Source organism: Triturus cristatus, chromosome 9 (genome assembly GCF_964204655.1).
Source record: "Triturus cristatus chromosome 9, aTriCri1.1, whole genome shotgun sequence".
Taxonomy (NCBI): Eukaryota; Metazoa; Chordata; class Amphibia; order Caudata; family Salamandridae; genus Triturus; species Triturus cristatus.
In genome coordinates, this window is record NC_140592.1 from 581,444,918 (window position 1) to 582,487,007 (window position 1,042,090).

General features: G+C 44.7%; 1 protein-coding gene across 7 annotated transcripts; it reads left to right on the forward strand.

Moving 5' to 3' along the window:
• Window positions 1-63,959: 63,959 nt before the first annotated feature.
• Window positions 63,960-881,360, forward strand: DMPK (DM1 protein kinase). Of its 7 annotated transcripts, none has more exons than XR_014968671.1 (15): window positions 64,012-65,095; window positions 374,532-374,623; window positions 460,902-460,985; window positions 485,434-485,529; window positions 489,716-489,864; window positions 623,937-624,030; window positions 645,965-646,165; window positions 646,694-646,957; window positions 681,901-681,980; window positions 719,774-719,879; window positions 720,134-720,276; window positions 749,032-749,129; window positions 808,671-808,744; window positions 809,182-809,264; window positions 877,831-877,896. XR_014968671.1 is itself a non-coding variant. In XM_085625614.1 (15 exons), exons 1-15 carry the CDS (start codon window positions 64,936-64,938, stop codon window positions 877,930-877,932), a joined length of 1,830 nt encoding a protein of 609 aa, XP_085481740.1. In that variant the 5' UTR covers window positions 64,012-64,935; the 3' UTR covers window positions 877,933-879,915. The 7 variants fall into 7 exon arrangements, 6 of the variants coding, with proteins under 6 accessions (XP_085481738.1, XP_085481743.1, XP_085481740.1 ...); XM_085625614.1 differs by having other exon boundaries at window positions 809,178-809,264; window positions 877,831-879,915; XM_085625615.1 differs by having other exon boundaries at window positions 646,694-646,942; window positions 809,178-809,264; window positions 877,831-879,915.
• Window positions 881,361-1,042,090: the final 160,730 nt, after the last annotated feature.

Consider the following 1,042,090-nt stretch of genomic DNA (forward strand, 5'->3'; position numbering starts at 1 on the left):
TAGGTTTAAATGCGGAAGCACTGACAGTACCAGTAACTATTGGTCCTGTTATTCCATTGTATGGTGATAAACGAGGTACACCAAAATCGCCAAATATGGTAGTCTCACAGAATAGGGCTAAAATGGAGAAAGTCATGTTAGAAGATCAAACTAGTGAAAGTGATTCAAATGTTTCATTATTGGATCTCCCAAACATTGAGACTGTGACTGAAACCCCAAAGAAAATTTCAACCATAGATGCAAGGAGGAGAGTGTCAACTGACACTCCAGTGGCAGGAAGCTCTGCTGGATTTTCTCCTGAAGACCTAGAGGAATGGGCAAAAGTATTGGGAAAACAGAAAATGCCACCAAAAACTATAGATGTAAGCAAATTAAGGGTGGATTTAGAAGAAATGATCGTTGGTACAATAAGTCTTGACAGACTAGGTTCATATGGAGATGAAGAGTTGTAATTTCTGTGTAAAAGTATAACTTGGAGGACAAAGAATTTACATGAGAAAATAGTGGAAGTAGCATTAGTATTTGGAATAGATATAGAAAGGTCAAAAGTACTACAAAAACCCTATAGATCAGAATTTACTGAAAAGGATTTAGAAAGCTTGAACGCGTCAGGAAGGAGGTTACAAATAAAGGAATTGATACGCCTTTTGAAGAAATGGGGAGATGTAGATCTATGGAGAAGTAGATGGACAAAGAAAAGAGATGAAGCAGCTACAAAAGAGGTATCTACATTCCCGTTTAGAGAAGTAGAAAAGGTTGAAAGGATGTGTCCAATGAGAGAAGTTCCAGGTGGTGGTTACGTTCATGTTCCATGGAGCAGACAGGATATTTTGTCCTTTACAAATGACTTACCTATATTGAGAGAAAAAACAATTGAATGGTACAAGCAGGTAGAGAGGTTTGTCAAAGCTTCAAAGGTTTTGTTGAAGGATTTGTATGGTCTGTTTAACATGGTGGTACCAATCGATTTGTGGACAGAATGTAAAATTACAGTTGATTGGCCAACTGAAGAGTATCCTAGAGACGCAAAAACAGGTGCGCCTTCAGAGGAAGTAATGAAGAAATATAATCAAGTAATTACTTTTCTAAAAGGGAAAATTCCCCCTAAAGAAACAGATTGGGTTAAAATAGACAGAACAACTAATGAACCTAAGGAGTCAGTGCATGTGTATTATGAAAAACTGCTGCAGGTGTTTAAACAGTATAGTGGATTGGCGAACATTGGTCATAAAGATATGGGACATTTTGGATAAAGGTTTGTCTATGGGCTAAGATCAGAAATTAGCCAGATGATTCAGTAGCATATGCTTTGTTGGCAAAGTAAGCCGATCGATGATATTCTGAAGTATGCAAAATATTGCAGTGATGACATTGATGCAAAGTATAAAAAGTTAAAAGAGAAAATGATGTGGGCACAAGTGAAGATAGCAGAACGCCTAGAAGCAATTTCTGGTTCTCAGAATGATAATCAGATGAATGGATGGAATCAGAATAGTCAAGTCTCAAATGAAAGCAAGGGAAAGGGACGAATGAGTAGAGAAGAAGGGAGAAAGAAATATCCTTGTCATACGTGTGGAAAGCTTGGACATTGGAAGAACAAATGTTGAAATATTCAACAGAATAATGAAGTAAATCAAATTTTAAATCAGCAGATGCAGAATGAGGTGGTTGTGAATCAACAGCAATAGATAGTTACAGGTGCCACAAGCCCCCTTGCCTAACAATGTGAACGCTCAGGTGCAGAGATACAGTGTGAACACCGAATTCCGTGGAGAAAGTGGTAAGAATACACAGACCGTTCAACAATATTGGATGCAAAGTGATTCGAGTGAATTGGGGATGTTGCAATGACGGTGCCTGAGGGGGGGGAGGAGTGCATGCTTGGCGCATCCTTGGCGGTAGATCAGTTAGGTACATTTGTTGTTGGAAAAGTTGAAGGAAACAACATCACTTTCCTAGTTTATACTGGCGCTACCCGTTCTACTGTACAAACAGCAGAAATCCCAAACCTACCTCTCTCGGGAGAAACGATCCACGTTGTAGGAGTCTCAAATAAGCAGATTAGGACCCCAATCACAAAACCAATAGAAGTGAATATTGGACATTTCTGAGACATGCATCGATTTGTGGTATGCGACTCGAGGCCAGTAAACCTATTAGATAGGGACTTGTTATGCAAAATAAACTGCACCATCTTTTGTACGCCTAATGGTGTGGCTTTCCAAACACCGGATGAAGATGTACCTTTCAAAATGATGCTAGCTAAACAGGGAACAGAAGTGGATGTGATGTTTTCACTTCTTACAGAAAGTGATTTACCTGAAAAATTAAGAAATACAGTGAGGTTAGATGTGTGGGATTTTACAGGAAAAGAAATTGGTCTAATGGCAAAGGTAGACCCCGTCAAAACTGTGTTGAAGGAAGGTGCAATATACCCAAGTACACCACAATACAGAATGAGCCCTGAAGTAAAGGCAGGAGTTGTTCCAGTAATTGACCAAATGATTTAACAGGGAATTTTAAAAGAAATATTGAGCAGTCCTTGTAATTCGCCAATCATGGGACTTAAAAAGCCTAGTGGAAAATATAGAATAGTGCAAGATTTGAGGAAAATCAATAAAATAGTAGTACCCTGTTGTCCTGTAGTACCAAATCCTGCAGTGATTCTTTAGCAGATACCATGGGATGCTCATTGGTATACTGTGATTGTTTTGTGCCAAGCATTCTTTTCAATTCCACTGCATCCAGATAGCCAATATCTTTTTGCTTTCCGGTTCGGAGACCTTGTTTTGGCATGGTACCGACTTCCTCAAGGGTACATAGAAAGTCCTTCGATATTCAATCAGATTTTGAAAAAATGTTTAGAGATCTTGGTTATGTCAGGAAACTCAGTCTCAGTTCAGTACATTGATGACCTATTGGTGGCATCAAATACAAGAGAAGCTTGTGTCACTGACATACTAGCTTTACTGAACCATTTGGCAGAAGGAGGACACAAGGTGTCCCCAGAGAAATTACAGTTTTGTAAACAAGAAGTTCAATTTCTCGGACATAAGATAGAGAGAGGAGTCACTTTCCAAGTGCTGCTGTGCTGTCTGAAAGCGTGTTCATTGCTGGTGTGAAGAAACAACGCTCTGGAAAGAACTCTAAGCGCCTGTACCCTGCAAGCGCTATCTGGCAGCGCATAGGGATTTACTGCTCGCGTTTCCCGCTCCGCGGGAAACACTTGCTGGGTGAGGCAGTCGGCGGCACGAGTGTGAGGAAAACCACATTGCCCACAAGTCAGCGGGGCCAGCTACATCTCGCCGCCACGCCCCCCTCACCTGCCTTCATTATCGCTGGAAGTCCGCTGAGGAGCGGAGCACTTTCCAAGTGCTGCTGTGCTGTCTGAAAGCGTGTTCATTGCTGGTGTGAAGAAACAACGCTCTGGAAAGAACTCTAAGCGCCTGTACCCTGCAAGCGCTATCTGGCAGCGCATAGGGATTTACTGCTCGCGTTTCCCGCTCCGCGGGAAACACTTGCTGGGTGAGGCAGTCGGCGGCACGAGTGTGAGGAAAACCACATTGCCCACAAGTCAGCGGGGCCAGCTACATCTCGCCGCCACGCCCCCCTCACCTGCCTTCATTATCGCTGGAAGTCCGCTGAGGAGCGGAGCACTTTCCAAGTGCTGCTGTGCTGTCTGAAAGCGTGTTCATTGCTGGTGTGAAGAAACAATGCTCTGGAAAGAACTCTAAGCGCCTGTACCCTGCAAGCGCTATCTGGCAGCGCATAGGGATTTACTGCTCGCGTTTCCCGCTCCGCGGGAAACACTTGCTGGGTGAGGCAGTCGGCGGCACGAGTGTGAGGAAAACCACATTGCCCACAAGTCAGCGGGGCCAGCTACATCTCGCCGCCACGCCCCCCTCACCTGCCTTCATTATCGCTGGAAGTCCGCTGAGGAGCGGAGCACTTTCCAAGTGTTGCTGTGCTGTCTGAAAGCGTGTTCATTGCTGGTGTGAAGAAACAACGCTCTGGAAAGAACTCTAAGCGCCTGTACCCTGCAAGCGCTATCTGGCAGCGCATAGGGATTTACTGCTCGCGTTTCCCGCTCCGCGGGAAACACTTGCTGGGTGAGGCAGTCGGCGGCACGAGTGTGAGGAAAACCACATTGCCCACAAGTCAGCGGGGCCAGCTACATCTCGCCGCCACGCCCCCCTCACCTGCCTTCATTATCGCTGGAAGTCCGCTGAGGAGCGGAGCACTTTCCAAGTGCTGCTGTGCTGTCTGAAAGCGTGTTCATTGCTGGTGTGAAGAAACAACGCTCTGGAAAGAACTCTAAGCGCCTGTACCCTGCAAGCGCTATCTGGCAGCGCATAGGGATTTACTGCTCGCGTTTCCCGCTCCGCGGGAAACACTTGCTGGGTGAGGCAGTCGGCGGCACGAGTGTGAGGAAAACCACATTGCCCACAAGTCAGCGGGGCCAGCTACATCTCGCCGCCACGCCCCCCTCACCTGCCTTCATTATCGCTGGAAGACCGCGCATCGCGGGACGCGCGCGGGCGACGCCGGGCTAAGCCCGGGCAAAGGGCGGGCCCTCTGTGGCCCTCAGTGACCGAGGTAGGCTGGGCTGGGCCCGGTCATTTACATTTTCTTACTGCCTCATTGAACTTGTGTCCACTTTCGTAGGTTTGTGAATGATTTGTGTACTGTTGTAGCTATACTGTATCTCGGACTTACTTGGCCGGTCAGGGACTGACGTCACTCCAGATTTTTACCAGTTTTACTTATTTACATTTTTGATTAAGTCTATTACTGTGGAAAATAGTGTGGAAAATGTCTAAAACCCTACGCTCAGGAAGGGTAGTGGGAGAAAAACCTGGCCGAAAATTAACTACCACCCGCACAAGAAACAAATCAGTGAATAACCCACCGTTGAAAGGTCAATGCCAACTATCTGAACTTTGGGATCTAGCTGGTCTAAAAAAATCCAAACTTGTTACGCCAGAAAGATCAGATACTAAAGCTCTGGAATTTCATTCACCAGCCATCATAGACCCCCAACCGCCTCTGGTACAGCATGGGGCCCCACAATCAATGGTAGGGGGGGCTCCCTTACGGGACTCCACAGAGGGGAAAATGATGACCGTAGGTGATCCAGTGCATATACCACCGATCCCTCAGTCACCTATGAATGATAGGCCGGGGGGTGACTTGTCTGCACTATCTAATGACCTGGAACTTTGGGGACGCTACGTAAGCCCAGCTAAAGTGGAGTCTTTGGAGCAGTTTAAACCTTCAGGGGGTGCCACCCCATCTGGGTTACTGTTGTATAGTAGCACCCCTTCGTTAAATGGCCATGAAATATCCGACTTGTTAAATATTTCCAGGAGCCCCGACCTTAATCTCTTGGATAATTGCTGCACTGCGGAAGTACGAGAAAAGCCGATCTCTGAGTTCATGATCGCTCTGGAACAACTCCTTGCCTCAATCTTACTGCTTTTGGGGAAATTTGTAGGCAGCTCGGACTGTATTCTTGAATCAGTCACTCAAATTTTAAAGACATTGCTGCAGAAATCGCCTGATATGAGGAAGGCCTCTCCCCCCAAGTCTGAGCATTACTTGTCTGAGGGGAAAACCGGAGATACTAGAGGGGAACTGGATAGGAAGGTTGAATCGCCTACTCTGGAACCTCACAAGGATATGCCTCTTACTGCAGCTCCCAACTGCATCAAAAACACAGTTCTGGAGATAGAGGAGGAGGATAAACCTTTGCCTGGCCCTAAAGCGGTCCAGGAGTTGTTTCCTATTTTTGTGCCTGAGTGCGGAAAAGAATCCCTGGGCGATAAACCGGAGGTAAAAGAAGAAAGGGGAAAAAATGGTAAACAAAAAATTAATAAAGGTAACAAGAGGAAACCAATTCGAAAATACAGAAAGAAAAAGCAGCGGAGGATTATTTTCCAAAATATTTCAGCGGCAAGGGAGAATGATGAAATCAATGTGGAGCCCTCTTCTACTTCCTTAAAGGTGGACATTGATTTGAACTTAACTACTTTAACCTCTGTAGAGGGGGAAAACGAACAACGTAGTTTGTTTACTCAGGAAGCTACACCGCAAGTAGGGGGCTCTCCCCCATGCTCTCCTTCACGGAGCGCATTAGGAGTGCCAATTTCTTATCCATCTGGGGCTTTTAACCCTTTGGCCCCCCCCTTTGCTGTAACACTAGAGTCGGAAAATTACTGTCCTCCGGCCCGATCTGTAAATATCACTAAGGCCCCGGTGGACGTACGTGTACTAGATTTTGTACCTTTATTTGATACTGACCTTTTGTTAAATAGAGCTTGGCTTCTCAAACGTTTTAGTGAGGTTGAAAGTCTCTACCATATTCAATCTAGAGACATAGAACTGGTGTCTCTGTTGGGTGGAAGTAGGGTATTGAGTATACGGGTGAAATTTTATTCGCCTATTATAACAAACTTGATACTAGAACAAGCTGAAAATTTTCAGCGCCTAGGCATTGACATTCTCCCTATCTCCAACCCAGGCAAGCCAAATCTTTTATGTAACCAGGGGTTTGGGGGTGGTGAGCAAAACGGGGTAACCTCTCCGATTAGAGACCTAAAAATTTGGGTTTCTAGGGGAAAACGCTCAGTTTCGCACGTGAAGCCACTTCCACTAACTGAGAACTCTTCACTCATAGATGATAATAACCGGTGGAATTGGCTCCATAGTGCATTATCAACAAAAACAAAGGATAACCCCAAATTGTTTCACCATCTTTAACACCGCATTAAAAATAATTTCCTGGAATGCAGCTGGATTCCACAGTTGCCCAGAGAAACTTGCTTTTTTATCTTCTCTGGGTGCGGATGTATTGTGCATTCAGGAAACATGGTGCATTGATATGCTAACTCCATCAAAAGATTTTTATGTCCTGGAAGTACCAGCTGCGCCCTCTAAGAAAGGGCATGCCAGGGGGGGGATTGCCTGCTTATTGTCAAATAAATTGCAATGGAGATTCTCCCATTATATTGATCCTAGTAGACTTTTCCACACAATAACTCTAGAAAATCTGTTCCATAATGGCGAAAAATATCCTATGGTAATTTTTAATGTGTATATACCCCCTGAGGAGCGTTTTAATGATAGTTTGCAGCAGGTTCTCCGATATATTGAACAGATAAAAAATTCCCCATCTTCCCCTGTAATTTTGCTTGTAGGTGATCTAAATTGCAAAATTTCAAATGCTAGTCTGAAACTCTTCAGGAATAAAGTTAAGGAAGAGGTTCATTTTATTCCCCAGACGCTTTTCCCTGAGAACTTGGTGACAAATAAAAGAGGGAAGATTTTGTTAAAAGAATTAGCGATTGGGGATGGTATTATTTTAAATGGAAGATTTCCATCTGACGTCCCCGCTAATTATACTCATAAATCCCCCTTTGGGTCGTCAATTTTGGACTATGCTATTGCAGACTATGGCCTGTTTCCCCATATTCTGGACCTAAAGATTATACCTACGTCACTCAGCGATCATAGTATATTGTTTTTAACAATGTCTTTAAATTCTTTGAATACGGCGTCTTGGTCGCTTAATGGCAACGAGGCTACCTTCCATGCCTCTTCTGGAAGGTGCTTCTGGAACTTTGCCGCCATTAATGGGGTGCAGGACCTATTGGCCGACACCCTAATGGTAATAAACGAGTGGAATGGTAGCGAATTTGTTTATTTTGAAGAATTTATGCGAAAGATTTTATTGTACGCAAAAAAAACTGTTCCCCCTAGGAAAGGAGAGGTAGTCCCCAATACATTGCGTACCCTGAATAGGGAAATAAATAAACTAGTTCGCGAACAGTATTTAGAAAGGGTTCTGGAACGTGGGAAAGAAATTGCCAGGTTAAAAAGAAAGAGAAGCAGACTCAAGCAAAAAATTAAAAAGGAAAGGGAGGATGAAGTTTGGATTAAACTAAGGGAATCTGCTGTACATGGTAATATTAAAGACTTTTGGGCAATAATTGGGAAGGGATGTGGTACGCGCCATACCCCCACCCCCATTCCTATACCAGAAGAGGTATGGTCCTCTCATATCCGAGAGCTCTATGCAGGGAACGGGACCACAGGTATTGATAATTCCATATATGCTGCCCCTGAAGACCTGGTTTTCCTTCCCTCAGAGAAAGAAATCGAGACGGCTATAAAAAATATGCGGCCCTCTGGGGCCATGGGACCGGATGAGCTTCCTATGACGGTCCTCAAACAAGATCCCTTAAGTTGGAGCAAAATTTTGTACCCCTTGTTTAAGGCGTGCCATCTCTCCAAATTTGTTCCTGCGTCCTGGAGAGGAAGTATTTTGGTCCCTATCTTTAAAAAGGGTATAAGGGATAGCCCTAGTAATTACCGCCTGATTGCACTCCTCGACTCCATCGGAAAGGTCTTTGTGAAATGTCTCCTTAGATCTCTTTCTGATTGGGTCGAGGACGGCAATATTTTGCCGTTTGAACAGACTGGTTTCCGAAGGGAGCATGGTACGCTAGATAACCTGACCGCCCTTCAGGTGATCACAGATAAATATGTCCAGGTGAGAGGAGGAGTGGTATATGCCGCCTTCATTGATTTCTCCACAGCGTTCGATAAAGTAGATCGTGGAACGCTGTGGAGAAAACTGGCGACGCTTGGTGTCCCTACCCCCCTGTTGGAACTGGTGCGGGCTCTGCACACTGAGACCTGGTGCAGGGTCTTAATGGGGGGCGAAAGGGGGCTTTCGGCCAAAATACCATCTCGGAATGGCCTTAAACAAGGCTGCTTATTGGCACCCCTTTTGTTCTCCTTATATACGGCTGACCTCCCTGCTGCCGTGTCTGCCAGTGAGGGGATTGCCCCGATGATAGGAGGGACTCCAATATCCTGCCTGATGTATGCCGATGATGTTCTGATTCTTGACTTGACTCCAATTGGTCTTGCAAATCGGCTACAGGCTCTACAGGCCTTCGCTGGTGAGCATTACATGAAGATTAATATTACCAAAAGTAAAGTGATGTGTATAGCTGGTAAGAAGAAGTGCCGCTCGATAAATTACGGTTGGGCTATTGGAGGGCATAGATTGGAGGTCGTAACTTCCTATACTTTTTTGGGAAAAATATTTTCGGCCAATATGAGTGAGAAACTCCATATAGAGCACTGCTCCCGCAAAGCTCTTGCCCATGGCAATGGGTTAAAGTCCTTATACCAGGCAACGGGGAAAAGACATTTTTCTAGTCTTCTAGAAGTTTTTAGAGTAAAAATCCCCGCAACTATCTTGTATGGTATTGAATTAATAGAGGTGAAAAACTGGGACTTCTGCCATAAGATTGAGGGGAAACTCTTAAGATCCCTCTCGACTCTAAACAATGCTTGCCCACTAGCCGCCTGTAGGCTTGACTTTGGACTCAGGAGTTCCTGGGTTCAGGGTCTATGCGCCCTAATAAGATGGGTGGCCAGTTTGGCTAGAGCGGGAGATGGCACCCTGCGAGTTCTCCTCAAAAATGAACTTTTGGGCAATTTTAAAGAGTTCTCTAAACTCGTAAGCAACTTTAGAAGGGCTGTAAAGATACTGAAACTTGATGAAAGTGTTCTATTCTCCTACTCCTCCACGCAGTTAAAACATGTCCTCAAGGAGGCTTCGTGGGAGTTTTGTTTCCTCTCCGATAAAAAATCAGTTGGTGATAAAAGGAATGTGGAACCTCTCATCTCCTCCTATAGGTTGAAACAGCCACAACCCTATGCCCTATGGAATCTACCGCATGGGATACGTAGGTTTTGGTTTTTGTTACGTTATGATTTAATTCCACTTAATCTACTGTTATCTAAATGGCATGGCACTTCTGCTTTGTGCAATTTATGTAAACTGAACACCCAGGACTGTATGCATGTATTATTGATTTGTCCTATGTTACGTAATTTGCGCAATCGATGGCTAAAAGTAATTTGTATCCGCCTTAGCATTGTCACTTTAAAGGATTTCCTTCATGCACTTTATTGTCCTCCGAACGAAATGTTCTGTTCTTATATTTTTAACTTTTTTAAAGGATTTTTAGCTATTTATTAATATCCCTGGTGATATTTTGTCTGTCCGGCCTTGTTAGATTGATTTTCTGATGTATAGCTATTGCGGATTGAATTTTGTTTTTAAATTCTTGTATTTTCTGTGTATTTGTTGCTGTGTATTGTATATGTTTATGTGGCCCTCTTGAGAGCCAAAACATAATAAATAAATTTGAATTTGAATTTGAGGAGTCAGAAAGGTGATACCTGAAAGAATAAAAGTGATTCCACAAATGAGCATACCTAAAACTGAAAAAGAAGTGCAAATGTTTTTGGGAATGGTTGGATACTGTTGTCAATGGATTAGTGGATTTTCACATCTTGCAAAACCTTTAATAAGGTTGACACGTAAAGATATGACAGATCCGATTGAGTGGGATGATGAAAGTGAAGAAGCATTCATAAAATTGAAAAGTTGTTTGTGTCAAGCACCAGCATTAGGAATGCCAGACTATATGAAAGAATTTGCTTTATTCTGTTGTGAAAGGGAAGGGTGTGCACTTTCGGTGTTAACCCAGAGACATGGATTGTCTTGACATCCAGCAGCATACTTTTCTGCTACTCTTGATCCAGTGGCTGCAGCATAACCTGGCTGCTTAAAAGCAGTAGCTGCTACTTGTGTGAGTCTGGAGCAGAGTGAATCGATTGTGATGGGACATCCTGTAAAGGTATATGTTCCACATTCAGTTGAGATTCTTTTAACAAGAAGTCGTACTCAACATTTAACCCCTAGTCGGCTGACTAAGTATGAAAGAGTAATTTTGGGTGCTAAGACTATAAGTGTGACAAGATGTACCATGACGAATCCAGCTACCTTGTTGCCCGATTCCTATTGTGATGAAGTGAAAGAAGAAGTTGATCATGATTGCTTGGATGTGACAGAAATGTGTACAAAGCCCAGACGTGACCTCCTTGACGTTCCACTGGAAGAGTCAGATTTGGTACTGTTTGTGGATGGGTCATGTTTGAGAAGCGAGAATGGAGGATTGATGTCTGGTTATGCTGTATGTACTGTATCAGGTATCATAGAAGCTTCCTGTCTAAGAGGAGTAAAGTCTGCACAAATAGCCGAATTGTTCGCATTGATGAAGGCTTGTAAAATTAGAAAGAAATATGAGAGTAACCATATTTACGGACAGTCAATATGGTTACGGGGTTGTGCACGACTTTGGCAAATGTTGGCTACAGAGGAGATTTCTCACTTCTTCAGGATCTCCTATAAGAAATGGCAAAGATGTTAAAGAACTATTGGAAGCATTGCAGTTACCAAAAGAAATCGCAGTGGTCAAATGTGCCGCACATAAGTCAGGAAATGATTATGTGACACTGGGTAATCGGTACGCAGACCAAGTGGCACATTTTGGGCAAGGAATACAATGTCTTTGAACAGAGGGATGGAAAAAGAAGTTACCAATTGCCAACAAATGTTTTTCTCTGCTTTTGAAACATGGGATGAAGTTAGACAATTACAGGATGAGGCAGACATGAAAGAAAAGGAACACTGGACCAAAACAGGCTGCACCAGAAGGGCTGACGATGAAGTATGGGTGTGTCCAGATGGTAGACAAATAATGCCAGACAGCTTGTTGTCACAAATGGCCATAGAACTACACACGTTGGGAGGGATGCCATGATTAGAAATTTCAGACAGATGTGGTTTAATCCCAGGTTTATGGTTGTTGCACAAAGTCTCTGCCAAAGATGTGTGACCTGCCAACTGCAAAATCCAGCAAGGAAGACAGTGGTCAGTTGGGGAAAAATTGGAAAGGCAGAAGGACCATTCACAAGATTGCAACTAGACTTCATTGAGTTGCCACCGTGCAACGGTTTGAAGTATGTCCATGTTATTGTGTGTCTATTTTCTCGATGGGTGAAAGCCTATCCCACGAGGAGGAATGACAGTCTCACAGTTGCCAAACTGCTGTTGAGAGAGCTCATTCAGGGATTTGGATTTCCAGTCACTTTGAAATCAGATAGAGGACCTCATTTTAATAATGAAATAATTAAACTAATTTGTGAAGCTTTCAAAATTGAACAGACCTTACATTGTGCCTACCGACCAGATGCCTCTGGAGTGGATGAGCAGCTTAATGGTACAAAAAAATCCAGTTTAGGAAAGGTGTGTGCATCCACTTCATTGAAATGGCCTGATGCTTTGCCCATTGTATTGATGAGCCTTAGAAGCATTCCTGACCGAAGAACAGGAATAAGTCAGCGTACAATTCTCATGGGAAAAGCAATGAGACAGATATTTGTACCTGGAAACAAATGAATGAATATAACTGATGATTAGTGTTGGACTATTGTAAAGGACTAGCTGATCTGGTACATTCTATGTCTCACCAGGTTGGAGAAGATGCAAACGCAGTACAGCCAAACCAAGCTCATGATTTGTGTCCTGGAGACTGGGTCATGATAAAGAAGAACACAAGGAAGTCATGTTTGGAAGCCAGGTGGAAAGGACCTCATCAAGTCATATTGGTTACGACAACAGTAGTGAAGTGTGCTGGCTTACCGAATTGGATCCATGCCAGTCATACCCAAAGAGTCCCAAGTCCACATGAACGACAAAAGCAGTAACTGGTAGAACAAAGACAAGAACTAGAATTTGTGAGTTGTGAAGTCGCAGAAATCAGAGAGACAGACTCTGAAGAACGCATTGAAGAAGAACAACAAAGTACAAGTCGAATAGAGTGGGCACCAGTTACTTGGACTAAAGAGACTGCTGTAGAGACTGAGAAAAAGTTAGAGCTTGAAAGACCAGAACAAAGTGAACAAGAATAGAAGGATCTTCTATAGAAAATCCAGATCAAGCTCAGTCAGAAGAAAAAGAAAGACCAGAGGGTTCAGAGCAAATACAAACAACAGAAGAAAAAGAAGCTGAAAATTCAGAACAAGTCCAACCAAAAGAAAGAGAAAATAAAAGGGACACTTGCAATAGGTGAAGACGGTGAAAAGGCAGTACAGACAAAAAGAGTTAGAAGGGGAGATCACTGGCCGAGTGAAGTAAAAAGACTGAGATTATTTCTAAGAAGAAAAACAGGGAAAGAACTAGAGCAAGTAAACGAGGTATCGAGTCAGGATGAGAAAGAACAAGATCATTAAGATTGTCAAAAAGAATGAGAGTACCAAATAGAAAATATAAGGCTCCAGAGTGGACCAATATTATAATAGAGTATTTTGAAAATCTTGATCTATTCGGAGAACCAGAAAATAACATTGTTGAAGGATCTGATGAAAGGGATTTGAGATCACCTTAAAGAGAAGACTTTTGTACAAAGGGTGGATCGATTGTGAAATTATCAAAAGAAGAAAAGATCGAAAGGGAAGAAAGACTGACCAAAAGCTGAAAGCCTTTGAACTGTGGGATCACACAAAGTTTTAATTTTTACAATTTATTTATTTTTTTAGAAAATAAACATTTTAGAAATACATTTTAGATACTAAAATGGCATAAGTAAAAGTGACCGAACCTCCAAATTCTAACTTAAAACACTGATGTGTCAAATGTTGTCTATGTAGTATTACAATATTAATTTTGATGTGGTTATTATCAACAGTTGTGATACATGTCCTAATGGTATCTAATAATGAGAATAATACAAATACTAGTGAAAGAGTGAGTGTGGTTACTAAGAAAACAACTACTACAGATTTAGTTCAAATGGATAAAAGCATGTATTATCATGATAAATCAAATAGTGATTCGTCATTAAAAGTATTTACTAAACTCCTTTACCAATATGTAAACACAATGGATGTGAGTGACTCTTATGTTTGCATGAAACTACCTACTTCTGTCTCAGAGGGTGTGACATATCACCATCTTCCATTAACTTATGGTGTGTCTTGTAGTGTTGTAACTAGTTTGTTTTATGTTACTGGTAAGTTGCAATATTATTATAGTAACATGGATTTAGTATTCTCAGTAATCCCTATTAGAAGAAATATGAATCTAGTACTTAGTGGTAAAAATGCAGAGTTTGTGGGAGAATTCTTTCTAACAACGAATCCCATAGATATAACACATGCACATAGAAATAATCTAACTTGCCGTTTGCGTGATGAAGAAAAATATTTTCTAAATTTAGTAGAAGAAAGAAGGCAGGATTTCCAAAATAAAGCGGTTGAGCAAAAGTCCCATATACCTCCATGGGTTGCTTTAAAAGGGGATTATAAAGAAAGACGAGACTCATACTGCAATGTCCCTAGACTTGTCATAATTGGGGAAATTCTGTCTACATAGATTAAAAACTGAATATAATAGTATTTTCATTGGTACTAGCGAATGTGAACATACCTTCCTAATAAGGGGGGATGTGAACTAAAAGGGGGAACTGATCCTGTATTCCCGGGAATTTATTATGTGTGCAGTAAAAGTTACCTGCACTATGGTATGGCAGTTGTTACATTGCCATTGTATTTCCGAAGGTATACCACATTACTAAGAGCAATGAAATGTATGACATAAGTAAAGGACTAACAAGAAATAAAAGAGCAAGTTTTTTCAGAAATAGTAGGTGATATATTTGGTGCACTGATACCGTCAGTTGGAGTCATATTGAATTCACATAAAATACGTCAATTGCTTACTGTAGTTGACCATTTAACAACAGATACTGCTGGAGGATTCTTAATGATCAATACTGAAATGGTTGCAATCAGATCTATGGTTTTGCAAAATAGACTTGCCCTTGATATCCTATTGGCAAAAGAAGGGGGAGTCTGCGGCATGTTGAAAGTTCAACACTGCTGTACATATAACCCGGACAAAAGGAAAGGTATTGAGGGATATATCAAGAATATTACAAAGATTGGGGGGCGTGGCCAGCAGCATGGCTGCTTAGGACGTGCTTTCGCCGAGCACAGGCTGAAAGCTCCATCCGCACATTGATCCGGCAGTTCACAAGCTCAGACAACCATCCTACTCGCTACCACTGAGGCATAAACACCCCGGCAACACAGAAGATGGAAATCAGGAGGACGATCGGCCTCCGATCCGCCGTTGTTGCCCCTGAAAGCCTCCGTCGACGTCTCGGCAAAATGGCGCCCGCCCGGTGCTGACTCAACTTACCGGACTTTGCGGAGCTGAGGCGCATCCCTAGGGCGGTGGGTTCAAGTGTCCCTCCCCCAGCGTTCTCCATCGGTTGGGGGGCCCTGTTGCCCTGCCTGTACTCAAAGGGCTTGAGCTGCCTGGACTGGGCTGAGACTGAATGGCACTGGCCCGGTGCAACGCCCTGTACCACGGGATTCATGGGGGGTAAGGGTGCCCCCCCCTACCGGTCCTGGACTCTCCTTTGCCCTCCCTGAGACCCAACACAGCGCTCTCGACCATGGGTAAAGACAAAGATCTGAAAGCACTGCGTCAGGGGAAAATGGATCACTACAGTGAAGTAATCACTCCCCCCCTCCCGGAGGAATGACCGGCTAGTCATACAGAGACGGACACTCTTCTTCAGGCAATTCAATCCTCCAGGATGGCATTGGAAGGGAAAATAGGAGAAGTGCGCATGGAGGTGACGCTCCTGAGGCAGGATTCACGGAATCAGAGACCAGATTGGGGGAGGCAGAAGATTCGCTTCAGGATCTCAGCAAGGGGATGGCAGATCTTCAGGCCTCAAACAAAGACCTCCAGTAGCACGTCGATGACGCAGAAAACAGGGCATGACATAACAACCTGCTCTTTGTTGGATTTAGGGAGGGCATTGAAGGAACGAGCACGCCTGACTTCCTTTACGCTTGGATCCAGCGCACCTTCCCAACAGATAAATTCTCTGCATTTTTTGTCATTGAAAGGGCACACAGGGCGCTAATGGCGCGGCCTCCTCCGGGTGCGCAACCGTGCCCCATCATAGCCCGCTTCCTGAACTTCCTAGAAGGGACATGATCCTTCGAGAGGCGAGGAAACTTGGGGACATTCAAAATGAAAATACATGTATCGTAATTATCCCTGATTACAGTAGAGAAGTGCAAAAGCAAAGGCGCACTTATGATTCCGTGAAGGCGAAACTCAGGGACCATAACATTCAATATATGCTTCTATTCCCCGCGAAATTGAAGGTACTATTCATGGGTAAGACCCACTTCTTTCAAACGCCAGAGGAAGCCTGGCAGTGGCTTGAGGAACGCCCTGTACTGGAGCTGCTGAAAGCGCCACAGCGCACTAGCCAGTCATTGGCGGAGGAAGGGCCTAAACTTCCTGGATTCCAGAGGACGCTAAGATCCCTGGGAAACCGGAGAGACCGTTTGCAAGGGGCAACGCCGTACATAACGAAAGGCAGTGGACATATTCGACGGCGAAGTGGACACTCGCTGGACTCTAACCGGCTGACAGGTTCGAGCACTGCCCACCTCCCTAGCCGCCATGAGCCCTGCACCGAGACGGACACTAGGGACAGCACGTCCGGAGAAGAGGGAGACGATGATCCCTCGCAACACCCTCTAGTGGTGGAAATAGTGGCAATGGAGCAAGATGTGGCAACAGAAACTCTCACATCACAAGTAGAAGCTCCTGACTCGAACTCCTGAATACGAGCCTCAGAGACTTGCCGTGGGACCAGATTATAATGGCAGAGTTTGGTGTTGGACGCCTTCCCCCAACATACCATCTAGCTGACCTACTGAGCGGCCGAAGGGCGCCATACCAACGCAGGTGATAGGCCAGAAGAGGCCAGAGACTTGGACACCGGATTGTCCCCATTCCTCCTCTTTTCTATCTCTCCCGTCCCTCTCCTGTCTCCCCCCCTCCCTCTACCGAAATATCTTTCCTCAGTCTTTGGTTCTGTCCTTTTCCTCTCTTCAATTTGTTTTTCCCCTTTGGGGTAATTTGTGGTGCTGCAAGAGTTTAAAGTTGTAGCATAGTTTGGGGCTGGGGTGGGCGACAGACCTCTCCTACCCTTGTGCACAACCTCGGTCGCAGGACTCTGGCTGGGGATGTGGAAATGGGGGTGGGGGGTGTTCGGGGATTTCAATCATTTGAATTGTTGTGGTTGTTTATTACGTTTTTATTGAGATTCAGTCATAGAGTACGCACAGCATACGGAACCAACCTAGGGCCATATGTAGGTAAAAGTGAAATACCGAATTCTTAATTCCGAATTTTACCAATTCAGTATTAAGAATTCGGTATTTCCGCTGTAGCTAAAAAATCGGTATTTTTTACCGATTCAGTAAAAATCGGAAAAACTATACCGAATCCTTAATACCGATCGGTATTACGAATCTGTATTACCGAATCGGTAAATACCGATTCGGTAATTCAAAACACCAGCAATTGAGGAATCAGCCAATCCTGTGCATCCACCCCACCTCCCAACCAGGAAGTGGCCACACCCATGCAGGTGCACTGAATCTGAACCTTCTGAAGAGGCTGGGAGTGCGGAGGAGGACAGGGGAGCCACTAGGAGATTCATCCCTCTTCAATCCAGAGGTCCCCTAGGGGCCAACTAGCCCACCAGCTCCCTCCAGTAAGCGCCACGGACCTGCATTGCAGAGTGTTGTAAACAGGGGCGTGGCCTTTGAACACCTCTCTGCAACGCAGCTCCCTGGCGCATACTGGAGGTACCTGCTGGGCTGATTGGCTGCTAGGGGACCTCAGGATTCAAGGGGACTCAATCCCCCAATGTAAAACACGCCACGGGGCACGTTTGCACAGTGGTGAAGGTAGGGGGCGGGGCCTGAGGTGATATGTGTGTAAACACGCCCTGTGGCGCGTTTTAAGTTGGGGAATTAATTCCTCTTCAATCCAGAGGTCCCCTGGGGCCAAATAGCCCACCAGGTACCTCCAGTAAGCGCCACGGAGTTGCGTTGCAGAGTGTTGTAAAAAGGGGCGTGGCCTCTGAACACCTCTCTGCAACGCAGCTCCCTGGTGCATACCTGATGGGATAGTTGGCCCCCAGAGGACCGCTGGATTGAAGAGGAATTAATTCCCCAACTTAAAACGCGCCACAGGGCGTGTTTGCACACGTCACATCAGGCCCCGCCCCCTTCCTTCACCATTGTACAAATATCCCTCTAAAATCAGCCGAACTACGAATTCCAATTTACTCACCTGTTATCAGGAGAGAACCCAGGGCTGCATCTTTTAGCCCTGCACTGACCCTGAAAAGTAATTCTAAGCGTTCTTACCAGTAACTTGTATTTCCTTCCATAGGAATCCAGTGTGTGGTTTTCACCAGAAAAGTTTGTAAGTATCCATTTTTGAAACGTTCAAATATTCCTCTAAAATCAGCCGAACTACGAATTCCGATTTACTCACCTGTTATCAGGAGAGAACCCAGTGCTGCATCTTTTAGCCCAGCACTGACCTTGAAAAGTAATTCTAAGCATACTTCCCAGTAACTTATGAAACCTGCACAATGTCTGATAAGAAGACAGACAAAGAAGGTGCTGAGAGGAAGAGAAAGTTAAAGTTCAGTGAAAGGGAGCTCCAGGTCCAAATTGAGGAGGTGGCCAAACAACATTCAAAGCTGTTTGGCAAACAGTCCCTGCAAGTGGCTGAATCTGCAAAACGGAAGATCTGGCTGGGGATAAAGGCACAAGTGAATGCCATAGGAGTGACCACCCGGGAAAAAGATGACCTGAAAAAGAGGTGATATGACATCAGGGGCATCACCAAAAAGAAGATGGCAGAGATAAAAAAAAACAAGCCAGCCGTACAGGAGGAGGAAGGAACAGGGCGCCTGCACTGACTGCTCTTGAACAGCTGGTGGAGTCCACCATAGAGCCGGACAGCGTATTCGGAATCGGGGATGCAGACAGCTCAGCCAGAGCTGCCAATAAACAAGGTAAGAAGCATGCACACCAATCTGCGCCCCCCATTCCTATCCCCATTTCCCAATGAGGCTGTGTGAATCCCACTCCAGTACAGGTTTTACTAATCACCAGCAATGCATTCTGGGAGATGTAGTCAGTGGAACACGTATCATGACAGTCATCCCACTGAACACCAAGGCATGTGACACACATCAGTGATAAGCAAGCAGAGGACAGAAAGATAGTGTTCCAGGAATGACAATTTATTATTGCTACGTAGGGCTGCCAGACTAGTGAGCTAATGTACAATTTCTGTCCACAGGCGAGACATCGCGCAGGGCTGCACGAGACAAGGGAGGAAGGGCACCCCGGAAGGAGAGAGCAGAGGAGGCCAGTGCAAGTACAGGGCACACCACCACCGCCAGCATCACCGCCACCGTCAGCATCACCGCCACCGCCAGCATCACCACCACCGCCAGCATCACCACCAGCGCCAGCATCACCAACACTGCTAGCATCATCAGCAGCAACACCACCGCCAGTGGCAAGACCCAGGAGGCATGCAGTTGCCACTCTACAAGAGATGGAGTTGTCCTTGGAAGACACCAGGGGTGGCGAAATCTCGACTGTGCCAGTGGATGGCCGTAATGCAGGGTCGCAGTCCACCTCAGGGAGATCGCACACAGGTGCCAGACGCCACAGGGCCAGGGAACAAAGTCCACCTTTGCAGGGTGAGGACAATGGTGTATTTGCAGGGCTCGAGGCAAACATGGTCAAGGTTCAGCGCCTGCAAGGGAAGGCAATACAGTCTGTACAGCGGCAAATGAGACATCTGAATTGTAGCATGCATAACATCGAGAAGGGCATCAGCACTATGAACTCCACGCTGTCTGAGGGCATGAAGGAGATGGCGGAGGGCATGAAAGGGATGGATGAGGGCATGAGGGACATGTCCCAGGCTGTGATGCTGCTGTGCAGCAAACTTGAGGGGGACAGGGTGGCACGGTGCAGGAAGAGGCAGAAGACAGAAAACCATACAAAGGCGGTGAACCGCCTCGCAACTGCCACATCTCTACTCTGCAGGCACTCCGTGCCCATGCAAGAAGGGATGCAACAGTGCAGCCATGATGTCTCTAGGGGGCTTGTCAAGGTCATAACTGCACTAGAAGTGCTCCTAACAACTCAGCCTGCCAATACTGGTGCATGTGATGTGGGGGACGCCGAGGAGACTACCAGTCGCAGCAGCATAACACCCCCTGCAACTGAGACCAGGAGGAGCAGCAGGCAACATGGGGCTGGCACTGGGACCATTGCCAGTGAAGACAGTCTGCTGAGTGAACCCAGCAGTGTTGTGCGTGGCTGCAGGCGTTGATGCAGCCCACACTTTGTGTACTCTCTTGTGTGACTTAACCCATGACAAGCTCTTAGCGTTGTCACAAAGAGGACTGGCAAGTTGAGCCCTTTGTGTAGTGGCGTAGTGCCCAAAAATAAGACTACGTCATTCAAATGCAACAACTGGCTGTGTCTCCTTACTTACTCAGAAGTAGTTGCGTGTGATCTCTGCCCGTCTTTGTCTCCCATCTGGTGCTGGCGCCACTCCTGCAGCGTTGGGCTCTGGGTCAGCAATTTCATCATCATCGTCCTCTGAGCCCGTTAATTCAACTTCTTTGCCTTTCTTAGTGGCAAGGTTGTGCAGCATAGCACAAGTTGCAATCATTTTGCAGCAGATGATGGGTGTGTACTGACGGGCGCCTCCGCTTTTGTGGAGGCAGCGGAACCTGCTTTTCAATAGTCCAAACATGCGCTCCACTACGTTGCGTGTTGTCTTGTGTGCCACATTGTATCGTCTCTCACTCAGGGTTGATGGGTTTAGGTGGAGAGTGAGGATAAATGACGTCACAGCATAAGCGCTATCACCTAGGTGAGAATGAGAGTGCCATTAATTACAAACACCGACACATTAATCTGCTGTATCCATCAGGGTGTGTCACGATGATTTACCTAGCAGGTATCCTTCTCCAAATTCTCCTGCAGCCAGGCGTGTGTAGAACCCACTGTTCTGGAACCTGTAGGAGTCATGGGTGCTCCCTGGAAATTTGGCCACAATGTCGGTGATTATGTTGGATGCATCGCAGATTACCTGCACATTAATAGAGTGGGTGGATTTTCGGTTTCTGTAGCTATACTCAGTGGCTGCAGGTGGGCAGATTGGAATGTGTGTCCCATCAATGTACCCTATGACATGCGGGAACTGTGCCATTTGGTAAAAGTCTGTCTTGGTTTTCAGCAGTTCCGCCTGTGTGTTTGGGAAGCTTTTGTAGTGATGCATTCTCTGCATCATGGCGTCCAGGAACTTCTTGAAGAAACGGGACAGGCAACTCTGTGACACCCCACGTACCGCAGCTATCACCCCCTGGTAACTGCCAGATGCAAGTAGGTGTAGGCTACAGAGCTCCTGCACCTGTGGTGGTATGGCGTACGCCCTTGTTGTTAGATGGTTCAGGAGTGGGTGCAAGTCCCTTATCAGGTCCATGATGGTTTGGGGGTGTAGCCTGTACCTTTCATGGATCTCAGCCTCAGTCAGTTGGAAGAGTGTGATGCGCTGTCTGTAAACGCGCTCCTCCCGTCTCCAGATCCTCACTCCTGCTGCCTGTAGCCGTAGCCGCCTTGCAATTACATAGAAGGCCGCCATAGTGATCACACTGTTGCATTTTGGGATTGCTTATATGCACTTCACCTGATTACCACCTGCTTTCATTCAGTGTTAATTACGACTCCTAAATACCGAATATCATGAAATTTGGTATTACCGACTTTTCCTACACCTCTTTTATCGTTTTTACCGTTTCTTATTTGCCGATTCGGTAAATTAGGAATCGGTAATTCCGATTTGGTAAATTGGGAATCGGTATTTACCGATTCCTTATTACCGATTCTTTCCCTACATTGCGCATGCCTATATACCGGTCGTAATGGTGAAATTTACAGAATTTCACCGTTACTGACCGTGTTTGGCCACCTACATCGGGCCCCAAATCCTTAGTACAGGTCATCCTACTACCGCATAAGCATACATGCCCCGCCAGCACATTACTGTCTTCCATGGCGGGTCCAGAGGATAGCTCCTTCACGGCCCTAACCTGGAATGTCAACGGCCTTGGGGACAAGATTAAAAGAAGGTTGGTGTCGTCTTTCATAAAACGCACCCACCCGGATTTGGTGCTGTTACAGGAAACACATCTTAAAGGCATGAAATGTGGGTTTCTGGCACAAGAGGCATTCACCGTCCTGGCACATGCGGGTTACACCTCTGGCTCTAGAGGAGACACCATCCTGATTAAGAAGTCTATCCCCTTCAGAGTACACGATACGTCGTTAGACCCCCAGGGCACCTATGTGGGAGTGACAGGGGCATGAGGTAGGAGGAATGTTACCATTCTATCGGTCAATGGCCCGCCAAAACTGCAGACCAGTACGCTGAATAAGGTGATGGACATATTGTTGGAGTCACCGGGCTCGACACACATAATCGGAGGGGACTTTAACGATGTGAAGCATACCCACATAGACCATTCAGGGGAGCATGTCCATCCGCCCCCTGTTACACAATTGGCGAATCTTGCAGACACAATGGGTCTGGTGAACATGTGGCGCCACCTGCATCCGGGGGAACGACAGTGCTCATAATCTTCCGGGGCCCATAAGATTTACTCAAGACTGGATTATGTATTCCTCCCGAGCGGTGCAATACAGGACATACATGAGGCGGAATACATGGCTAGGGGTCTGTCTAACCACTCGCCCCTCTTTGTTCAAGTGGGAGACAGGGCCAGGACTGGGTGTGGGAACTGGCGGTTGTCTGCATGGTACCTACAGACCAAGGAGGTGCTCCAGGGCATCCGAGCTGATACTAAAGTTTTCTTTGCTGAAAATTTGGGTTCGGTACAGTCAGGGGTGGTGATCTGGGAAGCGTATAAAACAGTTCTCAGAGATCGGGCGCAAAACCGGATAGCCTGGGAAAAGAGGAAGGCTCAGGAAGAACTCACCACACTGGAGGCACAGATTCTCACACTGGAACGACGGAGCATGGAGCAAAAAGATCCCCAAGTCCTGTGGCAGCTGACGGATGTGCAGCATCAATATAGGCCCCTGGCCACTCAGGAGGCTAACGCGCAGGCCAAGGTGACCCTGCACAGGCTGTATGATGTGGGGGACAAGTCGGGTAGGCTCCTGGCATGGCTTAGTCATAGGGAAGTGGAGGCCCGGTGGGTAGTGAGTATGAGTATTACGGACCCCCAGGGGATCACACACACGCAATATAAGCAGATAGTGCAGACTTTTGCATCCTACTATCAAAACTTCTATGAGGCCCAGCCCCAGAGTACACCCTCGGCCATCACGGAGTACTTGGTGGAGATTCACACTCCATTACTGGATGAGGCTGACAGGGAAGGGCTAGACTCGGCTATATCACTGTTGATGAAATTAAACTGGCTATAACCAGATTACGTCCTGGGAAGACCCCGGGTCCCAGCGGCCTGCCTGCAGAACTCCATAAGAAGTGCGCAGATCTCTTTAGCCCCCACCTACTGAATCTTTTTCAGGATGCGTCTCAAGAGGGAACCCTGCCCCTGGACCTGCGCATGGCCACAATTATCAATATTCATAAGCAAGGAAATCCCCCTAATGACTGTACATCATATCGCCCAATATCCCTTCTTAATATAGAGGTGAAAATACTGGCTATGATCCTCGCCATGAGGCTCCGCCAGGTGATCACGACTTTAGTACACCAGGATCAGACAAGTTTCTTGTCCGGCCGGGGGACTCGACTGAAACTGCGTAGGACCCACAATTGGCTGATTGAGGTTTAGGATCGTGATACCCCACACCTGCTCCTGTCCTTGGACGCGGAAAAGGCGTTTGATGCGGTCCACTGGCCCTTCTTGGAGGCCACATTGGCCAAATTCGGTATAGGTCACAATTTCCAGAACTGGGTGGGACTCCTGTACACGGACCCCCGGGCGCGGGTTAGAGTCAATGGTCAGATCTCTGAAGACTTCCCTATCAGACGAGGTACCAGTCAGGGCTGTCCTCTTTCCCCACTGCCCTTTGCTCTCATGATCGAAACAGTGGCTTGTGCGATTTAGGCAGTGCCCCAAGATTCAGGGGTTCTGCACTAAACCGGGAGACACATGGGAGGAAAAGATCTCGCAATGATATCCTTCTTTATGTTACGCATCCAGACACCACGATTCCCACCCTGTTTTCCACTATGGCCGTTTATGGGATCCACTCAGGGTACACCATTAACTGGCATAAGTCTGTCATATATAGTCCGGGTACCCTGTTCGCCTGGCCTGCCCTCCCCGGGGCCCTCCAGATACTTCATTCCGGGTTTACATACATAGGGATTTACCTCACTACAGATAAGAACCTCCACTACCAGAGAAATATCCAGCGACTACTCACAAACTTTGCGGAAGACGTGAAGAGGTGGAAATCTCTCCCTCTCACTATTCTAGGCCGGGCTGCCATGTTCAAAATGATCACCCTGCCTCGCTTCCTATATGCGCTACAGAATGTGTATTTCCCCCTTTCGAGACTAACTTTCCAAGCGATTGAAGCAGAATTGCGCTCCCTCCTATGGCTGGGGAAACAACCAAGGATTGCTATGACCACGCTGCAACGTAACCAATATAATGGGGGCATCGCGCTGCCAGACATAGAGGCCTACTACTGGGCGGAACACCTAACCCGTGAATGACTGGATACATGCCACGGCAGCCCATCCCATCCACAGACTGAAGAGGGAAACCATGGCGGGCCATACCTGCTTGCATTATCTCTACGGGGGACGGGGTAAGGGGAGGCTTCTCCCAGCTACCCAAGCCACGATAGAAGTGTGGGAGAGAGCAATGAAGGCACTGGGGTGGGATCGCAAACCTACTAAACAAACGCCCCTTTGGCACTGTCCCTGGCTGACAGAAATCCAAAAACTAAGGGACTTCGAGGGGTGGGGCGCCATAGGTATTTCTACTATAGGTGACATAGTAGCTAAGGGCAAACTCAAAAGCTTTTGTGCGCTACAGACAGACTTTGCATTGCATACCTCACAGTTCTTTAAGTACGCGCAACTCCGACATGCCTGGCAGGCAGAGATCCTACTCTCCTCCTCGCTACCAAACTATGCACCACTGGAAGGGTGCCTACTACAGGAACACCTGCTGACCAAGGTGATATCCCTTACCTATTGTGTCACGTTCCACGGCGACTCCTTCGGCCTTGAATGATGCACAAAGGGTTCCACCTCCAGATGTCCCCGACTCTGGATTTAACCAACACAGAGTGCTAGGGCAATCAGGCGAGGGAAAGGAATTAGGGTGGGAACAGCGAGGAGGAGGATACCTGCAACAAAATAATGCACAAGGAACAACAGTAAAATAACACCGCTACTCTCTTTAGGTCTCACTATAAGCGCCTAATAAGTGTGTCTCTTCATACACTCCACTGAACATGCAACAAAACCATGTAGAGATGCTTTTCCCCCATGAAGGACACCATGGACCCTGTACCAACAGGCAGCCACCGACCATCCATACAATACCTCCCTCTTCTGTCCTAAATTATAAGCAGACACCGCTGCACATTCCAGCAGTTTCTCGGTCTTATATTCAAAAGGTTGCCCGGCAGTCAATAGTTATAGCAACACTAGCATTACAACCATGCTAGCACTAGAACCAGCCAAGAGTCACGAAACGAAAGAACTATGACAAGCATAAGGTGTAGCCCAAGGCCTCCAGAAGCTCTGCCTTTCTACAGGCAATGTTAACCAAGTCTCGCACAGGGCAGCCCCCCCTTTTCCTTTTGTACCTGTCTGGCTGTGAGGGATCTCATCCCGGAAGCTACCGCAAGGCAATTCCTCCTACTTCACAAGGCGTATGAAGCTCCTCGGTTCCGGATAGCCGTGTGAAAATAACCAAGATAATATGCGGCGGCGCTTAAAACAGTGCCCCGCGGTGGTCTCCCTCCTCGCGGGAACCACAGAAGTGTTTCCGAAAGCTGTGCGTCTCACGGCAGAATCTCGAGACTGCGTAGGATGTGATCCGGGGCAGGCGTGGTGGCGCTTACATCAGCGCCCCGCAGCGGTCTCCCTCGACGTGGGAACTGCAAGAATCCTCCCGGATCGCCACTCGTTCTCCGCCAGCCAAGCGTCCTCCGTAGTTCCAGCTACAAAAATGCAGTATAACGCGCGCCTATTGGTTCGTGTCCCCGGGATTTAAAGGCAGTGGCCACGCCTTCCCGCAGCCGGGTATTCTGGGTGTCGTAGTCTCGGGTCCTGCTATATTCCCGGTAGGCGCCCATGCTCAGCGCCTGACAGTACGCCCCCCTCCCGCGCGCCTCCTAGATCCAGGCTTGCCCGGGAAGCATGCGTGGAACAAGCGCATCGCAGCAGGGGCGTGAACGTCCGACGACGGTACCCAGGATTCGTCCTCCGCTGAATATCCTTTCCATGCAATGAGATACCACAGGCGGCCCGACGGTACTGCGAATCCAACACCTTCCGCACCTCGTATTCCAACTGGCCGCCTCGGCACACAGGTGGAACCGCCGCACTCCGAGCCCCAGCCACCAGTTTCAGCAAACTGCAGTGGAACACTGGATGGATGCGCATAGAGGCGGGTGGCTTCAGCCGATACGCAACCGATCCGATACGGCGCAGTACGGTATAAGAACCGATGAATCGGGGATGGAAGATGCTGCGTATTTTGAAGCGGATGTACCTTGTGGACAACCATACTCGGTCGCCCGGAAGATAGGAGGGCCCTTCCTGACAGTGACGGTCGGCCCAGGACTTGTAGAGCTGTTCCGCATGTTCCAGGTTCCTCTGTATTTTCCCGCGAATCGCCCAAAGGACCTTCAACTGGGAGGCGATAGCCGGCTGTTCCGTACCTCGTCGGGGAATGACTAAGGCAGAACCTTGGCATGGTACCCGTGATTGGCCATGAAGGGGGATTCCTTAATGGAACTGTGCCACGCATTATTATAGGACAGTTCAGCCAACCATAGCAGCGACACCCACGAGGTGCTTGCTTCTTTCGAGTAACACTGGAGATATGATTTGAGTGTCTGATTCAGCCGTTCTGTCTGGCCATCCGTCTGCGGGTGGAAGCTGGTGGACATGGATACCTCTACTCATAAGGCCTTGCACCATGTCTTCTAGAACCGTGCAATAAACTGCGGGCCTCTGTCCGACACGATCACTCCTGGAAATCCATGCAACCTCACCACATGAGATAGTAACAGCTGGGCGGTCTGACTTGCCGTGGGCAGGTTTTTGCACAGAACGAAATGACCCATCTTAGTGAGGCTGTCTACAACTACCATGATCGCATTGCATGCCTGGTCAAGCGGCAGTCCCAACACGAAATCAATGCTTATGTTTTGCCAGGGCCCTGCGGGAGTAGGCATAGTGACCAGATTGCCCTTGGCAGGGTCTTCGTACAACCGGGATGACCGGCTAACAGCGAGTCATGACACCATGTGAAAGCCTTGCGCTGAAGAACCAGCGCAGGTAAAAACAACTTGTCTCGAAAGAACGGCAAACGCTCTTTGACATGTCGATGCGGCTCCTGATCCGCCCATCGTAACCATTGAACCAGAGTGTGGTGTGTCTTTATTGTGTCCAAAAACGTATTCAACGTGACCGCACATACCACCTTCTCCGGAGGGATGATGGCCTCGGTGACGTCTTGTCTAGACTCCTGCCCATCTTCTTATCGGGATAGTGAATCCGCTTTTTTATTTTCCGAACCTGGATGAAAGGTGATTATGAAGTCAAAGTCAGCAAAAAACAGCATCCATCGCATCTGTCGTTGTGTGAGATGCCGGGCTGTTTTTAGGTACTGCAGATTCCGGTGATCAGTGTACACCGTGACCTGATGTTTAGCCCCCCACAGATAGTGCCTCCACTCCTGGAACGCCTTTTTTATGGCCAACAATTCCTTTTCCGCGATTGTGTAGTTCATTTCGGCCGGAGTCAGTTTCCTGGACAGGAAGGCGATGGGATGCATTTGTCCCGAGAGTTTCTCACGTTGCGACAAAACAGCTCCCACAGCTATGCCGGAAGCATTTGCCTCGACGATGAACGGCACTTCCGATTGTGGATGTTGTAGGATCGGGCTGTGGTGAATGCCTTCTTTAGGCAGCAAAAGGCCTCCATGGCCTCCGGGGTCCAACAAAACGGGTGTCCTTTGCATAGCAAACGAGTGAGAGGAGGGACTAGCTGCGAGAAATGCGAGATAAATCTCCGGTAGTAGTTGGAAAAACCCAAGAAACACTGTACATCTCTCACAGTCGTCGGGATCGGCCAATCCTGCACTGCCCCCACCTTTCTCTCCGCCATGCACAGCCCGGAGGGACATAAGACCACCCCCAGAAATTCCACCCTCCCCACGTGGAATTCGCATTTGTTCAACTTACAAAACAAACTGTGTTCCCTCAATTTGTGTAATATTTGTGACACGTGCTGGATGTGCGCTCCCTGATCGTTGGAATAAATCAGTATGTCGTCTATGTACACGACTGCGGTCTTATCTATGTACTCCTTTAGGACATCATTGAGGAAGTATTGGAAAGCCGCCGGGGCGTTACAAAGCCTGAACGGCATAACCAAGTACTCAAATAAGCCATAACGCGTTTTGAACGCCGTCTTCCACTTATCTCCCTCCCTTATCCGGACCAGGTGATAGGCCCCCCTGTTGCAGGGATTCTGCTTATACACAGAACTATGCGTTGAACCCCAGGACCTCAGTGAATTGTGGTGTACCAGAAACTCACCTCAGAACCCAGAACCCATTATCCGGCTAGCATAAGTGTCCCATTCGTTATCCGAGATTTAGCTCGGCGGTCCCAATGAAAAGACAACCTAGAACAAGCGACTCAGTATACTCTCAGTAATGGTGGGAATCGGAAATACCTGTTCGTATATTATTCTCACATCAGTCCACAACAATAATCAACAGAGACACGGTGAAAATAAAAAGAGTTTATTTTTATAGACCACGTGTCCTAAGATGCAGTACTTTGGCTAATACAAGCAGACAAATGATTAAAATCAAAACCATCAACATCGTTACAATTCCATAGAATATAAAAGGGGTGATCATGTTATAATGACAGTGGATACTACCACCTTCCCTTTACTAAGAAGCTAATATTATTATTAGACTAACAGAAGGTCTCTTAGGCTTGAATAGGGGACCCCATACCTCAAAGATCAGCTTAGTGAAATCACATCACAGGAGCATCAGGAGTCTTCGGTCTGCATAATAAACATGATGTCTGTGATATTAAAAGCACCAACTTTCAGGTATTTGCAGCTGCTCGTGTGTTATGGCTAACTAGTGGGTCGATCAACCTAGAGTGGAAAACATGCATTGTCTAACAACTCAGACTGTTTGTCACATCGTGTGCAGACCAAGGTCGCTGCGCAGAGCTCGGGATGGTAACAACAGATTGCTCTCGTGTGAGGCAAAACTCGAGTCAGCAGTATGTTTAAGCAATAACATGTGAACGCAGTGTCGTGCGCAAAAGCAGCAAGATGGCTTTCTAACCTCTAACATGGTTATGCTAACTTAACAATGTATGTACGTATTAAGGGAGTCCTTACTACATGCCCCCTTGATCGAAGCACTACTTAGTATGCAAGAAAAGAGAGAACGCAGAGTTCAAGCGCGACAGAGCAGAACAAGGCGTATCCAATTTAAAAAACACTGGTCAGTTCAGGCAAAGTCCGAATAGGAAAAAACCAAAAGTGGAAAGAAAAAACAAAAAACCTCAAACGTGCCGTGGGGGGTGAAAAAATGAAAAAACGCCTCACCGGGCAGAAGTGCAGACGCACAGGGACAGTTCAAGACACGTGAGGAAAACACAGTGGACGATAGTTCACTCAATCCATGAAAGTATATGCAGCATATGTGGCCACTGCTTCCAGCAGAAAATCATTGGCACGGCCACTGAAGGTTTCAGCCATCCAGTTAATCAAAGAAAAGGAACATACATGTTCTTCCATTAGCGGAGCCTCTAGCACCATCAGAGGGCAACCAGCGTGTACTTCCAAATAACTCATATCCAAGAAGTCATATGCCGCTCTCGCGATGTCCCAATTACCCAGGATACCATGCGCCGCACCGCAGGCCATAATCCGAACACCAGAACAGGCGGACTCGTGAGACACTAAGGGCCTCATCAGTCGATCATAATCCGGGTCCGGAGACACCATGTTGGTTAAGCACAAATCCATAGGCCATTCAAAGGGACAATCTAGGCAGTGGAAGACAGGTTGCACGCAGGTGAAGTAGGAATACCGGAAGGATAATCCATATGCCAGGCTCAAAGTCGCCAACGGCAGGACACCATAGTAATCAAGCATCCTGTCACGAAGAAGCTGCAGACGGGACAGGCTGTCGTGTGGCACAGAAAGAGCAACCATTCCGCAAGATGAAAAGTAAAAGTAGCACACCTGCCACTAGCGCCAGAATTAAAGGGACACCTCCAAAGACGCTCGAGAAAATAGAATGAAAAAATGCCGGAATCACACCAAAAATAGTTTGGAAAGAGGTCACGAGGCCCGAGCCCACAAGTTTAAAAAAATGAGCCAGGCCAGTCGTGGACGAGGCATTGAAAATTGTTTGGATCAAAGCTCCAAAATGCAGGGGGTGGTCAGTATTCAAAAGCGCCTGTACCTCAGTGCGCGTATTTGCTACGTGAAGGACAAATGTTTCCCGGGAGGAAGTCAATGGCACCTCCTTTTGGGACAATAGCGCTCTTATTCTGCTCATCTTGTTGAACTCTGCTTTCAAGGTTGGAATCGAAGGCCAGATGGAAGCATCCAGCCTCCCATGCGGGGGAGGAAACAGAACGTTATTGCAGCAGACAACCCTCTGCGATACAGTTACTATATATGGGATCCCCACTAACATCCCGCAGCAAGCTTCATTGTTTAAAATTAAATAACTACCGTTTGCAAGCAGCGTGAAAGATGGCGTAATCACTGGTACCGGGATACCTTTGAGGACGCAGGCCAAATTCGGGGCGTGTACATTGCAAGCTCCGTGCAACTGAATGTGCCTACATACAACAGAATGATCAGGTGACGTTGTACATTCTTCACCCTTCAGATAAACCTCAGTACCGTCCCTTGTACATCTATACGTAAAGGGGAGGGACCAAACTTCATGTATGAAAGCGGTACCCAGCTGTTCATATCTACCCAGAGCATAGTGTTTCATACAAGAGGTAAACTTAAAAAGTGCGAACGGGAGAGTTATCAATCCGTGTAAGAGCCACACTGCGGAATCTACTTCCGCTACAGAGAAAGGTAACGGCTCCAATTTTTCAATATGTAGCAAGGAATATGAAGCATCCTTCATGGACATGAACTGCTGTTTGTCAGTAAGGTTAAAGGGAAGAAATAACGATGTTGTATTCAGATAGTCCCAAGGGACCTTCCCTGCCTTCAATGTTTGTAATGTCCATGCAAACTGCATAACAGAACGCAACTGGTTTTGACCATGATACAATACAGACATATCATCCTGCACAATATCCACAATTGAAGAAACAATATTATCTAATGTATAAATGCGAGAAGAAAGAGTGCTAATGCTGTTATCAATAACTGCTAATACTTTTTCCATATTAGCCTGATCAATAGCTCTCAATCTTGAAGCTGCCTCAATTTGCGACAGTTTCCATACTTCGTTGTAAATAGCATACGCCCATCTCTTGGATCTGCCACCCACAGGACCTTTAACAAAATCATTCAAATCTATTTTGTCATGTAATTTTGATAAATGAACTTTGACAGATGCCAAGGTGGAATGTCGCAGCCAGGACTGACATAATTTCCCTACAGAGTATGTAGTTACTGTATGTGACGACTCAAACCGTGGGTCTACGCGTTCCTGAGTATACCCCGGTTTCAGTCCTAGAAAACGACGTTGACAGGTATCAGAACTGCTTTGCCAAATTAACCATCCCTCATTACTAAATTTCGAAATATTGAAAGATGAATTAGAAACTAATGACTGCAAAGCAGGAAGGGACAGATCTGTGTGGTTATCCCAATTCGGGTAAGCGCCCAGATCCGGCATAGAAGGCGAATTTAGTTTTTTAGAAGTGGCCAATCCGAAACAGGTGGTTTGGAAGATGGTTGAATTTAAAAACAACATATGATTTGGTACTAGACAGGCACGGTGTAAAGCTTCAGTTCCCTGAACCTGCCACGGTTTGGAACCCCAAACCGACTTAAGATCAATAGTAGCCTTCCATAGATCATAACCTTTGATTGACAACTCATCCATAAAGGACTTAGAATAAAGCAATTTGGTGTGTGTCAGTCTAACCTTGGAGGCAGACTCGGGCTTAACTTTAAAATAAAAGGATGCCGGGGCTGAAACACTGAAATCAGTAAAATAAGTAAACTTATCAACTAATGTATGTGAACTGCCAAACGAGGGGGTGGGACAGTGTTCCCATTGGGTAAAATTTACAAAATTTCTAAATGTATTCGCTTTATGCAGGAAGTGATTGCCATAATGTTGAAAACAATACTGTTCTGCATAATTAGCCGCATTTTCATACAAATCCTCAGCATCAAAAGCGGCATAATATTTCAAATCTGAAAACAGTGCCTCAATGGCGTGTACATCCCAATCATCAGAACGTATGTTCTGTTTAACTACATCACCCATAGAAACACGAAATACATTAGGCACATTAATGACCTCTGTAGGCCCATGAATTTGAAATTTAACTGCATCCCATGCGATTCCATCCATGACGGGCCAGGCAGTAATATTCACAAAAGTCTGGTCCCTTTTCATGATGTGGGATGAGGAGTGGGGGGCCAAAGTTCCATTGATAAGTCTAATTGTCGATCTCTCTTTGAGATAATGGCCATCCACCAAACGGAAAAAAACTATAACAAATGCAATGGACATAAACAAAAAAATACTGAAAAGCAGCAACCAGATGTATGTCCAAGGGGCTATCAAAAAATGTCTCTTAAACCAACTTACAAAAACAGCAATGTTCGATGGGGGAGTTGAGGGCAAAGAGTTAGTGTCAAAGGAAAAACGGGACTGGCCAAGTGCTGTAGATTGTAAAACAGGCGAGGGTCCACGTGTAGGATAAGCATACTCAGTCTCTTCGGGCAAACCACCAGCCGGTGGTATCAGCAAGGGATCAGTAACTGAATGCATCTCGATGGCAACATCAGACAAGGTGTTAGAAGCAGGAACCAACATTGAATTCCTTTGCATTGTCTGGCATGAAACTGCCGGAGTCATACTAAGAAGTATCGGCCACTCGCTGAAGTTTGACATTGTCAATAGAGATGTACCTGTTTTCTTTGCGACCAGGAAGTGGAGGTAAAATGACTGTTCTTGTACCCTGCACTCCAAGCACTGGAACTGGTGCACGATAAGAGGGGCCGAACTCCTTCTTGTTCTCCACCTTCTCACGGACCAGATCTCCAACTCGGGGTAGCCAGCCGACTACCGGAATCTGAACCTCAGCTTCAGATGTGGAGGGCAAATGTTCTTTCGAAAGAGAGTCTCTGGCTTCTTGTAGAGTCTGCAAAACAGCACAGTGATCATCTACGTCAAAGGGTGCGGTCGACGCCGCAATGTCTAGACCATCAAGGTCTGGAACAAACATTCTGATTCCGAAGAGCATCATGTACGGGGTCCGCCCACCCAGAGACCTTCTAGGGAGATTATTAAGTGCACGTTGGACGTTATACAAATGGGCTAGCCAGTTCCGGCCTGTGCCTAAAACACGTGCTGTCAATGATTGCTTTAAGTCACGGTTCATTCGCTCCACCACACTATTACCCTCAGGTCGGTAGGGGGACGAAAATTTGACTAGGACCCCCAAATTTCTCATAGCCTCCTTGTAAGCCTTAGAGGCGAACGCAGGGCCCTGATCAGAATGGAAGGTACCACACGCAAAAGTTCCCACAAAGACACGCAAATCCCTGATGACAGTCCGCGAGTCAGCACTCCTTTGTGGCCATACCCAAAGAAAACGTGTGCACGAATCCACTGCAACCAAGATATACTTGTACGCAGTATCAGAAGAAAAAGGACCTCAGTGATCTAAATAAACACAACCAAATGGCTTATTAGAGATGTACAGCTGTGTCTGTGGTGGGCGCGCAACAGTAGAAGGTTTAATCTGTTGGCAAATGTCACAATCAAGAACATATGCGCGCGCTTGTTTATATAAACCAAACCACCAGTAACGTTGTTGTAGCAGAGATATTGTAGCTGACACACCGGCGTGGGCTGACGCCAACCCCTCGTGCGCAGCTAGGATCAGTGCTGGTCTGCAGTCCGCGTTGGGAATAATTCTGTCACCAACGTCGTTAATCCTCACTAATGGGACGTTATCAGGACGTAAATGATAAATATAACGAGAGGGAAAACCCTTCGGGTAATCACCTCCCTTCTCTGTAGCAGCAATAGCTGCCAAGATGTCATCATCAATCTTACTTTTGGATCTTGTAACTGCTGCCACTAAGTATGTAGCCACTGCTGTTTTCGCTGCCTCGTCAGCTAAGCTGTTGCCGACAGCATGGACACCAAGTCGTTGGTGACCAAGAGTGTGAATAACACTCACGAGAGGGAGACGTTCTTTAAAGTCTGCCACTCGAACCCAAAGCGTTTTATGCTTAATTGTGCTACCTTTAGTGTCTCGATAATCATTCTGAGACCAGAAGTGTAAATTGTCATTGTAGGACTGGACACAGTAGAAGGAGTCACTCACTATAAGAGTAGTGACTCGGGGATCAGCAAACTCCAGTGCAAGCACCAGAGCTCGAAGCTCCGCTAATTGCGCAGTACAATCACCCAATGACTGCGTATGCACAGCATCAGATTGGAATTCACCATTTACGAATGTACCTACGACAATTGCGCAAGCCGCTGAATAAGCGTGCTTTGATCCAATTGCGGGCTGCGCAGACCCGTCAGTGTATATGACACAATGGTATTCTTCGAGCGGGCGCAAAGACAGAGGTGCCGGATGAACGAATTCATACTGCAAGTACTCTTGAGTCTGTAATGAGGCATCAAAGATGTAAGTGACATCTGGCGACGTCAGTGTTGTGGCCCATTGTATCCACCGTGGATGCAAAGCTTTAGAATTTGGTACACTTGCTTTAGTCACTGCCTCTAAGGCAGGATATGGTGTTACAACCAGAATCTGTTTCCCATGTGACAGTGTGCGTTCCTTGAGGATCGCCATCTGCACAGCAGTCAGAACTTTTTCGACCGTGGAAAAACGTAATTCAGCAGAGGTGTACAAGTGGGATTTGTACGCAATGGGGACTGTATCGCCCTCATTAAACGTCAAATACGTGAACCCCACGGCGCCTGGTACTATTCTTATTACCAGGTTAGTGCGGTTATCACGTGTCAGCAAGTATTGTGAAGCAAGAAGGTCAGCCTGTAAAGACTGTAAAATTGCAGAGTGTTCTAGCTGCCAGCTAGACTTCGAAAACGAAGGTTGTACCAAGGCGTAAAGCGGCTTGATACGCTGGGCATAATCAGGAATGTACGTACGGCCGAAATTCAGAAAGCCCAGCAGAGATTGTAATTTCTTCAGTGTCGTAGGAGCACTTAAGCGTGCACACTTCTCCAGAAAGTGGGGGGCTAACCCCTTACCTTCATTTTTGAGCTCGTACCCCAAAAACAACACCGTATATTCTGCGATGTGAGACTTCGCAAAATTGAATTTGTAGCCATAGTCAGCAAAACTCACGATAATATTGTCGACTCGAGACAGATGTGGCATCAGCTCATCATCCGTAAGATAGATATCGTCAACATAGGAGTATGCGTCGGGGTCTATTCTTTCTAAGAGAGAAACCACGCGAGCAGAAAAGACGCCAGGGCTATTTTTGTAACCCATGGCCAATCTTGTAAACTGTTTTTGTTTGCCGCCCGAAGTAAACGCCGTCCACTGGCTACTCAGTGTGGACAGGTTGTGGCTAAAAAAGCCATTGGAAATGTCAAGTGTCGTTTTAAACCTTTTACGCACGAGACTGTCGACCAAAGCCGAGCTATGTGTATTTTGTACCGCGCAGGTCCGGCAATGGGAGTTTAGGTGCCGGTAATCCAAAACTAAACGGTACGAGCCGTCAGGCTTCGTTACAGTGAATAAAGGGTTATTCATAGGGGACACACATGTTTCAATAACACCCTGATATTCCAATTGTTCAAGGATTGCCGCGACGTGGGGTCTCGCTTCACGACGCATGGGATATTGAGGTTGAGGCTGGGGCATAGACCGCAATGGAATCTCATGGCAGGGGGACAATCGGTCCCATCCCATCTGAGTACGATACACCGCCGGCGCAAGCGCAAGCGCAAGCGCCCACTCCCCAGCATACACTTCAGCTTGGTCCTTAGGCACTGTGTGCGCAAAGGACGGGAGGATTACTTCCTCCCCTCTAGGAGCCTCTAAAATGAACGCCGGAGGCCAATCTGCCTCTGCTAGGAGGATATCATAGGTGGTGGTCAGATTATCCCAAAAAATCCCTTTTATTGTACGTTGTATGTCATCCTCAATTAATAAGACTATTTCATAAAGTCTGTCAGGGGGAGCCACTCTGGTGTCAGCTGTTTCAACAGTAACCGATATATCAGTTGCTGTCACCGCCAGAAATGGACGCAGAGCTTGACGGACTATGGTAATTTCCGCTGCGCTGTCCAGTAGCGTCAGCGCCCATGTCCGGTTCCGAAGCTGTGTCCGCACTATCTGAGGCATACCTTGCCGTCAGAGCCGCCACTTTCTTCTTCTGAAACGGGGGTCTTTGTCGTGCAAATTCGTCCTGCTTGCCTTTACCCTCAGTCTGTCGGGGTTGGTCACGCTGTTGTGGAGCACCCCGACCTTTGCCACCGCCTCCGCCACCGGACTGTGTAGCCGATGTTTCCTGTGAAGAACGAGGAGAGCGCTGTTCAGAAACCTGAAATCTATCAGGAGACTTTATAGTAGCACGATCGCGCAGATCATAAGTGCGTTCACTACTTGACTGTACGGGAGAGGCAGGCCGAGAGCCCTGTTTCTGTTGCTGCTGCTTTCCCTGTTGTTTAAACCGCCAATTTTGTTTTGGAAAACTTGGTCGGTCGTCCTTACCAGAGGTTTCTGCCTTACCCTGCTGTTTTAGATCGGGATTCTTGATTACAGGCTTAACTCCTAAAGAGCTACGACCCAAATCCCGGTATGCTTCTGCGATTATTTTCGCAAATTCCTGCGGTTTGTCCTCTTCAGCAACTCGCTTCAGTTCATTACGAACCTGGAAATGCAAAGCATCACCCTTAAGGTTTCCCATTATCATGGTAGCCACCAGGTCAAATTGACCGAGGAGCCGCATCCCTAATTCTATCGCAGACTCCGCACCATGGTTCTCTTGAACTCGTTTGATAACGGAGGGCAGCTGCAACATAGACGGAGTGCCAAAGCACTGCGCGTACGTCGCTGCAAAGACCTTGCCCCAATTTACACAATCATCTATGTGGGGTGTGGAAATATGGATTTTTCTGGTCAGTTATGTCCCCTATCTTGGACCCCAACGGTTCTATGTGCATGTTACAAGTACATGTATGTTCCCTCCAGTTCCAGTTATGAAGACGCAAATACATGTGCGTCCACCGTTAACATGTCCTCTGTCAGATCCGCCATGAATAGGCCGGATATTCCATTCCTAAGTACGAAAGGCCACTGCCTTTATATGGTTCACTTATGCCATTTTACAGTCCAGGCAAGTAGGCCCTGATTCTGTCATCGAACTTTTCTTGCCTTCTGCCTCTGAAAGCTCCAGTCCGAGCCTGCATCTGTGACCATGAACTTTGTCTCATTCTCTGCGCGGCTCACAAAGCCTGACATCAGCTTGCTGCCTGCCAAGAACTGTATTTCACCTTCGAAGTTATCTGCTCCGATCCCTGCCCAATGCATTCCTGTCTAGTAGTTTAAGTAAACATTCTGCCAGCTACCAAGCAAAGGCCCGACTTCTCTGTCTTCATACAAGTAATTCATAGCCCTGTTACTATGGAAGATTCCGCCCTCGCATCTAGTGTAGACACTTAGACGCTTGTACACGCACTAACCGTCAGTATAGTCAGTATAGAATAAGATTCTGCTCTAAGAGACCTCTCTTTTGGATAACATAGTTCTTTAAACATAGGATGTTAGATATGATTTGGGATTAGGTTGACTTGACCCTCCAGACTTCTGTCGCCACATGTAGAGCTAAATGTCAAGTCCCCTTCACCCCCTAGTTGCACGTCAATCACACGTCATACTGCTGCGCGCGCATATCTGCCAAATATTTCTGCTGACATTGCGAAATTCTTTCATGTAACCACCCTCTTATGACATCACATCTGATGACGTTCTTTCATCACTCCCAGTTACGCCTATTTTTGCTATGTATGAATATATTATCACCACTATCAATTGTTACGCCTCTTGTATTGGCCTCACTGTAATGCTTATTGTATAAAAGTAATTGATTGTTAATAATGTATGTACTTCACTTCCTGAACCTTCGTGGTGATGGAACCTGGAGCAACCGATTATAATCGACCATTGGAATAAAGCCCATTTAGAACCTCTAATACCACGGATTCTGCCTCTTATTTACTGAGCTATTTTTATTATGTTTCCGTATCAAATTAAGTCCCGGTAATTAAATTATTTACCACATGAATGGCGCCCGAACAGGGACACTTTCTCATCTCACGCGCCGGCGGTGCGTTGCAGGCCCGGTCTCCTGCCACAGCTGGACGGACAATAACGCGTACCAGCAGGATTTCCTGTGTCTCCCTCCGGTCAAGCGGGGGCGACTGAGGCTGCGATCAACACCCAGACGAGGCGGTGAGAAGTGCGAAGTATCCCGACCAGAGCCTAGCTGAGAGAGCAAGATCCGAGGTATACAGAGGCCCACCAGTTTTCCGAAGTCCTAAGTCGAGTCCAGTGTCCGAAGTGTTCGAGTCGAGTCCAGTCCGGTTCAAGTTCAGTCCAGTTTCTGAGGCCTTCCGTTTCCGAGCTACCCGGTGAGTACCATTACTGGGGAGGCGTTCTGGCGTGCACATAAGTTGTGCCGGTCCAGACGGGTTTGGGTACACAAATCCGGTCTGCACTGTTTTAGCAGTGTATCTGTACTGTTTAGCAGTATATCTAGTATATCAAGTATATAAATTCAGAATAATTCAGTTCAAGTCGAGTATCATGTTTAATGATTAAGTTTTCCTTAGATCGTCATCATTATTGTTGCTCAGTTAAATGTTAAATATTAAATGTTTATAGTACGTTCTGCATATTGTGGTATGAATGACTGTTCATTGTTGTGATTGCTGTATTAAGTTTGTTCAAGATCAAGTATCAGATCAGTTCTCAATATGCCACTCTTTTCGAAACTAAGACAGATCACAACTAGAAAAGGGGTACTCGAAGAAGCTGTTCCCATTCCTCCTAGGGACACTCCAGGGTACTTCATGTATCATAAACATGGCCTAGACGCCATATTATTTCTTGATCTATGGGTAGACTACACTAAGGAATTACCAGAAAGTCAGAGGTGGCCCGCAGCGGGGACCTGGGATGCAGAGTGCATCGTGAAAGTAGAGGAAGAATTATGGAAAAAGAAAGCTAGACAATCACAGAAAGACGCCATTGAATTATGGCGTAAAGAATCATATAGACGTACAGAAAAAGCACGTAGACAGGAAGAGAAGAGTAAAGAGAATTCCAATGAAGTCCGAGAAAATCTATTAATTGAAGAAGGTGCACGAGTGAAATCAGAACAAGTAGACAGACAAAGAAATGCCCTTATGAATGGTATGTATCCCCTTCTGGCTGAAGGATTACCTAAGGCTACTCCGGGGATACCAAAAGACTTGCCAACCCCATTATTTCCAATAAAGGTACATCCTAAGGGGCATCCTAGAACCGCAGAAGATGTTTTTCTTTCCTCATATTTAGATGACGCAGCTCCCGAGTATGCTAATCCCGCCCCACATAGACCGCCTGCCAGGGAGGTTCAACGCCAAGATCCAGTACCCGTATCGCTACAGCAACAAGTTCTGACACAAGTTCCGGCAAGCACATCTGTTTCTGCATCTGTTCCTACAGCTACTTCTATAGCTGTATCCACGCCTATAGTTGCTGTATCAACGAATCCTTTCACACCAGATACCCCAGACGGGGCTACCGGAGGTGCTACCAATATCTTTTCTACGCCACCTAGAATAAATAAACTTACTTTTCAAGAGTCAGCACATTCACGTACCCCCAAACTCATAAATGCCCGTACGCTTAAGGAACTTCTTATAGATTGTAGATATGACCCTGTGCCCGGAAAAGAGGACGAAATGACCCTAGCATCATTACGTATCAGACGAGCCGCAGTGTATTTAGGGAAATTACCAGGAATGACTGCACATCTAGATAATATATACCATTTCGTCCAAACAGGGCGAGATTCTGAATGTATTAACAGAGCTATGGAATACCAGAAAGTAGAAATACAGGGGGAACTGTTACGTTTCCTCATAAATTGTGTGATCAGAAATCAAGACCGACCGGGGGTAGACCCGGAAGCAATGCAAATTCTTACCAGATGGAGCCAGAATATATCAGAAGGGAGACATGATAAGCAAAACTGTATATTAGCCATGTGCCGAAAGATCCGTAAAGAAATAGAACGCCTACACGAAGAAAGATTAGCGGTAGACCAGTTCGAACAAAGCGAGGAAGAAGCATCAGGACTGCCCACAGGACAGTCAGAAACTATAGCCTATGTAGGTAAAAGAAGATCTTGTAATAGTACTAGATGTCTTACTGATCCAATACGTCCGATGTGTCTAGAAAATAACAGGAAATTTCAAACACCAAGAATAAATATAAGGTCTAACGAGCATTCATTCCAAGCAGCAGATAAATTACTCCGAGAACGAAGGGGTTATCATTTTCTCGATTCTATGGATGAACAAGAATTAGCCAGGTCAGCTGTACATTGGGTTGACAGTCCCGGGAAGTATAGTGATGACACAGTAGCACACACATTTTTGAATCTCACCCCAGATGAACAGCGTTTAGCTGGGATTTATATGATTCAACAACTTCTTATACTATATAAAAGCCAACATTCAGATCCTGGTCCCTTACCTGATATATTGACCGAATTACTCACGAATAGATGGAGAGGTTCAGGTACTAAGCTAATTAAAGAAATACTAGAATCAAGAAAGCAGTACATTCTTTTTATATTGCCAGAACATGTCTCACTGCCCATCAAGGAAAGAACCACGTATTACATGGACAGACAGAATCCCTTACGAGAAGTGCACCCAATAAAGGGCGAGGACAATGAGTTTAAACGTGTATATGTATATACGCCCATATCGAAAATAGAATTGTTGGAAATGAAGAAAGTGGTACCCAGTCATGACAAAGACCCAGCGGGTTTCCACCGAGAAATTAAAGACATGTTACTCATGGGAGAGTATACCTATCCCGACATTATGACAATATTAAAGGTATTAATGCCTGCTGGCATTTATGAAAAACTCAAGGAAAAAGAGTGGGAGGTGGGAGACCAAAAGATAGATTGGACAGCATTAGAAAATGAAGAAAAGGCCCGAGGTCCAGGTTCGGGGCTTGGGGACAAAACTAAAGCACTACCAGGTTTACTAGTACAGGTACTGCCACGTTTATTAACCACGAAAAAGGAAGACTGGGGTGCAATTTCAGCCTGTAAACAAAAGCAAGATGAAGACACTAGTGATTTCTATGCACGATTTGAAAAATGTTTCGGTATAAATAGTGGCATAAAAGCAAGTAGCGAATCATACCCACATCTGTTTGTGACAAAATTAGTTGAAAATTCCTTGCCCCAAGTGAAGAATAGAGTATTAAAATTCGAGAGTACCTGGCAAGGTAACACTCCATCACAAATGTTACAAATGTTACAGTATCATCACAATAGAATTAGAGAGGAACAAGATCATGAACAAAGACGCATGAAAGACACGAAAATGAAAATGCTAGTCTCTCAGACAGTTCCAGTTGAAGGACATAAAAAGGGTACGACACATTCTGGCGATTTAGCGGGACCTGTAAAAGGGACATGCAACTATTGTAAACAACTAGGTCATCATGTACACGATTGTCCAGTCCTGAAGCGTAATATCGCCACGGGCATTACAAAAGAAAGACCACGACCACTTAGACAGGATCAGAATGAACAAGGAGCCTTGCAGCATGCACAGTCCATGCCAGCTCCACAACAGACTATACAGTTTGTGCCAGCTGCACCAGCACTGCCTGTTGCTGCCACGCAAACCACGACACGACAACTGTACCAGACCGCACAGTATGACTATCCTGATTATCAACGATATGCATGAACCAGCCTAGAGAGGGAAGTTGACTTACCCCTTATCGAGATCCCTGTAGATCAAGAAGGACCTTATGTACATAGTGAATTATTAGGCCAAGACAGGAAATTTTTACTCGATACAGGGGCAAGTCGAACAACCATAAAACGTAGTGAAGTTCCAGGGGCACCCCTCTCAGGCTCACAGAATATTTCCCTTGGTTTTTCAGGAAAACCTATTGTTAATGAAGTGTCACAGCCTCTTCCACTTATGATAGGACCTTTGACCCGAACTACAGATTTATTGCTTACTAAATCATGTCCAGAAAACCTGTTAGGAATAAAGACATTGAAAGCTCTAGGAGCTATAATATGTTGTTCTCCGGAAGGAGTAAGATTGTTTTTACGTGATTTTAAAGGTCATTATGTGTCTAGAGACATGGATCCCCGATTGCAGACTTTACCTACACATTTATGGGCACAAGGCCCTACTGATGTTGGTTGTATGAATATTACACCATATCGAGTCACACTAAAGGCAGGAGTGGTACTACCACGAATGCGACAATACAAGTTACCACCAGATGCTGTAGTGGCTTTACTGCAAATCATTGACGAACTCATTGCCCAAGGAGTGGTTGTAGAAACCGACTCCAATATATGTAATTCACCGATAATTCCGATTCTCAAACGAACAGATCCGAAGGCCCCGCCAGTATATCGATTGGTTGTTGATCTGCGCGAATTAAATAAGTGTATTGTGCCACAATTCCCTGTGGTCCCTGATATCTCATCATTACTGACAGCTATTGATTCCGAAGCAACATTCTTTACTGTAATTGATCTCAAAAATGCCTTTTTCAGCGTCCCAATAGATCCGGAAAGCCAATATTTGTTCGGATTTAGTTTAAATGGACGTAGCTTCAAATTCTCACGCGCACCTCAAGGATTTACAGAAAGCCCCAGCATCTATAGCCAAGCACTGAAACGAGAACTCGACAGCATCCACATGCCAGTTAACACTGCCTTGCTTCAATATGTCGATGATCTGCTGATCACCGCCCGAAGCGAACCTGAATGTGAAAAAGCATCACTGACAGTTTTACAATTTCTAGCCGAAAAGGGGCACAAGGTGTCCCCTTCTAAGCTGCAATTCTGTGTCCAGCGAGTTATTTACCTTGGTCACTCGCTGTCCAAGGAGGGAAGGCAGCTTACACCAGACCGCATTCAGTTAATAGCTAACATGCCAATACCCAAGACACAAAAGGAGGTGCGGGCTTTTATAGGCCTCACTTCATATTGTAGACAGTGGATCCCTCAGTATGCATTTCTAGCAAAACCACTCATTCAGTTGACAACACAGGAGGCAGCCACATTGACTGTTCTCCCTTGGACTCAGGAACATACACAAGCTTTTGAAAGCTTAAAGAAAGCTCTATGCCAAGCACCTGTTTTAGCAACACCATGTTACAGTAAACAGTTTACACTCTTTATTACAGAACGCGAAGGTACTGCCTTGTCAGTACTCACACAGGAACAGGCAGGATCACACAAACCATGTGCTTATTTTTCTAGTACATTAGATCCCGTAGCTCAGGCTCTGCCTGCGTGCCTAAAATCAGTGGCAGCGACAGCTTTAGCAATCAGACAAAGCGATGCCATAGTGTTAGGACATCCATTGACAGTACAAGTACCACATGCAGTGGAGGTTCTTGTGAATCGAACGCAAACACAACATTTGACTATAGCAAGACTTACAGGGTATGAACTAACACTGTTTCAGCCACATATAGAAATCAGACGTTGTAACACATTGAATCCTGCCACACTTTTACCTGTAAATGGAACAGACCCACTAGCCCATGACTGTATTGATGTTATTACAATCACAACGAAACCCAGACAAGACTTGACAGATGTCCCATTGTCAGACCCAGACCTGACGTTGTATGTAGATGGTTCATGTATGAGAACAAGTACAGGAGAGTTAGTGGCCGCTTACGCAGTCACAAAAGATACTGAAATCATTGAAACAAATTGCATAAATACCTTGTCCGCTCAAGCAGCAGAGCTCGTCGCTCTGACACAAGCCTGTATTCGAGCCACAAATAAAAAAGTCAACATATACACTGATTCACGTTATGCATTCGGAGTCGTACATGACTTCGGCGTGCTGTGGCGAGAGAGAGGTTATTTAACTTCTCACGGTGCCCACATTCAGCACGGACCCCTCATTCATGCCTTATTAGATGCAATACATTTACCCATTGCAATATCGATTATGAAATGCAAAGCACATACGAAAGTTACTGATATCATTTCTCAAGGCAACGATCTAGCTGATAGAACAGCTAAACAGACTGCTCAAACTCAAACATCCGATATGACAAAGACAATACTCCCGACGCCAACACATTGTATGACGGTTAAAGATCCTACTCTTGACGTAATTGATATACAGACACATGCTACACCAGAAGAAATAAAGAAATGGACGGAATTAGGAGGGATCCAAACGGATCAAGGATGGTTGATGAAGGAAAAGTCTGTGTGGTTCCTTCCTGATTCAATGGTCCAAGTCATTATTAACACTATCCATAGTCCAGCGCATCTAGGAGAGAAAGCTATGCTAGACAGCATTCAACATATTTGGTTCAACAAGCATTTACGAGCTGCAGCCAAACAAAAGGTTCGTACCTGTCTGATCTGTTGCCAGTTCAACCCAGGAAAAAGCGTTCCCGTAGAACAGGGTGGATTTCAGCCTCCTGATCACCCTTTTGAAGTCCTCCAGATGGATTATATCCAGATGGAACGATGCAGAGGATTCAAATATGTTCTCGTAGTTGTGTGTGCTCTTTCCCGTTGGACGGAGGCATACCCGGTTTCAGATTACACTGCCCCGACTACTGCCAAACAGTTGGTTCGAGAATTCTTCCCACGATACGGTTTACCACGTGTTGTTCACTCAGATAACGGCCAGCCGTTCTCATCCGAATTAATGAGACACGTTTCACTTTTGTTAGGCTATCAGTGGAAATTCCACTGTGTCCGACACCCCGAAGCAGCGGGTCTCGTAGAAAGACATAATCAGACTCTGAAAATAAGATTATCCAAAATATGCAGAGAAAAAGGTGTCGACTGGGTAGTAGCATTACCAGTTGCACTCTTTTACACAAGAATGGTAGCACACTCTCGAACAGGGCTATCCCCGTATGAAGTGATCTTCGGCAGACCACCAAATATGTGGGGGACGCCTATACCACGCAAAATAACTGATATTGACTGTAACATGCTGACAGATTACTTGGCTTCCTTGATGTCTGCACTACAATCTTGTCGTTCACAGGTAGCTGCAGCTTTTCCTGACAACACTGAGGTGAAACCCCATGACGTGGTTCCGGGAGACTTAGTCCTCGTGAGGAACTTTGATCGAAAGACGCAGCTGGAACCTAGGTGGAGGTCACCTCAGCTGGTGTTGCTCACAACAAGAACAGCCGTGAAGATCGAAGGCAGAAAAGGATGGATTCATTCAAGTCATATCAAGAAATTTCATGGACTGAAATCAGATGTGAATAGCACACCTTGTGTGTCTTCACCCATTGACTCAAAACTTCCTTTTGTGGAAAAAAGTGACTCCGAACTTTATAAATTAAAGCTCAGGCCCAATCAGTCGAGCAATTTGATTGTTTAAGTCCTCTCCAAGGTGAAGCGGTTGAATTGTCTCTGACATGTATCCCTTGGACCTGAATAGAGAAAGCACCCGAAAAATGTCGAAACGACAGGCGTACTGTAAATCACTGCGTAGTCATTGCATAGTGACGTTATTAATTTTGTTTTTCTCAAGTCTTTTAATAATTACTGCAAGTATATTGTTGCACATATATTATCCTATTTCTAGACATGTTTACAATGTTACTGCTGAACATTCTTTTAGTGAATTACCTCCGCTTGAATTGTCATACAGATTTGCGCTGCGCAATAACACTTTTATTAGTATGTTACATCATTCCCATCAGGTTAGCAATGCTACAAATTGTTGGATATGTGGCCGACTCCCTCCCCATCAGAACTATAAAGGAATTCTACCTCTTTTTCCATACCCGTTCACACACAACGGCTCCTGTGGAGCATGGTTTAGCCTAATTAATTCTCTGGATTCGAATTCTGCAGGTTATCAAGATAACTGGGTATGGGGAAATTTGAACTTAGTTTTGCTTAAAGTCTGCCACCCTAACAAGGAGGGACTTCCCCAGAGAACAGGAACTGATCTAGAAAATGAAGTATATGGATTAGGTAATTTTACGCTTAATCTTATGATCCTAAATGTCGAATCCGAAGCTACTCCAATTTTGCCCGCTATGTCAATATTTCCAGTAAAAGGTGAATTATGTGTAAGAAAGAATGGTTCCATACATATGGGCCATAGTAGATGCACCACTGTAGTAGAATTTAGTGATCAAGGCAAGTCTACATTTAGAGCTTCCCGCCATTCCTATTTTATATGTGGTCAGACGGCATATGTACGTTTGCCTCTAGATTGGGATGGTACCTGCTACATTGGATTCCTTTTGCCACCTGTTTTCCTAGCTCCTCCTGATTATCACAGAAATACTCATTTAGTACACAATAGAGAAAGGAGAGATCTCCCAATAGTCGATTACACTGAAACGGCATGGGAAAAATACACAGATTTCAATAAAGGTCTCTTTCCCTATATAGGTACCGTTACTAATAGTAAGCTGATACGTAGATTGACTAGAACCCTTGAAGCAGTAGTGAACGAAACTATTTCCGCCTTAGGCAATTTAACAGAAGAGCAGTCTGCTATGCGGATTGTTGTGCTTCAAAATCGTCTTGTCCTTGACGTCATCCTGGCCGATAGGGGCGGAGCTTGTAGGGTCATCGGATCAAGCTATTGCATTTTTCATACCAGAAAATTCGCCATCTGTATATAAGGCCATAACCCGCCTTCATAAGATTGCAAGCCAGATACACCAGAATCCAGGCACCTGGACTTGGTCCGGTTGGTTTTGGAGCGTGATATCAGCCTGGGGATGGAGAGTTCTATCCTTCCTAGGTATTGGCCTTCTCATATTATTCAGTTGCTGCTTATGCCTGCAATGTGGACCAGCGATTTGTGGTCTGTGTGCCACATCGTGCATTCCACATCAAGATTTTCATTCAAGATCCCGGAAGAAGAAAGAAGAACAAATGATGCTATATGAACAGATCAATGGATTAATGAAGATTGATATCTCTTGACGGGCAAGTAGGGGACAAGGAGGGAATGTGGAAATATGGATTTTTCTGGTCAGTTATGTCCCCTATCTTGGACCCCAACGGTTCTATGTGCATGTTACAAGTACATGTATGTTCCCTCCAGTTCCAGTTATGAAGACGCAAATACATGTGCGTCCACCGTTAACATGTCCTCTGTCAGATCCGCCATGAATAGGCCGGATATTCCATTCCTAAGTACGAAAGGCCACTGCCTTTATATGGTTCACTTATGCCATTTTACAGTCCAGGCAAGTAGGCCCTGATTCTGTCATCGAACTTTTCTTGCCTTCTGCCTCTGAAAGCTCCAGTCCGAGCCTGCATCTGTGACCATGAACTTTGTCTCATTCTCTGCGCGGCTCACAAAGCCTGACATCAGCTTGCTGCCTGCCAAGAACTGTATTTCACCTTCGAAGTTATCTGCTCCGATCCCTGCCCAATGCATTCCTGTCTAGTAGTTTAAGTAAACATTCTGCCAGCTACCAAGCAAAGGCCCGACTTCTCTGTCTTCATACAAGTAATTCATAGCCCTGTTACTATGGAAGATTCCGCCCTCGCATCTAGTGTAGACACTTAGACGCTTGTACACGCACTAACCGTCAGTATAGTCAGTATAGAATAAGATTCTGCTCTAAGAGACCTCTCTTTTGGATAACATAGTTCTTTAAACATAGGATGTTAGATATGATTTGGGATTAGGTTGACTTGACCCTCCAGACTTCTGTCGCCACATGTAGAGCTAAATGTCAAGTCCCCTTCACCCCCTAGTTGCACGTCAATCACACGTCATACTGCTGCGCGCGCATATCTGCCAAATATTTCTGCTGACATTGCGAAATTCTTTCATGTAACCACCCTCTTATGACATCACATCTGATGACGTTCTTTCATCACTCCCAGTTACGCCTATTTTTGCTATGTATGAATATATTATCACCACTATCAATTGTTACGCCTCTTGTATTGGCCTCACTGTAATGCTTATTGTATAAAAGTAATTGATTGTTAATAATGTATGTACTTCACTTCCTGAACCTTCGTGGTGATGGAACCTGGAGCAACCGATTATAATCGACCATTGGAATAAAGCCCATTTAGAACCTCTAATACCACGGATTCTGCCTCTTATTTACTGAGCTATTTTTATTATGTTTCCGTATCAAATTAAGTCCCGGTAATTAAATTATTTACCACAGGGGGACCAAGTCTTTAGGCAAACTAATGGTGAGGATCCTGTGTTTCTCCACAGGAGATGTATTCGGGTATACCGCTTCTATTTGGTCAAATTTTTCAGCAAGCCAAAAGGGGAAATCATCCCTAGTTTGGGGGCGCTTGCCCATAACAGAATTAACCATAACAGGACTAATGACCACCGCGTGGTGATCAGTAGGCTGCCCCGCAACAGCAGGTGCCCCCGCCTGCACATTGCGCGACACGTACTGCACTAACGCCCTATATACCGTAATTAGGGCAGTGTGCAGTACACGCAACTCAGCCACCGTCACCGTGAGGTAACGGGGATGAGGCGTAAATCCGGCTAGTACCGGCCAAGTGGCCCCTGCAATTCATAAAGGGCCCATTCTTGGCGGTATAACCACATGGGGAAGGGCGCCATTAAACCAAATAAGATGCTGCCAAGCAGATATTGGTATTTCTTGTGTCCTATACGGCGTATAGTTCGCTGGCACGGCAGCGGCAGTGTAAGAATGAAAGGTATTATCATCCTCACTTACCGCCGGAATCGTCACCCAAGAGTAGAACAACTCATAGGGATGAGCCGCATCGGCTCCCACCACAAAGATGACGTTCATACCAGTGTCCGGCACCCCATACTGCGTCAAATGACGTTTCAGAGCTGCACGGCTATGCGCCGCAATATCCACCGACATTAGGACAACACACACTCGAAACTATCAGTAGCACAAGGGTTCAATAACCTTTTTAATGATCAAGCTTGAAGGAACCTATATCAATAGACCTAGGTAGGTTTAAATCCGTCAGACTTGTTATCCGGAAACAAGAATGAGGGTGTTGTGGACAAATACGAGCACTACTAAGGCGTTTCAACTCATAGACCAAACGTTAGGTGCGCCATGTTGCAGGGATTCTGCTTATACACAGAACTATGCGTAGAACCCCAGGACCTCAGTGAATTGTGGTGTACCAGAAACTCACCTCAGAACCCAGAACCCATTATCCGGCTAGCATAAGTGTCCCATTCGTTATCCGAGATTTAGCTCGGCGGTCCCAATGAAAAGACAACCCAGAACAAGCGACTCAGTATACTCTCAGTAATGGTGGGAATCGGAAATACCTGTTCGTATATTATTCTCACATCAGTCCACAACAATAATCAACAGAGACACGGTGAAAATAAAAAGAGTTTATTTTTATAGACCACGTGTCCTAAGATGCAGTACTTTGGCTAATACAAGCAGACAAATGATTAAAATCAAAACCATCAACATCGTTACAATTCCATAGAATATAAAAGGGGTGATCATGTTATAATGACAGTGGATACTACCACCTTCCCTTTACTAAGAAGCTAATATTATTATTAGACTAACAGAAGGTCTCTTAGGCTTGAATAGGGGAGCCCATACCTCAAAGATCAGCTTAGTGAAATCACATCACAGGAGCATCAGGAGTCTTCTCGCAGGAAGGCTCGTCTTCGGTCTGAATAATAAACATGATGTCTGTGATATTAAAAGCACCAACTTTCAGGTATTTGCAGCTGCTCGTGTGTTATGACTAACTAGTGGGTCGATCAACCTAGAGTGGAAAACATGCATTGTCTAACAACTCAGACTGTTTGTCACATCGTGTGCAGACCAAGGTCGCTGCGCAGAGCTTGGGATGGTAACAACAGATTGCTCTCGTGTGAGGCAAAACTCGAGTCAGCAGTATGTTTAAGCAATAACATGTGAACGCAGTGTCGTGCGCAAAAGCAGCAAGATGGCTTTCTAACCTCTAACGTGGTTATGCTAACTTAACAATGTATGTACGTATTAAGGGAGTCCTTACTACACCCCTCAAATCCAGTCTAGTGTAGATGGCTGCCTCCTTCACCTGATCCAGCAAGACAGGGATGAGTGGAAGAGGGTATCGGTTGCGGACTGTATTTTTGTTCAACACGCGGTAGTCACTGCATGTCCTCAATTCGCCGTTGGCTTTCTTGATAAAAAAAAGAGGCGAAGCGGCAGGGGAACGGGAGGGCCTAATAAGCCCTATATCCACTTAATGTCCTAGATAGCGATGTAGATGAGCGGTATCAAGTCGATCTGGCAGTCATAGACACGGTGTGGCGGCAGATGCTCAGCCTTAAGTTCGCTGAACACATCCCTATATCCTTCATACACTGAGGGAAGAACTGTCTCTTTCTCTGCTGCGGTAGCGATGTGGTAACCCTGGGTGAGAGCCAAGAGATGGGGATGGTGAGTGCTCATGCAATTCTCTCTACACTGTTCGGTTTCGAATTCCACTGTCTTCCGCTTCCAATCGATCGTGGGATTGTGTCTTCCCAACCAGGGCATACCAAGTATGATCTCGTACTGAGGAGCCTCGATGATGTTCAACGCCAACTCCTCTACGTGATCCCAGTCATTCCCTTGTTTGGTCAGGGTGAGTGTTTCCGTGGCTTCAGTGATGGGCCCTGATTTTAGTGGCTTCCCATCTACCGCTAATACATTTTCCGGGATTGCCCTCGGGATGCGCTGCAGCCCCAGGCGCTGCACCAACCCGCTATCAATAAAGTTCCCGGTGGCTCCGGAGTCTACCATTACCCCTACCTCATGGGCGTGTGCACCCACAGCCAGAAGCATGGGCAACATGATGTGGGATTCCAAGGCAACCGATTCTATTACCGCCAATGAGGGTAGCTGTAAGGCCCGTAGTCGGGGTGCTTCGGCCCCCTCTCCGGGCATCACTTTGTCGGGAAGGAGGGTATTTATCGTGGCGACCGCCACTTTTTTAATAGAGGAATACCCACTTTGTTTCTTGGGTTTCACTGGACAATCTTGCACATAATGGCCCTTCTTCCCGCAATACATGCATAAGCCAGAAACCCTACGGGTCTCTCGTTCGGCTCTGGACAACGGAGCTCTGATCGCCCCCCACCTCCATGGGTTCTGTCTGGGACTCGGGGGAGGACCCCGTCGTTCTGGTCCCCCTCTCTGTTTTCTCGACATGAGCATAAACCCTCTCTCCCTTCCGTTCGGCCAACCTATGGTCTAGTCGCAAGGTGAGATTCATTAGATCTGTGTACGTGGCGGGTTGAGGATCGATTTGTGCGAGCACGTCCTTCATATCGTCTCGCAGTCCCTGATAGTATAGGGACATTCTCTTTTCCTCCGGCCACGCCGTTTCTGCTATAAGGCGATTGAACTGGGTGAGATACGTTACTAAATCCTGTTTTCCCTGCCTGAGTTCCAGCAGTTCTCGGTTTGCTGAGAAGGTGGTGGCTCTCCGGTCAAACACCTGCTCGAACTCCCTCCGAAAGGAGTTCCAATCAGTCAGCAGGGGGTCATCGTATTTAACCAAGGGTAACGCCCAGTTGGCAGCGTCCCCTGTCATATACGAGATGGCAAAAGCCACCCGCGAATGATTAGTGGGAAATGACGCAGGTTTACACGAAAAGTATAAAATGATCTGAGTGATGAACGTTTGGATCTTGTGGGGATCTCCCAAAAACCTCTCAGGAATAGCCAGGGGAATGGGAGGAGACACGTTCACTTGTATGGGGGATGACGACTGAGTGGCGTCAAACGGATTCCGACTCTGTCGATCCACCCTCTCCCTGAGGGCGGCTGTTTCCGCCTTAGAGGCAGCCAATTCCTGTTGCACTAACAGGAGGGCTTGTAACACGTCATCTAGTGACGCCATGTTTGTGCGTCGCTCAACCCCCAAGGAGTAAGTTCGTGGGCGCGTTATTCTGTCACGTTCCACGGCGACTCCTTCGGCCTTGAATGATGCACAAAGGGTTCCACCTCCAGATGTCCCCGACTCTGGATTTAACCAACACAGAGTGCTAGGGCAATCAGGCGAGGGAAAGGAATTAGGGTGGGAACAGCGAGGAGGAGGATACCTGCAACAAAATAATGCACAAGGAACAACAGTAAAATAACACCGCTACTCTCTTTAGGTCTCACTATAAGCGCCTAATAAGTGTGTCTCTTCATACACTCCACTGAACATGCAACCAAACCATGTAGAGATGCTTTTCCCCCATGAAGGACACCATGGACCCTGTACCAACAGGTAGCCACCGACCATCCATACAATACCTCCCTCTTCTGTCCCAAATTATAAGCAGACACCGCTGCGCATTCCAGCAGTTTCTCGGTCTTATATTAAAAAGGTTGCCCAGCAGTCAATAGTTATAGCAACACTAGCATTACAACCATGCTAGCACTAGAACCAGCCAAGAGTCACGAAACGAAAGAACTATGACAAGCATAAGGTGTAGTCCAAGGCCTCCAGAAGCTCTGCCTTTCTACAGGCAATGTTAACCAAGTCTCGCACAGGGCAGCCCCTCCTTTTCCTTTTGTACCTGTCTGGCTGCGAGGGATCTCACCCCGGAAGCTACCGCAAGCCAATTCCTCCTACTTCACAAGGCTTATGAAGCTCCTCGGTTCTGGATAGCCGTGTGAAAATAACCAAGATAATATGCGGCGGCGCTTACAACAGCGCCCCACGGTGGTCTCCCTCCTCGCGGGAACCACAGAAGTGTTTCCGAAAGCGTTGCGTCCCATGGCAGAATCTCGAGACTGCGTAGGATGTGATCCGGGGCAGGCGTGGTGGCGCTTACATCAGCGCCCCGCAGCGGTCTTCCTCAACGCGGGAACAGCAAGAATCCTCCTGGATCGCCACTCGTTCTCTGCCAGCCAAGCGTCCTCCGTAGCTTCCAGCTACAAAAATGTAGTATAATGCGCGCCTATTGGTTCGCGTCCCCGGGATTTAAAGGCAGTGGCCACGTGTTCCCGCAGCCGGGTATTCTGGGTGTCGTAGTCCCGGGTCCTGCTATATTCACAGTAGGTGCCCATGCTCAGCGCCTGACATATTGAACATTAAATAATAATTGTCACGAGGAGAGCAGGGGCGACAGGCTACAAGGGGCGGACTGGTGGGAGGCTCGAGAGATCACGGACAGTGTCTTTTATGATTCACAGGGAGACAAATGGAGATCGACAACATCGGAGGAAGCACCTACGGACGTCTTCCCCTTTAACTGGAGTACGCTCCCTGGTAATCACGCCCCCTACGATGACGATGAGGTCGATCACCCAATAAGGCTCCAGGAAGAAAGAGCAGTGGTATATGGCTACACCGGAGCGGGAGACGAAGAAGTGAGAAGAGCATCGGAGCAGGAGTACGGAGAATCGAGGAGCGAGGAGACGAGAGAGACTACGTCGAAGGAGGAGAAGTCGGAGACGGGAGGACTCCGCACCCACGCTTCACCGAGCCGCGCCCACGGAGGAGCGTGGCTGACCCAGGTACGTGAACGTTTCACGGGCTGGGTCGGGAGGCGGGAGAAGGCTGAGAAATAACCTAAGAACCGCTCGCCGCCTCACTTGTACATATTGAGAGCACTTGACCCCTTTCCCCCCCCCCTCACTTGCACCACCTTCCCTGTTCACACCGGTCGTGTAGAGTGTTTGGTTTGCTTGACACCAGAGCACCGGAGTGTCTCCTTCACTTCCCCGGGCCCTTGACGATAAATTTCCCTGAGCGTCCTACTGACCCCAGCCTCTGTTCTTTTTCTCCACTTTGTTGGGGTGGCCGCCATCGTGAGTCCTCTGACGTCCACGCCCGGGACCAGAACCGTCGCCAGCCCATGCCGAAGAGAAAAAGAGAGCAAGAACCTTTTGGGGAATTGAGACCTTACATCCTGGATACTTGGAACTTAAACGTCCCCTTACGAATAAAACCCTAACTTACTAGACGCCGTGTTTTGCGTTGTCCTTCCGACCCGCTCACAATAATGCACCAGACAGGCTGGGTAAGCTGCGGGACACCTGGGAAGAGAACTTAGGCGTCCTTGAAAACATAGATTGGGAAGCAGCATTGATGCACCACAGGGAGGTGGCTATTAAGTCCCGCCTCCGCCTCATCCAATATAAAATACTCCACAGAGTCTATTATGACAGGGCCAGACTCCACCGCATGGGCCGAGCCAGAGACCCTAGTTGTCAGAGATGTGGCCATGAGAGGGGGGATTTTTATCACACCATCTGGGACTGCACTGAGATACAGGCCACCTGGGTGAAGGTATTGGGGGAACTGAGCAAGGTCCTAGAATCACCTATCCCCTTGCACCCTAAATTTATATTGTTGGGCATATCCGGGGATGTCGACCTGAGCAGACCGCACCTCATTTTTACTATATTAGCCCTGGTGGCGGCGAAAAGAGATGTAGCACAAACTCTAGGGGCTGCAGCCGCTCCCCTGCTCCGTGAATGGAAAGCAGGGATGGATATGTACATGGCGGCAGAAAGGGTCACCTATAAGGCGAGGGGGTGCCCGAAGAAATTCCGCAGGGTATGGGGCAAATGGAGGGCATATTATGGCCTAGATGGAGGTCAGGGAACTGCTTAGCGGGCCTTTTTGATGGGCCTTTCCTTTCATCCTGAACATCAGTTTTGGCCCCCTAGCTTTCAAACATCCCAGACGAAGATGGACCCTGTGCTACGACAATGGGGATATTTGAACGGGCAGAACTTGACGTCCTAAGGTGCTATGATGCAGGATTGTATGACACACGACCAATATATGTATGTCACTGCAGGACTGTAACTGATTTTGTGTTGAATTCTTTTGCTTTATGTATCTGGAAAAATATAAATAAAAACATTTAAAAAAAGAACATTACAAAGATGCATAAAGATTTGACCCAACTGGAGGTTGACGGTGTATGGGAAAAATTTAGTAAACGTATTTCTAAAATTGGTAACTGGTTTTCCACTTTTGAAAAGTAGTTTATTAGGAAAAATATTAATCCCTGTGATTGCAATAGCATTAGTGATATTAATCTTAGTAAAGACCTATAAATGTTGCAAGGGAAAAATGAGAACTGGGTCAATGATTGAAATAAAGAATAGAAGGATGGGAAGAAAGAGAAAAAAGGGAGGAAATAGAGTTAGAGGTAATAAGAGACAATCTGTATGGTAAGATGAAAGAAATGAACATAAAAGAGAAAAATAAAGACTGTGTAGAAAACAACGTAGATACCAAGATTAAATGATAAAGTTGGCAACTAGTAATGATGGGTATTTTATGATGGCTCTAAAATGCCATCAGAAGGGGGAATGATGGAGGAAAGATTCAAGGAAAAGAAACTTGCTCGGATCAATCTCTCATTAATAGGTACTAATAACCAGAAAATAATAAATAAGAGAAAACTAACATGCACACGACACTGACATATGGGGAAAAGTGCTTTATGCATGCTTGAATAACAAAGAATAATGTGCTACGTAACTTAAATCCCGCATGAAACTGAAAAACGCTTAGGGCATGTGCAAACCAATTCCGCGTAAATAACCATGTGACTAACTCGTTTGAGAGGGAAACTCTCATGCATGTGCAAAGATTAATAATCTTAGGTCTTGAGGCACCCCGTGCTTGGCATATGCTTGCCTGAACTTCAAAAGAAGACGTTGCTGCTAATGCTTTTGCTTAAAGAAAGAGAATTTAACATGGGACAGAGTAGAAGTGGGTAATGAACAGTGACAATCACATATCTAAGAAATTAACATCTGTTTATGTTTCTTTTATTAAGAGTGTATGTTTGGGCCTAATACGCTAAGTCAATGAAAAAGATGGTGGTGAAGATGTAAGTCGGTTGAGACATGCACGGTGTGGTAAAATTGTGATGCGCTGACCGGATCGTTGACAGGCTGCCAAGGACAAGTTATTGTGGGAACGCGGTCATCGACTGTAGAATCCTATTGAAAAATTGTTTAAAAGTGATACATCAGATGCCTGGGAAAATAACAAAGCAGAATAATAAATGAGCTAAAGGGGAAGGGTTGTGCTAAACAAAGAATTAGTTAAGAAATTAAACATGACAGCATGGGGTGATGGCAACTCCCCTGCCCAATTACAGTCCATGATTCATTGAGATTTGCAACTTTTGAGGGTGGGACATGCAGAATTAAAGAGTATAACTAGAGTGATTTAAGTTAAGAAAGGTGGCTGACGTCGATGCCGAGTGAGGTGTGGGCGAGAGCTGCTGCTGGAAAGAAGAGAACAGACTGGGAAGATTCATTACTGAAAGACAGCCTGATTAGATTGAAGATTTGCGGAAGAATATCGAGGATGGAGAGAGTGTAAGAGAGGGATGCGCTCTGGTGCGTCGGGGTTCTAGAGAAGCGTAGTAAGTATTATCCTATCCTGCACCTGTCCTATAGTCTTTGTCACCTGATTCTTAAGTCAGGAGACCCCCACCAGTCCTTTGGCCACAGGGTTGGGTTTCCCCGTTTCACCATTTGGTAAATATTATTCAGTCTTAAATTTGCATACCTTTAGCAAATGTATGAGTTATTATGTCTTTTGACTCTTCATCTATCACTCCTAATGCATTAATTTGTTGAATGAATCTAAAAATTGAATGTACTTTGATAAATGAATTTTTCTCTCCCATGAAAGTTGATGGAGTTTGCACTGTGAATCTGTACAAATGAACATTCATTTTGACTGAGTTATTAGATAATATTCATTGAATCTTACCCGGAGTCTGTGATTATTTTATTGAGAGTTATAGGAGAAATTAATTAATTTGTTAATATCACCATCAACTACTCGACTAATGGTCCTTTGACAAAAAGAAGAGTGTTGATCTGTGAGGGTTAATAAGGCATTGACTAATTCAGATCAAGGTGAAAATAAAACTTGACCCCCAGCAAAACAGTCAGGAAACTTGAATGTGTATATGGGCCCATCTTTGAGTAATGTGTTGATTGTGAAATGTTCATCCTGGCCTTTCGCTGGATCACCTGCACTTGCCACTGCACCCCGTTCCCTCTCCCTGGGCCCCCAACCCGCTGGATATGCCCCGTCCCTTCTAATGTTATCTCTGCCGCTTCCCACTCTTCTGCAGACTCTCCCGGCCTGAAGACTTGCTCCCCTGGGACCTCCGCCTCCCCTGCGTCCTCTTCCCCGCTACAGTCTGATATGTCCACCACTATCACGGACACGGGTCCTTGACTGTCCCTGCATCTTCCCCCACTGTGCTAACCTGTCTGTCCTGTGCTGTATCCCATCGAGACTCAGAGCTCACCTTCCCCCTCCTCCCAGAAACCTCCCACCGCCCCACTTGTTCTCTGCACCCCCCCCCCCTTTCCCAGATACGCATCTAACTGAGATACCATATCCCTGCCTCCTCTCCCCAACTCATCCCAGGATAGCCCTGCCCTTGCAAAACCTTCTCCATTTGATCTCTTTTTGAATACCCCCACTCGGTCCCTGTCAGGCACAGACGTATCCAAGTCCCACCTGTCTCCTCCCCCTCCCTCCTCATCATGGGCAGTTCTAGGAATGTCATCCTCTGCTCCTCTCCATACTGAGAGGTGTCAAACAGACCCAAAATCAAATCTTCTACCGTTTCAGCCAAATCTCCCCATCCCACTCCAAACCTCGCCGTGTCTCCTCTGTACGCACCAATGAAGCCGGGAGCTTCCTGGCGTCAAAATCACCCCCACTTTTCAATTGGTGCACAGGCGGCTTTACCGAGGATGCCTGCTTCTTTAATTGAGGCCTCCCTGCCCCATAAACCTGCATGGGGCGCTGCAAGGCTGAAACACTTGCCACAATAACTTTGCCTGAAATGGCACTCGAACCCGAGCTCGCGCTGCCAGCCCAGCTCACCTACAGCGTCAGACCCTCCCCTGCCCCACCCCCAAGTCAGCGGCCGCGCACTCAGGCAGAACAGCCCGGCCCGCTCCAGCCACCACTGCTCTTCTTTTGCCTACCAGCCGAGGGGCCGATCTCCTGGATACGGAGTGTCCCCTCAGAGCCAGGATGATACATGAACGACAGGAGGGTTGATGACTTTAAATCAGGCCTTTGTTTTGGGCCCAACTGATGTGAAAATATAAAAGCCGCTTCGCTGTCTGCAGATTGCTGCTTCAAACAAAATGCAGACAACTGAATTATGTCTCGATGTCGTAATATGACACCAGGGCAAATTCAACATGTTTCCTTGGGTCGATCTGATCCCGGAGACAGCTGTCGGAACTGAGATCGGGTGGATCCCCCTAGTTCTCAGCACGAGGCAGGTCCACATTCTCCTATCGCCCAACGCATGTGGGAGCATGCACAAGCCTAAACTTAAGTCATACAGACCAAATATACTGCTCTCCACTGTGCTGCAGTGAAGTACTGACTACTTTAGCAATAGGCTATAAGCAGGGCCGCTGGAATTCTGTGATTGTGCGACTGTTGCGTTTATCACAGAATTATGTAGTTGCCTCATTTGCCACCTAATCCATCATCTGCTGCATAATTTGCAGATTTTAACAAAAAAATGACTTCCTAGCTCAAAAGGTTTAAAAGTTACTAAAAACATAGCGACAAGTGTTGCCACGCAGTGGAAGGCCGTTTGCAAAGGTTGAATGGTCATGTTTCTGTTGCTTCTTGCTATATTTAGGCATTAAACTGATACTAATGAGGTGCAGCCTATGTCCAGACAGTTTGACTAAATGTAACAAGAATTGGCATAGCCAATAGGTCTCGCCTTTGGGACCTTATAAGTGTTTAGCCTTGCAAAAGTTGCATAACTAAATACTTATAAGGTCCCAAAAGCGAGACCTATTGGCTATGTCAAGCGGCCATGCGACCGCGAAAGTGAAAGTAATTGCGGTCAAGCGCAGCGCGCGCCCACGCACATGCACTGTAGCTCTAGGCTGGCTTGGTAGAACTTTTTGGAGCCCTCTCAAAAAGTCTCACCAGTCCAGCGCATGCGCTGGGTAAGGCGAGACCTAAAAATGACAAAATAATTTAATATTACTTTCACAAGATGCGCCACATAATTTGCCTTTTCTTGTCGCATAATTAGTAAACCCTGCCACATTATCTGGCCCTCCTCTGCCACATAATTTCAGTGGCCCTGGATATAAGTAGTATTGGGAAGAGATGAAGTACCAAGGTTGGAGCGAGAAGACAGAGCTCTGAAATGAAATGGAGGAGAGGAACTGTGGAAATCAGCTGATAGAGTAAAAAGGTGGTGGCATGACAAAGTTAAAAGCCTGCCCCCATTAGTTTCTCTCAAGTATTTGTGAAGTGATAACGAGTTGTGCACCTTTGTTTCCTTCTATTACACTGACATTTAGGTGTTACGCTCCAGATGGCTCCCAGCCATGATGATATGTGAAGGAAAGGAGGGCTGATGGCTCTTTAAAATCAGGCCTTTGTTTTGGGCCCAGCTGATGTTAAAATTTGATAGCAGGTTGCTGCTTTAAAATTAAATACAAACAACATGTAGGCGCTGCTGAATTTTGTCCCGATGTCAGAAAATGACACCAGGACAATTCAGCATTTTTCCCTGGGTCAACCTGATCCCAGAGACAGCTGTTGGAACTGAGATCCGGCGGGTTTCCCATACTTCCCAGCACTGGGCAGGTCCACAATCTCCTAGCACCCATCGCACGTGGGAGCATGCACAAGTCTAAATGTAATTAATACAGACCAAATATACTGCTCTCCTCTGTGCTGCAGTGAAGTACTAACTTCTTTAACGATAGGCTATATGCAGGGCCACTGGAATTGTGCGATTATGCGCCTGCTGTGTTTTTCCGCAGAATTATGGTTTTGCCGCATTTGCCACATAATTCATCATCTGCTGCATAATCTGCAGATTTTAAAATTCGAGCTTAAAATGCTCAAAAGTTACTAGAAACACAGTGCTGTGTTGCTGCGCAGTGGAAGGGCATTTGCAAAGGTTGACTGGTTAAGTTTCTGTTGCTTTTTTGTATATTTAGGCACGAAACTGGTACCAATGAAGTGCAGTCTAAGTACAGACAATGTGAATACCTTTGCCATCAGCTGAAACGACTTCACCAAGACAACTATGCGCGAATAAGATATGGTAAAAATGGTGAACTCTGCGCTCCTTTCCCTTTAGAGAAAGGGGTGCGACAGGGATACGTTCTGGCCCTGACACTCTTCTCCCTTTTTTTAACCCCTTCGCTGCGGTGCGAATTCCGCCGCAGCGCTGGGGGGGTTTGGGGGCTTGACGGCGCCGCTGTGCTCATGACGGAACCACGCCGTCATGAGTCACGGGTGAGCTGTGCTCATGACGGCGTGGTTCCGTCATGACTCCACCCACTGCGCTAATCGCCCGCACAGGCGGGGAATTAGCGCCGCTTGGGAGGAGCGGCCGCCAACGGCCGCAGCATGACGGAAGCACTCCGTCATGAGCACACGGCGTCCGTGGCTCATGGCGGAGTGGTTCTGTCATGAGCGGGGAACGGGTTAAACAGCCTAATAGAAACTCTGTTGGATGGGAAAGATATTGACGCACCCAGGTTGGCGAACCGCAAAATTCCAGCTCTTATGTATGCGGACGATACGCTTTTACTTTCCAAATCTCCCATGGGCATGCAGAGGGTGCCCGAGGTATTCAGCACTTTCTGCAAAAATCGGAGACTGGAGTTCAATCTTCAAAAAACCAAGTATATGGTTTTTAATGCTAACACCACGAATTGCCCATTTCCCCGATTAGATGGAAGGGCCATAGAGAGTGTGTCCATTTTTGACTATTTAGGGATCACATTAACTGAAAAAATGGAATGGGGGACACAAATAAAGAAAGCTAGTCTAAAACGGACCCAGGCTACGGGAGGCATCATAAAAGTTTATAAGAGCTGCACGCACAAAGTGATAGGTCCTGTAGCAGAAATTTACAAGACACAGGCCAGGAGAGCGTCATTGTATGGGGCAGAACTATGGGGCCACTGCTCATCCACTTCCCTATCAATGTCAGAGAACCTATTTCTTAGGCAATTGCTGGGTCTCCCTACGAGCTCCCCACTAACACCGCTCAGGATGGACCTAGGGATTAGCCTTATAGCAGATGTAGCTTCTTCTAGACCCCTCCTATACTGGTGACGCCTTTGGAGTACACCCGAATTAGCTGAATACAAAGAGGAGCTGAAGGGTGTTATGAGACTCCAAGGTGCAGGGAAACTCCCTTGGCTAGCTTAAATCAGGAATACTTGCCAGGCCTTAGGGGGGGTAAACATGTGGACAACCCCAGAAGAGATCTGTCCTATAATCTCTAGAATGGCACTACTTGACTCCTATAGAGAATTTAAACTGGCTCTACTATGGCGGGGAACTAAGCCTGGCTGTTTAACCTCTAGGTTTCTGGATATTAAGCAGCAATATAGGTTAGAATTGGCTCTTGATTACATCCAACCGCTTATAGCAAAGAAACTTTTCCTTCAATTCAGACATGGGGCGCTCCCGCTTCGAGCATTTACTAATAAATGGCAGGGAGCCCACACACTAGATTGTCCAGGGTGCGGCCGAGCTGAAGAAACTAAAATGCATGACCTCTTTTTTTGCCCCGCCTATGGAAAGCCAAGGTCTCGGTGGCTGCTACAACTGTGCAGAAACATGGGGATCCGACACTGCATAGAGGTGTTCAGGCTTTTTAAGTACGAAACCAACACACTTATTGTGTTTTCCATCTCTCGGTTCTTGTACTCTATGTGGTGCATCCGTAGAGCTACTCTAAAGAAAACCCTCTTAGGAAACTCTTAGCTCTAGGGAAAAGGTGTGGTGCCGCAGCCAGGGCTACTGACTCTGGAATCTGGGGATCACGGTTCGATCCCTGGTGCCGGCGGCAGATTAGCCCAGCACCATGTGACTATGGGCATTAGCTTGCTTAATCTTCCCGATGGCCCCCAGAGACCCTTACGGGTGATTGTTTGCGCTTTACAAATGTGGATTATTATTATTATTAGCTCCATAGCAACCTTTACATATGCTATGCTATGCTATGCACCAGCCGGAATAACATGGTTTGCACACATCTACTGTATGATTATCCCCACTCTAATTAACCCTCTCCCTAGGTCTTTTAATTATATAATTTTAGTTGTTTTAATTCAGACTTTTTAACATTCGATATAAATATTAGATAAAGTCAAAGCTTTTAGCAACCGATAGGCGTTTTTATTAATGAATTAGTCATTTGCTATAATACTTGCTATTCTACCCCCTCTCGTATTCAATGTAGAAATTATACATTTTGTTGTACATTGTACCATATTTAGCCATAGAACTATGAGCCGCTATGAGGGAGTCAATTCAAGAATGCACTAAAAACTTGCACAATTTGAAGTGTTTTAATTCTAAAACACAGAAATAATGTACATAGCTTTTATGATGATATATTGTATTGCTTTGTTTTGTTAAAATTTATTTTATTATCTTTTTATGTGCTTTTATGGCCTGTACGGTCGAAATAAAGCTTGCTTTGACTGACTGACAATGTGAATAAGTGTAAAAATGACAAAATAATACTATCACAAATGTGCCGCATAATTTGCCTTTTCTTGCTGCATAATTTAGTCAACCCTGACACATTATTTGGCCTTCCTCTGCGGCATAATTTCAGTGGTACTGGATATAAGTAGTATTGGGGAGAGACTGAGTATCAAGGTAGGGGCGAGAAGACAGGGGGCTAAAATGAAATGGATAAGAGGAACTGTGGAAATCAGCAGAGAGAGGAAAGGGTGCTGGCATGACAAAGAATCCTGAGAGAGAGAGAGAGGGGATTACTTTGAGAGTACATTTGACAGAGTGCTCGCAGGAGGGGCAATGAAAAAAACAGACGACCGGCAGAAATAGCTGCCAGATATATTACCTCTTGTCACCGATTTGGCCGTGAAACGCAATCGCACGAACGTCTACTGTATTTCCGTTTCCGTGAAAGGCTTTGTGTCAATCATATCTGAAAAAAGAAGTTGCGTTTGAGCAGAGCGCCCGTTGGTTGTACAGTGTCTTCTATTTACTGTCGAACACTGAGTGAACTTGTCCTGCCAATAAAGTTCATTTGAACTTGAATTAGTGAGGGGGTGCTGGCCAGAGAGGTAGCACAGAGAAAAGAATATCGCGCGAGAGCATTACAGAATGAGGAAGGTGTAAAGCAGCGAGGAGCCGGTGGTGGGTGGGGTGTTAAAAAGGTGCGAGAGAGAGTCCCTGGAAGTCTGGGAAGATAAGGACATGCGTGTGTATAGAAGGAAAGCAAAAGAAAATTACAGGGGTGGTAGACATAGGAGGGAAGGAGGAAAATTAAACAAAGAGGACGACTCGTGGGAAAGCGAGTGAGTGGGGCGTCATGCAAGCCGAGGGAGGGAGCCGTTGTGAGAGCAGTAAACATCCCGAGAACTTGTTCACACAAAAGAGCTCAGAGAACTACGGAACAGCCCGCAGAGCCGGGCGAGGGAGAGGGTAAAAAATAGCGAAAGAGAGAGAGCGCGAGGGACTGAACGGAAGAAGAGAGGGAGAGCGTTGGCAAGAGAGAAAGAGAGGGTTAATGAGATGGGTGGAGAGAGATCGAAAGGGAGAGAGGTTGGGGAACAGGTTTAGAGAGGCAATCGGAGAGTGATGGAAAGAGAGAACGCACAAAATTGGGGAGGGAAGACGAGGGAATGTGAGGCAGAGAATGATTGAGTGAGAGACAATGAGTCATAGACAGTGAGAGAACGATAGGAAAGGTAAGAAGGGGAAGAGACAAAGTAGAGGGTGAGAAAGTTTGGAGTGGGAGAGAGAAAGTGATTCCACTGGAGGAGACTACTGTCACCAAAAGTCATCCCGCGGCGCCCTGCTCGCTTCGTCCCGCCCTGAGATGCGCCTGCGTGCGCCTGTCTGACGGCTATCCGTGTCTTCACTTGTGGCGGTAGTTTCGGCGGCGCCGTTGCCTCCGCGCTTCGCAAAATACAGCCAGTGAAAGCGCACCGAGAATTTTGTATCGACCGAAAGCATTGAGCCGGTTAAAGTTCCTGATGCGGATCGGGAACGGGAGAACAGCTGTGAATGTGAACTCAACTCAATCGCCGACAGTTCGAAGTAACCCATAAGTCCCTATCACATGGAAGATACCCTTGATAGCTTCATATCTAGCGCTTGGAAGTATCCCGGATGTGACCTGCATTTTCCCCAGCCTGCATTATCCGCGGATGTGTTTTTATTTCCACCACATTGAAGTAACCGCGGGATGTAAACTGTGCCCCCAGCAGATCGGGAAGTACAGCTGTTGCCCACTCTTGGAGGCTAAGCCATCTGACAGGTCCTGCTGACGCCATGGCCGGGGTGCCGCTGAAGTGGACTCGCCTGTGACCAGTGAGGGGAGAGGATTTGCTTCCTTCTGGGGACCCAGGGATCCGCGTACCCCAATGTCGGCCGAGGTGCGGCTGAAGAAGCTGGAGGAGATGGTGCTGGACAGGAGTTTCTTGGGCTTGGAGACCCTACTGGACCTGTTGCTTTGCGTCCACCACGAGCTCAGCACCTCGCCCCTGGCGCAAGAGAAGTACATTGCAGACTTTCTGCAGCGCGGTAAGTCAGGCCCTAAAGCTTTGTACTGTGCATCCAAGAACTGTGAGCCCACCCTGGGGGCAGTGCACATGGCATGCACTTTGTTGTGCACAAGATTGTGGGTGGGGTGCACAAGCTAGATGTGAGGTGCTAAAAGACACCAGAGAATCCAGGGTCTGATACCACTCTCAGCACTCACCTGATGTACTTTGTCTCGTTCAGCTTGAATTTTGTACCCTCTTCTTAATTTATTTTGTCTGCAGTTCTGCAGCCCTCATCTTGAGTTTTTGTTTGGTTCTGGAGGCATTATCATGAGTATTGGCTACAGTTGTTGAGGCCTTCTCTTAGTTGTTGAGGCCTTCTCTTAAGTACTATCTCCATTTCTGGAGTTCTCCTCTTGACTTTTTTTGTTCAGTTCTGATGAAATCATCTTGAGTTTTATCTGTTGTTCTGGAGGCCTCATCTTGAATTTTGTTTACACTTTGTGAGGCTTGGTCTTGAGTTTTTTGTACAGTTATAGAAGCTTCTTTGTGAGTTTTGCTTACAGTTCTTGAGGTTTCGTCTTGACAGATCTGGAGGGCTCATCTTGAGTTATGTGTACGGTTCTGGGGGCTCATATTTCATTTTGTGTACAGTTCTGGAGGACAGATCCAGAAGAATAGAATTTTTTTTTACATACACCCGGAACTGTTGGAGAAACACGGTGCATGCTTTAAACCACAAGAGCTATGGAGGGAGATTGAATATTCAAAACAGGAAGGGCGTACTGGGAGGTGTTCACGTCACAGTATGTAATGAGAGCAGGGGAGGGTTAAAGGTCAGAACAGAAAATATGTTTTTTTATGGAGGGCAATGCACGACTATAACAGCCTCCTAGTAGAAGAGGTGCCGAATAAAAAACAAATGAAAAAGGTCTGTGATGCACACAAGACAAAAAAATGCAGAGCAAGCCAACAGCCATGTATGGTGTGTATGTCGAGCCAGCAAAAGACAGACTGGATGGGTCTGGTGGTCCAGTTCTTAGTAGATTTTATTTTACGGGAAGTGACAGGTTTCTTACAATCTGCTCCAAAAGTGCTCGATTCATTAAACCATTTTCTGGGAATAATTGTGTCTTACCTGTGACCTAGATGTGATTTATTCCTGAATTTCCAAGGGTTTGAAACACCGCAAAAAAATTTGTGAATCAGCCCATTTGTGCAGAGTCAGAGGGGTGGTACTTTCATCATGTGCAGAAAGCACAGCAACAGGCGATTGGTATTTCCTGCCCAGTAATATTTGCGGGGACTCATTCTTAGCATTTCGTGCAATATAAGTGCAGAGACTCGAATTTGGCACTTTTTTCAGGATAATGAATTTAGCAACTACAGTTTGGTATTTCATGCTTTGTCAATGCAGTTACTCAAGTCTGGCAGTTTCGGCTGAGGATCTATGGAGTCGTGAACACTTTCACCTTGTCAGGTTAAGGACTAATACGGCCTCTAGCATATCAGTTATTAAGTGCTGGTTGATGTAGATGCTCTTACAGCCAAGACTCCACACGTGTTTAATCACAGCACTTAATAGGCTTCTTAATTTAATTGAACTTCCTTCCTCTATAATAAGTGTTGTGACTCAGGTTTGGTATTTTGTGCAGTACAATAAGTGCAGTCACTCAGGCTTAGTACTTAATTTATTTGCAAGTGCAGAGGCTCAGATTTGGCACTTTGCTCAGTACAAGGCTAGCAACTCAGCTTTAGTATTTCTCGCTCAATAATAGCGCAGTCACTCAGGCTTAGTACTTCATTTAATTGCAAGTGCAGAGGCTCAGATTTGGCACTTTGCTCAGTACAAGGCTAGCAACTCAGCTTTAGTATTTCTCGCTCAATAATAGCGCAGTCACTCAGGCTTAGTACTTCATTTAATTGCAAGTGCAGAGGCTCAGATTTGGCACTTTGCTCAGTACAAGGCTAGCAACTCAGCTTTAGTATTTCTCGCTCAATAATAGCGCAGTCACTCAGGCTTAGTACTTCATTTAATTACAAGTGCAGAGGCTCAGATTTGGCACTTTGCTCAGTACAAGGCTAGCAACTCAGCTTTAGTATTTCTCGCTCAACAATAGCGCAGTCACTCAGGCTTAGTACTTCATTTAATTGCAAGTGCAGAGGCTCAGATTTGGCACTTTGCTCAGTACAAGGCTAGCAACTCAGCTTTAGTATTTCTCGCTCAACAATTGCGCAGTCACTCAGGCTTAGTACTTCATTTAATTGCAAGTGCAGAGGCTCAGATTTGGCACTTTGTTCAGTACAAGGCTAGCAACTCAGCTTTAGTATTTCTCGCTCAATAATAGCGCAGTCACTCAGGCTTAGTACTTCATTTAATTGCAAGTGCAGAGGCTCAGATTTGGCACTTTGCTCAGTACAAGGCTAGCAACTCAGCTTTAGTATTTCTCGCTCAACAATAGCGCAGTCACTCGGGCTTAGTACTTCATTTAATTGCAAGTGCAGAGGCTCAGATTTGGCACTTTGCTCAGTACAAGGCTAGCAACTCAGCTTTGGTATTTCTCGCTCAACAATAGCGCAGTCACTCAGGCTTAGTACTTCATTTAATTGCAAGTGCAGAGGCTCAGATTTGGCACTTTGCTCAGTACAAGGCTAGCAACTCAGCTTTAGTATTTCTCGCTCAATAATAGCGCAGTCACTCAGGCTGGTTTGTGTTCTCTTATAGTAAGAGCAGAATTTCAGGTTTGGCAATTCCGGCTCTGTGATTGGTGGTGATGCTAAAGTTGATACTTCCTGGTCTGTAATAAGTGCCGCTATACAGTATTTGCTAGAAACTGCTGTATTATAACCACCACATTCAATTCTTGGTTGTTCTCACTCTAAAAATGTTCCTCTTCTGCTGTACAGTAATTGCAGCCCTCTAACTGTAAGGTCTAACTTCTTGGATATCCTCCTGAAAAGGTGCAGTATCTCTACCACCGGTAGCTCCTGCTCCATAAGTGCAGATGTCCAGCTCTGTACTTTTGCTGCGTAAATAAATGTACATGGTCTTTTCGTTACTACTGTACACATGGAGGTCTTGTTTGGTCAGGTTAGAAACGGCTTTAGTGGTTTTGCAGAACTTATATAATCAGTACAAAGATAGGGGTACCAGGTTAACCACCCTCAGCCATTGGGTGTTGTAAGTGCCATTCACATGTTGATCAGCCCACATTACGGCCACTGGCTATTTAGAATGTCTGTAATATTGTCAATTCACCAGCATATGACCATTTTGTTTGGTACATTAGGTATGTGATTCCAAATGAAAAGAGCCCACACTTTTTTCCTGACTAAAATAAAATAAGAGAATTGTTTAAAAAAAAAAGTACCATGTCCATTCTGTAAAAGCTTACGGGTATCTTTATCCTCTTTACAAAATGCAGACAGTGTGCTGCCAACCTCACGGTATGGATGGAAGGGCTTAGGCAGTCCTCAGGCTAAGGGCTTATGCAGGCCAAGGCCCAGGGAAGAGGTATTATGTTTCGACCACAGGTGCTTGTAGACAGTTGCCTCATGCACAGAGGGCGCCTCCTCGTACCATGCGCTGGAATGGTGTTGGGGAGGAGACAGCCGTCATCAAGCACTTTCTCCCTGAAGTGTCCGCAAGAACATAACAGGCTCACAACCAGAGACTCTCTGCCTCTTCGTTAATCCATCAGAGAAGTTCTTTCCATGAGCGGGCTTATGTGGAAAAGCACTCTTTTCCTAGATTACTTTCCTAGAGGAGAAATTTCTGAAAATATTTCTGGCTGTAGTAAAGACTGATTCTCCTATAGCCGGCTTATCCTAGGAGAGAAGCATTATTTCAGAGGACGTTGCCCCAGCTGACGCAAATGATAAGAAATTCAAAATATTCTATCATGAGGGCATACATAGCATTAAACTTTCCTTTAGGGGAATTCGCCTATGGAGCCTACACTGTCCAGTCACTGTTCTATGATTTTCAGGTGTTGGCTGAGGAAAGGCAGCTTGGAAAAGACTGTGTGCCGCGCCTTGCTTTTATGGAACAACAAGTCAGATTTCAATCTGATATGTTAATTGGTAGCTTGTGTACATCTGCAACATCAGTGTCAGAGATTGGAGCCACGTGATATATCTGTATGATATCCTGGAAGGCTCTCAGAAAGCTTTGTTGAGAAATCTACCCATTAATGGAGTAAATGTGTTTGACCCTCTTGAAGACTTTGTGAAGAAGTCAGAAGAGGACTGCAAGTTCTTAACTCCAATCCATCCTCCTTCCAGAGGCTTCGGTTCTGTTTTTCTTGGACTTTTGGTCCTCCACTTTCATCTGCTGAGGGCTTTGGTCAGCCCTTTCATTGCAGGGGTTGTAGCAGGGTTGGTCCTTTCACTGCCATGTCCCTGCTCCAAACCTTAATCACGCCGTCTATTCACAGAGCCCTAAAGTAATGGCCATACCAGGAGTGTAGAGGGAAGACTTCGGCACTTTTGAGAAGTCAGGCAGTCCACACTAATGGATCCAGGTAGTGGAGAGTGAGTTTCGGATCAGCTTCTCAGCCATTCCAACAGAGTTCTTTCAACCAAGTCCTCTCTGTCCGCTTAGGTGTCAGGGGTTGATGACAGGTATTCTGGACTTGGTCAACAAGGGTGCAGTGGGACCAAGGATGGAAGAAGAAAAGGCATAGTGGTGTTATTTATTGATGTTTTAATCCAAAAGCCTTCAGGTAGTTTACATCCAATTATAGAGTTAAAGAAAGTTAATACCTACATCCCATGTTCAAAACGGTTACCCATCAGAACATCATACACCTAATAGTCCTCGGTGTATATCTGGCCTCTCTGGACCTTTTGGAAGCTTACATACTGTTGGACCTGTCATCCTTGGCGTGGGTCCCCTGAACTTTCTGCCTTCAATCCTCCTGTTTGGCTGACTTTGTTTTTGCTGGCCTTAGTACTCTGCTCACAATAACACAGCTAACCAGTGCTAAAGTGCGCGCTCCCTAAAACGTGATAACATTGGATTCCACCCAACTGGCACATTTCATTTTCTTTAATGCCTAGTAAAGTGGTACTACAGATACCCAGGGATTGTAAATTAAATGCTACTAGTGGAACTGCAGCACTCATTGTACCACCCACGTAAACAGCCTTTTAGACATGCACCAGGCCTGCAATTACAGCCCGTGTGTGCAGTTTTAAACTGCCATTTCGACTTGGCAAAATAAAACTTTTGCCAGGCCTACATTGTTGTGGGCTCTTTCTTGTGTTTTCACTTTATTACTGTTTGAAGTGCTGCATAAATGCTTTACACATTGCCTCTATGTCAAGTTTAGCTGATTTAGTGCCAAGCTGCTAGAGTGGTAAAAATAGGTTAATTTGGGGTTTGATTGTGTTTCACCCTGACAAGAATTGTAGTTGCTGCTTGAGTAGGGTTTCATCGCCATCAACTATATTTTCTACACCTACACATCCTGGTTCATCTAGAGTCCCAGAAATACCTAAGATTGTTTGCTTTGGGAAACCATTACCAGTTAATGCTTGCTTCCATTTGATCAACCCTCTGCCCCAGGAGTATTCAACAAATTATTTGCTCCTCTGATGGGTAATCTACATCCTTATGGTTTGCTACTGTTTCCTAACCTGGATGACTAGCTAATCTATGCCTCTTCTCTTTCTAAAGTTTGGTTTACAAATCTCTAACACAGCATAGATTCCCGTTGACCGAAGAAAAATCCCAATTTCTATCAGTCCAAAATTTCCATTTGATAAGATCTCTGTTAAGAATGCACTTGGGTCCTGTATTTCTCTCCCCTCTGAGACAGGAGTAATTCCTGTCTGGGTTAAGGTCCTTTCTCTAGTGTCTAGAAGTCTCTGTGAGGCAGTGGTTGAAAGCTCAGTGAAACTTGTCTGCTGCTCTTCTGCTGGTTTCCTGCGCTTGATTGAATTTGTATCCCCTGATGAATCACCTCTGAGCTCATTGGGATCCAAGTTTAAAAGATTTTGATTTTGAGATAATCATTCTTGCGTTCCTTGTTATGTCTCAAAAGCTTCAGTGGTGGTTGGATCCAACTCATTTAGCCAGGGGAATTCAACCAGGCCACAAGACTTTATGTAAATTATATGGACAGCTCCAGGGTCCACAGAGGAGCCGATCTGACAGAACTCACAGAATCTTAAGCGGAGAACAATCTTCTGTGTTTGACTGGAATCTGTCTCCTGGGAATGGAGAATGGGCATGCACACAACTTGAGCTGTGTTTGCCCGTCCTCTGTGACTAACAGTCTTTGCCCTCCCCCTTTCCTCTTGATTCAGAAGAGGTGCTGGAAACCATTACTGGACCTGTTTGCATCCCCAAAGGATAAACTCCTTCTCAAGTTTTGTCCCCTTCTCCTATCCTAGCAGAGTTGGGAAGTGGATGCATTGAGTCTAAAATGGCACAACGAGTTTCTCTATACTTTCCCTCCTTTCTCTTTGTTAAGCAGGGTACCCCAGAAGATCAGGAATGAGTGAGCAGATGTTCTGCTAGTGGCTCTATCGTGGTGTTGCAGATCACTTGATGCCCTTTGCTTCAGCAGTTGGTGTTTCAACCCCTGTGGATTTTTTCAATCCATCCATCCTCCATCTCATAACCCCTGATGTCAGAAGTGGCTTTTCAGTGACTGTCTTTGAGGATCTGGACATTCACAGGTTAAGATTACAGTGTTTTGGCTGTTCAGCTGAGATAGTTATGCCTCTTCAAAACTCTAGCAGTCACAGCACCCTTGGAGTTTATGAGACAAATTATGTTGGGACGGAAAAGTCCTCTGCATGGTTAAAGACGTGTACCCCTGAGTGCCCAACTGCGCTGCTGTCTGGAAGCCTAATGCTGATTTTTCATCATAGGCGAACATGGATCATATGTGTGCGCCCTGACATAGGCCTGTCTCATGGATTGTGGTATTGTTGGATCGAAAGAGGCGTCCAAAGTGGTACCCTCATAGTGGTAGAAGGCTACCTCTTTCGCCAAGAGTTAAGCAACACAAGAGCGGTGGTGGCAGCATACCGTGTAGTGATCAGTAGTAGTGAACAGGTCCTTTTACCCTGTGTCACAGAAGTGAGGCCTACAGGCTCACTCACCTTTTAAACGTTTCCACTGCTGTGTGATTAACTCACCTTTGGCCTACATCAGATAGATGTAGAGTGTGTGCAGTATTATTATTATTATTATAGCATTTATAGAGCGCGACAGCTACCTCCAGCGGAGGTGTCCCGGCGCTAGCATCCAGCCAGGAGTAGTGACTCTGAGCTGGATGTATGTGTGCCTCGGAAGGATACAGTACAGGGATAGAGCAGTACTGTGCAGTGTACGTGCGGATAGTACATGTAATGAGTTTATCCATGCTTGAGAGCAATACCCTACTGGAAATATGTAGTGCTGTGCAGTGCATGCACACTTAAAGCATGTGCCGTGTGGGCTTTCACGAAGAACAGTGCATGAAGGGTGAAGTGTTGTGCACATGGTGTGTGTGTGTGCTAGAAGTGTGTGTGTTTGGAAATAGCACACCCTGGTACAATACTGAAAAGCTACAGTACAGAACAGTGCATGCTTACTGATGGGATGTGCTGAATGTATGTGTGTCTGTAAGGGAACAATGCATGGAGGTAACAGTGTTGGGCGATAAGTGTGCTGTGAATGTACACTAGATGCAAGTGTGCCTGCAATGCATATTACATGGAGGGCCTTGGGGTCCATTTTGGGAGTTCCTGGCCGGGGAAGACATGGGTTGTAGAGGAATCTCCCCCAAGACAGAATTGTGTATTGCTGCATTCGTGTGAGCCGGACGGGATGCACACTGGACGAGGGGAGGAAGGGAATCTTCCCTTTATACTTCAAAAGGTTGCTCTTTGATCCAGTGATCAATCACAAGGAAAGGGCCTGGACACAACCCAGGAAGGTGATGGGGCTGATAAAGCACTCATAAAGAGTTGGGGTGGGAGCCAGGGATTAACCAGTGGCTGACATCCAGGTGTGAACTCTGGTCACTCCCATGAACTGTGTTGTGGGACAATCAGCTTCAGTGTCTTGCCTGCTGTTACAGATAGACTTTCATGAGGAAAGTAGAAAAAAAGAGTACAGTTCAAAAGAATCAGAACTCCAATATAAAGCACCAAAGACTCAGACCCTACATCACATTTTGGTGTCTGGAAATGGTCTAAAAGAAGGAGAGGTTGAGCCCCCAAACTATGTCATCTGCCAAGGAGTGAGGTCTATTGGGGTGCCCTACCGAGAGGACGTCCCGAGCAAGGTGTGAAGAGTATCTCTGAGCACTGATCAGGTTGTTGCCTCTGTGCAGGAGCTTTCCGGTGCCCCCCGTATGCCTAGAGAGGGTCGCTGTAATCTGAGCCGTGCAAGGTGCACTGTGTGGGAAGCACCAGGCCCCACAGCCTTACAACGGTGACCCCTTATGCCAGAGGGGGGCCACCGTTGACCTTATTTGAGCCAGGAGCTTGATACTTTTCCAATATCGGTAATCCTGGGCGCCAGAACAGGCTGCCGTAGTGAGGGCGATCACACCAGAAAAGTCTGCACCTAGACCGTGAGTAACGCAGCAACCCTGTATGCCAGGAGGGCCTGCTGGTTCCACTGCGCCAAGAGTTTGGGTCATTGCCCTAATAGGAGAATTACGGCTGACAGATTTCTTGAGGACCGCAAGGACACCACCGAAGACGCTGCACCTTTGCTGGGGTTCAATTCGGAAGCCGGAGGATCGAAACCCCCAGCCCACCACCTCTCCCCCATACCTCCCCTCCTCCGGTAGGGTAAAAGTTATTTAACTCATGTTTGCCAAGCAGGGGCAGCTCCCATCATTGGAACGAACCTGCTGCATTGCACAAAGGGGAGAGTCTAGTAGGTCGGGCCCCGGGACATCAGGAGTAAATGGCCTGAAGCACCATGGTTGGGCCTAATAGCCTCTGCGTGCCCCGTGGCCCTCTGAAAGAGGTTCTCACACACTGGAAACAGTTTTACACTTCATAATATTTCTGGGGTCTTCTAGCTTTCCCTGTAAGAGTGGAAAGATCTTGGAATTTTTAAGCGATGGTTTTTTTCTGTAACTTGTTGCATCTGGGTTACATAGACAGTGGGCACCTATTAGAGTATTTAGGGTCTCTGGTATTTCTTCGCTTGATGTGATGACAGCACTTCTTCTTACAAGCTTCTTTTTGAGACGCCCAGTGATTCCTACAACATTCCCTTCGTGGACTTTACCCCTCGTCCCAAAATAAACTTCAGGAAGATCCTTCTGAACGTTTACTTTCAGTCCCTTTAAAAAATGTCTTACTCCGAAGGTATTTTTGTGGCCATCCCATCAAGTCGCAGACTGGGGGAGATTGGAACTCTTCTTTTCCAGGAGCCATTGATTAGATTTTTCTCAGATAAGGTTGTTCTAAGGCCTGACCCCTCTTTCTTTTACTTGGGTGGCTTCATATTTACATATGTCTCCAGATCTTACTTTGCATGTATAATTCCCATCCTCTTTCACAGAACTAGATGCTCTGTGGCATTCCCTTGACCTGCATAGTGCTTTAACCTTCTACATGCAGAGGGCAACCTCATTTCACAAAGTTGATTTCCTCGTTGTCAGTTTTGGTTTATCCAGTAAAGGTTATTGCCCTTCTACTGCTATCTTGAGTAGGTGCACAAGAAAGACTATCATTGTGGTCTATCAGTAATCAGGTTTTCTTCTTCCACCAACAATTAAGGGTAGTTCCTCCAGAGGCATTTCCTTCTCATGGGCAGTTTGTGATGGGTCTCCCACAAGGACATTTGTTCTTCAGCAAATTGGGCTTTTCCACATGCGTCCATTTCACATTAAAAATTGCAAATGAGGGAAGTCAATGAATCCTCTTTTGGTTCTTGTGTTTTAGCTGCAGTCCAGTAAAATGAATTGTGTGCTATAATTGAATTGCATATAAATATGCTCAGGGTGTTGTAGGTTACTGTGTTTATATTCACTTCTACAGCAATGTTTATAATTCTTGGGGATATGCTCATGCTGTGACGAAGAAGACCAATGATGATGGGTATGGTCTAATTATTTACCAGTAATTTTCATTACTCCAAGTCTGAGGCTCCCTTGTCATAGTCCTAAATCCCTGCCGTTCGCTGGGTATATATTTATTTTAGATTTTTCGGATAGTTTCTTTTAGATATTCTAATGCTTGGATATCTGGAAGTGGAATGTTTGACCCCGCCTTTATGGGTCACGGCCCAGGATGAGTCTGTGGTGTCCGTATTGACAGGGGTTACATTAAAATATTCTCGTATGGGGGAATTCTGTACCAGGCTGCTCACACAGTTCATGTTCTGAGGACTGTGACGAGGATGAGTAGGATTTTGATTAATGAAGATTACCAGTAAGTAATCTGAGCGCGTAAGGTGTGGTGTAATCATGGGGTTTGGCTTTCCGTGTGAATCTTAGGATAATCGTTCTGTGGCATGACACATTTGTGCAGTTGGCACTTGCTGTTGAACCAGACCAGCTTGTTCTTCAATTAGTCCTGAAGGATGCCATTGTGCTGCTAGGCATGACTGTTTTTCACTTGTGACACGTGATGCTGGCAAGCTCAGCCATGAATCATTTTTTGCTTTGAGATAGATATGTAAGATTTTTTCAGGCCTGTCTAGTTTAGCCATAAACTTTTTTTTTTACAAGGTTATGTTTGGTATGAAATGGTTTACAGATGATGACAGTCTAATGCAGGATCCTGGCTAATCCTTGACTCACTGACTCCTATCAAAGGGCTTTAGCTGTGAAAAATATCAGACACGTGACTGTTCATGACTTTTCATATCCTTTACAAATTTTATTTCACCCAATCAAACTGTTGTTCAAAAAGTCACATTTTGACCAAATAAAGCAAACATTTCCAAACAAATTCACAGAAATCCCAGCATTTCAACTTCTAGAACGATTCATATGGTAAAACATGCCTATCGAAATTGCTATATTTAAACATTTACTACCAAAATTTCAATATTTGAAATAACACAGTGAGCCCTTAATAAGGTTCACTGCCCACCTATTCGATGTTCCATAAATAAACAGAGAGTTCATATCTTGTCATCAACAATATAATTCTCAGCAAGGAGTGTGTTCTACACTTGAATATTCAGAATGTGAGTGCTTTTCATTCACTAGCTCATTCCCGATTTACACTATGATGGAAAGTCAGTGTATTTGCATATATTATTTTGTTTTTGGATCTATGGGGGTGTTGTTAGGAGATCAAGTCCTCAGTAAGAATATCCAGCTGATTTAAATATGACCTTGCTGTTCATGATTGTTTTTTGGCAGCTGATGTCCATGCAGTCATGATATTTAATGGAGATAGAGGCTGCAGGTATTAGTGATTATGAGTAACAGAACTGTGATTAAATGTCCAAGCACCAATGAAGATTGTCTTCATTCTTCCTGTACCTTATTGGCTATTTGTGCAAATAGACGCTTTTACTGACCCTGGTGTTGTTTGTCGTTACAAGTGTGTGTCAGACAGAGCCAATGACTTACAGGAGGCACAATGCAAGCTTAGAGTTTGTCTCTTCTCCCTCCGGGTACATCTCTGTACCAAGGCCATCTTTAGCTTCTCATGGTATTCCTCATTTCCTGTCTGCTCTTTGGTCTCCATGACTGCACATGGCCACAGTGTCAAGTTGGACAGCACACAGATAACAAGTAGTATACTGCAATTAAACTAATTAGGGAAGAGTCGAAAGGGTTGAGACGCCGCCGCAGAGCAGTGGAGGGAGGTCTTGGAGGTCTGGGAGCACCCGTCACAGGTTCACAGCGGTGAAGAAAGGAGTGAAGATGGGAATTGGTCTGAGGAGGAGAGCAATGATGCAGCTGAGGACCCTAATATGCGTGATGTCGCCAGGGAGATGTCTGGACATAAGGAGGGCACCGGAGATGGGTATAGTAATCTCTATGTAAATAAAAAGGGATGGGGCATTTCCCATTGGCCCATACTGCCTTCCAGGGCCTCCCTTGTGCAAACCCGGGATGCTTAGTGGATAGCACGCTGGTCATTGATTTGGCAGAGAGTAGCCAGAGTTCCCTGCCCCCCTCCTTATGGGAGACCATTCCCCTGAACTATAGTATTACCCAACAAGTTAGTTACAAAAGGTTGGCTTTAGTTTTTGTTTACTACCAAACTGAAGGCATTCCTATAAATCCCTTCCCGAGCCGGGTTAAATATTCTTGAAAACGGTAAAACCCTACAGGGATAAAGTAGTGTGTCACACTGACATGATTTCCATTGATGATACCAAGGGCACCGATTATTATTAATACACTATATAGCAGGTTACTAACGTGTTTACCGATATATGATTTGACTGGGGAGTACCCCACAATGCTTTACTAAGCTCTTTTCTGAAATGTGTCATATGCGATGCTGGTAACTTGTTTGCTCCCTGTTACTACATTAAATGCTAATAAAAATATGTTTGGAATAAAAGTAGTACACTGCTATTGAACAGTAGTAAATTTGAGATCATTGTGATTGCATGTCAGAGCCATCTAAGCAGTATGCATGCGATAGATACTGACCTGCCATTTTAGGTTGAAGCCTACCAGACAGTGCAGCTCTCTGGTTTGCTAACGGTATCTTGGTGACATTAAGAAAGCTTCCCTAGGAATGCATTCCACCCCTTTCTCATCATTGGCTTTGTGGTTTGTAACTCACATTTGCTTGGTTTTATTTGCTGGCTCTATTTGTTTTAGGCTGTCCGGCTTGAGTTCGTCCCTTCTGTTGGCCAAACCCTGTTTACTGTATTCTTTCAACAGTACTGAATTTCTGTAAACAGGCCTTTAAATCTTGTTCTTATCTTGCTACATTTGCTGTGGATTCAAAGACAGAGGTAAGATGTCCGGCTCTGCTTTTCAAGGTGAGAGGACTTATGTGACAATCAGGCTGGCTGCTGATTGTCTGCTTAACCCCTTCAGTGCCACGCCCTTTCCCCCTCCTGTGCCGGGCGTTGCACTAGTGGGTGGGGTTCATGACGAGATAGTCTCGTCATGGGCACAGCGCAACCGTGCTCCATGACGAGACTATCTCGTCATGGGCACTGAAGAGGTTAAGGAAGGTTGTGATATGTTATTTTTTTCTAGCATATAACAAAATTTAAATGTCTGTAAAATGAACTGTGCAGATATTTCAGAATATATCAGAAGCAGAAAAGCACAAGTGAAGCACATTTTTGTCAATTTGAAGTGCGGTGGAAACATACATTTTAATACCATCAAAACTAATCAATACACTAGGTGATAAAATTTCCACGCATTATTGTTTGTGTGCTGTATACTTCTATCAATAATATTGTATGCCTGTGCAAATGTAATGGTCATTTCAATTGAAGAGGTGTTGTCTGTAATGGCAGTGTGCTACCACACCATGTGCACTCCACTTTACCCCATTCCACTCTATCCTGCACCAGCCCACTCCTCTGCACTCTACTCTGTACCACTCCACACAATGCCATTCCGCTCTATGCCACTTCTCACGGCATCACTGCACTCTACTCTATGCCACTTCACTCTATGCCTCTCTACTCTACACCACTGTACTCTATGCCAATGCACTCTACCCCAGATGACTCTACTATGCACCACTGCACTCTTCACCACTCACTCTTCACGACTCCACTCTGCGCCACTCCACTGCATGGAACTCTATTCTGCAACACTGCACTCTATGCCACTGCATTCTACGCTAATGCACTATACTCTGTACCAGTCCGCTATACACCAGTGAACTCTATGCCAATGCACTTTACGCCACTCTAATCTGCTCTGCACTCTATGCCACTGCACTCTACTGTGCATCACTCCACTGTGCTCTGAAACAATCTACTCTATGCCACTCCACTCGGCGCCACTCCACTCTGTGGTACTCCACTCTGCTCTGCACTCTACTCTGAATCACTGCACTCTACGCCAGTGCACTCTAATCCAATATACTGAAAACCAATGCACTCTACGCCATTGCACTCTATGCCAATCTAATCTGCACTACTACACTCTAATCCACTATACTTTATTCTACCACACTATACACCACTGCGCTATACGCCACTGTACTCTACGTCATTGAACTCTACTTCACTGCACTCTATGCCACTCGATTCTACTCTGAACTGCTGTACTCTGTCAATGCACTCTATGCCACTCTGCTATACACCACTGCATTCTATGACAGCTTACTTTACAACACTGTACTTTAAGCTGCACAACCCCACCCCACTCTGCTCTGCACTCTACCCTACTTAACTCTATGCCACATTACTCTGCAACACTGCACTTTCCTTTGTTGATTGGTTCCTACTTTCTCAGTAAGACTGTGCGTTTAGGCAACATAAGCTTCACAACTATGTAGGACTGTCTCCACTCATACCATCAGAATATGTTGACTTAATTCCTGGCTAGCTCACAGTGCGCCATCTGGGCCCCTAAACTAACAGGGCAAGGGATAGTGTCTGCAAACTCAGAACATGACAACACTACTATCCCCAGGGAAATTGTGGAAACAGATTCTACCCTTTTGTTAGAATCAAAAAGGGAGACACAAGAAGTAGGCAAATTGGCATTTCAAACATTTATTGAAGCAGTTATACTGTTGTGTAAAATAAGTGTACTGCAATGCTTAATAGAATGGAGCAAAACAATAGTACCAGCATTACAAGGATGGTAAACAGCATGATTAATTCAATCATTATGCCTTTGCATTAGATTATATGCATACATATAAGACACGCTCTAAACAAGGACTCATTGCCTTGAACTTGCCATTCTTTAGTTCCCCAACCAGACTTTAAATCAATATTGTTTTTCCAAAAGTCAATACCTTTGTATTGACAACTGGGAAATAAAGGGGGCCGAATAAATTAATTTTGTGCCAGTTAACATATTTTTCTTTGCTGGGGAAGGGACAAGTTTATAATAATAAGTCTCTGGTTCTACAGGGTTATTGCCAGAAAAATATACAATCTTCTGTCCGAATGTTTTGGAGCTACCCATAGGTGGTGTCGGGAAATGTTCCCATTGTGTGCAATTTATTATTGCATATGGAGTACTACCTCTGTGTAAGTAACGGTGTGCATAGTGGTGAAAACAAAACAGTTCATCATAATTAGACATTCCACTCTACATTTCTTCACGTTCAAATACAGTATACTGTTCTAGGTCATTGAGCATAGATTTGACTGTACATATGTCCCAATCATCAGAGATGCTGCTAGGAGTAATAATATGATTCAGGGATATTTTTAATACATATGGTATCTGTAAAGTTTTTGTATGTCCAAAAATTTTATATGGTACCTTATTCCAAACAATTCTATCAAGTATCGGAACTGCTTAAATTTTCACCAGGGACAGGTCTCTTCAACTTTGTGTGATACATAATGAAGCTTCCGTACCACTGTCACTAGTTCAACAGCAGAGTGTTGTAGGAGACAGTGCCCATTTAGAAGCATAAAGAACACTGACACAAAACCAATTCAAAAGAAAAGGAAGAGCAACGAAATGTAAATCCAAGGAGGAACCAGATTTTTATTTATCAGCCAGATTATAAATGCACAAGTTCCATGCGGTGGTGGTTCTGGTGAATCCGAAGAAAAGTCAGCAAAGTCAGCAAAATAGCCAGAGGCTATCTGTGTAAAAACAGGAACCTCATGTGGCAGTCTAGACCTGGTAGTTAACACTAAAGGGGGTTCATAATAACCATATAAGTTTTTGGTACATGGTGTTGAAACCTGTGATCTCACAAACAGTGATTGTATGGTATTGATAGATGTAGCAAGACTTCAGAATCAATGATCCCCAGCCGAGAAGTAGAAATCTCAGTGTCAGTTAAAGCTTGTAGTGGGTTTCCAGTATGGTAGTGAGAGGAGGCCGGTAACTACCCAGGAGCTTTCGTGGCCAACTATGCAGAACCGGCCACAAAGTGTGGTTTTATGAGATCAATTGATATAAATCTTTTGTGTTTACAGGCAGCATAGGGCAGTAAAAGTAGTTTTATGGTACCTTCAACTGTTTGGGCAGCCACAGGCGCTCTGTATGATAGGCCAAATTCTTTTTTGTGCACAATCTTCTCTCCAACCAGATCCCTGATCTTTGAAATTCATCCAGAAGTTGCTGGTTGTCTCTTCACCTCGTTAGTGGTAGAACGTTTCTGTAGCTCGTTGCTTTGCTCGTCCCAGAATTCTTTCGGTTCCTGTAAGACAGCCAAACATTCACTGATATCAAAAGGTGTTACCACCACCAATACACTTGGATTGTCAAGGTCTGGAACCCATATTTTGACCTCAAACAGGACCTCATAGGGAGTCCGACTACCCAAGGATCTTCTTGGTGGATTTTTTAAGGCTCCCGGTACCCCATACAGGTGGTGAATCTAACAACGACCTGAAATGATTACTCTAACTGTTAAAGACTGCTTTTAGTCACTGTTTTTACTTTCCACTATCGCCTTTCCCTCAGTATGATAGGGGGAGGAATAGTGCACAGCCACACCCAAGGTACTCATTGTATCTTGGTAAGCCTTAGAAGCAAACGCAGGGCCCTGGTCAGAATGGAATGCAGCTGCTGCATATGTCCCGATTAAGACTTGCAATTGTTTTATAATAGTTCCAGCATCAGCTGATCGCTGTGGCCAAACCCATAGGAGTCAAGAGCAGGAGTCTACTGCGTATAAGATGTATTTAAAAGATCCAGTCACTCTGTAACGGTCCACAATGGTCCAAGTAGACACAGATGAGGGGGTTGTTTGAAGCTAAGAGAAGTGTCTGCGGTGAACATGCTGTGGTAGAGACTTTTATTTGCTGACAAATGTTGCATTTAAGGACATGTTCTCTGGTCTGTTTGTTTAGACCTGGCCACCAGTATAGGTGCTGTAGCAGTGAAACTGTAGCCACCACACCAGCTATGATTAATTCTGACTTGCACTCCAAATTTGCTATCACTCTATCCCCCAGTCCAGGAAGACAAGCAAACAGAATGTTTTGTGGACTTAGTAGGTAGGAGTATTTTGCTGGAAATTATTTATGTAAGAGGTGCCATAGCATGAAGCTGTGACAGCCTTCATGATGTCTCCATCTATACTCGTATTGGAACAAGTCACTTCAGCTTTGACAGCAGTTTGAACTGCTACCTTTGTGGCTTCACCAGCCAATGAATTTCTTGCAACATGTATTCCTACAGGTTGGTGGCTCAAACTGTGGATAAAATGAGGCCATGGCAAACTTGCTTTAAGATTTGGCACTTGTCCCCCCCCCCCACACAATGTATGCTTGATAGTATATCCTTTTGAGTCTCTGAATCCATTCTGGGTTCAATTGTGTAAATACTCATTGTAAGACTGGACACAAAAATAGGAATCACACTCTTTAAGTGTGGGGAATACTGGATCTGTGTTCTCAATAACCAGAATTAGAACTTTCAGTTCAGTCAGCTATGCAGAGCAATCACCTAGTGACTGTGTGAATGTTTTCAGAGGTTGGAATTCTCCATCCCTCATTTTACCCATTACTGCTGCGCAAGAGGCGAGTATTGGTGTTTTGTTCTGACTGCAGGCTGGACAAAACCATCAGTGTAACCTATAAGGTTGTACTGATCTAGAGGCATTATTTCACTGGGCAGAGGGTATTCTTGTTCATATTGGAGGTAAGCCTGTGTTTGTAGTGAAGAGTCAAACATGTAGTCCACATCTGTTGCTGTTAGTGAGTTGTCCCACTGTAAGCCTATCCCTTCTCTATCCCTTTGCAATGCCCTTAATGACTTCTTCATCGAGAAGATTGTCATGATTAAGAGTCACATCCCGTTACCTCCTCCCTCCTTCTCCTGTCCCCCCCCCACTGCCCACTTTTTCTACTTTTGACTACTTCCCTCTTATCTCTAAGGAGGCCTTCCTCACCCTCTTGCCGAAGGTCAAGTCAGGTTCTCCCGCTGACCTTTACCCGGCCCATATTTTGCGGGAGATCTTCTCCAACTGCCCTGATCCCCCCCTCACCTTGCTCAACTCTTCTCTCTCTCAGGGAATTGTCCCTGATTTGTTTAAGGCCGCTATAGTTATTCCTATTCTAAAAAAGGCGGGTGCCGACCCCACCCTCCTCTCGAATTTCAGACCTATCTCTCTGCTCCCTTTCTTAAGTAAAATTCTGGAGAGTCATATTACTTCCTGCCTCTCTTCCTATATTGAAGAAAATCAGCTTCTTGCCGCTAATCAGGCTGGCTTTCGCCCTGCCCACTCTACGGAGTCCGTCGTCCTCTCTGTGATGGACGAGCTTAGGAGAAGTGCCGACATCAATTCTCCTCAGGCCTTGGTCCTCCTCGACTTGCCCGCCGCTTTCGACACGGTCGACCATTCCATTCTCTTATACCTTGTCGGGGGCGCCGGCGTTCGGGGCTCAGCTCTGGCCTGGCTCACTTCCTTTCTGACGGATCGTTCCCAGGCCGTCAAACTAGAAAGTTTTTCCGCCCCCGTCTGCTCTGTCTCCTGCGGGGTGCCTCAGGGCTCGTCCCTTTCCCCTCTTCTTTTTAATCTATATATTTATCCGTTGATTGCCGCCCTACAAGACATGGAGGTCACGGTTTTTAACTACGCCGATGACCTTCAACTTATTTTTAACCTCTCTCCCTCCTCAGTCTCCATTCTTAAGTTTCACTCCACTCTGACGTTCATCCATGATTGGATGAACCTCAACCAACTTAAACTGAACCCAGAGAAGACAGAGTTGGTCCTCATTGGGGGCCCCTCCAATCCCTGGACTCCTGCTTTTTGGCCCCCCACTTTTGGATCCCCCCCTTGTCCCTCTGCGTCGGTGAAAACCCTAGGCATTAAAATCAGTCAAGACCTCTCGATGCGCCCTCAGATTAGCTCGGTGGTCTCATCCTGCTTTCTATCCCTCAGAATAATTCGCAAAATCTCCCGTTATTTTTCATTGGAAGCCCTTAAACTTATCATCTTGGCCTTGATCTTATCTCGCCTGGACTATGGCAACGGCCTGTATGTCGGAATTCCTGCTTATGAGTGCCGTCGCCTGCAGCTTATTCAGAACCAGGCAGCTCGCCTTATCTATAGGCTTCCGAAATTTCATCACACGACCCCCCTACTAAAGACCCTTCATTGGCTTCCCATCCTGGAGCGATCCCTATTTAAGATGGGCTGCCTGATTTTCTTGTCACGGGCTGGTACGGCTCCAGCATTCATTAGATCAAAGATCACTGCCTATGTTCCTAGTAGAACCCTCCGCTCTTCTACCCAATTCCTCCTTAGCACCCCTCGCTATCGGAAAAAAAAACTTGGTGGCTCTAGATTCACTACCCTTGCCCCCCTGTTCTGGAACTCACTTCCTCTCACCATTAGATCTATCCCCACTTATTCTTTCTTTCGCAAAGCTCTTAAAACCTATCTATTTCTGTTAGCATACCCATCCACCTTGTGCCCCTCTAAAGTAGCTTTGTCCCAGTGCCAAGAAACCGCTTGGTAGTAGCGCGCTCTACAAATCCCTTCAACTTCAACTTCAACCATCTAGGATGCAAGGTTTAAATGTTGGGAACGCTGGCCTTTGTGAGAGCCTCTAAGGATGGAATGGGAGTCATGTTAGTTATGCATTTCCTCCGAGCCAATGATTTCTCGTTCACTACAGAGGTCTGTACTGCTGGCAGAACTTTTTCTGTTGGTGCAAAATGCATTTCCGCAATGGAATATAAATGCGATTTATATGCAATTGGTACAGTGTCACGTTGGTTGAATGTGACATATGCATAGCTAGTGGTTCCCGCGATTACGCTGATCACCAAATTTGTTGTATTAACACGTGCGTGTAAGTGTTTTGCTAGCTGCATGACAATTTGTACTGTGTATGTTCTGGGGTTCAATGTGTGCTTGAAAAGTCTGGATGGATCAGGTCATAAAACGGTTTTACCCATTGTGCATAATTGTGCATAAGAGGGCACACATCTCTAGAAAGTGTGTCACCAAGCTCTTTCCTTCATTTGACAACTCGTATGACAAGAACACGACACTGAGATAGGCAATTTTTGATTTATTAAAATTGAATTTGTAGACAATGTGAGCAAATCCTAGAATTATGCGATCTACTCTGGCCAGATGCATTTCTAAATCATCATCTGTGAGATATATGGCATTGACATAGGACAATGCTCCATTGTCAAAGCACTGTAACAGTTCTGTTACCCAGGCAGAGAACAAGCCTATGCTTCTCTTTTACCCTTGTGGCAATCAACAGAATTGTTTTTTGACCTGAGGGTGGTAAATGAAGTCAAAAACGTGCTTTCAGGTGCTATGTTTTGCCAGAATGAGCCATTTGAAATGCCTAACGTGGTTTAGAATTTTTTCCGCACTATATTGTTCATTAGTGTAGTACTGTACGCATTTTGTACTGGAAATGTGCATGTGTGACTGTTTAATTGTCTGTAGTCTAAGACTAAGTGATATGAATGATCTGGTTTCACCACTGGAAACAAAGGATTGTTTATTGGTGATATACAAGTTTCAATTACACCTTGATATTCAAGTTGTGCTAGAATTTTTCTAACCTGTTGTTTAGCCTCATGTTTGATGGGGTAATGTGGTTGCACTTGTGGGCTGGACCTTCTGGGTATAATAAGGCAAGGGGATTCTTCATCCCAGCCCACTCAATGGCAGTATAACTCTGGGGCTTGTGCAAGGGGCCACTCCTTGGCGTATGTATGTTTAATTGATTCTGGAATAAGATGGTAATAATCACACTTTCACCCTAATTGGACTTGTTGAACAAACTCAGGTGGCCAATCCTTATTTGCCAACAGAATGTCATAACCAAACGATAAATTCTCCCAAAAGAGAACGTTAATAGTGCAAGGTATATCACCCTCCATTTGGAATTGTAATTCATACAACTGACTTGAAACAACTAGTTTTTGGTCCGGTGTTTCCACCTGAATGTAGTCACTAGTTGCTATTGCCGCTAGACACTTGTGAAAATTCTGGCAAACTATTGTGACTTCTGCCATGCTGTCTAGCTGAGTCAGAGCCTACTTCATGTTCAGAAGGAGAGTCCTCAATATGTGTGGCATGTTTAGCTTTTATCCCAGCCACCTTCTTCTTTTTAAATTGAGGCTTTTGCTGTGGAAGTTTTTCTTCCTTTTTTATTATGAAGTCAGAAGAGCGCTGTAAGTCCTTCGGTTTCACGTACCCCTCCGGACTGTGCTCTGATTTTCCTCCTTTCTCCAAGCATTTTTCAGATGACTGCTAAAAGGAATGAGAAGGACGTGTATCAGTATACTGATACCGCTCAGGTTTTTTATTTGTATCACAATTGCTCAAATTATAGCTCTTTTCAGGGGATGCCTGTGGAGGAGATGTACCCCATTGTTTGGTCTTTTCTTTAATTTTCTTATAATTCCCATTGTTTGGTCTTTTCTATAATTTTCTTATAATCCCAGCATTTTTTTGAAGATTCAGGTGCCTGTTTGGAGTTATCCTTTTCAGAGTTGCCCTTAAGTTGTGGTTTATTTGGTCTGGCTCCCAAATTATTTCAACCTATAGATGTATGGGTGCCAGCAATAAGTTTTGGCAGTTGTCATTCCTGATCCACTAATGAAACTTGTGCGAGCCATTGGCATACTGGCAATGCTGCTGCTTCCCCTTTAATATTACTTAAAATAATTAAGGAGACTGTGGCATAACTGCCAATACGTTTCATCCCCAAATGCAGGGCCGGGCTGCCCCGTATTGATTTTGGATCTGTTTTAGAACCTCTGGCAAAACAGCAATGGATGGTGTACCATGTGTTATAGTATAGACCTCAGCAAATACTGTGCCCCAAGTGGCGCAGTTGTCTACCGGGGAAACCATCTCTAATGGTAAGCACATTGTGAGAAACCTATGTTTATCTGACGTAACGTATGGGGAAATACTGCTTCAAGCGGCTTTGTTTTTTTTACAGCATAGAACGGAATTTCCTCCTGTCTGGTGGTAACTTTTCCCTTAATTTAATTATTAGTCACTGGACTAACTGCCAGCATTGCTAAGTGTGGTTGTGCAACTTTAGCATTCCTTGCTGAGTTTGTTGTCATTGTTCGCACAATGTATTGTGTCATGCATCTTTATAACCTAACTAGACGTGTATAGTGTACATAGCTCTAATGATTGATATGTCTGGATAAGGTGTGTAACCAGCTAAGAATGGTCAGGTTGCTCCTCATTTCTGAGGGGACCCAGTCTAACTTCATCCCTTGCATGTGGTATGGCGTCTTACAACCAATTTTGGTGTTCCGGGAATGTTAATGTTACTTCTAGTTCTTCATAAGCTGTGTAGTTGTTAGGAACTGCAGCTATGGTATAATTGTGAAAATGTCTTGATTGAGCGTTTGCTGCTGGAAATGTTCCCATGAATAGAATATCTCTGTTCTGTATGCTTCGTGTGCCTCCACCATGATGACAGCATCCCCACCTATAAGGGCAAGCCCATGTTGTTGTAACATCTTTCTAACTACATTTCTGCAGTTTACCGGTATAACCACTGGTGCTACATTAGTCATTTTAATTTATGAACTTCAGAGAAGATAGCGATAGTGAGGTTACTTTGAAAGGTTCAAGCTTAGACAACCTACAGCAAAAATAGGGGTTCCCATATAGCTGAGGAGGATGTATCCTTAACACCACGGATGTTTCAGATTAATTGGTGAGTAGGGTCTTTGAGCACACTTAATAAAACTACTTGAGAGACCCCTTAAATAAGTACCCAAACTAGAACGTTGGTGGAGCCATATCATACGGTTCCTACTTTCTGAGTAAGATTGTATGTTTAGGCAACATAAGCTTCTAAACGATGTAGGACTAAGACCACACATATCATCAGAATATGTTGACTTAATTCCTGGCAACAACATAGTGCGCCATCTGGGCCCCTGTACTAACAGGGCACCGAATGGTGTCTGCAATCTCAGAACACGACAACCCTAATTTCACCAAAGAAATCGTGGAAACAGATTCTACCCTTTCTTTAGTAACTCAGGCATGCCCAAAGGGAGACACAAGTAGTAGGCAAATTGGCATTACAAACATTTATTGAAGCAATTGTACTCTTGTGTAAAATATGTGCACTGCAATGATTAATAGAATGGAGCAAAACAATGTTACCAGCATTACAAAAATGGTGAACAGATTGAATAATTCAACCATCATGCCTTTGCATAAGATTATAGACATACATATAACTGAATTCCTACCTAGTGCTGCCTATCCTATAAACCATAGGGTGTGCAGATCTGCCAGAATACCTTAGAGTGGTCTGACTCCCCTTTTACCTGCAGGCGTGAGTCAGCTGGCAGCCAGCCTTGGTGTAGAACTGGCCACCTTCCTCTTCAGGATGGTGTTGGAATTCAGCTAGAATTCAGGCATGGGGTGACCTTCGAAAATCCATAGAGATGCTCCTCTGCCTAAACAGAGGCGTAGGGTCATTTATATAATAAACTGCACTCATTCATTCCATGCCTGAGTCTATTGATTCTATCCACCCAGGGCTGTCGCCAAATAGACAACAACAAACAACAACATTTTTGCGCAGTGTACTAAGTCCTTGTACACTTGTACAGAAAGTTTTAAGGCCAGATAATATGCCTACGAAGAAATGTAACTGCAAGCAAACCATTCCTGAATACATTATCTCATGAGACCATGCAAGCAAATGTGTGCTAAAAGTAATTATCTAAAAACAAGTCAACTTTAAATGTGGCATGTAAAATGGAAGTATTTGTGCCCAGGGCCTAGGTAAACTTACGACGATGCCATTGAACTCTACGGCACTCTTCTCTGCACTACTACATTATATGCCACTACGCTCTACTCTGCATCACTCTACTCTACACCACTCTACTGCACTCTACGCCACTGCACTGCATGCCACTACAGTCTACGCAAATTTACTCTGCACTGTCCCACTCTACGCCACTGCACTCTACGCCAATCTACTCTAAGCTACTCTAATCTACTCTGCGTCACTACACTCTATGACACTGCACTCTGCGCCACTGCACTCTACTCCAAAATAATCTACTCCACTCCACTTTATTCCACTCTGCGCCATTCTACTGAATGCCAATCCACTCTGCATCATTGCAATCTACCCTGCGACACTCCTTTTCACACCACTATGTTCAATAGCGCTGGTCTCTATGCCACTCCACTCAACACCAATGCACTCTACACCACTTTACCAAAACCAATTCACTCTACGCCACTGCACTGTGCGCCAATTTACTCTGCACAACTGCACTGTATGCCACTATACTCTATTCTATAATACTCTGCACCACTGCACTGTACACCTATGCATTCTATGCCACTCTACTCCACTGCACTCTACAATGCTCTACTCTGCAACACTGCACTCTATGCCGCTCTACTCTGTGCCAGTGCACTCTAAGACATTACACTCTGCTCTGCACCACTCTGTTGCACACTACGCCTCGTAATTGTACTCTACACCACTGCACTCTATGCCACTGCAGTCCACCCCAGTTCACTCTACGGAACTGCATTCTACTCCACTCTACTCTACTCTGCACCACTCTAGCCTGTGTCACTGGGCAAAATGCAAATACTCTATGCCACTGCACTCTACCCTACACCACATCACTCTACCCTGCACCACTTTACTCTGCACCACTTCACTCTACTCTACTGCACTGCATGCCACTGTGCTCTATGCCACTCTACTCCACTCTACGCCACTTCACTCTACTCTACTGCACTCTATGCTGTGCCACTCTATTCCACTGTACTCTATTCTGCACTACTCTACTCTATACCACTGCGCTCTACACCACTTTACTCAAAAATCACTGCACTCTGTGCCAATGCACTCAACACTACTTTACTCAAAACCAATGCACTCTACACCACTGCACTCTACGCCAACTAGTCTGCACCACTGCACTCTATGCCACTGAACTCTACAGCACTGCATGGCACTCTACACCATTGTGCTCTACATCATTGCACTCTGGGCCACTCTATTCTACTCAGCACCACTGTACTCAATGCTACTGCTCTCTGCACCACTCTAGTCTACGCCACTGCACTATACACCACAGCACTCTACTGTACAAGATTGCACTCTCTGCCAGTGAACTCAGTGCCACTCTACTCTGCACCACTGCACTTTACGTCACTGCATGCTACGCCACTCTACATCATTGCACTCCATCTCACTCTATACTACCCTTCACCACCTGTACTCTGAGTCACTGGTCTGTGCACCATTTTACTCTATGCTGCACCACCGCACACTACTCTGCACCACTCAACTCTATGCCACTTTAATGCTCTCTGCGCCACTACACTCTATGCCAATACACTCTGCATCACTCCACGCCACTTTAATCTACTCGGCACCACTGCACTTTATGCCACTCAATTCTCCTACACTATTCCTTTCTGTTCCACTCCACTCTATGACAGTCTACTCCACTCAACACCGTCTGCACCACTCCACTCTACTCTACACCACTCCATGACACTCTATGACACTCCACTCTATGACACTCTACTGCACCATAAGCCACTCAACTCTGCTCCACTCTATGCCTTACCACTCTATGACACTGTACTTCCACCACAACACTCCTCAACGCTCTACACCACTCCACGCCGCTCTACACCACTCCACGCCACTCTAATTCACTCCACTTCACTCTGCTCTACGCCACTACATGCCACTCCATAACACACCACTCTATCCACTTTACGACACTCCACACCACTCTCCTTTACCCCTTTAGCCATACTGAACAGCAGCCACACTGGTGTACAACATCGCTAAAACATATTGGCAAAGCCAATAGTTCTTGCATAGGTGTGACCTATGAGCTTTGCCGAAACGTGTTTTAGACAGCCAATCCACCTTCTCAAAAAGTCATGGATATATGTTTGCTCGCATACCTCAACTTTCACTTTGGCCGCAGGCAATAAAAGCCGTAAGTAGTGTTTTCTGTAGCTTTTCTTTTCGAAGGGAGTTAAACCAGTTTATTACCCAGTTGCAATGAGGAATGGTGATTGGAATCCCTGTTAAATTTGGATCAGAGTGTGTCAGTTCACTGAACCCATGTGCTACCACAATTCGATTCAAAATCATCAGGTGGCACATCACTTGCCAAAGAAGGTATGAGCATGTTTCAAACATTAGAAGGATCTTGAAATGGTTACTGGTAGAGAATCACAATGATCCGATTTTACATCCTACAAATTCTCTTACCTCATTGAAATGAACTAAGATTCTCCCATAAAGGCTTTTGGTGACCTGTGTGCCTTTGATTAACAACTTTGGGTGGATGGATATTTTTCAACCTCCAATCCCATAGTGGAAGACCTTACTAAAATACTCTAGGTATGAAACATTAAAATAAAACCCCATAAAAAAAATGAAAACCAACATGCAATAATGCTTTCTTTGCTTGATTAGTTCACTGAAATTGGCTTGCAGGCAGTAGTTGTAACATTAGAGCATGTTATATAGGTGTCATAGTCATCACCTCCATCCATTACATTTTTTATTTTAGTTTTCTATAGTGCTCACTCGACCCAAAGGTATCGGAGCGCTTTACATGAGCACCAGTTGCTTTACAGAGGGACACATTCATTTGTTAGGCATGGGGAGATTCAGTGATTTGCCCAGGATCACAGGATGTTGAATGCCCCTGCCAAGAGTCTAACACGGTTCCCCAGCTTCGAGGTCAACTGCTCTAGCCATTAGGACACATCCTCTCAGAGACTTCTCCTGGTGAAGATTTCTACTCTTCAACGTAGTCACTTTTTTGTAGCTCAGTCTCTTACAGCAAGGCAAGACTGCAGGCTGTAGCTGAGCAGGTCTCCATGATACCGGGCTCCTTCACGAAGTCCTGCTGGATCCAATTTGCTAGTGAGGAAAAGAACGTAGTGGGATCAACCTGAATCTTTGGCCCAGCGGGGATGTACCTTTGTTGGATTAGTTTGGCAGGTTGGTCCCTGAGCCTCATCTGTTCTCAGAGCAAAACTTTAGGAGAAGTACAGTTTGACACCAGCCAGCTGTCCAGGACCTTGGAGGCAGCACTTGAGGGGGAAAGACTCACTAAAGTAGAGGCCAGCATCAGGACCCAGAGCAGGCCCAGTTGGAAATGTTGAGCTGGGTAGCTGCAGGAAAGGTCTCTAGAAGCTTGTTGTGTTCTTGAAGCTCGAACAGGAGTTTAGCCAACTGACCCTTTGAGAAACTTCTGGGTCCTGGGCTAAAGGCAAGTAAGTCCACTCTTCCTTAAGGTTCTTCAGACAGCAGGGCCGTCCTTCTTCTGAGGTCAGTCAACTGAACCTTGGAGTCACTTCCAAGCTCTTGGGTTCAAGGCAAGCAGGTGTAGTCTTCCTTACGGGTCTTCAGACAGCAGGACAGGCCTTCTTATTCTTCACAGCCCCAGGAGTGGTCTGATGAGGGTACTGTGATGGCTATCTTTATGTCCAGTGGGTTGGGAAACTCCTGGCCAATCCCTAACTGAAGGGCTAAACGTTCCCAGGGGTGACCCTATCCAATTTTTGCAGCACTTCATGTGTGTTTTACTGTAAGCTGTCCCACAGTACCTCTCTATACCTAAATCTAACATGGCAGAACCCTTCTTCCCCTTTACAGAGCTTCCTGGGCCCACCCAGAGGTATGTCTATGGATAAGGGCAAAGTCTCCCTTTTGGTCACTATAAATTGGTTTGGGGGCAGCTCCCCCCTCCCACTGGTTTAAAAGCCAAGCTGACTAGCAATACAAAGGGAGCAGGCCTACGCGTGAACAACATCTGCCAGTGACAGAGTAGGCACCCTTTAAAACTCAGGAATGGGCTAGGCACAGTCCCCAAGCCATCCAGCCCAAGAAGAAAACACAGTTCTCCCCACCCAAGCCTTTAATTCACTGACTGGGAGTAATTCATATCTCACCACCGCAAGCCATTCAACAGTCAGGTGACACTGGACACTGCCAGAAAAACACATTTGGCTTAGACAGGAACATGCCAACTTTCTAAAAGTGTAATTTTCAAAATAGAAGTATAAAATCTGACTTTATTATTAAGTTGGATTTTAAATTATTATTAAAATGAGTCCTTGAGTCATCATCATCTTTATTCGGTCAGTATTGACCATGAAAGCACAATAAAAATTGCACACAAAAAGTTTCATACTTCAATAAAATCCTAATGAAATATCATGATTAAGGTAAAATATTTCGCCTTCCTTAAAATAATAAATTGTACAAACGGCCCTAAAAAATTGTTTGCACCCAAATTTCACATTGCCTATAGGAATCCCTTAATGGTAACCAAATCTATACTAAGTAATCCAGGCGATCGGGCACAAAGTCAAACACACGGATCACAGTGCATATTTGTTCCTTAATCTCAGCACTTAAGCAATAAAATTCAGGACTGAAAAACATATCAGAAGAGATTCAAGACAATGAATATTAAAAGATCCTCCGCTAAGTATAGTGCGAAGGAACCATATTCTAAAAGAAGAATAGATATGCAAAATAGCATGACTTAGTTGACTGGCTTGATCTCCTATCGCATGGGCAAAAGGGTTGTGACGCGAACCAAGTGCCAGCAATATGGAAGGCCACTAGGTAATGAAGTGTATTCACTCTTAACCTTGTAAGATAAAATCTAACTTCTGGTGCCTTTATCCATGTTAAGTATGGCTCTATGTTTTGGGTGGTTGAAAGTGGCACGTATGATCGAATGATTACCAAATCGAGTGCTTTTATGATCCAAGCATCCTCTTTATTTATAAAGAACTTCTTTTGACCTGGACCTTACAGTGTGCATAAATGTTACCCGGATTTTTTGTAATACTACTCAATTTCAACTCCTAAAAGCTATTTTTAACATATTTAAGACATGGAACAACCATCCAATTACTTTGTTCTTCACAACCTGTAGCGGTTTAGCCAGCCCCGTATGTGCCTGCAGTTAGGCTTTTACTTTTATAAGCATAATCATTTGTTTTGGGCACTTATGGCCTAATTTCTTGGCGAACCTAATTCACAAGACGCCTCCATGGACTTTGACCTCTGGGTCAATAATCTTTCCCACTTCATATCGTGGTTGAACAAGATACCAAGCTAACAAACATTTTTCGGCTTTAAAATTGGAGTCTCATCAATAAAAAAAATGTGACTGGGTATTTATTGGGCCACAAGTCATAACGTAGGTTTTCGTATAGTTAACCTTCAACTTCAGCCCCTGCATATAAGTATTAAAACCATCTAAAAGTGCTTGTGATCGTTTGCTGTACGAGCTAATAAAACCACGTTGTCTGTGTATAAAAGTACTGGGAGTAGACATTAACCAATTTTGGGTACGCAAGGTGTACAAGAAATTGAAAAGGTATCCAGGGTATAATAAAAGATAAAAACAAAAAATCAACAAATATACAACCCTGTCTGACACACCGACTAACTTGATGGGGAGGCGTATGGTCTCCATTTTGGGTATAACGTACCCGCATATAAGTGTTCAGGTGAAGGCTTTTTAAAATGGACAATAAGGCTGAGTCAACCCCCCCTATGATAACTCATAGGGTATCTCTATCCACTAGGACAAAGGCACATGAGAGGTCCATAAAAGTCGCAATGTGTATGGCCCCTCTCCTGGCCTTTACACATTTACCTCAAATCCAGGACAGATTTAGGGCTTGCTTGTTAGTACCCAAGCCTGGACGGAACCCCTGTTGGGCTCTGAGAAAAAAGATTTTTCTTCCGCCCAGGCTTCCAATTTTGCCAAGATTACCCTTCTGGCTATTTTTCCTGAGACATCGAGCAATGGAATAGCCCAGTAATTTGAGGGGGAGTTTCTATCTTCTTTTTTAAAGATGAGGACTATTACTGAATCCCTCCATGATTCTTCCGGGCCCCCATTAACTTCAGCTCTAAAGACATTTGTGACCATAGGGACCCAGAAGTCTAAATGAAGTTTTAAAAGCTCAGCTCGAACTCAATCTGGTCCCGGTACCTTACCCATCGCGGATCGCAGGATGGCTCTACGGACTTCACCTACCATGATTGACTTACTAATCTCTAAGAGAGCCTAGGGTGAAATGGGAATCAGCTGGTACCAAGGGTATTGCTTCACTGCGGTTTGGCTTAAAAGGTTTGTGTGAAATGCTCAACCCATTCTTGTTCCGATATATTGCATTCTATCCTTGAAGGGGTTTTTTCAGAAAAAAAGGGATGATTCACAAGCTCCCAGAAGGCCTGATTGTTTTTTAGGTCTCACCTGAGCCAGCACATGCGTTGCACTGCGAGACATTTAGTTAGTGGATTTTTAAAGTGCTACCAGAGGCTTTTCCTGGCCTCAAGCTTGCGTTCACGAGCGTGTGCACGCGCTCAGCCGCCATCTGTCTTTCCTCTGTCTGGCCATCATGGCTCATAAAGCTTTACAGCGCTCTCCCAAGCGCCTCGCTCTGCCCCTTCCCCACCCCAGAGCGCGTCCCTGCGATCACTTTTGCAGAAGCGCGCCCGGTCTTGCTCGCGATCATTTTTGCGAGCACCATTTGCTTGTTTATTTGTGCTATACTTCCTACTGACTTTATTAGAAAAAAATCATACTTCGAAACATTTTCAGATGATTCTGGATTAAATTAAGTTGTAACAAAAAATGTACATTTTAATTGTTTTTATACAATCAATTAACTGTGCATTCGAGAAACTGCAGTCATCTACGCATAAAACAGCCCTGAAAGGTTATCACGAGAGCCGCCACTGCTTATTACATCATTTCTCTTTTTCAAAATCTCCATTGGCTGCCGGACACTGCCATCTAGCAAAGCCAACAGGCATCGGGCTCTCAATACTGAGTTATTGGCTTTGCTAGTGCTTTTCGATGTTGTCTAACTGCGCAGGCATAAAGACGTGCGCTCGCAGGGCAGCCAATCTTAACAAGGGTTATCTTTAATAGAACGATTGCCGCCGATGCTGATTAATGTGTTGTGACACTTGCAAGCGCCCTGCTACGTGCATGATTTGAGACGCTGTAGATACTAAAAATCAAACTACACTGTTCGTAGGTTCACGGGGCGCGTCAAAGGGCAACAAAAAAAAAATCTAAAGCAGCACCCCCCACCCCGTGTAGCTGACAGTTCGTTTACGCTCCGCCAATAACTGAAGCCGCTTTGTGAGAAAATAGTTTTTAAACTAACACTGATTTACCAGAATCCTACCACTCCAAACTCTTATGCATTCATTGCTCTTTCTACAAAATGTTACTAGCATGGACTAGTCTAGTCCTACTACTTGGCCGTCCCGGTGTAGACTCGTCCTCTTTCAATGTCCATACCTCTCCCACAGAGCCTGGGTTTCACGCCGCAGCTCCTCTTCCTCGTCCACAGGACCTGGTTGCTGTTCCACCTGCTGGGATGGCTCATTCCCCTTCCCCCGAACCTCTGGCCCCTCCTCCTCGAGGGTCCTCAGCTTCGCTTCGTCAGAGGATTCCTCTACACTTGCACTTTCCATGCCTGTTCTAAACATGACAGAACATTTACTTTTCAGTGTTCCGCGTACGTCACTTCCTGTACACTACATACCCTAATTACGCATAAGTGATGGGCACCTATTGCCCTTAAATCTCTACCCGTGTCCATAACCTGTCCGGAAGTGTCAGTGTCGCACAGCTCTCTTATGTGACTGGACTTGTACATAGTGCGACTGCTAAGGGTTGCGTAAAGAAACTCGAGAAGAGTTCACGTGAATTATAGGATTTTGAGACCAGGGATGCTGCTGAATGGGAGGGGCGGTCTGTCAAAGACAAAGGGGCGTGGTCGATGTACGTAAGGGCATTGCTCAAAAACATGTAAGCTAAATTCCTGCGCTTAGCACATATGGTTTGCCGCCCGACTAGTATTTTGCTGCTTCTGTCATTGCATCCAGATATATAATACAACGCATACAATTACAGCTACACTCAGGGCCACCACAGCATCACTCAGCACCGCCACAGCATCACTCAGAGTCACCACAGCATCACTCATCGTCTCCACAGCATCACTCAGCGTCGCCACAGCATCACTCAGCACCACCACAGCATCACTCAGGGCCACCACAGCATCACTTAGGGCCACCACAGCATCACTCAGCATCTCCACAGCATCACTCAGAGCCACCACAACATCACTCAGGGCCAGCACAGCATCACTCATGGCCACCACAGCATCACTCAGCACCACCACAGCATCACTCAGCATCTCCACAGCATCACTCAGCGTCACCACAGCATCACTCAGCGCCACCACAGCATCACTCAGGGACACCACAGCATCACTCAGGGCCGCCACAGCATCACTCAGGGCCAGCACAGCATCACTCAGGGCTACCACAGCATCACTCAGCACCACCACAGCATCACTCAGCACCACCACAGCATCACTCAGCACCACCAGAGCATCACTCAGCGTCACCACAGCATCACTCAGCGCCACCACAGCATCACTGAGGGACACCACAGCATCACTCAGGGCCGCCACAGCATCACTCAGGGCCAGCACAGCATCACTCAGGGCCACCACAGCATCACTCAGCACCACCACAGCATCACTCAGCACCACCACAGCATCACTCAGCACCACCACAGCATCACTCAGTGCCACCACAGCATCACTCAGCACCACATCAGTATCACTCAGCATCGCCTTTGCACTAGAACACCACCACATCATCATCACTCAGCAAGACCTGGGTATCATTCAGCATCACCTCAGCATCGTCTCCGTACCAGTCACCACCACCACCACCACTACCACCTCAGCATCACTCAGCACCACCTCAGCCTGCTCTCAGAATCTGGCATCTATTGTTTCTCCCCTAGCATCTGGCCGCTGCTAGTGTTATAATACAAGTACTAGTTCCCAACTTTCACCCTCCGATTGTTTATGCCCCCTCAAAAAAAGAGCTTTAACAAACAACCATTGGAATAGGCAGAAACAAGTTGCCAGCATTGCAATAACAAAAGAAAACTGAGGACATTTTTTTTTTTATTGTAAATACTTTTTTTAATATGGTCGTTCAGTTGTACATAATGCCTTCTTGGTCATATATAAGGTAACTAAAATGATTCTGACACTTTTTTATTAAAACTTTTCAGCATGCTGCACATCAGCCACACTTCTCTACAGCACAGCTTAAATACATTGGCAAAGTCAATAGCTCTGGCTAAACACTTATAAGGCCCCAAAGGCGAGACCTATTGGCTATGCCAATGCTTGTTAAATGAGCCACACATTCCAGATCATCCCAAATTTTCATTCTAATATCGGCCTTTCTAGTCTCAATGGCTTGCTTATAAACTCTTCTTGCTACTGTACCCACAACTGGGTCTTGTGGTATTACATGGGTTTTGTAAGCATTTGTGCATTCAGGATTAAACCAGGATTGGATGGGGCGATTCTTCTGGGATTTATCTAAAATAGTCTTTCAAAGACCATTTTGCATATCTTGGCAAAGCTATTGCATATGCAAGCTGGATCAATGGTGTCCGAAATACAGCATTCGATCTCTGTTCTGATTACTGGTTAGTAAGTCTAAAAACACTTTGTTACGGTTAACATATTTTCATTTTCTTTGTACCCCCATGTTGGGCGCATAAATTAAAGGGGAATTAGTTTTAGGAATAGGAAAGCATGCAGTTGGAGAGGGAAGCTAATAATAATTGGATAGTGGTCACTGAATGACGACGGATATACCTCATTTTTTTTAGCAAAGGCACCCAGTCTTTTGACTGTGGTCACTAATGCTGCCTTTGCCTTTCACAACAAAAATCGGTACGTTCACAAAACTAACGCCACTTAAATCTGACGTAAAAGACAAATTGTTAATTAAAAGAATTCTAGTCCAAGCTTCTCTATATACGGAGTGCTGAAAATAGGCAACATGCTCTCCTCGGCCATCTTTAATTTCACACACCTGCTTCCCACTATATACATTTAACAATATCAAAATCACGCGCCCAAATGAGAGAAGTACCGGTCGGATATTTATCAATTACATCTGTGATTGAAGATTCCTAGTCCCCAATAAACCCCACAGGCTGTATAGCAAAATAGTGGTTATAAGAGCTAATTAGGATAATATTAAATACTACCGACTGGGACAATTTAGTATCTGATAACAGGGATTAGTAATCAACGACTTAACATTCAAATTCCTGATTGAAGTAGAGACCTTAACTAACAATCCCCCCTTCCCCCTGCCTGCAATAGACGGGACAGCAGTGGAGCAAAAGGATCTAAAACCCTTAATTTAAACGCATTTAAAGGCCCATGTCTCCTGACAGCAAATAACAGCAAAGCTTCCAATAAAGGACAGCCAGTCATTTTTGTTCGTTTTAGAACCTAGCTCTGCCACATTCCATGAAAGGAACTGTAGGTTCCTGCGCCAGCCCTGTACAGGTACATTTTTGGTTCCTAGTACCAGGTCATCCTTAGTAAGTCTAGAATAGACCGGGCTGTGATGAAGAGCCACTGTCACTCTGGGACTAATAAGTCAGATGGACCCCCAGAAGCAGGCCCATTTTGTGCATCAGGCTTAATGGGGAGATATTGATTGATATCTCTGCACGTAAAAGCAATTTCTGGGGGAACTCGGACATTGCAGGCTGAGTGTTGAACCCGCTTGCCCAAGAAATGGTCACATCTGCCCCCAAATGTTGAATCACACCCACTTGGGGTCACCAGGAAACCCTTTCGGCAGCTCCAAAAAGGTCTGGGTCCCGGCAATTTATCACAATGCAGTCTCCCTTGTTTGATTTTGGGGAAGGGCCAATGCAACCCCCTCTCCTCCCCAACAAGATGTCACTGTACTCCCGGATTGCAAAGGCAGTGTTCTGAGAGATCCAATGGCATACTATCTTTTTTCATTCCATGTATCTCTCCTGCTTGTGAGCTGGGGCAGGTGGAACGCCAACCAAAACTGTCACATATGAGTAACATTTGGATGGCAAATTCAGGATTTGTTGAATTTTTTAACATTTGGATGGCAAATTCAGGATTTGTTGAATTTTTGCAGGATTGGGCGGGTTGTAAGCACTATTCGCTCCAATGGTCCTTTCTTATCCAAGGCTGTCAGTAGACTGGTGTGCTTTAGGCACAGATCTTCCCCAGGAGCCAAGATGAACCTGTTTGCCGAGTTGTTTCCCGCAAGGGGGGGGTCCTGTTTTTTTTAGATTACCAGGGATGGGGCCTGCTTTAGTTTTCTTTCTTTTCCTTGCCGATGGCTCACAACCTCTGCTTATCACAGAGGGGTGAGGGATAGCCGACATAGCAGCGCCCGTTTCAGATGATGACCTCCCCCCGAGACACATAATGGCTTGAGATATGTGAGATATGTCCTCGGGTGTGTAAGACTAATGTTGCAATCTGCTTCTGCGAGTCCTTGTATCATCTTTCTAGCTGATCCTAAACTGAAATTAAGCATTATAAGTTATTATAAGGTAATCTAGTATTTCCCTATAAGATATCCAGCCTTGCTCCAGTGAAAACTGATTTGGGTGGATTTTTACTATCAGGACATGTAAAACTTTAACTATACATGTGTAACATTTTAAGTATCATGCATACTGCTTAATTAGCATTTTGGACACACCTTAGGTGTAACTTATAAGTATTAAAAAGGAAGATTTAGGTGTGGCAAATGATTCATTTTACTAGATCAAAGTGGCATTTTAAAACTGCACACATATGCTGCGAGGGCAGGCATGGAGACCTGTTTTACGGCGCTACTTAAGCGGGTGGCACAATAAGTATGCAGCCCACTTGTAGCATTTAATTTTCGGGCCATAGGTACATGCCGTACTATATACTAAGCACTTATAAGTAAATTAAATGTGCCAATTAGGTGTATGCCAATGTTACCATGTTTAAAAGGGAGAGCACAATCTCGTTATCACTGGTTAGCAGAGGTGAAGTGCACAGAGCCCTATGGCTAACAAAAAAAAATCAGGTTCAGCCAAAATTCTGGGGTGACCTTCCAGAAAGGGCAAATATCCAAAAATAAGCATCACGCTGCACATGTAAAGTTTTACTATTGTACCATCATCATATAGTATTTCTTAAAGTATTTGATGCACTTTGTGTCTTTAAAACAACCATGCAGATGCCGTAATAGTTTCTACTGAAACTGTCCATGTTGGTATATATATTAGAGCAGTGCTACAAAAAATGAAACATTCAACCCTATTCGCCAGATGTAAATGTAAACATGTTCAGAAAATGTGCCTTGATTGTATGCAAGCAGCTAGCACTACTGATGCTAGGCTCTGGAACGGGAACAGCTGGCAGAAGCCAGACAGGGCTCATTTTCAGGTCGAGTCTTGTCACCGCATGCGCTGCTGTGAGGCATGGGGTACTCGGGTATGGACTTGAAGCTCCGCCCACTCTAAGTCCCATCTGTAAATGGTTGCTTCTGATTCATTAACAGGCTTGTTAGTCCCTTCTTAGTATCGCCTTGTCTGCATTTGCAATCTCCCTTCAGGACTGGACCTTTTACCATGTCCTTACTGTTTAGTTTACATTAGCCCTTCTGAGAACTCATTGCTCAGTTTTTTTAACTCCTTCAGTGCCCATGACGAGATGGTCTCGTCATGGAGCGCGGTTGCGCTGTGCCCATGACGAGACTATCTCGTCATGAACCCCGCCCGCTAATGAAAGGGCCGGCACAGGGCGGGGCACTGAAGGGGTTAAAGAGCACTGGTGGGACGCCAGCTATGGTAATGGCGCCTGCTTTTTTATTTTATTTATTTGCAGCGGGCTGTTAGCGCTTTCACTTTTACAATGGGGCCACACAATGCACCCTTTAAGTTTAATAGCACGGGCACACATAATTGTCCACTCATCACACATACATTATTTTTTTATTTAAATTACTAGCAGACCTATGAAGATACACCCTTTTAGATTAGTAGCACGGGCACACAGTTAACTATGGCGCCCACCCCCTCCCTCAAATACCCCCTTTTAAATTAGTTGCACAGGCACACAGTCAACAATGGCGTCCGCCCCCTCTCTCTACCGGGCGCCACGCTGTAGGTTTCAGCGCAGCACTCGCTTTCACTTTAACACAGGCGCACAGTCAACAATGGCACTCGCAGCTCCCTCTCGCCACGCTGTAAACATTCAAACTATCAGTGCAGCGCCCGTTCCACAAGTGCCATGCTTTCTTTTACTTCTCACCAACCACAATTTCCACAGCTTTTTTAGTTGTACTCGGAGTTTCCTGTGCTGAAGGATAAGAAAACCATCAATTGATTGTGTCAGACGTTTGTTCTGTGATTGAGATAGATTATTGGAGAGCTGCTGATTTTCTGAGATTAACATGTGCAATAGTGAATCGGCGAGCTGTATTAATTAGTGTCAAAGTACGTTTCGTCCTGGAGCTTTATAGAGTCATGAAGCATAGTGTCGGCATGCACCGAGGCGGTGGATAACTAGTCCTTAATAACTTGGAACTAAAGAGAATATTTTACTGTTTTTTGTCTTATTTTTATCATCTTAATCACTCAGGATCATTATTTAGGCAATAGGGAGGGTGAGTCCAAGTCTTTACATTGAGCCAATTGCCTGATTCACTCCAGATTCAAATTATCTTTCGCAAACGTCATGATCGTTCCTCAAGTACAGAATTAACAAGCATTTGCAATGCTATAGGTCTCGCATTTACGCGAGTTTAAGCTACTGGAATTGTAAATGACAATGCCTTTTATTTATGTTTTAAAAACCAAAATATAAATAAAAGGCATTGTCATTTAAAATGCCAATAGCTCCAATTCGCATAAATGCGGGACCTATTGCATTGAAAATGCTTGTTTGTTAACCCTCTACTCATCAGAGGGGAGTTAATTCGGAGCTCCTTGTGAGTTGGCAACGATGCCTTGAGGATGAGGATACCATATTTGTAGGAATTTGCTAACATGCTGGGCTGAGGGAGTTTCTGTGCTATGCCTGAGGCAATTATTTATTTATGTTATGCTTTTTCGTGTGACACACACTTACTCATTTGTTTTATAAATACAGTCACCGTGGCAGCTTTGGGATGAACTGTGTGAAGTTATTTATGCAATATACCTTGGGATGTTGACATGAAACTTGGCTAGTTTCAGCAGGGTGCGTTGCAGTTACTGTTCTGCAAGCCTCACTTCTGGATTTCTCGTAGCTATGGTAATTAACCCTGCCTTCATTTTGCATTGTGTGCTACTACTGTTTTCAGTGGCTATGAGGCCTTGCTGAATCTGCTGCTGTGACACCTTTCGTGTGTTTGGCATTACAGAATGCCAACTGTGTTCATTTAACTTAAAGGTTTATATCCAGAAGATAAAGTGAATGGTCTTGGAGCAGTGTGTGGACCCCTTCTCTGCAGAAACAGTGGTTGGACTGTGGGAATTCAGGCAGTGTAGTAAAACTGCCAAAGGGCCTTTAGACAGCTTTGCTGCATGTAGCAAAACCTCTTGAAACGAGTAAAGAAAAAACGTTAAAAAAAGAAAAGGGGGCAGGGTAGAAACATTTTTTTTTAAATTGTCGTGAGTGGTTCTGGATCTGCTGATGCCACTGGAATTTTGTAAAATACAAAGCACGGACTCTGTTACTAATTGGCCCCTGGGTAGGCCAAGTCCTGGGGACATTTGGCATATGGGCTCCTCCTCCTGGGGCTTACTGATGCCCTGGGGACCACCACCTCCCTAGTGCTTTTGTAAACTTTAATGCGGGGGACTGCGCAGTCCCTGGGACCACAACCTGCTATGTCCTGAGGTGCCCACCCCTGGGTTATATTTGTTTGCTTTAGTTTGGCCGGAGCTTTAACGCTGCCGTCATGCCACAGCAAGCTGTGCTTCACTTTCAGAAAGCGAGAGCATTAATAATGCTCTCTCTTGCTAAAAGCAGAACACAATTACTTTTATAGAGAGAGAGCTGCATGTAATCAGCTCCTGCTCCCTCTCTGTAAAAGCAATGCCAGCCCCTGCAGGAGGTGGAAAGCTGGCAGGGACTGCGAGGGCCTTGAGGCTCTCCCGTGGTCCCCAGCAAAGTTGGTGCTCTGGGTGGGACCAGGGCACCCATGATTAAGGCCAGATCCCTGGAATGGGGTCCCCGTGGCCTAAATCTGCCCAGGAGAGGGGTCACGGGCCCACCCTTCCATTCTTTACTTAAAAAAAATAAAAGAAAGAGTCCGGGCCCCAGGGAATGGGGTCTGGAGGGCCAAAATCGGCCACGGAGAGGGGGGCACCCAGCCCCTCCCTTTCAGTTTTAAAGAACATGTTTAAAAAGGGCCAGACCCTGGGGGATTGGTCCCCGGGGCCGAAATCGGCCCGGGAAGGAGGGCTGCACTGCCCTCCTTCCCCATTCAGTAAAGACCTAGCCCTGTGGTCCCTAGGGCTAAAATCAGCCAAGGGAAGGGTGGGGCACGCAGCCCCCTCCTCCCCTTATACATGTTTTACAAAAATACAACCGCCTATTCGCCAGAGGCCATGCCCCCTTTCACCACCCCTTTGCAAATGCGCCTCCTGGCACACAACTGGTTGGGGGATAAAGTCCCCTTGGCTGCAGAGGGTTGTTGGGGGCCAACAAGCCCTCCTTTTACCTCCAGTAAGTCCCACGCAGCGTGATTGCTGAGAGGACTGCGGAGGCCACACCCCCTTTCTCCACCACACTGCAAACATGCCACTGTTAGTTGGGGGATTAAGTCCCCTTGGCTCTAGAGTGCCCTTGGGGCCAAGAAGCCCTCCTGTTACCCCAGTAAGTCCCACACAGCGGAATTGCTGAGAGGTCTTCGGAGGCCACGCCCCCTTTCACCACCACTCTGCAAACACGCCTCCTGGCGCACTGCTGGTTGGGGGATGAAGTCGTCTTGGATGCTGAGGGTTTTATGGGGGCAGATGCCCTTCTGTTACCTCTAGTAAGTCTGACAGAGCAGGATTCCTGAGAGCTAGTTGGCGGCCTCACCCCTTTTCTCCACAACACTGCAAATATGACTACTAGTAAAAAAAAACATAGAAATTCACTTTAAAATAGCCAAAGTTTACAGGGATGTTATAGTTAGGAAATAGAATTTGAAAAACCTTAGAAATTCACTCAAACACCCAAAGGTTACAGGGTTGTTATAGTTAGGAAATAGAATTTAAAATAACTTTGAAAACCTCTGAAAAAAACCAAAGGTTACAGGGACGTTATAGTTAGGCACTTATTTCACTTGTACAAAACCAGTGAAATTCAGCAGTTATAGTTAACTGAGTTACCTATAACTTACGCCTCAGCAATGTACTGTTTATGACCTCACATATTACATTACTGATGACATCTCAAATGACATTACTGATGATATCACTGATGACATCACTGGTGACATCATCCACAGAGCAACTCATGCATCCACTCACACCCAATACAACCTCTTGTATGCCCACTTCCACACAACCACTCACATACCCATTCACAGACCCATACCAGTACTCACACACCCATAGAGGCACATACACACCCACTCACTGAATTGTACAGCCACTAACACAACCATTCCCTCACCCATACAACCAGTTACTCACCCGTACAGCCACTCACATAGCTGCATACTCACCCATACAGCTTCTCACAACCCACTTATTTACCTACAGTCAAACACTCACTCACTCACCCATACAGCCTAGCAGCACAGCCACTCACTCACCCATACAAGCACTCACACACCCATACAACCACTTACATCCCCATTCTTACATCCATATAAGCACTCAAACATCCGCTCAGTCACCCATACAGCCATTCACACTGACACTTACTCTCCAATACAGCCACTCACACACCAACTTACTTAACCAAACACCCACTCAAATGGCCACTCACTCACCCATACAGCCACTTACACACCCAGTCACTCACTCATATAGCCATTCAGACACCCACTCACCCATACAGTAGCTATGGAGCCACTCACACCCCCTCTCACACACCAATCCAGCCACTGACGCACCCACCCACTCACTCACCAATACCACCACTCACACATCTCACTCACCCACACAGCTACTTACACACCCACTTATACAGCCACTTACACACCCATGCACACAAGGAAACACACAGTCACACAGCCAATAACTTGATACATGTTAGAAGTAGTATCACTTAGTAGTAGTGTAATTAGTTTACCAATTTAACTTTTGTAGTATGTTAGTATGTATGTTTAACACCAATAAACTCTTAAAAACACTTACACTCACTTGATAATGTTATTAGTGATGTGACTGACCATGTCACCAGTGATGTAATATGTGAGGTCATAAGCAGTTCATTGCGGGGGCATACGTTATTATTAACTCAAGTAACTATAACTTCTGAATTTCACTGGTTTTGTATGAGTGAAATCTGAGCCTAACTATAATATCCCTTTAACCTTTAATTTTTTTCAGTGATTATAAATAGCGTAAGGCAAAAGGCAGTTCACAGTAGAAGTTGTCCACTCATGCTGGGTTGGGTACAAGGCCTGGCCAAAGGCCATCCTATGCAATGCAAAGTCGAAGGCCATACACTGCAGGTGTTGCGGCCCAGGTCAGATTTGTCGATTGGCTAGGCCCTGTGGCCAAACCCTCTAAAACGGGAGTTGCAAATTAAGAAATGCATAAGAATAACTATGAAATTCACTGGTATAACATAATTAATAGCTGTGTTATGTTTCAGGCTCAATCATGTAATAATATTAAAATTTGCCAGTCATGAGTTTGCAACACATGCAACACATGCCATAACTTGCGCCAACCTCCATAATCATGTGCTCTACATTGTACTCTTCGGCATTGTACTGTACTGTATCCTCACTCTTGCGCATGCGTGCACATAGACACACACACAACACACATACACGCCAGTTGCAGCTTTACGTATTTACAGGTTGGCTTGGATGGCATTTTATCAATTCAAAGCTGTAATACTATGCCTGGAATGATAACATGCCTTTTTAATTTTTGGGCTGAGTGTTGATAACATTTACTATTTCTATGCTCAAAGACATTGCTAAAAAGTGGCAAAAGGCTTTGGCGCTTTTTTAGCTCTGAGTAGATGCATTAGGCTTATCCTATGTTTAAATATTCTACTTGAAAAACAGACTTTTGTGGTGAGCAGATCTGGAGTGTTAGTCGTTTTGTAGAGTGCTGCATATAAAGGAACTGTTCTCTATTTAAAACATTGGAACTGGCAAGGGTCACCACTTCTTTTCTGTACAACTTATGCACCACTGTAAGGCTGAAAGAGTGTTGTCGAGGTATATGTGTATGTTTGTAAAATGTAATGGAGGGCTCCCCTTTTCCAGGACCCTGCATTTACGCCAGTTGCTATGTGACCAGGATACTCGGCCAATGTTTGGAAGGTTCTGTGTTGTCACAGGCCATGGTGAAGGAGCTGCTGCAAGGCAATGCAGATGAATAGTAGCATGGGGAACTGTTAGTTGTTGTACATAATTGGAAAACGCTGTATAATCCATACTCACTGACTGCTGTTGAGAGACAACTCCAGTTATGTGACTGGCAGAAAATGTACTTCAGTCTGAGATGCATCTTTTCAATTTGATCTTTAGGCTCAATTCTTCCTGGGTTTTCGTTACACAGCTCCACATACCACAATCTGTGTAAAAGTGATTCTTCACCTGGTACCTTATGTTGTGCAAGTGTATGGTCTCGGCCCTTGCTATATAATTGTATATAACTGTAAATACGCACTCCCCAAAAGTACAGTGGCACCTCTCTTTATTTAAATGTGCAGGCATTCAACTTTTTTTGTATAAAAGCAGGAACTCACCAGCGTTAGGTCACTTGCAGGGCCTCGATTCTTATTGCACTGCGCTGCGTGAAAGGGCAGGAATGTGCCATATTTAACATTATACAGCGCAGTCCTGCTCTCTGCCTGCACTAGTGCACCAACTACTGCCTAGCACCAACGCAGGCACCCTTGTGCCATGGTGTACAAGGGTGGCTGCATAGTAGGCACCTTCCTGCACAAAAATAATCCTCTGAGACTTTTTCCGCAGAATGCAGCATACGTAGAAAGGAGAAAACAAGGAGAAATAAGCTTGTTTCTCCTTGTTATGCTGCTCCTAGAGAGGCGTAGCATTTTGACGCATTCCCAGGTCTACCACTAATGTAAGATCTGGGAATGCTCCAAAATCCATGGGTGGATGCATGGGAATCCCAAAACCTCCCTGGGGCAGACTAACTCAAGGGAGTGACTTGCGCTGTCTTGCATTACTTCACATTGACCAGGGTGGCCTTGCATGGCTCGGTAAATGTCATTCTAGGTTTTGCATCGCCCTTGCGTCCGGCGTAAGGGCGATGCAAGACCTTGATAAATATGCCCCCCCCGTATCTATTGGTTAAGTACAGGGACCAGCTCTTGTACTCTCTGAACTCCATGGAATGGCTTATTGCAGGTGTGGTGAAATGCTGGGTTTGGCTTGCCCCGTGTATCTGTGCTGCAACATGACACATTTGTTCAGCTCGCACATGTTGTTAGACCAGCTTGGCTAGTTTTTCATGTATCCTGAAGGATGCCATTGTTATGAGAGACATTGTATTGTTGTGTGACTCCTGGCCCTGGCAAGCTGAGCCACACAATTCTGTTACTCATTATTTTCTCTGAGGTTTATGTAGGATGCTGTGAGATTTGCCTGTGGTCTTCAGCAACAACCCATAGACACATTATTTACACCACCAGCTTTCATTTAACACTTATTTGTTAAGAAGTGGTTTATTCTGACAAATGCCTGTGGCGAATCGTGGTGACTTCCAGAACAACTACTCCCCTGCCAGCCTACGGAACGGGCTGTGGCATGTCAAGTGTGCCCAGTTTTCTTAAAAGCTTGTTCGCGTGACGTGTTACTGAATCTGTCCCATCCCGTCTAGCTTTTAGTTGGCATTGGCATTTCAGTCAGTCGACGGTTTTTCCTTCTAAACAATGTCCCTTGCCACATGGCCAGGGCGCTCTGGAACGGGGTGGGTCTAGAGGCTTTGAGTAACTCCTCTGTAACAACTGGGCGGTTTCTGATCACTTTAGCACGGCCGTCCTGATGATATGTCACTTACAGCTGGGGTCCACCCTTTATGACCAGTGCATGACGTGGCAGCATTTGTAACTCGGTCTGAATAATAGAAGTGTGAGGGAATGCCCCAGTTCTTTTGACTGCCCTTCCTCTTTCTTTTTTGTTTAAATGACCAATGTTAAAATTAAGTGACTGCTTAAGGGCCATTTGCTGATGTAAAAACTGCCTTTCTTGGATGTTTCTCTGCCGTGGCAATTGTGTACGTGACAATCTGTGCCTGTCAGGTTGCCCTGTGTCCCTTCAAGGGCAACCTAAATGCAGCCTCACTCTTTGTCATCTCCTAGTGTTTGCCAGTTGTCAGAATATCTAGTTCCCTCTGTAATCCACCGTGAACCCGCTGGGTCCATCAGGAGAAACCCCATCCTTCCAATTACGGGGGTACCTGGTTTCATCTACCTGGAGGGGGCGCACTCAGTCCCCTAAATCACAGGCTCTGCCGCAGGGATGTCGTGATTTGTTTAGAATGCTCTAGGCTTAATGCAGCTTTTTGCCGGTCTGTTGTAAGATGGGCTACAGGCAGCGGACCTGTGTGACTCAGTGCGGACGACACCCGGCAGAGATTGAATCAGGAAGTGCAGTGCCAGACTTTCCTCCCACATTTGCAGCCAATCACATTGTAGCCGAGAGCGAGGATGATGCTTTCCGAACTGGACGTGCTTTTATCTAGCCACGTAAGGGCTAGGCGTGAAAAGAGCTGGAAAATAAAATACAGGAAATCCCTTCTGGGTGATGGCGGGTTGGGAAATGATTTAAAAAGATGTGTTAAAAGGATGATTCATGGATAACAGCTGTGGAGAAAACACATACATAGCTGGAAAGATTAGCCATCTTTCTCTATTATTGGTGCATTTACGCAGAGAATCACATCTTAAAAAATCTGATCTTTAAGCCTAGCATAAGCCAAAACCTTTTGCTATAACTGAAATTATATGTAAAATTAGTTTACGTATTGGAACTTTTAGCCCGCCATCTTCATCCATTTGCCTCTTAACGTGTCATTCACATTTTCCTGCACTCTCTACAACATGCCATGGGGCAGTTGGTCAGCCACTTCAGTCATTGGCTAACTTCACAGTGGGCAGAATGCCTCCAGCCCCTTCAAAAGAAGCACATCTACTCAAGGATTACTCTTGCAATGAGCCTTTTTGAGACCAAAAATTACTTTTACTCTTAGACGATTGTTTTTAGGTCAGCAAGGGCCCAGCAGCTTTACGAACAATAAAGTTTTGCAAAAAACATGACAAAACAAAACAAGCGTTGACAAAGCAGAAAGGTAAGCAGCTAATGCCAGGCATATAGACTTTACCAATGTGTTTTTTTTTAAATGTATCAATCAAGCTTCTATCTGATTTGTTTTAAAATGTTACTTTGAATCATTTACATTTCTCACTTACCCTTCCGCTGCGAGAAAACCTGTTGGTTTACAAAAGGTAAAAATCAATGAGAAAGCCAATAGGTTTTGCCTTTCAATGAGTTAGCTCACCTATTTGCTTTGCAAAAGCTTTTTGCTAATGCTGTTCTGCAGCAACAGAAAGAAAAAAATACGAGTAGACATGTATGCATTTTCACGCATGCGCATGTTTACTTCATTACTCTACAGCTCCCTCACATGATATATAACACAGGCATTTGTCACCATGCATGCACACACATCATGAGGCAGATCTTCAGGAGAGGGACAAACATAAGAAGTGGAAGGAAAGCCATCAAATAAAAAGCAAGATTGAAAAAAGAAAGCCAACCAATGGGAAAGCAATGAGCTAACCCAAAACTCACGGTAAGTGCTGGTATTGACCTCAGTGGGTTTTGAAAACAGACAGCTAAAAGCATTCTTTAGATGAGACATAAAATGACCTGAAATTGTTATTTTCCACATTCTCTGGATTATAATCCAGTGGCATTGTTGATCAATTTGCATTAACTTGCTCAAAACAAAGTTTTACCATTGTCTGGTGGAATCGCCCTTCATCCTTTGTGGATATCCATTTCTTGATTCATATTCTAATATTGATGACATTCTATCTATTTTCGGAATTTGTTCCCATTTAAAATAAATAGATTTCCTTCCTTGGGCTGCTCTCTAAATAAACATCATCAATCGACCACAAATTAACTGATGATAGAGTGTGAATGCAAAACTATTTACATTTATGAATGTGCACAAGTTACACATTTAGTGCTACATGTGCTATCGCTACAGGTACCTTTCTATCCGTTTAACTAAGAAACCTCTAATTTGGAGAAAATTGGGATCTGTGTACAAATCATCAGTTTTTCCAATAAAACTTGTTAGCTTAAAAACCATATCGAAACACTGGCTGACCTCGCAGATGAATTCTGAAGCCGTTAAAGAAGAATTTGTTTTTTACATAATAATTGGATCTACACTTATAAACAGATTACTTGCATTCAAATATCGCTCATCATTTCATTTTATCTCAAGGCTCCGGATCTAGACCTGACAGATCCACACACTTTCCAATATTTGGGATATTTTGTAACTAGCAGTACTGGCATACTTTTAACCACAAGTTTAAAACACACCATCTCCCTTTACCTGTAACATTTCTGCTTGTTAGCCTTTATTGACCATCATTCCACCCACTCTTTCCTAAGTTTCAGTTCTTCTGCATCTTGATGAAACTCTTGGGTCAAGGCAATGTTTTTCTTCAGCTTTTTGTTTTTTAGAAAAACGAAGTGTTGTTCAATTTAAGCAGACTATTGGAACTGTTAATATTCCGGGTAAATTCACTAGGTTTGCCATGTTAATGCACAAAATAGTAATGAATGTAATCACTTTTATCAAGTATCAAATGCACCAAGCATTGATGTATTATAATATGTATGTCCACTCCAGAAGCGACCTCTAAAAAAGTGTTTTCCTTGGTGATCCGAGAATAGCATTAGTAAAACGATCTATCGCATGCGTGGTAAAGAGATATATTCCAACCTGAAGCTGACAGATGGGACCGGGTGACACTCTCACTAGGCATAGTGGTCTGGAAGAGACCATCTGCAAATATGCAAAGACACCACATGGGCAAGGGGAAGGCAGACACTGCTGCTGAGGACTGATGCAAACCAACCTCACGCCTGCAGAACACTCCGCATCATAAACAAAGCTGAAAAATAAACCTGTGATCTTTGGAGCAGTGACAGATAGTCCTTTTTAGGTCTCACCTACTAGACAGCGCATGGCTGTCTGTTGTAAGACATATTGTGGGATTATCAACGCCATACATAGGCTTGAAGCCAGGCCATTGTTTATCATTGGTTGGCTTTCCTGTCACTGTAATTTGCCTGCTTCTTATTCGTGTTCCAGCTTGTCAGACTTGTGTTTGCCCTTCCATGAAGTATTACATCTTTACCATCACCTTTGATTGGCCGGCTACTGTGCTTTCACTACTTGCATTTCAAACACTAAGTATTTCCTTTCGGTTAAGTACTTGTTGTGGTTGGATGGTAGAGTCTTCCTATAAAGGTCTGGAGCCAACTAGGTTGGGAGATAAGTATTTTATTTCACGTTGGATCATTATATTACAACAACAGCAGGCAGATCCTTTCAGAGCTCAATTCTCTTTCTAGTTCTAGCTGTCCCTGTCACCTGGCATCCACTGCAGACCTCACACCAATATTCTGTTACATCCTTCACTCTCAGCATTCTGCTCTTGGAATTCCAGACACCAGCTCAGACATACAAGGAATGAGAACGCACACTATACTGCACACCTCTCTTTCTTATAACAAAATACATAACAGCTATTCCTTTCCAAATAAAGTACAGGAACAATCATTTAATCTCCCAACATGTCTAGTTTACACATTCCCCAAACAACAACCTGTCCCACCGGCGCCATCTGTGGTGCTTCCATTCCCCTCCTCATGTTAATTCCTCCCACAAGTTGGTCCCCCTATTGCTAACCCTCCACCCGTCCAGCTCGGATCTGTAACTAAACAGACAAAAAGCGTCTGTGTTATAGGCATGTGCATGTCATATGATGGCTGCGACAACATTTTTTTTCTGATTATTCGATAAAAAAACATTGCTAGAAAACCTTTCCAGTACGTCCTAAAGGCAAAACCTAACTTGTTATTGTTCGCATGGAAAGATCCGGTTCCGCCTAAATTAGGAACGTTGGGCAGAGTTCAGGGGTCTCATATTTGAGCCTCCCTCACCATGATCTACTGAAGTGGAAACCATCTGAGAACGTATCACAGGGCAGAGCATTGATACAAAGGGTTATGATATACATGGAATGGCTTGATGGGTTTGATATATGGACTACTACACGGCATGAGACACAGTCATTCGTAAAGTTAGGGGCTGATGTTTACAGACCCGAAACGTTTATCTTTTTGTATCATAAATGTCATATAGAAGTCACCTGCTCGAAAGCTATTACATTGATCAATCTATATTCTTTTTCCTCTGTAAAGAATGAGATTATCTCATCTGATGACTCAATAAAAAAGAGTTTTGAAAAGAAAACTTGTTATTGTTTTCCCTCTAGACTGTATTTCTCTCATAATGTTCTGAGATATTTCTCTTAACAAGCATAAGTTAAATCGCTTTTGTTGATTAATAATTTATTGGGAAAGATTTCTAATCCTTTTTATAGGTACAACTTCTTTCGTGGATGTGTTTTGGAATGCCTGAGTTGCAAAGAGAAAAGTATGTCTATGCACCTCAGATGTAGTGGTAGGAAGAGAGCATATCTTATCCACACTGTTGCACCATGATCTTCATTATTAGTCTCAATTCTTCCTTCAGAAGAATCCTAAATAGAGCCTGGCCGACAGCCCCAGCCCGTGCAGGTAAGAGCGGTAGGGTGGTGGTTGGGGGGGGGGGGGGGATTTCAACAGACGAGGGAAACATAATTATTTAATTTTCCCTCGTGGTTGTCTGTCAAATCCCCCCAAACCGTCCCCCCCTCGCTCTTACCTACACGGGCTGTGGCTTCTGGCCAAGACATCAACTAACAGTCTCTTTAGGTGAACCAAGCGAAAATACCACACACTTCCACTTCCACTGCTACTATGTATGACTCCCTTTACCCATGTTTGGCAGATAGATCTCATTAAGTGATCCTGAGGGTGGCTTCACTCCTTCCATGTGAAATGCATGGGAAAGTCTGGACTAGCTTGTGCGGTCTGTCCCCAAGTAGAGGGTTCTTAAAAGACAGGTGAGCATTCTCAAAATCTTATTCTTCTGAACTCACAGATGATATCAGCGGAGATTAGATACACTCTTGAAACCTTTTGCATAATAACTTTCTTGCATTTCAGGTGCATAGGGCATGTACACCAATAAAGAAAAAATATTACATCGACTTACCATTCATTTGATGTGACCTTTGCCTCAATTTACCATTGTCTCAAGTTAGTCTCATCTAGGTTCTTGTGGTAAGTAATTTAATTGCATGATAAAATCTTTGCAAAAACTTGCTGAAAACAGAAAAAGAATTGTTATAAAAAATACATTCAGCAGCATTCATGTGTGAATTATAACGAGGGTATGGTAATCATTAAAACAAATCACATAACAGGTTCCTACACAGGTCATGAAAAGCCACAAATTCTGCCGTATGTCCATGGAATTTGCCATGCGGTAAGTTCTTTAAAAGTGACCATGAGGAATAAAGAGCAAGTGTGCTGTGCATTTAACTTAACTTGTAAGCAGGCCTATTCGTGACGGTCCATTCCTTTCTCTGTGACCATTTAAGGCGCTAGTTGCTTTAACGAACAAGACCTGAGATGGGGAACAGTATCCCTATAAGAAAATTAAAAAACGTCTTGTTGCTTTAAATATTGTAAAAAAACATTCAAAACACATTACAGGTGAGGTAACAGTACCCTCAAGTTATCATCTCTTGAGACTTGACCAAAGACATAAACGTCTATGCTCAAGTTTCTAAAATTAAATATTCAATGCAGTATTTTGCGGGTTCAGAGCCTCAATGATAGTCTGCCTACATGTATGAATTTGTATTTTGTTAAATTCTGGCCGTAGTAATCACTTGCAAGCTTCTAGTAACCAGTGGCGGCTGGCACAGGTAAACGCGGTAGGGCGGGACCGGGTGGGAGGGAGGAAGTTGACTGACGGTGGAATAGGTATCAATAAATATATAATACCTATTCCGTTTGCCTCCCTCCCTGCCGCGCCCTGCCCCGCCCCATCACGTTTACCTGTACCTGACGCTGCTGCTAGTAACGCAGGTCGCAAGCAAGTTACATGTGCTACTGTTTCCTCTTCTTTCTGGCACAACCTGTACAAGTCATCAGATGGTCGGCTTTGCCACTTTTGACAGTAATCCAGGTGCATATTTATCACAAAAATCACACAGCGCAGCAAGTCACCTTGCTGTGCTGTGCTGCGTGATAGGGAAAAGGGAAGAATGCATCATATTTATCATTATGCATCGCATACCTTTCTTTTCCCTGCACTGGTGCACAATGTGCTTTCTAGTGCCAATGCAGGCACCCTTGCACCATGCCTGTGTTGTAAGCAGGATTGCTTTTATGCAGGAAGGGACACCTTTCGGCACAAAAACAATCCTCTGAGGCATTTTCCTTTTTCTCTGTGTGCTGCAAAATACAGCACACATAGAGAGAGGAAGTAACAAGGAGAAATAAAGATGTTTCTCCTCGCTACACCTCACCTGGGGAGGTGAGCCTTTTGACGCATTCCTAGGTCTGCCAATAATGGTAAATCTGGCAACGCACTAAAATCCACTGTTGGATGCATGGGAGCATCCATGCGCCACCCATGGAACGCTTGCCTGGGACAGACTAACGCAATTCAGCGATTTGCGCTGTGTTACTCTACATTTATCAAGCCTCGCAAGGTGGCCTTGTGTGGCTTGAAAAAATCTTACTTAGTAGTTGCGTTGTCCTTGTGCCCCATTGCGCGCTCAAGGGCAATGCAACTACTTGATAAATATGCCCCCCAGTGTTGGAAAGGCCCCCAGGTGGAAAGTCAGTAGATGACTCTTGATCTGCCATGAATAATTCAGTTCCAGATAATCATGCCTTCTTAAAGTTTTGTGGCACCCCATCACCATGCAGGCATGGGACCGGAGAGCCAATGTTTCCTTGTCCAAAAGTCTACGGACTCTAGGCTCTTGTGCATGATTGCTCAAACTGGAATTAAAATAGTCAATCTGCGGAGTCATGGTAATGGCAAGTCAATGTCTTTGTTGATGTAGGCTGGGACATACCCTCAGTACAGACTATGCCTGTATGTGAGCCAGTTCTTAATCTAAAGATACTTGCCGGTGGCGTTGAGCACCTTCAGACATGACGTACTCTGGGGGCGTATACTTGCAAAAGACGATTTCACCATATGAAGCAGTAACTTTCCAAGAGGAATTCCTTTTCGATGCAATTTTCATTGTTTTGTGTGGTGTGCTTGGTATTCTAGGATCACCATATCTCTGTTAGAGTTAATATACTGTTTGGATGTACAGGTTGCTTCTGGCCAAGATGTAAATTAAACAGCTTGACCACAATATTTAAAGATCTAGGATAGTGTTCACTGGTATCAGAGGAGTTTACCAGAGAGGCTCAGGAGAGTCCTCAAGTAGGGAGAAATGCCCAGCGCCCCAGAGTACATCTAGGGCTACCACACGTTTTCCTTTTGACTCCAAAAAAGTCACAAAAGGAAGTCTCTACAGTGAAGAATAAATGGAATCATGAAAGGAAACGTCACACTTCTCTATTTGTGGGTAATGTTTTCTCTCAGGATTACATTCATATTTTTGCGATTTTCATTTGCCTTATATCGTTCCTCCCACAAAACATATATAATACACCTAGGCACTCATTACGTGTCAGGCATAACAGAATTATCTAATGGAATTCAGGTCTGCCTGACCCAAGTAGGGCACCCTTTTTAACCAGATGTGAGAGAACCAGACCCAATTTTACCATGTGATATTTTGTAATTCTGAACGGTAAAACTGCATCAGGCTTTACACTACTCCACTCACCCTATTCTTCGCCACCCGCACCACTACTAGTGGTCCCTGCATGCATTTTCCACCTGCTTGAAGCAGGTGGTACATGTATGCATTAGAACCCTATGGAATTGGGAATTGTGGGTGGTCTCATGACTGGAAAAATCTGTTCCAGTAATTCCCCATTCGATTGGGTTTAACTTGAAATTGCATGGTACAGGGGTAGATGTACTGCATAGTGACAGTAGAATTATATGCATTTTTACCGTGTTCCCCAGATGTGATGTATTTGTACCCACGGGTATGGGGGCCATCTTGGAGTGGGGAGGAAAAGTCAGGTTGGTTGTTATGTTCGTTAGGTATGAAGATAAACTAATGCGAAAGGATTGTGATGAGGAAGACCTGGACTCGCAGTACTGAATATTACCGGTAAGTAACCGGGCATTCTCCTGCCTTTCTTTCACGCCAGCAGTGTTGGGGGTGCAATTTCCAGCACCCATTCTTACAGTGCCTATGTTACCAGTAGTAATTGAAGCAGAACAAGGTCACTAACAAACTTAAGATTATACAGCTAAGGTAGCTCAGTAGAATAAGTTCTTCCTAAAGAGATTGCGATCAACGGATCATAGGTTCAGTTCCCGCCAGTGTAACTCGCTTTATCAATCATGTATACTGTTGGATTGAGTAATATCCAGGCTTGTTGTTAAAGGGCCATGTGGAAACACACTTTGTTATGTGCTTTACATAAAGGGTCATTATTAACTCATTAATAATGACCCCAACCTTGACAGTGGGCACTGAAGTGAGGTGTGCAGGAGCGAGATATGTGTCCTTGCATTTTTGAAGAATATGGGCTGTTCTTTCGGAAGGACGTACCTGCAGAGGAGAGCCAACAGACGTAATACTATTCGTGACAAGCAACCCAAGAAAACGAGCTATCTGGAAGCGTTTCCTAGCCTCTCTTTGTCGTTGCATGGTGGTTTCACAGCAGAAAAGAAGTAAAGGAGGAAGGACAGGGCGACTCGAAGCAGACAGAACATAATTTGAGAAAAGAAAGTATTATTATGTTGCATTCTCCGTTTACGTAAGTGGTAACCCTTAAACATAAAAGAGGGGGTGACACAGGATGGGAATGATACGAGGGAACAGTGAATAGAAAGGCGTGAAGAAACTGAGGTGCGTGCGATAAGGCTTTTTTGAAGGTCAGTATGTAAAGATTTTAGAAACAATGCCTGAAAATGAGTTTAAAGTTCGTGGCTGGGATTTAAAAATGAGAATAAATTGTCTGTAATAAAGGTCTACATTTAGATGTCAATAAAACAGAGAATAGAAAAATAATCTGGAACTTTCTACTCTGATTTGTTTCTCTTGCACACACGCGCCAAAAATGGCTACCCCAAACAGACAGAGATGGCATTCGTCCAGGGCAGCAGTCAGAACTGTTTTTGGCAAGCTGTATCATTACATGAGTTCCAGGGAAGGGCGGGGGAGAATGCTCATTCTAAAATTAGAGGAAATGGTTGACTCGCCGGTCAGTTATTTAACTGTACGATATACAGAGTTGGACTGGCTCACTGGGAGACCGCGAAACATTCCAACAGAGGGTAGAACTCCAAAAGACAGTGTGGCAAACCCTTTTTCTCCAGTGATGGGCAGTGGCCACGTGTTGCAACCTCACTGCACAGTTGTCTCTGAACCGGTACTGGAAAAAAGGAGTTGTGTCTGTTCACACACGACCTTCGTTATCCTGCATCGGTAAAAGTGGGTTTTCCGGTTCAAATAGAAAAGAAATAACACTTGGTTTGACTTTGTAGTAAACGAGAATATGTCCAGAATACATTACCTGTGACACATGATCTGACGCTGAATCAGACTCCAGTCAGCTATGCCAACCCCAGAAAGAGATGGGACGTCACTGGACTGCCTAATTAAGCACTGGGGACCTTCGCGCAAGAACCTCACTCCACGCTGTTACTTGAAGCGTAAAAGGCCATTTTATTAGGACATGGTTGCAATCATTTAGACTTTATTCGACAGTACATAAATGCAGTAAATATACTTTTCCCATCCCATACCGACTCATTCTCCTTTCATCCATTCTCAAAACCATCTCACCTGTTAGACTCTTCCCCCATTCACTCGGTGACCTCTTTCCTCTCCCCATTCTCACCTTCACTTGCCCTCCAAGCATCCTCTGTGTAATTTCCTTCCTTGGTCATTGCTTCCCGCGCCCGCTATCAGTCACCTGTGTACCAATCTCCCCCCCCCCCCCCGAGGGGTGGATCTGCCCGTATGTGACTACCCACCCCTCCAAAGTACCGTGACGCCTCTACTCTGCAACCAGCCCTAAACTGGCACGCTCAGCCCAAAATCTATCCCAACCCTTCGCTTAACGTCTGTAGGGTGGGTGGGCGGACAAACTTTTATCATCCCCCCGGTGGTGGTCAGGTGTCAGGAAGAGGCCGGCTACTCCTCTCCTGACACCTATATACCCTCCCAACTCCCGCCCCCCTCCTTCCTTCCTGTGATCCCACCCCCACCATGTCCTTCCGGTCGTTGCGTGAATACCCCGGGGGAAGACTGGTCTGCGACCTTCACTTCCCCCGGGGGCCGCAATACCAGTGGTAAAATGTGCGAGTCTCGCAATGGGAGGCACTTTGAGTTAATTCAACTTTTCTTTTATTTCTTCACACCTTCAACTCACAGCATGCCACCGTGTGTGAGAGGACATCAGCTCTCTCCACGTGATCTCCCGTTGAAGTGTCAATATCACACAGTGAAAGACAGAGTGAGCTGGGAACCCGTAGCTCGTGTTTGCAGCTCGAGGGTGCACAACCTGGATATCGGCACTGCCTCAGGAGCTTTTGTTGTGTTTGTGCTTTTAGGGAAGGTAAGAGGATCAGCTGATGTCGAACCACGCTCAGAACCTTGGGAGGGAGGGGCGCAGCACAGTCCATACCACTTGAATTGTGTGAAAAAGGCCACTTTATTGAAACAGGTGCACATCACAAACTTTACAATCAGCCTTACAAAACGAAAACCTCGCTATACAGCAAATAAACAATCCAATCTCCTACCTCCTGACCCTTCTGTCCCACCCACATACCCCACCCCACAACTACCTCCTTCGAATTGTAGGGCATTTCAACCTTTATCAATTGTAACTTTCCCCTACAGCGCATGACTATATGTAATTAACCTCTAAGCACCCTAAATTCCTATACTTAACCTTGAACTTCCTGCCTGCCCCCTTGCAACGTGGCTCACCAATGGCAACGGCCATCCATTTTCTGTAAACCCATGCAAATCTTTCCAGGCTACCGCCAAGCACCTGTCTCAAGCGACAACTGTACAATAATGACACTACCTTTGCGCACCTGTCCCAACAAGGGGACCAGAACAAACAAAAAAATCCTCCCATTTAAAAGCCATAGTTTTAGGGATGGATGGGCTAATGAAGAGGGCCCCCTGTCACCAGCATCTGGTCATCTGTACCCAAAATGATGGCAGGTATCCCAAAAACAGCCCCCTATATAACCATTGGGCTATAATGGGCTAATAAAGTAGCCCAACTCCAAGATGGCAGTCCTGGACTGCACCAACCTAACAAACTCCTCGTGGGACAGACCACCATGTGGTCACCACCCCAATAGCCCAATTAGGAGGGACAACCGCAGCACAGACAGGGCTGGACTGAGAGCCGAAACCGGCCCTAGCAAACTGCTCGGTTGCCCCCCCTGTAGGGTGGAGGGGTGTGGCCAAGCTGTTTGTAAGGGCTGATTTCGGCCGATTTTATTACCGGGGGCTGATGTTGCAGACCTCCGGTAACAAAAAAGCCCCCCCAAGGGTCCAAAACCGGCCCCCACACTAGCGGCCCACCGGGGAAACACCCGGTGCCCGCTATGGACAGTCCGACCCTGAGCACAGACCACTGACAATTTGAATTGTGTGAAAAAGGCCGCTTTATTGAAACAGGTGCACATCACAAACTTTACCTGGGCAATCAGCCTTACAAAACTAAAACCTTGCTGTACATCAAATGAACTATCCAGTTTCCTACCCTGACCCTTACTGTCCCACCCAAATACCCCACCCCGGAACTATCTCTTTCGAGTTGTAGTGCATTTCAATCTTTATCAACTTTAACTTTCCCCTACAGCCTATGACTGCATGTAATTAACCTCTAAGGGACCAAACATCTTATACTTGACCTTGAACTTCCTGCCAGCCCCTCTTTCAATGTGGCTCACCAACAGCAACTGCCATCCAACTTCTGTAAACTCATGCAAAACTTTCCAGGCCAGTGCCATCCAGAAAAAGGCAGCCTACTGTCTTTTTCTGCCCCCCCCCCAACTGTTTTTGCAAAATTTCAAATTGTCATACCTGATATCAGAGTGGCAAATGCACCCAAAGCCAATCTCCTTACAAAACCAAACCATCTCCCTATTCAGCTTTCTGCGCACCCTGTCAATTGCCGAGGGCTTACTGGCCCCTCTCCAAGTTCTCCTTGGCATATACTCTTCTCAAATAACAAAGCAAATGGACCACCTGACCTTTATCTGCAGTAGATCTCTCTTCACTACCCTACGTAACACCACACCTTTCTCCAGCACAAGGCAATTTTCCCCCAGATGTTGAGCCGAAACTTCTGGGCATCTTGCCCCTGACAGAATGTCATTGAAACACTGCTTCAATTCCTGTCTTATCATGCCCTCTTTACCCCACCACGTAATAGGAAATAAATGCTCAAGGCCCATATTCGCCTTGTAATCTGTCTGCAATACTTGCTGCTCAGCTCACTTGATGAACAAGTGTCCCACCACCCAAATGGCCATGTCCTCCACCACCAGGCCAGCCACCAAACCTGAAACATAAAACAGTATCAATATTCATACAACTCTCCCTTCAGCGCTTCCCTCCCCTCCAGTTGAAGTATGAAAACAGTCCGATGACCTGCGCCCCAGGCACATTATGTCCTCTCGCGCCCAGCCTCTAATACCAGCCTCAGTCACTGCACCAGTTCTAAAGGAATGTGTTCCATACTCAGCCGGGTGAGGGGCCCCCACCACCTGCAGCACCTTACGCAAGACCGAAAGCAGTTCCAAATTCAAATTTCACTTCATTCGGGTTTCGTTATCGTACAAAAAACCATAAAAGCAAGATACACAGATATATAATACACTTATTTAAATTAATTCATCATGAGGTACCGCCCATCATATTATATTCTATTTCATTTTCACATATTCCCATTAAAAAACTTTCTCCATATAAAAATTACATTCTAAAAGCAGTTTATATAATTTATGTATATTCCTAAAAATCATATGTTTCCTAAATTTAATTACAGCTTTTAAAAATAGTGCAATATTTCTTGCATAACATTCATACTCCAAAAATTGGAGTGCAAGGTAGGCCGGGCGACATTGCCTCAAACCCCAAATTTTTAAGATTGGAAGGATCCACCCTTTTCTGTATTCCCCATAGTATTTACAAAATAAAACAATATGGATTGTCGTTTGGGGTGCTACCTCGTCACAGGGGCAGGGTCCTAGATTTTTGGACCAATCATTTATTGTGGGGAATGACACTAGGTGGTAGAAAGAACCTAGTCTGAAATGAACCAATACAAATCTATTGTAAACAGTTCCGCAATAGGTCAGATACAGTTGAATTTTTGCAGACATTAGGATCATCTGATTTTGGCGGACTGACGACTTAAGGGCTTCACTTTCAAATCTAAGTTCTTCCAGGTGTGCCATGCATTTTTAAAATCCTTCCTAGAGATATTATTCATCTTTAATGGGTCATTAAAAAATTCGGGGTGTCCTAAGTCCGTCATAAAATCTTTGATGTACTTCAGCCATCTAATAGCTAGGGCATGCTCTAATTTAAGGGAATCTCTTATAACACTCTGATTAAAAGTTGTTTTAATGAGGTCCAAATATGGTAACACAATAAAAGTGGCTGAACCCTTATTTTATCCGTTAAATATTGCAGCCCCAGCTCTGTGTGACAGACAAAAGTTGAGGTGGATCGTGGAACCGCCAATACATAGCGAATAAAAGCATTTTCAACTTTCTGTAACTCTGATACGTTACAATATCCTCAGATCCCTGCCCCATATATGACCACACTGACGCATTTGGCCTGGAAGATCTTAAGTAATTCCAAAGGCGGCCTTTTACCTAATTTCTGTGCGAAATTCACGAGAGCAGTTGTAGTCTTCATAAATAAAAGTTTCTTAGCCCTTATGGCCTGTTTCCAGGAAGCTTTGTTATCCATAAGGATGCCCAAATATGGATATGTTTTTGTACTTTCTAATTTATTGTTACCAATAAAAATAGTTTTCTCCTTCCTAGTGACCTTCCCACACGTCATTATATAGGTTTTTGTAGCGTTTATCTTTAAATCTAGGCTTTCCATATACTCATTATATTTATGTAATGCCCACTGCAATTCTAAAGGTGTTTGGGCAATTATCACCAAGTCATCAGCGTAGAGTAGGGTGGGTATAGGACGATTTTGTACCTGAGGCAGGTCCTGACACCCCACAAGCATCTCCTGTTCGAGACCGTTTGTATACAAAGTAAACAAAAAGGGTGCCAGGACACAGCCCTGTCTCACCCCACTCTCTACTGAAAAAAAGGAGCTGTATGTTCCCCATTTGGTCCGAACTGTACCCTGGCTCTGCCATCAGAATATAGCCCTCTTACAGCTTGGATTAGGGCTGGTTCGACTCCCACCGCTTCGAGGATCTGCCACAATTTCTTGTGGGATATACAGTCGAAAGCGGTGGAGAGGTCGACAAAAGCCAAGTCCAGTTTCCCTTTTTTTACCTTTGTATATTTTTCTATCAAAATTGTTAAGTTTAGGGCCTGTTCTATTGTCCCCAAACCTTCCCTAAATCCAAATTGCAGGTCGGTCAATACATTGTTATCTTCAGCCCCTTCCTGGAGGCGGTTTAAAATAATGCGGCCCAACACCTTTCCCACCGAATCATCATCAAAGCTTTATTTCGATAAAATTATATCATAAAAGCATACAAACAAACATAAAAAATACAATGATGTCGAAGGGGAGATCAATAAGGTTGAAAGAAGTAATACATATAACATTAAGCAGGATACTGGATAATAAATACATTGCTACATCCATCTTTCCACTCCCCCCACAACCTAACACATAATATCTAAGACCATTCAGGATAAATAAATAAATTAAAAAAAAAAAAAAAGACAGTCACAAGATTAAAAAAGTAGTAAATTGCATTTGATAAAAAAAAAAAAAAAGAAAGAGGCATTGCATCATATTATGAAAAGACAAGGAAGGTGTGTTATGGCAGAGAACCCAGAAACTTTAATCTGATTAGCCAAGACCAGGCAAGGAATTTGGCCACCCCGCATACCAGCAGTGCACTGGTGTCGGATTGTAAGATTCTAAGCGCTACACGATAGTTCGCAGTGCCCAATTGTCTACAGACGGGACTCAGCCATCTTGCTCTGGGAATTTTGTAGGCTGGGCACTCGAACAAAAGGTGCGCTACAGTTTCTACCTCCACTTTACAACATGGACAACTTGCGATCGTTTGATAGGGGGGTTTCCATTTACTAGTGCACTCCCGAATAGGCAACATACCAAACCTGAACTGAATATACAGTCTCCTGTCTCTAGGCTTCTGGATAAGGTCAAAGTAATTTCCAGCCTTGTCACTGATTTGTGTAAATAAAAAGCCTCAGTCAATCTACCAACATTCACAGCAGTGTTATCTTGGTTGTCAATCCAATACCAATAAGCCCTCTTTAAATCAGCCTTGCTTAGGTGCATTCCGGACTCCCTGACTTCTCTTAAGCCCATTGCAAAAAAGGACTTTTTAATATTACACAACCAGGTAATCCTATGGGAACCCGACGAGCTCATCACTTCTCTGAGACCGTCAACGTATTTAGAGAGCTCGGAGGTACGCCAAAGGCGAGTCCAAAAAAGCAAGGGACGTAGTCTGGCATAATCCCTAAATGAGCGCCTGCCCATGTCGCTCAAAAGAGGCTTTAGTGGGGTGCCCGTCGGGAGCGAGACCAAATCCCTAAGGAATTTGTTTTCAGACATTGAAATTTCGTTGCCATTATCGAAGCCCCAAAGTTCGGCCCCATAAAGTGCCAAGCTTACAGCTTTTGCAGCATAAATCACCAGTGCGGGAGCAACGGGCCTGCTCTGAGATGAGCGATGTTCCTTCCTGATTGCCCCCGCAACTCTCTTGTGGTTCATGAGCATTTTGTCGATGTGGGGTCTCCAAATAAGTTTATCTGAAATCCTAATTCCAAGGTAGTCAAAGGTTTTTACAAGCTCTAGGGGGGCTCCCTCTAAAGTAAGATTTATTTTAGAGGATCTTGAGGGGTTAAACGAGAGAAGCTTAGTTTTTGAGGTGTTTATAGATAAGCCTCTCAAATTGCAGAAAAGATTAAACCTTCCAAGGAGCTTTTGCAGCCCTGTCGGTGTTTTAGAAATTAGCAGGGTATCATCGGCAAAGAGTAGGGCTGGGATTTTATCGCCCGCCAGGGTCGGGGCATCAGCAGGAATCTCCCGTAAAAAACTTACCACACCATTCACAAATAAGGAGAATAGGGTGGGAGCCCTAACACAGCCCTGGCGGACTCCCCCAGTGACCTGGATTTTGGCTGTTTTTTGTTCCTGACAACCCCATCTCACCTGGGCAAAATTGCCCTCGTGGAGACGAATCACAAGATCTAAAATGGGTAACGGGATTCCCAATTCCTTCAACACCGACCAGAGGCGGTCGCGAGGAACTAAATAAAAGGCAGTCTTCAGGTCTATAAATGCCAAATGAAGACTGCCCTTGCCAATCGAAACCACCTTCCAGTACAGGAGAAGGAGCCGAAATACCTGATCAATTGTGCCCACATTTGCCCTAAAGCCTGCCTGATACTCTGACAGGATATCATATTTGTTAGCCCACGACAAGATTCTCTCTAACAAGACCCTGCCAGCCACCTTCTGACCAGCATCAATAAGACTGATTGGGCGGTAGTTGTCAGGGTCTTCCCTGGAGCCCTTTTTAAAAATTGGGATCACCTCTGCCCCTTTCCATGATTCGGGGACAGGGGCTTCTCTAAGGAGGGCGTTAAGCAAAAGGGTAAAATACCTAGCCCAATTTTGGGGATCTGCTCGGAATAGGTCACCTGGCAAACCATCCGGTCCGGGTGCCTTACCTGGGACTATTTTGTTGATAGCAAGCAAAACTTCAGATTCCTCAAAAGGAGAGTATGTTTCTGAGGATGAAAATGTTAATAAAGAGCCGGCGTGATCCCCTATATTTTGAGGGCCCGCCCCAGAATAAAGATTTTTTTACATATTCAAACCACACATGGTCCGTAATATGATTAAGAATAATATCAGGATCCTGGTCTTTAGAATTCCTAAATAACTTCCAAAAGGCATTCCCATCTTTAGCCAAACTAGCGGCCTTTAGGTCTAACCAAAAGGCCTCTTCCCAATCACGTTTTGCTCCTAGGAGTGCCTTTTTATACTCCTTCCTAGTGTTTTTCACCGAAAGGCAATCCTGTTCCTTGACAGCAGCTATCAATGTGCTCTTTTTACTCCTACACTCGGAGTTATACCACGTCCCTGACGCCTTGAGGGGCTTCTGTTTAGGGGGACGAGACGATAACAAGAAAAAAGAGCCCATTGTCTCTACTGTTTCAACATAGATGCTGTCTATGATGGGAAGCCCTTCCGTGGCACTACATGCTGCCTGTAATTCTGATATTTTAGCCAGCAGGGACACTTTAATGGCATTCAATTTTTGGTCATTGCACACAATTTTCGGCCATTTCAAGTACCTCTTGCAATTGGAAGGAGCAACTTCCTTAGAAAACATGGTTCGGCCAATACCATGATTAAAAGGAATAAAAGACCAGGGGTTCGTCAAAGACAGACACAGGGGATTGTGATCACTTTCGATGGTTGGGACTATAACCAAATCGACAGTGTATTTCCATAATCTACGGTCGACTAAAATATAATCAATACGGGTTGGACAAGTTACTCTGTTAAAAGTATTCGCGCCAAAGGAGTCAGACGGCAATCTGCCATTTGCGGCTCTGAGACCAAATTCAAATGAGAGAGCATTCAGTTGGATAGCCAACTGGGTCCACTTCTTAATTGGCAGCATGGACAGTGACGGTATGCCCCACCTAACTTCCTCAGCCTCTGCATCGAATAAGTCCTCTGCAGCTAAGGGTTCAAATGTGCAGTTCATATCTCCTGCCACCAGAATTAAAGATTCAGGAGGACAGGAGGTGATTTCCTCACTCAAGGATGTGACAATTGACGGCTTAGCACCACCCTTCGTGCCTCTTACATAAACATTAAAAAGCTCAACGGTAGGCCCACCTTTGACCCCTTTAAATGTTAACCGCATTAAATCTAATGATGTACACATATGGGGCCTCATGTAGGTAGTCAAATACCGGTCGGTAACGGCCGAAATTCGGTAAAAAACCCGTTACCGACCGGTATTTAGATAGTTGAGATGTAGGAGGCCAAAAACCCATATTCGGTAAATATGAATCGGTAAATACCGATTCAAATTTTCCGACTTCAAAAATACCGCTTCAAATTTACCGAATACATATTTTCCGAATCGGTAAATATGAAGTGGTAAATATGAAGTGGTAATACGGAAAAATGAGATGTATGTAAATTCGGTAATTAAGAAATCCTCCAAAATCGGTAAATAAGAGTCGGTAATTAACACTGATAGAAAGCAGGTGGTAATTTCCAACAGTGCATTTAAGCAATCCCAAAATGCAACAGCATGGACAACATGGCCGCTCTGTATGTCATTGCAAGGCGGCTACGTCTACAGGCTGCAGGACTGAGGATATGGAGACGGGAGGAACGGATCTACAGACAGCGCATCACACTCTTCCAACTCACTGACGCAGAGATACATGAAAGGTACAGGCTACACCCCGAAACCATATTGGACCTGATAAGGGACCTGCACCCACTCCTGGACCAGCCAACAAGAAGGGCCCATGCCATACCACCACATGTGCAGGTGCTCTGTTGCCTACACCTACTTGCATCTGGCAGTTACCAGGGGGTGATAGCTGCGGTGGGCGGTGTATCCCAGAGTTGCCTGTCCCGTTTCTTCAGGAAGTTCCTGGATGCCATGATGCAGAGAATGCACCACTACATCAGCTTTCCAAACACACAGGCTGAACGGCAGAAAACTAAAACTGACTTTTATCAAATGGCACAGTTCCCCCATGTCATTGGCTGCATAGATGGCACACACATCCCAATTTGCCCACCAGCTGCCACTGAGCACATCTACAGAAACAGAAAGTCCACCCACTCCATCAATGTGCAAGTAATCTGCGATGCAGGGAACATCATCACTGATATCGTTGCCAAATTCCCTGGGAGCACCCATGACTCCTACATCTTCCAGAACAGTGGGATCTACACACGACTGCTTGCGGGAGAATTTGGAGAAGGATACCTGCTAGGTAAGTAACAGTGAAGCTACATAGTACTCAGTGCCAAACATAGTGTATTGAGACATGTGACTGATGTCTCCCTTTTACTCACCTAGGGGACAGTGCATATGCCGTGCGGTCATTCATCCTCACTCCCTACCTACACCCATCAACCCAGAGCGAGAGACGATATAATGTGGCACACAAATCTACTCGCAATGTGGTGGAGCGCACGTTTGGACTGCTGAAGAGCAGGTTTCGCTGCCTCCATAAGAGTGGAGGTGCACGCCAGTACACACCCATCCTCTGCTGCAAGATTATTGCCACTTGTGCAATGCTGCACAACCTTGCCACAAAGAGAGGCACAGAGGTCGAAATGACATATATTGAGGACAATGATGATGAAACTGCGCATGCAGAGGCCAACGCAGCAGGAGTACAAACAGCAACAGATGGAAGAGTGAGACGGGCAGAGATCACATCCAACTATTTCTGAATGAGTAAGGGGACACAGCCGGTAGTTGGATGGCATGACGTAGTTTAATCAGGCAGCACTACGCCACAACACAAAGGAAACTATATTGAAACAACAATGAAATAATAAATCATGTGACTTAAGGGTTACTTCACCCTAATGTGTTATTGTTTTGCATGGGGCATTAATGTTTGCGGCCACGCGCAGCAGTGCGGGAAGGATTTGAGGGGGCGTCCTCAGTGGCTGGGGTACCTGTGGCACCACGGTGACGCCTGTTGCTCCGACGAGTGTCTGGGACGGGGGGGGGGTTATGCTGCTTCTGCTGGTCGTGTCTTCAGTGTCGCCAGCATCCAAAGCGCCAGTTGCTGCAGACTGGCTGGTGAGCAGCACTTCCAGTGCACTTGTAACCCTAACCATCCCCCTGGACACATCTGTGCTGCATTGTGCAAGGCCCTCCTGCATCGCCACAGAGCGCCTACAGATCAGCGATGTGGCAGTTGCCAGTCGGTTCACTGCCCTCGAGGTCTGATCCTTCCTCAGATGTCCCCTGCGCCGCGTGGCCCTGTCCTCATCGAACCGTGAGCACAGCTCCATGATGGATTGGGACATGTCCCGCATGCCCGCTGCAATATCAGCAATGCCCCCTGCCATGGTGGTGATGCCCTTTTCGATGTTTCCGAAGGTGTTGTTTAGCCCACGCATCTGTCGCTGAACGGACACCATTGCCCTTGCCTGGACGCGTTAGATTTTCACCATGGTGCCCTCAAGACCTGAGAACACTCCATGGCCCTGCCCAAGGGGAGGTGGACTCTGCGGCCGAGCCCTGCGGCGCCGTCTGCCAACTGTGTGTTCTCCCTCAGACTCGGAAGGCACACTGGCATGGGTTGCATCCTGGGGTACAGTGGACGTTTCCGGGCCCCTCGACTCCTCGGATGATGAGTCGGTCACATCCAACCTAGCTGCAGGACGCCTCCTCAACCTGTGCTGTGCAGGAGGTGAAGATGGTGGTGAAACCTGCAGGACTGGGGATGCAGGCAGGAGCGGCGATGCTGGCTGGGGTGGTGTAAGTGCCTGTGGTGCCGTTCCCTGGCCGGAACTGGTGGTGGCCTTCTCTGTGCTGGGTGTGTGGTGTGCCCTCTCTCCCTTCTCATGGCCAGTTCTGTGGGCAGTAGTGCCTGTGGACAGAAAAGCGACATCAGCTAAGTGTACCTGAAGCATTGATTTGCTGACATGACAAAACATTTTCTAAACAGTATCTCAATGTCCTCTGCCTGCTTCTCGCTACTGTGTGTCACATGCCCTGTTAATCTATGCTAATCATATCATGTTTGGGCTTTCAGGGACTACATCTCCCATGATGCATTGCTAGCATGCACTAACACCTGCACTGGAGTGGGATTCTCATTGCACATTTGGGGAGTTGGGTTAGGGGGGGCACATTGCTGTGCAAGCATCTTACCTTGTTTGGATGTGCCTCTGGCGGAGCTGTCAGCGTCCCCAATCCCCACGATGCTTTCTGGCTCGATCGTTGTCTCCACTAGCTCCTCAAGTTCTGTCAGGGCTGGTGCTCTGTTGCGTCCACCTCCTGTCTGGCTGGCCTCTTTCTTTAAATCTGCCACCTTCCCCTTTGTGATAATGCGGATGTCATACCACCGCTTCTTCAGGACATCGATGTCCCGGGGGGTCACTCCTATGGCATTCACCTGTGCCTGGATTCCAAGCCAGATCTTTCTTTTTTCTGACTCAGGCACTTGCTGTGACAGTTTCCCAAATAATTTTTGGTGCTGCTTGACGACCTCCTCCACCAGAACTTGCAGCTCCTTCGGGCTGAATTTGAGCTTTCGCTTCCTCTCCCCTCCTTCCCTCTCTGTGTCCTGGCTGGCCATTCTTTCAGTCTCCAGGTCTGAATCTGGCAGTTGCTTTCTTCCTCTCCTCAGCACTCCCTGCCTCTGCAGAGTCTGCTAATTGTGTGCACCTGCCTGGGTGTGGCCACTCCCTGGTTGGGTGGGGTGGAGGTTGAACAGGATTGGCTGCTTGGAGTCATGTGTTTTTGAACTGCCGATTCGGTATTTACCGATTCGGTATTTACCGAATCGGAATATACCACGTCGGTATTTACCGAATCGGAATATACCACGTCGGTATTTACCGATTCGGAAAATACCGCTTCGGTATTTACCGAATCGGTAAATTCCGATTCATGTTTACCGAATTTTACCGATTCGGTAACTTTTACCGAATGTTGACCTACATATAACTTACCGATTCTTAAATACCGATTCGGTAAAATTCGGTATTTAAGAGTCGGTAAATAAAAATTACCTACATATGGCCCATGATGTTTTACCCTACAGTTAAGATTAATACTTATCCAGATTATAAGCCCCCCTGACGGTCGCCCACGACCATTGGAAGTTGCTGGTAAAAAAAAACAGGTAAAACCTGATTTATGCAATGGCTCTAAGCTCCAGGTTTCCTGGAAAATACATGTCTTGATTATCAATAAAACTATTCCAGTCTGGAGACGATAACTTGTTACGTAGGCCCGCAATATTCCACGAAATTAGACTGGAAGTAGAAGGCAAAGAAATAACATCAACGTAAGTAGACATTTCACATGATATAAAATCACTTATTTCACCAGGGTTTTTACCAGTGGGGCTGTAGGGAGATGTGATTTTGTTTTGAGATTGGGCAGGTAGGTCAACAATGTTGAGATTAATCTTATTAGCATGAAGTTGTTGGGGTTCAATAAGGGTGGACGGCCCGAAAGTTTGTCAATCATTGGAATCAAGATTAGATTGACCCTCTCTCAGCATGTCTGATGTATAACCTCTCGTTGCTAAGGGTTCTACACAAGGGTAACGCCTAAATTGTATAGGAGAGGTTCTAAACTCTAGTGCCAAGAGTCCCTCAGCCACAAAGTGGCTGGCCAGGGTGAGTTCAATAAAATCAGTTAGATTATCTTCAGATCTATGCCTTTGTGCCCCAACAATATCATACCTAATTAGGGATCGACACCCCCTAACGTGGCGGACCCAATGTGTGACCTTATTTATCAGAGAGCCCTCATCTTCTCTCCCCACTAGGACAGGAACACGAACCATAAAAACAGTGGGCTGTCTGTCAGCACTAGGGGGAGATACTTTACGGAAAGATGAGGGTAAGTGTTGGTCAGAGATTTTTGGCGGCCTGGAGGTATTCGCTAAATTGGGGATTGAACATGGTTTCTCAATTATAGTGAGAGGACGGGGTCTAGCATTGGCTATCTGCCTAGTGTCTTTCTTATCATAGATAGATGCAACATGGGCGGGGGACTGTTCACTAGTAGAATTTATAGGCAAATGGTGAAGGTGTGCTGAAGGTGGCAAGGTGGAAGAGCCACCCAAATTATGATGCGGAGAGTTCGAATTAGGATTTTTAACAATAGTCAACAATTCTTGAATTATCAACTTGAGCTCACCTATTTCTTCCCTAAGAGAGGTAATGGTTTGTATCACATTAGGCATTTTTCCTCCATCAGTATTAGGGAGCTTCCCCCCCTCCCCCCCTAGAGACAAAAGATTGTGGTTCTGGGTTACTAGCTAGGTCAGTGTCGTCCGGAGCGACAAGAGTTTCGGACAGAGGAGCATATAGATTATCGCAAACTAAAATGTATGGGTCGAGAGGTATAGGGTTACTACCTTTATTGCCAGGGGGAGAGGACGCCAAGCATAGCTCATTTTCAAGTGTATCATCCTCTCTTAATGACAAATTACGAGATGGCTTTTTACTAAACATGTGTGGAACGGGGCATATTCACTGGTGAGATTGTATTTAAAATATTAGGAACAGGAGGTTTGACAGTTTCAAGGATCAGTTCACAGTCATCAATCAATGTCTCAATACGATCCATAGTAGAAATGGCCATATGCTTCTTGGTGGATCTTTTTGCCTTTTTCCTTTTGGCTGCCCCACCAACAATATTCGAAATTCCAGCAGTGGTATCTACCAGTTTCCGTATTCCCATTTTAGGCAGTTTAAAAAGAGCGACTAACAACACTTATAGATATAAAACAATGATTTCCACAGAACTTATTAGGGGCTAGCTCTCGGGATGGAGTTGATAAACCCTCACTTGTGATGGTACAGTACCTTTTGCTGGGCAATCAACCGAGAAATAGCAGGAACAGATGCTCTTGTTTCGTGCTCCACAGAGAGTAGGCCCAGCCCAGCCTCCGGCTGCCCCTGCCGGCCTCAGACGGCCCGCCCTTTGCTCGGTCTTAGCCCGGCGCACACCAGCGCGCGTCCCGCGTAGTGGGATTTCGGGCCTGTAAATAATGCTAGTGATCTCTAGGGGCGTGACCGGCGGTGCAGGCGCTGCCCCTCTGGCTCCTGGGGCTTGTGGTCCTGTGCTGGCGAGCCTGGTATGCCCCCGGTAGGTGTGCGCTGCGTCTCCCACGGAGCGGGAAGCGCGAGGTCTACTTTGAGGTCCCCGGTGACAAGGGGGCGTGACCGGCATTGCAGGCGCTGCCCCTCTGGCTCCTGGGGCTTGTGGTCCTGTGCTGGCGAGCCTGGTATTCCCCCGGTAGGTGTGCGCTGCGTCTCCCGCGGAGCAGGAGGCACGAGGTCTACTTTGAAGTGCCCGGTGTCAAGGGGCGTGACCGGCAGTGCAGGCGCTGCCCCTCTGGCTCCTGGGGCTTGTGGTCCTGTGCTGGCGAGCCTGGTATGCCCCCGGTAGGTGTGCGCTGCGTCTCCCGCGGAGCGGGAGGCGCGAGGTCTACTTGGTAGTCCTTTGCTGGCAAGCCTGGTATGCCGCCGGTAGGTGTGCCCTGCATCTCCCACCGAATCTAATAAGGAATCGGCCGATAAGATATGGGATTTTGTCTATCGCCTTTCTTAAAGATTGGGACCATTAATGATTCGGACCAGGATCCTACTAGTCCAACTTTGCACGCTGCTGCAAGTACCTGTTTTATTAGGGGTGCCCAGAGCTCCAAGTTCTGTTCGAATATATCTATGGGCACCCCGTCAGGTCCCGGTGCCTTCCCGCCCTAACTGGCTTTCAATGCAAGTTTGACTTCGTCCAATGTAAAATCTATTTTTATTGGAAAGGACAGATTTGAGGGACTCGAAAATGCAGGGCAGTCTAACTGGCGGCTAAATTCATTTTTCTTTGGAAACATTTTGGAGAAATTGTCTACCCATTGGCCTTCAGTTATAGCTATTTCCAATCTCGGCATCGTCTCAGGTCTTATAAAAGGTGAGTTCACCACCCGCCAAAAGGCTTTACTGTCCCCTTCTATGCTCGCCTTATGTAACTCGGCCCATGCTTTCCTTTTTAATTCTCTCTTTCTTGATTTTAATACTTGATTATATATTTTTCTGGCTTGAATTATTTCTATACTATCCCGTTACTTCCTATGTAGAGCATTCTTAAGATTTGTATATGCTTCCGTACATTTCTTATCAAACCAGCTTTCTTTCTTAACCTTTCACTTTTATCACTTCCCTTCTCAATGAATCCCTAATAGTGTCTGCTATACGCATATAGGCTGCTAATATGTCTTCAGATGGTGTAATCTCTTCAAGACACTTAAGGATATCGTCCATACTGTTTTCAACTACTACTTTCATTATTACAGATGGATCTACCTGGTCCCATTTTAATGAGTAACCATTTATTTTGTTTATTTCTAGGCCCCGTAGTTTTATGGTCCTTTCAGAGTATACTTTTCTTACTTTTGTTGGCACCAATATCACCACGCTTTGAGGAAAGTGATCGCTTAAAACATTTTTGTGTGTTTTAAAACTTTAAACCCTTGAGGCGGACCTATTCAAGGTTATTATAAAATCTATAATTGTGTTTGCCCTCCTCCCATGAATCGTCTGCGAAAACGGGGTGGGTGGGGAGGTCATCTCGTTTGCAAACCTTGTATCTACAAAAAATAAAATTTCATTCAGGGCATCCCCCTGTGAATTATGAGAAAAGTGAGAGATGTTGCATTCTCTTACATCTACTAATCCACACAGTACTTCGCTATGTGGACATAAGGCAGTATTAAAGTCACCCCCCCAGACTAGTAGCACATCTTCCCTATGATCATTCAGAATATTCAACATTTCATCTCTAAGCTGTTTCATTATCTCTATCACATTTTCCCTTTTTTACATTATTATAAAAGTTCACCAAGGTTATAGTATCACATTTTTCTGTTTTCAGGTTCAGTACTTGATAATTAGGTTTTGAAATAATCAACAGTACTTAGTTAAGCTTTAACAAAATTGACACATAAATACATAATCCACCCTTTGGCCTCTCACTAGCTGATGGAAGAGCTGTTTATGAAAAGTTGTATAGCCTTCGATGTGCAGTTCTTCCCTGGACCATGTTTCTTGTAGACATAAGATGTCAAATTTCTTAACAAAATTTATCCAGACCTGATTCGATAGTTTGGACCGAAGTCCTGCAATATTCCAAAAAAGTACGGTAACACTATGTGTAATATCAGTTCCCTGAATAGGATTTTCATTATACACAGGAGTGGATACATTTATAGATATCAGCCTGGTATGTATTACATTTAGTGAAGAGACTAACTCTTCTACGCTTTTTTTATTTTCTGCTCTATGCGTTTCTCTCAGACCTTGGCTATTTTTTTGTATTACTAAATCGGGGTTAATATGTTTCTCGGGGATCACAGTTGTAGCCAACGTAGTCTCGATGGAAGAACTGTTTATTGTAGAACCCTCTAATAGAGATATAATATCTTCTGTTACCTTGGTCCTGACTGAAGCTTGACAGCTTTGGGGGGAGACAGGTACAACAATATCACAGGAATCACTAGTGCATTTGCCCAGTCAATCTATCTCCTCTAAGGAGGTCAATGGAGCATAGCGATTTTCCAACATGATGTTTTGGCGGTAATCCAAACTTTTCCCTCTTTTTTGGCCTGTCTCTTCCCTCCTGGGTATATTTACTGGCTTATAGAAATAGTCCAATGGTAGGATATTTATAGTGGCTATGTTTAAGGAAATATTTCCCCCCCTACATAGAATCCTCTTTACCAATTCTGGTGATCTAAAAGTTAGGACTATACAGTCCCCGGGAAGGGTTTTCTGCTGTTTCCCTACCCAATTTATCCTTCTCGCCAATTTAAATTCCACAAAGAGTTCTTGGGTTAAGCCTACTCCACTACTTAACCAGTTGAGCGATTTATTTCTCAAGCTATCGCAGGTTTTGCTTTCATTTGATCGCAACTTGGGAGCGTTTGCTAATATTACTGTATAGGGGGTACAGGCTGGTGGTAAATCTAAATATGAGTGATCCATAGGTGCCTCTTTTATTTGTTCAATGTCCTGTTGTCTCTAGGGAGGATTCTGCCTAATATGGTGAGTTTCCGTTTCTGGTTTTCTGTTACTTTTCTTGGAAATAACACTCCATTGATAATCCCCAACTTTTCCTTAGGTCCTACTTGGATTTGCCTGATCTATATCTTGAGAGGGTTGGCCCTGCTTATTTTTTGTTGTACTACCCCCTACTGTATTGTGTATCCCAGCTTGTCTTTCGTCCTCGGTGATTGGACATTGTTTGGGGGCTACTCTATCTAAGAGGCTAGTTAGGGTATGTTCTATCATTTTTACTCTTCCCTCTATATTTGTAATTGAGTCTCTGAGAAAGAGGTCTAAATTTTTTACTACAGTAGTTAGGTTTCTAATATCCGGTTCTTTTGATTTGGCCGTTGATATTTTCTCTCCCTGAGATTTTTCTGCAATTCTTTCTGTAGGCGCCTTCAAAGCTATTTTTTTCCCCAGTACCGCTTTTTTGGTTGTTTTTACTCTCTTTGGGGTATTATTTGCGGTGGAGTTTACAGGGTCTGATATCGCTATTGCTTCAGTTCTTTTAGATGGCATCTTTGTTCGCTTTTGAGGGGGCTGGATGAAGGAATCCTGATTGCTAGATAAGATTTGATCTATCGACTCTATCACGTGCTGTATTGAACCATTTTCTTGTGGATTAGAGTTGGGGACTTTTTTATGTGTTTTATTGACTTTATCACTTCCCACCACAGCCTGAGTTTCATTTACTATATTTACTTCACAGGCAGTTTGTGTATTAATTTCTAGAGACTCCTCTACGGAAGATATCTGCCTCTCAATTGCCCCCGAAAGCAGTTGGAAGGCAGTGACTTGTGCTCCAGCCTGTCGTCTAAACACAATGCCCCCAACCCCCCATGAGAGCACTGCCCACCTATCCCCTCAAGCCACTGGGCTTCCTATTCCGTCCATCATCGGTTCTTTTTGCTTTTGATGCCCTAAATGGGAAGGACATGCCCAGACGTGGGTCCCATGCTCACTGCACCACTGGATTCAAGCTAACCTGGCTGATGAGGAGTGATACCCCAAAATTGGACCCAGGATACTTTTTTCTGGTCCAGGGAGGATCTGGCTTGGCAGTTCGGGCTGGACTGTTCCCATAAGGAGTAGAGTCAAGACTGATTTGCATATAGCTAGGTCCAAACTGGGGTAGCGTGGTGGGCAAAGAAACAATGGGATAAACATAGATCTGTTGACTCCCTCACCTTCACCTTTCATCTCGCTCACATGTTAGCCAATAATGCCTGCATCTCCTCCTTTTTGTCCTGGGGCAACCTTGCTTCAATTTTGTTTGAATCCAATTCAATCCCCAAGAAGGACAATCTTGGGCTCAGGTCCACCATTTGTTTTCCAGTGCCAAAGAAAACCTACTTCATTCAGGAGCTCTTGGAAACTTACCAGCATCCGGTGGCAAACCGCAGAGCTATGGTCTTCCACAAAAAAGAAATCATCCCAGTAATGCGTCACCAGCTTATGTCCTGTACGCCATGTGAAAAGCCACTCCAAAAACTAACTGAAGGACTCGAACAGTGCACATGATATGGAGCATCCCATCGGCAGTGCCTTGTCCACCTATCAACGGCATTCAAAATGCATACCCACAGTTGAAAATCATCCAAATGCACTGAAAGCATCAAAAAGCTGACATCGCAGTTTGCCATGTGTGCGCCCGGGGCCGTCAATCCCAGTGACATGGCCACGTCGACAGAGAAATAAGACACTGCGGTCATTTCCTCCGAAATCAACTCATTTACTGACCCGCCTTGTGGCCACAATAGATGCTGAATTACCCGAAACTGCAGTTTTTCCTTCTTGGGCACCACCCCAATTGGTGACACAATCAGCGCCTCCATCAGCCAATTTTCACATGGCCTAGCCATCCTGCCCTCAAGCACCTCCCTGTACAGTCTGTCCTGTATACCCTCGCAGACTGCAAATTGTCTGCCGATCTCCGAATCCTGGGGGCCCTCATAACCCAACTGAAAACCCCATTTGAACCCCTTCCGCAAAATCCTTGCCTCCGGCCGATTGTAAAACCCCAGCCGGTACTCTAACCTGTCCACCTTAACCGGACTACAAGCCTTTTGCCCCAGATCCCATCGCCTTCTTCCCCCCCTCTGTTCCCTTTGGGGCTACTGCTGTTGGTGTGTCCTCGAAACACCAATACATGTCTGCCACTGTCTTGCAGTCTGTCCCTGGTACCTTCCTGCAGCCCAGAGGCACTAAATGAGGGCATGCCTGCACAAGCATTTGGAGCACTCATGCTGAAAGTGGCAGTAAATGAAGACAGCCCGGAAAGGGGATCCAGGCTATCTTTATTTACAAGTAAATGCAGAGGCATTTGTTCCTCCCTGGGAATGCAGCAAGAGATTTCCTGTGGGGCGCGCCATCCTGTTTGAATACCTCTGGCATAGAGTTCAGTGTTGTAGAGTGGAGTAGAGTGGCATCCTGTGGAGTAGCTTGCATCGGTGTAGAGTGGAATAGCATTGAGTGCGGGTGGTGTAGAGTGCAGTGGCATACAGTGGAATAGTGTAGAGTAGAGTGGCGTACAGTGCAATAGCATAGAGTGGAGAAGCATGGAATGGTGTGGTGTACACTGTAGTGACAGAATGGAGTGGTGCACAATGTAATAGCATGCAGTGGAGTGTTGTACATTGGAGTGGCGTAAACTGGAATGGCGTGCAGTGGAGTGGCATACAGTGGAACTTCGTACAGTGGAGTGGCATACAGTGGAGTAGCATAGAATGGAACAGCGTGGAGTGGTGTAGAATGGAGTTGCGTTTTGTGGAATAGTGTAGAGCGGAATGGTGTAGGCTAGAGTGGCTTTGAATGGAGTTGCAGAAATTCGAATAGCTTAAAGTGTACTGCCATTGAGTGGATTAGCATAGAGTGGAGTGGTGTAGAGTGGCCTTGTATACAGTGGATTGCATAGAGTGGAGTACAGTACTGTGAAGGGGCATACAGAAGAGTGGTGTAGAATGGAATGTCGTAGAATGGAGTGACGTAGAGTGGAATAGCATAGAGTGCAGTGGCATAGAGTGGACTGATATACAGTGGAATAGCGTACAGTGCAGTGGTCTAGAGTAGAATAATGTTGAGTGCAGTGGGGTACAGTGAAGTGACGTAGAATGGAGTTGCATATAGTGGAGTGATATACAGTGTAATAGCATACATTGCAGTGGCACATACTGGAGTGGCATACAGTGGAGTGGCTTACATTGGAATAACATACAGTGGAGTGGTGTGAAATGGATTAGCATAGAATGTAATAGAGTGGAACGGTGTAGAGTAGTGTTGTGTACAGTGGAATAGTGTAGAGTGGAGTCTTGTACAGTCGAATAGCGCAGAGTGTAGTGGCAAAGAGTGGAATAGCGTAGATTGGAGTGGCGTAGAGTGAAGTTGCAACAGTGGAACATACTGGAGTGGAGTGGTGTAGAGTACAATGACGTAGAGTGGAGTGGCGTAGACTGAATTAGCATAGAGTGGAGTGGTGTACAGTGGAATGATGTAAAGTGAAGTGGCATAGAGTGGAGTAGTGTATAGTGGAGGGGCATAGAGTAGAGTGTCATAGAATGGAGTGGAGTAGAGCAGAATAGCATAGAGTGGAGTGGCGTAGAGTGGAGCGCCGTAGAGTAGAATAACATAGAGTGTACTGGCATAGAATGGACTGGCATACAGTGGAGTAGAGTACAGTGCAGTAGTCTAAAGTGTAATAACGTTGAGTGTAGTGACGTACAGTGGAGTGGCAATGAATGGAATGTAGTACAGTGTAATAGCGTAGAGCAGAGGTCTTCAATCTGTGGGACGCAACCTCCAGGGGAGCCGTGGAGTCCTGGGAAGGTGGGTCGCACATTACCCAGCTTCACTTTTGTCTGAAATACAAAATGTTTGCTTTCTTTTGGAAAAAGACAGTCATCCCGGGACGGCTAATTTAGATCGTTATCACCTGAAGTTTCATCAATTGAGTGTCTTGTGCTGTGAAAAGCTTTCATGTCAGGGTGCCTGCTTGACTGAATGAAATACAAATGGGGGCTATTAGTTAATCTGCAAGTGTAAAGGATGCTTGGGAGCTGGTTCTGGTTTTAATTAATTGAATCATTCCAGGCGTTGTAATGACAAAGATTTGTTTGTTTTTGAGTGGTAGTACAAAGAATTAACAACTGGGCTGTGAAGTGTTTGCTTTTAATTGTGACTGCATTTACACAGCCCCTAGTACCCCTAAGGATGCGTTAAAGGGACAGTTATGTAAAAAAAACAAATTGCATTACATACACACTGGTATTACTAAAATCTACATTTTGGAAGCACCATTTTAACCTAAATCTATTTACACATTTTGCAGAATTCTATCCTACACTGTGTGAGAAGTTGGCCTGGCATATGCTGTCTCCTAGTTATAGGGACACCTTGCACCAGTCCAATTCGACTCTATTGATGATAGGTTTAAGACAACCTTTAAAGAAAGCTATCCTAGTGGTAGCTGTGGAGAGCAGCCTTCAGGCTAAGTCTTGAAGGAGTGTTAAGCTTATTGTTTTACCATAGATAACCTCTTGAATAACCAAATGAAAGAGTAGCCCACACAGGTATATATATAAAATATATGTATTTATTTTAGACAGAATCCCACAGTCTCTTTATGAAGCTGTGGCAAAGTTGCAATTCAAACAAGCATTTATAAACACAATAAATAGCACAGGAATCACAGGGCCCCAGGGCGGGACCAAACCATATATCAAAAAAGTGGTATAAGAACCACGACAATTCTACAGACAATGCCTAGGGCATTTAGGATCGCTGGCCCCTTAAGAATCCACCCCAGATTATGAGGAAGGGGACCCACGGGAGGCGCGTGAAGTGGAAATAGCTGCTATTGGGATCTCTATTATAGCCTATGGAGAATGTCGCGGGTGAAATTACACAGATTTAAGTCACTTCTAGCAGGAGTACAAAGTTAAAACTTTAGACTTAAGCTTTTGAGGAGCCCACTACCACGAGAGTACCGAGGTACCACTGTTACCTGCCCCAGGGAAGCCGGGTGCATAGGTCGTTTTCGATGTCGGGTCGCGGGCTGATTTTCTATTGGAACATGTTCAAAAGTGCTGCTAGCCAAAAGCGTCGATAATGCCGTGAAGATCAAAGATGTGAAGATTGTAGAGAAGAACCTGAAAGCAGAGGGGACAGAGTCTGGGAGGAGGCTCAAAGCAAAGAGCCCTTCGATGTCGGGTGCTTCAGGTGGGAAGTGGTGTAGCTTGGATCTGCAGCCACGGGCCCCGGGAGGCTTCAAGGAAGGCCCGCTTCTGGAGAGCGACTGTCCCATGTTGGATGAAGGTCGCTGCGGTGTTAGTGTCCAGATTGGATCCACTAAGCCTTGGCAACCGCAACCCACGCAAGATGAACAAATCTGCTACAGTACAGACCCACGAGGTCTGGGAGAGGTCTCCTTTGGGGAGATTGTAGAGCAGGCCTGGAGCAACCAGGGAAACTCTTGATTGTTGAAATAGACCTCTGCTGGGGCCCACAAGTCGAGAGACAAGGGACCGCGGGAGGCGGCAATTTGGAGTGCGTAAAAGGGCACCCACGGGCCACCGGAGGGGGCTAGGGCGCTGGTCTTTGGCACAATTGCTGTAGAGTGGTTGGCTCGTAAACGGGCCAAAGCACAACTTCCCCACTGGTCAGGGTCGTGTGCTACGCAAGAGGTGGCTGGTGTCCTGGGGTATTGGGGATCTCAGCACCCACGCGGTCCACGGTGCCCAAACTCGTTGAGCACACTCACTGGCCTCTGGGATGCACTGGAAACCCACCTCAAGGGTGCTGGAAGTCGTCGAAGTCCGTGTGAGCAGCGAGGTTCCAACCAAATCACTTGCAGTGTTTCAGGTGCCTGCCAAGCAGGGGGATAACTCCTTTATCCCAAGGGAGATTTCTTCCGTCAGCTGGGCAGCAGCAAGTCGAAGGTCAAGACTGTAAAGTTCAAGATTAATCTGCGGCTCTGGGGCCACGTTATTCACCTTTATCCCCAAGATTAGGGGAGTGTCCAGAGTAGTGGCCACCAATGAGAGGTGAGGCGGGAAAGGGTGGCTACACCCTCTCCCCTTTGTGTGTTTCCCACCTGGGCGAGGGGCAGGATGCCCCTGAACCGGTTCCAAGCGGTGTATGCAGAATGAGGGCTCTGCAGCTGCCTACGTGCAACTCTGAAAGGACATTTGGTGCACCCACCCTGCTCCAATCCACATTATCCTGTCTGGGGAGATGCTAGCACCTCCCTGCCACAGGAGCCCTATTGTCCAGCTGGCGAGTCTGGGGTTTTCCCCAGCAACAACCAGCCAGAGTCGTGTGGGTGGCGGGTAGTAGCCATTTTGTACTACATGTGCACTTTTAAATTGGTGTCTCCATTCTGCCGCTTTTCCCATATCGCCCCTCTAGCAGGTGGGAATCGTACCCTCATGCCCATGGCTGGACTGGGGGTATGATTCCTACATGTTTGACACCAAACACGATATGGTTCTGTGTAGCCATTCTCAAGTTATCGCGGTATCGCAATAGACTTATAATGCGGTTAAGAGTATATGGTATGGCTACACTACAAACAACGCAGCAATGATTTTACGCAGGTTGCAGAGAGACCCTACTCATGTAGAGGTCCCCCCTCACACATACCTCAGCACCCTGCCTTGTAGGATTACCAAGGCCTGCCATAGGGGTGACCAATGAGAGTATATGTGTTGTAATGGGGTGGGATATAGGGTACCTATATCCCTGTAAGGGGTGCTAGCACCACCTTACCCAGACTACAGTAGTGGTCTGGTGGTGTCAGTTTGTATGGCTGTCCCAGGGTGGCACAATAAGTGCTGCAGCCCTGGTAGGCCTACTGAGGGACCCATGCCCTGGGTACCTAGGGTACCATCTACAAGGGACTGTCAGGGCACCCTCAGCATCCAATTGGTTTGTACCTAGGGTACTTCACATTAGTTTTAGGGAGAAAGCAGATAGGCTGGGGTCCTGGATAGCAGTATCCCAGCCAGACTAGTCAAAAAACCACTCAAATACCAGGCAAAAAGTTGGGGGCAACCATTAGTCAGATTCCACTTTCCTACACACTGTGTGTAATGCAAGTTTAAAATAATGACTTACATATTCACAGTGCTTTCTGTCCCAGACCTAAAAAACGTACAGAATATCTTGGAACTTGTTTATGAAAGGCTTGAACCACCAGAGCATCACTTTTTTTTTTGATGCTCTGGCTGCGCAGGCGTCTCAACCATACCTATGAAGCAGTGCAAAGCCACCTGCATGGCTTTGCACAGCCTCATAGATGTAGTACATAGCAGCGTAAGTCACTGCATTGCCTTACTCTGCGTCAAAGAAGGGTTCCATGGGCTTTGCACGGGGTTCCCAACCAACACCCATGGATTTTGATGCTACCCCATATTTAAAAAAATCATGTAAACCTAAGGCAGCTCCAAAAACGGATGCCTCTCCAGAGGAGGCGTAACGAGGAGATTGTTTTTGTGAAGGAAGGTACCCCTTTCTATACAAATACAATCCTGCCTGTGTTGGTGCTAGCCAACACAAGGGAAAAGGACAGCAATGCACTATATTTTATAAATACGGTGCATTCCTGACCTTTCACATTGGCATAGGGCAGTGCAGCAAGAAGACTTGCAGCGCTGCCCTACGCCAATTCCTCATAAATTACGCCCTTTTTTTTAGCTACACTTTTGACTACACCCACACTGACTTTTGGTTTGCTAAACACTGTTTAATATTATTTCCCCACCGTAAAAATTATTTGCTGGGGGAATTGGGGGCGTTTATAGTTGTCGATGTTGTGGAGTACCAGGTTTTAGAAATTTTTGTCAGAAGGGGGTCCTTAAGCCTAAAGAATTTTGACAAGGGGGTCTCGGCATCAAAAAGTTTGAAGACCTCTGGCGTAAAGTGTAGTAGTGTAGAGTGGAGTGGCATACATTGGAGTGGCGTAGAGTGGAGTTGAGTGGTGTACAGTACAATACAGTACAGTTGAATGTCATAGAGTGAAATATAGTGGAGTGGCATACAGTGGAGTAACATACAGTGGAATAGCTTACCGTGGAGTGGTGTACCCTAGACTGGCATAGTTTGGAGTTGCATAGAATGGAGTAGCATTGAGTGTAATACTGTACAGTCAAGTGGTTTAGAGTGAAGTAGCGTAGGTTGGAGTGGGATAGAGTGGAGTGGCGTACAGTGAATTAGTGTATAGCGGAGGGACATAGAGTGTGATAGAGTAGAGTGGAGTGGCATAGAGTGGAGTGGTGTAGAGTGGAATGTGGTACTTGAAACAGACATAGCATGAAAGTGGGTGAACGGATATAGATGTAATGTAGCAGGAATATAGATTAGGGGGGGGGAAGGGTGTCGACGAGGGAAAATGGTGGCCGCTGGCTAGAAGCGGTCGCGGGCTCTTGCTCTACTTGGCAGAATACCTGCAATGCATGGCATGTGGGTGTAGAAAATGTGGACAAAATCGAGCAGCGGTGTTCGGGACAGGCTAAAGCGGCTTTTCTCTTTTTACCTTTTTTGGGTGTTTCTCAGAGGAAAGTCTTCGGTGGAGACGCGAGGGCTGACGGTGGTGGCCGGAGTGGAGGAGACGTTGCAGAGGAGCCGCTGGACGGAAGCGGCAGAGTGGATCGTGCGTGGCAGGCACACCACTGCTAGGGTTGGCTTCCGGGGCACCGGGAGCCGTGTGCAAGTACCGGCGACCTCTGGTGTCACATTGCGGTCTACTCCCATAACGGGGGTTAAAAAACAGTCGGGTCGGGTACAGTCGAGACACTGCGAGGAGGGAGCTGGCTGGGATCAAAATAGTGAGTCGGCATACCTGGAGAAAGCTCAATACTGCTTATGGCACCAGCCAATGACCTCGGTAAGGAGGAGAAGGGGGGACTGGGGGCCTAAAGTGGAACGAGACATTACAAGTGAGGAGCAGCAAGCTAATGGGGCTTCTGTTGAGACATATACGGGGGCAAACAAGTTAAACAGATACACCCTAAGAAGCAGGGACATTTGGGGCAAAAGTCAGTCCCCGTCTGAGTCTCATAATAAAGAAACCACCACAACCACAGTGCAAATTAACCCTCAAAAACCCACCAGAGGGGGGGAGGAGCCTAGCGCGCAACCAAGATGGCCGCGTAGGTGCGAGGCTCCCGAGGACCTCCGCAACCTCCTACGTTTATCCTGTCTTCATCCTGAATCGGTTGAGGGGACTGTGTCGGTGAACCTGAGCCGAGGTGGTACCCGTTTTCCGTTTTTGAATCGGACCCCGGGTGCCGGGATGAGCATCGACTGAAGTTTGCGGCCTGCTTCTCTCCTTGCCCCGGACTCGAGTTTGGGGGTGATCCAGTGGAGAAGTGAATAACAACGGCGGGACGAGCCTGGCGAGTCGCGTACCCCACACTTTCGCTTTCGCTTTTGAGTCCCCTTGCCGTCCTCGCGAGTGGGATTACGGCGCTTCTTTGTGTGGTGGTGGCCTCGCTGGGGGACCCTGCCTGCCTGCGGGGACCTGCTCCGCCTTCCTGAGGTGACCTCCAGGGTCCTCGGCCTCGATTGCTTGCTCTCCACTGCGTGACTAGTGAGGGTGCGAGATACAAGAAGATGGCCACGAAGCAGGATGGAGATCGGCTGAAGGCCAAATTGACCCGGCGTGGCACCGCACTTCAAGTCAACATTATGGATCGCTACACCCTCCCGAAGGGGTCTCCCGGCGGGTCGCATAAGTTTTCCGAGTGCCCCCCGGATGCCCCGGATTTGCCTACGGATCTGACTTTGCAGGACGTCATGGGCGCCATTGCTGAGATGAAGACCTCGGTGGGCCAACAATTCGACACCTTGGCGCACAAGCTCGACGCGGTCCTCATTGATGTCAACCTTGTTAGAGCAGATCTATCTAAGACAAATGACCGGGTTGACTCTTTGGCCCATACCGCGTCGGGCCTCACGACTGAGGTAGCGGCCCTCCAGACGGAGGTGCGCCGGCTCCGGCAGGCAAGTGCGCTCACGGATCGGCGCCTGGAGGACTCAGAGAGCAGGGCCCGGAGGAATAACGTTCTCATTATCGGAGTGCCTGAGGGACTGGAGGATTCAGCGGCGGATCTCTTTGTGGAGGATCTGATTTCTACCCATCTCCAGCCTTGAGGACTGAGTAAATTCTTTGCGGTGGAGAGGGCCCATAGAGTTCCTGGCGGCAGACCGAAGGTCGGAGCTCCCCCGCGGCCTCTTATTGCCCGTATCTTCAACTTTCGGGACAGGGATGCGATTTTACAAGCTTCCAGACTGCGAGGGCCGCTTAAGCTGGAGAACATGGAGGTGAACTTTTATCCTGATTTCACGCAGGCGGTCCAGAAGCAGAGACTGAGTTTCATGGGCGTCAAGCGGCGGCTTCGAGATATGAACTTAAAAAACGCAATGCTTTTCCCGGCCAGGCTGCGTGTGGAGTCTGATGGTCGCACTCACTTTTTTGACCGTCCTGAGGTGGCCGGGGACTGGTTGGACACTTTGTCTGGGGGACATGATCGGGATGGGATGGGGGCAGCGGGAGGAGAGTGTCCACCGGACCGGGTATGAGGTATTGACACTGGGGTTCATTCCTGATGATATCACTTTTCGGCCAAGCTTAGGGTTTCTTGACTGTTGTGTCTCGTTCCCCCTCCATTGGAGGTTGTGCTGTGTCTCGAGGGGGTTCTCTTTCCTCCTCTAGGGGGTCTTTGTAGTCTAGTTTACACAGGGGCGACAGGCACACTGCAAGTTGGGGGGGCTGTCTGGGCTCATGCAGGGGTGCAGGGAGGGGGGAGTTTTGTTTGGGATGTTGGGTTGGGGTTGGGTATTGTTTATTTGTACCACAAGGCAGAAGTATTGTTGTGCTATCTCTAAAGTGCTCTCTGGGGGGAGACTGATCGGTTTTGGCTATGATGGGGGGTAGGGGACTGAGCCTTCTGTCCTGGAATGTTAATGGACTGGGGGACAGGATAAAACGGGGGGTGGTCCTGCAGTTCTTAAAACGGATTTCACCTGATATTGTATTTCTGCAGGAAACACACCTTATTGGAAATTCCTTTCGTGCCATGAACAGACGGGGCTATCGCCTTGTAGCTCACTTGGGCTTCACCTCTGGTTCGAGGGGTGTGGGCATTATGGTTAAAACCTCGCTCCCGTTGGAGGTTGATGAGGTGCTCCATGATGATAGGGGACGGTATACGGCTCTAGTGGGTAGATTGGAGGGTAAAGTGATTGTTTTGGTTTCTGTTTATGTCCCGCCGGGGTTGCAGACGACTACTTTTGCTGATTTGGGGTGCCTTCTTCTTGGACTGCCGGAGGGGATTCTAGTGGTTGGGGGGGATTTTAACGCTGTAATTTCCGGAACTGAGGATCGTCACCCACCCAGGGATCTCCCCCGCGCCCAAGCTTGGTTATCTGGCCTCTTGGATACCCTGGGGCTGGTGGATTGTTGGCGGCTGAAACACCCTACGCAGGTACAATACACCTTTCATTCCGGGGCTCATGGCAGTCTTTCGAGGCTTGACTATGTTCTGATGCCAGCAGCACAGGCAGGGAGGGTTGGGGAGGTGCAACATCTGGCTCGGGGTATCTCAGACCACTCCCCGCTCTTGTTGCACTTCGACATTGTCCCGAGGGGGGAGGGGAGGGTGGTCCCGATCAACCCCTGGTACCTGCGTGACCCCACAATTCGCGCAGATTTGGTTAAATCTCTTGAGCGATATTTTGAAGACAATGTGGGGTCTGTGTCGTCTGCTGTTTCTTTGTGGGAGGCGTTCAAGACGGTACTCCGGGGGGAGGCCCTATCCCTCATTTCCCATTCCAGGAGGCGCGAGCGGGAGGAGGTGACCCGTATCGAATCTGAGATAACTGAGTTGGAGGGTAATCTGGATTGTGGGGTCACGGACGACAAACTGCATGCTCTCAGACTCAAACAGGCGGACTACAAGGCCCTAGTCACCGAGGCGGCCAGGGGCCTGAGCAGAGAGCAACAGGGGCGACTGTATGATGTGGGTGATAAGGCTGGTAAACTGATTGCGTGGCTGGATAAAAAGGAGAGAGCGAGTCGAGTTGTCCCATCGGTTGAGAGACTGGATGGTGTGTGTGTCACTGAGCCGGAGGAAATTGTTGATTGCTTCGCTGAGTATTTCCTCGGGGTGTATTCCCCGGTATCTTCCCGCTCGGAAGAGGATTCCCATGACCTGCTTAAAGACATTGCGCTGCCTTCCCTCTCGGAGGAGGATAAATTGTTGTTGGACACGGCTCCGACATCTGAGGAGATTGCCCTCGCCATACGTTCGGTCGCCTCTGGCAAGGCCATGGGTCCTAATGGCCTTCCCATCGAATTGTACAAATTACGACCGGATACACTGGCTCCGCATCTCCGTGATATGTTCCTCGCGGCCCGGTTGGCGGGTTCCCTCCCGCTGGACCAGCATCTTGCCACTATTGTGGTTATTCACAAGGAGGGAAGGCCGCGGGATCGGGTCACGTCTTACAGGCCCATTTCGCTGTTGAATGCGGGGCCGAAAATTCTGGCCAAGGTGCTGGCTAATCGGCTGGTTAGCGTGGTGTGCGATCTGATCCATCAGGACCAGTCCGGCTTTATCTCTCATCGCAACACCGCGCCTAACCTGCGGCGTCTGCATGGGGTGCTCGCGAGGGTCCCGTTCATACGTGAGCCAGCCATTTTGGCCTCCTTGGACGCCACTATGGCGTTCGACACGCTTGAGTGGCCATATATCTGGGCGACGCTGGCTAAGTTTGGGTTTGGCCCGGGATTCATTGGCTGGGTGAAATTGTTGTATTCCGGACCGCTGGCGCAGGTGGTGGTGAATGGTAGAGTATCGGCTCCTTTTGAATTGGGCAGGGGCACGCGGCAGGGCTGCCCGCTGTCGCCGCTCCTCTTTGCGCTTGCCTTGGAGCCCCTGGCGGAGTGGCTGCGGTGGCACCCTTCGATTCGTGGTCTCCGATGGACCCCCGAGTATGAGGATCGCGTCTCCCTTTACGCGGACGATATTCTTTTGTACCTTGCTTCCCCGCGTGAATCGCTGATTGTGTTAGTGGATGTATTGTGTTCATTTGGCCGCAACTCCGGCTTAGTCATCAACTGGGCTAAATCCTGTGTGTATGTCCTCTCAGGGGAGGCTCCTATCCTTCCGCGGGGTTGTCCTATCCAGGTTGCTCCGCAGGTATTTAAGTATCTGGGTATCTTTATTACCCTGGACGCTGCGGCCCGATATAAACAGAACCCACTCCCCCCCCCTCCAGCGCCTGAAGGAGGATGTGGCGCGTTGGAGGCGCTTGCCGCTCTCGCCGCTCGGCTGTGCGGCGCTGTTTAAGATGATGTTGTTGCCACGTTTCTTATACGCTCTACAAAACACGATGGACGTCGTCCCGGCGCGCTACTTTCGGGAGGTGGAGGGTCTGCAGCGCCACCTGTTTTGGGATGGGAGGCCGCGTATCGCCCTCGCGAAGCTGACGCTCCCGTGGTATGACGGGGGGGTTGCCCTCCCAGATATCAAACGATATTACTGGGCCTCCCAGCTGGCTGCGATAAACCACGGGCTTTATGGACCCGCCCTTAACCCGGCTTTTGAAATGGATAAATTGTTGCTGCCGGGTGGCGACTATAATCGTGCGCTCTACTCTAGATCGCTCGACACACGTCTGACGGGTCCTACGCGGGTCGCGGTACGGGTGTGGCACGCGGCAAACTTGGCGATGGGGTGGAAGGATCGGTTGACCCGGGCGACGCCATTGTATGCATCTGAGCGACTGGGCTGCTTGTGGACCTCGAAAGGCTTTGAGAAATGGGACACGATTGGCATCAGCAGGGTGGGCGATCTCTGGACGAGGGGGGGATTCAAAACGTTTGATGTGCTGCAGACGGAATTCCAGTTGCAGGACAGGGAATACTTTCGGTATATACAGGTTCGTCACGCGCTGTGTTCTGTATTCCCGGATGTGGCGTCCATCCCGGAGTGCTCCCCTCTGGAAGATAGAGTGCTAGATGGGCATGTACCGGATGGCACTATCTCATTGATTTATAAAAAGCTCATCAACGATCGCTCGGGACTGCTGACTGGCCTTCGTGAGGCATGGGTTGCCGATGGATTGGAGCTGGATGACGAGGACCTGGGTATCTGCGGTGGCCTCCCCGAAAGAGGTGGCCATACCGGCCCGCCTTCGTTTCGTCCAGCTCAAAATACTCCACAGGGTCTACGTTACGGGGCCGGGTCTGATGCGTATGGGATATGCCGTGGATGGGATGTGTAAGCGTGGGTGTGGTTTGTTAGGGACCTTCTTCCATACTTTGTGGGAATGCCCGGAGGTGGCGCGATTCTGGCGTGGTGTGCATGCGGTGTTGCAAGCAGTCACGCATGTGACGCTGTTTCCCGAGGCTAGGAGATGTCTGCTGAATGTGTGGGAGCCGACTGATTACACGGCGCCGCAGACGTGGTGGGTGACACTGGGATATATGGTAGCCAAGCGTGACATAGCACAATTGTGGGGCTCCCAGAGGTCACCGACGGTCTCGGTGTGGAAGGACAACATGGATTGGTGTATGTTTCGGGAGAAGGTAGTGTATGTGGCGAGAGGTAAGCCTGGGAAATGGGTGAAAGTGTGGGGCCCCTGGAACTCCTATCGTGGCGGGATCTGTGCCCCGCCGCTGACGCCTGACTTGGCAGCGGCCCAGTCTCCCTAGTCTGCGTGTTACCTTGATTCTGTGTATCGTGCTCACTTTGTTTCTGTCCCGGCCCGTCCCCCCCCCCATTCCTGTGGATCGGTAGGGTCCTCCCTAGGGGAGCTCATAATGCTGCTTGGACTTTTGCTGCCTTGTGGATTTGTTTGTAGTTTTTCATAAAAAATGGAACCGCCATTTGGGGGGTCTGGACGGTGTGGCCGCCAACGCTTCCTTCGACTTCTGGGACCTTTATCACTTGCCGCTTGTGTTTTATAACTGTGTTTTCTGCTCCCACTGCTTGCTAGCGGCCGGCCTGAAGGTTGTAGGCCCATATTTGTATATCTATTGCATTCTGTAATAAAGGTTTAAAAAAATAAATAAAAAAAAACCCACCAGAGGTCCACATAATAAAAAAGGTGCCGATGGAAAAGACCCCCTTAACAAAAGAGGAAAAAAAAGCAAACTGAAACTAAACCAGCTACTATTCGAATTACCCCACCACTGCGTTCGTATTTTAATGTTCAAACCCAAACCTCTCTATCTAATCAATTTACCCAACTCTCTCAGGACATTCAGCCTAACCTAGAATTTACCACTGTGGTGACCCCAAGCAACGGCAGTAAGAGTGATTCATTACAACTGATCTCTACAGATCTGCCTAAGAAATACTGGGGGACTAGGTATAAACATGGATCCTGGGTTTCTTAAAAATAGATTTGCCCCCCTGGCGTCCTCGGTTGAGATAGAAAACGATAACACGATAAGTGTTTGTCAAAATCCCAGTCCTGAGATCCAAGGGAATCAACTTAGTCAACAGAGATAAGAGCTAAGAGAGGAGCTAAGGATATCCACTACAGACCACAATTTAGAGGCTCAGTCCTCTACCGAGGGGCTACTAGTTACCCTACTTACAGAAATTAGAGAAAAATTTGCGGTTTCAGAAAATAACCAATCAAAAATTCAAGCAGCTTGTGAAACACTAGAAATAAAAATGAACGAGGTAACGGAGAGAGTCGGAACTATGGAAACAGCTTTGGGTGATCTAACAAAACAAGTAGAAGATAATTCCTCGGAAATTGTGAGGCTAAAAAACTGCGATACAGAATTGCGGGATAAACTAGAAAGCACAGAAAATAACGCACAAAGGAATAATATTAAGATATTGAATGTCCCAGAGGAAGTTGAGGGAACAGACATAAGGTCCTTTGTTATTAATCTTCTCAAAGAACTGCATCCTGATATTGAAAAACAGACCCTCAAGGATGATATACAGAGAGTACATCGTGATCCATACTCCTAGAGACCAGGGAAAAAAAACCGAGAAGGATTTTAGTTAACTTTAAGACCTATCTAATAAAGGAAAAAATTCTTGCTGAGGGCTTAAAAGCAGGAGTGTATAATAGAGGGGACTGGTTGCTTCGTGTCAGATCTGACATTTCTTGCACAACACAAGACAAACAGTGGGGATTAGGGAAATCCATCCAAGAACTAAGAGGTCTGGGCGCTACAGCAAACCTACGATTCCCAGCTACTTTAAGGGTGATGTGGAATAATAAAATGTTTAATTTCAAAGAACCCTCTGACGTTAATTCCCTAATTATCCAGATCAAAGGTAAATCCAAATGAGAATTGTTTAATAATTTAAAATTCTGCCTTGTTAGAGACAGAGCCCAAAAGCAGAGGTAGTCCAGGCATACCTCTAGTATTGAGGGAGGGTTCAGGGATGGGATGCAAGGGGAGGGGTGGATCACAAATGAAAACAAAATTCACATTTTTGTGGGGGAGCATGTGGGAATTTTTTTTTTTTTAAATTGTCCTCATTTGTAAACATTAATCAATTATCCCAGATCCATCTGGATAAGAGTCTCACCTTATTAACTGTAGGCAACATACTTAGATCTGTTTCCCTAATACATTTACTTTTCCAATGACAGATGTAGGTAAGACAGAAAAAACAAAGAGCTTGAAAATTATGTCATGGAACATAAATGGCCTTAGGGTCCCATCTAGAAGAAAGAAAATCTTAGAATATCTAAAACTCTCTGACAGCGATGTGTTTTTCATTCAAGAATCTCATTTGCTTAAGGAGGAATGAGAATCAATCTTAAAAAATCAAAAATGGATAGAACACTGTATCTGTACTACTCAGATATGCCCAATAAAAGGGGTTGCTCTTTTCTTTAAAATAAATGTCCAAGGTATATTGGGGGATTGCACTGTCGATCATTTAGGGAGGTGGGCAATTGCCAGAGCCAAAATTAACGGCTCCTGGCAGACTTTTGTGGGATACTATAAACCAAACTTAGATGACCCGGCCCCACTATATACCTTACTCCTTCAATTAATTAATATGAATGACCCTATTATAATCGGCGGTGACTTCAATCTAGTTTTGGACCCCAGTCAGGACTCAACTTCAAGTAGAGCAGCGGCAACGACACAAAATATGAGAGCTGCCCTAAAACAGTTGATGTCAGATATAGAACTTTTAGATATTTGCAGAAAGAAGGGACCCAAGACATGAACAGCTGGGGGGAATTTTAAATTTCATAATAAGAAGTGCAGACACTGCTCTAGGATTGACTTTTTTCTGGTTGATGCTGTTACAGGAAAAAACACCATAAAGGTCAGCCATGTTCCAGAACATTTGTCCGATTCCTCGGCGGCAATCCTGGAAATTGCCATTGTTAAGAGACTATCATCTCATAGGTGGACCCTAAATCGATCACTACTGTTGGAAAATACAGTTATTGAAAAACTAAAAACAGCAACAAAGGAGTTTCTTGAATTGAACTTCAATTCAGCTCCCCTTAATATGATATGGGATTCGTTTAAGGCATTTCTAAGAGGTATCTTAACAACTTTCTCTATTGCCCAAACTAAGAAAACGAGGGATGAGATTAAAACCTTAGAAAATTAAGTATATACCTACCAGGAGGAGCTAGAAACAATTCCGGGTAATTTAAATATTTCACAGAGTTTAACAGCAGCAAAACATAAGCTCGCGGATTACTAAGAAGCTATCATAAAAAAAAAGTGGGAAGCCAGTAGGTTGTCACATCACGAATATGGGGAGGGGTGTGGCAAGCTTCTTTTGTGGAAAATAAAAGTTTACCAATTCTGGAATTGGATAAAGGATCTCCGATGCCCAAACGCTGGTAGTATTATTTCGGAAGACTCAGGGATTGAAGACGCCTTTGCCCAATTCTTTCAAAACCTATACACAGAAGAGTTGACATGAAACAAACCAAATATAGAAGACTATCTTTTAGACTTGGATCTACCATCTCTCCAGAATGATGAGAACATCTATCTAAATCAGCCCATAACTTTGGAGGAGGTTCTCCAAACTATCAGGACTCTAAAGAAAGGAAAGGCCGCCGGGCCAGACTCAATTCCAAATGAGATCTATGTCATCTTAAAAGAAGAGCTTGCCCCCTTTCTTACTCAGTTGTTCAATTCAGCTTTCATAGACGGTCAAGATCTCCCCTTGTCATCGGTTGATGCAACTATAACCATCTAACTTAAACCTAACAAGATCCCGAGATCCTGTGAATCCTACAGGCCTATCTCTCTTTTAAACAGTGATCAAAAACGATACATTCAGATTATTACCAAATGCCTGGACAAGGTCATAGGACCACTAATACACTCAGACCAGAAAGGTTTTATGAAAGGGAGGCAGCTCTTTGAATTAATGCATGACCTAATTGGAGCAATAGACATGGCTCAAACATATAAAATTCCTATAGCAGTAATGACTTTTGATGCTGCAAAAGCATTCGACCGTGTCAGTTGGCCATTCCTATTCCAAATGATTCAGCGTCTCAATCTAGGGGAAACCTTCTTAACAGCAGTTAAAGCTATCTATAAAAACCCATCTGCTAAAATCCTTCTTAACAGTAATCTCACTGGGTCAATAAAAGTCAGCAGGGGTACTAGACAGGGCGGCCCCCTGTTCCCTCTTCTTTTCAATATATACATTAAACCGCTTGCATGTAAACTAAGAGCTTGTCGGAATATCATCCCTTCTAGGTGTAACGAATGGGAAAAGAAAATCAGATATGCCGATGACCTTATGATATTAACAGGGAATTTAGAGCAATCACTGACGGTGATATGGGATCAACTGGAGAGTTTTGGGAAGGTGTCCGGATGCATGATTAATCAACAAAAAACAGAACTAATGAAATGGAACACCAAATACAGGAGTGGCCTAACCAAAAGGAAAATTAGATACTTAGGGGTCCAAATAGTTCATGATATTGACAAAAATAGCTAACTTTGAAAAGTAACTAAGACGGTCCAATCAAAGTTGCAATCATGGAGTGCCCTTCCACTTTCTTTTTTGGGTAAATCCAATCTCCTAAAAATTTTAATTCTGCCCAAATTTACTTTTTGTTTAATACGATTCCGTTAGAATTCCCGAAGAAGTGGTTTAAGAAAGTACAGGGGATTTTTTCTAGCTTTATTTGGGGTTATAAAAGCACAAGAATAGCCCTAAAGAAATTTAGAAGAAAGAAAGCCCACGGAGGCATTGCTACCCCAGGTTTATACTTGTATTACTGTGCCTTTCACTTAAAAAAAACTTTCCAGAAATATTGATGGAAAGCTCAATCTTTTCTCCACTTTTATAAGACCCTAACGATCAGCTTTTCTCATCAGGCAGGTTTTTTACTCTTAAAGTTTGGCCACCCAAGATTCTTCAAGAAGGTGAGATTGAAGGTTTTGGGGCAGCAGTCAAACTTTGGGTTCAGGTGAGAAGACTTTTAAAAATCCCATATTATAGTGACGCAGCACCTATTTGGAACTCTCCAGGCACTCCGGCTTGTTTGGAGGATGCCCTTGCCATCCCACTTCGATCTTGCGATATCAGCACTTGGGGGCAACTTATCGTGGACTCTGAACTAATTTCATGACAGCATTTCTCCCTGATATGCGAACATTCGGTTTCGAAATGTAAGTATTTCCAACTGTCAAGTTGGGTAAAATCTTTAGGAAAAGAGTTAGAAGGGGAGGCGGACATGGTGTCAAAGATTTCTTCACGACATACGAAACAAGTGGTATTGGCTGCTAATCCAAAGTGGAGAAGTCACGAATGCTGCTTTCACAGAGATTTGGAAGAGGGACCTGCCGGACGTAGGTCTCGAAAAATTAGGGCAAGTATCTATGTCTCTTTTATGGTCACATGTTAAATCCGCACGCTTAAAAAAGAATCATCTTTTCACAGTACATAAAGCATATTGGACTCCACAGAAAATGTCAAAAATGGGAAGTTGTGTGATCAAGAAATGCCCGAAATGTGGAAAAGATAGCGCCAACGAGATCCATATGTTTTGGTGGTGTCCCTCAATTCAAGCTTTTTGGCAGAAAGTGGGTAAGACCATATAAGATATTATGGGTCAAGAGATAAAGCTAACTATACCCTCTATAATCTTTGGGGTGTTATCAGAGGATTCTGATAACCAAATCATAAAGCTCTTTTTTTTGCACTGGTTCTCCTTGCATGGCGGGAATTGGGTATTAAATGGATTCTCCCTTGCTCCCCTATGGAAGAGGAATGGATTTATTCCATCCAGAGGGTATCCTTACTAGATCGTTCTGGCAAACAGGTTAAGTAAACAAAATATTGGGAAATTTGAGATGACTGGGTTAAGAAAAACTCCATTTTAAATACACATTAGTAAGTGTCACATATATAAAATTGCACATCAGGTTCTCCTCATTCTTTTCTGGTTTTGGTTTGAAGGGTTCCTTCTTTTATCACTCACTATTTTTTCTTTCATACCTTGTTTTCAGTTTTTGTTATATGGTCCAATGATTACCGATATGCTAAGGAGGCTGCTTCGGTGGTTGGGCCACTGTTACTACAAAAAGCACCTGTCTAAAGAAAAAACTAAGATTTGGTGTCAATCCTAAACCAAGAGGCTAATTGTTGACCCGGAGATAAATCTTATCTCTCTCTCCCTTGTGGAGTGACTGGGGAAAAACAATATCTGCCCAATGGTTCGGTCTATACACCTTTTCTTGGAAAATAAAGCAGAATTTGGATAAATGAGGACAAAAAAAAAGGAATATAGATTATGAGAAGTAAATGCAAATTTTTGGTAGTAGGTGTAAATAGTATAATACATAGTGTTAAAGGTATAAGTGTAAAAATACTTAGGTATATGTTGTGCTGTGGTAAACCGCAGTAACTTTGTGGCATAGCATGGCACATGCCGATGACAAGGCAGTATCTGATTGGCTTATGGCTGTCTTTACAAAACGTAAAAGGCAGTCATGTTGTTTTCTGGAAACTTTCACTACGTTGTGGGTTAGGGCCTTATATATAGATAAATATTAGGTTTTATTGTTGCTGTCTACCTATTACCACTTTATATTATATAGGTAGAGAAATATATCTATAATTTCCTATACATTCCTATTCATTTTTGCAGTAGTTTAGGACGAACTGTGCTTTAAAAAAAAAATAAAGAATTTAAGTATTGCAGTCATTTGTAGGTAATACCGTGGTACTCTGTATACTTTTTCTTAAGAGTATTAAATAAGTAAAAAATTGAAAATACAATGTAGTGCACTATATTTGTTAAATAGAGTGTAGTACAATGTATTTTTAATTTTTTAACATATTTATTCTTTTTATTTTGTTTAAGTACTGCGCTACTTCTCAGGAAGTACCGCAATACTCTGTACCTTTAAAAAAAAATATAGAAACTTATAAATAATTTTCCCTACCTATTATCACTTAAATAAAGTGGTAATAGGTAGCAGAAAATATAGCAGCTAATACTGACGTATATCTAAGGGCGTAACACAAAATGCAGCCAAAGTGTACTTAAAACAACATGGCTGCCTTTAATGATTCTAAAGGCAGTCATTAGCCAAGGAGATAAAGCCTTCTATATTTACCCTACTTACCTACAGTACCCAGAAGGATCATCTGCACATCCTAATGTGTAATCCTGCCAAAGTTCATGGAAATCTGTTCAGCCGTTTTTGTGCTACATCCAGTATAAAAGTCTGTGGAAAATGCATTGGTGGAAAAATGCATTTTGGGACCACCTTTTATCACCCCTTCGAACAATCACTGCACAACTTTCCATCCTCCACCAATGAAGAAAAAGCTATAGGTCTGGAAAGTTTAGTTGAGATTCATTTAAAGGGGGCAAAGTTATTAGCAAGCAAAATCCGATGAGTTCCTATTGGGAGGAATCCTAACTATAACTACAGACTGGTGATATGTATATATATATATATATATATATATATATATATTCACTGGAAAAAAACCATAGGTTTTACAGACGTTATAGTTAGGAATTAGCATTTAAAAAACCTTTGAAATTCACTAAAAAACCATAGGTTTCAGGGACGTTATAGTTAGTTGGAGATTTGACTCATATAAAACCAGAGAAATTCGCCCGTTATAGTTAGTTGAGCTAACTATAACTCGCACGGCTGCAATGCACTGGTGATGACGTCACATATTACATCACTCATGACATGGTCAGTGACATCACTCATGACATCACTGATGACATCTCAGATGACATCACTGATGACATCATCCAGTGAATGTGTGTTTCTGTAAAGTTTAAATATTTTTCATATACATCTATGCCAAGGTGTATTGAAGAATGAGTAGATTTACAAGTGCCTGAATGGATTATTTAGTAGGTGCATGACTGACTGTATAAGTAAGTGACTGAACGTGTCTTACTGAATGCATGGGTTAGTGACTAAACTGTGTGAAAGTCTGTATTAGTCTCTCAGTTGGTGTGTAAGCGGCTGCATGGGTTGGTGAGTAGCTACATGAGTATCTATATGGGTTATTGATTTGTTGTCTGAGTATCTGTATGGGTGCCTGAGTGTCTGTGTGGGTGGGTGGGGAGGTGTGTGACTCTGTGCATAGATGTCTGAGTGGGTGATTCACTGGTTGTATGGATTCAAAAGTGCATCTGGGAAGGGCTGTATGGGTGAGTTAATGAGTGTATGGGTGTGTAGGTGAGTGAATTAATGTCTCAGTGGTATATGTGTGAGTAACTACATATCTTTTAAGGCAGTATATGTGAGTGTTGGAGTATATGAATGACTATACGTGAGAGTAAGTTATTTGAAGAGTGGCTGTATAAATGAGTGTCTGATTGTATCAGTGATTGTATAACAAAGTAAGTATGTGTTAGTATCTGCATAAATAAGTGATGTGGTGTGTGTATAAATAACGGAGTTGGTGTGTATAACTATATACATGAGTAAATGGGTATGTGATTGATTCTTTGCATGACTGACTACATGTGTGAGTAACTCTATGGATGAGTGGCGGAGTGTGACTGTATGTATAGGTGTATGAGTGCATATTATAGTACTGTATTGATGAGTAACTGCATGTATAAGTGACTGGATGTGTGTGTAGACCTAGGAAATAATGGGTGGTATGTAGTATCTGGCATTGTTGAGTGTATGGTTTCAAAAACAGTAGTCTGTATTTTATCAAAGTTTATATTAGGGCATCAGTATGTGCATCAGATTATCACGTGGATGATGTCATCAGTGATGTCATTTGAGATGTAATCAGTGATGTAACTGATCATGTTATGAGTGATGTAATATGTGATGTCATCACCATTGCATTGCGGGCGTGCGAGTTATAGTTAGCTCAACTAACTATAACGGGTGAATTTCTCTGGTTTTATATGAGTCAAATGTCCAACTAACAATAACGTCCCTGAAACCTATGGTTTTTTAGTGAATTTCAAAGATTTTTTAAATGCTAATTCCTAACTATAACGTCTGTAAAACCTATGGTTTTTTCCGTGAATTTCGAAGGTTTTCTAAATGTTAATTTCATATTTTAATATTTATTAAACCTATATTTTTTCTATTTTTTTGTAATATTTTGAAACTCTATTATCCTTTTTTTTAATCAAAAAAATTATGTAATGTTTTATATCTTCAAAAAAAGTATGTATATCTTTTTTTTTTTGTTGAGAAAACTGGAGTCCCGTACCGGTAGTATACCAAGCTCAATCAGCATGCAAATCCTATCCGCCATATTGCTAAACTCGTAAAGGATGCACATTTCGTATCCGATGGGTTTGTGGCACCGCGTCCCGCCTAACATCATATACGTATGAAGTTGTGCCAACTGCTAGTTTGGTATGCGACGGGTGCGCGGTACCAAGCCACGCGTTACGTCATATACGTATGGGGTTGCGCCGGCTGCACGTTCCGTATGCGACGAGTGCACGCTGCCAGGCCCTGTGTTAGGTCATAGACGTGTGGTGTCGCGCCGGGTACGCCATTCCCTCATTTTTAGGTTTCACCTAGGCAGCGCATGAGCTGTCTCGGCGAGAAATGCTGTATACAGTATTGTAGGGGAAGCTCCGCCCACTTTCTGCCCATGCTTTTGATTGGCTCAAATCTGAAATGCTGCATTCTCATTGGTTGCCCGCGTATTAGTCCTGCCTCCTTACTGCCATGATGTTATTTTTATCCTTACATGGCTATCAGCCCCTTTACTTCAGCAACTCTTTTGTTCCCCTGCCTCCCCCTGTTCCGTCCCAAAGTCTGTGACTTCTCTGACCACCACCACCCCCCACCCACTCCCATTCCTGCCTTCTTCGGCACCCACATTTTTGTTTACAATGCAATAGGACTCGCATAAATACGAGTTCTATTGCATTTGTAAATGCTTTTTTTCATATGCCTTCGCACTTTCTTTTGCCTGACCTGTCCAGACGCGCGCATGCGCGCGATGCTTTACATCGTGCGCATGCGTGCCAAATCTGTTACTCTGTAGTGCAGCGGCTGCCTCCAGCTCGGCACGCAGTGACTTGAACCACGCTCGGCTGGCTGGCTGCAGGCGTGTTTGCCTCACTTCTCTTCAAAGCGGGCGCCAAGGCCCTGTGAACGAGCCCCTGTATAACCAGCCGCCCTTTGACACCAGACACTCGGGCCCGACTGTCTAAACAGAGGTTTAATGTCTCTCGCATGGGAGGAGGCCGCTGGTGATTAAGAGATCTGAAAAGGTGGCTGGAGGGGTTAGTTTGGGGACAGCGGGGCCCAGCTCTTGTGTTAAGAGAGGTAAATAGGTCCAGTGAAAGGGGTCGCCTCTTCAAACATGTGTTAGCTGCCATCTCTTATTGGGTCTTCAGTTAAAGGACAGACCCCCACCTCTGAACAGAATAACAAAGTTAACAGCCCCCTTATATTTATTTATGTAATATCTTATGTTGCGGGACTTCATAGCGCAGTACGACGCACTCTTAAACATGGGCGGTCAACCATTTATTGATTGCTGTAAACATGCTCCTAATGCAGTTGAAATCAGTTTTGCCTTTCTTTTCAGAAATACGTCCTAAACGCTGACAGTGTGCTAGTTTCTTTATCTCTCAAAACTATATCTAAATAACGTTAAAGTGTATATGAGAGCAAGCGATAATCTAAAATATTTTAAACATTTATATTTTTCTAACTGTAATAAACTTATATTATGGTAAATATATTTTCTCAAAATCGCGTCGGGTGCGGTCTCCTTGCGCGCTGGGTGCGCGATTGCCATGTGACCTTAAAAAAAGCATTTGATTAGTTCGTAACATTTCCCATTGTAGCAGTTGGAGAACGCCACCCATTTTAGTCATTCTCTCTACAGTATTTGATGAGACACACTTCTTCTGCTTAGAGAGCTTTTTTGAAAACCTTTTGCTATGTACACATATCTTACACTACACACAACATGCAACCATCATCTTCATCAATATTCATGGTCTGTAAAGTAGCCTTCCACCTGTGATAGCCATGCACCTAAAAGTTGCATAACCGAAGTTTTCCCCACTGCCAGAGGTAACATGGTTGCATACGCTGTCCACAGCACAATGTAATGTGGTATGGCCCAGGGGCAGTATCATGCATAGATAATGAACACACGGACACAGATAGATAGTGGAAGTGGGTACGAGCACATGCACTTGACTCCTTTTTATTACCAGGGTCACATATCCAGTAACGTCTGTGCTGAATGCATGTGAGGTGAGTGTAAACCAGCCCTCAGGGAATGGTTGCTGCTAGCATCAACTACAACAGTAATCATTGGATCACACACAGAGATTCAATAATAAAAGGGTCAATAGTTTGTGTTGCAGTAAGGTAGGGACAGTAGATGTGAAATAATACACAAAAGATTCTATCGTAAAAGAACCATAACTTGTGGTATACTGAGATACAGGCAGTAGATCTGAAATAATACACCAAAAGATTGTATCATAAAGGGTCCATCAGTTCTAGTGCACTCAGATAGCCACATCAAAAGCATTCAGCATGTGCACAGCCAGCGATGACCCGTGCTGCGAGCGGGCCGTACTAGGAGCAATGTCTGTTGCCTACAGGACTGCATCATCTGCAATAGCAACTCAATCTGAATTGTGAACACTGCTGTCTACAGTGTAGGCCAGAGATAGCGGTCAGCAAGGGCCCACACCCACGTGGCATTGACTTGAGCTGTCCTGTTTGTAGTACACGAAGCAACAAAAAGCTTATGCGGAGCCTGCGATGATTCGTGTGTGTAGTGCAGACAGAGCGCACTGCAGCAATGTATTTTGCCTACAGGACTGTGTCATCTACAATAGCGACTCGATCTGAATTGTGAACACTGCTGTCTGCAGTGAAAATTGAAGGCAGTAGTCAGCACAGACATCCTTGAATACTTTTTCACACTTCCTCTTCACAAAATACCACAACATAACTTACAAAAAAACTCTGCAATAAATAAATCAAAACAATTCGAATTGTGATCTCTGCTGTACACAGTGTAGACTGTTATTCAGTGTTCTTTTCCATTACCAAGAAGAATTTGGTCATTGTAATAAACCTATAACCCATCTAAAAATAGTTCTTCAAACAAGTATACTAAAAGGATATTGTGTATATTTCAATAGACGTTGTAGTTGGTTGCCAACTGGATTCCGTAATTTAACAATCACCACTTGATCTGAATTGTGAGCCCTGCTGACCGCAGTGTAGACCAGAGGCAGTGGTCATTAATGCCTCACAGCCACATGCCGTTGGATTCGGAAGCACGGAGTTGGTTGCACCTGATCGGAGGGGGTACACAGAAATCATTACAGACTTTAACTTCTGACATCCTCAATCATAGAAACAAGACCCAGTTTCACTGTTCGGACCTGCTGTACCGCGGTGTAGTCCAGCGACTACAGTCAACCAAGCCCAATAATCATGTGCAGCAGTTAGCTACGGAAGCACAGAGTGTGATGCACCTCAACGGAGAGAGTTCTGTGAAAACCAAGCAGCAGGTAATATCGGACATCGTCCATTGTGCGATCAAGACACCGTTCCACTGTTGGGACCTAGAGTTGGTTGCACCTGGTCGAAGGGAGTACCTTCATCTCCACTCTCAGATGCAGTTCTAACATCGTCCATTGTGGGATCAAGTCACCATTCCACTGTTGGGACCTAGAGTTGGTTGGATCTGGTCAAAGGCAGTACCTTCATCTCCACTCTCAGATGCAGTTCTAACATCGTCCATTGTTGGATCAAGACACCGTTCCACTGTTGGTACCTGTTGGACTACTGTGTTAGTAGTATACAGAGCACTCCACGGTGCTGGGCCTCAGGCTGGGTGCTGTGTGCCTGTGTCGCGGTAGCCAGCTTTGATCTGAGAAGCCTTCCGAGCTCGCAGACCTCGGCCCAGGAGCTTCTGCCGGCACATGGTGGGCCCTCTTTCACATACGACGGTGTCGAAAGGTGAACTGTGGGACATATGTGCGTCACAGCGGCCATGACGGTTTCTGGGTACCAGCAGGCTGAGAGCATCATTCACCAATCCCATCTTCGCTCACGGCGTCAGCCTCGTGGCGGTGTAAGCTGCGCAGACCTGGCAGACACGTTTCCCATACCGGAAGAGAACCACACTCAGAGAAACGTGCCTTTTATTCATACCCCTACGCTAGCCTTGTGTACTCCGAGCCAGCCCACTACGCTAAAGATCTGGGGGAGGGCGCATGTCCGCGCTATGTTTTCGTAATCTTCCCTACTGACTGCACTATCATGGTTGCGTCCACTGTCCACTTCACTCAATAGACCATCAGTGTATGTTGACATGTACATGTCTACGCTCTGCATACTCAAGTCTCTCCGGCACATCCCCTCAACACTTTGCATTGTATACTTTTATAATCAAGAATCACTTGCCACCTTCGCACACACTTTGCTCCAATCTCTCCCCGCATTCTGCATTGTGTGGCAGAGGTGCCATGCCATGTTTGGTTTGTGCACTATTAACACAATTTTAAAGAGGGTCCGCAGGGTTTATATTTATAGACCTACTATCAACTAAAACCCGCAATGAACTAATCAAAAAACAACTTAAGTTGAGCAGGTCTAATCTGACACTCACTCAGAGATAACTAGTGGACAAATAGAATTGTGACTATGAAAAATGCTTCTTTTTACTGCAGTAGTTCAACAGACTTGTGAAAGCATCCCATCAACGACCACATTGGCCAGACTCATCATTTGAGATGGTAACAACTTATATCGTCCCCACAGGTTTATGAGGAAGATTCCTCTACCGTGATGTTGACAAAGCTGTATGTATTCACAGTCAGAGTATACAAAAATGGAAGCTGGAATGAGAAAAAGTGCGTTAAAAATGCCTACCATATAGCCATCATTATTTTATTGGAGCTATACTAGCGACAAAGCTAAAATGGTGTAATTGGCCTTTAACATAATAGGCCAAGATATTACTGTATGTTGTTAAAGCAAGGTCAACATGTTTCTGCCCCTCTCGACCCACTAGGTCGGGCATTTGTCAGGACCATAAAGAACATCTATACACTCAGGAAAAACGTGAAAATCATAATAGAAATGTGATACAGCCGTAGACATGCTATGCCCGTGCATCCATTTTGACGGCCACAGGAAGGTTGTCACCTACAAATAAACACAATAATTTATATAAAGTAACAGTTGAAATATCACAGTTATTTTTAAGTCACATTCATTATTTTCTTGTGGTGGTGAATCTTAATCCATTAGCATAGCCACCACCATCAAATAATTCATGATCATGAATAATTCACAAACTTACCCTGCTTGACTAGGGTATGTGCTTCACCTCACCTATTGTATCACAAGGCGTGGAGCACCGCTCTAGAAAATAGGAGTTGATAAGACAATATTTTAATCTTTATCCCCCTCCTTATTGCAACAACAAAACTCTAAAAACTTTGCATCATGTGCTCCCACAGCGTTCACCGTTTATAACCCTCTACGCTTGAAACAGAAATCAAAAATCAGGACCTTCTTTGGACCAGAAGGGGATTGGAGGTCCTGATACCATCAAGGCTGGTTAGGTAATTTGTACAATCGACCTCGTAAATCAGGATTCAACGTGGTTAGCGCTTACACATATAGAGGCCAGGCGCTATATCAGATAATTCATTCTTTCGGGAGGCTTACCTCTCCGTCGGTTACTCCCGGCATCCAGGGATACAATCGGAGGCAAAAGTTTTTAGAGTTTTGTTGTCAAAATGGACGCACGGGCATAGCATGTCTACGGTTGTATCACATTTCTATTATGATTTTCATGTTTTTCCTGAGTGTATAGATGTTCTTTATGGTCCTGACGAATGCCCGACCTAGTGGGTCGAGAGGGGCAGAAACATGTTGACCTTGCTTTAACAACATACAGTAATATCTTGGCCTATTATGTTAAAGGCCAATTACACCATTTTAGCTTTGTCGCTAGTATAGCTCCAATAAAATAATGATGGCTATATGGTAGGCATTTTTAACGCACTTTTTCTCATTCCATCTTCCATTTTTGTATACTCTGACTGTGAATACATAAAGCTTTGTCAACATCACTTTATGTTTGGTTTGTGTACATGGCTAGCCACGGATCCCACAGTACGTAGTGTCGTTGTGTCTGCTAGGTGTACATGTTGTTTGTCATGTTGTATGTGATTATATAAGGTAGCGCGTTTATTCACGAGCAGTGGTTTCTCCCATTTACATCTCGCTGTCTTAAAGAGGATACAGAAGTTTTTCTCACAGATGAAAAGTGCGACCACAATGGCAGTCATTCATTACTATGCAAGAATGTCCAACTGCACGACGCTTCTAAGCTTACGGCCCCCAATATTGCGTGCTTTCTTAAAAGCAAGCCAACTCCCACAATCAGACTAATATTCACACAGCTTTCTAACAGTAGTTATCTGGTTCTTAATAACATGGACTGCTACGGAATGTGAGCTGGCATACCGTATATCCTTACTGTTTCAAACCGAGTAACTTCCTGTGGCAATGTCTATTCCCACCCACACAAAGTAACTCCCACAGTTCAACTCGGCCTTCAATACCTACTTTGAAAACAGATTTCATTAAACTGAGCAAACAGAAAGCACTTTGTTTCAAACAGAAGTGTCCCTCACGTCTGCAAAAGAAATTTATCGACTGCAGATAGCACGAACTTCAAGTAAAATACAGTCCCTTTTAAATACGAACCTCCCATTACACTTTGTGAATAGTTACACAATTTTCAACACATCTGACACTCAAGGTCTGGCACATTTTTTTAACACTATCTCCTCCGGCCTTGTCACAGGCTTTCAAACTGTTTTTGGTATAATGCAAGACTTCATTCATTCGATCATCTCTGGAATAACAGGAACAGTGCCCATAATTCTCGCTCTGTTTGCGGCCATCCGACTCGCTCTGTTTGCGGCCATTCGACTATTATTGTTGCTTGTCTCTTACCTGCTTGCGGTACAAGTGGAGGTTCCTGTGTGTGTTGCCCTGCATCCCGAGAGTTCCTGCCGCCTCCCGCCTGTGCCTGTATCTCCCTCCTGCCGCCGCGTTTGATACGCTCGCGGTTACGGCCAGGAGGGGGACCACATTTCCCAGCAACACCTGGTCTCGGGGGCGGAAGCTCACGCCCACTGGCTGCGCCTGGAGGCGCTACAAATTCAAGTTCACCCTCGGTGGAGCGGGGGTCTCTTACCTGCTTGCGGTACAAGTGGAGGTTCCTGTGTGTGTTGCCCTGCATCCCGAGAGTTCCTGCCGCCTCCCGCCTGTGCCTGTGTCTCCCTCCTGCCGCCGCGTTTGATACGCTCGCGGTTATGGCCAGGAGGGGGACCACATTTCCCAGCAACACCTGGTCTCTGGGGCGGAAGCTCACGCCCACTGGCCGCGCCTGGAGGCACTACAAATTCAAGTTCACCCTCCGCGTCGCGGGTCCGCGCGCGGGCGGCGCCGGGCTGAGCCCGGGCAGAGGGCGGGCCGTCTGTGGCCGTCCGGGGCCAGAGGAGGCCGGGTCGGGACACCCCCCTTGGATTTGCCTTTGAGATCGACGCATGTGCCCAGGTGACATTGACTAACTTTGATTGTGTGACATTTGTGTTGTGAAGGGGCATCTCAACTAGTGCATCATGAACAGACGTAAGGGCGCTGTGGGGACTCTTGATGCTTTTATGATTAGGGCCGAGAGTTTATTGACTCATGAGATTCAGCTAACTGAGCGGCGTCTTTCCTTAGACTTATTAACGGCTCAGCGTCGCTCTTCGCTTGAGGCTTTGGCACAGGGTGATAATACATGCCATCGCCTCTCAGTGTCACCATCTCTGCCCCCAATGTCCGTGACACCTTCCCATCAACCCTCCCCATTAGTTATTTCAGCCTCACCTTTAGGTACTTGCCCTAGTGGTCAAAAATCCCGCACTAGATCTCGCACCTCCAAATTAATCGGTGAGACTAAAAGCAACGGCCCACCGGCCAAGCGGAAAAGGGGCGCCAACAATAAACTTAATACCCTTGGCCACCCCGCCAATTGTAATAACGCAGTATTACAAACAATCGTCGTTCCTAATACTGCATCGGTAGGCACCCAAACCGATGAGAATATTACCCCCCAAAGCAAGGACGACATTGTGTTAGCCCTGGAGTCGGGTTTAAAAGCCATAGTCAGCCATTCTAAGGTTTTATTTGATGCAAAATTTGCCCCTTTAAACGAAAGACTGTCACGCATGGAGCAATTGCTAATTCGGGAGCCAGCTCCTGCACCATTGGCTGCTAACTGTAGCATCTTACCTACATCGATGCGCTTGTTGGGGGACCCTGACAACCTAGGTCCCGGGATGGCTAATGTCAATAATAGTACCCAGCGCTTACACAGCAGTTCATTACAACATCCCTCGGTGTCTGCTCCTTCCCTATTATCGGTCCATGATGCCAGACCACGGCCTACTGTTCCAACTCCACTAAAGACTTCGCCCAGCACTGTGATTTTGAACCTCCCCCCTGCATCACACCCCTATGTAATAATTCTAGCCGTAGTCCCCTGCTTACCCGATACAAAGAAGGAGTCATGGGTGGACGTTCGTAATAAATGTGTGGACTAGTTAAGGAAACATAAGGGTTTTGACCCGGTCAGATTGCATGAAATTTTAATGGTGCGGAGAGTGGGATGGGTGGGCACTTCTGTTAAAAATATTACTGGGGATTGCATTGTTATAAATTTCTGTAGACCCCATACAGTTCAGTCCTTAATGCGCACCTGTGAGCTATTGCCGGGTCTTTCAACGAACATATGTATGTTCTCTCTTGGTCACTTTTATAAACCCACTCCCAACATTAGTGAGCCCATGTCCACGGCCCTCCCCCTGGCGAATCGCTTCTTGGCTTTGTCTGATTTAGATGTCCCTGATTGACAACCAAGACTGAGCGGTGAATTTCCTGCCTTGTTGCAGAGTGAGGATCCTGCCCTGTTGCTAGCCTCTATACCCGTTAGCCCTAATAGCTCTGCTAACTTACCAGTGCGTATAGTATCAAGGGTAGGCACCCCAAATATCCTAAATGTTCTAAGTTGGAATATAGCAGGTCTCCAACAAAGGCTCCGTGACCCTGGGTGGGTTAGTTTTATTCAGAGTCAGGACATAGTCATGTTACAGGAGACATGGGCAATATATGATTTACACGTTAATGGGTTTTAGTGCTTTAACACTCTTGCCACCAAATCTAGAATGGTCCGCCCTTCGGGAGGCCTGTCTATCTGGATCAACATTTCTGTGGGTGGCTCTACCAGGGTCTTATCAACGAATAATCAGAATTTCCAGGCTATACTATTTAAACAGAAAACCAGTTTTTTTCTGGTTAATTTTTATAATGATTTTAGCTCACTATCTAATATACATTTTAGAAATCTTTTTAATTTTATTACCACTCTGGAGTCTAGGGCCGATTTTAATGATACTTCTGGCCTTATATTGGGTGGTGATTTTAACGCAAGACTTAACAAAGATCGTTCAACCAACCCGGCCTTGGGGTGTCAAAGGGGCGTGGAATTAACCACCTTTTTGAGCACACATAATTTGGAGAACGCCATGGACTGTTTTCCTGCTGCCTCCCTAGTGCCTACATTTAGAGGTAGAGATTGTTCCTCAACAATTGATTATATCTTCATCTCCCCCGGGCTGGCAGATTGTATTAGTAAGGCCATGGTAATTCCAATGTCCCAAGGGGATCACAATCCCATCAAGATTTGTTTAAAGACAATCCACCGACCAGTATACAATAAGGAATGTGGTGCTAGGAACCTCTCCATTAGCTCAAATAACCTTAGATTAAAATGGAGGGGTATTAATGTCAGGACGACCGTCCAGACCCTGGTCAGAGATAATCTCCCCCTTTTCTTCTCATGTCTGTCCGATCTAAGCCCGAATCCTGGGGTAGTAGATGACTTTGTCAAGATTTGCTCAGCTATTCGAGCTCTGCTTATGATTCCGTCGCGTACAGCCACGGTTGACCAGGGATGGTTTGATCATGAGTGTTCCCTGGCCAACCGTGATTTGCGACTAGCCTTATCTGCTAGCCCGAGGATTCTGTCTGATGTAAAAAACGCTAGGACTCGATTCAAACTGGCTATCAGTAGAAGGAAGGAGGAGATTCTCGAGGAACGCTGGGAGGTGCTAGCGCAAACTGCCGCCCGTGGTAGGGGGGACATCTTCTGGGCCGCGGTCAAAGACCTGCGCAGCTCAGGCCAACTCGCGACCCCAATGGATTGTACCATTCCTGGAGCTGCATGGGTGGACCACTTTTCTAAGATTTATGCGGTCCCACCCTCAGTGGCGGCTACCCCTATATTTAACCATCCTCCATGGGTTGACATAGCATTATCTGAGGTGGAAGAGGCCATCGCACAGAGCGCGGGGAATAAAGCCCCTGGCTCCGATGGCCTCCCAATTGACATCATCACGGCCCACCCTGACTTATGGGCCCCACTTTTGTTGAACGTTTTTAAAAACTTAACTTTTACTTCCCCACCACCACCAACCTGGTCATCTAGTATAATAGTGCCTATTTTTAAGAAGGGCGACCGCTCCCAACCGTCATGCTATAGGACTATCTCCCTTATCGATAACACTCTAAAGATCTTAGGGAGAGTATTGTATAATAAAATCCTAGCATGGGCCGAGGACAATCATATTTTAGAAAGTTGCCAGTTGGGTTTCCGTAATAAGGTCGGAACCGCAGAACAGTGCCTTAATTTTAATCTTATTCTGAGTAAATACACTGTTGCACGTAAATGCCCGATTTACCTGGCCTTCATGGACCTATCCACTGCTTTTGACCTCGTTAATAGGTCATTGCTTTGGAGGGCTTTATTGGATTATGGTCTGGACGAATCCTTGGTTCACTTTTTGTCAGATCTGCATAGAGATTTGAAGGCTTGCGTTGGGATCGGTCTTGGGGGCGAGGTTTCAGAGTTGGTTAGAGTTAATAGAGGGGTTAGACAGGGGTGTGTCTTAGCCACCTCTTTTGTTTATAATCTATATTAACGGCCTACACAAATACCTGACTTCCCTAACTGGTGATGTCCCGACAATAAAAGGTAATTATCTCCCCGCCCTGCTATATGCAGACGATGCGGTCCTTATGGGCCGCACCCCAAATGCACTACGCACTTTAGTGAATTGCTTTGTTGCACATATGGATTCCCTAGACTTGAAGACTAATTTAAAAAAATCCTTTGTAATGTCTTGTGGCCCGAAGAGGCGCCATATTGGCAGCATCGGTGTGGGGACAGAGAGACTGGGGTCAACTACCAGTTTCCCGTATTTGGGTGTGGTCTTTGCTGCGAATAACTCCTGGAGTGGGCATATTGCCCACGCCAGGAGTAAGTTCTCAAAGTCCATTAATTCCATTTTGAGCCTTCCCCGCCCAAAATTGACAGGGGCATTGCCTGCTATTTTAAAAATATACAAAACTCAATGCGTCCCGGTTGCCACATACGGTGCCGAGGTCTGGGGAATTGCCAGATGTTCTGATATAATTGCTGAGGAATATAGATTTTGTAGGAAGCTTCTCTGTCTTCCTATCACTTCACCACATTTTATATGTCATAGGGAATTGGGGCTGCATTTCATAGGGGATTTTATTCGTGCTCGACCAGCCCTCTTTTGGCTGGCGATTTGGAAAAATCCTGCTGCCAAATTGACTAGGGACATCATCGAGGACTGTTTACGCTGCGACAGGGGCACGGCTATCCCCTGGTTATCAGGGGTGCTGAGCGTATTTCGCAGCGTGAACCTTGAAAATATTTTCCTAAAACCTACCAGTAGCGCGCTTCCCACTAAATGTGAACTCAAAAAAGCACTTTATATGTCATTTAATGCTGAAAGGGAAGCGAGGGAGTCTTCGAAATCTAGTGTTTCCAGATACTTAGCCTGTAATCTTTCAATTTTCCCCACACCCAGTTATTTAACTCTCCCATTGAGCCACTGGGAGCGTGGCCTTTTATTTCGTCTTAGGGCAGGCACTATTAAATATGCACTTAGTTTCCCTTTATGGAACTTTAACGATCAATGTGCTGAGCCATGCCCTTGTGACTTTCAGAGTGGGCAAACAATTTTACATTTTTTATTTTTTTGAAAATTTTACATGAAGTATATTAAATGGTTCTTAATTCCGTATTTTAAAAAACTAAAACCAATTAGCCTGGATGTCGCATTTTCAATGATTTCGTCCCTGGAAGACCATGAACTTGTGTTCCGTGTGAGCTCTTTTTTAAAAACTGTGGTTCGTGCCCGGCTAACAATGTCGTAAAATTTTTATGGTCTACCCCCATGTATAAAACAGCATTTTATTGTATAATTGTATGTCTTTTTCTGCGCTTTTATGGATTGTTAAGAATCCGAATAAAGTTTCTTGACTCTTGACTCTATTGTTGCTTGTAGAAAATGGCTGCGCTCCCTGTGGTAACTATCATGTCCGACAGAATACGCCTCTACGCGAAGCTTCATCAGTACCGTGAAAAAATGGAACAACTTTTCGGCCTCCTGCCTCCATCTATTATCGGAGCCAGTTACAACATGACATATACAATCGACGTGCAACCATCTTTTTATTGCAAAACTTGCCCATTCAACTGGCGAATGGATCTATGCCTTGCCAACATCCCAACATTCGCTCCCGATATCCAGCAGGTAATGGAGTTTCTTGAACACCATGAACTTGATTGTTCGGGCAGTGGAGCAATGGCGGATGCAACGCAAAAAGGTATCCTGGCAGAATGGGATTTCTGCACAGCCGCGAAAGATCTCCTGCAACGTGCGACCTTTGACAACATCGCAGATTGCCTGCCAATTCAAATTGCCGCTCCAACATTCGAGGAACATTACTGTCCCTTATAGGATATGAGTTGGAGTGCTTCGCTTTTCTCACACGATGGCAACAATCGCCTCTTGGAACATTACACATCTCAAGCCGCTGAAGAACTTCCGGACTGCAATCTCCAAGACTTGTAAGAAATTCCCGTTATCCTTGGATTGATTTTTCCCAACTTTTTTTACTTTTACCTATAATTTTTTTTAATACACTTCAATTGAACTATTTTCATATAATAACTTTCTAAGTATACTCAGGCATTTGAACTCTGTTTTCATTATTGCCCCTTACCTCTCCAGCCTAATCAGGGATGGTTGATTTATGGCCTATGCAAATACGCTATTTACTTGCTAAATTAGCCTAAACCCGACATCCATTTTGAAACCATGTCTATTCTTTGTGCACACGTCTCTCTGCCTGCCTGTTATCCACGAAGCCCTTACACACAAATTAGCTCATCATCAGCCTCTGCTCACAAGCTGGTGATCAAGATAAAAAAACACAACATTGTTTAGGAACTAGTTGGCACAGTCTGGTAATCATATCCTACCTTTATTTTCATTATAGAATTTACTCATTCATGTCTAATAGCTATTGTTTAAATCACATGGAACTGTAACATGTAATGTGCAATTCGCTGATGCAGCAGCCTAGGTTTGAATACAGCAGAAGCGGTTGGAGTTTGCCTCAGCTCGATGCCTTAGCTCTTGCACAAGAATGTTTTATTGAAAGGGTTGAAGACAATAATGTATGGTTTGATGAGAAGGGTACCAAATGTGCTTCTGAGAAGCGCAATGTTTGTGTTCCTCCTCAAAGTTCCGATGTGAGTAGAACTATTACCAATTCTGACACGCACCAGATTGAATCTACTGTAGAAGAGATTGCTGACTGTTCTGCTGTTGATAAGTTTGTGTTACAAAAAAGGAGTACCAGGGTACCCCTAAGAAGTTTGATGATTACATTTTGGAATATTACATTTGGAAGTTACATGCAAAACAAAAATGCTCTTCCTATGAAAACTTGGTCCTAACTATAACTACCTACTGGCGGCCTCAAGCGTTTGAGCAACTGTGGAAATATATATATATATATATATATATATATATATATATATATATATATATATATATATATATATATATATATATATATGTAAAAATATGAATATATATATATACATATAATATATATATATATATCCGAAACGCGTCAGATTTGCTGGCTCTGTCACTAAATAAATTTACTTGTGCCTGATTTTTGGGATTCGTGCCATCTCTATCCACTGACCTGGATGTGCTGAGACGGCTTGCTTTTACTTGATATATATATTATTTTTTTTTTGGAAACAATGGTCCGAGCCTTCAGGAGTCACTCGACAGCTTCGCGTTTCGAGGCTGTTTTGCCTCTCATCAGGGGCTGGCTGCCTTCTTCTCTGGCGCTTGAAAGTCTCTTATTTACATGCATAATTGATTGATTGCACCCGGTGTGCCGCACTGGGCATGCTGTAAGGCTGATGCACGTTGGGACATGTGGTCCTTAGAGAGTCATTCTTTACCTTTAGTAGGCTCCAAGCGCCAGTTTTTAGCATATTTATTCCTTTAGTAGGAGGGTAATCTCCAGGTAGTATCCTTAGTACTTTTGGGACCCCCCTTTTTCTCAGCCCCCCCTTGACGAATCACCCCAAAACTTTCAACATAGGAGCTGATATGAACAAAGAATTAGTTTGGACAATTTAATGGAGATTCATCAAACAACGCCAAAGTTATATACAAAACAAAAAATGCTCTTCTATGAAAACTTGGTCCTAATTATAACTACCTACTGGCGACTGATATATATATATATATGTATATATATATATATATATATATATATATATGTATATATATATATATATATATATATATATATATATATATATATATATATATATATATATATATACACACATGTATGTATAATAATCACTGCTTATGACCTCATATATTACATCACTCATGGCGTATTCTATCACATTATAGATAATATCAATATGGCATCTGAACTGAACTCATTGACGACAACACTGTGCATGGCGAGGGCGCGAGTTAGAGATACTTGAAATACCTATAACTGGTGAATTTCTGTGTTTTTTTAAGTTTCAAATGTTACGTTTAAACTGACATTTTCACCTATAACATCACTTTAACCTATATCATATATAATGCTATTTATTACAATTGTTCTGGAGAAGGCGGCATCATGATTTACTCACAGCTTCACCTCATGTGAGTCCCGCAATGAAACAACATTTCCTGCAACCAGGATACAAATTGGGTTGACTCCGTTCATCCAATCCTCTTCATAAATATAAAATTTAAAAGAGTAATAAAAGGTAAGAAAGGTCAATTCGGTTGAATACAGTAACAGCCAAGATCATGTGCAAGCTTCACACAACTGATGATTCTCCTACGTGGACTATCGCAAAAAACTGTTTGCTCACAGGTTTCTGTTTGATTACTTGTATATATAATAACTATAGTTTAAAGAATTCAGAATGTTTTGTGGTTCTAAAATACATTTCATAACTGAAAACATTAAAATATGTTAGACTTGGACCAAAAATAGACCTGTGCACCAAAATAAAAGTGGCTTCCATTAGTGAATTAGATAGCTAAAAACAAAAGTGGCCAGTGTTTGTTTTGAACTTGTAAAGACATGCTGTGTAAGTGTTTTGCAAGGATTTGAAGACTGCATGGATGTGAGCTTGCAGTAAGCAATGTTTGTTTTAATATCAGGTATCACAACAGTAAAAACTGGCCTAACTGACTATAAAAAAAGCCCACAAACATCCAAAAAAGCCAGCTCACACACAGACCTCTCAGTCCCATTGGGCATTCCCTGAATGCTTTGTAGGCCAGTCCAATCCTGATTTAGATTAGTATTTGTACTACATTCCAATTGTTTCTCTTTGAAGTAGGAAAAAAGGTTTCGAAAATATTTTTCGAGCAGTAAAATTATTTCATAATACATTTGGGTGCTTTGATTTCAGTGAACTAATCATGCAGCAAGTTTGTTTTGCAATAATATATTTGCTATGAGATCTTTCTTAGAGAAGAAAAGGCGTGATTATATTGTGCTGTAGCCTTCACTACTTCTTGAGTGTTGAGTATGCCTTAAGCACTGAAACAAGTTTATTAATGTTGCTGTCACCACCTCTATAAACAATGTAACTCATTTGGGTGTTACCAAAGGTACTTTGATGTCAGAAGCATCTCCGCCCAGTGAAGGTGCACCACTGCCCTTTTTGTAGGGATTCTGCTATTTTGACCCTCCAGCCTGGTGCAGAATTGCTGTGACATTGGATTCTATATCAGAGACTTATCATCTGAGCACACATACCCAAAGTCCTCCACATTTCCTCACAGTGTACTTGCCAGCATGCTATAGAATGCGATAAACAGTTCTACAGATCTGATTAATTGCTTTCAGAAACTAAAAACCTGGAAGGCTGCTTGTTGATACTTCTGGTTTGGGAGGGATTTGGGTGTACACAGTATGCTGGGCCATTAAGTTTTCAGGGCTATTGCTCCTGAAAGCATGAAACAGCATTGAAAAATACTTTGTCCAGAAGACCAGCAACTTTCTCTAACTACTCCTCTGTATAGCCGAGCCATTTTCAGTCTTGTGGACCAAAAGGAGTCTAGCTTCCTTCCTGAGAAAGCCTTTGTGGCTGTTATCATGTGGCACTTTGGTGGGACAGCAGATGCCATGTTGAAGTTCTAAAGTGGGTGTGGCTTAGGAATTATTCCTATCCATGGTGGAAGCAGTGACATGTAGCAATGTCGGCACTATGAAGCTGTGGAACTGCAACACATTTGTCAGCCAAAGAAACAGAATGTGGCACCTCCAGGAAAGCCTTACAAGCACCTATCCCAGGCACTATTTCTCCGAGGGTCAGAACCCTCCATCTTATGAACATCATTGATTTCACTGAGAGGAGATATTGCCTGACCAATCTTTCACTTTTCAATCTGCCTGGCCATGTGGGTGAAGATCCAGATCTCTTATATCGGCTAAATGATAAGCTGATACACCCAGCTGATACACTCAGCTGAGGGTTGTGGTCCTGTTTCCACCTGTTCCTTCAATTTCCCCAGCTGGCAACTATGCTAGTCCTTGGTTAATCCTGAACTTAGAATGGTACACTTGCCATAAGGCAGACTGAAAGGAAATTGAGTGAAGACATGCAGATTTATTGAAATATTATTAATGTACTTTGAACACATTACATAGATAGTTGCGACATAGATAGTGCATCTGAGACCTGTAGCTTTGACAGTACAGATGTGGTTGGATTTAGCCACATAAAAACCTCACCCAGACAGGGCTCGACTAACCATATGTGAAACTAGGGCAATGTGGATTAGGTGGTAGCAAATATACAGACAGTTAAGGCTGTATATACTACAACAGCGGGGCACTGAAGTGACAGACACAGCCCAAAACAGTTACAATGCACCAGCAACTTTCGTTAGGTCACAGACTATAAATACAGTAATGGGGAGTTGCCCAGCGAAGTGGAATGAAGTTCTATCCTGGGTGTATGAGGACCCATCATTTGTAGACAGTATATCTTTACAGCAGGACAAATATTAAATAAAGATTATGTGTCATCTAATGGGAATGACATTAAATTCTCAATATTGCCAATCCTGGGGAAGCAAATTTGCAACCCTGCATACTACCAAGAATGGCATCCAGTCTATATCAGTGTTACCGGAGGTTCTCAAGCATATACAAGGCAAGCAACGTGCAACTCCTGTCGAAGACATGGGTAGTAAATTAATAGCAATATTGTTAGTGCAGCTGAAATAGTTCTCTGTAATATATCAATTGTGGCGCAGCATCTATGGTCATCCCCCAGAGATCTGCTGTGACTCCAGAAATCTAAAAAGAACAATATTATTGCTAAAGTTAATGTCTCCATGGCAAGAAATACTCTGGGAGTCCTTGCAGATATCCTAATTAAAACCTAAATCCAAAATGTTGGAAATTACCATCTTTTTTGTGGTATTGTGACTGAAACTGTTTTTCTTGGCCACTTGACTCTGCCCTCTTTACATCTGCTAACCTCTTAAACCTGGTGGCATACTTTGCATTTTATATTGACTTATAAGTCCCTAGTATATGGTACTATAGGTATAAAGGGCCTATAAATTAAAGGCTGCCAGTGGGCTGCAGCACTCATGCCCCCCACTACAGTAGTCTTGTAAAACATGTCTCATGGCCTACCTTTACAGCCTGTGTGTGCAGTTTTAAACTGTCATTTTGACGTGGGAAATTCACCTTTTGCCAGGTCTAAACCTTCTTTTTTAATACTTGTAAGTCACCACTAAGGAAAGCTATAAATGCCCCTCAGGGAGCGTACATAAGTAGGGCCTGTATATTTAATGTTTTACATGCACTGACACTGAATTTCAACAACATGGTTTTTCACTATAGCAAGGGTAGCTCTCCCACTGAAAAACACTGGGGTACATTATAACAACTTATAATGGATACTTTCAGTTTGGGAGTAGCTATAACCCCAATTCATCGACTCATTATAATAGTAATTTAAAATCCAAGTTAATGGCCAGGTCTTACTTTATATTACTCATATAGAAATTGAACTTTTAGAAAGTTGCCATTTATCTGCCTAAACCTAAAGGGGTTTTCGTCCAGTGCTCAGTGTTCTCGGACTGTAAATGACTCCCCTGGAGTGCGATGTGTATTGCTCCAAGTCAGTGAACAAAGAGCCTTGGGTGTGGGGTGGGGTGTTCATATCCTGAGCAGGATGACCTGGGAGGCTGTACTTAGCCCTGCCTGAGCTTCAAACGGTAGTCAGAGTCCTTACCCACCCCTTTCTGACTTTAAAGGTTGCCTACCCTGTCACTCGCTGATAAAGTTCCACTAGGCCTCCCTCTCCTATGTGCCTCTATACAGGCTGGCACCAAATCCAGAGGGAGAGTAAGAGTTGACCAGAACTGGTTTAGGGAGTGAACAAAGGGATTGCCCTTCACCACAGACTGGCAATGGGTGTAAATGTGGTGAACCTCTCATCAAAACACTCTCCGGACCTGAGAAGAACAGAAGAAGGACTGCCCTGCTGTCTATAACTTGAAAAGATCCTGAAGAGTAGACCTGACAAAGAAGTGAACTCCAAGGGTTATAAGGTTGGCTTCCTGTTAAAGCTACAAGCTGCAAGAGGTTTCTTCCTGCAACTTCCCAGCTGATCAGGACTGGATCCTGCTGTTGCCTCTACTTGCCATTCTGTGAGTCTCTAAGTGCCTTCCCTGAGGTCCTGGGGCTTTAGACGGGTACTCCAGTGGTGGATTTAGACTTATAGGATCAAAGTCATAAGGTAAAATCTTAGACCAGGACAAACCTGGTTGGTGTATCTGACTTATGTTCCCTTATGGTAGCGTTAAATTGCATCGAGGTCCTGTTCTACCAAAATAATTGACTATTACTTTGAGCTTCTTGGCTCTATTTTTACCAAAACCTTTAAAAATTCATAACTCCAACACCTCTTATTGGATTTTGTCATCTTGGTGTCATTTTGTTTACCAAAATGTACTCTATGTTTCTAATGCTTAGCCATATCTGAGCAACGTTAGGCTAACTAGTCCCTGCAGATTCATCGATTGTCATCCTGGGTTTAAGACAAAGGCTTTAAGGGGTGACCAACTAGGAATGGGCATTAGTCTCCCACATCTTGGATAAAGTGAAGCAACTAGTGGCTTTGGTATGTGTAGAAATGGAAAAAATGACAAGTAACATTAACCTATCCGAACACAAAGGGGTCTATTAGGATGGTGGTCGTATAGGCCGCCGCCGGGCCGGCGGCCGTCATCCGCCCGCGATCGCAACCCAGAAAACCGCCGGTCCCATTAGCATGGCGGTGACGACTGCGGCGGTGAGATTTTCCACCCACCACTTTTCTACCGGTAGCAGTCTGCCCCCTTGCCTGGCGTGTGGAGATGGACCACTAAAATGGGGTTGGTGCAGGGCCAGGCTCAGCCAGCATGATTATGATGCCAGCTGTAGCCAGCCTATCCGCGGCGGTGGAACCGCCATGGAAAGGCATGCGGAGAATGACCCTGGGGGCCCATTGCGGGCCCACAATGTGTTTGGGGAGGGTGTGGGTGCACTGGGGGGTACCCATGGGACCCCCCACTGTGTAGTGCCTGCCACGCAGTGCAGGGATATGCTGGACATTGCGGCGGTGCTGCTGGCAGCAGCAACCGCCGCAATTTTAAAAGCCGCGATCGTACCGCCGCGGATTTCGACTGCGGAGCATACTAATTGGACTGGCAGTTATGCCGCGGTGCTAGCGGGAGGTGTTTTCCCGTTACCATGGCGGTCAGAGTGCTTTACCGACCGCCATCCTAATAGACCCCAAAGTATCCACACAGCGGTGCTCTCTGGTATGTTACTTCTCTAAACTGAAATATTTATGCTTCTCTCCACCGAGACTGAGAGATTTACAATTGTTTGATTAAAAACAGAGTAAGAAGTAAGGATCAACACATAGAAAGGAGTTTGAGGCAGAAATATAAGCAATAAGTATAGATTTGAGATGTCCAGAGAAAGATGAAAAGTGAAGCTAATACGATCATAACCAGCTAACTCTGGGGCAGTCTTACTTCTTGCCTTGTTTCACCTCTCGCCTTCAAACACCCTGGTGGGACTCTCGGTTCCAGGGTGCACCGGTCTGCTTCCACCCTTTGCCGCAGCTGCCGAGGGGGAAGGCGTGGCCAGCACACATAAAAGTTCTTCTTCTACCCCCGTGGCGTGGGATGCACCCGGGTCTAGCCCGGGGCAAGGGCGGACCTGTCGGAGCACGCATAAAAGTTCTTCCTCTACCCCCGTGGCGTGGGATGCACCCGGGCTAAGCCCGGGGCAAGGGCGGGCCTGTCGGAGCACGAAGGAGGCTTGGCCATCCCTCTTGGTTCTGGACACATCCATCTGAGATCAACCTAGAACATCAAATTCCACCAACATACAAAGGGCGGTGCACTGCCACTATTATAGATTTTATTTCTGTGACAGCTCCTTTGGGTGGGTTACCCCCTTTTAATACAGAATTTAGGGCCAGATGTATGAAGGCCTTGTTTTGCGGATTCCTAATTGTGAATCTTTGCGATTCCTAATTAGGAAATTGCAAATAGGAATGCATGAAAGTGTGTTTAACACTTTTAGCGATTCCATTTGTGAATGGGTTACCATCTACTTGAAGTAGGTGGTAATATGCAAATGTTTTGCAACCGCATTCACGGTCACAAAACATTACATACATTTAGGATTCGCTATTTGAACGGAATGCCCTAAACATGCCCCTTCCAAATAGCGAAGCGCAAACCCATTTTGCAAATCGGGAACAGGTTACCGAATCGCAAAATTGGGTTTGCTGCATCGGAAATGCAGTTTTTGCGATCATTTGCGAGGAGCAAAATGCATGATGCATCTGGCCCATAGTCCCTTTAGCGATCATAATCCTCTGACAATCTCTATGATAGGGGCGGGACCAACCGATGGGCTTTCAAAAGCCCCATGATTTTTAATTCCCCACGGACCAGGGTAGGGGCCTACACTGGTCACAGATTGATGTTAAGGCTTTTAATTACAGTCTCTGTTTCACTCGCCAGCAGGAGATACACATATGTCTGGATCACTTAACCCCCGTCAAGGAGATCTTAAGTTTGTTTGCTTCTATTGCTCAGGAAGTCTCTGACCTTTTATCTACACATGCAGTGGGGCGCGGCGGGCTTTTCCGTGATCCAAAGTGTTCACGGGCCCTTAGGCAGTTGAAGGAAGTTTTGAAACAGGTGCCTCGGGACAAGGCTATTGTGTCTTTATGCCGTTGTCTCTTTAAAGAGGCCCTGAAAGATCGCAGGCTCCAATTACAGAAACAGGCATGGGAGGACTTGATCAAAGTGGGGGATTTGAGGGAATCAACACTTTTTTGGAAGACGGTAAATAGCCCCTGCTTTACGGAACAACCTAGACCTACAGTGTGCCATCTTATTACTCCAGACCAGTGGGTTTCCCATTTTGAAAGCGTATATAATGCAGGTCTCCTGGTTGAGCACTGCGTAGATATAATCCCCAGTGTCGTGGTTACACCGGTTATCTTTTCTCTGGAGGAAGTATACATGAGTATTGAGTCATTGTCGCTGAATAAGGCACATGTCCTTGATGGGATCCCACCGGATCTTTTTTGCGACAACACTGATGTGTGGGCCCCACTTTTGAAAGGTGTTAAATGCGGCGGCCCTGAAAGGTACGTTGCCCTCCTGGTCAACCGCCACTATTATACCAATCTTTAAAAAGGGGGACAAAGATAATCTGCAATCTTACCTCCCTATTTCCCTTATAGATGCAGTGGTCAAGGTGTTGGGTTAGGTCCTTTTATCTAGACTCTCTCTGTGGGCCGATGATAATCAGATCTTATCGGATGTCCAATTTGTCTTTTGTCCAGGCATTTCAACCACGGACCAATGCCTTAATCTTTATCTTTTAATAAATAAATACACAGTGGCACAACCAGGTGCTTTGTTTTTAGCTTTTAGCTTTTATGGACCTTATGTCTGCTTTCGATCGAGTTAATCGAAGGAAGCAGTGGGACATATTGATGTCCTTGGGTGCTGACTCCCCCCAATTGTGTCGCTACTTATGTCTCTTCACGCTCATACAACTGTGGCAGTTAGATTTTCTCAAGAGGGGTGCCACACCAGACATTTTAACTGTGCTCGGTGGGTCCGAGAAGGCTGTATCTTAGCCCTTTTTTTATTCTTGATATATATTAATGGTCTAGAAGCCACCCTTTTGGCACTCCAGTCAGATTCCCCTAGAGTTGGTAGGAGATCTTTGACAGTTTTACTTTATGCTGACGATGCGGTGCTTATGGCCCGTACAGTTCGGGTTTGCAGATTTTAATAGATGGGTTTGTTGCTTTTATGGACCGTTAGGACTTGTCAGTTAATTTTACCAAGTCATATGTCCTTATTGCGGGTCCCTGGGGTCTTCGGTCAAAAACATTTAGAGCTGGCCTGCATATCCTAGCAAAGGTCCCGGTTTCCCCCTGTCTGGGAGTGTTATTCGATGATCAACTTCAGTGGAGATCGTTCCTAGAGCGCAAGCTGATTGATTTGAATAAATCTATGGGTGCTATTACCAGTTTTGTTAGCACATTCGGATCACAGGTGCCCACGGTCATTTTAAAATTGTACCTGTCCATAGGTATCTCAAAGGTAAGATATGGTAGTGAAATATGGGGGTATGTCCCCGTGCACAGACTTCAGGTGGCTGAAAATAAGTTCTTGCGTCGGATCTTGAAAGTTCCCCAAAGCACGCCAACTTGGCCAGTGCACGAAGAGCTAGGGGTTGATTTTTTGGTGGATCAAGTGGCAATTAAACCTTTAATCTGCTGGATAAAGATATGGACTAGTGAAAGGAAGGATTCAAAAAATCAGATTCTTTCAGACTGCCTTTCTTTGGAGCATGGCAATAAAATACCCTGGCTACGTTATGTAAAGGAGTCTTTTCAGGCTCTAGGGAGGCCAGATATTTTTCTTGCACATGGTACTGTAAGTTCCAGGGATGTTAATATTATAAAGGATTTATATCATAAACACTCTTCTGCCCATCATCAAAATATTGAGTTAAGAAAATCCTCAGTGGGGCTTATGTTATGTTAAAGTCAGTTTTGGGAATGGAACATTACCTTTTTTCCCTCACTAGTGCTCATGATAGATTTTTAATTACTCATTTTAGATTTAATTATCTCCATTATCTTTTAGCATCCACGGCAGGTTTTCTCCCGTCAAAACAAAGAGGATCCTGTGGCTGCGATTCTAGATCTCCACAGGATACGTTACATTTTGTATTATTGTGTAAATTCTTTTCACTGCCAAGAAGATAATATCTCCGTCCCCTTTCAAGGAGAAGGAAGTTTAGGCATGCAGGGTGGCACTTTTGTATTTTTAGCTGTTGCCAAATGCTTTTACCTTATGTGCAGTGACAAGCATTTTGCGAGCCGCTTATAGAGCCAGACTTTCCAGACCCGATCGAATTGTGCTCGGTTTGTGCCTATGTAGTACATTTTATATCTATAGATGTACTGTGAGGGTTTTCTTGATTTTTACTCTTCACTTTTTTTATGGGTTGTGTAATAGTCTAATCTATTATTTTAACTTATGTTGTGTCTTTTTAATGTCTTTTCAATATATGATTGTATCTTTTATGGTGGCATTTGCTTCCGAATAAAGAAAGAATTACAATTACAACCTAGATAGAACGTCAGCCACTATACTTCGTGTAAGGTACTGTGAGGTTTTTCTTTTGCCTCCTGCATCTGCTGTATATGTTGTATAAGGGGCTCATTATTTATAAATGTTACTGATGCGCAGGTGATTTGCGGCCGCTGTTTATTTTCTGGCTCTACTTTCTGCTTCCTTCACGTCACAGTACTGTTGTTTTTGGCAAAATTGATAAGGCCTTTAATAATATGGGTAAAAGGAAGGCCAAAGGGAGCCGCAATGGAGTTTGTAAAATGGCTAAAAGGACTGCGTCAAATGCGGCGGAAAACCATGTAGTTAATGATATTGACACACTAATTGACGAAGTGGAGTCCTGGCTGAATGGTCGCGATAAATTGCTCTCCATTCTGTGTTGGGCAGTTTATTGCGAGTGGCCGGCATTTTTTTTAAGCATACATCCGCTGGGAAACCCCCACCTGCGACTATTACTTCTATCCCAGATGGCGTCAGCGATACGAATTCCAGAGCCACTGCCAGCAACAAGCGAGGTGTGTATTATCCTTCAATAGTATTGCATGGAATTCGAGACTGTAGTCCCAGTCCTAACAATTGAATGGCTGCCCAAATGGGGTCTTGTGATATTGAATCTATCAATCAATACGAGCCCTTGGCACACTTGATTACTGCAACTGAGTATTCTTGGGGATGTGAAGGGAAGGCAGGAGGGCTGCTCAATTAATACAGATAATTGTGTCTGTCTGGGTGAATTAGTTGTGCTTACATTAATGTTAAACAATTAGTAGCTGAGGTGTCGAACCTGCGAGCCACTGTGGGAATACTTACCAATCAACTTAACAGAAGCTACTCACCCAGAGACGGCAGTAATATTGCTGAGGCCACAGATCCCCGACAATCTAACAGAGTAATGCCTACGACTGGGCATGAAAACATCAATTCATACACTGATCCACTACTTGTGGGTATGGCAGCCTCTAAGGCCCCTATAGTTCATTATGACACCGTGCAACCTTTTGTTAACAGAGAGTTGTTAATACTTAGATCTAGAGGAGCAGTGGCAAGGGCCCCATTGCATGCCATCCCATAAACTGGTCCATGGATTCCGGAGGGAACTACTGGAAGAGGTCTGATACTGAGGAGAGCAGGGGGGATATTACCAACATCATTACCTAGACAGAAGGCTCCTAATGGGATGCCAGGCATGTACATGAAGGGGGTGGCCTGCTGATGTAAGAACCCTTCTGACTGGGCCTGGGAATGGACAAGGAGACTTTAAGAACACTTATAGTGAGGGCAGCAGTCACTTTTTTATGGTATATATCCTCAAATTGACAGCTGACGTAGAAGAAACTAGTGAAACTTGACGAACAAAGTAATCCACTGAATAAGGCAGGTCAGGCAATGTCGCTCAACAATAAGATCTGACATAGAAGCAGTTGAACGCTACTCTACAATGAACGAGCATGCTTATATTGTGCTGTAACTAGCTAGTAGGACCCTTGGGGAAGGATTGGTCAACTTGGACCTTGCACTCTAGCACCAAAGGGATCCCTAATTCAGTTAGTGAATTAACACCAGAGGTCCTTTCCAATAGGGCAAGGGTCAAGATCTAACTAATTCTACCCTGCAACATACTCAGATGGCACTTGAAAACTATCACAATTTGTCATATACAGGGGAAAATAACATAAGATTAGTGTGTTGTGAATTAACACCAGAGGTCCATTCAGACAGGGCAAGGGATGTATACCTGACTATTATTACGCTGGAAGAAACCCAGATGGCACTTGTTAAAACAAAGAAGACTAAAGCCACAGGTTTAGATAAAATCCCAGGGGTTTGATATCTTTCCGAACCTGAGATCTGGAGCGTGAGTCTTAACTTTAGCTTTAACGCAATTTTAAAAGGGCGTGGTTATTCCAGACTCTTGGCCGGGGGCAGAATTGATACTAATATTTAAAAAGAGGAACAAAAGCGACACAGCAAACTATAGGCCCATTAGCCTGATTGATACGGCACAGAAACCATTTTGCAGACATTTGCTGGAGAGGCTCCAAGACTGGATAAGGGTAGGGCACACACGTGCACTGTTGTCCAATTGTTCAGGTTTTTTTTATTTTGCAGAAATATGAGGTCATTAAGAGGGAACATGTATATGTTGTGTTTGTGGACCTGCAAGCCACCTTTGATCTAGTCGCCTGGGAAAAACTGTGGGTAGCCTTACACAAAATAAGGGTCCCGCGTTATTTAGTAAAGATTATTATCAGACTACACTTGGATAATTATGCCCAATTGAGATGGGGGGAAGGATGGTGAATTGCCAGATAAGATAAGGGTGAGTATAGGAGTGTGACAAGGATGTGTACTGGCCACTCTGTTCACCATATATATCAATGGATTAATTGAAACTCTGTCTGATTGTAGAGGTGATCCTCCCAAATTAGCTGGCCAAGCAGTGGCATCTCTGCTTTCTGCTGGTGACACCCTACTCATTTCTAGGACGCTGATGGGACTCCAAAATGTAATGGATCACTTTTTAGTATCGTGCGGGGAATTTAGGCTGGAAACCAAATGTATGGCCTTCAATCCTCACAAGTCTTTTAGGGGGACGGTCAGAATGGGGGAAACCCCATTAGAGCGGGTGAAGCGATTTGAGAACTTGGGAGTCAGGTCGATAAACTCATTAATATGGGCCCCGCAATTTGCAAAGAGCCATTTAGCACTCCAACATGTAAGTTATGCACTAACAAATAAAATGAAAATGTCAGCCTATAGGCCTGTTGCCCCATTTATTAAAGTTTATCAAGCCAAGGGCATTGGCGCCACGGCATATGGTGTGCAGCTATGGGGTTATAACAATGTAGGGGTGATTGAAAAAAACGAGAAGGTTTCATGAGAAATCTTCTCTGAAATGCCCCCCTGACTCCCAAGCGCTTGGACTTGGGGCTCAAAAATGTAGTACATGTGATTGGCTTTAGGCCTCTCGCTTTTTGGGTTCGAGTTTGGTCAAAAAATTACCCACTCCCCCTGAGACAATCCGATTGATGTAATGGCATGAGACACGAAAGGGAATATCCTGTGGCTAAGGTATTTTAAGAGGTGGATGCTCAAATTGGGTATGAGTGAGTTTTGGACCATGCCGGAGAGTATTGAGAAAAGAGATAGTGGGACCACATTAACAATCTATGGATAAATGGGGGAAGAACTGGGGACCTAACAAGGAGGCTTTTGGATTTTAAAGATTATATGTATCAAGAAGAGTTTTTAGACATCAGAGAGGTGCGCAGTCAAAATATCGATTTTTGAATATCGACCTACATTAATATTGAGTTTTTAATATCGTAGGGACAGAATTTCGATGTCAAGAATATCGGTGACCAGAATATCGACCTTAAGGTAAGTAATATAGTTTTTTTTAACATCGAAATAAGTAATATCGAAGTAAGTAATATCTTTAGCAAAATATTGTTGTTAATAATATCAATATTTATATTAGTTTTATGTATTTATATGTATGTTTAACATTTTTTGTAACGTATTTTTATTATTTTTAAATATATGTAATAAATATTTTGAGGTTAGTAAATGTTTTAAAGTAAATTTTGCATTTTAGTATCAGAGCGGGTTATGGGTTTATAGGGGAGTAGGGTAGGAAGTAATTTAATTATAATTAATTAATTGATATGTTTTTATTTATTGTTAGTGATTATTAATTTATTGTTAATTACTTATTAATTGGTAGTCAATGTTAATTTTTATTGATTTATTAATTTATCATTATATTAATTACAATTAATGTATTATTATTTATTTATTGTTATTGTTAAATAATGTATTGTTAATTAATTATTAATTGGTAATAATTTTTTATTAGTCGATTAATTGATAAATAAATTGTTTTTTATGTGTTGTGGGTTGTGTGTTTATAGGGGAATAGGGTGGGAAGTAATTTAATTATAATTAATTAATTAATATGTTTTTATTTATTGTTATTGATTATTAATGTATTGTTAATTAATTATTAATCGGTAATTATTTTTTATCAATTGATTAATTTATAATTATATTCATTATGATTAATGTATTATTATTTTTTACTTATTGTTATTGTTAATTAATTTATTGTTAATTTATTAGCAATTGGTAATAATTTTTCATTAATTGATTAATTGATAAATAAATTGTGTTATTTTTTATGTGTTGCGGGTTGTGTGTTTATGGGGGAATAGGGTGGGAAGTAATTTAATGTTATTTAAGTAAATATAAATTACATTTTATTCGTATTTATTATTAATTTTTTTGTTAATTAACTATTAATATGTTATTTATTTTACTAAATTCATTTAATTATTAAGTATGTTAATTTAACCCCTACGCTATCCAACGCTTTCACTACTGTTGCACTCACTGGAGTGGGAATAGTAATTTTTACCCCTACGCTATCCAACGCTGCCCCTACTGTTGCACTCTCTGGAGTGGGAATAGTAAATTTTACCCCTATGCTATCCAACGCTTTCCCTACTGTTGCACTCACTGGAGTGGGAATAGTAATTGTAACCCTTACGCTATCCAACACTTTCCCTGCTGTTGCACTCACTGGAGTGGGAATAGTAATGTTAACCCTTACGCTATCCCACGCTTTCCCTACTGTTGCACTCTCTAGAGTGGGAATAGTACATTTTACCCCTACGCAATCCAACACTTTCCCTACTGTTGCACGCGAGAGACAGAGAGATAAACAATGTTTATTTATACCATAGTCCTTAAAAAATACATAAAACATGATTAGGATCCGCATAGAGGTAACATTATTAGTTCTATAAGGAATAAATAAGCAATTTCACCTACAGAGGAACAGATATTAACCCCTGAAACAATCATAGTTCATTTAACACAATTTACAAGAACCTAAATCCATAAAATTCACATTGATGGAAGAACACTAAAAAGCATTTAAAATCAATGCCCCTCCTTTAACTTCTCCCTTACAAAGTCTTTTGTTGCCTTCAGAAATGTTCCCAGTGCAATTGTAATATCTAGAGATGGCATATCCGTAAGTATACCTTGTATTTTAAAAATATTGGACATAAAAATTCTTTCCGTATTGCTAAAATCAGTGCAATATGTGCAAAGTATAATTTCTTATTCCTAGGCCGCATTTACAAATGTCATCTGATTGGATCAATACTAACTTTATTTTTCCATCCGTCTTCCAAGGATTAATACCAACACGAACCCTTAAAATTTCGTGTCTTAATCCTTTATTAGGCAGGAAATCCAGATACGGGAACCAAGCTGCATTTTCCCATGAGCTCTTTAACCAATTAACCGACGATGGATTTGTCGAAACCCTTCAATTACGGGGGAGTCTCCCATAGCCAGGTCTCTTGGATACAAATGATCTCATTGTTTTCTGCCAATTCTTTTATAAGTTCTTGCTTTATTTGGTTTCCTAGTCCATTTATATTCCAAGAGACCAACTTTATGCCATGTGGCTGCCCCGTTACCTATTCTACATCACTTAGTGGCCCATTTATTTCGGTTCCCTCTAAATACCGCTGAGAGGGTCCTGCCGGACTTGTACTATAGCTCCAATTCTTCCAGACTTCCACCAAGTCTGAATTATTTATTACTATATTAAGATTTTCCAGCCCTTGATCAACTTCTCTTTCTGATAGTCTCACTTGCCTCTTTCCAAGTTGGCAGGGTATGCTCAAACGTGAGTCCCTTGCACACTTTGCCACTGGATTCAAGCAAGCCTGGCTGAAGACGGCTGAAATGCCAGAAACCGCTCCTAGGAAGCTTGTTTCCGGTCTAGGGAAGACATGGCTTGGCAGTTCGGGCTGGACTGTACCCATGAGGCACAGGGTCAGACTGATTTGCATATGGCCATGTCTGAACTGGAGTGGCAGAGTGGGCTAAAGAATGGTGATGGATTAAACCCAGATCAGTTGACTGGGGGTGAGTGCTTGCAATGTTCAACACTCCGTCCATCATTTCCTTTGGTTTTTCTTTCCAAGACCAGCATGATGTCTTAAAAAGGCTTTCTTTTGTGGAGCATTGTGTTCTATTGCTACCTCTTCTTTGGGCACTAGCCTGAGTCCTTCTTTTAATATCTCACTCTCTGCTTTTCACTATTGCAACCAGATCAGAATAAAATTGTACCCTGGTAAGCTCATTGCCATCACTGGTTGATTGGAACCCCACCTGTCGAAGATCTTTTGATCATATTCCTTTCAGGTTGGGGCAAATGGCAAATGAGCTAAGGAGATGGGACCTATTTAAATGTGATCTCTTCTTTGTTTTTTTCCCTCCCCTTCCCATTTTCACTTTTTCAAAGTATAGCCATCTGTTCCCTTTATCCTCTTCTCCTCCCAGACTGGGTCCCCTCGGGGGCAATTGAGTGTTATTTCTGACCCCTTCCTCCGAGCTATCACCCAGGTATGGCCTCTCTTTAAGGGAAGTAGTAAAGCCAGGTATTCTAGCTAGATTGAGTGGCATATGTTTCATATATTTTGTTGCCCTTTCATGGTAATTTTGTTTACTACTGCAATTCCCCTTTTTTTCTGGATTCCTCGCCGAATTCCTCACCGAATGCTCAGCACATTTTTTACTCATTCCTCTTTCTCTCACAGTTTTAAAGGGTTTTGACTTAGGCTCATGTTTAGATACTCCTATTAATTCCTCCTGCTCCCTACTTTTTTTCACTGATCTTATGTTACCCTTTCTTGGGCATCTCTTAACATTGGTCTCCTTGTTTCGACAAACCATATCTAATATAATCACCCCTTCTTTTTACCTACATCGGCCATCTTGAGACATAAACTTCGTGGCTGGCAGTTGGGGGTTCAACATGGTTAGCAATTGGGGGTTCAACCTTCCAGACCTCCTCCCCCACCATCACCGGGGCTAGAGACACAGGGTCCGGGACTGGTCTTAACATTGATGGCATTTGGCCACTAATGCCATGTAGCTCCCCCTCAATTTTAGAGAGGTGCACTTTCTGTGATTTTAAAAGGTCGTGGTTTAACATTGTAGCTTCCAGGAGCCCCTGGAGTGATTTTTGCAACATTAACATCAGTTCCAACATTGAAGAGGCTGGATTTCCCGAGGATTCTAGGTTAAGCTCCAAGGATTGATTGACCCCATTGTTGTCCAGCGGCACTGAATCCTTGGCTCCATGTAGTTCAAGGCTTTCTGATCCATTTGGTCTTACATCCGAGGTTTGGGCTTCTTCTTCATCCTGCCTTAAACTCACGCTATCTGTTTCCTGAGTCATCTGGATAACAGACTGTGGTAACAGCTGCGGAGATGAGGATAGGCGAGGTGACATTATTGCCGCCTTATAACCTATTAGAGACTGATTGGATTGATTAACTAAATTTACAGAGTCCCCCATATGCTCATCAAAGATTAAAGAGGAGTACCCCTTCTATGAATCCTCCCCTTCTTCAGTGGCTGGGGACTTAGCTGGTGAGACGACCCTTTTAAAGTGTTTTCCCACAAAGTCTTTAAGGGAGTTTGATGGTGTACCTCCCTTACTTCCCCCTTGCAATAGTTCCTTAGGGGCTTTCTCTTTTTTCTTCTGTACTCGTTTGAGTTTTGGTTTTGCTCCTGGGCAAGTTAGACTCTCTCCAGAGGTTTTTTGATCGCCAGTGAGGACCTTTTGTTTCTGTACTGGGCCCAGTGTGCTTTTATTTTTCCTGGGGGCCATTTTTGAACTGTTCAAATTATACTTTTTAGCAGTTTTAACAGTTTCTCAGTGTCAACCCCGACCCCCTGATATCAAACACAGTCCTCAGGGTGGGTAGGGTGGCTGTAATACTGGTAAATAGCAACTCAATACACTTACCTCTGTTGCGCCTTAGACGTGTACTTGCACCCGTGCCGTGCCCGTGGTCTTCCCCACTTTCTCTTGGGGGGCTAGATTAGATGCAGGGTTCCTCTTTTATGGGATCTCGCTATATAACTACAGCAAGATTAACACAAATCTTTACTGTTTTTAAACTTTTAATCCCACATCACTTTAAACTTGGCTAGATGTCCTCTTTGTCGTCCACCACTCGCCTCTGTCACCTCTCTCGCCTCGCCTCCCCTACTGCCGCTTCCCCTTGTCCTCGCGTCTTACCCAGATGGGGGTAGGGGGCTTCTGCAGTTGTGCGGTACAATGCTTTAAGTTGTGGGGCGGTGGCGTCTTGGGAGTTAAAAAAAAAATAAGGATCTCAGCGTGGTGGGGAGCAAGCTGGCGTTTCTTTACCTCCCTTTCGGGTCAAAATATCGGGTTTCCTCAGGTCCCGGCTCCCGGCGTCTGGCTCCTGGCTCTGGCCTCTCACCTCTCGCGTCCCATGTCTCGCGTCTCGCGTCGGGGTCACGCAGTACACGGCAGCAACAGAGTCAACGTCAGATCTACTGTTGCACTCACTGGAGTGGGAATAGTAATTTTTACCCCTACGCTATCCAACGCTTTCCCTACTGTTGCACTCACTGTAGTGGGAATAGTCATTTTTACCCCTATGCTATCCAACGCTTTCCCTACTGTTGCACTCTCTGGAGTGGGAATAATAAATTTTACCCATACGTTATCCAACGCTTTCCCTACTATTGCACTATGTGGAGTAAGTATATATATATTAATTCATATGTATATGTTTAATTTATATTAACATTATATGTATTATTTATTATTTTTTAAACATGTTATAATATATTTAACTATGTTTCTTTTATTTATATGTATTATTTACTTAATTTTACATTATTATTAAAACATTTTAAAAAACTATATTTTTAACATTGATATTCTTGCCAACGATATTTTTTTTCTCGATATTTTTGTACTTACCATTATGTAGATAGGATTTCGATATTTTTGACATCGATATTTTTGTGTCGTTATTTTTTTAGGTCGATTTTCTGTCCGTCGATATTCTGTCAGACATTCATCAGAGAACCTGCGCTAGCGAAATACCTGTTCTTAAAATTTGGATATATCATCTTGCCAGTCAGTGAATCTTGCAGTCATTGGAATAGTGCTAACATCTCGCCCATCTGGCCCGCCTGCTTGGTTGCCCAAGAAAATGAAGCACATTTTTTGTTTCTCTGCCCTGAATACACTGCGATCAGATTAACCTGGGTATTCCACATTTGTCGCATTCAATCGACGAACGGCTTAAAAGACATCATTCGACTTCTTAGAACTAATAGCCTCAGTAAGGTTTGGTCACTTAGACCAATTCTATATTACTCATTCAGTACCTTTCTTGAGGCAAGCAGTGTTCAAGATTTCTGCTAGAAAGGCATCTTTTCTCCCCTTCTAAAAGAAAGTGCCACCTCAACCCAGGAGTCTAGAAAAACAATAGGGCATTTACTCTGCTGAGTCGTTTTAAATAATTAAGGAGCTGCACCAGATCAAGTAGCTCTCTGGCACCCCGAGACCTTGCTATCCACCTCTGGACACAGACAGGCTATTGTGTCGGACAAAGTAAAGAAGCTGTTCTGATGAATACTCTTGATCGAGTTAATGGCAAGTAACTTAGTCTTCTAGCTGGCATCTTGATGTTAGACTTACTGGTAGCATTCTGCACTGTCAACTATGCCATCTGATTCAGCAATCTTGTAGGAATTGGCGTGGCGAGCCAGGCTCTTGACTGCTTCAGTTCCTGTTTCAATTTCAGTAATGAAACAGTGGTCTTTCCTCCTTTGCATTTTGTAGGGAGGGTGGTGTGCTGTTAGGGCTCCCCGTAGTTCTGCTCTTTGTCTCATTTTAATTAACATCTATGTTCATCTTCTTGGAGAACTGATCAGAAGTTTTGCCCCCTGGTTCTGTCTTGTGTGGATGATGAGCAGCTCTTTCTGAGGTTCGGCAGTTTGTCTTTTGCTAAGATCTTGCGCCTCAGGGCCTGCCTCATCCCCATTCAGGAATGGATGTCTTCCCCTTTATTATAAGTGAATGACAATACGACAGAGCTTCTGATAGTAGGTGGTGATTACGCTATTTCATCTGATGTTGTGGTTGACGTACTTGGGAAGCCTTCCTGCGAATCGGACTAAAGGTAAGAGCACTTTGATGTGGTGCAATCAAGGGCTGACATTTGACTGTGAGATTCAGAAGGTTTAGTCCACCTGCTTTTTGTTACTGCACAATCAAGAGAAGCTATTGCCTTTTCTTCCCCATGAGAGGCAAGCCACAGTGGTTGTCTCATTGGATCCTGGCAAGCTTAGACAACGGCATCTTTGGTTCCTGAGTTGCAGATTAGGAAGTTACAGAGGATCAGGAACACAGCAGGGCAGCTGGTACATGGGCTTTACAGGGTTGGCCATGTATCAGCAGCACATTGCTCGCTTCACTGGCTCCCTTTTAAAAAACAGATTCAAGTGAAAGTTTTCTGCCTGATGCAGTGAGTCTACTATTGTACCTTTCAAAGTTTATCTCTAATTCGTTGTTGTGTCACACCTGCAGTAGATAACTTACATTAACCTCTCTTTCTTTTTGTTGGATTCCCTATGTTACACCCCACTAGATCTCTTACATTAACCTCTCTCCTTTTGCTGAATTCCCTGTGTTACAACAAGGTAGTTCGTGGAGGTGAGGTGAGCTGAGCACCTTAAGCTACCCAGTTTCCATTACTTCATGAAACACCAAGCTAGATGAGACAATGGCATCAACAACATCCACCAAAACTACCCTAGAGCTTAAGATAGTTACAGTGGCTATCGATGTGCGACTGCTTCAGGATGATTAGAAAAAGCAAACACAAAGAGTACCCCAGACTGAATCCTCCCTGCAAGAGCTTCAGTCCACAATGGGGATCTACAACAAAAAAATATATGATCTGATGGGCAAAATCTGATTTCTGGACGGTCGTACTGAGGACTCCAAGGAGTGTTCCTGCCGTAGTAATGTTTTAATCGTGGGCCTTTCAGAAGGAGCAGAAGGGAAGTACATTATTGCCGACCTAAAAAAATGGTAGACACAGTCATTGACAATACAAGACCTTACACGTTTCTTTTCCTTGTATAGGGCACAAACAAATCACAGCAAGACAACGCACACATGGTGCATCTCCAAACCCAATGGTCGCAAAATTGTCTCATCACAAAGATAGGGACGTTATCCTCCAAGAGGCCAGGAAAGCGTGCCACTAAATGGTTGATAACAATAAAGTAATGATTTTTCCAGACAACCCCCCACCAACGAACAATCTTGGCATTCCTATGAAAGTTGGGTGTGTTTGGGATAAAATATGTCTTAATGTTTGCAGCAAAATTTTAAAAAAAGGATGTGGGTCAACACACACACTTCTTCACAGACCCAGAAGCAGTCTGCGACTGGATTAAGAAACATTGCAGCTCATCAGCAGCTCAATCACACAACAGCAGTGAGCAGTGGCAGCAGCATTGACATTAAAGGAAGCGATGAGACAGATTTGAAACATCCAAGTAATGTATGAACTACCATACATATGCAGACCCAGATTGGAAGCCAAGCAACATTAGCTGCTGCAGCAACTGGAATGAGTCGCAGTCCGAAGAAAGTAATTTGTAAATATGAAACTGTGAAAAAATCCCTAAGGCCTGTCATTAGCCAAGAGTTTTTGATTTTACAAAATTATCTATCTATCTATCTATCTATCTATCTATCTATCTATCTATCTATCTATCTATCTATCTATCTATCTATCTATCTATCTATCTATCTATCTATCTATCTAATCATCTATCCATCCAGATAGATAGATAGAATTCACTGAAAAACCCAAAGGTTAGGTTCTGAATTTAGACACACAAAATCATAGAAATTCAGCTGTTATAGTTAGAGTTATTTCAAGTAACTATAAGTCATGCCCTAAGGTAACTCGCTCCCTTGCCATGCACAGTTTTCTCATCAATAATTTTATTGTAAATGTTGCAGTGATAATATCAATAATGCCATAGAAGTTGTCAGAACTAAGCATTTCGAAGTAATATGAATTTTGCTTTATGGCAGCAGTAAATGAGCAAGGCTATAAATATATTTTGGAGAAAACCGTGACTGTTACATTTTAACCACATGCACCTGGAAGAAATATTGTTTGAGGACTGTGTTATTGAAACGCTATTTAGCTTAGCTTTGAGATCACAAGTCTTCAATGACATTACTGTTGCATTGTGGTAATTGCAGGATTCACTTGCGGTCACGTGTTCATCATTATTTAAGTGCCACTAATTTGCTTACCCGTGAACAAGGCCAATTCAGTGGCCGAAACTCGTCTGGAAATGAACATGCTACCAGCCTTATTTGTGAATAAATGCCAGAATGTCATCGAGTTGGGCTTTGGTACTTTTCTCTGTTGTGTGATTTATTACGGGCGGCTCCTTGCTCATTTCCAAGCTGCCCTGAAAGGACGGTGGATCCCATCACTTGGAGAACATTTTAGTCGACATAGGGATTTTGGGGGGTTTTGTCTGTTAATAACTTTGCACCTGTTTGGCGAATGTGTGAAACTTTGCAGACCTGCTGCTCCTGTTTCATTTTGGGAGGACTGAAAGTTTCACAGAGTTTGGTCAACGATTGCTAAATAAAAAGGGGGGGTCCCAAAAGGAGGTTGAAATACAATGCAAATCTGTTCTATGCCATTCCACTGTATACAACTCCACTCTATGCTATTCCACTGTATTACAATCTGTTGTATGCTTCTCCACTCTACGCCACTCCAGTGTATGTCACTCCACTCTACCCAACCCATTCTGTGCTATTCTATTGGCGGCCACTCCACTGCATGCTATTATACTCTACCCCATTCCAGTGTACGCCACTTCACTATATGCTATTACACTTTACGCCACTCCACCGTACGCTACTACACTATATACTATTACACTCTGTAAGTCCACTCTATGCCAGTCTAGTATACACCACTCCACTGTACGATATTCCACTTTAAGCCACTCCAGTGTACTTTTCTCCACTCTACAAAACTCTACTAGACTCTACTCCACTCTATTCCCGTACACTCCACTGTCCAAATTTGAACTTGACTCTATGCCCGTACTCTCTATTCTACTACAATCTGCTCCACTCTATGACACATTCCAACACTGTACGACACAGCACTTCACTCTACTGTATGAGACGCCACTCCAATTTATAACAGTTTCCTCAACTTTATGCTATGCTTCTTCAATGTATGCCACCCTACTCTATACTAATCCATTGCACCTTACTCCGCTCTACACCTCTCCACTGTACACCCCTCCACTCTACGCTATGCCACTTTATGCCATGTCACTCTTCTACACTCTACTGTACAGTATTCCACTGTACGCTACTCTACTTTATGGTAATCTATTCTACGTCACTACAGTGTACGCCACTCCACTCTATGCTGCTCCATTGCATGACACGTTCCACCCCTCTATATAAGTCCACTCTATAAAACACCCTTCATGGCACTGTGTGACATTCTACTCCATTTCATTCTCATACTCTCCACTGTCCAACTCTATGCTCTACTCTAAGCCTGTACACTCCAATGTACAACACTCTATTCCACTGTACAAAACATTTCTATATGACCCAGCCTCCATTCTACTGTACAAAACCCCACTCCAGTTTATAACAGATTACTACCTTTGCTACTCCACTACACTCCACTCCATCCCACACTACTCTACGACACACCAATACACTATATTGTACTTTACTCCATACTATGTTACACCACTCCACTCGACTCTACGCAGCTCCATTGTTTCATCCAGTCTATGCCACTCAGTGCCATTGAACTCTATAACACAGTATGCCAATCCACTGTACCACACTCTACAACACTGTACTGTAATGCACACCATTCCACTTTGCAAAGATCAGCTAGACTGACTGCCACTCTACTCTACTGTAGTCTGCATAGCTTTCCAATACTGTATGACAACCCACTACACTCTACTGTACAACACGGTACTCTAATTTAGGACACTTTACTCGTTTGTGTGCTATGCCACTCCACTCTACTGTACTCCACGCCACTATAGTCTACGACACTCCACTCTACTCCATACTCTGCACTATCCCACTCCAGTGTACTTCACTCCACTATACTCAAGCCTCTATGCCACTGTACTGTACTCCGCTCTATGCTGCTACACTGCCCAACACTCTACTACACTGTATGCAACTCCACTCTACAACACTGTACTACATTCTATGCTACTCTATGACACTCTACTTCACTCTTTGCCCATCCACTCTATGCCACTGTACCAAAAGGTATGACACTCAACTACACACCACTCAACTCCACTTTACGATACGCCACTCCACTACATGACATGGTCCACCCTAAGGGCACTCTCCTCCACTCTACTCTTTGACACTCCACTTGCGACACTGGATTTTACGATTTGAAACACATTTTAATTTTTTTTTAAAAAACTACATTGAAATTCAATGAAAAAAACAAAGGTGAAAGCTCAGTTATAGTTAGGGAAAGTTATTTTCTCTATACAAACCAAGTTTAAACTACACAAACTTTTTTTTAAATTAAGGTATAGTTATAAACTTTTCATATATAAATGTATCCACTACATTCAAAATATTATATACATACATTACATACTATTTTCAGCTTGCTAACCAGACAACACTAACTATAACAAGCCACTGTACCATACACTCTATTCTCATAAATAATTATATTCCACTGTACAACACTACACTGTACTAGTCTCTCTTCCTCTTTACTGCATGACACTACACTTGACAACACTGAACTATATGACACTCTACTCCACTGAACTTCACTCTATGCCTCTATGCTCTACAACACTCTGCTATACTCTATGCCACTTTGTGACACGTTACTCGATGACACTTCACTCCATGGCACTCCAGTTGACGACATTCCATTGTACAGCACTCAGGTCTACTGTTCGACATGCCACTACACTGTACAACACACTGCTCCACTGTACAACACGCCACTCCACTCTATGATCCTCCACTCTACGATGCGACACCATGCCACTTCACTGTACGCTACGTCACTCCACTCTACTCCACTCTATTCCACTCTACGACACAAGACTCTATGATACTCACCTTCACTGTACTGTACTACACTCCGCTTTATGACTCTCCAATCACTGACACTCCACACTGCGATTTGAAACATATTTTTATTAAGAAATAAAAAACATTAACATACACTAAAAAACAAAGGTTAAGGATAATTGATGTTTTATATTTAGAAATACTGTATGTATTCTTTCTATACAAACCCAACTTAAACTGCACACACATTAAAAATTGTAAAGTTATAATTCTAACTTCAATTTATAATTTACGCACCACCTTCGAATTATTATAAGTCGCGCATCTCTGAACACAGTCTTGTCACCTCACTCACCCCACTACATTAACTATAACTCATGCCTTTTCCTTGCACTGTTTATAACCTTGCATACTTCATCACTTACAGTGAGTGGATAGTTATAGTTAGTGTTGTCTGGTAAGCAAGCTGAAAAGAGTGTGCAACCAGGCCCACCACTTATAATAATTTGAAGGTGGGGGATAAATTGTAAATGAAAGTTATAAATGCAACTTTGGAATTTTTAAAGTTTGAATAGTTTACACTTGGTCTGTATAGAGAAAATACGTTTTTCTAACCATAACTAAGCTTTAAACTTTGTATTTTTCATTGAAAAAAAAAAATATATATATATATAATTTCACGAATGGAGATGCTGCAGTCCCAGAGGTCTGTTTTGCAATCTGTATTTTATTTAAAACAGCATTCTGAAGGCAGGACACCACACACATTTTGACATGTAGAACTTCAAGTAGTGATAATTCAGCCAGCTTTCTTCAATCATTGGTCTCTTGTTGTATCCTTCACATTTTTGCTTCCACCTACTACAACATACAGCATGGGCACTTTGTCACAGCCATAGGCGTATCATGCAGCAATAAACATTCCATGTCCCGTGGGTAGTGTAAAAGGACAACTTTATTAGGACATGGTTACATATTGGTACTTTATTAACAATAAACCTCAACTTATAGCTTAAAAACTACAATCCCCAAACATCCTCACACGTCCAATCACCTCTGAGAGCAACTTCCAAACCCCAACCGTCCTTTCTCATTACATTCTTTCCCGACAAGGTACCGCCCCCGCTGTTCTTCCCCCCTGAGGGTGTGTAAGAGCCCGCATGTGACTTTTCAGCTCCCAAGAGTTCCGCTCCACTGGAAAGACCTGCAACCCGTCCTACCCTTGGCATACAACAAACTTCGCCCCCCCAATCTCCACGTTCCCTTGGCCCTCTCCCAAGTAGGGTGGGTGGGTTGACAATTAAAACCAATCCTACGCTGACTTCCCCTCCTGGTGTTGCACAGGGACTGGAAGAGGCCATTTACGCCTCACCGGACCCTTATATGTGCATAAATGACCCGCCCCTTTCCCTCAGAAAGGCCTACCCCAAACCATGTCCTGTCCCCAATGCACGAATACCCCCAGGGAAAGACTAGACTGCGTCTTCCTTTCCCCGGGGGGTGTCATTTTACTGTGAGAGACGGTATTCCGCTCTTTCACAAGGTGCACATCCGCACTCAAAGCAGCTCCTGACAGTGCCCTGGAGAACTACTGCAACAATCATTTTTGCTTTTAGGCAATATTTTTTTATGTATTGGTGGGAGCCGTAGGTCACTGAATAATATTTTTATTTACAAAAGTCCTCACAAAACAGGAATTGGCGAAGTGAAAATACCTATTGGCTTGGCCAGTGCTGGTTTAAAATGAGGTGAAACAGGGTTTTCGGCTTTGCAGCAATTTGAAAAAAGAACACTTTAAAGAGGACTGCTCCTATAGCAGTGACAATACAATGCTGAAGGCGTCACAGTTGGGGCACGGCTGAGTGTGGACCGTTGCATGCGTGCATAGGCAGGGGGCACAGCATCTATTGGGAGGCGTGCACAGCAGAAGCACTGATACAAGGTGTAAGAAACTAGCTCTATATATACTGCACCAAAGTGAGGTACAGTGTATATAGAGTCCAAGGGTCTCCAGAGGTTTGGCAGAGGTTAAAGTTAGATAGAACCTTACTCTCCAACGTGGTAGCTTGGTCGAGCAGTAAGGCAGTATCAGAGGACAGTGTTAAGCATTTGATGTACACACTCAGTCAGCAAATGAATTCACACACTCAAGAACTGAACTCTAGGCCAATTGTTTTGTATAAAAAAATATACTGTTGTTTTATTTCTAGAACCAAGCAAGCCTGGTACAGGTAAGCATATAAATACTTTGCAGTAGTAAATTACTTGCATGCACACAGTTCAAAAGTGCAGTATAACTTGTACTGATTTTGGTTACAGTTTAAGTAAGCAGTTTGCAACACTTAGCAGGTATAGTACATTCGAAAGAATGGGCTTTTTAAGAAAAATGAAATTAATTACTTTTCAGATTACTTTTGCTAACACAGGGCTGGATCCTAGATTCAGCACTGGGACATATCCTGAAAACAGTTGAGTAAATTTGTTTTAGTTAGAGGTACGATTTTTAAAGAATATTATTGTATTTCAAAAGTTGACACTAAAAAACTTTTTCACATAGAATCACCAATGTTATCCTATGGGAGGAAATTCACTTTGCAGGTAAGTTACTTTAACGATACTTTTCTAGCTCAGTGCTGGATACCTTGATTCAGCACTGTGACATTTCCTGAAAACAGTTGAGAAAATGCGTTTTGGTTAATCGGGTGATTTTTAAGGAATATTCTCAGTTTTCAGTCGACACTTAGAAACTTTTTGGGGAGAAAAAGTGTCAATGTTATTCTATGAGAAAAAGAGGTTATCATTTTCCAGGTAGGTAATCGGTCTTTTGAATTAGGGTCCTCGGGTTAGACTCAGGTGTCTCCCAGGGTCAGTGATGCACTGTTGTTGCACCCCCAGTGGCACTAGGGCGGCCGGGTGCAGAGTGTTGAGGCCCAATGTTATCCTATAGAGCAGTGATTCCCAAACTTTTGACTCCTGAGGACCCCCATTGAGTCACCACTGAAAGCCGGGGACCCCCAAGCAATTTGTAAGATTTAAATTTTAAACGTTAAAACAGTAATGAAAAATAAAATAAAAACACGTGTGCACACAAAACAAATACTCAAATTACTAAGGCTTTCAGGGGCATATTTACAAGTCCCTATCGCCATGGGAACGTCACTTTTAGCGATGTTCCTGTGGCAATAGGGGCTTCGACTTATTTACAAGGCAGCGTTAAGCCACTTATTGTGGCTTAACGCTGCCTTGTAAATAAGGCCCCCTTTCACGCAATGCTTAGCGTGAAAAAGGTGGGCAGTGGGAGCTGCAGTGGGCGTTTCACTCTGACACCCATTGATTTTGACGCTGCCCTCGATTTACAAGGTCAGCTTAAATAGGAGAAAGCACGAGAATTAAGACCATAAAAACCTGGTCTTAACTTTGCGAAATGAGGAGAAATGCCTTATTTCTCCTCGTTTTTGCTTTTTCCAACGGAAAAAGCAAAACACCTTCGATTGTTTATGTTCAGGTAGGTGACCCTTCCTGCACATAAACAATCTTTAATAAAAATGAAGTTTTGTAACTTCCATGTGTGCTGCATTAGGCAGCACACATGGAAGTGACAAAACAGCATTACAAAATTGTTCATGTGCAGGAAGTGGGAACATAGCAGCATCAGGATAATGATAGACTGGGAATAAACATATGTTGCTAACTTTTACCATGCAGTTTGCAAGCAGCTCTTTGATGACAGTTAATAGGACACTGCTAGATTACGATTGTCCCTTATGAATTGCACAGTGACGAAAGAATCTCTGTGACAAAATCAGTAACCCATTGACCTATGCACATAAAATACTGTTTTTTAAAATGCATTGTATACGTTCTTTGCAGTAGGCATATTAACTCTCTGTGTCACATTAGATAAGTCAAAGCTGCCACTGGACAAAACTCTCATCTCTCTCCAGCAGGTACATTAATCACTGGCATTTTCTTGACACTTTTATAGTTGCTCGAAAACTGCTAATTTCACAAAGAACTTTGACGTGCTTTTAAAATTGCTGGCTGAGGACCCCCTGGGAATGTGCCACGGACCCCTGGGGGTCCTCGGACCCCAGTTTGGGAAACACTGCTATAGAGGATAGGGGGGCTTGGGTTGGTGGCTGCTGGCAAGCAGGCCACGGGGTTGTGGGAGCAAAGCTCCTAGGGTTAAGTTCAGGGCAAGCTGGGGACCAAGTTAGCACCAAAGGGGCACCCTCAGCGGCACTAGGGCGGCCAGGTGCAGGGTGCTGTTTTGAGGTCAGGTGCCCTGTTGATTTCAATGGAGATTCTCCGGGACAAAACAACACTGCAGTCTCAGGGACGAGGCTCTTCCCGGAGTGACCACCACTTTGAGGGGTACGTTGGGATGTAGAGGGTTGGTTAGGCACCGCTGGGTTGGGCACACAAGGCTGTGGGGTGTCGGGTGCAGGGGTGCCTTGGGACCTTGGGACGTCGGATATTCTTACCTGCTCTTGTTGCTGGATTGAGGCTGCAGGGGTCATCAGGAGGCTTGTGGCAGGTCAAGGGTCGCTGGATCTCGGGTTAGGATCACCGGGGGGACATCCTCGTGGTATTTTTCCACTCGAGCTCAGGCTTGGTTCGGCTGGTGTAGAGTGGGCTGGATTTGCGGGTCCTGGCTGGCACCAGAAGCTGCAGTTCAAACACGTCCGGTGTTCACAGGAGAAACAGCTTGGAAAGTGAAGGCAGGCAGGTCCTCCGGGGGTTTTGAGGTTGCTGTCTGCTGGACATGCCGGGGTTTTGCAGGAGCAGGTTCGAGGGGAGACAGGCCTGTAGGGAGGGGGCCAAGTCAGTGGACGTCGTCCTCTTGTTAGCTCTGCACGGTTTCTCGTCCTTCTTCTTCTCTTCTTTTTCTTGTGGTTGCTGGATCTGAGGAAGGAAGGTTCAGGGAGACCCTAAATACTAAATTTAGGGGCGTTACAGGTAGGTAAAAGACAGGGACCAATGGGTTCTTTCCCTGGGGTGGGTACACCCCCTATTCTGCCACTCTCCAGTGGGAGAGGTGCAGGAGCCTGTCCCTGGTTGGCTGGGTCCCCCCATCCTCAAGATGGCGGGAACTCGAGGTTGTGCTTCACCTCGCCTCCCCCACCTTAGGGGTGGAGTTGGCAGAGGTGGGCACACCTCTCTTCCTCACTTGTTTTTCCCGTTGGTTCTCCTGCCACACGTGGGGGGTAGAACCAGTGGGGACCAGTTGCTGAAAGCAGCAAATGGTCTAGAGAGGCTCACAAAGGCGACATGCCTTTGAAGCTTCTCCTTCGTGAACCTTGCCCATTCTGGGGGAGGATGCTTGGCACCTCGTCCCAGGATGTGCATTGTTTTAAGCCCTGAGAGCAGCAAGCTCTCGACCCAGGGGTCCAGAAACATGTCTGGTGGTGGCAGCCTAGGCAGCCACTCAGTCAGGTCACTGGAGGTTGGTCGAGTATCAGGGGACATCTCTAAGATGCCCTCTGTGGTGCATTTTACATTAAATCCCACACTGGAATCAGTGTGGGTTTAATGTGCTGAGAAGTTTGATACCAAACTTCCCAGTCTTCAGTGTAGCCATTATGGTGCTGTGGAGTTCGTAATGAAAAACTACCAGCACCATATACTCTTAATGGCAGCACTGCACTTACAGTGGCCAGGAATGGACCTGGGTGCTGTAGGGTCACAGGGCTCATGTGCCTGTACCCTCACCACTGGGGCATAGGACACCTCGCTAGAGGGGTGACTGATGTATTTGTGGGCAGTGGTTTGTGGGCATGGCACACAGGGATGTGTGCCATGTCGACTCTTTGCTTTGTTCTACACCAAGACACGCAGCCTGCAAAGGCAGCGTGTGAGTGTCAGGGGACAGGGCATCTAAGGGTGGCACAATAAGTGCTGCAGCCCTTAAGGGCCTTCTCTGGTCACAGTGGCCTGGGTACCTGTGGTACCATTTACCAGGGGCTGACCGGTGGCCAGAGATGCTAATTGGGTTTAGGCTTCAATACAGTTTTAGGGAAGGAACACAGGCCCTAGGCACCTGACTGGCAGGAGCCAAGGGCATGCTCAGTCAAAGCACATCAGCAATTCAGCAAAAAGTGGGGACATACCATGCAAGAAAGAGGGCACTTTCTCACACAAGGCCCTTGGGAAACTCATACTTTTAGAACATATGGGCCTGGCCTGCTGACAGCTAACGCGGTGCGACCCCCAGAGCACTGCAGGGCAGTACCTGAATGGACTCCTGTCACGGGCACTTTCAAAGCAGTTCCGGGTTGGAGCTAGCACTGGTTGGATGAAGCCCTCTCTATCGAAGCTAATAGCTCTAACAAGGCTCTGTTTAGAGGGAGGCAATCGTGGGTGAGTGATGCTGCCTATAGCAATGACGTGCTTGGCAGTGCTGGCCACATACAGTATTGCTGGAGGAAGCGTCACTGCTGCAGCGCTCCACAACAGCCTGTAATTCCAACGTTGTGAGTTGTCAGTCTCCCGGTATTGTCTTGGCACTTCCAGGACACTGCCGAGGAAACCCACACTCCAGGAATCCGATAGCACGGACAGCGCTCCACTGGCTGCAGCCGCTTGCAGGCTGCGTCCACGCGCAATGACAAGACTGCAGCCAGCAGCCTGTAAACAGCTGGCGGCGCTAGCGGTACCCCGCCTTGTGTGATTATGTTGTCGGGAGCTGGGCCCCGCCCCTGGATGTGGGTCTTGACATATCCCAGCAGGCTGCGCCTGTTCATTGAAGCCTATCCTGTGTTTTTTAACACGTTCTCTGAAAAGCCATAAAAGGGAAACCCCAGTCTGCTCCTTTCTCACGGCCCTCCACTGTGCTAAGGCCGGCACCTTCGTTCTTGCATTTTCCTTGAGCACAGCTAAGAATCCGTTTCCCACTTGTTAAAAATTAGAGAGTAATGCTGGCTCCGGCCTCGACAAAGCGTTAAGGGCCCACAGTCAGTTTAAAGCAGCCGGGGCCGGGATGGGAACCCAAAGCAGCCCTGGAGATTCTGTCAGCCCAGGCCCCGTGCGGTTCTTAGCGCGTGAGTGCTGCGAGGGATCCTGATCACTGCGAGGGGGTTATGGGGGTTCTACCTCCAATAAAATTTGGGAACAAATAGCAAAAATGCTGCATTGAACGACCGATTTTTTTCAGCATATATTCAACAGTAGTAGCTTTTAAAACACAGTAAATGATGACCTTACAGTGCACCGGGATATGGCAGTCTTTTTGGGGGCTCTTCAATGATTCATCACTGTCGCCCACCAACAGTGCCTCTCAACTCTCCATAGCCCTTCTCAACTCTCCATAGCCATTCTCAACTCTCCATAGCCCTTCTCAACTCTCCATAGCCCTTCTCAGCTCTCCATAGCCATTCTCTCACATGTATTTCATTTGTTTAATAGTGCCTCATACCAGTGTAGGGTGACGGAGTCCTTTACATATCACACACACGCGCACACACACACATGTGCGCGCGCACACACACTGAATCGTATGAGTGCAAATCTGTTTATAGAAAATGTTACATAAGACAAAGGGGACTACATCATCCATACTGGTAGGCATTTTTTAAGTGTGCTTAGTCATGGAGAAGCACAAACTCGGGTTAGGATTCAGAACGTAACACAGTGGTTAAGGTTGACCTTAATAAGAAGAATGTACTCAAACACATTCTTTTTGGCAATATTAGGATAATGGAAGACTGGGAATAAACATTACCTTCTAACCTGTGCCATGCAAGTTACATGCAGCTCTTCGATGGCAGTTCATAGCTCGCTGTGCTAGATTACGATTGCAATTTATTGAACTGCACAGTAACAAAGGGATCTCTGTGACAAAAGCGGTAACCCACTGAGCTATGCAAATAAAACACTGATGTGTGATATGCATGGTACATGTTCTTTGCAGCAGGCATAGCAACCCTCTGCGCTGTCTTTGATGAGTCAAACATGCCCGTAGAGAAAACTCAAATTTCTCTCCAGCAGGTATATTAATCAGCAGAGTCATCGGGACACTTTTACTGTTGCTTGAAAACTGCTAAATATTCAAGGAACTCTGCAGCGGGTGCTTTTAAAACTGCTACATTGCTACAAAATCAGCCCCCAGTAACAAACCTGGCCCCAAGTAACAAAACCAGCCCCCACCCTTCCAGCCTTCTGGGGAAATGTTCGATGCCCGGATCTCACAGAAGTCAGATAGCCCTCCAATCACTTGTTGGCTGTATCTTTGCCTTTGACTCTGTTTCGACTGGGGTTGTGCCATACATACAGATGAAGCGGTACAAAAGGGGGTGCTGACGGACGGAGCATCAGAACCAATCAAACACTCACACCCAGTCAACAGATCTGGGTTTGATCCATCACCGTTCTTTAGCCCACTCTGCCACCCCAGTTCAGACATGGCCATATGCAAATCAGTCTGACCCTGTGCCTCATGGGAACAGTCCAGCCCGAACTGCCAAGCCATGCCTTCCCTGGACCGGAAACAAGCTTCCTAGGACCGGTTTCTGGCATTTCAGCCGTCTTCAGCCAGCCCCCTTTTGTACCGCTTTGTTCGCCATAAGTTGGCAGGGTATGCTCAGACGTTGAGTCCCTTGCTCACTTTGCCACTGGATTCAAGCAAGCCTGGCTTTATAGATACAATGTATACATTACGGCAGATCTTCTAACACGCCCCAGCCTCCCTCACTCTCTGATTGACAGGAGTGAGTGAGCCCGGGTCATTTCTAAAAGAGAAACAGAGATATGTTCGGCGGCTGCTCGGGGGGAACAGAATCAAGAAAAGCTGAAAACAGACCCCAGAGAGCGCTTCTGAGGGCGGATATTTTACCCTCTGACAGCTGCAGCTCTGCCACGGACAGTACAATACTCCTGGCTGTGAGAAGAGGATACAAACAAGCATTGGCGCTGTGATTACAGACACTGTAAAGACAGGGCACGAGCACTGGGGACTGTGCTGGTAATTCAGAGCCGAGACAACGAGTCAGATACACAGGATATATGCGGAACGAACAGCGCTCATCACGTGCTCTGGATTACCAGGACTTTTTAAGGGAGCGTACAGTGCGTTCTACTTATGCAGGCTATACATTACTCCTGTGTCCAATTTGGTCATTCCCTGAACTATTTACTTGCTGCCCACACCAGTGCTTCCTACCTTGTTGTGCTGCAGTCCCCCGCCGCCGCCATCTCCATCAGCGGCCGCAGAGTGGGGACAGGGTCGGACTACACTCCCCAGCATCCTGTGCGCCAGCGGACCCGCTGACGCCGTGTTCGCGCCAGGAGGCGCTTAAAATATCGCCGTAGCCTCGACGGAGCGGGTTCCTGTGTCCAATTTGGTCATTCCCTGAACTATTTACTTGCTGCCCACACCAGTGCTTCCTACCTTGTTGTGCTGCAGTTCCCCGCTGCCGCTATCTCCATCAGCGGCCGCAGAGTGGGGACAGGGTCGGACTACACTCCCCAGAATCCTGTGCGCCAGCGGACCCGCTGACGCCGTGTTCGCGCCAGGAGGCGCTTAAAAGATCGCCGTTGCCTTGACGGAGCGGGTTCCTGGGTCCAATTTGGTCATTCTCTGAACTATTTACTTGCTGCCCACACCAGTGCTTCCTACCTTGTTGTGCTGCAGTCCCCCGCCGCCGCCATCTCCATCAGCGGCCGCAGAGTGGGGACAGGGTCGGACTACACTCCCCAGCATCCTGTGCGCCAGCGGACCCGCCGTTGCCTCCGCGTCGCGGGACGCGCGCGGGCGGCGCCGGACTGAGCCCGGGCTGAGGGCGGGCCGTCTGTGGCCGTCAAAGGCCGAAGGAGGCCGGGCTGGGCCACAACTCTTGGTCGCTGACACTGGGTTAGTTTGGACTTCCATTCCTTGTTGGGTATTTGATTAAAAACTTTTGTTATTATATGTAGCATTCAGCCATAAGCTGTGCATAGAGTGTTCTATTTTTAACAAATATTGTTTAGATTTTAGCTATTTTTCTGTATAGGGGGATCTTTCTTGTACTACACTTGCTTGTCAGTACTGCGCCTGAACTATGGGGAAAAACTCTAAACCTTCAACGAGTCGCCCTATGACTAGACAATTAGCTAATTCAAATCCGCCGCTCCCAAGCCTCACAGCCATAGATAAAATGCTGCAGAAAACAATTGGGGTGGTTGCTACAGCCATTGAAAATACGGAAAGACGGCTGTCCATTACCCCTGCATTTACTATGGCACCTCTTTATGATGGTTTGGCTGATTCGTCTTTAAATCAGGTGGACATGGAAGCTATGTCCTCTATGTTGCCCTCCTTTTCCCACCTACCTCGTGCCCAGGTGTCATTAGATGAGTCTGAGCAAGTGGAAGTTGGTCCATTATCATCCTCCTTGGTATCCACAGTGGCGCCCAAGAAGCAGGAAAAGCCAAGGAAAAAAAACAAAAACAAAAACAAGGAGCATACATCCTGCCCCCTCTGCAGCTAGGCCTGTCCTTCCAGATCTGGCCCAACACCCTCCTATTCCAAATCCACCGGTCTGGGCTTCTGATCTACTAACAGACCTACAGTCGCATATAGACCACTCCCTAAACCTGCTTTTAAAAACCCTGTTGTCTAAGATCGACAGGTTGGTATCCATAATCAATACCAAAGGTATGGGGAAGAAGCAGCCAAATCATCACCTACTGCATAACTCTGGTAGCGTGGAGGGTGTTGGTACTCAACCCACGATTAGCAATCCCATTCCAGAGGGGCATTTTATTTCCCCCTCGCACCCTACTCCTTCTGTTTTAGTTCAGCCATCCTCGGTGCCGCCAGCTCCCCTTTCTCTTTCTGGTGGTCCCCCTATGCCCTCGATCATCCCCGAGCTTCTATTGCTCCACCAGCATGTGATCAGTTCCACAGTAACAAGGATCGTACTTCACGGACCCCTGGTGGGGGTAGGCTTCTTTCTAATTTGGGTGGGAATTCAGTTCCACTGAGCCTGGCTAATTCCTCTCCCCGTGTACAGCTTCCCCCCGAGGCAGCACCCTATGTGATCGTGCTTACAGGAGTTCCTTCACTAACAAACGCTAAGGGGGAAACATACTATGATTTAAAAAATAAAGTCATTCACTGGTTGTCTAAAAATAGACCATTGAATGGAGTAGGTAGGGGGGAGATCCTTTTTGTTCACAGGGTTTGCTGGCTGGGGACTCGACCAAAGGACATCGGTGGGGATTGTGTCCTAATTAATTTTAGGGACTCTAGAGTAGTCGGCCATATATTGGATCTGGGCGGGAAGTTCAAACTAGGTTCCATTGATACTTGCCACTTGGGGTATTTCTACACTCATTCCAATGTTTTGAACCCTGTGGAACTACCCTACTTCCACCAAGCCACTCATAATTCCTACTTCAATATCCCGGTTGCCAACCGTTTTGATGTGCTTAGTTCCGTGGATTGACCATCATCTCTGAGGCATAATAAGGGAAGGCATATGCATACGAGGGGGAGTTTGGGCAGGGATGGCCATGGTGTGGAGATGGATTTCTCCATGGCTGTACTTGGTACCGGGACAGCACTCACTTCCACCTCCTTTTCGCATCTGAACAATAGCTCCACGGAAGGGCGCTCTGAGTTGGGTCCTTTCGACCAAACTGTTTCTCACTGCTCTATCATTTCTGTCCCCTTAGTGGCCAGTTCCCTCCGTACACCTACACGTAGACCTTTAGTAGGGTCCTGGAATGTGGCTGGATTGGAGTCCAAACTCTCTGACCCAGAGTGGGGAGAGTTAATGGACAATTATGATATTTGTCTATTCCAAGAAACATGGCTACGGCACATTCCAGTGAGGGCGGGCTATGCATCTTTTTCTGTTCCTGCGGTCCAAGGTGCCAGGGGCAGACCTTCGGGGGGGTTAGTTGTTTGGGTTGCAACCCATTTAGGTTGCTCTGTAAAGCCCGTAGATTCAAAGTCCCCTGATATCTTGTGTTTGTCACTTACTTTTCCTGCCGGTTACTCGCTGGTAGTACTAAATGTCTACCTACGTCCCTATCCGGTACAGCTGGGTCTGTCGATTCTGGGTGCTCTAGATGATATTTTACATTCCCTTCCCCCTGCGTCTCATAAATTAATAGGTGCTGATTTTAATTGCCACTTTGAACCCCTCCTTGGGATTCCCTCTCCTACCTGTGATGAGGAAATTATAACAAAAAAAATGAAAATTATAACATTCCAGACCCTACCATCTACCCTGCCAAACGTCTTCTCCCGTTAGCCCTCGAGATTAACAAGCTTGCCATTGCGCACTCCTTGAGGGCTTGTAATGGCAGACTTTTTCCCGATGTCCCGGGTACATACACCTTTAATAGACCCGGGAAGTGTTCGACAATTGACTACATCCTGGTGAATGTGGAATTCTGGGGTTTCTTAGCAGCTTTTTCTGTTATACCTAGGGTCGATAGTGACCACAACTTATTGTCATTGGAACTGGCAAATAATATTGGTGGTAGCTTAGTCCCTCAGGGCCTAGCACCATCAAATAGTGAGAACTTGGTGCTAGCTGCAGGGGGTAGACGCATTAGGTGGGCAAGGGTCGTGACCGATGAGACGAAGCTTGCAGCATTATATAGTAGTGTTACTCGCTCTCTGGAGGCGGTTTCCCACCTTTTGAGCCCCAATGGTGATATTCTGCAGAATCATTTCCCAGATTTCCAAAATACTCATAAGGAACTCCTCGGTGACCTGGTTGGCTTTTTCTACAGTTCTAGTGTGCCAAGGCCAAGGATTTCAAGGCCTGAGCATTGGTACAATAGATCTTGCAGGCTGGCCAAGACTGCCCTGATTAAAGAAGTAAAAAAGGGTACACAGTCTAGTATCAAAGCTGCGAGGGCCTTCTACAAAAATCTGATTAAGGAGGCAAAATCTGAGTGGGAGGATCTAAGGTGGCAAAATATGAAGCAAGCATTAGTAGATCGCGATTCGAGGGCTTTTTGGAACATTGTTCGAACAGGCATGGCAGCAAGCTGCCCTGCTATTATTCCCAATCTCAGTGAGGAGGTTTGGCTTGCGTATTTTAAACCCCTTTACTCTCTCAGTAACCCTAGTGGTGGATTTGACCCGGTAATCCAGCCTAATGCCATTGTAACGATTCAAATGGACCATGAAGATTCAGTGAGTCGATCCTTTTCCCTTCCAGAAATAGAGCTGGCCCTTAGCACCTTATCAGTAGGGAAAGCTCTGGGGCTCGATAGGATTCCCGGTTATCTGTATAGAAGTGAAATAAAAATTTGGGCCCCCTATATTCGGGTTTATTTTAATGCTATTCTGCAGGGCCTTGAGATCCCGGATACCTGGTTGGGAGCAGAAATCATACCCATTCATAAAAAATCTTCCCCTTTGGATCCAGCTAATTATCGCCCCATAAGTTTGATCGATGTCTTACAGAAGCTGTTTGCCCGAGTCCTCTTAACAAGACTGCAGACCTGGATGGAGGACCATCAAATCTTAACCTTCCTCCAAGCGGGGTTTCGAGCAAAGGTTTCTACCATTGATCAATTGTTTAGGCTACAGTTAATTAATTGGAAGACAGTTTGTTTGGGTGCTGGGAATCTTTACTTGATTTTTGTGGACCTTCGGTCCGCATTTGATATGGTCCAAAGGGAAAAACTATGGGCTTTATTATTAGAGATGGGTGCTCCCCCCTACCTTTGCCATCTATTTAAACGTCTGCATGAAGGCACTTATGCAAGGGTGAGATTTGGGAGATGTGGGGAAATTTCAGGCCCATTTCCGGTTGAAAAGGGTGTGAGGCAGGGTTGTGTCCTGGCCCCCACACTCTTCTCCCTTTTTATTAATGGGTTGATTGAGCATCTCTTGTGCGCCGCTAATTTGGATTCTCCAATCCTAGCGGGGCGTAAGATACCGGCCCTAATGTTCGCGGATGATACGCTCCTGTTGTCTAAATCTTACATGGGCATCCAGCGCACATTAGAGGCTTTCTGCTCTTTCTGTAAAAAAAGGGATCTGGAACTGAACCTATCTAAAACAAAATTTATGGTTTTCAGCTCCAATTCAACCAATTGTCCTCACCCCAAGATGGGAGATGAAGAGCTGGATAGGGTCTCTACTTTCGATTATTTGGGGGTAACCCTTAATGACAAAATGAAATGGGGGTCTCACATGGCGAAAGCAAATTTGAAGCTAACGCAATCAGTGGGGGGTATCCTGAAGGTTTTTAATAACACTTCTTGTAAACCTCTGGGCCCCCCCCATGGAAATCTACAAATCCCAAGCAAGAGGGGGTGCGCTTTATGGCGCTGAACTCTGGGGATATTGTACTTCTGCTTCCTTATCGTCAATCGAGAATTCTTTTATCAGGCGACTGCTGAAACTACCCATGAGTACCCCCTTAATTCCCTTGAGATGGGATCTAGGTTTAGTTCCTATCGAAGAGATCGCCCTGAATCGCCCTCTCCTGTTTTGGAGACGACTCTGGTCAACGCCCGAGCTTGCAAGTTACAGGCATGATCTCGGCGATATACTGTCAAGGGGGAAATTGGGAAAAATTCCTTGGTTAACATATGTAAAGAACCTTTGTTATCTCATTGGGATGGGGGACCTATGGTCCGCACCGGAAGAGACAAGCCGCTCGATAACTAAGAAATCACTGCGTGAGGCTTTACAGCTGTACCGGAAGGAAATTTTATTGCATTCCTCTCTGGGAAGGCTTACTGACACCTTTCTGGATATTAAGTTTAGTCCCCAGTTTGAAGTTTTCTTGGATCTTATCCAACCCCCTCTGGCAAAGAAACTTTACATTCAGTTTAGACACGGCTCGTTACCACTGAGGGCTTTCACACATAGATGGTCTAATGCATCTGACCCCTTAAGCTCGTGTCCTGAATGTATTGACATCTGTGAAACAGAGTTGCATGCTGCTCTTTTCTGTCCCTTATATACCAAGGCAAGGAAGAAGTGGATCATTCAACTCTGCAAGTCCAGGGGTCTCAGGGACTATCAGGAGGTGTTTAGAATCCTGAAGTACGACACTACCCCATTGATAGTGTTTGCGATGGCTACTAAATTTCTTCTTTCTATGTGGTTCACCAGGTCCAAAAAAATTCTATCTGCCACATAACTTTCCTGCTTCTAGTATTGTCATTATTGTTACTATAGAAGCTTGTGGTGTAGTGAGACTACTTTGGGCCTTGGATATAGTTTTAACAAATTGTTTTTACGTGAAAAAATTTTTTTTTCTTTTTAATTGCCGTGTAAATTCTTATTACAAAAACTATTAATGTGTTGATGGATTATACTCTATGCAATGTCTATTTAATCATGTTTTATTGTATATAATTATTTATGTCTTTTTATGGTATTTTACCGAAATAAAAGCTTTGACTGACTGGCAAGCCTGGCTGAAGACGGCTGAAATGCCAGAAACCGGTCCTAGGAAGCTTGTTTCCGGTCCAGGGAAGGCATGGCTTGGCAGTTCGGGCTGGACTGTTCCCATGAGGCACAGGGTCAGACTGATTTGCATATGGCCATGTCTGAACTGGGGTGGCAGAGTGGGCTAAAGAATGATGATGGATCAAAGCCAGATCTGTTGACTGGGTGTGAGTGTTTGATTGGTTCTGATGCTCCGTCCATCACCACCCCGTTTTGTACCGCTTTACATACAGATGAAGGCTGAGTTTTCAAAATATTCTTTTATGTTTTTGCTCTTTAATTTGGTATTTCACTTAAAGTAATACCCTTGGTGGCAATCTTCTTTGCCAAATGACTGTAACTGCAACACCTAAAAGTGTATTTTCTGTGTGTGAGTGATGTTTCTGTTACTGTTGACTGTGCTGTACCTGTTATGTGTAAGTGGTGGAATCCGGCACTGAGGAAATCCATGCAGCTGTCATAACTGGCATACAGCACCCTATCATGTGTGACATCGCTATCCGGTGCTGGCGTTTTAGTCATTAGCATACTGCATATGCTCTCGGCCTTGAAGGCTTTTAAATAATCTAAGATTTGGCGGTGCTGCGTTGATTGCAGGGATTAATGAAGGTGAGAGACCGGTGCATAGGTATCAATGGTGCAGCTGGTACAGTGATCCCGGAGACCACAAAGAAGTGTCCGTTAAAATCAGTGCCGGCTCTTATGTCCCGTGGGTGGTGGAGGAGGGAGGGGGGAAGGGGGGGGGGGGATTGTCGCATAAAAAGAAAATACATTCAATTAAATAACGGGCAGACTTTCTACCACAAGCTTGGTCCTAGATGGAAGGGCCAGGAGTAGCAATGTATTCAGGAAGTAGGCCTCTTGGGTCATCAAGGCATTCTACAAATTTGTAGATGGGTGGTCCAGAACTTATACAGTTTTACGGGACTGGACAGGGACTCAGCCTCCAATAAGGAAATTGTATTGGTGCAAAATATGGGTGACTACCCACTCTGGAAAAAAGCTATTTTCACGGGCTTCCTTCCCGTGCAAACTTGGAAAATTTAAATTCTTACTTGGGTTTACACCGGATGTGTAGTCCTAAACTGGGCACCTCGAAAATGATCACTTGAGTGCACACCTTATTTTGTCGCATGCACGTAACGACACGTAGCTTCGAAAACACTATGTGAAAGTGTCTGCATGACACTCACTTACATGTGCATACAGTCTCACGTACTTTTATGTAGAGGCGACCATTAGCACACGCCTAGCAAACGCAGCCCGACTCAAAACCGCGTCATATGAGTGTTGGTTTTATTGCACGAATCGTGTAACATCCTTTCGACTGGATGTTTTGCAAATTGATATGCGCACATTTCTTGTATGCTTGCTGAGTATAGATTTTCTGTGTAGCATGCTTTGCATGTATCTGTAAATAAGGTTTCTTGCATGTGGAGTACAGAATTCCACCCATACTTGCAGTGCACTTGTTTTATTGCATGCAACCTCGTTTACATTTTAGTGCAGTTTCCCATGTGTGGATTTTATTTGCACGAACCATCTCAACCCCTAAACTAAAACACACACAATAGCTGGCATTAGAAACCTCTGTGTATAGACCTAACGCACTTTGTTTAAAACATACACTGCCTACTCACACCAAAGCACTGACCTTTGAACACGCAGACTCGTTTCCGGTGACCTTCCTGCAGACTCACCGGGGACTGTCGGCTCCACTGCTGAGCACTGAAAAGAGATGCATGCATTCAGCACTTGACAGATGGGGCTGGGGTGGCAATGCGGCCTGCTCAGAATTATTTATGAGCCAGGCCAGAGCTCTGCTGCATCCTGGCTGCACAGAGGCCTGTATGGGACATCCCTCTTGCTGCAGTGCTAGCGTTGGCAGACTGCGCAGGCTGTGGACTTCAGGGAGCATCTCTGAAAGAGGCAGCGTCTGTATAACACTGTTACAAACCTGGGGATCGCTGCTTGGGGGAATCTGTAGAAAAGATGAGAAAAAATCGCATCTAACTTTGGCACTTCTAGCCCCACTCACTGCCTGCAGGATCCGGACTCTTGGAAGAGAGCTGCCTGGCCAGGCTCTGGATCTACTCCCATTGACACTCGGTTCACTAGCTCTCAATCTCGGAGTCCAGCTTCAGCTGAGAGAGCCGCCCCAGGCAGGACTCATCATCACTTTGACCCAATCTGCACAGGCTCCCATACTCCTGATCCCCAGGCCAATCCAGACGCTGCTTTCATGCTGGTTATACTATTACCAGCATGAGAGAAGCGCTGGGATTGGTGTGAGCAAGCTGGTTCTCTGATCACACAGGGACTAGGAGCCCGTGTCTGCTCCACCCAGCTGTGGAACACAGCTTGGGTTGGAGGCTGCTAGGTGGGCATGACAATCTGGTTGTTCTAAGGCAGTCGGCCAAACCGTCGTGCACACTTACAGTGCCCACCACCATTCCTCCTCCCCCTGCTGCAGCTGTCACTCAAAGATTTCCTGACCCTGGCCAGGGCTCCCCCCCCAAGCAAGCGGAAGCATGGAACACTATGTTGCATGTCCACTTTACTTCTGCAGCAGGCACAGTTTCAATCTAAGAGGCATATTTATGAGGGCCTTGCATCGTGCTTGCACCATGCAACATGGTACATGCATGATCAAAGCTCCAAGTCATATTTATGAAACCACGCAAAGCCACTTTGTGTGTCTTTGAAAGGCTTCATAAAAATAAAGTAATGCAATGCAGCGTAAATCGATGTGTTGCATTTCTCTGCATAAGGAAGGCATTCCATGGGTGTTGAGATGGGTGTTCCCACGCAAATCCCATAGTTTTTGATGCATTCTCAGATTTACCAAGCTGGTAAACTGGGAATGCGCCAAAAAGATACACCTCCCCAGGTGAGGCATAACGAGGAGAAATATCTTTATTTCTCCTAATTTTTTTCCTCTTTCTGTGTGCTGCATTCTGCCTCTACGGGTTGTTTTTTGTGCAGGGTGGACTCCCTTCTAATGGTGATGTGGCACCATACTTACTTGTGACTAAAACTTGAAGAGTCAAAAGGGAACTATTGAGCACAGCCTAATAGTCAGCATTCCCTGGATGCAGCCACCAGTGAATGGGAAATAACCCTGAACATGTTACATGAAGGAGAGTGGGACAGGGATTTGCACGACAGCACTAGAGCCCCGACCTCAAGGGAATCGCGTTTGGAAGGACGCGGTAGGTGATTGTTTTGAGTAAAACAATCTTCTTTGTTTTAGCGTCTAAGTATACGACTAACAGGAGAGCAAGCTTCTAGCAATGGACAATATTCAAAACTGCTACATTCCACAACACAAACTACATTCTAAATCTTACATCACTATGCCTAACACTCTACATGTTCCTAAAGTTCCATCTAATCTAAGTGAAAAACCAACAATGTTGGCCATGGCCATTTCTGCAATAATTCCAGGTTTTTCTCTTCTACGCACAAAGTTGATAAGCATAGGCAAAACAGAACACCGGTTTGGGAAATGACCTCAGCACTATGTTCAGAGATCAGATGAAGGATTTATGTATGGCCAGAGGGTGGAGGATTCCCAAAAGTAGGGACAGAGAGGTCCTTTGCTAATTTTATCGGGACAAGTTTGAGATACTGGGTGAAATGCAGGAGGCTGCAGGTGACTCTGGGGAGGGAACCATAGTTGGAACCCAGGAAGACAGCACTGTGGATTTAGGCTCTTGTGTCCCCTTAGCACTGGCATATGCTATACACACGCCAAGTGTGTCCCCTAATACATTTCCAGAGTTTTACCAAGACACTCATCATCTTTAGTTTCTAGAATACCTCAGGTGTGGATACCACCTTGGATGTTTAGGGTACCACTGTCCCCAATTCCAGGAGTAAATCCCTCGGGTGGGTTGGGTCTAGCAGAGACCCTGAGCTTGCAGTTGGCTCTTCAGAAAACGAAGGCTGAGGAAGATGAAAAGGCCAGAGAGTTCGATAGGGAGATGCCAAGACTAGCTCACCGGGAACAAGGGCAGAGTAGAGGGAGACACAGGAAGAATAGGCCACAGAAGAGAAATAGTGAGAGAGGGAGAAGAAACAGAAAAGGAAAGAGAGCTGGAAAGGGAAAAGATAGCCCTTGAGAGAGAGAAACTTTAGATGGCAGCAATGACCACTCCATCTCGGGTAAGTGGCTTGCAGTGTCTTGCCTTTCTGCTTAGCCAGTCTAGTCATCCTGTGGAATGTTGATGTTCATGTGATTTATTGGAATGTTGGTATGCTGGACTCTTGGAGTCTGTTGGGATTTGGGCTGAGAAAGAAAGAGGCTGCTCCTGGTGGGATCTCGACTTATGCTTCCATCTTCATACTTGGAATAAACATCTAAACCTACCACTCGGACTAATTCTTGATTCATTCATATTCACCACATGTCTCTACTTCCAGTTTAGGCCAGGTTGTGGCTAAGGTTCCAAAAGATATTTTGCATGTGTATATGGAAGGCCGGGATATTTTGGAATGGTTTGTGAGCTATGAGATTAGTTGTAAAGCGCAGATCTGAAATGACGTGTCTAAGGTAGCTGCCTCAATGGGGTGCATGTCATTCGAATGGGAAGCCTTCATTGGGAGGATGCCTGTTCCTGACCAGATGGTCTATGAGAAAATGAAGGAAGCGCAAAGAAGGTTTGGGGTGAAGCCAGCTCAATACGTGCCAAAATTCTATGACTGCAAAAGAACGGGTGGTGTTACATTTGAGAATTGGATTCAAGGCGTATTGCGTGATTGGAATGAGCGGTTTAGAGGGATAGAAGCCATGGCTTTTCAGTCCCTTCACCAGTTGATGGTGACAGAGCGACTCAAGGAGGAGTGATCTACCCCACTTAGGCAATTCCTGTGTGATCTGACAGAAAGGGATCCAACAAAACTTGCAGTGTTAGCTGATATGTTGATGGCTAACAGGATTCACAAAGGACTGGATCAGGATGGTTCTAAGCCAAAAGGGTAGAGGAACTCTCAACAGGCTGGTTACAAACTGGAGAGTAAGGGCCAGGGTTATTCTCATGGAACTCAACAATAGCCCAGGAAACATTGGAATGTTAATGGTGTGTCCAGGAAGATGCATCATGAGAAGGGAAGGCAAGGAAGCCCATCTAAGTCCAAGGTGGTGACTCATTTAAGGGCCACAAGGTGAGACACTACAGGAGAGATTGTCAAGAGAAGGAACTTGACCCGGTAACACCTGTGGTAGCAAGCATGTTTGCGGGTAGAGGTAATCGAGAGTGGCCAGTTGCACTCAACCTAGTAGCTATGGACATTTTGGAGAGTGACCAAGGTGCTCTGAAGTGCATCCATCCTAATACAATTGGATTTGTGCAGGAAGATAGTATCAATAGGAGGAAAGTGCCTGCCCTGAGGGGAACTGGAGACTTCTGCTCAATAGATGAGAGGTAGCCCCTTAAGCCCAAGGAGCTATTACCTGAGACCAAGGACACAGGTTGGGCAGCCACTAAAGAGGGCATGAAGTAGCCACTTGTCAGGGTTGACATTGAGCTCAACAGAAAGGCAGTCATGATATTAGGGTAAGGGATAACCAAGGAGCTGGATGTCTCTTGGGCAGTGATTTGTTTGCCCCAGGCTTAGTGCCAGGATCAGCTGCCTTTATGGCTTGGAGAATCTGTGTTGACCAGGACACAGGCTGCATATCACTCTGAGTGAGGTTGGGATCATCCCTGATTTGCAGGGACCAGGGCAAGGTAGTTTGCAGGTAAGGGAAGACTCCACAAAGGCAGTGGCAGTGGAGGTCATCGATTCTGCCCCAGAAGAATAGGAGGGTGAGGCTCCCAAAGTGGGCCATTTTCCGAAGACTGGGTCACTTCCAGAGCTTCAGGGTTAGTTAGCTGCTGGAAGACCCTACCAAGATGATTTCTGCAAGGTACACAAGGAGTGAGTGCCCTATGCTTGTAGGACTTCAAACAGAAGCCCAGGATCAGGTCAGCAAAGGAGCGGTCGGAAAACACGATGGCCATGATTACGAGTCTGGCGGTCCAAGAACTGCCAGACTCGAAGGTGCGGTAGTGGCGGTCCAGCCACTGCCGCACCAGAGGTCCGACTGCCCTATTAGGACTTTGGCGGTCAAACTGCCATTGCACCCTGCGGCAATCTGAGGACTGCAATATGGTTGGTGGTGCCCTGAGGCACCACCAGCACATTAAGACTTCCCTCATCGCGAGGGGTGTCATAGAAGTTCTTCCTCCATGTAAATGCTGGCGGTTAGGAAAGAATGAGGGCCCTACAGGGCCCCCTCTTGCCTCTGTGCATGGGGGCACATGTTGTGCCCCCCTGTAGTTATCCACTCCCAGTTCCTGCATGGGAAGGGATGCACGACATGGTGCATTCCTTTTCATGCAGGAATGTGCACTGGTGGTCCAGCAGGTGTGCTATTTGAGGCTCACAATGAGCCTTTAAACAGCACCACCTCGGGACCACCATACCGCCTGCCCACCAGACCACAAAATTACTTGTAACAGTCTCTTGGCAGTGCGGGGGAGTGGCAGTGGTGTGCCACCCACTTCTGCATCGCCAAAAGTTGTAATCAGGCCCTATGTTGTCTGGGAGGATGGTCTACTTTATAGTGAACAGGTAAATCCTGAGCTAGGAACTTGCAAGAGGCTGGTGGTTCTATTAGTGCACAGGAACTTCCTGTTGTCACTGCCCGTTGAAGTGCCATTAGCAGGACACTTAGGAATTAAAAAACCCAGAATAGGTTGGACCCTCTGTTATACTGGCCAAGGATGCGTTGAAACACAAGGAGGTTCTGTAGAACCTGTCCTGCTTGCCTGATGAGTGGTAAGACAGGAGGTAAGACTAAGGCAAAGTTAGTGCCTCTAACAGTTGTAGGTGTTTCATTTGAGCTGGTGACAATAGACATTGTTGGTCCACTTGACTGCCCTCACAGTCAGGCAACAAGTACATCTTGGTTGTAGTTGTTCACTTCACCAGGTACCCTGAGGCTGTACCTCTGAACATCATGATCTCAAAGGTGATAGCAAGAGCGCTCCCAGGGATTGTTTCTAGGGCTGAATTTCCAAGGATGGTAATTTCCGACTGAGGAATCGATTTCATCTCTTCCTATATGAGAGAGATGTGTGAGCAAGCTGGTGTGACATACCATTTCCCCACAGCATACTACCCACAAACCAGTGGTTTTGTGGAGTGGTTTAACAAAGCACTGAAGAGCATGAAGGGAACTCTGCGAGAGAACCTCAGAGGATGTGGGTTTTTCTCCTACTATGTCTCTTGTTTGCTCTCCGAAAGATTCCATAGAAGGTAGTAGGGTTCAGTCCCTTTGAACTTCTGTTTGGACTTCCATTGAGGGGTCCACACCCTTAGGAAGAGAAGGGCGAGAAGGCTCCTCACAGTCTCCACAGAAAGATATGGTTGACTATGTGATTGACTTCAGGAAGTTGACAGCGCAGTACATGAGTCAGACAAACAAAAACCTTCAGGCTAGCCAAGCACTGATGAATGAATGGTACAACTAGAAAGCTAAGCTGACTGGGTATCAAGAAGGTCAGGAGATGTTGGTGCAAAAGCCTATGTGTCCCTGGGCTTTAGAGGATAAATTGTGTAGGCCATACAAGGTAGTTCAGAAAGTGTCTAAGGTAAATTTGTTGGTGGACATAGGTGCCACAAGGGAACCCAAGAGGGTGTTCAATGTGAACAGGCTGAAGCCTTACCTCTAGAGAGACTGCACAGTGATGCACCTTGGACCTGACTAGTTGATAATGGCAGAATGCTTTGGCACCAAATGATAAGAGGCTGCATCAGTGTAAAGCGATGCCTTTTGGGTTGAAGAATACTCCTGCCACTTTCCAGTGCTTGGTGGTCCATGTTCTCACAGGGTTGGAGGAGTTCTTTGTGGCCTACATGAATTATACTGCGGTGTTCAGCAATTTATGTGAGGAGCACCTGAGACACCTGGAACAGGTGTTGTCAATGATACAAGCGGTGAAACTGATCATCAAGTCAGCTAAGTGCCAGGTGGGGCAGTTTTCCGTTGTCTATCTTGGCCATGAGGTGGGGAATGGGAAGATTCCCCCATTGGTTGCCAAGATTCTATCTGTGATGGAATGGGAGGTATCTACTACCCAGACTGAAGGGAGGGCCTTTTAGGACTTACCGGTTACTATAGGAACTTTGAACAATATTGCGAACTGACGAAGTATAATTGCCTCATTGACTGCTTTGACCTCTAGGAAGCAACTAAGGAAAGCAACATGGACTGCAGAGTGTCAAAACACATTTGAAGAACTGAAGAAGGTACTTTGCACTGCAATGGTACTGAAAGTGCCTGACTACAGTCTGCCTTTCATTGTCATTTACAGACAGATCCCTCTGGCAAAGGAGTTGTTGTGCTGTTAACTAAATTGGATGACAAAGGTAGAGAGCATCCATTAGCCTTTATTAGTACGAGATTACTACCAAGAGAGCAGAACTGGGGGCTATTGAGAAGAAGTGCTTTGCCATAGAGTGGGCTTTGCGTAAATTCCACCCATATTTGTTTGGCACTAAGTTTGTGGTGCAAACAGATCATAAGCCACTGAAATGTTTGATGCCTATGTAGAAGAGAATCCCAAGTTGTTCAATGGTCTATTTCTTTGCAAGACGTACACTTTGTGGCAGAGCACAGAGCTGGAGTTAGCTACTGGAATCCTGAGGACTTTCCCGCCTTTTTTGCCAACCTTACCCCCATCCACTTCAGATTAGGATTTGGTTCTGAAAAGCTGGGTCTGACGAGTCTTGGGGGCAGGTCCAGGGGGATGACACTGCTTGTGATGGGGTGGCGGGCACTCCCTTCACTGCACATGAGGGTTTGGCCAGCCAAACCATTATGCGCAGTGAAGCTCAGGCCAATCCTGATGCTGCTTTCATCCAGCATCTGGATTGGCCGCAGTGCAGTCTGGGAGCCTGTGCCCAGAAGAAGAGCGAAAGAGTGCGATGCGGCCGGCGGCAGCCTTCAGGGAAGTTATTTATTTATTTATTTTGTCCCCCTGTATTCCCCTTCCTCACTTTCCTCCTCCGGCCCGCCCTGCCACTTTGGCATGGCATGTAGGGGGCCGCTACTTTCATTGCTTTGTGCACTCTGCAGAGAGGGAAAAGATTGGATTACCATGTATTCTGAACGCTATGTTGTCCCACTGACAGGCACGTTGAAAAACTTGCACTGCCTTTAGCCTTCTCTACAGAGTGCTCATTATAAACGCCTGGTGGCGACTCTGTTCAAAGTAAGCATTATACAATAATAATATGCTACTCAAAGAAAATAAAGAAACACAACATCCTGAAAATAGCAAACACTCATAGGAAGTGCAAGTTTAAGTAAAACATTTAAAATTTAAGCAGGAACTAAATTGCTAACATTGATTACTTTAACGTTTTTTACATCGTTCGTTCATAACTTGATCAGGGTTATTTGCCAGTACATTTAAAGACAGTAATGTAGGGCCCAGTAGGGACCCATTTCAATGTCCGTTTTTAATTACTATTGGGTGTGAAACCCAGAGTAGTATTTGTGCAGAAAGGGGTACCTTCCTGCACAAAAACTATCATTTAAAGCTATTTCGTCTTTATAGGTGTACTGCAAAATGAAGACATTTCTCATTGTTATGCCAGCCAGTCTACAAGTCTTTGCATATATGGGTTTGCATTACAATCCTTGGGTGGATGTATGGGAATGCCCGGCATTGCCCATTGAGCACCTCCCTCATGCAAAATAATGCAAGGCAGCATAAGGAGCTGCATTACGGTACTTCTACAAAGCAACACAACTAGACATTTGTGTTGCTTTATAAATACCAAAAAGGATTTTGCGTCTGGTCCGCATTAAACATTTAATGCAAACCTGGTGCAAAACCTTTGTAAATCAGGGCTTAAATGAGGACCTTGTAAGCAAAGCGCTGCTGATTAGTTATTTCTGAGCACTGGCATTTGGTAGATGGTATTGGTGAGATGTGGAACTGTAATTTCTATTGTTCGAAGTGAGGATTAAGGGCCAGAATTATCAACATTTGGCACAATGCAATGTAGCAAGAAAACTTGCTGCACTGCGTCATATGGAGAGAGCAGGAATGCACCATATATACAAGCATATGGAACATTCCTGCGGTACCTCTGTACTTGAGCACCTGTGGCTGCCATGCACCATGCAGGCACCCATGCCTTATCGAAGGCGTTGTTAGGATGTAGCTTAGCAGTGTTGTATTATAAACAGATTGCAGGTTCAGTGAAAGGATCAGGCTGTAGAGATGGATGCGGGTGGGCAAGTTTATATTTGTGCTTAGAAAGTGTCCAGTCCCAAAACAGTGTGACCTGAGCCTAATGAAAACCCCTTGACAGGCACTAAAGCGACTAAAGTCGGAGTTAGTCCAATGTCAAACAGACCATGCCCTGCTGGCTTTGTATGGACGCCAGCCTCATTAGTAGAAAACTGGACGATTTCAGTCAAGAGCCAAGCTGTGAGTAATAGTAAACTGTGCTTGCCCATGGCTGATTTGCCTTGCTGTTCACCTCTGCCACCAGGTCATCAAGGTTTGGCTTGATGTGGTATTCTCAGCGGATTGTGTTATTCATGAGGCGAACATGGTTTCATCAGTGTAACTATGGATCATTTTCCCTTTTAGACACCTGATGCTGTCAAAGAGTCTGCTGAATCCATTGAACATGTTGCTATTTTGTATGCTCAGATGCTGAGTGCAAACTTGACTAAGTGCAGGGGTTCGACCATTCCTTAGCTGATGATGATTATAAACATCACAGTGTTGCCATCCTGGAAGATCTTTGACATGAAGATGCCACAAAGTGGGAATGATAAAGAGTTGGCGTATGCAAAAATGAGTACCATGCTGGACCGCAAATATGGCAGTGGCAAAAGGTGTATAATATATACTCTGCCTTTGCCTTCATGGACTTATCAGTGTTTATAAGTACATTGGCTGGGAGGCCATTTAGGAAAACCTTGCACTCTGGCCGAGTTGTTATGTGGAGGATGCAGGTATCAATTGCGTAGATAACATGTTCCATCTTCTCACTGCCCTCCTCATCATCGTCCATGTCGTCATGCACTTGGTTCCTCACGACCTACTGCTCAGACTTGGAATTTGGCAGGAGGTACCACGAGGAGTGAGGTGGCACTGGAGTGACACATCTGTGGAAATTATTCTACATTCTAAAGTTCAAACATTTGTTTCCTTTGGAAGGACAGTTGCTCGTGTGGGACACAATGGCACAATAGTGCCAGAATGCACATTTACGGTCATTTAAGGTGTTGGCTGGAAAGCAAATGGTCTCTTGTTACTTTGGTTCAGATTTGATGGTAATACCCCTTAGTGCTGATTCAAAGTGTGCAGTGCTTGTAGTGGAGAGGTCATGCGAGTGACCTGGCATCATCATGTTCGAGAGAGGCATGTCAGACTTTCTTTCAAGATGAAGCCGCCCAGTTTAGCTCCTAAGCAGTCCCGGATAGGTTTAATGTTTTTTCCTTTGCTTCATCATGTACCAAGCAGGTGCTGGCCAGTTCTTTAAGGCAGCATAAAACTTGCCATTAGGGTCGGCAATTTCCTGCTTTTCTTAGCGGAGCACGAAGCACTCATAATTGGCGAAGGGTGTGAAATTCAAGTTTAAAGCTGCCAACACTGTAATATAGGTAGGCTTTCCTGTTTTCAGTTTCTATTTTTGGTCAATTCTGGTGAGGTTTTTTCAGTGTTTTCAAGTGATTTCAATACTTGAAAAAAAACAGTGGTTATCAGTGGTTACATATTGCTGCACCATTAAAAACAACAGAAACAGTGTTTTTCCGGTGTTTATGGAACATTTTGTTTTTATTATTGCTTATTTCAGCACTGATAGTGCATGGTGTATAGACAGTGCACGTACAGTGCATATGAGGTCCAAATACATTTTGCAAATCAAACTTATTGTAGTACACCATACAACACTTCTTCAGTGAGTCTTTGGTCATGTCCGCTCACTCTTTCCTTCCCATGTAAACTTATTTCTGTGAAAAGGCCCACTTAACATTGGCACTTGAGGCGGGCAACACCAAAACAGCCAGTACACAATTTGCTAACTCTGGCCACTGACATAACTTTCCATACCAACTGGTGCACTTGAAGATTGCGATTCTCTGGACAGGTTCTGCAACATTTGCATTGAACTAAATGGTTATGCCCTCAGAGTTATCGTGCAATAAATACACTCCACACTGTTCTTGAAGCATAAAAGGCCATTTATTAGGACAGGCTGTAATAAAACAATACCTTCACCAAAACATCAATATTAACTGAACAGTCCCCCAACCTAAAACATTTCATTCACCTCCTCCATTCTCCCCTCACTCTTGCCACTCACTTCCCATTCCACTCTGTGCCTCTTCAAACTCTCTATACACCTCCTCACTTATCTTTCAATATCCTCTCCTGCATATACCGCCGACGCACTCTTGCATCCCGCACCCCCATCATTCACCTGTTTCTCCACCCCCCGGAGGGGGGGGGTGTGCCCATCCGAGACTCCCCACCCCTCCAAAATACTGCCAACCAGGTAACCCCCGTAGGACAGTTAACTGCCCCACCTCTTTCAACCGTGCACCTTTTGCCCTCACTCTGTCACTTCTCTGCGACACCAAATAGACTCATTTCACAGCTTGCTTATCACATCCCACATCTCCATCACATAATACGCATACCCCACTTGCAAAAGTTGCACGCCATCGTCCCTGAAAAGCAAAGGCTCCTTCAGTCGTAGCCCAATATGACCAATTCCTTTGATGTCCCTTGAGGCAGAAAAAACTCTCATTGCCCTGTTGAGCTTCCTGTGGGCTTTCTCAACTGCCGCCGGCTTCACTGCCCCATTCCATACTTTTTGCAGTACAAATTCTGTCCATACATGCAGGTTCCCGCCAGATTTCGTTTCATAACTTCCAGATCCCTCTGCATCTGTTGTAATACAGCCAATCCTAGCCAAAGCTATCAAATCAGCCAAAGCTTCCTACTACTACACACGTATACAAGAAGCATCCAATTCAGCCCGAGAATCTTTTCTGATCGTCAAAGAGCTGACCAAGGTCCCCACCACCTCCTCCTCCATCACCCCCAAAGTTGACAGAAGTAACGAGCTAGCCAACTTTTTCAACGAGAAAATCACCCGGATCCTGGCCTCCCTCCCTCCCCCCAGTACCCCCTACATTATGGAAAGTAGCACTTCCCCCGAATCGACTGAAAGCATCTGTCGTTCTGCGCTTCAGACTTTCCGACCTGTCACCCACGTAGAGGTTGAGCGAACCTTAGTTAAAATGAAAAGTGGTTCCCCCTTAGACCCAGCCCCTATCAGGTTCCTCAAGACCGTAGCCTCAGTAATCGTCCCTACCATTACGGACCTTATCAACTGTTCGTTCTCCCATGGAACCGTCCCCGACAGCTGGAAGAGTGCTGTGGTTAAAGCACTCTTAAAAAAACCCCAGCTAGATCCATCGGACCTGTCCAACTATAGGCCAATATCCCTGCTCCCGGGCATTAGTAAAGTCACCGAGAAATTGGTAAACATTCAACTATCCCAGTTCCTCGAAACAAATAAACTGCTCCGACAATCCCAAACCGGTTTTCGCCCAGGCCATGGAACTGACACCGCACTCCTTGCAGTGATTGAAGAGGCAAGGGGCCTACTAGATTCAGGAGGATCAGTGGCAGTGATCCTCCTGGATCTAAGTGCAGCCTTCGACACGGTCAACCACCGTGTCCTTCTGAGTAGACTGACAAATGCAGGACTTACCGGGACAGCTATCAAATGGATCGAATCCTATCTTACAGGACGCACCTTTCAAGTATGGGATGACAGCCACCACTCATCCACCCTCCCACTCACTAGCGGCGTTCCCCAGGGCTCCTCCCTAAGCCCGACGCTTTTTAACGTCTATATGGCCCCCCTCGAGGACGTGGTAACACCTTTTAACATCAAAATGGTGAGTTACGCTGACGACACCCAACTAGTCGTCTCCCTGTCCCAGCTGATTGACCATCCTGAAAATCTTACCAACTGCCTCATAAACATCCACAACTGGATGAACGAATCATCTTTGAAACTGAATGGGACCAAGACTGAGGTAATGTTACTCGGCAAGCAATGGACAACTATCCCTCCCACGATATGGCCCGATGTGTTCGGCGAAATCCCCTCCCCCAAATCGGAAATCAAGACACTCGGGGTATGGCTAGAGCCACAGCTTACAATGAAGACCCAGGCAACCAAAACTTCGGGCACATGCTTTGGGCTCATGCGGACGACCCGTAAAATTCTGCCCTTACTACCACCCATGTCCAGAAAGCTCCTTATCCAAGGCCTAGTGTTGTCCCGTTTGGACTACAGCAATCTGGTCTATTTGGGAGCCCCCGAGGCTACCATCACGAAACTCCAGCGGACACAAAACGCGGCAGCACGCATGATTACCAACACCCCCTCCAGATTATCCGCCAAGCCAGCCCTCAAAGCCCTGCATTGGCTGCCTGTGCGCCAAAGGGTGCACTTTAAAGCAATGTGTATCACACACAAGCTCTACAACGGATCTGGCCCTGCGACCCTCAGCGAAATGATCACTCCTTATACAGCAACCAGATCGCTACGATCTCAAAATGAGAATCTAGTCCGCATCCCCAGATTCAAAAAAGTCCGCACAGGAGGTCGTCAATTCTCAGTTCAGGCGGCTAAGGGCTGGAACGCACTCCCTCGCGCCCTCAGACTGGAATCCAACTTCCTTGCGTTCCGAAAAAAATTAAAGACCCATCTGTTCCCCAAATAATACCCTTCGGCTTCCTCCCCTCTCAACAGGATTCAAGCTACATAGCGCGGGGATGCCCTTGGGTCACCAGGCGCTTTAGAAATCGCTTAAATAAATAAATAAATAAAAAATCCTGACAAACGTATCAAGTCATTTTCCCCCAGATGCAGGACCAACATATACGGACAGCCTCTTTGCGATATCATTCTTGTCAGCCAGGGCAACAATGCCCCCCAACGCATTCCTCCTTTACCCCACCAATGCACCTCATGGTGGCTGCTCTTCAAACCTAGGTTACGGCCATAGACCTGTCGATCTGCATATCTGGCTGCCCAATGTATGAAAGAGTGCCCATCAATCCAAGTAACTGTTTTGGTCCCTGGACCACCCACACACCCTACAGCAAGAAAAATATGTTAGAACATACATTGAGGCTGACTTCCTGAAGCGCAGCAAGATTCCCCCCTACCCTGACCACCAGCCACCCTCATTTGCGCACGTATCTCTCGCAGCACCTGGACCTCCATCTCTCAATTTGATGTATCCTATCCCATGACCAGCCCAATCGTGCCGTCGCTGTGGCTGCCACAATGTGGAATGAGTGTGTGCCGTTCCGCAGCCGGGTCCTTACCTACTCTCTTTAACATCATGCGCAGTACCGCCAACAATTAAAAACCTGTCACCTTCCCTCCGGACGCATGACAAAATATTTCACCAGACTGCCCTCTTGACCCGCTCAAGAACATTCGCCATTCCTGCACAGGGCACGCCCCCATGCACCCAGACTCATCCAACCACACCCATTTTCCCCTCCCCGCCTGATCTGTTTTTGAATGCCCCAGCCAAATCCCCAGTCTTGCACCATCCAATCGTATTTCATTGTAAGTCCTCCCCGGCCGCCCCTTCGTGCCTAACATTTCCATCACCCGAAAAGCACCAAAAAACATCCACAACATGCATAGACGGAAAAGTAAAACCTTGTAATCATTGTAACAACAATGAGGCAAAACCCCTAACAACTGCTGCAACAAATCAAAAGTAATGGCCTCCTGGGTGTTCCGCCCATCCCTTCCCCCGCTCCCGACCCCAAACCCTTCAACATCCTGCCTAATAACTCATCTTTTGCCTGGTCAAAGCCTGCATACAATTTGCTGTAAAAAGAAATCCCAGTCAACTTCCAGGCTATCGTAGTCGGTGACAAACCCCTTTCAATACAACTGAGAATGAAACGCATCCGCGGTCCAGCCCATAAACGATCCAAATTCAGCCCACACCAGCCTGTGGCTACGCCTTGTAGATTCCGCTATAGACTTTTCAACCAGGCCTATCACTCTCATTCCCCCCAGGCCCAGATGCCGTCCGGCAGCTCTGTCTTGCATGCATCCACTCCAGGTGCCAGTCGCTGTAATCGCTCCTACTGCGAACGAGACAAAGCATCCGCAATGTCATTACTTGCCCCGGCACATGCCTCGCCCGAAATACTACATTGAATTGTAAGCATGTCAGCATGAAACTATGCAGCAGCCGCAAGACCCTCAAGTTCTTCGCTCTCTGTTGTTCACGAGCGCCACTACCGTCATGTTGTCTACATGGAACAATACCGACCTATTCTGAAATTCTGGGCCCCGTACAGCAAAAGCCACCAGCAAAGGGAAAAACTCCAGAAAAGCTATACTCCTCCCTTGTTTCATCCAATAGCCTGGCCATTCTTCAGCGCACCAACGACCATCCCAAAGCACACCAAAACCAGAAGCCCCTGCTGCATCAGAAAAGATTTGAATTTGCCAGATCATCCTGTCCTCTACCAAGTCCAACGACACTCCATTAAAGTCCGTCAAAAAAGTCTGCCAAATCCGCAAATCCGCTCTGACACCCATTGAAATCCTGACTCTGTGGTGTGGTAGCACTGCCCCAGACATGGTCATGCCCAGGCATCAGCAAAACGTCCTCCCAGCTCTCACCACCCGGCAAGCAAAATTCAAGAAACCCATGAGTTGTTGCACCGTCCTCAAATCAATCTTCTTTTCGCCAATCAACCATAACAGGAAAGCCTGTATTTCCACCACCTTCCCTGCGGGCAACATGGCCAACCACAGTACCGAATCCAGTTTGATGCCCAGGAACGTCAATCTACAACTGGGCCCAGCTGTTTTCTCTGGCGCTAAGGGAGCCCCAAAAAGCTGCGCCATGTCTTGAAAATGCCGTAACGCCCTGCCGCAGTCTCCTGAACTACCTCTTCCAATGAATAAGAAATCATCCAGGTAATGAGACACTTCCCGGTGACCACTTATCTTCATGAAAGCCCACTGCAGAAACATGCTGAACATTTCCATTGCAAGACCTTGTCTACGAAGATGGCCCCTGCAAACTGCATCCCCAGCAACGAGAAATGCGCAGGGTGTATAGGTAAGAGATGAAAGGCTGACTTCACATCGCATTTTTCCAGTTACGCCCGCTGCCCATACAACCTTACTAGTCGTATTGCATCGTCTACTGAGGCATACAGCACCCTCAAATCCTCCTTTGCAATGAAGTCATTAACTGACCTCCCCTCCGGCTAGGATAGGTGATATATCATCCTATACTCTCCTGGACCACTTCTTCGGGACCACCCCTAGAGGGGAAATAATCAAGTCTTCTACTGGCCAATCGAAAAACTGGCCCGCTATCCTTCCTTCCTCCACTTCCTTTTTCAACTTTGCCACCACCACTTCAGGCAACTGTCTGGCCGATTTCAAATTTTCTCCCCACCGTCCTTCTCTAGGACCCTGATAACCCTCCCAAAAACCTTCAGTAAATCCCCAGTGTATCCTTAGTGCGGCTTCTCTGTTCTGGTATTCTGAGAGCCACGGGCCCATGACCTCAATCTTAACTGGGGTAGGAGCCCTTTGGCCCAGCCTGACCTCTTCCCTTAGTGGCCCGCCACTGCTCTGATGGCGTGGCCAACGTGTAACACTGCTTGAGTGCGTGTCTACCACCACATATGGAGCATTCATGTTTGAATTTGCATGGGTATCTTGAACAGAAACCGTTGTTGAGGTTCCAACAGGCTTCCGGGTTGACTCCCCCCTGCTTAGGTGGTGGACCTGTATTTCCTGTGCTAACGTTATTTCCACCTGCCCCGGCCTAGGCGGGACGCGCCGGAAAAGACTGATACGTCACAGGGAGGCCACTAGCTGTGTTCGTGGACGCGGACAAATTAGTGGATGACATCCACTGAATCCACAGCTCCTGGTCCACCTTCCCCCCCCCTCCCCCCCATGGTTTATCAGGGTTAACACTGATCCGTGCCCGAAACCCTTCATCATAGCTTAACCATGCAAACTCTCCGAAATGCATCTGTGCCTTCCGGATGATGTCCATGTATTTCAATAACGTTATGGCCCTATCAAGATGCCTTTCACAATAAATACTGGTATATATCAGAAAAGCTGAGGTTCAGTTCTCCATGTTAACGGGAACTCTCGGCCTCCTGGTCAGCACACACTCTTCCTCTTTCGACCCCTCCTTTGCCTGTATCTCTCTAAGCAAGAGTTTGAAAATGTCCACGTATTCGTGCTTCCAGATACTGTTTCTCATTTTGTCTGATAAAGGCGATCTTAACGGCATAGCCAGACCCATATAAGGGAATTTCTTCTGATGCTTGTCCTCTTTTGTCTCGTCCTTCCCTTCCCCACCTTCCAGTTTGTCTGTCTGTACATGTCCACCACCAAGTGCTTTGACCCAATCTCTTTACCTTGTACCGCAAGTGCCGCCACTGCACTCAATGCCGCTCCCGCGTCCCTCATGGACCCCACACCCACACCCACTGACCGGCAGGCCTTCTTTCGCCACCCTTTTGGACGCCCGTCCCAAGTCGCCCACCAGTCGCCCTCACCTGCCAGGCTCATGCGTGCTTCCCGCTCTGGCCCTTTGGTGCCTGTCCTCTTCTGGCTCACCGCCTTCGTCTTGCCCTTGGCCGCACTTGCCTCCTGCAAAACACCAAGCTTTGTTGCGGGAATTCTGCTCATGCACAGAACTATGCACAGGAAACCAGGACCTCAGTGAATTGTGGTGTACCAAAAAACTCACCTCAGTACCCAGAACCCCTATCTGACTAGCATCAGTGTCTCATTCTTTCTCCGTACTACAGCAAAGCTACCAATGATTAGACAACCCAGAACAAGCGACTCAGGGTACTCTCAGGAATGTTGGGAATCAAGAACACTCTTTCGTTTTTATTCTCATACCAGTCCACAACGTGAGTAATCAGAGACACAGAAAAGTTTAAAATGTTTATTTTTAACTACGTGCACTAAGATGCAGTATTTTGGCTAACATAAGCAGGCAAATGATTAGAAATAAAACAATCAGCAGTGTTACAATTCCATAAAACACAAAAGGGAGAAATCATGTTACAATGATAGTGGAAACAGGTTGTATAGCACCTTTTGTACCACCCTCCCCTGGCTAGAAGCTAGGTTTTATTATAATAGAAGGTCTCTAGGTTTGAACGCGAAACCCATACCTCCAAGATCAGCTAAGGTGAATCACATCACAGGATCAGCAACGCTCTCTGTAGATGGAAAGGTTTTCTCCAAGTGTCAGCATCATGCATGCAATGCAATATTAAAGGCAAAACGAGTTTCAGATATTTGCAGCTGTGCGTGTTGTGTCTAGAGCATGGGCCGATCAACCTGAATCACCAGCATACATTGTTATTTGACCTTGAAGACTTCGGCACACAGTGTACAGACTGAGGTCGTGGTGTAAGTCTAGGGATGTGAAAAAGAGACCGTTCTCATGTGAAGAAAAGCAAGCAGTTTAACTTATAACAACAGTTACCTGTAGTATCGTGTGCAAAAGCGACCAAGTGGCAAAATGGCGTTTAAACTTCTAATACGCTTATGCTAACATAGCAATGTATGCAAGCAGAACCCTGTCTTCACTACAGCTTCTTTTTTGACGCTCCCAGGCCGCCCTCCATCGCACGCGTCAACTCCTCGTCATCATCATCTCTCACTTCACCTTCTTCCAGCTCATCCCTCCCCTCACCATAATCCAATTGTAACTCAGACTCAATCTCTGCAGGCGCCCACATCACTTCACGCACCGCTCTCTTCTGTCCTTTTCCATTCTTTCCAAGCACCACACCCGCATCTTCCGAGACCGCTGCCCAATCCCTCGTAGGAGGGTGGGCCACCGCGGACCCACTGCTACTTCTGACAGGAGTCTCGGGCTGTTTTGCGCCCTGCCGGTCCCCCCACCAATCTACCAGCCTCAGCCACTGGTTTGCCCCCCCAGGCTGCTCCAACCTGAGGTCTCCCCACTGTCTCAGCTTTCCCTAATCCCGTCATGGGGTGGCTCCTCTCCTCCACCCACAACCACTGGCCCTTGGGGCCCTGGACACTCTCTTCCATTGCTACCGCTGCCTCCTCCTCTGACCTGGGGGTGGCGGTGTGGGGTCCCCTTTCCCAGAGGTCCACCTCCCTGATCCCCCCTACTGGCTCATAGCTCCCCCCACCTCTGTTCGGATTCCTGGATCAGCCTGCTCTGATCCCGGATTTTTTCTTCTAAAGTCATCCCTTCCCACTTGGGGAGCAGGGGAGGAGGACTCCTGCCTCTGTCCCCCATTAGCTTGAGCCCCCTCGGTGCTAACAAACGGGCCCCACTGCCCCCCGGGCTTCCCCCCCTGGGGGTGTGGGTCCGCAATTTGGGAGGCCTCAACTCTCTCACTGGTCTGGGTGAGCCCTGTCCTGGGCCTCCACGACAGGTCCAATGGTGAATCCTCCCATTGCCCCTCATGGCCTGTCTGCTCCCCAAAACGACCAGACAGGTTAAAAGCCTGCTCCTCGCCCATGTGGCTGTCCCCTCATCCCTCTCGCGGCCCAAACCAGCACACTGCTAGACCCAGTGTCCAGCCGGTCTGGCACAGTCTCACCCTCCCCCACAGCCGCATTCAGGCTCTCGGCCTTCATCACCAAAGATGCGTTGCCGCGCGTGCCGGCCTTCCGGCCCCCCACACCTCCCAAACGAGCGAGTCAGGCATGCTCTCATCATCGGGAAGACGCGGAGGCAGGCTCTGCCACCTGCCCCCGTGCTTCCCGACCTCTACCTGCTGCGGTCTTCTTTCCCGGTGGTGGCTCCTCCAGACAAGCCGCCACCGCTGCAGCGACTCCTGCAGACGCCGTCCTGGGCATGCGGGCCATTCCGACTGACGCCTGCTGCAACTCGCCAGGCCACAGAAGGTCCTCCCAGCCTGCTTGACCAAGCATCTGGAGTGTGGCGTGGACGGCCTCAGCGTCAGGTGTCACCATCGAGGACAAACAGTAAGTAGACTCACCCGATCACTATACTTCACTACCACCAGTGCTATTCCCCGCCAATCGACCGATCGGCTGACTGCCTACGATGTCTCCCACCCTGCCAACACTCTCCAAAGATTCTTTAACCCTCCCCAGTGATGTTGGGTGCAGGATGAGGATGAAACTCCTCCTCTGGCCCTTATAAACCCTAATCCAAGACTCACCCCCAGATCAACCCCCTGAACCCACACAGCATGTCCTTCCGGCCCATACAGCGTGAGAACCTCGGGGGAAGACTGGTCTATGTCCCTACTTCCCCTAGGGGCCACATTGAAGTGGTCAAAAATGAAGCAGCACTTTTGAAACTACTGCAAAAATTCCCCTTTACAAAACTTGTACCACAGTGAGGTTTCATTGACTTCAAATGCCATGGTTGTTGAAGGGACATTTCTATGCATTATTGCAAGCCATTTCTCATACATTGTAAAATAAAAGTTCCGGAATTGCTCTTCAACATTGCTTTGCTTACCAAGTGGAAACTACTCTAACATGGAACATGTTGCAGTGCCAAAGTCACTAAAGATGACGCCCAGCCTACTCTCAAGGAGATGTTTCACATCTACACCAATTATGCTGAACACTTGGCAGACAAGGGTGTTTTCAGACTGAAGTTTTTTTTATTATGTCCACTACAGCAGTTAAGGTTTCCTGTAAGAATCTAAGAATGCAGTAGAGCATTTTTTTTCACATCACAATCAATATGTGACCAAAGATCCTCCCATTTCTTGCCTTTGGCATCATCACTCAGCAAAACATCTGTAAACGGTTGCCACATGGATAATATAGGATTTACAGCCCCTTTGACCCTCGAGTAGAGCTGTTAGATTTGATAAAAATGACCAGCTGTTAGAAAACATAGCAATCGGGAGATCGAATGGGTATTCCCTGCGCTGGGCCATGGTGGGCCAGGTGGCAACAATAAAAACAGTGGTGGACAAATGTAGATCTACCATCGGGACTTGTTTGAATGAATCAGCTACCCCAAATAATATTATGGCCTCATTCCAGGTGATATCCAACGCAATAAAAGAATCCCTCCTAAAACGTACTAGCAGCAGCAGACACTCAAACGGATGGTTTGATTCCAGGTGTACCCTGGCATACTCCCTTTTAAAAAAGGAGTTACATAAAACTCCTAGAAACTTAGATGACGTGAGGAGTGCTAGAGAGAATATAAAAAAGCTATAAAGGCCAGAAAAACTACCCTGAAAAACGAGGCCTGGGAGGCTTTACAAAGGCCTCAATAACGAATGACAGTTCAGCTTTTTGAAAGGTAGATAAAGCTCCTTTCTTGTTAAGCGCGGCTGGTCCTTCCATTGAAATTGCAATCGCTGAGGATGAATGGATCAAACATTTCTCTAGAGTATATAGTGGCGAGCGAAACCCCGATGTGACGTGTATTTTTGCTCAGGAGGATGGTAACTTGAAGTCCCCTCCGCACTACTCTGACTTGTTATTTACCCTGGATGAGGTGGAGCGGGCCCTATCCTTCAGCAAGGGTGGTACGGCTCCTGGACCGGATGGGGTCCCCATAGATCTATTCAAATCAAACATTTCCTTGTGGGGGCCCATTCTGGTCCAGGTAATTACCACTAGCTGCAGCACCACTTGGGTAGAATCTACTATTGTCCCTATCTTTAAAAAGGGGGACATACAGGACCCTGTTGGTTACCAGCCAATCTCCTTGCTGGACGCAGTAACTAAAGTTATAGGTAGAATTATCTTAGAACGCCTCCAGGACTGGGCAGAGGAGAACTCTGTCCTATCCGACCTACAATACGGATTCCGGGCAGGATTGGGGTCGGTGTTTAAATCTGTCTATTTTGGTGGGGAAGTACACAAGGGCAAAGCAGGGGAACTTATTTTTAGTGTTTGTGAATCTCACAGCCGCTTTTGACTGTATCGTCCACAGCAAACTCTGGTCTATTTTAAAAGTCATGGGGGTTGACATTCAGATTATCGATTTTCTTAAGCGTTTTTACTGTGACGCCAAGGCGCGTGTCCACTATGGACTGAGGGGCAAGCGTTCGGCTGCATTCCCGATTAGGAGCGGAGTCAGGCAAGGTTGCTTCCTGGCTCCATTCCTTTTTAATCCTTATACCAACGGCCTGGAGGAGGCCCTCCTGAAGATAACAATGACTTTCCCAGGTAGCAGGACGTCCAATTCCAGCCCTTCTTTACGCAGATGATGCGGTGCTGATGTCCCGCACACAAGTAGGTCTTCAGAGGGTGCTGGACAGTTTCTCCCATTTTATGAAAGATCTTGGCTTAAGAGTAAACTCCTCTAAGACCTTTATTATGCGATGTGGCTCTGGTGTCAAGAAATCTAAAGATATGTTTGTGGCAGGACAGAAGATTGGGGTAACCAAGAGGTTCTCCTATTTGGGAATCCTTTTTGCTCATAATGATACTTGGGCACAAACTGTAGCAGCGAAAGAATTGGTACTCCTAAGAACAACATCTGCCCATTCTAACTTTGCCAGGAAACTGGAAAAAAGGCCACCTGGGGAGCTTATTAAATCTATAAGGCAAAGTGTGTCTCTTCAGCAGTGTGTGGCGCAGAGGGCTGGGGGTTTACTGACCTATTCAACGTATTGAAAATCATGTTCTCAGGTACATTTTATCTGTTCCCAACAGTACATCATCATGTATATGTCACGCGGAGCTGGGACTTCCCTTCATCTCTGATTCAATAAAGCTTGAGCCTGTGCTCTTATGGCACAGGCTCTGGACTAAAGATGAGGCAAAATTAAACAGATATTTTACTAGATATTTTGAAACTAGAAGGGTCTTAAAGATCCCATGGATAAGGTACGGCCACAACTTCTTACAAGATCTTGGCCGTATAGACTGTTTTAAGATCCCTAGAACTATTGGGACAATAACAAAAAAAGAATTACGAAAGGAGGGCCTCTTGTTGCTGGACTCTATTAGAATGTCCTCCGAGATACTGAAACTCACAGTCCTGCACCACCAGTTGATTTTATCCACTTTTAGCCTTCAACCTTATTTCACTTTTGTACCTGGAGTATATGATAGGTTTTTATTAACCAGATTTAGGTTGGGGGTATTTCATAGACTAGTCACTTTACCCACAATAAATGACTGGACTCATAACCTTCGACCTTGCCCCTGTGACAATAATTCCAACCAATCTACGATACATGTGGTTTTCTTTTGTAGATTCTATACCCATGTAAGGAAAATGTATTTAGTACCAGTTTTAAAATTGTTTGGGCTTTGCCAATGTCGACCAGCTCTTCTTGCACTGCAACATTTAGATAACGGGCATAGTGTTTTTAGAATTGTAATCTTTCTGAAGGAAGTTCTGAGTCAAAGGAAAAGTATGCTTATTTAATCAATTCTAATCGGACGAAGGTTTCAATTTAATACTGTTTCTTAAACTTTGTAACATACGATAGATCATGTGTACATTTGTAGGATACTTTTTAACTCATGTACTGCCTGATATGTTTCTTAATGTTTTTAATTCAATACTGTTTCTTTTAACCTTGTAACATACCAGAGATTATGTGTACATATGCAGGATATTATTTAACTTATGTACTCATGTTTTTAATGCTTTCTTATGTGCTTTTATGATTGTCTGATATAGCAATCGAATAAAGCTTTCTTTGACTTGACTGAGAACCATCAGCTAAGTGACACAGTTGGGATGACTCTTCCTTTGATGCCACACAACGCACAAAATGAGAAATATTTGCGTTTTAGTTCCCGCGCATAACAAAACAGTGCACCAGAATGGACTAAAAAGTCAATAGCATTCTTCATTAACTCTGAAGATTGCAAAGGCTTTCAGAATACCATCTGGCAAGTGGCAAAGATCTCTTACAGGGAAGGACTTCAGCTCAGGTATCGATTTTGAAAGGTCATCACACAACATTTTCATATACGTAGCTGAATAACTGCAAATACAAGCAATATCTCTCCAATCTTTGATGAACTTGGAAAGAATCTTTTTTCAGCAGCATTCCAAGTGACACTGCGTTCCATGTTTTCCAAAAGTCTGGTGTCATGTTTTCACCACTATACCAGATGCTTGGTGATAGCACTCTTTTCACATATGCTTGTCACTATACCTTGCATTGAATGTTTAAAGCATGAGGTGTTGGCAATTCCCCTACTATCAATACTGACTCACTAGAAACTGGGGGCTGATGTATCAATGGTTTTTACACATTCTCTGTGGGTAAATGTGATGGCAAATGTTGGGAAAGATTCTTATGAAACCAGTCATTTTACATATCAGTGAAAGAATGAAACACAGCCAAAATATCAAATATGGTTTCGATTTTTCCTGATTCTCCACAGTTTATAAAATAATTAAACAAGACCTAAAACATGCTTCTCAACCCTGCATCTTTAGTCCAAAGACCACAAAACTGAAAAAAATCAAAAGGAAGAAGAAACAATATTTGAGTGCCATCCTTAAACAACAAAACTCAAGCAAAATAATGTTAGCCCAGTCTTTCTTGCTGCTAGCTTGTATAACAAAGTCACATTGTATTGGCTCCTTCGGGAAGAAAAACATTGTCTTTGCCTTTCTTTGAATGGCATTTATTTGTGGTTGTTAAGGTGTTTTTTCAGTGTGTATCTGTTTACACTGATGAGGGATATTTCCCTTTTGTTAGAGTTTTATCAGTTATTATAGGGTTAAACCTAAAGCCGGAGAGCCTAATTATAGGTGAACTGCAGGCCACCCTCTGTGAGGTATTTGAAGGGCTTTTACAGAGTGGATATCTAAGCAGAGATTAGAATATACACACACACACGCACGTACGCACACACACACACACGCATAAGTCTTGGTTATGTCGGCTAGCTGTGGGGATGGAGTTTAAGAAAATGTTATGACATCCGCCACAAGGTATTAGCCAAACAGTTAGCCAGAGAACAAGCATTCTGGGTGACCTTCTCAGTAGGGTGAAGTGAGAGCCCAAAACCTCACTGTGTCTCCTCCGTGTTCATACAAATTCAGGCCCCTGTCTGATGGAGTAGTTTGTCTAGGGGCTGATGTACAGGATAAGCAAAAATTGACATTATACTGACCCTTGGGGGGTCACCAAAGCTAAACTCTTCTCAGAAGCCGTAGGCCTAGCAAATGGTCTTTATTTACGCCATCAACTTATGAGTCAAGTTTACGGATGCCCAGTTCAGTCTCACTCTGCGGTCCTCTGCAGTAGTCCAGTCAGGCAGTGACACTGTCATAAGGGATCATGGCCTTGCCCAAGAAAGGGCTTTTGTCCTGGTGCCTTCAAGAGCCATGAGAGCTGGTTGCTTATTTTCCAAATTAGAAGGTCAGCACACATCTCCAGGCAGAACTGACTAGGAAAAGTGAGCAAATACATTGATAGCATCTCCTTCAAAAGGGCCACATTACAGTTACACTTCTCATTTAATCGGACTAGGTAATATTCTGACCCAGGTTATATCTACCAATATTCCTACCAGCAGGTTTTGATCTAGCAACGAGATCGTTATTTTTCTGTAATTCCTTCATCATTTACCTAGTTAGTAATTCTAGGAACTTACCAGGTTCCAGCCCTGTTATAAAGGGTAGAACTGTATAAATGCTTCTCTTTTAATCTGGCTTTTGTGTGCCTCATTTTTTGGGCGCAGAGATTGGTGCCTACCAAATTGCAGTATTCTTCAAGAATTGAGTTTTAGACTATAGGAGAGTAGTGGGGCATACATCATTTCCAGAACTACTGTACCATTGGGGGATTTTTTTCCATCCGCAAGGATGAGTAGATTGCAGCATAATCTCCTGATGCTTTTGGGTTTTCAGGAATATCCTTACCTCTCTTTCTGCAAATTCATCTATAACTCTAGCTTTCTAAATATACACGTGTTACACTCAGGCGCGCCGGAACTACTGCCGTCTAATGAATGAATGTAGAACAGGGCTCACAAGGGTTACAAACTCCTGGGGATCTTTTAGAGGGGGCTTGATTATCAGAAATTTCGATTATTGCCATTACTTTTGTTAGTCCTGCAAATTTAACCTACCTAACTCCAAAGGCTAATCTTACCTCTACAGTAGTCATTGCTTCCCACTCAACTCCCTCAAAGAGCTCCCAGAGTTCCATTTTACTGAACACCAGCTAGGAATACCCTGCACTAAGTATCTGCTCTTCACTATTTTCTGAAGTCTGAATTCTAAATCCTCGTTGCTTGCTAACTGTGTCAAGCTAGTTTTCTGGGGCCTAGGGAACTCAGAGGCCTCTGTATAATCTGTGTAACAAGCCTTGCCTACAACCTCAGAAATCAGGTACCACTGCAATCTCACTGAATGACAAGCAGCTCCTATTTAGGCTTTGGCTATCACGAGATAGCGATGGAGAGCAGACAACACTTACTCTTTAAGAGTGGTATGGGTAGAATGCTCCGTTATAGTTCAAACTATATGCCACTCAGGAAATAAAATTTCCAGGAGGTATTATATGTTTTGTACAAATTATAAAGTCCTATTTCACGATTAAACGTTGAAGAGCACGGAAAAAATTTCTTTCTTTATCCACATTTAGTTACATTTTGCACAACCAATCTGGACAATTGGACTCTGCCAGGTAAGTAAGGAAACCTGTTCGGATACATATTTCGGCATAATAGAGGCGTCACACATGTGGTGCCTCAGCTGCATGCTTGACTCACGGTCAGGCTGGTCCGCAGCATGGGTCTCCACTCTCGAAAGCAGCCCATAGTTTGAACGCAGCGCTCAGCAGGTTTCTCTTGGCTATTTAAACTCCTAAAGAAGATAGTCCTCAGCATGCAGAGCAATTTAACTCCTCCCCTATATTTTGTAGCAATGCAGCCTTCGTCACACTCCTTGGGGTCTGGTCCTAATGTATGTGTGTATGCAGCCATCTTTTTGCCTTTGTTTTAGTCCTGTTTTAGCTGGGTGCAGAGCTATTGCTAGCAGTTAGAGCGCATACTTTTCACTGGCTGACAGGGCCAATCTTTATCCTCATACAGTGACATTCAAGAGGAACCCAGTAGTCACTCAGAAATCGGGCCATACTTCTACTACCGCCCTGAAGGCGAAGATTCGTAATTTTGTATACTGCAATACCACGAGTGATATAAGACAACCACAAGCCTCCAGACCCAGGAACATATGGCAACCACTGCAAGACTACTTACTGCTTGCCCCTACTGCTGTAGAGGGACCCTAGTATGATTGATGCATACCCCACTGGGTTAATGCGCATCTTGAAACATACATGTCTTCATTGAGAAGTTTCTGTTGCATACTTCACTATGGCAACTATTGCGGTGCCCTTCAGTGGAATTGCTTTCTGTATTTTATTTGCTGATCACTATTTTGTTTTTCTTCGGTCCCTTGTACAATTTCTTTGTGTGTCTTCTGTCCTTCTTCATTGTCATAAAATTCTATAAATAAAGTTTTTTTTAAAGAAATGGGGCTGCACTTTAATTCTTGGAGTATCCATTCAAGCACAACGGCATTCTTTCTTAGTTCAATGGCATCCCTTGGTAACATAGATGTCACAATAATCTGGTTTTATGCTGATGATGGCTATTCCATTATATCACCACAGCTTGTCAATTCAGCTCGGTTGTTCAGGCAGTGAGGCGTTCCATCCAGACATCATTTGTCTCCTGCCAGAGCTGACCACAGGAAGTGAAGATGGGCTCTCAGCAGGTCCCCTTTGCTGAGGTGTTGCAGTGACTACATCATTGGCCATACTCTCAGGCTACAAGCTGCCCTGATTAGTCTAAACCAGCGGGATGAGTCCATAGGATCGCTCCCTGTTCCACTGAGCATAGGTTGTCTAATGTCAACCCACCTTCTTTCTTGTGGCTGCGCATAGACTGGAGCAGCATCACCCTACAGTACTTTATCTCACACCCAGGATATCCGCAGACAACTCGCGCTCTGGTGGTAGCAAGGAACTCCAGTCATAGAAGACTGCACTTTTACCAGGCACACTTCTTGGTGCCAATATTGGCAACACACTCCTTATCCCACATTCAGTAATCTCCTGATGAAATGAACAGACAAGACACCTTTTTTCGTGGAGAAAATTGCTGCAGGTTTATTAGCATATCAAATTATGCCAACATGGTGGGTTAGCTTACGGGCGATCCAAGGGCAGGCAGCCCCTCTGCCGCCTGCCCACCTGGTGAACCAAACCGCACGTGGCCCTAGCCAATTGGTGCTTACCAATTTTGGGGGTGGGGGTTAACTCCTCCCACCGGTGGACCACCAGTCCACCCATTTACTCACGGCTCTTGAGGGGGGCGGAGCGTATCCAGGCAGCCCCCGGTTGCTCAGGTCCACAACCGCCCGTAGGACTAATGGGGCGCTGTCGCTCCTCCAGGGTCCAACACGAGGACCTCCTGGGGATATTTGGCCTTTGCATGCTTGTTGTGCTCCTGCAGAGGGTACCCCTCTGTACCTTACAGCCTCTGAATCGCCCTGTAACTCCGCCACAGCTCTGGGTGTGGCCACCGTCACAACTAGGGCCCCCCACCAAGGTAGGCATCTATACCTACATCCTGCTGATTCCAGGGTCTCTCCCAGGTCCAGCAAAAACAAGTCCATGCCCACTCTGGACAGGCTCTTCAAAACACCCTGTGGGCTTTAGAATGCAGCAGGCCATGCCTGATAAACCAAACCCCCTCTGTTCAGTGAATCTACCCATGGCACTGTTAACTCTCCTGCGCGAGGTTTTGCCGGCAACACCTGAACGGGCCCCTCGCCACACTAACAGTGGGGTTATTTCTGCCTATCATAACACCCACGCCCGCAATTGGTTGCTTAACTTACACCAGGAGGATTTCATTTCTGGCCGCAGCGCCCTCCTACCCAGGAAAGTCAAATCATTGCCTCCCAGGTGTATGACCAAATTGTTCGGAGGGGAGACACCCCCCCCCCAGTCTGTTCTGCAGCTTCTACAGCAAGCTGTTCCCGTGCATGCCTGGGACCCCCAACCAAATTATCTCAGTAGTGTGCCGCAGCTTCTCCAGCAAGCTGTTCTATCGCATTCCTGGGGCCCCCAACCAAATTAAGTCAGTTGTGGAAAACCCATGCCTCCATTTCTTGAATTCCGCCCGTCGCGCCACTCACAGGACGCACGGACGGCCGTTTACCCAGAGCTTTGATCCTTGCAAAAAAAAGAAATGCTAGGTGCTAACCCCTTTATTGAGCACTGCACATCATTTTATTCAACTACTCCAGCTTGCACATAGTTGCACAATAACACTGCACCCCCATTAAATCTCTGGTGCCTCACAGGGAGCCTTTGGAATACTCAAACTTTGCCTGTACATGATACACTTAACCTGTCTTCCGGCCACTTCCCTGGGTGGCTACGGGCGGCTGTACCTTTTAAAACCTTGGGATTCCCATTGTCCCACCTGCCTGATGCGCTCCGCTGCCAAGCCCACTCAGAGAACTGTGTTTGCTGCCCCTACATAAGGAATGACTGCAAAAGCGCCTGCCAGGACCCGCATTGCCTGAAAGCTGTAGACGCTGCCCCTATCCTGAAGGAGTGACTGCAGAAGCGCTTGCCAGTACCCTCCTTGCCTGACATTGTAAAGCATGCCTACAATACCTACTCAACCAGATATTTGGTAAGGGGCGAGCTGAATCAGTAACTAACCCTCTCCTGAAGGGCGAAGGACCAAGCTTCCTAGGAGTTGCAGCACACCCCTATATGGAAAGACAACCCATGATTGCCCATAGCTAGCTTCAAAAATCACACGGTTCCTGGCAGTGTACCCTTCTGCCCGTGCATGGCCTATGTAATGCCATGGCATTGCACCTGACCCCCTGTATTCTGCTTCATAACAAGGCCATTTCAGCTCTGAATCACAGATGTCTTATGATACTTTCCTTTGTGGTAGTCAAATTATCGAACATAATGCATGCTAGCCGCTCACCTTCTGCCTGTGATGAATAACTGCTGTGATTCTAGGCTGATGTCCCCTCCTTGCGCAAATCATGCACTTTAAAACTTCTGCCAATGTAAACCTCGGCACAGACCAGTGGATGGGACGGGGGGACACAATAAGTACAGTTACCAGCCTTCGCTTGAATAATGGACATGCCAACCTTTCTAATACATTGTAGCCTTTTAGTGCTTTAATACCTTGTTTCCTCAACTATGGGCCAGCAGCACCCAAGGATATGTCAGCTTCCTCAACCGGCCTAGCTTGGCTGACTATCCAGGCCGAGAAAGTTTTAACCGATGCAACCTGTAACATGTCCCATGTGCAACTGCTTTGCTGGGTAGGCCCATACACGCATGGATGGTGTCAAAACTGATTTGAGGGAAAGTTGTATTGTGCTCACATTGCAGGCACTGCGCCCTTTTTGGAGTGTCGACTTCCACAGCCCACCAGGCTTACTTACAGTAGTCCAATCCCTGTACACCATACCTGCTGACCACCTGTGACCCTTGGTGCTTATACTAGCAAAAGCCCTAGTTCGCTTTGTTATCCCCGGAATTGGTAGCCCTCCACGGAAACCAAGCTGGGTCCGGCTTCCCTTCTAGTTACTTTGTAAATCCAACTGGAATGGTTTTACTCCGCACGGCCAAAGAGTCTTGCGTATCTTAAACCCATGATAATGACGGAATCTAAGGTTCCCAGATTCATGCTTTGACGCAACCCACTTTATATGGGTCCGTAGAGACCCCTCTGCCCACTGTAAGTCACCTCATAACTAAATACCTACTCGCTTACTGCACTTGCCTGTCACTCCAAGACATCTGGCACGACGTGACACAGCAGCTTGAAGGGGGTTATTGGCCAAATGTATCCCCCAGACCAAGCTTTCAGCCGTTGTCCTTTAAAGATGTTTCAGTTCGTATGACGTGTGTCAATGTCCTGGCAAGGCGTCCCCAATAGCCTGTTCAACGCTGGTGACTATCCTACTATGATGTGTAAAGGCTCGACCATCAGGAGGGCTTAGGAATATGTGGCATCAGTACTTGCCATGTAACCCTCCAATCTTACATAAGATTTGCCTGTTCAGGTGGCGCTGTGATGTTTGTGCCCCAGACTCCCCAGGCTGCTTAACTACTAGCAATGAGAGCAGTAGCTTACATTGATGGGTGAATCTCCCGGTTGCAACTGTGTTTTTTTTCTTCTCTTCCTCTTCTTTCACCGTCCAAAGTGAGCAGGTGCTGACATAAATGAGAGAATCCCCAGTTGTAACTTGAAATTTTTACTGCCCACCCCGATGTGCTACGTAGCTAGCTATAAGTAACAAACATATCTCTTCCCCTTGGAAAGATGCAACAATCGCTTTGGATTTGAGCCTCACCAAGCACAACATCTTATCCTGGACCTACCTCCAAAGAGGTAACAACCCCTCAGCCTCTGAAACTCATACTGAGATCAGCTGGCTCCAGCCACGGCTAAAACTCATTATAATTGTTTGCGCTCCGTCCTGTCGAAAGTAAATGTTATTCCATTATTACTATTGTGCCAGATCCAAACCCATTGGCTCTCCAAGTGCTTGTTTCCTGTCCATGCCGCATAGTCAGTAAGGCTAGCCACTGTGATGGACATAGACTATGCAAAACATAACAGGAGTGTATTTGCGCACCTTCACCGCGGGGGATATCTTTGCACTGATTAACAGGTGTTTATTCCTACCCAACTCGGTGGTACTCAATTATCGCCCTCAGGACGGTGAAATGCTGAGGGGGCGTCACACTATCTGATAGGATGGCCTTAGTAAATGGATGCCCCTATGCGATTCCCCTATGCCCCACCTTTTCTTAAAGGGGTAAATAGTATGTGGGTTACGCTCCCATGTCCAGCCCCCACTCTTTCCCAGGTTGCTTAATTGCTAACCCTGTGAGTGGCCTAATGACCAATGATTGGCATCTGTTAGTTGAAGTCGCACATCTCCCTAAACTCCCCTTATTGTGAGTCTTAATACACCTGAAGGACCGGGGTAGTGTGTGGCTGTTCTGTCCTATTAAAATAAGGGTTGAAACCCTTACTTTCACCTAACTTGATCACAAGTCATCACCCCCACTGGTGACGATAAATGCATCCTTGCCAGTTGCCAGGCCCTCCAGGCCACAGCATATCAAAGTGACCCCAGGTTTCCACTTGTGCAACACACCGGGAGGTAGATTGCCATGACAGAACAGATATTACACAGTTGAAACATCTATGTTCCACGTTTTAACTTAGGCGTCATAATAATACGTCTTTGAACAAGAGCCGGGGGACAGCCGGCCCAATGAAAGGCATTGGTCTGACATGTTCTCCTCTGAATTCTCCGCTATGGGGGCTCCAGTTAGTATCAAGTGTGCTTCAATGTCTTTTAACGTAGACCCAGTGACCATTTATACGTTGGTGACTGTCCCCTCTATGGTCCGCCCTGCCCAAGGACTGATGCAATTAGGGGCATGAGGCTGTAAGCAATGGGTGTCCTTATGTAAAGAAAACAATAACCAGCCACGCAATGAACCATGGACATACCCTTAAATGTCTCTGAGGTGAGGAGTTGGAGAACACAAGAGAGGCAATATGCAAGAGACTTAGGATGCCGTTAAGCGGCTCACATGGTCAGAAAGGAACATCAGCTCCAGAAACAATACCTTGGAGGTATGCTAAGCTGACCCCCAGATCTGCTTCCCCATGGTCCTGAACTGGGGACGTTTGCATGTGGCTAGACATGGGAACCACTCAGCCACAGAAACTCTAATTGAAAGCAACCAGCTGAAGCCGCAGTCCAAATTAACTTTCCATTGTTTGCTGAGATTTTGGGCCCAGGCAGTGTATACCTCTCAATCCCTTCAATGCCCCACCTTACTACCGCGCCCAGTAAGCGCCCCATGCATCGCGAGGCCGGCTCCCTCGAAGGGACAATGCAGCATACGAGCCCAAATGCACCGCAGGTAATGCAGCCCCCTTTGGGCACACAGGCAGGCTCACCATACAAGTTGCCTGCCCGCAACGTCAGGTTAGCGGTGGGTAGGTTGCGCTGGCTTACCCATCGCAAAAAGACAGGCTGCAGCCCTACAACCACCCTACAAAGCACCTTCTGACCTTACAATATAACTTCTTCACAGTTATACACATTACCCCAAGACATCCATATATGAATCGCAGGATGTTGACCCACCGATACTGGTACCTGCTGCCTGAGCTCCAATGTCAGCAGTTCTGGAGTTATGTCACCATCTCTCTCCCTAACATCCCAGTAAACACCTCAAATGCATTAACACAGAGATATATTAAGTATGTTAATAACAGGACAATTATGTATGGCTGCCCTGGCACTAATGGGTCCGCCCACTATGTTTTCCCCGTGACCATACGTATTGAGTTTCAGCGTGGAGCTACCGGTCCACACACGTTTGTCCCGCATGTCTAGGCTTTCCCGCGGGCAGGGAGGGCTGTACAGGATTCGGATACCCACCCCCAATATAGGGAAGACAAGGAGCAAAACACCAGTTCCTCCTTCTCTGTAGCGCCACGACGCACACACGTTTCCCCCAACACCCACAGGAGGCAAGGCTGTCTCGTCTCCCCCGTGCAAGCCCAGTCCGAAGTCCACCAACAAAAATTTATCTGCAACAATGGCAGAGAATAGACACCTCGCAATGGCCTCAGAGAGGGAATCGTCTCTCCCAGGGTCTCCCCGGCGAATCAAAGGAGGAAAACCCCACTCTGCATCCGTCACTGCCCCCGATGCAACCAGAAAGAAACTCACCGTTTGGCCCTATACAGCACAACCTTGGGGCCAGTCCCACAGCACCCGAACATGCCTGTGATCACAGGACCCCGAGCCGACAGGAGGCTCAGATCCACCCTCCCCGCTCTAGCTTAAAAGGGAGGGCGGAGACCAACACGCGCAAAAGGTGCACCTGACACAAGGGCCTTGGTACTGACTATAAATAAACACTTCCCTGCAACCCCGACGCAGCCACTGCACCACTCGCAGCAAGCTGGATACAATGACTGCACCGTTCACCAACTCTGGCACAACATTGCAAAATTATTGTAACTGTAACTCGCAGTACACTTGTTATCCTGCTATCATTGACAAGCCCTCCAATGCCTTTGGGCCAAGTCTGTGCTATATAAAATGCAAAATTAAACAATACGCAGAACAGAGCCCACCTAGAAACACTCATACAAGGGCCACCACTCAGGCAGCAGTTGCCCAGCTACAAATGGAGCTGGCCAGCGCCTGCGAATTTAAGATTCTACCTGGCCCGTTTATGCAGAGAACCTGCGACAAACCATCTGTGCCCCACCCCCCCTGCGGAAGTGTGGACCTCAGGTCCATGACAACGTTCACCGCGTGCTCCAATAACTGTACACAGCAGGCACTCCTGCACCGCTGATGCCCCTATCGGGTGAAAACAGTGTTAGCGATGAGAGGAATGCACGGGATGATCCTCTGCCAGCTGGACAAGATCCCCGCCTGACTTCTGAACAGACCACACCTTAAACGCGTGCACTGCATAAATAATTCCCACAAGGCGAGTCCACGTGCGGTGCGCGAGATACGTGCAACTGACAAACAGAGAACACATTGAGAGCTCTCGGCTCTAATTTCAGAACTATAATTTGTTACAAGAACATAATCCGTTTCAAACGTGAAAAGGCAACGATGACACATCTAGGGGTGAAAGCGTGATCATTATCTCTGTTCCAGCGGAAGTGTCCTCAAGTGCCCCAGCAGTGATATGCAAATGAGCACACTGTAGGCGCATTGTGACGAAGACTCTCTACCAGCAGGCTAGGATCGTCAAGAAGCGCTCTGAGAAAGGGGCTTCACTTTTAGGTGCTCAACCATGTTCGACCTTTGCTCTAGCAAACAACACAATTGTGATGGACAATGAATAGTGCTTGAGCCACTAATTTATGCAGTGTCATTTATTTTCCTGGATGAGGCACCTCTTTAGCTGCACAGACTGAAAGAGCCTGGCTTGCCACTGCTCTAAAATTCATTGAAAAGCCTCGACCCCGCATATGCACACAACTTGCCCTTTTGTCCCCCACACAAAGCATACAACTACCCGCTACGGAAAAGTGACAAATTGCACGAGTTCGCTTGGCGCACATCAAACAACCTTTACAAACGGGGCATTGTTGACGTATTTTCGCTTATAAAAGTTAACTTATAAAACATTGGTCACGTGGAAACGCAAGCCTCAAATCGAGGTCCGTTCTCCAAGCCGTGTGTCAAGCGGGCAATGATTAACAAGCAAATGAGCGAAACCCGAGGCCCATGTTCCTTTTGCATTAACAAACCCACTTAATACCTCATGGTTGTGCTCAAGTGACCCAACCTGAACAACATATCCCCGGCGCATCACAGTCTAGGCCAAGGCACGCAAATACCCCTGTAATGCCAAATCTACCTCGTCTACAATCCCCTTACAACAAGAAAACTTCAATCTATGGACCCCCTCAAGACAAAGGAAGGTAGTCCGTCCTCACACTGAGGAACAGCCTGCAAGCAGGCCGACAACCCTACAACGCGGCGGCGGACGTGAATCCACAGCAGTGCAACCAGACCGCCACCCGCAACCGCACACAAAACACTCTGAGGCCATGCCTGTTCTGTGCCATGAGTGGGTCCCCCTTCTGAGATGGTTTGAGGCCTGCAAAAGACACCCGCAAATACCAAACGTGAGACCCCCCACTCTGCTGCTCCCCTGTTCCCCCGATCTCGAAGCACACCATCAAGCCAGACCGAAGACCGAGCAACTGCCCCAACGGGTTTCGGGGGAACATTAGGCCCCAAAGGCCCGAACTCACCACAACCAAACAATGAACACCATCTCGGGCCAGGAATGTGAGGTTCCACGATCAAACGGCGTGAAGGAAGGCAGCAAAGAGACCTCCAGGTGGTCGAGCGAGGTACTTATACATGCTCCCCGCCCACCCGCGTGCCGGAAATCACGCGGGCGTGCCAAACCCCAAAGGTGTCCATCTGGCCTAGAACGTCCTGTGTGTCATCATGTAGCACTAAGGCGGCCGCCCTCTTATTGGGGCCCCCTGCATGGGCCGCAGGGAGCCACAGAGTGCTAGTAAAGAGGCCCGTGCCTCACAACTGTATGTCAGGTGCCACCAATCATTGCCCTTGTCTGACATGAGGTGGTAGGCACCAATATTAATAGCCCTTTGGACGGAAACAAACACTTATCTCCTGATGGACTCACAAACTCATGTAAAATACCTTTCGATGGATTCAGGATGTGAATCTGAGGTGCAGGAAACATAGCTAGTAACAATTTTATTAAAAATCCCAGATTTGTAATACTTATCACACCTAAGGGTATCCAAGCGCTGGGGGACGTCAGGGAGATCAAGTGAGCTATTGCCTCGAGTCACATGATGCTGAGCTGAGCTTCGGAATCACCCTCTCTGGCCGCTGTGCTGCAGATCGGAGCTTATAAATTCCCCCTACTTGCACGGACAGAGTAATTCCACAGTCATACGCACATACACTCATCATACGCTAGGGCCCATCATACTAACATTCATTCTATTACTCTATCCACACTGATTATAAGAGAGAACTCCTAAATCAATCTGCATCTAAACTGAGGTCAATGCAACCTAACTGATATGTCTCGAGTCATGATATAAACAATAAGAACACATCTGAGATCCCAATAAATTGACAAGGAATAACCACCCGACACTGTGATTCAAACAAAAGGTTGTTTATCTAAATTAGTTCAAATGAAAATCAATCAATAGCAAAATCATTATTCTCATAGTTACCTATTCTAGCTAAATGTCGTATTAAGGTCAGGACAGGTATCTCAGTAAAGTCTCCCGAGTCGCCGTCCTCTCAATCAGCGTCGATCCTCTCGAGCATAGGTTCGGGAAGAAGTGGCCTTAGACCCTCTCTAGTCTAACAATAGTTATAGTAAAACTTACACATTAAAAGTTACAAACAAACTCACATGATGCTGAGCTGAGCTTCGGAATCACCCTCTCTGGCCGCTGTGCCACACCTCCCCTAGGATGACACTATTTATGAAGTTATTGTGGCGCATCTAATTTTGACTTTACAGCACCCATGAGGAACCAGTGATTATTGTGCTCCTTCTTGTGATTGCAGGCAGTCTTACTCAGATAAGAATGGTTCTGTTAGAGTGCCAAAGCTGGTTGCCATATGAAGTAGTTTATGCCCCTCCCCTTCTCTCTCAGATGGGCTGCCTGGGTATCCAGGATGCTCCTGCTCACAGTGCCAGACCACGCATCTTTGGCCGATGGCCTTTTATGATAGCAGTGCTAACTTGTGAAGTTTGGTCTTTCTTCCACACTATACATAACCCCTTTCACCACGTATCCATCGACAAGGAGCTGCGACCTGTCCCACAGGGCCTCAGGCTTGGCGAATACACCGCCGGGGTGTATTTATAGAGCCGCAAAATGACTGATAGGAGCTGGTTGGAAGCCGAGAGCCTGTATTGGCTTATTGCTGTTGGCGACAGGCAGTATTATGTCAACAAGGCCCGACGGTTACCATGGGAAGGTTTTGTTGGGTTGTGAAGACATTTTATTAAAAATTTAAAAAAAGAGTTTAACATTTTCCTAAGACAGCCTTTTATTGACAACACGCACAGTTCATTTCTAGTTCCGGCCTTGACAATAACAATAACCACCGGTAGCCGTAAACAGCAGCAGCTTTACAAAGCGCGTTGCTGATAGGTGCGGACGACCAACGTCACTACTACAGAACTGAACGACATCTTTTATTGGTCTTAGAAAAATCAATGGCGGAAAAGAACACATCTCTGTTTTACCGGGGTTCAGAGACCAATGATTGCAGATTACACACAGATCTTCTTATGTACATGTCTGAACTGAAAAACAAAAAGAACTACTTGAGCAAATGTTCACTCCAGGCTGCTCCCTTACTGACTCCCTCTTCCCCGATGAGCTGGAGACAGGCGGCTGCCGTCGAACTTCACAATGCGATCTCCGGTGGCTTCAATCCCCCCGACCCCCGAGGCGATAAATTGTCAGTTCGCATATGTGAAGGGCATTATCGTGTATGATTTTCTAACCCTCATACATCGGACCACTCTGTGTGGTACTTTTCATCGGACTCCTGAATTCCAGTTTTGCAGTTCAAAATAAGTGTGGCCCTCTTTATTAGGTTTCGCCTTCCCGGTGCTTGAGAAATCTATTGTTTTTCATATAAACTTAAAAGAGAGTTACATCCTGCCTCCTCTCTTTCCTGACTTCCCATTGGTTCCTGTGCGTGCCACTTACCTTTCCTCCATTTTATTGGCTTTAGCATATTTTCCTGCATTTTCCAATGCTTGTTCCTCCTGTTATCAATTTCGCATGCCTGAATACTGTTAACATTCGCTTTGGATGAACTATATTTTCATAAAGTTTTGCCTTTTACTCGTGCAGCATATTTATATAACAATTTATCACTGAGAGAAATTAAGTGATTTGCATAGAATCACAGGATGTTGAGTGGTGCTCCCCAGACTCAAACCAGAATCCCCGCGCTCAGTGGTCAGCAGCTCTGGCCACTGTGTCACATCCTCTCTACTCCTGTGTTATTTCAGCAGGGCCGGCTTTAGGGTGGTGCGACCGGTGCCACCGCACCGGGTGCTGGCTTCCTAGGGGGCGCCGTGTTTGAAAGTTTATTATGCTTTGAAGCACCGGCTGCAGCGTTTTGTGGTAAATAACTTGTTAGCTTTTCGTCACTGTGCTCTGATGGAATGTTGCATGACATCATGGAATGCCTGGGTGCCTTTCTAGGGGAGAGTGTCAGTTGGTGTACTCAGGCTGAGCTGAATGGAGCTTGCTCCTGGTGGGGCTAACCTTGTACTATCTAACTTCCTCCTGTTATCCTGACCACCTGTGATGGAACTAAGCTACCATTAAAGAAGTATCTTACATGAACTAATGGACTCCCGTACTTCTTTACAACATTTTGGCGACGATTTTGAACCTACGTGTGCAACAAGGAGAAAGAGTCAACTAAGGAGAAACAATTTTTCTACTCAAGGCAGAGTATCTTCAATGGCTGAGTTGGATAATACTGTTCATAAATGTGAAGCTTGTAGTTGCAAAGAACATAACAAAGGTTTTTTCTTTCCCCCGGCAATTACCAGGCCTCACATAAATGTCAAGATAACTAGTGTAATTAATTATCTTCCTGGAGAGAGATCAGAATTTTGTATAGTTGAGGTTTTGACTTAAGTGAAGTTAGTGCAGAGGGTTAATATGCCTGCTGCAAAGAACGTGTAGCAAGTAGATTACAGAGTGCGTATGATGTAAACAGATCAGCAGGTTACTGCTTTCAAAAGAGACATCTTTTTTGTTACTTGCAATTTATAACTTAAAGTCCTAATATAGAATACTAAGCTATTAACTTTTATCCTAGAACTGCATACACACTGCAAAGTATACATTATTAGAACATTGATTAATGTTGCAAAAAGGGTTAAGTTGGCTAGAAATCGATTTTTATTATTAAAGAAAACTCCCAACTATGCTGTCTCTTTTTCAACTCTGAGTTTGTGCTTCTCCACACCAAGCACTCTTAAACTATATAGCCTGCCAGTATGGATGACATGTGACTCCTACACTTTTAGACCTTTGGCTTATGTAACATTTCCTATACACTGATTTACACACGTATGATTGATTGTCTCTGTGTAATGTGTGTGTGATGCAAAGTGCTCGGACATCCTACACTGGTATGAGTGGCGCTATATAACTAATTCAATGCATCTGAAGGAGAGTGGTTATGGAGACTTGGTCACTGTTAAAGGATGCTAGTGAGAGAATCCGAGGTGGAGGTGGTCATTGGGGGGGGCGCCAACAAGCATTGTCGCACATGGCGCCACCAGCACTAAAGCCGGCCCTGTATTTCAGAGAGCTATTTCCCTCTCCGAGGATGATTTAAAAAAAATGTTTTTTGTTTTTTTTGGGGGCTTTTTCCTTTAGAAACCAGTTTATACATAGCAAGGCAATGTGCAGTAGAAATCAAGTAAGGAGAAAAGAAGGTGATAACGTCAGGGTACATAGTACCGGGGATAATTACACAGTTTGGGAATAGGAACCTAGTGTCATTTAAACATCTCCCACTGGTTATACCTTTAAAGTGTTACATATTGCCTTTTCTTTACTTTATTCCTCGGGGGAGCCATGAATAATTGTCACATAATAAATATCTTATTGCATTACAATAAGACCAATTATACCAATTAACAAAGTACACTATTTAACAGATAATGCATCCTGGAGTCAGTGCCCAAATAGGTATTACAAGTACTTTAATTGTATATCCATCATTGTCTCTGACATATTGGGGGTCTCTAGTATTAATGCCATGTTGGGATGGGGTATTGCAGATAAGCTTTCATGCATCCTCACTCCGGGTTTGTGAGAAGAAGGCTGGGGTTCCCCATCTCAGTATCCCATCAGGGTATTCCCCGGAGAGTTCTCCTGACTGCTTCCCCCATACTGTCCCATGCCCGCACCACTTTGGACCATAGTTCTGCAAGTGGTCAACGCTTCTTGCTTTGGTTATTTTCTTTTATTAGAGCTCTCTCTTCTGTCCTGGCTAAGCAGATGCATCTTTTTCCCAGTCTATCACTTTAGGCCCTATTACCGCCCGCCATCGAAGGACTATACGCCTTCTTGCTAGTACCAGGGCGAGGTCAACTAATTTGGTACTCACTTTCTTCGCTTTAGGACACAGAAACAGACCATGCAGGCAGACCTCTGCCCTGCAGGGAAAGGAGCATGCCAACACTTCGTTTAGTATTGCTACAATCCGGTGCCAATAATCTTGTAAACCTGGGCAATCCCATACCATATGTGCAAATCTTACATTCGGGGTCCTGCATTTCGGGTACTGCTGTCCAGTATCCCTGTACATGATGTTGAGTCTGTGGGAAGGTGAGATAGGTCATGTGCAAAATATTGAATTGTGTGAACTTAAAATTGGAATTCCTAGAGATTTCTTTGGGCTACTCAGGGCTCTACCCCATTCTGCATCTGTCAGGTGTCCCTTCTCACCAGGACTCCCCATTTCTCCTGTAAATGGTTCAAGGGCTGCTCTGTCATCACCATGATCGCTCTATAGAGCCATTTCACTAAATGTCTTGCCACTTAAAGTGTCACCACCACCTATAGGACTGGGTGTGTGTGTGTGTGTGTCGGGTTTATGACTGCCTCTTCCCCACATCGCACTAAAGGTCCCCATCATTGCATGATAGTTTTGGAACTGACCCAGGGGTAAGTCGTATTGTGTAAGGAATTTGTCTAGGGGGATCAACTCTCCTTCTTGATAACAGTTGCGGACCGTCGTTAAAACCGCTGCTGTCCAATCTCTCAGCTGACCCTTTGTGAAAAGGCAGGAGCCATCACCCCTTGATAAACCCACCAGGGGGAGGCCGGGTGCATAAAGGGGAATCCCAGCCGTGCATCAGATGCATCTATTCCAGTATTTTAACGCCACCTGCAGCAGAACCCCAGAGGATTGTATCTAAATCTTGGGATTTAGGATTTCAGCAAGTAACCACCTTCAGGGGTTTTGTCAGCATTGAAGTACCCAGTGTCTCCAATCCCTTCCCGCCTAGCCACTTGGCAAGCTACTGAAGCTGTGCTGCCAATAATACGCTTCAAAATCTAGTGCACCTAGACCAACCATCTCCGGGAACCACTTCAGCACTGCCAGTGAGACTCTATTTCGCCCACGTCCCAAATCAGATCTCTCAGAATCGAATGCAGGTCTCTAAACCATCTCTGCGGAATCACCACTGGGAGGTTGACAAAATATTATAATAGTCACAGGAGGATGATCATTTTGGAGAGCGCCACTCTGGCCATAACTTTTAAACTGAGTGAGCGGCAAAATGATATGCATGTTTTCAGGGAGCGGAGCGCTCAGCCAAGGTTACCCTCCATCAGAACCTCCTGCTCGTGGAACACCTGTATGCCCAGGTATTTGAAGGAGCTAGGAGCCCAGTTAATACCCATTAGGAGGGTCACAGGTATATGCGATGAGGGCGTCACCAGGAGAATATGTGTTTTGAGTGGGTTGATTCAGAGCCCTGTCAGGTTGGCAAACTCTTCCATTATATTCATAGCATGTGGTATCCCCAGGGTGCTCTCTCTGAGGTATAGAAGTAGGTCATCTGCGTATAAGAAAATAATATGTACCTTCCCATTGATAAGCAGCCCATGTTTTACCCCTTCATGTCTGGAACGTTCTGCCAACGGCTCAATTGCTAAGGCAAACAATAGAGGAGAGAATGGGCAGCCTTGCCTGGTCCCTCTATAAATATCATAAGTTGTTGAGACAACTCCTCACGTTCTGATTCTAGCTGTGGGACAAGTATAGAGCAGCCGCACCCATCTCAGCCACCCATCTCCTAGTCCCATCTTTCTCATGACATGCATTACGAAGTCCTATCTCAGAGTCAAATGACTTCTCTAGGTCAACTGCCATTACCACGGCTTCTGGTAATGCAGAAGTGCCATGATGGAATAAGGCATGGCTTGCCTTCTCAGATTTCCTGAGGACGATCTGGATGGTATAAATCCATTTTGATCAATGTGGGTCAAATCTTGCATATATGGGAGCAATCTCGTGGCCAAAATTTTACTCAGTACTTTGAAATCCATGTTTGACATGGAGAGCGGACGAAAGTCCGATGTACAGGCTGATCCTGATTTGGTTTTGGGCAGCAGGACCACTAACGCCTCTTTTGTAGAGGTCGGTAGTTGGCCAATACTCTATGAGCCGGCATACACCCTTTCTAGGCGGGGGGCTAATACTGATATAAAGGTGGAATAAACCTCTGCAGGGAGTCCAGCTGGTCCCGGAGTTTACCTTTTAGCCATGTCTTTGATCGCGACCCGAATTTCTTGCGTGGATATTGCTTCTAGTGTTTTCTGCACAGTGGGATCTACCATACATAGGTGTAGTGTGCCCAAGTACCTGTCTATGGAGTCTTCCTCTGCTTTCCCGTATAGGGCCGTTTAATACTCACAGAATGGGGAATTCATGACTATAGGCGAATACACCACATCACCATTGCTCCCCAGTAAGTGAGTAATGGGTGTGCCTCTACTCTCAGGCCTAATCAGTCATGCTAATAGCCTCCCTGACCTTCCGCCCTCCACATGTTGTCATTCCTGGTAGGCCTGTAGGACTAGTAGTCGCAAACGTTCCATGGCTGTGTTATGTTTACTCCTGGCTTTTGAGAGTTGTCTCTGGGCCTCCCCTCTCCTGCACCGCCTCTATTGTCTAGAGAGTGGATTTGCGCTTCCGGCGTGTGGAGCTCTCTGTCAGGTTCTTGCCGCATACTGACTGTCTGACCCATGCATTGAACTCTCACCATCACTTTCAACGAATCCCATCCGATTAGGGAGGTACTCGCAGTGCCCTGGTTCAATTGGAAATAATGAGAGATGAAGGTGGACAACAATTGTCTAAACCAGGCATCTTCCAGAAGGGCGGGGTCAACAAGCCAAACTGGAAAGGCCACACCTTCGCAGGCAGGGGAGAGAGAATCTTAGGAGCAAATGGGCGTGATCAGACAGGGTACGTCCCAAGTACTCTGCGCCTGTCAGAGTTGAACTTAGTTTTGCAGAGCGGAGAAACATGTCTAACTGGGTGTGTAAGCAGTATAGCGGTGAGAAGAATGAGTAGTCCCTCAGCTGACCATTTTGCAATCGCCATACATCCAGAAGCTCTTGATTTGATTTGGGGTGTATGTGCTCCCAAGTGTCACTTCCCTACCCATTAGCCTGCCTTTCACTAATAAATATCGCCCTTCTGGGTCAATAATTTTATGTATTGCTTCAAAGGGGGTCCACGGCCATATCCATTACATAGCTCCCCACAAATACACCGAATAGGAGGTTGCAAATAATTGCCTCTGCCGTCTCAGACAGAGACCCTTCTCAGTTGTGGGGTGCGTTTCTTGTAGCATGACTATTTGAGCTCCCCTACAGTGGATATAATTATGGACATTATGGCGTTTAGTAGGGGATCCCATACCTCGGATATTCCAGGACAGGAGTTTTAACTCACTGGTGGAGGTAGTCACGGCTGCCATGTCTGTAGCGTGTATACCACCTCACCCCCAGTCCCACATCTCATCATTTGACCCAGCCCATGTATCAGAGCAGAATTGTGTTTCTCTTACCCCTGGACGCTTAACAAAAGATCACACAAACTAACTTCCCTACCCAGGAGCAGCCGCGCAACAGCCAGCCGGCCAAATCTGCAAACAAACAAAAGCATTCTGGTTAGAACGCTGCTCCAAACTTGTCAGGTGGAACCCTCTATTGGGGGGAAGAGGCTAAAGTGAAGCAAGGCCGTGTACCTCGTCCCTGCCCTCCTTAGGCGCTTAGAACTGCTTCGTCAGCCCCCAAAAGTGTTTCTGCACCCCTCTTCCTGAGCCCTGTAGGGGTGATCACACAAATCATACCATATCGCCACAATTCCCCCTCTGGACCCAACATAGGGGCATTGCATAGGGCCTGTCTTGTTACCCTTGATAATTATATAATGTCATCTGCCAATCTGCCATATGGGGAGTCACTTTCGGAAAGTGTGTCTCACTGCCTGTAAGGTCCTCTGAGTCTGATGCTGCATCTCTTGAGTCCGAGGAGGTTACCGTCACTCGGTCATGTATCTGTGGGGACACGAACTGCACCACTACCTGCAGTGCCGCCTTTATGCCCTGCCCCGTTTGTGAGGCTGTGGGTTTCTGCAACTGTGTCTTTCTCTGTGAGCTCCGTTGCCTCTTCCTGGTGGGGTATTTTGTGAATATGTCTCGTTACAACGCGTGGTGTTACCACGCGGTAGGTAACAACGTGGTTGTTACAACAACTTCGTTGATACCACGCATGGCTTTACATCGCAAGTTGTTTCTACGACTTGCGCTAGATGGCGCGCTGGACTTAGGAATAGTATAAATTACAATTCCTACTCCAGTTAGCGCAACAGCAGGGAATGTGTTGGATTTAAAATCCAACACATTCTCTGGTGTTGCACGCCACCTAGCGCAAGTCGTAGAAATGACTTGCGATGTAAAGCCACGCGTGATAACAACGCGATTGTTGTAATGATTGCGTTGTTACCTAACTGTGTGGTAACACCCACGTTGAAACTGCTGTTTCTCGTATTTCGCAGTACGGGGGCCTGATTGCGGTTTAGGCAGAGGTGCTCCCGCTTTATATGCTTCAAGCCATGACCATGTGTCTTCTGAGGAGTCGCAAAAATAAGTGGCCCCTTCAAGGATAATTCAGAGTTTCGCTGGGTACATTAGGCAGTACTGGATTCCTGCTTCTCAGGGAGTCCTTTTGGCTTTAATGAAAGATGCTTGATGTGCCTGTACCTTGGCCGGGAATAATAACAGTTCGCTGTTACCTAGTGTGTAAGGGCTGTGTGTTCGAGCCTGTTGTAGTATAGTGTTGCGATCTCTGTAGTGGAGGAGTCTTGTCACCACGAGGTAGGGAGGCCTTCAGGGTGCAAGGGAGGGTGGGGGTGCAGGGACTCGGTGGGCCCTTTCTAGCTCGAAGAACTGAGAGAGACGTTCTGGAGCCATTTCTGTTCTCTGCCATTTTTCCATAAATGCACCCATGTCCAGACCCTCAGCACCCTCCGGGATATCCACCACTCTTATGTTATTATGTCGACTGCGCCCTTCGGCATCTTTAGCGCGCTGCTCCAGGACTGCAAACCTGGTCGTAAACTCTTCTAACTTGGAGGGTGTCAACTTTTATTCCGGCTCGAGTTCAGCTACTGAACACTCCACTTCTTTCACTCTGTTGGCCAGCTTATGGTGTTCCACCTGTAGTACCCCTCAGCCCCCCCAAGAACGCTCCAATATAGTTCTGCAGGGCTGCCTTGGTGTCATCAATAGCTGCCAGCACTTTGTCCAGGTGCAAGTGGAGCAAAACTTCTGTGCCAGCATTCCCGCCTTCCTCCTTCTCTGAGGGTAGTGGGAAGGTTTCTCTTGCGTTGGGCTTTGTGCCCTCTTGCTTCGGTTTCTACTTGCACATCTTGAGATGCAGTTAATTAAGTACTTGCAGTGAGGGGATTGTTCGGCTTCTGCCCCTCTCCACCTGTCCTGATGGACTGTAGTCGTTAGTACGCCCAGGGGCCTCGGACCACAGATGCGGCAGCAAGTTCGTCTCTGGGGATGTATAGCGCAGGTTCTTCAATTCTCAGAACTCAGTCCCCTGGGCTCACATCTACATTCAGCTCCAGCCCTCAGGGGTTCTCCATACGTTTGTTCCTCCCCGACACTGACTGCCCTGGGGTTCTGGCGCTGTGAGCACCCCATAACTGCTCCCAGTTGTTTGGCTCAGGGGAGGCCCCATGGCCCGCCTGAGCCACCAAGGTGTCCCTGGACCTCTTCACTCTCTCTGGCTTTGCTTTCCAGAATGACGACTACCCAAAGAAGCCAGGCTCGCCATCTCAATCTTGGTTTTCCCTACCAGGGGATGAGTGAGCTACTAAGGTAGGCCACCGCCTAGGTAAGTAGGGAAGCGTGGCGGCCCCTCGGCGCTCCTTCTCTTCAGCCTTGCTGCACCTGACATTACAGCCCCACAGCCTCCTCCGTCCCGGTCAGGCCCGTTTCGCTTAGGCCATGGCTTCCTATGTGCAGGGAATGATTCGCAGCTCCCCTTGGTCTGCCTCTACATCAGTACCTCCCTCACTGGGACCCCGGCAGCAGCCCAATATCCTGCGTCGATTCGCTCTTCAGGCCCGGCACCTCATCCGGGAGTACTTTTACCACCCTCTGCCCTGCAGCCAGGGCTACAGCTCCCTCCTTACCACCAGGCAGGTTGTAGGTTGCTGGGCAGGCCTCCGCTCCGGGTCCTTGTTTTCAGCTGGCTACTCTGGCATGCTGCCACAGTCAGCTCCAGTAGTCTCTGCTTCAGGGGCCCGGGAGTCCCTCCCACACTCTACAGCGTGGCCGTCACCCTCCGGGACTTGTTCCCTGAGCCTCGATGATGGCTCCGATTTCCTGTGGCAGACACTACCCCAGCCCTCGCGGTCTTCCTGACTACTGCACCCCTCACCGCACTGTCGGGCCTTCTACAGCTTCTCCACTGCTTTGCCCTCTGGGACACTTCAGATTAGCTACGACCACCAGTTTTCAGCTGCCACCGGTGGTTCTCACAGGTTACAGATGATGGGGGGCGCAGGGCAGGAGGGGGATCGCTTGCTCCTGGCCTTTCCCTTCCAGCGCCACTCGGTCATGCATCTGCGGCAAGCCTACACAGCCTGTGCCAATGCCCAGCCCTGCTCCTCTTTGGGCTTTCGGCGTTGGCACTGCAGCAGTTTGATGGAAATTGCTTTCTCCGCATCGGGACAGCGACACAAGCAGTGCTTCACCTTCTATGCGCCACAGTTCCAGTCTCTGAGTCGGATAATACAGGTTGCATGTTAAGCCTGGACGGAGCTCTGAGCTTACACGTCCGCCATGTTCGAGGTCTCCCTTCCCCCAGAGGATGATTGATGAAAACAGCTCTTTAATCATTACATAGACGGAACCAATGCATTACCAATGCTTGTTTCCGTTTTCCCTTTTAATTGACACCTATGGGCCCGATTGTGAGTTGCAAGGTCCTTGGTGGAGTTTGAAGTTCATGCCCATCGAATGGGCAATTACAAGATTGCTCATGGTATTCAGTGTTTCTTGTGGAATAACTCACCCATTTACCACCTGTTCTTACATACAGCTCGGCCCGACCAGCCCCGGCTCTAGAATATTTTTTGGGAGAGGACGTAAAGGAGCATGGGTGGGCCATGAAGATGAGTGGGTATTGGCCAAAAACAACAAAGTAAAAAATCTGACAATTTAGGCATTTGCATTTGTCTGCGTTTGACATTTTTTACTCAATAATCAACACCCAGAAAGCTACATACTTTGCTTTCTTTGATGTGTTTCCCGCGTTGGGAAAGGAAAGAGATGCTGCTTGTTAAATCTTTAAGATGCAGTACTTTAAGACTGCATCATGCACCTGGTCATGTGCAGCAGTAGAAATGTTTTTGCTACCACAGAGAGCCACTTTACAGCTTTTCATGTTTTTTTAAAACTCATGCTTTCATTTTGCAAAGCATTGAAGTTTAAAAATACGATGCAATAAGCCCAGAATCATAATTTATTTTTCAGGATATCCATGCTGGTCATTTGTGCATCATAGCAGCTAATAAACTCTGCTGACTTCACACCTCTCCCCAGGCCTGAAAGTAGCCTATGTGAATGGCGTCAATCGTTAAAATAAACGATAAGAAAGAGCCCACGGGGCTGCACGCCCTGTGAAACATTAGGTTGAAAAATGCTTGTTTTTCAGTTCTGAATGGCCTTGGGTGGGCCAGGGTGTTCCTGGGGTGGGCCTGGTCCACCCACTAAAACTGGGCCTGTGCCCGACTCAGATTTGGGTCCCTAATAAGTTCTGGGAGGTTTAGTCATAGGTCCCTTTCTAATCCCGTTTGAACGGCACACCTGTTGACAGAGCTATTTAACTGAAAAAGGCCTGCGGAAGAAACATGCTCTAGCAACATGGACCTTTGTGGCAACTTTCTATGTTGCATGGTTCAAGAATCTGTCTGGGCCTGCGGGATTTACAGACTGGCTTTGGGTGCTGCAGCAGGGAGTTCCTTGGTTATTATGGGATCACTGCAGCAGCCCCCAAGGCCTGCAAGCTTTATTGAGCTGCACTCTTAGGTACATTATGCCTTCTCGGGAAAGAGGAGGATCAGGCTTATGCTCATCCTGTCCTTGGCCTTTGGCTGAAACAGTTGTGATACAGTTTTAGGGTTACCCCCACAACTATTTGGACTGTACATGGACAGTAACACCCAATCAGTGGTAACCAGTGGACCAACATTGAAGGGGAGAGCAGGACTAAAAGCATGCTGCCTTGCGAAGTCCCATAGGTGCTGGAAGTAGGGGTGCGGGAGGTGCTCCAGCACCCCCAGAAAAAAACATGCTGGAGTTCAGAAAAGTGAACAGGCAATAAAGATCCCTTTTGCCTTTATCTTATTACATTTGCTGAGTGGTTAAAACCAGAAGTTAAATGTCAGGTTATGTCTTCTGACAAATTGCTGCATATTTGTTTAACATAGAGAATTGTGGGTGCGTGGTCAAGCAAAAGGGCTGACTAGTCAGGTTCCGTGATGGCTTCCGCTGGCACAACTAAAATCCTATGTAATCGTGGGTCCGAGGCTCTGTGCAGGCAAGAGGGAGTCCCAGACGGTGACAGGATCGCTTCCGGGCACCTAAACTGATGAGTCCTCGGGCACCTGAGCCTGAGATAGTGGACAGGAGTGTTGCAGTTGCAGCTCCCATCACAGACGGGGCTGTGGACTGAGGATTACTGCCTGTCGCAGCTACAGGGAGCGAGAATCACTCCTGCCATCTGGTCCACGGGTGGGATGTGCTGCCTGCCTACGCCGCTGCAGCAGGCTTGAGGCTGACTAACCCGCGAGGATCACCGCCCAATAATGGATCCTACCACAAGGCCTGCTTCTATGCTGGGGAGGCTGAGGACATATGAGAGACGGAGGCAGACACGAACTTGGACTGCGATGCCAGTCTGCCCTCGCGGAATAGGGCTGGTAGCTGTGAGTTGATCTTTGGCCTGAGGTTGCCATATTGTAGCATGACCACTTCTCCTAGCCACTGAATTACAGTGGGTAGCAGCTGGAGGGCTGGTGCGGGCGCTCGCCATTGGATTAAAATATTGCTGAATTTACTGTGGGCAGGGAGTAAATGTGTTTGGGCCCTCGTTTGGTGTGTCTGTCTGACATCCGAGATGGGGAAGGACAAGCTTGCCAAAATGGTGCAGTCCAACAAAATTGACAATTTTACCCACTCCATGCAGGCTGGCGGTACTGTGGAGGAAGAGCCCCAATGGGCACTGGATGGGGCAGTGGCGTTTCAAATGGGGATCCCGCGTGGCCATGTTAGTCAAAATTGATACAGTGGCCATTAAAAAAATGGCAGCCAGAGTTACAGATACAGAAGGGAACGTCAAAGAAATGGAGCAGGAGGTGGCGGGCATAAAGGCAGCGGTTGCTACACTTCAGTCCCAATCAGCACATGTGAAAGAGCCATTCAAAGACTCTGAAGGTAGTTCACGCTGAATAACTTGAGATTTGTGGGGTTCCCAGAACGCCCTGAAGGGAAATCTACTGAGTTATTCATGGAGGATTGGATTACAAACTCTTTGAAACCTTAAGAAGCTCTCGAAGATTTTCACAATCAAAAGAGCTCATCATGTGGTGGCCCTATTGTCCCAGCCTTGGGCACCTCCGTGGGCCATCACAGCTTGTCTCTTTAACTATCGGGACCACAATGCCCTCCTCAAACATGTTGGGGCACATGGGTCACTGCAGTACGAAGGAAGAAATATCATGGTGTTTCCAGATTACACCTGCAAAGTGCAGGACCTTCGTAAGAACTACTTGCTGATTAAAAAGAGGCTGCATGAGTTGAACCTTCGTTACAGTGTGATGTTCCCGGCTAAATTTCGGGTCCAATAAAATGGAAAGTGTAGTAACCTGTGTTGTATGTATCTGGTTACTTACTCCCTAACTGCCCTGCCAGTGTGAATGTGATGCATGGAATGTTGGTGTGAGAGTCTTGAATGGAATGCTTGGGTGCCTGTATGCTTGAGTGTGCCAGTTGGGGTATGGGCTGAGCAGCAGGAAGACTGCTCCTGGTGGGGCTGTATCTCTACTACTTATCTACATGTAACTGGTCTCAATAAATCTACGTAAAACTACATCCTGGCAGTGGACCTCGTTACTACAGAAAGGCATTCTACTTAGCCACACATGAGGAGGCCAATGGCTGGGTGGACACTCTGTGGTACAAAGCAGAAACATTCCCCAGGTAATAGACACTCTGGTAGGCATCGCAGCCGGAAATCAGCACATCTTAGGTGGCACACCGTAGGTTCACAGGTCATGGATTGGTCTGGCAAATGGGCAGAATCTTGGGACTCTCTGAGTGATAGCATGAACCTGGGCTAAAAGCAGGGGGGCATGCTAGGACTTTGCCCTGGTCCAGCTCCGGACTCCCTAAACTGAGGTTGATTGCACTGTGTGCACAGGCAGCTGGCGTATACTGTGCAAATAAGATGCGTTGGGGACTGCAGGGGCATGTGCTCAATATGGGAGGGTCGTCTAATGTAAATTGTTGTGGGGAAGAAGAGGGGAAATAATTGTATTATTTACATGCTACGTAGATGTACATGGACCATCGCATACTGCCAGTGGGCAGCAGTTGAGGGCTGCGGTCCACTGGGGTGATTTGAGTGCCCTTTTAGCATTGCAGCTCCTGCGGGATGGTATGCCCTCTGTGAGTTGCACGTGGGGAGGTTGAGGCTGTGTCCTCCGTGGGCTGGATGGGGCTGTGGATGCTTCTTGTTGGCCTGTTGGTTGACGGCCAAGTTGTCAAGTTCACTGCCGTAGGGTGGTGGGGAGTTTCTCGGGATCTCAGTGAGGTATGTTGAGTTCTGGGGTGTGGAATTGCTCTACTGTGTGGGGACTTTTTACTAGGGATATAGAATTGCATGGCTGTGGGAAGGGTTGAGGGAGACGTATGGAGATGGGTGCAAAAGGGAATGCAACACTTGATGGGATTTAAAATGGAAGTTCCAAACGTGGAATGTCCGCGGCTTGGGCCAAATGACCAAGTGGCGTAGAGTGTATTCATATTTAAGGTGCTAGGGGATCTCTGTGGACTTTATCCAGGAGACGCATGTTTGGGGGGAGTGTATTGGACAGCTGATATGGAGGTGGAGGGGACAAATATTTGTGACGTCCTATTCTAGCTTTGCGTGTGGGGCATTGATTTGGGTGGCACCAGTCACTCTTGTTTGGACTATAGGGGTGAAAGTGCACACAGAGGTATGTTATGTTATTGTATCTAGGACCCTGGATGCCAGGGTTTCGTGAATATCTATGCACCTAATGTAGATGATGCTGGTTTTTATGGGACAGTGATGAAAACAGATGCTGATTACTTAGGTTCAGAGGCAATGTCTGTTGGGGATCTAAATTGTGTTTTGGACAACGTAGTGGATCGCTCTTCTCCAAAGACAGACACTAAGACGGCCATTACAGGTGCCCTTCACGAAGTCATTGGAGGACTGGGGGTTGCAGGATGTCTGGAGGGTGCGCCACCCTCAGGACCAAATCTACTCATATTACACTCCGTCGACAGTGACTCATAGTAGATTGGGCTATTGCTTAGTGTCCGGTAGTTTGGCTCCTAATGTGGTAGATATATTTTATTTGGCACAACATTTATCGGACCTTTCCCAATTGTTGATCACCTACAGGTGAGCAGGAGAGCCCCCAGGGTCCCTCTTTGGAAGAGGACGGTGGAGGCACTGTCGGACCAAGTTTTGACTTACACTGTTTCTGATGTATAGGACCACTGTTTTGAGGAGAACTAGAACAGTATGGCTCACAGAGCCACAGAATTGGAAGCCATGAAGGTGGTTTTGCATGGGGAGTGTATGAAGGTGGTGTATGGTGTTAAGCAACAGCTCCTGCGGACACTGGTCGTACAGGAGAAGAGTTTGGGCACCCTGGAAGGATGAGTAGTTGCACAACCAGAGTGGTTGATGGAATGGAAGGAGTGTAAGAGGGAATTGTTAGAGTCATGGGACCGTCTGTATATATTTGTTCATACCAACCATAGACAGAAGCTTCATGCAGAGAGAGACATGGTGAGTAGGATGTTTGCACTCCTCCTACGAAATGAGATCTATGGGGTTCCCATTACGGGAGTGCAGGATGCTTAAGGGAAGGAGGTGTATACGCAACAAGGCATCACAGAGGTATTTGTGGCACATTTGCAGAAGGTGTATGCCGTGCCTTGCGGGGGCCCCACTGGAGAGGTGGAGGCTTACTTGTCCGGTCTGTCGATGGTCCATCTCTCAATTGAGGATTAGGGAATGGTTAGACACACCAAGGAAGAAGTCAAGGAAGAAGTTGTTGTGGCAATCTGAGCCTTGAAGACGGCTAAAGCCCCAGGGGGTGATGGCCTCCCGGCTGAGCTTTTTCAGAAAAAGGCAGAGTTGCTCTCAGACCATTTATTAGCAGTTTACAATGAAGCCTATGACTGTGGCTTGTTGCTTGAGTTGATGAGGTAGGCACTCACAGTAATTATTCCTAAACCTGATAGAGATGTTAACGAGGTTTCATCCTGTTGTCCTCTCTTGATGCTGAACGTCGATGTAAGAATCCTTAGTAGGATTCTGGCATCTAGATTGCTGGAATATCTGCTGACTTTGATTCAAGACGATCAATGCTGCTTTATACCACGTTGGAATACTTTGTGTAACTTGAGACTTCTTTCACTCGTCTTGCATGCCCAACTTCTCTCAGATGATGTATATGCCCCGGCACTGCTTGACACAGAGCAGGCTTTTGTTTCCATTGCCTGGGAATTTCTCTGGTAGGTGTTAAGGAAATTGGAATTCGGGGAATCATTCATCCTGTGGATAAAGCTGTTCTACAGTGGTTCAGTGGCGAGAGTGCGCATTGGTAGGACAGTGTCACAGAGCATCTCCCTACACAGGGAGACCAAGCAGGGCTGCTCACTGTCGCCACTGTTATTTGTGTTGGCGGTGGAGCCACGGGTGTGTTAGTTGCAGTCAGTTTGTGGGGCTGGGGCATCGATGTAGGGACGACCACAGTTGTGGTCTTCTTGTATGCAGATGACGCTCTGGTGTATCTGTGTCAACTTGCATATTTTGACCCTATTATGCTGGCTACCCTACCGGCGTTTGGGGAGGTAGCTGGGTTCTGCGTGAGCCGCACTAATTCCACATTGTTTCCTTCGGGTGCTATGGGGAGGTTCCCCTACAGGGACTCTTGAAGGTGGATCGCCCATGTGAAACTTCCAGCATTAGATGCCTCGGGATTAAGATAACTTGGGATGCTGAGACCTACACTACCCTAAATATATGCAGACTGCTTGAAGGCCTGGACCCTTCTGTGAAGTGCATGTCTCGGCTGCCCCCCTCTGATTGCGGAACCGGAGTCAGGATGCCCCCAGAGCCCTAGCGGCACCTGGGGGCTGTAGTGTTCACCGGCGCAGTAGCGGTCCAGTCTTCCCGCAGCCGGAACCTACGCATTAGCGCTGGCGTATGACGCCAGGCGCGTCTATAAAATAAAGAGGTGTGGCCCCGTTTAGTTTGTCGGGACCGCGCTGAAGAAACTAATAAATGCGTAGCGTCTTTTGTTAGCGGCCGCAGCACACCTCTAATACCACGCGTTGCGGCATTATTACACTGGCGACGAGGATGGTCCTCTACTCAAGCCGCATCACTGCACAGCTTCACAGTGCTCTGCACGAATTCGCAGCCTGCTGCCTCAGGAGAGGGCCCTGCAGCCCCGGTAATCGACAGACTGCTGCCACGTGGGAGGGCCTTGTAGCCCCAGACAGAGCTAGTGTTCACGTGGGTGATCAGCCATCAGCACCCGGGCCTGTGACCACACGCAGAGCTGTTTCCCAGCGCCCCCTGGTGGACGTCGCTGGTTAGGACAGCCTGACACTCTATGGTGCCCAGGATTCAAGTTTGGTGGATATCCTCACCTCGGGACAGTCAAAAGAATTATCAAAGGCCAGAGCATCTCACATGGAGGCCGCCCTCCACCGCCCCATCAAGACGGAACAGGGGAACGTGGCTGCGCATGTGAACGTGGTGAAAACCAAATTGTGCCAGAGCCCAGGAAAGCGTCCGCAAGACAGAAAGAAAGAATGTGGCTACCGCGGGGCACGTCACACCGCATGCAAGACTGCCCAGCGAAAGGGAAGAGGTGCACGGCCTCTGGATGGATGAACTATTTCGCAGCAGTGTGCAGATCGTCAAAGCCCCGGAGAGAAAAGGCACAGACCGTAGCTGAAATGTAAGACAGCGATGACATGGATGACGTTACGGGAGATTACCCCGTCCATTATGTAGTCGCAGTGGATAAACCGCAACGGAAAAGACGCCGGCTCCCAAAATGCCGGATCCAGATTCACCACCAAGATGTGCGGGCCACCATGGACACAGGGGCCTCGATCGAACTAATGGCCGCTAACATCTATAACCAATTGAATCCACACCCACCATTACGCGAAGCAAGGATTCGAGTATTTGCCTACGGACAGAAGACACCCATCCCACTCTTGGGATGCTTCAAAACGGAACTGAGGCATCAGGGTCTTAAGATCCCCACCACAGTCTATGTGACCAAAGAAGGAGGCGAAATGCTGGTAAGCGGCCAGACAGCAGAAGAGCTGAGGCTGATCTCTTTTGCTCTCGCGGTCCAAGAAGAGGAACTAGAGGCCATCATGGAGGAATTTGATGACATCTTCAAAGGAATTGGATGCTTAAAAGGGAAAGAAGTGTCTCTTCACATTGGCCAGTTAGTTCTGCCGGTAGCGCTGAGGCATAGGCGCATAGCGTTCCATCTACGACAAAAGGTCGAAGACGAGCTGGAAGCGCTGGAGCGGCAAGGGATCATAGAGAAGGTCAGCGGGCCTACTCCGTGGTTGTTCCCGATTCTGGTGGCGAGAAAACCAAAACAGCCAGGGCAGGTCCGCATCTGCGTCGACATGCGCCTCCCAAATGCAGCTATAAAAAGGGAACGCCACCTAACCCCCACCTTCGATGACATTCTGGGGGGAGTTGAACGGTGCGGTATGGTTCTTGAAAATGGACTTACGTTCAGGATATCACCAATTGCCCCTGCACCCGGACTCCCGATACATCACCACATTCTCCACCCACGTCGGCCTCAGACGATACAAGCGCCTTAACTTTGGGATCTCGAGTGCCGCTGAGGTGTTTCAGAACACCATCAGAGAAGTCCTCAGCGGACTCCCAGGAGTTCTGAACGTGAGTGACGACCTATTGGTATAAGCCTCGTCAGTGAAAGATCACCACCGAAGACTCCGCAACGTTCTCCAGCGGATGAAAGAGTCCGGACTCACCCTGCACAAAGAAAAGTGCCAGTTCTTGAAGAACAAAATCAGCTTCTTTGGTTACACATTCTCGGACAAAGGAGGGGCCTCAGACCCCGACAAGGTACAAGACATTCAGGAAGCCCCGGCGCCCTCCAACATCTCGGAAGTACGGAGTTTCCTAGGGATGGTGAACTTCTGTGGGCGTTTCATCCCGGACTTAACCAACATCACAAAGCACTTCAGGGATCTGACAAAGACCACCACCACGTGGCAGTGGGGCCCTGACCAAGAACAGGCTTTCAAAGACACTAAAGCAGCCCTCTCGGCTGATACCAGGCTGTCATAATTTGACCCGGCCCGGCCCACCAATGTCACCGTTGATACCAGCCCCTATGGGTTAGGGGCAGTGCTCACACAACAACGCAATGACGAATGGGCTCCGATTGCCTACGCCAGCCGATCCCTAACAGAAACTGAGCAGCGCTAGTCTCAGATAGAGAGGGAGGCAATTGCCATCCACTGGGCCTGTCGGCATTTCCATATTTACGTGTATGGACACCCGTTTACAGTCTCCACCGACCACAAGTCGCTCATACCCCTGTTTCAGGGATCCGCGTCAAAGCCTCTCCCGAGGATAGAAAAATGGATCCTTCATCTGCAAGGGTATGACTACCGGGTAGAGTACAAACCAGGCTTGTCCAACCCAACAGACTACCTCTCGAGAGACACCCAAGGTCCGCAACCAAAGCAGAGGAAGAGGATGCAGAGGACACCGAGGAATACGTCCGTTTCATTGCGGAAAGGTCCCGACCGCTTCCAATGAGCCTTGAAGCTATAGCGGAAGCCACTCAGAAGGATGAGTGTCTGCAAGAAGCCATCACTACTGTTCGGACAAATGACTGGCGACCCCAATCAGATCACGATGACCCGACGAACATCCCAAGCGAAGACCACGCTCGAGTCGATCATGCGCATCAGGGACGAACTCTCTGTTGACGGCAGTGGGTGCCTGCTCCGAGGTCCGTGGCTAGTGATCCTGTCAAGCCTTGCTCAACAGGCGGTGGATCTCGCACATCGAGGACACCAGGGCGTGGTGAAGACGAAGGGTCGGCTGAGAGTGAAAGTATGGTTCCCGTGGTTGGACCCAATGGTCAAGCAGACAGTCAAAACGTGCCAATGGTGCCAAGTGTCAGGCCAACAGGATCGTCCTCACTCCGTCATCACTGAAGATAACCCCCAACGACCGTGGGTGTGCGTCAGTATGAACTTTGGGCATCTTCCGGATGGGCGCTATGCCCTTATGGTCATAGATGACTACACAAAGTACCCCGAGATAGAAATCGTCGGAAGCCAGACAGCCACTAAAGTGACCACCAAAGTAGAGAAGATCATTGCAACCCACGGGATCTTTGAGATAGTGAAGACAAACAATGGCCCGCCCTTTCAGGGACAAGAGTTTGCAGACTATCTCAAGTCTTGGGGCATTCAATATTGGAAAGTAACACCGCGCTGGCCCCAGGCAAACGGGGAAGTAGAGAGATTCATGTGCACTCTCAACAAAGCCATTCGCATTGCGCATGCCGAGGAAGCACCCCTGGAAAGAGCCATCTACAGTTTCCTGAGGGAATACAGATTGACACCTCATCTCACAATAGAGAGGGCACCAGGACCAGCAAGCATGGGTCGAGTAGTGAGAGATACTATCCCCCATCACCCGAACTGGACCCCTCCCCAGATTGACGCTACGAGGGTCCTAGCCAAAAGGACGTGTACCAACGACCAACCGAAGAGTGGAAGCGTCAACCATCTGAGAGAGGGACATGGTTTATGTCAAAGACAGACAACCAGGGAGCAAGTTCCGTCTCCCATTTGAGCAGCATCCATGGACAGTGACTCGTTGGACAGGCACGATGGTAACTGTACAGAGAGGAACAGAAGAGCTCACACGGAACATATCGTTCTTCAAAAAAGTCCATGCCGGGACCCCCAACCTTCCCATAGTGAGGAGTGGGGAGGCTGGCCCAAGTCAGCAGAGAGTGGCAGAAGAGGTAGCAGATGGGCAAGGAACTGTCCCCATGGTTTGCCGGACATATCTGCTCGAGGAACACCATCACCGCTTGGAACTCCGGACGGAAGACTGTCCAACACCCCAGGGAGATCTCCAGAGGGCAGGTTCTCGCAGGAAGTGACCCCATCCCCATCGTCATCACGGGGAGAGCATTCCAGATGCTGCCTGAGGAGCAATCCAGCTCCCTCCTCCCGTCTAGCAGGATTCATGGTGTGAATAACTCGCAGCAGAAGTTGACCTGAGACCGGGTAGGACCTGAGAGCAGACGGCCCTACCAGAACTGGTAACAGATCAACATGTTGATGTTTTGTTTATGTTTAATAAAGGTTGGAAGGAATGTAATGTTCACCGGCAGGGTAGCGGTCCAGTCTACTCGCAGCCGGAACCTACGCATTAGCGCTGGCGTATGACGCCAGGCACATCTATAAAATAAAGAGGCATGGCCCCGTTTAGTTACTCGGGACCGCATCTTTTGTTAGTGGCCACAGCGCACCTCTTATACCACGCGCTGCGGTGTTATTACAGGGGCTGTGGTCGCGCACAACTCCCCAACAGACCATGCAGCCCATTGTGTTCACCTGTTCCTCCCGCGGCGTCCCCTGGACGGATTGCTGAGGACATATCCCTACCTGCCTCTCACCACAACCCCCCGGTCTGAATGGTGCTTGTTCCTATTACTAACTGCTGGTCCGCTTCGCATTTTGGGGGCCTCAGCTGCCTGCACTCCTTCACCTGCATTGGCCTACCTCAGTTGAGGCTGCGATGCTGGCTGATCTCCTACATACTACCCGGCTGGGGTGAGAGTTGCATCCTTTACTGCTGCACACTGCCTCCTGTAAAGTCCTCCTGGTCCCCATGTCATATTGAGCTGCCCCCCTGGCCTGCTCCATCGCCTCTCCATGCCAAACTGACCAGGTTTCAGCATTCGCTCCACGGTTGACAAACCACCACACTGCTCCGACTACTCTGGTGCCTGGCGAACTCTTGTGACCCCTCCACCCGCTCATTGCACTTGGGGACCCTCTGGCTTCATAACGGGGGTCTGCCCCCTGCCGCTGCACACATTTTGTGGGGTTCATACCGCTGCCTGCCTGTTGTTTGCTGACTAAATTTCTCTTCTCCGACTATCGGACCCGGTGCACTGTCCTCTTGGAATTGCTTTGTTTGCCTGGAGGCCCTCTGAGTGGACTCTCAATACAACCACCTCTCCTCTACACCTTTCCCCAGTCTTGGTGTGCAGGGATCTTAAACAGCAGAGACCGAATTTTGATAAACCTAAGCAAACAGACACTGCAGAGTCCACACCCATGTTGGAACCGGGGTCCACTGGGGGCGCAGAGCCTGAGCAATTGACTGGCACGGATGCCATACTGGTGGAATTCAGGTCGGGCTTTTGGGCCAATTACAACAGATTTGATGCCCTTGCTAGGCACCTGGGTACTCTGGGCGAAAGATAGGACAGGCACAACGCTAGACTGGATGCAGCTGAGGAGCGATTGTCAGGCCTCGAGGATGGGGCCACTGGGACCACAACGCGACTGTAAAGGATAGTATGCCTGCTGAAATCAGTGGCCATCAAGAACGAAGACCTCAAGACGCGGGGGTGATGCACCAACACATGCATTTTGGGATATTGGAGTCCACCAACACTGGACACCTGGACCTTTTTATCGAAAGCTTGTTGGCAGATTCACTGGGCAGGTCGAACTTTACTTCCACCTTCGTGGTGAAGCGTGCTCATCATTTCCTGTGCCCATGCCTGGTAATCCTCCAAGACCTATAATCACCAGACAGCTTAATTTCAGGGACCGAGGCGTTACCCTCCGACTGGCCCAGGAACACGGTCCCCTACAAAGGCAGGGCTCTGCAGTCTCTTTATTCCCATACTTCACCATGGTGGTCCAGGAGGCCTGCCGCAAATTCACTGACGTCAAGTCTAGCTTCGTAAGTTGGGACTCTGTAATAACTGACTCCACGCAGGTAGATGTAGTAGAAGATGTTTATTTGTAGTTAGTTACAGGATATGTGGATCAGTCCAGATCTAGCCCCACCAAGAGCAGCTAGCATGCTGCTCAGCCCATCCCAACTGTGGATTTACTTGACAGAGTACAAACATTCCATAATACATCATCATAGTAACATTCCACTGTGTGAGCATGTTATGGAAGAAGGACTACATAGACATGGTCATGGAACCAGGATACTACAGCCTCCTCTGCGGAATGCTCTACCCTGCCCGCCTCTGGGTGGATGTGGACGAGAAGACGCACTTCTTCAACAACCTGGCAGCGGTCTACGAATTCTACAAGTAGCATACTTAGGACCGCGCACCCTCGCGACAATCCACTCCGGAATGATCCCCCCTGGATCTTCACTCGAATGGAAGTGCAGACTTATTCCCCAAAGGGTGATATATTGGACACTGCTTAGCGCCTCTGACCTCCTGCCCTCATGCTGCAAACCATGGCAGCGCTCCACGATGTCTGCCTCATGCCTGCTGAATATCGGCTTATTCCAATTCCCATTTACCAAATCCGCACATTGACTGGGCTCTCGACCTAAGAATTGCCATCTCCCAGTGGTATTTCTTTTTTGGGTTCTTGGGAAAGTTTTTATTGGTATTCACTAGGCTAGTTTTTGTCTGGTGTGGGTGAGGAAGGGGGTAAGACTCATGAAACATTTTGCATTGGTATTTGTTGTTTCTCTACATTCTACACTGGCTAATCCCACGGCACCTATGATTTGCTAAACAGCTTTCTCTTCACTGTTTGATGGTGCCACCACGAAGTCCAAGATGCAGGTGGCGGACGTTACGTTCCTGTCCTGGAACTTAGGGGCCTAAACAACCCACGAAAGGGCAAACAGGTTTTGCAATATCTATCTCACCACTGCGTGTAAGTTGTGTTTTTACAACAGCCACTCCTCCCACCCGGGAAACCTCACACATTTGCATCCACATGGGGCCGTCACCACTATTATTCATGCTACAGCACATATTCGCGGGGTGTTTACAACCTTGTCCATAAGAATCTGCCATTTCACCCCACTTCTTTAATTCGAGATGAGGAGGGCAGGTTTACACTGGTGACCGGGTCACTAGTGGGGCATCTGGTGCTGCTCTGAAATATTTACACCCCCAATGTTGACTCCCCTGGGTTCTTTCAAACACTGCATTCAGGGGTTGGATACTGACCTTTGACCACATCATCATGGGTGGTGATTTTAACCTACTGATAGACGACCCCTCCTTTGACTCCACTGCAGTTTTGCCAGCTGGTAAGCAGCAATCGCTCCACATTCAACATGACATTTGCGACATATATGTGCTTCAAGATGTCTGGCCTCAACGAAGCACCCCCACAATAGCCTACACTCACTATTCGGCCTCCCACAACACCTGGTCCCGCATCAATTATTGGCTTCTATACATGACGCTGACTCTCTGGTTGGGCACAGTTGAACATTTAGCCTGCACGCTCCCAAACCATTCTACAGTTCACGTTACGTTACACATTCCCTTTGGCGATGGACCGGAGAGACGATTGTACTTTCCCACCATGGCACTACAAGATGCACTTTTCTGCTCCAACTTACACACAGCTGTGGTGAAATCTTTCCGGCTCAATTACCATACAGGCCACCTTATGGGAGGGCTTTAAGGTGCATATAAGGGGCAAATGCATTTCCAAACACTTTGGGGTGCTGCGTGATATGCGCAGGGACCTGTCCTGGCTAGAGCGTGCTCCCGCAGATCTTGATGCCACTGATATTCAATGTCAAAGCGACTCAGAGTCACACAGACGTGCCACAATGTTGGCTGAATAATGAGACCTGGCTGAATATGAGATATTATTCGACGGCAAATATGCTAGGGCCTGCAGGTATGGTGTGATGGAACGGCCAGGACCCATGCTGGCTGTACTCCTCCGACCCCCCAGGTGCTCCTCCTATTCTGGAGTTACACCTACCTGAGGGGTCTACAAAGGTTTCTACCGAAGGGGTACTAAAGGCATTGCTTCAATATTATACACACCTCTACACATCCCAGCTCTGTGGACACTGCCATTCAGGTGGTTTATCTCAAGGAGATAGAAATGGTGTGGCTTACCACTGCTCAACAACAGTTCCTTAGAGAGCCTTTCTTCAAAGAGAAAACCGTGCAGGCCATAGATTTGATGGATGGCTCTAAAGCTCCCTGCCTGACTAAATGGATTTACTGGGGAATTTTAAAAGCAGTTTAGACACTTATTCTCACCACATTTGCTGGCCCTGTAAGCGGAGATCATCGAGACCGGTGTTCTACCTCCAACACTGCGTGAGGCAGTAATAACCCTACTTCTCAAACCAGCCACGGATCCCCACCAATGTGGCTCTTACTGGCCCCTCTCACAATTAAATTTTTGCAGCAAAAGTGTGGCCAATGTCCTCTTCACTCGCCTTATCCTTCTGATGGAGCAAATCATATCACTCGCAAAATTGGGATTTGTCCCCCACTGTTCCACCTCTTTGAACCTACGCACCGAATTGCTTGTTTTAAACAGAATCGCTCCCAGCACCCACCCCACTGTAGTTCTCCTAGATGCCAAAAAGGCCTTTGACTCCCTGGAATAGCCTTATCTCCATGCCACTCTTTGCAAGCTGGGCATCCCCCAAGGCTTTACTGCGCTAATTAAACTATTATACGTTGACCCTACAGCATGCATCAGAGCCAATGGAGCACTCACCCCACTTCCCAGTCACACGGGGAACAAGGCAGGGATGCTCCTATCCCCGTTACTTTTCATAATAGCCATGGAGTCCCGGTCCGCCATCTGCAGAAGGATCACATGCACCAGGGCCTACAATTTAGTCCTAGCCCCTTGCTACTTTCCCTATATGCTGACGACGTCCTGCTATTTGTATGACGTCGCGAAGACAACTTGAACCTGCACCTTTGCTAGATAGTCCTCTTTGGAAGCCTCTTGGGTCTCCAAATCAGTTGGGCTAAGTCAGAGGTATTTCCCCTCAAAGCTGTCACTGAACCCTGTCACTGCAAGGTCTCACTGTACTGGTGCGACAGCCTGGTCAAATACCTTGACATCTTCTTTTTACAGAGAGAGGGAACAGGTGATTCGGCTGAATTATGGCCCAGCTGTAGATAAGCTGAGTACACAGGTTGATCGGTGGTTTCGCCTTCCGTTGTCAATGGCCAGACAAATTGCAATAATTAAAATGGTGGTTCTGCCCCGCTACCTTTATCTCTTCCTGAATATTCCCATTTCACTCACAACTCCTTTTTCATTGCCATATGGGGCATTTTGGCGAACCTTATCTGGGCTGGCAGGTGCCCTCAAGTAAGCTGAGACACGTTGATACTCTTTTATGAATGTGGGGTTTTTGGTGTGCCTCACTTCCATCTATATGATCTAGCCGCACAGTGCCATTATGCGCACCATTGGTTTCACGCTGATGCACGCCTGCCCTACACCAAACCTGAATTGGATCAGGCGCACCCATACCTCTGGCCTCCATTCTACCTGCAGGGATTCCCCTAGACCCCACAGACATACAGACCTTATCCACCACTTGCTGGGTGTGGAGAAAACTCCTACACTTACTGGGGGGGCTCTATGCTCTACTCACCCTCACTGGCCCTACCAAAATCCCTGGGTCCCCATTACTCAAGAAACACTGATCCACCGGCAATGCACAATGACACACCACACACTTCACACGTTCGGGGACCTCTTCCCCGATGGGCATGTCCTTACCCAGCCCACAGATGCTAGCTTTGCAAATGCCTCTCGCATGGACCAATTCATGATGCACCGTGTCCACAGTCCTCTGCAGTCCACGGTCTCTACATATCCACTAGCACTTGACAAATTCACCCCCTTGACCCTAGTGGTAGATAGTAGTGCTGGGGCACGCCTGGTCTTGAAACTGCACCAAGCATGTATAGCACTACGGCCCACTCATGATGAGAACCTGGGACGTCAACTTATAGACACAATGTGGTCAGCCTGCTGTGCACAGACACATCTTGTCTCACCTTACTAACGTCACAAGCTCCTACACTTTAAATTCCTGTACTGAGCATATGTCACTTCTAGCAATAAACATAGATTTGATCATATGAGGCCCTATTACTGCCTTAAATGCCATCTTTCAGAGGCGGATTTCATGGACACATGGGCGTGGTAATGATTGTATTGCTCTCACTTGTACCGTAATAACGTTATCGATGCCTCTGGAGAACTAACATTAATACACTTGCATTACATGTGAGGGCGCAGGAATGTTGAACATCTGGCTGTGTGCGCTTTCTGTGTGGCGCTGTTATGATAATGTGCTTTGTTCATGTATGTTTTACAAAATTCTCAATAAAAACATTTCCCCCAAAACACTATTCATTTGTGCCTACAAATCTTAGGTTGTCTTACTAAACCGGTTTTTATATGTTCAGCCAATCATTGTTCTGTGTCTTTAGTCATGCGCCCTCAATCTGTCTTTCAGTAGTACATTCAGTTTTTACTTTGGTCTCGTAAAATGCACACATGTTCTTGAATTCACGAGCTTAGCAACAAAGGGGCTTTTTTCCAAATACACTGTAGCATAAGACAATTTGTGGCTGCACCCTATGTTAATAGGATTTACTTATTTATTTTACTATTTTTTGCCAGATTTCTCTGCACTTCTGTGTTCGTATTTTTTTATTATACTTCCTGTGAATTTCTTTTCCATAACGTGAAATTCACAAATTTGGACAAATCTGTGAATTCCAAGATGGGAGGAAATAAATAATTCAAGTCCTTCATCAGCCAATCACATATTAACAAAATGTAGATGAGATTGACAGAAGTCATACAATTGATATTCTCGAAACTAAGTGACAAGGTATGGAACAGTATTAAACCTTTCTGACCTAAATGATACCTTTTTTGAAGCTCGAATATCTTAAAACTACTAAATAGATTTTCACCAAACTTCAAAGAGCAGCCTGTCTGATTGCATTTTTGCTTTTATTTTAAATTAGGTGTAAATCTATTCAGTGGTGGTTTTTGTAGTAAAGAACAACATTTCCTATGGGAGCCTGAAATGGGGAACTCTTTTTTTTCTGACCATGAGCGAATCTGCCTGAAACCTGGCACAGCGAACTGCTGCCCCATACGTTGAGCTAGTGCCAAATTTCCAGCTGATTCATCAAATGGTGCCAAAGTTATAAGCGAAACAAGATACCTTTGTAATGGAAAGTACATCTGAACCATAACAACAGAGTCACTATTGATCACTCTATAACATATTACACTGTAACACTCGTCGCGGTGTAATTCTGGTTCTCACGCACTTTCCCTTGAAAAGACCTGATTTGTATTTGCTTATATCTTTGCCTCCGGTAAATGGATCTGCGTGAAAATTGGCAAACAGCCTAGTCAGCTAGGGTCTGGCATGCCAAACATTGTGAACTTCTGTATAGAGTAAAACATTTTTTTATAAGCAGGGTGGTGAAAAAAATGTTTATCCATTTTATCTTAGAAAGAAATCTTTGCGCAGACGTACAGAAAAGGCTGTTGAATGAATTTACACGAGATTTAGCCTGAAAATATGGCTTTACTCAGAAAGCGTGGTTTTGTTGGTTTAGTGAGACTTTGTCCTGTAGATTTTGAGAAATAAGCACGTGCACAAGGTGCCATGTGGGCTTGCATGGTGGGGTTGACACTTTTGTATATTTCTGCTGATAAAAGTCGTGAAAGAGTGATTCACATTTCCTGTCAATCACATTTGAGTTTTTTAGACAAATGTGATTGGCTGAAAAAGGTCTTGGTAGGGTCTATTTTCTCCAACATAAAAATCGTGAATTGAGCTGGTTTTGTGACTTTCACAATGAAAAAAAAATATGATAATTGTATATGACCCCAGGGCAGTGGCATAGTGGGTCCCAGAGATATGGGAAGACTCGATTAACGGATCAGGAAAGAACATGGAAAATGGTACCTGATAGGTGACTCAACAGCCACCATTTTTTTGGTGGATTCATCTGCTGTTTTATGAAAAAATAACAGTTCAATTTTCACATGTGGTAAAAAAAAAGTCAGAAGGAATGTGAGGCAGAGATCTAGAAAGAGAGTTGAAGAGTAAAAATTAAACAGAGGTGGCGAGCCCAAGCCGCGAGCACCGGGGGTTGTGTCCAGTGAGGGATTGGGCACCACAGCAAGTTGGGCGTACCCCTGTCGCACATGTCAAAAGCCAGTGAACAACATGGGTTGGGTACTCCTGGTAGTTTGGGCTCAGAGAGTGGCTGCAGGCCTGGGCCTGTAGTCAACCCCTGCTGTGCACATGTGAAGCGACCTGAAATTGATGGTAAGAAGTTTATGGATTCCAGTGCTAATCCCCATACCTCTATACCAAGAGAGACAAGTGCCCATGAGTTTAGACTGAACTTGTGACTTGCTCTCTATAGTGGATATAATCAGAGAGGAATTAAGAGAGAGCAAGAGAGAAAGAGGGAAACCGAGCTGACTTCTCGCTGATTGGATTAAAACTTCTCAGGGAAGCATGGCTCGTCAGACCAAGGCTAATGAAGCTGACAAACTACCTAATAGTATGTTAGGCCTATGTAGATAACATACAAATGGTAATAGTGAGAGCATTTCAATTATTACTTCTCATATAGAACACTCCTGAGGACCTGGAGGCTGGAAGAGGTTGTTGTCAGGCGTTTGAATGGTGTTCTAAGATATTTAAAAAAAAATATAGTGTGACACAAATATTGTGTCCAAAATATTGTGATGTCAAAAATAGCATGGGACAGAATATAAAGGTAAGAACATATTTTTTTAGGTGCTTTATATCTGTATACCTTTTTTAAATATAGTTGTTTGTATATGATATCATGTTTGATTTATTTTATTATATCTTAATAGTTTTTGTTTTGTAAGCTATTATTTCAACATTAAGAGTCATTTTTGAAGTATAGATTTGTTTTTGTGATTTGGTAATATAGTTGAACATTAAAAAAAATAGGATTTACATTTATTGATTGGCGGGTTGTTGGTTTTGTAGGGGAATAGAGTGGGAAGTTATTTTTAATATTTAATTTTAAATGTTTAATAAAATTATTTTGATCTTTACTGCTAGTTTAATTTTTATTTTCATAAAGTATTTGAATTTTACATTATTTAATAGATAATTATATACAATATGGTAATGCTGTAATAATTATCTAGCTAATAAAAATGAATGATTTTGTTAATGAATTGGTTTTAATTATTAGTATATTAATTGATTGTAATAGGGAAGAGAAGGACCTCTTGAAGCCCAGTGTACGGCACTTTATTATGCTAAAAACCACTTTGACAGTTGAGGCGTACTTAATCGGGTTCATAAATACATATGATAGATTTTCACTGACCTTTCGGTTCGACCTTTTCCATCTTCTCCTCGCACATCCTAGGGGCCACAGTAAGGGTCAAAGTCTGCCGTCCTGTTGCTGGGATGGTCAATCTCCTCAGGATATGGTCCATTTTATGATGTTTTGTAGTTTTTATTTTACCCCCAGAAAATCCTTTTTAATCCCTATTTTGAAAAAGGCGAATTTTAGGCAAGTCTGCCCTGCTTTTATTTTCTTACAAAGGCTTATAGGTAGCACTTAAGTAAGGAAGCTGGGTTACCTACACGAGATCCCATGGTTGAAAAATATTAAAATCATGTTGTCCGACATGGGGATGAGTATCCTGTGGGAGGAGCCAGACGTTGCGGTATTCCCCCTTAAGAAGATCTACAGGCCAGCATACTGGGACATGGTTAAAATTAAGACGTTTTCATCTATTACAAGGCCGACATTGTCTAGGGAATTCCTAGAAGTAAAAGATGAGGCTAAATTGGAAGGTTATTGGGACCTTATTTCCAGGCCACTCGATCGGAAACTTTACCATCAGTTTAGAGTAGGTTCCCTACCAGTAAGAGCGTTCACAAGTAGGTGGTTCACATCATCAAGTGATAAATGTATTTTCTGCCATGACCATGTTGAGACCATAGCCCACATTTTATTTGTCTGCCCAGCTTACCATCTTCCAAGGCCGAAATGGCTCAAACCTGTTTGTAAGGTCTTGGGTATAAGGACCGCAAAGGAAGCTCTAAGGATTCTTAGGTCAGATACCACGGACCTTATTGTAATAGGCATGGCAACATTTCTGAGTTGGGCTTGGCCTCTTCGCACTAAGAAAATAGGGATAGAGCAACCTTTAATGCAATGAGGGACCACATATTAGTCTAAAAATCCTATTGACTTCCTGCTAAAAAAAGGGCCATGTATAAATGGTGGTTTCAGCTTATGTGAAATGATAATTGTTGAACGCCATGTTGTATTTTAACCAATTTTAGTATTGATTATACACAATCACGAGTTTTAATAATGGATACATATTTATTGAATATTTTATGAAGAACTATGATCGCTGTCGATTTTATTGTTTAATGCTAAATGGGAAAAATTGTCAAGCGATGAATTATCTTTTTTATACATTTTAATACTGTAATACCTTGTCTTTTATGATTGAACAATCGAAATAAAGACTATATTGATTGATTGATTGGGTAGCACTGTTTTTAAGTGCTTAACTTTTTTAAATCTGCAATAAGGCTTAGGTCTAGCTGTGATTAACCAGCCTATCTTCTTTTTACCTTCTCATGGCACTTTGCACTTTAAATAATGTTATGCCCAACCTGTTTGACTATTTCATATCGCATGAGTTGTGATTTATCGTGCTAATTTTGTGCAATTCTTTTATTTGTCATTTTCTGTGTGTTATTGGGGCCCCTGTATTCATGGATCTTCGCTCAGTTGAAGTCATCGCCTATTTAGTTTGTTCTCAGGAAGTATGTTTTTATTATATTTTATCATTCTATTATATGCTATTGTATGTTTTTGAAGTTTTAATGCTTGAAACCAAATAAGGATTACTTTGACTTTGAACACGTTATAAATCTTTTAATTGGAGAATAACTGTGTGCAGATGACAGTTGATGACGTGTGACCAGTATGTTCCACACAAGTTTTTTGGTTTTGCATCAAAGGTCAAACAGAGCAAAGATTCTACATAGTAGATACTAAGGATTGTAAACAGCCATGAGTTATTAGACACAATCGTCTCAGCATGAACATATCTACATAATTTGGCAGACTGCGTGCACCAGGTGCTAACTTATGTACATATGCTTCATTTGCTTCAGAAGATGGGCTATCTGTAAAGCTTTTATCACAGTATGAATGCTTCAGGTAGCACGATATTAAGCACTTTCATGTCTTGATTATTTTAAGCGAACAGTGTCTTTTTTGACAAGTGTTTCATAGAGTGTACACTGTTGTTACTAGATACTTTTTAATACTCTGTGCTGTATTTGGCATGAGAGTTTCACTGTCTGCAAACAGTGTGGTACAGAGTGTCTCCATGGAGAAAACACTGTTTACAGTACCCACTTTTCTACTAATATCAACTTCTCAATATAGGCTCGGTGACTGTGAGGAGTTTGATTCAGAGAAAAGCTGTCCATAGTAGGGGATTCATTTTGGAACAGACGTTGAGTATCTTGAGAAATTAGGCTTTCTCTGAACACTTGTATGCATATTGAACATCGTGTGCAATGAGGGTTTTCCATATATCTGTGGTTCATTGTTAAAGTGTACTAGGCTACCCGTGAAATATGTGGTATAGGGTCAGTGTTGCTCATAGCACATGCTTGCTACACCTACTGGAGTTGTATCTGTGATGGCATTAATGATGCTTCATATTATTCTGAGCTATTTTGTACTTACTTTCAGGTCTCTAATGCCATACTAGATTATAGAGTAATGTCTGTGTACAAAACAAGTTTAGATGATGTCATCAGTGATGTCATTTGAGATGTCATCAGTGATGTCATAGAATACGTCATGTGTGATGTAATATGTGAGGTCATAAGCAGTACATTATGGGGCCGCAAGTTATAGTTAGCCCCTGGCGTTGTGGTCCCGAGGGCCAAATAAAGCTCAGGGAGGGGTCCACATGCCCACCTCCCCGTATTAATAAATTCGGACTCCGGAATAGGGTTCTCGGGGTGAATATGGCTCAGGCAGGGTGGACGAGTGCCCCCCTCCCCTTAATTAAGCAGTTCACACCCAGGTGGCCATTTCTTTTTTTTTGGCTAAGATTTTGCCGGAGTTCTGTGGAATGTGGCCCAAAATTGCAGATTTGTATTTTTGTTTTGGCCTCTTCCCTCTCGGTCCCTCCCATGGAGGCCAAGAGGGCAGGATATCCCTACCCTGCACCCTTAAATACTTTTACAAAAAAGTTCAGAACAGGGGACTAAGGGCCTGGGTACGAGTTTGGGGACAGGTTTACTCTGTCACAAATCTGCTTGATAAACCGTACGCCAAATTACAATTCCATTATATCCAATGGAACTCGTAATATGGCGAGTTGCCTATCCGCCAAACTTTGTCTCTGAGTCCTGCAATGATTTCCTGCAACATTTTTCTTATGTTCCTGTCTGCCAGTCAGAGTGCTCGCTCTCATGGGAGTCTGACTCCAACGGAAGCGAGAAGGACCAAAGGGAAAAAAGCCCCCTGGGCCAATCTGAATGCTCTATTTTTAAAAATTGTGTTTGAGGGACTCGAGAGTCCCTCAAGAGTCCCTCAAACCCAACCATCTAGATGTTAAAATATTTTTAAACTTTAACTCAAAAACTACTGAACTGATTTACACCGAATTACAAAAAGCACAATCTGCCAACCAAGATCTAGCATCCTGCCAAATTTAGTATAATTCCATTCAGCAGTTTTTGTGGAAGCGCTTCTTAAAGAAGCATATGGAAAATGCATGGGGATTTTGTGTTTTAGGACTCAATAACTAATATAAGTCATAGCTCACATTTCAACCTACGCACCACCTTAAAATTCACATAACTCATGCACCTCTGCACACAGACTTCTCACCTCACTCCCCACACTACATTAACTATAACTCACCACTGTACCATGCAGTGTGTTCAGGCAAGTCATGTAATTTCACCTGTCATAAGTGTTGTAATTTATGCAATAATTTCACATGCTCTAACTTCTGTAACACGCAAGGGTATAGGTAGCAGATGGAGAAGGGGCGAGTTATAGTTATTGTAGTGTGTTGACTGAGTTTAGAAGACTGTACACAGGTGCATGAGTTATATCATGTGTGATGTTATATGTTAGGTCATGAGCAGTGCATTGCTGGGGCGTACGTTATAGTTAGCTCATCTAACTGTAACTGCTGAATTTCACTGGTTTTGTACGAGTGAAATCTGAGCCTAACTATAACGTCCCTGTAACCTTTGTTTTTTTTCAGTGAATTATTTGTTTTTTAAATTCTATTTCCTAACTGTAACGTCCCTGTAACCTTTGTTTTTTTGGTGAATTACTGCTCTTTAAATGTTATTTCCTAACTGTAACCTGTAACCTTTGAGTGTGTGTGAGTGCATGAGTTTCTCAGTGGGTATGTGAGGGAGTGCATGAGTGTCTCAATGGTTATATGAGTGTCTGTATGGGTCTGGGAGTGTCTGCATAAGTGTCTCACTGAGTGTGTGAGTGGGTCTGTGATTGGGTGCATGAGTGTCTGAGTGAGTGTCTGAGTGGGTCTGTGGGTAGGTGTGAGAGTGTCTGAGTGGGTTTGCAAGTGCCTCCATGAGTGTGTGTCAGTCTGTGAGTTAGGGCATGAATGTGTGAGTGGGTCTGTGAGTGGATGCGTTAGGTTCTGAGTGGGTGCATGAGTTTCTGAATAGGTCTGTGAGTGTCTGTATGGGTCTATGAGATGGTGCATGAGTGGCAGATTGTGTCTGTGAGTGGATGTGTTGGTGTCTAAGTGGGTCTGTCAGTAGGTGTATGAGTGCCTGATTATGTGAGTGGGTGTCTAAGTGTATGTGTAGATGTGTCAGTGGCTATACCCATGTGTGTCTATGTGGGCGTGTCGGTAGGTATCCTAAAGCGTGGGCAACCTGTGATATCTAAGTGCACCCTTGGATACCACAAGTGCAGAGGGAAGCCATTCCAAGTCCATGGGTTGGACACCCGTGATTATGAGTTCCCTGCTACATGATGGCTTCACTATACACCAAGGTGTTTGGTAGCAAACACCTCGTCTTAATAAACCCACACTGATGCCAGTGGCAGATTTCTTAAACAATGTAGCCAGAGGGCACCACAGAGGTACCCTCTGAAAACCTACCAACTACTAGTGTGATAACTAGTTTTGACCAGCCAGTCTCCATAGACAGGTTTCTGACCTTCTGATGAGAGCCTTCGCACTTGGAGACCAGGAACAAAGTCTGCTCTGGGTGGAGGTGTTCACACCTCCTTCACGCAGGATGTGCATTCGAGGGCGGGAAACTTCAAAGGCCCTGACACCTTTGTTATGTGACCCCAGCCTCTCCAGATTGTGGAAATGTCCACCCCCGTTCTGCTCCCACATTTGGTGGCAAGACAGGCGGGAAAATTGAGATGTGCCCCATTCAGCCAGCACCACTCCCAGCAGGGTTATGCCCACTTCCCAAAGGAAGTGGTCATAAAGATAAAGAGGGTGTAGACACACCAAAAGTAGGTAGCCCATTGGCTACTACCTGTCACTTCCCTTAAACACCACTAAATTGAGTATTTAGATGGCACCCCTGAACCCAAGAACTTAGATTTGGCGGATTAAGAGAAGGAGGACCATGAAGAGGCTCTGCCTGGCGAGAACTGCAGCAGATCTGTGGACTTTTGGCATGAAACCTTGCCCTCCTCAGCCCTCTCTCAACATTTACGACAGAGTGACTACTCCTGCGAGCTGGAAAACTAACAAAGCCTTGGGTGGTCTGCCAGCACTTTGAAAATCTCCCTTGGAGTAGAGGAGCTTCTGCCCTGCAGTCTGCAGGCACCGACAAGAGGAGTCCGGTCCACCGCCTTGAAGCTCCCTGGCCAAACTGATGACGAAGATGACCAGAAGGTACTCATGCTCCGGAAGGTCAGATCTGTCTCCTCACCAAGTGTGAAGATACCAGGACTAAAGTGAGCTGTGCAGCACCAACCCCGGGGTACCGGACGCCCTGTACCAAACCCCAACAGTGAGAGTCCAGTCCGGAGTCTCACTGCACCAGGACCAAGCAGCTGTTGAGCGACGTCACCATCACTGAGACCCACTTTGTGAGTGGCCCAGCTTTGTTGATTTTGCCTCTGCCAACTGTTTGTCCCTGAACGCAAGGAGCATCTTTGCACACCCAGCCGAACAGACCTCACCATCCTGCGCCCAAGCTGCCCGCCCGGCCTGGGTCCCGATGAACCAACTACGCCCCCTTGCTCCAAGACCCCTTGCGACCTCAGCCCGCGTTTCGGAGCTCTCAGACCTGTTCCCAAGTCCCCCTGATCAGTCTGTTTCCAGGCAGATCCCCTTCACCGTAGTGTGCCCAGCTACAACCTCACCAGCATCCTGCTCCTGGTAAATCCCAGGCAGTTTCAGAATAACTGCTGGTAGTACTTTGGACCTTGGCCCTCAACAACTCCGAACCCTGAAGATGAACCACTTAAAACCGAGTGTACCTCCTCTGACTTCACCTCCCATAGGATTGCATTGTGCTTAAATGTGCACAGGTTTGAACGTTTTACTTACTTGTACGAATTGCTATTGAAGATAGCACTTATCTTTGAATGAAGTTCTTGGTGTTGAAACATATATATAAAAAAGTGTTATTTTTCTAATTTGGTCTCAGATTTTTTCTTTGAGTGTGTGTCTCATTTATTGCCTCTGTGAGTACAAAAAATGCTTAGCACTACCCTCTGACAAGCCTAACTGCTCATCCACACTACCACACAAGAGAGTGTTAGTATTATGTAATTTAGCCTCTGGAAACCAATTAGGGACCCACTGGGCTGTCTGCACAGTGTACTTCATTTTAGTACATTATATAGAGAGCCAGCTTCCTACAACTCCTCACCAGAATCGGCAGGAAACGCGCTAAGGGGTGGCCACTTTTTAAGCTGTCCATTATCCTGGCAAAAGTCAATAAGACCTCTGGATACTTCTAAGGTGGGTAGGGTCAAACGGGGAAGCATCCAGGTGATTTGTACATTTGCATACTCCTTTGCTATTATAAGGGAGAACCATGGACTCTGCTCTCAGAAGGAGAGAACAACAAAGAACTCACTTGACACAGTCACATACAGATTACGCTCCAATAGATCAACGATGCAGTCACCTCCACAAAGGATTTCAGATCGTTTTTCAATATGGAATTGCAGAGAAAACACAGTTGCTCCACCCGCATCACAACGGAATGACCGACAATCCAGATGTTTATCCCTGCTTCCAGCGGTCCGGGAACGGAACCTGCAACAGAAATAAAGTTGACAACCTACTCCTCAGTCCCCCCATTGCCCTCCCCGCACATATCTGTGAAAGCAACTTGACGACCATCTGCCCAGATCCATAATGCTTTTCTGATCCCAACCGCGGTGACCTGCCTCTGTTGCTGCCCCTGTCCAAAAGGAGTGGGTCCTAAATCCAGCCGGGTCCAAAGCCCTACTCTTAAGTCCGTTCGCGAAACAGTCAACAGCTGGAAATATGTCTCTTGTCTGCCATCACTGTGTTTAAACACCTTACCTGCCTCGGTCCCCTGGCGCTGTAAAGCCATAGCCCAGCACACTGGGCAGATGCTTCTCGCTGGTTAACTTCTCATGAAAACAGCTCTGCCTGTCCCCTCTGATTGGTCTTGGTCTTATAGAGCCAAATCTGCACACCTTCTTCCCCACAATGAACCTCTTCCCACTGCAGACCCCTTCTCCCTTTGATCCCCAATAGCTTCGATACTCTAAATGCCCCAAAAAACATCCATTACATGAGGGATGCGAAAAGAACCATTTCCTCCTGTCTGTAGCATACCTACAAAACACCGGTCAACAACTTTAAAGTCAGGGGCCTTCGCTGCCGCACCCCCTGGTCAGTTTCCCTCACCCAACCTTCCAGAATCCTACTTCCCAGCTCCCCTGCCGATGGAGCATTGCCCCATAAAAGCTTACCCATGAATGCAGTACCTGACAATTTGCCTGCTATTGTAATTTTTGACTGTCCTTTCTCTATGAGAGAGAGCAGAAACTATACCATATCTTCCACCCTCACCCATTCCCAGGACCTCCTTGTGGCCCACCAGTCAGGAATTCCGCCCATGCTTGCTGGTATGCTTTCATTGTGGAAACTGCTAGAGACCCAACTACCCATTGGAGCATCCTCTGTCTCCTAACTACCAGAGTTCTTGTGGCATCTGATTCTTCACAGGATCCGTTTCCTTGGCCAGCCCATGGTACCTCTCCCACTGCGAACGAGACAAAGCATCGGCAATGTCATTGTCCACCCCCGGGATGTGTCTGGCTCTGAATGTGATGTCTAGACTCAAGCAACGCAGCACAAACACCCTTAAAAGCTGCCACAACTGAGGTTCCCTTGCTGACTGTTTGTTGATCACGTGCACCCCTGACATATTATCCACTCGAAACAGGAACTTCTTGTGGGCTAGCTGCTCCTCCATAGCACCACTGCTACTAGAACAGGAACACATTCTAGGAAGGCAATACTCCGCTTACCCGGTCTGGCCATTCTTACGAACACCAGTGGCCGTGCCAATTAAGGCCAAAGCCAAAATCCCCTACAGCATCTGAAAACAATTGTGTGTCCCTTTCCAGATCTGTCAGAGCCGCCAACGGGATGCCGTTGAACGACTGCAAGAAAGTCCTCCACATTCTCAGGTCCTCATTCACTCCTGCTGACAACCTGACATGAAGGTGTGGGAGAGGCAAGCCTGCGAGTGACAAACCTAGTTGTCTGCAGAATGTTCGCCAAGCACTCACCCGCCCTGCATGCGAAGTTCAGGTGTCCCGACAACACATGCACCTCTTTCACAGTCACCTGCCGCTTTCTTAGCATTGCATTCAAAATAAAAAAAAAACTTTATTTAGACAGTAAAGTCTATCAAAGTGTCTAAATTTACAAATAACCTTAGCGTGATAGTTGTTATCACAATTTTTCAAAGGTCTCCATAATTTAACAAGTAATACATAATTCATCATCAATACTCACTGGTAAAAACAGTTAAAATACATTTCAATGATAAATAGATAACTTAATAAAAAATAATTTGGTTTAAAAGTGAAACAATACTGTCAAAGCATTAAAGATTAATCCATTAAAAGTAAAAATATTACCGGGAACTTGCACGTGTTTTTTGGGTACACTGCCTTGCTTGTGTTATTTATTTTAGGTTGTTCTAAAAAAAAAAAAGGAACCTTTGTCTTTTCCTGTACCAGAGCTATGGACACTTCCATGTGTTGTCCTTACTTGGCTGCCGAACCTCCGGGATGTCGGCTGAACAGCTGTGTTCCAGACTGATATAAATAAAGGTTTTTATTAAAACAAAAAAAAAAAAAGGTAAAAATATTCAGAGAACTTCCACTTCTTCGTTTTGGGATTCAGAGTTTATTTTTAGTTGCCTCTCCACGCATCCTAAAAATGTTACTAGTTTTGTAATCACTGCTCATTGTTCAGTAGAAAGCTAACAGCAGATGGTAATGTCCGTGTCCCCTCCTTGATCCATATGAGCCTGAGAAATCTTCTGCGCTCAGCCAGTAGTATGGGACATATACAGAGCAAATGAGTTGCTGACTCCTGAAATAGGTTGCACACCGACAAATTGTTGAGTCTAATTTGTCTGCCCATGGTGGAAGTAGATCTATAGATGCAAACATTCATATCCGTATCTGTAGAAATGTCTTTTTCTGATAGGTGGAGAATGGTTTGTTAATATATGTTTTCGGGCCCTTTCTATCGTAGCTACTGAGGACCAGGTAGGCGTGTTTTCTTTTAGCAAATGCGCTTTGATCCCTGGTGTAACTAAACTTGAAGGGGCCCACCTGCAAGGTACGTAGAGGGCCCCCCACCAGACTCAATTGGGAGCTTCCTGGCCAGAGTACTGTGCTGAGGGGACCCCCTGGAGCCTGGCGCCACCCTGCACCACGGGGTCTGCGGGGACCTGCGTTACACCACTGGCCTCGAACCGCTTTCCATTATATCATTTTTACATTTCTATTCAGGAGTGTTTTAAACTGTAGATGAGGTAATTTCAAGTGCTATAGCTCCCTTGATTGAGTCTGAACCAGGGCTACGTCTAGGGCTTGCACCCAGATATTTGAGAGTTTTGTGCTGTCGAAACCCGCAACTACGAGCCAGGTGAGGTGCTTTAATGATCCATGCACAGCAGATCTTGTGGAGTGCAGGTATTTTATTATGCTGGCCATTTGTACCAGCATTTAATCCTTTAATTTGAATTCCAACCTAATTTGCGCTGGCGAGGTGTTACCTGGCAGTTGAAATAAAGGCCTGAACACTGCGCTCTGTGCCCTGTTAAAAAAAGACCCCAATTTTCCCGGATAAGCCTCTGAACCATATGACAGTGTTTGCACCAGTTTAGCAGAGACAATTTGCAACAGTGCCTCGAAGGAGAACTTATTTGTGCCCTTGGATATTGTCCGAAAAGCACCTTGCAACGAGGCTAATTTTGGTTTTAGTGAGTTCATGTGTGGTAAAGGACCTCCTTCGTTATCCAGCCAGCAGCCCAAATATTTATATTGATTCGCGATGGTCAGTCGATTGTTGTCAAGGTGCCAGTGGTGTTGTTTTCTCTTTTTCCGACCAAAAATAACTATGCTTGTTTTTTCATAGTTGATCTGCATACCATTTGCCTGACAGTGCATGGCTAGGGCGTCCAACAATCTTTGAAGCCCCACTGGTGTCTGGCTGAGCAAGACCGCATACAGCAGAGAAGAGATCTGCTGATTCACCAGTTTGGGAGCATGACTGTTAACTTTATTTAATGCTAGAACCAAATCACACATTTACAGATTAAAAAGGGTTGGTGCTAAAATGCACCCCTGTTTAACACCTTGTTCCGTGTTGATTTTATCTGAAACTGTCATACGTCCTCCTAGTTTCACTCTTATTGGAAGAAAGCAGTATTATGCATTGTAATAAAGGTTCTGGGATTTTCCAAGCTGTAAGTTTGGTCCACAGTAGGTGACGGTTAACGCAGTCAAAAGCTTTTCTATAGTCAATAAAGCAACAAAACAGCTGTTCCTTTTTCTGGATTTGTTGGGTGGCAAGCATTCTTATGGCCACCAAATGTCTGTAGTGCCCGCTTGTGTTCTAAACCCAGTTTGATTGAGGCAGAGCAGGTTGTTCGACATTGCCCAGTCTTATAAGTCCTCAAAAACAGGGAGGCAAAATATTTGCCTCAATGTCCATTAATGCAATATGTCTGTAACTGTCTGGAGTTGAGATAGGGTTTTTATTGTATATGAGATGAAGAATCGAGCCTTGCCAGGATAAGGGCACTGTATGCTGCACTATACATCTCTTAAATATATTTTGGAGTGTTCCAGACCAGGAATGGATGTCCTGTTTATAAATTGACGCTGGGATGCCATTCGGGCCTGGCGCTCCATCACCTCTGCTTTTACGGATTAACCTGGCGATTCTGCCCGCGTCGATGGTTGTCGTGTATTTTAGGCTTTTAGACATAGGCGATAGTGACGTAGTTTGTGACAAATTATATTCAGTTAAGCCTGTCGCTACGATGGTATTGCATACAGCAAATCAATCATGTTGTGCTTTTTGTCACATACCAACCTCACCATCATTGCTACAAAATCAATCACGATCCCCAGAAAGCATAAGGTTGTGCTCGGCCATACTGTCTGCTCTGGCTTCAAAGGGACTCCTATATCGTCCATAGGAACTTGAAAATCACCCAGCACACACTGGCAGTCCTCTGAACCGGGGGCCCCCACAAAGACGAAATCGCCCAGATAGTGTGTCACATGTTTGTGCCCCGTGTGAAAAGCCATTGCAGGGAAGTGCTGAAGCATTCAAGCAAAGCACATGAAATAGAAGAACCCATGGGTAGAGCTTTATTGACATACCACTTCCCGTCGAATTGAATGCCTAGCATCGGAAAATCAGCTGGGTGTACCGGCAACAGACAGAAGGCAGACTTGATGTCGCTCTTGGCCGTGAGTGCCCCTTGACCGACCCGCTCCACAAACCGCCAGAGTGACGTCCACTGACGAATCTGTCACCGTCACTTGCTAAGGGGGATGACATTTTTCACAGACTGACCATCGGGCCAAAAAGATGCTGTATGAGCCCAAACAGGCCTGGCTCCTTCTTAGGCACCACTCTAATAGGCGATACAATCAGGTGTTCCATCGGCCAGTCCTCAAAAGGACCCACCATCCTGCCTTCTTGGTTCTCTTTGCGCAGTTTTGCTCTCACCACAGGTGCATGTTCCCTTGCCGATTTCAAATTGGCTGCCCAGCGACGTGCCCCCGGGCCATCGTAATCCAGTCTAAACGTGGAGTAAACCCTTCTCGAGGAACCCGTGTATCTTCTGTCTTGTTGTAATGGACTTGCTAAGAAACCAATCTGTGCACCTTAATGAGCATATATGCTCCTCCCAACAGATTCCTGCCCACCCCTTCCTGGCCAGAAGCCTGTGGCTGCCCCCTGCATGTTCCCCTGCTGTCCACCTGACATTCCCTGTCGTTGCCCATACCCAGTTGCATAACCGCCCCGCTTGCCCCAAAGCAGACCACCAGAGGGTGTCTGCCGGAACATTTTGAGCACTGATGTCGAAACTTACAGAATTCCCTTGTGCAGAGACCTATGTTGAAGTCCCAACATGCTCCAATTTGGTTACTTTGGATTTACCCTGATCCTCCCACCCCTCCTGGTGTGGGGCGCTCTTGAATGGGCTTGTAAATGATCGGCAGACCACTAGCCGACTGTCTTTGCTGGGCCCAAAGTGTGTTGTCATAAATCGGTGTCCAGCTCCCCCCATTGTGCGTCCGGGTCTACCGCCATGCGTGCCCTAAACTCCTCATCATACTGGACCCACGCGAAGCCCCCATAGTTCAACTGGGCCTTTCTTATCACGTCCATATATTTGAAGAGTGCAACTGACCTTTCTGGGTATTTCTCACAGTAAACACTTGTGTATATGAGGAACGCAGCTGTCCAGTTCTCCATAGTTGCCGGCACTCTTGGATGCCTTGAGAGTTCTAGCTCCTCTTCTTTGGACCCTTCCTTAGACCTCAATTCCCTGTGGTGGAGTTTCATCATCGCGACATTCTCCCCTTTCCAGATCTTTTCTTTTGTCGACTACATCAGGTGGGCCCCCAGAGGCTTAGCCATCCCCATGTACAGCAGCTTCTTAAATTTGACCTCTTTACTATATAGCTTGCCCCCAGACCCGTCCTGTGTGTCCTTCTTCACCTCCCCCCAGCCACGGCTCCTGACCCTTTGGCATCCTCCTTGTCCCCTATCACCCCCTGTTCTGATGCGTCCCGTTTCGTGTCCCCCTGCTGCTGTGTGGTATCACCTGTGCACACCGTGGGGTCCTCGTGCCCACTCTGGTGTCCCACACGTACTTCCCTTTTCGCTGTCCTGAGGCACCCATGCTTCTGTCCCGGTGGACACCATTGCTGTGCGGGCCTCCCCGCTTGATGTGTGTTTCCTTACAGCCTGCCCTACTGTGGGTTCACTTGTACATGCCTACTGGGGTGCTGGAGACTCCAATAACCTACACCGGTGGGCCTCCCCGCAACTCTGCACCTCGCTATCTGCGCTCTTTGCATAAACCACCTCGTGGGCTCTGAACCATATTCGGAATCATAGCCCAACGCTTCACCATTGCTTGTTGTCCCCACGTCTGTTCTCGAACCCCTGTGTTCCGCTAAACCCTTGTAACCTGTAACATATACTAGGTGCAGAGGGGTTAGATGACCCCCCTATGGCACCCTCCCGCCACCAGTTGCACACTTCTACTTTACCCTTATTGTCATCTCTCAATTGCCCCTATTCAAGACTGCCTTGATCATAGTCCAGTAGTGTCCTCTGTCTGCGCCAAATCACCCAGTGCCTCATTATCTCCCCAAGAGGGCGGTATCTGCACAGAGAGCGTTGATTGAATGCGCACCAACTTACAAGGGCCGTACCTTGCCCTCCCCACTTGTCACTTGAAGCAGAATGCGTAGTCCCATATTCCGGCTGGGAAGCAGGCACCTCCGTCCCTTCTGTCACACTGCCGACCGAGGTCACGCTGGACCTTCTTGTGGCTGTGATCTTGCTGTCCCCTGAAGCATTCCAGCTAGCGGTGTGGGGCTTTGCTGCCTCTTCACCTCCCCGCTGACAGGCCTCCCTAGGCTCTCCTGAGTCTGGCCCCCGACCAACATACTGACCTGCAAAACAGAGATATGTTCCAGTGTGCTGGGAACTAACTCCCCCTTCTCCCACCCCCTTTATGCCTGCTGCTCCCTCAGGCCTCTCCCCATCGTGAGACCCCCAACCTCCTCTGTAAGCCTATCATACACCCTGCCCGGGCGCCTCACTTCCAGTATACTGAGCCCGCTCCCCCACCTAGACCTGCCCACCTCCCGCTCGCTCCGGCAGAGATCCCCACCTCCTCCCCATCACCCCACACCAATTCCTCCACTGTTGGCCTGCAGCGAGGAGGGGAAGGGGGGCTAGGCCCCCTTTCTGCCCTCCCCCTGTGAATCCCCCTGTACCTTGCCCCTAGCCACCCCCCAACGCTGCTCTCACACCCGTCGGAGTTTGTTCCAACCAGGTATCGATGCCCCAATCAATGACATTTCAGGCTCCCACTGAGGTGGGGGCAAATTCCCCTCCCTCTCCTCCCTTGCAGCCTCCCCTGCCTCTCATTCTCTGTGCACCTCCCTGAAGTCCACAGGTTCATGTTCCTGTCTGGCTGATATGCTATCCCACTCATACAAATCCCTCAACAACACCGTACTCCAATACCTCAACTAAAGAACCTCCTTCTTCGCACCCAAGAGAAACCTCTGCTCTGCCGACCTTGCCCTGGCTGAAATCCTACGCATTTGCAGAGACAGAACGGGAGGAAAAACCTTCTCCTACATCACGTCCGAGACCTAGAACGATCTCCCCCTCAGCATCAGATGAACACCCACACCGCAAGCAATCAGGAAGAGCCTCAAGACCTGGCTCTTCGGATGAGATGGAGCTGCTCCACCCCCCCTCAGCGCCTTGAGACCCTCGCGGGAGAGTAGTATGCTTTACAAATCCCTGATTGAATGATTGATCCCTCATCAATCTGATCATCCCCTCCAAGCCAACCTCCCCCACTCCCTTGTCCATTGCCCAGGGGGTCGACCTGTGAATCTATTCTCCCCTGTGTGTTGTGGGCCATCCCGCTCCCTCTCTCTACTGGAGAGCCTGGGTCCATGTGCAGAGGCCCCACCCCCTACCCAAAACGCATGCCCCAGAACCCCCTGCTGGGGCCTCACCGCCTACCCTGTTCATCTCCCCGGCCCCACCCTAGCCCAGCCGATGCCTGAATGGTCTGAAAAACCTGCCCCCCACAATTGTCCCCCTGGGTTAAGCTACAGACGTCTACGGCCCTGCGAGGCCTCACCAGGCATACCTGGGGCCTCGCCCAATACCTCCCACGGTGCTGGATACACTCATCTGCTTTCCCCCCTTCCCCGCCAGGCCGCGCTGCTGAGTGCAGCGGCCCCGCCCCCTGGACTCGTGAGTGAGGCCTCGCGGCCGCAGCCCAGCCTCTCGCGCACCACCTTGTATGAACCAACTCTCCCCCGCTCCGCAGCTGCGACTTGGGGAGAGGACATAGCAGGCTTCGGCCTGCCCCACCACGCACCTGGGGCCGTTCTCCAAGTATAGAGCCTACGTGACTGGATTACAGCGCAAGCTAACACTGCGGCCACGACCCCATTGGCCGTCCTACGTGCCCGGCAGCCCCTAGGCCCCCTCCACGATGAGGTTGAGCCGTCCGGCCTCAACCAGCAGCCGCACCACTTGGGCCTCTTTATCCTCTACACTGGCTATCGCGGTAAGTACAGGCTCCTACCCACTGACAAAATTAATGGACCTACGAGCAAAATTGATGGACCTGCCTAGGGAGCAGCCACTGTGTCATCAACACTAAATGGTGGCTGGTACCCCAAAATGGCGGCTTATATATACCTTGGGCTACAAAGTCGCCCAAAGGTAGCCCAACACACCCAGTGCAGTTGCTGGACTGCACCAACTTCCCCAAACAACACGGGGGCAGACCTCCGTCTGGTCGGCTGCCTTCCAAATCCCCATTATCAACATTATTAAGACCATGTCCCTCAATAAGAGGGTATCTAAAATAGAGCAGACAGGTCAAAGTGTCTTTTAATTGTGTTTCAACATACTTTAACAGTTTATTTGAAATGACTGCTGCACTGCTCAGTAATTCTGACAAGATTGCCCTCATTAAAAGGCTAATGTTAATCAACAACAGGACAATACAGAACCAATGGTTACCTTTCTACTGTAAGTCTTCCAACATATTTGCTGCCAGTATCTAAATTCATTACTTAATAAATCTCTTTGCCACTAAAGTTAGCACTGTTTGTAAATGAGAACTCACATATATGGTTTTACATTTTCTTTCCAGTCGTCCTTTGTGCTTGGGCATAGCTGGTAAGTGGTTCATGTCACATTATTCAGTCAACTCTGTATTTTTAGATTACTGAATTTTGCATTCTAGGGCTTGTAGGTTTCCTTATTCTAGTATATGTACGAGCATAACTATACCACCCCATAAAAGGATAAGTGGTGAAAACACAAAGCTACCTGAAGGTGTCTCTACACAGACCCTCCAGCATTTTGCAATTTGCTAAATAATTGCAAAATCAGATCAGGAGGGTGATGACTGTGATACAGATCAGGGTATCAAAAATATGCCCACTACCACGGATAGAGTAATCTTACAGTTACACGCACATACATTCTTCATACGCTAGGGCCCATTTCACTAACATACGCTCAAATACTCTACCAGCAATAAACCTGTGGGAAGAAAACTCCTAAACCACCCTGCACCTATATCTAAGCGATAGGACCTGATTATAGTGGTTGTCCTTAAACATACTATAAACAATCTATAAAACAATGATCAAAAATATACTCAATAATTGACAAGGAAAGAAATATTCAACACCATGTTTAAAAGTTATATTGCTTTATCTAAAATTAGTCAAAGTAAATCAGAATAAATCATTTCTCATAGTTACCTATTCTAACTAAGTGTCAGAACGGGTCAGGACCAGTCTCTTGGCAAAGTCTCTCAGGACAGTCCTCAGCATCAGTCCTCAGCAACGCAAGTTCACGCAGCGAAGGTAAAATGGCAAGTGGCAAAAGGGTGGCGAAAGAGTGGGGAGAGCCCTCCCTAAGCTAACAGTTTTTATAGTGAAAAATACAATGGAAACTCACATAAAATTGACAAGTAAAACTGTATCACTGAGCAGAACGAGAAGGAAGGGATGTAACTTTGCAACATCTTGAAATCTCCGCTCAGGAAAAGTCACAATACGTAAACCACGGAACAGGAACCAAGAAACAGAAACTATTAAAGTATCCATCTCGTTCACTTCCCTCGGCAACCCGGCTTCAGCACATTGTTCGTTTCAGAAGCTCCTTTGTCCACCAAGGACAAATCATTTCTTTTGGAGATCCTCCAAACTGCTGATGTCCTCATGGAAATTTTCATTCAAGGACTACGGTCAGTTGTCTTCAACCGATTTCCAGCAGGGGTCTCCCTTGCCACATCACAGATTGCGCCACAGCTCAGCCAGGCTTCAAAATTAACCATCATGGATTAGGCCTCCATAGGCCACAATAGACCATCTCAATTAAAAGAGACAAAATAAAGGTTACTACAGCATAATGATTAAACAGTGTTAACCCCACTAATACCCTTATGTGTATGCATAATATTTGCCATTTAATCCGCAAAAATACAAAACATGGTCTCCTGGCAGACACTTCTGGCAGAAAAAAGGACTCCAAGCAGATGCTGCGCGCAGGCAGCCCTATCTCTGCAGTTGGGGTCCTGGCAGCCCGTGCTACCGCTGTTGCTCAGACACACTACGGTGAGTGTAATGTGATGTGCATACCTGCCAACTTGCAGAACAATCTCACCGTGTGCAGAGGGGTCGGGTCCATCAAGGGGGCGGGGCTTCATGTTGAGAAGAACCTACGAGGCACTTTTGAACCTTCCATCCGACCGCCGTATTTTAATACTGGCGGTCGGACGGAAACCCTTGAGGGAATTCCGCTGCACTTCCGACAGGCTCACAGAGCCGGTTGTGGTGACGGGCAGAATAGTTATCCCATAATAATGGTGGAGCCAGCCTTAGCTCTGCCGTCGGGATTACAATGTCGCTTTCCACCTGTCCTTTCATGGCGGTCTGCCCACCATGAAAGGCAGGTGGAAAGTGACTTTGGGAGCCCCTAGCGGAGCCCCCTCCCCCCGTGGCCCTCCGCTATGGGGCCTCCCTAAACATCCATGCACTGTGTGGCAGCACACTGTGCAGGGGATGTTTGAAAACATAAATTTTTCGATTGCAGCTTGTGCTGCAGCCGGTTTCTGGCCAATGCACAAGCTACTACTGAAAAATTGATGTTACCGACAACGGGTGGAACCGCCAACTTATAGTCGGGCAGTTCCATCCCGCTACGGTGTTGGTTGGATGCACATCCGCAACATCGCAGTTGCGCTCTTTGTTGTGTTTTTGTCTGTCTGAATCTGAGTGGTGCTTTTTTTTTTTTTACTGAAGGGTTATTTTAAGAGGCAACTTTTGCTCTTGTAAATTCCAGTGGTAATCTGCCTTGACTCAATACTTTTGTGGTTAATGAATGTTTGCATACCAGGCAAATTGGTATCTTCTAACCACCTGCTTTTGTATAGTGCTTCATTGTTCTGTTCAGCTGTTTCTGAGCACATATGCTATGTTACCCAATTTGATGGTGTTCAGTTTCCTGGAATATGAAGGCTACGCATTCTGTAATCTAGAGTTCCAACATCAAAATACTTAAATAAAGCAGGAAGCGCAAGGCAAATTCAACAGGACAGGATGAACTCGCATGTGCCATGAGGACATTGCCTGTGTCGGAATGAAGTGTTGAGTCTGACTAGAATGTACCTGCAGTGTGCTAGTATGGCAAAGAAGCTTGCCTGGCGATCATTCAGATGCCTATTCTGTGTTTGCAAGCAAAGCTTGCACTGTTGCTGCCAGTACAGTAACTGTTCTGGGTATAGGAAAAGATGACATCTGTGCTGCTTTGTGCACATTGAACCATGACTTTAAGAGGTGCGGACTTGAGTTAATAGGATGCACCAATTTATTTTCTGCTCAGTCGCTGTTGGTCCACAGGCCGACCCTAGTGGAGCCAGTGGGGTAGCCAGTGTGTCATCATCCCTAAAACAAGAAAGGAAATCCCTTCCAAGCCCCAGATTTTGTTTGAATTTGAAAGTATGGCAATAATCATGGTTCAAATGTCCCGCCGGGCTTCTGGGCCCTGATGCCACTATACAGCTGCATCAATGGAAGCTATGCCCCTGTGTGAGGCAAAGTCATCAGCAAACAGAGAATGTCACAGTAGTAACTACCTCAATGAAAATGTAAACTGTCCAGTCAGTTCAGTGTGACCCACAACACCTGATCCGCGACACTAGTGCCAAGGTCCATCATGCTTACGATTTACTGTATAAATCACATGTTGCATACCGCAGCCTGATTGGCTTTTTTGATGGCAAATGCAGACTAAATGTTAACTGTTGGATGCCAGTGGCTTCTTTGCCAACCCCCATCCCTCAGCGGCAATTGAAAATGTATTTGTGCTTTGTGTTGAGTTGCGTATTTGTTTTGGGAATTTGTGTATTCGCAATTTATTTGCTGACCTGACTCATTGAGTTCAGTAGGATTCCTCCTTATTGTATAGCAAGCAAACACTCTCAGACACTTTAAACATGCCTATTTCAAAGGGAAATACTTTGCTTTAACAGTTTCTATTGAGTTAAGGGCTAAAAGGAATAATTGATTAATAGTTAAAGTGCTGCAATAATGCCGCACAATTTCTATTTTTGTACCGCAAAATTTGCAAATGTATGCCACAATATCATGGGGGTCTGTCTATACAGAGGGCCAGATAGTATCTATGTTGATGTGCAAGTCTTCCAACATGCTGGTTATGTGGGTTTGCATATTCCCCCTCTGTATTACCTGTGTATGTGTTCACTGCTTGTGTCCATGAATATACCTGCACCTGTTTCTCTGTAAGCATGGGTGTCTGGGTGTGTTGTCTTTGGGCATAGGTGTCTGGGGTATCAATCATTGTGTAAGTAAAAAGAATGTAACTGTATTCCTATGTCTGTTTGTATTCATTTATATATACTTGCATGCACTACACAAAAGTACATCAAATTTGTAGTTTATGTCTGACAGTAAAGGCTTTTGTTGTCTATAAGATCTTATGAAATAAAGACATAAGAATACACAGAGATGGGTCAGACCCCATCAGCTATTGCTTGTTGCAACTGCCATTCACATTTTGGGTCAGCCTTCATAACAGCAGTGCCCCACCTGAAATTGCCTCTTCTTCAATAGAAGTCAATAGCAGAAGTGCATTCTCCCAATTCTCCATCTTACCTCTTCTAAAATTATGGCATGTATGAGATACATGCAGATACTTACTGTGAAGCATACCCAACAAGAAAAAGCAATTGGAAGTTGGAACTGTCAGCAATGCTGTCTAGGGTAGTTTAACTTTGCTATAGGAATCTGCAAGCCAGAGAAGCCCTTCTCCTTGTTTACAGCTAACAGCCAAATATGTGGATCCCACGTGAAGCCCGCTGCCCTGGCTGTACACACTATTTGGAGCAGACCCCTCAATGCTTTTGTTGCAATAGAGAGAGAGCATGAGAGGCCAGATATCGAGCTCCAGACTCTCCGTGTCATAGAAATTGCCATAGCCGGTGGGCACCCTCAATATCGACACCAGCATTTCAATGGGACACAATATTAGGGCCAAAATGTCGAAAAAAAATATCTACAGGTAAGATGGATGGCCATACACCTACTAAAGTGTTACGCAGACAAAACCAAAATTCTGTTCTTCGGTAAGACTTCACCGGAAAAATGGCTGAACTTCTGGCCCTCCAGGCCCACGGGGGGCACAGTCAAGAACCTGGGGGTCAAATTTGATAATTGTCTGACCTTCAAACCACACATCAAATCAGTGGTAGGCACATGCTTCGGCCTGCAGCATTCACTAATAACGTCTTTGCAGTATCGCTCATTTATGGCAAGGAAAAGGGTAATCCAGCCTCCGATAACCTCAAGACTGGACGATAGTAATGCCCTCTATCTTGGACTTCCTGAATATCTGATTAACAAACTTCAGTTAGTCCAGAACACAGCAGCTTGCATTCAGCCAAATCTACCTGCAAGAATGCATGTGTCCCTGTACCTGCGTGCCACCCACTGGCTCCCAATAAGGAAAGGAATCATGTGCAAGGCACTCTACCACACAGGTGCGGGTTACCTCAGTACAAGGCTCAGTTTCTACATCCCTTCAAGAAATATGTGGTCCGCAAATAGTCTTCAAGCCAGGATCCCCAAAATGTGTCGGGGAAGGGTGGTTATCCTACCTAGGACCAGCGGCATGGAACAAGCTCCCTCAGGAGCTACGTGCAGTGGACACTATATCACAGTTCAAAAAACGGTTGAAAACCTGGCTTTTCATGCAGGAATAGATGATATGACCGTACCCTACACTGACTTTGAGCAAAGACTCTGGGATACTCCTTGGAGGAGGCGTGCTCGGTACAAGATGCATTTCATTCATTCATTCAGCAGCTTGAATTGGCATCTGTTATGTACAGGGAGTAAGTGGGGTTGCCTGAAGTAGGGTGTGATGTGGGTTCGTCGGAGGAGGTCGAAGACGAGTCTGACTGCCGTGTTCTGTACGGTTTGAAGAATCTGTATGAGGTGTGTGGTGATTCCCACATAGAGAGCATTGCCATAGTCCGGTCGGCTGGTGATAAGGGTCTGTGCCCTGAAGCATCTAGTGTGCAGGGGTAGCCACTTGAAGATCTTATGTAGCATGTGCAGAGTGAGGAAGTAGGCAGAGGTGACAGTGTTGATCTGTGATTTTATGGTTAGCTTTTTACCCATGATGATTCCAAGGTTTCTGGCGTGGTTGGTGGGTATGGGTGCAGGTCCCAGGCTCAAGACGTGGCTCCATGGATTACGATGTTTCTGAAGATCAGTACTTGCATCTTGTCCGTGTCCAGCTTTAGGCAGTTGTTTTTCATCCATTCGGCGATGCTTGTCATGCATCTGTGGAAGTTGGTCCTGGTGGGGTCTTCAGTCAAAGAGAGAATGAGTTGGATGTCATCTGCGTAAGATATTATGTTGAGGCAGTGAGTTCTGACGATGGGACTGAGACATATTAGAGTTACACAACATACAGACTTAGAGGTGGTCATCACACAGGAAGAGATCAAAGAGGTTATTAAGAATGTGCCCTGGAGGAAAGCTCTGGGTTTGGATAGTTATCCAGCAGAGTATTACAAGGGCAGTAATGCAATACTTATTGAGAATCTACTGGAGGTGTATACAGAAGCCAAAGAGGTAGATCTGGTCTCAAATCCTATGACGGAGGCTACAGTGGTGATGGTGCCCAAACCGATAAAGACCCGTCAAAGATAGGGGCATACAGACTGTTAACCATGATAAATCTTGAAGTTAAAATATTAGCAAAAAAACTGGTGACTAGCTTGATGAGGATTATGACTACCCTGGTGTAGGAAGACCAGCGGGGGTTCATCCCCGGCACTGCACAACACTAAACCTGATATGTTTGAATCACATTCTACATGAAACCGCGGAATCTGGGGTTGAGCTTCATGTAGAAAAAGTGTTCAACACCTTAAATTGGGAGTACAGGTTTGCAATCCTGAGACGCATGGGAATTGGTCTGACTTGCAGAAAGAGGATCTCGTTGTTATATACCGACCTGCTGGCCAGAGTTAGGTTTGAGGACATTGTAATTCAGGGAGGGACGGGCTCTTGGTAATTGTACTGGTGATTGAACCATTGGCAAATAAACTGTGGGAGGAGCTACATGAATGGGCCTTTGTGACCAGCGAGGGTTGCACACACAATGTCACTCTACCCAGTGGATCCATTGGTGTATTTACGACAGCTTGACAGATTCCTGCTAATATTGATAAGGAAGTTAGCTAGGTTTGCAGACTGATCAGGATTTTTGGCTCCTGAGAGGAAGAGCACTGGAGGAACTTATCCAGTTGGAACTAAAGTGGGAGACAGCCAAGTTCAGATACCTGGGTATCCAGGTGGCACATACTACAAAAAACACAATATGATTACTCTAGGGGCAGAGTGATGTGGGGGCTCCGAGATTCAGTTACAGTTCTGAAACAGCTTCCCACTCTCAGTTATCGGTTGAAAAGTGTGGCAATAATGGTCATACTTCCCAGATGCCTATATACTTTACAGAACACATCCTGTGAACTGCCCTGCTCCGTATTTAAAGAATTGGACAGTCTCCTAATATCCTTGGTCTGGGTAGGTTAGAGAAGCAGGGTACGACTTCATATACTCAAAAGAGATCAGTGAGAAATGGCCTAGGGTTGCCACATCCAGAACTGAATTATAAGCCAGCGCAGTTGCAACATAGTGCTAAATGGTGTAACAAAGCAGACAACTTGTAGAAGAGATTACGCCAGGGAACACCGGGGGATTATACACTGCCAACACTACTTATGAGAGGTGGTTGAGGGAAGGGACTAGTGCCACATGTAGTATTTCATAGGGTGAGAGTATGGGAAACGATAGTAAAAAGAGTCCTAAGACACGCCCCATTTGCTAGGGATTTAGAGATATGGTGGTTCCAGCCATTTGTGGATATTACAAGAGATATGTTAATAGCAACTTGGAAGGAGGGGGGATGTCACATCCTTGAACATTTATACCCTGGTCAGGAGTATATAACCTTTACGTAGGCGCAGGAGGCATTTGAGATCAAGCCAGAACAGTTTTTTAAGCACGCCAAATATGGTGGAATTACCAAAGCCACAGGAGGAGTTGGTAGTTCTGATGAGATTACTGGAAATGTGCAGCTGTCAGTGACTTGTGTCACATCTGTCTAAAGCTCGAAAACACAACAGATGGATAAACTGTTAGAGTCCGAGTGAGATGCGATAAAGACATAGACACCCCACGGACGGATCGGGAATGCAAGATGACATGCACCGAGGTGCAAGATGTGTCTAGTAATGCAGATTTTAAACTGACACATTTCCATTATCTGCATAGAACGTATTTAAATCCAGTCACACTGAATAGGATATATCAACATGGCTGTTGCTCTTACCATTGATGCAGCTTCCCACAGGTTGCGTTCGTACATGTGACTTGATCATGTGAGGAGTTCCGCTCCTTCAGGTATGAGTAACGGCCAGGCTGAACATGATAACTGGCATTGGGTTAGATGGATTAGTGAAACATTGTATTCTAGGTGTTATTCCCAGATCCACAACATGAAGATACAATATAAATTCCGTATCTTAGGACCGGTATTGGAAAGCCATTAGGTGGCGACATAGAAGATCCCAGCTGTGGATCAATGGGTGAGAGATGCGGTGGAATGGGCTCTGGTGGAAGAGATAAGAACACGAAAGGTTAGAACAGATGAGTAGGCATTGCAAGATATACCTATGTGGGTTGAGATGATAAGAGCACTTGTGGGACTCAAGATAACACAAAGCATGCAACATACAGTTGAGTAGAGCAGTGGCCTTAGCTACGGCTGGTGGACATGCAGAGTGGCCAATGCAACCGGGAAATAAAATTGCAATCATGGGAGATGAACCTCTATATAATAATAATCCACATTTGTAAAGCGCGAACAATCACCTGTAAGGGTCTCTAGGCGCTGGTGGCCATTGGGAAGGATAAGCAAGCTATTACCCAGAGTCACGTGGTGCTGGGCTAATCTGCCGCCGGTGCCAGGGATCGAACCGTGATCCCAGATTCGGAGTCAGACGCCAAGGCCGCGGCGCCACACCTCTTCCCTACCCCACCTCTATGTAAACTGTAAAACAAAATGCGTAACTGTTTTTACATCCCTTTCTCCACCCTACCCATCCAATCATGGAGGGACAGGGCTTGAGTTATGGGGATGATCAAGCAGCAGAAATTCTCCGGACCCCTTCCATTCTGGGTCTCGACCACGAACTGGCCACTGGTAGTCAATCAGCCGAGTGGCAATCACTCTCAGATATGAAAAGAGAATGGGTACGCATCACCCTACACGGTGCCCTTATGACTGAGTACTTCAGGGCCAATATTTCTCCTAATGGCCTCATAGTGAAAAATTTCCCCAGAATTTTCTTGGAGGATGGGCAATTTAAAATTGAATGGTCTCAGATATCGTGGAAGTGTACTAGGGACTTGTTGATCCTGATTGTGAACACTGCCAAGAGATTGGCAGATGAGTTACTGACACACATCCAGACTATTGAAAGTAGTCTCAAACAAAGCAATCCTGGCTCCCAGTATAAATCAAAACTAACTGAACTTAACAACGAGATAGCTGAACACAGAGAATATTTAATGAAACAAAAAGTTGCGAAGCTTCAAAAAGACATCAAACGCTTTGATAAGGAGAAAGTCTACCCCTATCTTAAAGCAGACTATGTCCCGCCAAACACTAACTACCCATCAGATATTGATTCGGATTCCTCGAGGAGAGGATCCTCCACCAACAGTGACTCTAGTACTGAGAATATGAGACCTAATCAGTCTAGAGGGAAGAAAGGTAGACATGGATATCATTTCTTTCCACCAACACCTTATCAGGGACCAGCTTTTTGGCAATACCCAATGTACCCACAGGGCCCCCCTCAATTTGGCCCTCACGGCTTACCTCAATTTGCACCCCAGGGCATGAACCAGCCCTCACCTTTTTTAGGCAGAGGTTGGGGCAGAGGGCGAGGGCGAAGAAGAGGGGCCCCACAAGAGAAAAGAGTACAATGGGAAGAACCACCCCAACGGGGAGAGGAGACCAGGAGTCACACCAACAAAAAACAAACTTAGTTGTTAACTTGTCATCCCGACAATTGACAGACATAGAGGATGATGTCCTCCAGAAAGGACTAGGATTCGTTCCCACCCCTAGGGTAGATCTCTTCACCCAAACTTGCGAATTACATCAATTCTTCCGCAAGATCCGGTTGAGATTTTTCTTTGAGGGCAAAGACTACATACCTGACAATGATTCAGGTTTACATAACCCCTCAACCTTTACTCCCCATGCAGGGATGATACCCAATGAAGTACTGACATATGAACAGGCAGTACTAAAGGATATCAAAACCATTTCTGGACATAAACAGTTCAACAACCTCAGCAGAGCAGAGAGGCTCGCCATTACAACATTGGCCGACGATCCTACCATCACCATTAAACAGGCCGATAAAGGTGGTGCCACTGTCATAATGACAACTACTGATTATGACAACGAGTGTTTGCGACAATTGGGCAACAGGAAGTACTACACTCCGATTCCGAACAACCCCACTGAACGTCTAAAAACGACTATTACTGGTTTAGTTGACTCAGCAGAGAGCAACGGTTGGCTAAGTGAGAAGGAGGCTTCCTTCTTAATCAAAAAAGAACCGAGGACCCCCTATTTCTATATTCTACCAAAGATTCACAAGGGGGTCACACCGGTGCCCGGACGCCCCATAGTATCGGGCATTAACTCAGTTCTTGAACCCCTATCGCAATTTTGCGATCATTTCTTGCAACCCCTAGTCAAACGTACACCGTCATACATACAAGACACGACGGACGTTTTACGCTTACTGGACCAGACCCAGGACACCCACAACATCAACTTCCTCATCACTCTAGATGTTGAAGCCCTGTATACAAACATCCCACAAAGGGCAACCCTTGAAGTGATTGAGGAAGTACTTGGACGTGAACCTTGGGAATCGCCAACTCCAGTGTCCTTCATCATTGAGTGTGCCACCTTAGCCCTGACAGAGAACTTTTTTGAGTTCAAAGGCCAACTATATCACCAGACCCAAGGTACTTCCATGGGAAGTACCTTTGCTCCGAGTCTGGCCTGTTTATACATGGCCTGGTTTGAGGGGATACATATTTTCTGTGATACGAATCCATATCGTCATAACATTCTACTATGGAGACGATTCATAGATGACATCTTGATTTTTTGGACAGGAGATTCTACGAGCTATGAAGCATTTTTTACATGGCTCAATCATCTGAATCCCCACCTTAACTTCACAATCACAGCATCCCCCTCCCATATTGCATTCCTCGATTTAACCATCAGGTTGACCGAGGGCATTCTCTCCATGACTCTCTACAGGAAAAGCACTGATCGCAACAGCCTGCTACATTTCACCAGCCATCATCCCAGAGCTCTCAAAGAGAATTTACCCTTTGGGCAGTTTCTTAGATTGAGGAGGAACTGCAGTACAATTGATGCTTTCAAAAGTGAAGCAGAAATTCTTTCCCGTAACCTAAGGGAAAGACAATACCCACTGAAGAGTATCACTCAGTCCAAAAAACGGGCCAGGAATAATAACAGAGAAGCCCTTTTGGAACCTAGAGAAAACACCACAACTATCTCCGACATCCTTACCTGTGTCACAACTTTCTCACCCAACACCAATCAAGTGACCAAGGTTTTAAAGAAACATTGGAACATCCTTAATACTGGAGCGATGAATCTTGAACCACCCAGGTTTGCATACAGACGCTCCAAAAATATTAAGGATCTGGTTATTCAAACCAGACCCAGATCCAAAACCAAACCTACACAGAGCACACTATGGCAATTACCTGCAGTAAAAGGACACTTTCCGTGTGGTATGTGTACTGCCTGCACGTTTACATCCATACATAAAACCGTCACCCTCAACACTACTTTCACCTGGGAATTGAGGTCACATACAAACTGCAATACCAACAATTGCATATACCTCATAACATGCCCCTGCAACTTGTATTACATAGGGATGACGACCAGACCGATAAAATTGCGAATCTCAGAACATTGCAGCAATTTTCGGTGCCATAAACAGAACACCAAGATCAGTGCCCACTTCTTAGAGAAGCAACACTCACCAGATTCTGTTAAATGGCTTATTCTAGAAGCCAACCCTCATTTATCTCAACACAATCTTTTTAAGAAAGAACAGAGATGGATACACCGTCTGTCTTCTAATGTCATTGGGCTCAATGACGATATTCCATGGGGGTCACTCAAGCTCTAGATTGACAGATCTCAGCAGACTTTTCAATTATTGTCCTTCATTTATCCTGCCACCTTTGCCCTAAGTCTAAAGAATACTTGCTGAAATTATTTACCTCTCTCAATGATTTTATAGGCATCGTGGTACCAACCCTTTCCCTTGCCACATCCTATTTAGGTTACTATTACCTCTTTTTTCAACTTTTTTAAGTTTCTGCCACTTATGACAGTGACGATTAACTTTATTTATTAACTTTATTTATAACCACATCTCCCAATCCAAGATGGCCGACACTGTTGTCTTTCCTTCTTTACCGGAGTGAAACTAATTTATTTTATGAGACTCCGAGGATGATTCATTGAACGGCGCATCTTCACTTTGAACTCACAGATAACTCCTGTTTTTACACGCTTAATTCGTTTCATGTCCGTGGTTTAGTTGCGATCACGTGACATAATCACGTGACGTGACCGGATGCTCAAAATCTCCGCGCAGCATCCCGGACGCTACCTCCCAGACTCGGTGGCTCGGGTAGGTCTAGAAACGCAGCATGAGCGGAGCAGACGTGAGTACAGCATACGTTTTCTTCCTAATCCTGATACCACTACATATACTTGTAAGACCACGTAATAATTAAGCAACACCACCGCTAGCGCCATCTTAAAGGTTTCCTTCAAACGCCAGGCTCTCCATTACTTGTGAAGCACCGGCGGTTTGGCTAGCCTTTTTAACTTCCAATTCTGACTCGTAGCTCTTTATTTATTTGGTCTATCAGCAAGGAACACCACGCTTATTGCGAGCATGTGGGATAGCGCTCACACACATTAGACCTTAGAAACTGTCCCTAATACAGATTCCTATAGCCACGCTGGATGATAGCCTTTGTTTAAAAGGGTCTTTACCTTGTATCCACTTTGCACCGTTTGGATCACAGCCTGTCTACGTGGTTAATTAATTATTTACTATCTGTATTATTACTGCTCCATGTGTTCTCATGTCTATCTGCTGTGACTTGCGACTCTCCCTCCCCTGTTCTACACCATTAAGTTCGTTACTACCCTTTGGTCTAGACCTACTTTTAGAGGTCCTTTGGCTCATGCTGAGTCCACCAAGTACTGTTGTGGTCCGCAGTCCTACTGAATAGGGTGAGTCCAACGATATTTTCTGCCGCTTTTATTTATTTTTACATGTTCCACATAGGTGAATAGTCACTGTAGTTCACTTTGATGGTACACCACTTTATATGAGCGGTTTTTTGACGCTCATGCATCAGTAGTCACCACTGATCCCTTTAAAATTTGACGGAGATGAATCACTTTGAAAGCCTTTTTTGTTTGTAATTCATTTATGTATTACCTGTGGTCATATATGTCTTAACAATGATCTGTTTAACCTACCGTCCTCCCTCTTTTACAGGTAGCACCAGACCATGACAGGTATTCTAGCCAAATGATTTTTTCACATTACTTATTGTGACTAGGAGACTAATATTCTGTATAGTCCCCCTTTTTGTAGATAGTTTTATAGGTCCTGAAGAATCGCGAGCGCACGAGCTCTGAGCGAGAAACATGTTGACCACCAATTTCAAGTACTCTAATTAGAGACATTAAACTCTACCGAGTGCCACACACACCTTTTAATCAGGGAAGGAGTCCTTTAGAATAAAATTGAATTCCCACACTGGCACTCTCGACCCTGTTTTAAATCACTTTTTCGTATCTACAATAATCAGGCCCCCACACCCGCACTTCACCAAACGGCTGTTCGATTAAAAGAACTCCGATAAAGTGCCCCTTTTAGGGAGCCCGTTGGGCATTGCACCGCCGGCCCGACGAGGAGCAGCCCAGATGATGAAGCATGACACCTGAAAGGGTGTGTGAGGGCATTAATATCCAACAAAAGGATTACCCACTTCACACATAGCGCACATGTAGTCCTATTAGGCTCTCTTATCGATTCACCTCCAATCTTCTCTTTCCATTGAGGAACAACTGGTAACATTCTTCTTGATAGTCTCAGTGCTTACCTTGTCATAATCTGCTGTTTGTTGAAAACGTGCGGGTTGTATGGTTGGGGTTGGTGTATGTGGCGTCTTCCACAGCCCAGGAGCATGCAGATGAATTACGCCACACAGGAGCTGCTATCAAGCATTACTTCATTCCTCAGCATACACTCACACACTGAGCATTAAATTATAATTCACACCAACCACACCCTAACACCTCCCCACATATCCCATGTTTCTTCTCCAGTGTCCGCCCAGAACCACGAGGGTCCTAGAGCACACAACATCAATATGCTACAGTGTATATATATAATATGTTACAGATACTAGATCGTAATCGCTTCATGCAGTATGTACAATAGGTGTTAAGAAATAATGCAAAAGTAAATACTTAAAAAATTATGATGAGAACCGCTAGGTATGGGAAATTCCCCAAATGACTGCTGGTGCATACCCTTCTCGCACACTGTGGCTTGTCCCTGGCTCCCGCCATGGTAAGTGCACAACTTAGAAAGCAGAATCCAGCGAACCAACAAGGGATCCGAGGCGAGGGTGGAAAAGCAGCTTCCGCAGTTGCCACGAGGAGCTCATAGCGGGTGGCCAGTGCTCTCTTGCAGTGACTCCAGGTTCAGGGAAGTGAAAGTATTTTTAAGTGGACCATGCTATACTTCCAGCTCTGACTCTACGTTGTGGCGGGGGATTGAACTACATACAAAGTCTGGTGTACTCTCCTCACTCACTTTCTGCGGTCCTCATGGGGAGGAGGATAGCATGAATGAACTTAGTTTAGGGCCAAATGATTATGGTGCAAATCTGAGCATGCAGCCAATATTTCTGTGTGATGACACAAAGCTGCACACGTGGCTCACTGGGTAGAGGCGGCAGACCCGTAAGCAGAGAATCGGCCAGGGACCAGGGTTCAATTCCCGACGTGGCAGGGTCATGGACCAGGGTCAAAAACGGACTCGATAATTCTCGCCTCGGTACCTACTCTAACCAGGAACACACTCGGCAACTCTGGGCATTAAGCTTGCCTTATCTCTACAACGGCCCCCCACAGACGCTGGGGATGCCTGGTTTCACCATGGAGATACCCAGAAAGGGACCATCTCACAGGGAAAACCAGGACGGGTTCCCCAGCGGTCTTCAGCGCCAGGATACTCCATGGAGTCGCAGTGCGCTTTACAAGTACATTTACATAACATAACATAACTCAAGATTACTAGGTAAATGTGCTGCTGTTAGCATGCATGTAGCATCACTGTAGGATAGTATTACTGAGGAGCACTGAGGAATTATGCAACTCTGAATATGTACTGAGAATTACCAAGTGAGGGTGCAAATCTGGGCATGCATATGAGGTTAATGGGTGGATCTGCAATCCTGAATATGCACAAGGATTAAAGCGTGAGTACACAAATTTGAATATTATGTCAAGGACGTTGGGGCAAATATGAGGTTGCACCACTACTGATGGGGCACATCTGAGCGCACAATAATGATTATTGAGTGATGCTGCATTTTGGGACAGACTGAGGAGTATTGTGTGATGGGGCAAGTCTAAATACACACTGAGGCTAAGTAAGTGATGGGGCAATTCTGAACACAAACTACTGTTTCCTATTTGCAATAGGGGGGGGGGGTTCAGCTCATTGCACTAACTAGGAAAATGTCTTAGTTAAACATGTGTGCTTTAGGCAATGCAATGTTTTAAATGCAGGCGCTCAACTCTGTCCTGTGCCAGCACACCCATTCTTGAAACATCCCCAGTATGTGATTCGGAATTCGGCTCTGAGTGCTCTGCTGGAAAAGACTCTCTTATGCAAGGTGTCTGAACGTTCAAATGCCCTACACCTTGATCCTGTCCTCCAGGAAGGCATTTACCACCAACAGAACTTGTGTGGTACTTCGAATGTGTGCCAGTTCACTGTGCATGTAGTGCTTTGAGACTGAGGTAATGTACTGTATAAAGCATCGCTGCCACACCATGAAGCTTTCCTATGAACCTATAAAATGACATCAATCGAGCCCAAGCCTGCAAGACTAACTCTAGCGTCTTCTTAAACCTCCTGCATCTCCATATATAGTATCATGGTATCCAAGAAGCATTCTGATCAGGGCCAAGACACCTCAGGAAAAGCCACATTTGGACAGAACTATTTAGAGAAGTCGGAGCTAGGTTTCCAAGAAGGAACCTGGTCCAGATGCGAAATGTGTGGAAATAAAGAGAAACTTGTTCCTGTCAAGGGAAGAGGTGAAGATGGAAAGACAGAGATCTGTTTAACTAGAGCAGTGCACGAGACATTAAACGGAATGAGAAGGGAAGGGAACTGCAAATACTACTTCTAGCGAGGAGGAACAGAAGAAGGAAAGCAGCTAATCAAGTGGCCTATGTATCATGATATTTTGCATGTGTTTAGGACTCATGCGTTCCGAACCCTGCCTTTTTACAAACACGTCTTTGGGACGCATTTGTTCATTATACAAGTTGTTTTAAGGACTTGCCTTAGGGGTGCTGGATGTTGGAATAGTTTAATTTACTATTCCAACTCCAGTCTGCGCAACAGTAGGGAAGGTGTTGGACTTTAAATCCAACACCTTTCCACCAATGCGCCCCCCTAAAAGCAGTCGTTGTTACTACGTCTTGCATGCTGAACAAATGCGTGCTAATGCAGCCAGGCCAGCAACGCCCATGGGGCTCAAGGGGCTTTAGCTCCCCCACTCCTCCCGTCGTCTGAATCAGCCCGGGCTGAGAAAGCTTCCCGGACACACACACACAAACAGTTCTTGAGCTGCTGTGGGTTGGTTGATCTGGCGTCTTATCACAGCCGCACCTGAGTATTTCACAGATCTTTAAAAGACCATTTACTTGATAATGAGTCGTTGTTGTTTTTTTCACCTGTTCCTAGAGCCCCTGCATCTCCACTCTGCCTACTCCTTAAAATTGCAAATTACTTTTGCTGCTTGAGTGTGAGAATGCATTTCCTGAAAAGTAACCTTAGGCTATTTTTTTTTGTTGCAGTTTTATATAGTTCGAACTCCACCCGAAGGTATTGAGGCACTCTGCATGAGCACCTAATACATTATAAAAGGACACATTCATTTTTGAAGGCACAGGGAGATAAAGTGATTTGCCCAGGATCACAAGACGTTCAGCTGGCGGTGGGACTTGAAAGTTGTTTACCATCTGAAAGCCAGCAACTCTGGCAGTTATGCTACATCCTTTCCACTTTCAAGTTATAGCAATATATCGATTATCAAGGCATATCAGTAGTCTGAAAGTTCGTTACAGGACCCACAAATTATTTATTTCCTCCACCCACCATCCTTGATGGATGCCATAATACAAATTATATCTGAGACCCCACTAGCTACCATGGATAAAAAATATTCTGAGTTTCTCAAAGTGTCTGGCCTGCATTCAGACAACTAACCCATCATTCTCAAAGCTCACTGTGCACTCACTGAGATCACACTGTATTTCCAATAATCACCTGCACTCACACCATTCAGCCTCCTCTTACCCTGCACCCACAGGAGCACACCTCTCAGCCTGCACTCACATGACACTCCACTCACTTGTCGCTCTAACCCTGCAGTCTCACCACTCACCCTGCACTCACAGCGATCACACTGTACTTACAGTGCTCACCATTCACCCTGTACACATGTTGTTTACCCTGCACTCACATGATACTCAACTCATCTGTCACTCTTACTGCTCACCCTGCAGTCTCACCACTCACCTCTGCACTTTCACCCACACCCAAACTCAAATGGGCACATCCCTCACCCTGCACTAACATCATTCACCCTGCACTCACTCCTTATACCCTACTCCCACACGAGCACATCACTCATCGTGCACTTACATAGGCACTCTGGTCACTCACTCAGCTCACCCTTCACCCACATGGGCTCACTACTCACCCTGCACTCACAACACTCAAACAGGCTCAACACTCACCTTGCACTCCCTTTTCTCACCCTGCACTCACACAGGCACACTGCTCAGCCTACATCCACACAGGCACTGCATTCACCCATCACTCACGTAGCTCACTCTACTCTTCTTGCACACAGGCACAATAGTCTGCCAGAACTCACAGGGACACACCACTCACCTAGCACTAACTTCTCTAACCATGCGTTAACTATCACAGCACACCCTTCACTTTTGCCGCTCACCCTGCACTCACACAGACTCACTAGTCCCCCAGTACACACACAGGCACATAACTCACTCTGCATTTACACCGCCCCCACCCTGTACTCATTCATCTCACTCTGTATGCACTCCTCTCACCTGGCACTCATTTAGACCCTTCTCTCACCTTGCACTCATGCAGTTTGCCCTGCATTCACATCGGCACACTTTTCGCCCTACACTCGAAAATTCACGCTGCATTCACTCACACTGGTCACAATCGCCCAACATTTATATGAGCTCACCTCTTATGCAGCACACATAAGAAGCATTGGCAAATCCCCTTGCTGTATAACAAGCTAAAGTGCATGCGCAAGCAGCACATACTCTTTCACAGGCAAGACTTAAAAATTACCCAGCTGTCATAAATGTACACTTTTCTACAAGGCACTTGCAAAATATCTGTTATTTCCACAAAACTTGGGGCCTCATTTCCCCCAAAAATGGTTCTGCGCTGCAAGCCATTTTGCTGCGCTGGGCTGCCTCATTGTAAAATCACAGGGATTCATCTTATTAACAACAATACGAGTGCTTTCCCCTGTGCTGGCACACAATTGGCTGCCATGTGCCATTGCAGGCACCCTTGCGTCTTGTTACAATGGTGCCTGTGGGGATAATTTGTTTTGTGCAGGAAGGGACACCTTCCTGCACAAAAACAATAATTGATGGCATTTTCCTCTTTCTATGTGTGCTGCAGAATGCAGCACGCATAGAAAGAGGAAAGAACAATGAGAAATAAAAGTATTTCTCTTCGTTGCGCCACTCCTACACCTCTCCTGGGGAGGTTTAGGATTCCGACGCTTTCCCAGCTTTGCAAAACTTTGTAAATCTGGGAATGTGTCAGGTTCCATGGATGTTGCATGGGAACATGCACAGCAACACTCATGGAATGCCCCTTTCATGCAGAGTAATGTGTGAAAGGGGTCCATATTTACAAGGCCATGAAAAGTCATGCAGGGTGACTTTATTTGGCCTTGTAAAATAGGAGCAGACACACTGCATCACTGATGCGTCACAAAAAAAATTATGCAGTGGTGGCAAAACGGCTGTGTAAATGAGGCTCTGGATACCTAGTCGGTCTCATCTGTAACGACGTGGCCAGTGCAAGAGGGGGAGAGTGATGGCAAAAGAAGGGAGATCAGGGCTGAGGCTTTGGGAGATGGTCAGGGATTGAGGATCAGTCTGAAGCTGTGGGGATAAGCTGGGAGCAAGAGTTTATTTGGCACATGAGGTTAAAGGAGGCAAATGCTGCGGAAGGAGGAAGCAGGCACAAGAGGTTAAGGATGAAGCAATACGACAGAGGCTGTGAGCTGCCAATGGAATAGTGTGGAGAATTAGGTCAATGGTGCATTGCAGGTGGTGAAGTAGCACTGGCTCCAGAGTTCATTTTTAATCATTCACCTGAGCTCCCTTGGCCTGCAGACAGAGCTGGTGTTTTCACTGTTGCTGAAGCCACGGTGTAGATCAGTGTTTGATCCTGTTGGCCTGCATGAAAGCAGGGCACTGTGGTAGCAGGTACCACAGTGGAGAACTGTCTGAGGCTGTGCGCACCAGCACCAACTTCTTTAAGACTCCTGGTCTCACGTTTCAACAATATTTCATGAGAACTCATAGCCCTGGTCTCACACTTCAACAATATTTCACAAGACCTCATAGCCCTTATATTACAGTCAAGGGCCAGGACTGGAGGAACATTGATGCTACCTCCTTACAAGCATCCCTCTCTAGAACTCGGGTCGTCCTCACCTCTGATGCCAACTCAGGTGCGAACAGGTTTTCTACCTGGATTAAAGCTGCAGTGGACACGCTGGCCCCAGTTAAGAATTTTTCCAATAAGTGGAAAATCCATCAGAACCCTGGTTCTCCGACAAATTGAGAACCCAGAAGCAAATTTGTAGAAGGAAGGAGAGGCGGTGGAGATTGAATTACGACCCAATTGATAAAACACGTTACGCGCAATGTCTGGTAGTTTATAAAAATGTAATTCTGGAAGAAAAAAGCAAATATTTTACGACCAACATTTTGCAGGCAAAGAACTCGAGTAAGGAACTGTTTTTAACAGTTAAAAGCCTAGCTAAACTGCCAGAGCCCCCTAGGACGGAAAGCAGCGTTGAGTTCTGTAACACACTGGAACAGTTCTCTAGGAACTAAGTGGACGCTGTATACAAATCATTTAGTGACTATGGCAATACCACAACAGTGGAGCTTCCAGTAGGTACTATACCCCCTCCACCAAATTTGCTGACTTCATTTATTCCCCCCCACAGTGAGCAGATCATCCGAGTAGTTAAGACCTTCAAATCTGGGCGCCACTCAACCCATGTCGTCCGTTAATACTACACCTTGTTCCTGAAATTGTCAGTGAACAACTGGGGGTCATTTTTAATTAAATCATCCGGTCAGGCATCTTTCCTGATGCCTGGAAAATAGCCTCAATTGTTCCACTTCTGAAGAAACCTGACCTTGACCCAGCCAACCCCAGTAGCTATAGGCCTATCTCGAGACTACCCTTCACAGCCAAGGTGCTGGAGAAAATACTAAAGATACAACTTATACGGAAAGATTGGACCCTTCTCAATACGAGTTCTGGGAGGGACATAGTACGGAGACAGCGCTGGTTATGGCAGCAGAAGAACTGACATCCATCCTGGACGCTGGGGGAAAGGCAGCACTGATCTTATTAGATCTATGAGCGGCCTTCAACGCGGTGAGCCATTAATCAGAGGCACTGCCCTTAAGTTGTTGACATCCTTCCTCTCCGATAGGGCGCAATATGTAGAGGTTGGAGCCTTCTCTTCCGAAGTTTTCTCTCCCTTGCGGGGTACCGCAGGGCTCAAGTTTAAGCCCCACACTGTTTAATCTATACGTTTCCACGCTGGCCAAACTCATCAGGCAGTTTGGCTTCTCAGTTGTATCCTATGCTGATGATACTTAGCTAGTAGTATCTGTTTCTAGCAACATAGAAGAGACAGCTGACTGCTTTAATCTTTGTATGACACAGGTCAGCCAATGGATGTGCTCCAACTGCCTGAAATTGAATGGTGAAAAGACTGAGGTTCTTTTGTTGGGCTCAGATACCTCTTTTTGGTCACAAAGATGGTGGCCATCTGGTCTGGGAGACCTTCCGGCCCCTGTGCATAAGGCAAACAATCTAGGCTTTATCTTTGATGATAAGCTTACATTTCAAAACCAGATCAGTGCCCTCACCTCATCAATCTTCTTTATTTTAAAGATAAGGAAAGTTCGCCCCTTTATTCCGCCGGACACATTAAAACTTTTGGTGACAGCATTGGCCTTGTCCAGATTGGATTACAGTAATGCATTGTATGTAGCCATCCAAGGACAACATCTTCAAAAATTATAGCGACTTCAGAATGCAGCAGCTAGACTGTTGCTGGATATCCCGAAATTTCAGCCAGTTTCTCACAAATTGAGAACCTTGCACTGGCTACCAGTGGACAAGAGGATCAAGTTCAAATCCCAATGCCTAGCGTTTAAGGCACTGCATGGTCTTGGTCCTCACTACCTGAAGAAGCATTTGAAGTGGTATCTACCATCCAGAAACTTAAGATCCGCTCACTGCAAACTCTTACAAACACCCAGGTTTAATAAAGCGACCTGAGGCGGAAGAAGTTTCCTGGTAGGTACAGTTAAAACTTGGAACATGCTTCCATTTGGCATAAAGAACAGTCCAACTCTGCTAGCCTTCAGGAAGGCATTAAAAACTTGGCTCTTTAGCAACTCATTTTACAGTCACATTTCTTGGAACCTGCTGAACCGCATGTTACTAGCGCCTAGACGCCCATGGGCAGTTGTGCGCTTTATAAATGTACAAATCGAATCAAATCAATCTCACGTGAGTGGCTGGGGCTCGTAAAAGCACACCAGAGCTTCGACTCTGCATGGGAACACAGGCACCCACATTGAGGTTTTCTGTTTATCTTCTCAGTTCAGACACGTTCAGTTGCTGTTACTATACAGTGTGACCAAAGGTTTGCAAGTGATGCTATAGCATTGGTCCAATAGCCCCTTGGACTGGTCACTTTGGTGGGCAGTGCATTTTTAGCAAGCTTCAGTATTTTAAGGAATTTTAATGTTTGACATTTATCACCTGAATTCTAACATCTGCACATGATATGGAATATTTGCATATTCGCCATTTCACTGCATAGCTTTTGATTGGTTTAAAAAAATAGGTCAAAAATCAGAAAGTGAAACTTGTTTATAAACTTTCTGCATAGTTGCCCATTGTACTGTGGGACACCTACAGCCATTCCTGGCTTTCCATTCACCTCAATGCTTCATTATGGAGCATGTGTCTTTTTCTTTTTTTTTACATTGTATGTTTGATCTGAAAATCCCAAGATGCAAAGTGTTACTGGATAAAAAAATATGTTTACCACAGCAGTCAAGCATTTCTTAAGATCAATTGGACGCTGTTACAATAATTTTGAAAGAATGGATTTGTTTGTTTCCAATAGTGTTACTACTTTAAAAACAAAAAGCACATCACAGCACTATACAAGTATCTTAATTTTTCTAGATTACTGCATTGAGGTATGTCATGGTTTGCCATGACATAAATCATCCAGAAGCTTTGCAATGTTTTTTTACCCTCTCAGTTTCATTTAAAATCATAGTTTCCATTTCCATGCATTTATTGCCATTAATCGTACACAGTTCCTATATGCACCCATTGTGCCTTGGACTCTCATTGAAATCTTAATAAGTGAATGACAGTGACTCAAAGAAGCTAGGTAGTGCACAGTTGTCATGTCGGACTATTTATTAGAAGTATGAATAGTTAGCAGGAGAGGCTGACTGAAGCCAAGCTACCTGATGCCTGCCTCGCTTCAGATGGAACCTTTCCTAACTCCTCTAGAGATGACCTGTGGCCTGAAGTGTACCCCGTGGTCAAGAGACCTACACATGAGACAGGCTATCTGAACAGGGGGAGGTGACGAGGGGCCTCTAGATGACAAACCCACTGGAAGAGTTCACAGAGAAAAGGATCCTCTAACCACAGTAAATGAAGTGGCAGTAGGTTAGGAAATTCTGATGCCTTGGCAACACAGTCAAAGGCCTCTAGATTTTCCCTTGCTGTGTGCCTGGCACACCTGCCTTAGTTCAAACCTCCAAATGATTTTGGACCAGATCCTTCCCTCTCCAGTGCTCAATCACAATTCTAACAGGGCTGCACAGTTCACTAGAAAACAAATGATGAAAACAACTACCAGTTACTCACCTTTAACCTCCAGACCACACAGGACTTCAATAATACTGCAAAAGCTTGTAGACCAGCACCATCACTGGTAGAAAGATATCCTGCTCATATATGCAAGAATATCCTCATTAATAGTTCTGCAACTGATCTAGCCAGAAATTCCATGTTGCCTTCAGCAGGCCCTGGACAGGAATGATCTTCAGGCCCTCTTCAGAACAGTGTACATTATCATATAACTGAGTTACGTCTTATTGAGATAAATCCTTCTTTCATTTGTTCTCCCTCAAAGAGCAGGACCTCCTGAGAGATTGGCAGCTTAATGTAGTCAGTCTTAACTTCTAATCCTGGGTTAAACCTTATCTCGAGAGTGTATTACCTACTCCACCCGCTAACCTTATCCAGGAATGAATTAGACTGTACCAACTGAGTGCAATCCATATCCACTCGGAGCTCTAAAAAAGAAATATGTGACAGTGGTCTGAATTACAGCCACACTGGCTAACTACTTGCTTCCAAAAGAAAATGTAGATGATCAGGAACACGTCACAGCAATCGCCCACTTTAGTAAAGGTTCTCCTTATGGTTTAGGAAAAGTTATCCATATGATTCTTTAGTTCTGCATAGATTCAAACAATGTCTGTAATGTTACTAAGGCTTTGTGTAGGGCAGAGCAGGGTACATAGACCACCCCAGTTTGTGCAGCCAATGAAAAGTTCAGATGGATAAAGATCACATTTCAAGCCCTGTCACCTTGAGTCTTGCGTCATGCACCACAGGCCTGGAAACATTTTGCTGCACTGTATGTACGATGCTATAGCATGCCTATTCCAGCACGCTATGTATACTGCTATAGACAAAGAGGCTTCAAACAAGGTCTCGTTCTAACTTCCAGACAATAACAAACTGTTTATAGGCAAATATATTGAAAGTTCAGCATCAAGACAAAAAGCTACATTTCATTGAAGAATGTAACATTCTCTTAGATTGCCAAAACAGATTTTAAAATGGCTGTGGCACGAAAGCAACACTGACTTCCACACGGGTTGATTGAAACACTGGAATGGATTCAGATGGAGTACCTGCACGCCTATTAATTGACTTCTCTCTTGCCTTTGATTCTGTCCATCTCTACAGGGACTTGGAATTTGACATATCTTCTTCAAAATAACTTTGTATCTGTAGTTAGCTAGGCCTCTGCCATAACAAACCCCATTTTTTTTTTAGAAAAGCACAGGTGTGTGTTAGTGCATTTACATGCAGTAATATTACCAATTCATTGGCACACAACTGCCTAGAAGGAATAATATTGGGGGAATTAAACCTATGAATTACCACCTACCTACCCCAACTTCTCGTGTGGTAACCCACAAAGCAGTCCTTAATCCATAAAATCATAAAGGCCGGGGCCCAAAGTTTTGCTCAGGATTCTGTGCCCAGCAATTTCAAATGTCAGGTGAGCTGAATACCAACACTGCCATGGCTTGATTCTACTGTGTTCCTCTTTGATCTACCACCAGGCACTCCCTGCTCACTTATTTCACTCTTGCAGGTTCTTTTTAATTTTTGCTTTCTCATTTTGTCATAATTTTTCCATCTTTCTCTTTCTCCCTTTTGTGTTTTTCTCTTTCTTGTTCTGAAGCAAAGTCTGATGAGGAAATATTAGTGCAGGACCCCAAAAATTAGTGCAAGTGGGCTCCACCTGCAACCACGGGCTCAAATTAGGCCCTGCCACTAAGCCTCATATTTTGAGACCTGTACGCAAGGGCAGCTTCACCCATGAATATTTTGCAGCATCCATTTGGGTAAACTAAATTGTGCCTTCAGTCGTTTATGGGGAAGGAGCATATTTCTGGACTTTCAATTAAATAAATGTTTCACAAGCACATTGTCCTGCACAGAAGGAATAAGAGAATTAGCAAAAAGGGTGCTGTCTTGAAATACCTTTGCAAAACATGTCTTATGTGCTTTGGATTAAACTTTATAGAAACAGTTTTACTTGGCAATGCACTCAATCGGTTTTTCAAAGATCACTGTAGGAACAGTGTCAAATCTACAAAAACATGCTTGTTACAATATTAAGTTTGTCCAAAATGTTTATATTGCACAGTTTGTCACTTGCTATTCACATATTGGCTATGAGAATAGCTCACACTCCACTTCTGGACATTCTTGTCCTGCCCCATTTCTGGAAGTATTAGCCCCCTCTCCCCTCCCAAAATTTGGCTCAAGTTGCACCCCTTAATGCAGTGTTCATTCTATTGCTGGCGCTGTGTAGGCACAGTGTGGTTCCAGCCTTGTCCGAAAGGATGTTTCCCTCTGAAAACAAGAGTCGTAAGGTGGTCCATAAAAGACTTTTTGAGTGACAACTAAGCCTCTTATATGAACAGTGAAATAAAATATTTATGAGGTCAGCGGCATAATACAGAATGGTTGGTAACCAGTTTCATAATTTGTTGAGCGAACCCAAACACCTCACTTAAGGGTGTCATAGACATCCAGGGAACTTAAGTTGAGCAGGGGACGCCTGAAGAGTGGGTAGCCTCAGCACCCATGGAGTGACTGGGGCCTACATTATGCCTCACTATTCATCCGGTGATGCACATCATCCCCAAAGGCTGGCATAAGTTTGTTAAATCATTTTGCACACACTGATCATGTGGAGTTGTTCGGTCACTGTGACTAGAGTGTGCCTGCGTCCAGTCATTGTCCTCTTCTCCGTTCCAGCTCTTCTTTTACGGTTTTTGTGATTCTCCCATCCTGACTTCCTCTGGCTGCGGTGTCCCTTCTCTCACTACCTCTTCCTGCTTCCTCTAGCTGATGCCATGTTTCCCTGCAGTGTGACTGGCAGCGGGCCCTGCGCGAGCTAACAATAGAGCAGCTGACCCAAGCTGCTCACTAATCCCAGGCATGAATAGTTCCCCTCTACATGACAGCTCATCACACCCTCCTGCTTTTGCTGAATCAGAACCCCATGTCTGTGACTCAGGAAGATCAATTCCTCAGTTGTTTCTGCTCACTGCGTTGGACAAAGGCTTCACTGACCAGCCCTGGAATATGAGCCAGAGTGGATTAAAATGCTGAAGCACTGACCACCTGCTTTGTGGGGAATAGCAAAGACACTACTTTGATACTTTGACATCAGGTCCACCCAGCCTCTCCCAATGTGCATAGTCTGGAAGTATGGAGGGTGTTTATACACCTTGCCTTCCCATTTGTGTGCAGTCTGTGTTGTGGACAGTGATGCAGGGTATGTCTTTCACGCTCTCACGGCATAGTGTATCTTCACCATAATTGATGAGCGGCCTGATGTGTAGTGGCGGAGTATCCTTTCTGTAAAACCGTCTGTCTGCCCACTCTACTTTGAGTCAGGCTTCAGACAGCGCCCCCCCCACTCTCCATTCCATATCTTACACCAGTGGACTGACAAAGTAGGGGCCATCAGTTTAAGACCACCCGCGCTATATGAGTGGACAGTCTGATTTTTTCCACTTTGGGCCCGCCAGAGAAATCCTGGAAGTCCCAAACAGAAAAAATAATAAGAACCCCCCACTCTGGGGAAAAAGGTCCCAGGGTGTCAGGATCTTTAGTTATGAGTGCTGGGGCCATTTTTATTTTGTTTTTCAAAGAGCTTGTTTTTGGAAGAAACAAAAAGCATGGTGAGCGGCCACAAGACACATGGAGCCGCTCACCAAGCGTCTCCGGGCTCACAGGAGTCACCGTGGCAGCACATCTTGTGATGTCATTGAGATCACCTTAGGGCCGGCACGGATTTGACAATATGGCGGGTAGTAATCTGTCAGGTGGAAGATGTAACGTCCTCTGTCACCCTGAAGGATGGTGGGCTGCCCGCCAAATAGTAAATCAGGGCATAAGTCCCACTCTGAGCAGAATTATTCACTGAGCTGTTTCCTAGGACAGTCATTATTGGCGGGAATATGTATCCCACAGGCCTCCGGGATCTTTGCTTATGTATGGCACTGGTGTTCAGCTCTCAAGCAACACAAATTATGTCCCAGCTCTACAGGTTTTGTTGCTAAAAGCAAAGTCATTGCTGTGCTTAAGTGACAAGTTAGTTCATTGAGCAGGTTTGCTTCCACTTGCCATCACCTGCCTTGCTAAGTCGTGACATGAACTAGGAGTCAACCAGTCAAGGCCTAAAATAGGAGTGAAGCAGCAATTGGCCGACCTGTCCCAGAGGCCTAATCTGTAATACACAATTGTCATAGTGCATTCGAGTTTGAATAGTCTTTGTGCTGTGTACAAAATCTAAGGTTTGTATTTCATGTTTGTGTAACAGCACCCTAGAGATGGAAGTACTAAGAATGCGAGACAGCAACCGGAAGTAACCATAATCAGAAAAATAGCAAAGAAGGAGGGATTTGGTGACTTCCGGAAAGCTACCAAAGAAAGGAGATGTATGGCAAGGGGAAGGAAAGCTGTTCCAGAGGTGCGGAGCATGACATGGCAAATATTAATGGTCTCAGCAAACAAATCTAGAGACAAATGCCTCCAGGAGGCCAGCAAGCATGAGTGTAGTTAGTGGAGTGTAGTTAGTGTAAGAAATAAAGTTTTTTTAGGTGTGAAGGCACAACTTAGTTGGACATTTATAATCAAAGGCAGAATCTAGAAATGAATTGTTGCCTCCACTGGGTGCTGATGAATAGTACGATAAAATCTTCTGTGACTAAGGTTAAGCCAACATGATGGATACGTCATCCTCCTAGTTCATCCCACTTAACGGCTCATAATGTTCAGCGTTCTCTTAAAATGGTGTTTGTCCTGCCTCCTCAGACTATAATCTTGGCTTCAGGAGTCTTGCTTTGGCTAAGGAAAGAGTTAAGAGACAGTGGATTCACCAAATTGGTGAGCCTCAACAATTTAGAAAAGAAAAATGCTTTTCTAGAGTCCCCTCACTCACCCAGGGTTGCCCCTAGGTGACATGCTTCATCATTGGGGCCATCCCAAGCATCTACTGCTTGGGGCGTGCTACGACTTGCGAGATTTACGTAAAAGCACTTTTTTGTGTGAAACTATGTGTTGTGCAGTGTTGGAGGAGTGGTGTTTGTGTTAGTTAAGATATGCGGTCGAGCCTGGGACTTACAGGTCACACTTACGGAGGGATGCCGAGAACAGGTCCTACAGGCCCCTCCACCTAGACAGACCATGGGGCAGATTAGTGCTACCATATAAATACTACGGGTTCATCAATAACAGTATGTATATAACCAAGTGCACTCAATAGGCGCACGTTATTAGTCTAATTTTTCACCTTAATTTAGGTTTCTGCACGGAGTGGTACACATGGGGCTGGATCCCATGCTTTCCTGAAGAAGAGGTTAGGGGATACCTCGAAACATGTTGACAAAATAATAGCAATATAACCACATAACAGTTATATTTTTCCTGTTATTAACCCCTTTTTATCTTACCAGCTAGGAGTAGGAATACATTGTTAACTCACTAGTTAGGTAATTTTAACTAACACAAACACCACTCCTCCAACACTGCACAACACATAGTTTCACACAAAAAAGTGCTCCTACGTAAATCTTGCAAGTCGTAGCATTCCCCAAGCAGTAGATGCGTGGTATTGCCCCAATGATGAAGCATGTCAACTAGGGGCAACCCTGGGTGAGTGAGGGGACTCTAGAAAAGCATTTTTCTTTTCTAAATTGTTGAGGCTCACCAATTTGGTGAACCCACTGTCTGTTGACTTAGGCTAGTTTCTCATGATCCATTATCTATGGATCAATTGAGTGTACTTTAATGATATAGGGGGACAAACCTAGCCTGAACCTCCTTCTCCCTCTTATTCTGACAAATAAGGAGAGAGTTAAGCCTACCAAACTACAGTACGTCTTGGAGGTTCCTCCGCAGTTCTGTGATGGAAGTGACCCCACTGATGAACAGGTTTACAATTAGAACTTAGTGCCCTGTAGTGGCATCCTCCTTCTACTTCCTCGTCAACACATTCTTGCAGTGTGCAGACCATGATACGGGCACTAGGGCCCTGTGACGGAGAAGCCTCCTAGGTCCTCAGGCAAGAAAGTGTAAACCACTACCTGTCCCAATAGCTGGAAAAGAATTGAGAAGAAGAGAAGGAGTTAGGACAGCGAGGGTTAGCATGGTGGGAGACAAACTCCCCCCGAAGTAGAGTAACAAGTAATCAGAGAGGACTACAGATATAAGGAAAATTGGATGTCATACCTGGTACTGAGAGTGATTATTTACCATTGGTATTTCCTGTTGCAAGGCTTTCACATAGCGAAAACCACACATGATACCCCGCAGTATTTAAGAGACCTGTGCAAGATGAATAAAAAGGTACATAATAAGGAGCACTGTTAAGTAGGTCCTAATTTGTTGCCTACCTGGTACTCTTTCAAGAGTTCCCAAAAACCTACGTGAAAGCAGTTTTTGCGGCAAAGAAATTCCATGTTGCCTTCCGCAGGCCCTGGACAGGAATGATCCTCAGGCCCTCTTCAGAACAGTGTACATTATGATTAGGGCTCCCGGTTTTATGGTATTTATTTTTTCTACATTTCCGTCTGTATTTATCCATATTTATTTTTTGCTAATTTTGTCTGTATTTATCCATTTCTATTTTGTGTTTTCTGTATAAATGAAGCTGCCATGAGTATTTTTCCACATTTATTTGACTGATAAATGTACATTCGTATTTGAATGTCCAAAAGGTTTTAGCAGTATTCAGTGCAACAGCGTCATCTGAAGACACTTGCATTGTAGAATAGTATAAATAACTGTAGATTTGCACTTAATTAAGCTTAATTAGGAAATGTATTGTCTTTTTTAATCTCCCCTACCTCTCAATCTGTACACCTACTGACCTGGCACTCATGATTGACAGTAAAAAACACATCAAAGAAGACATATTTTCCGTATTTTTCTGTATTTAAAAATAAATACAGACAGGAAAAAATAGTTTTCTGTCTGTATTTATCTGTAAAAATCAGTAAAAACGGAAAACTGGGAGCCCTAATTATGATATAACTGAGTTACGTCTTATTGAGATAATTCCTTCTTTCATTTGTTCTCCATCAATGAGCAGGACCACCTGAGAAATTGTCATAGACCTTGTCTCAAGAGTGTTTTGCCTATTCCATCCGCTAACCTTATCCAGGAATGAATTAGACTGTACCAACTGAGTGCAATCCATAGCCACAAAGAGCTCTAAAAAAGAAATATGTAGCAGTGGTCTGAATATTCCACACTGGCTAACTACTTGCATCTGCAATGCAATAGGTCTCACGCGTTTGAACTATTGACATTGTAAATGACAATGCCTTTTATTTATGTTTTTGTTTTTGAAACATAAATAAAAGGTAATGTCATTTACAATGCCAATAACTTAAATTCTCGCAAATGCAAGACCTATTGCATTCCAAATGCTTGGAGGCATCACGGAGTTGCCCCCTTCTGTCTCCCAGGACCCCTGAAGAGCTCCCAGTTTGCTACAAGTTAAATAAACAAGCCAGTGGTCACAACTGCGCACAAGAGACCCTACCCTCCTGCAGTAAGAGAAACTCATTAAAGAAAATAGTTCTTACAGACTAAAGAAGATGTACTGTGTAACAACCGAAGTAAAAGGGCCAGTTCTCATGGGAGGTTACAAATGAAGACAAGGCGGTACTAAGGAGGGACTAACAAGCCCATTTACAAATCAGAGGTCAGCATTTATGAAGGACAATGACACAAGCCAATGAGAAATATGGGCGGAGAGTGGGCGGGGCTTTAAGTACATACTCCGTTACAGCATGGCTCGCAGCGCATGCGCTGCCCAGGCTTGGCCTAAAAAGCAACTTCACAATGTCTAAACGTAGAAGATGCTGTGCTACCCTTGGAGAAACCAAAAGAACATGTAGATGATCAGGAACACGTCAGACATATCTCCCACTTTAGTAAAGGTTCTCCTTGCGGTCTAGTAAAGGTTCTCCATATGATTCTTTAGTTCTGCATAGATTCTAACAATGTCTGTAATGTTACTAAGGCTTTGTGTAGGGCAGAGCAGGGTGCATGGACCACACCAGTTTGTGCAGTCCATGAAAAGTTCAGATGGATAAAGATCACATTGCAAGCCCTGTCACATTGAGTCTTACATCATGCACCACTGACCTGAAAACATTTTGCTGCACCTTATATACGCTGCTCTAGCACGCCTATTTAGGCATGCCTATTTCAGCACGCTATGTATACTGCTATAGCAAACTTAAACTGGTGTCCTGGTTATCATATATGTAGAAGTCCCCTTGTGTTAATGGTCTCTGGTTGCACTTTTCTGTCAAGGTCTGTGAGTCCTTGGTTATGGGCCACAAACCACTTCAGACGCTAGGCTACACTCGCCCAAATAGACACAGGCACTGCAGTGTCCTGCCCAAATTGGCTGTCGGTTAAGCACTGCTCGGGCACAAATGGTGGCAAGTACATTACACAGACTGCAAGATGCAGGACCCTTCCTGCCATTGATGGTTGATGGAACAGTATCTGCCCTATGACCAGTCACACTTGTAAACATGTGGAATGCACACAGAATATTGCATTAAAAACACCCACGTCAATCCAACGTAACTTGCCTGAAAATAAGGTTCTGTGCTTTCTTAGAGTACGTTTGAGAAATGCACATTTATTTCTCTGCAGTTTCTGATGCTTCTACTGCAGTCCTCCAAAACTACACTTGCGCAGTATGCACTCGAAAGGTGCACGTTTGGGTACCACACAGGACTGGCTTGTGGAGGCACAGCTCAGGAACCTCGCCTCAGTAAAGACATTCCCATGTTCTAGGTTTGCATTTCTTGCCTGGATAGATTGACACTCATGTTTTTAGGTCTCGCCTGACCCAGCGCATGCGCTGGTCTGGCGAGACTTTTTGAGAGGGCTCCAAAAAGTGCTACCAGGCCAGCCTAGACCTACAGTGCATGTGCGCGGCCACGCGCGCCGCGCTTGACGCAAGTACTTTCACTTTCGCGGCCACCTTGATGTTTGATCCCGATCGCGAAATGCCGTGCCCGGTACGTTCCACCTATGGCAACCATTCACAAGGCCAATGAGATGCTCAGTCGTTCGCACTGGCACTCTGTCCATGCAGTATATCAAGCAACCTTGATGCCACAAGGGTAGTTATCCTGCCCCTTTAGGCAGAGTGCAGCACTATCATATGAATTCAGCCAGTTGGAGCATGTACAGTGAGCATTCTCCTTCTTAACAATGATAATCATTCTTGTGGCCTTGCCACAGCAGTCCCTGGTGTGCTCACTCTATAGAAGGGCACCCCTCAATTGTTTTTACATAGCACAATAGAGTGAGGAGCCAACTACACAGTGCTTGCATATGGTGATGTGTGTGATTGGGGCGATGAAACAGGCTAGGCGATTGGCCCACAAAAGGAAATAGTTGCAGGATTAGTTGTTGAAATGTGGAGCAGTTAGCTAGGTGTCGTCTGTATCCCTGTTTACATTTTTTCCTAGAGATTTCTTGAATGTCTACAGCTCTGCTTGTGGAGGTGCATGGGAGGGAGTTCCAAAGAGAGCAGCATTGTGTGTGTGTGTGTGTGTTATGTTATCTTAATTTATTTTTATAATGCGCACAGCTACCCAAAAAGGGTTTCCCGTCGCAGGGCTGAAAGGAGACTCTAAAGAGAAACATAACAAAGTGAGAAATGTTATTGATTAAATAACCACGTTTCTAGTTGTTTCCGAAAATTTAAATACACAGATTCCTTTCGCATCAAAAGGGGGAGAGAATTCCACAGTCATGGGCCAAGATAGGAGAAAGAACGGCCACCCATTCTTACCAATCTGATTCTAGGAATCTCAAAAATCTCCTGAGTGGACGAGCGCAATGCACGAGTGGGTTGATAAAGGCTTACCAGATTTTGCAGATATTCAGGAGCCGTACCATTTTTTATTTTAAACATGTAGCTCAGGGCCTTGAACTTGTTCGATTTTCCACCCTGAGCCAATGCAGATCTCTCACGGCATTAGAGATAGAAGACATTCTAGAAGTACTACAAAGAAGCCTAGCTGCAGAATTCTGTACCATCTGAAGCTTACACGACACGTCCTTGTTGATACCCAAGAGAAGAATGTTTCCGTAGTCCAGACGTGAAGTTACCAATGCCTGGACCACAGTCTTTTGAGAACCTGCAGGGAGCATCCAGATGATTTTCCTTAGCCAACGGAGGATAGTAAAACAGGTGGCTGCAGTTTTTACTGCATGTTTTCTCATTGACAACTGATCCTCTGTAATGAAGCCTAGATTGCGTACCTGAGCAGATGGCACAGGTAAAGGTCCCATTTCAACAGGCCAATGTTGCGAGCCCCATAGATCTGCATTTTTCCCCAGAATGAGGACCTCCGTTTTTTCCTCATTGAGTTTGAGCAGATTCGATTTCATCCAAGATGCAATATTACGCAGGCCCACTTGCAGGGTAGACGGTCCAGAACTCTTTTCAGCCAATAAGAAAAAGATGATCTGCGTGTCATCGGCATAAGAAAATACCGACAGCTCCGCTTCTTCCGCAATCACTGCCAGGGGTTGTACGTAGATGTTGAAGAGAAGTGGGCTTAAGACTGAACCTTGTGGTACCCCATAGGATGAAGGGTAAATCTTAGAGGCAGCCCTAGAAGAAAATACTTGAAATGTGCGGTTGCCTAAGAAAGAAGATAACCAGCCGAGTGCCCGTCCCAAGATACCTAGGGACCGTAAAGACTTAATTAATACGGTATGGGAAACCGTATCAAAAGCGGCACTTAGGCCAAGTAAAATCAGTGCCACTGTATTACCTGCATCCAGACGTTGCCTCAGCATTTTCCGTTACGCCTAGAAGCGTTGTCTCAGTTGAAAACCCTGCTCTGAAACCAGACTGAGAGGGGTGTAAAAACTTCGCTGTTTCAACGATTCGCGACAGTTGAGTGTTTACATGTTTTTCCAGAACTTTACATAATACTGAAAGAAGAGAAATAGGCCTAAAATTAATAGGCTGGGAGGGATCCGCATTAGCCTTTTTTAGCAGGGGAAGGAGCATAGCATGTTTCCAAATTGAAGGCATCAATGCCTCATCAAGTGAGGCATTAAGTAGTTCCATAATAAGGTACAAAGATGGCTGTTCGCATTGCAGAAGCACTGAAGCCAGAAGAGGATCATAAGGGGAGCCCGACTTAATATTGGCTAAAATGCTTTTAAAAGAATTCATATTAAGAGGCGCCCAATTTTTCTAGATTTATGTCGGGAACATCCTCAACAAAGGGACCCATGACAGAGCTATCCTGAAAGAGTGACGTAGGCTTAGTTTGTGTGTTAGAATGTGTGTGTGTGTGTGTGTGTGTAGTTAAACCCCCAGAACGCGCGTGTGCTGCCTGGTGGATCTGACCTGGTTCGACCTCATTCCACTGATATCGAACGATGAGTAGGTAATACGCTAGGCTAGGGTGCTCAGGCATGGAGGGCTTGTGAAGTAGGCAAAGGAATATGAAGCCAACCACGTGCTGGGCACCGGACACAGTCCAAGAGAGACCAGTTACAAGCCCCACAGGACTTGGAACTCATGTTCATCGCAGAGGTGCCTCAGCCAGGAGGACACTACAATGAGCCCTTGGACGCAGATGAAAAGAGACAGCGCCCCTCGAAAGCTGAAAAGGAGCAGACAAAGGCTGACACAAAGTCAGGCTTGACACATGACGGGTTGAGGATAATGTAGGCTTGTCGCACTTCTAGTCGTGTCATATTCTTTGCATGGCCACAGCACTCTGCTGTGTCAATTCCTCTGGGTGCGTTTGTTTATTAGGGCTGCGAAGGCCTTTTATTTCATGGGTGATTTATGTCTTAGAGGCCACTTACACACAGTCTTTAGCTTCGCTACGCCTTATTTTATCCTCTCTACTAGGAGACCTCTGCGGTCTCCACTGCGCAGGACTGCTGTCCTTGTCCAGGAACAGGTCAGAGCATTGGGGCTTCTTGTAGAGTCCTGGGCCTGGTGTTATCCTAGAGGGAAACAGCAATACACAGAGCTGCTTCCTGATAAACGTCTCTCTGGGATGGGGCACAGAGCTGCATATTGCGTCAAGGTAAAGTCCACACTCCTGGCTGCTCAAAGAAGCAGCATTCATCCTGCTTTGAAGCACTGGCAGGAAGTCGGGACAAACCAAATCCAGCTCTTTCAAGATCCAAACACTGCTGCAATGGAGGCAGAGTCCACAAGCTTTCCCTTTCCTTCTTCCTGCACTTCAGAGAGCGGCAGCTGGCATAACAGGCCAGTGGATTTGTGAATAAGACATACAAGGATCCACAGCCTTCCAGACAAGCACTCCTTGTTTTTGTGCATAGTCAGTGCTCAGCATAACATGACGATGGCCCCTTTTAATGAAAACTGGACAGGCAGTTGTCTGGTAGGAACTGGATGTGCATTGTGCCAGCTCACCCAGACATCTAAGAAGTCACTATTTCCAGGGATAGGTGCATGTATATTGTCACACCCATAAAGAAGCATTGGCAATGGCAGTAGACCTGGCTTTAATGGGCTGCACGTTGCACTCACCCTGCACCCACTTGAGGTACACAGCTCACCCTGCACCCACAGAGAGAGCAATACTCACCCTGCACCCACCTGATGTACACAGCTCAGCGTGCCCCCACAGAGAGCGCAACACTCACCCTGCACCCACTTGAGGTACACAGCTCACCCTGCACCCACAGAGAGCACAACATTCATCTTACACCCACTCAGGCATGCCAGCCCCTCTCACTCACAATATACACTGAAACCCTACACCTAGGCACAAAACCCACTCTGCAGTCACATATGGACACCTCTCAACCTGCACTCACACCGGCATTCTCCTCACTCGACACACACAGACGCATCCATCATCTTACACTCATACATGTACAACTCGCTGCACCCAAACACTCACCTCCCCATCCAAAGTGAAACTGTGCACCAAGACACATGACTAACTGTCTACTTACACAGGTACATCGCTGAGCCCACTCTCACACTGGCACACCTCTCATCTTAAACTCACACAGGCACACCATCCTGCACTCACACAGGCACACCACCCTGCGCTCAAACATGCACAGTTTTCAAATTACACTCGCACAGACAGACCCCCGCTCACACTGCTCCTGGTATGCTCCTTCTCAGTTAACGCGGCAGAACTCCTATTATCAATTCCAGCTGAGTAAGATCTACTAACCCTAGAAGGCCAGTATTTATGGCTATCTCGTGCACTGACGATTTGCCAGGGCCCACTTCAAATCCAAACTAAACAGCCGAGAGAGCATCTTCATAGGCAGTGATGGAGGTGCCGTGTGAGGACTTTTCTCTGTGTCCTGAGACAGTCAGTGGATGCTGGTCAGTGTCCATGGTGGATCCTGTGAGCTTCTTGGGTCCTAGTAGCAGTGGTACTATTGCACTCCAGCTAGATATCGACGTTAATTCCTATATATACTTCACTCTTCAAGCGTAACATGAGTGAACAGTCAAAGCTGAGGGCTTGAAACTCGAATACTGTGTAACAGACAGAAATACACATAGTAAATCCTGTCTTCGGTGGAGGTTTGTCTTTATCTGATAACTTTAGGAAGCACACAGAAAGGCAGAAAGTCCTTCTGAGGTCAAAAACAGCCCAAATTCAGTTAAATGGCATACACCAAGAAACTGCAAAGCATGATCCCCATTGAAAAGTGATCCTATATGGGAAAGGCTCAGATGTGCTTGGCTATCTTCAGAAACTTTTAGGGCTCAAGTGTGTACTAAGCTAAGTTTTTTCAAGGTCCAGGACGCTTGGTTTCCAAACAAAAAGGTCCAATATATCCAGTTGGATATGATAACTCCCTTCTTTTCCTCTAATTTCTCAGCAACCTCGTATGCAAGAGTAGACAAGCAAGTGGGTTTGGGCACAGGAAGCCAAGAATCCACAAACACAGACCCAAAAAGTAAGGTAATCCGAAATCCCAAAACCTGAACTAAAAGTAATGTGTCCAAGATAATGATTTTATCATTATACTGGCTAGTTCCCAAGGTTGTAGAGCCTCTGGCCTTCATTATGAGACACCAGGTGTAGCATCCTTCTCAGTCCGGGTACTCGCCAATGATTACGCCACACACAACTTAGTATAACACGTCTTTACTCTTCTGCGTGTAACCGCAAACTCATCATTCTAATCCTGCATTCACTTCACTACGCTCTAATGCTTATGTCACAGTTCTACGGAGTCCATCAGGAGCCACAATGGTTCAGTCATTACAAACTCACACAACACTACACCAGATACCTGGTGGCGGTAGTACAGGAGCCAGAGTTACAGATTCCACATGATCTCTTCACTTCAGTTACTGGCCATCACACATTTTAGCCCGGAAAAGGCTATAACATGTGGGCCCTGCTGGCTCCACACTCATTCCTGCTTGCAGTTTCCTTATTTCGACCCCTTTCTCCTTTCACATTTATTTTCTGCTTTAAGCAGATGGAAGATTTGCCTCAGTAGGCAGTTAATAGTCTTACCAATGACTCAGAATTCAGTGTTGACAGAGAACAACTTCGAGGTCAAAATGATCCCCTAGTTGAAAGCAAATACACCAAAAGTCTGTCCCAAAAGGTGTATTGCAGATTCACTGGCCCATACCTCAAAAATGGCTTTTTACGGAAGAAGAATTCTGGCCCGGGTACTAGTGGGACCAACAAGAGCACCACTTGGAACTTAAAACGAGGACTTCTCTAAAACCATAGTAGCTAAATCTTATATTTTAGGCTCAGGACCACTTTCCAAAGTCAACAAAGACTCTACCATAGGTCTAGTCTGAAGAAAATAAAACATTGCGTCTGTCTCATATTGTGAATAGTCCGGTACCAACTGTAACAACTACAGAGGGTGTACAGGGGGGCTTGTGGGGGGTGCAGGCTCACCATATTCACTGTCTTGGAGTGCTCACCATTTTTCCCCGGAATTCTATGGTCAGTTCAGGCCAGCTGGACTGAAAAGTAATCATATCTCCACAGGGGACTTACTCCTTCTGGCTAACTTCTTTGCTGGTTTATTTAAGTCATAGCTGTGACTCATTCTCGATAGTCCTGGTTGGGAGCCTGCTACGTCCACATACATGGGAGTGCAGTGTTCTCTTCCTTCAGATCACACCAGACTGTACTTTCTTTTCTTATTATGAATAGTTACCAAACTGCTAAATCTGGTTACCTCACTAGGTGCTCAGGATCACCACAGCGTTTTCACCAGGAACATTTTATGAAAGCGTATTGCGAATCACAATCTAATACCAGCAATGCTTAGCACTCTTATTTTGTCTCTTTGAATTGAAGGAAATAGTGTTTACCCAGTTCTCAGAAAGTCTTTAAAGACTTCATTGGGCCCATTGGACATAGTTGAGTGTGATGCAGTTTCATAGCTGCCTTACTCGGAAAAGCTTCTGGAGTTTGAAGTGGGGCAGCATTCAGCCTGAGCGGGAACTTAGGGCCATATGCATGAACACATGTTCCCATAGACACAGAATGGGCAAAACCCTTTGATACATCTGGCCCTTAGTTACTATTACTGTGAGCCCTGCGACTAATACTAATATTTTACTGAGGATTCCAAGCAATGCAAGTTGTCACTTGGAGTGCCCTCAATGTTTAGTTTAGACACCTAAGCTGTAGAAAATGTTCCCTTTTGAGCTGTGATGCATCCCCCTTCTTGAAAATTTGCAAAGTCCTTATTATTTAACTAACAACTTTTGCTTTACCAGCAAGACGTTATTTGTATGGTAATCATGTGCTTTGTAATTAGATATTGAAGAAAAGCAAAGAAACAGACAGACCCCTGGCACACATCTAATTGGATTGCTGCACAGCATTTTCTTTCGATTCCAGAAGAAGTGCAAATTTATAGCTAAGAGGGGCGGGATGTATCTTTCCATGAGAACACTGGCATTAAGTCAGGGCCAGTCACATTCCAGACTGTCTTCAAAATTCAAACACTATCAATCTCGGGCAGGCATCCCCCAGGCTTTTTACTGTCTTAGACTTTCCATAACAGCAAATGTGCGACCGCTCTGAACTATGGGTAGTCGCTTTCGCTAAAACCTAACCCTCTCAGCCATGTTTCTTGGCTACTAGGCAGAGCTGGTCCTATCACCTGGCACGCCTGGATATTTGCTTGTGGTGAAAGGAAATAAGTACAGCAATATTCTTTCTTCCAAGGAAGACATTTTATCCCATCTTGATGACTTTTGTTGCCATGGTATCTGTTTCTCAAACATGGAAAGCGACTAGCTCAGCTGCACTGAGACATAAACCTAGCTCCTATTCAGAGCCATCAGTCACTCTTATCTTATTATAGAAACATGTTTGCTGTTTTCATTCACTTTGAGTGAGTTCTAAGCTCAAATTATTACTTTGAATGTGGAAGAGAAGCACGTGACATACACAAGCTGAAAATGTCACCTACCAGTTCTAATCACATCTAGATGTATAGAACTATTTATTGCATGAGGTGCTTTTATACAGTGCTGAAGCCGTCGCGTTTTATTAAAAAAACTGGCAATCAAAAATCTCAGATACCATGTCAACCATGCTTTCTGTATCCCGGACATCATGCTAATGAATTTGAATTATAAATGATAACATTAGACGTGGACCGCTTCATTATTCATTAATTTGCGCCTCACACATTTGGGTGCACCTTGCAAATGTTGGCATTGCTATTGTTCCCAATTAAGGGTGCATTGTTAATATTAAATAGAATTGAAATTGTGATTTTGTCATGTGTTGTGCATGCGTTTGTGCGTATGTCAGGAACGGGAGATGCAACCATGCATACTTTTCGCCTAGGCCCGCAAACAATCTAAGGGCGGCCCTTTGGTAAGCACCGGTCAGCGCAGCACAAAAGAGGGGCTCAGGTACTGTTACAAAGGCAGAATATAGCCTTTCAAGAAAAGGATTTGTAATCTGTCATCTCACGCAGACATCTGCATGGTTCATGGGACTGACAGCATGAGGCAGACTGCATCATCTACAAAGGAGACCAAATCACCTACAGCATTCGCCTTGTTCATCTTGGGGCACCATTGAATCTGCAGATGGTTTCCCAGATACACACTGTGAAGAGAGAATAAAGATGCCAGTTATGGGGCTGCCATATATTTTCCCCAGGAGGGTAGTAAGCCTTCTGTCTTCCAGGGCTGCAACCATGTGTCCAGCTTTGGACTCCATGGCTAAATCCTGTTTCTTTGCCCAATCTTTCAAATTCGGCACATATACACAAGAGTAAAACATCGCTTCTCCCAAGTGTGAGCCCTTTGTACAGTTTAATTAAAGACCAAACGTTTCCAAGTCCCTTCATGGGACTTCATTCAGTTACTCCCATGCAATGTTTCCCTAAGGAATTAATGTTGTATTAGTGACCACTTCAGAAAAAATTACATTAGTGGCCACCATATGCAAAATTAGCAGCAGTGATCACCTCAGTGCATCAGGCTTGGCTGCCAGCTATATGGGAGATACATAACGGCTATAACTGCAATGCCTCATGATTTATCACTCAAATATCACCTTTAAAGACATTTCAGAAATACATCCACTTTTCTCCAAACATCAGTTTATAAGTTATGAAAATATGCAGATTTTTGTTACAAACATTCACTTTTCAGTTTTGTTATACTTTTCTTAATTCACCAAGCAAAAGCTTCAAATTTAGTAGGTGGGGCTGTACCCAAGGGACCTACTTTCAGGTAGCTGGAGAGTTACCAATAGCTCACAGGCTACTTGTTAGGGAAGCCGGAGCTGGAACAAAAGATTTTAATTACAAAGGCTTTTTTCTTGAAACTATCCCTAAAGAGGTTCTGCACAATTTAGAGTGTAGAACATACCTCATCTCAGGCAAAAAGGCTTCCAGTGTTTAATTTGTAGAAGAATAAGTGCAGTTGCCCAAAGGCCTGCTGAGAAGCATGCGGCCGGCACCAGTGTGCCAAATCCAAAGTTGCGTAGTCTGGAACCCACCTTGTGACTCTTCAATATCAGACACTACCTGCCCTTTGATATCACTCTTTCAGGTTCCTGCTCTCTCCCTTTGTGACGGTTTGGCTGTCTTTCTCTTTCTACTTCTTTCCCTTTGAACGTTTTTCCATGTCTTGCTCTTGAGAAATGTGTGATGAGGAAAAATAAGTGCTGGTCCTCAAAAAAAGGCGCTGGTGACCCTCCCCGCCAGCAACCACTGACTCAAATTAAGTACTGGGGGCTATCACAATCAAGATCCCCTGTTGAACACTGTCACCATGCAATTTGGAACACCTTTCAATTATTTAAAAAACCACACATAACAGCACATTGGCCATTGTGTTACCTATCACAGAGATTAAGCAATATCATCACCACACCGACAAAGTTCCCTTGTTGAGCACCAGGCTGGTGTTCAGGAAGAGATGAGAACTGTTGTGTGTAAACACCAGCTTCAGCTATTTCACAGTTATTATGAGATTATTCACCTTTTCGTTATGGCGAAATTTGTCTGGCCAATTTGAACCTATTTCTAAGGAATGTGGCTGGCCCAATTCTACAAATGTATGGCTAATCTCCCAATTTATCAGGCCAAATGAAAGATATCCTGGTGGGAGTGAGAAATTGAACACAAGTTGAAGAAGAAACTGAGAGTATCGACCCCTTTTAATGCTAAGCACAAGGAGGGTCCCCTGTAATACTTTAACAAGTATTTCCATGGGATCGTACATTTCAAAAGTTCTCATTGAAAGATAGAGCCTTTGGACTGCAAGGTCCTTATTAAGATGAAGATATAATATGCACTGTCCACTCACTACCATACAAAAGCAAACATCACAAACTGAAATCCTGCCTGAAGCCGATAAAACAAAACAGTGTGACTAACCCCAGATAATGCATTCTCTGTCAACATTTTTTAATTTATTGATTCTTTCAAATCCGCTGTTCTCATTCTCACAGACACATGGTTGGAAGAACCATCTGGCCTGGACATTGCCTCCACTCTACCACCTGACTATAAATTCATCAGATGGGAACGAATCAACAAAATGGGTGTTGAGTGTGCCATTATTTTCAAGCTTGGCCTCAGATGCACTATTATTGAAGAGGATTTCCTTTGAACTTAAAGTATTGTATTCTCTATTTCAACTATTATAAGCACCTGTTTCTCCGAAGGACTAATCTATCGCCCTCCAGGCTCCCAATGTTTTCTATAATTCTATTTGTCCCTTCTTAGATCTTCTCAAAAATAAATCTGTCAATTTCCCTGTACTGAAGCTTCAAGATGCAATGAAAGCATGTGACTTCTAACAACAAGTCAATAAAGAAAAACACCGGGCAGGACACAGTCTGGATCCCATTTTTGTCACCCATGAATTTGTGAAGGCAGAAAAAGCCTTACCCTATTTGGTCTGATTATGTGGCTATCATTCTGAGTTTTCCAGCACCTACTCATTGTTATCTCACCATCAAGCATTCTGTATCTCAGCTATCTCAATCATGGGCTAAGATTAAGTCTGACAAATCTCTCAGTGGTGGTAAAACATTTGCCAATTGGTTTACCTAACGATAGTGATCGTGGGAGTAATGCCTTTGACAATTGAGTGCAATGTGCACTAGACAGCATAACTATTAAAAATCTATGAAACCCCTGTGCCATCATCACCTTCATTTTCCAATACGCTGCATGAAGCAAAGAGAAGATGCAGAAAACTAGAATACAAGTGAGAACAGAGTATGAAGCATACAGAAAAGCCATTCGCAACGATCAAAAACGTATCAAAGGAGCAAGGCCTGCACTAGCGATGTCTAATTCTAAAAACCCAGTGCAAGATCTGTTTGCCGTACCGAATCAGTTGAGTCATCCTACAGCATTGAAAAGTATCCCTCCAACTGCGCATTCCCTGTGGATCACTGACAGAATATCGACAACAAAAATGTCGAGGTTCAAAAATATTGTCCAGAATATCGAAGTCCTATCTACATAATGGTAAGTACAAAAATATCGAGAAAAAAATTATCGTTGTTATAAATATTGTTGTTAAAAGTATTGTTTTTTTAATGTTTAAAAAAATGTAAAATAAAGTCAATAATACATATAATTAAAAAAAATAGTTAACATTATTAGAAAATGTTTAAAATCATAAATAATAAATATAATGTTAAACATAATAAACATACATATATAACATATAATATATAAATGTACTTGATATTAATAAATAATTCTAATAAATTATAAAATGTTAGAAACATATTAACAATTATAAATACTACCAGTAAAATAAAAATAAAATATATATACAATCATTTAAAATATTAAAAGAATTTTAATCTTTTACAATTACTTTTAACACTACATTAACAGCAACAGTAGGGAATGTGTTGGAAAGCGTAGGGAAATAATTTACTATTCCCACTTCAGGGAGTCCAACATTAAGTAAAGTGTTGGATAGCGTAGGGGTAAATATTACTATTCCCACTCCAGAGATAGCAACAGTAGGGAAAGTGTTGGATAGCATAGGGGTAAAAATTACTATTGCAACTCCAGAGAGTGCAACAGTAGGGAAAGTGTTGAACAGTTGAGTGGATAAAATTAATATTCCCACTCCAGCGAGTACAACTGTAGGGAAAGTGTTGGATAGCAGAGGGGAATAATTTACTATTCCCAATTCAGCAAGTACAACAGTAGGGAAAGTGTTGGATAGTGCAGGAAAATAATTTATTATTCTCACTCTAGCAGGTAGAACTGTAGGGAAAGTGTTGGATAGCGGAGTGGAATAATTTACTATTCCCACTCCAAACAGTGCAACAGTAGGGAAAGTGTTGGATAGCGGAGGGGTAACAATTGCTATTCCCACTCCAGCGAGTGCAATAGTGTGGAAAGTTTTGGATAGTGGAGGGGAATACTTTACTTTTCCCACTCCAGATAGTGCAACAGTAGGGAAAGTGATGGATAGAAGAGGAGATAAAACTTACCATTCCCACTCCAGAGAGTGCAACAGTAGAGAAAGTGTTGGATAGCAGAGTGGATACAATTACTATTCCCACTCCAGCAAATGCTACAGTAGGGAATGTGTTGGATAGCAAAGGGCAATAATTTACTATTCCCACTCCAGGGAGTGCAACAGTAAGGAAAGTGTAGGATAGCGGAGGGGAATAATGTACTATTCGCACTCCAGGGAGTGCAACAGTAGAGAAAGTGTTGGATAGCGGAAGGGTAACAATGACTATTCCGACTCCAAGAACTGCAACAGTAGGGAAAGTTTTGGATAGCGAAGGGAATAAAATTACTATTTCTACTCCAGCAAGTGCAACAGTAGGGAAAGTGTTGGATAGCGGAGTGTAGTGTAGTTCCTATTTCCCTTATAGGCTCTGCGCATTGAAATAATATGCACTATAGTTTTTTGCATAGGACTAAGGTCAGTATGCTCCTATCGAGTACATTAAACGTAATTACTTGTGTGTGCTAGCTCACTCAGAGGTCACTAGAAACTTCTCAAATAAACAAGAAGGGAGTAGTTTCTGACAACCGCATAAACATGACAACTTTGTTTCCCTTAGAATCGGAACGCGTCTCTGAATCGTGGAAACAATAGAGAACAGTTTCACTGAGTCAATCGTGCATGCTTAGTTTCTCCAGAGTTACACAGAAATAGATAGACGGGCGTTTCAATAAAAGGGTTTATTGAACAGTCTTGTTTCTCGTGTAAGAGATATGAGCTGTTCCAATCATTAGACAGTAAGCAAGATATAATACGCACAGCGTAAGCAGTAAGAAGAAATAATACTGCAATAACATTGTCTTTTAGCTATGACATATATTCATATATACATACATAAATAACACAGGCTAAAAAGTGAATGCTTGTCTGATGGTTCTAAATAGTTCTACCCCAGTGTACCTAACCTAAGTGTAGTGTGAGGTAAAAGTAGGTGCTGTTTTCTATAGTATACTATATACTAAGTTAGTATGCCAAGAGTCCCTCTAGGTGCTAGTCAGCTCAATACCTTTAGAATGAGCGAGGTGGGAATCTATTTCCGGGTCTCAAACTCTAACCCCCCGCGAAGGGAGTCAGAACACTGGAAGCTGGATTCTCTGTGAGCAGGGATGACAGCGTCTGGTCAGTGCGTCAGGCCAGGATATGGTCTCTTCCGAACTTGCCGTGGCGAACCGTGCAGTCAAGTTGTGCCGAGCCGTGCCGTGGTTTGATATGGTAAGGGAAGGTATATTTATACCTGGAAGGTGTTTAGGAATGCTAGCATTGACGTAAAGTCGGGCAGAGGAAACGTCATGGATGAACACCTAAGGAATAGTAGTTCATGCATAATAGATAAGTTCTTGGAGAAATCAATAATCCTAGCTAGGGAAAGTCCCGACGGCTTATAGGTCTGGTTTCCAACAACTCGTTGTGACGTGGGATGGACGGATGTAGGTGACCATACCTGTATTTGGATTGCATGGCTAATGCCTAAATACGGACTGGGATTATATGCCTAAATAAGGGCAATGCAAATTGTGCCTATATAAGGACATGATTCAGGGAAACCTATGTACGGGTATCTAAATCGAAACACAACACCCACTCCATTGACGAATTATCGATATTGCTAAACATGCTAAACACATAAAATTGAGAATCACATGTTCACTAAAAACATTTGTAAAAGCATATTTAAAATGAATTTATATTAAAACTTTCAGCTAAACATGGAATGCAAAAGTGCTGTACATATCAAAGCAATGTTTCATTCTAAGCATATGTTTACAGTGGATACTAAATGAATGAACATACATATATGCATATGATGAAAGGGTTCGTAAATACAGAAGAAAAGGTTCAAAGCCATTTCATGTCATGGTACATACATGCGAAGAAAGGTGACAATGTGTCCCTGGAAGTGTATCAAAGAAGTCTGTTCTCTATGAATAGTTCTACTGTAAGCAGAGCTTTGAGCCATAAAAGAAAAAAGTCAATGTTGACCAAAGTGATGGTAGCCAAATTTTATCTTTTTTTGGGGGGAAAAAAAATGATGAAGGCCGAATTCATAGATTATATGGTACACTGTGAGCCAAATCAAAAGTTATTTGAAGATGCTGGAAAAAACATGAAATCCTCTAATCCTGTAGACAAAAAGTCATCTACCGTTGTCGGTGATAGGTCGATTACCTCGTTTAGAAGACCAACTGCACATAGATGTGATGCATCGTCAGTAGCATTTTTCGTTGCCGATGTTACCTGTGTGCCTGTCAATCCATCTCGTACCTCAGCAGTAGCATGTTGCGTTTGTGAGATCCAATGAATGCCGTCATCAGGATCGGTAGCCGCTGGGGACAACACAGAGCTGTTATCGGGTCCAGCAGAGTATCGATATCCGTTGGCATGACTGATGGGAGTGTTAGACAGATGTCTAGCACACATTCTTCACCGCAAAGCAGGCAGCGTAGAACAGGTAAGATGCAATCTTGCCAGATTGGTCTGAACGACAGAAACCATGTGGTATTTAGTTCTCGTAGACGAGGCAAACCCAATAGTTGTACTATGCGCTCACGACACTTCCTTTCCAGGAGAGCATTCTCCAAGCCGCAGGGAGTGACGCTGGTGAATTGGCTTGCCATAGCGCAGCAGTAGGAATAAAAATAGGATTCCTGCGAAGATTGCTAGAAGTAGTGGCAGACCACCAAACACAGAGTGCATGAAGTTTGGAATGATTCCGAGGACTGCCTGAAAAGGTGTTAACAGTCCTGAACATATGGTCTTAAATACATGCACAATACCACTCGTATCAGACAAGTTTAAGATACGTCCCAACATTTCTGTGAAATGTGTAGGGCCTGTATCTCAGCTGAAGTCCTTGTGACTTGTAGATCAAAGGTTTCTTTGGCCGAGGTCAAAGGAACGGTTTGTTGTAAAAGAATGGCTTTTATTCTGTTTAAAGTATCAATTCGTATAGAAGAGATGTTCCCTGAAGGCCATAAAGGCGACTCCCAGACTGTGTCTATTTGGGGGAACAAGACTTGCATACAGCAAGTGACCCTGGAAGTAACCATTACTAGATATGGGATACCTGGCAACATGCCACAACAACTCTGATCATTCAACATGAGGTAACTCCCATTTGAAAGTTGTCTAAACGTTGGATTAATCACAGCGGCCGGTGAACCTTGAAGGTGGCAGGATAAATTAGCAGTGGAACCGCTACAGGCCCCGTGCAAACTAATATCCCGACATATGAGTGAACCGCTCAGTGCATTTTCACAGAGTGTACTGCTAATAAACACTTCACGCCCCCCACTCCAACATCTGGGTGTGTAAGGTAAATCCCAGGATGTCCTGATGTATTCTTTACCCAATCTTTCATATTTGCCTACTGGCATGTGTTTAAGGCAATACTGAAAATGTAAAGTTGTAACAGGCAGAGTTATTTTGCCATGTATGATCCATTCAGTAGCTGGTTTTTCTGCTACCGTAAATGGCAATTTTTCCAGTTTTTCTTTTTTTGATAACCAAATTTTTATTGATTTTTTGACACAACAAAGGAAACATTGAGCCTGTCAAGCCGCCACTGTACAAACGCACAACACAGTGCCACACCACCCCCCCGCCCCCACCCATAGCCCCCCCCCCGGCCCCCCCCCCCAGAACCACATCCTCATACGACATTGCCCAACCATTTCCCCCAGATCCTACGGTATTTCTTAAGGCAGCCCCTCGCCTGATAGAGTGTCCGTTCCTGAGCCGCACACCAGTCCACTCCATCACTCCATTTGGCCAGGCTGGGCGGTTGTGAATGCTTCCAGGCCGCCGCAATATCCCTTTTTGCCACCATTAATGCTGTCATAAGGAACAGCTTCTCAGCACGTGTGCCATCGAGACCATCAGTGATGCCCAGGAGAGTGTGCCTAGGGTCATGTGGCACCGCCCAGCCCAAGACCTCCGTCAGGTCGGCTTCTATGCCCCTCCAGTAGCCCCCCAAGGCCGGACACGACCACACCATATGAATAAAGTCAGCCGGGCCAAAACCGCAGCGGGGGCAGGCCGCGTCAGCAGAGTTTCCAGTTTTTCAATGCTTAGCACTGTATACTTTGCTCGCCTTTGTGCCAGTTTGATCTGTTTATCAGTGAGATTGTAATCAGAAAACAGAGAAGACGTGTTGATGAAACGTCAAGGCACATAGCCTGCACGCACGTTTTGTAGCGTCCAGCCTAATAACAGAATAGAACGTAATTGAGACTGGCCTTGACGCAGCAGGACCAAATCTTGTTCCACAATGTCTATAGCAGAGGATACAATGTTGCTCAGTGAATATGTCTTGGATGACAGAGTCGTTAACCCATTGTCTACCACAGCGAGAGATTTCTCTAAATTATTAAGATCAATTTCTCGTATTCTTTCTGCAGCGTCTGCTTGGGTAATCATCCATATTTCATTATAAGCAGCATATATGTAAAATTTTTGACGCAGTTTTCTTGGACCTAGCAAGAAATCCCTAAGGTTTGCGTCTTCTTTAAGTAAAGATAAGTGTTGTTTCACATCCTCTAGTGTAGATGTCTGTAGCCAATCAAGGCATAATTTTCCTACACTGTATGTTGTTACTACCCCTGGATGCTGTCTTTGAACATAGCGTGGGTCTGGCCTATTGATTGTTAGACCTTGTATCTTGTTCAGAAATCTTTCTTGACAGATGTTTGTGACTGGGGGCCAGAGCAACCATTTTTTCCATTCCGAATCTGATCTGTTGTTTTGTAAAATAATATGTACGTCAACCACCCCCTGTGTATTGCTATTACTCGCAGGTGTAGGTATGGACGGTGTGTTCATGTCTTTGATCTTGGCTAACCCAATGCAAGACGTTTGTTGGACAGTGTCATTCAAAAGCATTATCTGCTGTGGGATGATGCAGGCTCTAAACAAAGCTTCTATCCCCTGTACTTGCCAATCTTTTGTACCCCAGACAGATTTTGTGTCAATTCTGTCTTTCCAAAAGTCGAAACCCTGTCTAGACATTTGGGCAATAAAGGCTGCAGAATAAATCTGTTTCCTATTGGTTAACATATTTTTCGTTCCTATTTTGTTCACATTTTTAAAGTAAAACGTTTCTGGATTTGATGTATTGTACCCTGAAGAATATGGAAACTTCATTGCAAACGTTTTTGAGCTACCCCTTGGTGGTGTAGGACAATGTTCCCATTGGTTATACATAAATACATTTCTAGGTGTAGCAGATTTATGCAAGAAATGATGACCATAGTGGTTGTAACAAAAAAGCTGTTCATAGTTTGTTGAACCCTCTAAATATTCATGGTTAGAGAATGCAGCAGACCTTTCTAGATCAGACATCATGTTATTAACAGTCTCAAAGTCCCAATCATCAGAATAGGTACTGGAGCTAATAGTGTCACTTAATAAAATGTAAAATAAGTGTGGAATCTTCAAAAGTTCAGACGGACCGAATATATCATAATCCGTTTTGTCCCAAACTATACCATCTTGTATAGGAACGGCTGTAATGTTCACTGCTGACAAGTCTCTTGCTTCACGATGGGATGATTTGTGTGGTTTCAAAAGTAAGTTCACACTTTTACTTCCTGTGTCCAAATGAATATATCTTCCATTTATCAGCATGCTTAGAATCATTACTAAAGCTAGCCAAAGCAGAAAGAAAAATATTCCAGAAATAATCCATAGTTCAATCCATGGCGAAACCAGATACGTTTTTTCACGTGATGAAACAAGTCTTGTGCTTGTTCTTTGAAAGTTCTTTCAGCTGGCGTCGTTTCAGGTTCGCTGGGATCTTCAAACGTATCAAAGTTAATGAAATAGCCAGAGGCAGTTCTGTCAACGGTTGAAATTGCATCAGAACCACTTGCTTCGTTGGTGTAGACCGGTGTATCAGGACGAACTGTTATTTGGGTTTCAAGAGGAATGAGTTACATAGCATTGTTGCTTAGTCCTTCATTTCTTACTGTTGGATTCTCAATGGTGATGAGTCTTTCAGTTTGAACCTCTTGGATAGTAGCTAAGGAGTGCGTCTGCTACTTGGTCGGAGTCCACATGGCCTACTGCTTAGTATCTGCCACATAGTGTGGTTTGATGAGGTCGATGGACACAAATCTTTTCTCCTTTTTTCCAGCAAGGGGCAGCAGAAGTACTGTTCTTGATCCGTGGATTGCTAGGACAGGAACCGGTTGTCTGTAAGAAGGTCCAAATTCCTTCTTGTCCGCGATCTTCTCTCTGACTAGATCCCCAAGCTTTGGGATCCAGACAGGCCTTGCAGTGGTGGTTGACTTCAGGAACACGTTGCTTTGTTTCCATCTTAGTTCATTTAAGTCCTGTAAAACAGCCAAACGATCTTTGATATCAAATGGTTTATTTTCCACCACTGTTCCTTTACATTCAAGATCAGGAACCCACATTCTTGTCCCAAATAGGACCTCATATGGAGTGACCCGTCCTAGAGAATGTTTGGCAAATTGTTTAATGAGCGTTGGACCCCATAAAGATTTTTGACCCACCCATCACCCGAACCTAACACCCTAGCTGTTATAGACCGCTTTATGTCCTGGTTTTTCCTTTCCACAACAGAATTTCCCTTACATTGGAATGGAGAGGAGTACCGCAATGCAACGCCCAAACTGGCCATGGCTTCTTTGTAAGCCCGAGAGCTAAACGCAGTGCCCTGGTCAGAGTGTAGCGTGCCTATTGCGTATGTGCCGATAAAGACTCGCAAATCTTTTATAACAGTTCGAGCATCAGCCGAGCGCTAAGGCCACATCCATAGGAACCTTGAGCCCGAATCCACTGCGACCATGATATATTTATAGTTACCATCCCTTTGCAAAGGACCGCAGTGATCCAGGTAAACACAAGCAAATGATTTATCTGAAATTAACAGGGGCATCTGCGCAGGGCGTTTTCACTGTAGAGACTTTCATCTTTTAGCATATTTCACATTCCAAAACATGGTTCTTGGTCTGTTTCCTAATGCCAGGTCACCAATATCTCTGTTTTAATAACGATACTGTGGCGGAAACACCTGCATGGGCAGAGTCTATCCCTTCATGTGCTGCTAGGATTAGTCCTAGTCTACGTTCCATGTTTGGAATTACCCTATCCCCCCTCCAGGGATTCGAGTAAACGGAACGTTGTTCGCATCAATTATATACGAGTATTTGAGTGGAAATGTTTTAGGTAATGCTGCACCACTGCCTTTGCTTGAAGCATTGACAGCCAACAATATCTCACTGTCTATTTTCGTTTTTGAACGAGTGATTGCAGCTACTGAAGCCGTTTGCACAGCCCCCTTCGCGGCTTCGTCAGCCAATGAATTCCCTGCAACGTGAACGCCGTCACGTTGATGACTCATCATGTGTATCACGTGAGTGTTTTGTAGTCCGTTTTGCAACTGAACTACTTGTTCCCAAAGCGTTTTATGCTTGATTGTGCTACCTTTAGCATTGTTGAAACCATTCGGAAGCCAATTCTGTAAATATTCAATATGTGATTGAACACAGTAAAAAGAATCGCACACTTTAAGTGTGGGGAATTCGCGATCCGTATTTTCAAGTGCCAATTTCAATGCTTGTATTTCAGCTCACTGAGCTGTACAATCTCCTAGAGATTGTGTTTTTGTGACCATCGGTCGGAATTTACCATTGCGCATACGACCTTTAACGATCGCGCACGCTGCACTGTAAGCTTGCTTACTCCCTGTAGCGAGTTGTGCTGATCCGTCAGTATAAATTGTAAATTCATACTGGTCAAGAGGGAGAATCTCAATAGGCAGAGGACATTTGTGTTCGTATTGCAGGAATGCTTGTGTTTTTAAATTAGGATTGAAAATGTATTCAACATCTGTTTCAGCAATTTATTATTCCTACTCAAGCAAAATAATTAAAATTAATTTATAAATAATGAATTCATTAATTTTGTTTACTTCCCACCATATTCCCCTATAAATGACACTACAAATATTGTAAAACATAACACTATTAACATAATTAATTATTAATTAAAATTAACAGGCAATTTAAACACATCAATAATACATTAATTAACACTATTAACACTATAAAACAACTTAAAATAAATATTATAATAACAAATTAAAAACAAAATACTGAAATTAAGTTACTCCCCAGCCTACTCCCCTATCAACCCACAACCCACTCTTAAAAAATTACCCAAATAACATAATGAATAATTAATTAATAATTATTAATAACCAATTAATAAATAACCACCCAAAAATTATTTATCACAATTAACAGGATACAGTTTTAAATAAATAAATATCAAATAATCAAAAATATAAATTAATTCATTAATTATAATTAAACTACTTCCCACCCTATTCCCATATAAACCCACAACCCTCTCCTAAATAAGTAACAAAATTAAGATATTTACCAATTAATTAGTAAGATTTAACAACCAATTAATAACTAATTAATTACCACACTTAACAATATAAAATATTAAATACATAGATATTAATTCATCACATTTATTTATTAATAAATTATAATTAAATTACTTCCCACCCTATTCCCCTATAAACCCACAACCCGCTACAGAACAAAAACGCAAAATGTAATTAAAATAAATTATTAACTTCTAAAAATTATTATTACATTTATTGTAATTAAATTACTTCCCACCCTATTCCCTATAAACCCACAACCCGCTACTGAACTAAAACCCAAAATATACTTTTTTTTTTTTTATTAACTTCTAAAAATTTAACACATATATTAAAAAACAAATGCAATATTTATCCAAAAAAATAGAACACATACATGTAAAATACACACTAAAATACATAACATTAAATCAAACAACGATATTTTTAACAACAATATTTTTGCTAACAATTTTAATTACTTAGATATTTTGAAAAACAATATTACTTACCTTCAACTCGATATTCTTGACAACTGGCTGTTGATATTTTTGTAGTCTGAGATTTTGGACTCGATATTACTGCCACTCGATATTTCCAACACAATATTATGTCTGTGCACCAATCCCTGTGCCACAGACTGGCTACGCTTTTTAAAGTGAAAATATTTATTTTTACTTCCATCCTCAGTCCACAAATCCTACAGATATTCCTTCTTATCCATTATAGAATTCTTCTCTAAACAGACTCTGTTTTGGTAAAATTTGTTCATTTTAGTTTTTCTCAGACTATAGCTAGACTATTAGAAACCAAATCTGGCTCTCTGCTAGACCTCTGTCCTCTCCACATTGTGCAGCTTGTTTCATCTAATTCTTACAAGCTTTTTCAACCTCTCGATCAAATTTGTGCAGGTTTCCACTGCTTGGAACAATCTGATTATATTGCCTCTCCTTAAACAAACAGCAGCAGGCCCCACAGTCCTTTCACATCACAGACCTTTATCTCGATTAATCCTTCTGGCTAAGATATTAGAAAATCCATCAAATTACAACTCTTACAGCTTACAGTCTGATTGAACACAATCTGGATTCTTATCCAACATTCTTACTTTTTCATCGCTTTTTCCATTTGTCGTGAGGTGCCTCATGAGTCTTCCTTGAGCCCCACGGTATTTGATATCTATATCCACCCACTGGCTCCCATTGTTAAATGTGTTGGTTTTAACATAGTATCCTATGCTGACGATTCACAGATCATTGTCTTAATATTAGAGCTTGAAAATACTAAGAAGAGCTTTCAGCAACGTAGGTGGCTACATGGATGAAGTCCAACTGTTGAAAGTTAAATGGGGAGTAAACTGAGGTACTAATATTTGGAAACTGTCAACTGGCTGATCTTTGCAATGATTTCCCTTCGAATTGGGCAATCCTTCTTGACCCTTTGTCGTAGTCACTTGAACCTCTGTTAGTATTATAGTTTTCAGCAAAAGTCTAGGCATTATTTTTGACAGTCAACTTTATTTTGCCATATATATATAAATCAAGCAGCAATAACTTGCATTTTGATGCTTCAGGTTATTTTAAAATGTTTCCTTGCCTTACTCTCATCACAAAAAAACGTAGTTCAAGCACTAATTTCCTCCAGGCTTGACAATGGTAACTCATTATACCTGGGCCCCTCAGTATCTTTGAAATTGTCTGCTGATCATGCAGAAAGCCACTGCAGTCCTCTTCCATAAAACCTTACGTGCAAGATCTTCATTGGCTTCCAGTACGGAAGCGTCTCTTTTTCAAGGTCCTTTGTTTTACATAGAATGTGGTTCATAATGTGGATACTATTAGCCTGAGGAGACATTTTTTCCATATAATCCACCTCACTTCTTTTGCTCCGCTTCTTTTCATCTCTTTTATTTCAAGAACAAAATTGTAGATTGCTGTGCCCATCTCTATGCAAGAAATATATAACCATATTCCCTTCAGTAATTCTCTTAAAACATGGCTGTTCGATTCCCATAATGTCTCCACCTTTACTTCCGCTTCTCTTCTCTTCTCTCTTTTGAGATGTAGACCAGTCTTCAGGGTAAGGGTGCCCAATTGAGTATTAGTTCAACTATACAAGTTTACATTCAATCATTCATAAAGACCCAGGCTGTAAGTTCAACCCACATCTCTGCACTATTACCCTCTGCAGAAATATGCCTTTAATATATTCATATGTACTACAGTCATACCCCTGTGTTCAACCAGGTCAGCAAAGCTAGAACTGCAGTCCCACCATAGACTCTGGATTCCTTTTGTCACTGCCAATGTAGGGAGAGGGCCTGAGGATTTTGCCCTCTGTACTGGAGTAGGATCTAGGCACTCTGGTATCAGTTTAGTCCCAATACACAGGAACAAGCACACAGTCGCCTGCAGGAGAGTTCACTAAATGGGTTTACAACTCTAGGGCAGCCCTTGTTTTAATGGAGGATATGGTAGTCATCACTTGGCATTGCATGTGCCCTAGAAAAGGGCGCTGACTGCTTGCTTGGAAGTAGCCTCTTCAGTTAAGGGGTCTAGTGACTTTATATAGGAACATCACCCCTCCTTGGAGCCAGGTGGCTTCCAACATTACCATAATCTTCTGGAAAGTAGCTGGAAGTTCAAGTTTAGTGTTCAGCTTCCTGCTGTCTTTCCTTTGAACTATATATTTCGGGTCACAGTCATCCATTTGCATCATGGAGGGTAGCCTGGGGAAGCAGCTGCTACTCCTGGCATGTACTTTAGTAGCACTAGCACGTCTCTTACTATCTATCCATGGACTCAAATGTAATGAAGGCATTGGTAATATCATAGATGGGGCTCAAAGAACCCCACATTTTATTTTTGTAGTTTCTGTAGCTCTTTGCCCTGACCTTGGAAAGTCACCAGTAGAAGTAGAAGGATGTTTAGGGGATGAGGATGGGACAGTAGGTCAACCCTGTGATGTAACCTGGGGTCAGATGGAGGACGATATCACTTCTGCTATTCTTGCCACTTTGGTGAATTAACATCTTTCTCTTCTTTCATAAGGAGAGATCGCTTCAGGGGGACCCAGTACCAATCTTTGACTCATTTTTCCTGCTGGTGTACTCAGAGTGAAGACATGAAGAGAGTTCCTCCTCCTGTGTCTAAATGTCCTGGTTGGAGAAGCTAATGTGATGTAAAGGGTGTCCCCATCTTGCCATTAGCACTCGCTGACCCTACACTATCTGAGCACAGGCCTGCTCTTCCAACCTCCTACCTAGAAACATGCAAAATCCCCAAGATGCAAGAGTTCTTGGAAAAAATAAGTTATTTGAATAGAAAGAATTTTCCATGTTTGGACTCCATGAGAAGCTGAGGTGGTCCCTGAGGAATATTAAGAAAGTGACTGGCTTCCAGAATGTGGTACTCACATTAATTGAATTAGATTTAGTGTGTCTGAAATGGCAACTTGATGATCTCTTCTAGGCAGTGCTTCACGTAGGTTGAAAAAGGTGGGTGGTCTAACAATTGTATCCAACAATCGCATGAAATAAACATGACCTTTGTAACTAAGGACCGGGTGTCACGCAGGTAAAATAGTCTTGAGTGTGAAACATTCATATGTAGGTCTTACTGGACAGAGAATGACCAACATCTGATAGCTACAAGATATATAACAGTTTATCTAGAGCCATTATCCTTGACCATATTACTCCTGATTGGCACACCTGGAGTTGGCTCATTATTGAGTGCAAATTTATATATAAATGTGGATGCTTCCATTCTGACTACTGCTTGGATAAGGACCTGGATATCTGCGGTCCTTCTTATCAACTTCAACACTCCCAAATTATTTTATTTGAAACCTCTTTCTATAATAAAAAAAACATGACTTTGCATTAGTCGTATTCTGGTTCAAGAAATCTATACTGTCGTCTATCCTCATTATTACTTCTTTACCTTCATTTAAAAAGGGGATAAAACAATTCGTTGCAAATCGCCACTTCCTTCCCTCTTATCTCTGGTGCCTTGTGCATCAAGCTTGGAGCTTGGCGTTTGTCTGAAGAGGAGGGGAGTCATATCTGATGTGTTGACTTTCTTGTTCGTGTACCTAGTTTCCAGGTATTAATGTAGGCAGATGTATGCAGCCTTTTTCAATATTGCTCATGGTATTGCTTACCTTTCTCTTTATACATTGTTCTATGTAAAATACTCTAATGCTGTTGGTATTGTATCCACTATATAAAAAGATTCAATATAAAAAATAAATTGGGCAGTAAAAGAATTAACCAGGCAAAATTAGACATAAGCAGTGCCTTGAATGTTTGCTATAATCACCATTGGAGAGACAAGTATACAAAGGTAATAACTTTGTTATTCAGCTGGAATGAAACAGTGTCTTTGGCCCAGAGACACCTGTGATATATCACCTTGCCACTTCGTCTCCGTGTCACAAAAAGTGCTTCAGGCGATGTGCATTGAAGCTCCGGCATGTGACAGGCAGAGAGATAATTTTGCTTCAGTAGGCAAAGTACGGAGGTAGTGGACCCATATTACTCTGGTGCAATGAACATTTTCTGTCTTTCTGGATAGACGCTGGCAGTGAGCAGACACTGGCACACTTAGGGCTCACGTCTTGGGTCCCATCCACCTGCAAAGAAACTGATAAGGCTTATACCGCAACATCCATTTGAAACACACTGGGACACTTTCCATCTGTCTCTGTACTCACTAAAATACACTGAGCTACTGGGAAAGGCCATTATGTCTCATCATGTGATTGTATTGGGGATAAAAAGGTACATCATATTAAAAATCTTGATGCACTGAGTGCGGCTACCAGTTCCTCATCCGCTCAAGTTGATGACACTGGTGGATGGGGTGCTTTATTTATGGTCTGGCTTGGCAGCGTATCTGTAGCCAGACAATTATGTGAGAATCACTACAGAGGGTTCTTAGCTCCACCCACATGCGGCTGCCAGAGAAAAGCACAGTCGATTATCTAGTTACCTAAAACACATTAATTACATTACATTGTCATGTGAGTGCCCCTGAAATTTCAAGCTCAGGCAGCTTGATAACATAGCTGTGTGGCTGGGAAGCATTCATTTATGGAAGCACACAACGTCTACAAAACATGTTCTCCTGGCTGCCAATATGTGGGTGGAGCCAAAGCCCTCCTGGTGATTCTCACTTAATTGTCTGACACCTGCACAATCAAGCCAGAGCATAAAATAACTATATGAGACTACTGTCAGTGCCTGTGTTTTTTCTAGTCATAGTTTTGACTCCTCATAAAGTAGTTTTGATAAGGTATTGTACATGGTGCCAATCACAACTTGCAGATCACAGATTTTTACTACATTTAGAAAGCTCAGTTGGTTACTGCTATTGTCAAAGAGATTCCTTTGTTGCTTACAGTTCATAAGTTACAGTCATTCAAACATAGCACGGGGAGCTGTGAATCAGCATCAAGGTATCTGTTTAGAACCTTAATATTATTTCCTCTATTTTTAGATATTCTAAGGTTGTTAAAAAGGTTTCCTTTGGGTTATAAAAGTCTTATTACTACGGACAACCATAACTGTTGAGTTATGTTTTAAATTCAGAGTTTCCGTCTTTATAGCCCAAGCACTCTTAACATATCAACCCAACATGTATGGATGACGTGACTATTACACTTTGTGACTCTCATTGTCTTAAGTAACATTACTTATGCGTTCATAGACACACTGCCATGTGTTATGTAAAGCACACTGACACCTTACATTGGGATGAGTAACATTATAAAAAAGTAAATAAATGTGAGAGAGGGGCTAGGTAGAGATGGGTGCACCATTGGAGGGTGTTAGTGGGGAAATCCAATGGAGAAGGAGGTCATTAGAGGGGGCATCATCAAATATTATAATACCGGACCCACCAACACTAAGCATTAAGTGCAGCTATACAGCTTTTGTGAATTCCCAAGAACTTACAGAAGTAGGACAAGAAATAGTACTCCAAGTATGCATGTGTAGATTTGCTCATGCGGAAATCTGAGTGTTTGCAAGTTTAGTTTCCCTCCAACCACTTTTTTCCCAACTCTGGATGACAGTTTACGTCTGCCATTGTCAGGAGTAAATTTCCAACATTTCTCAGTATGGGAAAGGATTTGAGAAGACTTGTTGAAAACCTTAACACATGCAAATTAGTAGGTTTGCACAGACTCAAAAGGGCATTCTAACTATTGCTTACCACTACCTTCATCCCCAGTATGTAGATCTGCGGAACCGTGGCAACATAAGGGGATTGCAAGTATTCAAACACTACTATGGTATGAGCCCTGCATAATCAGAGAGGCTATATCAGAGCTCGTATATAATGAGATTGCTGCCATAATTTGTCGCTGGACTACATGGCACCAAAGGGGCAAGTGGATTTTGTTACAGGACAAGTAGATTTATGAAGCAACCTGCCCCATGGACAAGTAGATATTTTATTAAATTCCACACCCTTGTAAGCAAAGAACTATACAATAATATTGGTTTAGGTTAAGAGGTCAGGTGACAGTTGCCGTCAAGCCCAGAGGTAAAAATCAAGGTAGTTTAATGACTGCCTTCTTCCCATCTGTGCTGCTGCCAGAGAAAAACACAATCGATTATCTAGTTATCTAAGACACTTTAATTACATTACATTGTCATGTGAGTGCCCCTGAAAATTCAAGCTCAGGCAGCTTGAAAACACAGCGGTGTGGATGGGAACCATTACTTTTTGAAAGCACACTACTTCTAGCTTATCAAAACATGCTCTCCTGGCTGCCAATATGTGGGCGGAGCCAAAGGCCTTCTCCTGGTGATTCTCACTTAATTGTCTGAGAATATCTGCACAGACAAGCCAGAACATTAAAAAACTATATGAGACTGCTGTCAGTGCCAGGTTGTGCATCTTAAAATATCTTACAGAGTCAACGGCACCTGCATTGTGGGCTCAGCAATTTCCATGGTATAATAACAATGGTATGATTAACTCTGGCCGTTAATGCACTTGCTGGAAAAATCTGTTTTTTTTTCTAGTCTCAGTTTTGACTCCTCATAAAGTAGTTTAGATAAGGTATTGTATCTGCTCCCAAGCACAACTTGCAGATTACAGATTTTTACTTCATGTAGAAAGCTCAGTGGGTTACTGCTTTTGTTACAGAGATTCCTTTGTTGCTTGCAGTTCAAAAGTTACAGTCATTCAAACATAGCACAGGTAGCTATGAATCAGCATCAAGGCATCCGTATAGAACCTTAATGTTTTTTCCTCTATCTTTAGATATTCTAAGGTTGCTAAAAAGGTTTCCTTTAGGTTATAAAAGTTTAATTACTGTGGACAACCCTGTTGAGTTGCGTTTTAAATTTGAAGACTCAGCTTTTCTAGACCAAGCACTATTAACATATCAACCCAACAAGTATGGATGACATGTGACTCTTCACTAAGTGACTCTCATTCTTTTAAGTAACATTTCTTATGCATTCATAGGCACACTATCATGTGTTATGTAAAGCACACTAAATAGCATCCTCTGGGAAGCACACTGACACCTTACGCTGGGATTAGAACTTTAATAAATGGGAGAGAGGCATCATCAAATAATATAATACCGGACCCACTAACACTAAAGCCCGCCCTGACTGCAATGAAACTTAAATGCTTGTAGTTATTGTTTTTGTCAGTTAGGATCTCCCGTCCATATCCATGTTTTACACCCTTACAGCCTCCAGGTGCCTTGTTGTTATCATATGAGCCTTTCAGTGAAGTTAGAGGGCATAGCTTCCCAATGTTCCTGCACCCAAAGGCACATGAAATCTCATTCTCTTGACATTTAGCAGCACTTAATAACCACGTGTCATATTGCTTCTGCACAATATGCTTTGGTGTTGAGCTAGCCATAAACCAGATCAAGCACCTTCCATTGTTGCGGCAGGGGCCCGATCTATGCTGAGTTTCTTAAAATGTTTATGACTTCTGTCAAATAGCTGGGCTTTCAAATATGGTGTTCACATCCATTATAATACGAAACTGTCTTGGTCCCTTGTGGTTTTCATACTGAGATCAACTTCAACATGTTCCTTCAGTGGCTTTAAGCTTCAAGGTTTCCACTAGATCTCCTCCATTGTGTGTCTGCTTCACACACTGAGTAACATGTTTCTCATTTTAGTTAGCTTGTTTCTACTTGACTTAAGTTATAACAGATGATTCTTACAATGGATATGGTGTCTTCTTTCGATAATTATGTCATCTGTTGGCCCCTTTCTCTTATTTGGTGAAGGGTATGACACTAGAGAGCCCATTGGTTTTAAATTTCCTTTTCTAAGATGGCGACTCCTGTGTACATACTTTTGGTATTGCTCTGTGATCATCATGGTGGACACAATGAACACGCTTATTTATACACTCTTAGTATACACACACCAGATTTGTTTGAGTTAAGGAGATGCTGCGACATTCTTCAAGTGGACTGTTTACATGGCAGATTGTCACACCTATTTACTTCTTTCATTCCTTTTGTGGTAAGCAAATGTTGTCAGTGCTATTTTCTCTCATTATACCATGTTGTTTGCTGAAAAGGATTACATTGATTCCAGAACCTTCTTTACAGGATTACCTACTTACCGTGTGAGTATATATTTCTTTGGAGCCCCTTTGTTCCTTTCACATTTAGGGTTAGTTATATTATGCTTTCTGATTTTTTCGTTTATTTAGGATCCACTCGTTGACTTTCGGATTAGGTGACCTTCACTGTGAGTAGTGGAAATAATTGCCTTATAATTAGGTGTTATCATTTTTAGGACATTTTTGTTGTGGTCATTGGTCTCATTGGTTATGGTTTGATCTACGTGAGTGTTCTTGATTCACATCCTGGATTCATTAGTGACGTACCTCATTATTACTAATTGAATTGTTGTTTTGTTCAATTGCATTTCTATTTGTATTTTACTGTTGACTCTTACATTATTTAGGCTTCACTGCTTGTTAAGGGTCTACATAAGGGTCTACACATTTGCATAAACCTCAACACTTTGTCCTGAGGATGATTGCAGGCACTTATTAGATAACTAGAGACCGAAACGTCAAAGTATTGAGCACCACAATTGGCACACATACAGGATTCTCAAACCTTTTCTCAAGAAAATACTAAAAAATAAGGTGGACTATATGGTTGGGTGGTCCCCAGCCTGTCACGGATCACTATTGGGACTAAAAAAAAACATTACTATGGTGATCTTTTTATGACAGGACACTTCAATTTGCTTTTGACCCTTCTTTTTTTTAACTTATTTTGATTAATACATTTTAATTAGTATTGGCATATTAAGAAATACGCCATGTTTATTTAATGTTGTATTAGTTAAAATTTGCTATCAGGTTGCTATTTATCGCATATAAGAGCGAACTTATAAAAAAAATTACTGTGTCAATTGAACAAGATAATGAGTGAGAATTTTTTTCCTTCAGGAGATTGTTTTGTTGTACATGAATATTTAATCACAGCACACTGCCTGAGGATTTAAAGAGGCAAGCAAATGCGTTACACAGAGTTGTGTCTTCTGAACTTATTTTTGGTGGACTCAGTATATTATCCTCCCTTACCAAGTCTCATTGGTGTCCTAACAATATCTTCGCACAGACCTTTGGAGTTGTGCCCAAAAGGGCAGTAGACCTATAACTATTTGGAAGAGGTTGGGTGCCCTTAATTGTAGATTGGGAACAATATGCTGTGATGCAAGGAGTCACAAATCAGTCCCATAATCCTAATCCCTCGAAATAAGTGGTTTATTAATTACTTTCATACTAATTTTTAGATAGCACCATTTGGAGTCCATTTCCGTCACTTGTCTAGAAGATTTTAGCATGGCGAATATTTACAAATCTTTGTTGGTGTAGATGTACATTTTCTAGTTGAGGTATGCCTATCTCCAGTGGCTCTAAACTCCATTCTGTATAGCCCAACAATAACTTGGTCTGCTTGTTCTACGTGAGCCTGGGATCATTTCTACTCCCCCCCCCCCTTTTTTGACTTTGTGATCCTGTAGTAAACCAGTGACAAAATCCACCTTTTTCAAAAGAAATTCTAAATATGTTTTCATGTTCTCCAACCAACTCTCTGTTTTTTTTAAATGTAATACATTTCTTAGCTGTTGATGCAAAACTTTACACCGTGAAATTTGGTCATGACAGAGATTTTTCTGCCTTATGCAGTTTTACTTGATGGTTACTTTATCAGTCAGTCAATTAACTTTATTCGATCTTAGACAATATGATCATAAAAGTACAATAGATCACAAAATACAAATTCAATAATATGTTAAATTTCCAATTCGTTTGAAGTGAATAAATACAGATAGAAACTATCTAAAAACTGAAGCTAAACATTCTTACTTTATCACTTTCCAGTGTAATTCGCAATTTGCTTGAGGCAATTGTTCCTATTGTTCTGTAAGTCTTCAGAGTTCCTCCTCTATGCAATTTTAATATGTTGGCTGACAATATAGAAGATTATAATACTGCAGACCTTATTGGTACCTCTGATTCCTTAGGTGAAACATTAGACCATATGTTTGTATATATCAAAGGCATCTCAGTTTTTCGTTTGAGTGTCTTTCTTGGGCACATCACTTTTTACTGATCTAAGATCGAAGTGCTGATCCTCAATCTCCCATAATCTTGTCAACTTTCAGCTACAGTTCTCCTTTTGCTTCTAGAGATGCTGAAAACTGCATAACTGAGTGGCTACATGCAGCAACAAAGTCGCTCCCCACTTATTTATGCCTTCGCCATGTCTTCAGCATAAACAAACCTTGATATAATAATATCTTAAATCTTTCAAATCTGCTTGGAAGATGGTTTATGAATACTTACAAAACTGCGATTAGCAAGGCTTTTTCTTGTGACTACTCTAAGATAGAAACTTCTTTTAAGAAGCCATCTCATGGCATGAAATCTGTTGTAACTCATGCTTTAGATGACATCAGACTTTTTTTTTAATCTCTGGCAACACTGAAGCAGTCTTTTTGAATCTGTCAGAAGCCTTCAACACAGTCTTCCGGCCCATCCTCTGTGAAATCAGATTCCCAGACCTGAGGCGGAAGCCGGGTCCTGGAGGTACGCGATTGTTTGTAAAACTGTGTAAACTTGCTTTTAATTGTGTTGACTGATAACCTTTAAACAGCTTACTGATCTCTGCATCCCACCTTTTTACCACGCAGCCGATTCAGCGCTGCTGCGGTAATTGTTTGGTCTCATCCAGCGGCCGCCATCGCAGGCGTGCTCGCTAGCCACGCCCCCTTGAGGCCACGCCCCCCGCCCCTTTATAAAGCGCCGCTTTGAAAACATTGTCAGAAATCAGATTCCCAGACCTGAGGCGGAAGCCGGGTCCTGGAGGTACGCGATTGTTTGTAAAACTGTGTAAACTTGCTTTTAATTGTGTTGACTGATAACCTTTAAACAGCTTACTGATCTCTGCATCCCACCTTTTTACCACGCAGCCGATTCAGCGCTGCTGCGGTAATTGTTTGGTCTCATCCAGCGGCCGCCATCGCAGGCGTGCTCGCTAGCCACGCCCCCTTGAGGCCACGCCCCCGCCCCTTTATAAAGCGCCGCTTTGAAAACATTGTCAGAAATCAGATTCCCAGACCTGAGGCGGAAGCCGGGTCCTGGAGGTACGCGATTGTTTGTAAAACTGTGTAAACTTGCTTTTAATTGTGTTGACTGATAACCTTTAAACAGCTTACTGATCTCTGCATCCCACCTTTTTACCACGCAGCCGATTGAGCGCTGCTGCGGTAATTGTTTGGTCTCATCCAGCGGCCGTCATCGCAGGCGTGCTCGCTAGCCACGCCCCCTTGAGGCCACGCCCCCCTCCTTCTCCTTTATCATGTGCCTGGGCAGGAAGCGCAGCGGACGAGCGCAGCGGGAGCGCCGTTTGCGCGCCGAAGGCGCGCATAGGGCAAGCCCGTCTGCGCCCGTCCGCGCCTGGACGGGCCCAGGGACCAGGCAGTATGAAGAAATCATCAGGTACTCCTCTCTAGAGTTGCATTCTCTGCATGATCCCGTTCCTCAACCACTCGACCCGTCCACTCATGCCCGCCTAAAGGCAAGCAACATCCTTGCTCACCATTACTCACAAGAACCGACTTCTATCCTCTCTCTAAATTCAAAAAATAATAATCCCCCCCTAAACCTAATCTCCGGACCCTCCGATGTCTCTATCTTAACACCAGATCCCTGGTCAAACACCAACTTGACATATTCCTGCTCCTAAAAACGGATAGCCCCGACATACTCTTTGTCACTGAGACATGGCTCACCATAGACTCCCTGCCAGATATACTCTCGGCTTTACCATCAGACTATTACATCCTGTCTGCAAATAGAAAACCAGGTAAAGCTGGGGGAGGTGTCGCCGCTATTATTCACAAAGACCACACATTTACCTCCTCACCCCCCCTAGACTTACCAGACACGGATAACCTAGTTATCAATCCTCTTGCTTCTTCCAACTAAGAAAGATTAAAAAAATTGCTCATTTGCTGTCCCACTCTGCTCTCATTCAGGCAGTACTCGCACTAGTCCTCTCGCGATTAGATTTCTCTAATTCTATTTACCTCGGCCTCCCCCTCACCATCTCTAGACGCCTGCAGATTGTGCAAAATCACGCAGCCAGATTCATTTTCAAGAGCAATCGCAGGAAGTCAGCCAAACCTTTGCTAGCCTCCCTCCACTGGCTCCCCATCACCCATCGGATCACCTTTAAGACAGGCTGCATAATTTTCAAGGCTTTTCACGGAAAAAGCCCTAGGTTCATTAACCAACTCCTCAACAAACACGTCCCGACTCGCGAGCTTCGGTCTGCCCATCTATCCCTTCTCACGGTGCCGACATTTAAAAAGAAACGACTCGGCGGATCCAGTTTCGCATACCTCGCCCCAAAAACCTGAAACTCTCTGCCCTTGTCTATCCGGAGCTGCTCCAAGCTGACAGAATTCAGGCGAGCGTTGAAGACCTGGCTATTCAAACAAGCGTACGGTTAGAACACCATACCTTCTGACCCTTCACTATCCATCTCTCATCTGTTTTCTTCAGCGCCATGAAACCCCTGGGTGTCCGTGCGCTTAACAAATTCCGCATAGAATAGAATAGAATAGAATCACTTGGCTGCTATTGAGGTGGTCATTCATGCCTTGGGATGTTTGACATGTTATTGAGTAAAATAAAGCAAAGGTTGATCTACCTCCTTTCTATTTCCTGCTCAGTGAACCTCTAAGTAGTGTCTCCCAATGTTCCTCATTTAGTCTAACTTTATGTAACATGTATGTGATTTAATAGTAACTTTATGAATGTGGCGACTCTGCACTAGGGGCACAGAACTTCGCTCAGAAAAAGATAGGCACAGTCGGGGTGGACAACTCCACACATTAAAAGATAGAACAGGCCCCTCATTTTATGTGCTGAGTTCTCCGCCCCCCACTGCGCATTCTCTGCAGTCGTAAAGTTACTATTTAATCATAGTTTGTGAATGCCGAAAAAGAGTAAACTTACACAAAAGTGTACGTTTACCTTTGTGAATCAGGCCCTATGTCTGAAATTCGAGAACTTGGCATGTACTCCATTGGTACATTTTCACTTTTGGATGGCACGAACAGCAACAGTTCTGAACATCACAAACAAAAACATGTTGAAATTAGGCAAGGGTAAAGCGCACATGCCCATGCCCTGGTGGCACCAACTGTCATGAAATTTATAGACAAGCACTATATGTTATAATGTTTTTGAATAACATTGTATATATATTTGTAGTTGACAAACAGAACTGAAACAAACTTTTACAAACCTTGATTAGTAAATGGCACAAGATTGTTTTTCAGCTTCTGATGCATATACACATCAAATAAATATTTGGAAACATCAGACATAGGATATAAATATCATATATTGTAAAGGTTATTAGAGGCTATTAGTAGGGGGGAAACATAGGAATGTTTATAAAGCTCCATATAGGCATTTACCAGTTCATTAATGATTAAACAGAACAAACAGCATTAGCCTATTTCAGAAAGTCTGTATTACCCATGCATCAATTCAGACTTTTACCTTTCAAGCAAAACTGAAGGAGAAACACTAACCAATTGAGCTATCTTACCAGATGGTAATAATCAGTACAAGGGAGTTGTAAGTCCCTTACTGTAGCCATTTCTCCATTGAAGCTATGAGATGGGAAGAATTGTGGTGAGAATTGTTTTAGGAACTTTGCCCCAAATTAGCTATAGGAAGATGCTACGGTTATGCAACACTGAGACAAAACACTGTTTTGACTTGGTTAGTTAATGTGTTGTTTCTCCTATGGAAAGATTGATTTGCTGTCCTCATTTCAAATCAAATCTCCTTTGCTTTGGTGTATTTAGTTCTTTGTTTTATCATTTAAAACAATCATTTCAGGTATTTGCCAATGAGTCATAATAATAATCATTATCATCCTTGTAAATGTGATATACAGAAAACTGTATTAAATATTTTTAGTAAAATACATATATATATATATGTATACAAGGATGATATATAAATTTGCGGTAAGTGTACAAGTGTCACTCACTTTATTAGAAAATACTATATAGTAATGTTGGCTATGGATCTGCAGCACCAAAAATGGTATCCATTCACTTTTGTTATTTTTTAGACCGAATGTAATAGTCTGTATTGCAATTGTTGCAGAATATTCATTAGCACCTAGCTGGTGTAATACTATTTGGAGACTGAAAACTTGTTATATTTTTTTTATTTTTAAGAAAATACTGTTCTCAAAATGTTTCTCTGTGCATATCTTATTTTGAGCAGTTCTAGATATATTTTTCTTTTTTGTCTGGTACCGGTTATCCTCTTTGTCCTAATATTCTCCTCATCCTTTCTGCTATTGTCTTTACCGAATTGGGGATTCTTGTTGATACACTCATTTATGGCAGTTATATTACTTTATGCTACCTCCTTCATGATGCCCAACAAGAATGTTTTGATGTGAGTTTTGGCAAGTTCTATATCCTTCCGCTGAAAGGGATACCTTTAACCCCTTCTGTGCTCCGCCCTTTCCACGCCCTGTGCCGGGCGTTTCATTAGTGGGTGGGGTTCATGACGAGATAGTCTCGTCATGGGCACAGCGCAACCGCGCTCCATGACGAGACTATCTCGTCATGGGCACTGAAGGGGTTAATAAGAAGAGCTGCCTACATCTGAATTGTTTATATCATAAGATAGATCAAAAGAACATCAATCGTGACCCGACTGGTTGCAGTAGTGACAACAGTAGAAGCGTGGGACTCCATATTTCTTCAAATATTCATATTATATCTGCCATTTGACTAAACTCTTGAGAAGCTAGAAATGAAGCATTATTAATGGTTGTTGTATTAAAATGCCACAGTTTACCTGTCGATGTCTGTCGATTAACAAGGATTAAAAAGGTGTTTATTAACTTAAATGTGGTCATATTTCGTGTTTAACCACTACTACACTGCAAGGCCTCTTCTGTGTAGGGAGAGTTACCAATCCTAGAACATTTCAGGCTTTGATGTGGATTTCTAGTGCTCATAATATAAATGACAAAATTCATGGGTAGAGGCATTAGGTATGATACATCATGCGGGAATCACAAGGCATAATATATGAATGTGACTGAGTTTTAGTAAAAACAAAAAATGAAATCACTAAGTTTAAACTGAAAGACTCTCATGGAAAACATATCGTAAAATGCATAGCACATAAAGGCTCTTTGTTTAAACAGTGTAATGCAGATTACAATTTGCAGTTATGGAAGTATAAGTAGTACAGTTGAAGTATTACACAAAAAATGTGTAAGATGTTTGGAGAGAGCTCAGTAACGCAGTTATCACGCTAGTTGTGAACACTTACTGCCAAAGATGATAGCTCTGATGTGAGTATGGTAGAGGATGAAGGTGAATGAATGGGCCTGACCTGTATGGAAGATTATGTACATGTTCGCAGTAATGTACAGATGAGATGGCGCGCTACGGGGCCCCTTTCTGGACAGAAATTTGGTATAACGATCCCTAAGTGACCCTTTGGCCCCTGTGTACTCTACCTGACCATTGCTATTTCACCAATATGTACCGCTGGCAACTGTTTATGAACTTGAAAATAAAGGTTTAAAAAAAAATATGTGTAAGATGAACAAAAAGAAGGCACACTTTGAAAAAAAGACTCCGCCAAGGTAATATACAACTTCATGTCTATTGTGCAACGACGTGACATGCAGTAACAGGTCCAGTACTTGAATAGCTCTAACTGCCTCCCTCCACCAATATACACATCCCCTACCAGGTTTGAAACACACTCGCAGACACGAGCCAAACGCCTGCAACAGCCTGCCCCATGAAAGTGACATATGAAATAGGTAGCAGCATCACACAACGTGTACTGCTCGTGTCTACTTCATACAATAACAAGCAAAAACAATAAGAATGCACAATCGCGACATAGTGCATGGTGCTCTTGTGCATACAGCACACCTTCCCCTTTAAATTAATTAATTTTTTTTATGTTAACACGAAATCCTTGAACTTCCTTGAAGTGTGAGGCCGTCGTAGCCTCAAACTTCTGGATGCTACCTTGACAGTTGCTGTTCTTTTAACACCGGTAGGTACTGCCACCCCTGTGTTCTTGACACACTCCTTTCCAAGCAAGTCCAAAAAAACATTACTTCCATAATCGTCTACCCAAAAACCCCAAACCTTGAACAGGGTCACCCTCTTGCGATTCCAAACACCCCCACCATCAACACGTACTGCACTTCTGAAGACTTCAATAGTACCTACGGTCTCTGACTAGCTGGCGCACTCCTTACCAATCATACCACCTTTCGTGAGGCAAACCATGTCACCAAACTTCACCAACTGCCTACTTACAACTCCTTTCCTTTTCCATAAATCCTCGCCTTGTAATCCTTCACTCTGGTGTGAATCCCTTTAAAGTCCACTTTCGCAATCTTACTCTCCATTGTCTTTTTGTTCTTCAACCACCACGAAACTAACCAGGTGCTGGGTTTACCCCCTCTTATTAACTCAAACGGACTTACAGAAGTCACAGAATTTGGAGTTCTATAAGCCAATAACATAGATTGCAAAGAACTCTTTGCAATAGCTTTTTAGACCGCACGGTTGAATCTCTCAACTTGGCTATTCGCTTCAGGATGGAAGAAAGTGATTCTTTTATGAGTCACACAACACTTCTCCAAATAACTCGCCATTTGTTTACTGACAAATTGGGGCCAATTGTCAGTCAAGGCTTCCTGAGGAATGCCCTCTCTGCAAAAAACTTCAGGCAAAATCTCCACCACCTCAGAAGTAACTTCCTTTTTCATTTTAATCTCCAACCATTTTGAGTAGTAATCCACCTACGCTAACCAAAAGCCTCCTGTTATAGTAACACTGCAAACGGACCCAACTTCTGCCATGGAGCCACAGGAAGATCCACTGGCTTAGGAAAAGAAGATAAGTCCTTATCCGACTTGTCACTAGATGCACATTTCCCACACATCCTAACTTGGTGTTCCACCAAGGTATCTATCTCTGGCCACCAAAACTTAACCATGATTCATATCCTTGTACCCAAAATACCAAGGTGTCCATTATGAGCAAAATTCAAGATAGTCTACCTCAAAGGGGGAACAAACTTGTGCCCTTGTACCATAATACCATTCTCAACAGCCAATTCTTACTGTATTTTGAAATAACCTATTAACTCCCCTGGCACCTTCCTTTCCTTCGGCCAACCACCTAAGATACACTATATCACCCTGTTAAATTCACCTTCTCTCATCATCTCCTCTTCCCACTTAGTTTGTGGGATAGGTAGCTCAAAACCAACAGTTGACATCCTGTACTGTGCACTCTACTTCACATTCATCCGTGTCTGCCTTACTAAGATCACCCGCCGGCAAAGGTGACCTAGATATGCAATCCGCATGCACATCAACCCTACCTGATTCATATTCTAACTGAGGTTGAAAGCTCTGAAATCTAGAGGCTAATCTGGCTAACCTCGCAGATATCATGTCCCCCCGCCTGGTGCCATCATGTGCCCAAGAGGCTTGTGATCCATCCTGATGATGATTTTAGTCCCCCACAAGATGGTCCTAAAATGGTCAGGTCCCCATACACAGGCCAACAACCCCCTCTCAATCACAGAATAGTTTTGCTCAGCGTCTAGCAAAGCCCGGGATGCATACGTCACAATCTACTCCTTTCCATGGTCTCTCTGCATCAGTACTCCCCCCAACCCACAGTTACTGGCATCCACCATCACCACACACTGCTTCCCAACAATGAAAGATTTGAGACAGAGTACATTTACAATCAAACCCTTCAAAATAACAAAAGCTGCGGACATGATATCCGTGCACTCAAATTTAGCATTTTTCTTTAACAAGCATCTGAAAGGATCCACTTTGGAAGCAAAGTTATGGATAAACTTGGCATAGAACTCAGTTAACCCAAGAAAAGCAACTAATTGCTCGTTGCATTTGGGTATCATAACATTTCTTACATTTTTATTTTTCTGAGCATAGCGTGAGCCTTTTAGATGATAAGGGTGCCCAAACACTCCACAAATTGCAGTCATGCTCCTCTGCATCCTTACTAAACACCAATATGTCATCTTGAAAAGCGACAGCCCCACTCAAACTCTCCAGTGTTTCTTTCATTAACCTTTGAAGGACAGAGGCTGTGCTAACCAGGCCAAACGGCATACGGCAAAACCTAAACAACCCGTCTTGAATGATGAATGCAGTAAGATTTCTAGATTCCTCATCTAAAGACACCTGATGATGTACGCTGGCCAGGTCCAGACAGGAAAACAGCTGCACCCCTGCTAAAGTGGTAACCATCTCAGGAAGTTTAGGAAGGGGGATGGGCTTCTACCCTGATGGCATTGTTAAGGCTGCGCAAATCAACACAGACCCTCAATTCCCAAGAAGATTTAACTAAAATCACAACTGGAGACACCCAGGGTGAAGATTCCACTGGTTCAATAATATTCTTCTCACACAAATCCTGCAACATATCCTTAAGTTGTAAGCAAAAAGAAAGTACCCCCTATTTAATTTTGGGTTATAGAGGAGGGGGGGGGGGACTGAAACTATGAAAAAATGTCTAAACTAACCCACTTTGTTTTACTGCTGGCTGAAAGCTCTTCTTATAGACATGTCCCCAGAAACACATTCCTACAACATGATTAGTTCATACAACTGTATTTTATTGTTTATAAAAAATATATTTTTTATTCTTTATCTTTTTTTACCATTTTTCACATGTATATTTATTATGTTATATTAAATAAACATTCATATATTTACAATTGTAGTATAGACATTGTCCTGAGACACAATTTGAAAAATTGTTCATAACCCCACAAAACACCCATCAACCCTACATTCACACCTCTCAAAACTCTACAATCACACTAGCATTCACACAACAAAAACATTGTGAAGAAATTCTAAAACATGTGTGGGATCCTATATCCTTCTGACAGAGAAAATTGAAGGTTAGATTCCTTTCTGCAAGTGTTTCCCATCCAGTTCTTCTCTTGTTAATGTCTCTGGTAGGATTCCCTTGTATCTAGAAACGGTCTACGTACGTTTCGGTGGATATCGTATTAAACCACCTTCATCATGACCAGATATGTATTAGGTCTATGTCAACAGACACCTGGACGTGGCATTATCTGAGCAATTCTGTATGATTCTCCTGTGCACACAGTGCATACAGGACTATATATTTATATTAAGCTTCTGAGATGTTGACCAGTTATCAGATTACGTGATAAAGAGTTTTTGTTCTGCCTCTGAAATTGGTCTTGCGTTATCACCTTAATTTGGGTGGATGGTTGTGACTCAATTGCCAAATGGGTTTAATCTTTGCCACTTTAACCATCTTGAATATGGTCCAAAAGAGTTTAATTTTTCATCATTATGGCTTGAAATAATGCTTTCTAGTTTGACCGTGGCCTCTGCCGGCGTTTACCCAGAGATTTCAAATTGTGTCTCAGGACAATGTCTATACTAAAAGTGTAAATATATGAATGTTTATTTAATATAACATAATAAATATACATGTGAAAAATGGTTAAAAAAAAGATAAAGAATAAAAAATATATTTTTTATAAACATTAAAATACATTTGTATGAACTAATCATGTTGTAGGAATGTGTTTCTGGGGACAAGTCTATAAGAAGACACACATTTTCCTCACATTTCTGTGATGGAAAATTTTATAATCTGTCGGGAGCCACAAACTTCCACCCAACCAGCATTCCCCCAAGTCTTCTGATAAAACTGGTGCCTCATGTGTGGTTAGGCCCTAGTGCCTGCGACAGGAAATGGCCCAAAACGTACTGTGGAGACTTCAAAATTATCGATCACAAAAAGACTTGGTTTTGTGAGGGAGTCACCTGTGTTTTTGGTCCTGTGCTCGGTGGCCATCTAGAGAAGCCTACCAAACCCAGACATTTATAAAAACTAGACACCCTGAGGAGATGAGGACGGTGTTGCTTGCATGGATCCCCAACGTTTTGCTACCCAGAATCCCCTGCAAACCTCAAATTTAGCTGAAAAAAATCACATTTCCTTACATTTCTGCTTGGGATCATCACGCCAGCACAATTGTCCTACCAACCAGAGTTTACTTTGGTCTCCCGATAAAAATGATACCTTACTTGTGTGGGTGTCTAATGCAGAGTCAGCCTAAAAATGCATATTAAAAAATATAGTGCTTAGAGCTCACTGTGCTATCCCCTCAATCCCTATCTTTTTGGCCCTTCCCAGTCACAGGCCCTCAGACCACCCACACAAGTGGGATATTGATGGGTTGGCCCCTATTTTATTATTGCATAAAATCTAGCATCAACCAGAGTCAGGATTGTCAAAAGCCCTTTTCCCCATTGCCTGGACATTGATAATCTACTTAGAGTTCACTGGTATTCATATCTAAAACATACTTTCTCTTACATAGGTGTTCTCCAGTATCATGATAACCGGGGGGTCTTAGGTATAGTCTCTAAAGATACTATAAAAAAACACATATTTAAAATATAAGGCTAGGATGTGTAATTTAAAGGCAGAATATTTAAGAACAGTGGTTGCACATTCGGCTCTATGTGTTTCTGCAGGCCTAGAACCGATACAGATTTTATCTTACTTGTTTTAGATTCAGTACTGTGCATTTTTTAATTGCTTTCCCAATACAGGTCAGGTGGTTTGATCCACTCCCTAAACGCTATTAGCGATCTGCGCCAACCTCAAAGCATGAGCTTTGCACAATTCATAGTGTTTTTCACAGACATTTTTTGGTATCTTATCTGCCCTACAAGCATTAGCCAAAATCCTTCAACTTTAGCATATCTACAGAAGTTACCGTCACCCGATACATGTTATGCTGTTTTAAATTTTATCAAGCGCGCTCTTGTAATGCTGCAATTTTATGTCTGTTTTATTTTTTTGTAATTAATTTGTATATTTTTTTTTGATCAATTTGTATTCTGCTTTTATGGCCTTGAGCCGAATAAAGTATTTTTCAATTCAACCCTTACATTCCTAATTACATGTTCACTTGTCTCCTATAGCTACATGCTGCATAGATATTCTCTCGTCTGTTTTGAGTGTAAGGCGGTGCCTGGACTGGTGTTCCCAAAGAGCTCAGATTTTGTTTACTATTGACTCGCATCCAGAAAGGTCTATGCATTTATTGTTTAAATGCTTTGCCTTGGATGAGCTAGGAAGAGCCACAACACACTTCCTAATGTGCCGCTTTTGGATTTATCCAGTGACCTTCTGCGATAAACTCTTAGTGCTTAGTGAATGGAATGAACTCGGGTGATTGTTCGCTGGTTAGTAGGTTTCTTTAATATAACACTGAAAGCAAGTCAAGGTATGGCTGTGAGTCCATGAGGAACACAAACAGCTTTAAGGATTCATCAAACATGCTCTACATTTAGCTCACTGGAGCTTCTTTTTAAGTCGGAGCTCATGTTATCATTTCCAGTCTAATTCTGACTTCTGATTGAGATAGAAGGAAGGAAATTAGAAGGACACTTTTATTGTGAAGGACCATGATTTCAATGTGAAATCTATTTTTCAAAGTTTGTGATTTATGCCCGGCTTACTTGTGTTACTTCATTTTGTAAGAAACGACTTCAAAAGTACGAACAAAAAAAAGTATGAATTATGTGAATAACCTATCCCTGTAATTTAAAGTAAAATAGCACTGTAGAATGCCACTCAAAAAGCATTACACATCCTTTGTTGTTAGAAATCAGCTAATACGCATTTTATACGCATTTTATTAATGGTTGTTTGAGGTGTATCTGCGAGTGGGACAATTTTAAGGATCTTTGGCAGCCATCATGTTGACAGTGGAGATTGCCAGCACTTAAAAGGTTTCTATTTTCTGATGCTAGGAATTTTGGAAATAGGAGGCACATGAAAGGAAATATTTTCAAATATGAGGTTGTTGACTGCTTCTTTCACACATTCCTGATCTTGTCATACATTTCCTCTTTGCTCCTTGAGACCTCTTAATGTATGCCCTTTGATTTTTAGCTGAGTCTGTGACAAATCGCCTGAAGGAAATCCAGCTTCAACGAGATGACTTTGAAATCTTGAAAGTGATTGGTCGAGGAGCTTTCAGTGAGGTGAGTGTAAAGTTTTACTAACTTCTTTAATGTTTTTAAAAATGGACACTGAATCTCAAATTGAATGGGGTGCCTTCTAGGCATCCTTCCAAATTGCGATTCTGATCACTATATATCAGTGGTTTGTTACTGGAATTCTGGTGGCAGATCTTTGACAAGTTACCAACTCCCAAGTTAATGTGGTAGCCTATTCGCAAAATGGAGGGGGACCACTTTCCTTCCCTTTGTGAATTGTGGTAAGGGTTTCAGATGGAGTAGCCAGTGGTCTAGGATACCACTCAAATCTCTCTCTAAAACTTTTTTAAAAAAAAACTTTAAAGAAAGAAAACAGCCCTGTTTTGTAAGAAAATTAGGCACCATTTTTTAAAGATTACTTGAGTTATAATCAGTCACAAATATCGTGGTCTGCTGACCCTAGCAGGACCATCCCTATGATTTTCCTCAATCCGAGTGTGTCACAATCTGCAAGCTACATAATGAACATTAATTAGGTAGGTTGAATTCTGAATAATTTAGAATCCTTATTTTGCGAACCACTCTACTAGTACAAAGGTTGATTTGAAAATTGAGTTTATGGTCGCAAAAGGACTGGTTGCAATTTGCGACCGATTTTTGTGACCAGAAGAATAGTTCATCCAGTCGCTAATTCCTTGTTATGAGGATAGATTTTGGGCCAGTGTGTGTTACATTTAGCCACCAGTTTCAGGACAAGAATATCTCATTTACCTTGATTTTGTGTTTTACTTTTGTATATACTAATCTTTTTTTTAGTTTTCAATAATTGTTGTACAGCTCATTGTTTATTTTTGTAATGTGTGAGGCACTGAAATACATAGAAGTTATTTAAAGATTGACGAATGCAGGAAATCTGCCAAAAAATGATAGATTTCCAGTCCATCTTATTTGGAATGTATACCCATGTATACATTCAAAATAGGACCAACAGATATCTACCAAAAATTGATAGATGCCCCACAGTCGCCAAAAACTAAATAACTACCACAGGCCTTTATTGATCTGTTAATCTGGAAATACGACATTCAAACAACTGATGGTACGGTGAAGGAAGTTCTGAATTTTTTAAAAGCCACATTTTTATGGCACCTCCAAATAATAGGCTGATTTGCATATAGCTGGGTCTGAACTGAGGTGGCGAAGTGGGCTAAGGAACGATGATGGATTCAATCCAGATCTGTGACTAGGGGTGAGTGTCTGAAAAGTTTCAGCGCTCCATCCAGCATCTCCTTGTGTTTGCTTTGTTCGTCCTAAGTTGGCAGGGTACACCCAGACGTGGGTCCCTTGTTCACTTTGCCACTGGATTCAAGATAGCCTGGCTGATGAGGGGTGTTACCCCGAAATCGGTCCCAGGATGCTTGCTTCTGGTTCAGGGAAGACTTGGCTTGGCAGTTCGGCTGGACTGTTCCCATGAGGCACAGGGTCAAGACCGATTTACATAAAGCTGGGTCTGAACTGAAGTGGCGAAGTGAGCTAAAGAACGACGATGGATTCAATTTAGATCTGTGACTGGGGGTGAGTGTTTGAAACGTTTCAGCTCTCCGTCCATCATCTCCCCGTCTTTGCTTTGTACCTCCAAATAATAGATCAGTGAATGTTAGTCATTGCTTGAGCAAATTCTAATGGAAAAACTACTGATACTGACTCATCTACATTTAAAAAGGGTGTAAGTTTGTGTTAGAGGTTCAGCAAAGTGTGGATGCTGTATTGTGATACATGGTTAGTCAGATGTTTCTGAGCCTTTAAATGTAGATCTTGGTGAACTAGGACCAACCTTTCTTCCTGAACATCTCCTTTAATAGAGGCTACTGCCAGGTGTTCTGCATTCCTTTTATGTGGTTATGGGTTCTCCTGTTGAGAAGAAGCATACTACATAGTTCTACATTACCAGGATGTTTTTTTGCGAAGGATTTTTGTGAAACTGGCACAAGGTGTTGCAATAATCCAGTTTTCCAAAGACCGAAGTTCGTGCATCGTTTCTCACATTCGTCTCGGAAAGAAAGTACCATGTGTGCCTGATATCATATGAAGATACTTTAATAATCTGAAGAGTTGATGTGGACCTGTAGATTTATGTGAAACTGTAGAATGTCGTGTTTCCGGTTAGCATGTTTGGATGCAAGGGTTTCAGGAATATTTGATTTTGAATAATGAACACAATTTCAGTGTTGTGTAGTTTGGTCCTATGATAAAGCAGAATATCTTAATCTCAAAACAGTTCACAATGAAGCAGACCCTTTTAGATTTAACTATTAGTAACGCTTCAAAAGATGCTATCTTGGTGTATTGAGCGTAAAAAGTGTGCACCTGAAGCACAACCCAACATCTCTAATTTCCAAAACAATAGACAATATAATTTAAAAAATTAAAACTCAAATCCTATTTAAATTAAAACACATGCACGAGGAGAACTTTTAAATATCAACTATCATCCTTCACAAACACACAATGACAAGCTGAAACTTCCACTCAGCCTTGAATCATTCAGAGAAATGCAAATATTTGCTTACCTTATGAGAGAGCGGCCAATGTTGTAGAACAGTATGGGAGGTGTGGAATTGTTCAGTTCTCTTACTACAGATTTCTACATGAGTTTTCTTTGATGAAAGAGTAGAATGAAATGAAATATGTGCATAAACTGACCTTTCATAAAAGCATGATTTCCATAACACTGTAGTTTGACAAACACCAATTTCCATCAGAGTTCTTTCCTACAGAAAATGAGAGACTGCAGTTGTGGACATCTGGGAAAAATTAATTTATCTGAGGGATTGCTGGAGGCTGGGTAGTATCACTTTTGACCTATTCATGTTTTTACGCTGTTAAACGTATAAAAAGATCTACTTGTGCAAGTGATGGGGACTTCAGAAATCAACTTGACCTGTACAACAATCTGCGGTGACAGCATTCTAATTATATCAGAGCTCTGATCATAGCCTCTTTGATAATGCCAGGGCTCATATTATATCAGGGTTTAGATTCTAGCAAGCATCCGATTTTGTCAAAATTCTTCAAAGCTTCATACAGGAGAAGAATGTATATGGGAAGTAAAAACAGAGTTAAAGGACTCTTCTTATTTTACATGGATATCACATTGGAGACTTCTGTTATTCTTCAATTATTGTGATTCCTTTCTTTGAAAAATTATTTCACCACAAGTTAAATTATTTGTCACTTAGAAACAAAGGCTAACACGTGTTTCACTACTGCAAATATTTATCCAATCTCCTAGATAATCATATGCCATTTCTTTAGAATTTGCTTGCTCTCTCTACTGCTTTATTGATGTCATATTCAGTGTAAGCCATCTCTGCAAACTTTTTGTAATATTCCTTACTTCTTTCTGATACTCCAGTTGAGTACTACAAATCGAAGGAGTAAACCTTAATGGATATTCAGCTTGATGAGCTGAGATTGAATGTAAAGTGCTGCTCACTGATGTGGGGTTTCTATAAATTCTGTCCAAGTCATTTCCTTCAACTACATAAATCTCACAGTCCAGAAAGCAAATTAACCCCTTCGACGCTCATGACGGAACGGTCCCGTCATGAGCGTCGGTTGAGCTGTGCTCATGACGGAACCGTTCCGTCATGACCACGCCCGCGCAAGCAACGGTCAGCACCGCGGGGGAATCCGCCCCGCGTGGAAGGGGTTAAAATGATTATTCAATATTTACTGAATTATGGTTTAATAAGGAATGAAAGTGACACAATCTCTTCTCATCCCCCTTCCAAATGACAAAAAATATTTTCTATAAATTGCAGCTATAAACGGATAATATTCTCAAATTGTTGCAGATCCGAATAAGACAAATGTTCCATTCCTCCTCCTCACACTACACCAGCAGAACTCATCGCATTCGAACAAGCGATATACAAAGGCATAGAAAATACTCAGGAGAACAAAGGATTTAACAACACTACAACTCAACAGTTCAATGCTATCCGGAGTCTCAAAAACAACAGAGACATTATCATCAAACCAGCTGATAAAGGAGGGGGGATAGTTATTCAAAATCGGGATGCCTACCATCTAGAATGCACCCGCCTCCTAGATGACCCAAAGAACTACAAAATATTGAACGAAGATCCAACTACCAGAGTCAAGACCAAAATTGACATCATGGTTCATGAAGCAGAATCTAATGGCTACATCAGCAAACAAGAGGCATTATTCCTTACCTCAGGTGGTAAAACCATTCCATACTTCTACACCATCCCAAAAATACATAAAAATAAAACACCACCACCGGGCAGACCCATTGTTTCTGGAATAGGCTCATTACTTGAACCCCTATCTCGCTTCTGTGATTTCTATCTACAGCCTCTAGTACAGTCGACTCCTGCATACTTAAAAGATACTAAAGACTTACTGAGCCAAATTAACAACTTGGTATTCAACCCTACTACTTCCATCCTAGTAAGTCTGGACATTGAGAGCCTCTATACTAGCCTACCCCAAGACGACACCCTAGAGGTGCTCCGCACCTCCCTTGATAAAACAATCTGGGAGTACAACACCCCAAAATCATTCATAATGGAATGTGCGGAAATAGCCCTCAAAGATAATTTTTTCGAGTATGAAGGCACTATATTCCTACAACAGTACGGAACTTCCATGGGGAGCACCTTCGCTCCTAGTGTAGCGGGGCTGTACGTGTCAAACTTTGAAGAACTATATATCCTCAACCCTCAGTCAATTTACCATCAAGACATCACGTTCTATAAAAGATACATCGATGATGTACTCTTAATCTGGACAAGTAATAACCAAAGACTCAACGACTTCTTGAATTGGATTAACACACTAGACCAAAACCTGCGATTCACCCACACTACAAGCAAAACTAAAATCACCTTCCTAGACCTGGAAATTGAAGCAAAAGATGGAATACTGATGACAAAAACCCACTTCAAACCAACAGCGAAAAATTCTCTTCTGCATTTCCAGAGTTTCCACCCTAGACCTCTAAGGGACAATCTACCGTTCGGCCAATATCTCAGATTGCGCCGTAACTGTAGTGATCTAAAAGATTTTAAATACCAATCAGAAGAACTAACTAAAAAGTTGCAAAACCGTGGATACCCAAACAAAGTCATCCATAAAGCACAAAAAAGAGCCCGCAACCAAAATCGTGAAGGTCTTTTGGAACCCAAGATGAATCAGTCAACGATCATACCACTCACATGCGTAACCACCTTCAACACCATCTCTAATCAAGTTGCTAAATTGATTCAAAACAATTGGAAAATTGTTACCTCAGGCAAACTACAATGGGAAAAACCTCTATTTTCATACAAGAGGTCTCATAACCTCAGAGACAGCCTAGTACCGACCAGGCCAAAAAAGACATTGAACATGCCTAGTTCAGTTCTGAATGCATGGGGACTTCCAGAAGTAACGGGCCACTACCCATGTGGCAACTGTAGTATTTGTCATCTCACTGAAGCAACAAAAACACTGAATCTTGAACAGGACAAGGTCTGGATAATCAAGAAACATACCAACTGCAATTCGGCAAACGTCATATACCTCATCACATGCCCATGTAACTTGCGTTATGTTGGGATGACCACCAGAAAGGTCAAAACCAGGATCTGCGAGCATCGCAGTAACATCCGCTGCAAACGCAGCACCACCAAACTCACTGAACACTACCTAGCCAAGGGACACACCACCAATGACATGTCATGGGTAGTTATTGAACAACTAGACCCTAGCCCAACTGACATCCAGGAACGTCTTTTTGAAAAAGAACAACGCTGGGTCTACAGACTTTCAACCCACATTACAGGACTCAACGATAATGTACCCTGGAACAGCATACATCGACATTGATCGCTCTATAGTCTACAATTAACCCGCCCTTTGTGCATTGTCGCCATCACCGCTACTTTTAAATACTATCATACTACTCCAAGTGGCAGCCTGTAACCCCCTGTCAGGTATAGTCATACTTAGTCCTAATGGGTAGACTGTTTTAACCCTCCATCCTATTACTTTGACATATTTTGCATTTTAGGATTCCTCCTATCTTTCTAGGCTGGAGCTCTTCACAGTATTCCATTGTTTGGTCTCCTTAAACATTTTAACATAATGTTTACTCGCCCAGTATCTCAATTTTAATTTTGTCCCACTCGGTGCTCCGCACTCGGGACACCGAGTATGTCTTCTATTTCCATGAACATTGAAGACGTTCTAGTCTTCCCAGCGTTAACACGCTACTTCCTGTTTGCCTTCCTTCTTAACCACGCCCCACCCGTGCATCGGCGCTGAACAAGCGGAACCGATCGCCGCCCTAGGTACTACGGACCTGTTCTCCCTTACAAACTGTAAGTACTTACTGTTCCACCATGGACCAGTCTAGACCCTCAATACTATGCTGCTTTAACTCCTTGTTTCTAGTAAAGGGTGTTCACGCTCTTACACTCTCCTTGCCATCCCTTCCCCACTAAAGGCAAGCGGAGAATCATACGGCGTTCTAATTCCAGAGGATTCACAACCTCTCTACTCAAGTGAGACTGTATTTTCATGTTCCATGTTGTCTGTCGCGTAGCTGTTGTTTGTCTTTCAATTTTAAGCACGAAAGTCTGTCTGCTGAACGGCACACACAGCGGACATAATGTTGATATATACCACCATATAATCAGCTCATTTTTAAACTGCACGTGCACATGACTACTCTAGCACAACAGCTACCAGTGTCCTCAATACTTGCACAGTCACAAATCCACAAACACAAAATGTGTATGACCTCGCTATAGGCACAAAAAAATGGATAACGATTATGCGCACCATGTGCCCCAATACTACAATAATCACTCACCTACGGATCTCGAGGGGCACATTGTAGCCACGCAAGCCTCTATAGTGTTCGTACACCCTCACCATAGTAGTCTAGTTCGATACCACTAGCCTTCTAATCGAAAGGAGCATGCATTTAATATATATGCATGATTTACAACTGCTCCCCACTTTTAAATTAACTTTTCATTTACAGGTAACCGCGAACGGAGTTACTGTGAGTACCTCATCACCACACTCACAGCACACTTTAGGGCGTGTGCTGTTAATTACACTTGGCCTATATATTATTTTTACGGCCATTCACCAAAACTACTTTTACTTCAATTCTGGTTGGTCCTGACGAAAGCCTCTAGAACTATAATGAAGGCTGAAACTAGTTGACCTGAGTTTCTAGGGATACAAGGAAAATAACATTCCTAACCATATCCCCTTCTTCTTTTTTACACTAGTCCTGGGACCCTTAAAATTAAAGTTTTTGCAAAGGGTATTTCCCAGAGACTTTTTAACTCTTAAATCACTTCACATAGCACTTCACTCACTGCTCATAACCCTGCTCCGCTGTATCTCAGGCGTTGTAGCACAACTGGATTGTGCTAGACAATCCAGTTGGGCCCCGATGATGAAGCATGCCACCTACTAGGTAGGTGGGTGAGGGGTTTCCTACACAGCAGTTGTGCTCTCTCTCCTTTCAAAATTGTTTCCCATAATGACAGCGAAAAAAGTTTGCTTTTAGTCATGCAACTTGTCCATTTTGTTTGACCATTCTGAATCTCCTCATAAATAGCAAAGCATTCGAAGGGGCAAAATTAAACCCATAGCAGTCCCGCAAACTTGTTGATACAAATCATATTCAGAAAGGAAAAATATTTGTTAAAGGCAAACAGTGCCATTTCTAAAAGCATCCTGCTATGTGATAGTAAAGTGGCCAAACTACTGTTAAGAAAATGTTCCATTCTCAACAAGCCAGCTTCATGTTTTATGCAAATATATAATGACTTCACATTCATTGTTACAAGGATCAGATCATCTTCCTATGTTTTTTGCATGTCTGACAGCATGGTCCCTAAGACATTCAGTTGAGCCTCCCACAACCCCCTCCCCCTTTTGCAGCATTGCCAACATTCCTCCTTTGCTGGATCTTCTTAAGTATCAGTTTTGGTCACATCTATTAGTACTACTACTTCACGTTCTTTTTAAGCACTCTTTTTATCTTCACTTTGGGCAGCACTCCCTTGATGTCCCTCATTTGTTCATATAAACCCACTGGATATCGTCATTCAGACCCTGTAGGTGGGTGCGAAGACGTTAAATCTAACGGTATTCCCTTTCAAAGACTGTTTTCTAGTTGTTTCTGTAATACCCATTTCAGATCTGTTGTCATGTGGCCCTTCGTGATATAATGATTGTCCATTTTAGTTGTGTTCCTCCTACATCATAAGTTGCTTCAATGTTCCCCTATTGAGACCTTAAGCTTTCTGCAGGTCATTCCTATGTACTTCATCTACCCCTCTGTATCTGGGCGAGGACTCGATGAAGAAGCATGCCACTGGTAAAACAAAGTAGGTGAGAGTCCTTTTAAAAACTATTAGGGTTGTCTTGATGGGTCTAAGTAGGTTGGGATCACCACAGATGTGTGCTCCCTTTGCTTGATATATAGATGATAAAACCTTGGCAGCTGAGTGAACCCGAAATTAGTCTTCTGATTGAGTTGTGTTGTGCCAGTATTAGAAATGCAGCAAAATATGGTGCGCAATATTAGGAGTCAATATTCTCCAAAGCTTCAACATATGGACAGCCAAGGCATGGCGGCAGCCCTTTTGTGACAGCATTGAGTGGAGATGAGTAGTATCAATCAATCAATCAAATAACTTTATTCGCATTTAGTAAATGCATAAAAGTACAAGTAATTATCACAGTACAAAGTGATCGAGGAATAATTAAAAACTGTTAAAAGTTTATTTTAAACGTTTTCCTTTTAAAAAATTAAATTTTACACGGATCCACATTTCTAAAACTAGCAGCTATTCATTATAAAGGGGAATATTTGCAACAGGCAGTTTAGGGTGACATCCCTTTCACATAAGCATTTCCTTATTCGTTGAGATGAGTAGTAAGCAAATATTCTTTTTGTTCCTGTGATCTTGAACTCCCACACCCAACCAAAACCCTCTTCTCATGGCAGTATAACATGAAAGCTTTGTTATATTCAGGTAAAACTTGCAAAATTTGCAGAGGGCAATGCTTCTTTTAAAGTTCAAAACGTGTCCCTGCCTTAGACAAGGGCGATGTTTCAGAAGTATCTTTTTTAACCAAATGTTGTAGTTGCCACTCATTAGTAGTATATGCTAAAATCCACTGGTGACAATACCCTGCCAACTCCAAAAGATTACATACCTTGAGAGATGGTAACAAGTCGGGGTACCGTACATATGTCGTGTATATGGCCTGCAGACAGGTGTTGCATGCTGAGATATCATTAACTTAATATTGAACACAGAGTAATCAGAACTGTAATTTGTCTTTGGACAGTGTGTGCCCCTTTTTAGAAAATTCAGGGAGTAGATACCGGGAATCAATCTTGCATTATCCAAGGAATCAGAAGCAACCAACAAATTCTCGACATGTAACTAATGTATATCCTTCCAGGAAGGTGAGGAAATCAAAATCCTTTATGGTTGCTGGTAAAAGATGTAAGGTGACTCTGTATCGGCATTACCTTGTAGGGGCTTTACCTCCTTAATTGCCCCCAGAAAATGAGAATGTGAAGAGATATTGACAATAAGGATGTATATGGATTGAGAAAAAGGCAGAGCTTAAATCAACATAAATAATCGAGGTGGCAGTCACAAGTATGCACGATAAAATAGTAGATAGGTTTTGCACAAAATAAAAATGAGGTATTACAATAAAATTAATGGCACATAAGTCTTGCATAAAACAGTTGGTGTCATTATCAGGGTTTTTTATGGGCAAAATAGGAGCATGACATATATTCAGAGTAGGACCACGAGGCTCTGCTTTCTTAAAGCACAAATGGCTGGATGTTTTCCCGCCTTAAGGTGCAAAGTGTATTGTGTTATGCGAGGAAGCTTTATCATGGAATTTTCCTTGATTTGAACAGATTCAGCAGTTAAGACACATCCCACATCATTTGCATAATCAGCCCATAAAGTCGATGGAACTTGATCATGTATTGCAGACATTGTTTGAGGCAGAGGTTTTGGGAAACTATAAGGTTCACAGGGAGTGGTATTTTCACAGATGAGGGTGAAAACAGCATTTTAATTTCCCACTTGCGCATTCAGACACATCACTGGTGCAAAATATTGTACAATTCAATTTGCATAGATGGTCCCTCTCAAGTAGGTTTGCAGGTGAGGTGGGACTGAAAAGAGCAGCATCTTGGTCAGTGATTGGTCCCAAAGAAATAGATACAGGACTAGTAAAATAATGAGAAACACATGTATTTGAAACGCCAACTGCATCAAATCTTTTGCTGAAGAGAGGTAGTGAAGGGAATTCATAGGGTTTCAGAACAGATGACTAACACCAGGAAAAATAAGGCTTGAGGTTGGCCTTCCGTTCATCATACATTTCTGTGGTAACGAACGAAGGCACCAGGTAAGTTTCAGTTGTCTTTATTCCACATCCTTGCTGGACCATCAAGCAGAGCAGCAGCAGCTGATACAAGTCAAAGATCAACTGTCCCAATTAGAACCTTTTTACAGAACACTCACAGTGTAAGATTCTGCACGCGTAACCTTGCAACAAGCTTAGGTTACTATAAATGTAGATTACTACAATTTCACATAAGGCCCATTCTGATCGGCAGGAATTAAACCACTCACAGAGCAGTCCGCTCCCCTCGATCTGACCTAGAAGGTAGGGTATCAGTTTTGTGAAATCTGGGTAAGATTGTTCAGGCTAGCTGTGTGAGCTCTGGGGCAACTCGTGGCAATCATGCTTCCTGTGTCCCAACTACTTGCAGTTGAAATATGTAGAACCACGAGCAACAGCAGAATCTTCCATTCCCCATCCATGACTTTGTCCATACCTCTCACCTCCCTGCTCACCACTTTGAGGTCCTTGCACTCCATAGTCATGTTGCCTTCCCATCCTTCCCAACCTTTACTCTGACAGTTTGTTGTAGAAATTGCATTTGCAAATACATCAGTTTTAGATTTGGTAAACTCTTTCCATCTTTCACATACTGTATGAATGGTCAGCAACAAAAACTAAATGAGAAAAATGTTTAGTTTGCCATTTGATGGCAATTGTATGCAATTGGTCTCGAACTTGGGCAGCATTCCTAGCATCAATACCAACCTATAGGCCTATTGAGTTCAAACAAAGTTGCAACTCTTAACAAAACTTCTGTGGGTTTTCCTATATCTTTGGTAACTATTGAGTGGTGTTATGGAGGTCTGTTAAGGAGGTGAGATGGTGATCAGGAACATGAATGGTAGCTCGGTCTCCTACTCTGAAACCTGTGTACTCTCTCTCAGGGGTATGAGGGCACCAGGTTGAGAGTGTGAAAATCTCAGGAATTGTCACTGTCTCCATACCAGAAGAAGGGACCTGCTGATCAGTTTGGAGAACTGTTTGAAGCTCTCATGCCTTCATCCCTTTGTCCATCTCAGACTTTGCTGGGTTATAGTCGGACTCCATAACTGACTATCTGATGCGGTGTGTGCAGAAGGTGGGGTACTATGTGAGATAATATCAGAGAAGAGAACTGTGAAGTCGTAGAGTCAGCCTCTTGTCCTGCACTTGTTGCAACTCTGTCTGTTATTCATCATGCATTGTATTTGCTTGCCACACCTGCACAATCCACTGGTTCCGATTCTGCTGCCCATTAATCCAATGCTTCTCTGTTCCCAGGTGCTCCTTGCAGTGCACCTAGAATTTATCTTGCTGGAATGAGGAAAATCAAGATATCTAATATATCCTTCTCCTTTTCCTCTACTCCCTCTGAGTTTTCACTAGTAGTTTGGGAAAAAAACAGGAAGGAGGCAGTGCAGTAGTTACAAGCTTTAAGTCTTGTCCCTCTACTGGCTAATATGAGATCTCGTATTTTCATGGATGTCTTTCAATCTCTGTATCAGAAACTCTTGTTTGAGTTTGTTACCTTTCTCATACAATTTAGGAAAGCTTCCCATTGATCCATTCATATATGCCTTGCTTTTAGGCTCTATTAGCCTTTCCCTAATGTTATTCAAGCAATCTATGCTGTTGGGATCTTCAGTTGGGATGAAGCATGTGTGCTTCCTGTAGAAATGTGTCATATCAGGATGTGGTACAAATGTGACGTGTACAATTTGCAAAAGCAGTGACACAAGGGAAATTGGCTATGGCATATAAGCTAGCCTTTGCTATATGCATATTGAGCCATGGTTTAGTGAACCTCAGATGCTGGGTTATGATGGCTGTGATTGTTTCCAAGACCTGTTGCACAAGGGCAGGTACATCTGTTTGTGAAACACCCATTTCTGCTGAACATGTGCTCTGGAAGGAGGGAGAGAAAAGCAGATGTAGTGAGAAGAGCAGGTTTGCATTCTCTGATATTACATGCGACCTTCCTTGTTCTTGGATGAAGGGACAGGGCAGTGTGTTCAGGAATGTCTAATATAATTGTACTGCTTAGGCTATAGTGTTGATCTACGATGTCCTCTGGTAAACTAAACCGTGTGATATTTTTCCTAAGCAAATTTCGTCTGGGTGCATTTGTCCCTAATTGCAGTAGCCTGTGTCGCAGTACTACCACCGCCATTGTAACTCCATATTGATGTTGCAGCAGGGGTGGGGTACCATGTGCCTTTTATATGGGGCTCATTTTAGACCTTTATTTTCACGTTCTGATAGTTGGTGCAAAGTGTGTACTAAGCTGAGGTACATAACATGAAGTTCTTACATCTCCATTAGTATTAGTGATGGGTTGCACTTTGCCTTGTTGCCTCCCAGGTGGTCTCAGTTTGCATGGATTATCTTCAATTTCATGCACCACAATTTCATTTCACATAATGCTACATTGCTTTTTTATGACTGGAGTGCTTTTGTTTCCTATAGTTGGTTACAACAAATGTTTTGAGTTTTGTTTGCCCTGGCACTTCTCCTGGTAAGTATTGCCATGAAGTGGTCTGTAAACTAATTTAATCTGTAGCATTGTGTCTTCTTAATTAGTTGTCCGACTTATTATACCCAGATATTTCTAGAGCCTCAGAGAAACGAGTGTATCCAAATAAAGCACTCCACTCATATAGTATTGTCAGTGGCGTAGCTAGACCTATTTCTGCCCGGGGTGGTCCCTGAGTTTGCCGCCTGGTGCAGGTAAAAGTGGGAGGGTGGGTGTCGGTCGGCAGACGACTAGTTCTCAGGAGGAAAGGGGGGGGTGTAGTCGACAGATGACTTGCTCACCTCCGTCACCCCAAAAGCTACATCACTGAGTATTGTGCTTGCACTTAAAGAAATCTCCCTCAGTATTTTGAAAATTTTTGTTTGAACTGTAACATGAACAAAAATCTGCTCAGCCCCTAAACTCAACCAAATATTCAATTTTCACACTTTTTGACATGGAGGAAATTTTAAATCAGAATGCCATGAAGATGAGTATGGGAATTTCCAAATTTCTTAACACTTGGAGGAGGTGTGCCGGTTGGAAGGGAAAGTCTTCACTATCACCAATATTCAGTAGCGGAAGCAATTGGAAAAATCCCAGACCACAGCAAATTGAGCATAATGCATATCGCTGCAGGCAGACTTCTTTGGGGACACTATTGTCGAACCTTTGGTCATCAAAATTCCACCTGCACAGAACAAGCCTAAGCACCCCCGTACCCACCTCACACTGTTCAGGTATAGCATGGACTAGCCCCTGGGGAAGCACTGCCTGGTCCCAGAAGGCTGGAACGGCTTGCTTGCTGCTTTTGTTAGTGGGGTCCGATATTGCAGCACCACTGCAAAACTGGCTCCAAGTAACAAAACCGCCCCCCACCACTGAAATAACAGCCTCCACCCTTCCAGCCTCCATAGGAAATGCCCAAAGCCCGGTGCAGCCATTCCGGCCCTGAACTTACCTGAGACAAAGAACAAGTACAATTCAGCAGCAGCAGTGAAAGCTTCCCTCGCTCACAGAAGAGGTGCATCTTGGCAGCAGCAATGCAAGCATCTTTATTGCGCACACACAGAACATGTACATCAGAGAAGCAGTGTTAGGTTCCTTCCTTCACAAAACAAGTATAGATCTAGCTCCATGATTTCAAGCTTCCCTTTTTTTACAAAATAGTACAGCACAGTTGTTGCAATGCACACTTACCTTCCTCGAAGGAAAAGTAGAATTTGAGCAGCAGCAATGCAGGCTTTCCTCCCTCACTGTAAAGCAAACACACATTGAGCACCATCAGTGCAAGGTACCCTTCAGCCCAAAATTACTGCAGCATGCAAGCTGGAATGCAAGATTTCCATCTCACAGAACAGGTAAATATCGGGCAGTAGTGGCAGGAGGCAAACAGTCCTCCCTCAAAGACAGCTACGGGATGGAGAACAGCAGTGCATGCTCTATAAAAAGCTGAGCTTGGAAACCTTAGCTTCAGGATCCCACACATTCCAGGTGCTGCTACTCACCCCTCTCTAAAGGTACATTTTATATGCTTCTTCTGTTCCCCAGGAAAAGTTGTTAACACTGCTAGTTTACAGATCTGACAACCAATGAAGTCAGTGATAGTGTAGCCATGCTTCAGTGACCCACTCTAGACCCCATTCTTTAGCCATTAAGTAGACCGAGACAAAGCCTGCACTTTACCACTGAAACCAATTCACACATAACAACCATCCCCAAACACAACAATTCCCAGTGTCTTTAGGTTACAGTAATTCAAAGCACCAGTAAGAATCATATTTTCCTGTGATGTACATTAAAACCAAAAGGTTTGTTAGGCCTAATCTAAGTTTCCCTACCTGACTGTAAGGACCTGTACTGCTTGTTTTTAAATGATATGCAATGCTTATTTTTTTGGGTGTAACATTTTTATTGCAATCAAATGGCCATCACGTTTAGGCAACAAGTTTTCATCTTCTTTTTAGGTCTCGCCTAGACAGCACTTGTGCTGTTTCTTCGAGACATGTTGTATATACTTTGTTGGCTTACAGCCCGCTCATTGCTTTTTTATTTGTTTCTTTGAGTGTCCTTCAAAAAGCCTTGTTTACAAGAGGATATTCTTTCCTATTTCTCCCTCCTTTTTGTGGGCTGTTCCCACCCACAGAGCACAACCCCATTACACTTGTCCCAATTTAGCAACTGCTTTCGGGACTTCATTTTTCTTTGTATAAGAGCACTTCACACAAGCGTTTGCTCCGAGCTTTTCTGTAAACATGGCTGTAATTCTTATTCTTATCTCATAACATTTGCTGTTCATTCAAAGATGGAGATCAAATGTCAGACGCTGTTTCCCTGAGGGCACCTGTTTCCTTTTCTTCTTTCTCTGACTTCAAAGTGAGAGAACCTGTCCCCCACGCTGCTTGTCCTGTGTTTGCCTTCTACCAATAACAAGTGCCCATCTAGTACCAGGAAGAAGAAGGTAAAGCTGTTCTTTTGCACTAACCTAATGTGACAAATATTCATTTTTTATCTTTCGTGCAATTTTATGCTGTATATGGCTTTTGCCAAGACACTTGATGAATTGTATTGCTCAGATAGCACATGTTGTGCATAGTTAAAACTATAAGAGAAAGAGAAGTTGGTGAAATGACAAGCTCCATTAGTCCGTTTAACTGGAGCCACCCTTTGGAAGACACCTTCTGACTGCCTTGCAACTCCCTCCTCCTGCCCTTTTTTCAGGCTGAGCGTGTATGTCAGCCCCAGAGTTAATAATTCAGCAGCCTGACCATGTATCCATCTTAATTGGTTGTCTGGGCTGAGTTTGGCGGAAAAGTGGCACACTGAGGGCAAACAATGTAAACAACAAATGCAAACTGCTAGTGCCGCACTCTTGCTAATTTCATTAGCATTGTTTTATTTTATAAGGGTTTTTGTTCAACCCAATGCACAGCTTGGGACAACACAAATTTGAGTAAATCGAAATCGGTGCTCCTTTTATCGGAATGATTTGCTGCTTCTCGTTTTTAGAAAAGCACATTATTTTTATAAAAAATGCATAATTAACACTTATGATAGATAGATAAATCAGAGCCAGCTGGGTATTTTTTCGGATTTGAAAGGTCATTTCTCTAACCCTATATTTGAACCTAGGATGTGCAGAAAATGTATAAATAAAACGGTTCCACAATGATTTTTTTAATTTAAAGTAGAGATTGCAACCCAGAGCAAGAATGGTTCAGAAAGAAAAGCAAGAGGCGAATTCCCAACAGGCTGCTCATGTTCCATCTCCCCCTCCCCCTTCTGAGAAGCTGTGGATTTTTTTTATTGCAGCTCTTTCTCATTCTCTTCCCTTTGCTCCCCCTTAGTTATTTTGAGCTTTAAAGTTGTATTTACTGTGAAGCAATGATGGTGCTGTTGTGTGCAAGCGGATTTATATGTCGGTTTATTTAGCTGTTTTGGCTGCCGATGTGTTGGACTTTATCCTCTCAGAGGGTTTGAGACACTGTAAACAGACGGAAATGCATAAAAAATATGTAATTGATTATAAAATGCAAACAGTGCAGTAAATCACAACAGTACATCACGGCTGTGTGTACGTGTGGTGCTATGCTCTTGGGTAGGCTGGTGCTTTTCGTAGATTGATGGGCAAATGACGAAAATTCAAGCCAACCAGTCTGTAGGGCATTATCTTCATATTTGTAGCTCCTAGACTCACTACTCAGTCTCCGACAGCACAACAGGACACCCTCCCAATACTTAAGACATCAACCTACTAATTTTATGTACTTTAAAAACCGATGATAGCGTTGTCAAGTAACCTAAAAAGTAAATGTAGCACTTTACAAAGCTCCTAAATAAATATATACAATTTTTACATTCAGTTTCATTCGACGCTTAGAGATTTTTAGGCACCCCCCTTATTTAGACCTAACAATTGGGTACCGCCTCCCACCAGCTCCTTTTCAGAGATGGCCCAGCTCGAGGCACGCTTTCTGCTGCGCAGAATGGCCACAAAAAAGAGGCTTCAAATCTGGTTCACATTCTATTTTAAGACATTTTGACATTGCGCCCAATGAATACATTGAGATGCAGGGGCATGGTGGATTTGTGGGCGGGAACACACCAGCCGCATTATCTTAAATGCTGTGTGGAGACCAGATGATAGGCTGTGCTTGAACGAGAGGGGTGAGGCTAGTAATTAAACGCCCCCACACAAGTGGTTGCAATTGATTAACTATTGGTTTTCGTAAAAGGTGGCTTTGGCTGTATTACATAGGGGCTGCTCTGTGCCCATCTCACTAGTTCTACAGCCAACTTCATAGTGTCCTATCGGTTGGTAACAATGTGCTCATGCCCTTACCTATGAACCCATTGATGGAGGTTAAAATGCTGCCGTGTAGGGTGGCCTGCATAAGAAAAGAAAAAAAACTTTGACAAACTAAGTTAAACTAGCTTTGGCAAAGCCAATAGTTCCAGAATTGTCTATCAGCCTTTTGGCTTTGTCAGTGCCTATATTGCTATGGTTTCTTTACACTGTTGGGGAGCTGCTAGGCCATCACCCATATATATAAAAAAAATTAGCTAAAGGCAAAATATTTTTTTGTCCCATAAACCGCACCTCACCATGGTAGACTCTGCCACTGAAGAGAAATTCTTTTTGTGGGGATGTTCTCTGGTGAAAGAGCAGAATGCTGCAACTCACAAGGATCTCAGCCAATGGCTGTAGTGGGCTGCTCGGTGCCCCTGCGAAGTATGCGTTAGCGAGCGGAAGAAAATGTGATTGGCACAACAATATACTGATGAATGGAGAAGCCTGACTGAAGGCCCTAATTTTAAAAAGTATAGTATGTGTATGGTTTTAGTAACATCAAAAGATGTTGGCTAATAAAACATAAAAAAATATGAAGTGTCAAAGAAATAAAAGCAGGAATGGGCCTGCCTGTCGTAGCGTTGAAGTGGACTGCTTTTTAGGCAGATGTGCACAAGTAAAATACAGTCACTGATGGTGAAAAGAGTCAATGGCTGAAGTGGATTGACCCACTACTCCATGCTAGAATGAATGGAATCAAAAAAGTAATTGGCACTTTACCAGGCCAATGGATGATGAAAGCTTACTGGAAGCCCCTGTGGCCTGTGAGAGAGCTAAAGCCTAGGGGCCTCATGTAGATAAATAAAATTTACCGATTCTTAAATACCGAACCGTACCGAATCGGTATTTAAGAATCGGTAAGTTATATGTAGGTAACAATTCGGTAATATTTACCGAATCGGTAACATTCGGTATTCAAGAATCGGAATTTACCGAATCGGTAAATACCGAGGTGGTATTTACCGATTCGGTAAATACCGATTCGGAAAATACCGAATCGGAGAAACGAAATCACATGACTGTTTGAAACAGCCAATCCTGTGCAACCAAACCCCACCCAAGTAGGAAGTGGCCACACCCAGGCAGGTGCACTCAATCAACAGACTCAGGAGAGGCTGGGAGTGCAGAGGAGAGGCAGGGAGCCAGTGCCTGATTGTTGAGAGCAAACTTCACTATGTCCAGCCAGAGGACAGGAGGGGAAAGGAGGCGCAAGGTGAAATTCAGCCCCAAGGAACTCCAGGTGCTAGTGGAGGAGGTGGTGAAGCAGCACCAGAAGCTTTTTGGGAGGCAATCCCTGCAAGTGGCAGAGTGTGAGAAGCGCACTATTTGGCTGGCAATACAGGCGCAGGTAAATGCAGTGGGAGTGACCCACAGGGACATTGACGTACTAAAAAAACGCTGGTACGACCTGCGCATCGTGACTAAGAGGAAGATGGGGGATATCCAGAAGGAGGCCAGCCGGACAAGAGGTGGAAGTAACAGGGCACCTGCCCTCACCGAACTGGAGGAGCTGGTGCAGTCGACAATCGAGCACGAGAGTGTCGTGGGCCTTGGGGATGCCGACAGCTCTGCCAGAGCCGCCACCCAACAAGGTAAGAGGAATGCACAGCAATGTAGCCCCCCCTACCCCTATCCCACATCCCCCATTGCGAAATGAGTATCCCACTCCAGTCCATGTGTTACTGCAGACAGGCAATGCATTATGGGAGATGTAGTCAGGGATCCCCCACCATGAACAGAATAGCACAGAACAATGATGCATGGTACACACATTAGCCTAAAGCAGACAGAGGACTATGTGAGAGTGATACATCAATTTATTGTCAAGTTTGCAATGCATGCCTTCAGGTACACTGAGCTGATGTTGCCTTTCTGTCCACAGACGTAACATTGCGCAGGACTGCACATGGCACAGGAGAGGGGGCACACCGTCAAGCCAGTTCAGCTACGGGCAGCACAAGTTCTGGCCAGAGAGCGTTGCCACAGCCACCATCCCCAGTACCTGAGCCAGCATCCCCAGTACCTGAGCCAGCATCACCAGTACCTGAGCCAGCATCCCCAGTACCTGAGCCAGCATCACCACTCATGCTGGAGTCACCGGCCACATCACCGCCTGCAATAGTGAGGTCGAGGAGGCGTGCTGCTGCCAGGCTGCGCGTGTTACACACATCATCTGATGACAGCAGTGGGCCGGAGCCAAATACTATGCCCCAGGATGGGAGACATACCACTGTGCCTTCCACCTCACAGGGAGAAGACACGCGTGCAGGACGGCGCCGCAGGTTGCGTGAGCAAAGTCCACCACCAATCGATCACAGCCATGGGGTCTTTGGGGGCCTTGAGGCCAACATGTTAAAACAACAGCGCCTGCAAACAAAGGCAGTCATTTCAGTACAGCGGCATGTGCGGGGACTGAGAACCACATTCAAACACATGGACAGGAACATCTGCGCAATGGCGGCGGGGATAACTGACATAGCAGCAGGCCTGCGGGACGTGTCACAGTCCATGCAGCTGTTGTGCAGCAAGTTGGACGCAGATAGAGCTGCAAGGCGCCGGGAACGGCAGAGGGGAGACAGGCACACCAGGGCACTCAACCGCCTGGCAACTGCAACATCACTGCTCTGCCGGCGCTCAGTGAACATGCAGGAGGGCCTGACACACTGCAGCAGCGACGTCACTAGGGGATGGTGCAGGTCACCAGTGCCCTGGAGGTCCTATTGACCAGTCAGGCGGCCACAAGTGGTGCAGGGGATGCTGCTGAAAGCATGGACACCAGCAGCAGGAGCAGCATCACACCCCCGTCCCAGAAACACGCAGGAGCAGCAGGCGGCATGGGGCTGGCACCAGTGAGGAGGCTGAATCCGTGCCATCCCACAATGTAGCGCGTGGCCGCAAACTTTGATGCTGCACCGCGTAGCAATAGACTATTGGGTGACGTAACCCTGGACTTCACACTTGTGAATGAGCAATGTTGCCAGAATGGCATTATCCTTGTTTAGTGGCGTAGTAGCGCATTATTAAACTACGTCATTACAGACAACAACTGACTGTGTCCCCTTACTTACTCAGAAATAGTTGCATGTGATCTCTGCCCGTCTCGCTCTCCCATCTGTTGCTGTTGGCACTCCAGCAGCGTTGTCCTCTGGCTGACCTGATTCATCATCATTGTCCTCATAATCTATTAGTTCCACCTCTGTACCTCTCTTTGTGGCAAGGTTGTGCAGCATTGCACAAGTGGCAATGATCTTGCAGCAGATGATGGGTGTGTACTGGCGTGCGCCTCCGCTCTTGTGGAGGCAGCGGAACCTGCTTTTCAGTAGTCCAAACGTGCGCTCCACCACATTGCGTGTAGATTTATGTGCCACGTTATATCGTCTCTCACTCTGGGTTGATGGGTGTAGGTAGGGAGTGAGGATGAATGACCGCACGGCATATGCACTGTCGCCTAGGTGAGTAAAAGGGAACCATCAGTCACATGCCTCAATACACTATGATTTGCAGGTTTCATGGGGCGTCACTGTTACTTACCTAGCAGGTATCCCTCTCCAAATTCTCCGGCAAGCAATCGTGTGTAGATCCCACTGTTGTGGAAGATGTAGGAGTCGTGGGTGCTCCCAGGAAACTTCGCAACAATATCAGTGATGATGTTCCCTGCATCACAGATTACCTGCACATTGATGGAGTGGGTGGACTTTCTGTTCCTGTAGATGTGCTCAGTGGCAGCTGGTGGGCAGATTGGGATGTGTGTGCCATCAATACAGCCAATGACATGGGGGAACTGTGCCATGTGATAAAAGTCAGTTTTAGTTTTCTGCAGGTCAGCCTGTGTGTTTGGGAAGCTGATGTAGTGGTGCATTCTCTGCATCATGGCATCCAGGAACTTCCTGAAGAAACGGGACAGGCAACTCTGGGATACACCGCCCACCGCAGCTATCACCACCTGGTAACTTCCAGAAGCAAGTAGGTGTAGGCTGCAGAGAACCTGCACATGTGGTGGTATGGCATGCGCCCTTCTTGTTGGCTGGTCCAGGAGTGGGTGCAGGTCCCTTATCAGGTCCATGATGGTTTGTGGGTGTAGCCTGTACCTTTCATGTATCTCAGCCTCAGTCAGTTGGAAGAGTGTGATGCGCTGTCTGTATATGTGTTCCTCCCGTCTCCATATCCTCAGACCTGCTGCCTGTAGACGTAGGCGCCTTGCAATGACATACAGAGCGGCCATGTTGTCCACGCTGATGCATTTTGGGATTTATTTTATGCACTGTTGATGATTACCACCTGCTTTCACTCTGTGTTAATTACCGACTCTTAATTACCGAATTTCATGGATTTCCAAGTTACCGAATTTACCTACATGTCTTTTTCCGTTTTACCACTTCATATTTACCACTTCATATTTACCGAATCGGAAAATATGTATTCGGTAAATATGAATCGGTATTTTAGAAATCGGTAAATATGAATCGGTATTTACCGCTTCATATTTACCGATTTTTGGTTTTTGGCCTCCTACATCTCACTTGACTAAATACCGGTCTGTAACGGGAAATTTACCGAATTTCGGCCGTTACCGACCGGTATTTGGCTACCTACATGAGGCCCTTAATGATTCATTTGAATGGGGACTCCTACCTCCCTGCATGTTTTAGATGGGGGGCTAATCTTGCTCTAACCCCATACCCCCATACCTCTGTTTCAATAACAGAGGTTCTTTGCACTGGGTGAGGCTACATTTCCTGATAGTCAAATTTGAATACTAATATCCAAATGCAACATGAACATTTTGTGTGTGTGTAAGCGACCTGGGGATGTGTGTGTGTGGGAGGGTACACAGGATGCGTCAAAACTCCGCCTCAACATCTTCTCTTCTGATTCACTGAGTGCACCACATTCATCAGTAGAATACGAGGCCCAGGGGTGACTGAGATATGTGCTTCATGTTTAGACTCTGGCCTATAGACTGACTATCTGAGGCTCTACAGCACTGTGTGTCCCCCCCCCCCCCATACACGAGTATGGCTTAAAAGAGGTTCTGGTGTAGAGCCATTCTGTCATAATCCCCCAGATGTAGTTTTGCACCATTTCCTCTTCAGTTAAGCACATGCACCAAATCACAAAAGGGAAGCTCTAGCTTGGTTACATGAGGATGAGGTTACTGTCTTTATCCTACCTCCTTGTTGAACACCTCCTGTTCAGTAAGGGGAGCTTTGGAGTCTTAATGTTTGGGGCGGTCAGTGATAGTCTGAACAGTAGAACCTGAAATTTCCAACATGTAAACTTGGACCGCACATGACCATGCCATCTGGGCAACTTTCCACATGAACAATACAGTGGTATCCACCGACCACCCAGTTACCAAAAGCCAGGAAAGAGTCTTACATTCTTCATTCCTCTTGGGAGTTCCTATACCTTTTTAGCAGCACCCACTTGTTATCATCTTCTCTGTTACGGAGGTTATGTGCAGAGAAAATGCCTGTGTCATCAGGGATAGAAATGGTTCTACAGACACATAAAAAACTGTATATTTGATATACCAGAAACTCAGCAAAGTTATGGTAAAGTGTTCTGATTTCCTATGAAGAAAGATATACATTAATTGACCTTGAAGGGTGAAAAGAAGAGCCAGCTCTGTTTGGATTCTTATCTGTGACCTACAGTTCGCTCAGAGTCCCGTGCAACAGGTACTTTAGTCTGCAAAGCCTTCTTGCCAACTTGATTGTACGAAGTTTAAGAGCCAGTGCATTTGTTCTGTGTTACAAGCAACAGCTGCACGTAACGTGGCTGTAAATGTTTGTTTATTTACGCGGTGTGCGGTAGCAAGATTTCTGTCATAAACATACCCATCTTAACTCGTTTATTATTTATTAATATTACTGCTTTTATGTGTGGTATTCAGCTGGCTGTTGGTCAGCATTATGTGCCTGTTTATATATCTCTAATACCATATAGAGTACTGAAATGATTTCTCCGTCTGAGATAGCAGAACTGTCTATCAAATTGTGTTGCATTGTAGTGGTTTTTACGAGTTTCCCATAAGCCTTTTGATGCCTAAAGCACTTTCTTGATTGTTGACTAAGTAAGTCTGTGGCTGTATAATGCTCGAGAACTGAAGTCCTGCTGCAAAAGAAAAAGGCGCTAAACCTTTCCTGCTGCTCCTAGGATTCAACAATTGCTGCTGCTGTGCCGTTCTGAAACCTGAAAGGGCTCCAAGAACCCCAGAAGACCTCCGGCCTTCAAGAAATTGCCTTGAAGCACTTATCCCGTGAACTCTGATTTGTCGACTTGCTGCTCCCTGACGACCTCAATGCAGCACTGAAGCAAGGAGAGGTACAACAGCTCTAAAGGCACAGTTCCGCCTCCCCACCAAGTTTGGAGGCACCAGGACCTACCGGAGCCACGGCGTACGAATATCCAGGGTACCAGACCCCCAATGGTAAAAACCAATAGGAAGAGTCCACATCGGACTCCTGTAACACCAGGAGCAGGCACCCATTGAGGGAGGTTAAGACACATGTGGCCCAGCTATCCCTATTTCGGCTCTCCAAGTTGCCTGCTCCTGACCGTGAGTACCTCAAGATGCATCACGCCCGGCTGACCTGTTCGCTATGCACGAAGCCTCAAAGGCCCCAGCACTGACCAACCAGCCCTGCTCTGGTTGTCCCCAGGCCCTCCCTCCCTATTAGATTTACCTGTAGGTCCCTCTGTGCAGTGCTTTTTCAAGTGCCTCACTTCGTCTTTGCGCACCAGCTTCCAAGCCCTCAGCACATCTGCTCCCGCCGATCCGGGACGCACCCGAACTTCTCCTGCTGAAACTTTGGACATGGAACCGACATCAACCAAAAAGAAGAAAATGAACTTTGTGAAAGCATTGCCTGAATTTCTATGCATTTTTCTGCTTTTTCCCATTGCAACCTATGGTGCGTAATTGCGCATAACAATGATATATTTTCTGAACTTTGAAAAATTGTAACTCTGAAAGTACGTATCTTAGAACTGTGTTTATGGTCTTAAAAATTATATAAAAATCAATATTATATTTACAAATTGGTCTCAAATTTATTCTTGAGCGTGTGTCTCATTTATTGACTCTGTGAGTACAACAAATGCTTATTACTAACTACCCTTGGATACGCCTAACTGTTCGCCCACACTACCACAAAAAGAAAGTTAGTATTATCTACTTTTACCTCTACCTGCTATTTGGTTATCTCTAACACTCTCTACATAGTGTACTTCATTTTAGTACACAGTACAGAGAGGCTGTTTCCTACATTGGGGTACTTCTAAACTCTCAGAGCCCTCTTATGGTAGCTGATGCTTTCAGAAAAGCGACTATAGAATGTAAGCATACGTTTGTGTGAATCGAGATTGGAGTCAATTTCATGTAGAAGAAAGAACCATATTTTACACCGTGACAGTAAAAATGTGCTGAAATTTCATTTTCTGCAGCAGAAAGTCCATTAAATTGGGTATTTAGACCACCTGGGCATAATTATCACCTCTTTAATGCTGAATACAGTAATCTGCAGGTGAAATTGACAAACATTTTCAAAGTGTGGTATTATGCTGAGCCCCGTGTTCAGAGGGTGTACTAACTCTTGACAGACACGAGACTGAAAGCAGGTTTTCTGTGGTTATGGAAGTCTGGCATTATGCTGCAGAGAGTGGGTTAAGGGGCAACTTAGAAAAATCCATACATATGTGGCGAAAGGAATGCACATAACTCAGTCAAGCCCTAAGGAAACACCCAGCACGCGTGACATCAAATTTCACATACGGTACAAATATGTATTATACAGTTATATCAACATAGAACTACTGTCATGTGTATTTAATACAGCTCGCAGAAAAGTAAGATGTGTGGCCTCCAACAGCATAGCTAATCACGGTTTTACACAGATGCTACAGGTCTGCACCTTAGATGGTAGGTGTGTCTCAGGTTTACAGGGTGTTAAAGGCATGCACCTTAGGCAGCAGGGCTGTCCCTCAGGTTATTTAGATGATACCGCGGTAGCCAATTAGAGAAGAGCTATGCTTCAGGATGCCTTTGAGTTAAAGGCTTGCACCTTAAACAGTAGGGCTCTCTCTCATGGTACTTAGATTATACCTTGGGTGCCAGTGAGAGGAAAGCTGAGCTTCAGGATGCACAGGAGTTAAAGGCTTGCACCTTAGACAGCAGGGCTTTCACTTGGTTTACGTTGATTATACAGAGAGTGTAAATGAGACGGGAGCTGCCTCTCAGAATGAATCGGGAGCTGCCTCTCAGGTAGGCCTGGGCTAAAATTCCGTTCCGCTCGCGAAAATTGCGATAATTTGACATTTTTGCATTCCGCGGAGAGCGCGAAAATGTCAAAATTTCAACAAAAAAAAATTTTAAAAAAAAGAAAATGTCCAAATTTCCGCAATCCGCATCTTACCGGAATTTTTTTTCTTGCTCGCGCTGTAAAAAAATACATTCTCGTGTGCGCGCGATCGCCTTACCTGAATCCCCGCATTCGCCGACAAGTTTTCCCGATCCGGTCGCGTTCTCTACGAGATGTTGGATTGTTGGTAGCCATTTGCGCTGTCTCGCGACAGTTCGCGCCCGCATTAACGTCATTTGTCACGTGATCACGTCATTCGTTGCGCGATCACGTCTTTCTTCTCGCGATCATGCACCGCAAGAGTATGAGATGATTGAGATCTCGCGCCCGTGAGCAGCCTCATGGGTAAGTTGGCGAGCCGCGATCACGCAGAAAACACCGCGAACGGGCGCGAAAAAAACTTCCGCGTCTTCGCGATATTTCCGCGTGTTTGCGGAGATTTTCGCGATAGTTTGCGAAAGTGAATTTCGCAAATTCCGCCCACCCCTACTCTCAGGATGCATTGGAGTTAAAGGCTTGCACCAGGGTTCTCTCTCTGGTTACATAAATGATACGGATGGTGTAAATTATAGATTAGCCACCTCTCAGGATATACTTGAGTTAAAGGCTTGCACGTAAATTGCAGGACTTCTCTCGAGTTACATAAGTAAAACAGCAGATGCAGATGAGACAACAGAGCTATTCCTCGAGATGCACAGGTAATGCAGATAGATGCCTCCCGCCGTGGGACATTGCTGCAGACTGCTGGTCTGATTTTTGTGTGGGTTTCAGTGCATTTTCATGCATGAAAAACTGCGAGCCGCTGCCCCCGCTTCTACAAATGAGCAGTTTGTGCGGATTTGTGAAGCGCGGTATCTCCTGACGCCATGGCCTACTCCTCCTGAGGTGAGCTGTTCAGTGAGAGGCTGTACGAAAGGTGCGTACAGTTGCTGCTGAGTGCTATTAATGTGTGACGGATGGGTTTCTTGCTCATGCTGTCATGACTGGCCAACAGCATGGTGCCCCTCAGAGACACTGTCATGAGCGGGTGCCATTCAGCGGGTCCACTTACCAGTTCTGGGCAGCAGCATGATGCAGCAGAGCTATCTCTTGGTGTTACGCCTAGACTAGTTAAATTACTTCTCCTATCAGAAGCAGCAGAACTATCTTAAATTGTGCATTGCTGGCCCATGGAGTAAACGGCAGCGCTACTGATGCAGATTGGGGTGTACAAAATCTCACTACTTCCACGGATAGAGTAATTTCACAGTTACACGCACATACACTCACCATACACTAGGGCCCATTTCACTAACATACACTCAAATACTCTACTAGCATTGAACCTGTGGAAAGAAAACTCCTAAACTCCTAAACCCCACACCTACACCGAGGTCGATAAGACCTAGCTATTGCAATTGTCATAATCTAAACAATCTATACATCAATAATCAAATAGAGTACTCAATAATTGACAAGAAATAATCACCAACACCGTATTAAAATTATGATTCTTTATCTAAAATTAGTCAAAAGAAATTAATCAGAATAAATCATTTTCTCATAATTACCTATTCTAGCTAAATGTCAGAATGGGTCATCAGGACAAGTCTCTCGGTAGAAATCTCCCAAGTCACCGTCCTCACAGCATCGATCCTCACCAACGCAGGTTTGGGAAGAAAGCAAAACGCAATGGAATGGAACCCTCTCTGGTCTAGTATATTTATAATAATTCAAACAAAGGAAAGAAACATTTAACATTTCTTCATCCGCCGAACCGCTGAGCAGAGCGAGAAGGAAAGGATGTAGCATCGCTACATTTTGAAAAATCTCCGCTCAGAAAAAGTCACAAAAATAAAAAGACAGAACAGGAACTAAATCTTAAAATGTTTCTTCTCAACTTCCACACATTTCCTCTGGTGAGCTCAGAGTTTAGAGTCTTTCTTTAAAGCTCCTTTTGTTTTCCAAGGCTGCCAAGGCTGCTGTCCCAATGCATCTGGAAACATGCCCAGATCTGCTGCTGTCCTCACGGAAAGTTTTAACCAGGCAAGGACTGTGGACAGATGACTCGCGTCCATATTCAGCAAGGCCTTTTCCATCACAAATTCTCACTCGAAACCAGGCTTCAAAAGTCAGCCATCTTTTAGTAGGCCACAATAGGCCACAATAGACCATCTTAATTGAAAGAGACAAAACAACGTTACCACAGCATAGTGATTAAACAGTGTTAACCCCACTAATACCCTTATGTGTATGCAATTATCTAGCTTTAGCAACACAGGAAAGCATTAATTCAAAAGCGTTTCGTGCTTAAAAATAAACAGCACTCAGCAACGTTTATTTAATAAAACATGCACATTGTCAATAGCAACACATAAGCGTTCCCTCGTGTCGGTTTTTCTCTTGTTAATACATACATGTTGATTAATAAAAAACATTTACACAAAACAAATAATTAATGATTAAAAATTAGTAATTTTATTTTTACCACGTTTAGACAACTGAAGCTTCAAAACCCGATGAATTTTCAACAGAAAACTCTGCTCCAGCACTACCGCTACTTGTAACAAACGTGACCTGCTGATGCTGTTTGTCTCAGCAGCACACAGCAGAGCTACCTCTCTGTGTTGTATCTGGTGCCAAGAGAGGGTTTGTTCTGTAGTGTGTATTGCGTAAATTAGCTCACTTATGCATACTTTAGATATTTAAATGTTGACTTGTTAAAGTAACTTTGTGGTACTCTAGACAGCAGAGCAATCTTAGGCTGTAACATGCAAGGCGAATTGAATGAGTGTCACCCGGTTGTAAAAAGCTCAGCTACCTCTCATTCTGTAACACATGTGCCTTGTTGAAGGAACTTTGCTCAAGGTGAACAGCAGAGCTGTCTCTCAGTATGTAACACCTATGACATGCTAATGGAGAGTAGAACTATCTTGGTGTGTGACCCTGGGGGCTTGTCTGAGAAACTTCACTCAGCGGCATGGCAACAGTTAAACGAGTTTCACTTTTCGGTGGACAGCAGCGCTATCTTGGAGTACGCCATGTATGGCCTGTTAAGATCGTCTAAAAAAAGTAGGTGGTAGAATTATGTGTTCCTTTAACATGTGGCTTGTTCAAAGACCTTCACTTGGTGGTGGACAGCAGAGCTATCTCTCCGTGTGTTTACCTTAGCACGGTAGCATGGCCTAGTTCCTGCTTCATAAACCGCAGAGAGGCGAAGTGACAAATAAGCAGTTTGTCCCAGCCATTGTGTGCCTCTGTGCTCCAGAGCCGGGGCCTGTGGCCTGGAGCTCCATTACTGCCCCCGGGGTGGTGGTGAGGTCACAGGGCATTATTGTGTTCAGCTCTCGCATATCTGCCCCCTCCAATATCACCTCCTCTCTAGTACTTGGGGATCGTCATCTTGCCCTGCTTGCAACGAGTGGAGATCTTTTCCTGGACATACCTCTTTGCCGTTACTCCTTGCCGGACCCGCTTCGCGGGTCCCGCTTCGTTCCCTCTGCCTCCTCGACTTTTGCTGGGCCTCTTCAACTGCTGCTGGGCCTGCTTGCTTCCTGTGAACGAACAGTGGTGCAGCTGTTGTGACTGTGTGCGCGCGAACGGGACCACAGGGCTGCGAGCTGACCCGCAGGGACTCAGTGTACCAGGAGTCCCTGCGTGAGGTCCAGTCCCGCAACACCTGGGTCGCTCTCCCTGCCTGCCCCGCCCACGCCACAGCTTATTGCTGGCCACTGTCCCCGCTGCGCGTGAGCGCGCGGGAGCGACCGGGGCGAAGCCCGGGCAAAGGGCGGGCCGTCTGTGGCCGTCCGAGGACGACTGAGGACGGGGCGGGCCACCCCTCTAACTCTTTATACCTGGCAATCCCGTGTCCTCCTGCTGGCATTATATCCACTATATATGGTGACTGTTTTTATCTCATAACTGGTTTTTCCCCACATACCTGTTTAGAAACATGCCTTTAGATGGAGGGAAATCCCGCACCCTATTAGTCAATACCTCTAAAGGTCCGGTAACGGGTACTATTGATCACTTTTTTAAACGTGTGACTACAGTTTTGGAAAAAGAAATAGCGGATACAGAGAAGCGCCTTTCACTTGATTTGTTAACTGGTAAACGATCTTCCTTGGGTAGAATTGGGAATGTACCTTCCCCAGGGGCGGTAGCAAAGGACACAGGCAATCCCAGTTCCCATTTTACCATTGAAAGGGAGGCAAAGGATTTTGAGAGTATTTATTCTTCCGTGATTCCCCCTCGTGAACATACATCTAGCACAATCATCTCTGGGCTATCAGACTCGCCGAATTTGGATATATCCCCCTCACTGATTATAGAATCTTCTGAGTCCAGGTTAAATGTAAGAAAGAGACGAGATTCTCCCATTATGCCATCTTTGTCAAATAAGGAGAAATTAAAATCTAAATCTCAATCTCAAATGCCGATATCTTTAGAATCTTTGGAAACAACTAATTTGCCTATAATTACCAATACTACAGGGCTGTTTTCTGGTCAGGATTTGGTGGGCGAATTACTTACTAAGATGGAGACTATGGTAAAGTCTTTATTACTTCCTTTATTAGAGAGAACCAGACTAATATCCCTACATTTGGACGACCTGGGTAAGCAACAGCAAGAGAATAATCTGGTTTTAAATGAATTAATTAGGGCTCAGAAAAAAAACACTATGGCCGATCTAGTCGCCCCTCTTACACAACCCTCAGAACAACCTTCAACCAGTGGCACTTCAACGAAAACAAATAATATGTTGGGTAAAAAAGCCCTGGCAAAGTCATCTAAAGGTATCATAGACAAACGTAGTACTACTTTCCCCCCAATTGGAAAAGAACTGAGAAAAGTAGTGAAGGTGGCTGATAACACTAAACCCGAGCGGCCTGGGAGTGTTGGAAAAATAGAAAAAAAAAATCTCCTATGGCCATTAATAACTCACTTGGAAAAAACAGACAGGAAAATGGAAATGGTGACCGAGCAATCCAGTCTCCTCCCATTATCCCAGGTAGAAGAGTTGACCTTCCCCCAGAATCAGCCCCATATACAATTATTATGACTCGGGTACCAGAATTGGCAGATGGAACAAGGGAGGACCAACATGCCCTAAGAAATAAAATCATCTACTGGCTCAAACAAAATAGACCCCTTCCAGCGCACATAAACGGAGAAATCTTAATGGTAAGACGCACGTCTTGGGTGGGAACAAGACCAAAAGATAGGAAGGGGGATGTTATAATCATAAATTTCAGGGATCACAGAGCAGTTAGATGCATCGGGGACTGGTATGAAGCCAGAGGGGGGGATGGCATTCTCACACATTATGTTAATTATTTTTACCCACGAGAATTGACCTCCCAATTAAAACCGTACCCTGTAAAAGACTCCCTTATAGGCTAGAGGGAAGACGACTATCAACTCTCTCGTTCATATCCTCGTAATCATTTATCTAATGTTCATTTTTTTAGGGGACCCCAGAACAATGATTACTATCAATATCAGAGGCCCATTCCACAATTTCAGAATGTGAACCCCCATCAGTATCAGGGTTATAACGTACCCACTTTCAATCACTTCTTGCCACTGTTTGAATTGGAAAGTACAGATTGACTCTGTCCAGATCAGGCCTCCCTGCAAAAATGTACCCCCGCAGAAGTTAATACTCCCAAAACGGTAGCCAGCCCAAGCGTAGGAGTAGTAACACAAGAAATTGAAAGCAGCAATTACCCACAACTATCTAATTTGCTTCCAATTGAAGGAGTCGATACTGATATCCAGGGGAATAGCCTCTGTAGCGGATCTCTGTATATGAAGAACTGTGCTCTTAGAGTTCGGGAGAATCCACCCATAGAAGAGATAGTCAGTATAAATAAACTACGTGACCCTAGAAAGGAGGATATCATACTCCAAATTATGTCCTGGAACATAGCAGGTTTACGTATGAAAATAACGGATGGTAGTGCCATGGCCTTTCTCCAGGAATATCATGTGATATGCCTGCAGGAGACATGGACTACTAACGAAATGCACCTGACAGGATATAAAACTTACTTCTCTCCGGCAGTTGCTAGCCTTCACGGTAGGGCCAAGGGTGGTTTAACAATATATATAAAAAATACTATACCAGGATTAGAAGTTTCGGCACTTAGTCTACAGCCAAACTATCAGATCTTGAGACTACAGTTTCAAAAGAAAAAGACTATCTTCCTGGTTAACACCTATGATAACCTGTCCGACATTGAGAGAATAAATACCTTTGGGGCACTTCGTAATAAACTTTTCTCTCTACAAAAAGAAACGCAAGGGCTAGATGCCTCAGGTATCATTTGGGGGGGTGATTTTAATCATCACCCATGCACCGTGAAAAATATTAAGGTCTGTGGCATAGTGGAGGAAACAGAAACCCATATTACTCACTTTAGCCATTCCAGGGTAGGCGATTTCTTAAATGAACTCCTGTCAGAACTAGGCTTGGTCATATTAAATAGAACTGATAGCTCTTGCGGGCAATTACAGCCAACGTATGTGGGTAGGGGCTGGGAGTCAACGATTGACTATATACTGGTCGCAGCGATCCTTGTTGTTAAGGCGCAGAGATTCAGATTAATTCCCAATACCTTAAGTGATCATGTTGCCCTGACCTTTGATTTAGCAATGGATCTGGGCCAATTAACCTCACATCGGTTGATGACCGCACTCGCACAGAACAATTTAACCTTAACAAAAATGAACGGCTATACCATAGGATGGGGTAAGATAGACCCACTAGACCTGACAAATAAAGTAGTATTTGCGGTGCTCCCTGCCATAACGAACTGCCTAGATGATGACATAGATGAGGAGGAAGTTTTGAAAAACTTCAATATAATACTGGAGAAAGTTAATGATTGCCTAAAAAGCAATAAGAAACGGAGTAAGGGGGAGAAAAAAGGATGGTTCAACCGAGATTGCACCGCGGCTCATAAAGCCTTAAAAAAATCCCTGATTAATCCTGTAAGAAATAAAGAGGAAATCCGCCACTTAAGAAGATCCTATAGATCAGCCTGCAAAACAAGAAAACAGGAATTAAAAAAAGCACTCTGGGACCAACTAATTGAAAGTTCACGGAACAAAAACAGCGAGCAGTTTTGGAAGGTGGTAAAGACCCCCTTTCTGGTAGACGCTAGCGATCAGCCTACAATAGAAGTAGCAATCGAGGGTCCAGTATGGGTAAACCACTTTGCCAAGGTTTTTGGCAAACCACCAGAAGCCGCCACACTAGAAGGGAATAACCGAAGCCCACAAGGTAATCCATTCCCTATCTCTATGAACTTCGAAATTACCGAAGTTATAAACGCGGTTAAAATGAGCAAATGTAGAAAAGCCCCAGGCCCCGACGGCGTACCAGTCGATTTTTTTAAATTTAATTTAGATTTGTGGGCCCCAATTTTAAAGAGGGTGCTTGACGCCGCAATGAAGTGCGGACTAATGGAAACCTGGACACACTCGATTATGGTCCCTATTTTTAAGAAGGGAAACAGGGAGGAGGTGTCCTGTTACCGCCCAATCTCGTTACTGGATTCGCTTGGAAAAGTACTGGGCAGAGTGGTTCTCCAGCGTTTACAGGAATGGGTGGATGACCATAGGATACTATCCGATATCCAGTATGGTTTCCGGGAGGGTTTTGGAACTACCGAGCAGGCACTGAATCTATCATTAATCATGGGAAAATATGTATCTGCTAAGCAAGGAAAACTCTACATGGTCTATGTCGACTTGTCTGCAGATTTTGACTGTGTTTCCCACTCAAAGCTCTGGACAGTCCTCATGGACATAGGCATAGACCCAATTCTTGTAGACCTCCTTCGCGCGTTATATTCTAATGCCTCTCAGGGTTCGTTTTGGAACACAGGGGGAATTATCAGAATCCTTCAAGGTGGAGCGGGGTGTCAGGCAGGGTTGTGTCCTGGCCCCCTTCTTGTTCTCTCTCTACACCAATGGCCTTGAGGTTGAGATGCTGAGGGGGTGTCAGGACCTCCCTCGAATAAAAAACCGCCAAATCCCCGCACTCCTCTATGCGGATGACGCAGTCATTCTGGCACGTACCCCGCGAGAGTTACAAAAAGGACTAAAAAGGTATGCTAGCTTTATGGACAGCTTGGATCTCAAAATAAACATTAAAAAAAACATACGTAATGGTGGCAGGCAAGGGACAGAAAGAGGGAAGGTCCATATCCCTAGATAATGGGAAGCTGGAATTGACTTCCCAATATTCTTATCTTGGGATAATGATAGATGACAAACTCAATTGGAAAGCGGCAATCGATGCTCGCAAACATCAACTTTTGCGAGCAATAATTTCTCTTATAAAATTCTCTCAGAAACTGGGAAAGAGACCACCAGCGGAGCTTCTCCGCATCTATAAAGCTAAATGCCATTCCACCGCACTTTACGGGGCGGGGTTATGGGGGCATAAAAACACAACTCCACTACAGATAGCAGAAAATACGTTCCTGAGATTCATCTTGATGGCACCCAAGCGCGTGTCTACTCTTGCCCGTCATGCAGAGCTTGGGTTGCCTCATATTGAGGACCTGGCAAAAATCCAACCTCTCCTGTTGTGGCGCCGTATCTGGACAGCATCAAAAAACTCACTCACGAAAGAGATTGTAGCAGATTGTATGTCTCTGGATCATGCGAAAAAAATTGAATGGTTAACATATGTGAAAAATCTCTTTGCAGACCTGGGACTAGACAATTATTACTCAAACCCCGAATCAATCATTGAGATCTCAAAGAAAGATCTAAAAAAAAAAGCCTTGTCCCACATGGAAGAACTGCGGTTAAGCAGGGAAATAAACAAACCATCTGTCCAACATTCCTTGGCAGTAATGACTACCTTGGATATGGAACCATACTTGATCTACGTAGAGCCACAATTTGAGCGTTTTCTTCTGGTACGCTTCAGATTGAATTCTTTCCATAGGCTTGTAGCCTTCCCCAGAAGAAATAATTGGGACGACTCCTTAACGTTATGTCCTTGTGATGAATTATCAGAGCAATCAACAATGCACACAGTTTTGTTTTGCAAGTATTACTCTGCACATCGTAAGCTATGGTTAACACCCTTGTTGAGAGCCCTTGGTATTAAAAGATGCCGCCCCGCAATGCTTTACTTACAATTTCTGAATAATGTTTTAATTACAAAAACCGTTAGCACCTTTTTAAAGTGTATTTTTAAGCATAGAGTAAATCTTGGATGAATTTAATTCTGTTTTATCCAGTTTGGTGCAGCACTGTACGTAATGCATTGAAATGTAACGTAACATACTTGATTCAGTTTGCGCACTGGAAAAAAGTTTTATGTTTCTGTTTCTCTTTTCATGTTTTTTATGAACTTTTATGGTTTTTAATTATTATAACCGAATAAAGATTATTACTACTACTACTAGTACTTGACAGCCATAAACAAGGAGATCTGGGAGAGATTTCTTGACCACTGTTGCAGGGTAGCTTAAAAATGAAGAAAAAGTCAGACTTTTCTTGGCAATGTAAAAACAGCTCCTTACTGTTGCAGCAGGAAAAGCAACCGTCCTCACACAAGTGAACAGCTGGTCTCACTTTGCTGCTTCACAGACAGTTATTTTTATACACAGTTAAACAATGTTACTTTCAAAAGTTTAAAACCTGAATTTCTAGGCAGTTACATATTGGTACACATTAGTTATAGAAAAGTACAAGGTCACCTGTAACTCTAGACCTTAACCTAATTATCAACACATCCTTTATTGCAGTTTTAACAATGCTCAACAAACTAAGTATCCTCCTACTTTTGAATGCATGTGTATGTGGGTTGAATGCATATTTATTTGCGTGTGAGCTCTATCATTGTGCTCCTAAGATCTCTTATCAGATTATGTGTGTTCTTGGCTTATTCAATCGTTTGCTCTCATTGTATAATCACGTTTCAATCTATAGGAAACACAGAATACGTACTGGTGTGCCTGTGTGCTAAGGCCATACATTCCTTAAAGCTTGTCAAACATGAGTTTTCATTTAACTATAACCTTATAGGTCAAGCACTCTGTTCTCAAGTAAATGCTTCACCTCTTTTACATCAGCACACGTTTTTAGCCTGCACTGCTATATCACCATGTATAGCTGTGTGACGCTCTCTGCTGTTGTTTTCTGTGGTGCTGTGTTTTCATATTTTATTACTTTCATAACCCCTCCTATTGGCTGTCGCTGGTGGAATGTGCTTCTGAGTGGAAGGAAAGGAAAATTATAACATTTGGGAAGGACTAGGAATAGCCAGCCAGTGGGCTTAAAACCTGGTTCAATTTCAGAGATTTGAATTTGGTGTCGCGCTTTCCCGATCACACACTGTGTGATCTTTAGCAGATTAGTGTCTCTTCTAGTGCGATCTCCAGGGAGCAGCGCCTCTGAGCACCACAGGTCACTTTGGGGAGACTGAGTAGCCTATAGGCAGTCTGTTAGACCTCTACTATCCCAATCCAACAAGTTTTATTCGACAGTAAGTCATAAAAGCACATACATACAATACATACTCCATGAGATATAATACAAGTACCACATTTTTAAGACCATGATTAAATACTTTGGTTCTTTGGCTGGATTGGTAAACAGATAAAACAGGTTAAAACAACTATAAAATGCCAATACATAAGAACATTAAAATACAATGTATAAAATTTTATTCCAAAAGGCACAGTACAATCATTGACGGCAATAACAAGTTTGTGTGCTGAATGTACGCAAGTTCAGTTTGAAAAGGACTAATATAATCTTCAGAGCACATTAGATGCCTTCACCCTGATTGCCCATGCCCAACCCAGACATTTTGCTACTGCAATAGAAATGGGTGCTGAGGTGTTCGTGCGCAATATTCCTTGTGCATCTTCGCACTTTCTCGTGCCCAATGTCCTGCAAATTGGTGTCAGCCACGAACGACATGGAAAATCATATGCGGGGCAGACAAACAACAAGTGGGCCAATGACTCCAACTGCGCCTTGCAAGCTGGACACGCCCTATCCCCCTCTGTGGCCCATCATGCTGTATAAGATGTTTTTACTGGTAGAGAACCTACGCTGAACTGAAAATATAATTTCCAATCAAATTGTTTGGTTATTATGTCCCAATACTGCTCCAGGCATGGAGTTGGTTTGAATTCTATAAATCTGCCCGTGAGTGAGGACCTATCACCATTCCTATAAATGTTATGGGCCACAAATTCCCACTGTTTCTCTTTTAGGATCTCCTTAGAGGGGAAGGAAGCACCTGGTGGGTTTTACCAGAGTGTTGCCATGCCCATGTTTGTTAAAGATGCTCTAACCTCCCGTAACCATTTGATTTTGTGGGAGCTGTCAGCACTAATTAGATCTTTTAAGTCTGCTGCATAGGTTGCCAGTTCTGGGGTACACCAAATTCTGCTCCAATATAATATGGGGCGCAGTCTCGCTATGTCTACCAGCGCTTTCCTGCATAAATCATAGAGCAGTGGGCGTGTTGGGGTACTTTGTGGGAGGCTCGTAACCTTGCATAAAAAACCATTTTCAGCAGCTGATAGCTTTGTCATCTTCTCAAAACCCCAGAGGAGTTCTGCTTCGTATAAGGTGGAACTGACCACTTTCATATTATATATTTGAAGGACCGGGCTTATTGGTTTTGTCAATGAAGTATTGAATTCTGCTTGTAAAACTCCTGATAGATGCTGGTGTTTCATTGTGGCCATATCTAGCTGTCGATCCCACCTCAGATCATTCTGTAACATGACCCCCAGATACGTAAAGGCACTAACTTGTTCCAGGGGGCACTCATTCAACAGTATGCCTCCTCTAAATCTTTTGTGTGGGTTGAATGACATAAATTTAGTTTTTGACGTATTCATTTTCAGTCCCCGCAGGAAGCAAAACTCTTCAAAAAGCTTCAATGTTCACTGAAGGCCGTTTGGCGTTTTTGAAATTATTAACCTATCGTCAGCGAACATTAGAATAGGAATCTTTACGCCTGCTAGGACCGGAGCATCTGTAGGAGTGGACTCTAAAAACTTTGCGATCCCATTAATAAACCGAGAAAATAATGTGGGAGCCATGACGCAACCGTGGCGAACGCCTCTCTCTATGGGAAAGGGGTTGGTTACATTTCCTTGCATGCCCCATCAAATTTGAGCATAGTTGACCTCATGGAGTCTAACAATAAGGGACAACAGTTCAGGGGGTAACCCTAACTCCTGCAGTTCCAACCATAATTTACTACGGGGCACGAGGTCGAAAGCTGACTTAAGATCGACAAAGGCAGCGTACAAGCTGCCCTTGCCTAGGACCACCGTCCTCCAATACACTTATATGAACCTGAACACTTGGTCAACAGTAGTGTACTGATGTGTGATCTGAATCCAGCCTGCAGCGGGGTTAGAATGCTCAGCTCATCTATCCAATCTTGTCCCTTATTTAAAACTAATCGTCCCATTATTTTTTGTGCACTGAATCTATAAGGCTATCAGGCCTATAATTACCTGTGTGGGATTTGACCCCTTTTTTAAAAACGGGGATAATCTCCGCCCTTTTCCAAGAGTCGGGCACTGGTGCGCCTCGCGCAATAGCATTTGCTAACAAAGTAATATACCGGGATCATCCTATTATATCATGGAGGAATATATCGGCCGGGATGCCGGGATACCATCTAAGCCGCCTGTTACAGCTCCTAGGGCGATAATAACATCGTCATCTCCAAAAGGTGGATCTAGATAAAAGGAATGATTGAACTCGGCCTGACTACTCTCCGGTATACTACTGGTATATTGGGTTTTGAAGTGGTCAACCCATTGGTCCTGGGCTACGTAATTTTGTGGTGGTGATGGCTATCCTCCCCTACCCCATTTTACTATATGCCAGAACGGCTTAGAACTATTACTGGCGCAGATAACTCTGAGGTTCTGCCATCTGTTTTCATCCCAGATTTTCTTTGCTTTTTCCTGAGCCTTCCTATATGTTAGTCTAGATGAACGTACCTGAACTGGGTCCCCTGCCTTAATAGCATCCCATAAGACCCCTCTAGCCTTTCTGCACTTCTCATTAAACCAGTGGGTTCTTTTCATTTGGTGTGAGCTCTTAGCCTTAAGATGCCTCACAAAATGGGAGCGTAGCTGGGCAAATAATTTATTATGAACAACAGTTATGTTACCAGGGGCCTCGAGCCTAGTTAAACAAGCTTCTAGCTCAGCAATGTTTCTTATTTATTTATTTATTTATAAAGTTTTGTATAGCGCGAACATGACCAGATCATGAGCGCATCATATTGCTGAACGGGAAAAACATAGTATAGGGAAATGGCAAAGGGGGTAATAGACAATAACTTATTTAGAAATACCATATAGTACCAAAATGCAAGCAAACAGTACTTAGTAGGGTGTAACAGACAACCCTGAGCTTTACCGTTGATGGACCCAATAGAATGTGGTAAGAGGGTCCTTGAGAAAGCAGACAAGACAAGACCAACTAAGGCAAGAACTTGTTCATTAGGATCATTTTTACTTCATGTTTGAATGCAGCCGTGGATGGGATTCTGTGGACGTCCAGTGGGAGAGAGTTCCAGATCTTCGGTGCCAAACCAGAGAAGACTCTAGACCTTGTTCTCTTTTAGCGAAATGTCTTAGGTTTCAATAAGAGAGAATTTGCACTTCTTGATGGTCTGCCTCCTCCAGATAGTTCTAGCTTTTGAGCCATGTACACAGGGGTTTTGAAATGGAGGGATTTGTGCTTCATACAGGCAATTTTTAGCTTTATCTTGCTTCATATGGTAACCAGTTTAGAGATCTCAGGGCTGGGGAAATGTGTGCATATCTCTTTGCGCCCGTAATCAGTCTGGCAGCAGCATTCAAGGAGGCCCTGAGAGGGTCCAAGGTATCTTTAGGGAGCCCACAGAGCGTAGCGCTGCCATAATCTAGCCTTGACAGGACAAGTACTTAGACCACCTGCGTAAAGTCTTCTTGTGGAAGGAATGGTTTTAGATTTCTAAGAATCCTCATTTGGTAGTTAGCACTCTTGCACATCTTACTAATATGATTTTTCAGGTTCAAGTGTGTGTCCAGGGTGATTCCGAGAGATTTCGCTGAATCAATGATAAGAGGGGCGCAGTTGAAGACAGTGGTGTGTTTCATCCAGAGGTCTATCTTGGAGGTGTGATTAGGATGATATATAAGAAGGAATTCTGTTTTGGTGGTATTGAGCAGGAGGTGGTTCTCAGTTAGCCAATTGTGGGTGTTCGTCAGGGTAGAGTTGAGGGAAGTGAAGTCCTCAGAAGAGGTGATCTCAGATAAAGTTGCGTGTAGTCCGCATACATATGAAAAAGAATGGTCATGGAATTTAGTGCATTTGCTAAAGTTTTCAGGAAAATATTAAAGAGAATGGGAGAAAGGGCAGACCTTTGCGGGACTCCCATGAAGACAGTAGAAGGCTGGGAAAGGAATTAATTCACCTTGACTCTTTGGAATCTGTTATGAGGAAAGGACGAGAACCATTGCAATACCAAGCCGGAAAGGCCCATCCTATGTTCCAGAATGGCCAAAAGTTTGTCGTGATTAACTGTGTTGAATGCGGAAGAAAGGTCAAGGAGGATAAGGAGGCAAGATTCGTTTTGGTCAAGCATTTTTAAAATGTCATTGATAATGTGGGTGAGTGCCGATTCAGTGATGTGGCCGCTCCAAAAGCCAGATTGAAGAAGATCCAGGAGATTGAAATTCTCAATGTGCATACAAAGTTGCGATTGCACGCATTTTTCTAGGAGCTTAGCCAGAGTGGGGATGTTGGAGATGGGAGAGAAGTTGTTGAGATCAGTTCTGTCTGCATTAGGTTTTTTAAGAATGGGTGATACCAGAGCTGCTTTTAAACTTTCGGGGATCTTGCCTTGTGATAAGGAGGCGTTGACAATCTTTGTCCAAAGGGGGATGAAGGCATCCTTAATTTCTTTGAAGACAGCCAGTAGCAACTGGTCGCTGAAGTGATTGGAAGGGTTGATACTAATCAGGGTTTTATATTGAGAGAAGTGAAAGAGTCCCAAGTGGCCTTGTTCTTGGTGCTAATACTAGGTGGATTTATCCTCTCCGAGAGAACATATCTCATATGTTGGAAGAAGGGCCTTCTTAGATTCGAGGTCAGCACAGATGAGTTTAGTTTTCTCAATAAAGAAAGCAGCCAGATCTCTGCATGAGGGGAAGTCCACTCCTGATTCAAGGTGGTTGGGTGCTTTCTCTGATTGTTGCTTGACAATTTCAAAAAGTTTCTTGGGGCGATTTGCGGCTTGAGTAAGTTGGGATCTGAAGTAATCAGCCTTAGCCGTTTTGATTTTTTTATTATATGGACTTTTAGGTGATCCAAGGAAGGGTTTGGATCTCCAGACACGTTCTGCTGCCCTTAGGTTGCAGCATTCAGAGTTTAGGTTGTCATTGAACCATGGTTTGGAGAATGTGAGTTATTTTTGTTGTAGAGGAGCTATTGAATCCATGATACCAGAGATAGTGGAATAATAGAAGTCAGTGAGGTCATGTACATCAGACATGTCATCTTGTGGGGACAAGGTATATTTACAGTTCATTGCTAGACCTTCTGTATTAATGTTCCTGAGGTCCCTTTTCCATTGTTTGATTTTCTTCGGTTGATCCCTTTTCCGTGTCACCTCCCTCTTAATAGAGAAGAAGATGCTGTAGTGGTCGGACCAATCACAAGGGGTAATGTCCTCCAGTGTGATGGTATTACCTTTTGAGATGATGAGGTCCAAAATTTCTCCTTTGTTGTGAGTTGGACGGTCACAAAATTGGGTACGTTCCACATCCAATAGGAATGAATTTAGGCAGATTACCGCTTGGTCCTTAGGGGTAGACCAGTGAAGGTTGAAATCACCAAGGTGAATTTGGGACACTGAGGGGTCGTAATTGGAAGCGATGATTTCCATTAGTTGTTCAATAAAGAGGAGGTTATCACCAGAAGGGTGGTAGAAAGAATGAAGTTTGCACACCGAGTGGTGATTACTAGAGATGTGGAGGCAGAGGTATTCGACTGCGGTAGGGTGGAAGTCTCTATGAGGGAAACAGATCATGTATTCCGGTGTATACAAACTAGTCCACCGCCCTGCTTATTAGGTCTGTCTCGACGGATTATGTCATGACTAGGAGGTACTAAGAGGTCTAGGATAGGGGTAGAAAAGGGATTTAGCAATGTTTCCGTAAGGATGATGATATCAAGCTCATTGTTTTGGATGAGGTCAAAGATATCCGAGGCATGTTTACTTGCTGATCTGCAGTTGAGTAGTGTGCATTTCAGCTGTACGAGCGTGTGTGGTTTAGATGTCTGTGTGTTGTGCATCTGCTTGAGGTTGTTGCTATTTACGACTCTGAGGTTGTTAGAAGGTTCCCTGTACGGGTTGGCGTGAATGGTTTGAATTTGGGCCATCGGAATCTTGTCATTGTCTAGAATGATAGAATAAGAAAGGAGTAGATCCTCAATATCTCTGGTCGCAAGATCGACTTCAAATCTTCTAGGGTGGGAGGGGGCATTAGGGAGGGGTAGAGTTTTATAGATAAGGTGCGAGGAAAGCTGGTCAAGGTCAGTAGGTTTGCTAGTGTGGATTGTCAGCAACTTTCCTAAGGAACTCAGTGAATTGAACAGGGCTAGATGGTCAAGTGAGAGGGTGTTCAGTTTGTGGCATTCGTGCAAGAGAAGGTGCAATTGGAGAGATAGCTTGTCCAGACGCGCAACCGGGTCTGAGAATTGGTTCAAGGATAGAGGCTGATGGGAGAGATACGGGGAGTAGAGGTGCCTCGAAGGATGTCTTGCTGTGGTGAGTCGGAAATGCGATGTACCCGGGAGAGGGTGCCTACTTATAATCTTGCAGAGTCCCTGCTTGCTTGGTAAGAGTGGTTGGAGAAGGTATGAGCGTGGAGGGCCAGTTATGCTATGAATTAGAGGTGTTCACAATGTGGTTCAGTGTGTTAGGATGAGAGGATACCATTAAGGGCGGACTTTTGTGCTCCATCATTAGAGAAGGTGAAGATAGTGATAGTGAGGCCCTGGGTGGGAGAGTGTCCGAAGAGAGAAGAGGGGTTAAGGCATGAGAGGGTATCACAACTGGGGAAACACTGAGAATCTGGCTTACTATCGGCTCAATGGGTGATACGATAAGCCCTCCATCCAGATTTGTCGATGATCGGTTGGAATGTGAGACTACTACAGGAGATTGAATCTCACCGAAATCTGCTGTAGAGAGAGTGGAATTATGGGTCCTTATGTCTTACCCACTACCCAGGACATGCCTCTGAATCAGGCTACTATGCCACACTTCCTGTGCTCAGTCTTTTAACAGTGACTAAATGCTAAAATACTGCTGTGTTCAGCACCCCCCCCCCTCCCAAGAGGTTACAGTGGCCATTCTGGGGGCACAAGAAACAAGTTCTGATATCAGCTTCTCATCTTCACAACATTGTGTAATCCTGGGAAGGCCGCTTATGACTCCTAGCTCTGGCGTCCCACTGGGGCTTCGAACCAGGAATTCCCAGCTTAGTTTAAAAAGCACAGAAAACAATTAAACAATTTTCGTTTCGCTGGGGGACAAAGCACACATTCTCGCCTCAGCTAGACCCAGTTCAGTGGGGATACGGCCTTCTGTTGATAACAGAAAAAGAAAGCCTAGCGTCAGTATAAGCACGCCTTGCAATGTTTTTTATGAAAGGATATGAAAGGACAGTTATGTTAATGTATCAACTTATACAGGATATGAAAGGACAGTTATGTTAATGTATCAACTTATTTATAGCTCCTTCTCCCACTACCTGGATTTTTGGCGCTTACTTGCGCCCTTATCATAGTGATTTCCGTGATTTGTGTGTATGTTGTTTGGTTATGTGTGAGGACTCCTGGGGCAGTGGGGCAAGGGTCTGTGAGGGATACATGAAGCAGGTGATGTTTCAACAGCAACAGTTAAGGACAGGCTCGGCCAGGCCGTTACATGTCCGGTGCAGCATGATTCGTGCTGACTTCTCTTCAGCACTGAGGGACATTGAGCGGCTGGAAAGTCTCTTAAATCCCAAAGACCTTGACTCTCCCATCCCCCAACAGTAATTCCAAAATGGTGGCCTTCTTGACCCTTCTCTGAGTCGGTAAGCTGAAACAGTAAAGCACCTATAGCCACAGAATTCCTAGAGGGAATCGCCTGCACCACCCATGGATTGTGGCAGCGCCTTTTACATGCAAGTGTTGCAGTATGAAATTGCCTGTCTTTCCAATGGGTTCCCAAGGTAACGTGTGAGGGTCAAGTGTGATCCATGAGGTGGTCGCAATGTTGCTTCTTTGAGGACTTATTATGTTTTCTTACCTGTACTGATGTTTGGATCAAACAAGAACCCTTAGTATCTTGCTTCTGATGATAGAAGTACAGCTGCGTGTGAGGAAGAAGTACACAGGGAGTCTGTTGTAGGCGCGTCTTCTGCGAGACCTTTGCTATTGTGCAGTTTTTTTGGCACACAAACAGCGAGGACAGACAGTGCTCAAATACAGGCGTATTTGTAATGATCCAACAACTCATGCGGAAGGCGTGCTGAGATGTTGTTTAGTGGATACACACTTTAGAAAGGAAAGCAACGCTTTTTTACGCAGCACAGGGCACAACCACACAGGCACTTCTCTGACTTCTAGCTGATAGCTTAATTATTCAATCAATCAATCAACCAAAACGAGCTTTATTCGATTTTGGACATTAAAATCATAAAAGCAAACATATTAAAAAAGTACATCATCATATTTTACATTTGTAATTCGTCAGTGCGCTGCTTTCGTGAATAAATTCCTATAAATTCGTAATATACATGTAAACATTCTGTGATTCCCTGGGCGAACTAACTCGTGCTAATTATTTCCAACCCAATTTCGTCTCTCACGATTCAGTTATTGAGACCTTTCCTGGCCGTCAATACGCTCTTTAAAAAACCCACCATAGAATCAGTGCAATAGCAATTACCCAACATCTGTGAGTACACAAAGGCAGGACGACATTGCCTCCATCCTACCTGTCTTAAAAGTGGCACTAGCCATCTATGCCTTTCACTAGTGTAAAACTTACAGAATAGAACCACGTGCATTGTAATTATTCTCCAGATAGCTGTGATGTAGATGAAATGACCACCGAGGTGTAGTGTCTGTAAGTGTGAAATAATGGGGCTTCACACACGAGCCCAACTTTACAGAGCTTCTTTTGTGACTCACAATACCTTCACTCTACCAGAGGTGACAAGGAGTTTAACATGTCTTATGTACAGCGCTTCGGACCATACAACAATAAAAATACGAAGTGCTTGCTACTGTGTAGTTTAAGAGTAATCAGTTTACTTAACTCGGAAGGTTGAAAGTCTGAGCCAGCCTTGCCGGGGTTTGAACTTGTGGTATGTGTAGGAGAGTAGGGTCTGCTTTCTATGTTCACCCCCACTTTTTGCTTTTGCTTCACTGGTTTTCGACTTAGATGTGGCTGTGGGCCTGCTAATCAGACCCACAGCCCAGCTGTTCTCTCTCTAAATTCATACTGTGTACTGTAGGTGCATAACCCAATGTGTTAGGGTCACCTTATTGGCCCCTGTATAGTGTACCTTAGGTACCCAGGATATAGGTGTACCCTAGGTCTACCAGGGGCTGCAGCATGTATTGTGCCACCCCTGGCCTGGCCTTCCATTATGACACAATTGGCTGATCACTCAGCTGGGGCAAGGTCGTGTAATCACTCCTTGCTTAGGTGTAGTATTCCTATACCTACCTTACATATAGACACATGTGTGCCACTCCTATGGCAGGCTTTAACAATCCTGGAGGCAGTGTGCTTGGTAACATGTGAGATGGTTCTCTAGCATGAGCTGAGCCTGTCTGCATCTTTCGGAACCATGTCCTTATAGCTGTTCTATGATATAGCCTACCATATATTCTTAAAGTGCCTTATAATCTTAAACGGTTATGGTAACTATGGTTTGGCTTTATCGAAACATGTTGTGTAAGGTGTCTAACACTTTGGAATAATACCCCCATACCATTTCTGGCCATGAGGATATTATTCCCCCCTTCTAGAGGGAGAAGACATGTTGAAACCTACTTACGCGGTTAAAGTTAACCAGAGCCCCAGCATCACAAAATGGATGCTGCTGCCACAGACACAAGTCTGACCTCCTGCTGCTGGGAGTCCTTCCAGCGAGGGAGGTTTGGACAATAGGTTTTCTGCCTTGGGAGGTGCGAGCACCACCCCAGACAGGAGTTAGTGTATTGGGGCAGGGAGGGATGAAAGAAACTAGACACTGCCTGGGGCACACAAGGTGTCCCATGCATAGTCCAGTTCAAACCGGCGCTGGGGCACTCCACCCCCAGCTCTGGCGCGAAACTGGACAAAGGAAAGGGGGTGTAGCCACTCCCCTTCCTGGTCCCACCCATAGGAGGGACCTTGCAGGTAGCCCAGCCCACTAGCCCAGTATATCAGTAGCTAGCTGAGCCCTGCTAAATTAGATTAACCGGAATCTGCAACTTGAACAGAAACTCTGGACCTTCGACATTCGACCTCAGGAAGAAGACTGAAGAAATCTCCCTTGTGGCCAAGGAGTGACCACCCTGGGCAACCAGGCACCATCCAGCGACCGCTGCTTGCTTTTTGACTGAATCCTACGAGGTAAGACTGCAGAGACTGACCAGCGCCAAGACTTCCAGACACCTCTGAACCAGATCCACATCTCCAGCGAAGCTGAGACCCGTGGAGGCGACGAGGGACGTGGGACCGTCGACTTGGGAAAAGTGGCTAGTAACTGACTAGCGCAACTTCCGAGGCTCCCTCGAGGCTGTGCTTGGGGAATTGAGAAGCCCCACTCCCGAGCACCATCTGCAAAGAAGACCAGCTCCCCACACTTCACGTGTTCTGCGTGGGGCCCTTCTGCACCTGTGTTGCTCGACGTGTTGTCCGTTTGCTGGCCCGTTGGCTAGTAGCCTCTGCGACGACGAACCTTTACTTTCATCTTGCTGGTCCGGCTCCTCCAGACTGGCACCCGCTCCTCTGTGAAAGAGAAGCACCCCAGACCTTCCTGGTCTGCACCAGAAGCAAGTCCTCCATCCTGTGTGGGTTCGGCTTGCCAAGGCTTGTTGGGTCCTAACTCGACATCGACGCCGCTGACAGCAAGAGCCTAAGTGGGACAGCTCACCTCCTGGTCCTGGTCGTCCTCGACGTCTCCTGGTACCCGTGGCTGCTGCGACAAGCTTCACCTCTTCACCTGCATCTTCACGACATCGCCTGGTTCCTTCCTGGTTCCTTCCCGGCTCCTGGCTGGTGACCTAGACTCTGTCCCTTCTGCTTGCAGGTTCCTTCCTTCTTGATCCCCTCCTTGGGATCCACCGGACACTCTTCACTGACCGCCTGTCAGCAACTTTCCTTCAGGCATCCATAGAAGTCAACGACGAAACCCGACGCAAGTTCACACCTATGCACCCGCAGCCCGTGGGCTAGGTAACTTGAGTACTTCGGTGCTCACAAGGGTATTGACTATCCTAGGGTCTAGTTTCCGAGTCTCGACTTTCTAGCTATACCAGAAGTGTCCTAAAACTGTTAATTTCTAACTGCTAGTAATTCTATCGACTTTTACGCATTACGCGTGAGTGTTTCCACTCTGCACCTGAATCCCGTGGGCCTCCCACTTCCTAACCTTTGGTAGTATAGTGTAGCCCCAGCGATTCCCTAGGCCTAGGCCTATCCTGTGTTCGTGACAGTGGTTCTTATACCACTTACTTTGTATATGGTTTGCGTGGCCCCTAGGGCCTAACTGTATTACTTACCTGTGTGACTTAATGTATGCTTAAATAAGACTGTGTTGTACTTACCTCGAATCTCATAAAGAGTGCTGAGGGTTTGACTAGAATAAATACATTCTATTTTTATATATATCTGTTGTGGTGTCCTTTCATTTGGTATTCAAGGGATTACATATGGTATAACAGCTGGCTTCACATGCCATTCAGAGTTTAGCCTAAGACTGCTCTTGTCCATGCTACCACTAGGATAGCTGGTCTATAAGGTTGACTTTACAACCAATCACCATAAGGGTTGTTTGGACTGATACAAGGTGTACACTAGAACTAGTGACATCATATATCAGGCCAACTTCTCACAGTATGCAGCTCACCGAATGTTTCAGCAATAAACATTCAACTCACTAAAGTGCCTTAACCTATATGTTAAGGATGGTGGCCTTACATGCTGTATGGCCCAATCATGTTTTTGGGACTTGATGTGTCTAGTGGCTGTTTGACCAGAGCAGCCTACTCTGAATTGCCTGTAATGATGGAGTGGTCTTTTATCTGATCACACCTTGATGCACCTGATGGTCTTTTTTATTCCTGGTTTAAGCAAAGACTTTTGATTTTGCTAAAATGATATGTGTAATACACTCATTGGGGCTTTTGGACAGCCCTCTTCATTGGTATGTTGTTGTCCTTCACATTTTTCTTCCTCCCACTTCATCAAACAGCAGGCAGTTGGTCAGCCCCCCACAACCATTGGCTAACCTCACTGAGGGTGGCCCTGTTCAGTTTGTTCACAAGAGTATTTCCACAGACAAAGTATTTCCCTTCAGTGTCAGGGACTGTTATGGCACTGTGTGTTTTCTTAGTCCAAATACATATTTTTGCTTATAGCTAATATTTGTCTTTTGTATTGGTGAGGACCTCCCAGCTCTACCGACATAGCAGAACAACTATTGCCAGAGATAAAAGGCAAACAGACAACATCAGAACTACTGATTTTGCCAGTGCTTGTTATTGTGTGGGCCAGTAGCCCATTAAGATCTCATATTCTTGAGGCATATTGTTAGTTTACAGTGGTTTTACCGTCTGCACATTGCTTACCATTGGTTGACTTTATTGTCACTCTTGTATGCTTGCTTTTTATTCTCCAGATAGTGTGGACCTGCCGTGCTCTTGGTACGTTTGACACTCCCTCTGTAACATAAACACATTCGTTGTGTCCTTCCACTGGTTACTTTTCAAGTGCTACTTTTTTCTTTTTGTTTTGTTTCAAGCTGGTTTTTTAAAGTTTTTGTAGTTACCAATCCAATACGGATTGATAACTAAAAAGAAAATAAATGGCAATGTCATTTAGGTCGAGCATTCGAGACCTCATGTATTTACTTTGGTATATACTTATTATATACTTATATGTGTATGTACTTTGTGGGCTCTGGAGATCAGCCCTAGGACTTTTCTGCTACCGCTTAGGGACTTTTTTTTTTGTTCAACTGTCTCTATTTAACTGTCTTGATAGAAAACGACCAGCTGAGGTCAGTAAAATACCAGAATCACTTTTGCGTTCTCTAGATTTCAGTCCATAGAAATTATCTTCCACGAGCACCCGTAGACAATAATATTTTTTTCAAATCTTGTATTTTCAGTAATATGACCACCAAAGGCCCTGATTTTATTTTAAAAACAGAGCTTTGGAGTGACTATACCATTTCCCGCTGAAAGGAAATATTTCTCTCCATGTGTTCCCATACCTGCCGTGTCACCCAGTTTGGTGCTTACTTTATCTCCATGTTAAAGAACAGTATATGTTTCAGCACCCAGGCTAATGTGCTGCATAGCTAAATACATATAAAGTCCCAAGGTGAGACCGATTGCATTGCAAATGCTTGTTTTTGTAGGCAGGCACATGAGTGTTGCATGCGCCTGCAAAACTGACATGGCTGGCTGCTTCAGATGTTCTTTTTTTAATGTTTTAATTCCGCAATGTTGCACAGCATCAGGGACGCAAAAAGGGTACAGACCGTTTACAAAGCCAATAAATCTCAAAGGCGAGACCTATTGGCTTTGCCAGTGCTTGTTATATTTGTTGCAAATGCTTGTAATAAAAAATGTAACTGTGCCATCTTGCTATGGCACAACCTATTGGCTTTGCCAGTGCTTGTTGAGAGTCATGGCAGTATGAGTCGTTGCAAGGGCGCCATGATCTGTAAAGCAAGGAAGGAAACTGGACCTTGAAGTCCTTCCGGTGTTACTGCACCTGCTACAATACTTCACTATTCGCAAACCGTAAAGGCTTGCAACGGGTGAGCGTAGCTATCACTACTGCATAGGGCGCAGTGGCACCCCGGCCCGAGGCGGAAGGGGCCCGGCCCCTCTGGACTCCAAATAAGGCTGCATTTTACTACTAGACTGCGCGCACGGGGCCTATTTTCCTTGCTTGCAGAGGGCCCCATAGCACCATAGCACGGTTGGCTATTTATTCCATTGTGCAACGGATTCTCTGAGTGAATGGAATTGATGTTTTGTCCCCCTCTGCCCAACATGCCACATCCAAACCTTAATAAAAATCAAATGCTGAAAAAGACACGAGTTCGCTCTGTGCGTGCACTGGTGGTATAAATACTATCCGGCACTATTATGACTTCACCTAGGGCGCAGCACAACACAAATATTTTTGTGGGAATTCGTAGGAGGCACGTGCATAACATCCACGCGTTCACACCTGTTGATCCATGCTGCTAAATTGCGCTTTTGTATATGTATTGGGGAGTGCGTGTAAGCACGCGGTGTGCCCGGGCAGGCCGCCAAGATATCCAGCGAAGGCCGGACCAGGGTGTCTCTGCCCACATTTTTAGCGAATTCTTTCTTGTATAGTTAAAGTCTCATGACTTTAAATGGGGATATACAGAAACGAATTCGCTAAAAATAGCCCGTGGCTTCGCTTCAGCCCTCCACTCATCCCCAGAGCATTGAGTCGGCTCTGTTTGTTTCAGGCAGCGCGGGACTAAAACCACAGAGACATTGAAATGCGTGAATTTAAAGTGTGGCCCCAGCATAGCGCAGTTCCCGAGATGGCGGCCATTGTGGTATTTTATGTCCCCCGCTGTCACTTCTTTTGTTTTCTTTGCCCTTACATCTTCCTTCTGTCCTCCTGTCTGGCTCTCATCATTTTGTATTGTCTCCCCTCCCCTGAGAAAACTGTGTGGGCAGCGCCGGACTGGGAGCTGAAAGTAATCCTGGAAAATCCCGGTTGTAACGAGTGAGTGTAGAGAGTAAGCCGAACAGGCCCCAGGGACATTTGGGGGAAAATAAAATACATATCTACATGAAAAGTGTGTCCCCCAGGCTGGATGGCTGATCATTCTACCACCTGTCCACCTCTTCAAATCAGCCCCATATTACATAGTCAAGTTTCTCCTATAGCCATATGCCTAATGTAGTTCTACACCTCGCCATAAGCAATACTGTAAGAGCATTCGTTAGATTCAGGAGGATAGACCAGAACATGAGGCACACAATCTCCTCTGCTTTGCACCTCGGTCAGTATCTGGACAGTCAGATGCACACTATATATGACCACCCTACTGGTGACCCTCTTACAATGTCCCTGTGGTTGTTGATGACATTTGTTTCATCCTGCACATATGAGGGTAGCTGCTCAGCCTTTGCCCACATATTCTGACAAGTGCTCGGTTGAACAGTATGTGGATGAACGGGGGAGCCAAAACATGTAGCGTGATGTGGTCTATGTGGAATTACTTCAGCAAGTTCACTGACGTGCCAGGAGTATGCATATATGACTCCACATCATAGATTTCTCTTGTTGAGATTTCGATTTAATCTGATTCAGCACTCACTTGGTTTTCATCCATCTTGGGGTAAACCTGAATGTAGTAGGCCATGCAACTGTGATAATGTTTCATTTCAAGACACATTGCACTTTATCATGTTTTGCGATGTATACTCTGCAAGCCGGAAAAAATATCTGCTCCCAATCCTGAAGGAAGCCGGTTTTGTACAAGTCAGATCTGCTCTGTTATTTCACCAGCAGCTGAGCAGCACTCGTATTATATTTAGTGTGGCAAATTTTCTGGCAGCAGCTGTGCGCTGTAAATCAAAAATTCTCTCTAATTTGTGCAATCCTTGAGTGACTTTTTAATGTTTGTTTTAGGTTTGGTATTTTTAACTCTGTGGATATGCTTTTAATATTGCTGGTATACCTTATGTTCTTTGACTGTTTTTAATTACTGTATGAAATTTGTACTTTTATGATTTTAATTAATCAAATAAAGTGTTTTCTGTCTGTCTGTCTGTGACTCACACAGCTCAGTTTGTCTTAGAGGTTCAAGTACTCCTAGGAGTTGACTGTGTTCACATTGAAAGGGGACATGGCTAGCAGATTGAACTGGACAGTCCCTTTTAGAGCAGGGTGACACCTGATTTCAGTATGATGGCCAACGTCTATAATGGTGTAGTGAGCAAAAAGTGATGAATTGGACTGCCCCAGAGTAATTACCAGTGGCTACAAATAATTTAAGCATTACAATCGAAAACTTTTTGGTTTTCCACATTTGGAATTCGCTCATCAATATGACAATCTCCTGTGATAACAGCAGAGTCCGTTTGTACAATAAAGAGTTCTTCTGTTGATCCTAGGCCAGTTTCCATTTGGTATGGGGGAAGTAGTGGATCAGGAAGTAGACGGGTTGACCCTTACATTGTTCCAGATGGAGACAATGGAGTTCCAGTACACTCTCTCCTTCTACCCCCTCCAATATCACTATTTTGCTCGGTCCAAATTGAAATACCAGATGAAGTGGAAGACAGTACTGTGAATTGCTCAGAATGTTTGTGCCTTTGGGGGTGCTACGTATGTGTTCCATACTGCAGCGCAGATCAGAAACTGTGTTCTTCCTGTGCACCAAATATCCTTGTCCTCGACTGTCAGTTTCAAGAGGCTCCAGAGTTTCATTTCTATTTGACCCAATTCAAGTGTTCATTCCAGTCTTAAATGAACCAACCCATCCCCGTCTAAACTAAGACCCAATTCAAGTGTTCATTCCAGTCTTAAATGAACCAACCCATCCCCTTCTAAACTAAGACCCAATTCAAGTGTTCATTCCAGTCTTAAATGAACCAACCCATCCCCTTCTAAACTAAGACCCAATTCAAGTGTTCATTCCAGTCTTAAATGAACCAACCCATCCCCTTCTAAACTAAGCTCACAACATTCCAATGAAGCACATCTTGATTCCAAAAGGAGTCATGCTTGATTCAGATTCTATCATCCACAAGACACAGTCAGTGACTTCCGCATGTTGCTATTGGCCTTTATTTTCTCCAGAACTCAATGAAGGCCACCGTCAGTGTATCAGCCATCGATGCAGAGGAAACTGGTGTCACCGCAAAGAGCATGGCAGCAGAACTTTTTATTTGATATGACTCCCATTTTCCTTAGATAACCCATGTCCAACAGTGTTGTGACCCTGCAACCTCTATGCGTACAAGGGCGCCTGTTATGTGCTCTCCATTTTTGGTTGTTGGATGATATATGAAGATTCAAGAATGAGAGTTTCGAGAGGTTAACTAAAACTCGCGCCTTCTCCATGCACTGCATATACTATTTCATATTATATGACTTATACCATCTAAAATGATAGCATTTATAACAACCCTTATAACATTCCAAATCATTTAATTTGTCAGAACACAGTGAGTGCATGTCAGAGTGGCGAGCTTTAGTTGTGGTAGTCTGACTACTGATTTCACTACACTGCGTATGGAGCTGCGCGAGTTATAATAATTTGAAGGTGGTGTGTAAATTATAAATTTGAGGTATAACTATAACTTTAGAATTTCTAATGTTTGCGTAGTTTGTTTGTTTTGTATACAAAGATTAAATAAAGTTATAGTAAATAAAAGGTAGTGCATACATTACAAAATTGTAGTAAAACTATAACTTGTTGATTTCTAATGTCTAGTTACTTTAAGTTTGGTTTGTATAGGAAGAATAAATAAAGTTCTTCTAACTCTTTTGTTCTTTGAATTTCAATTGTTTTTTATTTTGTAATGAATAAGTGTCTGAAACCAAGTGTATTATTGTCAAGTGGATTGTTGTTAAGTGGAGTGTTAAAGAGTACAGTGGAAGCAGTGTCTTACAGTGTAGTGCAGTACAGTTGGGTGGCGTAGAGTGGAGTGGCGTATTGTAAAAAAGCATCGAGTGGAGTGGCGAGAGTGGAGTTGCATAGAGAGGAGTGAGGTGCAGTAGAATGGTGTGCAGTCGAGTGACGTAGGGTAGAATAGCGTAGAGTGAAGTGGCGTACTGTTGTGTGGAGTGGAGTGGCGTATAGTGAAGTTCCATATAGTTTAGTGGTGTAGAGCGGAATACTGTAGAGTGGACTGGCATACAGTGGAGTGGCATACAGTTGAGTGGCACAGAGTGGAGTGGTAAACACTGGAGTGGAGTACTGTGGAATAGCAAACAGTGGAGTTATTGTACAGTGGTATAGCGTGGGGGTAGAGTGGATGGCACAGAGTTGAGTGGCTTACAGTAGAGTGGCGTATAGTACAATAGTATACAGGGGAGTGGCATACTGTGAAGTGGCATAGAGTGGAATACAGTGGAATAGTGTAGAGTGGAGTAGCGAGAGTGGAGTTGCATAGAGAGGAGTGAGGTACAGTAGAATGGTGTGGAGTGGAGTGACGTGGAACAGCGCAGAGAGACGTAGAGTCAGGAGGCGTAGAGTGGAGTGGTGCAGAGTGGCGTACAGTTGAGTGGTGTCGAGTGGAATACTGTAGAGTGAATTGGCTTAAAGTGGCGTGGCATAGATTACAGCAGTGTAGAGAGGAGAGGCATAGAGTGAATTAGCATAGCGTTGAGGGGCGTAGAGTGACGTAGAGTCAAGTGGCATAGAGTGGCATAGGAACTGGCATAGAGTGGTATAGAATCAACTGGCGTAGAGTTGAATAGTGTAGAGTGGAGTAGTGTAAAATGGAGTTGCGTAGTGAAGTAGCGTACAGTGGAATGGCATAAGGTGGATTGGCGTAGAGTGGAGTGGAGTGGCATAGAGTCGAATGGCATAAAGTGGAGTGGTGTACACTGGAGTGGCATACAGTGGAATATTGTACACCGGAGTGGTGTACAGTGGAGTGGCATAGAGTTGAGTGTCGTAGAGTGGCATGAAGTGGAGTGTTGTGCAGCACACAAGTCTACAGTGGAGTGGAATAGATTGGTGTGAGGTAGAATGGGGTGGCATGCAATGGAGTGGCGTAGAGTAGAGTGGCATACTGTGGAACAGCATAGAGTGCTGTAGAATACAGTGGTGTGGTGTAGAGTGAAATGCCATAGAGTGGAATGGTGTAGACTGGAGTGGCTTAGAGTGGAGTAGCACAGAGTGCAGTGGCGTGAAGTATAATAGTGTATAGTAGAGTGGCTTAGAGTGAAATAGAGTAGAGTCGAGTCGCGTAGAATGGCATAAATTGAAGTGGCATAGAGTAAATAGTAGAGAGTGGAGTGCCACAGAATGGAGTAGTGCTGAGTGGAATAGAGTAGAGGGGATGTAGAGGGCCGTACAGTTGAATGGCATAGAAGGAATAGCGTAGAGTGGAGTAGCGAACTGTAGAGTGGCGTAAAATAGAGTGTGAAATAGCATAGAGTGGAGTGGTATACAGTGCAGAAGAGTACAGTGATGTTGTGTAGAGCAGAGCGGAATAGCGTATAGTGGAGTGGCATCCAATGGAGTGGCATAAAGTTCACTGGCTTAGAGTGGAGCAGCATAAAGTGGAGTGGTGTTGTGTGAAATAGCATAGCGTGGAAGGGTGTAGACTGTTGTAGACTCTAAAGGTGTAGAGTGCAATGGCATAGTGTGGAGTGGCACAGAGTTGAGTGGCGTAGAGTGGAATAGCGTAGACTGGAGTGGCGTTGAGTGGGGTGGTGTTGAGAGAGGCAACGTTGAGTGGAATAGCATAGACTGGAGTGGCGTAGACGGGAGTGACGTAGAGTGGATTGGCATACAGTGAGTGGCATTGAGTGGATTGGCATACAGTGGAGTGGCATTGATTAGAATAGCATCGACTGGAGTGACGTACACTAGAGTGGCATACAGTGGTGTGGCATACTATGCAGTGGGATACAGTGGAGTGGCATACAATGGTGTGCCATAGAGTGTAGTCACATATCCTGGAATAGCTTAGAGTAGAGTGGCATAGAGTGGAATACTGTATAGTGTTATGGCATACAGCAGAGTGGCTGAGAGTGGAGTGCTGTAGAGTAGAGTGGTGTAGAATGAAGTGGCATGGAGTGGAATAGCTAGAGTGGAGTGGCGTAGACTGGAATGGCATAAAGTGCACTATCGTAGTGTGAAGTGCCATAAAGTGGAGTGGAATAAAGTGGAATACCATAGAGTGGTGTGGTGCAGGGTGGAGTGGTGTACAGCGGAGTGACATACACTGGAGTAGCGTAGAAGGAAGTGGTGTAGAGTAAGTGGCATAGAGTCAAATAGCATGGAGTGGCATAGAGAGTAGTGGCGTACAGTGGAGTTGCATAGACTGGAGTGGTGTGTGGGGTAGTAAAGTGAAATATAAAGAGCCGTATTCTGAAAGTGGCTGATCGGATGTAGATGAAATGGTAGGAATATATATTATGGGGTGGAAAGGATCATTTTTGGTATTAGCTGTAATTAGGTGAAGTAGTATTAAAGTTATAAGTAACAAAATATTTAGTTATATATTGGCCTGCGTGTACTCGAGTAACTTTGCAGTATTCAGCGGTACATGCTAATCACAAGGCATTATATCATAGCCTAATGGCTGCATTTACGTAAGTAAATGGCAGCCATGTGGTTGGGACCACACTTTCGCTGTGCTCTAGTTTATTAGGGCCTTAGATATAGGTAAGTAATAGTTTTCTTGTTGTTCCCTACCAATTTACACTCTATTAAAGTGGTAATAGGGTCGGGAAATGTGCCAATATTTTTCCATATATTTTCAAACTAATGTATGCAGTACTTTGCTAGTACCTACAAAGTACCTCTGTAGTTACAGGAAAAAAATAAAAATAAATGTATTTAAAAAAATACACTGTAGTGCACTGTATTTGTAAAAGTTTGTGTAGTACAGTGTAGTTTATCTCCTTTCCAAATTGATATTTAAAAAAAATTCTACGTAGTGTAGTACTATTTATGTAACTCTGCCGTACTGTGCTAATGAATTATTTTTAAATTAAAATGTAAAACATTGAAATATAGTAGTGAAATATAGTGTAGTACAGAGTATTTTAAACTTTTTAATACATGTTTAATATGCTTTTTTTAGTACCACACTACTTCCTAGGTGGTACCGCGGTACTCCGTCACCATTTTTTTAAATATATAGATACTTATAAAGAATTCCCCTTCCTAGTATCATTTTAATAAAGTGGTAATAGGTAGGGAAAAATATAAAACCTATATTTAAGGCCCTTATCCAGACCACACCACTCCAATGTACACTACTCCACTGTATGCCACTGCACTCTAAGCTATTCCACTCTATGCCACTCCACTCTACCCCACTCCATTCTACCCCACTTCATTCTACAGTATTCCACAGTATGCCACTCCACTCTGTGCCACTCCATTCTTTGCTATTTGACTCTACGATACTACACTGTACTTCACGCCACACTATGCCAGTCCACTCCGCACCACACCACTGCACTATATACCACTTCACTCTATGCAACTCAACTCTATGGCACTCAAACCCATGCTATTCCACTCTACGCCATGACACTTTCCCACACTCGCTGTAGTACCACATTACACTCTATGCTATTGTACTGTGTACCACCACACTGTACCTGTCTCTACTGTACACGGCTCCACTTTACGCCACTGCACTCTACGCTACTCCACTGTATGCTAATACACTCTACCACACTACACTCTATGGCACTCCAGTCTTCGCCACTCCACTGCATGCTGTTCTGCAGTGTGCCATTAGACACCACACGACTCCAATCTGCAACACTTCATTCTATTCAATTCCTCTCTACACCACACCACTGTACTACATGTGGAGGAGTGTGGCTCAATGGTTAGAGTGGCAGACCCTGAAGCAGAGTTCTGGCCAGGGACCAGGGTTCGATTCCCGCCTCGGCGGGGCTCGGGCTCAATTTTCTCGGACCTGTCTATTCTCGCCTCGGTGCCTATTCTAATCACGGGCCCCACGCTGCAACTCTGGGCAATAGCTTGCTTAGCCTCCACACCGGCCCCAACAGCGCTAAGGATGCCTGGCTTCACCCTGGGGGTGCCCAGGAGTGGAAGCTTCACAGGGAAAGCCAGGAGGGGTTCCACAGCGGTATGAGTATCAGCGCCAGGAAACCGCAAAAGGCGACACCGCAAGGTGGCTGTCTGGTGACAGTGTGCTCTATAAGTACCTTGACATTTACATTTACTGCATTCCACTGTACTGCATTCCACTGTACAACACTCAACTATACACCACTCTCCTGTACCCTATTCCACTGCCCGCCACTCCACTTTACCTCATTCCACTATACTACCCTCTGCTCTATGACACTTAGCTCTAAGATAGTGCACTTTTTTAAACATCCTTATTTGAGTTTTTACAATGTATAAGTACAATAAAAATGGACACATAAGCTAAGGCCATCAGTAACTGTGTCACAGAGAGATCAAGCAATAGAGGGAAGCCTGAGCCTATTCCATGCAAGTAAACCAATCACAGTAGGACTACGACCCCAAAAAACATTCAAGTGTCAAGGGCGTCTGCGGGACCTCCCCTCCCTATTGGAGGAGGCCTGTCAGAAACCCATGGGGTCTAAAAAATCAGTGAGCAACTCACCCCAATCCTCAAGATTATCTCCCACGTTATCTTCATGCTTACACTTTCTCAGCTGCAACCTCCTCCGCCATCGCCCACTCAGACACATTGCTCACCCATCGTTTGAAATTGGGGCTTGCCTACCCCATCCAAGTGATCGCCACACAACGTTTAGCGAGCAGTAACAGTAAATGTAAAAACTTAAACAACATTTTCTGACCTTTTGGCTTATAAATGTCTCCCAACAGACGAATGGCGGGCTCCAGCGGACACAAAATGTGCACTACTGTTTGCACTATTCCCACCACACTCACCCAGTACACCTGCACAGGTGGAGAGTTCCATGCGGAGATGTTACAGGTTGGTGACATCGGGGGCAGCCGGTTGGTTTATTGGGATCTATTGTATGCTAGAGCACTAGTGTTATGTATGTGCAGTGTTGGAAACACAAATAAGTTCAAATTTGGCATTTGCCGATACAGATTTCACCAACACACATATTCAATCCCATTGCTTGTCCTTAAGCTGCACCTCCAGGTTGCCCTCCCAGGCCGCCCACGTGGGGAGGGGTATGCATGTCCAATCAGCTGTCATCGCTTTTTAAAATAAAGAAACCAAATAATCACACCCCACTTTAGCCCCTACCAGCCCCGAAAAGTGTGTGACTCGACTGGAGCAGCTGGGAATGAGGTCAATATTCTCTTACATATAGTAGTAAAACTAGTGTGTTGTAAGAAATGCCCGCCCCTAAGCCGAAGCTGCTCTGGGTGTCTTTAAGGAGCTAAATTCCTCATTGGGGTAGAGATTCTCCAGGATCTCACAACAACCCACGCGCCAAGCAGTCACATCTACATCATCCTTAAGCCCTCGAAAGGCTGATAGGCCTACAAACATTAATTCTCTGTCAAAGGGGGCGTGATTCCGCACCTCTTTCACAGTACACTCCCAAAAGGAAGGAGTGTGGTTAATGAGATATGACACCTGGCCAGCGGCTCTTCCCCCCCACCATCAAAATCTGCAGGAGGGTCAAGTCGCCAACTGTGCCCTTCTTTAGCCTTTTCTCTCTGTTGTCCCCCTCCATGAGCCGACGTGCGGCATGTTGTATCAGAGAGACCACATAGTACTGTTCCAAATTTGGAACTGCAAGTCTTCCCTTCTACAGTGGCAGGAAAAGGATGCCCCACGCCACCCTGTTATGGCCCCGCCCAGATCAAGGGAAGGGAATGCAAGTGCCTGAACATAGCCGGCAGAAGACTATCAAATTAATGTTGAATGGAGTAGAGAAAGCATGGCAGAAACACCATTTCCCAGATAGCCTTTTGTCTGATAAGAGAAACAGGGAGGGTATTCCAGAAGTGAATGGAAGATTGAAGGCCCTCTGTGAACCTTCCAATTGTTGTACTGCTGGTGCTTCTGCCTCGTATACGCCACCACCACCCCAGGTAATGAAAATGATCTGTTAACACCAGAGGGGCAATTCCGCCAAAGTCACTGGATCTCAGGAGAGAAGCATCACAAGGGGAAGACTAACGATTTCTTGTAATTGATCCAGAGGCCACATAGCTCACTCAAAGTATCCACATGCCCCAATAGGAGTAGGAGTGAATGTCTCAGGGCCATGAGATAAAAAGGGGTGTCATCTGCATAAAGAGACACTAAGTGAGTAACGTCGCCCACCCTAATTCCCCAGTACTCCATTCCCTGCCGAACCCAAATGACCAATGGCTCTAATGCAAAAAAGAAAAGGAGCATTGAGAGTGGGCAAACCTGACGTGACTGCTAACTATCAGAGCATAATTTACCAACCCACACCCTAGCCATGTGACCTGTATACAGCTACTCCATCCACACTTGAAATTGAGTTCCAATCCCCATCACCGCCAAGACTCGCACGAGGTACTGCCAGTCAACTGTGTCAAAGTATTTGGCGATATCGATGGAGATGAAAGCAAGCTCCTCCTCCGGGTCCTTTACTTCGTGTAAGACATGCGTCAACCTCTGAAGGTTCATAGTAGGACTACAACCAGGGATGAAACCACATTAGTTTTCATGTATTTTTTGGCTAATTATGGTGCATAACCAAAGGTGCAACGCTTTACAAAGGACCTCCACACCTGTATTGATCATTGTGAGTGGTCTATAGGAAGACTGGTCTGATTTGTCCGAGCCTGGCTTTAGCATCATAGAAATGCAGCCCTCCAGCATGGTCCCAGGAAGTACACCCGCATCTTTAGCTTCTAAGAGAGGGTAAGAGAGAGGGAAAAGGGCTTATAAGACTCCGCAGGGAAGCCATCGCTACTCAGCGCCTTACCCCAAGGCAACTGCTGAAGTACCACCCGAAACTCTTCTAACGTGAGAACACCTCGAGGTCTAGAATAGTGGTCTCCTCCAACCAAGGGAGCATCAGAGAGGGCAGAAATGTGGATATGCGTTTTGGGTCAGGAGAGTGTGGGCTGAGGTAAACCTGCTCCAGGTGGGCTTTGAAAACATCCACAATTTCCCTCTATGTGTATACATCCCTGCCCTGCAACGCTTAATATGGAGTATGGGAGAAAGAGGAGTTTTCCACCATATAATCCAAGCTAATAACCTCCCAGAGCTGTCCTTCTCCCTCTGGAGAACTTGGTGATAGGACCTCAGTATATATTTGTCTAATCTGTCCCTCACTTCCGCCACTTGCCGCTGGACCACCAATTTTCTCCCCCTCTCCACCACAGCATCCGGAGGCAGCTGCTGCAGTTGTGGCAGTTCTTCCTCCTTCTGAGTTAGGTCGGTCTGTAGGGTGCATCGAACTCCACTGGAGAGGCCTTCACAATGCCACCGATCACGTCCTTCATTGCCTTCCATTCTTTGGACATGCGATTGGTCGAGGACCAATTAATCTGAAAACATTTGACAGTGATCTCACCCCAAGCCTGAATCACGGACGGAGAAAGTCATCCTAGGCTTAGTATTATGTCAAGGGGGATGCCAATCGAACTCACCGTTCAGGGTGCAGTTAAAGTCACAAGCCCATAGAACATGGCTATCTAGCACAGGCGAAAATACATCAAGCACTCTTGGGAAAAATTGCTCGTCATCAGTTTTAGAGGAGATGCGATTGATGCATATCGAATGACAAGTCAAAGGTCGGGAGAGAGGAAGGGAAAAATGAACATCAGAATAAGTAAAAGAAAGAAGCATAAAACACTAATCGGTGAGAAATTTTAAGAAACAGAGACAAATAAAGAAGAAGAAAACAGGGGCGGCTGGTGATATTGAAAAGTGGTGGGGCGTAAAAGTTGTGGTGGAGAGCAGTGCGGTGAGCAAGCGCAGTGTGGGAGCCCGAATGGCATAAGGGGGGTTCTGGAGGTTTCTCCTCCTGGGAACATTTTGTAAAACAAGTGGGCAAATGGTGCATTTTTAAGCACATTTGAGAAAGCAAGAAACGTAATGAAGCAATTGTGAAAGTGTAGTTTTTACATCAATAAAGAGATGTCATATACAAATATAGGTATCTGCTTTTGCAGTTTAACCACAGAACTTCTTAACAGGCTTCGAGATAACATTGCTGAGTACCTCACAGATTTATCGATACACCTTTAGAAATTAAATGTACTTCTGAACTACAATCTATTGTGATTTGTTGGATTTGACACAATGAGACAGCAAGGAATAAACATTAAAAAGGTAGTAGGGCACCCTACAAGGCACTGTACGTTTCATTGAGAGAAAGGGAAGTGGGGCCTCCTGGACTGGGATTTCCTTTCAGCCCAAGGCAGTGGTGCCATCCCTCCATGGAATATGTGTTTGTTTGTGTCCAGACAAATGGCTTGCATTTTATTGCTCCTTGCATTAGAAAGCCCCTGCTTTCATCAAACCACTTTATGAAGGCTGCAAGCTATTTGTCAGGCCATAAACAGACATATCATACATGCTTTTATTTAGATTACGGGGGCTGGGAGGGATGTACTGGAGTGGAGAGGGAGGGTTCATGGAATAAACAATGAGTTAGTATTTTGTGTACTTGAAGGTGGTAGAAAATATATAAGGAAACATTGACGGTTAATCTGCGTTATTTTTACAAGTCCAATAATTTGGGAATATTGCTCCTAATACCTGTGTCACATCGTAAGAATCCCACATTGCTCATACTTCCTGATGACAACGGCGCGTTCATGAATATATTTTAGAAGTTATAATCCATACATTCAAAAACTATTTTGAGTTTCCTCTCTGGGTAAAGCAAATGTATGTGCTTTCAGTACATAAATGTCATTCTTTTAATTACCTTTGTAATGGAGTACAAAATGCCCAGAGACCTAATGCTGAATGTAGGACGGTCGATTCGAACAGAGAGTGAAAGTTAAAATGTTTTAAAGCTATTAAACTTGCTACAGTAATTTATTGGAGCACATTTAATTGCTTTAAAACATTATAATAATAATAATAAGATCTACTGAACAATGCAGATATCGTGAAATAGAAAAAGCATTGGACAGCAAAAGAAAAAACATGAGAGGAGCAAGAGAAATCAGAGGAAGGGAGAGTTTGAGATCGAGATCACTGGAGCTGCTAATTTAACAGTTGCCATTAATAAACACAGTCATCAACAACGCACGATGTTTTATATGAATTTAATGCACAATGCCCTCTGGGGCTATTCTTTATTTAAAACGAAGGGCTCGCCCCCCAACCTGGCCCCTTCCTCTATGTGGCTCTCACCCAGGCAATGCTCCCACCTGCGGCCCTCACATCACCTCCAGATGAGGCGTCAATGCCGGGAAGCGTGACTCAGATCTGAGTGCGAAAAAGCACAGCACTCATGACGTGGTGGTGCCGTGGCGCCAGGCAGAATCTTGGAGGGTATCCCCTCCCCCTCTCGAGTTTCCCATATACCCAGCCACTACCTACAGTTCAAAAAGGCCTTTAGTGCGGCACTGGCAGCCACCCGCCTATTACAAACATAACCAGGGTGTACCTCGATCTCGCCAGGCCGGTCTCCCAGCCCTAAGTCTGCCGGCCGGTCACTGTCTGGGGTTCAAAAAGGCCTTAGGCACTTGTGTGCCCAAAGCATTTTTGAACCCCAGGCAATAGTCTACTGGCCCGAGATCGAGGGACACTGTGGATCCGTTTGTAATAGACTGCCAGCCAGTACCGCTGCACCTGACAAACTCCGCTAAGCACGCTTTTCAGTGTAATGCAAATCGTGTGTTTTGGGGGGAACGGGAGTGAAGATGGAGAGCTCTGGCCATAGTGGGTAGACTACTAATTAGGTGCCATCTTGGCTGGCAATCTACTAAAACTAATCATAAACCTATCCAATCGTAAACCAACGGAAGAGGAGAACAAAGTTCTAAAAAAGGCCTTAAATTCTGCCCGAAGACACATTTTGAACTTGTGAAAACTCGGATCGATACCTACAAATTCATACGTAAATAAAAACTGACAAAGATATTTGCAAATAAGAAAGAACAAAACTGCGTACAGAACTAAACATGTCTCTAACTGAGAGCCAAATTTTACAAGTCTGTGCAATTGATATGAACAAACATGCCTATACAGGCTAAAGAGAAATCTAAGTTCTGTCCGATCTTCCCACCAGGCAATACAATTGATGTCTTCCATGACCAAGTGGCAAGTGAGCTAGAGAATATGAAGAGGCAGAGCAACAATAAAAACAGCAAAAAAGAAAATGTATCCTTGAACGAAAGCTATCAAAAATTTGCAAAATGACAAATCGATTATAATCAAGTCAGCCAACAAAGTGGGTAAGATAGTCATTTAAAATGTGATGGATTACATCAGGCAATCAGAAAGACAACTAAAAGATGTCATGAATTATTTGAAGTTGACTAGCAATGAAATGGTAGAAATGCAGAAAGCATTAGACAATAAGTTAAAAGTTTGGCATCAGTAGCTATTAATTAGAGGATTGGGAACCCCATGATACCGATAATGTACTTCCCATCCAAGGTTCACAAAAGCCTTATCCAACCCCCCCAAATCACCCACACAAGGCCAATCGTGCCTGTCTCAATGAGAATCTAATTGGTTTAAACTTCACATGTTCAATAAGTAAGGAATATGTGGACTTCCTTCTTCTGACAATCTGTGTAAGTGATAGGCTCCTGGAGACTATATTATACAGGACAAAACCTCTACAATTAGTGTGCTACATTGTTCCAGCTTTCACCCAAAATGATTGCTACAAAGCATTCCATATGGAAAAATGTTGAGGATGAAAAGAAACTGAGCCAATGAAAAGGATTAAGAATTGAAAAACAAAGATGTGAAACAAAGGTTTTCATCAAGGGGCTCTGGAAGTTCTGACATACAAAGAGGATTAAAAAGATCTCAAGAAAGCTACCAAATAAGGTTAATACTGACTTCCAGTAAAGACGTGAATTCAATAAGACGGATATTCCAGAACGATTGGCACCTAATACAGAAAGACCCAGACATTCGACTAAAAATTGGTAGGTCGCCAAATATCACTTTGCTAAGGACTCCATCACTAAAAGATGAGCTTGAGAGGAGCCATCTTAATAGCGAGAAGACTCCCACTTGGTTAGAGAAGACAGCAATGGGGTTCACCAAATTTAAATTATGCAACTGATGTAAGATTGGCAAGTATGGCAAAACGTTCCAAGACAAAGAAGGGAAGTCTATTCAAATTGGCAAGAGATTGAACTGCGAATCACTATTTATCGTTTATGTCTTGAAATGTAAAAATGTATTAAAGTACATTGACAGCACTATCTGTCCGGTAAAAAAAAAAGGTTTCTTGGAGCATATAAGAGTGATGCAAAATAAAGACCCCTCTGATGCCATAGCAAAACACTATATAAACACACATCAAAAAAGTTGTGGAACAATGAAATACTATGCAATAGATAGGGTACAAGACAGTGAAAGAGGAGGTGATTGCACGCTCAAACTGAGAAATTTGAGTCCAAATACATTATTCAGTTACGAAGAGACATTCATATGGCCTGAATAAGGACGAGGAGCTTCATGTCCATTTGTAAATTTAATAGTGAGATTATTAAGGATGGGTGTTAGAGTCTTATAATGAGGACAAATGACAAACATTGGGATCATGCTTCTGGAAAATCAAGGTGGATTGGACAGTGGTGGCTCCTCCGCTAAGGCGGAGGAGCCTTGCGCCACTGCTATTTGAGCAGAGCAAAAAGAAAAAGAACATTATAATAACAAGACGTTATTATCATTTTATTTTTCCCTGCAGAACTGGAGCCAGGTCGGGCAGGGCTGAGCACACTGAGGAGTGGGTTACAACCCCTAAATGCGCATGAATGTTTGGCCGGTCCTGTTGTGCCGGCCAAACATTCATGCGCACTTACCATGTTTTCCACTTGACTGTGTTGCACAGCCTGATGGAGAACATGCTGAGGCTCCCAGGCACTGCTTCAGCGGCCAAACAGGCCGCTCAGACCAAATCACGACGCTACTCATGCAAAGTCGTGATTGGCTAGTAGAGTCTAATTTGTTGCTGCCAGTGCAGACGAAGAGGACAGAGGAGCGGCGTGCAGCTGCGGCAAAGGAAACATAATTTTATTTTTATTCTATTCCTCTCACACCCCATCACACTCGTTCCAAGGCAGCTGCTTACTGGGATTGAATGCTTTCAAGATAACTACTTGAATATTATGTATAGACTATACAGTTGCAATGAGGGTAGAATTTACAACTTAGGTGACAATCTACTTTCAAAGAGGTGAATTAGAAAGCCTGATCTGTTGATACAACTAGATTTTAATGTGTCATTGCTGCAGTAGGATGTCTGTTTTACATATTTTTTTGTAGTTGTGTTAAACAATCTTTTTCCAATTTTGATCAGTTAATTACATTTCACACACATTTGGGAGAATACCAATGGTCAAGCCTCTGAGGCAGTAAACGAGCAGGCCAATAATTATAATGTGATACTTTTAAGCAACATGCTAATCAATTGATAGCTGGTTATTGTGACATTCAAACTTCATTGCATTTTAAATTGACTAATGAACTTTAGGAATTTATAAATAGTCTAGGGGCCTGATTAAGAGTTTGATGGTCATGGTACCACCGCTGAAACGGCATCGGAATCACTGCCACACTGTTGTCGGCCTTGACTGCCCTATTATGATGCATGCGGTTTCATAGACGAAAGACCGCCGTGGTCCTGCTGCCAGGAAATGTTGACTGCGGTGGGATAGGCCAGTGCGTCTCCCAAACATTTAAGCCAACACAGTGGAGAAGTGATATGTGTATTTGACCATTCCAAGGCCTAGTTGTGAACAATACAGCAAACACACAACTTGATTGTATATTTAGCATTAGTCACCTTGTGAGCAGTGCAGAGTCAAAGGGTCACCTACCACTTCTAATCAGCTGCCTTTGCTTAATGCCTTACAAATACTTGATGTATACACTTGGTATGGTGTCACTCATGCCATCAAACGTTTCAGTTGAGGAGACCAGGACAACATAAAGCTAAGAAGGCAGACATGTCTCTGAGTAGAGCATTATCTGAAAAATATCCTAGTATATGACAAATGAAAATCAGTTGTTTCATGTTAGACAAGTAAGAATTGGCAAAATCACTATTGCATCTTGTTTTCTGTTACAGAAAAAGGGCCTCGTGGTAGTTGTAGTCATTTCAATCTGTACTTTCCAACACTTCGCAAATGGTTAACTCCATGAGACGTGAACATCAGTTGTAACATGCCAGACAAGTGAGAATCGGCAAAATCACTATTTCTTCTTGTTTTCTGTTACACAAACAGGGCCTCATGGTAGTTGTAGTCATTTCAATCTCTACTTCTCAACAGTTGACAAATGGATAACTCCATGATAAGTGAACATTAGTTATAACATGTCAGACAAGTGAGAATGGGCAAAATCACTATTGCATCTTGTTTTCTGTTACAGAAACACGGCCTCGTGGTAGTTGTACTTATTTCAATCTCTACTTGCCAACACTGGAAAAATGGTTAGTGTAACTAACCTGTTGTCAAAATGCAGTTGGTTGGGCTATACATTTACACATTGACACATATCATGGGTCCTTGGGTGATGATTTAATAGCAATACACTTACAGGCACTATTGCAACATGAGAAATGTAGTGGAGAATGATACGTGTGATCTTTAATTCAACAATACACATTGACACTTACAATCAAACATCTCTCATACTTTCAGTATTGCATGTTAGCAAAGTAGCAAAAGCTGAGATGCGACCATACAGGATATTGAAGTGTTGTGACAGTTAGTGAGGTGTAACTTACCAGACTCCACGCCCCCAGCTATTTCTGGTAATCCCTCAGAATGCAGGATGGACAAGAACTTCTCCTCCTAGAGAAACAGTTGTAATGGAGCACTAGGAGGAGCACCACCAGTCCTCGGGCTTTCAAGTATTGCCTGGAGGCCAGGGATGCAACTTACCCTTCAGGTTGTTCCAACGCTTCCTAATTTCTTCCTTTGTGCGCAGAGTGGTACCTACAGCATTCACTTTGTTGACTATCCTGTGCCACATTTCCCTTTTCCTACTGAGAGGAGAGGACTTATGCTCTAAAGAATTGTGACTCTACTCTTATCATTTCATCCACCATGACTGACAGCTCAGCCTCTGAAAAACATGGATTTTTTTTACATAAGATAGCCCAAAATTAAAGTCAGTGACAATAACGGGGAAAAAAGACACCAGAGGATTTTAGAAAAAAAATGCAAAAAAAAGTGTGTGGAGAGAGTTAAATGGGATGAGGAAAAAAGGGCTGCCTTACCTCAACAGAAAATGTTGTCTATCTTGCTGTGCTGCAGCGGAGAGGCAAAGTATCATGGTCTGGGATGGGGTGTATTTTATAGTGTGATTTGCAGTTGTGTCCACTTGGCCAACTGATATCAGCTGTGTTGTTTTTAAATCCATTCAATGTGTACTGTTCTTGTGCTTTGCTGAGAATGTACTGCGACGGCCTGCTGCCATCAAAACATAAAAGCAAGGGAGCCGCCAGAACATCTTTGTTTATGTAATCGGCTCGGTGGGAAGTCGTGGCCCTGAATGCGCATCATCAACAATGCAGTCGGCCCTGGCCTAGGCGGGACGCACTCTGTCGACGGAGGTTCAGGCTGCATGCATCATAATACGGCAGGCAGAAGACTTCTGGCTCAGTGGTCTTCTTTGGACCGCTGCCGCGGCAGTATGTCGGTGAGACCGCCAAACTCGTACTCGGCCCCTAGGTTACATGGTAGGAATTATTTTCACATGTTCTTACTTGTGCACGGTATTTTTGTACTTTGTCTCCCAAAATTCAGCATAAGGAGGATGAGTAGGAGCGTTTAAAAGGAAATGGAGAGCAACTTTTATCAGCTTTGAGAAAGACCGAGAGGTTGAAACGCATTGGTGTCATGTTTTACCCCGTGGTGTAACAAAACTTGAGGGTGTCCCCTACAAAGTACAAGGATGCCCCCCTATACTCTGGATCTAGGTCTGGAGGTCTCAGGCCACCCGTGTACACTGCAGAAGGGGGCCCCCTAGAGCTCGGGCCCCACCGCACACTTTTGTTGCATTTTTTCAAATATCCCTTGGTGGTTTTTTTCAGTCATTGTCACTCACTTTAATTGTTATGTTATGTAAAAAAATCCATGTTTTTTAGAGGCTGAGTTGTCATAGACCCACTCACTGACTCACTCACACTCATGCAACACCCCTCGCACCCACCCAGACCCATAGAGACACTCACACAGCCGCTCACAGACAAGCTCAGACACTCATGCACCCACTCACAGACACTTTCGCACCCACTCACAGACCCAGTCATACTCACTCATCCACTCACAAACCCACTCAGACTCTCACGCTCCTACTTGAAGACCCACTCAGAACTCCCAGACCCACTCAGTGCTCACACACCCACACAAAGACTTACACACCCAGTCACAGACTCATATACTCACACACCCACTTGCAGACCCACTGACACACTCACACAACCCATTTCAAAAGCTTTATTTCGATAAAAATTTGTATCATAAAAGCAACGACATACATACATAAAAGATACAATTTATCGTATGGGAAAAAATACTAAAAATTGAACCATCTGGGATCAGTGTAGGGAAGCGGCAGAGTAAAATTACAGAGAGGACAATAATAAAAACAATGATTAATCAAGTTAACCAGTCATCTCTACGTCGACCTACAACATAACAATCTTAAAAATGTCCGGCAATAAATACGTTTGGCGTATGATATGATATTTACAATCAGATAAAAAAGGAATTAGATTTCATTAGTATTCCCTTTGCTTTTGGTTGATAAATGACAATCTAAAAAAGGTAAAATGTAAGGAGACTAAAAAATTATATCAGAACGAAGAGACTTAAACCTGATTATCCATGAGCGCCCAAGAAATTTGGCCACACCACAAACACACACAGACACTCACACACCCACTCACAGACCCACTGAGACACTCTCACACCTACTCACAGAGCCAATCAGACACTCACACACCCAGAGACCCACACAGAGACTCACAGACACACTCGCCGACCCACACAGTGACTCACAGACCTACACAGAAACTCACACACCCACTCACAGACCCACTCAAAGACTTGGGACATACTTGAGTATGGGGACGGGTCTCAAAGGATTTGCGAACCTACATTTTTTTTTCTTTAATTCTACAAATATGAAGGAACATCAGCAATAACATTATATATGTGGCAATGGTGCAGCAGGTGCAGTGACACCAGAGCAGACAGAAGAGTGCAATCAGCCTACTACAGACACATTAGAATTGTTTAAAGATAGGGGTGAATGTATCAGAGCGCAATCTGTAGTGACTGTGATGTCATTCTTGCCGTCTCGTGATGAGACCAAAGTCCATGGCTATACCTTTAAATGACTACAAGTATGCAAGTGTGAGAAATCATCTAGGAGATCTGCTTGTTTCACCCCACCCTGTCCATGTTAGTAGTATGCAAAAGTCTTTTGGCATTTTGCCAGGATGATGGACAGCTTACCAAAAGTCCCCCAGCACATTTCCCGCAGATTTTAGTGACATGTTCTTGATTCCAAAGAAAAAGAGCAGATCTCCACCAAACAAAGAAGCACTTAATGTATATACTTAAGAGGAAATACCGTTGTTTGGTGGAGCTTCACCTCTTTATAGTGTTGTTGTCTTCTCTATATCAGGATTCATGATATCAAAGATTTTTGTATGAAGACACGTGTACCCGAATGTCAAAATTAAACGCACACAAAGTTGCTAAAGACACTTCTTCGTAGTCCATTACACAGCTGTAGTGTAGAAAAATTGGCAGGGAAAAAAAGAAAAAATTGGCGAACCAGGATAGGAGCATGAACTTAATCAGCATCTTTCCAAGACCTGTAACTGGGAGGATAGCCTTTCCAATGGATCAGGAACTGTAACTGGTTTCTTAAAAATCGGGAGTCACAGATTTCCTGGATCTCATACTCAGGAACATCATTAACCAGAACTGGAAGTGGTCGAGAAAAGACCTGTTTATAGGGGTCAGTGAAGTATAGAACACAGGGTGCACTTTCCAGGTACAGGGTAACTGAAGACGAAACAACACAGAATTTACTACTTGAGTGATTTGAAGAGCCCATAAAAGCATGGCCTAAATTTGTTAAGGGACAGGCGATGGGGGCTGTGTAATTAGACCAGTCTGAAGATTTTCTAAGTGTTTCCTTCTCTGATTCAGTGAAGGAGTTCACTCTTCCAAAAGGAACTGTGGCCCAAGGTATTATTTATGAGGAGGTAAAATCAGATTGTTTGGTTTCTGGAGCACGTCTGCATACATCTTATTTGACCAGGTACCCCTTGTATGACACTGATTGAGTTGCATACATATTCCTTCACTATAGTCATCTCCTTTGGTGACCTGTATTCCTCTGTAGTATAACAAAACTGTTGACAAAAATGTGAGAGCAAAGAGATAGTTCTTGTTTCCCAGTTGATATAAGGATTGTGCCTGAACATCCAAGGGATTCCCAAAATCATATGTGTGGGAGAGGCTATAAGATCAAAGGACAAATATTCTTGGGGCCAGATGTCCGACCCTTTTTTAGAAGTCACAAATGGGAAATCGGCCCGTTTGCGACCGCTAAAAGGGTTGCGGTATGTACAAACCTATGTTGCGGGTTGGTAACCTATTTCCAACTCTCAAAATAGGGTTTTTGAGTTACTGTTAGGAGGGGGCGAGCCGTGGACGTCCCTTCCTAATAGCGAGTCGCACTGGTATGTACGATTGTTTGATTGCGGTTGCAAAACAATCGCAGTTACCACCTACTTCAAGTAGGTGTCAAGCCAGTCGCAAACGGGAAAGGGCCCACAGGGGACCCCTTCCTCTTTGCGAATGTATGCGAAAATATTTTTTAAGAGGAGACAGTGGTCCCAAGCTTTACAAAAATGTAAAGAAAACGTTTCATTTTTTCCTTTTAAATGCATCCCATTTTCCTTTAAGGAAAACGGGCTGCATTTAATAAAAAAAGTTGCTTTATTTAATAAAGCAAACAGACATTGTGGTCTACAGCCCCGAGCAGGCCACGATCCCTGTGATATGTGAGATTCCTAAGGAGTCGCAAATTGTGACCTACCTCATCAATATTAATGAGGCAGGTCTTTAGTGAACCTATTAGGAATTGCAAACCGTGTCTGAAACACTGTTGTTCATTCCATTTTGCGAATAGCAAAACGCATCAATTTGCAACTCGCAAAATGGAATGGTCGTACATCTGGCCCTTGATGCCTTCCAAAAGTTAACCGTAATGACAGTGTCATATTCTTTACTGGTCTGGAGACAAGTGGCGTTCCGTCAACAGTATGCACTTGTTCAGCTGTTTCTTTAGGAACCCGGAATACATGTTTTTCCATGGCCCATCTTTCATCCCGATAAATACCACTTTCTCCACGGTCTAACAAGGCTAGTACTTTCTCCTCTATACCACTGGGTAATCCTAGGAGCATAGGTAAGAGAAAGAGAATTTGATGTTTCTTTTGAGGAACATATTGAAGGAATATCAGACCATCCCGCCCCCTCTCCCTTCACTTTCCCAACGACTTCTGTGGGCGAGTAGGGCAGCTAATAATCATATGGCCAGAAGAACCCGAGTGCAAACATAGCCTTTGTTTCCTTTTATGCTCCCATTTGGTCTCGGACAGTGGTCTTCAAACCAAACCTATCTTCATGGGCTCCTTTCTTGTCGAAGGAGAGGTTTGAGGCAGGGAAGCATCCATCCTGCGAATATTGAGATGTGACATTCCTGTATGTTGTTGGATACGAGCCTTTCATCTCTCCAGCAGGCATTCATTGAGACAGATTATACAGACAATACCAAATCCATCAGACCAGCCATACTATCAGCATAACGCAAATGCACCAACTTGTCCTTGATTTCTTTACAAAGACCTCGGTGAAAGAGAATAATTAGAGTGCGCTCCACCCAAGTGGTATCTTGAGCTATTTGTCGGAAATTAATTATGTGTTGCGGGACATCTCCGTTGCCTTGCTGGATATCACACAGAGCTTCCTCTGCTGAGGTTTCCAAACCCGGCCTTTAAAACATTTGTCTGGAGGCAGTGAGAAAAGCCGTGTAGTGGACGATCATGGGTCTTCAGTGGCTGCCAAAGGTGTCGCCCATGCCAATGCCGGGTCGAACATGGCACTGATCAGATAACTGACTTTGGCTCTGTCTAGTGAGAACTGAGCTGGGTGAAAAGCAAAGAAGGCTGTCAAAGAATCCAGGAATTCTTTCAGTTTATTTGGAACCCCTGTAGAACGAGAAATGGTTGCTGAGACTGTTGGTATATCAGATATCCTGTTTGCAAGAACTTGACGTAATGGTAAATTTTCCCCTCACAATTGTTGCAGGTCCTGAGCTTGCTTCTGAACAGTCTGCACTAGTGCTTGTGCTGCTTCTACGGCTCCTTCCTGAGGAAGTACTTGGGGAACACCCATGGCGTCAAGACCAAAACATTGTTTTGGGCGTTGCAATCTGTCAGGTTCGGAACGTCTTTTTCTGACTCGTGTGCGCAGAGATGTTTGCTGGTTCCGGATCTTGATGGTTCCGTTCTGTCTGAGGTAGGGGGCGACCCTTTCTGGTAACCGCAGTGCTGCTGACAAGGTAATGCCAGGGCAGACAGTGCCTTACAGAATGAGTCCCCAAGAGGAAAAACCCCGAAGGGATAAAACCTCTGGCTGCACTGGAGACTCCTGGAATTGAAAGAAGACTACAGAAAACCAGGGAGCAGGTCTAGGCAAGGGAAATATAATCATTAAGGAGAGGACAGACCAGGAAACAGAGAAGAGTCCAACAGGAACAGAGGCCAAAAAGGAATTTCAAAATAGGAATAAGAAGACCCAACAGGAACGAGAACACACACTAGCAAGAGCGAGGAGTGTTGCAACGCCAGAAAATGAAAGATTCAGCCCCTTATATACCCATTGACAGGAATTGATGCAACAGGAAGTGAGCAGTCACCATCTTGGATTGGGATATAGTAGTGAAAAAGATAAGAAAGTATGCCATCTTAGAATGGTGCAAGAAAACCCTTTCCAAAGAATTCTGGGAGCAAGGCTGCTGAATCATGGGAAGAAGACATGCAGGAAAATGGTCCCCTGGGCAGGAGAATGGCTGTAGGAGAGTGCATCATACCTGCCCCCCAGGCGTGAGGTAAGAAATTTAGGGCCCAAGGAGAGCATTAAGCAGGGAGCTGCAGATCCAAAACTGGAACCACAACGTACCTGAGACACTACGGAAACAACAGCGAGCCACCGCTTGAATTCACTGCATGCCTGAGTGGAGGAGGGAGGCCCTGTGGGCTGAACCACGGCCCACGGCGGTGTGGATGTAACTCCGTGCACATGGGATGCTAGAAAAAAAACAGTGGGTCGCTGCTTGGAACCGCGGCGTGCCAAAGAGGAGGAGGGAGGCTCCACGGGCTGAACTGCAATCCGCGGCGGTGTTGATGGAAGCATCTCATATATATACATTTATATATTGGTAGTCATTGACATAAAAAAATTAAGGAAGTCATCTAGAAAGATGGGTTTCAGCAGCGTTACCTTGAAAGAATGGCAGGAGTTGAACCAACTAAAATACAACCACTCTATTATTATCAAGCCCTCTGACAAAGGGGTAGAGGTGGCGTCAAGGGATTTATTCAAAATACACAGTAATATACTTTCAAATTCTTAATAGGATGTAAGCTTTTATCAATTTGCTTATTAGTAAATTAATTCTTGAATTTCATTTTCAGCAATATCAATCACAAAGAAGAAATTTCAATCGAAAAAGATGTACAAACACGGGTGTAAATAGAAAAGAATTTATATTTTTCAAAATAATTATATGGGTACTGAGAATATACACAAGCAATGTAGCAAGAGGAAGTACAATAAAATTCCATAATCCTACAATGTCACATTTATATACACTTTTCCTTATATAGATGAATTTTCAAAAAAGTGTCTTAAGTCGACGTTTCGGTCTCTTACGCAATCGTCCACGAGACCATCTTCAGGACTATTATGTGTTATATAGATGACCCCTGAGGTCGATTGGATTAATCTTAATGGCTGCTGCCCAATATTAGCGGTCGATCGCGATGTAAATATTCTTTTGGTAAGTATCTGTTTTCGCGGATGTCTAAATGATCCTCACAGACCAATAATGTTGGGAGAACCGTATTAACACTGAAGGTCCTCGGAGAGAGTATCGCACCGTAAGGCTTCAGTTATGTGGGAATCTGATGGTGAAAGCCTGGTCGTAGAGTTTATACAAAGTGTGTCTGCATCCTCGTCATGGAACTCAAGCGTTCTCGAAACATACATATAGCCAATTTTTAAGAGCCAACATGATATGCTCTACAGATGAAAACTTTGAGAAAGAAGGTGAAATGATGGTGACAAGATTCTTGGAGAGGGGCTATCCCCATAAAACGTGCATCAGCCACTCCACAGAGTTCAAAACTAGAGATCAGTTACTATTTGGGAGAGGACAAAGTGAAGCTCTGAGCTCAGAATCCACACAAGTCACTGATTTAGAAACATTTCAGATCCCATTTTGTCTAGATTACAATATTGAACATAAGCTCACGTGAAAATTGTTGACCAGAAATTGGTATGTGCTCGAACATCATGAACACATACACACCAAGATAGGCCAAGTTAGCTGCTCCCCATGTGGACAAGCAATGCCGGTACCCGCAGGAGACGGGGAGCCGGCGGGGCCGTGGGGGGATTGGGGACCCACCACGGTCCCCAACAGAGGCCCAGTAGTGGCCCCCCTCCCCAAAATAAAAAAACGGCTCCGGGGGTTGGGGTTCCCAGGGCCAAAAGAGGCCACAGGAGTGGGGCAATACAAAAGTAACAGTGGTTCTGTCGGGTGAAAATTATTTCTTAAACCATTGAACCAATCTTTGGTTTATTCGTAGAAAGGATAATTAGTTATAAGCCACACACACAAAGACCATAAGGGGTGTTCAAGAGTTTTATAAATTGCATCATTTATAAATACCCAAATTACATTTTGCAAGGCTGTCAAGGCACAAAGTGAAATATAATTTGTGATAAGGTGACATGTGGTGCTCAGTGATGTAGTGATAGTGCGTAATATATACAAAGTGACTAGAAGGATTTCAACGGTTTAAAAAGGCCAGGAAAACAAATATTTAAGTAGGTCTGCAGACTGAATAAATAGGTCTCTGCGCAGTCTTTCAACTGGTCCAAGGGATATTTGTCGACGTTTCAACCCAGGATCTGCACTACTATCTAGTCAATGCGGGTCTTCATCAGGACAGGGACAGGGAAGTGACAGCCTGTTGGATAGTAAGGTGCATGGTCAGGTGTGCTTGAAATATGGAGTGCTAAAACTAATCGTGGCACACGTGGTGATGACTCACCTAAGAAAGCCCAATGCTGCTTGCAGGGCGTGTTAAAGAATCCTCGTTTAGTTAGGCAAAAGCCCTTATGGGAGCATGAGTCTCCTGCACAACATTAAATCTTCCTCTGTTGGTATTTCTAGATGAGGAAATGAGAAATAGTAAAGGACTAGCCCTTTAATGGCAGTATTAGCTGTAATACAACCAGATGTATGTTTATTTGTATGCTTACAATCACTCACCCAGTCTTGAGGTGCGATCACTCTTTGTTCTCTCAATAAAGGTTCTGAGTAGAAGGAGGGATTAATTAGCCTCATGTGAGCAGATCGCATCTACATCAGACATCTACGCATTCTATACCGTCACTACTCTTACGCTCACCTTATGATTTGAAAACCGGAGTCTCAGGTTACTCAAAGAGGGGCTCAGGCATGATTAGTTTTAGCACTCCATATTTCAAGCACACCTGACCCTACACCTTACTATCCAACAGGCTGTCACTTCCCTGTCCCTGTCCTGATGAAGACCCGCATTGACTAGATAGCAGTGCAGATCCTGGGTTGAAACGTCGACAAATATCCCCTGGACCACTTGAAAGACTCTGTGCAAAGACCTATTTATTCAGTTGAAAGACCTACTTAAATATTTGTTTTCCTGGCCTTTTTAAACCGTCAAAATCCTTCTAGTCACTTTGTATATATTACGCACTATCTCTACATCACTGAGCACCACATGTCACCTTGTCACAAATTATATTTCACTTTGTGCCTTGACAGCCTTGCAAAATGTAATTTGGGTATTTATAAATGACGCAATTTATAAAACTCTTGAACACCCCTTATGGCCATTGTGTGTGTGGCTTATGACTAATTATCCTTTCTATGAATAAACCAAAGATTGGTTCAATGGTTTAAGAAATAATTTTTATCCGACAGAACCACTGTTACTTTTGTATATGATTGCCCAGGTTCTGAGGGATACTGGGTTACCCCATTGCTATTATAATTGGATTAGTGCAGGTTTTGACCTGCAAGGGTGTTTTGCTCTCATTTATTGCTTTCTGAATTGTGTTCTTTGTACTGTGTTTGTATTGTTTTAGTATGTCTGAGAAAGAAACTCTGTCTTACAGCGAAGATTATATAGCGAAGCTAATACAAGATCAGGGTGCTTCTAACTTTCTTCTAGGATCAGACAGAGTATCAGTTGATGTAGGCCTTAACGGGAAGCTGGCAAAAATTGAAAGACTAGAGAAAAAACTCATTAGATCACGCCTCCATGGGCATCAACTAACTAAGTACCTGCAATCAAATATAATTCCCAAGGGGTTGCAAGTTTGTAACAAACCCGCTATCTTTATAGACGTCCCAAAATTCAGGGAGAGGTTCAGCTACGTGGCAAAGAACTGCTCTAGACTCTGGATGGTACTTGGTGTACAGACTTTGATTGAGTACCTAAAAAAACTGACGCAGGAAATCGCTGAACTTAAGAAGGAAATTCTTGAAGACAGAGCCCTCTCAAACACTAGAGAAGCTCTAGAGCGAGCGGAAAAGACATTGGCTCACTTCAATACAGTCACACTAAACAGGAAGCTAGATAAACTTGCAAAGGATGTAAGAAGTTACGTCAAGAATACAACTTATCCCTACCTGTCTGACGATTATTACCAACAGGATAGCCAAGGCTTTTTCTCTAACATAAGCAGACAGGGTCCAAGGAGGTTCAAGACATTTTCAGACTCTTCAGCAGGAAGTGGTTCAGATTCTGACTCTGATAGACCCTCTACCAGCTACCAGGGTAATCAGGGCCCACATTGTTTAGGGGAAGGCTATTGTCAGGCGAACAGGGGAGGAGGGAAGACACAGAACTGGGAAAGACCAAGGAGTTGGAACAGAGGCAGGAACACATAGCAGGGAACATCACATGTCTGTTTCTACCAACCAGAAACACATGGGGAGATTTCCACTCGGAGACAAACCTACAGATGGTAGAAACCCATAGAGGGAGTCGTCATACCACCCAGACACTGAGTGAACATATCCTAACCACTATTGATAACGCTACCAGCAACACGTCAACAAGGCCCAACAATGAGAGGATGATGGCTACCTTACACAGCACTAACACCTTAACAACACAGAATGTGATGGCTTGTCAAAACGATAAACCAGATCAGAGAGAACCCATATTCAATTTGTCAGACCACATCATGTCTAATGTAGAGAGAGAGGTCCTCGCAAAAGGACTTTCCTTTGTGCCGACTGTTATACCCGACTCATTCCAAGTAAAACTTGAGCTTCAACGATTTTTCTGAAAGATCAGACTGAAGTATTACTTCAGTAAAAATACCTACAACCCGAGGTCAGCCGCCACAAGTTTTAGACCTGCCTCTACTTTTACACCCGGTGCATACCTGATGAGTGAGAAGATACTGGCTTTTGAGAAGATTGTTCTCCAAGAAATCATGCAACTCTTGGATGCAAGAAAGTACATACAATATAACATCAGCAAGGAAGAAAAACTGGCACTACACTCCCTGGGCAACAATAACTCCATTGTTATCAAAGCAGCGGATAAGGGCGGCGCTGTGGTACTGCAGAATACTAGTGACTATGTAGAAGAGATAGACCTCCAACTGGGCAATTTGGAAAGCTACCAACCTATCCCACGAGACCCTACCCCTCTTCTAAAATCATTGATAGAAAAGCTAACCAATGATGGAATGATTGATGGATTCCTGAGCCAACCTGAATAGGACTTTATTAACAAAAAGGAACCAAGGATTCCAACGATTTACACACTACCGAAGGTGCACAAGCGGTTAGTTAAGCCGTCTGGTAGACCGATTGTCTCTGGATGTGGTTCCATCCTGGAACCACTAAACCAATTTATTGACCACTTTTTGCAACCTTGGGTCCCCAAAACAAAATCCTTTGTGAGGGACACCATGCACATCATAAAACTGCTGGAGGGGCAGTCATTTGATGTACACACACAACTTCTTGTAACACTAGATGTGTCCTCACTTTACACATCAATCCCCCAAGATAAAGCATTGGATGTCATTAGAACCACACTAGACGCACGGCAGAGACCGCACTGGATTCCAACTGACTTTTTGATTTCACTACTGGAGATTGCTATGAAAAAGAACTATTTCATCTTCAAAAAACAATTTTACTATCAGTGCAAGGGAGTGGCGATGGGGGCTACCTATGCACCGAGTCTGGCCAATATCTTCATGGACCACTACGAAGAGGAACACTTGTACAGTCATGAAAATCCATACCTCAATCAGATTGCGGTATGGAAACGTTATATTGACGACGTCATAATGGTGTGGTCCGGCGACACCAAGGAACTGAATGAATTCCATAACTGGCTTAATACCAGGACAAGGGACATTCAATTCACAATGACAAGCAACAACGAGTCAATAGATTTTTTGGACCTCACGTTTCAAGTAGAAGAAGGCTTACTATACTGTGATCTCTATCGAAAACCAATGGAAAGAAACACATTGCTGATGTATGATTCACATTATCCTCGAAACCTGAGGGATAATTTGCCCTACGGGCAATACCTCAGGCTGAGAAGAAACTGTACCAGAAGGATAGATTTCTTTAAAGAATCAGAAACCCTCACAAGTCGCCTGAAGGAAAGAGGTTACCCGACTGGACTATTGAAACGGGCGAAAAAACGTGCCTGGTACTGTCCCCGCGACCAACTCTTGGAGGTCAAGGCGAAATCTATTGAGTCAGACAATATTGTCTGTGTAACCACATTCAATACCAAGAGCAATGACATTAAGAAGATTGTTAAGAAATATTGGAACCTGGTGCCAAGTGAGCTACAGACTAACCAAGACCCCATCTTCGCCTTCAAGAGAGGCAGAAATATCAAGGACACCGTCGTCAGGGCATTCCAAGAACCCCCCAAGCAGCTGGACCTTAGAAACTACCTTGGTCTCCCGCCAGTGAGCGGACACCATAAATGTTGACAATGCAAAGTGTGTGATCAATGCCAAGAGGGAACGACATTCACATAAAACAACAGAACGTATAAGCTACCACACTTTACCAACTGTAATAGCTCCAATGTGATACATGCCATCCTTTGCCCCTGTGGCCTAATATATGTTGGACAAACCATTCAGAAAGCCAAGGCTAGAATTCTGCAACATATGAGCAGAATAAGATGTAAAGTACAGGGTGCACCCATGGTCGAACACTTTATGACACACAATCATTCCCCTGACAGTATAAAATGGTGGATTATAGAAAAGATCAGTCCCAATGCAAGAGGAGGTGCAATTTCTGTGGCCCTAAACTAAAAGGAATGTAGATGGATTTACTCGCTCAGCTCGGTACAGACTGGGTTGAACAAGATAGAGGAGACCGCAAGACAAATGGGACAACTCTAGCCACTTAGTACATACCCTGACCATGGGCTTTTTTTCTTGAAAATGTATTGTAATACTAGAGACAATTCTGTTATCAAATGCACTGTACATATTTTGCACATAAAGCTTGAAGTATTTTCTTTGTTACACTGTATAAATTGCGCACTTATGTTTTTTACTGTATACACGTTCGCATTTTAGAAAATTGTGAATGTTTTTATACATGCATGCATGCAATTTAAAACGTGAAGACATGATGTAATAGTGTTTGAAGGAATAATGCATGAAGAGACCTGAATATGATCATAGATGTACTGGAAATTTAATTCTAATTGGGACCCCGGAACTGTCAATACGATGGGAACCCCTGTCTGGGTGATACTGTATACACTGTGTAAATACTGTTTGAAGCAAACTTTTAATCACAATATACCTGTCCATTCACTCTGTTTAGGACATTGTACACCCATGTCCCTTACATGCAAGTAATCCAACATTAATTCAATATATAGGAGATATTATCTCTGTATATATGCGTAACATATTGGCCATTGTACTTCCAATGTACACATACGAGTCCCCAGTTGCTTAAAACGACCAGATTGGTTTTTTCACATCATTACAGGCCAATGCGGTTCGCATACACTGCGTTCACCGCCCCTAGTATTAATTACGAGTCAATTTTTACATATCATGTATCTCTACCAAAGTTGCTTAGCAACCAGACCTGCCCCCAAGCTCATGACGTAGCCACGGACCACGCTCGGTGCGTTACCTAGCAACGAGCTCCTGACGCGTTTGCTCAGTACATGCGCTTCGTACACGCGCACGTTCAACACGCCACAACCAGTTAATTAGGCAGCCGTACAAAGAAACAACTGTTGATACGATCGGAGGAGACAGGACGAATGCCTGAGCCCCTCTTTGAGTAACCTGAGACTCCGGTTTTCAAATCATAAGGTGAGCGTAAGAGTAGTGAAGGTAAAGATTGCGTAGATGTCTGATGTAGATGCTACCTGCTCACATGAGGCTAATTAATCCCTCCTTCTACTCAGAACCTTTATTGAGAGAACAAAGAGTGATCGCACCTCAAGACTGGGTGAGTGATTATAAGCATACAAATAAACATACATCTGGTTGTATTACAGCTAATGCTGCCATTAAATGGCTAGTCCTTTACTATTTCTCATTTCCTCATCTAGAAATCCCCACAGAGGAAGATTTAACATTGTGCAGGAGACTCGTGCTCCCATAAGGGCTTTTGCCTAACTAAACGAGGATTCTTTAACATGCCCTCCAAGCAGCATTGGGCTTTCTTAGGTGAGTCATCACCACGTGTGCCATGATTAGTTTTAGCACTCCATATTTCAAGCACACCTGACCATACACCTTACTATCCAACAGGCTGTCACTTCCCTGTCCCTGTCCTGATGAAGACCCACATTGACTAGATAGTAGTGCAGATCCTGGGTTGAAACGTCGACAAATATCCCCTGGACCAGTTGAAAGACTCTGCGCAAAGACCTATTTATTCAGTCTGCAGACCTACCTAAATTTTTGTTTTCCTGGCCTTTTTAAACCGTCGAAATCCTTCTAGTCACTTTGTATATATTAGGCACTATCACTACATCACTGAGCACCACATGTCACCTTGTCACAAAGTATATTTCACTTTGTGCCTTGACAGCCTTGCAAAATGTAATTTGGGTATTTATAAATGACGCAATTTATAAAACTCTTGAACACCCCTTATGGACTTTGTGTGTGTGGCTTATGACTAATTATCCTTTCTATGAATAAACCAAAGATTGGTTCAATGGTTTAAGAAATAATTTTCACCCGACAGAACCACTGTTACTTTTGTATACGATTGCCCAGGTTCTGAGGGATACTGGGTTACCCCATTGCTATTATAACAGGATTGGGGCAAGGCAGCCCCCCTCCAAAAAACAACAAAAACATTTTTTTAAAAGGGCCATGCCCCGGGGAAAATTAAGGCCTTGGGAGGGGGGCCACGCGGCCCCCCTCCACAGTTTAAAAAAAAATATATATATAGGGGGCACACCCTGGGGGAAGGGGTCCCAGGGCCAAAAAATAAGAAAAAGAAAAAAACAACAAAAAAACGGGATCGGGAGGAGGCCACGCCCCCTCCTTTCATCACTCTGCAAACGCGCCCCCTGGCGCGTTTGCAGAGGGGGAACAAATTCCCCTTCAATACTGGGGGTCCCTGGGGGCCAACTAGCCCACCAGGAACCTCCAATATGCGCTAGGCGGCTGCGTTGCAGAGAGGTGTAATGAAGCCACGCCCCTTTTTACACCGCTCTGCAACACAGCTCCGAAACCATAGGTTTCAGGGGTGTTATAGTTAGCTGGACATTTCACTAGTACAAAACAATTGAAATTTCCCCGTTATAGTTAGTTCAACTAACTATAACTCGCGCGCCCGCAATGCACTGCTGATGACGTCACATATTACATCACTCATGACATGGTCAGTGACATCACTCATGACATCACTGATGACATCTCAAAAGGTTTTTTAAATGCTAATTCCTAACTATAACGTGCCTGAAACCTACGTTTTTTTCAGTGAATTTCAAAGGTTTTTTAAATGCTAACTTCTAACTATGCCTACAGAGATAGGACATGTGAAGAAAGAAGCAAAACAGCACAGAAAGAAAAAAAAGAAATGCAGAAAGAAGCAACAGAAGTCCTCAAAGACGAAGAAAAGTGCAGGAAGAAGGAAAACGTGCAGAAAGAACAAACAGAAGAGCAGAAAGAAGCCTTGTTGCAAAATCATCCTGTACCCTCAACTTTTTCAGACGGATACTGATGGTAACTGAGTCTGACTAACCAGTCCTAGAGCCAGTGCTATGTTAAAAGACACTTAGAATACAGTGAAAACCCCTACATACTCTAGGGAACACTATGCGTTGGAGTCCCCCTGTGATTAGCATGACCTCCTCTGTAAGCCCCTAGTATATAATAGGGTAGGGGGATTAAAACTACCTCTTAAAACTCACCACAGAGCGTGTTTGCACACATGTCACCTCCAGCCCGCCCCCTCCCTTCACCACTGTGCAAACGTGCCCCGTGGCACATTTTAAGGTGGGGGATTAAGTCCCCTTCAATCCTGAGGGTCCCTGGGGTTCAACTAGCCCACCAGGTACCTCCAGTAAGCGCCACAGAGCTGCGTTGCAGAGAGGTGTAAAAAGGGGCATGACCTAGACCAACTCTCTGCAACGCAGCGCTCTGGCGCTTACTGGAAGCACTTGGTGGGCTAGTTGGCCCCCAGGGGCCCTCAGGTTTGAAAGGGAATTCATTCCCCAATTTTAAACGTGCCACAGAGCGTGTTTGCACACATAGCACCTCAGGCCCCGCCCTCTCCCTTCACCAGTGTGGAAACGCGCCCGTGGCGCATTTTAAGTTGAGGGATAAAGTCCCCTTCAATCCTGAGGGCCCCTGGGGGCCAACTAGCCTACCAGGTACCTCCAGTAAGCTCCACAGAGTTATGTTGCAGAGAGGTGTAAAAAGGGGGTGTGGCCTGGACCACCTCTCTGCAACGCAGCACAGTGGCACTTACTGGAAGCACCTGGTGGGCTAATTGGCCACCAGGAGCCTTCAGGATTGAAAGGGAATTAATTCCCCAACTTTAAACACGCCAATTGACGTGTTTGCACACATGTCCCCTCAGGCCCAGCCCCCTCCCTTCATCACTGTGCAAACGTGCCCCGTAGCGCGTTTTAAGTTGGGAGATTAAGTCCCCTTGAATCCTGAGGGTCCCTGGGGTCCAACTAGCCCATGAGGAACCTCCAGTAAGCGCCACAGAGCTGCATTGCAGAGAGGTGTAAAAAGGGGCGTGGCCAACACCAGTAGAATATATAACTCAGCTGAGGATTGATCAGAAAAATAATTGGAGAAATTACATTTTAATCTGTGGATTTTGATGTGTTTTTCCTGGAAGGATGAGTGTGTGTCTGTATTACCTAAAGATGCCTTGCCAGCCTGGTGGTCTAATGTCGATAGAATCCATATGAAAGACTAAAAATATGGATTCCAAATACCAACAGGCCCGCTCCGTTGAACACTTTACGAACAATGATGCAAAACTGCGTGTTGGATTTTAATGAATTTTGAAGCACTGAGTAACAGAAGCCTTTCCACCAGAGCCAACAGGTTTCTAAACCTTACAGAGGAGGAATGCGAGTGAGCTCCACTTACAGGGATCCAACTTCAAGTTCCTCAACTCTCTAAATAATTGATGCTTTGGATATTTTGATTACTAACCAATTATGGAAATATATGATTCTGTAATGTAGTGGTAATGACACTGCTAAACATCCCCAAACAATTTTATTTATACAAGAACAATATACATACAGGGAAGAAAAATTATTGAAAGCTTTTCTTACTTTTCTGGAGACAGATCTGGGTCTTGCCGCCAGAACTGCACTCCTATCAAGCTTGTCTTAAAGAAGTGTTAGGGATCCCAGGGTCGGGAAGCATATATTGGCTAAAATACAATAAAGATACTTTGACCAAGGTAGGGTGTGTGGATCTGTGGACAGAACCGGCGGCCACTCTGACAGTTAGTAAAACACTGTTAAAGAGGATGTACCGACAATCCAAAAGGGATCAACAGCTGGTATTCTCCTCATATGGCACTCTGGCCGACTCCTTCCTTACGATCAAGGTAGACTATACCTTGGAACAGTATTTAGACGAAATACGGCCTCCCTTGGCTCAAAGGTGTACATGCAGTTCAGCCTACTAAGAGATTATTTTACTGGCAAATGAGCTAGTAAACAGAGCCCTACAGTACATACCTGCCCTAGCTGTGGGGCAGATAGGGAGTCCGAGGTGCATGTTCTGTTTTTCTGCCCAGCTTATGTTAAAAGTAGGAAAAAGTGGATTATTCCCGTTGTCAGCTTCTTGGTGTTAGGGATTATCAAATTGCTTTTCGAATTTTAAAAACTGAGCTTTGGCAAAGTCTAGTTTTTGCTGTAGCCCGCTTTTTAATTTCAATATGGAGGTTTAGGCAAAAGATGTGCCCCTAAATGTTTGTTCATTTTAACTAATGTATTTTACTATATATAACTAGTTTAATCTGCCATATGTATACTGTATTTATTCGCTTCTTAATATTTTATGGTGTTTAATTCATGTCATGTAATTTTATTTGTTCCACTTTTATGGCATATAGCCTAAATAAAGTTCATAAAGTAAAGTAGGAAAATCTAATAAATGACAAGAGTACAGGAGTCCTAATGAGCTTATTCAGAATATAGCGTAAGTGGCATCTAAAATATGAAAAGACATTTTTTCCAATACAACGCTCATTTATATATATACTGAACTGCTAATCAGTCAACAATGTTAAATGAATGGCTTTATGGAGACCAGCAGGCGTAGATCTGTACCCTTTTATTTTCCCACATTTGGACCTCATCTAGCCAACATTACAAATTCAAGTTTCTTGCCAGCTACATAACAGGTTCATTTATGAGGTTGTAATAAGTAACTACTGAGATAGCTTAGAAGGCAACACAGAAAACGCTTGAATTCTTAATTGTGTAGTAAAGCAATCTTCCTGCTCCTAAGGATATGACCTTTCACCTTTAGATCGGCACACATGTCTCGAATGCATAGGACACAAGCTCATCTCTTAGAGGTATACATTTGCAATCCTTTCTCTAACAGTGTTTCCCCTTGGTTTAATCCCTTTAAGGTTGCAGTTGTGAAAATGAAGAGGACAACACAGGTATATGCCATGAAGATCATGAACAAGTGGGATATGCTCAAGAGGGGCGAGGTAAGAGGGGCATGTGGAAGTTGGGTGTTTAAGAAATATATTTTGCAGTGTGCTTAGGTAGGAGGGACACGTTGACATGTCCAATGAGAGAGTCTTGGTAAATTAAATAAATTAAGCTTCCTTGCATCAGCACAGCTTCTGTTGCCTATTGGAGGCAAAGTGCTCAAGGAAGACTGAGAGAAGGGGGATTTTTCAAAAACAAGTGGGTTAATAGTACTTTTTAAAATGACCCATGCTACTCTCGAGTTCCTGAAATAGGATAAGGCAAGTGAGGTTCACAGAAAAGGGATGAAGGAAGTCGAACTTGCTAAAATAGTGTTACGTAAGCGTGGCCGCAAGGGTTACACAGGTAAATGGGGAATAGGATACTATATTATACTTTACGAGTTTCATGCTCTGACATGTTTTATATTCACAAACAAATTGACTTTTCCTAAAAAAAAAAAAAAAAATCTTGTTCCATCTAAACATAAGCACTGCCACAAAGTTATTAACACAGCAATCCAATATAAGACTACAAAGGAACTATAAAACATCAAAGATGCCCCCCGCTACCGTGTAGCCAAAGTATGCCATTCCACAAATTAATTCTGTCCCTTTTCCACAGTCTTAGCAGACCAGATCCATCTGTTTTATTTCAATGTGAGCAGGCGATCTACATTCCGATGTCTTCTGGAACCCTTGACAATCTCAAGTACAAACCATTTCATGTCTGTAGGTGCATGCGACATTCATTTGTGCTAATGTTTTGTCTACTATATTCTAACATCTTGAGAAGCATTTGGTTTTTTACTGATTAACAATGAATTATCCGATGGGAGGAGCCTAGCGCGCACCCAAGATGGCCGCGTAGGTGCGAGGCTCCCGAGGACCTCCGCGACCTCCTGCATAAATCCTGACCGAATCCTGTCCTAGATGAGGGGACTGTGTTTGTGAACCCGAACTGAGGTGACGCCCGTTTTCCGTTTTCAATTCGGACTTCGGACACCGGCGGGAGCACCGATTAAGGTTTGCGGCCTTCTCCACACCGGCCCCCCGTACTGGAGTTGTGGGGCGATCCGGCGACAAAGTGAATAACAGCGGCGGGCAAGGCCGGGCGACTCGCGCACCCCGCACTTTCACTTTCGCTTTTGCGCCCTCCCTGCTGCCAGGCGAGGTAGGGTCGCGAGGCGGTGTGCGGCGGTGTGGCCTCGTTGGGGTGCCCTGCCGGCCCGCCGGCTGCGGTCCGTCCTGCGGAGCGGTGGTCGCCCCCCCCCAGAGCCCTTGAACGGGATTGTCTACCCCCTTTTTGAGGAGATTGGCTCGATTTGGGGACCGCGACCATGGCCACAAAACAAGATGGCGACCGGGCTAAAGTGAAGTCTACCCGTCGTGGCGCGGCCCATCAATCCAACAACATGGATCGCTACACCCTCCAGAAGGGGTCTCCAGAGGCGCTGCGTAGGTCCCCTACGGGCCCGACTGATGCTCCTGCTCTGCCCACGGACCTGACCCTCCGAGACGTCATGGGCGCCATCGCCGAGATGAAGGCCTCGGTGGACCAGCGCTTCGACACTCTGGCGCAGAAGATCGACTCGGTCCTCGTGGACGTGGGCCTCGTGAGAGCCGATCTGTCAAAAACAAATGACCGGGTCGATTCTTTGGCCCACTCTACCTCGGGCCTCACATCTGACGTGGCGGCCCTCCAACAGGAGGTGCGCAGGCTTGGCCAGGCGAGCGCCCTGATGCATCGTCGACTGGAGGATTCCGAGGGTCGGGCCCGGAGAAACAACGTCCGCATTATCGGGGTGCCGGAAGGACGCGAGGCAGAGGCAGCGGATCTGTTTGTGGAGGACTTGGTCCTCACCCATCTCCAGCCTCGGGGGCTGAGTAAATTCTTTGCAGTGGAACGTGCCCACAGGGTCCCCGGGGGTAGGCCTCAGGCCGGAGCCCCTCCGAGGCCTCTCATCGCCCGGATTGTCAATTTTCGGGACAGGGACGCTATCCTGCAGACTTCCAGGCTACAAGGGCCGGTCAGACTTGATAATACGGATATAAATTTCTATCCTGACTTTACTCCGGCGGTCCAAAAGCAGAGACTGAGCTTTCTCGGTGTCAAACGTCGCCTACGGGACCTGAATCTCAAATATGCGATGCTTTTTCCGGCTAAGCTGAGGGTGGAGGTGGATGGCCGCACGCACTTTTTTGATCGTCCCGAAGCGGCCGGGGACTGGCTGGACACTTTGCCCGGAGATCGGGGCCGGGGGGGTGGGGGGGGAGCGGTTGGTGGGGAGGGCCCGCAGGATCAGGACTGAGGGACTAATGTTAGGCCTTGCTCGGGACTGTGTTATTGTCACCATGGACTGTTAGGGTAAGTGCCCCTCCTGTGGAGGTCGTGTGGGGTCTCTTGGGGGATCTCCCTCCTCCTCTGGGGGACTAGTTAGTTTTCTTTCTATGGGGCGACAGGCACACTGCACTTTGGGGGGGCTGTTTGGGCTCATGCAGGGGTGCAGGGTGGGGGGAGTTCTGTTGGGATGGGTGGGTTGGGGTGGGGTGTGGTTCGTTTCTACCGCAAGGCAAACCCTTCATTGTATTGATGTTTTTGAGATGCTCTCCGGGGGACAAATGATGGCTTCTGTATGTGATGGGGGGTAGGGACCTGACTTTGTTATCCTGGAACGTTAACGGACTGGGTGATAGGATTAAGCGGGGTGTGGTCCTGCAATATCTGAAACGGATTTCGCCTGATGTGGTCTTTTTGCAGGAGACGCACCTCATTGGTAACACCTTTTGTGCCATGAATCGGCGTGGCTATCGTTTGGTGGCCCACTCGGGCTTCACATCTGGCTCACGAGGGGTGGGCATTATGGTCAAGACCTCGCTCCCGCTAGAAATAGACGAGGTGCGCCATGATGAGAGGGGACGATACACTGTCTTGGTGGGGAGAATGGAGGGCAAAATAGTCGTCTTTGTCTCAGTGTACGTCCCACCGGGGTTACAGTCCACCACCTTTGCAGACCTGGGACGCCTCTTGCTTGACCTTCCGGGGGGGCTTCTGGTGGTTGGGGGGGACTTCAATGCGGTGGCCTCTGGGACTATGGATCGTTATCCCCCTAGGGACCTCCCCCGGGCACAAGCGTGGCTGTCTGGCCTTTTGGACACACTGGGATTGGTGGACTGTTGGCGTCTAAAGCATCCCACTCAGCTGCAATACACCTTCCATTCGGGGGCCCACGGTAGCCTTTCGCGGCTTGATCATGTCCTTGTCCCTGCGGCCTATGCCGGGAGAGTGGGGGAGGTGCGCCATTTGGCGCGGGGTATTTCAGATCATTCCCCACTCCTGTTGCACTTTGATGTCTTCCCGAGGGGGGAGGGCAGGGTAGCTCCAATCAATGCCTGGTACCTGCGCGACCCCACTATTCGTGCGGACTTGATTAAATCCTTGCAACGGTATTTTGAGGAGAATGTGGGGTCTGTCTCATCGGCCATCTCCCTGTGGGAGGCTTTCAATACAGTGCTTAGAGGGGAGGCCCTCTCCTTTATTTCTTATGCCCGGAGGCGCGCACAGGAGGAGGTGACCCGGGTGGAGGCTGAAATTACTGAACTGGAGGGTGATCTGGGGAGTGGGGTGACTGACGCTGCGCTGCACGTTCTACACCTGAAGCAGGCGGCATATAGGTCCCTCGTCACGGAGGCGGCCAGGGGCCTCAGCAGGGAGCAACAGGGGAGATTGTATGATGTGGGTGATAAGGCTGGCAAGTTGATTGCGTGGTTGGATAAGAAGGAGAGAGCTAGTCGTGTGGTCCCGCTGATTGAGAGAATGGATGGTGTACGTGTTACTGAGCCGGAAGGCATTGTCTCTTGCTTCGCAGATTATTTCCGCGAGGTATATTCCCCGGTTTCTCCCTGCCCGGAGGAGGATTCCCATGCCCTGCTGCGTGACATCGCGCTGCCCTCCCTCTCAATGGAAGACAGGGAGTTGATGGATGCCGCCCCCACCTCGGACGAAATTGCCCTCGCCATCCGCTCGGTCGCTTCTGGCAAGGCCATGGGCCCGAACGGTATTCCTATCGAGTTGTACAAACTGCGACCGGATGTACTTGCACCCCATCTCCGCGCAATGTTCCTGGCGGCCCACTCGCGGGGCTCCCTCCCGCCGGACCAGCGTCTGGCTACCATCGTGGTTATCCACAAGGAGGGGAGACCGCGAGACCGGGTCACATCCTACCGGCCTATCTCGCTCTTGAACGCGGAGCCTAAAATCCTCGCCAAGGTGCTCGCCAACCGGCTGGTCGGCGTGGTGGGCGATTTGGTCCACCAGGACCAGTCCGGCTTTATTCCCCATCGCAACACGGCCCTTAATCTGCGGCGCTTGCACGGGGTGCTCGCGCGTGTTCCGTTCGTGCGGGAGCCGGCCATCTTGGCGTCCTTAGACGCCACCATGGCGTTCGACACGCTCGAATGGCCCTACATCTGGGCGATGCTGGCAAAATTTGGATTTGGCCCGGGATTCATCAGTTGGGTCAAATTGTTGTACTCGGACCCATTGGCACAGGTGGTGGTGAATGGTCGAGTCTCGGCCCCATTCGGGCTGGGACGGGGCACGCGACAGGGTTGTCCCCTGTCCCCGCTCCTTTTTGCACTAGCCTTGGAACCCCTGGCGGAGTGGCTGCGGTGGCACCCTTCTATCCGTGGTCTCCGTTGGACCCCCGAGTATGAGGACCGCGTGTCCCTCTACGCTGACGATATCCTTCTGTACTTAGCCTCCCCGCGCAAGTCACTGATTGTCCTGGTCGATGTTTTGCGCTCCTTCGGCCGTAATTCAGGCCTTGTCATCAACTGGGCTAAATCCTGTGTCTATGTGCTTTCCGGGGAGGCTCCTGTCCTTCCTCGGGGTTGTCCGATCCAGATTGCCTCGCAGGGATTTCGATACCTGGGGGTCTATATTACGCTGGACCCGGTGGCCCGCTACGAGCGAAATTTGCTTCCCCCCCTCCAGCGCTTGAAGGAGGACGTCGCACGCTGGCGGCGCTTGCCGCTCTCGCCGCTCGGCCGGGCGGCATTGTTCAAGATGATGTCATTGCCGCGCTTTCTGTACGCTCTCCAGAACACTATGGACTTGGTCCCGGCGCGCTACTTCCGTGAGGTGGAAAGCTTGCAGCGCCGTCTGTTTTGGGACGGGAGGCCGCGTATAGCTCTGGCAAAATTGACGCTCCCGTGGTACGACGGAGGGATTGCCCTCCCGGATATTAAGCGGTATTACTGGGCCTCCCAGTTAGCTGCAATTAATCACGGTTTCTATGGGCCCGCCCTAAACCCGGCATTTGAAATGGACAAAATGCTCCTGCCCGGTGGCGACTACAATCGAGCGCTCTACACTAGCGTGCCCGATTCCCGCTTGACGGGACCCACGCGTGTCATGGTGCGAGTATGGCACGCGGCTAATGCAGCTATGGGATGGAAGGACCGTTTGACCCGAGCGTCACCGTTGTATGCGTCGGAGAGGCTGGGCTCTTTGTGGACCTCGAAGGGCTTCGAGAGGTGGGACATGATAGGCATCAGTACAGTGGGAGATCTCTGGACGAGGGGAGGATTCAAAACATTTGAGACGCTGCAGGCGGAGTTTCAGCTGCAGGGCAGTGAATACTTTCGCTACCTGCAGGTCCGTCACGCACTGGGTTCCGTCTTCCCAGACGTGGCCTCCATCCCGGAGTCCTCCCCCCTGGAGGATAGAGTGCTAGATGGCCACGTTCCGGACAGTACGATCTCCCTCATTTACAAGAAATTGATAAATGACCGCTCGGGCTTACTGACTGGCCTCCGCGAGGCTTGGGTTGCCGATGGGCTGGAGTTGGACGACGAGGACTGGATTTCCGCGGTGGCCTCTCCGAAGGAGGTGGCCATCCCGGCTCGCCTTCGCTTCGTCCAGCTTAAGATACTCCACCGGGTGTATATGACGGGGCCAAGGCTTCTGCGTATGGGCTATGTCGAAGATGGATTGTGTAAGCGTGGGTGTGGTGCTTTGGCGACTTTTTTGCACATTCTGTGGGAATGTCCGAGGGTGGAGCGATTCTGGCGTGGTGTGCATGAGGTCCTGCGAGCGGTTACGCATGTCGCGCTGTTGCCTGAAGCGAGGAGATGCTTGCTGAATGTGTGGGAACCGACCGATTACTCGGTTCCGCAGACGCGATGGGTGACTCTGGGATATATGATAGCTAAACGTGACATTGCTCAACTGTGGGGATCCCAGAGGCCCCCGGCGGTGTCAGCCTGGAAAGAACACATGGATTGGTGCATGTTCCGAGAAAAGGTGGTGTATGTGGCGCGGGGTAAGCCTGGGGCATGGGTGAAGATATGGGGCCCCTGGAACGCCTACCGCGGGGGTATTTGCGAGCCGCCGTCGTTGCCTCCCACTTCACCGGCTCCATCCCCCTAGTTGACCCCTTCCCTTAGCCCCGGGCACATTGTTCTCCCAGTCCCGGATCTGTTTCCCTTCCCCTCTCTGGATTTCTTTGGATGGTTGGGGTCCCCCACTGGAGGAGCACGTGTCGTCCTTTTCGATCGCGGGTTGCCTTGCGGGTGTGGTTTTATGTTGTTGTGTTGTATAAAACGAAACCGTATTGTGGGCTCAGAGTCATGTGGCCTACGTTGTTGATACCTCCTCTTTATCGTCTCTGCAAAGTCAGGTGCCTTATTGTATGTATGTCATTTGCTTCTGTCACTTTAGCGGCCGGCCGGAAGGTTGTAGGCCCATACTTGTATATACTTGAGATTGCAATAAACGGTTTCAACAAAAAAAAAAAAAAAAAAAAAAACAATGAATTATCCTCATTTTTAGTACTGGTTTTCCGGGTAATGATGAAGGATTACTTTTCGTCAATAAATTTTGTGTCTAGAATTACTGAATGTTACTTTTGGGTCCTCTGTTGGATTTATATACGTGAACTATATACTCTGCAATATGGCGGCCATAATCGGCAGTGCAACTGCGCATCTGGTGCCCACGTTTTGGGATCTATAAAATTAAGTGATGGTCAGTACATGCAAGATGACGGACACGTAGTATCGCTATGCAGCGCGTATGAGGTTATAGGTCAAGACTAACAGGGCTTCCTCAATTGGACTTCCCTACGAGACGGTAGCCGGTGTGTTGGTGATTAATTCTCCCACTTTTCTAAGTAAGTACGGGATATGCTTTAACTTATGAACTCGTATGTCTGTACATTATCTCAACTTGTGGCAGTTATTGTGCTTTTTGTTTAATTTATAGATAAACAGTTACCGTGATGGAACAGGTAAGAAGAGTGAGTCGGTTGTGCACACGGGGCTAATCTCTTGGCATTGGTATTGGTTTGGTAGCCTTATTTGCTGTTTTGGCTTTATGCTTACAGAGATGGTCATAGAATACGTTTCCTGAGTGAACGTTTCACATGAGAGACCATTTATTGAGTAAGAAGTTTATCTTATTGGTGTTGGTCACTTTGGTGCTATATTCAGTTGGGTGTAATTAAGCACTCATGGTGTGGTTTTTAACTGGTGTTTTGAACAATTATTGCCCTATCATTGTGCATGTTTTGCGGGTCAGACACTGATGTTGGATTAAGGTGTGAGCAGGCGATACAAGAGAACCCAGCGGTATTCATTGCTTTGTTTTGTTAGTGTTTACAGGAGTCTACTTGCTTTGCAACGCTGCGTCCTGAAGATGGTCTTGCGGACCTGTGTGGCCTTTTAAAGACCGAAACGTCGATGACATTGCACCCTTCTTGTCTGTAATTCCCAGCCTTTGGGTGTTGGTAAAACTGATGAAATATCATGAATTAAGAAATGTATATGGACTGTTGTTCACACTGACCATATCAGCGATTTGACAATAGGGTGTCGCACTGCTGCCAATTCCATACCAAATTGATGTATTGAATGGAACTGAGCTAGTAGTGAAAGTGTAGCTACATATAAAGTTTGTCATGTATATTGACTGTTATGCTCTCTAAGAATTTTGTAGCATTATTGGATTTAAAGTCAATTCGAATTACAATACAACACGGTTTTGAACACATCCCTGTTTGTTTTGTTAATTTGTCCACGCTTGTGGCTGAACTAAATGTTGAAGATTTATTTAAATAATTCCTCAGGGTACATCTGCATATGTTATTGATCATACCCAGTCCTTTGGAGAATATTGGGTTGCCCTATTTTCGTGATTAGTATGTTATAAATAAGCAAAGTTGGGGGTGGCATTGGCGGGCAGTGGCAGGTATGCAAGAAGTGCAGGTCCTTTACGGAGGGAGATCATTGTTATCCCTCCGTGGCGTAGAAACTGTGAAAGAAGGGTAGTCTATTGAGGGGAGATAGATTGCTTGAGGAGACCCCAGGATTCCTCATATCGGAGGGCCTCCTCTTCGGCCCCCCGCATTTACAGACCACTCCATACCAGGCTGCCAGAGAAGGAGTCGTCGGGGAGCGCCAATGCAAGTTGAGGGTACTTTTGGCAAGGAGGAGGACCAGGGAAGCAAAGCAGGAGCGCACTTTGTGAGGCTTGCACCGCTTGAAGATGGCAAGCAAGCACACTTCCCATGTGTGGAGATTGATGAGCTCTGTGATCTGGCGTTATGTGTTGTGTACCCTCTCCCAGAAATGGTGCAGAGCTGGGCAGGACCAAGTCATGTGTCATAAGTCTGCACCTAGAGTCTAAGTGCTGGCTTGTTACTCTATTCATATATACCATATTGATCAGTCGTGTGTGGTCAAAAAATAGACCCAACCATGGTCATCATCAACAAATTATTTTTTTCGGTCAAATAAGAACATAAAAGCACAACGATTAATATCACAGTTAAAATATTAACAAGAACAATCTACATAAGTAACCACACTGTCAAATTTAATCAGATAGCAGCTTGTAATGTTTAAAGTATAAAAGAATAATACGTCTTGATGTTAAGGAAACAATTTCATAAGCAAAACTGCAAAGATGCAATAAGATGGTTTAGACAACACAGGAGATAAAAACATGCAGCAGTCTACACAGTGTGTATAACTAGTAATTCGTAACGAGAATACAATAATACTGCGAAACCAGGTTCTAGGTGTTATTTACAGCTAAAGCTCAATCGAATCAGACAACAAACCCCAAACCAATGCCAGAAGGTAGCTGTGGACTAGTTCAAAATAATGTCTCAGCGCCAGTGGCTCCTGCTACTAGGGCCTGCAGCGCAGCTGTTCTGAGAGACCAGGTCCTGCTTAAATATCTTGCAGTTGCAAATATTTAGTGCAGATGTGTCAGATTTTAATATACGTACAGCACCCAAGCACTGTTTCACTTCTAAGTTACTGCAGAGGGGCGGAATCCACCTGGATCTTGGGTTGTTATTCTTGTGGTAGACCAATACAAAATGCACCTCGGTTGACAGTGCATTAGGGCAAAAGGGGCAGTCACATTTCTGTTCCCCTTCGTTACACCATCTTGAGATAAAATCCCTGAGTGGCATTATACCAACCCATAAGCGAATTTACAGTGATTTTGCAATGGGGGAGCTTTCTATCGGGAAACTGCTCATAGTGCAGGGAGCATTTGTGGCTTAAAGATGTATCCATCAGGCCATCTAGCCTTGCGCCACATATTTTTGTAGAAAATGCTCCCAATAAATGTTTTTGACCCAGTTGGCATGGTTCGCCCTCAGCTTACTGGGATCTTCCCAAAAACCTCGAGCTTTAGCTCACTGCATAAGGTTTTCACAGCTTTGATCAATGGCTTGGTGTATTGCTTATCTATAAGCAGTAACTAGTGGAATGCAGCTTTAAAAGGGACCAGCAGCTGGGTTGTCCAGATTCTACCGCAGTAAGTCAGGATTCTTAAAGGAGCAATTTGAGCAATCCTTATGAGGCACAAATTCCATCTTGAAGGTATGAGTGGGGTGCTGATAGGGACTCTCAGATCTGATCTTATACATTTGTTTACTGTTATTTTTAGTTGAGAGGTATCCCCCGAGCCCCGTATTTCGGCTCCATACAATACACCTCCCATAACCATCAATCTATATACCTCCAGTGCGAGCGACACAGCCCTGATAGTCGATGCTTTACATCTCCTGATGATGGCCGCTGCTCTATGTCTTAATATGGAGTTGCCTTTTGCCAGCTGTGGGTCCAAAGAGAGCTTGTCAATGAGCCTAACTCCCAGATAGTCAAAGCTCCTGATCTATGCTAGGACCCTTCAGTCTTCTTATTTCTAAAAGTGTGATGAGGGTTGATGGCCATAAATGTAGATTTGCCTTCATTGGTCTCAAGCCCTCGGTCCCTGCTGAATCCCACAAAGTAGTTTAGCAATTCCTGAAAGCCCATAGGGTTACTTGAGACCAGCAGGGTATCATCTGCAAATAGCAGAACAGTGATGTGTTCAACAGCTATCCTGGCGGCAACATGCTGGCATTTTTCCAGAGTTTCCACAGCACCATTTATGAACAAGGAAAACAATAAGGGAGCAAGGACGCAGCCCTGTCTATTAACAGGGATCCTATGGGAAAGGCCGTCCTGCGGGCTCCACCTGACATGGGCAAATGTATTTGTGTGAAGTCTAGCAATGAGATTAAGTAGATTGTGTGGAATCCAGAGAGTGTGCCTCGGTACTAGGTCGAAGGCTACCCTGATGTTCTTAAAAGACACATACATATGGTCCCTGTTGATGGTAATGTACTTCCAATAGATGGTCATAAAACGAACAATGTGATCTGTAGTACCTATGTTCTTGCGAAAGCCCACCTGCAGGTATGGCAGGATCAGATGTTCTTCCATCCACTCCTGTAAAAGAATTAAGATATACCTGCAGAAAATGTTCTAAGTATTATCAATGAGGGTGATTTGCCTATAGTTTGAAGAGCGTCTTTTGGCCCCTTTTTGTGGGTTAGGACAATGATGGCGCGATGACTTTAGCATTTCCTCCCCATGCAGCACAGCATTGCTTAGCTTGTTCAGGTAGGGTACCCAGATTTCAGGCTCAGAATGGAATAAGTCCATTAGGATGGTATCTGGGCCAGGGACTTTCTTCTTTCTCATACAGGAAAGGGCACCGCTAGCTTTCTTGATTGAAAATCTGAAGAAGGGGTGCTTGAGGCAAAGGGGGCAGGTGTCACTGTCACTATACCGTCACCCGTTGCCCTCCCCGAGGATGGTTTCCTTTGCTCATGGTCACATTCAAGCTGTATAGGGCTTTTAAATGATCAACCCATAGATCCACTGGGACATGCATGTCAGGAGAGGAGAAGCCACCATTGCTGTTTGTTGCCACTAATTTCCAGAAGGATCTATATTCACGTTTCCTAAGAACTTCTAGCATTTTGCTCCACTGTCCCTCTTCCTAGTGGCCCTTAGTGTTGGTCAGTGTGGCCTTGTAGGCCTTTGTAGCCCTCAATATATCTATTTTTGAGCCTTCTTTGATGGCCTTGATTAGTCCCCCGTTTGCCATTCTACATTACTTGGTAAACAGAGGCAACATGTCCTTTTGTGCTCTGCTTTGTGAGATAATTTGTAAGGGTGCTAAAGAACTCCCTTAGCTAGAAAATAATAAAGATAATATGGGTGACATTGAGGATCCTTACGGAGTCCACTTATAAGGATTTCTTTCTGAGGTTTTTGTTCCATTACGTTTTGGTCTTAGTATTGTGGTAGCACTCCGACAATCAATGTATCATGATTGTAATTCATTTATATAATCGCATTGTCTTGAGTTGTGATTCGTATCTATCATGTTTCTATGTGTTTATAATGCCTTTAAACTAGGCATTTTTATGGTTCATTGAACTGAAATAAAGTTGATTGATTGAACTCCCTATGCTTGCTGTTAAACATGGCTGCGTCCATTATAAGTTCCAAAGTCGTCTACAAATGATTGGTAGATCGTTTGGAACAACCCGAGTATCCATGGTGATATTGGCCCACTTTATGTTCCTGCGATTATTAGTAAGAATCAGTGGCATTGTGGGGGATGTCATTAAGTTGCTCAGGCGATTTGCGAAACAGGTCTAGTTTAAAAGCAGTGACAAGTGCATTATGGTCACTGTCCTCACGGTTGAAAACTTCCATATCTATCATATAGTGCCATAGTCTTAGATCAAGCAGGATATAATCTATGTGATTGTTGTACATGCCTCTCTTGAAGGTAAAAAGATGGTGATTGTCAGATCTAGTGCACCCATTGGCATCTCTCAGACCAAGGTCTACACAAAGGTGGAAAACTCAACCTGTGACTTTTAGCCGTTTCAATGCCAGTTTACTTGTAATTTCAGGAATGCCAAACTCTTCGTCCTCATCTGTTGTTAAGGCTGGTAGAGGTTCAAGGGGTTCAAATATACTGTTACAGTCCCCAGCCATTATCAAGGGCCAGGAATTATGTATACTGCCCTCTACTAATGTTTGGAGTGCGTGTATAGTTCAGGGTTCCCCACTATCCTAGACAATCCTGTAGATGTCAATCACAACTAGGTGTTTTAGTACCGCAGAACTGTTAAATGTCAGGTGAATGCCTAAAATGTTCCTTGATCCTGAGTCTAATAGTTCCACATTGAAGTTGTGGAATTTCTTTGCCGGATTATTAAGCCTCCTAAGGCTTTCCCAGATGTAGCTGGGATGGCATTTACAAAGTAGGTGAGATAACCTGGCCTATAAATTTGCTCATCTCACATGTTTCCTGTAATAAAATGATATGGTGGCTATCTATAATTTCCCCACATTCCAGGTTATTTTGTTTAGTCTGTGGCCCTGTGACATTCCATGCCACAAGTTTGACTTCAGGATTTTGACTCACTACAGGTGTGCCTGACAACAGGGATGTTTGATGGGCCAAGGAAGCTGATTAAGATTGTCTGGTTGATAACTCTCATGTGATCTCGGGCATGTTTGACCTCCCGCTCCCCAATAGAGGAACCCACTGGTTGCTAAGCCAGGCTTTGCTCAATAAGAATAACACAGCATAAGGCTTAGCGCACATTTTGGGAATGTCCTGGAAAAGTCAGTTTACATCAGATGTAGGCAGGGAGCCTGGACCAACCGGCCTTGTTTCATGTGCTGTACTTTGGATCAACATACGTACGAAGAGTGGTCCAATTGACTGATTAACTTCTCGAGGAGGAAAACAATGATCAGGTCAACTTGGTTATCAAAAAGATTTATATAATGAAATAATCACAAGTTTGCAATTTCAATGGTTGCTCCAAAGTGAAAAGGTGAATTAGGTACTCAAGGTAGTTCTCGTGAGGTAATGGAGATGTGATAATAAAGATAAAATACAATGTTTACAATATTTACAATGATGAAAGCGACCTGTCTAACAATGTATCAAAAGACTGGCTACACAACTCAAGTAATGCGATGTCATAAATGCATGATAATTTCTCCGCTTCTGGGCTGAATGAGTATTGATCTATTTCCCTTTAGTTTTATTCCTTGACAATCCACTGGGCACTGATGTGCCTTTCTCCAATTTTACTTCTGTATCCGCAGCGTCCTACATTTTCTTGTACCTGGTGCGACCTAGCCACATCACTTAAACCCAACTGTCGATCGGACAGTGCTCCACTGGGGTGAGCCTTATTGTCACATCCTTGTAGTCACGCGCCCCCCCCCCGTTACCCTGTACTATTATTGATTGTATTTCTACCTACCTTGTAGGTTGCTCCTCCGATGGTCCTGATGAAGACCCCGTTGTTATGGACAAATTATCTTCCTCTAGTTTCTGGGGTCGAAATGTTGACTTTGCTTACATTCGGACCTGTACTTACCCATTCAGCCCAGAAGCGGAGAATTTATCATACATTTATGGCATCGCATTAATCGGTTGTTTAACCAGTCTTTTGATACATTGTTAGACAGGTCTCTTTCATCATCATTTTAAATATTGTAAACATTGTATTTTAGCTTTACTATCACATCTACATCTCTTAACGAGTACTACCTTGAGTACCTTCTTCACCTTTTCACTTTGTAGCAACTGTTGAAAATGCAAACTTCTGATTATGTCATTATATAAATCTTTTTGATAACCGAGTTGACCTGGTCATTGTTCAATTCAATTATTGTGGGTTGTTTTCTAATTGTGTTTTCCTCCTCGAGAAGTTCACCAAATTAAGTATGGCAAAATCGGTGAACTCACTGCCCCATACCTGTAGAAAGAGTCGTACGACAAGGCTGTGTCCTTGCCCCGACCCTTTTTTGCCTCTTTATTTTTTTTGTGTTGAAATTTTTTATTGAATTTTATAAGACAAATACATTAGAGCATATGCAATAATAAATAAAAGAGAATAATTACATGTTAGAAGGAATCATGGAATAAGAAATTGATAAATAAATACGATATAAATATGCGTTTAAATAGATAAATACAACTTGATGCAGCAAAGATATCAAAACCCAGCATAATATATAATAAGAGTGAGCAATAGGGAAAAAAGAGAGAAGAAAAACATAGTGGGATAAAGAGTGCTGGAGATATAAAGAAATAGAACAAAGGAAAAATAATTAAATAAAAGCAGAGGAGTACCACAACGGAGGAAGTAGATGATTGTGAGGGAACAGGGAGAAGAGAAGACAAAAGACAGAAAAGTGAAAATTAATTAGTGTGTTTGAGTAGAAGTGGAGGCCGGAGGGTCAGCAGCATTTGATTTAAGAAATGGAGACCATATTCGAAGAAAGGTGTCATTTTGATCTTGAAGATTATAGATTGTACGTTCATGGGAAGCAGTTTGCATCATGGCCACCAACCAATCCTCCTGTGATGGAGGCATAGTTGATTTCCAATGACGCAGTATACATATTTTGGCAGTAGCAATTGAAGTATGAAAAAGACGGAGTTGTGGCTTCGTGAGCTTTGGGGAATGACGTAAGTCATGTAGGAGAATGTTAGTAGATGTAAGTGGCAATTTTAGGGGCATGGTGGATTTCAGGGTAGCACCAATAAAAGTCCAATAGGGTTGAATACTAGGACACTCACAGATGATATGAGTAATATCACAACCTGAATTGAAGCATCTCCAGCAGTTAGAATGCGAGAGAAGACCAGCTTGGTGTAATTTGACAGGAGACCAGTGCCAATCATGCAGAATTTTAAAAAGACAAAATTTAAGCCTTGATTCACGAGCTCCCTTATTTAAACTCTCTAGAATCAAATCCCACTCAGCATCGGAAAAGGAGATGGAGAGACGAGATTGCCATTTACGCTGGAGATCATGTGAAAGAGATTTAGAAAAAAGATGAGATGAAAAAATTTTGTATATACCAGAAGTAACACCCTTAAGTTTCCCCCAAATGTGCAAATAGGATAATATAGGGGAGTCCTGTAGGAGCCATGGTGATGATCCCATATGGGTCTTTAAACATTGTTGGAGTTGAAGATATTTGGAAGAATGATGAAGGGGAAGATCGAATTCTACCCTGAGTTGAGAGAATGACTTAAAATCCCCATCATGTAGGAGTTGATCCGGATAGAGAATACCTGCAGCTCGCCATTCAGACCAGGATAACATACGGCCATTAATACGGATCCCCGAATTATTCCACAAGGGAGCCTTAGCATGTATTCTGGAGTTTGAGCCTAATAATCTGTGACTTCTCTGCCAGGATTTATGCATGGCGGAGAGTATCGGGTTTTTTGGGTCAGAACGACTAGAGCCAGTACCATACAGAGGAGAAAGATTTGATTCCGAGGATAGAAGATGTCTTTCTATTTGAACCCATTGTGGTAAATCCTTGATGCCAGGTAAAAAATATGAGATTTGGGAAATATGTAACGCCAGAGAGTAGTGCTCAATAGAAGGAAGACCAATTCCGCCAGATAATTGGTGAGCCTTCAACTTAGTGATAGCAAGTCGCGGTTTCATAGTACCCCAGATGAAAGTTTTAATCTGGGCATCTATTGATCGAAGTAAGGATAGAGGGATCTGCAAAGGAAGCATACCTAGAATGTATATAAACCTCGGAAGGGTAACCATTTTAACCGCCTGAGTTCTGCCCCAAAGAGAAAGGCCCAAAGCCTTCCATTTGTCAAAATCTCGTTGCATTTGGGATATAAGAGGAGATAAATTATCTGCAACCATGTCTTGCAATCCTTTATTAACGAGGACACCTAAGTATTTAAGGCGTGAAGGCTGCCAATGAAAAGGGAATCCAAAAATGGCTGCTTTGGTGGTACCGTTAGAGATGGGCAAAGCTTCACTCTTGTCCCAATTAATCTTATAACCTGAAAAAGAGGAGAAATCATTGATAATGTGAAGAAGAGAAGGAATCGACCGGGGAAGACGAGTAAGTGTGAGTAGTATATCATCAGCATATAAGTATATTTTAGAATGTCCAATTGGAAGGGGGACACCAGAGACCTCATCCGATTGACGAATGGTGGCGGCCAAGGGTTCCATAGCCAGAAGAAACAAAAGAGGGGATAGTGGACATCCTTGACGTGTCCCTCTCTTAATAGTAAAGGTGTCTGATAGAAACCCACCGCAATTTACCTGAGCAGAAGGATGATCGTATAATAAGCGTACCTTATCAATAAATTTCTTGCCTAAACCAAATCTATCCATGACCTTGAAGAGATAGTTCCATTCGATGCGGTCGAACGCCTTTTCTGCGTCAAGTGAAAGGGCTAACGCATCATCCTTAAGATGTTGAGCCGACCATAATGCATGGGCCAGAGAACGCAGATGATTCCTAGAGGATCGACCCGGTACAAAGCCTACTTGAGAATGGTGTATCAAGGAAGGCAAGACCTTACGCAAACGCGAAGCAAGGATGCTGGCCAGGATTTTAATATCAGTATTTAATAAAGAGATGGGGCGATAGCTACTGCAGAGCTGGGGGTCCTTACCTGGCTTTGGAAGCACAACAATAATAGCCTTGTTAGAAAGAGGTCCAAGTGAAGATGAACTATCCGCCTCCTGGAATGCGGTATGCAGGGTATCAATAATATTGTGACCTGCCCAGCGATAGAACTCAGGGGGAAATCCATCTTCACCAGGGGCCTTGTGATAGGGCAGGGCAGTAATCGCACTAGAGACCTCATCTCTGGTTATTTCACCCTCTAGGATGGCTCTGCCCTCCGCCGAAAGAGAAGGAAGGTGTACTTTTGCAAGAAATGCTGTCATTTTATCCGGGTCCATTCTACTATCGGAGGTGTAAAGAGATTCGTAAAAAGAGGCGAACTCATTAACGATGTCTTGAGGTTTCGTGCACAGGTGACCTTGCGTAGATCTAATGGCCGGAATGGCCATGGACGCCTCCCTCTGACGCAGCTGCGCGGCTAATAACCTTCCCGCCTTTTCCCCTTGCTCGTAATGCCGGCCTTTCATTTTCTGTAAAGCGAATTCTGCTTTGGATGTAAAAAGGCTATTTAAGGCCATTCGGGCTTGCTCTAGTAATTTGCGGTTTTGTAAAGACGGAGATGCGGCGTATAAGCGAGAATAAGTTTGTATATCAGATTCGAGTTCACTTTGTCTCCTTGCATTTTGTTTATTGGCAATTGCTGCATCACGCATTAATTGCCCCCTCAAAGTAGCCTTCGCCGCGGCCCAAAGAGTCCTGCTGGAGGTGACAGACCCCTGGTTAGTAGAAAGATAATTTTGAAGGTGAGATTGCAGTTGGGCCTTACCAGCAGGAGTCCTGTGGCGTTGGATGCTCATACGCCATGGTTTACGCCCAGGCCGAGAGAGACCCAGATCAAGGGAAAGGAGAACCGGAGAGTGATCAGACAAGGCCGCTTCCAGTATGCAGGAGTCTGTAACGAATTGAACTGTATTATGAGAAATAAGGAAATAATCAAGACGAGAAAATGTACCATGGGCCGAAGAAAAGAAAGTATATTCCTTATCCGTTGGATGGCTAAAACGCCAATGGTCAACCAGTCCGATATCTGATATGATGTCCCCCAACAAGGCTCTGTCTGACGCATTGCCCCTATCTAATGGGCCAGTTTTGTCTAGAATGGGATCTTGCGTCACATTCCAGTCTCCACCAATCAAATATTGTGAAGCATTAATTTCAAGCAGCAAACGGGAAAGTTGAAGAAAGAATGTTTTTTTGGTACCCGTAGGGGCATAAACAGACCCTACACAAATGTGAGACTCTCCAATTTTAAGTTTGGCAAATACATAACGGCCATTTACATCTGACCATGTTTTAGAGACAGTGACCGGGAGGGATTTGCGAAGGAGGATTGCTACTCCACATTTGCGGAGAGGGCCTGTGTCTGAGGAATCGTCTTGTTGAACACTACTATGGATAACCTTACCCACCCAGTCTCTGCAAAGTTTGTCCGACTCCAGAGCATCCAAATGGGTCTCCTGAAGCAAGGCCACATCTACATGTTTGGTCTGGAGATAGGAGAGTACTTTCTTCCGCTTTATGTAATGGGTGAGGCCATGTACATTCCAGGTGATCGCATTCAGAGAATGTGCCTGTGTCATAGTAGAATAGAGCAAAAATCAGGAGGAAGAAGATAATATAAAGCACAAAACAACGTGATGAACCAAACAAAAGGAAAAGGAGAGAAATGACAAGAGAAAGAGGAAACAGAAAGAATATAAGTGGAAGTAGTACTTCTAATCTAGATAAAATGCATAAAGAAAACAATAAAAAGATAAAGACGAAAGGAGGTAAGATTTAGAAAATAGTACAGTAATAAAGAAATTATGGAATAATAGCGAGTGAAGAACAAGAAACCGTAAGACTGTTACCCGCGGGTCTGGGCGCACTAGAGCGCCGCCGCGGGAAAAGACCCCACAGAAAGAGAGAAGCAATTAAGGAGGCATTAATAATATAGAAGAGAAGCCCAAAAGAGCGATATAAAAAAGAACAAAAGAAGATAGAGAAAGCCAAATAGAGGTTGAGAAGCAACACTACAGAAGAAGAGAGATCCTACAGTAATTAAATGTGAGGCAACCTCAACGTATAAAACATATCATACACATATATCAAAAATCTATACCAATATGCATACAAGCAAATAAGGTGATACAACTATAATCAAACAATTAGGCGCCAATGCACCCGGGTAACTGCAAAACCAGTTGAGAATATGCAATAAAATTGTAGCATGAAAAGTGAGAAATACAGGGAGAAAAAAGAATAGCATTATAAGGCAGAGATATAGCAGAAGGCAAAGTGAAAAGGAAAAGAGGTAAGATTAGAAGTTAATGAGAAAAGAGGTGAGAAAGAAAAGGCAATCAGATATTATAACAGCGAAAAATGCCAAAGATATATAATAATGGTTTAACAATATAAACAAGGCCCATAAGGACCGGAAGTCTACGATAAACTGCCAATAAGTCAAGAAGTGATTTTTCCCACATGAGGAAGTATTATTCAGTCCGCATCCGAGGGGGTTTTAAGAGGAGAGCGGGACTTGTCCCTTTGTGAATCTTGTGGGAATGTGGCTGCTGAGACCGACTGTATTGCTGACTTCCTATCTTCTTGTGAGCGATGAAGTCTTTCAAGGTCCCTACCACGAGGCCGAGGACTACTAGGAGGGCGTCTGCTGCGGTCTGGCAATGGAGTAGAAGACTTATAGGGAGAATGGGACTGATCCTGCTGCGAAGATGAAGTGAGAACTTCCATATCTTGAGGTTGAAGACAGTCCAAGAATTGCTGAAGATGCTCTGGATCATGAAAGTCCTTAGAAACTCCATCTTTGGTGATCCGAAAACGTGCTGGTTCAAATAGGCCATACTTAATGCCTAATTGACGTAATTGAGGTCGCATAGAAAGAAAGGCTTTCCGCCGCTCATTTGTTTCTTTAGAGAAATCAGCTGCCATATGAATCCGATGGCCATCAAAGGAAAAAGAACCTTGTAACCGAGCAGCAGCCAATAATTGTCTTGTTTGATCGTGACGGAGAAAACAGGCAATGATCGGTCGTGGTCGCGCAGCAGGATCATTGCGTGGGGGGCCAAGTCTATGAGCCCTCTGTATCTCCAGAGGTGGAGTGAAAGAAATGCCAGTCAGCTTTGGAAGTATATGACACAAAAATGCACTGGAGTTTTGTCCTTCAATGCGCTCTGGAAAACCAAAAAAACGGATGTTGTCCCTCCTACTACGATCTTCCAAATCAATGAGCTTACTATGTAAGAATAAAAGGTCTTGTTCTTTGTTTGGAAGGGAATCAAATCGTTTCTCCATTGCCAGAACTCTGGAGTCCAGGGATTCAACCTTCACATGGAAGCTGGAGATTTCTGCTCTAATTGATTTAGTCTCCTCAGCCAAGGACGTGATTGTAAGGTTCATGTCATCTAACCGGCGACTAACCTCAGTTATTTCATGCAGAATACGCTGCATAGTTGCCGCCGACGCTTGCCCACCATTAGAGGGCGCAGCGTGAAGGGCCGAGGAGGATGCATGGCCTTTCGTTGGCATAGTAGTAGACTGTTTAAGAGCTTCTGCGAAAAGAAGTGGTTTAGGAGACTTATTTCCTTGCTTGGTAGCAGACATTTGAAGAATAGGCTTGATGGAGACTTTGAAAATACGTGAAGGCGTCTTTTCGTGTGGTGAAATACTTATATGTGAGCACAAAAAATATGGCAAAGTGTCGGAATATACAGAGCAGCACAATTAATAACTGTATATATATATGATGGTAGGACACTGGCCCCCCCAAAAGAAGAAACCCATGTCTCACCTTCAAACACTGAAATGCGAAAGCATATTTTCAAAAAGTGGTATCTGTGCAATAACAAGGCATCAATTATCGCTATAGTCAAAAGGGCGCAGAAATATAACAGTAATAGAATGAAAAACAGCGTATGTGCGCTTATGGCGGTGACAGACAAATTTGCGATTATGACGGGACTAAATTAATCAATATTCCAGAATGCAGATTAGTCATGGACCATACAGGAACAGAGGGCACAATTCCTGACTGAAAAAGATGACAAGAGCGCTATGACGACATTATGAGGAGACACAGTCTAATGTAGGTCAGTCAGTCTGCTCTTAAAAAAGCCATTTTCATGAAGCACCAGCGTAAACAATAGTCAAATAGCGCAAAATTGTAGTTGCAGTGAAGATGAGAGGAAACAACTCTCAAAGGAACGAAGGTTCCGTTTTTTGTAAATTTCAGCTGAGCTTGAGGAACCAGAACTTCCCATTACAAGAGAGCCATTGACCATGTAAAGGATGAAGTGCACAAATCCTGTGCGAAATGCGCGTCAAAGGTGCTACAACAGTAGTATGGAAGAAATTAGCCCTACCAGTAGCTGACGAACAGCGCGGCAAAAAACATGGTTCCTGTCAGAAATTCCTGAACTCTGAAGGAGGCGTTGCTGCAGGCATGTTGAAGGAGGCGCGGCCAGAGTGAAACCAGGCAGGCGCCCGTTGTCAACGTCGGGGGCGCGGCTTCATGAGGAGAGTGAGGCGGCCTGAAGGAACACGTCAGGCAGAGTGCGCCGGGCAACATCACCACAGAACATCGTCGAGGCGGTCATCAACAGAGAGCCGTTGTCATGCCTCCGAAACTCGCCCAAAGCCTGCCCTCCATCTTCCGGTTGCAGCAGGGCACGAAGAGGAGATTCGAAAGCCGGTGTAAGGTGAGAATATTCCCTTAAGGGCTCATCCCGCGGCGGAGCTCATCCGTCAGGCGGCCATCTTCCTGCGTGGCCAGACCACGCCCCCCTTTTGCCTCTTTATTAATGGTTTAGTTGCGTCGTTGATTGCAGGGAAGGATATAGATGCCCCTAAGCTGGCGAACCGTAAAATACCTGCTATGATGTTCGCCGACGACACCCTCCTACTCTCAAAGTCACCCATGGGAATTCAGAGGGATCTTGATATTTTTTATGTTTTTTCTAAAAATAGGGGGCTAGAGATCAACCTACAGAAAACCATATACATCGTATTTAATGTAAGCAATCGCACCCGGCCAAATCCTCGCCTAGATGGGAAACCCCTGGAGAGGGTGTACGTTTTTTAATATCTTGGTATCACGCTCACTGAAAAAATAGACTGGGGTGCTCAAACTAAGAAAGCAAGTTTAAAGCTGGCCCAGACAAGGGGGCACTGACAAAGGTATATAGGAGCTGGACCCATAAATTTGTTGGCCCGACAGTGGAATCTTATAAAGCCCAAGCCAGGTGTGCCGCCCTGTATGGAGCTGAAATCTGGGGTCACTGTCCATCTGGCTCTATATTGAGAATTGATAACTCTTTTGCCAGGCAATTAGTGGGTCTTCCCCCCAGCTCCCCGCTTTCTCCGCTTCTCAGGGACCTTGGGATTAGACCAATTGCAGACGCAGCCGCTCTTAGACCTCTTCTATTTTGGCAACATCTGTGGAGTACCCCGGAGTTGGCTGAATACAGGGAAGAGCTGAGTGAAGAACTGAGCCTACAGGGTGTGGGCAAACTACGATGGCTGGCTTTTATTAAAAACACTCTTGTGGCCATGAGCAGGGGCAACTTGTAGAACAATGCAGAAGAAATCTGCTCTACAACATCGAGGAAGGTCCTGATAGAGAGCTATAGGGAGTACCAATTTGCCCAGATATAGGAGAGGTCTATGTCTGGTTCACTGACTTTAGGGGTTTTCGAAGTAAAAGATCAATACAGACTAGAGCCTGCCCTGGATGATATCCAGCCGGTCCTTGCCAAGAAGTTATATTTGCAGTTCAGGCATGGGGTGCTCCCGTTGTATGCTTTTACAGATAAGTAGGCAGGTTCATCCAATTTGTGTTGTCCTGCCTGTAGCAATGCAGCGGAGACGGAATATCATGTAATATTTTTCTTTCAAGGATACAAGAAGGTGAGACGTTGATGGCTTTAACAGCTATGCAGAAATATGGGAACCAGCAACTGCACTGAGGTTTTTAGGATATTAAAATATGACACTCACAAGCAGATTGCATTTTCAATATCATGTTTTTAATTCTCTATGTGGTGTGCACGTAGAGCCATTCTAAAGATGGGCCTAAAGGATTTGCCGGTTTATTACTATATATTTTCCAACCTGGTCTCAGTCGTCTTTTAACATGAAAGAAAGTATTTTGTGATTTTTAAATGAGTATTTTTAATCATAATGTGCTGCATACCCTGTTTTTATATTTTTCTGTTTGTATACGCTCTTGAACTCTACTAGGTGAGGGCCGCTATGTTAGCATCATGAATCCCGGTTTTTGAAAACTGTAAAGGCCTTTATGCTGGTTATGTATTGCATACACAATTTATTGAATCATATATCTATAGGTTAATTTCTGGACCCCTGAGGCTGGTTTGCGGGATATCCGAGTGTTTCATGTAACACTACTGTAATGCACATGCACTTCTTGTGTAATCCTGTGTTCCACATAGAGCAATGATTATACTTAATTGAATGAAATGTATTGTATTTTTATTTGTGCTTTTATGGTCATATAAGCCAAAATTAAGATTTTCGATACGATACATAAGGTTTTCACAGAAGTATTTGGAGGATGCAGGTGTGAGTGATGGGTGACTTACAGCTGATAGATCTACATCTCACTTGACCTCAAACAATACTTCTGGTGGTTTCTTGCAAAAAGCAACCATCTCTTGTCAACATTCTCATTGTATCTGCAATAAAAACAGCAGGACCAGTGGGCCTTGTATCATTGACAGAGACATGGTAATCAAACTTGGGTAAAGCTCCTCAGACCCAGAATGGACAGCAGAGTTACAGCACACTGCCAAGGTCTCTAGAAAGGCCTATTCGAGTTATCGTAACTTAATGACATACATCATACTTCTCTTATGTCCAAACACCTACACAAAATAGATCCAGGAATAGCAGACCCTTGTACCAGATGTGGGCATTTTTTATATATGGTGTGCGACTGCCCAGGTCTGACACACTGACCTTGTTGACGTTCATATGTAACCTCCTTACACCTGAGATGTGCCTTGTGGGACTCAAGGGACTCAAGAAACGAACTAAAGATAAAGTGAACTGCCGACACATAGATCTGCCAACACAAAGATCTGGTACTACTGTTAGCTAAACATCAGATTGAGATTACAAAGAGCTGACGATGCTGAAAATGATGACTTGGAAATCAGGGTTACTGAGAGAGGCGATAGCAGAAAATGAGGCTATTGGAGCTTTAAGTGGAAGGCGGGAAAAGACACTGCACTCATGGCTTGGGACACAGTACTACTACAGCTCACACCGAGGTCTAATGAATTGCCACCTTGACCGAATTGCCGCTTTGGTTCGTCCAGATCATTTCATGTGATAAACATTTGCTTTTTCCCTGTGGGTGGATGGAGCACTACCTTGAATTACTACGGTTTTTAAATAAGTGACCCAGTACACTGCATAAAAACAATTGTTATATCTCTTATCGATGAATGATACTTTTGTGACAATAATGGTTGCTCTGCCATTTTTGTACAAGTCTAGCTGACGTAAACTAAGATGACTTTTTTTTTTTAATCTCCTTTTGTCTAAAAACGACCGCCATTTTCTCATAACGTTCTCTTATTCTTCACAGGTAGCCTGCTTCCGGGAGGAGCGGGATGTCCTGGTAAATGGAGACAAGCGCTGGATCACTCAACTGCACTTTGCGTTTCAGGATGAGAACTACCTGGTAGGTGCCACAGCTCGCAGATTTTGTGCCTGTGACACTCCCAGTGCTCTTTGTCAGAGGGTTGCATCCAATTCGTGCTCCATTGGCACCTCATAGCTGACGGTGACTAAGAACTTGCGGACAATCAAAAAAGCAGGGTTGAATCATAACATTATTGTAGTAATTAAAAGTCAAATAATTTGCACGAGAACACAAAATGTGAGAAATATATCCAGCATAAAACAGTGAAGGTATTCAGGAACATGTGCATAAGTGAAGTTAAAAAAAAACCATTAACATTAACAGCTAATGTAAATATTAAAACAAAACAAGGTGGGGTATTTTATATACCAATGACATACCAAAAATCTCAAAGGGTATCTCACATACTGTTGTTACCCAGCTCAGCAGAAGTCTTTTTATCAACCTTAGAAAAGTGAGAACATGACCTGGCACCACCACATAAAAAGATTTTGACCACCAGGTTACACACTAGTCTAGAGCAGGTGTAATAATCAATTGAATGAATTGAATTGGGGGGATGGGGGGTGCTAAAATGCCCTCTGGGCCAGTTATGGTGTGGGGGCACGGCCCGATGCCTGAGCAGGATAAACCCATCCTCTTTTAAATTATATTTTGCCTGTTTCTAGTGGGTTTGTGCTCCCAGAGAGGGAGGGGTGATGGGGGCAGAAAGACTGATGGGCCCATTCGGGGTTGGAGGCCTGCTTGAGTTTACCCTCACCCTTTTTTTTATTATTACATTTTCCCTGGTGTATGGTTGGCCTTCTGCTCCTTCAGGGGAAAATATTGGGGGTAACCCCCCCATTAGTCCCGCTAGAAGAGGTTTAAAGACTGCTGGGCCTGTTATGAAGTTGGGGCACTGCCTTATGTCTGGGCAGGCTATGCCCACCCTATGTTTTTTTTTTTTGTAGTGTTTTAACTGGTGTCTAGTGGGCTTTCTGTCTCCCCCCCTCCACGCCCAACTGGGGCCAGATTTGCCGTAAACCCCCCAGTTGCCACCCAAATGGGTGGATAGACAGATTTTTTTTTACTTTAACGGGGAGCACAAACTCATGTTAGGGGTGTTTATCCGCAAAAATCAGTATGCGGCCACCACCCCCCCCGCAAGATGGCAATCTAGGACAAGGACAGTAGTCCCTATGTCAAAAACATGAGGGTACGCTTGCTGGGGATGTGAAAGGCACATACCATTTCTGGACATTGGCTTACCATGGACAGACCTAGCACACATGCTACATACGTGTGTTAACTGGGCCAGAAAAAAGTCAGGATACCAGTTTCACATGTAGTTGGATCATTTAGGCATGAGGCTCCATTGTGCTGAGAAATCATGCAGGAATCAATCCTAAAATACAAACTTTGACTTAAATGACTGAACAGAGACCACCATAAAAAACGATTAAAAAAAAGATCAAACGCATATTCACCAAAGAAATGATAAAGGGGGATGCCGATAGCACTGGACCACTTTTGACACTGGAGCCTACCACTCCTTCCTTTACAAAACATTTTTTTACAAGATCTGTTACTATAAGATAAAGAAACTGCAGTGCATCAAGAGTGAGAACTTAATATTTGGTGAAATATAACAAATGAACTTCAGAAAGGTAAAGCGATCTTCAGTGGCAGCAGAAGAAATTCAGGAATGGCAAATTGGTCCTAGCGAAAGCCTCCAGAGACAATTCTCACCCTTGTTTCAAATTGAAGTTAGAATACATCAATTGGAAAGTAGAATGTTTTGTCTTACAACTGTCAATCCTCTTTCAGGTCATTGGAAATGCAGGATTGTTTTGGCAGTTCTACTAGTAAAAGACAAATCTCTTTCATTGACAAATGAGATTGTTATCTGCTGGCTCTTGTAGATATGTCTGAAATGTTTGCTATCATAAAATACAAAATCCTAACCATTAAATTTAAAGAAGAAATCAAAGTAATAAAGTTGATTACAGGCTGTCATTTTTCTTTACTTACTAATAATGGCTCTCACAATATTGCCTAGATAATTTTATCTTCCCCAAGTCCACAGTCACAAGTAGTGCACCACAAGGATGGCACAATCACTCAATATTTAAATCTTATATATGGAGTCCTTTGACAACTTACTACATAAATTCTATATCTAACACAAGACTGACTTAAATAACCTTCTAAGGCACCAAAACAAGTTTAGAAGCCAATTGGATAATCCTCCTGAACAGTGGCGACTCAGAAATGCTCCCAGCCGGATATAAAACACTTTCCAATGCTTTTTCACTATTCACATCACACACATTTAATGACAACCTCTTGATTTGACGAAATATAACTTCTGTTTCCAAATTTTTTGCACAGCTGAATATGGATGCATACATCTGCGGGCCCTCTTGGTCCAGTCAGACCCACATTTGCCTCCTAAAATTAAAAATATAGTCATTCTGCAAAGAGAAAGATAATACCATGAGGCTCTTGCCAGAATAGGAGCTAAAACAAAGAAGAGCAAGATATGAAACCTATGTCATCTAAGAGATCAAATGAACACATTATACACAACTCAAAACTCAGCTGCAAAACCTGTAACTTGTAGTCTTGGCTTTGGGCCTGCTGCTTCAAACATTGCACAGCTATAGGGCAATTTGAGACTCAAATTCAAAACAACAGCAGCAGTTCTTATGGACAAGCGCAGTTCTATCCCAAAATACTTCCAGGATAGTAGATCAAGTATTTTATCCACACTGAGGGGCTGCGATCAGCTACTCCATCGATTAAAGGAATCAAGGAGGTTAGCATGTTGTGAAATACTGTGCATCTGCCAGGGGTATGTTTTCAGGAACACTTTTGACATCTCTGGCTTTGCTTGTTTATTTTTATAGTATAAGTGCCCGGAAAGGCCTCCTTTTTCCATCTACTACTTGTGTCATGAATTTTATCGAGAGTTTTGATCTAACCTGCTAGGGTTTCTAACCAGTGAGTGTGGTGATTTACTCATGATTTCAAATTTAATATCACAAATAAAATCACCACCAAACATTCTTTCATTCCGAAAAAGGCCTAAAAACTCACCTTTTGAGGGCCTTCCATGGTCCTCTGTTACTTTACACTTGTTACTACTTCACCTGGCATTCACTGTTTAATGGACAGGCTCATACACTCTGCTCTTTTTGCTTCCATCAACTCTCCCGCCTTACCTCGCTGCCCAATCCTACATTGTTGTTTCCTCCTGGACATGGTCCAGTTTAATTTCTCCCTGTTTATGTAATATTTCCCTATTTTACTTAACCTAAGCCTCAGTCCTTTTCCTGCAAAGCGCATCATTGCCCTTTGGTATGGCGTTAGTATATAAAAAACTGTCAGAAGTAAATAAATAAATATAAACTTCAACATTTAAATCACCTCTCAACTGAGAGGGTGGCGGTACCCCCCAAACCTCTAGTTCAAGCTCCACTGTGTATCGCACATATGTGAGCTCAATGGGAATGTAATCAGGTAAGAGTGTCATATGGTCACCCATCCTGGCCATATTTCTTTGGGGGAAGGTAGGCTTTTTCAGGGGCACGCACAGAAAAAGAGAGGAGATTATGTAGTGGAGATTGAAGGGACGTTGGAAGACAAAGAGAATCATGAGTCAGTTGGTTGTGAGCAGCAATGATGGAGAAATCCACTTTCAGAGTTATCATTGGTGGGTTGTGCCGTTCAATAAACACATCCAATGGTTAGAGCGGCAGAGTGGAGAAGTGTGGCTCAATGGTTAGAGCGGCAGACCCTGATGCAGAAGTCTGGCCCGGGACCAGGGTTCAATTCCCGCCTCGGCGGGTCTTGGGCTCAATTTCCTCGGACCTGATAATTCTCGCCTCATTGCCTATCCTAATCATGGGTCCCACTCTGCAACTCTGGGCAATAGCTTGCTTCATCTCCACAACGGCCCCAACAACACTAGGATGCCTGGCCTCACCTTGGGGGTGCCCAGGAGTGGACTCTTCACAGGGAAAGGCCAGGAAGGGTTCCTCAGCGGTATTCGTACAAGCGCCGAGATGCCTCTGGGTAGTTGTGCGCTATACAAGTAACTCTACATACACATTTACATCAGGTATGCACTGCCCAGCTGAGGGTCTCCTGGGAAAAGAAGCCCTGAGAGTAAACTATCTCTGTCCTACTGTATGCACAAATACACAAGACTATGTTCCATTTATCTCCTCTCTGTTTCTGACAGTATCTTGTGATGGACTACTACGTGGGAGGCGACCTTCTGACCCTACTGAGCAAATTTGGGGAGCGTATGCCATTGGACATGGCAGCCTTCTACCTGGCAGAAATCGTGATGGCCATTGACTCCGTGCATCGCTTAGGTTATGTGCACAGGTGAGCTGATGAGATGTATGCTAAGCCCCCCAAGCTCACAGGCAGCGAGGACGGGTGACTTGTAGAACTTATTACATGGCCTGGACATGGTGGGGCAGATGGGAGTGACTGCACAATGTGTGCTTGTGAAGGTGATATTGGAGCTCCATGGATGATCTGCACAGGGTGTGGCTGGTGGAACTAAAGATATGAGATGGACGCAGAGGTGCACGGCTGCGCAGTGCATCAGTTGGCCAGATGTACAGTTCTGGTTGGGCTCAGTAAATGGCTTGTACTAGAAAGGGGAGCCGTTGAGTCTTTGAATGAACTGCACAACCAAGGCAGGTATTGTCTCTCACTACAGCGTGTCTGTTCTCACGAGAGGCACTGCTGGGGGTGGGGCTGGATGATTGACATTCACAGTGAGTCTGTGGAGGATGTAGGTCTATTTGCATAATTATTTGTGAACGCACTTTTAATGTGTGGTTAGAAGGCCATGGCACAGGACACAAGGCCAAGAGTTCTGTACATTCACATCAAAAGTGACAACTACTAAATGTGTTCAGAGCTATTATCGGTAAGACGAGCAGAAGCTATGCAACCTTTTAAATCAAAGATTTCCCCCTCTGCATCTTGGCAGGCAATTCTTAGGATTAGGACATTTGTGTTGTGCTCTTGTGGTCCCAAAAGCAAAGAACTTTGGTCTTGTGAACCTCACCTGGATAATAATGCCCGAACTGTGCTGGTACCAGGCACATGCCATGCTAAAACTAGAGACCATGGGATGCAGCTGCCCTGGCAGACAAGACAAACAAGCCAGCAGCTGGTCATCTGCAGTCGTCGTTCTCTCTTAACCTCCTTTCCTATCCCATACTCTTTAATCCCAAACAAAAACCTGTATTGTCCTGCCAGCCCCTCTCCCTTTCTTCTTCTATCCCAGAAACCTTTTTAGGTCGAGCATTCGAGACCTGTTGTATTGTAGTGGGTTCAAAGGAAGGGGCAGGACTGCTGGTCTTAGTGCTTTGAGTTAGTTTTATTTAAACAGTACACGTCTTCTTTTTGAGTCCCGAGTTTTAGATTTAGATCATGGTAGGAGAGAAGTAAATCCTTTTGTAAGGTGGAGAATGCTGGTAAGGTCTTCCTCCGAAGTCTTCAGAGAGGTGACGGGATTTTTCGGTTCTCCCGGGTCAGGTGTTTGCTCTCATGGCAGAGAAGAAAGAGAGAACGAATACCGGTGAGTGATCTGTCTTTTGAGTGCCCAAGCAAAAACGGGAAAGGTAGTGAGGGAAAAACCATGCAGTGCAACACGTCGACAGCAAGAGAAATAAGGTTTTGCGAGTGCAGTGGAGGGTACCTTATTCTAAGGGAAAAAGGAGGGGGCTCTGTCCCTTAGTCGTCAGACCTCACCCGCCTCCCTACCCAGCCAGCAAACTTCCCACGTACCTGGGATAGCCACGCTCCTCCTGGAGCGTGGCGGGGCACAACGTGGTCCTGGAGAAGTCTCGGCTCGGCTGCCTGCTCTGTGCTCCGACCGGCGTCTTCGGTAGTCGCTGCCGATTCGTCTGGGTTTCGGTCTCCCCTTTGATCCGCGTTCTTCACTTCTTCCAGTTCTCCGCTGCTCCTCCGTACTGCTCGTCCTCCGGCGGTGTACCACACACTCTTCCTGGTGTCCTCCGAGCTTATTGGCCTCCACCACTCCACGTCAGCACAGGGGGCGGGGTCTTCAGGTGGTGTGCCCCTGTTAAAGGGATAGTCCTCCTGTCATAGCGAAGGGGGACTTGCAAGGGATTTCCACTCTTCCTGTTGTGGCAATAGAAGAGGTTGTTTTGTTGTAGAGTTTTCACGCAAAAATGGTGCACTATAGTCCCTTGGCTGCTCTACCCCGTGACATGTATATACTTTAGTACATACCTTAGTATAAACTTATATGTGTATGTACTTTGTGGACTCTGGAGATCAGCCCTAGGACTTGTCTGCTTAGGTTTAGGGACTTTTTATTCAGTTCAACCGCCTCTATTTAACTGTCTTGATAGAAAATGACCAGCAGAGGTCAGTAAAATACCAGAATTGCTTTCTGCTGAGGGACTTTCTTTTTTAATTTTTTTCTGGCAACAGCCTCTATTTAACTTTCTTGATTGAAAACGACCAGCAGTGGTCGGTAAAATACTTGAATCACTTTAGAATTCTCTAGATTCCAGTCCATAGAGACGGTCTTTTACGAGCACCCGTAGACAATAATATTTTTTTCAAATCTTGTATTTTCAGTGATATGACCAGCGAAGGCCCTGCTTTTATATTTAAAACAGAGCTTTGGACTATACCATTTCCCGCGGAAAGGCAATATTTCTCTTAATGTGTTACCATACCTGGAGTGTCGTTCAGTTTGGCGCTTACTTTCCCTCCATGTTAAAGAACATTAGATGTTTCAGCACCCAGGCTAATGTGCTGCATAGCTAAATACCTATAAGGTCCCAAAGGCACGACCGATTGCATTGCAAATGCTTGTTTGAACCATCACCCATTCAGAAAATCGTGCTATATCTCACCAGTCCCCTCACCTTTTCTTCTTTCATCCCCAAAACCGTTCTTATAGTTCGGCTTCTATTCTCCACTTCTTTCAGGAACTCTTGCTGGACCAGCGTCTCTTTCCCCTTGTTTCATCTCAGAAAGCCTTTTTTGTGCCACCCTCCCTACTTCTTTCATCCCAGAAACCTGTACCCAGGCCACTACCTTCTTTTCTACCATAATTCCTTGCTGTTCCGTTGACCTCTCCTTTTTCATCCCAGAAACACTAGCTGAACTGCTATCCCGTCTTCCTCTTTTACCCCAGAAAATCTAACTGTACGACCACACCTTTTCGCTTCTTCTTTCGCCCCAGAAACCATTGCTCGGCAGCAGGGCTGGCTGTTGTGGAACTGGGCCCAGGCTCAGGACGCCATTTTCAGAGGGGCGTTAGGAGCTGACTTCATTCAGGTCATGCAAACAGCAGAGTCCCTGTCACCCGGCTCCAGTGCTCCAGCCGCTGTTTTAACCCCCCGTTAGCCTGCTTTCTTGCCCCTCCATCCCCTCTCACCCCCTGCTGCCACACACTATTAACCCTCCTCCAACAGACAACTTGGTACCAGCGTGAGATGCTAATCTGTGCATTATCAGGTGGGTGGGTGGGTGGAGGTACAGGGGGGTGTTCAGAGGCCAGTCATCACTACTCTGATGCAGGCAGCCAGGGCTGACCGCTGAGCACAAAAGGTGCTCTCTGCTGCCTCGTTTTATTTTATTCACCAGCAGCGGGGGCGCCAAAGGCCGACTCTGCTCTACGGCCAGCTGCTATTCTGTCCCGCCCTGGCACCCGTTTGGTTTTGGTAGGGAACCTGGCATTCCCATTCTGGCTGAAAATGGCCAAAACGGGATTACCAGTGGTCCATAGTTACCTCAACCGGTGTCCCAGGTGCAGTAGTTATGCGTTTTTACCTGAAACAAACTCTATAGATCATAACCGAAGGTCTTAGGGTCTTCTAGGTGATCAACTTGTGATCACCTGATAAACTGGGGTCCAATATTACCCCAGCATCAGTGATACTCGGTGCGGTATTACCGGTGCTTTAATTGGGCAGATACTGTGCGGTACTGAGTACCTGCATTTCTTTAGTTTGACAGGGCGAGTGCCTGCACTTCTCAGCACTGCCGCAATACATTTAATCTGAGAGTTCTGGTACTTTCCATGAGCAAGTAGGTAGCCTAAAGAGTACCTCTACTTCCATATTTCCGTTTAAAGGGCTGGGTATTACCGCCTGGGCGTATCCCATGCATTTCGTACAGTGAATGGGCTCCATGCCAATGGCGAGGAACTAGCAGAACCCCATGGATGCCGTGCGAGATTGACCCCAAAATGGGGGGCCGCCTATGACATCTGAGTGCCCTTTTGGGACAGTTGCACAGATGGTAAAATGACTGACCAAGCTTGCAGTGGACACGGACAATTACCCTAGGTCGGTGGGTAACAGTCCTTCTTTGGAATATGTGTTTCTGTCACTTCGCTCTCTCCCCACCGATCCCCCATGCGGTGCCTCATTGGCATTGATGACGCTTTGCTGTCAGGCTGGTTCGTTGGCACAACAGCTGAGCCGCAGGCGGCGTCACACCAGCCGTGCCCACGCCGTCCTCTCAGAGAGTGCCTACCGCACAGGGAGAAACAGCTGCGCATCATGCTTGACAACCACAAGAACGTACTTTACCAACGTAACTAATGCTTCCAGCGTGAGATCACAAGACGAGAAACGGCCCTTTGTGCTGAGTTAACCCTTTGCAGCCAATGTCCCGGAGAAGTGCGAAAGCAATTTTTAGAGCTGGGAGGAGTGTTGAGTAGCGTTAAACTGAACCAGACCAGTACACGCGAGTCTAGGGTGACCAACCGTCCGTAAATTTCACGGACCGTCCGTAAATTGGCTCTCACGCCCGCTGTCCGTGACGATCCCTTTTACAGACGCCTTTTGTCCTTAATTTTGGGCATTGCAGGGAACAGCACTGTTCCCCTGCATGAAGCCTCAGCCCCCTGATGGGGCCGCCTCGCACTCCTCCTCGGAGCACAAGAGCAGCTCCCCCCCCTCATTCTGTATGCAGGCTGATTGCCACATACAGAATGACAATGGGGGAGTCTGAGCGGTTATAGCATGTGTTGGCCTTCTCCAGCCTCAGTACTTTACAAACATACATGCTTAGTAAGCACCACTTAATCAGAGCAGGTGTCCATCACAGGACTATACTGTGATGTTTACAGGATACCTAACACCTGATTCCTCAAGAAAAGTATTTTCTACTAAGTGGTCTGTGATACAATTTCTTATTTATCAATGGATACCAAGCCAGATTAATAGGAAATACATGAATGAATGAAAATAAATTTGTACCGCGCAAAACTCAACCCGATGGGCATCAAGGCGCCTATACATATGGTCTGACACACCGTGGACACGGAACTATCGCCCCAATGGGAGGCAGAGGCTCAGAATGGGGCACCCTTAGTGTGAGCAGTAACACACACACACACGAAGATAATAGGCCTGAGGAAAAGAGGGGTGGCGGGAGAGCTGCGGGGGATGTCCTGATAGCAAAATAGCCCAGCCAGTCCCTTCAATCTGCAAAGCCCCACTAGACCTTCAGGTTTATTTATCAAAAGGATGCAAAAGAGAGGGAAGGAGGGAACTAAGAGGGAACTAACTGCACAAGAAAGGGAAACCCCATAAAAGTATCAGGATGCTAAACCGTCTTGAAGTGAGATGGAAACGGAGGAAGTTCAACAACTTCTGTTTCCAACCACAGTCCTCAATGATTGCTGTCCTTTTAACTGGCACTGCCAGTTCCCGACCTTACTGACCTGAGCTTCACAGCCCCAACCGTAAAGGGCCATCCCCTGTTTGTGCTAGCCGCTACTGTAATTTGCTAAGGCCATTGGTAAAAGCTGTCCTAACTTTCTACAGATATTTTTCTGAAGACCCGATCGCTAGAGAAACTCGAGTCTGAGGCTGATTCCTGAGTCATTGCTGCAGGGCACAAGTTGGGGTTACACGTGGGTAGAGGGTGCTCATCCACTATTTTCACAGGGTGGACGCCGTCTCCCCTAGCAAGATGTTGGGCCCCAGTAAAATATGCCAAAGTTAAGGGGCCATCCTTTTGTTCCAGTTTGATACTGGCTGGGAGCTATCTGGAGCCTAACAACTAGAATCCAATGCAAAGGAAATAAAGGCACACAGCTTATCACTTCAACACTTCACAAGTAGTTCGGAGAAACTACTATTTGAAGGCAAGCTTTTCACTTTGTTTAATCCCTGTATATAAGAGATATGCATACACCTTCTGAAGGTCAGATGTGTCAGTCTGTACGAGTATTAACACAAATAACAATTTAAATACCACTATTTTTTTTTCTTTTATAGCACTACTTATCCCAATGTAGGGTGTCGGAGCACTTTAAACCACAGGCACAAGTTCTACACTGACAGTAAATCTTACAAGTGTGTAAATCAATGTACAGGTCATGATGTCACTTCTTGTGATGCCTCATACGATTGCATGCAGTTCCTGTCATGCCACATACAATGGCACTCACTGTGATATTACACGCCATGATGTGCAAACATAATTATTGTCGGCTGGTAATCTTTGCCACAACTGATGATGTTACTGCCTCTGTTTCCTTTGCTGAACATGTTTCCATGCTGCTGTGGAGAGCAGAGCAGCTGAACCCTCCTGTCACTCTTGACATGGCAGAGTATAAGGTCCACTCTGTGAAGCGCCGTGGCGACACCGACAGCACGTGGGCATGCGCAGAGCAACACAGCGAAGAAGGGAAAAAATATTACTGCAACGGCGGGAAATGTAAACAAACGTCAGCGATGACGTCTCTACCACCTCAGAAATGTGCCGCCATAGATGGAGTACCCCTGATAAGTGAATAGGTGTCACTCAGATCATACACTGGAATTAATCAATTGTTATCGAATGATGGTGGATTAGAACCACCAGATATTGGTGATGAGGAATATGTTAGTGAGCAGGCTGCTGGAATGGAGTGTTCAATTGAGCAGGGGACTCCCTGGAGCGACTTGAGGCTTCTCTTTAACCTGGGCTTTTGATTCCACTGCACACATGCCGTGACTTACAACCGGACAGCCGGGGCCTGAGTTCACCCTCCAGTGAGATGTAAAAGTGTCTGAAGAAACTTAGGGCCAGATTTATCATTGTATTCCGTTGCACTTGTGTCATGCATAGCGTTGCAAGTAGGATGACCAACCGTCCATAAATTTCATAGACCGTCCGTAATTTGGATCTCACGCCCGTTGTCCGTGATGATCCCTTTTACGGATGCCTTTTGTCCATAATTTTGGGCATTGCAGGGAACAGCACTGTTCCCCTGCATGAAGCCTCAGGTCCCCCTTGGGTCCGCCTCCCACTCATCCTCAGAGCACAAGAGCATCCTCACCCGCCCATTATCATTATGTACGTGGCTGATTGCCACATACAGAATGACAATGGGCCAGTCTGAGCTGTTACAGCATGTGGTGGCCTTCTCCAGCCTCGGTCTAGGGCAGGGCATTCTGTCAGATGAACGCCCATGCTGCTATGTGAGACTCCAGGTTATGAAAAGCTGGTGAAAGAAGTTAAAAAGAAGGGGCTAGAATTTTTTCACAGTCTCATCATTTTAGAACTGATGCATTTTCAATATTATATTCAACGATGCCATGGTTGCTGCTTTTTTATTGTATGCAACTAACAAACATTGACAAAGCCAATAGTTCTGGCTTGTTGTAGGTGTAACATTACTTGTTGTGTTATATATCTGGATACAATGATAGAAGAGGCAAAATACCAGTCGGGCGGTACACTATAATAAGCACAGATTTTTAGCCTTGGTGTTTTAAGCCACACCCTTAATTTCATCGAACTCCCCCTTTGGATTGACCCCCCAGTTTTTTCATCCCACTTAAAGCCCTGGAAACGACACCATGTCACAGTCACCTCACGGCCTGGCACTGTGCATCATGCATGACTCATGACTTTCACATTTTCAGATTGCCTATGTGCAGGGACATAGTGAACCCTATCCCCACCCCACCCACCCCTCCCTTTGCTTTAGGAACTACAGCAAGGGTGAAATTCTTGATGGGTCTCTTCTGTCTGCAACTCTGCAGACAAAGGCTCAGCTCATAATTAATATGACAAGGTGGGTGAGTGAGTAAGTGAAGGGATGGGTGGATGGCTGGATGGAGTAGTGATAGGGTGAATGGATGAAAGGGTGAATGGATGGATGAGTGAGTGGAAGGATGGATGGATGAGACAAAAGGTAAATAGATGAATGGGTAAAAGGGTGGTGGATGAGTGAAAGGATGGATGGATGAGTGGATGGTTGCATGAGTGAGTGGAAGGATGGATGAGAGAAAAGGTAAATAGATGGATGTATGGGTGGAAGGGTAGATGGATGGGTAAACGGGTGGAAGGGTGGATGATGGGCAAGTGAATGGGTGGATGTATGAGTGAAATGATGGATAGATTAATGAATTGATAAGTGAAAGGGTGAATGGATGGACGGATGAGTGAAAGGGTGGATGTAAGGATGGATAAGTGAATGAAAGGGAGGGTAGACGGACAAAAGGATGGATAGATGAGTGAAGGAGTGAAAGGGTGGATGGATGAGAGAAAGTATGGATGAATGAGTGAAAGGATAGATGAGTGATAGGGTCAATGGATAAATTCATGAGTGGATGAGTAGATGGATGGGTGGGTGGATGGATGGAAGGAAGGATGGCTAAGTGAAGGGGTCGATGAAAAGAGAAAGGGAGGATGGATGGATGACTAAAAGGGTGAATGGGTGGAAGGGTGAGTGACTGGGTGGATGGTAGAGTAAGTGAAAGAATGGCTGGATGGGTGAAAGGGTAAATGGCTGGATGGATGAGTGTATGGATGGATGGGTGGAAGAGTGCATGGATTAGTGTACGAATGGATAGGGTGAAAGGGTGGATGGAGGGATGGATGAGTAAAATGATGGATGGAAGGATACATGTTGGATAGGTTTGCAAATGGATGAATATGTTTGGATATGGATGGGCTTACTTATATACTATTGCGCAACCTCCTCTGATATGTCTGTAAAACGCACCTTTTGTCCTGAATTTTGACCTCCTGTCCTGAACTTTTGTCCTGAATTTTAACCCTTTGTCCTGAATTTTTACACTCACCGTCCTGAATTTGCACCCATGGCAGTTGGTCACCCTAGAGTCAGCCAGGGCACGTTCGCAGCTAAAATCTGTGAACCGAACACAAAACATGAGTCTGAAACCGGTCCACACTGGGATGCTTAGACTGGCTCTGCACACTGAAAATTGTAATTGTAAATTGTATTTATATAACGCTTACAGGCCCTGGTTTAAAGCACGTTGCTGCGAGTACCATGCTACTCCGGAACCCAAGATTAGAGTTAATAGTAGATTAATAATAAGTGTTTGCTTATTTTTTCCGTATGCATTAGTTGTGTTAGAACTGTGGTTTTGATTTCTTGTGTATTTAGTGTAGGGATAGTGATGCAGCGCGGAACGTCAAATTCCCCCTTCGGCACAGACCAACTACCTCGGCATCCAATTCACTCAAATACATTCATTGGTGGGGCCCATAACACCAATATACTTACACTCCGTTGATCTGTTTTCTGAGGGAAAATATGATTCCAAACGCTGACATGAGAGTAATACCTTTACCTTACCCTTAAACACATTGCCCTCAGACTTCTAAGATATTCCTCTCATAAGGAGATGGATCATTTAGTTGTTATATTTGGTTTTAATGAATAATGCTCGTCTATCTATACATTACTTCCTTACCACATTTCTCTTATTCAAATAACCGACACAACACATTTGTCAATTAATCAAATATTCTTTATCTAAATTATATTGCAAGAAAATTAGAAATCATCATCATCAGCATTTCAGAGCATCATATTTACCTATTCTGGCTAAAGTCGTCCTCTAAATCAATCAGTCAAAGAAGAATGTATTCAGCAAAGTTAGGCCGCAATTCAGTCTTTCAAAGATTCAGGATAACAGCTGTCCAGCAGTGTCACCGTCCTCTCCGTCAGCATAACGTCAGGAAATCTAGTTCGTCAAAGAAGAGCAAGCGCAATCAGTTCAATTCCTTACCTACTTTTATAATGAAAATAATGTCAAAAAGTATCAAGATCGGGGTTTAGAGAATCTGGATTGGTCAACTTGGGGTGGCGGGGTACAGTTCTCAGGGTGTTGAATGATGAAGTCATCAAACTTGCTTGTTCTGGCTTTTAAATTGAGCTTTGTCCTTAGTCTTGGATGGGTTCCCGGAGCTTCCTTGGAGGGTGCATGTTCTCCCGGGGTCAGGTCCAGGCCACTGTTGCTGGCGGTGACGCCTGCGCATTTCACCCAGAACCTCGTGTTGTCAGGGCAGTCACGTTTAACGTCTCGTTCAGCCATCTTGTATAGGCCGAAATGGTCAACTTAAGCAAAAGAAACACAAAAACGTAATTAAAACATAGAAATGACTAATAAAATGTTATCCCCTTGCTAATACCCATATGTGTGTGTATTTATCTAGCAAAAACAACACTCAGAGCGGTTTATACTCACTGAATAAAGCACAAATCACAAATACATCACTTAAAGCAACATATAACATGTAATATTCTAATTTTCTACTATTAATATGCGTACACAAGTTAATTCACAATTAATATAGCCATGCAAAGTGCAATTCCCACGTGTAATTCTTTTGTTAATATAGGTGGTGAGTTATCACTTCAACCAAATTAATAATATTACAATTAATTGATTATTCGGATTAATATAAACATGCAGAATGGGGGGGTATACAAAATGTTGTATTACCCACTCCAGCAATCCCCCCTTTGGTGATTATATCACCACACTAATTAAAAAATTTGTATCCCTTTTACGGAAATTTCGAATTGATTTCTTGTTTCGTTCATATTTCACTTTCCCCTGTTTCTTCTCTTTTTGCTGTTTTATACATGCTATCCTTTAATTCTTGTCAGGACTATTAAAAACTATGAACTTTCTCTTTGCGTTATAAGTGCCAAAAGATCTCTGAGAACCAAACAAATCAAGAGAGCTCTAACCTGGAGCGAGGCCAGGAGAAATAAGAACTCCAAGATGGCCGACGCTCCGGTAGAAGTGACATTCTAGTCTTTCAGCCAGTCTCAGAATTCTATGTGGAGCGCTCAACTTAGAATGTTGGCGCACTTCACCTGAATTCGAGAACCGTTCGGTTGAGTTTGCTTAGTGTCCCGAGTTAGTTTAGTCAGGGTTATTCCTTCCAACATAATACCTTTTAACCTGTGTTTTTGGAGTTTGCAGACCGCCTTTCAGCGGCGTACACTTCCGTATTCTGTACGCGTTTCAGTAAATTTTTTCCCTCAGAGTCAGCGTCTCTTTTGAGCTCATGCGCAGTTAACAGTGAACTGTCCGTCTATAAGACTCTGCACGGTTACAAAAGCCCGCATAGCTGTCTCTGAACATGGGAATGATAACGAAGATACGAAGAGAATCGAGAGGAAGGACCAGACAGAGAGACGAACTGACGAGCAATCACAAGTCATCGCTACGAGCTAAGTTATAATGTATTTAAAAAGTTAGAGTAAATGTATAAATAGTAATTGAATAGGAAAGCTCCCAGAAGATAGCTCTACCAAGATCTATAACCTGAAGAGAAATGAAATATAATTGAAAATACACGTAAACGACAGAGGAAGACATAGATGGGTAAGTAAACATGCACTAGAAGATAATAGCGAGTGAGAGGTATGGAATAAGTCTTAAAAAAATGTAATGTTAATATTTGTATTGAAAGAAAAGGAAAAGACGGAATTAGATATATCCACAGACAAATGATAAAGAAGAGAGGCACAAGCTAACGGTTACACGGGTACGTAAAACATAAGCTAGATTATTAGAAGGAAGTCTGAGAGAGTTTAGTGAGAATTAGAAATAATAAGTGTCATCGTTGTTTAGCCTCCAGAATGCCCCAGCAGAAGCAAGAATAGCTGAATGAAGGTTGGAGCGGAAGCAGATAACCATTGGCAGTCTCTTCTCTCTTTGTTATTTTATCCAATCCCCCTGCCCCCCTTCTTGTGGAAACATTTAACGCATTTATTCAACAGTAGTGCGTTTGTGGTTCCAAGGGGGGTATCGGAAAAAGGCATCTCTGTTCCTGCGCAAGATCAATAGAAGTGGCTCTGACAGAGTGAAGTGCCCACGTGTAGACTTGCGCCCGAACAGAATGGCTGAAGGTCTTGAGTTGCAAAACTTAGGTGAGGCTCTGCATTTAATACAAAAGGAATTAGTGGCAGTTAGGGAGGAAAACAGGGGCTTGAGACAAGAAGTATTAGATACAAGAAGAGAAACAGTAGAATTGGCAGCTAAGATAACTAATTTAAATTCAGCATCCACTTTAAGATTTACAGATCAAGAAGGAGAACCCTTAGGTTCCACCTCTAGAGCAACAACACATGTAGTACATTCCTTATCCCCAGTAATTCCTTTAGCTCCTCCAGAAAGATTTAGTGGAGACCCTCAAAAGGCCCAAATCTTTTTAACACAATGCTCCTTACATTTCATGTGTCGTCCTTCGATTTTTCCTGATGCACAGTCCCGCGTGGCCTTTATTTTGTCATACCTCAGTGGTGATGCTGCCAGTTGGTCTATGCCCTTGGTGACTCGGGATGATGCTCTTCTTTATAATTTTGAAGATTTAAAAAAAGAATTTTTGAGGATATTTGATCGTCGAAATATTTCACAAGCCACAGACAACAAACTCTTGGAATTAAAGCAGGGTAACAAGGATCTAGTGGCCTACTTGGCCCAGTTCAATAAATTGGTGGTCGAGACGGACTGGCCTGAGTGCAAGAGGGCTGCTGTTTTTTATCGTGGACTAAAAGATGAACTGAAAGACGTTCTAGCCCAAATTCCGAATAGACCTACCGATGTATCAGCCTTAATCGATTTAGTCCTGGAAATTGACTTTCATCAAAGTGAGAGAAGAGGAGAAAAAAAGGAAGGATTTTAGATTTAATACTCCAAGATTCGACAGAAGTAAGACTGACACATCGAGAAGTTCGGACAGCCAATCTGGAACTGAATCCATGCAGATTGGAGTTGTACGGGGACCTCTATCCAAAGAAGAAAAAGAAAAAAGGCGACAAAATAACTTGTGCATGTATTGTGGAGGTAGTGGGCATTATGTGAGAATATGCCCAAAGAAACCTAAAATGTTTTCTAAGGAGAAGGAAAATTTCAAGCACCACCAGTAGGAGGAGTTGGACTGGTGGATGCAGAAGGAAAGACAACTCCGGAAGAACATCATATAGCTAACACCTTGCAATCATCTTCGCCACATCTAGTGATCTCGATGGAATTAAGGTTTAGAAGTGTTACCCTTACCGGGGTATCAGTCATGATTGATTCCGGTGCCACGGGAAACTTCTGCGACATCAAATATGCATCCAGCATAGGGTTAAAGGCAATTTTGAAGTCAAAAAGCGAGCCGGTAAGAGCGGTGGATGGAACGAACCTTTCCTCCGGACTCATCACTAGTCATACAGAACTAGTTGAATTAACATTTCAAGAAGGACATCAAGAGACAATCCAGTTCAATTTGATTGATGCTCCTCAATTTCGGATTATACTGGGTTTGCCGTGGTTAACGGAGCATAATCCAAGTAGTGATTGGGGAGCAAGAACAGTAAAGATGAATTCAGACTTCTGTAGAGAACATTGTTTCAATCGTCAATAAGAAATTAAAGAATCTGGACCTGCAACTCTTTTGAGTGAACAAGAAATTTCAGTGTGTGTTATTCACACGAGTGAAATTCCGCCAGAATATATGGAATTCGAGGAAGTATTCAAGGAAATTGAAGCAGAGAAGTTACCGCCACATCAGCCGTTTGATTGCAGAATAGAATTAGAGCCTGGGGCACATTTGCCGTGCAGCCGTGTGTACGCTTTAACTGAAAAAGAGAACGAGCACCTGAAAGAGTATAATAAGAAGTATTTAGCCAACAGCTTCATCCGTCCATCTCAGTCCCCGGTCTCCTCGCCCTTATTCTTCGTTACTAAGAAGGGAGGCGAGCTAAGAACTTGCATAGACTACCGAGCCATCAATAAGGTCACCATCAAAAAACGGTACCCTCTTCCTCTCATCTCCGTACTTTTGGATCAGGTGAAAGAGGCGCAAATTTGTACAAAACTTGATCTTCGAGGTGCGTATCATTTGATCAGAGTGCGAGAGGGAGATGAGTGGAAGACGGCATTTCGTACAAACCTAGGTTTGTACGAATACCAGGTTATGCCTTATGGACAATGCAACGCGCCGACGGCTTTCCAACACTTCATCAACAATGTTTTGAGTGAAAATATTGATCAATGCTTTATAGTTTACATAGACAATATATTGATCTACTCCAGAACCGAAGAAGAACATCCAGAGCAAGTGAAGAAGATCCTACAAAGGTTAAAAGAAAATAACTTGTACGTAAAGTTGGAAAAGTGTGCGTTTAGTGTGAAGGAGGTAGAATTCCTTGGATTTGTACTCACCCCATCTGGAATCACTATGGATACCAAGAAGGTTCAGGCACTTCAGGAATAGAAATCCCCAAGCAGTGTGAAAGAACTGCAAAGCTTCATTGGCTTCGCAAATTTTTATCAGAGGTTTGTGAATGAATTCTCCCACAAATTGGTTCCACTTACTCGGTTGTTAAAGAAAGGAGCTCACTTCGAGTGGACTGAAGAAGCTGAAGAAGCCTTTTGATCGTTGAAGAAGGAGTTCACCACTGCACCAATTTTATTGCACGCAGACCCTACAGAACCTTTCTATGTGGAGACGGATGCTTCAGATCTAGCTATTGGGGGAGTTCTCTCACAAAGACACAGGAGGACAGGACAACTCCACCCAGTGGCTTATAGGTCAAGGAAATTAACTCCAGCGGAAATTAACTACACCATTACGGAAAAGGAGCTGCTGGCAATAAAAGACACTTTTAAAGAATGGAGACACTATTTAATGGGAGCAAGGCATACGGTGACAGTGTTCACAGACCATCGAAACTTGAAATTCCTGAGATCCGCTAAAACACTCACTCCGAGACAGCTCCGATGGTCATTATACTTTGCAGATTATGACTTCGTGATAACCTTTCGGCCAGGAACTAGGAATGGAAAGGCCGACGCTCTATCAAGAATGGACATGGAAAAATCGGAAGACAATCAAGAATCAAGGATGATCATTCCAGAACATAAGATAATTGGAGCTGTGAGTCAAGAAACTATCGAAGAAAAAGTAATGAAAGTAATGTCACAGGAAGAAATGTTAGAGTGGGCAGAACAAGAACCATTTAGAAAAATCCAGCAAGGGCTGCCTTGGCGGGAAGGGAAGTTATATTTGCCTACCCAAGAGCTTCAACAGTTAATTCTGGAAGACAGTCATGACAGTCGTTTAGCTGGGCACAAGGGCATATTAAAGACTGAAGAGTTGATCAGAAAAAACTATTGGTGGCCACAAATGACAAAAGACATTCAATCTTATGTGGGAACATGTGGAGTCTGTGCTCGGGAAAAATCGGAGCGACAATCACCTAAAGGGTATCTCCAACCTATGCCCACCCCCCCACAGCCCTGGCACACAGTTACAGTAGACTTAGTTGTAGACTTACCTTCTAGTGAAGGATATAACACCATATTGGTATTTGTGGATGCATTCACAAAGATGGTGCATTTTGTTGCCTTAAAGGGTGTACCCACAGCAAAAGAATTGGCTGTTCAATTTAGTGTACACATAGTACGAGCTCATGATATGCCTAAGGTAATAATCTCAGATCGAGGTTGACAATTTCTCTCTCACTTTTGGAAGGCGGTTATGGGTGGTTTAGGAATTGAAACAAGATGTTCCACTAGCTATTACCCAGAGACGGATGGCCAGACAGAAAGAGTCAACCAGGAATTGGAACAGTATTTGAGATTATTCATGCTAGATCAAGAAGGGGATTGGCCAGAATATGCGTGGGCTGCTGAGTTTGCTCACAATAATGCAAAAAATGTTTCTACAGGTTTTTCCCCCTTCTATCTAAATTATGGTAGGCATCCAAACTCTTCTATAATAAGTAGAGAGATATCAGTCCCTGCAGTGGAGAAAGAAGTACAAAATCTAGCTCAAATCCATCAAACTGCTATAAAAAACTTAACACTAGCCAAAGAAAGGTATAAAAAATATGCAGACAAAAAGAGAAAAGAGGGTCCAAAATTGCAAGTTGGGGACAGAGTTTGGTTGAATGCTAAGAACCTTCGACTAAAAGGGGATCGGAAGTTCCAACCAAAGTTTGTAGGTCCTTACCCAATAGAAAAGATAATAAATCCAGTGACTTATCGTTTAACCTTACCACAAGAAATGAAAATTCATCCAGTTTTTCATGTCTCTCTGCTAAAGAAGACATCCTCAGACTTAAGAGTTAATCTTCCTCCTAAACCAGCGCAGTTAGAGTCAGGAGAAGAGTTTGAGGTTAAGAAAATATTAGACTCCAGGAAATCTAAAGGGACAATCTACTATTTAGTGGACTGGAAAGGCTATGGTCCAGAGGAGCGATCTTGGGAAAAGGGTTCTCATGTTCATGCCCCCCGTTTGGTGCGAGCCTCTCATCAAAAATTTCCTAAGAAGCCAAGATTGGAAGGACCTCCTTTGCGAGGGGGTACTGTCAGGACTATTAAAAACTACGAACCTTCTCTTTGCGTTATAAGTGCCAAAAGATCTCTGAGAACCAAACAAATCAAGAGAGCTCTGACCTGGAGTGAGGCCTGGAGAAATAAGAACTCCAAGATGGCCGACGCTCCGGTAGAAGTGACATTCTAGTTTATCAGCCAGTCTCAGAATTCTATGTGGAGCGCTCAACTTAGAATGTTGGCACACTTCACCTGAATTCGAGAACCGTTCGGTTGAGTTTGCTTGGTGTCCCGAGTTACTTTAGTCAGGGTTATTCCTTCCAACATAATACCTTTTAACCTGTGTTTTTGGAGTTGCAGAACGCCTTTCAGCGGCGTACACTTCCGTGTTCTGTACGCGTTTCATTAAATTTTTTCCCTCTGAGTCAGCGTCTCTTTTGAGCTCATGCGCAGTTAACAGTGAACTGGCCGTCTATAAGACTCTGCACGGTTACAAAAGCCCGCATAGCCGTCTCTGAACATGGGAACGATAACGAAGATACGAAGAGAATCGAGAGGAAGGACCAGGCAGAGAGATGAACCGACGAGCAATCACAATTCATCGCTACAAGCTAAGTTATAATGTATTTAAAAAGTTAGAGTAAACGTATACATTGTAATTGAATAGGAAAGCTCACAGAAGATAGTTCTACCAAGATCTATATCCTAAAGAGAAATGAAATATAATTGAAAATACACGTAAACGACAGAAGAAGACATAGATGGGTATGTAAACATGCGCTAGAAGATAATAGCAAGTGAGAGGTATGGAATAAGTCTTAAAAAATGTAATGTTAATATTTGTATTGACAGAAAAGGAAAAGACAGAATTAGATATATCCACAGATAAATGATAAAGAAGCGAGGCACAAGCTAAAGGTTACACAGGTACGTAAAACATAAGCTAGAGTATTAGTAGGAAGTCTGAGAGAGTTTAGTGAGAATTAGAAATAATAAGTGTCATCGTTGTTTAGCCTCCTGAATGCCCCAGCAGAAGCAAGAATAGCTGAATGAAGGTTGGAGCGGAAGCAGATAACCATTGGCAGTCTCTTCTCTCTTTGTTATTTTATCCAATCCCCCTGCCCCCCTTCTTGTGGAAACATTTAACACATTTATTCAACAGTAGTGCGTTTGTGGTTCCAAGGGGGGGGTATCAGGAAAAGGCATCTCTGTTCCTGCGCAAGATCAATAGAAGTGGGTGTGACAATTCTTCAAGTTCTATTTCTTCAAATTCTCTTTCTTGTTTCTTATCCCTTCTCCTTAAGTTTTCTCTTTTTATTCTTTTCTAGTTTTTATTCTTTCTACAACAAATACAACCTAGTCTAATTATTAATACTAAGGAAATCACACAAGTTAATGGAAATAATATCTTACCTATAAATGTACTACCTAATTTTACTACAAAGTCTTTAATAGCTGATATTTTCTTACCAATCTTCTCCCAAACACCTTCGACCTCCAGTGGTACAATTTTGTTATGCAATTCTGTAATGTTTTTAATATAATTTTTCAAATCTTTAGTTTTGTCAGGAATGTAAGTACAACAATGTTGAACTTTCAGCATTCCACAGACTCCACCCTCTTTTGCCAATAAAATATCAAGGGCAAGTCGATTTTGCATTACCATAGCACGCATGACAACCATTTCAGTATTTACCAATAAGAATCCTCCAGCGGTGCTTGTTGACAACCAATCCACTTCTGTTGAAAGTTTTTTAATTTTGTTCGCATTCAGAGATATTCCCACTGCGGGTATCAGTGCTCCAAAAATGTCACCCACAATTTCAGTCCAAGATTCTCTCTTACTATGTGCTAAATAACTACCTAAATTATGTACACCATCTTCTCCTCTATCCATGTGAAAAATCTTTGGAAAAACCAGGCCAACATAACATGTGCCATACCAATGGTCTGGCAAACGATAATATGCCCTGTTCCCACAAACGAAATATAGTCCTCCAAAGACTGGATCTCTTCCACCTTTAAATCCCCATCCTCCCATGATTCGGTATGTATTATGGCACTCACTGTTCCCTAGAAAATAATTGTCATACGCCGTCTGATTCCTTCTTATACACAATTTCCCTTTCTGAGGCCAATCTAAAGCCATAGTTGGACTTGTTTCTCCTCTTAAATGTTTCTCCGTTTCCACATCCCAAACCGTTTTCTCCACTTTCCCTTCTGAAACCTTTCTTTGCATTTTCAATCTCCTTTCTTCAACCATATCCAAAAATGTCTTCTCCTCTTTCTTTAAACTGCAAGTCAAGTTATTTCTGAATATATATTCTAAGGTTAGTTCATTTGTCTCTAAGAAAAATTCACCTAATACCTTTGCAGGTTTTACCTTGTTTAGTTTGTTAATTGCTGGTACTTGTGAAAATATAGTATCTACATCTGAAAAATAATACTCTAATTTACCTGTTTGATAAAATAAACTAGCTATTACACTACATGTTATTCCATATGTTACAGGAAGGTGATGATAAGTCACTCCTTCAGATACAGATGCAGGTAATTGCATACATACGTAGCAATCCCTTATGCCCATTGTTTTTACATATTCATATAACAATTTTGAAAACACATTGTTAGAAAAATCTGTTATTGACCTGTCTTTATGTAAATAGTTTTTATCAATCCTAGTTGGAACTACCTTTTGAACTTTCCCTATATTAGTTATGTTATCACTATGTCCTTCTAATGTATCTACAGTAACTTTAAATGAAATTAGTAGAGCAAGAACACTCCAAAGAAGCATTAATAATCCTGTACAACAACAACACATTTTGCACCATCTTCTAAGGAAGGTACATCTACTTTTGCTACTTTCTATGTTTGCCATCTTTCTAAAATGAGCCGTGTCTTTTGACTTAGCCTCTTCTACTTCACAACTAGTTTCTAACCCTAGGCTTCTAAGCACCTACGTGGTTCTACCAGTTTTTGTCTTTTTCAATATTTTATTGTTTTTCCATCAGCAATTTCTTTATCTCATTCACTTGGGCATCTCATCATCCTTCACTTTCCTTTCATTTTCAGCATACAGGTTGTCCTGAACATCCGCTTCTCCTCCAATATCGGATAAGATAACTCTCAGGATTTCCGATTCGTCGTCTTCCTCAACCACTTCCGGTACAATCACCTCTGGATTTCCTTGGCTATCCGCCTCTTCCTTCACTTCAGGCAGGGCCACATATGTCCATTCCGGTGATTTATACTTCTGGTTAAGTTTTCTTGTTCGTTTGTTTGCTTTGACTACTGTCTGTTCTTCTTTCGATTTTTCCTGACTCGTTACTTCATTCACCTGTTCAGCTCTTGGTGAATTTACACGTGTCAGTCAATATCTTAGTCTCTTTATCTTGTTTGGCCACACCTCGTCTTTGGCCGCTCGTTTCAGTTTACTCCCTTTATCATTCTTTTCAGTTCTCCAAGCTCTCTTTCTCAGAACTCAGCCTTCTGGTATTTCATCTTCGCTTTCCTCAGACTCTGTTTCGACTTGCTTTTTACCTTCAACGAGATCCTCTTCCACCTCTTTTGTTTTCCCTACTTCTGTCCCTCCTCGAATCTCCGTCACGCAATCTTCCTGCTGACTACTTGTCCCTGCTTCTAACTGGATGTTAGAGTTCCCTACACCTCCTCGGGGGTCTTCCGCAATAATCTTTCCCTCTCTCTCTGTATCTGGCACCTGTCCATCTAAAGGTGTTGTTTCAGGTGGAATTTCTCTCAATTTTTCATCTGGCACTTCCTTCTCACAGATTTCTTTTATTGTCTCTCCACTGTCCTTTTCTTTGTTCTTCCTTTGTTCTTTCTTGGATGTATGGGCTCTTGGTTCTGTCTCTGAGTATGAACTGGATTCAGAAATCTGCAATCTTTTCCTCAGGGAGTTACTTCTGGGGACCAAAATTAACCTTGGATCTGTCTCCCCCCTTTCAGAGTTTTCTCCTTCTTTATCTTTTGGCTCTCCGTCATCTGACTCAGTACGGGATTCTGATTCATCAAAATTCTCCTTTTCTTTACAGTGAACTGGATTTGGAATTCTCAAGGTATGACTTGCATGGATCCAGTTCTTCAATCCAGCACACTTCACAGCTGTTGTTGTAGTCAAGATGACTTGCCTTGGTTTTCCCCACCTGGGAACCAAACAGTTTCTTCTTCTGTGTACTTTTATCCTTACCCAGGCCTCTGGGCTTAGATCATGAGCTGGCTTCTTTTCAAGAGTGGTGGCATCCGCTCCAACCTGATAAAACACAGAATGAACTGCATCAGCCAGGCTTTTACAGTATTCCAATACCATGTCATCAGTTATTGTCATCAGCTTGTTGACTGGTATAAATACATGTCTCATTGCGCGTTCCATGAGGATTTCATGAGGACTCAAACAGTAGTTCTGTCTGGTATTGATCTAATAGTCATGAGTACTAGAGGCAAGACATCGGGCCATTTCATACCTGCGGCTAAACACATTTTCCCTATTCTGTTTTTGATAGTACCATTCATTTGTTCTACTACACCAGAAGCCTCTGCACAATGCAGTTTTTGTCGTACATTCAATGCTTCACAAATCAATTTTATGATCTCATTATGAAAATGTCCTCCTCTGTCTGATTCAATTGTTACTGGGAACAAAAACCTAGGTATAAATTCCCTCAACAATAATTTTGCCACTGTCATTCTATCATTTCTTCTTGTTGGGAACGCCTCTACCCGCCTGGAGAATAGGCATACCATCACCAAAACATACCTCAACCTGTTACAAGGAGGCATTTCAATGAAATCTACTTGCATTCTGGCGAAAGGCCCTCCCTCTCGACCTATTGTTCCTAGACTCACCACTGTCTTTCTTCCAGGATTAATCTGCTGACAAATTAGACATCTTTGACAAATACTTTCCGCCACAAGCCTAAACTTGGCATTATACCAAGTCTGTTTAAAAGACCTAATCATGGCGTCTCTCCCTATATGTCCCTGTCCATGATACATCCGTGCCATGGCAGACATCATGCTATCAGGCATAACTGGTCTTCCATCTCGATAGACCCACGCATGATCTTTCTCTCTTGGTGCACATCCTGCTTTTACCCACTGTTTTACTTCTTCCTCTCCGGCTTCTTCCTGAAATTGTCTTACCTCATCCCATGTTCCCACAGTGTTAGTAAACATTGGGAAACAAGAAATCGATTCTTTTTCCTTTGCCCGATTGATTGAATTCTGATTTCGTTGGCGAATTTATTTCCAGTGGCAATGTAATCACCACTGCGACTATGAGCAGCACATTTTAGCACAGCCAATTGCTTAGGCAGCTGTATTGCCTCAAGCAACTTTCCAACCACTTCAGCATTCTTAATGGGAGTCCCACTTGAGGTCAGGAAACCTCTTTGCAGCCAAATTTGGCCGAAATCATGGACCACCCCGTAGCCATACTGGCTATCAGTTATCACAGTCACTCTCACACTTTTCCCAATCTTACATGCTCTGGTCAGGGCGATAAGTTCAGCTACTTGGGTCGACCTTACTCCTTTCAAATAGGATGCTTCCATCACTGCTGCAACTGTACATACTGCATATGCTGCACTTAGCACTCCATCATCTGTTCTCAAACAAGATCCATCAACAAACATGACATAATCACTTTCTGGTAAAGGGTCATCTTTTATGTCAGGCCTTGTTTTGTACAAAAATCAAGTATCTCCAAACAATCATGATCTGCTTCATCTCTTACCTCCACATGCTCTACATCAGGCAACAATGTTGAAGGATTCACATTCACGCATCTCACAAGACTCACATTTGTTGCGCCCAAAATGACCTTTTCATACTTAGTCAGTCGGCTGTGCGTCATATACTGAGTACGACTCCTTGTTAAAAGAATCGCCACATCATGAGGCACAAACACTTTCACAGGGTATCCCATCACAATTCCTTCACTCTGTTCTAAACTTCAACATGTAGCAGCTACTGCTTTTAGACACCCAGGAAGGGCTACAGCTACTGGGTCCAACATAGATGAAAAATATGCAATTGGTTTCCTCAGTTTTCCATGTATCTGCACTAGAACAGAGAGTGCACATCAATTTCTCTCACTGCAATACAACTCGAACTCCTTATCATAGTCAGGTATACCTAATGCTGGCACTTCACACAATTCTTCTCTTAACTTCTTAAATGCTGCCAACTCCTTGTCGGGCGCAGGTTGGCTTCCCAAGCAGAAATGACCGTTCCCCAGGAGCGATGAGAAAGCCTCTTCCTTTTCTGAAAATACCACCCACTCATTGGATTCAACGAACACACGTGAGCAAGGCAAATATTCCCAAAAAATGGAGAGACCATATAGGTGCCGCTATACGCCTCCCAAGGCTGTCAACAGGAAGTGGTCCAGAGAGATGAAGAAACAGCAGTGCTCTACAAAAGACAAGAAACCCATTAGATGTAAATGACACCTATATCATAAACGTAATAACAAACCCCTACACCTCCCTCTAATCTCTATCTAGGTTGTGTGCTGGTCCATACCTACCTGTTCATAACACAGGAAACAAGCTTAGAGTTCAGATTCAGGACCACTTGACACCAGACAGTCTCTCATAACACAAACACAAGTGGAAAAATAAAGGTGACTAAATACGTCTTTAGCCGCTGGTCGATGTAGCCTGCAAATATCAATGTTCACTAGTACAGTCTCTATTTGCAGAACGTCTTTCAGAAAAAACACACGGATATTCAAAAATCCCACAATGTGACAGAATGTACTTTGAACTCCGCTCATAAAAAATAAAGGTTCAACTTCTTACTGATTCTTGTAGATGATGAAAAGAGAATTCGGATTGAGTACATCTCGCAGAGCCAAACAGAGGAGTAGAAATGACGATGACAGCCAGGCATCCGATTACTCGCGTAGTGCAAACTTCACTCCCATGCACCAGGTGTCCGGTATTAAGGAAACTCGAAGGTTGAGGAGAGGGCGTAATGAAAGGCTGCAGGACTTTGAAAAATAAACAACGCTTCCTCGCGCTGGTTGTCAGCTGGATAGGAAAGTTAAACAGGACAAAAACAATAATGACCCGTTTCTGGAGGGAAAGAGAGACATTGAGGGTCTCAGGTCAAGGGCGGCAGTATCAGCGAAACACAGCCTTTCAATGATTGGCGCTTCCACGCACCACTGAATGCACAGCAGCTGTGCCTTCCGTCAATGATACCAGCAAAAGGAACAGGAGGTCAAAAAGGTAACTGATATAACTCGCGCTAACAGCGCTACAGTCACAAATGAAATCTGAGCATAAAAGGCACAATCCAATGAGGCTTAGAAAACTCGAAAATCAGTAATCCAAGGATAGCAGGCAAGGTTCTCCCAAGCAAAGCCAAGCACCTGAGGCCGGGTCACGGGGACCTAAATACCCTCCCTAATCACGTGACCAGCCTCAAGGTAGTATGGGTCAGCACACAACCCGCCTCTCTACTGTTGCATTCTGGGACAGGTAGTCCTACTTAGTACACATGAGGCATGAATACTAACAGTTCTCCCCCCTAAAGGCCTCCCCACAGGTCTGGGCTTGGAGGGATGTAAAGCGTGAAAGCGTCGTACTAACAGTGGTGCATGTACATTTTCTGCAGGTTCCCAAGTCCTGTCCTCAGGGGCATAGCCCACCCAGTCTATCAAATACTGTAATTTCCCCTTGTGTCTTCGTGAATCCACTATTCTTTTCACCTCATATTCTACTTCTCCTTCTACAATAACGGGAGGAGGTGGAGTCTCAGGACAGGAAGGGGGATCATATGGTTTCAAGAGGGAAGTATGGAACACAGGATGTATCTGCATTTCGAGTGGGAGTTGCAGTTTGTAGACTACAGGATTTACCACCTGAGTGATGGTAAAGGGGCCTAGGTATCTAGGTTGTAACTTGCGGGGCCCTGCCAGCTTAATATTTTTTGTAGCTAGCCAAACTTGATCTCCCACCTTATAAGCTGGATCAGGTCTTCTGTGCTTGTCTGCTTGGTGTTTCATAGTTTCTTTAGCGGCCAGCAATTCAGTTTTGGCTTGTTCCCATATAGATAAGAGGTGTGCATGATGGGCTGCCACTGCAGGTGTATGTTGCACCGAAGAGGGAAAATGTAAGGGAAGAAACCTGGGATGGTAACCCTTTACAAAGAAGAAGGGCGAGACTTTGGATGCTGAGTGGGTAGTATTATTGTAAGCAAATTCAGCTATAGGCAGAGCTTGTACCCAATCTCCTGTGATAGTACCAATGAGACACCTCAGAAATTGTTCCAGTGTTTGATTCGTTCTCTCTGTTTGGCCGTCGGTTTGCGGATGATAGGCCGTGGAGAGACGATGATCAATGTGGAGTGTTTTACATAATCCCTGCCAGAACTTGGATATAAACTGGGAGCCCCTATCGGAAACGATCACCGAAGGCAATCCGTGTAGACGAACGATGTTCTGTGTGAATGCAGTAATGAGTTCTAAGGCAGTGGGTAGTTTTTTGAGGGGAACAAAATGAGCCATTTTGGACAACAGGTCTACTACCACTAAAATTGCGGTATAACCTTGACTCTTGGGTAAATCCGTTATAAAATCCATACTGATGGACGACCAAGGACTATGGGGAACCGGTAAAGGCTGTAGAAACCCAGCAGGAACTTGATGTACAGATTTTTGTCTCGCACAGGTGGGGCAGGTCTTGACATAGGCAGTGATGTCTTGTGTCATTCCTTTCCACCAAAACCAACGTTGACATGTTTGTATGGTTTTGGCTGTCCCTGGATGTCCCGCCATTGGTAAGGAATGACACCACTGAATGATTAAAGTCTGGCTTTCTTTTGTGGGCAAAAACAATCGATTGTCATGAAAGAAGAGATTGTTGGCTATAGTGTTGAGAGGATCTGTCAGCCATTCTTCCTGGTCTAAAGATGCAAAGGCTTGTTTGAGGTGAGGAAAGAAGGAGTCTGGTTCTAGGATACTCCGAGCACCAAGAGCAATGATTTTATGTTCAGGGATGATAGGGACCGGTCTTTCCACAGGACTTTTGTTCTCTTTTCCCAGATGAGATAAGGCGTCTGCTTTACCTTGTCTAACTCCTGGACGAAAATGGATCGTGAAATCATATTCACTAAAAAACGATACCCATCTCATCTGCCTAGGTGTAAGCGCTCTAGCTGAACGAAAGTATTGTAAATTTCTATGGTCTGAATATATGGTTATCACATGTGGAGATCCTAACAAATAATGGCGCCATTCCTGAAAAGCCATTTTGATTGCCAGGAGTTCTCTCTCTCCTATTGTGTAGTTTTGTTCCGCAGGAGATAAGGTTTTAGAATAGTACGCCACAGGATGAAGAGAACCCGTGAGAGGATCTCGTTGTGACAGCACCCCCCCAACTGCATATTGTGAGGCATCCGCTTCTAGATAGTAGGGTTGTGTTTCATCTGCATGTCGGATAATGGGGGCTGAGATGAAGCTATTTTTTAAGGCTTGAAAGGCCTTTTCAGCATCTGAGTTCCACTCGAATTCTACTCCTTTCTTTAGGAGTCTGGTAATAGGCGTGATTAAATCAGAAAAATGGCAAATGAATCGCCTATAAAAATTGGCGAAACCTAAAAAGGATTGGACCTCTTTCACATTGGTAGGGCTAGCCCATTTTGTAATGGCTGACACCTTGGCAGGATCCATATGTATTCCATCGGGAGAGATCACAAAACCCAAAAAGGCAACTTTGCGGGTATGAAAGACACTCTTCTCCAACTTAGCAAAAAGATGATTTTGTTGCAACTTCTGCAAGATCATACTCACATGTTTCACATGTTCTGTCTCAGTCTGGGAGTAGAATAGTATATCGTCTATATATACTATGACGAATACATCTAAATATTCTCTCAGAATTTCATTTATAAAAAATTGGAATGCCGCTGGAGCGTTACATAGTCCAAACGGCATGACACAATATTCATAAAGGCCGAACTTGGTGCGAAAGGCCGTCTTCCACTCATCTCCTTCTCGGACTCTGATTAAATGATAAGCCCCTCTCAAATCAAGTTTCGTAAATATGGTAGCCTTTCTAACCTGATCCAAAAGATTGGAGATGAGTGGTAGAGGGTATTTGTTCTTCACCGTGACTTTATTTAGGGCACAGTAATCCAAGCAAGCTCTCAGACCTCCCTCCCTCTTAGGAATAAAAAGAAGAGGAGAAGAAACAGGAGAGGTCGAGTGTCTTATGAACCCCTTCTGTAGCATGTCTTGTAGATATTCAGACAAGTACTTGGTCTCCGGGGCCGTAAGTGAGTATACTCTGCTAACAGGTAGATTAGAGCCAGGCACCAGGTCTATCCTACAATCATAGGGTCTATGTGGAGGCAAGGCTACAGCTTTAATTTCGTCAAAGACGTCAGCAATCTGATGATATTCGCTGGGTAATAGACTACTATCTGTGGATGAGAGGGCACAATACACAGGAGATTGCCAGTGAGTGATTTCTCTATAGCAATGAGTTATACCATGCGGCGAGCGCAAAGTAACCGTTCTAGCCACCCAATCTATTTGGGGATTATGTTTCTGGAGCCAAGGTACTCCTAAGATCGCTCCAAAGTTTGGAGTATCAATCAGATCGAACACGATGGATTCCGAGTGTCCATTATCACATAGCATGACCATGGCAGGAGTTTGGTATTGGATCATGCCTGAGGACAACTCAGACCCATCTACTGTTCTTACTTTTTCAGGTTGTTTTTTCAGAATGAATTCCACTCCCAGAGCCCGAGCCACTGCTATATCCAAAAAATTCCCAGCCGCACCCGAGTCTAACAATATAGACATGGTGCGTCTGAGCTGTGACGGTAGGAGGAATACCACATTGATAGTAAAATGTTTAGGGGCAACGTCTGTAACTCTTAGCTCCAACTGTTTCTGTGTTTTCAACACGCTTATTTCAGACACTAGTCGTTGATTTTCGTGTTTCACTAACTTAAGCTCTGTTTGTAAATTAACCACCGCAGCTGCTAGCTCTCTCATTGTGGTTTCTGTGTTATCGCCGGACATAGCCGCATCCATTATTATATGCGACGGAAAGCCTATCGCTCGGGGGGGAATAAAGTACGTGGGCTTGGCTTTCTGTCGGGCGCAGGTTGGCTTCCCAAGCAGAAATGACCGTTCCCCAGGAGCGATGAGAAAGCCTCTTCCTTTTCTGAAAATACCACCCACTCAGTGGATTCAACGAACACACGTGAGCAAGGCAAATATTCCCAAAGAATGGAGAGACCATATAGGTGCCGCTATACGTCTCCCAAGGCTGTCAACAGGAAGTGGTCCAGAGAGATGAAGAAACAGCAGTGCTCTACAAAAGACAAGAAACCCATTAGATGTAAATGACACCTATATCATACACGTAATAACCAACCCCTACACCTCCCTCTAATCTCTATCTAGGTTGTGTGCTGGTCCATACCTACCTGTTCATAACACAGGAAACAAGCCTAGAGTTCAGATTCAGGACCACTTGACACCAGACAGTCTCTCATAACACAAACACAAGTGGAAGAATAAAGGTGACTAAATACGTCTTTAGCCGCTGGTCGATGTAGCCTGCAAATATCAATGTTCACTAGTACAGTCTCTATTTGCAGAACGTCTTTCAGAAAAAACACACGGATATTCGAAAATCCCCCAATGTGACAGAATGTACTTTAAACTCCGCTCATAAAAAATAAAGGTTCAACTTCTTACTGATTCTTGTAGATGATGAAAAGAGAATTCGGATTGAGTACATCTCGCAGAGCCAAACAGAGGAGTAGAAATGACGATGACAGCCAGGCATCCGATTACTCACGTAGTGCAAACTTCACTCCCATGCACCAGGTGTCCGGTATTAAGGAAACTCGAAGGTTGAGGAGAGGGCGTAATGAAAGGCTGCAGGACTTTGAAAAATAAACAACGCTTCCTCGCGCTGGTTGTCAGCTGGATAGGAAAGTTAAACAGGACAAAAACAATAATGACCCGTTTCTGGAGGGAAAGAGAGACATTGAGGGTCGCAGGTCAAGGGCGGCAGTATCAGCGAAACACAGCCTTTCAATGATTGGCGCTTCCACGAACCACTGAATGCACAGCAGCTGTGCCTTCCGTCAATGATACCAGCAAAAGGAACAGGAGGTCAAAAAGGTAACTGATATAACTCGAGCTAACAGCGCTACAGTCACAAATGAAATCTGAGCATAAAAGGCACAATCCAACGAGGCTTAGAAAACTCGAAAATCAGGAATCCAAGGATAGCAGGCAAGGTTCTCCCAAGCAAAGCCAAGCACCTGAGGCCGGGTCACGGGGAGCTAAATACCCTCCCTAATCACGTGACCAGCCTCAAGGTAGTATGGGTCAGCACACAACCCGCCTCTCTACTGTTGCATTCTGGGACAGGTAGTCCTACTTAGTACACATGAGGCATGAATCCTAACACTCCTCTTTGTTCACATGAATCGGACCTCTCACATCACTTCTTGTCAGACGTACCAAAGGTTTTGCAATCAATGAAAAATTGCCTATCCATTGACGACAATATCCAACCATTCCCAGAAACATTCTCACTTCTCTTTGGGTCATTGGTGGACTCATTCTTTTTATGATCCTGATTCTATCTATGGTTATTTTCCTGTGTCCTTTCTCAATGCTGTGTCCCAAATATTGGACTTCTCTCTTAAAAAATTGTAATTTTGATGGTGACACTTTTAGTCTTCCATCTGCCAAATGATTCAACAAAGCTACTGTGTCTACCTCACAAGCTTCACGAGTTTTCGATGCCACAAGTAGATCATCGATATACTGGACTAATACTGAATTTTCAGGCATTTCTAGACTCTCCAAAGACTTTTTCAATAGCTGATTGAATATTGAGGGGCTTTCTGTATACCCCTGTGGAATTCGGCACCATGCCAATAAAACGCTCTCCGAAACGAAATGCAAAAATTTGCTGACTTTCATGGTACAATGGGATGGAAAAGAAAGCATGGCACAAATCAATCACTGTGTACCATTCTGCGTCATGAGGGATCTGATATAAAATCACAGATGGATTCGGTACAATGGGACAACATGGTACAACAATTTTGTTTATCTTTATCAGATCTTGCACTATTCTGAACTTCCCACTAGGCTTTTTCAGTCCCATTATCGGTGAATTACATGGGCTACTCATTATTTCTCTCAAAATTCCTTGTTTTACCATTTTCTCAATCACAGGAGTAACTCCTTCAATTATTTCAGGGGTCAACTTATATTGTGGGACATTTGGATAACATACTCCTTCTTTTACAGTTATCTTTACTGGATCTACATTCCTCATCAATCCTACATCTTCTCCTGTGAAGTCCCAAACTTCTGCTTTTACTGATTGTTTCAATTCTTTTGGTAGTTCGTCAGGGTTGAATACAGCATATGTTCCAGTAACCTCTTTCTCTCTATTTGCCAATGTCATTTTATACAACACATCATCATCTGGTGTTTCAAAGGCTATTCCATCTGGAGTACAAAATATAGTGCAAATCATCTTGCACAATAAATCCCTACCTAACAAGTTCACAGGACTAGTGTCACACACCACGAATCTGTGCATTTCAGAACATTTCCCTATACTAACTTTCACAGGTTCTGTAAGGTAAGTTTTAATCTGTCTGTTGGAGACCCCAACTACTTGGATCGTTTCATCCGAGAGAGGAAGATTCTTAACATCAGCTGATCTAACAGTTGATCGAGTAGCACCAGTATCAACTAGAAAAGTATTATTTTCATTATTAACTTTTCCATCTACAAATGGGCCGGTCTGGTCTACTTCTAGAGTTGTGCCAAGTATGCACTCTTCTTCCTCCCTTCGGCACCGTCAATAACCTTCTTCTGAATCGCTTTCATCGCGTTGCAGCCAATACTGCGAAGCTGCGCTAGCGCTTTGCGGCTTATTTACCTGTTCTTCGTTGCAGAATCCATTCTCCTTACTATACTTCTGGCAATTTTTGTTCTGTGGAAAAGGTGGTTTTGGCACCTGATTCTTTTGTGTTACACCCTGCTGTTGTCGTTGCTGTTGACCACTCACCTCATTCTGCACCTGTGGATTCAAGGATGAATTTTCATCATTAGTACTTGGTGGTTTCTTACACTCGGATTTCCAATGCCCTATCCAACCGCAATTAGGACACGGAAATTTCTTTTTAGCTTCCTCAATATTCCCGTTATTTTTCCCAGGATTAAATCTTTGTTTTGACCCGGCTTGTTCCACTAATTGTGCTTCCTGTCTTTCTGCTACTTTTACCTGTGCCCACATTGCCTTCTCTTTTAGTTTTCGCTGTTTTGCTTCAATTTCATCACTGAAATATTTAGCATGTCTCAATACTTCGTCTATTTTCTTGTTTTGCCAATACCGTATGCTGTTTTATCATTTCACTACTTTCTGGACGAAGACCATATACAAACCTGTATACGAAATGACTCAAATCCTTGTCACTCAAATTTTTATCTCCACTGAATTGTTTAAACGCTAAGATTAACCTCTCATAATAGGCATGTACTGATTCTTTGCTTTCTTGATGTGTTCTGTCAATTTTCACCCAATCTGTCTCTTTAGGGGTACCTTGTTCTTCTGGAATGCTATAACCTGTTCATATTTCTTCATTACCTCAGGGTCTGGAGCTCCTGTCTTAAGATCCCTTGGGTATTCCTGTGTCGGCCAATCTATTACGCGCCAATCTATTACGCGGTCTGAGGAAATTGACACTCCTGAGGCGGAAGCCGGGAGAGAATGCTCGTATTTTAAAAATTGTTTGTTTTCTATTTCATTGTCCTTACCTGAATGCTGTCTTCTGTTTGACACTTTCCCACCAACAACAGCACCTTGAACTCTTCCGCGCAGCGGACGCAAGCGCTGCCCCAGGTTGGGAAATCCTTCGCCGCCATCAACCCTCAGGCCACGCCCACTGACGTGAGGCCACGCCCCTTTCTAAAACCTTCCTATAAAAGCCGGGCTGATTACTAGCTCGCGCTCTGAGGAAATTGACACTCCTGAGTAGGAAGCCGGGAGAGAATGCTCGTATTTTAAAAATTGTTTGTTTTCTATTTCACTGTCCTTACCTGAATGCTGTCTTCTGTTTGATACTTTCCCACCAACAACAGCACCTTGAACTCTTCCGCGCAGCGGACGCAAGCACTGCCCCGGGTTGGGAAATCCTTCGCCACCATCAACCCTCAGGCCACGCCCACTGATGTAAGGTCACGCCCCCCCTTCTAGCCTATAAATATGTGTATTTTCCGGACGCGCAGCGGACGAGCGCAGCGGGCGCGCCGGCAGCACGCCGAAGGCGCGCCTAAGGCAAGCCCGTCAGCGACCGGACGGGGCCAGGGGCACAGCACCATGCCCACTGTATTTTCTATCTCCCTGATACACTGTGCGCCCACCAAGGCCCTTGGGACTTGAAACAAGCAGTGAAGGATCATATTACAGAGGCCGGGATTCTAAGTGCCCACCCCCTACCCTCTTTACCATCCAACTTACCTTCAACAACTCGACTCCTGATCTGCACCAGTTCCACCTCTGCTCCAGTAAGTGACTTACTGATTATCTCTGCCCACCTACTCAACACTCGGTCGGCAGTATAACACCATCTCGATCTGTTTATCCTCCTAGACACTCAGAAACCCAACCTACTGTTCCTCACGGAAACCTGGTTTTACCAGGACTCCCTGCCCAGCTTGCTTGCGGCTCTTCCCTCCTCCTACTATGCCCTTCGGGCAGATCGACCCCCTGGCAAAACTGGGGGGGGGAGTGGCTGTGATTATTCATTCAGATTTGCACTTCGAATTACTACCGCACACCCCTATCCCAGAAGTGGACTACTTAGTTGCACGTTCGAACTCCTTCCAGAGCCCTATCACATGTGTCCTGATGTATCGGCCCCCCAAAAATATGCCGCACTTCCTTCCAGCTTTCCAGGACCTGCTAGCCACATTTGCCGTGAACAACTCGGCAGTCCTGGTACTGGGGGACTTCAATTTTTGGCCATCGGACCCAGCAGAAGATGCCCCCTCCAGAGATTTCACTGAATCACTTCAAAACCTGAACTTTATATTCCATATTCACTCTCCCACCCATGCTCAGGGCCACATATTAGATCAAGTTTGGTCCCTTAACATCCCTATACTCGAGCCTACTGTTACCCCTTGCTTGTGGTCAGACCACCACTTGATCTCCTTCTCCCTAGACTCAAGCTTGACCAAAAAAAACCCTTGCCCAAAAACATCTGGGCTCGTAACTGGAGCAAAGTTGACATCCCATTGCTGTGTTCTTCTTTACTTTCCTCCAGTTCAGCTACAGAGGAACAATCCCCCCCTTCAGGCAGCAACACTAAATAATTGGCTGTCCAACGCCTGTGATCAGGTGGCACCCTTAAGACGCATTAGGGTAAGACGCGCCCATGACGTCAACAAATGGTTCACCCCAGAACTCAAGGAGAAAAAACTGGCCGCCCGCCTTGCAGAACGTGCGTGGAGACGCACTTACTGCACAGCCTCTAAGTCACTATTCTCCTCTACCCAGGCAGAGTACAAGAAAGCCATCCTTGATGCCAAAACCTGCTACTTTTCTAACAAGATCCTCCGGGCAGAGAACCAACCTAGAGAAATCTTTGCTACAGTTTTCACATTAGCCTCCTCGGATAGGACTTATCCAAGCCGACACCTTCCCAGCACCTGTGTGACTCACTGAACAACTTTTTTATCCAAAAAATTGCAGACATCAAGGCCAATATATCTTCACCCTCCCAAGCTTTCCTAAACCCCGACCCACAACCCAATGCCCGCCACCTCAATTTCATAGTCCCACTGTCTAAAGAAACGTTTCTCTCCTTGCTCCCATGCGTCAAGTCGGGTTCCCCTGCTGACATCTGCCCGGCCTACATCTTGCGCGATATCTTCCTTACCTGTCTATCTCCTCCCCTCACCTTTCTTAATGAGACCCTGAAATCAGGCACTGTCCCGGCATGTCATAAATCAGCCACCATCATTCCTATCTTGAAAAAACCAGGCGCAGACCCCACAGCGCTAGTAAACTATCGGCCCATTTCTCTCCTTCCCTATCTGGCTAAAGTCCTCGAACGCCACGTAACCAAAGTCCTTAGCTCTTTTATAGAGGACACCGGCTATCTCTCACCATGCCAAGCAGGGTTCCGCCCTCTCCATTCCACCGAAAAAGTGGTGCTCTCTGTCATTGACACACTCAGAGCGGGGCAAGATGTTAATCTCCCTCAGGCATTGGTTCTCCTCGATTTGTCGGCCGCCTTCGACACAGTTGATCACACCATCCTTCTTTCCCGTGTCGAGGCGGGAGGCATTGGAGGTTCTGCCCTGGCCTGGATCAGCTCGTTCCTGAGCGACCGCTCACAGGCAGTTCATCTGGCAAATTTTTCCTCCAAGGCCCGCAAAGTACTATGTGGCGTCCCTCAGGGCTCCTCTCTCTCCCCCCTTCTTTTTAATTTGTACATCTGCCCGCTCATTTGTGCTCTGCAGAGGATGGAGGTCACTGTGTTTAACTACGCTGATGACCTCCAACTCATCTTTTACCTCTCTAACTCTTCCGATTCCATCTCTAATTTCCAGTCAGTGATGGGCTTTATCAGGGATTGGATGTGCTTCAACCATCTCAAGCTCAACCCTGATAAGACCGAGCTTCTTCTCACCGGTGGCAAACTCAACCCTTGGTCCCCCTTATTCTGGCCCCCCTCCTTTGGTCCCCCTCCTTTTCCCTCTCCCGTCGTCAAGACATTGGGAATCACCCTCAACCAACAACTGACCCTACACTCCCAGATCAGCACAGTGGTCTCTTCCTGTTTTTTTACTTTGCGCACCATTTGCAAGATTTCACTTTTTTTCTCCTTTTCAGCCCTCAAATTGATCTTGATGGCTATGGTCCTTTCTCGGCTGGATTATGGGAATGCCCTATACAACGGCGCCCCCGCCTATGCCATCCGGAGGCTCCAACTGGTACAAAACCAAGCTGCTCGCTTGGCCTATGGTTTATCCAAGTCTCACCATACCACCCCCCTTCTTAGATCCCTCCATTGGCTCCCAATTAGAGAAAGGGCTCTCTTTAAGATGGGTTGCATCACGTTCCATGCCCTTGCGGGAACAGCCCCATCTTTTTTTACGTCAAAAATCGTTCCTTATATCCCCAGTAGACAACTTCGTTCTTCCTCTCTGTCCCTATTGGTGGTGCCCAGATTTAAGAAGAGCAGAATGGGAGGCTCAATGTTCTCCTTTCTAGCTCCACAATTTTGGAATTCTCTACCTTTCCAAATGAGATCATCCCTCTCGTACCTGGAGTTCCGGAGCACCCTGAAAACCAATCTGTTTGCACAGGTTTTTAACCCCTTCCATGCTCATGACGGAACGGTTCCGTCATGAGCCACGGTTGAGCTGTGCTCATGACGGAACCGTTCCGTCATCGGCCCGCCCGCGCACGAACCCTTCAGCACCGCGGCGGAATTCGCCCAGCGCTGAAGGGGTTAAAATCTAAGCCGCATCACCCTCTCACTCAGGTATCATTTCCTCTATAGCGCCATGAAACCGCTTGGTGTCCGAGAGCACAATAAATACTTTTAAATTAAAATTAAAATTCAAAATTCAAATTATTATTTTACATTCTGTCCATAGATCTGCTGGTACGATTATGTCAAACAAGCTATTCAAATCAATCCACAATACTTTGGATAGCTTCACAAATCTGTCCACCTGTCTATACCACTCGACGGGTTTTTCACGCAGTCGAGGGAAGTCATTCGTAAATGACAAAATATCCTGTCTAGTCCATGGGACATGCACATATCCTCCTCCCGGAATCTCTCTCATAGGGTATTCTATCACAACCTTCTCTTTTTCTCTCATAGGATAGGCTGAAAACATTTTGTCTGAAACTTCGTCTCACTTACGATACCATCTGCTTCTCCATTTGTCCACATCTCCCCATTTTCTCAACAAAATAATTATATCCTTAATCTGACCTATTCGTCCTGTGGTATTCATGTTTTCAATGTATTTTTCGGTGAAATCTACTCGATAGGGTTTCTGTAAGGCTTTTACCTTTTCAATATCAATACCCATCTCATTTGCCACTTCCTCTAATCTTTCATGAAGACTTTTCGCTCTCCATGGTACGCTTTTGCACAGAAAAACAACTCCTCATCTTGGTAGGTTTTTAACTTCTCTTTGGGAATAGTTCCTACTATTAGTTCTTCCAGTACCATTCGCAATTTAGCTACATCTATTGACTGAGATTCCTTGTCTTTCTTTTGCAAGCTTCTCAACCATTCACTCAACTCCTCTGTTGACGGTCCTACTGGTTTCGCTACATTTCCTTGTCCAAAATCTTTTTGGGTTTCTGACAGAGTCTCTATCATTGTCATACGTTTCTCTGCACAGTTCTGACCTACAAACGGGTTGTTTGAAAAATTCGGTTCAAGCATACTCATATTCTGTCTCCATGGATTCTCACTCTGACTCATTCTTGGTTGTTCAACCGGTTTATTACTTTTATAGGGGTCTGTCAAACAATGTTCGCTGTCTTTCTGCTTGTCAAAAATAGGCCTTACTGGACCTATCGTTACTGGTAAAGTTACCGCTTCCAGATTCTTAGTCAATTCTCTTATTTTCTCCGTTAATTCTAGGGTTGTTTTAGCTAATTCTGCTGAATTTTCTCCATCCAATTTTCCTCCAGACTTCTTTTCTACCACTCTAATAGGATTGTTGCTTCCCAAATCTTGGAACTCTGGTTCCGATTTTATGCTTCGTACCATTTCTTTCATTGAAGCACTTGGAGTTAATATTTCTGGTTCTGGTCGGTATGGTGGTGGATTCTTACAGGGTGAACAGCAAAACACACAGGATGATGGACGGAATGTTGCACACTGGCAAAACATTCACCCCCAGTCACAGATCTGGGTTTAATCCATCATTATTTTGCTCACCACGCCACCCCAGTTCAGACATGGCCATATGCAAATCAGTCTTGACCCTGTGCCTCATGGGAACAGTCCAGCCCGAACTGCCAAGTCATGTCTTCCCTAGACCGGAATCATGCAGTTGTTTTTGCATTTGTCACCCCGATTGGGACTGGTATGCTCAGACGTGAGTCCCGTGCTCTCCATGCCACTGATATCAAGCTATCCTGGCTGAAGAGGGGTGAAACCCCGAAACCGGTCCTAGGATGCTTGGTTCCAGTTCAGGGAGGACCTTGCTTGGCAGTTCGGGCTGGACTGTTCCCATGAGGCACAGGGTCAAGACTGATTTGCATATGGCTGGGTTCAAACTGGAATGGCATGGTGAGCAAAAAAACGATGGATTTAGGCCCAGATCTCTGTACTGGGGTGAGTGTATGACATTGTTCTGCATTCTGTCCATCAACTGTTGTTTTTGGATTCTTATAGAACATATCATCAAGAACATCATCCTTGGACTCATTCACTCCATACCCTTTCGTCTTCACATTATGCCTCTTTTCTACACACTTTCGTCCTTCATTCTCTCCTGCAGTTCTTACGGGAAACAAACCCTTAGTCATACTCACATTCCGCCACCTTCTCATTCGATCATCATGCGTCTCATGTCCGTACGATCTGCCAAACAAGTACCTATATCCTCTACCATTTCTCTGTCTTTCTCGGTCATGCATTTTGTCTTCCCATTCCGTCAAAGCCTCGAATTGAGTCGGTCTAGGTCTCGGTTCTAAATTAATCATTTTCTCTCTCAAATTTCTCAAAACGGCCAAATTAAATGAACCATGTTCTGGAAAAGCCAACACTCCGTCCTTCTTTGTATACTTAACCCAGTTGTCTAACCAAATACAGGTGTGATATCCATATTTCACAATCATTAAGGATGCAGGGGTTTTCGGTGGAGGAAGTAACTGTCCTTCCCTAGTTATGATCGGTTTGTCGGTCTTAAACCACTTCTTAATTTTACCAAACCATGACTTTTTCTCTTTTTCTGGTGGATCGTAATACATTTTCCTTTCTTCCGTGTCTCATTAGTTTCTCCCTACGACTGTACCGCTACTCTGTCCAATCGCAGCGCGACTCACACTAACGCACCAATCCGGAGCGTCTCCGTCACTGTCACAATTCTCAAATCCCAGCGCGACTCACACTAACGCACCAATAGGGAGCGTTTTACGTCACCCTGTATTTCTCTACTCCTAGCGCGGCGCACACTATCGCACCAATCCGGAGCGTTTTACAGTTCTGACCGACAGTCCAATCCCAGCGCAGTCGTTCTGACGTCAGCAGCCGCTGCGGCAACTCCTGCTCCTGTCTACCCCTCCTTTACAAATTTGCTCCGCAAGCTTTTGTTTCAGTTTCTTCAATTCTGTTAGTAACAACATAAAAACGTCTCCATTGTCCGCTTCGCTAACCAAAGAATAGCAATAGACCTTTCTCACGAGAATTCTGTCTTTCCCGAGAGCAGCGCTTACCTCTGCCCTACTACGGAATCGTTACTTCTGTTGATAAAGTAGCACATCCCTCTACTTCACCCTTCTAACAAGCATTAGCTAACTGTTTCTCTAGTATTTAAGACACATAGTTGGAGACCCAATGCTCCTGAGAAATAAACCCAGAGTTTCGTAATTAACCCAAATGCTATTTCGTTCACACACTTTCACAGTCGAAAATGTAGTACATTCACGCAGAATCCTGTCTTTCCCGAGAACAGCGAACAGTCTGTTCTACTACAGAATTATAACACACGTTAACAAAGCAGCGCTTCCCTCTACTTTGTTCTTCTAGTTAGCTCAGAGAATACCTATTACCTTTTCAGTGATAAGCGTTATCGGAATGCCAGTTGGATCCCTGGTACCTAAGACCAGAATTTCACAGGTAACCTTCGCTATAATACACACTTCTCTCACACAGAAAATGTCTCTAATGACAACACACGGCGATGTCACTGAATCGAACCCATACAATGCGTCGTGCAACTTCAACCGTCACTCGTTTTCTCCTGTGTACCTACAGGATAACAACAATTCCGTCTTCCCCGAGAGCAGCGCTTACCTCTACACTACTACGGAACCTTTAAAAACTTCTGACTTCCTACATCCCAGAAGTCGTGCAAACAACATAAAACTCAACACGACTCAACATAGAGTGTTAGTACATAAATCAATATCAATAACCAATAATCAATAAGCTATTTACAAGCAATAATCACCAAACCAAAACAATAAAAACCATTGTCTTGCTACCAGAAAACTGATGCAGCGCGGAACGTCAAATTCCTCCTTCGGCACAGACCAACTACCTTGGCATCCAATTCACTCAAATACATTCATTGGTGGGGCCCATAACACCAATATACTTACACTCCGTTGATCTGTTTTCTGAGGGAAAATACGCTTCCAAACGCTGACATGAGAGTAATACCTTTATCTTACCCTTATACACATTGCCCTCAGACTTCTAAGATATCTCTCTCATAAGGAGATGGATCATTTAGTTGTTATATTTGGTTTTAATGAATAATGCTCGTCTATCTATACATTACTTCCTTACCACATTTCTCTTATTCAAATAACCGACACAACACATTTGTCAATTAATCAAATATTCTTTATATAAATTATAGTGCAAGAAAATTAGAAATCAGCATTTCAGAGCATCATATTTACCTATTCTGACTAAAGTCGTCCTCTAAGTCAATCAGTCAAAGAAGAATTTATTCAGCAAAGTTAGGCCGCAATTCAGTCTTTCAAAGATTCAGGATAACAGCTGTCCAGCAGTGTCACCGTCCTCTCCGTCAGCATAACATCAGGAAATCAAGTTCGTCAAAGAAGAGCAAGCTCAATCAGTTCAATTCCCTACCTACTTTTGTAATGAAAATAATGTCAAAAAGTATCAAGATCGGGGTTTAGAGAGTCTGGATTGGTCAACTTGGGGTGGCGGGGTACAGTTCTCAGGGTGTTGAATGATGAAGTCATCAAACTTGCTTGTTCCGGCTTTTAAATTGAGCTTTGTCTTTAGTCTTGGATGGGTTCCCGGAGCGTCCTTGGAGGGTACATGTTCTCCCGGGGTCAGGTCCAGGCCACTGTTGCTGGCGGTGAGGCCTGCGCATTTCACCCAGAACCTCGTGTTGTCAGGGCAGTCACGTTTAACGTCTCGTTCAGCCATCTTGTATAGGCCGAAATGGTCAACTTAAGCAAAAGAAACACAAAAACGTAATTAAAACATAGAAATGACTAATAAAATGTTATCCCCTTGCTAATACCCATATGTGTGTGTATTTATCTAGCAAAAGCAACACTCAGAGCGGTTTATACTCACTGAATAAAGCACAAATCACAAATACATCACTTAAAGCAACATATAACATGTAATATTCTAATTTTCTACTATTAATATGCATACACAAGTTAATTCACAATTAATATAGCCATGCAAAGTGCAATTCCCACGTGTAATTCTTTTGTTAATATAGTTGGTGAGTTATCACTTCAACCAAATTAATAATATTACAATTAATTGATTATTCGGATTAATATAAACATGCAGAATGGGGGGTATACAAAATTTTGTATTACCCGCTCCAGCAATAGAATGTTTGGGAAGGATTTAAAAGGGAAGGTAGTAAGTTTGTAAGTCTGTTATTTGTCGTTCCGGACCAACTTCTGCCAGCTGTGGCGGGATCCCCCCCATGACATCCTGGGGACCGCTCTGAACTTGCTCTCCCAGCCAACCCCTTTCACCTCTGGTGCCTAGATCCCCATGGAAGTCAATCTCGGCCCCATCCTCCTCTTCACTCCAATCAAGCATGGCTGCCACTAATGCAGTAGCAGGCCCTTGCACTCTGGGGTGGGGGGGGGGGTCCTGTCCCTGTCCTCCACACTCATCCCCAGACTGACGCTACTTTCGATCCTGTGACCCACCTAAAACAGTTCCCGCAACCCCCTATGGGCCTTCATCCAGCTAATGAGCCTCCAGTCCCTGTAGGGCCCTCTGCATCCATCCCCAAACAAGTGTCCTGAGCTAAGCCCAAAGCATCCCCCTCGCCTGTCAATCCCCAGGGGGCCCTGCAGTCTTCCACCCTGTAAGCAACTCGCCCCCTGCACTCTTCTCTCTTTTGCAACCTAGAAGGAGGCACCACCATGGCCTACAGCATAATGTTTGAACCCTGGGCAGTGGCCCTGTACACAGACTCCCACCCTGTATATGCTCCCACCCTCCTCATTTTCAGAGCAACAGGAGGCACTGCAGCAACCTCCCGCTTCATTTGGAGGCCCTTGACAGCAGTCCCGTACATGCATACGCTGCGCGGTCGGGCCGCTGCTGTCATCTCCTTGAGCGGAGCTGCTTCTGTTTGTGTGCTCGCCGCTCTCGTCTCCACATTGAGTGGCACTGCATCTGCCTGTGCAGCTGTCGCTTTCCTGCTCCCCTCCGTGCCTTGGCCATTTGTAACACTCTGCGGACCCAAATCAAGCTGCGGGGCTGAGGAGGCGGTGGACGCACTAGCTTCCTTGCTTCCCCCTTTCAGAGCCCCGCCCCTCCTCGTGCCACAGGGGGCCGCCCGCCTAGTGGCATAGCGGCCCCAGGCTCTTAAATCGCTGGCCTCCTCTGCCGCCGCCCAGAGATTGCAGGCGGCGAGCATGCCAGGACAGCCGTGGCCCAAGGCCCAACAAATCGGATGGGCACCACCAACCCCAAGTTCTGCCCTGACCACCAAATCCATGCATCCTGCCTCATGTAGCAGGTGCCTGTCCTAAGCCTCCTTTTCTTCCCTCAAGGCTTTTAAACCTACGGGACCAAATTCGCACTAACAGAAATATTATCACCCATTGGCTACATGCCTCCAACCACCAAGTTACCTGTACCTAAAATGATGGCAGGGAGCCCAAAAGAAGAGCTTAAGTAACCCGTGGGCTACAGTGGGCTACACGAGAGCCCAAATCAAAATGGTCGTCGCAGGACTGCACCACTCTCCCAAAATCTCCAGGGAACAGCCCTCCCGGTGGTCGGCTGCCCCCAAAGCCCCACTGGGTGACATGGCTAAAAGAAGGAGGTTGAATTTTGTGAAGGATGTTTCATAGTTCATAGTAGTCAGAAAAGTTTGTGATGAGCCAGAACGAGGAGGGATGGGGCAAAGGTTCAATGGGGTATTTTTCAGTTTTTGTTTCTTAAATCAAACTGAAATTAACTTATACATAGATATATTCACATACCACATGATAAAGTGTTAGTGGATGGACTAAACCCCCTATATAAATTTCCATATGTACATAGAAGCAGCAATATGTACATGGTGTGATCTGCACATTTATCTTGTGGTGAAGTATGCACATTTTTTTCAAATAACTGTAATTAACTTAGTTATACATATATACACATGACATTTCTTGAGGCCAGGCGCAGAAAGGGTCATGGGTTTTCCAGTCGTTACAGGCGAATATTTCAGTTTTTGAGGTATCCAGTTTGAGGTGGTTCCATGTCATCCATTCATTCGTCAACAGCCCGGAGGCAATGGATGATTTTTCATGTTCCAATATCCATTGGGCTTTCGAATTTCAGAAGTCTCTTTATGCCATCTGCATAGTTATAGCAGCTGAAGTCAAAACCATTGATCAGATATGGTAAGGATTTCAAGTAGATGATGAAAAGCATGGGTGTGATGATTGAGCCTTGAGAAATCCTGCTTTAATGCTGTATGGTTTAGAAGAGAATGGAGAAGTATGTATAATATTTGTTCTATTGTGTATGTATGATGTGATTCCGTCTACTTCAAGTCTTTGGATAAGTTTGTCATGATCCACTGTGTCAAAAACCCCTGCATGGTCCTAGAGAAGGACCGCAACCTCGTTCTGGTCTACTTGGTTTTTAAGGTCATCCCAGATGGAGATTTTGGCGGATTCAGTGCCTCACCCTGGATGGAAACCAGTTAGGAAGTTGGAAACTATGAAATTGTCTTCAATGACTTGTGACACCTTGGCAAAAGCTTATCTTTCTATAAGTTTGCCCTGGAATGGTCCATTAGCCATAAGTCTGTTGTTTTCTGGGTCTTGATTCTCCAAGTTAGAATTTTTTAACAACACAAATGTGCATGCCTTTTTTAAGTCATCTGGGAAAAATCCTCTTGTTAATGAGTTGTTGATGAATGTTCTGACTGGGATGGCCTCTGAAGATGATAGTAGAATGTTTTTGAAGATTTGAGGTGGACAAGCATCAGAGGGGCTGCCGGCTGGCTTGCACGCTTTGACAAGATCCAGAAATTCAGTCGGGGATAGTTCTTTGAAGGAGTATTGAGACTGTGCTTGCCTTTCCATGGAGGATTGTGTCAGAAACGGGTTGGAGCTGTCGTTATTTTGTTGTAAGATAGAATCCAACATGTTTGCTTTAATTGTGTAATGGTTTGCTAGTTTGTCCCAAATTTCTTGAGAAATGGAATTGGTAGCTTCTGTGCATTTTGGCTTATGGAATTCAGTGAGTATTTTTTATAAAATTCTTTATTGGCACAATTTACTTTGTGGATTCGGCTGGAATACTATAGTTTTTTGCCTTTTTGATTGTTGACTTGAATATACTGTTGTGTCATTGCATATCTTGCTTTGAGGGTTTTTTGTTTTTACCCAGTTACATTGAAGCTTGTTAGATTATTGTTTTATTTTTGTATGTTTTATTTTGTTATGTGTAGATGTTTTCAAAGGAATTAAGAGATCAAAAGCTTTCTAGAGCCATCCCTTGACTAATTGTACCGAATTGATTGTGATTAGATCTGTGTTGGAGGTAAGCAGGTGTTCTTGTTCCTCCAAATTCAGCTTGTTCCTAGGTTGATATGTAGTTGAGGGTAAGGGGATTTTATTTGGTGTGATTTGTGGTGTCTTGTTTCGGAAAGCAACGAGGTAGTGGTCTGACCGTGTGACTGGGACGTGACTTGCCCTGGTTTGGCGAAGATTATATCTAAAGTGTGTCCAGAAATGTGTTTGGGAGTGGGAACGAGCTGTTGTAGGTTGTGTGTCTAGGCCAGTAATGATAGGTCTGGTGTTTGGCATATTAAGCTTGTCAAACTACATGTTGAGGTCACCAAGGATGTACAGGTTTGAGTATATTGAAGGAAGGTTAGAGATTGTGTCGGACAATGTGTCTGGGAATGTTGCATTCCTGTGCGGTGGTCTGTAGAGGAGGAGAAAGTAACATGAAAAGTTGGGATAGGGTTGCATTTTACAATGAGGCTCCCATGACCATGTAAAGAAACATCCTCAGCTTAAGTGAGATGTGTTGTTTCTTTAAATATGATGGCTAAGCCTCTTTTGCCTACGAGATTATGTGTCATATTGTTGTAATGGATGAATGGTCCGTATTCATGATGGTATGTTCATGTAGTTTATTAGGTAACAAATAAATGAAGTAAGGTACAATGAACGAACCCCAACAGGAGCAGCCTGCTTGCTGCTCAGCCCTACTCTCAACTGACATTCATGCACGCACACAACACTCTATGGCATCATACACTCATGCTAACATTCTACACCATACACTGGCTGAGCAGCAAGCTGGAAGCAGACACCACACATATTTTGATATCCTGGTGGAACAGTGTCATGCAATACTGGTGCCATATTTTCCCTTAGCCATGTTTCAGTTATGACAAGTAAGTCAGGTTCTGTGTCTATCAATAGATTGAAAAAGTGGTGCTTGTTTTTTTTAAAAGGAACAAGCATTTATCAGTTGGCTGTCTAAAGAATATATTTTGTGATGTGGTGTAAGTGGTGTGAGATTGTGCTGCAGGAGATTGAGTATTGTCCTATGAAGCAAGGGTGGTATGCTATTGTTGCTTGTATTAAGTGCGAAAGGACAGACAGAGGGTTGTTTTTGTTTGTCATAATCTTCGTCCAAAAGGCTTAGAAGACATTTTTTGGAGTCTGGCTGTCTGGGTGGAGGTGAGTCCGCTTGAAATCGATGGATGGGGCGTTTATGTTATGTTAATTTATTTATAGAGCGCAAGATTACCCTGAGGTGTCCTGGCGCTAGCTCAACTCTACTGAGACACATTGTGCCACGGAGAGCAAGTGTGGATGTATGGGGTTTATTCCTTAAAAAGCCAGGTCTTAAGTTGCTTCCTGAAGGCTAGAAGGTCTGTGGAGTTCCTCAGACTCCACGGGAGGGCATTCCAAGCCTTGGCCGCCCCGTGATAAAACTTCTCCCTCCCATGAAGCTTTCTTCGTGGACGTTATGCTCACGAATTTGGCTCCTGCTGAACGAAGGGCGGTGGAGTTGTATGTGAAAGGTTGGCTTGTTTAGCGATTGACAAGAGGATACAAGTTATGAAGAGTGTTGTGGAGTTGCTTTCTTTTGCATATGTTGAAGATGGAGGGTGTATAGTTGAGGGGTGGAAGTGAAGCATGAGGATCATGTTGTATGGCTCTGAATTGAGCAATGGTTGATAGACATGTGAGTGAGTATTGTGGATTTAGTGATTGGTGTATTTGTTACATGGAAAGTGTGAGGTAAAGATGAGTTAAGTTGTGTGATATTTATGGTGGTATTCAGAGAAGACTGGATTTGTGTCACTATGTTGGGATGGTGGGGAGTTTTTGAAAGTGTGAGATTATGATCAGAAACATCTTGTACGGGTGTTTGATTTTGTTTTTGTAGGGTAGTATTATCACTTATTATAGTAGTGACTTGAGGTGTAGGATTTGCATGTGAAGGACTGGTGAATTGTGTATGTTGACTGAGAAAGGGTGTGGGATTATATGGGTCAGTAGAGTCTCTGTAGTGTGAGAGAGGGAACATTTGTCTTTTGAGAGACTGTTGTAAGCTGAGTGTGGAGGGTGATGTAACCTTATTGGTGGACAGGAGTGATGAGAGTGTTGTCATTGGTTGTGTGTAAGAAGAGGATGATTGTGTGGAAAATCTGTATAATAAATGGTTGAATAAAGGTTTCAGAAGGGTGGCAAGGGCAATTTTTTTTATTTTAATGCAGATTTATATAGCGCGAAATCGACCCGAAGGTATTGGAGCGCTTCACAAAAGCACCGGTTACGTTACACAAGGACACATTCAGGCACGGGGAGATTAAGTGTTTTGCCCAGAATCACAGGATGTGGACACGACCCCGAGGCTCGAACCTTGGTTTCCAGCACCAAAGTCGGCAATCTAGCCGCCAGACCACATCCTCTCCCCAATGCTAGGATTAGACAAAGGGTACTGAAAGGGTTTTATTTGGAAAGGATGGGAGCTTGTGAGATTAGGTGTGTGAGTTTTGTGTTTTATTGGCATGTAAGCAAAATGTGTATTTGGTTGTGTTATAGTACATAGAGGTGGTTTGTATAGGAGTGTATGGGTGTAGGAGTAGAAGGGTATGTAGGAGTGTGTTATACAACTGGGTAGAGTTTGGAGAATGAGTAAAGAGTAGGATTACCATGTTTTTTGGTAGAAAGTGTAAGCTGTTTGATAGGAGCTTGTGTGCATGGCTGCATTTGTGGCTGTTTCCTGGAGTGTGGTTGTAAATTGTGAAATGAGCTGCATCTCTGGCCATCAGCCCTAACTGGCCCAAACAGCCAGCGCCTTTATCTTCTCTCACCTTAGCCTCTCCAGCATTAGCCTTCATACCGGGCGGAGGGGGGAGGTGGCCTGTAAAGGACCCTTTCTCAGCCCTTTAGGCTCAGCTGCAGCCCCAGCCAAGTGGTTGCCCGGAAACAAGGAAATTAATGCACCTGAGGGTGGTCAGGTTTATAATGCACAATCTGTGTCTGGGAGAGCAGGTGGGAAGAGGAAAAATGGAGGGGAGTGGAGAAAATCTGAGTCTTGAAGCAGTAAACTTTGATTAATGGCAGCCAGGATTGCACAAAAATAAAAATAAAGTTTTACAATTAAGACAGTTTGTTACCAAATGAAATGCTGCAATATAGCCCTGAAATGCACTTTAATTATAGCCTAAAGAGTACACAGCTCTTAGGCAGATTAACACAACTCATGTAGTCTGCAGTAGCCTGAGAGTGGAAAAACAAGGAAGCAAACACAACAGAGGAGGAGCAAACAAGAGGAACAGAGGCTGTAGAAGGGGACGACAGAGCAAAGAAGGGGAGCAGAGCCAGTGAATTGATAATATATTGGGGGGGTAAGAGGCAGCAGTTTGCGATCACATAGGGGAAGAATGCTGAGGGAAAGAAAAAGGTTGAGAATCAACGGGGTGTAGAGCGGAGGATAAAGAGAGGAAATCAGATGATGTAAAGGGGAAAGCAGAAAAAGGGGAGCAGACCTGGTAAACACTGTAAAAAAGAGATGTACACAGGAGTCAGTGAGAGGCCAGCATTTGTTTACCAGGAAAATTGAATAGAGGCTGCAACACAGAGGGGTTCCTCCAAAATATATCTTTAGAAATACCCTTTACCTTTGGAGATGCAAGTAATAAAGAATGTGAACACCTAAAATGAAGAGGTTCTGAATTACCAGGGGGCCTGCTCCAAAGCCTTCATAAGAGCCTGCCAGTCCAGCCTTTGCCCGACTGTGTAAATGGTCACTTTCCCTGCATGACCCCACAGCCCTCAACAGTACCTGGGTTCCAAATATGCCCAACCCTTGACTGATGGGCACTCTGCTGCCCTTGTGGACCTGGCTAACCTTGGTCTTGATCGCCTTATTTCTAATGCTTTCACCTGATTGTTTTTAACGGATGGGCTTCTGTTGATCTTTTACTGAAGAAAACCAGGGGGCACTGACGAAAAAAGGTCAAATGCAACTTTTCACTAATACACACAGGCCACTCTGCAGAGTAACATTATCATAAGTGAGCCCAAAAAAATATTTTTTTTATGGGATTAGACCTATATAAATTATTAGTGATAACAATATGGGCGATAATGGAGTAATCCTAAAGTACTTTAAACCAAACATAAATAGGGATGTTTATGAACATTATCTCAAATCACCACTGAGTCTGGCTATGTCCTGCATCGTTTGTCAAGCGAACACGTTTTATTTCAATTCAATTCTCTTTTGACTATAGCTTAAAACAATCACAATGCAATGCGCAAAAGATTTTTTTTTTAAATATCTTTATTCAGTTTTTTCCAAAAACAAAAAAAACAAATTCCACCTCCCCAAGCCCACCCCCCGCACTCCTCTGTCAGACAGGTATACATACAAATCCTTATTTCGTCACACGTTATAACCTTATCTGTCAACTTATAACAGAATACAATCAATTGCAATTTTTATAGCTGTTACATACATCACTCTTAAAAAAACCATTGAGCATAGTATTATCAGGACTAAGTAATAGTCTTCCATCAATTACGGGCTACCTTGGGACTGACACCAGTCTTGCAGGGGGGACCAGATCTTCACCCCTCTTCTACGCAGTTTCCTACCCTTCCTTTTATAAATGGCAGCTTCCATATTGGAAATTGCTAACAGCCTAGCTAGCCACTGCTGGAAGGAAAGGGCCAAAGGATCTAGCCATGCTGAGGCAATGCACATTCTTAAAACTGCCATAGCAATAAAAATAAGTTTGTGACCTACCCTTGCATTACTGGGATCTTCCGCCCCTAATAAGTAACATCACTAGAAAGTACTATTTCAATTTGGAGTACTTCGGTCAGGAATTTCTCTATCTCTTTCTTTAATGGTGTTAGTTAGACACATGTGGAAAAAATATGTATGCTATCGGCGTTAAATAGCTTACATCTTGGGCAGCAAGTCCCCTTACTACACCCCCACTTGGCAATTTTATCTGGCGTATATTATTTTAAAAAAACGTTTTAAAAAATTGTGCTTTTAATTTCGTTGACATGAGAATAGATTGAGACATAAAGTATGCATAATTAAACTCATGATTAGACATTCCTACTTTTTCCTGCCACTTCCGTGCAATTTTCTTCATATCGTCAGGAAACACCGCATTAATGAGAGAGTATATTTCCCCAATAGTGCTTGTTTTAATGTGAATTAGTTTATCCACAACACCCACTTTCTCGAATTGTGCCCTTCCCCCCACCTTTCGTGACAAAAAATCTCAAATTTGGAGGTACTTGAAAAAATCCCGCCAATCCAGCTTGAAATCTTTTTTTAGTTCTTCAAAGGATTGTATTGCTGTAGCGGAAAGAAGACAGCCTATCTGGACAATTCCCGCCTCTTTCCATTCATGTATACAGCTACCTCTGAAGATGTCCGGGAGGATTGGGTTATCACTTAAGGGGGTATTGAATGACATTCGCCCTAAATCGAACATTCTTCTTAGTGATTTCAATACCTTAAACCCACTATAAAGCGTTTTATATCTAACTTTTTTATGGTAGCTGTCATGTAGATGACGCCAGAGATATCCTCTGCTCTTACTGCCTAGGACCAGTTGGACGATAGATGGTGTATTGTCCCCGGGTCCCTCCCCCCCCTCATGTTTTGTATTAACTCTCTGCTATATAATATAATAACACGGAGGCCCAATAGTATGCTTTTAAGTTTGGGAGCGCTAACCCTCCCCTAGCCTTAGAAAGGGTGAGGAATTTATAGGCCCACTGAGGTTGCCAGTACGCCCAAATGAAGCTAGAAAACATGCGCTCTATTGATTTAACCCATTGAGCTGAAAATTCTAGGCAAATCGCTCTAAATAGATATAGAATTTTAGGAAAAAAGACCATCTTCACAACGTTAACTCTGCCAATGATAGAAAGATGCAAGTTATCTAGGCGTTGAAGATCTTTCTGCATTCTGTCTATCATTGGTTTTAGATTTAGAATAACCATATTATCAAGTTTAGATGAGATACAAACTCCCAAATATGTAGCCTTTTCTATTACAAGGATGTCATTCATATTAGCTTTGTTGTTCAATACTATCTGTGTTTTCCCCTGATTCAGTGTGTATCCGGTTAATAATCCGAAGTTGTCAGCCTCGCTTTCAATGGCTATCATGGCCAAATTAGGATCGGCAGTTACCACAGCTATATCATCTGCAAAAGCTAGGGATTTGGTGGAATAAGCCTGTGACCAAAAAGGTTTTATATTCCTGTTTTCTTCAATTCTACAAATGAAGGGATCGATGTATATGGCAAATAAAAGAGGTGAGCATAGGCAACCCTTTCTAGTTCCGTGTGTTATTGTAAATTCTTTAGTTAAAATCCCATTTACCATTACTGCCGCTATAGGTTTAATATACATTTTTTACACTGCCTGGATATACACATCCTTGATTCCAACCCTAGCCATGGCAGCCCACAGATATTGCCAGGAGACCCTATCGAAGGCCTTCTCGGCGTCCAAAAGAACCAGTGCCATAGGGTCTCCAGCAACCTCCATACAGTCAAACAGTGTGATCATTCTCTGAATATGATTTATAGTGGATCTCCCTGGCACAAACCCGTGTAGGCACTTGGCAATTACTTTATAGATGATGGGTGCAATTCTATTGGCCAGGATTTTCAAATAGATCTTTCAGTCGGCGTTAATGAGAGTAATTGGCCGGTATGAGCCTAGTTGTTCAGAAGGCTTAGTTTTTTTGGGAAAAATAACTATCTTAGCCCTAGACCAAGAGCTTGGAGCCTGGCCGCCTTTAAAAATATGTATAATGAGGTCTGTGAAAATACTACTAATTTGATCCAAAAAGGTGACATAGAATTCAGATGGGATACAGTCCATTCCTGTTGCTTTCCCTTTTGTCGAGCTTTTGATTGTCGTTAAAACTTCTTCTGTGTCGGGTGTACCCTCTAAGATTGCCTGATCTTCATAGTAAAATTTTCATTATCTACCTTATCTAAATACCTTTCGATATCTAATAGGTCCCCCCCTACCTCTGCAGCATATAAGTCCCTATAAAAGCGCCAAAAGGCCTCTCTTATAAGTTCAGCGTCGGTTATTTGGCCTAACAGAGGATCACATATCTCTCGTATCAGATTTGCAGAGGTCGGTTGCCTTGTGCGAATGGCAAGTTGGTGACCTATTTGTTCGTTCACCTCATAAACAATTTCCTTCTGTGAGAAAGCTTTTTTAACAGCTTTGTCGGTAAAAGTGTTGGTAATTGCTGCCTTAGCAATGGCAACTTGACTTTGTATTTTTGACAGTTTCTCTGCCCCACTGTTTCCTGTTGTCACCCTTACCAATTCCTCTTCGGCCAGCCTTAAATTCTCCTGAAGTAGCTTCATAGATTCCCTAGCCAGCTTATTGGCATTTAATGAGAATCTCAGTGTTTCCCCACGAACTCCTGCTTTTAAGGTATCACAGACAACTTTAATTGACCTGCTCCCTAGATTATCTGCTAAAAAGTTTGGGATCCACTCTCTCATGTGTGCACAATATTCAACATCTAAAAGCAGGGATTTCTCGAAGGTCCAGGGCCTTGGTGGTAGGTTACCCATAGCTATTTGTAAAGTGAAGACTAATGGGTTGTGATCTGATAGAACACGTGGTAGCTTCTCCAATTGGCATTTCCATTTCAGTGAGTTATAGATAAGTATGTAATCAATTCTTACATGAGTGAGATGCGGATTAGAAAAAAAAGCATACCCTTGGTCATTGGGTTTTAAAGTCTGCCAGCCATCCCCTAACCCATGTGTCTGACACATAGTCTTCAAAGCCCTAAAGACTTTCGGTTTACGGCCAGCATATTGCCAGTCCTCTTTCAGAGACCAGTCATTAGGAAGGTTAATGTTGAAATCCCCGCAGATCATTAAGGGAAGTGGCCAGTGTGTAAGTTCATTTGAGATCTCATCAAAGACCGTCGGATCATCAGTGTTGCTTCCATATATTGCACACAGTGTTAACTTTTGCTCATTCCATATTGACATTCGGTGACTGCCCAGCGGCCAAATTTGGCAGCTTTAAATCGACTAAACACAAGCCCACTCCCTTTGGATAAAATAGCTACCCCACACACCCTAGCACCCTGCGTTGTTGCGCATATCAACCGAAACCTAAGTGTTTTTCAAATGTGTGTTTGTGAGCCTTCGATGTGTGTTTCTTGCAAACAGATTGGCACCCAATGCCTGTAATCGTACCGCTACCTTTTGCCTTTTTTTAATATCGTTATGCCCGCAGATATTCATGGACAAAACGCTTAGCACTCCCATCTGGCTAGAGCCTGCATACCGGATGAGCCTCCATGCTCAGAGCTCTCCACAGCCCATATGTTGTCAAATATCCTGGAATTAACAACAAACCAGTTTAGACAAAGATTGTTACTCGTACCATTTGTTTTAACTACCTGTCAGACACCGTTCACCCCCTCCCTCTCCCACCCCTCCACCCCCACCGTAAATGATAAATCGACCTATAGTAAGACTTCCTTAACATGACAGAAACTGGGAAAACATGGTTAATCATGCCTTGTTATGAGAAACCTAAGTTTTCGTAGGGAAAGCTACAGATTCCACAGGCTTCCCAAACCCACAATAATTATAAAACTATAAAAAAAAGTGTTGACAGTACCATAAAGGAATAATTATAAAATCACATTGCGTCCATAATTCTAATCATCAAGCTGGGCACTTAGCTTATTGTGCATGTTCCAAGCCCTCGAGGAGCAACCAGGTGTACTGTGCGGCTGTTTGGCAAGCACGGCTACGGAAGATTAAAGGAGCATTCTGCAGTCAAGTCAGAAATACATTTTAAAACATCTTCATCATACTCATGAGCAGCCAGTCTGTGCCTGCAATGCAAGAAGAAATTGCATCCTTAATAGTAAAATACTGTTAGCCTGAGAAAGATAGATTTTAGCACTCTCTTCCTTTCATCCTGCTCCTAATCCCTGAAGCAAATCAGGTGAAAGAGAGACTGCGCCTTTTCCCTGCAAAGACAGTAGCCTCTACACTGAAAATGTGTATCTCCTGATCACCCATATCTTAGCTTCGCTATCGGAATCAATAGTAGCTGGAACTCCATAAACTTTAAACAGAGGCTTTGTTTTGTGTGATTCCTCTGGTTGGGAGATCAGACACTTAAAGGTATTTTATGTAATGTGGGCATGTTTACATTTATACAAAGCTCTAATTGTTTAGCTTAAAGGAGAGAGTCCCACTCTTGGACCAGATGTACAAAAAGTAGGAATTACGATTTCCAAATTGCTGAAACACATTTAGGAAATCGCAATTCCAAGTGTTAGAAAACGTACAACTTGTAATTAGTATTTCCAAGTGGGTCACAAATCGACCTACCTCATGAATATTAATGAGGCAGGTCGCAGTTTGCGACCTATTACGAATGATGACCATCACAGGGATGGTGGCCTGCTGCGGTCAGCAGACCACCATGTCTGTCATTGCTTTTCAATAAAGTAAACTTTTTGTTTATAACTATGCGTTTAGATGTGTTTTTAGGTTGAGCCTGTGCAGCGCATGCGCTGCTCTGCGATGCATGCTGTATTCGGAGTATGGAGGTGAAGCTCCGCCCACTCCCTGCTTATATTTTTCATTGGCTCATGTCAGTGTTCTTAGTAAATGCTAGCCTCTGACTCGTTGCTAGGCTTGGTGTTTCCTCTTTAGTACCGCCTTTAATTACAGCTTCCGCGCACTATTTTGTTTAAAAGCTTTTCACCTGCCTGCAAACAGGCAGGACGGGCTCTCTTGTTAGGCTTCATTTATTTCTTCCATAGCAGGGCACGCCACAGTGGCGGTCCCGCCTTTGGTTTATTTGCCACTCCAAATGCGGGCCGATGTTTGTTTTCTCTATTTTTTTACTTTTGTTGTAAAAGCTCCCCATGCGGCGCTTTCGCATTAATGGCGGCCCCGCCCCTTTCTTCTAAGGAAAGGGACACGGCCGCCATTAAAGTGAAAGCTCTGCACGGGACGCTTTGCAAACAACTATTTGCAACGCAATAGGTCTTTCATTTTTGAGAATTTAGTAAATGCCAGACCTATTGTATTGCAAATTCTTGTTAAACAACTGACCACTGGAAAGCTCAGACTTCCCCCGCACGTCTCCTCCCCTCGCCCTGTGTCCTCCTCACCCAGCCCAAACATGATTTTCTAGAACACTGGGACAAACTTGAGGTGAGTGTCAGCCTGTGAAATACGAAACAGACTTGGCATACGCGCCTTGAATTTTCTTGCATGTCAAATGAAACAATGTTGCAAAATATTGAGAAAAGGCGGGAAGCCACTCCTATCCAGATGCAGCCTACTGTTGATAAAAAGCTGCGTGCACGCTTCACTTTAGTTCAGGGCTGATTATATCTAATTTCCGAGTACATCCTGAGCAGCAAAGAGTTGAAGAAATAAATATTAGTACGCAGGGCCGAACTTGGAACCAAAACCGGCCCTGGCAAAGTGCTCGGCCTGCCCCCCGGGGCATGGGGGTGCCGCCAAGCTCTATGCCAGGGCCGGATTTTCGTCCAATTTTGGTACAGGGCCAATTTTGCAGCTATGCTGCAAAAACAGCCCTGTAACAAAAACGACCCCCAGGGGCCAAAAACCGGCCCCCACCCGTGCGGCGCACAGGGGGATTGCCCGGTGCCCGCTACGGCCGGTCCGGCCCTGTTAGTACGTTCACAAGGAAGATAAGATAAGAAATGCGTATGAGCAACTGTCCATTCCCTACTTTCACCTGAGCTAAGAAACACAGAAAATGCTGTTGTATTCGCCACGATTTCCTTTCCTTTAAAATATATTTTTGCATTACATCTCGCACCTTCTAACCAGCTGATCACAAAATACATAAACATTCACTCTTGCGTGCAGAGACGAAGGGCACAATTTTAAGATCTCAGATATTTATCGGAATACTTAGCGCATAATCAGTCACTCCTATGGCATTGCAGCACCTTTGGATAGTCCTTGCTATGAGTCCAGCGCTTAATTTGAGCCGGTGGTTGCCGGTGCTCAGCACCAGCACTTATTTGTCAGCACCGGCTCCAGTGACAGTCCACCACATGGTGGCGCCGTCTTTATAAGTTTGAAATGAGCACAAGTGTGTTTAATAAGTCAAAATACCTAAGAATAGTTTGAATTGCATCACTTGTAGGAGTGCAATGGTTAGTAGTTGTGATGGTACTGTCTTTGGCAGTGCTGGCAGGGGCAATGGGTGGTGCAGGCTGCGGTGGCCAACCGAGAAGTTCCTGGCACTTACCTATTTACAAATTAAGCACTGGCTAGGACCTTTCAAGTGATTACGTAACTGCACATTTCTGACTTGGCGCTACATTCTGCTACAGAAGCCTGCCGTGAGGGAAACGGCTTTCTCTGGGGGACCTCACCTCTCTCCAGCTCATTAACACCACCACCGCTGCCGTGAGGGGAACGGCCACAGGACAACTACACCTCCCAGCATCCTAAGCCCCGGGCGCCTGCCGCTGATGTCACCAGGCAGCGCCTGGGTCTCTCTTAAGGGCCGGAGTATCAACGCAGCGCGGGACGCGCGCGGGCAGCACCCGGGCGAAGCCCGGGCCAAGGGCGTGCCCGTCCTTGCCCGTCAGGGGCCGGAGGAGGCCGGGCTGGGCAACCCCGCTAACATCTGCAGCAGGAGTACATAACTGTAAGTTTTGCTGTGAGTGTGGACGCGTGACTCGCTTGTATGACTCTGCTTGTCCCTAGAGCCTCTTCGCTCACTAAGCTCTACGAGTCTTTTAGGTTTTCTTGTGACATTTCCCTACTCATGCCAATTGACTGCCTTTGGACCTCGCTACTCTTGCTGGTCTTGAGGTACGGGTCACGCAGGACATAAGGCGATACCGCCTGAGGGCCGTCAGAGGTCGAATGAAGTCGGGTTGGGCTACCCCCTTAACGTCTTTATATAGTTCGGGTGGCGCCATCCCCTTCCCTTCTTCGTGGGAAGCTACTTCTTTGTACCTTGTTTGTCTTGTGTTATTGTAGCCTAGTCGTGGCGCTTTTAATAATGAGTAGGAGGGAAAACAAAAAGACAGTTATTGGGGAGGAGTGATGGGCACCCTGGATCAATTTATAACAAGAGCAGCTTCAGTGCTGGAAAAAGAGATTGCCAGCACGGAGCCTGGAACTGGAACCTCCTGAGGCGCAGCCGGGAGTAGTGGCAACTGATGTATTTTACTTTGTAATACTGTGTTTTTAAAAAACTAAAACTTACCGATACCCTGAGCACCTAACTCCTTCAAGCATAGACATACCCGCACAGCGGATTGATCGCTGTCGCGGGCGGGTGTTTTTCTCAGCCTTGCCGCCATTTGCCGGAACCACAAGACACGCCCACTTGTACTGGCCACGCCCCCTCTTTGCACTCTCCCCACTTCCATAAAGGATGTGCTTTCACCGGAAGCGCAGCAGACGAGCGCAGCGGGCGCGACGTTTGCGCGCCAAAGGCGCGCTTAAGGCAAGCTCGTCTGCGCTCGTCCGCGCCGAGACCGGGCCTAGGGCCACCCCCCATGCCTGACTTATCCCGGATAGTGAGACTTATAGATATAGTAGGGATACCCTGATAATGCTGGATCCACTGGACAGCAAAGCAACCTGCCCACGTTTAGCCCCTAACACAACATCCAAGGATAAGAATCCCTGCCCTAACTGCCTAGTTTGCCTGCCACATATCAACCCCCGCCCACTCGAACCATTATTTAAATCTGACCAGGCCTCAGGCAACTGGCACATCCCGCTAGACAAGACATCGTATACAGAACAAGGACATGCACCTAAGGGAGAATTAAAAAGTGGGTTACTAAATGTTAGATCCCTCCCAAAACATGCCACTGAGATACAGCTACTGATCGAATCCAGCAACCTGGATATTCTGTTTCTAACTGAAACATGGACGGTGGCTGGACTAGAATCAGAGCTGGGGCCAGCATGCCCAGTAGGGTATAAGATTGTTCACAAACCTAGGACCGAGGGACGAGGGGGAGGAACGGGAATCATTTTCAGGGAAGATTTGAACATTGCAACATTGGACATTGATACGGTCTCATGTGTTGAAGTTCTTGGGATATCGATCAAGCATGATTCAGGCCATTGTCTTACTGGCCTAATCTGCTACAGGCCACCGGGGTACATTAACGCTATGCAACAGCAGGAATTGATCGCTGTCATTAACAACCTGACAATCTCCCATAGCAGACTATTGATATTGGGAGATTTTAACCTGTGGACCAACGACCAACTAGACACTAGACCCTTTACAACATCACACACTCCTGTGCCAACCTAGGACTAAAACAATGGATAACCACCCCCACACATAGGGAAGGAAATATTCTGGACCTAATCTTCGCTGCAGAAGATCTTATAACCATGGGAATAATACAACCAGTAGGATGGTCAGATCACCAGCTCTTAATATTCAATATCCACACTCTGGGTAATATAGGACTGGCAAACATGCAGATCAGGGCCTTCATCAGTCGTGACTGGAAGGGACTATTAAAAAGAAAAAAGGAAGAAGGGACTGACCTCTTTCAAGTGGGGACCTTGTTTAACCCGGAGAACGATATTACCACGAACTATCGCCCACTATGCGATGAGGTAACCAGGAAACTTGATCATATCGCACCGATGAAAGCAATCAGAAAAAGAGGCAACCCTTCCGCGCCCTGGTACACGGAAACACTGAAAGAGCTGAAAAACGTATGTAAAAAGGCGGAAAGGCACTGGAGGAAAAACTATATAGAGCAGGATAGACTACTCTGGAGGCAGACAATAACTCAGTACAAGAAAGGGATTACCACAGCCAAAGCAAACTATTTTGCAGATCTAATCTTAAAAAGCTCCAACAAGTCGCGTGACATCTTTAGGATAGTAAAAGATCTGTCCCATCCTGAATGTGCTAATAGCAAAATCAAGCCCTCACAGGAACTATGTGACGGTTTGGCCTCCTTCTTCCAGGAAACGATTACCAAAATAATTGAGGGAATGAAGGATGCCCCCACCTCAATGCAGCGTAATAGCAGCACGGAGAACGGGAAGAAGAGCGAAGGAAAAGAAGGACACCCCATGCCAAAGGCTATCTTGGATAAATTCGAGACTCCGACAGAACAAGAGTTTGAGCATACAGCCCTAAATATAACATCGGGATCCCCACTGGACCCCCTACCTCACAAAATAGTAAAGGAATTTGGGGCGGAACTCTTTCCAGTACTTCGTCAGCTATGCAATCAATCCCTCGACACAGGTATCGTACCGAAATAATGGAAATTGGCAGTTGTCACCCCCTACTGAAAAAATCAAACTTGGACCCCAATTGCCATAAGAACTATCGACCTATATCGCTCCTGCCGTATCCAATTAAGATCATGGAACGGCTGGTCAGCAGATCTTTGTCCCTCTTCCTGGAAACTAACAACATCCTTGAAGAGGAGCAATTCGGTTTCAGACCAGCCCATGGGACCGAGTCAGCTCTGCTGATGGTCCTGGACAACCTGCGAATGAGGGCGGACAGGGGAGAATCAGCAATCTTAATTTTGCTGGACCTGTCCGCCGCATTCGATACGGTAAGTCATGACATCCTGCTGACAAGGATGAAAAGCTTTGGAGTTGAGGGAGTTGCGCTCGATTGGTTCCGCTCTTATCTGACGGACAGATGGCAGGCAGTAGCACTCCCTCCATACCAGTCTGAGTTTGCTACAGTTCCACACGGGGTCCCACAGGGGTCTGCGATCAGTCCGATCCTTTTTAATGTTTACATGCAACCCCTGATGGGCATCATCAAGGCTCACGGCATTAGCGTGATCAACTATGCGGATGACACGCAGGTGATGATTTCTCTTGATGGTGTTCATGCAGACTCACTCGAGACCTTCCACACCTGCATGCTGGAAATGGCATCCTGGCTAAATAGTAACTCACTACAGTTCAATGGTGGTAAAACCGAGATAATGCACTGCAAAGTAGGTAGAATTGCTAGAAGCCTGCCTGCTGACTTTTGGCCTCTGGAGTCAGGGGAGCTACTAACTCCAGTAAAATCAGTGCGGAACCTAGGGGTCAGCTTTAATGACAACCTGAGTCTAGAGACCAATGTCAACAAGCAGGTGAGCAGCTGCTTCGCCTTAATGCGAGGCCTTCAAAAGCTGCTGCCCCTCCTACCAGCACAGACTAGAGCCACCATAGTCAGGAGCATTATTCTCAGCCGCCTGGACTATTGTAACGCTCTGTTACTGGAATCTCCTGCTTATTTGATTTCCAGACTTCAGAGCATCCAGGCGGCAGCAGCTAAAATGGCACTTTCCCGAGGACGAAGATCCTCCACCACTCTTGCACTGGCTGAACTACACTGGCTGCCCGTGCATCAGAGGATCCTCTTCAAATCTCTATGCACTGTCTTTAAGGCAGTGCATGGGGTGGGCCCCTTACCATTACAAAATAAATTTAAATGGTATGAACCCACTCGGACCCTTCGATCCTCCTCCACTAATCTCATCAGTATACCTAGGATCAGGAAAGCCACCCATGGTGGCAGAGCCTTTAGTATAGCGGAAGCCCATCTCTGGAATAGCCTCCCTATTGCTATTAGGAAAACAGGCGAACTGATGGCATTTCGAAAAAAGGTAAAGACATGGCTATTCCCCAAAGTTTAATTACCCTAGAAACAAACTGATCACTCATCCTACTCATGATGCACATCTGTCTCATTTATACTCTCACAGCGCCAGGATGCCCGTAGGGTTGCAGAGCGCTTTATAAATACCATAAATAAATAAATAAACCCACTGCTGTTACATCCGATTCTACCACTAAAAGGAAAAGGGGTGGTGAGTCGCAAAGATCTTCTACCGCCAAAGTGCCGAGACTCAACATTCAAGCCAAGGCGGTGAACTCTAATCAGGTTAATGGACTAGCCTTCCCCTCCAACCCATTACCTCTCCTGAACTCCCAAGATAATGCTGATTTCAGCCTTCAAGGTGGTGAAGATATGTGGCGCAGATTAGAGAACCTTATGTCCACTTTAATAACTCCCATTACCTACAGATTGAATAAAATTGAGGAGAACTTATCTAAGCTCCTTATGTTAGGCAATTCTGTAAACAAGGATCTTTCTGCCAATGAAGGCCAACATGTCCTTCCACAGCCCCCTTCCAATCCTAGTGATATTAGGCTTGGTACTACTTCTCCATCCCAGCCTCCAGTGGAACCCCCTAGACAACCCGTTGGGGACTCTAATACAATGGGGAAGGGTGCTGCTAAGTCTCCATCTCAAACTAGCAGGCCATCGCCACAGCTTGGGAACCCGGGTGATCCGGCCAATACGTCAGGAGAATTTGCTCAAACACCCTTGTGCTCCCCTTTGGAGCGCATATCGATTTCAGGTAGTAAGCTCAACGGTCTCCCTCATGTTAGTAGTAGTGATATACTCAGTAAACAACCACATAGGGTAAGATCTCTATTACATACCGACATGATAGACGAAAAGGTTACGCAAGGATCTAGGCTGAACAGTGATTCCCTCCATCTACCGCCGGAAGCTGCACCCTTAGTGGTTATTCTGAGTGACGTGCTTCAAAGCCAGAGTAGATGCCCTGAATCCACAGGGCAACTCTTGATTAAAACTAGACGCTGGATTAGTGTTCAACTTAAGGGAGTAGGTTATTGGAATGAGGACATTCTTAATCACATGATTATGGCTAGACGTAGTTCATGGGTCGGTCCTCGAAATAAAGAATTGAAAGGTCATTGTGTGACAATTAATTTCGACAATACTCAGTCCCCCAGAGTGATACTTGATATTCTGGGTGGGCACCTAAGGTCTAAAGCTGACTCAATAGTGGTTTTACCATTGGGGTTTTTCTATGAGCAGGGTTCCCACCTATTCCATCTACGGATCCCCACCAAGGAACCCGGGCTTCTGAGAGCAATCTTGAGGTGTGACCTTAGACCTTTTGAGGCCCCTGTACACAACAGGTTTGCCCCTTTATCTGATCTAGAAGATTGTGATTGACTGTCATTATGTAATCTGCCATGAAGGGACCCTACAGAGGCGTGTGGAAAAAGTCCTAACCATTTGCCTCTCCCCTTATTAGCTCCAATAATAGCTCACGGTCTTGATCCTTCAAGTGTGACACTGACCCTTCCTATTATAGAACACCAGGCCCCTTGTGAGAATCCTCTAAGCTTAAACTCTCCTCTTTTGATGTCTTGGAATGTTGCTGGTCTATCCTCCAAACTTTCTTCAATTGAATGGTCGGATCTGGTGGATCGACATGATTTTGTTGCGCTACAGGAGACCTGGTCGATGTCTACAATTCACCGCCCGGGCTATCTGGCTTTTGCGAAAGCGGCAACTACCAAAGGGATAGGACGACCTAGTGGAGGGTTACTAATATGGGTCAAGCAACATTCATCTTTTCAGATCAGAGAAATACTTACGAATGATGGAGACATCCTAGCCCTTAACGTCTCGAGTGATGGCATGGTGGTGTTCACCTTAATTAACATTTATTCGCGAGGGCAAGTGGGGGGCAGACAGTCCCCTACTATACAGCATCTGGATTCCCTTCTTGATGATTCAAACTGCCTTAAATCTTTGGTGATAATGGGTGATTTTAACTGCACCTTTGAGCCCTTGGGCCACGAAAATGGTAGTTTAAGTGCAGAAGAGGATTCCATTTGGGGTGTTCCATCTTTGTCCCTAGCCCCCATTAAAAAATGGACTGAGGCGGCCCTTCAACTCAAAGGATTTTCCCTGGGGCGGGGTCTGAGAGCTGTAAATGGGAGAACCCCATCAGATCTTAATGGTAGCAACACCTTTTCAAATGGGAGGAGTGGCAGCAGGATAGATTATATCCTTATTAGCCTGGACTTATGGTCTATTGTATTGGATATGACGGTAATTAATAGACCCGAAAGTGACCATGATCCCCTTTCAATGAGGTTGGCTTTAAAGATACTACTGAGTATTAATCCTCAGCGGGAAACGTTGATGGGAGATTTTGTAGTATGAAATGATTCTCGTCGCTTGAAGTGGGTTTTCATATCGGGAAACGATAGTATCCAAGGTCAACTGTGTAAACTTATTCAGGAAACACTGTCAATACTTTCAGCCTTCAACTTTTTAGATGAACCTCCTCAATGCTTAATGAGCGAACATGAGGCTCTTTTTGGCAAGGTGAAGTCCCTATTAACTGTTAAAAAAAGGAAAGCAAACCTATTGTACGGAAGGCTGCCAAATGGTACGAGAAAGAGTGCTCAGCAGCTTTTAAGCTGCTTTCTTTGGCAATAAAGTCTAAAGACATCCAGACAATTAAATCTGCAAGGGTCGCGTACAAAAGGGTCCTTCAAAAGGCAAAAAAACGTTTCGACGAGGATAGATGGGAGGAGTTAACGAAAGCCTCCTATGAGAAGAACTGGACACAATTTTGGCACCTAATAAAATGGGGTAGTGGGGTGGATGTCCCCACCCCCCACAATAATGTTTCCCCTGATAAATGGGTTTCCCATTACCAAGCTCAGTTTACCTACCCTCGAAGCTCCGCGCTTGGCCATAGTGATCTAGTAACATCGGAGGTCTTAACTTTTGGCCTGGCGGAAATTGAGGCTGCCATAGATTCGGCACCAGTAGGGAGGGCACCTGGTCCGGATTGCATCCCTTCGGACCTTTTTAAATCTGACAGAAATAATTGGGCTAGGTATATTCTTATCTTGCTAAATGCTTTAGCTCGGGGTGCACCTTTGCCTGTCTCCTGGTTAGGTGCAGAAATTGTCCCGATTTTTAAAAAAGGAGATCATTCTTGCCCCTGCAATTATTGACCCATTAGTCTAATTGATTCACTTCAAAAAATAGTGGCTAGGACTATATTAGCTAGGGTTCACGAATGGTTAGATGAGTCTCGGGTGTTATCTGTTTATCAAGCTGGCTTTAGGTCACACGTAAGCACTATTGACCAGGTATTCAGATTTACAATGATTTATTGGCGTACGGTCATTTTATCGGGGGGGGACTTTGTATGCAGCTTTTGTCGATTTAAAATCTGCTTTTGACTTACTCCCCCGCAATAAATTGTGGGATTCCCTTAAGGAAGCCGGTATGCCGTTGCCTCTCTTACTTTTTATAGTCAAACTCCATACCTCGAACTTTGCACAAGTTCGATGGGGCCAACAGGGCGAGATAACTGATAAATTACCTGTAAATAGGGGCGTTAGGCAGGGATGTGTTTTAGCTCCAACCTTGTTTTCCCTTTACATAAATAGGGTTATCTCCTATTATACAAACTATTCAACTGATGCCCCCTCATTAGATGGCTCCAGGGTCCCACTTCTCATGTTTGCAGACGACACGCTTATTTTATCAAAAACTCAATCTGGTCTGCAGCGGGCCCTGGATCGATATATGGTGTTTTGTAACGACCACGACCTGGTAATCAATGTTGAAAAGACTAAGTACATGGTGATGCACAAACATAAAATAGTTAAGAGTAAAGTGTCATTAAATGGTATTCTTTTAGAACAGACTGACACATTTACATATTTGGGCATCACAATGATTAGAATGCTGACCTGGAAGCCACAAATTGATTTATTTGCTCTTAAACATAACCAGCTTGCTGGAGCTATTTTGAAAGAACTTGGAGCTTCCTACACAAAATCAGTGGGACCTGCTATTACCTTATACAAAGGGAAAGTCAGAGCATCAACCATATATGGGGCGGAGATCCGGGGTTTTGATAATCTATCGCCCCTAGTTAAAGCCCAAAATAAGTTCCTGCGTTCATTGACCTCCCTCCCACAGTCCACCCCTATCCAGCCCTTATTGTTAGATCTGAGGTGTAGGGCATTTGACGCTGACGCTGGGTTCAGACCTCTCTCATACTGGAGAAGATTGTGGATCACCCCTGAACTTCTATCTTATGCCAACGCAATTTGGTATATCAAGGATCTTGACACGCAAAAGAGAATAGCCTGGCTTCAACATATTAATAAAGGCCTGACTGATATGGGGCTGGGCCATTTGTGGGTGGGTCCTAGGGGCAAACAATTCCCCAGTAAGTTAGAGTATAAAACCCTATATTGGGAATCCAGGTCACGGAAACTATGGTCTGAGACAAATAGTAGCTCACTAACTGGCCTCTTCTTGGACCATAAGTTCATAAGTAGCTTTGAACCCTACTGGAATTTCATCTCTAGAGTAGGGGACCGTAAACTATATCATCAGTTTAGAGTGGGGTCTCTCCCACTCAATTCCTTTAGCTACAAGTGGAAGGGTGGAGTCGATAGATACTGTCCCATCTGCAAAACACAGGAAGAGTCTACTGCCCACGTTTTGTTTGTGTGCCCAGCTTTTGCTCTCCCTAGGCAAATATGGCTCAAGCCGATTTTGTTCCAACCTAGGCACTAGATCACACAAAATAGCTATGCGTCTTTTGAGAACAAACACCCGAGAGGACATAGTCATTGCTCTGGCTAAATTTCTCAGTTGGTCCTGGGCTATACGTAGGGTCCAGGTGAATAGGAACAATCCTTCAGCTCCTTAAGCTTTAGATATCTTAGTCTACCTATGCCCCGCTATTTTTAGTCTTATTTTGTTCTTTCTTTTTTATTACTTCTTATTAAAATTGAAAGATCACTATGTTTTGTCATATTGGTTTTAGCATGACCTCAAGGGCTGGTCCCGTTTTGAGGCTTTTTGTCTTTGTCTTATATATACCTTTTATTCCTTTTATTGTAGTGTATCTTTCATGATGTAACAATCTAAAGATTTGTTGAATTGTTGAATTGTAACTGCCTGAGCAATCAGTGAGTAAACAGTCTTGTCATGTCTGCTGCTAACCACCGTGACCCCACTGGGAGATAAACAGTTCGCCAACTCTGTGACCTACTCAATAGTGCTGGAAGGTGACAAATTAAGGCTGTCCTGTAAAATCCCTGTGTTCTTACCTCCACTGACAGCCCTTGAGAGCAGGGTACAGAAACACATGCATGGAGTGATCTTCCTGCAGAGAAAATAATATATAATTGGAATGCTTCCAGGGATTCAATTGTTAGAACCGGGAGAAACTCCTCCCTAAAATAATTCTGCCCCCCCCTCTTTAAGAAGAACCAAATACTACAAGTCCTTGAGTGCAGGCGGCGCCAGCTACAGTTCCAAAGTCCAAATAGGATCACAGTGTAGAGTCTCCTCAGAACTAAGGTGAAGCACGTTCCATGCCAACCTGTAGTTGTGGAGAGCTTAGGTGCCAACAGCGCCTTTACACATAACATCAGGCTGCTTTTTTTGTTCTTGCAGTTTTACATAGCGCCTACTCGACCAGAAGGTATTAGAACACTTTACCCAAGAACCAGTTCCATTACAGAACACATTTATTGATTGTTAGCCACAGGAGTTGAAATGATGTGCACAGAATAACAGGATTTTATCTGAGGCCTACACTCTTACCTGGATCGTGTAATAACAAAGTTGTCTTTCCAAAACTTCAACAAGACCCATCTGGCTTGGCGTGGCACAGTGAAAGCACGCCACAACTTGAAACGGGCTTCCGAGGTTCAAGGCCGGCAGTTCGAGACGACAGATTGTATCCTTGCTTTATTCAATAAAGTTTTAAAAAGAAATAGGCTTCGGGGTCAATCAAAGGAGGTTTTTGAAAATGTAGGACCCACATGCACTTACTCACCAACACCTCTAGGTATTTTATGACTTAGTCGTTTGTATAGTGTGCATTCTACCATTAAAATGTCCCTTGCGTTGAAAACAGTCTGGGTAACTTGCAACCCTTTATTAGATGATTTCACCGCAGAGCGCCATCTGAATTGCCTTTTAAATCTGTATCATCAGTGTTGGATTGGGCGTTCTTTTACTGCTTCCGGGAAGAGTAAATCAGACCATTTATAAACGGCTACTGCTTATAAACGGTACACAGTGTTCAACAGTTGTGTAGCTTTTCAATCCATGGTGCACAGCACACAGGATCATGTGCTGCCTGGCTAAACACTTATAAGGTCCTTAAGGCGAGACCTATTGGCTACGCCAATGCTTGTTTTTGTGTGTGCTTCAAACGCTCCCGAAGAGCTAGGCTGAGAGACAGGAGCTTACTGCCCACAGCTCCTTTTGTACGTTTGATATGTTTATTTAAGGCGTGATTATCCTAATAATATTCATTTGCATCACAAACGAATCTAACAAGTGTTTGTGCAACTGAATATGATTATTTCTCCCTACTAACTCAATGTCACGTATGTGATCAATTATAGAAGGATGAAATATTGAGTTGAAACATGCAAAGAGTCATATTTAGGCCGTGGCTGTAGCATGCAACTCTTTGCAGTGAGTGCACAACCCCTTAAGCCTTTTTACGAGGATTGGAACTTATGACCTAGTATACACAGGGATCTCTACAACAAGGGCATTAGCCTCTTGAGATAGATTACATTTAGTATAAGCCCGTCATATAATGGATACACGCAACGCTAATCAGCAGGCACATAAATGTTCCATGCTATTTTTTGATGATTCAAATCTATGATCGTAGATTGCATGTGCAGTCTGTTTTTGACCGACACATATTTTCCCTGCCAATTTCTTTGTGGGCCAGCTATGGAAAAATAAAAATAACGAGCAGATTTACTGGCAGGTCGTGGGCAGACTGCATTTGCAATGCAATAGGTCTCGCATTTTTTAAACTTTGACCTATTGGTATTGGAAATGAAAATGCCTTTTATTTTTTTTAACCTCTTCCATGCTCATGACGTCTCCCGGCCGTCATGAGTCACGATGGGTGTGTGCGGACGACGGCCGGGAGACGTCATGACCACGCCCGCGATCGGAATGTCAGTACTGTGGGAGTGCTGCGGCGGAATTTGCGCCGCAGCGAAGAGGTTAAACATATAAATAAAAGGCATTGTCAGTTACAATGCAAACAGCTCAAAATCTCACAATTGCGAGATCTATTGCATTGTAAATGCTTGTTTTAAATATGCGTTTAAAGAAATTCATCTTTTAAGTTCCATTAGGTCGAGCATTCGAGACCTCTTGTATATACTTTAGTATATACTTATATGTGTATGTACTTTTTGGGCTCTGGAGATCAGCCCTAGGACTTGTCTGCTTCCGCTTAGGGACTTTTTTTCTGTTCAACTGCCTCTATTTAACTGTCTTCATGGAAATCGACCAGCAGAGGTCAGTAAAATACCAGAATTGCTTTCTGCTGAGGGACTTTCTTTGTTTTACTTTTCTGACAACTGCCTCTATTTAACTTTCTTGATGGAAAACGACCAGCAGACGTTAGTAAACTACCAGAATCACTTTAGCATTCTCTAGATGCCAGTCCATAGAATTTGTCTTCCACGAGCACCCGTAGACAGTGATGTTTTTAAATCTTGTACTTTCAGTGATATGACCATCGAAGGCCCTGATTTTATATTAAAAACAGAGCTTTGGACTATTCCATTTCCCGCTGAAAGCCAATATTTCTCTCCAGATGTTCCCATACCTGGAGAGTCACGCAGTATGGTGCTTACTTTCCCTCCATGTTAAAGAACAGTAGATGTTTCAGCACACAGGCTAATGTGATGCATAGCTTAATACATATAAGGTTCCAAAGGCGTGACCGATTGCATTGCAAATGCTTGTTTTTTAAGAGCAGGCAGTGGTCTGTGTGTAGGTCATTCAGTCCAAGACTTTTTTCTTTTCCTTTTTTGTGCGTGTAGTCCTAACTTTCTAACGTGATAAGCAGGGCTACCTGTACTGTAATGCACAGAAAAATATCTGGGTTGGATGAACTACTCAGGCGCACATTAACAAAAACATAATGATTCGTTACACGAAGACGAGTCTGTGATACACCTTGTGCTCACAGGCGCCAGGGTCCAGAAAATGCCTCTGATTCAAGAGGAGAAGAACGGCCAGTTGCAATCACAGGGCTTCTGTTAACAACCCCTTTAAGACCCCTGGACAGAGGTGAAGACAGACCTAACCACTCAAGCCCCCAAATGCCATCCACCAATCTGATAGATTGAGACTCTGGTGAGAAAGTTGAGGGGGAAGAGAACACCATAAAAGACTTCAGACCAATAGGAAGATCCATTCTGGTGCTAGAGAGGCCAACAAGGAATAATAAGAACGCCGTCTGCCCACCCATGCATAGTCAAACCAACAGCTGAACTTTTAGAGTAAAGGGAGGAAAGCCAAAAAAGCAGAAGGAGAGTTCTGGGGGAGAACTAAGCATCCACCACGGAGCCCTCCTCCAGGAACCTGGAAAAGAAGCAGGGTGTCAGGGCCCTGTTACATTCACAAAAAGATCAACCTGAGGAGGACTGAACCTGATGCACACTTCTGCAAATGCTGTTTGAGCCAATGAAAAAACAAAATTGTGATGGATGGAATGCTTGAATTAAACTCAGCTACTGGTAATTATTTGAGCTGAATAACAGTCCATCATTTATTTGCCCATTATGTCACTTCAGGTTACACCCAGCCAGTTGCAAATCAGCCTTGGCCCTGCTCCAATAGGAACTGTCTACCTAAGCTGTGAGAACTGAAGATTCTTCGAGCCCCAGACCCAGAAGACTCTGAGATCAGAAAGGACGGCCCCACAAGTCCCCAGGCACCAAAACATATGGGGATCTATCAGGTGTTGCCTATGAAAGGCAGCCATTCAGCCAGCCACATCACTACCCAAAGCATGGTCAATCTAGGCCAATGTGGAATCAAACCGCTGGTACTTCCGGCAGCTCATTCCTGCTATTTGTTCCTGCAAGTAAACCCATTGTCCACTGGTAGGCCTTCCCCTGGTGGCGATGTGGTACGGTTCACTGTTGGGTGACAGATGGGTCCTCTTGAGGTGATGAATTTGCCTAAAAATAAATTTTTCGCAATGAAACATGTAGCCTCTTGTTACTCTGGTCTGAACATGTGACTTTGTTTTTATGCATGAACCCAGGTCACATTCTTTAAAAGGTTGAGTTATGTCCTCGTGGGCTCATTGTTAAACATTGTTTGATGAGAAAGTAAGGGACTAACTCTCACATTGTAGGGATCCCATCACACACTAAAAGCAGGTAATTAGTGTAGCAATCTAGTTTCAATCATTTAATTACATTCATACTAGATAGGTTGTCCTGCTTGAATAGGAAAGTGTGAATGGTGATGAAATGAGCCAGGCTTTTGGTGGTTACGTCCGAGGCACTTCCAAATTTTGTTTTGATAAACAATTTTTTATTGATTTCACAAAAAGCACCAGCCAATCATCAAGACACCATGATAACAGAGAAATATATGCAGTGATCTGGACAACCCAACGGCCAAAGGCATATAAAATCAAAAGGACAAATTTTGGAGCATCCCCAACGAGATTAAATCATTTCCCCCAACCACTTCCCCCAGACCCTATGAAACTTCTTGGAGCAGCCACGCGCTGCATACATAGCCTTCTCCTGCGTGGCACAACAGACAACCCCGGCCCGCCATTTCCCAACGGTGGGAGGATAAGGGCATTTCCATGTAGTCGCTATGTCCCTTTTAGCCACCACCATTGCCGTGGTGTAGAATAGTTTTTCATTTCTGGACCCATCCAGCCCATCCGTGATGCCCAAGAGCACGTGCTTCGGGTCATGCGGGATCTCCCACCCCAATACCTCAGTTAGTTACTCCTCAATGTCCCCCCAGAATCGCGCCAGGTACGGACACTTCCATACCATATGGAGAAAGTCGGCTGGTTCATAACCACATCTAGCGCAGGCGGGGGTCGGCTGGAGCCCCGCACAGTATAAGCGTGCCAGAGTCAGGTAGGCGGCGTGTAAAGAATAGAGCTGTATCATCCGCAATCTGGCGGAGGCAGTGATGGTTCTGGGGGCCATAAGGGCATCACACCAGTCCTCCTCCTCCAAAGTGCCCACCCACTCTTCTCATTGAGTCCGCAGCTGATCGAGTGATGTTGGGGTGTTATTAATGAGTGTCCGGTAAATGCGGGAGATGCCCTCCCTACCCAGATCCCCCAGCATGATTTGAGCCTCAGGAGGGCTGTAATCCAGGAGTCGTGTGCCGGTCGTGAGGTGCGCTTGAAGGGCATGGCGCAGCTGTAAATATCTATAGAACTGCGAGGGATGTAGGGAATATCCAGATTGACGGTCCTGAAAGGAGCGCATGTGATCACCCACCGAAACATCGCCCAGTTGGGAAATGCCTATAAGGTCCCAAGACCGAAAGCCCTAAAGCCCATTGACCTCCCGGAGCCAGGTACCCTGCAACAAGGGCATGCACTGGGTCAGTGTATGAGTCCATTTGGTGTGACGCAACCTGGCCCGCCAGGCCAAGAACACAGAGTGCGTCACTTCCGACAGACCGGATGGGACAGCTGCCCCATACAGCATCGACTGGATATTGGACAGGCCCAGCTCACTGAGTTCCAGCCAATACGCTGGATCAGACCATCCTCCGTTAAACCAATCGTGCAGGGAGAGAAAACGATTGGCCAGGTAATAAAGATATAAATGGGTCATCCCTAGGCCCCTATCGAAGGAAGGGATCCGGCAAACGTTTAGGGCCAGTCGGGACCTTCCCTTCCCCCATAGGAATTTGGAGGCCAGGCTGTCTAGCTCCTGGAACCACGCTCTCGGGAAGTTGAAGGGGGTATTTTGAAGCATAAAGAGGAATCTGGGAAGAATCATCATTTTAAAAAGAGCGACTCTTCCCATGGGATTCAGAGGCAGGGATTGCCATTTCGACAGGTCCGCCCTAGCCCGCTTCACCAGGGGAGTGACATTAAGAGCCCAGCGGAGTTCAAGGAGTAAAGACACCCATATCCCTAGATACTTAAAAGATAGGCGGCGGAGCAGTATGGTGGACTGCCAGTCGAAGCAGTCTCTTGACATGTGAAGGGGGACCAAGACTGATTTATTGGGGTTGAGCCGGAGGCCTGTTCAAAAGACCGGATGATCCGAAGGCAGTGAGGGCCCGATTTCACGGGATCTGCCAAGTAAATCAGGACGTTGTCCGCGTAGAGAACGATTTTGTCAGTTGCTGTATTGGGCCACTCCCAACCCTGCACCTGCCCGCTTGAGCGTATCAGGGCCGCTAGGGGCTCCATCACCAGAGCAAAGAGCAGGGAAGAGAGAGGGCACCCCTGTCTCATTCCCCTGCAGATCGGAAAGGGTTCTGATAGGATCCCGTTCACCAGGACTCGTGCTCTCGGACAAGCATACAGTACGCAGATGAAACCCCGGAAGTGGGGTCGGAAACCCATCTCAGCCAGGACGTCTTCCAAGAACCCCCAGTCTACCGAGTCGGAGGCTTTCTTGAAATCAACCAGGCGGAGTTCGAGGTAGGGGGTGATCAAGTGTCGGGTACCGCGCGATGGCATGAACCCACATTGGTCTGGGTGGACCAGCATGTGTAAGTGGGGTTTAAGGCGCTGAGCAAGTATCGTGGCTTACAGTTTTAGCTCTGTGTTTATGAGGGAAATGGGACTGTAGTCCGCGCAATGAGGGTGAGGGTGGCTGGGATTTAGGAAGGACCACGATAGTGGCCATATCAGTCTCGGAATGAAAGGAGCCCTTCTCAACTGCCTCACAGAATAGCTGAGCGATGTATGGAGTGAGCGTCTCGTGGTACAAGGCATAATATTCCTGGGGAAGACCATCCAGACCTGGCGTCTTGCCTGGCGAGGGAAGGGAAATCAATTCCCCAATGTCTTCCTGGGTGATGGGACGGTCCAGGTCTTTCTGAACAGTTGAGTGCAAATGAGGGAGTTGACTGGCTCCAGCCCACAACATATTTGTGAGAGACAGGGAGGGAGTCCCAGCTGTGTATAGCTGGTGATAATACAGAGCAAAGGCCTGAGCCATTGCAGCTGAGGAGTTTCATACCGACCCGTACCGAGCGATGATCTCAGGTATTATGCGGTTCGCCCTGGGATAGGTTGCCAGTCTATGGAGGAGAGAACCATTCTTGTCTCCCCATCCATACACCCTGGCGATGGAGGAGCGCCAGAGGAGTTTAGCCGCGTCCATCGACAATTGTCGAATCTCTGCGCAGATGTGTGCCAGGAGCCTCACTTCTGAGGCGTCGGGATTCAAGGCGGTGGACCGTTCAAGGCGCAAAGCCTGCGCCTCACGTGAGTTGATCTGAACTAGCTGCGCGCGCTGCTGGATTTTGAGTTGTCCCTTGGTGACGCCGCGAATCGTGGCCTTGCCAGCCTCCCACAGAATACCCGGCGACGACACCGACCCTGCATTGATCTCGAAGTAATGTTGGAGTTCCCGCCCAACCACTTTACGGAAGTCCTTGTCTTGGAGGAACCACGCGTCCAGTCTCCATGTCTGACGCAGTGAGGCAGGAGGGGCACCCACAGTGAGTATCACCGGAGAATGATCTGATTTAACCCGTGGGAGGATTGCGACGTCTTGGAGCCTAAGGCAGTCAGTTGAGGGAATGTAAATGGCGTCAATGCGAGCTTGTGTATGGTGTGCTGCCGAAGTGTGGGTAAACTGCCTTGAACGTGGGTGCCACGTGCGCCATGCATCACAAAGACCTAAGGATTCAGCCCAATTCGTGAGATGTTTCGCATGCGCCAGTCTGCTGTGGGAAGGGGGCCCAGTCGTGTCCAGAGCAGGGGAAGAGACCGCATCGAAGTCACCTCCCAGGAAGGTGGAACCCAGGGGCAGGGAAGCCAATAGCTCAATGGAGGCGACTATGGTCACGGTCAACCGCGATGGGGGAGAATACAATGACAACAAATTAAGGGGAGCGCCATACAGGGTGCCGGACAGGGCCAGAAAGGTGCCCTGATCATCATGAACGACTTGCGTTGCCACAAAAGGAAGGGAGCGCTGTACCAGGATCGCAACCCCACGGGATTCGCGCATGAAGCTTGAGTGCCAAACCCTGTCATAGCCATATCGCGCTAAAAATGGGCTGTGGTTACCTAATAAGTGTGTCTCCTGCAACAGTAAGACCTCCACCCCAAGGCGCTGCTCGTAGCGTAGGACCACCGTACGCTTGACACGGTCAAGGAGACCGTTGACGTTCCAGGACATAAGGCGCAAGAATACACTCTGTTGTGGTATGTCAGCCATCTGGAAAAATTGTCTTGGGGAGGGGGGGAGGCCCTGAAGGGGAGCTCGGCCAGAGGCAGGGACGCCGGGATGCATAACTGGGAGCCCAGATAACAGTTACCATGTCCCGTGATGCCTGAGGTGGGACGTCTTGTGAGCGTGGGTGTGATGAAACAAGGAGGAGTGCTGATGCAACAGAACTGAAAGACAAAGAAAACAAAACTAAAGATAAAACTCGAAACAACGGTCCCCCCCACATCCCCACCCCCGCCCTACACTTCAGAAACGGAAGCATCTGTCGCCTTAACAATAAACTAGCGAATGAACAACTAAACTAAAATGAATGCTTGTCATTGGGAAAGCGTGGAGGACCCCATCTCATGCGTAAACGAGTCGATCAGGAAGAAAAGGAATACTTTGAGACCGAGCACGGCCTCCGGCTGCGGAGCTTAGCCCGGCAGGCAGAGACAAATTCAAGCAGGGCCTTCCAGAAGCATCGGGCTGTGTGAGAGGTCCGTATCCAGGAGATCAAGCAGTGAACGTCGGGGGGAAGTACCCCCATGGTCCAAGTGACCGGATGAGTCTGAGAGCCTCCCCGCAGGAGGTTCAACAGATAGCAGTATTGGCGGTCGGGAGTGGCTCGGCGGGGAATCCGACCGGGCCCGTCTCTGCCCGCGGCACCTGTGGGATCGGTTGCTTTGAGGCTGAGGAGCAAAAGGTGTGAGGCGAACGGGTCCACCCTTTGCCCCCTCCAGGAGTGGAGTTCGGTCTTCAATACGCAAGGGGCGCTCCTCCGTCGCCCAGGTCCAGGCCTCTGATGGAGTGTCAAAGAACAAAGTCTTGTTAGCGAACACCACCCGCAGGCGTGCCGGGAAAAGGAGCCGATACTGGATGTTGAGCGCCCTCAGTTTCTGTTTAACTTCACCAAAAGAACGGCATTGACTCTGGACCTCGCAGGTGTAGTCCGGAAAGATCATTATTGCGCGGTTTTCGTAGAGGAGCCGTTGCTGTTTGCGTGTTTCAGCCAGGATGGTGTCCTGGTCCTTGAAGTTAGGGACCGGCATTATGACTGGTCGGGGGGGACGCACCCAGCGGCGGCTTAGGTGCCAGGGAATGATGGGCCCACTCAATCGCGAACCACGGAGAAAGAGAGCCCTCGGGGACCCATGATCGCAGCCATTTTTCCAGAAAGTCCACCGTGCGGCCCTGCTCCGCCCTCTCCGGAAAGCCCACCAGGTGGAGATTGTTGCTCCGGGACCTGTTTTCCGCATCCTCCGCCCGGCGGTGCAACTCCTGAGTATGCGACTGAAGACGGGCCACCTGCCCTTAAGTTGTTGTACGTCATCCTCCACGGTGGAGATTCGGGTCTCAGTCTCCTTGATCCAGGCTATGGCATTTCGGAGATCCTGCCGGAGGAGAGTCATGTCCACTCGCACCTCCGCGATCTTGCCTTCGACCGAGGTCTGTGAGGCATGGATGGCTTGCAAGATAGTGGACAAGTCTGAAGATCGCGGGGGCTCCTGCTCCGCAGCCCCCATGATCGCACCCACGTCCAAGGTGGTGAAACGGTCCATCTTGGTCTGCCTTTGTCGATCTGTTTGTTCTGCCCATGGTGGCGGCACTTCCAATTTTTACAATTTTTAAAAAAATATTCTTGTCTGTCCCTTGACACTGTACGTTCTATTATACAACACACACACACACCCTTTATTGGCTGTGATTTTCACCAGTGTATGAGGCCCTCACAGCAGGCAAGGACTGGAGGAACTCGATAACATTTATTAGGCCTTTTAGGGTGTTGGATAATGGGGCTATTTGGTCTGTGCAGATCCTGTAGGTCCCAGAGGAAACATCCCTATATGCCCCTGTAGCTTCACCGCTCACTGCCACTCTTCCAGTGACGAAGAAGGCTATGTCCGTGCCATGCCTTTCTCCAGGGAAGAGTAGGAAGTAATTGCAGCAGGCACGGGGAGGTTTCAAGAGACAGTAAGAGAGGAAGGATAAGGGTAGGTAAAGAGAAAGTGATCAAAGAAGAAGAAGAGAGAGAGGAGAGAAGGACAGAGAGAACAAGGATGAATTGAAAGAGAGCAATAGCACAAAAAGAGAAAGGGAGCGGGCTGGTTTGAGCATTTTTTGCCAGGGCTGCTTTTGGTTCCGAGGCTGGCCCTGGCAGTAAGCACAACTGTGGCCAGATGGCCCAGCTTGCCAGCCCTACTTAACCTGGGCCCAGGAACCAAACAAAACTTCAGCTAGGAAACAGGCCCAAGCAAGCCAAGGCCTTCATCCTGTACCAACTGAGGAATGCAAACAAGCAACCAGGAAGTGGTGCCCGTACAACCTTCCCTTTATTAGCCTTCCTGATGTGGAGGGGTCTGAAGGAGGGTGTAGGGCTGTTTTTGCATCTGGTCTGGTCACAGTGTGTCTGGGGGAAGGTGGTCTCCTCATAAAGAATGAGCTGTGACAAGATAGGGTTAAGGAGTTAATGAGCGGCTTAATTAAAGAGCATTGGGGATTATAAATGATCCTATAATCACTCCACTTGCCATTCTCATTTATTGTAAATGAACTCCATTTGCCGGCACTTTCTGTAGCCATTTACACAGGTAGTATGCCACCCAGCTGGCACAATTCGGGAATGTCAACATATTTACAAACAACAGTACTGAAGCTTTTTCTAATATGCAGGTCGCATCCTCACTGTCTTCTCGCCAATTTTCTATTATCTCCCTCATATTTGCCATTCAGTCAAGGTTTATTTAGACTGCGTAGCCCTTAAAAACATATTAAATACGTACCAATCAGCCAATGAAGACTTAAATAAAGTTTAAAGCCATTTAAAACAACCATAAAAGTACCATTCGTTGACATTGAGTAAGATATCAAAACAGGACCTTCTTACAGGCATTTAGAAATATAAAGCAAGCACTATTGCAGTCCTTTCAGTGTTCAATTCAAATAAAGGTTTAATGGTGTGTCAACTGTTCAGAGATTCTTCACGAGAGAGGTTTCAGCTATTTAACTCTACTAGTTTTAAAAACAGTACATAATACCAAAATGTGTGCAAGAAAATGAGGGCTCTGAGAATAAGTGACACTTTGATTTAAAAAAATCGCCCCAGCATGACCATTTTGTAAGACATCCATTTGAAGGAGCGGATGTTCATAGCGTAGTTTATGCTGAGGCTCAAATAACGAGTATGTTGAAATTCCGAATACAATCTTTACTCTTTACAGCTAGTGAAGAGTCTTTTTGGTGTAAATATATTGTGAATCCGAATTAAAATCAACTCTTTTGCTTTCTGTTTGAGTGAGTGAAAAATGTCAAAATATTTTTGGGCTTCCCTTTAAAATGTTCAATTGAAACTCCAAGTGTGGAACATATTCTGGTTGATCTGACTCTTGTCTTCTGTGCCTGTAATAACTCACTTTTACAGAGTTCATAAAACATGTACTGTTCAAAAAAGTAGAAATAAATGTAACTGTTGCCTCATCTACTAAAGTAGTTTCAAGATAGCTTCCCAAATTTGACACACAGGGCTTCATCACCTACCAGAGATGGTATGTCTAAAAGCTTTTGAAGAGCATGGCCTTCAAATTTTGAAACTTCCACTGGTGCGTCTAAAAACAATGCCAGTTGACTGTAGGTGACAACAGAAATCATTTCTGCCAAAAATGTCCTAAAAAATAATAAGAATAAGGTACCGCTGTATTATGTGATCACATATGCAAAGGCCGAACAAAGTTGTCTAGGTCAGATGATAACCCTGTATGGAATGCAGGAAATGTAGACATTGTCTGAGACAGTACGCTCTGATGTTTGATTTTTACAGTAACAATAATTCAATTTATCTTCAGTCCTCCGGATTTGGTCAGTCTGGACAGACTGTTCCGTAGCGGGACTGATAAGGGTTTCTAAAATAGGTGAAAGAGTCGTTTTCATAAGGGCCAGTTTTGATAATAGAATTGACTGGCTTGCCTTGCAGATCAGGTGCTGAGGTAGCAAAAAAATCTTCACCTTCTACATCTTCGTGGTCAGAAACTGTTTGAGTGCCACTACTCTGTAGGCTACTCCAAGTATTTCGGAGAATAGTTTAAGGTGGTTAGCTGCACCCCTGTGACTTGCATTGTGCCTCTCTCTCCTCACCCTTGAGACGGTCCATGCACCCCCTGCAAATCGCAGAGGGGCGCCCTTAGTCGCTCCACAGTCAGGAGACTTGGGGCAGAGTTCTTCTTTTTTTCACCATGAAGTGAAGAAGCGCTGGACGTGGCGTCATCAGGAGTCATCCTGGACGGGTGCATATAAAGCATCGAGAGGCATGGGTCAGCCTCTTTTTCTCTCCACCATGCTCCAGCTCGCAGCAGGCTGGAGCTCACTGCATCTGGAGAAAGGTGGAATTTCTTGCAGCAGAAAAAGGGGGCTACCCAAAGGTTTGGACTGATTTGTTGAACTGATCCCTGGAGGGGTGTTGATTTGTGTCGGCAATGGGCAGGTAGGAATGGGGGACTGACCTGGTCCTGGACCTTTCTGCCCTACCCCGGGATGCCTGGAGTTGAACATTATGAGGGGATTTGCCTGGTGACAGGTGCTCCAGCAGAGATGGAACGCGATGCGCTGCCCTGGTGTATGTGTTGGTAGGGAACTGCAGGTATTGCACATCCCTCTGTTTGATTGGGGTGGACATTTCTACTAAGGTATGCTTCCCAATAATCTTCTGGATGCCCTTGGTTGTGGGCATGGGCGATGGCTAAGTGAAAGGTGCCTTCTGGCACTTTGCATCTGAGTGTTGCACTGTATATGGAAAGCTGAGACAATGGTATTGCTTGTACAATCCTTGAGCTGTTTGTGCTGATCTGTCGTCCTTTATTCTCATAACAATAATATCTGCTTAACTATGGTTATTATTGCTCAATGATACTATGTGTCTATGTGAATAAAAGGCTACGCCTTGGTTGAAGCACGCTAATCGCGTTTGCCTCTTTTTTTGGGACGTTTCAGGGGGGGCAGCAACTTGCACGTTGTGAGTGCACTATACACAGTCACTGTATTTGCACGTTGTGAGCGCACTATACACAGTCACTGTCTTTCCCTTCTGATGTTTGAATTTTGGAATTAAGTGTTTCTTACTACAGCAGAGTTTGCATTACCTTCCGGATTTGCTTTGTTTTCTCTTGTTTCAGACTGACTGATGCAGTCACTTTGCTCTTTCAGTGTTTCACAGGATGCTTCCTTGTCAAACCATTTAACTGAAATCACTGATTGGTTTAGAAGAGTGTGATGCATGTTTACCTGGAAACTAAGGTATATGTTTGCAGTGGCAGCTGCTGCTTGAAAATAGTGGTGGGCACAAATGCAAACATGGAATTGCACTGTGAGTGAGCCTCATTATCCTCATTATCCACTTACTTTCATTCACCTACTCACCCACCTTCATTCAACAAGTGACTCACCCACTGCCTTTGGTCACCTACCCATTCACGCACCCACATTAATCTATCCACTGCCATTCAACCAACTTGTATAACCCAACTTGTATAACCAGCAACCCACATTTACTCAGCCACTCAGTCAACCCCTGCAGTCATTGACTCAGCTATTCACGCAAACACACATACACTCATCCAGCAGGTACAGTGATAAAAAGCTACACTTAGAGGCTTTGTTATTATTTGTTTCAATTGACCTGCAGATTACATCTGTTTAATATGATATAGCACATGTAGTCCTTAATCTGCAGAAGAAGTCAAACAAGCATCACAGCCATGATAAAGTACTGAAACCATTGCTGCCTTAGAGAGAGACACCAGCCCTCAGAGAGGCAGGGGAGGGAAGTGCTGAGAGAACAGATTTTTAGTTGTTAACATTGATGTACGCAACGATATGTGTGCGTACAAAAACGAAATTTTATCACTGTTGTCGAAATCCCTCAATATGACCTCTCCATCAACCTAGGGGGTTCTACGCCTGAGGCCACTGATTGACAGATCACAGGTGGGGTGGCAAGTATCCAGCAGGACAAATACATAAACAGGAAAAAACTCATATTAGTCTCACAGTTAGACAGCAACACCACAATGGTCCTGGAAGATGGGCCTCAATAAAGCTCACATGGCCGGATTGGCACACATTCCCAAAACACCATAAAGTTACATGCCACATGAAGTTAGGAACACTCAGACAAGCAGGACACAACACACATTACACATGCAGTGATCACACGCTTGCCATGCCGGACATCTGGACATGTTACATCCTAGACTCATTTTGTCCACCCAAAGTCGAGACCACCTGCATTTGTCATCAGGTGGGAGTAATTTATGGTCTCCTGACAAGACCCACATTCCACTACCGAAACAAGATCTATGATTGTTTTATGATGCTTCAAGAAATTAATAAAAAGACCTTCAAAACGATTTTACTTTCAGTTAGTCTTCGGACACATTTCTGTATGCTGCACTCCCGACCATAGTGTTTGAATAAACCAACTGTTCATGTTTTACCAAATGCTTCTTGTCTTTGTTTTTTCAAGGTAAATTCATACTCGAGCAACATTTTAGTGAGCCAGCCAGGAGAGATTGGTGCTTTGAACCCAACTGCAGCAGAAGGAAAGGACCCTGCTCTGACAGATTCACATCAGCACAGGTCTTGAGTCCATAAATGTCCATGGACTCGATAATTCTCGCTCCAGTGCATACTCGACTCATGGGTTCACACTCTGCGACTCTGGGCAATAGCTTGCTTAATCTCCACATGGGCCCCTCGCGGCGGGATGCCTGGCTTTCACCTTGCGGATGCCCTGCTGGGTTATCTCACAGGGGAATACCAGGACGGGTTCCCTAAGCAAGCGCTTAGAGACCGCTTGGTGATTTGCGCTATATAAATTCCTGCACATTTACATTTACATTACAGCAAGGAAGGTGAATCTGCGGGGTCGAGGTCTGTCCTGAAGCCACCATCAATTGGTTAAGATAATACTGCGATCCTTAGTTCCCAGCATTTGGCATAGGGCAAACTAGGAAGAAGTGCAAAAATTTAACGTGAGTGCCCTACCATTGACAGAAATCTGACATATTGGTCACTTCATGTGTCCAAAATGAGTAGTAGCAAGGCGGCCTCCTAGGCGATCCTGTAGAGGTTGCCTTTCTTTGATAGCCAACACGCTAGAAAAGGTGAAGGTTGTTTGTCGCTTAGACCACTGAGCATGACACAGTCTGTACACTTGACCCCTGGGTGTGATACAGGGGCGAGGCCTCACTGCTTGGACCGCTGGGTTTGATACATATGGTACACATAGACCCTGGGTCTGATATAGGGCCAGCACCTTGACATTATTTTTTTAGTCTAAAAGAGTTTTCTCAGTGCTACCGGTTTCTGAACAATGTTAGTATCTGAATGAAGGGAGAAGTGTAATTCACTTGGACTGCTGGGCGTGATACAGATGGTACACATGACCCCTGGGTGTGATATAGGGTGTCATTTGGACATTAGGGAAAATTTGGGCCTTGAAGATTAGGTTTAGTTTGTGCTTGGCCAAGGAGGGCCTGTGGTTGTCAAATTGTTCCTTGTTTCCACGTAAATTGTTGTTATCTTTGTCTCGGAGCCAAAATTGGCAGACTATCAGGCTCATGTTGTAAATGTATTCTACTGTATTCTTAACTCTGTTCTTACCTTCGAGAATACTTACCCGTGTTCCAGTTCCAGCCTGTAATTCTAGGAACGCCAGTTAGCGGTTGGTCAGCTGGCGATGAGTTGCTCTGATCGTTTCTCTACTATTAAATAGATATATACCAACTCTTTACATCCGGCGTCTTACTTTCAACAATTTGGCGACGATCTAATTAGCAGCTGACCGGCATCGAAAACGGATTGGACGAAGCACACACGGAAGACTTCCGTCTATCATTGTTCCGCTAGAAGCGGCAGAGTCAACTCTTCGCAAAAAGGAAAATGGATCCACGCAAGTTGATGACCGTCTCCCTCTTGTATGCAACAGAGGAGTAAAGATTCGAAGAAACCTTCCTCAGATAAAACAGAAGGCCACCGCTTTAACTGTGAGTCTGTTGTAGCCACGTGCGTAATCACGTCACTTAGCAACGCATCGCTACTCAGCGCGTCGTACAATATCTTGTGTCTCTTTCGCTTAGCAACTTGCCTCGCGCTCTGTTCCTGCGTTTCAAGTCTCACTTTCAAATACACACAGCACTTACAGTCAGACTTTGTCAAAATATGAGCCCATGTAATTTTTACGCGAGGAAAACCCTGTTAACGGGCAATTACCTCTTAAACATTGTTATACTCGCGCTTGTGTTTTATTTCATCTAAACTAAAATAAGGACTGTGTTTTCAATAAAGGATACCACAAGTGTGCCACTGCTACTTCATACGGTGACACGCACACCTTATAAGCAACCAAGGGAAATTTAAGTCCACACAACGCTGCCTTAATCAACGCTCAACTATTACCCATTATATATATAACAGGTTCTATTTATGGCAAATATAAGTAATGTAGCTTACCCTCATTAACATATTCATCCCCAATTTCTCATTCCACACAAGATATTTGACTTTGCAATATACAAACAACTCCTCATCACAAACGGCAATATGTCACAACAAGTAAAGGTTACTCTTCCACCACCTTTCCTACCTGAACCTGGCAATCCTCCAATACCATGGGAAGACTGGTTTATCATCTTCGACAACTATCTTGAAGCTTTGGATGGCCAAGAGTTCTCAGGAAAGCGCAAGAAGGCAATTTTACTTAGTACTTTAGGTAAAGAGGGTCAGCTTTTATTTAGATTTATACCTCAAGCCCTACAAGCTAATGGACAAGCCGTCCCTGACGAATACAAAGAAGCCATTTGTCGACTAGAAGTACGTTTCTCGAAAGAAGAAAATCTAGTCATGAACAGATATAAATTTTACACTCATCGTCAGAAGAGCGATGAATCAATCGATGATTTTGTTGCTCATTTCAGAGAGCTATCAGTTAAATGCAAATTTGGAGCTATGAACGACGAACTCATCAGAGATCAATTAATATTCCAATGCAACCACAAAAAGATTCAAGAGAGATTGTGGGCAGCGAAAAACCCCTCTTTGGCTGTAGCTATTGATCTAGCTAAAGTAATTGAAGAATCTGAGAGTTGCATGAAAGTAATCGAGACACAAAAGAAGAACAATACTCAGCAAGATGTTTCTGAAGTCTCAGAAATGTCCTGAGGGCGCAAACGAACAATCTAGTGAAGAATCTGTTGCCGTCGTCAAGAACAAAGTCAAACCACCTGTTAAAAAAGTTCAAAGCCAAAACAAATTTTGTTCACGCTGCGGCAGCAACAGTCACACATCAGATGCAAGATTCTGCTTTGCCTCAAACAAAGAATGCCTCAAATGTGGTCGTCTGGGACATTTTTCGAAAATGTGCAGAACAAAAAATCGGCAGAAAATTGGAGGAGTTCACGATGGCGATGAACTAGGGGGAGACAAACTACTGGTTGTTGATGAGATTGACATCATTCAAGACGACGACAAGAGACAGAACAGACCTAAAGCCATTTTCACTATTGATGGTCTGGAAGTATCCCTCATGGTTGACACAGGCTCCAGATATACCATCATTCCTCAATCCTTCATGAATGGACATTGGAGTACTAAGTCGTTATCCAAAAGTGATATTTCGCCTAGGGGTTTTCAGGGTGAAACCATTGATATTCTAGGTTATTTTGAGTCAGATATTTTGTTTAAAAATAGGTCTACCTTTGGGAAAATCTATGTCTCTGTTGATGGTCCTCCTATATTAGGGTGGGTTCACCAATATGATTTACACATCATCATAAACCCGAGAGCTCCAAATCAAGTTATGGTCATTGAAGACCATTCCTTAGATGATATTCTACGTGAGTGTGATACTGTGTTTAGAGACGATTTGGGAGAGTTGAAAGGGTATGCACATTTCATAAAACTAAAAGAAAACAGTGTACCCATCCAACACAAGGTAAGGAGAATTCCTCTCTCAATCTGAATCGATGTAAAAAAACTACTAAACGAAATCTTACAGAATGGAGTCATAGAGCCTGTTGAAGCTTTTCAATGGGTATCTCCGGTTGTGATCACAAAGAAATCGGACGGAAATCTGAGATTCTGTGTTGACCTAAGGTCTCTCAACAAATGTGTAGTTGCAGACACTTTCCCTTTACCAAATATTGGGGATCTAGTATCTACCCTTCAATGTGCAAAGTTTTTCTCTAAACTTGACTTAAAAAGTGCCTATCATCAAATCAGACTCCACAATGATTCGAAACATCTCACTGCATTTATAACCACTGAGGGTATCTTCCAATTCACACGTCTTCCCTTCGGCTTAATTTCTGCCGCTAGTGTGTTCCAACGTATGGTCACAGAAATTTTTAAGGGTATAGGTAAAGTCGTATTTTTTCAGGATGATATCCTCGTGTTTGGTGACTCCATAGCTGGACACAATCTCGCACTCAAGGATGTTCTACTCAGAATCATGAACGCTGGACTTACTTTACGTAAGGAAAAGTGTTCCTTTCTTGTACAGCAAATAGAGCACCTTGGCTATGAGATACCTGCTTTGGGTGTCAAGCCCAAGAAAAATCTCTTGGAAGCCATTAGTTCTGCCCCAAGCCCTACCGATAAAGACCAGCTTAGATCCTTCATGGGTTTGATTGAATATTATTCTAAATTTGTAAAACATTTCTCAGATAAAACTGCACAACTGAGACTCTTACTCCAAAAAGGAACAACATCTGTGTGGGACAATGAGAAAGATTCATGCTTTACACAAATTAAAAAGGAAATCTGTGAAGCTAACATCCTAGCTCTGTTTGACACCAAATGCACCTCCACTGTTATGGTTGATGCTAGTGCAACTGGATTAGGTGCTGTTCTCCTTCAAAAACACGCTGTGGGTGAGCGGGCAATTGCTTTTGCTTCCTGCACCCTCACACAATCAGAACAGAATTATTCTGTTTTCGAGAAAGAACCACTAGCCGCTGCTTGGGGCGTCCAATATTTTAGAACTTACCTATGGGGTACTAAATTCTTTCGCAAAACTGACCACAAACCCTTAATCCGCATATTGTCTCCGGGAGGCGCCGGTAAAGGTTCTCCTAGATTGGCAAGACTAGCTTCCAGACTTCAAGAGTACCAATACGAAATCTCCCATGTTCAAGGGTGGCGAAGTTTTCAAGCAGACTGCTTATCTAGGTTAGCCATTGATCATAAAGACACAGATGATTGTTCCCTTAACTTAGACTTTGACAATGAGGCTGTTGCTTGGGTACACAACGTCTTATCTGTTTGTGAAGGAAGCTTTTCACAGGATGACTGGTCCAAGGCTATGGCCAATGACCATGTGTTACAAGAAGTTTTCCGTCTTGTCAAAAATGGTTCAAGACGTGAAAGTTGTGTACACATCTCTGCTCGCCCATATCTTCAAGTTCTTGATGATTTATCTACATATGATATCAGTATTCCCATGCGTGGTGACAAAATAATTCCCCCTTCAGACTTTAGGTCTAAACTATTCAACATTGCTCATGAGGGCCACCTGGGCCAGACTCTGACCCAGCGCGGGCTGAAAGCCAATTTTTGGTGGCCTGGGATAGACTCACAGGTGTCTTCATGGGTAGAAAAGTGTTCATTATGTAAAGAAGGGGAGAAGAGACTTAAAGTTGCTGTTGGTTCTTCCATGGGTCATTTGATCAATCCCAATACGCCTTGGCACAACATCTGTCTTGACTTCATTGGGCCCATGGAAGAATTACCCTTAAGTCAACGTTTTGCGATTGTTTCCATTGATGTTTTCTCGAAATGGCTCACTGTTGCTTTTGTAAAAGACATCACCACCGAGAGTACCATAAAATTCTTTAAAAAACTATTTCAGGATGAAGGTTTTATCCCAGCATTTTAATTACTGACAATGGGACACAGTTTGTCTCCCATTAGGTGTGTTCTTTTCTCTCCAAATCTGGCATTACACATCATCGCACATCACTATACAATCCACAAAGTAACGGTCTTTGTGAGAGAGCTAATAGGCTGGTCAAGGGCACTGTCCAACCTGCTTGTTCGAATGGTACCTTTGACCAAGATATTGTGCAAGATATGGTTAGTGCCTATCGCACCACCGTTCACGGGGCCGATGTGAAGTCACCTTTTGAACTTATGCGGGGGAGACTCCCTGGTACTAAACATACTCCTTTGTGGATCGAAAACTTAATATCCAATAATGGTGTTGTAGTCTCCACTTCTTCCGCTTGTTCCAAACTTACCTCTGCTCCGCATATCTCAAAGGGAGACTTTGTTAAAGTTAAACCTGGTAGGATCTCTAAAGGTTTGTCCAAATTCAAAGGACCTTTCTGTGTTAGTGAAGTTTTTCCCCATTACGTTGTTTTAACCAATGGTGAAAAATTGAATCTGAGGAGAGTGGCTCTTTAAAAAAAAGAGATCCTCCACCAGTGATCAAGATCTTTCACAAGAATCTTCACACTCTCAATGTAACAATACCAATAGTGGTTACATGTTGTCCACTACGGCAGATAGCATTTCATCCTCCCCTTCAACCAGCAGAAGCTGTTCCGGGGTAGGCGATGCCTCTGATTACAACAATGTTGGTTCTTCTACTACAGAGAGTATTCCATTACCCTACATTAACCGAGTTGCTAGGAATCGTAGACCACCAGTTTATCTTAATGATTACTGTTGTGAATAACTTATTCAAATGCTATCATCAAAGAACCTTAACAATTTTGTAATTGTCAATAATTTATTTCAAATGCTATTATTGTCAAGAACTTATTCAATTTTTATCGGTCCTAGTTTGATTGTGTTTTCTTAGTTTGATCCTTTGTGTTTTTTTCTCCCAAAGGAAGAAGATATGTTATAAATGTATTCTACTGTATTCTTAACTCTGTTCTTACCTTCGAGAATACTTACCCGTGTTGCAGTTCTAGCCTGTAATTGTAGGAACGCCAGTTAGCGGTTGGTCAGCTGGCGATGAGTTGCTCTGATCGTTTCTCTACTATTAAATAGATATATACCAACTCTTCACATCGGATGTATGACATTACAACGCATGCTTTTACAACGCATGCTGTTACAACGAAAGTTTTACAACGCATGCGATGTTACAACGCATGCTTTTACAACGCAAGTCTTTACATCGACATACACTAGATGGCGTGCTGACATTAGAAATGTGTAATTTACTATTCTAACTCCAGTCCACGTTGCAGTAGGGAAGGTGTTTGGATAGTAAACTACACTATTTCTAATGTTAGCACGCCATCTAGTGCAAGTCGATGTAAAGACTTGCGTTGTAAAAGCATGCGTTGTAACATCGCATGCGTTGTAAAACTTTCGTTGTAATGGTAGTGCGGTGTAAAAGTTGCGTTGTAAAGGTTGTTCCCCCTTCACATCCGGCGTCTTACTTTCAACAGCTCACTTAGTCCAGTGTACCCCGCAAAGCCTCCCCTCGTCATCAAGTAGCATGCGCTCAGGAGCAGGCTAAGATTTTTTTTTGTTTTTTTACAAAGTCTTAATTTTTTTCTCTGTTAGTTTTTTCTCCTTCTTCATTTTGGTTATTAATTGATGCATTCTGAATGTTGTGGTGCTGGTAAATTGTAGCAATTGCACGTCTTGTCTTGAGTGTTGTGTTTTGTTAATGACTTAGGGGCATATTAACAAGTGGCAGCGATAATTATCGCTGGCTGCTCGTAGCGAGAAAAATGTTATCGCTGGCTATCGCAGGAAATTATCGCCATGCTAGCATTGTGTTAACAACGCATAGCGCAATGGCGATAATTTCCCAGCGATAGCGATGTTTTCCATGGAACATCACTGGTTTTCCAGCGATGTTCCATGGAAAATGGCGATAACCTTGCTGATACGACCCTGTGGTCATATCAGCATAATCCACCCCAATGGTAAGTATAGCTAAGTCTGCATTTTAGCAGAGGTTAGTTTTTGGAGAAAACAGCTGTTTTCTCCAAAAACTAACCTCTGCTAAAATGCGTGGGCAGCCTTGTAAATATTGCGATGTGTACATCAGCAATATTTACAAGGTTGTACTGCCCAGTGACGCCCACTTTGCATCTCATTAGAGATGCAAAGGGAGGCGTCGGGTAAAAGGGTGCTAATAGGGCGATATTTTTAGCTCTGCTTTTTTCGCTTTAAAAGCCCAAAAAGCAGAGATATGGCCCTTGTAAATATGCCCCTTAAAATGCTTCTATATCTGCTGTTTTTCTGCTGAATTCGCACTTTTTAAATAACCATTGCACTTTCTTTCAGGCTGTGATCCTTCATATGCATTTTTTGTTGTGTTTATTGTCTATCTTAATGCAGCTGCTTAAATAGTATTGAGTTTATAGAAGTGGTTGAAACCAGTAATCCCTGTGTACTTATTTTCAACAATCAGAGTAGAATCTAATGTTAATTGATCCAGAGAAGCTAGAGCATATCAGTCCCTTAAAACGTTCCCAGCTACCATGGAGTCGCTGCTAAAACACATGCAAACTATCCTCCCTACACAGATCAAAAACCTTAGCAGGTATTGCCATGAATAGCACGCACACACTAAGGCACACGTTCCCCTAGCCTTCAACACCAACATAATCGAACACACAAACAAAGTCCCGGGCACACCTTGTTGGATATATGCAATGTTTCGTAAAGTCTCTTGCATCAAGATTGTTGCCATACAAGATCCACTCAGGATATTTAGAATCTCTTCAATTTGTTTAATCTTTATCAATAATGGACACAACCAGCCAAACACGTGTTTTGTCACAAACTTATTGACTGGGATCTCCGGCATTCCGGTAAGATCAGTTTTGCGTTTCTAGCCTTTACGTTAATTTTTACACATTCGCACCCAAATTCATTAGAGTCCTTTTCTTATGGTAGTCACAAGGACAACTCCTTTCTCCTTTCACCCTAAACCAGACCAGCCGGGTCGGAAATATCATTGGCGGAGCGGTGAGAAGCTGCTAGCTTTATTCCTTTGTATTTACCTTAGTCATCGTTCCCGGTTTACGAACTTTTTCACCTCATTACCCTCCTTTCTTTTTACTAGATCGCACCAAGGTATCCAGTCTTAACCATACAGGTAGCCCACAGGAATTAATTTGTTTTCTTTGTTTTTTGGCTTCCTTGCGTTATATATTACACACGTCTAACCTCCAGAACCTTTTTTTGGGGGGTTTTCTGGCCTTCCTTCGTTCTTTACCACTCAACGCAGGAACTTATTATCTGATTTTCTTTCCAGTTGCACACGCCACCGCTTATTGAGTATATGAGCACTTCTCTTTATATTCAGTACACTGTCCTAGTTCTGTTAGTACATCCAATACACAGAATACTATTGCACTTCGGACAAGTACACAGTTTGTTACAAAATGTGGAAATGTTTTGACGTTCAGCTTGCGCGTAATCTTTTTACTTTAAGCAATTTTCTTTCCATTAAGGACATTGTCCCAGTGCTGTCAGTTATCCAGGACACAAAATACTATTGCACTGTGTTAGAACCGTAGTCCCAGGGACCACCGACTCTGACACTGTAGCTTGGCATGAGACAGGTAGGCACGCCCGAGGCTACGTGTGAAGTAGTTGTGCAGCACACTCTCACAATGACACATTAAAGCACACACAATGAAGATACACCACTCCAGTTCCATTTACAGGAACAAGTATCTTTATCTACTTCGGGTCAGGATTAGAAGTGCAAGTGTCTCACAGTATGCAGGTTAATCAGTCCAGGTAACACCAGGTCAAGGCTGGCACAATTCCCTAGATAGATATAACTACAATCCAGGCCACATTTCCAATGCAAATATTCAATACAGGCAACATTTTTTATGCACATTTTCAATAAAGGCAACATTTCTTATGCGCATATTCAAGACAGGCAACATTTCTTATGCACATGTTCAATAAAGGCAACATTTCTTATGTGCATATTCAAGATAGGCAACATTTCTTAGGTGGGTATTCAATGCAGGTAAGCTTTCTCAAACCACTGGGCACTATGGGTGAACATTCCCGAGACTCTATTCGATGCGGGCAATAAGGCTCACTTAAGTAGGTACAACAGGTACTAAGGCCCAGTCACGTATAACCTTCAGATAGCAGGTCTAATGCGGATATACATTCATACCGGGTACATTCCCAGGGCAGAGATTCCCTGCAGGCAGTATTTATTTGGCAGAGGCAGTCCCCAGACAGTTCGGTAACGTGCTTGGGAGTCTTGCACTAGTTATTCCAGGCCCCTGGATCCCGTGGGGATTTCCCTGCTGTCCGGGGAAGGGGCCTCTGCCTAAGCGTAGGCCCCCAGACCTCCCTCACTCACCACTTTAGTCCTGGAGGGGGAAGGGACTCGATTACGGCCTCCACGTTGGATCCGGTAGGCGCGGGCCACCCCCACCTCCAGCCAGCCCGATGCGCCTCTCTCTCAGGGTTTTAGCTGGGGGGCGGTTTGCTTCTCCACCTTGGGAAAGGTGGCCAGTGGGTTCCCGGGGCTCTCTTACTCCCCGGAGCCCCTCTCTCTGCTTCCGGTGCAGGCTCCGAGCTCCCTGCTTGTCTCGGCGCCCGAGAGCCAATTGGAGCGCGGCTTCCTAGGGCACGGCCGAAGACGTGGCCGGCGCCCCAGTTGCCCAGCAATGCTCCTCTCGCGCTCTTCAGGCCTAGCGCGGCCTTTGCAGCAACCGTGGCGGCCCTCCCTTCACTTCGGGGGCCGTGGCGGTGTTCAGGGCCGCGCTGTCTTCCTCCTTGTCAGCGCCTGGGCTGCGGCGGTGATTTTCGGCCACAGCGCTCCTCAGGATTAAGGCGCTTGCAAGCAGAGGCCCGGCCAGTGGCGGTGAGTCCCCCGTGCTTCTTCTAACCACAGCACGGGGGGGAATTGGTGATCTTGGGCACCGGGGGCGTTCTGTTATGGCACCAGGCGGCACGCTCAGGTTCTGGGCACGGCAGCGCTTCACGGGCACAGCACTCGAGACCAAGAGCAAATTCTAGATGGGCAGCATTTCGCTGGCACAGCGCTCAGTACCGTAGGGTCCCCAGCAGCAGCCAGACACTCAGGGTAACAGCGCGTCGCAGTCCCAGCACGGGGTAGAGATATCAGGTGTCAGGCACACACAGCGCTTAGGGGCCACAGCGCTGGTTGGGGAGTTTCAGGCGTCAGGTACCCAGCGCTTCCCAGTTTCAGCGCTGGCGGTGGATGGCAGGTATTAGTTGCAGGTTAAGAGTTGGTGGTAGTCCTGGGCAGGTACACTGGAGGTGGGGTCCCTGGTTCTCCTCACACAGGGCAAGGTCAGCAGTCAGGCAGGTTAACTCATCTGACTTGGGGCAGCAGGTCCAAGGATCAGTTTCCCTCCTCTACTTTTATACCCCTAGTTCAGGTGACCCTACCAAAAAGGCAGCAAGTTCGGGCTCCAACCTGGGGGGGTTGGAAGGTTCTAGAAGGCTCTGGGGACTCTGTGGTATCTGTCTATGGTGACAAGAGGCGGGACGGTCAAGGTTACAGTATCATTATGTCCCCCTTATCCCAACTACTAGTACGCAGATAGAGCAGTGGCCGCACCGCAGTAGCAGGGGCCTGTGGCATCCATGTTGTTAGGAGAGAGCACCTGCAACTCAACACTGTTCAGCAGTGGTAAAGCGCCCAGAGTCCTAGGTCCAACAAAAATGGCGGTCAGTAACGAGGCATAAAGGGAAAAAAATGTAGGGGAAGACCATCCTAGGGCTGACAGGTCTAACACACTGCCATGAGATTCCTTCAGATAAGCACACTTTGTGTTACATTATGTGGAAATGTTCTGACGTCTTAGCTTGCGACTAATCCTTTTTTATGTCACCAATTGATGTTCACATCACCACACACCATGCTATTATTCCTGCCTGAGCGTTTTTTTCCTTAATGCTAAGACTTTTATTTTCTTTCCAGGTTCAATAACATAAACTACCGCCATTTGATATTGTCACTTTTTTTCACCAGGTCTGTGTTGTACCTTTTGTGTGAAGTCACTATTATATGTCTCCACACATTTCTTTTAGGGTTTCCACGACTTAATGGTGTTCTTCTGTTTGGATCCTTTTAAATTGAACAGGGACTGCTCCGGTGCATTGTGTGCATTTTGTGCAGCCTATTTGTTCATATTACCTTTTTGTATCCTTCCCAGCCCTGAAGAAGTCACGGGATACTTCCCTTTGTGACAAAACACGTGTTGGCTGGTTGTGTCCATAATTGATAAAGATTAAACAAATTGAAGAGATTCTAAGGGCCATATGTAGGTACCTAAATACCGGTCGGTAACGGCCGAAAATCGGTAAATATCCCGTTACCGACCGGTATTTAGGCAATTAAGATGTAGGTGGCTGGATTTCAGGATTCGGTAATTTACCGAATCGGAATTTTAAGAAATCGTTAAAATATAGATTTGATAAATTACCGAATCCTGAAATCCAATGTAGGGGGCATTCAAGTGAGTGCATTTTAGGTGTCTGGATTCGTTATTTACCACCAACTACAAGTTGATGGTAAATAACGTAAACCTTTTAAAAAGCAATTTTGTGCTTTTTGACAAGTGCCATGTGGCAGACATACATGCCCTTAGGGCATGTATGTGCGCCACATGTGCACACATGCACGATTCAGGGGTGCAACAGGGTGTCAATGTGACACCCTGCCACCCATGAATATGCTCCCCCTATTACCGATTCGGTATTTACCGAATCGGTAATTGTGAATGGCTTCCCATTCATTCCTATATACCGATTCATAAATTCCGAATATTACCGATTCGGTAATAATTACCAAATGTTTACCTACATTCTATTTACCGATTCATAAATACCGAATCGGTAAAATTCAGTATTTATGAATCGGTAAATATATATTACCTACATATGGCCCTAAATAACCTGAGTGGATCTTGTATGGCAACAATCTTGATGCAAGAGACTTTACGAAACATTGTATATATCCAACAACGTGTGCCCGGGACTTTGTTTGTCTAAAATTGTGCGAGTTGCCACCCACACACACATAGGGGTTTTAGGGTATTTCCCCTATCCTGGTTGCACCGTGCCACAGTCACAGCAAACATACTAAACGCAAACATAGCAAGGTGCCATACTTCCTGGCACATCCTAAACCCTACCTTTCAGACAAATATTTGAACACACTTTCGGACCAAATATATAGGACAAAAGAAGACCAGGAGAGAGGCACGGTTAGAACTATGGGCCGTCTTTGAGGAAGCCCAGACCGACAATCCTATCCTAGAACCTGCAAGCAAGGCATCCATCTCCCCCACCATATATAGAAATTAAGCTGCTCTCTCCAATGCCTGCCATCCCCGCGTTAGGTTATACCAATCCACGGAGTAAGGGAGCCGGTGTGGCCCCCCACTGAACAACAAACTACTAGATCTAGACGAGAGAGGACAACTGACGCCAGGCAATCTCAACATCACCCCAGTACAGTGCTAGAGCTCCCTGAAGCTGCACCCCGTCGTCCATCACGCTCAACCAATGGAGCCACAGAGACACAGAGAGCATGCACTTCCACTCGCCCGGGTGAATGCACTAGGGTGACCAGGTAATTTATAGCAGACTGGACTAAGGAGGGGAATGGACTCAACTGGTCCTGGCCAAGGGGAGGGTTATTTGAGACAGAACATATGGCTGTGGCTGAGGATTGCATCAGATACGGGAGGGGAAATCCCAACTGGAATTTCCACTACTTACAGCACTGCCTCGTAACAGGGAAAGAAGGGAAGTCCGGGAATGAAGGAAAGAGCGAGAGAACAAGAAAAAGTTGGGACGGAAACAGGACGTCACCACAAGGTCCCTGGGATGGGAACAGACGATCCTGGTCAGAGTAGCTGTGGCTCTAATAGCACAGAAGGCGGTGGCACCAATGGGAGGACCACCACAGACAATCAGGAAGGTTTTAGCATGTAGTAGCCGGCTTTGAGGAAGCAGTTCAGAGAGCGGCCAAAGCCGAAACCGGTTTGCGATCCTCCCTCCTCTCTGAGAAACAAACAAGCCGCGGGGTCAATACGGGCCAGTCCCACATTCGGTGGGTGGCACACACACACACACCCACATTCCCCATGCTGTCAATGACCCAACGGTCCGAGGAAGAGCCCACGGTAACAGTGTGGGTAAATAACACACCGTACAGCTTCCTAATTGACACAGGGGCACCAAAGTCGTGTCTTAGGGATGGGTTCATTCCCCTATCCAAAGACTCCATGGACACGAAGGGGTTCTTGGGCAAGGTTATGAACGTCCCCTTCACCAAACTCCTGGAGATAGATGTGGGAGTCAGCCGCTTAAAAGGGCAGTTATTATATCACCTCTCATCCCTACTAATCTAGGTAGAGATTTAATGGCCAAACTAAATAAGACCATTAATTTCTCAGAAGATAGTACAAAAGCCCTGCTCAACCTCTGGGGTTACCCTTTCAAGACTCATGTCTTTAACCCGTCCACAGCGCAAAGACAGGCGAATAAGGGCAACACCCTCCGACCTGACAGCTTTCACTAATGCCGTACTCACGGCCTTCACTAATGCCGTACTCACAATCATTGTCAATGCACCGGAGCTGCTGGGTTGAAAGCTACAGCTGCCCGCAAATATGTGTTGAGTAGGTTGGTTCACTATGATATGGGACCCCCAAAGGAGGAGTTGTTTTGCTTGGAAGCCATCGAGGTACAGCTCAAATAAGGGGTACTGCTGGCCACCGACCAAGCAATTGCAATGTGGGCATGTATCATCTTTGTTACGCCCGGTCTCAGCATACAGGAAGTAACCGATGACCAGCTGCTCAAAGAGTGTCCCAGGGCCTCAGAAATCATCTTCACACAATCCTGACATGGTTTTCTTAACTGAGACCTGGACGGATGCAACTTCAATTCCTGATTGGAACGTGGCTCTGCCATCAGGCTATGCACTACTGAACCAAGATAGATCAGGCAGTAGAGGTGGTGGCATAGCCATCATTTATAAGGATGGCCTGAAGGTCCAGGCGGAAGCAGTGGCTGACCTCCAGGCCAAAGCGATGCAATTTTGAGTTAGGCTTAAGGACGTGATTGTATTTCATGGCCTACTGGTTTATCGGCCGCCGGGCCCTAGAGCCGTTTTTCCACTGGCCCTCATGTCTTATATGGAATCCTGTACTGACTCCCAATTTTTTACAATATTAGGCGACTTCAATTATCATTTGGAGCTGGGCACTAATGCTGATACGGGCAGACTTCTAGACCTTATGGAAGCTCACGGCTTGCATCAGCTAGTATCTGAACCCACGCATAAAGGGGGCCATATCTTAGATGGATTATTTTCCAACCATCCTGACATTTCACTGGGCTGGGTAGAGGCACTTCCCTGGACCGATCATAAAGCGGTATTTTTTTAGGTCAGGGCTAGGCCAATTGGGAGGTGTCCTCCTCACAAACCCATTAAGGTGACGTTTCGGCAATGGAATAAGATAACAAGTAATGGCCTGACGGCCGCTCTCGATCACTTCCCTCCAACTCTAGATAAGAATAATGAGGTGGCTGCAGCTCAGTTTAACGAATGGATCCAAGGAGCGGTCAACTGTGTTACTCCCGAGCATACCGCCACACATAACAGGCGCCCTTCGGGGGCACCGTGGTATGGCCCGGAGCTCAAACGACTAAAAGTTGAATGTAAAAGGCATGAGCGTCTCTGGAGAGTTGATTATAGTAAGACTACTAAAGATGCCTACAATGGGGCCTTGAATAAATATAAAGAGGCCATCCTAGCCACTAAGAGAGCTTATTTCACTCTGAAAATCCAGGATGCTGGGAACTCTGCTAAAGAACTGTTTAAATCTGTGTCTTTTCTGGTCAAACCCCAGTAGGGAAGCCTGTTTAAACCTGACCAGGCCTTCTGTAATCAGCTGGCTGTCTTCTTCCAGAACAAGGTGCAGACAATATACGATGACCTGGCCTATTCATCAAATTTAAATTCTTCATCAGTTACACATCAGCTCCCCCAGGGTGAGGAGACAGTGCTATGCAGCGTAACACGTTTTGACCCCCTATCTGAAGAGATGGTAAGAGATATTTTAAAATCTATTAAATCTGGCTCAGGCTTTGTCCTTGTCCCCCGGCAATTATGCATCTGGCGGCGGAGAGGATTAGTCAAACTCTTACCTCTCTGATTAATCAAGTCCTGGCATCTGGGATTTACCCTACAGCTTGGAAAACGGCCAGTGTCAGGCCGATCCTTAAGAAAGCCACTCTGGAGCCCACTGAATTTAATCTCGGGTCTGCCATTAGTAGCTAAGGTCATTGAAAGATAAATTAATATAACATTAACTGAATATCTGGATAGTAATAGCCTGCTTGATTCATCCCAGCATGGCTTTCGTCCAAAACACTCCACTGAGTCTGCCCTAATCGCCGCTGCTGAGGGGATTCGGTCTGTAGTCGATGGGGGAGGGAGGGCAATCCTTGTTCTCCTTGTTCTGTCGGTCGCATTCGACATTGTTAACCATACGGTGTTGGTGCGGCGACTACAAGAGATAGGGATTAGTGAGCTGGCTCTAGCCCTCTTCTCTTCGTTTCTAGACAACAGGAAACAAAGTCTGAATTGGGACCGAAGACCTACTGACCTTCAGGAGACAACTCAAGACCTGGCTTTTTGACCAGTAGCAGCAGCTAACCCCCCCCCCCCAGCGCCTTAAAACCCTTGCGGGTAAGTAGTGCGCTTTACAATTTAACTGATTGATTGATTGATTGATTGATTGATTGAGAGCCTACAATCGGACAGTTTTAATCTGCCCTGCGGTGTTCCACAAGGTTCAGCTCTGTCCCCAACACTGTTTAATGTTTATGTGAAGCTGCTGGCTAGGGTGTTGAGGAAACACGGCTTCACCCTAGTGTCGTACACGGACGACTCGCAATTGGTGATATCTGTCTCGGACATGCCGGAGTTAACAGCGGCAAGATTCCATGCTTGTTTGAAGGATGTTATGGAGTGGATAAGCCTGAGTTTCCTGAAGATCAATACAGAGAAAACAGAAGTCATTGAATTTGGGAACGGATCACCAATGTGGAGCAATCTGTAGTAGCCACTAGAGGCGGGGGAGTGTCCTCTACCAGTAAGAAAGGTCAGGAATCTTGGGGTTAATTTTGATGACAAACTGAACATGTCAGCTCAGGTGAACAGCCTAACCTCAGCTTGCTTTTTCCTACTTAAGACCCTGCGCAAAATCTTCCCCTTCATTCCCCGGGCACTTCAGAAGACAGTAATGGCCGCCCTCTTCATTTCCAGATTAGATTACTGCAATGCGATGTTCCTGGGCATTGATAAGCATCAGGTCAGTAAAATCCAATCACTGCAGAATGCTGCAGTTCGTGTTATTCTAAAGCTTCCCAAGGGCCACCATACCTCTAAGGGAAGAAGGTCATTACATTGGCTCCCTGTCCAGCAGAGAATCGAGTTTAAGGCACGCTTGGTGCACAAGGCACTCTACGGTGGTGGCTCTGTGGACTGTCAGGATAGGTTCAGGCTCTATACCCCACCGCGAGACCTACGATCGGCCAATCTTGGCCTGATCTGCACCCCTAGATATAGACGGGCCAGATGGGGCGGCCGCTCATTTTCCAGTTGTGCAGTCCAACTATGGAACAAATTACGAGTCGCCCTGCGACTCCAGCTGAATCCTTCTTCCTTCAGGAAAGCCCTGAAATCTCGGCTGTTTAACCCTGATTAGCTATCAGTCCATCATTTCGCCTCACTTACACACACCAGCGCCAAGACACCTCGGCATTCGAGCAATACACAAGCATTTTTATACTTATACTTCACTGACCCTATTATGGTTAGGGTGGAGCTGCAGAATAGGGCCCAATTGCCTGAGGGGGGATTAGCAACGTGGCAGGAGTAAGACCTGTCAGCAGTACCACCACAGTTATGGGTCAGGGGACTCTATGATGGGGAGCTAATCAATGCCATTGAACCAGTAAAGATAACCTTGCGAGAAGGGGCAATCCTCCACATAGGGGTCTCCCCCTTTAATACAACAATTTTCCCTGTCAAAGGGATTAAGGGAGGGACCTGCCACCTGGTGCAGGACTTGCTCCCTCTCAATGACATTCTGGTCCCAGAATTCCCTGTCATACCAAACCCCTCCATCATATTGACAAATATACCCACAGACGCCCACTATTTTTCTATGATAGACATCAATAACGCATTCTTAACATTTTGCTACACCCGGCAATTAGTACTTGACTGCGTTCACCTTGCGACAGGTTCAGTTGCTATACTGGAGACTGCCGCTAGGGTGCTGTGAGTCCCCCAGTATCTTCAATAGAATACCGAGGAATGGATCTTGCCAACTTCCAATCGAACAGCACCCTGATTCAATATGTTGACGACATCTTGATATGCAGTCTCTCTGAGGACCTATATTGCCAGGGCACAATAGCCCTCCTGACTGCATTTGCCAAGAGAGGAAACAAAATGGAGAAAGGGAAGTTGCAGTATGTAGAAGAGAATGTTAGCTTTTTGGGACAGCTAATCTCAGGAGCAGGGTGGGGGATCATGCCGGTATGCGCAGATTCTATCAGGGCCATGCCACCATAAAAATAGAAAAAGGGCATACAAAAGGTTTTAGGATTATGCTGCTATGTATGACAGTGAGTCTTTGACCATAGTGCGCTTATCGCCCCTTAATAGAAGCCATGAAAAGGTAAAGACAGGCAACGAGGAACTAGTATGGAAGCCTGAAATGCAGGAGGCTTTCCACCAGCTTAAAACAGAAGTAATGCACACCCCATGATAGGGACACTGGATTATAAGAAGGAACACAGAAGTGCCCCCTGGATCACAAACCCCTTGCCTACTACATTGGGCTCCTGCACTCAGTCATGCAAGGTCATTTCCCATGCAAATAGGCACTTGCCGCAGCGGCCTTCGCCGTCGACAAAAGCACGTCCATTGTAATGGGGCACCGCTGACACTGTATGCCAAGCATTCACTGTTTGCCGTCATCCTTATGAGCACGAGCACACTGACCACCCAATGGGTTTTAGGGTATGAGCAAATGTTCTTCAGGCCTTCCCTAAAAATAGTACGCTGTCACCTAGACCAGAAGGGTTAGGAGATCCATGACTGCGTCACGAACACCCCTGAAGAAATTAGCCAGGCAGAGGAGGATCCCATATTAGAAAGTGAAGCTTTGTTCATCGACGGATCCTCCACCACAGACCAAGAGACAGGTGTAAAATACAAAGGGGCAGCTGTAATAATGGCTCACAGTCACACAAATTCAGAGACACAGCAAGTGATAGCGTCGCTAACTCTCCTCCCCACCTCTCAGCGCATGTGCCGGATCTGACCCTGGCTTAATTGAGGACCTCACCCAAAGCTCGGCAAAGTAACCATCTACTCAGATTCAGCTTAGGTCACCACCACTGAGCACTCTAGCATAGTAAAGTGGGGTATCTGAAAGAGACCATTTGTTATAGATTCCTTACCTTAGAATTACTTCCAGGCGTCACACTGGATCCCGAGAAATGTTTTCGGAGCTGGACCCCTGTGCTTCGGTAGGTGGTGTCGATTGACTCCGTGTTCATCCTCGTGGTCGCCGGGATGACGTCGCAGTGTCTACTTAGACGCCGCCCCTGCGCTCTGATGTCAGTTCTTTCTTTTTCAGCGCTAGCCAGCGCAGATCTGCAGAGAGCGTGTCCCATAGTCACTTTTGACTAACCTTTTTTGAACTTTTGACAACGTCTTTTGAAGTCTTACGACTCCTGGTGCATGAGGGATGTCCAGCCGTCTGCCCGGTTTCAAGCTTTGTGACTCCTGTCACAAGTTGATGTCGGTCACCGATCCGCACCTCGTGTGTCTTTGGTGCCTTGAGCACGACCATGACCCGAAGTCGTGCTCCGATTGCCGGGCCTTGAACCCGAAGTCTTTGCGGGAGCAGTCGTGAAAGCTTTTGGCGGCCCGGCAGTCTGCTCCACGCCGCTCGAGGTTCCGGTCAAGGGGAAGGTCGCGCAACCGGTTGCTGAGCCATCCCCACTCGTCATCGAAGTCTTTGCACTCCTCGGGTAAATTATAGCACAACAAGAAGACGAAGAAGCATCGTTGCTCTTCGCCTTCTCCCCATCCATCAACAGACGCGACGCGGGACCCCGAGTGTCGTTGCTCTCCGGCTCCTTCTACGGAGCCCGCTGGGACGGCTCTGCGCTTCTCCTCCCGTTGCAGGAGCCGAAGCTTCCCCTGCCCAGCTTCAAGCTTTTTACGAAGCACTTCACAGCATCTTTGGCAGCCCGACTCTGCAGGCGCGCCTTCGGAACCCGCAGACTCAGCTGGGGGCCTGGGCCTTCAATGCCGGCGGCTCCAGCCTCGGTGCCGCAGGGCCCCCATGGACCCAGGCCTGGATCTGAATCAGTGCCGGTCGACCTCACGGTACCTTCCCTAGCGCGATCCTGGTGACGATGCCCCGACGCCGGTTGTGCCCCCAACCGGCATCAACCCCAGCCTCACACCTGATGTGGACACGGCACCGGACCGGCGGCGGTACCGGCGTCGAAGGGTACTTTTGTCCCACTGTTCATTCCTGGTTTTCCCTACTGCCCTGAGTGGCATCCTGAGGAGGGTGAGGAGGACTGGGAGGGGTCTGTTGACCCTTTAGCAGATCAACTCATGGAACCGGACTGGAGAGAGGAGTTGGGTGATGCCAGTGATCTGGATACCTCCCCAGACCTTGGTATGCTTTCCCCCCTATCATGGCTATACGGAGGAGGGTGCTTTCTACGCTGTGGTGTTGCGTAGGGCGGCTGAGGCCTTGGGCCTAGAGCTTCCTATGGTGGCTGTCAGGACTAACCTCCTGACTGAGGTGCTTCAGCTGGCAGCAGCCTCTGTGGACAGGATTATTGCCCAACGCTACTTCCCAGCCCCAGGAGGCCCACTTTTCATCTCCCAACACCCTACCCCTGAGAGCTTGGTGTTCCAAGCCTCATCCTCAAAGGGCGCATTCCCTACTGATCCCCCAGATAAGGGATCCAAGAAGCTGGACCGTCTTGTGAAGAAGATGTTTTCTTCGGCCAGCTTAGGACTGCGGTCGGTGAACACCGCATGTCTCTTGGGCTGTTATACCCACATGGTCTGGGATACGGTCATGCAAGTGCTGCCACAATGCCTGGAGGAGGCCCGGGCCGTGCTCACCTGCTCTGTTGCTAAGGTCCGAGATGTAACAAAGTTCACCATCCGGTGTGGGCTGGATACTGCCAACTTGCTGGGTTGAATGATTTCCACTTCGGTAGCCCTGAGGTGATATGCCTTGCTGAGAACGTGTGGCTTCTCTGTGGATGTCCAATCTACCCTTTTGGACATGCCCTTTGATGGCCGTTGCTGGTTTGGTGACAAGGCGGACAATGCGCTCCAGCGTTTCAAGGACTCTACGGCTACGGCCAGATCCTTGGGCCTCGCAGCCACTTCTCATCCCACGAAATCTGCCTTTGGTGCCACACAATGTTCCACCCAGAGTCACAGGGCTGCGGAAGCTACCCAGCCTCTGCGTGGCCTGGGATGTGGGACCCAGCGTCGTGGGTCTGGGGGCCAGCGGACGGACCAGTCCACCAATGCCTCCTCTGCAGCAGCCTCCAAGCCTTCCTAGTCCGACCTATCAGGGCCACCGGATGCCAGTGAGTGGCAGGATCCGCCATCACTCCCCGCACTGGCACAATATCACGATGGACAGGTGGGTTTGCAGGTAGTCCGAAGGGGCTACTCCCCCCCCTTCAAAACTACTCCTCCCTCAATGTCACCAACACTCCATCGTATGTAGGAGGATCATTTGGCCCTTCTCCGCCTAGAAGTTACAGCTCTCTTGGCCAAGGGAGCTATTGAACGTGTCCCTGTGCCAGACGTAGGTGGTGGTTGCTACTCCCACTACTTCTTACTACACAAGAAGGACGGAAGCCTGCGTCTTATCTTAGACCTCAGGGAAGTTAACCGCTTCCTCCGGAAGGAGAAGTTCAAGATGTTAACCTTGGCTCAGGTCTTGTCTGCCCTCGACCCTGGAGACGGTATGGTAGCGTTGGACTTGCAGGACGCTTATTTTCACATCCTCGTCTTACCTGCTCACCGGTGTTACCTACGGTTCACAGTAGGCCACGAGCATTTTCAGTTTACCGTGCTCCGCTTTGGCCTTATCAATGCCTCTCGGGTGTTCCCGAAAATGATAGCGGTGGTCACAGCTCATCTGTGCAGATCAGGGGTTCCAGTCTTCCCCTATCTCGACAACTGGCTGTTGAAGGCGGGCTCGCCCCAGGCTGTCATCTCCCACCTCCAGACTACAGCAGACTTCCTGCATTCGCTGGGGTTCACTGTCAACGTGCTAAAGTCGCACCTGATTCTCTCTCAGAAGCTCCTTTTCATCAGAGCGGTTCTGAGCACAGCGCAGTTTTGGGACTATTCTCCAGAGCAGCGAGACTGGGATATTCGGACTATGATACCGATGTTTCAGCATTTATCCAGAATTACGGTGAGAATGACCCGGAGGCTGCTGGGCTTCATTGCCTCCTGCATCCTGCTGGTGGATCATGCCAGATGGCATATGCGGGCTTTGCAGTGGGACCTGAAGTACCAGTGGGCACAGCATCAGGGGAATCTTTCCGATGTCGTCCAGATCTCAGAGGGGACTGCAAGTCAATTGCAGTGGTGGCTCACGGACAAGAATTGGGTCAGCGGCAAATCCCTCTCCCATCCCCAACCAGAGTTTACAGTAGTGACGGATGCGTCACTTCTGGGATGGGGCAGCTACATGGGGGAGGCGGAGATCAGATGCCTCTGGTCTCCGGCGGAGTCTGGGCTCCACATCAACCTCCTGGAGCTTCGGGCCATTCATCTTGCACTGAAGGCCTTCCTTCCCTCTGTCAAAGGAAGAGTGGTGCAGGTGTTCACGGACAACACCACCGCCATGTGGTACTGCAACAAACAGGGCGGGGTGGGGTCGTGGACCCTATGTCAAGAAGCTCTTCGCCTTTGTACATGGCTGGAACATCAGGGTGTATCTCTGGTGGTTCAACACCTAGCAGGTTCCCTGAATGCCAGGGCGGACAAACTCAGCCGGTGGTGCATGATGGATCATGAATGGCGTCTTCACTCGTAGGTGGTGCATTGTCTCTTTCAGCAGTGGGGAGAGCCTTGGTTAGATCTATTCACCACGACGAGAACACGCAATGTCAGCACTTCTGTGCATTGGAGTTTCCAAGGCAGCACTCACTCAGCAAAGCCTTTCGTTGCGATGCGAGTGGAATTGTGGCCTCCTGTACGCCTTTCCGCTGTACCACTTCTACCCAGAGTGCTGAGGAAGATCAAGCATGACCGACCCATGTAATTCTTGTGGCTCCCGACTGGGCACGAAGAGTCTGGTACCCCGAGCTCTTAAGCATGGCCATCGATCCTCCGATCAGACTGCCTCTTCGGGAGGATCTTCTGTCGCAGCAGTAGGGGATGATCCTCCACTCAAACCTTTCCTGTCTCCACCTCCTTGCGTGGAGATTGAGCGGCGACAATTGACAACATTCGACCTTCCTCTCGAAGTCTGTAATGTCATCTTGGCAGCCAGGAGTCCCTCCGCTAAAACGGTATACGCCTGTAGGTGGAACAAATTTGTGGCATGGTGCACAGCAAATGTTGTGGATCCCCTCTCTGCTCCTCTTTCAGAGTTTCTCTTCTTCATTCTTTCTTTGGCCCAGTAGGGCTCTGCACTGGGCACTCCTAAAGGCTATCTTTTGGCCATTTTGGCCTTTCTTTGCCTTCCTGATCAGCCTTCTCTTTTAAAGTCCCATATTGTTAACAGATTTCTGCAGGGCATTACTCATCTCTTTCTTCCTTCTCCTTTCGTAAAGCCACATTGGAACTTGAATCTTGTCCTCTCTTATGTGTGCTCCCTTCGAGCCACTACATAATTGTTCTCTTTGTCTCCTTATTTTGAAGACTGCTTTCTTGCTTGCCATCACCTCTGCTCTCAGGGTGGGTGAACTTCAGGCCTTATCTTCCAGATCTCCCTTTCTTGCTGTCCATCCAGACAAAGTAGTCCTCCGTACTACGCCCTCTTTTCTGCCCAAAGTGGTTACCTCTTTCCAAATAGGTCAGACCATCTCATTGTCCACCTTCTTCCCGCCTCAGCACCCTTCCAAAGAGGAGGAGAAACTCCACCATCTGGACCCAAAACGTGCGTTGTCTTTCTACCTTGACCGCACTACAGACTTCCGGGTGGACAATCAACTCTTCGTGGGTTATGTGGGCACCAAGAAAGGTTGTACAGTGAACAAACGTACCATCTCTCGATGGGTCATCCTATGTATTAAGATCTGTTATTCTTTGGCTAAAAAGGTCCCTCCAGTAGGACTGCACGGCCACTCTTCCAGGACAACGGCAGCTACCACTGCTTTGGGACATGGAGTTCCCTTGGTTGACATCGGCCAGGCAGCCACTTGGGTATCCCTGCACACATTTACTAAGCATTATTGCCTAGACAGCCAAGTCCGGAGAGACAGCTTTTTCGGCCGTTCTGTTCCCCAGGACTTCCTGGTGTGAATTTAGTTTGCAGACCCACCGCCGGGGTTGGCAACGCTGGGGTATCTATTCTAAGGTAAGAAATCTACAACTAATGGTCTCTTTCAGATGAACAAGTTACTTACCTTCAGTAACTATGTATCTGTAAGAGACAAAGATTAGTTATAGATTCCTTACCGCCCCATCCATCATCCCCGTTCTGCGAACTGACTTCTAGGGATAGGGACTCCCTTCCAGGGCCCTAGTTTTTGTGCACCAGTGGTCAGTGTCTTGCATGGCTCTGTGCTTCTGCCCTGGAAAGTCGTGTAAGAACTGATGTCAGCACGCAGGGGCGGCATCTAAATAGACACCGCAACATAATCCCAGCGACCATGACGCCGACAACGAATGAGGAGTCGACCGACGCCACCAACCAACGTGCAGGGGTACTGCTACAAAAACAATTCTCCGGATCCATTCGGATGCCTGGAGGTAATTCTAAGGTAAGGAAAATATAACTAATGTATGTCTCTTACAGATACATCGTTACTGAAGGTAAGTAACTTGTTCTTCTCAAATCATAAGGCGCCCCCATCACTCACAGAGACCTCTTAGAGTTACTGATTGACGCACTGACACTGCCTAGATGTGTGTCCATGGAAAAATGAGCCGCTCACACCGGGGCAGAGACTTCATATCTCAGGGTAATGCACTGGCGGATCAAATTGCAAAAAGGGCAGATTACAGTGTGATCAAAGAAGCACATGGACTCTCTTTACAGCAGGCACCAGAAATGGAACTACCACAAGAAAAGTCATTCATAGAGACAGCAGGGCTATACTTGAGGGAGTTACAGGAAACAGCATTGCCCAATGAAAGAGCTCTCTGGTTAGCCAGGGGAGCACACAAACCGCACATGACCTTCTATTCCAACACACATTCACAGGGAAACCCATCATGCCAAAGAGCCTAGTTAACATAGCCTTACCTCAATTGCACCAACCACCACACACAGCAAAAGACAACATGGTAGAAGGACTCCAGAGTGACTAGTTCATCCCTTACCTTACGGAAGCAGTAACCATGTATTTAAACAGATGCACAATCTGCCATCTGTACTTATCCAAAACTACACTAAAGGTTGTGTCATCGGCTATCCCCAGACCGACGAGTCCCTTTATAACGCTACACATTGACTTTATCAATATGATTGACTGCTGTGCCAACTCTATTGATACTTAATTGTAGAGGTCTGTCCATACTCCAGGTGGATCGAAGCTGGCCCTTGCGTACACTATGATGCCAAGGCAGCAGCAATGTTCCTCGTCAGGGAAGTAATACCCGTGTGGAAAGGGTCGACCCTCGGGAGGCTTAACAATTTGGGTTCGACAAGAAATTGGCTTTGCTGTGCAGGTTCTTGAGGCTCACAAAAAGGATATATTAGCGCTCAAGTTGAAGTGGGGAGAGCATGAAAAGCTTGACATCTATAACATCTATGCAAGAGGGACAAAGGGTAGGAAATCTGAGGTTTTAGTAGCATTGGATACTTTAGGGCTATAAATGTAATAATAGCGGGAGATTTCAATGCGACCTTCGAACCCCTCCTAATTGGGAACCCAAACACTACTGATGAGGAAGATGACCTATGGAGAATTCCTAAACTATATCTTATTCCAGTAAAAAAAATGGACTGATGTGGTGGTCCAGATAAATTCCATCTGTATGGAGAAAGGACTAAGGGCTGCAAATGGTAGAACTCAATCAGATAGAGATGGTACATGTACTTTTAACAATAAATCTAGTTCTAGCCGCATTGATTACTTATTGATTAATTGTCAGTTTTGGCATGCATTAAGGGACATGAAGGTAACTGAGCGAATAGAGAGCGATCATAACCCCTTGTGCGCAGTCTTTGATGTAGTGATAGAGAAAGGTGTCATTTACTCTGGTAGAGAAATGATATCCCTAGATCTAGTTCCCACAAATGACATGAGGCGCCTGAAATGGATAAATGTAACAGAGAAGCCTGACGTCCTAGATAAAATCTCACTAGATGTTGATAATGCAATACTAGAACTAGAAGACCTCCTGGTAAACCTGGCACCTCTTGAGTTGGTAACTGAATTTCATGCTGAGTTCTTTATACACCTTCGTACCTACTTTTATAAAAATTGTAAAAGTAGAGGCATTCACCACAAAAATGGAAATAAATGGTTTAATAAAGACTGTAAGGAGGCTCGTAGTTCCCTGGGGAATGCAATTAAGGAAGGTGATCTGACTAAAGTGCAGTATGCAGGGAAATTTATAAGAAAGCCCAGGAGATTGCAAAGAAATTTTGGGATGAGAACAGATGGCAGGATCTTAAATGTGCCTGTGAAAGTAAACATCCTAAACATTTTTGGGACGTAGTCAAATGGGGAAGAGATGGTCGACCTGTAGTATAGATGATAAGGATGCGTTTGAGTTTGATTATACTTACTATGATGGTCCGGCTTTTAGTGAAGCGGATGTTAACATTGCTTTGGTCTCTCTAATGGGAGGTAAAGCACCAGGCTCCGACGGGATTCCCGCTGATATATTCCTTTCCAATAAATCTAAATGGTGCAGATATATCCTGATTTTAATGAATGAAATTGTTAAAGGTACGCCGGTACCAGATTCATGGAAAGGAGCGGAGATAATTCCAATATTTAAAAAGGGAGACAAGTCACTGCCTGGGAATTATAGACCCATAAGTCTAATCGACTCATCACAAAAGATTATGGGACGCCTTGTGCTAAATAAAATCCAAGATTGAATTGATGAGCAGGATGTTTTATCTCCATTCCAGGCAGGTTTCCGGTCACGTATAAATACTATTGACCAAGCCTTTTGCTTCACATTGCTCTACTGTAAAACGGTGGTCTTAGACAAAGGCAGCTTGTATACTGCCTTTGTGGATTTAAATTCAGCATTTGACCTTGTTTCCCATAGTAGACAGTGGAGAGTAATGCAAGATCTGGCGATGCCTAAAGAACTATTAACTCTCATAGCTAGACTACACGAGGGAAACCACTCAAAAATCAGGTGGGGTACCCAGGGTCAGGTTACCTCTCTTTTCCAATTGGAAAGAGGGGTGAGACAAGGTTGTGTGATGGCACCAACGCTGTTTTCTATATTTATAAATGGTATTGTAAAATTTCTGGAAGCAAACCCAACTGATGCACCTATACTGGCGGGTGTAAAAATCCTTATCCTCATGTTCGCAGACGATACGCTGCTAATTGCTAAAACACCGAGCGGCTTACAGCGAGCCCTATCACTCTTCGAGGAATTTTGTCATCTGCAGGGTTTGGAGATAAATGTGTCCAAAACAAAGTTTATGACATTTAATACCCACAGATCTTATAGAGGAGTGATGGTGCTGAATAATCGACCCCTAGAGCAGGTAAAAGATTTTACATATCTTGGGGTTATTATGCAGGGTGACATGAGGTGGGGTAAGCAACTGGATATGGCCACACTGAAACATCGTCAGTTAGCAGGAACTTTACTGGCTGAATTTAATGCATCGTTTACAAAACCAGTTAGTCCAGTCTTGAACATTTATAACATGAAAGTTGTTAGTGCAGTATTATATGGGGTAGAGCTCTGGGGATTTAAAACTCTCTCAAAACTAACTATAGCTGAAAATACGTAAAATCACCAACCTACCACAAAGTACACCGGTACGGCCATTACTATACGATTTAGGCAGGAAGGCTTTGGCTATTAGTGCCAGACTACCCCCTTTGTTGTTTTGGCGGAGAATCTGGTCAACACCTGAACTGACACCTTATGCTGAGGGTCTAAAAGATCTGATAAGAGCGGATCATTACAAGAAAATTAAATGGCTGCAGGAAGTTAGATCTATCCTAGCAACTATAGGCATGGCCGCTCTATGGGAAAATCCTGAAAACACCCTGTTTCCCTCTAAAGCACAGCTGAAGGAAAGATACTGGGGATGGGTGACTAATAACACTTTTAGGAATAGTGATCCTTTGACACTAACAGGTCAATTCCTAGATGTAAAACCAGTAGAAAACCTGGAACCATATTGGGATACTATAACAAAGCCTCATGATAGAAAGCTTTATTTCCAACTTAGAGTGGGCACATTAACCATAAAGTAATTTACTGCGAGATTGGACACTGAAGGTGATACCTCCTGCCCTATTTGTCATGTAAACTTGGAGTCTTTGGACCACCTGTTATTTGTGTGTCCCAATTATAAAGTTCCGAGGCGTACCTGGTTGGCCCCAATCTGTAGAGCCCTAGGTACACGGAAATGCAAGGTAGCTCTTAGATTACTTCGCACTGAAACATGGTTACTCCTTGCCATATCTTTAGCTAAATTTTTAGGATGGGCATGGGTGATTAGTTCAAAAGCGATTGTTGCATTGTAATGAACGTGTACTACATGCCTAACCTTCTTTTTTCCTCTAGTTGCTTTACTGAAATTGGGGTCTGTCTTTTTTATTCCTTTTAACATTAAAGGTAGTAAGCGGAAAACAAGAGTTGAGTTTGTTTTTATAATATTTTATGGACTTTTAACATAGGAAGTTTCTTTTTAAAAGTTTTAATATCTTGGTCATATATTTTGTATTGTACTCAGCTTTTATGACTATTTGTCGAATAAAGCTATTACGACTGACTGTAATACCTAGATGGGAGATACCAGACGTCATCCGATCAGACATCGGAAGGCACTTTGTCAATTCCATGTTCTGTCACCTATGCACCCTCTTAGGTATAGCACAAAAACTAGCCTCAGTATAACACCCCCAAAGCAAAAGCATTGTTGCAAGACTCAATGGTTTCTTAAAAAATGAATTAAGCAAAATCTGTGCCTGTCTTAATAAAAGTGGTTCCACTGTCTGCCCCTAGCAGTGTTCGTATTGCAGTATACACCCAGCAGCCATCACCATCTCACACCAAATTATAACCGGTAGACTGATTGGTACCCCCATCTCAAAAACACGGACCAAATTAAGCGCTGAGAGGAGCTCACAGGCACTAGGGGACGAATTGCATGTGTATCTCTCTGAATTAGCCAAGACCGTTAAGTTCCTGTCTAGACACGTCAACCATCAGAACTCTTAAGTGCACCACCATCAAGCTACCATATCAAACACCTCAGCTTGGGCAGGAAGTGTTTGTCCACAATTTTGTAAGGAAATGGAAGCAGGCCAAGTTTGAGGGACCCTACTGAGTGACTATCGCAACACCTACTGCCCTCAAGGTGGAATGGAAGAGGCATGGGTACACCTTTCCAACGTGTGGCTGAAACCTTCCAAGGTAAACCCCCCGTAAACTGTTGGACACTGAACTCTTTCAAACTTTTCCAAAGTAAAGAAATCTCCCAATCACCAGAGGACCACAGACATCTTTCCTGGATCCATCCCCAAGACCTGCATTGTTCCACAAGTTATGTATTGTTATACAATTGTATACTCTCTTTTTACTGTGGGTGTGGCCGTATCCAAATGTTGCCAAAGATCTACCTAGTCAAATGAAGTGCACCCCGACATTAACACAGCGCTTGCTTAGGGACCTCTCCCATGTCACCTATAATTACACTGAACACAACACTAGTATTCCACACGCACTGCACAGCATACTCTTACACAACATATGGTATCAGCACATGACTGCTGTGGCCGTCCAGACATCAGCCAGGTCATGTTTAATTTGTTTGTTAATACCACAAGCAATAGGCACAGTCAGGTATTACTTTTTCCAAGAGGTAGCCCCCGAAAAAGAGAACTTCATTCTGCAACTGTACCTATGTAGGTTTAGGGCCAAGATACAACCCAACAGAGTATAACCCCATAGAATGGCAGTGAACGTGACCTGTTATGAGATCAAACTCACAGTACTATACCTCTTCACCTTATCCTAGTGAGATTCAAACAGAGTTAGATAGGATGCGCAGGCACCATAGAGGAGGAAACTGTTTGGCCACACGACTTTCCAGAAATGAGATCCTTAGAGGTAGAAAAGCCACCGCACAAGTGCACAAACACTTCTGCTCCTGTTTCCGTCTGTGGTCCCAGGGTAGACCTTAGCGTGTCTGGTCCAGTCTTCTGTAATAACAAATGGACGCCAGACAGCGTGTTCCAATGTAGGGCCAACCACCTCAATGATACAAAGGGAAATTAGTCTCTTAGGAGAGGGTTGAGTACCAGCATGGATAACCCCTGTCAGGAAATATGGGACACTGAGATAGCCAGGTACACGAAGTTGGAAGGGAAGGGGCAACCCCCAGTTGTACGGAAACTTACACTGTATTCCTTGTGTTTCAAAGGGAAAGGAATGATTTCCCTCTTAACTGTGGCGCAATACTGCATGCACCAGACATGCAATTGGGCACCTCCACACTGATGGAAACATACTGGCAGTGCGATGAATTTGCCTACACCAAGCTTTTCCCTGGATGGTGAGGCCTGTGTTCCCTGGCCATCATACACACCCCAACCCTGGTCATTCCTGGAGATGATCTGTCAGAGTTGTACTAACATCCGCTACAGAAGAAAACAACTATTGCATCAGGCTAGAGAAAATAAGAACTGCTGATTATTTTGGCTGGGCTCAGTTCAAGGACATTCCGGAAGAATTCAGACAGTTTTCTGACACACAAGTGAATGCGGGAGGGTCCATACCCTTCTTCACGGTGTAGACAAAAGCAAACGCCTACTGGTTGCAAATAACCAGATGGGAGATGTTGAAAATGGTGAACAGTACTGAGCTTGGCCATAATGCAATCAAGGAAGAACTAAGAGCAATCCGCCTCATGGTAATGCAACATCGGTATGTGTTGGACGTGATGATCGCAACGGAGGGAGTAGTGTGTGCCAAGATCGATGCATCCTGTGGCATGTTCATCCCATGCAACAACATGAACAATGGAACTCCGAGTTTTGCCATCCAAGCACTCCATTGTTTACAAACCTACATGCGTAAAGGTGCCCCTGAGCAGGACTGGTACTCTGGCTGGTTGTCTTGGCTCCCCGAGTGGGTGACAGGACTGTGCACGTTGTTGCTGCCTATTCTCATTTTTGCCCTGTTTTTGTGGTTTCCTACAAGTGTGGGTTTCCAGCTGTAAAATCATAGTCCTCAAATGAGTAGAATGCAAGTAGTTAGGGAAGTAGTATTAGTTAAAATTGAAACACTACAAGCCCCCAACAATGTGACTGTCATGTAGTATGGGTAATGATGTTGTTGTAAATTCAACTAGAGGGGGATATGTTAATATTGATGTTGGTGTACTCAATGAAACGTGTATGTACAAAAACGAATTTGAATCACTGTTGTCGAAATCCCTCAATATGATCTCTCCCTCAACCCGAGTAAGAAATATGTGGTAAGGCAGGTACTGTGCCCTAGGCCTAAAGCTAATGATTGACAGATCACAGGTTGGGTGGCACGTAACCAGCAGGACAAATGGGTGAACAGGAAAAACCCAGATTAGTCTCACAATTAGGCAGTGGCACCACAATGGTCCTAGGAGATTGGCCCCAGTTAAATGCACAAGACCGGAGGGGCACGCATTCCCAAAGTTAGATGCCACATGAAGGTAGGAACACTTAGCCCATCTGGACACCGCACATACTACACACACACTGATCACATGCTCCCCATGCCAGATATCTGGACACGTTGCCCACTGGCACCCATTTTGTCCATGCAAGGTTGAGACCCCCACGCATTTGACATGAGGTGGGAGTAATTTCTGGTCTCATGACAATACCTACATCCCACTCACAAAACAGGATCTATGAATAGTTTTATGATGCTTCAAGAAATGTATAAAAAGAGATTCAAAACAATTGTAGTTTGAGTCAGTCCTCAGACCCGTTTCTGTATGCTGCAGTCCTGGCCGTAGTGTTTTATTAAACCAACCGTTCCTGTTTTGCCAGACGTCTCTTGTCTTTTTTTTTCACAGTAAATTCATATTCGAGCAACATAGTTATTTTCTGTAACTAGACAGAGCTTCAACCTCCTTCTGTGTGCTCATTGTTCATGGCATATTTATGGCTTGAGCTCACCTCAGGTCACATAGTCTTGTCTCCCAGACAAGCACTGTATGAAGTTATTAATTGATTTATATTCTTCTGCCTTCACACTTTTCCTGCTTTGTGGGAGGCAGGGAAGAGATTTTGAGTAATGTCGCATACATTAATAAAATATGACTATCAGTTATATGCAAACCTTGGTAGCATGCTTCTTAATCCACCCTTTCCCATCTCGGCATAGAGTAGGGTGTGGTCATAAAGCCTTGCTTTGAGTAGATAGGATGGAGTACTATCAGCTGAGTGGCCTGCAGACTTTAAATATCTGAGTTGGATAGTAAAATGCTTGAGGCTGTTTTCTATCAGCGCTCCTGGTGGAGGAGGAGATAAGCAAGGGACGTCACTGCTTTATGAGAAAATATAAGGGCTGTGCTTGGACAAGCCCTGTCAGTGCTGCTGTGCATTGTCATTCACATGCTTATACAAGCATAGTGGAGCCTATGAAAGTGCATGACTTTCACTTAGAGTAAGGGTCAAGGAAGACACTGTCAAGAAAATGGTTTCTTTTAAAAATGTATTCAAATAACTGCTTCAACAGAGAGGCCACAAAATGAGAGGTGCAGCCTCTTAGTCCTTAAACACTAGCTGTCCCTGCATGTTTGGAACATTTGTAAAACATAGCATAATAGAAATCCCGAGGACTCAAATAGGTAGAACTCTCTGTGTTTTTGTCTGCCTTCTGCAGAGTTACACACCCAAATAAAATCCTGCCTCATTTTTTTTATCTTACATTATGACACCTCACCTTTGAAAGCACTTTACACATGGTGATCAATTCTTTCATCCAGGCAAGTCTGGAATATGCTTACTTTAACTATCAAGCCTCCGCGGAAAGATCTTCAATTAGCTTTAGCTAGTTCAAAATCTAGCTGGCCACATCACGCTGGTGCTGAGATCTTTATAACTGCCTCTTTTTCACTCCAGATATGCTTTCAAAGCATTAACCATCATTCACAAGTCTTACATGAAAAATCCCTTATCTTTTTTGGCATTTATAATTTTTCTTATTGCCCCTCCCGTTTTCTCCATATTGCTAGGTTCTTCTTACTGGCAGTTCCCAGATCATCAGTGGCTACCTTTGAGGATCGCTGTTTTTCCACAGCACCAGCAAAACTCTGAAAAGGGGGACATTTACCAAAACTTTCATGCAATACTGGAAAGCAAGCAAATTTGCTATGTTGCATGAAAAGTAGAAAGCAGGAATGCTCCATATTTAGAAAGATTTGGAGCATTTCTGCTCTCTCCTTGTGCAGCCTAGCGCCAATGCGGCACCCTTGCACTAAAGTGCAAGTGTACCTGCGTTACAGGTAAGATTGTTTTTGTGCCGGAAGAGACACCTACCTCCATAAAAACAAACCTTAGAGGCTTCTTCCTCTTTCTATGTGGGCTGCAGAATGCAGCAGATGTGGAAAGAGGAAATAGATGTGTCTCCTCGTTATGCCTCACTTGGGAAGGCACAGCATTTTGAAACATTCATAGGTTTCTAAGTCTTTGTAAAACCGGGAATGTGCCAAAGCCCATGGGTGTATGCATTGGAAAACCCATGCTCCACCCATGGAATGACTCCCAAGTTGAAATGTAGTATAACACAGCACACGCATCTGTCTTGCATTACATTTCTTTACAAAGCCACACAAGGCCACACAAATCAGGCGTTGCTTGCCTTTGTAAATATTACTGAAGCATTTGTGTAGTCCTTGCGTCGCCTTGCATAACTCAAGGGCAACACAAAGGCTTCATAAATATGGGCCTGGGCCTTTTTATCCATGACTCCTTTTACCGAGCATTATATGCAAACTTTCGGTGACACCTAAAAACTTTGCATTTTAGCATGTATTTGTATCCACTTTCCAAATAGGTCTAACGGTTCTATGTGTTAATTTAGTGCCAAGAAGCTTCTGAGTTCAACCGCTTAACAAATAAAAATAACATATTGTTAGAAATGGAATTCCTCTTTGGCTGAGGTATGCACCCAGGCCAAGCAGGAACCACCTTTCTAGTCAGAGTAAGCTAAGTACACACTAAAAGATAACCTGTGCTGACCCTCTGGTAGCTTGCCTCTGAGCAGTCAGGCTTATCTAAAGAGGCAATGTGAAAATTATTTGGGTAACACACACACACAGTAACACAATAAATGCACCACAAAAAGATTCCACACAGGTTTGTAAAAATAGTTGCCTGTATTGTTAGCAGAATGAGACCAAAACAAAATAATAAATATCACACGTATTTCCCAAGATATGCACAAGGAAAGAATACCAAGAATCACAGTGTCCAATAGTACTTGAGTGTCGAAGGGACACTCATTTTCAAAGCGTTTTGTCTAAAGTAGGTAAAAATGCAAGATTAGCATAATATGGAGTGCCGAAAGAACACTGGTGTTGGATCAGGCAGTAACGGCATCCTTGACTGGTTTATACTACCAGGTGCAAACAGAGGGGTTGGAACAACATGGCCCAGCTACGGAGGCAGACTCCATCGCCTGTAGTGGGAGCATGGAAACTGGCTGGACCTTTAGGAACTTGATCTAGGGAACAACCTTTAAAATCAAGCCAGATCATAAACTTTTAAACGAAAGTTTGTGAAGCAAGGGCTAGATTCTATATCCTCAAGAATTTGAGGATGGGTATTTGCTCTCCAGGAGTTTGATTATACTGTGGAATATATTCCTGGAGCAAATAATTTTTTTCCAAAAAACACACAAATGATGAATGGAATGCAGACAAATCAAACATTTACCCTCAGTCAAAAGATCTGGGTTTAAATGAATTGTTCTTTTGCTCACCATGCCCCCTCAGTTTAGACCCAGCGATATGCAAATCAGTCTTGACCTTGCTCCTCATGGGAGCAGTCCAGTCTGAACTGCCAAGCAAGGTCCTCCCTGGACCAGTAGCAAGCATCCTGGGACCGGTTTCGGAGCATCACCCCTCATCACCCTGGCTAGCTTGATTCCAGTGGCACAGTGAGCCCGGGACCCACGTCTGGGCATTCCTGATGCACTAGGGCAAGAAAGCGAAAGACACACAAATATTGGACAGGTTGCGGAACAAATCAAACATTCACCCCCAGTCAAGAGATATGGGTTCAATCCATTGTTCTTTTGCTCACCATGCCACTCTAGTTTTGACTCAGCCATACACAAATTAGTCTTGACCCTGCTCCTCATGGGAGCAGTCCAGCCCGAGCTGCCAAGCCAGGTCCTCCCTGGACCACAAACAAGCATTCTGGGACCGGTTTCGAGGTGTCACCCCTCATCAGCCAGGCTAGCTTAAATCCAGTGGCACAATGAGAATTTTATGGCAGATTTTATCATGTTTGGTGGAAGTCGTGGATACTCAAGATTCCCAAGATGATGTGGATGACATAAGTGAGCAGTAGGTTAAGGTGTGAAGTCACTTTTGGTGCCATAGAAGAGGATGAATGCAAAAATTAGATAGCAAAGTATTCTGGTTTGCTTAACATGATTGAGTTGATACCGTCAGGGTAGGTGGATAAGTTGAGTTAACATTAGTCAATTCCTAAAGAAGAATTCACAGTAAATTATAGTGTTATCACAAGAGGCACGAAATTAATCTTATCAGAATCTTTGTGGGAGAAAATAATTTGTTTAGCGCACGAAGGTCACATTAGAATTGGAAAAACAAAAAGAGGATACGCCAAGATTTTTGGTGACCAGGTTTAGATCTTATGGTGGAACGTGCGGTTAGAGATTGCATTCTATTGTGCTACATTGTATTGTGCTTTTGGATTTGATTCACAGTGGATGGTAGTAAGTTGGGTGCAGGATATCTCTTCCTACAATGTGATTATGTTTTTGGAAGAGGTTTTCAAAAGGGAGAGTTATTCACATTACATACTGTATGACAATGGTCTGCAATTTTACTCACAAGAAATGGAGGGATATCTAAGTGAGTGTGGTATTTCCCATAAGAAGACTTCTTTGTATCACCCTGAGACGAATGGCGCTATTGAGAGACTGAACAAGACTCTGAAAGAGAGTATCCAGTTAGCTAGGGTGAACAACTTAGACTGGAAAAATGATTTGCAGAAAAGAATAACAGCGTATAGGTTGTCACCTCAAACTACCATTGGGAAAACACCTTTAAATTGCTCAAAGCGAGAGCAGCCGACACAACGCTTGTCCGGGGGGAATGTTTTTCAACAAAGGTTTAAAGTATAATGGTATTGGCGAATGGAGAGAGAGAGAACTTAAGCATCAACAGTACAGGAAGAAATATTATCATACACACAAATGTGTTACGAAAGTATCTAACCATGTTGATGATTGGGTAAAAATCCGCGCACCAGTAGGCTGTCAGCAATGGTCTTAATTCACAAGGGAGATACAAGTTGTGATACTGTTTAAGAGTACTTTCAAGACAGATGATGGCAGGATTTGGAAACTTAATTGAGTGGTATATTCCCAGTATGAGGTGAACAGAAAAAAATCTGCAGGGCAATGTACGTATGCAGGACCCAATGATTTCATGGACTTTGAACAAAATGGACAATGTAGGGAAAGCTTGAGGATGCGCAGACTTCTACGTTATCTTAAATACTACAGTAGAAGTTAAATGTGTAACTGCATTCTCTGTGGTAATGTGATTGCATCCTTTCATGTGTAACGGACACAATTTAGATTTCTGGGTAATTTAAGAACACTTTGTTTTAATTGCTTTTGTTCTGTAGGTTTATATAGGTTAATGGTTTTCGTTATGATATTGAATTGTGAGATAGCTAGGTTCTAAGGAGAACCCTACATTGAATGTCAAGGTGGAATGTGAATGTAGAATCTCATTGTGTGAGAGAATGTGTGCATTTGAAAAAGAGTCAGTTGCCAGAGTGAACCGGATAGGTGAGGTGAAGATAAAGGACTTACCTTCCTTTTGAACCTGGAGTCTTGTGTGCTGTTTGCAGCTTCACAGGGATCACTGTCAAGGAGGTCATGGAGGTTGTTTAATTATTAATTCTGCCAGCGGCAGAAGCAATTCCTAGCCGTGGCAGGAATTTGAAATTAAAACATCCTGCTGCCGCCTAGCCTGCACTGACCAGAAGCCTTTCAGTGACAGTGTCCACACCTGCAGCAACTGCCGAAGTTCCTTGAGGGCTGGAGGAGAGGAGTGTCCCTTCTGTAGATTAAAGATCTGTCTCACCCAAGCTGTCAGCTGTCAAGAGCGCTCATGCATCGGCCCACGCCAGCCGCAACAGAGACCTATAGGGCTGGTAAAAACTGATGTCCGGGGGCTGTTGCCATGATTAAGGTGGCAGAGACAAAATCTTCTCAGCACGCGCTGGGGGTCCATCACATGTATCCCAGAGGCTGAGGCTAGTCCTGGCCACAGCAGACAACTAGTCTGACGTTGAGCTAGCCCTGCTGCCGCAAGGAGTTCCCTGCACAGGCGTGACTACAACTCAGTGCTGCCGGACTGCACTGCAGCAGGCAGTCTGTGAGGCACCACCACTCTGCGGCAGTCCAGACTGGGATGGGACCCTGTGGGTCAACAGATTTGAGTGTCTGTTGCATTGCTGCACAGTCTGACAGTCAGTGACAAAAGCGCTGTGTGAGCAGCTGGGGCCGGGCGTGCTCCTCGTGCTGACAAACTTGAGTCTGCCACGCAGCCCGCTCGTGCCGGGCTAGCTTGCCAATGTGTGAAGAGAGTAAGTCTGTCCTCTCCTGGCTGTCTCGCTCTGCAGTAGCCATTGGCCATTTTCAAGACTGACTCACTCCGTGATGTGACGTCATGTCACAGTGATCTGAATGCTTTGCAGCAGTTGTGAATCTTTTTACATTGTAGCCTCTTAGCCTGTTTAAGCCAGTCCAGTCGCAAGCTGATCCAGCCGCCTCCAACCCTGCCGCAAACAGCTCAACCGCGCTTTGTAACCTGGGTTTCTGACAGTGCACTTAACAGCACTCCGATTTCACAGCTGAGGCGCAATAAATGCATGACCTTGCATTTCAGTGTGGTGAAGCAGACCATCACAGTAAAATGCGTCAGTCTAATGCCTGATGCTTGGTACTTGGCAGGGCTGACAGTGTTTTAGTAGATCGAAACCAATATATTAACTTTTTGCATCACATTTTGATGCACACTTTAATATGCACTTTTGACAGCGACATCATATTTGCTAGCACGGTGTGTTGTGTACTCGCTGCTGGCACTGGCGGTTCAAAAGTTTGATTCCTGACAAAATGATTCAAGTCTTCCATACTTCCTAAATCAGTAAATTGTATGTGATCAAAATGGGAAACTTTAACAGCTGTTAGGCACTAGTGCCTAAATAAGCTATATGAAGCAACTGCTTATTTGGTATTACTGGCCTGAAAGTTCCTAAATGCCCCCTTGCCCAGGGGCACGAAGGCGGTGAATCACTTCGAAACAAGGCCATACATTGGCTGCGTCACGTTAGGGGATGCAGATCCATCATTAGGGAGGATATTATTAATGCAAGAAGGATTATAGACCACAACTCCCACCTTGATTGCATCGAGTTAGAGATAGTAGATGCAACCCTGGCTGAGAATTTAGTAGCCCTTGAATTCCGAACCTCATCCCCAGAGCACTCGTCTATACAGATCAGGCGAACACCCATTTGGGTTCCATCAGGGGCTAACACTTATGTGACCTCTGGGGGATCAAGGGGCGAGTCGGCCCTGGATACGGTTGACTGACTGTCCTTGGTCCCATGTATTGATCCTAGTAAGTTTCTTCCATCTCCCTGCCTCAGCGAACATATTACTCCCGCTGTTTGCTCCCCTCTAGTTATCAATGAGAGTAGGCTGACCGAGAGGCACCTGATAACTCATGACGATCTGGTAGATTTAGGCCCAATGGATACTTCCAAAAAGAACAAACTTAATATTCTCTCCTGGAATATAGCAGGGTTGGAGAAGAAGTTATTACTCCCGGAATGGAACGCTCTAGTTGGGAAATACGAGATTTGTCTATTCCAGGAAACATGGAGCCTAAAACCCGGCCATTAGTTCAGGCAAGGGACGGCCATCTGGGGGCTTGCATATATGGGTTAGCACTACTCTGAATTGGTCTATCACTACCCACAATTGCACCTCATATGATATTTTACACTTAACAATTCGAGGAGCCTTGAATAGACCCACATTGGATCTTTTCAATGTCTATGCAAGGGGTGTAGGGGGTGCCCAGGCCTCTCCAACAATATTAGCTTTGGAGAACATGTTGTCCGATGTGTTCTCCACTTCTTATATCATTGTTGCGGGAGACCTAAATTGTACTTTCGAACCACTGGGTGCAGAGGACTTCCTTGGTATCGTTGAAGAGGATGCAAAATGTGACATTCCTCCCCTTGGGCTTCCCCCCATTAGGAGGTGGTCACAGAGGGCCATCCAACTAAATGCCCTCACGCAGGAATTCAATCTTAGAGCTGTAAATGGGAGATCACATTCTGACTCACATGGGGCTAATACTTTTAACAGGATCAGCTCCCCGTCCAGGATTGACTATATCCTTATGGATGTTAGATTATGGAGAGATCTGCGAGATATGGAAGTCATACCGTCTATAGATAGCGATCATGATCCTTTATGCCTAGAATTAAACAATGTTTGGCAGGCATTTGAAGTCGAGGGCAGTAGTAGACCAACCCTGTCCTCCAGAGAAGTTATTCCTTCAAATTGCTGTAGACGGCTTAAATGGCTTAAAATTGCCAACGAGGAACACAAAATGGGGGCAATTAAGGGCATTTTAGACGCTGAGATCAGCGAAAATATGAACATCCATAGAACAATGCAGGCCCAATCAAATTTCCACATAACCTATCAAGAATCAATCGCCAAACTGAGTGCATTTTTCATTGTCGAAAAGAAAGCCGACTCTAGAAAGCACTCGGCAAAGCTTAGCAATCCTTGGTATTCCACAAGCGGTAAGGAAAAAAGGGCGGCCCTTTCTCTCGCACTCAGGAATAAAGATCCTGTTGCAGTTGGTATTGCAAGGAACGAATATAGTAGGGCCCAAAGAGAGGCCAAGAAATCCTGGGATGAGAGACACTGGGAAGAATTAAATCAAGCATCTAAGGACAAAGACTCGAAAGGGTTTTGGGACCTTATTAATAGCAGGGTTAGGAGTAATTTGCCCCCAATTCCTAACCACGTTACTGCCAATCAATGGCAAGAACACTTTGCTAAGTTGTATTCCACGGACGACAACTACTCCCCCACCCTAGCCGCCGATTTTGTTACTACCCCTGATGCCTCTGTCCACCTTTTGGAGTGTTTTGAATTATCTGAGGTGGAAACAGCAATAAATAGCATTGCCCCAGGTAAGGCGGCTGGCCCAGATGGCCTCCCAGGAGATTTGCTCCTGTACGATCCCAAGACATGGGCACTCTTTATCCTTCTGACGCTAAATTTAATTGCGAGAGGTTCACCTGTGCCAGATTCCTGGAAGGGCGCCGAGGTTGTCTCCATCTTTAAAAAAGGGAACAGGGAGGACCCTGCCAACTACCGACCGATTAGTTTAATCGATGTAATACAGAAAGTGGTTGGCAGGGTCCTCCTTGCCAGGATGGGTACCTGGATGGAAGGCAATAGTATTCTGTCCCATTTTCAAGCGGGTTTCAGGCAAAAGGTGGGGACAATTGACCAGGTATTTCGATTCTTCATGATCTATTGGAAGATAGTAATCCTAGGGAAAGGCAGTTTGTACTTGGCCTTCATAGATCTGAAGACTGCTTTCGACCTGGTACCTCGGGGGAAACTCTGGCAGACCCTACAACAACTAGGTATCTCCCCTTTGATTCTAGACATCATACAACATCTACATATTAGTAATTATGCTAGAATCAGATGGGGCTCCCAGGGGCAACTTACGGAGAGGATTGCGGTGAACAGGGGGGTGCGCCAGGGGTGTGTGCTGGCACCCACCCTGTTTTCTTTATACATCAACGGGGTGGTGGATTTCCTGCGGCAGGAGCCGGCGGATGCCCCATCCCTGGCTGGGGAAAAGACACCGACCCTCCTGTTCGCCGACGACACCCTACTCATTTCAAAATCACCAGGGGGCCTTCAGAAACTTTTGAACAGGTTTGACACTTTCTGCAAAACACATGGATTGATAATAAATACCACCAAAACCAAGCTTATGAGTATCAATCCTTCCAAACATTTTAAAAACAACATTACCCTAGATGCTATCCCATTGGGCATTGTGGGGGATTTTGACTATCTGGGGATCCGCATCTCGAAGGACATGAGATGGGGCCCCCACTTAGCCAAGATGCTTTTAAATCACAAACGGGTATCGGGGGCAATTCTGAGAGAACAACGCCTATCCAGATGCAGGCCTGTTGCCCCAGTGCTTGCTATCTATGATAGTAAAGCTCTCCCGTCTGCCCTCTATGGATCTGAGCTCTGGGGCTTTCAAAACGTTGGTGAACTTGTCAAATCTGAAAACAAATTCATGAGAGATATGACTTCCCTCCCCATTTCAACGCCTTTGAAACCCCTATTCTATGATCTAGGTAGACACTCGATCTTAGACATAGCATGCCTGCGACCCCTTCTTTTTTGGGCCCGCATTAGAAGGACGGCTGAATTGTCCAACTACGCGCTTGCCCTTGATGAATTGATCCTAGCCGACACAGGGAGTAAGATTAAATGGCTATCAGATTTGCGGAAAATTTTAATTGCTATTGGTTTTAAAGAAGCTTGGGATAGCCAGATCCCCCCAACAAAGCAGGCTTTAAAAAGAAATTACTGGGATTGGGTGCAGACACAGGATATTCAGAATCCCAAACTAGGGAAGTTAACAGAGGGATTTTTCCAGTATAAAATCATCCGCAAGCTTGAACCGTACTTGGAATTTATCCAGACTCCCAGATATAGGGCCTTATATATGAAACTGAGATTTGGGACTCTCCCGATCAACAGTTTCATCACAAGCTGGAGAGGTATAAATATGGCATCGACACCCTGTCCTGGATGTGCCTACCATAATGAGTCTACTGCACATCTTCTGTTCGCCTGCCCAGCTTATAGACTACCCAGAGTCAGGTGGCTTAAACCAGCTTGCCAATTATTAGGGCCAATGAGCCATCGTAATGCACTCCGCATTTTATGCACAGACTCATCAGCCTTATCTCTGATATGCGGGGTGGCTAAATTTCTAGGCTCCGCTTGGCTAATAAGAACCAAGATCCTGGCAAGGAAGTCAACCAACCAAGTTAGTGCAGATGTGAACTGTGATTAGAATCTAGTCAATTCGGGGGCTAAATCCTGTTTGTAAATAATCCTGCCTCTTTCTTAAATAGTTTTAAGTTTTAAATTTTAAATTGTTTTAAATTAAATAACAAAAACCACGTGATGGGAAAATTTGTACTGTACTAACTGTAGTAGATCATAATTTAATCATATTTTATAATTTTTTTTCTTCTTTTCTGGAATTTGTACAGCTTTTATGATGTTTTTATATATCGAATAAAGCTAATACTACTATTATTGGCCTATAAACCATCGTCAAATATGATCAATAACTTCATAGTCTCTAACCCCCTCTGCTGTCACAGAGCGATTACTGACATGCACTTACTGTTCTATTTTTTAGGTCTCGCATTGGGTAGCGCATGCGCTGCCTCTACGAAGCATCAAGTAATCTTTATTACTAGGGAAACTCCATCCATTGTGTGTCTCTTTGTTTTGTCGCTTGTCATTGGTGGAAGCTGGCATTGCTGTTCATATCTTGCTCATTGTTGGCTGGTGGTCCAATATATCACTTCCGTTTCTGGAGGAAGTAGCATCGACCAACTACAGTCAACTTACACTGCTGGCTGTTATCTTTTTATTTAGGGACTACTTTAATTCTTTGCTGCCATTTCCACATCTGGCAGCTTCCTGCCCTCACCCACGCTGTTTAATATGCACGAGATCTCAGATTATTTATTCATAATTAAACGATGCAGCCCACACCGAGGCTCGAACCCTGTTCTCTTGCTCCAAAGTCGGCAGCGTTATATGTTGAGCCACCTCCTCGCACCGTTTGTTTTCACTTGTATGTTTCCCTTGATCATCCGCGCGCGGCACCCAGCTTATTTTTCCGCTCTCATTGGTTTGGGTTCAATATTTATAAATAGACCTGTTTGAAAATCACGTTTGTGAAATTGCTTGTTTTGATCAAAAAAGATTCAGCTATCCCTCATGTTAGTGATACGCTGATGTCTCCCAACACTGTGATATCTAGAGATTAAGGGCCACATGCATCAACGAGAAAACTGGTCGCAAACGGGCAGATTAGCAGAATCTGCCCCTTTGCGACCGGTATTTTTGCATTTGGGATGCATCATCCCAAATGCAAAAATCGCAATTTAAGGAATCTCTAAATAGCGATTCCTTAAATTGCAATTGCATTTAAGGAATCCCAAATTGAGATTCCTTAAATGCAATGCATTAAAGTTAAAAAATTTGCGATTTCGCTAATAGTGGGAGCAAATTACCATGAAGTTGAACTTCATGGTAATTTGCAAAAACTTTGAAAAATGCACTTTTGTGCATTTTTCAAAGTTTCATGTTGCGCACACACATGCCCTAAGAGCATGTGTGTGTGCAACATATGTGCACAGATCAATTTCAGGGGTGCAATAGGGTGTCATTTTGACACCCTTGCACCCTTGAAATTGCATGAGCAATTTGCGAGTACATACTGGTACTCGCAATTTGCTCATGCAATCTCCAATTCATTCCTATGGGCCTGGAGGCCCATAGGAATGAATGGGACGGCATTCCTTAATTGCGACTCGCAATTTGCCCTCCCACCTCTGTGTTCTACGAGGCTACAGTTCGCATCGATCCTCTCGGCGCTTCACTCCCCGCGACTTAACATCCATTGTTCTGCTGCCATCTTGCAAGTTTCAAGGACAACGCCCTGTTCTTTGTTTTCTGTACCGGGGAGCAGAAAAGGAAGAAAATATTATCAAGATCTGTATTTTTATAGTGCTGGCTCTCAGTCTTGTAGCCTTGTAGAACTGTAACCATGGGTGCTGCTGCTGCCTGCCCGTATTTAAAGGTGTGTAATGTATCAGCCTCAGCAGGATGAACTACATGTATCGTTATTTGGGGTTTGCAGAATTTGTATTAACCTAATTATGTTAAAATATCGCAAAACTTAGCTAAAATGCAAAGCGGTATTTAATGCTACATTTCATCATTTAATGCATTTTCCAGTCCTTTTTGGCAAGAAAGACTAATTTCGTGCTTAGTAAAACAGGGAAACAAAGTGCTGCAAGCAGCCGCATACATTCTGGTGGTGTACGACGTTTCTGTGCACCCTCACTAATTTTTGGGGTGAAAACGGTGCCATGATTAGGCAATACAAACATAACACAAAAATATGCTAAATCGGTTGGTAAGCAGAGGTTAAAATGGTATTAAAGAAGTGTAGGTACTCATTGCCCAAGAGTAGCTGGGTGCAGGTGAGGAGAGTCCCCCGTTCTCTTGTGAAACATGTCAATGGGTCCATGGGGAGCTGCAGGGGTGCAGAACCCACTCTGGCTCAGTGAAGTGCATAACCCCCTGTAGTCCAGTGGAGTACAGTGAGAAAGGCTGCGCCTGAGATGTTCTCACGTGAAAAGCAGCGTGTGTGGATGTTGAACAAGTTGTACCAGGAACCCTCTGTCACTGATGCTGGGAGGACCGTGTGTCTGGGTGAGCCCGGGGCAGAAGTCAGGACACAGGGGTGCATTCTGAGCTGGGTTAATGATGGACACTCGGTACTGGCTGTCGGTGGAGAGCTGGCATGAGAGAGAAGCTGTGCTCAGCAGCCCCCCTGTACAGTAACACTCAGGGTACATGGCAAGACCAGCCCATGGCTTTTGTTTGAGTGTGATGCTTGCACCCCCCTGTACCTCTCCACTAGCAGTGGTAAGCCAAGCACTGACTCGGCCCAGATTTCTGGCTCAGCTCTGATGCAAGGTGGATGGCAAGCCGAAATGGAATCTAGCACAATGCCCCAGGCACTGCCACTTCTGTCCTAATGGAGTTGTGTTTAGAAACTATAACGTCCCCAACGTGCATCCCTCGAGGCACTCAGAAAGTCCAAAGTACTAAATTAAACACATTCTGAAATAATCAACTTATTTCATCATTATGGAATTTTAAAGAGTGCTTATACTCTGAGGTCCAAGAGATGGTGGCCGGGGGGAGGGGGGGATAGAGGTGGTGGCATCTTCAGCGAGTATCTGGTGCACGAGCTGAGCTCTGCGGTAAAGATTGTTAAAGTGCCCCCAGGGACTCGTCGAACCTGTGATCTGTACTTCCAGGCCCCTTTCAGACTCCTTTGTAAGGCCCGAAGGGCGCAAGACCCTGGCTGCACCATACACTGAGCTGCTGACACTGCACCTGATGCTGGGAAATGCACAAGGGGCGTAGCTATCAGGGACCCCTCCTGCCTCTACACTGCATTCTGTGTGCACCAGAGATTTGAAAAATTCACCAGTTCAGGTGTTTTATTTAGAGATTTGGACGTGTCCCTCCTCCTATAGAGGGGAGAGTTTGCATCAGAATTTCACGATTTGTACTCGGTCAGACTCCTGCTACTGGGGGTGAACATGGGTAGTAAAGAATAGAAGAGTCCAGGCATAGACAGGAGGGCATTCACCGCAGGAGAAAGGCTGCCAGATGGCTCTGTGATCACGCCCTCAGTGTCCCAGTTCTGAACATTCACAACAGTCCAGTAAATTCTGGGAGCTGTAGTCCAGGTTCATCTCACTGCAACCATTTGGACTGAGGCTCAAGGACCAACTGATTTGCAGAAGGAAAAACGCATATGAGATACTTATTTTGTTTAATTTTGTATACGTTTTATAAAAGCACTTCTTATCGAGGTCACTGTTGAGGGCTTGAGCAAACAAGCATTTGCAATGGGTCTCGCATTTTCAAAACCGTGACCTATTGGTATTGTAAATGACAATGCCTTTTATTAATTATTGCAGGTTTTTTAAACACATAAATAAAAGGCATTGGCATTTACCATGCCAATACCTAAAAATCTCACAAATGCGAGACCTATTGCGTTGCAAATGCTTGTTTCTCTATCAGCCTCATTAAGTATTTAAACAACGTCGCCTCTGTCTATTCACATGTTTAGTCAAAATACCAGAACAAGAGGATTTTTCCTCTATACAGCAGGGGCATAGCTTCATGGGGGTGTTAGGTGCTTTCAGTCGGGTATGGTGAGGTGTCTGCCAGATTTTACCAGGAATTTAGACATAAACACAGACAGGAAAGGCACACCCACTCTCCCCCTCTTTGCTTTGAAAGTCTTAAAAAATGTTGGTTATTTTACAAAATATTTTGTCTTTTCTCACTTAGGACCCCTACCAATCCGCATTTGTCTCCCTTTCCACTGCCCATTTACCCCCTCTCATGTGTCCTGCTTGTCGTATACTAATAACATTATATGCCAGCGTGATTGTTGAAAAATCATCTTACTGACCAGCATGCTAGACAGCCCTGGCTGGCAGAAGTTCCCCTTTTACTCGCTATGCTCCACCTCTGTGGATACCACGTGCTCCATTGAGGACACTCATCTCGTCTGTTATAGGCTAAGCGGCAGTCCGAATGCGGGAACAGACGGCCTTCCTGTTCCTGGAGGCTGCCGCTGCCATCCCATGCTTTCATCATCATGAACTATCTTAAGGAGAGCTCCCCTGCGTGCGGTGCTTCACAAAAACCTAAAATAAATTCAATACTAAATACTGCTTCGTCCTGGCAGCCAGCCCTCCTCGGCCCCTTTCCATTGCAGGACCCTGACAGTTGATACTAATTTTCAAGAACTGTAAACATGTCCTCCCACAGTTCCAGAAACAGCCTGCCTGCTTCAGCGGAACTGAGAGCCAAGGTACAGTGGCAACACCACAAGAATGGTAGAGGCCTAAAACAGGCCCCGGTGGGAGGGGGAGTGGAGGGGGGCTGGCGACCCTACAGAGGGCCCCCTGCACTTCAGGGGACCCTCATTCAGCCCAAAGCCTGTACATATTTCTTCTCGGGCCTCTTACCATATTCTGGGTGTGTGTGTGTGTGGGGGGGGGGGCAACAGTTTGCATTACACCACTGGCCCATAGTCGAGTACCCTCCAACCACGGAAACGTCTCTCAGTTACCAGTTACTTGAGTTACAGATGTACTCGTTGCATATTTATAGGATCAGCACTTGAGTTATTTGTTGCCAGATTTACATTTTTTCCTCCTTTATAAAGTAACAGTTTACATAATTTGCAGGCCCTTGTTGCCAGTCATACGGATACAGTTACTGTGTTACTGTACATTGTTGCTAAAGTTTACAAAGTTACTATCACTGAATTTAGTCTCAGTGTATCTTCGTGCTACATAATAGCTACTCTCTAAAGTTAGAATTTCAGTGTGACTAGTGGCGAGTGTTACAGAATGAATGATTCCTCTACCATACATACTTTAATTGTGTTCACAACGGATCTTTCCCATCCCTGCTGCTAACATGAATCAGCCTACCACCGGTCCTTGAGGTTTAATGGCGACAATGCAGAGAAACGACATAGCATTATCTTCATTCCTAATTCAACTGATATATCTCTATTAGTTTTTTATATCTCACAATCCCAGCATAGGTTCAAAGCACCATGTTCATGCATGTAGCCTCTTACTCTGTTTAGGCAAACGCACCGTGGCTTCACTGATACTTCATTTTAATTGTTCTCACAGGCTTTCTCGTGCCGCTTCAATTGCAAATCAACGCTGGATATTTCTCTCAACTATATTCAGTGCTTAGTTTATGCTGTTTTTTGCAGGTGGTGATCAGGACGTTTTTTCACCTTTAGAGTTTGACTCAAAGGAATGAGAGAAAGGTTGACAAGAAGGAAGGATATCAGTGTCAAACAAAGAGAGCAGGGTTGGAAAAACCAGTCTCTCCTATCACATCCATACCCATATTTTTTATCGCCTACCTCCTTCGAATACCCATTGTCTGAAAACCCACAAAGCCCCAATGAGTTATTCATTATAAGGCATGATGGCCCTCAATTGTAGGGCCGGCGCCAAGTGCCCCTGGTAGCAATGCCAATGTAGTATTAGACTCCTCTGGTCTCACAGAAAAGTGCAAGGAAACGCCTCAAACAGAACATCTTTATCAAACACCCAGTGACAGTCATTACTGACATTTTTCACCGCATAAAATAGGAGTGAATAAAGACCACTCTTCTATTCTTCATTATGGATGTGGCTATATCAGCAAAAGATATATGTGGCTTTATCACTAAATCGCGTCTACTTTATGGTGAGCAACTTTAGGTTTGTAGCTACTCAGCCTGCCCCATGAACTCCATATAGGCCTTTACAGCAATGTTAAAGTTATAGTGCAATCCACAAACATTGACTTACATATATTCACCACGATCTTCAGCTCCCTGATAACAGGAGGATGACTTAGACTGTGCCTACATTCTCTGCAGTGCCTCCATGACATCCCTCCAGATCATATCCCTCCACTCTTAGAAATTCCTTCACTTATGGAATTGTAACTCTTACCTAAAGTCCAACTGCATCTCTGACTTACCTATAGTCCCTCTGCATCACTCACAACTCCTCTTTGTCTCCCTTATCTGGTTGAGACCAGTTGCGCACCCCCCTCACCTACCACAATATGGCTGAGCGTAGAGGATACCCAACGCTTCCATACCGCAGAAGGCTATCCTATAAACACCGCTTCTCACACACCAAACTGTAAGAAACTCACTGAAGATGGAAGGGAATCGCCACAAACTCAACTTTTTTACCAGAGGTCTGATCCTACTACTAACAGCTGTAGCATTAACATGATTTCACAGAAATGGGCAAAATCCTCAAATTTGGCAACACCGTCTTAGACAAAATTTACCACCCTGAGCTAGCAGTAAATGCCTTGAACGTTCACCAGGCGCTAAACAAGCCAGTTCCTCTATAAGGATCCTAGATGTCCCCCTTGACAACACCACACAAATGATATAAGCAGAAGAGAGACTCCAATACCACCAACAGTTTCCCAGAATCCTCTCCAGTAATTCCAGTAAGTGTTATGCCCATTAGGAATTCACTCAGATCACATTACTCTGGCACTGCCAATGGCATCCTCCGAACCCCCTTGAGAACATCAGATATCCACCTAAAGGTATCCAAGGTCAGGGTGGCTTGCCTTACAGTGCCACATGAGACCTAGCCTATATGAAGGGCCAAATAACACTAAGCCAACCTGGTGTCAGCATGTCAGATCAATCTCCCAGCCATTAACATCATTGGGATCCGGTGAATCAGCCTGCTTCCATACAGTTAAATTGTGCCCTACTAAACTACGAATGGCTAACATCAGGGCTCCTGCAACAATATTAGATCACAGATACAATGATCTTGTGGTATTCATTGAAACTAGGTTCAACTTATAATTGTCACACTCCTACAAAATTAATACATAATTTATATAGGAAAAGTCCTGCAAAGAGAGGTCACACTCGTGTAAAACACCTACATTGCAGTATCTTTAAAAAGTCAGTCCTCCCATTTGAATGACTAATTATTATTATTTTTTATATTTCTTTATTCGTTTTTTGTGAAGTAACAAAGGACATATCATATGCAGGTATAGTTATCATATGCAATCTGAGTTACATTGCTGTTTCAATAGTAGTTCAGTTTGTGGTTAATACATATCTATACTTGTGACATGCCCCTGTTTGGTAAGATGGTAGTGTCATGGCCATTGTTTAGGAAGACTGTGTGTGCTGACCGAATGAGATTGCTTCTAATAGTGAGCTTGGTATTGAGTTCCTGTGCATATGGGGTGGGTTAGAAAAATGGGGGGGGTAATCTGTGTGAACTTGCCCAACTGTAAACCCTGCCGATTCAATCCCTGTTTCTTCCCATTTCCTCAACACTGCCAGTAGGTGTCTCACCTATGTGGAGGGTACACTTGGTTCTAAGCGAGGGGGAGCTGAATGTTGGGGTCGCGAGTTTGCGTATTGGTCATGGATACTGATAGTTGTGTCTGTCGTGCACCATTCCCCTTGCCTCAGGTGTCCTGTTAGTCTTCGAGCGTGGGGACTGGGGCCCTTGCGGGCCCTTCTGAAGGTCTAGGAGTATAGCATTCCATTTGGACGCCAATGGAGTTTTGCATAGACTTAGGGCATTTTCCCGCCTCAGCGCTGTGTTCTCCACCCATGCCCAGTTTATGAGTGAGCTGTGCCACACTTCCCATGACAGGGGTTTGGGGCTTTTCCATCGTTTGGTGAGCAAACGCTTAGCGGTGTCTAAGCCTAGTTCTATGAACCGGGTTGTCACCATATATTTTTTGGGATCTACGAAATAGACTCAGGATGCATACTTCTCATGTGTTTCCCACTGTGCGCTCGGTGCAGGCTGATAGGTGAGTGGTGACTGCCAGCCATTAGGTGGCTAAAGCAGTGCAGCCCCATAGCATGTGGATCAGGTTTGCATTCACCAACTTGCAGCAAGGGCATTGCCCATCAGTGCGGTGAAAATATCTATTTATTCCAGCGTGAGATGTGCTCTATGTATTATGTAGAGCTGTATGAGGCAAAACTTGGCATTTCTGGGTATGAGTACGGGCCCCATCAAAATGCATTCCCAGTCTTTGTTGGTGCTAGGATGGTGTAGGTCGGCATCCCAGCGGCTTCTGGGTAGGGTCAGTCGGTGTGTTGCATGCATGCTCAGGGAGTCAGCGAACCATTTGACAAGATGCCTCCCTGTGCTCATGGTGTGAATGTATTAGATAGTGTGGTGCGTTGCAGTTCCTGCGACACGTCGCCCCACCATGCTCTGCACTCTGCCAGCAGAGAGGCATTTATCTGGAACTGACCCTGTGGTAGTCTGTCCTCTGACACTAGCGCATCAAATGGTATTAGATGTCCATCATGGTAAAGGTCTCCTAATGTGTGTAATCCCGCTTCTTCTCATGTGCGAAGGTCAGACCTGCTGATGCTATTTCAGCCTCTCGGTGTGCCCAGGATGGATAAAGCAGGTGCATACCCGGCATGGTCCTTAGTGAGGAATAAGGCTTGTTTTAAGCATTTGTTGGCCACTGCCAGCATAAGTTGTTTGGGTGTCCTGTCTTGACTCCCAGGATGAAATAATCGTTAGATGGATATGCAGTCCAGGCCTAGTGATGCGCAGCCGTGTCCCCCAGGTGTTGCCCACCAACCCATCTGGCCACCCATTGCAGTTGTGCTGCCAGGTAGTAATGTTCCATGTGGGATATCGCGAGGCCTCCCTGATCCACTGGCAAATACAGTTTAGATAGTGCAACACGACAACGGGTGCCGTTCCAAATAAAACCCTGCATTGTGCGCTCAAAGGAGCGAAATATTAGGGAATTAATGTAGAGAGGTAGATTCACGAAGGAATATAGGAGTCGGGGTAGTACCACCATTTTCAGTAGGGCTATGCGGCCCATAACTGTTAGTGGTAGGCTCCACCAGAAGGATATCTGCGACCTTATAACAATTATCGCTCGTGTAACATTACCATCCAATAAGTCCTCAGGTTGGTGGTAAATCCTGACTCCCAGGTAGCGGAAGACAGCGTGATGCCATCTTATGCTCTTTCCAATGATGGTTAGCTCTGGCTCTGAGACAGACGTGTCAAATGGGTATAAGCACGACTTTTCCCAGTTAACTCTCAGGCTGGACATGGATGCAAAATCGGTGAGTATTTTTGCCGTATCATCTCCGGGTGCACTAATATCGCAACATAGAGAAGGAGGTGGTCTGCGTAAAGCAAGATTGAGTGTGATCCATCTTCTAGCGGTATCCCCCATATTACTCCCCTCCTTCTGCAGGGCAGCTGCCAGTGGTTCCATGGCTAGAGAGAACAGGAGTGGGGATAGGGGGCATCTCTGTCTGGTACCGCGTCCAATGGCTAATGGACTAGACAAATTTGGGCTTGTTTTCACTCTTTCCTGGGGGAGGGTGTATAAGAGTTTAATCAGGCGAAGGTAGCGATCACCTAGACCACATGTATATAGGACAGCGAAAAGGTAATCCCATTCCAGCGTGTCAAACGCCTTCTCCAGGTCGAGGAGCATGCTTCCAGAGTGCAGCCATTCATCTGTTGAGTATCTGGCCACACGAAAGAAGCGGTGTAGGTTCCGGGACGTGCTATGAGATGGTACAAATCTGTTTTGGTCAGTATGCACAAAAGCAGGGATCGGGGCTAGGCGTTCCGCCAGTATTTTAGCCAAAATGTTATAGTCGGTATTGAGGAGCACCAGCAGGCGGTAAGAACCCAGCAGCGCAGGGTCCTGATCTGGTTTTGGCAAGGAGACTAGCAGGGATTCCCACAATGTTAGTAGGAGCCTTGGCGCCTCTTGTGAGACTTCATAGAGGGCTAACATGTGGGTAGCCAGTTCTGAGGCGTATGCCTTATAGTATTCTGCTGGTAAGCCAGTCTGGGCTGGGAGCTTTCCCAGTGGCCTGCGCTCTAATGGCTTCCTGAACTTCAAAGAGTGTAATCGGTTCATCTAACTCCGTCTGCTGTTGTGATGTATTTGTGGGTAGGAGGAGAGGGGAAAGAAACTCTTCCAGCCTATTCGGATTCATGGTGACAAGCGAGCAATATAGTGCAGTGTAGTGTTTGATGAATTCAGTGTGGATCTCCCATTGGGTGTGCAGTAGGTGGCCGAATTCCAAGCATAATGTGAGAAGTGGCTGATTCGGCTGCTCTTGCCTGATCAGCCATGCCAGCAAGCGACCTGCTCAATCTGCAGAGGCATGGGTACGGGCAGAATGGGCGGTGTAATTTAAGCAATGCAGTGTCTCCAGCAACTCTACGTGCTTTTAAAAATATTATTATTATTTTTAGAGTTTTATATAGCGCAAACTCAACCCGAAGATATCAGGTATCAGAGCGCTTTTCATGAGCACCAGTTTCATTACAGATGGACACATTAATTTTTGGTAGGCACAGGGAGATTAAGTGATTTGCCCAGAATCACAGGATGTTGAGCGTCCCTGCCGAGACTCGAACCCGGTTCCTCAGCTTCGAGGTCGACCGCTCTAGCTTGTGTTTCACCTTTGCTCAGCGCTTTGTACCTACGGGATCAGACACCGTGGAGGATTCCAGATCAACGAGTGTCCTCTTGAGGCATGTCACCTTTCCATCTAGCTGCCTACGGACGCCCCAGCTGAGGCCAAAGCAGTGGCCATGGATCACTGCTTTATGCGCCTTCCACTCCGACCCTGCATTTATTCCCAAACCTGTGTTGGTGTCAAAGAAAGTATGTATAGCTTCGTACAAGTCTGCACGAAAGGGCGGGTCTTCCGTAGCTGTTGGCTGAAGGCGCCACAGACGTGTAACCTTGCCAGCACTTGGCGACTTGATCTGACGGAGGTAGGGATTATGGTCTGAGTGGGTACGCCCCAGGTAGTCTGTATGATGGCACCCAGGAAACAGATCCGCTAAGCCCACAAAATGGTCAATGCGAACATGGAGATCATGCAGTAGGGAGTAAAAGGAGCAGATTTTGGTCCAGGAGGTGTTGTGTGAGCCAGATGTCCGTTAAGTGCCAATAGTGAATCCAGTCACATAGTGACTTAGCATTAGATGTAGCTGCCATGTGTGAGAGGGGAGGGAAGGATCTGTCTAATGTGGTATCCAGTACTGCATTAAAGTCCCCTCCTATTAGCCTGGGAAGGGTGCTCTAGCGCGTCAATACACCTGACAGAGAGTACCAGAAGGATGTCTGTTCAGTGTTAGGGGTGTACACCGACCCGAGTAGTATGTGTTTCCCATCTAAGCAACCGCGCACAAAGACATAGTGCCCATCTACATCCGTTAACAATTCTTCGATGTGGAATGGGGTTCCTGGCCTCACCCATATCACTACCCCTCTGGCATGTGAAGAGTAACCTGTGACATAAACATGTCCTCTGGTCATGTGAGGTGCATTTCCTGCAGTAATGCTATGTGTGCTGATCTACATTTAAGATAGGCGTAGGTGTCATAGAGACGTGCTGGTGCATGCATTCCCCTCAATTTCCAGGTGATTATGTTAATGGACGACATAATTCATGGGATGGGTATTGGCACGCATGTGGGATGTGTCAGGGAAGGGTAGAGACCCTGGCCAGGGGTTGCAGGCAGGGGCCTTACCTGCTTCTGTTTGTATTGCTCAGGCAACAGTGATGTCATATTGTAATTCTTTAAACAAGGGTTATAGGAGAAAAGGGAGTGAAAGAAAGGAGCAAAAAAGAACAGGGGTAAACTGTATCAGAGCAGAGGGACAACATGTATCCGCCCAAACTGTGGGGAGCACGTCCCACTATAACTAACGGCTGATTTTGCTGAGGTACTAAAGGGTATGGTACCTTATAGGTGTCTGGGGTTTCTTGCGTTTGCTTGCAATGTGGGCCCCAATGTGGCACCATGCTGAGCTCACGATGCCTTGTGTCTGGTGTTCGAGTGGGGTGGAGGAGAGGCGCCAGAATGCCTGCATGTGGTTACGACAAGTGTTGGATTGGACCAGGTGTTTCGTGCTGTCATGGGATGTTGGGGGGGTGCCATGCAGGGTACTGCGGGGTGCAATAGGTCAGTAGCTTAGAACAGTTAATCGCCGTTCGAGGTGTTATGCTAGGAAGCAGCCGCGTCTCTTCACCAGAAGACCAGAATATCCCTTAAAATTGACCAGGATAGAATTTAATTGCAAACTTTCTCTTCTGAAGTTTTACTGCAAAAATGACAAGGGAATCCTGTGTGACCTTAGTCTTACTACTCATTCAGCACCCATAGTGTAACCCTGACGTCGAGCACTCTTAAACTTTCATGTGTACTGTCAGTTAATATGAAGGAGATATAATTTCATGCCCCCCACTTCCCCTATGACTTTTGACCACCTGATATTTTAGACTCCTCAAGTATACCAGTCAATCTTCCACCGCACTTGTCCAGTAGATGCCCGCTTGGTCTGCTGTTGGTCTGAGGATCTCTTAGAATTTTGAGTAGCACAGGCGGGGAGGGAGTGGGAGACGGGTAATGGGGGTCATTCAGTGAGATGCAATGGTCATGGCTAGCACTCTTAAGCTCGAGGGTGTACAATAACAAACAATGTCAATGTTACCTTTTTTGATCTTCATGTACTTTCCTTTGACATACTGTTTTTATATCTTTTGATTGCTTTTTTGTGTTTTTCTTGGATACTTCCCCATGACGTGTTTCTATCCATTTAGCTTTCTTCTCTAGTTCCTCCACATGGAAATTGTGCCCCTTATTTCTGACTTTATCCTCTAACCTCCATGGCTTATGCATCTCTTTTCTCCTACCAGGGACATTAAACCGGATAATATCCTCCTGGATTACTGTGGTCATGTCAGACTTGGCGACTTTGGGTCCTGCCTCAAACTGCGAGAGGATGGCACGGTGAGTGACTCAGTATTCACTACCAAAATGCAACAATGACAGACCGAAGAAGAAGGGTTGAAGTGCAGACGTGTAAAGGGTAGCCCCTTTTTTGAATGGAGGGATTCTTCAGAAGCTTACAAACCCTCCGAAGAATTTGGTAGTGGGGCCAGTTGGGTTAATTCTTAGGAGATAAAAGGCTTGGAGTGGTGGTGGCAGCAGCAAACCAAGGCTGTCAAGAAGGGATCTGAAGGAATGTTGTAACATGAACTTAGACCTGCATCATAAATTTAGTAGCAGGAAGGAGACTAACAATGAAAGATTGAATGACTTTACTATAAAAAACAAATGCCTTTAGACCTTTGAAAGTTTGTCACTTGATACATTTATTGTTTATTAAAACCCTGCTGCATGTGAACATATTAAGCATTTTGTTATGAAAAATGTGAATAGCTATCATTGAGGGAAGACAGCAATGTGGAGGTTTGCATCTGATAATGGGGATTTGAAAGGTGACACTTTGTTGTGTTAGAAAAGACAGATTTTATTATGAAGGAGGTAATGTCTGTTTTGGTAAGGATTCCCTTTTTTTTATAAGGACGTGATCAGCATAAGTGAAAGGTGAATTGTATGAGCAGAAGGGTTATGAGTCAATGAATTTCCTGCAGTGGTTCAATATGTGACTAGTGTGTTGACCCAGAAAATGCTGTGTTGAGTCAGAGAATGCTGCATTTAGTTGTAGAGTCTGAGAGAAAAAATGGCTTGATTAGTCTGACTAAAAGAGCAATGTGCTCATTGTTAATTATATGAGCAGCAGAATGTTGAGGTCTGAACATGCCTAGCACCACAATATGTAGGTTGGTGTTGGTAGGTCCACCCCTGATAGGCTGCCCACATTATGTGGGTCTAGGACCACAGGTAGTTCTGTGTCAGTAAAGCACCATAAAAGCTACCACACCATCATTGGCAGCTGATTTAATGGTAAGTGGGCTGGCAGGTCAGAGATCGGGGAAGAGTGTGTGTGTGTATGCATGTGCGAACACATCTGTGTGTACTTGTGAGCATATCTTTGTGCATGTATTAGTGCATATGCTCATGCAAGTGAGTTGAGTAATTGGAATGTTTTATCTGTCAGCCTTGAGGGAAAACAGTGCTTCTGTTCTAAGGCTAACATTGGACAGGGAAGATTGGGTCAGGGTGGTGGTTCTATGCAGAGTGCTGTGGGGAACTATTTCAGGGGGCTTTACTCAGATGGCAATGGGAACTGGGGAGTATTTGATTCCCTCTGAGCCATCTCTGTACCCTAAAGGGGGTCCTCCAAGACTTGGACTCTTCGGGAACTTGTCATTTAGTGATTTGTCTTTAGGAACGACCCTTCTCTGTTTATAGTAGGCGTTAGTCAATGAACTGCAACCAATGAGAGGCAAAGATAGCTAGGGAGTGGGACACCATTTGTCTGGACATGGAAGGAGTTCCTCACAGAAGTTGGCCTAATTATATTATAGCCCATCTTGCCTGTCGAAACACATTTACATTTGGTGTAAATTCTGGCCCAGGCTTTCACTCGAGAGTGGGACACAGATTCTCACTGAGCGCAGAAACAATCTCAGTCATCACAGGGCAACCTATTTAAATGTGCAGAAATACACATTTATTTGTGTCGCGTTCAAACAATTGTTTATGTAAACTATCCTGTAAACTGGAATGATATTCATATTAAGTGATGGATAGTGTAAGCTAATCAACTCAAATTCAAGGACACCTCAAATCTGTTCTTCACTGGAGCATAACCCTAAAGTATGGTTACAGTAGCATGGAATTATTTTATTTAGCAGTATAAATAATGCAGTAGAAGAGGAAAGCACTCAAAGAACCTAGAGGAATAATTAACACACTAGAGGACAGTTCCAAGTGAACCTTTGTTTTCCTCGTCTCCCCGTTGTGCCTCATACACCCTCCTCCCCTTCCCTCCATTATTCTCCATCTACCGCCCCTATTTCCCTCTCTCCCTTAATTTTCTCTCCCCTTGCCTATTTTTTACCTCAGGTTTATGCTATGCTTTTGTACTCATGTAATCCCGGTAACTACACTCCAGTAACTGATGTAACTTTGTAACCATGTTCTGAAACAATGTGTCTTCCTCATGTAAAGCGCTCTGATACTTCTGGGTCTAGCCAGCGCTATATAAAACTCAATAAATAAATAAATACATTTGTGATTATTGCATGCCAAAAATCAAAACGCCTATAAGAAGTACAAACACAAAAGTTTGAACACAGAAAGTATATACCAAAGTTTAAACCATGTGGAATGCCACAATTTTTTTTACAGTGTTTTGATAGAAAATAGACTTTCATGCAGGACTTTGCAATAGTGGAACCCAAACTTAATTTGGGGAGTTGCTATATTGACTTAAGTTATATTCAGTTTAGTTTTCAAGCATTCAGGTTGACTGATAAATAAGTATGCAATCAATATGTTGAGTTTAGAACACCAATTTGCAAATTTTAGACCCCCAAATGATATCCAATTATATATTCCGATGACTCCCACATAGAATGGAAGCGGACCATCTGTAATCAAATCAGAAATAAAACTAAAACATTTTATAAAAGTGGGCAAGGAGAAACTAGTTAGATTAGTTCATACTGTAAATCCTGCTTCAAAGTGTCTTAGCCAGAATTACCATAGGCAATTTTTTCCCCCAGAATGCAGAAACCATTTTTGACTAAACACATCAAGACGATCAATGGAATTTCAATCTGCTGATACATTTGTGAACCAATCATAGGGCATAATACTCGTTGATCCAGGGGATATTAGTCTCAAAGAGAGGTTTTCCTCTGAATGTATCCAGTGAGTCATTTGTAAAAAAGTAAGTGCCGGGGCTCTCGTCAGGAGGCAGCTTGCACTAGCCCATTTCTACTGTTAGCACCGCCTAAAACAGACCCAACTACTAACCCTGAAAGCGGGGAGATGTGGCATAACGGCCGGAGCTGCTGACTTCGGAGCTGGGGAACCAGGTTTGAGTCTTGGCTCGGCTCAACATCCTGTGATTCTGGGCAAATCACCTAACCTTTCCGTGCCTACCATAAATTAATGAGTCCTTAACTGGTGCTGAGCACCGGGACCCCCTGCTTCAAATTAAACACTTAATGTACCTAAACGGAAAGATTGGCTCGGAAAAATGGATTGTACAGAGTAGAGTTAGTCCCACTCAGGTTTGCTCTAAAAATGTAGCATTAATTCAGCAGCCTTCTATCTGGAAGATGTCAGTTCTTCAGGAGGAGTTCTGCTATTTCTGCCTTAATCCCATGTTGGATGCGGGATGGAACAGTTCTGGTGCGCGCTACAGCTTTTCTCCCTATGTGTTCCACTACTTATGTGATTTACTACCCCTTTTGCACATGGACCAGCCCATTTACTTCATTGCACTATGAGCAATTGTACCCAACCCAGAAATGTGTGTAGGTTTCACGTTGGATGCCGAGACTATTTGAAAATTATTGTTGATCTATATCCAAATTCCACCCTCAATACTCCTACAAAATGAAGTTTTACTTTCTTAATGTGACGTCTACAAAGTACTCCTTCTTGTCCGCTTTCACCTTCACCAGTAAGATTTATAAATTTCACGATGCCTAAAATTTTAATATTTTATGATCTCGTTTTTAAATATTCATAAATACCTAATCTTCCCATTTCCACACATTCAAAAGGGCCAATATTGATATCATGGGATCTAAACATGTAGGAAGTTATACAATGTTTGTGATGAAAGACCTTGAGTAAATACACACATATATTGGATTCTTATGATGTCTGAATATTTTCTAGGATATATTTTCAATTATTTTAATTAGTTACCTTGCTGTTGTGCTGTGCCTTCCACAACACATCAATTCTTTTTTTTTCTTTTTTTTGCAGTTAACAATTAGTAACGTAGCCCCAGAAAAGTTAGAGATCAATTATCAGATGAGATTCCTTTTGACTTTGCCTCCTTTGAATTTGAGCTGGCCCATCATATAATATGATATGAAGGATTTGATATTCTTCTCTTACCACTTTACCGAGCATTTCAGGTTATTAAAAACGTGTCCCATGAAACACTAAATTATGTGGAAAAACCTATTCATTAGGCAAGGCCAGTTTGGAAAAACACCAGCTCCCTCACTAAACAGATCTGATGTTGTAACTCAACACCCCCAGTTCTGGTACATGGTATTTTAAACAAGGCTTTTAATTTAACAGCAATAGTGGGAACCCGTTCGCATTTTAATGAGAAAATGTAATGTTAGAACCTCATTTTAGAATGCTTGCATTCACTCACTTCCTATCTATTATTTTATGTCTAGTTTTATAGCACTGATAAACTGTGTTATCATGCAAAGTAGTCATACAATGAAAGAAATATGCAGTCCTGGGTGAAAGCCAGGACAGTCAGGCATTACTGGACTCCAATTTTAACAATGGGATCTTTTTAAAACTGGTATGCGGTAGCATTGCCTTACTGTTGAACCCAAAACTGAGAACCAAGTATGCGTCGTTAACACTTGACTCTCAGGATAATTAAGTCGGGGAGTCAAAGGATTACTCAAGAAGGTGGTGCAAGATAGAAACTCAAAACTCAATGAAACAAGTGGAAACAAACAATAAATAATTGTCCATCTAATGCTTTTTATTTATAATGAAAACATTTTTTAATCTCCACATACAAATCAATGCTGTACATAAAAGCTAGAGGACAACAATAATGTAAACATCTGTAGCTAGGGAGATACCACTGCATGTGGGAAGTGGCCTGTGCTGGTCTAGGTTGTTCAAGCAAGTATGAATATATTAATGATACAATCAAAGAAGACAAAGACAAATTGTTCCTGCGAGATGGATAGGTTAGGTTCTCCGATACTTCCCGAGGCTCTAAGTCAACACCTCGAATGTAGAAAAGAAACTGTTTTGAACGAACACTATATGTCCCAAAATCTAGTATTCTCCCCACAGGATTTCTTCCTTGCATTGTACTTAGACTTAGTTCCACAAAGGCATAAGTTGCTTGTGCAGGTGGTGGGGCACACAGTTTGTGTTCATCTGTGCACCAACTGTAGGTTGAGGCCGCATTGTCTCTGCTCCAGCCCGGACCCTGTCTGCTCCTGTCTTTGACCTCTGCTGAGGTGCCCAGACATGCTTCTTGAGTCGGGATAGGCAAGTCGTGGTCTTTTCGCTCGGATAAAAGGAGAGGGAAGCCCCTACCATGTTTATATGTGTACAAACTAAGTATACCGCCCACACACAATTAAATGAGTCCACCCAAGGTCAAAGCAGTGATCACAATAGAGTGATTGATAAACTCTGATTGCAGTTGTAATCTCAGTGTAGCGCGCAACCTTCCTAGGCACTGTATGGTCTCAGGGTGGAAAGGCTGACTGCAGTAACTCCAGAACTAGGGGGGCTGGACATGCTGCAGCACCCACATACAACATTGAGTTTGGATGGAGAATGATCAAAAAAGGTACCTTTCAAATGTTTTTCTTCTGGCAGCATTTTTTGGTGTTTTGAAAGTGCCTATTACCATTAGTGAGGTGACATTACTAGCCAGCACTACCACACAAAAAATGTTCCAGCACCACTGGCTGACTGCAGTTGGGATTCTTCTTAGTGCCACATCTTCTAAGATGCTCTGAACTGCCCTTCATAGTTCAGGGTGTAGTAGGGCCACACTGGCTGCTCACTGCAATCATCTGCAGACCAGTTCGGGGGAAGAGGCCCAGCTCAGAATAAGGATACAAGCACTATCACTCCAGGCACTTTGCAGGGAGATCAAGGGTCACTGGGCTACACCACACAGCCTGGCAGTTCAGATCAGTTCAATCCAATTCTTTATTAGGATTTGGATCTCGAAGTAGGTCCACAAAAAGTTTTTAAAAAACTGACACAAATTGAATCACATTATATCATAATATTATTAAATAAATGGATATTTTAATCCTTTACCCGCAATCATGCAAGTACATATAGGGCATAGTTCCAAAAGACGTGTGCAGCACTATAAAACAAATATTCCATTTGATTCATCAGATGGAAATGAGCAGAGTCTTGAGGGATACAAGCATTTATAATAACTAGTGAACCAATACTTTTCTGCTTCCCATTAAATCCTATCTTCGCTGCCTGGATTAATTTAGAGACATGCGAAATATCTTTTTATAACCATCTAAAATTCGTGCTAAGCTATGTGGCTATGCCTCTTTTCGTATGTCCTCTCTTAACAGGGAATGCTGGCCAGCTTATCGCAATATATTCTTCTACTAACTAATTCTTTACAATCCAAGATTCTTAAATTCACACTATATCAGCTTTCAGTTCTTTCAAGAATACCAGTTTATTTGTATCAGTGAATAAGCCCGCTGCATTCCAAGGAGTTAATTAAAGACCCTTACTAGGAACAATTTTTAAACTTTAACCCTGTAGAGCTCTTAGAATTGAGTGCCCCTGACACCCAGCTCAATTTACTGTCTTCCTCTTCTGGAGTGAGGAGTTGTTTATTTTCTCTCTCTGGGAGCAGAGAGACTCTCCTACCTCCATTTCCAAAAGAGACCCACATTTTACTTTCCTTCACACATTGAGGGGCTTTTAGGGATAGAAAGGCCGGAATAGCAGTTGACTTGGCCATTAAGACCATTGAGGTTATATGAGTGGATTTTAGAGGCTCTCTCTTCTGTGGCACAAGAACATCAATTCCACGACAGTGCAACTTGTTGCTGTTCAAGGTTACTGAGTTGGGAATTACCTTAGGACAAAAAGTCACTCTAGCCCCTCCATTCCTACCATGATCTAAAACTTGAACCAGTGCAAGGTCACAACTCTGAACCATTTGAATATCGGGGATGTCAGAGAAACAACTCAATAGGAAAGACCTATTCAGATACAACTCCTGATCGAAAATGGAGAAAAATTCTAAAGACAAAGGCACCAACAGCAGATTATTAACTGAAACAACCCAACAAGGCCTCTCCCATTCGGATTATAAATAACATTAGAACATTTGAATGTTGGGTGCTCCATTGAAAACAATGGAGTGCTCCGGGCTTATAATGCCTGGTATAAGCCCGGAGCACCAACATTCCAATGTGTCTTTGTTCACAGCTCTGGCTGTGAACAAAGACTTCAGGGAGCCTGAGGGGATTTCAATCCCCTCGCGCTCCCTGAAGGCTTTGTTTTGATAGAACATTCTGCCCTCTAGTGGCAGAATGTTCTACTAGCCTTATAGCCCTTCGTAGCAGGGCTATACCGGCTTTTAAAGTCCCTCTGCTTTGTTAAAGTCCCTCGCCTTTGGCTCGGGCCTTTAACGCTGCAGCGGGCCTTTAACAGCCAGTATAGCCCGCTACGGCGGGCTATAAGGCTATATTGTTCCCGATCGTAGATGAGAATAATGCGGCATTAGGGTTCAAATTAGAAGTAGGAGACATCCTTGCTGTACAAGAAACAAGAACATTGCCTCCTTGCAAATTCAATATTGGTTCACAAAAATCCATTGGAAACGATGAAGAGCGTCTTGTGCTTGCTTCAATTTGACCTCCCTCCATCTTTTGGCAGTCGGGATAGAGTTTGAGACAACATTTGGATCGAAACTAAGTCTTCTTGTTCTTTTGTTGCTTACTCTACAAAGGCTTTTCCTCTTTAAATTCCTGTACATGTTCTTATTTTCATTTTTTTTTAATCATCTTTATCCCCCCACTACCAGTGACGAAACTATGACAGCCTCTTTTTTTTTTAAAGATGGGAAGACATTCTTTACCTTTCTCGTATTGGTCTCATTTAAACCCAGGGAGATCAAAGGCAAAAACAAACTGTCCCTTAATTCAAAGAACTTCTGTAAAGACAATAGCTGATCCTTTTCAAATGGATCCAGATTTCTTTTCCTTACTCTTTTCCCTACTATAGGGCGAGCCTGCCTGAATACTAAAGCCCTTGCAACAAAAATTTGAGACAGCATTCGCTTGCCAAGACTGATTTAGGTTGGAACCACATTGATGATATTGAGACAGGCAAACACTTTTGGGAGGGCCAGATTTATTAAAAGATTTGGCAAGAGGAGAAGTAGCTTTTTCAGATAGAGTGCTATGATTCAAAATTAAAAATGATGTGAGGAACAGAAGAGAATCCAAGATATGATCTGAATAGGTCACAGATTTCTCCATCAGAGCCAATATTGAAGTCAAGGCTCTTTCCAGAGAATGCAGAGAATCAGAGAACACATCTTTGCTCCCCGGATAGTTACATAGTGAATGTGGACTCAAACATAATTGTGGAGTAACCCTTGGATTTCTTATGTAATTTCCACTGGGTGTACTACTGAAAAGCTGCATCTCAAGGGAGGGACCAATAGGTGTACCCATAATGTTTTTCACTGGATTTGAAGATGGTAAAACATCAGCGGGTGCTTTAGATGTCTGTGCCCCATTGGTAGCGAAATTAATATCTCTGTCAGGTAGAATAAAATTTTCCATCAAAAGTGCTTCTTCCCTGGTTATAGCACTTGGCTGGATCGAATGATCTCCCAGAGAAGTACAAATTTGATTTGTCCCCAGGAGTATTTCGGCTTCCACCTCAGACTTTTTCATGGGCAATTCAGACTTATTCTCCGTCATGGCCACTTTATTTAATCCTGCCTCTCTTTTAGAAAAAAAAGATGGACATAGCATTAAAGCCTTTTAAGGTATTTATCTGCTGTGGCTTTTTTCTCTGGGGATTAGCTTTGGTCTTTTTACAGGCTCTTGTAAAGACCAAATTCCCAGAGCGCAGCTGCTTGGTGGTAATACCTCAACCCTCAGCGATTGACCGTGTACTCAAATGGACTCACCCTTCCACACACAATTAGTTGCCAACACCACCATCAGTCCTCTGCCCGCTGAGTTGATGGCTGGTGGTAATCATGTTCAGTAAGTAGGGTGTACATGTTGTGCCCATCCAGACAGCGGAGCCTGGCTATGGGTCTTGTTCTGTTTTATAGTAGGCCCTCAGCATACATGCATGACTATTTCGTGTGCTCAGGCCATAAAACAAAAATATCCATAGGCTTGGTACAGAGTACGTGGGGCAGAATTCTGGAATCACCGCAGGTTTGGATTATTGCTGTCCTCAAAATTTAATGTGCAGTTGTGAGTTGTGTGATAGCTCTTCCTAACAGTGTAGAGGAACTTTTCCATCCCAGCATCTTGTCTGGGTAGTGCCCGTTCCACTCTTCCACTGAGAAAGCCAGGCCCTGTGAACATAGAATGGGGGATTGCCAGCAGGGGCTATAGGCTGAATAGTTGCTCACCAATTGAGATTCCAACATTGTGTGGTGTTAGAGGAGAACACCGCATTCTGAACTTCAAGATATTGTCCCACATCAACGTAAGGTTGGTTTTCAACTGAGTCAGTGGGAAAATTTGTAGAGCTTTTGAAATATTTGCTAGATGTCTTATGGTGATTGTAAAGACATTTAGTAAGTGCTTAATTTGAGGCAGTAGTTGCAGGTGGGGCCCACAGGCACTTATATTTGGGGACTGGCACTTATTTTTCCTCCATGACTTCAACCCAGACTAAGAGAGAGAAAAACACAAACAGGGAAAGGATGGAGCAAGAGAAAGATGGGAAATCAGTGAATGAAAGAGTTAGATAACAAGAATAGGAGTGTCTGGTGGTGGATGTGAGAGGTGAGGTGAAATCTAGAGTACGCTGCCTTTGTATTCAGCACCCCGACATTGATAGCATCGCTCACAGGCGTCTAAGCAAAACTTTAGGTCCTGCCACTTATTGGCTTACGAATCAAGCACTGCATATAGTGTGTTACCAAATTATGTTATTTCAATAATTCAGTACTAAGCCTGAATGGGTGGGCTGGCATTTTGTTTAATTTTTTTATTAAAATTAACTTGTTCAGGGAGGTACAGCATTTTGACTAATATCCTGAATTTCACAATAGATCTTTTATACAGTATGGTACAATTTTAATTTCGGTTTGTCCCCATATTAATATGCTTCTTGAATGTTCTCACTCAAGTTCTCTTCACTATTACGCATCCCTGTAGCCCCCTGCCGTCCGTCTGAGGGGCTGGTACATATTCCTCACATGTGTGAGTTCCATTTGCCCCATATGTGGTCCCATTTTCCCGGGCTACCTCTCGTAGAAGATATAGCTATTTTTGTCCCAGTCTTGAAGTATCGATGTGGTCTGGGCTCCCCAGTGTCGTGCTATATTATGTTTTGCTATCATCATACCCAAAGTGGCCAATATCTGCTCTTTCCGGCTTAAGTCTGTTCCCTCCTAAATATTGAGGAGACACAGCTTTGGTTGTACCTCTAAACTGCCCCCACAGGCACTGACCACTTCATTCATCACCTCTGACCAGTCCTGCTGAATCGATGGGCAGTCAAATACTAAATGGTATAAGGTACCCTCATTACCACAGGCTCGCTGCAATGTGTGGTGGTTTCCCTTCCCATTCTGACTAGTGTGGTTCTGGGGAGGTAGACTCTGTGTAAGATCTGAAGTTGAATTAGTCTTAATCTCTCCGAGATAGCTACTTTCCTGGGAGATCTGAGGGCTTCCTGCCAGTCCTCATCTTCTAGTTCACCAACGTCTCTATGCTGTTGTCTAGGGAGTTTCTGAAGGGGGTCGGGGGAGTTGTGTAACAACTTTTGATAAGTCAGGGAGATTGCCTTACATTCCTTGTAATCTATGAGAAACCTGTCCTCTAACTGAGGGGCTTCCGGGTGATGACTACCCGGTGGCATAGCCGCCCTTAAAGCATGTTTGACTTGCAAGTATCTGAAGGTTTCAGTTGGGCCATTGTGAACTTGGACTGTAGCTCCTTGAAGGGAATGACTTCCCCTTTTTTCCACATATCTCCTATCTTCGAGATACCTATGAGGTTCCATCTGTGGAAACTTCAGGATGCGTGAGGCCTTCCAAACCTCTTGCTATCTCATAATGTGGTACTTTGCGTCAGGATGTCAGACCACCCCAGTCTTTTGTTTACCTTGTGTCATAGGGTGATTGTGTTTGCAGTGTGTCCGGTCAGGGCACTCCCTCCTGGTTTCGTGTATAGGGCTCTCATGTATTCTCCCTTAGTTGTCAGTAACCTGTCTATTCTATATGCCAGTTCATCATGCGGTCGGTGGACCCATTTGTCTATTACTGTCAATTGAGCTGCCCAATAGCATGTCTGGATATCTGGTAGCGCTATGCCCCCGTCATACCACCCTCTTCTCAGTTTCTGCGCCACTATCCGTCAGGGTTTTCACACCCATAGCTGATCTCTTACCTCACCCTCGACTGCTCTGAAAAATGTCAGAGGGATCAGGAATGGTGTATTTTGTAGAGTGTATAGGAAGCAAGCCATCATTTTATAGAGTGCTGCTCAGCCTAACAATGACAGCAGTAGCTTCCTCCAATGCTGGACATTACTCCGAAGGCAGGTATGTTTTGAGTATAGAAGAGATCAGGATCTGTTGTCACGAATATACTGAGGTATCAAAATCCCTCTCTTGTCACCGTTGCCTCACAGTTTTCTGGTAGTGCTGGGGCTGGGCCGCTGAATTTATATATCGTGGATTTGGATCAATTGATTAAACACCCCGGTTGCATCTAAATTTGTAAGAATCGTCATGTTTCTAGTTATGGAGTGACGTGGGGAAGTGATATATAGAAGGACATCATCAGCATACAATGATATGCGATCTTACCATCCCTCTGTCCAACGCAGACCCCGTATCAGGTGGTCTCCCCTGATCCACACCGCCAATGGCTCGAGGACCATTGGAAACAGGAGCAGCAATAAAGGGCAACCCTGTTGAGTCCCTCTCCGCACCATAAATGCGGCGGAGTTTCACCAGTTTACCACCGCCTGTGCCATGGGTCCAGAATAGAAGAGTCAGATCCATGCCTGATATTTGGGACCAAACCCCATATTCTCCAGCACTGCGAATAAATATGGCCACTCCACTGTTTCAAACACCATGTGTGCGTCCAGGGATATTACTGCTGCTTCCTCTCTGATCATCTCTTTCCTACCTAGTACCCCATGAAGGAGGTGCAGGTCAAGCACCGTATTTCTTCCCGGCATGAAACCCGATTGGTCTGGGTGTATCAGGTTAGAGATGTGCTGTAGGAGTCTGGTAGCGAGAATCTTAGCTAGTATTTTTATTTCAGCATTTAGGAGTGAAATAGGACAGTATTAGGAGCAATAGTCTGTCTGTTTACCGGGTTTGTGTATGACTACTATTGTGGCGAGCCACTGATCTGGTGGCAGGCCATCGCTCACCACACTCTCTGAATACATTTGTAGTAAATCTGGCACCACTTGGGATGCAACTACTTTGTACAATTCAATTGGAAGACTGTTTGGGCCCGTCGACTTCCCGTACTCAATACCACAGATAGCAGAAGATATTTCATCCACCGTGATATCTCTGTCCAAGTCTGATACATCGTCTGGGGAGAGTACCAGGAGTGGGAAATCTGCCAACACAGCTCTAGACCCTTCCACTGTGGGAGTCGTAATCTCTTTGCATATTGTGGCGTAATATTGTGCGACCTCATCCGCAATCTGTTGCGGATCCCTCAAGACCTCTCCAGAGTCTATGGTAATTGTGTGTTCCCATCTATTCACCCTTTCCCGTCTCTTAAGCCAGGCCAGAAGCTTCTCAGCTTTATCCCCGTGCTCATATATTCTATCTCTTGTTGCTGACAATTTGGCCTGCGGACATGTTCACTCTTGTTGCTAGGCCCTCAATAATCATTGAGTGGATGATGCATCTTATATGTGAACTCTTCTGAATAATGGGGAAATTACGGGGTCTCATCATTTCATCTTTGATGGAAGAAGACCCTTTCTAAGGAGAAAGGAGCTCCTGTCAACAGTAGCATATTAACTAGGTGCTTTTGGCAGAGCAAGCACTTCCTAAACGAGGTAGATAGAATTAAGTGACACTTACTAGATGTTGGAAGTCCAAAGGAGCACTATAGGATGTGAAATGAGCTCATAAGAGACCCTAAAAAGTATCGGCTTTTTTGTAGCTATGAAACAGAATGACCTTAAGCTGGCTAAACAAGATAACAAGTGTGTGACCTGCAAAGAGGGACGTGCAACCAACTGAAAAAGAGAGATTTGGTCACCATCGAACATGTTCCCAGTGGGCCATATGTTGTTGATTGTGTCCAGAACTGGGACTATATTACAGATAGAGCGCATTGTCCTTGTTTGTGCTGCAGCACCCTTTAATGTGCTTCCCTCAGAGCAGCTGTGAACCCGCAGCCACCCTGGGGGCAACACATTTAGTGAAAAACTGAGCAGCTGTTTATAAGCCTCTCTGTGTTTCACAGTGCAAACAGGGCACTTTAACCCCTTCAGTGCCACGCCCTTTCCCCCTCCTGTGCCGGGCGTTTCCTTAGTGGGCGGGTTTCATGACGAGATAGTCTCGTCATGGGTACAGCGCGACCGTGCTCCATGACGAGACTATCTCGTCATGGGCACAGAAGAGGTTAAAGAGAGGAGCACTATCCCCTAGCAAGCAGGTGCAGTAAGTACTGCTTCTGCCTGCATGGGGGTGTCTTGGTTTGTCCAAGGGACCCCTTTCTCCTCTCTGGCTGACTTAAAGAGGCGTATTGTCAGTGCGCCTCCTGATGGCAAGTTTCCCTTTGTGCCTATGTCCATAATACGGTACGGCCGCACAGTCAAAGCAATTCTCTCATTTGCATTGGACCACAAACCCATGTAAATGAGGGCACACCATCGGAAGATGGAGGAGGTGCTACAGTATTACAGAAGGGGCCACACAAGTGTCTGCCGCCCGTTCTGTAACACTATAGTGCCCCAGGGGCATGAAAAGCGGGCACACGCACCTTTGCGCCACCTCGAGCACTATATGTAATATGGCCCCTGGTGTTGTCTTCTAGAGTGCTTTGTCCAACTCTGTCAGTCAAATCTTTGGAATAAAATAACTTCTGGAAGACAGTGTAGGAATGTGCAAAGAAAGCAGCTCCGTTTTAAGTGCAGTGAGGAAAGACTCAAGAATCTAAATATTTGCTCATCATGAAAGGAGAGGGGTGATACTGTGAGCCATTCAGGCCCTGAAAGGTAATGAAAACTTGACAATAGGGGAGCATTTTTCATCTGGAGTACTCTAACAACAGAGGCTGTGTGAAGTTTAGATTTTTTGTTATTGCAACTTGCACGAATGTCTATGAAGACTGTGACTTGAGACGATTTATGTTGAATAGATCTTATTTTAAGAGGATCAAAGGGGTACTGTAAAGTACATACCACGCAGAATACACAGATTTTCTCCACAATTCCGTTATGAATAACTCCACAAAAAGGTAAGTTGGCAGGGAAAAAGTATGTGTAAATTTAGAATTAGGCACCGAAAAGCTCTGCAAAAAGTACACTTACTACTAAAAATGTTTATAAATATCCCTGCTTGGCTGGGTAACATTAGAGTACAAATGATCTCCCTGTGCAGAGAGAACACTATGCAGATGAGGGCGCAGATAAACAGAGAAGCTTTGCAACCTTTCAAAATGGTGAAAACTGAGAAAACATGGCCGTAGAAAACTATACATCCCAAGTCATCATATGAAACTGTAAAATGTGGCCTTAGTATGTATATTATTGCAAATTAATTCAAATAAAATAAAGTTTACAGCATCCCATCAAATGAAGATAACCAATTCCAAATAATCTAAAGAAGTATAAAAGAGAAACAAGGAAAACACCATTCTTGTTTCCTGAATAAGCTGCTTTTTTTTTTCTTATATAGGTAGGTTCTATAGGGTCTGGACAATATTTTATGCCAAACCACAAATTAAATCCACTCCCAGGCTCATATAAAAACATGAAATCGAATATTTACCTCAATTACACGCAAACAAAAGTCGAATAAAGTACACCTAGAAACCCACAGAATGGAAAGATTAACAAGTTAATGGGACAATTGCTCACCATACTTTCTTGATTGAAGATTGAATTAAAAGGAGAAGCACGTTGCGTAATGAGCAATGAGAGGGTTTTCCAGAACTAGCATGAGCAGCTCTATTAGGAGCAACCCTTTGGTTATGTTCTCTCTAACCAAATAGCACATATTTTCTAGTTTTCGAGACCTTGGCTTGCACTCAGCTTCTATATACCTTCGTCAGGAGAACAAAAAATAGAGAAGTTAAGAACTTGGTTTTCAGGTATAAATCTGCCCAGCAGCTACACTCCCCCTCACGGCCGGACTGGCCAGCCGGGCAAGCGGGCAATCCCGGGCAATCCCCCGGGATGCTGGAGCCCCTGAAGGCCGGTTTTGACACCTGGAGGACGGTTGCGCACCTAGAAGTTGTGATGCACGTTACGCGATCCCGGCAGCCGCTATAAGATTCTCAGGCCCGTTTCAAAGACTAATTTATGGATGAATTAGGAGAAAGAGTTTCATACAGGCCCGGTTCTAGATGAGCCTTGGCCCTCGCAGTAAATCTGCCACCAATGCAAAACAACAATAAAAAAAAATCATATAACTGGTGATTTATGATCCTGCTTCAGAGCAACCGTTTGTCTGTTGGTAGTTTTTAAGTGCTGATAAACTGAATTTTTTGGGAATAGCTCAGTGGGTTACTGCCTTTGTCACAGATATCCTTGTGTTACTTGCAGTTCAGAAGTTACTATCCTAACATAGGACAGTGACCTATGAACTGTCATCAAAGAGCTGCATGCAAACTTCACTTTTTTGTGTTGTGATATAGTTAGAACTTCGCCAGTCTCTCATTATTCTAAAGTTGTTAAAAATAGTTTGTTTGGGCAGTTATACATTTTTATCAGTAAAGCCAACCCTCAACCACTGGAGTACTCTTTAAATCCTGAGTTTGTGCTTTTCCAGACCAAAACCTCGTAAAATATATTGGCCACTTGTATGTATGACATGTGATTTCTACACCTTGTACTCCTCATTGGTTTATGTGTCATTCCCCGTAGACTGAGTTATTGTCTCTGTATAACGTGTGCTGTTATGTGAAGTACTGTGATACCCTACACTGATATGAGTAGCGCAATACAACAAATGAAATAGCTATGAGAGAGGGGCAACGGAGAGATGCGGGGCACTGGTGGAGGGTGGCAGTGAGGGAATCCATGGAGGAGGTCAAGGGGAGGGGGGGAGCTACGGAGAGATGAGGGGCGCAGGTGGAGGGTGGCAGTGAGGGAATCCAAGGAGGAGGTCACGGGGTGGGGGGGAGCTACGGCGAGATGAGGGGTGATGTTGGAGAGTGACAGTGAGGGAATCCGAGGAGGAGGTCACAGGGTGGGGGTGGAGCTACGGCGAGATGAGGGGTGCTGACGGAGGGTGACAGTGAGGGAATCCGAGGAGGAGGTCACGGGGTGGGGGTGGAGCTACGGCGAGATGAGGGGTGCTGACGGAGGGTGACAGTGAGGGAATCCGAGGAGGAGGTCACGGGGTGGGGGTGGAGCCACGCAGAGATGAGGGGCACTAGTGGAGGGTGGCAGAGAGGGAGTCAGAGGAGGAGGTCACGGGGTCGGGGAACTACAGAGAGATGAGGGGCACTAGTGGAGGGTGGCAGTGAGGGAAGCCAAGGAGGTGGTCAAGGGGTGGGGGGAGCTACGGAGAGATGAGGGGCACTACTGGAGGATGGTAGTTAGGGAGTCTAAGGAGGAGGCCATGAGGGGGAGGGGCTACAGAGAGATGAAGGGCAATGTTGGAGGGTGGTAGTTAAGTTATCTACAGAGAAAGAGGTCATTGGTGGGGCGCCAAAAAAGACTTCCACACCAGTACTAAAGCCGGCCCTGTCATGGCCTTTCTGTTTTCGTATTTAATTAACAGTCAGGTGATTAGGACAACTGTGGAGCATTCTTTAAAGTGCGTGCTAATTACATTCACTGCTATATTCAATGTTTTAAGCTTGAAGGTGATTTTACTATTGTTTTCTACTTGTAATAATGAAAGTGGAACTGAATGGTGGCTGATATTGGGCTGGGGCCCAAGGTCAGCTGTGAGATAAGATGCAATGGAGAGGGGTGGTAGAAAAGTGGATAATCAAGCCTGTAAGGGCGCGCGCTGCAGAATCGGGTCAGGTGGAGATAGTAATGAAGAGGGTTTCTCCCTGAAGACTCGCACAGAGGGAGCCTGAGTAGTGTCACTTGCCTGATACTCCCACCTTAGAATCCTTCTCTTCCCATCCTAGGGACATTACATGGAAAAAAACACTTTTTGAGAGTGGTAACATATAGAAAGAGACTTGGAAAAGAGTGCGTTTTACTGGGCCTTGTAAGACTAAGGAGAGATAAAGGAGGGCCCAGATGCAGGCCTGGCTAGATATATAAGCGATAAATCGGGCCAGCAGTGGCCCACCCGAATGGACCCTTGGCCCACCCACATAAAAATTCCTGGAGCGCCTGGTCTCATAACGCTACCAACATGTTCTTTTTCTCGTCAGGCACTGAATTCTTGCACAGGTGCATGCATGATTAGAAACTATGTAGAAATAGCGCTACTGTACTAAACTCTTATGTACTTGAATATTTAATTAAATCCCCTTCTGAACAACCAGCAAAACTAGTGTATATAATTAAAACCTTTCAGCAGGCACCTTTCAGTTTGATATTTCCAAAATTATCCAGGGAAAATCATACTGAGCAAAGTGTAGGGGTCACTCACTCGGTGCATATGAGGGCTGAATTAATACTTTTTTGCCAGGGCTGTTTTAAGTTCCCAGTCCGGGCCTGCTCCCCCTCCTTCACATACCCATCTCCCTGAAGGACAGAATCAGCACCAGAGTTTTAAGGATTGCCGTCCTTTGCCGAATCTGAAGTGTTGTTCAGACTATACCGGAAACTATTTATCTGGCAGGAGTTCATTGAAGACATCAGTCCCTGTCACCCACACCTTATCCATGTATTCATGCAGCATCCATCTTAATCCTCCAAAGGCAAACTATTATTTAGCTGTATGTACAGCTCTGTTACCATAATACCTTCCTATCTTTTGTTACTTTTGCCCTCTCTTTAGTTTTCTATCTCACATATACTCTTTTGTTTGTTTCTCGTTCTCTTTCCCTATTTCTGACACTCATTCCTCCTGTCTCTCATGTATTCTCATTGTATTTATTACAGTAGTTAGTTATACTTTGGGCCATGTTTCCATAGGAAAAGCGTTTTTTGACTTGCCTATATCATTGGCATCGATTGACAAATCTTTATGAAATTTTCCCAAAAAAGTGTGCCCGTGAGTTTTCTTGTGCATGGAAATTTTTGGGGTGATCTGTCAATCGGTGGCTGAGAAAAAGGGGGGGTCAAAAAAAGTGTGTTTCCCATGTTAATATCCATAGGACCTTTGAACACGTGTACAGCCCAAACTGCCAGATGGAATTACACCAAATTTGGCAGAAAGGTAGAGTTGGTTACACAGAGTAGTGTGTTTTCTGTTATTTGGTGTAAATCCGTTCAGTAGTTGTTGGGTAATTTAAGAAAATACAGTTACTGATATCTGTGGCTGTGTTTACTTTGCGAAAAATAATGAACTTGTGCAGGGAAATACAGAACTCTGATTGGCTGCCAACACAAAAGGAAGTAATGGTAGCCTTCTTGGGACTCAGCTTCAGCCAAGTCCCACAAAAAATGTTTAAAAAAAGAAAAGGGGACAGGGTAAAAATACCCTGACTCCCAAGCTTTAGCCTTGGGTTACCTGTGAGACTCCGCCAGGCCCCTAAAAATAATTGCGGCGAAATCGCAATAATATTGAATTTGCGGGGGGGGGGGGGAAACAAGAGTGGATTCCAGGGCTTGCTTTTAAATGATCCCCGCATGAGCCAGGTCCCGGGGGCATAACATAAAAATAGGAGGTGGACACATGGGGCCTCCCTCCTCGGGCTTATGAAAGCACCGAGGACCAACACCTCCCTGGGGCATTGCTTTTTATGTATGGGAGGGTGCCCACGCAGCACCCCCCATGCCCCAAGAACGACAACCTCACAGAGGCAAATGTTTATAAAGTAATGTGGATCCCCCTGCAGCCCCGGGGGAACTCCACCTCCCTGGGGCAGTTAAATATGTATGCGGGTGGGTCCAGTAGGCCTTCCCGGGGACCGCCACCTCCTCTGGACTAAGCACCAAATTAATGTGTGGGGCCCAAGGGCCCCCTACACAGCCCCAGGGACCACTCCCTCCCTGGGGCTAAGTTGTGCAATGGAGAAAGGCCACCCCATGGGGCCATTGATGTCCCTTGGGACCTCCAACCCCATGCCCGGCTCCTGCTATGTCCTGGTGTACCCACCCCCGTGACTTGGTCAGTCCTTTGACAGCTCCCGCCAAGTCACAGCAAACACTCCATTTTCAGCAAGCGAGAGCTGTGAAAATGCTCTCGCTTGCTGGAAGCGGAGCTTTCATCTGCTTCCCTGCCCGCTGTCAAGCAAGCAGGTAAACAGACAAATTGCTTTCACACACAGGGGGCTGCATCTTTAGGAGCTTCCTGATAGTGAAAGCAAGGCAAACTCCCGCAGCAGTCAGGAGCCGGCTTGGACCGTGGGGTCTTGAAGACCTTTATTTTGCCTCTTTCTTCTCATTGCTGATCTCTATTTAGCCTATTTCTGCTTTGTTGCTGGCCTCAATTTTGCCTCTTTATACGCATTGCTGGCTTCTATTTTGCCTCTTGATGCTTGTTGCTGACCTTTCTTTTTCCTCGTTCTGCTAGTTTCTGACCTTTATTCTGCCTCTTTCTGCTTGTTTCTGACCTTTATCTTGGCTCTTTCTGCTTGTTGCTGACCTTTATTCTGCTTATTTCTGACCTTTTGTTTTGCCTCTTTCTGCTTGTTGATGGTCTCTATTTTGCCTCTTTCTGCTCATTGCTGACCTTTATCTTGCCTCTTTCGGCTCGTTGCTGACCTTTATTTTGCCTCTTTCTGCTCGTTGCTGACTTTTCAGGCTGCTCATTTCTGACCTTTATTTTGCCTCTTTCTTCTCGTTGCTGATCTCTATTTAGCCTATTTCTGCTCTTTGCTGGCCTCTATTTTGCCTCCTTCTGCTCTTTGCTGGCCTCTACGTTGCCTCTTTCTGATAGTTGCTGACCTTTCTTTTACCTTGTTCTGCTCGTTTCAGACTTTTATCTTGCCTCTTTCTGCTCGTTGATGAAGATTATTCTGCCTCTTGCTGCTCGTTTCTGATCTTTATTTTGCCTCTTTCTGCTGGCTGCTGATTGCTATTTTGCTTCTTTCTGCTGGTTGCTAGCCTCTATTTTGCCTCTTTCTGCTCAATATGGGCCTCTATTTTGCCTCTTTCTGGCCATTGCTAGCCTTTATTTACCCTCTTTCTGCTTGTACCTGGCCTTTATCTTGCCTCTTTCTGCTTGCTGCTGACCTTTATTCTTCCTCTTGCTGCTTGTTTCTGACCTTTATTTTGCCTCTTTCTGCTCGTAATGGTCTCTATTTTGCCTCTTTCTGCTCGCTGCTGAGCTTTATTCTGCCTCTTGCTGCTTGTTTCTGAACTTTATTTTGCCTCTTTCTGCTTGTTGCTGACCTTTATTATGCCTCTTTCTTCTCGTTTCTGGCGCTCAGACACTCTCACAGCCACTCACGGACCCAGTCAGACACCCATGCACCAGTTACAGAAGCATTCATACTCTCTTTCAGCCACTTACAGATCTACTCAGAGACTCATGCCCATCTCACAGAACCACTAAGACTCACAAATCCACTCACAGACCCACCCAGAGACTTATGCACCCACTCAGACACTCATACAGTCAGTCACAGACTGACTGACACACTCATGAAGGCACTCACAAACCAACTCAGACACTTTCATACCCACTTACAGACCCACTCAGACACTCACACACACATTCACAGACTCACTCAGAGACTCACGCACCCATACACAGACCCACTCAGACACTCACAAACACACTCACACACCCAGTGAGACACTCACACACCCACTCACAGACCCATTCAGACACTCATGCACTCTCTCACAGACTGACTTACACACACATGGAGGCACTGTCAAACCCACTCAGACACTCTAACACCTACTCAAAGACCAACTCAAACACTCATGCACCACTCACAGACCCACTGAGACACTCATGCACTCACTCACACACTCACTGAGACACTCATGCACTCAGTAAAACACACTCACTCTAAAAGTTTATATTTTAGAAATAAAATTAAAAAACATTTTAAATTCACTTTAAAAACCAAAGCTTACAGAGATGTTATAGTTAGGATTTCGAATTTGAAAAACCTTAGAAATTCATTTAAAAACCAAAGGTTACAGGGACGTTATTGTCAGGAAATAGAATTTAAAAATCCTTAGAAATTTACTAAAAAAAACAAAAGTTACTTGGACGTTATAGTAGGCTCACATTTCACTTGTACAAAACCAGAGAAATTCAGCAGTCATAGTTACCTGATCTAACTATAACATATGCCCCTACAATGCACTGCTTATGACCTCACATATAACATCACTCATGACATGGTCATATATATATACATATACACACACACACACATGTATATACACACACACATATATATATATATATATATATATATATATATATATATATATTCATCTAACACGCCATTTTTCCCTTGCTTCGCTCAATTTCTCTCCCTCATTCTACCTCTGTGGTTTGTGATCTCTTTCTCACGTTATCTATTTCTTTCTTGTCTCTCTCTTGCTTTCTCACTGCTTCTGTCTCTCATGCTTCTGTTTTTCTTATTCTCCTTCACTCACTCAGCTTTGTCTCTCGCTAACCTCTCCTCCTTGTAATATCTTTATTGTGCCTCTCTTTATCTCTCACTGTATTTGGCTCATTCTTTCTGTCAGTCACTCTTTCAGTGTATCTGTCTATCATTGTTTCCCCTTATTTCTATCTTCTTGCCTATTCACTCCTTCTGGCCTTCTTTTTTGTACAGGTGTACTCTCCAGTGGCAGTTGGAACACCTGATTACCTGTCTCCAGAGATCCTGCAGGCAGTAGAAGATGGTTCTCGCTCCTATGGGCCAGAGTGTGACTGGTGGTCTCTTGGGGTCTGTACCTATGAGATGTTTTTTGGACACACACCTTTCTTTGCTGATACTGTAGTTGAAACGTATGGAAAAATCATCCATTTTAAAGTAAGTAAATACTATGAAAACCGGAGACCGTTCAATCCTGCCTCTCTGCATGTCCACTTAAATATCTGCTGTCCTCTTTTGGTGTCTATTGGCCTTCTGTGCTGGTCTATCAGTCCTTGTGTCTGTCCTGATCCACATCGTTCCTGCAACTGTCCATCGGTGGTCCTTCATTTCTGAACATGTGAACTTCTACATGTGCATGAAGGTTCTTTGCGCACATCCATTGGTGTTGCTTTGCTTTTGTTCCCCTGGTGTTCATATCCATTGAGATTACTGCATCTATTTATTGATGTTCCTACATGTGTTGTTTAATGTACATGCACCTATTATTTGCTGTCCCTATCTATGTTGGTAGCCTTGTATCAGCCCCTTGTTTGGGGTGGGGCCACCCTGCAATACCAGCTGCATGGTGGATGATGGAATTCAACTACTCCAGTGCCCACAGTTTAATGCCGTCCTCCCCAACTATGTATATAGCCCTCTCCACCCATCTGATAATGATGTCCTGCTATCTAACTTTGTTTTCAGGAACATTTCCACTTCCCACTGTCTGTGGCTGAAGTTCCAGAGGAAGTCCAAGACCTCATCTGTGGCTTAATCTGCAACAGGGAAACCCGCCTTGGGCGCAACGGTGCACAGGACTTTAAGGAGCACCCATTCTTTGCAGGCATTGACTGGCAGGGGCTGAGGACTTGTGGGCCGCCTTTCATCCCAGATGTTGTGAACGCAACTGACACAACCAACTTCGATGTGGTGGAAGATTGTCTCACTGATATGGTGAGCGGGGGAGGGGTAGGTGAAGATCTTTTCCTATTTTTCCTAAGATGAGAATAATTTAGTTGTTGCATGTTCTAAATCATAATAAGTTTTAACACATAATTGTCCTCAGCTACCCAGTCCACATTCTTCCTGAAATATAATTCACCCAGGTGTGAAACTAAGTGGACAGGACGAAGCTGGCTGCCAATGCCTCCACCATATATCTGTGAGACACTACTCATGATTTCTGTGTGTACGAAGATTTTGGACTTATTGGCTGGCCTATGGAGATATCAGAGTTACCGTGTGTTTCCAGGCACTGTGCCAGCTTCTGATCTCTGAAATCTTTCCAACTCTTGCATGGCAGGACTTCAGCAGATCTGAAGGGCAGAAAACCGATGAGAAAAAGTAGGGGGATCTTATTTGGGAACATTTGTGACGGTATTATTGATTGGAATCCTAACTGGAGCTTGACTCATTTGACTTTAAAAAGACGAGAGCTGTGTGGATAGCTATGATAAAGCTGAAGACCATGTAGAGTCTCCTAAAACAGTTAATGATATGATGAAATTAATAAAACGGAGCACTTTTTCTGCAGTCATTGTTTAGATATTTATTGTTTGAGTATTTACCAGGCATGTATGGCTCTCCAAAAGCCACTACTCCATGCTAATACAGAAAACAAATGATAGTAGAGAATCAAGTTATAAATAGCACATTTAGGCATCATATACTAACCATCAGCCACTCGTCAATCGTATTGCATGATTAATTAACACATCCTTTATAGTTGAAGAAACGTTTTGATTTGTAATGTTGACACTACAGAAGATTTAATCTGATTTAGCTTGGTTGCACTGCCTCATTCTATAATAGTTGTTGGCCCTTTTCTGTCCAGACATAGTTGGCACTGTTCTTCCAACCAACAAATCTGTGGATTGTTGTTACTCCAAAGGAGTATGCACAAATTGGAAATAAATCAAAAAAGGTCCTGTGGACAAAGGAACCTGGTTCTGTTACAGATAAATTACTAACACCAGTACAAACTGGACATTTTGATGTGAACCTCAAAAGGAGTTGTAAGAAGCCCTTCTGCAGTTTAAACTGGTGGGATGCTGTCTGAGGAACCTGTCCATACTATACTTAACCTGTACATACTAAACTTTAAGGAAGTCTGTGCTTAAAGTTCACAATCAGGCATGAAGATCCATGAACAAATGAAAGTAGAAAATGTGTGAATGATGGAGACTAATGTCAAATAAATGAAGCGGTGGCCTAATTTTTAGCTCCTACAAATGTAGGATGAGTGCTAGGTAGATTTCAGAAAGATTTAAGTATTTACTTGCCAGGGAAAGTGCTCTTTATAGTCTAACCAGGGTCAAAAGAGAGTCATGATAGAGGAATGAACTACTTACATTTAGCCATGTTAAAGTGCTGTATCAGGTCCATCCCATATTGCCAGAAGAGTAACCCACAGGCTCACACATGAGAAACCTAGCTCTGGGTGCTCTTTATAGTCCACATAGAAGCAACAGGCACAACCTGTAATCAAACACTGGATACAGGCGTATATTTAGTAAAAGATCTATAGAGTCCACCCAGGATCCAGAGGCACAGCCTACGGCTGGCCATAGCAAGTGATCTGAAGCATTACCCCAGTAGTTAAGCTGGGAAACAAACCTCAGATATACATTTGATACAGGCAGTCATGGTAAATGATATGAAGAGTTCTCCAAAAAGCAACAGGAGAACTCCAGTCATGCACTAGATACAGGCAGCCATGTTAAATGATCTGACTGTACCCTAGAGCAACGTGGAAATCATTATAGTGGGAATCGAATGTGTGCCAATATAGGGGTGGTGGTCAGGTAATGCTGCAGAAGGAAACAATTAATATATTAGGTGAATTGAAGGTGAGAATGGGCTTCAAGGTGCATCGAAAACTGCAGTATAAAATCCTAACAACACGTTTTTTTATCCATGCAAGATACGATTCACTACATCTTGCTTTGTAAGACCCACACTATTGCAAAAAATGTTTTGTTAGAATTTCAGCCCTCGTCCTGCCAGTGCTATTTCGGAAGATATGTTCCAGCCACTTCTGCACCATAATGGGCCAATTCATGTTCAATAAACAAAGAAAGATGTTGTTTTCATACCTAACCGAAAACAATAGAACACAAGCACAATGTAGTACATGAACCATGATGATATAACAGGCCAAATTTCAGCACAGAGTACTTAACATCACAAAACACGCTTAACACCCAGTGAGGCAATTGCTTAATACTCACATTAGTTTGTTTAAGGGAAGGTGTGGCCCAAGGATCTTACAACTCACTGACATAAATGCATCATAACTTCAACGTTATCCCTAGCCACTACACTCTAACCCCTTTGTCAGAGGCATCCGACCATACAATGAAAGGCTGATTGTAGTAAGTATGCAGTGCATAGTGCCTTCTTCAGTTCTTCAAATGCATTTTGACACTCTGGAATCCATATTAACTTCCTTGGCTGCTTATTAGAGGTCAAAGCAGTCAATGTGGCCCAGGATTTTCTGTAATATCCAGTGAGTCCTAAAAAGGCCCTCTCTTCAGTCTAGGCAGTAGGTACTTTTCACTCCATCACAGACTGAATCTTTGTATCCAGTGGGCAAATCCTCCAGTTCCCGACCTCATGCCCAAAGTAGACTACAGAGGACTGCCCCGCCTGACAGTTGCCTTGACGGTCAGTTTTGCCTCCTACATCCTTTCCAACACCTGTCCAAGATGCCTCAGGTGGTCCTTACATAAATTGCTGAACACTGCAAAATCATCCAAGTAGGCCACACAGACACCTTCAACCCTATGATAACTTGGTTCATTAGGTGTTGAAAAGTGGCAGGAGCATTCTTTAACCCAAAGGGCGTCAATGTCCTAAGGCCAGTCACATAGTCAATCAAATCCTTCTGTGGAGACTCTGAGGTTCCTTACCAATGATCTCTTACTAAGGCAAGTGGGCCCATGCACAGGGTGTCCATACGGAAGTTCAAAGGGACTGAACCCTTCTCCCTTCTGTGGAATCCTCGGTAGGCAAACAGAACACATGGCAGGAGAAGATCCCACTTCATCCTGAGGTTTTGTGGTGAGTTCCCCTCTTGGTCTTCAGTATTTTATCAAACTCTACACCAAACCATTAGTTTGAGGGTGGTATACCGTAGAGAAGTGGTATGTCACACCAGCTTGCTCCTATATCTCTCTCATGTAAGAAGAGGTAAAGTTGGTTCTACAGTCTGAAATTACCATCCTTGGAAATCCAACCCTAGAAAAAAATCCCCAGGAGAACTCTTGCTACCACCTTTGCAGTCATTCTCCTCAGAGGTATAGCTTCAGGGTACATGGTGGCAGGATCTACCTCAACCAAGATGTAACTATTGCCTGACTGTGGTGGAGGGGTCAAATAGACCAACAATGTCTATTCTCACCCACTCAAACAGAACTCTTAAACTGGTAGAGGCATTAACGTTGTCTTTGTCTTCCCTCATGTCTTAACTCTCATCTGGCCATCTGGACAGACTCTACAGAACCTCTGTGTGTCTCTGCACATCCCTGGCCATTAGAACAGAGGTTCAACCTATCCTGTTTTTTTAATACCTAAGTGTCCTGCTAAGGGCAGTTCATAGGCGAGTGACAACCGGGAGTTCCTTTGCAGTGATGGAACCACTATCCTTTTGCTAGTTCCTGGCTTAAGATTTACCGGTTCACTATAGAGAAGACCATTCTCCCAGCCAACATAGTGTTTTCTGATTACTCCTTTGCTAACATTATCCTGGGTTTTGGTCCAAAGTCCCAAAAGCACAGGGCATTCCTCCTGTGCCTTTCAGAAATCTTCCAGAGTAGGCCCTCCAGCAGGGAACAAACCCTGCAGCTATGGAAGCCACCTTTTCTGCTTCGGCAGCCTTCTCCTCCTCCCCTTCTCCCTCTGAAGCAGAAGTGATAACCTCCACGGCCACTGCCTTCCTAGAGTCTGCCCTTTCCTGCTAAATACCGTGTCCTGACTTCTATAAATCAGAGATGAGTCCAGCCTCCCTCTGAGACTGACATGCAGCCTGTGCTCTGGTCAATGCAGTTGATGTTGCTCAAACCATAAAGGCTTCTGGTCCTGGCAACAAGCAAAAGGCAATCAAATCACTGCACCAGAGACATCCAGCTCCTTGCTCTTCCCTTTCCCCGACATCAATCATGGCTGCCTTGCCATTGAGCTCAATGGCAAGCGGATACTCCATGTCCTCTCCACTCCCTACCAAACCTATAGCCTTGGTTCAATGGAGTATCTCCTCTGGCTTTAAGTACTTCCTCTCAACCATAGTGCAGAAAGCTCCAGTATCCCTCAGGGCAGACAGTTTCCTACCTTTGATACTAACTTCCTGCAACAAATCCCATTGTATTACGATGGATGTGCTTCAGAGCATCTGGGTTCCTCTCCCAAATGTCCATAGCCACTACGTTGAGTGCACCCCATCCCTATCCTGTCCATGTCCAAAACCTTCACCCATGTCTAACATGCTTGCCATCACGAGTGTTGTTGGGACAAGTTCCTTCTCTTGACAGTCTCTCTTGTAATGTCCCACAGCATGACACTTAAAGCAAGTCATCACCTTGGACCTCGAAGGGTTTCCTTGCCTTCCCTTCTCATGGTGCTACTTCCCAGAAACACCATTACCATTCCTATGTTTCCTGGGCCCTCCTCAAGTCCCCTGAGAATTTCCCTGGCTCTTACCCTCCGGTTTCGAATCAGTCTGTGGAGAGTTATTTTTCCTCATTGGCTTAGAACCATGCTGTCCCACCCCTTTGTGAACCCTGTTCGCAACCATCTATCAGCTAATACTGCAAGCTTTGTTAGATTCCTCTGTCAGCTCAGACAAGTATTACCTATAAGAAACTAGTGTGGAAGACAGTGAAACAAAGTTGGGAATTCGAGGCAAGATGGATGTCGAGTGAGACCGTGCTGCGGATGGACCGATGCTGGGGAGGCTACCGGCAGCTCTGAGCTTTTCATAATAAGTAATGAAAACATATGGAGCATTTTTCTGAAGGGGAGAAGAAAAGAAGATTATGCCGATTAAGTAAATAGTTTAAAGGATTATATTTGTCAAGTTCCCTGATGGTGCTGGAAGTCGGAGAGACGCGAAATGCCGTGTGTAATGCCGGGTCTAATGTGAATGCAGGAGCCTACCTGAAGACCCTCAGCTCGCTCATTGGTCTTTCTGTTATCCGCTTTCTGTGCCGCGAACAGCTGTTAGCACCACGGGAGCCGAGGGAGCCGAGGGTGCAACTACGCAGTGTCTGGGCAGACATAATTGTCGGAGACTCTGACCAGCAACCTCCTTACGACGTTGTCTAGGAAGGAGCAGTGATGGCTCCTAAAAATGCTGGATCCACCGCCGCGGCAAAGGCAAGGGCTGCGGCAGCAGCGGTGGCAAGGCAGGCACAACGAGAGGACGCTGTAAACGAAAAGCGGGCCGCCAAGGAAATTGACGTGGGCTCCGGCGTCAGGACTCCGAGGACTCCGAGGCGTGGAGCTGCGGTGTCAAGGAAAGCGAGCGCGACTGGTCCCTTAGTTGCGGACCTCCTCCGCCGATCACCGGGTGGAGCACTTCCAGGTCAAAAAAAGCAGAGTAAGCCAGTGAGTGCAGAGGAAGCGCTGCAGAATTGCTTGGGGAGCTCCAAAATCTTTGGAGTCCCTGGAGTTCCAGCTAGTGAAGTAAGGTCTAATTTACCTGTGGGGGAAGTGGTGGGAAAGAACTTGGTAGACACTGTTAATGATAATGAAATGCCTCAAAATGCCCCCACCATATCTATCCCACTTCAGTCAAAATCAGCTACAGTTACAAATCTAAATCAAAATGAAATGCTTCAAAGTTCTCCCCCTATATCTATCCTGCAGCAGCCGAGTACAGCTATAATTACAGTTATAAACAACGACAAGGACTCTGACGTCATGGCTACTCCTGTAGTATTTCCCGAGGCATGTCTCAAGGAGACCACGGCTGGCATTTCTGGCAGAGACGCAATTTCACAAAATCAGGTGGCTACTATGCCTAGTCTGGCGGGACTGAGTCACTCTATTGGCTCCCACGATAAAAACACTGAGAAAGCGGTCTGCAGTTCTGATGCAAACAACAGGAAAACTGTAGACACAGACGCAGATAAGGACCCAAGTGATTTTTACTCCTTCTCTGACGAACTTGAATGGTCGGACGAGACATGCTCTATATCAACAGGGAGCAATAATGATAATGAGTCCAGCCACGGAGCTCAAAAAACAGTAGTCAGAAAAAGAAAGGGCCATGAAGGCGCGACTGTATTGGTATGGGATTATACCCCTACAATGCAATCTATTCCGCAACAATCATCAGAATATATGCCGACTAACGCCTTACATTTGCCCCACCAATTTGCTGCTCTTGGCTCCACAGATCTGCCTTCTGGCTCACCTGGTACTTTGGATACAGTAATGGTAACGGTTCTCCAAGCAATCGCAGCACATAGGGAAGAGATTGCACACGACGGGCGTAAGGCCCAAGCTACTCTACGGAAAGTTAAAGGGGTGGTACGGAGATTAAACAAAACTGTTAGTTCATTTGGAGACAGAATGACTGACCTCGAATCTCGGATAGTATCCAACGAAACTGAGATTGCTGTTAATCATGAGTTAGTAGAGTCACATGAAGCAGAGCTCTCTGATGTAAGATGGAAGCTAGAGGACTTCGAGAACCGTCTCCGAAGAAATAACCTCCGCGTTCTGGGTGTCCCAGAAACATTAGAAGGGGAGGACGCTCGGTCTTTTATTATTAGAATATTTCGTGACTCTCTACCAGAATTGTCCAATTGGAACTGGGACTTAGAAATACAACGTGCTCATCGTGTGCCTATGTATCTAAAACAGCCTGTGCGTCCGGGGGGGTATCCACGAGCAATTCTAGTTTACTTCGGTAACTTCCTCCTCAGGCAGGCAGTATCTGAGAAAGCTAGGCCAGAGGCGAAGCGCGTGAGCGGCACTATCTCCTATTTTGTCCGTCCTGATTTTTGCCACGCTACAGTGGAAAGGAGGTGGCGTCTTCGCCAGCTGATTAAACCTTTCCAGGAGAAGAAAGTGGCGGCTTACCTGAATAACCCAGGCCGCCTTAAAATAATGAATGGGGGGGTTGCAACATTTTTCACATCTGAAATCAAGGCCAAAGAGTATTTAGACGGTTTATGAGTTAGCTTTCAATTTAAGCGCTGCGTAAGTCTTTGATACAATAGGATGCACTTATCATAGAAACGAAATTTAAACTAAGGTATAAGGGCACTGGTGGTAACTTCGACGCAATGTTTTTTGCAGTATTTCCTGGTCTTCTTTTGTAGTTTCTTTTTTCTTTTTCCCTTTCCACTTTATAATGTTCGAGCCTTTCGCCTTTTTTTGCTCAAGAAAGAAATGAAGTGAGCTACCGATTTTGGGTAAAGGCTATTATGATGTTATAAGCATAAGGCCCCAGAACCAGTCCTTGATACGCACACTCATCAAACAGACTCTTTTGGAGTCTGATAGCCTCACTGAGGGTGTGGGGGGAAGGGCGGGAGGGGGTAGTAACTTCTCACGTATATTGAATCCTAAAGAAATAAAGAGAATTATTTTTTTTCATAATTATAAAGAGACAATTTTGGAAATCAACTGGACGACGCCATGGGGAAGCTGAAAATATGCTCCTGGTATGTTGCTGGTCTTAATGATAGAGCAAAGAGAGCTAGTATTTATGAATTAATCACACAAGGGCCTTACGACATTCTTTGTTTTCAAGAAACCCACATTGCATGGGAAGATAGGGACTTACTACGAATACCTGCGTATAACTTGTTAGCAACCACATCACAGACTTCAAAAACTTGTGGTGTAGCTATTTTCGCCAGAGGTTTTTTGGGGCAAGCTAAACGTAAGCTCGCAGACAACTCTCGTAGATGGGTCATCATTGAGTTAGAACCTGGAATTACAATTTGCTCAGTCTATGCTCCCAATCATGACGATCCACACATATTTGAAGATTTAGAGCTTGAGCTTGCTTCTTGGCCTAAGGTATTGATATTGTGTGGCGACTTGAATATTTCTCTTAATCATGTAGGAATGCCTTATAACCAGTATTTGTCCACCTATACAGGAAGAAAACTCAAAGTTTACAGAGCGATCTCTCAACTCAGAGAAAGCCTGGACTTAATAGACATCTGGGCTTTTAAACAACAATCTGATCCTGGTTATACTTATTTGTCATTTCCACATAATAAATATGCGCGAATTGACTATGTGTGGGTGGTTAGCGATCAGGTTTCGGTTGCTGAAATTGAAAGAAGCCCAAAAACACTCTCTGACCATAATATGCTCACGCTTACTATCAATTTGTCTCATCTTTGTAGGCCCCGTTTCAACTGGACATTCGACAGGAAACTCCTCTTAAATAGAGAGTATATTGACCACATAAAGATTTGGGCACAGGGGTACTTCGATTGTAATCGATATAGTACGTCGAGGGCTATAGTGTGGGACTGCTTCAAGGCTGCTCTTAGGGGAGAGACTATGAGTTTTGTAGCCAAACAAAAGAGAGGCAAACCTGGCTAACCATCAGCAGATGCAAGACCTAGCCAAAGCTGAACAGGAACACACAACCGCTATAATGGAAGGTGGGGACGGCAAAATTACACTATGTAAAATGCTAATTCTTAAAACTATGATTAATAGCAGGATCAATCAAAAAGCAGCTGAAACCTTTCAAACTAGCCGTAACAAATTGTATGAAGACGGGGAAAGGGTTGGAAAGCAACTAGCCCTACGTACCCGACAGAAACAATCACTCAATAAAATTAGTAATATCCAAGCAAACGGTATGATTTATACAGAACCAGATAAGATACTAGAGGTATTTAAAGGATATTATGAAACTCTTTATAGTAACGAAGAGACTCTTGAGATAGACGAAATTAAAGAATCATTACTGCTTTGGCTTAAGGAATGTGGATTTAATAATATTCTTGACGTAGTCTCTAGAGACGACTTAGATAAAGACGTTACGTTAGTCGAGGTACAAGCGGCCTTAACGGATCTCGCTTCTGGCAAGGCAGCTGGCCCGGATAAGATCCCCCTGGACCTCTATAAAATTCTGGGAGAGGTCATTATACCATATATATTAGATCTCTGTATTGGTATACAGGGGAATGGCAATACGCCTCTATCTTGGAAGGAGACCAACATAGTGATATTTCCCAAGAAGGGCAAGCCCCCTGATCTTCCCACTTCGTATCGCCCTATTTCCTTAATAAATTCAGACTCAAAAATATACGCAAAGGTCTTAGGCAATCGGTTCAGGAGGGTGGTAGAACGTCTGGTCTCCCCATGGCAGCATGGTTTAATTCCTCATAAAGGAACTACGGATCATACTCGCAGGGTCATATCACTATTTGATATCATGGCTGCGACGGGGGACGGATGTCTATGATTCTCCTTGACGCCGAGAAGGCCTTTGACCGAGTTTCATGGAAATACATGTGGGCGATAATGGATCTTAACAACTTTGGGGCCTGCTTTATTAGATCTATACAAGCAATGTATCAAGATCCAATCGCTAAAGTTCAGACGATGGGCTGAGAATCTAGATCATTTAACATCCTAAGGGGCACAAGGCAGGGGTGTCCCTGCTCCCCGATATTATTTGCCCTCTATATTAATCTGTTGATTATGAAATTATTGGCAAGTACTGCGATAATACCGATTAAGACAGGCACGCATGAAACTAAGATACTTGCTTATACCGATGACGTGGCGGTCGTAACACCAAACCCCACCGAGGCAATTCGAGAAATTGAGAATATAACCCAGTCCTTCGGGGTCATGTCCGGATATTCTTTGAACCGCGAAAAAACTGTCATTATCTGTACAAATAATATTTTATTTAATGATCCCAGAAAGGCAAATAACACTGTGTATTAGGCGTCTCTATATCCCCGCTGATCGAAAATATTAAAAAACGTAATCACGACCGCCTGCTTGAAAATATAAAAAAGGACCTTTTGAGGGTCAATAGTTTATATCTTTCAATCATTGGTAGGGTCAACTTTGTTAAAATGAATATTTTCCCCAGGATATTGTACTTTTTTCGCGCAATCCCTATAATTGTTGATGACAAGGTGATTATAGCCCTAGAATCACAAATCACTAAATTTATCTGGGGCTACGGTAAAATTAGGAGATCCTCAAAATTCCTCTCCCTACCGCAGGAGAGAGGGGGCTTGGGGCTTCCAAATTTAATTTTATATTTTTGGGCTAGTCTCCTCCAAGGGATGTCTCCACTATTTAACACAAACCCAATAAGTAATAACATAGCCGGTACTGGGATCCCCTCAATATATGAGCTAGCTTTAGGGGAGAAAGCAAAAGGCCTTCTGTTGAGACAGATAGAACCATCGTACTATAAGAAGGTTAAGTTCAAAATTATTAACTGCGCTTGGAAGGTATGGAAGAAAGTCTCCAAACACTTGGATATCTCAACAATTAATAAATACACACCATTATGGCGCTCCTTTCTGTTCTCTAGGCAAATCAATGATGATATCGCTAAGAGGTGGGAGAGCCTCGGACTTGTATCAGTGGGGGAATTTTTAGATTCTGAGCCCTGTGTGAGGTTCTCCAATCTCCAAATAAAATTCAACATTCCGACCTCTGACCTCTTTAAGTATATTCAAATAAAAACTATTCTTTCCTCAAAACTCTCAAAAATTTCAATGTTGAATATTTCTATTCTTGATCATATTCGGGGGAAGAAAATTTCTAGTATAAGCATACTCTACGAGCTGTTGCTGGAACAACAACATGACGATTTGGAGAGAAGAGAATCACTCTGGGCATCTAAGTTGAACAATCCAAATGTTGATATTGATAAGGTCCTCTCCCTCTCTGATAAGGTTTTTCTAACATCAACCCTCAAGGCCCAACTTTATAAGACTATATACAATTTATATTTTACACCGGCAAAATTGTATACATGGGGGAAAAGAATAGACGATAAATGTCCCAGGTGTGGTTTAGGCCCGGCCCATTTAATACATATGCTCGCTGAAATTAACTATTCTAAAATTAAAAGTATCAGATTTCTGGGAAGAGGTATTCGGGCATAAAGTTCATATGTCCCGACCCTTTTCTTGTTAGGGTACGATAATACCCTAGGGCACAGTAAAGAAGAAGAAATATGCCTGTTTTTGGGTATGGCTGTATATAGATTAAAATTGGCTACACGATGGAAAGATATTGATTCTCCTAACTTTCAAGTTTGGATTACCCGGTTCTTGGGGATATTTAATCAAGAAACGGCAATCTATTCAGCCAAGGGTAAAAAGGCTAGACAGCGTAGTATTCAAATTTGGTTGCCTATTACCTCCTGGAAAGATAGGTTTTAGTTTTTTGTTTCTATACAGTATCTCTAATAGGTCGTACTCCTGTGAATCAATGTAACTTAATGTAATTAAATATGTATGTGTGAAATATTCTTGCTGCAAAATGTATAGCTTCTACATGTCTCAGTATTTTTTAGTTCCATTATTTATCTCTCAATGGATTTTGGAATGTAGCTATACTACTGAAATAGTCTTTTAATTGTCCTCCATATTTTTGTACGTATTGAAGTTGCTTAATAAAATAAAAAAATTAAAAATTAAAAAAAAGAAGGATTAAACCTTACTCATATGAATATGCTGAGCTGGAAAACAGTGCCAAAGATGAAGTTGTGGGAATACGAGTGCATTGTCAAAACATTTTTTATTAAATGTTACACTTCATAAACTTTAACTGTTACACACAAATAGATGAAACAGCTTGTTTTAATAGAAAACAGTGAAATCTAACTGCCCTACAAAATCATTTTCTATGTCATTTCATTCTGTTGTTAAGAACTGGGAATTTACTATTTTAGGTACAAGGGAAAGAAAATCACCTTCTGATTATGTTTGTCAGCTTTGTCATACTGGTTGAATCGTTCTATTTGTTTGTCTTTTGTTACGTATGGCACGACTACCGTTTCCTAAGAATATATTTTAACATAGCGATGTGAAGACTGCAAATAAAGTTATAGATTGTATCAGAGACCCAAAAAAAAAAAAAAAAAAAAAAGGAAGACAGTGAAACATCTTTCCTTGCTGGAGGACAAAGCTGCACTGGCAAATAGGGCCCACGGCTGAATGGCTCTGAAATCATACACAAAGCTGGCCAGTCATGCCTACTTCAATCTGGACTATGGCAAAAAAATAAAAAATGCTTTTATGAAGTATAGACAGGGGCTGCTACCCTGTACACAACACCTTCCACCCTGGCTAAGAGAAAAAGCGGGTCCCTTGTGCCGGTTATGCGGATCAGCTCCTGAAGACTTGCTGCATCTGCTGTGTTCCTGTAAAGAACTCCTCAAGGAACGGAAACAACTGTTGAAGCAACATTTTAACCAGCGGGGGATCCATACCAGGAGGCAAGCCCTGCTGGCATGCTTCGCACCCGATGATCCACAACTTAACTGCCGCTTTGTGAAGTACCTGAGGCTGTGTGAAAGTAAAATGCCAGAAACACTGATCTAAGGGAACCAGGCGGCAAATATATGAGCGATTTCCCAAGGCGCAGCGAAGAAATTCTCCCAGCTCAAAAGAACCTCATTTTGGACACACTAGGTAGTCAGACTCCACAGCAGCTGAGAACACGCCACATGGAGCCGATGGTACGGGGGTTAACTGCCAAGGTCAGAAGGTCCTCAAACAGGGGGTGGGAAATTTGCTGACGGCCTGGAATGCTGCCTGCAGTACGCAGACGGAAAACAGACATTTTAACTGTAAAGCTGTTTAATCAGGAAAATATTTTTTATGATTTTATTTTTAACATAGCATCCATGAAGGATTGTGCAGTATATGTATTTATTCTGCTTTATGAATATGTTGGCTCTTTGCAACGGTTTTAATTAACTATGCAAATAAATGTATACCTTATTACCTAAGTGGGGTAGAGCACTCCTTGAGCCGCTTGTCGCCATCAACTGGTTAAGGGACTGAAAATCCTTAGCCTCCATCCCTCTAACCCACTCATTCCAATCATGCAATGCACCAAAAATCCAAATCAAAACTGGACCTCCATCGCTCTCTTGCAGACACAGAACCTCTGCCAGTATTGAGCTGGCTTCAGTCGAAACCTCCTAATGAGAGCTTTCTTCATTCGCTCATAGACCATCTGGTCTGCCTCAATCATCCTCCTAATGATGGCTATCCCTTCCGAATGGCATGCTTCCCATTAAGGCAGCTTCTTTAGACACCTAATTTAAGGTCTGCCCTTTGCAAGCGACCTCAAAAATATCCTGACCTTCCACATACACATATACAAGATCTTTTGGAAGATTGGCCACAACCTGACCTGAACTTGAAGTAGCATTACTTATCCCAGATGGAATTTTCATTTCTGCCATCCAAAGTTTCTCTCTTTCAAGGCTTATCCTTTCCCTTTCTAACTCTCTTAACTTTTCCTTCTGTTTTTCCTCTCACTTTCTGTTTTTCCTCCCTTTCTCCCTGTTTCTACACTCTCTTTCGCAGTTTCTCTTCCCAGGCTCATTCTTCCCTTTTCTCCTTCCTTCACTCTTCTTGTTCGCGGTGAGCTAGCCTTATCTTCTCCCTCTCAAACTTTCTGGCTTTCTCATATTCCTCAGCCTTAGCTTTCTGAAGTGCCAACTGCAAGTTCAGGGTCTCTGCTAGACTCAACTGACTCACTACTGGAATTGGGGACAGTGGTACCCTAGAAATTCACGGTGGTGTACACACCTGAGATATTCTAGAAAATAAAGGTGGTAAGTGTCTTGGTGAAACTCTCAAAAATGCATTAGAAGACACATTCAACGTTTGCAAATTGAAGTTCCAAACAACGGCGGACACAGTGACCGCACTTCCCTGTGATGTTCCCTTGTTGTGTAAGAAAAAAGTAGTCAATCTGTTTGAGTGTGCACAAAAACTACTCCAGCACTCGCCGTCGTCGAGTGCCAACTGCTATGCAGATAAATGAGAAAGTTAGATTTGTGGAGTGGTGCACTGCTCGTTATTGAGACTAGTGGTAGTCAATGAGTCTTGTGATGTTCAAAGTCTTGAATAATTCTTTATTTTCAAAATATTGCCAGCCAACGCGTTTCGTTCATGAGAATGAACTTCTTCAGGGCATGCGTCTACGTTCCTGGTTGAGGAAAGCGATAGTGTAGGGTGGTAATCCGGGCTGCACGGGCCGCCTTGGTAAGGGCCGATGGGCGCTAAATCTGATAGTCGAGCTGGGTGTTGAGCTATCCGCTTCTGTGATAAGAGAAGCGGACAGCTCAACATTATCTATGCGTGTCGCCTTTGTACATAGAAGAAAAAAACTGGTCTTATTGCAGTACTAGCGCAGATTGGAAATGGCCAATCCCATCTCTGTTTCTTTGGCTCCTAAATGTTAGGTGCCCCACCGCTTGCTGCCAACTGTCAGAACCCCTTTCAGAGGGCCACGGGGCATGCAGGTGGTTATTTGGACCAACTGCAGTGGTTGAGGCCTTTTACTCCTGATGTCCCTGGGACTGGCCTACTATGGATCCTGCTCAACTGAGTCAAGTACCCCTTCTGTACTTGACTCTCAGTGTTAGCTGTGGTCGAGCAGTCAAGGTCCCCCCTGGGGTAGGGCTGAAGATACAGTTCAGTAAACATGACTCATAACTCAAAGTGCAAACAGTTCAAACAATAAATAATGTCAGCCAAATACTTGCTTCTATGAGAAAAAGTTGAATTTTATTTGTAGCTCTACACATGAAAAGAAATATGACAATCAGTTGCAACAATACAATCCCCCTTGAGGTCGGGGTTCTAGTAGTTGTCAGCCAAATCCTTATCCCACCCTCCTTCATGTAACTTATATCCAGTTATTCACCTTTCACTGTGGCCTCATCCAGGGAATGCACACTATTAAGCTGTACTCAAGAGTTCCCCTTTGACTCTTCAGGATTTCAGTCAAAAGTGTCTGTGGACCTGCGGCACAGTCAGCAGCAAATCAGCCGGGGCCCTGAGGCTCTAGTTCAAGTCTTACCTGCTCATGCAGCATGGGAGCATTCAGTGTTTCAGATGATGCCCTCATTACAAGCACTCGCCAGATCAGATCCTGCTTGGAGAAGTCGGGCTGTTCCCGGTACATGCGGCAGTGTGAGGTGGGTGTAAATTCACTCTCCGTAGTGGCAGGCCTGCTCTCCCCAGCGATAGCATACGGCCATGTCTGAACTGGGGTGGTGGAGTGAGCTAAAGAATGATGATGGATTAAACCCAGATCAGTTGACTGGGGGTGAGTGTTTGATTTCCTCAAGCGCTCTGTCCATCATCCCCTTTGGTATCGCTTTGTTTGCCCTAAGTTGGCAGGGTATGTCCAGACGTGGATCCCTTGCTCACTTTGCCACTGGATTGAAGATAGCCTGGCTGATGAGGGTTATGAACCCGAAACCGGTCCCAGGATTCTTGTTTCCGGTCCAGGGAAGACATGGCTTAGCAGTTCGGGCTGGACTGTTCCCATGAGGCACAGGGTCAGACTGATTTGCATATGGCCATGTCTGAACTGGGGTGGTGGAGTGAGCTAAAGAATGATGATGGATTAAACCCAGATCAGTTGACTGGGGGTGAGTGTTTGATTTCCTCAAGCGCTCCGTCCATCATTCCCTTTGGGATCGCTCGCCAGCGATAGTAGCAGGGGAACTTAATCCTTCAGCTCCAGACTGGAGTCCGGCAAGGGTGCATCGTTTTCCTTGGCGTCCTCCTGGACTTCAGAGGTCAGTCAGGGTAGATCACTTGGTATGGCTAGACCCGCTAGTCACAGCCTCACTCTAGTCCCAGGTGATGGTCTTTGATTATTTGTTCCTGGCAGCTCCTCTTGACACACAAGGTTGCCGCAGTACCTTCTTGAAACAACTTAGACTTCTCAAGTGCAATCACCTACACCACGGTGACCCCTCCAGGCATACAGGGTCACCTCTCAGGCATTCAAGACTCTTGCCACGCTGGTCTAACAACTGCTTCAACGGTTGCCCCTTCTGGCACTGGTGACTGCAATGAAGCTGTTTGAGTTGGCACCTTCCGCACAGTGCATGATACTTGGCGCTCTCCTGGCATACAGAGTTTGCTGAAAACAGTCATGTACACGGGATACGGCATGATCGATGCACAGCCGAATCTTGACACATCGCATAGGGAGTCCTCATGGTAAGGATTCCCCCTGGACCTCGCTCCCTCCTGCTCTCTCCTCTTCCTCACAGGGCACACTGGTCTTGGCAAGCAGGCAGACACTGGTGCTCCATGATCCAGGGCAGGTGGTCTTGGATTCCCTGGGTGATGTCTCTTTACCCAGCAGGGAGACAAGTAGGTCTTGGCCCCCAGACCTGATCGCAGGCAGAAGTCTTGCAGAGCTTCCCCTTTTCACACATCCTGTCTGGCTGCTTGGCAGTTGATAAATGTTAGGGGAGTCAACCTCCCTATCTTATACTACTTTTCCAGAGAACAAATATGATTTAGGGACTGAGTCTTTGAAAGTTTATGTTGGGGCTCTGCTTCTTTTGAAGTGAACACGTCTCTCTTTTTTTTCCCTCATGAAAGGTGTCTGTAACAGCAGGTAAGACAGAATGGAAGCAGAATGCTCAACAACACCATTCATGGGAGTCACTAGAGTTCACACCTGGATGTCAGCCAAAGTGATATGTGCATCATGAGCTTAATCCCAGACACCCGGCCCTCCTCTTTATGATTCCGCATGGCCCGTGGTCCCAAGAACCACAAGTGCCGCAGTTTGGCCGTATGGGAAAAACCTGTCGCCGAAATGCATGAATTCCCCTACTTAAGTGTCTCTTTTGATTCAAAAGGTAGTTGGGGTCCTTGCCTGTCTAACTGAGCATTGAGGTTCTCCAACCCTGTTGTTTTTTAATTTAAATTGGCTTTCTCCATCAATAGGAAACTGATAGCCCCCCTGTTAGAAATGAATAATAGGAAATGTCTACCTGTTTTAACATATGGCTCTGGGGTGTGAGGTTATAAAGATGTGAGAGCCCTGAAATTGGAGGAGACTAGGGCTTGCCTGCCAGCTGGCGCACTTTTGCTATTCATGAGGAGTTGGGGGTTTGCTTATGTGGAGGACTCAATCAACCTTGTCCCATTATTATTATGGTGTTCGATTTGTTGCACTCCACTGTCGGCTTTCAACAGGGATATTATCAAGGACTTTGGTTCCAACAAATGGGTGTTTACAGGGTATGAGGCGCCCATATACTTATCCCATATAGTATTTGAATGAGCGTGAATAGGGTCCTGTGGTGCTCTCAATTAATAGGAAGCTACACCCTACTAACCTAATTGCCAGTTCTAGAACTGATTGTCATAGGTTAAACATATGAGATACATATATTACATATCAACAAATTCAATCACTTTTAGTACAGAACAATAAACACTGAGCGATTCTTGTCTTGATTTTTATTTTCTTTATGCAGAAAGACCTCCTTTAGCCAACACGTGTTTCTTCGTCTCAGGGAGGTATCCCTACAACTTCGTCAAGGCTAAAAACACTACAAATTACCAATGTAGCAGTGCATGGTATTAGTATTGATTACAGAAGTTCAAAGCAAACATCATATTAATAGTCATTGATTAGTAGTAGTAAAACACCTTAAGTGTTTAGTTTTATAAGCTCGTGAGATGGAGACCCATGCGCATCATTCAATTTTACGGTCAACCACATGCCAATTTCCATTAGCCTACATGGTTTAAAAACAATTTTTAGGGGGAGACCTATATCCTGCTATCCCCCCTAAATGAAAGAGCAGCTGTTTGAAATGCAAAGGGAGTCTCTTCCTTTTCCCTCCGATGTGTGTACCACCCAGCTCACAGGAATGCAGTAATACACAAATCTGTCTTGGGGGATTCCTCTCCTCCACGTCTTCACCAGGCAGGGCTTGGCTTCCCAAAATGGAACTCCATATAATGTACTGCTGCAGGCACACTTACTTAGTGTACATTCACAGCACATTTCCTCTTCAGCACTACTACCTCCATGCATTGTACCAATACATGTACACATGCATTCAGAACACACACTCAGTCTGTGCACACTGCTCAGCACTGAAGCTTCTATCTTTACCCAGTGTGTTATTTACAAACACGTACACTGTCAGCACAAACACTCACCACGTGCGCACTGAACAACACTTCACCCTTCAAGTATTGTACTTTATGCAAGAATACATACTCCCAGCACAGGCTCTAATTGTGCAAGAACTGCACAGCACTATTTCTTGCATGTCATGTATTCCTCACGGGCCTTGTGTTGGACACAGTTAAAGGTTATCTGTCAGCTATTTCAGCCTTTATGTGGATGCCAGATCAGCCTTCTTTTTTTCAGTCACCCGTGATGTATTTTCTTAGAGGGATTCAACATTTGTTCCCCCTTCCCCTTTTATTATGCTCCAGTGGTATTTGAATTTAGTTCTGACCTTGCTCGTGTTGTTTTCTTTACAACTGTTTTTATTGGGTTTTTGCCAGCAATGCGACTCCTCTGGATCATATACACAGTATTCTTCAGGATAAATTGTGTTTATGTATACCTAGAAAAAGGAACCATGTAAAACATGATAAACATAAACACGTGTACATTAAGCCCCTGCCACCCCCTCCTCCCCAACATAAATCCTACACAGTTGCAGTCCCAGATGTCTTTGTACCAGCACGTGTGTCCTGGCCATATTGTCTAATTTTGGCATCTGTATGTTGTTCTGCAGTGCATACAGGCTCTAGAATTAACCCCCGGTGATCCACCCATCTCTTCCAGATCTTGGGATGTTTTTGTGGACATCCCCTGACCTGGAATACTGCAACTTCAATCCCCATGCAAAAGTCAATCCCCGGCTTCCAAATCCCCAAGAGCGGTGGTTCATCCGCCTTCCGTCTTTATGCAAAATCTTGTTTTGCTAATGTAAGACCGAGGAATAATAGATGGCGCTTATAGCAGTTTCCGCCTTTGCCGTCGGTGCTGTGGAGGAGGAGCAGCTTCGGGATAAAGGGGACATCCCACACCAGCACCTCTGCCAAACAGGACACCACCCTCTCCAGAAACAGGTCAGCCCACTGCACTCCCATACCATGTGAAGGAATGTGTCCTCTATAGCCCTGCACCACAGACATGTAAATGTAAATGTGAATGTAAATGTAAATTTAGTTGAGCTTATATAGCGCACAGCTACCCGCAGTGGGTTTCCCGGCGCTTGCTTAGGGAACCCGTCCTGGTATTCCCCTGTGAGATAGCAGGGTATCCACAAGGTGAAAGTCAGGCATCCCGCCGCGAGGGGACGTTGTGGAGATTAAGCAAGCTATTGCCCAGAGTCGCAGAGTGTGAACCCGTGAGTCGAGGAGGCACCGGGGCGAGAATTATCGAGTCCGTGGAATTTTTTAGCCCAAGACCCGCCGAGGCGGGGAATTGAACCCTGGTCCAGGACCGATCTCAGCTTCCGGGTCTGCTGCCTCTAACCCCTGAGCCACACTTCTCCACATGCAGGAGAGCTTTTAAGGGTCATGCGGCATAGATGGCTTCTCGTGAACTATGCCCAGTGAAGATATTTGAATTGAATCAACCTCATTCAGGAAGATATCACCGCACTACGAGGGGACTCGAGAGCTTCCGCCCAGTCGTCGTTGTCGATATCACTAAATCTGCTTGCCACATGGTCCAGAGGGCAGACAGCTTATTGGAACCATTAGTGACTAGAGTCTGATAGATCTGGAGGTCTTGTAAATATTTAAGTCCCTCATCAGGAGCTTACCCTCCAACAGGTTGAAGTATGCAAGGTCTGTGAGGGTGCTGAGTGACGGGGAAACTGCATGACGTAATTGCAAATATTTCTAAAATTGACTACAATGCCAGGGTGAATTCAGATTGGAGTTCTTGGAACGATTTAAATATAAGTCCCCGCATGATGTCGCCTAAGGTCGAGATCCCTATCCGACCCCTCTCCCGAAAGCCCTGCAACCCTGCCACCTGTGGGAGGAAGGTCCCCCTCGACAGCAACGTCTCTCGGCAAGCGCTGCCACCAACCCAGTCTACGAAGGGCCTGTCGCCACACCTGCATCACAGTTTGGATTGCAGGAGGAAGGGTGCTAACATTTGATTTGCTATATAGTAACGAACACAAGGAGGTGATGAGCAGAGCGCTGAAACTTTTCAAATACTCAGCCCCAGTCACAGACCTAGGTTGAATCCATCATCATTCTTTTGCTCACTTCGCCACCCCAGTTCAATCCCAGCTATTTGCAAATCAGTCTTGACCCTCTGCCTCATCGGAACAGTAAAGCCCGAACTGCCAAGTCAGGTCTTCCCTGGACCGGAAACAAGCACCCTGGGACCGCTTTCGGGGTAACACCCCTCCTCAGCCAGGTCCCCTCCAAGTTCCCCCATTTCCCCACATTTTAATCATATCGGGTAGAGGTATAAGTAAAGAACCTTTTCCTACTAGCCAGGTATTTTTAGTTCTCTCTTCTCCCGCCCCATTCACACCTTTAAACTTCACCCAAATACATTTTACCAACAATAAGTGCTTCCATGTAACATGTAGGTTGTAGCACAGCCCTATCCGCAGCGGAACGGGAAGAACCTGATGAGGAGGCATGCCACCAAGGGGTAATCCTGGTGGATGAGGGTTATATAAGGAAAACCCACTGTTTTCCTAACAAACATCCGAGTGGGAAGAATATCTCTTCTTTCAACAGAAGGGCTCTCTGTGATTATATTGTACTTACTTGTGGGAGCACTCTTCTTCCTTTTTCCTTTACCTCCCCCTGTTTTTGAAGCTTCAAGTAGATAGTCTCATCTCTCCATGCAAAGATTTCTTCAGGCGTGTCAAAGAACAGTGTTTGAGAATTAAACACTACTCACATGGGGGCGGGATAAAGAAGCATGTACTAAATTTTGAGCTCTCCGAGGCGTTTTTTCACTACGACAAAGGACTGGCGCTGCAGTTGTACCATTTTGGTATAGTCTGGAAAGATCATTATACGTTGAGATTCAAAAAGCAGTGCCCCCTGGCTCCAAGCGAATTTAAGGATAGCGTCTCTGATATGGAAGCTGAGGACTTTGGCAATAATAGGCCATTGTTGGGCACCTGGGGGAGGCTTCTTAACCAGGGCTTTATGGACACATTCTATGTTGAAGCATAAGACAAGGGAGTTTGAGGGCATAAGGGTAGTGATCCACTGAGCAAGGAATTTACCCATATTCTCTCCTTCGCAACCTTCCAGAAAGCCCACGAACCGCAGGTTATTGCGACGGGATCTGCCCCACTCATCTTCGACCCGCGACGCCAACTCCTTAGTCAAGACCATGAGCGTGGTGACCTTTTGCTGTAGAGAGGCCATAGTATCTTCAACGTTGGAGACTCTAGTCTCAGCCTTGGCACCCCCGCTCCTCTGCCCTCCGAAGGTCTTCGTGCAGCAAGGTCACGTCGGAGCCCATTGTACCAATCTTGGCATCCAGCAAGTCTCTGGTTTGGGTGATAGCGGCTAGGAGCACCACGTTATCCAGCGCTGCCTCCGGGGCCCCTTTTGAGGCGGTCACTGTGGCTCTGGCCCCCTATGAACTTGTCCATTGTGCTCTATCTGGCCGTGGAGCCTGCAGGCTTGTCCTTGGTCATAATGTGGCCCAGTCCGGCCTGCAGTCCACAAATATTTATCTTTTAGTTACAATAGGACCATCAAACCCCCAGTCCCCTTTCTCCATAGCTCCACAAGGGCTGCACGAACAGTCAGGGCATGTAGGTGGTGACACCGTCCCAGATGTGAGGATGAAGACTCCCCAGCTCCTGACAGGCCACCGAAGGACCCCAGAGAATATGGATGTAGTTGTAGTGGGGAAGCCCCGGACTGCAAGCCGAACCAGGACCGGCTAAGCCACCTCCGTGATCAGGAGGCCACCAGCACCACCACCTCTAGCAAGGGTCCTCCCCTGGCCACATTTGCGCCAGCACGTCTTCAGGGGATATGGCCTCACCATTGCATGGGCAAATATAGTCTAAGCCTAGGCCCAGCCCTACCCTCAACAGCCGGCCTCAGCCCGAGCAGTCTCACAGGCAAGACCGCATCAGGCAAAGAAGTGTCACTAACCGGGCAGGACGGGCTAGGCCACATTGACTGCGCACGGCCCCCACCTCTGCCTCACTTCTCTTTTCTTTGTTAGCTGGATGGCCGCCTCCCGCACGATCCACAAGGTCGTGTAGCAGGCCCCACCGGGCAGCGCCTTCACCTCCTCTGGCGAGGGCTGAGATAGACCCACACAGCAGGCCCTCCAGCCATGGCCCCCTCTTCCCTGACTCCAATCAGGAGCAGCCCAAGAACCGGTGCCTGGGACAGCGCAGGCAGGTCCCCAATTGCTGTCTTCAGGCCACGCCCCCACCTCTTCCGATGAGAGCCGGGCAGAAATCCATGCGCTTGCCTACCGAGTATGGCCGCCTCCCTCTGCCGCGGAACCGTCACAGCCTCTGGCACCCCGACAAGGATCAGCACGGGAGCCAGGGCATCATGGCTGCGCGGCCAGGCCCCTGATCACCTCCGTAGTCCGGCACGGGCGTGACACAGCCCCAGCCAGCCTAGCAACTCCAAATCACCATCACTAAGGCCTGCGCCTGGGGCCCACACCACCACCCTTCTCTCGGCTTTTCGCTGCTCCACAGCGCCTTGCAGTCTCCAATATTCTGAGCGCTTGTAGTTGAAATTTGTAATATGAGTCAGGGAGGATTATCTAGGACATGTGCAAGACTGCTGGAGCTTGCCTTAGACGCGTCTGCAAAGTTGGACCGCTAGGCCACACCCCTTCTTTAGTTCTTTTGAACCCATCCACAGCTATCCCCTTAGGTTGCTCACCCTAAAGACAGTCTTCTTGGTGGCTATAACATCTTCGTAGATGGTGAGCGAGCTTCAGGCCCTCTCTGTTAATCCTCTGTATACTACCTTGTATCCAGAAGAGCTGGCTCTTTGGACTCATGCTTCCTTTTTGCCAAAGGTAGTGGCTCATGTTCACGTCGGTCAAGCGATCAATCTTCCAAAGTTCTTTGCTCCCCCTCAACCCTCTAAGGAGGAGGAGAAACAACTCCATCGCCTAGACACAAAGACAGTTCTTAGCTTCTATATTGAGCAATTCACCAACATTGAGTGGACAATCAGATCTTCTTCTTTGTTCATTGGTGCAAAGAAGGGTAAAGGGTGCAGAAAAGAATCTTCTCTCTCTGGATCGTACTCTGCATTAAGATCTGTTATGCACATGCAAAGAAGCATCCTCCAGAAGCTTTGTGGGCTCATTCGACTGGCCCCAAGGCTGCTACTACTGCGTTTGCACACAAAGTGAGTGTCCTCAAGATTTGTCAAGCATCATTCCATACTGAAGCTGTGGGGCTGTGTAAAATCAATTTTAATGAGTTGAACCCAGCCCTCTTTCAGGGCAACTCTCTTCCTATACCTCCCCCGTATAAGATCTGAGAGCAGGGTGTGCCAGTTCCTAAAAAATGACTTCTTTTTTCTCTGTGGCTGCACAGAGAACAATTACAGCTGAATCAGGAGAATCAGCATTTAAGCTAACACCACGCACCGGGGACAGTTGGAGCATGCACCAAATAAATTGGGACTGAATGAAATTTGCGAGCAGTCTGCCCAAGTTGGCCTGTATTAAGTACTCTTCCACATTGTACACATTGACCTGATGGGTGGTAACAGCAGTTTTGCTCTGTCTGATTGGGAACAAACAGGACTTTGCCCAGTTTATCTAAAGACCAGAAGCCCCCACCCCCCCCAAATGTGTCTAATTCATGCATGAGCGCCCTAAGGCAATTCCTGGGCCTACAGAGATACACCAATGCATTGTCTGCATACAATGATGTAATATGCCAACTTCAGTTTACTCTAATGCCTCATTCTGGGTTCTTCCGACGCAACAGATACACCACGGGATCCATCACCACTGCAAAAATGATGGTGTAGAGGGGGCAACCCTGCCTCATGCCTCTGATAATGCTGAAGCAGTCAAAATTGTCTGTCCAGTCCTTACCTTCGCTAGGGAATCTGTATACAGCAATCCTATCCATCCCAGGTAATCTGGAAGCTATGGAAAGGGTTAAATATTATGGGTGTTCTGGACAACCCGGAAAACTTGCTGACAATAATAATGTGCTTGCATACTGATAACAGCTCAAGTCAGATGGGGAAGGAAAGGAGAGGTGACAAAGTGTATTAAGATCAAAAGACGTGTTCATCAGGTCTGCGTATTTGCCCTCACCCTGATCATCCTATATATTAATGAGGTCATTGACTATCACTGTAACTGTAACAATGTTTCCCCCAAACGATCCCAGTGCTATTGTTTGATGAAGATACTTTGATGATTTCCAAAACACCAAAGGGTTTGCAAAGTATGCTTAATAAGTTCTCCACTGTTTTGGAGAGGGTCGAGGATTTCAACTACTTGGGAGTTAAGATAGCTAATTCACTCTCTTGGACATTTCAGATTCTGAAAAGTTAATTAACTTTGTAGGATGGAGCTGCTGCAGTTTAAATTTTTTTAAATCAATCCCTTTTTGGACTGTATCCCCTGCTCTTCAAGTGTGTTGAGCTTCTAAAGGTCTTGGTGTTGCACAGTATGGCACAGAGATAAGGGGCAACTGTAATTTCAATAGCCTAGTTACAATGGAGAATACATTTATAAGACTGTTATTGAATGTGCCACAAAGTGCCCCAATAATCCCTTCCATCTGGGATTAGGTCTAAAAAGCACTGCATATAGAGCTAATAGAAACTCACTTGTCTATTGGTTGAGAATTTTGTTGAACATTTGTCTGAGCTCAAAAATATGGCTAGTGTTTTAAGTCTACCTTGGTTCAACTATGTAAGATATTTGTTTTATTCTTTAGGATTGTGTAATGTGTTATGTTATGTTATGTTATGTTATGTTATGTTATGTTAACAATGGTTTGTATAGCGCACTGACACCGGTTGGTTTCCTGGCGCTGTAGAGACAGAGAGCAGTCAGAGTTGGAAGCCTGCGGAATTAGTAGTATGCTTGTTGGTAAAGCCAGGTCTTTAGGGATTTCCTGAATAATGTGAGGTTGGGGCATAGCCGGATCTCAAGGGGGAGGGCATTCCACAGACGAGGTGCCAAAGTGCCAAATCTATAGCCGCCCGAGCGTTTACGTTTAAAGGATGGAGTTTATAAAAGACATTGTTGGGCCGAGCGAAGGCTACGGGACGGGGCATACTTTATAATGAGTTTTGTGATGAAGGTAGGGCTTTTACAGTGGAGCGCTTTAAAGATCATGCAACTGACTTTGAAGGTACAGCGTTGGGCGACCGGGAGCCAGTGAAGTGTTTTCAGAAGGGGGGTGGCAGAATGCCATCTAGGCTGGTTCAAAATCAGTCTTGCTGCCTGATTCTGCACCATCTGAAGTCGTTTCAGAAGAAACTGGGGGAGGCCCAAATATATCGAGTTAGCGTAGTCTATGTGAGAGATCACAGTTGCTATCACCACCTGTATCAGGGCTTCGTGGGTCAAAAGGCGGCGAACCTTCCGGATTTTTCTCATTTGAAAGAGGCACTTAGAGACCACCTGGCCTACTTGCGTTTTTAGAGAAAGGTCGCTGTTTAGGGTGATGCCAAGCGTCTTTGCCGAAGATGAAGGGATCGGAGCTTGACCCATTTCTGTTGGCCAATAATGTGGGCCCCAGTATTTAGCGCTGTCCCCAGTCAGGACCAGCTCGGTTTTTCCTGGGTTCAATTTCAAATGATTTTGGTTCATCCAAGCTTGGATGAACCTCATTGTTGATTGAAAGAAGGAGATGGACGTATCTGAGTTGTCAATTGTGAATAGGAGCTGTAGGTCGTCCGCGTAGTTCAGCACCGTTACCTGTTTGTCTCTAAGAGCTTGGATTAAAGGGAAGATATAGAGGTTAAACAGGTGGGGTGACAGGGACGAGCCCTGGGGTACACCACATGTGATGGCTTGCTTGGTGCCCGCTAAGTTACCCAGGTGAACTGCCTGGGAGCGGTCTGCTAGAAAGGACTTCAGCCAGCCGGCTGCCGTGCCCCGGATGCCAGCCTTAGAGACACGGTCGATCAAGATGGTGTGATCGACCGTGTCAAATGCGGCTGACAAATCCAGGAGCACTAGAACCTGTGGAATGCGATTGTCTGCGCAGTCCCTAAGGGGGTCCATTACTGCCACTACCACCGCCTCTGTTGAATGGGCTGGACGAAAGCCCGTCTGATGTGGATCAAGGTAGTTTGATGTCTCTATGAAGTTGGACAGGCAGTTGGCGACATGAGCCTCCAACACCTTTGCAAGGAAGGGAAGAAGGGAGATTGGATGATAATTTGCATTGCAAGTCGGGTCTGCACCCGGTTTCTTCAGAAGGGGTATTACGATAGCTTCTTTGAAGGCGAGGGGGACTAGTCCAGTGGCCAAAGAGTTGTTTAGAAGGGTACAGGCGGGAGCCGGAATAACTGATAGGCAGTCTTTCAAGATATAAGGAGGACATCTGTCAGATGGGGCGCCAGATTTTACTCTTACCAGTAATTCCTGGAATAATTCTGGGGTGATGGGGGGAAAACTGCTAAGTAAGTCGATAGTGTTAGGGCTTGGAACAGAAAGGAGAGGACTTGAGGTTTGTGGAATACTGGCTTTGATGGCCGTGATTTTCTCGGTAAAAAAACGTTCAGTGAATTGCAGAGAACCTGGGTCGGGGGCAAACTGGGCCGAACATTGTCAAGGTTGGTTAATTCATTAAGAATAGAAAAGATGTCCTTAGATTTATTGGTTGAGTTGGTTATACGGGAGGAAAAGTAAGCAGTTTTAGTAACTAAAATAGATTTCATGTAGTCCTTCCTGGCAGAGATGTATCGAGTTTTAGCGTCAGGGGCATAGTTGCGACGCCAATGTTGCTCAAGTTGTCGAAGGGCCAGTTTTTTTGCTTTTAAGTCAGGAGAGAACCATTTTTGGGCATCGGCGCGTCGGGCCAATTTGATCGTCTTGTATGGAGCATGGGCATCGCTGGCTGATTGCAGCCAGAGAGAGAGATTATTTTCTGCTATATTGATATCAGGGCTGTGGGAGGGAATGGAGGTAGCAAGAGTTTGTAGGAATTCCGGCCTGTCTAGGGAATTCCAGTTCCTAGCTCTTCCACCCATAGCTGTGGCGGTGGACTTTTTAGGGGGATGGATGAGATTAAATTTGATAAGAAGATGATCCGACCATAGACACGGAAAGGTGACCGGGGTCGTAACTAGAAGAGAGTTGGTCCAGACCTGGTCCAGAATGTGGCCTTTACAGTGAGTTGGTGATCGTACATGTTGTTCGAAGTTTAGATTTGTAAGAAGCTCAGTGAGTTCACGCGACTGAGGACCTTCCAGAGGATCGTTGAACCAGTAGTTAAGGTCCCCCACCAGTAGAATCCTGGTATGATCAATGGCTAGGTTGGCAATTTGTTCACTGAGCGCTAAAGGGAAGGACGGCATGTTGTTATGGGGTCTGTAAAGAAGGACGCATGCCATAGTTGTGTAGGAAGTACACATTTTTAGAACCAAGTTTTCAGTGTCTGAGAGATTCAGGCAGGTCAAGGCGGTGACGCTCAGGTCGTGGCGGAACATTGCTGCCACACCCCCGCCAGGTTTGCCGGATCCACGGTCAGCGTGAATGATACGGTAGTTTGGTGGCAGTCCTGCTATGATATCTGGGGCAGAGTCTTGGGTGAGCCAAGTCTCGGTAAGTAAGAGAATGTCGAGATTATCCTCGCCTAGTAAAAGAAAGAGGTCCAGGTTGTGTTTCACCATGGAGCGGGTGTTTAGATAAGCTATAGACATGGAATGGGGACAAGAGTCGGACGCTGTATGAGACAGAGGTCAAAGTGGCGTTATCAAGAATGGTAGAGCGGTTGACTAGGAGCCCCAGTCTCTGGGCTCGATTGCGTGATGACTCATACAGGTGGCCCTGGCCGTTGTTGGTGGCCAGCAGCTCTTCACGGGAATAGGTGATCCGCCCTGTAGCATGGCGTGCCCTGGGTCCCGTCAGGGCGCGGACGGGCGCAGACGGGCTTGCCTTAGGCCCGCCTTCGGCGCGCTGACGGCGCTCCCGCTGCGCGTCCGAGATATACACATTCTTATAGGATGCGGAGAAAGGGGCGTGGCCTCACGTCCATGGGCGTGGCCTGTGGGCTGTTCGAAGAATGGCGGCAATGAGTGAGATCCCAGCCCGCGACAGCGCTTGCATCCGCTGTGCGGGATTAGCCAGATGGGAATTAAAGTGCCCAGACAGCTACAAGCATACAGGAAAAAACATAAGATTACATTTGCAGTGTTTTAAATGTGTGGGATGATCCAGACTCCATATCCAGAGGGGCTGAAACAAGTAAAAACTAAATATTGGTATTTTGTAATGGAAACGTGGAAATGTGACTCAAGATTTGAAGGCTAGATTGAAAATTTCCTTGGTTTTCAAAATGTTTTAAAGTTCGGGTCCTTTAAGGATGATATTGTGCCTCCGAAAGCAAAAAATGTCTACCTGAAATTCAGATTAGGAATGCTACTGATTAACAGATTTTCTTTAAGTGGCCTTCAGCTAACCCCAGACCTGTTACATGTTCCTCTTGTTTACCATCATCATAGAAGGAAATGGATTGTTCCAATCAGCCTACATTGTACCGCATTGAGGATTTTTAAATTAGACACTGATGGTTTTATTGTTTTGAGCTGTGTACATTTTTGTACTCTGCTTGGTGTTTATGATATTTTTTTTATTTTGTAGAGTTTTATATAGCGCGAACTAGACCCGAGAAATCGGGTATCAGAGCGCTTTACTTGAGCACCAGTTTCAATACAGATGAACACATTCATTTTTGTTAGGCACAGGGAGATTAAATGATTTGCCCAGAATCACAGGATGTTGAGCCTAATGCCGAGACTCGAACCCAGTTCCCCAGCTACGAGGTCGACTGCTCTAGTCGTAAGGCTACATCCTCTCCTGATATAGGTCTTGTGCCCAAGAACAGAGCTGTTGATAGTCAATACGTTTGCAAGTTTTTAACTTTTCGTAGATTAATTTTTTGTTTATTCTTATTATATGTTCCTTTTTTTTTGCATTTTTTGATTTGTCCAGATTACTCAAACTAATAAACTGTTGGTTAGGAAGGTCCTTCAACACATTTACACTGTACATTGCTTAAAAATGACCTGGTGCCACATGTAGCGTCCCAGAAACAATTGAATTATTTTATATGTGAGAATTGGAGATTCAGAAAAGGCTGGCAAAGTCTTGCTTAGGAGTCAATTCGGAAGGGTCATGCTGAGATCTGTTGCAAGACAGAGATCTACACAAGAGTGCAAGATTGGATTGAAAGTCTCACCAATGTTAGCGATTTCTCTTGGGACTGTGGCCTCAAGCTTCTCACAGTACAGGTATAACATGGTTGGTTCAATTAAAGAAATATGACTTTGAGAAGACTTAAGTATACTGTGAGTCAGTTGAAGGTATGTCATGGCCTGATTGATACCCATTGGATTAAAGCATGTTTGACAATATCCTCCCTCTGGGCGCATGCCGTCCACAAGTCTTGTTTGGATAAACCATAGTTACTGGTTGGAGCGGGACCTCAGTTCTTCTCCCTAAAGATAACATTTCAAGCTAAATACCCAATATCCATTCATGCTTTCCCATTTACAGAGCTGTTTGAACTTCTTAGCTTAAGGTTAGTCTGTAAGATACTTTGGTCCAGCTTCACAACATCACAGAATATTTCTCCATAGAAACATGGGTAGTCAGTCCTTCAGAGGTGGCACAAGGATTTAGTGTGAGACCCTTGGCCTTACCTGATGATCTTTCCAGGTCTAACTTGGTCAACAAAAGATTTTATCCCTGATATATGCATTTTTATGAGTATTCCATGTTTTGAGGAGCTTGATGCCGGAAGCAATCTGTATCATGTAGTCTAAATTGAAGACTGAGGATGACCTTGCTGAAAACCAATCTTACTGCACAGGTGCCATATCAAACATTTGTATTTCTTTACTTGATGCTGCCTGATAGAGGTGCTCATTTATTATTTTAATTTGTGTACCGAAGCAATGGACATCACTGTTCATTAAACGCCATAGGTACAAGTCCCTCATAGTCAATGGATTTCCACCCTGTAATCTCTCTGCTCCAGTGAGGTAAGTATGTTCTGTTACCAGGGGTTCACACAATGTTGTGATATTACAGCTTCCTAATAGAAGAATTTGCATTTACATTGCTGTTTCCATACATGGCACACCCTCTCTTTTTCACCATGAATAGCATTCCCTGAATAAAGGCCATTGATTGGCTACATTCAAACTGTCTCATGAAGGAAAGCGTCTAACTTTTATGTGTCCAGAAGCAGATCTTACAACTTTATATCGTGATGCACCGAAGGCACTCCAGTCACACATTTTGACATGCACTGTAGAAATTCACAAAGCCTGGAAATAAGCCCAAGAGTGGATGTTTTTGCTATGTCGCGTATCCTGAAGTGGACAAAACATGTCCTGAAGTGTACTTTCCAGCTATATCACGTATCATGAATCAGATATTCCAGCTAGGTAACCAACCTGAAGTGGAAATTCCATGTATAAGACATGGACATTCAAGCAGTGTCACATGCCATGAGACAGGCATTTAAGCTATCCTGTATGCCCAAGAGTGGGCATTATAGACATTTGACAGACTCCAACCCGGACAAACATTCTTGCTGTTTCATATGCAATGAAGTGGACATTTCCACTATGTCTCGTGCCCTCAAGTTGGCATTCCAGCTATATCAATTGGCTTGAAACTGACAGTCCTGCGTAGCCTTCTCTGAAGCTGATATTCGTACAAGATTGCATATGCTAAAGTGAGCATTATTGCTACATTGCATTGCTTCAAGCAGGAGTCTATGTCACTTGACCTGAAGTGATCAGTCACACTACAGTGGGTTGGCATAGATGTTCACACAGCCATACTGGCCGTTCTGCCTCATTAGCATTTCCTCTTGTACTTCCAGCTTCAGGCTATCTAAAAGGTTGGGCTGTTATAAGACAACTAAGCCAATATAGCCTGAATTGAATAATGGGACTGGAATAAACATTTGTCAGGTGTGAAATTAGTTTCCAGTCAAGCCTGGATATTAAATAGAATGTGTGAGAGAATACCCCTTGGGTACCCCAAGGTTATAGAAGGTGAATTCTGATAGTGCTTTAGTTTTATAACAAGGCCCATTGGGATTATACAGTTCCTAGCTCGTCACATAATTAGAAGAGTGCTGGACAATCCATCATCTATCAGATGATTTACTGACTTATGCATACAACGTGTTTTTATTTTAAATGGATTGAAAGTTGTGACCACACAGGTTTATCTTTAAGTAGGTATGTGTGTAGTGTTAATATTTATTTCATATATTAATATTAAATGTTTTAAATAGAATGAACAAGACCACCTGTGGGTATCAGAGTTCTTTACATATTGGCAGTTAAGACGGTCAAGCAGTGGAGATCATATCACAAGCAGAACAAGTAATGAACATAACAGATCATAGCAAACATATTAGATCGATAAAGAACAAGTGTAAACAAGAGCGTCCTATGGTGACTGGGATCTAGCCCAGAAATTTCTTCATCAGAATCTCTTTAACTTCCCTTTTGAAGGAAGCAGTGGAATTATTAAGTCTTATTTCAGGTAGCAAGGAATTCCAAATTCTTGGTGCAATACCAGAGAATGCTCGTTTTGTAGGTTTTCTTTTTATGGAATTTTGGAGGCTTGAGCAGTAAAATGTTAGAGCCCCTATAGGATCTAGAACCCCCAGAGAGCTCAAGTTTTTGCACAAGATATACTGGGGTGTTGAAGTGTAGAGCTTTGTGGGTCATGCATGCAATTTCGAGATGTATCCTTGCCTCATACAGGAGTTATTTTAGTGATTTCAACTCAGGCGTGATGTGATGATAGCGTTTTGAGCGTGTAATGAGCCTTGCAGCAGAGTTGAGAGAGGTCCTGAGTGGAGCCGTCTTTGAACTAGGAAGGCCACAGAGGGTTGCGCTGCCATAATCCAGTTTAGAGATCACTATGGCTTGCACGGCAATCTTGAAGTTGTGTGGGGTAGGAACGGTTTTATTTTCCTTAGGACTCTCAGTTGAAAGTTCGCTCCTTTGGTGAGGGTACTAATGTGCTTTTGCATGTTCAAATGCTTATCTGGCATTATTCCCAGAGAGCTCACGGAATCGATGTTTGGAGTGCAGTTAGTTGACAAATCCATTCTTCAATGTCTGAAAAGTGTTTGGCTGGTGCGATAAGGAGAAATTCTGTTTTGAGAGTGTTTAATTTCATATGATTACAAGTCAGCCAACTTTGCATTTCCTGAAGAATTGAGTTGAGGGACCTGATGTCCTCAGGGAGGATACTTTCAGCTACAGTTACATGTCATCAGCAAACATGTGATAATGGATGTTGGACAATTTCCGGATTTCTGTTTGAGGCTACATGAACAAGTTGAAGAGGGTGGGCGATAGCGTGGACCCCTGTGCTACCCCCAGAGTGAGCGGTGCTGGTTTGGAATGAGCCAGATTCACCTTGAGTCTTTGTGCTCTAACGTGTAGGAATGAGGAAAACCAGTTAAGCACAGTCTCTGATAGGCTCCATCCCATGCTCCCATATATCATGTTTGACCGTATCAAAAGCTGACTATAGGTCAAAGAGGATCAAAAGGCCTGAATCATTTAGGTTCAGCAATCGTAGAACATCATCAACAATGTGGGTAAGAGCAGATTCCATGCTATTCTGTGCTATTTAATGTAAAATGTGTTCATAGACCTTTTTCCATTATACAATAGGACAAATCATAATACACGTTACAGAAAATATATAGAGAATTGTTACAAAAATGGTGGTAGTCGCAAATTGAATACATTTTCTTAGTCCTTATGGAGGCAAACTCGTTCTACTATAATACTCTGGTTATTTTTTTATCGGCACAACCCATTGTCATGTGCAAATGTCTGTTATACACCTCTACAGACACGGTAAAAGATTACTTATCGAATTAAGAAGTGAGCCCCCCGATATAGGAACAGGACGGAGCAAGAGAGTAGAGAGGAAGAGATAATTGTAGGAAGAGAAAGAGATGCTGCGAGGTGAAGTAGAGTAGGAAGAATTAGACAGCAGTGCGTTCTTGAACAATAAAGGATATGAGCATTATTCTGGAAGATTGTATGGTGAATATTTCTGTAAAGTAATTTAGGAGGACTTCTCTTTTTGAAGAGATAAATCCAATCTATCCCAAAGCTTCCTTTTAACCACTTTATAAAACGTAGAGGTGTTGAGTACATTAAAATTACATCGGTGGTTGAAGTCCACCAAGAGTGATGTGATTGTTCATCAATCTTTTTACACTTATGTGGTATGGAAGCCAGTGCCGGAAAAGATATAGAAATTCGTTGTCATTCATGGATAGTCCTTCATAAGGGTTTAATTAGATGACAAACTCTTCAATCTTGATTGAATCACCATTTTTCAATAGAAGAAATGGTTCAGCTCTTCTTCAACCTTATCCACTAGAGGTTAACATACCCATATTTGAGCATCATATGTAGTAGTGTAGCACCGACTTTAGGGGCAGTTCCAAAAACTTGTCAGACTCAAACCCTATTTAAACTTTTGTGTAAGGTACTTAGGGGATCTGTGATTTATTATATTAATTGGGTGTGAGATTAGTTTGTAGATTTTAGATTTGTAAGATGAGTTAAATGTACTATGACATCTAATTTCTAACTCGAGGGCGGCTATACAGTCCAATTTAATTTTCGTCACTGGGAGAGATTTATTATCACTAATGCATTCTCATATTATTAAAGCGGCGCGGCCCCTTTTAGTAATGGAGGCTAATACCTGAAATAGATGAGGTTGAATATTCTTGTAAGGGAATTTGCATATGGCTAATTTCAATGTAAGTAAAACATAAATGTGCATATTTCTTAGATTGTGTTTACATTGAAGTAGAGAAGATGACGGCAGTAGTTTCTCTTCAAAGAGGTCCCCAACTGGACTGACATTTGTTTGGGTAAAACATTCTCACATTAAGGGTTTTCTTTCTATTTTGATGTGATATTTAAGCCATAGTGGTGCCACATGGAATTTTTGAAGTTTAAATTTGTTTGGAGTTATCTTTTGATGGAGCTATATTTTGTTGGTTTGGCGCTATATAAACTGTAAAGAATCATCAAAAATAGCACAGGCAATCCACATTTAATCCAGTGTCCTTGATAGTGTAGTTTTCTTTCGAATTCTCATGCTCATGTTTCAGTTTTATTGTCTTTCTACGGTGGAAGAGCAAAGTTAATGGCGATTCACAGTTTTGAAACAAGCTTAATTTTTAATTTTGGGAAGATAAACATGCCATGATAGATACCAATGGGTCTAATGATATTACTAAAATAAAAACAAAGAAGGAGTAATTGTACATAAGGTAATGAATGACTTCACAGTATTTATGAAGGTAGTTATGTGAACAAAGGTAAATTACCTGGCAGCAGTCAGTGTGCATTATAATTCGAATACCACTGCCATGTGAAGTGCCACGGTGGTCCTACATAGTTCACATATTGTACCTTGAGACTAATACGAATCCAAGCCCGAACAGACTGGTTTATTTGAAAGGATACAGTGGGGAAGGAGGACCAGATAGCAGATGAGAGGATGTGTGTGATGGATCCTTGTAGTAATTGATGTGGGAGTGATGCCCCTAAAAGCACTTAGAAAACCAAGGCCCTAATTTAAGAATACATTCTTACTGCATGTTGATGGTACAAGATATATGTCTTAATGGTCATTTTCCTTTTCTGCTTCAGGAAACTCTGTCAGACGTCATCGACAGCTCTCCTTTGGGCGTCCATCTTCCTTTTGTGGGATACTCTTACACTAGGGTCAGGTACGTTGAAAACAGCACTTTTATCACGTATTGTGGAAATTCGGTCAGCAGGTGTCAAGTATTTTTTTGGCCGATATCATGAACCTTACTGTCAATTTTCTAGAAGTGGGCTTGACCGGAACCTAGAACGCTGAGATCCTAGTTCTACAGAAACTTGCTTTGCTCCTTTCTAATGTGTCTTTTTGTTGGAATAGTATCTTGACACTCCCAAACACCGGCAGAACAGAGAATCTATGAAAGAGCCTACAAGATTACACCTTGCAGTAAGGGCTATATCATGACGCTTTTGTCTGACACCGCACAGAGCAAAGCGCCTCTTTTATGCGCATGTAGAGAGTAACTTGAATTTAGTTACCCCTATATTTCTTTCAGTGGTTAATTTGAGAGAGTACAACTCGAAGAAAGTAGACAAGGGTTGCCTCATTCTGTTTTTGAGGTGTGTTGTCTGAAAATATAGCACTAACTGAGAGAAATATTGGATTAAATGAATTCACTTTATACACCACACGCACATGAAACATATGTTCGGCTCTGTGCTACGCCTGAAGACCATCATGATACGGCCTCAAAGCTTTATGAAAGGAGAGGTTTTCCAAATTTGTATTAGGTTCTGCGAGAGACCAGCCAATAACCAAACTGAAAGATGAACTGATCAGTCAGTGCATGTGAAATGTCGGTAGGTGTAAGGCTGAGTCAGTCACATATCAGACCTCTGACAGGATAGGGCCTTGCAAAGACCGGTATTAGAGGGGAAATGTCAGTGACGTGTTAGGGCAACCAAAAGTGTGTCTGACTCTCCCACAGACCCTTTTTTCACATGCATAGTTAGCCACTGAGGGCCTGATGCAGTATTTTTTGTAGCACTACATTAGTACTACAAAACTTAATACAAAGTGCTATTAACAAACTGTACTTTAGAGTAACTTACCCTTTTAAGTAAGTTTACTGCTTTTTGGTATTCACAAACTGCACTTTTGTAGTAACCTACACTTATAGTTATTTACACTTTTGTAGTAAGTGCCTACCTTTCTAATTTTCTGTGGGAGGGAGTACAATTTGATGGCCTTTTGTAGTGCTGGACTTACTACAAAACTGTCAGTTACTACAAAAGGCAAAAAAGTAGTAAACTTGATCTCAAGTATAATCTTACTCAAAAGTGTGAGCTACCTTTGTGAATTGGGCCCATTAATATGCCCCCAGTTCCTCACCGGCAAGCCACCAACCAGTAGGAGTCTTGAGTTAGGCATTATTGGTATGCAATTATTTCCTAATATTCCAAGTCTTGGCCACCTATCTCTGAAGGACCTTACCATATCCCTTTCTAAGATCTGTGCAACCACCCCTCCAAAGGGAGACTCAAGTCCATTTATTCCAGAGGTACATTCCAGCTTTTCTGAATGATGGCTGATCATACATTTGTTGAGTAGGAACAGGGTGAATAGCCATGACGATTCCTTTGCCAAGTCTCATATGGGGCGGGGTTACCCAAATCGTTTATGCCCACTGTGGTGTTATGTTACAGGCTGGTAAGTGGGTATGTCACACACTAGACCACAAAGGGAATCAGTCAACCTAACAGAAATAGTGATTCAGGCTTAGACCAAATTTTTGCAGCTGAGTTGTTCTCATGCCAGTTCATCATCAGGCAAGCATAGTGCATGCGATGGACCCGTAAGGACCTGTACCACTCTAATTTATCTTCAGTCACACGCCACACTCAAATGCGGTATTGTAAGCTGAGCACCACAAATTGCCCATTTGGGCACCATTCAATTACTTTTCACTTTATGAAAAAATGTTCAACCACACTCTTATAATTCCTGCAATTCATATTTATTTGTATCAAGTTCTTAATCTTAAACCAGTTTATCTCTTGTACAGAGATATTTTTCCTTAAAAAACTCCCCAGTGCATTTCGATTTGGGAAGAACTTTTCATTAGGGAATAATCAAATCAATGCAAAATCTGGCATATAACTCACAAACCATGTCTCAGTGTGCAGTCACCTATTTATCCCAAATGTAGATAACTCCACTTCGTACATGGCTTGAAGACCTTTTTTAGCCCTACTCCTTCAAATTTGTGAGCATTTACAAAATGTGCGCATTTGAAACCCTGCTTTTTATATTATTATTATGTTTTCATAAGTGTGCAGTTGCCTGAATGGCTTCATGGTGTTAAAAAGAGGGATCTTTAGAAATATATTACATTCTCATCAGCCTTTACAGAAAACAAAAATGTCTGTCTCTTTGAAACTTCTAACTTATGCTTGAATAAAAACTCAACCCAGTAGAACAAACTGCTCCATGTTCAATCGAATAAAATAAATCCCAGCACTGCAATGGCGTGATCTTGCCCCTCCTCTCCCCTCACCTTTTTCATTCCTACCTAATTTCGTCAGTCGTCAGTCGGAATGGTCAATAAGCTGAGTTGCAATCCGGGCACAAGTCCTACAAAAAGAAGAGGGGGGACTCTCCAAGTTAGGTAGTAGCACAGAAAGTGACATCACGGTGCATGACATCATGGCGCATATCATCACAGGAAGTGACATCACAGGAGCAGCAGGTCTATCAATTGCGCATATTGCAAGATTTAACAATTGAAGCTGCTCAATACTTAAGCCTGTGACTTAAGGTCCCTGTCTGGAGGAATTAACAGCCCAAATGAGGATGAAGTTTGGTGTACAACTACATTAGTCAAGCCACTAAGTGCTGCAAGCGAGGCATGCTAAAACATGGCACCATGAAGAAATGCAGTGTTTATGCGCTGTTAAAAAAACAAAGAAAACCACATGCTAGAAACTACAATTGTGATTGTCAAAACAATAAAATGTATTATGCTACCTAGAACACCACATTTAAATATACTGACAAGTTCAGTACACTGTGACCATGACTGTCTGGATCTGTCCATTTCCGATCACTCTAGCCTAACTGCTCTAAAACTAATGTTCTCCACTCATACAATTTGGTCTCGAGGCTGCCTTTCCCAAAATTGACAGACCTTTCTCCCCCATTCTCCCCTTATGAGTTCTCCTATCAAACATGTAGGTCTTACTCTGAATCTGTCGATCTTAATCACCCCCATGCCTTGGTTAGCAGACTGGGTTGCCGCACCTATCCGCCTTCAAGGCAACATCTTCTGTTTTCTAATGTTATGTTTGCACAGTACTCTTGTTATTGCAATCTTTAACTTAAGTTTGCTTTGAAACCTTGTATATTAAAACAAAATGATTACTTGAAAACATAAGTAGCAGGATGAATTATTTGATGTGGAATGACCACCAATTCACGAAAACTAATGTGACAATGAGATGTCAATATTTACTTAACATATCCACTGAACCTCTTAGGGGCCAATTCCGATCCGGGTCGGAAGGGCACCGAACGCGATCCGGCCGGAAAAACTACGAGCCGTACGCGTGTATTCCGCCCGACTCATACAGCTGTACGAGCGAGCAAGTACGATGCGAGCTACGTGAAATTCACCGACCGAGTCGTTACCGGGACCGAACTGCTCCGTACGTCTGGGCCGTTAATTAACCGTGGCGTCTAATGGATGTGATTTACGACCGAGCCAGTACGATGCACGCGTCGGACAGCCGGTGCGAGCCGGAGTGTCCGGCTCGCAAAACATCAGGGAAGTTGCCTTTGGGGGTCCGCGTCGGACTCGGACTCGGACACAGGGGGAAACCCAAGGGTCCCCCCAATACAGGCATGTACGGTGCGGATGGCACCGACGCGTACCCACTATAGGGGGCGGCCTTGTGCGAGACGTACCCATTCAGTCAATGGGAGCACATGTACGCATCATACGACCGGCTCCCATTGACTTCTATGGGAGTCTGACTGAACCGAGTCCGGCAGCATACAAGGACTCCGGCTAGGTCGGAAAACACTCCGGATTCAGCTCGGTCAGAGAGCTTTCTGACCCGGATTGGCCCCTTAATGTGGTATAATTACTGAAAACCATGTCTTATTTTAATGTATCTATAGAAAACATTTGTGTAGCAAGCACGTATTTATCTAAGGCTCCATTCAAATTACAAGACTTGGGAAAGTGCACTTTTTCGTCAAGCTTCATCTACAATCAGTTTTGAACACAAGCACTTGTGCTATTCCATACAATAAAAAAGTAGTAGCATCAGCTGTGCCAAGTATAACAAACACCATGTGTTAAAACACATTTTTTAAAATAAATTACCAAATGATAGCAAGCTGTGGCCCCTGTCCTCAGGCAGTGCCCTCCGAGGGCACCGCGATTCTATCCGCAGCCTCAGGGGCTCTGTACTTTAAACATGAGTTCTGGCACTTCTCAGCGGGGGCTTTGCACTTTAAACATGAGTACAGACACTTTTCATTAGGGGCTCTGTACGTTTAACACGAGCACCGGCATGTCCCTGCAGGAGCTCTGTACATTAAAAATGGAATTACAGGGGGGGGGGAGCCAAGATGGCGACCGGAGCAGTCGCTTGAGCGCCCGGCTCCGTCGGCCCTTGGCCTCGGACTATCATCCTGATTCCTATCCTTGCCGATTTTCGAGGTGCAACGCGTGCGACGACGCGCTGACTGCGCCGCCGCTTTCCCGAAGTCTTAGCCCGCCCGGATGCCGGAGTTTTTGGTGCCTTTGTTCCCCGCCCTGGACCCTTGCTCTACTGTGGCCTCGGCCGGCCCCCTGGAAGCGTCGCAGTCACCGGACCCGCTGGTGCAAATCTGAGCCCGAGGTCCCGATCCCGCCTCACGCCACGTACGGTCGCCAGAAGAGCCGGGAGAGAGACGCCCGGACACCTCCTGTACCCTGCATCTGACGGGCTGGAGCCAGAGGGTAAGCCCCGGTGTGGCGGGTCTCCTACCCCGCTCTGTGGACCACGCTGTGGAAGGCTGCAGACCCCCTTCTTCTATGGTCTAGTCGGCTGCAAAGAGCGCCCGAGGGAGGGGAAGAGACTGCTGGCTTTCACCTGTTGCGGCGCAGACCTGTTGGGAATTGCCTCCTTGTCACGATCCCCCCCCCCCTGGCCACGGTACCGTTCAACGGTAAAACATGGCGCTGATTGCCTGCTCGCTGCTGGGGGGTGATGCTCCGGTCTCGCCCGCTGCCCGCTTCGCCCTCCCTCTACCAGACTCCAGCTCCCCAGTGCCGTCCCGGATTGCTGCCGTTGGGGGGACGCAGCCTCCGCTGACATACGGCTCCGTTCTGGCTGCCCTGCGGGACTTTCGTCTGCAATTGTGTGTCGGCTTGCAAACGCTGAGTGAGCGGTTCGACTCTACACTGTCTGCTGCGGGCCGTGAGCGCCCCGTTTGTGATCAACAAGACGTGAGTCTGCCAGTGCTGTGGCCCTCCTGCGGGGAAGCAACGACTGGGTATAACGGTGCTACACTGGTGTCTGCATTTGGCTTTCCCGGCGCTCGGGATCAATCGCTCTCCTGCTCAATGGCAGATACTTTGTTTCCCCGGTCATTGCTGCCTGCTTTGTTGTTGCCTGCCTCACCGTGCCCGCAGGAGTTTCCAGCTGAACTACACCTGGCGACCTCGAGGAACCGTTCACGGTGGCCTATGACTCCTTTTATGTGGAACTCATGTACTTTACAAGCCAGGTCTGGATTTTATATGGTGTGCAAGGGGACCTCCATAGATGATCGGCGGCCATTTTGTGACTCTACTTCTCCATCTTCTCCCAAGTGGCCATATTGTCTTTGTCTGTTCGGGATGGGGGGCATTCAAGAGGGGGCGGGTCTAATCGTACGCCCGCGATCGGGCCAGGGCTAGATTACTTTCTATCATCATGGCTTCACGGCCGGGCTGGACTGGGACTGGAATTGTCTACTTATGTTGTGCGCACTCGTCGCGATCTGTCTGCCTTCATTTCCGTGGTGTTACATGCTATCTTCCCACGACCGCCTTCGGGTGTAGTGGGGCTTCAGTGTGTGGAGGCTTGGTTGGCCGGTGGTGTCGGGCACTCCTGAGGATACGTGGGCTCCTCCCCGCCTCCTTTCTTCTTTCTTCTCTTAGTTTCTTTACTCTATTCCTACTTTCTCTCTCGTCTATATTTCGGGTTCATTGGGCGACAGGCACTATGCTGGGGGGGGGTAGGCCATAGCCTCCGCATTGGTGTAGGGTGGGGGGGTAATTTACTGTTTCTTCTTAGTTCTATGGGCCTCTTTCTTTCATGTTTCTGCGCTATACTTGTTTCGATTCGGGGTCCGGGTGTGGGGTGGATTGAGTGGGGGCGGCTTTTAGGGGGTGCGTATTTACTACTGTGATGATCCTGTTATCTAATTGCATCGCCTTACTGTATGAGATTTTCTATGGCTGTTTTAATGATGCTGCTGCTCTCCAGTGTATGAAGCCGACTTGCGGACTCGAATCTCCTTGTTTCTATCCTTTACTGACTTTATTCTCGATAAAAAAATTTTTTTTTTTGAAAACCTTAAAATTAACCTTCACTTCTCCTTCCCCCGGTGTCAAGGATCCCTCCAGTGTATGAATCCTGAATCGTTGCTAATCTTGACCTTGCCGCACAGGGAATGTATTGTTTGCCTCTGTGCTCAACCGTATTGTGGCCGGCCTGATGGTTGTAGGCCCGTATTTGTTCTTTTACTCTGCACAAATAAAGGTTTTTAAAAAAAAAAAAAAAAAAAAAAAAAAAAATGTAATTACAGCACCTCTCAGCAGGGGTGCTACACTTTTAATATGATTTTATGTGGGATGCAAAAATTGGATTAGGGGGAGCTCTAAAAAGGGGTGTGGCCTATTAAAATAAAGGCTGGGATACTTCTGTGTTCTCTTTAGTGTGCCACCCAACTGGTATTTTGGTATAAGATTACGTAAAAGCGAAATATAAACAGAAACTAAATGTCTGACTTGGATTACCCTAATGTTTTTATACATGAATTGTTCAGAAATCGATCAGTGTCTGACTGACCAACTTATCTCCCTTCCGGCCACTGCATGAACAGTGCCTTTGCCAAGGGTTGTTTTAGCTCTATCCAGGGATCCGCTGGAGTTCACATTCACATGTCCGTAAGAATGCCCGGTAACTTACAGGTAAACTTAATTACTTTGCGTACAAGTCTACCTTGTCTCAGTCCTTACTGCATGAGCAGTCCTCTGCTCCCACAGATATTGATTACCATAGCCAGCCAGAAAATACACCCAATATGGCCTCCCCTATCCCAGCATGCCATTTAAAAGGATACCCCACCTAACCACATCCTGACATATCCAAGCCCATAAGAACCAAAATATTGGATGGGACTGAGGGGTATGGGAATTCAGGACTGAGACAAGGTCGACCTGTACTCGGAGTAATGAAATTTACCGGTAGGTAACCAGGCATTACCGCCTCGTATGACTTCCTCGTCCAGGTCTTACTGCTGGAACCAGTACCCAAGAAGGCACATTTTGGTTCAACAAGTCATACACGTAACACCCACTGAACCTTATTTACAACGCTAAGGGGCAAATTACAAGTCTGGTGATCCATGGACCGTCAGACTCGTGGGGGCGGGGCAGCAATGGTCTCCCGACTGCCCTATTATAATTCGACAGTCAGACCGCCATTGCTCCACCACAGCGGTGGTCAGGAGGCATCAATCTGCTTGTCAGGACCCTCTCAGTCCCACGAGGCATATTAGGAGTTTCATCTCCGCAATGGTTTTCATGGTGGTTCCTCCTCCATGAAAACCCTGGCGGACAGGAAACAAAGGCTGCCCTACCGGGCCCTCTTGTGCCTCTGTGCCCTAGGGTGCATGCAGGCCAGCCCAGCATGGGCCTGATTCCCTGTCTTCTATTTTCAGAGGAGCTGCCTTGCCCCGGGCCCACGCTATATTTTTCTTGGCAACCTCTGCTACCAACGTCAGCCACATTTTCTGATGCCAGAGCTCTTCCCCTGAATGTCAGTCTTGATCTTTTTTTCAACAGGGTCAGAGGGAAGGGCATCCTCTGAGACAAATGACCCCTCAGTAGAAAGACCTGCCATAAGGTTGCCGACCTTAACATTTGAGGTAAATTCCTCCGAAAAACCCTCCGAAGGATACTGTGTCAGTAGAAAGCAAGGAAAGGATTGGCGCTCCAAATTCTTCCATTCAACATCCTTCTAACAGAGCTGTGCAAAGGAAGGTATTCAGGCTCAGTGTGCTGATAATGTGCTAGAAAATCCTGTTCAGAAGGCGCAAACACAGGAATCAAAAACCCCAAATTATCCCTTATGTGAGCCAGTACCTCCATCAAGTCTGTGCCCTGCAGAAATCTTCCTTTGACATCTTCATCCTCATTATCTGGCAAGGGATCAGGGTCCATGCGAATCACCTTACAAAGCACCTGATCAGCCTCTCTGACCCTTATGGCAGCCTCCCCTGCTGCAGTAATCATAGATTGCAGCAATTCCATAGATGGCAGGGCCTAGGAGGCCTCCAGCCTGCTGCCCTTCACCTTCAGCATTATTCACCTCGTGTTCCATTATTTTTGTATCAAGCTCTCCGGCTGAACTTCCTTAAACTGCCAAGAAACACTGCCAAATCTCGCTGCAAAATTCACAAGAAGATGTGAGTTGGCCATCTTAAATAATGACAATGCCCCCCATGCACATGCAGCATCTCGCACCCAATCATCAAGGGGGAATTGAAAAATGCGAGCATGCGGCTTGCCGAGTGCCACTTTCATCAAAAAAGGACCACCCAGCATGTCCACCTCCCCACATGTGAGTCTCGAATGCCCAGCACTTCGTAGGACTCCCTACACAAATAAATCTGCTATATCAGGTTTAAGTGAAAACAAAGCACAACATTAATAGCATTCAAATGACACATTTTTAAAGAAATGTGTAGAACACTCTCACCTTTCTTGCAGGTGTTAGGCATCAATTCTGGTAACAAGAAAACAAAGCAGGATGTGGTCAGGTGGGGCTTCCTGTTATATGGCATGCTGGGAAAGGGGAGGCCATATTGGATTATTTTCTGGCTGATTAAGGTAAACAATATCTGTGGGAGCAAAGTACTGCTCATGCAGTAAGGACTGGACAAGGAAGACATATGAGGAGGTAAATAGAGCGGCTCAGCACAGCTGATGGCAGGCCTCGTTTTTCAGGAGCTGAGGCGTGAGGGCTCTTTGTTTCTGTGATTTAAACCGCTCTATCGCCCAGCAGCAGATGCATAGCAGTTAGCAGGGAGCTGCATGAAATGTGTGGCAATCGACAATCCCCATACTTCCCCTAAAACTGGAAGCCAAGTCCTTTATCTGTGATGCCTCTATGATGTGCGCTTATCGCACCACTACTATGTCACAGAAGTTTGCAGTTAATATATGTACAAGTCATAATGACATAGGCAATGTATTGAAGGGCCAAACCACAGCGATTCATTAAACACCATGTTACTAGATTTTATATATCTCTTATCCAAGACGAACATGCTTTTACATTGTGCTCATTTGTTGAATCTTCTGTATGCTATACTTACACTACATTTCTTAAACACAAAGACATAGTGAATGTAGCTTTATGATGTCTGCAAGTAAAGAAATATCGAGAATTAGGTTTTTGACTCAGGTGGAAACAAATCGTATCCTTTCTCTCCTCAAATTGTTTCAAAGGATGGGGTAGAAGTAGCTCCCTTCCCATTCCACACCAATGCTATATCTAGCATGAAGGACACTAGAGACCTAAATTTTATAATCTCACTTTTTCTCCTCCTTCCAAACTCACTACACAGCTCCATGTTGTGGGAAGAGTGTTATAAGGACATATTAAAAAGTACTGATACTAGTTTTCAAGAATGACCATGGGATTGGCTTCTGTGCGTTTTAATGTATCACAAGGTCTTTTTCTACAATCCCATCTAGAGTTTATTAATGTAATCCAATATGGACAGCTGGGATTGTTCTCATTTAAACAAATTAAATGAGAAGAATCATTGTGGGAAAACTGCCATTCAATCTTAGTATGTCCTCAGGAAAGTCAGAAACTCACCAATGAGCCTTCCCCGAAAGTTGTCTCATTAGTAAACCAGGTTCCTGTTCTCAACATGGGTGACCCAATGGAGGCCTCTCAGTCTTATTAGTTACAATTGAATACCACTAAATTAAATGACTTTCTATATATTAAGCTATGTTTTTCTTTGTCTCTTATAAAGAAAAGAACATTTATTCTGCTTTGTAATATCTATATTTCCCAGGAAACAAGCAGAGATAACATACTGACTGAAATTTGGGATGAAATTGTCAAAACAGTGTCAAGTGATCCATGGATGGAATTATTAATAGTTGTAGATTTTAATGTGCTAAATTATGTGTCATATCTGTAAATCAATGGGAGATGAAGTGTGGTTGAATCCTCTGAATGCTCTGGAAATCCCTGAACCAGAATCGAGCAATCCTGCAGCAGACAATTGCAGACAACAAGAGCTACTGCTTTTTGAGCAATGCACTACAACTGAGCTGTAGTTAGGTAAACTGTAGAACTAAAAATGATACTTCTTCTGCACATATGCATCAATCTTCAAGAGATTGTTTAGTTTTAACTCTATTTTTAACTGCTGTAGTTTATTTTCTGACATAAGTGATATATTTGTAGCCCTCACTGATCATAATCTGATGGTACTAACAATGAATGAAGAATTTTAACCTCTACAGTCTGACGTATTTATTGAGGGACAACTTTTACTTTAAAAAAATAACTTAAAAATGTCTTGGTAATCAGATGCCTTCAAAACATATATCTAGACACTAACAACTTTGACTCTTCGTCAGACTATGACATTGTTGCGAATTACAAAAGATTTATTACAATGGCAGTTTATATCAATGTAGCTAAATCCCAAGCAAATGTAAAACAGAATAAGGGTCAGAAATTCATATGTACTGTAGGAGAGAGATTATCTAAGAGGTCTTAAAATAAGATAATCAGAGCACATTATCAAATTTGTTATACGGTTAGAAATAAGCAAATATTATACTGCAGAAGATACTGAGGCTGAGACAATTGGCTACAAAGGTTCAAGTTTTGAACTCCTTGACTATGGTCACTAAATCTGGAAGTACAAGGGTGTTCTGGAAAACAATTTCAAATATTTCCAGTGCCTGAATGCAAAAGTCCACAGCTCTCATCTTGGGAGACAATTGGATTGTTTACTGGTATTTCTTAAATGGAGCCCTTGAAGTTGGAGAAAATGATTTGATCCAACCTCCCCCAGATCAATCACTTCAACATCAGTCCTGGCAATACATAAAACTACAAAAGTAACTAAATCAACGCACAGGGTCCAATGGTTTACAATTGTGGTGCTCCAAGCAATCCTGAGTATTGGGTAATCTTCTGAAACTTCTCTTTGCTGACTGTTACCATCAATATAGGATTTCTCGATTCTTGAAGGGACTGAATAGTCTCTGTATCCATAAAAAGTGGATCCCAAATGAATCATCAAAATTATAGATAGATAGTTGCCCATTGCACGAGAGAATTCGGAAACGTGCACCTCCAGCAACCAAAGAGGCCACATCCGATTTCGACAATCAGTGGCCCAACCCGCTGCTACATATATTCTTTTAGTGTTAAAATTAACATCCCCTGGGTGTTCTAGTGTTTCCTTGTATTCTGGCTATGGTCCTGATGAAGGTGGAGTTACCATTCTTTCAGCCACCGAAACGCGCGTCGACCAATGCTGTATAGATCTTGCTGTTCGCAGCTAACTCTATTGGTCACAGAGACTGTGCTATCTATTGTCTCCCACTTTCCAGATACATGCAACTTTTTGGATGGTGTATGAGTTGGTATGAAATTGTTTGTATGTAGTGTAGTATGAATGAAAGACCTCTTTCTCTTTCCTTTTTTTTGCTTATGAATTTGCATTCAGGGGTTATTCATTTCTAAATGTTTTGTATTTACTCTCTATGTAATCATCATGTTCAATTGTATGTAAATGTTTAAAATAATATCTTTATATCTAAAAAAAGAAAAAAGAAAAGGAATTTTTGATATTGAAATAAAACAAAAAAACTCAAATACATTTTTTATAGAAATGTAATGTTTTCTCTTCATATTGTAATTGCTGATTTAACATATTTTGGCAGCCCATGCTGTAATTGACTTTCAGACTGTATATAGCTAGATAGGTCACGAGGGAGCCTTCTAGGTTGTATTCCAAAGTACTTGCATGGAGTCTCAATAACAGTTAGTAGTATGTACCACAACTCAGCTCCAATGAGTGCATTTCGGCTGATCTGGTGTCCTTCTCGGCTTTCAGTTCAGCTATCATTGCATCCGACAGTGTGAGTCCCACATCCCTCCCACCAGTATATCTGACATCATGCAATAAAATGCTCTGTGCTCCAGCCTGCTTCAACAGTTCATGGGACCATGCACTCAACCGGGGGTCCTGCACCAACTTCCATGTCCTTGAAATCTGCGCTTGGCTAAAAACCATGGCAAGTTTGCCTATCTGTCCTCTAGTTTCGAGGTCTTGGTCCTTTTGTACAGTCATAGAACATGTGTTACCAGTGAACAGGGAGTTAATTAACCTGTTATCTCTTAACCTGAGTATGAACTACATCTCAGAATTGGGACGACCAGGACAAGTTCAGAACATGTGCATCACATCGGTGTTAGAATGTCTACAGTGGAGCCAATATCTGGGTGTGCCGGGGTACATTTTGTGCCGTCGCTGGGGAGTGTAATGCTTCCTCTGCAATATTTTAAGTTGAATTCGCTTGAAACATACATTGTGAGATACTCTAGATGGACACTCCAGCAACAGCAACCTTTCTCAAGGTGTCAGCTGCCTGCCGAGATCCTGTTTTCCACTTCTCTCTGAGGGGATCACACTTCACTGAATTGCTGCACTAAAAAATAACGAACTGTCACGGACCTCCTGACACTACCTTATGTGAGTACGCATTGCAGCGTGATGTGGGTGGGAGGGCTCAGCAGATTCTAGTTTCCAAATCACTTTTACTGTTCTGGTCAGTGGCCCATATCCAAGAAATTGCCTGCTTAGCAGGCTTGTACTCTGGCATAATTCTTCAAAAGGTATCAGTAACTGGTCTTTGAACAAGTCACCTAAGGTCTGTATTCCAGACCGGGTCTAACACCTCCTGTCCATTTCCATACTTACTCTTTCTAATGCCGGGTATGACCACAAATATAGGTTCGAGGCATATGAGCTGCAGATTACACACTTTTGCATAGATCGCCATCTGGTGTTGGGCCCGGATGTTTGCAGTTTGTTTTTCCTCTTGGAAAGTCTTTGGAAGTCACGAGGCGGGTGACTCCTCCCTTGGTTCGTATTGCGCATGGGCTTCGGCTCCATCCTCAGATTGTTTTTTTCCGCCATCGGGCTCGGATGTAATACTTCGCGCTCCGGTTCCGAACATTCCAGTTCGACGATCGAAGCGGAATCCTCGCTCTCCGCGGTATTGTTCAGATCCTGATCTCCTCAATCACCTTCTTCTTCGATTCCAGTCATCGACGGCGGCCTTCGGGCCTATCCAGACTCCGGTCCCGGCTGATGGAAAGAACTCCATTCAAGAAGTGCCCTCGATGTGGGTCCAAATTCCCCCACACCGATCTTCATGAGGTGTGCAACTTCTGCCTCTCCCCTGAACACGAGGCTCGAGACTGTCCCGCCTGCAAGTCTTTTAGATCCAAAAAGACTATTCGAGATCGAAGGGCCAGACGAAAAATGGCGCACTCCTCGACTTCCGTTCCAGTCGACATCTTCGGGGACGACGTCGAAGCTCCGGGACAGCAGCACACCGAAGAGGACCTCGTCAGTGCTTCCGAAGCCGACGACTCGGATGTGGAGGACATCACCCCGGCGCAGAGGATCGTGAGTAAAATACCCCCTCCCACACCCGCGCCGACACCCAAAAAGGCTTTGGTCACGCCTTCGCCTCCGGGCCTAGGCAAGACCAAAGACACTGCTTCGAACACCCCACCTTCGGGCCCGTGAAGACGCCTAATAAGTCTTCCGGCGGCTCGGGCTCGAGCCAGCCTGCCAGCGGTGCCGATAAACACACTTCGGCACCGAAGAAAAGATCGGCCTCTACCTCGACACCGAGCTCCGCACCAAAGCCCGCGGTGTCGAAACCCAGCCTCTCGGTGCCGACCAAACATCAGAAGACCCTCGGCACCGACACTCCCGCGCCGAAGCCTGTCTCGGCACCGACCCAAAAATCGGAGGTTCCAAAAAAGCACGGCACAGACAAGCCTAAAAAGCCATCGGCCCCGAAAACTTCGGCGCCGACCTAACAGCCAGTGTCACAAGAACTATTTACACCGGATCCTTTGCAAAAGACACTTACCAAGGATCCAAAAACTGGACATTTGGCACTGTCTTCTAAAAAGAGACATTTGGACAAACCAGCTCCACCTCCAAAGAGGAAGGACTGTGCTACCACCCCTTTCAGAGTGCCTTCCCCACCTCCTCCACCCTCTCCACCTCTGCCCCCTCCGCCTTCTCCACCCCTGCCTCATCGCTCTCCGACCCCGTCTCCAGACCATGATGATCAGGGGGACCCATACTACGACCAGGCAGATGTGCCACAAGATCCTACCCCTACAGGATCCCCAGACCCATGGGATGATTATAATAATCCAGACATTCCAGATGTCCCACAAAATGACCTTTATCCATCCAGGCCATCTCCACCAGAAGACTCAGTAGGTTTTCACCACCTACTTCAGAGGGCGGCACATTACCACGGGCTAGAGCTACACACTGACTTAGTAGAGGAAGATTTCCTCCCAGACACCTTTGATACTGCACATAGGTCCACTTCTATACTACCTATGCTCAAAGGGGTAATAAAACATGCACCAGAGGTTTTTAAAGACCCAGTCAGGGCTAGGGTCCTCAACCCACGCATAGAGAAGAAATATAAAGCTGCCCCCACAGATCCTGCCTACATCAAGGGGCCAGCGCCACTGGACTCCCTAGTGGTATCCACTGCAAGGAAGAGATCAAATTCCCAGGCGTCAGGCAAAGCACCACCGCCTGACAAAGAGTCAAAGCTCCTGGACGCATCAGGAAAACGCACTGCATCAAAGGCAGCCAATCTATGGAGTATCGCCAACACTCAAGCGCTATTGGCCAGATACGACAGAGCGCATTATGATCAACTAGAAACCATCATGCATCGGCGGAGCCAACTCCCTCCCCCCCACTCGCCTCTGGTAGCCTCTGCTCCCGCCCTAAATGAGGCCGTCACCAGGGATACATCACCATGCGGATATCACACACCATACGAACGCTGCTGCCCGATTTGATGCTACACGCACATTACCTGGCTGGGAACACAGGCGAGAAGGCATAACCACCTCGCCCCACCTTGTCCTTCTCCCCCCAATGCAGCAGAGCACCCTGCGCACCAAGAAAATAAGTGAGGGTATCGACGCTTTGGGCTCACAACCTGCCTGGGGGTTCCTCCCACCCCTCCCTTCCGCTGCTCCCCGCGCACAGTGCACAGCCCCGCTGTGCCCCACTGGACAGCTGCTGACCCCCCCGCTACAGCGCATGATGATCTCCCCCCCTCCCCCCTTGACCCCACCTGAATTTACAACCCTAACCCCTACTCCCCCTATCGCCACACAAGCGTAGGGGACAGTTTGTTTACTGGTCACGTTCCATGACCGGACTCCTATCTTATCTCGGATAACAGGTGATGGACGCGTCGTCTGGACTCCCCGAAGCGATACCCTATTAAACACACACCGCTCTCTGGCAGCAGAGATGCGCTGACATACGCGCCCTACCAGGGATGGGTACATCCAGAGCCTTCAATGAGATTTTGACAAAGGTACATTGAGTTGAATACTGGACACAACCCCGACAACCAGCGGCTTCAGGGGCGTCGCGATGGGGGGACGGATGCGCGCCACGCAGCCCGCACATAGGCCCTAATTATGAAGCTGTAGACTGATCTTGCCGAACTTAAGCGTTAGCTTTCATGCCTCAGTGAGCTATACCGAAACACAGCTGCCACGCTCCGGCCAGCATTGCGAACACGACGCTGCCACTGTGCCGCCCGGGGACCCCCACGTTCATGATTACCCGCGACAACTTGTGCAACTCTCAATAAGGGCCTGGGTGACGACCGCAATGGCCACAATGCGGGCTGGAACACTGCGTTATCTTTGTTACCGACACTAAGAATAAGGAAAAACATACACCTGTCATTTATCGAGGTAATTACCTAATGATTGTAACAATACCACCATGTACAACGCCGCCCCCTGGTTACCGGCTGAATGGCTGTGTCATTTTATCTGGCAGCGTCTGCTTAATGTCTACTTGATTAGCCACCATGGATGGTGCATGTATACTGTATGATGACACAGCTGTGGAAACTAAAGGTCTTCAAAAAAAAAAAAAAAAAAAATAGAAACCATCATGCACCATCTCCCAGAAAAATACAAAAATAGGGCCAATGAATTAATTCAAGAGGGTAAGACCATAACTAACACCTCTATACGCTGTGCCTTAGACGCAGCAGACACAGCCTCCAGGGCCATTAACACTAGTGTCCTCCTCCGTCGCCACGCTTGGCTGAGAGTTTCAGGCTTTAAACCTGAGGTACAAGCCTCCATACTAAACCATCCATTTGATCAAGAACATTTATTCGGTCCAAAGGTAGATGAGGCCCTCGAGAAGATGAAGAAAGACACAGATACGGCGAAATCTATGGGAGCCCTTCAGTCACACCCTCCTAGGCGCTCCTTTCGCCGCTCTTCCTCTCGGGGCACGGGCAGAGGCTACTCCTCGGATAGCGTGTCCACGTCCTACAAATCCCCTCCTCAATCCACCTTCACAAGGGGTTATCAAAGAGGCGGCTATAGAGGCAATAACAATGAAGGCAGAGGCAAAAGAAATACCGCCCGTTCTGCCACACCGCCTACCCAATGACTTTCCCCTGCTCCCTCCAGACCATCCCACTCCGGTCGGGGGCAGACTACAAAATTTCCTTCACGTCTAGGAGTCCATCACATCAGACAGATGGGTGACCCAAATTATTCGTTCAGGGTACTGCCTAGAACTCACATCTATCCCCCCCAACAATCCACCCAGGCAACGCCCAATGTCACAAGAACATTCCACGTTACTAAAACAGGAGGTAATCTCCCTCCTACAAAAAGACGCAATAGAACAGGTTCCCCCCATCAGCAAAATGTAGGGGTCTACTCCCTATATTTTCTGATACCAAAAAGAGACGAGACTCTACGACCTATCTTAGATCTCCGGCCTCTAAACACATACATATATTCGGACCATTTTCACATGGTAACACTTCAGTAGGTACTTCCGCTCCTCTCCCAGAACGACTTTCTCACCACACTGAACTTGAAAGACGCATACTTTCACATTCTGGTACACCATGCCCACAGAAAGTACCTCAGATTCGTAGTGGACGGGCAACACTACCAGTTCAAGGTGCTCCCATTCGGGGTCACAACAGCACCACGGATATTCACCAAGTGCCTAGCGGTAGTGGCGGCACATCTCAGAAGACAACACATTCACATCTTCTCATATTTGGACGACTGGTTGATAAAAGCCGCGTCCTACAACCAATGTGTACACCACACCGCCACTACAATCCAACTACTTCACCAACTAGGCTTCACGGTGAACCACCAAAAGTCCCAGCTAACACCATCCCACATAAAACAATACCTCGGTGCCACCATAGACACCTCAAAAGCCATAGCCTACCCCAATCCAGCCAGGATTGCAAGCATTCAGGCTTTGCGTCAAAAATTCATACTACAACACTCCCTCCCAGCAAGAGTGTTTATGCAACTGATAGGGATGATGGCCTCTTGCATTTTCATAGTGCCTCATGCAAGACTCCAGATGCGTCCACTCCAAGAGTGCTTAGCGCGCTAATGGAACCAGGCCCAGGGGCAACTGACAGATCTGGTGTTGGTACACAGTCGCACCCATCGCTCTCTGCAGTGGTGGAACACCACAAATCTTTCCAGAGGTCGACCGTTCCTGGATCCAGTTCCACAAATAATCCTGACAACAGACGCATCGCTCTCCGGCTGGGGAGCTCATCTACTACACATCACAGTGCAGGGCACATGGACGCCGCAACAAAAGTTACTCCACATCAATCATCTGGAGTTACTGGCAATCTTTCTAGCCCTAAAATCTTTTCACACACAGATTTTAGGCAAGGCAGTCCTTATCCGCACAGACAATATGACTGCCATGTACTACATCCAAAAACAAGGCGGCACACACTCTCCACAGCTCTCTCAACTAGCACAGAGCATATGGAGATGGGCAATTCCACACAAAATCTTTCTCCTAGCCCAGCATGTCCCAGGAGTCCAAAACACCATGGCAGATCTGCTCAGCAGACAGACGCAGCAGATCCACGAGTGGGAACTTCACCCGCAGGTTCTTCACCCGTTCTTTCAGATGTGGGGGCATCCACAGATAGACCTATTCGCCATCCACGAAAACAAAAAATGCCCAAGCTTCGCTGCCAGATACCCACACCCATTGTCCAAAGGCAATGCGATATGGATGAACTGGTCAGGCAAATTTGCGTACGCCTTTCCACCTCTCCCACTAATTCCATTAGTGGTGCCAAAGCTACAACAGCACTCCCTCACACTGATTCTAGTAGCTCCAACATGGGCCAGACAACCGTGGTACACCACGCTGCTGGAACTCTCGGTAGTGCCACACCAAAACTTGCACCTCTCACCATGCCTCCTAACCCAGAACCATGGAGAGATCAGATACCAGGACCCAGCTCAACTCAACCTTGCGATCTGGCTCCTGAGATCCTAGAATTCGGATACCTTAACCTTCCCCCCGACTGTATGAACGTTATCAAAGAAGCTAGACGCCCTACCACTAGAGCCTGCTACGCTGCCAAGTGGAAAAGATTTGTTGTTTATTGCCATAACAACACAATCAACCCTCTAGACGCATCCATACAGCATATCATATGCTACTTACTCCATCTACAAAGATGTAACCTAGCATATACATCCATTCGGCTACACCTCGCAGCAATTGCCGCTTACCTACAAAACAGACAGCACCTATCACTTTTCAGAGTGCCTGCCATTAAAGCCTTCATGGAAGGCCTAAAACGAATAATTCTCCCCAAAGTGCCACCCTCACCTGTGTGGAACTTAAATATAGTTCTCACAAAGCTAATTGGACCGCCTTTTGAACCTTTGCATAAATGCGAACTGCAATTCCTCACATGGAAAACAGCTTTCCTTGTAGCCATCGCCTCCCTTAGAAGGGTCAGTGAGATACAAGCACTTACTATACAAGAACCTTTTCTCCAAATGCACCCGAACAAGGTTGTCCTCCGTACCAACCCAAAATTCCTACCCAAAGTCATCTCACACTTTCATCTAAACCAATCGGTAGAATTACCGGTTTTCTTCTCACAACCTCAAACTGTTGCAGAAAGGGCTCTACACACACTGGATGTTAAAAGGGCCTTGCTTTACTATATCCAGAGAACACAACCTTTCAGAAAGACAAACCAACTGTTTGTCTCTTTCTCTCCACCTCATAAAGGCAACCCCATCTCTAAATCAGGGATAGCTAGGTGGATTGTAAAATGCATACAGATTTGCTACCACAAAGCAAAACGCACGCTATCTGTTCTCCCTAAAGCCCACTCTACAAGAAAGATAGGGGCTTTTCTAGGAAACATCCCATTAGATGATATCTGCAAGGCAGCTACATGGTCAACACTGCACACTTTCACTAAACATTACTGTGTAGATGTGCAAACCAAGCAACAAGTTAGTGTGGGCCAGGCTGTACTAAAAACACTATTTCAAACCACTGCAACAGATACCGGTGGTCGCCGCTAAGGTTGGGAACTGCTATATAGTCTATGCAAAAGTGTGTAATCTGCAGCTCATATGCCTCAAACGGAATATGCTACTTACCAGTATGCATCTGTTCTTGGCATGTAGAGCTGCAGATCTACACACGCCCACCCGCCTCCCCGGCTACCTGTATCTGTTCCAGTCTATCTTATTTAGATACAACACACATGGGTTTCTTCACTGTTATTACTACGCTCCATCTTTCCCTGTTGGCGAAAAACAATCTGAGGATGGAGCCGAAGCCCATGCGCAATACGGACCAAGGGAGGAGTCACCCACCTCGTGACTTCCAAAGACTTTCCAAGAGGAAAACAAACGGCAAACATCCGGGCCCAACACCAGATGGCGATCTATGCAAAAGTGTGTAGATCTGCAGCTCTACATGCCAAGAACAGATGCATACTGGTAAGTAGCATATTCCTTCCAGAGTATACCTGGAGGACACGGCTCTGCAAGTCAAACAATGTTGCCAGCAGTAAGAGGATATATTAAGCAATCTAAACCAATACCGATGTGGGCGCCTAGCCTGCAAAGTGTTGTGCATCAGATTCGTCCCTCTTCACTACCCACCAATGTAATCCGTCTCAGGCATTCTTTCTTCACTCGCCCAGGTCAACATCCACTGCATCTGTGCAGCAAGGTAATACAGCTCATAGTCCTGTGTTGCTAATTCCCCTTCAAGCACTGAAAGCTGCAGCTTGCGTAGGGCGATTTTGCTTCCCCCTTCATATCAAATCTAACAATAATCTGTAAAGATACCTGAAGACATGATCAGGGATCTCCACTTTAGTGTTTGCGAAAAAGTGAAGAAATCTAGCCAACAAAATAATTTTAAATAGAGCAATTCTACCCAACTCCGACAGGGGCAGTCTGTATTTCAGTATCTCCAATGCAGTGATGGTGGAAGTCTCAGCCCTGTTGATGGGATTTAGGTGGAAAAATACAGGACTTGCAGATATTAACAAACAGGCCAGAATAAGATCTGAAAGTTTCCAAACAATCCAATATTGCTGCAAGACCTATTATCGGGTCCCGCAAATAAATCAGCACTTCATCAGCAGACAGTGATGGTATCTGTGTATGACCCCACTATTATTCAGATTTTCTTAGGGTGGCTGCCACTGAACACAAATAGCAACGGGGACAAAGGGCAACCTTGACGTCTACCCCACCTCACCTGTCAGGTTTCCAAGAAAACTCTGCCTGTTTTGAATCTGGCCGTGTATAATAACCATAACCATACCCTAGCCCTGAACCTGTCTCCAAACCCCATCTCTTTCAACAGCACTTGGAAGAAGTTCCAGTGCAAGGTACTGAAGGCCTTTTCCATATCAATTACCACCAGTGCAGGGGTCCAAGGGCCCAAAGGCCCAGCAGAGAGTTTTGTACCAAGTGGAAAGGCCTACAGACATTAGAGGCGGCGTTCCTGTCTGGAATAAAACCTGATTGATCAAGGTATATTAAGCCAGTCACTAGGGGGGAAGTCTATTCACCAGAGGTTTGGTGAGGTTCTTATAGTCCAGAAATAACATGGATAATGGACAACATGACCCCACCTCCAAGGGCTCCATTCTAGATTTCAATAAGGTAATGTGCGTAATTTGCTGTAGCGAAATTACAGCAAAATTCTGAAAGATTTTGCAGAATTATGTGAGGAGCGCAGCCCAGCATTTAGTGCCAGAAATGGACCAGAGGATGCATTTTGCACTAAGGAAATAGCAGTAAATGCAACTGAACAAAAACAGCAGCAGCCACTATTTCTCGCCACGGTTATTGTTCCTGTGCTCCTGCAGTGGGATTGTTGTGTCAAATTACTCATCATTACGTGAATCAGGTATAATTGTGTAGTTTTGGGTAATTTTGCATCAAAAGAGTAATGCAAATTTACCAAAATTACTCCAGCGTAATTAAGATTTTACCCAGGCCTTGTTAAAATGGAAGTTACCATCATGGCCCAAGCTTTCTGACATCCATGCACGTCTTCAAGAGACAGGGGACAAGCTCATCCAAATAACGAGCATAGAAATCTTAAAGCAACTCATCCCCCTGCGTTTTCCAAATAACCAGACATAGATAGCAACCTTATTTATAAAGTTTTATATAGAGAGAACAAGATCCCGGAGGATATCAGAGCGCTTTACAATAGGATGGAAGAAAGGACATAAATGCAAGATCGAAATCAAATAAGAATAAGCAACAAGCCTGAACACATAATTACAGGACAATTGAGTTAGGGAAATTAATACATTAGGCAAGTATTTATCGGGTTACGAAGGGTGAACCAATATGAGGTAAGGAAGAGCAGTAACTAATGAAGGTACAATGGTTGTAGGATCAAAGACTTCGAGCAGGAGAACTCGCCCAATTAAGGTAAAAATTTGTTCATTAGGAATCTTTTGGTTTCCAGTTTGAAAGCAGTCGTTGAGGAGATTCTACTTCCGGTGGAAGAGAGTTCCATATCTTTGGGGCAGCGCCAGAGAAGGCTCAGGTACACATCCTCTTTTTGCTAAGCAAAGTGGTTTCAGGAGGAAAGTGTTAGCGCTTCTTGAGGCTCTGTTGCCACAGGATAGTTCGAGCTTTTGCGCTAGATATCTGGGAGTTTTGAAATGAAGGGCTTTGTGAGTCAGAACGGCAATCTTTAACTGAATTCAGGCTTCATAGGGCAACAATTTAACTGATTTTAGGACTGGGGATATGTGCTCATTTCGTTTGGCAACTGTAACCAGTCTAGCCGTAGTGTTCAATGATGCCCTTAGTGGAGCCAGGGTGTCTTTGGGAAGGCCACAGAGTGTAGCGCTGCAGTAGTCTAACCTCGGCAAGACAAGCTCTTGGACCACCTGTTGGAAATCAGTTTGTGGAAGGAATGCTTTGGTCTTTCTGAGTGTCCTCATCAAGTGGTTAGCTCCCTTACATACATTGCTGATATGATTCGTCATATTAAGGTGCTTGCCCAGGGTGATTCCGAGAGATTTGGCTGAGTCTATAATGAGAGCGGTGCAGTTGAAAGCCGTGAGGTGATTCAGCCAAAGGTTTAGCTTGGGGATATGATTCGAAGGAGAGATGAGCAGGAACTCAGTTTTGGAGGTGTTGAGTAGGAGATAGTTCTCGGTTAACCAATTTTGCATAAACGTTAGAGTAGTGTTGAGTGAGATGATGTTATCCGGGGATGAGATTTTCAGATAAAGTTGTGTATCGTCTGCATACATATGGAAGAAAATGCCAGTGGAATTTAGTGAATTAGCTAATGGTTCCAAGAAAAGGTTGAAGAGGATTGGCAATAGGGCGGACCCTTGGGGGACACCCATGAGTATTGAATTGGTTTGGGAGAGGGAGTGTTTTGCCTTGTCTCTTTGTGATCTGTGGTGGAGGAAGGACGAGAGCCATTGTAACACCAGACCAGAGAAACCCATCCTGTTCTTCGGAATAGATAGGAGGTTGTCGTGGTTAACCGTGTCGAATGTGGAGGAGAGGTCAAGGAGGATCAGGAGGCAGGATTCATTTTGGTCAAGCATTTTTAAATTATCATCCAAAACGTGAGTGAGAGCCGATTCAGTTCTGTGCCCCTTCCGAAAGCCAGATTGATGCTGGTCCAGGAGTTGGAAATTCTCAATGTGAGCACAAAGTTGGGATTGAACGCATTTTTCAAGGAGTTTGGCTAGGGTGGGGATGTTGGAGATAGGGAGGAAATTATTGAGGTCAGCTTTGTCTGCGTTAGGTTTTTTTAGTATAGGTGATTCCTGAGCTGCTTTTAGGCAGTCGGGGATCGTGCCTTGTGATAGCGAAGCGTTTACAATCCTTGTCCAGGTGGGGATGAGTACATTCTTGATTTCTTTGAAGATGGCCGTGGGAAACAGGTCAATGAAGTGGTTAGACGGGTTGATATTCTGAAGGATCTTGTTGATGTCTTTTTAACTGAAAGGGGTAAAACTTCCCAATGACGCATTGTTCTTGGTATTCAGACTGATAGGTTTGTGCTTTACTAAGAGGTCAAGGGATGGGGCAGACTCGGAGGAAGATAGTAGGACCTTTTTAGAGGCAAGCTCAACGGTGATGAGTCTTGATTTCTCAGTGAAGAAGTCTGCAAGATCAACACATGAGGGTGGGCTGCCTCCAGAGTCAGAGTGGTTTGGACCTACCACTGATTGCTGTTTAACCAATTCGAAAAATTTCTTATGACTGTGAGCAGCTTGATCGAGTTTGAGTCTGAAATAATCTTCCTTAGCCCTCTTGATTTGTTTTTTGTAGAGGCTCCTAACCTCTCTAAGGAGTTTGAGTTGTTCCGAGAAGGGTTTGGCTCTCCAAGCTCGTTCAACTGCCCTAAGGTTGCGACATTCCGTGTTTAAATTGTCGTTGTACCATGGCTTGGATATTTTTGTTGGTGCATTTTCTTTGTTGGAGTGGAGCAATGCCATCCATGATTTTAGAGACGTGAGTCAAGGTCTCTATATGCCTCGATTGACAATGGTTTCAAGCAGGCTCTTTGCATGTATTCTCGCTGCCTCTCAGTGTCGTATGATCCCGTACTGTCATATAGCGTTGAGTATTCTTGTAACCATCACCATGCTTAGGGCAAGATATACCTATAGCTATGGGAACTCAGGCTGTCCATGGCTTCTCTGTGTTCTAGCCTGGACTGCGCTAATTGTGGCCTCACCAGGGGGTCTGCGAGTGCAGCCATTCCTAAAATGTTTAAGTTGTCCTCCAGTTTACCAATACAGCGTTCCAAATCTGTCTGCACCAATATGGCATTCCCATGCATGACCCTCTCACCGTTACCTTAAAGGTCTAGTACTTAACTGCTCAATTCCCAGCCGAGCTGCTATTCTCATTGAAGAAATGCATCACAATAGTGCAGAGAGACTGTCTATATGGAGTGTCAAGCCATGCTACGGCTAAAGACGCAACAGTGGGATCATACTGACATGAACCCCTAGCTTAATAACAGCCTCGTCAAGCAGTGGTCCAAAAAGGTCTAGTTAAGGTACGCAGTAGGTGCAATATCTACCAAGCATTAATGACAGTGAAGGTAGGTAAACGATTGTGTCAAATGAGTTGGATGGCCAGCTGATTTGATTGAGTAATGTGTCTGTTCCTGACACAGCACGGATATATATTCCCTCATTAGAGTGTCAGAGACATTTGTGGATGAGTCTTATTGTTTTATGCACAGGGGCATAGATTTCAGTTGTGCCCAATCTGTGGTCCTGGATAGGTCCTTGCCAGCATATTCTGGAACTCAAGCTTTCATGTGGGTAAACTGCTTTACCAGCTGGGTCAATAGTTGGGAGCTTTTCAATGCCTGGCACACCTAGCATCCCGAGGACCGGGATTACTTTTTTTTATCCGTGCTGTGTCAGGAACATACACATTACTTAATCAAATCAGCTGGCCATTCAACATATTTGACACAATCGTTTACCTACCTTCACTGTCATTAATGGACTCGACCACCCGAATTGGCACCTGAATATCAATCCAAACTGAGGTATTCTGGCAAAGGAGGAGGAATTTGTGCCGGTTACCCAACCCTTTCATATTTCATGTTAAAAAGTCATACTTCTGAGTCCCCCATCAGTGCTATGGCCAGGGCATCTACAAATTATTGTGCTCCTGTTCTCCCGGAATGCATTCAGGATGGTGCGATTCCCAGCTCACCCACATACCAGCAGAGGCAAGTGATTCATAGTACTAAACACTTGCTTTGAGTCATGCGAGTAAGATCTATCATGCATAAACAAACACTGAAAACCAGGAACAACAATCCCAACTTTTTCCTGCCCAGAGCCCAATAGGAACCAACTGCTGGCCAATAAAACCAAACAAGTACTATGAATCTGCCTGTTCATAAAAACAAAAATAAAGGCCTAGATGGGACGTTGCAAGTCCATGAACACAGTTATCCACTCTGCAGTCCAGCGAACATATGTGCAGCTGTTACTCTGTTGTGTTGAGTTATGTTAACGAGGGCTCTGTTGTTGGATCGCTCGTCAGCAGAACTCCTACCAACGGTCAAGTGGGGAAGTTGGTCTCAGCGGGACTAGGAGGAGGCTGCGACGTTTGTTGTCACCCCCATTTTGTCTGCTACTTCACTACTTATATTAAATCTATTTTCGAAAGATCCACTTCCCTGCAGTGTCTTTTATCATACTCATAACTTATTGATGCTTCACTACCACCCCAACTTCGCTACAAGGAGTGAACAGTTGTAGGATCTGTCCTAAAACGTCCAAGACTAGTGCTCTAGAGCAGAACCAACATGTTAGAGCATCGTGTAACATTAGAATAGAGTGGAAAGGAAAGAGAGAAGAAAACCACAGATAAACTACAGTGTTCTCAGAGGTCATTAGTGTTACATGTGGAAACAATGGTTCATTGGGGAACTTCTTCTCTTTCTCTGATCTCAGATTCTCAGAGTCTGTGACGTACCACTAGATCCAGGTAGAGAGCCTCTCTCATAACATTGACTCATGGAAAAGTTGTCTTGTTGCCATGCCATGATTTTTTTGTAGTTGGCCTGATGGATTGTAATCTTTTGGCCACACAACATTTCCTACTTTTCGAGGTCTCGGTGTCTGACATTTCTCTTGCAGTACCCCATGATCAGCCATCTATTTGTCAGACTACTCCCAAGCCTCTCCTGGGTCCGTGGAAAAGAGGGACTCATCAGCCAACATGATCCTTAGGGTTGCCAGAAATAGTAGCATGCACTTCACTTCAAGTTATTGCAGTCATCTTTTTACGTTTAGGAATGATCAACGTCTGGATTGCACAGCAAAAGTATAATCCAAGAAAAGGAATATTTTGTGGTTATCTAGTGACAGATTATCCAACCTCCTTTCCAGCTGTAGTTGAGGAGGCAAGCCACTATTGGGCATCACTGGGCTATCAGTGGGGGCATCCCTGCTAGCACCCTACGCACCCTTTCCAAAACAAAGCGAAACTCCATCTGTCCCAACAGACTCCAGAAACCAGTCTTTCAGTAAAGCAACCATGTCAAGGACCTGTGTTTGTTCAAAGACCCCAACTATTCTCAAATGGTTACAGTACAACCTGCTTTCAGCCTCAACCTTAGCCTCAAGGATGTTTAACTTTCTTTGAACATCCAACATTTGTTGCTTAACCTCAGGCTGGTGGCACTCCAAAAATCGTCAGCGTTAGAGACTTTTTCAGTTATTTTCTGCTGGTCCGCTCTCAACAATGTGAAGTCTGTAACCATAGTGTCATTCATATGCTCTAATGGTTCATGTGAGCCTTTGAGTGAGCTTATTATGTAGTCCAGTTTAGACTGGTCCAAGATGGGTTCAGCATGTGTGTATGGGACAGCAGAGGAGTCCTTCTCTGCAGAGGTCCCTCCAGTTCTCGGTGGCCGAGCCCTGCCCATTTGCAACTCGAGTGGCATAAGCCACCAGCTTCACTTAAAATAGTGAAGGAGGCACTCCGGAGGCAGTGCAGCCCACTTCCCTCCTCAATGCACAACACTACCGCACCAGCAAGGGTCCACACCCAGCTGTGCCGTTCCCTTGTTGAGTGGAGTGATGCAGTCACATCAATGCAGCTTAAGCAGGCAGAAGAAGGCTTATTAGTCGAGCAGGATAGCTCTGAGTGAGTGTTTCATGTACTCACAGTCCATCAACCGATCAACTCCACACATTCATGGTTCTGCTACAGCTCGCACCTGTCTCAGTGGTCCAGAAATGTTATTGCTCCTTGGCCGAAGGAACCTCCACAGAGTTCTCAAGCTCCACTGTGGTAGAGGAGTGAGTGTCCACAGTTCAATGTGCCGATGTGGCCCAACATCTTCACTGCACCTTGCTCAGTTCCCTATCCACAAAGGCCCATGGATGTGGTGGTGTAATTGCAGTGTGCCAGCAAGTTCAATAGCTGTGAGAACTCGCTCGAAGGGGCCATCGCAAGACTGGGGACCCCATCCATTCAGATAACTGACCTCCAATGCCCCACAGTACCTCCGCTGGGGTCACAGCCGCTTTAACGTAGGCCAACAATCATTGCCTGCCTCCATATGTCAAGAAGACGGCCCTCAATGTTTTGTCATGTCTGGTCAAGGTAATCGACTGCGTCTGAATGCAGGACCCCAAGAGCAGCGCTCCTCTGATCTTCCCTGGTCCCCTCTTACGTTCAGGATTTTCGGGGCATTTGATTACACAGGCTCTCCTCTGCGTCGCCAGTCTTGAGGCTTGGGTTGCAGTCGCCACCTTGCCTCGCAGTCCTCACTTTTGAGGCTGCCCTTTAGGCTGTCCTTTCGACTGTTCTGGGGCAGGTTATGGTCAACTCTTTGTGCTGGCTTTTCTCCCTTGCTTCCCGCGACCTGGGGTGGGAAATGTTGGTGACGGTTAATGCCAAATTATCGGGCTGGTCATCAAACGAGAGCTCTTTCAGAGCACGTCTGGCTCCTTGGGTTGCAGACCATGTCCCAAACGTATTTGCATTCAATAAGTTAGAATTAAACTCTGGCATAAATGTAACTTAGCTCTTAACAAAAGCACTTTAAGGGCTATTGAAAATAATATTAGAAAAAAGGAAACAATAGTGTTATTGTACCATGACAGTGCAGTGTGAAATGCTAAATGTAAGACAATGCAACTTTATATGCTGTTACTGCCCCATACCTTGTAAATATGGGGCAGTGTCAAAAAGCAATGGGTGTTTGCGGCAGAACGCCCACTACAACACCCATTGCACGCCCCTTTCACACCAAGTGCTGCGTAAATAGGGGCATTATTTACAAGGCAGCGTTAAACCATGTTAAGTGGCTTAACGCCGCCTTGTAAATAGGGTGAAGGAGTTAATGCCTCAAGAACGTCAGAAAAAGTGACCTTCTGGTGTCGTTAACTCCATTTAAATATGCCCCTAAGTTTTATAAGTAATCCAAACACTGTAACAGATATATGTAGAATACATATGTTTCATAACACTATAAGTGCTATTGCAAGCCGTACTTTATTTTATATATTTTTGTAATGTGTAAATAAATACATTTGAATTTGATAATGCATTGGTCCTGTTGACATTTTGAAATGGTATTCTGAACTGTACAAACCACAGCAGCTGAATTGTATTGTAATTTTACTTCACTTATTGTGTGGAGCTTGGAGAAATCTGGTAGCAGCTCATTAAATCTCTTCCGTGTTGGTTGTATGTCAGACTATCGATAACAAAACTTCGCCTGATACAAAAATTGTGCCCTGCATAAATATCAATTCATTAGGTGTCGACTTTTTGTTATAATCTCCAGTGGGGTGAAGTTTTTGTACACAATATTTAAGACACAGTACTTTTGTCACAGGATATTTAGGCAAAGATATTCTAGTGCCATACTCTCGTGGTTGCCTACTAAGGACAACTTTCTGGCCTTTAAAACATGCCCCTCATGAGTAGATGTATGAATTGTTCAGAGCACCTTGGACCGCATTACGGGTGCCTTAGATGAAAGTTGTTAATTCTTCACCCCAACAGTTAACCCCACAGAGGGTCCTTTTAACTCACTGAGTGCTGAATGAATGGGAATTCCAGGTTTACCCTAAAGAATTGTGTAAGAAATTAGGAAATAGCTAGGGAATCAAGTAATTCCAGCTCCTGCTCCCCAGCAACCCTCATTTTGCCTTCCAGATTCACCCGGAGATTGTGACTCCTTTTAGAAGTCTAAATTTTGTGTGAAAGAAAACATGTCTATGGTGTTCCATCAGATCTCACGATTCTGATGGGGCCATTTCTTTCAATTACTGCCTCCATCAAAGTTAAAAGGGGCCTTGTACAGTGGCTATTTGAGATGACTCTCTCATTTAAAATGTTGGCAGTGTTTACTACAAAGTACATAGTGAACCTTACATTTGCTCAGAAAATTCTGTGTGGAAGATTCCCAAGCAATCTGGTTACATGTGTGAGCAAAGGCAGGTTGGCCTCTAAGTATGTTTTCACAAAGAGCAACTGTTGTTATCTATTTACACCGGTTGTCAAATCGATTACCGGAATCAATTGTTGAATTAGTCCTGATGCGTCCTATTTAACAGATGTTATCCTAACACATAACCATTATGGATATTAAGGGTATCCAAAGATATTGGAGAAGACACCTCACTCACTGAATAGTGACATGCTTCATCATAGGCGTCTTTCCACACCCAGGAAAGGTGGTACTACCTGGGCGGACTCAACCAAAAGATGTTATGGGAGTTCTTATATAAAAAAAAATCTGGTTAAGCAGGGAACCAGTTTGATAAGAATTTAAAAATACCTACAGGTATACCCCAATATTTAACTTTATTCGTGGGATACCTGGGGTATCAGATAAAAAACGTATGTTTTAATGGGGTTATTTTGAACTCTTTTGTTTCAAATGTACCCGCTTTTGGTTGCCAACATGTTTCGGCCCGCGCTATGAAACCTTGCGGGTCTGGGGCCTTCTTCAGGGCTGTACTATCTGTTCAATGGTTTCCCTGACTCTAGTTTAATATTGTACTACATATAAACAATGATTGGAATGAGGCTATCGCACTCACCTATAAATTCGGATTCCAGTAGATTATCTGAAAAAAAGGACAAATTAGTTGTGCGTATTAATTTTCTACGTGGAACTCCACCTATTTGGTGACATCTATACATATTTAGATTATTCTAATTTGTGCCGGTCTACCCAGGGTTAGTTGTGATCAAGTATCAACCCCTACCCTGGTATATCTGTGTTTTGTTACACCCATACTGCTGAACTATAACTTGATTTCTATTTGCTACTTCCAAACAGTCATATCTGGTCTTTAAAGTATTTTCTTCAATCCGATATTAGCTAGTGTGATTAGTTCTTGTGGACACGCATCTATCACATGTTCAATGGTGTGTTTCATTTAGTGTTTCTAGGATAGTAAACACGGTGGTGTTAGATTTCACCTCACCCACATCTATTCATACTTTTATTTAGGATGTTAATCAGGAACAAACTCTCTTAGATACACTCATCTCACCTACTGATTGGTGCAACTTTGCACCATGCGGGTCTCGTGACTTAAGGTGCCGTCTTGTAGTCACACACTGTAGGAGCGAAAGAACGTTTCAAAATACGGGTCATACATGCCCTCAAATCTCCTCTTGTCTTTGCCCTAACGATCTTCATTCAATTCACAATCTGATGATACTTTTATATGATGTAATAAACGAGTCACCCCATATGGTGCAATCTATAATCTTTGTTACTTATTTTCTTTTATTTGTACGGTAGTTCACAATCTTTTATTTTTGCGTACTCAGAATCAGACTTTATTACGAATAGCTCTATTTATAGAATTTGTGCAAAACTACAAATAAACGAACAATCAGCTCTTCGAACTTATTTATTTGTATTATTCTTTCCTCGACTACCTCCTAGGTTCATATAGCGTTTTCTAGATTGTATAGACTGAAGTTCGCAACACTCTATTCGTGTACCCGCTGCATACCGTATTAAGTACATCTACTGCGTGTTCTCTACTCGATATTGGGGTACTTAACAGTCTCTTCACTGTTTTATATGTTCATAATCGCCAAAATCATCCAGGGGTTTTAACTCTGTTTATCATGAATCGTACCCAGTCATTCGATACAAAGTTTGTACGTTATTGTGCGTGTTATTCTATATTATTTATACTACGGCCTCAATACTCAATCACGTGTCATGTTAAAGCCTCTTCTCTATTTTTCTCTTTCTCTCAGTGCCACACATTCTGTCCCCGCCCGGCTAACTTCGTCAAAGATCGGTCACCGTGTTTCCACCTACATGGTTCACCGCCCGCCGTCGTGCCGATCCGGCGGTCGGGTGGTGGTTTAAATAGCTCTTTCCTTCTGTAGTGTTCCGTCCGGCTTCAGATCAAACCCGCCTTCTGATTGGAGGCGTGAGCGTGACGTCATATTCAATCGTCACCTTAGGCGACGTCTACCAAGTATTATGGGGGTTATAGTATGCTCCACCCACAATCGGTTTTCTCACGATAATGTCAATAATGACATTCGTTGTCTTCCAAACCACCTTGTACTCCGGTTTGTCTTGTGTAAGAATTGTGATTCAAATTCAACTTATGCTCTATATGATAATCGCGTTCTTGGTCTTTATGGAATGAATACACTTATACTCTTTGGGTGTATGTTAACTTTTGTCCCACATAATTTTTAGGGGTTCATGTCCCTGTTGCAAAGAGTGGTATTTCGTGTGTCACTTGTGAGGAGAAGAGCCGAATGTTAAAGCTAGAATTATTTTGATCTTTATCACGCCCAAGATTCAACCTGTTTCATCATATGAGACCCCTTTCAATTCATGAGTAGCCACGATTCTTTAGCCCCATATAAAGCTGTATTGATGGATGACTCTTTAACATTTGAGCGCGCCCGAATTATGAAAGTGGTTAATCAATTTATATATCAGGAGAAACCATTTATAATATGTTTTACAGAATTCATCTTGCAAGCTCTCGTATATTTATTGATTTAACTCTCATGAAGCAACACGTATTGGCTCAATTCATAGGGTCCAAGTCATGTTAGCATTGACCATGGGATTTCTTCATTTAACCCATGTGTAACGCTCGAGGTCCGATAAATCCACGGCTGTTCCAATCTTAAAAGTTGTTTCTCATTGTTTCTCATTGCAGTTATTTGGTAGTTTCTCAATAATTGACCATGTAAAGTCATTTTCAGTATGTCCTGGTACTTGAAAATGACGCATCATCTTGGTGACTGTTTTCCCGCATCGAAATGTACTTCGATGTTCGTTGATTCTCGTCTTGGCTTTCCGTGTGGTCATACCAATGTATGTCTGTTGGCATTTACAGGTCATGATATATACCTCATTTTGACTATTGCAATTTGAGAAAGTCCTTTGTTCCCATGGTGTTTTCAAGCCCAAGTCAATGTTTTTACACGCTTTCGTGAGGCAACATATATTGCAACTTCCACAAGGGAAGTGTCCAACCACCGTGGGTAAATTCCAGAGAGTGTTGTTATTATCCCTAGTTCCTGTTTTTTTCTTTGGACGGGTGTGTACTATTGAGTCCCGTAAGGATTTTCCACGTTTGAATGCGAAAAGAGGTTTTTCCATTTTAAGGGTTCCTGAGTTAAGGGTCTTTTAGTGTCTTAGTATAATCCCCTTCATTTTGTTGGATTCTCTACCATACGTAGTTACACATACCGTTCTCGTATTCTCTGGTTTTTAGTGCTTCTCTTGGGTTGTTGCATGCCCTTTTATACGCTTGTTTTACCAACCTAGGTGGGTAAGATTTTGAGTGTAACTTGCTTGACAGTTTCTTAGCATGGACCAGGTAGGTTTCTTTTTCTGTACAATTTCTACGAAGTCTCAGAAATTGTCCTACTGGTAGGTTGTCTTTCAAAGTTTTAGGATGAAAACTGTAATATCTCAATAAATTGTTCACATCTGTGGGCTTGTAAAAAACTTCATTTTTTAGTTCTCCTTCGTTGGGCCAGATTTTTAGGTCCATAAACGTGATCCAGTCTTTTTTTTATAGTCATTGTAAATTTAAGATATTGATCTCTCGAGTTTAACCAATTCAAAAAATCTGTTGCTTCTGATTCATTCCCATTCCATATGAGGAAAATATCGTCTATGAAACGCTTCCAAACCGACAACTTGCCGTAATACGGATTGTTGTCGGTGTAGATGAACTTCATTTCAAAATCATGGACATACAGGCAGGCTATGCTGGGCGCACAGGTCATAACCATGGAAGTGCCATGGGTCTGTAAAAAGTATTCTACTTCATACTTGAAATAGTTTTTTGTTAGAGCTAGTCTTGCACATTCAATGATAAACTTTATAGGAGTAATGGATGTCCATTGTTCCTTCTTCAGCAACGTTTCATTTACTTCTAGAGAGGCTTCTAGGGGAATGCTGGTATACAGCGCCTCCACATCTAGAGTAATGAGGAGATCTGTGGATTCATTGAATGATAATGTTTGGAGTTTAATTGAGATATCACGGGTATCTTTCAAGTAAGATGGCATTTTTTGGACCATAGGTCTTAAAAAATGGTCTGTAAATTTAGACAATGGTTCCAAAATCCCGATCCCGGATACGATAGGGCGACCAGGAGGCGGATTGATGTTTTTATGCACTTTTGGAAGAATGTAGAAGTAGGGCACTTTTGGATCCGTTTCTACCAAAAAGGCTGCTTCTGTTGCCGTTATCCATACCTCTTCAACTGCTCCATTTAGAGAGCCTCTCTCATAACATTGACTCATGAAAAAGTTGTCTTGTTGCCATGCCATGATTTTTTTGTAGTTGGCCTGATGGATTGTAATCTTTTGGCAACACAACATTTCCTACTTTTAGAGGTCTCGGTGTCTGACATCTCTCTTGCAGTACCCCATGATCAGCCATCTATTTGTCAGACTACTCCCAAGCCTCTCCTGGGTCCGTGAAAAAGAGGGACTCATCAGCCAACATGATCCTTAGGGTTGACAGAAATAGCAGCATGCACTTCACTTCCAGTCATTGCAGTCATCTTTTTACGTTTAGGAATGATCAACGTCTGGATTGCACAGCAAAAGTATAATCCAAGAAAAGGAATATTTTGTGGTTATCTAGTGACAGATTATCCAACCTCCTTTCCAGCTGCAGAATGACATCCCTATCCCTGTAGTTGAGGAGGCAAGCCACTATTGGGCATTGCTGGGCTATCAGTGGGGGCATCCCTGCTAGCACCCTACGCACCCTTTCCAAAACAAAGCAAAACTCCATCTGTCCCATCCGACTCCAGAAACCAGTCTTCCAATAAAGCAACCATGTCAAGGACCTGTGTTTGTTCAAAGACCCCAACTATTCTCAAATTGTTACAGTGCAACTTGCTTTCAGCGTCCTCAACCTTAGTCTCAAGGATGTGAAACATTTGTTGCTTAACTTCAGGCTGGTGGCACTCCAAAGATCGTCAGCGTTAGAGACTTTTTCAGTTGTTTTCTGCTGATCCGCTCTCAACAATGTGAAGTCTGTAACCATAGTGTCATTCATATGCTCTAATGCTTCATGTGAGCCTTTGAGTGAGCTTATTATGTAGTCCAGTTTAGACTGGTCCATGATGGGTTCAGCATGTGTGTATGGGACAGCAGAGGAGTCCTTCTCTGCAGAGGTCCCTCCAGTTCTCGGTGGCCGAGCCCTGCCCATTTGCAACTCGAGTGGCATAAGCCACCAGCTTCACTTAAAATAGTGAAGGAGGCACTCCGGAGGCAGTGCAGCCCACTTCCCTCCTCAATGCACAACACTACCGCACCAGCAAGGGTCCACACCCAGCTGTGCCGTTCTCTTGTTGAGTGGAGTGATGCAGTCACATCAATGCAGCTTAAGCAGGCAGAAGAAGGCTTATTAGTCGAGCAGGATAGCTCTGAGTGAGTGTTTCATGTACTCACAGTCCATCAACCGATCAACTCCACACATTCATGGTTCTGCTACAGCTCGCACCTGTCTCAGTGGTCCAGAAATGTTATTGCTCCTTGGCCGAAGGAACCTCCACAGAGTTCTCAAGCTCCACTGTGGTAGAGGAGTGAGTGTCCACAGTTCAATTTGCCGATGTGGCCCAACACCTTCACTGCACCTTGCTCAGTTCCCTATCCATAAAGGCCCATGGACGTGGTGGTGTAATTACAGTGTGCCAGCAAGTTCAATAGCTGTGAGAACTCGCTCGAAGGGGCCATCGCAAGACTGGGGACCCCATCCATTCAGATAACTGACCTCCAATGCCCCACAGTACCTCCGCTGGGGTCACAGCCGCTTTAACGTAGGCCAACAATCATTGCCTGCCTCCATATGTCAAGAAGACGGCCCTCAATGTTTTGTCATGTCTGGTCAAGGTAATCGACTGCGTCTGAATGCAGGACCCCAAGAGCAGCGCTCCACTGATCTTCCCTGGTCCCCTCTTACGTTCAGGATTTTCGGGGCATTTGATTACACAGGCTCTCCTCTGCGTCGCCAGTCTTGAGGCTTGGGTTGCAGTCGCCACCTTGCCTCGCAGTCCTCACTTTTGAGGCTGCCCTTTAGGCTGTCCTTTCGACTGTTCTGGGGCAGGTTACGGTGAACTCTTTGTGCTGGCTTTTCTCCCTTGCTTCCCGCGACCTGGGGTGGGAAATGTTGGTGACGGTTAATGTCAAATTATTGGGCTGGTCATCAAATGAGAGCTCTTTCAGTGCACGTCTGGCTCCTTGGGTTGCAGACCATGTCGCAACCGTATTTGCATTCAATAAGTTAGAATTAAAGTCTGGCATAAACTTAACTTAGCTCTTAACAAAAGCACTTTAAGGGCTATCGAAAATAATGTCAGAAAAAAGGAAACAATAGCGTTATTGTACCATGACAGTGCAGTGTGAAATGCTAAATGTAAGACAATGCAACTTTATATGCTGTTACTGCCCCATACCTTGTAAATATGGGGCAGTGTCAAAAAGCAATGGGTGTTTGCGGCAGAACGCCCACTACAACACCCATTGCACGCCCCTTTCACACCAAGTGCTGCGTGAATAGGGGCATTATTTACAAGGCAGCGTTAAACCATGTTAAGTGGCTTAACGCCGCCTTGTAAATAGGGTGAAGGAGTTAATGCCTCAAGAACATCAGAAAAAGTGACCTTCTGGTGTCGTTAACTCCATTTAAATATGCCCCTAAGTTTTATAAGTAATCCAAAGACTGTAACAGATATATGTAGAATACATATGTTTCATAACACTATAAGTGCTATTGCAAGCCGTGCTTTATTTTATATAGTTTTTTTAATGTGTAATGGGATTGTATGTTCAGATTGTTTGTGACTTTTATCAAACCAAATAAATACATTTGAATTTGATAATGCACTGGTCCTGTTGACATTTTGAAATGGTATTCTGAACTGTACAAACCACAGCAGCTGAATTTTATTGTAATTTTCCTTCACTTATTGTGTGTAGCTTGGAGAAATCTGGTAGCAGCTCATTCAATCTCTTCCGTGTTGGTTGTATGTCAGACTATCGATAACAAAACTTCGCCTGATACAAAAATTGTGCCCTGCATAAATATCAATTCATTAGGTGTCGATTTTTTGTTATAAACTCCAGTGGGGTGAAGTTTTTGTACACAATATTTAGGACACAGTACTTTTGTCACAGGATGTTTAGGCCAAGATATTCTAGTGCCATACACTCGTGGTTGCCTACTAAGGACAACTTTCTGGTCTTTAAAACATGCCCCTCATGAGTAGATGTATGAATTGTTCAGAGCACTTTGGACCGCATTGCGGGTGCCTTAGATGAAAGCTGTTAATTCCTCACCCCAACAGTTAAACCCCACAGAGGGTACTTTTAACTCTGTGAGTGCTGAATGAATGGGAATTCCAGGTTTACCCTAAAGAATTGTGTAAGAAATTAGGAAATAGCTAGGGAATCAGTAATTCCAGCTCCTGCTCCCCCAGAAACCCCTCATTTTGCCTTCCAGATTCACCCGGAGATTGTGGCTCCTTTTAGAAGTCTAAATTCAGTGTGAAAGAAAACATGTCTATGGTGTTCCAGCAGATCTCACGATTCTGATGGGGCCATTACTTTCAATTACTGCCTCCATCAAAGTTAAAAGGGGCCTTGTACAGTGGCCATTTGAGATGACTCTAGCATAAAATGATGGCAGTGTGTACTACAAAGTACATAGTGAACCTTACATTTGTTCAGAAAATTCTGTGGGGAAGATTCCCAAGCAATGTGAGTACACGTATGAGCAAAGGCAGGTTGGCCTCTAAGTATGTCATACGCTGTATTCTCTGAAAGGTCACTAACATGTCATGTTGGCTAGTGCCCAGGAAGGACCTGTTTGACTGGGACTTATCTAGTATACTGGTGGAAATTCCAACTATTATTTTATTTGTTGTGGATTGAGTGGTTAAAAATGAGACAAAAGGTGGGAGTAGTGAAGCATGTTCTTTTCATTCAGGGACAGTGAAGGCCGCCAGGAGAGGACAGCAGACATCAACTTGGAGATGGACTGTGATCGGAGGACTCCAACCCCAGAGCCTCACAAGTGCCTTGGAGAAGCTCAGGTGAGAGTGGCATTCGCGCTGGGGCACTGAAGTTACATTTTGCTGCAACTGTAGCTATTGCTTTCCTTTGGATGTGAGCACAATTTGACAATTTACATTGAGTTAGCCCGCCTTAATTCAGTCCCCTTTTTGGCAATTTCACCAGAGACAGGGAATTTGTGTCAAGGCAGCCCTTTCCGCTGTACCCTCTTAGTTAATTGATGTATGGTCTGTAAGTGGCAAGCACATATTTCTAGCACCTGTTTATGTTCTAGGCCTGGAGCCTGCCGGATGGTCAGACCTTCAACATCTCAGCCTTTCTGGACCTACAGTCGGCCCTCGAGGAGGAGATCCACACCCGGGAGGCCTTACAGGAGGAGCTGAAGATGGTGAAAATGGCCAATCAAACATTCGCTGGGTAAGAATGCGGCAAGAGCAGGTGATTATGACTTGCTCCTGGCTGCTAGAGCATACCGTTATTGACTAAGGTGACTTGGATTTGCTGCACTAGTATATTCTTAAAATCCTGATGAGAATTGCAATACTCTATAAAGCACTGCTTCCAAAGAGTAGTAGTTACTGCAGAGGAGACAATCGCATCAACATTCAAAAGTGTAGGACTACATCACTCAGAAGAGACTTGGTGCATACCAAAACACTGCATTGCCTCGAAGTAGCAATAACAACAAAATAACAAAAGGCTCCAGAACTCCTACTACCACCAGCCCTCACCAACCCCTTGGTTGCTAGGACATGCACATCATTTGTGGCCGTGGCACTGTATCACAGGTCTCAATCTACACCTGACAGAGGAGACCCAAATAAGCTGAAACATGCACTGGGTCGCTTATGCTCCAGTCCAGAGGGAGTCTGGCCTGGCAGTTCAGGTTGGACTGTCCCCATCAGAACAGGATCAAAACTGATTTGCATATGGCTGGTTCCTGTCTAGGGTGACATTGTGGGAAAACTAACGATAGACTGGAATCTGACCCGGAGTGATTACACCTGGCTGAGAGTAACTCAACCATTCCACCATCACTTTTTTTGATAACTTATGTAAATATTGCAGCATATGCTGAATTACATGCTTTGACCTCATGAGACTGTTTCTAAAAATCTTTTAATCTTCTATTGTCATTTATTTGCTTTAAATTTGAAGTAAGATTTGGGTATCCACCATCACGCTAGGCTTAGAAGTGTGTGGCAGATTAGTTGTGCTTCTGACTCTCCACTAACTAGTCAGCTGCCATCTTGGGGCAAGTTTGGGTTAGCACCATTGTGACTGGCATTTTCCTTAATGTGCTGTTTTCTGACTTCCAATGTTATGTGCACTCCATAGAGTGTTTATAGAGCACAGGGGCAGCGGGATGCGTTACATAAAACAATTAAATTACGATGCAAGATTTGTATACCTTCAATGAAATGACTATTAAGATATTAAGACAAAATATGTTGCAGCTATCAAGGATTATAATAAAAGCCATTCATCAGACAACTCTTTAATATTGTTAAAAGGCTGTTTTCGTCCAATTGCACCAATACCACAGTGACGTTTTCCATTGAATTATGTTTCTTTTTTTTATCATAGTTTGGCTCCCATTTCTTGTACCATTTTTCAAACTCATCTAAACTCAGGATATTCCTTCAAAAATCCTGTTTCTGAAATTTCTCCTCTTCCTCTCGACACTATCTCTGCCTCTCCTCTGGATCATTGCTCTCTAAACATTCTGCATTATGCAACCACTGAAATTGGGCCAGTCCTTACAGGCCTCTACAGTCTTTCGTTATCTTATGTTACAGTGCCTACATTTGGAAGGAACATTTGGTAGTTTTTTTATTGAACAAAGCCTTTGGCTGATTCAACCACTTTGACAAATTGTTATCCTATTTATTATCTCTTACAGCTAAATTCTTGGAAAAATATGTGAACCTGTAGCTGCCTTCCTTCCTTGAGACTAATACTTAACTTGACCCTATTCCGTCCAGTTTTAGGCATTTTCTTTATACAGAGTCTGCATTATTAACTTTTGATGAAGAACCTAGGATAATGGTGGACCACAACAGTATATGGTTTCAGCTCCTTTAGCTGTCAGCAGTATTTTTACTCTGTGAAATACTGCATATTACTTGTATTGTGGACTGTGGCATTCAAGGCACTGCACTTTCGTGAGTGGAATCCTTCCATATCCTCCACCTGCGACCTTATCAGTCCAATCTTCATCAAGTTATTTGTGGTGTATATTAAGGGTCCATTTTAATCCCTTCACTTTATAATGTGTGTGTTGCAGCACTGGACAGGCTCAACCCCTATGGGCTGTCTGTAATAGCCTACGCTGATGGTGCTCAAATCATATTGCATCTGGATCTGAACCCTAGTCTTCCTCAGTCCAATTTTCACACGTGCCTTAAATTGGACTTTAAGTGTACCAAAACCAATTAAAATGTAATAAAAAAACAACCAACAGGATACAGCAGTACAAACCTGGTTCAATCAAATGAACCTTAAAGACTTCAAACCCCAACTTACACGGAATGCCAAATCACTTGGATTCACCTTGAACATCAACCTCTGCCTTTAAGGAAAACATTACAAACAAAAACACAGCTGGCCTTATATTAGCTCTCTCTTCTAAAGAAAATCAAACCTTTTCTTCCAGAAAGCGACTCCAAAACTGCTATTCAAGTCCTTGTACACTTGCATCTGGATGTGGAAATGCCCTACTCCATGGCTTCACAGAGCCCACACTGACACCCCTTAGGGGCATCCTACACACTGCATCATGTCTTGTCCAGGGTCTGAAGAAATATGGTCACATAATCCCCATCCTGATGGAACTCCATTGGCTCCCCTTGCCTGCCCACACCATCTTCAAAATCAGCTGCATTATTTACAGATGCCTTCACCACCAGTCCTGCTGCAGACAAGCTCACCATTTCAGGTAGTTCCTGGCACACCCACAGCCAGGACACCATCAGATTGCAGACTAAGATGTTTAAAAAAACACAAGGGAACATCCCCTTATCCATTAGGATTGCCCCAATGCTGCTTCAGTTTACATAAGAATTGAAGACTCACCTATACATTACAATGCAAAAACCACCCACAACTCAGCTTTCTGTCCTAGTATTCATTGACTTTGAGCTTTCCTTTCACTATGTACAGAGCTAGTGTTTTGGCTAGCTTTTTGCACAATAGAAAAACACCATATAAATACATGCAACCAAAACAACCACATTTTAATTTGTTGACTGTCGCTTCCATATATGGACTTCTGGTTGATGACCATCTGAAATAGATCCTTCCATTGTTCCTACTCAGTCTGCAAATAAAACCTGGAGTCAACGTTCTAGCTCTCCCATGAGAATCTTTTTTCTTTTTATTTTATTGAGCAGAAAAAACATTAATGAATACAGAACTTCATCATAATCGAAACAAGCAAGAGTTTTAACACTTAGAGACTAGCACCTAATAATTCATAGCAAAGAAACAATTATACTTTTATGTAAAGTGCATTTGTGCCAAGTGCTTTGAAGCGATAAGGTAAAAAGATTCTCATTAATTCTGGCTTGATGATTTAAATAAGTTATCTTGCATTTTCCTATTACAAATAATACGTGCTCTTATATTTTTCCCTTTTTTTCTTTCCTTTCCTTCCCTCTCTCCACTCTCCATTTCTCCCTCCCCATTCTCTTCTCTCTTGGAAAATATAAAAGTGAATCAATGTAAAAGTGAGACAGTGCTAAAGCACTTTTGGTTTGTTCTAGCTTAATAATTTAGCAAACGACCTAGAATTCATCTCATATTTCTGACATAATAAATAATATCTTTGCTCTTTTTTCTTTTCCTTTAAAAGAGCTGAAAAGTGCGTATAGGTTGTTAATACCATTTCTTAAGTTTAAAACAATATGATGTCAAGCAAACCTTAGGCACACACTACACACAAATTATATTTATAGTTGTTCCCAGTTCAGTAGTCATCAAACTTAAATGTTTAAGAAAAATCTGATTTCCACATGAAAAATATATAGTCATCCAAATCTTGGACTACAGAGATCTTTTATTTGCAGATCATTTACACTGATCATGTAGCCAACAAGTGTTTCGTCGGTTTGGCGACTATATCAGGGCTGTACATAGTAAAACAGAATCAAAAGGTAAGCACAGCCTTACTAGAAGGTCAATGTACCACCCAAAAGATATTCTTGCCGTGCTGCTTTGACGAGTAACATTGGTAGCCAAAACAGTAAAAGTCCGATATGTGTTATTAAGGCTCCCGTGGGGGGGTGTGGCTAACCGCCAAGCATGGCAGCCGCACATTAACGGAGCTCCCGGCCGGGACCCACATAACCTTGCAAATACTTGAGTAATCTGGGGATAACACAGATTAAATCTCCCCTTGACTCGACCGAGATACTATGGAAATCGATTGACCGGCAAAGGGCTTCGCAGAGCCCCACAGCTGCTCAACAACACTGGTAGAATCTGCCGATCGAACTGTGTAGCCCCATTGACACTGAGAGTGCGGCTTCCCGGGAGTGTTTGACCGGAGGCCGTGCATCGGCTGCCTAGGCGATTTGACCTGTCTGGCTACAGAGAAAACCATAGCAGACCTGGGACCGACCCGGAGGTGCACATGGTCCCGGACAGTAGAGAAGGAGAACAATTTTGGAGATTCAGAGGACCCGGGACCTGTGCTAAGCGGGCGAAGGCGGAGAGACACAGTTCATTCACACATGTGAGGTTAATTTCTTTTGGCCTTACGTCGTTTAAGAACTCAAATTGAGATGTCAATTTACCCGGTGTGTCTATCTGTAACCCGCTGCCTGACATAAACTCTGGATTTGAATCCGGCATCGCGCTGCCATTACACGACGTTCTTGCTGCGTCACTGAAGCTTGCGGCTGCAGAGTGAATGTGACCCCCCTGATGGTACTGGAATTAACACGCTGGCGCAGAGACGTTTTAATGCAGGGGCAAAGTGGGCTCTGGCCCAGGGCCCCAGCCTTTCAGGGGGCCCCCTGACAGAGTCAGCTCCATTCTCCAGAGTTTTGCCCTAATGACCTTGAATATTTCTTAAACAGATTGTTTTAAATACTGTTTTCCTTTAATCTATTTTTATGTACCTGATGTGTAAGTCTAGTACAGGCATTTTGCAGAGAAATGTTGTTTTTATGTTTAATGCAATATACATAAAAAAAAGTTTATTTTACATCAAAAAAAGGCCTAACATATAAGAAATGGGAGGGCGTCACAGAGAATATTTGAAGTAATATTGGTGAGCTAATGCTGTGTTACAATGTTGAAAATACACATAACCATCCCTGAATATTAGATGTAAACGCATTTAGGGCCTTATTTATGAGAAGTGATGCATCGCTGTGTGAAAACAGGGATGCATCACTTCTCAGTGCGCCCTCCTTGCGACATGACGGATGCGTAATATTTACTGTATGACGCATCATGTCGCAAGGAGTTACAGATACGTCAGTATTTGTAGGCGCAAAAGAGATGCATTGCTGGGATGTGTCTGAAAATAGACGCAACTCCAGCAATGTGTCCTTTCACGTGGGGCAAGCCCCATGTGAAAGGGCCTGCATTATTCTTACGTCTGCTGTGAGGCAGGTGTACGATATTGATGCAATGGGGTCCTAGAAGTGGCGCACTGAGTTCTCCTAGATTTCAATGCGCCACTTCTACGAGGCTTTTTGCGGGGGAACACCCAACCTGCATACATTATACCTGGCGCAGGTATAATGTGGTGCTGGGGTTTACAAAGTGACGCATCTACCTAGATGCGTCACTTTGTAAATAGGGCGCAACATGGCACATTTTTAGGTCTCGCCTGAGCCAGCGCAAGCGCTGCTCTGGCAAGACATTTAGTAGCTGCTTCAAAAGTGCTACCTTGCCGGCCACCAGCTTGCTATTACGCGCACAAGCACGTGCAACGTGCACAGCACTTTTCCCCGTTGCATGCGCGCGTGCGCACCACACGCGTCACCACTCGCGTTTTTTTAATTTCATTTTTGCGAGCACATAGCGCGTCATCGCGATCCCTTTCGCTTTCACCGTGATTGCGATGACTTTCGCGGCCGCGCGGCGTTACTTTTACAGCCGCGCGGCCAATGCTTGTTTAGCTTTGACGCCTTGTGCAGAGAATACATAGACTCTGATTTAACTTTATCCTTGTGATCGTTTCTTAATAGTTAAGTTCATCCTGATTGCTGGCACCTTCCTTTTACTCTTCTCACTGTTTACAGTTTTCAAGCAGTTCCCCAAGCGGCTGTGGAGGAGGAGGTAACATCTCCATTGGCTCAGCTCCAGCCACTCACAAACTCTAGTAATGGCAGTGGACCAGGGAAACTTTTATCTTCAAAACTGTTTTCGCTGACATGACAGGAGCAGTTTCGGCAATAACCGAGTGCCAGCTGGTCCACTATACCATTGCAGCAAGATGGACCCGGCACTGTTTTTTAAATTTTCCATTGTCAAACTCTCAAAGCGGAGGATTGTCTTTGGAAAATGAAAAATCATTGTCACTGGTGCTAAGAGATAAAATACAGCGCATAGGGAACATTGCTGTATTTTTTACTGCCCTGTACATTTGCTGTGTTTGGCGCTCCAGACAGGAAGTACAAAGGCAGACATACCACCCCACTTTCAGTATCCACACAGTCTGAGATAAACATTTTCATGGATTTACCAATGTTGTAAATATATTTTTTGTGGGTGCTCTATGTTGTTTCTGAAGACATCACTGAATGGTGCCATACAAATGGTATACAAAGAGGAAAATAAATATTTCTTTCATGAACAAAAGAAAAAACAACAAGCATTGGCATAGCCAATAGGTCTCGCCTTTGGGACCTTATAAGTGCTTAGCCATGCAACAGTTGATGTTGTTGCACCAAGGATATTGTGCTGCATAACTAAATATCCCAAAAGCGAGACCTATTGGCTATGCCAATGCTTGTTTACGCTGCCGGTGCTTCACAAAAAGTGACACACCGTCGGCATAAAAGTGAAGCAAGGCCTCATAAATAAGGCCCTTAGAATTTGGACGAGTGTTCCTATGCACTGTCAGGGACCTAATGAAATTAAATGAAATAGTGTATTTAATAAAGCGCGCAGCTACTCAGACTAGAGTGTCCTGGCGCGTGACCGCGGGTGGAAAACGTTCGTAAAAGACCCATCAGTTATTAAAAAGGCAGATTATTAAGTTCTTCCTGAAAGTGAGTAGGTCTGTGGTTAGTCTCAGAGACTCAGGGAGTCTATTCCACAATTTTGCACCTAGAAAGCTGAGGGATCTGCCTCCAGTGCGGGCACAGCATATTTTAGGCACGATGGCCAGGTTGGCATTGGAAGATCCTAGGGTATCTATATGTTATGTAGCGATTAACACGCTTATTTAGGTAGCCGGCTCCTAAGCCGTGGAAAGCTTCGAAGAAGATGGTCATTGCTTTGAAGTCGATCTGTTCTTTTATGCAGAGCCAGTGTAGAGACTTAAGAATAGGGGTCATACTAGATCTGGGTTTAGGTCTCAGGATGGCTCTGGCCGCCATGTTTTGTACCACTTGTAGGCGCTGGATAAGGGATTTGGGAAGACCGAGGTACAAGCTGTTGACATAGTCAAGCTTTGATGTCACCAGAGCCTGCATCACGATCTTTCTGCTCTCAAGCAGTAACAGTGGCAGGAATTTGTTGTGCATGGAGAGTGTCTTGTCTATGACAATTCCTAAGGTTTTGACTTTCTCCTTTTTCCCTGGCGGGGGCGGCAGATCTTTTGGCCACCAAGAGCTCCAGTCAGGCGTTTCTGGATTACCAAAGAAAACAACTTCAGTTTTGTCAGGATTTAACTTCAGCTGATTGATCTTAAGCCATTTAAAAACCTTTGTGGGGCAAGACCTAATCATTGCCCCGTCAAAGTTGGTTTCTTTTTCACATGAAAAAATCAGCTGAGTGTCATCAGCATAGGAAACTATTTTGGCGCCCTCTTCCTCTGCCAGAAATGCAAGGGGGGATAGATATATATTAAAAAGAGTAGGACTGAGAATGGGGCCCTGAGGGACACCTACATTCATGGCCGGAACCGGGGATGAGAAAGGTGGGAGCCAGATTTCCTGGGATCTATTTGCCAAGAAGGATGACATCCATGTTAAGGCGGTCCCCCCCAGGCTGATGTTAGCGAGTCTCTCCAGGAGCCTCTCATGTGGGAACGTATCGAAGGCCACTGACAGATCAAGCAGTATCATAACAGCCTTGCCTCCCTGGTCCAGCTTACCCTTGAGAAATTCAGTCTCTTCCAGTAGAGCGGACTCTATACTGTAGTTAGCCCTAAAACCGGATTGGGACTCATGAAGGAGCTGCCCATCTTCAATGTGTTTTTGGAGTGCCTTGTTTACATGCTTCTCTAATACTTTGGAGAGGGCCGTAAGACGGGAGATTGGCCTGTAGTTGGCAGGCTTCGCCGGTTTGGCTTTATCCTTTTTTATCAGTGGAAGAATCTTGGCAATCTTCCATAATTTCGGCATGCTGCCTGAGGAGAGGGAAGCATTAAAGAGCTGGCTTACTGTGGGTTTATGGTGGGAGCTAATAGGTTCAGGATATTCACTGGACATGGGTCGGCGGTAGGAGAGCCAAACTTAATGCTTAGGAGAAGGGTCAGTGACTCTTCAAGCTGAAACTCAGGGAAAGTTAGTAAAGATGGAGGATCCAAGAGGTGAAATTTGCTATTAGAATTAAGGTAGAAGATCAGTTCTTCCTCTGAGATGTTGGTAAAGGCTTGTTGGATCACAGAGATCTTTTTGTGGAAGAATTGAGCTATTTGCTTAGACCATTCTTCCGTGCATGGCCCTTCCTTTGTGCTGGCTTTCGGGGCGGTAAAGGATTTAACTATGCTAACGATTTCCTTACTCTTATTTAGGCATTTTCTATCTTGGTTTGAAAGAAGTTTTTCTTGGCTGCCTTCACGAGAATGTAATGAGCTTTTAAGGTGTCTTTATACAGCTTCCTGTCCTCAGGTAGATAGGATTTACGCCATTTCCGTTCCATTTTTCAACAATTTCTTTTGCTAGATCTGAGGGAATCGTTAAAGCATGGAGCTGGTGGGGCCAACCTCTTTGAGGAGCGGGAAACAACTGGTACAGCTGCACCAATGTTGGTTCAGAGGCATGAATCTATTGAGAAGGCAGCCAGACAGCTCCGGTGAGGAACGACCGAGGGCATCTGCTAACATTGGGATGGATATTTTATGGAACGTTCTGTAATTAGGGACCCTCTGCCCTGCGTTAGCCCGAGGGGCTGTGTCAGAGTTGGGAATGATGAATTTTAATAGGAGGTGGTCAGACCAGGTAATGGGAAGAGGTAGGCTTACTGATATGTCAAAGTTGTGAAAGATTTGGTCTAGGGTATGGTCCTTCTCCTGGGTGGCCGAAAAATAGATGAAAACATGTTGCAGGTCTGCAGCGTCTCCATCAAGGAAATTGTTTGAGGGTATTTTCCATTGTCCATATGTATATTGAAATCTCCCAGAATAAGGCAGTTGTTGTACTTTAAGTCCAGGGAGGTGGTGGCTGTATAAAGCGTGGTAATAAAATTTCCATTTGAACCGGGAGGTCTGTAAATCAGAAAACTAGCTATGCTATGATGGGGGAATAAGGTACAGCGGAAGCCTAAGGACTCTGCGATCTCGAAGTTTTCCATCGGGATGGGAGAGCAGTCTAGTTCTTGATTGTAAATTATTATGACACCGCCCCCCCTTCCCACTCGGTCGGTCCCTCCTAAGGATTTTATAATTCATAGTGATTGCCGAGGTGATAGTAGGGTTGGAGGCTTCAGACAGCCATGTCTCAGTGAGAAATGAAACATCAGGCTGTTCGACTAAAAGTAGGTCATAAATGTGTGGTTCATGCTTTTGCATAGAGTGACAATTTAAAAGGGTGGCCTTTAAGTCCTCTGTTTTCTTATTGTTTTTACACTTAGTGTTGCATGGGAGGTTCTTGGGTGTGAGTTTCCTGTGCTGAGGATAGACCAGTTTCACTTATTGCATCGAAAGTCTTCCTCCAAGCTCGGATCAGCAGCTGTACACTGACATAATGGTAGCCGCTAAGCAGTATTACCCTATTGTAATATAGTGGAAGAAGCTCACCGGAGGGGAGCTGGGCAGCATGGCTGGCGCTGGATGCTGACGGGACACTGACGGGAGCAGATAGGCTTGCCTTTGGCGCGCCAGAAGCGCAGCCGCTGGTCGCGTCCGTTTGCAGCGGGAATATATAGGTTAATGCCTATGATGCAAACTGGATCGCTAACGCAGCTGAGGAAGCGGAAACTGCGTGGCGGAAGTGAGGAGCCTGATAGTAGCCCCAGCCCTCCACACAATCGGTGTATCAGCCGCGGCGAACCAGGACTGGAGGAAAAGTGAGATGCGAATCTAAGCAGCGAAGGAGGTGTAGGCAAACCGAATAAACTAAAGTGCAAGTGCGCATAGGTAGGAGAAATTGTTAATTTTCAGACTCCACGAACTGTTGGTGCGGTAGCTACTTGACCCTTTCCCCCAAAGTGGCTGGACTCTTGGCAGTTGTTTCTTTTGTGTGACGACTGCTCTTTCCCCTCTCTCTTCTCCCCTGCCCCTGATCTCCCTCTTGCCCCCTCTCCCTTGTCCTCCCTAGCAATATTGGATGTGAATGTCACCTGGCACACTTTATCAAGATATAATAAGGTTTCATCACAACGGCAACTGTTTTGTTGTTTTGAGTTCGGTTTCAAGGGGTGGATTGGAGTGGGTGGGTTAAAATGGGTATCAGACATAATACCCTTCAGGCATTCACCACATAAGTTCATTACCCAATGGAAATAAACTTGACTCCTTCTGGGGTTTGAATATGGATACTATGTAAAGTTTGAACATACGCAATCCTCAACATCAGATTATGCACTGTCACAGCTGTACCTCGAACATCACTTCTTATCTAATTAGTAATTACCACCTGTTTAAATATGCAATTATGCATGTAATGTTTTATCTGAAATGCCTAATAAAATTTGTGTTAAAAAACATGGTAGGAGAAATTGTTAAAAAGCACAGAGTAATTCAGCCACACATATACAATTTTAAAAGTATTAAAAACGTAGTAGCAGGGCAGGAAACACTAAATCCTACCGCAGTCAGCTGCACGCGTCCGTTTACATCGGGAATATATAGGCTAATGCCTATGATGTGAACTGGATCGCTAACGCAGCTGAGGAAGCGGAAACGGCGTGGAAAACAGGGGCTCAAATTGGACCATAAATTCAAAGCTGTTCTGAACAGGGGCCCCCAAAATATTTTTGGCCCAGGGCCCCCAAAATCCTTAAGATGTCCCTGCGCTGGCGTGTACGGATCGACTCTACTGCAGACGGTGGCCAGTGTTGCCTAATTCCCACAGACCTCCCTTTGCTCCTTTAGTGCTGGGTGAATACTGGGTTTCGCTCCGGGGACTTGAGGACTCAGGCTGCAGCGGACTATACCGGGGACACAATAACATACATGCACTGTGGTGAGGAAGTGCATTCCTGCAGAATTTCAGTGGCAGACCAGTGTGAATTTTGTTTAGTGCTTTCCTCACGGCTTCAGGGAGTGAGGTACTTGAGACCTGTCTTTTCCTTTTCTGCTGGATGGGAGACAAAGTGTACGGTAGGGAGTATTGCACCACCCTATGCTCCCCTCAAAATCTTAATGGTGGGAAATAATATCCTCAGACTCAGTTCAGAGGTAATGGTGGGGTAATCATTTTGCCCAAGTACCCATTGATGTGTGACTTCCTGCTGGGTGGATCTGAGGGCTTGAGTGGCTGACCACTGTGAGCGGACTGACCAGTGAACAGTCTACAAAGCTACCCTATACTACACGTCGAATACCGGCTGAGTGTGGTGGGACCTAGTGCAGAGTCGCGACTACGTCTGGCACCATAAAGACCTGAAGTGCCTTACTCAGGGTCTGTACTGAAATACAATAAATAGGGCTGTGGTCTCACGCATTGGTACTGAAAGCCTATTCAGTAACTGTCGCCCTGAATGTTTATTCAGTACACAGCCTGTCACGACCTGCAGTAATGGGGCGCACCAAGGGGAAACCGTCTAAGATGCAACCAGCAGAACTATCTGCTCAAGGGTACTCGGACTTGACCTCACAGACTTTGTCAATCAGTTGTGTGCCCCCGACAGCTATGACACCGGCACCTGATAAACTCGACCAAATTTTGCAGGAAATAAGGGCCTCACGTCAGTCCATTGGACATCAAATTGGCACCTTCACCACTGGTTTTACTCTCTTACGTGCGGATCATGATACATTTTCTGAGACAGTCAAAAGTAATAAACAAGCGTTACTGGAAAAAGTGCCACAACACAAAGAAAATGCAGAACAATTGATTCAAATGCACAAACAACTCGATAGAGTACAAGATGCCGAAGGAAGAGCCCGACGTAATAACATCCGAATTATAGGTCTGCCAGTCATTTGGAGGGCCCCAATGCGAGCCCATTTGTTGAATAGTGGCTAAGAGAGTACGTAGCCCCGGAAGGGTTATCCTCTTTTTTTCTGTGTCGAGAGAGCACACCGGATCCCCCACGGGCAGGCCAGTAGCAGGAATGCCACTGCGACCGCTAATAGCCTGTATCTTCAATTTCAGGGATCGAGACCTCCTGCTTCAGAAAGCCAGGGAAAATGCTCCGATATAATGTGAAAACAACCGGATCTCCCTTTACCCAGACTATACTGTCCAAGTATAGCGACAATGGGCCTCCTACCAACCACTGAAGCGAAAACTTTAAGCATTGGATCTCAAGTATGCTCTACTGTTTCCAGCACTTTTAAAAATTATATATAATCAAAAATCTTATTTTTTGATGTCCCAAGGCAGCTAATGACTGGCTGGAATCTGCCCTTTCCTCTCAAATACTGGACAAACTTGACCAACAACAACGGCATACCTCAGTACGATCTACTAAACCGAACACCCGCCATAATCGATCGACTCGTAGGCCTCCCGAGAAGAGACCACCACCGGAACAGGCCTTACTTGAACTGGAGTCAGTGTCGACGAAGACATCCTCTATGCGAGAACCTACCCAAATAATGATACCTGAACACTCGGATGACAATTTAATGCACTCTGACTCTGAAAGCAATGAAGTATTATTCCTATCGATCACTACACAAATAGTGAAAGACTTGTTCGGTTGAAAGACATCAAGGCAGTACATGGAGAAGAATAAAGTTTGAAGATCACCTCTAAGACCTGAAGGGAAGTAAGATGTTGTCAAATGTGTAATTTATTTTGTCTTTCCCTTTCTCTTCCCCCAGACCTCAACTATTGTATAATTATGAAGGGTCCCGCAACGAGAGCAGCTCTAAGTAGGAATATAACATGTTTAAAGTAGAAACCACCCCCTCTGCAGTTTCTACATTATGTAACCGTTTGGAAACAGTTCGCTGTGTATATGTTTGGACCAACATAGTTTTTTTGTTGGCCCTAGTATTGGGTTTAATAGTTAGAAGGGTACTATTGGATTTCTGGCTTATCCCACCTACTGTTACGCAAATCCTTTCTCGTGCTTTCCTGGGATGTATCGTTGCACTTGTACGACTGTTGATTGGCTATGTCAAGTAAATACAAAGTAGTTACTTGGAATGTACAGGGGATGGGATCGGTTTATAAGCGCCACAGGATACATGCTCAATTAAATTGGTGAAAGGCACAGATAGCTCTGCTTCAAGAAACTCACCTAGCCAACTCTGAGGTGCTCAAAATGCATACAAAATGGAAGGGCCAAATATATAACACATCCTACTCTGCATTTGCTAGAAGGACACTTATTTGGATTAGACATGGGGTGCCATTTGTGTTTGGGGAATAGCGTATAGACACAGCAGGATGTTATGTATTATTACAGGGTATGCTAGATGGTATACCAATTGTTATGGGTAGTGTATATGCCCCAAACTATAAACAAAATGCTTATCTCACCGGCTTGAATGCAGTATTATCTGACTGGGTTGCTTTTCCATGGGTATTGGGAGGTGACTACAATTCTGTATTAGATATTTAGTTGGATCGATCCCATCTCCCGATACGAGGTGCGACCACCATCAAGCTAGCGAAATTTGTACAATCTTGGGCTGCGGGTTGGACACTGCATGACATATGGCATCTTGAAAATGCAACTAATAGGGAATACTCCTTTTACTCCCCACCACATCAGTTACATACTAGACTGGATAGAATATTTTGCTCTACACCTTTGATACTCCAGATTTCCCAATCTACATATGTAGGGAAAACGTTCTCAGATCACAATCCACTGGAGATTACATTAGAAAGGGGAAGGTACCTACCCCGGTCCCAACATGGAGATTGTGGCCACAGACCTTAGAGGATGCTGTTTTTTGGGATGCATTGGGCACAGCCATTACAAATAATTTTACAGAGAACGATGGTTTTGCGACGTCTCGTTTGATTAAGTGGGATGCTTTTAAAACAATAATCAGAGGCACTGCCATAGGAGCAACTGTGGGAGCCCAACAAGAAATACATAAGTCACTTACTTCGGTCGAAGACTCCCTGAGTGTTCTAGAGCGCGAGGCTAACGCCGACCCAGCTAAACAAGAACATTTACAGGAAGCAAGGATTAAACATGCTGAACTCCTTGAACAACTTCGCATAATAGATTATAAACATACACTCAATACAGCCATGTGGAGGCGGATAAATCCAGCACCCTACTGGCATGTATTATACGAGACACCCCCCCTCCAGTCCCAATACCAGAAATAGCACTTTCGGACGGCACTTTGGTTTGCATTCAGGTGGAGATCAATCTGGCATTCAGTGCCGATTACACAACATTGTATGCTGACCCTGATACTGCATCACCGAGCCAAATAGACGATTTCTTGTGCGATCTCCCATTTCCTAAACTGACACTGGAAGCCCAAAAAGAAGTACAAAATCCTTTCACTAGATCTGAAATCAAGGTTGCCATTAAAGAGCTCCCGAATAATAAAACGCCGGGCTAGATGGATTGTCGACAGAATTCTATTCTACATATGTGGACAAATTAGTTCCGCGATTAGAAAAATTATATAAGACAGCCTATGAGAAACGCTCTCTCCCATTGACTACTCTGAAAGCCCTAGTCACATCCCTCCCCAAACCAAATAGGAATCCCCGAGACATGTCTGGTTATCGCCCTCTTTCCCTATTACCCACTGAGTATAAAATACTCAGCAAGATACTGGCAGGAATCCTCCTTCCTTATCTCCCGCAATTGGTTCACTTGACCGATGTGGTTTTGTACCTGGTCGGAATACTTCCCCCAACATCAGGAGACTACATCACATACTGGAAACATCGTCCAAACTTGCTTGTAATGCTGGATGTATATCTCTGGATCTCCAGCAAGCGTTCGATATGCTTAATTGGGCGTATATGTTTGCAACGCTGAAACGCGATGGCATCCCGGAGGAGTACCTAAATTGGGTTAAATTATTATATACCGCCCCCACTGCACGTGTCCGGACAGGCTCCCATATATCTCATCCACATCAAGTGCAGAGGGGCACGTGACAAGGATGTCCCTTGTCGCCACTATTATTTGTTCTATCGTTAGAGCCCTTACTCATTAAACTTCGTACAGAGGCTGCAGCTCTGGGGATCCGGATAGGCTAATCGACACATATAGTATCGGCATATGCTGACGACCTTATACTCTTTCTGAAAGACTTAGCCTCGACTATAGCACCTATTCCGTACATATTTCAACAGTTTGAGCTGGTCTCTGGTTTGGCAATAAATGCTTCTCAATCACATGCATTTTCCATGCAATTTAGGGACAATCCAGACCCTCTTAACTTCGTAATATTTAGATCCCCACAAGGTCTGCTAGATGGCAACATAATGACGATGATTAGATCCTTACGGGAGCAAATCTCTTTCTGGACATCGCTGCCCCTGTCGTTGATGGGCAGAGTTGCCATTTCCAAAATGGTTATGCTCCCAAGGCTTTTGTATTTTTTCACAAATTTACCGATACCGATTCCTGCACATATCTTTCATACACTTGATACCCTTCTAATAGAACTTGTCTGGGGGAAAGGTAGCAGGAGGATGAGTCTAGCTAAATTACAATTGAGGCCAGAGGAGGGAGGTTTATGAGCCCCTGATTTTCATGCATATTGTATGGCCAGTCAGCTACAATGGCTTTCTTATTGGTTGGCAGGGCGAAACATACATGAGATTGGCTACATGCCACAACTCCTTTCACCGAGGTACACTTCAAACATTGCTTTTGCCCAATACTAAACTACCTCACAAGGTCCCCCTTTGCTCAAAATGGCTATCTTGTTTTGGAAGCGAACGCTACAATATACTAAGCGAGCCCCCCCCCCCCCGTATTCACCCAATATCCCCTTGCTAGGAATACCTGTGGCTAGTGGACTGATCACTACCCGTAAAATCCCCCAATGGACATAGGAAGGAGTGTCGACAATCGGGGTGCTGTTTATAGATAAGGCACTAACAGATCATGAAAATTTCACTTGTGCGCATGGTGTCCCTCAGACATTATTTATTTTACATGCCGCCATCTCTCATTATATCAAACAACACTGGTCCCCAGATGGAGTGGAGCCTACTACTCATGACCTAATACACTCAGTACATTTAATGGGTGAGGGACGACACCTTACCCACTGGTTGTACAAAGGCATTAGGTCACATGCTAAAATATCACTCGCCCCTAAGCGCGCAAAGTGGGTGGAAGACTTGGGCAGGAATTTTAAGGAAAAAGAATGGCCATCCTTATTAGAATTTCCTAAAAAAGTATCTAGGAATGCTAAATTTAAATATATACAGTGTATGATACTACATAGGGCATATCTTACGCCACACCGTCTTAATAGTATGTATCCAGAAGCTTGACTCTACTTCCCCCGATGCCAAGAACCTGATGCAGATATATTCCATATGATGTGGGAGTGCCCGCGCCTGAGATTATACTGGCACAGCAAAGGATACCTGGTACAAGAACTGATGGGCACGAATGTCTGGACAACACCAGAGAGTTGCCTATTGGAGTTACATCCTTGCCTGAAAGGGAAGAAAGTACAGTATAGGTTTGCGGACATGGCTATTCTCATAGCAAAGCGCACAATTACTCTGAAAAGGAAATCGGCCCTCCCCCCCACACTACTTACCTGGCACGCAGAAATGACTCGCTGGGGCAGCGCAGAGAGTGTTATAATACGTAAAGAAGAATCTAGAGGCTTACGTAAAATACCCATATCTATGGAATGGGATCAGATATTGGAATCATTAAAAGTTGTTGGTTCGGTCCTTGGAACTCCTATCGCGGGGATATATGTGCCCCGCCTCAGACGCGTGAGATAGATGCCGCGCTGCCGCCCTAGCCCGCGCATTCCTGTACGCTCCTGCGACATGCGAGTTTGGTTTCTTCGGCCTTGCCCCCCTCCCCCTCTGTTTACCCGGGTTGGTTTACTCCCTCGACACGATGGGCACATGCTACTGCTCTAAAATTCCTTGCCTTGTGTGTTTGTTGTTTTTCGTTTCTTAAAAATATGAAACCTTTGTTTGTTCATGGACTGCAACTGCGGCCGACGGCAAGGATTTACACTCCAGTGACCCCCTTTTATGGCTTCATCGACGTGAATGTTCCAGTTGTACCTAGGGTCACACTGCATTTTAGCGGCCGGCCTATTGGTTGTAGGCCCATACTTGTATTTCCCTGAAATTGTAATAAAGGTTTTTCAAAAAAAAGAAAAAAAAAAAAAAGTTGTTGGTTCCATTGGAACATCCAGTCTCCCAAAGTACAAACCCAATTTCTCCAGCAACACCTGCCAATACGAATGTGCCTGATTAGGATTATATACTGAGAGAATCCACAATGCTTTGATGTTGTTTAAAGATGCATTATTCCCAAATCCTATAATTATTCATGAGATCGCATACCTTACTACCAAATGCAAACATAGGAGTAGGCCAGAAAAGTGGGTGGGGGGAATTTTCAGTTGTAGGACTGTTATGTTGTAATGTTGTGAGTAGAAAAAATGTGTTTATAAGGCTCCCAGTATGTGGGGTAGTCCAGGAGTTTTCCAAAAGAACGTTAATAGTAAAATACAGTCGAAGTCCGATATATATTAGTAATAGGGATCCCAGTATAAGGGGTAGTCCAGAAGTATCCGATAGGATGTCAAGGTCCGTGTACGGCTGTGTACGGCCCCTCTGTCTCTTCTCGTGGCATGACCCATGTACACAGACCTTGCCGTTCAATTGAATACTTTTTCATACTTGGAATTTACCAACACACTGCCCACCTTTACACTTCTTTGTTCTTCTGATGTCTGTGCCACCACTACCCCCTGTCTATTTTATAAAGATTATGAGGTAGTCTGCACTCAGCTCTTCTTTATGTGGGTGCATACTTATTTATCTGACCTAATTATTCAAAAATATAGCCAATTTTGATGATGAGAGGGATAAACTTCTCATGAAGCTCCTCACGGGGTCTACTGATAAAAGGACTAAGACACTTACTAAAACTGAACAAGACAGCCTCAAGCAGAAATGTATTAAACTTGAACGTCTGAAAAAACAGGAGTTGTCCAGGTGGTGGGACTCTACCATTCTGAAAAGATACATTGACATTAGACAGGTACCACATGGTCGACGGGTAATAATCTTTCCCTCATTATAGGACCTAGACCCGGATCTTTTAAAAGAATGGGAGGATCGTATTTTATGCTCCTCCTTTAAGATGATGGACATTCTTATCAGACATAAGGAGCATAAATGTCAAAATTGACTTAGTGACATTGACAAATTAAATTAAGAGTCTAAATCTGGCAGAAGCAACTGAGAAAAACTATAAAATACTCAAAGATGTCTTAAGTGCACATCAATTATACATAAAAGAGAAGAAGGTGAGGAAACTCAGGAGGGATGAGAACGACTATAAAAATGGCAGGGTTTTCACTTTCGGCCAAAAATTCACTTGTACCCAGTGGAATTGACACTCCTCTATTATCCACAGTGAGAGAAGTACTGGTGGTGAACCAGAGACATCCCACTTAGGTCTAGCACATGACCTCATCCTCTTTTTTAGAGGAAATGGTACATTTCAGAAAAGGCTCCAGGACCAATTTCAACAGGGCAAATTCAAGAAAACAAGATGGGATAGACATCACAACAAACGTAGGTGAGGGCGCCTCCACGAGATTACTGTCACGCAGTCTGACGAACTGAGCCAGACTAACAATATAGGGTTTTCTGTTAGTGACCAGCACTGTACGTCCTCGTCAGATAATGTTAACATTGTTAATCTGTCAAATGTTGCACTGTCTCAAAGTGATATGGATGTACTTACTAAAGGACTTAGTTTTTGTCCCACAGCACAACCAGACTTTACTAAAATAACATTGATTTGGTTAAGTTAACGCACCGTATGCAATTTACATTTTTTTTTAAGAGAAACCTATGCCTGTGTACTTCCTCGATACCTCTGTACCACCTTGCAATAAAACTATCAAGGAAATACAAGACCTGTATTTACTCTTATCTCTTAATGACTGCTCGAACACTCCACCATCCATTCTCGACATACTATCAGATCTAGAAATTATGCCCAACCTTAATATAGACAGTGTTCTGAAACAGAAATCAGGTTTCATTCCCACTCTACCATCAGACAATCTAATAAACTCGTTTCACAGGGCTGTGACCAATGATTTATACCTACTAGAGGACAGACTCTCTAGTACACACAAACGTTCTGGGTACAACCTAACCAAAAAAGAAAACCTTGCCCTGAAGGGACTTGCGATAAGTCAGACATTGTTATTAAGGAGGCGGACAAGGGAGGAGATATAGTGATTACACAAGATAATGAGTATATACAAGAAATAGAAAGACAACATAGGGATGGGAAGGATTACATCAAACTCCATAACAACCCTTTCAATGAGATTACTAGACACATTGATCAGAAATTGACTTTTTAGTTACATTTGACGTGTGTTCCTTGTATACTGGCATACCGTTAGAGCAAGGACTTAGGCATTGAAAGACACCCTGTCCCAAAGACACGCAACCTTGCACGAACATACAGAAATCAGAAATGCTAATAGACCTGACACGTCTTGTCTTAGAGAACAATGTCTTCCTCCATCAAGGAGTCTGTTTCAGACAAGCAATGGGTGTCGCGATAGGGTCAAAATTTGCACCATCCTATGTTAACCTTTACATGGGAAAATTTGAGCAGAAACATCTTTGGTCGACCAATCCACCAGAACTAACAGAACATATTTACTGGGGACGGTACATAGGAGATATTTTCATTATTTGGGCAGGTAGCGAGTTACAGCTAGTACGGTTGACAGAACGTCTCAACAATAACATGTACCATTTTGAAATTTACTCATAAATTTGACAGGTTAGAGATAGATTTTTGGGACGTGGTAATATACATTAAAGACAATAAAATCATGTCTTGACTCTACAGAAAACCAACGGCATATAACTCAATCTTGCATGCTAGTAGTGCTCATCCGATAAACCAGATGAATGCTATCCCATTTGGAGAAATGACTAGGATTAGGAGGGACTGCAGTGAGGACGCCATTTTCCACAGGGAACTTGACAAATTGGAAGAATGGTTTATGTGCAGGGGCTACTCATGACCAGTGCTTGACCAATCCAGACAAAGAATACTTAAGACCTCTAGGGCTACATTACTTAAAAACAAACACAGGGGCTGCAAGAAAAAGAAGGACACCAACCTAACTTTTATCACGGGATACAACACCCAGAGTCATGTCATTCACAAGAGTTTACTCAGACACTGGCACCTGCTGACATTGGACAAATTGCTTGAGAAACACATTCCCAACAAACCTAGAGTGGGGAAAACCTTGCAGGATATTCTGCGTTCTAGTTATTTACCACCCAAGACTCCGAGCGCCACATGGCTTCCTGGTAAACCAAAGGGCTTCTATAAATGTGCACAATGCAATGTCTGCCCCTTTGCATATAACAAACGAACGGAATTCCAGTATAACACTGCCACTGCACACTCAATACAGCAATTCATTAATTGCAATTCCAGATTTGTTGTGTATTGCATTAGGTGCCAATGTGGACTTATATACATTGGTAGCACAATACGTCCCTTAACGGAGCGAATTCAGGAACACATGAGGGCCATGCATAATAACAGCACAGTGTATCCTCTTGCGGTCCACTTTAACACAGTACACCCTTCCATGACAATGACCAATTTCTGATTTCATGGGATAATGCAAATACCTTGCCACCCAAGGGGTGGGGACAGGACACTAGTGCATAGACAAGCATAAACACAATGGATTTTGAAGTTACGGGCTCTGGATATGGGCCTGAACATTGACAGAGAACTACATGTGTTTCTTACAGAATAAAATTTCTACACCAACGCAGGGGTAGCCCTGATGACAGAATGTTAATTCTTAATGTGCATTACAATGTACATTTATAACATTGTACTGTTTCTGTATGGCGGAATAGGTTGGGAATGCGGGGACTTGATGTATACTGACTATCACTTTAATATTATTGTTTTTTTTTCTAAAAATGGATAGCTCTGTTACTTGTGATAGACATTCAATATGGACAGGTTACCCCAAACAATATGTCAACCTACTACTGTATACCTCTTACAACAGGCTTAGGGATACACTTGTTTGCGTCTGTCACATCTATCCTACTCCACATCTATATTTACCGATGCATAGCTCGCACTAAACAACGGACTGGGAGACTACTTGTCTATGATCATTGCTATTGGACCTATTGATACACTTGGTGCCTTATACTTTTTGATCCGTATATAACTATGGACTTTTGACCTTGAACTTAGATCTTAGCACTATGGCAGTGTTTTAATATCGAATTTCCCTTCACTTATAAATTCCTTGCTATATCCACTGTGATCGGGTACCCACTCTGAATGGCCGCCATACACTCGATACAAGCGCAGGAGTCCCTCTTTTACTACTTTTTACGCTTTCTGTTGTCACTTTTATTTTCTTGAATCTCATACATCTAAATAACTGACAGAATATCGGATATAGGTCTCTCTGGCAGCTTTATACGTATATCCCTCCTTTCTGGTACGCTTACGTTTCACATAGTAACTACTGGGCATGGGGACCAACGCCAAAATGGCCGCCATGCATCCAACATAGACTTACTAGTCTCTTTTCTATTTCTAACATCGACGCCTGTTTGCCATCTTTTACTTAAAAATAACTGAGAGAATAATTGATATATATCTCTCCGGCAGTTTTAGACTAATATCCCTCCTTAGTGTTACGTTTAAGTTCCTCATAGTAACTATCGGCATGGGGACCCACTTCAAAATGGCCACCATGCACCCAACATGGACTCACTAGTCTCTTCTCTATCTTTAAGACCAATGCCTGTCTGCCATTTTTTACTTCCTGCATCGGATGACCCTCCACACTTGCCGCGTGCCTTTGAATATGAAGGCTTCACTTGCACCTGGTTCCTTACTGGGACCAATATGCCACGAGACAGCAGACTCATCTGAATAGTTACCGGTAAGTGTGTAAGTGTTTGTGCTGCCATTAGGGGAAACACTTTCCCCTGAAATGTTTAATGTAACTTTAGCTCAAACAGTCCGACTTTGGGGACTTTTTTGTAACTATAATAAGGTATTTCATCTTTATTTACAGGGGCATACTTCTGCCCAGAGTTGACAAACAATAGACTTATAAGTAAGTTTTATTTATTTCAGACCTTTTACCTTCTTCTCTTCTACCTCTTAAATGGGTTGGCCGCCCTCTGGGACTCAGCTTAACATAGTATGATCGATCTTATCTTACTTTGCAAACTCTTCTAATGTTCACTATAGATACTTGGGCGCTTCATGAACTGCCGAAATAGTTTCTTCCTGTGGCTCTTTCACGACATTTGAATGACATCAACAGATTTCAAACAGCACATATATACCTTATTTTTTCTTAACTAGTTATTAAGGACATACCGGCTACATATCACTATTTACCTTTATGTCTTAGGACTTATTACTTGACTACTCTTTTTCGATATAAAGACGACATGTCATTGTTGGATTCTCTATGAACATTCAAAGATCGCCCCCGTTACGTATGTAAGGTTAGAACCCTCCTTACCATATGATTTTGGGCTTGGGTTCCAGCACTCTCTAGTAAAAATTGCGTTTTACCACGAATAGTACTCCCATTCGTGTGTTGCTTGCCCCGCATGTTGCCTTCTGAGTATATCTACCTTTCCCTACCAGATTTTACCACACTTAAGTCCTATTTTTCACCTGTCCTACTATCCCTATTGAGAATGATATAATGGCCCATCCATTGATATGCACACGTCTCACTAATGCTACAGCTTTTTTGTACTCTCTCACGTCATTCTGAGATTTTCTTTACTCGGGCCTTCGCCTTTACTTTCTTTTTATAAAACGGTACTGGGTTGATTCATATGTATTTACTAAATGTCTCTTAAAGCAATTATTCATGAATGCTATTACTATTATTGCAGCCTTGAAGAAGTTACGAATGTAACGAAACACGTGCCAGCTGTCATGTCTCTATTTCACTGTGCTATTCTGCTCTTCCAGCAACAAGAACTGGACCTTGAAAAAATAACTGTATAAACATGAAATGTTTTTGAAATAATCTTTTTCTTGTATGAATATATGTACAATATTGACTGACTAAATGTCACACTGATTATTACATTTGGGAGAACCCCAGTACAAATCCAAATAGTGTCATAACCTGTAATTTGAGCGATCAATAGAATACATAGATCTTATGTTTCAATTTTAAAAAATCAATGTCGCAGTAATATTGTTGAGTGCTGTCTAACAATTATCTTTAATAGAATGTTTAAGACAGGGTGGTTTCCTGAACAATGGAAAGTAGCATCTGTACTTCCACTAATAAAAAAAGGTAGTTTGAACCCGATGGATCCCAATAGCTATCTCCCACCTTCCGTTACCGGCAAAAATCAATCGTGGAAAAAGCCATGAATCAATAATCGGCATATTTTATTCAGAATAATCATCATCTTGATCCCACTCAGTTCAGATTCAGAAGTTGCCACAGCACCAAAACTGCCCTGATTGAGGCAACAGAGGAGATATGGGCTGCTCTTGATCAAGGAGGCAGTGCAGCTCTTGTCTTACTCGATTTATCGGCAGCGTTCAATATGGTCAATCGCAACTTGTTGATTGGTTGTCTCCATGACATCGGGCTCAAGGAGGCCGCACTTGCCTTGTTGAGGTCCTTCCTTGCTGGGTGAGAGGAAGGATGGCTTTAAAATAATTTGTTTCCAAATCTTTTTCACTGCTGTGTGGGGTCCCTCAGGGGTCCTCGCTAAGCTCAAAGTTGTTCAATGTGTATGTAATTTTGTTGCCATTTTGACTAGATCTTTCCAGGTTTTCTATAACATCTCATGCCAACGAGACACAACTTGTTTCTCTGGCAACCAGGGATAGAAATATAGGTTCTAGAGTCCATGATTTTATTTTGGCAGTTAATAAATGGATGAATGACAATTGCTGAAGTTAAATTCTGGGAAGACAGAGGTCATCCTCTCGGCAACCAGGTTTCTTTTTGGTCCCCATCCTGGTGGCCGGAGGAGTTAGGAACTCTCCTTACCCCAGTCAGGAATGCATGAATTTAGGAGTCCTCATGGACAACAAGCTCGCCTTTGGGGATCAAGTTAAATCTTTTATCTTGTCTTCTTTTTACTCCCTGAGAATAATTTTGAAAATCTTCTCTTTCATTTCCCCAGACGCACAGAATACTGTTGTAACATCTTTAGTGCTCTAAAAAATAGATTATTGTAATGGCTTTTATGTAAACATGCAGCAGCAACATTTCAACATACTTCAAACCTTGTAAAACGCTGCCGCATGTCTGTTGACAGGGATCCCCAAATTTCAATCTTCTTCTTGAGTCATTCATATATTACACTGGCTTCCAATGAGACAACGAATCAGGCTTAAGTCCTTGTCTACTGCTTATAAAGCACTGCATGATTTTGATCCGGATTATTTGAGACATAATTTCAAATGGTATGAGCCAAACAATAATTTGCGCTCATTGGAGGCTAGAAATCTCATAGTCCCCAGGTTCAAATGTGCTAACTGGGGTTGAAGAAGCTTTGTGAACTGTACAGCCAATGCATGGAACCTTTTATCCATTCACATTAAATGCATGCCCAGCATGTAGTCTTTCAGGAAAGCATTAAAAACTTGGCTTTTCTGTAATTTTTCTTATCCTGTTTAGCAGAGCTAGCAGGATGACACCACCGGGTATTTCTGCGCTTCAAAAGTGGCTTTAACACAACTTAACATAACATAAGACATAAGCCTTCGGCCTGTAAGGAGGTTTGCATATTAGGAGGTGAAAATATTAGCAAGTACGTTTACACAGAAGATGTATGAGCTAACGCAAACTGAATTGATAGCTGCACATACCACAACATTCTATACAAAATAACAATAAAAAAATTGACAAAGCCAATAAAATTCACATAGGCAATGCCAATAGGCATTGCCATTGCTTGTTTTCTTTTTCTTCATAACCTTTCACACACTTTGACCCTGCACAATACCATCACCACATAAAATCTGACACTACTGATGGCCAATGGAAGGATCAAGGGCTGAAAACTCCCACTACCCTTTGTCTCCTATTTGCTGTGTTGGGCAAGGGTAGGAGACTACAGAAAATAAACATGGCTCTCAGAGCTCTGTTCACTTTATCCTCGGAATAGGGGTTCTTTAGGAAATTTACAGGTGTACTGAGGGGTATACTAAGGGTCCCTGCTGCCTCTCCCCCAACAAACAAATAACTCATGTCCATGCCCAGTCCTTCTCCAGGACCCTAGTGAAGCCCTTTGTGTTCATGCCATGTAGGCACCAACATCTGCAGTGCACTCTGGAATCATGGCAAGCCTGTTTGATGCAGCATTCTTATCATGGCGGGGAAGCTTGGCATCACAAAAGTGGCAAAACTTTACAAATGCATTGCTTGTGATTGGCTGTAGCTGCTGCTAAACTGCTAAGTAGTGGGAATATGCGTTGAATTACTTCATACATACATTAGGTTAGCACATAATAAATAACCACTAGTAGTTAACAACAGTAATTTGTTAACACGTTAACCCTGGGGACACCCAATATGTTGTCTGTTCTACTTCTACAGAAATAGATATATACAATCCTATACCAAAGAAATAAAAGCCATGTCATTTTCAGGACGACACAGTGGGATCATAGCGAGTGTGGCCACTTCATCCACTCTTAGGTACTCTTCTATATGCAGCCGTTAAACCTTTCCTTTGTTTCGGGGTCCTCATGCTCTTCATCATTCTCAAAAGAGTGACAAAATCAGCAAAATGATTGCAACAATATGCCCAGAGTTGTTGTTTGTTGCCTAAATTAGGGGAAGCAGCCAGACAGTGACATGGCTGTTACCAAAGCGGAGGTCGAGGCAGGTAGCATGGATGCGGATTTGTTGGGTACGATTTCCTATTCTCAGCCAGGTACTTGCTGGTAATCCTTTACTGGCTGTTTGTGATCTAGAAAAATGTTACATTGAGCAAATAGTTCTGATCTGGCGAGGTTATGCACAGTGTTGTGCAAGGTGAATACCACAGGGGATACATCACTGATAGTGCTACTCAGCACTTAACATCTGTTGCAGGAATTAAAACTTGACTTGAGAGAGCTTAGCTGTGACCTGGGCCTTCAGGAAACTCTACTTTACTTGTATCTCAGGCCATTTGGTATGAACTAGATACAAATGCCTCTAAAACTGCTGAAGCCAATAGGTTATAATAAGAGGTGTGTCGGCCAACCTTTCTCCATGGTTACATGATGATGGTTCATCCCCACACCCCCTATCATGGGGCATATCATGTTGAATAAAGATACCAAATAGATGTCTCTATTAAGTAAGTAATCCTCACCTGGAGTAGTTGTGATGAATGAAGACATTATTGCATATTTGCTATCACTAAACAGATTTCCCCCAATTCACTCTAAGCTGTTACCTGTATTTATTCATGTTTCTGCCTGCACATCACTTTCAAAGTGGATGATGATGCGTGATGAAAGGTGCTTTTTCTTCTCTTAAAGGGTACCCTTTGTGCACTGTATTTTGTATTGGTATTTATTTATTTATTTATTTATCATGAGCAGCTTACAGCAAACAGGGTAGGCAGTGGAGAAACAAAACTTTATAATTGTCATTCTTTTAATGTCTGTGGTTCTCTTCGAGGTTGAAATGTGCGTGTTGGCCTCTTCTGTGTATCTGCACAAGAATCCGTCTCTTCAATGTCTTTCTTAGACTACGAGGGAAGGAACTACAAAGTTTCTACCATTCACTTTTGATTGCAATTGGAGCATCTCTATTTTGGGCCATCTTCAGGGTTCCAAGATGAAAGATTGAGAATCTATAGCAGGGCGAAGCAGATTAATGTTGTCAGGAAGTGCATAGTTATTTCTCAGTCCACTAATGCATAGTTATATCTCAGTCCCCAATGCACATTGGACATATGTAAAAGGAAAGACTGCAGGTCAAGAGGGAGACTCTATATGGCCAATGTAATCATGTTAATGATACTTTTGCTCTGACTTCTTCGCCCTTCATTTTACCCATGTTAGAAAGCTGCGTGTGTGGATGAGGTGAGCTACATCTACGTCCCTAAAGGGATTTCACTTGAACTGAACATGCAATCTATATTTTGGCATAATGTAGACATTCACTGTGTAACTGTGAAACAGACACTTTTGTTCTTCTACCACAAAGGAAGCTTGAGGTGGAAGTAATGCAATTCGTGTACATCATATCTCTGTGTTTCTGTAATTCTTGTATGATCAGCCTCTGAGGCTGGCCACATCTGAAGGAGCAGTATGGCATTTGGAGCTCTCAACCTTGTGGTGCCCCATGAGTATCTCTAAACAGCATGCACCAAGACACCTATATCTTCTCTGAGCAACTCTCCCAGAAAGATATAAGGACCACATGGTGTGTCTTGACTACTTGTGATGCATTGCTAGAGATTAATGTATACATATTCAACCTGGTACATGTTTGGGGCAATAAAGGTCATATATGAGATGAAGTACCCCATGCCTACATAATATGCCACTGAGGAGTTCCATGACCATGCAGAGGATCCAGACCGGTGGCTAAGTTCCTTTATAAGGTCCTGGAACACCAAGGTGACTTGCAATATCCTTTTAACGATTGTTGGAAGTAATGTTATTCCTTGTAATACATGGCCACACCATCACCCTTCACACAAACTATTACAACCCATGGTGTGCTTTTCTTTCAAATGAAAGCGATACTATGATAGCAAATATGAAGAAAGAAAGTAGAACAGTTGAACACCGAAAAGTATTCAGTAATTTGTTCACAAAAAGGATATTAATGGCAGTTTAATACATGTCAGATCAAAACATTATGTTGTTCAGAATGTTCAGAAACATGCAGAGATTTTCTGTCTTTATTGTAATTACCTACAGTTAAAAAAAAGTTGCCATAAATTTCCCTTCTGCTAATCACTGTTTATTTAGAAAACGTATATCAGAAGAACAAAAAGCATTTCTCATTTTTATAATTTACACTGAAGCTCTAATTGTGTACTGTGTCCTAGTTTCAATCATGGCTACTGGCAGCAGGCATAGTGATGTCACAACTTAACTTTATTACAGTTGAGCAGCAATGTCATTTTGTTATTACAGGTGAAGAGACATCACAACTCAACTGTAATTAGAAAATTAGAGACAGGCTTTTATACAGTGATTGCAGGCACCCATGTATTTTAGTAGTTATGTTGGGGCTCATGGGACCCTGCAGGGCTGCTGCCTAGCTTTGTGAGATTATGCTTCTTTGAATAGCACGCCATGGGGCTCAACAAATCAAGTTTCTCATGTGAGACGCTACTCAGTTTTTTAAAACCAGTATAATAATACCCCCCAGCAGTGTCCTATTAGTGTTCTAACCCAGCAGTATGATCCTCCTCCTAGCATTGGACTACATTCTCTGTTTCTTCTCTTGAACAGGCAGTTGAAGAAGGCAGAGAAGAGAAATCTGGATCTAGAAGCTCAGATCAAGAACCTAGAAGAGAGAATGCAATTGATGAACTCAGAGTCTAACAAAGGCAAGTCCTCCTGTCTCTTCTTTTTGTTTATGCTGACCTCAACAACCAATGTTGTCCTGTCATGTGATCTTTAGCTGTCACTTGAACATAAAGGTGGGACAAGATTGTAAACATTCTGCAATAAACATAGAAGCTTGCAAATATGGTCTCAACGATTTAGGGCCCAATTTGAATTTGGGGGGACGAGTACTCCGCCAATTCCTATGTGGTCGAATAACACGTCTGCTAATCTGATGGTCCGCGCAGCCACTGTCTCCTTTCCAAAAGTGGTGCAGACTGTCACCTTTCCAACAGTGGTGCCCCCGTTGGCTCAGCCGTCGGAAAGGTTACTCCAACAAAGTACAGGCTGTCAGAGTAGGAACATCAGACCACCTGTCCTATTTAGAGAAGATGGTTTATGTGTTTGTTTCTGTGCATCGGCATAAACCAGGTGGTCTTAAACAGATAAACTCAAAGGGTGTGGGGGTCAATAGTATTATTATTTTTCAGTAAACAACTCCGGCTTTGAGAGCTTGTTTTTGAAAAACAAAACAAGTTTGGTGCACTGCTGCTTGAAAGACAGTGGATGCGTACCAGACTTGCAGTTCCTTCTGAGCAACTGCTGTGATGGTGGTTCTTCTGAAGGGATAGAGATCACTGGAGGGTGAATATGACCTCTTGATAAAAGAAGGGCCATAGTCGGTTATGGTGCAAATGTAATGTTCTCTGCCATCCTGATGCCAACCCACCCAACAATAAATCAGGTCCTTAATCTAGTCAATAACAATGAAACATAACTTAAGTTGACTTTTTTTTAAAGTACTTTACTAGATTTTGTGGATTTAGAGGTTATAGGATAAAAAGCATCTTTAACACCTCATCTCTGAATCTAATTGATTTACACTAGAGTTTTTTATTTATCTTGCAAAGTTTTTAATGTCGATTCCGTCAACCCAATAACCTTTTTGACTCCCCCAGCTATACTATATAAAAAGTCTTTGTAGAAATAGATTTGTATGATTTAGTATTAAAAAGGGCAATATCACAAAACAGAATTAATACTGAGAGTATGAATGGAAGGTAATCCAGCCAACAGATTGATTTAAATAAAAAATGGTGCTAAGCTGTTCTTCATAATACAAAGTCAATCAATCAATCAATCAATCAAAAACTTTATTCAGCTTTTGTAATAAATACCATAAAAGTCAGAAGTACATCACCAAAACACATAAAAATTCCCAAATCAAAAATACTACACCTAAACACATCAAAATTACAATAAAGTTTGTTAACAAATATATGTGAAGGCTGCATGACCCTTTCCCCCCACCCCAGCTGGTTAATCACACGTTCCTCTGAACCTTACTGCCGCCTTTACAAAGCTGAGAACATGCCATTGGGTGCTCCCTGAGAGCATTAATAAAAAGAGAAAAGCAGGTCACACTTGTTTAAAATTGGCTTGTATTAAAATAGGGATTAAAAAGGACTTCCTAGTAGTCTCGTAATTACCACAGAACATTAAAAGTGAAGCAAGTTCTGTGGAAATGTACCGTCGCAGCCACAGGGCAGCAAGATCTTGCCTTTCTTGTTCCCTCGAGGGTGAGCAAGGAGAAGATGGAATAAGTCAAGGCAAAATCTAGTCAATAAAAAACAGTCATATGAACTGGGGAGCCCTAAAAGATAAGGTTCCTTTGAAGGAGCTCTTTTCAGAAGGACGTGTCTACGCATACTAGGCTTCCTTAACTCATATTCTTCCCTTTCCATCACCCTCAATCTAAAAAAGGACTCCTTTACCCAAGGCAGGTCTTTCCTGCTCATGATATCAGGGGTAGAAAAGAGGTCAGGACTACCTAGTTTCCTGAATCCATCCCGTATATAGTTGAGCCAGGGCATACAGTGGGTGCCATCTAGGCCGAGGCAGTCCCTTAAAATCTCCTTGTCGAGGGTGCTACCCCCACTTAACCATACTTTAAGCCAGAACAATAAAGGTCGAAAAGACAACTAGTCTGTCAGGTAAGGCACACCCAATTCATTATGAACAATATAAGTGGCAGTGCCCTGTGGAACACATAACAGACGTCTCCAAAAATTATTTTCCACAGTTTGAAGGTCCTCATGGGTGGCTTACCCCAGATCTCACTACCGTACACCACAATGAGATACACACCCAGATCTCTATAGGTTTTTTTATCCGGACGGGACGCAAAATTAAAAATAGCTGCATTAGCGTGTAGGAGCCCCCCCGTTTAAACTTTTTCAAAGAGCTCCACTTTAGCATGGTATCCAACATAATTCCTAAATAGGAGAAGGCATTAATCTTAGGGACAGGGATGGTCCCTACCTTAAAATTGAAGGATTTCAGTGACCCGTGACCTATCTGCATCACATAAGACTTAGAGTTATTAACTTGCAGGTCCTGGTCTGACATAAAGGACATAAAGGAGTTAAGTAATAATTGCAACCCCCTCACGCTCCGAGCCATAAGGACCTCATCACCCGCATACAGCAATACAGACAGGCCACGGCGGCCCACCGGGGGATCATCTGCGGCTATCAAATCCTTCTCTAGATTGTTAATATATAAGTTAAATAAAAAAGGAGCCAAAATACCCCACTGTCATACCCCTCTCTGGATCAGGTACTATCTGGTTACTTTACCTTCATTAGAATAACAAACCACCACTTTGGTATCTCTGTGGAGCTTCTGTAAAAAGAGGACAATATTAATGTCTACTCCCATGCACCGAAGTGTCTCCCATAATTTGCTTCTATTCACCTGGTCAAATGCTGATGACAAGACCATGAAGGCCAGGTAAATCATACCAGAACACGCGACCGTGTTTTATTTAAAATCATATACAGGTTAAGGCATTGGTCCACTGTGGACCTCCCAGGGCAGAAACCACATTCAATATCTGCCAGAATATTGTTTTCATCTGCCCATGTAGTTAACCTCTCCAATAAAACGCGACCCACCACCTTTACCGTTGAATTCAACAGAGATATTGGCCTATAAAAAAAAGTGCTATCCCTGTTTCCTTTCTTAAAGATAGGAATGATCGTAGAAATGGCCCATGAGGGAGGTGGGGCATCTCTAATGGCTGCGTTAATCATAGAAGTAAGTATTGGCACCCACAGCTGGGGATTAGATAAAAAGAGGTCAGGGGTATGCCGTCAGGAACAGGGGCCTTGTTTCTGGGACAGACCCTCAACACCTTTTTTAAACTCATCGGCATTAATAACAAGAGCCGACCTTCCAACCCTCTAACATTCCACTGGCCTATGATCAGTTTGACTAGAAAACATTTCCTGAAAGTATTCAACCCATTCCTCCTCCATTATATGAGCATCCAGGGTCTGTCCAGTGTCTCCTGCCAGAATGGGACTATTGACTATACTCCAGAACATTTCGCTGTTATTTCGGGTGCTGGCCTCCACGAGCTTAGTCCAAGCTTCGTCCCTAAGTTTGGCCTTACGCCTCGCTAGTTCTCCCTTGTTTTGACCTCGACAGGCTTTCACTAGGTCTGGGTCCCTAGGTTTGGTACCTAAGGCTCCCGTCAGTTCCCTTGCTGCTATGGAATAATTACGGTGAAACCATCTCAGGGTGTGCTCATTTGGGTGCCTAGATGGTGCTTTTAAGAGGTCCCCAATAGCACAAGAAATAGATGCAAATGCTTCAAGGATGCTCCCCAGTGATTCCTGCCCTATCCCGCAAATATCAAGTTCCCCTTTTCACCTTGCTGCAAGGGACTCATAGAAAGATTCCGGGATAATCTGAGCCCACTTTAACCCTCTGCTCTGATCTGTAACCTTAAGGGACCCCTTTTCTCTTATCGACCTAACTTGTTTTAACTCGAACCAGCTGACTGTAGCGCATAAAGGATTGTGTTCGCCATGAATACTCTCCTGAATTGAAAACTCCGTCAGAAAAGAGAGGAATGGAGTAGACACATAAATAAAGTCAATATAAGATGCACACCTCCTCCCTGAGAAGGTGGGGACAAGAGTCTCCCTTTGCGATCCAGCCAGCACGATGCCATTGTCAGATTGTGTTCTTCAACTAATAGGTTAAGTACTTCTCCCTGCTTCGTATGCTCTATATGCCTTCCCGCCTAACGCGGACATCCTATCTTGGAAGAGTATAACTCAACGTGGTCCGCACATAAAGAAGATTAAAATCCCCGCGATCATAAGAAAACCATTATGATTAAACTTTGCTATCATACTGTTAATAGACACACCTGGCCTGGAAATATTACAAACATCTAGGACAGTAACAGCATTATAAAAGTTCAATAACAGCAGCTTGTCAGAACCCTGTAAAAATAACAGAGCCTGCACACAGGGGTTATCCGTTTGCAACACCTTCATACAACAATTGACAGCCAGGGAAACAAAAATAATCAGACCGCCTTTATGTCTTCCCGCCCGTTATGGGCAACAAGAAGGTCTTTTATCCCTCGAGGAAAATACTATTAGTGATTACCTATGTCTCCTGGAGACATAATTCATCAGAACCTTGTTTATAAAAGTACACCAGTTAGGGTCACTCAGCTTAGTCATTATCCCAGCAATCTTCCACAACACAATTTTACATGCCTTTCCATCTCTGGTACCAATAGGGGCTGGAATAATCAGGGAGTTAAACGATGAAGATAACTGTGCCGGAATGTTCTCAGTAAGTCAATCACAAGAGTCCAAGGTATCCAGGGGAGCAAATTGATTGAAGAGGAGGGTATCTTGAATCGTTGTCTGTCTAAAAGGTTGTGGTCACAGGGGAAGAACCGGACGAGTCCAGACATTCCCTACCCCAAGTAGTCTTGTTCTACTTCCAGAACGATAAAAGTGATCCAGGGGAGGGCTACTATAGATGATACAGGGCCAAGGCAATTATTCTGACTGACTGCGTGCAATACCCTGTTTACCAGGTAAGGCCTATTAAAGCTGGTTACCACGCAGTCTCCTTCCATACATTTACTGGATTTCCCAACCCACGAAACTCTTCGAACCATATTGATAAAACCTTCCATTCTTAGACCCAAAGACGTGTTATGAAACAACCAGTGTAGGCCTTTGTTCTTGAGTTGGTCAAAAACTTCGATGCCACCCTGCGGTAGAACTGGGACATTTCCAAGAACCACTACATATGGGATTGATTCCGGGGGTAGGTCTAAAACTGATAACCTCTGCATCTGACTTGACTCAGAATGCACTGCTGCCCCTGTCTCCTGACAAGCCCCTTCCCCCCTCAACAGTTCTCCCTGTGTGGAGTTTGTTAACCTAGGTCAAATCTGGTCTTTGAGGTGGGAGTTTTCTGATCCCGCTATTGCAGCCTTCAAGGGATTCGAGTCCGTTGGTGGCCGGGAAGGACTAAGTTCTCTTCCCTTCTTGTCAAACCCAGATGTTACCGATGGCAAAGACACCTGCCCGTTGGACCTATGATGGAGTACACTGGCACCATCTGATCGTGAGCCAGACACTCCCCTCGGCCTACTCAAAGTAGCTTGAACTGCCGCGGGCCTGATTGGTCTTTTGGAGCTCCAATTCTATTGCTGCTAAACATTGCACAATAGGTTCTAATTTAAAATCCATCCTTGTGAGTAGAATCTCCATCCAGCCCTCCATCATAACCACGAAGTCTCCCTCAGTTACAGGTGGCACAGGGTTTATCGTTTGCGCCAGCCCCTCTGCCCTGGGGCGTTTTGCCCTGCTCATGGACAAGGGGCCTTTCCTTTTAACACCCTTGCCTAACCCAGTTCCAGGCCTACTCCTTGGCATTGGGATAAGCTCCACACCCTTGTCACAGATGTTTCGAGTGGCCAGGCAAGATACTAAGTCTAGACCAATGATTGGTAACATCTCCCCGCCGGAACCGGATCCTACATCCACCTTTTTGGTTGTAGGTTCCAGAGCTGGGAGACATTAAAACCGCATCTAATTCTACCTGGAGTGCCGGCTAATCTAAACCCCCCCTTGAGGTGCCAGGTAGGCTAGGGTGATGACCAAGGACTGGTGAGCAGCACAACCGAAGAGCGACAAGCTTAATTTCCTTGCTGATGATCCCCACTTCTCTTAGAAGAAAAGCACCCATAGTAGGACCTTGTGGCGCCGATTTGCCTGCCTCCGACCTTGTTCATTTTCCCATTATCACCAGGTGGAGGAAAATGTCAACAGGAGTTCAAACCCCAGAATTGTGCAGGATTGCCTAATAGTTCATGCAAATTCCAACCAGTACACCTCCTCCTCCTACCTGCTCGAGTGGCAATGAAAGGATCCACAAAGATGTTAGACGAAGCGCACTCGCTTAATGACAACTCCTAAGATAGGCTGCTACCCCACGGCAATCACAAAGCACTGGATCCCGTCTCTGGACGCGGATCTCCAAACCAAGAGGGGGTCCCTGCCCAACCTCGTCCGAGCTCTAACGGGCACGGACAGGCCAGCCCTTGGCCCCGGCACGGCCCGCCCATGTCCGGCAGAGTGGGGGGGCTCGCGATAGCTTTATGCGCCTCTGGGTGCTTTTGTGGTGCAGGAAGGTGTGTCAACAGATGGGGAGCCTGGGGAATGAAGTCCATGCCCCAGCTTCCTCACAACAGCGGCAGAGAAGCAGGTCCCCAAAGTCATAATAAGAGATGCTTGCATATTGTGTGTTTATTTTAATACCACTGGCTTCACTTAAACTATCTCAGGAAGAATCCATCTCAGCACCCATGGTAATTAAGTAGATTAGCAAAACAAAGACAACTCTGCTGAATACTGTACACATATGCTAATTTGCATGTCCTGAATTAAAACTCCAGTTCAAGTGGAATACATTCAAGCTGAAAATCTGCCTTTCAAATTTTTTTTATATGCCCATGTAGGACATTAGTGCCTGCAGTCTTTCATTTAGACTTTTTTGTCTTTCAGAACCTGAACTGGAGAGAGACAGTGACACTGCTAAGCATTGTAGACTGTGCTCTATTATAACATTCCGCTTACATTGGGCAAGGCTTGGGCCAGAGTTAGGCATTTATCTTAAGGTAGGCTCGACAAATGCTTATAAAACAAAACCATTTATGGTATGTAGTGTAATGTTAAACACAACCACAGGCTTTCCTTTTGCCACCCTTATTGGCTTTCCTCATCATCATCATCCATGTCTTTCTTATCACCATCTCTGGTACTCATGCCAAAAATTTCACTAAACTTTCACTAATCTACGCATAAAGCAAGGGCAACTGTGGTATAACTGTTGCACATCCCCTATTTGTCAAAGCATAGTAAACAACAGGGTTAGGTGCTCATACGCTCTTAACACATCCATTGCTGCTATGTGTCACCACAATTCCCAGAAATCTGTTGATCTTAACTCAGAAGCTTCACAAAATTAGCAGCGGAGTACACAAAATGCATATACATATGTAGGTATCTTGTAAGATTAACACCCAATCCTAAACCACTGTAATCAGTATTCTAAGATATTGCCTATCATAGAATGTTCCTTAAACTTTCACAATGTCCAGACATTATGTGACGTAATCAATTGATGTATTTACTTTCTCCTCGTACATGCAATAACCAATAGTGTTAATTCCAATGCAAATGCTTAACCAAAAGCAAAATACAAATATCAGATTAATGATGAAATATAGATGATGCAGAAGAGTGGTGTATTTTCTCTCTCTTGATACATTAGATAACACATAATAGTGGTTCCAGGATAGACGATTCAGCTGACAGAAGTTTTGTCTACTCTTTGGACTTTCTCAAGGCTGATATAATAGTACAAGCAAAGAAAAAAGCACGAAATGTAAAAATATTCCATTCGTATTAATTGTATACCTCTTTCTAAAAATGACCACTGCCAACGCTCTAGTGAGTTAGACATTGTCCTCCAAAAACAATATTATTATTTTCAACCTTTATTAAAAATGTATTTAAGGTTGTTAAAAAATTGATTAAAACTTGCAAGTTCCACCACCAAGACAGGGTGAAGTATTACAACAAGTAACCAGATAAGAACCCAGAAACACCAAGAAATGGTACAGTACATAATTTAAGCTACACCCTGTGTAAAGATGAACCACAAGAAAGAGAAAATTGTTTGAAAAGAATTCCGTTCTAGAATTTCCCCATTAGGTACTAGTGCAATGTCCCCCAAAAAGGGAAAGGTTCTTGTCTGCAACATATGCTCAAAAGAGAACCCTAGAGAGCATAGAAAGCAAACACGTACATTGTTATCTTATCCTGGGAGACTGTCATATCCCAGGCTTAATACAATGAAGACAAAGGGGCTGATTACAAGTTTGGCAGTCCGCATGGCGCAAAACGGCCTGCGTCACGCTACCGCCGTGCATGTGCAAGTCCATCATCCGTAGTATTAATTCCGCATGCAGATCCGCCACCACCGGCTCGGCGGTTCAGCCAGTGGTTTGGCGCCGGCCTGCCGGTTATGAAACCCGTCGTCGATTCACCGCTGTGCACCGCCTGCGCCGCAAGCTTGACCGCCAAACCCATTACGAGTACAAAAAGGCATCAGGAGTCCGGTAGTGGCACATACCAATAGGCGGTAGTGCGCAATCTTCTAATGCCTGCATTATAAGCAAAAATCACAACATGGTTCCAATTTTAAAGAGCCAGTGTTCACTGGCAGGTTCAAACACCACATTCACATGAAGCAATGTAACAAATTGACATGTTTTTCGACAAGCCCATAAAACAGCTTCAAAATGCAGACCACAATCCCTTTCGAAGACAACGCCATTATTTTCCATCGTTCTCATCACCATAACCTTCACCCTGAGCACACATTCAGCATCACCCACAAACCAGGTGTGTCACTTCCTCGTCCCCCTTCCTGCACGCTAAACCACCACACCATATCACCTCTTTTTTCGTTCAAATTTTACTTATCAATTACACAACCCCACCATGTCTTGCAAAAAAACGTCATTCAGCACACAGGGGCTCACTATCATGGTGGATGAAATCATTCGACCCCATATTTTCGGTACCCAAGTCCTGACTACTGCTCACACATAAACAAGAGACGTGGACCAGGATAGTCAACAAAGAGAACGGTGTCGGCAACACCCTCCGCAAACAGGGAGATATCCAGAAGAGGTGGAACGACCTCAGGCCCCTCATCAAGAACAAGTATACCAACTATCTCAAGGAAGCCCAAAGGACTGGCCGTGGCCCTCCCAGCGCACCACTACAGCCTTGGGAGGAGAAGGTTTTAGAAATCCTACAAACTGAGGGCATGACTGGAATCCAGGGGGGAATCAACACTGGTAAGTAAGCGCAATACAAATGTCCCCACTACACATGAATGTGTCTGTTAACAAGAATGCCCTTCCTATACACTCCTTCATCGATCCTTACAATACGCAGTACTGAAACTATTGTATACAAATGTCTCTTATGTGGCTGTGCAAATAAGGCGAAATGACTCACCATACACAAATTATTTAATGCCCATCCACATATGCAAATGGAGTCTGTAAATTGAGTACCATCTCAAACCTTTCTACAACAGTCACTTCAAGAATTACCACTGATTACAAATGGATTCTAACAACAATATTCACCACTGTACATAAGGTAAGCTCAAGAGTATGGATAATGCAATGTAACATAACTTCCACGGGGCATTTTAATAACACATGAAATAAGGTTTGTTGCTGGGACACTGCACATAGACATATTGAGGCTCAGAACAATAACACCGGCAGCAGTACTATAGGTGGATATCCTGTGGTTCCAAACATGTGTATGTCCCTGAACAGTGTCCCTGCAAGAGCCCTAATCTCATGTGGGAGTGAAATGGCCTCCAGCGAGTTCTAGTCCTGTCCAAAATATTGTGCTTGAGATGTGTGGGTCACGATTACGAAAGCCATACTATCCCACTTGTCCATGAACATCAACTGAAGAAGCTGTCAATTGGCACACAACAACCCTACTCTCTCAATACACCCTGGTACATAGTCATGAAGACACACACGTTGAATGTTTGCAGCTCACCACACACCCAAAACGTCATTAATAAACAAAAAAACATGTGTAAATGTGTCAAATGTGATGTTATTCAAACACAGTGTTTGTAGCATTCAAACATAAAAAGTATAAATGGTAAGGCTTCTACATTTCTACCAAAAAGATATAAAATCAGGTCTGTCAGTGTATCGAGCAGATGATCCTTCTACCAAGCCACCCTTACAAAAGCAACGCATGCATGGAAATGGAGAGACACATATATGCAGAGTCAATAACAGACCATGTATCTCTGCATGCATATATGCAAATAAAACATCACACATGTGTCAGAATGTCTGTTATCTACACTTTTTTTCACAAATGGATTATAGCTACATACAATATTGGCAATTGTAACATCCAATCTTGGGGGATGGGCAAACACTCTAGACTCACAGAGGCAATCAAATGTAGTAGTGCAACAGCAATATGTCCAACATAGAACAATGTTGTTCAATATCTCAGAACATCTGCACACCAATGCCTGGTGAATCACGAAAGAACTTAACAGCTAGGAAATCCATTTACTTGACAGTCAATAAGCATCACATAATAATGTATATCAAAGTGCACATTACCACAAAGAACTGCAGACAGGTAGGTATACAAATCAGTTAATGGAATATTGATTAAGGAACGTAGATTAAGCAGAGTAACCTCCCCCTTCCACAAATTGCCCAGTGAATATGAATTGTCTGAGAAAACATCAGACAATGTACTTCCACCAAATGATTTCGAACATACTTCTGCAACCATTTATACTTTTTAATTAAATCTATGGCAAGTATATATCTCAATCTCAGACTTCTTTAAAAATCCATTGATCTATTTGCGACTCAAAGTGACAGACGCTGTAAACCTGAATCAGTTTCTGATGCCATAGGAAATTCAACTACCCATTGTATGAACTTCAAATTACAGACATGATCCTGATCTCCACCCAATCCTAAAATAGGGGACAACTGGCCTTCAACCACATCAGTCAACCACCTAGTAAGGCTGCTGTGTGTCGATGCACGTTCTTCAGGTAAGACTAGTGGCTCCAACCTCGCATGATGGCGCAATTGCAAGCCAGATTGACAAATTAGATAATGGTTCAGTAATGGACTCATCAGCAGCACAAACTCCTGGACCCCAGGTGAAAATAAGCAAAGATCCAGTGCCCACTGAAAGGGACACCATAGACAGTGGAAAACAGGCTGCAAGCATCCAAACCAGGCAGGTCGAAAACTAAGGGACCAATAATGTCCAGTTCACTCAAAACCATGATGCTGAATATCTGCAGCATCCTGTCATAACACAATTGAAGCACCTTTTTCTCAAGCTGGACCATAGACGGTGAATCCATTGTTGAACAGTAGAAATATGAACAGACCACCTTTATTTAGGAACATCCACAAGGTGGAGAGACCAAACACACAGTCAACTCTCAAATTAATTAAATTCTGAAGCAACACAAACACAGTACATAAGTATCAGTCATAGCCCGAACTGATAGCATATGTCTAATTAGCAGATTCCTTGGGTTTTCTAAGTATGACCACTGATGTTACATATCTAAAGACTGCACAAAGGACAACTGTGTGCAACAATGACTGTGTTTCACTACACATTCATAACATCTGCCTCATCAAGGTCGAGCAACCAGATCTGAGAGCTACATCTTGTTTACGTAATCAGGCACTCAGGCCTCTTAGCTGAACAAAAATGTCCTTTCAAAGTAAGAATGGAAGGTCAAGACAAACTCACTCTCCCCCGTGTGGAGGAGGTAATGAGACCCTGTTTGAATATCATCCGAGCTGGGTCAGCATCAAGACCGAGGAATTCCCATTCACATACCAAACATATTCGTGGAATACAAAGCAGTCCGAGCTCAGCCATTGGAAGAGCATGAAATAGATGATAAAGGAGCGTAGTGCTGCAACGTTTGATCATTAAATGCAAAACAAGGTCAACAACAATTGCTAGCCTGTGAGCTCCGGACATATCAACAAACAGATGACTGTTGCACAATCAATATTCAAATACAACAGTGTTAAAAAAATACATTAGTGTACTTACGTTACAGGTAGGGCGAAGGTGGAAATACTGTGTTAGACAACCTAGTATCAACACAAGGATACATAGCCACTGGTCCATGTGTCATGCATAATAGAAAAATAAATACCCAGATCATGTCTTACAAAAGACACTGGGTGACAACTACACAGCAAAGTGATTGTCTGCTAGATGCACTTCAAAGTGCCCCACCTGTCACAATGCGGAGCATGTGAAATTTATATATTGCATGCAAATGAATGGGATGATGTATGTCATTACTAAAAACACTAATGTAGATATCAGTCTGTGTCGGTAAGTTCTTGTTACCTCACACATCAAAGTTGTAAGTTAGAATATGTCATCCCTCAGATACAAATTCCATTTCGAACTAACAGTTGTGTTTTCTTTCACAGATGAGCCTATCCCTGTTGTACGTCGAAGTCAGGCCAGGGAGCAGAGTCAAAGCACTGAACCTGAAGATACCCAAGAAGCCCTCAGTGATGACACGGACTTCGTAGACGATGACAGCACTCTTGCCACTTCTGGGCTGCTCAGTCAGGCAGACTCAGTTGGTCTCAATGAGCACACACCTTCAACCAGCACAGCTGGTACAACAACATCCACAACCAGTGCCCCTAGCACAGGCGCACCCATACATAGCCTGCCAGTACCACCTGTTCAGGTGGGTAACATCAACACGGACACTGAGGAGGGGGAACCAAGTGGCAGCAGCCAATCCTGTGCAAGGTCAACGGCCAGTGTAGCCAGATGTGCTGGAAGGAGAATTGTGCCCGACCCATTTGAGGACACTGAGGAGACTGACACCCAGCCTGTGGAGCAGACAGACTCAGTTGGTGTCACTGGGCCCACACCTCCAACCACCACAGCTGTTGCATTACGAACCACATCCAGTGCCCCTAGTACAGGTGGGCCAATACCCTGCCGACCTGTTCCGCATCCTCAAGTGGCGAACACCATCACAGACACAGAGGAGGCTGGACTGAGTGGCAGAGGGCAGTCTTGTGCTAGGGCAACTGACAGTTTTCCCAGACGTGGTGGAAAGAGACACGTGGTGTGCCCAGCTGAGCCCACTGAGGATCTGAATGCGGAGGTTGCCTTCACCCAAAAAATGGGTTTTTACCAAGACTGCCATGGTGCGTTGGGCCAGATAGTGCCTGTCCTAAGGGAAATGACGGAACTGCACCGGTCCAGTGACCAGAGGCTGGAATCAATTCAGCAAGATCTCTCTGGGTTGCACACAGAGGTGGCCTCTCTGGTCAGTGCCCTGCGGGACATCAATGAAAACCGGAGCCAGCCTTTAACACCCTCATTAACCACACCCTCTGGTCCAGGCACATCGCAGCCATCAACATCAGCAGCAGCCAGAGGACGTGATGTTCCATTTGAGGAGGACAGTCATGCAGACACACAAGATTCTGCAGCTCTGGAGCCCAGCCAATTCAGGAAGCGGGGACGTCCACCTAAAAACAGAGGAAGGAAGATTTCCAAAACCACAAGGCCCCCAAGTGGTCCACCTTGACCATGATGTCTGTCTGTGTGCTTACAACACCTCCACTTTGTTGACTGTTCTTGTACACCACTCGTGGCACTGATGTGTGGAGTAAGTAATACTTCACCAATGGAAAATGGACTGCACTCCAAACATTACATTCATCCTGAAAGTTTTCTTCTGCATTTTTTCGTTGCTTCACATGTACCACAATTTACAATGGGACACTGTTTACCAAACCTATTCCTGTTTCCTGCACAACATAAATATCTATCACCTAAACATGTTGTCAATCCTTATTTCACAACAGCTCGTGTGGGTGTGGTGTGATGTGTACATATCCTAATTAACATACAATGCCCCAAAACATGCCAAGGTAATCTAGATAAAGGGTTGCATGATGCAAAATAAACTATGTCAAGTAATGATAAACACTAAAGTGACTGGCCTCGTGCAAATGTAAGAGCAACAGTGAATTCAGACTCAGAGTTTGTGTGAGAAGTCATACGTAAAAGTAACCTTTACTCAGTCAGGCAGTGTTCCAGAAACAGAGCTTAATGACATGCTAAAACAGATGTGAGAAATCGACACATCTCCTGCAACCTTCTCTCCGCAGGTTCAAATCAACCCAAATGGTTCAGCATTAGGTGTAGGGTGCCAAAGCCAGTTCTGTGGCATCACACATTCAGCCCAAATATCATATCTCAACACAACAGTTACTACATACAGGCACCAAATCCTGCGGCAGCGCACATCAGAGTAGCAGAACACCTTTCTTTGGTCACAATAGGGATGTCACATATTATAGACATTAGCTTGTGCAATCAACGCAACATAAAAAAATGTACCCTAGAAGTCAGGAACAAAACATCCATTGGGTGTGCAAATTGCCTTCCTCGTGGGTCTGTCCAGGCCACCCCCAATACGAATTTCTGACGGGAATCCACAATGTACACTTCGTACATCGGAACTGCAGCACATACACGCTGACCTAGTGAAGAAAACGTTGTGTAGACACCTTTAACACAAAACCACAGATGCTATTAACCTGCATGCTGATTTTGAACCAAACACAAATAGAAACTTGCCGCTTGCACATTGGTCAATGCAGAAGTGTCACACACATTTGCCACAATAAATCATCCTATTCAGCCCATATCACCTGTCCCAGACCACACATTGTCGAAAACATTGGACACTTAATGTTAACATGCTTATCTGAACCCCACTGCCACAATGTCTGCCTCGACACTCTTAAACACATACCTGCTATTGTGAAAAGTAGTTTTGTGTACGCCTGGAATTGTGGGATTCCTCAGCAGCGTCAACAGCCATGGCATGTTTTGATATGCTGGAGCACCTACAGGTGACAATGACAGTTGTGCACAATGTCAACAGGATAATTTAACACAGTACAAGAGATGTCACAATTATGAGAAAACATACATTACACCTACCCACAAGACATGCCCTCTCCGGTCTGATTCGTGACATCAGCTGTGGAATGCTGCTTTTTTCCGTAGTATGATGTCATCATGTGATCCTGGGAACTTAGCACAGACGTGGGTGAAGTACAAATTCACAAGGCAAATCAATTTGCCAGAATAAGTCACTGATTAAAATATGACAACGAAAGGTTTGAGAATGAGACGGCCGCAACAATAGTGCATGCCCTACATAGCGAGATTGTCTCAGGAAGGCCCCTAACATCGAGGGTCAGAGACCGTGAGTGTGACGCAGTCTCCTGTGGCGGTCTCGGCCATAGGCTAACGTTAGGGAATGTGACCGTGGAAAGTCAATCAAAATGCCCGTATACATGCAGGACCGCGCATGGTGCGTACAGTTATGCTTATTTGTAAAAACATGCACTATTGCCTGCAGAGACTGCAGCCATACACAAACTCATTTACATCAGCTGCTGTGTATCCCCGCTGGAAGCAACAATGCCAGGCTAGACAGGTGCGAGGGCCCCTGCCTTCACTACGGAGGAACTCGGAATCATGGTGGACGGGGTGTTCCCCTGTATGCCAAACTTTATGGCACTTTAGAGGAGCAGGTGAGATTTGTTTGATGTTGGATGCTCAGTAATCTTGCAGACTATAGATGTTTGGTGACTTAGAAGTGCCATATAGTGTACTATGACCAACACATATCTACATTTCATATCTTGCCATCTCTGGCAAGGTACGGTAAGTGATGGCTGAGGATTGACTGTGCTGCTTCGATTTACTTCAGACTACAATGTGTCTGACTCCCCAAAAATTCAGAGTCAGGAGCATGCATGATCTTCAGGATGCTTTTGTCACAGTGCATAAAGTCAGGCCCGGAGGGAATGACCGACCATATTGACCTGCCCCCAGAAGCAGCTCCATATGTGGTGATTCTTGCTGGTGTCCCTGTACTGGCCAGGGACAAATCAGAGGGTTATCAGGAGCTTAAAAACAAGGTCGTTCATTGGTTCACTAAAAATAGGCCACTCCCCAATGATATCAACGGGGAAATACTCCATGTAAGAAGGATGGGATGGTTGGGTTTTAGACCAAAGGACATTAAGGGAGATGTAATTATTATAAACTTTAGAGACCGCAGGGTACTGCGCCACATCATAGATTGGTACATACCATCTAGTGGTCTAGGCATCTCGACTCATGCCCTAAGTTATTTCTACCCGCGCTCCCTTTTGTTAAATCCCCCAAAGTCACATTCATTACTGAGGACTAATACAGAATCCTTCTACTCATCGCTTCCTACCTTAAACAGATTTGCTGTTCTTTCTGGATTGGATGATTTAGATTGACTCCCAAAGCTGGAAAATGAGACCAGTAAAACCGTCACCTGGAGCCCTTCTCAATTCATCCCAGTGGGAGATTCCATACATTATAGGACCAACCTTATGAGTCCCTGTAATCTTGAAATAAAGACAATAATACCCACTGATTCCCATTCGTTAAATCTTGAGCACAGTCCTCCAAGAGATGGCTTAATTAGTAATCCACTCTGGAATCAACACCAGACTGACGACATGGCATGTTCTTCAGTTTCCTCTGTTTTCCGCCAGTTAAAGGATACCCCTGAGCACCCCAAGGGCGTTATGAGCAGCAATATCGGCATTATCAAAAAAACCCTGGCCAAAAGCCTATTGTCTTGGAACGTGGCAGGTCTCCTTGATAAATTGACAAACCCCTTATGGGTTCAAACGGTTTCCACTTTTAGTATCATCTGCCTACAGGAGAGATGGAACATTAATGAACTCCATCTCCTAGGATATAAGACCGTACATACTCCAGCTCTTCCTAGTTCACATGGCAGGAACAGAGGTGGACTAGTGACTAATATATCTGTAGAATCAGGAATATTACCTATCAATTTTATCGGGACTGAAAATTATCAGATCATCTCTTTAAAAGGCAATCGTTGTCATAATATCACCCTGGTCAACTTTTACAACAATATCTCTAGCTCTCGCTATGACACGGTCCTTAATGGCCTAAAGGTCGATCTAATTAAAGCTGAGTCTTATCTTCAAACTGATATGCTGCTTATATGGGTAGGGGACTTCAACTGTTCCTTGTGTACATTGAGTAAAGGAGGTACCTGTGGTCTGGATTCTATCAGAGGTGACACCATTTGACATTTTTTGCATACCAATTTAGGCGACCTTTTGAATGGGTTAATATCGCATTTCAATTTATCGTATGCGAACGAATTGTGTAACCCTTGGAAGTGTTTTAAACCTACTTTCAATGGGAGAGGCTGCCACTCTACAATTGATTATATCTTGATATCCACTAGGTACTCAGAGATTATTACCAACTGGGAAACACTGGACTGCGCTATTAGCGACCACTACCCATTAACGGTGACCATAAAAACAGCTGTAACACCTGGCGATGATCTAAGGGTAAATCCGTCTTACACCCCGCCTCTCATCTTGGGATGTACGATGGGTCTTCACCTTAAATGGGACAAAGTGGTTCCTTCAGTGTTCCTTAATTCTCTAGTTAACAATACATACGAGCATATACAGATATGCTTGTCCACCCTAGAAAGCCCACAGGCAATTAAAAATGCTTTCTCCGTTATCTCGACAGAGATTAAGAATTTACTCTCTAGAGCACCAAAGAAAACTTTACCAAGCAGCATAGGCTGGTTTGATAGATCTTGCTTAAAGGCTTTGAAACATCTTAAAATCAGCCTAAAAAACAAACCCCGAAACCAGCCGGAAATCCGGGATGCAAGACAAAAATACCGTGCTGCACGGGTGGCAAGAACGAAACAGTTAAAAGCAGAGGCTTGGCAAGCTTTACAGGAAGCTTCTAACAACAGGGATAACACAGCTTTTTGGAAAGCTGTCAATGCACCCATTCTGCAGTGCACACGGGTTACAAAGATCGAGATGGCTATACCCGCCGATACCTGGGTTGACCATTTTGGCACATTATATGATCCAAAAGAACAAATAGTCCCTACAGTTAGCTCGGATTCCCTTTATAATCATGACAAAGAGTTGAATGTCCCTACCCTTTTTCCTTTAGACCTTACCTTTGACTGTACCGAGGTGCTCTTGGCATTGACAGAAAGCCCCTCCCGGTCCTGACTGTGTACCTATTGACGTTTTTAAATCACTAGTAAGGTAAGGTTGCCAACAAGGGATTCTGTTTATGATAACTCAGTTGAATTTCTTTCTAACCAATTTTAGAGATGTACTTTAGGCCAATTGTACACGTAACATAAATGTTGTCAATAGACTTTTTGCATATATAAAAGGTACACACACGGGATTTGTTTTTGTGAATGAATCACAAGTCTTTTTATATAAATCAAAGTCAAAAAAAGGGGGGGGGAAGAAGAAATACACAAGGTACAATAAATTTCAAGCAATATAGCATGAAAGATGGGTTAACTTAGAACCACATTTCATCAGATAACATCTATTTCCAGGTGATTTTGACAGAGACTAATTTCAAACATGAAAAGAAATCAACTGTAGTTGTCTGATACTAGGGAATTAGATGGTGGTGTCGACGTTTCGGTCTTGGTGGCAGAAGTCCGTTAGACCATCTTCAGGACAGTTAATAATTGCATAAAACACCCCTATATAAACATAATACAAACAATTGCATTAATTAACACATAGTGATTTAAAAATTAATTTTAGACTACCCGTGTGTGCAGAGTGGTCTCTTCATGATAATTAATCAAAACAGCTAAATTAATACTGCATAGCAGGGAGGTTACATTAAATATAGTCATTGACATATTTAAGAACAATGAAAATCATATAAAAGTCAATAAACTTAGGATTTTGCCATAAAGAAGGTGATAATCGTGATTGTAGATCTTTAAAGCAATCATTTTCACTTTATCTATTGTGTTTTAGAAGTTTTTAGATAGATATTGATCTAATCAAAATAAAAAGTAGAAACATTTGCTTACTTTATCGGTTTAGAGAAACACACGTAGCTTATTATTCGCGTTTGTATGTTCTTGTCAAGGCGTGTTGGTTGAATATATCTCCTGAATTTAAAGTATATTATATTAGATGCAAATCCTACAAGGTTAGTGGAAGTCAAAAAAGAGAAGGAGGGGGGTCATCGAAATGACTCCTACCTAGTCGCTGACAAACTTTCTCCTACATGGAGATTCACACGATCAAAGTCCTCGTTATTTCAACTTTCGTACTGTAAATGAGAAGATTTAGATACCATTCAGATAGTACATTGCTTCTAGTGACTTAGTTGGATACAGCAGATTGTATCAGAGACACTCATTCTAGAAAAACTACCATAAGTGGTAGCGTCTGGGTTTTACAATATATTTCATTGTGATAAGGTAAACGAGCATAAGTTGATTAAATTACTCTTGTGTAGAAAATGCTCGTTATTTGACATCGCTTATTCATCTATCGTGGTCGACTTAGAGTAAGTTTGAGCAGCTCGATACGGCTGTTGACTTTGAATACCTCACTTTAAAAGATAAAGCAGTACTAGATGGCTACGGGTAGTTGAGTATGGATGTGAACGAAATCGTTCGGTCTTTTTCAAACATCAACATATGTTTGTCTAATGGGTCTGAAGCAGCGTAACGGTTGATGATCCAAAATCTAGCAGTATATTGAAAACATTTCTAGGAGGGGCTGCCTCGTGCGTACAGAATCTAAATTAAAGAACAACAACGAGTAACTTACATTTTGAAATGTAGATTAGGCTCGAGAAAATCCGCCAAAGTCAGGAACGCCTAATCTAACGGAGCATGGTCAGCTCATTTTAAAGCTGACTAATTAGGGGGCGGTTCTCGTAAGTATTAGCGCAGATAGTTGAATCTACTTTGAGAATTAGGTAGCCATCTTGTAGATAGATGAAACTCTATAGAAATGTATTGACTCAGTTTCTATGTGCTTTTTACATTTTCTTGGACTAACGTATTGTCAATATTACGAGCTTATGTCGCAGTTTGGACTTAAATAGCCCTAGATTGTATGCTTTAGTCTTGATGCTGCCATTTATCGGAAATCAAAGTCACTTTTACCCTTCACCTATAAGAAAGCAGCGGCCATCTTTGACTGTCTACCTGTCATTGCGTCAATACAGATTAACAGCAGTATTCTCCGAACTCTCTAAAAACTGTGAGAAATGTATTGACTCAGTTTCTATGTGCTTTTAACATTCTCTTTGGCTGACGTATTGTCGATATTACGAACTTATGTCGCAGTTTGGACTTAAATAGCCCTAGATTGTATGATTTATTGATGAATACAACTGATCACCTCTGTTCTAAGTACTAGTCTGTTAATCTGTATTGACGCAATGACAGGTAGACAGTCAAAGATGGCCGCTGCTTTCTTATAGGTGAAGGGTAAAAGTGACTTTGATTTCCGATAATTGGCAGCATCAAGACTAAAACATACAATCTAGGGCTATTTAAGTCCAAACTGCGACATAAGCTCGTAATATCGACAATACGTTAGTCCAAGAAAATGTAAAAAGCACATAGAAACTGAGTCAATACATTTCTATAGAGTTTCATCTATCTACAAGATGGCTACCTAATTCTCAAAGTAGATTCAACTATCTGCGCTAATACTTACGAGAACCGCCCCCTAATTAGTCAGCTTTAAAATGAGCTGACCATGCTCCGTTAGATTAGGCGTTCCTGACTTTGGCGGATTTTCTCGAGCCTAATCTACATTTCAAAATGTAAGTTACTCGTTGTTGTTCTTTAATTTAGATTCTGTACGCACGAGGCAGCCCCTCCTAGAAATGTTTTCAATATACTGCTAGATTTTGGATCATCAACCGTTACGCTGCTTCAGACCCATTAGACAAACATATGTTGATGTTTGAAAAAGACCGAACGATTTCGTTCACATCCATACTCAACTACCCGTAGCCATCTAGTACTGCTTTATCTTTTAAAGTGAGGTATTCAAAGTCAACAGCCGTATCGAGCTGCTCAAACTTACTCTAAGTCGACCACGATAGATGAATAAGCGATGTCAAATAACGAGCATTTTCTACACAAGAGTAATTTAATCAACTTATGCTCGTTTACCTTATCACAATGAAATATATTGTAAAACCCAGACGCTACCACTTATGGTAGTTTTTCTAGAATGAGTGTCTCTGATACAATCTGCTGTATCCAACTAAGTCACTAGAAGCAATGTACTATCTGAATGGTATCTAAATCTTCTCATTTACAGTACGAAAGTTGAAATAACGAGGACTTTGATCGTGTGAATCTCCATGTAGGAGAAAGTTTGTCAGCGACTAGGTAGGAGTCATTTCGATGACCCCCCTCCTTCTCTTTTTTGACTTCCACTAACCTTGTAGGATTTGCATCTAATATAATATACTTTAAATTCAGGTGATATATTCAACCAACACGCCTTGACAAGAACATACAAACGCGAATAATAAGCTACGTGTGTTTCTCTAAACCGATAAAGTAAGCAAATGTTTCTACTTTTTATTTTGATTAGATCAATATCTATCTAAAAACTTCTAAAACACAATAGATAAAGTGAAAATGATTGCTTTAAAGATCTACAATCACGATTATCACCTTCTTTATGGCAAAATCCTAAGTTTATTGACTTTTATATGATTTTCATTGTTCTTAAATATGTCAATGACTATATTTAATGTAACCTCCCTGCTATGCAGTATTAATTTAGCTGTTTTGATTAATTATCATGAAGAGACCACTCTGCACACACGGGTAGTCTAAAATTAATTTTTAAATCACTATGTGTTAATTAATGCAATTGTTTGTATTATGTTTATATAGGGGTGTTTTATGCAATTATTAACTGTCCTGAAGATGGTCTAACGGACTTCTGCCACCAAGACCGAAACGTCGACACCACCATCTAATTTCCTAGTATCAGACAACTACAGTTGATTTCTTTTCATGTTTGAAATTAGTCTCTGTCAAAATCACCTGGAAATAGATGTTATCTGATGAAATGTGGTTCTAAGTTAACCCATCTTTCATGCTGTATTGCTTGAAATTTATTGTACCTTGTGTATTTCTTCTTCCCCCCCCCTTTTTTTGACTTTGATTTATATAAAAAGACTTGTGATTCATTCACAAAAACAAATCCCGTGTGTGTACCTTTTATATATGCAAAAAGTCTATTGACAACATTTATGTTACGTGTACAATTGGCCTAAAGTACATCTCTAAAATTGGTTAGAAAGAAATTCAACTGAGTTATCATAAACAGAATCCCTTGTTGGCAACCTTACCTTACTAGTTTATCTGCCTAAGCCCTCAAGGGTTTATTGGGCCTACCCTCTACGTATTATAGTTTTTAAATCACAGCTGGACTTATGGGCCCCATTGCTCACAAATGTTCTAAATTCCTTGAATAAAATAGGTTTTATAGACACATGGCCTGAAGCGGTCGTTGTCCCGATTTTTAAGAAAGGTGATAGGAACAACCCTTCTAATTATCGCCCTATTTCATTGCTCGACTCTCTTATGAAAGTCGCAGGGCGTATTATTTTAAACCGGATTCACGATTGGTTGGGTGAACAAGACATAATTTCTAATTTTCAATATGGTTTCAGACAGGGCAGAGGCACTATTGAGCAAGGTTTGAATTTGACCCTCATTATTGCTAAATACACTCAGGCAAAAAAGGGGAACCTTTTCGTGACCTTTGTAGATCTTAGTTCTGCATTCGACTGCGTCAACCACGAGCTTCTCTGGGAATCCCTTGTTGAGATTGGTATTGAGCCCCCCATTCTCGCATTTATTAAAGAGCTTTATAGGGGAGCATCAGCTCGTGTCAGATTCGGCAGACAAGGAGAGTGTTCTGATAGCTTTTATATTAAAAGAGGTGTAAGGCAGGGCTGTATCCTAGCCCCCCTACTCTTCACTCTCTATATAAACTCTGTTGGCCAGTACCTCAATAGAAATATTATGATTATCCCACCATAAATGGGAAACCCATACCTATATTACTCTACGCGGATGATGCAGCAATTATGTCACAGACCCGCAGGGGCCTCCAAAGTGCAGTAAATGACTTTACAGATTTCATGTCACAGCGAGGTTTAAAAATCAATGCGTCAAAAACTTTTACCATGTCCTGTGGCCTGGGAATAGGGAAAAGAAAATGCTCCATTTTTATAAACGGTAGCAAGCTCGAAAGCGTTGACAGGTTTCCCTACTTGGGCATTACCTTTGAGAGGAAGGGTTCCTGGCGGGCTGCTGCCCAAGCTAGAGGAGCTGCCTTCTCCAAAGCTATAGGTGCGCTGATTAATTTTTCGAAAAAACTAGGAGGATGCCCGATCATCCCCTTATCACAGATCTATCGTGCCAAGTGTGTTTCTACTGGTATATATGGATCTGGGATTTGGGGAATAGATCAGGCAGTCCACATACAACGCTCCGAGAACTTATTCCTACGCTATCTTTTGGCCACTCCACGTGGTACTTCCGTTTTTGCAATGCACAATGAACTTGGTTTTACATATATTATGGACATGATAAAATCTGCTCCTATAATCTTATGGCATAAAGTCTGGACCTCTCCCGAAACTCACTTAAATAGGGAAATTATTATGGATTGCCTCAGTTTGAGCAAGGCGGATCGATTCAAATGGTTGAATTATATTAGAAACTTGTCACGTGATATAGGGCACCCAGAATTTTTTACTGATCCTTCCATGTTAAACAGCATACCCAAAGTCACCTTAAAACGATTAGTCGCCAGCCATTTGGCTGACCAACGTTGGACCATTGAAAATGCCAAGCATACCGTGCTGGAATATCAACTCTCCACTACTGTTGAAGGGATGCAACATTATCTTTTTCTAATTCCTTCCCCATTTTCCCGTATGCTTGTGACTCGTTTCCGCACCGATACCTTTTTCAGATTGCTGACATTTCCGAACCAGAACTGTTGGTCGAGAAATCTGGAGAAATGCCCATGTGATGGTCTGTCATCACAGTCTAATATTCATTGCATTTTATTTTGTAACTTTTATCAATTGCCAAGGGTTACCTATCTGAAACCACTGCTCAAATCCTGGGGATTACGTTCCTGCAGGGCAGCCTTCTCAAAATGAAAGCATTAGATAGCCCACTAGCTGCCGCTGTGGTATCCCTTTATTTGAAAAAGATTGTAACAACCAGGGCCTCTATGCAACCATAAAAGATTAATATGCCCTTTTATGCTATATGTCTTTCCTCCCCATCAAGTGAATCTCATAAGGGTTATTCTTTAATTTTTAAATCATGTTCTCTATCACTCTTTTTAAAACTTTTATGTCATTTATGATGTTTTAATATGATTTTATTGTACTTTTATGATAATGTTTTACATATCGAATAAAGGAATTTTGACTTTGACTGACTGTGCTGCTTCGATTTACTTCAGACTACAATGTGTCTGACTCCCCAAAAATTCAGAGTCAGGAGCATGCATGATCTTCAGGATGCTTTTGTCACAGTGCATAAAGTTGTTGCGCATGATGCTAACTAGTGGCCAATCATTCAGTTAACAAAACTTTTGTTGTGTTAATGTCAAAAGACAACTCTATGTTTCTGTGTATGGACCTAAACAATATCATGTGATACCGTTGTTCACAACAGTTTCTCAGGTACAGGTCCGAACACTGCCTACAGATGTATGAGACATTGTCAGACGAAGTCATGGCAGACCACTAATTGCCTCCCTCTGTTGTATCAATGCAGCTCAACACCTATCTCAAGCGGCATCACTAGAAAGCCATTACCCAGAAAGTGAGGTCTTTGGGAGTTCATCCCCTTCGCAGCATTCATTGTAGCAAAAGGAGGAAGGACCTACCACGGAGTTTTTACAACATCGCCCAGTTCCAGCTTGGACAGTCCTCCCCACATTGTAGGGGCGCATGCGGGACCATGAATCTCATGATGTACCGTATCCTGGCGGTGGCCTATCCGGATCTACATGGGCTGTTGAGAGCACAACAGCATCAAGGGGGGAGTGAGTAATGTACTTCAAAGACAACATACAAGATGACACCTTAGTTACGTTACAGGTGATGTCATTCACAAGCAGCATGAGTGTTGATGCTTAACAAGGGGTTGTCTGCTTGGGTAATGAGGCAACTAAATATGTCTTGTCATCATGGCCACAAGTGTCTCTGAGCATTTTCATGTTTGTATCTTCAGCTCATTGTACAGTTCAGAATAATTGAAGTGGAGGGCAGTGCATAAAGCACCAGGGTGTATAATGTGGATTAGCATGGTAAGCCACATCCAATGTCAGGGTTTACTCTACAGTAAAGTCTTACATACACAAAGGAGGACACTGTATCAAATTAAATTCTGATGATGTTGAGCAGGTCTTACATATGGTTAGAGGTACATTCTCAAATGTAACGTACCATGTATGAGACATGAGAAAGACAATACATGTGAGCAGTGTAGACACAACACCTGAAATCCTCTAATGAACATTGGGTCCATGTTGCATCAATTATGTGTACACATGTCAAGGACTAGACACGCATTGTACTGGGGTGTCAGTTGATCCATGTCATGAGGTGTCCATCAGCACAATATTGTGTATTACTACACGTCTCAACTATTCCAAAATATTCTGGTTACAAATAACCTACTTTACACATGATGCACTAGACAAATGTACCTCATGTGTAGCATCATTTGTAGGTCTTGTGGCTTAAAGACTCGCTGTTGTAAGTGTATGATTAGGGGACTATTGTAGTTGACATTTAGAACATAGTAAACAGGTATGCTAGAAAAGTGGGTAAAATGACATGATATATGTGATTTTAACTTTAAATGATGGCGTTCACCTTAAAAACATGAAGAAAGTACATATTCAACAAATGACTCACCAAGACATAATGACATTTCTAGATGTCCCTGACATTGATATCTTACATTGAATAACAAGTTAGGTCCTCGAGTCTGTTCGTAAAGGGAACAAAAGGATGCAAATCTACCTTTGTTATGTTGGCATGTAATGCTGTATATCATGAACATATGTTCTGCTCATATTCTCGTGATGTGGAAATACCATGGACATGTATGGCATCATGGATTTTTAATATGCTAGTAATCTGTGCAGGGTCTACAATTTAGAAACACATGGTTGTCATAATGTCTTCCTAATACCTAGTTAACTTGTTCTTTCTGCAACCACCCAGTCAAGCGAAGGAGACAGGGCCCAGGATCCTGGCGATGCAGTTGCCACAAGTTCGTCTAATCTGGATTCAGACACCGATGGACCCAGTGGCCAGGAAAGCGAGGGGATTTCCATGGAGGACACAGACACTACTACATCTGTTGAATTGGACTCCAGTGGCCATTCCCTGGTGGTGGCGGCTACTATGCACCCTGATGTCAATATACCCCATTCCCCATTCCATCTCCGTCCTCCCTCATGCTCCACAACCAGTTCCCGAGGTCCGCTCCTTTCAGAGGAGCCATCTCCACAACTCCAGGCACCTCTGCCCATGTGCCACCGGCTGCCCTCGGTGAGGAGGCCATTGAACTCCTGAAACAGATCTCTGTCAGGCAGACTGCATTTATGAATACCATCCAGGGTCTGGGTAGCCAACGTGCTCAGATGGCTGCATACCTGGGTGGCATTCATAGTGGTATGTGTGCCCTACAGGGAAATTTTCAGGCTCTGGCTTCCTCAACAGCAGCATTTACCCTATTCCAGCCTTCACACCTACATCATTCATCTTCCACATCCACAATCCACATCCCCCTTCCTGTACCTGTCCATACTCACATTACACACATCCATGCATGCACCCAGACAGACAGATGTAGCACACGACAGCCATCCCCACCTACAGTCACCCAACCCACCACAGCTAAACACAGCCAGCCATCCCCACCCACAGTCACACAACCCACCACACCTACACACAGCCAGCCATTCCCATTCCCACGCACAGTCACCCAACCCACCACGTCTACACACAGCCAGCCATCCCCACAACCCACCACACCTGTACACAGCCACCATCCCCACCCAGTCGTCACACCCACCACACCTACACACGGTCAGCCATCCCCACCCACAGTCCTACAACCCACCACAACTACACACACATCACATGACAACACTACAGTTCGGCCCACTCCCTCTACCTTCCAACCTGATCCAAAATTTGTTTAATCTGGACCCCCTGCCCAGACCAAACTGTAGCAAAGTTGTCCCCAAAAAAGGGAGGAGGAAGAAGGCTACGGCTTAAAAAAGGAAACAACCTTCAAGGGCTAAGTCCAACCCCCACCTCCAACACCTCAGCCCCCCTCTTCTGCAGAGTAGTATGTCCTATCCATGTGTGTTCCCTGAGGTGCCTGTGTTGGTCATATGTTGCCCCTCCCGAGGTGGAGTAGTATGTTGCAGTTTACTGTAGGCAATGGTGTAGGCACAAATGCCAAACATACATGTGTTAAGCCAAATTGATATGACCTCATGCATCGTCCATTGTACATAGTTTAGTCCTTTTATTAAAGCCACATTTGTATATGTACGCTTGAGTCCTGCCACCTCATCACATCTAATTACTGTCTTGGATGACATTTTTAGCTGTTTATCTGTGCACATGGGACATCACATATTAATCCTTCGAGACTAATCTGAGAAAACCATGATGGGTGTGTAATCAACAGATGTAGGTAAAATCTACAGGGGCATGTAAAGTTTGCTAGGTATGGTTAATGAGATATTCAGACAACTATCTACTGTGAAAATATGATTTATGTCTGTGATGGCATTGTTGGAGATAAGAGATGCCATCAACCAACATTACATGACACTTTTTGTAATGTTTGCTGGCCTGACGTTCATAGACAACACGTGTGATGCTGTACATAGATGTATTATGTAACTTTGCCAGACCTAACATCCATTTGTTCATAGTCATTTCCTGATATATTTGCAAAACATGTGTGCATGTTGACAATTATTTTGTGTACATGTCAGAAATTACAGTACAGATGTGTCCTGTCTGTGTACTGTATGACAACACTAGTTGAGTGTATGGAGTCCATATTGTGTTCACGCTGTGTAATCTTCACTCACAGCCATTGAGAGTACATATGCTTCAGTGACTTACATGACTAACTAGTTTGCTAAACCATAGGTGTGATGGTATGTCTCAATGCACATATACATAATGATACAATCAGAATATGAAACTGAGGAGGTTTACTCCTGTTTACACAGTAATATGTGCATTTACGAAGAAACATTTCAATGTCCTTTTCTGGCTGCAAGACCGTGTAGTGACATCATTGCCATATGAACAATCTGTCCATTTTGTACAGTAAAACACCAGCAGAGTCAAGATGCTCAAGTACAATGAAATTGTTGAAGAATGTCACCATTACAGGGGATGTCTTGCCTAGTCGATGTCCTCCTAAGTGCACCCCAGCATGTTCCCTGTTGGTGAGCTGCATATTCATCAAAAGGTACACCTTCAATTTATAAGTAGCTTAGGAGGGAAATAACTGTTGTAAACAATACTGATTCCTGTGGAGTTGATCTGGACATAGGAGGCAAAAGTGGGGAGATCAGTCTGTGTCTGAACATTTTCAAATGGAAATTTGTGACCATAAGTGCTCTTTTTTATACAATACCTGTGGTCAGTCAGTTGTATGGTGGTTTTGCTACACACTCTGGTGATGACCGTTGAGAGGGCACATATGTTGGTTCGCACATCGTTACTTTCAACTTTTAAATGTTGCAAGCGTCTGCTCGACACGCGGTAGGTGGTGTAGACTGCAGATTGAACTTCCTTTGAACGTGATTGGATGTTTTCAAAAATCGCACACCAATGCCGGGTGCGTGCATGATGTACTTTGGGCATGTAGTGTATATGTAGGTGGCAGTTACCTGACCTCTTCACTTGCCAACTGACACTTGTGCGAGACCAACCTCATCAACATTAGCTGCTGTTTTGCTCTTCTGCTGGCCCTAATGTCGCATCCCAATGGGTTGAGGGCCCCAGCCTTCTATCCGGAAGAACTTGAGAAGCTGGTCGAAGAGGTCCTCCCCATGTACGGACAAAAGCATGGCTCAGCAGAGGAGCAGGTGTGTACGACAATTCTACAATATTCCCTTGCCAAGGTGCATGAATATCAGTGTCTCTTAAAGGACAAATGTGTATGTGTACTGTATGTAAAGTACTTCAAGTGAGCATGTGACAGTATTTTCTATGTCCAAACATTACCTGTACAGTGAGTATTGCGAAATATTTCTGGAACAGAGTCCAACGTAACATGTTTGAGGTGTACACAGTTTTGCAGGGTCAATGGCCATTATGTGTATGATTGTTGACAGATGTGACGTGTTAGCTTGGCTGAACAAGTACCTGCGCACTTACTTAAAGAGTTCTTCATGCATGTCATGGAGACATCATTGGATGTATTGAAAATTTTGCATTTCAGAATATGTCCTTAAGTATTTTTGTTGCTTTTGAGAGCAGTGATCCTTATTACATGTACATGTAAACATACATGTCACTGCTTGCATCAGTGGAACTCACTGAGGAATAGGAGTCATTAGTGGGTCATTTTACTATGTCAACAGCCTGTGTACATACTGCTTAATGTTTGACTATGTGATGCGAATGGTAGACTGTGTGCTATCGAGAATGGATGCTGAGAGTGAACCCAGATCTTTTAAGTGAGCCTAGGCATGATCACTTGATGTTTACTTTCTGTCATGTGACTCTTTAATATGGACCTTGTGTTAAGCTAATCCTCTGATGTACCTCTAACAGACACTGTCACCACAGTGATCACCCCATTTTATGCATTCATGTCGGGTATTTTGTATGTAGACAAGTGTCTGGTTCTAACCATGTACTTTTAAATGTAGTACCACATTTAAATACTTTCGACCGGGCCATGTGTATCCGAACACATTTGTCCATTTGTCCAGCAGCTGCATACGTAATCATAATATGGGCATATTGGAGATTTTGTGGGTCTTCCATGTGACGTAGATCGCATATGGTATGTTCAGGTGTTTGCTATGCCTAGCCCTTACATCACGTTATACATGCGTTAAAAATCTGTGATCCATTGCAACATGTCCTTTGCTCAGAACATTGTCAGGTGACTATGTGACACAAGGAGACGTCCAGCTGTGGTTGAACCTTTTTGTTTGTTGAACATCATGTTGACAGTAATGCAAGATGTGGCATTAGCTGTGTGATATTCCAGTTGAACACAGGGGAGTCCAGACATGGCAGAAAAGCATGCTCCATCATGTGTTGGTGATGTGGTTATGTGTTCCTCTGTTACACACATCAGGCAATGCTGGCCATTAGCATGTATGTATGTTGAAGTATGTGTTCCAGGACTGTGTGTTCGGGCATATTTGTCAGAGGCTGTAGGGCAATACCAATGTATTTGTATCTTAAAAGCTGGTCAAACAGATGTGAGGGCTCCTAATTAAAATCTATTTTCTGAAAAATAAATATTTGTGCTATATGTCATCCATGAATCGTTATGTGGCTTGCTTTGTTCATGGCAACTTACAGACTGACTTTAACTAGGCTATTATTGGACTTGTATACAGGTCAACGCCCATGAGAAGCAGGCATTTTGGAATGGCATTGCCTGGAAAGTGCTGGCCCTAGGATTTTATAAGCGGCGCAGAGTCCATTGTTGGAAAAGGTGGAAGGACTTCAGACGTAGATGCCGCAACATCGCAAAGTACCAGCTGGGAAGGCCCCCCCGACAGAGGGGCGTGCGATAGCCCTTGACTCCCCTGATGGCGTGTGCCCTGACGGTGGCCTATCCTAGCCTTGATGGGCAGTTGAGGGCCCAACGGCAGCAAGGAGGGGGTGAGTGTTGCAGCGAGTCGAGACAAAGTTTACAGACAAATTACTTCCTTTCCAGAAAAGTCCTTCATACAGGAGGGGAGATGGTATACTCCACATTGGAGGCAGGTGTGTTATGACATGGCTGCATGGGTAAAGTTGAACATATTATACTGGGTCACTCATATCTGATGAAGATATTTATTCTAAGAGAACATTGACATACAGACAATTCAAGGCGTCACATGATTTTTGGATGGTCCATATTGGAAATAATATGTGATCTTTGAATTGCCAGATAACCCATTTAGGACAGTTCACAAGTAATAGTTCCTGCATTTCCTACAACAGATATGTGTGACATGTCGTGTGGAATGATCACAAATGTGGAACTTGAATATGGGGCATTTAGTCCTTACTTTTCCAACGTTGGCTTTGCTCTGATGTGGTTTGGTCTGTATGGTCTCGTCTGTATATGTGCTTTTGACACATGATTGTTTGACACCTGTTGTGCTGTGTGGGTCGAAGTTGATGTTGCTTCTTATTTGACTATAGACAGTTCAATGTGTATTGGACTGCACATTTGTTAGCAAGTAGATTGTGTAACCTGGTCCAGAATTGACAGGTATGTGTAGTACATTGTGATTTTGGGTCTTGTAGTCTACACACATACAGTGTGTAATGTGAAAATTCAGCATTCCGACTTGTGTCCTATGTTTGTATCTGACTGCATAGTCACAATTGAGATCCACATTCGGATAATCTCTGTGTGGAATGTGGCATGTTGTGGCTAGGTGTACTAATGTATTCCACTATTGACGTAGAACGCACATGACACATAGGTATCTGACATATTTAGAACTGATGGAGTCTGGTAATGTGTTAGTATGTGTCCATGCAATGCTGTGTACTAATTGTTATTTTGGCACTGGATATACGAGAGTGGTTTCCTTTCATTTCTGGCAACAGATGTGCCACTTTCTCAGGTAATGGCACAATCTAGGATTTGGCTATCTCTCCACGGCATGTTAGGGCTGAAGTGTGTTGAGTATGTTGCATACAAGACCGATGTGCTATGTGCAGGTGCATTGTAGCGGTCTTTTGCTTGAGATACTTTCTGTGAGCAGATCATGTGACATGAAACCATTGGTGGCCATGCAGGTTTTATTTGCCAGTGTTGATGCAGTACTGTATGCCACTGTGATGTCACTGTTGTGCAAATGTTTTGTGATGGTTATGTAGAGATGTGTCACACCTGTTCCCCTGTTTTTTCAGCATCTACAGAGCCAGGCAGAGGAGAGCGTGCGGACGACGTGGTAAAGGCAGCTGGACCGAGTGGCTCTGGTCAGGAGATTCATGGCAGTGGAGTCACAGCGTCGGAGGGTGAAGGGTGTACCCTGGAGGGTACCAGCTCATCTTTGTCATCCTCTGTGAATTCAGGCTCCAGTGGCAACCCTGTAGTGGTTGCGTACCCCACAGAAAATGTATCACAATCACCCTTGTCCACCACCACCCGTCCCGTCCATCCTCCCTGCTGTTGCCCATAAAGTTGTCCGCATTCGTTCCTGTAAGGAGCGTGACATTTCCTTTGCCCCAGGCACCTCCTTCCCAGCCCCAGTTCCCACAGGTGCCCTGAGTGAGGAGGCTGTGCCACTGTTGAGACAGATTTCTGTTGGACAAACTGCACAGCTGAATGCACTCCAGGGGCAATCGAACGTTATGACACAGACGCTGGAGTTCCTGGAGGGCATTCACAGTAGCATGTCTGCTCTACAGAAATCCTTTCAGGCAAAGGCCTCCTCACTGATGGCAGCCTTCCCTCAAACCCATCCTTCCACCCCTCAGCCAGACTCTTCCACCTCCCAGGCCCCCTTACCCATTACTATCCTAATTAAACGCAGACATCGTCACACTCAGACACCATTTTCAACAAGCACCACATCGTCACCAAAATGCAGGAAAGTTGCCATACATGCATGCACAGGGCAGAAACAGACCTCCCTCAGTATCCCCACTACACCCATTGCCACGGACAACCCACCATCAGACACAGACCTTACACAAACAGGTTCAGATTCACAGACACCAGCAACCGGCACACCTATATCACAGCCACAGACTACCTCTACCTCCTAAAGCCCACCCCTTGTTATTTCACCTCCCCAAAGTCAGGTGGATTGTCTAAGAGTCCCAATGTGTTTCCCTCTGCCTCATACACTACCCCTCCTTCCACTTTAAGATCCTGGTTTTTCTACTCCCGACCCCACTTTAGCATAATTCTGAGTTAACGAGGTGCCTGGAAAGCCCACATGATGCCTCTACCTGGGAAGATTTCCTTGACAGTGTGTTTTCGCAAGTTGTGCGGTACTGCACAGTGATGGATCTGAAATCAGCATAGGACTTGCCTTTGATATTCATTTGATTTATTTTCTGTTTATTGATAAAGTTTGACCATCGAAAAACGCCTTGTGGATTCATTGCTCATGATGATGAATGATGTGATGCTTTCCTTCATTTCATACTACCACAATGTTGTAGTTTGGAGCTGGGAATAGGTGGTTGTTTCTCAGTGGTGACTAGGATCTGAACTTTGCAGCTGTTAGGGAGATGTTATGGAAGAGGGTCCATGTACATGCACTCGAGATTTTTCGTGCATGATTGTGGATATGTGTGGTGATGTTGAGGTGCAGGACTCGCGATCGTCTATGTGTACCAGGAAGTGTGATGTTTGTGATGTCTGTTCATGGGTGAGGAAATTGACTGGTGGTGTAGGTATTGTTGATGTCCTCTTACTGTAGACAACACTGACAACTTGCATTGTTAGGTGACCTAGGACTTTTGGTGTGTGGTGTGTACTTACTATTTAGGGACTGGGAGGGTACACTTTGACTTGTATTAGGCATTGTAATTGTAATACAATGACATGTAGTGCCCATGTGTAACAGGACGTGGGATTGTAAGGGCAATGTGGTGCTAGTGTGAGGTTGTTGTACAATAGTGCTGGGATATCGATTGTGTCATGTTGAAGATTTTGTGGGGTTCCTGGGGCACTGCGTCGGCACACATGTATGCTCATGATGCAACCCGGTGGACTGAGGAGCACTGTGGAACAGCCAGCGCTGGCACTGTGTTCTTATGTCCGCCAAACTCATAATCAGTCCCACAGAAAAAATCATTCAAAACGCCGAGATAAAAATTAGATTGAAGAAACCGGCCTGAGAAACACAAAGACAGAAATATGCATCAGAAATTTGCTATATTTTAATAAAGTCCATTGAGCACCTGATACAAGGCTCAGGTGCCTAGTCTGAAAAATGGCAAACCAGCCACTAACCTCATATTGTAACTGATTGGCCAGTATGAGAACCATAAGGTCTCCAAGTCGTATAAAGGTGCTTGATACTCTTGAATATTTCAACCTGGCTGTACTTTTCTGTGCAATTATTAATCACCACAGTCTAGAAGTAAATAAGTATAAAAAGAGGAGTGATAATTGCCTAGCTCATTGGCTGAGATTGCAACCAAACAGTTTCTCCGTACTTTAAAATCGCCATTTGAAGTAAGTAAGCCATTCACCCTCCTGTCACAGTACTGAAACAGCTGAATTACCTTTGATCTTGATAAGTCACTTCTGCACCTACTGAAAACAAGACCAAAAACAAGACTGAACGGTGGGAGTCATTCTATGATTTAAGACCTTCTGAAAGAATTATCTGCGGAAACAAATGATACTTGAGCACGTCTTCACTAAAATCTCCTGATATTTTGCCCGTCTGTCTTATAATCAAATCTACAATGCCCGTGAGATAAATGTGTACAAACCACAGTTCTTAGCTCAAGCTCTATATGTGCTGCAATACCTCCTTAGATCATTATCACTTATTTAAAAGAATGGTTGAGTACAGTTCCCTTGCAAAACGTGCTTGCCCTGTCTCCTCAAAGATTGCACTAAATGATTAGTGGTTATGTCCCCAACGCCTATATATGCTTAAATTGCAACCATTGTCTGTCCCGACTTCCACCTGCCCAGCTGTCTTATCACCGAATATCCCATATGCGCCTCCCTCGTATCCAGCACCTGCAAAAAGAGATTACAACATATGCCGTCATCACCTCAGCCCTGTACACTTATCCTGTATGTGTCTTCACTCATGTCCCACGCCAACAACAAGGTAATAACACAAACGCCATCAATATTTCAGCCATGCGCTCTTCTCCCATATTCGTCTCACATATATCCCACGCCAGCAAAAAAATATTACCACAGCACTGTGCGCTTACCACAAGACACCCTCGAGGCGCATTCCTCTCTGTGTAGCTGTGAGTTCACAAGAGCATTATTTGGAGTTATCAAAACAGAAAAGTGACACCACACCTGCTTTATTTTATCTTCAACTGCTTAAAGATCCATGGGAGATTTTTAACATTGACAGCTTTTTAGTTGCAGCGGTTCGTCTCAGAAAAAGAAGGGACCCTATGTTAAAATCTGTATGAGCTCTGATCGTATAGAAAACTTCTGTTTTACCCCTTTATGAAATTATCCTTAACTCTGTTTGTAAGTTCTCATTGATCTTGCTGTATTAATTCTTTTTTAAGTCGCTCGTATGTTTTATTGGGTTATATGATTTTATCATATTGTGTAATGTGTAATGTACTTTTATGATTTTAATTAATCGAATAAAGTGGTTTGACTGACTGACTGACACCACATTTCAAACAAAGGCAAAAGGTAGTTGATCAAAACAACTTAAGCCAAGGTTGCAATGGTAGAGAATAATGTCCTCAATTATCAAGAGCTAATGGCTGGTCTTTGACATGTACATCTAAAGAAAAACTGCAACATGGTATTTTTCACCAATGTAGCCCACATTGCCTTCCTGTTGGGCATGAGTAGTTCATACTCAGGGCACAGCGTCCGCACGTGATTATATATACGCATAACCATTTGGAAGCGGGAACTCGTATTCATCCCAATTGTGCCTAATATTGTCACACCTTACGGGCAAGAGAAAGTTATATATTTTGGGCATCAAGGTCAGCCTATCATCCTTTTCATACATGACCATGTAGAACGAGAAACCATTATTAAATACAACATGGATATAAACTAACAACAGTAGACAACAAAAGATTTGAAAGGAACAAATAGGGAGATGTCACAAACCCCAGACCATGTGTATTTCTGCAAAAATACATTAATTACGTGCTTGTTAAGCATTGGGGCAAAAATATATTCATTACGTGCTCGTTAAGCATTGGGAGAGTACAATTATAGTACACACCTCAAAAGGATGGCTAACAATATACATCCGAAATTGAACTACTATATCATATTATAAAATGTAAATACCGATCCTTACTACAGAATATTTGAGCAGCATTATCATACAGTTTGACTGAAATCATGGGCATAGAAAGTTCTTTTCAAAACCATCATATTTTCATGAGCGATACCCACCCTAGTGATGTTAACATAAAAAACGGTACATTTAATTATCCTGGTTCATCCCAAACTTCGTTGCTTGAATTCTTATAATCCACCGTGCTTCGTTCGTTCTCAGTTCACCTACCCGGTTTTCCCTCCTTGGGTTGGCTTTGGTTTGGCTAATCCCCAAGAATGCTATCATGGTGACCTCAGATGTCGCATGAACCCCCTGGCTTTCAACATTCGAAGACTGGTGGAGAAAAAGACAGAATAAGCAATATGTTAATCACATCCCTAAGCAACAAAACACGAGGAGAATAATAATTGACCAGTCTTTCTTGCTACTACTTTGTATATCAAAGTTATTGTGTAGGCCCCCTTTAGAAATAAATAAAAATGACTAATTCGCTCTTAGTTTCCTTTCTTTGAATGGCATTTCGATTGTAATTGTGTAGGTGTTTTTTTAATGTTTATGCTGATGAGGGTTGTTTCCCTTTCTGTGAGGTTTTATCAGTTATTATAGGTTTAAACCTAAAACACAATAGCCAATGCACGAAACAGCTTCCATATCATACAGTGGAAAACGTAGGCAATGCTGGGCTCATCTCAGTGTCCTTAAACAATACCATATGCCTAGCCAGTGTACTAAAGCAGTTGGTGCAGACGTTCTCCTCCCCACACTGCATTGATTGCACGAATGATTGCTACACCCCTAGGAACAACAACAATAGTTTAATCAGTGTTGACAGAGCATTGTGGATTACTTAAGAATCCCATGGGACTACACAATCTTTATGGGTGGACTGGCATGTAGCATCCATTTTATTCATATATTCGGTAGGTTGAAATCAGAATGCCTCCCTGAAAGACTTTCCCAGGATTCTCACACCATAAAGACAAGACACAAAAGAGAAATTGAAGCACATTTTACCAGGATTCCTAATTTTACTGTTATGGACAGATGGGTGGATGGGTGGATTTATGGACACAGGCAATGCCTGCAAGCACTTTTCAGAGTGCTGAGTAAGAGGAGGGGAAAATCATAATCACCGGAGTCCTTTGGCATTGGTACTAATATAGCAAGAGAGTCATGAGGTCAGTGCTAAATTGTAAAACTTTAACTGCAAGGGCCCACAATAAGAGGCCATTGCACTCTGCACCACCCATTGCCCTTGCAAGAACTGCCATTAACAGTATAAACACAACTAGTACCTGTCACACTCCTACAAGTGTGACAATTCAGACTATTCAACACCACCCAAAGGTATAAAGAGTGGTTGGGCAGCAGGTATTAGTAATGTTAATGTATATTGAATTACTAAACAACCATTGTGCTTATCTCAAAATTGGATAAACAGCGCCATCATGTGGGGGACTGTAATAGGTCCTGGTGCCAAGCACCCGAAACTGCCAGCTCAAATTAGCTTTTCAGGCCAGCTGTACGGCCATTTCTTGCGGTCGCAAAGGGGTTTTAGGCCCGTTTGTGACCGCAAAAACGTGTGGCCCATGTACCAACACTATTTAGCGAGTCGCTAATCAATTAGCGACTCACAAAATAGGGTTAGCGACTCACTATTAGGTAAGGGCTTTCCAAGGGCATCCCTTCCTAATAGCGAATCCAAAACCAATGTATGAATGTTTTGCAACCACAATTGCAGTCACCAAACACTTGCAGTTTACCACCCTTCTCAGAAGGGTGGTAAGGCACTCACAAACGGGAAAGGGGTCCCCAGGGGACCCCTTCCCCTTTGGGAATGCATGCACAATTATTTTTTAAGGGCAGGCAGTGGTCCCAGGGACCACTGCCTGCCCTTAAAAAAAGCAACTTAAAAGTTTATTTTTTATTTTTTAAATGCATCCCATTTTCCTTTAAGGAAAACGGGCTGCATTTAAAAAAAAATCCTTTATTTAAAAGCAGTCCCAGACATGGTGGTCTGCTGACCCTAGCAGGCCACCATCACTGGGAGTGCTAGCCATTCCCAATGGGGCCGCAAATTGCGACTGCCTCAGTAATAATCATGAGGCATGCAATTTGCGACCCCATTGGGAATAGCAATCAGTGTCTCAGACACTGTTGTGCATAGCATTTTGCGACAAGCAAATTGCGACACGCAATTTGTCGCAATTTGCGAGTTGCAAAATGCCATGGTCCAACATCTGGCCCTTCATGTAGTAAATGGCCATTTAAGCAACACAGTTGGACGTGGGAAAAGGCATACATTGTTTGCATCACATATACATATACTTCAAACTGTGAAGTTGGTCATGGTGCAAATGAGTTTCCAGTGAGCCAGAAAGCTCTGGAAAGAAGCTTGATACTGAACCAGTTGTATACTAATTGCAAAATCAATTCCAGTTTAGACATTGGGGGAGTAAAGGTCAAACATTTGTTTACTTAAGTAAGACTCAGCAAAAACCGCTGCTATGCAGGTATAGAAATACATAATGAGAGAAGAACAATGCCTCTGCTCTAAGTCGGATCTGAGCATCTTCATCAAGAAAAGGCACTGCTGCATCACATCCTGTATAAAAGATACGTCATGATAAGATATGTCCCTGGTGTTAATATCAAGTGTTTGCAATAATGCAGAACCTTCACAAATGGATTCCATCTCTGGTTTACTACTAGCTCTTTGTAACCCCTCGTGATATGTCTAAGACCACAAACAGAAGTATATTGAAATGTTGAAGGCTGAAAAAGGTGAGTGCAGCAATTCAGAATGTTAAACTTTTGTGGCCTGGAAGCCCAGTGTTGATGTGAGCCACAAGGTCTGAATCACAGTTAGCCTGGTTATTGTAAGAAATCCTTTGCTCACCTTTGGCAGCTTGGTTCATGCAACAAGACCTTCCTTATAGGGAGAGTGTGTGTGTGGTACGTACAATGTAATAAAGAATGAAGGAACTTTAATGTCAATATGAAGTTAGATGGAAGGAAAAGTATTTAATACACATTTAATAAAACCAATGACATCCCTAGAAAAAAATTGATAAAATTAGGTATACAGACCTGCAAAGTCCTACGGTGACACATGGCCTCCTGGTGATGAGCCAGTATCACACAGTGCATCAAAAGGTGAGATAGAAACCCTTGAAAAGTGTTGGTTTCAATCTCATATGTGAAGACTCTCGCAAGCTGATGTCGGTCTGGGATTCTGCGCCCTCCCCAGTATCAGTTGAAGCCTCTGAGGTTTTTACTGTTTTTTGTAAGTATACCCCAATATGTTTTAGATGTAGATGGAGAAATATAATCTTCACTCCCATTCCCCATCTTTGTAGTCAGTGCAACTGTGGAAGGCCCTGAGTACAGACACTTGCACTGCCATGTTGGCAGTTTGGAAATAAAAACAGTTGTCCCTTTACACAAAGCAAATGTGTCCGGGCTTTTATGGCAAGCTATAGCCACTGCACAGATCAAAAACTCCCAGCTAATTCCCACACATTCAAACGTGTGTCTTGCTGTCCATGTGATGGGGTTTCAGAACAAACAGCTCATCATTTACTCTTTTTTGTTTATTTTTTTCCCCAACAAAGAAAATCAATGTTGACTCCATATCTGCGCTCAATTCATTTTAGACAGTATAAACAAGCATTGACCCATTTCCAACAGCTTGACAGCCCTTTAGTCTGCTGGGTCTTGCCTATGTACTTATGGGCTATTGTTAAACACAGGAAAGCACTTTAGTGGTTTGGAAGGTCAAGTCACCATTGTATATGTCTGCTGCTATTGGACAAAGAGCGTGGTGCTAGGGTTAGGGGGCCCTGCATCCTTTTAACCCTGAATGTTCTTCGAATATAATATAGATTTGGATTAATTATTAATGTAATTGGCAGCCATTGGTGAAAAATGTTTTTATAACTGAACTTTTTATGGTTTATCATTAATATCTTAGTTAATTAACAATTTTTTATTAAATGAATGTATTTATTGTCAGCAAACCCCTTTTATGCAAAGAAATATTGCGAATGAAGTATCATTGACTTGGCTTACTTAATTCATGCTCCAATCTTGAGCCTGAAGGGACCATCATAGTGATTGCGCAGTTGTGATTGTAGTGCATCGAATGAACTCCCTCTGCTAGATTCTGTCACATGTCAAAGAGGATCACATGCAGGATCACATGCTGACCAAAGCTTCCTTTATCGCCTTGGTAGTGACGGTAACAGGACTCGGAGGCTTCCCTGTGCTCATGAGAAAAAACTATTGACCTTGTTTGGAAATCTTATATCTTCGAATAATACACTTTTGCAGTGGCTTTTCTCCATAGTGCTGTAACATACTGGTTTTATTCTCAAATCTAACAGGCATATTTTGCTATTTGGGGAGGTCTGGAAGTGGATTCCTGCCCTTGAAGGTGCCTATTTAAACACTCAATAGTAAAATGTTACTGTCTCTCAGTCTGCCTGTGGTCACCTTCTCCTATGTAGATGTCTCTGATCATCCAAAGACCTGTATAGTGAGTCTACTCCATGCCTGTGAACAGTATACGTGGTCCTGCTCAGCTTTCTAGGGTTATACGCTGAACTTTTTGAAAGATCCATGGTCCTCTGCCCATATGTAAGCTGAATCTTTGGCATTACGAAATGCCAAAGGAGATTCTGTTGTACCCTACAAGCCTATGTATAATGCTCGTTGTCCTCTGCTTTTCTGCAAGGGTTGTCTATGAAACTTTGTAGGCATATGAGAGGATTTTGTGGTCATCTCCACAAGCAGTATTTTTGGTCTTCAATTGGGCTGTAAGGTGTATTGTGTCCTTACAGGTCCACAGTGACTCTATGTGGTTCCCTGAGAGGGGTCTGTGGACATCTCTCTGGGTGTACATGGACTATTTGGACCATCTCAAAGTTATACAAGTTGTGTGTGTGTGTGTGTGTGTGTCCCTCTACTGGTCTGCAAGTGCTGTCAGCAGCATTGTATGGTTATGAGATGGTTCTGTGTTTATCTTCTTACATGCAAACAGTATCTGTGACCCTCTACAGGGGCATGAGTGGTATCTATGGCTGTCTGTATGAGTGAAAGAGGTATTTTGTGATTCTCTGTAGGGGAATAATATTGAGCTGGGCCCATTAATCTGTGCCTACATTAGGAATCAGACTGTATAGACATTTCCTAGACATGTTTCAGATAAATCTCTGGGATGCTATGGTGGCAGTCCTAATTGCTGTGCACAAATGGCAAGAACAGTCCATGTACACCACCCAAATTCTATGCAAGAGGGCTGTGTTAAAGGTAGCAGGCCAAATGCAACCTTTGAAATTGAAATTCAGAACTTTCACTACACCACATCGAATTCCAGGGTGCTCCAAATTCTGATGCCATGATTTGTTTTTCTGAGGTTTTTTTTAATAGCTCGAACTTGTCCCGAAGGTATCAGAGCGCTTTACATGAGCGCCAGTTGCGTTACATAAGGACACATTCATTTTTGTTAGGCACAGGGAGATTAAGTGATTTGCCCAGAATCACAGGATGTTGAGCATCATTGTCGAGACTCGAACCTGGTTCCCCTAAGCGTTAGGCCACACCCTCTCCCATTTTGGTTTGTTTTGTTCTCTCACTCGCTTGCAGAACTCATGGTTCAATCCAATCTTTGTTCAAAAGTGTGTTTCATCTCTCTGTTTCACGGTTTTCTATGAAATATGGGTTTCATCATCATTATGACAGCCCTAAACCACTCTGCAGAGCTTTATCATTGTCAGGGTTACTAGAATTATGTGGCAGAGAGGACCAAATTATGCGGTAAGACCAGTGTTGGACTGGCCTTTTGGGCAGTCTGTCACCCTGGCATTGACTGGGGAGCTAACTTTCAAGGGTCAGTGTGTTGAGCAGTGATTTTAATTTCGTCATGGTGAAGGGGACCGAGCACAAAAACATGACCTACACGCTGGCCCTATCAAGCTGGCTTATCTAGAAGTGTCAGACTGACAAAGTGTCTGACAGTCCAGTCCAGCACTGGTCAGGATTATCTAACTTATGCAGCAAACATGCAAATGTGGAACTTTCTATCCCAGTAGTATGTTCATCCATTTTAGCTAAAAATAAAATGTTTGGGAAATCTGCAATTTATGCAAATTATGTGCCAAATGTGGTAAATCTGCATTACGGGGTAAGTGCTGTAGCCACAAAATCTCATAAATCCACTGGTCTTCATCATTGTCCAGTGTTTTATGATCAATTTATTGACAAGAGGTAAACAAAACCTAAACATTCCAATTTCTGTCATTGCTCACTGTTTGCAGCTTTTTGAGAAAAACTGTTTTTTTAAGTTACCTATCAAAAAAATATAATATTTAAAATATGCAATGTGTACATGTAAGATGTTCCTTTAATGTCATTTCGGGGTTTTGGTGACATTTATGAGCCATTCGGCTTTCAGCCTTGTGGTTTATGATGTCACCAGAACTGCTTTGTGCAATATTGGACCATATTACACAGTTACCCACTATGTTAAGAAATGTTTGGAGGGTGGGTTAAACAAGCAGTGATTTCCCATTTTAGCCTCCATAGAAAACTTTGCCGAACAATATTGCAAAAATCAATGAAAAATTTACACCAAAAGTGGAATGAAGGTAGAACTGTACTCGGAAATCATATATTTTTTTCGTTTGGTGTAAATCCGTTCTTTAGTTTTTGAGATATCAGTAGTTGAAAAAGTTTTTGCGACGGCATTAAATGATTAACATTTTTATATATGCCTGCCATTTCAACTGGCAAGTCATGTCTCGTGAATCATGCCAATCACATTTTGAATAATTGTTAAATATGTGATTTGGTGGATGAGGGCTGAATTTTTTTCCCCGACCATCTTGAAACTTGTAAGTTTGTTCTGAAACACAAGGCTGAAAACATTGTCTTGCTTCGACTTACTTAAGAATGGTTTTTCCCCCAATCTGGTGAATTAATGTTAGCTTTGTGAAACTAGAACAGGACCTCCATCCAAAAGGTGGTACAGGTGTTTTAAACGTTCTTACTGTTTTTTAGAAGAAGGGTTTTAAGTCTTTTCAAATTGTTCCACCCAATATAGGAAAAATCCTCTGAAACTGGACAGTCCGTGAATAATCATTACCCCCTTTTTTATGTGGATGGATTAATTGACAAATCATACCCACAATAAGTAATGTCTATAGGACGATGGATTTAGGCCCAGATCTCTGTACTGGGGTGAATGTATGACATTGTTCTGCATTCTGTCCATCAATTGTTGTTTTTGCATTTGTCACCCCGAGTGGGAAGGGTATGCTCAGACGTGAGTCCCTTGCTCTCCATGCCACTGGAATCAAGCTATCCTGGCTGACGAGGGCTGAAAGCCCGAAACCGGTCCTAGGATGCTTGGTTCCAGTCCAGGGAGGACCTGGCTTGGCAGTTCGGGCTGGACTGTTCCCATGGGGCACAGGGTCAAGACTGATTTGCATATGGCTGGGTTCAAACTGGAATGGCATGGTGAGCAAAAAAACGATGGATTTAGGCCCAGATCTCTGTACTGGGGTGAATGTATGACATTGTTCTGCATTCTGTCCATCAATTGTTGTTTTTGCATATAGGACTTTCAGAGCAGTAGATATTTGTGTTAGTGAATATGGCTAACCTGATTTGCTATTAGAGGCCCAGACAGCTGCTGCAATGGTAAAAATGTTTCTCTCGGAAAGCTGTTGTCTCAGTAACCTTACCCCATTAGAGAGGTATGAAGCCAGTGATCATACCCCACTAGAATATGTATTGTTCCCGTAATCAGGGCCTTATTGTGCATTTTGCGCACTGGTTTTTGTGCACCATTACACAGCTACTGTGAAAGTAAATGGCCAGGTAGATCAAGTGATCATCACTAACTCAGTAAGATGCAAGATTTAAGCACAAAAATAACACACTGTACTCAGTATTAATCTGCTGGATTCTCTGTAGCCTGTCACAGACCCTACATCTCACCAGCTATAAACTCTTTAAATCACAAAATCATTATCTACCCTTGATATATTGTTGTGCCAGTATCTGCTCACTTTCAACATACGATTAAATCAGATCCTCATTACCGACATAAACACGTAAGTCAGTTTGTCTTTGATCACTCCTAAACGCTTGGATCTTTGCCGTTATTGTCTCCATGGTTTCACCTGTGCTAGTACATATTTGCATGTGTGCTCTGACTGGTATCATAACAGCTTTAGGAGGCAGCTTCCACATTAATGTGGCTGTCACCCAGCTATTCGTTGGTCTCCTTGAGTAAATTGAAGCATAATATTCCCACCATTGTGAACATTCATACCAGGATGAATGAGAACTTGTTTTCCCTGAAAGTTGTGAAGACCAATATTCAGACTCTGGGCACACCAAACGTTCTCCTCAACTCCTGCTTCTTCTATCAAAACATTTGGATGTTTTACCATAACAGCAGAAGTGCATCTTAGACTTAAATTCACCACACATAAAACAGATGCTATTCTGCACCGCCAAAAGGAACTAATCAACTGCTGTATGTTCAAATCCACCTCTTTCCATAACATCAGTGTTTCTGTTGGAGAAATTCATTTATTAACGCCCTTCTCCAACACATCAGAGACAGCTGCACCCTTTACTGTTTTGCAGAAATCTCTCACTATCAAGCTCTTTGAAAATGTTTACTACTTTCTTTATTTTCTTTATTTATTATTTGAATGTTTTGTATAGCGCGAACAAGACCCTTGCGGGTATCAGATCGCTTTACAGGGCAAATATAGGTGGTAGACATAAGCATAAAAATACTATGAGTTAGATTAATATAGAAATGGTAACTAATATAGATTAGCACATATATACATAACTGTATAAAATAGTTCAAGTGAATTTGACCAAAAGAATCGATTTCACTTCTTTTTTTTAAAATGTCGTGGACGGGTTCAGTCTCGTGTCTGGGGGCAAGGCGTTCCATATCCTGGGGGCCATTCCTGAGAAGGTACGGTTGTATGTTTTCTTCTTGGAAAATCGTTGTGGATTCAGTAGAAAGGTATCGGAACTCCTAGTGGTTCTGATACCAGCCGATGGTACCAATTTCTCCGCTAGATATCTTGGGGTTTTGTGGTGAAGTCCCTTGTGTGTCATGCAGACAATTTTCAGTTGGATTCTGGCCTCGAGAGGTAGCCAATTGAGGGCACAAAGGTCAGGGGAGATGTGACAATTTCTTTTGGAGCCTGTCATGAGTCTAGCGGCTGAGTTGATTGTGGCTCTAAGGGGGGCTGTCATAGATCTGGGAAGGCCGCAGAGAGTGACCCTCCTATAGTCCACTCTAGGGATTACAAGAGTCTTAACTGCCTGTTTAAAGTCATTTGCGGGTATGAAGGGTTTCAGTCTTCATAGGGTATTCATCTGAAAATGTGCTCCTTTCGTTGCTGCGCTGATGTGATTCTGCATATTAAGCTTATTATCCAGAGTTATTCCTAGCGATTTCCCAGAGTCTATAATTCGAGGTTGGCCGTCGAGTGCAGTTAGGTGCTTCATCCACTCGCGGATGATGGTTGTTTGGCTGGGGGGAGCGATTAAGAGGAATTCTGTTTTGCGGGTGTTTAGTTTTAATTGGTTTTTGGCCAGCCAGGTCTGTGTTTTCTGTAGCACCGAGTTAAGGGACTTGATGTCTTCAAGTGAGTGGACCTTAACGTAGAGGTGTGTGCCATCTGCGTACATGTGATATCGGACATTTGAGAAGTTGAGAATAAGTTACAGAATTACTTTGGAGTCTTTGGGTGTGTGATCTGTGCTCTAAGTTGTGCCTGCTCTTTGATGTAGAAATAAACTAAGACCTGTAAATTGAAAAAAAGATAATAGAGCATCTACAAGTGATAAGCAATTGAGATTTTTCATACCAGGTTACCAAACACAGACAAGATGCACACAACAATGATGAAAACATGATTACTTTTTTTGTGTGAATATGTACCACAATATTCATATGAGTAAATGCATCAAAAGTCTAAAAGATTTAGAAATGATTATATAATTGCTAACCAAACTAAGCACCTGAGTGGTGTGAATTTTGATAAACATATATTTGTAATTTTATGATAACTAAGATGTTTGTGACAAAAGCCCTAACTAGATGAGTGTTTCATTAAAGAGCTCCCAGCATCAAGTTATCATCATGTGTATAGTGAATTATATCATTTATATGGCACCACATCAATTGTAGAGTCTTGGTGCCCTTTCAAAACAGTTGTTAGTTTTTCATTGATTGGTGGTGTTTGGTTGTGTTTTTTGTGAAGGTTTGTTGGTAAAATGTGTTGTTTGATAATGGTTCCTATTGGTTAACACAAAAAACAAACATGCCCCAGCTTGTTAAGGGTGTCTTGCATTTTATTACGTTTTTAGATCTATGAGCCCAAAAGGTTTATTTCATTTTAGAGGGGTGAACAGTTGTCCATTACCTGACCCAAGCTGACTGTTTACTAGATTGTCATTAAATGGTGATTTTAAGTATATCTGGACAGGGCGGAATATGCGTTGTTGTGTGGTAAGTTATGTGGGTGTTAGACGACAGCTGACTATATCATAAATCTGTACTATATTTATAAGTGTGATAAGGTCTGTCTAGTGTGCACTGTCAGATGAATGTGTGGTATTTCCTCATAGCATAAGGCATATTTGTGCCATGTTGGTGCGTATGAGTTAGTTTAACATGTACTGTTGAATGTAGGACTGTGCTGTGAGAGAAATACAAACAGTGCATCCAAAGCAAGCTTTGCAAACAAACAAACATAGATCATAACCAAGTCCATGAGATAAAACATGTATAAGTAAGATGGTACACTGTCAGCTCTTGATCCTTGTGCACCCCTCAGCTCTTATGTCTATGAGTGAGATAGAAGTGAGCATTGTTTCAGCAGATCAGCTGGGCTGATCCTGATATTAAGCTCATTTTAGAAAGCATTATCTTTGTTTCTCCCACTCATTTCAGTCATACCATAGCTTATAATTATTGATTTGTGAATCAGAGTATAGTAATTAATATTATGAGGGTGGAAGACTGAAAACACAAATTGCTAAAAATAAAATGACCATGAGCCTTTGGTCAAACTTCTTTCTTTCTCTAACATTAGGGCTTAGCAACTGCAGATTGCAACAATGTTAACTAGACCTGAACGTTTTTTTTTTTGTATCAACATTTATGTTGATATGAATCATCCCTGGGTTCATTGGTGTTATACAAATTGCTGAAGATATTTCAATTAACAGTGTGACGGATTAATGTTTTTACAGCACAGATATTTCCATCTTGAATTTTAAATACAATTTGTTAGTTCATTGTATTAGCAGTTACATAGAGGGTCTATAGCCTTTTCTATAGACCCAGACCCTTTTTGGACTCTAAGCACCCTATACATTGCTGAAAGGTCACTGATTGAAGTGAAGGATGCCTGGTGTGTTTGGCTGGTAAAGATGTTCTGTCAACCTATTATTTGGTAATGATGGGAAGAATAAGATGTGGCCGTTCATGACAGGGACCTTTGTAGTGTATCTTGTTTATGTGGCTGTGGACTTTTTGTTCCACTCCGGTTCACCACCGGCCATTGACCAGCCTGAAAAAAAATTCATAGCCAGTTAAATAGTTTTCATGAGGTGTTGTTTCCATGTGGGCGAGGTCTGTTTAAGCTAATGTACGCAGAATGGTTCATTAAACAGCTATCTCTCAGAATAAGATCTAAGCTGTTCTTTTATGACCTTTATGACGGAATGTTGTCTCATGGATTATTACAATGTAAGAATCTGTGTCTTTCATAGTGACCATTTGAGAAATGTAGTTCAATTTATTCTCTTCTTACGACAGTGATAACATTTTGTGTCTGGCTGCTTATAAACTTGTGATTCTTAATTTCAAGGGTTTATAGAGCTTGATTTAATTGGTAATTTTAATACTATTATACCTTACTGTAAGTAAGCTTAGGTTGGAAATTCGTTTCGAAATGTGTCCTTCTCGGATGTTTTAATATCTAAAAATGCGCTTTAACATGTGATACAATTTATGGGTATGTATGCCAAATAAAACGAAATAAGACTTCTGATGTGCATCTTATTGTGAATATAGGGATGTGCTATTGAGGCAACAAGGTTCTGTAAACGAAATTCTTTTTTGCCATGTTGTGTTTATGAAGGAACCTGGGGGCGGGAGGGGGGGGCTATCTAATTTTTTGTAAGTATTGGTATACTTGGGGAACACTGCAATAGATCAATCAATCAATCATGGGTTTGTTGAGCGCGACTACTCACCCATAAGGGTCTCAATGTGCTGGGGGGAGGGGGAGGCGCAGGGTCCTGTCAATCAAGGAGGAGGTCTATCGAAGAGCCATGTTTTGAGGTCCCTCGTGAAGTTGGGGAGTGATGTCGTCTGTCTGAGGTGGAGCGGTAGGGCTTTCCAGGCTCTGGCCGCGAGGAAGGAGAAGGAGCAGCCTCCTGATCTGGAATTTCTGGTGCGAGGGACGACGGCATGGGAGAGCTGGGTTGATCATAGGGTCCTTTGGGGTGCGTGGAATGTGAGTCGGCTATTCAGGTATGCTGATCTGGGGTTGTGGAGGGCTTTGTGTGCATGGGTGAGAATCTTGAAGGTGATTCTTGCCTCAATGGGGAGCCAGTGGAGTGTGCGCAGGTGCTGGGTGATGTGGCAGTGTCGTGGCAAGTTGAGGATTAGTCTGGCAGCAGCTATCTGGATGTTTTGAAGTTTGCGGTTGAGGTTTTTGTTGATTCCGGCATATAGTGTGTTGCTGTAGTCAAGTCTGCTGGTGATGAGGGCGTGTGTGACGGTCTTTCTGCGTTTGAGGGGGATCCATTTGAAGGTCTTGCGTAGGAGGCGGAGGGTGTGGAAGCAGGCGGATGCGACAGAGTTGATCTGGCGGTACATTTTGAGTCCGGAGTCTTGGATAATTCCGAGGTTGCGTGCGTGGTCCATGGGGATGGGCGGGCTTCCAAGGGTGAGGGGCCACCGGATGTCGTTCCAGGCATTGGGGTGTAGATGCATCGTTGAATGGTAAAGGTTGCTGGTAGATTGGTGACAGCGGACTGAGCAGCACATCTGAACAGTGTTGATGGAATGTTATATGGTTTGTCTAATGTATTCTTGGGTTATTGTGTGCTGTTCAGTCATCCAATACCGAGGTGGTTGAACGAATGAGATTGTTTTTCATAGCACACTTCTGCACTTAACTAGAATGTTCTACTCTTGGTCAAAAGACAAATATATGAAACAGAAACCTACAAAAAACAGAAAAGGGAAAACGATGTTCATAAAAGGTAGACTAGTGGAAAAACATGTTTTCAAATTCTTATAAAACACAGCCTCTCAAGTGGAACTGGCAAACTCATGGGATGGGAAGCAAATTATCTTTTGAGGATCAAATGAGATGAACAGGGTGACATTTGGTGAATCGATCACGAATGAAGATGGACCCAAGTTGTTAGCTCTCTGTGGGAACAATGGTACTTCATAAGAGAACAATTGGTGATGAGTAACCAATGAAAGGTAACAAGGTGGGGTGAGATGTGATAGCGTCTCCTGAATTTGAGGAGTAGTTCAGCTTCAGCATTCTGTATTACCAGGAGTTTGAGGACGATACATTTGGGAAGAGCGAGGTAGAGGCACTCACAGTACTCCAATGGCAAAGAAGAGATAGCCTGGAAAACTATTTCAAGGGATTGAGGCAGAAGGGCTATAAGTAAATAGAAGTTGTTGGATGTGACTTTATAAATGCAACTGTAAAAACTCTGACACGTGTCAAACAGAAAGCCCCTGGCCATTAGAGGTAGAGTTTCCATGTCGGAGGGTTAACCATCATCACGCTAGAGATTGTTAGCGCTGCCGGGCACAAGGAACTTCCGCATGGTTAACCTGCCAGCATTTTGATAACCAACCTCATGCCCGAGTCAGAGGAATAGCAAATCCCAGGTGCAAATTGCACACCCACTTATTAGCACTATTTTGGGTGAAGTAATTAGCTCGTGCACAATTTGCACATAATTCGAAGTTACAGTCTCAAAATGAGGAATTCCATTTCACCCTGTCCGGGGTATGCAGATCAGAGCTGCAAGTAATTTCCGCATGCTATTTGTCTCAGGTTTTACCTACTTCAAATCAAGATGGCAAACTCTTATGTGAGCTTTTACTTGTGTCTGACTTGGGATCCTGCTTCTGGCTCAAACAGAGAGATCAGGGTCTATAAGGCCTACTTGTGCTGTGTTGATTACTTGTGCGGTGTTGGATACTTGTGTGGTGTTGGATACCTATGGGGTGTTGGATACTTGTGAGGTGTTGGATACTTGTGAGGTCTTCTGGCTAACTTGTTCAGCTGATTTGATGTGTTATGCATTAAATAATAGGTCAGGAATTCTATTTAGTAAATAGGTAGCCGTAATTTTCCCTGTATTATCACCATTAAGTGTGGACAGCCCATCACGCATAAAGGCAGAGCCTTGAGTAGGGGAACATGCATAATTCCCAACATTTGTAATAGAATAGACGAATAGAAGGCATAGTATGTAAGAATCTGAAACTCCACCAACACAGATACAGCAAATACCTTCACTTCTTCACCTCAGAAACTCATCGTTGAGAAATAACTGCACAGACTGCTTATCCACAGAAGCCACAAATGAATACAGACCCCCCCCACCCCCCCGTTTGTAAGAACATCTATCTTGTCTCCTCCTTGAAACCTCCTTTTATTGGTAATTGCTTTGTTATGTTTACGTTATATACATTTTCATACGCACGTATTATTCTTGATGGATATGCTTGTACTGTTAATGGCAAGTTGTTGTCCATGTATGGAAGTTGAAAATCAAGGCATTTACCTGGAACATCTGTGCAGTGAGATACATCTAATCAAAGAGTACATGTGAGTGAGGTACCATCTTTTTTCTCTGCGATTTGTTGCATGAAATCTGTGACGGGTTAAGAGGTGGGTTCACAGTTAATTAGGCAGCTCTGTGGTAACAAGCATTGACAATGCAATAGGTCTCGCCTTTGATTAAGTTAAAGCCATTTGCTTTGCTAATGGTATTGTATAGCAAAGCAAATGGCTTTAACTTAATGAAAGGCGAGACCTATTGCATTTTTAATGCTTGTTGGTATATATGGCACCCATTAGTTGAAGTGGGATCGTGTGATCAAGACACCCAAGGCCGAAACACAGCATGTCTCTCTGTTTCTGAGACACACTAATAAATTAACTATGCAACCCTGGAGCAGACACCCTCAGACATTCTTGTGAAGCAATTTCTAGAAGACGGAATGATCCATCAAACCGCCAATAGCACGAGATAGGACAGCCGGCTTTTACTCTGGGGAGTGCTAAAGCTTGCTCTGCATAGATGGTAAAGTATTTCCTAACAATAGGCGATGCAATCACTTGTGCGATAAATTAAGCTCTAAAAATGAGTGGACTCAAGTCTTGCAGCAAGGGCTAGGGGGACTCGGGGAGTGGGGGGCAATGCAGGTCTCGATGCCTGTGCAAGAAAAGTAGGGGGTGCAGGACGAGGGTGGGTGCATTCATCTTCCTCTAACAGGAAAAGCACTGGTGCTGGGGTTATACTTCAGTAAGTGTGTGGGTGGGGGGGGAGTGGAAGTGGTGCGGGCATCCTCCACTAATTGAGGGGAGGGGTGTTAATGGTGCAGTTAGCCTTGTCTGGACTCGCTGGGATATATGCCGATCTAGCGGCGGGGGGGGGGGGGGGAGAGAGGGCAGATGCTTCATTGCCAAAACCTGTCTGAGCCGAGACCTCCTTATTCAGCAGGTGGGTGTTCTTTCGACCAGCAGGTGGGAACTGGGACGGGGTGGTTAATGAGCTGCGGTGGGGGTCAGGCCTTCTCTGCCAGGGTCTCCGTTAGCTGTGACCTCCTCGTCCAGTGAGCATGTGGGCTGTCAGGCCCCCTCCTCTGGCGGTGACAGGGAGCCGAGGCCTTTCCGCTGCTTCAGACCTGCAGGAATGCAGCTGCTCCCACCAGCTGCATGGGAGATGATTTCAGATTCTGAAGTCTGTGGCATGGTGGGCGGGTGCCCGGGAAAGGCTCTCGCGGAGAAGAGAGATTGGGAGACTGTTGGAGGGAAGTGTTCTGCCAAAGCAGGTCCGAGGCAGCCACCGGGAGTGAAGATGGAGCGAGGAAGATAATTCATGGGGAAGGGCGGCAGCTACGGGGTGACATGATCGCTGGATGAGAGGAACCCACGGGGCGAGAGAGATGTCGAGGCGGCAGTAGTGTTCCGCCTTGTGGGCAGGGGATAGGATATATTGGCTGAGATACATTATGCGGTACAGGCAAGAGGGTGAACAGTTTAGTATATGTAAAATAAATCACGTCACTTTTTGCCTCTTTCCTCAGATTGATCATAGCGTGGCAACAATTTTCAAGACCTCCAAAAAACGACGTTAACAATTTACACAGGTTTATACGCTGTTCTTTATTGGACCCAGTATCACCAACAACTTCAAGAGAGGGAAAAACCGAGATTTAAAAAAGAGAGTTTGCAACACAGTTATTGGACAAGAACTAACTAAAGAGTGTAAACACTGTTGCAAGTACAATATCAACACGTTTTGCATCTAAAACACGGTTTGTGACAGGCACAGAGATGGCCTCTGCCCCCATGCCTTCAACTCCCCCCAAACTGCCCCCTCCCCTACAAGTCCCTGACCCCACGCCTGCAGTACACAGTTACAATGATAGTCCCCAGAGCCTGTTTTCGCAAACAATGGTATTAACATTTCACCTGATTACCTATATACAATGTGGTGAAACGTTTGTTACGAGTGAGATGAGCGTGCAAGGGAGCGAAGGGCTCGCGCAGGAGGGAATGTGGGTGTAATATCGTGGGCCTTGAAGGGGGGGGCCTACATGCACATACAAAGCACACGGGACACTCGGTATAGTGCTAGGGTGATCCTGCAGTGAATCCCCGCCCAGAGCCCTGGGCACTTTATTTGATACATCACGTGGTCTCCGCAGGGGCGAGACCATTCGGCCTATCCCCCGTGACGGGGGTCTCGGTTATTAAACACTCCCCTGTTTACAGCGATAGGTGTGGGCTAGCCCACGTCCTATCGCGACATTACATTCCTCCCCAACCCAATAACAACAAAACGCATAACTGAATAACTTTTCCCAACAGTCACTTCTAGTCCTCCGTGACCAGCCCTCTCGGCAGTCTCTCATGGCCCGGGTCACTAGCTCCAAACCCCATGTTCAATAAACTGAAACAGTCTTACTTGTTCTGCGGCTCCTGGCCACCCGTCCGGGCTGCGACTCGACCTCCAGTCGCCGACTAGCCACTGGTGACGTAGTCTCTGTACTTCTGGGATGGCTGGGGGCACGGGCGGAGATGGTACCTGCTCTGGCTGCCCCTTGGCTCTTGGGTCGGTGGCGGCGGCTCCTGCAGGCAGGGTGACAGGAGGCCGGGGCCTGGTGACTCTTGGCCTGTCGCGCTGGTTCCGGGGTCGGCTGGCAGGCTGTCGGGTGTAGCTCTCTGGACTGGCGTGCTGGAAGGCGTGGCCTGTTCCGTGGGGAGAATCTTCTTGAACAGCGACACATTCCTGGTGACGATCTCCGAACCCTTCCGGGCAGTGACCATGGTACCTTTGACCGCTGTGACAGTCCATGAGTCCTTTTCAAAAGGTGTCTGGAACTTGCTGGAGGGGTGTCGGTCCTGAACCAGGACTTGGTCGCCCACTGCGATGGTCGGTTCTCGGGCACCTCTCCTCTGAGATGCTGCAGCATTGGTCCGGGTTCGCCGCAGATCTGACGAGTTCGCTGGGTTTTCCTCCCGTTCCCACAGGGCGTGGTGGGGAATGGTGTCTGTCACAGTCCGGCCGAAACACAGGCGGCTTGGTGATACCCCTGTGGTGCAGTGAGGGGTGAGCCGGTACTCTCGCAGAAATTGATAGATCGACTGCTCTACGCTGCGTGACTCTGACACTGCAATTTGAATAGTCTTCTTGAGGGTCCGCATTATGCGTTCTACTTCGCCGTTGGCTTGCGGCCAGCGCGGGGTAATCTTGCGGTGCTTGGTCCCCTGGGACACGAGATAGGCTGCGAATTCTGAGCTGGTGAATGGGGGCCCATTGTCCGTCCGTAGCTCTCCGAATAGCCCGTGGGTGGCTATCATCTTCTCAAGCTTTGGGATGACTTCCACCGCTGATGTAGACTGGACAAACTCCACCTCTGGATACCTGGAGTAGTCGTCGACTACTACTAGCATGTAGCGTCCATCTGGGAGGCTGCCAAAATCCGCACTTGCTCTCTCCCATGGCCGCCGAGGCCCTTCTTCCGTAATCACCGGCGCCGGTCTGCTCGGAAGACTGGTGGCTAGGCACGCAGGGCACCGTTGTACTAGAGTTTCTATCAGGTTGTCTAGACCAGGGAACCACACTTTGCTTCGAAGGCGACTTTTGGATTTGACGATCCCTTGGTGGGCTCCGTGGGCGAGGATCGCGGCCTGTTGGGTGAGGGCGGCTGGCAGGACTAGGCGCGGGCCTCGCAGGAGACAGCCTTCTTCCGACACCGACAGTTCATGTCGCACCAGGTAGAGTGCTTTCAGTGTGGTCTGGGCAGTCGTCGTCCGCAGGGGTGAAGGGCACTGAAGAGGCTGCCAGTCTCCTGACCGGACCGCCTGTATCGCTAGCTGTAAACAGTCATCCTCTCGTGTGGCTGCGACCACCTCTTGTAGCGACATAGGGAGTGGGCGGGAACGCTCGACCACCATTCTGACATAGTCTTCCGTTGCCGCGGCTTCTGCCGCTTCCGGTGGCGTGACTGGTCTGGCATGCCGTGAGAGGAAGTCCGCGGGGTTCTTCGAGCCTGGTCGGTACTCCACGGTCAGTTGAAACTCTTGCAACTGCAAAATCCATTTTTCGATCCGTGGAGGGGGCTGAGACGAGGAGCCTTGGAAGAGTGGTACCAGCGGCTTGTGGTCCGTGATGACCGTGAATGGGTGCCCATACAGGTAGATATGGAAATGGCGGCACCCCCACAGAATAGCGATCGCTTCCCGCTCTATTTGTGAGTATCTTTGTTCGGTGGGCGTCAGGGTCCTGCTGGCATACGCTACTGGCGCCCACTCGCCGCAGCTCTGCCGTTGTGACAACACTGCTCCTAGGCCCGTGGGGCTGGCATCGACGACCAACTGGGACTCCTGGCGTGGGTCGAAGTACACCAACGTGGTGTCTGCTGACAGAGCGGCTTTGGTTTGCTGGAAAGACTGCTCCTGCACCGGGCCCCAGGTCCACATCGCCGTCGACTTGGTGAGGTCTCTTAGCGGTCCCGTCAGGTCTGCTAGGTTTTGGATGAATCGGCCACAGTAGGTGACCATCCCCAGAAAACTCCGCACACCGGTCACTGACGTTGGGGCAGGTGCTTCCTGGATGTCCTTGACCTTGGCGGGATCCGGTCCCATCCCCTTGTCGGAGAATCGGTATCCGAAGAAACTGATGTCCCTCCGCAGGAACTCGCACTTTTCACGGTGTAGCGTTAGCCCGCGGTCTTGCAGGCGGGCGAACACCGCGTGGAGGCGGGTGATGTGCTCTTCGAGAGAGGGGGCGTGGACCAGAATGTCGTCACTCACATTGAGCACCCCTTCCAGTCCTTGGAGTACCGTCTTGATGATGTTCTGGAACACCTCCGCCGCACTGGAGATCCCAAAGTTGAGGCGCTTATACCGCCACAGGCCAGCATGTGTAGAGAACGTTGTTATCGGGCGCGATTCAGGGTGGAGCGGGATTTGGTGGTATCCGGAGCGAAGGTCCATCTTGGAGAACCACCTGGAGCCGGCTAGTTCGCCTATGATGTCGTCCACTGTGGGCGTCAGGTGGCGCTCTCGTTTGATCGCCAAGTTCGGGATGCGCATATCAATGCATATGCGAACGGCGTCCGGCTGTTTTGGCTTCTTAGCGACCACGATGGGGGATACCCACGGCGTGGGCCCTGTCACCCGCTCGATGATCCCTGCCGCCTCCAACATGCGGAGCTCCGCCTCCACCTTCGGCCGAAGGTGAAACGCAATCCTTCTGTGCCTGAGGGCCACTGGGGCTATTGTCCTGTCAATGTGCAGTCGCACTGCTGGGCCCTGAAGGCATCCGATGCCATTGAAAAGAGGTGCGAAATCAGCTACCAGCTGGTCGAGGCCTGGTGATTGGAGGGCGCACGCGAACTGAATGAGGCGCAGGTCAACTGCTGTACGGCAGCCAAGCAGGAATCCGGACCCTTCCCTGGACACATACACTTTGGCTGTGAGGCAGGCTTCGCCATGGGACAGCTCTGGTTGAAATACTCCGCATATCCTGAGAGGGGTGCGGGTCCCAAAAGCGTACACCTGGACATTGGTGCGGTGGAGGGCCGGCTGATCGGGCAGCTGTCTGTACGCGCTGAGCGCCATGAGATTGATCGTGGCTCCGGTGTCGATTAGCGCTGCCACTGGGTGCCCTTTGACTTTTACTGTGCACATGGGTGCGGATTGTGGATCGTCCGACAGGGCATGCAACATGTGCACTACGTGTACCGTTGCGGCTTCATCGTCATCCATGTCGCTGCTCGACAACTCCTCGACGGGTCCTGCTTCTAGAGTGCGTACCGGTTTTGCTGGACCGTGCCCTCGCCGGGCTGGCTTCGAGCGGCACACCTTGGAGAAATGGTTGACTTTGCCGCAGGCACTGCACGTCTTCCCTTGCGCTGGACACGCTCCGTCATGTGGGAGTGAGCCACCGCACCACCCACAGAGGCGAGGTTTCGGACTCTGCCCGGACTCCTGAGCTGGTGTTTTCCTGAGCTTTGGCCGTTGGCTGCGGGCGTTGGACTGGACGGCGCACACTGGCTCTTCCTTGACCGTCGTCGGGCCTTTCAGTTCCATGTGAGCGGCTCTCGCCTTCGAAAGTTCCTTCGAGCGCCCCAAGGTCAAGATATCACGCATCGGCATGTTGTGTTCTTCTAGCACCCGCTCACGCAGCTTGGACGAAGCGCACCCTTGGATAAACTGCGCGCGCACTTCATCCTCTTCGTCGGGGAGGGTGCACGTGCTGGCTAACTCTCGCAGCCTGGCGTAGAACACATCAACAGATTCTTCTGGGAGTTGCTTTGCTTGCCGAAGGAGGAAGCGTTCGTAATCCGGGTTCGCATAAGGCTCAAAGTGCGCCGTGATGGCATCCCGCAGCGTAGCGTAGGTCTTCTGGGGTCCAACTTCGTGGACCGTCTTTGCGATCTTGTGGATACCTTTACCGCCCAAATGAAGCAGCATGGCCCGTTGGCGCCGTTCTTTGATCTCCGCGGCTTCGAAGAAGGTTTCCAGGCGCTCAATCCACTCCTTCCACCTCACCGACTGAGACGGCGGCGGGCCAGACACTTCAAAAGGCTCCACGGGAGGGACAGTGGTCATCGCGGCCCTGGAGTGCAGCAACTACTTCGCAGGATGGCAGCAGCGCGGAGCCAGCAACGGCGAGTCCTTGCAGGAGGCTGGCGTGGTGGCGACTGGGGCCACCGCGGTGCACCGTGGCAAGGTAGGGGCACCCACAACGGGCACAGGGGCTCTCCACGACGAGCGTGCGTGAGGGCACGAAAAGGCCGCAGCGGGCTGGAGCTGGCCGTCCCCAGGCGAGGTTGGACCTGTAGCAGGCGTGCTGAGGCGCGAGGGCCGGTGCGCGAGGTGCGCAGACGCTGCACGTGGTGCAGGTGCCAGGTCCTAGGCAGGCGAGGCAGGCAGAGAGGGCGGGTGCGGTACCGCAGGCGGCCACCAGGGGGCAGCAGGGGGCACGCGCACACTCACCGCGACTCCCGGGTCCTCACGGGACAACGAAGCACAGTCCCGGTCCAGGCGGCAGCAGAGAAGGCCAGGCAGGTGATGAGGGCGTAGCGGGGCCGCCACGCGACGCTCCGGCAGCAGGGCGGAGCGGGGAAACACCCAGAGCAGCAGGCGAGGTCCCGGGCGAAGGCCGGCACTGCGATGGAGGCAGCGCACGGACAGAGGGTGCACGGCAGGTGAGAGTCACCACCCTCGTCGCCAGTGTAATATCGTGGGCCTTGAAGGGGGGGGCCTACATGCACATACAAAGCACACGGGACACTCGGTATAGTGCTAGGGTGATCCTGCAGTGAATCCCCGCCCAGAGCCCTGGGCACTTTATTTGATACATCACGTGGTCTCCGCAGGGGCGAGACCATTCGGCCTATCCCCCGTGACGGGGGTCTCGGTTATTAAACACTCCCCTGTTTACAGCGATAGGTGTGGGCTAGCCCACGTCCTATCGCGACATTACAGTGGGGTCCACCCCTTCCCCACACCATTTCCTTTTTCTTCTGCAACAACAAAAGCTTCCTGTCTGCCCCGCAACAGTCTGAGTGTGATACAAAGTATAGTGCCTCACCAGCACTAGCGTTGTGTGTCAGCAAAGACTCAGATTCACACAGAGAGGAGAAGCAGTTAAAAAAATGCGCGGGAGATATCGCAAATGAAAGAAAAATGCATCCATAAAATTGTAGTTAGAGCCCAGGTTTAAAGGGAGAGCATGGTTGAGCTCAGCAACCTCCCCACAGGGAGCAGCTGGGTGCGCTTTCTCCTTTCTTTGGTGTGGCTGTGTGTCAGCAACGACTCAGATTCACACAAAGAGGAGAAGCAGTTAAAAACAAGCGTGGTACCGCAAAGGCAGCCTCGTGTTTATTTTCGCATTGCGCTTTCACTTTAAGTGAAAGCGTGATGCGAAAATAAACACGCGGCTGACTTGCCAAAGCCGAATGCGAAGAAAAAAAAGTGTGTACTGACTAATGACGGAGAGAGTGTCACGCCGCCAGTAAACGATCCAATCCTGGTTGGCGGGCCAAAAGGAGACAAGGCGGTAACAAGGAGGGACCAAGAAGCATCCTTTACAATCAGAAGCCAGCGTTTTACATGGAAGATGACGCTACCCAATTAAAAAGATGGGCGGGGCTTCAACTCTGCCTCCGAGAGCTTCAGAATCTGTATTGATTCCAAGAAGCTCTCGAATGCCGAGGGCAGCACATGCGCGCTGCTCTCACCAGCCTGAGACCTAAAAAGGTGAGGTTTGACTTTTGATTTGTAATTTCAAACATGTGATTGTAGGTTCATTAGTAGTGCTGTTTGCAATATATCAATAACATGTCTTATTACACCCCATTCATTTTCACTGGCAGGCCTTACATAAATAAAATATGTATTGTTTGTTTTGAATACTGTATTGATTTTGTATTCTCATATGTGAGCCAGTGCACTGTCTCCATATCCATCCTTCCTGTCTCTATGTGTTTTTTTCTCCCCAGTTCCAGGAATAATTCAGCTCCGGTCTCACCTTTACCCGTTGCCCTTTCGGTGGGGCCTGGAACAGACTGCTAATGTAAGCCTTTGACCCAAACACTATTAAACAATGCCCTCTGTAATTAACAAAATACTTCAGTTTCCCCTGCTTTAACCAATCAACTTGTTATCATAATGTTTTGGGAGGCATGTAGAAGGGGCAAAGTGTGTATGGGAGGGAGATATATATCACTTTAAACCCCAACTATATAGGTATAGGGCTTGAGTGGTTGGGGGAGCCAGGTGATGACAAACGGCCAATATGCAGAAAGGCCATACTGGCACCCCGCAATAAGAAGACTTTGTAATGAGCTCAGGAAAAATAATGTATTTGGATAACACCATTAATGCCATGGACCCTTCCCCACCTACAATACCCTGTAGCAACGTTGTGACCCATTATTCAGTTTCGCCCATGATTACAAGACATGGACTAATGCTGACAAACGCTAACTTCTGCTTTCTCTTTCCAGCTAGATGGCATCGTGACATTGGCTGCGCCACTTTGTGAATACCCACTTGTGATGCCGCTCTACCGCCATCTGCTCCTGTTCTCCAGGGTATTTGAGAACCACCTGCTGCTCACCACATCTTGACTAACCTACTTGCTTATAGCTAATCTGTCAAGTCTTTATAGTGTTGCTTCTAACACACTTTCACGTGGCAATATTGCGTTATTTTGAATGGCACAGTAGATGTTTCAGGAGGAAGTGAATTCCTATGGGTACATAGATTTTACTTTTCAGACTAGATGACACCTATTCATAACAAGGATTTTGGTTGGCCCCGGAAAGCTGAAATAAACCAAGACCCTTTGTATTCCCATTTCTGAGCCTCAAGTGTCTGAATTCTTCACCACTCAACTTTATGTCTCCTGAGCCCTAGACTCCATATTAAACATTCGTAAAACATATTGCTTTCTTCTATTGGACTGATGCCTCTTCAGATATAGACCTCATGCTGCTCCATTTCTAGGCCATATGACTTTCCACCCCTACATTTTGGGCTTCATTTATCCTAAATCTCATGGCTTCCTCACACCAAGCCCACCTCCTGCACACTCCAAGATCCCTTGCTTGTAGTTCCAAACTGCATTATTGCCAACCCATCGACAAAGCGGTTCTACACTTGTTGAACGGATGTCTTCAGTCCCTGAGTTCCTACGTCACCCTATCCCTATTTTCAATTAATCCTATTCCAGAATCTCATTCCGCCACACCCCAAGATAATAAGTTTCCCTGCACTAGACACTTCACCCCCATGTCTCACCATCTCTCGACACAATCAAACTCACTCCTGCTGCCATGTCTTCATGCACTTGAATTCTCAATCCTCAACAGCAACATGCATAAAAAGTTCAGGTTCTTAATGTAGGTTTTTCATCTATAGGCATTTCACCACCCCTTTGGCTTTCCAGCACATACTACTACTGTGGTATGGTCAAGTTATTGATGTTGCAATTTGAGTAGGTACCTTCCTGTAGCAAGGTGGTGTTATTTTAGGCAAGTACCTATCCTTGCTGCCATAAAGCGTATAGGTCTATCTTAATTCTTTTGTATTCCCTCTTGTTGTCCTGTATCCTCTAGATTTTGGTAGATAAACTGGTACCAGCATTAGTAAAGCTATGTAGGAGCTATATAGTGGAATGGCTTCAATAATATTTTTCCTATTGGAGCAAATTGGTTATCATGGCTTTATGCGGGTTACGTCCCAAAGTTCTACATAGTGGAGTTCCACATGGGTCCTTCCTAAATCCTGCCTGTTTTAGTCTCTATGTGGCCCCCAGCATATTTAATCCAGGAATGACACCGCCTTAAATAATCCTGCTATGAAATGGAGCTGGAGAGGTGACAAGACTCAACTTTCTCCAAGGCTTAAAGGCAGTTGCAGAGTGGATGGCAGAAAATTGCCTAAAATTGAACTCCAATAAGATGAAAGTCTTAATATGTAGGGCCCTCCCTCTTGCCGGACTATTAACTGGTGGCTACAGATTCATGACATTTGGCAGTCCCCTGCAAGAGCTAGAAGAACTCTTGGGATTAAGTTTGATTAATTTCTTACTTTTCTTCCATATAATATTATGGTGACAGCTTCTTGTTTTCTACTCTTGAAGTTCCTAAGGAAAATTCTCTCCTACATTCCTAAAGAAGTTTATTTTGTAGGCTATAATAGGATCTTGATTAGATTATGCTATTGCATTGTATCAGGGTTTACCGTCTAATGAAGTCCAGCGACTCCAGCTTGTGCAAAACTTTCCTGTTCGTCTGATGGGACACATCCAGACTTTGCACTGGCTCACAGTAGAAAAACAAATTATGTTCACACGTTTATATATTGGATTCAAAGTGCTTGATGGTCAAGGATCAGGTTTTATCAAACAACTATCTCCTGGTATTCCCCCAGGGAGAGTATTGCAATCTTCCGCAGCACATGTATTCCATGTCCAAAAGATCAAAAAACAAGCCAGGAGATTCTTTGTATTCCCACTAGTAATCCAGTGGATTCTGTTTCCGTGGACATAAGAAGCAAAACAAACATGCTGAAGTTCAGGAAACAGCTAAAAATATGGGTAATCTCTTTGTAACTTACATTATCATTCAGTCTATACATATCTCTCTCAAAATCAGCACCAGGACGTCTGTGGGCAATCACGTGCTTAACAAATACAAACAGACAAATGGCATTACTAAAGGATTCGATATTATTTGGGAAAACATATACATTTACTAGTCTCACTGCAGAATGTTGAGTGCCCAACTTCATAAATTAGACCAGAACCATGTCTGAATCCTTCCCTGGTCATCTGGTGGTGTTTTGGGAAACGTTAGTTTGGGATACTGAAAAGATGTTCTGGGTGCACACAGTTAAGTGTACTAGTGTGTTTGGTTCTATTTTTGAGAAGCGTGCTATAGAACAACAAAGATACCAAAGAGCTGTTTGAAAGAAGAGGGGAAGGTTACAGTTAAAGATGGTGATCGGAGGGTATGAGATTTGAATACAACTGACTTTATTGAAAACTAAAGGAAGATGCTATTAATTAGTGATTGGTCATGGCTTCCGGAGTAGTATTATTGCTGTTGAAGGTCACTAAATTGATGCAAGTAGGATGTTGATCACATCTGGGATAAAGGGTATAACTCTTTACATTTTATATTTTCAGTGTTAAATTTGGAAATCAACAGTAAAATGTTTTAGTGTTTTCAAACAAATGTCAGTGGGTGCTTTATCAATAACTACATTCATACATCGTTAATTAGGTATAACAGTGTTTTAACATAAATGAGATAGTTGGTTAAGCACAGTACTTTGACAATACATCAAAACCATTTTCTGCTTTTTTGGGGCTCACAATAAATTGTGTAATTTTGTTCTTGATTTTACGGGCTTCTGGTACATGTACAGCTGCTTGTTTATGAGCAGTTGTATTACATTATATTGTTATATGTTTATGGCACCTCATATTCCTGATGAGGGCCCTAAAAAGCTTATGAATAGGTGCTTCAAACATGTGAAAGATAACATTTAGCTGACTTAAAGCATGGAGTGAAGCAGAACGAGGCAAGACTGAATTGACCTTAAGGATACCTACAATTATCAGATGGATGGGTAAGTATCAGTACTAATGCAGGTGTACAGTAGTTAAGGTTATCAGAAGATAGCAGGAAGAGTTAGATGTCAAAGCAGGAGAGCTTCAAATGTGACACACAGTCTTACAGTCACAACCATACTGTGAGTGTAGTTGAGCCTTGTAAATACCCTCTATTTGTGCCAGCAGCAGGTTCCACATCTTACTCAATTGAACAGAACATATCACCAACACAGTTTCCTGAAAAGGTGGTTAGAGCGGGGGTGAAAGGGTTGCTCTAGAATGGAGGGTCCTACAAGGGGATTTAGTTGGTAGAGGGTGGTGAACCTAATGCTCTAGGTATTCCAGTGGGTGAAGCACAGACTTGAATGAGCTATGTCTGGCTACTGGCAAACTGAGGAGGGCTTGCAGGGCTGGGGAGATTTGGAGCCATATACATAAACACAGAAGTTGTCTGTTGGATATTTTCTTTATTCTCCATGATCAATCCCAGATTTCTCACTTTACTTTCATTGAGGTAGTTTAAGCAGGACCAACGTCCTGAGGGCTTAATGGTAGGAGGGTGAGAATATGCTAATTTACCATGGTGAAAATCACTGTTTCTGATGTGTTGAGTTTGAGGTGGTTGATTAGCATCCAGTGGTCTACTGCTTGGAGGAACTGGCCTAAAATACAGCAGCTGAGGTTCAATATGCTCTGAAGACTTAGGAGGATCTGGTAGTCATCCACATAGTTGTAACTAGTTAAGTTGAATGATTTATTAAGGTCTGATTAAGCTCTGAGATATGCAATAAAGATGGAATGGAGAAATGGTGGAATTCTGCAGTATGAAGGCGTTGGGTGTAAGGAAGCTGGAGAAAATGGCAGAAGAAAAATAATGCATGATGCTTCAGAAACGTGAGAAGAAATTCGATGCAGGACAGTACATTTAATATTGTGATCATTCATTCTCTCATGTAGTGGTCAATGATGGACCTTGTGAAAATAAAGGAAAGGTACAGTATCAGAAATGTGGCAACCTAGTTTGGATCAGTGATGCCCTTCAGATCATCCCAATTAGCGATTAAGGCATATTTAGTTCCCTTGTCTGGGCAGACCGCTGTTTGATGGTCCAAAGTAGAGAAAGTGGAGATCAGATTAAATCCTGATCATTTAATGAGTTTACCAAGGAATGGAATTAGAAGCTTGTCCAAAGATGGATGGGTCGGTCGTCCTGAGACCTTTTTGATTTAGGATTCGCAAAGGTAGGGATTCCGCAAAACTAATTACGAAGTATGCTTGAAGGAGGGTGAGAATACTTGGTAGGTGGTGCAGCCAGTGGGAGATTGCTTGTCGACTTGTTCATGTGGTGGTTTTCCATGTTTTTGGCTTTAGAGATGATAATATCAACTAGTGTGTGGCAGATGTCTTACAAGTGAGGGTTATGTGGGAGCAGTGCATTATGGATTTGTGAATTCCGACGAGAATGCAATGGGAGTAGTGGAGTCTTTTTGTTTATTTGATCACAGTTTGTATATTCTTGAGTATCACTATTGTCAGATTTTGTCCTTGAGATCATTTTTTTCATTGTTCTTTAAGGTCTGATGTGTCTGTCTTCAGTATCTTCACATCTTGGTATGTCCTGCTAACATTCAGTCTGTGTTGTAGTACTTCCAGTGTTGAATGGAAGTAGACCAATTGTTACTGGAGAACTCTGAGGTTAAGGTTCTTCAATGGCCTACTGTGGGTCACGCCAGTTGCTGATAGTCTAATAAAAAAGTCTGAGAGACAATTCAAATTTAGGTGGACAATATGAGTGTTACTTTAAATGATGGGTTGATTTGATGTTATGGCGATGCGGCCTTGCTTTGAGACGGTTCCATCAAGTTTCTCTATATAACTATTTAGAGGAGTATAAGGGATTCTAAATTTGATAAGAGGGATGTGGCTTGTGGCAGATCAGAGTTTTCAAACCAATTATTCAGATCACCCAACATGCTGAGGTTGCTGTGGCAAATTATGATGTTCATGATGGCATTGAAGAAGGCATATATGGAAGCTGGATTGTTCAGTGTTAGCCTGTAAAAGGCTGGGGACAGTGAGCAGCTGATAGATAACAATTTGCATTCATAAGTGGTGAAATCTAGGAAGCTGATAAGGAACTCCTGAAAGTGACTACTACTATTCTATCAATCATCTTGAAACATTTCTTAATAGGAATTAGTAGCTGGCCGGCACTGCTTTCTGAACCATGGAGGTTGAGCCTTCTCTTAGCCAAGTTTCGGTGATGAAGGTAAAGTCTGGGCTGATGCCATAGAGCAGATTCTGGATGTTCTGCCAATTGTTGTTCATTGACCTTGCATTAAAATGAGGATTCAGGATAGATGGTGGGAGATGGAGCAAGTTATAGAGAAGTTAGTAGTCAAGCTAGTGAATGGAGTGAGAGGAGAAGGGAAAACAAGAGTGGTGGGGCATTGTCAGGCTCCGAGGCATTGAGCATTGATTTGACTGGTTTAGGCCAGAAGAGTGAGGGAAGTGGGGGAGGATAGTAAGTAGTATAGACTGGCAATGATGAAAGAGGTTATAGGCAGGAGAGAAGGTGGTTCAAAGAAATTGGTTAAAGTAAAACAGGCCAGCAATGGAGGAGAATGCTAGAATACAAGTGAGAGAAGTTGGTGTAAAGCACACCTTGATGTGTTCTAATTTCAGGTGCTTTTACTAAAAGGCTTTGAAAACTATTGTGACTTCTGAATAAATGTCTAACAAAGTTGTAGGAAATTGAGTTACTGCTTGAGGGGGCTGGAACCCTACTAAAGCAGCTACCGCAATTCTTGTCAGGGTGAAACACGAGCAAAACCCAACCTTACCTATGCTCAACCCCCTGGGAGCTTGGCATAAATGCAGTCAGCCTTAACTTAGATGTGGGCTGTCGAGGCTGTAGCATGAAGTGTAAATCTTACATTGCCGGTCCTCGCTGTAGCGGGAAGAGTTGCGTTTACAGGCTGCATGGACAGCTAGATCTTGGTGCGAACAGGCCCATTCGTGTTTGCGAAGAGCCCAAAATTTCAGGATTTTTCCTTTTCTTGGAGAGGGAGCTCAACTGATGCCGCCACACCAAGGGTCCAGGACCTGAGGGGCACCTCTTGCAATCAGGAAACCATTCCAGAAGAGCTCATGGAGGTCCAGTTGCAGATCCAGGCAGTAGTTCAGCTTGGCAGATGCAGGGAGGTCTCTGGAGCTTGTTATGTCCCTGTAGCTCAAAATAGGAGGTCAGTCAGCTAGCCCGTGGGGGGCCACACCAGACTGAGATAAACGGTCCAGGTCAAGTCTTCCTTCTCTGCAAGCAGGGCAGTAGAGTAGCCATCCCTCTGGCAGCAGAGCAGCACAGCAGACCTTCTTCTTCTGTAGTGTCCAGAGCGGTACTGAAGAACTGTCTCTGAGGGTCCATTATTTATACTTGGTGCCAGCTTTGAAGCAGGAAATGGTCTTAGAATTTTCCACCCCCAGAGGTATTTAAAATGTTCTTACACCCAGCCCTGTCCCCAGCTTAACTAGGGAGACAAAAGTGTCAGAGGCTTTGTAATGTAGGTGACAGCTCATCCTCCTCATCCAGTCAGAGATGGTTTATCCTACTGGACCTCCCAGCCACCTTCGAAACCGGCTTCCACCACACCATAATCACAACACTCCACAATGCTGGCACTCGTGACAAGGCCCTGGACTGGATCAACTCCTTCATTACCAGCTGAACACAGCGAGTCAGACTACCTATGTTCCTCTCAAAACCTACAAAGATCAGCTGTGGATGCGCCCAGGGCTACTCCCTCAACCCCACCCTCTTCAACGTCTGCATGGCCCTACTCACGGCCATCTTCAGAAAATACAGACTCAACATTATCTCTTACGCCAACGACACCCAGCTGATCCTCTCCCTCAACAATGAACACACAGCCGCTAGAATAAACTTTCCCAGTGGGAAAACTTTCACAGTGGGATGAAGAACATTGCCACCTGGATGAAAGATAGCTGCCTAAGCTCAACTCGGACAAGACCGAAGAAATCATCCTGGGACCTGCCCCCTCAGCCTGGAATGACTCCTGGTGGCTGCCACACTGGGAACCCCTTCTACCCCCCACGGACCACACACGTAACCACGTTATCATACTGGACTCCTTGCTCACAGTAAACCGCCAGATCAACGTCGTATCCTCATTCTTCTTCCAAATGTTCCGCCTGCTTTGAAAGACATTCAGATAGATCCCACAGAATCTAGAAAGACGGTCACCCACGCACTCATCACCAGCTGACTCGACTGCGGCAACGCACTCTACGCTGGCGTCACCCAGAAACAGCTCTGGAAACTACAGAATGTTCAAAATGCTGCAGCCAGACTGGTCCTTGAAATCCCCGCCGCAGGCACATCACACAACACCTCCAACAACTCCACTGGCTCCCAGTCAACAAGAGAATCACCTTCAAGCTACTCACACATGCCTACAAAGCTCTCCACGACACAGGACTAGTATATCCGAACCACTGCCTCTCATTCCACGTACCTGCCAGAAAACTTCGCTCTGCCCAAGTTTCCCTGGCCACGGTTCCACGGATTCGCAAGACCAGAACCGGAGGAAGATCCTTCTCCTACATCGCCGCCAAGACTCGGAACACCACACCTCTCTACCTCAGGCAATCCCCGTCGCTGACCCAATTCAGAAAGGATCTTAAGACCGGGCTCTTTGACTGAACCTCTATGCACAGATAGATCAGTAGACCACACCACCCCCAGTGCCTTGAAACCTTAACAGGTGAGTAGCCACGCTACACAAACCCCTGACTGATTGATTCATTGATTATCCTGCCAAGACCTATTCCTCCTTTGTCTGAATTTCTGGGAGCAATACAAAAAGCCAAACTGTCATCTACATCTATTCATATGACCCAGAAATCAGGCTGCAGGCACAAAATGGTTAGGACTAGGATGGGCCAACTTTTCAAAAGTCATTTTCAGAATTGTGACATAAAATCTAAATTTACCATTAAAGAGGGTTTTAAATTACAATTCCTCAGACACCAAACTCGATAATCATACTTGCTCCACAATTTAAAGTTATCACTTATTAAATGTAATAAGGTAACCCAATGTGAGAGGTAGACCTTGCAGTAATGAAAAACTAATTTGAGAGTTTTCCACTTCCAGGACATGTAAGGGTTAACAGTACATGTCCAGCTTTATAAACATACTGCACACTGCCCTATGGACCGTTTAGGGCCTACCTTAAGGGTGACTTATATGTATAAAAAGGAAGGTTTAGGCCTGGTGAAAGATGCATTTTGCCAGGTCGAAATGACAATTAAAACTGCACACACAGGCTGAAACGGCAGGCCTGAGAAATGTTGGAAAGGCTACATAATTGGCTGGCACAACCAGTGCAGCAGACCCACTAGTAGCATTTAGTTAACAACCTCTGGGTACAGGTAGTACTGTGTTAATAGGGATTTACATGTAAATAAATGTGCCAATTGGGTGTAAGCCAGTGTTACCATGTTTTAGCCAGTGAGCTCCCACTTGTTAGCACTGGTTAGCAGTGGTAAAGTGCACAGAGTCCTAAGGCTAACAAAAATTAGACCAACAAAATAAATTAAGGAGTAAGGGTCTTTGGGGGAAAGACACCCTAAGGTTGACAGTTCTAAACAACGGTGATGGTTTATTATCCTTCCACAGGTAATGATTCTTCAGCGATGGGGTATACCAAGCAACTGGTGTTTGTGGTAGTTTCAGGTTGACTGTTTCCCTTGCTGTGATGGGTACTCGGTTTGTTTGCATAGTTGGTTTCATGCTGTAGGTTCCATTCTATAATCTTCGTGGGTTTTGCCTTAGCTGGTGATGTGGATACTGCCAATAAGATCCTGTTACAAATGGGGGTCTCTAGTTGGCAATGGTTTGCACCTTTGTTCAAGTAGTGACCCTTATTCTTAGTCAGACTAAGGGGGATACACTTCTAAAATAACCTCTGCTCACTCCCTTGGTAGCTTGGCATGAGCAGACAGGCTTATCTCAGAGGCAGAGTGTAAAGCATTTGTGCACACATACAGTAATACAATGAAAACACTACAAATGGACACCACACCAGTTTAGAAAAATAAGTAATTTCTTTTTTGATAATCAAGTTTATTGGATTTTTAAGAGAGCAAAACTACATTGGTAACAAATCAGACACATTATTTAAACACAGTGCAATCAAGATGGGACGACAGAGACTCATAAGGCATTCGTGGAATGAGTACAACACCTGCTTATAGATAATCATGTAAAGGCCATTCACCAACTCCTCAGACAAGCAGTAAGTTGAACCATTTGCCCCATATTTTGCCAAAAAGTTCGGGGCATCTCCGGGCCTCGAAGAGGGGCTCCTCCTGGGTTCCACACCAGTCCACTCCCCGTCTCCACCTCCGTATAGTAAGGGGCTTGGCTTGGGACCAAAGCGCCGTTATGTCACGTTTCGCCACCGCCACTGCCGTTCCCAAGAAGCGCTTATCAGCCCGGGATCCATCAAGGCCATCAAACCCCCCCAGGAGCAGGCACAGCGGGTCGTGGGGAACCTCCCACCCAAGAGTTTGTAGAAAAATAAGTAATCTTAATCTAAACCAAACAAGACCAAAGCAACAAAAATCCACAATACAGTAATCAAAATATTACGTTTAAACGGCAGAAACAGTTCTGTTCATAGCAAACCATAGATGTGACACTTTAAAAAAAAAGTACCTTGGATGCGTCAAAATCATAAACAAAAACTGCTGCAGAGAAGGTGATGTTTCGGGTTCTTACTCCAGGGCAGGTAATGCGTCGGTGCCTTACTGCCCCGCAGGGGTGGTGATGCCTTGGTTCCTTACTGAAGGGGAGGTGATGCGTTGGTTTCTTACTGTGCAGGGAGGTGATGCCTTGGTTTCTTACTGCAGCCCCAGAGTTCTTGCAGGCATGGATCCCAGGTGCGATGCGTGAATATTGGGGATGTTTCGGTTCTTGATGCGGCGGCGACACTACGTTGATCTCTCCAGCTGCAGTCCCACGATGGGTTGGTTCTTGCAGCCACACTGCAGGGCCTGAGTCGGAATCAGTGCGGTGATCTTGGATTTTGCAGATCGGTGCAAGGGTTTCGGCATGTGGCGATTTCTCGAGCCACGGGCAGGCACTGTGTCGGTTTCTTAGGCGATGCATCAGAAACAGGTGCGGATGCGTAGCGCTTCTTGAAGTTGTGTTTCTATTCCAGCTCCCAACAGCAGCAACAACCCCCAGGGGCAAAATGCAGCAACAGGCACCTCTTGGCAGGTCAGAACTCCCAGCAAGGAAGTTCAGGGGAGCTGGTAGTTAAGTCTTTGTATCCCTAAGCCATCAAAACAGGAGGCAAGCTCTACTTCAAGCACACAGCAGTCTTTCTCCTCTCTTTGGCAGAAACAGCCACATTAGGCCAACCTCTTGAATTCCAGAGGTGATCTAAAGTTTAGGGGTCTGGGCCCCACGTTTTATAGTACAACATCCTTTGTTCTCTGGTGGCAGAGAGTATCTGTGCTCAGCAAAAACCAGTTCTGTCCTCCCTGGCCCTGCTTCCTGGCAGGAGGCAGAGACAGCATTCTCCAAGGCCGATCAGGCCCATTCAAGTGTGAAAGAAATCTCCTCCCCCTACTCTGAATGCAGCCCAGGTCTATTCAGCCCAGCGCTGACTCACCCTGGAAAGGCAAGACACACCTCCTCCCCCAAGGGGCTGTCTGAACCGAATTCACATCCCCAGCCCCTGTCACTCCAAAGCCAAACAGCCAATACACAAACCTAGCAGAGGCACACTAGATGGCTAAGCAAGAAAATATCCACTTTCTAAAAGTGGTATTTTCAAACCCAGCATATAAAAAAATATCCTTGCTAAAAGATTCATCTCTATATTCTGAGTTCAGGCATACTAATTCCACTTCCCCATCTTGTTCCCATGGGCAGTCATAATTATAAGATGTTATAAGTAAACTCCCCATTCTATCCTATAGGACAAATGGCCTTTCAATAAATTGGCAGTATTTCACTCTCAGAATATGCCACACACATCAGGGAATGTCCTACCTTTCACATACACTGCACCGTGCCCACAGGGGTACCTTCTCCTTACCTTAGGGGTGATTCGCATGTAAGAAAAGGGAAGGTTAGGGCCTGGCAAGTGGGTGCCCTTACCAGCTCCACATGGCAGTACTAGACTGCACACATACACTGCAATGGCAGGTCTAAGACCCATTTGCAAGGCTGCTTGTGTGGGTGGCACAATCAGTGCTGCAAGCCCACTAGCAACATTTGGTTTACAGGCCCTGGGCACACACTGTGCATTGTACTAGGGACTTAACAGTAAACCAAATAGGCCAATTATGGAAACACTAATCCATGACAGCAATTTACAGAGGGAGCACTTGCACTATGGCACTGGACAGCAGTGGGAAAGTGCCCAAAGCATCTAGACCAGTAAAACTTAGTCCAACACACAGTAAAAATACAGGAGGCAAAGGCCAAAAAGTACAGGGGAAACCCACGCCAAGGATGCCAGGTCTAACATTTCCTCTGGAGTTTTCCTGCATCGGCATTCCGTGGACCTGTGCAGATGGCTGGTGCTTGTAGAAGTCCCATGCACCCAATTTGGATCACATGTTTAAGTCAGATGAGAAACGTCAGTATGTGTCCTTACTCTCAAATTGACATACTTCTTCAATCAGTTTTAGACAAAGTTAGGGGGTTTGCAGTTTTACACACCTTCAAGGGACATTTTAATGTAAGTAGCTTATGCAGCAATCACCTTTATTCTTACTGTTACTGGAAAGCAGCAGTTCAAGCTATGCCCCCACACAAAATAGATATAGCCCAGACAGGAGCAGTGAAGTCTTCTCTCACCCACAGAACACCTATAACAGAGGCATTCCCACTCAAGACTCCCAGTCACACACAGAAAAGATCCACAACTGACTTTAGGAGTGTAGACATCAGTAATACACACAGAGATAAACAACATGCACAACACACACACGCGCGCACACACACACAATATCAAGGTATATAAATGGCAACTTTACATTCATACATTATAATGTTTCAGAATGTCAAGTATCGTGGACCAAAATACATAGGTAACTATATATCTTTAAATGCAATAATATTGTAACATTAACATTTAAATATTTTATTTAAATGTAATATGTTTTAAATGAACATATAACATTAAAAACATATAAACAATAATTGAATAACTTAAAAAAATATATAATGCATGGAAATGCATGTAATTTTAAAATAAGAGTACTAAATATAAAAAATATATAATATAAAAAAAGTAAATATATAATACTAAAATATAATTTTTAAATCCAAAACATAAAATATTCATAATTTATAATGTATTTTTTTTTTACTTTTAAAATACTTTATAGTATTAATCATTTGATTACAATAAAAGAAAAAATGCAAACATTGAGATAAAATAAAATCCATGATTAAACATTATATAAAAGAACATGCATAATTCATAGTACCATATATATCCATATATTAAATTATTTGGTACTATGAATTATAATGTATAATAAGACATTTAAATATGTGTAATTATTATTATGAAACATCAAAAGAAAAAACTGTACATTTATGAAAAATAAATTACTAAAACAAATATTTGTCAAATGTTTGAATGAATAATTCTATTGGTTCAATTATTTATTATTTGTTACAATAAGTACATAAAAATTGTAATATTTCATTAATTATAAAAACAGAATACCAATAACCTGCAGCAGTTCATTAGATTAATAAAAAATACTCAATTAAGTGATTGTAGTTATAAAATGTTGCAATTCCTTTATTTTGGAGTTGTCCAAGACAATTCAGGCTTCATTTTTTTGTTTACAATGTTTATAAATTTACCAAATCATACAAATTCCATGGTATCATTCATAGTCAAACAAAATATTAATGCACTTCTGCAAGTAGTGATTGCATTTTTTTTAAAACATTGGCCCAAGTAGTAAACGGGGTGCATGTATAAATACTGAATAGCAACAAAGAATATGTGCCATTGTTTCTTTTGCATAGTTGCAAAACCTGCAGCCCTCGCATCCCGTTTGTGAAAATGTTTGTAAAATATTACAACACATGCTAAAAACAAAAACAAACAGCTGTAACAAACCAAAATTAAAATGGAAAATGGAATTTGAATCCAATCTAAAAGCATTAAAAAACAAAGAAGTACCAATTAAAATTCACTACTATAACTGCAGTGCTACACACATTAGGAAAACAAATACATAATTTGTGAGGGGTGGGAATCAAATTAACTATTCTAAGTCCAGGGTGAGAAATATTCTTAAATTGAGGGGTCAAATATTTATCTATTCTAATGCCAGTCAAAACATTTTTGGGAATGTGCAAAGAATAGAGAGCTGCGATCAGATAGAAAGACCAAAGCTCGGTCCCTGCTCTGCACTACTCCGCTGCAACAGCTAAATTAGAAAGCCAAGTGAAAGTTGGCCGGGGCAGGATAGTTTTACCTTGCATATTGCCACATTAACCTTGTCCATGGCCTCATTGTCATCATCATAAAAACTTTATTTGATTTGGCAGACATATCATAAAAGCACACAATTTACAATTCATTCAATTAGAATATAAAACACAGTAAAATACATGATTTCATTGGAACATCACTAAGTCAATAAAAGCCATAGATGATGCAACCAGATAAATGAAAAGCAGAGCTGACGGCCAAGAAAAAGTCTGTTCCAACGTTAATTTCTCATCATTTCTCTCACAAATACAAGTGCATCAATTAACACCCTGTCGAATAGGTAACGTGCATGTACAAATTTCAAATTCTCCTTTCTTGCTATTTTGTTTTAAAACAGAGTATAATAACTACATATGCTATGTTTTGATGAGCTCATTTATCCATGTTGCTTTCGTATTTTAAGCGCTCCTCATGTAACACATAAAACGATAGCACAGATATCAATGAATTCAAGCGCATATTAATAGCTAAAACCTTCTCTATAAGAACAGGGAGGGCGACGGCTCAATATCTGGAGCAAAAATGTAGATCTCAAAGTTTTATAAAGTGCACAAAACAGGACAAATCTAGAGCAAGAAATTATCAGACCATCCAGCCTGGTTAGGAAAAGCTACCAGGAAATGCACCGTACCCCAGCGGAACCACGTTAGATAAAATGTATAATGCAACTCCAATAAAACAGGATATATAAGGTTGCAGATGATATGTGGAGGAACTAGCATTGCCCATACACAGAGAACTTTGCTGATTCAATATCTGCTGGTGGTATGCGCTAACCCTTGAAAAATGTGCAGACCTGATTCGAGGTTTTACTTGAGAAGGCATTTTAAGAGGATCATCAAAAAATTCTGCTAAACTCAATTTACTGAAAACAGATCTTCTCAACATTGGATGTGGACAGACAGTTCATAATAATAGATCTTAAAAGTCTAACTCAGTTGAAAGCCAGATTTTGGCCCATAGCAACAAAGGAGCAAGACCAATGCGATCCTCACTGCACTACAAGCCCAGTTCAGAGTAACAGAAAGGCGTCATTGCACTCTTGGGAACGATCAAGAGCTTTCTAATAAATGTGTTCTCCATTGTTTGAAGCATTCTGCAGTTGTTAGAGCTCCACACTCCAGCCTCATAGGTAGCGATTGAGAGGCATTTTGCTTTGTAAAGTGTGGTCATTGCTTTAACAAGGAAAGTCCACGTCCAAAACCATAGCAAAAAGTACACGCAGTCAGAAAACCTCGTAATTAACATTTCCAGCTACACTCTAACACAATTCCAAATACAAACCTTGCAAAAAGGTACTTCATTCGTACCCACCTACCACTCTAACCAGCTTGAAACAGAAATTAGTCTTTTTAAATTCATGAGATCCTTGAGATTGAAGCACTTCTTTCACAATATTATCCAAACACCGGATACACCTCGTGAAAATACGTTACTTGGTTTAAGGAACAAGAGTACATTCATGGCTCCTTCCAGCCACAAAGCATTAGACGCTTTTGAAACAATTGTCAAAAAAGATCTCAAAAAGATTACTTACCACACCAAAAGTACTTTTGCCAATCTGACACGCAAAGAATATGATACTCTAAAACATCTGGCGAACAAACCCGAAATTACCTTCAGAGAAGCTGATAAAGGGGGCGCCCTGGTTATCATGGATTCCACCTTTTACCACGATAATGTCAATGAGCATGTTCAAAACTCCGATATCTACATGCCAATAATATCAGATCCTACCAAGGAATTCACAAATATTCTTAAGATCATTGTTAACAACGCTCATGAAAATGGTACCATCAAAGATGAAGACAAAAAATTTCTCATCAAGGAAGATCCGGCTACTCCATATATATACATGTTACCCAAAATCCACAAACATGCAACCAAACCTCCGTTCAGACCCATTGTATCGACAATAAACTCAATTCATGAACCTGTGGGAAGATACTTGGATAAACATTTGCAACCACTAGTACAATCCATGTCAACCTACATTAAGGATACCACCGACTTTCTAAACATTATACAATCAATACAAAATCAAATCACCCCTGATATCACACTGGCCACTATCGATGTAAAGTCATTGTATACATCAATTCCTCATGACAAAGGACTCGAAGCCATCGAATCTTTTTTACTTCAGACAGACAAACCCAATAACCTGAATATATTCCTCATGGAACTCATTCATTTTTCACTCTACCACAGTTACTTTGAATGGTCCGGAACGTACTATATGCAATGCTCGGGCACATCTATGGGCAATTGTGCTGCGCCCACGTATGCCAATCTCTACATGTACCGTTTCGAACTTGATCACATTCTCAGTAATGTTGACTGGACAAATAACTTGATTCTTTACAAAAGATACATAGATGATATTTTCATCATTTGGAAAGGACCGACTACCCTACTGGATCAACTTATTGAAACACTCAACACAGTGGATCACCGAATCGAATTCACCCATAACATCAGCCATGAGTCAGTAACTTTTTTAGATACTCTTGTTACCAACACTGGAGATCAACTCACCACACAAGTATACACCAAACCGACTGATAGGAACAATCTACTACATTATGACAGTTTTCATCAGCCTTCTCTAAAAAAACATCTACCGTACTCCCAATTGTTACGACTCAAAAGAATTGCTAGTTCAGATGAACTCTATGAATCTAGTAAAACCGCTTGTATTGACAAATTCAAAAAATGCAATTATCCTCTTACCATTCTGGAAAGCGCAATTACCAAAGCTGACATTCCCACCAGACAGGATTTGCTTCAACCTAAACCACAGGCCCAACAAGAAACCAGATCCGTGTTCATCTCCAAATTCTCAACGAGAAGCCACCAAATCAAAAAAATTGTGTTAAGGTATTGGCCGATACTGAGTAATGAACCAGACTTTCGACACATCTTTGATTCACAACCCAGATTTGCCTACCAAAGATCTCAAAATTTGAAACAACTCTTATCCACGCCTAAAAATCTCCACACCATTGATTTTAAAGGTACCATCCCCTGCTTGAACTGCGGAAACTGCAATTCTATTATCAAGGGCAATAAGATTGCACACCCTCACAAAGGTTTTCCCATAAACCTAACAGTAACAGCCACGTGTAACACTCAGAACGTCATCTACTTACTTAAATGCCCCTGTGGGCTTGTTTATGTTGGCAAGACAGAGAGAAAAATACGTATTCGACTCAATGAACACAAGAGCAACATACGTACTCATCAGACAAAATCTCCTATTGCTAACCATTTCGATCTTTTACAACATAACATTTGTCAACTACGCTTCTTGATTCTCGAACAAGTACCGATCATAAAAGGACGAAACAACACACAATATCTATTACAACGTGAAGTTTTTTGGATTAACAAACTAGATTCGATTCACCCTAAAGGACTCAATGATCGTTATGATCTAGGTTGTTTTTTGTAATGCTCTTTGATTCTCACCTGATCTTCAGTTTTCAGAATACACCTTGGTATGAAGTATATAGGTACATACCCATGAGACCTGGGACCCCATAACCTTGTATTCCCTGATGTTCTATCATTGTCATTCATTTTGCTAGCCACCCATCGTATTTGATTTTACCATCAACATGTACTGTTTACTAGCATTCTTTATCCCATCTTGGAATTTTGTGTGCTTCTGTTAACCATTGTATTACGTGCTTTGTTATCCCCTTTATTGTCTTATTTCATTGTATCACCCTGTTAACAACACATCCATACTTTTTCGCCCTGTTCCCACATTTACCCCGCATACACCTTTTACATGTTCACTCCACATTACTTTATTCTCAGTCACATCAACACACTGCAATTACTCATTCCGCCACGACGGCTTTACTTTCTTTTCCGTATCCTAGTTCACGTTTGTTTGTTTACTTGCGTTTTTCCGCATCTTTGTTTTGAATACACCCTTTGACTTTTTGCATACCTTGTATCGAACCCGTACACTCTTCTTACTATTGACGTAACCTTTTGTACACAGTCACACAGCCGCCGTTACCTTGTAACAGACTTGTATTTTCCCTTTTTGATTGGGTTCTACATTTTTATGACGAACCTATCCGCTCTTCACACGTTGGACGACACATTGACCAGTACAAATTCACATGATTGGCTACGAGGCCTTCAGTTAACCTGATTTGCGATGACGATCACCTGATACCCTTTAAAAACCTCGCGCGTTTCACAGTCCAACGACTTGCTGACACGCCGGCACTTTTGACTGCTCAGTCTCGATCGATTTAAACCTCCTAGCATCACGTAAGTGTTTTGCGTCATCCCCCACACCGCCTCGCTCTTTAATAACTGGGTTGTTCTGCGCCTACTTTGTCAATTCACACACCTCTGACCCTTTTTCACCTGGCACTTAACTTCCATTACCACTTTTATTTTCGACTCTCTTGACATTTCACGTATTGTTTGCCTATTTTTTCATTACCCTTAATTTTGATTAAGCACACTTGCAACGCTCTTTCCTCACGCTATCTAACTTCGACCGACACGGTTTTATTTTTATTTCTTTCACGCCCGCATGTATTTAATTTCAAAACACCTCACTCGTTCTTCAGGATTCACCACCCACGCTTGTGACTTCAGTTCACTTTTCTAAACTTTGTCACAACTTGATGAATTTGTCCATTCAATACCGTTTTGTTGAAACCACACCATCACAACCTCGCTTACACCCACGCCTGTTTCATTCATATTTAATCTGTTAATTCTGAAAGTTGATTTATGTTTCTTGTATACCGCTCTCTAGATTGATTGACTCATGATACTATTGTATTGAGTAAAGCTGTTTCCTTGTATCCTCCCTTTATAGTGCTGCCCCTGACGAAGGGCCACATTGGCCCGAAATGCATTGGGCTACATCGAGTTATGAATCTCAATATACTCGTTTGTGATGTTTAATCTTCAGTGAAAATCATACCTTTCAAAGGAACGACTAAATATATGTAAATTGAATAAATCAATGAAATACAGAAAACGACCCTTGCTTGATTAATTTCTCCTTCGGAGTGCAATTCGAGTGACACGCTTCTGACCAGAACGTGCTTTCACAGTCATTGCTTTAACAGACATCTGGTACAGTTTCACTGCAAAATGGAAGAGAGCCTCCATTGCTCTGATCGTCTGCTGTGCCCTTAGAGTCAAAAGAGGATCCCAAACGAGCAGTGTGTTAAAAAGGATCCCTAGATAAGGATTTTATCGATGCGATTACACTGCACAACAAAAGATTACGACTTGGTTAATTTGGGGCCACACACCATGACATAAGACTTTTTGTAATTCAATTTTAAATCAAGGGATGAAAAAAAATCTACAAAGGCGTCTAAAGATCTCTGGTGGCTCATAGCTGTCCTTGCAAGAAGGACTGCATCGTCTATGTAAAGTAAAGCTGTCACAACATTTTTACCGATCTTCGGGCAAACCAGTTCCTTTTCAGTAAATACACCACTAAGCCATTTGTGTAAACAAGAAATAAAAAAGGGCCAGTATAAAGCCCTGGCCGACCCCCTCTGGCGAAAACATTTAATTTGTTCTCTCGCCATCAGTGCCATATCCTATTTTCACTGTACTGTTATAGTGTAACCTTCTCAACTGGACAACTAGGGGTTCCTCCACCCCCATATCTCGCATCACACTCCACAAATTGTCATAATTGTCAGTATCAAACGTGCTGGATAAGTCCATGAAGGCCAGATGTAAAGAGCTCTTCATGGACTTAGTGTATTTACTGACAATCCGTGACAGGCTCATGCATTGTTCAGTAGTTCCCATTCCCGGCTTGACACTATATTGTGTGTTTGAGAGAACATTGTTTGCAGAGGCCTACTTTTCTAACTGAGCCAATAGAACCCTACCCAGTACTTTTACTGTGGCATCAATTAGAGATATTGGCCTATAACAGGCCAATCATTCCTGTCCCCTTTCTTAAAAATGGGAACCACAGTAGCATCTTCCCATAATGCTGGCAAAGGAATTATAACAAAGGCCCTGAAAATATTTCTGAGCAAAGACGCCCAATACTGAGATTATCTTTAAATAGGTCTAGAGGAACCCTGACCGGTCCAGGTCCTTTGAGGCAGATATCCTGAGTTAACGCTGGCTCCGCATCCTTTACAGAGATTGAAAAACTATTTGAGAGACGAAAGACGCGTGAATTATGTGACATCCAAGCATCCCCTGAGATCAGGGAATCCATATTTGTGTGAGGACGTCTGGAAAATCTGGGCTGTTAGAAACCTCCCAAACATTTTTCATATCCTTCATAGTCCCAGCAGCCAGTAGATCTGACCAGGGTCTCTCCTTAGCTTGTCTTTCCTCTGGGCTATCACAACTTTATTATTCTTTTTTGGTTACCCTAACTAGATCTTTATTATGGGGAATGGTGTTCAGAGCTCTTTTCAACTCTTTACAAGCTTTCGTACAGTCATTATTGAACCATTGTTCAGGTGGCACGATTTTCGTTGAACATCTGACTAGTAAAGCTGATGAAATGGCTGTGCAAAGTGACTCAAAATGCCGAACTAGGGCAGCAGGCAAGCCCCCAGGGGTCAAGAAACTACCAATGAGGGCAATGTTCTTACTTAAGATTTTAGACTCAAAGTACTATGGGTTTACCCAATCCCATTTCAGCCTACGACCTTTATTCGGGTTATACTAAATGGAGGGGATCAGTTGGCTTCATGGGCCCTAACTACAAGTTCAGGTTGAGATGTGGTACTAAGGGATTGTGGTCACTGGTGCAGTTCAGCAAAACTGCAAAGTTCCGAACAAAGGTGCTATAGTTGCTAGATAGAAGCATAAAATCAATTGTGCTTTCATTTTCTCCACCCACAAACGATGGGCATTGTGTGTTGCAATCATTGACATAATCAAATAAAGGAATCAAATCATTAGAAATCAGAATGCCATTCAACACGTCCCCATAAGCTAAGTGGGAAAAATGGGTAATTGGCTGCTTATCCGTGTTTTTGACCCCACAGACACGTGATCAACTAAGATCACAAATTCTACAGTTAAAATCACCAACCCACAGGATACATAGCAGCTGACTAGAAAGGGTTACCTTGCTAATTTCTCCATTTAATTTTTCAGCAACTTGGGAATAGCATTGGTCTAAGATATGGTGATAAAAGTTACCAACTAAGAAATCCACAGTGCCTAGCCCATAAAGTAAACACAATTGGTACCAGGGGGAGCAACATATACATTTGACTTCAACACACCACATTTAACAGAGATGAGCACTGCCAGGCCACCATTCACCCTCCCTGAAATAGCAGAAACTGCAAGTGTACAATAGGAACCAAAACCATTTAGGTAAAAGTCATTCACAGCCCAGGTCTTTTGTAAGAAAAGTATGTCATAGCCGGACTGAAACCCTCCCAGTCATCATTCCCTAACTTGGTACGAATTCCTGAAATGTTCCAGGATAAAATTGCAAAAGGGGAATCAAGGTTTAATGGCTTCAAAGCACCTCCCACAGCCAATTCACTGGTAGTTGGATGCACTATGGGAGCCAAGAACAATGTTTCCTCAGGGTCAGCATCGGTATTCAATGCTAGATCCCATGGTTGGGGGGAAGGATGACTAGGAATTACTGAAAGTCAATCGTTTTTTTCTAGAGGGGTCACAGTTTTGAAACAATTGCTCACTAGGAGTCCTGGGGGAATGTGTAGGTCAATGGTTCAACTTGACTCCTTACAGGTGCCGGCATTTCAAACCTGTCTCGTTAGAGATGGAGGGTAAACAAAAACCCAGAAGTAATGCGCTAATTTAATTTGGTAGATTGTCTAGATGTTGAAGAGCCATCAAAAGATGTCTTACCATCCCCAGAGATCTGAAATTGGCCACCACTTTTTCGCTACCGGATGAGCTTTTGCAGAAACTCACTGAAGAAACTCTTCTGGCTGTTATGATATTATGAGGGAGGTCTGCAGCATAGTCTGCACTTTCTCCAAACTAGTGCAATACCTTATGCCTCAAATCAACCTCTGTTTCTTTCGCATCTTTTTTCAAAGATGGGATGCGGTCCAAGATGATAACATAGGGAGAGAATTGGTGAGAAAGAAGTAGGTGCGATTGTTGGATATAATGCCCTGAATTTTTACCTGTAGATCCAGGGCCACAAAATGAAGACTGGGGGTTTCTCATGCTAACGGGGGCTCCTCCCTCCAATGTGGTACAGGAAGGCTTGAATGAGTAGATGAGGGCCCAAGAGCTTCAGTTGAAGGTGAGATTTGAGGTGAGGGATCAGTTCCTGGCCGTGAATCCCCTACCGGATTGGCGGGTGAGTCCTTGTATAAAGCCCCAAGCTTTTCGAACTCTTTTCGAATTAGACCAGCAGTTCTTTTTTTAGGCAAGTCACTGGGGGCTCTACTCTACGAAGCAGTTCCTGGATAAAAAATGTAAATAGGACATCTAAATGCTCACCTAGATCACCCTAAACACCACTTGAAAGTCGTGAGTCGCTGGCCTCAGCATGGTTCACCAGTGTTATTTTCCTCTTCACTTGCGGTTTAGTCGCATGCTGTTTGTTATGCTTGCTCCTTTTTGAGGGGGGTGGGCCAATGTGTATAACAGGATCAAGAGAAATGGTGGAGGGGTGTAAGTCCACCAAGATGAGCAAATTAGATGACGTCCCCATGTCTGAAGCACATCATTTCTTACCCCAAAGACGCTGTTACTATCCTCCACATTCGGGTCTGCAAAATCCCCCAATGCCGCCGATGTAGCTTCTGACACCTCGCCTCTGTTAAAGATGTGTCATTTCGCAAGATCAAGTTTCCAGAGGAGGTGACTGGGCATTTGGGGCTTGTATTTTTGAAAGACAATGAACTATGTCTTACGGCATTTATTTTTTCCTCTACCTGACCTATCTCGCTGGTAAGAGCACCCATCACTGTTGTCAGGAAATTTTAATTGGAGGAGCTTTGGGGGAGCCCCTTAACGAGAGCTTGGCAGACACAGAGCATTGTTTTTTTGTGTTTGCCCATATTCGTAACCAACAAGAGTAGATCAACGGGTAAAGCATGAGAAAGAGAAAGGAAAAATATTTTCTCACCAGTCTGGATGAGGTGAATGAAAACTGCTACCTCCAAAGTCCACCACCGCCCAAAATGAAAGAGGGTGGGCCCAGCCTTGTCCGGACATGGACAGACACAGATGGGCCTGCCTTTAGCCCAGGCTTCGCACACACATGCCCCGTGCTTTGGGATTCCTTCGCCGGTTTTATGGCGATCTGGCCCCTCTTCTTCGCTGGTGCATCTGAGGGACTGAGCCAGCAGAAACAGCAGTGTGGGCCTCGGATGGCCCGGAGTAACAGTTTTAGCACTGTTGGACTTAAGTCTTCATCTGTACCTTGTGAAAAGTACATTACTGCAAATTGAATTTTAGGAATGGAAGGGAGGGCCACTACTTAAAACGTATTTCTTTTATTAGCCGTGTTCAGTGCCATTTTAGATGATAACTAGAGCAACCATGTATGGTCTGCGCACTAGTTGTTTTTTCAATGTCCAGCCCAGTACTTAATGTGGCCTGGGGTGCAGACACAAGCAGCTGGTGCCGCTGGTACGCCAAAGAACTACCTTCTCCACTGCACAACTCCTAGAATACAATGCATCGACAGGCAAGCACTGTAAGCACTCTGCTTCCTGAAGGGAAACACTGGTTCTGCAACCACTGTAAGTGGTGGGGCATCTTATGAGTGGCATATGATGCTGCTAAACTGTCGATCCATGCCCACACATAGCTTATAACTGTTCAGGTTACTAGAAGACAAACAACCTGATGTTCTTTACATTACGGAGACCTGGCTACACGACGATTCTATGCCAGAGATAGCCAAGGCTATTCCATCTAATTTTTAAAAACACTTTAAAGTGTAATTTCTCCCCTACAGAATTTCCTGGAAGTGAATACCTGCTATTTGCACTGGCGCTCTCAGCTACAGTCACCTTCTCAGGTATTCTAATATACCGTTCGCCAGGTCCTGCATCCAAATTTAGTTTAGCACTCCCAGAATTAATTGCAGAACTCAGCCTAAAGAAATCCAACTTTACAGTTCTAAGAGATCTCAACATACACTTTGATAAGGACAGCAACAAAAGCAAATAAAGTCTCATGCAGGAACATTGATGAACTCTCAACATATAGCCCTAACCCTCTCAACTGGTCCAACCACCACCTAGTACCCTTCTCTATGAGCATTCCGAGCCACACAGAAAAACAGTCCCACTCCTCAAAATTAAAACATTGTTGGTTAAAATTAGACACCACAATTTGGGAAAGCTCCTTAGCAGATTCAACCCCAAAAAGGGAAGGAGGAATTGACGAGAGATACACAAAATTAGAGAACTGGCATACTGGTTCCCTGGATGCTTTGGTCCCTATTAAGCCCATGGGCTCATGCCGCCCTGCAGGTCATGCCCCCTTGCTCTCTGGAAAACTCCTCACACTAAAAAAGGAAGCAGAAAGAATAGAGAAAATTGTATGATGGGCCAAGCACTGCGTCATACAAAAATTCAATAAAAAAATACCAGTACGCCATTAGAGAAGCCAGGGTATCGTACTTTAGCACCAAAATAGATAATGCCCCAAACTTCTCAAAGGAACTGTTCAAGTTGCTAAACAGCATCATGAAGCCAGCCAAGACCCAAAGCAGGCCTACACCCTCAATTTAGCAGTGCAACATACTAGAGAATTTCTTCTGGGTAAAGGTAAACATTTTGCTCTCCCTTCCCAAAAACACTGTCCAAAACCCTATTAGCACCATTACGGCAACAGTAAATTTCAAACTAACACCTTTACCCCAATTGTATATAGATACAACCGCGGAGATCCTCAAGACAATACAATCTGGCTCACCACTTAATCCAGCCTCCTAAGTAAAGGAGGAAACACTATTTTAGTCGAACTGACAGACCTCATCAATCATTCTTTGGGACAGTGGCACGGTCCCCCTTTACATGGAAACATATGGTTGTAACACCCCTCCTAAAAAAGCCAACTGTCGACCCCCTGCTGGTGGAGAATTACCACCCCATCTCACTTCTTCCTGGGTTGAGTAAGAACCTTGAAAAGCATGTGAACAAACATTTATCGGCCTTCTTGTAAACTCATTCTATCCTACACCCAATCCAAACTGGGTTTAGACCAGGCAGCAGCACCGAGGCTGCCCTATTAGCGGCAAAGGAAGAGTTAAGGACGATTCAGAATCAAGACGACTGAGCAGCAGTGATCTTGTTTGACCTTGTTGAAGCCTTTGACAAGGTATTACACCCGGTCCCCATCCAAATGCTAAAGGAGGCAGGAATAAGCAGAATTGCCCTCAAATGGCTAACCAGATTCCTAGAGCGGAGAAGCTTTCAAGTCCAGGAGGACTCATCTCTCTCTAAAATGCTGGGCACCTCAGGGATCTTCCTTAAGTCCCACACTTTTCAACTTCTACGTACGCCACTGGCAGAAATAGTACAAACCTATGCGTTAGCCCCTTGTCTCTTAAGCAGACGACATACAGCTTGTCGTCACGCTCTTCACTCTTAGCAGACACCAAGAACACCTCCCATAAGTTAAACATTTGCCTTAATCATGTTACAAACTGGATGTTGGATAGCAGTCTAAAATTTAATGGAGATAAAACAGAGGTCCTGGTCGCTGGAAACTATTCTTCCATCTGGAGAGATCTCAACTGGCCGGTGTCTTTAGAACCACTTCCCATGCCCACTTCTTCAGTCAAGAGTTTAGGGTTCGGGATAGACAAAGTCCAGGCCAAGAAGTTGGCGGCTTGCTGCTTCAGGCTTCTTCATACCCCAAGAAAATGTCTTAGTTGGCTTCCAGAAGAGCTTTGTTTAGTGGTAGTACCGAAGTATCTAATTAATTCACACCCCGACTATGGGAACTCCCTTTGCACAAGTAGCCCCAAATATGTAACTAACCGATTGCAGGCAATTCAGAATGCAGCAGCACACACACTTTTCAAACTCCCTAAGCATACTTCAGCAGCACCTGCATTGGCAGCACTTCGCTGGCTGCTAATACAGAAGAGAATACAGTTTAAATCCCTCTGCTTGGTCCACCACGCCGTGCCCAAAAAGGCCCGCAAATCATCCAACATCTTATAACCTTCATGCGCCAAAACAGTCTTTGCAATCTAAGGGTCACAACTTGCTTTTTGTCCCAAGAGTCAAGAAAGTAAGAGGGGGCAGAAGCTCCTTTACCTTCTTAGCCTCCAAACTTTGGAACACGCTCCTCGTTCACATCAGATAGTAAAGATCTAAAACTAGCTTTAGGAAGTAACTGAAAACCTATCTATTCTAGTATCAGGCAGGCAAACAACATCTTAGAGTGAAGATTATTACTAGCGCTGGGAGGCCTATTGGGTAGCCATGCGCTATATACATTCCGAAGGATAGAATGATTAGATTTACTATTCTAACTCCAGACTAACTACTTTAGGCTAAGTGCATTCTTGCTTGAGGGTGTGCAGGGGATGGTGGGGGAGGAGGGTAAGATTTACTGTGCTAGCTGCAATCTGGCAAATATTGGGAAAAGTACGTCATTTAAGAGGTCTATGATCTCTTGTGGATGCACTACCTTGTAGCACGGATACTATTGGGGTGAATGCTGTACAGTCGTAGTTAATGTGGTGGGGTGATCACTGCAATACGCCCTGATTTGGTTGGAGGGCGGAATATTGGGGATGGGGATTGACTGCATTTTGTTCTGTGACCTAATAAACTCTGTTTAAAAAAAAAAAAAAAAAAGAGGTCTATGATTTACTATTCTAACTCCAGTCAAACAAACATTGAAAACATGCATACATTTTGAGGGTGGGGTATGATTTACTATTCTAACTGCCTGGAGCAATTTCAAACGGAGGGAAACCTAAGCACTTTTCAACTCTTGGATTAATCTCACCCGGCCATAGCTAGGGAGAACAGCTTTCCTCAAAATGACAATACTGCCCAATATTCTATACATCTTCCAGGCCAGGCCCCTTTCTGGGGGAGAGATCTTTCAACTACAAGTCATGAGCAATACCTTTTCTGGAGGGGAAAAAAGCTACACATGCACAAGCATGCCCGTACAATGCATCTTAGACATGGAGGACTGTGCATCCCATGCCTGTGCCATTATTACAAAGTCGCCTAGGTGTGTTATATATTAGAATGGCTTTGTGGTGAGAAAGTCAAGAAGTGGTGCCTCTTCAATCATAATTTAATAGCTTACCTGCTCAGGGAGGTCTTCTGACTCTTGGAAAAACAGCAGTGCCAGAGTTTGTGTATCTCACCCATACCTAGAGTGACACTGGCAACCCGGGACTGTCTAGTGAACGGGCCTTACTACTGTTCCATCTCCGATGAAATCCAGTATAGGCAAATTAGACCATATCCCATGACTAGATAGAGCCCTCTTCAGGGCTGTAAGACAGAGGGATGATTCAAGCTACAGGACTTCTATCAAAGGGGGTAAGTCTGCCCATGTGAAACCATCAAAGCCACCTATGGGGTTCCTGAAGAAGTGAGGTTCCATTACTTCCAGATCAGACACTGGGTTACCCAACTCCAAGAGAGTGCTATATAGTCACTCAAAGTATTTGAAAAGTTTTTACAAGCACTAATAACCACACAACACTTGCTTTCTAGAATTAATGCAATATTTAACATGAAACCAACCCAATTGCACTTTGCATATCATAAACAGGGTGGGAAAGACCATAACTCCTCATTAATTCTCAAAACATTGGATGACATTTTCACATAGAGAAACAACTTTGTACAGCATGCACTAGGACAAGGAACCCTCTAAACATAAGATGGCACTACACACCAGTCTGCCAACTCGAAATAGACAGAAAACAACCAGCCATGTGTTAGAGACAATGCAGGGTCACAGGCACAACTTTGCATATTTTATGGGCATGCCTGAAACTCCGTGAATTCTAGGGGAACATGCTAAATATAATTTCAATAATCAAAAGGAGACACATTGGCAGAAACCCTGCTTCCATTAGTCTAAGTATTCCAGTAGCTGAATCCCATCCATTACATTCACCCGAAGAAAAAAAACAAAAAAAAAAACAGGCAGTTAGGCCCTACTGGGATTATGAGAAAAGACATCTTCACCAACCCCAGATCTGTGGCTTAAAAGGCTTGTATCTACTTGCACACGAACGTATAGCACAAGAGTTGAAAGGGGAGTCCTTCAGGTTTTATAGAATGTGGAATCTAGTCCTGACAAACTTGAATAACATTAATGGAGGTTTCTCCTCTCCCATCAGCCTTAGGACTGCTGGACAACGAGAAATGCATGTTAACAAAGTCAAAATCTTAATCACTGAGGTTGAAAGAGAGGCATGCGTTTCAATCAGATCAGTTCTTAGCCAAGGACGTCACTGGAGGATGGGTGTGGGTTGGAGAGAGGGTGGATGAAAAGGGTGAGTTTGTCCACTCCTTAGAGACGGGTATGTCCGCTTTATGTTTTCAAAAATCCAATAAAAAAATTGAAACCTACAATTTGATACATAATTTATAAAAAATTAGAATTTTGAAAATGTTCAGTTCACAACACTTGCACAGCTGACTCCGAAGAGGTGTCCTAGCACTAGTGGAAAGCTCCAGAAGAAAAAAAACTAATTGCACTACCCTAGGTTCCCACTAGACAGGAATCAAAAAGCAGAGTGTTGAGATTATTTCTGAAAACAGATTTAGAGGCTGAGAGGAAGGCTGCAGGCTGAGAGGCAGTGCATTCCACAATTTGGAAGCCAAGTAAAGGAAAGAGCAACAGTCTCTTCTCTTCTAGTTTTATGAATGCAAGGAACTTGGAACAATTTGAGATTATTAGCTCTCAGGCATCTAGCTTGGTAGTAGGGTTTACATTTTCTCCTGAGATAGAGGGAAACTTTATGAATAAAGGCACTGAAGGTAAAGGTGATTGCTGTAAATTGGATCCCTTTGAAGCCAGTGAAGATGACAAAGATGATGGGACAATGGAGTACGTAGAGGGATCTCTAAGATTAGGTATGTGGTGAAGTTCTGTTTTGTTTGTAACCTTTGAATTAGGTATACTGGCAGACCCAAATACAGACTGTTCTCATAATCCAATTTGGCCATAACCAAGGCATGGACAAACGTTTTCCGACAGTCCTCCGGAAAATAGTGAAGCATCCTTCTGAGTGTCTTAAGAGTGGCAAAGCAGGTGGCGGATATAAATTTGATTTGGGGCTTAAAAGTAAGATGCAAATCCAACTTTACACCTAGGTTCCTCACCGCAAGAGCCACGGGGAGGAGGAGCACCCAGTTCAGTTAGCCACCAGATGCTAGACTCCAGAAAGGTCTTGGTGCCAAAGAAGAGGATCTCTGTTTTTTCTGAATTAAGCTTAAAGCAGCTTACATTCAGCCATTCTACCACATCCTTCAAATAGAGCTTAAAAGAACTCAGGGAAGCTGGTGCTTCCGCATGAAAAGCCAGGAGTTGGGTGTCATTGGCATATGAGACCACCCGCACCCTCTTGACCTCAACTAATTTAGCCAATGGCTCAAGGCAGATATTTAAGAGGGTGGGGCTGACTGCCAAACCTTGAGGCATGCCACACTCAATTGGCTTGGATGAGGAAGTTAAAGGTGGCAGGACTGCCTAGGAGCAATATTTAAAGAAGGATTTCAACCAAAACAGCGCCTGGTCACTGATTCCAATCGTCTCTAATCTATCCAACAGAATAGCATGGGACACAGTATTGAATGTCAAGGACAGATCCAAAAGCATAACCATAACTAGAGAGCTCTGGTCAAGATTTTCCATTATGAATTTTGGTACCTCGAGTGGGGCAGACTCATTACTGTAATCCACGCAAAAGCCTGATTGAGAGACATGCAAAAGGAGGTTAGACTCTAGGAAGTGCGATAGCTAATTTTTGATAATTGTCTCCAAAAGTTTAAAAACGGTGGGAAGAAGAGAAATCCGTCTAAAGTTACTTAAGATTTTGGGTCAGTAGACATTTTTTAGCAGAGGAAGCAATAATGCTTGCTTCCAACGTTCAGGATCCAATGCCAGTTCCAGAGAGTTATTCATCTGCTTATTAAAGACGGAGTTAACCACAGAGGTGGCAAGATTTAAAATAGCAGGAGGGCAAGGGTCCAGAGGGGAACCAGATTTACATTTGACAAGTTCTGCCAATGAGTCCTCCAAAGAAATAGGGTTAAACCTAGTCAGTTATACCACAATCCCTGCTAGAAGACGAATTGTACTTAACATAAGCGTCTAGGGGGAAACCACAGGTGGGGCATTTGTTCTTCACCTCCCTTATCAACAGGTACAGGCTCACAAACATGATTGCAGAAAGCAGTATGGAATTTCATCAGCTCAGCCCTTAAATACGCTTGAAAGAGAGCATTATGGCAGGGCTTACCTGCACTGTGGCTGGCACTGACCACGATCCGGACGCAGATGGGCACAGACGGGTTTGCCGTGGGCATGCCCACTGACCACATCCGTGGCATTATGGCCTTATGTAGATAATGAAAATTAATTAAAACATTAATTTATATTAAACAAAATACAAATAAAGACATATGGTAAATAACATAGTAATTATTATAGATAAGGAAAAAACAGCACCAACAATCCCCAAAATAACCCAATAACCCAGCAAAATATACATTACATCAATATTTTTTATAAACAAATTAACATAACTTATACAATTAAAAAAATACAATACAGAACCTTAATAAAAAACTATATTAAATTGAACTATATTTCACGCTTCAATATTATAGTAAATCATTTTAAGAATAATATACTTACCGTTGATATTTCAGTCCACAATATTTTTGTTGTCACAAAATTTTTACCACAATATAAGGGTGATCGTTACGGAATAAATATTTGGATGAAAAACACACACGTATTTTACAGCAAGGCAAGCATCCACACATACATATAATGGGCCTCTTTCCTAAAACTATTTGCCTATGTAATTTACATACAATCGCAAATAGTTTGATTTACTGGAGCAAAACTACTTTCTCAGTTCATGAAAGTTGGCTTCACACCCATGGATAGATTTACTCACACAGAGGTGTGTTAGTTGAGTAAATCAACTCTGGGGGTTGAGGAGTGAGCACTTCAAGGAGGAAATCCCACACAACTTTGAACACATTCACAAACTTACATGTTTGTTGGTAAACATAAAAAAAGTTACTAAGTGCATTTGGACCTGCTCTGATGTGTATATTCTTGCATACAAAAAATTGATTCTCCAAGTGTGTTTAGGATTACGCCTGAAAAGTTGTGACTGGAATAGGTTTATTGGTGCTGCCTGGAAACCTTTTGTAAATTCTTGAAATGACATCAGGCAAGATCATAAATCTCTAAGTGCAAATTTCGTCATTTTATTAGGAATGAGTCACTTTATATACAGTGAGCAGCAGTGTATGCATTACTCAGCTATGTATACATGAGCAACAGCACGTAGAAACCTTACACACCAAACAAGTGCAGCATTTCAACATTGATGCAAACCTTCATTGTACCTACAGCACTCAAACGGTGAGGTCAGTAATATGTACTAGCACTCTTAACATTTGCCATGCCATGTGGCATGCCATGTTTGAGAATCTTATCGAATTCCAAAATGAGGGTCAGCTTTCACAGTCTCGCTTTTATATTTGAAAAGCGAAAAATGACAGGTTCCACAATGAAATGAATAAAACCGCAATTAAATATACTAATCTTTAATCAGAAATTAATTTGAGACCACTGTGGTACAAACTTCACTCATAAATACACACTAAATAAATGAATTACAAGACTTCACACACATAGAGTATCACATGAAGCATCGAAAGCCAAGCCTCCCTCAGGTGCTAAGAGGTGTTATCCAAGTACATCTTCAGAGAAAACATAAAGCCTCCAACTAATTGGGATTCTTCTCCTATTGCATGGGGAGCAAAGAGCTCTTTTGTCGAGAACTGCCAAGACAGACATTGAGTTCTTGATAAAAAAATTGGATGGTGGTGTGAATGTAGTTGGAATTGGGCCATTGTAACTGTTGTTCCAGCCAGTAGCTTTGCTGTGGAAAAAACTATTTTCCATGATCTCTGAATGAGGCAGGGAAATTGAGAGTTAGGTGGAGAGGATAAAATATCCACACATTTGTGGCTAATTGGCTTTTACAGCCTTCCTCTAAAAAATGGTCAAAGTGATTGTAGATCAGGTATTAATGATGGTAGGAGTTTGTTCTCACAGGTTTTTAGGATTCTTAACTTTGATTTATGTCTCTGTTGTTTGTTTTACTACTTGTGTTGGCATTTACTGGAATGGTACCCATCTTCGGCTCTGACAATTAATGTTTGGTAAGATTGTCCTGTGTTATTATAATTTAAATTAGACAACACCAACATGAGTGAATGCCACATGCTCTATTATTTTACAAGACATACTAACATTGGTTGGGTATTTTCATTTAGCACTGTTGTAAGATTGCCACAAATTTCATTCAGCACCGCAATTCACACTAAGTAAATATTCTATTTGTATGGACTACTTTCAACAGACAGAGAAAAGCACAAGTGACAATCAGGTGACAAGGTACAAAGCTCTACTATTCACGTCATGAAGGTGGGTGTATTATTTATGACGGTAATACAGATAGGTTATTAATTTTGGTGTGTTAGCTGAGAGGTATGAAACATCCTGAAACATCAGCTTTGATCAAATCCCAGATAGTTCTTACATTCAGTGCTAAAGGAGTAGACAAGTAAGGACTGAATTGTGTGTGGCATACACACTTAGGTACTGTCAATGCTCTATTGTGATTGTGAATGGAATAATTCTGTGGTAGGTTCCTCGTAGAACTGTGCTCTTTTTGTAGGAATAAGTTTATTGTGTAAACTTAATTTCATTACAATAAATACAAAAAGAGTAAAAACAATTACAGACTAAAAATGAGCTGTCTAACGCAGTCAAAAGTCCAAGGATAAAATAATTAAAAGTTTGCAATAGACAGGCTTAAAAAATATAAAATATAAAAAAATAAAAGAATAAGATAAGGCTAGTATGGCCTCCTAAATAATGTATCCTGCCTCAACCGAAGGAGTTCGACAGAGGTGCATTTTAGCTCCTCCCCTTTTTTTAATCTATACGAATGGTCTGGAAATGTTTTTATTAGGCAAGAAAATTGATTTTCCTCGCATTAAAGGTCAACCAGTTCCGCTGCGTTCGTATGCGGACGATACTGTATTGATGGCCTTGACGGCCAATAGCCTCCAAACCTCCCTGGACGCCTTTACAAACTTTATGGCGGCATTAGACTTGAAGGTACATTTTTCAAAGTCTTACATAATGGTATGCGGACCAAAAAAGACTAAAACCAGAAGATTTAATGTAAGGGGCAAGTCCATTGAAAGGGTGGAACAGTTTACATTCCTGGGGAACATGTTTAGCAAGGATATGAAATGGGATTCCCTGATTACGACAAGGGCACAGCAAACAAGTAGAATAGTGGAGGGGCTCTTTAGGTTTGCCTGTAAGTTAGGCCACAAGCCACTGCCTGTGCGTGTTACCTTATAAAATGCCAAATGGATGCCGGTTGCATCATATGATGCGGGTGTGTGGGGCTACCAGAGAAGTAGCTCGCTACAAGTGGTGAAAAATAAGTTTATAAAACGTCTGCTGATGATTCCAAAGCAATACCAAAGGGGATGATGGACGGAGCGTTTGAGCAAATCAAACACTCAGCCCCAGTCAACTGATCTGGGTTTAATCCATCATCATTCTTTAGCTCACTCCACCACCCCAGTTCAGACATGGCCATATGCAAATCAGTCTGACCCTGTGCTTCATGGGAACAGTCCAGCCCAAACTGCCAAGCCATGTCTTCCCTGGACCGGAAACAAGCATCCTGGGACCGGTTTCGGGTTCATAACCCTCATCAGCCAGGCTATCTTGAATCCAGTGGCAAAGTGAGCAAGGGACCCACGTCTGGGCATACGCTGCCAACTTAGAGCAAACAAAGCGATACCAAAGGGGATGATGGACGGAGCGTTTGAGTAAATCAAAAACTCAGCCCCAGTCAACTGATCTGGGTTTAATCCATCATCTTTCTTTAGCTCACTCCACCACCCCAGTTCAGACATGGCCATATGCAAATCAGTCTGACCCTGGGCCTCATGGGAACAGTCCAGCCTGAACTGCCAAGCCGTGTCTTCCCTGGACCGGAAACAAGCATCCTGGGACCAGTTTCGGGTTCATAACCCTCATCAGCCAGGCTATCTGGAATCCAGTGGCAAAGTGAGCAAGGGACCCACGTCTGGGCATACCCTGCCAACTTAGGGCGAACAAAGTGATACCAAAGGGTATGATGGACGGAGCGTTTGAGCAAATCAAACACTCAGCCCCAGTCAACTGATCCGTGTTTAATCCATCATCATTCTTTAGCTCACTCCACCACCCCAGTTCAGACATGGCCATATGCAAATCAGTCTGACCCTGTGCCTCATGGGAACAGTCCAGCCCGAACTGCCAAGTCATGTCTTCCCTGGACCGGAAACAAGCATCCTGGGACCAGTTTCGGGTTCATAACCCTCATCAGCCAGGCTATCTGGAATCCAGTGGCAAAGTGAGCAAGGGACCCACGTCTGGGCATACCCTGCCAACTTAGGGCGAACAAAGCGATACCAAAGGGGATGATGGACGGAGCGTTTGAGCAAATCAAACACTCAGCCCCAGTCAACTGATCTGGGTTTAATCCATCATCATTCTTTAGCTCACTCCACCAACCCAGTTCAGACATGGCCATATGCAAATCAGTCCGACCCTGTGCCTCATGGGAACAGTCCAGCCCGAACTGCCAAGCCATGTCTTCCCTGGACCGGAAACAAGCTTCCTGGGACCGGTTTCGGGTTCATAGCCCTCATCAGCCAGGCTATCTTGAATCCAGTGGCAAAGTGAGCAAGGGACCCACGTCTGGGCATACCCTGCCAACTTAGGGCAAACAAAGCGATACCAAAGGGGATGATGGACGGAGCATTTGAGCAAATCAAACACTCAGCCCCAGTCAACTGATCTGGGTTTAATCCATCATCATTCTTTAGCTCACTCCACCACCCTAGTTCAGACATAGCCATATGCAAATCAGTCTGACCCTGTGCCTCATGGGAACAGTCGAGCCCGAACTGCCAAGCCATGTCTTCCCTGGACTGGAAACAAGCATCCTGGGACCGGTTTTGGGTTCATAACCCTCATCATGGGTCCCTTGCTCACTTTGCCTCTGGATTCAAGATAGCCTGGCTGATGAGGGTTATGAGCCCGAACCCGGTCCCAGGATGCGTGTTTCTGGAGGAAAAGAAAGATGGAAAAACTGTCACAAACAGTGAAGCATCCTGCAAAAGTGAAATTTAAGGGCAGGGAGTGTCTGGCAGTGAATAAATAGGCATGGGTGAATTTAAGACTTCCAGCCTTGGAATTTCAGGCACTGACGTTTAATTGCACCAGCAGCGGGCTTCTGGCAGGGCCCTGGGGACCGGTACTCTTTTGTTTTCAAATTAAGCACTGGCTCCAAAGTTTTGTTAACGTTATTGCACAGCCTGCAGGAGGGGCCAGACTGACATATTCAGGGAGTCCTCAAACTACTTCAAAGGAATATAAACAAGCATTGGCATAGCCAATAGGTCTCTCATTAATTAAGTTTGAGCTATTGGCATTGCTAAATATTGCAACACCAATTGCAACCAAAGTCTATAAATTGTAGGCCCAAAAAATGTATATTATTTTTATAGCAATGGTGGCATGCTGCGCTTTAGATGAATATGTTTAAAAGTAAAGTGCACCATACAGCAATTGCTACAATATTTAATTGTGGATGCGTTAACAATTGATGTGTGCACTGATGGCTGGTGGTGTGTGCGCCGGTAGAACTTGTGCACTGATGGCTGGTGGTGTGTGTGCCTGGTGGAAGTGTGCACTGCCAGCTGGTGGTGTGTGTGCCTGGTGGAAGCGAGCACTGACGACTGGTGGTGTGTGTGCCTTGTGGAAGCGTGCACTGAGGGCTGGTGGTGTGTGCCTGGTAAAAGCGTGCACTGACGGCTGGTGGTGAGTGTGTGCCTGGTGAAAACGTGCACTGACGGCTGGTGGTGTGTGTGTGTGCCTGGTGAAAGCATGCACGGACGGCTGGTGGTGTGTGTGTGCCTGGTGAAAGCGTGCACTGATGTCCGGTGGTGTGTGCCTGGTGGAAGCGAGCACTGATGGCTGGTGGTGTTTGTGCCTGTAGAAATTGTGCACTGATGGCTGGTGGTGTATGTGCCTGGTGAAAGCGTGCACTGACATCTGGTGGTGTGTGCCTGGTGGAAGCGTGCACTGACGGCTGGTGGTGTTTGTGCCTGGTGAAAGCGTGCACTGACGACTGATGGTGTCTGTGCCTGGTGAAAGTGTGCACTGACGGTGTGGTTGTGTGTGTGGTTTTGTGTGTGGTAGTGTGTGTGTGTGTGTGTGTGTGGTAGTGTGTGTGTGTTGTGGTAGTGTGTGTGTGTTGTGGTAGAGTGTGTGTTGTGGTAGTGTGTGTGGTAGTGTGTGTGTGTTGTGGTAGTGTGTGTGTTGTGGTAGTGTGTGTTGTGTGCTTGTGTGTGGTGCTTGTTTGTGGTGTGCTTGTGTGTGTGGTTGTGTGTGTGGTTGTGTGTGTTGTGTGTGTGGTTGTGTCACAGGGCAGCAAAGGGGACAGAAGGAGAAAAAGGCACAGAATCACGGGGGCAGCAAAGGGGACAGGAGAAAAAAAGGCACAGAATCACGTGGGCAGCGTAGGGGACAAAAGGAGCAAAACTGCACAGAATCACGGGGGCAGAGAAGGGGACAGAAGGAGAAAAAGGCACAGAATCAAGGGGGCAGCGAAGGGGACAGGAGAAAAAAGCACAGAATCACGGGGGCAACTAAGGGGACAGAAGGAGAAAAAAGGCACAGAATCACGGGGGCAGTGAGGGGGACAGAAGGAGAAAAAAGGCACAGAATCACAGGGGCAGCGAAGGGGACAGAAGGAGAAAGGCACAGAATCACAGGGGCAGCGAAGGGGACAGAAGGAGAACAAGTTAGAAGTGAGGTGGGAGGAGAGACGCCAGTACATAGACACTATTAGTTTCATCTCTGCAGAGTGTGTCTGTAGTGAGATTCTGGAGCAAGGAGGGAGTGTGAGAATGAGAGAGGCACTAGACATGAAGAAGGGAATAAACGTGATGGCTATTATTAGCATAAAGCACCGCATTTCAACTACTCAGCTCAAAAAAATAAATTGCTTGTTGCGCTAATGTAAAAAGCTGGTTATTTTTACCCAAATGCGTGCCACTCATTTTGTCACCCTAAGAATGATAAAAGGTAAAGACCTATTTGCTTGTGTTTTAATGAGTTACCTGTAGGCTACACATAAAACTTGCAAGCAAGCCCTTCTTCATCTGAGCTATTGAACTCAGCAAGGGGTCATTAATTGGATAGAAAAAGAGAGCTGTCTCACTTAAAATGGGATGAAATCTCCGCTATATCAAAAATAGGTTTTGAATAAATAATTTTTTTTAAAGAGTCTTGAAAGTATGATCTCTTTACTAGGCCAGCACATGACTTTGTTGATAGCAGTGTACAGTGAAATGCAACAGAGACAGACTCATATATGTGCCTCCTGACCCTGGGGCAATGCCTACGTCACTGGTCCTCAGTATTTGCAAAATAGGACATGATAAACCCAATAACATATGTTCAATTTAAAAAAAAATAGTTTTTGAATACTTATCCATCAATAGTTATTGAAGGTTATATTCAATAGCAACCTACAGAACACAGAACTCGCATAAAAAGTCGACTGCATAGAGAACCTATAAGTTAAACCTCCTACATGGTAACTGCTGTGAGAGGTATCTGGAGTGTTGCCTCTGACTCAGCGGAAAGTTGTGTGTGTAGTTTTTGGAGTCTGAATGGAGTGAAAGCACATATGTTTTCAATTAATGGAGACACAGCAGGGGAGGGGTGGTGCGCGCACGAGCGCCTGCCGTGGCTAAATTGAAAGCACTTACACACTGACAATCCCTCATCGCGATCACTCTAAAAGCGAAAGTGATCGCGATGACGCACGCTAGGGATGCGCGCGCAGCAGCGGGGGGAGGGGTATGTGCTAAAGGCTGGCGCAGGAAAGGCAGATGGCTGGGCGAGAAGGGAGAGGGGAATGTGGGGAGCAGCTGTGCGCGTGCACGCCATCGTGCACTGTAGCTTGTCGCTAGCATAAAAATGTGGGTAGCACTTTCTAAACCCACCTACCAAATGTCTCGCAGGGAATCGCTTACGCGACAGCTCAGGCGAGACCTAAAAAGCAATCATGCAGGAGTCTAAACGAAAATGGCTATAGAAAAGTAAATTCCGCCTCAAACAATTGTATAGATTGTAATGTCCTGGGAGCGCTGTGGCCCGTATCATGGGATTAAAAGAAAGGCCAGAGAAAGCTGGTGTAGTGCCTAAAATCGCATATATGTCCATAAAGCAAATAGGTAATGATTACAATGCCAAGGATGCGCTGTGGCTACTATCATGGAAATAAAAAAGGCATTCAATATTGGTCATAGTATGGGCTGTGCGTTACACCACGTAAATGTCAAAATAGATATTAATCATAAAATAATATTTAACTAAACCATGTAAAGCAATGGGTTAAATACGGTGAGGCGTGTATGGCCACTTCCCTTGTCAAAATGTGAAGACAGTAATACCAATTAATGCTGTTCCTGTTTGGCGCAGCGTGTTACATCACGTATAAGGCACGTTAGAGATGGGGGAGAAAAGCGCATTGGAAGCGCGTATAGCCGCTTCTCTGTCCTTGCTTTCATTTAAGATATCAGTGGGCGCGTCACATTATGTCACGTATCAATTCAAAAAATAAGAACAAAACGCAATTAGTTAAAATTTAAGGACAGCGCTACGGTTTCGTTGCTAGCGAATGATAGTGTTAAAGCGAGGTCAGGGAAGTAGAATGCGAAAGGGAATGAAGAGCGCATCGTAATGCTTACCTGAACGACCGAGAACCAACGTCTAGGGTGCCGAAGGAAATGAACTCCCGCGCTGCCCTTAAAATAGTGTGCGTTTTCCGGTATTGGCGTGGCTATAGGGACGGAGCCACGTCTTGAATAGAAAGACTAGAGCGAAGCCGGTAAAAAAAAATAAAAGAGATGCAGTCTGTTGTATGCACTTATGTATACGTGTTGTCTGTAGACCCATGCAACTACTAACAAGGAACAACATATGTCTGATTGTTTGAGTATGGCAGAAGGGTGTTATTATTGTTTGGGGGGGTTGATATAAGACCGGAGTTTTGCAATGTGGTGTGGTGATACTGAGTGTGTGAGTACCAGACGACTTCGTGTTGGTGGAGAGGAGTAGCTGGAGTGATTTGGGGAGAAAAAAGGAAAGTCTGTCTAGTGAGTTTCGAAGTGGGGCTCAATGCAAATTTTGCAAGTAGACAAGAAGGAGATGCGAGTTGAGTGGCATAGGAAGGGACCTTTGGGCATAGGCTTAGAGTGACATTGAGCGCGTACCATGGTTGTTTGTGCAGGTTGGAGCACAGGGGGAAAGCAACCAGTTTTTAGGTTCTGACCATTTGTGCAGGGCTGGTCCAGGTTCTTGTACAAGGATGGTGTGCGGTCTGAAGATGGTTATGCGTTGTACAGGCATGGTGATTTTCGAAATTTTAATAGTGTGGGAAAATTCATTTAAGGTGATGGTTTTTGGTAGCTTAAGGTAAACAAGTGTCTTGTGTGTAAGAAGTCGGTGCAATTTGCATAGTTGGATGCAAATGTGTCATGACTGAAGAAAATGTAGCCTGTGTGGTCGGTGTCGTTGGGCTGTTCGGTGTGGCAACATTTAGTGTTATTGTGCAACTGATATGCATGGAAACACACTGCAAGTTTCGACTGTAACATTAAAATCCAAGTACATTCACCAACCAAGTTATAGATGTTGAGGTCACTGATATCTTAATTATTATTGGGGCCCCTGGCAAACATTTGGGGCCTTCCAGTTCCTTACAATGTTAAATGTATTACCGATTTTCCGCGAATTCAAGCCCTCATGATACCAAATAAGGATTCATATGAGACTTTCAGAAATGGGAGTCCACAAACACAGCCAGTGGCTCAAGCTGCCCAAAGTCTAGTAGCCAAATGCTACAGAACATCAGCTTGAACAAGCACTGGTAAAGCGATTTCTTTCTGCACTTTGAGCTACACTCTTGCCTCGCAACAGCAATATTTGACATGGAATGCAGGGTCTAACTAGGCTGTTCCTCTCATTGTAGGAGGGACACCAAAGATGGCTTGGTGGCTATTTCACGGTCTAATATACATAATAGTAAAATAAGATATATGAATTTGACATTTTAGGCTTGATTGCTGGATATTCGTATTCACAAAATTCTCCTTCAGAACAGGCATTCTTGCTGCAACAGTAAGTTCAAAGGCCTGCTCGAAAGATTTCCACTATTCAGTGAGGTGAAATCTGACCATTTTCTCATTCTCCTCCCCTACTTTGTCCTGCCTCTTTCTAGGAGTAAACTTCTGCCTATACAGTGACCTCCTCCCCTTCTGAGTAAGAAAAATGGGAGGATTTGGGTAAAAGGAGTATAGAAAATCAGAAGAGAAGCAGAGACGGGAGCTAGAAATGAGCAGACAGGTGAAGTAAGGAGACAAGGTGAAGTAAGGAGACAAGGTGACGTAAGGAGACAAGGTGAAGTAAGGAGACAAGGTGAAGAAAAAGGTGATGTCGCAAGAAAGATACAGATAGGCAGAGGAATAGATGCTAAGATTTTAGAGCAAGCTAAAATTAGAGTGAGTTAGAGAAAACAAAATGTAGGGAGGAGGTGGGTGCACTGAAGGAGGAGTTCGAGGGAGGTAGGAATGTGAGGATAGGACAGAAGCATAGGGAGCTGCATGGTAAAGATGAGCGTGTAGGCGAAAAATGAGAAGTGAGGTGTAGAAAGACAGGCCAGGAAAAGAAAACAGTGAAAGACAAAGGTGAAGGGGAGATTTGTTTGTAGTGAGATTAAGCAGAGGGACAGACGTCAGGTAGAGAAAGAGGAGTGGTTCATACAGTCAAAGAGTGGAGAGTGCTGAGAAGCAGCAGATGTACACTGGTGACAGAGATATGCACAACGATACAGCGGTGAGGCAGAGAGTGAGAACTGCATTAGAGGAGGTCCAAAGAGTAAATGACAGAAACAGATTGTGAGTAAGGCTTAAGGTTGTGAGAGAGGAGGTAGAGGAAACAGAGGGTGGTGCAGAGGTGTGGTGGTGAACAATAACAATAAAGTAAAGGCAACATTGAAAATTTTAAATTAAGACAAGCGGCCGTGCAGCCGTGAAAGTGATCGCAATCGCGATCAAACATCAAAGCGGCCGCGAAAGTGAAAGTAATAGCGTCAAGCGCGGCGCGCGCACCCGCGCACATGCACTGTAGGTCTAGGCTGGCCTGGTAGCACTTTTTGGAGCCCTCTCAATAAGTCTCGCAGAGCATCGCTTACGCGATAGCTCAGACGAGACCTAAAAAAGAAGCAATCTTAAAAACACTTGTTTGGTTGTTGCCTCCATGTTAGAGATTAAATGAAATATGAACCCAAAACATACTCTTTGTGTTCATATTGCTATACCCTGAAAAAGTCAGTTGTTCAAAATGACTATTGCAGACCTTGTCTTGTGGTATTTTTACGGAATGATTTCCACATACTAAGCAGGTTCTCGATAGGTGGCAGATTATGTTCACTTATTAGGGCAGTAATGGAATTCTCCGAAAGAAGCACATCAGGCCAAGGATTGCCTATCAACTCTTGGTAGATCAAATCCCTCATAGAGCCTTCACTTGAGTTGGCACAATCACAAAAATAATAGATTTTTTTGGGATATGTGAGTGTGCCTGATGGAAAGAAGATTTAGTTCAATATGGATCGCAGCATGAGGGGTTGAGAGTTGGCTATTAAATAAGGATTGAACATTTTGAAAGAAGACGGTTTCTAAATTCTCAATTTGTTTTGCGTTGAGGGCTAGCATCACGTAGGATAGGACTGGAATAAGTTTGCCATTAATAGAAGGACCAAGCGCTCTGCCCCTATGTAATTGAGCAAACCTTTTCAAGCATTTAGTTATTGGGGAAGGTCTGGATTTAAATTTCTCAAGGTGCTTTATTGAAGACAGTTTGGTATCCAGCGTAATGCCATATACTGATAGGTATCTGCTGTGTTGACATGTTGATGGACAAGTATCCAATGAAACGTACTAATCCGCTTCTCATGGGAGAGAATTTTCATCTTGCTGATACAGACAGATAGATGCTTCCGGAGGCCAGTTGGAGTTAGAGAGTACAATGCAAGGTTGTCTGGTTATGCTAAATAGCTGATCAACTTGTCTCCCAGTCTCAGGGGAAGAAAATCACGTTCATGGATAAAAAAGCCAAGAGTAAGCGGGCTAGGACGCAGCCTTGCCAGAGACCGTTATCGATTTTTACCCTACGAGATGTAGCAGACTTACCTAACAATTTGATCTGCAGCCAGGTGTTGGAATGATGAGACACGTTCAGTTGTGGTAAATGCTGTCGATACCTAGAGACAAAAGCTTTGACCAGAGTAAATTTCTGTTTATCTTATCAAATGCAGTAGTCTACGAAGCAAACATATATATACTTTGATATAGTGCTTTGCGGAGAAGGAGAATAAACACTGTGGTGTTATCAGTTGTTGCACAGCCAGGTCTGAACCCAATTTGGAAGACCAGTAGGAGGCTATTTGCAATTGATCAAACTGTAAGAAGATCAAATAGGTGTTTGACTAATAATTTGCCCTCTGCATCCAAAAGTTCTATCACAAAGAAATTGGCTGGATAATATTTGGGGCCCTTTTTTGTTTTAAGAGGTGAATAATAGTTTCCTGCAAGACGCAGGGGCCTTACCTGAAGCAAGACTACAATTATAAACAGGCCTCAGTATTTGGTTCCAGAACAATGGATAGTATTTTAAAACTGTGATGGGAATCCCATTGGGGCCAGGAGCTAAAGAATTGTATTACAAGTGATTGTATTTTCTTTTCCGTAATTTCCAGACCATTGTAAACGGGAAACAACCATTACAACGCAGTCATTACAATGCAACATCCTTTACACCACATGCCATTACAACATAGCCATTACAACGCATGTCACTACAACGCATGCCATTACAACACATTATAGGTAGGTAATGGGAAACAGTAATTTTTACCCCTACACTATCCAACACTTACCCTACTGTTGCACTCACTGGAGTGGGAATAGTAATTTTTACCCCTACACTATCCAACACTTACCCTACTGTTGCACTCACTGGAGTGGGAATAGTAATTTTTACCCCTACACTATCCAACACTTACCCTACTGTTGCACTCACTGGAGTGGGAATAGTAATTTTCACCCCTACACTATCCAAACCTTACACTACTGTTGCCCTAAAAGTATTATGCATTGTAATGGTATGCATTGTAATGGAACGCGTTGTAAGTGAAGTTTCTAAGAATGCATTGTGATGGCATGCCTTGTAAAATCATGCATTGTAATGGAAGTTGCGATGTACAAGTTTGCGTTGTAATGTGTCCTATTCATTGTAAACGTATTGTTTCGACAACAATGGCAATGAAATGCTGATGGAAAAAATGGGTCCTTAGGTGTTTTTCTCAAATTTCAAAGGGAATATATTAGTTGTTTACAGACCTGTGCGAAGTTGATCCACTCTCGATTAAATTCCAGAAATTCCTCGAGTTCTTTGTGGGGATTTCTTTGTGTTGCTCAGCCCATTGTTTTTCAAGTATTTATGTTTATAATCCTGTGGTGTTGTCAAGCAAAGAATTTCAACAATTGGTCACTAAGGGCTCAAATTCTAGACCATTAACTCTGATTAGGGGTTGATAGCTGGTCCAAGACAATCTCTATATGTGGTTCCTAAGATGCAATCCATAAGCCTGTTGTGCCTATATTACCTATACAGGATCTGCGCGTTTTGGAAAACATAAACTGTGGGTTTGGTGGCAGACTGGTTCCGTGCACCCCCGCCGTTAGCCTGTTTGCGTTAGCTAGCTCACAGTGCCAGTAGAATCTCCTCTTATCGTGGAGAGAATAGTTTCTGGCAACCTCAGAACATGACAACCCTGATCCCTCAGGATTGTGGAAACAATGTACTACTTTTCTCTCAGTCACTCATGCTCACTTAGTTTGTCTCAGAGGTACACAGAATAAACAGTCTGGGCGGTTCAAGAAGTATTTATTGAACAGTTGTTATTCTTGTGTAAAATATATGAGCTGTGACAACCTGCTAGACAGCTCCTGCTAGACAGTAGCAGAGATATATGGTTAGCAATACTACGAAAGTAAAAGGATGGTACAGTTCTACCATTTTGCTGTAATCATGAATATATACAAGTACATAGAATACATGAGAATAAGTGCGTACTCCTACGATGTCTCCCTAACTAGATGCACCTAATGTACCTAGCATCTGTGTAGGCGTTCTGCCAAGAATCCCTCTAGGATCTAGTCCCCCCCATTACCTGAGAATTAGAGAATGTGGGACCCCGTCATGGTCTCAAGTTGGACACCCCGCGAGGGATGTTAGACCACTGGTCAGTGTGTCAGCTGGGAAGTCACGGTCCCCCCTGTCTTTCTAAGCAAGACATGATGTATATATACCCACAGTTCTCCACAGGGGTCCTACCTTGCTTAGTTACTGTGTCGGCCTAAAGGATGACCTCGGACCTGAACTTTAACATAGATATTATGCAGGAGATGTCCGTACTGCTGCGAGTCCTGCTGTGCTTCCAAGAAGCCTCATGCATAATGTATGAGTATCGAACCAGGGAAAAACCTGCATTCTGAATGCAGTGTCGTATCTAGGTAAAAGGTCAGTGCCTAAGAACCGTTATGTTTGTAATGTAGGGAGGAATATAGGTGAAAGTTTGTGATGTTTCCCCGCACCTATATAAGGTATCAATATGGAATATAACAAGTCGTTTACAAGATGGAGACTATCAAGTTTTCCTATCTCATTAATCAGCCTATGATTCTTCCCCAAAAGGTTTAGCTTCTCAAGTAATTTGCTATTCCAGATTATTTTCCCGTTATTTACTGCTGTCAGTTCAACCCCCGTTGATTGAAGAGCCTTAAAGAAAGAGAAGAACAATTTTAGGGTGATCAGCTGGAGATTGTGGGCGCTTTCTCCTCTAAGCATGATCTTGTGGAAATAGCAAATGAAGACATTGGAAAAATGTAGTAAAGTGAAATCAATAATTGATGCTGCATTTGGTGCAGAAAATGTTATATTGGTTGGTTGATCGATCAAGAAGAGCCCGTTAAGACAAAAAAAAGCCTGAATCTGACATAAAGCTTTTAAAAGGTTTAGATTTCTTAGTTGGTCTATGGCTGCTTCTGTGGAAAATGGTTGGCGAAATGTTCAGAGCTCAAGCTGGCCTATCATCATCATCCCTATTGTAAGCATTGGGCAGCTCAAGGAGGTCTTCATTGAAATCTCCAGTTATAATGCATAGGCAGTTGTCATAGAGCTCGATTAGAGATACAAATTTGGACAAAATTGGGGCAAAAGGTCCATAGTCAATCAGAGATGGAGGCATATAAATGTTGATGATGAGGAGTTGCTCCCTTAGGGGCAGTTCACTATGAATTCCAATATGAGGTTGGAGGTGGTTTTGATCATATTCCCTGATCAGTCATAATTATTGTTTATCAATGTGAATAATCTGTCAGACGGGTGCCCGAACCATGCCTTAGAAGCCCTCTTACTTGAAGGTTGTGAAGGAAGAGACAAACTTCTGGCTTCCCAGGTTTCCTGAAAACATACTACATAATGACTGTTAAAGAAGGAAATCAGGTAATTGTTTGAATTGTTAATATAGTGAATGATGCTGGTGGTATTCCTTCAACAAATCGCCATCTTATGCTTTTCATGCTAATAGGCCTGGTTCCCTACGTCAGATATGCTGGGTCATATTGCTGATGTTATTCGGGTAGGTCAGACACCTGTGAGAGGGCAGGATATTTGATTAATTAGACTGAACAATTATAGGTGGATAGTTTGTTTTTACAAGTTGGTGGACGGAGATGCATCACTCTTCTAGCGTCTCCCTCCTGGCCCAATTTTTTTAAACTATCTGATTTGGGGATCAAGTTGTCTCTGTTAGTTCAGAACTTGAATCCTTGTGAGGGAGAAAATGCATTAATAAGAGATTGGTGGAAGTTACCGTATTCAGGTCTGGTCATATTCTGATTAGTTTTAAGATGTTCTATTGGTTCAAAATATCATGAGGCCCTCTAGAACGATAGAGGGGCGGGAAATTAAAAGATCAGCCTTGCATGGATTCCATATAGTTTGTGGAGACTTCTGGGAGAACTTGACTTCTGATGGCACCGAAATTGGAGTCAGGTGGCACTTTTGATTCTGAATAGTTTGGTTCAGAAGACTGTTTTGGATCCAGATCTGATAAGGCAGAGGTAATCAATGGGGAAGCTGCGCTGGCTTTGGACCTTATCTTGGATACACCGGTTTTCTGGAGATGGTGCCCATGATTCTATGCAAGTCCAGACAAAATTCAGAGCCCTGACTAATTAGGCAGTTGACAAGCAACGAGAATCCATCTGCTACTGGTGCAGTTGATCCTTCATTGGAGTGGCAGGCTCCTTAGGAACACTATAGACTGTTGATTAGTTGGAAGAAATAGTTGGGTTTGAGGATCTATCTTTTGGAGCAGGTGTCTCTTCCTATACAGTATATGGTGGGCGCCTTCCAAAGGAAGAGCAGACTAGGCTGGCTGTGCTTGTACTCCAGTAGAAGCATTTGTTGCAGATAATTGACTGTAGGTTGGGATAATAATGTGATCGTTGGTTATAGCCCGCTGGTATCTTGCAGAGGGTTTGATACAAGAACATTGTTGGGCAGTGCAGGAGTATCACCTAAAACAGATGGAGCGACAGGAGCGTGCTTCTCAGGCTTAAAGATAGGATAGATTATTTAGCTCAGTTGGAGGTTAATGATGTCAATTGAGGGAGACTCCTTTGCTTTGTTAAGTATTTTATTTAATTTTTTCAATTTTGTTTTGGGTCCATTTGCTGGTGTATGTTTCAAAGAGTACCAGATCTGCTATACAGCCGCTAGAGCTCTCACTGCCATCCTCTGTTTCTAACCAGGATTCGTTTGAAATTACTGATGTTTGTTTTTGCACTTGCTCAAGAGAGAGCTCGGATGGTGGCCATTTGTGATGATTTGTGCCCTATGTGTCTAGGGCACAGCACTCGTTCATGGATCTTGATGAAATAATGCTGTATGTGGACAAGAATATATAACTTATGGAGGTGTTGAAGAAGCCTCTAAATTTCGACCTCCATTTATTTTCATCGGAAGTAGTTGCAGAAGGCTAATTATATCGTCCATTCTAGTCAGATTTGAAGTATTTTCTAAAATGACACTGACTTGAGAGCAAACTTTCTCTTCTAACCTATAAAATGCTTTATTTGCATTGTGTTATAGTGCAAGCTCTGCAAGGACACTTTTCAGTATGGAGACCTGGTCCCCGATCAGAAGTGATGGAGCCCCTAGCGTGTCTGCCATTTTCTCTAGGATAGAGCTTATAGCACTACTGTGTACTACTGGGTACATAGGTGGAGTCAACTCCTCAATGAGATTGGGGATGCGGGGATTAGGCTCATTGTTATCCCATTTGCCTTCTTTTACAAATTGCCTGAAAAGGCGGATGGTGGAGTTCAGAGCAAATCCGTCCATATCAATCGACAGAGCTGGCAAGTATATCAGAGTTGGCTCTGGTTGCTTTAATTGTAGTGTGAGCATTTGAGCCAAATGCTCCCTGCACAAGGGTTAGAGGGAGCTCTGTGGAGACATGTCCTGATCCTCCTCCTACTCTTCTGTGCCATAAATGGAATCAATTTCACAAGCAGCAGTGGAAATGTTGCAATTCATTGGTTGTAATACTTTGACTGACATTTCCAAAGCTGATGGTAATTATGGCTGGGATGTGCGTTAAGTAGTATGTATGCCTAAGGGTTCAAGTAATGAGTCAATTGATGGAATGGCAGAGTTGGGTTGGGCTGGAGTTACAAACCTCCCCTCCCCCCAGAGGGAACCTCTGATAGTGAGAGGGGATAGGTTCTTGCAGCAGACTGGTGCTGTTCAAGCCAAGCTTTAAAAGATTGCTGAGTGGATTGATTAGGTAGAACATTAATGAGAACTAGTAAGTTTGATGTTGTTGCTGAAAAAGACAATGTCGCTAACGAAGGCTAAAGACAAAGTATTTCTGTATCATGGTTCGTAACTTTAGGCATGTCGGGGACAAAGCTAAGAGCACAGTCAGTTTGACAAAGACTTAATGAATGATCCAGCATTGTCTCTGACCCCCCTGCACCTGCTGCTGAGTAACCTTGCTGGACTTTCTTGGGTCTCAGTCTTTGCCTTAGAGACAAAGTGGCTATTGAGGCCATTGAACTTGAACGTTTTGCCACTGCATACTGACTTTTTGTCTTGCGTGCTGTTTTGCGCACTTTTTATAAGTTCTCATGATACCACTAGTGGCTTATTATCCCTATTGCAGAGCTAAGAAAGTAGGAAAAAGAAGCAGGTAGCAGTAACTCTGCTGATGCTAATGCTACGCTGAGCAGAAGCTGTTCAAAAATGATAGAAAAGCCAGGTGAAAGAGAATTTCAGAGGGGAGCTGTTGAATTATTTGACTAGTTAATTGGTTTGATTCAGCTCTTTTGCACCTTTGCACTTGCTGCCACTTACTGGCACTTTTACCATTTTAACGGCTTAGGGTGAGGTAAGTGATTGCCAGTGCCCAACAATGTCTGCCACAGACTGCCTTCAGTTTCAGCTTAGTCTCAGTCCGAACACACTCCAGGCACTCTGCCCACAAACTGCACTAGAGATCACCTCAGTTGAACACGCTATGGCTACAACTGACCTCAGCAGCCCTCCCCAGACCACCTGACAGTTCCGGCCCAAAGGCTCATAAGGTCACAACTATCCAACTCAGCCTCTTTTACGGTTGCCCCCCACAACCCACATTTACATCTTACCTCCACCAGCGAAAGCCCGGTGTTGGGTTGGGGCTGGTCCAGTCAGAAAGCAGGCAATAGGACGGATCACTGACAAAATATTGGAAACACAAATATTGTGTGGTCAAAATATTGTGTTAAAAATATTGAGTACCAAAATATCGAGAAAGTAAGTGCAAGTAGGTAGGCATAGATGTACTATTCTTAATTCCATATCTACCTAACTTGAAGATATATAGGGTGAAACCAGTCCTGGGTTGCTTGTGTTCCAGTTCAGGGAGGACCTGGCTTAGCAGTTCAGGCTGGACTATTCCTATTGAATCATGGTCAGGAATGATTTGCATTTAGAAACTGAGATGGCATGGTGTGCAGAATAACGATGGATTGGGATGAGGCTGAGTGATTACCAGTGGCTGAGATTGATTCAAGCATTCCATCCATCACTCTTTTGTATTCGTATTGTGTCATTCTAAGTGGGACGGGTATTTCCAGACGTGGGTCCCTTGCACACTGTATCAATGGAACCAAGCTGTACCCGACTGATGAGCCCATAACTAGGGCGAAAACGGTCCTGGGTTGCTTGTGTTCCTGTTCAGGGAGGACCTAGATGGGCAGCTTCGGCTGGACTGTTCCTAATGGAGCAGGGTCAAGACTGATTTGCATATTGCTGGGTCCAAACTGAGGTGGCATGGTGTGCAGAATAATGATAGATTGGGATGCGGCCCGAGTAATTATGAGTGTCTGAGATTAATTGAAGCATTCCATCCATCACTATTTTTTGTGTACTTCTTTAGGAAGATCTGGCCATAGGTCGTTTACCAATTGGCATAGTCCTACAAATGTAAGTTCTTTAATGTAGGAGGAAGTCACCTAGTCTAAAGGGAGATAACCTATAGACTGATGTCTTGGCAAGTAGAATGCTGTTGGTTTTCCCCTGGCGTGTATAGAGAAAATCCCTTTTTAGGTCTCGCCTGACCCAGCGCATGCGCTGGTCTGGCGAGACTTTTTGAGAGGGCTCCAAAAAGTGCTCCCAGGCCAGCCTAGAGCTACAGTGCATGTGCGCGGGCGCTTGCCCGCGATTACTTTCACTTTCGCGGCCGCTTTGATGTTTGATCGCAATCACTTTCGCGGTTTTTTTGTGTGTTTTAAATGCAGCCTCCTTACATTTCGATCATTATAATGTAAATACATTAGAAAAGTTGGCACATAGAGGCAACCTAGCCCTCTTAAAAGCAGCAGCGCCATCTGGCTATTTCTGCTGCTACGTGTCTCTCCAGTATTACCATGTGTGTGCGCACCTTCTCTTCACTAAACCGGTTTCCCTGTTTGCTTAATGCTCTTTCCACCTCCCCAGATTGTTTCCCAAGTGCTAGCCTACCCCCTCCCCCCCGGGTGCTGGATCCTCGTCCAAACCAAGGTACACCACATGTTCTCTGCGTTTTGGCCACAACCTCTTTTAATAGTGTTCGTCCTGAACAGCGACGAATTTTAGCCATGTTGGAACACGGGTATTAACATTTCATGGTATTTACTGTATCTGTCATTAACCATGTGACCGACCTATAGGCTGACTTCGGCCCTTTACAACATTTGCACCAATCTTCTAAAAAGTGAACTATCTCACCACCGGTGCCCACTTAGTTTTAATTGTATTGTTCAGTTTCGTATTGAAGTACATTTTTTTTAAAGAAGATTTTGCATCTTAATGAAATTATAAAAATGCAAAAATTGCTTACTAAAATGTCGACGAGCATAATATCGTGATTATCTTGTTTCCACTCCAGTCTTCACGGGTTTTCACAGATAGGGCGGCTGGTGCGCATTGTATGCAACTGGTGTCATCCAAATTGCCCTCTTGTGTTTCACCCAGGAAGCAGGGACTCGAGTGGTTGCATAGAGGTGCCACACACCTCACAACTCGAGCACTACGTACGTTTACATAAGGCCTCAGCCAAACCCCTCGCCTCTTTAATTTGACAGCCTTGATTCAACCTGGGTTTATGTTACTTTCCTCAGTTTCGTTTCACTTCTGACACACTAAGCCCCTGTTGCAAACAGGCCTGGGGTTTCGCTCAGAGCTGGTTTGCCTGCGGTGCTACCACGCCGGCGCAACCCGAGCCCCGCTCCTTCCTGACTCACCTGCCCGACTCGCTGGTTCAGGGCGGTTTTGTTATTGCGAGCAGGCACTCCGTTGTTCCCCGATGACGTTGTTCCCCGATGACGTATCTGTGCACTAGGTATTTCAGACCAAGTTTGCCTGCTCACTGAGTATGCCAAGCCTTGGATGGGGACACTGCCACCGCCCTTAAGGTATCCAGTCCAACTTTCTAGAGTCTTAAGAACATCAAAAAGTTACCACGGCCATCCGTTGCTGTATTTTGGATTTTAAATCGGCACATTACTCAGTGGCTCTATAAGAACCCTGGAACCGTTTGTTGAAAGGTAGCCAAGAGTCCTTTGGGTCTAGTGATTTCACATGGCCAATAACAAACCATAATAACTCTTTCTCATTTTAAGAGAACGGACTATTGGCCATTACACTATTTTGTATTCCGCTCTAGAGGTGGGGGAAAATAAGTGAAGGTACTCCCCAAATTCACGCTTGAACTAGGGGCTGAGCCATTCATTTAATGGAATTCTGATTTTCCAATTGTACAGATGTGTTAAGATGCAGTGATATTTCTGCCAGGCGTACAGTATTCCTTCCTTGCATTTAAATATTGAGTAACACTTGGTCTGCAGTGACAACCAGATGTTATGATTCAGATTGAAAAATCCTAATATTATCCTTGTGGTGCCATTGACTACTTTTCTGATAATCAGGAAACATACTTCAATCAGTAGCCAGCAAGAGGAAAACACAGCGGGTGTTTGACCAGCCCGCATGTTTAATAAATATTACTTGCTTTAGGCACTCTGTCTACCAGCCATGTAAGTAGGTTACCTCACCCTACTTATTGCATTTTGCTACTAGATAGTGTTATCGAGATAACTATATAGGGAACTATATTGACTGTCAAAATATCTGGCAGTTTATTCCTATTTGCATAAACCTAACAGCCCATGCGTCCTAATGTCTCTGCTGCTATAAAGTAAAAGACTCTACTAATGTATTAGTAAATATTTGTGATGTGTTGCAGTTATGAAAGTGCATGCTAAGTGGAGCCATGTGTGTCAGTTTTCTTCAGATAAACTATTCTTTTTGCCTTTTTTGACACAACTGTAATAAAAAACATGCACGCTCAACAATATTTTAAAGATAGATTTAAAGAATACATTTAGAAAAAAGAAAACCGCCTGGAGCCTAAACACTACTGGCATATGCTTGAAACTGATTATAGCAATGGGTGTCTGTTTCGTGAGGGATAGCACACAGTCTGTTGTTGTCTTCAAATTCCAACATGGTTGCCACATTTAGGACCAACATTTTTGACATCTTGGAATGGTAAAAGGATATATTATGGACAACAGCGTTGCAGAATGGTCTCTTGGTTTGGATGAACAGGCAACTTGTGATCCTGTGCACTGCAGATGACATAAGCAGCAAGCGACCTGTCCGTACTCCTTTGAGGTTGTAGTATCCTCTTAAGAAAAATGATGATAAAAAAGAGAAGCAAATAAATGAGAGGAATTATAAAAGGAGACCATTGAAAACGAAAGGAGCAACTAGCACCGACACCGAAGAGCACCCATTTTACTGTGGATATTTATATGTGATGACAAAATACTGTCACTCCCAGGGCAGGAGAGACAGTCACTGATGTGAACTGAATCATTATCCCATGCAGTACACAGTCATGGATGGAAGAAGAGTGTAGATGACATTCAGACAGACCATTGGCAGAAGAGAGCTCACCCAAAGACCCTCTATGTATTTGTATGGCTGTATTTATACATATTTATTATATAATGATTTGTTTATTACAAGTTTTGTGCCAGGCAGCTGAGCTTGTCAGGGCCTCCGAAGAGATGCTAGCAAGAACTATTACAGTGCAAATCTTATAGCCGTAGGGTTTTATGAGGCAGTAACCAAAACCAAAATCCTCCATACAAATGTAGTCTGTAACATTTCATGTTACAAAATATCGGTGGTCTGATTTTAATACAGAGAAATAGCAATCCACTCCTAAATGCCTGTTGATGTATTAATATATTCTTCTCACAATCAATTTGTCAGTCCTACTGCCTGTATCATAAACAGCGCCACTGGAATTAGGTAGGAGCACAGGCCCAAATTATGGGGCAGGGTTGGCTAAACTATGCTGCATAATGCAGCACATTTTGCAACAGGTTTACTTCATTATTTTCTCATTAGGTCAGACTCAGCAGCACATGTGCTGCTCTGCGGCATGCTGTATTGGAGTATGGAATAGAAGCCCCGCCCACTCTCCGCCCATATTTGTCATTGGCTTGTGTCATTCCCCTTCGAAAATGCTGACTTCTGATTTGTTAATAGGTTTTTTAGTCCCTCCTTAGTACCACCTTGTCTTAATTTGTAACCTCCCAGGAGGACTGGCCCTTTTACTTCTGTTGTTACACGGTACGTCTTTTTTAGTCTGTAAGCACTATTTTCTTTAATGAGTTTCTCCTACTGCAGGCAAGACATTCTTCCCTGCAATATTCAGCTCGCCATGCGTGATTTCACTTTACGAGCAGCCCGGGACAATGATGGCCGCTTCTTTGAATAGGTCTCGCAGTTACAAGTTTGACCTATTGGCATTGTAAATTTCTGTCTTTTATTTATGTGTTAATTAGCAAAACAGAAAAATAAGGCATTGTACTATACAATGCCAATTGCTTAAACTCTCGCAAACCTGAGGTGCTATTGCATTGCAAATGCTTGTTTTTAACACTGTCTGGGCATTCGTTGCACTTTATTACTAGCAGATTAACAATCAAGTATAGCTATAAGCAACAGAAAGGTAGCCAGTCAGCCTTTGCAAAGGGCTTTCCACTGTGTGGCAATACGTGTCACAGCGTTTAGTAACTTTTGAACTGGAAACATTGTTTTTTGTTGAAATATGCAGACTGTGTAGCAGATGATGGATTATGTTAAATCCGTAAGTAAGTATAAATGCCACCACAACTGCACAATCGCAGTTCCAGCAACCCGGATTATAACTTTTCACTATAAACAGACCATACCTGTCCTAACAGTGCAAATCTTCTAATCTATACTAAATTGGTCCAGGGGGGTAACCAGTACCATAACCCCTGCATATTGCCATAATCTGGGAGTTTCCATGTAATAAAATACCTGTCTGTAGGATTTAGTGCAGAGTAATACAGTTGATACAGCCAAATACTATCTCTCATAAGAGAACCTAATAAGGATTATCGTAGTACATGTCGTAAATCACTATACGCAAATTAAGCAGCAGCCAATGGATTTGTGGTTGCACCTCCTGGTGTAGTCACAATTTTTGTTGTTGTTAAATATTACAAAGTTGCCCGCCTCTAAGGTCCGCTGCTTATAGACCATACAAAACAATAATACACACAGGAATAGAGAGGCAACAATAGTTGAACAGAGTAAACAAAGAATGGTTCTTGGGCCTTCAATCTTGAAGTCAAATCTTGCTTTATTGTTTCAATTCATGCAAGTGCAGCCAAGGCATTTTGCTTGCAACAAGGCTTCAACAGGGCTGCAAAGTTAACCCAATTACGGGTCTCAATTTTGACTTTTTTTCTTCTTTTTTTCTACTAGTACATGCAAAATGTATATACATTTATTTAGTGATAGTGAAACATTTCATAGTGATAGTGAAACATTTCAATCGAATATTATTATATACAGATATTAAGAACACATTTCAAAACTCCTTTTCAACATGTCAAGAAAGGAGATCGTGAACCTATAAAGAAAATACCCAAATACCAAAGCAAACAAGCATTGGCATAGCCAAGAGGTCTCGCCTTTGGGACCTTATAAGTGTTTAGTCATGCAACAGTTGATGTAGTTGCACCAAGGATATTGTGCTGTATAACTAAATACTTATAAGGTCCCAAAAGCGAGACCTATTGGCTATGCCAATGCTTGTTTTGCCATGACGTTGGGATATTTTGGCTGTTGCATTACAATAGAGGAAAATGAGTATGGTTGTATGTGGTTTGGGTTGACAGTGGAGAAAAATGATTTCAATAAAGGGTAGCATGGTTGCATAAAAAGAGGACCTGATGCTCAAGTGACTAAGGATAGCACTGCATATGGGAGTTAAGGAAGAGGCAAGGAAGATTACATAGGAGATTACAGCCACACATAATAAAGGAACACTACTACTGTACAATGTCAAAATTTGTCACACATAAAATGAGATTTAGATGGAACAAACAAAAAAGTGATGTAAGGATGCTTGAATTAATATCTGCTACTGGCTACTGACGAATGCTTGGTACCACATTCCAGTCCATCATTTTTGCCTACTGCACTGCTCTTGATAGAGACCCACCTTATGCAAATCAGTTTTAGCTTGTGTCCTATGGCACATTGAGAATGGAACCCATACAATGACATATCCTTCACACTTCGGGAATCTACTGCAACAACCAACATAGTGATGAAAGGATGCTTGAATTAATCTCAGCCACTGGTGATTACTCGGGCCGCATTCAAACCGACTGGACTGGAAAGGAGTTTAGAGTCATTAGCGGTGGCTGAGATTATATAAAGCTATCCAAACATCACTTTTTAGTTCGAAACCAGTCTGAGGTTGCTCATGTTCCTGTTCTGGAGGAACCTTGCCCTGGAATTCAGATTGGAATGTTCTTGTTGCAGCAGGTTCAAAGCTGATTAGCATTCGGCTGGTGCCTGTCTGAGTTGGCAGGAAATTACTTATCCTAGGAAGTAAGAAAACTGAGCCTCCAGCTTGCAGATACTTTGTAACCCCTTTCATTGTCAATGTCCCATGAAAACCATACTATAGTGTGAGTAAACAAAGGTGTGATGCACATGCTTCATTGTAACCCTCATTCAAACCATTGTATACTGTTAATAAACTAGTGTTGCATGCATAAGTAACAAATAGTATGCAGAGGGCATACCAAAAATTTGTACCAGATTATCGTGCACTTAAATCAGTAGATGACGTTTAGAAAATAGTACATTGCTTATTCAAACACAATATTGTGCTTACCAGTGTGTTATTATTTGGTGTTACACTATTATTCATGGCTACCCGTACATTATGCATGCCACCTTTTACAGTAAACATGCACACCTGTAGGATATGCCCGAGAACCCATACATCAGGCGAGCAAATAGCATGTCATGCTTTCAAACCAAAGGGTTGTGCATTTATACTAATAGTTTGCTCATACAAACTAGTACATTACAAGAATGACACAGTATTTTATGTGAATGAATAAATGGAGGGATGAATAAATAAATAGGAGTTTTGTAAAGTGCAAATAGTTACGAAAAGAGAGAGTCCTGGCACTCAGATCAAATGTTTTCAGCACTAAGGAGGTATGCAGCAGCATTTTCGCATGACTTTAAGGCATAAAATGTGTCTTTTGGGAGGTCTAACAGACCTGCATTGCAATAATCTAGTCTTCAGATCGATGTAGTTTGGATAACTGTTTTCCTCTGATTATGAGGGATGTATAGGAGGATTTTCTGTAGGGTCTTCAGAAGACAAAACAAGTGGATAACACTCTGTTAACATGTTCCTGAAAGGATAATTTAGGGCCCGATTTAGGTCTCGGCGGACGGGTTTCTCTGTCACAACGGTAACGGATATCCCATCTTCCAAAATATAAATCCCACAGGATATATCGGGATTTATATTTCGGCGGATGGGATAAAAAGTTGAAGCCGATAGATTAAATATTTTGCTAGGGGTGCGACATATAGATTTCTAAGTGGCAGGCTAATGGTAGAGTGTTGAGCAAACTACATGGATTACTTCAAAACTGAGATTTGAAAGGTGGCATGGATAGCGCTTGAGAGTGATCAGTAAGCTAAGACGCAATCCCTCTCTAGACACTCACACTCACATGATCACTTAACTGATTCAGTACTGAAAGACTGTCTAAAACAAGGCAGATGAGCTTTAAGAAGGTGTTTCTTTCCTATCAGAGGATGGAGTATAGTTTTCGCAGAGGCTTCTATAATTTTGGCAGCTCCAGGTAGAAGAGAAATTGGTCTACAATTAAACAGGATAAGAGGGTCAAGGGTTTTTTGGGCAAGGGAAGAGCCATGGCCTGTTTCTAAAGTGTGGTAACATAGCTGGTTGCAAGGAATATATTAAATAGTAGCCCAAGAGTTGGAGCAAGGGCGATCGTCTTAAGCCTAAGCTAGTTTGCAGGACATGGATCTAAAGGAGACCCAGTCTTAATAGTGTTACGTTTGGATCAGGGTGAATTAATTAAGATGGAGACTGCCTCAACAACTGATTTAGGAGGAATAAATACCAACCCACCATTTTGGGGTGTGTTATTGTTTGAAGGATTTAAGGATTTTAGTGACCATAAACTGAAAGTAAATTGATAGCTCTTCACAGAAAGGCTGCAAAGAATGTCTGACAAGGTAGCAATCAGCTGGGGAGCCTAGTTTCCTGATTAAATTGAAAACGTCTTTGAGATGATTCCGTGATGTGACAATCTGAGTATGGCAAAATGGAATTCTGGCCCAGCAAATATTTTGTTTGTATTTGCAAAGAGCTGAACGATGAGAGTTCTTTTCTCTAAAAAGAGTAACAGGATCTCCATTTCCATTTGAGACATTTACAAAAATGTTTTTCTTCACTGTAAATGAACCCTGAACCATGTTGTCCAGTAAATTACGCATGTGAACAAGTACACCATTCACACAATCCTGCAAGTAATGCTTTCAAAACAATGGTTTGTACCTTTCAACCAATATATTATTCCTACAAACCGGAAATTACAAAAGTGAGCTGTTGTAGCATGTATATGACAAAGTACTTCAAACAGTTGCACTAATGTGCTAATCATACTAAGCAGTGTGAGATGCATGTGAATCATAGAACTTTGTATAAAACCGGTACATTTTGCGGGCACTATAAAATATTATGTACTGCAACTAATATTTGACATGCCTGGACTTGCTGTTACTCATACACAGCAGTAGGCCATGCCTACAAGCTGAGGGGCTTATTTACAAGCCCCTTGCAACGCCGGTGCGTCACTTTTAATAAGGGAAAAAGTGACGTACTAGTGGCGCAAGGACTTGTAAATAAGCCCCTGAGTCTGCAAAGAATGTCCGACAAGTAGGGAACGAGTTTCTTGATTACAATGAAAACTTGTTTGACTTTATTCTGCGCTGCGACATTCTTAGTACAAGCGAATGTAAGGCGGACCCAACAAATATTTTGTTTATATTCACGAATAGCTGAATGAGAAAAGGTTTTATCCTGAAGAGAGTGACCAGATCTCCAACTGAAACAGTAATAAGATTGTTTTTCTTTTTTGTTTACAAACCATACAATTATGCATGAGTCCAGTAAATGATGCATTCTAATCAGTGTGCCACTAGTGCAAAACGAAACCAGATGAAGGGCAAACCCAATATACCCTTGAGGGCTTGGGCAGATAGATTGAAAGGGTAAAAGTGCCGACAAGGGATTTTGTTTGTAACAAAGTAATTACTTGGTTGTATTTCTCAACAAATTATTTGGTAGGTGTATTTAAACAAATTTTACACCAACAGTAAATTTATCAACAAGAACAATCATCAAATATAAAGAGTACACACATGGGAATTCTTTTTTTGTGAAATGAACACAAGTCTTTTTATGTATAAATCAGAATAAAAAGGAGTACATAAGAACCATTGGTTTGAGCAATAAATCATGAAAAGCAGGTTACATCAGATCCACATTTCATCAAGAGACATCTATTTCAGTACAGTTTTAACAGAGACCAATCTCATTATTGAGAAAATAATCAACTGTATATATCGAATATTACGAAAATAGATGATGGAGTCGACGTTTCGGTCTTGGATGGCAGAAGTCCGTCAGACCATCTTCAGGACAGTTAATTATTGCATAAAAAGACCCTTCGTGAGTTTTAGAAATCCCACGATACTCGTGTTTTATCGTAGTAAGGGCGTTCTGGTTGATACAATCGGTTTTCCAAAACTCAAATGACGGGAGCATGGACGGGGGGAATCTTTCCTTGTTCTGATTTCAAAAGATGTCTTGCTTAGAATCAAACGCGCAAAAGTCTGCCGAGGTCAGAGACGCCATCAGGTTTTGCAAAACAATGAGGGTGCCCTGCATAAAACCAGTACATTTTGAGGGCAAACCAATACATTATTTATTGCAACTAATAGGTTACACATCTAAAACGGTGTGTTATGCATGTATTGCACAGCAGTAGGGTATGCATACAAACAAATGCATAATGCAAGTAGACTAGTGTAATGCACATTCATAAATATACACCAATGCACTAAATGGACTCAACAAAGGGCTGTTTATATAAACCTATATATATCGGTAACATTGACTGATATGGTGCTTTTAGAAACCTCACACCTTGAAACATATTCTTTCTCAAGTAAATGAATGGGCTTGATGATGTACCAACCATTGAACTATGCATAAATCAACATAATAATTCTTCAAATCAATGTTACAATATAGAATGCAACTTCTGTGTAACAGCGCAGTTTGCACAAAGGTCATGCAATAGGTTATCAACATAAAACATTGTAGTTGCCATGCGAACCACTATGATTGATATATTTGCTCCAAATTTTCGAAATCCAGATCCATTCATGTACAAGTTTCAAATCAGGAGCTTTTACCAGATAATGTCCTCAATGTGCCTAGTATATATTATGCAAGAGTAGTATTGTCTGGAAAAAGTGTTCTTTAAGAAATTGAGGTGTATTGAAAACGTAACATGTTTTCCTCCATTTATTTCACGTATAAACAGCATTTCTTTGTGCATCTGGCCCTATGTGCATTTTGGACACAATATGCGAGGCAGTGTTTGTGAATGAATTAAAATTAAATTTTCCACAGTGGCACACAATTTGTACATGGCACATTTAGCTCAAAATATATTTCCTTTATAATTCAAGCTTATATAGCCTTAATTCTACTTATCTCTAACACACCAATTTCAGGGGGTAGCACAAGCCCCTGCAGCCCCTGCGTGGCAGGGCCCCCTAATACTTCAGCCCAGAGCTAATGTACAGCATTGCGATATCAGAGACTGTAGTAACGCTGCTGGATTGTCAAACAGATCGCAGGTAAGATTTATTGTAATGGCTAAAAGGTTGTGGAGACACATCCAGTGTTGACTCCACCAGCAGCAGTCTAACCCAACAGCAGTCTCTTTTGAAACATAACATTCTCCGATCAAACATTATGTAGGTTTACATGGCAACCTAAGGACATTGGCAGAGAATGTTCAGCTGTGATTCTACAAACAGTGTAAACTAAAAAAAGAAAGCCTAGAGAAACATTCTCTGCCAGTACTACATATCTTCTGGTATTCCCAAAAAACATCTTTATTTTTTTTTAAAAGGGCAAACAAAACATAGTTATTAGCAGCCATCGAGCTACCAGGCAAAAAACCCTGGTTGGTCCACATGGACCACCTGTTGTGCACATCCTAAGACTTAATTCACCCAAATTATTCACAAAAAGCTTGTAGTCTACATTTAATAGGCTTATTGGGCGATAGGAGCTCAGGTCATTTGGGTCCTTATCCTTCTTCGAGATAGTAATCACAACTTATCCCTTAAATCTGTCAGAAACGGGAAACCCATCCATAATCTGATTGTACAGGAGTATCAAAAAGGGAGCTCATCCAAAAACAACTTATAGACTTCAATCGGGACTCCATCGTTAACACTTGCCTTAGCGCTAGCTATTCCTTTCACAATTTCCCTCAATTATGAAAGTACAATTGGTTTAGTCAGAGCAGCGCTATCATCCTTGGTAATCATGGGTAACTGGACTTCAGTAAAATAGTTCTCGAGATCCTGGATGTATACTAACTGGGCCTCAGCATAAATTTCCTTAAAATGAGAAACTAAAATTTCAGAAATTCTGTCTTTTTCACTAACAAGACTCACAGTGCTGGGGTCTCTTATTTGGGGAATTATTTGCCTACTACGCTGTGTTTTAGTAGGCCAGGCTAAAAATGTACCTATCTGCTGGCTTTCTTCATATACTTTCTGCTGGACTGCTTTGCTCCCAGAGATCTCTTCGAGAATAATGACGTTTTTTAGTTGCTCTTTTGCCCTTAGTAGTTCCTGCTGAAGCACCTTCTCCTCTGGATCTCTTGGAGGCCTGAACGTTGGATCTACCCTAGCTCGATCTACAGCTTTCTGAAGTCCTTCAATCTTCCCTTGTCTCAGTTTATATAGATTAGATTTACATGCAATCACCTGCCACTGAAAACAGGCCTTAACAGCTTCCCAGGCCATAAAACGTGATGCTATATCAACGTTCTCTCTATAAATCCACTGGATAAACTCACGAGTTTCAGAGATCCATATTGGATACAAAGGCAATGCTGTATCAAGACAATTATAAATGCGTAACAGGCGGGTGAGGTGGTGATTAGGCGGGGTACCATGCAGGGCTGCCCCCTGTCTCCTCTTCTATTTTGTCTTTTTATTGAGCCATTGGCGATAAGGATCCATTCTACTACATCAATTCTGGCTCCGCTAACAGGGATGGCAAAAATTAAGCTGTTTGTCGATAAAAGGATTTTATATCTGAATCCAGATAAGGCCAACATTCGGGCTGCGCTGGGGAAATCCAGGCATTTACAGTGCTGGGGGTGGGTATAAAGTGGATGTATGACGTTACAACGCACACTTTTACAACGCATGCACTTACAACGCATTTTTTACAACGCATAATCCATTACAACGCACTACACTTACAACGCATGACACTACAACGCATTTTTAAAAACTACCTTTACAACGCATACCATTACAACACATAATATTACATTGCATTTAAGGTAAGTATTAGATAGTATAGGGGTAAAAATTACTTTTCTAACTCCAGGGGGTGCAACAGTAGGGTAAGTGTTGGATAGTGTAGGGGTAAAAATTACTATTCTAACTCCAGGGGGTGCAACAGTAGTGTAAGTGTTGGATAGTATAGGGGTAAAAATTGCTATTCTAACTCCAGGGGGTGCAACAGTAGGGTAAGTGTTGGATAGTATAGGGGTAAAAATTACTATTCTAACTCCAGGGGGTGCAACAGTAGGGTAAGTGTTGGATAGTATAGGGGTAAAAATTGCTATTTTAACTCCAAGGGGTGCAACAGTAGGGTAAGTGTTGGATAGTATAGGGGTAAAAATTGCTATTCTAACTCCAGGGGGTGCAACAGTAGGGTAAGTGTTGGATAGTATAGGGGTAAACATTACTATTCTAACTCCAGGGGGTGCAACAGTAGGGTAAGTGTTGGATAGTATAGGGGTAAAAATTACTATTCTTACTCCAGGGGGTGCAACAGTAGGGTAAGTGTTGGATAGTATAGGGGTAAAAATTACTATTCTAACTCCAGGGGGTGCAACAGTAGGGTAAGTGTTGGATAGTATAGGGGTAAAAATTACTATTCTAACTCCAGGGGGTGCAACAGTAGGGTAAGTGTTGGATAGTATAGGGGTAAAAATTGCTATTCTAACTCCAGGGGGTGCAACAGTAGGGTAAGTGTTGGATAGTATAGGGGTAAAAATTACTATTCTAACTCCAGGGGGTGCAACAGTAGGGTAAGTGTTGGATAGTGTAGTGTAATATTATGCGTTGTAATGGTAGGCGTTGTAATGGAATGCGTTGTAAAGGTAGTTTTTAAAAATGCGTTGTAGTGTCATGCGTTGTAAGTGTAGTGCGTTGTAATGGATTATGCGTTGTAAAAAATGCGTTGTAAGTGTAGTGCGTTGTAACAGTTGCGTTGTAAAGGTTGTTCCCCGTATAAAGTTAACCAGGCCAAAACGGAGCTCCTGTTGTTCAACTCAGCGGGGGCTCATCTTCCCGAAGGGCTTAAATTCTTGCCATTACGACCTATTAGATATTTGCGCTTACATGTTACAGCTTATTTTTCTCAATTGTTTCAACTAAACTATGTGAATACACTTAATAAAATAAAAAACCTTTTAGATAGATGGTTGCTATTACCTCTGTCTATAGAAGGCTGAGTTTCCCTAGTAAAAATGTCTATACTTGTCTTGCTGGTATTTTTGTTTCTAAATCTTCCTCTAAAAATACCAATATTTTAATGAAGTGGATAAAGTTATCTGTGATTTTACATGGGCAAAAAAAAACCTTTGGTCAAATTATCTATTTTACAACTAGACATAGAGTGGGGGGGCTACCACTATCTCACTTTCCCACCTATTATCAAGCTGCGTTAGTTAGTTTACTAACTCAGCTAGCAGTCTCTTCCTCGAAATTTGATAATTTTATGTTAATTCTTATGCTATCAGAAAGCACAATTCAGTTACCAGCATTTTTGTGCACTGCACAATTACCCAAGAAAACAAGATATAAGGTTTTAAATATAATTGCAAAACGTACTCAGCGGTTCTATAAATCCTATAATGTTACATCATGCCACACATACACCTCTCTTCAAGATTGTGTGTTATGGGGTCTCCAGCTTTCGCATAGGGGACGGCAGTCCTATAACAATCTAGGCTTTTGTAAGCTAGGTGACTTCTATAACGGTACCCATTTGATAGCATGGGAATCATTTGTATCGCAATTCAAACTCCAAAGTCGAGACCTGTGGTTAAGTTTTAGACAAATAACATGCTTTCTTAAAAGCAACTATATAATAATTAATGAGAGGGAAAGAAAACTCCTAAAAGCATCCTTTGAGATGAATCTGAGCGATGTTGGAAATTAGTATCAGCTACTGCACCAGGGTATGAATAAGAGGCTCATTGAGGTAATGCTACCTAAAATTGCTCAGGAAACTAATTATCGGTTTACAATTCAGGAATGGCAGCTGGTGTGTGAGTTTGGGAATAAAGCATTGAGGGAGGCCAACTTCAAAAGAATGTCCTTTTTTCTAGATGGTTGGTCTATTACACTACCCTTAGATTACATAAATGGTTCCCATCAATTCATAGTCAATTCTTTAGATACAGTTTGGCTGGGGCAGGAGATTGGATACATATAATTTTTACATGTCCTAGACTGCAACACTTTTGGGAGTAGGTGTTTAGGTTCATTAGTCGGTATGTCTTTGGTTATCCTACCCTCAATGTCACTGGCCTTATTTGGGTTTTCTCACACAGGTAGTCAGCTACCAAAACATAGGCAATATTTCATTTTCATAGCAATAGCGGTAGCTAGATCCTTGGTGTTGCAAAACTGGAGATCACAGAGGGTACCTACAATGAGCCAGTGGCTCCTCAAGTTGGACCAGACCTATCAATTTGAAGAGGCCTAAGCAAAAAGGGTAGGGATGCTTCGTAGATTTAGGGCGACTTGGAAGGGCTGTGTTTTAGTTTCCCATGCAAACTATAACATGCAATGTAGGTTATCTTCCATGTAATGAAATACAAGTGTTTTATTTTGTAATGCTTTTTTGAACCATTAGACTAATGCCAGTTTATAGCAATATTTTATGTACTTTTTTATCTTTATTGTTGGTAATTCATGATTCGATATAGATAACGCTGGCTATATATTATGTAAAATGTAATATGAATCTATGCTATTTATTATTAATGAAATATGAGATTGGTTATTATGAAATGTTTTTTTCTCTTGTACCATGGGTACTATGTCTGCTTTTTTTTGCCCAGTTAAAAAAAAGAAGTTGTAGGTATTGTTTTAATGCATGTCAGCGAACAATAGCCATACAAGAAGAATGGTTTGATGCTATGTTACTGTAAAATACTGTCCTTGCATTCGGACACTCTACAATTACAGTACTTCCTATGCTAATGCTGAATGTTACTTGGGTAATAGTTGAACCCACAAGCTGCCCCTCAATTACATTTGGGCTACAGGACGACTGGCAATTCTCTTATACCTGCTCCCAATACAACCCATATCAGCAAAGGATAAAGCCTAGACCTAGGCTTACTCAAGTGTCAGAAATCACAAAAACTCTTCACTTTCTGGTGCCCATGTGTGATTAGTGGCCAGCATGCTAGTGAACTTCTGATATCAAAACACTGTAAAGAACTGATTCTACTATTACCTCATAGACTAGTACGTAGTGTCAAGACCTCGTAAAGATCAACTGCTAAGTCAGCCCTGTCAGTATCCTGACCTTTATCTGCACATTGACACGGTAGCAGCGCGCGAACCTAATGAGCTGTGTTGATATTTCCGTAATTGTTTGGAGTAAATATCTGTATTGGCTTGAAACCCTGTTTGCTTCTGTACATGAGTAAAACAATGTCTGCTTGAGTTCTTACTGTGTTGAATAACTGAAAACATAAATCAGGGTGTTGAAAAAAACAAAAATCTCTTGGCGAGGTACCAGGCTAAAGAGAAAGAATCATGTCATTTGATTGATGCCTGTATGGTTGATACACCACAGACAAGACTAGCACAGCCACAGCACCATTCTCATATGATCCATTTCTCCCGGGCAGTATCCACAGCCCTGTTACCAGTACCATCTTGTTTGTGGTAGAATTGGGTGCTCGAATGGATAAGTCAACAATGTCAGGCAATGAAGTAGGTGAAGGAGTCCATGAAAGCTGGTACACCAGCATGGGATAGAAACTGCATTGGTGTCAGTTGGCACATTTCTCCTCCCGGGGTCAGACTATCGAAGAGAGTAATTATAGCATTTAGTCCTTTGCAAGATGAGCATTATGTCTTCCAAAAGATTAGTGCAGCCTCAGAAAATAATTCTTTCCAAGAGGTTTTCTAAACAAGCAATTACTCCAGGGATAATGATTACAGTCGTCAGTTGCCAGCATACATTTCTCTAAATAAATGCATTTGAAGAGGTCCGAAGTGTCTTTCCAAAAATGTGATCTTGCTCTAAAAAAGAAAATGTGAAATAACTTTCTTGTTAGAGAGGTGAGGAGTAGAGGTTTAGTACTCTAGGCAAGTAATAACAATGACTGACCCAGGGATGCAAGGCATTGGAAATGTAGGTATATTTTCCCGTGGTCTGCTGCACTTTGAGGTGATTGATACTTTTCTATTGGTTTAATGATTTATTAGGCTCATAAGATGTTTTTATGTACTTGTGCTTCCTGCCAGTAATTCATAATTTGCATGTGTTTGTGCGCGTTTGAGCCCCCTAGCCACCAATTCACTAGATACCAGCCACATTCATTGGACATAGACAAAACTTGCCACTCAGATAACACGCTGGCTGTTAAGCTTTAATTTTGATCTGCCCTTGATGCCTCATGCCCCCAAGGCTCTGTTTGTTCCTTTTCATCATGTTGCAGGATCCTTGCCATCCTTCCTGATCTTTTCATGCAGTTGGAGAAAATATCCTGCCTCGTTTTTTCAGTAAATTGTCAACAGTCAAGCTTAGTATCTCTCCTGGGAGCTTGGGCCCTGCACTGCTACTTGTCCCCCAAACCATCCATTCAAGAGAAAAAGAGGGCATACATGCACATTTAATATTGTGGGTAAATATCGCGAAAAGCTCTGGAGACCCCCTCATGGCTACCGGTAAAGCTTGTCGGGTTCACTTGCTGAAATAGGGAGGCTAGAGGTACGAATGCAGCTGACCCTAAATTTGTCCTTAAGTTTTGGGCATGTACTTGCTCCTCCCAGAAGCTGTGCATGACAAAAGCAGAAGGAACCTTGGGTTCAAAGGTTTACAGGCCCCTGGGGATTTGTGGTGTGGTTTTGATGGATGTGTAAGAACCGGGGGTGGGGTGTGTGTGTGTGTGTATGTGTGCGTGCGCGTGTGTGTGTGTGTGTGTGTGTGAGTAGTTGATTCTGGGACAGTGCAGTCTATTTTTCATTTGCTATGTGGTAGTTGTTTGTTGTGTGAAGTATGGATGGTTTTCTTGTAACTGACAGATTTAGTTCCATGCATTTCCTAGACAGTAAGAGGAGACAGTTGGCTCACTAAAGGCTACAAGATAGCAGAGGTTGGGTTACTCCCCTAGTATTGAAAGTAAGTGACAGCCATTCACCCATGATTAGTGTAGTATCTCACCATTGCAAGATGTCCCTCCCGTCATAGGAACGGTAAGGAATAAAATCATGTGGAAAAGGCTTCTCTTTATCGACATAAAGACAGCCTTTGTGGAACAAGATTTCTTTTCATTCCAGACTCTTACTCTGTTGTGCAAACCATTAGACTAGATACTGTCTGACTTCATACGTTGCTTGTTACATGGAACTGCTGCTAAGCTGGAAGTCATGGCGTACGTACACACATTAGACCATACACCTTCCTTCTGTATCCCGTGGATAAAAACATACATGGTGGAAAACACAAGAGGCTTCTAGCCCAGTGGACAAACAGAGCCAGATGAGAGCAGCACCCGAAGTGGTCTGATGGCCCAGTAGTAGGTGCCGGCATCAGAACAAAAAGAGGAGTGACTTAAGCATAGCACCTAAAGCACCACTGAACTGAAGTTTCTTCTTTTGAACAACCCAGGTACCACACAAGCCCGTAAGGGGTTCTAGGAGAAATGAGGACAGCAAAAAGGTGGGTGGCAGTGTGAAAAGCAACATTGTCAGATTGTCCATAAAATTGTTCCCTCTTGTCAGAAACAAATAAGAGGCCTATTCATGAGCCAGATGCGTCACTTTTGCACCACGCAACATGGTGCAAGAGCCACGCAAACCTTAAATGTGATTTATGAAGCCACGCGAGGCCACTTTGCGTGGCCCTGAATGGCCCCATAAATCTGGCCTGGGGAGGCGCTGCGTGGGTTTTTCAAGCATTCCCAGATTTACCAGAACATGTAGACCTGAGAATGTTCCAAAAAGATACACTTTCTGAGGTGAGGTGCAACAAGGAGAAATATCTCAATTTCTCCTTGATAATTCCTCTTTCTATGTGAGCTGCACTCTGCAGCACACCTAGAAAGAGGAATTTGCCTTTCAGGATTGATTTTGTGCAGGAAGGTGTCTCTTACTGCAGAAAAACAATCCAGAATGCAACTCAGGCACACTTGCGCAATGGTGCCTACATTGTGCAGTGCAGGGGAAAAGGCAGGAATGCACCGTATTGCCTTAAATATGGAACATTCCTGCCCTTTGCCTGTCACGCAGTGCAGCACAGCAAGGTGACTTACTGCACTGCATTGTCTGACATTCTCGTAAATAGGCCACTGAATGTGTAGTACTGTCGTTTTACCTGACACCTTAAAGGGCCACAAAACAGAACATTCATATCTTTTTATTTTATATGTAATAGTTTGGTAATCGAAGCTGCACTTGTATACAAGTGCACTTGTAATAAGATATCAAATATACATGTGAGAGTATTGAAGCTAATAATGCTTTATGTAAGTTTAATTAGTGATCATCTGGGCGCATTTTTGCAACTGATTCACCTTGTTAGATTGTTTTTTACAAAAAACATTTTTATATAATTAAGAAAACTTGAATTTGTTCCAAAAACATTTCATGTTTGTCACTCAAATGCATTTAATTATAAAACGTCACATTTCCATAACTGTCCGTAGAAAGAATGTAGGAATGGATTTGAGCACTATAGACGATGTACACACCAATAAACTGTACAGGGGTGTTTTTTAAAGTTCTTTATACTTTGCCTATATCATACTAGACAGCTCTTTTGAAGACCGAACACATTTTTTTAAAGATGGAAATTGTGATTATTTGATGCCTGATTCCATAGATCTTGCCTTTTGATTCCCTAACCAAAATTGTGTATTCAGTTTAACATTTGGCTCTGTCTTCTTCCTCTTTCCACAGGTTCCTAAGCCTGGCATCTTCAGAGCAGGATACCTGCTTCTATGCACTGGCGGCTTCACCCCCTCCGCTGCCTCCAGCAGTTGCTTAGCAGAGCTATCCTGAGTTCTTGGCAGAGGACCCCGCCTCCAGAATCTGGGCCTTTCCTTGAAAATGTAGCTTCAAACACGAAGCGCTTTAGGGAACATGCGTGAACGCACGAATTGGACACAATGGAGGCAGCCGGTGCTCTAAAGAGGGATTGGTGTTTCCCGGAAGTACAGCCTGAATGAGGAGATACTGCATGCCTGGTCTCCACTCACCTTTGTTTCTTTTAGACATACCCTCCTGTTGCCAGTCAGTTTAGCCACTGGCACCCAATGTCAGAGTGGCTTTTGTCATCATGGAGGTTATCAAGAACTATCCAAAGAAGTCTGGACTCTGCAGTCTATTTTTTGCCTCTGGACTTTTGATGGTGACCTCACAATTGTCCTGCCAATATATCCTTACCACTTGCTGTCCATCATCTTGCCACTTGCCCTACCTTTAACACTTCTGTTTTAAGCCTGAGGGGCACCTTTACTAGTGTTTGTGGATGTGAGAGAGAGCCTGGCTGGGGAATGCGTATAGTCATTTGATAGGCTTCCATTGCATCAATATCGACGTTTGTTAAACCCTCCATAGGCATCAATATTGAGAAAAATCGGCCATCAGTGTCTTGCTACACAGAGAAGGTCTGGTGTGTTATGCGGCTGAGTGCTTGCACACTTCACAGGATACGAAAACCCTAATTTGAAGCTATACATTGAGCACTGCAAAATTCTTCTATTTAAGTGCCCTGAATTAGTCTCTTACTGTGGGCAGGGGAGAATGTATTTTTTCTCCTGATCTCTTTTTTTCTAAGTCCCCTGCCACTGGCCTCTCATTCTCTTTTTATCTAATTGCTTTATCATGGATTCTCTTCTCTTTCTTGTTTCCCATCTCTGACTCGTCCTTCATCTTCTTTCCAGTGGATCCTTCTTTCTGTTGTGTCCCTTTCTATCTTCTCCTTTCCAATTAACTATGTCTTCTTGTTACATTTTCCTTAGTCTTTTCCACTCTGTTGCCGTTTCGCTGTATTTTGTGCTCTTTCATATTCCAGCTTCTCTTCTCACACTCATGTTCTATTCTTCATGCTGTTTCACAGTAGCGTCATTGGGCTTTGCAGCCTGCATTCAAGAAGCAAACTTATTCCCACTGATACATGCTTTTTGATGCTGGCTGCATGAGAGTTCTATCCACTCTATCCCCAGACACAGCACTGAAACCACCTGGATAAAACATTAACAGGTGTCCTTTTCACTCTAAACGTAAGCAGCACTTTAGAAGAGATGAGGTTAAGAGGGGCCAAAGTAGAGTCTTTAATGTTGAAGGTTTATGTAAGTCTCTTAGAAAAGTAGATGTTGTGATGCGATTGTTGTACACATGTTGCTGTGGTAGACACACAAGCTCCGATTAATTGTGTGTATAGTAGCCTAAGGCGGGTGAAGTGAGTCAGTACAGCAAAAGACACAGAACTGTAGGTGTTTTACAGATATAAGTCATTTGACCATCTTCTTTGCGGCCTAGGGATATTGACTCCTTGTGGTATGTGGTGAAGTCTTGGATGGCACAGAAATATTCTTACTTTCTTTAAGTCTGACCTGATCCTACCAGCAGTGACAGCCACTGCTTGACCAACACAATTCCCCTACTTAAAAACTGCTTTGATATCTGTGCAAGGGTCATAGCTCATCACATGCATTCATCGTTCACAGAATCCGCCATCTGCACCAGTTTTGTGGCTGGACGGAGCAGGAGAGTAGTCTGCCTTCCATTAGTATGAGAAGACATTTTCCTGGTATCTGCGGAACATGCGTATTCAGTTATTGAGCACCTTGGTTTCTGCTGAGCAGTGTGCAAAGTGTACCTGTTGTTTTCTCCCAAAGCCCAGGGTTAAAAGAATTTAGGCAGCTCTGTAAGATGAAGTTCAAGAATCATGCATGCATACCCATGGCGCTGTGCAGTGGAGGGACACCTTAGTCTGTTCTCCTTCATTGCCTGCTTCAAAAGGAAAAAATTCACTCTATCGAAAAAGACATTTATCCTTAATGACCAATCCCATGCCAACATTATTTGCAGTTTTGCGTCCATTTCATTGTTAAATCGGGAACCTGACATTCCTTTTTATTCTCCATAAACTGAAAAATCTCCCAAAATTGCAAGAATAGAACAGCTACTTCAGATTTAAGGTTAACAAGCTCCTGAGGAAAAGTGTACAGAAAAAGAGACAGGCTCACAACATCAAGAACATATACATATCTGCAGTTCCTATTGCAGAGCAGGAAATTACATCACACCAACCTCATTTCTGGGTCAGTCATGATCCTTTGGAGTTTTGTTAAGCTGATGCAGCGTCCCGTGAACACATTTTTTTTTTTTTTTTTTTTAAACAAACTTTATTAGGTCACAGAACAAAATGCAGTCAATCCCCGTCCCCCATAGTCCTCCCCCCAGCCAAATCAGGACATCTTGCAATAATCACCCCAGCACATAAGCTACCTCTGTACAGCATTCACCCCAATAATGTCCGTGCTACTAGGTAGTGCATCCACAGGAGTAATCCACCATGAGTGTGCGAGACAGCCAAAATACCCCCACCCCATCTCCCAACATCCCCCCCAACGAGCCCCTCCTCCCTACCCACCCACCCAAGCATGTCGCCCGTACCTATCAGAAGTACATGTACATCAAAACCTCAGCCACCACCCGTCGAGTCCGCCTCCCGGCAATCCCAACAGACAGTACCGCAAGAGCAGAGGGGGGAAGCCCTGTATAGTGCACTCAAGGAACCGGGGTCCCGTCATCCCCCACCGGATGTCCCGTGACCACATTTGGTGTAAGGAGAATTTTATAGTTATTTACCTGAATGAGTCGGGAAGCTCATGTGATTTCCAACAACACACTGGGGCTATCCTCCCTTAAGTGATTAACGTTTGTTCTCTACTCCAACATCTTTACATACAACTAGACGCAATTAAACGTTGAGGTATGTAAAATTATTCTCCATTTAGTGGGCTACACGTTTTTCATACTACCATTCATTGACGGTCACCTCCTAAGCCCTCTCTTTTCCTTTTTTACTCCCTATTGTCAATCATCTTTACCTATCTCTAGTCGCTCTACATGTCTTTCTATGTCTCTTTCCTCTCTTCCCTATCCCTTCTCTTACTTTGCCTTTGACAATGTTCAGATGCCTAAAGAATTAGAGAGGGAAGAAGTTGGCCCAAGGGAATACATTGATTAGTACTTATGAGACACTGGGCTAAAATGGACCAAATTTGCCTTGGCTCATAGGCAGCATTGTTGTAGAAAGTGTCTAATTTCTTTCCCTATGTGTCTAAGGGATTAACTTTGACAAAGTAAGCTATTTGTCAGTCACACCTAGCACACCTAAATTGACTCCAAACCAACATTTATCAGAAATATTGCCAATTGAGAAGTATTTCAGATTTTGCACTATTTATTAATTGCTTGTTTCAGAAATATTGCAAAATGTGTTGTTTGCAAAACTGTTCCCATTAGCACACATTTCCACCCCCCCAAAACCCTTTGTGGAAGAATTTCCTGAAGATTTTGCAAGAACATTTTCTTGCTACATGTGGAGTGTTACAGGGATTGTATCCAGCAAATTCTTTGTTTTGGATGATTATTTTCCTGCAAGTAAAACTTTGCAAACTGTGCAATACTCTATGGGGTCGTCAAGGGTAATCTCCCAACTTTGCTGGCCCCTAAAGTTTATCTCTTCTCTGCTTCGCGTTCCCCTGTATCTAAAGTTTCACTCTCTCACAGTTCAACATGTCAAAGTAGATGATTTGGGGTAGTAGATGAGATTTGGTATAACCTTTAGCGAACATGTTTCTTTCGAATACTGAATGGTGGGGGGAGGGGAGGAAGGAATTTAAATACGCTTTTGGTAAAAAAATCAGAAGGGAGGTTTTTTTTGTTTCTCTTAAGGGAGGTTATTTGTGGTAGGTTACAATGCCATGCCATGGTAGCCCATGAAAGCACCAGGAAACATTCCTAGATCTGGATCTATAGTTTGGCAGAGACGTCACTCCGTCGCAACAGCAACAAAGTACCTTTTTTGTTAAACTGAAAGGCCGCCCACCTCATTGAGTCTGGTGTATCTTTACCATGTGGATGGCAGAGACTACTACACCCCGCCGCAGACATATACCTCCAACAGCCCCACAGAGTAAGGGCCGTTGTAGGCTTGGCCATTTGTTTGCCCACCCTTTTTAGAGAGGATGGACAAATGGCCAGTTTTTACTATCCATAACTCTCATGGCTAGGGTGCCATTGCTCTTTTTATTTTCAAAAAGAAAATCCCGCTGCATGACTCCATCATGCTGATGATAATTGAAGCCATTCTCAAACTTTCAATGCACTTACAGGAACCGCCATGATGTGAACTTCTGTAAGTGCATGCATCTGCTGGGCCGGCAGACATCTCAAAAGTTTAGTGGGCAGGTACTCCCTCACTCAGATGGAATAAATACCCGTTTACCCGATCTCTAAATTGTAAATCATGCCCTTAGCTCACAGATACATTTTGTCATTATAAATTACCAGAATTGGGTATTTGACTAATTCTTATTGCCCGAAAAGCAAAACAACGCATTGCAGCTTTTGCTATTTTTATTTTAATGAAGAAAGACAAAAACTTTACCTCCTTTCCTAAGTTACAACAATCCGTATATTTCACAACGAAAACTAGAACTTATGCCCCCTCACCCACTTTCAAAATACAACATAATTGGAAACTGCAAACTGCAAATTCATCAAGTTACACAGTTTTCAGAATCGTAGTCTTCGCTCTGTGTTAGTGAAGTTTTTCAAATTCAACAAATTAGTCTAAAATATAATTATTGTGAAACATCAGGACAGAAAGCTATACAAACATTTCATAGTAACATAAAAAATTAGTCACAATTGTATCCAAGCTCCAAATGTACAATTTTTCACATTTTACACAATGGGCTTGGTGTTGAAAAATTATATAAAGGATGTATACCTTTTTAGCAAGCACTAGCATCATTTATTAAATCTGTTGAATAATATGCAGGATTAACAATCACAACTTATTTTATAAGAAGTCAATTTTAACTTTTTAAACAATGGCAGCTTCTTGGAATCTCCTTAAGAATGTTAGAAGTTGTTAAATCATTTGTTTTAAAAATCCCATAGATTCAAACACTTTTAAAAGTTAAAAATGTGTATAGAACGTTTTAACAAACATTATAAAATGTTTTAAGTGTATTCATAACTTTTCATCAAACCAAACAATTTCAAAATTGAGGAGAGTTATTGTTTGTTTTTTAGCAAGCAATACCAAGATTTTAAACACAAACATATTTACATTTTCTTTTTTCAAAAGAATTTATTAAACTTTAGAAAGAAACACACTTATTTAAAAGGTGATACACAACATGTTGGTAAAAATGTTGCCATATTCATGGCAATTTTTCATAACTTAACACGATGGAAATGGAGTTTCAAATTTAAACACCCATCTTCTTGGTGTCCATCTGTGCTGTATCTTTCTAAGAAATCATTCAATTCCAAATCGAAAGTATTGGCAGATGTTTATCCCACCCCTATGTGGAACCCAACTGTTTTGAAATGTAACTGCTTTAGTATAGAAAAGGGTCAAGACCTGCTGTAATATTATCAAGTGCAAGTCAGAAATCATGTGTATTACTTGATGAGTTAGTATGGCCATTTCACCATAATATTCCTCAGCCCCAACTTCACATGTCTCCATTTACTGTAAAAGGGCTATTTTGAGCATTCTTATAGACTTTCTCCCTTTTCACAGTTGGTTTCCTCTCTCCAAATTCATCCAAGTTAACTGTGTGCCTATGGCACAGGCCCTGTTTTACTGCCAAGGCAGCCCTTTTAACATATAGGTCGGACTAGGCAGATGGTAGCAGTAAAGAAAGCACAAATATATTTAAATGCTCCGTCCTCCCTTTGATTCTGGATGCATGGGAGACACCCACCTCCACTAAAAATGGTGATTCAGGCAGAGGATGGAATGTGAAAAATATGTTGGAAATTGTATTTATACCATTATTTAATTTTTGTTGCGTTTACATATTACTTTAAAACATTATTACAAACTGAGAAAAATGCTTAAAGTATGAGAGTTTTAAGGATAAAAATGGTTCATTCTTGTTCCTTTTGTGCAACGGTGCATCACACCTGAGGTACACAGGGTGACGAAATATGAATACGGCTCGGAGAGGGTGCTGGCTTCAGATTCAAATTTTTCTAACTTTTAAATCCTTAGACCCTATTTTTTGCAGAGAAGGTATTTCTGATTTGCTATTGTGTTGCCCCAGTACTCTTATAATTCTCCCCTGATGACACCTGGATGCATAGAGAGTGATGGTAAATTGAGGCTTGTAGTTCATAAACTGTGTTGGTGGAGAAGACGTAGAAGGGCTTCCCAGCTCCGTGGCTACTTTCTAGGTGTGCTTATAGGAAATTGCCTGGTGGGTTGATGAATTTGTGGTATAGTTTAGCATTTTACGTGCAAACTTGCATGCCTCTTGATAAATAAAGTCTTTTTCCATCCAAGTTACCAGAGAGATCATTGAGTTGGCACATAATAACCGGCGCTGCTTTTTCTAAAGGTGCCAACATATTTTATGAATCCCATTTATAAATCTTATCAATGGTGTAGAGAGCTTAACTTGGGATGCAGCCCTTAAACAAACATCCACTTATGTGTTTGGGCTTTCTGGCATTGCTTGGTTTAATTATGTGCCACTGTAATTAATACTTGTCTCACAAGCCTCAACACGTTTCTTTAAATGAAAATGGGTCAATATTAGATTAACAATTAGGTGCCAAAACTCAACTTCTTTTTGTTGAGCACTGATAGGTGTCCGTTAGATAACCTAGTTTATTTTCCTTCACATGCGTCCTCTGAGCAAGATTGTACTAATAGGCTAATTTACAACTGGAAATCTGCAACACCCAAACGTGGATGCCAATAACCTTTCAGTCAATCAGAGAAGGAAACGTTATGGGTTAGTTCATTGATATGTAAACTTGTGACTTTCTTCGGAAAGGCAAGGCCACAAGCAAAACACATTCAAGTTTGTAGCAAGTGAAACAAAGACAAATAAACTAGGGGTGGGTGAAACTCTCATAATTTTGGGTAGCATAATTACACACAATTACTGCCAAATTATGCATAATTACGCTAAATGCCTCTTGCACTAAAAACATTACTCGAACAGTCCTTACAGGTAAAAAATTCAACTCGAAAATGTAGTTTCAAGTTGATTAGTCGCATTCAAAACACTGCTGCGCATGTTCGCATTTGTATCTTTGCACTTTAAAACCACCTAGGGTCTGCTAGGGTAAAAAAAATCTACCTGAAATGGTTGTTGATGCCTCTACATTAAAAGCACTGCCACTCGCATGAAAACACTGTTGTTCTCATTTGGATTTGTGGCTTTGCGATAAAAACTTACCTGAACGGGAAAAAAAATACAGAATTACCGCTAGCATTCATAAATTATCCGAATGGTCCATATCGTAGTAAAATGTCTCCTCAAAATGTCTCGGCCTGACAGAATTAATTATGTTGGAGTGATCAGAGTCACTCCTCGCATAATTCAAAGTAATTTGGGGAAATAATCCTACCTCACGAGCACATTTAGCGAGCGGCCGCTCACTATTTGTGCTCTGCTGCACTTAGCGCTGTTTCTTAGCACAAAATGCTTCTTGACGTCCATTTTGGATTTAAGGATGCATTTTTTGCTAAAGAAATAGTGCTAAATGCTATTAGTAAGTTGGGGAAATAGCCTACCTTACAAGCACATTAATGAGCGCAAGTGGCTGATTGCACCCGCTATTTATGTTCTGTTGCATTTAGCACTATTTTGTAGGTCAAAATCCATCCTCAGGTCCATTTTGGATACGAGGGGGCTAAACACAGAATTACTCTTCTTGCATAATTCAAATGGATTCTCATGGAATTCTAAGGTAATTTAGCACTATTATGCTACACACAAGTTACGCTCATCCCTAAAAATGATTCAGTGTAGAGTAATGGCGTAATTTTGCATACATTTTGTTAGAAAAAAAATCCTAGTGATTATGAACAAGCCACATTTACCCACTTTCTCGGCCTCTTCATTTTCAGATTTCATCACAGACTCAAGAAATTAAAATATTTCAGTATGCACATTTTCACAAGGGCACTCTCTTTAGCTTCAAGGTTTACCAGCAAAGAGTACAAAGTAACGTCAAAGTCATTGCTACAGTAAACACAGCCTGGCCACCAAAACATTTAACAAATGTTGTGGCCATGCTTTTGAGTTGGCAGCTAGCTGCATGTTGTTGAGCTTACATTTGACAGCATACTGTGTTTTGATAGATGTAGTAGGTGGTGCCATATGAACTCATACATATGAAAATGATTTCTAACAGAAGAGCCTACTATTGGAAGTATGTTGAAACAGTGGCGTAGCATAAGCCCAGGCAGCCCCCGCAGTGCAAGAGGGCCCGAGCTCCAGGGGGCTCCGTCAGCAAAAGTGCTAGGTGGTGGGCCAAGGAGGGGGTCCCTCGGTGGATTTGCAGGGAGGCCCCCTCAAGTTTTTTTACGCCACTGTGTTGATATGGAGTGTGGTGGGAACATAATTTTACTTGGAATTGCCAATTGATCTGGTATGGTGTGGCGGATTTAAGCAGTTTGACGGTTTGCCACAGTGACATTTGGGTGATTACACTGAACTGATAGTGAAGTCTGTAGCTGGGTGGAGTTCCCAATTCATCCAACACTCATAGTTGTGCAGCTCTTCAGACTCACTGAGACAAAAACAAACCTTGATGATTTTCTATGGTCGTCGAGCAAACATTGTGCCACAAATGCTCCACAGGGTTGTGGCTGCCTCTGTGGCAGAGTTGTTGTGAATTAATTTCCTCATTATTACTAGCCATATCTAACTAGGTGAGGGATCTATGATCTAGCATTCATGACTGTCTGAGGCCATTGAACAATGTAATGGCAAATAAAGTAGCACAGATTATCTTGGTGGGTTAATGTACCTACTGGAGAAAACATTTTGTTTTCTAGTCACAGGGTCAGTTCAGTTCAAAAGCTTTATTCGGTATGTAAAAATACAACCATATAAGCAGAACAACATTTAAAATACATATAAGACTAAAATGTCTTATACACAGGACAAAACAAAAGACCATATTTACACATTGTTAAAGTGCATAATTCTTTCCTTAGGTAATACACAATTAGACTTATTGGTCTTCCAACAAAGAATCCACATTATAATTGTAATGAAATGTAGATTCCATGAAAGTTTATCCAATATGTGCAAATATACAAAAGTGCTAGATATGGTGACAATCCCAAAATACTTAATTCATCAAAATTTTACTTCAAGTTACGAATTTCATATCAAAGTCTGGGCAGTGTCTCTATATACAAGGTACATGACCGGATAAAATTAATCGGTGCAGATTATAGACTTCCTGATATTCATGCATTTCAGCACATAGGATGCCACAAAAAAACAGGTATCAGGACTTTCTAGGGTTATTAGGAACTTCATTGCTGATTTAGTGGAACGTATATTATTTTTTAAAAGGATAGGTTTTAAGTAAAATTTCCTAAAATGACAATAAAATTTACAAAACAATAAAAAGTGACAGCAGCTTTGTTTTGACATATTGTCACAAGGACACAGCATATTAGATTTGATCTTAATATTTGGGAAGGAGACTAGATGGTGCACAATCCCAAGCCTTAAACGGGTTAAGACAAATCTGTGTGAGTTATAAGTCACGGTCGCTAAGTATGTCTGGAAACCTAACCTTAAATTCAAATCAAGGTAAGAAGCAACTGTTGTTAGATTTTTTGACTGATTTTCTCTAGCCAACTTCTTAAATGCTAGGAACTTAGATTTTATGTCTTTCTTTGGTATCAGTGCAGCAGCTTCGGGGTTCAGACGGATGTTACATTCAAACAAAAGATTAAACCAGTGATAAATATAACTCAACCAGGGAATACGAGATAGATTATCAAGTTTCAAGCAATCCTTGATGATTGTTTGTGTGAATACAGTCTCAGATTTGGACCAGATAGAGCGCCAAAGAAGTAATGGGCGTAATGCGGCTAAATCCGCAATGAAGTCAATACCAGCCTCCATATGAGTTAAGATGTTGGGAGCCGAGGACGGGGCGCATAACAGTTTCTTCAGGAACTTATTTTCATCATTCTGTAAACCATTAACAGAATGATGCCCCCAAACTCCTGCCCCATACAAAGCAGATGAAATACACCTAGCTTTGTAGATAGCTAGCATGTCTTTCACACTCCTTTGTCCTAACTTAGCTGCAAATCTGAAAATACTATTGGTGTTTCTGTTCATCTTTAACCTTACGTTCTCGTCTTCGTTCGTCCATTTCCCGTTGCCTGCGAATGTTATCCCTAAATAACAAAAACTATTAACCGGTTGAATCTTTACTTTATCAATAAAGAAGGAGGAATTGGATTTCGCCCTCTTTCCACAGGTCATAACAAAAGTCTTACTTTTATTAATGATCAATTTCCTCTCTTTGGTAAATAGCACGAATCTATCTATGAGGCGTTGCAAACCATTCTGTGTTCGTGATATGAGAACTGCGTCATCTGCGTATAATAAAATAGGGGTAACGCTACCGTTGATCAAGGGGGCGTCTGAGGATAATTTGCTTAAAATCGAATCAATTTCATTTATAAATAAAGAGAATAAAAACGGGGCCAAAACGCACCCTTGACGAATCCCTCTTGCAACTTTAAAAAAAGGTGTACATTCTCCCATAGGACCATAGCGTACTTTGCATGAAAGGCCGGAATATAACCGAGCCAGAAAGAAAACACACTCTTTGGGAGCTCCGAGATCTAACAAGGTGTCCCAAAGGATGTTGTGGTCTACAAGATCAAAGGCGCTACTTAGGTCTGCGAAACAAAGGAAAAGATTCCCATCCTTTGCAACAGTATATTTGTGTATAATGAGATCTAAATTAATACACTGTTCCTGCGTCCCCAGACCTTTCCTAAATCCATATTGCGCCTTTGAAATTATCGTATTATCTTCAGCCCATGTCTCAAGTCTCTTTAAGATTATTCTACTCAATATTTTTATCGAAGCGTCTAATAGAGAGATGGGACGATAATTACTTGCCTCAGACCTTGATCCCTTCTTAAAAAGAGGAATGATTATTGACTGGCCCCAGGAAGTTGGCATCTGACCCTCCGTTATTGCGTTAAAAAACCTGGTCAGGATCGGTGCCCACAGATCTAATTCGGATTTATAAAAATCCAGCGGGACTCCATCCGGGCCAGGTGCCTTTCCGCCCTTACTATTGCGTAGGCCTTCGTAAACCTCATCAAGACCAATATCTAAAGGCAATCTAGGCCAAGTATACTCATTGTCCATATGGGAATCTAAAATTAACCTATCCGGATTAAAAATATTTAAAAAGTGGTGCATCCATGATTGACAGTCGACATGAGAGGTAATTTCAGGCACTGAGTCATTTTTTAAGAAAGGACTGTTTATGGTCTGCCAGTATAACTTGCTATCATTTGTTTCAGCCGCGCAGCTGAGTTTGTACCAAGCCTCTTCTTGGAGAGCTTTTTTCCTTTTAGTAAGCGATATTTTATAGGCAAAACGACAAGATTTAATTGCTGTACAATCGCGTGGTTTAATGCTCATCGCCTGTTTTAGGGCATGAAGAGCATGTGTACAACTTTTATCGAACCAACCAGTGTTAATTACTCTTTTCCCCTTATGCGGTTTTGTGAGTAAATTATCAATTGTTGCACTAATAGTACGTAGGTGGTTCAATATAACTTGCGAATGTACCTCGTCGCAAATACAATAGGTTATCTCCAAGGTACACTTTCTTAAAACCTCCTCCAGCAACTCATGTGGAACAACTTTTGACCATTTGATCCTGAACCCATTAGGTCTTACAGCCTCGATAAAATTAATCCTATTGTTAGCATCCAGGTTTTTGGGACCCCAACAGTGCAGTGATACGGAGATGCTGTTATGATCACTTAAAGTTTGCTCATTAACACACAAGTTGGAGTATGCACAATCGTTGGACAGTAAAATGTGGTCAATGTATGAGTTAGCTCCTCTTCCGGTAAATGTTGGACAGTTAACGTTGTTACTATTCTTCGTGCAACTTAACATATCCAAATCAAATTTTGCTAACATCATATTAAGGATAGTGCCATACATACAATGTGGGAAGTGTAAACCATCATTTCCCTCCATGTTACCACTTTCCCTTGTTAGGCCACATGAATTACTCGAGGCATGAGGACAGGGACTTATATTAAAGTCACCCAACCAAAGAACTATAGATTGGTGGCCTATAACTGCCTGAGTCCTCTCAATTTCTTTTTCAAGCTTAGTCAGGATATTACCTCTGTCGGCAGTAAATACATTATTATAAAAATTTATCAGCAACAAATCTTTCCCTTTATCAAACTCTAGACATAACACCTGAGAATGGGCATCCACTGAAACACAACTTTTGACTTTGCAGGTTTTTAGTTTAGTGGATATTAAAAGCAAAAGACCACCTTTAGCTCTTCCTGCAATTGAACTCACTGCATTCAAACTGTATGCTAAATATCCCTCAATAAAGATAGGTTCCTCACACCACGTTTCCTGAAGACATATTATATCGTACCCTATATTAATAAAATCCTTCCACCAAGGGGAGTCTAACTTCCTCTTCAGACCGGCAATATTCCACGTAACAACGCGGTAACCTGTATCAAGATCACACTTAGCCCCTGTGTGATCATTTACTGGGTCTACCAAGGGAAGATCAAAATTTAAGGAAGGATCTGCAATGGTACGACAATTCTGAGTCTTATTGATTCCTATGTTCTCCAGAGCAGCTGCTGCCCTGTTAGGTTCAGATAAAGGTGAGGAGGGAACAGTCACTACATTATCAGAGCAGATACCACTAACTGATTTCTCATTCGTGTTCATAGTAATATCGGACAGTCAGTCATTTTCCTCCAATGAGGACAGGGCAGAGTAACGGTTGAAAAGGGGAATGGTATAGTCCCTTTGCCTACCGAATTCCACATTAAACTGTGTATTCCCTCTATTATAATGCTGCGGGGCTCTTGGTGGCAAAAAGGGAGGATAGCTAACCCCACCCCTGATTAAACCGGGTTCATACTGCTCAATCTGTTGGGACCTTAGCGATTGTGGGCCATCTAAATAGCTGTAAAAATAGCCTAAAGGCCTAGCAGAAACCAAGTTAACTTGATTAGGTAGGGAGGCGGCTCTTAAGAGGACAGTTGCCACGTGTTGTGGGTGTTTAAAGTTAACAAGGATACAATCCCCTGTAGTAGTTTTCCTGCCTTCTCCTATCCAGCTGACTCGGCGAGTAGATAAGATGTCTTGTGACAATGCCAGCGGAAATCCACAATTTTTGTTAAGCCAGGCAAGTGATTTATTTTTTAAAGAATCATGGGATTCCTGGCTAGAGTTAGGCATACTAGAGTCTGCCTCCGGGACATTAATCAATACTACTGTATAAGGGGCACACTGTGGTGGGAGGTTAACAATATGATTTCTCTTGTGTTTAATATGCTCAACATCTCCCCTAGCTGCATGCTTCTGAATATTACTTGAGCATGTATGTGCAGAAGTTACTTTTCCTGCTGGGGTGGCTATTGTGGGTGGTGCCAAAACTGATATTGCAGTGGATGATACATCTGTGGGTCGACTCAACTGAATACTGTCCCCCAATCCCTGTGGAGCTCCCATATTATGGGTACCAAGCGAATGCAAAGTAGGTTCCATGGCACCCTCTGTGGGCTTATGGCGGGTGGGGGCTGAACCGGCAGAAACAGGGGTTAACGCAGGGGGGGAGTGTTGTTTTTCATAAGAGGCCAAGAGGCCCTTTAAATTGTCTACTTCTGCCGAGATTATGTCTAATTTTGCCATCAAAGGACTAATTATAGACTCTAATTTGGTCTCAAAAATTGAGACCAAATGTCCTATGGTGGCAGCATGCAGAGAGACCCCCTCTGTATTATCATTAATCCCTGATATTTCTTTGGACGACTCCGGTAAAACCCCCCTTCCTTGTTGAAAGGAGCCCTGTTTTTTTGGCTTATGGGTCACCACTCTCTTTGCTGGTGCTTTCCTACATGCCCGTGTTTTCCTCTGCATCGGGGAGGGGGTTAGGATGGTTTTAGAACCAGATACTGTAGTCGATGTGATAGAAGAGTTCAATTGGGAAGTGAGTTCATCAATGCTGCCAACAGTATCTGAAACAGAAAGTACAACAGCATTCCCATCAGCATTGTCTGTAGTAACCGTACTACTTTCGACGGGTATTTCCATATTGGGAGCTAATGTATCCGTTGGGGAAGTTTCTAGGTTAGATCTGCCCAATGAAAGTCTCCGATCATTATTAATCTTGTTTACAACTTTTACCAGATAGTTGTCCATTGTCCTCTTATCCCCTGCACCAAGTTGGTTGGATGACTTGGGTTTCGACATGAGTGTGGACATATACAATAACTTTAAGACAAGTTTTTTAGGACTGGTCACTTACGAGTTAAGCGATGATCACAGATCCGTGGCCCTGCCCTGCCTCCTCCTGCCTCTGACGGCCACAGACGGCCCGCCCTCTGCCCGGGCTCAGCCCGGCGTCGCCCGCGCGCGTCCCGCGACGCGGAGAAAGGCGTGAGGTTTTAAAGCGCCTCCGGGCACGTTTGCAGCGTCAGCGGCCGCAGGGGTGCTTGGGGGCTGTAGTCCCCGCTCTCTGCCGTGGGATGTCTGCAGCAATCAGGCAAGTGGCGCCACCAGCGCTAGCGCGTGGACGGCAGCAGCGTGTTGGCGGCGGTGCGGCCAGCACCCTCCAGGGCAGCAACAATGGCAACAGGCGGCAGGCAACAGGCAAGTGGACTCTGGAGAGATCCCCCGCTCCTCCGTGAATGGCGCGAGGTTTTAAAGCGCCTCCGGGCGCGTTTGCAGCGTCAGCGGCCGCAGGGGTGCTTGGGGGCTGTAGTCCCCGCTCTCTGCCGTGGGATGTCTGCAGCAATCAGGCAAGTGGCGCCACCAGCGCTAGCGCGTGGACGGCAGCAGCGTGTTGGCGGCGGTGCGGCCAGCACCCTCCAGGGCAGCAACAATGGCAACAGGCGGCAGGCAACAGGCAAGTGGACTCTGGAGAGATCCCCCGCTCCTCCGTGAATGGCGCGAGGTTTTAAAGCGCCTCCGGGCGCGTTTGCAGCGTCAGCGGCCGCAGGGGTGCTTGGGGGCTGTAGTCCCCGCTCTCTGCCGTGGGATGTCTGCAGCAATCAGGCAAGTGGCGCCAGCAGCGCTAGCGCGTGGACGGCAGCAGCGTGTTGGCGGCGGTGCGGCCAGCACCCTCCAGGGCAGCAACAATGGCAACAGGCGGCAGGCAACAGGCAAGTGGACTCTGGAGAGACAGGGTCAAATCCTGACAGAGGCAAGGCAGCTTGCACATAAAGAGTGTGAAATTAGCTGCTTTAGACGTTTATGGGTAAGAGAAGAAGGACTCACGTGAAGGACTGTGTCACATGAAAGGAAGTCGTGTACAGCAAAATTTCACAAAGCAGGATGCCCTCTCATTACAGCCTGCCTGTTTTCCTACACCAAACACAATAAAATAGTGCAGTGTTCACAGATATAACATATTATTTATAGTCAAACCCATAAGTTTTAGTTTTTTTCAGTTGTAAGTGTTTGTTTAATATTATGCAATGGTGTCTGGAAATATTACCTATCTCAGTAGAACAAAAGGCACACTTCAGTCACGTTATCTGTGAGGCAGAGTTGTTGTGAATCAATTTTCTCATTATTACTAGCCATATCTAACTAGGTGAGGGATCTATGATCTAGAATTCATGACTGTCGGAGGCCATTGAACAATGTAATGGCAAATAAAGTAGCACAGATTATCTTGGTGGATTAATGTACCTACTGGAGAAAACATTTTGTTTTCCACAGTCACAGGGTCAAATCCTGACAGAGGCAAGGCAGCTTGCCTATAAAGAGTGTGAAATTAGCTGCTTTAGACGTTTATGGGTAAGAGAAGAAGGACTCACGTGAAGGACTGTGTCACATGAAAGGAAGTCGTGTACAGCAAAATTTCACAAAGCAGGATGCCCTCTCATTACAGCCTGTCTGTTTTCCTACACCAAACACAATAAAATAGTGCAGTGTTCACAGATAAAACTAATTATTTAGAGTCAGTTGTAAGTGTTTGTTTAATATTATGCAATTGTGTCTGGAAATATTACCTATCTCAGTAGAACAAAAGGCACACTTCAGTCACTTTATCTGTGACAGCTTCAGTGATTTGTGAGGTCAGTAAGGCCAAGAGGTATGGTTTGCATTAGATATCGTTGCTAGTAAATGTCTGTGTTTTTCAGGTTTTGCATTGGAACCATAACTACGGTGTTTTTCCTGTGAATTACTGAGATTATTCTAAACAAATATTAATGTCTTATGAGCAAAGGTACCTACAACTTACTTTTAACAAAGTACTTTCCGTAGCCTCCAGCTATGGTGAGCGGCCTCTGGGTCCTGTCTTGCAACAGAAACAATGTGACTGGGCCTGCTATGCCTGGCATTCTGCCACATATATAAGGTTCTGGGAACAGGACCTGACCTCAGGCAAGGCCCCACACCACTGGGCTAGGGGCCCACCATATCTTTCGGCTGCACGCAACATGCTCCAGACGCAGGACCTTAATCTGTTCCCGCACCACTGTGCACTGTTTAATTTTGTGTGCTGGGCCTGGTCTTTCACCAGGCCTGCATGAGATACGTGTCAATCAATCAATCATGACATTTGTAAAGCACACTACTCACCCGTGAGGGTCTCAAGGCGCTGGGGGGGGGGGGGGTGGTTGCTGCTACTGCTCGAAGAGCCAGGTCTTGAATAGCCTCCTGAAGGTAAGTAGGTCCTGGGTCTGCCGTAGGAGGATGGGGAGGGTGTTACAGGTCTTGGCGGTGAGGTGGGAGAACGATCTGCCGCCGGAGGTCGTCATTCGAATGCGGGGGACATTGGCGAGAGCGAGGTCGGCAGAGCAGAGCTGGCGGTTTGGGGTGTAGAAGGTGAGTCGGCTGTGGAGGTATGCTGGTCCAGTGTCATGGAGTGCCTTGTGTGCGTGGGTGAGGAGCAAACAAGATAGCTGCATATAGGCATTAGCCTTGCACAGCAAGCTCCTGGCTCAGGCCCTGTCCTATCCCTGCACTAGCCCTAGAACCCCCCCATACATTGTGCATGCCCCTTTTAGCGAAGGGCAATGGGTTATGGACTTGGCCTATAGCCTGGGCAAAGTGTGTAGGAGCTTCTGGATTCGGAGCCTGGTAGGGCATAGGTGCAGCATGCCTTTTAGTTGAATCTGCATGACATTTGGAAGTTTCTTTGCACATTAAGGCCAACTTTGGTATCTCATCTTGTAGGCAGATCCTTTAGACTTCACCAAAGGTTTTAGCATATAACAGATTTTTGACAAAATCTGAGAACCTAGCACAGAGCTTAAAATGCTAACTAAGTACCAAATTTCATGCAGACTCATCAAACAGCATCAAAGTTATTAGCATTTGTAAATGTTTTCAGTCCCTTTAAATTAGCCATTCACTGGTACAGCTGGATGAAACTTGACATACCAAAGAGTAAACTAAACATGTTATAGGTGCTTGAATTTTCTTCCAGATTTCTTAAACAGTACCCAAGTTATAAAGAAATCCAATAACTGCCTACCCTGTTGAAACTGCCATTAACCATATTCTTACATTTTCAAAAGGATGTCCAAATTGGCAAAAACGTGCAGATTTGGAGTACTGACAATGTAAGCATTTTTCATATTTCAGAGGTTTGTCCTCATTACTTCAGTGTTTCAACAATGCTCAATATGCCTCCCTGTTCTCCTACAAAAGATCTTCCAGCATGTCAAGCTTACGAGTTTTACAAAATCTACGTTCACGGCAAAACATTAATAACAGCAGTTAACCAACCAATCCTGTCCAACTAAACATTTTAATTTGATTGATGGAGCTCATGAGTTTCATGCTTTCAAACTCCACCAATCAGATAAAAAATAATTAACCATTTGAAGCCCGCGCCCCAGCTTTTTGTATTGCTAATATTTTAAAAACTGCTAAACAAATTTACATCAAACTAAAAAAGGTTCATATTGTGAATAAAGTTTAATTGTGTTGCCAAGTTAGGTCTCATTCCATTGTGTTATTTCTGTAGAGCAGAGCTAAAGTTCCCATAGGGATTGGAATGGAATGAAATATATCCCAACCCCACCTCCTCAACTTTTGTCTGCTGGACAAATCTACAAGCGATGTGGCATGCCAAAATTTAATCCAATAGGCAAAGCAAGTGCCATATTTCATGTTTATTCATCACATAGCACCAAAGTCATAAGTAAACCAAAGATTCCTTCTTAACTTAAAGTGCAAGTGAACCATTTTAGCTATACAGTTGAAATTGTCATTTGTATTACATGTTATAAGGGTTATTCTAAACCCATTTCTAATTGTGGCAACGTTTTACACGGATGGCTCAAAGAGGTACATTGGGCTTTCAAAGGGTATGTGTCTTTAGGGTGAAAAGAAAGCCCCTGATCTGGGACCATTGAGTCATGGCGGCATGTCACTACATGTCACTGTTTTTGAAGAGCTTGTTGGTGGTATCTTCACTAGATGTTCAAAGCATTGGAACCTCGAGAAATGTCCCTGCGCCTGAGAAATTTTAAACAACTTACTAAAGGATGTGCTTGTATTCAAAGACCTGCAAGGAAAGTACTGTGTTGTACATTTGTCCATGCACTTGATTGTGACATGAAACATGAGAAGCTGTCCCTCCAATGCTTGATCACACATTGCGTCTCTGGAACCTGCAGGTGCATATTTGTTTGTCTTACATAGTTGACAATATAGAACTGGTGTAACCATCATATGTGTAGTAGTCCCAGTGGTGTAAGAATTCATTACTCCCCAAGTAAGTCTATTGTTTTCTGCCCACACTTGGGCTAAGGGTCTCATGGCACCTTTGCTAAAGATGATACTTTTTGCTTGATAACTTCATGAAGGAACAATGTGATCAGATCTACACAGCTGTCTGGAAGTCAGGAAAAGTCAGGAATTCCTTAGCTTCTTATCTAGGTTCATGTTTAATAAGTCGATCCAGATATATATATGTTTAAAAAGTTAATCCATATATATATATATATATATATATATATTACCTACTGGCGGTCGCCAGTAGGTAGTTATAGTTAGGACCACGTTTCCATAGGAAAACCTCAACATTCTATTTTGAATAACTTTGGCGCCGGTCGACGAATCCTCGCGAATTTCTCAAAATAGGTGGGGCGCTACGCTCCGCTCCTACCCTGAAAGTCTCGGGGGGATCCGTCAAGCGGGGGCTGAGATAAAAGGGGGGTCCCAAAACGCGTTTTTCCCATGCATTTTTCCATAGGACCTTTAGAACGAGCTACAGCCCGAACGGCTGAACAGAATTACTCAAAATTTGGCAGAGAGGTAGTCCCTAGGTCAAGGAAGTGCCTTTTGTAGGTTTGGTGTAAATCTGTTCAGTAGATTCTGAGAAAATAGCCTTTAAATCAATATATATATCTGAGCCCGCTTACGGTACGCTTACCGTACGCTTACGGTAAGCGTACGGTGGCGTGCGCGAGCGCGATTCTGATTGGCTCTTAGATCTTAGTAAACATTCGAATCGGCCGAAACCAGGAAGCGGCGGCCGCCATTTTCTGTGTTTCACTCTGAAAAAAAAAGAGTGAAAACAAGAAAAGGGGGCAATGAGGAGAGTTACAGACCCCCTTACATTTGTGAGGGGGTCAAAGAAGGACTGTAAAGTACAAAACAAACATTTATTGATTTTTAAAAAAAATCACGGGGTACGCGTACGGTAAGCTTACGGTAAGCGTACGGAAGAAACATGGCGTGCGCGAGCGCGATTCTGATTGGCTCTTAGATCTTAGTAAACATTCGAATCGGCCGAAACCAGGAAGCGGCGGCCGCCATTTTGTGTGTTTCACTCAGAAAAAAAACAGAGAAAACAAGGAAAGGGGGCAATGAGGAGAGTTACAGACCCCCTAACATTTGTAAGGGGGTCAAAGAAGGACAGAAAAGTACAAAAAAAACATTTATTGATTTTAAAAAAAATCACGGGGTACGCGTACCGTAAGCTTACGGTAAGCGTACGGTAAAAAAAATAAAAATAAATAAATGAAAAGCAGATTTAAGAGTTTGCTCATCATATGTCCTCCATGTGCGCACGGTGCGCGAAGCGCATCGTGCGTTCATGGCCCATCTAGCGTAATGTGGGCACGCGGTGCGCGAAGCGCACCGCGTGCTCACTTTGTGCGCACGGTGCGCGAAGCGCATCGTGCGTTCATGGCCCATCTAGCGTAATGTGGGCACGCGGTGCGCGAAGCGCACCGCGTGCTCACTGTGCGCGCACGGTGCGCGAAGCGCACCGTGCGCGCATGGAACGAACTGCGTTAAGTGGGCGCGCACGCCACAAATGGCGTAAAGTAACTTAGCATTTAAAAAACCGTACAAATTCACTGAAAAAACCATAGGTTTCACACATGTTATAGTTAGCTGGAAATTTTACTGATAAAAAACCAATGAAATTCCCCCGTTATAGTTACTGTAGGCAACTATAACTCACGCGACCGTAATCCTCTGCTGATGACATATGTGTCTTTATGAAAAAAAAATATTTGTAATATATGTATAGCTAAAATTTAATGGAAGAAGACATGGGCAAATAAGTGTCTAAATACAGTATTAGCATCAGCAGAGGATTACGGTCGCGTGAGTTATAGTTGCCTACAGTAACTATAACGGGGGAATTTCATTGGTTTTTTATCAGTAAAATTTCCAGCTAACTATAACATGTGTGAAACCTATGGTTTTTTCAGTGAATATATATATATATATATATATATATATATATATATATATATATATATATATATATATATATATATATATATATATATGAAGAAAATATTGTACAGCAACATGCACACAAGCGGTATATTTTGCACTTTTTTTTGGATGGGAAGCTTGTTTACTTTGAGTTTGATAAATGTTTTCAGTTCTAATTTAACCACCAGGTGGAGGGATCACAGCATTTTTCATTTCCAATCATATCAATGTAATAAAAATTCCATGTGTGCAAAATGTTAGTGTGTGAGTCTGTGTGTATGTTGGGGTAGTGGGACGAGGTGAGGTGGATGGAAGTTGGTTACGAAGATTGTGCACATTTTATTGTAATACTGAGCTAAGAAAAGCCAATGTTTTATGGCCATTTCAGCCTGGTATACACCTTAACCCCTTCAGTGCCCATGACGAGCTGGACTCGTCATGGGCCGCGGTTGCGCTGTGCCCATGACGAGTCCAGCTCGTCATAGACCCCGCCCGCTAATGCAACGGCCGGCACAGGGCGGGGAAAGGGGCGGGCACTGAAGGGGTTAAGGAAAGTTTGCACTAACAATTTTACTTGTTTGCTTGGGATCTGCAATGTTTATTTATTAGGATTGTGTGTAATGTGTTAATGAATTGAATGCATGAATTAAACACTGTACAGTTGAACCAAGAAGAACATTGCTAATAAAGATAAGCTGTGGTATAAGATTATTTTTCTTTGTCTTTTCCCTTAATGGCTTCATCCGTTGTATGCCCCCATTTTAAGTCTGGCCAGAGATGTTAGTGTCTATATAGCAAACAGAAATGAGTTTTTTAAATGGGTTGAAAATGGTTGGGGGTCTCTAACATCACCATCGGCAAAGTAGCATAACTAAGCCTTTATCAGAGGCTTGGCCTCTGTAACTTAGGGCAACATGTACCAAGCTTTTTTGTGGTTGCAAATGGGAAAATTCAAAGAATTGGGCCATTTGCGACCGCAAAAATGCTTTATTTGATGTACAAAAGTCAAATTATGAATCAGTAACTTATTACTAATTCGCAATTTTGTTTTGAGTTTCAGTATTATTTTTTTTAACGGAGTTTTATATAGTGCGAACGTGACCCGAAGGTACCCTGTATCAGAGTGCTTTACACAAGCACCAGTTGCATTACATGAGAACACATTTATTTTTTTGTTAGGCAGGGGGAGATTAAGTGATTTGCCCAGAATCACAGGATGTTGCGCGTCCTTGCCGAGACTTGAACCCAGTTCCCCAGATTTAAGGTTGATCGCCCTAGCCATTAGGCCAACTCCTTATATTTGGAAGGGTTGTGTTTAGGCCGTTCATTCCAATGCAAATTTTCATTGGTTTGCATTAATGTTTTGAACTGGATACCTGTCGAAAAACATTAATATTTTACTGATAAATCATTCGCAAATGGGAATGGGTACACAATGGACGCCTTCCCCTTTGAAAATGAAAAAATATATTTTTAAGAGCCGCCAGTGGTCCCACTGACCACTGCCTACTCTTAAAAAAGGAAACTTAATAGTGCATTTATTTATTTTTTAAATGCATCCCATTTTCCTTTAAGGAAAACAGAATGCATTAAAAAAAAACGTTTTCTTTATTAAAAAGCAATCACTGACATGGTGGTCTGCTGAACCCAGCAGGTCACCATCCCTGTGATTGCTTTGATTCAAAGTATGTCACAAATAGCCACCTACCTCATAAATATTCATGAGGTCGATCTGTTTGCAACCCCACGATGAATTGCTATTTCAAAAATAATTCTTTAGTACATTAAGAATTAGCATTTTTGGTAAAAATCGCTATTTGGAAATTTCAATTCCTAATGTTTGTACATCTGACTTTTAGAGTACACACTCGCACATCTGAACTATAATCACCTCTGGTGTTGCTGGCCGTGGTCCTGTTGGTCTTCCTGTTAGTCCTAATCATTCTAGTGTCCATCGTAATATTAGTACTCCTTCCTGTGGTCCTCTCATATCTCTTTCTGCTCCTCTTCTGCCCACCTATGTTTTTTATCTTGCTCCCACCCCTCTTGGTGGTCCTGGTACTTGTATTCCTGGCCATCGCCGCTGCCTCCACATCTGCCTCCTGGTCATCTTCTTCCTTCTGCTCTGTCAGGAGATCCCATCATGGTCCAAATAGTAGTACTGGTACTTCAGCTCCTGGTCTTCCTAGCTCTCCCCTATTCCTCCTTGTCCTTGTTATGCTTTTCCAAGACCTCGTAGCCCCTCTGTGCCACCAATGAAATTATGCCTGAACGAATTAAGTATATTCATTATTTGGAAATGTATTTACACTTCAGACTGTTCAGTGCATGCTACTGAGTTACTACAATAATTGCTGCAATTTAAGAACCATGCAGTAAACATTATTTTATCATCAATATGCTAATTCATATTTTTCGAATCCTTAATACATGCTGCGCATGAGGATGTTTGTGCTCTAGTAAGCGATTTAGAGCCTGATTTATGTATTGGCGGAGAGGGTTCCCACCGCACCTATTTAGTGGTCCGCCTTCCAAATTCAATTGCAGGTGGACCTTAAGTTTGGCCACAGGGGAGACTACGATGTCTCCGCCGTGGCCAAACTTCTCTTGACAATACTAGGGAGTAAGGGCTGTTGGAGAAATGGCAGCATGTCTGCCTGTCCAATTTAGATGGGCGAACATGTAGTCATTGTTTACTGTTCCTTACTGTTCCTTACCTGCTAGGCAGTTATTTATAAATAAGGTGGGCGGCCGCTCCACCATGAGATGGAGTACTTTACTTCGTCTCCATGGCGAACCCACAGACCATTCTCTCTCATTTAAATCCGACCCTTAGTGTGTGATTGACAGGCTGCAGACTCATTCCATCAATTTCAATTGATAATCACCAGGAGCACATAAAGCTCTGCCTTTGAAAACTCAGACAGGACTCTTGGCAGATAAAGTTGAGAGCATTTGATGTGACATGAGATTGCATGTGCCTGGCAGTAACAATCAGTAAGAAAAGGAGATGAACAGAGAGGATGGTGCAGAGAAAAGCAGTTTAAAGACTCTTCAACAGGACTTTTTAATTTGGTAATTCAAATAAATAAGTCAACTTCCCAGGCTAAAGAAACCAGTATTTCTTGCTCAGTGAGCCTGTGGCACTGGACTTGAAACGTGAACAGTGAAAAACTGTACTGATTAATATGAACTGTCATCTCAAGCTGAGTAAAGGTTAGGCACTCAATACCGAACGCTAATGAAAGGAACAGTGGCTTATAAAGTTATCTTTCTTAAACCTCTAGAACAGGAACTAATAATATTGCTTGAAAGCAACATGCAAGATCATTGACCAGTGCAAACAGAACAGGTTTTCCTATTCAGGTAAATGCTGAAACTGTTGTAAGGACATTACTTGCCATGTGCGCAGCAATGCAACATACACAACTAAACCAAAGACCCAACTGTTAACTATATATGTGGCGGATGTCGCAATTAATAACTATATATTGTGAAAGAGGCAATTGGAGGAAGGAGAGATGTCATGCAACCTACTAGCTATGCAAGTCAGCGAAATAAAAATATTAAAAATATTCTCATGATGTGTTGCACTAATAAATATTAGGCCCAGGCAAAATTTTCATGACACCAGCTTACGCTTGTGTAAATTCATGAATGTTGCGTTTCGAAATTATATTGTATCACAAAATTCCCCAAATTATGCCTTATAGCACAATTTCGCCAAGTTCACAGCAACTTTTAGCACGGACAGAGCATGAATGACCAGAACGCAAGCAGCTGTTGTTCATGCGCCTGTGTTTTTTTTTTTACCATGAGTACGCATTTTGTGCTAAAATACAGCAATAAATGCTCATTTTACATAATTATATGGAATTTCACATACTTATGCAAAAGATAATTACCTGAATTTCGCACCGTTCTAAGATATACATATAATTTAAAATACACATAAGCTTTCAAAAAGAAAACCTATTGACAATAATACAAGGCAGCAGGAATAGGTAGTCTGTACAAGATTCAAAATGATCTAACAATCGAAAATCATCAATAAAAACATTCTCCCACTCCAACTTTGTTTCCAATGCCAAAAAAAAACAGGAAAACATTGAATACATTTCACAACTCAGGTACAATCCTGTTTAGACTTAACATGAAGTGTGGTAAGATATGCTGTGTCTACTGTACAAGATGAGTGTAAATTGAACATATGTTTGAATATTTTCTTACGTCAAGTGACCCAGGGCAGATGCACAGAATGTGCTTAAGAGACTCAGGTTCCACCCCACAAAGGTGACAAGTGGGCCTTAGATCTAACAACCCATCAATACTAACTTACTCCAAATGCCCATTACTATGTTTTCCATAAAATGGACAGTAGAGCATAAGTACCGATAGCTTATTTTCTGTAACATGGCAACAGATAAACATCTCTAGGAGGCTAAAGATGGGTAAGTATGGGCAAGAGCCAAGTTTGGTTTTAGGAGATTAACTAAAATCTGAAGGAAAACTATAACCAAGAATGACTTGCTTTATTTTTGTCTTAAACTCATCTAGGGATATATTCTGACAGAACCAAATCATATCAAGTTCATGACAGTGAAGCTGCTTGGATAAAAAGAGGAACACTTAGAATTTCCTTCAATCTTATTCTGCATCAGGGAGGGATCGGAGAGGAAACCATTGCATCCAGCTCTATGTAAATGAAAGAAATAAAATAAAACAGACTCATAACACAGTTTGCCAAAGGCATTTAAGCCAAATTCACACCATAGGATCTCCAGAGGGGCATTCATACACAGCCTAAAAAGGCTACACAAATAGGGAGCCTCCAATCGTTTGTATTGGTATCTCATCCATTACTATTATGTCCTCAACCCAGGCCATGAATGGAATATTTCTGCTACCTAGTTTGGCTGGGTGACCTTTGCAATGAAAGTAAATTGGTCAGCCAAGAAATGGTTAAATGAGTAGGAGATTGAATGCAGCCTAGTATGACCTCAGAGTTATTAGGTAACCAATTTGAGATCTCATAACTGTTGCCAATTAATATATGTATTCAAGTAGATGTGTATAACTTTTGTATTAATTACAATACTATAGGGTCAATGTTGCGGACCATAATTACTTTGTATGAAACAATCAATCAAAAGTGTAGTTAAATGAACTAAGCAACGATATACCGCACTCTTGTTTAAATTAACTTCTCTGCTGCACTGTTTTGGATTCTGAGGCCCTCAGGAGCATGTCTTTTTAACTAAACTGGTGTCATAAATACATCTCCAGAACACCTTGATATTCTTTTCTTACATATAGAAAACAGGATTGGCCACTTTCCTCTTTCATAAAATTCTTTTTTAATCACTCAAGGTAGATGTATAGGCCTTCTTAGACATTATTAAAGTGTTTTAATGGCTTATTGAATTTGGTGCTGTATTTAAGGTACGAAGAGCCAAAGAATAATCTTCCTTCTGTTTACACATTCAGAATAAAACCAAAGTTTATGGGTGTGATTATTCATGGTTAAAGGGAAGATCTTCACATTTTATTCCTATTGGGTACTGTGACTATGACATACTGTGTTGTAAATTGTTTCTCATGTAAATAAACACATATCTAATCACTAACCTTGTCCTACAAGGAAACCTCTTGCCGACTGTTAAACCAACTCAATATATATTTTTTTCAATACTGGACAAACCCCTCGTTGAAGTGCTGTTCGATTGGGAGAATGCATTTGAATTGATGGGGTGAGACATTTTTCGATGTATGATGCCAAGAGTGGGTCTACCTTACCAGATAACCAGGTTACTACAGATAGTGTAAGATGGAGCTAGGCCTGAATTGTTGACAAATAACGACTCAAAGTAATGGTTTGGATTGCCAGTGGTACATGAGAAGGCTTGCCTCTCTCGTTGCCGTTGCTTGTGATTTATATTGAGCATATCTTTTAATATCATAGGACTGTCTAGAATCCGCTGATATGTCAACAACATTGTGCAGTGCCGGGCAAAAAAAATATAAGTTTGCTCCTATTTCAGGATACTGGATCAGTGTAACTAAGTCAGAGGTATTATTAGTCATGCCTCAGAGGTAATTCTTCTGCCCAAAGTTTCATTAGATATTGTAGACAGACATAAGAAGTATTTAGGTGCCCATGGATTGAGTGAGATCAATTTGTTATGCAAATTAAAGTATGTTTCACTCTATCAGCATACTGAGCAGCAGCTTAAGACTCTAATTAGTGGAGTAAACCTAATCAGATATAGTAGAGTCTTGCCTGCGATATCTATGCTCCTATATTTGTCCCTGTTTCTAGGAGTTTGATCTTCTTCTGGTTTCTACTTCTGGATATTATAGATGGCTCCAGTGGTGGCTCCTCCGTTAAGACGGAGGAGCGTCGCCCTACTGCTCGTTGAGCAGTGGACAATGAAAATAAAATGATAATAACAGAAAGTTATTATTTTATTTTTCTTTGTGACTCCAGCCAGGTCGAGCGGGCGGGTAGGGCTGGACTTCCCGCCATCAGAGGGAGCAGGAGTGATTTGCACTCCCTCCCTAAGGGCACATGACGACTTGACCGGCCCTCTAGGGCCGACAAAACAGTCATGTGCACTTAGTATGTTCTCCACTGGGCTGTGTTGCACAGCCTAGAGGAGAACATGCCTGCCTCCCAGGCACTGCCTGAGCGACCAAACAGACTGCTCAGACCAATCACAACGTTGCTCATGCTGCGTCTTGATTGGCCGGGAGAGTAGGGGAGCCGGGGTGCTTCTGGTGCAGCAGAAATGAAGAAGGAGGAGAGACGTGCGGCAGAGAAGGCAGGTTTATTTTTTTCATCCCTTAACCCCCCCGCCTCACCACCCCCGTTACGAGGCAGCCGCCACTGGATGGCTCTTTTATCCTATTTGATGTCAGGCAAGTTTAGTGCCTTTGCTGATCACTTTGGCATTTATCTTCATCTCCAATCAAGAGCTACAAGATTGTCAAGGATGTTTTTTTACCCTTTTTGATTTTTTTCCTTCTTATTAGGACTGTCTTGAGGAGACAGTTGACAGCATTCATATATGCCATACCGTGGAGGGAGGCACCATGGCCACTGAGAGGAGTCGCCTTTTCTTTGGTTTTTTAGACTCAACAGACCTTCACAACAACTAGCCCATGACATGTAGTTGCCCCTGAGTTTCTTGGTTTAGGCATAGAATCTTTCAATTTTTCAGTGGTTTTTGGAGGCTGACATTAAGCCTGATATGATTCCAGATTTGGTTTTCATGACTCATGTTGAGATAATAATTTTTCTGTGGCCTGTGAGAAGCATTACAGGCTTCTGAGCTCTATAGTGGGGAGATTAGCGATTTGAGAGCACTGGACAAACAATATTGCCCGCCCCCACCACCACCACCACTTTTCATGGGTGACAACTAAATGCACAATGTTATGCTGTGTGAAGAAATAATCTATGCTAGAATTTGTCTTAGAAAAAATCTAAAGGAAAAATATATGGTTTGCAAGGTCATTGAGCAACTAAAGTGAATAATCATTGTACTTGTTTAATTTATTGTTAGGGCTGTTGTATTCATTTCCTTTTCAGTACTTGAATACTGGCAATTGTAATTTATGAATCCGGTTTTTATTGTTTACCAGTACTTTCTACCATCATAGTTTTATTGTAAATTTAGACTGCTTGCTGAATCTCCTTACTTACGTTTAGCATTCTATTTCATTTTCATAGTGCCATTTTTGTATAAAGTCACTAATTTTTATAAGGTACAACTTTTGCACCAAAAAAAATAAAGTTCATATATAGAGTTGTAAACAGCTGATGAGATACAGAGATACCTGCATGCCCCTCACTGAGCACCTACCTAAATAGTCCAATGACTTTTTGTACAAGCAAAAACTAAAAGGTTTAAAGTTATTGTGAACTATGCATCTGAAGATATGATATATGTAGAACATCAGTAAACACACAAATGCAAATGGTATTGGTGAGTGTTGGCCTTGGCCCTTTTTGCAGGGTTATCCCCAAAATGTTTGCCTTCTTCCTCCTATTTTTTCTGACTTATTTTTGTTGGCTTTATGACTCTGGGCACTTTACCACTGCTAACCAGTGCTATAGTGCATATGCTCTCTGTTTAAATGTATGTATTGGTGATTGGTTTATCCTTGATTGGCCTATTTGATTAACTTGTAAGTCCCTAGTAAAGGGCATAAGGTGTACCGAGGGTCTGTAAATCAAATGCTACTTGTGGGCCTGCAGCACTGATTGTGCCACCCTTATGAGTCGCCCTGCAAACCATTCTCAGACCCGCCACTGCAGTGTCTGTGTGTGGAGTTTTAAACTGCCATTTCGACCTGGTAAGTGCCCCCACTTCACATCAACGAAAGGAGCAAAAGGGGGATCAAGAGATCAGACCGCCCCCCACTCCATCACTTGTAAACACAACTAGGTCTGACCTCCAAGAGCAGTCAGTCACAATTTTCAGAGACTCCCGGGGATTACTAAATCCCTTAGAAAACACCTTCCCAGTACAGTTCCGTTTAACAATCAATGAACTGATCAGTCCTTGCTGCTCCAATTTAAAAAAAGAGTATGTCAATAACCATATCACAAATGAATGCCACCTTGATAAAGAATCCTCACATCAATGTGTATTTCAATTTCATCAAACAGAAATGAATATATGTGAGAACGGTTAGAAAGCACCTCAAGTGCACAAACCCACAGGGCTACTGGATGGTACTCGCCAATGTGCTCACGTTATCATCATCGGTTGCTTTCTTAACCTTAACAAAAAGAGAAAGGAAAAGGAAAAAAGGTGTGCGCTAGAAATCCACAAAAGTGGAAGGTCAAAAACAACATAGACAGTGTGTGACCGACAACACTGAGGCTTCGTGATTCACTCAATGTGCAAACGTCCCCAACCGTGCAAAGAGAACGTAGTTCTCAATGAATTAAAAATTAGGTATCACTCACATACAACACCACCTTTATTGAATGTTGTGAGCGTCACCAATTTAAAAAGCAGGCATGTATCTGCCCATTTTCATTTGCCACAGGCCAACATGTTTCGTCGCCAAACCATCCAGGCAACTTCGTCAGGGCTGTTGGGGCACCAATCCTCACCTCAGTCCTTTTCACGCCAAATCGGTTGGTCGCTTGTGTCCAGCGTCCCTACAACCAGTTTCAGTACCGGAGCCTGCGCCAAATGGTCGCGTTCCACTTGGAGGACTGCTATTATCAGTCCCCTCCGCGTTTGTGCGCTCGCTGCACCTTCTATCAACCTGCCTGAACCGAACTATACAACTCTTGGTGAAGTTGCGTGTTTGAAAATGCCACTTTTAGAAAGTGGGGAAAAATATACGAGCATGCACACCTTTCCTTCATTTTAACCTCGTACTTCAAGTAATTTTGTTTAAGTGCGTGCAGCCAGTGTCCGTGGATCGCCCCAACCACAGTTCATACAATAATGTCCCAAAAGAGCACTCTCGTGTTCTACACTGGCGCACTGCGAAGCATGGGACTCATTACCCAACATTGTATTCCAATCATCCAAGTACTCCCATGTAAACACTTTCACCATGTTTTTGTTGTCCGGTATTGCTTCCATTAACACTTTAACTTCATCACGACGGAGACAGCCTGATTGAATCTGTAATCTTTATTAAACTCTTCCAATACCAACTGCTTGCCACTCCAGGCTTTTAACAATGGTACGAACAGATCGCTCATGGTATGAAGTAAACACCTTGTGCAAAAATCCAATGCATTTCGAGCCCATTTGGCTCTTCATCAGGGATAGCTAAAACAAATACAATAAACAGCTTAGCCTCAGATCATTATAGACATGATAAATTATGAAAAGACCCAACATCAATTATACAAATGCATAAATCATCGGTGTGCCAAACGGAAGTGAAATCAAATTTAACGACTATTACTATCTGCCCCCACCACCCCTAAAAACCTGTAATTGCCTTGAAAATATTTTAAAACTTAAACACACACAATAAAGAACATTCCGCGAAAGACTCAGTGCACCCCATGTAATTCACCCTTATCATCCACCCCCTTCTCTTCAGCTCTCTCCCCCTCCATCTCCCTGTCTCTTGCTTTTACCTTCTAGAACGCTCTGGTCTCCTCATGCTGTTCACCATTGCTACACTGCTTTCTCAATCTGACCGTTAGTTGAATAATCCGCTACGCGCAAAAGATTTAGTGTAGAAGAACCGGTGGGTTGCTTTGAACGGTTGGGAGTGTAGTGAATTATGGGAGCACGAGTCTTTCAGGTATAATAGTGGAGATGATTGAATACAGCAGGTGGGGAGATGAGTCACGTGATATCGGCCTGGGAATACACGGCGCTAACATTTAAACGTGAGAGCGAGCGTAGCGGATTATTCAACTAACGGTCAGATTGAGAAAGCAGTGTAGCAATGGTCAACAGCATGAGGAGACCAGAGCGTTCTAGAAGGTAAAAGCAAGAGACAGGGAGATGGAGGGGGAGAGAGCTGAAGAGAAGGGGGTGGATGATAAGGGTGAATTACATGGGGTGCACTGAGTCTTTCGCGGAATGTTCTTTATTGTGTGTGTTTAAGTTTTAAAATATTTTCAAGGCAATTACAGGTTTTTAGGGGTGGTGGGGGCAGATAGTAATAGTCGTTAAATTTGATTTCACTTCCGTTTGGCACACCGATGATTTATGCATTTGTATAATTGATGTTGGGTCTTTTCATAATTTATCATGTCTATAATGATCTGAGGCTAAGCTGTTTATTGTATTTGTTTTAGCTATCCCTGATGAAGAGCCAAATGGGCTGGAAATGCATTGGATTTTTGCACAAGGTGTTTACTTCATACCATGAGCGATCTGTTCGTACCATTGTTAAAAGCCTGGAGTGGCAAGCAGTTGGTATTGGAAGAGTTTAATAAAGATTACAGATTCAATCAGGCTGTCTCCGTCGTGATGAAGTTAAAGTGTTAATGGAAGCAATACCGGACAACAAAAACATGGTGAAAGTGTTTACATGGGAGTACTTGGATGATTGGAATACAATGTTGGGTAATGAGTCTCATGCTTCGCAGTGCGCCAGTGTAGAACACGAGAGTGCTCTTTTGGGACATTACTTTTAGAGAGTGGGCATTTTCTTGCTTAACCATTCTGTGCCTCTGCCTGTCTGTAGAATCCACGTCTGGGTTGGTTGACAGTTGGGCTCTTGTGCATTCACTCTAGACTGTCACACAAAGGGAGCTGAAGGGTGCCTTGCATATCATGATGGGCCAGCACCAGGCTGATGGGCCTTCCTGGGCTAGAGCGGTGGGAGAAGTTGTCACTGACACCTGAATAGGGCAGTGCCTGTCCCCATACAAAGCTGGCTCCACCCCCCTGTAGTGTGTCTGGAGGCAGGTCAGAGAAAGGCAGGGTCTTGTGCACTACAGAGAGTTTACTTTGAAGTTTGCATACTTTGAAGGCATAAACTGGTATAAGTACTGGAGCTGTGACACCATAATTGTGAAACACTTCTGGACTATAGGACTGTCAGAGTACAGATCGAAATACTGCTGCAGATCGGCGCATATTAAATTTCCCTGCTTCCACAGACAGAGTAAACCTACAGTCACACGCACATACACTCATCATACGCTAGGGCCCATCACACTGAAATTCACACTATTACTCTATCCACACTGAATATGGGAGAAAAATCTAAACCAATCTGCATCTAAACGAGGTCAATGGGACCATAAAGACATTGTCCTGAGTCATGATTTTAAACATAGGAAATACATCTGTAACTCAATAAATGACAAAGAAATGACCACCCGACACCGGAATTCAAACAAATGGTTGTTTATCTAAATTAGTTCAAATGAAAGTCAATCAATAGCAAGATCATTATTCTCATAGTTACCTATTCTAGCTAAATGGGTCAGGACAGGTCTCTCAGTAAAGTCTCTCAGATCACCGTCCTCACGAACAGCATCGGTCCTCACGAACATAGGTTCAGGAAGAAGTGGCCAAAATTCGGAAAATGCTAAGCCAAGCCCCTCTCTAGCCTAGAAATATTTATACTGAAAATTTGCATACTAAAGTTACAAACAATCTTTTTAACGTCCGTTGTCCGTTGAGCAGAGCGAGCAGGAAAGGATGTTGCAACATTTAGAAAAACCTCCGCTCAGGAAAAATCACAAAAATAAAAAACACGGAAGAAGGAAGCTCGAGTTTGCAAGTGATACAGTTATTAATGCTTTTCCTCAGCACCATAGCAGAGCCACCGCAGAGTTATCATCATTCATTGTGGCTTTATTCTTCTCCAAGGACAATTGGAATCATGCCCAGAGCTGCTGTCCTCACGGAAACTTTTAAATCAGACAGAGACTGTGATCAGGTGACTTTCAACCATGTTCAGCAAGGCCTCTCGTCAAAATTCAATCACTCGAGCGCAGGCTGTAAATAGCAGCCATCTTTGTTTAGGCCAAAACGGACCATCTTAATTAAAAGAAACACAAAACAACGTTACCACATCATAATGATTATACAGTGTTATTTCCCACTAATACCCTTATGTGTATGTAATTACCTAGCCGTCTGCAACATAAAGAAGCATTAGTACACGTTATTTTAAAAATGCGCAAACCCAAAACAAATAGCACTTTGCGATATTCATTTAATAAAATTGCACTTTATTATTAAGCAACATATATGCATTCCCACGTGTAGTCTCTCCCATTAGTGATGTTGATTAATTTAGACATTTAAACAAAACTAAAAATTAGTGATTACAGATTAGTATTTTTAATCATAACAAATAAACAAAACTGGAGCTTAAAACTCGATAAATTTTCAACAGAAAACTCTGCTCCAGCAATCCCCCCTTTGGTGATATATTATCACCACAAAAACCAACCCCAAAAAAAAATAATTAGTCCCAATTTTTAGGAGAAATTGAAAATGTCTTTTATGACACAACATTAAACACCAGACTCTCTCTCATCATCTCTCTTCGTCTCCAAATAAACACTCTCCCTCATTTCTTCTAATTCTATTTCTTGTGGATCTCTTTTTGACCTCTTTTGTTTCTTTGTAATATTTTGCCCAATTTTTCTCTTTTTCCCTCCCCTGTTTTTACAACACAAACACAACAATCTTAGTATCAATAAAGCAACAATCACACATGTCAATGGAAATAATATTTTACCAATAAAGGTACTACCTATTTTAGTAATAAAACTCTTAACAGCAACTATCTTATTAGCTACTTTAGTCCAGATACTTTCAGCTTCCAGTGGTACTAATTCTTCATGCAAATCAGTAATATTTTTGATATAGACCTTTAGATATTTACTTTCATCAGGAATGTAAGTGCAACAATGTTGAACTTTCAGCATTCCACAGACTCCACCCTCTTTGGCCAATAGAATATCAAGGGCAAGTCGATTTTGCATAGACATGGCACGTACGGCAATCATCTCCGTATTCACCAAAAGAAACCCTCCAGCGGTACTTGTCGATAAGCGATCCACAACTGTTGACAGTTTCTGAATTCCATATGTATTTAAAGAAATTCCCACTGCTGGAATTAAAGCTCCAAAAATATCACCCACAATTTCCGACCAAGTTTCTCTCTTAAAACGTGTTAGTAGATTAATGTGTTCTACATCTTCTATCCTATCTATATGGAAAATTTTTGGAAAGACCAGGCCCACATAACACGTGCCATACCAATGGTCAGGCAACTTGTAATAAGCCTTGTTCCCACAAACATAATACACTCCTGGGAAAACTGGATCTTCTCCACCTTTAAAACCCCATCCTGTTGCAATGAAGTATGTATCATGACACTCACTAGTCCCAACAAAATAAGTATCATATTGGGATTTCCTTCTGGTAATGCATAGTTTACCCTTCTGTGGTGCATCTAAAGCTAAAGTTGGACTAGCCCCATTTTTCAACTCCTTTCCCATCTCAATATCCCAAATCGTCTCACTCACTTTATATTTCCCTGCTTTCTCATGCATGCTCACTCTCCTTTCCTCTACCATGTTTAGGAAAGCCTTCTCCTCTTCTTTCAAACTACAAGTTAAATTGTTTCTAAAAATGTAATCTAATGTTAATTCTTCTTTTTCAATAAAAATCTCACCAAAAATGTTAGCTTCTTTAGCTGGATTCAGCTTTTTGTTCATAGGCAATTGCCCAAAAATATTATCTTTGTTAGACATCTCATAATCTATTTTCCCTAACAAATAAAAAACACTACTTAGCACACTACATGAAATCCCATACGTGGCTGGTAAATGGTGATAAGTAACACCTTCTGAAACGGATGCAGGTAACTGCATACAGACGTAGCAGTCCCTAACTTCCATTGTCTTCACGTATTCGTACAACAACTTTGAAAAAACATTGCTAGAAAAATCATTAATTGACCTATCTTTATGTATGTAAATGTTACTAATTCTAGTTGGAACTACTTTTTGTGCACTCTTCTCTACATTAGTCACATTTTCAGGATGTATTCCAAAGGTATCTATTGTAACCCTAAAGGTAACTAATAAAGCTAATACACCCCATAATAGCATTAGTAATCCAGTACAGCAGCAGCACATTCTACACCATGTTTTCAAGAAGGCACATCTACTTTGATTATTTTCTGAGTTAGCCATTTTACTACTTCGGCAGTGTCTTTTGACTTAGCCTCTTCTACTCCACTACTGAGTTTTGGAACTCTAGATTATCTCACACAGTTAATTTCAGATTTTTCTCTTTCACTTTTCTCCAAGTGACTCCTTCAGTTCACTCAGTTTGGATTTTCATCACTTTTCACTTCTTCTTCAGCAACATCAAATTGTATCAAATCTTCAACAACATCCTGTGCGTCCGACTCTTCTCCAATGTCAGTCAGGATAACTTTTAGGATTCCAACAGATTTCTCCTCAACCACTTTTCTCAAGATCCCCTCCGGATTGACTTGACTCTCTGCCTCTTCTTCTCCTTCAGGCAATGCCACATAAGTCCATTCCGGTGACCTGTACTTTTGGTTAGGTTTTCTGATTCTTTTGATCTCCTCTGGTTCTTTTGATTTCTTTTGTTCCTCTTCCTTCGCTTGATTTTGACTCGACACCTCGTTCACTTATTCAGCTTTTGATGAATTCACTCGTGTCAGTCGATACCACAGCCTCTTTATCCTGTTAGGCCAAAGATCTCCTCTTACACTTCTTTTTGGTCTCACTTCTTTATTACTTCTCTCTCCGATCCAAGTTCTCTTTCTCAGAACTCGACCCTCTGATTTCTCATTCTCACTCTCATCCGATTCTGTCTCATTTGCCTCTTGCTCTTCAACAGTTTTCTTTCGCTCCACAGTCTTTTCCACCACTGATTGAGATTTCCCTAATTCTGTCCCTCCTCGGGTCTCCGACATGCAATCTTCTTGCTGTCTACTTGTCCCTTCACCTAGTTTATCAGAAGTGTTCCCTACACCTCCTCGGGGGTCTTCCGCAATCTGTCCCTCTCTATCTTCTACTGACCCTGCTTCTTCAGGCGTAATCTCAAGTGGATTTTCAACCTCCTCATCTGATTCAGGAGTAGTCTCCGTGGAATTGCTCCTTTCAGCTCTTCCTTCACCACTGTTCGTTGGAACTTCAGGCACTCTTACAGAATCCGATCTCTCTTCTGAGACTCTCAATGTTTCTCTTGAAGCCTCTCTTGGAAAGAAAAAAGAATCTCCTGACTCTCTTTCCCCTTCACCCCTTTCAGGATTCTTTCCTCTTCTCACTGGTTCAGTGTCTGGATCATCACTGGAATCTGATTCTTCAAAATACTCCTTACCAGTCCCATCCTTTGGATTTGGAACTCTCAGAGTATGACTCGCATGAACCCAGTTTTTCACACCAGCACACTTTACTGCAGTTGTCGTAGTCAGAATAACTTGTCTTGGCCTTCCCCACCTTGGAACCAAGCAATTTCTTCTTCTGTGCACCTTAATCCTCACCCAGTCCCCTGGACTTAGATCATGGGCTTGCTTCTTTTCAAGTGTGGTAGCGTCTTCTCCAACCTGGTGAAACACAGAATGAACTGCGTCAGCCAGGCCTTTACAGTAATCCAAAATCATGTCATCAGTTATTGTCATCAACTTGTTGACAGGCACAAAAGCATGTCTCATCGCACGTCCCATTAATATTTCGTGCGGACTCAAACCTGTGGTTCTATCTGGAGTAGACCTAATAGTCATAAGCACTAGAGGCAAGACATCAGGCCATTTCATTCCAGTGGCTAAACACATTTTACCAATTCGGTTTTTAATTGTGCCGTTCATCTGTTCAACGACTCCAGAAGCCTCTTGTCTGTATGCACAATGTAGCTTCTGCTGTATGCTCAATGCTTCACAAATTAAACCCATGAGCTCATTGTAGAAGTGTCCACCTCTGTCAGACTCAATTGTCACTGGGAACCCGTACCTAGGAATCAACTCTCTTAACAGTAACTTTGCAACTGTTATTCCATCATTTCTCCTAGTCGGATAGGCCTCCACCCATCTTGAGAACAAACAGACTACCACTAGAACATACCTCAATCTGTTCACTTGGGGCATTTCAATGAAATCTATTTGCATTCTGGTAAAAGGACCTCCTTCCCTGCCTATTGTTCCTAGACTCACCACAGTTTTCTTTCCAGTATTGAACTGCTGACAAATCAAACATCTTTGACAGATGCTCTCTGCAATTAGCCTAAACTTTGCATTGTACCAGGTTTGCTTGAATGACCTAATCATCGCATCCCTTCCCAGATGTCCCTGGCCATGATACATTCTTGCCATTGTCGACAGCATGGAATTAGGCATGACTGGTCTACCATCTCTATAGATCCAAACATGATCTGTTTCTCTTGGGGCACAACCTGCCTTAATCCAATCTCTCATTTCCTCATCTCCTGCCTCATCCTGCAACTGTTTCACTTCATCCCACGTTTCTAGGACATTAGTAAACATCACAGAACAAAAAGACATTTCCCTTTCTCGTGCCCTATTGATCGAATGATTGTTCTTTGCACAATACTGTGCTATGTCATTGGCAAAACGATTACCAAGAGTAACAAAATCATCTCCTTGTCCATGAGCAGCACATTTTACAACTGCTAACTCTTTAGGCAGCTGTATCGCCTCAAGCAACTTCCCAATCACTTCAGCATTCTTTATTGGAGTCCCACTCGACGTCAAGAAACCTCTCTGTAGCCAAAGTTGGCCAAAATCATGAACGACTCCAAATCCGTACTGACTGGGGGGAGGAGCCTAGCTCGCAACCAAGATGGCCGCGTAGGCTTGTGGCTCCCGAGGGCCTCCGCAACCTCCCACGGCTATCCTGTCATAATCCTGATTTTTCGACGGGCTTTTGTCTATGATCTTGCGCTAAGGTGCCACTCGTTTTCCGAATCGAAATTGGACTCCGGGAACCGGTTTCTTGGCGATCTGAAGTTTGCGGCCTTCTCCGGCCTTGGTCCCGGACTCGGGTTGGTGAGGTGCCCGGCTGCGAAGTGAACAACAGCGGCATGCCAGGCTGGGCCTGCCCCGGACCCCGCACTTTCACTTTCGGTTTTGAGTTGGTCTACTGACACTGATGAGGAGACGTTGGGAGAGCTGCGCCGAGTACGGAGTGCAAAGCCTAGTCTTGACCTGTAAACGGGCCTACTTCAGCTAGCGGCCCGGATCTCCTAGCCTTCCTCCGGGTGCTGGAGGGTGCTGACCTTACTGATCGCTGACGATGACGACAAGAGTGGATGGCGACAAACTGAAACCCAAATCTACCCGGAGGGGAGCCTATTCCCAGGCCAACAATATGGACCGCTATGCGCAGCCAAAGGGATCCCCTAGTGGATCACGTAAATCGCCTGAGCCGCCCAAGGAGGCCTCGGGCGCATCACCCGAATTGACTCTGCTGGATGTCATGGGGGCCATTGAGGAGATGAAGGTGACTGTGAACCAACAACTGGATACTCTGGCCAACAAATTGGACTCGGTGCTGATTGATGTCACCTAGGTCAGAGCGGACCTGTCGAAAACCAATGACCGGGTCGACTCGTTGGCCCAAGCGTCGTCGAGCCTAACGGTAGATGTGGCCGCTTTGCAGACGACGGTGCGGAGGCTACAGCTCACTAGTGACCTGACTGAGCGTCGCCTCGAGGACTCTGAAGGCAGGGCCAGGCGGAATAACGTCCGCATTATCGGCGTGCCCGAACGATCGGAGGAGTCTGCTGTGGATCTCTTTGTGGAGGATCTAGTGGTGACTCATCTAGCACCCAAAGGGCTGAGCAAGTTCTTCGCTGTGGAACGGGCCCACAGGGTTCCAGGGGGTGCGCCTAAGGTGGGGGCCCCCCCGCGGCCGATCATTGCCCGACTTTTTAATTTTCGGGATAGAGACGCTATCCTGCAGGCGTCGAGGGTGGCTGGGCCATTACGATTTGAGAACTCTAATGTTAGCCTTTACCCAGACTTTACGCAAGCGATTCAGAAGCAACGGATGGGTTTCTCGGCCATCAAACGGCGCTTGAGAGACATGGACTTCAAGTATGCGATGCTATTCCCGGCTAGGCTGCGGGTCGAGCTAGATGGTCGCTCACACTTCTTCGACCGGCCGGAGGCGGTGGGAGAGTGGCTGGATGCCCTGCCCAAGAGTCGGGAGCCGGAGGGTCGGATGACGGAGAGCGGAGAGGGTCTGACGGAGTAGGAATGGAACAGTGATTTTGGCGCTGGACTGCACTGGTAACGTTTTGCACCTGTGGCTGCACTGGACTCCAGTTTGTGACACTTTGCCCCGTGGTGTTTGGAGGTTGCGTGGGGCTTGCTGGGGCCCTTTCCTCCTTCTGGGGATTCTTTTTTTGTCCTTTCTGTAGTGAATTTTATATTGGGGCGACAGGCACACTGCAGGTTGGGGGGGCTGTTCGGGCTCACGCAGGGGTGCAGGGAGGGGGGAGTTTTGTTGGGGTTGATGGGGTGGGGTTGGGGGTTGTTTGTTTGTTTCACAAGGCGGGGTAATATTTCATGTTGTGCTACTATGATTGTGCTCCTCGGGAGAGGGATGTTTTGTGTTGGGAGGGATGGGGGGTAGGGGGCTGAAACTTCTTTCCTGGAATGTGAATGGGCTGGGGGACAGGATAAAGCGGGGGGTAGTCCTGCAGTTCTTGAAACGTATTTCGCCTGACATTGTGTTCCTGCAGGAAACGCACCTCATAGGGAACTCTTTCCATGCCATGAACAGACGAGGGTATCGCCTTCTGGCCCATTCTGGTTTCACCTCTGGCTCAAGGGGAGTGGGCATTTTAGTCAGGACCTCTCTCCCGTTGGTGGTAGATGAGGTGCTCCACGACGACAGAGGGCGCTACACTGCGCTGGTGGGGAGGTGGGAGGGTAGGTTGATTACGCTGGTCACGGTCTATGTGCCGCCAGGCCTGCAGACGGCCACCTATGCCGATTTGGGACGCCTGCTGCTTGGGCTTCCGGGGGGGGGGTGTTGGTCCTGGGGGGGGACTTTAACGCTGTGGTTTCCGGAGTTGAGGATCGATACCCCCCTAGGGACCTCCCTCGGGCCCGGAACTGGCTGGGGGGCTTTCTGGATACCCTGGGACTGATAGATTGCTGGCGGTTGAAACACCCTGGACAGGCGCAGTATACCTTCCATTCCGGGGCCCATGGTAGTCTTTCGAGGCTTGACTATATGCTAGTGCCTGCGGCCCAAGCTGGGATGATCGGGGAGGTGCGACATTTGGCACGCGGTATATCAGATCACTCCCCCCTCTTGTTACACCTAGATATCGCCCTGGGGGCGGAGGGGTGGGTGGCGCCGATCAACCCCTGGTACCTACGAAACCCCATGATTCGTGCAGACCTGGTTAAGTCTCTGGAACACTACTTTAATGACAACGTGGGGTCGGTGTCTTCCGCCATCTCCCTTTGGGAGGCCTTTAAGACGGTGCTCCGGGGCCAGGCCCTATCTCTCATTTCCTACACCAAAAAATGCGCTGCGCAGGAGGTTGTTCGGCTAGAAGATGAGATCACTGAGTTGGAGAGTGATTTGGAGCAAGGTGTTACGGATGAAAGATTGCATGTGTTGGAGCTTAAGCAGGCCGACTATAAGGCGCTGGTTACTGAATCTGCTAGGAGTATGATCAGGGAGCAACAGGGGCGTTTGTATGATATGGGTGATAAGGCCGGGAAGTTGATTGCTTGGTTGGATAAGAAGGAGAGAGCGAGTCGAGTGGTACCGGAGGTTGAGAGGGTGGATGGTGTGTGTGTGATGGACCCCGGTGATATAGTTGATTGCTTCGCGGAGTATTTTCACGGGGTCTACTCTCCGGTCTCAGAGCGCTCGGAGGAAGACTCTCGACTGCTGCTTCGAGACATTACTCTGCCTTCCCTATCTGATGAGGATAAAGTATTGATGGATGCGGCCCTGTCGCCAGATGAGATTGCTTTGGCCATTCGCTCTATTGCCTCGGGTAAGGCCATGGGTCCTAACGGACTTCCCATCGAATTATACAAGTTGCGCCCAGATGTGATTGCGCCTTATCTCCGAGACATGTTCCTTGAGGCTAAGGCTGCGGGATCCCTCCCCCCTGACCAACGTCTTGCTACTATTGTGGTTATCCATAAGGAGGGGAAGCCGCGGGATCGGTGTGCTTCTTACAGGCCCATCTCCTTGTTAAACGCGGAGCCCAAAATCCTCGCCAAGGTACTGGCCAATCGTCTGATCCGGGTTGTGGGCGACCAGATTCATCAGGATCAATCCGGCTTTATACCCCATCGCAATACCGCTTTGAACCTGCGGCGATTGCATGGCGTCCTTGCTCGCGCTCCATTCATTCGTGAGCCGGCCAGTTTGGCGTCCTTGGACCCTACCATGGCGTTTGATACCTTGGAATGGCCGTACATCTGGGCAGCATTGGCGAAGTTTGGTTTTGGCCCGGGTTTTATCGGTTGGGTGACATTGCTTTATGACAATCCACTGGCACAGGTGGTGGTCAACGGACGTGTCTCGGCTCCCTTTGCTTTGGGTAGGGGCACCCGACAGGGATGTCCACTGTCGCCTCTTCTTTTTGCGCTTTGTCTGGAGCCCCTTGCGGAGTGGTTGCGGTGGGAACCCTCGATGCGTGGCCTTAGATGGACGCCGGAATACGAGGATCGGGTCTCCCTATACGCGGACGATATCCTTTTGTATCTTGCATCACCGCGCAAATCGCTCATTGTGTTGGTGGATGTTTTGAGCTCCTTTGGTCGCAATTCCGGATTGGTCATCAACTGGGCTAAGTCCTGTATATACGTTCTTTCCGGGGAGGCCCCCCCCCTTCCGCGGGGGTGCCCTATCCAGATTGCGCCGTCGGGATTTACGTATTTGGGAATTTTTATAACACTGGACCCGGTGGCCCGCTACGAGCGGAATCTCCTCCCCCCCCTTCAGCGCCTAAGGGCGGATGTGGCGGGTTGGCGGCGGTTGCCGCTCTCGCCACTTGGCCGGGCAGCACTGTTCAAAATGATGTCGCTGCCACGCTTTTTGTACGCCCTGCAGAACACCATGGACGTAGTGCCGGCCCGTTATTTTCGGGAGGTGGAGTGTCTCCAGCGTCGATTGTTTTGGGATGGGCGGCCGCGGATTGCTCTTGCCAAACTAACTCTACCGTGGTATGATGGGGGGTCGCCCTCCCTGACATTAAGCGATACTACTGGGCCTCCCAGTTGGCTGCCGTCAATCACGGGATGTATGGCCCTGCTTTGAACCCGGCCTTTGAGATGGACAAATTGCTATTGCCGGGCGGAGACTATAATCGAGCGCTATACTCGGGGTCCCTTGATGCGCGGTTGACGGGCCCGACGCGGGTCGCGGTACAGGTGTGGCATGCGGCAAATGCGGCGATGGGGTGGAGGGATCGTTTGACTCGGGCTACGCCATTGTATGCGTCCCAGCGTTTGGGTTATCTGTATACTACAAAAGGCTTTGATAAGTGGGATACGATTGGTATCAGCACGGTAGGGGATCGCTGGACGAAAGGGAAATTTAAGACGTTCGACATGCTGAAAACTGAATACCAGTTGAATGATAGGGAATACTATCGGTATGCTCAGGTCCATCATGCCTTGTGTTCCGTGTTTTCGGACGTGGCGGCTATTCCGGAGCATTCCCCGTTGGAGGACAGGATATTGGATGGCTATGTGCCGGATAGCACCATTTCGCTGATTTATAAGAAGCTTATTAATGATCGGATGGGTTTGCTGGCTTCATTGCGGGAGACATGGATTGCCGACGGTTTAGAACTGGACGACGAGGATTGGGTGTCGGCGGTGGCCTCCCCGAAAGAGGTGGCTATCCCGGCCCGGTTGCGGTTCGTCCAGCTTAAAATACTCCATAGAGTGTACGTCACGGGGCCTGCTCTGATGCGTATGGGGTATTCGGTGGATGGTTTGTGTAAGCGAGGCTGTGGACTCCTGGGGAGTTTCCTCCATATCCTGTGGGAGTGTCCGGAGGTGACTCGGTTTTGGTGCAGAGTGCATGCGGTGTTAGAAGAAGTCACGCATGTTGCCTTGTTGCCGGAGGCACGAAGATGTTTGCTGAATGTCTGGGAGCCGACTGATTACAATGTGACGCAGACGCAATGGGTGACTCTGGGCTATATGGTAGCGAAGCGTGACATTGCACAATTGTGGGGCTCCCAGAGGCCACCCACGGTCTCCGAGTGGAAAGAACACATGGACTGGTGTATGTTCAGAGAGAAAACGGTGTATGTGGCGAGAGGCAAGCCTGGGAAGTGGATTAAGGTGTGGGGTCCCTGGAACTCCTATCGTGGAGGTATATGCGCCCCGCCTCAGATGCGTGAGATAGATGCCGCTCTGTCTCCCTAGCCCGCGCATTCCTGTATGCTCCTGCGACATGCGAATTTGGTTTCTTCGGCCCTGCCCCCCCCCCCTCTGTCTACCCGGGTTGGATTACTCCCTCGATGCGAGGGGCACATGCTACTGTTATTAATTTCCTCTGCCTTGTGTGTTTGCTGTTTTTCGTTTCCTAAAAATATGAAACCTTTCTTGTTTGTTTATGGACTGCGGTTGCGGCCGACTGCGATGATTAACTCTCCAGTGACCCCCTTTTTTGTTGCTTCATCGATGTGAATGTTCAGCTGTGCCTAGGGTTACACTGCATTTTAGCGGCCGGCCTGTTGGTTGTAGGCCCATACTTGTATTTCTCTGAAATTGTAATAAAGGTTTTTTAAAAAAAAAAAAAAAAATCCGTACTGACTATCAGTCATCACAGTCACTCTCAGATTTTTCCCAATTTTGCAAGCTTTCGTCAAAGCAACCAATTCAGCCACTTGAGCAGATCTCACTCCTTTCAAAGACGAAGCTTCCATAACTTCTGAAACCTTGCACACTGCATATGCTGCACTCAGCACACCATCATCAGTTCTCAGACATGATCCATCCACAAACAGCACATGATCACTCTCAGGCAGTGGTAAATCTCTTATGTCTGGTCTAGGTTTTGTGCAGTAGTCAAGCACATCCAAACAATCATGATCAACATCATCTCCCACATTCACATTGTCAGCATCTGGCAACAACGTCGCTGGATTCACATTCACACATCTCTCAAGAGTCACATTTGATGCTCCCAGAATGATTTTCTCATATTTAGTCAGCCGACTATGTGACATATACTGAGTCCTGCTTCTTGTCAAAAGAATCGCCACATCATGAGGTACGAATACCCGTACAGGATATCCCATTATTATACCCTCACTTTGTTCTAAGCTTCTGCATGTAGCAGCTACTGCTTTCAGACAACCTGGCAAACCCACAGCTACGGGGTCAAGTGTCGATGAGAAGTACGCAATCGGCCTTCTCAGTTGTCCATGTTTCTGAATTAACACTGAAAGTGCACATCCATTTCTCTCACTGCAGTACAACTAAAACTCTTTCTCATAGTCTGGCATTCCCAAAGCAGGGGCTTCACACATTCTGCTCTTTAACTCCTCAAATGCAGCCATTTGTTCTGCGTCCAATTCCAATGGGTCTCTCACCTCACTTTTAGTCAATTTAATCAGTGGTTTTGCTATCAGGGAGAAATTACTTATCCACTGACGACAATAACCCACCATTCCCAGAAACATCCTCACTTCTCTCTGGGTCATCGGGGCTCTCATTCCTCTGATAATTTTGATCCTGTCATCAGTCACCTTTCTCAGACCTTTTCAATATTGTGTCCAAGATAATGCACCTCTTTCTTGCAAAACTGCAATTTGGCTGGAGATACCTTTAACCCTCCATCTGCCAGATGATTCAGTAAAGCTATGGTATCTACTTCACAAGCTTCACGTGTCTTCGATGCCACCAATAGGTCATCGATGTATTGCACTAGCACTGAGCTTTCAGGCATGATCAAACTCTCCAATGATTTTTTCAATAACTGATTGAATATCGATGGGACTCTCTGTATACCCCTGTGGGATACGACACCATGCTAAAATACGCTGTCCAAACCGAAATGCAAAAATCGGCTGGCTGTCATGATGCAATGGAATTGAAAAGAAAGCATGACACAAATCAATCACTGTGTACCACTCAGCATCATGAGGAATCTGATACAAAATCACTGACGGATTTGGCACAATGGAACAACATGCCACCACAATTTTGTTAACCTTTCTCAAATCTTGCACAATCCTGAACTTTCCATTAGGTTTCTTCAGCCCCATTATCGGTGAATTACACGGGCTACTCAGTAATTCTCTCAAAACACCCTGCTGAATCATTTTGTCAATTATAGGTGTTATTCCCTCAATTATCTCTGGTGTCAATCTATACTGAGGAATATTAGGATAAACAATCCCCTCTTTCACTGAAATCTTCACTGGATCAACATTATTCATCAACCCCACATCTTCTCCAGTAAAATCCCAAACCGCTGTTTTTACTGTGTGTCTCAACTCCTGAGGCAAATCATCTGGATTAAACACAGCATATGTACCAACAATCTCACTTTCTCTATTGTCTAGAGTCATCCGGTACAAAACATCCTCATCTGGTGTCTCAAAAGCTATTCCATCTGGAGTACAGAAAATTGTACAATTCATCTTGCACAATAGGTCCCTACCTAACAAGTTCACTGGACTAGTGTCACAGACTACGAACTTGTGCATGTCTGAAAATTTCCCTATTCTTACCCTTACTGGTTCAGTAAGACGAGTCTTAATCTGTGTATTGGCTACACCAACCACTTGGATTGCTTCGTCCGAGAGAGGAAGATTTCTAACATCTGCTGACCTGACAGTTGATCTTGTCGCTCCTGTGTCTACCAAAAAAGTAACACTCTCCCCATTTATTTTCCCATCTACAAATGGTCCTGCCTGGTCTATTTCTAGAGTTGCACCAAGTATGCACTCTTCCTCCTCTCTTCGGCACCGTCAATAGTCCCCTTCAGACTCACTCCCCTCATTCTTTAACCAGTACTGCTGTACCGGGTTTGAACATCTCGGTTTGTTTACTTGCTCATCATTGTAGAATCCTGAGTCCTGGTTATACTTTTGGGACCCTCTATTCTGCGGCAAGGGCGGTTTTGGCTCTTGGCTCTGCTGTCTGACAACCTTCTGCTGTTGCTGCTGTTGATTACACCCCTCGTTCTGCACCTGTTGATTTAAGGGTTTATTTTCATTACTCACTAATGGTGGATTGGTACACTCGGATCTCCAATGCCCCAATTGTCCACAGTTGTGACAAGGGAACTTTTTTTTAGCCTCCTCTAAATTCCCCTTTCCCTTTCCTGGATATCTGGGTCTATTTCCTGGATTATTTGCCTGTTCCATCATCTGTGCTTCTTGTCTTTCAGCAACCTTCACCTGTGCCCACATTGCTTTCTCTTTCAGCTTTCTTTGTTTTGCTTCAATTTCATCACTGAAGTACTTTGCATGTCTCAAGATTTCATCAATCTTTTTACTCTGCCAATCAACCGTATGCTCTCGTATTCTTTCACTGATTTCAGGTCTCAAGCCATATACAAATCTGTATACAAAATGACTCAAATCCTTGTCACCCAGGTGTTCATCTCCACTGAACTGTTCAGCCTTTCATAAAAAGCATGAACTGATTCTTTTGCTTCCTGATGTGTTCGATCTATCTTAACCCAGTCTGTCTCTTTCGGGGGTACCTTATTTTTCAGGAACACAATAACCTGATCGTACTTCTTCATTACCTCTGGATCTGGTGCTCCTGGTTTCGGATCTCGTGGATACTCCTTAGCAGGCCAATCTACAACTATTTTACACTCTGCCCACAAGTCTGCTGGAACAATTATATCAAACAGACTATTCAGGTCAATCCACAGCACTTTTGACAATTTCACAAACCTGTCTGCTTGCCTATACCACTCGACGGGCTTTTCTCTCAGTCGAGGGAAATCATTCGTAAATGACAAAATATCCTGTCTAGTCCATGGGACATGTACATATCCTCCTCCAGGAATCTCTCTCATAGGATAAGCATCCACTGTTTTTTCCTTTTCTCTCATGGGAAAAGCTGAGTAAGTCCTGTCCACTGAATCTTCCCTTTTCTTGTACCACCTATCCTTCCATTTTTCTACGTCACCCCATTTTCGCAATAAGGCAATCATTTCCTTAATCTGCCCTGTTCTGCCAGCACCATTTAGATTCTCAATATCTTTGTCCGTAAAATCCATCCTGTAAGACTTCTGCAAAGCTTTCACCTTATCCATGTCAATTCCTTGTTCACTCGCTATTGCCTTTAACCTGTCATGTTCACTTTTAGCCCTCCAGGTGATACTCTTGCACATAAATAACAACTCTCCATCATGATGGTTTTTCAGTATATCTGTAGGAATTGTTCCTGCAATAAGCTCCTCCAATTATATGCGCAACCTGGCTACATCAATCGCCTGTCAATCTTTATCCTTCTTTTGAAGAACTTTCAACCAATCATTCAAATCTTCAGCTGTTATTTCAGTAGACTTTTTCACTGTACTCGCTTGTTCTGTAACCCTCTGTGGTTCCAAAATCGATCCTCCCACACAACCAGTATTCAATCCTGAATTAGGCTGCACATCTAATCCTCCACTACATGTGTCATGTCTCAACTGTCTCAAATTATTTTCACCATTCCTCATTCTTGATTCCTCCAAAGTGCAAGAACCAACCAAACCATTTCCAACATAGGGAACTGTCAAACCATTTTCACCCATTCTTTGTTTATCAAAAATAGGCACAACCGGACCTATTGTTACAGGCACTGTAACAGCTTCTAGATTTTTCGTTAGCTCTCTTATTCTCTCAGTTAGCTCAGATGTCGTTCTAGCAAATTCTCTTGTTTTTTCATCACCGACTCGATTCTCTTTCTCTCGCTCTTTCTCTCTTTCCCTTTCCGTGAAAGAGCTACCACTTTTCAGATCAGGTGTCACAACCTCAGTTTTAGCAATTCGCAAAGTATCTCTTATTGGAGTAGCAACTGGCGTGCTCTCTTCTGGTTCTGGTCTATATGGAGGCGGTCTCTTGTAAATCATGTCATCCAAGACCTCGTCCTCATAATCAGTAGCTCCATACCTTCTCACTTCTGCATCGGGCATCTTTTCTGCACCTTTCCTCCCTTCTGTCTCATCAACTGTCCTCATAGGATATAATCCTTCTGACATACTAGCATCTCGCCATCTCCTCATTCAATCATGATGAGTTTCACGATCATATTTCCTCCCAAAAAGGTACCTATAATTGCCTCCACTCCTCTGCTTTTCTCGCTCATGCACCTCATCTTCCCATTCCACCAACGCCTCGAACTGTGTCGGCCTTGGTCTAGGCTCTAGACACATCATCTTTTCCCGTAAATTTCTCAACACGGCCAAATTAAATGAACCATGTTCCGGGAACGCTAGGACACCATCGTCCTTAGTATACTTAGCCCAGTTATCCAACCATATACAGGTATGATACCCATATTTCGCAACCATGAAGGATGCAGGAGTTCTAGTCAGAGGTAGCAATTCACCTTCTCTAGTTATTATGTTTTTATCCTTGTCAAACCACCTTTTAATTTTACCGAACAAGGATTTATTTTTCTTTTCCTCCATTTGGTAATACATTTTAACGATTACCAATATTCTCTAGTCCCTTCCGCAACTGTACGACCTCTTGTCCAATAACAGCGCGACTCACACCAACGCACCAATCCTGGAGCGTCTACGTCACCCTGTACTCCTTCCAATAACAGCGCGGCTCACACCAACGCACCAATCCTAGCGCGAGCACTGTTTAGATCCACTACCCAATCACAGCGCGGTCTGTATGACGTCAGCTGTCGCTGCAGTTGCTTCTGCTCTGTCTCCTGTCACTCGTCTACCCCTCCTTTACAAAGCCTTCTCAATAGACTTCGTTTCAGATCCACAAAATCTATTAGTTACAACATATAAACATCTCCATTGTCTGCTTCGCTAACCACAGAATAGTAGAGAAAATTCTTTCTCACAAGAATCCCGCTTCTCTCTAGAACAGCGCTTACCTCTGCTCCACTACGGAATAATTACTCTCGTTGACACAGTAGCACATCCCTCTACTCTGCCCTTCTAACATGCATCTATTAACTGTTTCCTCTAGGACTGCTCCAAAGAGTCTCACAATCACCTAAATGCTCATACATTCACGCACTTTCATACCAGAAAATGTAGCTCAATCACACAGAATCCTGCTTTTCCCGAGAACAGCGAACAATCTGTCCCACTACAGAATTATAACACGCGTTAACCAAGCAGCGCTTACCTCTGCTCAGTCCTTCAGACAAGCTCAGAGAATATCTATTACTTCTCCAGCAGTAAGCTTTAACGGCAAACCTTACGGATCCCTGGGACTTAAGACCAGAGTTTCACAGATAACCTTCACTACGATACGCACTCCTTTTATACCGAAAATATGTCCCTAATAGTAACACACGACGATGTCACTGATTCCGAACCCAGACAATGTGACGCGCAACTTCAATTGTCACACGTTGTTCCTGCATACATACAGGTAATTCCAACAATCCCGTTTTTCCCGAGAGCAGCACTCACTTCCCTCTGCCCTACTACGGAACCGTCACCAGCTCCCAAGTTCCAGAAGCACTACATAAAACTCAACACGACGACTTTAACATATAGTATTAGTACATATACTATACCAACATAAATCAATAATTTAATGAATCAAAAGCCAATGTACAAGCAATCTTATCAGATCAAGACAATAATCTAACCATCATACTGCTACCAGGAAACTGCTGCAGATCGGCGCATATTAAATCTCCCTGCTTCCACAGACAGAGTAAACCTACAGTCACACGCACATACACTCATCATACGCTAGGGCCCAACACACTGAAATTCACACTATTACTCTATCCACACTGAATATGGGAGAAAAATCTAAACCAATCTGCATCTAAACGAGGTCAATGGGACCATAAAGACATTGTCCTGAGTCATGATTTTAAACATAGGAAATACATCTGTAACTCAATAAATGACAAAGAAATGACCACCCGACACCGGAATTCAAACAAATGGTTGTTTATCTAAATTAGTTCAAATGAAAGTCAATCAATAGCAAGATCATTATTCTCATAGTTACCTATTCTAGCTAAATGGGTCAGGACAGGTCTCTCAGTAAAGTCTCTCAGATCACCGTCCTCACGAACAGCATCGGTCCTCACGAACATAGGTTCAGGAAGAAGTGGCCAAAATTCGGAAAATGCTAAGCCAAGCCCCTCTCTAGCCTAGAAATATTTATACTGAAAATTTGCATACTAAAGTTACAAACAATCTTTTTAACGTCCGTTGTCCGTTGAGCAGAGCGAGCAGGAAAGGATGTTGCAACATTTAGAAAAACCTCCGCTCAGGAAAAATCACAAAAATAAAAAACACGGAAGAAGGAAGCTCGAGTTTGCAAGTGATACAGTTATTAATGCTTTTCCTCAGCACCATAGCAGAGCCACCGCAGAGTTATCATCATTCATTGTGGCTTTATTCTTCTCCAAGGACAATTGGAATCATGCCCAGAGCTGCTGTCCTCACGGAAACTTTTAAATCAGACAGAGACTGTGATCAGGTGACTTTCAACCATGTTCAGCAAGGCCTCTCGTCAAAATTCAATCACTCGAGCGCAGGCTGTAAATAGCAGCCATCTTTGTTTAGGCCAAAACGGACCATCTTAATTAAAAGAAACACAAAACAACGTTACCACATCATAATGATTATACAGTGTTATTTCCCACTAATACCCTTATGTGTATGTAATTACCTAGCCGTCTGCAACATAAAGAAGCATTAGTACACGTTATTTTAAAAATGCGCAAACCCAAAACAAATAGCACTTTGCGATATTCATTTAATAAAATTGCACTTTATTATTAAGCAACATATATGCATTCCCACGTGTAGTCTCTCCCATTAGTAATGTTGATTAATTTAGATATTTAAACAAAACTAAAAATTAGTGATTACAGATTAGTATTTTTAATCATAACAAATAAACAAAACTGGAGCTTAACCCCTTCGATGCTCATGACGGAACGGTTCCGTCATGAGCATCGGTTGGGCTGTGCTCATGACGGAACCGTTCCGTCATGAGGACAGCCCCTGGGGGAAGCGCTGGCGCTCCCCCCCTTGTGCCTCGATCTTGCCCCCCTTTACGGGGGTGGCAGCGGAAGAGCTTCCGCTGCCACCCCCGACCCCCCCCGAGCCCCCCCACGCTTTCTGATGACGTCAGCGCGCACAGCGCGCGCCGGCGTCATCAGGAAGCGTTGGACGCGCTGGAATCCATTTCTTCCAGCGCGTCCAAGGCAGCAAGAGGTAGGTTCCGTTGTCCGGTGGGGGCCGCGGGGGTGATTTCTTTTGTATTGAGGCATCGGGGGAGAGGAAAGAGTATTTCCTCTCCCCCGATGTCTCAATACAGGGCATTCCTGCTCCACGATCGCGCACAGCGTCGCGATCGTGGAGTAGGGATGCCCCACTAGACACCAGGGATTTGTGTATTTGGATTTGGGAAGCGACCCCTTAGGCAAGGGTCGCTTCCTGGGGGGCAAAATTTCTCGAAGTCTTTTCTGCCCCCCCTGGGGGCAGATCGGTCCGCTTTCTGCGCGTTTCTGCCCCCAGGGGGGGCAGAAAAGCCCACTAGACACCAGGGATTTGTTTATTTGAATTTGGGAAGCGACCCCTTAGGCAAGGGTCGCTTCCTGGGGGGCAAAATTTTTTGAAGTCTTTTCTGCCCCCCCTGGGGGCAGATCGGTCCGCTTTCTGCGCGTTTCTGCCCCCAGGGGGGGCAGAAAAGCCCACTAGACACCAGGGATTTGTTTATTTGAATTTGGGAAGCGACCCCTTAGGCAAGGGTCGCTTCCTGGGGGGCAAAATTTTTCGAAGTCTTTTCTGCCCCCCCCTGGGGGCAGATCGGTCTTCTTTCTGCCCGTTTCTGCCCCCAGGGGGGGCAGAAAAGCCCACTAGACACCAGGGATGTCTTTTATGTTATGTAGGAAGTGACCCCTTGGGCAAGGGTCACTTCCTTGGGTGGCAAAATAATTAGAAGACTTTTCTGCCCCCCCTGGGGGCAGATCGGTCGTCTTTCTGCCCGTTTCTGCCCCCTGGGGGGGGCAGAAAAGCCCATTAGACACCAGGGATGTCTTTTTCTTTATGTAGGAAGCGACCCCTTGGGCAAGGGTCGCTTCCTTTGCGGCCTAATTATTTTGAAGACTTTTCTGCCCCCCCCTGGGGGCAGATTGGTTGTCTTTCTGTCCGTTTCTGCTCCTAGGGGGGGGGCAGAAAAGCCCACTAGACACCAGGGATATAAATATTATTGTAGGAAGCGACCCCTTGGGCAAGGGTCGCTTCCTTGGGCCCCTACATTTTTTGAAGACTTTTCTGCCGCCTCTGGGGGCAGATCGGTTTTATTTTTTTGCCGTTTCTGCTCCCATTGGGGGCAGAAAAGCCCACTAGACACCAGGGAATTAGTTCAATTAGAAATAGAAGTGACCCCTCGCTTCCAGGGTGCAATTTGTTATATGTATTTGGCTCACCCGCCCTGGGACTGAGTAGCCTTTTTTTCCTGCTGTTTTCTGCCCCACCTGGCACACAACCCGATTGACCATTTGGGTAGTGACATGGCATGTTATAATGTTTATTGTTATATTTTTTGTGATTTCCAATTGTAATGTTTTTTTTTGTTTACTTTTTTGTTCTAGGTGAAGGCTTTTCTTCTTTTCACGTTGACCTTTTGGTACTGGTGGTTCTGCTGTTTGTGTAGTTTGGTAAGAGACTGTTTTTTTGTACAATGCAAATGTGTTTGATTTCTCTGCCTGTTTTTTTTTGCAAATGGTGTAATAATAGCAGTATGTTGGGTTTTTGAGTGTCAAAAACTTTTTGCATTGGTGCTCGATGTGTATTTTGTTGTCTTGTGAGTAATTTTGTTTTTTTTTCTTCTTTCTAGTTTGATATCGTTGGTCTTTGCTGTGTCACTGCAGAGTTTGTTTCTGGTGAGTGCAGCTGTCTCTTGTAATTGGATTGTATAGTTTTTGAGTACATTGATCTTTGTGATAAAAGGTACACATTTCTTTACTTACTTGGTTTGCACATTGTTGGTTGTTGTTGACTTGTTTGTGCAGTCTTCTATCTTAGTAAGTATAATGGCTAGCCGCAGGATGACTGCTCAGCAGGTTGTTGGTTTGCTGTTTGAGTCTTCCTCTGATATTGGGTCAGAGACTGACTCTGCTTCTGAGGGAGAGGGGGCAGGGGACGATTCTGGCAGTGAGTTTTCTCTCCGTATGGGGTCATCGGATGATGAAGATACTCTTAGTGCGGATGAAGTGCCTGTGTTAGAGAAGGAGACTGATGTGCCGATAGTGCGGCAAGAGGCATCTGGGCTGCAGCCTGCGGCTGCAAGGCTTCCCGTTGGTGTAGTGCGGCAAGAGACATCTGGGCTGCAGGCTGGGGCTGCAAGGCTTCCCGTTGGTGTAGTGCGGCAAGAGGCATCTGGGCTGCAGGCTGGGGCTGCAAGGCTTCCCGTTGGTGTAGTGCGGCAAGAGGCATCTGGGCTGCAGGCTGGGGCTGCAAGGCTTCCCATTGATAGTGATGACCTCTGGGTTGCCCCTGGCATGGTGCAGCCGGAATTTCCAGAGTTTACTGGTGTTCCAGGGTCTAGAGTGAATACTGAGAACTTTTTGCCTGTAAATTTTTTTCAGTTGTTTATGGACGATGTGTTTTTGGCAGAGATTGTTGAGCAGACTAATTTGTATGCCGAACAGTTTTTGAGGGACAACAGTGCCAGTCTTAAGCCACACTCTAGAGCTACCCGGTGGACTCCCACAAATGTTGAAGAGATGAAGAAGTTCTTGGGTTTAACTTTTTTGATGGGCTTGCTAAGGAAGCCATCATTGGCTTCATATTGGTCTAGCAGTCCCTTGATGGCAACATCTATTTTTCCGGCAGTCATGAGTCGTGACAGGTATTTGCTTCTGCTTCGGATGATGCACTTTGTTGATAATGGTTTAGCGTTGCCACGAGATCACCCTGATTGTGACCGTCTTTTTAAGATTAGGCCTGTCCTTGATCACTTTGTTGATCGATTTTCTGAGATTTATGCCCCTGGTAGAGAAATTGCAGTGGATGAGTCTTTGGTGTTGTTCAAGGGCCGCTTGGTTTTTAGGCAATACATTCCTAGTAAGAGGGCACGCTATGGAATAAAGCTGTATATGCTGTGTGACAGTAGGACTGGATATGTCTCTAATTTAAGGGTGTACACCGGTAAGGAATCTAGGTTTAACCTCCCTGGTTGTCCGTCCACTTTTGGAGTGACTGAGAAAATTGTTTGGGAACTTGGTAGAGGATTTTTTAACAAAGGCCACCATTTATATGTAGATAACTTCTACACTGGTGTGCGGTTGTTCAGGGAATTGGCCAAAGTGGACACTTTTGCTTGTGGCACAATCCGCTGTAACCGTAAAGGTTTTCCGAAAGAACTTGTTTGTCAAAAGCTTGTGCGGGGACAGTGCAGTGCGTTGCGTTGCCAGGAGCTTCTTGCTGTGAAGTTTACAGACAGGAGAGATGTCTACATGCTGACTTCCATCCATGATGAAAGCACTGCACCGGTGACTGTTTGGGGTCAGGTCGCTGAAGCGCGCAAACCTGTATGCATTTTAGACTATAATAGGCACATGGGTGGTGTTGACAGAGTAGATCAGAGGTTGGAACCTTACACTGCTCTTCGTAAGGCTTACATTTGGTACAAGAAGTTGGCTATCCATCTTTTCCACTTGGCAATGTTTAATGCTTTTGTTGTGTTCCAGGATTCTTGCCCTGAGTCAAAGATGACTTTTGCTAAGTTTCAGGAGTCTGTAATAGGCAGCCTTGTTGTAGTGGAACAGGCAAGTGTTCCTAGAGTTGGACTGGTGGAGGATGTTGCTAGATTGAAAGAACGCCACTTTCCAGATCACATTCCTCCCACACCCGCAAAAGATTTTCCCAGTAGGAGATGTAGAGTCTGTTGGCGAAGAGGTTTGCGGAAGGAGAGTCGTATGTACTGCCCCGATTGTCCCTCTCATCCTGCACTGTGTCTCTCTGCTTGTTTCCGAGCGTACCACACGCGTAAAAATTTCTGGGAAGATTCATGAGTGGTAAAGTGAACTGCCTGGTCTGTATTCTTTGGAAAATATGATTCTGTTTCAAGGTTGGTGTTAGTGCAATGTATTTAGTTGCTGATTTTCTGTTAGAAGATTTGTATCTATTTGCAATTTGTTTGTGTTTTTATTTTTTTCTAAAAAAATCCAAAATGTGATGGCGGTGTGTGTAGGCTTGCGCTTGGCTGTTGGTGTGTGTGGACTGGCACTTGGTTGGTGGTGTGCGTGGAATGGTGCTTGGCTGACGGTGTGCGTGGACTGGCGGTGTGCATGGACTGGCGGTGTGCGTGGACTGGTGCGTGGCTGGTGGTGTGCGTGGAATGGTGCTTGGCTGGCGGTGTGCGTGGAATGGTGCTTGGCTGGCGGTGTGCGTGGAATGGTGCTTGGCTGGTGGTGTGCGTGGACTGGTACTTGGCTGGCGGTGTGTGTGGACTGGTGGTGTGTGCGGACTGGTGTTTGGCTGGTGGTGTCCGTGGACTGGAGCTTGGCTGGTGGTGTCCGTGGACTGGAGCTTGTCTGGTGGTGTGTGTGGACTGGAGCTTGGCTGGCGGTGTGCGTGGAATGGTGCTTGGCTGGCGGTGTGCGTGGACTGGTACTTGGCTGGCGGTGTGCGTGGACTGGTGGTGTGTGCGGACTGGTGCTTGTCTGGTGGTGTCCGTGGACTGGAGCTTGGCTGGCGGTGTAGGTGGATTGGCGATTGGCTGCCGGTGTGCCTGGACTGGCGATTGGATGGCGGTGTGCCTGGACTGGCGCTTGGCTAGTGGTGTGCGTGGACTGGCGTTTGGCTAGCGGTGTGTGTCGACTGGTGCTTGGCTGGCTGTGTGTGAGTAGTGACTTTCTGCTGGTCACTACACACACTGCTAGCTGAGTGCCACTCCACGCAATCCTTCAGCCTGTGTAGTTGCTGTGTCTGGATTGTGGGCGTGTGAAAGTGATGGGCCCTTGAATGGTGCTGTGTGCTGGTGTGAGTTTTGTTATGTGATGGGCCCGCGGCTGGCGGTGTGAATGGTTTTGTATGTCTCACACGTATGAAAGGTGTATGAATGGCCTGTAAAGAGGTTGGTGCCTTGTTGTGGCTTTACAGCTCACGAGCTGTGAGTCAATGGTTCAGTTTCTTGCCCTTTCAATTATTACCAGTGCATTTCATGTTTTTTGAAATCATTTGGTAATACAATTTTATCTACTGAACCATCACTCACCCTCGTGCCAAATCCAACCAGTATGTGTGTGTGCTTGCGGGTTAGATGGCTGTGCAGTAATATTTGTCTTTCTGAAGCAGGGTGTACCTTGTCCCTTTTTGGTGATTTTTGTACTGTGTTGCTTTTGTACCTGGTGGTGCGAATGGTCTTGTTTGTATCACGTATGAAAGGTGTGTGAATGGCCTGTAAAGTGGTTGGTGCCTTGACGTGGCTTTACAGCTCACGAGCTGCAAGTCATTGGTTTGGTTTTTTGTGAATTTAATTATTGACAGTGCATTTCATTTTTGTGAAATCTCTTGTTAATAAAATTTAATACACTGAACCATGACTCGCCCTCGTGCCAAATCCAACCAGTATGTGTGTGTGTTTGAGGAATAGATGGTTGTGCAGGAATCTTTGTCTTTAGTTTCTCTGCCAAGGTACACTTTCCATGTAAGAATAATCCACCAACTGTAGATATTGTCGAAAACCCTTGGGAGTTCATGGTGATGTCTCTCTAGTGATTTGAAAAATATTTTTTATCCCCATTGTCCTGTAAACCTCAAACTGTCTGCCACATTTTCTTTGCAGTATTATTCCTAAATTCTCACGCTGTAGTAACAATAGTTAATCTGGTTTTGCAAGGGGGGTTACTTTGTTTTTTTGCCCAGGGCTCGGCGGCCATCTATGGGAAACCTTTCAAACCCACGCATTTCTGAAAACTAGACACCCGGCGGCTTCCAGGGAGGTATGGCTTGCGTGGATCCCCCAACGTTTCCTTACCCAGAATCCCCTGCAAACCTCATTTTTTGCTCAAAAAATCACTTTTTTCACACATTTTGGGGTGGGAAAGTAGTGGCATCACCGGGCTCACACAAATTTACCACCACCCAGCGTTCCCCCAGGTCTCCCGGTAAAAATGGTGCCTCACTTGTGTGGGAGGCCCAAGTACCCGCGGCAGGCAAGGGCCCCAAACGTAGTGAGGCGACATCAAAATGGCTTATCGCCAAACCACCTGGTTTTGCAAGGGGGGTCACTTTGGTTTTTGGCCCGGTGCGCGGCGGCCATCTAGGGAAACCTACCAAACCCAGGCATTTTTGAAAACTAGACACCCGGCGGCTTCCAGGGAGGTATGGCTTGCGTGGATCCCCCAACGTTTCCTTACCCAGAATCCCCTGCAAACCTCATTTTTTGCTCAAAAAATCACTTTTTTCACACATTTTGGGGTGGGAAAGTAGTGGCATCACCGGGCTCACACAAATTTACCACCACCCAGCATTCCCCCAGGTCTCCCGGTAAAAATGGTGCCTCACTTGTGTGGGAGGCCCAAGTACCCGCGGCAGGCAAGGGCCCCAAACGTAGTGAGGCGACATCAAAATGGCCTATCGCCAAACCACCTGGTTTTGCAAGGGGGGTCACATTGGTTTTTGGCCCGGTGCGCGGCGGCCATCTAGGGAAACCTACCAAACCCAGGCATTTTTGAAAACTAGACACCCGGCGGCTTCCAGGGAGGTATGGCTTGCGTGGATCCCCCAACGTTTCCTTACCCAGAATCCCCTGCAAACCTCATTTTTTGCTCAAAAAATCACTTTTTTCACACATTTTGGGGTGGGAAAGTAGTGGCATCACCGGGCTCACACAAATTTACCACCACCCAGCGTTCCCCCAGGTCTCCCGGTAAAAATGGTGCCTCACTTGTGTGGGAGGCCCAAGTACCCGCGGCAGGCAAGGGCCCCAAACATAGTGAGGCGACATCAAAATGGCCTATCGCCAAACCACCTGGTTTTGCAAGGGGGGTCACTTTGGTTTTTGGCCCGGTGCGCGGCGGCCATCTAGGGAAACCTACCAAACCCAGGCATTTTTGAAAACTAGACACCCGGCGGCTTCCAGGGAGGTATGGCTTGCGTGGATCCCCCAACGTTTCCTTACCCAGAATCCCCTGCAAACCTCATTTTTTGCTCAAGAAATCACTTTTTTCACACATTTTGGGGTGGGAAAGTAGTGGCATCACCGGGCTCACACAAATTTACCACCACCCAGCGTTCCCCCAGGTCTCCCGGTAAAAATGGTGCCTCACTTGTGTGGGAGGCCCAAGTACCCGCGGCAGGCAAGGGCCCCAAACGTAGTGAGGCGACATCAAAATGGCCTATCGCCAAACCACCTGGTTTTGCAAGGGGGTCACTTTGGTTTTTGGCCCGGTGCGCGGCGGCCATCTAGGGAAATGTTAGACCTGGCGATTTCTGGTTGGCTAAGGCTTGCGCCAAAGTCAGGCAGAAACCACCACTCTAGTCAGGGCAAGGAAGTTACACGCCAAAGATAACCCCTGCTCACCCCCTTGGTAGCTTGGCACGAGCAGTCAGGCTTATCTCTGAGGCGATGTGTAAAGCGTTTGCGCGCGCACCCAGCAACAACACCCAAGGCCCACCACAAAGGAAACTCCACACAAGGTATTCTATAAAAATAACCTTTGTATTATACACAACACATTAGATAAAAACACACACTTTACAATGTGCCAACAGGCACGGGCAGAATTTACAAGGGATTCTGTACAAGACAGGGCCACCTGGACCACTGTCAGGAATTAGCACTTTTTAGATATTTAGCACACAAAATATATAAAATCACTGTAGCACAAAAATAATCTGTATATCACACAACCAGTACTTACTGGTATCGGGGAAGTACCACCTACGTAACCCTAACTACTTTAGGAGACTGTCACGCAGGGAACTAGAACCTCACTAGCACCACCTGTACTAGGAGAAAGCAACAACCACCTACGTATCACAATACCTGTAGGGGTAAGAGAACGTTACACATGATGCCTAAAACATTCAGAGGTGTAGAGCAATGGCACATGACGCATCAAAACACATTCAGAGGTGCACGGAAGGAACACACATGATGCATAAAACATTCAGAGGTGTAAAAGCAATGGCACATGATGCATCAAAACACATTCAGAGGTGCAAGTAGGAACAACTGCGCAAGACTCCACATGAGCCACCACCTGTGGCAGTCCCTGGGCCAACTGGCCTGGAAGGGGCTAGGACGCCCTGCGTTCAGCAAAGTCAGGCTGCGCCAGCTGCGCAGACTAAAACAAGAATGGTCCCCCACCTAAACGTGGCAGCTGCCCACTAAGTGCTGGGCAGCTGGAAAACGAACTTCAGGCACTCTGCGTGCCTCTCGAGCCCCTCTCTGGGCTCTGAAACAATTAGAATGCCCCCTAGAGCCTTCGTGGCTCTGCACAACGTTGGAGCCTCACTGGGCTCGAGAAGCGATACTTTGCCCCTCCGGTGGAGCCTCACGGGGCTCGTAGATACCGCACCGACTGCCTTTGAGAGCCTCACAGGCTCGGGAAATACTGTCTCCCCGGGTTGGAGCCTCACTGGGCTCGTGAGCACTGCCACCCGTTGGAGCCTCACTGGGCTCGTGAGCGCTGCCTCCGCCCTCCCCAGCAAGTGCGCGGAGTCCCCCAGCCCTCGCAATCACTCACCAGGCTGTCTGCAGGGGACTCCCGCGTTGGCTGCTTCCTCTCTCTGCTCCGGCGGACTCCGGGGCTGCTTCTCGACACGGAGGGGGGCAGGCACCGACAATGTGCCCCGCGCCCTCCTCCGCTCCAGCTCCGGCCGTCCTCGTCACTCTCCTAAGTACCCCGGGGCGCAGGGTAGGCTCCTGCCTGCTCCGGGGGTTAAGCAGCCGCGCCGCTTCGGTAGGAGGCGGGGTAGGCTCCCGCCCTCCTCTTCTCAGTTCCGGTTGTCCCGGAGGCCCGCCCACAGCCCGCCTGACTTCCGGTCCGGGCTGCGGCGGTGATTCTCGTCCACAGCGGCAATGAGGGGTCGGCTCCCTCGTAACGAACACAACGGCGGGGTGGGCACCCGCCGACCTGGTCAAAACACGGCAGAATCGCGGGGTGGGCACCCGCTACCAGAATCACAGCGCTCCTAGCGCTATAAAGTAAACCAGCACTCCCAGCGCTATAAAGGTGGCTAAGTTCAGGAAGACAGCGCGCCCAGCGCTATAAAGTCCAGAAAGCGCTCCCAGGCGCTACAAGCAATGTCCAGCCACCAAAAAGGTCCTTCAGAGAGCAGGGGGCAAAGGCTGGGCCCAGAGCCAGCTCACAGGGCCCTCCAGCAGGGAGGCAGTCCCCAGTGGCGGTCTCTCCTGGCGCCCAGCAGCAGCAGGCCCCCCCTCAAGTGGATCCTGGAAGAGAACACATGTAAGGGGACACAGCCCCTTTTTATACAGTACAAGGCTTTGTCTAAGGTGCAGGGAAGGGGCGAACCAGTTCCAACAGGTTCCTGAGCACTTTGTTTTGCTCAGCCCCTCTCCCTATTCACTGGCAGGGCTAGGGTCATTAGACGCACCACAGGGGCCGGCGCCAGCATTGTGTGGGGGAAGCCCTGTCCTATTCAGGACCCAGGTACACTCCTCCCCAGCCATCAACATGCTAACTCCCCATTCACCACTGGGTGACTCCTCCTGACTCTGGGGAATTCCCTAGTCCGTCACCTGACCTCACCAGCCAATCGCCAGACAAGCCACACATTTCAGACTGCACACTGAAGTGCCCACTTCTAGAAGTGGCACTTCCACACCAGGTACATGCACGCTGCACACATCAACGCGCAGCATTCACTCCGAGTCCGCACATACCAAACACGGGCCTGCACACCCCACGCATCAGGAACTACCGGGACCCATACATTCCCCCATGCATTCCTATGGGAGGGCAGGCCACCCTCACAACACGCACGCACTTTACCCTGGGACACAGCGGTAAAGTGCGCAGAAACCAAAATCTATTACACCAAGTCACAATATTAAGCAAAAAGTCTCGGGGGTGAACCTGCCAGAAGGGCCAAGTCCAACACGACCCCCTTCCAGCCAAAACGCAGGGTAGACCAATCACCACCGTGATGGTCTTCCCTGCTTGGGGCGATAAAACACGGACGCAGGCCCGCAACGGCAGGGACACTCTCCGGTTTTACGCCACTCTGAACTCACAGGGTTTCCTCTGAAAAGCTCGGCGGACCAACTGGGCTACCCCCCTGGTACTCCTCAGCTGTCCGTGGCCAGGACCAGGCCCTAGACCACCTAGGCGCCACTGGTCCTTGCCTAACCACAGAGTGGGGGGTAGTAACCCCTGGCACATAGTGACCATTTTCCACTCTACCCCTCATCAGGGCAGTTCTAAACTGCCACTGATCCTCCAGCCTAGGGTCCGTACCCTCAGACTGACCAAAAGTCACGGGTGAGGCTCTCCTCCCCCTACCTCTTCTCCTAGGGTTCCGCCCTCTCCTCCTTTGAGAGGCACCCTCGTAACATACCTCACCAACCAGCTCAGGACCCCTCCCTGAGAGCTGGTCTACCAACCTAGGGTTTAACCCCTCAGGTTGCACCGGGGTCAGAGGTGGGCTCTCCCACCCTCTGCACCCCCTTCCAGAGTCCTGCTCCCTACCAACTGGGGCGGTCCCTCTGGAAGAAGAACCGGTCAGGACACTGGTTACAGTAGTCAGACCCTTCAGGTCAGGCTGCTCCTGAACCTGGCCTTCCAACCTCCGGTCTAAAACCTTCGGTGGAATAATTGCCTGGCACTCCAGGACTTCTGGGGATTTACACACCATCCCCCCGAGAGGAACATATGCCTCATATGTTGCATGACCGTCTGCCTGGCGCAGATCTCCCGTCCCCTGTCCACCTGACAGTGCGCGAAGATCCCCCAGGCCAGACGTGTAGTCGCCATGGTCACTTCTAGGAGACTCAGCCCTCCCGGCTGGTCTCTGACCCACTGGCTCCTCCACCGGGGAACACAGCCCCATGCCACTCCTCTCGCTGGACTTCTGTACCCTCCCTACTGGAGCGGTACTGCCAGACACTAGAACCACAGGAGCCCTGTTTACAGGCGCTCCCGGTCCTCTACTCACTAGGTGATCCTCCTCAAATGGGCTAACAGGACAGCCTAGGTCCCCAACTTGGTGTTCCCTCATGAAACCACCCAAGTCCTGAGGCAGGGTTTCGTACATCTGGGGACCCTCAGTCACCCACTTACTCCCGCTCCACTGAGCCAGGCCGTAAGCCCCTACACCCTCCTCGCTATACTGGGACCTAGCTGGGCTACACGGAGCCTCTTCCACCACGCTGGGCTGGAAGATCCCTGAACCACTACTTTTGGAGTCACACCCTAATGACTCTAGCGAACCTTGGGCCCTTTCCCAACGGTCTGCTTCCTCTGCAAGGTCCCCTGGACTAGCAAACCCATACTCCAACAGGTGTTGGCGCAGCTCGGGACAACAACTCCTGAGCATCTGCTCTTTGACAACCAGACCATACATGGTGGAATAACTGCGTTTCGGGTCAAGACTCGCCCAATCGTCCAGTGCCTCCTCACATTCACCCAAAAACTCGTCCCAAGTCTGGTGAGACAGCTTCCTACTGTTTCTGAATTTCAACCTACATTCTTCCTCTCGGGAACTAGGTACCAGACTGGGGGAACTGGGACTTCCTATACTGAAATCTATCTCGCTGCCACCACTGGACTCAACCCTCCCTGGGGAGCCCAGAAAACTAAGACTGCGCGCAGGGGATAATCTACTCTCCAGCGCTGATTTCTCCCTGGCGAAGGCCCTCTCAGTCTCCGCCATCCTCTCCTGCGCTAAGACCCTCTCGGTCTCCAGCTTTTTCTCCTCTATAGTCAGCTGCGCCATCCCCCAGGCATGCTCTAACCTGAGCTTCTCCATGGCCAGCTGATGCTCCCTCTCTTCCCTCCTATCTACCCACTCCTCTGGGGACAGGGAAAGGGATGGGGTGCTGCTCCTGACACTGGACCCAGCAAGGGACTCCCTATCTATGGGGTCTTCACTCTCTACTGGCGTCCCTGTCAGGTAACCTTCCTCCTCTTCAGATTCCTCAGGGCTCCCCTCAGACCCACCACCCTCTCGGCGTGCGGCCCGGGCCCTATCTTCCTCGCTGCGCTCTCGCTCCCACTCCTCCTTTTGCCGAAGGATCAGGTTGTCCCTCAGTTTGGACTGGGTATCTGACTCACCCACCTCTATGTCCCTCTCCTCACAGAACCTTACCAGCTCCAACCTACTGTACCTAAACAGACTACAGAAGTTAAAAGCAGGCTCCATTTTGGCGGACGTTCCTGAGAAGAGTTCAACACAAGGAACCTGGGGGTCGGAGCTACACAGGAGTACACAATTCACAAAAGGTTTCAGTGAGCTCTCTATCCTGGAGAACTCACACTCACTGTCTAGTGCCCCACACACCATCCACACACAACCCTCCCCTCGGACTGGTAAGGCAGTTTCTACCACCCCTGATCCCTCAACCTGACCACCACGTGACACAGGTACCAAACTCTGGGCGCAGGGCGGGGGACAAATGTACTGGACACAATTACACAATGATACCTTCAGGAGAAGAAATAAAGGAACTTCAAAAACAATAATCCCTAAAATGTGATTTATCTAATGCAGAGTTTTGTGGTGTAGCCAGTCGCTGCTGCGGTACAGCGCAAACGCAAGTCCAAATCCCACCGCTGATCACCAATGTTAGACCTGGCGATTTCTGGTTGGCTAAGGCTTGCGCCAAAGTCAGGCAGAAACCACCACTCTAGTCAGGGCAAGGAAGTTACACGCCAAAGATAACCCCTGCTCACCCCCTTGGTAGCTTGGCACGAGCAGTCAGGCTTATCTCTGAGGCGATGTGTAAAGCGTTTGCGCGCGCACCCAGCAACAACACCCAAGGCCCACCACAAAGGAAACTCCACACAAGGTATTCTATAAAAATAACCTTTGTATTATACACAACACATTAGATAAAAACACACACTTTACAATGTGCCAACAGGCACGGGCAGAATTTACAAGGGATTCTGTACAAGACAGGGCCACCTGGACCACTGTCAGGAATTAGCACTTTTTAGATATTTAGCACACAAAATATATAAAATCACTGTAGCACAAAAATAATCTGTATATCACACAACCAGTACTTACTGGTATCGGGGAAGTACCACCTACGTAACCCTAACTACTTTAGGAGACTGTCACGCAGGGAACTAGAACCTCACTAGCACCACCTGTACTAGGAGAAAGTAACAACCACCTACGTATCACAATACCTGTAGGGGTAAGAGAACGTTACACATGATGCCTAAAACATTCAGAGGTGTAGAGCAATGGCACATGACGCATCAAAACACATTCAGAGGTGCACGGAAGGAACACACATGATGCATAAAACATTCAGAGGTGTAAAAGCAATGGCACATGATGCATCAAAACACATTCAGAGGTGCAAGTAGGAACAACTGCGCAAGACTCCACATGAGCCACCACCTGTGGCAGTCCCTGGGCCAACTGGCCTGGAAGGGGCTAGGACGCCCTGCGTTCAGCAAAGTCAGGCTGCGCCAGCTGCGCAGACTAAAACAAGAATGGTCCCCCACCTAAATGTGGCAGCTGCCCACTAAGTGCTGGGCAGCTGGAAAACGAACTTCAGGCACTCTGCGTGCCTCTGGAGCCCCTCTCTGGGCTCTGAAACAATTAGAATGCCCCCTAGAGCCTTCGTGGCTCTGCACAACGTTGGAGCCTCACTGGGCTCGAGAAGCGATACTTTGCCCCTCCGGTGGAGCCTCACGGGGCTCGTAGATACCGCACCGACTGCCTTTGAGAGCCTCACAGGCTCGGGAAATACTGTCTCCCCGGGTTGGAGCCTCACTGGGCTCGTGAGCACTGCCACCCGTTGGAGCCTCACTGGGCTCGTGAGCGCTGCCTCCGCCCTCCCCAGCAAGTGCGCGGAGTCCCCCAGCCCTCGCAATCACTCACCAGGCTGTCTGCAGGGGACTCCCGCGTTGGCTGCTTCCTCTCTCTGCTCCGGCGGACTCCGGGGCTGCTTCTCGACACGGAGGGGGGCAGGCACCGACAATGTGCCCCGCGCCCTCCTCCGCTCCAGCTCCGGCCGTCCTCGTCACTCTCCTAAGTACCCCGGGGCGCAGGGTAGGCTCCTGCCTGCTCCGGGGGTTAAGCAGCCGCGCCGCTTCGGTAGGAGGCGGGGTAGGCTCCCGCCCTCCTCTTCTCAGTTCCGGTTGTCCCGGAGGCCCGCCCACAGCCCGCCTGACTTCCGGTCCGGGCTGCGGCGGTGATTCTCGTCCACAGCGGCAATGAGGGGTCGGCTCCCTCGTAACGAACACAACGGCGGGGTGGGCACCCGCCGACCTGGTCAAAACACGGCAGAATCGCGGGGTGGGCACCCGCTACCAGAATCACAGCGCTCCTAGCGCTATAAAGTAAACCAGCGCTCCCAGCGCTATAAAGGTGGCTAAGTTCAGGAAGACAGCGCGCCCAGCGCTATAAAGTCCAGAAAGCGCTCCCAGGCGCTACAAGCAATGTCCAGCCACCAAAAAGGTCCTTCAGAGAGCAGGGGGCAAAGGCTGGGCCCAGAGCCAGCTCACAGGGCCCTCCAGCAGGGAGGCAGTCCCCAGTGGCGGTCTCTCCTGGCGCCCAGCAGCAGCAGGCCCCCCCTCAAGTGGATCCTGGAAGAGAACACATGTAAGGGGACACAGCCCCTTTTTATACAGTACAAGGCTTTGTCTAAGGTGCAGGGAAGGGGCGAACCAGTTCCAACAGGTTCCTGAGCACTTTGTTTTGCTCAGCCCCTCTCCCTATTCACTGGCAGGGCTAGGGTCATTAGACGCACCACAGGGGCCGGCGCCAGCATTGTGTGGGGGAAGCCCTGTCCTATTCAGGACCCAGGTACACTCCTCCCCAGCCATCAACATGCTAACTCCCCATTCACCACTGGGTGACTCCTCCTGACTCTGGGGAATTCCCTAGTCCGTCACCTGACCTCACCAGCCAATCGCCAGACAAGCCACACATTTCAGACTGCACACTGAAGTGCCCACTTCTAGAAGTGGCACTTCCACACCAGGTACATGCACGCTGCACACATCAACGCGCAGCATTCACTCCCACGAGTCCGCACATACCAAACACGGGCCTGCACACCCCACGCATCAGGAACTACCGGGACCCATACATTCCCCCATGCATTCCTATGGGAGGGCAGGCCACCCTCACAACACGCACGCACTTTACCCTGGGACACAGCGGTAAAGTGCGCAGAAACCAAAATCTATTACACCAAGTCACAATATTAAGCAAAAAGTCTCGGGGGTGAACCTGCCAGAAGGGCCAAGTCCAACAGGAAATCTACCAAACCCAGGCATTTTTGAAAACTAGACACCCGGCGGCTTCCAGGGAGGTATGGCTTGCGTGGATCCCCCAACGTTTCCTTACCCAGAATCCCCTGCAAACCTCATTTTTTGCTCAAAAAATCACTTTTTTCACACATTTTGGGGTGGGAAAGTAGTGGCATCACCGGGCTCACACAAATTTACCACCACCCAGCGTTCCCCCAGGTCTCCCGGTAAAAATGGTGCCTCACTTGTGTGGGAGGCCCAAGTACCCGCGGCAGGCAAGGGCCCCAAACGTAGTGAGGCGACATCAAAATGGCCTATCGCCAAACCACCTGGTTTTGCAAGGGGGGTCACTTTGGTTTTTGGCCCGGTGCGCGGCGGCCATCTAGGGAAACCTACCAAACCCAGGCATTTTTGAAAACTAGACACCCGGCGGCTTCCAGGGAGGTATGGCTTGCATGGATCCCCCAACGTTTCCTTACCCAGAATCCCCTGCAAACCTCATTTTTTGCTCAAAAAATCACTTTTTTCACACATTTTGGGGTGGGAAAGTAGTGGCATCACCGGGCTCACACAAATTTACCACCACCCAGCGTTCCCCCAGGTCTCCCGGTAAAAATGGTGCCTCACTTGTGTGGGAGGCCCAAGTACCCGCGGCAGGCAAGGGCCCCAAACGTAGTGAGGCGACATCAAAATGGCCTATCGCCAAACCACCTGGTTTTGCAAGGGGGGTCACTTTGGTTTTTGGCCCGGTGCGCGGCGGCCATCTAGGGAAACCTACCAATCCCAGGCATTTTTGAAAACTAGACACCTGGCGGCTTCCAGGGAGGTATGGCTTGCGTGGATCCCCCAACGTTTCCTTACCCAGAATCCCCTGCAAACCTCATTTTTTGCTCAAAAAATCACTTTTTTCACACATTTTGGGGTGGGAAAGTAGTGGCATCACCGGGCTCACACAAATTTTCCACCACCCAGCGTTCCCCCACGTCTCCCGGTAAAAATGGTGCCTCACTTGTGTCGGAGGCCCAAGTACCCGCGGCAGGCAAGGACAACAAACGTAGTGAGGCGACATCAACATTGCCTATCCCAAATGTCGCCTCACTACGTTTGTTGTCCTTGCCTGCCGCGGGTACTTGGGCCTCCCACACAAGTGAGGCACCATTTTTACCGGGAGACCTGGGGGAACGCTGGGTGGTGGTAAATTTGTGTGAGCCCGGTGATGCCACTACTTTCCCACCCCAAAATGTGTGAAAAAAGTGATTTTTTGAGCAAAAAATGAGGTTTGCAGGGGATTCTGGGTAAGGAAACGTTGGGGGATCCACGCAAGCCATACCTCCCTGGAAGCCGCCGGGTGTCTAGTTTTCAAAAATGCCTGGGTTTGGTTGGTTTCCCTAGATGGCCGCCGCGCACCGGGCCAAAAACCAAAGTGACCCCCTTGCAAAACCAGGTGGTTTGGCGATAGGCCATTTTGATGTCGCCTCACTACGTTTGGGGCCCTTGCCTGCCGCGGGTACTTGGGCCTCCCACACAAGTGAGGCACCATTTTTACCGGGAGACCTGGGGGAACGCTGGGTGGTGGTAAATTTGTGTGAGCCCGGTGATGCCACTACTTTCCCACCCCAAAATGTGTGAAAAAAGTGATTTTTTGAGCAAAAAATGAGGTTTGCAGGGGATTCTGGGTAAGGAAACGTTGGGGGATCCACGCAAGCCATACCTCCCTGGAAGCCGCCGGGTGTCTAGTTTTCAAAAATGCCTGGGTTTGGTAGGTTTCCCTAGATGGCCGCCGCGCACCGGGCCAAAAACCAAAGTGACCCCCCTTGCAAAACCAGGTGGTTTGGCGATAGGCCATTTTGATGTCGCCTCACTACGTTTGGGGCCCTTGCCTGCCGCGGGTACTTGGGCCTCCCACACAAGTGAGGCACCATTTTTACCGGGAGACCTGGGGGAACGCTGGGTGGTGGTAAATTTGTGTGAGCCCGGTGATGCCACTACTTTCCCACCCCAAAATGTGTGAAAAAAGTGATTTTTTTAGCAAAAAATAAGGTTTGCAGGGGATTCTGGGTAAGGAAACGTTGGGGGATCCACGCAAGCCATACCTCCCTGGAAGCCGCCGGGTGTCTAGTTTTCAAAAATGCCTGGGTTTGGTAGGTTTCCCTAGATGGCCGCCGCGCACCGGGCCAAAAACCAAAGTGACCCCCCTTGCAAAACCAGGTGGTTTGGCGATAGGCCATTTTGATGTCGCCTCACTACGTTTGGGGCCCTTGCCTGCCGCGGGTACTTGGGCCTCCCACACAAGTGAGGCACCATTTTTACCGGGAGACCTGGGGGAACGCTGGGTGGTGGTAAATTTGTGTGAGCCCGGTGATGCCAATACTTTCCCACCCCAAAATGTGTGAAAAAAGTGATTTTTTGAGCAAAAAATGAGGTTTGCAGGGGATTCTGGGTAAGGAAACGTTGGGGGATCCACGCAAGCCATACCTCCCTGGAAGCCGCCGGGTGTCTAGTTTTCAAAAATGCCTGGGTTTGGTAGGTTTCCCTAGATGGCCGCCGCGCACCGGGCCAAAAACCAAAGTGACCCCCTTGCAAAACCAGGTGGTTTGGCGATAGGCCATTTTGATGTCGCCTCACTACGTTTGGGGCCCTTGCCTGCCGCGGGTACTTGGGCCTCCCACACAAGTGAGGCACCATTTTTACCGGGAGACCTGGGGGAACGCTGGGTGGTGGTAAATTTGTGTGAGCCCGGTGATGCCACTACTTTCCCACCCCAAAATGTGTGAAAAAAGTGATTTTTTGAGCAAAAAATGAGGGTTGCAGGGGATTCTGGGTAAGGAAACGTTGGCGGATCCACGCAAGCCATACCTCCCTGGAAGCCGCCGGGTGTCTAGTTTTCAAAAATGCCTGGGTTTGGTTGGTTTCCCTAGATGGCCGCTGCGCACCGGGCCAAAAACCAAAGTGACCCCCCTTGCAAAACCAGGTGGTTTGGCGATAGGCCATTTTGATGTCGCCTCACTACGTTTGGGGCCCTTGCCTGCCGCGAGTACTTGGGCCTCCCACACAAGTGAGGCACCATTTTTACCGGGAGACCTGGGGGAACGCTGGGTGGTGGTAAATTTGTGTGAGCCCGGTGATGCCACTACTTTCCCACCCCAAAATGTGTGAAAAAAGTGATTTTTTGAGCAAAAAATGAGGTTTGCAGGGGATTCTGGGTAAGGAAACGTTGGGGGATCCACGCAAGCCATACCTCCCTGGAAGCCGCCGGGTGTCTAGTTTTCAAAAATGCCTGGGTTTGGTAGGTTTCCCTAGATGGCCGCCGCGCACCGGGCCAAAAACCAAAGTGACCCCCCTTGCAAAACCAGGTGGTTTGGCGATAGGCCATTTTGATGTCGCCTCACTACGTTTGGGGCCCTTGCCTGCCGCGGGTACTTGGGCCTCCCACACAAGTGAGGCACCATTTTTACCGGGAGACCTGGGGGAACGCTGGGTGGTGGTAAATTTGTGTGAGCCCGGTGATGCCACTACTTTCCCACCCCAAAATGTGTGAAAAAAGTGATTTTTTGAGCAAAAAATGAGGTTTGCAGGGGATTCTGGGTAAGGAAACGTTGGCGGATCCACGCAAGCCATACCTCCCTGGAAGCCGCCGGGTGTCTAGTTTTCAAAAATGCCTGGGTTTGGTTGGTTTCCTTAGATGGCCGCTGCGCACCGGGCCAAAAACCAAAGTGACCCCCCTTGCAAAACCAGGTGGTTTGGCGATAGGCCATTTTGATGTCGCCTCACTACGTTTGGGGCCCTTGCCTGCCGCGGGTACTGGGGCCTCCCACACAAGTGAGGCACCATTTTTACCGGGAGACCTGGGGGAACGCTGGGTGGTGGTAAATTTGTGTGAGCCCGGTGATGCCACTACTTTCCCACCCCAAAATGTGTAAAAAAAGTGATTTTTTGAGCAAAAAATGAGGTTTGCAGGGGATTCTGGGTAAGGAAACGTTGGGGGATCCACGCAAGCCATACCTCCCTGGAAGCCGCCGGGTGTCTAGTTTTCAAAAATGCCTGGGTTTGGTAGGTTTCCCTAGATGGCCGCCGCGCACCGGGCCAAAAACCAAAGTGACCCCCCTTGCAAAACCAGGTGGTTTGGCGATAGGCCATTTTGATGTCGCCTCACTACGTTTGGGGCCCTTGCCTGCCGCGGGTACTTGGGCCTCCCACACAAGTGAGGCACCATTTTTACCGGGAGACCTGGCGGAACGCTGGGTGGTGGTAAATTTGTGTGAGCCCGGTGATGCCACTACTTTCCCACCCCAAAATGTGTGAAAAAAGTCATTTTTTGAGCAAAAAATTAGGTTTGCAGGGGATTCTGGGTAAGGAAACGTTGGGGGATCCACGCAAGCCATACCTCCCTGGAAGCCGCCGGGTGTCTAGTTTTCAAAAATGCCTGGGTTTGGTAGGTTTCCCTAGATGGCCGCCGCGCACCGGGCCAAAAACCAAAGTGACCCCCCTTGCAAAACCAGGTGGTTTGGCGATAGGCCATTTTGATGTCGCCTCACCGGGTACTTGGGCCTCCCACACAAGTGAGGCACCATTTTTACCGGGAGACCTGGGGGAACGCTGGGTGGTGGTAAATTTGTGTGAGCCCGGTGATGCCACTACTTTCCCACCCCAAAATGTGTGAAAAAAGTGATTTTTTGAGCAAACATTGAGGTTTGCAGGGGATTCTGGGTAAGGAAACGTTGGGGGATCCACGCAAGCCATACCTCCCTGGAAGCCGCCGGGTGTCTAGTTTTCAAAAATGCCTGGGTTTGGTAGGTTTCCCTAGATGGCCGCCGCGCACCGGGCCAAAAACCAAAGTGACCCCCCTTGCAAAACCAGGTGGTTTGGCGATAGGCCATTTTGATGTCGCCTCACTACGTTTGGGGCCCTTGCCTGCCGCGGGTACTTGGGCCTCCCACACAAGTGAGGCACCATTTTTACCGGGAGACCTGGGGGAACGCTGGGTGGTGGTAAATTTGTGTGAGCCCGGTGATGCCAATACTTTCCCACCCCAAAATGTGTGAAAAAAGTGATTTTTTGAGCAAAAAATGAGGTTTGCAGGGGATTCTGGGTAAGGAAACGTTGGGGGATCCACGCAAGCCATACCTCCCTGGAAGCCGCCGGGTGTCTAGTTTTCAAAAATGCCTGGGTTTGGTAGGTTTCCCTAGATGGCCGCCGCGCACCGGGCCAAAAACCAAAGTGACCCCCCTTGCAAAACCAGGTGGTTTGGCGATAGGCCATTTTGATGTCGCCTCACTACGTTTGGGGCCCTTGCCTGCCGCGGGTACTTGGGCCTCCCACACAAGTGAGGCACCATTTTTACCGGGAGACCTGGGGGAACGCTGGGTGGTGGTAAATTTGTGTGAGCCCGGTGATGCCACTACTTTCCCACCCCAAAATGTGTGAAAAAAGTGATTTTTTGAGCAAAAAATGAGGTTTGCAGGGGATTCTGGGTAAGGAAACGTTGGGGGATCCACGCAAGCCATACCTCCCTGGAAGCCGCCGGGTGTCTAGTTTTCAAAAATGCCTGGGTTTGGTAGGTTTCCCTAGATGGCCGCCGCGCACCGGGCCAAAAACCAAAGTGACCCCCCTTGCAAAACCAGGTGGTTTGGCGATAGGCCATTTTGATGTCGCCTCACTACGTTTGGGGCCCTTGCCTGCCGCGGGTACTTGGGCCTCCCACACAAGTGAGGCACCATTTTTACCGGGAGACCTGGGGGAACGCTGGGTGGTGGTAAATTTGTGTGAGCCCGGTGATGCCACTACTTTCCCACCCCAAAATGTGTGAAAAAAGTGATTTTTTGAGCAAAAAATGAGGTTTGCAGGGGATTCTGGGTAAGGAAACGTTGGGGGATCCACGCAAGCCATACCTCCCTGGAAGCCGCCGGGTGTCTAGTTTTCAAAAATGCCTGGGTTTGGTTGGTTTCCCTAGATGGCCGCTGCGCACCGGGCCAAAAACCAAAGTGACCCCCCTTGCAAAACCAGGTGGTTTGGCGATAGGCCATTTTGATGTCGCCTCACTACGTTTGGGGCCCTTGCCTGCCGCGGGTACTTGGGCCTCCCACACAAGTGAGGCACCATTTTTACCGGAAGACCTGGGGGAACGCTGGGTGGTGGTAAATTTGTGTGAGCCCGGTGATGCCACTACTTTCCCACCCCAAAATGTGTGAAAAAAGTGATTGTTTGAGCAAAAAATGAGGTTTGCAGGGGATTCTGGGTAAGGAAACGTTGGGGGATCCACGCAAGCCATACCTCCCTGGAAGCCGCCGGGTGTCTAGTTTTCAAAAATGCCTGGGTTTGGTAGGTTTCCCTAGATGGCCGCCGCGCACCGGGCCAAAAACCAAAGTGACCCCCTTGCAAAACCAGGTGGTTTGGCGATAGGCCATTTTGATGTCGCCTCACTACGTTTGGGGCCCTTGCCTGCCGCGGGTACTTGGGCCTCCCACACAAGTGAGGCACCATTTTTACCGGGAGACCTGGGGGAACGCTGGGTGGTGGTAAATTTGTGTGAGCCCGGTGATGCCACTACTTTCCCACCCCAAAATGTGTGAAAAAAGTGATTTTTTGAGCAAACATTGAGGTTTGCAGGGGATTCTGGGTAAGGAAACGTTGGGGGATCCACGCAAGCCATACCTCCCTGGAAGCCGCCGGGTGTCTAGTTTTCAAAAATGCCTGGGTTTGGTAGGTTTCCCTAGATGGCCGCCGCGCACCGGGCCAAAAACCAAAGTGACCCCCCTTGCAAAACCAGGTGGTTTGGCGATAGGCCATTTTGATGTCGCCTCACTACGTTTGGGGCCCTTGCCTGCCGCGGGTACTTGGGCCTCCCACACAAGTGAGGCACCATTTTTACCGGGAGACCTGGGGGAACGCTGGGTGGTGGTAAATTTGTGTGAGCCCGGTGATGCCAATACTTTCCCACCCCAAAATGTGTGAAAAAAGTGATTTTTTGAGCAAAAAATGAGGTTTGCAGGGGATTCTGGGTAAGGAAACGTTGGGGGATCCACGCAAGCCATACCTCCCTGGAAGCCGCCGGGTGTCTAGTTTTCAAAAATGCCTGGGTTTGGTAGGTTTCCCTAGATGGCCGCCGCGCACCGGGCCAAAAACCAAAGTGACCCCCCTTGCAAAACCAGGTGGTTTGGCGATAGGCCATTTTGATGTCGCCTCACTACGTTTGGGGCCCTTGCCTGCCGCGGGTACTTGGGCCTCCCACACAAGTGAGGCACCATTTTTACCGGGAGACCTGGGGGAACGCTGGGTGGTGGTAAATTTGTGTGAGCCCGGTGATGCCACTACTTTCCCACCCCAAAATGTGTGAAAAAAGTGATTTTTTGAGCAAAAAATGAGGTTTGCAGGGGATTCTGGGTAAGGAAACGTTGGGGGATCCACGCAAGCCATACCTCCCTGGAAGCCGCCGGGTGTCTAGTTTTCAAAAATGCCTGGGTTTGGTAGGTTTCCCTAGATGGCCGCCGCGCACCGGGCCAAAAACCAAAGTGACCCCCCTTGCAAAACCAGGTGGTTTGGCGATAGGCCATTTTGATGTCGCCTCACTACGTTTGGGGCCCTTGCCTGCCGCGGGTACTTGGGCCTCCCACACAAGTGAGGCACCATTTTTACCGGGAGACCTGGGGGAACGCTGGGTGGTGGTAAATTTGTGTGAGCCCGGTGATGCCACTACTTTCCCACCCCAAAATGTGTGAAAAAAGTGATTTTTTGAGCAAAAAATGAGGTTTGCAGGGGATTCTGGGTAAGGAAACGTTGGGGGATCCATGCAAGCCATACCTCCCTGGAAGCCGCCGGGTGTCTAGTTTTCAAAAATGCCTGGGTTTGGTTGGTTTCCCTAGATGGCCGCTGCGCACCGGGCCAAAAACCAAAGTGACCCCCCTTGCAAAACCAGGTGGTTTGGCGATAGGCCATTTTGATGTCGCCTCACTACGTTTGGGGCCCTTGCCTGCCGCGGGTACTTGGGCCTCCCACACAAGTGAGGCACCATTTTTACCGGGAGACCTGGGGGAACGCTGGGTGGTGGTAAATTTGTGTGAGCCCGGTGATGCCACTACTTTCCCACCCCAAAATGTGTGAAAAAAGTGATTTTTTGAGCAAAAAATGAGGTTTGCAGGGGATTCTGGGTAAGGAAACGTTGGGGGATCCACGCAAGCCATACCTCCCTGGAAGCCGCCGGGTGTCTAGTTTTCAAAAATGCCTGGGTTTGGTTGGTTTCCCTAGATGGCCGCTGCGCACCGGGCCAAAAACCAAAGTGACCCCCCTTGCAAAACCAGGTGGTTTGGCGATAGGCCATTTTGATGTCGCCTCACTACGTTTGGGGCCCTTGCCTGCCGCGGGTACTTGGGCCTCCCACACAAGTGAGGCACCATTTTTACCGGGAGACCTGGGGGAACGCTGGGTGGTGGTAAATTTGTGTGAGCCCGGTGATGCCACTACTTTCCCACCCCAAAATGTGTAAAAAAAGTGATTTTTTGAGCAAAAAATGAGGTTTGCAGGGGATTCTGGGTAAGGAAACGTTGGGGGATCCACGCAAGCCATACCTCCCTGGAAGCCGCCGGGTGTCTAGTTTTCAAAAATGCCTGGGTTTGGTAGGTTTCCCTAGATGGCCGCCGCGCACCGGACCAAAAACCAAAGTGACCCCCCTTGCAAAACCAGGTGGTTTGGCGATAGGCCATTTTGATGTCGCCTCACTACGTTTGGGGCCCTTGCCTGCCGCGGGTACTTGGGCCTCCCACACAAGTGAGGCACCATTTTTACCGGGAGACCTGGGGGAACGCTGGGTGGTGGTAAATTTGTGTGAGCCCGGTGATGCCACTACTTTCCCACCCCAAAATGTGTGAAAAAAGTGATTTTTTGAGCAAAAAATTAGGTTTGCAGGGGATTCTGGGTAAGGAAACGTTGGGGGATCCACGCAAGCCATACCTCCCTGGAAGCCGCCGGGTGTCTAGTTTTCAAAAATGCCTGGGTTTGGTAGGTTTCCCTAGATGGCCGCCGCGCACTGGGCCAAAAACCAAAGTGACCCCCCTTGCAAAACCAGGTGGTTTGGCGATAGGCCATTTTGATGTCGCCTCACTACGTTTGGGGCCCTTGCCTGCCGCGGGTACTTGGGCCTCCCACACTAGTGAGGCACCATTTTTACCGGGAGACCTGGGGGAACGCTGGGTGGTGGTAAATTTGTGTGAGCCCGGTGATGCCACTACTTTCCCACCCCAAAATGTGTGAAAAAAGTGATTTTTTCAGCAAACATTGAGGTTTGCAGGGGATTCTGGGTAAGGAAACGTTGGGGGATCCACGCAAGCCATACCTCCCTGGAAGCCGCCGGGTGTCTAGTTTTCAAAAATGTATAGGTTTGCTAGGTTTCCCTAGGTGCCGGCAGGGCTAGGGTTCAAAATCTACAGCTAGTCACTTTGCCAAAAAAAGGGTCATTTTTCGCTACAAAACCACGTTGCGTTTTGCACCGTTTCCTGTCACGGGCACTATGCCGACCCGCACAAGTGAGGTACCATTTTTCTCGTAGGACTTTGGGGAACGCGGGGTGGGTGGAAAATTGTGGATCCACGCAGATTCCAGAACTTTCCATCACAGAAATGTGGGGAAAATGTGTTTTTTTTGTCAATTTTTTACGTTTGCAAGGGATTCTGGGTAACAGACCATGGTGGGAGGCAGTCAAGTCACCCCATCCTGGATTCCCCTGGGTGTCTAGTTTTCAAAAATGTATAGGTTTGCTAGGTTTCCCTAGGTGCCGGCAGGGCTAGGGTACAAAATCTACAGCTAGTCACTTTGCCAAAAAAAGGGTCATTTTTCACTGCAAAACCACGTTGCGTTTTGCGCCGTTTCCTGTCGCGGGCACTAGGCCGACCCGCACAAGTGAGGTACCATTTTTCTCGTAGGACTTTGGGGAACGCGGGGTGGGTGGAAATTTGTGGATCCACGCAGATTCCAGAACTTTCCATCACAGAAATGTGGGGAAAATGTGTTTTTTTTGTCAATTTTTTACGTTTGCAAAGGATTCTGGGTAACAGACCATGGTGGGAGGCAGTCAAGCCACCCCATCCTGGATTCCCCTGGGTGTCTAGTTTTCAAAAATGTATAGGTTTGCTAGGTTTCCCTAGGTGCCGGCAGGGCTAGGGTTCAAAATCTACAGCTAGTCACTTTGCCAAAAAAAGGGTCATTTTGCACTGCAAAACCACGTTGCGTTTTGCACCGTTTCCTGTCGCGGGCACTATGCCGACCCGCACAAGTGAGGTACCATTTTTCTCGTAGGACTTTGGGGAACGCGGGGTGGGTGGAAATTTGTGGATCCACGCAGATTCCAGAACTTTCCATCACAGAAATGTGGGGAAAATGTGTTTTTTTTGTCAATTTTTTACATTTGCAAGGGATTCTGGGTAACAGACCATGGTGGGAGGCAGTCAAGCCACCCCATCCTGGATTCCCCTGGGTGTCTAGTTTTCAAAAATGTATAGGTTTGCTAGGTTTCCCTAGGTGCCGGCAGGGCTAGGGTTCAAAATCTACAGCTAGTCACTTTGCCAAAAAAAGGGTCATTTTGCACTGCAAAACCACGTTGCGTTTTGCACCGTTTCCTGTCGCGGGCACTATGCCGACCCGCACAAGTGAGGTACCATTTTTCTCGTAGGACTTTGGCGAACGCGGGGTGGGTGGAAAATTGTGGATCCACGCAGATTCCAGAACTTTCCATCACAGAAATGTGGGGAAAATGTGTTTTTTTTGTCAATTTTTTACGTTTGCAAGGGATTCTGGGTAACAGACCATGGTGGGAGGCAGACAAGTCACCCCATCCTGGATTCCCCTGGGTGTCTAGTTTTCAAAAATGTATAGGTTTGCTAGGTTTCCCTAGGTGCCGGCAGGGCTAGGGTACAAAATCTACAGCTAGTCACTTTGCCAAAAAAAGGGTCATTTTTCACTGCAAAACCACGTTGCGTTTTGCGCCGTTTCCTGTCGCGGGCACTAGGCCGACCCGCACAAGTGAGGTACCATTTTTCTTGTAGGACTTTGGGGAACGCGGGGTGGGTGGAAATTTGTGGATCCACGCAGATTCCAGAACTTTCCATCACAGAAATGTGGGGAAAATGTGTTTTTTTTGTCAATTTTTTACGTTTGCAAGGGATTCTGGGTAACAGACCATGGTGGGAGGCAGTCAAGCCACCCCATCCTGGATTCCCCTGGGTGTCTAGTTTTTAAAAATGTATAGGTTTGCTAGGTTTTCCTAGGTGCCGGCAGGGCTAGGGTTCAAAATCTACAGCTAGTCACTTTGCCAAAAAAAGGGTCATTTTGCACTGCAAAACTACGTTGCGTTTTGCACCGTTTCCTGTCGCGGGCACTATGCCGACCCGCACAAGTGAGGTACCATTTTTCTCGTAGGACTTTGGGGAACGCGGGGTGGGTGGAAATTTGTGGATCCACGCAGATTCCAGAACTTTCCATCACAGAAATGTGGGGAAAATGTGTTTTTTTTGACAGTTTTTTAGGTTTGCAAGGGATTCTGGGTAACAGACCATGGTGGGAGGCTGTCAAGTCACCCCATCCTGGATTCCCCTGGGTGTCTAGTTTTCAAAAATGTATAGGTTTGCTAGGTTTCCCTAGGTGCCGGCAGGGCTAGGGTACAAAATCTACAGCTAGTCACTTTGCCAAAAAAAGGGTCATTTTTCACTGCAAAACCACGTTGCGTTTTGCACCGTTTCCTGTCGCGGGCACTAGGCCGACCCGCACAAGTGAGGTACCATTTTTCTCGTAGGACTTTGGGGAACGTGGGGTGGGTGGAAAATTGTGGATCCATGCCGATTCCAGAACTTTCCATCACAGAAATGTGGGGAAAATGTGTTTTTTTTGTCAATTTTTTACGTTTGCAAGGGATTCTGGGTAACAGACCATGGTGGGAGGTAGTCAAGTCACCCCATCCTGGATTCCCCTGGGTGTCTAGTTTTTAAAAATGTATAGGTTTGCTAGGTTTCCCTAGGTGCCGGCAGGGCTAGGGTACAAAATCTACAGCTAGTCACTTTGCCAAAAAAAGGGTCATTTTTCACTGCAAAACCACGTTGCGTTTTGCGCCGTTTCCTGTCGCGGGCACTATGCCGACCCGCACAAGTGAGGTACCATTTTTCTCGTAGGACTTTGGGGAACGCGGGGTGGGTGGAAAATTGTGGATCCACGCAGATTCCAGAACTTTCCATCACAGAAATGTGGGGAAAATGTGTTTTTTTTGTCAATTTTTTACGTTTGCAAGGGATTCTGGGTAACAGACCATGGTGGGAGGCAGTCAAGTCACCCCATCCTGGATTCCCCTGGGTGTCTAGTTTTCAAAAATGTATAGGTTTGCTAGGTTTCCCTAGGTGCCGGCAGGGCTAGGGTACAAAATCTACAGCTAGTCACTTTGCCAAAAAAAGGGTCATTTTTCACTGCAAAACCACGTTGCGTTTTGCGCCGTTTCCTGTCGCGGGCACTAGGCCGACCCGCACAAGTGAGGTACCATTTTTCTCGTAGGACTTTGGGGAACGCGGGGTGGGTGGAAATTTGTGGATCCACGCAGATTCCAGAACTTTCCATCACAGAAATGTGGGGAAAATGTGTTTTTTTTGTCGATTTTTTACGTTTGCAAAGGATTCTGGGTAACAGACCATGGTGGGAGGCAGTCAAGCCACCCCATCCTGGATTCCCCTGGGTGTCTAGTTTTCAAAAATGTATAGGTTTGCTAGGTTTCCTGTTAGACCTGGCACCTTGGCGTGAGTCTCCCTCCCTCTTTTTGTCACTGTGCCTCATGTGTTTTTATGGTGTTGGCCGCTCAGCGCGCTGTGCCACTGCCAACCAGTGTCGCGGTGCGAGTGCTCCCTATGTAAATTGTATATGTTGGTTGGATTCCATGATTGGATTGTTTGGTTTACTATCAGACCCCAGTAAAGTGCGCCAGGGGCGCCAGGGCATGTAAATACGAACACCGCTGGTGGGCTTGCAGCACGGGTTGTGCCACCCACAGAAGCGGCCGGTAAAATACGCCTAAGGTCTGCCATCGCAGAACCTGCGTGCAGTCTGGTACTGACACGCCGACCGACAAGTGCCCACACTTGCCAGTCCCTAAAACCTTCCCTTAGCTGCATGTTAGTCACCCCTCTGGTAGGCCCCCGGGCAGGGTGCGTTGTAAGCCTAAGGTAGGACAAGCCCGGATGCGTGGCATGTCCTAGTAGTGAATTACCGCCATCTTGTTGTTCACTACTGCAAGGCTACCCTGTTCTCATAGGCCAGTATGGGCGGCCTGGATTATTACACCCTATGATCCTAACCGACCCAGGGAACATGGTAGAAGATCGAGTTTAGTATGCCTGAACTCGGAATAATAAGGTACATCTTTTCGCAAGGTTTATTTTAATATTCCGGGTTTGCAAATGCCGCTTTTAGAAAGTCGGCCTTTGCTTGCCTAAACATTTCAGCCGCCTCTGCGTGATGTGTATCTGATGTCTGGCTGGTGTGAGTGACAGGGCTGGGGGAACCCAGATGGGCAGGGCTAGGTAGCCTGGTATGAATAGGACGATCGACAGGTAGATGGGTGGGAGGAGTGCTCCTAGGTTCTGAATAGGACAGTGCTCCGCTACCTCGATGCCGGCTCCACCCCCTGTGGAGCGTCTGATGACTCTGCCCTGCACTCTGAAAGAAGAAGCCTGCCTCACGTAAACAAAGTGCTCAGAAACCGGACTGAACTAGGCAAGGGCCCCCCTGGCCTGGGAGAACAAAAGATTTGTGGTATAAATGGAGGAGCCCTGCTCCTAAGAAACTAGATCCGCTTTTGACCAAGAAGAATCTCTGCCTGAGGAGGAGGCACCGGGAAAGCTGTAGGAGGAAGACTGTCCCTATCCTGGGGGATTGGCCTGCAGTGGTGACCTTGCTGCCAAAGGAGAGAAGAGAAACTGTTGCTGAAGACTTTTACTTTACTTTTACTTTCAAGACTTGTGCTTTTCCAAAACGATCTCCAAGGGCTTGGAACTGAGCTTGCCCCCTGAACTGAGCCCCAGGACCATTGGGCTCTACCTGATCTTCACTCGCCTGCTGCTGGACTGTGGTGTCCTTTCCCTCGCCGGAGCTGTGACCCTCGTGCCCAGTCCCTCCCTGAGCCGTGACCAGGACTGCTTAGCCGCCCCCGCCTTGGGAAGAGCCTCGCTCGATCGGAGCCGCTCCCCCTACGCTGTGCTGGGCTGCCCCGTCACCTCGCTCGTGGAGGCTCGCTGTGCACCTTCACCCTCCCGCCGGAATCGGCGTTTGTGAGCATCTCCAAGCCTCGGATGGCCCGGACGCATCTGCGTGCCCGGCTGCCCCGCTTTGTTCACCCGCCACCTACAACACCCCGCTCTTGTCGTGAGCCTGAGGATCAGACACCCTCGTGAAGTGTGGGAGCCCCGAACGCCGCCTCGCTCTTCTGTCGAAGAGCCGCTGAAATCCCGCACCCGCCTTTGCGTCAAGAAACAAGGTACTGTACTTACGAACTCGACCGCGAGCTCGCATCGGATCCAGGGTCCGCAACGTTCTTATTTCCCTGTCATCTGCTGTGTGCTTCCGGGGCGCTGCCTCAGCACAAAGTACGCTGAGGCCTACAGTTACCTTGTGCCCGCCTAAAGAACTTTCCGTAACACAAAGAGAACTTTACCGTATTTCCAAGAATTGTGGCCCCATCAGTTCAACGTTACTGGGCCTTGTATTTGAATCTGCTGAATCTACATAAAAGCTTATTTTTATATACTTCCTGATTGGTGTCCGTTTGTGGTGCATGAAAGGGGTTTACTGTATGTGTAATTGCATTTGCTTAACCGTGTACGCCTGAGACTTAGCCTAGACTGCTCGCGCCACGCACCTAGAGGGTGAGCAGGGGTTATTCTGGGGAGTCATCCTTCGCCCTGACAAGAAGTAAAGGGTCCCTGCTTGTTGTGGGTTCACACCTACGTCAACCAGAGCCCCCTCATTTCTAACATTGGTGGCAGCGGTGGGATTTACGGATTTGCATTTGTGGTTTGCGTATAGTGAATCACTGATCACCACGTAGTGAGAGCAGACCAGTAACACAGCCACAAGGCTAGCATTTGTTTTTGTTTTGCCAAGAGTCTCCGTTGTTAGAGCTATGCCTGGTTCACTTTCAGCCGGAAGGGCGGCTTCCATAATCTCTGGATTTGAAGACGTAGATTGGGAAGAAGACGCGCTTCTGAATCGTACCAATGAAGACTTGAAAGGTCTTTGCTCCAAGTTCAGGATTGCCCAAACTGGATTGAAAAAGAAGGAACAATTTGTGAAGGCGCTGAGGGCCTGGTATGAGTCAAAGGCACCAGAGAATCAGGTGGAAGTGGTTCCACCAGAAAGTGTCCATGAGTTTGGCAGAGGCCTGTCGCCAGAAGAATTGGCAGACAGGGCAGCAACCCGGGCACACGAGGTGGAAATGGCAAAACTTCATGGGCAGATGGATATGGAAAAACAAAGATTAGCCATGGAAGAAAAGAAACTACAATTAGAGCATGTCATGAAGCTGAGGGAGCTGGAGCTGAAAGCAAAAAGTTTGGAGCTTAATCCCTCTGGTGGCAGCACACCGCCAGTACCGGCGGAACCAAGAGTTTATATTCCCAAGGATGTAGTGAAGGAGTTCTTCAGGAATGACGACATCGGGCAGTGGTTCAGAGCCTACGAGGTAGCCATGTCTTCCCACCGGGTCCCTGAGAAAGATTGGGGAGCGGGGTTGTGGGGAAGGTTCCTGAGTGAAGGGCGGGACACACTGTTAGATTTACCTGTTGATGTTCGTAATTCTTATGCCCATATGAAGGAAGCATTGATGGCTAGGTATGGGTTGACCCCTGAGTTATATAGACAGAGGTTCAGGGGTTGCACTAAGATTCCCAATAGTACGTATGTGGAGTATGTGACTTTCTTTTGCAGCGCGCTGGATGGTTGGGTGAAGGGTAGTAAGGTGAACGATTATCAAGGGCTTCTTGATCTAATGGCATGGGAGCACTTGTCCAGTAATTGTTTTCCTGAGCTACGCCAGCACCTGATAGATAGTAAGCTGACTAACCCGAGGAAGCTTGCTGAGGAGGCGGACCGCTGGGTCAGTACCAGGGTCCACAAGGGTACCGTGGGAGATTCCGCCAAAGGTGGGCAGGGTCCCCAGCAGAAGAGTGGGGGGGACAGGGGTAAACAGAAGCAGTTCCAAAAAGGGCCCCAAAATAGTCCCCAAGGGAACCAAGGGAAGGGTTCTCAGCCTCCCCCACCCCAGAAACCGACCGGGGCCCCAACAGGTCCTCCTGTTCCAAAGGGGCCCGTAAGATGTTACAGGTGTAACAATTTGGGGCATTTTGCCTCTGATGTAAAGTGTCCATTGTTTGGTAAACCAGCACCCACTGGTGCTCCACCCCGGCAGGTGACTAGTGTAGCCTTGGGGGAGGAGAGGGATGTCCAAGGTGGGTGGGGTCCCGCAGAGATGCCCCTGGTCTCGCTAGGAGACCGTGAAGTGGTCCCTCCAACCCAGCTGCCTGAGAACACTAAGAAGTACAGGCAGTGGGTGACCATAAATGGCCATAGAGTGGAAGCTCTTAGAGATACAGGAGCCAGTGTGACGGCTGTCAGGTGTCACCTGGTGTCTCAGGAGCAGGTGGTCCCCAATGCATTCTATCCCGTTGTTGCCGCTGACAACACAGAGAGACACTGCAAGGTGGCTCAGGTTCCATTTGAGTGGGGGGGGGTCTCTGGTACTCTTCAGGTAGCTGTGAGGCCCGCCATGCCTGTAGACTGTTTGTTAGGGAACGATTTGGAGAGCTCACCTTGGGCTAAGGTGGAGCGGAGTGCTCACCTGGAGATGTTGGGTATGCCGGATTGGGCGTGTGTCACCACACAGTCCATGGCAGCCAGTAGAGGTACTCAAGAGGTCCTGGAGCCTGAGAGGGAGGCCCAGGAACCGGCCTCAGAGAGAAGGAGCAAGGGGCGCGGGAAGCCGGCCCCTGAAGTTCCCACGGTCCAGGAGGAAGCAGACCTTGAGGGGGATGCCCTGGAGCCTACAGGGGAGCAGATAGCTGAACTGGGAGACCTGCCGGAGCTGACCCATTGGCAGCAGGAAGGGGGTCCCACCAGGGAGGACTTTTGCAAGGCACAGAAGGAGTGCCCTTCTCTCGTGGGTATGCGGCAGCAGGCTGCAGACCAGGCCGCAGGTGATCAGTCAGGATCACATTTCGTTTACTGGGAGAACGACCTCCTATATACAGAGCCTAAGGTTGCTGAGCCTGGGTCAGCCCGTGCGCTGGTGGTACCCCAGGACTTCAGAGCCTTCCTACTGGGGCTGGCTCACGATGTGCCATTGGCAGGGCATTTGGGGCAGGACAAGACCTTTGAAAGGCTTGTCACCCACTTTTATTGGCCTCAAATGCGCAGGAGTTCAGATACTCACTGCAGGACATGCCAGACTTGCCAGGCAAGTGGAAAGAGTGGAAGGAAGCAGAAGGCTCCACTCCAGCCATTCCCTGTGGTCGGTACCCCATTCCAGCGAGTGGGGATTGACATTGTAGGGCCCCTGGACCCCAGGACAGCGATGGGCAATAGGTTCATCCTGGTCCTGGTGGACCATGCCACCCGGTACCCGGAAGCCATTCCTCTAAGGACAGTGACGGCCCCCGTGGTGGGACGGGCACTGATGGGAATTTTCTCCCGAGTGGGATTCCCTCTAGAAGTGGTGTCTGACCGAGGTACCAATTTCATGTCCAAGTACATGAAATCTCTTTGGCAGGAGTGTGGTGTAACCTACAAGTTCACCACCCCTTACCACCCCCAAGGAAACGGGTTGGTTGAGAGATTCAACCGAACCCTCAAAGGCATGATAATGGGCCTAGAAGGAGCCATGAGGCGTAAGTGGGACGTCCTCTTACCATGCCTTCTCTTCGCTTACCGTGAGGTGCCACAGAAGTCTCTGGGGTTCAGTCCCTTTGAGCTTCTGTATGGTCACCCAGTCAGAGGACCTCTAAGTATGGTCAAAGAAGGCTGGGAGCAATCTCCCAGGAAGCCTCCCCAGAATGTATATAGTTACATGCTGGCCTTCAGGAATCAGACTAGGCGATTCAGGCAACTTGCTGAGGCGAATCTGGAAGCCAGCCAGGAGGAGATGAAGCGGTGGTACGACCAGAATGCCACTCTGGTAGAGCTTCAGCCTGGACAGAAAGTATGGGTCTTGGCCCCCGTGGAGCCGTGTGCGCTCCAGGATAAGTGGACCGGTCCCTTTGAGGTGGTGTAGCGCAAGAGTCCTGTTACCTACGTGGTGGACCTGAAGTCTCCTAGGAACCCCTTAAGGGTCCTACATGTCAACCGCCTCAAGCCCCACTTGGAGAGGTCCCAAGTGGGCATGCTCTTGGCAACAGATGCTGGAATGGAAGAGGAGACAGAACCTCTTCCTGACCTCCTGTCAGCCAAGGAGCAAGATGGGTCAGTGGATGGTGTCATCCTCTCTTCCACCCTGACCCCTGAGCAACAGAATGATTGTCGCCAGTTGCTGGGACAGTTTTCTGACCTGTTTTCCCTGGTCCCTGGTGTCACTGATTGGTGCGTCCATGATGTGGACACTGGGGATAGTCCACCTGTGCGGCACAAGGCCTACAGGGTGACTGACAGGGTGAGGACATGCATCAAGGAGGAGGTCTCCAAGATGTTTGCACTCGGGGTAATTGAGTCTTCTAGCAGTCCTTGGGCCAGCCCCGTGGTCTTGGTCCCAAAGGCTGCAGCGCCGGGAGCCACACCCGAACTCCGGTTCTGTGTGGACTACAGAGGACTCAATTCGGTCACTAGGACCCCATCCCCAGAGCTGATGAGCTCATCGATCGGCTAGGGGCTGCCAACTACCTCAGCACGTTTGATTTAACGTCTGGGTATTGGTAGATCGCCTTGACCGAGGGGGCCAAAGAGAGGTCAGCATTTTCCACCCCAGATGGGCACTACCAGTTCCGGGTTATGCCATTTGGGATGAAGAATGCCCCTGCCACCTTCCAGAGATTGGTCAACCAGGTGTTGGCTGGGCTGGATTCGTTCAGTGCAGCCTACCTGGATGACATCGCCGTGTTCAGCTCCACTTGGGAGGAACACTTGCGTCACCTCTGGGAAGTGTTGATGGCGCTGCGCAAGGCAGGCCTCACGATCAAGGCGAGTAAGTGCCAGATCGGGCAGGGTTCCGTGGTGTACTTGGGACACCAAGTTGGGAGTGGCCAGGTGGCACCCCTTCAGCCCAAGATAGAAACCATCCTGAATTGGGAGGCGCCCAAAACCCAGACGGAGGTGAGAGCCTTCCTAGGTCTCACCGGGTACTACAGGAGGTTTGTCAAGGGGTATGGCAACATGGTTGCCCCCTTGACAGCGCTGACTTCGAAGAAGCAGCCCAGGAAAGTGATCTGGACTGACACCTGTCAGAAAGCTTTTGAGGCCTTGAAAACTGCTATGTGCACGGCGCCCGTGCTCTTGGCTCCCAACTTCTCCAAAGAGTTTATCGTTCAGACAGACGCTTCAGAGCATGGTGTGGGGGCTGTTCTTTCACAGATTAATGAGGAGGGCCTAGATCAACCCGTAGCCTTTCTTAGCAGGAGGTTACTTCCACGGGAACAAAGGTGGAGTGCTATTGAGCGTGAGGCATTTGCTGTGGTCTGGGCGCTGAAGAAGCTAAGACCCTACTTGTTTGGGTCTCACTTCTGGGTTCAGACGGACCACAGGCCCCTCAGATGGTTGATGCATATGAGGGGTGAGAATCCAAAGCTGTTGAGGTGGTCCATTTCCCTACAGGGTATGGATTTCACGGTGGAACATCGCCCTGGTACAGATCACGCCAATGCTGACGGTCTGATTTTTCCGCCTTAGTGATGAGGAACTCCCTGGGGTAGGGTAGTTCTCCCCACTTTTCAGCTGGAGGGGACACGTGTTAGACCTGGCACCTTGGCGTGAGTCTCCCTCCCTCTTTTTGTCACTGTGCCTCATGTGTTTTTATGGTGTTGGCCGCTCAGCGCGCTGTGCCACTGCCAACCAGTGTCGCGGTGCGAGTGCTCCCTATGTAAATTGTATATGTTGGTTGGATTCCATGATTGGATTGTTTGGTTTACTATCAGACCCCAGTAAAGTGCGCCAGGGGCGCCAGGGCATGTAAATACGAACACCGCTGGTGGGCTTGCAGCACGGGTTGTGCCACCCACAGAAGCGGCCGGTAAAATACGTCTAAGGTCTGCCATCGCAGAACCTGCGTGCAGTCTGGTACTGACACGCCGACCGACAAGTGCCCACACTTGCCAGTCCCTAAAACCTTCCCTTAGCTGCATGTTAGTCACCCCTCTGGTAGGCCCCCGGGCAGGGTGCGTTGTAAGCCTAAGGTAGGACAAGCCCGGATGCGTGGCATGTCCTAGTAGTGAATTACCGCCATCTTGTTGTTCACTACTGCAAGGCTACCCTGTTCTCATAGGCCAGTATGGGCGGCCTGGATTATTACACCCTATGATCCTAACCGACCCAGGGAACATGGTAGAAGATCGAGTTTAGTATGCCTGAACTCGGAATAATAAGGTACATCTTTTCTCAAGGTTTATTTTAATATTCCGGGTTTGCAAATGCCGCTTTTAGAAAGTCGGCCTTTGCTTGCCTAAACATTTCAGCCGCCTCTGCGTGATGTGTATCTGATGTCTGGCTGGTGTGAGTGACAGGGCTGGGGGAACCCAGATGGGCAGGGCTAGGTAGCCTGGTATGAATAGGACGATCGACAGGTAGATGGGTGGGAGGAGTGCTCCTAGGTTCTGAATAGGACAGTGCTCCGCTACCTCGATGCCGGCTCCACCCCCTGTGGAGCGTCTGATGACTCTGCCCTGCACTCTGAAAGAAGAAGCCTGCCTCACGTAAACAAAGTGCTCAGAAACCGGACTGAACTAGGCAAGGGCCCCCCTGGCCTGGGAGAACAAAAGATTTGTGGTATAAATGGAGGAGCCCTGCTCCTAAGAAACTAGATCCGCTTTTGACCAAGAAGAATCTCTGCCTGAGGAGGAGGCACCGGGAAAGCTGTAGGAGGAAGACTGTCCCTATCCTGGGGGATTGGCCTGCAGTGGTGACCTTGCTGCCAAAGGAGAGAAGAGAAACTGTTGCTGAAGACTTTTACTTTACTTTTACTTTCAAGACTTGTGCTTTTCCAAAACGATCTCCAAGGGCTTGGAACTGAGCTTGCCCCCTGAACTGAGCCCCAGGACCATTGGGCTCTACCTGATCTTCACTCGCCTGCTGCTGGACTGTGGTGTCCTTTCCCTCGCCGGAGCTGTGACCCTCGTGCCCAGTCCCTCCCTGAGCCGTGACCAGGACTGCTTAGCCGCCCCCGCCTTGGGAAGAGCCTCGCTCGATCGGAGCGGCTCCCCCTACGCTGTGCTGGGCTGCCCCGTCACCTCGCTCGTGGAGGCTCGCTGTGCACCTTCACCCTCCCGCCGGAATCGGCGTTTGTGAGCATCTCCAAGCCTCGGACGGCCCGGACGCATCTGCGTGCCCGGCTGCCCCGCTTTGTTCACCCGCCACCTACAACACCCCGCTCTTGTCGTGAGCCTGAGGATCAGACACCCTCGTGAAGTGTGGGAGCCCCGGACGCCGCCTCGCTCTTCTGTCGAAGAGCCGCTGAAATCCCGCACCCGCCTTTGCGTCAAGAAACAAGGTACTGTACTTACGAACTCGACCGCGAGCTCGCATCGGATCCAGGGTCCGCAACGTTCTTATTTCCCTGTCATCTGCTGTGTGCTTCCGGGGCGCTGCCTCAGCACAAAGTACGCTGAGGCCTACAGTTACCTTGTGCCCGCCTAAAGAACTTTCCGTAACACAAAGAGAACTTTACCGTATTTCCAAGAATTGTGGCCCCATCAGTTCAACGTTACTGGGCCTTGTATTTGAATCTGCTGAATCTACATAAAAGCTTATTTTTATATACTTCCTGATTGGTGTCCGTTTGTGGTGCATGAAAGGGGTTTACTGTATGTGTAATTGCATTTGCTTAACCGTGTACGCCTGAGACTTAGCCTAGACTGCTCGCGCCACGCACCTAGAGGGTGAGCAGGGGTTATTCTGGGGAGTCATCCTTCGCCCTGACAAGAAGTAAAGGGTCCCTGCTTGTTGTGGGTTCACACCTGCGTCAACCAGAGCCCCCTCATTTCTAACATTTCCCTAGGTGCCGGCAGGGCTAGGGTTCAAAATCTACAGCTAGTCACTTTGCCAAAAAAAGGGTCATTTTGCACTGCAAAACCACGTTGCGTTTTGCACCGTTTCCTGTCGCGGGCACTATGCCGACCCGCACAAGTGAGGTACCATTTTTCTTGTAGGACTTTGGGGAACGCGGGGTGGGTGGAAATTTGTGGATCCACGCAGATTCCAGAACTTTCCATCACAGAAATGTGGGGAAAATGTGTTTTTTTTGTCAATTTTTTACGTTTGCAAGGGATTCTGGGTAACAGACCATGGTGGGAGGCAGTCAAGCCACCCCATCCTGGATTCCCCTGGGTGTCTAGTTTTCAAAAATGTATAGGTTTGCTAGGTTTCCCTAGGTGCCGGCAGGGCTAGGGTTCAAAATCTACAGCTAGTCACTTTGCCAAAAAAAGGGTCATTTTGCACTGCAAAACCACGTTGCGTTTTGCACCGTTTCCTGTCGCGGGCACTATGCCGACCCGCACAAGTGAGGTACCATTTTTCTCGTAGGACTTTGGGGAACGCGGGGTGGGTGGAAATTTGTGGATCCACGCAGATTCCAAAACTTTCCATCACAGAAATGTGGGGAAAATGTGTTTTTTTTGACAGTTTTTTAGGTTTGCAAGGGATTCTGGGTAACAGACCATGGTGGGAGGCTGTCAAGTCACCCCATCCTGGATTCCCCTGGGTGTCTAGTTTTCAAAAATGTATAGGTTTGCTAGGTTTCCCTAGGTGCCGGCAGGGCTAGGGTACAAAATCTACAGCTAGTCACTTTGCCAAAAAAAGGGTCATTTTTCACTGCAAAACCACGTTGCGTTTTGCACCGTTTCCTGTCGCGGGCACTAGGCCGACCCGCACAAGTGAGGTACCATTTTTCTCGTAGGACTTTGGGGAACGTGGGGTGGGTGGAAAATTGTGGATCCATGCAGATTCCAGAACTTTCCATCACAGAAATGTGGGGAAAATGTGTTTATTTTGTCAATTTTTTACGTTTGCAAGGGATTCTGGGTAACAGACCATGGTGGGAGGCAGTCAAGTCACCCCATCCTGGATTCCCCTGGGTGTCTAGTTTTCAAAAATGTATAGGTTTGCTAAGTTTCCCTAGGTGCCGGCAGGGCTAGGGTTCAAAATCTACAGCTAGTCACTTTGCCAAAAAAAGGGTCATTTTGCACTGCAAAACCACGTTGCGTTTTGCGCCGTTTCCTGTCGCGGGCACTAGGCCGACCCGCACAAGTGAGGTACCATTTTTCTTGTAGGACTTTGGGGAACGCGGGGTGGGTGGAAATTTGTGGATCCACGCAGATTCCAGAACTTTCCATCACAGAAATGTGGGGAAAATGTGTTTTTTTTGTCAATTTTTTACGTTTGCAAGGGATTCTGGGTAACAGACCATGGTGGGAGGCAGTCAAGCCACCCCATCCTGGATTCCCCTGGGTGTCTAGTTTTCAAAAATGTATAGGTTTGCTAGGTTTCCCTAGGTGCCGGCAGGGCTAGGGTTCAAAATCTACAGCTAGTCACTTTGCCAAAAAAAGGGTCATTTTGCACTGCAAAACCACGTTGCGTTTTGCACCGTTTCCTGTCGCGGGCACTATGCCGACCCGCACAAGTGAGGTACCATTTTTCTCGTAGGACTTTGGGGAACGCGGGGTGGGTGGAAATTTGTGGATCCTTGCAGATTCCAGAACTTTCCATCACAGAAATGTGGGGAAAATGTGTTTTTTTTGTCAATGTTTTACGTTTGCAAGGGATTCTGGGTAACAGACCATGGTGGGAGGCAGTCAAGTCACCCCATCCTGGATTCCCCTGGGTGTCTAGTTTTCAAAAATGTATAGGTTTGCTAGGTTTCCCTAGGTGCCGGCAGGGCTAGGGTACAAAATCTACAGCTAGTCACTTTGCCAAAAAAAGGGTCATTTTTCACTGCAAAACCACGTTGCGTTTTGCGCCGTTTCCTCTCGCGGGCACTAGGCCGACCCGCACAAGTGAGGTACCATTTTTCTCGTAGGACTTTGGGGAACGCGGGGTAGGTAGAAATTTGTGGATCCACGCAGATTCCAGAACTTTCCATCACAGAAATGTGGGGAAAATGTGTTTTTTTTGTCAATTTTTTACGTTTGCAAGGGATTCTGGGTAACAGACCATGGTGGGAGGCAGTCAAGCCACCCCATCCTGGATTCCCCTGGGTGTCTAGTTTTCAAAAATGTATAGGTTTGCTAGGTTTCCCTAGGTGCCGGCAGGGCTAGGGTTCAAAATCTACAGCTAGTCACTTTGCCAAAAAAAGGGTCATTTTGCACTGCAAAACCACGTTGCGTTTTGCACCGTTTCCTGTCGCGGGCACTATGCCGACCCGCACAAGTGAGGTACCATTTTTCTCGTAGGACTTTGGGGAACGCGGGGTGGGTGGAAATTTGTGGATCCACGCAGATTCCAGAACTTTCCATCACAGAAATGTGGGGAAAATGTGTTTTTTTTGTCAATTTTTTATGTTTGCAAGGGATTCTGGGTAACAGACCATGGTGGGAGGCAGTCAAGTCACCCCATCCTGGATTCCCCTGGGTGTCTAGTTTTCAAAAATGTATAGGTTTGCTAGGTTTCCCTAGGTGCCGGCAGGGCTAGGGTTCAAAAACTACAGCTAGACTCTTTGCAAAAAAAGTGTAAATTTTCAGTGTGAAAATGTGGTGTGTTCACCTTAGGTTTTGAGCCACTTCCTGTCGTGGGCACTATGCCTACCCACATAAGTGAGGTACCATTTTTATCGGGAGACTTAGGGTAGTTCAAATTTGTAAAGCAACTGTTATTACCTATTGATTTTTGATGCATTTCTCCCTTCCAAATGAAAGACATTGTGTAAAAAAAAAGTCATTTTGAAAAATGACCAATAATTGTCATGCAAATATGAGTATTCCCAATTTCGAAAATGTGCAAATATGCACTGTTTCTGAACTCTTTAATTTGTTCCCATTTCAGAAATACATAGGTGACTTTCATACCGATTTTTCCATGTATACATTTTCCCACAATAATTGCTATATACCCGGACCAAAAAAAAAAAACATTACAAAATGCTGCTCATTTTTCTACTCTGGGTTCGTTGGGCTCTTGGTGAACCTACAAGTCCTATATGTCCCCACAACCAGGAAGGTCTACCGGATGTAACGGTACATTGCTTTCAAAGAGATGTCATAATTCGAAGAAGTTACAGGTAAAAACGTTGACTCAAAAGGCTGCTTTTTTCAACAAATTTTTAATTTTTCCTATATTTGCCTGTAAATTTCTATAAAGAAACCTTGATGGATCTACACAAATGACCCCTTGCTGAATTCAGAATTTTGTCTACTTTTCAAAAATGTATAGCTTTCCAGGATCAATTATTGTTTTCGTACCCATTTCTACCGTTAACTGGAAGGAGGTTGAAAGCACAAAAAATAGCAAAAATAGGGTATGTCCCAGAAAAATGCCAAAACTGTGTAAAAAATGTTGGTTTTCTAACAAAATTCTGTCATTCCCTAAAAGCTGGAGAAATTGTGATTTCAGCCCCACAAACCCTTTTTTGATACCATTTGCAGAGAAAACCCCAGAAGCTTTCATTTGCAGCCCGTTTTTCACATTTTTTACAAAAAAAAAATAAATTGCTGTATTTTGACTAATTTCTGGGAACCCTCTAGGAGAATCCACAAACCCTGGGTACCTTTACAATCCCCAAGATGTTGGAAGAAAAGGACGCAAATTTGGCGTGGATACCTAATGTGGTCAAAAAGTTACAGGGGCCTAAGCGCGCACTACCTCAAATAGCCCAAAAAAGGCTTAGCACAGGAGGGGAAAAGGCCTAGCAGCGAAGGGGTTAAAACTCGATAAATTTTCAACAGAAAACTCTGCTCCAGCAATACCACCAACCTGGGATCCACAGTACAGCAGGGGCGATGTATGCTGATATATTACCCTTTCTCCTTCTTTGGTATCTCCCAAGAGTACGTCAATATACTACTCAAGCAAGAAACACCAGTTAGGGGAAAGGGAAAAAAGGGACAAAAGAAACAAAATCAACAGAAGACGCAGCAGTGTTAATTACATGTCAGGAGAACCTTCCTGGTGGGATGTGCTTCATCTCTAGCCTCTCTACCCAGAATGCTTAGCCTCGTGAGACCTGAAGTAAAACAAGAGAGAGAGAGAGAGAGAGAGGTTGATCCATTGTGCACAATAAACACTATGCAAATCTGCACTTATGTTGTACACTGCCGCTTTCATTCCACAAATATGAAGGTCATTCAGTATTGTGGGTAACAGGACACTCCTGTGTCGAGTAAAGAATAGAAACTGTCCTCTTAAGTACGAATTTGAGCATAGTCTCCCACCTGGCAAAGATACCAAGGAATCGTTAAACTCATGGAAAGCAAGTTTATGCCAAGTACTTATCTGAGTGGTGCTCTCCAGGCACATCTGCGCTAGTCAGCTTGAGACACGAGAAAATAGTTTCCCAAAAGATAAGTGTTTCAAAACAAAAATAAAGTTTTTTGAAAAAGCGCTCCTGTGCTGTAGAAGCCAAGTCCAAAACACACGGTGCACCACAAGCACTCCTGCGTGGAAACTAACAGTTGACAAGAATAACCCAGGATGGGAGGAGCCTAGCGCTTGACCAAGATGGCCGCGTGAGCTTAGAGCTCCCGAGACCCTCGCGCCCTCCGTCGACTATCCTGGCTCAAATCCTGATCGTATGCATGGCACCGTGTAGCTGAGTTGTCAGGGAGGCGATTGATGCTACCCGCGGTCGGATCGCCCATCGGGAACCGGACTTACGACTGGCGAAAGATTGCGGCCTAACTCCCGGAGATGCCAGGGGCTAGAGTTGGCAGGATGCCCGACTCCTAGTTGATCAACAACGGCCTGGTGAGGTGTGAACTGTCGGACGGAGGCCCTCGCTCTTTCACTTTCGATTTCGTTCCCTTTGTCTGCCCGGACACAGTAGAGCTCTGGGTGGCTTTATAACCCCAAGGACGCTCGGCGGGCTACTCTGGCAGCACAAGGCGGACCTGCTCACTCCTTATTCCTCTCTCTGAGAGGGAGCGGTCTTCACTGCATTGGACTGCCAGGAGTCCATTATGTCGGGCAAGGCAGAAGGGGATCGGCTGAAGACTAAGTCCACCAGGCGGGGAACGTACTCCCAAGTCAACAGTATGGACCGCTACGCCCTCCTGAAAACATCGCCGAGTGGACCGAGCCAGGCGCCGGATGCCCAGAAGGAGGACTCGCCTGGGACACCGGAGCTATCCCTGCAGGATGTCATGGGCGCGCTTGATGGGATGCAGACCTCGATGGGGAGGCAATTCGAGGCCCTGGCGCATAAGGTGGATGCCATCCTGGTGGATGTCAATTTGATCCGCTCGGACCTGGGCAAGACAAACGAACGCGTCAAGAACCTGGACCACAAGACCACGGGCCTCGCTGATGATGTCGCGGATTTGCAGAACGAGGTCCGGAAGCTGAGGGCCGAGAGTGACCTCGCCGCCCGCCGGCTGGAGGACTTCGAGAGCCGGTCCAGGCGCAACAACGTGCGCGTCATCGGGGTCCCGGAGTCCTCGGATGAGGCTTCGACGGACCTGCTTGTGGAAGATTTGGTCCTCAACCATCTGAAGCCTAAGGGCCTTGGAAAGTTTTTTGCGGTGGAAAGGGCCCATAGGGTGCCAGGCGGGCGGCCCAAGGCGGGTGCCCCGCCGCGGCCGATTGTCGCCCGGCTCTTTCATTTTCGAGATCGGGACGCTATCCTGCAAGCTTCGAGGGTGACGGGCCCAGTCCCCTTCCAGAATGCGTCGGTGAATTTTTATCCGGACTTCACCCAGCAGGTGCAGAGACAGAGACAGAGCTTCCTGGGGGTGAAGCGGAGACTTCGGGAACTGGACCTGAAGTATGCCATGCTTTTCCCCGCCAGACTACGGGTGGTGCATGAAGACCGGACATTCTTTTTTGACTCTCCTGTTATGGCCGACGAATGGCTGGACGCTTTGCCCCGGCGACGGACCGGGGATGACACAGCCGAGCATGGAGACAGTGGCCGGGATGGACAGGGCTGATATCTCAAAGCCGGCCTGACTTGATTTAATCATACTTGAAGATTTGAACAGAGTGCAGTAACTGTGGAGGGTTGCGGGAGGACGAGGGGTGCTCTTTTCCTCCCTTAGGGTACTTTTTGTAGATTTTTGTTTTTGTAGGGCGACAGGCACACTGCAAGTTGGGGGGGCTTTTCAAGCTGCAGCAGGGGTGCAGGGTGGGGGGGTTTTGGGGATTTTGAGTTTGTTGTTGGGGGGTTTATTTCTGCAAGGCATGATGATTATCCTCAGGGCTGTTCCATGGTGGCGCCTCGGGTGTGGGGTGGGCCTCTTTCCGTTTGAGGATGGGGGGTAGAGGCTTAAGTGTCATAAGCTGGAATGTTAATGGTTTGGGGGATCGCATCAAGAGGGGGATTGTTTTGCAATTTTTGAAACGCTCAATGCCAGACGTTGTCCTGCTGCAGGAGACGCATCTCGTAGGCAATACGTGCTATGCCCTGAATAGGAAGGGGTATAAATTCATTGCACACTCGGGATTCTCTTCTGGATCCAGGGGTGTGGGCATCCTCGTTAGAGCATCGTTGCCTTTTGAGGTGGACTCCACCATTGTTGACGATAGGGGGAGGTTTGTGGCGGTGGCGGGGCGGTGGGAAGGAAGGACTTTGGTTTTGGTTTCGGTTTATGTCCCGCCGGCCCTGCAGGCCTCCACATTTGCTGAACTGGGCAGGGCTTTGCTGACTCTCCCGGGGGGAATGCTGGTAGTGGGAGGGGATTTCAACGCTGTGGGTTCCGGACTGTTGGATAGATACCCGCCCAGGGACACAGGGGGGGCTCAGAAATGGCTTCCAGACTTCCTGGATACGTTTGGTCTGATCGACTGCTGGAGACTCCGGCACCCCACACAGAGTCAATACACGTTTCACTCCGGGGCGCATGGTAGCCTCTCCAGGATTGACTACCTGCTCACTCTGGCAGCACATGCCTCGTTGATATCCGAGGCGAGGCACATGGCACGCGGTATCTCTGATCACTCGCCAGTGTGGATCCGGCTGGATCTAGGTCGGGAGGGAGGAGGGAGGGTGGCCCCCATCAACCCATGGTATTTCTGAGACCCCAAGATGCGCAGCGCCCTGGTAAAGAAGGTAGATAATTACTTTAAGGACAATCTGGGAACCGTGGACTCGGCGGTGTCGCTGTGGGAAGCTTTTAAGACTGTGCTTCGGGGGGAAGCCCTCTCCCTGGTGGTGGCTGCCAAGAATCGGAGGGATGGCGAGGTGCGGCAAGTGGAGGAGGAGATTGCGGCCCTTGAGGGGGATATGGAGGAGGAGGTTACAGAGTCCTCATTGCATGAGCTTTGCCTGAAGCAGGCGGAGTATAGGGACCTGGTGACGAACGCTGCTAAGACCCTCAGCAGGGAACAACAGGGCCGCCTGTATGATGTTGGGGATAAGGCAGGGAAACTCCTGGCGTGGTTGGACAGGAAAGAACGGGTCAATAGAGTGGTGCCAGAGTTGATTGGAGAGGGGGGAGAGGCGATTGTGGAACCTGAGGGGATTATGAAGTGTTTCGCGGAGTATTATCATAGGGTTTATTCCTCTGTGTCGGACAGGCCGCCCGAGGACTCGTCTGATCTCCTTCGTGATATCGAGTTGCCCTGCCTCTCTGACATAGATAGGGACGATTTGGATGGTGACATCACGGTTGACGAGGTGGCGGGGGCGATTCGCGCGTTGAACTCGGGTAAGGCCTCTGGACCGAACGGACTGCCGATCGACCTGTACAAACTGTTCCCGGATAGGGTCGCCCCTCACCTGCGCGCCATGTTTTTGGAGGCGCGGGGGGATGGGACCCTTCCGTTGGACCAGCGGCTGGCGTCGATTGTGGTCATACATAAAGAGGGTAAACCCCGCACCGAAACACAGCATTGAACTTTAGGCGCCTTCATGGCGTCATCGCCAGGGCGGGCACGTTGCGTGAACCGGCTGTTGTGGCATCTCTTGATGCCACGATGGCCTTTGACACGGTGGAGTGGGCATATTTATGGGCCGTGCTGGCCAAGTTTGGTTTCGGTCGCGGTTTTGTGAGTTGGGTTCGGTTGCTGTACGAGGGGCCACTAGCGAATGTTGTGGTGAATGGTCGGGCATCTATTCCGTTTCAGCTTGGTAGGGGTACTCGGCAGGGCTGCCCCCTGTCGCCTCTGTTGTTCGCCCTCGCCCTTGAACCGTTGGCTGCGTGGATACGTTGGCACCCGGATATACGGGGCCTACGGTGGTCGCCTGATCACGAGGACCGTATTTCGCTTTATGCTGATGATATCCTACTGTATCTTGCCTCACCTAAGAAGTCACTTATAGTGGTCTGTGATGTACTCGCATCGTTCGGTAGGAACTCGGGACTTGTGATTAATTGGGGCAAATCGTACTTGTACGTCCTTAGTGGCGAAGTCCCACCGATCCCTAGGACATGTACGATACAGGTTGCCCAGCAGGGTTTTGTGTATTTGGGGATTTTTATATCCATGGATCCTGCTGTGCGCTATGAGAGGAATCTGCTCCCCCCCTTGGCACGCTTGAGGCGAGATGTGGAAGGTTGGCGGAGGCTGCCGCTCTCCCTTGTTGGGCGTGCAGCCCTGTTCAAAATGATGTCTCTTCCCCGCTTCCTCTACGCCCTCCAGAACACCTTGGACTGGGTACCGGCCACATACTTTCGGGAGGTCGAAGGCCTCCAAAGGACGTTGCTGTGGGATGGGCGGCCGCGAATAGCTATTTCAAAGTTGACGCTCCCATGGTACGATGGGGGCATTGCGCTCCCAGACATCCGACGGTACTATTGGGCCACGCAGTTGAGCGCGATCAACCATGGGTTTTATGGCCCTGCCCTCAGCCCTGGGTATGCTATGGATAGGTGGCGGCAACTACTACAGGGCGTTGTATTCGCGGTCCTTAGACTCGTCCCTCACGGGGCCCACAGGTGTGGCGGTGCGCGTATGGAAGATGGCGACTGACTCGTTGGGTTGGAAGGATAGGCTAACCCTTGCTACCCCATTGTTTGAATCGGAAAGATTGGGAAAACTCTGGCACACGAAGGGCTTTGATAAGTGGGATCTGATAGGTATATCCAAGGTGGGAGATGTGCTGCATAAGGGGAGGGTGAAGTCCTTCGAGGAGTTGCAGACTGAGTTTGAGCTAGGGCCCTCAGAGTATTTCAGGTATATCCAGCTGCGTCACGCCCTCCGATCAGTCCTCGTGGAGGGTGAGAAGGTGCCAGAGTCCTCTCCCCTTGAGGACCGAGTCCTTGATGGTCATATGCCCGAGAGCACGATCTCGCTCATATATAAGAAGCTGATAAACGTCCGGGCAGACTTGCTATTGGGGCTGAGAGAACAGTGGACCAGGGATGGCCTTGAGTTGGATAATGAGGACTGGCAGTCAGCGGTTTCTTCGCCTAAGGAGGTTGCGATCCCGTCGCGTCTGAGGCTGGTGCAGCTTAAAATACTGCACCGGGTGTATGTGACGGGGCCAAGGCTGGTCCGCATGGGATTCTCGGAGGACGGCCTGTGCAGAAGGGGATGTGGGATGGTGGGTACTTTCCTGCACATCATTTGGGAATGTGGTGTCATTGTGGAGTTCTGGAGGAAAGTCCATGCAGTTATGGGGGAGGTTACGGGCATTGTGGTGCAGCCAGAGGCGCGGTGCTGCCTCCTGAACGTCTGGGGGCCCACTGACCTCGAGGAGGCGCAGACCCAATGGGTGACTCTGGGTAACATGGTAGCTAAAAGGGATATCGCGCGACTATGGGGCTCCTCGGGACCCCCTACACTGACCGCGTGGCAGGAGAACATGGATTGGAGCATGTTTAGGGAGAAGACGGTCTACTGCTCTAGAGGTCGCCCCCGGAAGTGGCATGCCATCTGGGGGCGGTGGAACCAATACAGGGGGGGAATATGTCATGCCCCGGACCTGGAACCTCCCGAGGAACAGCTTTCCCCCTGACCTACTTTCCAGCACAGTTTGGTTTTAGTAACTGTTCTGGGCCTCTGCTGTTCCCCTTCTTCCTCCGTACACAGTCTTGTACTTATTAGACGAGTGGGGTCCGGCCTCCCCTGGGGGCCTCCGCCATGGGCTTTCAATGTCCTTGCCTTGCTGGGGTTTGTTGTTAGTTTTTTCTGTGTTTACTTAAAATTGGACCTTTGCATTACTCTTTGAACTGCATTGGGGACACATCACTGTATCTAACTTGCAATGCTGCCGAACCTCCGGGCTGTCGGCTGAATAGCTGTGTCCTGAATTTTGAAATAAAGGTTTTCGAAAAAGAATAACCCAGGATAATAAACGAGCAACAAATGTATCCTTTCCTTTGCCCATAGACGCACTCCAGCTCGGGAACAAGGAAAGGCGAAGGCGCTCACTCGAACGTTTGAAACTGGAAACAAAGATTCGAATTAGCAGCACTGTTTCCTTCCCTGTTCCCAACGAAGCGCTTTAGCGTGGGAAGCAACGAAAGGTGAAGAAGCTCTCCTGAGCTTTAAAACTGAATACTAGGATTCTGCTCCGCTCTGAACCAGAGCCACAGCTCTGACGTTAACCAGAGCAGCCAAGCTCTGTCCTCCAACTCAAATTGTCAAGCACTGGACAGTCCGAGTTTGAAAGTATTTAAACTCTGGCAACCGGATCAGATTACTGGTCCCTCCTCCACAGGTATTCTGGGTGATGTAGTCCATGGGCAGCACAGCTAACACAACCATGTAACTGCATACATACCTAAAGGAGGTGGTGTTTGCTCTTGCTGCATATCAGAATCATGACAAGGACATTCTGCTATGAAGAAGAGCAGGACGCGGTATGATGAACTGACACTCTGCATGTTGCCTTGTTGTGCTGCACTGCTGTCCTGTGAGTGAAAGGGCTGGACTTTACTTTCTATATGCTGCTTTCTAAGGTTCTCCAAGGGCATGTGTATGCTTGCCTCCTGTTAAAAAGTCTCAGGGCCATCGAAGAATTCCTCTACCAGTGCCTGGGTTCTTCTGCTGACAATCCTGACTTGCCAAATGGTGCCAAATCCAGTACCTGGGCCCCTGGAAGTGGAATCTGGTGAATTGAAGGCGAAAATCCACACATCGGCTCCCAGCGTCTATTTTTATCACAGCATCGCTACAAATTTCGCCGCTGCCAGCACCGGAGCATTGTTTCTGATCGGCGCATCGTCCACGGCTTTCACTGCAGGCCTCAGCTTTCCATCGCAGCATATCAGAAGAACCGCCGCCGCATGAGTTTCGAGCAACGGATCATCAAAATCAGTGAAGCACCACTCCAACTCATGCTTTGCGGCTGTGGAATCAACCCAGTGCATCTGGATTTTCAACGCATCATCCGTGGGCATCGGAATTACCCAGCAGTAGGAACCGAGGCTGCATGTCTGGAGATCAACGCATCACCTCCCCTTCCAGTAAGAAACCGATGCATCACCTCTGGTGACAGTAAGGAACCAACGCATCACCTCCCCTACATAGCAGTAAGGAACCAACGTATCACCTTCCCTGGCAGTAAGAAACCGACGCATCACCTCCCCTGGGAGTAAGTACCCGACGCATCACTTTGATTTTCCGGCGCCTCACCTTCCCGGCGCCTTCCATCGTCTTTTAATTATGACGTATCCAAGGTACTTTGTTCTAAAAGAAACACACCCATTGATTTCTATAGCTTGAACTTTTTTGACCTTTGAAAAGTGATATCTTAACTTGTGTATGTTGGATTTTTGTCATTTTGGTCTTGTTTTATTCAGATAAATTCCAAACTGGTGTGGACTAATTTTGGGGTATTTACTAAGGTACTGTATGTGCATGTGCAAATCCTTTACACATTGCCTCTGAGATAAGTCTTACTGCTCGTGCCAAGCTTCCAAGTGGATGAGCAGGGCTTATCTTAGCTGTGTGACTCACTATTCCTGACAAGAGTGAGGGTACCTATTTGACAGGGTGCAAACCACTGCCAACTAGAGATCCTATTTCTCACAGTGAGTTATGGATCAACAAAGATTTTGGGACCTATTTAGAGGATAGTGAAAGGAATACTCAATCAAAATATGGCAGATATGCCATATTTAGAGTGCCATTGACTTCTTGTGCAATTGTAATACTGCAGACAGCACATCTGCCATATTTTGGTGGAATACCTTGCCTTCTAAAACTCTAAAGAAGACCCTTAGTGAGGGGCTCAAACTAAAGAATCTGACTCTAGAAACTGGATATAGCTTAAGGGGGAGATCTCAATATACCAATTCTGACCCTGTACATACCTTAAAATGGTTAAAGAATTTAGAGAGGTACAGAGTGTAGTAAAACAATTTAATTATTTATTTGAAAAGTTGTATAAAGCACGAACAAGACCCTTATGGGTATCAGAGCGCTGTACAGCTGTGGCAAAAGTACAAATACAACACAATTGAACAAACAATGTAGTTAAACCCCATACTGTCAAACGGAGGGGGTAAACAATCAAGGTCTGGAGTTGGGGAGTTGGCCCGATCTGTACCTAAACAGGCAAGAATACAATGAGTCGAAACAACGTTGTAAAATAAGAATCATTTGCCCAAGAGCAGGATACCAATTAACAGACAAGAATACAATAAATCGAAACAATGGTGTAAAATAGGAATCAAATTTGTAGACCTGGCAAGAGAACAAGTTGATGCTGTTAGTGTTCACTCAAGAATAGCCGTTTGACATGTTCATTGAAAGACGCAGTGAAAGGATTGGATCTGATCTCAGAAGGCAGGGCGTTCCAAATTCTCAGAGCAAGACCGGTGAAAGAACGATTGTAAGATCTTTTCTTTTTAAATTTGGGAGGTTTCAAAAGTAGAGTGGACGTACTTCTGAAGTTCCGACAGGAGCCCGATAGTTCATGCTTATTTGCCAAGTAAGCCGGGGTGTTGTAGTGTAAAGCTTTATGCGTCAAGCAAGTTATCTTGAAAGCGTATCCTAGCTTCGATAGATAGCCAATTTAGTTGCAAAAGGTCGGGGAAGATGTGGTCATGCTTTCTGGAGCCAGTGATTAGCCAAGTGGGGACAAGCTAGCTTTGGGAAGCCCAGCAAGGGTCACCAAGCCATATTCCCGTCCAGAGATAACCAGGGATTGTACAGCAGGACTAATGTCTTCGGGGGAAGGAGAGGCTTGATTTTCTTAAGGGTGTTGAGTTGAAAGTTGGCTCCCCTAGTAGTTGCACTGATGTGCGCTTGCATGTTTAGGTACTTGTCCCAGTAAGGGTCACCAAGCCATATTCCAGTCCAGAGATAACCAGGGATTGTACAGCAGGACTAATGTCTTCGGGGGAAGGGGAGGCTTGATTTTCTTAAGGGTGTTGAGTTGAAAGTTGGCTCCCCTAGTAGTTACACTGATGTGCGCTTGCATGTTTAGGTATTTGTCCATGGTGATGCCTAACGATTTGGCAGAGTCAACCACATGAGGGGTGCAATTAAGAGCAGTGAGTTGTTTAAGTCAGTCCAGGGTAGGTGCAGAGTGGTTAGGGGGAGTAATCAGAAGGAATTCAGTTTTGAGAGTACTTACCAAAAGATGGTTCTGGGCTAACCATTGTTGAGTTTGTGAGAGTGAGGGATAACAAAGTAGATTTCCCGTATATAAGGAGTATCAGACCTATATTATGTTAGCATCTATACGTATACTCCCTGTTTATATGTATGCTTTTGAATGGACGAAATTCGTTTATTTCCTCCACGTATATCTATTGCTAAAAGAGTAGGCCGAGAACCATACAGACGCCATCTTCTGATCATATGCTCGAGCACGGGCCATTATCACGTGTTGATCACGTGTCAGGCCCCAGTTCATTTGAGTTACTGGTAGCAGCTGAAGGTAGGCTGTTTTTACTCGACCGTTCTAAGACTCAAGGGCGCATCTGGCTTTGGGGGGCGATAAGCGCATTCCTGGAGGTGCCGTGTCTGCACTCCCAGTCACCAAGACGAAAGGGAGTCACCCTTCCTGACCTCCTCAGCAATAGATAGTCAAGCCTTTGTACTGATCTGATGTGTGCCATATATGGTCCTTCCCTGGAGCTCGAGGCCCAACTGGTATTTTTCCTTTTACAGTGATTGTATGTGTTGAACCGAAAAGTATATAACCTCTTGTTTGTATAGAGGAAATTCGTTTATTTCCTCCACGTATATCTATTGCTAAAAGTGTAGGCCGAGAACCATACAGATGCCATCTTCTGATCATATGCTCGAGCACGGGCCATGATCACGTGTTGATCACGTGTCAGGCCCCAGTTCATTTGAGTTACTGGTAGCAGCTGAAGGTAGGCTGTTTTTACTCGACCGTTCTAAGACTCAAGGTCGCATCTGGCTTTGGGGGGGATAAGCGCATTCCTGGAGGCACCGTGTCTGCACTCCCAGGCACCAAGACGAAAGGGAGTGACCCTTCCTGACCTCCTCAGCAATAGATAGTCAAGCCTTTGTACTGATCTGATGTGTGCCATATATGGTCCTTCCCTGGAGCTCGAGGACCAACTGGTATTTTTCCTTTTACAGTGATAGTATGTGTTCAACCGAAAAGTATATAACATCTTGTTTGAAAACGAGCCAACAGTCTTCTCGGCGCAGTATTTTGTCTAATAAACGATTGAACCTTCTTCACTGCTAACTGACTGATTATTTGGTAATGGTATTGGGACTATTGGTAGGTATAGTCCTTTAGTTTATTTTATGGTACATCAAGAGAGCATCATTTAACGTTTTTATGTCCTCTTGAGAAGAGATCTTCAAATAAAGTTGCGTGTCATCTGCATACAAGTGGTACTGAATGTTAGAATGGTTCAGAATGATGGTAAGTGGTGCCATAAAAAGGTTGAAAAGAATGCGTGAGAGTGTGGATCCTTGAGGAACTATAATCGTAACAGGTGTACTGGTTCTTTGTGTGCGGTTATGTAAGAAAGAGGCAAACCAATTTACGACCGGTCCATGAGACCCATCCTATGTTGCAGAAGAGCAATCAAGTTTTCATGTTTGATGGTATCAAATGATGAGGACAGGTCAAGAAGGATCAGGAGACAAGGGACATGTTGATCAAGGGATCTCAAGGTGTCATCAACAATGTGCGTTAGTGCTGCCAATGGAGCCTACATTCGTGATACTGGGGATCCCTAGCGAGGTGGACATAACAAGAACACAACTGATTTTTGCCACACTGGGGTTCGCGGTGGCCAAAAGAGGCATCGCCAAAAAATGGGGGATGGCTGACACACCTGGTGCAGATTAGAGCTTCCGAATCCCCTCTACTTCCACGGATGGAATGATTTCACAGTCACACACGCATACACACATCACACGCTGGTGGGGCCCATTACACCAACATTCATCCTAAATCACTCTATCCGTGCCCTGTAAAGGAGAAACACTTTCACAAGAACCTTATCCAATCTGCCTGTACTTTGAGGTCAATGCGACCAGCTAGTTGCTTGTAAATCTAGCGAGAACATTACACAAATAAAGTCAATAAACATGACAAGAAATAACCACCCGAGACAGAAATTCAAACAGATTGTTCATTTATCTAAAATTGTAGGAAAAAGCCAATTAAATGCAAAATTCATTTCTCTCATAATTACCTATTCTGTCTAAATGTCAGATCCTAAGTCAGAACCGGTCCTCAGTAGGAGAAACAGAGTTTCCTGCAGTCATGTAGAGTCATCGTCCTCTCCGTCAGCATGGGGACCTCGGATCATCAGCTCGGGAAGAAGTGGCCCTAGACCTCTCTAGTCTGCTAATATTTATACTAAATTTACATTCTATAAAGTTACAATTCTTTGTTCAGAAAGGATGAATGGCGGAAATAATGTCATCTTGGTACATTTTCGATATTGTGCGAGATTTTCTCACACCTAGATTGTCCCAAATAATGAATAGCAGAATTGAACGTCCATGACTAATTCGATACATCTACGGATGTCTCTACTAGGTAAATTTGTTTCAATAGTGAGTTCATTACAAGTTCATGTGCAACATCTCCATCTTCCAGGGGCACTTGGCTGTGTTCCTGGATTTGTCATCATGTTTATGGCTTTTCAGTTCATCGGAGGTGCAAGGTCACAGGCAGAGCGAAGCCTTTTTTTCCATCTACTCGAGTGCAGGCTGTAGATGGTAGCCATTTTTGGGTAGGCCACATTGGACAACTTAAGTGAAAATAAACATAAACAAAATTACTGCACGGAAATGATTATACAGTGTTATTCCCCTGCTAATACACTTATGTGTGTGTATTTATCTAGCCATTTGCGACATCAAAAAGCCATTAATGCATATTAATTATAAGCGCAAACACAATAACATCACATAAGCAACATCGATCTCTGTCAGTTTGCTCACCAACTTAGTTTACTTATTATCGTAGCCATGCAATAGCATTCCCACGTGTAATTCTCTTGTTAATAAGGTTGATTTGACAACATTTGACAAACTTTTAATATTTAATAATTAATCAGTAGTACTTTTAGTTATAACATGCGAAAATGAAACAGGTATTCGGTTTTAAAGTAAAAACCCTGCTCCATCAATCCCCCCTTTGGTGATATATAATCACCACAAAAATCAAAACCCCAAAATCAATTTAGTTTCCCCTTTTGGAAGAATTCAAAATATCCTCTTGTTCATTTTTCTAAACCCTTGTTTCCATCTCATCTTCCTTTTTAGTTTCTATATACATGCTTTCTCTTAGCTCTTCTAATTCTATTTCTTGTGGATCTCTTTCTGGTTTCTTTTGTCTCCTTTTAACATTTTCTTTTGTGATTTTCTTTTTATTTCTTCTATATCTACAACACATACATCCTAATCTAAGGATCAATAATGCAACTATTACACAGGTTAATGGAAATAATATTTTACCAAAAATGGTACTACCTATTTTAGCTATAAAGTTCTTAATAGCAATCATCTTATTAGCCATTTTAGTCCAGATACTTTCAGCTTCCAGTGGTACTAATTCTTCATGCAAATCAGTAATATTTTTGATATAGACTTTTAGATCTTTACTTTCCTCAGGAATGTAAGTGCAACAATGTTGAACTTTCAGCATTCCACAGACTCCACCCTCTTTTGCCAAAAGAATGTCAAGGGCAAGTCAATTTTGCATCGCAATAGCACGCAAAGCAAGCATTTCTGTATTAACCAAAAGAAAGCCTCCAGCGGTGCTTGTTGACAAGCGATCCACCACTGTTGACAGCTTCCGAATACCAAATGCATTCAAAGAAATTCCCACTGCTGGAATTAAAGATCCAAAAATATCTCCTACAATTTCTGTCCATGTTTCTCTTCTATAGCGTGTTAATGTGTTAGAATGTTCAGCATCATCTACTCTATCCATGTGAAAAATCTTTGGAAAGACCAGGCCAACATAACATGTACCAAACCAATGGTCAGGCAAACGGTAATAAGCCTTGTTCCCACAAATATAGTACACTCCCGGAAAAACTGGATCTTCTCCTCCTCTAAATCCCCATCCGGTTGCAATAAAGTATGTATCATGGCACTCACTAGTCCCTATGAAATAATAATCATATTGGGATCTCTTCCTGGTAATGCACAGTTTTCCTTTCTGTGGGGCATCTATAGCCATAGTTGGACTGGCTCCATTTTTCAATTCCTTTTCTTTCTCAATATACCACATTGTGTCACTCATTTTATGCCCTTCTGCTTTCTTGTGCATGTTCAATCTTCTTCCTTCAACCATGTCTAAAAAATTCTTCTCTTCTCCCTTCAAACTACAAGTTAAATTATTTCTAAAAACATATTCTAATGTTAATTCTTTGGTTTCTAAAAAAATCTCACCTAAAGTGTTAGCTTCTTTTGCAGGATTCAGTGCTTTATTCATAGGCAACTGCCCAAGAATATTATCTATATTAGACATATTGTAATCTAATTTCCCTAACTGATAAAATATACTAATCAACACACTACAGGAAATTCCATACGTAGGCGTAAGATGATGATAAGTCACTCCTTCCGAAACAGAGGCAGGTAATTGCATGCAGACGTAGCAATCCCTTACTTCCATTGTCTTTACGTACTCATACAACAATTTAGAAAAAACATTGCTAGAAAAATCATTAATTGACCTATCCTTATGTATATGTATATTGCTAGTTCTAGTCGGTACTATTTTCTGTGGACTTTTCCCTATATTAGTTTTGTTCTCAATATGACCTTCTAAAGTGTCTATAGTGACTCTAAATGAAATCAGTAGAGCAAGCACGCTCCAAAGCAGCATTAATAAACCCGTACAGCAGCAGCACATCTTGCACCATCTTATCAGAAAGGTACATCTACTTTTATTCTCAGTGTTAGCCATTTTGTTAATTTGACCGTGTCTTTTGACTTAGCCTCTTCTACTCCTCTACTGAACTTTTAAGGGCAGCAAGTACCCAACAGATTATTACAATCTACTAATTTTAGTCTTTCTTCTTCTTCTCTTCTCCAAGTGAATTTTCCTTGGATTTACTCAATTTGGATTTTCATCACTTTTCACTGTCTCTTCATCATCATCAAACTGTATCAGGTCCTGAACATCCGTCTCTTCTCCAATGTCGGACAAGATAACTCTCAGGATTCCCACAGCTTCTTCTTCAGCAACCTCCTTCAGTAAAGCCTCCTCTGGACTTCCTTGGCTGTCCGCCTTTTCTCCTTGTTCAGGCAGTGCCACATACGTCCATTCCGGTGACTTGTACCTCTGGTTTGGTTTCCTTATTCTTTTAGTTCTCTCAGGTATCTTTGTTTCCTCTTCTTTGGTTGGGTTTTGACTTGACACTTCGTTCACTTGTTCAGCTTTCGAAGAGTTAACTCGTGTCAGTCTGTACCTTATTTCTTTATCTTATTTGGCCAAAGATCTCCTTTAGCATTTCTCTTTTGTTTTCCTTCTTTATTGTTTCTTTCTCCAAGCCAAGTTCTCTTTCTCAGAACTCGTCCTCCATGTATCTCATTGTCACTTTCCTCAGACTCTGTCTCAGTTGCCTCTTGTTCATCAACAGCTTTCTTTTCTCCAACAACTTCCTTTTCTTCAACAGTCTCTTTTTCCACCAATTGAGATTTCCCTACTTCTGTCCCTCCTCTTGAGTCTCTGACACGCAATCTTCTTGCTGTCTACTTGTCCCTTCACCTAGCTTGTTGTTGATGTTCCCTACACCTCCTCGGGGTTTTTCCGCAATCTGTCCCTCTCTGTCTTTGTCTGTCCCTTTTTCTTCAATATTTATCTCAGGTGGAACTTGTCCAATTTCCTCATGTGATTCAGGTGTCTCTTCTGTTAGAATGTTCTTTTCTTTTCTTTCTTTCTTTTTAGGTTGGTCACTGTCAATTGGAACCTCAGGCAATTCCTCTGAGTCTGAACTTGCTTCTGCAGTTTGCACTGTTCTCTTCAGAACATCTTCTGGTGGGATGAAAATTTCCCTTGACTCACTTTCCCCACTTTCAGGATTCTTTTTTCTTCTTACTGCCTCACTGTCTGCATCATCACTGGAATGTGATTCTTCAAAATATTCTTTTCCAGTACCATCTCTTGGATTTGGAACTCTCAGTGTGTGACTTGCATGTATCCAATTTTTCACACCAGCACACTTCACAGCAGTCGTTGTGGTCAAGATGACTTGTCTTGGCCCTCCCCACCTTGGAACAAGGCAATTCCTTCTTCTGTGGACTTTTATCCTTACCCAGTCCCCTGGGCTCAGATCATGGGCTGGTTTCTTTTCAAGTGTGGTGGCGTCTTCTCCAACCTGGTGAAACATAGAATGAACTGCGTCAGCCAGGCCTTTGCAGTAATCCAAAATCATGTCATCAGTTATAGTCATCAGCTTGTTCACTGGTACATATGCATGCCTCATAGCACGTCCCATGATAATTTCATGTGGACTCAAACCTGTTGTTCTGTCTGGAGTAGACCTAATGGTCATCAAGACTAGAGGCAAGACATCGGGCCATTTCATTCCTGTGGCTAAGCACATTTTGCCAATTCTGTTTTTGATGGTACCATTCATTTGCTCAACTACACCAGAAGCCTCTGGTCGGTAAGCACAATGCAACTTCTGCTGTACACTCAATGCTTCACAAATTAGACCCATGATTTCATTATAAAAATGTCCTCCTCTGTCTGATTCAATGGTTACTGGGAACCCATACCTTGGGACGAACTCTCTTAACCCCTTCGGTGCTCATGACGGAATGGTTCCGTCATGACCCACGGTTGAGCTGTGCTCATGACGGAACCATTCCGTCATGACCACGCCCGCGCAAGATTCCGTCAGCACAGCGGCGGAATCTGCGCAGCATCGAAGGGGTTAACAGTAATTTGGCCACTGTTATCCCATCATTTCTTCTTGTTGGGTACGCCTCCACCCATCTGGAGAACAAACAGACCACCACCAGGACATACCTCAATCTGTTGACTGGGGGCATTTCAATGAAGTCTATCTGCATTCTTGTGAAGGGTCCTCCCTCCCTGCCTATTGTTCCTAGGCTCACCACTGTTTTCTTTCCAGGATTGAATTGCTGACATATCAGACATCTCTGGCAGAGACTTTATGCTATCAGTCTGAACTTTGGACTGTACCAGGTTTGCTTAAAGGCTCTTATCATAGCATCCCTCCCCAAGTGTCCTTGGCCATGATACATCCTTGCCATTGTTGATAGCATGCTATTTGGCATGACTGGTCTTCCATCCCTATAGACCCACACATGATCTTTTTCTCTAGGTACACAACCTGCTTTCACCCAATCTCTCATTTCTTCATCTCCTGCCTCATCCTGCAGCTGTTTTACTTCCTCCCATGTTCCCACCTCATTAGTAAACATTAAGGAACAAGAAGACATTTCTCGCTCTTTACTCCTGTTAATTGAATGATTGTTTCTTGCACAATATTGTGCTATGTCATTGGCGAACTTGTTACCCACTGTTACAAAATCATCACCATGACCATGAGCAGCACATTTTACAACTGCTAGTTCTTTAGGCAGCTGTATCGCCTCTAGCAGTTTTCCAACCACTTCAGCATTCTTTATGGGAGTTCCACTTGAGGTCAGGAAACCTCTTTGTAGCCATAGCTGGCCAAAATCATGGACAACTCCGAAGCCATACTGGCTGTCAGTCATCACAGTCACTCTCACACTTCTCCCAATCGTGCATGCTTTTGTCAGTGCCACCAATTCTGCCACCTGAGCGGATTTAACTCCTTTCAAGGGTGATGCTTCCACAACTTCTGAGACTTTGCACACAGCATATGCAGCACTCAACACTCCTTCCTCTGTTCTCAGACAAGATCCATCCACAAACAACACATGATCACTTTCAGGCAGTGGTAGATCTCTTATGTCTGGTCTTGGCTTTGTACAGTAATCAAGTACATCCAGGCAATCATGATCAACATCATTTCTCACTCCCACACATTCAGCATCAGGCAACAGTGTCGCTGGATTCACATTTACGCATCTCTCCAGGCTTACATTGGTTGCACCAAGAATGACTTTCTCATATTTAGTCAGCCGACTATGAGACATGAACTGTGTCCGGCTCCTTGTTAAAAGGATAGCCACATCATGAGGTACGAATACCCTTACAGGATATCCCATTATGATTCCTTCACTTTGTTCCAGACTTTTGCAGGTAGCAGCTACTGCTTTCAGGCAACCTGGCAAACCCACAGCTACTGGGTCAAGAGTTGCTGAGAAATAGGCAATTGGCCTCCTCAGACGTCCATGTTTCTGGATTAACACTGAAAGTGCACATCCATTTCTCTCACTACAATACAGCTCAAATTCCTTTTCATAATCAGGCATTCCTAGGGCAGGAGCTTCACAAAGTCTGTCTTTTAGATCTCTGAATGCAGCCATTTCTTCTGGGTTTAGTTCTAATGGGTCTTTCACCTCACTTTTGGTCAATTTGATCAATGGTTTGGCAATGAGGGAAAAGTTACTTATCCACTGACGACAGTAACCCACCATTCCCAGGAACATTTTCACCTCTCTTTGTGTCATTGGGGCTCTCATTCCTCTAATGATTTTGATCCTGTCAATGGTCACTTTTCTCAGGCCTTTTTCAATATTATGTCCCAGATACTGGACTTCTTTCTTACGGAACTGCAATTTGGCTGGAGATACTTTTAATCATCCATCTGCCAAGTGATTCAGTAATGCAATGGTGTCTACTTCACAAGCTTCACGTGTTTTTGATGCCACAAGTAGGTCATCAATATACTGGACCAGGACCGAATTTTCAGGCATTGTCAGACTTTCCAGAGATTTCTTTAACAACTGATTAAATATTGAAGGGCTCTCTGTATACCCCTGTGGAATTCGGCACCATGCCAAAATCCGTTCTCCAAATCTAAAAGAAAATATTGGCTGGCTGTCATGATGCAATGGGATTGAAAGGAAAGCATGACACAAATCAATTACCGTATACCATTCTGCATCATGGGGAATCTGATACAAAATCACTGATGGATTTGGCACAATGGGACAACATGGCACAACAATCTTGTTAATTTTCCTCAAATCCTGTACTATTCTGAATTTTCCATTAGGTTTCTTCAGTCCCATTATTGGTGAATTACATGGGCTGCTCAATATTTCTCTTAACACCCCTTGCTGGATCATTTTTTCAATTAAGGGTGTTATTCCTCCAATTATTTCAGGTGTCAATCTGTATTGCGGTATGTTTGGGTAAACCACTCCCTCTTTTACAGTAATCTTTACTGGATCTACATTTCTCATCAGACCCACATCTTCTCCAGTAAAATCCCAAACTGCTGCTTTCACTGTCTGTTTCAACTCTGAGGGTAATGCATCTGGATTAAATATTGCATATGTTCCCAAAGCCTCACATTCTCTGTTATCCATGGTCATTCTGTATAGAACATCCTCATCAGGTGTCTCAAAGGTTATTCCATCTGGAGTACAGAAAATAGTGCAATTCATCTTGCACAGCAGATCCCTGCATAACAAGTTCACAGGACTCGTGTCACACACCACGAATCGGTGCATGTCTGAAAATTTCCCTATTCTAACCCTTACTGGTTCAGTAAGTAAAGTTTTATTCTGTGTGTTGGACACACCAACTACTTAGATAGCTTCATCCGAGAGAGGAAGATACTTTATATCAGCTGACCTGACAGTTGATCTCGTGGCCCCTGTGTCAACTAGAAAAGTGACACTTTCACCATTAATTTTTCCATCTACAAAAGGCCCTGCCTGGTCTATTTCTAGAGTTGCGCCAAGTACGCACTCCTCTTCCTCTCTTCGGCAACGTCAGAAGTCTCCCTCGGAGTCACTTCCCTCATTCTTCAGCCAGTACTGAGAAACTGCGCTTGCGCGTTTTGGCTTGATTACCTGCTCTTCATCGTAGAATCCCGACTCTTGGCTGTAATTCTGAGATCCTCTTCTCTGGGGCAAGGGTGGTTTTGGCACCTGATTCTGCTGCTTATCAGCCTTCTGCTGTTGCCGATGCTGACCACACCCCTCACTCTGCACCTGCGAATTCAATGATGGATTATCGTCATTAGTAGACGGTGGATTCTTACACTCGGATTTCCAGTCCCCTAATTTTCCGCAGTTGTGGCATGGAAACTTTTTCTTGGCTTCCTCGATATTTCCCTTTCCTTTTCCTGGACCAAACCTGGGCTTATTTCCTGGGTTATTTGCCTGTTCAACCAGCTGAGCTTCCTGTCTTTCTGCAACTTTCACCTGTGCCCACATTGCCTTTTCTTTTAGTTTTCTCTGCTTTGCCTCAATCTCATCACTGAAGTATTTTGCATGTCTCAGAATCTCATCAATCTTCTTACTCTGCCAGTCTACGGTGTGCTGCCGTATCATTTCACTGATTTCAGGCCGCAAACCGTACACAAATCTATACACAAAATGACTCAGATCCTTGTCACCCAGGTGTTCATCTCCACTGAACTGCTTAAAAGCTAGTATCAATCTTTCATAGTAAGCATGGATTGATTCTTTCAATTCTTGATGTGTTCGATCTATTTTAACCCAGTCTGTCTCCTTGGGGGGTACTTTATTTTTCAAAAAGGCCATAACCTGCTCGTACTTCTTCATGACCTCCGGGTCTGGAGCTCCTGTTTTTGGATCTCTCTGATATTCCTTAGTGGACCAGTCTATGACTATTTTACATTCTGCCCACAGGTCTGCTGGTACAATTATATTAAACAGACTATTCAGGTCAATCCACAGTACTTTTGACAGCTTTACAAATCTGTCGACCTGTCTGTACCACTCAACGGGCTTTTCCCTTAGTCGAGGGAAATCATTCGTAAATGATAAAATATCCTGTCTGGTCCATGGGACATGTACGTACCCACCTCCTGGAATCTCTCTCATGGGGTAAGCTGTCACTGCCTTCTCTTTTTCTTTCAGGGGAAATGCTGAGTAAGTTCTATCTGCCCCATCCTCTCGCTTTCGGTACCATCTGTCTTTCCATCTTTCTACATCTCCCCATATCTTCAGCAAGGCAATCATTTCCTTAATCTGTCCTGTTCGGCCTGCATTGTTCTGATTCTCAATATCCTTGTCTGAAAAATCCACTCGGTAAGGCTTTTGTAAAGCTTTCACCTTATCCATGTCAATTCCCAATTCACTGGCTATTCCTTTCAACCTGTTGTGTATGTTCTTTGCTCTCCACGTGATACTCTTACACAGGAAGAGGATCTCCCCTTCCTGATAATCCTTCAGCGTTTCGGTAGGTATTGTTCCTACTATCATCTCTTCCATTTCCATACGTAGCCTAGCTACATCAATTCCCTGTGACTCTTTCTCCTTTTTCTGTAAAGTTTTCAGCCAATCATTCAAATCCTCAGCAGTTATCACAGATTTTTCTGCACCCCCTGGTTCTGTCACTCTTTGCGGTTCTAAAATTGATCCTCTGTTCCCTTCCATACATCCAGAATTCAAACTTGAGTTAGTCTGCACACTCAATTCTCCTCCGCATATGGTATGTCTCCACTGTTCTCCACTGGGTTTCTCCTGCTCTCATTTCTGCCTGCTCCGGAGGAACAATCAATCTATTGCCCACATATGGTACCGTCAATGCATTCTCACCCGTCCTCTGCTTGTCAAAAATCGGCATAACCGGGCCTATTGTCACAGGCACTGTAACTGCCTCAAGATTTTTAGTCAGTTCTCTGATTTTCTCTGTCAGTTCAAAGGTATTTCTTGCTAGTTCTCTGGTCTTTTCATCCTCAAGTTCATTCTCTCTTTCTATCTCTCTCTCTCTTTCTCACTCTCTCTCTCTCTCTTTCTCTCTCTCTTTCTCTCTCTCTATCTTTCTCTCTCTCTCTATCTCTCTCTCTTTCTCTTTCCCTATCTTTCTCTCTCTCTCTTTCTCTTTCCGCCAGAGAACAACTGCTTTTCAACCCAGGGGTGGTACCCTCTGTTTTAATAATCCGCAAGGTGTCTCTCATCGGGGTCACTGCTGTCCCTACCTCTGGTTCTCGTCTATACGGGGGTGGTCTTTTATAGAGCATGTCCTCTAAGACATCATCATCAGACTCATTTGCCCCATATCTCCTGGGTTCTACATTATGTTCTTACTCGGTACACTTTCTCCCTCCTGATTCCTCTGCCGTTCTTACAGGATATAATCCCTCGGTCATACTGGCATCACGCCACATTCTCATCCGGTCATGATGGGTTTCGCGATCATACTTCCGCCCAAACATGTACCTATAGCTACCTCCACCTCTCTGCTTTTCTTGTTCATGCATTTCATCTTCCCATTCAGTCAACGCCTCAAACTGCGTTGGCCTAGGCCGAGGCTCTAGATTCATCATCTGCTCCTGTAAGTTCCTTAGTATGGCCAGATTAAATGAACCATGTTCCGGGAACGCTAACACTCCATCGTCCTTTGTATACTTCACCCAGTTATCTAACCAAATACAGGTATGATACCCATACTTCGCAACCATGAAGGATGCTGGGGTTCTTATCGGGGGCAATAACTGTCCTTCCCTTGTCACTATGTCTTTATCCTTGTCAAACCAATTCTTCACTTTACTAAGCAAGGATTTTTTCTTCTTTTCCTCAGCGTGGTAAGACATCTTTCTTATTTTCCACTAGCTGTTTACTCTTTCTACAACTGTACGATCTCTTGTCCAATTGCAGCGCGACTCACACTAACGCACCAATCCTGGAGCGTCTACGTCACTCTGTATGTCTCCCAATCTTAGCGCGGCGTACACTAGCACACCAATCTCCGTGCTTCCACTGTTCCAACCCACTGTCCAATCACAGCGCGGTTTCCCTGACGTCAGCAGTCGCTGCAGTCGCTTCTGCTCCTGTCTCCTGTTTCTCGTCTACCCCTCGTTTACAAGACTACTCGGTAGACTGTGTTTCAACTTCTACGAGTCTGTTAGTTACAACATACAAACATCTCCATTGTCTGCTTCGCTAGCCACAGAACAGCAAAAAGACCTTTCCCACGAGTATTCTGCCTTTCCCGAGAGCAGCGCTTACCTCTGCCCTACTACAGAATCGTTACTTCCGTTGATAAAGTAGCACATCCCTCTACTTTACCCTTCTAACAAGCATTAATTAACTGTTTCCCTCTGGAATGTTCCTAATAGTTTCATAATTAACCAAAAATGCCTTTTCATTCACGCACTATCATACCGGAAAATGTAGTACATTCACACAGAATTCTGTCTTTCCCGAGAACAGCGAACAGTCTGTCCTACTACAGAATTATATCACACGTTAACAAAGCAGCGCTTACCTCTGCCCTGTCCTTCCAACAGGCTCCGAGAATACCTATTACTTCTCCAGCGGTAAGCTTTAACGGAATACCATACGGATCCCTGGGACCTAAGACCAGAGTTTCACAGATAACCTTCGCTATCATACACACTTCTCTCACACAGAAAATATGTTTCTAATGGCAACACACGGCGATGCTACCTCTTCGAACCCAGACAATGCGACGCGCAACTTCAATTGTCACACGTTTTCCCCTGTCTGCATACAGGGCCAACAATCCCACCTTTTTCCGAGAGCAACACTCCCTCTGCTCTACTACGGAACTGTCACCGACTCCCTACGTCCCAGAAGCCGTTCACAATACATAAAACTCAACACGACTTCAACATATAGTGTTAGTACAAATATCAATCAATAATCAACAAGCCTATATACACGCAATTTCGCCAGATTAAGACAATAGCTAACCATCATTCTGCTACCAAGAAATTGGTGCAGATTAGAGCTTCTGAATCCCCTCTACTTCCACGGATGGAATGATTTCACAGTCACACACGCATACACACATCACACGCTGGTGGGGCCCATTACACCAACATTCATCCTAAATCACTCTATCCGTGCCCTGTAAAGGAGAAACACTTTCACAAGAACCTTATCCAATCTGCCTGTACTTTGAGGTCAATGCGACCAGCTAGTTGCTTGTAAATCTAGCGAGAACATTACACAAATAAATTCAATAAACATGACAAGAAATAACCACCCGAGACAGAAATTCAAACAGATTGTTCATTTATCTAAAATTGTAGGAAAAAGCCAATTAAATGCAAAATTCATTTCTCTCATAATTACCTATTCTGTCTAAATGTCAGATCCTAAGTCAGAACCGGTCCTCAGTAGGAGAAACAGAGTTTCCTGCAGTCATGTAGAGTCATCGTCCTCTCCGTCAGCATGGGGACCTCGGATCATCAGCTCGGGAAGAAGTGGCCCTGGACCTCTCTAGTCTGCTAATATTTATACTAAATTTACATTCTATAAAGTTACAATTCTTTGTTCAGAAAGGATGAATGGCGGAAATAATGTCATCTTGGTACATTTTCGATATTGTGCGAGATTTTCTCACACCTAGATTGTCCCAAATAATGAATAGCAGAATTGAACGTCCATGACTAATTCGATACATCTACGGATGTCTCTACTAGGTAAATTTGTTTCAATAGTGAGTTCATTACAAGTTCATGTGCAACATCTCCATCTTCCAGGGGCACTTGGCTGCGTTCCTGGATTTGTCATCATGTTTATGGCTTTTCAGTTCATCGGAGGTGCAAGGTCACAGGCAGAGCGAAGCCTTTTTGTAAATTTCCATCTACTCGAGTGCAGGCTGTAGATGGTAGCCATTTTCGGGTAGGCCACATTGGACAACTTAAGTGAAAATAAACATAAACAAAATTACTGCACGGAAATGATTATACAGTGTTATTCCCCTGCTAATACCCTTATGTGTGTGTATTTATCTAGCCATTTGCGACATCAAAAAGCCATTAATGCATATTAATTATAAGCGCAAACACAATAACATCACATAAGCAACATCGATTTCTGTCAGTTTGCTCACCGACTTAGTTTACTTATTATCGTAGCCATGCAATAGCATTCCCACGTGTAATTCTCTTGTTAATAAGGTTGATTAGACAACATTTGACAAACTTTTAATACTTAATAATTAATCAGTAGTACTTTTAGTTATAACATGCGAAAATGAAACAGGTATTCGGTTTTAGAGTAAAAACCCTGCTCCATCACACCAACCATCCAGGAATTTACGCTAGGGATGGACATGTACATGACAGCAGAACGGGTCACGTATCGTAGCAGAGGGTGCCCCAAACAATTTCACAGGATCTGGGATACCTGGAAGAAACACTTTGAGTTGGATGTGGGAGATGACAAACAACAGTCCATAGGACACTTTACACAGGAGACGCAGGTGTAGGGGCCCGAGCCCACAGCACTGTGACATATTACTTTCTCCACTTATTGGAGAAGTCTCCCTGGTTCACTAAACTATTGTATAGCTACTCTGACAGTCGCCTTTGGCGCATCCCATTTTACATTGCTCCAGGGAAGGGAGGGAGGGGTGGCCTTGTTGAGTACAGCTGTATCTGCAATGATTTGCTGTCTAATCCTTCTCATATATCATGTATGCATTTCCTTGTGCTGATTGTTTGGTTGAAAAAAATACAAATAAATTCCAGAAAAAAAAAAATGTGCGTTAGTGCTGTTTCAGTACTGTGCCCTGCTCTGAAACCCGACTGGTAATGGTCAAGGAGTTGAAATTTCTCTATGTGGTTGCATACCTGAGAGTGGACACATTTCTCGAGCAATTTAGCTAGTTATGATGCTGGTGATAGGACGGAAATTGTTAGGATCAGATAAGTCAGAGTTGGGCTTCTTAGGGATGGAAGTAACTTGCCTAGTCTTGAGGCAATCAGGTATCCTACCCTGTAAGAGAGATTCATGAATGATCCGCGACCACAGGGGCAGAATGGCCACATTGAGATCTTTAAAAAACTTAGCAGGAAGTGGATCGCTGAAGTGGTTGGAATGTTTAAGGGACGCCATGTTATGGAGCAGCTCCGTGACAACGGGATTAGAAAGGAATTCCAAGAAGCATCATTTTTGAGAGAACAACCAATGGGTGAGGACAACGCGGAAGGTTCGGCCAACTAAGCTGATGATGCGGTGAGGTTCAGAGGCCGCAAAATGGGAGAGTCAGGTATCAGCTCCTGTTCGATTTTCCTTGATTTTTCAGAGAAGTGCTCTGAGAAGTCCTCTCCACTGCTAAGCAAGGACAAGGGAGTCGAGATAGTGTTGCAACAGTGGTTAGCTTGTTGCTTGATGATTTCTAAGAGCTTCTTGGGTCTATTCAAAGCACCATCCAGCTGAGCCCTGAAGTGGTCTGTTTTAGCAATGCGGATGTGTTTGTTGTAAATACTTCTCGCCTTCCTTAGCTGAGTGAGGCTTGTGGTGGAAGGTCTGTTTCTCCAAAGTCTCTCTGAGAGTCTGAGATTGCGTTGCTCAGCATTTAAGGCACCATTAAACCAAAGTTTGGATTATTTGACTGGAATCCTTTTGAGTTGCTTCAGTGCAATAGTATCACAAATGTTAGCCATAGTGCTAATGTAGTGATCAGAAAGATTGTTAAGGTTGGTTATGTTAGGAGGGGGCTGAAGCCTATCTTTGGTGATGGATGTTAGAACATTGGTGTTGATGTCTCTGAAATTGCCAGTCAGTTGTTTCCAGGATGTGGAAGGAAATTTGACAATGATATGAACAGTCACAGGGTAGGATGTCACCCAGTTGTATGCTATTGTCTTTGGCAATGATAAGGTTGAGAGTGGCACCTTTGTTATGAGTAGGTCCCTTACAGAACTGAGAGAAGTTAAGAACGGAGAGCAAAGCCTTTAAGGAGCAGACTAAAGGATCATTTGTGTCATTCCAATGGAGGTTAAAGTTTCCGAGGAATTTATGGCAGAGTTGGTCCGAACTTGAGCTAATGACCTCCATGATTTGCTCTATGAAGATCAGATTATCGCCCAGTGGATGATAAATCGAGTGACGCACACAGGCAATCTTGCCCTTACTCCAAATTTTGATGAGTAGTTGCTCACAAGAAGACAGCAAAGCACATTGCAATTGCTTTATAGTGAGGCTGGAGCGATGAATGCAAGCAAGCGAGTGCATAGAATACAAAAGATCTAGAAGTGAAAGAATTACAAGGAAACTTAAATGGGTAGAAGATCAACCAGCATGAAGTGTGATTGTAGCAATTTCCATGTTAAGTTTTTCTGATAAAGATACTGAAGGAAAAAAGGGATGACAAATAAATCAAACATCACTGAGCAGATAAATGATTCAACACAGTGAAGAACTTCAGTAAAGATAGGCATTAGTGAAAAAATAGACCCCTTGACTTAGATTGTAATGGGCATGTTTGCAGAAATGTTTTGCAAAGTGTTTAATTAAATCTGAAAGTTGAGTGAGATTGAAAAGTTTCTGAAATGGAGGCCTTTCTCAGAAGAGAACCCTGTGCTGAAGGGATAAGACAGTTTTTATAATGCCTACTGGTTCAACTGTGCTCCTATTCATTTTAATAGCAAATTGTTCAATCATGTAATGTATTTTCCCCTAGTATGTAGGTAAAATTTACTCATTGCCTATTATTTTTGTGAGTGAGCCTGTTTTACATTTTGTAATATTGATTGTTTTCTGTCAATGTCTCTTTAATATTGCAGCCCTTAGTGCCACTTCACACAAGAGCATGATTCTTTACCGCCATGAAACTATAAAATATGCTATTTTTTTTAGCTGAGTGCCAGGTTTTTCAGACTTGCTGTCTTGAGTGGCACACTTGATGTCATTCCTTTTGTTGCTCTTATACTTACATAGTTTTCAGAGCTTTTCTCCTATTCTAACTGAACAGTTAGATCTGTGATTAGACTCTGTGCTTAGAATATTTCCAGAGAATTACCTTATGTTATCCTCTTGATTAATTTGAAATTGAATTTCCTGATTAACTAATCTTTTTGCCTTCTCTAATGGTTCTTAATTTTAAATAAACCTTTGCGGTTTGGATTCTGAATTCTGTTGTGTATAAGCTTTTGTTATTTTCTTTGGGCCTTGTCAATTTGGCACTCACAAGGCCCCGATCTGGCTAATGGCCATTAGGCAATTGCACAAAGCTCCTATTGATTTTGCTAGCAGAGGATAGTTGAAAATGGATGGTTACAGATGAAGTGTTGAATAGGCAGATTTTTACTGGCAAATTGGGCCAAATTAGCGCAAATTCAGTGCACAAATTTAGTTGAAATTTCCACACAAAAATTGTCAGACTATGCTGATGCACCTGACCTTTTGAAGTTGCCAGGAGTTGCATTATGTGAATATCAGTTGGGTTTTGTAAAGTGAGATTTCTTGCATGCATTATGTGTATTGGTAGGCGTATGGTGATGGTGTACTTCTGTTGTCTTGAGGTGTGTGGCTTAGAGCAAGTAAATTGTTTTGCAGGTGCAGTTCAAATTGGACTGTGGTGTTATGTCAATGGTGTTTTGTGTTCTACATGCGTCACGAAATATGTACTGCATTGTAATGTTTTTCACAAACTTCTGAAGCGGGTTTAATTGTGTTCTTGATGAGAAAATATTGTGATTTTATTTATGTGATTTATGTGTAAAGGTTTTTGGGCATTTATGTATAAGGTTAGCGGATTTATGGAAATCCAAGATCTCAGGATAAATATTAAGGTTGTCTGCTAAACAGGTGTGTAGTGTCACATTGGATTATGGGTTAGAGCCCGATAGGTTAAAATCCTATGAAATCCTTGATAGTCTAGCTGTGTATGAATTAATCAGTGTGGTGTTGGTTGTTCATTTCTTTGTGCACAGGGAATAGACGCACTAACTCACCTTTAACAGTTACTACTGTCCTAGAATCTATCTTGGTGTGATTGAAAGCAATTAAAGTATTTCCCTAATCTGTTGTGAATATGATTTTCCATCTCATATCCCGGTAGGGAGAAAAGGTCTTTCTTTTGTTTATATTTTGCGTTTTAAGTCTAGTTTATAAATCATATCGTGATTGGTTGAAATTGCTTTGTGTTAGTTAAGTTGAGATTATAATGGGAGCTGATTTGAATAAGCCAGTGATTTTCACTAATGAAGGAGATGCTCCACCCCAACTGGTATCCTAGCCCACAAGATGCTGATAGACACATGTCTATGGCTCAAAGAGTGGAATAGATTTGCTAACAATAAACAGCTAGAGTTTCCTATATATGGTTCATTTGAAGTGAAAAAGACTGAGAACTTGAGGCACGCCATGCTTGAGAAGCAGCAACACTATAGACCTGAGCAGTTTGAAGCCTTGAATGAGTGGGACTACTTAGCGAATGAGAGAGCACATAGAAAAATGCTAAAAGGACAGATTGGTGAAGCTGTCAGCCATTGGACGGATGTGAGATTACATTTGCGGAAGAAAGCATGGAGATAGGAAAGGCTACAAACTATAAGCGCGTTCCCAGTGATTACAGAAGAATCAAACAAAAATGGAACAAAAGATGACAAAAATGAGAACATGAAAGAGGCGTAAAAGAATGAGACTCTGAGGAAGAGGATGAGTTGATTGATAGCTGGATAACTGAAGCAAGACCACTGCCGTATAATGAGGCTCATGTTCAAGCACAGCCGGATGAGACAGGAGCAGGAGAGCCAAGTGTTAGAATAGATGAAGTGGTGCCTAGTTTGTCATCATATAGTGAGACAAGAGGGGTAAAAATGAATGCACATGATCCTCAAGGAAACATTTATTTATTGGCAGAACAGAAGTTAATAGAGATAAAATTAGAGATACAGTTACAAGGTATTGACATATTTGAGTGCAGAAGCTGGAAAACGTGTTCATTAAGCATTTAAAAAACTTCAAGAATTGGGCAGGAGTCTTAAGATGAATTTGGCACCAAAAGAGAATTTGAGAATCACAAAAAATGGGATGGATGAGAAATCAATAAATGAATCAGAATCCTAAAAAATTAAAGAATACTCTTATAGAATAGAGACAGATATTAATTGGGAAGACCTAGTAAGTTTTTGAGAAGAATAGTCAAAAACAGAACTGCGCGATAAGCCTGAGGTGTTGAAAAAGAGTAAGAGGAATAATGTGAGTATGAGCAATTCTCAATGTGATGCGGCTGTCGAGATGGGATTACAGGTAAGAGACGTGTATGGAGAAGCATATGTATATATGCCATGGAAAAGAAGTGATCTCTATACAATCATGACAAATTTTCCCAATCTTAGAAAAGTGATACTCTGAGGTGGAGCAAACTGGAACTATTTAGAAGGTGCTATGAATGGCTTTAAATGCGCTATTTTAAATGACTGTGTCTCAAAATAAACCATCTGCAGTTGTTATACAGAAAATAAAGAGGTGATTTAGTATTTGAAAACAAAGGTTCACCGGAAGCTAGTATTTGAAATCAAAAGTTCCCCAGAAGCAAGTAAATTGGTCAAAGATCATGAAGGCGAGGCAAGATCCTGGTGAATCAGCGCATACATATTGTGAGAGATTGATGAAGATTTAAAGACAGTGTAGCTGAATTGAAAACCCCACGAAAGAGATTATTTCTGGATTTGTTGCAGCTTTTCTATTGGGATTGCATACAGAAATTAGTTTGCATATTTAGCAAAGTGTGATGTGTTGGAAGGCCAAATCTTTCCATGAGACCTAGGACAATGTGAAATATTGAGGTGATTGTTGTGATGCTAGAAAAAAAACTGATGGTGGCTCAAACAAAAGTTTTCCAAAAAGGTGGATGTGGTCACAATTGTTTTCAGAAGTATTTTGGTCTTTGTTTTGGTTTTGATGCTGGTGTTTGTGTTAATGCACAAGGCAATGATGCACAGTTTCTGCAAGCTGGTAAAAGGGGTCCTAATGGTGGAGGTTTTGTGAACAACATGCCTATACAGAATGTTAATAATGCCCAGATAAGAAATGGCTCATGCAACATATGTGGGACGACTGGCCACTGGTAACGAGACTGTAGGTTTTATCCAAATAGGTTCCAGAATCAGTTGCAAATGGTTACCCAAATGCAGCACAATGTGAATCAGATATCAAAGAATGGGATGGCACAGTCAGCTGCCCCAGCCGTACTGGCTTGTGCGCCAAACATACAGATTTTAGGGCATTTTAATGGGAATATACCATCAGCTCCATTATGCAAGCAAATAATATGCAGGGTTTTCAACACAGTTATTGATTTCAGCAAAAACCTTTAGTGATTCATGATGATTGTACACTTGGTGTTCCTGCAGGACTGGGTTTGGTACATTTATGGTGCTTGAAGGGGGGTTGCATGATTGGTGCAGTCCAAGAGGTAGACCAGAATGGCCCTTTTGTAGAAGGAGAATTGTATTCCCACCCAGAATAATTTTTCATCGATTCCGATACTACCACCTCCACGGTTAGACCGATATAGGTTCCCAACCTCCACTCTCAGGAAAATTAAATCAAGTTGTTAGAATATAAAATAAAGAAGTAACTAGTAAGTTGTCAGCCAATGTCCTAGTAAATAACGATCCAATTACAAATAATCACAAATTCATAATGAGTGGGACAAGTCCAGTTAATCTGTTAAAATGTGACTTGCCTCCAATTAAATTGCGTAACTTGCTGTACACCGGATGGGGTTGCGGTTCAGACAAAGATGAGGGCTCAAATTTTGAAATCAAATCACAAGAGTTAAAATGTTTCCAGTTTTTACAGAGGAAGACTCACCTCCAAATGTAAAACATACGGTGAACAAGGAGGTTTGGAATTTTTCAGGAAAAGAGATTGGATTGATCAAAAGTGTGAGGCCAGATCAAATTACTGTAAAACCAAATGCAGTGTATACCCGTATTCCTCAGCACAAGCTTACTTGTAAAGAAGAGAAAAAAATTGCTCCTGTTATTAATAATATGATTGAACAGGGCATTCTTAAAGAAGTTTTAGGGAGCCTATTTAGCTCTCCGATCATGGGAATAAAGAACCTAGCAGAAAATGGAGCATAGCTCAGGAAAATCAATGACATAGTAGTGATTTTTATTGCTCTGTGGTACAGAATCCTGCAATAGTATTGATCCAAATTACAGCAGATGCCCACTGGTTTACAGTCACTGATTTGTGTAAAGAATTTGTATAGTTTCTTCCTCATGAGGATAGTCAATAGCTCTTTGCATTCAAATTCCACAATAATTTATTTTTTGGTGTAGGATCTGATGCAGCATGACTAAAACAAACCCTTTACAAATGTCACCTTACCCAGGAAAACTCTAACACCACCTATTCATCGGTGGGGCCCATAACACCGACAACACACACTCACTCCGTTTTCTGGATAAGTGACAAGCTGGCGAGCGGCAAGACACGAGGGGTACCTTAATATTAAGTTTTCCCTAAATCTCTACTGTATACATTATATACATTTAACTCTGGAGTTTTCTAGATTAAACATCAAGGCACTCTGTTAAAGTTTTGGGTCGATGGACCAACTAGTAGGAATCAGTTGAAAGCGATTAAGTCCAGCTCAATCACAATTAGACCTTTAACTTTTATAGACCATAACTTTAATTCTAATAACCACAGACTCAGTTTGAGTTAGCATGACATTTTATCTAGATTCATTGAATAAATTGAATAAGTAAACTTTATTAGACAAGATTATAATCATTAATTTCATAAGTGTTTCAAGTAAAGATTCAAATAGAAACGGAAAATACTCATTACCCTTGGCCTTAGGGCGATGACAAGAATGGTTCACCAGAGCATGAACCGCAAATCGCAGGATAGGTTCCCAAACTGACTGACTGTCCCTCTAACCTCCTCAGACGTATTCCCTCCCAGGATAAAATCTTGCGACGGTCTCGTTCCTTTTCTCCCTCAAAGATCGAAGTTCAGAATCTGTCAAAGTCTTTTCAGCATCTGGGAGAAATCATCTCAACAGACAGCGTGTCCTGTTGAATAAAAAATAAGCAAGTGCCCACAACGACATCATAAGCACCAATTTTTATACCCTTTCACTAAGTTGCTATACTCAGAATTGAAACTTTTTAGGGGCTGTATTCATTTCTATTGGTCCATTGGAGGGGTGATGATGGTCACCTCATTGTCCTCCTTGCGTAAACCGGTTCCGTAAATTACATATTCATGCATCCTTGTGACTGGTCATGTTCCACCATTTGTAACAACTGTTATTATTAATAAATGCTGTAGTGCAAATTCTTCCATCCGTTCCCAGACTTTAGTACAGGGAATCTTGGCATCCACTCTTGTCCTAGGCCAGTGCGGCCTTGACATCTCTCACTCCAGGCATAGGCCATAACTTGTGACTGTAACTTCCATTCTGCTCATGCGCTGGGGCCATCTTGGTTATTCGTGATCACATCTCTCGACAGCGGCCATTTTCTCAGCGAGGCCTAGCAGGCCTGAACAAAACTAATGTGAAAACAACATAGCGGAAATTAGACACAGAAAATAAGCCCTTCTGTTTACCACCCACCATTCTAATGACCCGTGGTAGGTGTCACCTAGCATAAAGCAACATTTAAAAGCTGTTTTACTTACCATCTGGATTCTTTGCCACAATATTTAACTACAAATAAAATACATGCAATTTCACTTCTATTTTCTACACGAAACACAAACCTGTTAATTTAATTTCACATCTGTAAGTAAATTATATTTTGCATATGCCAGTTTTCCCGCGTGTAGTGTCTATTTAAAGGTGCATTGTTTGATTAGTACATTCATTCAAACAATTAGTAATTTTAAGGTTATGAGGTCAATAACTTCGAAGGGGGTACAACATTTCGTATTTTCCCCTGCTCCATTAATTGCCCCCTTTGGTGATTTTTAATATCACCACAAAAACCATCTCCACCAGTTTATCAGAAATCATGTTTCTTGTCCTTTTTATTTTGTTAATTCAAACAATTGTATTCTTCACATTCTGTCACTTAGTCTTGTTGTACATTTTCTCTTTAAAATCTTCTAGTTCAATTCCTCCCATTTCTCGTTCCCTTTGTTTATTCTTCTCATTTTGTCTTTTTACTTTATTTTTTCCTTTTCTTTTTCTAATACATACACATGCTAATTTCAATATTAATGTCATTAATATAACTATTGTCACTGGTATTAATATTTTCCCAACTAATGAACTACCTACTTCTGAGAACCATTTCTTTATTGAGGAAAAACTCTTACCAAGCTTTTCCCAAGCACCATCAACCTCCAGTGGGGTAATTTCATTATGCAATTCAGTAATATGTAAGGGCAACAATGCTGTACTTTCAGCATTCCACAGACTCTCCCTCTTTTGCCAAAAGAATTGTAAGGGCAAGTCAATTTTGCATCACCATAGCTCTCATGGCAACCATCTCAGTATTTACCATCAAGAACCCTCCAGCAGTATTCGTTGATAAACGATCTACTATTGTTGACAATTTCCGAATCTTATATGCATTAAAAGATACACCCACTGCTGGTATCAATGCTCTAAAAATGTCACCTATTATTTCAGAGAAACTTTCCCTTCTTCTACGTGTTAGTGGTTTACCTATTTCATGAGTTCCTTTAGTTCCCCTATCTACATGAAATATCTTTGGAAAGACCAGACCTAAATAACATGTTCCGTACCAATGGTCCGGCAACCTATAATAAGCTTTGTTTCCACAAATAAAATGGATTCCTGGAAATACTGGATCTTTACTGCCTTTGAATCCCCATCCCCCTATAATTCTGTATGTATCTCGACATTCACTAGCACCTACGAAATAGTTATCGTACATAGTGTTATCTCTACGAATGCACAATTTCCCTTGTTCAGGCAAATCCAGCCCTATTGCTACATTAGAATCGCTTTTATCATAACTTCTTTCCTCAAAACCCCAAGGTGGTGTTTTCATCTTTTCTTCTGCCACTTTCCTCTGAAACTTAACTCTTCTATCCTCTACCATGTCTAAAAATACCTTTTCTTCTTTTCTTAATCTACAAGTGAGGTTGTGTCTATATGCATACTCTAATGTTAATTATTTTGTTTCTAGGAAAAATTCTCCAAATACTTTACCAGGCTTCACCTTGTTTAGTTCAGAAACTACAGAAACTTTAGCAAAAACAGCATCCATATCAGTATAGTAATATTCTAGTTTGCCTGTCTTATAAAATAAACTAGTTAACACACTGCAAGTTATTCCATGCGTCACAAGAAGGTGATTATATGTCACATCCTCTGTCACAGACGCAGGTAATTGCATACAAACATAACAATCCCTAACATCCATTGTTTCTACATATTCATATAAAAGCTTTCTAAAAACATTCTTAGAAAAATCATTTATTGAACTGTCTCTATGTGACTCAGTGTCAGAGCTCACCGAGCGTAATCGCACTAACAGCGAACACGGAGTTCACAAGGAAGAGAAACTACAATTCCCGTCATTCCGCTTTGCGCTGTAATCATGTGAGCTGACATTGCACGCTATCCGATGTGCTGTCAGCGGACCTGCATATCAGATGATGGCGCCTGTAAGAAGATGACGATTATCCTGTGGTTCCCGCTGTAGAAGGAAGTACGGTTGGGTAAGGGTGCGGATGCGCACCAGCTTTATTCTGTCGTTTTATCTGGTGTCCTGGTGCTACGGAGTTTCCCGGACCATGTTTCCTTGTTCCTCCCGTTGGCGAGACGCTTTGTTCCTTCTGGTCTCATGCGGGAGGAAATGTTGTTTGCCGTTTGGTTTGGGAACACGTATCCTGGAATTGTTATCACTCTCGCTATAAGGTAATAGCGAGATTGCATGAATACCGCATGTGTTGCCATCTTATTTTTCTTTTGCTGGAGAAAGGGTATGGATATTCTACACTAACATTATAAGACGCAAAGGGAACTCTTAGTCTGGAGTGTGTTTTCCCTTCCTTTTGGGTTATGGAAGAAAACTACTAAATACCCCTTTTTTGTCTTGGAAAGTCTTTGATAGCCTCGTAGGAAAGCACTACTGATCCTTGCACTCAGTTAATCTTGGATTCTGTGTTATCCTTCACTTGTAGGGGAGATCAGTTGGGGGTGTACAGGACTTAAAATCCATAATCTGGTGGGGACAAGCATACTTCCTATGAAGGCATGAGCTGTTGCAGCAGGACTCTCCGTATTAATAGGGAAGGTTTGGCTATTTGTCAATAGTGTTATATGTTGATAACTTGACCTGTTATTTTCCTTATGTGAGGAACTTGCTGATACCCTGTGTTCACTCTCACATCTCACCCGATTTAAGGCCATCATTTTCTTTACAGGTATATATAAAATCCATTGGGTAGGGCCTCAAGTGAAGTAGTAGCATAGCTAGAATCTTAATATTATGGTAAAACTGTTCTTTCTCTTTGTTGTCCATAGGTCTCCCTCCCTGCTGTTCCTACCCTTTCCTTCCCTCGCTTGACCATCCCACTAGTCCAAGAAGATTTATTCTATCCGGACTTGGGGCTGTCGAGAGGTGGACCCCTTAAAAGCTTCAGTCCGATCCTGAGGATAATCTGGTGACCGTGACACTCAGTATTATCTAGTAGTGTTGCAGTATCCTTTGCGTTATGTGCCTTATCATTACTTGTTTTATTGTTCATCTCAGAGGCATTTTCTGCAGTTAATCTAAGTGGGATGAATATTGCTAAAATGAACCATTACCTGTACAGTAAAAACACATACTACACCATCTGTGTAGAAAACTACACTTAGCTCTTCTATTTTCAATCTCTGCCATGATAATCTATAATCTAAGATATGTACAGAAAAATGTATCTCTCCACACTCAGAAAGTATATGGCCTTTGAACCAACTGCCCTTGGCGCACTGTTTGGTCCTTTCAAATCTTTTTCAAGTTCCTCAGTTTGTCCTTATTCTGGTTTCTTCAGTCTCTTCAGGATGGGCACAATTCACTTTCACCCTCCTATTTACAGTTTTCTTTTGAGTTATCTTGACTGCTATCCACCTCTTCAATATCAGGCAGTGCTATGTAAGTCCATTCAGGTGATTTATATTTCAAATTAGGTCTTTTTACTCTTTTCGTTCTCTGCAATTGTCCTTTATCCGAATGTATTTGATTTCTTGGACTTGTTATTTCATTCACTTGTTCTTCCTATTCTTTATTCAAATGTATTATTTGTATCTCAGTCTTTTATATTCGTTGGGCAAATTATCTACTTTTCGTGGCCTTTTTAGTCCAGCCTCTGTTTGCTCTCGTTCCACTTTCCAAGCTCTTTTTCTTGGTCCTCTCCTTTGTCTTAGTTCTTCTTCACTTTCTTCTGTTTCTGTTTCAGATCTTACTTCATTCTCCTTCATTTTGAACTTTATGATCTCTAACTCGCCATCTGAATTTTGATTTCTTTCCATGACTTTTGAAGGGATTTCCTCAAAACTTGTACTTGGCTGTTCAACATCACTGTGAATTATTTCTGTCTCTCGTGTGTCAATGTCCTCAGTTTGCTTTTCACCAGATTCAGATTGTTCAGTTTCAGATGTTGAACTGGTATCTGATATTTCCAGATGTCGACTTAGAGGTCGATCTTCAGGATATGGAACTCTGATTGTTTCAGTTTCTGTCTCAGATGCTGAACTGGTGTCTGATATTTCCAGATGTCGACTTACAGGTTGATCTTCAGGATCTGGAACTCTGATCGTATGACTGTCATGAACCCAATTTTTCACACCTACACACTTTACTGCTATGTTAGTCACTAGGATCACTTGTCGTGGTTTGTCCCAGCGAGGAACCTGGCAGTTTCTTTTTCGGTGAACTTTTATGCGGACCCAGTCTCCCGGACTCAGATCATGAGCTGGGTTTCTTTCAAGTGTGATTGCATTCAGTCCAACCTGATCAAACACAGAATGTACCACATCAGCTAATCCTTTACAATAGTCCAGAATAAGATCATCAATTATAGTCAGCAGTTTGTTGACAGGTACGAATGCTTGTCTCGTTACTCGTCCCATTATGATTTCATGCAGACTCAAACCAGCTTTTCTGTCTGGTACACTTCTCATGCTCATAAGCACAAGAGGTAGGGCATCTGGCCATTTAAGTCCTGTGGCGAGACACATTTTCCCTAGCCTATTCTTGATTGTACCATTTACTTGCTCAACCACCCCAGAAGCCTCTGGTCTGTAGGCACAATGCAGCTTTTGTTGAATGTCTAATGCTTCACATATCAGCTGGATGACCTCATTTTGGAAATGACTTCCTCTATCTGTTTCTATCATGACTGGAAAACCATATCTAGGAATGAATTCTCTCAGCAGGAGTTTAGACTGGCCTGGCTAAGTTTTTCAGAAAGACTCTCCATAAACCAGTGAGCCCGGCTATGGAGATATAGAAATGCCAGGCGAGGAGTTCTGCCCTTTATGGGGTTGAACTCTGGCGACACTCTAACCACAGGTCTCTGGTCAGCACCAAGAACAACTTTCTTAGACAACTATTTGGACTACCGAAAAGCTCCCCATTGGTTCCACTGCGTATGGACCTAGGGGTGAGATCCATTGCCGAGGAAATCGGTTGCAGGCCACTACTCTGTTGGTGGTGCCTTTTGGTAACACCAGAACTGTCAGAGTATAGATCAGAGCTACAGGAAATCTTGAGACTCCCCGGCTCAGGAAAGATGCCATGGCTTTTATTTATCAGGGAGAGCCCCTATGAATTAGGCCTAAAAGAATTATGGGATATCCCTGACACAGCTTGTATGAGAACATTACGTAAATTATTAGGTACTAGCTACTGGGGCAGATTAACTGCAAAACTCCATACAGAACCCACTCATGGCACCCTTACTTCACTCTTCCTGGAAGTAAAAGACACTTGCAGGTTGGAGCCTTGTCTTGACGAAATCCGCCCGGTATCAGGCAGGAAACTATATGTACAGTTTCGCCACGGCTGTCTCCCCTTGCGTGCCTTTTCTTGTAAATGGTCAGGTGGTAATCAAAGTGGGTGTCCAGCCTGTAACATGTGTGTTGGGTCTGAACTACATGTGTGTTTTTTTTTGCCTGGGATGTCAACTAATAAGACAAAGATGGTTGGTCCAGCTGTGTAAAAATGTAGGCACAATCCACTGCTTGGAAACATTTAGAATTTTAAAATACAACACAGATTCCCATATAGTTTTTGCGGTTTCACGTTTCTTGAATTCCATGTGGTGGGTCAGGAGAAACTTCCTTAAGATGCAAAACCAAGGCCTTGACTGTGACTGATTTTCCTACCATCTTCTTAACCTAAAAAGTACTACTTGAGATGAATTGTTTTTATCTCTTTTTAATTTTTTTAATCATTTTAATTGTTTGTATATATCTGTGTTTGTTCTTTTATGGTGAATAACCGAAATAAAATATTGGATTGGAATTCTCTCAGCAGGAGTTTAGCTACAGTAACTCCATCATTCCTTCTTGTTGGATATGCTTCCACCCAACGAGAAAACAAACAGACAATTACCAAAGCATATCTTAATCTGAAACTCGGGGCCATTTCAATGAAATCTAGTTGCATTCTGGTGAAAGGACCTCCCTCTCGTCCTATTGTTCCCAGACTCACTACTGTTTTCCTTCCTGGATTCAACTGTTGACAATCAGACATCTTTGACAAAGGCTTTCAGCTATAACCCTAAATTTTGGGTTGTACCAAGTCTGTTTAAAAAGTCTGATCATTGCATCTCTACCCATGTGTGCCTGTCCGTGGTACATCTGTGCCATTTTAGAGATCATGCTATCAGGCATAACTAGTCTTTCATCCCTGTAAACCCTAACTCCATCTTCTCTTTGTCTGCAGCCTGACTTTATCCATATCTCTTTTTCCTCATTACCTGCTTCTTCCTGCAATTGTCTCACTTCTTCCCACGTTTCAACTGTGTTAGTAAACATCAAAGGACATGAAACATGTTCTTTTTCCCTTCTCCGATCCATTGAAGTTGTATGTTTGGCACAATATTAAGCTATTTCGTCAGCGAACCCATTGCCTTCTGTAATGTGCTCATCACCATTTTTGTGTGCAGCACACTTCACGAATGCAATCTGTTTAGGCAGCTGCATCGCCTCAAACAACAATTTCACAAATTCACCATTCCTAATTGGAGATCCTGAAGAAGTCATGAATCCCCTCTGGGACCAGATCTGTCTGAAATCATGCACCACTCCAAAGCCATATTGGCTATCCGTGATCACAGTGATTCAGAAATTTCTTCCCAGCTTGCAAGCTCGAATCAGAGCAATCAGCTCAGCAACTTTGGCTGAACGTATTTCTCTCAAACAAGTTGCTTCGATGATGTCTGCCACCGTCCATACAGCACATGCGGCACTCAAAATTCCATCTTTCGTTCTCAAGCATGATCCATCCACAAACATCACGTAATCTGATTCTTCCAGAGGTTCATCTTTGATGTCAGGGCGAGGCTTTGTACTGAATTCAAGTACATCCTGACAATTATGATCAACGTCATCTTTGCCCTCTGCATTTACTGCATCAGGTAATAAAGTGGAAGGATTCACACTAATGCATCTCACAATTGTTACATTGTATGATGCACCTAAAATCACCTTCTCATATCTGGGTAAACGACTGATTGTCATGAATTGGGTTTTTGTTCTGGTCAAAAGGATTTCTACTGAATTTGGGACATACACCTTTAACAGGTATCCCATCACAATGCCTTCACTCTGCTCTAAACTCACACATGTGGCTACTACTGTTTTTAGACATCCAGGCAATGTCTTTGCTACTGGGTCTAAAACAGCTGAAAAGTATACTATGGGCCGTCTCATTCTTACATGCCTTTGTACTAGTACTGAAAGTGCACATCCATCTCTCTCACTACAGTACAACTCAAATTCTTTCTCATAATCAGGCATTCCCAACGCTGGAGCTTCACACAACCTGTTTCTCAGTTGCTCAAAAGCTTCCATCTCTTGTTCATTCAACACAATTGGATCTTTTACATCACTTTTTGTTAACCGCTGTAAAGGCTTGGCAATCAATGAAAATCCATTTATTCACTGTCGACAGTAACCAACCATGCCAATAATCATTCTCACCTCTCTCTGTGTCACTGGGGCTCTCATTCCTTTCATAATCCCGATTCTTTCTGTTGTTATTTTTCTCATCCCTTTTTCAATCTTATGACCTAAATATTGTACTTCTTGTTGACAGAACTGCAGTTTGGATGGAGACACTTTATGTCCTCCTTCTGCCAAATGATTCATCAATGCAATAGTGTCGGTAATACATGCCTCTTTGGTCCTTGATGCCACCAACAGGTCATCAATATACTGGACCATAACAGATTTCTCTGGCATTCTCAAACTTTCTAAAGATTTCTTTAGAAGCTGATTAAAAATGGAAGGACTTTCAGTATACCCTTGAGGAGTTCGGCACCATGCCAAAATACGCTCACCAAACCGTAAGGCAAATAATGGTTGGCTGTCAGGGTGCAATGGGATTGAAAAGAATGCATGGCACAAATCAATGACTGTGTACCATTCAGCATCATGTGAAATTTGATACAGCATTACAGCAGGGTTTGGACAACAAGGAACAACAATTGTATTCACTTTTCGCAGGTCTTGAACTATCCTATAGGTTCCATTAGGCTTTTCAATCCCATTATAGGTGAATAACATGGGCTAGTCATTATTTCTCTCAAAATCCCTTGTTCAATCATTTTATCAATCACTGGTGTTATTCTTTCAATAATTTCTGGTGTTAATTTGTACTGAGGAGTATTCGGGTAAATTACTTCTTCTTTTACAGTAATTTTTACAGGGTCAACTCCTTTCATTAGACCTATATCTTCACCCGTAAAATCCCATACATCAGTCTTCACTGTTCCTTTCAGTTCAGCAGGAATTTTCTATGCATCAAACATGAGAAATGTATCACAATTTTCTGGTTCAAGTGCAGTCATAGTCACTTTATACATAACATCGTCATCTGATGTCTGAAATGCAATACCATCTGGGGTACAATAGATGGCGCAGTTCATTTTACAAAGGATATCGCGTCCAAGTAGATTTACAGGACTGCAGTCGCACACTACAAAACGGTGCATGTCTTTAAAGGGACCAATTTCCGCCTCTACTGGTTTAGTAAGAGGGGCTTTAATTTGTCTGTTGGAGACACCTACAACTTGGATGAATTTACCAGAGAGAGGAAGGTTTGGAATTTCAACTGATCTTACAGTAGAACGGGTAGTGTCATTGACCACAAGGAAAGTAACATTTACACCATTCACCTTTCCATCCAAAAACGGACCTGACTGATCTACCTCTAGAGTTGCGCCAAGCACGCACTCCTCTTCCCCTCTTCGGCACCGTCATAAACTTTCAACTGATTAATTTTCATCCTGTCGTAACCAATACTGTGAAACAGCAGCTGCGCGCTGCAATTTTGTTACCTGCTCTCCACCGTAGAATCCTGTCTCTGCACTGTATCTTTGAAGATTTACACTCTTTGGGAGAGGTGGCTGCGGCACCTGACTCTGTAGAGTAACTACCTGTTGCTGTGGCAGTTGTTGATAACCCACCTCATTCTGCACCTGTGGATTTAATGATTTATTTTCGGTATTAACTTTTGGAGGTAATTTACACTTGTTTCTCCAATGCCCTAATTTTCCGCAATTACGACAGGGCCATTTCTTTTTTGCTTCTTCTATATTCTACCCTGCGTCATTAATCTGGTTAAGTATTTGAGCTTCTTGCTGTTCTGCAACCTTCACCTGTGCCCACATTGCTTTTTCGTTGAGCTTGCGTTGTCGAGCTTCTATGTCATCACTACAATATTTTGCATACCTTAACACCTCATCCACTGTACTAGATTGCCAACATAACATGTGCTGTTCAATCATTTGACTTATCCCGGGTCTCAGACCATACACAAATCGATATACAAAGTGACTCATGTCTTTTTCACTCAAGTTCTCATATCCACTGTACTGTTTAAAGACTAGAAGCAACCTTTCATAATAAGCATGCACAGACTGTTTTGCTTCCTGTGTTGTTCTATCTATCTTTACCCAATCGGTTTCTCTTGGAGAAATCTTATTTTTCAAAAATGTGATTACTTGCTCATATTTTCTCATACATTTGAAACCTTTACAAATCTTTCCACTTGTCTGGACCATTATATAGGCTTTTCTCTCAACCTCTCAATCTCGAATAATCATTTGTGAATGACAATATGTCCAGTCTAGACCATGGGACATGTACATAACCTCCTCCTGGAATTTCTCTCATTGGACATTCTACCACTATTGGTTCATTTTCTTTTACTCGGAAAAGCTAAAGTCATTTGTATCAGTCATATCTTCTTTTTTCTTTGTCCATCTACTTCTCCATTCATCTACATCTCCCCATTTTCTCAGTAACACAATTAGTTCTTTTATCTGAGTTCACCGTCCTGAAGTGCTCATATTCTCTATATCTTTCTCATTAAAATCTACTCTATAAGGTTTCTGTAATCCTCTAACTTTTGCAAAATCTACTCCTAACCCAATTGCTATTTCTTCCAATTTTTCATGCAAACTCCTAGCTCTCCACGTTATACTTTTGCACATAAACATCAACTCCTCATTTTGGTATGTTTTTAACCGATCTGTACCAATAGTTCCAATAATCAGTTCTTTCATGTCTATTTTTAATCTCACTACATACAAAGGTTGTGGTTCTGTATCTTTTCTCTGCAAATTCCTGACCCAATCACTTAATTCTTCTGCTGTTGGACCCACAGGGGTCGTATTTAAATCTACCCTATTCACACTCTTCTTTGGTGTTTCTGTTGCTGATTTAGTTCCCATAGGAATTTTATTTGTCGGACTCTGATTTATTGTCAAATCCATAGGTGGAGTTAATCTGACCGAATCTTTTGTTGCCCTAATTTCAGGATAAATCTTTTCTCGTACTTTTTGCATACTAGAATTTAAGGGAATCGTTAAGGAATGTTCATCTATCTTCTGATTTTCAAATACAGGTATCACTGGACCTATAGTTACTGGCACAGTTACAGCTTCTACATTCTTTGTCAATTCTTTTATCTTCTCAGCCAATTCTTTTGTTGTTCTTGCCAGTTCAGATGCATTATGATTATCAGGTTCTACAGTCTGTGGTATGTTCTGTTTATTAAATGAATTATTTATTTCAGAAAATCATTCTAGATTTTTATTTATCCCAGTTTCCATTGGCTGTGCATTTTTTGTCACCACCGCAGAAATCTGTTGATATGGAGGGGGTCTTTTATTTAATATGTCTTCCAGCAACTCATAATCTGTATCACTGTCTCCATATCCACACCTTTCTGGTATTGTATGCTTCTTTTTCTCTGTACACTTTCCCCCCGTCCCTTCTTCAACTGTTCTAGCAGGAAACATACCATCCATCATATTAGCTTACCGCCATCGTCTCATCCTATCTTCATGATTTTAACCGCATACTCTTCCAGGAGCAAAACCATCATCCCTTGTACCTCTGTGTCTCTCTCTTTCATACATCTCATCTTCCCATTCACCTAGGGCTTCAAACTGTGTCGGTCTAGGTCTTGCTTCAAGCTTTATTATTTTATTTCTTACATTTCGTATTATAGCTGTCCTAAATGAACCTGTTTCTGGAAATGCCAATACCTCATCATTTTGAGTATATTTCGCCCAATTTTCCAACCAAATACAAGTATAATAACCATATTTCGTCAACATGTAAGATGCAGGTGTTTTTGGTGGAGGAAGCACTTCTTCCTCTCATGTCACGATCTTTTTATCTTTCTTAAAGAAACTCTTGAATTTCTTATACCATGAAGGTTTCTCTATCTCTCGTCCATCATAATGAGCCATATTTCACAATTATTTGCCGAAACAATTCACACAACTCTTCTCTAATATGCTTGACTATTCTGTCCTATCCCAGCACGAACCACACTAACTCACCAATCAGAAAGCTTTTACATCACTCTCACACTGACCAATCTCAGCGCGACTCACACCTTCATACCAATCAGAAAGCTCTTCGTATTTCCGCAACTAACCAATCCCAGTGCGGTTCTTGTTGACGTCAGCTCTACTCCTGCTTCTGCTGACCCCTCCTTTACAAAAATTATCGGCACAATTTTACAACTCGTTTAATTTATGAAGACGGTTAGTTATGACATAAACACGTTTTCCATTGTCCGTTTCGCTAAACAAAAGTGATAGTTTTCCAAACATTCAAGAATCCTGTCTTTTCAGTAGGCAGCGCTTACCTCTACCCTACCACAGAATTTCGTTTCGCCGATAAAGTAGCTCTACCCTCTACCTTACCCTACTTTCAAGCAAGAAGTAAACCAGTTTCTCTAGAGATACAACACATGTGGACACTACACTGCTCCTGAGAATTAAGTCCAGAGTTTGCACAAGAGAACCTGTTGCTATTCCATTCAACGTAATTCACACATGAATTTCCCTATCATAACACAATCCTGTGATATCACCAGATTGAAATCAGACAATGCACAATTCCATGTGACTTCTCTCGTCACACAAATCCACTTCCTACTTCCCGGAAGCTTCAAAATTCAGACTACATATAACGTGACACAGACTCAACATTGAGTGTTAAACATAGAGCTTAATAATCAATAATCCGCTTAACTGACCTATAGAAACCATAACTCTGCTACCAAGAAAACTGATGCAGCGCGACTAAAACAAACCCTTTACAAACATCACCTTACCCAGGAAAACTCTCACACCACTTATTCATCGGTGGGGCCCATAACACCGACAACAAACACTCACTTTGTTTTCCGGATAAGTGACAAGCTGGCGAGCTGCAAGACACACAGGGTACCTTAATATTAAGTTTTCCCTAAATCTCTACTATATACATTATATGCATTTAACTCTGGAGTGTTCTGGATTAAACATTAAGGTACTCCGTTAAAGTTTTGGGTCGATGGACCAACTAGTAGGAATCAGTTGATAGCGATTAAGTCCAGCTCAATCACAATTACACCTTTAACTTTTATAGACCATAAATTTAATTCTAATAACCACAGACTCAGATTGAGTTAGCATGACATTTTATCTAGATTCATTGAATAAATTGAATAAGTAAACTTTATTAGACAAGATTAAAATCATTAATGTCATAAGTGTTTCAAGTAAAGATTCAAATAGAAATGGAAAATACTCATTACCCTTGGTCTTAGGGCGATGACAAGAATGGTTCACCAGAGCATGAACCGCAAATCGCAAGATAGGTTCCCAAACTGACTGACTGTCCCTCTAACCTCCTCAGACGTATTCCCTCCCAGGATAGAACCCTGTGACGGTCTTGTTCCTTTTCTACCTCAAAGTTCGAAGTTCAGAATCTGTCAAAGTCTTTTCAGCATCTGGGAGAAATTGTCTCAACAGACAGCGTGTCGTGTTGAATAGAAAATAAGCAAGTGCCCACAACGTCATCATAAGCACCAATTTTTATACCCTTTCACTAAGTTGCTATACTCAGAATTGAAACTTTTTAGGGGCTGTATTCATTTCTATTGGTCCATTTGAGAGGTGGTGATGGTCACCTCATTGTCCTCTTTGCCTGAAACGGTTCCGTAAATTACATATTCACGCATCCTTGTGACTTGCCATGTCCCACCATTTGTAACAACTGTTATTATTAATAAATCCTGTAGTCCAAATTCTTCCATCCGTTCCCAGGCTTTTGTACAGGGAATCTTGGCATCCACTCTTGTCCTAGGCCAGTGCGGCCTTGACATCTCTCACTCCAGGCATAGGCCATCACTCGTGACTGTAACTTCCATTCTGCTCATGCGCTGGGGCCATCTTGATTATACATGATCACATCTCTCAACAGCGGCCATTTTCTCAGCAAGGCCTAGCAGGCCTGAATGAAACTAATGTGGAAACAACATAGCATAGCCCTTCTGTTTACCACCCACCATTCTAATGACCCGTGTTAGGTGTTACCTAGCATTAAGCAACATTTAAAAGCCGTTTTACTTACCATCTGGATTCTTTGCCACAATATTTAACTACAAATAAAATGCATGCAATTTTACTTCTATTTTCTACATGAAACACAAACGTATGTTAATTTAATTTCACATCTGTAAGTAAATTATATTTTGCATGTGCCAGCTAGTTTTCCCGCGTATAGTGTCTATTTAAAGGTGCATTGATTGATAAGTACATTCAATCAAACAATTAATATTTTAAGGTTATGAGGTCATTAACTTCGAAGGGGTACAACATTTTGTATTTTCCCCTGCTCCATCAGATCCCACACGACTATATGGAAAGTGGTTAAAACCTTTCTCAAATCCTGAAGAAGAAACTGGAAACTCTTCCCCTGCCCTGTCACCCAGTGGTAGCTCAGTACATAGACAATCTTCTAGTTGCACCTAGAACGAGAGAAGGCTGTAGGTTTGACACTACTGCATTGCTAAACCACATAGCTGAAAATAGGCATAAATTGCTCCCTGCTACATTACAGTATTGATAGGAAGAAGTGATTTATTTTGGACAACAGATAGAGAGGGGAGTAAGGCAGGTGTCCAAAGAATGCATTTCTGTGATTCTGACAGTGAATCCACTAACAACATTGAGAGAAGTGAAGATATATTTAGTGTTGGCTACTGCCATCAGTGGACTCCGATCTTGTCCCTGATTGCAAAACCTTTACAGAGGCTGACTCACAGTGATGTGAGGGACCCTGTGCCTCGAGACAATAAATATTTGAACGCCTTCCTGGTTGTTAGACACAGCTTGTGTAGTGCCTCTGCTCTAGGAAAGGCAAATTACAAGGTTTTTATGTATTCAACATTATTTCTGCTACACTAGATGCAGTGGCTGCTGCTCTTCCTGAGTGCAGAAGAGCACCACTGCTACTTCCCTGGCAAGAGTGCAAAGTGAATTAATTCTGATGGGGTACACTCTTATTGTGCTGGTTACTCATTCAGTTGAGATATTGCAGTTCTGTACCCAAATTCACCATCTTACAATGAGATGCTGGACTAAATATGAAAAGATTATAGAAGCAGCAGACAACACTTCAGTCAAACACTTCACTACCCTGGACCCTGCAACACTTGTACCGTTGCCTGTGGAGGAGGGTGACATCAAGATTGTTGAAAGTGATTGTGACTGCATTGACGTGCCAGAATTATGCACCAAAACAAAGAACAGATATTCAAGATTACCACTCTAATTGGCTGATTTTATTTGTGAATGGCTCTTGTCAAAGAGACCATTATGGAAGAAGTAGAGCAGCATATGCAGACTTAACAATAGCATATATTGTGTAAGCATCATACCTTTGTAATGTAACTTCAGCACACGTGGCAGAATTAATAGCAATTACAAGAGCATGCTACATAGCCAAAGGATTGGGTGTTACAGTCTATACAGTTATGGTAACAAAGGGGTTTCTTGACACCAGCGCACTCCCATTAGTAATGAACCACGAATTTGAGATCTGTTAGAAGCATTGCAGTTTCCAGAGAAAGTTGCTGTTGTTCAATGTGCCAAACACAAGAGTGGAGATAATATGGTTTCAGCAGGACAAGAATACACAGCGAAGTTCCAAAGTACTGTGCTTTTGCGTCTGGTACATTAGGAATAAATGGAGCATAGGAGTGTGAATTAGAAAATTACAGTAATTTCCTGTCTATGTCAGCTCAGTTACTCGAGTAGTTGAAAGAACTGCAGAATGAGGTGACAGAGGATGAAAAGGAAGGATGCAAAATAAGGGCTGTTCACAAGATGTAAATGAATTGTGGATATTCCAGGATAAAAGATTTGTTTGGTTTGATTGCATGTAGTTTCATGAACCTACACATGTGGAATGAGACGGTATGTTGTCATTGTTTAAAAAATATTGTTTCAAACAAACTTTATTCTTTCTTAATTCGACCATATAGAAATAGGTCATAAAAGATTACAAGAACATTAAAAACATTTAAAAAAACTATTGACATTTAAAATCATAATCAACTAATCAAGGATATAAAAAAAATAGATTGATAAAGCTACAAATATCACAAAATTCCATAATTATAGCAATCCAGTATATAGGAGACTAGTAGTATTGTCTGAAATCGATCAGCTTAGCAAATATAAAACCAATTAATTTAAAAAATCATGGGCTTACTTTGTTGTAGTGCATATTTGAAAACTTAGCCTACAGCTACACATACTACAGGGCTGCTCAGTAATTGCAGATATAAAAGAGCCAGCATACACCTGGTAAAGTTCAGTCTGCTCAGGTAGGTAGCATCCATCAACATGGCCTCTAGAGTGGGAGCAGGCCTTCGCCCCAATGTATAGCCACCCTGCATTTGGCTAAAAGAAGAAGCATAGCGGTGAGTTTGCGATCCTCCGCGGGCACATACCGAACGTACCCCAGAAGACCAACTAGGGTACAGCGCACCAGTGGGTGCCTTGTGTTGGCCTACACAGTAGAGAACACCTCAGACCAGAAAGTCGCAACCTGTGGACATTCCCACACAAGGTGTAAGAAGGAGGCTTGAGGCGCAGTGTGCATCCTATACGGAGGAGCTGTGAGGTGGTATGATATAAGCCATGTAAACATTTAAAGTGTATTCTGTGAAATCTGTAATTGGGAGACAGATTCGCCGTCTGGCCACAACAGTAGGACCATTATGAGTCGATTATAGAGGAATCATTGTCAGCCTCCAAGTCTGTATGTGGCGGTGGTTCACGAAAAGGCGCTGTGGCTTGAATGACAGGGTAAAGTTGCTTAGTTAGGTTGCACGAGGATGGATTAGTGAGGATGTGTTCCTGCGCTGGCAATGCGGTGGCAGGGAATGTGTTGTGTAGTGCACGCCAAGTGACCAGAAGTTGATGGAATAAAAGCAGCTCAAGTGCAGAGGGGTGTGTAGTCTCCTGGCACTCAAATTGAGGTATGAAGTTGTTAACTGGATAAAGATCTGAGAATAGAACTAGGCTGTGTTCGCTCGCCCTAGCACCCATATCCTGCAGAGCCAGCACAATAGGACACGTCCTATGGGTACAGAAGGGCGTATAACTATATGAAGGGCATATTCGTACCTTTATGTACAAGAGCCTTGCACGTTTCCCCATGCCGTCCCACGCCCAACATTCACATTCCACAGTGTCAATTATCCTTCACTGGAGTTTATAAGGGATATACAGTGTGGTAGTCAGGGGGCATGGTGCAGTATGGGCTGCCCTAATAACTGTGTGTGGTTGAAATTGCATAAGATAAAGCCAGAAATTTACCTATTGTGCCTGTGCACAAATTGCATATAGTGTCATGCCTAGGGCACCCAACCCCCTTAGTCTAGCGACAGAGTAAGGATTTCCCAGGAAATTGTGTTTGTCAGCCCAGGTCAGTGCAACCATATTGGATCTCAGTCGCTGTAGGAATTTAATCGTAAGAAGTAGTAGTAAATTTGGGAAGAGATACAAGAATTCAGGGAGTATGATCATTTTGGCTATGGCGATCTATCCAGACAGTAATAACGGGGCCACACTGGAATTTGGTCTTCCAACCAGGCCACGGTACGGCCGTAGTTAGCCCTCCAGAGCTCGTCTGGGTCATGTTCGAACCAAATGCCTAGGTATCGGACCACGTCAGAAGCCCATTGTAGCGGGTACCTCAAAGAGAAGGACTGCGTGCAGTCAGTGAGGAGAAAGAGTATTGATTTGTACCAATCAACAGAGAAGCCACCAAATCTTATGAGCTAACGTATAACCGGGGCTAGATGCTCAGCAAGATTGCGAATATAGAGGGTAATGTCATCTTCATACATAGATACTATAAGACCCCATGCAGAGAAGGCAGGGCCATGATGAGAGTGATGCGGTCGAAGGTGCGCTGCTAGGGGCTTCATTGCTACAGCAAATAAGATCAGGGATAACGGGCATCCCCGGCTTCACAGTATCAGGCAGTATCAGGCAAAGGCGGTTTGCCAATATTTTAGCAAATATTTTGTTATTGATGTTAATCATCGATAGTGGCCTATTGGAATCACACTTATTGGCTGGTTTATCGAACTTGAGGAGCATCACTTTAACGGCTTAAGGGAGAGATTGTGGGAGAACTCCACATTCCAAAGACTCCTCATACATTGCTAATAAATATGGGGCCAACTCGGATGCAAACTCCTTGTAAAAGGAGATTGTCAGTCCACCCAGTCCTGAGGTTCTGGACTTTTAAGAGTCCAGAGGTGTCAGGGAAACAACACCCGAAGACCCCTGAGTTCCTCCTGTCCCGGTGCACAAATAAACAGAGACACGGGCTTCTCGATGGCGGCGTCAAAGACCAAGGTTTATTTACTGCAGGGACACAGAAATCATAGGAACCACACAGAGGCAGAACCTACGAGACTGTTCAAATTGCATTAAGTGGGTTACTCTTTAAATACACGCAAAATGTCTTTAGGCACATTACACGAATATTTCTCATGCCCAACCCGGTATCCCAAACAAACAGTAAATTTGACATCAAACAATAATTAGTCGCAGGTTTTCGGTATTCGATCAGGTCCTCTCGACAGTTTTCCATTCGTTGCCCGATCCTCCCCATCATAAAAATCGTAACCTCCCCATTGTAAAAGCCCAGAAGGTAAGGAGCAGAGCCAGGTGCAAAGGATTGAAATGTAGGATAAGAGGTGTTTATGGATCATAAACGGGCATGGCTACCGTCTTCGGCCTTTCAGTCAGGACAACGGACACGAGAACCAGTATAGCAGGAGTGGCCTCAGGCAAGGGAGGTAGCTTGACTCTGCCTCGTCATGCAGCGTCAGCCTTTCTCGGGCTCGAGCTTACGTGTCCTTAACAAGGTGACTCTGCCGGGGTCATCGTCCGTTCATTGACTATGTGAGGGCAAGAAACAAGATGGATGCCGTAACTAAAATGGATGCCACGACTTTACCACAGAGTGCCCTATTTCTCAGTGAATTCATGCTAGTTGCGTAGCGAAAACACTGTCATGTATGCAATGGATCATTTGCGGTTCATTGGCACCAAAATCGTGTCAGTACTACGATACCGAATTCACGGGTTCGGAACGCTACAGAACCTCAGACCGTCCTTTTGCCCTTACATAGGCAATAACTCACTCTAAGTCAGAGTCCATCTCTATGTTCATCAGGTCACTGATATGTTGTTGGAGCATTACTCTATCCCGTGGCGTATCTCTAAAAACAGGTGGTCTTCTTACGCATGTAGAAATGCAGAGATTACATAAGGCAGGACCACACTGAACAATGAGACAGCACGAAAATAAAAATACTAATGCAACACCAGTGACTATCAGAACCTTCCATCCCCACGCAGACAACAGGCTCCAGAACCATCCCATTAATGACCAGTCACCTTCCTCTACATGAATAGAGTCAGAAATCTTATGTAACTTAGAGATGGCCTTGTACACCGTTGGCGCATTATCTGGAATAAAAACGCAGCAACTTGATTGGATCATCTTACATACTCCACCTTGATCTGCAAGTAACACGTCAAGGACCATACGGTTCTGTAACGTCATGAGGCGATCCGCTTGAAGCTCAGCTGTCAGGTTACTAAGAGCACCCGCCGTTTCAGTGATAGTGGATTCAACTACCCGTGTTAGTTGACGTAAGTTTCTACTGTTGGCCATAGGCCCCCAGAATGGAAGGAAACCCTTGAAAAAGTCTCCTGCCTCTTGGCCAGCAGTATCTTCTTTACTGAAAACACCTCTCACAACTCTAGTTTTGTGATAGTCCGGTGCAGCAGTATATGTCGGAGGTAACAGTTGAGCGATATAACATGAGCCTGAGAAGTCAGCAGGCAGCCATGTGTATGCTCTGTCTTGGCAAACAAAATAGGTACCCTTAGCAGCTAAGAATGCCGGGGAAGACTGTGACGGAAAAACATATGTTTCGATACAGTCACTTTTCCCTAGTCGAGCTTCTCGAATTCCTCCCATTTCCTTGCAAACAGACCTGACCTTGGTGAGGTACGACCCAGATCGGAGTTGAGCTCTTACGTTTGTTCTCACCCAGAGTAATGCCATATTCCGTAACATTCCAACCCATGTAAACTCGCAATTCATCCTTGGGAATGAACGGAGTATTATTGACATCTCTCACCATGTCAGTGATTCCTTTTACCAAGGCTCTATTAGCAGAGTTATACCGGGTGGAACGCGGAGGTCGTGGAGGATAGGCCTCTAGGGCATAAGCGAACATGGTCTGAAATGCCCAGAATGATCCATTATAACTAAAAGGCAGGACCAGATAGGGTATGCCCTTGTCCATGGTATGTGGTATCAAACCACACACCCAGCAGTTTGTTGTATTAACCACTAGTTGATGTTGGTGCAAGAGTTGAATGAAAGTGTTATTTATAAACTCAGAGCGTCGAGCTTGCTCGTGGGCAGGAAAAGGATGGAAAGAATGAAGAGAAACAACAGTCGGAGAAACAGGAGCATGGGGAGATACTGTAGATGCAACAGGTGTAAAGATCAACTGAATACCAAAAGTAATTCCGCCTACCAAAGTTATTAAAACAATTAGAAGTGTCAGAGTACATTGCATTAGAAAACATTTGCTATACAATATGTCATATAGCTTTGTCTTGTGCACATTTATGACATTAACCCGTCGTAATTCAGGAAGCTCCATCTTCTACAACCGTTCGCAACGGATGGTTTGTACCTGTTAAAAACTTGCCTCTGTTTATCCTGGGAGTTCCCAAGACAAACAGAAGAAACCGACCTAGTGTCTGATTCCCTGCAAATTAAAACAAGGCACACGTTACGACCCTACGGTAACCCAGATGGCAAGGTGAGAGAAACAATAAAAAAAACAAAAAGATAAAAAAAATTTGAGCAAACTTCCTGACTGAATGGAATGCAGTAAGATCAAAACAGTTTTCAAACAGAATGGTAATTATGCAATGTCATTAGTTCATAACATGAGAACGTAGATTATATCTGTACTTTCCGGGTCTTGTCTGGTCTTGAAATAGCTGGTCTACAGGTGCGGAAATGTTCGACTCCACAGGTGACAAATGTTCACTTTGTACAGTACTTGGTTCGGGATTCAAAGGAGTGGTTCCTGCTGGGGTGTCAAAGTTCTGTGTTTCCGTTCGTGGGTGGTCCGTTATGTACTCTGCATCACTGAAAGGGATGTGCCTAGGAACAGGTTCTGTCTCGGATGCACCAATTCCCTGTCTAACCCAGTTATCATAGGGGAGTGGAAGGGGGACACGCTTCGTATGGCTGGCGTGCACCCAGTTTTTCCTTCCAGCTAGGCGTACTGCAGTTCTTGTTGTGAGGAGGACTTGGAACGGACCCACGAATCTTGGCTGGAGGTTCCGAGTACGTTCAAAGTTCCGAACTACCACTTGGTCGCCTGGTTTCAACGTGTGGCCTGGACTCTCCGGCAGTTTAGGCAAGGATTCGAATACCTGTTGATGAATAAGGCTCAATTTAGCAGTCAGATCATGAAGGTAATCAATCAACATTGGGTATTCAATCTGTTTGAATTCCTTTGGCCTAGGGACTCCCCAAACATTAGCAGGGCGGCCGAACACAATCTCATATGGGCTAAGCCCTACTCGAGAGTGTACAGTCGCTCTGGTGGACAGTAAAGCTAAAGGCAGTGCGTCTGGCCAAGAGAGACCAGTGGAAGCTTGAATTTTCGCAAGTTTCAGCTTCAGGGTGCCATTGTACCCTTCAACCAAACCCGCTGATTGTGGGTGATTCGCACTGTGGTATTTTTGGGAAATACCCAGACCCGCACACACACTCTTCATAACTTTCCCTACAAACTCACTTCCATTGTCCGACCAAACAATCCGTGGCATACCATACCTGGGGAAGTATTCTTTTAGGAGGATTTTGGCAGTGGACATAGCAGTGTTGTCCTTTAACGGATATGCCTCAATCCATCTTGAGAAGGCACAGACTACCACTAGGACGTATTTGAGATTGTTACATCTATCCATGTGGATATAATCCAACTGAATCACTTCAAAGGGACAAGAAGGGGGAGCAAAATGGCCAGTTGGGGTTGGGGTTCCCTTGCCAGGATTATGCATCAGGCATACCATACAATTTTTCACCACTCTTTCTGCACACTTAGTAATTCCATCGTTCTTCCATACTAGAGCTAACATTTTACAGATCCCTTTCGAACTGATGTGTGCCGCTCCATGCACCATCGTAACTACTGCAAGTACATACGCATCAGGTAACATCCAACGCTGCTGCTCAGACAAATCGACCCAACATCCACTTGAATCCATTTTATCCGTTTTCTCCTTCCATTCATTCTTCTCATTTTCAGTTGCTTCATTCTGGATTGCCTTCACACTTTCAATCGTATTCTCACACATCCCTGATTCAGCAATCCATCTTGCAGACGTTGCAACATACATTCGGCTCGTCATGTTCTTGGCCGTCTCTTTGGCGACCTCATCAGCAAACGCATTCCCACGGCCAACATCATCCGTAATCTTCCGATGTGCACTGCACTTCACAATTGCAACTTCATTCGGTAGAGTCAGGGATTCCAATAGATCGCTGACTAACTGTCCATGTTGGATCTTAGTCCCATGGGACGTGAGAAAACTTCTTTCTCTCCAGAGACGCCCAAAATTGTGGGCAACGCCGAAGGCGTATTGGCTATCAGTAAACACATTCACTCTCTTTCCCTCAGCTAAAACACACGCTCTTGTTAGTGCAATTAATTCTGCAGCTTGGGCAGAATTCTGACTTATTCTTGCAGTCTCAACAATCGTACTCAAAGTCGTAACTGCATACGCGGCCGTCACATCACCATCCTGTAGCTTATAACAAGATCCATCGACATATAAAGTGCCGTCTGGATCTAGTAACGGAGTGTCTTTTAAATCAATCCTACCTTTTGTTTCTTCCTCAGTTCTGAAACAACAATCATGGGGCTCTGAATCACTCGACTCCTGAGTATGCGGCAACAGTGTTGCTGGATTCAATATGTTGCATCGCTTGATCTGAATATGATTTGCCAAAAGCGTCAGCTCATAGCCTGATAGTCTAGCACTGGTGAGGTGCTGGGTTTTCGTTCGATTCATGAGTGTATCCACAGCATGTGGAACCATGACTACTAACATGTTGTTCATGACTAGTCCAGCAGACTGTCGAATACACTGCAGCTGCTGCTGTAGCTCTCAAACAACTTGGCAACGCTCTGGCTACCGGATCTAATGTGGATGAGAAATATGCACAAGGCCGCTGTTTGTCACCAAATTGTTGCGTTAATACACTCAATGCACAACCTTCTCTTTCATGGACATATAAAGTAAATGGCTTACTGTAGTCAGGAGTACCCAACACAGGAGCTGAACACAGCGCATCACGTAAGTCAGAGAAGCTCTGCTGACATTCATCAGACCATGGCAAAGGGCTTGGAACACCTTTTCCAGTCAGGGCTACCAATGGTTTCGCCATGAGAGAAAAATTTGGGATCCATTGCCTACAGTATGACGTAATACCCAAAAACGCACCCACTTCTCTTTGTGTGCTTGGTACAGTCATCTGTGAAATTGCTTTGGTTCTCTCTGGGGTCAATCTTCTTCCCTCCTTTGACAAAAGATGACCTAAGTAGGTCACTTCTTGGCAACAATATTGCAGTTTAGAAGGTGACACCTTGTGATGTAAGTCTGACAAATGACGTAATAAAGAAATTGTAGCTGATTTGCAAGTTTCCTTGTCATCAGCAGCCAGTAAAAGATCGTCTACGTATTGGATCAGAGCAACACCATGAGGAAGTACAAGGGCATCTAATTGACTCTTCAATGCTTGGCTGTAAATTGAAGGGCTTTCACAATAACCTTGTGGAGCGCGTTTGAACCTGAAGCTGCGACCTCCTAAGGAGAAACCAAATATGTCTCTACTTTCCTCGGCTATGGGAATGCTGAAAAAGGCATTTTTCAAGTCGATCACTGTAAACCATGAAGCTGAGGCAGGAATCAACGTCAGTAATGCAGTGATATCTGGGACTACAGGAAACTGTGGAATCACTATTTTGTTAACTTCTCTGAGGTCAATCACAAATTGGAGGTTTGGAAGGGTCAGTACGTTTCAAGATCGGCAGAACAGGACTATTGCAGACGTTCCCTCTAGTTTCCTCAATCACATCTTTCTGTATTAAGTCTTTCACAATCAATAAGAGTGCTCGTTCACCTTCATTCGAAATCCGATACTGTGGGATTCGTGGGAATTTAACATTAGCTTTCAGACTTACCACATAAGGGGGAATTTCCAAGAGGCCTACATCGTTAGGACCAGTCGCCCAAAGAGTATCAGGGAGAGAACGCAGCTCCAGTGGGAGCTTATCCATCGCCATATACATTGGAGAAATGACTCTTTTGCCTAATGTGAGCTGTACTCCTGAGGGGGAACAGTACAGTGTCGCGTGCAGGCGTTTCAACAGATCTAAACCAAGCAGATTCTCATTACAACCGGTTGTTAAGATAAGGGGTGCTTCTAGTTCGCATGGCCCAACAGATATTGACAAAGGACTAGAAACAGGATTGTGAACAGGGGCGCCTGAGAAATCCTACCGAAGTGTTCGTTAAGCCAGACAAAGGTGTGCCAGGGAGTTTCGCATGCATAATTGAACTTTTTGCCGCACCAGTATCAGACAGAAACGGTTCGACCACGCCTGAGGTAACTACTGCGACATAAGGTCCACTCTGATCAACTGGAACTGATACTACTCCCTCTCTTTGTCTGCGGCTGTCCTAGTGCTCGCTTCTTTGAATCTCCTCATTATTATCATAGTAATCTTCAACATGATACTGTGGAGATCTACCTGTTTGCGCAGATTGCATTTCGCTGATCGAAATAATTCGATTGGCGATCGGCCTGTGGTGTCATCGTACCACGTCCTCTACCTCTAGGAGCTTGCATAAACCCAACATTACCTCTCTGAGCTGGGACACCACTAGTTTGTGGGTGCAGTACTGGACACTCATTCTTATAGTGACCCTCCTTTTTACAATAGGCACACTGATTCCATGCTAACTGTTGTCGCGGAAAATTATAATTAAATCTTTGGGCCGTCCCTTGCTGGAATTGTGGCTGTTGCTGAAACTGGGGTCGCTGCTGTGAATCTGACTGATTCGATCGAGGCGGATACGCCTGTTGCAAAAGAACTTTAGTCTTTAAATCTTTTGTTTTCTTTTCTGACTTTTCCTTCTCTTCTTTCTCTCTATTCTCGTAATACTGAGCAGTTGCAAGTATCTGTGCTGTCGTCGACACTGCCCATGCACTTTCAGAATCCTTTAACTTGTTACTAAGCTCAGGTAGTAAATTAAACATGAACTTGTCGACAAACAATCTCTGGCCTCCCTCAGTACTCATATCTTGCCCACTGTGGTCTACGAAAGTCTCTTCAAATCTAGTAAAGAAGTCAGAGACGCTTTCGTCCTTCTTTTGCTTGCATGCCGATAATTTATCCCAATTGACTCGTAACGCTGGCATCAGCGTTTTCATCAGAGTAATTATTCTGCCTGGTAAAGCAGCAATCAGAGGTTCAGGTTTAGCACCGCCAATTTGTTGCGCATCTGCCGCTATAATAGCTGCCCAATCACCTCCTAAGGCGACTGGGTGGTTCTCTTGCCGAATTTTAGCCCATATAGGCTGTGGCACCACATTACCAAATAGCATTTCAATGTCTGCTAAATTCATGACACACGCTTGAACTGTCTGCGTTAACTCTTTGTAATAACCAGCAGGATTTTTACGCGGGTCCGGTAACGCTTGTTTTACGGCTAATACTTCGGCCCGTTTCCAAGGGATGTGTATCCACACTCTCTGGAAATGTGCCGGAGCAGCTGCAATATTACGAGCCGCATCAGCTTGAACTGCATCACGCCATATCGGTGGAACTTCCCTCATCGGATATTGACCTCGTTTTTTCCTAGTAGTACTCGGTGAACCATCAGGGTCTCTTGTCGCTCGAAGAGGGGACTCATCCCTATAAGCTAAAATCAGTTCTATCGCTCCCCTTACTTCTGGACCTATTACCATTCCTGCGGCAAATTTCTGTTGAATATTTATCAGGTCAGAGGGGACGGAGTCTAAATCATCATCTTCCCATTCTTCACGCACAAGAGAACACATCACGTCAAAAACATAACGTTGGGTTGGTTCATTCCATTGCATAAAGGTATCTAACACTCTTCGTGCATCATACTTCGCAGCTTTCGACATCCACCTAAGAGCTGTCGAATCTAACGTGTCTCGTTCCTGGGGACCAGGAAACTGGCTACGTCTCTGTATAGAGTCAGAAACGGGGGTCTCAATTAAAGACCTGTAGAGAGGAGTTAAGATAGTAGTTACAGAGTCGATTATTTTCCGACGAACGGAAAGCGGAGTCAGAATGTTCACAGGGTTCGGAGACAAAACAGCTGAAGCAGATGAAATAGTAAGGGTAGGAGTAGCAGGTAAAGCAGTTTGTGAAACGACAGGCAAAGGCGGAACGCCAGGAAGAGGGGGTGCCGAAGGAACATTAACCACGGGAAGGATAGGAGTTGGAATCAAAGGAAGTGGAGCAACTATTCCAGGCTGACCAGCAGCTGGCTGTACAACAGGTAGCAACTGTGGTACTGTAATACCCTGTGCATACGGTGGGGGTGAATTCAACAGGTAAGACAACAGAGGATCTTTTTCATGATCCTCCATCGGCTTAGTAGGACATGATGGCAATACAGGGTAACATTTATCAATTGCCAAATTATATTTTCTATTCGCCATCTCCATTGCTTTCTCAGTCTCGTTGACATGCAGCTGCCTAGCAGACTCCATTAAAGTCAACCCTTTCTCTTTCTGTTCTTTCTTTGTTTTCCTAATTTCTCTCTGTTTGGCTTCTTTGCGCCATACGCGAAAAGAATCAAACATTGCCGGCCGGGCTTTTTTCTTGAACAATTTCATTTCTAGATTGTCTAGTATTTCCGTTTCGAAGCTACCATGCGGTGGCCAACTAAGGACACCATCTTTTTTGGTATAACGGACCCATACTCCATTATACGTAATAGGACCAACACCATGTTTACAATAGAGCTCATATGTAGGAGTTCCAATCGGAGGAACCAAACACGAATCCTCCAACCGGGAATCCCCGTTGCAACGTAACCAGGACAAAAACAGTTACTACTGGTAGTCATGACAACAAAGACAAATTCCAACCAAAATGCGCAGAGAACTTAGGCCTACCAAAATGAACCAATACCAAAACAAAGATTATCTAAACAAGAGCAACCAATGATAATCTACGAATTAAACCAAAGCAACAAGGAACAACCAAACTGAGCGTAACCCACTTAATACTTAACTGAAATGTGGAAGACGTCACCAAGGAGAACCCGTCTACGTCTCGCCGTACTAAGGTCTGCACCTCGGGTCCAAGACAGGGCGACAGTCAAGGCAGCGGTCCTCTGTAGCCGTCTGGGAACGGGAACCCTCGTGGAAGAGATCGTCGGGCCACTTTTACGACATGCAGGGATCGATGAAGCGGGGTACCTCCCTCCGGAATCTTCACACGAAACTTCTCGAACTTTTCAGGCTTTGGACCGGTACCGGATGACGTCGCCCCACGTTGGGCGCCAATTTGAGGTTCTGGACTTTTAAGAGTCCAGAGGTGTCAGGGAAACAACACCCGAAGACCCCTGAGTTCCTCCTGTCCCGGTGCACAAATAAACAGAGACACGGGCTTCTTGATGGCGGCGTCAAAGACCAAGGTTTATTTACTGCAGGGACACAGAAATCATAGGAACCACACAGAGGCAGAATCTACGAGACTGTTCAAATTGCATTAAGTGGGTTACTCTTTAAATACACGCAAAATGTCTTTAGGCTACATTACACAAATATTTCTCATGCCCAACCCGGTATCCCAAACAAACAGTAAATTTGACATCAAACAATAATTAGTCGCAGGTTTTCGGTATTCGATCAGGTCCTCTCGACAGTTTTCCATTCGTTGCCCGATCCTCCCCATCATAAAAATCGTAACCTCCCCATTGTAAAAGCCCAGAAGGTAAGGAGCAGAGCCAGGTGCAAAGGATTGAAATGTAGGATAAGAGGTGTTTATGGATCATAAACGGGCATGGCTACCGTCTTCGGCCTTTCAGTCAGGACAACAGACACGAGAACCAGTATAGCAGGAGTGGCCTCAGGCAAGGGAGGTAGCTTGACTCTGCCTCGTCATGCAGCGTCAGCCTTTCTCGGGCTCGAGCTTACGTGTCCTTAACAAGGTGACTCTGCCGGGGTCATCGTCCGTTCATTGACTATGTGAGAGCAAGAAACAAGATGGATGCCGTAACTAAAATGGATGCCACGACTTTACCACAGAGTGCCCTATTTCTCAGTGAATTCATGCTAGTTGCGTAGCGAAAACACTGTCATGTATGCAATGGATCATTTGCGGTTCATTGGCACCAAAATCGTGTCAGTACTACGGTACCGAATTCACGGGTTCGGATCGCTACAGAACCTCAGTCCCGGCGCCGTATCACTCGGAAGGCCTTGAATGATTTGGACTATCTCTTCCACTGTACAGGGGGAGTCCAAATATGACCGGTGGGCGCATTCCAACCATAATAACTGGATGGAGTCCAGGAAGGTAGCCAGCTCATCTACAGAATGTACTGGGATGGCTGTATAAAGTTTAGAATAGAAGGAGGTCATGGTACGCAAGAGTCCTGTGGGCGTGGATTGGAGCTCTAGTTTGTCATCAAGTAGTTCGACGATATAACCAGAAGTCCTGCTTTTTAACTGGACAATCACTCTCTACATATTTGCACACATTTGCGTCTTGGTCAAGGAAGTTTGTCTTGCACACCACCTCCTTGTCGAACTGGGTCAGCCTAATTCGCATATCAACCATAGTGGCCGCACTGTTAGAATTGAAATATTCCAGTTCTAGAGATCGTATTAACTGTTCTAGTTTGGTAAGCTGCCCATGGATCGCCTTGAGGATACTGGATTGCTTAGCAATACAGACTCCCCGGATTACCATCTTAAATGCTTCCCACAATGTTGATGAGGAGGACACCGAACCAACGTTATGTTCGAAATAGTCAACTATCGCGCTGTGAATCTCGTCCTGGAAGACTGGCTTGTGAAGTTCACCTGATGGTAGACGCCAAAGTGAAGGTAATAGGGCCTGCTTGTAGTATATCCAGCTCCAGCAGGACAGGGACATTGTCTGAGAGAGTGCGAGGTAAATGTGCATGCTTCTTGGGAGATTAACCAAAATCTATGCGCGTCCATGTGTTCTTGGACATTGTGACGCAGGTGCCCTCTTTGTCTGTTGCGTGTGTAACCCTCCAAATATCATTGAGATAGTGGTCTTGATTAATAGTGATAGAGTCAAAAATTAGTATCCTACATTAGGAGTTAGGAGTGCAATGTAATCGCTTTTAGAATGCACTCATATATTATCGAATCTTATAAGAGAAATTAGAAGAAACGTGAATCAAGTGATATGTTCCTACAAAATAATGCATTCCAATGTAGAGCTTAATAATTAATGCATAGAACGTATGCTGAAAACTGTAACCAATGTGATTCGTCTCTATAGGCCTCATTAATGAATGTGATTCAGTGATTTATTAATTGTATCAATCGCTTTTCTAGGCTAATGATGTAGATGCAAAACATGTATTAATGTAGTTTAGAGAACCCTTCCAATAGAAACCAATTGTTTTGTGTAACTACTAACGTGCAGGCATGGTGAAATCATTATTTTAGCCTAAGTCATAGACCTGAATCTGAAGTACATCTTGAAATGTCCCCGTTTCTGAAACTAATGTTTAAATTATCATGTGAGTTTTGTAGAATGCTTTCTGTCTCACGTTTGCATTTCAGGTGGACAGCATTTACTAGTGAAGAACAGGAGTATTGTGCTGTTAGATAAGTCTCGGAATGAAGCAGTTACAGTTGGCTTGGCCTGAAGAAGATAAGGTGGAGGGAGGTGTTTTTACATGGGAGAAGGAGAAAAGACCAAGGACGAACTGCTACAGAGGGACGTGCATGGAGATGGCCGTGAAGGGAGTCACCATCATGGAAAAGTTTGTGGCTGAGCCCATTGTAGAGTACATGTGAGAAAAGCTTAATGGATTAGATGCTGACAACAATTTGAGTTAGTGATGCAATGAAGAGAGGGACAAACACCCCCCATTCCTGCTTGCTATCTTGACGGAGAGCACCCGAGTGCCACTTTGCTCCCTATCCTACTTTGTGGCTTCATGCCTCAGACCCATCTTATGGCAGAGTGACTTCTTCAGAAGGCTCTACTTATTGACACCTTTTTTCTCTTGCAAATCTTTTGCTTATACGCTAGTGTAGAGATGCCACTTTTAAAGTTAGAGTAGGGATAGTTAGAGCTAAATGCTGTATACGGGCAGAAGGGTTGATGGAGGGGGGCTAGAACTTTTGCTTTCTCATTTCTTGCATAATCGTTATAGAACTTATTGTTCTTTTCATGCTTCATTGAGTTAATTTATTCAGAAGATTTGTATTCCATCTGTTTCCCCAGTACTTTTATACTCTCATGCTAAGATTTGTGTATATCCAATTATTTTCGAATTTGTTTGGTCGTCGACTTGGGCCTTGTGTAGCCTTTTTGTGTTACACTGTATGTCAATTGATTTACAACATTTTACTCCCCTCTACACTTTCATGCTGCTAAAATGAACCATCAAAAGATCGACATTGTAGTAGAACTGAACAGATGGGCCCAGGCCCTTTCAATAGTGTTGAGTAATGTAGTGGCGTTAGGCACAGGCCGACGGGACATACCTGCGCTGTCTAGTCTATCATCTAGTATGACATTAGAGTTCCCGCTCCAAAGAATAGCAGCGGAACCCAACTCGTTAATGAGTTGCCGTAGCTCTGAGAAAATGTTCGGACTGTCTGTGTTGGGGCTGTAAAATGCAGCCAGTATGTCGGGGAGTCTGGTCAGGGTGCCAGCTAGAATAACAAAGCAACCATTGGCATCGCAAACGGCATGCTGCAGTTGTCAGGGTAGTCTCTTGTGCATTAAAATTGCTACCCCCTGGCGTAATTGGAGTACAGAGCAGTATAAACATTAGCGCACCACTGTGCATGCAGTCTAGATGCCGTGGCCAGGGTAATATGGAGTTCTTGGAGAAGAATATCAATGTGATGGCTAGTGAGGTAACCATGGACTAGTCAGGCTTTTCTGTGGTTATTAAACCCACAAACGAACCAAATAAGACATCGGGTAGTGTTCATTGCACCGGAAAAAAGGATCACAAGGGCAATGCCGGGAGAAAAAACACAACAACAAACAATAATGTGTGAAGCCACACCTCCCACTCCAACCTCCCAAGTTGTTTGAGCAAACCACACTCTCTGCACATCTCAAAGGACCCTATTGGATACTACGAGTAAGCCAGAGGAGAGCCTGGTAAACACCCCAGCAAAAAACAGCTGGGTGGCCGAGGGGACTAGCAGCTCCCAAATGTTCACCAGGGGGCTCTCAGATGCTAGTGAATTAGGTGTGATCGATGTGAAGTCCCATGGGCTCACGTCTCCATCATACGTAGCCAGGTGCTCCCCAGAGCAGGCAAGGGGGGACACCTAGAGGCTAGAAAACACCGAGTGGTGCTAGAGATGTAGGCAGTTAGTCCTCGTAACTAAGAGGAGCAGTCACGGTGATGAGTGGGGCGATACTGACTTGGATGTTATGTGCTTAGCAAATTTGTGAGTAGGCTTAACATCTGTGAAGTGGTTCTGGTTTCCCCTCGTGAGGAATACGTCGCTTGGGCAGTTAAAGAAGAGCATATGGAATATCTAATTTCTGTAGGATCTTCTTTAAGGGCGTAAGGGAATGAGCTCACGCTCAGCGTCCTGCACTGTGAGGGTGAAGTCTGGATCAAATGAAAGGTCATTACCTTCATGAAACTGTGCAGTGCGCCCGAGTAAGGTGCAAAATAATGTCATGATCTCTGTAATTTATGATCTGTGCAATGATAGGTCTGGCGGTGGTGCCCGGAGGCGGACGTGGACCCAAGGAGTGATGCATACACTCCATGATGAAGACTAGTGAGAAAGCCTCCCCAAAATGTTATGGGAGCATATTTTCAACAAAGGTCTCCATTTTCTCAATGACAGAGAATGCTGGTATACCTGTGATCTTGAGGTTATTACGCCTACAGCAAGCTTCTAAGTCTTCATTTTTCAATGTTATGATTTTGAGGACCTTATCCATAAGAAGGAGATGTTCTCTGGAGTCAGCATGGGCATCGTTGGCACCTGAGACACAATTTTCTAATTGGTCTAGTCTGGCCTCATGTTTTCGACCCGCCCCTTGATGTGGTCCAGACAGCTGGAGAGCAAATCTAGCTTGGCATCTATGGCCCACAGGATGGTCTTGACCTCCACTAGCAGTTTCTTGAGATCGCTGTCACGTCGAGCGTCTTCACCAGGATGGTCAGAGACCCTGTGACGAGTATGTCTCTTGCCCTCATAGGTGAACTTTGATTGAGGCGTGTCAGGCTTTCCCATGGTCGCAACGCAGGCTGGGCAGATGAATGGTTCGTGCTTCGAGGCCGAACAATCCCCATGGACCAAGCATGAATCAGTGGCCCCCCCACCAGGCAACTGGCATCCCGCACAGCTGGTAATTCAGTAGCCCTAGGAGGTGTGACAAGTATCCAAATGCTTTCCCCCTTAGGCCCCACCACTCCCTGAGCCGGAATCCTAGCACGGTGTCACAAGCAGGCTAGGGAGACCAAAAATAAGAGCCCAGAGGCAAACTGGAGGGGGGGACGGTTGGTAGCTCACAGTCAAGATAGACCCAGGCAGAGCAAGAGCACCTCTCCTTGATTAATGAGGACCACCCAGAGGCGGGAAGCTAGAGCTGGCGCAGGGATACCCAGGGACCAACCAGTGTTCAAGGAATCAGGTGTGGTGAGTATCCAAGATTCTCCTCCGGCCCACTGCTCCCTGACCTCACGCCGATCTTCAGGGGGCATGAGCAGGCCGAGAGCATCCAGACTGTGGCGCTGGGAGAAGGGTAGAGGGTTCAGAAGGGCTGTCAAGGTGGCAAGCCCAAAGAGGAGCAACCCCAACCCCTATGCAGGCCAACGGGGGTCACAACAGGATCCAAGGAGGAAGGGCATGCAACAGTGAAGCCAAGAAATAGTCACCCACTCACCCCTCAACTGTGCCTGGTGGGCCTAGCGCAATGAAGAGGTCCCGGAATGTGCTAGGCCATCATAAGTCTAAATTTCCAGAAGCAGCCCATGTAACTGATGTAGAATCCCAGGCAGGGGGTGGAGATGCTCTTCCGGTGCACCGCTGGTGTCCCGTCACCAGACAATAGAGCTCTAACTCGGGCTGCGGCCCAGGCCATAAGGACACCACAATAGGCAAAGCACCATGCCGCCAAGCACCCCGAACAGTCAAAGAGCCATCAGCACTCAGATCAAGGGGCCCGCGACTCCCAGAGGCGGCAGCCAACTCTTCTCCAGGGTTGCCCAGCTCCGGTGAATGACGATCTAGGTGGCAGGTTCCTCCGGGCCAAGCGCCGAGGTTCACGGCGCGGCCACACACACATGGCAGCACCCGAGCCTGGTTTGGGCCTCAGTTCAGGCCATGGCAGCTCAGTTCACAGCCATCAAAGTTCATCCACAGCTCATGCACTGCTTCTGTATGGGTGCTGTTACAAGTTTCAGCAGATGGGAGCCCTCTGTCGCCAGATTGTGATATTGGCCAGCAGAGTCGTCTGTTGAGAGGCCAGCTCTATCCCCCGTCCCCCCCCCCGGTTTGACTCTATACTTAGAAGATTTCTGAAGGTTGACATTATGTTATCCTCTTAATTGTTTTGAATTTCAATTGCCTGGTTAACTACTCTGTTTGCTTTCTGTAATGATTCTTAATGTTGAATAAACCTTCGGGGTTTGGACTTGGAATCTTGTCTTGTGCAGGTTTTCTTTGTTTGCGTTGTGCCGTTGTCCTTTGGGATGCACACTGCCAGATCTGTCTAATTGGCCCTTTGGTAATTGTACAAAGCATCAAAACTCCAAAGAAAGAAAGGAAGCTTTGGTATATTGTGTAATGAAGATGGACACATGGCAAAGTTCAGTATAGGTAGTGTAAATAACAAGAAAGTTTCTAAACCTTATAAGAAGATGACACAAAACAAGACCTTTAGACAAGGAGTAAACAAAATCTTAGAAGGAGGAATTGAGCTCTAGAAAGTGAAGGAAGAATTTCAGTTTTCTGAAGGTAACGATGTTCTATATGGGATCATCTGACCAAATATGGATGTACCCACATGGATTTGGGGAATAGAGATGGCTGAACTACAGGATACTGAAAGTCTGGTTATTTTCATCTGTTAAAAGAAGTACTTGAAACATTTACCATCTGAACTTTTACATGCTTTGTCTACCCAGTTGTTAGAAATGGGGGTAGCTATTTGGCAGAGGTATGTGCCTTGTCCAAGTGGGGACCCTTCCTTCTAGTCAGGGTAAGGGTATAACACTTCCAAAATAACACCTGCTCACCCCCTTGGTAGCTTGGCACATGCAGTCAGGCTTATCTCAGAGGCGATGTGTAGAACATTTGCACATAGCACGCAGTAATACAGTGAAAACACTACAAAAGGACACCATACCAGTTTTTGAAAAATAGCCAATAGTTATCTGTGTAAAACAAGACAAAAATGATAAAAATCCAACATACAGTAATCAAAATACAAATATTGCCGAAATAGACTTAAAATACAGTCCCTTAAAGCCGATAACTCTGTCCACGGCTATCACGTCGTCATCAACACACAAATCCAACAGTTCAGGCTGACCATAGAGGCGAAGGCCTGCTACTGTGTGGGGAAGACCCGCAAATAGTACCTTGGAAATGCAGGGTGTCATGGACCTTACATTTGCCTCCGAGGAGGAGGTGTCGGCAGGTGTCGGTCCCAGAGGTCTGTGCAGAAGTCGTCTGGCCCTTTGAAGTCACAGGCATTGCAGATTGAACTCCGTGAGGTTGAAGTCAGGAGCGCCGGCATCGGCAGGTGCCAAGGCTGCGATGTGAAGTGGAGCGGTGTGACGTGTGGTGCCCTCAAGTCGTGGTGCAAGCAGCGGCTCAGTGACGGCATCAAGCGGAGTCTTTGAGACCAGGGCTGCAGTGCTGGCAGGTCACGGTGCAAAGAGCGGCGTCATTGTTACAGAAGCACTGTTGTCTCGAGTCGATGGCGCTGGCATGGGTGGGCCAAAGCTATGGTGAGGGGCAGTCCGACAAGTAACTTACGAGCGGTGCCCCCCGAAGCCACGGTGCTGACAGTGGCATCGATGTCAGCGTGGTGTGGCATCGTTGGGCATACCCCGGAGTGATGTGAAGCGAGGCAGTGCGTGGTGCGGTGCCCTCAGCTCATGGTGCAAGCAGTGGCTTGTGGTGGCGTCAGGCGTCGTCGTCGGTGAGACCAGGGTTGCCGTGTGAAGCGGGAGGGTTTCTCCATGATGCCAAGAGGTCATGGAGTTGGCAGCAGTGTCATTGATGGCATCGGGTTACGTTGTTTTCTGTTCCAGCACAACACACAGTTCCCAGTGCTAGTAACAGATCATATTGAAGTTTTTACTGTTTCTGAGAATTCTTGAATTCTACCTCAAGCTCTTGGAGGAACTCGGGAAAATGGGTTGCAGAAAGTCCAGTCCAGTCCTTTCCCTGCCCAAGACAGAAACCGCCACTGCAGACCAACACAACAAAGCACACAGCAAAGTGGTAGTTCCTCCTAACAGCTTCTCCAGCTCTTCTTCTTGGCAGATTCCTTAGTCCAACAGATTTCTCAGGAAGTCTTTGATTTCCCTTAGACTTCCAACAGGAGGCAAGCTCTACTTATAGCCCCTGGAGAAAACTCTAACAGCAGGATGAATAAAGTGCAATCCAGTCCTTTCCCTGCCCAAGACAGAAGCAGCAAGCAGTAGGCCAACACAGCAAACCATGCAGCAAAGTGGCCGTTCCTCCTGACATCTTCTACAGACCTTCTTGACGGCAGGTTCCTTAGTTCAGCAGTAATCCAAAGTTCTGGGGGCAGGGTCCAAATATTTATACTACTTTTTCCTTTGATGTTTTAGGCAGATAGTCTCTGAGTTCAGTAAAAAACTATTTTGTTCCTCCCTAGTCCAGCTTCACTATAGGAGTTGGAGACAACATTGTGCAGAGCATACACAGCCTATTCAGGTACTAGTGAAAACTCCTCCCACCACTCTAAATGCAGAAAGGTCTATTGAGCCTGGCTATGAGTCATCCCGGAAAGGCAGGCCAGACTTTAACCCCTCTTGTGACTATCTAGTGGGAATACACACCCCTAGCTCCTGTCACTCCAAAACCAGATGGTGAATACACAAACAGGCAGAGGCAAACAGGATGGTTAAGAAATAAAATGCACACTTTCTAAAAGTGGCATTTTCAAACACACAATTTTAAAACCACCTTTACTAAAAGATGTGTTATTAAATTCTGAGTTCAGAGAGCCTAAACTCCATTCCTCTATCGTGTTCCAATGGACAGGTCGGCAGCTCCTATGTTAACCTATGGGACAGACAGCCTGTCAATAATGAATAACAAAATATACAGTATTTCACTATAAGAACATGCAAAATGCAGTACCACATGTACTACCTTTCACATACACTGCACCCTGCCCATGTGGCCCTGGGCCTACCTTAGGGGTGACTTACATGTAAGAAAAGGGAAGGTTAGGACCTGGCAAATGGGTGCACTGCCAGGTCGACATGACAGTAAAAACTACATGCAGACACTGCAGTGGGAGGTCTGAGACACCTTTGAGAGGCTACTTGTATGGGTAGCAGAACCAATGCTGCAGGCTCACTAGTAGCATTTGATTTACATGCCTTGTCCACACACAGTGCACTGTACTAGGGACCTACTAGTAAATCAAATATACCAATCATGGAAAGCCAATCATAACACAATTATCAGTAGGAGAGCATAAGCACGTTAACACTGATTAGCAGTGGTAAAGTGCACAGAGTCCTGAAACCAATGAAAATGGGTCACAAACAGGAGGTCAAAAAGCAAAAATTCTGGGGGTGAACCTGCCAAAAATGCCAGGTCGAACACAAGTGTTGGAGCTTTTATACTAGAACCTTACAAGACATTTGAATGGGATACGTTGCCAAGACAATACTAATAAAGAAAATATTCTTACCTCCAAAGAAGGAAAAAAATATGGATAATTCATGTTTCCTTGTTACTACTTATGACATCACTTTGGTTGAAGAAACCAATGTAGCTGTAGTATCCTGGTCTGGTATGGTTTCAGATGTGCCAGTGGAATGTTGATAGTATGATGATAGATGGAATGTTGGGAGTGAGAATAGAATCTAGACACAGAAACGAGAAGACCCGAAAGCACGGGAAAACAGAAGAAGAATATACTGAAAGAAGAAGAGAGAAAGTAACACAAACAAAACCCATCTTCCCTTACAAGGAAAACAGAGAGAAAGTAACATAAACAGAACCCATCTTCCCTTCCAAGGAAAACAACCGAACAAAACACACAAAAGGAGATAGAGAAAAAATATAAAGAAAGAACATGAGAAAGGAAAACGTAAAACACACATATGTAGTATCCTGGTCTGGTATGGTGGGGCTACATTGGGGTTATTCACCTGTTATCTACTGGACTACTTCTGCTGTATTTATCGGGGTTATTCACCTGTTATCTACTGGACTACTTCTGCTGTATTTATCATCTTGTAATCAACCTCAATAAAACTACATGAAACTACATCCAGGATCCTGGCTTGATTACTACAATTTTATGGCGACGATTTAAAAGAACCTGCATCTGCTACCTCTGTCAACTTCAAGTCTACTTAAAGTACTAAAGCAACTCAAGCAACTACAAGCAACTTCTCAAGCAACTACAGCTGCTACTAACTGGCACATCATAGCCCCACCAGTGACCCCTACAACGGTCGCCCTCTACGCTACGGTGCCAGTTCCTGGTTCTACTCCAGCTCAAGTCTCTGGTTGCTGTCAAGGGGGGTAAGCCTCTGCTGTGCCCTCAAGAGAGGGTAAGCCAAACGTCTACATCAAGCGCTGTGCCCTCTGCTGTGCCCTCAAGTGAGGGTAAGCCAAACGTCTACATCAAGCGCTGTGCCCTTTGCTGTGCCTTGAAGACTGGGTAAGCCTGTGCTGTGCCCTCAGGAGAGGGTAAGCCTGAGTCTTTATTACGTTTTTTTTTTCCTGGGCTGTTCCTTCAGAGTGCAAACCTACCTACAACTACAACTGTTTAAAATACATGCATAAACGTTTTTTTTGCCACAACAAACATCTACTGTTTCTAATGAAGCAGGGTAAACTGTAGCTGCCTATGTCTGCTGACTGTTCAGAAGGGTGTTCCCTACTCAGTGTGCCTCTGTGTCAGCCCAGGCGTACTTTAATGCCGTGTGGACTTCCTTTTGCCGTGCATGAGGCTGTTCCTTTTAGACATTGGAAATGGTTTTGGCAGCCTTTGTCAACGTCGGATTTGAAGGAA

Coding starts and splice junctions, on each gene's coding strand:
- DMPK (XM_085625612.1), top strand. CDS start 64,936: ATGTCGGCCGAGGTGCGGCTGAAGAAGCTGGAGGAGATGGTGCTGGAC. Junction 681,981..719,773: donor TACTCTTACACTAGGGTCAG/GTACGTTGAAAA, acceptor CTTTTCATTCAG/GGACAGTGAAGGCCGCCAGG. Junction 720,277..749,031: donor GCCAATCAAACATTCGCTGG/GTAAGAATGCGG, acceptor TCTCTTGAACAG/GCAGTTGAAGAAGGCAGAGA.